Below are 1,153,433 nucleotides of genomic sequence, written 5' to 3' on the forward strand. Positions count from 1 at the left end.
TCTTCCCCAGTGATACTGAACCAAATGAACAAACAAAATCAAATTTACTGTTTTGCTTGAATTCAGCCCTTATTTTGGCACTATTCAGGATAACACAATTCCTGATTTGCCAAAGATCCTGGAAAATTTTCAGGTGAATCCATGCTCACTATCTAAAATGATATTCAGAAAAATATCAGCGGAGAAACAAACAGAAGACTGGATAAAAATAAGCCATTCTTACTTCCCCCAACCAACCAGCTGCAACCACACGAGGGAGAAAAAAAAAAAAAAGATAGCCATTGCTCAAGGTAGATTGTATAAAGACAGGAAATTGCATCTTTGATGATGGATAAAATTTCCCATCACATAAATATATAATAATAGCCTTCCATCATTTGGGTTAACATTTATATTACCTAAAATAAACTCCCATGATGGTGTCATTCTGTTATTGGCATGTGACAGAGTGTGTGTTAAGCAAATGCAAGTTCAGAAAGCATCCTCTTTATCTTCATGTGATAAGAAAACTTCAGACTTTTCCTAAACAGACAGACTTTGTTTTGCTGCTATGCAACCGACATGCAATACAGCCCATCAGGCAGTAAATAGATTATGAATTTTACAATGAAAAGTCTTTCTTCCTGTTTGAGAAGAAGCCACAACTTCCTTTCATGCTATACTAATCCACCACAGCCCTCTGAAGCAGTTTCGCAAATTCGAATGTTTTGGCAAGATAAATAAATGAATGAATAACAGAGCAGTGACACAGATGAAGTTTGCAAACTTCACTCTAAAAAGCATTGATACCATTTGATTCATTCCGGTAAGACTGTGGACCTGGGTTCCCCAAGCGAAGCAGAGAGAAAGAAGTTTACTTCACACCCACAGTCTTCCAGGTAGCAGAATGGACACAAGCTTAAACAACAGAGATGCTGAGGAATTCTGCTGGCAGGCGCCCACTGGTGCTCAGACATGACTCTGTGTAGGGGTATTAGAGAGATTTTAGCCATGAGGGAAAAATCTGTGAGGACAGGATGTGACAGGCGTCGAGAACCTGTGACTCATGGGCCAGACATGGGCCACAACTGTGTTTAACGTGATCTGCACAGTGTTCGGTGAGATGTTAAATTTCACCAACGCTTAAAATCTCCCTGTAAAAATGCAGATGTCTTGCTCTTTTCTTGAAAAACCGGAACATAATATTGAGCTCATATTTTTGAAAAAATCCGTGGGGATTGGCTTTTAGTAGAAACACTGCAAACAACCCAAACACAGAACAGAAGGAGAATGGATGGATAACTCGTGGTATTTTTGACCCTGGATTTACTACAGAGCAATAAATGGAACTAACTACAGATATACCCAGCAACACGAATGGATCTCATATGCCCTGTGCAAAAGAAACCAAAAGCAAAAGCACATACTGTATGGTTTTGTGTATACAAAGTTTATGACCAGTCGAAACTAATCAGTGATGACAGAGGTTAGTGTGAGTCTGCTTGTGGTAGAGCGGGTACTTTGGAGGTGTTGCGAATGTTCTCTGTCTTGATCTGGGTGATGGTGGCAAATCTGATTGGATGCTTCTTGCTCTAGACTAGACAGGTGGTTCTCAAAGTAAGACGTCCAGGGCACCTGGGTGGCTCAGGGGGTTAAGCCTCTGCCTTCGGCTCAGGTCATGATCTCAGGGTCCTGGGATCGAGTCCCGCATCGGGCTCTCTGCTCAGCAGGGAGCCTGCTTCCCTCTCTCTCTCTGCCTGCCTCTCCATTTACTTGTGATTTCTCTCTGTCAAATAAATAAATAAAATCTTAAAAAAAAAAAAATGTAAGACATCCAGATAAGCAGATAAGCCTCACCCCGAAGCATGTTAGAAATGCAGATTCCTGGCCCCTCCCCATACCTGCTGCATCAGAATCTGTGGGTGTGAGTTCTGACACTGTTTTCACTGGTCCACCAGATGACAGTTTGAGAAACACCACTCTAGAGCCCTCTACACATTCAAGAACAAGAAAAGCAGAGTTGGCCTATATTAAACTATCCATTCCCTTTTACCCCTTCCCTAGCATATTGCCATAAACTCAGCAAAAGAAAAGCCAATTGGCTCCCTCAAAAAACTTCTACCAAATTCAAGTATAAATCTTCAGAAAGAGAAGTGCAACCGACATGCCCCATTCCTATCTCAGCCATCAGACTGCTTTAGTTTTAGGACTGTTACAACTGAACTAGAGCCATTCTCAAAGAAAAATGAAAACAGCTTCTTATCTTTCTGATGATGAAAATAATATACATCACAGAGGTTTTCAATGACATTCAATTCTGAAGAAAAAATGAAAATCTACATTCAAGTAGGTAGCATGGCTCGGGGGGGGGGTCATAAAATTGTTCAGTTCACAAATTAAGAGCACTAATCCCCATCTCACATAATTTGCCTAAATGTTAACTTAGAACACCATATGTGGATGTCCACTTGCTGGGAAAGTTATCAACTTTTTGTTTTTTGTTTTCACCACCCAGCCACATACTATGATGTAGTCAAAGTACACATTCTTGGCCAACAGCAAAGGCATTTCTGAGTCAGTTGGGGGAATCAAAAAGGTGCTTGTGATATACTTATTTATCGATTAATATTAACTACAAGTACATTAAACAGTTACAGTAAAATTCCTTCTTTGCATTTGGAGAAAACTTTGAAGGGTAACTATTTCTTTTTATAGATTAAAAGATTTTTTTAATCAGGTTAGATTAATAATTTTAGCACTGTATTTTTGTCCATCATAGCATTTAGAAAAGATTCAGCATTTAAGAGAAAGGAAAGAGGGAAGGTGGGAGAGAGGGATCTGAGCAAAATAAAACATTGTAATAAAACAAGAAAACATAACCTAACAATTGTATTTTTAGGTAGAGATTCTCTCAATTGTGTCATTTAATATTTCACCGTGGTTGAACAACCGGAGAGATGGTAATAGATAAATTTCAAAATTACGTTGGCTACCAAGTTCACGTCTAATCTGCCAAATGCCCCGTTTGGAGAATAAATTTTAAAAGTTATGTGACCAGGGCTTCCCATGCACACCGCCAATATGTTTGCCCAGAATTCCACACTCGGAAGGGGGCCTCCCACTTGCGTTTCACGCTCTGTGGTTGTTGGATTGAAATTCTTAGTAGTTTTATCTTTGAGTTTGCGTTTTATAAGTAAACGCCAAGGGATGATGAAACACGTGCTAGGAGCTTGAAGCCTAGAATCACACAAAGTACCATCTCCTGCCATCTGCCCACCTCCCCTAAATGAATCCTTGGCTTGGCTCACCCACCTGCCAGTGACCGCGCCGAGGTCCACGCTTGGCAGGGTCCTGCGCACAGGCGCAAAAGAGTCAGGGCGTATCACCGGGCTGTGTCAAGCACCTGCTTGCTCTGTGAGCATCCTCATGCCCAAGGAAACGTGACAGTAAATAGCACAGAAAAGATACCAAAGAAAAGCTACCATGGCAGGTTAAGAGAAAAACTGGATGGAAGGAAAGGCCTTTTTCCTGCTTTTTGAACAAGCGGCCCATGTTTTCATTTGGCACGATCCTCAGAAATCGCAGTAGCTGGCCCTGTGTATGACTGTAAGTGGAAAAAAAGCGAAAGAATAAAAAGAGCTGGAAGGTGTAAGAGAATTAATGAGCAATAGAGCAGGGACTGGAGTTCAGAGATTAAAATGGATGAATTTCATATTGTTACAAATGGAATAGATACAGTCTTCTCAAAATGCTTTATTTGTTTCTGATTAAGAAGTAATATACATATCATAAAATATGGGGATAGATACAGACACAAAAGATGGGGACAGAAATCTACATTTTTGTAGATTAGGAAGTGGTGTAAGTCATGGTGTTAAAAAGTGCCTAGAAAATCACCAATTTCCACCAACTCATCCCAAGTCTATCAAGAGCTTGCTCCTCAGTGTTGGGAATCTGAATCTCCCGTTTCTCTAGGCAGGTCCAATCTTTTGAACCTGAACTTACCATTGAGTAAGTGCTTTAAGATATCCAAACACAATGCAGGTTAATAAACAAGTGAGATCATTATCTTTTTACCTCAGGGGTAGCCACCTCTCCTTTTACCAAAGGCTACCTTTTGTTTTTCAGCACTTTAGCCTGCCAGGGGATGACGTTGTCTAAACACATTTCCAATGTTTTCTCTTTTAACAGTTAATATATTTCCAGGATGCAAGTTCATTTCTTTCTAAAAGGTTCCTAGGACACCCATTGAAAAGTCAAAAGCAATGAGCTCAAAGGGATTGCTATTTTGTTGGAGAAGAACGACACCCTTTGTGTTGAAGTGGGGCATTGCAGACTGTGGTCACTCTCCGCACAGTGTCTCTTTGTCAAGTAATACATGCCGAAAAAAAAAATAATACAGATGGGAAAATATTGTGCACTGTCAGATCTTGGAAACGGCCGGAGGATTTTTCCTCACCAATGTCTTGTCGATGACTTTCACATTCTGGCACCCTGAAAAAATAATGCATACATTTAATATGAAATGAATGCAATAATAATCAGGCAGGTAATCGTTTTCCCAAGGAATGTAAAACTTGACAAATGTAAGGTTTATGATTTAAGGTAAGCTTGCCAAATCTTATGTGGCATGAGACCACTTTTATTACCTAAACAGTCCTTAACACAAAATGACTGGCACATATTTTTATTAACACAAAGAGTATATTCTTTCTGCCACATTTAATAGAGAGTCAGCGGCTGAAAGCTCTCTTTTAGGATATGTCTGTAGCAAATTAAAATGCATAGTGAGGATTCACAGAATGGCGTTCTTCTCTCCCTGTGCCTGTGTCCACACAGGCTCGGCGCAATAGCTGTAGACCATTGATCTCGGGAATTCTATCTACGAGGACCATCTGGGTGAAATGGATCATAGAAAAGGAAACCCTCATTACCTTCAGAAGTGGGTAATTGGCTCAAAGGCATTCTCTGCATTGAGAGGTCCATTCGGAGTTAAATTCAAAGCAGTCACTAGTAATAATGACACTTTTTTCTTACTCATTTCTCCAGCAAATACTATTTGTGTGCAGGGCGCTGCTCTGAACACTGGGAATACTGCATTGAAGACAACAGACGAAGATCCTTGCCTTATGCTTCTTATAGTCTCCAGAGGAAAAGAGGATATATAATGCAAGTAATTTGAAAGTAGATCATATGATAGTCAATGTATAGGCGATGGGTGCTATGGGAGAAGAATGACAGTCACAGGGAGAGAAAACTAGAAGCTGAGGGAGTGGGTGGGGCATGGACTTCCATTTTAAATAAGGTGGGCAGGATGGCACCCTTTGAGAAAATACAAGTTCAGTGAAGATGTGAAGGATGTCAGCCTTGTAGACATCTGGGGGAAGAGCATCCAGACAGATGGGATAGCCAGTGGGATAGCCAGAGCAAAAGACGTCAGACTGAAACATGGCCGCCATAGTTAGGGAGGAATGGGAGGAAAATGTGGCCTGGGCAGAATAAGCAGGGGTGACAGGAGTAGGAGTTGAGGTCAGAGAGGTGACAGAGGTCAAGCCACATGAAGATCTTGTAGGCCATGGTGAGGACGTGGGCATTTACAGTGAGTAAACAAACCAAGAGCCATTGGAGGGTTCTTATCAGAATGGTGGCATGATCTGAATTCATGTGGGAAGAGTTCATTCTGACCGCTGTGATCAGAACAGGCTGGGAAGGAGAGGGAGGCAAGGTGGACACACAGACTAGCAATGCCCAATGGGAGAGAGGCTCTGATTGGGAAGAAACACAGAGAAACCATCGCAGCAATGAGTGAGGTCAGGTTCTGATCACATTTTGCAGGCAGACCTCCTGTCAACGTGAGTAGAACTCCTGTCAATGTGGGGGTGTGAGGGAAATGAGAAGTCAAAAGTGACTCAAGATTTTTGAAACAAGGGTACTAACATGAACCATCTCCACTGGGGAGTCTGCAGATGGAACAGGGTTTTTTTTTTTTTTTTAAGATTCTTAAAAAATCTTTAAAATTTTTTAAAAATCTTAAAAAAAATTTTAAGATTTTTTTAAAGATTTTTTTTAAGATTTTTTTTTAAAGATTTTATTTATTTATTTGACAGAGAGACAGTGAAACAGGGAACACAAGCAGGGGGAGTGGGAGAGGGAAAAGCACGCTCCCACTGAGCAGGGAACCTGAAGTGGGGCTTAATCCCAAGACCATGGGATCATGATCAGAGCCAAAGGCAGTTGCCTAATGATTGAGCCACTCAGGAGCCCTGGAACTGGTTTAATAGGAAAAGGTAGCGGTATCATTTGGACTTCCTCGTGGAGGTGTTGACTAGCCAGTTAGATTTTTTGTTCAGGTGAGATGAGGAGGAATAATGGATAGCGTTTGCCCTTCACATACTCACACTCACCCACACAGCCTTGATGAAACAGTCAAAAACAGAGGCAAAGCAACTGTTACTGGCTATGGACTCCCTTTGTCCAGAGAGTGCTCTGCCCTAGAGTTGTAAACACGGAGCCAACTTCCAACTTCATTACAGCCCAAATGACTCCATCTTCTTCCTCTTCATGTTTACTGCTCTCCACCAAGGAGCCCATAAGAAGAAAAGAAAGTTGGGAAGAAGAATGACAAGTCTTACCACTCAGAGCCATGGCCAATCGGAATTCGTCCTTAAGTATCTCAAGGACATCTTGAACACCTTTCTCTCCCTAAGCAAATAAAAGATATAGATATTTGGGGTAAGTCGGTTTGACTTGATTCATGTATTTATCTCACTGTTGTTCCGTTTTATATGTTTATTTCATTGTCCTCTAAATTACCTGGGAAGCCAAGCCCCAGATGATTGGTCTCCCCACAAACACAGCCTTGGCTCCCAGGGCTAGAGCTTTAAGAACATCAGTGCCTTTCCGAACACCCCCATCCAGGAAGACTTCCACCTTCCCTTCCACAGCCTCCACGATTTCCGGCAAAACATCAATCTGCAGAGAGGAGAGGTCAATCAAGTGAGGCTATGCTGGTTGAAGTGTTACCCAGCTCAACCCCCACGGCCATTGACCATTTGATGAGGGTTTAGCGTGAAAGAAGCGAAACAGGTTTGCAGTCAATAGTACAATTATTCCCTCCTGGAAGAAAAGGAGTGAAAATGTCAGTACCTAAAACACCAACTAAATTTATTATTTTTATTTTGAAGTTCAAGGCTTTTTTTTTTCCCCTTTCCTGATGTTCAAATTCAAAGACCATGATTTTTAAAAATACAAACAAAATTTTAATGCATGTAATGACATTTTATAACTATGCTTTATAAAATGCATAGAGGTATCTTGCTCATATAAATTATTCTGTACATGATTTACCCTTGCAAATCAATTGTTAAAATTAATACTTAATTGCGAGTGGAAGCAATGGTGTGTGAAAATGCGAGCAGGGCTAACAATGAAAAACTCTCTGATTTCCCCAACCAACATCTTTTGCATCCAGCCCTACATTAGAGAACTCTCTATGAAAATATTTTTCTTGCTTTAAAAGGACATGACCACAGGCACCTTCAAGATTCTCGTCTTGATTGACAGTTGATGATGGGCTTGTATCAGCACCAGAGAGTACAAGAGACTCATGGGGGTGAATTTGGTGGATGGCAAATATGGTTCCTGATCCTTCACACCACTCGGAAACTACCCCTTTTTCCAAGGTAACTTTGCAGTGTTTCCTGCTAAAGGAAACAGAGTGCACTGGCCTGCTCCTTGACATTGGCCTTGGCCTTGCAACGTAGTTTGGCCAGTAACATGTGAGCAGAGGTGGCAGAGTGCCATTTCTGGGCATAGACCTTAAAGGACCTCACGCACATTAAATTTCTCTGGCACCTGTGCCACTTGCCATGAGAGAAGCACCCCCTGGGCACTGCTTCCCCTTTAGCTGGGGCCCCAGAATAAATACTCCAGAATTCAGGAAGCAGAACTAGCCCAGCTAAGCTCAGCTGGACACAAAACTTGGAGCACAGCCACCTAACCAGTACCAAGACCAGATCAGCAGACTGCGCCCCCCGCACTCCCTGTCCCGGCCAGCTGACACAAAGTTTCACGGGACTAAATGACTGTTGATTTAAATCACTGAGTTTGGAGTCTGTCCTTTCACGGCACCACATGGCAATAGCTAATAGAGTTGGCTAATAGCTAATACAGTTAATAGCTAATAGCTGATACAGTTGTCTCTCTTGTGTAAATCCTCGCCCTTGAGAATGGAAATGATTGACAAGGTGAACTGTAGGTCAAAATCTGTAGAAATTACCTACATTCATTCCCAAATATTTGAGTATAAAATTAAGTCCAATCTCCATTTAAAATGGACGCTGAAGGAGCGACCATGCATTCAAGTGCGATTTTTTTCTAGACATAATTGTGCCGAAACCACTCAAAGGCTTTCCCGCTTCTCCCCCAAAATTGTAGAGGCTCAACTTAAAGAGAGTTTTATGTAAAAGGCTGAAGACCAAACCTGGCCACATATTTGGAGGAAGTGAAGGCAACTTTTGGCACACAGCCCCTAAGTGTTTGGCAGGTAATGTGATTTTCCCCTTTTCCTTTTGGCTTTTCTGCCTTGCCAAACATGCTCTGGATCCATTTACATATGTCCCTTTACCTATACATAGTCCTCCTTTTACAGTCAGGCAAGTTACATCAACATATAAATGCTACAATTTCCAAGAGATGATGCAAGCTATAATTAAGCATATTTCCCCATTTGAAACCAAAACCAAAGAAAAATATTAGCTAGCTCGGGTTCAATACACATTTTCAAAGTCACGCAAATCAAGTCTGTTTACGTTATTTCTAACGCCCAACCTGGCCTAAAAGGAAACTAATAAGGATACTTAAAATGTGAATTCTGGGCTACAAAATGGAACCCAGATAAGTGTTTTGTGTGTCGTGGACAAGGCTGTTCTAACCATTGCTGAGCACTTCTATCCTCCTCCTTTTTCTTTCTGTAGCTGCAGTTTCCCCGGGTGTATATTTCAGAGAATAATTCTGACTGGAGGAGATTAAATAAATAAATACAGTAGATGAATCCACTGTTTTACGACTATTACATTTCTTCTTTCTGGCTTGCTAGACATTTGAGAGACCATTCATTTTGACTTTTCTTCGCTTCATGATTCTTGAGACAACTAATTGTGGGCTCACCTCCATGGGGTTAATCTACAGGAAAATACATTAAGATCCTGATATGCTGACTAACGCATCCATCCATCCATTCACTGACTTTTGAAGACCCTGTATATTCAAGCCATGATGCCAAATGGTCTAAGGGAGCCAACAAGAATCCCACAGGGTTGTGACTCACAAGGAGACTTTTCTCCATTCCTGCTCAAGTCACATTCTTCCAGGATATTCCCTGTCCCACAAAACTACTCACAGGGAGTACCCACCTTTCTATCTTCCCAAAACATCCATCCTATACTCCCAATTTCTCATGTTTTGGGCAAGGAACACTTTAAGAGTCTCAAACCAAAGTGGGGTGCCTGGGTAGCTCAATCAGTTAAGTGTCTGACTTTTGATTTTGACTCAGGCCCTGATCTTAGGGTGGTGAGATTATACCCTGTGTCTGCTTAAGATTCTCTCTCCCTCTTCCTCTGCCCCCTCCTGACCAGCTCTCTGTTCTATTTCTAAAAAGGAAAAAAAAAAAAAAAAAAGGGTTTCAAACCAAACTAATTGAACATAGGCAAAAGCAGATAAAGCCAGAGCTGTTTTAGTTAAAAGCAAAAAGAGCCAGAGTTCAGGATGCTGTCCAGAAATCCTCCCCTGACTCTCTACCCATCATCCTTTGCCAGGCATCCTTGGATGGGGTTTCTACTAAGCACACTTAGAAAATTACTAGTTCCTATAGGCTTGCCTGATTGTTCACAATTGCAAGAATGGTTGCAATTATTTCCCTCCCTATCTTCATTTCTTTGTAACAGGATATTTCTGCTCTTCCAGAGAGAAAAGAAATGAGGCTAGAGAAATGAGTCTATTTCCCCATCCTTCGCAACTAAACTACACTTGGGACCTGCCGTCACCAAGAGAACGTAGAGAGAACAGAACAGAAAGAAGCTACAGTGTGCATTTTCTAAGCCTCAATCTCAAGAGGCCTTGCAATTTTACACTTACCTTCTAGGAAACCTGCCATCTTGTGAGAACCAGCCTACCTAATGTTCCAGATGTGAGACAATGCAGAACTGTCCCTGCTGAAGTCACCCCACATCAGCCTGTCCTAGTCATCCCAGCAACTGACCACATGCATTTGAGTGAGCCCAGCCAAGACCAGAAGAACTTCCTAGCAGGTTTCAGCCCAAATTGCAACTCACAAAATTGTGACATGAATAAAGAACTATTGAGTTTTGGCCAGCAAATTTCAGAGTGGTTTGTTACCTGGCAAAAGCTAATGGATACATCAAGTGCTTTTCAAAGGTAGAATTGCATGAATCCCTTTTAAAAGAAAAAATCGGGTCACCTGGGTGGCTCAATGGGTTGGGTGTCAGACTCTTGATTTTGGCTCAGGTCATGATCTCCCATCATGAGATTGAGCCCCACATTGGGCTCCACACTGGGCATGAGCCTGCTTAAGTTTCATTCCCTTGCCCTTTGCCTCCTGCCCACCCCCAGTTACTCTCACTCTCTCTGTCTCTTAAAAAAATAATAATAGGGGCACCTGGGTGGCTCAGTAGGTTAAGCCTCTGCCTTCAGCTCGGGTCATGATACCAGGGTCCTGGGATCAAGCCCCTCATTGGGCTCTCTGCTCAGCAGGAAGTCTGCTTCCCCCTCTCTCTGCCTGCCTCTCTGCCTACTTGTGATCTTTGTCTGTCAAATAAATAAGTAAATAAAATCTTTAAATAACAATAATAATAATAAAATCTCTTAAGGTCTCATAGAATGTGTCCAAGGACTCAATTTTGGAAACCATTGCCTGAACAACCCAAATATTAATCTATGAAAATGTTTATAGTTGAACATTTTCACTAGAAAAGAATGTCATATTTTTAAATTTAACAAAGTTTAGTCCCAGTTAGAATCAAAACAAAAATGAAAATATTAAAAAACAAAACAAACAAACAAACAAACAAAAAACAACCTTCCAGGGCGCCTGGTTGGCTCAGTCATCTGCCTTTGGCTCAAGTCATGGTCCTGAAACCAGGACCATGGAGTCCAGCCCCACAAGGGGCTCTCCACTCGGTGGGAAGCCTGCTTCTCCCTCTTCCACTTTCCCTGCTTGTGTTCCCTGTCTTGCTGTCCTTCTCTCTGTCAAATAAATAAATAAAATCTTTAAAAAAAATACTTCTAGGGCTCAAAGACTCCAGAGACTCTGTCTTTAGACTCCAGTTTGAGACATTCCAGAACTATGGATTTTGAAAATCAATTTGAAAATACTGTCGTTTTGTTCTCAAGTTACTTCAAAAGCAAACTTTTTTTTTTCCCCCATGTAAGCTCTACACCCAGCACGGGGCTTGAATGAATGACCCCAGCTCAAGAATCACACACCTTGCCCACTGAGCCAGCCAGACGACCCTCTTTAAGAGCAACTTTGGCCACATTATGACCTTGAATGTAAGGACATTGACATGAGCTTAATTTGTAACTGTTCGTTCCTCATCTCAAAACCTACACACTGGGAGAAAAGCATCTTCACTGTGAGCCAAATCTAATCACACATTTCTCTCGCCATCACGGCCCTCAAATGTCTTCTAAGTATGAGACGAACCCCAAGCAAACATCTCCTCTCTTCGCACAGCATGCAAACGGGAGTGTCATTGTTTTTTTTTAAAACAGTCTCTGGACCACAGCTCAAAAAGTCCTTTTAGATAAGTTTCCATAACCCCTCAGCCAGAGGGAAATAAACCACACCATTTAGATATTTTCCCCTTAAAATCTTGTTAGATTTGATTTCAGTAGATTTAGATTCTATTTTTAAGAAAACAAACAATTTGGCCGGCACACTAAGTCTATGTCTTCATATACAGGAAAGGCACAAGTCTGCCAATGACCCTTGAGCTGTGACCAACTTCTCCTCCCTGACCAGAGGAGGTCTTCATTCTCCTTTACCTGCAGGCAACATTCCATATCACTGAAGAAGATGGGTCTCAGGAAAGCTGAATTGGAAAGGACTGGAAACTCTCAGTTTTGTGATTCGATTCTTGACTCTGTGATCCTACAGCATGCAAAGATGAGGTTCATTCCTGCCATTAGTGTTTTAGGAAGAACCGTGAGTACAAATATGGACAACATCCAATATTTCCCTATAGTCGGTTAGTTTGTCCAAAGGCCCACACACCTGGTCTATGGATTTTTCTAAATCAACCTGCTGGTTCAGTGAAAGAGGAATCCACTACTACTTGACAAAATTATTTGTCCTCCTGTACTTCCAGTTGTTTGAATAAATTCGTTGGTCATCCCAATTAAAGCCACCCATATAATAACTATGACTGAATGACTCTGCTAACATCTGATAACCCTCGTGGAGCTAATTGCTCCTTCACAGTTTTAACTCAGTCCCACAGCTCTTCAAGACAGTTCGGTTTACTTTTATATCTGTCCACAAAGGATTTCTTTTTTAACAGTGACTTTTATAAAGTTTACAAATAAATGTATTGGATGATTTAATGATCTACTTCAGGTAGATATATGTCACTAAATTTAAAATTCAAGATCTCATCTATTTGCACACATTTTACCATACCCAAAATACACAGAAAAGAGTCAGACATGGAGAAACTGCAATGGAAATGAGAATTCCAAAGGGAAATCTCAGCATTTGCTGAAACTCACAGTGGCCGGCACCCCATCAAGTTGTCGAGCCCCGTGATTCGACACCAAGATCCCATTCAAGCCATGTTTAACTGCCTCCCGGGCATCATCACCTGGAAAGAGCAAGACAGCCATTGTATGAAAAAGGCATCTTAACAGAAGGCTTGGGTTTAGAAGGTGAAAGGTCCCAGTCAAAGAGAGCCTGAGTTCACACATCTACACCTTGCTCAGAACCTTTAGCATAGAAATACATCAGTGCTCAGGTCAAGAAGAGTAGTGACAGTTTCCTTGGCCAAAATGTTAGCACATATAGTGATCATGAGATAAAATTAATGAGAAAAAATCACGAGATAAAATCTCATGAGAATCATGAGATAAAATTTTCAATAAACAGCCAATTGACATGCAGTTAAAATTAATTTATTCTCACAAGAAAGTACTCCTGCTAAGTAATTTTATTATTTTTAATAAGATCATACCATTTAGCATTTAGCAAAATTATTCCTCTGCAATTTAGATAGCATTAAAGAATATATAAGTGGCAAGCACCTGAAATGTAACATGGAGGGAACAAGTCTTTTCCAAAAACATTCTTTAATACAAAGTAATATCTTCATTAATTATCTTATCTTGTCTTATCTTATTCTATAATTAAGTGTATTTTGCCCAATGAAGTATATAAAAATGCACAAAAGTATACAAAAATAAAATTATATGCTATGTCTCTAATCATGCTTCAAAATATACCAACTTATGAAAATACAGTTTTAAAATAGATTAGGGGCTCCTGGGTGGCTAAGGCAGTTAAGTGTCTGCCTTCAACTCGGGTCAGGATTTTAGGGTCTTGGGAGTCTTACATCGGGCTTCCTGCTCATCAGAGTCTGCTTTTCCCTCTTCCTCTGTCTCTCTCCCTCCCATTCTTTCAAATAAATAATATCTTTTAAAAAGTAAATTAAAAAAATAAAACAGATTAACATTCTCTCAAATCAATTTCCAACTCATTTTTTATATTGTATATTTTAAACTCTTATGTTCAGCATGCTCCCAACAGCAAACCGTTTAGTCGCTAACCAAATCAGAAAAGTAACAATGGTTCTCAAATTTAACACTCAAAAATACTTGGTCTAAGGTTGAGGTGAAAATCAGATTTGGGAGATGTAACTGGATGGATATAGAACATTGTATACATTCATAAATTAAGCAGTGGAAATCAAGGGCAGATCTAAGAACAATTTTTAAAAAGACTCATAAAAGGATCTGTAATTCTGAGTATTTTAAAATTTTATGCTAAAACACTGTTCTTTCCAAGTGGTGTTTTATGGAATGCTAGTTTTTGAATATTCCCCATTTAAAATATGATGCCACTGGGGCACCTGGGGGGCTCAGTGGATTAGGCCTCTGCCCTCAGCTCAGGTCATAATCTCGGGGTCCTGGGATCGAGCCCGGCATCGGGCTTTCTGCTCAGCAGGGAGCCTGCTTCCCCCCACCTCTGCCTGCCTCTCTGCCTACTTGTGATCTCTGTCAAATAAATAAATTAATTATTTTTAAAAAACTAAACTAAAATAAAATATGATGCTATTATTATTTTTCTTCTAAAATTACAGTAGATGAAAATGTTAAACTTATGTTTTAGGGACCAAATGTCTGTGACTCCCAAAGTTCATATGTTAGAACACTAACCTTCAATGTGATAGTATCTGGAGATGGTGCCTTTGAAAATTCATTAGGATTTGATGACATTATTAGAGTTGGGCTTTCATGAGTGCCCTTATCAAAGAACATTGGGGAACTTGCTGACCACCTCCCTCCAGTCCTGTTCACATGAAGAACTGGTCATGTAAGCACACAGGGAAAAGGCGGCCTCCACAACCTAAGGGAAGAGCTTACACCAGAAACTGACCAGGCTGGAATCCTTATCTCAGACTTCCAGCCTCCACAACTATGAGAAAATAAATGTCTGCTCTGTGAGCCACACAGTCTAAGGCATTTTGTTATGGCAGCTAGGGCTGATCTAGACATCACATGACTGTCTTGTTGTTCTTGTTAGGGTTCACCTTTAAGGAATGTTCTGATGAGCCATAAGATACAATGAAATAGTATAAAAGGTGCTCTGCTTCATGACTTGCCAGTGTTTCCCAACTAATTACTTTGTTATCTGCTCACCTCTAAGCCTGTGTTGTGTTATGCATTTTGTTATATTCTCAATATATGATTCATATTCTATATTTAATTCATATTGAAATAAAATCTAATGTTTCCATGACGCTGTTTTGGCTATCTTTTTTTTTTTTTTTAAAGATTTTATTTATTTATTTGACAGACAGAGATTACAAGTAGACAGAGAGGCAGACAGAGAGAGGAAGGGAAGCAGGCTCCCTGCTGAGCAGAGAGCCCAACATGGGGCTCGATCCCAGGACCCTGGGATCATGACCCGAGCCGAAGGCAGAGGCTTTAACCCTCTGAGCCACCCAGGCACCCCTTGGCTATCTGTTTTAATCTAAGCATGCGGTGCAGATTGTGAGATGTCTCAAGAAACTTCTGAGTCACCCACAAGGAAAAGGCCCTCACACCGAGGTTGAAAGATGATTTTTTTTTTCCCAACCCCATTGATTGATTCATACTTTTAATTTTAATGTTGTTTCATATTTGGACCATACATATTTTATTTCACAGCTTTATTTTCCTGAATTTCTAATTGCATTTTTCTCCTTTTGCTCCAGTTACCATGAGCCTTAAGACTATCCTCAAAATTCTATGGGGCCTGGGTGGTACAGTCTTTTGAGCAACTAACTCTTGGTTTCAGCCTGGGTTATGATCCCGATGTTTGAGATCTGTGTGAGGCTTCACACTCAGCAGAAGAATCTATTTGAGACTCTTTCTCCCTCATTCTACCCCTCCCCCTACACTTGCATATGCATGCGCTCTCTCTCTCTCTATATATATATATAAATATATATAAATATATTTATTATAAATAAATTAAATTTTTAAAAAAAGAGTATCCTCTAATTCTTCAAACTTTCCATTTATTCTATCTAACCTATTTAAATCATCTTCTTTTCCCTCTGGAGACTTCCCTCCTGAACCCTTTACCTACTTACTCTATCCTGCTCTGATTACTCTCAAGGTTGACTGCTGACCTTCATCCTAAGGATTGCTCCTATTTTCTGTGACTTGAATCTCTTGAAGTCTAATTTATGACTACATTTGGTTTAAGTTCTCATTTGTGTATAGTACATTAATTCTTTTGTAAGCTCCTAAAAAGGGATCCATGCAAGGTAAACCTATGAGCACCAAAATAACTTCTTTTGTCTTTGGTGATTGCATTAAGTATAATATTCTAGGTTGAAAATCCTTTTCCTTAGAGACATTGCTCCACCATCTTCTAGTTCCCATTGTTGCTACAAGAAGACTGATGCCAGTTTTACTCCATTCTTTGTAAGTAACCTGCTTTGTTTTCCCTCTTGATACCCATTTTCTCCCCTGAAATTTCACAAGGGATGTAATAAATTATGATTTGTTTTCTGAGTCTAATGGCTTAAGTTTCCAGCATTCAAACACTGCCTAAAAATTTCTTCCTTGCCTCTTTCCTTTATTTTTTCTATGAATCCCTATCTTCAATATTTAAAATATTGGACATTTTCAAGGGTCTCCAAGACTCTGTTTCATTTAATCATGTTTTCCATTTGTCTTGTTGTTCTTATATATTGTGAGAAATGTCATTGACTCTCTTATTAAATCAGTAACTTCATGTTTAATTCCAGAAATCATGTTTTTAGTCTTTGAGAACTGGTTTTATCGTACTCTGATTTTCTTTTCATGGAAGACTCTTCTTACTTAGGTATACTTTCAGCTTCTCTGAGTCTATCATTTGGAATTTTTTAAAGTTATTTCTTTTTGTTTTATTTTATCTCTTTCCTCTGGGATCAGCTTCTCTATAGATTAATCTTGGTCTTTTATGTTTTAGTGTTTCAGATATGCCTTATGATGTTACATTTTCCACTTATGTTTGAGGAAGAAAGATTTGGGTCACTGCTTTGGCACTCTGGACTGTTTTATAAATCACTTTCATTCTTTCCAAGTCTTTGCCTGGAGTAGAAACTCTTGGAGCTCCATGTGAGACAACACAAGGAATGTTAACTAAGGGGCTACTGGACTATGAGCTCCTCATGTGTCAGAATTGAGAACAGCAACATTACATATTTTAAATATTATCCATCCCTAGGTTGTCCCAGCCAACCATTCATTTCTTTAGAAAGATGGAGCTACTATGCCACATTGCCCATTGGTGCTCAGGGGATGAGGAAAGACAGGATGGTTGGCTATTGTAAGAGTTTACAAACAGAGCTCCCATGAATCCCATGGCTTGATTCTCCACTTCTCATCCACCATCTCTGTCACACCTGCAGACTAGATGCCCAGCGCCTCCCCACCATTCATTACAGAATCTCCCCCAGCTCCTCCAGGGCACTCTCTGAGTGTATCTGGAGGGACAGTTTTCTTTGCACTTTCCTCCTATCAGCACATTCCCTTACGTTTTGTTCCTCTCATAAATTTTGTGAAGTTTCTCTGCTGTGTGTGCCCATTTTCCATTGCTTTGCTGTCATAAGACTTATGTATTTTTGTATTTCCATACTTTAATTTCAGGGGCATCGTGGCTTTGATGAAAGGGTGTGTGTGTATATATATATATATACTCAGTCCATCAGCTGGAACAAGAAGCCCAATACATTATCATTTAAAACGTGTTTGGGGAAATGATCCTCTAAAAACATTTGCCTTAATACAATGCAAAATGTATTTGGAATTGGGGAGGTTTACTTTGGTTGTCTAATTGTGTGCATGAAACCAAACATCAAGTCAAAAGTAAAAAAAAAAAAAAATCAAAATATATGTAGTTACAACCAATGTTTTCAGAAATTGAAAATTATCAATAAACTAATCCTATATGGTATGAAAAAAGTTATTAGCTGCTTAAGCTTAGTAAATCAGGCCACCTGGATCTTGTATCTGAGACTTGCTTACTATGTAGGTGGCAAGTTTCTTAATTTCTTTGTGCATTGGTGTCCTAAACCATAAAAAGGGATAATAATTCACAGAAGATTGGCTTGTGGATTAAATTAGTTGATTGAGTATTTAGAAAGAGCCTGACGCATGTTGAACACTCAGATCAATATTAAATGTTACTATTAATTTCATCTGATGATGCAGGAAGTATGAACTCAGAAGATGAGTACGTGAAGGAAATTCATTTGCTGGATGCTTTTGGCAAGTTTGTTGGAGTTTTGTCTATAACAATAAATTGTCATCTTCGTCAGGATTATGATTATAAAAAGCCTTTCATTTGAAGTAAGCACTACTTAAGCAACAGTTTGTTATCTCCTATCATTTCAGTGGCTTTCCAGGTTCTTTTAGGCAGTGCTGGAAATGTAGGGGGAAATGACAGAATGGTTTGCTCAGAAGATAAGATCATGAGCATCCAGAGAAGCAAAATAAGAATAATTTATGACCAGATATGAACCCCTTTCATTAGCTGCCTACGAAACCTTGTCCAAAGTTTTACATTTTATTTTAACCCAGAGAGAAAAACAACCTAACCTTAACAAGAGGCTGAAAATATTTGGACTTAGCAAAAAGTTCATGAATCTTTGATATTTTTCATTAATCCTTAAAGTTAACTCCTATGACATTCCACATAAGTTAATTTGCCAGTTAATACATTAGTTGACTGACAATTACAATAGTCAGTAGGGGATAGCACTGTTTGCTATCTTATTGATATATTATTTCTATTTTTAATTGAAAATACCAAAGTGAAATGTAAGTACTCAAGATTTACCCTCAAGCCCTTGGAGCTTTTGACTCGGGACTCTGCTATCTCACAGGAATTTAGAAACTAAATCCTAGCTGCATGGCAGTTTTGAGCATAATCTGGAAACACTGAGTGAATATCTTTGAGAGTGTCGTGAAAAAAAACATATACAGGAAAAGAGTTAGTTATAGTTTTTGAGAAACAAAAAGCTACTATGGAAATACCACAGAATAGTTTTTAAAGTATTTTTTAAATTTTAAAACAACTCTGAAAAGCATTATGCCTTTGTTCATAAAGCCATTTGTTTATTAGCATGAGTTTTAGCAAAAAACAAATCCTATCTCAAATATTCATTTGGAGTTTGTCTTGAAGTTTTCCAATTTTAGTATATGTGCTGCCGAAGTGAGCACTGTGTTGAAGTTTCCAAGGGCAGGGTTTAACCACAGCAAGAGATGATTATACCTTGGACTTAATTTGCATTTGTTAAAATGCAATTATTAAAATGTTAATAAGGGGAAGATGTTTCATTGAGCTCCTTCCAGCTACCCATGATTTCATGTTCCTGCAAACATAATCTATACCTTTCTGATCAGGAAAATGGAAGAGGATGGCTGACTCTCCATCCACCCATGTGACTTCTGGATGAAGATCTGTGAAAGAGGGAGAACCAGATTTCCCAGAACTGGCCCTGCCTCCACCCACCCCCCTTTCAAGACTGAGTTTATGCGTTACTTGATGATTCTTGTTTGTTAAATAAATGAAATAAATAGTTACAGAAAAACTAGACAATATAAACTGTACACGTATAAATAAGTTATTTCCTTTCAAATGCCCAGTGCCCTATCTCTCTTTCTCTTGCTTTTGAGCTCTTTCTAATTAAATAGACTCATAGTTTTCACTGAGGATTCTACTCAGTTAACATTTGGGCCATCTATTCTGTGTAAAACATTATGAAACATGTAGAACGAAGTCATATGATCCACATGCGTGAGAACAAAAAGAGGTTATGGTGGAGGTGATGATCTTAGCTGAGATGACCGCAGAAGGAAGTTCTAGAACCCAGAGTATTTTACAACATAACACATGTTGGTGAAGTCTAATTGAATAGATTTTCATCATATTCTAGAGAACAGAGTTCTAGAAAATGGTATATACTGGGAATCCTAAATGGAGAAATTGGGTAAAAAAATTAAATTACCTCATTCTTTTATATGTTCCTTATTTAACTTAGACAAATATGAACCAAGACCAAAACTTCATTCTTCTTTTGTGTTTTAAGCCATTTTCTCCGGGCCCCCTCTATGATGAGAGTGAATTCAATGAAATGGCATTAATTTTCTAATTCAAACACACTTTCTTTTTTTCTTGATGTCAGCCACAGTCATCGCTTGCCTGGGCAGCAACCATTTCTTAAATGTCCCTCTGACCACAACGTTGCCAACTCCATCCATTAGGCTCATTATACAATGCTTGATTTTTCTAAAATGTTAATCTGATTAAGTTGATTCCATGATCAAGAGCCTCAGTGGTTCTCAAACCTCTTGTAGTCTACATGTTTCATAAATTTTCACTCAGAACTGCTTTATTTTGCCATTATTTCCCTCCGAGTCTTTCGACAACAAAGCAAAACTCAAGCATTATCTTTCATTCTGAAATAAAACCTTCCCTAACCCACTAAGTGTCCATACCTTATTTTAAACCCCACCCTAAAGTTGCATATCTGTCTGTAGCATCTGTAACATCTTATTGCCCCCAAATTCTTGTTTATATGTCTGTCTCCTGCAAGAATGGGCTCTCCTTTTGGCCGAGGACCTCAAATTACTATCTTATTTTTAACTTTAGCACATCCTAAGCATGATAAATATTTACAAAATGAATGTCTGAGCGAGTGAATAACTGAAGGGATGATTGAATGAATGAATGGGGAAGAAACTTCGTGTTTTCTTTAGTATCTACAGTTGAAGGTAGACACAGGAAGTCGCAATAACAATCACGGATGACAATATGGATACTAGTCAAGCAAGTGAAACTGTTGTTTAAAAGTGGCTCTAACACCAAGATCCACTCTTTGAAGTATAATTCACAGAAATTTTGAACTAGAACAATGAACAACAGGGAAGAATGTAACTATATTTTTTAACGGCAAAGATTAAGACAGCTCTGGATTTAAACCTATCTCCACTACTTAAAAGCTTTGCTGGTCCCATTCTTTTACTTCTATTACTTCATTTCTGCATACTTTAGGATTAAATAGATAAAACCTGTAGCATGCCCTCCGCTTTATAAATAGGAGCCATGTGACTCACATATTCAAATAAAACTGATGAAATGTTTTGATTAAAAGTTGTTGACCCTGAGATAAGTTGACAGAATCTCTCATCTCAGAGCCACTTCCTTAAACAGTCACATTTAAAATAATAAGTTTTTGGAAGTTTTCTATATATCAACTAAAAAATGTTTTCAAAGGCGAGAAAACACTTTTTTTTTGTGGGTAAATACATTTATACTCCAAATTATTGAAACCATTGGTACTACCCCATGGGATTTGAATACATATGGATGCTGGGGAAGCAGTCAAGTTTCTTAATACCCATGACTTGATATTTGAGGATGTTAATGTCATAATCAACCATTCTTTATGGGGAGGTGATATGGGATTTCCCACCCTCAAAAATCAGTCCTGGGAGCGCCTGGATGGCTCAGTGGGTTAAGCCTCTGCCTTCAGCTCAGGTCATGATCCAACCCGGCAAAGGGCTCTCTGTTCAGCAGGGAGCCTGTTTCCCCATCTCTCTCTGTCTGCCTCTCTGCCTACTTGTGATCTGTGTGTGTGTGTGTGTGTGTGTGTGTGTGTGTGTCAAATAAATAAATAAAATCTTCAAAAAAAAAAAAAAAGCAGTCCTAGTCATTGGTACCTGCAGGGGACAGGAGAAAAATAGAAAAGGCTTTTAAAACAGGTCTGGTTGTCATAATATCATCCTTGGATTTCTTCTTGATCTGAGAGCAGCTTGTGGAAGCTTTCAGACAAAGCAAAGAACTCAAAATATTTTTTCCATATCTTGCCAAGCTCTGTGATTTCGTGATGGCTCCAAGATAAGGCAGCTGCATCCCATGTTACCATGAAGGTAACTTCTTACTTCATGAAAGCCCAGCTCTTCAGTATTACCTAAGAATGAAGAACTATTTACTCACTAACATCAATAGGGAGAGTTGAGAGGTGTAATGTCTCCTTAGATTTCCATGTTAATTGTTCCTGATTATTTTCTCTTAAACATGTCACAATCATGTAGCTACAAAGAATCATAAGATCAGTATGAGAAATATACAAACCTCTCAAAATGCCTTTTGCAACAATTGGGAGAGATGTCAGCCCCCTCAGCCATTTAATATCCTCCCAGCTGATAGATGGGTCTATTGATTTAGTGACGTATGTAGCAAGTCCACTGTTGTCTCCAAAATTTTCCTTAGGAGAAAATGCTAAATCATTGGTTTCAAAATTTTTCATTCTGAAATAAACAGATACATAAAATGAGAAAATTCTCAAAGTTAGAGATAGTTTTACAATGACTCATTCAAAGAAAAATGAAACATCACCCTTTTCAAATCAATTAGATATTCCTCAACCATCTGTAGATTGGTTGCGTTCTTATTTCCCATGTTCTCTTGTAAGATTCCAGGCTAATTGTGACAATCAAGTAGACTTAGTTGGTCACTTAAATTTTATTGTATGTCTTAAGCTATGTTTATATAGAATAAATCAGTTTCAGGGAAAAACATATGGGCAAATTCCAACATCTCTACCTTTAATAAGCCAATCTATGAATATAGACAATAGATTTGATGCTATTTCAAGCCAGGAATGCATATTCATTATAACAACAGATATTTGCATGTTATATTACAATTTACAAAGGACTTTCATAAACCAATATTATCACAATTTTTAAGAAAACTTTCAGAAAATAAAATTGATACTTTATGATTCCCATTTTATATAGAAAATAAAAACAGAAGTGCAGAGCAAGGTGTCCCTACATAAGAAACCAGCGTTTAAGCTCCAACCTGGATCTCTGGTGATTACCAGATCACCAGAGATCACCTTGGTGATTACTTTTGACTTCAGGAAACTTTTCAATGTCCTTACACAAAATTCTAGAGGAGATTGGACCTGCGGTAACATCAGTTAATACCTTCAGTTAATACCTGTGACTATAGATTCTTTCTCCTGCCCTCTTGTTATGGTGGTGGTGGGCACAGGGAGAAGTGGGAAGTGTTTGCCAGGGATGAGTTGTCAGCTGTTGCTTTTCCCTCCTCCATTTAGGTTGTTTTCTCTGAGGCTGTCTGCCTGCTGACTCAAACTTCCCGATCTTTCAGACAATCCTGATCAGGGCTTGAGCTATCCAATACTAAGATCTTCATCTCTTTGCCTATGATATGACTGTTAATTTATGTACCAACTTGATTGGACTAAAGGATGCCTAGATAGCCAATAAAACATTATTTCTGTGTGTGTTTGTGAGGATATTTCTGGATGAGATTAAATTGGTAGACTGAGTAAAGATGATAGTCCTCATTTTTGTGGGTGGGCTTCATCCAATCTATTCAGATCCTGAATATAAGAAGAAAAAGTAGAGGAAGGACAAATTTGTTCCCTGTGCTTAAGGTGGGGCATCCATCATCTCCTGACCTTGGACATTGAACCTACTGGTTGTTAAGCCTTCAGATTTAGACCCGAACTTACACTATCATCCTCTGGTTCTTGCCTTCAGACTCAGACTAGGACTTATATCATTGGTTCCCATGGTTCTCAGACCTTAGGGTTTAGACTGGAACTACACCACTATTTTCCTGGGACTCTAGCTTATAGACAGAAGATTTGGGGACTTCTCAGACTCCATAATTGCATAAGCCAATCTCTCAAAATATGTGTGTGTTTGTGTGTACCCTACTGTTTCTGTTTCTCTGGAGAATCTATAATATGTGACTTTCTCCTGCTCCTGGAGCCTGAGTAAACCCCCGCACAACAGACTTGAAGTGTCAAAGATTTTGGCTTATAAATACCCCAGCTTCCTCATCCCAAGAGGGCGAATTCTGAGACAGGCTGTACATCATCTCCAGGATTTCCCATCAGGATTAAGGTTCAGTTGCCTGCAACCTGAAGCTGTATTGCTAATATGCTTACTGTTTGCTGCCTTTCTTCTTTGCGCCATTTTCCCACTTCTCTGCCAGTATTCCCTTCATCTTCCAAAGGAACTACTTGCATGTGAATCACTGGTACATAATTTCCACCTAGGGGAACCCAAACTGAGACACAGCTACACTGAGTTGCTGCTTTTCCCTCTGTCTAATTTTGTTGACCCAACTTAGACCATAATTTCTAAGACTCTACTACTGGCTCACTCTACATCTGAAATCTTTTCTCTTGGCTTAATATCCTGATATCCTGACTAGATTTTGGCAGTTCCTTGAACTAGGGACAAAGTTTTTTTTCTGCTTGCACCTCAGATCTCTAACTGAATGGATGACCATCTAGATACACAATGGCATCACTCTTGTGACTTAGCTGTTTAGAAACCCAAATCCAATTGCAAACTTCATTTCTCTGAAAGGCTGTCTTTGAATGATGACAGTGACCTGGATTCACCTTTCTTCTCTGCACATTATAAATTACCCTGCTAGCCAATCCCCAATTTGGGTAAAAGTACAGCTGTATATTAATCTCTGGCTTAGTCATAGCTCTTTCTTTGCTTCTACTAGCTCTGCCTTTGAACATATAAAGGATTTTGGAGCAATGATTATAACAATTTTTACATAAACCTAGAAGTACGTGAGCACATTATTTTTATTTTTTAAAAGACTTATTTTAATACAAACTAAGTGTAGTGTTTTTAACATACTTTCAGCTGGAATAGCTGGTTGTGTACCTCAAGTGGCATATATTATCATAAGGGCATGAAAATTCACTTCCCACCAAATTCTACTCAAGCCATTTGCAAAGTTTTCTCAATAAGAATTGAATAGCTTGTCCTGTAGTTTCATTGACTCGTGTGGCCATTAAAGATAATTCTAAGAAAATTCTAACTTAATGAAAGTCATACTGGTCCCCACCCACTTATGGAGCTTTGGTTTGGATTTTAGTTGAAATATTTGGACATTTCTTTTTATGAAACCATTTAGGGTTGTACATTTTATCACAGCCTTTGGTATTCTGTGGTTGTCTTAATTTGAATTACGGTATGCTTTTGGTCAATAAACATATTCTTATTATGAAGACCTATTCTATTACCTAAAAATGGTATTAAGTGATATTAAATTCCAAACTTTTAAATAATATTGTGAATAAGAAAAAGGTTTGGTCTGTCTATCCCATAGCAAGACTGGTGGCAGGGGGAAGAAAAACATCTGTATGTGTATATACTCTGCATGGCACCCCACCCCCATCCCAAACAAGCTACAGTGTTTCAGCAGGGGCGGGGTGGAGGGGCGAATTGGATAGGAAAAAACAGAAACATGGATAAAATTATATAAATAACTGTTGTTATTCTTGGATGGTGAAATGCAGATCAACACTTGAATGAATGTTGCCTTACAGAAATTTCAGTGCACAATGAAGCCTTGTTGTTACTCTAAAACGTCGTTCAAAGCCAGAAACCAAGAGAAAGTTTTCAGATATCTTGACAGAGACCCATGATGGAGTGTTTTACCAGGGCTTCTGAAGGAAACCTCCATGAATACTATTTTTATGCGAATTATGACACCTACACAAAAAACACGTAAAGTAGCTGTTGATAACCGAAGTATTCCATTTCTTGGGGAAGGAAAAGAGCAACATCAAAATAATAACACAATGACTTGGAACTTAATGCTCCAAATCCTGAGCTGTTTAATGACCTAAAGGCAAGGAAAAGAACTGGCTTTGTAAGGGACTCATTGTGCCCTGAATGGCTCCCAAATATACTTTTTAATCTATATAGAAATTATTTTAACTTTTAGTCAAGTTAGCCTCATAAGAATAGTAACAACTACTAAAGAAAGTGAAACATCATTGAATAACGAATAGTAACTCTAATGATATTATTGACAAATATATATAATTTGCTCTAAGTATGGATGAGAAGACATTAAAGACAAAGCTATGTGTCTCCATAATGTGAAAGAAAATATAAAACATTAACCAGTAGAGCCCATGACATCAACACAATATGAGAGATAGATTCATAATACATACAGAAATTGGTACATGGGCCACTAGTCTTTAATGCTGATTAGAAAACACTTATATTGAGCACATAGCCCTGCTAATTTCTTCCTCAATGTGCTGGACTATTAGAAGAAATGGCCAGGGCATGGATTTTAAGTTTGAGCTTAAAATCTTGATTAATGTTTTAGCAGTCATGTTTTATTGGGTAAATTTCACATGATCTGGTACATTTTTATCGATTGATTCAACATTACTTCTTGAGCACCTACTATGCACCGGTGTTTTGGATTGTTAGGATATACCGGTAGGCAAAACAATAAAAAAAATAACCTGCCCAGCTAGGGTTGACATTCTAGCAGGGGGAGACAGAAAATAAACAATAAATATAAATAACTTATGGAACATGTTAGAACGTAAGGGTTATATAAAATAAAGAAAAAAACTAGAACAGAACAGGAGGATGTGAACTGGTAGAGGCTGAACTTGAAAGTTTAAATATCATAATCAGACCAGCTCTCATTGAGAAGCTACCTTGTAAAGGAAATTAGTGGAACATTGTGACTTTATTTGTTTCCTGTTTCCACTATAACAAATGACCACAACCTTTAAAATGACACAGATGAGGGCTTTAAAGTGACACAGATTTATTATACTACAGTTCTGGAGGTCAAAAGTACGAAATGTATCTCCCTGGATTAAGCTCAAGGTGTTGAAACTCTTTTTCCTTCCATAGGCTCTAGGGGAAAATCCATTTCCTTGCCTTTTCCAGCTTGTAGAGACCTACATGCCCTGACTCCTGATAATATCCCTCCAACTTCTGCTTCCATCATCATATCTCCTCTGGCTCTTGACACTCCTGCTTCTCTTGTCTAAGGACCCTTTTAATTACATTAAGCCTACTGGGATAATCCAGGACAATCTTCCCATCTCAAGGCCCTTAACTTAATCACACACAAAGCCAGTTTTGCCATGTAAAATAACATATTCATCGGTTCCAGGGATTAGGACCTAAATGTCTTTGGGAGGTCACTATTTTGTTTAACACAGTTATATTGTGAATGTTTTCCTAAACCAAACAATTTAGAGGCTGTTGGCCCATGTACCCAGTTCTCCTTCACAAACCTTTCTCTCCCCGCAGCCCTTGCCCAGGGTCCCCACCCATATTGTATCTCTATTCTGATCTCTACCACTCATTTTTATATTGGTTTCCCCTTAGAAAGACACGTAGATCCATCCTTGATGGCAAAGCGTAAAGGAAGGGAGGAAGTCAGTTGTGCATGCATTGGAGGAAAGGAATGAAAGGCAGAGGGAGGAGTCAGTTCTGAGGCTCTCAGACACCAGCAAGCCTGGCCTGTTGAAAGGACAATAGGGCAGCCCATGCAGCTGGGAAGAGTGGATGGAAGTGAGGGTGCCAGGTGGAAAGGGCAGAGAGGTAATGGGGTCCTGTTCATGGAAAGCCCCACAGGCCACTTTCATCACCAGAACCGTGGGAAGACAATGTCCATCCTATCTTTTTCTGCATGATCTGTTCTGGCTGTCATGATTAATATGAATCATTTCAGAGCTTATAGTGCTATAGGCAGGCTGATCACTGAAAGGGCAGGTGTCGTGATTTACCTTGATCTTAGTCAATGACTGGAAATGTCTTTTTTCCCCTTTCAGCTGCCCTGGTACTCCACAAAGGACCCAAGTCTTTACCCAGGGTAAATGAACCATCTCCCTGGGGTAGAGAGAGAGGAAAAAGGCCCTTCCCTCAAAGTCTGAGAAAATCAGTCTCGGGAACCACCCTCATTCCTTGCTTCTTGCAAGAGCAGATGAGAATTCCCCTTACTCCCCCTCAGTTGCAGGAACCTCTGTGCCATTCATAATGCACACATACATGTGTTTTGCATATAGACCAAGCAGACACTACCGAACTCCTGAACTCTGGCTGGTCCCGGACGCTGAGAGTCGGGACCCTCCCCCACTTCGCCCCCCCTCCCCTGCCCCCCTCCTTCCAGGCAGAGGAAGTAGCTAGGGCTGGAAGGAGCCACGGCTTCACAGACTCATTCTTCTCTGGATTTCCTGCCTCTCCCGCCTGCCAAACCTCACTTCTGAAAAGCCCGGCTTCACCTTCTATGAGTCAGGTCAGTTGCGGAAAAAAACCTGATTTCATATCAGGCTGTAACGCATGAGCTTTTTGGTTGTATGTGGCCTCAAGCGGAAGCCTGGGTCTCCCATTAGAGCTCTCTGCCCTTGGCTGCTGAATATGGGCTGCTGAGGAGGGGACCAGAGGGCACTGGCCTGCCCTGAAGCCCACAAGGACAAACAAGGCCACTGTGCACTCCAGGGGCCCAGGGCACCCGGCTGTGGGGTGTTTCCTGTGTTCCCCGTAACCTGGATGTTTGCTCATTATTTGATCATCTTCAGATGGGAGATGTGACAAGCTGGGGAGTCATGGCCACTCTTGAGCACATCGACAGCTGAAAAGGGTCTTTGTCTCATGGTCCTTCTCGTCATCTGGGCTGGAGCCCAGGAGCAAAGGAAAAGGGGGAAAAAGCAGACCAACCTTCCAGCTCCTGACTGAGTGACCTGGCACCGGAGAAGCAAGTGATATGAGCTAGAATTCATTAACAACCGTGTCATCTCCCCTGTCTGAGTAGATACCACCGTGAAACACGTTTTGTTATCCAGAACAAGAAAGTGCTTTTTCAGCTGCAAAAAAAAAAAAAAAAAAAAAAAAAAACCCTACTATATTCTTTGTTATTGTTGTTGTCAGTAGCCGTAGTAGGGAGAGGAGGAGGAAAAGGAACAGCAAATTCTCTTTCAAATTTCCAAAGAGGAAATCATGAGGAATGTTTCCTGTCAGAAGTGTGAATAGTGAGAAACTAATTATTTTAGGAAGTTTAATAAGTAAGTTACCAAAGTAGAGAAATAAGGTGAATACAGATTTCATATCAGGGAAATTTGAAGCCATCTAGTTCTGGTGAATTTGGCAAGAAGTAGGAATATGTCAGGACTTTTGTTTATGCTCCTCTTCTCTGAGAAAGACGGGGGTGTTTGGGTAACCCAGTGTCTGGGATCATGGAACGGGGTGATTGACAGCTCTATCAAGGAGAGTGCTTTCTCTTTTGTCATTGGGTTACTAAAGGTACCATATACACAAATAATATCCAAAACCCGCCTGAAAGTATCCCAGAGATAGCCTCACACGGCTAATTTATATATGGTTCAAGGGCAAGATTTCATGCACAATAGTTTATACTCAAACAGGTGTATATACCACAGAGCATATCGTCAATCTATGATACTCAGATAAGACTGTATATGGACTTATGCGGTGGTTGAAATATATGTCATTCTATAATATCTGTGGAATTCCTACCTTCTAACCACCTTCTTTCCCTTCTATGGAATGCTGATTTGATTTTGAAATCTTTTGGATCTTTTTTTATATAGACAGAGTAAGCAATGGCCCTTTGTAAAATGAGATCCAGGATCCAAGGAAGGTAACCTTTATCATTTCACACATTCTGATGGATGCTTTGAAATCCCATGATCAGAATGTCCTTCATTAAACCTAAGATCTTGACTCTTATTCAAATAGTTTTATCCCTGAAAGTTATTAGTCAAATACTGATATGAAAAAACTCAAAAGGGTTTTTGTTTTGTTTTTTTTTTTTGAGGGGACCTGGGGGAAGACAAAAACAGAGGCGAAAAAAATAGGGAAGTGAAGGTCTTTCTCAGTAAACTCCATGAGTTCCTAGTTTTTTTTGTTTTTTAAGATTTTATTTATTTATTTGACAGAGAGATCGAGAGCACAAGTAAGCAGAGCAGCAGGTAGAGGGAGAGAGAGAAGCAGGCTCTCTGCTGAACAGGAAGCCCAACGTGGGGCTCGATCCCAGGACCCTGGAACCATGGCCTGAGCCAAAGGCAGCTGCTCAACCAACTGAGCCACGCAGGCACCCCCATGAGTTCCTAGTTTTGACACAAGATAATTCTAGTCTTAAAATATTACAGGAAAAAGGACAATTCCTTGTTAATGTACAGGCTGAATGACCTGACAAAACCATCACAGTTCCATTTTGCATTATTAGATACACCAAGATAAGTGAGTAAATGAGTGAATGAATGAATTCTGACTCATGGATGAACCATGGTGAAAGCGGAATATTGCTAAAAGGAGTAGGAGATAGGGGATCAAATATGTGGCTTTTTTAAATCTCCATTCTTTTAGTTTTTTTAAGTCTTCCTAGACATGGTTGTTCCAAATACAATTAAAAATAAAACGAACAGGTGGCTCTTTGATTTCAATAGGCAAAGAAATGCACTTACCTCTAGAACCCAGAGCCTATCATTCCTCAACAAGATCCCTGCCAGCCATACTTCCGGACCAATGTTTTGTGAAGGTCTAATTCCCCATGTCACCCATGTGGAAACTGGGGGGAAAATCCCTTTGGAGCTGGTACATGACAAGAGGGAAGAGAATTAGAAGACCAGCTCAGGGGCCCAGGTGATCAGAGACCCATAGTTACCTGAGTTGAGGTGGCAGCTTAAACCTATTACGCACATCGTCAAAGCGGTTCCCCAGGTAAGGAGTGTCCACCGTCAAAAATATGGCCTTGTAGCCCTTCCGCTCCGCCCGCTGCACTAGCTGCTTGGTGACCTCCCGGTCCTTGTAGATGTAAAGTTGCAGCCAGCGAAGGGCCTCAGGACTAGCATCTGCCACTTCTTCAATTGAGGAGGTGGACCAGGAACTCAGCATCATTCCAGTTCCCAGTGACCTGCAGGCTGTGGAAGAAAGAAGATGAAGACAAGCCTGGCATTTTCCCCACTCCAAAGCCTTCAGGTTGTAATTCAAGGGGCAGAGATATCTACAAGGGCAATTAGGCAATAAGAAGTCAATTCTTTAAAAAGTTGGAAATACACATTCCTTCTACACTCTGCATTGATCTGGGATACAAAAATGAGCCAAATAGATGAAGACATGCTGTGTGTAAGTATGAAAAAATTGGAACAACCTGAATCTCCAGATTTAGGGGATTGCATACACTGTAATTCATATATAAAATGAAAGAAACACACCCATTAAAGGTATTACTTTTGTGATCGTTAATTTTGTGCATCAATTTGGCTAGGCGATGGTTCCCAAAATTTGCTGGAATACACAGGTTGTTGCTCTGAAGGTATTCTAGAAAATAGATTAACATCTAAATAAGTAGGTTTTGAGTAAAGCAGATTGCTCTTTGTAATGTGAATAGGACTCATTCAACCAACTGAGGGTCTTCCCTGAGGATTGGTAAGCAGATTCCCTTCAGACTCAAACCACATCAGCTCTTCCCTAGGTCTCCAACCTGCCAGCTTATCCTTTAGATTTTTTTTTTTAAAAGATTTAATTTGTGGATTTGTCAGATAAAGAGAAGGGGAGAGAGCACAAGCAGAGGGAGTGGCAGACAGAGGGAGAAGTGATGCGGGGATTTGATCCCAGGATCCTGGGGTCATGACCGGAGCTGAAGGCAGACGCCCAACCGACTGAGCCACCCAGGTGCCCCTACTCTTTAGATTTAGGACTTGCCAGTCCCTGCATGAACCACTTCCCCAATCAATCCCCCCACCCTCTCCTCTCTCTCTCTCTCTTTCTCCGTACACGTACATACTCTGTTTCCGACTATTACAGTTATAAAAGAATAATATTATTGGTGGACACAGAAAGATTTTCAAGATCTATTTAAAAAAACCAAAGTCTACCAAATGACACCTCCAGCATAATTCCACATTTGTACAACAGTGATGCTTGGTATATAAACCTAAACAAACTGATTGCTAATGATTAGTCAGAGAATTACAGTGAGTTTGATTTTTTTCTTCCTTTTTAACGTTTAAAATTTTATCTTTAAAAATTCTGTTCCAGGTGCATTCTATCATTTCTGTTGCATTTTAAAATTTTATAAAATACATATGCTAAACATTCCAAATAGACAGCAGTGTCCTCACTGTGGGGGACTTTTTGTGCAAGATACCAAAAAATGAGCACAGTGAAAGTGAAAAACAATTAATTTGATAGAGTCACCTACCCGAATGTCTTAGAGAACTTGAAAGAACAAGGGTGATAGGCTTTTCACTAAAAATAGGTGAAAGGCAGTAAAATTGGGGTCAGCTTTAATGGAGGAGGAACTGATACAATGTTTATATGCCAAATACCAAATATGGCAAGAGACAATAATAAATATATAAAACGGATTATATGACCCTGAGTCATTCAACTTAGCTGTGTGCCTGACATATATCAAATGGAATTAAAACCAGTTGCCCAAGTGACCCTCACTGGGTGATGCTGAGAATACAGTGATGTACTGTTCAAGACACTACATTGAGAAGCTATGATACTTCCATGCTTCTCAGGCTTTAGGGGACTAAGCCAGGAGCACTTGTGAAAACACAGTGTGCAAACATCCCCCCAGAATTTCTGATTCAGTGGGTCTGAGATGCACCCTGAGAATTTGCCTTTCCACCCAGTTTCTGGGGGGGACTGATGCAGCCAGTCCCCGTACCATGATTTAAAATTTCAATAGTAGTGGTTTCACTTGATAGTAAATTTCTAAGTTCACATGGTAATAAAATGGATTTGTTTTTGATAAATGCGACTTCACCTATGCCTTTTTTTTTTAAGATTTTATTTATTTATTTGACAGAGAGAGATCACAAATAGGCAGAGAGGCAGGCAGAGAGAGAGAGAGGGAAACAGGCTCCCCACTGAGCAGAGAACCCGACACGGGACTCGATCCCAGGACCCTGAGATCATGACCTGAGCCGAAGGCAGTGGCCTAACCCACTGAGCCACCCAGGCGCCCCTCACCAATGCCTTTTAAGATATATTAGAAAATATCCCTGTTGTTCAGGTGACAGTTCAGATAAAGAAGACACAAACCAGAGATGATCTTGTCCAGGGATCACTAATCTGTCCCCTCTGAGTGGGCCTTTGAGAATTCTCTCAAGAGATTCATGAGTTGCAAAATCATGTCTAAAAACCTGCATTTTGGGACACTGGGTGGCTCAGTTGGTTGGGCATTTGCCTTTGGTTCTGGTCATGGTCCCAAGGTCCTGGGACCGAGTCCTGCATTGGGCTCCCTGCTCAGCAGAGACACTGCTTCTCCCTCTCCCTCTGACCCTGCTCCCTGTTTATGCTCTCTCTCATTCTCAAATAAATAAAATAAAATAAAATAATATTTTAAAAAATAAAAAAAACCAAATTAAATTTTATTAAACAATTTTATTTATTTTATTAAATAATAAATTTTTATTAAATAATATTTTATTCAATAATAACACATATGAACATCTAGACCATTGCCCGATTTTCATTAAGACTTAAAACAGGGACAATAACTCCAGGTCATCTACTACTGTTTGGAAGGAACACCAGGGAACACTGATTGGGTCAGGATCCCCTAACCATCAACTTATCATAAAGAAAACATGTCCTGAAGAGGATGTGACGTAAGTTCCCACAGAGATGGAGCTGAGTGGAATGAAAACCCAGCATGCCTGACCACTCGTCCAAGGCAAGTAATCTTTCTGGAATGTTCAGAGGCCCACCAGACTCCCTGGTATCAAGCATAGATAAATGCACTCCTCAGTCCTTCAGGGCCATGACACCCAAAGGTAGTAGGTTTGCCACATCCCTCAAGGATGCCATTATACCAATAACTCTGGGAAGGCAAACCAATTTGTAGGACCTGCTACGTATCACCCATACAGGGTGTGGCTACACAAAGGGGTTCAGCCAAGAGGACCACCAAATGTTAGGACACCTTCTGTAGCTTATACACCATGTAGATGAACAGCTGTTCTGTCAAGAAGGATCAAAAATGCTCAAAAAGATCTTGTGGGGCACCTGGGTGGCTCAGTGGGTTAAGCCTCTGCCTTCAGCTCAGATCATGATCTCAGAGTCCTGGGATAGAGACTTGCATAGGGCTCCCTGCTTGGCAGAGAGACTGCTTCCCCCTCCCCTCTGCCTGCCTCTCTGTCTACTTGTGATCTCTCTCTTTCTGTCAAAATAAATAAATAAGGATCTCCTTGTAATCAAGAGAAACACCTACAGACACTCCACAAAGACCACTAAAATCCTTAAGCTATCATTCTTGCAGGAGGTATCAACCTTCACAATCATTTTTCCCACTTCCCCTGGGTAGGCATGTCCAGAGAAAATCAAGGCCAGCTTATGGCCTCTACTTCCTGAATCTCCTGGCTCTGGTACTAATGGTTGCTCATGTTATTGGTGCTCAAGGTTTATTTTTTAATGATTAAATCATATGGGGCTGAAAATTTGAGTCAAAGACCTTCAAAAGTCTGAGTTACCAATGCCACCAGTTGTAGGCATTTAATAAATGCTTGGTGATCTAACGAATTTACTCCAAGAGAGTCTCCTGGATGGAAGGAGCATATCAGAGTCTATCTGACATAGTCTGAGTTGAGGCTAAGATATTATTTCCAGGAGAGAACGGGAAGGCTTGAGGCTCCTTGGATCTGTGATCCCCTTCACTTGTGATTATGTGCTGTAAGGAAGGCAAATTATTGAGGAATTACAGTCATGATTTTTAACACAGCTTTCTGTCAGAATGAGATGAGGGACGCTGGGATTTTATAAGAATCATTCAGAGAGATGATCAAAATTTGTCTGTTAAAATACTGAAACACTTCCATTCCAATCGGTAAATAGCCATAGCTCTGAAGTAAATGACCATCCTTCTTAAGTCCCTTCAATGTGGCATCACTTCTTTCTCTCCTCAAGGAATCCCTGCCCAGGCCAGGAATTTGAAAGTTAATGCCTGACAGAGCTGAGGGGGTGGGGTGGCATTCAGGATGCTGTTAGAACACTAGAAATGAGCCTCTGATCATCTCTTCTAATTGGTTCAGTTCTTTGTTGAAATGATCGCTAAATATTTCAAATGTCATTTTTGCCTGAGAAATAAACAGAATACCCATCTAGCTCACATTACTCTTTTGGGGACAAAAATTGCAAGATTTTAATTTTATAAATGACTTGGCATAGTTAGACTTTGTTAAGAAATTCTAAGTACAGTCATCCTAGTCTAGTGCTTGAAAGCACAAATGCTTCTGAAGTCCCTTTTCTCTCCCTATTCCTTTTTCACAATCAAACTGACCTCCAACTCTCAAAAGCAGCAACTGTCAGATTTCATTTTAAAGGGACAGTGGTCTACTTGCATGGTGTAACGCTAAGACTCTGGTGCGTGCTGACTTTTCACAACTCTTAGCAAAAGGGGGATCCCATCTGAGGTAGTGAAGACAAGGCCCAGTTTCTTGCCCCTAACATCAATCAAATTCTAAAAATCTTGGCTTTCATTATAATCAGCTTATTCTAGAGATAAAGTATCCAGCACCATCAAGTAAACACTGATACCCTAGGACATCCCACAACTCTATTTCCTTATTTTCACTCCCTCCCTCTTTTATCATCCCTAAACTATATTTTCAAAAATAAACACCTAAGAGATGCCCTGGCTGCCCAGTCAGTTTTGTGTCTGCCTTCAGCTCAGGTGTTGATCTCAGGGTCCTGGGATCAAGCCCTGGCATTGGGCTCCCAGCTCAGTGGGGAGTCTGCTGCTTCCTTTCCCTCTGGACTCTCTTAAATAAATAAATAAATAATCTTAAAAACAAAATTCTTAAACTTTTAATGTTCTAGATGTATTCAGACTTTTTTTTCTTCTTTATTTAGGGACACCAGTCATACATTATGCCATCGCTATAAAAAATGCAGATGAGATACATGTACACACATATCACTGAAAGAGACACAAGTAAGGTTGTGGACATTAAAGCCCTAGAAATGATAACAGGTGATAATATACATCCTTGAAAAGATAACCCGATATAATGGATTGAGAGTCAGAAGGTCTGAGCTACTGTCCCAGCCTTGTCATCTATGAGGCACATTTTATCTGCAAAACATCTATAACCACAGCTGCTCTCTTGTCCATTTCCTAGCTGGACAGTCCACTGAGGCAAGGTTTGTGAACATTTTCCGTGTAAACTCTGAAACCATGTAATTGTAAAGAGGTAAGTTGGAAAATGCCTAACACCATTTGGAAGAAGAAGTTCTAGATAGTCTTATAAATTCAGAATTTTGCCAAGGACCCGGATTTCTTATCATTCTTCATAATCTTCTCTATACCCAGCTATTCCCTGCATTGGTTTTGATCAAGACACCCATTCCTCTTTGTAGAGATAGCATCAAATGCTCACTACCTTAAGCAGGAAAGCTCTCAAAACGGAGAGGAATCTTCTCCAGGCCAAGGAACTCTGTCAGAGGGCTGATACAGGAAAAGAATATCAAAGGAGATAATTCCTGCATTCCCTGGGTATACATTCTTTTGAAAAGCCAGGGAGAAGACAACAGCAAATATCTAAGAGGTGCAACCAAAACGTGCCTTTCCCTACCTCCTACTTCTACCCCTTATCTGTCTGCAGATTTCCAAGGAGGGTCTGCAGAGAAGATCTGAGGGGCTGTCAACATTTGCTTAGTCAACCATCAACAATAATACCTGGGAGAAAAATTTTAAAATTCTCACTACTTTTTTTTGTTGTTGTTGTTTCTCTACTTTATTTGCAATAAAACTGTGAGTATAATAATACAGAAATAAACGAGTTTAATATTATTGTTTACTATTACCCTCAATACTGTCCCTCCCACACACCCCAGAATGGACTATGGGCTAGTATGGAAAATACTGGTGCATTCTGTTTAACAGAATCAAAAGTATCCTGGGATGCACCCACAACAAAGTTTTTTATTAGTGTTAAATCACATGGTCTAGGTAGGGTCTACAAGTTCTGCCTCCCCAAACTGCCATTCAGTAGAGTTAACTCAATTTTGTATGCTATGGAAACTGTTATCAACCACTGAGGTTGACATCAAGTCATCTTAGATATAAATGCAACCACCTCTGCAGTCGATACAAAATCCTGACCTCCAGTGTACAATGATTCAGCTAGGCTAGAACAGGTCAGTAGCTTTGCGAAACAGCAGGAATGGGCAGAATCCGCTAAGAAATCACTAAGAAAGGCCATCACGCCTCTAGATGTTGGCAGCGTCTCATTTTCCATCAAGTCTTAATGGAAACATTTATTTCTGATCTAGGTAGTCTGGATGTACGGGAGAGAAGACACAAAACGACTGTGAACTTAAACTGTAGGGGACACTCAGCCTGCTTGCCCAAGTTCTTGAACTCTAAAACCAGGACCTTAGAGGAAACTGACCAGGAATGGCAGGGTCAGGAGTGACTGGCTCCCAGCTTGCCAGTGCCAGCCGCCTCCTGCCGTTGCATCTGTCTGTCCTCTGCACTGGTGTCCCTCCGAGGAGGGTGTGGTAAATGTGCCACATTTTCTCATGCATCATCCCTTGCTAGTTTTAAAGTCAAGGAATTAAATCACATTATCGTAACAGCCAGCCCCTAGGCACATTTCACCATTAACAGATGTGTTTTACAACCTTGCTTATCTAGAATTTGCCCAGCTTCCTAGAGTTTAAGTTAGAAGCAAAAATAAACAACAAAATAAAAGTAAAATGGCAGAAGATGAGACAGAAGTTTCTCAAGGCTGAGGCAGCGTGATTTACTGCTTCCAAATGTTTTAACGTCCAGCCCAACATTCTCACACATATAAAGGAGATGTATCACCAAATAAAACTGAAGTTTATCATGCCAGGCTTGACAAGAGGGGGAAGGATCATACACCTAGGAATGATACTCATCCACAGCTACCACCACCACCACAACAGAGGAAAATAAAAACTCGTGGCTTATCAGTGGAAGTAAAATGTCTATTATTTGAAGCATTAATTCGTGTAGATCAAATCATATTCCCAGATTAGAGCAGAACGATTAAGCAATGTGGTACGTGGAGCCCAGATTATTTCTTTGAAAATAGTTCTCTTTTATAGGAAAGGTGAGTTAAATTTCCAAAATTGTGTGTTTAAAGGAAAAAGGGGTAAATGATGAAAGCATCTAAAGTTATTTTTAGGTGCATTTGTTTACAAAGCTCCTGCAAAACTTAGTCACCAGGACAGCTGTGCTGAAAATTTTGTGGAGAAAATGCATTCTGTCCTCTGCACAGGAAGTCATTGTGCAATGGGGAAAATATGCAATGACAAAGTACCAAGTAGTTGTGTGGTTCAAAACTCAGCATCTGACCCACTAGGGTGTTTGCATGAACAGGCTCTCTAACATCCACCGGCTGTGTCATCCTTTCTTCGCACAGGAACTGCCATTCACAGGCTTACGAAAGAGGCAGTGAATGTTATTGTCTGTGCCTCTAAAATTACTCTTGCGATTACTTGGAAAAATAATGTGAAATTTCTACTATAATTTTGTGTGAAATACTTAGATGTGGTCAAACAAATCTTAATTTATGATTTAGAGAACCGAAGCAATCTCAACACTGCCAAGAAAGGCAAGGAAACTGGAGTTCATCTTTCCAGTGCTTTCAGGATGGCCCATTGTCTGAATCAGGAGCAGTTTAACCTTGAGGGATCACACAGCCACTCCCTTGGAGAGCTGTTTTTGATTGTATGGAAAGAGCTGCAAGAAACAGTCCTCGTGACATCTGTGTCCTCCCTTTCTTGCTTCTGCTTTGTTTCTGGGACAGAACTCTGGGTTAGAATTAAACATCAGTTTTACTGTAATGATCCCCAGGTTATTATTCTGTCATCTTATTAAGTTGTCAGGTCCTGGCATAACTGGCAGATAGTATGGAGACCACACCAGAGTCAGATGCCTATTATGACGGGTTCGAGGAAGATCAAGCTCGCCCTTGACCTCAATCAGCCTCGCAAAGTGTAACAGTCTGGGTGTCAGGACACACCAGGGAGTCTCTGACTTCTTGTTGTCATGCTTTAATGTCATCAGGCACACTAATCACTGGAGAAGGAGCAATCTCATACTCTCCAGAAAATTGCCCCAGGAGCTTAAATTCTGGTGTGAGATACTAGAAATTGTACCATTCAGTGCTGGTCTTCAATGTAGTAAGAGCCTAATTTTTTACTAGTTGTTTTTGATTGATGAAGTTGGTTTTAGCGCAAAATGATTTCAACACTGAATCTACCATTTTTTTGGAAATTTTTCTGGATATAAATGGCCCATCTTTATATTTATCTATGCATATATACAAAGAAGGTCCATAATCCTTTAATATATGTGTATGTGTATATATGTATATGTGTATGTGTGTGTGTATGCATATGTACTGTGTGTGAATTGTGTATGCAGAGGGTGTGTCTACTGAATTTTAATTGCTGGAAAAATACATCCAAAACATGAAGTTGAGCTGAAATAGGTCGAAAACAAAGGTGAGAATCGATTCTTTTTTTTACTACAATGAAACCAAGAGGTATTCCCTTTCAAATATTTAATGATGTAATTTGGACAAAGTTTCAGTGAACTGTCCTTTCTTCTTTTTCCTCCTTAATTTTGTTTTATTTTTTCTCAGTAAAAATGGCTAAAATAATGGGTGAAGACAAATAACTGAATCAGACTCTGGAGTGAAATGAATCTTGGTTCACACCCCATCTTGATCATGGACCAGCCCTAGACTTTGGTCAAGAGCCCCCTTGTCTTCCATTGTCAAATGAGGAGAATGATAAATGATAATTACCTCACAGATCTTTTGTGAGGATTAATGATAGGAATGTAAAGTCCAGCATCTGGTACATAAAAGGCACTCATTTCAGAAAAAGTAAAAGTTTCATTTAAAGTAAATCTCCTGCTTTTCCTGGGTTTAGGTAAAATTGAGAATAATGGGGATATTTTCCTCATCGGTATGCTGAAATGTATACCTACTCGGTCACCTAGTACAACACATAAATATATAAATCAATAAAGCCTTCAAAAATACATCATTTGGGTCTGGAGCAAAGGAAATGACAATTTTTCTTGCTGAATGGTCTTTCACTCAATGTTAAGGTCGATCACTTAATCTCGGAAAATCCAGAAAATTCAACAGCTAAAGCTCTCACCTACACCCTAATTCAGTGCTTTGGGGTCTGTATGGCTCTTTGTGTTACTCTGCAATCTGTTCCACCTGCAGCTTAATAGGTGGTCAAGTCACAGCTGAGTCCCAAAACTTCACTTTGGAATGTTCTGGCCTTTTAGGCTCAAAAAGAACGTGTTTAGATTTAATGGTTTTATGGCCCATCAAATCCTGTGTGGTAGCCTCTAATTGCATCCAGGGGCAGGAATTTCTTTTAAAATCTTTTTTTTTTTTTTTTTTTTTTTTGACAGTTTACTAAGAATTTGCTAATATGCTGAGCATTCCTGGAACGCGTTAGACGGGTTTTGGTTTTTCTCTATTTGAGGTCCCGGCACTCCCTCATGTGGCACTTGCGCACATAACAGCCAGTAGCAAAGGGATGAATTAACAATCTCCTCTCCTTCCTCTTGATTTTTCCTATCATTCCATGAAGGCTGAAATTTAATTTCATTACAGCCACAGTGCCTAACACTGGAGAGAGTTTCATGATCATGTCCTAAAAGCCTCCGTGGTCTAATAAGCATTTTATTTGTTCTTTGAGAAGTTAGAGATGCTTTATTTCTCTTGCGAGATGGAAATCTCGCCTCAGGAGACTATCTGCTTTACATGGTACTAGGGTTTATGCATATCATTGATATTTCCTTTACTACACGGAGTATGTGGAGACATGATTCTGTGGTCATCCTGGAAGCTCATAAGAAGAATAAAACTTAACAAAAAAATAAATCCAATAAGGTTTCAAATGGATGCACCATTATAAGTAGAGACATTTGTATGGCTTTGTAAATATTATAAGAGTTGTCAATTATTAGAAAGTTAACTAAATCATCAAGTGCAATAAATGTCTTATTCATAACACAGTGCATGGCAAACTGCTCTCCACTAAGTGCTTCTCTGTTAGTTTCCATCATTTTTTTAAAGATTTTATTTATTCATTTTTGCTATAGAAAGAGAGCACAAGCTGGGAAGAGAGACAGAGGGAGAAGCAGATTCCCCACTGAGCAGGGAGCCTGAGGAAGGACTCCACCCCAGGACCCTGGGATCATGACCTGAGTTGAAGGCAGATGCCTAACCGACTGAGACACCCAGACCCCCAGTTTCTTTTCATCTTAAAAGAATTTCAGGAATTGTTTTTGTTATTTTTTTTTAAATTTATTTATTTTAGAGAGAAAAAGAGAGCACAAGCGGGGGAAGGGGAGTAGGGGAGGGAGAAAGAATCTCAAGCAGACTCCCAGCTGAGCACAGAGTCCAACATGGGGCTTGATGGGGGCTCAATCCCACGACCCCAAGATCATGAACTGATCTAAAACCAAGAGTCAGAGGCTTAAGTGACTGAGTCACCCAGGCATCCCAACTTTTAGGAGTTCTAATTTTTGTTTAAAATTCAAGCCCTTTTATTTAATGCTTCTGAATTTTGCTCAAGGCTCGTATTTCCTAATGAGTTTCATATTCTGTGGCTTTTCCAACCTCTCAAAACTAAAGGGATAAAACTATAAAAACACAGAATGTTTGCAGTTAATATTCCAAGACTATAACATAGAATTGCCTTAGGGTTCTCGCTGCAGTTAATGATACTTGGAAATATCAGTCCCTGACCAGGATCTTATAAGCAGCATTGCACAAGTGATTAATAACCCAGAACAGGGTGCCTGGGTGGCTCAATGGGTTAAGCCGCTGCCTTCGGCTCAGGTCATGATCTCAGGGTCCTGGGATCGAGTCCCGCATCGGGCTCTCTGCTCAGCAGGGAGCCTGCTTCCCTCTCTCTCTCTGCCTGCCTCTCCGTCTACTTGTGATTTCTCTCTGTCAAATAAATAAATAAAATCTTTAAAAAAAAAAAAAAAAAACCAGAACAAAGTATTTATCCTCTGCAAGCCTCAGTTTCCACAAGCACAGGAATTGGAAAAAGATCCTTAGGGCTTTGGACTCACATTTTACGATCAGTAAGACATAGATGAATTAATGAATGCAAATTGCCTGGCACACATTGATAGCCAACTAAATGGGCTATCATCATTGTTCACAACAGTTAATTTGCGTGGCATCTCTCAAACATCTATTTGTGTTTTCAGCAAGATCCAGAAATAAATATGGCTGCTGGTTTTCCCTATCCCCAGCATGCAGCTATGAGAAATGAAAATCAAAGGCGTACAAATGCTTATTTCACCATCTACGCTCTCTGGGGCTGGCATGGAAGGCAGGGGATAGAGGAAAGAGTGGGCTCTCAGAAGGGCAGTTGTCTACCTTGAATGCTTTCTCATTTAGTGGAATCTTAAAAGGGGACAGAATCATTTATTTATACCCTGACCACCACCACCCCGCCCCCCCGCCAAAAAATGATTAAGATCATCTTCCTTTTGGGAATTTTCCCGTTTTGTTTTCTGACGTTTTCTTATAGTGGAGATTTGATCTTCGTGCTTGCCTTCGTTAGCAGAACCCTTTCTTTAAAGAACCGTCCTATCTGTCCTGTCGAACCCCAACACACAACAGGAGCACCTCTGTGCTCAGTGACGCACCTAACTTTCCTGAGAGCCCTGGGTACAATCCTGACCTCCTTGGGACATGGTAAGCAAACACTGATTGTGCTTAAGCAGCTGACTTTATCAGTGAGGAAACGTAATCCTCCTAGAGAGTGAAAATGACCTGCCACAGAAGCGAAACTAGTTAGTGGTGAATTTCCACATAAATCAGGTGTCCCAGCCTGACAGCCCATGGGACACTTGTAGCCCACAAAAGTATTTGCTTTGGCCCACACGTTATTGCCTCAAACAGTGTTTTAGAGAATTTTTGATTTATTTGCCAACATTTAAAAACCAGGAGATTACACATAAAAATCAAGGCTTCTGGCTTCTCTTGAAATGTTGGGATATCTGGCGATCCCCACATCCTCATTCCCTTGGGGGGTGGTAGTTAGCTAGCACTGAAATGCCGCTGCCCCCTTCCGGGGAACCTGCAATTCCCCCCGCCACCGTCTCCACCACTGAGCCTGCACTGTTGTTTTCTTAACTTCATCTCTCTCTGGATATTTATGTTACCAGTCTGACCCTCAAAGCCATTTTTGAGGTCCCTGCATTAAAGCTTAAAACAAAAATACCTTTAGCAAAGTAAAAAGGGCGACTTTCACTCCTGTTAAAGTGCAAATAGAGTGTACTTTTCTGAAAGTCGGTTTTTTTAATATGTGGAAGAAATTTGGGGGACCCTGGGGCCAAATAAAAAGTGCACCCCATTTTGGTAAGCTTTTCCCAGCATTATTCTCCTGTGATTCTCAAAGGACCACCTAGAAGTAAGAGTTCTTATTCAACTAAGTTTGCCAGATATAGTAAATAAACACATAGGATGACCCAGCTACAAAGGATTTGTTGTTTACCTGAAATTCACATGTAACTGGCTCCATATTTTATTCGGCAACCTTACATTCACAGCCATTTTGAGAATGAAGAAAGAGTAGTTCCATTGGTCACTCTTCAACCACAAAGCCGTGTAAGAAAAAAGCTCTCTTCTCGAGCCCAGTTCACACTGGGGACGGGCTCCATAGTGGTGGGGAAAGAAAAAGTCCAAAAGACCCTTGAAGCCAGGTTCTGTGAAGTCTGGAGAGCCAACTGAGAAGGTAAGATTGTGGTACTGTGGCAACTTCCAGAACTTTCTGGATGCCCATTCTAATTATTCAAGCCTGACCATTTCCTGGGGATTTGAGCGGCCCTCACATTGGTTTCCATTCTTCCAGAAGCCAACAATGACACAAAGATAGGAGTACAAGTATTTTATTTAGAAATAATCACAAGGTGAGTTGAAAAGTGAGAGAGGGAGGGGAAGGCAGTCAACAAAAGGTATGTTAATGGTCAGCTAATGCCTAACCTTCCTATTTGTCTGCTCCTATTGCAAGAGAAAGTGTCAGGCAAAAATCTGCAGGTTCTGATAGAAATCATAAGTAACAGAGGGATATATCCTGAGCACCAACAGCAGCTGTTCCTGGCACACATGCCTTCTTTCCTTCCAAAGAACATATCCGTCCCACAACCAAAATATACCAACCAAGGCAGGTCATGGGCTGATCACCATCAGCTTTCAGGGTTAATCTAAATATTAAATAGACCATCCATCCACTCATGGTAATTGGACCATAGAAAAAAACTTTAGGAATGTTGAAATCCTTAAAGGAGGTTTCTACCACGAGTTTGGATATAACGCCCTCACAGGAACCTGATCCAGTCTCAGATCCTTAAGGACATTGTGTGTGACCTTCCATCGCCAGTTCCTCTGTGTCCTCAGGGTCACCACACCCTCTGCGTTCTTACTGTTCAACCCTGTCCCAATACTGATCCTGTATCCAGCTCTCGTGTGGGGGCTAGGGGGAGCACCGGGGCTGTTTTGCATGCACCTACAGCAACAAATCAATTACTTTTGGGAGACTGTAATTGACAGATAAATGGGCTTCCCCTCATGACATGTATGGGATTTTCTGGAAATGGAAAGCAGCACAAGATGGTTAGGAGCAAAGATTCTGGAGCCAGATTGCCCAGGTCTGAATTCTGCTTTTGTCACGTATGAGTTGTGGGATCCCGGGCAAGTTATTCATCTGCTGGGTGCCTCCAGTTTCCCATGTGTCAAATGGGCTTACTATAGTACTGCTTCCTTGGGCTGCCCCGAGGATTCAATGCTTTAATATTTGTAATACGGTGCTTAGAATAGCACCTTGAACATAGTATTTGCTTTGTAAGTGTTTGATAAATTAATCTAAAGAAAGACTTCAATAAGTACTTACTTAAGAATGCCCCCTGCTTAGTACTACGAGGAAATAATGTTGCACAAAATAGTCCTGTCTAGGCCATCAAATTAGTGTTTCTTTCTTTTCTTTTTTATTTGACAGAGATCACAAGTAGGCAGAGAGGCAGGCAAAGAGAGAGGAAGGCAAGCAGGCTTCCTGCTGAGCAGAGAGCCTGATGCAGGGATCTATCCCAGGATCCTGGGATCCTGGGATCATGACCTGAGCTGAAGGCAGAGGCAACCCACTGAGCCACCCAGGCACCCAGCAAATTAATGTTTCTAAATGAGTTTTCTTCTCATTTTTCTTTCATCCCATCCCCACCAGAAATAGGGAGCTCTGATCTTGGAACCATCACAAGGGAGGTGGAGAGTAAGTCCTGTCATTTACTCATCAAGAAAACTGCCTTCTCTGAAGCTCTAGCTCTTTGCCCACAGAACGAACATAGGGACGCTTGTCAGGTATCACATAAAGGGATATAGTCATATATTTGGAATCTCCAGGATTGGTGGTGGTTGTCGAACCAAGTGAGCTCTGTTTATTTTCTTCTTTTATTTCCTCTCCCTCACTGCCATTCTCCTCATGGTCCCTTATCCATCTTTTGCTTAGTTTTTATTGTTCCTATCTTACAAAATAGTTCAAAGGGAAATTTCTAAATATGGACCCAGAAGAAGAAGAATAGAAAGTCAGAGTAATCCCATCACTCATCAATAAACACATAGAAAATGTAGTCTGCATTCTTTGCCTTAATAAATAAATGTATTTTAGGGCCTTACCATGGTTTGTAACCACTTTTTAAAAATGGTTCTGCAACATCTTTCCATATCAATACACTCCTTCTCTGATATCATTACAAAAATGTACCCCATTTCTTACATACCCTTTTTTTGACAACCAACCTCCAATTACGGGACATTTGGGTGGCTTTATTTTTTTCTAATTTTTCTCCTATTAAAAACAACAAAGGAATGAGAATCCCTGCAGAGATGTCACTCTTCAAAGTCATAATTTTTTCCTTGGAATTCCTAGAAGAGCATTTAGAGCATCACATGGAATTCACTCTTTCAAAGCTTTGATAAACAAGTGTCAGTGATTTTCTAGAGATACAATTGCACTCTATGCTCTTCCTAGGGATATTTGAAAATGCACATTTTCCTTCCTCCCTCCTCACAGTCTAATCTGAAAATAATAACTTGATATTCAGAAAATAAAATATATAGTTATAACTTATGTTTATTTGGTAGCTAGGGAAATGAATAATTTTCTTCTTTTTTTAAATTTTTTAAAAATTTATTTATTTGACAGAGATCACAAGTAGGCAGAAAGGCAGACAGAGAGAGGAGGAAGCAGGCTCCCCACTGAACAGAGAGCCTGATGTGGGGCTCGATCCCAAGACCCTGAGATCATTACCTGAGCTGAAGGTAGAGGCTTTAACCCACGGAGCCACCCAGGTGCCCCATTGATGAATTTTCTATTCGTCTTTTCTTACTTACATCTTTTCACCTATTTGGGGTTCATGGTATTTCATTATTCAAGTATAAGGGCTTCTCACATGGAAAGGTCATTAATGCTTTGCCGCCTCATAGTTTTTCAATTTGTTTTGCTGGCCATTGTCTTTTCAATTTTTGTAGAACTTTGACAGCATGGAAATTTCTGGGGTTTGTGTTGATTTGTTGACTGTTGTCTATAGAATGCTTGGGAAGGCCTCTTTTACCCCAACTGTAAATGGAAAGATATCGGTTTCCTTCTTTTTCCCCCCCTTCTCCCTGCCCATATTTCAGGATTACCATAGACAAATGGCTGAGGCTCCAAGACCACTTCTCTGTGTGTGGTCCTAGAATTAAAAAAGTTCTCGACTCTAACCTAAGTCTGTCCAGCATAACTTGTGTCATGCTGATATCCCAGGCAGAATTCTGTGGCAGACATTTCAAGAAGAGAAATAAACCCTTAAGATCTGTGATACATGGAACTAAAAGGCTTTAAAATAGTATTTAATTCCTGCTCTTTGGGCCTGAATTTCCTGCCCTGCTTAGCATCAAAAGAAGTCAGATAGAATTCATCACTAACTTTTATATGAGTTTCTGAAGCAGAGTGGGGAGATTTATCAACTGTGCATACCTTTTCAAATATTCATATTTGCTAGGGGACTAGGAAGCTAATAAATTATCCCTAATAAGAAATTTCTTTATATCGTATTTGAATTTCTCATCTCTGTCTCCCAAGGCAGTTAGAATACTCTATTGGGAATATAGCCCCTTAGTAAAAGAAAACCGTGGTCCCAGACCATGACAGAAAACTCAACCAATCAGGTCATTACATTTGCTGTTTCCTTGTGAGAATCGCATGGTTTGGGGAAGTAGGAAGGGTTTTGAAATAAGGTAGCCATAAAACTGAATCCCATCTCTGCCACTACCTAGCTGTATGACCATGGGGGAGTCAATTTCTCAAACCTCCATTTTCTGATATGTGGATATTAATACACATAATATAACTAAAAGCTGTTGAACCGCCATTCTGCTTGCAAGGCACCATTTTAAGTACTTTATATGTGCGAACTCATTTAATCCTAATAGTAACTGAAGGAGGTGAGTACTATCTTTATCCCCACTTTATAGCTGATCAAACTGAGGCACCAAGAATACCTTGCCCAGCGTCACAGAGGAGCAGCATATGCAAGAACAGGTATTTGGATGGCAGCGTCAATGATCTTAATTTCTGTGAGCGTAAAAATATCCAAGGACGTGTTTCCTTGATGCATACAGAGAAAGAAGTCACTAAATGTTAGTCCTCTTCTGTGTCTTTGGGGAGGACTCCCTTCCTACCTCTCACGGTTGCGAGCTCCCCATCCTCATGAGCCATGCGCTGCATGGCCGTAGCCCCAGCGCATATTGGCATGCTGACCCTCTGCCCCAAAACTGAAGTGGACAGGTCTACTTCCGCAACATTCCGGAGCATCCGTGGATATAGCTTCCATCTAGAATTTGGGAGGGAAAAAAGGTTTTAGAATTTTAAAATCATCACCAAAGCTTTGACATTTCATTTTAGTTAAAAAGAGAAAATATCCTTTTATTTTTTCCCATCTGGCAAATTACAAAGTTAAAGGAACAGGGACATTTTTAATGTTTGTGAAGATAAGAGAATAATGAATGTCACGAGTGACTGTTCTTAGTGAGGTGTGATTAGCATCTGGGAGGACTTGCCCATGCGAGCTTTGACACAAGCATGCGGATTGCCAAGACAGTCCAGAACACATCACCATCGTGAAAAAATGGCCCCCTTTCCTTTTGCAGTAAACCAATCCCTTAACCACCCTGGATACCTTTTCTGTCCATATGGTTTTACTTTATAAGAATATACAAAAAGTATCACACATAATGTAGCGTTTGGAGTCTGACTTCTTCCACTAAAGTATAGTGCTTTTCAGATTCATTCATGTTGCCAAATGCGGCCATAATTGTTTCCTCTTGGTGGATGAATAGTATTCCACCATACAGCGGTGCCCCCGTCTGTTTGCCCATTCTCCAGCTAAGAGACATTGGAAGGTTTCCAGTTTGAAGCCGCTATTAAAAAGTCACTATAAACATTCACATAAATGCTTTTGTGTGAATATAGCTTTCATTTCACTTCCTCCAAGTCATTTTGAAGATGGTATACAAAAACATGGAAGGCAGACTATAAGAAGATACACTATGTTTAGTTTTTCATTCATATATGTATATGTCCAGTTTTTCTCATATATATGCATATATATACATATATATATCAGACAGTAATCTTAGGTAATTCCTTTTAAAATTATAATTGGTTTATAATTTTATTATAAAATTTCTTCAATTTTATAATATTTCTTCAAAATCCTTAAACTGAAGTCAGTATTCTTTGAAGTATGGTGATGAGGGAAGAAAATTTTCTTTAGTTTAATGGAGCATTTTCCTCAAAAAAAGTTACTTGGCAGAAACTGGAGTTTTGGCTTGAAGAATTTTTGACTCCTGAACATGATCTTAAATAACTCTTCCTGCAATTCTTTTGTGTTGTAATGAAAATGATCAATAAACCAAAATCCAAAGTTTTAAGAGTCAAATTTATGAAAGAACAAGTTCTCTTCCCTCTTAGCAAAATTTATATGTCTTATTTGTTCAGGATTATTTCTCTCATTAGTCACTGATTAGAATGAAAGAAAATGCAGCTCTATTTCTAATGAGGTCTAAGACCATGAACATGTGTATAAGACCCACGTACATGCCTAACCAGCACTCACCTCTCCTTACCTAGATTGAGCTCTGCTTCCAGAAAGACCAAGATTTTCAGTTAATACAGTGAAGTGTGATTTAGAACCAGAGTAACCAAAATAAATCGAACCTCCAAAGTCTTGACTGAAGCCTACTTCCTGTCACAGAAGAAATTCTGCCTTCATGTTGCTTTAGGTCTGTAATCTAACCCTTCCTCACATAATAAAGTAAAAACATCCAGTCCTTGAAAAGCATAATAAAGAAGTTTTACTGTGCGATTTCTCTGCAATTCCTTTGAACATCATAATTGTCATTATTTTCTGTCATACCACATGCTTTGCTGCTGGAAGTCTTTTCGTTTGGACTGACCCTCACAGCATGCTTCTTTGATCTCCATTTTGAGGGGGGAAAGGCAGAAGCCTTGAAGAGAGTTTTTATTACCAATCATCTTTAAGTGTATTATTAGAATGAGAGAAAAAGATTTTAAATAGCAACCTTTCGCATGCTGGCCTTGGAAGGCATTAATATTTACTTAGAGCTGAGGAAACAATGAAAGCTTTTACCAAGAGCACACACAGAGCTGCAGGGCATCAGCTGTGTGTGTGTGTGTGTGTGTGTGTGTGTGTGTGTGTGTGAGAGAGAGAGAGAGAGAGAGAGAGGACATTTTTTAACGTTCACTTCCTACATAGAAGGCAAGGCTCAGTCCTATCTTCAGGCAGTAGTTTTACACTTGTCCATGTGGTGGCGCAGTCCCTTTAATAACTCTGTGTTCTTCCTCCCCCGCACCTCCCCCTCCAAAACGCACTACTTTCTGTTCTAAGGGTGACATTACAGGCACTCCCCAACCAGTGCACAAAATGCAAGTCTCACGCAAAATTAGGTAAGATCAATGGAGAGGAAAGTGTGTGCTCTCTAAAATGTTCTCCACATTTTGGTATTTTCCGAAGAGCAATTACAACTAACCTTGTCAGGTAGTTCTAATAGCTTTTCAAGTCCCACCTGGCCCCTTCCCCAAGATAAGTGAATTTTCGCCAATCTTACATAAAATCACAGCCGACTATAACCTTGGACTGTGCTCTTATAGGACCTCCGCTTTGGAAAAAGGATATAAAGGTTTGAAGAACAACTGAACCAATTGAATAATAAACCTCTTTCAAAGGATGGAAAAATAAGATGCCTGAACAATGGACGTGAGAGAGAGGGGATGATCCTTTCATAGGGCTTTTGACCCACACCGCACATGCAATAAAAGCCTCACATTTAATTTACAAAAAAATCTGGTGATGCCCGCACTCCCCATGATGAGATACTCTATTTGAAGGAAGACACTTAACACCAAGCTTTAAAGCCGTGTGCGGTTACTGAATCCCATCAACTGAGCACAGCGAATTAATGTTTCATAAGTCCTGTAAGATGATCTTGTTGCATTCCAATTTCCAATTTTTTACCCTAAGCATTTACATCCAATGAAATATATGTAAAATATATAAAACAGCACAATTTTAGTAATCTCATTTTTTACGCTTCATCCTTCATATCATGAGACCTTTAAAACATTTAACTGGCTCATGCTCGACTTCTGAGGTATTGCAGTAAAGGAATAAGGAGATGGGAATCATAGCAAACCTATTTAAATAGCTGAGCCAGGGGTGCCTGGGTGGCTCAGGGGGTTAAAGCCTTTGCCTTCAGCGTAGGTCATGATCTCAGGGTCCTGGGATCGAGCCCCACATCGAGCCCCACATCGGGCTCTCTGCTCAGCAAGGAATCTGCTTCCCCCCCCCCTCGGCCTGCCTCTCTGCCTACTTGTGATCTCTCTGTCAAATAAATAAATAAATAAAATCTTTTAAAATAAATAGATAAATAGCCAAACCAGGTTTTGAATGCCTTGGTGTGTAAATGGGTTCCAAAGGCCTATGACCCTCCTGAAAAGGCATTAGTTGTGAGTGTGTGTGTGTGTGTGTTAACCCCAATCAGGTCCGGCCAAGCAAAATGAAGCAAGCTGACATCAGCTGTTCGTGTCATGTTTACAACAGGAAATTATGCTCTTCAGTCCAGTTCCATCTATTTGACTTTACTGGTCCTGTTGTGTTTTATTTTATTTTATTTATTTTATTTGATTACTTTTTGGCCACAATAACAGTAGAGTCCCAAGTCTTAGCCCGGAAATGTTTACAAGCAAGTGTGAGATCACGTAAGTGAGCCCGGTCCCCAGAACTCCAAACTACGGCGGTCTGGTCGGACTGGAGCACAGAGAGGTAACAGCTGTCACTGCGAATGACCTTCTGTTGTGCTTGCCAGAGGCGGAGGTGGATACATTTTATAAATGGCTTTTAAGTGCCTTGCCACTGTGTCACAAGGGGTTATCTGGGATTTGGTTGTTCTGCAGTCTTGGTTTGAATCAAAATGAGAGAGTTCAGCTTGATTTGCTTAATCCCATTAACCCAAAGACTCCAGGACACCCCACCACCACCACCTCCCCACTACCCCCCCTCCCCGCAGGAAATCTATGCTTAGTTCCACCTCCTAGTTCCACGCTAGGAGGTTTGGAATGAAGGGTCCCCCAACAGATTGTACAACAAAAGAGGAATTGAAGGGTTAGATAGGCAATGGCCCCTAACGTTTGTTGTGATATAAAAGCTCCTCAAGCAGTTGATAATAAAATAGCATCCACCAACCTCCAGAGAAGGTTGATTAATCTGCATTTTTTTTCCCCTTTCAAGCTGAACCAAAGGGAAAGGTCAAGGCTCATGGAAAGGATGGTGTGGCAAATTCATCCTCAGGATCTGTGTTCAGTCCTGAAGTTACTTAGGCCATGCCTAGGCTGGGAGTGGTCACTGGAGTTCCATGTGACCCACAAAAGCATGAGGCATGCCTCCCCTTCACAACCTGGAAGTCAATGCTGTCTTCTCTGTCTCACCAAGTTTCTAGAATTTCCAGGGTTGCAGAGGTGTCTGTATTTGCTGCAGCCCTTTGTTCCCTCTTTAAGGCCTCTCGGGGGGGCCAATTGTTTTGGGTACATTTTGCTTCAATTCAACCCACCAGCAATACGGAGGTCAAAGATCCATGTGCTCCATGGGAGGGCAAGCTCCCATGAACAGAGAATTTGTCGGTCTGGGTTATGGCTCGATCTTCAGCATGTGGTTCAGCACGCGGTTCAGAGTCTAGCCCACAGAGATTCCTAGTAAGTGTGAGTTAATTAATTAAGTAGCATGAGGTGAAGGGGGTTGAAGGGTGGGTCAGGAAATAGGTAGTCCCCTGAGCGTTATGACCTGAGAAATTAAAAGAGACACCAGCCTGTCAAGGGCCCAAAATTTCCTTGGTTAAAATGACCAGTTTGGGGATAAAGTGTTGTTTTTAGGAGACTAGTAAGAGGTAAACCGTATTACCTGGTGAAGAGAACCGCTATGAGCCTAGGAAGGGACATCTTCTGACCTGAGCCAAAGGCAGAGGTTTAACCCATGGAGCCATCCAGGTGCCCCCGAAAAGTGATTTCTGGGAGATTTTGCTCTAGACTGACAAAGCCAAGAAGGAAGGCAAAGCCTTTCCTCTGGGTCTTTTCTTCCTTTTTTCTTTAATTTATCACCATCAATGAATACCCACAATACTCGCTGGCTTTACTAAAGGCCATCCTGTAAGATGGAGAAGCCTGAAATCGCCTAGCGTATCAAGGGCTCTCCTACCCGGCTTCAGCAAATAAACCATTTTGTAACTGCCAAGAGAAAAAAAAAAAAAACCTCCTCTAAAGTTATTTTGTTTCTTGTTTTTATTACACACAGAAACATAAACCATGACACCCACCGGGTTGTGCTTTGAAATATGAAAGGCAAGGAGAACTAATTTGGGGATAGAGGGAGATTAAGCACTTTGGATGAGGGATGAAATAGCCCTGTTGAAAGATGAATGCTATAGAGACAAATTGAAACCTAAAGTGAAAGTTTAGACAACAGTATTCAAAATGAATAACTGGAAGGCGGCAGGATAGGAACATTCGAGGCAACAATTCGATCTGGTTCAACCAGATAAGATGGCTATCTTGCCCTTAATGCAACTGCTTCCTACACCATGAGCAATGGATAAGCCTCCCTGTTACACTCAGAGAGAAAGAATAGTCACCAGAACGCATCACTATTTTTATATACAGTTAGATGAAGTATCCACGTAATTCCACGTGAGGCAAATGAGGCTTGGTTTTGTCAGTCAATTGTTTGAAATTCCTAGGCTTGGGTTTTGTTTTGTTTTTTTAATAAAGATTTTATTTATTTATTTATTTGACAGACAGAGAACACAAGTAGGCAGAGAGGCAGGCCGAGAGAGAGAGAGAAGCAGGCTCTGCACTGAGCAAAGAGCCCGATGCGGGGTTCGATCCCAGGACTCTGGGATCATGACCTGAGCCGAAAGCAGAGGCTTGAACCCACTGAGCCACCCAAGCGCCCCGGCTTGGGATATTTTTAAACAACCTACTAGCCCAAGACTTCTCATGGCCCCCAGAGTTTTTTCCTCTCTACTAAGCATCTATCTAGACAAATAATTTCACATCGTTAACATTACCACTTGGAGATCTTATTTCGGTAGAATGTCCTCATGTAATTTTAAAACATGATTTAAAAAATAAAATTTTCTTACCTGGAAAATGCAGCAATATTATCAGCCAAAGTTTCCTGGTCATTTGCCCCGGACCTATAATAGTCATAGATAGACTTCTGAAGGACTGATTTTGCATGTTGTTCATAATCACTGATACAAACTAATCGCGTAAACATTTTCACAGGGTATTGCAACCCCAGGTTTGGGGTTTTTTCTCACCTGCATAGCCTTCTACATCCTGATAGTTCCACTACTTGTCAATTATTAACAGAATTTTTCCAAAGTTCAGATTTACTTCTCTGTTGCTTACATTAAGTGAGTAAATACATAGCTTAGATTTTGCAATTTCCCTTGCATCTGTCTGCCAAAGAACAGCTACACCTAAGCCATGAGAAGGTGAGGTTGGGGAGGCAGGAGGAGGGGACTAGTTGTCTGTCACATCAAAAATTAAGGACCTAGAGAGGTACTTGCTTGAATCCGCTCCTGGCTCCGTTCTGGCTAAGGCTGCTTCTCCCATACGGTATGTGCGTTTGCTTGGAACCCCGAATGGGCTGCCCACTCATTTTTCTTCCACATTTGGACATCAACATATGTGACAAGGAGCTTATGGAATGAATGGGGCATCCAGTGAAAACGGGGTCTTTATATAATATAAAATTCAGCTGATTATAAACATTTGTCTTTAACCAGGAACATGAAACCCAAATTTACAGCTTATGCTTAAAGAGTCTTGTCTCACTCTGGGGAGGATATAAGGAGGTGCAATTCCAAAGACCTTGTGGTCTCCATCTAAAATTTCACTCCATCATGGAACACTTTGAGGGAGACTTGTATTATTAAGACTTTCTGCTTTGACATCAGTCAGACCTGAATTTCTGTCTAGGATCCTCCACGTGAAACTGCTCACCAGCCATTTGGAGTTGAATTCTAACTGTCTACTTCTGTGCAAGAATGTTCTCTACAACTTGGACCCGGCTTTTCCATGCACTTGGCAGACCACAGTGCTAAGGAGTCGATGTCCTATGGAACAGCCCTCCACCAAGTCCTCAACCAAGGACTCAAGGGAGTTGGTGCATAAATTCCCCCAGATTTCCCACTCCCCTGGTTGCTCAGGTACCCCCAGTGTTAGCTGGTTGGTGACCCAACCTGCCGGCTGGCTACCTTGCCTTTCAATCTCACTTTCCTACTCCTTAATTCAATCAAAAAGCTTTAAGCAGTCAGGATCGGCATTGAATTAAACACAGGTTTATTCCAAAAGTTCACAAATGCTTGTATTTTTGCATCAGTGTGATAATAGGTAGAAGAACATTAAAATTGCTGTTGGAATGTGAATATCTGTTAATATAAGGGTGTCCTAAAAGAAGTAACTCAGTTTTACGGTTACCAGAGTCACTGAGAAGGCTGATATAAGGCATCTTAATTCTGCTGAGAACTATTTAAAATCTGCAGATTAAAGCATGACGTTTTCATTTCCAACTTTTATAACTGTTAAAACGGTCAGCACCTTGCAATTAATGTAATTTTGGTGCAGAGGCAACTTAATATTCTGTAATGAACCTTAAGCAAGCCAGGTTCTGATGAAACTAAGGAAGACAATAAGGCCCAGAACCTCTCAAAGTGTGGTCCTGGACCTGTAGCAGCAGCAGCTTCACCTGGGAACTTGTTAGAAATGCAGATTCTCAGGCCCCACCCCAGTCCCGCCAAATCAGAAATCCCACAGCTACTGTACCATAATAAGCCTTTCAAGATTGTCTGAGAACCACTGCTTTGGCAAGATGGAGAATAAAGGAAGATTTTGTTTTTAAAGGCTTGAATGAAAACAAACAGAAATCTACTCTTATTCTACACAATGGCAGCTGATTTGGAGTACCATCTTCATGAATAAACTGTAGGCCCCACTTTACTTAATTAGTCTCTTGGTGGAAAGAACTAAAAGAAGTGGCTGGAGCTTAGAAAGCTTTTGTTAATTTGTGATAATGATCTCGTTTCAATACCTTACATTCTTTGAGAGACATACACTCCTTTCTAAGTGGCCAAAGGACAGGGATTTTTTGGTTTTGTTTTGTTCCTTTGTACTAGACTCAAAAAAATCTTAACTCACTTCCAGCCCTTTGGAATATCCCAATAAAATGTGCAGCAGACCCATGCATGCCTCCCCATCTCTATAACCCCTGGATACTTTCCAAACACTGGGGACCTCTTCTGCCTTCATCTCAAGGGCAACTCAACCCTGGGCTATAAGAGAGCTCTCCATCTCCATGTCCTCAAATGGGTCTTCACTCTCTTTTGTCTTAAGGTGTGATTTAGTCGATTGCTTGGAGAACGTCTTATTTCCTGTCTTTATCATTTTTAGAGGCATTTCATATTCCCTGAGGTGTAGGGCTGGTGGACTGTTTCTAGGCACCAGGAGGGGCCAATGTTTGTATCGTCATGGGCACCAACGCCAGCAAGACACCAGCCTCCCAGGAGAGCTGGAGAGAGTGCGTCTCACATGGGTGGAAGCGTTTTCATGGCCGTCGTATTTTGTGTTCTCCTGCTTACTGATGAGTTTGATAATCTTTTATAAGCGTATTTACTGGCCTTTAATTTTTCCACTTTGTGAAATGCTTGCTTGTGTCTTTGGCTATTTTTTATATTAGATTTGTTATTGGGATCTAGTGGTAGAATTTCTTTATATACTTTGGATATAGATCCTTTGTGGGTGTATGTATATAAGGTACATGTTTACTAAGTTACTGGCTTGTTTTACACAGGAAAATGCCAAGGTCAGTATCAAAGCTGTGCGATGGATAGCATGTAATTAGCTATTCTCTAACTCCTTTCTCTTTCTTCTTCACACTTTCTCCATGCCCTTCCCTCATCTCTATCTGGATCATCTTCCGCTCAGTTTCCTTTGTTTCTTCTTCCTCCTCCTCCTCTTCTCCTTCTCCTCCTTCCCTTTTTCCTTCCTCCTTTCCTTCCCCTTCTCCTGATCCTCCTCTTCTTCCTACTTTTCTCCCCTTCCTCCTCTTCTCCCTCTTCCTCCTCCTCCTCCTTTTTCTTCTTCTCCTTCTTTTAACTCTTCTTCTTCTTTTCTTCCCTTTCTTCCTCTTCCTCATTCCATTATTATTATCCCTCTTTTATTTTTCCCTCCTTGTTCTAATTAGACCGAAGTTCTAGACAGGCAAGCTACCTCAAGCTAGGTGGATTTTTTTTTCCTCTGGTTGATCCACTAAATGTGTTGCCCCTTGAGGTCCTGGCTTTGAGCTGGGGTGAAAGTGCATGCAATCATCACATGTTTTTGGAAAGGTTTCCTCTTTCATGCTGTGCAAGAGGGCTGACTTTGCAAGCAGTCATCTGGAGGTGATCTGAAGATGGAGATGAGGGGTGTGAAGAGTTTGCTTGTGCTTTTTAATTACCCCTTCATGAACACCCTTTTGATGTCCACATTTAAAGTGGTATGGTTTGTCTTGTCCTCCCCAAGGTCCATGGGGTTCTTAAAATAGAGCTCCAATACTAGTTTTAACATATACCCTTGGGGGTTAAATGTTCTGCTTACTTCTCTAGGCTTTTGTTTTCATCCAATATTTGGTCTGTTGATTCCTTATTTTATATTTTATATTTAATTATATTTAATTATTTTATGAGCATTTTGACACTTCAGAAATATGTGTGTTACATTTAAAATGACTATAAATTATTTCCAGCAGGATGATTACATGGACATGTTTTAGATCGCTCAGTTAGTAGGAACTTAGGTGACAACTCATTTGATTACTAACTGGTAATCATGAATTATTAGTTCAGTTTTGTTTTTCCTTCTTTACCCAGTCCAGGATATGGAAACAGAGACCCCTTTCTCCCCACCTCCCTGCAACTCACCACCACTATCCTTTCACTGAGGGTGTGGCCCTTCAGGTTCCCATCTTTATATGGGAGTCTCCGTGGCTCTGTGGCTCTGTGGCTCCACAGCTCCATGGCTATTTTTCTCCTCACCCCACATACCCAGACTCTCAGTGGACAGGACTTTGCAGATGTCCTTTGGACAACCTTCAGCTTCAGTGTTGTTTACCAGCTTGCTGGGCTTTTGCTTGGCTTTGAGTTTTTATCTTTGTGGGTTTTTTTTTTTTTTTGTATGTTTATTTGTTTACTTGTTTGGCTTCTCGAGGATATCCATTACTTTTAAGCCATTTCAGCAACACATTTTAAAATATGCTTATAATATCTTCTCACATCTGTAGGTATTTTGTGAAAGACTTTTTCTTTAGCAAACCAAATCCACAGTATTTTCAAAAGCCAGACTCTATGTTTTTTCTTTAATTATGGGTCTTTTATTGTACAGAAATTTAAGTTTTATACTGTAATCAAATTTTTCATTAGTTTGGGCTCTTTAGTCTTATTTAGAAAACTCCCCTAGAGGTCATAAAAGCATTCTCCTGTATTTTCTTCCATCTGGAACTGATCTTTGTGCACTGAGCTTGTCATTACTGCTCTTCGGCAAATAGGTCTCTTTGACTTCTAAGCCCATCTTGGGATTGCATGTCCTGAATTGTCCCGGTACAGCTGGGCCATAAGACCTGTTGTGCCAAGGAAGCACAGGTGGAAGTATAGTTTATCAACTGAGAATTTAATTGTCAACTGAGACTTTCTGGGGCTAACTTTTCCTCTGCCACAGTAACTACCAATATTCCAAATTGTGACTGGTCCACCAGCCTGAGTTCCCAAATATATGTTCAATGGAACATATATTTCAATGGAACATATAACCTCCAGCCAAACCAAAATGACTATGTAGTGTGAGAAAGGATAAGCTTTTGTTGTTTTAAGACATGGAAACTTTGAAGTTTTTATTCCTGCAGTATAATCCAACACACTCTAACAAACTTAAACCATAGTATTGCAGAAAGAGTCAACAACAACAACAAAAAATTTAAGTATTTGGTGAGGGGGGTGAGTGGTAGACAAACTGTTGAAGGGAAAGAGGATTAAAATTCATGTCATGCAGTAGCAAAACCATTATGATTCATGTCATTTGTAGTAACTTGGAGGCAGATTATGTACTTAATGAACATGTACTATTAAGAGAAGGAGTTGAAAAGCAAAATAAGCAACATGAGTTGGCTACTTTTGACAGCATTGGGTGAATTATTACAAGAAAAATAAATAAACTCACAAAGGTTTGACTGGATTATACACAGGGGGAAGAAAGACTCTCCAATGGAAAAATACAAAAGTCTCCAAAGAGAGAGTTCCGAAATTTTGGGATTTGAAAAACCTTGGGGAGGCTAGTGGTTGCCAAACCCTATCAATAAAAAATAAAATTTAAAAGATGTTTGTGTGTAGAGGCCAGTTCAAATTCAGTTTTGTGAAAAAAAAAATTCAGTTCTGTGCAAGGATCAAATCTAGGACACAGTCCTCACGTTCCTTATTAACACAACTGAATAAGTTAATCCATTTCAGACAAGACCCAAATAAGAATATGGTAATCAATCTTTTCATATGAATAAGACTGCTTGGGGAAGGGATTAAAATCATGTGGCAGACATGCCCAAGGTATTCTGCTCCAGATATCCAATGCTGCATGGCAAACCATTCCAAATTTAGTAACACAAAGCAAGATCCATTCTGTTACGTTCGTGGATTCTGTGTGTAAGGAATTGAGACAAGGTAAGCAAGGATGGCTTTACTCTGTTCTGTACTCTGCCTCAGATGGTATGATATGAATGGATGGGGGTTAGAATCTTCTAGAAGCTAATCACTCACGTATCTAGTACCTTTGCTGGGATATCCCAAATCCTAGGGTCAGAGGGGACAGTCGTCCAGAACATCTGCTACATGAAGTTTCTTCACATTGTTAGGACTTCCTCACAGCACAGTAACGTCAGGTGACTGGACTTCTTACTTGATGGCTTAGCACTCCAAGAATGAACGTGCTAGCAAACAAGTCATAAGCTACTTGATGTTAATATACATCACTTCCTCTGGTTTTGGTCAAAGAAGTCTCAAATCCACTCACACTCAAAGGGGAAGAGAGAAACTCCAACTCATAAAGAAATGACTGTCTAGGAACTTGTGGCCACATTTTAAAAGTCAACAATGAGGGCAAAAGAGACATAGAACAGCATAGCTGGAAGAAAGTAAAGAAATGTTTCCTCTTAACTATCAGGAATCCATTTTTGTAAATCAGAAATTCTACATGAAAATAAAAACTGGAATCCTACTTCCTAATATTTAAATGGGAAAAAATTTTAATACATTAAATGCCAACATTCAATCTTCCACCAATTTCCTAAACAATAGAGTAGAACATCTACATGTAAGTTTTAAGCTGTCATGTCAGGATGTACAATGCTCAAAACATCATCATCCTGATGATCAAAACAATTTAAAGTGTTGTTAAACAATTATTTCAACCTCCCTAAAAGGCCACACATCTCTGCAGATCCTCAGCACACTTTTCAAAGCATCTGTATATATTTCTGCCCTTTAACAAATGGTAATCAGAATGTAATGTAATGCAAGACTTTTTTACTCACATAAATTTTGTTTAAAATGTTCAGTTGCATTTGGGGGATATAAATGTATGTTTTGACTTGGGAAAATTGTTCAAATAAACTGCTGAAATTATATGTGTGTTTTAATTGTGAATATTAAGAACCAAAATGTGCTTTATCAAAAAGCAAGAGAGGACTTCGAAATTGCTCTAGACGAATGCCCACTGAAGGCTTCATAATGGTTACTCTGTTCCTGTTTTGTCTCTGTGCGCTGTGGAGGATGGTGCTTCCTGACCTCTTATCAGAATCACCTGGGGATTAAGCATAAGTTCCTAGGTTCATAGCTAGAATTTCTGATTTAGCAGGTCTGGAATAAGGGCTGAGAATTTCAAATATTTGGTGATGCTGGTCTACCATTTGAAGAATTCTTCTGTAGAAGTTAGGAAACATTTTTTTTCTAAGGTCCTAAGTCTCCAGATAAAGAAAAGCCACAGTCTGACCCAGTGCACAGATCCTACACATCACCTCTAACGTCAGAACACTCACCCATAGCAGAGTAGAGAGCCTGTGCTCTAAGCGGAATGTCATTTTATTAAAGAAGATTTTCTATTCCTCTCTTATGGGGAAGGAATTTTGCTTAGGAGGCAAAGTGGGCCAAATACTTGATTGAACAAATATGACCAGTTCCTCCCTTCAAGGTTCATAGTGCTATTGCATGATTCGATTCCCTTCTAGAGGAGGTCTTACTAGTTCCTGGCCCTATGATTAGCTCTAGTCAATGAATTGTTCATGGAAGTGGTGACTGTCAGTTTGGGGTTGGAACAATGCAAGCATTTACATCCTGTAAGACCCTCCTTAACTCTTTCCCTTGTCCAATCAGCCAGCTACGTTCTGACAGTGGCTGCTTTGTCAAGCTGGCTCATGGACTTAAGACAACGGAGTCCCAGGCCACACATAATGGGAACATAGCGTGATCACAAATTATACCTTTGTTGTTCTAAGTCACATACTGCATCCCAGTCTTACGTATATGGATAGGTAAGAAGTAATTTATGTTTTCAAATAACTAATCATTTATCTCATTGGCACTTAGTAATAGCTCATCTTTCCCCCCTCTCAATAATCTTCTGTAAGATGGAATATGTCATACTATGCATATAACTACTAGAACCTAAAACTTGGTCTTTTTAAAAATTTTTTGTTGTTTTGTTTTAGAGAGAGAAAGAGCATGTTCGGTGGGGAGGAAGAGGGAAAGGAAAGAATCTCAGATTCCTGGGCGGGGAGCCCGAGGTGGGGCTGATACCACGACCCTGAGATCTTTTTTTTTTTTTTTTTTTTAAAGATTTACCTATTTGTCAGAGAGAGAGAGAGAGGTTACAAGTAGGCAGAGAGGCAGGCAGAGAGAGAGGGGGAAGCAGGCTCCCTGCTGAGCAGAGAGCCCGCTTGGGGACTCCATTTCAGGATCCTGAGATCATGACCCAAGCAGAAGGCAGAGGCTTAACCCACTGAGCCACCCAGGTGCCCGACTCTGAGATCTTGACCTGAGCCAATACTAAGAGGCAGGTGCTTAACCGACTGAGCCATCCATGTGCCCCTAAAATTGTTCTTTGTTAAAAGCTAACTTGGGGCTCCTGGGTGGCTCAGTTGGTTAAGTGTCTGCCTTTGACTCAGGTCACGATCTGGAGTCCTGGATCGAGGCCCCCACTGGGCTCTGTGCTCAGCAGGGCGTCCACTTCTCCCTGAGCTCCCTCCCCCAGGCTCATGCTCTCTCTCAAATAAATAAAATCTTAAAAAAAAAAAAAAATGCCTAACTTTATGCCTCAAGCTTTTTTCTGTAGCCGTAAAGATATTTCCAAAGTTAATGATGCAACAAGATGGGTGGTAAGTGCTAGAAATCATGCTCTCCGTAAGCAATGTACAGGAACGCAAGCCGACAATCTTCGGAGAGCACGGTTCTTAAAACACAGCCGCAGGAGGAACCCGCGAACGAGAGCCCACTGGCTAATAACGAGCTGTCATGCTCTCTGATTTTAGAGATTAAGAATCAGAATCGAAATGACCTTAACCAGCGTGGTTTTGTTTAAACTACAGTCTTGTTCTAGGAGAAAAGTTCTGGATATTGAAAACACGACATAATTTCTGCAAGGAGATCATTTGAAGCCAGACAGGAATGAAGCTCTACCTACGAGCCGAGGCTGAAAGGAAATTGCTGCCCTTGGACATGCGTCCTGGAGTAGAGTCTCTTTCTGCAGGCACCTTGTCTGAGAGGGTGAGACGGAGATGCACTCCGTCTGCCTGCACGTGCTCAACTTTCTGACTCTTAGGAGTGTTACTGATGAAAATTAATTAAGCATGCTTCATGTAAATCATTCCCAGTCTCTAAAGGCTGAAAGCCACAAATCCATGTACATGTCAAATGAGAAACTCCTGTGAGCGTATTTGAAAACTGGAAAATTATTAGGGCCAACATCTTTTGGAAATTGCTAAAATGAGAGAATGTATTTACAAAAAAATGTGTGGGAACCATGCAAATATATTAAAAGCAAATGGACTTGGGGAAAGGAACAGATTGAATGAATTTCTATCCTTCCTTCCTCGTTTTGTTGGTAGTAGTAAGGGTGATGGATTAAAAATAATAATAATCAGGGCGCCTGTGTGGCTCAGTGGGTTAAAGCCTCTGCCTTCAGCTCAGGTCATGATCCCAGAGTCGTGGGATCAAGCCCCGCATCAGGCTCTCTGCTCAGCGGGGAGCCTGCTTCCTCCTCTCTCTCTGCCTGCTTCTCTGCCTACTTGTGATCTCTGTCAAATAAATAAATAAAATCTTAAAAAATAATAATAATCATAACTTACTTTTTAAAAAGAATTATAAAGGGCTTTTTTTATATATATATATTTTGGTACTTCAACTCCATATGATCTTCAACTCAGTTTTGCCAGCAGTAACCCCTGGGGCAAGGTAGATACCCATCCATAAGGAATAGCATGGGAAGAAAGACTATTTAACTTCTAAATATTACCAGTGAGGAAATAGTTGGGCAGGGATGTCTCTTCTCTGTTTTGGGGTAGGAGGTAAAGAACTGTTCAGTTCTTTACCAATTAACTTCATTTAGTTCCACGAGGATTGATTCTCTGCTTTTTTCAAACCCTACTGGAACTCATGCATTTACCCATTAGGCTTTAAAAGCTACAATAATATAGACTCTTTGCTTTTCACTGTAAATATATTTGCTCAACATAATATGATATTGATATATATTATGTAACATCTACTACATTAATATGCATTGTAGGACATTATTTTAATACATATTATTATGTTAAACTTGTGGATCAAAAATTATACAGATCTTAGTCTAAGGCAAAATTGGAAAACACGAATTATTACTTATGAAAGGCAATGTAATTCCACTTTTGGTACAGCACCAAGTAGTATTTGTAGATTAATATTATATATAGGTGCCATGGGGAACTTTCAAGTATTTGTCTCTCTTTTTTTAAAGATTTTATTTATTTGAGAGAGAGTGAGTGAGTGAGAGAGAGAGCATGAGAGGGGGCATAATCAGAGGGAGAAACAGACTCCCCCTGAGTGGGGAGCCAGACGCAGGGCTCAATCCCAGGACCCTGGGATCATGACCTGAGCTGAAGGCAGACGCCTAACTGGCTGAGCTACCCAGGCACCCCTATTTGTCTCTTTCTTATCAAAATTGACATGGTCAGGTACTAGCAAACAGAAACGATGGATAAATTCCATATCAGTACACTGTGCTGCCCAACTGGTATGTGCTTTATTTGTTGGAAGAAAAGTCTACCACCACCTTTCACCTTCCCCATGGCCTTTTCCTTTAAATACTCCTCCAGGGAGGGTTACTCAGCTGCTGGGTCCGCTCTTTGCCATTCCCACCTTTTCTCCTCTGTTCAGCTTAGAAGGCTCCAGTGGCTCGGGTGACTGGGTGGCTCAGCCAGTTGAGGGTCTGCCTTGGGAGTCTGGGATCAAGTCCCGTGTGGGGAAATCCCTGCTCAGCGGGGAGTCTTCTTCTCCCCTGCTCCTCCCCTCACTTGTGAACTCGCTCACTCTCTCTCTTTCTCTATTGCTCAATCTCTGTCTCTCAAATAAATAAATAAAATGTTAACCATGTTAACAACAACAACAACAACAAAAAGGCTCCATCAGTCATCTGGGGACAATGAGGTAACCCAAGGAAGAAGACCAGAACTAAAGGTGGCAGGCAGAAAGAGACAAGGAGCCTGGGTCCCAAGGCCCTCAGAGTCAACCATACCAATGCCAAACCATCAGCTTCCCAATTTCCTTCATGTAATAGAACATAACTCTTTATCTTATTTAAGTTCTTTATGCAGGGTATCTTTTGTTAGACTCAAAACACAGCTCCTTACTTATATGGATAAGTACCAGAACTTAGTTCATCAGCACGTCCAGGAAAGGATGCAATAAGGGAATAATAAGATATATAACATACTGTATAAACAAATAAATGCACAATTACATACACACACTCACACAGTATTTTGTATGTATATAATACACAATATTTCAGTTACCATATATATGTATATATATACAGTTAACTATAATTTATAGTTAACTGAGAATTAAATGTAACTTAATACATAATTTACAGAACTCAAGATATTAGGAGTCATCACCATTAGTTTTACTGAGAATAATCCCCAAAACACTCATTAAAATACTGGTTCTTCTTTTCTTTTCTACAGATTTATTGGGATGAACAAAGCTGTGTACCTATGTGCGTGTATTGTGATTTTGACCCTCAACATTAACAGAAAAAGATTCAGTTTCAGATCTGATCAACTGAAATTTTCCAATATAGTCAAACACTATCAATGAGGATACAGCTGGTAGTGCCCAGCTGTAGCTTCTAAAGCCACAAGAGCAGAATGATTGATTCCTCTCCAGTGCCTTTTAAACTATGATTTAAAAAGCTATGTGCCCCAAGTCTGGAGAACCTCTTAGAGCAAACAGATAAAATACCTCAACAACCACTAAGCCAGGGCTTTTAGAAATCCCATCAGAAGAGATCTGCTCTGTACAAGAAGATAGATAAAAGACATATATCCTAAGCCTGACCCCTGTCACCCAGGGTGGACATTAACCCTCATAGCTGAGGCAGGATAGCACTAATGGGATTTTGTCCCCAGTAATATGCCCTCGTTTCTTAATGAACCCTTCCAGCAAATGGAAAGCTCAGAGACTCTTCCAAGTATGTTGAAGGAGACCCTTACTATCTCAGCTCTCTCTTAATAATGAACGACAGATTGTTCCCAAGGTTCTGTGGGCAATTATAAATTTACCTCATGCCAACAGCTTCATAATCAGGAAAACAAAGGCCACTTTCACTCCCTGCAGCCCCTGAGTGAAGTCTACCAGTCAGTCCATTACAGAAAGTAAAAGCCAACAAGTTTTCAGGTGACAAAGGTGGTCAGCCCCTGGAGTGGAAAAGGCAAATGACAGGTTTGGTTTGTTTGTTTGTTTGTTTATGGCTGGCTTTCCTCCCAAGCTAGAATGAGATAATACTATAATGAAACCTTACCCCTCTCTCTCTCTCTTTTTTTACCCTGAGCCGTGCTTTATCCACTGAGGAATATCTCCTGAAGTTTAAATATATGCATGTTTAAGAATCTTATTGTTACGCTTTGTTTGAGAGAAAAATCACAAAAAAGATAAGAATTGTAGGGCGCCTGGGTGGCTCAGTGGGTTAAGCTGCTGCCTTCGGCTCAGGTCATGATCTCAGGGTCCTGGGATCGAGTCCCGCATCGGGCTCTCTGCTCAGCAGGGAGCCTGCTTCCTCCTCTCTCTCTCTGCCTGCCTCTCTGCCTACTTGTGATCTCTCTCTGTCAAATAAATAAATAAAATCTTAAAAAAAAAAAAGATAAGAATTGTAGAAAAGAATATGGTGAATTTGTAGCAGAATGACAACCGGAAAAAATCCACCTAACATTTTTCTCTGTCAAGTGGCTTTCACGGTTGCCCCCTAGGAACACTTACATCCCTTCTGGAGACAGTAAGATAAATTAGCCTGTGTTTTCTCACAAGTGCTCAGCACAACCCTGTCTACCTTTTTCTCCTCTGAGTATCCACAGTCATCCCTGCAGTTCAGTTAGACAACGGTGGGAACTGGGCCAGCCCCATAATTCTCAGCCCTTTATCTTAATAGGATTTCTGAGAAGTCATGTGGATACGGATCATACAAATTATTCTGCCTTTTCGGGTCTCAGTAGCAGGAAAGTGTCTGCTAATGAGATTTCAGTATTGACAGACAATCAACATTTTCCAGAAAGGAGATGGCTTCATTTTCAATGTGCAGGAAACAATTTCTCGTACAGGAAATATCAAACGATAGATTTAAAATTACGATCCTATGGGCAGGTTATTTATTTTTGACCAATATTTCTCAATAGAAATAAAGTGTCTTTTTGTTCTTTTTCCAATCTGGAGTCACTTTCTACTGCTCCAAAAATTAGTATCTGATAATGTTAAATAATTCCTGCCCACAAAGTAGACCTAAGTTCTCAGAATGTTTAGATACATATAAAATGAACAGTATCTGGAATTTAAGTTCAAATAGTGAGACACAATCTATCTTGTATCTGCCTTTTTTCATTTCCTGTGATCACCAAGCAGAAAGGCAGCAGCTTCTAATGTCATTTCCCAAAGTGGGTTCCATTCGTCCCTAGTCAAGGGTCCTGGACAAAAACACTCATAGGAACAAGTATGAGCCTCAGTGAAAACTACAACTATTTAGATTGCCACCTTCCAGGTTATTTGATTTTAGTCTCTCATTGTCCTTGAGCTGTTTTACAACACTTTATGTCATAGACATCTGATGGGAATGCCATATGATTTTTGTCTATAGACAAGCGGACTCTGTCCTATGTGACAGAAGAGCAAGAGGCTTCCCTTCCTGTCCTGTACGAACCTCAGTACTGCTTCATATGCACACTCCTCTTCAAGCTCTTGATCTAGAAATGTGTCCACCTTTTCTGTCTGGTTCTTTCACTGATTGCGAGTTCAATAAAATCTTTAACATATATTCATTGTTCTATTGGTCTGTGAGTCATTTTATCCCCAGTGAAATCATCTTTTGACATGTGTATCTATTTTTTTAGAAAACATACTACAAGTTTGGAAAAAGCTGGTAATGAGGACAGGCCACTGAGCGGAGACTCTGAGACCTGAGTCCCCTCCCAGACTGCCCTTAACAACGATGGCTATCTTTTAACTTTCTGTTGTGGAAAATTTCAGACAGATTGTAGAGAGAACATGGTGATGGTGTCTCCTCCATCTAACCACTACCCAGCTTTCGCAATTGCCAATTATGGCCAGTCTTATCTCTTCTGTTCTTTCCCCACAACTTCCCGTGGGCTTATTTTGAAGCAAATTCTAGACATCATACCACGTTGTGTATCTCTAAAAGATCAAGGCTCTTTTTAAAAAGTCATAGCCACAATACCATTATCATACATAAAATCTGACAAAAATTGCTATAAGTCATCAAATATACAGTTAATTCAAATTGCAACTTTCCGACAAATCGTCTTCTGGCTCTGAACAACACTTCTTCTGTTGATCTTCGCTTATATTCTTTGAAGGTGCATTTTTAGGGGTACAGGTCTCCTCCACTATCCAAAATGAGAGTGTTCCCATGAAACCTTCAAAAGCCAAGAGGGCATAATAAAGCTAAGACGCAATTAGCATTTTATATGGAAAAATTTTTGAGTGATTTCAGAGCCAAAACGTAACTGCTTTTAGGTTTTCCTGATATCTTCGGACCCTGCTGAGGGATACACAAAATCAATCAACCACAGATGCACATTCAAAATTATGGCGGCTCGATGCTGAAAAGTTGAGTATAGGTGGGGGCAGGAGCTTAGTGGGGTAACATTCAGTGCTTGGAGCACGAGCTGCCTTTACAAGAGCTTGCTGCAAAACAAACCCTAGGGGTTACTGGATGGCTCAGTGGGTTAAAGCCTCTGCCTTTAGCTCAGGTCATGATCCCAGAGTTCTGGCATTGAGCCCCACATTAGGCTCTCTGCTCAGCAGAGAGCCTTCTTCCTCCTCTCTCTCTGCCTGCCTCTCTGCCTGCTTGTAATCTCTGTATGTCAAATAAATAAATAAAATCTTTAAAAAACAAAACCCTAGAAGCTACTTGTGAATTTCACTTTTTTTTTAAAGCAAAAATCATCTCTTATTTCTTTTGGTTAGAGAAAACAGGTATTAATGTAGGTCCGTCATAAATGCCAAGTGGCTTAAGGCAGACTTCCAAAAAAGGTGGGGGATATCTGTATCTTGTTGAAATATTGTGCCTCTGAAATATTCAGCTTGGTCTGAAATTTTAGAAATTCAGACCCTTGTTCAAATGCACCACTTTGAATTGCTACTTCAAGAAAATGAGCAGTAAAATGGTTTTGAATGAGCCTCTCCCATTAAGGTGTTTGTGTGTATAGAATTTTAGGTAAAAGCTTTCTTAGAAGGGGCCACTCTTTCACTATTTATCTACTTCAACAAGTCTTCCAAAATGATGATGCAGCTGACCATTGAACAATGTGGGGGTTAGGGGAGTTGCCCCTCTGCACAGTTGAAAATCTGAGGAACTTCTGAGTCGCTAAAAACTTAACTACTAGTAGTCTACTGTTGACCAAGAGCCTTACGGATAAGGTAAACAGTTGGTCAACACATAAAAGCATAAGCAATTGCTAAATAAGGTCTCTGAATTTCTCTACAAGTTCATGAATGTAAGAGGCATTCATTTCATATCTTTAGATTTGCTTCTAACATATAAGCCAGTAGAAAGCACTCTGGAATGAAAAACTAATTGTCTTCACTATTAATGATTAGGAGGTATCTTAGTCAGCTTGGGATGTTATAACAAAATATCACAGACTGGTGGTTTAACCAACAAAAATTTATTTTCTCATTGGGGCTGAGGACTTTAAGATCAAGGTGCTGGCTGCTTTGGTCCTTGGGAGAGTTCTTTTTCTGGTCTGCAAATGGCCCTCTTCTTTGCGTCCTCACATGGTAGAGAGTGGGGAGGGGACAGTGTCTGGTGTCTTTTCTTCTTCTTCTAAGCCTTCTAGCCCTATCAGATGAGGACCCCCCCCATGAAGTCATCTAACCATATCACTTCCTCAAAGGACCTTTTCTCTAAATACACTCACACCAGAGATTAGGGCTTCAACATATGAGGTTGGGGGTGGGGACACAAATATTCAGTCCATAACTGTAGCTTGTTCCAAATTTTCATCTTCCATGAATCATTCATTCAAGCGCTCAGGCCAAACACCTAAGAAACACTACTAATTCTTCTCTTTCCCTTTCACCTTCCACATCCAATCTAGTTGCAGCTCCTACTGGCTTCATATTATATTATATCCCAATTCCCATCACTAACCAGCACCTGTGTTTCAATTATTATGGTCTAAGATACCATCTTCTCTCACTGGAGATGGTGGCCCGAAGATGAATTTAATAATGGGTCAAATCATATCATTCATCTGCTTCAACTCTGCAATGACTTTCCATCCCTCTTGGAAGAATAGCCATACTTCTTGCCAGGTGGCCTTCAAGGCATTACAGGATTTGCCCACTCCCACCACACACACACCGAAGACTTCATCTCCAGCTATTCACCTTCAATTTATTTCTGCTTGAAGATATACTTATTATAGCCCCAGAGCTCTTGTAAAAGCTTTTCTTCTCCAAGAAGCGGTTACCTTCTAGATTTTTCTAAAGCGGGCTCCTTCTCGTTATTGAAGAAATCATTCAAATGGTGCATTTTCAGAACAGACTTCTTTGACCCCATTTAATTGCACCTCCTTCCCTAATCCTGCCCCTTATCTTTATTTTTTTCATAGCACTCATGAGAATCTCAAATTAAGTCTTTTGCCATTTGTTTATTAGTCTTGGTGCCTCCACTAGAATGTAAGCTCCTTGAAGTCACAGGTTCATCTCTCTTTCCACAGTGGAGTCTCCAGTGTCCAGAATGGAGAGTGCCATATAGGATGCTATGGTAGGCTGAATGACTCCCCCGACCCGCTTCAACATGCTCATACCCTTATTCCTGGAACCTGTGCATACGTTACCTTGAATGAGAGATGGACGTTACAGATGTGGTTAAATTAAGGATATTAATGGGAAGGTTATTCTGGATTATCTGTGTGGGCTCAAATGTAATCATGAGTTTTTATAAGACAGAGGTAAAGAGGCCAACAGAGGAGAAGGTTGATGTGATGGCAAAAGCAGAGAGTGGAATGATGTGGCCATGAACCAAAGAATGCTGGCAGCTTCTAGTAGCTGGAAGAGTCAGGGAAATGGATCCTCTCCTGGAGCCTGCAGAAGGAAGCATCCAGCTGACACCTTGATTTTAACCCCTTGAGACCCATTTTGAACTTTTAACTTCCAGAACTGTAAGAGGATAAACTTTTTGTTGTTGTTGTTGTTTGTTTTTTTTTTATATTTTTATTTATTTATTTGACAGACAGAGATCACAAGTAGGCAGAGAGGCAGGCAGAAGGAGAGAGGAGGAAGCAGGCTCCCTGCTTGAGCAGAGAGCCCGATGCGGGGCCCAATCCCAGGACTCTGAGATCACGATCCAAGCTGAAGGCAGAGGCTTTAACCCACTGAGCCACCCAGGTGCCCCTAAACTTTTGTTTTAAGCCACTAAATATGTAATAATTTGTTACAACAGCTGTAGAAAATAAATATAGATACATTTATTAGATATTTGCAGATGTAATTATGATTTAGCACAAAAGTTATAAACTAACACTTTTTCTATTCAAATCTACATGAGTGCATGTAAATCACTTTATACAATCACTCAATGAATGCCAACTATCGTATTATTATTGCTTTTGGTTCAAAGAGAAACCCTAGCCTTGTGCTCCTTAACCTACTTCATGTCAAAATCACACGAAGTTTAAAATGCTTGTACTTTATCTCCCAAAGCCAGGCCAGCTACGTAATTGCAGGGCCACTTAGTCATACATTATTTAGAATTTTGAAACAGCAGCAATGTGACATTTAAAGATTTTTATTTATCTATTTCAGAGAGGGAGAGAGCACATGTGCCAACATGGGAAGAGCAGACAAGGAGGGGGAGGGACAAGCAGATTCAGTGCTGAGCACAGAGTCACCCATGGGGCTTGGTCCCAGGACCTGAGCCAAAACCAAGAGTCAGGCACTCCCCCCAGGCACCCTAACAATGTGACATTTAAATTGAGCTTTGAGTCCTTTTAAGCTTGGGCCCTGTAGAACTGTACAAGTCGGATTCCCATGGAGCCCCTTGGGATGGAGGACTCTGAAAGAATCCATCTAGGGCAGTGTTCTGGTGTCTGTGGTATTTGAAAAGCCAAGTTATTCTAGTATAAAGCCACAGTTGAGAACCTCTGATATAGTCCAACGGTATCACTAAACAAGCATGTTTGGAGCCCATGTCCAATGCTCGCTCCCCAGAACATTACTGAAACAACCTCTTGGTAAGACAAAGTTGAATTTATCTCTTACTCTAGTAAGGCAGAGCACTACCTCGGCACAGTCCTAGTAACATCTCAGAAGGGAAAGGATGAACTTGGTAGTTTTTTTTCTCAGGAGGGAAGGCAGGCTTGGTTGGAACCGGGTAAGAATCAGAACACAATAGTTCAGGGAAGGTGAACACAGGAAGCCAAAAAGACTTAAAACACGCCATCTGATGCCTTCTACTGAAGAGTCTGATGGGCCTTTTAGAAAGTTTCTGGAAATAGCATAAAATTATTTGTAACTTTTAACTTCCTGTGCAAGTGTTTCTAGGAGTAGTAAAGTTAAACTGATTGAAGACAATAGAATAATAGTCACATTAATATAGACAATAAGCTGTGTAGATAGTCTGAATCCTCACCCCGAAGGGTTAAATGATTTGCATACTATTACCTAAGGAGTGAGTCAAGCTAGAACCTAAACATTCTTATTCCCCAGATAGTGCTCATACCACTTCTTTTTTACAGATTGCTTCTACAGAACACATGGGAGGTACAACTACTTAATTAAAACCTCTTGAGTTTCACTCAGAATTCTCACTAAGTATATTTCAAAGAGAGTATCTGCTGTAACAGGCATTAAACTTCCAAGAAAATTTTAAAATAATAACTTCCAATTAGGGTTTTTTTAAAGATTTATTTATTTATTTATTTATTTATTATTTGGAGAGAACAATTGGGCAGGACAGAGGAAGAGGGAGAAAGAGAGAATATCAAGCTGACTCCATGCTGAATGCAGAGCCTGAGGTGGGTTCAATCTCTTGACACTGAGATCAATCACGACCTGAGCTGAAACCAGGAGTTGGATGCTTAACTGAGTGTACCACCCAGATTCCCCCTCCCATTAGGTTTTATAACAGAAAAGCTTAAAGTATTAACTTTTCATCATTAAGATGGCAATATTTTCCAATTTAAAGGTAAATTATGAAAATGATTTTTGAGGATTTTGAAACTGTTACACACATAAAAGTATCTGTAAATCTCCTAGTTCAATGTGTATCAGGGAACTGAGTTGCTTGAGGAATCAGATTTGAGAGGGAAGACTTCGTTACTATTTCATGGCTGTTACTGTAAATGGAAATATATCCCAGTCTTTTAGTCTAATTGCCTTCCTTTCTTCACACGATGAAGGGATGTATGTTTTAGAAACTTTTACGAGAAATCCCCATCTTTCCATGCACATGGAATTAGGTCAATTAATAGAAGTCTGTTGAATTTTACCTACATTAGAGAAGTTTTTGTGAGTTTTCAGAATAAATTCTAATTTCCTGTTGGCATTATTTCTCCAAAAGAAAGCTAATTAATGATGTTTCCTTTGATGGAGAGCCTGTTTCCTTGAGTTGACAATGGTGTCCTGCTGAGAGCTATGTAGCCTCGGGAAAGGCTTTTACATAAAAAATTAAATTGCATACAAACAAACAAACAAACAAACAAGCATTAGTATTGCATGCTCTTTGTTGGGAAATTATGATGGTGACAGGGAGAGAAGGACAGAGGCCGAGGCAAAAATTTTCCCATGCTAGAGGTAGCAAATGTGAGATTTTCTTTTTCTACAGCCTAATTTACTTTTCTTTTTTTAAGATTTCATTTATTGGACACAGAGGGAGAGATCACAAGTAGGCAGAGAGGCAGGCAGAGAGAGAAGGGGAAGCAAGCTTCTTGCTGAGGAGAGAGCCCAATGCGGGGCTTGATCCCAGGACCCTGAGATCATGACCTGAGTCAAAAGAAGAGACTTAACCCACTGAGCCACCCAGGCACCCCTCTACAACTTAATTTACTTCTGAGCAAATGAAAAGAACTGAATTGAATTAATATCAATAACTTGGAATCCATTAGAGCATCTTTCATTCAAATGTGAAAATTGTTATAAGTAAATGTTGGGGAAGAAAGAAAAAACAATTGTTTTATTTCTAGTTTTAGAATGAAGATTCAAAGTGTCAAACTCAGAAAGAAAAAAGGGGGAATAAGAGGGGAGGTGATGGATGAAAATATGGTCCATAGAGGAAACAAATTATATCAGCTGTAATTTGTTTTTATTTCACTGTAATGTGACAGGGACAATGTATTAATTTATGAGTATTTGATGATCTCCCCCCAGCAAGGAGCAGCTTTACTATATTCCATTTCTTCCTTTGTCTTCTTCCTTCCCCCTAGACCTTATTATATAAACTCAAAGCAGTCAGGTGAAGAAAGGGGCCAAAGGAAAATAAGAGATAAAAAGAGAAAAGAAATGAGATTTGTGAAAAGAGGAAAAAAATAAAAATGAGACATGGAAGGAAAGGGGAAAGAGGAGTTAAAAAATAAGAGCTTCTTTAAAAGGAGTCCAGGGAAAAGTTTGTAGGGGGAGAGAATGAGCAAAGGGGTAGAAGGTGAAGAGTAGTCAAAACAGAGAGATGGAGTGGGGCTTTTACAAAAGTTTTATGGGTAATAAATTGGACCCTTCTTAGGATTTTTCCATAGATAGAATTATGTTTCTGGTTCCTGGGCTGTGTTGCATTGGCTGGAAAGACTGAACCATGTAGGGTCACTAAATGTAGCTGGGTTACATTTTGGGCGTGAATCTCCAAGTCTTTGGAATTTGTGATGTGATCTCCAACTGCACCTTGACTTCAATTATCACCTGAGTGATATGGTGAGTCAATGGTGCATTTTGGTATGAAGGCCAGACCCTCGAACAATGAAATAAAGGAGAGGGAACCGAAGAGTGGGTTTTTGAAGTAACTCCAGAGGTCATAGCAATATGGCTGAGGAGGCTTTGCTGAAATGAAAACAGCAACTGGGAGGGGAAGAAGGAAAAACAGCTCCAGCTTGGAAATCAGATTTGTGAATCAAATATAATGAATTAAATTGAGATTGTCTTAAAAAAACAAAAAACTTCCTTTGTGAAATTGCAAACGGGATATTAGTTTTAAAACAGTTTCAATGGCCATCTAACTTCTTAAGAAATTATATTCCTTTCTCAGTAGAGAAAGGCAGCCTACTTCAGTCCTGCTTGGAGTGGTCAAAACCTTCCTTCTCCACTGGTGGTGAACAGACTCATTCCAGGGGCTTCTGGCTGCTGTCGTGGAAGTCAACTTCAAGCAGGGTTTGGAACCAGTGCAACAGAATAATAGCTCCCACAAACTTGAGAAATTTATGAGAAATGCCATGCCAAAAAAGGGCCAAGGAAAAAACCCTGAGTTGATAATCCACCAAAATGATACAAAGATGCAGACACACAAAAATAGAGATGCTAGCATCTACCATCCTCCCCCAGGGATGATTTATGAAGTCAAAGCTAAAATTTTAAAAAGCCGCCATTAATGTTATGGTTGTTTTTGAGAGGACGTTCCCCTAAGAAGTGGCTGGAAGAATTCCTAAAGTGGATTGCACCAGGGATGATGGAATGAAGTTTGGCAAATCTACTGGTTGGAGTAAATAGGTGAGTGAGCCATGGTTTGCTGGGTTTTAATCCCAAAGCAAGAGCCTTATGAATTCTCGCTATTGGTGAAGCAGACCTAGGTTGAGGAGGATAAAGAATGAATTGTAATGACTTTCAGGATCACCTAATGTGGCTGGCACTAGAGGCATTGAGCAGATTCAGGATACTAGAAGTTATAGCAAGGATGCTCCATCTTATTCAATTCTTCCCATGTTTGCGCTAATTGGATCCAAATCCTAATCAGGGACCCTGAGATACAGCTCTTCTTGCAGATTTGGCAGCAAAATGCAAGTAGGTTTCTTATGATGAAAGATTTGAAAGAACCCAACACAGGTGAGTCCATGTAGGGATCACTCTTAGCATGCTTGGTCAAACTTAGAGGACCATACATAGCCAATATCTGCTTCTGTTGTGGAGAAGAGGAACATCTCATGACAGTCTCTACCTCAAGATGTCTATTAGAGGAATAACGTTTCATTACATGAGAAAGGGGAACTGGAGGAGAGGAGGGGAGATTCTCAGGGGTGGGGGATGGTTAAATACTACATCTGACATGTTGGCCATCAGGGAGTTTTCCCATTCTTTGCTTCCTGTGTTTGTGGAAAGGACAATGATTAATTTTGGCAGAGGCAGCTGAATCTGACAGTTCCTTCTGCCAGAGATAGCTGATAGGGATTTTGATCTGCCCAGAATAAACTAGAGAAGTTGGGGGCAGCAGATGGAAAGTGTAATAGGCACATAGGCACAATTTCTTTTGACACATGAGCATTCACGGCCTCCCTCCCACCTCTCCTCCCAATCAAGGAGAATTCTGGCAATGTCATTTTGGTATTTATTATTTTCCTAGAGCTCTGTGGCCTAATTTACAGTGAAAGAAACTTGTGAGCCAAGATGGGTTAACTGAATTGGAAAGGATCTGTGGAGGAAGGGTCCTTCTCCAGAAAGGGGAAAAATGGAAAGGTAGTAGGTAAAAGGGAAATGGAAAGGGAAAGGCAGCAATCAATGCCCACATTTTGGGGATACCATAGCATATATAAAGAATAAAGAGGCAGGTAGTGCTGACTTGGGTAAAGAATTGCTTTGGGGCTTAAAAGAAGCAGATAGTGAAAGGAAAATAAGGAAATCAATGTTGATTTTTGGTTGCAAGATGATGGTCTTTTGGATGCAATGATTCACAAAGACAAGTCTATATAAGCCCCAAGATTTATTAAGATCATGGAATCACAACTTGCGGCAAAGTAAAAGAGCAAGAGAACCCCCCAGTTAACTTAAGAAGAATTCGATCATTACCAAATTACTTCCTCCCAGCATTAGTACTTGCTTCCAGGTTCACCTCCTCTTGTTTTCAGGAGCTGGGCAGATCACAGCTGAGCTGTGGGGCCAGCCTACTCCTGGTTCATCCTTATTCTTGGTGTGAGTTCTTTCAGAGACCCAACCCAAACAAGGAGTTTCATAGGCCCTCACATCCTCAGCCAATCCCTGTTCCCTCAGCCAGCCAAAGTTGTCAAAAGCAACACTCAGCCTCTCAGCACACTCTCTACCCCTGCTCCTAGAAACAACAAATTCCCCCCAGACAAGCAGCCCTGAACACCAGCCTGGAATTTGACCTTTCATTCTCCCCTAGATTCTGGCATGGTACTCTTTCACCATCTGATAAACGTTGATGCCTTCAAGCACTGTGTGTGTGTGTGTGTCTAAAATTTATAATATATTAATATCTTAACATACATATAAATATATATGTATATATAACTATATAAAATATATAATAAATATATGTATATGTATGTGCGTATATTTTAGAGTAGCTTTTCTAGTTGTCCTATTTAAGAGGGTTGCTTAAAATTATCTAAAGCTTCATTAATGGATGTGGAAGTCCCTTATCACCCCATTGTAAAGATGGGGCACAGAGAAGTTAGGTAACTTGCTCAAGTTCACATCACTGGCAAGTAGTGGACCCAGAATTCAACCCAGGGAGACCTGCACCACATCTGTTTTCTCAAGCATCTTCTCCTTACAAGGGTAATACACATTGCTTGCTAGTGATATGAGAACAAATCTTGGAAAATCCTAAGGAATAAATTTCTAACATTCACTCCAGTATTTCTACCAAAGATTATGAGAAAATAGTTCTGGGAATGCCTCATAGTCAGAAGATTCAAAGGGCCAGCCAAAAATGGGAAACACCTTACATGGATAAATGTGTTACATATTCACAGGAGATATGCCAGTAAAAAAGATTGAGCTACTGAAACATGCAGCACACATGAACCTAAAATACATTATTCTCTTTTTTTAGAGACTTTATTTTAAAGAGAGAGAGAGAGAGAGCATGGGAAGGATCAGAAAGAGAGGGAGAGAGAAAATCTCAAGCAGACTCAGTGCTGAGCGCAGAGCCAGACAGGGGGCTAGATCTCACAACCCTGAGATCATGGCCTGAATCAAAACCAGGAGTCAGAGGCATGACTGACTCAATGCCCCTAAAATACATTATTCTGAGAGGGGAAAAGCACCTTATTCTTTTGTGTTTTATGTTCCTCTTTTTATTTTTTAAATCATTTGTGAGAGTTTAATGTTTTTATCTGATAGGATTTCAAGGATTAGGGCAAATCTAATTCTGCTGATTAATAGTTTCCTTGTGTAATTTGTCATTTTGGATTGTGAGTTCATCTTAAGTGGGCATCATCTATGAGAATCTTAAGGCCAGGTTGAGGGTGTTTCTAAGAACACTTAGTTTAATGCTCGCTTCTGCTAGTATGTCACCTTTCCCCAATAGGCTTTTTATTAGAATCTCTCAGTTTATGGACTTTTGAGACTATGAAACTAGTGTAAATTCAAACTTCAATAGGTGTTGGGCCCATGATTATGCTTTCTCAGGGAAGTCTAGTTTTGGACACATAGACCAGGTTGAGATGGATAAACTTGATTGCAGTGGCCCTGTGCTAGAGAAGAGATTGTTGTGTTCCCACTGGGCATGTAGCTGGGAAGTTCATGAAGTTTCAGTTCCAACTTCCAACCTCGTTAGGGTCAAGACCTTAATCCTAGACCACTGTGGCCAGAAAAATCCATGGGTACCCAGGGCAGCAGCTGTCCCCTGCCACCACCATCACCCCCACCGAGGCAGTCCCCCTATCATGTCACTTTATTTACCTCATGGCTTTGGGTGACTGTGAATTCTTTCTTTTGCAGTCAGCTCGGCCTTTAAAAAGAGGTCAGTTATATTTTAGCCACCATTTTGAATTGTTATAGTGGGAGGGTTTTCAAATTTTCTGTTCTACAACAGTGCTTGTCAAGTAAGTCTTGGAAATGCTATACTCCTTGGAGAGTCACATCATCAGCCTGGTAAAGGAATAAGAAACTGTTTATCACTCCCTCATACAAAAGGAAAACCGAAACCCAGAATCTATCCAGATGGCTCAGCAAAGAACCTCCCATTGAGATAAATGTTGGTCCTATCTTTCCACGTGTGCATGTCTTGGAGGGGTGCCAAATCCATCTCTGCCTCAGCAACCCCTCATCATGCTTCCTGGTCCCATGTACCACTTAAACTCTCATCTAGATCAGGTTCCTTTTGCATAAGCCCATATAGATCCCTTAACTTCTCCCTTTGTAATTCTTATCCCACTTATTCATGTCCATCTTCCCCAATAAAATATAAACTCTCTGAAACACCCCATTCATCATTTGAAAAGTCTGGTATCTTGAGGATCAAATATAGCAAAGTCCAGAAGGAAGCCAAAAAGCACAGGGCCATGTGCATCACTCCCTCTCCTGCCACCTGCACTTTCACGTGGCTGACATTTCTCGGTTGCTTACTCTTTGTGAGACAGGCAGGTGACACAGGTAGGTAGAATAAAGTCTCTGTGGCAAAGAGGCCAGCTCTCTAATCTCTCTCTTCTTAAGCACATGGCAAGATGACATATCTGAGCCTCCCTTTTGGTTAGGCTTGACCCCATGACTTTATGACTAGGTCCTTTTATAGGAATGAGAAAAGAAGTAATGCGTGTGTGCCTCTTGGAAGCCTGGCTTTGAAATCTCCCAGAAGACCTCTTCCATATGCTCTTCCCTTCAGACTGATGGGATGAAAATGGCCATAGCTGCCTTTGAAGCCACCATGTTAGACAGCAAAGCCTCTCTTGACTTGGGTCCCAGAAAAACCTGCACAAAGCATAGCTACTGTTATTTGGGATGGCTAACCTGACCTAAGAGAAGCAGAAATAAAATTCTTGTTCTTAAAGCCTCTGAGATTTGGGAGTCTGTTAACACAGCGCAGACTCTCTGATAGCTATCAGTCTTGAGAAATTCACATGTTCTAAGAAAGAATTCCTATTATTTTGTAATATGTTCCAGAGTCTTCAAGATTGGGGCAAAGCAGGGGATTGCAGTTTGCAATTCAGGGTTTTTGACTTCAAAAGCTGCAAGTTTTGTTCCCACCAAGGATGCATGACTAAGTTCACCTATGGTGAGACACTGCATAATGGATAGTCTTCTCTATATAGACAAATGAGCCTACTGAGCCATTCTGTCTGAGGGAATGACTGGGTGGTATGGAAGTTTAGTCATTTTCTTCTTACTACACTTCCCTCTACCATCTTTCAAAAGTGGAAAATCCAATATCCATGGTTCAGTCCCATAGGGGGTTTAAGAGAGTCAGCTCCTCTCCTTTGTGCCTTTCCAACGCTATGGTGATAGGAAGGATTAGGTGCAGACCATTCTTCTGAATGCCTTAGGAGACCAGGTAAGTCCCAGTGTCTTGAAGTATTAGCAGCATTCTTAGCCATCTGCACCAGCCCTGACCACCTCCAGACCTCAGGGCTGAAGGAAACCTAAGAAGTGAGTGACATTGAGTTTCTATAGGTAACACAAAGGCTATAACAAAGAGGATCTTGGATCTTTGCATTTGTTCTTGGTTTGAAGCACTTTCTGGAGCAACTAAAAGGCACCTGGTTTGCATTTTATCAAGTCAAAGAGAAGGGAGGGAGGGAGGGAGGAAAAGAAAGATGGGGGAGCAAACAGATTGGACAGAGGATAGGCACATGAAAATTATTTTTTTTAACAAAGCAGTATTTTTTTTTACTGCCTAGGCAAATGACTTTCGTGAAAATACTTCTATGAAAAGCAATATACTGTTTTGATTTTACTCAGCACTATCATTAGGCTTGGATGCAAACAGAAGTTTACAATAAAATAAAAACATGTATGATCAAAGACTGTATATAATTTTGTGATAAGGTGATTTGTAATTCAAGCAGTGTACTGCTCGAGACTCGTATTTTGATTCCCCATTCCAGATGCTGCAGATGCTCTCTGAGGAAGCAAAGAACACATGGATGAAGAGAAAAATAATTAAATATCACTGAGCTAAATAATTAAGACTATTACAAACAATATAAATAACAAATTTATAATGTATTACAATACAAATAAACAGCATTTTTAGTGTAAAAACTGCATTTGCACAAAGAAGCTATTTAGTAACAAATACAATGAAACCACATCAGAAACATGTGAAAATGATCTGAGTCACACATTTGCAGGGGCACAGTTCCCACAAAACTTGACCAAGAAGAAGCCATCTGAAGGCCATGTGCGGGTCTGAAACCACCAAAGGCCTTCTAACCAAATATCCTGGTTCAGAAAAGCTGTTCAAAAGGTTGCCCCATCAAGGTTCATCATCATTTGGTTTTTCAAGAAGAACTGATCCGAAGAGGATTGAAACATCAGACCAAGGTAAAGATGCTGAACAAGAAGGAACTTTTCTGTTGGCACAAAAGATTCACATGAATACTTTTCAAAATGTTGTATTTGACAGGATGGGTCTGTTACACTCTTTTAATACTGGCAGAAATAACACTTCAATACTGAACTGGACAGAGATGAGTTGATACACATTAGCGAAAGCACCAATCTTTCCCTTCTTTCTCTCCCTTCGTACCAATTTAACATTTTATAGTGAAATCTTCGGTGGACCTTATTGTTCCATATATTTGGGCTCTTTAATGTTTGCCATCCTGTAAAGCAGCATACAGGCTCCACTCTTAAAGACTTGGTTGTAAAAAAAAACATAAAGGCTAAGTGCTCGCCTTTGAAGACGTTTTTTCTCATCCTTTCCCAAAGGTCTTACAGGATGCCGGCTCTGCAGACTTACATATCCTCAAATCACGTAGCAATGCTGTAGTTATCAACCAGGATGTGGGCCATAAAAAGGTCAAAATTTGACTTTCTCCCCTGCTAAAAGCCAACCTGGTTAAAGCTTGTTTACTTTTTATTACAGTTAGTTTGGATTTCTTTTTGTAGTTAGAGAGGCCTGTGCTAACAGGGCCCTTACACACCAGATAAGGTGTAAGTGTGCACCCGTGAGGTGAGGTTCGGGGACCTGTGAAGTGAATGAGTACTGCCTGTTACCCCATTCAGTGCTTAGACTTCAAAGAAAAAGAAAGAAGTGGGATTGCCTATCCATAGCTCCAATAGGAGATCTCTAAGCAAGCTGGGATGGTAGAGCAGATCTAGCAAGAGATGAATGATAAAAGAAACTAATAAAAGGTAGCTAGAAGTTTCAGATTTTCCCTCTCATCAGAGAAAAGAACCCTGCTCCAACTACTCACGCAAAACACACTGCACCCCAGTACAGTCTATAGTCACTTTTAATTTTCCTAATTTTGATTTACATAAAATACTTTTCTATAATTAGAAAACTGATATTGCAACATAGGGAAGCATGATTATTTTTTATTTTTTTAATCAAAATCATGTTTCCACACATTTGACTTCTGGATTAAATAGATTATCTCCAGGAAAAAATCCATAAAAGCCTATTGGAATGTTAATCTAATTTCAAATTATTTTAGGTTGACATTTTTCCCTGTAGTTTTTTATTCAGTAAATACTGGAAACAAACCTACAGGCCTTAAGTGAAAAGAAATTAAATTAGATGTGTACTTTTCCAGCCATTTAGTAAAAACCCCACTTTTTGCCAGGATATTAAAAAAAAATGGTTCCTATAGCCACAGAAGCTTCAACTTTTAGTGGATCTTCTTCTCTAAGCTGTTTTCTCCTCTTCCTCCGATTTTTTTCTTAAGTGTTGTTGAGAAAGAACATACATTTCTCTTGTTGTATAATTAGGAATTATTTGGGGTCCAGTAGAAAATTGGCCTTATGTTCATAAAAAGCAAAAATAGATTTTATTTCTTCATTCCTTCCCTTTTGGTCAAATACTCCACTTTAAAAACTTTTTTTTTTTTTTAATATGAGGAGTGGGAAAGGGGAGAGGTATTATGCAGAAAAGCCAAACTATGAAAACTTTATTCCATACCTCTGAACTTGAACTTAATGATCTTTGAAAACTTTGTTTCAGCTGATTTTAAGAGAAAGAAATCCAGTGACAGAAGCACAGGCTCCGCTCAGCAATGAACCAGAAAAGCTTTCCATGATCAGGGAGATGGAGCTGCCACCATCAGAACCATGGTGCTTGGGCTGAGGATGTGTTAGAGACGTACATGGCAGGAGGGGCAGGAAATGAGCCAAAGTCAAGGTTTTCCCAGTCTGTCAGTTCTGTGATGGCCTCAAACTCAAGGTGCTGTTGCTGCGAAGAGAAAAACTATTGGCGACTCCTCATGAACCTCATAGTACTGGGGGATGAGACTGTCAGGTAACTGAGTTAGAAAGATGAAAAATAACCATCTCTAAAAATTGGACTCTGTCAGAATAAAAACTCCCTTTGTGTGAGGCTTGCAACAGGCCCATTCAGCCACTGGAGGGTGGAGGGTCTCAGCACCTCCCCCTCCTCTAGGGAGCCTGTGTTCAAAGTTAATACAAGGTAAGGGTTATCAAAACAGCCAGACAGGAGTATATTGCATATTTCTTTATAAAGATGACAGAAACTTTTTGAATTTCATAAACCTGTATTACTTGTTTTTCTGTCTGGACCCAAGGGGTGTAGGATCAACTTTAGACATCTTTCATAAGCTTGGAATCTAATTTTATGAATTTATTCTAAGACATAAATCAGGTAAGGCAGAAGTAGATGGATGGATTCTTTAAAAGAAATCGGGCCCCTTGGGTACTTTTAGTAGATTGAGTATTGAGAGATTTACAGGGATAAAATTCTTTACAAGATTAAGGAAGAAGGAAACGAAACCAAATCTTTCATTTCCAGATATTCACTTTCATTAATTCTTTCACCAAAAGCACATCACTGAAAGAAAACCAGAAATGGTTTTGCAGTTAATATTAAAGTGGCTCAAGAGCCAGGGAACCCCTTGAGATGGAAGCAAAACAACAAAGTATTCAAGTTCTCTTCACAAGACAACCTTGTCCTGGGCAACACTTAGGGCACTTCTGGCTTCAAAAAGAATATTGCTAAAGGAAACTTTTGGGGGAAAAAAAAAAAAAAATTACTACGTTTTGGCAAACAACAACAAAAATCTCTCCTGTAAAATCCCTGCTTCCCTTTTGAATCTCCAAAGGTTACAACATTTCATTCAAGACGCTTGGCAGTCACGGCTCCGTGGGCTTTGGTTCTGGATTATGTAAACCCTCAAGTCAGAATGAAGGCGGCTGATGGGAAGCGGCGGCTGCCGGAGGCCGCTCACTGAGGAAGTATTGTGAAGAGCGTGGGGCGCCTGCAGGCCCGTGGTGGGAAAGTTGTAAATACTAAAGGTAAGAAGTAAATCCTAACAAAGGAGGATCGGAGAGCTGGGATGGCGTCCAAGCTCTCTTCTACCATAATATCCAGGGCCCTCACGGTTTCTATCTCTGGAAAAGCGTCTCCGTACCGCGGTGGCTGATGTCTCTTACAGTTTGACAAAAACAAATACTTAGCAGAGAAGACTTCTGCAAGAACTCCCTCCCATGCGCTGTGAGGATGGTCGTGGTGCTTGGCTTTCTGTAATGGCGCCTGCGGGGTGCTTTCCCTGGTCAGGACTCTCTAGCCTCAAGCCCGTGAAGGTGTGCGCATCCCAAGTCCCCGGACAGATCCCCACACCCGGTTTGTTTCTCTGTTTCCTGATTGTCATGCCTGAAACGCTCTCATTAACCTACACGAGGCTCAATGCCAGAGACTACATGACTAGAGATCGCTTTTTTAAGAGAAGCTTGCTCATTCAGGAAAAAATAAGGATTTGATTTACACTGCAGACCCGAGGGAAGCGGACCTACTCCTTCGGTCTGAATGCTCGGAAATACTGTCATTAGACCTGTGGTCCCTTAGCAGCGTGCTGGCTTTTGCGCTGCCTCAGTGTGTCTTCCGCCACCTCAGTGTGGGCGGCGCCGGGCGGCTCAGGCAAGTCTTCCTCAGGCTCAGCTTCGCCCTCCTCCTGGGCCTCCCTCAGGGGCCCCTGGTCCTGCGCATCATTCCTCTCCTCGTCCGCGAGGGCGACCGAGCCGTCCTCCTCCTCGTCCTCCTCTACTTCGTCCTCATCAGCAAGGTCTTCTTTTTCTTCTTCGTCATCTACAAGGCTGTCCTTGTTTTCTTCTTCATTCGAATCATCTTTTTCCTCCTCTGCGTCCTGCGGCTGTTCGGCTTTGTGGGCCTCCTCTGACTTCCGGGTCTGCTCTGTGGAGGGAACAGAAGGGAACGTCCTCTCGATAAACTGATCACTCAGCAGGCCATCGAGGGTGTTTAGTCGTGAAATGAAGCCGGGTTTGGGGGTATGGGGGGGGTATGTGACAGTTTTCTCCAATCTGAAGCTGTGCTAGCCCACAGCACGGACCTCTGCTGATGGTGTCCTACCTCCATCCGGGGCTTCCCTGATCCTGTCTGGAGATTTCCCTGACCCTGCTGACTTTGTTAGAGAACAGAGGGCAAAGGTTCCTTCATGCTTTATATTTGGTACCTTACAGAACACTCTGTGACCCACCCACTAGTCAGGTGATTGGTTGAGAAATGTGACTTAAGTCAAGCCAATCACAGGACTTCCCAGGAGCTTTCAGCCAGAGTCAAGGGGATAAGCCTTCTGTCTTCCCACAGGATTTGTTCAGCTGATAATATGCGAGTTAGGGTTGTTGACAGCCCCTGAATCAGCCACATAGAAGCGGAAACCCAACATCCCTTGGGCTGTGCTTGAAGCCAGAACATTCCTGGATCTTGCAATTATGTGAGTTAATAAATTTTCCTTTTTTTCCTAAGTTACTTTAAACTGGATTTCTGTGATTTTTAAGAATTCTAAACATAATATATTTTCTAATTATCTATGAAAGCCTCCAAGCCTTCACAACTTCAAGAACTCAAAAGAAACAGAAGTTTATTTAAACTCCCACATAAAATGCAACAATTATAAAGTCTCATAAAAAAAGTCTTCACGCAAAGTCTCAAAACTAGGAATAAAAGCATGCCAACCCAAGGCTCTTGAGTTCCACAAATGGTGTGGGGTAGTGCAAGGATTTGGGAAGACTGTTCTTACAGGACTTAGGAGAGTTAATGGTACACAGTTGAGACTCAAAAAATATGAATTCCCCTCCTTCATTCCAGTTTGAATGAAGGAAAAGGTATCAACTAGCTGATGAAGGGCATACACTTAAAGGGAAAAAAACAATTACCAAAATGAAGTATTCCCTAATTTAAGGAAGAAAAAAAAAAAAAGAACTTTTGTTCAAATCTGATGTAGAGAATACATTTCAAAGAATTTGGTAGTGGTGATTGTTTGGATACCTACTGAATTACGGGGGAAGAATCTAGTATCTCTTTGAGCACAAAAGGGTACACCACAGAATTCCAAAAATACTCTATCACATGAGTTTGTCATACTTACCAGTGTGTTCAGATAAATGCTTTGGAAATGGTAGATAGAAACATTCTGATATTACCACCAGGACCTGGAGGGGAAAATGTGGTTTTATAGTCACTAGATATTTATTACCTCAAATGTAAAGAACCTCAAATGTAGGCCTTGGTTCTTTCACCAGACATTCACAGACAATTAATTAGCAGTTGGTCAAAAGTCCTTAAAAAAGACATGGATACAATTAAGAATCTTCTATTTTTTAAATGAAACAATGTAGGAAAATATTATGAATATATAACAGGAGTCAGGGGTCACAAAGTCAAATGTCTATAGAGGGCCCATTAAAAATAGGTATATCAAACAGGTATAAGAAAATAGATACTCTCAGCCAAGCCTAAAATGGCCTTTTAAAAAAACACTGCTCTGGCCAAACAAAATTAGTCTGCATATGGCTGCCTCTCACCCATCGGTAACCACTGACTGAATAAAAGATGATGTCAGGGGCTAGAATTCTTAAGAGTACCATAAGAAATTTCTGCAGAAATAAATTGTGAGAAAAGTCATTGATGATATGAACTAAACCCTATTTTAGACAGTGATTGCCTTGGCTTCGTCTTCAACCTTACTGCAGCATGACTCACTTTCTACTTGCTATAAGCATCCCTCTCCGTTTGTAAACTACAAGCTCCTTGGAGGCAGGTTCCGCCCAATCTCTGTTCCACGCCTGGACTGGCATGGGCCACGGTGATGAGGCTACAGATTGTGTCAAAAAGGGCACAGTTCTCTGACTGGGAATAAGCTGCAGTCATTCTTCACACCTTCCCCTACAGCACCCCACAACACAAACATCCACCCAGAGAGAAGCTGCCTGTTTAGAAGGGCAATCCACTTCTTGTACCTAGCTAACTCCAGGACTGTGCCTTTACTTTGAATAATTGCAGGGTTTTAAAATACTACTACTACTTCATACATTAGTGTTTTAAAAGGTGCTTTAAAATGTTAAAGAACCTAAAGAAGTCATAGTACTTTTGATTCAACTTCATAAACATCAGATGAGTACCCTACTTTGTGTTCAGAATTATTACCATCTGTATATTGATTTTTTACTCAAAATTTGGTTCATTAGGTTCCAGGTATCATGTCAACTTCTGCAGGGAGAAGTTAAAAAAAAAAAAAAAAAAGGAAAAATGGCGATTTAATTATAAAGCAATATGGAACATGAATTCCATAAGAAAAAATGAATAAAGCACTTTGACAGATATTCACAAGATACAGATACAACAATCAGTTCTAGGTTTGGGAAGGCTCAAGAATGGCCACTTGAAGGAGGCAGCTTTTAAGGCCATGGGCATGGTCCAGAGTGGGTACCCAGCTGCCAGCTCTTCTAAGCTACACCAAATTGACCATCAGGGGACCACTCACCAAGAAGGGGTCCAAGCAAGTGACAACTCCTGCGAGATCTGGCTCCTTCCCCAGGGAGGAGCACTGTGGGCCCGAGCCATAAGGCAAATGCTCCAAAGCAGTGGCCAGGCCTGGGGGAAAGGGGGTGGGAGGGACACTCCTCCCTACCGGGAGGGTCTGTAGGGGCAAGCACCCTAGGAGTCCAGGAGTCTGGCGCACACAAAAGGGATTGACTGCCTTTCCCTGAGGGTGCACTGAAGAGAAGGGGCAGTGATCTTTCAGCCTGGGGGCTGGAGATCAGGGAGCTGCCATTTGTTGCTTTTTTTTCATCCCCTAAAGTGGCGTGAACAGCCTTCAGGGAACAAAAGTCCCATGGAGCAAAGGGTAGGAGCTTCCACTGAGCCCTGCCAGGAGAGGTGCAACTGGGTGCACCAGGCCCCACCCCCAGAAGTTTGGCAGGATCCTCAGCAAATACCAAGTTTACAGATGGCTCAGAACTGAAAAAAACAAAAACAAAACAAACAAACAAACAAAACTGCACTAGAGTAAGATAGTATATAGAATTAGAGGTTGAGAACTTTGTTCACAGGTGCAAAATAACATTTAGTAACATATTTTAGTCGTAACGAGGTTCAATCAAGAAAACAAACAAAAATCCAAACTAGCAGCCTTGTTTTGATTTCTCATCTTTTTAAAATTAGGAAAAAGTAGGAAACAGAATAGTTAGGCTTATGGGAAACAGTAATTTGATCAGGAAATCACTCCTCTATGGAAAATACCATGCTCCTGCTGGCCACTGTGTAAGTTAAACTCTAGAAAGATTCAGAGAGAAGAACTTCCAGGGACACCAGGACCAAGCTCCATACGATTGCACACCTGGGCTCTGCTTTCAGCCTTCAGTTAATGGCAAAGGTGCCACAGAGCACAGAAGGCACAGCTGCAGACCTTCCTGAAGGCTAAAATTCTAGCTGTTGTGCACTTTTAAAAATATATATTACAGTTGTAGAAAAGGAATCAGAGATATATGTTTGGTATTTTATGGAAATGGATTACCAGAAAATGTATTGACTCTTACTGCTTTGAAATCATTATCCTTTTGTTAAAGAAAGCTCTCCTCCCAACTTCCTTTAAGGAAGTTAAATCTATATCCTATATCCTTTAATCACTTGAATAGTCTAGAATCAACTCTCTTCTTTCTTCAGGCCAAATCTTAACAACCTTTCTGGACTGATTATTTAAATCAAAGTTTCTGAATGAACTTAGGACATAGGCCTGACCTGATTTCTTGAACTTAAAGTTAACCTCAAAGATAAAATTCAAAAACTCTTGATGCTGAGAAGACTTTCCAGTGGTCTTTCAATAGATTAACACACAACCTACATTTTCTACAACTCCAACTGAGAATGACCCAGGATTTCATGGTGTTCCCCCTTCAAAAGCCTCATATTCATGGGCTCTAAAATACACTGCTAGAAAAATCTAGCACCAGACAGTAGATGAAAGAAGCATATTTATATCCAGTCAGATTTACATCCAAAGTCAAATCCTTTTAGGCCAGACCATCAGGGTCACATTGGTTAGAAATAAGATTAATGTGACCTAATGAATGACATATCTTGAGTTCCAGTCCCACCTGTGGAGTTAACGCCAGCACTCAGATATAAGCCATAGCATGAAGTAAGCATGTTTGCAGCAAAATAAAATCAAGCCTCCTTGGCTTCTTGAAGTACAGCTTTGTCATAACAAGTTATATATCAATATATAGCTATACATACACACACACACACACACACACATAAAAGCTATTGCTAACATTTTAAGCTTATTTTTAAGAAGGACTTACTAAAAAGCTGAAATGCATTATACAATGTAAGGATAGACTTGAAGATAATCTAACTTCAACGTCTGTACTTTTATATAAATTTTTAGTAATCATCAATTATTCCTATCATACAATATTTAGGGGTTTGTGATTAATATATAGCACAATGGTTTTTAAGAACTCCTTAATTAGAGTTTAAAACTTGATCATATTGATCAAGTATGGATAAAAAGAAAGATTAAAAATTATGTAAAAGAGTAAAACATTGCCAAAACTCTTACAGTTGCTTATGTAGTTAAATAAACAAATTCATGATTTTAATTCTTACCCAAAACATCTATGGAGAAAATGCAAATACCTACTAGGTACTAATTTTCATACTTAAAGAAGACGTGGTAATGTGCTTTGCATCTTATGTTTTTTTTCTCATAATAAGGACTGTATTTTTTATGTACCTTATCTCACAAAATCCACCTTAGGATAACCAGACTGTATGTATAAGCAGCAGGTCAGGATTAAAGGTTCAGTTGCGGGATATGAGCAAGAAAAAATCACCTTGTTCTCTCAAGGAACAAATTCACAGATTTGGCCTCATCACCACAGTGTTCCAATCAAGGAAGCAATGTGTGAAATCACAGCTGACTTGGTTGCCTTGGAAACTGACTAGGCAGCACACATTTTCACAATATTTTAGGTTAGTATTAGGAGATAATAATTTAATGAACTTTCCATTTTTCTCAAATTACCACTGAAAGTAGTATCAAAAAAGTAACTTTAGATCATACACAAAATGATACTTGTTTATGCACCTTTTCTTTCTTGACTGCTTTCTAGTTTTGCATAAAACCCATGTGGTTTTAAAGAAAGAGAAAAAATGGCATTATTTCTTACCAGACCCAAGAAAAGGCCAAAAATCAAGGTAGCCATGACGAAAAAGACGTAAGAACACCAAGCAGGAATTCCAAGGGTCACTGTGAAATACTTGTGAAGATGCTGTAATCAGAAGGAAAAAATAAAATATTTATTTATTACCAAACATGTTTGAATCTCCCTCCTTTGCTAGAGCTGAAGTCTGCTAACTGTTTCTACATGTAGGAGTTCCCACAAAGTTCACCCCATCTGCATTTATGTAATTCTTCAAGGAAAAGTCAAATTTTACAACATTAAAAATTGGAGGGTACTAATGAAGGTCATATCTATCAAGAGTTATATTTCTTTGTTTATGATCTGGTAGAACTCTGGCAGAATTGTTTTTCTAGACCCTTCTTTCATCATGACAGATTCTTTTAGGTCATTCTCCCCTAATAATTCCATATACCTAAATTTTTACTCATCATGTGGCATCCACAAAAAAAATCAAATTTCTTTTTAAAGATTTTATTTTACAATAAATTTTAAAAAAGATTCTAAAGATCTTCTTGTCAATTTTTAAAAAAGATTTATTTATTTGACAGAGAGAGACACAGAGAGAAAGGGAACACAAGCAGAGGGAGTGGGAGAGGGAGAAACAGGCCTCCTGTAGAGAAGGGAGCCGGATGCAGGGCTCCATCCCAGATCATGACCTGAGCCAAAGGCAGCCGCTTAAACGACTGAGCCACGCTGGCACCCCACCCTTTGTTAATTTTTAAGTGCAACTAAATTACTACTTACAGAACATCAGTCATTTAAAATGTCTCCACACTGGGGTGCCTGGATGACTCAGTAGGTTAAGTGTCTGACTCTTGATTTTGGCTTAGGTCACAATCTCAGGACTGTGAGATGGAGCCCTGTGCCAGGCTCTGTGATGGGCATGCAGCCTGCTTATGATTCTCTCTCCTTCTCCCTCTGCCCTCCTCCACCCCCACTCCTTCTCTCTTTAAATAAATAAATAATAATAAAACAAAACAAAATGTCTCCATATTTCCTTTTCCTAATCAGATGATTTCTCTACCCTACCCATCCTCAATAACTTGCCTAAATCACCATAAAGCTGAAAATATACTAAACAGAAGAAAGTCTTTCTAGTTAATTCATTAGGAATGAATGAGATTCCATCAGTCTTTGAGTACAGCCCACATCCCTTCATGCTTACTATTCCCGTCAAATACTTTAAAAATGAGTGAAGAGATACCATCTTTGCTGAAAATTGTTTACATGCTAACTCATGCAGGTATGAACCTACCAGTCTGGAGTGAAGGCCCACTTGAATTATGGACCTACAGCAACCATGCTTCACCATGATGGTTTAGTGATCATCTGTGTTAGGTACTTACAGCTCCAAAACCAGTCATTTACTATAATCCAAGCATTTACTGGGCCCATGATGAAATGGCTCCAAGCTAAGTGCCACCAACAAGCAGAGATAACAGAATGACTTACATAGAACTGATGAGGTGGATGAAAATGACTCCTAGTTTCTATTTCAATTTAATATTTCTCAAAACCCAAATTACTCAAGTATCTCCCATTGGTTTCCCAGTTTATAAATGTTAATTTGATTAAATAATGTATTTTATTCTGGCTTAATTCCAAATGATAAGCCAACAAACAAAAAAGTTTGTTAATGGTCTAGAATAATCTGAACTCTCTTCTCTCCAATTTCTTATTCAGTAAAAGACATAGATCTAAAGACTCAGCAAATACTTTATATATTTATATATGCCAAGTGTTCAATAAATATTTATTGAATTAAAAAAAGATACTAGCATATCCTTTAATTATTCATAGGAAATGCAAACAACTCATGATTCGTAAAACTATCATCCATTCATCCATCTTCTGTTGATGGCATTGGTCATCATTTTATCTTTAGCTGGGGCAATTATTTATTAAGAGTAATCTAACATTCTGCAGCCCAGTAGAAAAGAGGTATTTGTGATATCAAAAGCCTGCTTCATTCAGATTCTGTTCAGTGTAAGTTCTAAAATGTAGCATACATGTATCCACCTTGAGAAAATTCTATGTATACATAATTTTATGCTTTTCTTGATGACTCCGTGCCACCATCAGGATTAAACTCTGAAATGTGCCAAAGAATTAGAAAATAGAGAAAACCAGTCTGGCTTTGCGCTGACCCATCGAGGTGTGTATTCTGGAGCTTGTTTTATAAATAATATCCATCCATATGGCTGGAATGAATAACGTCCTGTTCTAAGTCCTGCATAGTGTCTCACACTCTTTCTGCAAAATAAATGATTAAAGTAACCCATAAGAAATTTTCTAAGTTATTTTCTGGAATTCAGTAATTTATATGACTTTGAATCGTTGCATTCTGGGTCACACACTTCTGAGTGGGTTCAAAATATCCTCTTACTGTATTGAGTTCCGCTTCAATTTTCTCACATCAATGTACTCTTTAAAGATCTATGTGAGCCTCTTAGAGAAACCCTGCCATCTTGTGGTCTTTTTGTTGGTTAATACCAAAGCCTCATTAACCAAGTTGTGTTTTCACAACTGCAGACATAAATCTTTATCTGTTTACTTTGTCAGAGTCACAGTGGTTTTAGAACACCTTTGAGAGTGTTGGGGTTTGCGGCATTAGGTACGTGAAGTCTTGTTGTATATATGTTTTTGAGTAATAACTGATTCAAACTGATCTCACTCAGTTTTAGATTCCCGTGTTTTGTTTAACTGCCAAGCAAAGTGACAGTTTTCAATTGTGGAAAATACTGATCCTTGTTCAAAATTATATGTGCTCATTATAGGGAAGTATCTTACTCTGTTTCCTTAAAACGCACAAAAATATCACCTAATGGGCCTGACAACTTACACAGTACCATTGTAATAGATAACGGAGATAGAGGTAGTTTTTGGCTACATATAGATTTGAGTGAGAGACTAAATGAAAACACCATTACAGTAGAATAAATGAGAAGAACATTCTACCCGGTGGTCAGTTGGATTTAAGGAATGGAGCAAGACCAAAGCATCCATGGACAGAGGTAGAGCTTTCTCTCTCCAAGGAGCCCAGTATTCCCTCTGGGGATGGAACTACTGAAGGTCAGATTCAATGGTGCCCAGGGGCACTCACTCAGGGACCCCAGTGCCTCATAGTCTCATTCAGAGCTGGGCTGACCCTAAATGACAGAGAACTTTTTGGATTTAAATCCCGCCAGTGTCACAGAATATACTCTGAGGAGTTTGGGGACAAATCCAATATCCCTTTCAAACACAAATCAGAATCCTCAAAATATCCTCCCTGTGTGGGAGCAGCTCAGAAAGACTCTCTCTAGTAATAGCCAAGGGTCCAGTTCATCTTCAATGTTTTACCCTTTCAACACTTGCAATAAGACACAACTTTGCAGCCTCCTGTAGGCATTAAGAGAGGTATTCTGTGGGTGTACACCATCTCACTGTAATAAGGTTCTAGATCATTTTACAGGGCAAAAAAACTCAAGACAGTAAGAGGAGAGATGCCACTATCTAAAACACAACGTTTTGGGGGAGCTTTAAAATATATTCTTGTTAAGTGTTGGTGTGGATGTGGAGAAAAAAGAACTCTCGTGCACTGCCGGTGTGAATGCACACTGGTGCAGCCACCTTGGAAAACACTATGGACGTTCCTCAAAAACTTAAAAATGGAATTACCATGTGATCCAGTAATTTCACTATGGGGTAATTATCCAAAGAATATGAAAACAATAATTGGAAAAGATATATGAATCCTATGTTTATTGCAGCATTATTGACAATAGACAAATTATGGAAGAAGCCTAGTGTTCATCAACAGAGGAATGGATAAAGAAGATATGGTATATATGCACAATGGATTATTAGCCATAAAAAAGGAGATCTTGCCATTTGCAACAAGGTGGGTGGATCTAGAGTGTATAATGCTAAGTGAAATAAGTTAATCAAAGACAAATATATGATTTCACTCATGTAGAATTTAACGAAACAAACAGAAAAAGAGAGACAAACCAAAGAGCAGATTCTTAACTGTAGAGAATAATGGTTAACAGAGCAGAGCTGGGTGAGGGTATGGGTGGAATAAGTCATGGGGATTAAGAGTACACTTTTCAGGGTGCCTGGGTGGCTCAGTGGGTTAAGCCGCTGCCTTCGGCTCAGGTCATGATCTCAGGGTCCTGGGATCGAGTCCTGCATCGGGCTCTCTGCTCAGCGGGGAACCTGCTTCCTCCTCTCTCTCTGCCTGCCTCTCTGCCTACTTGTGGTCTCTCTCTGTCAAATAAATAAATAAAATCTTAAAAAAAAAAAAAGAGTACACTTTTCATACTGAGCACTGAGTAAGAGGAGTTACTATATTATACACTTGAAAATAATATAGCAGTTTGTTAATTACACTGGAATTGAAATTTTTTAAAAAGCATTCCACTTTGAAAGAAACACTCTCGCTATTCTCCAGTCTAAACACTCATGTCATTAAATCCTCATGATGAGGTATTTATAAAGTCTTAAATCTTCTCCACCACACAGACTATCCCTGCAAGGATGCATCCTACCTTATGGTCTGCATCCTTGAACAAGAACAGTGGCACTGAGGTGAGGGAAGTTATAGACTATATTAGCTCAGTGAACAGCACAAATTCACCAAATCAAATAATACTGAAATGCATTCAGATGCTAAACCTAGTTAGCAAAAATACACATTGTACAACCTGCCATTAATCCTGCTATCAGCCTGGATTTTAAAAAGTAAATAAACAAAAAGAGAAAGCATTCCTTATTGACTAATGAAAGGTAAAAAGTAAAATAATGATGACAACGATGATTAATGGATACAACTAATAGGAAGCAGTTGCCAAGTACTGACTAGGTGCCAGATTCTATGCTAAGCACTCAAAATGTTCTGGTGACAACAGTTTACAGCAGGGAAAACTCATGAGCTCAGAGATACACACAAAAGGTGGAGAATAATGAGTTGTCTCTCTGGAAGAGAGAAAGATAACACTTCCCTACACCATTGTAGCCAACTGTGAAAAAAAGATGAGAAGACAGAAAGGCTGGAAAGTCTCTCCAAACAGGGGCCACAGACAACATGTCAGCCCCAAGATTCTGAACCCTGACAGTGGCACCAGATTCAGTGACAGTGCTCGCCAAGTTCAATGTGTGCACTGCTTTCGTGGCATTCGCCTCACCTTGTACTATCCTTTAGATCATTAACATTTTTCATTAAGATGAGTGACTTCTTTTAAGCTGAATTTCAAAGAAATTTGATATTCTACTATAAATATAAAATCAGTGCTGATTCCATATCTAGAAGGTGTCCACCACCTTTGAGAAACTCCTTGAGCTGTCTTCCAGCCACCAGTGACTCTTATGAGGTAGGCAAATGTCAAGACTATATATGAGGATGGGTGTTAGAGCTAAAGTGGCAGTGATTTCTACAAGTTTATATAAAAAGTAAAACACATCAGTGAATACTATCACAACTGGATTGGAAAGACAATCTGAATTTTAGTGCTGGATAGAACATATGAGATTATCTACCCTTCCCCCACATTGTGGTACAAATTACCTACTAAGGATCACTTGGATTCCAGGTGACAGCAGGAAGCTTGCAGGATCTGGCTTGTAACACAGTACTAGGAACTTCTTCACCTCAAGAATTTAGTCAAGCAAGAACATATGGGAGGTTGGTGTAGAGTTAAGGAAGCCAAATGCAAAATACAACAAAACCCCTGAGTTCATGGGAACTCAGCTGTGTGGGTGTCTCCTCACCAAGCAATTCTGACATCCTGAGGACAAGCTCTTATTTCCAGAATGCCAGACCCAGCAAGCTGGCTTTACTCCTACAGCAGAAACTCAAGGACTTTAAGGACTAGTTCAGTAGGCTCATCTTATAGATACTACTCTTGTTTTTACTTTATCTTTTTCATTACAGAAAAAAAAAATTAATACAGACAAAGATAAGAGATTTAGCTATAGGGCGCCTGGGTGGCTCAGTGGGTTAAGCTGCTGCCTTCGGCTCAGGTCATGATCTCAGGGTCCTGGGATCGAGTCCCGCATCGGGCTCTCTGCTCCGCAGGGAGCCTGCTTCCTCCTCTCTCTCTCTGCCTGCCTCTCTGCCTACTTGTGATCTCTCTCTGTCAAATAAATAAATAAAATCTTTAAAAAAAAAAAAGAGAGATTTAGCTATAGCCATAATTTCAGTATCAGAGATAGCTATTGTTGACATCTGATTAATCTCCTTCCAGGCACTTTCCCGTAAACACATGAAAATACCACACAAACATAACATTACAAACACTGCTTTGTTACCTTTCCCCCCACTTAATAGCATGCAATTTTCCCTATAGATGTATTATGCCTAACCAGCCACCCAACCAGGGGATGCTGTTGCTGAAGAAACACTGACTTCTGTCTGTTTATGAATCCACAACATCACAGTGGGATAACAGAGATTGTGGATGGTCATCAGTAACCTTGCCTCACTGCCATTAGCCACTCTGTGTCTTTCCCTCTTTCTTGTTTGGCTCTTTGGACCTTCTCTCTTGGAGACCTTACACTCATTTGGTTCTAGCCATGTTCTTTCCCTCTCTCTCTCTCACCACATGCTATGTTTCTTTTGTTCACTGTTAATATGGTTGCACTGGAGTTTTATATTGTTTAGACATGAGTTACAAACAGATTATTTTCCCCACAATGATACATTCAGCATTGATGAAGAATCCTGGACAAGCGAGAAGGGCTGGCTAAATACGCTGAGTGAGCTGGGTAGTCAGCTAGGAGGACTTGCTCCGTAAGTGGTTCTTTAGATGCAATGAGGCAAGACTGCACCTCGAAGTTGAAGTGGAAACCTGACAGACAACCGAGGATTGGTTCTCACCAGGCTGGAAATCACATTCCCTGTGAGTAAGAGGACAAGATCTAGATTATAGAAACAGGTTGTGAGAGCCCTTCCCAGAGATTTCATGGAAGCTTGGAAACTTGTTGCTAAGAAAAGAAGAAACTACAAAAGTTGTCAAGAGGCTTGGAGAAGCTAGATGCTGATACAGAGGGTGATATCAGATTTCTCTCACAGTTTTTTAAGGTTATGAATACACACACATGGAGAGATCAAAATAATCTACTAAGCTACCACTTATGTTCCTTTAGTCATATTACTCCCTGCTACACACACACACAACCCACAGTTAGGGCAAATACACTACTAAGGCCAATAGATATAAATGGACTAAATTTATCATTTAAAAGAATTACTTCTTACTATATGCATTTTACAAGACTCATTTATAACATAACAAGAATGAAAAGGTTGAAAGTGGAAAAACATTCCATGCAAAAACTGACCGAAAAGGAAAAAATATGGTATTAATACTAGATAAAACTGACTCAATAGAATGTAAAATCTAATTGTTTGTGTTTCACATTTAACAATTTATCCTCTAAAACTATCTTCTTTTGGGGGCACCTGGGTGGCTCAGTTGGTTAAGCCTCTGCCTTCAGCTCAGGTCATGATCTCAGGGTCCTGGGATTGAGTCCCACATCAAGCTCTCTGCTCAGCAGGGAGCCTGCTTCCCCCTCTCTCTCTGCCTGCCTGTCTGCCTACTTGTGATCTCTCTGTGTCAAATAAATAAATGAAATCTTAAAAAAAAAAAAAAAAAAAAACTATCTTCTTTGGTTCCCGTTTAGATGTCTGCAAAGACATTCTAAGTATACATATGTATATAAACATCATATATATTCTACTTTTCAATCACTAAAAAGAACATCTTTATTGGGGCATCTGGGTGGCTCAGTTGGCTAAGCATCTGCCCTTGGCTTAGGTCATGATCCCAAGGTACTGGGATCAAGGCCTGAGTCTTGTCCCTGTCCAGTGGGGAGTCTACTTCTCTCTTCCCACTGTCTCTCCCCACTAACCCGTTCAGGTTCTCCTTTCTCTCTCACTCACTCTCTCTCAAATAAATAAATAAAATCTTAAAAAAAACAAAAGGAAGAACATCTTCATTGGTTATTCAGAGATGGTTCATATTCTATTCTCCAAATTGCCTTTTCTTTGCAGTCTGATGCATACACACAGAATCTGCATGCTGCCCACGGCTGGCGCACTGTGCGTATAAAGATAAAACACCCACTCCTGGCCTTGATGCGACAGTGCCACACATTGTAATTATTTGCATGATAAAATGAAAAACTGTAACTCCTTATCAAACTCTTGTTTATCAAGGCACAAGATACCAAATTCTATGAGGTCAAAGCAATTATTTCTCTCCCCGGATACAATATTTGAAAATATACCTCTTTAACAATGCATGAAAGTTACGACCAACTTCCATCTAAGCTCTTCTTAAACCACTATACAAATTCATCTCTTGACATGCACTTATTATAGGTTCCATGCTAAGAACTTACTCTAAGGATTCCTGACATCCACCTATAATGGTCACCCTGTTGCATTAGACATTATAAGGCTACAAGGTTCTCAGATGGCTATCAGAATAAATGACTCTGTCAACCTTTAGTGTCAACATATTGCAAAAGGCAAAATCCTTACTCTCAATTCCCAATTGGCAATTCATAATTCTCAAGCCCTGAATAAACTTCTTATCAGTGTTAAGAAAACAGTAGAAGGAAATAATATGAAACTCATACTATCTGGAGAGAGGGGAAATCCCAGATATTGTGTAATATCATACACAAATGCCAAAAAAAAAAACCAGTTAACAAACTTTAAGAAATACTGAATCCAAGTGACAAACCTAGCTTCTGTTAAAAAATACTGGAGTTAGTATTCCATCTTACAAGGCAGAAAATAAAATATAACTGAAAAACTGGGACCCAAAAGACCATTCTTAAATTTCCCTAAACATATAACAATGTGCATGAGAAACAGAAGAGTCTTCATGAACTCCTTAAATATTAAGTTCCAAGCAGGACATCATGACTTAGAATCATAGCCTTGAAAAGACAAATATAAGGACTCACTTCTAAAGACTTTTTGAAATGCTTTAAGGATATATATTTAATTCCACAGCAAGTTTGTTAAATTTGGCAGAATTTACCCCACCCTACACATAAAGGGAAGTAAAAGATTGTGTAACACATTCAAGATTATATAATTGTTCAACATTTTTAACCTAAATAACAGTTCTAACTCACTGAAATGACTCAGTGAAACGATAAAATTGCTTATAGCAGGGGCATTTAAACTTCTTCTTAAAGGGCCAGAAAGTAAATATCTTGGGCTTGTGGGCCACGTGGTCTCAGTCAGAGCTACTCAACACTACCACTGTAGCATGAAGGCAGTTTTAGATCATAGATAATGAAGGAACATGGCTGTGTTCCAATAAAACTTTACTTATAAAAACAGGTAGCAGCCCCCAAGCTATAGTTTGCAGATCCCTGGTGCACAGAATCACTTTCAGGTTTAGATAGGGAGATTCTAACAATGGGAAAATAAGATGAAGTTAAACCACATAAGCCCTTTCAGCTTTAATAAAGGAACTCACCACTGATCCAAGAAAATATGACTGATACAGTAGTTATGGGTCTTTGTTCCAATTTATGCCCTTCTACACAGGGACGCAATTCTACTGGAGACCCCACATGAGAGCAGTTGTGTGGCTTAAGAAGAAAAGTGACATTATACAAGTATTTGTAAATGTTTACTTTCCTATTGTTTAGAAGCTACATTTTTACTCTTTAAAAACCTGTCTGCAAAGATAGTCACAAAAAATATATTTAAGATTACTCACCCATATCTTGCTAGAGACACTAAAAAGACCAGCCATTCCAGACATCCTAAAAGAAAAATGAATAAATGAAGAGAAGGAGAACCACTGGTGATGTATATTATGAAAAAACAAGGGAGGCCAAGGTGGCTCAGTTGGTTGTGTCCGAATCTTGATCTCAGCTCAGGTCTCAATCTCACAGCTATGAGCTCAAGCTCTGTGTTGGGCTCCATGCTGGGCATGAAAACTATTTTAAAAACAAACAAACAAAAAAATAAAATAAAACAAAACAAGAAACCCCCCAAAACCAAAAAACCTCAGGTCACAGGGATCTGCCCCTTCACTTTTTGTAATATTATCCTCTCTCCTGGATTCACTTTCATTCACATAAAGCTTAGATTCATAGTCTTCATTTCAATTCCTCTGTTATAAATATTCAACCCCTCTGGCCCTTTCTCCCTCCATTGTACATACCTGACAAAAAACCCCAACCTTGGGTAGCTGCATGTCTCTGGGGAAAACCACATGACCAGCTGATCGCTCTCCCTTTCCAGTCACAAACTCAGGGAGCACTCAATACTGTATTGTTTTAGGCTCTACCTGAGATGATAGCTCACGTCTTTTCCCTCTCTTCAGACCTTCTACACCCTCCCTGCCTTCCCATGCCTGCTCAGCTAACAAATACTCCTTGTACATCACTGCAAAATCAGAAGCCACCATGTGATCTCTCTTATCTTCCCACCACCAAATCTGAGCCTGGTGTACACCTGATCCGCCTCCTCCTGTTACGACAGAGAAAGGAGATCTGCCCTAACCACAGCCTAATTCCTCCACTTGTGCCATGGATCCCATCCCTTTGGTCTTGTTAATGACTTGGCTCTTTCTGCCATCCCTCTTCCTGCGTTAGCAATTTCTTCCTTTCTGCGGGATCATTTTCTTCTGCACGAAAACATGTTCTACCTTCTCTTTCTTTTAAAAAGTGCATCCTTGGACCTCACATGGCTCTCCAGCTTCACAAACTTCTCCAAAGAGTAGTCTGTGCTTACTGTTTCTTCTTCCTCACTACACCTTTAACAGGTACAGTGCAACAGCCTTCTGATTGTCTCACCTCATCCATTGGTGCCTTCTCCAACCTCTCCTAAGAATCATCTTCTAACTGTATGCACTGATACATCCAAGTTCCAAACCAAGGCTGCAGACCTGTATGATCCTGCTCCTGCCTGCCTCTCGTTCTTAGTGTTTACTGCTCCCCGTCCCTTTCTCTGTGCTCAATGCTACCCATCTTTCTGCTCTTCAGTACCATGAGCTCTTTCCCAGTGGGGGCCTATAGCCGTGCTATCCCCATTGTTGGAAATACTCCTCCCCACCCTCTTTACCCAGCTAGGTCATTCTCTCCTTCAGTTCTCTCTGCTGCTCCAACTCTCATCTGATAGAGGCCCATGCCTCCTGCCTTACTAAAGATTTGTCTGTTTTTAACAGTAGTTAACCAGATTAAGATTCTTTATATCCTTAGTTTTTTTTTTTCCCTTAATCTGTCTTAATTTACCTAAAGAGAGCAGAGGGACCAACTCTGTCTTGCTTATTGATGAATATCTAGCACCCAGAGCAGCATTTGGCATAAAACCAGTGCTCAAATATTTGTAAAATGAAACACCAGAGGTGAGGTGCTTTTTTTTTTTTTTTAAAGATTTTATCTATTTATCTGAAAGATAAGAAAAGCACAAGTAGGGTGAGGGGCAGAGGGAGAAGCAGACTCCCCACCCAGCAGGGAGCCCGATACAGATTTTGATCCCAGGAGCCCAGGATCATGACCTAAGCCAAGGCAGATGCTTAAATGACTGAGCCACCCAGGCACTGCTTTTAGAGTAAGCTCTAGATTTCCTGGCTATTACACAAATGCTACTGGATGATTTATTCCTTAAATATTGCAAACGCTGATTCTATTTCAACAGGGATATTCCCTATTCTTATATATACTAATATAAACAACTACAATTATGACAATTCATTCTAAATTAAAACCAACTGTTAAAAAAGTTTGTATGGTTTGGCCTTATCTACCTCACCAATAATTACACAGTTTGACATCACAGACAAAAGTTACCTCCATCTGTGTTCCACTTGGCAGCTAAAGACACCATAGGTTTTATTTTCCACATAAATACAAGAGCAATTCCTTCATAAACTATAATTCAAGAAAGAGTTAACTCTTCTATCTTATCAATAATTTAAACAGAAGAAAGAATAGCAAATGTTATTCAATATCATATTTTATAAAGAGAAAATAGTTAATATGGCTTAGTACAAAAGTTGGAGGAAAGGCTTTTGTAACCTACCTGAATCTGGATACCTAATTCCTAGCTAGTAACTACTAGCTGAAACATGTGGGTCATAAAACCAGAAACACATCATTGGCCAAACATGGTCATGTACAGTCTGGGTAATCAGAACTGAATATGAAGAAAAATATAGACTTGCAAGGCCTATGGGCTGTTTAAGTTAATATCTCCCATTTTATAAATAATACTTTGTCATAAGAAAAATAATAAGTTACGTCAAAGAAGCTGGGGATTTCCAGCCAGTCAGAGGCTCCACTGATTGCCATTTCTTCTCTAAGATATAATTTTGCAGGTCTTCATAGACTCCTGGGCCACGGTAACGGCGGAATATCCCATCCTTTGCACTATAAATTAGAAAAACAAATGGAGAATAAATTCATTAAAATAACAAGTGTTACAGATAATAAAAATTAAAACAAATATTAGTTTTACATGTGACCTTTACTTTGAATTTTCACTTGGCTCAACTGAAGAAAAAATATATAGTTAGGCATAAACATTAATCTATTACAGATTAGAAATTCCAAAACGGCAGGCATTACGTATTTTATTTTTATCACTGCACAATTTAGGACCATAAGCAAAGTTCTTGGCAGTGTCTAATCTACAAGTTACTTTTTATTATTTTTGCTATCAATTATTTCAATTTTTCTCTTACAATGGCAAAAGAGCAATTGTTATCAAGCTTTAAAAACTTGTATCCAGCTTTCCAAGTTTATGTTATTCAAGCTCCCCACCACCCCGCCTCAATTAACAAAACACCTTGTATTCTCACAGGTCCCTCAGTTTTTCTCTGACTTTCTCACCACAATCCAGCTTCCTGAGGGAAGGTCTGCACTGGCCATTTTCTCCCCATGTATTACTCATTCAGCATTCTTGTAATTGATGGTTCTGCTTCTACAACTCCATAGAAACTGCTAGTACTGGGGGTCTCCAATGGCTCATCAATGCCTTATCTATAAAGCACTTTTCTGTCATTTTTCTTGGTCTGTCATCGGCACTGTCCACTACTAAACATCTCTTCATTTCTCCTTTCCATTGGCTTTTATGACATGAGCTCCCTTGGCTTCTTATTACCCCTACCATCCCCGCTCAGTTCCTCACTACCTTGTCTTCCTTTGCAGATGTCCTAATGTTGGTCAACCCCAGGTTCTATCCTTGACCCATTTCTAGTCCTATTGTGCATGTTCTCCCTAGATACATTGCAGTGTTTGTCTACCTCAATGCTGAGGAATCCCCAATACATCTCTCCAGTCGAGATCTTTCTTCTGTACTTGAGATCCTGAAATCAAACTATTACTTAAACCTCTCCACTTGGAATTAACAGGCACTTCACTTTCTTCTCCATCCTGGCCTCTATCTTCCAAACTTCATCTTATTCTAATGGCTCCTCAATAGCTTTTATGAGTTCCACATGGCCCATTGGTAGTCATCACAGGCTCTTCCTTCCTTATTGCTAAGTAGTCACATGTCCCAGTGATCCCACCTCCTAAGTATCTTCCCTTTTCTCTTCCCCCATCACTACTTGAGCCTCACTAGCCTTATCACCCAAGATGATCCAACTGCATCCTATGGGCCAAAACCAGTTACAGTCCTCAGAAGGTATCTCATTTTCTTCCAGCTTTCTCCATGACAGCTCCTGTATCTGGAAAGGGCTTCTCCACTCTGTCTGCTTAACTCAAGTCCTGCCTTTTGTATTATCAGAGAACTCTTCTTTGACACTCCCCACCCCTCCGACTCACTGTCTGACATTAGGTAGATTTCCCCTGCTGTACTCCAGGTACCCTTCTCTTCTACCAGCTATCATTCACTGCACATCAGTGCACACTCTCTTCAAATGTTCAACTGAAGAAGCAATGGTTATGGAAAACAACTTAGAATTCCTGATACTGTTTTCGAACTTCTTCTAATGTTCTTAAGTTTCTAATCAGAAAATTATTTAAACTTACTGAAAAAATGCTGGGAGAGTAGTGACAAAGAAGCGGCCACTCAAACCTACAAGAGGCATAAATAAAAAAAAGTTACAAGTCAAATTCAGACTACCCCAAGCACCTGATTTACGTTGTAAGAACAAGCAGCCTTGAGCTTGTTTTCATGGCCACATTAAAATTGTTCCATTTATTTAATTATATTTATCTCTTTTCTTTTTACTTAAAGAAATTGTATTTATATCCATTTTTATTCACCTACCACTTTCTGGTTACTGACATATAATTTGCTTATTTTTTATGTATTGCACTAAAGTTTTCTGGTTTGTGCATTGCTTAGAATAGTATGGCGGCTGAAAGGACAGGTTGTAGAGTCATGCAATCTGGGTTAAATATTAAATTCTCCAGTTACTAGCTTTGTGGCCATAAATACATTACTTAACCTTTCTGTAAAATGCGTATATGAAAGTCTGCCTGAGTCATTCTGAAGCGAGATTAGATCAGTTACAGGTTTAAAAAGAATGAAGAGTATGAAATAATAAGATCATGTATAATCTTTTCACACTTATAAAATTTGTAATTTCTGTCAAGGAAGTCTATCTATGTTAAACAGATTTTTTTCAACTTGTCTCAGCAAACCTTTACTGAACAATAACCACATATAAAGGACTATGATAGGTACATGTGAAGATAAGGATAAATAAAACCCTTAGTCATTCATCAAATATTTACTAAGCAACTTCTTTGTTCCAGGGACTGTGACAATGGCTCAAGACATACAAAGCAAAAATGCAATTTTTGCTTTTACAGAAGTTAAGACGTGCAATCTTTGTTTTTACAGAAGTTATAGTCTAGTGGCAGAGGGGGAGAATTTAATCAAATGATCATGACCAGAAACAGAGATGGACGATATCAGGGAAAGGGGCATGCAACAAAAACCTGCATGACACCAGGAGTAAAGAACAGATCTCCGCTCTTTACTATTAACTAAATAATATTTATGTGGGCACCAAGAGTGAGTCAGTTTAGTTCTGGCAAAAAGAAGGAAAGCTAAAGGATCCTTCTGGCCCACATGAAAACATGCAGAGATAACATTTTCACATTTCTCATCATTTCTGCCTTTCCCACTTAAGAACAATCTAGACAAAATCAATCCCTAGTTAAATAAAGTGGCTCAAATTTTACATCTCTGTGATGACTTGCTGTTTGCAATATTGAAGGTATATTTTTAATAACAAGGGATGTTTGCTTATACTCATTTTATAAAGTAAATCTATACTCAGCAAAATAATTTATTGATTGATGATGATGAGTCTTCCCAAAGAAGCATTCTCTATTTTTTCTCATAGCCAAGCAATTAACTTTAAACACCTGTATGGCACCTAAAAGCAAACACAGTATTCTGAAGGCAGTAATAGCCAATACTACAAAAAGAAACATAAACTTCACATATTTATGATTGTACATTTTTTTAAAGGTTGTACTGGCAGGAACAGAAACAAAAGTGATCCGAGAAGTCAGCTGAGGATTGGAATAAGCATCTCTGTCTACAGGTCATTCTCACCTCTAACAGGCTTGGAATTCCGTTCTATCAAGGAAAAAAGGCATCTTTTGGTATAGTTCCAAATCTAAATTGCCAAGAAAGGAGTACTGGTAATCTTAAAGACTTGAAAATTATTATATGTTTTGCTAATTACAGATAGTTTCATATCCCACTTTTTTCCTAGCTACAGATTTTTATGACTGCCCTAAATCTTAAAGGACACTCACAGTGCTAGGGAATTATGCTTTATTTACAATGGACTTCAAAAATGGAAGGCACAGGGGCGCCTGGATGGTGTAGTTATTTAAGCATCTGACTCTTGGTTTTGGTTCAGGTTGTGATCTCAGGGTTGTGAGACTGAGCCCCACATCAGGCTATGCATTCAGTGTGGAGTCTGCTGGAGTTTCTCCATCTCCTTCTGCCCCTCTCCCTGCTCAAGCTCTATAAATAAATAAATAAATAAAATCTTAAAAAAATTAAAAATCCTTCATATGTTCTTGGTCAGTAAATTTAAACTATCAGTTTTCTCATTAATGGGCATCATAATTTCTATCTCACTATTTTTAGTATTAAATGATTTTATATTTATAAAGCACATAGGACACAGTATTTGACATAGAATAAGTACTAAATACAGCCTACTGAATATGTTCTTTAAGGCTCTGGCTCAAAGTTGGAATAAAGTGGGATGTAATAAAATAATTTAGTGTCAAGTGTTTTGGAAATCATACATTATTTTGGAGAACATACTTTTACAAATAAATGTACCCATGAAAAGATAAATACAGAGGAAATAAGAAAGAAAACACAGTGATATATATATATATATATATATATAGTCTCTGATAGTCTACTTTTCTGGTTCAGACTAAAAGGACGCTCATTGCCAAAACTATTAGAATAAAGGGTATGAGAACTTTATGGCTCTTGATATGAATTGCTGTGCTTTTTTCCATGAATACTGTACCAATTTATAAGACCATCAATTAAGGTTCATTTAAAATAAAGATTATTAATAAATTATAATTCTCAAAACTTATTTATGTTTATTTCTTCTAATGAAAACCCATGCAGAATACTAATAATAAGATCGCAGCATCTAATGCAGATATGAGTTCAATTTGAATGATACACTGTCACTAAGGATATCTTCAGGATAATCAACAACAAAACCAAGAATAACCAAAGTAGCCCTTAGACTATGACACACCACTAAGTCCTTTGAAGATCTGACACCCTAGGAAATTCACCTCAAATAAATGTCATTTCTGAGAGGCTAACAAAGGTTAGAAAGCTTTGGGTTTCATGTCACTGCTCCAAAAAATGTGTTCTAACCTTTAATACTGATGCTGCTATCAAAGGAGCCTCTCATTACCTGAAAAGTTAAAACATTACCAACTTGGAACAAAGAAGCACCATCTGAGGTTGTGGGCTTTAAGGTCAAGGTCTAAAAAAAGGCAAGCATGGATCTCAGCAAAGGATTACAACAGAGGGCAGCAGCTCATGTCAAGGTTGGCATAATGATTCACTGCAAGAAACCTCACCAAGTGTAGAAGAAACAAGTACATACTTAAACTTCAACTGAAAGAGATGAAGTTTGACCACAAGGTCTCCCAACATTTCTGCATATCTTTTTTACTTTAAGGGAAACTTCTACTTTAAAATGAGGACTGCAACATAAAAAGGGCATTAATCCAAAATGCAGGGCAAAATTTAATTTAAATTTAATTTAATTTAATCAAGCTTATCTTAAACATGTAAAGCAAAAGAAAGAAAAGAATTAAAAGATAAGAGAAAGAAAAATTTACCAGGGAACTATATTTTGATATATAAAAACACAACAGAAATGATTTAAGTTCAATACTTAAAAAATGGGGATAGCTGCTAGCTTTTGTTCTACCATTATTAGCTGTGTTGCTTTGGGCATGTTACTTAACCCCTCTGAGCCTCAGTTTTCTGAGTAATATAAACAGTTCTTCCTAGCGTTGTTATGAAACTAAAATGTATGTAAGTCCCTAACACAACTACAGGCTGAAGTAAATGCTTAATTAAATATAAGTTATTATCACCAAAAAAGTAGCAGAAGGAAAGCAGTGAAAAAAAGTAGAACTAGCCTTAGCTTTTGAGACTGAAAAAAAAGTTGTCAGGCTAATTTTTACAATTATAAAATTAAAATATGAACACTAACTGAACCACAGTAAATAAACTAAGTTGGATTTTGCAACTAATTAGTGGTTTAAACACAATGTTTATTCCTGGCTATGGTAGGAATCTGGTTTACCTCTGGTCCAGTGAACTAGCCATCACCCATGTGTGCTCTAGGAGCAGCTGCTGTTTTCCTGTCCTTGACAGCTAAGCTCATCTGCATGGAACAGAAGGTTCAAATACATGCTCATTACATTTAATTTCTCAAAAAATACACAACTGATATATCACCTGGTCGATGCAATAAGCAGGCAACACCATGTAATCTAACTTAAGGACTTTCCTTTCCTTGACGTCTACATCTCAGCTGTAAAATACAAAGTGTAATCCCTAATCTTTATAATTCTGAAAATTTATTTTCTGTTCAAAATACCTAAAAAAATCTCTTGTGAGATACGCCAATGGGAGAGTTACAAGCATAACTAAAGACTACGCAGAAACACTTCAAAAACTCTTGCTTTCACTTCTTTTTAAAGTTTACTTGCAGGGAAAAGACATGAAATTATGCCTTTCTAGCACTCATGGCAAGGCAGTCCTAATGAAAGAATATAGTAATGGAGATCCATAACCAAACTGAAATCTGTATACAGAAATATCCAGGAAAGTGCTCAATTTGAGGAAAAGTAGTATCATTTCAGTTATTTCCCACTGCTCATTCAGGATGCTAGATTTTGTAAAAAGTGAATACCCAAAGAGCTTTCAAGAATAGGGACAAGCTGCCCCAAAGACTTGCCAGTGAGTTAATACATATAAGACGCCCTCTCTTCATTTGGCTTCCAGGACCCAGACCCCTCCACCTCCTTCCTACCTCACCAGCCTCTCTTCTTCTGCTGCTGGAACTACATCTCTCCTTCAAAATGTTAGAGTGCCCCAGTTTTCAATCCTCAAAACAATTCTCAATTCCTTCCTCCCCTCCTTTCGAATACCATCTACAAGGATGATCTTCAAATGTACATCACTAGCTCTGGGGTTAAGTAACATGCCCAAAGTAACTAGCTAGTAACTAGTAACTAGTAACTAGTAACATGCCCTAAGTAAATAGCTAATAACGGTAGTACAAAAGCTAGCAGCTATCCCCACTTTTTAAGTATTAAACTTAAATCATTTCTATTGTGTTTTTGCATATCAAAATATAGTTCCCTGGTACATTTTTCTTTCTCTTATCTTTCAATTTTTTTCTTTTCTGGACTTTGTTTCTTCACTATTCCTAAAAAATACTGGACCAAAGATTTTTTCCTCCTTCTTTGATAAAAGTTTCAAATATATATAGTTTACATTTGCATAAATAGCATGAGTTAATGATAAATTCATTTTTAAAATATTTTATTATAATAAATTCCTTTCTACATTATCAAAAAAAGCACTCAATCCATTAACAATGGAAAAAATAGCCGTAAATCTACATTTTAGATGGAAAGCCTGTATTCAGTTAGCCTTTAGATCTATGAATCCATCACAAAGCTAATTGTTTAATTCTTTTCATTCAAATCATGCTGTGAGTTCACTGCAGGTATACCAAATGACTGAAACGTGAATAGGCCAGCTGCATTTCTAAGAAACTCATCATAAAATGTGCTTGGTGGTTACTAATTACCAAGGCTTACACCTGATTTTGTTGGACTTAACTACTAAAAGACAAAAACAACTTTACAGCAAAAATATAATTGCAATGACTTGACATCCAAATAGAATAACTCATTCTAACAGCTCAAACCACGAACTAATAAGTATAATTGTCTATCTCTAAACAGCAGATGGGCAGAAGTGGCTTTGATTCAAATGATTAGAAAGGCAGAGGCTTGAGGACTAATGGCTTTAACAGAAATCTCTCTCCAAGGGTTTGTCAACACATCCAATTTAACAGACACCATCTATTTTATTGTCCAAGTAATTGGTAATGCATTACTTTGTGTGTTTTTGCACTCACGGTTATTACAGAAAAGTAATAGCTACACCTCCAATGCCTTCTTTTTCCCTTGTATAGGGATACACGAGATAGAAATTGAATGTAGACAAGAAAAAATAACTAATAAAGTTTCAAAAAATCCAAGTTGAAATTTGAATCATAAAAGCCCAACTTTTCTTCTCATTTTGTATGTAATACACAGTTATTTTTGCAAAGATTTTATTTATTTGTCAGAGAAAGAGAGCATGCACAAGCAGGGAGAGCAGCAAGCAGACGGAGAAGCAGGCTCCCCACTGAGCAGAGTCTGATACAGCACTCAATCCCAGGACCCTGGGATCATGACCTGAGCGGAAGGCAGACACTTAACTGACCACCCAGGTGTCCCTACACAGTTATTTTTAAATTACAAATAGAAATTGCATCTTTTCTGAATTTAAAAATTTTTATTTCCCTTTCCTTTTGAAAAATTGTATCATTAAGAGCTAATAAATGTAGATGGAACAACAGAATTAGAAATTCGCCATTCTGGAATCCATTATGAAATATTTGATTCAGATAAGATCAAAATGGATTTAAATCTCCAAAGTATCACCCCAAAGGTTATTCCCTAATCACAAATAGGGTATTTTCTTTATAATACAGAAGTTTATCCCCATCACCTTAACATTAAGGTGTTAATGTTAAGCATTAATGGTGATAATGTGTGTTCTGAGAGAATACAATTTAAGCCACAGGATCACCTATAAAGTACTCTTGCCATTAATTTTTAACCCAAATCATGCTTTTGACCAAAATTCAAGCTTGAACAAAATAGAATAAATTAAATGTTACCATAAAGAAACATGTAGGCAAATCCCTGGTCTGTTCTCTTCAGAGTGTCAACGTCATAATGCCATGAAAAAAAGGAGGGGGGCTATCTTCTAGATTGAGGGAAACTGAAAAGATGTAACTGGGGCACCTGGGTGGCTCAGTCCTTAAGTGTCTATTTTCAGCTCAGGTCATGATGCCAGGGTCCTGGGATCAAGCCCTGTGTTGGGCTCCGCACTCAACGGGAAGCCTGCTTCTCCCTCTCCCACTCTCCCTGCTTGTGTTCCCTCTCTCACTGTGTCTCTCTGTGTCAAATAAATAAAAATTTTAAAGATTAATTAATTAATTAATTGAAAAGATGTAACTACTTAATTTAGTTGGTGAACCTTGGTTAGATCCCGGTTCGAAAAACTATAAAAAAAAAATGGGAAATATGGAGAAAGATTTTAATATGTTGAAGTATTGATGGTAAAGTATCATGGGGTCTATAATTAATTTTCAAATGATTCAGTAAATTAATAATAACAATATAAATATATATCATATATATGTACATATGTATATACACACACACACATATATATGTAAACACAAACATACATAGACAGATCCAGATATGTCAAAATGCTACCTGTTGACTCTAGCTGGTCAGTTCATGGGTACTCAGTATCCTACTCTTTCAACTCTCCTACACACTTGAAAAAACTCAATTAAAAAGTAACAAACTTTTGCATTTAATGTTCAACATGTACAGTACCTGGTTCTTGAGTGACATCTACTTTTCCTACACTGATCTGAAGTATTTCACCGTTCTTTGCAAATGTCTCCCATTCTGAATCAGTCTGCTGGCAGGATGGACACCAAGGAGCATAACTGTAAAAGAAAAATTGTTAGTCAATACAAACATGAAAAAAATCTATAAAGCAAAGTAGAGAAATAGAGCATTTAAATTTAAAAAATAAATTCTTAACTAAAGGGAAGAACAAAAGCAAGCTTTTCTGAAGTTGCTTAATACAGAAACAAACAGAAGAATACTCCCCCCACAACAGAACGAATATCAGTTCCCTGGTGATATAACAACAAAAGTTTAAGAAGATTTTTATGAATTATTGTAATACATAAAATATTTTACTTCAATGTTATTCTTTTTAATTTTTTAATTAAACATATAATGTATTTTTATCCCCAGGGGTACAGGTCTGTGAATCACCAGGTTTACACATTTCACAGCACTCATCATGGCACACACCCTCCCCCAATGTTCATATCCCCACCACATCCCCCATCCCCCCAGCAACCCTCAGTCTGTTTTTTGAGATTGAGTTTTTTATGGTTTGTCTCCCTCCCAATCCCATCTTCTTCCATTTTTTCTTTTCCTACCCCCCAAACCCCTCACATTGCATCTTCACTTCCTCATATCAGGGAGGTCATATGATGGTTGTCTTTCTCCGATTGACTTATTTCGCTAAGCATAATACCCTCTAGTTCCATCCACATTGTCACAAATGGCAAGATTTCATTTCTTTTGAGGGCTGCACAGTATTCCATTGTGTATATATACCATACCTTCTTTATCCATTCATCTGTTGATGGACATCTAGGTTCTTTCCATAGTTTGGCTATTGTAGACATTGCCGCTATAAACATTCGGGTGCACGTTTGTATCATTAGGATATATACCCAATAGTGCAATCACTGGGTCATATGGTAGCTCTATTTTCAGTTTTTTGAGGAACCTCCACACTCTTTTCCAGAGTGGTTGCACCAGCATGCATTCCCACCAATAGTGTAAGAGGGTTCCCCTCTCTCCACATCCTCGCCAGCATCTGTCATTTCTTGACTTGTTAATTTTAGCCATTCTGACTGGTGTGAGGTGGTATCTCATTGTGGTTTTGATTTGTATTTCCCTGATGCCGAGTGATGTGGAGCATTTTTCATGTGTCTGTTGGCCATCTGGATGTCTTCTTTGCAGCAATGTCTGTTCATGTCCTCTGCCCTTCAATGTTATTCTTACAATGGACCCAAATTTTACTACTTTCCAGACAGCTTTTGATGGAGGATGAAACCGCTTTGAGTATGCACTAAAGGAGGCCAATTTTCACAAGGATGTCTTCAAACTAGCCAAACCAGTTTCAGATTCATTGAAGTGAGATCTGATGGGTAGAGACCTGAAGATGTATTGCTAATGGGTCCCCCAAAATGCATGTCATTTCCAAAGATATGTGGCAGTTCTGAACCATTCAGAGAAAGTAGAAGCTACAGGCTAAGCCTGCTCCACAGACTCTTTCTTAAATAGAAGGGTTAGAAATAAACACTTGGCTGGGGCACCTGGATGGCTCAGTTGGTTAAGTGTCTGCCTTGGGCTGGGGTCATGATCCTAGGGTCCTGGGAAAAGCCCTACATCAGTCTCCTGGCTCAGTGAGCCTACTTCTCCCTGTTTGTGTGCTCTCTCTCTCTTTCTCTCTCTCTCTGGCAGATAAATACATAAAATCTTTAAAAATAAATAAATAAGTGCTTGGGTCTTCAACCAGAACTCTACTGTTTTAGATTATTTTTTCATTCAATAAACATGATCTAAGGACCATGTTAAAAACTGAGGTTACCCCTGTGAACAAGACAGATGTGGTGCCTCCTTCCTCTTTGTGGAGTCATCCATAGATGAAAAGAGGTAAGCACAGGGATAATGACAATCAAAGAGGCAGATACCACAACTGAGAACGCGGAACAGATGCTATGGAACACTCAGAAGCTGGGTGAACTCAGAAGAGCCCACAGAGAAAGAAGCATCTGTGCTAAGATCTAAAGTAAGAGTAATAGCCAGAGAGGGGTCAAGGAATGTTCTAACCCAAGCAGAGAGAACAGGAAGTGTGAAGACATATTGACAGGACAGGATGAAAACATCATTCACAGCCTTTAAAAAATGTTGTATAAGGAGTCAGGACTTTATTCCAAGCTCCATGACTGACGCCCTAAAAAAAGTTAAGACTCATGATCAGATTTACATTTTTGGAAAAGTCATCTGGCAGCTCTGTGGATAATGGATCAGGGACGGATAAGACGGAAGCAAACTGGAAGGCTGTGCTTCCTCCTGGTAATATGCTAATGGCCTCTCTTTGCCTCCCATGATGCTAGAAAACATCATAAATGGGCCATAAAGCTCTAATGTGTTCCAGGATGTCATATGCAGATGTTAAAATAGGAATTGAGAGAAAACTGCTGTTTAGAAAAGATAGTGGATCACACAGTGTGTCTTAAAAAAGAGTCCTAACCTCCCATATTCACGCATATGATCTTATTCTGAATAAGGGTATTTACACATATAATTAAAGTAAATATCTTGATGTGCTATTCCTGGATTTAGAGTAGGTTCTTCTAAAAGAAAGAAGAGCAAAGTGTGACACAGAAGCACAGGAGGAAGGCCATGTGGAGATGCAGTCTGAGATGGGTGGTTTGTAGCTAGAGGCCAAGGAATGCCAAGGACTGCTGGCAGCCACAGAAGCTAAGAGAGGCTTGGAACAGAAGCTCTCCCAGAGCCTCCAGAGGGAGCCAACCTTGCTAACATGGTGATTTTGGAATTTTGGTCTCCAGAATTGTGAGAGGATAAATTTCCACTGTTAAAAGCTACTAAGTTAGTGGTAATTTGCAGTAGTCCAAGGAAACTTCCACAGAAAGGAAAGTATCATTTGAAATTAGAAGGAATTGGGATCAAATATGCCTCACGGAGACTTAAAAAGCTGGTAGAGCTACGCTTAATATAAAATATTGTGAACAAACAATAACATACACTAGAAATCCATGTCAAAATACTAACATAGGAAAGAATTAAAAGGAAAATTAACATTTACAGAATGTGACAAAAATACATGAATACAAATGGAGAGACATTCCGTTTTGCTTAACAATACCCAGAAGAATAAAAGCAGTAAATAAAATTAATTAATCAATGCTCACAAAATAGAACAGGATACTCCAGGAAAAAATATCCCCAAACATTTTGAATAATATTTCGGGATGCCTTCAACTAGACATGGAATTTTAAAGATCTGCTTAAATCTGTTTAGATTATATTTTTTTAAAAATCCTCAACTCAAGTCAAAATGCCAAGGGAATAAATGCAATAGGTTCTTTTAAAAGAATCACTGAATAATTTGATATCACTGAATAATTTATCTACAATTGGTGAATTTTATAGTACATAAATTATGCCACCCAGGGATAGAGGGCAAGAGACATGGATGAACCAATATTGGCAATATGTTGATACAACTACTGAATCTGGATGATGGATGATGGGGGTTCATTGCACTACTCTTATTTTTGTTTATGTATGAGATTTTCCTAATAAATAGTTTTTATTGTTTTACTGAGGTATAACTATGGTATAACTGACTTATAACATTATATAAGTTTTAGGTACAACATAATGATCAAATATATTTCTTAAAAATTTGATTAAATGGAAAGATCCAACAAGTTCTGGATGGGCAGCCTCAACATTGTGAAAATTTTGATTTCCCCCCAATTTATTTTCCATTTTTTTCCATTCCTGAATTATTTTTACAAAATGTGGCATCTATCATTTCCATATTAAGAGAAGGAAGGGGTGGGGGGAAAAGAGGCAGGAAACAATGTCTGCCAAAAGAATAAAACAAACACACACAGGGAAAAAATGCCTTAGGAAAGGAAATAAAGGGGGAAAAAACATTAAATGATCAAATTCTATAAGATTTAGGCTCAAAGGTGCTATCAGGTCATCATTCACGAACCCTTTCACCTTGACCTGAACAGAAGCGTGGATGGAGGTGCTATGCAACACTCAAGGCAATGATGCATACGAACCAACTTTCCTGAAAAACAACAACAAACCCATCTCTGAAATGGGGCAATACTTTGCTCCTTCACATTATGAAAGGGAAAAGGGGGGGTGTTAAAAGTCAACATGATGGGAGGTTGCATTTATTTCAAGACAAGTATTGAGATTGGGCACAGCCCAGGAGAGAAAGGACTACCCAAAGCAAGGCATGCATTTTTCTCTCCAGCCAGGCTCCAGAAGCTGCCAGTCTTTAGCACAATTGCTCATCCTAAGGACTGTTCATCCATCTCTAGAAGGGTCTAGTATAGCCAATTCCAAGATAATTATAAAAAGTCATTAATCTTCTCATTACAGCTCACTGTGTAATCCCTGAAACCCCAGAAATATGGACCAGGAACCATCTGCTGACATCTTTGACCACGGCTGATTTTAAACATTTCCAGGGCAAAGTATATACCTGGTACATAAATATTTGCTGAATAAATGAACAAACTTCAAAGAAAATAACTGTCTTTGAGAAAAATCATTTTTTACATATTTAAAAAAAAGTATCTGTAAGGCAGATGATACTGGGGCAAGCAGTTGGTAAACTTTAGGGATAAAGAGAACATTTTATTATTTAGTACTTCAATGGGCATTTCAGCGTATTAAATAAGAGTTCTGCCAAAGGACTCAACAAGACCAACCACAAGTATCCATGTGACTTTGGTCAGGTTAGTAATCACTCCATGCCTCAGCTTCCTCAACTGCAAAATGGGACAGTAACAGCAGCTACCTTAGAAGGTTACTGGGAGATTAGATGATTTATATAAAGCAGGCACATAGTAAGAACAATCACTAATACCAATTACATTTGTAATATGCTGCTTGGTTTCCAAGATACTTTGATGATGCATTAGAGCTCATCTGAACCTTACAATGTCACTGTCAAACAGACAAGGCGGGTATAAAGGACCTTGCTTAAGGTCACCTAAGACCACACAGAACAAGAACCCAGATGGAGGTAGTTATATGATAAAACCTCCAAGGAAAATAAGATCCAGTATTGACAGAGAGAGAAAGAGAGGGGTGGGGGAGGGAAAGGGAGAAAGAGAGAACCAGACAGAAGGAAGAAATTTACCAAAAATAAGGAAGAAATCTTGCAGTACAATTAAATGAACTCTAGATTATTTTTATTTTGTTTCCCTAGGCCTGTGCCTTTGCATTTAACTCAGGGACATATTGACTTCATCAGTAATTATTAAATCATGCAAATTTCATCTTTTATTTTTTAAAATCCCAGTCCCTAATCTCTAGACAGGCTATTATAAAAATTGGGATTTGGGTGACATTTTTATATCCCAAGATATAAAAATGCCATTGAGGTCACTTTAGATATTCCAATTTTTATGTAGCTGCTACCCACTGGAGACTATGAATGTCATTATTTCTGAGATTTAATCAGAGCTATTTGTTTTGGAGTGCACCAACATCATTCACTGACTTAGTGTGTTCTTTTGGTGGTAGAAATAAGTCAGTTCTGAGTCTCTGGTGTGGGAATTGGTCCACTGTTGTTTCAGCTTTTTAAATGATTAGTATTCTTTTGGACTTAAAGAACTGCGTTTTAGACAGTAATTCAGAACCTACTAAAAGAAAATACCTCAGGGGCCAAAGCAATACAAACAAAGGAAACTCATGACTTTCATGTACTCATGCACACTCTATCTCTCTCTGTGTATGTATGTAGATATAAATGTAATTTTTATCTATGTATCCATGACAAAAATCAGCAGAAAGGACTGCATATGGTCTTCATTTATATTATTTAAAACTAGTTCATAACATCAGTCTTCTAGGAACTATAAAGGAGTTGACCTGCCATAACTTTGTCTTTTACATTCAAATTCATCCTTTTTTCATTTAAGAGCCTCTGAGAGGAATTAGAACCTTTATAGTCATGGAAACTATACAATAGTATCTTTTCTATTTAAACTTTTCTTAGGCGGCAGTGGTATGTAGTTAGTAAGCTTCATAAAGACATTGAAATACATTCCAGATAGCTAAAACAGTGTTACATTACATCAACTTGGATATCAGTCCAATGTTTTTAACCACTTCTGGGAAACAGAATTCAAAATCATGTTTTTTCATCCATGTTCACATTTATGTATATATTACACTGAGTTTCTGCTATATGCAAGGTGGTTGAAAGCCTTTGATTACTTTGGTTGCATAAACCAACTGAACTTGGTGTGAGATTCTATTAAGTGTACAAGAAAGGAGTTACTTAAAAACATATCCTAGAAATAACATTTTACTAAAAATACATTTTTATTCCCCAATAATGGGCAATTTTTCTTCTTCTGTCTTGGCTCAAATTTCACACACTCTCTTCAGGAGAGAGTACACGTTCTCTTTTCTTATCGTAGCAGAACAGAGATGGACAATGACTGATACGGTAGGTTTTTCAATTAGAACTGACTTTGACCAAAGTGCTCAAAAGAATCTGTGACAATGAAGATGAAAGAAGTACACCAGGTTCATCTTTCTCTGACTTAATATATGAAACTAAATCAAAATGTCAACTGATGATCTACATCAAGTGTTACTCCTTTCTCTAGAAAATATGGACAAGCTTAATGATCCAAGAGTTGGAAGGCTTATGTTTGATTCTATTTCTTTACAAGATCATTTCTAGGACATTTTGTCATCACATATAGAGGAAAAATAAAACTTGATAATTCTACAAAAACCATGATACCTGCTAGAGGAATTAGAATTCACTACCTTCTCTAGAATGAAGACTCCAAGAAGACAGTGATTGATGCCTCATACTTAGCTAGAGTAATACTTGGCTGATCCTGGGCCACAGTAAATATTTATTACACTAACGAACAAAAGGTAGATGATAATGACTATCCTTAGTTCCTATGAAAATATAGATAGATAAAGTTTTCCTTCAGTGTTGTGCTTGAGGAAGCTCTTTATTAAAGGAACAACTAGTCTATTATTCATTCATTCACTTAGTCCAAGTATTTATTGAAAACTTAGTACTTCTTATGAAGGCTCTGGAGATAAATAGAAAGAAGAAAGACTTTCGTCCTCTACTGAAAAGCTGATTGTCTAGAAGAGAAATTAGACAAAAACCTAGTGTGGAAGCATATAAATTAATTTAAAATTATAAGTTGTGATAAAGGCCATGCTAGATACAAAGAAGATAAACTGAGAATTCTCCCAGGTGGTTGGTATGCACAGAAGACGGGCACCTGTTTGAGTGATGAAGAGTGTCAAGAATGAGAATATAGCAATGATGCTCTTTATTTAGAGATTCTACAGAGGATAAAATTATGGGTGGGCCTCTGAATCCCACAGGGAAAAGGCTATCTTTCAGGTGGCTCATGGTGATGGCTAGCTGACAGTCTAAGCATGAATCACCCAGGCTCCCTCACTACCCAGCTACTCTAGACTTGCATCAAGAACTGCAAAGCTCAGGCCTGCATTCTAGTTCTGGCCTTGCCAACAACTTACTACTGGCCTTGGCCAAAGTTTTAACCTTTTTGAGTTTTAATCTCCTCTAGTAAATGAGAATGAGAATAAGAATTCTGCACCTGACTGCTGGGATGATCAAATAAGAGAGCATTGATGAGGGCTGCCTGGGTGGCTCAGTGGGTTAAAGCCTCTGCCTTCAGCTCAGATCACGATTCCAGGGTCCTGGGACTGAGCCCCACATCGGGGCTCTCTGCTCAGCAGGGAGCCTGCTTCCCTTCCTCTCTCTCTGCCTGCCTCTCTGTCTACCTGTGATCTCAGTCTGTCAAATAAATGAATAAAATCTTAAAAGAGAGAGAGAGAAAGCACTGATGAACAAGAGGACATGTAATGTGAGCAATGGAACAGTTTACTGTGACTGAGATGATGAGGATCATGGAGGTGATGTGGATAACCCTTTGTGGAAACAATCTGAAATCAAATACTTATATATTCACTTATGAGCTTTTTTTTTTTTTGCTTTCTTTTTCTTTTCTTTTCTTTCTTTCTTTTTTTTTTTTTTTTTTTTTTTGCATGTTTTTAAATACACATAACAGTAGCCAGGGCAGTGGTTTTCAATCAGAGACATTTGGAAATATGCATAGGGGATGGAGATTGCTAATTTTTTTTTTTTTTGGTGAATCCTAGAACGTAATGGGCAGGGGCAGCAATGGGCAGGCCACCCCCATACATCAAACAACTGTCGAACCCAAGATGCCAGTGGGGCCCTGATGAGAACCACTGCTGAATGCTTGACAGAGAAAAAGCATTCAGTAAACATATGCTAAATAAATGAATGCTGTATCTGCTACTTATTTCCTTGAGAGCTCAGAAGACTGACAGTCCCTTGAAATCAAAGAATGTAGCTCATTTTCATCTTCCCAGATCCCTAACTCTAAACCTGAAACATAACAAGCATTTAATGACTACCTCTTAAACATTCAATCAGCACATCAAGATAATCTACTAAACTGCAAAATATGATAATTATTCGACAGGGACAAGCTAAGGTGATGATGTTGAAGATGTTCTCTTCCGAAATAAGGATTTTTGAGGGAAATTACTAAAACCTAGAGGTCCTAGGGAAATAAATGAGACTTCCCTCCATCACTGTGACTGTTTCCAAGTTTAAACATGATTGTCCAAAGAAAAAAGTAAAAAAAGTAGTGTTTTATAAAGAGCCATACACTTTACAGAGGTAACCCCTGTACTTTGACTCTGGATACCAGATTAATCAGCTCAAAATAAAGCTGCTTGGATAGCTTCTTTTTTCCCTTGGGGTGGGGGGCACCACTAGAAAAGTATATAGAATGTATACTATTGTTTGTCAAAAGAACACAAGTAGTATTCTCAAGGACTGATCCAATGGGAACCAAAAAAGTTTAAAATAGCAAAAGGTTACAAAGTAACTGAGTGAAGGATAATATGAAACAATGGAAATAAAGAAAACATCAGAAGATATTTTACAGATTATATAACCTTTCCTAACCCTGAGAAAGGGCAAACTTTTCATCAGAGGTTAAGATGAGAAAAGCACAGCAAGGCAATTTTAGAGACATGGCAGAAATAGGGATAAAATTATAAAACAATGTATAAAAGCAAACAAGACAAGAAACACATGAATATACAATAAGCAGTAAAGAAAAGGTAAATAGTAATGGAATAATTTTTCAGGTTTTAAAAACAAAGATTTCAGAACTGAAATGGTGAGTTACTACAAATATATTTTTACCTGATATTTCTCCTTAACAGAGCAGTACTTTTTTAAAACTGAAAATTTAGGGGCATCAGGGTGCCTCAGTTGGCTGAACGACTGACTCTCGGTTTGGACTTAGGTCATGATCTCAGGTCCCCACTCTGAGAGTTTGCTCGAATATTCTCTCCCTCTGCCCCTGACCCCCCATGTACACACTCTCTCCCTCTCTATCGCTAAAATAAATAAATCTTTTTTTAAAAACTGAAAATTCAATTGCAAGTTATCAAAAAAACTGTTTTAAAGATGAAGAAGATACAAATTAGGTTTTACAAGAGAAGCAGAAAATGCTGCTAGGTTCTTAAAAATAAGTTAAATTATCAATCCCAATATAACTAGGAATTGTACTATAGGAGCTTTGTATGAAATGGGATATAAAAGAAAAAATTCCCAGAAGTTGCATATAAGCAAATGAACAAATAAAGAACTATCATTCAAAGTAATGTCAAAATTTTAATACTACCAGAATGCCTCCTAACTTGCTTCTGTAGGAAAGTTAAATGCATCAGCTGTGGACCTCTAACAATCTCTGTTTATTATGATCACTCTCTGTTCACTTGAAAGAGGGATTGACATGGTAGCTAACATTAACACATTTGGCTTTTTTCTGTTATATACATCAGGGAGAAAAAATCTGACAAATTATTGGCTATTTGAGTGAATTCTTAGAAATACAGGCCTATCATGGTAGAGAATATAATGAATTTTATGTTTTTTAGGTGTTAGATTTTTGTCAAAGGGAGGAGACGGAGTAGTACAAATTACAAACAGATAAGAGCCACAATATTTCTTCAGGACTTAGGTTCTGGTAGATAGAAAAATTTGGATATAATGGTTTAAGTATTTTTTTTTTCCTTTACAGCCTCCTTTCATATTGAACTATTCTGAAGTGCACTTGATGAAAAGGGAACTTCCACTAAAATGATCTCAAGGGCAGCTTACTTCCGGGTTACAAGTTTCATCTTGTATCACAGCCCACACGTATTCTATGCAATGGACACATGGCAAGTTTACAGCAATTTGTTACCATGTCTGGGCCTGTACATTTATGAAGAATACAATCTGAACAGTCAACATGGCCAAACACGGGAAGTGTTGGTTGTTGCTATTTATGAGCGTAATGTGGCTTACACTCTCCTTTAGTTTGCTTAGTTCTTTTACTTACAGAAAAAAAGAAAAAAATCATAGCTATTCCAAAAAGGAGCTCTAAAGGAGTTGAGGCCTTCAGCTTTGACCTTCATCATGCACATACACGAAGTCAGATTTATTCAGAAAATTGACATCTAGAAAGCTCCATTGTGTAAGCACCTACAAAGAACTTCCTGTAGTACTAGCTGACAAGATGCAGTCGAAAATTGTTACAATTATTACAAACAGGACAGTGTTGAATAAAGCTCCACTTACTTAGAAGTTTCCCCCTTAAATGGAAAATGACCTCATCTTTATCCAAAGTGGTTAAATAGCTTAATAAGTCTTTCAAGACTACAGATCTCTTTAATCATTTCATTTTTTCATTATGATATCAAAGGCATTTTACACAGAGGCTTAAAATATCCCCTTCTTTGTGATCAAAAGGTATATGCATGTTTGAAGGGTCATGGTATTGTGTTTTCTGAACAATGTAATCTGCTAAGGGAGTTGCAACTTTTGGTCCTGATCTCACAGTGAGGTTTTCACTCCACGGGCATCTGTTTGCAATCTAAATTGAAAGAATCAAGATTTGGCCTTGGACAAATAAAGGAAAGATCCAATTCTGTGTGTCTGTGTCCTCAAGGTAAGGTAAATCAGCAAACAGTAGTGATCAAGTATGTATATTACCTGAAACTACAATCTATAGAGATTAAGTTCTCAGTGATCATTTCTCCAGAGGTTCTTCATTTTTGCCCGGCAAGCCCACCATGATGGTCTCTGAAGCCTGTTCAGACATCTGCCCTTTGTCTACCTCAACGCTTTTTCCCCAAATGATCAATTAGTTCCTAGAAGTTAATTTTAAGCTACATGCCTGTTCCTAACTCAAAACTGTATTTTTCCCGTCTCCTTCAAGCAAAGGCACTGCATACAATTACGTTCTATTGTTCAAAAAGGGCAGCCTAGGAAGATCCTTTTATTACACTAGCACAATTAAGATATCTACCCAGGAATCTCTACGTCTGAAAATGATAACCATTATCAACATTTATTTGAAATCTTGTTCTAAAATCTTCAAAAACACTCCCATCTTCCTGTTTTATTTTCCACACTGACATCCTGGGGTCTTCAAAATGAAAACCAAACTACTTCGCACACACCGGTCTGCCCTCCGCCGTGCTGGAATTATTCATTCAACAAATACCTTGCCTAGCCCATGCTACCTATTTATACTATATGTAAATGTCATTGAATGGCAGCCCTTTCTCTATGTACCCGCCTATATCAAAAGGACGCGAGTTTTTCACAGGTTTTGCCCACTTACCCCCCTCCCCGTGGTAAGCTTGCCCACCCCATCCCTCAAACTCTTTCCCTCCCAAAGCTGGTGGCTAATAGGGCGGGGTGGGGTGAAGAGGGAGGCGATGCTCGGCACCCGCAGCTGTCACCGCGAAGGGCCCGGCGCGCATGCGCAGCGTGAGCAGCCCGGCCCCGGCGCCGCAGGTCGCCCGGCGAACAGTGGTCGAGCCCAGCGGGCAGTGCAGGATGCACAGACACCCTCACGGCAATGGGAGGGCGGCGCCCACGAGGGCAGTGTGGCGTGCGGGGCGGGCGGGCACACTCACAATTTCAGCATCCACTCGCCCTCCATCACCAGCGTCCAGTTGGAGGCGGTCATGGGCCGCACCCAGCTCCGCTCCTCCGGTAGCGCGGCCTGCTCGGGGCCGCCCTCCGCCGCCGCCGCGACTCGGGCCACCAGGAGCGCCGTCAGCAGCGGACCCCAGCGCCCGCCCGCCATGTTGGGGCGCGGAGGGACGGTCCTCGGCAGGGGGCGTGGGGAAAGGAAGCGGCGGGCCCGGGGCCTCGCTAGCCCGCCAGCCCCGGCCTTTCCAGGTAGTCGGAGGTGGTGCCGGGCCGCCCCGCCTCCGCCCGGCCGCACCGACAGTCCCAGCTTCGGAGGCGGGCCGCCAGCGCCGCCTCTTATCCGCCCGGGCCCGCCGAGGCCACGCCCCCTCCCGCCTCGCCTTGCCGTTGCCCGGGGTGTCGGTTGCGTGGGCAACGGCCGCTCTTTCTTTCTGACGCCCTTCCCCCCTCCTCCCCCCGAAAATAAACAGATGACCCAATGTTGCTTAAGTTGGAACGGGCACCGCGTGTGCCCAGGCTCCAGTACGGGGGTTGGCGTGCGTGGGGGATTTCTAAAGAGAAACACGGCCGCTAATTTAAAAATTCATCCCCTATTCCATGGTAGTGGAAGTAATAAGGGACTGCAAAGTAAAGCTATGTGTAATGAGAAAACAGAAAGATGCTTGGCCATCTCTTGCTACAACGAAGAGGAAAATTTAAATACTCTCTGCCCCTGAATATAATAAGTATCACTGCCTAATTGGAGATAATCGTGAAACAAGACTCTGTCATATTTGTAAATAATTTTAATTTTATAAAAACTTGTAAGATGTGAGTGCTAACATAAAACGAGTCAGGGAATAAAAGAATAATGGCAGTTACAATTAAATGGCTCTCTCCCTTCTCTTGGCTTACAGTTCCCTCGATCTAAAATGAGAGTAGCGTAAATGATTTCCATATCTCTCTCCAGATACGCATTAGATGTATCTGTACCTTGAGAACAACACATCCTGAGTTTGTATGGCTGAAATACAATTAGGAGTGTGCTTTATAAAAATTTGTGAGATGTGCAAAGCATAAAACTAGATAATATGGTCAACACATGATGAAAAAGTGTGATTTCTGTCCTGGGCTTAAAACAAAGACCGTTATAAAACTAACAGTATTGCTGTTTACATGAGATTAATCTTTAATCCTGTAGGAGAGAAAGATTAATTTTGCCTCCAGAGGAGATCTTACTTGAGTTAGGTGTTAATTAGCAGTAGCTCAATGTTATCTGGAGCCAGCCCTTATAAAAATATAAGACTCACATTTACAAATCATTGTAAATATGGAAAATGTCCTTGTAATAAGTGTTAGTAAGAATCACTGGTATTGCATATAAATCAATCCTATAAAACCAATAGAAAACATTTTATTTTGCTTATAAAAAGAAATACAGGGATTCTATCATTCTTTTTGGTGCAGCTTTTGTATATGATTTGGGATTGGTAGAAAAAATTCTTTAAAACAGATTCTGTATTAAGAAATAACTATTACCCATGGGGTGCCTGGGTGGCTCAGTGGGTTAAGCCTCTGCCTTCGGCTCAGGTCATGGATCAAGGCCCGCATCCAGTTATCTGCTCCACAGGGAGCCTGCTTCTCCATCTCTCTCTGCCTACTTGTGATCTCTCTCTGTCAAATAAATAAATAAAATATTTAAATATATAAATAAAAATAAATTAAAAATTAAAAAAAGAAATAACTTAATTTTGGGGTGTTAAAATGGTCTTATAAGTATATTTTTAAAAAAATCTTTATGGCTTATGGATAGTAAAATATTTATGTGTTTAAAAATATGGTATCTAGAATTCACTTGATAATACTCCAAAAATAAAATTGGCGGGGGCGGGGGGTGTGCAAAGAGAATGGATAAACACAAGTGACAGTGTCGATCAGCGCTGAAGCTAAGTTCATTTTTCACTTTACTCTACTTTTGTGTATGCTGAAAAATTTGCAAAATGACGAGTTAAAAAGAGAGAGTATCTGAGGCCCAACGGAAACCCATTGCTGAAGGCTCTTCCTCTTTCTAAGGCAAAATATGTGTTCAAAGATTGCATTTCCTGGCCTTCAGAGTAAGGTCAGTAGGAAGGAACATAGCAAGAACTTATGGGAGCAAAAGAGCCGCGTGATAGCACAGAGCCAGGTAAGGGGGTAGTTGCTATCCAATGATCAGTATCTTGAGCCCTGACACTTCTTACCTATGTAACTTGGGGCTAAAACTAGTTCACACCAAGGTTTTGTTTAAATGCAGGTAGTACTAGAACCCACTGCATAAGAGGGCTGTGAAGAGTAAATGGGGTAAATACAATGCCTCGCACATGGTATGATTAAATAAGCTCGTCTTATGATCTGGAGGCAACAGCATGCTATAATGCTTCTAAGACTCTCTATTTGTCCTAGATTCAAGTCAAACTTGCTTTTCATGGTACACAAAACCCTTCACAATCCAGCTTCAGTTTTGCCCACTTTCCATGCTGCCATTCCCACAAACAATAACTCTACTCCCCATTCCCCAAACACATCAGGAACCCTGGTAAAGTCTTCGAGAATGTGACCTGAAGTCAGGTTGACAAGAGGTCCTGCCTTGCTTCCCCTTTTTCTCTGGGGTTAAAGAGGGAGTTAAAAGCCAAAGGCCCCTTTTCCTCTGTTCCCAGATCTGCATGTTTCTCACCGAAGCATCACATGTGGTAGAGGTATACCAGTGCCCTTCTCTTTCCCAGCCCACAAAAGGGTATGCTTCTACACTCACCATGAAGTTAACCCAACAATGTAAAAGTTCTGCAAGCAGAAAGCATCTGTATGTACCACTTGCAGATTGAAGCTTTTAATCACAAATGTGAGACCTTCCAGTAGAAGCAGGAAGCTCCTCCTATGAAACATTTAGAGAAAAGACATGATCTAGGATTATACAACACAAGAGAGAAGGCTAAGTTGATAAGATGCCTCATGGAGAATAGTTGCCTTAGATGGTCCCCTGGATTCTCAGTGGATTTTGCCTAGGCAAGATATACATTTTCATGATAATAAACCTATTTAGGTTAGCTATTACTACATAACTACTGCAATAGAAAGTCTCATGGTTCTGGGGCTGAGGAGATTGGCTGGGTGATTTTTGCTTGGATTCCTGCATATGGTGGAAGACACTTTGTCACACCCACTATGTTCTACTGGCTAAACAAATCACTAAGGGCCAGCCCAGATTAAAGGGAAGAGGAATCAGACTTTACCCCTTAAGAAGAAACAGCCAAAATAAATTGTAGCCATCTTCCATTTATCAAAAAGTCATCCTGAAAATTTGGAATTGTTTGTCACTAAAGGATCATCTAACCCATACTGACTAGCCCAGTGTTTTCTTTTTATGACTTTGTCAAGAATAGCTTAGGTGTTATTTTGGGATGACATTTCCAGAAAGTAGCATGGGAACTACCTCTCCCCTTTTACCTTTTGTGAGTAGATCTGCCCTATCCGGTGCTAGTTTGGGCAAAATGGTTTTCAAACCTTTGGGAAGCTACTTGCTTTGATGCCATAGTGTTTAAGGACTCCTGGGACTTCACAGGATTTTTGTTAAACTTATTCAGAGAAGACTTTAAAAAATGTGGCAAGATTTATATAAACGTACTCCTAAGGGTGAGATGTCTTTTGTACTTTGAACACTTTTTACACACTGAATAATGAACTTAAGAAAAAATTTAAGAACATATTTTCCAATCCATATATTTCATATATTTAGAAACTTTTAACACAGAGTAACAAGCAAAGACCTTGCTAAAATTGGTAACTCAGGACTTGGTATTAAGAGGATAATCAATGAGAGGTAAAGAGATTATATTCAGATTACAAACTCCAGAGTGAGAGGATATGCAACAGTTTTCCTACTGAGGATGGTGAAACCAATACAGAAATGTTAAATAAGCTAGGTAGTGCCGTAAAATTAGTCCACAGAGTAATAATAGTACAAGAATTTAATTACACAAACAGATTTGCTAAATGCCTTACAGGAACAAGAGGTGGAGGGAGAATTTAAATAGGGCACTACTAGAACAGATGGTAGGAGAAGTCATGAAGAATGGAAATACACTGAATTGTCCCAGGCTAGTGACTAGAAACAAATTCAGAAGAAGGATTAAGTCTCTAAGAAATAGCAATCCCAGGACCGCCTCTTGGGAAAAAGAGAATCAACCAATTCTCTTAAAAACTAGGGAGCTCAGGAAGGCTACATACAAAAGAAATAGAGACACATCAATTCTCTTCCTATACAGCAGTAAGAATAATTGTAAAATGTAATATGGGCAAAGATCTTATTGAAGAACAACAAAAACTATCGGGGGGAAAAAAAAAAGGAAACCTGGAGAAACATGCAAGACATATAGAAAAAGCAGGATAGGCTTATAGGGTAGAGATGTCAATTTTCCCAAATTAATCTGTAAATCTGATGCAATATAATTCAAAATACAGCCAAGATCTTTTATAATTCTAACTCTGTCTCAAAAAGTTAAAGCTTGTGACTAGGCAACAGGATTTTGAAAAAGATCAATGATATGAATCTTGTCCCCTCAGGCATTAAAATATGCTATACAGTGACAATAAAATGGGGGAATTAATATAAGGAGAAGCAAACAGGTAAATGGATCTGAGTGAAGACTCAAGAAACAATATATGTTCATGCATAAATATGTGAAAGTTAGTCTATTAGTCAGGAAAAGGTAGATTTAGGCTGCAGTAACTAACAACCCTGCAAATCTCAAAGGCTTAACTCAGAAAGCTCATGTCTCCACCATGCACTTTCCACGTTGGATCTAGGAGACGCTAGAGAAGCTGAAGCCTGGGCAGGGTCCACACCATACAGGCTGCTTCAGTCTATGGCTCTTCATGTCAACATGAGGCCTCCACCATGATCATAGCAGAGAAAGAGAAAGTAAAAGGCTTCAAGATATTTTGGCTTCCTGGGGCTCCTGGCTGGTTTAGTCAGTAAAGCAAGAGATTCTTGATGTCAGGGTTGTTAAGTTTAAGCCCCAAGTTGGTTATAGAGATTACTTGAAAATAAAATCTTTTCTTTTAATTTTATTTATTCATTTGAGACAGAGATACAGATTGAGAGAGAGAGAGAGAGACTGAGAGAGCATGAGCCGGGGAAGAGATAAAGGGAGAGGGAGAAGCAGGCTCCCCACTGAGCCAGGAGTCTGATTCGGGGCTTGATCCCAGTGGGATCATGACTTGAGCCAAAGGCAGAGGCTTAACTGACTGAGCCACCCAGGTGCCCATTGAAAATAAAAACTTTTTTTTTCATTGAAAATAAAATCTTAAAAGAAAAAAAAAAGGCAATTTTTTGGCTTCCTTAGTCCAGAAGTAGTACATACCAGTTCAGCTCATAGTCCATTGGCCAGAACGAATCTTAAGACAGCCCAATTTCTAGGAATTGTGGTTGTCCTTAGGACTAAAGATTGATGCACACTTACAATGCCCAGTAGCGTTAGGACAATTTCCTCTTCATCAAGAAAATGTATACATATATATATATATTAATCTATACACAAATAGATTTCAAATGAAAAAAGCACAAAATAATAAATGCTTTTTAAAAAGTTTTGGGAGAATACTTTTATAATCATCTGGTGGGGAAAGCTTTTTTTTTTTTTTTTTAAGACTTTATTTACTTATTTGACAGAGACCACAAGTAGGCAGAGCGAGAGAGAAGGAAGCAGGCTCCCTGCTGAGTAGAGAGCCCAAGGCTGGGCTCAATCCCAGGACCCTGGGATCATGACCTGAGCTGAAGGCAGACTTCAACCCACTAAGCCACCCAGATGCCTCAAGAGCAAAGCTTTTTTAAGTAACATATGAAACACTGAGGCCATAAAAGAATTCTGGTAAGTTTGCCACATAGTGAAAATAAAATTAAGCCAAACTGGGGAAAATGATCTGAAATTTACATAATGCCCAAAGTTTTCATATTCCTAAAATTCAAAGTTCTACTGATTAAGAAAAAAGATATACAACCCAATAGGGACATAGAAAATATTATAAATATCCATAGAAGAACAAATAAGAATGATGGATGAATATGAAGATTTGCTTCAGTATAAAGCGGATCAGGAAAGTATATTTTATAGTTACAAATACAGTTTATTTGATGATTTTCTATGATTCCCCTCTGGGTCCAACCAATTGTGATTAGGATGAACCACCTCGATTTCATAAAATTCTCAGTGGACAGTAAATACAAGAGCTTTCCTTCTGTGACTACTTGCCCTTCTCACCTTTTTTTTTTCCCCTCCTCACTTTTTGATTATACTCTCGATTAGAGGATATTCAGGAACCTGACATGTGCATGTAAATTTTAAAGTAGGATTAAATGAAAACTGGAAAAGAGGGAGGCATAAATTTTATTCTATAGCAATTGTGTGGCACAAATCTAGCAAAGGGTACACAAAGGGGAAAAATAACTTTAATGATCCCAAGTATGAAAATTACCCATAATGCTTGCTGATCTCTAGTAATCCCCAGGCCCTGGAGATTGAGGCACACTAGCTGGTGTCTTCTTCTCATTCAACAAATTTCTTAGAGTGGATATCGTGTGCATGCCTTGTGCTAGATTCTTTGAGAGCAAGAGAGGCAAGAGTCTCTGTTCTTAATGTGCAAGACATTGGCTAGTAACACATTAAATAATAAAATTTGAATAATTTTCAGAAAATACTAAGCATTGGACACTCCAGAGCATTTCATACTAGGAAGGCTGAGAATGTACTGAGGAAGACAATGAGTTTTAGTGCTACTCTGAAATGGATGTAGAAAGAGAAAAGATGACCATGAGGGGCAGATGGAGAAAATGACACAACCCAAAAGACTAAGAACCTCAAAATTTAACTCTCAATCTTAAAAAAAAGATCCAGGAGTGCCTGGGTGGCTCAGTCAGTTAAGCAATTGCCTTCAGCTCAGGTCATGATCCCAGGGTCCTAGGATCGTGTCCGCATAGGGCTCCCTGCTCAGCAGGAAGTCTGCTTCTCCCTCTGTCACTCCCCCTGCTTGTGTTCCCTCTCTCACTATCTCTGTCTGTCAAATAAATAAAATAAAATAAAATAAAATAAATCCAAACCATTTTATTATAAACAAATATCTGTTATCTTCTGACATTCGAATGTTGGGAAATCAGGAACTGCATTTGTTGCTTGACACATTAAGTCAGGATTTATTTACTTTTTACTAGAAAGAAGAAACTAAAAGGAACAAAGATGTCCATTGTGTTTATTGTTCTGCTCCAAGGCAGAAAACTTGTTAACTACCCTGTTAGCGCTTGTTTATCTATACAAGAATTCACTTTACAGATCTCATTTTGGCAAATATTTCTTGATATGCAACCAAATATTTCCCAAGGTACTTCAATCATGATTTTTAAGAAAAATTTTGTTTTGTTTACATTCCGGAGAAGGTGGAAAACAGCTGTCCACCATTAATAAATTTAATTTTATACTCCTAATGTTTAATCTTTTCCCTGATGTCAAGCTCCTCTTCCTTTGCCATCATATAAAAATTTGACATCTGAAAGTAGACAGAGGTAAGCATTGTAATATTAGACAACGCAGGTCAAAAATTCAACTTCTAGCATTTTATCCAATAAAGTGCTTCGGAAAAATTGTTAGGCAGTAATTTGAATGTTCCTGATAGGAACTGGAAAAAATAGTCAAGGTCTGCTCTGTAAGAGAAAATGTAACCAAAATGTAACTAAAACAAATGTCTATATTTCACATAAATCATTAATACAATTTACTACTAAAGAATAAACAGAACACTTTAAAATTATAAATATATTAAGATGGCCTTTTAGGCTAAGCTCAGTGGTATGGTGGTAGATGTTTAATAACCCACAACCTTGAGGCTGGGAAGCCCTGATTTGTTGAGTTTGGTAATTTCTGTTTTCTGCATTCTGCCACCACGAGTAATTTCAGATGGCCAAGTTGATGTCCACCAGCTGGTAAAATTTCAGAAAACACATTATTTGTCTTATAAAATCTGATACAAGATGACTCAAGGACCCCCACTGCAAACACTAATAAATAATACTCTCCTACCACTTAATAAAATGTGTCCCCTTAACTTAATATTCTAAATACTAAAGACATTTAAAAACTCTAAAATGCTTTAAAAATATGAATGTAAGTGGCTGTATATGTGTTTTGCATATTTATGAACTTAAAATACTACACTTGATTGAATCCTATGGTTTTAGGCATTACCAAACTTCTTTTGTTTAAAGCTTTAAAAAAAATGACCAAAGGATATATATGCTTTTAAGTGAATTCTTACCTATAAGTGTAACTGGGTTGAGTTACTGTTTGCATCTTGCTGCACGCCCTTGAGTTTTGAAATGGGTGGATTTAGTACAGGTGTTTGGGCTATGGCAACAATCCTCTTTCCAACGTAAGTAAATGACGCTTTTCCTATGTTCCATGACAGATTTATGACACTGCCTAAACTTAGTGAATTACAAAGTTAATTTTTTTCTCAAAATGCACTTACATAAAAGACAACATGTAATGAAAACATCTGTAATACAAAACATGCACTGCTGTCAAGTTTTCAGCTTCTACCTTTTTTTTTTAGCCAATAAAAATGGAAATAAATCCAAGTAACACTTAAGAATGCTTGTTTTTCCCATACTAATGGGCCAGAAATAGTGAACTAGTTTTATTTTTAGATGTTTAATTTGAAAGTATAAGACTTACTCCGTTGATCTTATTCTGTGTCACACAAAGAGAGAATTTCATCATGCCATTGAAGGTGATTAAGAAGTCCTCTCCAAAGTGGCGGTGCAACGTGGGGGGCTTGGGGGGCAGGAAAAGAATAAATGAAACAAGATGGAATCAGGAGGGAGACAAACCATAAGAGACTCTTACTGTCACAAAACAAACTGAGGGTGACGGGGGTAGGGGGGTAGGGAGAGGGTGGTTGGGTGATGGACATTGGGGAGGGTATGTGATATGTTGAGTGCTGTGAAGTGTGTAATCCTGGCGATTCACAGACCTGTACCCCTGGGGCTAATAATACATTATATGTGTATAAAAAATTTTAAAAATTTAAAAAAAAAGAAGTCCTCTCCAGAATGCAAATTGGTACAACCTGTGTGGAAAACTATATGAAGTTCCTCAAAAAATTAAAAATGGAACTAACCAATGATCCAGTAGTCACACCACTGGGTAATTACTCAAAAAAAAAAAAAATACAAAACACAAATTCAAAAGGATACATGCATCCCTATATTTATAACAGCATTATTTATCATAGCCAAACTATGGAAGCAACCCAAGAGTCCATCCACCAATGAGTGGATAAAGATGTGGTATATATACACAAGAATATTATTCAGCCATTAAGAAAATGAATGAAATCTCACCATTCGCAACAACATGGTTGGAGCTAGAATATGATGCTAGGTGAAATAAATCAGTCAAAGAAAGACAAATACCATATGATTTCACTCATATGTGGAATATAAGAAACAAATAAGCAAAGGGAAAAACAGAGGGAAGAACCAAGAATCAGACTCTGGACTATAGAGAACAAACTGATGGTTACCTAAGGGGACATGGGGGGGTTGGGGGGGGAGTGTGGTGGTTAAACAGGTGATGGGGATTAAGGACTGTACCTGCCACGAAGACCACAGGGTTGTGTATGGAATTGTTGAATCACTATATCGTAGGCCTGAAACTAACATAACACTGTGTGTTAACTATACTGGAATTTTAAAAATTAAAAGTCTTAGTCTATGAACTACAGGATAAGAAACAAAGAAATGAAAGCAGCCTCAAATCCAGGATTCAGAAGAGTAACAGAAAATACTCCTCCTAGGAGAAGGTGCAACAAACACCCCACCACTTTTCACTTGGGTTGAAAGGGGGCTGGCTCAAGTAAAAATTGTGTGGGCTATTAGGAAGGAATAAACAAACATTCTTCTGTTAGGGGAGATTTTTGCTAGAAAATTACTAGAAAGATGGTTGTTGATGGAGAATGGAGGTGACTCTGTCCCCTAGAGGACATTAGACAATGTCTGAAGACACTTCGGTTGTCACCATTTGAGGGGGCAAGGATGTTACTGGTACCTAGCGGGCAAAGACCAGAGCTGCTGCTGAATATTCTACAAGCACAGGACAGCCTCCCACAGTCAAGACCCAAAATGTCGTAGAAACCTTTCACTATACGCAAACATTTACACACATGTAAATGCACCCAGGTGAAGAAATGGAACATCACCAGTACTCACTTCAATCTTAATTTGTGAAATAGAGTATATTTTGTTGATTTAAAACTTTCAGGGGTGCCTGGGTGGCACAGTCGGTTAAGTCTGCCTTCAGCTCAGGTCATGATCCCATGGGATCAAGCCCCACATTGGGCTCCCTACTCAGTGGGGATACTCTTTCTCTCCCTACCTTCTGCCCCTCACAAACCTCTGCTCATTCTCTCTCTCCCTCTCTCAAATAAATGAAATCTTTAAACAAACTTTCAGTCAAGAGGCAAGAGTAAGAATTCATACTATATAGTATTTCATATGCACTATATCTTGGATGATATGACAAATATATACTGAATTTAAATATTAGGTTGTGAAAGATTTGTTAATGCTACATATATAATAAAGTTCAGCTTTTGCATTCATGATTTATGCAAAGGTATAAACCACATGGTTCATATATGAAGCAAGAGTATAGCGCCATACCCAAAAGTAATGTCAAAATAACCCTGTTTGTATTTCTCGAGTCTTAAGAAAGGGAAACTTAAGACACATAGTACTTCTTCTTAGAAAAGTAAAAATAAAAATAAAATTGGGTATTTCTTCCCACCCAATTATTCATACATCAAAAGCTGCTCCCGAGTCTTTCTCTGGCACACATGCGTACCTGAAAGACATATCTTCCTTTCCTAGATTCAGCCCCTTAACTCCTGTCTTCCTTCATGAGGGTCGGTAAAGTTACAGACTCACTCAAGGATGGGAGAGAAAACAAGACTGGAAGACCCGAGCCCAGCTTCGCCTCAGCAGGCAGGGAGAAAGTTGGAACCTAGCCGATAAGCCATGTGCTCCTTGGGCTTTCTCCTGCACACTGACAGACCACACAAGTCATAAAAAAAGACAGCATGCTAACAAGAGCAATTACATGTACCTATCTGGTAATTATCACGTGTATTTGTGAATATAATTACTTATATTTGAGAAGATCTTCTAGGAAAAAATTTCCCTATGTTCGATTTTTTCTTCCAATAATACACTTACATACATATTTACAGAATACTAAATTTTCAAGACATACAATTTTCACCACTGGTTTTTAAAGTCCCATTTAGTATTTAAATACCTTCTTTAATCATTTCTTTCACTTTACCATCTTTATGGTGATTTACATATGTCCTTGTTGAAAGCGTATTTAATGATAAAGTTGGTAGATGGTAGCTTGGTATAACCATTGAGAAGATATTCAGAAATCATGGCCCTTAATTCCTTAAAAACCTTTATCACTTGTAGCCGTGTGAGTTTATATGAATAGTCTCAGCTTCAGATGTATTATCCCATCGTTGACCCTTCACAAGCTCAGATTTGTAAATGATCTAGTGATGTTTTAGCAAGAAAGCCACTGTAAAATGCATTCCAGTTGATTTATTGTCAGAAATTAAAGTCGTGACTGGCCCTATATTTCTAATGGAACCTATTTTGCGATCTCTGAAATACCAGGTTTATAATGTACAGATAACACGTCCATTTGTTAAAGTGGGGTTTCATTCCAAAAAGGTTACGAATTCATGAACAAACCAGGAGAGAGTAGGTAGAGATTGCCACTGGTGTTCAGAAGTGGGTTTGCTCGTTTGGGGATAACTCATTGAACCATACACTCACGGTTTGTGTGCTCTTCCATAGGTGTGTGTTACTTGAATTAAAGCACTTGAAAATGCCATATTCCTGAAGTGTATTTAACAGAAATTAGAAATTTCTGAAATATTTAACAGAATATTTAATAGAAATTCTCTCTCAGAGAGAGAGAGAGCACAAGCAGGGAGCGCAGCAGCATTTTTTTTTTTAATATATAGGCATTTTTTAAAAGATTTTATTCATCATTTATTTGACAGAGAGAGATTACAAGTAGGCAGAGAGGGAGGCAGAGAGAGAGAGGAGGAAGCAGGCTCCCTGCTGAGCAGAGAGCCTGATGCAGGGCTCAATCCCAGGACCCTGAGACTATGACCTGAGCTCAAGGAGGAGGCTTAACTCACTGAGCCACCCAGGTGCCCCTTTTAGAAAATGTAATAAATAACACAGGTTATAAAATAGCACTTGTATGGGGTGCTTGGGTGGTTCAGTCATTAAGCGTCTGCCTTCAGGTCAGGCAATGGTCCCGGGGTCCTGGGATCGAGCCCTGTGTTGGGCTCCCTGTTCAGCAGGAAGCCTGCTTCTCCCTCTACCTCTGTTCCTGCTTCTGTTCCCTCTCTCACTGTGTCTCTGTCAAATAAATAAATAAAATCTTAAAAAAAAATAGCACATGTAGTAGGGTATCATACTGGAAAAAATACATGTGTGGTCATACACACATACACAAAATCCTTAAGAAATATATAGATAGATAGATAGATACACACACACATATATATGTGTGTGTATATATATATATATATATATATATATACAATTTCCTAGCAGTCCATAAAGAAGTGCTGCCGTCTGTGGCTGTCACTAACATAGTTTATAGATAATGCTGGAGCAGCGTATAAAGAGCTTCCTCATTTTTTTTACAGCTTCTGTATTATGCAAATTTAATCGGTTTTCTGTTGATGGCATTTAGACTGTTTCTAAACTTACTTTCTTAAACCATGTTGCCGTGAGTAATCTTGCACCCATAATGTACTGCATATATGCAAGTACGTCTGTACTTTGGCTAGAAGCCGAAATGCTGACTTAAAGGAAATATGCGTTTGTGACTTTGACAGCCATGGCCCGAAGGTCCTTCACAGAGATTGTCTCAGCTTATGCTCCCAGAAGTGATGTATGAAAACACCTGTTTCCACCCACCCCTGTCAACACAGCTTGTGTTTACTCCGTTCTCTTCCCCAAGACTTGCTTGATGCAGAAAATGTAAAAAAAACACACAACCGACAGATTTTGGTGCTGTTATAAGTGATCCCTTCTCCTTTTGTCATTGTTTTTGTTTTTTGTTTTTCGTTTGTTGCTTTGTTTTTTGTCTTTTTTGGATTTTCAAATTAACAGAAAAACAAGTTACAGAACCGTATGTATCATATAGAATTAAAAAATGTTCAAATGGAAGTATGTATTATAAGTATGCATAGAAGTTCTTTAGAAGGCGTGGTAACCCACAGACGGCCATGAGTCATGGGGGTATTTCTTAGCATCAAGATTTAAGAATGGCAGGGGGCTTGGCGGGAGGAGGGGGTTGCTGGGTGGCCTAGTCAGTTAAGTTTCCAACACTTGATTTCAGCTCAGGTTATAGGATCTAGCCCTTAGTTGGCCTCTGCACCCAGTGAGGAATCTGCTTGGAATTCTCTCTCAGCCTCTGCACTGCCCCCTCCCTAACATGTGCTCTCTCTCTCTAAAATAAAAAATAAATAAACCCTTAAAGAAAAAAAAAAAAAAAGAGGGGCAGTTTTTGTGGTTCAGTGGGATAAGCTTCTGCCTTCGACTCAAGTCATGATCTCAGGGTCCTGAGATCGAGCCCCGCGTAGGGCTCTCTGCTCGGCAGGGAGCCTGCTTCCTCCTCTCTCTCTACCTGCTTCTCTGCCTACTTGTGATCTCTGTCTGTCAAATAAATAAATAAAATCTTTGGGAAAAAATAAAAAAAAAAAGAATGGCAATGGGCCACATGCTCAAATGAAGCTGAGAGAGGTCTGTGAAGTCACGAAGACTGATACCCCATCATCCAGACATCATCCATGCTCTATGTTCACAGAATCCCCTCCCACAGTGGGAGCATTTAGTTATGAAACACCCCTATTTTATACCCAGGTATAGCCTACTTGACATTCTCCCCGGAGACCCACCTCAGTAGGCTTTGCTTCCTATAGACATCCTTAGCCAGGGACTATCTGCTAAGAACCCTTTCGAGACAATACCTCTTTCTCCTAAAAATATCAGTAGGTCTATTTATGTGCGGGTCCAGATGATAGAAGTTAGACCCACTCCCCTGCCTTTCCCATGTCCTCTGTAAAGGACTAAGAAGATTTCAAGCAGTTAATTGAACTTCTTCCTTCCAGAAGGACCCACTACAGTGTCTTAGGGAAATTAGTTAGCTGGGAATGGAGTAGGACAGAGATTTTAAACTGAATGTCCTTTTGGTCCATATGAATGTATCACTGATTAAAAATGATTATATAAACACAAATAGCAAAAGTGATAAATGAGATGTATACAATTTATAACAAGTGAAATGTAATATATCTGGATTCTTATTTTGTCCACATTCATAGAAAAATGCTTTTGTGCTATACTTAAACATGGCCAGTTTAATTTTGGTAATGGAATATTTGGCACAGGGAAATCGGGAGCCAGTAAGAGATCATAATAAGATTAAAACTCTTGAGCGAAGAACAGTACAGATCCTTGTGTTTGGTTTTGGAGTTCTGCCTAATAACAGCCTATTTTCTTTATCCTTCTGAGATATATTAGTGGATTTTATGTTCTTTCTGAATGTATTAATGACTTTTCCATTTTTAAGTTCAACCATTGTATATTACTAGGCTTTCCGGAATGATGTCTAGGTTTCAGGACATTATCAGGATAGGCCTGGCTATGTACTGCCTTTGCGAGACATAAGTAACTTGTCTTTGATGCAGATGTAATACGTTACAGGCCTAGAGTTTGGGCTGGACTCGGCCTGCCACTTGCTATTTATGTGATTTCCAAGTTATTCAACTTCTCTGAGTTTTACCGATATTATCCTCATCTGTGAAATGGGAATGTCAATGCCAACTTCCCAATTCAGCCCATATTCCCTAGAAAACAGAGCCTGAGGCCAAGATGAAAGCAATGATACTTAATTTGGAGGTAGTGAAAATCTGGAGTGGTAAGGGGGAGGGAAAGGAGGGACATCAGACACAAAGTGGTACAGAACCACGGTAAGCAGCAGATCTATCTACCTGGCATGGGATATCCTGGATGGCCAAAGAAAAGAGAATCCATGCATCAGACCAGTCCCTCAGAAGGAGGAAGAAGAGAGAAAACATAGGTTGGGCTTCACACACCTTTACCTCATGTTGAAGTTTATATCAATGGACTTTATGCTGCCAAGTGGCATCATTTGACCTTTACAGCTGCTTCTTGGGATGCCATAATCCAAGCCATGTGGTATGATGTTTTATTGAAATCTTCAGGTGTCTGGAGGAGACAGAACTGCTGATGAGCCTGCCTGCTTGCTTTATGGCGGCCATGAGGAAGGTTTCAGTATTCATGGGACAAGTGACTTTCGGCCCCAGGAAGGGGACATGAACTGGAGAAGACTTGGGGTGACATGGAGAGTGCCTAAGCTTCCTGGAAATGAAGCTCACACATCTATTTGTGCTGACAACCGGGTCCTTTTATTCTTGCACAAGAGCAGACAATCACCCATGTGATAAAACATAGGGACATTAAACAAGGTGTTTTAACCTATCATAGTGCCTGAAATTCTAACATTAGTTTCTCATTTGTTTGGTCTTAAAGGGATTTTGGTTTTCAAGTTTATCAAATTAAAATGCAAATACTCCTATATGATAAAATATCTTGGGACATCACCAAAGAACCACACATATTACTTTAAGATATTATTTATTTATTTATTTGTCAGAGAGAGAGAGAAAAAGCACAAGCAGGGGGAGCAGCAGGCAGAGGGAGAAGCAGGTCCCCATATGAGCAAGGAGCCCAAAAGGGGACTCGATCCCAGGACCCATGATTTCTTGAGCCAAAGGCAGCCACTTAACCTACTGAGCCAATCAGGTGTCCCCCCACACATATTTTTTATCACAAATTATTTTTACTGGAGATATGTATATTCAGTCTTGGGGCATTGAGTCATATAAGATATGGAATTTGCTGTCTTATAAAATATTATTTGATTGTACCAAGAAAGCTGTCTACAGTTTTACTATCATTATTATGACCAATAGCTATCCATTTCCCCATTGCAGCTGTGTTCTATAAAAGCAGTAAGTTATCAAATTAATAATGAAAATGTCTTCCAAATTTTTTCATAAGCCTTTGATGTAGTTCTTTCAATTATTCCTCTACTAACTTAATTATCTCTAAAGGATAAGAAAGGTCTGTCATGGTTTGTTTTTAAATATTAAAATTATTTAAAAATAATAATTCCCAGAAATTCATAAATGCTTTGATATATTCACAGATGACATTGAAATAACCAGTTGTGTACACATTTTCCTTATTTCTGTAAAATATATTCATCCCATAAGACTGTTGAAAATGTTTTCTGTGTGTGTATAATATATATATTATTTTATATATAATATGTGTGTATAATATATATAATATAGTATGTGTATTAAGTATATATATATTCATATGACCTAGCAATTACACTCAGAGGTATATACCCAAAAGAATTTAAAACAGGACTGAAACAGATACTTGTATGTGAATTTTCACAAAAACACGATTCAAATAGCCAAAACGTGGAAAGAGCCCAACTATCCATCTATAGATGAATGGATAAGCACAATGTGATAATCCACATTTATTATTCAGCCATAAAAGGAGTGAAGTTCTGATACATGGAACAGATGAACCTTGGAAACATTAACCTAAGTGAAATTAGCCAGACACAGAAGGACGAATATTATAAGATTCCACTTTTATGAAATATGGACAAGAGGCACATTTGTAGGGACAGAAAGTAGATTAAAGGTTACAAGGGCCTGGGGTGGGAGGGATGGATGTTATTATTTAATGGGTAGAGTTTCTGGTTGGGGATGACAGAAAAATTTTGGCTAAAAATAATGGTGATGGTTGCATAGCCTTGTGGGGGTCAGGAAGGGCACTGAGTCATACACTGTAACATGATTTAAAAGGGGAACTTTTGTTATGTATATCTCACCACGATTAAAAAAATGAATGTTAAAAACAATGAACAAAAAAGTGCCCTTACTGAGATTTTAAAAATCAGTTTTAGGAAGTGGGAAGGAATCTGTGAGCCCTCTAGACTTTCCTGGGCTGTGAGGCTCTTAGGGCTATCAAAATGAACACAGAAGAAGGAGAGGAAGGGGCTGTGGGAGCTGTTCACCGGCTTCTGATGATGTTGATCTGAGATGGTTAATGGGATTCCGAAAGGTGGGGAAATGTATTTGGAAATCATTAGCATTTAGTGGTAGCTGAGAAAGATGGTATGATGATAATTAAAACGAGACAATTTTAGGAAAATTTAAGTTCCTCTTCCCATCTAATAAATACATCTGTATTACATTTACAACAAAATAGAACAGAAAATAGCTTCCTTCTTAATAGTCGTCATAATTCCTTTCCTGACTTTTCTTAAAATGGAAAAATCAAAGAGTAAATGTTGTTGTGCCCCTTCATAACAACAACCTGATTTGATTTTCTTTTGCTGGCTGCCAAAAAATTTAATTAGATACATAATCCGCGGTCATTAATAGTTTGTCTATTTACTCCAGGGGACAGTGGACTCAGAAGGCTGGTTCTGAGAATCAGCTAACTTACTTATTTACCCCCCGTGTCTTCTGTGGGAGCATGGATCATTGCTAAGACCCCTAGGTACACGAATTTGGATATTCCCAGACAGGATTAATGGGCTCTGCACTTAATGACCTCATTAACGACCTCACTGTGATAGCATCCCAAGCCAAGTTTCGAATGGGCCAATACATGGGAAAAGCTTGATATCATTTAAATCTCTCTATAAATATAATTTATTATCATTGTTATGGGGAAATAAGGCTAGTCAGTGGATCAGCTTGCATTATTAATGAAAACATGTTAAAAGGAAAGTTAGCAGTGTGGTGATGTGTGTGTGTGTGTGTGTGTGAGAGAGAGAGAGAGAGAGAGATACTAGACACTAGCTAATTTAGGACTAGAGAATCTGATACAGTTCTTCACCTAGTTCCTAAAAACAAACAAACAAACCTGTATCATTAGGGGATTCAACAATAATGACGTTTTGGACCAGATGATCCTTTTTGTGGGGGAGATGCTCTGTGCATTGCAGGAAGTTTATCAACAACCCTGGTCTCTTCCCACTAGATGTGGGTACTACCTCCTCAGTGCTGAAAATCAAAAATAGCTCCAAATGTTGTCAAATGTTCCCAGGGTGGGTTTGGTGTGGGAGGACAAAATTGCTCAGGCTGCGAACCTCTTTGGGTAAATACGCAGGTATTTACATCTGGACTTATTTAGAGCAAAGATAAATAGTACTCAAGAGGAGTGGTCTGACTGTCACCGAACTGGACTGTTGCCCTCAGGAGATGCTAAGTGAGAGATGCTTAACTATTTAGTCAAAGCACAATTTTAAGTACCAGAACCGGAGAGCAGAGAGGGCTTTGGGAGCAGCCCAGAGGAGCAACCATATAGGATGATTAGGTGACGATTTCCCACCCCTCCCCCAGAGGCTTCTGTCCTCACTTCAACTCTTGTTTCTCTCTCTTAGTCCATCTGTCTCCCAATCCAGCCCCTGACACAAGAGCACCACCATCACAGGACGGAGCCCTCCTGGAGTTCTCCGCACGTAGGGAAAGATGTGTTTCATTATTTTTTAAATCGGTTTCGGAAAAATTGATAGAACATCATGGCAGCCATCAAAACTCTAAACCATAACTTCCCTCTTTGTTCTCTGGTGTGGGCAGGAAAAGAAGGTACACATTTATGGATAAACCATGTTTGGAAGGTCTCAGTGTTTTCTTGCTGTTGTTGTTCTGAAGTTACAAATGTGGAGCTTAGCTTAAGGGACATAAAAAACTGAGGAGCGTTTTCCTTTCTGGTAAGTAGAAATAATAAGAGCGAACACAAGTACATGATGTCACTCTAAGTGAGAGGAAACTAAGGTTTGATACGTACACATACTTACATATACTTATGAATACAAACTTTTTATTTTGAAATAGTTTGAGATTTATAGAAAAATTATAAAATAAGACAGAGAGCTCTCATTTGCCCCTCACTCAGATTTTCCTAATGTTAGCAGCTAGAATTACCGAAAGCAAGATAAGAGATTTGGTACAGTATCTCTAACTAACCTGCCTCATTTGAAGTTGACCAGCATGTCCACTAATGTCCAGTTTTTCTTGTTCCAAGATCTAATTCAAGGTCCTACATTGCATTTAGCTGTTATGTCTGCTTGGTCTCCTTTTAATCCGTAACAGTACTTCAGGCTTTCCTTGTGTTCTACCACCCTGGCAGGTAGACTACTCCTTGATTTGAGCTGGTGCGATGTTTTCCCATGATAGGATGGAGGTTCTGCATTTTTGGCAAGAACATCCCACAAGTGATGCTATGCCCTTCTCAGAGCTTCCTGTCCGGCGGTTTGTAATGACAATGGGTCCTGCAGTTAAGGTGATGTCTGCCAGGTTTCTGCTCCACAAATTTACTGTTTTTCCTCTTACAGTTAATTAATATCTTGGGGCAGGCATTTTGAGGCTGTGCAGAAACCCGCTTTTCAAACTTTCACTTTCTACTTCTAGCGTATATCAGGGGATCCACCTACAATAATTATTATTTCTCTGCTGTTTACCTTGTCATGATTTTCTATTCCCTCATTCCTTCTACATTTATTAATTAGAATTCTCCTCTAGGTAGAGCTTTCCATTCTCTCTCACCAATTTATTTCATTCAACAATTTTTCTATCAGCGTGACTGGAAATGTCATATTCTATGGATTATAATCCAGTACTGTAACTCTATTTCCTCTAATTGACTGAGATTTGGCCATTGAGAGCCTCTTCAAGTTGGTGTCTCCATCTTTTCAACATGCCCACATACTCCTTTGGGCATTTCCTTACTTTTGGGTGCCATGCAAGAAATGCCAGGTACATTTCATATTTTTAAAATTAATTCTTCTCTTTTTTTCTCATTTAAAAATGGAGATTAAGAAGGATTTTTTTCATGCAGTTAATAATTAAAAAAGGGAGTAGAATTTACAAGAGCCAAATAATTATCCTGAAGGAAAAAAGATTTAATCTCTTAAAATTGAAAAAGATTTTTCAGATTAAGATTCATCTTTTTCAGGGCACTTGGGTGGCTCAGTGGGTTAAGCCTCTGCCTTTGGCTCAGGTCATGATCCCGGGGTCCTGGCATGGAGCCCCGCATCGGACTCTTTGTTGGGCAGGGAGTCTGCTTACCGCCCCCCTGCCCCCGCCTGCCTCTCTGCCTACTTGTGATCTCTGTCTGTCAAATAAAGAAAGAAAATCTTAAAAAAAAAAAATTCATCTTTTAAAAAAAGATTTAATCCCTTAAGGTACATGTAGATTTTGAGAGGAAAATATAAAAATCACATAAGAGAAGAGCAACAGAAAGGACACTTAAAGGGAATGGGTGATTTTGAGAAGAGAAACAAAGGACATGGGAGCAGAGATAAAGACTTGTTTAATTTAAATGTCTCTAAAGCATGGTACAGGGAAAAATGAAAAGTCATGGAAAAAGAGAAGTGCAATGAAGATTTTAAATGAAGAGTAATTCACATTTGAGTTTACATGACATCTAGACACTTTATAATATTAAAATTAAATACTGCACTTATACTACAAAATATTTATGAAAATTTGAGAACTATAAAAATGCTCAAACTTTTATTGCTTGGGTTCTTTGGGTTACAGAATTTATTAAATTAGTAGGTGGCTCCCTTCTCTGAAATAGAACATACTTTGATTGCTTCTTTTTTTAAATGAGGGAAGAGACCTATTAATCATAGGCTCTCATAAACCCTTTATTATCAATTGCAAGGCCAAGCATTGGTCAGCCTCCACCTGTTCTGCTTTTGGTCCTCCCCTTCAGGGAGTAATCTTAACTTCTAGTTCTGGGGTCCAGAGCTGGTATTGATCCCCTGGTCACCAAGAACTGATGGCACAGGGAATAGCTTGGCCTTCCCAGCTTTGGGTCTGCTGCCTATCTGTTCTAGACCAGACTTTTCTCCACAGGGTAGCAACTTTGGGCTCTAAGTGTAACACAATCCCATCTTCTTTCTGCATCGCTTGGAATACAAAAGGACAGGTTCCTCTCTACTCAGAGAGAAAACATATATCAAAAATGATCAAACTAGCAAAGCCTGTTGGCCCCATGCCCCAACTTAAACCTCGGCATGGCAGAGAACAAGACCAGTGGATCTGAAAAACTGACCTCACGTCTCAGAAATCTCTGAAATAAGCAAAGAGCATTAGTTGTCTTTTGGTGTGTAACAAAGAACTGTTTAGTGTTGCTTGTGAGTATGTGGGTCAGTTGGGAAATTCTGCAATCCTTTGCTGGTCAGCTGGGGTTGGCCTACCATTGCCTCATTGGACTACTGGTGTTGGCTGTCTGTAGAAGCAATGGGGGTGAGGTGGCCAAATGCTTCTCATTGTCCAGCAGGCTTCTAAATCGATACGTGTCTGGAAAAAAAATACAAAATGCCAAAATTAGCACAAATGGATAATTTGACTAGAAAAAATAACCACTAAGAAGCATTGAACATGCCCCATGGCTTTCAGATGCGTAGTATGCATTCTGAATGAAGAGATAATCTTTCTTAAAACAAAACAAAACAAAACAAAAACCCCAAAGCTAAATAGTTTTTAAATGTTCATCTCTCCTAACTTACTCTAAAATCTCAAATCAAATCCCCAATCAAATCTCCAATCAAATCCCCACCAGTTATTTTAAGAAACGAAAAAACTTAGTCTTAAATTTATATGAGAAAATTGGCACACACAAACGATTATGTAGATTTTGAAAAGATGAGGTAAGAGGGAGAACACGCTAACTAGTTGTGTGTCTGCTGCCTCAAAAAGGTCTCTGTTATAGACAAAAACTCTCCCAAGAGCAAGAACCCTAGGCTTTAGGTGAAATTCCATTTCACCAGATATAAAGACATGTTATAAAGCCATAATAATAAGAACAATGACCTGGAACCATATAGAAATCTCAAAAAACAGATTTGTGTATATATAAGAATGTGGCATAGGATAGAGGTGGCACCTCAAATCAGCAGGGAAACGATGACTTGTATACTAGAACGTGTAGTGTTAGGAAAAATGGATAAACATGTGGAAATCAAGTTGGACTCCTTCTTTACACTACATCTTCAATAAGTCTGGTGTAGGACATCATAGACAAAGTCTGGGAGAAACTTAAGTGCCCTGTCAAAAATCTATAAGATCTTCATATCAATAATATAAAAGGACATAAAGGAAAGAGTAGACAATCAGCAGAGAAATAAGCAAGATATATGAGTAAGCCATATATCTTCATATTCATATTCAAATCATCATATTCATAGTCCAAACAGAACAGGTAGCCAAGATAGGAAGAGATACTTTACCACACTAGAAATCAGATTAATGGCATGCAACAGTAATGACCCTACTGTTTTGGAAAAAAAAAAAAAAAACAACATAACAAAACAAAACAGTGGTATTATGTCACCTTTAGCAAGGCCCTGGGGAGATGGGAGCCTTCATGTGCTCCAGATACAAGTTTGAGCAGAGAAGCCTCCAAAAGAGAAATAAACAGAGAAGCATCCAAAAGAGAAATAATTTATTATATTATGAAATTGTATCTGTAAAATCCCTATAAATTATGCCTGAGAATATAAACCAGGGACAGGAGGCCTGGGTGGCCCAATTGGTTAAGTGTCCCCCCTCAGCTCTGGTCATGATCTCAGGGTCTTGGGATCAAATTCTCCATCCTAGAGCAGAAAGCCTGCTTCTCCCTCTGCCTGACGTTTGTGCTCTCTCTTTCTCTGACAAATAAATAAACAAAATCTTAAAAACAAAAACAAAAAAAAAAAAGAAAATTTCTGCCTGAAGGTCATACGCAAGTGTGGTTATCTAAGTACCACTTGCAGTGCCAAGAGTGGTCTATCACTAGGAAAAAACGGAAACCGAAAAGATGATGGATACCGTGTAGTATTAGATATAAAGAACTAGAAGTAGAAACAGCAGAGGGATGGTCCTGAAGAGAGCCTGGGGTTAAAATAAGAAGTGGAAGGAGATTTAGAGCAAAATACTGGCCGTGATGGGGATGGATAAAGGAAGATGAAGTAAGAGAAGGTCTTTGTACAAAATCGTGAATGTCCCCAGAATTGGGTATGCATGATTATTTTGTTTCTGAACCGAACCAAGCTGAACCAAACCAAGCTAACATTTCTGCATTTTTCTCCAAGGCAGATAGTCCATGTGTCTTATCTAACCTACCCTTGAGCCCAGTATTTACATAATAGGTGAACATTAAGGCCAAGGCCAAAACAAGTTTCTATCCTATACATCTGTTTTTATACTCAGAAAAAATTTTAAGCCACTTTTAATTAAAATCACCAATACACATGTTTGTCATTTTAGCTTAAGAAACCTAAGTACAAACATATTTATTCATTCATGTACATGGCCTTCCCTACAACATTGAATTGAAGGTTTTCCAAGGCTTAATTGGTGTGTCTTCTTTATATGATGTCAAAATAACCTTTAAAAAAAAGTTTACTTCTTTATTTTTTGGGTCAAAGATTTTCAGTGAATCTAATGATCATTTTTCTAATTGCTATCAAAATCAGGAAAACGACACTTAGGAAAAACATGCTACATCTTCAAATAGTTTAAATAAAAGTCGTCGACAGTTTTCATAGAAAAGAAAACATTGTAAACCTTATTTCTGAAGCAACTAATAGCCCTCATGTGCTAAGAGGAAAATTGAGCTTTCCTGAAATGGTAACAGTTTTTTTTATGATGTGAAACAATAGAAAGACACAGTGACATGATTTCCTTCCACTCCCTTCTTTTAGAATCTAAATAAGGAAGCCTACAACGAATATGAACACCCCACACCACTCACTCTACTTCATACTGGCTAAGAACAAGGAGAGAAAATCACATTTTGTGGCATTTGGTTCCAGAGAACCAAGAAGCTGAAGGCACTCAGGCAGGTAGGGTTCTAAGACTGCTCCGCTGAAGGGTTCAACCGATTTTTAAGATTTGTGCCACTAGGTGGCGATAGAGATTATAATTAGGCAGTTGCAGGCTGTGGGATCTTCTCAGGGCTCCACAAGAGATGCATTTGATTTATTTAAATTCTTTATTATATAAATATAGTTATTGCTCAGATAACTTCCAGATAGTATGGGTTTATAGAGGCTTGTTTCTTTTTTTTGGTAACTTTTAATACCTAAAGTATTATAGATATTTTAAATGATATATATCTAGCATGCACAATGTGTAAATAAAAATACAACATAGAGTTCAGTGTTAAACAGCAACAGATGCACCCTTTTTCGCAGTCTTATAACCTTTGATCCCCAGACTTCCTGACCTTCACACATGAAGAAGCAATACTTAGTTTAATCATTTAGTAGAATCTGACAAATAGCAAGAACCTAATGAATATTTGTCAAATGAAGGGATGCAGTCACTTGACTCTTGTCTGCTCCTCTGTTCTACTTTAGCTAATAACCGTCATTTCAAAAATATCCTATTTCTTTAAAATCAGAATTAAATGACTTGAATTTGACAGTTGTAACAGTATCAAATTCAACCATTGCACTGAATTGAAACTTTGTTGCATCTACTAAAAGAAACCTATTTTCCTACACTTATTTTGAAAGTTGCCCTGTCATAGTCATCAAACACACAGGGAGAAGAAAAGAAACTACAGTTCTTCAAGTGTCTAACATCAGATGAAACTGATTTGGACATGTGACTATAAATGAGAGGCAAAGTTAATTCCACATCTGCTTGGCTCTTGTGACTTCCTGTGTAACTTGGAAAAGTGGCTCAACATTACTTAATAACCATATAACAAAAGATGCTTTCTTAATTAATACTCTGTCAATGGCTATATATTTCCCATATTGCGCTCTCCTCCCCAGAGAGTAAGCCATTTCTTACCTAGTCAGGAATTTTGGATTGAATTTTTACCACATGCCCAAGTTCCTCTTACTCCAAGGGGCCCCTCCTCTGAGCCCAGAGACACCAGCACCAGCTGCCATGGTCCTCCTCAGAGGTCTGGAAGCCAGCCCCCCTCCTCCAGCCCCGGTCATCCAAGTCCATCTGGCCAGAACCCTTCTGTAGACGTCTAAGGTTCACCTCCACAGAGTCCTTTTCTAAGCTGCTCATTTTAATGAGTCCCACAGTTGCCCTTTGCGCCCCTAACCACTCCTGGGCCAGTTGTTTCCTGAAATTGCTAATTCAATGATACTTTTTTTTTTTAACATATTATTTCTTCAGTCCTGAGGTTACAAATTCTTTGTACTGAATTCTCACTGTCCACAAAACTGGTGTGGTTTCTCTCCTCTGGGTAGACACAGACAAACCCTTCCGTTGGCTTAAGTGCTCTTAAAATTTTCTGTTAAAATCATGGTGAATTGCTCAGCCAGGAGAATAAGAAGTGAACTAAGACCTAGTAAACATTCATCTTTCTTCTGAATTGAAAAATAAGAAAGACTCCTAGTGACAGAATGGAAAAACACAAAGGGAGATTGCACAAGCGTGCCAGTTATTTTGGCAGAGTATATACCTTGATTCTACAGTTAAGATATATCATTATGAATGTTATTGCTTAAACTGACTGGAAAAATACCATTCCACAACTTCAAAAATGGGGAGACACGTTGACCCTGAAACTGGAAACATCATATCCGATAAAATCATGAAAGAAAACTGGGTATGTTTAAAGAATTCTATTACATTGTCCATAAAGTTAGCAAGAACTGATGTTTTCTAGAACTCCTTGCTCTCCGAGAGGAAGGGAACCATTTGGACATTTCATTCTTGTGCAAAAGCATGCCTTTCTCAAAGAGTAGCCATGGTTTAATTGGGAAGGCCTTCTGTCAGAGGAAAATTAAATTAGCTGAGATTAAGATTCAAGGATTATGATTTCTTATCTATTTTGATAGCTTCTGTTTATCTGTAACATTTCCCAGATAACGGACCAGGAGAGATGGATCAGTCTTATTTTTTGTTTTGTTTAATGAGATGTCCTAGCTTGCTTTTCTTATTACAGAATATGTTACCATGGCTACTGTACTTTTGAGAATCTCAACTTTTTTCAACGTGTTACATGATGAACATACCTTTATTATTTTTCCCCCCAGATTATAAAAATAATGCCTGCTTTTCAAAAAAAAAAAAATCAGAAGATAAATCAAACTATGTGGAGAAAAGTAAAAATCACCTGAAATCTCACCATCCTATCTCACCATGCATTCACATTAATTTACATACCTTTATGTAAAATTCCATTTTTACACTACTTTGTAAAATTATTTGGCATAATCTCTCTCTCTCTCTTTCTCTCTTTTTTTTTTTTTTTGAAGATTGTATTTATTTATTTATTTGACACAGAGAGAGGGAGAGAGAAAGACCATGTGCACAGGCAGGGGAGAAGGGCAGAGTCAAAGGGAGAAGCAGGCTCCCCACTGAGCAGGAAGCCTGCTGGATCCCAGGACCCCAGGCTCATGACCTGAATGGAAGGCAGACACTTAACCAACAGAGCTGCCCATGCACCCCTCACATTATCTTATAAAGCTAGTGATAATGATAATTATAGGCTGTAATCCAGCAATTCCAACTCTAGGTATATGCATCAGAGAAACTCTTGCTCATGGGCCTTGGGAGACATAAACAAGGATGTTCCCAAAGAGTGAGCAACACATCTGTCCATCAGCAGGAGTGGAGGTAATAAATTGTGGTATAATCATAACCAGAACATTATCCAGCACTGAAAATGAATAAACTACTCTGTCCATTAACTTGTATGAATCTCGGACCATAATTTTTGAAGGAAAAGAAGTTTTAAAGAATTACATATAAATATAATTCCATTTTTATGAAGATGATACACCAGTTAAACTTAGTTTTTCCAGGGATATGTGGTTAATCTGCATATTGTTACCTCAACCTTCCCCCACACCCTCTAGTCTTACCTTTACCTACCAAACATCTTGGCATACGTACGGCCATGAAAATGCACTGTTTGGATCTCCCTTCAAAAATAACTCAGCATTCATCTGAAAGGAATGCAATTAGCTGATGGCCTCCAGTGATCAGGGCCCTTGACTACCCTTTTCCAGGGGTAGACCTCAGCCTATGACTGGCCATTTGTGCCTCATGTGGGATTCCTCCAGTGGGCAGTCTTTGCTCTGGAACTTCCTCTTGAGTTGGCCAAGACTTAGCCAGAGCTGAGGCACAAACTGTGGTTTGCTGCAACCTTTTTGCCTCTCCCATTTTATCTTTCACAAGTGCTAGTCGCTCCTCCCTCCAAAAAACTTCTTGCACTCAAGCCCATGTGAACATCTGCTTCCCAGAGGACCATCCAAAACACCTACTTTCTCCAACTGACCTAATTACATGCAAATGAACACATCAGGGAATTTAACATTGTTCACTTTACAAAACTGTGATAATATCACATACGATTCCATTCGTTCTGCTTTTGTCCCTTCAGATAGTGTGGCTCTGGCTCCCAGGCCACCTTGGGGATCTAACTTACGTTTCAACGGTTATTGATGTCCCTAGGCTTGTCAGTTTCCCCATGGAGGAGAATATTTGTTTTTTATCTTGTTTACATTTCAGATAATACTGCAGTAAACGCACTTGTGCTAACACTTTTATGCACCAGTGTTTTTATTTCAATGGGATAGATTTTCAAAAGTAGGATTTCAGGAGCTACGAATATGTGTAGTTTGAATTTGAATAAACATTGGCAGATTGCCTTCCAAAAGGCCCTAAACAGTACACATCCACATCAGCCAAGTGAGAGGACACCCTTTCTCCCCAGCCCTGCCAGTAGCAGGTGTAATCACACTCACGTATTTTCACAGTCTGAGAGTTATAAAGTGATGTCACTGTCACCTACATTTCAATTCCTTAACTGTTGGAATAATTGAGCATTTATTTACTGAGTGTTTATTGTTGGTTTGTACTTGCTCTTCTACAGACTGCCTCTTTATCTCTCCAGGCTATTTTTCTTATGAATTGTTTATTAATTTGTAAGAGCTCTTTGAATACTATGTAGTATAATTACATAGATTTTAAATTTGTGTATAGTCAAGTAAACTTATTCTTTCTTCTGTAGCTCCTTGGGTTTCCTATTTAAAATTTCTGCATTTCATGGAACTGGGATGGATCGGGCTACATCATTCCTCTGTCATTTCTCAGATGTATTAATAAATATAACATGTTCATAATTTAAAAGCACCATGTCCCCCCTCCATCCGTTTCAATATCAACTTTGTCATTTATCAAATTCTTAGGAATATAGTGAAATATTTGGGAGATTACCAATCTATCATAGGCTGTATGTTATTTTGATTAGAGTGGCTTTGGAGTAGGTTTTATTACTTGATGAATCATATTTGGAATCATTGGGGGGTTTGTTGTACTGTCCTGTCTGGTGTTAATATTCATGCTGTCACATGAATTTATAGTTTCCAATATGATTCTATAATTTTCTTCACACATGTTCTTTACCTTTCTTTTCAAAATTTTTTACAAGTATTTTATTGATTTTTGCTTTAAATAAGCATATAGTATTTTCCTCACTTCTATTTCTAGTTGGCTATTTCTGTTGATAATCATATATTTATCTTCTAAATAGCTCTCTAATTTCCTTAGGAATCCTGTTAATTTTTAATAAGATCTCTTTTGCTTTGTAGATAAGAAGAAATCACTGCACATATTTTTTATTTTTTTTTAAAGATTTTATTTATTTGAGAAAGAGAGCAAACGAGAGAGAGAGAGAGAGAGAGCCCACCAGCAGGAGAGGGGCAGAGGCAGAGGGAGAACCTTCTTCCTTAGCAGGGACCCTGACGTGGGGCTCAATCCCAGGACCCTGGCATCATGACCTGAGCTGAGGGCAGACACTTAACTGAGTCACCCAAGCTCAACTCATCGTACATATTTTTTAAAATAACATCTTAGTTTACTGCTTTTCTGAATTAACTAGAATTCTCAAGCAATGGGGAATAACGACAGCATAGGCATTTCCGCCTTTTATTTCAATAGTGATGATTTTAGTGCTTCATTAATCAGAATGGTGGCTATTTGTTTTTGAAGTCTGAGAGTATTAGCTTCTTTTTCTGTTATTTAAATTTTCATTGTCAATGGCTGCTAAATTTTCTCAAATCTCTTTTTAATATCTATGCAATATGTTTGTGCTTTCTCTTTAATTTGTTGACTTAATATAATAAATGGAGAGATTTTTCTGATACTCTGCTGTTCAAGTATTCCTGAAACCTACCCTAATTTTTGTTAGTGTATTATTTTTGATGTCCTAACTTCATATAATGAAGAGGGGTAGTTTTCAAGTTTTTTACTCTATTAAGGAGTTAACATTAAAATTATTCTGAAGAACACAGTGCTTATATAGTTTTGATATTATTTTCATGTTTTTTAAAGAACAGTTTTGTTGATCTGTCCTTAGGCCCCTAGTCTCTTTATGTGTTTTACACATTTGGGGAATCAATTTCAGTAATTTTCATTTCCCTAAGAAAACATTCATTTTCTACACATTTTCAAAGTTTTTATCACAGAATTATATAGAATCATTTCTTTCCATTTATTTCATCTCTTCTTCACACCTACATACCTTCTTTATTGTACTTATTGGTGAATACTTTTTACTTCCTTTTTATCTACTAATCATATTTATTTTACATATTTTCAACATTTCATAGATATTATAATTTGAAAATATCTGTTTATTTTCAATACTTTAGGCCTAGGATTTGTTTATTCGTTCTGCTCTATTTCTTATTTTCTATTTTTAAAATTTCACTTTATATCTTTTTCATCCCCTCTTTCCTTTTTCATGAATGTCTGTGTTTTTCCAAACTTTTAAAAAAAATTTTAATTCCAGTGTAGTTAACAAACAGCATTATATTAGTGTCAGGTGTACAATATGGTGATGCAATAATTCCAGACACCGATCCTTATCATGATAGGTGCATCCTTCATCCCCATCACCTACTTCCCCCATGTCCCCACTTGTCTATGGTTAAGAGCCTGTTTTTTTGTTTGTCTCTTTTTTCCTTCATTTGTCTTGTTTCTTAAAGTTCACACATGAGTGAAATCACATGGTATTTGCCTTTCTCTGATTGACTTATTTCACTTGCCGTTCTACACTCTAGACCCCATCCATGGTGTTGTAAATGGCAAGATTTCATTCTTTTGGATGGCTGAGTTAGGTGTTCTTCCAACTTCTTAAGATGAATTTAACATAGTGGGTAGGAGTGTATATTGGAACCAGACTTGGCTGGTCTTAAAGACTGGTGTCACCACTTGCTAGCTGTGTTTATATTCGTCAAAGTGTTTAACCATCCTGAGCTCCAGTTTCCTCATCTAACGAATAGGGATAATAATATTTACCTCATAAGATTTTTGTGAGAATTAAGTAATTTAATATACGTGAAGAACACAAAACATTATCTAGCACACACTAAGCGTTCTGAAGTACAGGATTTTTTTCTTTGTTCTCTTCTTCTTTTGCTAATAGAAGCATTTCAGAATATATGTTTTCTTCTGGTTATACCTCAGTTATGTCTCAATTGATGTGATGGATTCTTCTTATGGTCCTTTATATGTCAATTTTCATGTTAGCATTGTTTCCCTATTTAACTCAAAGTTCCCTTGGTATTATGTTTAATAATTTTAATTATTCAATTCTTGAACATTTTTGTGTTTAGGGATTCAGAAAATGTGGCTTATAAAACTGATTTTTTTCAGTTTATGATTAATTTCTTATGATTATATGATTAATGTTTTTGGTTTGAACTCAGGATGCTGAGTTCAATTCAATGATAATTTTTGTCAAATTAATTCTATGATTAATTTTTTGCCTAAACTCAACACTGAAATCAAGACCAGAAGAGATCAAGAGTCAGACACTAGTCTGACTGAGCTACCGAGGCTCCCCCATATGATGAATTTTTATAAATGTCCCATACATATGAAAAAATTGTATATGCACTACCTGTAAATATTTGCTATATCATGAAATTAATTTTTTTCAGGAAATCAATTTTTGATTCTGTAACTCACTCCCACTCAAGGACTTACTGATTCTTAAAGTAGTATTTATAACATCTCACCATAGTTCTACTTTTTATTAGAGTCTTCTTGCATTTCTAATTGTTTTTGTTTTGCAGAGTCAGCTGCTATAGTCATTGGTTTATAATCTTTATATCTTCCTCAGTAATTGTGCCTTTTATCTTACATAATGTTCCTTTGTTCTGTTAGTGCTTTGAATCCTAAATTCTCCTCCTTTACACTGATATTGTAAAACTATGTTCCTTATATTTGTGTTTGCCTTGAAGCTACAGTGCCAAAAGGAATATATCTCCTTTTCTTAAAAGAATATTTTCTTGGGGCTCCTGGGTGGCTCAGTTGGTTGGGCATCTAGCTTTTGGTGTCAGCTCCATTCATGACCTCAGGGTCCTGGGATCAAGCCCCCGGACGGGCACCACGCTGGGCACAATGGGTGCAGAGTCTGCTTGAGGATTTCTCTCCCCTTCCTTCTGCTCCTCCACTCTGCCTGTGTGCTCTCTCTCTCTCTGTCTCTCTAAAATAAATCAATCAATCATTACTTTTTAAAAATACTATTTTCTTCCTTTCTTGATTCTTATATGAATTGCTCTTTATTTTTTAAGTCTGGGAATTTTACCAAGGTATATAGTAGGTCTCATTTCACCAGCTCTGTCTTTCAACTATAACTCTGTCCTTTAACCCATTCAGCCCTTTAACTATAAAGACTTTCTCTTTCTTCCACTCACAGTAAATTTTGTTCGTTATTTGATTATTACCTCTCTTCTCTCTGTTTCTTTATCTTTACCTGGAGTTCTTCCTAATGGCATTTTAGAATTCCTGCAGTTGTACTCGAAATTGCTTTTGGTTTGCCTTGCGACTTCAAAACTTTGTAATATTGTTTTCTGTTTATCCGTCTTTATGACTCCAGATCTTCCCGCTTAATGGATCAGGGCTTAGCCATGTCTACTCTCCACTATCAATATCTCTCCTGAGTCGTACAATTTGAAAATTATTTGGTTTTGTTCCCCAAAGATTATTATGTCTTCTAACTGAATCCTTTAACTTCCTTTTATTTGTTTATTTAGTTAGTTAGCTAGTTAGTTAGTTAAAGTTGCCATCTGTTTCCTGCAGTAGTTCTTTTTGACCAGAAACCAGAGATTCTGGGCAGTCAGACCCATCACCCTTTCTCTGATTTCTGGGTTCATCTCACTTTATTGTTATTTTACCACTTACTCATGGATGACTTATCCTTAAGGCTCTGCCTTAAATAGATATTCAGTATCTACCAGAAACTTCCAGCAAAAATCATATCCATTGGTAAGAGGAATTCCTATGCAAATCTTAAGCAATGAGAGGTGCCTGCTATCCCATCATGGTGTAAATGTAATAAAACATGGCCAGTGTAATAAAAATAAGAAAGAAATTAAATATGACAATTAGAGAAGAAAGGACAGAACTGGTATTATTTGAAGATGATATCACCTGCCCAGAAAATCTAATAGTACAAATTAAAATATTATTAGAACTCACAGGGGGATTTATCAAAGTCAGATATAAGATTAACCTACAAATCTCAAATACTTTTCATAACTATTAATAAGGGCTCTAAAATGTCTAGAAACAAGCCTACCAAGACATAAGTGTAATATATACAGAAGAACTCTCAAAAAGGAAAATAATACATGAGCATATAAAGAAATATTCAAAACTCTCAGATGTGAGAATTCAATATTGTTCTCCTCAAATTATTCCTTAAATTCAATGCAATAATAAATAAAATCCACATTCAAATTTTTATATGAGTTTTTACATGAATTCAAGAAAATCTATTTAAATTTCACCTTGAAGAGGAAAAGCAAATACATATATAAACAAAAGAATAGTCAATTTACTTCTTATTTTAAAAAAATCATCATGAGCAACTCGCTTAACCTGATAACAGAATTTACTCTAAATCTACAGAGTTAAAGAGTGTGGAAATAATTTCAGAAAACATAATTGAGGAGTCAGGTAGGCTGAATAGACCAAAAACAGACCTTTGTTCAAGGGAAAACTCAGTATATGATAAAGGTGACATTTTAAATTGAAAGGATTAATTGTTCAGCAAAAGGTACTGAGATTGTGAATTCTGCACTTGGCAGAAAAATAGATTCCAGTTAACTACTTCAAATTTTTTGTAAATCACGTTCCCCAGGAAACAGCTTTTGAGACAGAGATTGGTTGACAGGAAGTTCAGTGGGGAGTTGTTCAGTAGATTAACCCCCGAGGAGAATGTGAAGCAAGTATCAATGGGCAGAGGTACAAGTTAGCTTGCAATCTAGTCTCAGTGGCCTCAGTCAGTCCAAAGGGGAACTCTGAAGCTGGAGTATCCTTTAGAGCTATCAGTCTTGGGGTCAGGGAGCTGGCATGTTCTAGTCCCACATGGATCAGTCACTGGATGTGGGTTACCCCTGGGGCAAGAGATATGACCTTGAGCGAGGTAGCTCTTCCCAGCTGAGGGCAATTTTCCAAAAAGGCTTGACACCACAACAGTATTCACAAAATGAATTCCAGATGCATCTAAAAACCAGTTGTAGGAGATTAAATACGGGATGTGAGTTTAAAAAGGAGTGAATATATTTATAATCTTAGGATAAGAAGGCCCTTCTAGTAATAGATGAGTTGGATGACTTGAGTTGAGAAGGTCTACAAACATATTATAATATGAAGAAAGTCAAACATTTTATAGCATAAAGAAAGCCAAGACAGGAAAAAAATATTTGCAGTGTGTTTTAACCAATCCTTGATCTTTGGAACATAACAAAAAGTAACTTCACTGACATTCTACAAAGTATTTAAATGGGAAAGCTTCAATAGGCTCTATGGCTTTTCTGCGCTAAGTTCACGTTAAGTCAAAGACATACCCTTCTTTCAGTCCAAGCAGTTAATCAACACTTCAAACTTCATTCTAAGATAAGATTTTTTCCTCCTCCTCTCCAACTCTGTGCTGCATTTTGCGGACCCCTCACCTTTTGGGAAGGGTATATGGTTGGCTTCCGTCTATTTCTCACCTTGTACCCTCTTGATGGCTGTGGATTTAGACTCTGCTTGGAGGGTAGAGGTGGGGAGAAAGAAGGAGAGGTAAAAGGATAAAGCAGGAAGATCCTGCTTAGCTGGGGCTGGTCTTTGTCACACCTGACTTCTTGTCCTCTGAGGCTGATTAATGTTTGAAGCTGACCTTCATGAAAAATTCAGTAGGATCTTAGGTGATCCTGTCTTAGATGATCCATCTCAAACTCACGCAGAGCATCCATGTCTCTCTGGGTCATGCTTCTGGTAATAGGTGAACCACTCCGCAGACTTTCATGTTAGAGTTCCCATATCTTCCTAGATGGTTTGAGGTCACAGTTAGGAAAGAAACCCACATTCCTGGGCCCACTATGAGTGAGAGGATAGTTATTTCCCAAATGCAATCTCTACCCTCTTCCACTAGTCTGTCACATTCTCTGCAACTTGAGCAAGAGACAACCAGCAGTCCACGTCTGCCCTCATGGAGTTCACTATTCACTAGGTGTGAGCGAGGGGAGGAGCACTCCAGTTCCCCTGGCCAGCGATGGGACGGGGATGTCACCCACACTGCTTAGAGGCTCTCTTCAGGAATCTCTCACAAATCCCTGCCCCTCCTCTCTACCCCTTGTGGACAAGGTTGTTTGTTTGTTTTAAGGTTCAAATACATTTTTTTTGAAAACATCACATCACAATATACAACAAAAACAGATGACTATCTAGAACGTTTAAAGAACTTCTACAAATCAATACATTCAATTCATAGGAAACAAGTATGAAAGGATAATTAAACAGAGTTTGATGCTCAAACTCACTGATAATCACCGCAACAGACTTTAACATAAGTGACACTGGGACAATGGTAAAAAAGAGGTTCGAACCATCTAGTTTGGCAAAGATGTGGGGAGGTGATGTTCTCATTCATTGCAAGTGGGAGTATGAATTGGTAATTTAACAAGGACTATTAAAATGTTGGAGGGTAATTTGGCTATATAATTAAAATTTTAAACCCTTACACTTTTCAATCCAGCAATTCTACCAGAAGTAACTATATTAAGTTTTCCAGTGATGAGTGAAAATGGATCATCAGAGACCAGGAAAATATGCACAGTGGTAAAATAGCAATTTATTTTTGTACACATCTGATCTGTGACTATCAAAGATATATCTGCAGCATATGCCTTACTGGAATTTTTACAAGAATATATATCCTATTTTTATAAGAATATATTGTACACTTAAAATATTTTTAAGAGATCATTCCAGTTTATTGTTGTTTTGCAATAACTTAGTTCCACAAGTACATTTGCTTCATAAGACATAAAATGATGTCACCAATACACTCTTTTGTCCTTTTTCAGGCTACTAAGCTTCAGGAAAGATAAGCAATACTTTCTAAACAACTATTTATTTGCAAGGGGAATAATGAAAAATTGGCAGAATTAGAAGGGCAAGAAAATTCTTCCAGCCCCGTTTTCACAATTTCCCCAGGTCATCTCTTCAGATTATAAAAATCAGATAAAATTCTAATTTTCACAATTAAAATGATTTCCACGGCCCTGAAATTAAAATAATTCTATTTCCACAGTCGATCTATATTAAAATTGTCTTTTAATGAAGAAGGAGTCTGCAGAGCCCATTTCCCCTCTCAGGGCTATTTTTTCTGAGATTTGGATGGATGGGGAGGAGGGTGTCAGCAACTGTCTTCCTACATCAGAACTCTGTTTCAACCGGTTTCTGAAGCTGATAGGATCTGAGTGTCCACAGGATCCCCGATCAGATCAGACTACTGTTCCCTGGTATTTAGGAATGAGATTGAGAGACATGAAAACATCTGGACTGGGAGCTTGAACAGAAGATGGCGGAAATGTGAGAGAGACAAGGCAGCAATGTTAAACAGGTGCATTCAGAAGGAGGACAAACCATGCTGCAAAGTCGGGGAAGGGGGCAGATTAAAGCAGACAGCAGAGAGAAGCTGAGAGGGAGACAGGGGACAGGCAGTTGCTTAGGTTCATAATGGTTTTTCTTGCGTTGGAAATAATTGCTATAAGTAATTATACTTACTGAGCATTTCCAATCACTTTACATATGATATACCATTTCTTTCAATTCCTGTAACAGCCAAATGACTAAATACTCTTAGCGACCCTAAATATGGACAATTTGACTCCCTATGGTCTCAGACCTAGTGATGAGAAGAGCCACAGTTTGAACCCAGGTGGAATGACTCTGGAGTTTAAGTTCGCTTGCTCCTTCTCCCTCTCTTTTAATTTTTATTTTGACTTTGTTTATTTTTTTTTCCCCCAGCAAGTTTTTATTTTGAGATGTCTCTCTTTGTCCCTACTATTTTCTTTGGAGTTAATTTGGGCCTTCAAGGCTGCAGTCAACATCACGGATTGCATTAGTTGTCAGGTTTCATTGGTCTCCTTTATTTTAAAATAAGCCCTGATTTTTGTTTTTGTTGTTTGTCTTGGTGTGGTTTGGTTCTTGGCTTTTTGTCCATGCCTGTTCATAGCTATTTGCTGTTGCCTAGCAAACTACCCTACACCTTAGTAACTTAATGCCATTAAGCAACCGCCATTTTATTATGATCCCAGATACTATAGGTCAGAAAAAAAAAGACCGGACACAGTGTGTTTGTTCCATGATGACTGATGCCTCAACACTTAAATGGCTGGGAGTTGGAATCACCTGAAGACTTCTTCACACTCATATCTGTTGCCTGAGCTGGGTTGACTCTGAGGGTGGACTCAGGTGTGATTGTCCACTGGAGCTCTTATCCATGGCCATCCCATGTGGCTTAGGCTTCCTCACAACATGTTAGCCTCAAGCTCCATGATAGAGGGTTCTGGCACTACATGGTAGAACCTGCAAGGCCTTTACTAACTTTACCTCAGAAGTCACACAGTGTCACTTCTACTCAACTGTACCGATCAAAGCAGTCATAGAAGAGGGGACACAGACCACCCACCTTTTAATGGGAATAGGGTCAAAGAATTTACACCATGTTTTTAAACCACCAGACTATCATTGGTCTCTTTGGAGAATCCAGGCCATTTAAATACGTTTCTCACAATCATGCAATATTGTTGCTGTAGGGAGTTATCCTTTTTTTTTTTTTTTAAGATTTTTTTTTTTTTATTTTAACAGAGAGAGAGATCACAAGTAAGCAGAGAGACAGGCAGAGAGAGAGAGGGAATCAGGCTCCTTGCTGAGCAGATAGCCCAATTCTGGGCTCAATCCCAGGGCCCTGAGATCATGACCTGAGCCAAAGGCAGAGGCTTAACCCACTGAGCCACCCAGGCATCTCAAGGAGTTATCCTATTAGCTTTACAGTTTTTCCCCCTAACTCTAGTTTGAAGGAGATTTCCTTTAGTTAAAGATAAAAGACCTCTAAACAGTAAGGAACTATTTCAAAAATTTTAATTATATTGAGTTATGTTGTGTTGGTAACAAACAGGTGGGTCTTCACCCAAAAAGTCTCTTATTATTGCAGAAAAAGGCTATGACCTTCACTTCCTCTTGTGTCACCAAGTTGAAGCAACACGTAACATCTGTAACTCAGAAGGAAGGCTGGGTCATAGCGCCTCATACCAAGCATTGCATTGTATTTCAGGCAGAAGAATGAGATTGGTGTGTTGTTCTTTTAACAAAAGTTAGAAGGAAGGGTCATTTTCACCAAAAGCGATTTTTAATATAAAGTTCATTGGTGCGTGGTTTATATACAGTAGAATTCACCCTTTTTTGGGTATGCCATCCTCAGAGTTTTGACCAAATAGAGCATGTAGTTATAGAAATGTAACCTCCCCACAATTAAGATAGAGAACTATTACATTACTTTGAGTAATTCCCTCCTATGTCTTTAGAGTCCATTCTCTTCACCCGTTTCCAGTCTTTGGCAACTGGTCTCATTTTTTCCCTATAGTTTAGAATTCTCTTGATCATATACACAGAATCATACGATGTACAGCTCCATCCTTGGCAATGTGCTTGAGATTCCTCCATGTGGCATCATTTACGAGCAGCCCATCTTCCTTGGCTCGCTGAACAAGAAGAAAGTGAACATGACATGATATTTTTGCTTCTAACTTCTTGACTCTGTCTCTGAATTTTATCAGCCGGATAATTCCAGGTGCTGCCTTCTGCTTCAATATTTTCTCTCTCTCTCGCTTTCTCTTTTAATATCGCCTAGACATTTAAGCAAAATCTGCATACCTTAACTCTTGAGATAGTTTCGTTTTGCCCTTAATAGTAGGATAGATTTTGTCAGTCAACCCATACGCTGTTTAAGATTTTATAACGTAGGGGCACCTCGGTGGCTCAGTGGGTTAAAACCTCTGCCTTCAGCTCAGGTCATGATCTCAGGGTCCTGGGATCAAGACCCACATGGGGCTCTCTGCTCAGTGGGGAGCCTGCTTCTCCCTCTCTCTCTCTCTGCCTGCCTCTCTGCCTACTTGTGATCTCTCTCTCTCTCTGTCACATAAATAAATAAAATCTTTTTTTTAAAAAGATTTTTAAAAAAGATTTTTTTAAAAGATTTTTTTAAAAAGATTTTTTTTTAAATCTTTTTTTTAAAAAAAAGATTTTATAACATATTACTCAATAAAACTGACATTCCAATTGTCTTGTTTCCCTTTAAAAACATTTTATATATATTCAACACATTTTTACTCCATTCACCCAATGTGGGAAATTTGGGTTGATTTCAGCACACAGCATTTTTTAAACAGCAGAAAAAGGTAAAACTGAATCTTATCATAGAATCTTTCCTTTAACTGACTTCATATTTTCAGATCGTCTTGTGTTTCTTACTAGCAGAAGTTAGAAATCATCAGTCTGATGGGAATCGTACAGTTTGGGGGGAGAATAATGATCACTTCATAATCAATCATTTTCCCACTGAATTCTTTCTGATTTGATGCATTTGCTCCTGTTTTTCAACCAGTATGTGTAGGGAGCCAGTTCAAGCGGATTAAGTTCCAATGGGTAACATCTAGCCTCATAGCAATGGGATGATAAAAGGATTATCCAAGTGTGTAACTTGTGAAAATCAGGCCGGGAGCTAGGTTAGAGGATAGAAACCCACTTTGGGTGACTTCTAGGGCTCAGCTCCTCAATGACGCGGTCCGTTAGACAATCATTGCAGAATGGAGGGTGAACAGGCCAGGGCAGTGGGAAGCTCCATACAGAATGAACTTGGATATTGCTGCTTTTTCCATTAGCTAGCTCCTTCTCAGCAATAACTCAGAGCAAGTCATTGCACAAGCTGTGCAAGATTTCAATAGGTTAGAAACTAATTTTAAATCCATTAAAAAGGAGCCCATATCAGCATTGTCTCCGTGACCCCTTGCCTTTAAAACAAGGGAGAACAATGCTGCCTGGCTGATTTTCTCATGCTATTTTATCATTTGCATAAAACAGGTGTGCCGCCAAACGTTTCACTGCCAACTCCACATAATGCACCCGCACCGTTCTCTAATTTCACTGTCAATGCAGTAATCTCTCCTCCTTTGTTAAGAGGCTCTCAGAATCACTGTAAGTAATGCCAAGGCATACTGAATTTAAGTCAAATAATGCATTTGCCTTTCCCCGCTAACTTTGAATCCTAAAAAAGCAAGATCATGAAGGAGATGGGTCCTGGAGTGAGTCACTGAGTTCTAAATTTCGCTGCTTTTGTGACAGCCAATATTTCCAAAAAAGAAGAAAAATCATAGGAAAAGAAAAGTTCTCCATTATTCTTGAAGCCTCAACTTACATGTTTTTGTAATTTATTTCCACTCCCTTTCATTTTATGAGTCCTTTCTTTTGAGGAGTTTCCATCGGAAAAGAAAATGAATATCAACTTCGATGTACATGCCAGCCATCTGTCTTCCTCTTTCCCCCTCCCAGCTAGCTCCCCACTGGTGCTGCTTCCTTAGTAACCAGTGTCCTGGTTATACACGACTAGATACCGATAGAGTTATGTACAGACACTTCAACCAGGATCACAAAATACACACTTATTTGTCTACACTGTTCATTTGTGCAGAGTGACTGGGAATGAAAACGGATTTGTTATGCCCCAATAATGAGTCTGTGATTAAAGGAGCAAGACTGATACAAAGCGAAGGTCAAGCAAAGCTTTATTTCGCGCCAAGCATCAAGAATCTAACCTAATGTTCGGGGCCGCACCTCTTACAAGAGAGGGCAACCCTTCTCTGTTTCACAGGTTAGCTTTTAAGGGCAAAGGCCATGCGGTCGGGTCTGGCCACGCACAGGTGGCCAGTGATGCTAGGTGACCAGTTGAGTTACAATTTACCCTAGTAGACATTTGAACCAGCCTATTACACCTTGATTGGGATTGGTACCAAAAGGGGTCCCAAAGGGCGGGGCCCGTACTCCTTGGTAACCAGGAAGACAGTATGCATCCCTCCACCACTGATCGGATGTCTCCACCTGGCCTGACCCATCTTTGTATCTGGGCTTTGTTACCTGTAAATCCCCTGGGGGAAGGGGAGGAGGGACAATTTCTCTGTGAGTGAGGGGGTCAAAGCACAAGTGAGTTCATATATAGCTTTTAAAATGAAAGCAGGCTCTTGGATTTCCCATGAATGAAGCCCAGTGGCATCCCACCCATAGCTCCTCTGAGGACATCCCTTACCCTTCTCCCCTTGCCTTTTCCTTCCCACTCCAGCCCCACGGACTTCTTAGTTTCTTAAACACACAAAGGAATTCCTACATCTTTGTTTCTGTCTCAGATGTTCTCTTGGCCCCAGGAAGCTCTTCCCCTGACATAAGCAGGACTGAGAAGCTCTGATCTTACACATCACAGACCCAGAATGACCTTTGTTGGCCCATTTAACATTGCTACCCAGCCCTTCCAATTCTCGCATGTTCTTTGCTTTTCCTTTGTGCCTAACTGGTGTACTGTCCTCTCCTTCTGCAGCAGGTTGGGGTGGGGCGAGTGTCTTTCTACTCATCCTACCTTCCCCAGGTCCCTTTAGGATGGGTGGCTCCCACTCTAATCATACAATCCTGTCTTCCTGTGGGCTTCCTCTGGCCACAGGAGTACATTCAGCCTTCTGTGAGTGAGGCGGTCAAAGCACAAGTGAGTTCATGTCCCAGGCGCAGCCCTCCAGCAATGATGTCTGAAAGATGATGAACCCTCTGGTGCAATACCCTGAGATGTATTTTGTAAACATCCCAGCAATCCAGAATAGCACTGAGCCCTCACTGCCCATAGCACTAATAGCTCTTTAACACACTTGTGTAATCTTCCCTCTCTTCCCTACTTCCTTCCCCTCTCGAATCTCCCCATCATCTCCCAAGTAAACCACTTGTGCTGATACACTTGTTCCTGAAGGAATCTGACCTCATACAATCTTTCAACTAGAACGCAAGATCTGGTTGATCTTTCAACGAGAACGCAAGATCTGACCTATTATTCATCCTTAAATTCCCTTCCCCCTATGATGGGCACATGCTAAGCCCATGATAGGTATTTGTCGACTGGGCAATGTGTGTATATATATATATATATTGTGTGTGTGTGTGTGTGTGAGAATATAATTTTGATATCTTAAGAGATCATTCCCTTGACCCTAAGACCTGCCCATCTCCCAGGATACGAAAACTATTGCCTTGGGGTCCAAGTATCAAAGTGATAACACAAAATCATAAGGAGAAAGTGAAGAGAGGATTTAGGGCTTTGGGCGTTTTAAAGTCATGTGTAAAACTGAGTCTTAAAGTTGAGGATTTAATTTTTGAAATGCTTTTTGAGAGAGAAGAGACGATCCAGACCTTCACATTCTGAGAGAAGCCTCACATTGAAATCACAGGAAGTGAGGTCGGTGGGTCAGGGGATCTTCAGCCCCTCCCACCTGGCAGTTGAGCAGCCATATTTTCAATGTAGCAGAAAAGGGGATGACAGTCAGATGTCCTGAGGATTGCGGGTGGCTTTGATAAAATCATATGTCAACATAATTCAATAAAAAATACCTGTCATATGCCTTGTCTATATGTCCCAAGAATTTTGAAAGCATTGAGGTTATCGCCAGGAACTAAAGAGCACAAAACCCTTGTCCCAACAGAGCTTGTGTCTGAGTGGACAGAGGTAGTTCAATGAACAAATTTTTTAAATGGCAGAGATAAGAATATTAATGGCAGAGGGACGCCTGGGTGGCGCAGTTGGTTGGACGACTGCCTTCGGCTCAGGGCGTGATCCTGGAGTCCCGGGATCGAGTCCCACATCAGGCTCCCAGCTCCATGGGGAGTCTGCTTCGCTCTCCGACCTTCTCCTCGCTCGTGCTCTCTCTCACTGTCTCTCTCTCTCAAATAAATAAATAAAATCTTTAAAAAAAAAAAAAAGAATATTAATGGCAGAAATATAGATGAGGTAGCGGAGAGAAATGCTGACCTTTTATAGGTGGAGTTGAAGGCGGTCCTCTCTAGTGAGATGACACTTGAGAAGAGGCAGAAAGAAATCCACAAGCTCTGGAGATATCTCAGTAGGGAGAGCGTCCAAAGCAGATGAAATCGTTCAGGGGAGAAGCTACAAGGCAGGAGCGTGCTTGGCAGCAAGGTGAGGGAAGGACCAGAGACATGGCAAAGATCATCTCTGGTGAGAAATCTGAATTCTCCATATTTCCAAATCTTCCTTACGTGACTTCAAGTCAATTACTCTGACAATCATTTGCTAACTGAGGAGCCTCTATGTGATAAAGTTGCTTCCTGGTCACAGGATAGCTGTTGTCCTCCAGCATCAGGCCACAGTTCTAGGGAAAATAGCAAGCTTTTACTTTCATATGGAAAATTTCGATTGAAGAATAACATACATGTGAGAAAGTAAAAAAATCATAAGAGTGCAACTTGATGCATTCTCAGAAATTGAGCACATCCAAGCAACTAACAACCAGATCAGGAAATCAAACATTACTCAGCTTCCTGGGGAGGGACCCATTATTCTAACATCTACCCCCACATAGTGTTGGCCTCTTTTTGAACCTTGCATTTAAAAAATCAGAGTGTAGGTATCCTTCAGCATCTTTTGCTCAACATCATGATTATAAGATACAATTGTGTTGCATGCAGTTGTAATTTGTTGATTTTCTTTGCTGTGCATGAGTTATTTTAGGTGACTATACTTCAATTTATTTATCCATTCTGATATTGAAGGACATTAGTATTTTTTAGTTTGAGCGACAAATAGTGCTGTTATGAACATCCTTGGTCCTGACTTTTGGTGCAGTTTCTGAGGGCATTTAACTAAGAGTCAGTTGCTGGGTTATATCTTTTTAGCTTTAGCAGATTCTGCCAAACAGCTTTTCAGAGTGTTATCATGACCAATTTATCCTGCCTTTAGCAATGTGTTACAATTTCAGTTGGTCCATTTCAGACAACCGGTATTGCTTTCTTCATTGCAGCCATTCTAAGTAGAAATACTAGATGTAGTTTTAATTTATATGCCCTTCATAACTAATGAAGTTTAGCATTTTATATTTTTGCTGAAAATTAAATGTTTATATTTTAAAAGCAGCTTATAAGTCATTCTAAAAGTAGTTACAGGAATTATAAAAGATAATAATAGTACTCACATCACAGGGTGAGAAATAATTGCATGAAAGGATCTATGAACAAATCCTCAGCAGGATGCCTGACAGAGAGTAAAAGCACAATTAATATTTTGTAGTATTATCACTGCTATCTTAGGTGATAAATAAAGACAGTCTAAACATGTGATGATCTTTGCTACTAAATATTCCCTTTGAAGATAAAATCCTGTGGCACTGCTGAGTGAAAATGAAGAAAAGATGAATCACTTTCACAGAGTGAATAGGAAAGAAAAAAAGGGGGGGGCGCCCTGGGACAGAAATAAACTAATCAAAGTAACTTCAGAGGCTGCACTATTTTCATTTCAATGATAAATACAGTCAAACATCAAAGTGAGGGTCAAAATAATGACATTAAAAGGCTTCATCTTTAATAGCTTGTATATCTTTTAGGTTTGGTTATTGACACATTTCATTGAGCTAGATATTTTCATCTTTGGCCTGTGAGTTGATATTCCTTGAAGATCTACAAAATGCATTTGGTTATATTCAGCACAAACAATCCAAAGGTTGTTTTCACAAATGTCACCCTTAAGTATCAGCTGAGTCATTAAGGAGAGTCCGGAATGAGTTAGGGGCCAACCTAATGCATAGGTAGAAGAACTAGAAATCAATGAGGTAGAATATGAATATCGAACTAGCCTTTGATCTCAGCCTTAAAGGATGAGTAGGATTTGCTGGAGTCGAAGACGAGAAGGACATGTCAAACCATTAAAATAATAGCAACAAAAAAAACAAGCAAAATATTGTACGTGTGGTGTTCAAAGGATCACAAGTCTGGAGACCCAGATATGCAACTGGCCAGCAAAGAAGTGTATGCTACATGGATTATGATGGATCTCAAGGCACCTGGGTGGCTCAGTTGGTTAAGTGTCTGCCTCTGGCTCGGGTCATGATCCAGGGGTCCTGGGATCAAGCCCCACAAGGGGCTCCCTGCTCAGCGGGAAGCCTGCTTCTCCCTCTCCCACTTCTCTTGCATATGTTCCCTCTCTCGCTGCCTCTCTCTCTGAAATAAGTAAATAAAAATCCTAAAAAACAAACGAACAAAAACGATTATGATGGATCTTGACAGTCATGCTGAATTTGGTTCTGCAAGCTTTAAGGACTTGTGATATGACTCTGAATTGAGAAATCACATACCTGTATTCTGGGAACGTAATTGAAGAAGTTTGAGAAGAATGAATGAAGTGACAATAGGTTTGGGAGTAACCAAACCCTATCGACTTTTGCAGAGAAGTGTTTGTCTATGAAGAGAGATTGATCGTAGGTGATTAACAGAGAAAAGGCAAAAGAGGGGATTCGTTTGAAATACATTTTTGAAATAAACTCTGTTAAACTCAATGACCTATTGGATGAAGAGGATTGGAGAGAGTGGTCTAAGGAGACATTGAGAAACCTGGGTAATTACTAGTATATTCTAACACTATAAAGTCTTCATAGGACTGGATAGAGGCCAAATTTGGAAAGAAAATAGTGGGTTTAGTTTGGGAGTTTTGATGCTGATAATTTAATTCCTTTGTATTTGTTAATGTAATGGAAATAGTATTAATACTCATGAAGAATCAAAGATGGAAGCATTTGTGGAGGAAAGGAAATTAAAGGAGGCAGAAGAAAGGAAAAAAGTAACATCCATGGAGTAAATTAATGAAACAAACAAGTTTGGACAAATAATAAATTGAAATTCTGTAAGATGACACGATTTATGATAGAAGTCTAAACAGATTTTTCTAGGATACATAGATTCTCATTCTTGATATCGTCACTCCAACCTAATCTGAATGGGGGTCATCAGCACCGTAATGAGAGTAATAAAAAGAAATCACAGTAGTTAGCATCCGTGTTCTTAAAACTCTTGAGTTGGAGAAGAGAACTTCCAAATGTGTTGTCTATTTACATTTTTTTCTAGCAATCCTTCATATTGATATAACTAATTTATACAAAATATCTTTTAAAATTCTTTTACTATATTTCAAACATAAACACTGGGATATTAACAGTGAATGAAATTAACCCAAAATCAGTCTTCTAGAAACTTTAAATGGTTATCCAGAAAGCAATTTCCCTCCCAAAATTCATAGCAACCTCTGTAGTAATTAATTTTCATCCTCCCCCCATCAAAAGCAGCAAAAGCCGAACGTACCCATGATTGTAATATACAACCTACATTAGACTTGGCAGTTGCACTGGGCCTAGCAACATCTGACTAATAGAGATAAGTGGATATTGTGATTTCAGCACAAGTATGCTTACTGTAAAATGCTAAATAAACATTTAATGTGCCTCCTGTAATTCAGTAAGTGAAGCCAGTATTTTATGAATAGATATTAATCTATGTTCAAGACCATTCTAATTTTTCATATCATGAAAGCTTTTGACATTACACAGTTCATCTTCCCAGAAAGGACAGTGAGTCCTTAAAATAATTATTTAACTAACCTCTGAGTGAACTAGGTCTGCTGTCACTGTGAAAATTTGGATGTACTTATTGTATTAATAGGCTTTGGCTCATTTCTGCTTTTTGACTTCCATTCTCTAAGAATGGATCTTGTTCTCAGTGGTCTGCATTGTGAAAAGATAAAAGGCATATTTTAAATAAACCCTACTGTTGCTTTTAACTATTATTCCCCTTAGAATTTGATTCTGGAATCCCACATAGTTAAATCATAAAATAGAAGGCATTGGGGCACTTCATCATTGTGAGAAACTCTCTTATATAATGTTGGCTCCCACTGTTAAAACTGGCTGGTATTTTATCTTAGTCCCAGAAAAGTTCCCAGGATTTGAAAGTAAATATATGTTTTTCCCCAATTGTCATTAAAAATCAAAATATTTGTTACCGACATGCTAGTAAACAATTATTTAAAAATCATGTTTGAACATATTTTATCCTATTTAAACTATGGCCTCTGTATTCTAAGTCTTGCTTTGAAAATTCATTGTTATTGTTACTTATTTTTTGCTGCTTCGATGAACACAATTCAAGACTTAACAGATGGGCAAGTTGCCTGAAATACTAAAATTTCACTGGGATGAAGCAAAACACTTCAAAATAACCATCTGCAAGAAATCCAGAATTTAGGAAGATGTTCTCACCTTGAGTGAACATCATTTTTATTCAATCAGGTTCTATTCCATTGTATTTATAGTTTTACAGATGCCTTGAAATACGTGTTTTTCTTCTAAGAGACTATGAAGATATCTGAATATCTACAGGAATTCCCAAGAAAGTATGTTTTAAATAAAACTATAAAAGAGAGAAGGGAAAAAAGGAATGAATAGATTTTTATTTTTCCCAACACTAAGTAGTTTCTCTTGAAAAGTTTCCAGTAGGGGAAATCATAAAATAAAATTATAAATAAGGTAGCTTGCTAAAATTATTATGCATGAAAAACTTCCTCTAGAGTGTGTTCTAAGATGAAAGGAATTTATATCCACATCTCGGTGTTAGTCATACATTCACTACATAATCTGTTCCATTTCATTATGTATTCGACAATCTTCAGATTAGATCTTGAATCTTTTTATACACAATACCTCTAAGATTTTATTTGAGGTATTGGCTTATTTTTCAAAACATATGATTTGGTTTGTATGCACTTCTATTTTTAACACATACCATATATATCTTTATAGACTTACCAAGTCTGTATGTGATAGTTTTATGAAAAAGGTTGTGTGGTCCTGATTAAAGCAATGGCATGCAGAGGTAGTCTCTTTGCTACTGAAGTTCAAACTTACTTTTCACTTTGCTGGAGTTCTGAATTTATTTCTCACTTTACTGAAGATGGCAAGACATAAAGAAATCTTTTTATTTTTTTAAAGATTTTATTTATTTATTTGACAGAGAGAGAGCGGGGGGGGGAGAGAGAAAGAGAGAGAGAGAGAGAGAGAACATAACCAGAGGGAGCAGGAAAGGGAGAAGCAGGCACCCCATTGAGCTGGGAGCCTGATGCGGGGCTGGACCCCAGGACCCTGGGATCATGACCTGAGCCGAAGGCAGACACTTAACTGGCTGAGCCAACCAGGCACACCTAAACAAATCTTTTTTAAAATAAACCACAAATTGGGGCATCTGGGTGGCTCAGTGGGTTGAGCCTTTGTCTTTGGCTCAGGTCATGATCTCAGGGTCCTGGGATCAAGCCCCACATCAGGCTCTCTGCTCAGTGGGGAGCCTGCTTCCTCCTCTCTCTCTGCCTGACTCTCTGCCTACATGTGATCTCTCTCTCTGTGTGTCAAATAAATAAATAAAATCTTAAAAAAAAAATAAACCACAAAGATCGCCATGAAGATGAGCAGCACTGTGGTATTTCTCTGAGGGAAAGTCAAACAGGTGACTAGATCTTTCATGGTCTTCGAAAGCAGGTTGATTGCATGTGTTGTTTCAAGTATCTGAAAAATAGTGAGATATGTATGCTTTGTCTTTGCCTTTGGATTTCAAGTGTGAGCTAAAACCATCCTGGTCACGTGAACAATCACATTGGCGGACTAAAGCTGGGGAAGGCGTTCCTTGGTCTGTGGTTCCTGCGAGGCCACCATATACCAAGGCTGCAAGACGTAGGTCAGTCACAATCCAGTTATTTGTTTCCACAAGGAGAAAATCATAGGCTTTCAGCTGGGCATGGGATTTGGGTGGGTGGGGAAGTCTTTTCTCACTTTTCTTCTGAAAGCTATAATGTCGCATTTTCAACTGCATCACAACAGATAGAAACTTTCAGGCTTGCTTTTTACCAAAGTGTGGAAACTGAAGCAAGAAAGCCATAAAATGATATCATAACTAAAGAAAATGATTTTGGAGTGAAAGGTTTTCTTCCATTGGGATGTAAAATCTTAGAAGACCTAAATTTAAGTATAAAAGACAACATTTTCAGTTTTTAGCTGGCTACATAAAGAGCTAAAATTCAGCCAGTTGTTGAGATGCCTTATTTTGGAAGTTTTTTTTTTTTAAATATTTTATTATTTATTTGAGAGAAAAAGAAAGAGCATGAGCGGAGGGGAAGAGGCAGAGGGAGAAGCAAGTTGAGCAGGGAGCCCTACTCAGGGCTGGATCCCAGGGTCCCTGGATCATAACCTGAACCAAGGGCAGATGCTTAACCAACTAAGCCACGCAAATACCCCTAGAAATTTTAAATAAATATTGTGTAGCTCAAAAATATATTTGTGCATTCTTAATTTTTTTTAAAGATTTTATTTATTTATTTGTCAGAGACAGAGGGAGAGAGAGTGAGTGAGCCCAGGCAGACAAAGAGGCAGGCAGAAGCAGAGGGAGAAGCAGGCTCCCTGCCGAGCAAGGAGGCCGATGTGGGACTCGATCCCAGGACACTGGGATCACGACCTGAGCCGAAGGCAGCTGCTCAACCTACTGAGCCACCCAGGTGTCCCTACATTCTTAATTTTTTAAAATACTTTTATTTTTCGTAGAAAAATTCATAGTGATGTTATTTGTTGTTCATTTTATATTGGCTCCCTTCTTATTTTCTAAGAACTCTGACTCTTCTTACAAAAATTACAGACAAGTAAATCTGTAATCATTTTAAGTTAAACTTTAGGAATCAATATTTCGTCTACAGCCATACCACCCTGAACGCGCCCGATCTTGTCTGATCTCGGAAGCTAAGCAGGGTCAGGCCTGGTTAGTACTTGGATGGAAGGAATCAATATTTCCTTTATTTGCAATAAGATAAGCAAAATGTTTTTGGATGTCCACTAAGTGCTAGGTACTGGGATATAAAAGTATATATCAAAATGTGGATAACTGGGGGGAGGGGTGGTTGCCTGGGTGGCCCTGTCAGTTAACCATCTGCCTTCAGCTCAGGTCATGATCCTGGGGTACTGGGACTGAGCACCAAGTAGCAGTCTGCCTCTCCCTCTTCTTCTGCCCCCTGCTCATGCTTGCTCTCTCTCTCTCTCTCTCTCTCTCTCTGTCAAATAAATTTTTTAAAAAATTTTAATGTGAAAAAAATGGGTGCATAAACATGGAAATAATATTACAAAGTGGGGCTGGGACATGGTTACTGCAAATAATTGGTGTGGACAAGAAATACTAAGTGACTTTAAAGGAGACAGATTTCTTGAGGTCAGTCAGTCAAGAAAGGTTTTATGGAAAGGTGAAAAAAGAAGGCAATTGAAAAGAAAACAAATAAGAAAAATTTGTGATAATTCTTTGTGATAGAGGTATATGTAAGGGTTTTGGCATCACTAATAAGAAGAGTCTTGCAAGATTAAATTTTTAGCGAACCACATTACTTCTCACTATACTTATTCTAGGATATCATAAGACACACTGTTTGGGTTGTAGCATGGATACCATTAGGACTCTGTCTATACCCTTTAGGTCTTACCACTTCTGAGTCTACTGGTCTACTTTCAACTGCAAGTTATATGCATCACTGTGCTGGAGAGCTTTCTCTGAAGCTGCTGATATCCTTTCTACTCACTGCCATGCACATGGCAGGATGGAAATGACAGAATTACTCTTTGGGAACAGCCCTCAGCCAATGACTGAGTGAACGGGTGTATAGAGAGAGAACTCTCTCGTGTGTGTTCTGCATGATCTCCTATATTCTCCCCACAAGATGGAGCTCCAAAAAACTCACCGTGGTGGCTTACCTTCTTGCTAGCACACCTTTTATTGGCTTCTTTCTCTTCCCTGTCTCCTTCCCCACTCCCCTACTGATACTTGCTGTATCACCTCCCAAATAAGCTTCTCATACTCGAATCTTTGAGTCTGCTGATGCAGGAAGCCAAATGAAGATAGCTGGGATATGTTTAACTGAATTAGCATTCACCAATGGAGTTATGTTTGAGTAGCAGTGAAAACAGTGTTATGTATACATGTAAGTGGTAGGAATGAGAACGGTATACTAAAATGCTAAAGTCTTGTTGAGTCACACTTTTATCAATTTTCTTTCTTATGATGCTTAAGGCTCTGCTTTATCTTTATGAATACAGCAGAATAATGTTATACTCTATGGTCACTGATGCTCCATTTTAGCTCACTCTCATAAAATCTGAGCCCACTAAGAATGACTTTTAAATATAGAGAGATGTATTCTGAAAAAACACAATTTACTTCGTATTGCTTTGGTGCAGGCATTACCAAGCTGAGGGTAGGACATGGTGGCTGAAAAAGATCTACCCAATAATTGGTAATGAGGGATGTCTGGGTGGCTCGGTCAGTTAAGGGTCCGACTCTTGATTTTGGCTCAGGTCATGATCTCAGGGTCATGAGATTGAGCCCCGTGTTGGGCTCTGTGCTGAGCCTGGAGTCTGCTTGTCCCTCTCCTTCTGTTCTTCCCTCCTTCTTATTTCTTAAATAAATAAATAAAATATTTTTAAAATTTAAAAAAATGGTGATGAGATAGAGCTGTTAGTGTAAGTAAAAGACCATTTCCATGTATTTGACTCATTTTGTAGTCTTTCTCTTTCAGCCAGTGGATTTCCAGACAAGCACAAATTTGATTATATAAGAATGTTCTCAGATTCCACTTAGTAATGATACTTACTATACTATAGTATACATAGTATAGTATACATACTATACTATGATACTTACTGCTATGATATGTATATATATATAATTTTACTATCATGACTATCATTTATATATATATATAATTTACAATGATATATATGTGTATCATTTTATTATCATTTCACATACACACACACACACACACACACACACACATATATATATATATTTATATTGGCTCCCTTCTTATTTTCTAAGGACTCTGACTCTTCTTATAAAATTACAGACAAGCAAATCTGTAATCATTTAAGTTAAACTTTAGGAATCAATATTACGTCTAGGCCATACCACCTTGAACGTGCCATTTCACCAATATATATATAGGTGAAATGATAGTAATTCCCTCACCTCCTATTAAAATTAGGAGAAAGGAGGGACACCTGGGTGGCTCAGTGGATTAAAGCCTCTGCCTTTGGCTCAGGTCATGATCTCAGGGTCCTGGGATCAAGCCCCACATCCGGCTCTCTGCTCAGTGGGGAGCCTGCTTCCTCCTCTCTCTCTGCCTGCCTCTCTGCCTACTTTGTCTGTCAAATAAATAAATAAAATCTTTTTTAAAAAATGACCTTAAAAAAATTAGGAGAAAGGAAACAGAACTAAAGACAGAAGCTATTACAGGGGCAGATATAAGAAGGCATAGTCAGTGGTCATAGTTAAGTATAACCTATGAATTCAAGATTTTGTAACTAATAGAAAACAGACTTTTAGCCCAGAATTAAGCCCATCAAATTATATTCTTAAATTACATTTACTTACTGAATGAAACTCGTGTTCATTTCAAGTCACTTAATCACCAGCACTTTGCAGATCTTTTACACAGGCACATGTAAAAGTAATGTGTAATGAACAGACCTACTAAGTGCTGGAAAGCAGCCCTCATTACAATGACAAGATGATAAGAGAGTATGACTCCTGTCCTCAAAGGAAGGAGTAAAATGATGATCCATAAAAAGTTCAATGACTTCCTCCCGATCCCAGGAACATCAGGAGTACTGCCTTCAAAAATTGGATTAGTGTCTTCCTTAGCTGTAAAATGTCATGCGTACAACAAATCAAATTGTGAGATAATTTGCAAATATTAGTAATTCATATATAGCATAACCTAATAAGACAAAATTACCTTTTGAAGGAAGCAGTGTCTGTGAGAGGTCCAATTTTTAAAGTTGCTATAAGAAGTTTCATTTTGCAGAAAATTGAGAAGGTAAGAAAGTCGCCCCAAATCTCGAAGCTGGAGCTAGAAACAGCCCTTTACCATTCGGGCTATAGCTAAGGAGAGACAGGCCCCAGGACAAATGTGACCTAAGATCTGGTCATTTGGAGGAAGTGATTAGAAGCACGAACTACTGGACTTGTAAGCTGCTGGAAGTCTTTTGAACAGAGAAGAAACCAGTCTTAATTTCATTAGATTATTCAAAATTTATGTACCATTTTTAAATTTATGAAAAGAATAAAAATTCAAAACAGACATTATGATCAGCCTTTGACACTGTAAGAAGCATTTTTACTTCATTTATCCTCTCTTTGTTCTGTAGCCAATTTTATATGTTGAGTGGGAAACCCAAACAAATGAGGACTGTCTCATTCCAGAAACATCCTGCTCAGTTCTTTCTCAACCTTTCATTACTTCAGGTCACTTCTTGAAGGCGGAATGTCATCTGATCATATGGGAGATTTTACACTAATGAATTGACAGTGATAACATCAAAAAAGAATATTATCAAAAAGGACTGTAGCTCATACTTTTATTTAGTTCTCTTCTTCTTCCGTTGTTTACTTGACTGTATCTTTGAAAGCTAAGTAAGTGGGAAGAAACAGTCATGAATGCATTGCAAATCTTTTAGTGATCTTATTCCGTCCCTGTAGAGAGCAAGAGACTGACTGTAGTCACGTTGTGCTATATCTACTGATTATGCTAGAACAGAATTTTAATAAATTCAGCTAACTTTATCTAGTAGTAGCTAGATAGTGAGCAAAGAGTGAAAGTTCTTTAAGTCTTTAAAACAGAAATGATTTCACAGGACTTTTCTCCTGTGCCATTTTTCCCCTAGTTGACAGGAAGACCAGTCACAAAGGTCCTTTTATTTTGGCCCCGATCAAGAATGCATCTCAGAGGGATAGATGTCTGGGTGGCTCAGTCAGTTGAGCATCTGCCTTTGGCTCAGGTCATGATCCCAGTGTCCTGGGATCGAGCCTGCATTGGGCTGCCTGCTTGGTGGAGAGCCAGCTTCTCCCTCTGCCTGATACTCTCCTTGCTTGCATTCTCTTTCTCTGACAAATAAATAAAAATCTTAAAAAAAAAAGAAAAGAAAAGAGATACATCTCAGATTAAGCAATGGTATCAACAAATGACAGAGGGCCAAAAATCTGGGCACGGATACTGAGTCCTATTAGTTAATGACACATGACATATTAGATAGTGTCTTGGATTGTCTTCTCCAAGAGCATCCCTAAGACCAGTGTACATAGGCAAAGGACTGATGAAGTGGGCCTTCACAGAGGAAGCAACAAGACAGTGGTAGAAACAGAATAAAGGAGGGAAGAAAGCTAAGCAATGTTATGATTTCAGGTGAAGTCTTGTCCTTGGCCCGATCCCATGAAGAGCTCTGGAGTGAGTCACATGTTAGAGCTTTTCCCTTCTCCAGACAAAAGGAGTGTTTTTTTATACTTCCGTGCCAGTCAGTCATTGGCCAGAGACTGCCTCTAGGGAGACACGAAAACCCAATTATTTTTGACTCTCCAAGAACCCAGTGAAACAGCTTAACTGTGATCCTTTGAGGCGAGCTACAGGTACGAGTTGTTGGAACAAAACACAAAATCAGAGGCATGGGCACCCCGAAGTAGTACAGGCCATCTGAATGTTTAGAGGTGGGGACAGCAACGACTCCTATTACACATACTAGTGTGTAATTTGAGCATGTTGGACATGATGATACTCGCCCCTCTGTCCATTCATAGTTGAGGTTAGTTGTGCTACATTGACCAGCTGTCTGGGTTAAATATGAAACCCAGTTTGACTATCTGGATTCAGACCATGCTCCGTGGTGAAGATAAATGGCAAAAAAAAAAAAACAAAAAAAAACCAAAAACCCACAAAAACACACACACACAAAAACAGACTTTCTGTACAAGCGTGCTTCTCTTAATAGTGAACGTCAGGATTTTCTGCCTAAGCTGAAACAAAGCAAATTGACAATTTAACCCTCATGGCTGGGGTGTCCCCTGTGGCACCAGAAGTAGAAGTAGAAATTCATAAAGATCAAAGGAACCTTTTTTTTTTTTCTTCCTAAAGTTTTCTGTTCCCGTTCATTTATATTTCTTTACATTCTCAACAAGACACTTTTTAGGAGAAAGCAAGCTTGGGAGTCAAACTGGGTAAGGAACCAGGATTAATCACATGTTTCCACTGCAGGACTGTTTCTTATTGTTAATGTATGTTGTAAATCCCCAAAGTGGGTGTAACTAAATACGAAATTATCAAACTGAAGAGATTGTACAACCCTTATTGTGTGGGGCACCTTTTTTTTTTTTTAAGATTTTATTTATTTATTTGTCAGAGAGAGAGAGGAGCGAGGGTAAGCACAAGCAGACAGAGTGGTAGGCAGAAGCAGAGGGAGAAGCAGGCTCCCTGCCGAGCAAGGAGCCCAATGTGGGACTCAATTCCAGGATACTTGGATCATGACTTGAGCCAAAGGCAGCCACTTAACCAACTGAGCCACCCAGGCATCCCTGTGTGGGGCATCTTTGAAGACTAATATCCATGGGCATATTTTGGTAATTTCAGTTATGAATGTCTAATATAGAAAATGTATGGACCTGTTGGCTCAGGATTATAGATGCAGATATCCTAAACAAAATGTATGCAAATTGAATCTGTATATAAAAAATGATAAAATGCCATGACCAAGAAGAATGTAAACTATAATACCATCACATTAATAGAAAAATATAGAATCATTTTGATAGTTGTTGAATAAGTACTCACAAAATATATACCCATTCATGATTTAAAAAACCACAACACTCATTAAAGTAAGAGTAGAAGGAAAGTTTAAGTTCTGTCAAAAAAAAACCCCAAACTAGCTCAAACATCATTATAAATGGAGGAACATGTGAAAATCTTCTTTAAAATTAAACTAAAATTAGGGGCACCCGGGTGTCTCAGTGGGTTAAGTGTCTGCCTTCAGCTCAGGTCATGATCTCCGGGTCCCGGGATGGAGCCCCGCATCGGGCGCTCTGCTCAGCAGGGAGCCTGATTCCCCACCCCTTCTGCTTCCCTCTCTGCCTACTTGTGATCTCTATCTGTCAAATAAATAAGTAAGATCTTTTAAAAAATTAAACTAAAATTAAATTATAAAAATAAAATTATAAACATCTCTACTATCATTATTTTTACATGAATTGTAACGGCCAGTACAGTAAGAAAAGAGAAAATTATATTTTAGCAAGAATTTCTCAATAATTATAACAGATTATTTTCTTATTCATGTTTGCCCGTTGTATTCTTAGAAAGCGCTTTCACATTATATTTTATATTAAAATAAATAAATCGTGTTAAAACCTAAATAAACCATAGGTAAATATTTTTTAAATATTGGGTCAGACAGAGGAAACCAAGGGAAATTACGAATATTAAGTATACAGGATAATGTTTTTCTGCAGTGATGAGAGTAACAGTGGGTTGGGACGGGGTCATATATTTAGATTAGATGGGTTATTATCAAAACCCATCAGCTACCTAGATGATGAGTAGCTGATGAGTACATGACATATTTTTAAAACAAATTAAATAAATAATATAAAAATAAATAAACAATATAGCCACAAAAGTAGGCTACCCATGAGAGAGTCACAATCCAACTCTGCATAATTAAAGTCCTGATACAAAAAATAATAGTAAATATATTTTTTGTTTTAGGTATATTTATGGTTTATAGTTCAGAATATATGAGTAAAAGAAACATTGTCACACGATAGTTATACTCATGGACTTCAGAGTCAGGGAGACACGAGTTTACATCCTGACTTTACCCCTTAAATCTAATGAACCCTGTGCAAATTTGGTAACGGTTTTGAAGCCTCAGTTTCCTCCTCTGTAAAAAGAGTTAAAACACTTTGAGTTGAATTGAGATTTTTAGATAAATAACATGAAATCACTGATACCAGTGATTCACAAATATTTTGCAAACATTTTCCAAATAGAAGGGGAGAGTGAATAAGTATTTTCGGGCAAAAGCAAAAAATAACCTTCCATAAGCATGAACTTTCTTTGGAAGTGGTCTATTGTCTCTAACATTTCATGCTAATTTTGACAATTTTTAGGTTCTCCTTGGAAAATGTTTCAAATCACTTATCATTAGTGAAAATGGGGAAAAATAAAACTGTTGCCAGAAGACCGAGGGAGAATTCAATCTGAGAGAGAAAAAGAGAGAGTGAATGAGTGTGTGTGTGTGTGTGTGTGTGTGTGTTATAGCAGGGTGATCCCATGCTTGGCTCTAGGCATGGGAGCCAAATGCTGAGATGAGAAAAGGTGAATTATCAAGAACGAGGGAAGCTTCTAGAAAGATGGACCAGTCTTAAGCATATCCAAAGTCAGGCTTGTCCACTAGGGCCATCAAATGCTTGATGTTTGATGGGAATCTCATAAACTCTCATAGGGCCTAAAAAGGAAAAGTGGTATCAATTTTCCTTTTCTCTCCGTAATAGATAGGGGGAAATGTTTTGGAATTTCCTCCTTTTTAAGAAGGATTCATTTATTTATTTGAGAGAGAGGGAGAGTCAGGGGGAGAGGCAGAGGGAGAGTGGAGCCTAACTCAGGGCTCGATCTCATGACCCTGAGATCAGAATCTGAGCCCAAATCAAGAGTCCAACATTAACCTACTGAACCACCCACACACCCCTGTTCTAGAAATTCTTTTTTTAAAAAAATATTTTAATTATTTTTTTGGCACAGAGAGAAAAAGAGGGAGAGGGATTCCAAGTGGGAGCAGAAGAAGAGGGAGAAGCAGGCTCCCACGCTGAGCAGAGACTCCAACTCAGGACTTGATCCTGGAACCCAGGATCATGACCTGAGCGGAAGGCAAGTGCTTAACCAACTGAACAGCCCAGACACCCTTAGAATTTCTAAGGTAAAAGGCAAGTACAGGCAGCTAATCGTTTCTGCAGTGACAAGACCTTTGGGGAGAAGGTCTGGCTGTTACAGGTTGAATCCTTGGAGGCCTAAGCTAAGGGATCTTGCAGTCAATCTGAGTGGAAAGAGATAGGGCTTCGCAGGGCCAGGGCAATCCCAACACAACATGGCTTAGCAGAATCAGCAAGAGAAGAGATCTCGCAAGTGGGTGCATTTTTTCATGAAGGAGAAATAGTAGGAAGAGCAAAATGAGAGTTTAAGACATTAAGATTTTTGTCCATGAAGGAGTGCAGTCTGAGATCCACTGGTCTGGAATCCTCAGATGTGGGGGTCAGCATGAAGCCACAAGAATTTGACACCGGCTCTCTTTTAGAGCAGGCCTAAACAAATTCTAATTTAATTTCAGCAATAAGTTAAAGTGATACTCCTTGTACTCCCACTTTCATGGAACAATTCTTATCGGTTTCTGCCAAGTTAATAGGAGAGTTTATGTTGAATCAGTATTTTCATACCAGAAAATTGGGCCAAACTGAAGAGATTTGATACCCTACACAGGCAATGTCTCTTTTCCATTTTTGCAACCCTATATTGTGAGAACCCAGGCTTACCCAAATAGAGGATTGGAACCAATGATAAATATATTTATTTTAAAGATATAATTCAGAGTGGAAACAAAAACTAGTAGTAATAAATAACTTAGTAATAAATTTAAAAAAAAATCTGTGTAAGCCGTTTTTGGTAGGAAATTTGTTTTAAGGAATGATTAAAAAAAAAAACAAAAGAAAGGCATGATTAGATGGTGAGATATATCATATTCTGGATAAAAGAATTCAATATAAAAAATGTCTGTTCTCTCCTTTCTAGCCATACCAGGGAATACAGTCAATTCCAAAAAAATAGTAAACAAAATTTATCAAAGAATTTGACAAACTCATTCCAAAGCTTGCACAGAAGAGGAAAAGTATAGGAATAACCAAGACCATTTTCAAAATGGAGAAGAAAGATGGCCTGCCTGTTTCTTATCAAGATTCATAATAAAGCTATAACAATTAAAATAATGTTTTTAAAAATAGTGTAGCAATGGTCCCTAAATAAATAGACCAACAGAATAAAACAAAAGAAAATAAAAGCATGCATGAGGCATTGATACAAGAAAATAAAAAGGATTTGAAATTTGTGAGGGAAGGATGGAATTTTTGGTTTTCTATGTGGAAAAAAGTAATCCATAATTCACACTATAAAATAAAACAAGGTAAAGACAAGCTTTACATAAAAAGTAAAACTATAAAAGTATAGCCTTTACTACCTCAGAATATAGAATGATTTTATTAATAAAGAGATAAAGAACAGTGTAAAACCAGAAACAGATGTTGTTATCCAAAGTAATGAACACACTGAATTGCACCATGATTAAAAACTTAAAACAACCACCACTTGTTACTCTTATGCATGAATGGCTCACCTTAGTAGTTCTGCTGGTCTTGCTCAGGCTCATGCCTGTGTCTGCTGTCAACTTCTGGGTTGGCTGGGGGCCGTATGATCTAGCATAGCTCCAATGGGACAATTCCGATCCAGTCCACATACCTTATCCTTCTGCAGACTCATCCAATTACATCCTCGTGGTAGGGGAAAGGACCCAGGAAAGAAAGTGAAAATACCCAAGTGCTTTTCCAAAGCTCTACAGGGATCAAAAACCACCTGTACACAGCCAGAATCCATGTAGGAAAACACTCCCAAAGTGAGTGCCCGCCAAGAAGTGTGAAAAATTTGCGACATTAATGGAAATCATCTACCATACATGCTTATAAAAAGTCAACGTTTTTCTTGTAGTTCTATTGATGAAATTTACTAACCTGGTCAATTTCAAAAATAAGCCAACCCCTATATTATTATTAAATTGGTAACTCTATATTATTTGTGGTGCAAACTACATTCTTTAGTTAGACTATTATCTTTTCTGTCTCAGTTGTCTATGATGGAAGTTGGAAGGTGACTTTACTCCCCTTGTCAGCTCAGGTCCACGCCACTGGAGATCAGACGTCTGTAAGTGCTCCTAACTATAAAACAGAGCAAACCAGCACATTTGGTCTTGTTGTGTTGGAAGAGTTCTGCCTGCCAATGAAGGCTGCTATCTCCTCATCTTGAAGGAACCATGAGTGGGAGGGAGACATCTTGAATGGTACTAGATTTTGCTCAAAATAGACTGACCTTGGGAAGAAGAGTTGGTGTTCTCCTAGCTTCTTACCCAAACACTCTTTTCCCAGAGTGATGGAGAGACAGATGTGCTATTGGTTGCTATTTGATGGACATTGAGATTGCCATGGAAGAGTTTCTAGGGTCTGTCATGGCTTCTGTTGATAGTCTCTGCAGAAGAATGTTCTGTAGACAAATAAGATGCTATCCACACTAGTGAAAGTGTCCTTGCTGGTTGGGGACAAACCTGCTGACTAACCTGTCTCTCCTGGTGAGGAGAGACCCCTGCTCCACTGCTACTATCAAAGCCATAGCTGAGAATGTTCTTGGCTTGGACAGATTAGTTGAGAAGAGATAAATTCAGGCCATTATAAATTCCAAGGCTCAAGCCCTGTCAGTTTTTGCATTGGCTTCTTCTGGCATGAGGAAGACCCAATTCTGTTCTTTAAAATAACTCTTAGCCCACATTCATAGACTCTCCCACCAATCCCCTGCTATACTCTCATGTTGGAGCTGAACTCTGAATCCATTTCTCTGCAGGCTTATAACTTCCAACTTTTCTGTAGCCCTAGCTTGCTACAGTTGCTAAGTGGTTGTCACTGTAGTTCAGATTTGTGAATGAATCTCTCTAATTTTGGACCTCACTTAGCAGGAAGTAGTTGGATTTCCTCCTTCCAGGAGATCCAGGGCTCCTTATACAAGTTGGTTTACCTCCTCCATCTGTGACTGGCTCTGATAACCAAGCGATTCCCTTCTTGCAGCATCTTCCTTTGACTGAGCATTAAAAGTTTGTCTAAATGACTGCGGAAGCTGTGAACACCCTTGCAGAAGGAACGGCGGCTGCCCTTCAAACACAGACTCATATCAATGCACATCTGCAAGCAGGAATCCTGATAGTCAACCAGAGAGTGGATTTGGTTCAAGAACAAGTGGACATATTGGGGGACCTATTGGGACTGGGATGTATAGCATCCTTCCCGGCAATTTGTGTAACTCCCATAGCCTATACTAATATGAGTGACTTACAGAATGTCTCCCGACAGCTCTCCCAGTATTTGCAGGGTGCTTGGTTTGACGATTTTCAAAATTTCACACGAGTATGCGTGTGCAACCAGCTTCCCTTCCAGAGCTATTTCAAACATTCAGCAATATGTTCCAGTTTACCAAACAATGGGCTGGCACAATTGGTCTTCTTGTCCTCCTCCTTACTGGCATTCTGCTTCTATTCAGAAAAGTTCGCCAATGGAGAACACAGCAGCGAGAGCAGAGCCGAGCTATAGTACAAGCCCTTATGTCAATAGAGGCTGGGACATCTCCCCAGATATGGCTAAGCATGCTAGATCGGTAGTCAAAGACGGGTAAGATCAGTAGAGAAACATACCAACCTAAGACAGGACAGAGATCATCGATATCTTGTGTCTGATGACGGGTAAGGATGTTTTCTGCTACTGACGACCTAAGACAGGCATGATCTCTGCCATAAAACAAAAAAGGGGGAGATGTCGGGGACCGCCTCTGGCCGGGAAAGTCCCCGCCATTACAAGATGGCGCTTGGCTCACTGCCAGCAAAATACGCTGCAAGTAAACACGGAACTTTCTGGTGAAGCCCACCTAAAGGAGGACATGGTCATTGGCTGTTTCAAATTTAATCAGCATAGTAACAGGACTCTCATTGGCTCTCCCCATTGTTTGGCCCCTTATTGGTCACCCTGCTCACTGATTGGTCATGTAAATGTATATAAGTGTGTAGGCTTGCGGAAAGAAAGAGAGAGAAGATACATCTGGAAAAAAAAAAAAAAAATTTTGTCTAAATGATCAGATTTAAAACAAGGCTTAAAAAAATAAAACCACTGTTACGCCAGGCTTTGGATTGGCAGAGAAAAGCAAATGGCAGGCTCAAAGAAAGTTAGGTGTGTAACCTGCAGAGGACTGAAAAGGTTTGATTCAGGTTGCCAAGTTAGCCCCATTGTAGATGTGGCCCTACATTTCCACCCATAAATCTGAGTTTCTCCTACATTCACTAAAAAACAGACATGGTGCATAATAATACATATACACAAATACATACAAATTAATATATCACCAAGATTAGTGCATTCATGAATAGTCCTCTGCTCAGTACCCACCTCAAGCCAGGCACCATGCCAAGTACTGGGGACAGGAAGACAAACGTGACAGCACTGTTGTTCTTGACCTCCTGTACAATTTTAGGCAGGAAAGGCTGTAGAATAAAAATGTGAATTCTGCCATGAGTATATTGTTTCTAATTTTACACAAATATAAACACACATTGTTCATCATGGGAGCTCAGAATAAGAACATGGGTAATTTGTGTGCAATTCACAAAGCTAACACAGTTTGTAGACCTACAGGGATTTTTTAAAATAAAAGTTTCAGAACGGAATTTATCAGGAGCAGTCCTATTTCATACTTGGAAGAGATAACCAAGGTTAGTCAGTTCCTGGCTTTTTCTTTTGATATAACTCAGACGACTGTGATTTTGCCAAAGTTATAAATAGCCGACATCCTTGAAACACATTTTCTTTATCATGAAGTGTAAGTTTTATATCTTCTACTTTGGTAAATTTTATAAATACCAACTAGAAGCAGCCATTTTGGAGAAAAGGCATGTACCCAAGTTTAACAGAGATGCCTGCCTCTGGGTCCTCACTGACTGTGTCTTCTCTAAGTTTTATTTCTGGAAATTCTCCTTATGCATAATTATTAATTAATGGAATGTCCTTTCAACTGATGTCTGCATTCAGAACTAAAATGATTATTGTGTAATTTCTCCCTCTTTGTCCCCTTAATGATTTTACTCTGAGCCAAGCTTGGCAACTATAGAAACAATTAGGCATTAGGACATCATTTCACTTTCAGTAATTTCAAATATAGGGTGATGACCAATTTCTATAATTCATACTCAGATCTAAAGTAAAAAAAAAAAAAAAAAAGACACGCAGAGTATGAGAGAGAGAGAGAGAGAGAAGGAACAAACAAATTTCCTATTTAGATTCCAAAGGTAGGAAGAAACTTAAATCTTTGGTGATAGTATTAGGAAATAACTTTTCTTCCCACACATTAAAGTGGCCCTTGATAGAGGGAAAGAATCCATTGTCATTACTTTAAAGGACTGAAGCACAACAGTATATTTAAAAGCATATATCTAACACATGCAGAGAGTATGAGACATCACAAAAGAATGCAAGTCATAAAATTTATTTGAGGAATAATTTTAAACATCTAAAGAATTGGGAACTGGTATCAGTCAGTTCCCAACAATTGATCATGCCAAAAAAAAAAAAAAAAAAGCTTCAAAACAAAACAAGGCTGAGGTTACCCAACCATGGGCAACTATGCATGGTCAAGAGGAGCAGTAACTTTAAGGATGCTAAATAGTAGATCTGGCCTACACTTTTAAAGGGTTTTAAATACACGGTTTGATATTTCATGCGAAGGTCTTTAAAAATGCATATGATAATTTTCCAGGATGAAAATAAAGATGATCACTGATTGTTTTTATGTTTATCCTAGCAAGCAATAAGATTGCCGGGAATTAAGTCTTTACCCAGGATAAATTTTTGTCATCAAAAGACTTTCTTTTATTATACAAAGATGTAAAAATAGACCTACAGTGGAAAAAAAAATGGAATTCTTGGTCCACTTTTGAACACTGTCAATTTTCTAGTTAATTACCAGGCCCTGTCTGTTCCTGCTGGAGGACACTGGTCATGAACTCCTTTTGATTCTCAGAGAATTCAAGCTGCTGCATTCCTGTGTCTGTCCAGCCCCAGGAGACCACTGACATAAGTCAGAATCATGAACGGAGGGTTATCAGGAGCCTTAAACACTGGAGGGAGAAAAAATCTGATGTCATGAACATACATACCTTTCCTGCTTTCTGGAAATGCCTGTCTGATCTGCCATGGGCAAAGCCTGGGAGGAGTCTGAGCAATAGGGACTTTTAGAATTTTTTAGTAGAAGTAACACTTCCAATTAATTTAGTCATTTATATTCTCCCATGGCTTTGAACTTAATTTAATTTTATTTATTTTTATTATATGGATTAATGCATGGATTATATTACTAAATTTTGTGATTAAAATAGCAAACAAAACAAAAGTGCTTTTGAATAGAGTATTGGGAAAAACCCCTCAGTTTTCCCTTCTCTATTTCTCCTGTTTTATACAGCTGACACTTTAGTTCTGACACTTCTGATCACAAATACATGGCAGTCTTTCCGCATACAGAGTACTTCTCCACAACATCAGCTGGTGTCCTACAGTTTAACTCCACTATGACACTATGTACCTGGAGATAAGGGCTTAGTCCCCCAGGACTGCTCTCACCCTCCTCCAGATGCCAATCATATGTAGGAGGTCCCCAGGTTCCCCAGGTTGTCCAAAACTTCTAGCTGATTTGGCTACAAATAGGAGGTTCTCAAGACTTCCTCCCCTCCCCCAGTTGGGTTTGGTTAATTTACTAGAATGGCTCCCAGAACTCAGGGGAACACTTAGTTCATGAGATTATTAAAGGATATGATAAAAGATACGGATGAACACCCAGAGCAAGAGATACATAAAGCAAGATCTGGGAGGTTCTTGAGGTCCGAAGCTCTCCAAACACCACACTGTTGGGATTTCAAAAAAGCACCCCCCGTAGGCATGATCGGTGATTAATTCTACTTCCAGACTTTCTCCCTTCTCAAGAGAATGGGAAGCAGGGCTGAAAATTCCAAGCTTTGAAGCATGGTGTTTTCTTTCTGGTGATTGTCCCTTATCCAAGACTATCCAGGAGCAGACCCAGAGCTGCCTCATTAAAACAAAAGACATTCCTATCACCTAGGAACTTCTCAGGATTTGGGGAACTGTGGCCAAAGGCCAAATATTTGAACAAAAATGCTCCTAGTGCTCTTATCACTTAGGAATTTACAAGGGTTTTAGAAAGTCCATGTCAGAAACTGAAGGCAAGGACCAATATAAATATTACATAGTTGTGTATATATTGTTGTTATTATAATAAATCACAATTTCACAAATAGCCACTAACCCCAGCCCCTTCAGAGTATATCCCGACATCTCTTTTGTTTTTTGTATACATGGGCATGTGAATGTGTGAGGATAAAAAAGCGTAGGTAACGAGGGCAGTTTAACATATTTTTATTTAGTTAATGGTCATTTACATTTCCTCTTCTCTAAATTTCCTATATAAGAACTTAGAGAAATATAGACTTGGACATATATGGGGATCTGCGGTATAAGAATGGTTTCATAGGGTTATATTACTACTGTAGGTGTCATGTAGAAATGTTTTAGAGATCCTTCCTTGTCAGAACATACACAACTGCTAATTCCTTTTTAACTACCAAATACACTTATTCCATAGGAGAGAACCATTGGCTTTATTTAACCATTCCTGTTATGTGCCTCTCTGCAAAACTGTCATATTTTTTTTCAGCATCACCAGAAGCAGAATTGTTCAGTTAAAGGGGATACAAATTTTAATTTTTAGGAAACCCTGCCAAATCCTCTTCCAAAATGGCTGTGTTAAATTATTCTCACCAGTCATGCATGAAAGTTAATGTATCTCCCACCCTTGCCAACACTTGGGGTTAACAAACATTTCGATTTCTGCCAAGTCGATACAAATCATTGCATCAAATTTGTTTGAATTTTCAGTGCCCTGGGTAATGAGTGCCGTTGAACATATTTTCCATGTAGTTATTGGTCAGTTCTACTTCTTGCCTTTGAATTTTATGTTTATGAAAGGAGAAATGCAGTGTTTTTTTTTTTTTTTAAAGCTACCCCCCACCCCAAGATTTTATTTTTCTACTCGAGAGAGGACACAGTGAGAGAGAGAACACAAGCAGGGGGAGTGGGAGAGGGAGAAGCTGGCTTCCTGCTGAGCAGGGAGCCCGATGCGGGGTTCAATTCCAGGACCCTGAGATCATGACCCAAGCCAAAGGCAGACGCTAAATGACTGAGCCATCCAGGCATCCCAAAATGCAGTGGTTTTGTTGAAGTTTATTATAGTGTTTATCTTTTAGCTACATGTTATAAAAGTGCTTTCTTGCTGAAGTAAAAGTTATTTATATGTGCTGGATATCTATTGAATTTGTGTTAAAAATGGTTTCCTCTATTTTACTACTTGTCTTTTAACCATAATAATGATATGTTTTATAATTATTTTAATAATTAACTTTAAAATTATATGGTTAAAATTTATCAAATTTTTTGTCTGTAACATTTTCAGGACTTTCCCAAACTCATAAGCATATTCCCTCATTTCTGTTTATATATTTAGATTTTACTCCATCTGGAATTAATTTCTGTGAGTGGTGGGTGGGAGATAAGATTTGAATTTTATTTTTTCTGGTGGGAAAAACTATTGTCCCAAAGTCATTTAGTGAATGTTTCATTTCCTCACTGATAAGAGATGCCACCTAATTTATATATGGAATTCTCATAGATTTACACAATATGAGCTCTTGGCTCTCTAGTCTGTCACATCTAAATTTTAAAAATTATGCCACTTAGAGGGGTACCTGGCTGGCTCAATCAGAAAAGCATGCAGCTCTTGATCTTGGGGTTGTAAGTCTGAGCCCCACATTGAGTGGCTAGATCACTAAAAATAAAAAAAATCTTAAAAAAAGTAAAAGTAGGGGCACCTGGGAGACTCAGTCAATTAAGCGGCTGACTCTTGGTTTTGGCTCAGGTCACAATCTCAGGGTCCTAAGATCCAGCCGCTCTGTGTCTGGCTCTGTACTCAGCAGGGAATCTGCTTGTGGATTCCCCCTCTCCCTCTGCCTCTGCCCCTCCCCCTGCTGGTGCCCTCTCTCTCTCTCAAATAAATAAATAAATAAATCTTTTTAAAAAGTAAATATAATAAAAATAAAAATTATGTCACTTACAAATATGATGAATTTATTATTGGCAACAATGAATTATGATCTTCATTTATCCAACAATATTTACAGACGACCAATAATGTGCCAATCATACCACTCTAGACCCTGGGAGAAAACAGTGAACCAAACAGCGTAAGTGCCAGCACTCAAGGCTGTTCTGTTCCATGGGAGTGAGGTGGGTATTGGAGAACACCACCTGACCAGTGATACAGCTGATCTGTAAGATGTCAAGCTTAAAAATATTTGGCCTTCTCTTATGTTGTGTTGAAGAGTATAGATCCACATTAGCGATGCCAAAGAATGCATAAGGTATTTTTTCTTTTTTTGTCTTGTATGTTTATTTTCACTGACCCGTTTCTAAACTTTGCTTCAGAGACCATCAACATGTGAAACTCTGAAACTACAGAAAAAACAAAAAACAAACAAAAAAAAACCTAGAAGTTTGGGGCACCTGGGTGGTTCAGTGGGTTAAGCCTCTGCCTTCAGCTCAGGTCATGATCCCAGGGTCCTGAGATTGAGCCCCTCATTGGGCTTCCTGCCCAGCGGGAAGCCTGCTTCTCCCTCAGCCACTTCCCCAGCTTGTGTTCCTTCCCTTGCTCTCTCTCTCCCTGTGAAGTAAGTAAATAAATAATCTTTTTAAAAAAATCTAGACTTTTTTTTCCTCAAAAAAATTTCAAGTATATGTAGGGAAATGAGACATAAATAATCAAGAAGATATGATATAAATAGACAAAAGCAGCAATCAATGAGAGGCTTTGGGATAGTATAGCATTAATTTTCAAATTGATAGGATAAGCCATAAAAACCATGGCAGCTTGAGGCACCATGATGTGGAAAGACTGAGCAAGACTCTGCATGTAGCTACGGGGATGCAAATAAGTAGACACAAAGGGAAGGGCACTCTTTTTTTTTTTTTTTTTAAAGATTTATTTATTTGACAGACAGAGATCATAAGCAGGCAGACAGGCAGGCAGAGAGAGGGAGAGGAGGAAGCAGGCTCCCTGCAGAGCAGAGAGCCCGATGCGGGACTCGATCCCAGGACCCTGAGATCATGACCCGAGCCGAAGGTAGCAGCTTAACCCACTGAGCCACCCAGGCTCCCTGGGAAGGGCACTCTTGATCAAGGAAGTTTCTCATTTCCTTAGGTCAGTTTTACTGAAATGAGAGGAGTCTGTGTCATTGCAGAATAGACTGAAAAAGCACTATAGAGTTCTGAAAGGACTTTAAATAACTAAAATGTTTTGATTGTATATGTCTCCCAACCAGATGTACATATGTCTCCCAATCAGACGGCAGGGGCCGCCATATGTGGGCGACTCCAAGGAGGAGGGTGGTGGTGCAGGAAGTGAAAGGATTCACCCAGGACAGAACAAAGGAGATAGAAGTTTGTTGAATACACTGCAAGGGAGTGATGGGCAGGACAGCAAAGCACAGACTGTCCACCATGTGGTGGTGGGGAGCTGTTGTTTAAGGGGGAAAAGTGAGGAGATATGGGAATATATGGACTTTCCCTTTTTTGATACTTGTGCCCAGTTGTAAGCAGCCCGTTGGTCACCTAGTGCTTATGGATCTTTGGAGGTGCGTTGCCTAATGGGCCCGTTGTATTCAGCCAGGTGGTGGGAGTCCCCATGGCCTCTTCTACCTTACTCCAGTTTCCACTGTTCAAGTTAGTTGCCTAAAATCGGCCTCTACATTATATGCATCAAAGGAAGGCAAAGGGAAAATCTTAAGCAAAATAAGGACATGGTGGTTTCAAAAAAACTGATTCTCCTGGAAGCCTCAAAGGCAGAACTGCCCTCGACAAAAATCCGTCTTCTTAACCTCTGTGCTCCTTGTGGAGTTCCCTCTTCTCCCCAAGTACTCAGTGTCATTGTGTTGACCTTTTCTCCTGTGGTAATGCTCTTTTATATTCTGGATACCTCAGAAATACTAAATATTGTTCTCTACTCTTCAACCCCCAAAGAAAAATGAAATAGCCTTTACCACATGCGCCTTGAATCTAAAGATGATTTATATTCCTGGATTATCGGGGCTATTCCAGAACAAAACCCTCCCGTGAAATACATTTGCATTTAACATAATTTGCTGGAGGGGATCAGGAGATGGAATACCCTTTACTAGAAAGTATGTGAAATTTTAAGATTCTGGGGCAATGTAGGAAAAGCTATGTTTTGTCTCAGGAAAAGTTTCAGGCTCATGTTCTAGCCTCTAAAATAGTCCCCAGCACCTGGGTTGCTCAGATGGTTAAGGGTCTGCCTTTGACTCCGGTCACATGATCCCAGGGTCTTGAGACCAAACCTGGAAAGGGTCGGGGTGCCCCTCCTCAGCAGGGAGTCTGCTTCTCTTTCTCCCTCTGCCTCTCCCCCGTTTGTGCTCTGTCTCTCTCTCAAATGAATAAATTTTTTAAAAAATCTTTAAAATGGCTCCAGTGGTCCCCTCCCACTCTGGGTTCCCATGCCTTATGTAATCCCCTTATTCTTGAGTGTAGGCTGGACTTAATGACTTGCTTCTAGAAAACAGGATATGACAAAGGTGATGGGATCTTACTTCCAAGATTAAGTTACAAAAGTCTGGCTTTCCTCTTGCTTATTCTCTCTGACTCTCTTTTGCTCACTTTAATGCAAGCTAATGCCACATTCTAAACTGCCCTATAGAGAGGCCACATGACAAAGAACTCAAGGAGACCTCTTAGTCCAGCAGCCTGTGAGGAACTGAATCCTGTCCGCAATCACATGGGCAAACTCTCCCCCAGTAGTGTCTTGAGTTGACTCCAGCCGAACACCATCACAGCCTTAAGATAGAAGACCCCAGCTAAGACACACCTAGTTTCCTGATCTATAGATTCTTTGAGGTCATCAATAGTCATGTTGGTTGTGCTAAGCTGCTGCTAAATTTGAGGTAATTTGTTATGTCACATAGATAACTAATACAGGCCACCTCACAACAGAACATGCTGTATTATAAGGAATCTCAGAATCTTAGAATTGGGAGTTATTTGACAATCAACTAGCTCCATGTCCCATTAGATGTTTGAGACCCTCCTAATATTCCTGCTAGTGATAGTCAAGTCAAACTTGAACACCTCCATATTCTCAACATTTTAATGCAGCGTGCTTTCTGTTGGGTGTGGAAATTCCTGCAGTGATAGTCACTTCAGAATGATGAACTCCTGGAGCGCCTGGGTGGCTCAGTGGGTTAAAGCCTCTGCCTTCAGCTCAGGTCATGATCCCAGGATACTGGGATCAAACCCCATATCCCGCTCTCTGCTCAGTAGGGAGTCTGCTTAAAAAAAAAATCTATATCTATATCTATATCCAGAATGATGAACTCCCATGTTTCTGTGACCAGCTACCATTAATACCGGTTTCTCATTTGGAAATAAGGAAAATTACATTATTGGCTAAGACCGATCAAAAAAAAAAAAAAAAAAAAAAAAAGCTTGTTATTGAGGGAAAGTTTACGTGTTTGGTCTGACCAGTCTTTCTGTGGTCAAGATCCCTATGGAGAGCCCGTCATCTCAGAAAAGTTAAATGGAAGATGGGCAGCTGTACAATACGGCTCAGGAATTGTAACAAAGAATGAAAAGTAAGTTATCGTGAGAGTTGTACTAAATACCCAAGGACTATTTTGTTGTTTTTTGTTGTTGATGTTTTTTCCTAAGATAAAACACGGGACAAATTGCATAGATAAATCAATGATTTGGCTTCTTTGGGGGAGGAAATCTGTACAGTGATAATCCAACTCATAAAATACTTTATGAACTTCTCTTCCTTAATAACAAGTCTGGCACAGCTGTAGTAGGTCTTGAGCCTCGCATCATTTCCCAAGGACGTCCCTAACAAATGAAGTCATATGCCCCAAAGTGGTGAACCAATGCATTCAATCGCAGCTGTGACAGACTCTGGAAGATAATTGAACTGGCAATGAAAATTTCTTTAAAAAGCTGCATTCCTGCATGATTTAGGCAACCGCAGCAACTGAGAGCCAACTCTTATCCCCTTGGGTCTCACCCCTGCATTGTGAAGGCTGCTTAGAGCAAACACCTGCTGCTCTCTGCCTAGGAGCTTGAATTCTGACCCATGCCCAGAGCAAACCAAAAATGCCAGAGGGAGGATAATGCTCTGGAGGCAAACTCCAACCAATGTCGGGGCAGAGGTTGAGACCCAAACTTTCTTGCCACTCTTTTGGCATAACTTGTGTGCATGTTCTACATCGTCTCCTAGAGTTCACCCGCTGAATTTAAGCTGCAGATGGACCATACTGGTAACTGGCTTGATAATGTAACCAAAAGGGTCTGATTTCTCTTTCCTAGGTTAGTTTCCTACTCCACCACTAGTGTTTCCTGAGATCACTTCTTTTTTTTTTTTTTTGATTCAATTAATTAACATATGGTATATTATTCGTTTCAGAGGTAGAGTTCAGTGATGCATCAGTCTTATATAATACCCAGTGCTCATTAAATCACCACCCTCCTTAATGCCCATCACCCCATACCCCATCCCCTTAACCCCCCTCCCCTCCAGCATCCCTCAGTTTGTTTCCCATAATTAAGAGTCTCTTATGGTGTGTCTCCTCCTCTGATTTCATCTTATTTTATTTTTCCCTCCCTTCCCCTATGCAACTCTGTTTTGTTTCTTAAATTCCACATAGGAGTGAGATCATATGATAATTACCTTTCTCTGATTGACTTACTTACTTTAGCATAATATTCTCCGGTTCCATTCACATCATTGCAGATGGCAAGATTTCATTTTTTTGTTGGCTGAGTAATATTTCATTGTGTATATTACATATATTATATATGATGTATAATATTACATGCTATTTTATATGTATGTATGTATGTATGTATGTATCCCCCACATCTTTATCCATTCATCTGTTGATGGACATCTCTGTTTTTTCCATAGTTTGACTATTATGGATATTGCTGCTATAAACATTGGGGTGCAGGTACCCCTTTGGATCACTACATTTGTATCTTTGGGGTAAATCCTGAGATCATTTTTAAAAACTACCAGTGCCTCAGGGGTCACCGAGACAAAGTGTCTGGCCCCGAATCCATGTCTCAGTTCAGTTGCTAGCTGCATTCAAATTATGTCTGAGAAATCCAGCCTCGGACAACTGATTTGGCAGTTGCATACTTTTTTTAATTTTTAAAATTTATTTGACAGAGAGAAATCACAACTAGGCAGAGAGGCAGGCAGAGAGAAAGGAGGAAGCAGGCTCCCTGCAGAGCAGAGAGCCCGATGTGGGCCTCGATCGTAGGACCCTGGGATCATGACCTGAGTCGAAGGCAGAGGCCCTAACCCACTGAGCCACCCAGGCGCCCCGGCAGTTGCATATTTTAATCAGCTTTCATACACTAAAAGAATTTGGGGGAGTTTTTATCCACTGAAATGCTTAACACTAGAAGACACAAAATCTAGTAAAATTTCGAGATTTAAGAACCAAAACCAGACCTAGGGCATCATCTAAATGTTTTTATCTACTGTTGTTACTTTTTTTTTTCTTCCCTATCTACAATTTTGGGGTTATGCCAGCAGTCTATCTACTTTTATTACAACAGAGATTTCAGGCATGTTCTCCAAACTTTCATGAAATAGAAGATAAAATAGAGCATTTCTCAAACCAAGAAAAGATGGATTCGTAAAGAAACTTTCACAATACAACAATAATCATAACCTACAAATATTAAGTATGTGTCAGGAAATGTGTTCTATGTTGAAAATAACCTTAAAATTTAAGTATTGTTTTCCTTGTGATTTTTTTGGTCTCCTCTAACAAAAAAATTGCACATATTTCCAGTATTTTTGTTATAATTCTGGACCTACATATACACCCATGAAACCATAACCACAATCCAAAGAGTAAATATCATGTCCATAACCCTTTCCTCATGGTTTTTTATAATCCTTCTCTATTCCTTACCTCTTCTCCCCTTGCCTTCCTCAGGAAACCGTCACTATAGATGAGTTTGTCTTTCCTAGAATCTTAGGAAAATGAAATAATATGTTTACTCTTTTGTTGTCTGGTTTCTTTCCCTCATAATTATTTTACACTACATCCATATTGTGTACATCTATAATTCATTCCCTTTTACTGGTAACTTTATTCCATTGTACGGACACTCTACAGTTTGTTTACCCATTCATCTGTTGAAAGATGCTTGCGTTCTTTCCAGCTTTTGACTACTACAAACGTGAACATTCATGTACAATACCTTGCACGGACATATGCTTTCCTCTGTCTCGGGTAAATACTTTGGGGTGGAATGAATGGATCCCACTCCTAAGTATTCGTCAAAAAGTGTATGTCACATTTTAAGAAATGGCTATTGTACCACTTTATATTCCACCAGCAATGAGTGAGAATGTCAGTTTTTCCACATCCTTACCAGCATTTGGTACTGTTATTTTTATTTTTAGCAATTCTTAAAAGCATGGTGCTTAACTTTTTTTTTTTAAGATTTTTAAATTTTATTTTTTTTAAGAGAGAGAGAACACAAGCAGGCAGAATGGGAGGCAGAAGAAGAAGCTGGCTCCCCACTGAGTAAGGAGCCCAATGTGGGGCTCCATCACAGGACCTTGGGATCATGACCTGAGCCAAAGGTAGAAGCTTAACCACTGAGCCCCACAGGTGTTCTTGTGGTGCTGGAGTTTTAATTTGCATTTCTCTAATAACTAATGATATTGAGCATCTTTTCATGTGCTTATTTGTCCTCTGTATATCTTCTCTGGTGAAGGGTCTGTTCAAATAACTTCCCCTCTTTTATTTGGTTTGGTGTTTTCTTTTTGAGTTTGATAGTTATTTACTTAATCTGGATACAAATCCTTCAACAGATACATATAACTGGCAAAGATTTTCTGACAGTCTGTGGTTCATCTTTTCATTCCCTTAACACTGTCCTCTAAACAAAATAATTCTTAATTTTGATGAACTCTAACTTACCAGTGTTTTCTTTTATGAATTATGCTTTAAGTACTTTATGTAAAAACTCTTTGCTTGATCTCAAATCACAAAGATTTCTCCTAGAAGTTGTAATGCTTTAAGTTTACCATTGATGTGTACAATTCATTTTGTGTTAATGTTCTATGTGGTAAGAGAACTCATCAAAGTTTATTTCTGGCTTGTATATCTAATTGAATCAGCACCATTCCTTAAAAAGTCTATCCTTTCTCTACTGATTTGTGTTCTCACTTGTTCCTAAAATCAGCTGTCAATATATGTGTGAGTCTCTTTAACTTAGACGATCGTGTTTTTCAAATCTTCTCTATTGCTTTTGGCTTTCCGTCCTCTTGTTCTATTACTGTCTGAGAGAGAAATAGTGAAAACGGACTATAATTTGGATCTGTCACTTTTTTCCTGCCGTTCTATCAGTTTTCACTCATGTATGTATATTCAAACTCTTTTTATTGGTGCATAAACAATTAAAGTTATTATGTCCTCTTGAGGGACTGGTCTTTTTATTATTATACAATGACCTTATACCTATAATGTTGTTTATCTAAAATCTCCTTTGTCTGATATTAATACAGACCTTCCAGTTTTCCTTTGGTTAGGACTGGAATGGCATATTCCTTGTCATCCTCCTACTTAAAACCTGTTATTTCATATTAAATTATATTTTGTTTCCTGTATACAACACATAGTTGAGCCTTGATTTTTTTCAATCTAATGCTCTGTGCCTTTACACTAGAGCTTTTATTAATTTGCATTAAGGGGCACCTGGGTGGCTCAGTGGTTAAGCTTCTGCCTTTGGCTCAGATCATGATCCCAGGCTCCTGGGATGGAGTTCCCCATCGGGCTCCCTGCTCTATGGGAAGCCTGCTTCTCCTTTTTTCACTCCCCCAGTTTGTGTACCCTCTCTCACTGTGTCTTTCTTGGCCAAATAAATAAATAGAAATAAATAATTTGCATTTTTTAAAAAAGATTTTATTTATTTATTTGACAGACAGAGATTACAAGTAGACAGAGAGGCAGACAGAGAGAGGAAGGGAAGCAGGCTCCCCGCTGAGCAGAGAGCCCAACATGGGGCTCAATCCCAGGACCCTGGGATCATGACCCAAGCCGAAGGCAGAGGCTTTAACCCTCTGAGCCACCCAGGCGCCCCAATAATTTGCATTTAATATGATGACTTGTTATCAGCTATTTGTTTTCCATTTGTCTCTGCTGTGCTTTGTTCCCTTTGTTCTCCCCTTTGTTTGGATAAATTGAGCATTTATTTATTTATTTATTTTTACTGTTTTTTATCTACTTTGTTGGCTTATCATTTATAACTTTTTGTTTTGTTTGCTTAGTAACCTCTTTCTGATTTATAGCATGAATCTTCAAAGTGTCTCATTCTGCTATCAGTTGTTATTACGCCACTTAGAGAGTTTAAGAATCTTAAAACAGTATGTTTCCATTTCTCCACTCCCAGATTTTATGACTGTTGCCATAATCGTTTATGCATATATCTGTTGTAAACCTTACATTACATTGTAATTATTTTTTGTCTAAACACTAAATAATCTGTTAAAGAAATGTCAATAATAAAGCAAAATGATCCCTATCTATTTACCCACGTAGTTACTATTTCTAGTGCTCTTTATTCCTTTGTGTAGATCTAGATTTCTGTCTGGTATAATTTTTCATTGGTCCAAAGAAATTCCATTAAGATTTCTTATGGCGTCGGTCTGTTGGCAGTGAATTCTTTTAGCTTTTATATATTTAAAAAAAAACAGGGAACATCTTTATCAGTTTGTCTTCTGTATACATAAAATTTTGTACTGAACTAATCTATATGTTTCCCAATCCACAAAAGGCTGATAAGCCCAGAAGTGACATCTTACAATCTTTTCCAGACCTATGGTTCTATCTAATGAATTCTAACCATTTCTCATGGATTGCAGTAGCTGGCAGGTAATACTCTGCATTTGGCAGCTGAGAAAATGATGTTTATTGCAAACCTTGAAGTGGGAAAAAAATACTGAAATAGTTTCCCTTCTTCCTCCATATCTGCCTCTATCCTACTAGAGAGCCTGGCCTAGTGCCTAGGACAGAGGAGCTCCCTAATAAATTGGCACCTTGTTTCTATGAATGAAAACTCTTTGGCGATAAAAATATTATTGAGGGAGAGAATAATGTGGCATTTGAGAGAAAGGAAAGAAAGGAATGAGGGAGGACAGTGTGGCATGGCACTCAGAATAATTTTCATCCAGATGGGAATAGGAAGATAGGTAGAAGGTGTGGATAATACAATGAAGAACATAAGCCGTCACATTTTCTTGCAGATCAAGGTCAAGTTAACGACATCTCCACAGACTCTAAAAGTGACAAAGGGCTCATTAAGCGCCGCTTACCACCATTTCAATTAACACATTGGAACAACCTCTACATTCAAGGAGGGTTTTGAGACTACTGAATCAAGAAAAGAAATGCAAGTCTGAAGGTTTCAACAGAATTGGGGGATAAGGGAGAGTGGAAATATATATTAGAGGTAAATATTTGAGGATAAACAAGTCAGGTTTGGGAGACAAATGTCTCCCCCACTACAATGTTTCCTCATTTTTGGTTATTCTGTGCTGACTCTAGTGACTTTATTTTAATTTGCTTACTAATGTTTCAAACTTAAAAAAACGTTTTGCTGGGGCTCCTGGCTGGCTCAGTCAGTTAAGCATTTGCCTTCGGATCAGGTCATGATCCCAGGATCCTGACGTCAAGTCTCCCCTCTGGCTCCTTATCCGGCAGGGAGTCTGCTCCCCCCACCCCCCGCCCTGCCCCCCCTTTGCCACCCACCTCAAGCTTGCTCATGTGCTCTTTCTCTGAAAGAAACAAATAAAATCTTAAAAATGTATTTTGCCTATTTAATGTCATTGAAACAGGAATTGGGTCCATAAAAAGCTACAAATACTCAACGAACTATTTATATGCGTAATCACACATTTTATACAGTGAATATAAACCTCTTACTTTATCCTTTCAAAAAAATATCTACCTTCCAATATCCCATATAATCACCTCTCGTGAAATTATTCAGTTGAGATGTGCTCTTTTCTTTTGCAATTTATTAGTATTTTTGTGTCCAAGCCCACCATACTGCATTGATTTTCACTCACCTCTGTAGTTCTTTTCTGTTTTTTCCTCACTTTTCAGACAACAGACATATGATGATTGCAAGTGTTGGGTTGTTATCTGCAACTCCCAGAAGACACGGCTCCTTAGACATTCTTCATATTTCATGACGTGCCACAGCAATGTGTATTTAAGAATGAAATGGAAAGAACTGAGTGTTCACTTGTGCAGGATATTTCTGTGGTTGCAAAAATTATTCTGGAGAAATTACATTTTTCCTCCTCCTTCTTATCATTTAATAGCATGCTTTGAAGTGCATACACTTTCAGGGAGATATGTTGTCTCTCCAATTGGGTTGCTGACCCTTCTCATCAAACCCTCATGGACACTTTCTCTAGACCTAGTTTTTTTTTTTTTTTTCCATACATGTATTTAGCTCTGAATTGGAAAATAAATGGTATCCAGGGCTGAGTGACTTAGCAAACGAATGATGCATGGAAATTGCATAGCAATCTCCTCTCTTGAATTGTCTTACAAAATTGGTTTAATGAGATGGAGAGGACAATTAACTTTTCCCAAAGATCATTTCTCTGATTCAACATTCAATTGCTGAGTGTCAAAGAGAGCTCCACAAATCATCCAGGGGTCAACAATTAAATGCCATGACCAGGTTTTAATGATCTCTCTCTTTTTGAAATGAATTTCGATGTTTATTTAACATGCCACCTTCCATTTCAAAATATCGGCCTGTGGGAAGTACCTCTCCTTTGCTACAAAAACACAGGGGGAAATCTCTTTTCAAAATCTGAGGGCTTCAGCGAACTTCTTTATCTTTATCTAGACTAGGAAAACCACAGCCAAAGAATATGATGTGGGGATTAAGAGAAACTGGATCTGAATTTCAGTTCTTTTCTACCTGAATATGGAATATTGGGCAAACTGCATAGTCCCCGGTCCTTTACTGTAAAAGGGAAATAATATCAGCTTTTTTTTTTTTTTTAATAGAATGGGAAAGAGGGTCAAACGGACTAACACATGTAAACTGCCTGGCAGCAAATACCAATTCCTTGTTTTCATGTGAAAACAAAACACTGTAAGTTTGAATCTTGCTAGTTGCTAGAGGTAGAAGAATCAGGGAGATGTCAAAATTCACCCTCCAGGAATCATGGCTTGCAGTGATGGGGGGACCAATTTAATATTATAAGTAACCCTGTTCTCTCCCGGCAGATTTTTTTCCTCCAAAAAACTTGCAAAATTCATCTTAGTATTTCTCAACTCATCATAGTCCTAAAGGCAACTAACTGCTGTGAGGTATGTAGGAAAACTTAATGGCTTATGCAGAGCCCAGCAGATACTTGGTCTTTGCGTGCCTACTCTAGAGGTGTGCTCTGATTCGACCCTCTTTTAGTTTGTGAATGAAACAACACCTTCTCCTCCAAATCTGTAATATTCAACATTACGTTCCGCAAGTGCTCTTCAGTAAAAATAATGGTACATACCATCTTTAAATGATGCATACCATTTTTAATACATTTAAAACGCACTGACAAATGATATGTATGCACTTCCATATGAATGCATTTCACACGTTTGAAAACACAGATGAAATGAATGGAAACACAAGCTTTAATACGGTTTTGCCATGTCCCAAAAGATTGTCTTGTGTCTGGCATGGTGTGCATTCCATTTGAGACTGGATGTCATTCCTGTTGGAACCTGTGTGATGGTAGGGAAGGAAGGAGGCGGAGCAGTTGACGCTAGAGACTAGCATTGTTTTGTGTTGGCCATATTTGTGGTGTGACAGATTCTCCTGATCTCATTTTATGGGCAGCTGAGTCAGCTTCCTTTACTTTGCCAACAAGGACTGGAGGAAACTGGACTCTTGGCTGAGGGCCAGCCAACGCTTTTGCTAGCTTAATGCTTTCATAACCAAACATTACATTGTGTCCTTTGAGATTTTCAGAATTGGCTTGAATCCCTACCCGGAGTCCTGTGCAAATTTTCTTGCCCACTCAGATTTCCACAAGTTCCAGGAAGGGTTTACATCCCATAGTTACCTCTCCCTTCGCTCCCTTATTCTTGTAAAATTCTCTCTCTGGTTTATCCTTGCCATCCTGCAGGGTTCTCTCTTCTCCACTGGCGCCCACCCAAGGGAAGGACATGGGACACTAGCATAGTGTCGATAATTATAACAGCTAAGGAGAGGTGTTATATCACAGCATAGACGAGCAGATGTTTACAATGAAGTATTACTACCCTGTGATGTTTATTCTTATATCCCCCAGTATTTATCTGTCTCTGTGTTCAATTTCCTTTTAGATGTCCCTGAGCTTCCACTGTGGTGATATGTCAATCTCTCTCAAAATTATGTACCCATCACCAAGTATCTTGGACATTTTTTCAAAGAGATGAATTCCAGAACAAGGGGGGGCCAACACCAGACCTATGTGATGTACTCCACACAACAGTTGTTAATCCTTTTGCCACAACATTGATCACTGATGTGTCACAAGCAATTTTGAAGTGTGAGGCAAATAATTGTTTTTTACTATCATACTGAGAATAATACCTATTACTAATGGAGAATAGATTTAAGGTTACTCCCATAATAATTATTTTTACTTCTCTGAGCTGTAATATAAACTCCAGAGTGGGAGAAGAAGGGGTAGAGTTGTAATACATGTGCTATGAAATGTGCCTGAAGTTGGTATATCCATGACAGCAAACCCCAAACATGAACACCACCACTGTGTTCTCTTTAGTGGGGAAATCTTGTGTCTCTCTTATTTAGACAACTCAATCTCCAATGTGGGGTCCATACCCAGAGGAATGAGCAAGTTGACTGCGGCAAAAAAATACTGCAGCTTATGTTGATGTTTATTCTGATCTCATGCTTTTAAATTTATCTCTCGCATGTGTATAATGGGCTCCTGCAGAATTGTACAACATGGCCCTACATTCTTTGACACTTCTCTCATGAAAAGGTAGGTCCTGGGGCACCTGTGTGGCTCAGTGGGTTAAAGCCTCTGACTTTGGCTCAAGTCATGATCCCAGGGTCCTGGGATCGAGCCCCGCATTGGGCTCTCTGCTCAGCAGGGAGACTGCTTCCCTTCTTCTCTCTCTGCCTGCCTCTCTGCCTACTTGTGATCTCTGTCTGTCAAATAAATAAATAAAATCTTAAAAAAAAAAAAAAAAAGTAGGTTCTTGTCCCCTTCCTTTCAACTTGAATTTACTTGCATCAATAGAGTATGCCGGAAGGAAAACAACGTGACTTCCCAGGCTAGGTCATAAAAGGACATGCAGCGTTCACCTTGTTTGCTGAAACAGTTGCCCTTGAAACTGGAGCCACTGTATAAGGTCAAACATTTGGAGTCCACTATGCTATAAGGGAGCCCAAACTACAGAGGCAATGGTCCTTCAGAAGTTCCACTGGAGCCCAGCCTCATCACCAGACATGCGAGTAAAGAAGCCCTCAGATTCCAGACCTCCGCACGTGTTCCCACTACAGATGCTTCTATGGTGTTCATATCTTGTTTTTGCCATTTTAGTGGACTTATTTCCAAGCCTATTTTTTCCTCACTAGGAAACACCAAAACACCTACATCTGTAAACACCACACAAAGTTATTGGAAAATTGGAAAATCGGTACAAATTCCCTCACAGTGTCTGACACATGGCAAGTTAGAACTTTCATAAAGTCTTCTCTGTTCCTGATCTTACCAGCTTGATGATGTTTTGAGTTATTCTCCGTGAAATTATCTTCTACAATTAGCTGTGACAAGTAGAGTATGTGATAGAGTGTTATGTGTTATCTTTTAAACTTGTGTGGTTTTAGCTGCAACCTCATAGACTAATTACAGAATTAAAAACCTATTAGCTCAAATAACTAGTTATGTCTATCCTGCTTTCCTTTCGTATTCTAGGCAGCAACTTAACTTTGGGGAAGAGACATGCTTTTTTTAATAGACAGCCTTTTCAATAATTCAAGTGCTTCCATTCCATTATAACAGGTGACATTTCTGGTGCTCATCAGCTGCTGTCACAGTCATGCTTTAGATAGTACACATCACCCATGAATGGTTTTTTTGGATTTCTTTGTAAGAGATTCTACTGTTTTTTTGTTTTGTCTTTTTTTTAAAGTTTCCCTGGAAATGAGAACAATATAACTGCCATTTAAAATTTTTGTTAATTTCTTATAAAAGTAATATATACATATAAAAACTAAAGTTCAAATAAAATAGAACAGTACAAATGAAAAGCAATTGTCTCCTTCCTTCTGAATCCCCAATTCTCAAGGAGAATGATGTTTTTACCAATTTTAAGTCTTCTACTTGTTACTTCTGTAATTCTAAATAATATGTTAATTCTTCTAATTTTCTTTGCAAACTTAAAACTGTTCATTGGCATTGATTAAGAAGAGTAACTGACCTCATTTTTACCCCTGCCCTATTTATTTCCTTCCCTTTTCAACTTCTGTTACCTTTGTTTTCATTTTTAGTTAGTTCACTGGCTATCTTTGTAATTTCAAATAATACACTTATTCCTAGTTATTATTTTCTTGCTCAGTGTCTTCAATGTTTTTGAATTTTCTTTGTAGTTAGTTGAAGTACATTCCCAAGTAGGATTTTTGGAAAATTTATTTGAAACTTTTCATGTCAGCAAACATCTTTATTTATCCCTTATACTCACTTGATTGATAATTGGAATGAATATGGAATTTTTGTTTAAAGTAATTTTCTCTCTAAACTTGGAAGGTATTGCTATATTATCTTCTGACATCTATTGTTACTGATGAGAAGTCTGATGTCACTCTCATTCTAACTTCTAAGGTAATCACCTTATTGGTGTTTTTCTTCTTTGAAAGCATTTAGACTCTTTCTCTCTCTCTTTTTAATTGATTTCGGATATGGATATTTTTTTCTTTTCCAAATCTCAGTGAGCCTTTTGGGCAGCAGACTTATTTTTAATTTGGCAATGGGAAACTTGTTGCTATGGTGTCTGGGATTATTTCAACCAGTCCCCAACCCCCAACCCCCAATCTCTGCTTTCTCTTTCTGACACATCTATTAGGTAGATGTTATCCTTCTTTAGACTGACCCTTGACGAGTTTTAATTGTTCTTTAAAATAATTTTCCTCTTTTTTTCTTTGTATTTGTGTTTTCAATCTTGGCATTTCATTTCTTCCCAAAACAGAGTGTACTGAGTTTAACGTAAGTCAGATCATGACATTCTTACTCAAACCCTAGAGTAGCTTCTGAGAGTAAAACATTTTTCATTTTTTTCATTTTCATTTCATTTCTCATTTTTCTGAGAGTAAAACAAAATCTATGGAATAGCCAGTAAAATCACACTTGATCTGCCTCTGGTACTTCTCTGGCTTTAGCTTCTGCTACACTCACTCTTACTCATTCCAATCCAACTATCCAGTCCCTCTGCTCTACCTCTACCTCCCCTGGGCACATTTTCTGCCTTGGAGAGTCTACGTAAACTGTTCCTTCTCCCTGAAACTCCCTTCCCAGGTACTCTCTTGACCCACCTTTCATCAGTCTCCCCTCTTTGCTTATGTTAAACTGAGAGGAAAAACTGGCCCTGATCATCCCATTTAAATTACAAAACCTGCCTCACTCCTAAATCCCCCATATACTAGATGTCTGTTTTCATGCTCACTCACTTGTCTAATACTCTGATTTTTCATCCATTTATTATGCTTGTATTTATTGTCTGTCCACAGCAGCTAAAGTCAGCTCTGAAAGACAGGAGTCTATGTCTGTTTCCACTAGTATAATCTAAGTACCTAGTAGTACATACTATCAGAAACAGGCACATAGTAGATATTTAAGATTCAGTGACTGAATGGATAACTTTATGTCCTGGAAAATTAAATTATTGGTCTTCTTCTACTTTTTAATTCAACATATTATTCAGTAATTCTCTTTCAAATTTACATTAATCCATTCTTTTTCTCAAATTGTTTCTTTCTTTTTCTTTTTAAAGATTTTATTTATTTATTTGACAGAGAGAAATCACAAGTAGGCAGAGAGGCAGGCAGAGAGAGAGAGAGGGAAGCAGGCTCCCTGCTGAGCAGAGAGCCCGATGTGGGGCTCTATCCCAGGACTCTGAGATCATGACCTGAGCCGAAGACAGCGGCTTAACCCACTGAGCCACCCAGGCGCCCCCTCAAATTGTTTCTTGATCATAGCTTCCTGCTTTTGTTGTACAGTTGTAAATTGTCTCATACTGCTCTATGAATAGGAATGAAGATATTTCTAAAATTTTTTCCTCAAATTTTCTTAAGAGAAAAGGTGAATCCTAATTTCAAATTTGTTCAGTCTTTTTCATTTTTAGTTACATGGCAATATGAAATAACCAAGACTTTATTGTCAGTGCCAGATATTAAATCAAATTAGCTTAAGTAAAGAAAGGATTTTTTTTTCTGCTGATATAATTAAAATGTTCATGGGTATATCTGTCTTAATTCATGGCTGAATCATTGATCTCCATCCTTTGCATAAGCTCTCTCCTTATGGTAGACAATGTGTCCACTGTCAGTTTACTAACCCCAGTGATACATGGGAGTATCTCCAAGTAGTTGCAACAAAACAGTTTCAGTGAAGATTCTGCTTGGCCTGCCTTACGTCACATGACTAACCTTAAGTCAGATTTTGTGGCCAGGTGTTTGGAATTCAGGTTTTTTAGACCTGGGTGTCCTGTTCCTAAGGTGGGGAGAAGTAAAAATATGAGCAGCTTCACTTAAACTACATAAATAAAGATTCCCAAAACAAAGAACAAGATTTTTATTGCCGTGAGGAGAGAGAAAAATTGTGCACCCAGCATAATCCCTGCATGTTTTGAAGAAAATAGTTGGTTCTTATGTTTTGATCAATAGCTTCAGCTAGAAGGTTAGTAAAAGATACAGAAGATCATTCATCTTCAAAGAAAGATACCTGAGTACAACCAGTAAATTATTTTATTGTTTTTTTAAACTAGTTGAAGCAGTATCTTCTAAATCATGTATGGACAGTTATTTATAACTGAATGGAATCATCAGGATTCCATTGTCTTTATGATTTAATGATTATAGTCTACCCATAAATATCACTTGCTAAATATAAGATTAAATCCCTAAGATTAGATATTCAAGATATTCATTCTTATTTCTTCAAATTCATGCTAGGCAAAGTTTTTCCTGGAGAGAAGTAAAGCTTAAGTTTCTGATAATGTCAGAGAGGAACAAACACTACAATTAATTTACTTTAAAAGGGTAAGGAGTAAAGCAGGTAACATAATAATATAATAATAACATTAGAGTAATACTTCTAAGAATAACTTTATAACTTTACTGTTGAATATTCTTAAGTATTTCAAAACGTTTCACCGATATCATTGAATCACTTGTTTTTTCATCTCATGAAATCAGCAGGTTGGATATCATTGTGCTCATTTACCAAATGAGAAAACTGATGGTCACTGTGGATAAACATAACATCTATATAAGTCACCACAAAGCTTTTATCATATTGTATTAGTGATCTTTGTTTATGTCTCTACCTCATCTGTTAGGATTATGAGCTACATGAGGGTGGAGATTTTTTATTATTTATTTTTGTATTCCCAGATCCTGGCCGGTGCCTGGCATATATCAGATGACAAAAAAAAAAAAAAAAGTTTTCAAAATAGAATTTAATTGTCTGTGGTCACAAAGCTAAGTCACATATGGCTGGGATGAAAAACAAATCTTGTGCTTTCAATAGAGCATGTAGACTGCTCATTAAAATGCAATCAATGTGTCACACGTGTTTTTAAATAAATGAACACAATAACCTTGAGTGGGTCCAGTAAGATGCTATCCAACAAAGTATGAGTCAGGGGTCCCAGCAGGAAGCAGATGATACACTCTGGGTAATTGAGGAAGGTTAATAAAAGGACTATTATAAAGATTCGGGAAGAAAACAAGGGATGGTGCCAGACATTGGTAGTAGTAATAATCACAGGGAGTCATTATTACCACTCTTAGACCTGAAGAGGCAAGGAGTAGTTCCCAGAGCCCGTGGTTCTAGAAAGCTGCAGGGAACTTGATAGGAACCATTGTCCTCAGTAGATGAAACCACCTACCTTACAGAGAGATCCAGCAGGCAGGGAGCCAGGATAAAAAAAGACCCTGACTTTATCTTCCTTCTTTCCTTCTGTGTCATCCTAGTGCACCCCATGACTAAAGCCAACCAGATGACAGAGAGCAAGATACTCCTATGAATAAGTCCATCCAGGTTAGCATCCCACGGGCCAGGGCACAGAGCAAAATGTAGAAGAAAAGAGAGTGGGTCTGGAAGGGTCAAGGGACATAACCAACATGGCAAGTTTCTTATCCCAGGCGTTAAGGAATAGAAGTGAAAACTCACTTGAGTACTTAGCCTACGCTTGACTGGAGACTGAGGAAGCTAATGTACTTGAAAGGACCTGGTGTGCTAATGGGGTTGCTGCCAATCTTTGGAAGAGTAACTTGTTCTTGTCAAGAAGCATAAACAGATGGGGTTCATGGTTTAACTCACCACTTACGCTGCGTGCAGCTGTCGGTTGTGGCTATCGTCCTGGGTTCCAGAGGGTTGCAGGCTGTAATCTGTACCCAAATTCTTCCAGAGAACAACTGGCATACTTTTTGCACAGTAAGTACAGACTCAATCCATCCGCACTGCTGGTATCAAAGGATATTCTTCATTAATTGAATGTGACAGTTCCCTTACCCCTCCTTTTTTACAGAACAAAATACTGATTCAAAGATTGTTCTATGAATTCCAAACAACACACACAGCTGAAGCCAGTGAATCAGTTTGGTCTATTTCTTCATGAATAGGTCCTTCTGTGTGGTGTGTCTGAGTGAGTCCTAACTTGCAAAGCTTCACATGGCTCACCCAACACTAGTCTTCTTACTTGGCATGGCTTTTCCTCTAGGGCCATGATGATCTCAGCTGTGTTGGTGTGCAACTTGTAACATGCAGAATATTAAAGGAAATGACCTGAATAAATCTCTTTCAAGCAAAGGGTCAGACTCAAGCTTCTGGTATTGGTGTCTAAAAACTGGGAGAAAACACATCTGGTCCCATCATTGTAGGACCCTGGTGAACTCATTAACCTTTCTAAACTTCAGTATTTCCATCTATGGTAAGAGATATTTAACTTCCCTTCCTGCATTGTCAGAGTTTTGAAATCCCTAAAGTGCTATCTAATTATAAGTTATTATAACCATGTAATATATTGCTATTGAACATAAATATTAATATGAAATATTTGAAAGGGTTTATATTTCATGGGGCTAATGAAATAACATGCTTTAATTAGACTAGAAGAAAGGTACTTTTATTTCAACCTATCGTGAAAAATTGTGTGAAAGTGGGAAAGACACTCATTTTTTTAAACTATTATTTTCTATTTCTTTTATTAACATATAATGTATTATTTGTTTCAGGGGTACAGGTCTGTGAATCATCAGTCTTACACAATTCACAGTGCTCCCCATAACACATACCCTCCCCAATGTCCATCATCCAGCCACTCCATCCCTCCCACCTCTCTCCCCTCCAGCAATCCTCAGTTTGTTTCCGGAGATTAAGAGTCTCTTACGGTTTGTCTCCCTCCCCAGTCCCATCTTGTTTCATTTTTTCCCTCCCTTCCCCCACTCATTGGTTTTTAAGGTTCAGATTTCCTATGTGAGAAATGAGGATGATAAGAACATTTACCTCCTGAATTGTCTCTGGATATATAAGAATATAAAAGAATACACACTTAAAAAAACCCAAGTATTATAAAAATGAAAGTTATTCCTTAGTTTAGTGTAGATGATGAGTCATAACATTTAATACGTCAATTTATTTTGAAGTTACGTAAATAGTGTTTTGTTACTCTTGACTAATATTAGAGTCAGAATTCTAGTCCATGAAAATGGAATTTTTTAGGATTTCTCCCAAGAGCATAGGAAAGTCATGACCTGAATGATTTCGGTTAAGTGGAAACAATTTGGATTTCTCTGGAAATCCAAAGCAATTTCTCTGGATTTGCAAAGAAAGAGAATACTAAAGAATTGATTTTTACAAAGTCTATTATGAGTTTTGTAAGATTCTAGATTAATAGCTAGGGATATCCACACTCATATCATTTATCTCTTCCTGCAACAATACTGTTAGAAACCACCCAACCCAGTGGGTTAAAACAACAGATATTTTTACTGCTTATGAGTATGTGGGTCAGCTGGGCAGGTCTTCTGGTCTTAGCTGGATAGACTCATACACTTGCAATTAGTTACATGTGGGGAGGCAGCTCTGTTGACCTTGGCCGGGTTCTCTCACATATTTGGGGGTAGGTTGGCCCTAAGCTGGTCTAGGATGAGTTCAGCTAGAACGAGTAAGTTCTTCATTGGTTTCTCACATCCGGGGCTTAACCCATGGTGCCTGGACATGGCTGAGGCTGGGGCTCAGAGCTGGCATATTGCACTTCTGTACCATTTTTCTGGGCACACTAAGTCACAACACCAGCCCAGATTTGAGGAGTAGGCAAAGACTCCGCTGCTAGGTGGGAGAAGCTGCAAAAGGACATTGCAGAAAGTATAGATCCAGGGAGGGATAGAGAATCAAAGCCTTCTTTGCTTTCTGTCTACCACACCACTCTGCTTGAATTTTCTTAGGAGCAATAGTTAAAGGCTTATAAACATCTATGAAGCTTAGCAAACTAAAGACATTGTTACACCAGCCTGCTACTACAACAAGCAGCTTGCATACAGAAAGCCACATTTGTATTTAGAAGGATCTGTAAGATATGCCAACTATTTTTGTAAATGTATGAATTTTGCTGGCATGTATCTTAAAAAATCAGAAACAACCAATTGCTAACAAACCAATTGGTTTGCTACTTCAGCAAACCAATCAGATGCATTAAATGGTGATGTGATACCCTTCTCAGCCACCCTTATAACAGGATAATTCTTAGACTGCTATTTATTTCACATATTGGATTTAATTTACAGAATCGATGGATGTCATTTTCTGAACTTTTTCATCTTGCTTGCTTGTATTTTTAGAGGGAGGAAGGCTATTGTTACTTAATCATATTTGAAAATAGGGGCCCTAATACAAAGGACAATTATACAGCATATTTACTAACATCTCTATAATTTTCTTTTTTTTTTTAAGATTTTATTTATTTATTTGACAGAGAGAGAGAGAGAGATCACAAGTAAGCAGAGAGGCAGGCAGAGAGAGGGGGAAGCAGGCTCACCGCTGAGCAGAGAGCAAGTCATGGGGCTCGATCCCAGGACTCTGAGATCATGACCCAAGCCAAAGGCAGAGGCTTTAACCCACTGAGCCACCCAGGTGCCCCACATCTCTAAATACCAAAAGGTATGTCTGTGACAGAGTGGAGGGAGGTGGTTATAATTCCTTGCTTCTGTAGACCACTTCTTCATTTATTTTTATTTATTTATTTTTAAGATTTTGTTTATTTATTTGAGAAAGAGAGAGAGCATACACACGGGGGAGTAGCAGACAGAAAGGTTGAAGCAGGGAGCTGGATGTGGGGCTCAGTCCCAGGACTCTGGGATCATGACCTGAGCAGAAGGTAGACACTTAACTGCCTGAGCCACCCAGGTGCCCTTAGACTACTTTCTCATTTAAACACAGAGCTTCAAAGAGGAATTTAGATTAATGACAATAACTGTTTTTGCTAGGCCTTTGTTAATAACAAAAGTTTTTTTGCTTGTGTAAATAGTGAATACAGAGGGGCGCCTAGGAGGCACAGTGGGTTAAGTGTCTGATTCTTGGTTTTGGTCAGGTGGGGATCCCATGGTCTTGAGATCCAGACTCGTGCTGGGCTCTGCGCTGAGCATGGAGCCTGCTTGAGACCTCTCTCCCTCTGGCCCTCCCCAGCGTGCTCTCTCAAAAAAAGTAATAAATCTTCTTTAAAAACGTATTGGAGAAGGGAGTTGGGGTAAATTGGATGGGGAGGTGAACCACGAGAGACTATGGACTCTGAAAAACAATCTGAGGGGTTTGAAGTGGCGGGGGGGTAGGAGGTTGGGGTACCAGGTGGTGGGTATTATAGAGGGCACGGCTTGCATGGAGCACTGGGTGTGGTGAAAAAATAATGAATACTGTTTTTCTAAAAATAAATAAATTGAAAAAAAAAACGTATTGGATATGGAGAAAATAAAATTAGAAGGTATTATTGGGAAAGTAAAACTAGATAATTGCAATGAAAGCACTTAAATCAGTACAGAAAATGTAAAATGATACAATTAAGGAATCAGTGGGAGAACGCGAAATGATGAATGTGGTCAAAAGGTATAAACTTCCAGTTATAAGATAAATCAGTCATGGGATCTACAGCCTGGTGACTATGGTGGATATTATTGTATATTGCATATTGTAAGTAATAATAATTGTGTATTTGAAAGTTCTCATCAGAAGAAAAAATTGTGACTATGTGCGGCAAAACAAGGGAACTAGATTTGTGATCATTTTGCAATATACACCGATATCAAATCATTATGTTGTACATCTGACTAATATGTTTTATGTCAATTAGATCTCAACTGAATAAAACAAAACAAAACAGTGACTATAGTCCCACCGATGGTTTTAGATACTTCCGAATACAGCTGAGGGAGCTACCGAGCCACAGTTACCCCTCAGAAAATGTTTGGAGTTACAAGTTAGAGTAATGTATTCAGAATAGACAACAGCTTTTCAAATAATCATGCAGTAGAAAAATAATCTTTCCTGCAACATTATCATCGGGTTTTAAAACGTCAGTTAACAGAGAGAGCACACATAGGGTAAGAGTTATATATAAGCTAACCCAGTGGTTTGCCATCCGAAGCTCTAATTTGAATTCTTGTTTCAAGTTTTCATTCTCTGCAGTGGGCTGAACTGTTTTTGAACCCATGGGCCTGTGCAAATCTGCATGCTACCTGTGGAGATGAAAGTCTTAGGCCGCGCTTTGGTTTCAGAGCTCTGTTTGGCTTATATTTATCCAATCTTACTGATTATCTATTGTAACCTCCTGTTCGTGGAATTCATATATATATATATTTTAAAGATTTTATTTATTTATTTGACAGAGAGAGATCACAAGTAGGCAGAGAGGCAGGCAGAGAGAGAGAGGAGGAAGCAGGCTCCCTGCTGAGCAGAGAGCCCGATGCGGACTCGATCCCAGGACCCTGAGATCATGACCTGAGCCGAAGGCAGCAGCTTAACCCACTGAGCCACCCAGGCGCCCTAGAATTCATACATTTAATTAACTGAGACACTTATAGCATTCTAAAATAACATTGTTAAACCTATGTTGGAGAAAGCTGTTTTGGATTCGAATCCTGAGTCCCACAGTACTCACTATATAACATTGAGAAGGAGGCGATCCATTTCCCTAAACCTCATTTCCTCACCTTTAAGTTGCAGATAATAATGTCATTTATCTCATATGATTACTATAGTTACACAGGAGGTCACGTGCCTAAAGTAAATATTTCCTAAGCTTTTTTAAAATAACGATAGCTAGAAGTCACACTTATTTTAAAATATGCCGATATCCTAACCTGTGAGAGAATCTTTGCTGGAAAAACTGACAATTATGAGAGAAAAGACTAGATATGATGATATTGAAGTTACTCAAGGAAACAGCCCAGTCTGATCATTTTACAGTATGAGCCAGACTTTGTAAGCTCTGCCCATGTATTCAGAGCTTTCAATCAGCTTTTTTTCCTTGCTCCAACTCTTTAAAATCAACTAGCAACCAAAGGTCACCACATATCTGTGGGAAGTGTCTGATATGAAAAATAGAGGTAAAACAAGCAGAAGAAAGCAAACAGGTGGGAACAAAGACTAGCCATTAGAAGGAGACTTTAAAAATAAATTATCATTATGGAGAGAATTGGAAATGAGCCAGAAATGCTATAAAAATGATCATTCAGAGAACAAAAAAGAGCTCTTCAAAATTAAAAACATGACAGTAGAGAGGAAAACCAAAACAGAAGGGTTGGAAGTGTAACTGAGGAGCTAGCACAGAAAGTACAGCAAAAAGACAAAGACATGAGGACAGGAAGGAAAAGATAAGAAAATCAGAGGAATGTTCTAGAAGGTCCAATATCCAATACAGAAGGTGTTCCAGAAAGAGAGAAGTTCAAAAGGGGGAAGTAATCAATGAAGTAATTCTAGACCACTTCCCAGAATTCGGGAACATTTTCCCACAATTTTTGAAATTAAAAGACCCCAATAAATGCTCATTATAGTGAATAAAAATAACTCATAGTCCAAAATTCATGTAAATTCAGATCACTGGGGACAAAAAGAAGATTCAATAGATTTCCATAGAGGAAACAAAGAAATCTTTTCACATGGAAAATTAAGACAGGAAGTCAGATTTCTCTAAAGCAATACTGACAGCAAAAAGACAATGGGAGGGGCGCCTGGGTGGCTCAGTGGGTTGAAGCCTCTGCCTTTGGCTCAGGTCATGGTCTCAGGGTCCTGGGATTGAGCCCCGCATCCGGCTCTCTGCTCAGTGGGGAACCTGCTTCCTCCTATCTCTTTGTCTGCCTCTCTGACTACTTGTAATCCCTATCAAATAAATAAATAAAATCTTTAAAAAAAAAAAAAGACAATGGGAAAAAGCCCTCTAAATTCTAAGACAAAATGATTTCTCAACTAGAATGTTTCTGTTGAGCCAAAATGTCAATTAATCGTAAAGGGCAGAATAAAAACATTTTTATACATGTCAACTCTCAAATAATTTATATCTCTAACACACTGACAGGAAGCTACCTAAAGATAAAATCCTTAAAATCAAAAGGGTTAAGCAAAAATGAGGAAGACAAGAATGGAGAGTTCCAATGCAGGGATGAGACAAAGGGAATTCTCAGTCCGAGGAAGGGAAAGCTCCAGAAGATGGTGGTCCAGAACTTGAAGGACAGAGACTCCAGGTTGGAGAGCATGAGAAGTCCCGGCAGAAAACTTCTTCAAGAAGAAGAGATTGAGAGACTATTAGGTGTGCTTATGCATATCACAGAAGCTTTGAACAACTCAGGCTCTATCTATTGAAACTAGTGGTAACTACAAGCTGATCAAATGATAAAACAAGTCATTGAGAATAAAAGTGTACAGGAATGAAAGGTAATCATGACAGCTGCATGACTTAGTTATGAATAGTGTATACACACACACACATACACATACATACACATATGTATATATACATACAATGTAATCATGTATTATTACAATATATGTGTGCTATATTTCTACATGTACATATGTATTCATATACATATATGTGTGATGTGTATATATATATATATGAATAACAATATAAATATGAAATAAAAGCTAAACAAAATGAAGATATATCTACACCTGTGGTGGGATAAGGAGGGCAGGAGAAAGATGGGGGAAAGATGCCGACAAAGAGCAAGTTCCTCTTCTTCCATGTTGAGAAATGAACAGATAGTGAACAGAATGAATCATTAAGTAGTAAACTAAATATAACATTTAATGACATGAAATGCCAATGCCAAAATAATCAGGTAGAATAACTGGAAAGTACTTATACCTGGAGAGAGGGAAATTGGATAGGGCTGGGACAGGAGGCTGCTTCTCTTTATAAGAAGCTTGTAGATTTATTTGGCACTTAAATATTAAGTGTTTGTATAATTGGATGATCATAAAACCTAAATGTAGCTATGACATTGTTCTTATTGATTCAATGTCCTGAAAAATATAGACAAATATTTACCCAATAAACAGTTTAGGGGGAGCACGTGTGTGCGCACACACTGCCCCCATGCACACACTGATGTCATTACTATCACCAGCCACTATTTTCTAGATGTGAAACCTATTTTTCCTGTGTGAATACTACAGCTATTTCTCTAATTTTTATGTGTAGATTTAATCTCACATTCTTGAGAACCCAAACCTGTCAAGCAACTTTCAGCAAAGGCTGAACAACAAGAAAGCAGTGACCAACTGTCACCTTCTGCTCCTTCCTCTGGAATAAAAAACAAATATACAGGGCATCTGTGTGGCTCAGTTGGTTAAGCGACTGCCTTCAGCTCAGGTCATGATCCTGGAGTCCTGGGATCGAGTCCCACATTGGGCTCCCTGCTCAGAGGGGAATCTGCTTCTCCCTCTGACCCTCTTCCTTCTCATGCTCTCTCTCTCAAATAAATTCTTAAAAAAATAAACAAATATACAGATGTAGGATATATTTCATTACTACAATTATATGCATCCCAAAAGGGACCAAGACGATACTTGGTCTCATCAAAATTTACAAAAGCTTTGAACTAAAGGAAGGATCGAAAATTAAATACATTCAGGGGCGGGGCGCCTGGGTGGCTCAGTGGTTTAAAGCCTCTGCATTTGGCTTGGGTCATGATTCCAGGGTCCTGGGATCGAGCCCTGCGTCAGGCTCTCTGCTCAACGGGGAGTCTGCTTCCTCCTCTCTCTCTCCCTGCCCCTCTGCCTACTTGTGATCTCTAGACAGAGATAAATAAATAAATACTTATTTATTTAGGGGCTCCTGGGTGGCTCAGTGGGTTAAGCCACTGCCTTCGGCTCAGGTCATGATCTCAGGGTCCTGGGATTGAGTCCCGCATCCGGCTCTCTGCTCAGCAGGGAGCCTGCTTCCTCCTCTCTCTCTCTGCCTGCCTCTCTGCCTACTTGTGATCTCTCTCTGTCAAATAAATAAATAAAATCTTTAAATAAATAAATAAATAAATTCAGGGGCACCTGGTGGCTCAGTGGGTTAAGGCCTCTGCCTTCGGCTCAAGTCATGGTTTCAGGGTCTTGGGATCGAGCCCCTGGGATCAAGCCCTGCATCGGGCTCTCTGCTCAGCAGGGAGCCTGCTTCCCCCTCTCTCTCTGCCTGCCTCTCTGCCTACTTGTGATTTCTGTCTGTCAAATAAATAAATAAAATCTTTTTTTAAAAAAAAATTAAATACATTCAAAGGAGATAAATAATTATGTGAACAGATGATCTCAATATTTAAAAATTCAAGTATCAAGTATGAGCAACTTAGAATCATGTAATGCCCTTTTTCTGAGTAACCCTGGTCATTGCAACATGAGGACAAAATCAATTCTCCCAACATTCAGGGATGAGAAAGAGGAAGGCATGAAGACAAATGAATTTTCTGGGTATGGACATTAAGTAGCACGTTAGCTTTCTCATGTAGTTCAATCATAACTTTCTGCTAGAGCACACAGAAGCATATCCTAACGTGGGTAACTGGCTGACTGGTACGTTATCCATGGAGTGGAGAGTCAACATGGATTCTTTTTGCCCAACTTCGACAATCCATCAAAACTTAGTGAGTTACTCCATTATACAGAGTTGGCTTCAGCTATTCTTGGAAAGAATATACATCTCAGGAGATGAGGTTTATGATATATGCTTGGAAGGCTCTATGATTATTTTATAAACTAAAAGAGTTAGAGTAGCCTCAATGCCAAGCTTTTCTTTGATAAGAAATTGGTCCCAAGGAAGTTGGAACCAGGACTCCAGGTCTTTGGAGAAGCACTTACTTGATTGTGGTTCTAATATACTACATAGTTGCTTTCCAACTCCAGTGTGTGCACCCAGCCCTTGACTTTTTGGCTCATGCATCCTCTGATACAGCAGATCTGAGATGGGGCCCAAGATTCTGTATCTCTAACAAGCTCCCCAGGGATGCTCATCTGGGGACCACAGATTGAGTAGCAAGGTGATAAGTGGCACCATAAACCTCTCATTTACAAATTCCTAGATTTCATAGGTTGGCATAAAAGAGAGAAAACTAATTGTATAGTTTAAAAGCTTGCCTATCACACAGTAGGAACTCAATTAACACCTTTTGAGTGACCACGCTTTCTTGGGACAAGTATGGAGTTGAAGAGAAATCCCAGAGAACATATCTTAACTATATTTAATGAGAGTTAGCTTATTATCTACATATGATTGGTGCAGTTTCATATTTCATTTATACAAGAAATGCTAATGAGAAATGCTATTTTAATAACCACATTTCCCACATGGTTATAGGAAAGACTAATTTGAATAGTTATGAATTAGATACACCAAACATTATCTTATGGGGAACATGTATTTTGCAAGATGATTTCCTTAGATTTTTCTTTATTGTGAATTTTGCTGTTGCCAAGCAGTGTTTGCTGCTATTGGGTTGTTATGGGCCAAAATTTTATATTCACTTGCATTCACCTAGACAGACAGTTGCTTGACTTCATATATAAAACATACCCTACCCTACTTCAAATCTGTTATATCATGTAGGCTTACTCTTTAAAGCATACCCTTTCGAATTAAAGCTATGCATTCCTTGCCACAAAGAAATACAGCAATGATACACTTATGAGGCAATAAGTGCTCATTTCTTTTTTTCTTCCTTTCTTTCTTTCTTCTTTTCCTTTCCCTCTCTCTCCCTTCCTTCCATCCTTCCTCCCTTCCCCCCTCCTTTTTTTCTTTCCTTCCTTCCTTTCTTTCCTCCCTCCTTTTTCTCTTTCTTTCTTTCTTTCCTTCTTTCTCTTTCCTTCCTTCTTTCCTTCCTTCTTTCTTTCCTTCCCTCCTTCCTTCTTTCAGGTAGGCTCCATAATGCTGGGCTTGAAATCACAACCCTGAGACTAAGACCTGAGCTGAGGATCAAGAGTCTGATGCTTGGGACGCCTGGGTGGCTCAGTTGGTTGGACGACTGCCTTCGGCTCAGGGCGTGATCCTGGAGTCCTGGGATCGAGTCCCACATCGGGCTCCCAGCTCCATGGGGAGTCTGCTTCGCTCTCTGACCTTCTCCTCGCTCATGCTCTCTCTCACTGTCTCTCTCTCTCGAATAAATAAATAAAATCTTTAAAAAAAAAAAAAAGAGTCTGATGCTTAACCAACTGAGCCACTCAGATGCCCCTTTGCTCAGTTACTTTGAAAGAGTTTCAAGAAATCTGGAGCTTACTTCTTCCTGTACAACACGAGTTTGCAAACTGCTATCTACGGGCCAATCCAGGCTTCCACTTGCTTTTGTAAATAGTCTTTTGGGGGCGCCTTCGTGGCCCATTTGGTTCAGCATCTGGTTCTTGGTTCAGGTCATGATTTCTGGGTTGTGAGATCCAGTCCTGCCTCAGGCTGTATGCTTATCAGAGAGTTTGCTTGAGATTCTTTCTCTTTGCCTGTCCTGGCCCCTGCCACTTACCACTCACTGACCTCGCCACCCCCCACAACCTGCTGGTGGGCGTGTGCTCTCTTTCAAATAAATAAATAAATCTTTTTAAAAAAGTTTTATTGGCATAAGGGCACACTCTTTCATTTGCATACTGTCTACAGCTGTTTTCGGTCTGCAATGATGGAGCTGAGTAGTTGTGATAAAGGATCATATGAATAGCAAAATCTAAAATACTTACTCTCCAATCTTTACAGGGATGCCCATCCCTGGCCTACAACTAAAGATGATATTCTTCCTAATAAATTATTTTGAATAGGTAACAGGGGAGATGATTATCTTCACTGGGTAAGATTAGAATTACATTGTTTCAGCCTTTGGAAGAATCAGGGGCAACATAGCTCGAATAACAGACTATAATTTGTTCCAGCGGGGGAGGTTCTCTCCCTTGTGTTTATTTGCAACTTTATTTTTCTTTTTTAACCACTCCCCAAAACAAAAGCGAGAACTTGTTTTTAAAACATTTTCAATTTTTTTTTCTTCGCAGTCAAGAATAGGGGGTGTTTCTGCAACTTCATACTGAAATTTTTTTTGCTGCAATTTTATGTAAACCGTTTTCCAAGTTATTTTTCTTTTTTAATTTGTAACATAATCACTGCCATCTGTTGCTTGGCTTAGCTGTTCTCTGCTCTTTGTACATATCTGTATATGGGAGTCTGATATTTAATATGTACCAATGGAGGTAATATACAGTAGGGAAATGCATATATATTTATAAAATATCTTAATCTACCTAACATACATATGTACAAATCGATTCAATTTTTTTTTTTTTTATCTGCCATGAGGTGTGACCCTGGCACTTTTTTTGTGAATACAAAATCCCAGCTCTACATTATTCTTTATCTATATGATTCGGTTTGGCATTATAAAGTCTGGTCAACAGTGCTGGGGGATTATTTATTTATTTCAGCCTTTAAAACTGGAAGGGAACTGGAGTGTATTTCTTTCCTTTGAGTCATGCTGTTTAATTCGATGAAGAATGAAATTGTCAAGCCCTTGTTCTGTCAGTTCCCTAGAATATTATAATGTCAACATTAATGTAAAAGATGGTTTTCAAGTAAGAAAAAGCACAACTTCACAGTCTCTGTAAATCATCGTAGCTTGACTTACATAGTGACAACTATCTCTAATTATGTAGCTGCTACTGTAGCATTGGGGCTTACTTTTAATAAAATGCATCACTACGCTACTCATTATTTACCCTTACAAATACTTTGAGTACAGTTCTTTTCTATGAAAACCAGTGTTTCTGTGCTGATCTTGAATTGGTGGAATGACTGAGAACCAGCAATTTCTTCAGGAACAAAAACCCTGGGGAAATACATGGAAAAAACCCCAAAAGACATTTTTCCCAACCTGCTAGTGCAGAGCACTGGAAGGTATTTAAAGACTGATGTAGAGCAAAACAATAACACTAGAAGCCACCAGAGCATTTGGTGTTTTCTTCTCTATCAGTTCGGGTCAGTTGTGGCTGCCTGGGCTGAAAACCCCCAAATTATATGGACTTAAACAAGGTAGAGACTTCTTTTTTTTTCCTTCTCATTTAAAATCTAGATGATCAGGGTAATGTGATGGTTTGGAGATCTAAGGAATTCTTTCTGCTCTACCAGTCTATGTCCTGGCTTCCATTCTGAAGGTCAGCTTCTGGCTGGCTCTTTGGCCATCAAGTGGCCATTACATGGCCAAGAAGGAGGAAGGAGGAAGGAGGGAAGGTGAACAGAGCACATTTCTATTCCAAATTAAATTGAGGTCTGTTGGAGGAGGTCATCAAGAGGACATGACCATGGATTGACCCTCGAGCTGGACCCAGGCAATCAGAATCTCCTCACTCCCTCTCCTATTCCAGAATGTATATTCTGCCAACCTTTCCCACAGTAGGAGCCATTTTCAAAGATGCAGCCTGGAGAGTTAAGGTGTTGTTGAGGAAACCTGGACCACACATGTGACTGGACTAAGGCAAGGCCTCTATATAAACTTTTAAGGTTCTGATGGAACTCCTTCTACTTCTGCCACCAGGACATGACTTGAATAAGTTCCTTTGCTTTTTAAACCTGCTACCATCTGATCGATCTACATAAAGAGGGTCTATCTATTTCTTTTATTTCTCCTAGTCCCCTTCCCACCCTCCCACTCCCCCCCCTCCGGCCCCGCCATCCTCCTTGCTGGAGCTGGGTAATGGGGCCAGTTGCCATTCTCCCCTTATGGAACTCTGGAGGTTTCTAATCAACAGAGTCCTATTGCTAATGGGCTCTGGGAGAATGGATACTGGATGGACAACTTGAACCTCTCTGAAGAGCCTTTTAGAAAAAAAAATTTCCCTCACTGCCTTTGTATGTTTTTAAATAATAATATGAATAGTTATAACCAAAGAGTTTGCTCTTATATTGCTAAGATGGGGGCAATGATAGTAAAATGAGAGAATGCCAGACCAAAAAAAAGCCCGACTGGAAATAAAGCCATGTCATTGTTTGTTAAAAGACCCAGAAAACGACAAGGGCTGATACAGAGGACTCCATATTTTGGATTAGTAAATGGTGACTGAAATCTTTGTATAACAAGAAGAGGTACAACATTTAACTCTACTTTAATCAGGAAAAGGATTATTACCTGAAACCAGTCAGTAGGCCAAAGGATTTTTTTTTTCCAAAGTGTGAATCCATTCATTGTGTTCAAAAGCTCAAAAGTAAAAAGAAATTTCCTTTAAATTCTGTCGAGATATCACTAGAGACTCAAAGCTTGGTGGTTATATTTGAAGTGAGAGAGGATTATGGGTGTGCTGACGTTTATTTTTATAGAACAGTGCAGATACATGTCTGGAAGATAAACTGGTTCTTGAAAATTGTATCTTGACACTTCGGAGGGTCTGACGATGGCAGGAGGGATGAAGGGTGAGGTGAAGAGGTTCTTTCTTCAATGCTTCCAATCTGTCCCGAGGCTTTGCTTCTGTGGTCCTCACTCCCTCCTGCATTTTCTGTGAAAATCAGATTCTGCTGGGAGTGTCTCTCTTTAAACATTTTTGGAACTGCAATTCCAAATTCTTTTTTTTTTTTTAAATGGTGTTTAAGGCGATCAGCCAGATTTCAATGAAAGCTTTTGCTTTACATGAAGGATAAAATGGAGCTTAAATGAACATCAGGTCATTTTTCTTGTTTTTCCAAAAGAAAAAAAAATCCCACCATTTTTGTAACATAACTAAATCAATCTGAAAGCTTTTTTCTTTTGTATGATAGAATGTAGACAAAATGCATTGTGCTATTAAGAAAGGGTTCAAATAAGAGCCTCCAGGGAAGAAAAAAGTATAGGTTTTTTTTTTTTCCCCCATGTGCTGGTGATCATTTTAAGTTTCTTTTGATCCTCTGCCTATCTCAGTGTTTTACTTGATAACAGATCTCACTGAGTCAGAACGTGGCAATTTCATCATGATGCATGTTCTTATTTACCATCTAAGATGTATAAACCTTATCTCTTATATTGATGTGAACTATAAATACGATACTAATGATACTAATGATATTTACTTCTCAGCTTACGTACTCTGAAAGCGTATTTCTGGTTCACATAACTGAACTGAGCAGGTGAGCAACTCATCAGGGTGACCTTCACCCTGCCACCACCCAGGGACCCAGGCTAACACAGGCTCTGCCTTCTTCAACACATGGCTCCCAGGGTCACCATGGGGGTCATCTTCATTACAGTCAGTCAGGCAGGGAAAGGGAATGGAGTAGGACACATGGAGGGTTTCATGTGCCAAGGACTACTTAATGTAACCCAGATGTAGTTATTTTAAAGTTGGTTCTGAGAAGTTTTTCTTCATATCTCTCTGTTATTCCAGAAAGGGTAGAGTTAGAGGAATCTGATGCTTACATGCAATTAGAACTCATTTATTCATAATGGAAAAGAGCTTTTGAATTCCAGCAGGTTAGAGATAAAAATGGGTATAATTAAAGTTTAGAGAACCAATGCAAGCAAAAAGAAGTTGACTAGATCTCAGACTCCAGAATTAGGCTGTTATCTTTGAATACTGTTCATAAAAAAAGTTATCCTAAGGCACATAAAGGCAATAGAGTACACTTTTGGAATAGTTACAAATGCATTACCTACCACTGATTAGCACTATGTGACAGAAGATCACACACATGATTTCATAGCATAGTGTGGTGAGTCCATGTACTGGCTTAGAGCCAAACTGTCTGGGTTTGAATCCTGCTTCTTCCAATACCAGCTGAAAAATCGTGGACTAACATTTAACCCTTGTCTGACTCAGTTTTCTCCACTATAAAATAGAGATAAGAATAATAATCCAGGTGATGGGTTCATGTGAGGATTAATGAACTAAAAGTGTGATGGCTTTTACAACAGTGTATGGAACAGAGTAAGTTTTGATCACCACCATTCTTTGCCCATTACCATATTAGGCTATTGTATGGAAACACAATAATGGAAATATTCCAATGGGTAAGAGACTCGCAGGGACACATAGCTAGCAGTTGGTAGAACTGGCTGCTAGAAAGTATGTCTGTTCAAATTAAAACACCTGTTCTGCCCATGATGGCAGGCCAGAAGTGACTCAGGTGACACACCATAGTTTTCTAGGGAAATTGGGAATATTTATACCATATTGTGGTTGAAAGCAGGGAGAAATTGCTCAGATCTGAGTTGTAGGTTCTAGAAGTGACTAGCATGGCAGTGAAGGGGCAAGTTCTAAAGTCAGCGTTCTTTGGTCTCAGTCTCACTTCTAAATTGTGCAACCTTGACCATGTTAATTCATCCCTCCAAGACTCAACTTTGCAGTTAGTTAAGTCGGGGATAATAATATTGTCCCCCAGATCATTTGGGAATAACAACATGGCTTAAGCAATAAAGACACTTATTACCTCACTTATCAGGAAATCTAGAAATGATAAAGGAATTAACAAGCTCAGGAAGGGCCATATTTGCATATTTCTGCTTGGCCAGTCTCTTTACACAACAATGTACTGCAAGAGAGAGAGAGAGTTTTGGGGAGAGAAATGGTTCCCTACAGCCCTATCTTTTTTTTTTTTCAAGATTTTATTTATTTATTTCACAGAGAGAGATCACAAGTAGGCAGAGAGGCAGGCAGAGAGAGAGACAGGGAAGCAGGCTCCCTGCTGAGCAGAGAGCCTGATGTGGGGCTCCATCCCAGGACCTTGGGATCATGACCTGAGCCAAAAGCAGAGGCTTTAACCCACTGAGCCATCCAGGCTCCCCGAGCCCTATCTTTTTAATTCATTGGTCAGATTTGGGTCTCTTAACCATCTCCTAAACCAATCAAAGACAAAGGAGAATAGGATTCTATAACTGGTTTAGATGAATAGACAGATAATAGTTTATTCCCTGGGAAGAGGATGGAGCCACCTTCCTCAAGCATCTGAATCAAATACAGGTTTGCTTACAAGAAAAAGAGGGTGGGAGGGTGCGACTGAATAGTAAGTGTTATGTTACTGAGTGTCTGGGGATTGCTTAGCTTTGTTCTCTAGCCTATAGTAAGTACCCAATAAAGGTCAGCTTTGTCAACTCCCCAACGCTGACATTCTGGAGGGCAATTCTGTGCTCTCACAAAAAAAAAAAAAAAAAAAAAAAACCAAAAACAAAAAAACACACCCAGTACAGAACTTTCTATTGTTTTAAAGACAGAACGGAACCCTGAACTTGATGGATCATAGCCCTGGCTCACACAATTTTGGATGTCCCTACAGGTCCCTCTGTATGACAAAAATCCCCACACCCCGGACCTCCACACCTGGGCACCTATGGGAACCTCTGATGTAGCCCTGGGAGAAAGCCCCTCAGCCCCAGAGAAGGGACGAGGGTCCTCATGCTGTTGGGGGTGGGGTGGGGTTCTGGCTTCTCCCACTTGTTCCCCACTGAGGATACACGTGGTGGGAGGGAGGCAGCTTTGCCACTGTCCCTCTGAGCAGGTGAGGCACTCTCTTGCCTTCAAGGGTGTCCTCAGGGGAGAGAGTGTCCCTACCATCCAGAAGGACAGGTGCCTTATATGCCTTGTATGCTTACCCAGAGATGTGGGAAATGAGGGGGTTGAACCAACCTGTCTCAAGCCTCATTGTACATGTTGAAGAGATTTATCTCGTAGACTTCCTGGATCAAACTGCATCCTCTCGTGGACATGGGAATTTATGGGAGCCCATGTTTGTCTTGAAAGACCAACATTCTTCAGAATTCTACAGCGTGATTCTCTTTCTTATACACACATTCACAATGACAGCTAGGAAGGAACAAGAATACTATATGAATGACTCAACCAGCTATTGCTACCATAATCATATTTAACAAATGACCCTCTAGCTCAGTAACATTCAACAATGAGCATCTATTATCATGTTCACAAGTCTGCAGGTTGGCTGGGTCTGGCAAAGTTGCATGGGTTCTGTTAGATCGTCCTCCAAGCTGGAGATGAGACATTGGTCCGCCCCATATGGCCCCTTGAGATGTGTTTATCTCATGGCAATGACAAGAAACTCAAGGGGGAAAGCCCAACCTCCAAAGCATACTTCAAGCCTTTGCTTTTATCACATCTCCTAAATCCCATTGGCCAAAGCAAGTGCTACAGTCTAACATTAATGGGGTGGATAAGTCATAGGCATCTAGTTGAAAACTGCAAGGTGGCATGGCAAAGTGTGTGGATACAGAAAGGGGCATGGAGAACAAGGAAGGCACCACAGAAGCTAGGTCTATCTTTTCGTTTGGCTACAGCCCATCTTTAATCCTCCAAATTCCTCTTCTAGAAGACACATCTCTTGTCTGTCTTGCCTTCCTAAGACACTCTAGTGGGTAAAGCCTATTTAACCAAGAATCCTTCCCGTAGATAATGGAAAGATTACAAGAAAAAAAGAAAAAACAAATAAAGAGAAAAGACAGAATAGGAAAGATGAAAGAACCACTCTGGTGGGATCCATTGTAAGGACAATTGAGAAGGCCAGAGACCCTGGAGGAAGTCTTGCTGCATCCTCTAAAGTAAGGAAAAGCAACTTGGGATCACGTCTTGTGCCTTTTGCAAGGTAACTGACAAGCCAGGGCTGCCGATTAGAAGGTCTATGGAGAGTTTTACTTAGGTTTTAGTTTAGAAACATGTGATCCAGATGAAACAAGTCAGTCTTTACAGGGATTCTCTCTAGCAAGTGGCTTCCAAGGACAATGTGAGCTTCCTGCCCCTGTCCCCACCTCCCTGAAGAAGAGCAGGAGTCAGGGGTCAGGTTCAGCAGGTTATCCCTGGTGATTCTTCGAGTGTCTAATATATAGCTGGTGCTCAATACATATTTTTGAATTCAGTGAACTATTTAATAAACAAATTTCCCCATTGGAGTTTTGGTAATTTTTTAGTTAGTTTATAAACACTGGTCCTGGAAGGCCCTAGGGGCAGAGAACAGAGAGAACAAATGCTTAAGAGAAAGAAAGATTTCTCTCATTCTTTCTTAGTTCATATACTATTTCTTCTTTTTTTTAAAAAAAATCAGTTTATTGAGATAAATTTTCTTTCTTTCTTTTTTTTTTTTTAAAGATTTTATTTATTTATTTGACAGACAGAGATTACAAGTAGGCAGAGAGGCAGTCAGAGAGAGGAGGAAGCAGGCTCCCTGCTGAGCAGACAGCCTGATGTGGGGCTCCATCCCAGGACCCTGGGATCATGACCTGAGCCAAAGGCAGAGGCTTTAACCCACTGAGCCACCCAGGCACCCCGAGATAAATTTTATTTCTGATAAAATATAATAATTTTGGGTTGGAAGAGGGGGGTGGAATTATGGACATTGGGGAGGGTATGTGCTATGGTGAGTGTTGTGAAGTGTGTAAACTGGCGGTTCACAGACCTGTACCCCTGGGGATAAAAATATATTATATGTTTATAAAAAATAAAAAATAAAAAAATAAAAAATATATAATAATTTTAGTTCTATGAATTTTGACAAATATTTATTTTCATGATACAGATTATTTCCAACACCCCCAAAAGCTCCCTGGTGCTCCTTCTCTGTCAATCCCTGCCCATTCCTGGCCACAAGCAACTAATGACCTGCTTTCTGCCAATATAGGCTAATTTCCTTATTCCAGGATTCCTCAAATGGAATCATGAAGTGTAATATCCAGCTTCATCTAGTAGGTTTAGAGCTTGCACTTCCTTGGGGTACACACCCATTCCTTTTTATTGCTAAATAGTATTCCATTGTTTGGGCATTCCATTGTTTGTTTTCCCCTTAAACTTGTCCATTGGCATATGTAGTTTCCAATTTGGGCTATGATGAAGAAATCCACGAGCACTTTTACATAAGTCTGTGTGAACATATGTTTTCCTCTCTCTTGGGAAAGTCCTGGGCTTTATGATAAGTACATGTTTAACTTTTTATGAAAAACTGCTCCAAAATGGCTTTACCGTTTTATACTCTCTCCAGCAACGGATGAGAATTCCAGTTGCTTTATATCCTCTCAAACATTGGTATTACCAATCTTAAATTTTACCTATTCTGGTGGAGTTTCTCTCTCTTTTTTAAGAAACAAGAACATGTGTGGACATTCTTAAACTCATGTTACTAAATGAGCAAGTAAGACACGGTAAGACACCTCTCTTCTTTGTCTCTGTCTCTCAAACACACACACACACAAACACCACGTGGAGAGGAGAGGGGGCCTTCTGTCTCCATGGGAAACAAAACCATTGTTTCTCCCAGGATGGGCTTTCTTTCTCAAAACCACAACTAAACCACATGCCCCTGCTTCAAGACCAGCGCGCTGCAAACTCTCAGGCGTCACAAGGTTTCCCCAAAGAGCTCTCACGCCGCCTCGCAACTGCTCTCTTCTCTACCAATAAATAATAATTGTCTTTGCAAAGAGCTAGGTTGTGGCCAAAGCTGGAGAGCTCCAGCCAGGGGTTGCTTCTCTGATCCCTCCCGACCCCTCCCTTTCCCCAGCCAGTTTGGAGCCGAAGACATTCCAGGTTCAGGAGCAAGTTACCCGGAAAGCCCTAGGGAACGCGCGGCTCGTGGGCACCCCGGGCACCCCTGCAACCGGGGCATGGGGCATGCTCAGAGGACGCGCGGGCGGCGCAGGCGTTGGCTGCAGTGGGGCCCAGGAGCCGGGAGGTGCCGCTGCGTCCCCGCTTCCCGGCGCCTGACCCAGCGCGCAAAGTTGGGCTGGAAGCCGCCGGGGGAAGGAGGGACCGAGCCAGCTAGGGTGGCGGGGAAGCGGGGCGGGAGGAGGAGGGAGGAGGGGAAGGAGCGGGTGGGGGGGGGCCGCCGAGCGTGTGTCACTCGCGCTCTCCCTCTGTGTATAGAGGATGTGCTGAATGGTACGCTTCGAGGCGGCGGCGGAGGAGGAGCAGTACCCGGCGGTAGCTGGCAGCCTCGGCAGCCCGGCTCGGCTTCCCTTCGCCCTCCGAGGTTCCACAGCCACCGCGGGCGCCCGACCCCGCGTCCCGCCCGGGGCATGGCCCGGCGCTTGGCCCCCCCGCGCCCCGCCTGCTGAGCCGCGCCGGAGGAGGTGCGGAGGCCGGGAGGCCAGGGGAGGCCGGCGGGGGAGCAGAGTCGAGCGCCTCGCGAGCCGAGAAAAGAGCCCGCGCCCCGAGCCCCGTCGCTGCCGCGCTCGCCCGGGCCGCCCGGAGCCCCGATGAGCCCAGATGGCCGGGGCTCAGCCCGGAGTGCACGCTTTGCAACTCAAGCCCGTGTGCGTGTCCGACAGCCTCAAGAAGGGCATCAAATTCGTCAAGTGGGATGATGTAAGTCGGGGGCGGCGGACTGGGGGCGCCGGCGGGGGCGGGGGCGCGGGGCACGGGGCCGGCCGCGGGGCGGGTTGCGTGGGGGTGGGGCGAGGGGCGCGTTATGCAATGGGCGCTCGGGATCTGGCCCCCGCGGCCTCGGGGCGCGCGGGGTGGCCGCTGCCGAGGTGGCTGGCAGAGAGCAGCGGCTTCGCGCGCGCTCCTGCACTCCACGGGTTCAGGAGTTGCCTCCTGGCCGGGTCTGGTAGGCGCCCCCAGAGGGTCTTCTGTCTTTGGGGCCAGTGGAGCAGGAGGGACAGGCTTTGCCAGGCGACGGTCCTGAGAGTTTGGAAAGTGTGAAGTTGGGACCAGCTGGAGAGCGCTGGGGTGTGACCAAGGCGCACCCCTCTCCGCCCACAGACGCACCCCCCATTACCTCTTTTGCCCCTTCTCAAGAAGGTAGGGCCTCGAAGTCCGAAACTGTTCAGTGACTACAGACCCTCTTGGCGCTCTTAATGGAGCCCACGCGGCGGAGAACCAGCGGTCCAGCCGACAGGTGGTCGCTGGTGCCAAACTTCAGCGCCTGGCTCGGGAGTGAGGGGGCCTTGAGAAGGGCCGGTGAGGACACAACTGAGGAGGACTAGAGGGCAGAAAGGGGAGCACTGAAGGGTCTAGGAGTGCTCAGTGGGCCTGAGGGCAAATGGGGAGGGCTAGTTTTTTTGGGAATTGAGCTGGCTGGAATCTTCAGCTTGGAATAGACCTGGCAAAGCTTTCCCCCACCATTTATGTACGTCTTTTGCCAAGTGGGACAGAGCTCAGCCCAGACCCGGATCCCCAGGGTTTCACATGAGCCCCGGACCCCAGAACTTCAAGTGACACCCCCCATCGCCTTCAAACACTTATATTAATAATCTTACTGAAAACATGGGTATCTTTAGATGGAGGACATTATCGTATCAATTTATATGTCCTGGGTGTCATTCAAAGGATTTGATAAGAACAACCCACTGGGGTCAACCTGAGCTGTCAGGATCTAGAGAAATTTAGGTCCAAATGACGAAGACATCTCTTAAACAGGAGGAATTATAGGAGAATAAGGTGTTCTTCTTGCTGAAAAGATTTTCCACCTAGTAAATTATAGCCTGTTATCCTCCAGGGTATTTTTCTTTAATCTTCTTAAGCCATTTTCCAGTGTCTGAAAACAATTTAAATATTCCAGGTAGTGAATCCAATTACTTAGCTGAGTGAGTCTGTGTCTATATTTTGTCCAGTTGGAAGAGCAAACGGAACTTGGAGTATGAGCCATAGCTTCCTTGAAAGCTAATGCCAATTATTAAATGCTGTAGGCTAGGATGCAAACATACATCCTTTTACTGAGGACACTTCTCTTCTTCCGTCTCACTGCAACGACCGGATGTTTTTGTAAATGAAATAGAATCTAAACAATAAGTTCAGACACAGATTAAATGCTTTGCTTGTGTGAAGGAAAAACAACAGTGAAAAAGAAAATGCAGTTCAGCAACAAAACTGTCCTGCCCATCTAGAAGTCTCGTCTAGAGAGCCAATGCGATGAGCAAGAGGGTAAGGGCAAGAAGGGGGAGAGAGAGAGTTTACAGGATATAAAAGGGTATTTCACCATAAGCTTTGGATTTATTCACAGAGATGATTTTTTTTTTAAAAGATTTTATTTTATTTATTTGACAGACAGAGAGATCACAAGTAGACAGAGAGGCAGGCAGAGAAAGGGGGGAACCAGGCTCTCTGCTGAGCAGAGAACCTGATGGGGGGCTTGATCCCAGGACCCTGAGATCATGACCTGAGCTGAAGGCTGAGGCTTAACCTCCTGAACCACCCAGGCGCCCCCCCAGAGATGACTTTAAACAATGGTCCAGAATGTCTTAATTGGGAAGAAGATAGGCAGCGTCCACTTTGAAAATGAGGCTTTTCTGTGGAACGCCTTTTGATACATCCCAGTAGATGGTTTTTATTATATGCATTCATGGCATGGGTATTTTTTTCCCTACCTGCTAATGCCAGGCTCTATCCTAGCTCATGGGGTGGTGACAGATGTAGACAGTCTCTGCATTACACACCTTACATGATAGGCGGAGGAGACAGAAAATGACCGAGAACACAGATCTTATAGAGATGAGGAGTGATGCAGTGAGAGTAAGGGAAAGGCCAGCGGTGAGACACAGCCTGAAGAAGGTGAGAGCCATTCCCCTCTGACCATTGCAACAGTGAGTTTCTTGGGAAACCCTACAGGAAGGACGTAGGCACTAAGGAGCGGGAGCCTCAGATCTTCTACAGAGGAGAACCTAGATTGCACCCAGGAGTCACATTGTCTGGAGTATGATGAACTCTCCTACAAGTTCCTTGGCTCTTTGTCTCCATGATGATCTGTGAACCAAGAGGAGACCAGAGTTTCTGAGGTCCCCCCATATTCCCCTCAGGTGGATACAGGTGGCTTAAGTTCACAACTGAACGTGGATTCTGGTTCATATTTGCCCTTCCAAAATCAAGCCAGTTTACGTGACGTGGCTCATTGTATTGCATCTTAGTGATAGTGTGTGATGAAGACAAAAGAGAACTCGATCTTCGGTCCAAAGGCTTGAATTTACCAGCTAGTTCTCTTGCCAGTCAGCTGTGTGACTTTAGGTTAATCACCTAAATTTTCTGAATTTTTGCTGCCACTTGTGCAAGACTGTGAGAATGCTTCTTCTTCTTCTTCTTCTTCTTCTTTTTTAATCTATTTTACATATAGTGGTTGGGAGTAGCCAGTAGGATAAAGTAGCACATTTCACACTTGGGCATGCCTCAGAAAGAAACATCAGAGGGGGCTTGGTAACACTCAGATGGCTGGGTCCCACCCTCAGTTTCTGATTCAGAAAGGTCTGAGGTGGGACCTGAGACTCTGCATTTCTGCAAACCCTCTTGGCGCATAGGATCTTGAGAGCCACTGAGGCTGGCCGTCTGGGGGAACCACACGTTGAAACCACAGAGATAAGGTCTGTGATGTAACTTAAAGCCTATGATAGCAAGCTCCGGTGATCTTGTCAGCTTGTGTCAATTTTTGCTAGTTTGTGATTTTAATTTTATCTCTATGTTTGCTTGTTGAGAAATTCATCCAGTCGTCATCTTTCCACCTAGGAGGTAGAAGGACCTCAATGACAAAATCATGAACAATTTTTTAGACTTTATGGCATATTTTATGAAGTGTCTCTGATGCCTAGGCTGACTTAAGTCCCATTCATACGTGTCTTTTGAATTTCCTCTATGCAATGAAAAATTCGCAGCTTTGTTGCCTGCTTCTAGTGGGACTGTTAAGAACTGAAAGAAGCTAGAAGATTTTTTGAGAGGCCATCTAGTGTGTCTTTGAGCAGGGAAGACTGCTGTACTTTTTCCTTTGGGCTCTGACTTTGGGAAATACCTGCTGCCCTACTCCCCCATCCCTCCCCCCTGCAAGGGTGGTGCGTCCCCTACCTGCTTGTCTAGAGGAAAAGTAAATACTGGAAATAATTTTAAAATCTCTTAAATATCTGCTCTCCCTTAAACACTGTAGAACCCTGCTTTCTGCTTTCCTTAAGAAGAAAGATGAGCAAACTCATAAAACCGATTCTCAATAGCCCATTAGAAAGCATAATAATACATGTGCAAATGATGAGTATGGGGCTATTTGGAATTGTGGAGAGATTATCTCTTGTTCCTTGAGTGGGTAAAACACCGTAATCGCCCATCCTGTTTTTCTGACCATGTGGAATGGAAGATGTCCCCTAGCAGGTGCACTGACCTTTATAATCTGTTGGCTATCTGCCAGCATCATGGCTGTGGGTGCTCCCAGAGCAGTAGTCAAAAACTCTGACATAGGTACTAACCAGTCACGACAGACAGTAGGTGGGCGATGGAGCGGGAGCAGGATCCTGGAGAACACCCTCTTGCACCAGGACCAGGCACTGGTCATTCTTTGGCCTGATCACAAGGAGAGCTGAGGGTCCCCAGGGTCTGTGGAGGCACATAGAATTATTTCAGTGTTTGTACAAGTAGTGAGAGCGTGTGCAGTCAGAACATCAAGGGCAAACTTTGTCCTCCAGAACTTGGTCAGCATATCCAGGACTGACCTATCTTGGTTACCTGTTTTACCAAGGATATCAAAGGATGCAACTTTATCCTTGCTTTTATTTTGCATTTGTCTATTCTGAGCCCTTGTCAGGAAGGTGGATGTAACAGGCTATGGACGTTGTGGGAGAATTCTGGTGAGATGGACAGTGGAGGGGGGGTTCCCTTCTGCATCAGAGTTACAGAGCTGGAGAGACTGTGAGTCTGGCCCCCTTTCTCCTGGTGTTTGGCATTGCTCTGTGTTGGAAAGTCTGTGTTGCTCTGTGTTGCAAAGTCTGTTGGAAAGGAGAAGAGGAAGACTAGAAACCATACAGTAGGTCCTCCCAGCCCCTGATTTGCCCCTGTGTAGGCTCCCAGGACCCTGTCTCCTTGTTCCACAACATCTAGGGCATGGAAGGCTTCTCATTTGTTTGTTCTTTCTTTCTCTCTATTCTCACCATCCACATTCCAATCTCACTGTAAGTTACTTAATGCACCTCAGCCTCAGAGTCCTCATCTGTGATGTGAGGATTGTAATATTGCCTGTGCTGCACGCTACAGCTGTTAAGGTTAAATGAGGGGAGGCACATGGCAATGTTTTGTGTAGTGCCTGGCACACAAATTAAGGAAACCTTTAACAAAACCCAGTTTTAAAAATCATCATTCCCCCCCAGTAGGTAGAGGGCCATGAATTTTGTCATAGTGGCTGTGTATGTTAGATGACTCTTATTCTATCAGTGGGAAGATCCAGACCTTCCTTTTGTTCCCTTTATTTTTATTTATTTATTTTAAAAGGTTTTATTTCTTTATTTGACACAGAGAGAGAGCACAAGTAGGCAGAGCAGCAGGCAGAGGGAGAGGGGGGAAGCAGGCTCTCCGCTGAGCAGGGGGGCCCAATGTAGGGCTTGATTCCAGGACCCTGAGATCATGACCTGAGCTGAAGGCAGAGGCCAAACCGACTGAGCCACCCAGGCGCCCCCTTCTGTTCCCTTTAATGTGTGCTTTGATTTTCATATTTTATAATTTGAAAAAGAAAAAAAATCAGATTTTTATCCTTTTTAAAAAAATTCAGGTGTTTCAGAGAAAGTGAATCTATATAAAAAACATGTTTATATAGACACATTTTCTTTAAAGCAAGTTGTTTATTTTCATTTTTTTAAAGCACATCAGTTTAAAAAACATCCAAAAGTTTCATCTATACTTAAATTCTTAATATATACATATGTTATATGGAAGGAAGAAACAATTACACAAAACTCTTGTAATTTAATAGGAATATATATATATTTAAGATATATTTAAAAATAATCTCTGTATATTCTGTTTTACAAGCACAGTCTAACTCAAAAGCTGTAATTGTGACTGGCTAAGTTGTTTGAGGAGAAGGCTGAGGAAGCTCAGAGGTTTGGCTTTTCACTGATGCCCCATGAGCTTTGGCTTTTCACTGATGCCCCATGGATTTGTAGCAAGTTCCGCCCTCCTCCTTTGTCTACCACCCCTCCTCCCACAAACAAAATCTCTGCAGTTAAAACAGGTAATGGGCAAGGTGCGGTGTACTACCCAGCATCATACACAGAAGCTTAGTTAGAATATTTGCATTATGTAAAATGTGCAGTTACAGTTTCCAGAATGATGGCAGCAGAATGATGGATGACCCCAGACAAGATTCATGAGGGAGCAGAGGGGAAGAGTTCACGAGATGGGCATTCAACAGTGCTCGCTTTGGAAAGGTTATGGGAAACAGGGAAGAAGCAGCTCTGGCTGGTAGGTGGTGGATCCGCATGGGGGGCCCCCATGGAGTGAGAGGCAGATTTTAGACTGGAAAACTGGCAGGTGCCCTCTAAAAGCCCACTCAAATATGCCCAGATATGTTCATTTTAGATGTCCGAAGAGCTTTTGTGGATTTCTCATTGACAGTAATTACTTCAAGTGTAAAAGTATTAACTTTTCCAAAAGCTAGTCAAATAAAGCTATTTTAAGCTTTTTATCAGAGCGTAACATGCATGCTGTAAAAGCAAAAGCTCTTATGTCCCCCTGGATTCGTCTTCACAAAATGAACACCTCAGGTAAGCAGCCCCAGATCAAGAACAGCACTGCCAACCCCAAGTGCTCCCTTCACATCCCTACACTTCTTTCCAGGGCTGACAGTCATCCTGACTTAAAATCCTAGATTGGCTTTGCCTGTTTTTTGATCTAAAAAAACCCCTATTTTTAAAATTTCCAGTGAAAACAAAACAAACCCTCTTCAGCCAAAAGCACATTTTTATAACTGCTGAATAAACCCTCTTGAACAATAACAACAAAAGTGACTTACCTTCTGTTTAGATGGCACTGGATTTGGTCCTTATCTCTCCTAAGGTAAAGCCTGGGAAGAGAAGCAGGTGTAAATGCCCCAAAAGAGGAAACAGTTAAAGAAAACTAGTAATTTAGCAAGGAAATGTATTGCCTACAGGCTATCATTGGCACAGGAAAGCAGACCAGCAGAGTGCTGTTTGTGGGATCACTTTCTCTCTTCTAGATTTTCTCTTATCTTGCCTGACTTTGATATTCCTACCTGTGGTGCATGAGGATAATTTGCTCTGGCTATTAGCATATCTTGAATACTTCCCTTGAAAGTTCAGCCTATCAACAAATAGCTTCAAATTATATTTACCTGCGATGATGTTTAAATGGAGCAGGAACATTTTCCTTTTTTACGTCGAACTTGGTAACCCGTGGTTAAATGTTTCTTTATCAGGATTGGTTCATGTTATCATGAACAAGGAGTGCCAGCTGAAAATGGAATGGGATTGATTGTGAATTGTTGACTTAATGCTGTGGGTCTCACCTAAATAACACATCCTTGGTGACTGAAAATGTTGGCTCTCCTGTTACCCAAGCTGATGTTAGGTTCATGCAGCCTTTTCAAATCATGTCATAAATTCCATCTGCTCAGGCAGATTTCATAATTCTTCCCTTTCCCCATCTATGCCATGTCTGATGCTCCAATCTAAGCTGTGCTCCTGTGTATGAGTCCGGAAGGGGACTGGAGACATATCCCTGAGCTCAGTTACACATGAGATTTTAAGGAAGCCATCAATTTCTGTAACAGGCTAACTGAAATATCATGTGTAAAAAGGGCTAGATTCTTTAAGAGTTCTTGAAGTTTTAAATTCAAGAACTGATCGCTTTAAGTTCTATTATTTCATTTTATTATCTTTTTCACATGTTAATTTCAATTTTTTGGAAATTTTACCTTTAATTGGCATCCTGAAAAAATGCTTGGGTCTGTGTCTTAATTGCTGCTGGCTAAATCTGTACATTTATCAAGAACCTTAATTGTCATAAATGAGGAAAGAGACTATTATATAAAAGAAGAAAAAATACTCAGTATTTAAACAGAACAAAAGCATCCCACATCAGTTTTTCATTTCAGGGGCTCTTTTAGTTCATGATATTTGCTTTATGTTTTGTTTCTTTTTATTGCATTAAAGTGTTAAGAGCAGGTTCAGGGAAAATGGATTATTAGCAAAGAAAACCATTTTCCCTGAACCTGTCATGGTGAGGGGTATCAGTCTATAACACTGATACCTAAAAGTAAGAGATTATTTTGGTGTTAAAAAATCAGATTTTCTTGGGGGCTTGTTTATAAGTTAGGTAAGAGAAAGTTAATTTGATTCATTTTATAGAAGAGGCCATATGAACTCAAAAAGAGATGGAAGACCACAGAACAAAGCAGCCAGTGGGCTAATAGATGTTTAAAAAAAAAAAAAAAAAAAAGGAAGGACACGAAGCATGAAGCTTTTCTCAGGTGTTCTGTCTTAGGTATGGTTGAATCTCACGTAGCACCAATTTTCACATCCTTTTCGTGGGACTTTTCAAAATGCAGAGTCCAGGGGCACCTGGGTGGCTCAGTGGGTTAAGCATCTGCCTTCAGTTCAGGTCATGATCTCAGGGTTCTGGGATCGTGTCCCATATCAGGCTCTCTGCTCAGCAGGGAGCATGCTTACCCCTTTCTCTCTGCCTGCCTTTCTGCCTACTTGTGATCTCTCTCTGTGTGTCAAATAAATAAATAAAATCTTAAAAAAAAACAAAACAAAACAGAATGCAAAGTCTGGAAATCTAAAGCTACATTCACCAGCCTCTCTAGAGGCCTCTAATATTCTGGCTGTAAATAAGTTCCAGTAGAATGAGATGTACTCACAGGAGAGGTGGAGGGCAGAGGTGTGAGACAGGCCACCTTGCTGCCTTCTTGGGCTGGTTTCCATAGATACATGAGAGTTGCAGGAAGACGCATTACTTTCTCTAACTGTCCTTCGGTGGGACCCTGGGTGTAAAGCGGCAACAAGAGGGTGCTGACTCTCAGATGACTCTTCCATTGTCTTCAGCTAAGCTGGTGTGGTCTTGACTCAAGGGCTTCCTTCTGGATTCCTTACCTCTTCTGAATTTTCTGGAGGCAATGGCTGTCCTCAAGGGTCAGTGCTGTGGTGTTCTGGGGTCGTTTGGGGATGCCCAGCCTGACTCCTGGGTCACCAATCCTTGTGATTTTGTCAAATGCTTAATAACCTGTAATTAAATCCTTTTATATTCAAAATTTCCAGAGAGATTGCTGTTTTCTTCACTAAGCCCTGCCTGAAGGGCGTTTTATGGTTCTAGGACTTCATGATTTTCAGTCCTTAGGTGCGATCACCATGTCCGTCCCATGTAGTTTTCGCCTTCAATATCACATGTGAGGAACATGGAGGTTTGTCAAAATGCTGCCTTTGGAGTTCAATACCTTGAGAGTGAGTCCTAATAACAGGCATGTTTTGTTATAAATCACTGTTATTTATTTACATTCTCTCCCTTCAGTCCTCAGGACCATCTTGAGTGGTAGGAAAAGATCAAGCGTTATTCCCATTTTGCATAGAAGCAAACTGAGGCTAATGAGTTGCGGCTTGCCCAAGGACATACAACTGGTTAGTTAAATTTAAAATTAAGTTTGGTTACGTTCTGGGCTCTTTCCAGGCTACCATGCTATCTCCAAACAGAATCCTTTCAGTAGTAAAAGACGTTCAATAGAATCCAGATCAATACTGGTTGAAAAAGGTAACTTGACTTCTCCAAAGAATCTCCCAGATTTTAGGATTCATACAAATGCGGTTTAGATCCCTACAAACTTACACCTTTTGGCTAGTATTATTTTTATATTTACAAGAACTATATTTTATATTTTTATATTTGGCAGTTATTTTTATGGTGTATATGCAAAATCCGCTTTTGTCTACATGGCGTTACATGGGAACATAGGAAAGCTTCACTGCGACTTTGAGGCACAGAGGCCAGTATGGACTGCTCTCTGCAAATGTTCTCTGTCGTTCAATATAGACACATGGTATATGTCGATATTCAGGAATGGCATTAAAACAAAGGTCATTTTTTTTCAGTGCCTACTAAGTGATACTTCTGTGTCTAGCAAGACTTATCATATGTGCTTCTCCATGTTTTTCTCTTCTCAACATCCTTGCAAAATGTTGTCTTTGTTGGTTTCCCATTAAGACGGGTCCTGTGGCTTCTTATGGAAATTATTCATCTTGGAAACTTTGGTCGGCATGAAGGAAATGTAGACGATGACCCCAAGCAGGACAGAGTGGCTTGAATTCGAGGTAGTGTCAGTTGAGAGGCCAGATCTAGATTACCGGTGCAACAATGTAGATACAAGGAGATGGACAGACCTGGTCTGTGTTTTAATTGGGCCAAGGCACCTGGAGGACTACAGCTTTAATGTTATTTATCTTCTTTCTTTCCCTAGGACAGAGCATAGACTTGACACTGGGTAGGTGCTGAGGAAAGGTCTGTGGAATGAAGGAAGTGTCTGGTGTGTGTCTGCAGTGGGTTCACACTGGGGAGGCAGACCTGGAGGGTGGTAGGCCTATTCAAGACACACTGCCCGTGGCGTCAGTTGGAAAGCCCTACCTGACATCCTTCCATTCTATCTGAAATCTCCCAGAGTCCTAAGGGACTCTGTGGCTTTTTTAGATAGGGTTTCTCCATGAGAGTTGGAGAAGCAAAATGTTTACTGTCAATACAGAGCTGACAGATCTTACAGAACTGATTTCCTGTAAGGTATAAATAAGGCTTAAGGTTGAGGGTGTACTCAATTGTAATTTAATATTGGTTGAAAATTATGATGCTCAATGTATTTGCGTCTCATATTCTGAACGTTACCAGGGGCTTCTGTTTTCTGAAAAAGATGCTCACACAACTACCCCGTATTGCTGTGAAAATTACCCTTAAAGAAATTCTGACATGTTGGGAGTGACAGAACAAAAGACCGATGGTTGTGAAAACATTCCCTTTCGTATGCTAATATCCACAAAGACTTCCTTCCTTCCCCACTCCTCATTTAATTACTGGGGCCACCTACATTCTCCCACCTTACCTCTGGGCCCTGGGAAAGCATACCTCTCTGGGTTCTGGATCCCATGTTTCCTGGTCTCTCTGGATCCTGACTTTATTATTACCTCCCCTTTGATAGTTTCTGTGAAATTTTTCCCTCCTCCAAAACTCCTCCAAGAACATACCAATATGCCTTTTGGTCATTAAAATCCCAAGGTAGAATCCAGCACCATGTTCTCCAGCTTTCCTCATGTACTTACTGCCCCCTCCATCATTTTCCCGCCATGACCGAAGTGTTGCTTATACCCACCATCCCCCTTTCCTAACATCCCAGCCACTCCTCAGTCCTCCAAAGCCTTGTTCTGCCCTTATCATTGCTTTGAGATTTTCTCTTGCCAAGGCTCCTGGCAACCTGCTGGGCATCAAACCCAACCCATCCTTACCAGAACCTATCTTTGCTTCCTTGCCTCTCTTCCTGTTGTAGCTTTCTGTACAGCCAGGCAGTATTCATAATGACAGGATGTGTTGATGCTTCTTTTACAGTAGACATTTTTAGTCTACTAAACCACTAAACATTTTTAGTGGGGTGGAGTTGTGATTATAAATGGTTTGGTCCCTGCCCTTAGGGAGTTTGTATTCTATTGGAGGAGACAAATGCCAAAGAAATAGGAATAGAACCGTTTCCTTGTAGCAGTGTAAGTGCTACAGAGAAAGGTACAGAAGTACATATGAGGGGGCACCTGGGTGGCTCAGTGGGTTAAGCCTCTGCCCTCGGCTCAGGTCATGATCTCAGGGTCCTGAGATGGAGCCCCGCATCGGGCTATCTGCTTGGCAGGGAGCCTGCTTCCTCCTGTCTCTCTGCCTGCCTTTCTGCCTACTTGTGATCTCTCTCTCTCTCTCTATCCAATAAATAAATAAAATCTTAAAAAAAAAAAAAAAGAAGAAGAAGAAGTACAGGTGAGGATAAGAAATGTGGAAGGGTCCCCTGGAGGCAGTCTATTTATGGAAAGACCTGGGTTCTAAGTGGGACTGAGTCAGGCCATCAAGAGGAGGGGGGAGTGTGTCAGGTCAATGGAATAGCACATGGGGGCATTCCAAGGATCAAAGGATGGAAGTCCTTTGAAGGACAGAGCAGAATAAGCAGGTGGGGAGCTTGTGGTTCGGTAATGCTGCCAGGATGGCAAGCGGCCTGCTGAGGCCACTAAGGTTTTATCATAATGTAGATGGGAAACCATTAAAGCCGTGTAGCCGAACTCAGTGCTATTGACATTTGGGGTTAGGTAATTCTCTGTTGTAAGGGGCTGGCCTGTGCATTGTAGTATGTTTTGGACCCTCCCTGGCGTCTACCCACTAGATGTCAGTAGCAAAAGCCCCAGTGTGACAAACCAAGTTATCTCTGGACATTGCAAAGTTGCCCCAGTTCAGAACCACTGATGAAATGAAACCACTGATTTAAATCTTAACTGATTTTAAAAAGTCCTGGGCTAATGCATGTATACACACACACACACACACACGGCCAGTAAACATATGAGAAGTTGTTCAACATCATTAGTCATAGGGAAATGCAAACTCAAACCACAGTGAGATGCCCTTTCTATCCGTGAGAGCTCTATCTTACTAAAATGGTCCCTTTCCTCAGCTGATGCCACCTTAGACCACAGCACCTTGGATGACTGGGAATCTGGGCTCTTATTTGAATCTGGACTACAGTGTCTGAAGTAACCTGTGTGGTATCTGAGGAAATATGTTGCCAACTTTTTTGGAACACTGTATTGTGTTAAGAGAGATTTTTATACCTGTTGATAAAATGCAAATATTGAAATGGGGCTTCTTGCCACTTTTTTGCATCTTCTCTTCTGGACCTGGTCCAGACCTCCTCTGCTTTCCTTTGTTTGGGGGGACATTTCAGACTGGATAGACCTGTGGAAGGAAATTCCCATCAATGCTGATGCATGTAGAAGTTTGACCTTACTGACCCTAAGCCAATACCATAGCATCCTTTTACTGTTTTATTTTTATTTTTTGTTGGCATAGTTAGGGCTGCATTGCCCTTGTTGGATGCGAACACATCTGCTTTTCTGTGTGACCCTTAGAATTCTTTTCCACCCTTTACACAGCTGTTTTTCCCGCAATGTATATATTTGCCATCTTTGGCTCTTTTCTCTGACGCAGGTCTTGGGCAGTCCCTCTGGAACATTGTTATTTTTTCCTTGTTGACTCTATAATAGTGATTAATTTTAGAAGTGCATGTTTTTATTCATATGTGTTCTCTTGTAACAGCATAAAAACATAGAACCACTGTGGAGTTGGGATTGTGGTCAATGAGGGCCCGTAGTTTCTGATAATGGGACTAAGGGTCTGTGGGTGAAGTTTAGGGTGATTTCTCTGCGTGATTTTGCTAGAGCTGCCATTACAAAGTTCCACAGACTAGGGGGTTTAAACAACAGAAATTTATTTTCTCACAGTTTTGGAGGCTAGAAATCTGAGATCAAGGTGTGGCAGAGCTGGTTCCTTCCTTTGGGGCCCTGAGGGAAGCATCTGTTCAGGCCAATGGCCTAGACTGGGGGTTGGCCGACTTTTCCCTGTGTTGCCACTTCGTCTTCTGTTTCTGTGTCCAAATTTCCTCTTCTGTAAGGATGCCAGCCTCATTGGATTTGGGCCCACCCTTGTGACCTCCTTTTAACGTAATCACCTGTGTACAGACTCTGAAGATGGTGACACTTATTTTGAGAAACTGGGGTTAGGACTTCAACATATAAATTTTTTGTGGGGGGCACAATTCAGCCCACAACATACCTCTACCTGGCAGAGTATTTAGCTCAGGGGATGGCAGCATGCTTACTCTACTCAGATATTTGAAGAATTGATGCTTAGAGAAGCAACCAGATTTGTTTTGTGCTACTTAGATGTTAAAACTGGATGATAACTGCGTAAATGGAAAAAACCCAGAACTGGCTGGATGGGATTATTTGACCAAGTTTGTTTTGTAAAAAACATTTCCCTACGAATGAGAAACCTGGTTTCTCCAAAAGTTTTAGAGCTGCGTTACCCAATAGAAATAGACTGTAAGCCACTTAGGAAATTTTAACATTTTCTAGAAGCCATATTAAAAGAGGTAAAAAGAACCAGGTAGAACAGTTTATTTAACCCAATATGTTTATATCAATATATAATCAATACCAATAATTATTAATGAGGTATTTTATATTCTTGCTTTCATTCCTTGTCTTTGAAATAGTACAGCACATCTCAGTTGAACTAGTCACATTGTAAGGGTTCAGTGAGTTCATCTTGGACACGCAAACACAGAGTATGGATTCTCAACTGGAGCCAAATCACCTCCAAAATAACTGAAAAATGGTCTTGAGGGACAAAAAAAATATCTTTTTTTATTTTGTATAAAGACATACATACGACACATAAATAGATAAGAGCATCTGTGATATTAAAATTTCATTAAGGTAGAAAAACAGATGTCTAAAAGGGCTTCTTAGTGGGGCAATAATGAAAAAAAAACAAGTTGCAAAGCAGCAACTTCTTATATTATTATATTAGTCTCACTGTGGATCTGTTGATGAGCTAGGGATGCGAGTAAAACAGTTTCTATCAAATAAAGAGAAGTAAATGGAAATTTACTGTGCGTTATCCACTATTACATAAGACAGGTATGTTTACTGGTGTTCTTTTTTCAAGGCAGATGTTTATTGGGAAAAAAACAAAACAAAACCTGCTCAAGGATGACACGCAAATTCGTGAAGCGTTCCATATTTTTAAAACAAAACCTTATAACCTGCAATAAGCAAGTTAAAACTGGATTCTTAGCGGCACAGTTTTGTCTGCATTCTGAGCTCATCGGTTCTCCTTGGGACTTCATATCACTGTGTTCCTGACCCAAAGCTTTGCCCATTGTAGGCCTGTCTGAGTTGATCTCAAAGTGTGTGGTCCCTGGACCAGCAGCAGCAATGGCAGCAGCACTGAGGGCTTACTAGTAATGCATGTTTTTGGAATGCCTGCCTGGTTCAGTCATTTAAGCCTCTGCCTTCGGCTCAGGTCATGATCCCAGGCTCCTGGGATCGAGTCCCGCAGGGAGACCCTTGCTCAGCAGGAATCTGTTTTTCCTGCTGTTCTCCAAGCCTGTTCTCTCTCTTTTTCTCTATGTCTCTCTTTCTGAAAAATAAATAAATAAATAAATAAATAAAATAGTGGGGGCGGGGAGGAAAGAAAGAAAGAAATGCATGTTTTCAGGCTCTAGCCCAAATCTGCTGAATGAGAAATGCTGGGGAAGGGGCCCAGGAATCTGTTTTAGCAAATCCTTTTAGTAAATCTGATGCACCCAGAAATTTGAAAACCACCGTCTTAAATGGAATTCATGTCTTATGGATACTGATGGAGAGAAATAAAAAAAGTAGACCTTCAGAGAGTTGTCTCCATTTTTCTGCAGTAAAATGCGGCAAGAGTTATAGTCTCTCTGCAGTTGCCTTGGAAATGAAGGATGACCATATATTTCAAACTTCCAACTGGAGCATATGTTCTGACAATTAAGAATACTTGTGATCTGGGTTGAGTGGCTACTTTGGTACAGAGAGAATATAGACACTTGCAGCTATGTGGGAGGTGGGAAAAAAGCAGGTGGAATTGAAAATGGATATTCATGTATTTCTGGGTCAAGTCCTGCCTTGGATGGCAAGACTGCCAGGTTCCAGCTGATCTTGGAATGTTCGAGGTGATTATGGAGGAAGCAGACAGGTAGCTGAAATAAATGATCATTTAGCAGAAGGACCGTGGCTGGAAGAGTGGGGTCAAGAAAATATTGAACAAAGGAGCTCTAATCTTGAAGAAGGAGAAGGAAAAAGCTAGAAATAGCAGTATCAGAAGCAAGTGAGGCAGACTAGTACAGTGTTCTAAAATATAAATTTGAGTAGGTTTACCTTGTTGAGTTTAAATATTTCATTGTCTGGGATCCTTGCCGTGAATTGTCACCAAGAGCCAGATTAGAATCTTGTCAGATGCTCTTGTGAGACACTCTGGAAAGAAAAGGAACCGACCTGGAACAATACGTTAAAAACTACAGGTTAATTCCAGATTCACCGGAAGTGGGGATGAGGGCTGTGTGCGGCTTGTCTCAAAGTTTCATTTTGCCCGACTCTAGAGGATGAGAGGTGATAAAGCAGACCTGAAAATATTGCTGTGATTTATTGCAAATATCGCTGTTACCTTTTATGCCCATAATCTCTTAGAAGCAACTTAAACTATTTTAAAAATTGTTCTTTCATTATCATATTAAATTTGTTTTCAGATGCCTTTTTTTTAACATTTAGAAGTGATTTTGAAATCTTAAAATTCCAGCTGAATTTCCAAGCAACAACACAATCCTTGTAAAAGAGAGTTTGCAAACTGCACATTAAGAATACTTCTTAAGGGGCGCCTTGGTGGCTCAGTGGGTTAAGCCGCTGCCTTCAGCTCAGGTCATGATCTCAGGGTCCTGGGATCGAGTCCCGCATCGGGCTCTCTGCTCAGCAAGGAGTCTGCTTCCCTCTCTCTCTCTGCCTGCCTCTCTGACTACTTGTGATTTCTCTCTGTCAAATAAATAAATAAAATCTTTAAAAAAAAAAAAAAGAATACATCTTAAGTATATCAGGATAAAACAGGATGGCAGTGCCTCAAAAACTTAAAACAGGACTATCCAATGATCTGGCTATTCCACTGCTGGGTATAAAACAGCTGAAGACAGGGATTCAGATATTTGTGAAGCTGTGTTCATAGCAGCATTCTTCGCAACAGCCAAAGGGTGGAAACTACCCAAATGTCCATTGACAGATGGGTAGATAAACAAAATACGATGTGTGCGTACAATAGAATATTATTTAGCCTTACAAAGGAAGGAAATTCTGACACCTGCTAGCTACAACACGGATGACCCCTTGAACACGTGATGCCAGTCACAAAAATCAACCAGTCACAAAAGAATAAATATTGTATGATTCTACTTGTATGAGGTACCTAGACGAGTCAAATTCATAGAGACAGGAAGTAGGTGGAGATTGCGAGGGCATTGCCGGAGGAGGGAATGGGGAGTTTGTGTTTAATGAGTGTGGGATTCCAGTTGGGAAGATGAAAAAGTTCTGGAAATGGATGTGGCAATGGCTGCACAGCAGTGTGAATATACCTAATGCCACTGAACTTTATCCTTACAAATGCTGAGTTCTGTATGGTATGAAACATGATAATAAAAAAGGCCATGATAAATTTTCATTTACTATTTTAATAGTTTTAAGAATAATCCACTAATAATAAATAATTTTATGAGCCAAGCATTTCATCCAAGTACTTTAACCAAATTATCCTCTTTAGTTCTCACGGAGACCCTCTGAGGTAGATATTATTATTTTGGTTTTTGTTTTTTGTTTTCAGTTGTAATTGTGTAAACTCAGCCCACTCATTGGAGACAGGCATCCCCATCAGAACCTAGTTTTATGATAAGACTCACCATGTAGACTAAAACCATTGCTATGTTCTTCCCATCGGGAAAACAATCCTCTGTTCCCACTATTATTTCTGCAAGTTCTAATTTTCATTATAAGTCTTTTTGATCAGGTAGAGAATATGCCATATCCTATGTGTATATGAAAAACCTGAAATTAACTGGTGATTTACATCCCTTTTAAAAGTGTAATTCCTGCAAAAGCCCAAGTATTTCAGAATAAAAATCCATATCCAGTGACATGTGTTTTCTTGTGCAGATGGTATGCCTTTCTGAAAATTGCCAAAAGAAAAGAACACATATTTTAGAAATGTTTAATATTATAATTACAGTGCATGCTGTTTTGCTTTATAATGTGCATGCTTTAAACTCCAAAGACTATTTGCTTGTGATGTTTTATTTTATCTTATGAAATTTAAATTTGCAACAATTTAGTGTATATCTTTGGGAAAATGTAGACCATGGGCTTATTTACTGTTACCTTGGAAACAGCAATGCCCAAAGGGTATGTTTACTCTCCTTAGTACAATTAAAGATCATTTTATAGCACAAATGTAATTTAAAATGTTACCTTCAAGCATGGGTTTTAATTAATTTTACATATATAAAATAGGTAATGATGTTTAATCTTAAAAATATTTGGAAAAGTAGATATTGCTTTTTAATTGAAAACATGTCAATTTGTCTTAGTAAATATATGCATCGCTGGGCTTTTTCTTTACAAGTAATGCACAGATATTCTAATTACTAGTAAAGAAGCTTAGTTACATAATTAATAATGCTGTGAAGTTAGGATTCCTTGTCTATTTTTTTGAAACTTTTACTAATCCTTGGCGACCTTGGAGAAACCCTTAACAATTGCTACTTGTTAAACAACGCCTGGATAGGACTTTCTACAGTATATATGTTAATATTCGTGTTTTTTCTTAATTTCTAGGACTCTGCTATTGTCACTCCAATTATTTTGAGGACTGACCCTCAGGGATTTTTCTTTTACTGGACCGATCAAAATAAGGTAAAAAATGAGATATGTCTTCCTTACATTTTCCAATTGGTTGCTGATTTGCCAAGTGTTTAAGTTACCTACAAGTATATCCTTGTACCTACAAGTCACCATAAGTATATGCATTTCATGGTTGACACTTTGTAATTTATTTTAAGATTCTACTTAGAATTCCTAAGGTGGACATGTCTTAGGATTTTCCAAGGACTAGTCCGAAGTATTAGATATGCTAAATCCTAGAACAATTGGTATTTTTTCAGGACAAGAACATGGACATGTGAATGACATTTTGTTGTAGAAGAAAATTAGCCAACATTACGGACTTAAGTCCCCCCTCCAGGTTGGTTCATCAAGAATAAAGAAAAATGATAAGAAAATCACTTTTGATCCAAATAACTATGAGTTTGGCTTTCCTTTTCTCTTCCTTCTCCCCTTGGCTGCTTATTAAAGAGTTCTTCCAGCCTCGGGAGGAATTGGGTCATGATCATTTGTTCACATTAGAAAATTTAAGAATATGATCCTTTTAGCTCATACCTTCAGTTTTTCAGGATTTGTTTTTTTCATTTGAGCTTCCTGTCTACCACATCATGAATTTAAGATCTCATTAACTATGAAACCAATTGAGATGAATTTAGGATCTTATTTACTATGAAACCAAATGAGATGATTCCATCTTGAATTCTTAAGAAGTAGAATGTCTGCAAATTTCAAGATTTATTTGGAATTTAATGGGCAGAAAAAAAATTCATAGAAAGTAGTTATTCAAGAGACAATGAATGCCATGGTTCTGTACCTGAACCCATGAGGCTACAGAACACAGAATATTTTTGACCTTATAAATTCTATTATTTGGAGAGATGGGTAAGTTTTATTGAGTGTGCTAAATACGTATGGAAACCAATAAAATACCTGGTATCACCATGTGAAGGACTGTTAGTCTTTTCACATCCCTGAGTTAGGTCTCTATAGCCAAAGTTATTGGAATTTGTCAGTCTTCCCTTCTGCCTTCAGGACAACCTCGACTTCACCTGTGAGTAGTGGTATGGAACTAACCTTTTGCAATGACATGTTTGGGGTCAGGGTGGAGCCTGGGGGAAACCCCCAGGGTAGTGGACAGTGCTGTCTGGCTCCCTGAGCCAGTCCTGGACATGCCTGTTTACACCCATCCAAAAGGTGAATTTTAGCCTTTTAGCCTTGAAGTTAATTTCTAAATATGGGTACGCTGGAATCATCTCCGGCCATAGATGCAGGACTACACCGTAGACTCCAAGCTAATGTAAAAAAAAAAAATGTATTTGAGTAAGATTTCCTACTTAATGTTCATGTTTATTACTGGGTGTGTTAATCACTTTGGCTTTGACATTCTGTTTGGTTTCCTGCTGTTATGTATAAAACAATGGCTTGAAAGAGTTGTTGTCCCCCCCCCCCCAAAGGCTATTTTTAGAACTGTTGAAGCTATATTCATGAAAGATATATTTATAATGCTTAGGGCATTTTTAGAGGTTGGGTATTTGTACAAGGGACTAAACTGTCAGTTTGATTTTTCAGCTTGTAAATCAAGCTTCTATAAAAGCAACAGAAGGTATTTTGGGGTTTTTTAATAATTCATGGCAACTCAGTTAAGCTCTCTTCTAAGGCTAATCATAAATATTTCTTTGCTTAAGAAAGAAAAAGGGTTTAGGACAGAAGGTTCTTTGATGCATCTCTATTGTTCTGTGAACCCAGGATTTTGACTTATGCCTATTTTCAGGTGTAGGAAAATTTCTTTCAATTTTTTGCAACAACCATTTTCTCTTGGTTGTGATGCTGTTTATGACCAATTGAAACAAATAATGTGGCAGCAATTCCTTTTATCTCTTTATTACTTTCCCTCTCATGGATATTAATCTTAGAGTTCTGCCAAGAGATGGTAAATTTCATTTCTCACTTTTTAAATACCTAAGTTATCCCTCAGTCATATATCAGAGTTAGGAGGTTTATTTTCTAGTCAATGATCATGTATCAGTATACAAAAGATGAGAGGATTTAAGAAAAAAAAATTAAACTTTTCATGCTTCTAAGTTTGTTATTTTCTTCTGGCTTTAAGCCTGGTCTTGGAGCGAGAAAGAGTGATACATCCACTTCTAGGAGATGGCCGGGTATAAGTGATATATTAGAGGAAATGTATGCTAGAAGATGATGCTCTCAAATGAGGATGGCAAGCCAAGCTGTTAGTCCATGTTTTTGCATAAGATCATCGGATGATACCTGGCCGTGTGTTACTTAGAGGCCCATTTTCTTTAAAATATTTTTTTTCTAGCAATGACTCTTAGTGATGTGAATCTTTCCCATGTATTATAGAGACCATGTCTCAGAGGGAAAACAATAAACTTTAAAGTTTATTCATCGACTTTATGCACTGTGTTTTCTGTGGGTTTGGAAGCTTGCGTTGGTATTTACGATAAGGGGCTTCTCAGCCACTTTTGGGCTTCTCCCCACCTTGTTTTTCCTTTGCCATGAAACCAGTGCCCGAGCAACACCTGGTCTGCTCAGAGGTGAGCTGAGTGGCTTTAAGAAGCTCTTAGTAAAGAAGCTCTTGTAATGAGATCTTTCTTTTTATAGCTGTGGAGGAAAATGTTCACATTTTACACAATGTCTCAGCCATGTCTTCTCTCCTGTAGAGGCTACATGATACTCCATGATACGTCACACCATCATATAGGTGATGCTATAGTCCCCAATTTCACCCTTTATGGACGGTGACATGCTCCCTTCCTCCAACTCCCACTTTGATTTTTTCATCATAGAAATGATAGGTGGCAAAGAAGACAGGGAGCAAAGAAGATAGATTTAGGAATTAAAAGAAGGAAATAGTAGAAAGTAATTTTTAGGTAGCAAACATGTGCTTTGGTGAAACATTGAAAAACTATTTGGGGCTGGTGGAAGCAGATACATATGAACATGATCTTAAGGGATAAATGTTCATACTTTGTACCAGCTCTGAACTTATTTTAATCACTTTCTTCTTTACTGTTGGCTCTGTACATCTTAGTGACTATAAGTAGCAACAAGAAGTTTCCGAATAGGACTGTTTTGAGCACGGGGGTTTTTCTTATGTCAGTGTATAGTATGGGAAGAGGAAGAGCTTTTTTTGTGATTGTGGGTGGGAAGGGGCTCCTGCACAGCCAGAGTATTTAAGAGGTTGCCAACATTAGGCTATGCCTTTTTGTTGGTCCCATACTGGGACCGGGAACAAACACAGGAAGTGTTAGCCACAAAAACCATTTAAATACAAGAGGAATCTGCCTCAAGTTTGGAGGAGAAGCCAAAAAGAAAAAAAGAAGTCAATGTTAAAGAGCTATTACAAACCTATCCTCCTAGAAGATGAAACAAAGTAGACCTTTGCCTTGCAACTTGATTTCCTGCTTCTGTGCCAAGATTGGTGTAAAAATAAAACTAGCAACTACTAGTTGGGATCCAAGACTTCCAGTGCAGCTCAGTGGGCTCCTCCTTGTATCTTTAGAAGAGGAGCTTGGGGGGAGATGGAAGGGGAGCACATAATTACATTAAATTGAAAAGAAATAGGAGGAAGAATAGACATTTATAAGTGAAGGACTCCTGATACTTTTTTTTAAATTACAGATTTTAATTATTTTTAACTTTATAAATAATACACAAATACGATCTTTGTGTTAAGAGAGTGAAGCAATATAAATGTCCTTATGCCCTTTCCATCTCTGACCCCAGTCTTAGTCTTCTGACTAGAAGTCAACCGCCGCTATCAGCTTCGTGATATCTTTCCAGATATCCTCTGAAGGAATTTTACATGAGTAACTATGGAAATGTTTATGATTGTTTGTACCCTAAATACCATCATATTATTTTTACTGTTCCATGAACTTGTGTTTTACTTTATAATGTGTCTTAGAGAAATTATCATGTAAATACCTGCATATTTACCTCATAGTTTTAAATCCATATCCCATAGAATGGATTACTAAATTTTATTTAATGATAATCTCTCATTGAGGGACTGTTTGGCCTTTGTTTCTAGTTTGGGGCTATAGAAAACAATCCTGCAGTATACAGTAATAGTTAGCCCGTGTCTCCCACTCTGGGTATTTGGGTCAGGGGTTCCCTGAGGTAACTTCTCGAAACTACAATTGCTGATTGAAGGCTATTTTAGTGAATAGTTGCATCACTTTATAATCCTGCTAGTCTTGTGCGACAGGAACTGTTTCCTCAGGCCTCACCAATACTATTAAGAAACATTTTATTTTTGCCAATCTGATGCAACGGTTGTATCTCTGTTTTAATTTGCCAGTGTCTAACTTGCTGGTATGCTGTGCGTATTTTTATACATTTATGGACTGTTCCTGTTTTCTGTTACATAAATCTTGTATCCCTTGCCTTATATTGAGAGTTTTCTATGTATTCTAGATGTTAATCCTTTAGCTGTTATAGATGTTGCAAATACTTTCTTCCTGTTTGTGGTTTGTCCTTGAGTTTCTCAACTTTTAACTTATGCATGGCAAAAGATGACTTGCCATTTTCAATTTTGACATATTCACATTTCTTTTTTTTTTTTTTTTTTTTTTTTTTTTGGTTTTTGCTTTCCTTAAGGACTGTCTTATTCCTCATCCTTATGGCCATCATTATTATTAATTTAAGTTTCTAATCTTAGTCTGTTCAAGCTGCTATCACAAGATACCACAGACCGGGTAGCTTATGCAGGACAGGAATTTATTTCTACAGTTCTGGAGGCTGGAGTCCAAGGTCAGGGCCCTCTTCCAAGTTGCAGACTTCTCCTTGTATCTTCACATGGAAGGGACTGGAGAGATCTCTGGAGCCTCTTTTTAAAAGCACTAATTGAATCTTTGAGGACCGTGCTCTCAAGACCTAAGCACCGCCTAAAGACCCCATCTTCTAATTCCATCTTTGGGCATTAGGGTTTCAGCGTATGAATTGGGGTCAGGGGCTGGGGAGGACACAAGCATCTGGACCATAGCTATCATGTAATGTGTTTTGAGGACTAATGTGAGGTGGGGCTCTAAATTTAATTTCTTTTTAAGTGGGTAGCCCTATGTGTTGGTGGTTCCCTGTCCCTTCTGGTTGGAACCACACTCTTTCTCCTGTGGTTTTCTTGTAGTTCAGGATGTGGGAGGTGGGAGGTGGGAGCTGAGGTGTCGGGTTGATCTGGGTTGATGGTCCTATTGTGTTCCTAGTACTGACCCCTTCACCACCACTTTGGCCCATAGATCTGCTTCATTTTTTCCCTTTTTATCTAATGCTTTCCATACTTTCTGATGTAATAAGTACAACAACCTTTCTGTTTACCCATAACCCTAGTTCGTAGACATAAATTTGTACCTGCATATTGAGTCATTTTGAGGAACTTACGACAGGAGGAATGGACTCTACCATCTGCCTCATCTGCCGTTTTCTTCTGGTCTGTGATTTGCATGAGACACCATTTGGATCCTTGTACAGAGCAATGATTAAGTTTCTATTAATGACAAGTATAGACTGTCTTCTCTTATGGTAATTTTAAATTTCCATAAGGAGTTCAAAAGAAAGTTTAAAAATTAAATATTTACATAAGCCTCAAAGATGTGTCCAGGGTTCACAGATATTCTAAATGATGAATCATAGATCTCCACAAAAACCTCTAGGAATATCCTATTAAAAACAGTCTGGCCTTCGTAAAGAACTGCCAGGCACCACATATTACAATAACCATCATTTAGCAATGGTGGTTCTTCTTTGGGGCACACTAGTATATTCCAGACAATTTTGACCTTTCTTGTGTATGGTAAATGGGATATGAGTCTATTGACTACAATAATGTGGTTATAAACTTAAAAAAGATGAACTCTGTTCATTTTTATTCGGTAACTTTCCCCAGAGTCTGAAACAATAACTGAAATTACCTCAGAAAACAGCAAAATGCATGTGAGGATTGCGTTCTGAGGGCTGGGATCATTCTTTGGCCTGGAGCAGTATACCAGACATTACTAACTAACCAGCATCATCTAGTGACTGAATCTTTTCCTTCACTTTCTCCGAATGACTTCACCATTATTGAAGAAACTGATAGTTCGATGCATCATGAAGTCTGTACCCAAGTCCTTACTACTCCACATGACCCAGGTTGACTCCTAGTGGCCAGCATTTGCATTCTTTCGCTGTTTCTGGTTCCTAGAGCTCACTTTAGCACCCTGGAAGACCCTGGGAATTAACACCCGCTCTAACCCAAGGAGTTTGATAGGTAAATATCTCTGTTCTCTCACTTCTTGGGTGGGATAACTCAAAGGTGCAAGCTTTATGTTTTTCTTCCCAGCATTCTTTGGTGGGATTAATCCCATTTATCCACAGGGGTAACTGGCACGCAAACACACCGTTATGTCCTTCCTTCTTTTCCTTTCTCAGTTCCTCACTCCTGATGTGTCCTGGAACCACCTCTAAAATAAGCTAATTTTACTAGAATCCGTCTCTAGGAACTGCTTAATATAGATGCTTAATGCTTGACGTCTTAATATAGATGCCCCCTAATTAAGGGCATTAAGAGGATTTCTTAGTAAGAGGCACTGGAATCTATTAGATGAATACTTTTGTTTTAAGCCAAGCAGTTTTCTTAAAACAGCCATAATTTGGGAGCCTGCAAGCTGGTTAAGAAAACCAGCTCTGGAGTCAGACAGATGTGGGTTTGAGCTTTTGCTCAACCTTATTAAATGAATGACCTTGGCTGAAATTTCTTTACAATCTAAGCCTGGGATTTGTTCATCTGCAAGATGGGGTATTACTTTCTTAGGATTGTTGTTAAGTGTATTGTGTGAAGGGAGTAACACAATGCCTGGCACTTTGTAAACATTCAATCCTCTGTGAGTTGTTTTTTTTTTTTTAATTCAATTTTTAAAATTTAATTTTAGTTTTAAAAGTTTCAGCTTTATGGGGGTATACGGATTAGTTAATAATTTACTGACAAATAAAATTGTAGGATATTTAAAGCATACGTTGTGGAGATTTAATATACATATACGTTGCGAAAGAGTCCTTGCGGAATTAATTAACACATCCATCACCTCACGGATTTATTTTTTTGTTTGTGTGAAAACATTTAAGTTCTACTTTCAGGAAATTTCAATTATACACTACAGTGTTTTCAACTGTAGTTACCATGTTTTACATTAGATCCTCAGACCTTATTAATCTTCTAGCTGAAAGGTAGTACTCTTTCATCAGCCTCTCCTTATTTCCTCCACCCCACCCCCACCCCAGGCCCTAGCATCCACTTTTGTAGTGGTTCTGTGAGTTCAGAGTTTGACTTATTTATTTATTAATTTTTTAAGATAACCACATGTAAGTGATACCATGCAGTATTTGTCTTTCCATGGCTTATATCACTTGGCATAACACCCTCAAGGTTATGTGTGGTAGCTTTTTATTATTGGGATATAATAAACCCTAGTTTCTGACTAAATAATTAGTGTCTCTAAGTAATTATTAGAGACCACAAATGTGCTGTTTTGAAAGCCAGGTGATCATCTGTTTATGTGTATTTTTAAATATATCTGGTTGTTTTTTTTTTTTTTTTCCTCCTTCAAGGTAATAGTGACTTGTGTTCTGTTTAGACAGAGCTGTGGTCTTTTGATCTAAAGCATTGTAACTTAGGTCTGTTTGGGCACACAAGATGTTTATTTGTATATTTCATAATGTTTTGGGAACAGAGCCATGGAAGGCAAAAGAAGGGATTTTTTGTTTAGAAGGATTTTCTTCTGAGGATAACTCATTAATAAATACTCCATCATAGATGAAAGTTTCTTGGACCCTCGGGAATCTGAAGCATCTTATGGAATAAACTTTAAGATGATTTAAAAGTCTTGGATAAGAGGAAAAAGGTATTATTCACAAGAAGAATTGGACTCCACCATGGTTGTGTCATTTTTCCCAAGATAAATCCTTTTAGGATTGTCCCAGCTATCCTGACATCAGGCAGCCCTTCTGCTTCTATGCTGGTCAGATCCTCAGAGAGTAGAGCTGTAGTGTTTTCAAGTGTAATTGAGATAGTCATTGGTTTGTTTGATTGCTGAGGAATGAACCTCTCCTCATCAAACCCACTTCTAGATTAAGCTCCATTTATTCTCAACACTACCTTCTTCTCACCGCCAGGAGCCCCAGAGTTTTTTCCTCAGTGAGCTCTAGCTAGTATACGATAACCAAATGTGATGACTGCTTGGGTTATGTAGACACAACACAAGAAGAAATGTTATTATGATGGAACCTCTCACAAATTCTTCTTGGAGATTGTGTTTCATGGATTTTTAGCAGAATTTCTGACTGAAATGTCACCTCTTCAAATGTCTTTTGAAACCAGGGTGGTGATTATGAAACAGCGGCTTTGCAGTTTTTGGGGGGTTGTTTGTAAAATAAAAGTGCATTGATACGATTTTCATGTCCCCCTTCACTGCACTTCATCACGCCAATAACAATGGCAATGCGTGCTCGAATCCGCTGTGGTCAGAGTTGAGAAATACAAAACGCCCTGGCTTTAATTCAAAAGAATTTACTCCTAATATAATTTAATTAAAAATTGTGCCTCAGTTTTATGAGTTGCTGTTATTTGGTTCTTCCCAGTCTTGCAAGGAAAAATTAAATTGTGTGCTTTCCCTGTAATGAGGATATATATAATGGGATATTTGTACCTTTTGATACCAACATTAGTTTAAGGCACTAGATTGGAGGAATGTGTGGAAGAAATACGTTTGGTATATTGTTCTTAATTTTACTTCCTGTTATGTGGAAAATGTGTTTGCCTTGTTATGAATAGAATTTCCAGATACTTGTTTTGCTCTTTTGTTTGATTTACAGACGTTGTAGGTAGAGTGAGTGTTTTTGATTGTTCTCTGGTTCCTTCTCTTGCCAATCCAAGGTGGTTTGATCTTACCCATGGGGTCCTTGTTAGGCCTTTTCTGTACTTAATCAGCAAGACAAGTCTTCCCCCTTCCCCCTTCTGGTAAAATAAATTTAGGTGGAGAGTTGAGTCATTTAAGCACTTACCACAGTCAAAATAGACTAAAATAGGAATATTATTAGTTATTTCTCCTCCATTTTTTCCCTATTTTATCATCATTTGTTTTGTTCAACTGATTTAAAAATGGAAAAACATGAACCTTGAGCAATCATTTTATTAGTAAGTTGGTGTTCAAATATAATAAATACATTTTTTAATATGCATGAATCCAATTTGCACATACCTTTTAATTATCATTCTTATCATGGCTACCATTGTCACCAATAATAGCAAACACGTATGTGATATTTTCCACAAGCCACTGTTCCAATACACTTACACGTACACAGACACACTCATTTAATCTTTTCCAAAAGCCTATGACGATAGTGCTATTATTATACCCATATACAGGTACAGACATTGGCATGTACACAGAGATCAAGTAGTGACCCCTGGTCATATGGTTGGTTACTAGGAGAGGCTGAGCGGAGAGCCTGATGCGGGACTCAATCCCAGGACCCGGAGATCATGACCTGAATCGAAGGCAGCGGCTTAACCCACTGAGCCACCCAGGCACCCAGCCATTTGCTTTTTAAAGAACCTGTTTAATGTGTGAAGTTAGTTTTTCTTATGAGATTTGTCTGAAGAGAAACCTCAGTAGGTTTACATTTGTGAGAAGAGGCCAACAGTCTGAGGTGATTCTCAAGTTGAGCTGCACATTGAAGTCACCGGGGGAGCTTCAGAAATGCTGATTCCTGGGCTGTACCCCACAGAGAAGCTGACTTGATTGTTCTGGGGTCTGGTCAGGCCATTGGACTTTCTCGGGGAAAGCTGTTCATTTGCTTCTAATGTGCAGCAAGGTGAACACCGACAGAAAGCAAGCTGACATCACAAATTAAGCAGTAGACTTCCTGAGAGGATGTGCTCACTCTACCTTTCCTGTCCGTGGCCTAATTTCTATCAGAAGTAATACTCAGCTTGAGCACCCAGAGGCCCTACAAGATTTTGAATTATTTGTCTATGATTGAATAATATTCCCTATACTGTACTTAGGAAGGCAGGAAATTACTAGCATTTTTTAGAGAGATTCACAGTATCCAAGATTGAATAAAAATAGATGTTTTTTACATTCCGTTGATTAAAATTCATTTTATTTTACATTCTCCAAATGTTCCAGGTATGAGCTATTTGTTTTATCTTTACCAAACATGTCCTAAGCATTGAAGCCCCGCTTGTTCATGTTTTTCTTGACCCTCTATTGGACCAAGTTGCTGTTTTAATTCTATATTCAATGAAATTCCACTCCACTCCACTCCACTCGAGTAAGCAAAGGTGGTTGTAAGAATGATTTTATGTACTTACTGTCATTTTATAACTTAAATTTGTATTATGGGTACAGAAGCAGATATCATTTTGTTAAATTATAACATCCTGTCGTTTCTTATTAATTTGTAGGAATCTTCCTTTATTGACACATAACCCCACCAGGGAAACCAGAGAGAGCCAGATCATATGCAGGTGTGACAGGAAGCGTGTGATTTAATCACCTCTACATAATGCGTTTGAGAGTGGTAACCTTCATGTGTCTCCCAGTAGAATTTGTGGTTTCCAATTCTGTCTTCTACAGGGAACATGGATTGTGATGCGAATGATTCTGCATGAGATTTCTCTTTGGCATGTGCAAAACTCCCCACTTACTTAGGCACCGTGGTCTGGAAATTGTATTGTGGCATGGCAAACTGCACCTGTTTGAAGTGAATGCCTCCATGAAAAGTTTTATGGGGCAGAACTAGTTGCTATGCTAAGAAACTAACAACTGTGCTGGTATACATAATGGATTCTATTTTTAGATGAACATTTGTTCCTATAGCATGGCATCATTATGCAAGAGGGCGGCAGTTTCAGCACCGTATTGTGAATATTGAATTATCAGAATACCAGAGTGGAGGCCACTTTGGATTATGTTGTGAATCTTCCATATATTTTAGCCCTGGACATATTTCATTATTATAGGGAGAAAAGACAAAAAGAAAAACAAAAACAACCAAACAAAATAAAAACAATTGAAATACTAAAGCAAATTCAGGTTTCTGGTGTTTGTAGGTTGAGTTCTTCCAGCAGCTGACCCGAAGGCAAGGATTCGAGTTCAAGTGGTTTATCTGGAAGGTGACCCCCAAAAAGGGGCAGGGCGGTATAGGAGGGAGACAGGCAAAGTAAGGCAATATAAAGGGTGAATTATCAGATAGTTTCTACTCTGGGTGTGGGAAGGTCCATGCCACTGAGGAACTCTGGGAGACAGTGCAGAACATACCTTAGAATTATCCCAGTTGAGGTGCCGGGGAACTGTGGGATTTACCCACCAATTTCCACCTATCAGTAACTATAGGCCTCTCTCCTCTGGGCTCTTAAGACCTTAACATTTCTGCCAAACCCTCTTGATGGCCAAGAGGGCTTCAGAACAGTGGGCCCCTGGCTTCAAGAAAGCCCTCAGACATACCTGTGGTTGGAAACTGTCGCTTGGCATGTGTCAGAACTCATGGGCATCTCCAGCAGCAACTACTCTGAAGGCTTTAATTTTCAGCGGGTCAGACTTTATAAATCTCTACCACAGGGTGAAAACTGCAGGTTAAACCCATTCACGATCTTGTTTGGTTTGCATAAGTCATTAAAAGTATAAACCCGAGAGGCCAACATTGAAACATCTGGAGAGTGCCTGTACAAATCTGGATTTCTTATCTGAAGGCATGGCGGGCATCGTTGGCTGACGCACCCCCAGGCCACACTTGGCTGGAGCAGAGTGGTGACTGCCTGCTTTAGACACAGTGCGTGGTATCCATTCAGTCGCAGTCCTCACCAGGCCAGACTGCTTTGTTTATATTACCCCTTAGGCTCTTTGGGTCTTTTGAGTGTGAAATAGAAGACCTTTACGGTCACATTCTTTCTCAGAAGCTGCAGTAAGCCATTGATTACAAAGCTTCATGTAGAATGAAGTTAATTCTGTCACAGTGGGCCTATTGGAGGGCTGTCGCGTGAAGACAGAATTCTACAGTGGAAAGATGGCTGAAGGTCAGCATACCCAGCCCCTGCTCAGAACTGCCATAATGAAAGAAACTGATGCTTTAAGCCCATTTCTTCTCTGTGAAATATGGATCTGAAGTGCGCAAGCCCTCAGGTCCCTCTCAGCTTTAAAAGGCTATTATTTGAAAGTGACTTTCACATGGCATTGTCCTAGGTAAGATTTATAAATACAACTCCTCGGCAAAGGATCTCACTTGAATTGGGCCATTAATCTCTGGGAAATAAAAATGGTGGGCTCCGGGACACCAGGCAGGATGACTTCCCTTTGTGGAATGAATGGGATTCACTTCACCCCCAGCTCAAGGCAGCGTGGGCCTGGGGTTAACCAATCAGTGTACTCCACCCTTCCCTCGCTGCAGAGCTGTGCTGTCCCACACAGGAGCCTCTAGACACGTAGTGCTTTTTACATTTAAATTTTGATGAATTAGAATAAAATGAAAAAGCGGTTTCTCAGCCCACTCGAGCCACAGTTTGAGTGTTTAATGGCTATTTGTAAGCCAGCTAGAGAACGTGCGGTTAGAGAACGTTTCCATCATTGCAGAAAGTTCTATTGGAGGTCACTGCACAGGGACTGGCTCCAGAATGGTCTATTCAGAACCCGTCCAAAGTAAGGGGAGGTTTCCTTGAACTTACGGAAAAGGAACTTTTCTCTCTTTTGCTGGATCATGTGTTGCAAGGATATTGGATGAACCTGAATTTGTTATTTTATTCTCATGAATAGAGATACTGGGGTAGTTTGGTTAACACGTTCAGAGCCTAAAGGGTAAGCTGACCCTGCAGGGGACAAGCCAGTGAAGAACCAAATCCTTTTGATGTCATCTGAGATGCCGCATCAGGCCATTGAGTGTATCAAGCCCTTCATTGTCTAAGCCCAGTTTAAGACGGCTTATTGTCTTTTTGCAGTCAACACTGTCAACTGATACATTGATCATTCATTTTTTTTTTTTAAAGGAAGGAAGGACTCATGTATCTAGGATCCAACTGCATCAGGCTCATAAACACGAAAGAGAACAAAAGGAGAGAAAGAACTTGTGAATTTTCTATACCCCCTGTGTCTCCAATTCCCTACGTAGGACATTGTTAGTTATCTTGTATGTTTTTTTAAGTTGGGGTTTTGCTATCAGGGATTATTTTAATGGCTTCTAGCCATCATTAGGGGAGACTATGTTTTGAGAAACATGGGAAGAATTGAAAATTTGTGCAGAAAATGGAAGTTTGTGACAACTCTGTGGATTAGCCCAATAGTCTCATTGGTACTGGGAGGATTTTGAGGGAAGGAAAGTAGAACTTATTGATAATTGTTGTGTTGTAGACATCATGCCAACATATCGTATGGTGACTGTCTTATTAATGAGTTGATTGATTTTCCTCATTTTGCATTCGGGAAACTGAGGCATTAGCTAGAATGGCTCTTTCTTGGAAGGCCATCTCTAAAACTTCCAGTCTAGAATGGACCCCCTTCTTCTGTGCTCCTAGAATTCCTTATGTTTTCCTTCATGTGAACCCTTTTAATGCTGTGTTAATTTTGTCTGACTCATTTTATTTGCCCAATAGAAGATGGAGTATTTGAATTCAAGGACTTTAATCTGATTTTTCTAGTACACTGCTGGTATATAATACTTGCTCCATTATTGTTGGTCAAATGAAAGATTTAGACATGTTGTGCCACACATCTAAGGTTGTAGGCCACTAAGTGATGGATCCCAAGTCTGTCAGGCTCCAGAGCTAATGATCTGTCCTGCTGTTACTCATTCATTAGAACCTTCTCCTTGTTCCAGTCTCTAGCTGCCTCCCTCCTGGTAGTTTATGTGACCTCTTATCTCCAGGAGGAGAGAGATTGCCCTGGAGGACATCTCTACCTCCATGATGCCGCCATCGCAGATGGGGATGAGAGCTTGGTGTTCAGCTTTATCTTTCCCTCTGTTTCCCTCCTCCCCTCCCAGGCCATCCCTCCCTCCCTGGCCCTGGACCCTGATTTCTCAATGATTTGACGCTAACATTTATCCCTTCTCTTTCTTGTGTTGTCAGTATTTCCCTTTCACCAGGTCTAGACAATCAATATTAAACACGACAGGCCTCTCCCCTCTTCAAAGAAAACCGTATGCACTCTCTTGACCCTAACTGACTGCTTTCCCTTCTTTTTCCTTTTCATTCACAGAGAACATCTTTAAAGACTTTACCGTACTCTCTGCCTCTGTTCTCTGTTCTCACCTCTCCCTGGCTCCTCAGTCCATATCAGCCTGAATTCTGTTCCCATCACTCCTCCAGACTTTTTTCTGAAGCCACCGATGACCTTCATATTGTGAAGCCAGTGGCCATTTTAGCTCCCTTTGTGCTTGATCTTTTATTAGATTTTAGATTTTGATTGCCCCATTTTCTTGACTTGCTTGCTCGCGGATTTTCCCCACCTCCCTGACCACTCAGTTTCCTTTGCTGGCTCTGACTCGCAGTCCTCCACTCACTGGACTGTCATCCCCACATACAGCTTCATTTACGCCCACACACAGTGACCCCGTTTTACCACATGATCCAACACCCAGTCCCCAAGATACCCGAAACCCCATTCTAGGACTGGCTTCATTCTCTTCCTCCCTGCACCCCTGACCTGGTCCTGCTGCCTTATGAAAGGCACCCCCCCTTCACAGGGTTGCACGGTCTGAACCCCTGAAGTCTTTCATAACACCTCCTTCTCCACCTTCCCTTCAAGCTCTCTGCTCCTTGCTTTCCATACTCCAGCCACGATAACCCCACTGGCCTTCCTCCATTTCCTCAGACACAGCATATTCCTTTCTGCCTCAAGTCTTCACGGAATTTTCCCTCTGCTTGGAGTAGGTGTTGTCTCTTTATGCATCACCCTTTCCCCTGCTTCACCATACTTCTCGATTGTACCAAAATATTTCAGACCTCCTTATGTAATATCTAGCTTGCCTTTTAGGATGTTGACTCAGTGAATGAAGAGTCCAGGGTTGTCCTGGTTAATGTTTAACAACGGGCTGTCCTGGTGGAAAAACGGATTTGTAACATTCGCTGATGTCCACGTTTTAAAATATTCCTGCAGCATCTGACTCCAAGCTACCAACACGTCGCCAGTGAACATAGATTTGGGAAGAGAAGGACACAGTTGGCTCTCGTGACCTTACAAGAAAGCTCCAGCACGCCGCTGGGGCATGTCTGTCCTCTTCGATGCTCCATTCTCAGGACTGGGGATTGGTCTTGAAGATCATGACAAAGCTGGAGGGTTGAATGAAGTGTTCTTTATCCCCTCCTAGAAATGTAGTGATAAAAAAAATATGCTAATGTCTCAAACAAAAAAAAAACGCCATAAAATCCTATATTTTAGAATTGCACCAGGTCTTAAATATTTTCTCAACCAATCCCTTCATTTTTCTCTCCTCTAATTGAATGTCAGGGAGTGGGACCTGCCACAGTCACCCAGCTTCCAGAAGAGCCCAAGTTAAAGTGCACGTCTCCTAATTACCAACCAACACTCATTCCACTACATCACATTATCATTTAAAAAAAAATAGTTTTAAAAATACTAGTTATTTAATTCAAGTTGTATTGTTCTATGGTGGTGGAGTTGAACGTATCATAAATAAATCTACTTTATCAAAAAAAAAAAAAAAAAGGTAACATTTGCTTATTCCTAACAAATTTGGGTTGTGTGGAGAGGTGTTTTCCCTGTATCATGTTTTCCCCTTACTTATCTGCTATAGCTATTTCTAGAATAGATATATTAGCCAACTTGTGCTGTGTAGCAAATCACTCTAAAACTTAGTGCCTTAGAACAACAACTATGTATTTAGATCACTCCTGAATGGGTTGATAGATTGGCGTGGACTCAGGTAGATCATTTTTCTGGTTCAGCTGGGCCCCCGTATTGACTGGCTCTGGGTGGTGGTTGGTTGGTTCAGTTGAATGGCACTGCCCTCTCACGTGTGAGGCTGCAGCTGGGGTTGCCTGCCTGACATGAATCTGGCCTTTGTGGCCCCTCATTTCCCACAGGTTAGTCCAGCTTGGTGGGTTGGCCAAGTTCTGAGAGAGGATGGAAGTTGCCAGGCCTTAGAGTCATAATGGCCATATTGGCCCTGCTGCCACATTTTTGATGCCAAATCAAATCATTCATAGGGTGGGGAGATAGATGCCAATTCTTAGTAACAAGGTCTACAAAGTCACATTGCAAAGAGGCCTGGGTACACATAAGGGAATACTATTAAATACAGAAAAGGAATTGTTTCCTCAAAGTCTAGAAGGTTCTTTCTGTAATAGTGAAATGTCTCCATGGAACGGAACTGACCAATGGCTTCCTCACCTTCAGAAGTATCAAGACAATGTTAAATGTCTTAGCCAGGCAGTTGTGTTAATTGTGTAACACAGTACTGAGATGGGTGGGGGTGTCTTTCTCTCTATACCCTAGATTTTGGGGTTCTCCACTTATGTTCCAAGAGGAAAAGATCCCTGTGAGGTGTTGGGGGAGAGTAGAGCCATATTCCAACCGAGGATGCACTTGGGCAGCACCTTTGTAGCAATGGCTCTTAAGACCAAAAAGTGTTTTCACAGGTGTTGAGGATGAGTTTGGGTTGGGGCAATTGCAACTCCTCATCTTTAAGGCTAGAGTCTGCTGGTATCACGCTCTCACTTTTTGTGGTTATTACTTTTTCTCTTCCTAAATGTTTTTGAAGTAATTTTTTTTGTGCCTGGTATATTCGTTTCCTTCCTTCCTTCTTTCCTTCCTTGTAGTCCTACGTTGGGAACATGGAAATAATTCAAAATCTCTAAGAACGCTGGAAAAGTGGAAATTAAACTTCAAAATCCTTCACTGTAGGGAAATGATCAGGGGTAATTTTCATAGTAGAGAGGTAGAAATCATTGCAGATTTCTTCTGCTAGCCTGGGCTACAACGTGCATTTTTCTGGGATGAGAAACACATGAGTTTGACTGAGGGAGAGTTCGGTAGGTTTTGTCAATGAAGCATGGGAAGGGATCAGTCCTTACTCTGAGCTCATCTTTTTTTAAGCTGAGTGTGCTCTGGGAAGATGCAGGCATCAGCGTATTTGTATCCAACTGAGCCAACAGAGCATGCAGTGAAAAGGAAGGAAGGCCATTATCTGGTGAATGTATATTGGGTAGGGAGTCATTGAGGTTAAAACGTTCATTGCCATCTCTTTACTTACTTTTCAGAATTAGTGTGTGGCCTCCATAATTGTTCTCTTGTGAGATACCTTGTGTAAGATCATAGACTCTGAACTCCAACTCCCTGGGTCTGAAATCTGGCTCAGACACTTTGTGTGTCCCTGAAGAAGCCATGTAACCACGCTGAGCTTTTGTTTCTTCTGCTAACTGGGAACAATGCATCTACTTTGCAAGAATCTGGTGGGTCAAATGAGATCACACATGTGACATGCTGGTTACAGCATAGATAGTGAGTGCTCCATGCCTGCCTGCGACTTTTAATAGAATTGAGTAAATTTGAATGCACATATATGGTGGGAATTGTTGAAGTATGAGAGGCAGTCAAGTAATTCTGGTTCATGTTTTAAATCTTTCTGTGCCCAATCTGATTGAGAAATTGGGGTACCCAAGGAATGCCAGGGTCTCAGGTTGCAGATGCATTCCTGAGTAAGTATAGATTGGGGAGCTATCGAATAATTAGCAAATTCACTGGACTTCAAGAGCTCTGGAGTATAGATCTAGATGCCAGAACTCAGCAGGGACGTGAGACCTGTGACCTATGTCTGTGAATCTTAGGAGCAGAAGGCTGAGGGGTAGAAAACAGTTGGTCACCCAAACCAAGGTTCTGGACAATCTCATTGGGCCAGCCTGCCTGGCTGACCCTAGAAAACAAGGTTAAATTCTCTACTCTTTGAAAATAGGAATCATGTCTGATTTTTCTTCATGTCTCCAGCAGCTTTCGGCAAGGCTTCTTTTCTTCAAACAATGGCAATAAGGTTTCCATCAAGACGACCTGAGCAATCCGTTAGAGAGACACTGATTTAGTCATTCTACAAGTTAGTGTCAGCTTGTTCTACCCAGATTTCCCAGAATACCTCTGCACCCATTCCTTTGGAATGCCTACGACATGCTCGTCCTCACTGTATCTGAGAACTCTAGCTGGTGGGGAGGCCCTCGCAAATTAATAATTGATTCTGTCTTCCTTAAGGACAGATAGAAACTCTTACTGACCCTGGGGAAAAACGGCATTTTTTTTTTTTTCCCCCAGAGAAGATCTCAATGCCTAAACGTAGCTACATTTGGGCATTTACAGAACACAGGTGATAAACTCTATTTAAAAACAGAGGTAAGAAGGGGGAAGCATATGAAAATATAACTTTAGAGTAAATCACAGTTTCATTAAATGTAAGTGGGAAAATTGGAATAGGAAGTAATGCCATTTGCAGATTTATTTTAAATCCTATTTAAGTCTTTAGTCTTGCAAAGTCTGGGTGGAAAAAAGTGTAATTGCTTAAAACTTCTTAGGAAAACAAATCAATACATCAGTAGGAAATAGAGTATGCAGTGGGCATTGTTCTGGTTTCTGCTTTCTGACCTGAAAGAAGGATATTATATTAAAAGGGTATGTTAGGTACATAGAAGCAAGGTGACCTTTAATCTCTGACTTTATATAAACATAAAAACCATGAATAAAAAGGACTTACGTCAAGAATGAAAAAAAAAAAAAAAAAGGAGGCCTGGATCTGTTATGCTGAACCATGTGAAATTGCCATAATTGTAGGTCAAAAACGGTCAAACAGGGCAGTTTCCCATAGCTTCAACTATATAGTCATCCGGAAAGAGCAAGTGTTACTTTTGCTAAATTGGCCTTTTCATAATGACAGCGTAGAACCTGACAATGACACGGCAAATAGCATTTACCTTCCTCTATTGTTAATGGATATGATTTTATTCTAATGCATTGACTTGTTAATGGATATAATTTTATTTTACATTGATATAAGGTACGACATTTCATCAGTAAGAGGGGACAATGTGCTACCTTTAAAAAATCTGTACAGGCTTCTCATGCTGAATTGTATGCATTTAATTGAGTACAAGTATAACTTTTGCATGAGAGGTCAGCTTCCAATTCAAGTTTGGAAAAAAGAAATTGGAATGAATTTCCCATATATTTATCATTTTATTTGCTCATGAGTTATGTTCCTTTTTTTTTTTTTTTTTTTTTTTTCTCCTTCTTTCTCTTGTGTAGGAGACAAACCAATTTAGGTTGTTTCTTTTACAATGTAGGGTGGTAGCAAAAAGTACAGACTCTGAAGCCCACCTGCGTGGGTTTGAGTTCCAGCCCTATAACATGTGTGCTGTGTGACCGTGAGCAAGTGATTTAACCTCTCTGTACTGCAGTTTACATGTATCTAAAGGGACAGTAGAAATGGATTTCCTTGAAAGGCTCTTGTGAGGAGTACATGAATAAACAGAATATTTTTCAACCAGTGCTTATCATGTTCAAAGCACTATGTATTTACCTTTATTATTTTTCATTGTAGTCTCCTTTAGGTAATTTGTGTACAAGGATTTTCTGGAAAATGATTACTTGTCCTTTAAAGGGAGAAGCTATACTAATTCTTCTAGCGTTCCAGAAATTCATCTTTGTAGAGTGCCATTTGTGTGGGAATAAACTGCCTCCCAGTGTTCACTTGGCTGGGAACTATTTCCCCTGCTGTTGCCTTTTGTAGGTTCTAGTGCACTTTCTTTCCAGGTGATATCTTTCCCACAACAGAACCATTCCAAACCAAAGTAAGCGACAGGTGAGTCACTGTACATGAACGTGTGTCCTGTTATTAATTCATTTATCCAGCAGTTTTATTGAGCACCTACTAGATATCAGGCATTCTCGTAGACAACACACAACCTCCTAAATGCAAATGTAAAAGGGTGACAGTGATGATGTAGGGCAGGGAAGACATCTCTGAAAAGCTGGTATTTTGAGCAGAGATTAAAGGAGCTGGGGGACCAGCCATGTGGCTATCGGGAGGAAGAATATTCTAGGCAAATGAATGAATGAATGTGAAGATGTGTAATTCTTGGAAGAGTTTGATGAGCAGGAAAGTAGTCATTTGACCGGAGCAAAGTAAAGCGAGGGGTTGGGCTATAATGGGAGATAAGATCAGAGAGGTCACTGTAAGGCAAAGGCAAATTATGTTGGGTTTTCTGGGCCATTTTAAGGTCTTTGGCTTTTCTCTGAATGAAATCTGAAGCTGCTATAAGGTTTTACCTTTAAACATTTTTTTTTTAAAGATTTTATTTATTTATTTGACAGAAAGAGATCACAAGTAGACAGAGAGGCAGGCAGAGAGAGAGAGGGAAGCAGGCTCCCTGCTGAGCAGAGAGCCGGACGCGGGACTCGATCCCAGGACCCTGAGATCATGACCTGAGCTGAAGGCAGCGGCTCAACCCACTGAGCCACCCAGGCGCCCTTTAAAATATTTATTAACATATAATATATTATTAGCCCCAGGGGTACAGGTCTGTGAATTGCCAGGTTTACACACTTCACAGCACTCACCATAGCACATACCTGCTATAAGGTTTTAAACAAAGGAATGATGTAAGTAACTTGTGCTTCAAAAAAGGATCATTCAGGGGCGCCTGGGTGGCTCAGTGGGTTAAAGCCTCTGCCTTTGGCTCTGGTCATGATCTCAGGGTCCTGGGATGGAGCCCTGCATCAGGCTCTCTGCTCAGCAGGGATTCTGCTTCCTCCTCTCTCTCTGCCTACTTGTGATCTTTGTCTGTCAAAGAAGTAAATAAAATCTTAAAAAAAAAAAAAAAAGGATCATTCAGAGTTATGATCCAGTCAAGAGGCGTAGATTTGTTTCTCTCTGCTGCTCCACGCTAAGTACAACTAGAAATCTCAGAAATAATGCAAGCAGTAAACAATGCAGAACTCTGAAAGTGGCTAAGAGAAAGGCGAAGTGATCTGTCGTCAGGACGGAAGGAACAGCACAGACATCTGGAAGTGGGTAAGAGCAAGGTGACCTGATCTGTCGTCAGGACGGAAGGAACAGCACAGAACTCTGGAAGTGGCAAAGAGAAAGAGGAACGGATTTGTCATCAGGATGAAAGGAACAGTGCAGTGGCAGGGCGTCTCCTGTTCCCCCCAAACAGCAAACAACTCAGACCCAGCATTACCTGACCCCTGACCTAGAAACAGAAGGTGGCCTTCCTTTCGTGGATCTAATGGGAGCCCTTCCACTGTCACCAGGACAGCCCAGCTGCACTGGCAAGGGGAGATCACCTGAGATCTCAGCTAACAGCAGTAAGTGGCCAGGAAAAGTGCTCTCCTTCCTCACCAGGCCTGAAACCTCTGGTCACCAAGAGATAAACAACGTGCGGACAGCTGCGTGGCCTCGGCAAAAGGGAGCCTGGCCTGGGAAACTTTGGTCCCCGTGTGCCTGAGACTTTTGTCCCCCACCCAGAGACACTGGGGCCCAGGGCTGAAGAAACCCCTTCTGCTCCCTCAGGCGCAACGAACTGGGGGAGCCCCAGCAGTATCAGATGAAGCAAGAGGACCCAAAGAACACAGTAAGGGCTCTGAAAATTAACTTGTCATCAGAGCCACAGCCCACAAAAGGACACCAGGACCCACACGACAAACAAGCAGGGTGATTGCCCGCTAACAAACAAGACTTAAATAGGATTCAGAGTCTTCTAAAATAGTAGACCAGACCTCTAGGATACACTTGAAAAATTGCCCCTCATACCAAGAACCAGTGAAATCACAATTTGAGTGAGAAAGACAATCTACTGAAGTCAACATTGAGACAAATCAGATGTTGGAGTTACCTGACAAGGATTTTAAAGTAACCATCATAAAAATAACTTCAGTAATCAAATGAAAATTCTTTTGAAACAAATGCAAAAATAGAAAACCTCAGCAAATAAATAGAAGTTTAAAAAAAATGGAAATGATTAAAAGTGAAAAAAAGGTGATGGCCCAAAAATACATATTTTTATGTATTAGTCATAGTAATAGTACATAGTACTATTCATAATAATAGTCATGTACATATATTGTAATAATAGTCATGTACATATATTGTAATAGCCAGAGCAACCACTATGAAAACTATACAGATACCCACTGAAAATAAAGATGGAATCGTAAAGTGTAAAATGACCCCCAAGAAGGCAAGAGAAAGAAAATAAGGAATCAAGAAACAAGAGTAAACAAATAGAAAACAAGTAATAAGATGGCAGGGTCAAGCTCTAACATAGGAATAATTGCCTCAAAGACAATAGCATAGAAAACCCAGAAACAGACCTAAAGAAATGCACCCAACTGATTTATTTTTAATTTTAATTTTAATTTATTTGTTTGACAGAGATAGACACAGCAAGAGAGGGAACAAAAGCAGGGGGAGTGGGAGAGGGAGAAGCAGACTTCCCACTGAGTGGGGAGCCCGATGTAGGGCTCGATCCCCAGACCCTGGGATCATAACCTGAGCCAAAGGTAGATGCTTAATGACTTGAGCCACCCAGGCAGCCCTGCCCAACTGATTTTTGACAGAAGTGCAAAATCAGTTTAATGGGGGAAAGATAATCTATTAACAAATGATACTGGAGAAATTGGACATCCATTGGCAGTAAATAAACACAGATAAAACTCTACCTAAACCTCAAACTTTATACAAAAGTGAACATAAGTGGATTATGGATATAATTGTAAAAAATAAAACTATACAAGTTTAGAATAAATAAAAACACAGGAATATCTTTGGCTCTAGGACTAGGAAAAGAGTTTTTCCACTTGACACCAAGACATAATATGTAAAAAGAAAAGTTGAGTCTCATTAGAACTAAAATCTTGGGGGCGCCTGGGTGGCTCAGTGGATTAAGCCGCTGCCTTCGGCTCGGGTCATGATCTCGGTGTCCTGGGATCGAGCCCCACATCAGGCTCTTTGCTCAGTGGGGAGCCTGCTTCTCTCTCTCTCTGCCTGACTCTCCGCCTACTTGTGATCTCTCCCTCTGTCAAATAAATAAATAAAATCTTAAAAAAAAAAAAAAGAACTAAAATCTTGTACTCTGTGAAAAACTCTGAGAAGAGGATAAGAAGACAAGCTATAGACTGGGAGAAAGTATTTGCATGCCACGTTTGTGACAAAGGACTTATAATTAGAATACACAAAACACTTCAAACTCACTAGTTGAAAAACAAAACTAAGCATCCAATTAGAAAACGGGCAAAAGACATATGCAGACAGTCCACCAAAGAGGATATACAGATGGCACATAAGCATATGAAAAGATGTTCAACATCATTAGCCATTAGGGAAATGCAAATTAAAATCCCAGTAAGAAATCTCTACATACCTATCAAAGTGGCTAAGATGAAAATAGTGACATTACCAAATTGTAGCAAGATGCGGAGTCTGGATCACTCCTGGGTCACTGGGAATGTAAAATGGCACAGAACTCTGGAATACAGTTTGACATTTTCTTTTAAAACTTAACCGTGTAGCCATCATGTGATATTGCAATGTCTTGAGCATTTATTCCAGAAAAGTTAAAATGTAGGCTTACACCAATATTCTGTACACAAATGTCCATGGAAGCTTTATTCACAATAGCCAAAAACCTGAAAACAACCCAGATGTCCTTCAGTGGGTGAAAGTTTAAATAAATGGTGGTATATCCATATCATGGAATGATACTCAGCAATAAGAATGAACTATTGGTGCACTCAGCGACCTAAATGATCTCCAGTATGCCAAGTGAAAAAAGCCAATCCTAAAAGATTATGTACTATATAATTCTATTTATATAAGCATTTTGAAATGATAGAATTATAGGAATGGGTAATATATTTGTGATTTGTAGGTTATTAGTTGTGGATATAAGGACGGAGGGAGTTTAGTGTGGTTATAAAAGGGTAACGTAAAGAATCCTTGTGGTGATATTGTTCTGTGTCTTGACTGTGGTGGTGGATATATGAACCTACCCATGATAAAACTGTATAGAATTAAATGCACACATACACATACACACATACCTATAAGCATACATAACTGGATACAAGTAAAACTGGAGAAACCTGAATGAGATTGCTGGATACTATCAATGTCAATGTCCTGGTTGTGATACTTGGATTGTATTTTGCAAGATCGTATTGTTAGAGGAAACTAGGATCTCTTTGTACTAGTTCTATCATTATCTCAATAAAAATTTTCAATGAAGTAACAGGACCACCCAGATTAGCACCTGAGAATTCTTAGTAATAGCCTTGATCCCTATACATCGCTAAACCAAAATGATAGAGTGAGTCTCTCTTTAATAAAAGTTTTTTTCATAATGTGATATTACCAGTATTCCTTTCTCAGTGAACAGTATGATGTTCATACAAAGTAAAGCTTGGTGTATCGGTAGGTGATAGTTAAGATGATTTCACACAAATGTGCAAATGGCAGATTTAACTCTTTGGGGGGATTTACATTTAAGGGAAAGAATGATGTTGGGGTGTCTGGGTGGTGCAGTTGGTTGAGTGCCCGGCTCTTGGTTTCAGCTCCGGCTGTGATCTCAGTGTCGTGAGGTCCAGCCCTGCATGGGCTCTGGATTCAGTGTGGTGCCTTCTTCAGACTTTGTCTCCTTTTCTCTCTGCCCCTTCCCCATGCATGGTCTCTCTTTCTCAAATAAATAAATACTTAGTAAAGGAAAAGAAAAAAGTAGTGATTGACCCCAAATAAATATGATTGCTATGAGAGATGATTCTGGACAATACAGCTTTATGGTTTGTGTTCCTACTCTGGGCTATTACGCCCTTCTATAAAATGCAGGGACAGAAATTTGCAATGCCAACCTCTCCTTATGAAGCGTGCCATACAGTGCCCATGTATTATTATTATTACCACCTTTATTATGATTATGAGTTTATTTTATCCTTAATGAGAAGATGAATTCAGGATAAAATTTCTGGCCAGCACAAAGTGCTGTGGTAATATATATTCCCAGGATTGTCTCAGAAACTGAATGGGTTGTTTGAATTTGGAAATAGGGGTTAAGTATTAGGCCCAAAGTGAGAAATATGGGGTTGTATGATATATTTTCTGAAATCGAAAGTCCAGCTTGTTAAAAAAAAAAAAAGTTTATTTGTCAATTCTTTATTACAAATGAAGTAACTCATTGAGGTAGCTTGCAGAATATATGGTATCCAGGAAAACAATAAATGAGGCTATAAATCTCTAACTGGTGATAGGAGATTGATTGAATCATGTACTTGCTAAGTATTGTAGCACCAAAACTCATGCTATAGGTGTATCCTTAGTGCCATAGAAAAATGTTATGATAACTTAAATTTGAAAAAAGGACTTTGACTTTGCATTTTGTATACATACCAATAATAGGTAAGTGTGTGTATGTGTGTGTGTATAAAAACAAGAAAAAGGAAAGACTAGAAGAAACTAGCCTGATAGAAGATGAAAGACCATGTGGAGCAGAGATGAGTCATACTAGACCACCCTGCTTTCCCTTGACTTGCTAGTTGACCAGACGTGCATGAAAAAGACAAGCTCAATTCAGCTGAGGCTGGTCCAGATCAGCAGATCTAATGATATGAACCATATGCTCATCAACAACGTTAAATATTTATTACATGCCATTGAAGTAGTAGTTGTTTGTTACGCAGCCTTATTGTGGTGACAGGTAACATATATCTGGCTTCATTCATTATAGAGAAGAATATACGAACTATGTAGCATTTAGAGTTCTGATCCTCATTCTTCATTAAATGAAGATATGTGAATTTCATTAAATATTTTGTGTGACTCTCACATTAGATATGTGACTTTCATTGAATATTTTAAGCCTTCCTGAGCAACATATGTAAAATTGGGAAGAAACCCAAACCAACCAAACAAAATAAGAATGATTTTCTAGCTAACTCAAAATTGCTAGATAGAAATTAAATATTTCTAAAATTATTTAGTAACTGCGACATACAATTCAAGGTTAGGTTATTTAAAACTCTCCTCTCTACAATAACATAATATTATAATATAATAATACAATAATATATCATGTTTAATTTTTTTTTAAAGCATCTGGAGAGCTTTTTTTTTTTTTTTAAAGATTTTATTTATTTATTTGAGAGAGAGTGAGAGAAAGCATGAGAAGGAAAAAGGTCAGAGGGAGAAGCAGACTCCCCACAGAGTTGGGAGCCTGATGTGGGACTCGATCCTGGGACTCAGGGATCATGACCTGACCCGAACGAAGGCAGTCGCCCAACCAACTGAGCCACCTAGGCGCCCCCCATGTTTAATTTTTTAAAAAAGATCTTTACCTTAGGTACTGCATTAAACAAACATATAAAGAACATTTTAAGTCCGTGCCAATCAGTGTTAAATTAATCCAGACATGTTTTGATAGACCAATATCAAAGTTGAAATTAACTACAGAAGAAAACTTTTTAGTTTTTGTAAACATGGCTTACAGATGGGGACTTTAAATAAAATAAAGCAAAACGAGCTTTGACCTATTCAAAGGAACTTTTTAATGCAGGATGTCAGATATGACTGTCAGTCTCCAGGCACTTCGGGGCGTGAACTCATGGCACCCTTGAAAGTAAAATTTGCATGCTCTAATCGGGTAACGGCGTGGGCAAAGAGGTAATTAATTATAAATTGGCCCAATTTAAATACATTTGCAGCTTTTGTTGCATAGCCCACAGATTCTTGTATGATTTTAAAATATAGGAAAGAATTTCTCAAATTATATCTCATCAACATTCAGAGTTTTATTTGCAGCCACAAAGATAAAAATTGACTCTTGATATCTTTAACTAGTTTATTATTAGAATAACCCAAAATAATGCTCTTTTGTCTCTATCTTTCCAAGAAAGGAAAGTTTCTTGGTTTTCTTGGTTTGACTGTAGATTGCATTGTTTGCAGATATTACCTTGAAAATTCTGGATATTTCTAGTTTTAAAATAATGTCTTCTTTGTAATAATAATATGTAATCATTATAGAATTTAAGGTAATAAAGAGACTATAAATGAATAAAATAAAATAAAAATTATCCAGATACCCACACCCAGACACACACTGTTGACTTTTAAGGACTATAATTTCAGATACCAGCCTATGCATCTATCCATAAAGAAAGATAATGCATAAATACAAATACTTTTGGAACAAGTATAACATATCATGCAAACTAATTCAATGAACATTTTATATTTAATTTTACTTGAAATTAAGCATAAAAAAAATAAACTGAATATATTCTGAAAGGCTGAACGCCAGATAATAGTTTCACTGCTGGATATGTTGTTGCTAAAGGAACCCTGTAAAGTTAAGAAAAATATAATTATAAAAAAAAAATCTGAAGTTCAAGTCATTAATTATGTAACTAAAATTTTGCTCTTTAATCATATTTAATTCTTGCTATGAATGATGAAGAAGTTAGATTATGTATGCTTTTTTCCTCACATTACTATCTCATCCCCTAAATGTATTAGTTATAATATTATTTTTATGTTTAAGTCTTCTACCATGCCATGATACTCTGTATCTAATAATTCCTGAAATTTTTAAAAACTAATACCATCAGAGGGGCGCCTGGGTGGCTCAGTGGGTTAAAGCCTCTGCCTTCCGCTCAGGTCATGATCCCAGGGTTCTGGGATCGAGCCCCACATTGGGCTCTCTGCTCCGCGGGGAGTCTGCTTCTTCCTCTCTCTCTCTGCCTGCCTCTCTGCCTACTTGTGATCTCTGTCTGTCAAATAAATAAATAAAATCTTAAAAACTAATACCATCAGAAAACCAACAATCCAACCAAAATGGGAAATGTGAGTGCTTAGTTATAAAAAGGGAAACCCAAACCCATTCATAATAGTAGAAATGCATTTTATAACCACACTGATTTTCCATTTATTACTTATCATATTGTCAACCATCTAGAAGTCTGCCAACATCATCTAAAAGTGAGGCTGTGGGGAAATAAGCCTTATCATGCGTCGCTGGGAAAAGGGCAATTAAGCATCACTCTTTTGGAGGGTTCTTTTGTAATAACTACAAGAATTATAAATGCGTCTTATCTTTTAACTCAGTAATTTCTTTTCTGGATGTTTATCTTTTTTTTTTTTTTTTTTTGAAGATTTTATTTATTTATTTGAGAGAGAGACAATGAGAGAGAGCATGAGCTAGGTAGGAGAAGGTCAGAGAGCGAAGCAGACTCCCCATGGAGCTGGGAGCCCGATGCGGGACTCGATCCCGGGGTGATCATGACTTGAGCCGAAGGCTGTCGTCCAACCAACTGAGCCACCCATGCGTCCCGTGGTGTTTATCTTTTTATGTGTATCTGTACATGTACAAAATGATATATGTACAAGGTTATTTATTTCAGAGTTGCTTGTAAAAGCCTGCCTTGGAAACAACTTGAGTGTCCATCAATAGGGGACAGGTTAAATAAATTACAGGATATTGCTACTATTTTGCATCTAAGCTGAAGCAGGGGCAAAGGAGGGGAAGGATGAATACATCTTTCTATTGATGTGGGAAGATCTCTAAGATATGCTGATAAGAAAAAAATTCCTGTCCAGAAAATGTGTAATAAAGGGAATTAATGAGAATATACTTGTTTGTATTTGCATATAGACAATATAGATGACATTAATGAAAGTGTTTATCTGGTATACTGGAAGAGAGGGGATACTGGTAAACTCTAGCTCTTTGAATTATTAATCAGTGACCATTACTTATTACAAAAAGAAAACTAAAGCATTAATTAAATGGATTCCATTCTCAACAGTACTTCTTTTGTCTCAGACTCTCCATTTGTGACTTTTTAAATTTGATTCACTTTTTGGTTATTTCGTTAGCTGGATTTTGTCCTCACTTAAAAGGAGGGTTCACAAGTATTCTAAATCTTAAATTGCTGCATGAATGAGATTATCTGTCTATCACAATTTTATACGTGAATCCTTACTTGAAAAGCCTTTAAAATCCTTTTGTCTCATTTTGTTCTGCCTTAAAGTGTCATTCCACTTTCTTCTGGAATAGGATCATGACATTTGCATCAAAGTCGAGGTTTTTTTCCTACACTCTACTTTTATTTTTTGTTGTTGTAGTTTTAGTGATATTTTTTAAAGTGCAGGAGTTCACTAAAAATGGCTTATACCCTTTAATGTTACCCAGACATTTGGATTTCCTTTTAGATTATCTCTTAATGTTATATTATTTTGTGGATGTTAGCCTTATCTCCAACTTTGTATTGTGACATATATTCAGGGAAGAACTTTAGCTCAAGAGAATTAACTCAAATTTTTTTCTGTGAAATTATTCATATATTCTCCATGAACATGTGAATGAGATACAGAGATAATCTGAAGTTAGATATGTGTTTAAATTGCATGTATTGTGGAAATGATGTTGATTTTCATAACTCTTTTCTGTTTAGATTTTGAATTGTATGAGTGCTCTTTAAAAGGGAGGCATGTTACTTGATAGCTTTATTCTTTTTTGACTATAATATAAGCCTTGTAGACAAAATTTTTCTGTGTGCAAAAGGCACAAAATGTCTTGCAAGGTTCTGTGTGTTTGCCTCCATGATGGTAAAGCACCCTGAAACAATAAGGGGAAGAAAGTCCAGATTCTCTGAGAAGCACATGCCAAAATGGTATCAAATGTACCAAGATTTTGGAAGAGAGAGGGAGAGAGAAGAGAGAAAATGGGTAGGGGGAAGACCAGAGGGGGAGGAAAAGAGTGGGGGCAAAGAATTTCAAGCAGACTCCCCCCTGAGCATGGAGCCTGACACAGGGGCTCCATCTTATGACCCCGATATCATGACCTGGGCTAAAACCAAGAGTCAGATGCTTAAGCAATTGAGCTATGCAGGTATCCCAGCTATGCAAAGATTTTATTAGGGGACACACCTCTAGTAAGAATAGGCAGGGGCTGGGAGAGGCTGAGAGAGCCTTCTGACCTTTGGTCAAGTTTGACCTTGACTGAAGGGGAGAGGGAGAAGACATTGGGGAGAGGGAGAAGACATTGGTGGGAGGTTTCCCAGACTAGCATGCGTTTTAAGAAAGGTACAGGAAAATTGAAGGAAAATCCTTGGGTCAAAGTCAATTAGAGGAGTCCCCTGTGTGCCAGGAATGGGCCTGTGTTCATCTCTCTGTTGGGACTGATCACTGGCTGGGAGCACCAGAAGGGGCTGTGTCCTTGTCGTAAGTGTGGTGGTGGCTTTCAGAGATCAAAAGGCTTAGCCTACAGTGCATCTTTCCAAGGCTTGCACTGGGCCTCTTACTTTGTATTTGTGTATTTATTCTTGGATGACCTCATCTACTCATAGCATGTGAACTGTCACCTAGTCTCGGTCTACAGTCCTGATCATGCCAAACCTATTTCCCAGTTGCCTATCTCCACTTTGCTGCCCTGCAGACTCTCCAAACTCAACACCCCACAATCAACTCATGAATTTTCTTGATCTGTCCTTTCTTCATGATCCATGACCCTCTATCCTTCTTTTAGTTTACCACACCATTTTCCTTCTTCCCAAGTTAAAAACTTTGGAGTCACGTGTCCCTTTAACTCCGCTTCACCCCAAACATCTACCTAGCCATCGTATCCTTTGCATGTATCTAAAATGCCAGACTCTGATTCCTCCTTCCTATTTGGGTCCATAAGTTCCTCTTCAAAATTAATAGATGTAATTAAATTAATTATTTAATTTGATTCACTTTTTGGTTAGCTGGATTTTGTCATCCAGCTAATTTTAAAGGAGGGTTCATGAGTTTTCTATTTCCTAAATTGCTTCATGAATGATTAGAGTGGAATGGTTGGAACCTGCCACTCCATTTTCTAACAGTAGTGACTTGCAAGCATCTCTTCTCTTCTTCGAATTCTCATTGCCGGTCTTGTCCTTTTCCATTATTCTTCGGCACTTATACTTGTAGAAAAGGTCAAAATCTTTAATGATGGACACAGACAGAGTAGGGGCAATTTTTCTATCTCTTCTTGTCACATTGGCACTATCAATTATAATATTTTATGATGGGAAACTTCCAGAGACTAGATCCAGCAATGCTTAATGCCCATACAGTAATACAGAAAGTATCAAAAATTGGTGACTAAATGAGTAAATGTATAGGATAGTTACACATATTGTGGTGGTGGTGGTGGTGGGGTGTGTGTGTGTGTGTGTATGTATACATACAAATATGACATAGCTTACATAACTGATTACTGCCTCAGGAAGTTATTTTTGTAACAAAACACCATAGAATCTCTGTGGCAGGAAACAGTGATCAGTATTTCCAGCTGTCTTGCCTGTGTGTTGGCTGTGGGTTGGCTGATATAGGCTTGGCTCAGCTGGGTTCGACTTCAGGTTATGATCTAGGCCTAGCTTGTTCCAGGCTCTAGCTGTAGGCTAGACACAACATGTCTTCCCAACATGTGTTCCTTGTGTGTCCCAGCCTAAGGAGCCAACAGCCATCTAGAAGAGGCTCTTCTTGGGGTAATGGCAAAGGTGCTAGAAAGCAAGACCAACCACACAAGTACCTTTGAAGCCTTTGCTTATGTCATGTTCACTAAGATTCCTCTCGCCAAAGCAAGTTACACAGCCAAGTCCAACATCAAAGAGTCTAGTGGGAGGAACTGCAAAAGGAAGTAGACACAGGGAGGGGTGAAGTCCTGGGAAAAATGATGCAATCTAACACAATTGTAATGATTGCTTTCCATAAAAAGAAAACAAATATAAAAATATCTAGGCCTTCTTATGTATAAATGCCTTTCAAACTCATGGTTAATCTCATTAGGAGGGGAGATGCATTTTCCTGCTAATATTAAATTGGAAACTAACAGAGGGGTAATGTGAATTTCTAAACAAAGGGAGATTTATGGCATTATTGCATGTTAATCTTCTGATAAGAGTAGCCACCTACTTATAAATAACTTTCACAGTTCTTTTGGAAGCTTCCTGGGAATTGTCCGTTTTCATTCACATTTGTAATCTCTGACCTATTCAAAGAGTGCAGTATAATGTGATGTATTTTATTTTTAAAACTAGTCTTAACCCTGTAAGTGTTTTATAAAATGAGCTGGTCAAACATTAACCCATAAACATTGACTACATCAGGAAATGGATTCCCAGGGGTGAACTTGTAATTCTTAAAGTATTGCGTAGTTGACTGCTAAAATTAGTGTATGTTTGTGCTATTGTGATTGGATTGGTAATTAAAATATCTTGTAAATGTTTCAGAGGAGAATTGTGTAAAGCAAATGATTTAAAAATTAAAATGGGAAGTGTCCCGACAGGTAAGTAGTTGTAATATTTAAAAATAATGTTACCTAAATGAACAAGATGTAGGTTTTCTTTTATTAGTATTTAGAGAATTATAATTGCCTATGTAGATGCAAGACATTTCTATTTTAATTTTACATAGAAGCAAAGATATGGAAAGATAAAAGCAAAGATAAAGGAAAGACAAAGAAAATGTGTCTTTCTTACCTCTATACCAGAAACATTGGCAGGCATACTTTTATCCAAACATAGGAAATACAATGAACTTGTAGTAGAATGTGCTAGAAATTTTTATCAAATTGTAAAATTTGTCAAAACTTCAATACATTATCATTGATACTTTCTTAAGAAACATGGAATGATAATGAATTGAATTTTCAGTCACTCAAATTTTCTCAAGTTGTATTATTCATGATGAAACTCATTCAACAAACTCATTATCTGTTTCAACTTGGAAGGATTCAGAAAATGACAACTTCCCACCGCTTCAATATTTGTCATCCTCAGATTCCCTTAGAAACCTTAATACTCACCATTTACCATGCTTTAAGGGACTGTCTTGGTAGGGAAAAAAAAGTTTGCACAAGTGTGGAAGAAAAGAAAAAATGGAATTTTTACAGAATGTCCAAGAAAAGCACATAATGTATAAACTATTTAGTATTTTCCTAGCGCATCTCTTTTTTTTTTTTTTTAAAGATTTTATTTTATTTATTTGAGAGAGAGAGACAGTGAGAGAGAGCACGAGCGAGGAGAAGGTCAGAGAGCGAAGCAGACTCCCCATGGAGCTGGGAGCCTGATGTGGGACTCGATCCCGGGACTCCAGGATCACGCCCTGAGCTGAAGGCAGTCGTCCAACCAACTGCGCCACCCAGGCGTCCCATCTTTTTTTTTTTTTTTTTTTTTTTTTTTTTTTAAAGATTTTTATTTATTTGACAGACAGATCACAAGTAGGCAGAGAGGCAGGCAGAGAGAGAGAGGAGGAGGAGGCAGGCTCCCTGCTCAGAGCAGAGAGCCTGACATGAGGCTCCATCCCAGGACCCTGGGATCATGACCTGAGCCGAAGGCAAAGGCTTTAACCACTGAGCCACCCAGGTGCCCCCTAGCGCATCTTGAATTAATAGTCAACACGTGGCTTCACTGATTTTCTTTTCCCCATATACTGATACATAAATATGTGATAAATACAGATTGCATATCAAGCACTAAAGTCAGAGTTCTTATGTAACATACCACCTTTGAAAAACTGAATTCTAAATGGCAGGAGGCCCCAACACCCACATGTTATTAAGTGTGGTCTGTGTTCCCCATTTTGTTCTGGCATACGTTCCTACTCCCCTTTTTGTGAAACCCGATTAATCATTAAACAGGTCAGAGTGTACACACCACCTGAAATACTCAGATAAGTAGTTTCTTAACATCTCTCTTTGTTATTTGCTGTTAAAAAAAAGTCAGAATTATTTTGGCTCGATTATATGAAATTGTTCACTTTGCACATTGTTTTGAAACAAATCGTTTCTAAGTACCAATACTGTGATTCTGAAGTGGAAAACACTTTTAACTTCCCCATCATGGACAAGTTATGTTTTGTAGTTGGTGAGCTCAATTCCCGCGTGCAGCTTTGTGTTTATGGTGGCACAACAAAGTGAAGATTTCAGACAATTATCTTGACAGTCAGGCCTCCAGGTCTGCTGGGTGCTGTGTTTATAGGCAAAGCAAGCTGGACGCTGGGCTGTCAATGGGCAACCTGTTAAGTACATTATGCTCTGATTGCCTTCTATTCTCAGCACCCAAGTCTTGCTGGTGTAAGTTGGGTATTTAAGGGTGAGCATTAACTCTCGTGGGTCACCAGGGAACCATTTAATAAGTAACTAAAGGCCTGGAGATGTTCATGTATTTCTCTGAATGCCCTGGTTTTGTTACGGGTGCAGTTCATTGAAGGTCACTCCACAGTTTCAAATATTTAATGTCTTTTCCCAAGTGAGTGACCCAGGTCTGGTAGACAGGAGGGTTGATAGGTTATTTGTAGCTCGCCGGTCAGTAGTAAGATAATCAAGTACATAATGACTGTATTCTGGCAAGGAAAAGCTGATCGACAGATATAATGGTGGTTCAGAGAGGCTAAAATAAATCTGAGAGATGATAAAAACCACCTCATTAGACAAGAGTGCATATATGCGTTGTTTTGTGGATTCTTTGGTAAATTTTTATTTTGATATATTTTAAACTTACAGAAAATTTTCAAGATTAAAACAAGGTACAGCTTTCCATCCTTTACACATATTTGCTGATTATTTATCATTTTCCCCACTTCTTTCATCTTTCTGTCTGTCTACCAAGCTGTTGGTCCACACTGAATGTTTCTTCCTGAATGGGGGTAAGGTGTATTCATGATACCCCTTGACCTCTCAGTAATTCAGTTTATATATTCAAAGAACAAGGACTTTTTAAAAACATAAACACAGGGCATAACTATCCAAATCAGGACATTCAATAATGTTCTACACATTACTATAATAATGATACATGCATGCTATGACATGACTATGGATATTTTCTTTTTCTTTTCTTTTTTGATAAATTATATGGAGAGAAACAAGAAAGTGAAAATGAGTGACTTTAGTTCCAAAATACCATCACATTAGTTGCTCTGGGGCAGATTGTTAGGCTACATCACTGTGAAATGAAGCTGACTTAATTATTTAATGGTCACATGTTAGACTAAATTCCAGTTATATAGTTGCTAGATGATCCAAATGCCAATTAGATGAGGGTCACTTATTCAATAACTCCTGTGCATATTTTACTCACTTGGAAGGTTTCTTTTTTTTTTTCCCCAATGACTTACCAAGGAGATGATTATGGGCACTTATTCAAACCCACTTTCACATTGCATTTGTAAAGCACGTTTGAATTAAAAATGCAAGGAAGGTTGACTTTGACCTTAATATTCGGCCATAACTGCCCCTCTTTGGAAATGAATATTCAGGTGAACTTTATTGCTCCTTGAACTTGATCACTTTCATGTTGGATTTCTGATTTTAAGAATAGAATTTAGTGCAATTATAATTAAGATATGATACAAGGTAGATAAAACCCATCTAAAATAAAGAGAACTGTTAATTTAACAACATACCTTGCAGGAGAGTCAGTATAATGATATATGTAATACGAACAAGCATGCTATTTGGATGTCAGATTTTTTTTTTAAAGTGTCATCAATTTGTTCAGATGTTCTAAAGTGGCACTATTATAGCAATAATTAAGAAGTTTAAATCCTTCTTCCTGAAGACTTTAGAGAGATGCCTGTCTATTAGAGTCATCTGTTCACACTTGACTACCTCACATTCATTTTTACAGTCTTTGTTTCAAGAAATTATATTAAGCCCAATGGACTTTTGTTGCCTTAGAAGCCAAAACAAAGAACATAAGGCTGGAATGTAGACTGGTAAGTTGTAAGGTGACAATGAACTCTGAAGAATAACATAAAGGGCACCTGGAGCCAGTTGGATCACTCGGTAGGTCAGACATATAGGAGAAGAACCCTCCTTCAGCTACATGTCTCGAGGACTGTAGCATCTAAGCCTCTTGGATGGCATGGGAGTTTTTAAAAAAAATAAATGCAACATCACTTGTACCACCAAGTCCATTTTGGAGCCCTAAGGCTGAAGCCATGCATGGAGACAGGACTACACTCCTATCATTTACAGCAGTGGGATCAGTGTAGTTACCTAAGGATTCAGGAAATTAGGAGAGTATCTTTTAGACAAATACAGAAGACTTTGGAGGAACTGGATATGCATAGAGGTGGAAAGAAAACATTCTAAGAACTGGTGTAAATGAAATTATGTAACTACAAAGAAACAGGTAATTGCTGAGTGGTGGCTAAATACACTGGGACTTGGGGACTGATGTGTGTGACAAGGGTCTCCAATTTGCTGCCAGTTCTCTTGAAAATAGGAAGCATGCTAAGGAAATGGTGTCTAATGTCCCATTAGCAGAGCAAGCTGTCCCTGATAGGTGGATGCCTTTCAAATATTCAATTACACATATAATTGTGTAAGACATTTGATCATGTACCTCTTACGATAATGAAGCCAGTCTGGGAATTTCTGCTTTTGCATATAGAATTTATGGCATAAATAATAGGACACAATGAGAGGCTGACAAAGAACATCTAGAATGACACACATTTTGCAAGAGAGACTGTGGGAAAACAGGCATGCTCCCATGTTGCTGGGAGTGGTGTCAGGGATTACGACAGCCCAGAAGAGCAACTTGGCCATTTCTATCAAAATTACAAATTTGCCCTTTGCCCTGCAGTCCAGCTTCTGTATTTTTTTCTTACAGAAAATGCAGTCACTTACACATAATGCAGGAGAACTTAAGTACCTTGTTCGTTAACAGAAAAAGATCAAAACCCAAATCAAATGTTTGAAAATGGGAACCAATCAAATAAATCCTGATAGACCCAGCCAGGGAATACTATGCAGCTGTAGAAGAAAATGAAAAAAAGAAGAAGAATGAAGATATGCTCCGTGTAATGACTTGGAGATAAGTCCTGAAAGCAAAACCAGAATACTCTCATTTGCATGTGTTTGCATAGAGAAACTAGAAGGATATTAAAAAAAAAAAAAAAAAAAAGAATAAAAATGTTGTATGGTGGGTGGAAACCGGCAGATGGAGTTAGGGGTGGGTGTAAAAGTCTTCACTGTGTAAACCTTTTCATACTTAAAAATGTTTTGATCTGTGTTCATGTACTAGTTAGTGAAAGAAATTAAAAAGAGTTCTATTGCATTCATATATGTGGAGACTGCTAACTTTTCACCCCAACACCTATCTTACTTGTTTAAATTTTAAACTAAAGCACTGTCCTCTAGGCTTTACATAATTTTTTCCAGGTTCCCTTGCAGCTAGGTATGGCTCTGAGACCAAAGAGATAGTTGTGTGAGATATCTTGGTACTTTATATATGAATCTATTAGGGCATGAGGGCGTTTGTATCTTGCTTTCTTCTTCCAAAACATGGATTTGATGTCCAGAGCCTCAGTAGACATCTTAGACCATAAAAAGACCTTGATATTGAAAACCATTTATAAGACAGCAGAAGAGAGAAGAAGGAAACATGAAATTCTTAACACTATGGATTCAAAATACAGGTTTCTTCCTGGTTTCTCTTATGTGAAAAGCAAGCAAACAAAGCTTCTAGCTCGTGTGCACAACTCTTACTTTGATTTTTATGTTGGTGATTATAATTTGGAATTAAATCCACTATTTATCCCCGGTATAGGAGAATTTGTCTTCCTTTAAGACCATTTCCTTTGTGAACTTTGCTAAGACATTCTAAACCTCTAACCTTATTTCAAATCGAGTCCCTTTTCAAATCAACCTCTTTGGGTTGATACAATATGGCTGTAATAAGTGTTTCTGAAGAATCATGAGGTATGAGTGTTACCCGTCACTTGCATTTGCTGTCCTAAGTGTCAATGTTGGAAAGATTCCTATATGTGCATCGTGTCACTTTTCTTTTTAATGTAGATATACAGCTGAATTTTTAATATGTAATAAGCAGTTCAAATAGTCATACTTGCCATGTCAAAATAAATGTTCAGATTTTCAATCATGGACTTAAGCATGTAAAAATAAATCAATTTTAAGAGAGGTGCATGTCTGTTTTATTGCTATACATATAGTTCAGGCAAAAAAAGTGTGGTGAGAAAGGGGAAAGGACATGGAGACATGGACACATTTATTTTTTATATTCATGGGATGTTTGCTGAAGTGGTAATGGAAAAGACTGATTTATGTTCAGCCAAGACATTTGTTAATATGACTATAATAAATAAACTATATCCACTATGTAAATATTAACCCTTTTTTCAAAAGGATTTGATAGCAGGGCACCTGGCCAGCTCAGTCAGTAGCACTTCCAACTCTTGATCTCGGGGTTGTGAGTTCAAGCCCCACCTTGGGGAGATTACTTAAAATGAAAACAAAACAAAACAACTCCCCAAAAGACTTGATAGCAAAAAGATATTGTTATCTCATTGCTTGAAGATTCACATTTTTTTTGTATTAGAAGGGGAAGGGAATTTCATCGCTGGTCACATGATACTATCTGTCTAAACCATTCTTGCTCACTGAAGTAATGTACTAACCCCACTAAAGAACAGAGTTAATAGAAGGAGCAGACGATTGCAACTGGTGTTTCATAATAGCTAATTTATTTTAGAGTTGGGATGGTTTCTTCAGGGTACCTTATACTGAACCTAATTTGCATACCCAATATAGCAGCTTCTTTCTCTACTTTAAGTAGAAAAAATATTCTAAAACACATTTTACATAATTATTCTACTTATGGAGATGGGCTTTCCCACATGCTATTAAGCAGAAAATCTTTCAGAAAAGCAAAGAAGAAACTATGCAAAAATAAAATATTTTTTTGAAAGAAGCTTGGAAGATATGGCAATAATTTATCTTTATATTATTCAAGGTCAAGCTCCTTCTCTTTATAATGCAATCCTTTATACAGATAAAAGGCGATATGGCCTTTATCCTAAAGATAGTCTTTATTCATTCATTTCTGTATTCATCATTCTGAAAATATTTATTAATCATCTGCTTTGTACCAGATGTCATAGAGCTTTGTAAAGGAATCTTACAATGAATGAATTCTTTAGGTAGTGTTGGTGATTATCCATTGAGATAGGTTCTATGGAGGGGGAGTGGGTCATTCTGGAAGAGTGCATGACAAAGGAACCTGCCCCAAGCTGTGGGCTGAGTGTGAGGAGCTAGTGGGTGCTGAGGTCTAGGTAAAGTGTGGTTGCAGGTGGGGTGTGTACCTCATTTCTTGGTGAGTGAGCCCTGTAGAGTTTTGCAGCATGGGGGAGCTTTATCTTTGTGACCTGTGGAACTTTACAAGGTGAGGCCAATGTAGATGGAGCTTGGATAGCTAAAGGAGGAAACATGTGAGATAAAGAGGAAGAGAGACATGAGGTGGGCAAGGCCATTTAAGACCTTAAGGATACCTTTCTTTATTCTGCAGTCAATGGGAATCCATTGAAAGGTTTTGGAGAGATAGCAAGTAGGAGAGAGAAGGGTCACAAGAGTGGATGCCAAAAACTAGTAGAGTGAACAGACAAGTGGGAGGTTAAGGTGGTGGTGAATTAAGGTGGTGACAGAGGAGACAGAATGAAACTACATATTTGAGAAAAAATTAGGAGAATAAAACTGATAGGAATGGATCATGTATATTTTGGTCATTAACAGATTAGGAAAACTATATTAACCTCTTATTTTGAAATAATTTAGATCTATTTAAAAGTTGCAAAAATAGTACAGAGCATTCCTGTATACACCTCATTCAGTGACCCCTATTGTTGGCAGGACATAAGCTATCTCCTCCCCCCCCCCCCAGTGTACCTGAGTGAGGGGAGGGGCAGAGGGCGAGGGAGAGATAGAATCTTAAGATCTTAAGTAGGCCCCAAAGCAGACTCCACACCTAGTGTGGACTCTGCCTGGGGCTCTATCTCATGACCCTGAATTCTTGACCTGAGCTGAAATCAAGAGTCAGATGCTTAAGTGACTGAGCCCCCTGGGTGTCCTAGGACATCAACTATCTTTTTCATTCTAATAATTTTTTCTGAAGATTCTCTTGGATTTTCCACATAGAAAAGTAATATGTAATATGTACAAAATTGCATTTTTCTTTCCAAATACTTTTACCATTATCTAATTTATTATTCATTCATTCATTTACTTCTTTCATTCATTTATCTTCTTGAATCATCTAGGGCCTTTGGTACAATACTGAATAAAGGCAGAGATATCTGGCCTGAGTATTTTCCCTGATCTTAAAGTGCTGTTTCTCATGTTCTACTCTTGAGTATGATATCACTCTCAAATATGAAAAAGATAATCTTTTAACCCTGTTAAAGAAGTTCTCTTCTGGATCTGATTTATTAAGGGCTTTATAATAGCCCTAAATAGGTGTTAAGTTTTGTCCAATAACTTCTCTGCATATATATATATATATATTTTTTTTTTTTTTTAAGATTTTATTTATTTATTTGACAGAGCGAGATCACAAGCAGGCAGAGAGGCAGGCAGAGAGGCAGGCAGAGAGAGAGGAGGAAGCAGGCTCCCTGCTGAGCAGAAAGCCCGATGCGGGCCTCGATCCCAGGACCCTGAGATCATGACCTGAGCCGAAGGCAGCGGCTTAACCCACTGAGCCACCCAGGCGCCCCACTTCTCTGCATATATTGAAATGAGCTTTTCTTCTCTCACATGTTAAGATAAATCCTACTAGCTCATTGCTGCAGTCTTCTTGCCAGTATTTTATTTTACTTCTATCTTTACAAGTGAGACAGATCTAGAATCATTCTTTCTTGTATTTTCCATGTTCAATATCAAGATAATATAGCTTTACAAGATAAGTTGGAAAAATCATCTTATTTTTTTATTAGTTACTTAATTTTTCATGTTATCACATCTTCTCATTTACTTTTGTTCCTTTCTTGTGTGTTATTAAAATAAGGCTCCTTTGTCAACATTATAAAAATAGTCACCTACTTCTTATATTTTAGATATTGTATTTTATTCAGTTAGCCTTTACATCTTGAGTAGTTAACGTAGGGTTTGCTCCTCCATATACGTGACCAAGATGGGGTTATACAATTTTTATTTTAAAACTAGAGAAAAATTTCCAAAGCTGTTTTTAGCAGAAGCTTCAAATATATTCTTCATGATACCAGCTGGGATGCCCAAGAGAATTGCTATAGGTTTCAGGCTTAAAATAAACCCAAGTCTCTACCTAATTCAACAATGATTCTGTGCTTAATGCAGAAATAAGCCTTAATCTCAAAATACAACTGGAGAAGAAAATTTAATTTAGGAATCTATCCAGTTCATATAGACTATTATTCAGCCAGAGCTGAAGATTTATTTTAGCAAGGAGTTGGAATTCCCAAGCATACAGGGGCAAGGTGAATAACTGGAAAAAAAAAAATGTGATGTTCTGCACCCATGGAGCAAAACTTGAGATTTTCAGGCAATGACATGATTTTAGATTAATGCCGAATGAACTTAAAGGAAAATAACTTAATAAAATGGGCAGAGACATGAAGAATATCATTTACCTACAATATGAATGAAGAAGTGCACCGTTTTTACCTCTGTTGGGCGTCGTACGTCCTTGATTCTTGACTATATTTAGTACCAGTGTTAGAATGACAGTTTCCAACATGGCTAATCTTAACATTAATTTTTTTCCCCCTCAGCCAATATATCTAGGAAGGCAGTATTTTGGGATGTTGTTGCTGTCGTCTTGGCATTTACCTACTTTTTTTGTTTTTTTGTTTTTTTTAAATTGTTATTAATGTCAATATTACACTTTTGGAAACTTTGGCCATTGTATGTATGTGTGTCCATGCACATGCTTACCCTTAGTACACAGTCTGTTTCTACAATGATGTCTATTTCTGTGGGTATTTATAGCAGATATGCAGACATTCAAATGCAGAAGCCATTCAAATATTTGTTGGACTAGATAATTCTGATATCACACGTGGCAGGTTGCTTGTTTTTCTGCTTATGCACTGACATATGTTGACAGTACCTTGTATACTAAGCAATGTGGGGTGTTCTGGGTTTTTAAACAGTGAAAAGGTCATAACAGAAACGGGACTGTCTACAATGATCACATCACATAATATAATGATTGCTATTCTGTATTATGAATAAGGTGTTGAGGGAGCACAGGGAAGGAGTCAATCTGTTCTGCAGAGGTTTGGGGTGGATATGGGAAGAGATTTGAGGGACACACAGAGAAAGAAGAATTTGGTCTAGTCCTAAAAGGGAGGCTTATTTCAGTTAGAAGGGGGGCAAAGCACTGAGTGAAGGATGCACTTTGCTTCCTTTGGGAATGGCAGATAATACAGGATGTGTGGGGAGCAGTGAATGTGATTACAGAGCAGAAAGGGTTACACTGGATGGGCATATCGTTTGTCCTTATATAGACTAATCTGGCATTTGTATGGAGTATCATTTGCAATCTTGAGAAAGTAAATAAAAAGCATGGTAGAAGACACATGACAGAGAAACTGGATGACAAATTTAATGCTGAGAAGAAGGAGGACAAAGAAACAAAGATGATGGGGACAAAGAAGCAAAGATGATGGGGAAGGGTCTATTTGAATAACCAGGAGGAAGGTGATATCCAAAATGGCATGGAGAATTAAGGAGAATAAATTGTTTATTTTATTGTCAAATTATTTCTGGTGTGGCGATGAAAAGAAAAAGACCATGAATTTTGTTTTGAACCGATGGGGTTCAGGAGCCTGCCTATCTACTTCGATAGAGATTTCAGTGTGCAATGAGGAAGATGAGTCTGCAGCTTGGAAATAGTGAGAAGTGTGTATCACCAGAACATGGGTTGTAGAGAAGGGAGAGGATGAGTGTGTCCAGTGAGAGACGCACACAAAAACCAGGTTCCTGATCCATAGAAACTTCTAGAGGGTGTGATGGGAATGAGCCAGCCCTTGCTGGTGGACAGTTAGTGAGATATGGGAATAAAGTTAGAGAGTATTCTCTTGAAAATGGAAGGGCAAGTGTTTCTAAAGGGAATAGCCAATAAGATCATAGATGGGAGTTGTTTCATAAATTCCCTAACTTCATTGCACTTCCACTGGTATGACCTTGAAGTAAGTTACAGAGAGTCTTTGAGAATTCCCTTGCAGGATTCAGCCCCAGTTTCCACAGTGAGTAACTTGCTTATTAGAACACCCCTGATTTCCTTTCTTGCCTTCCCTCTCTCCCTTCTCAGCTCCCCTCCCCACAGTCACCTCAGGACAAACTACTTGCAAACCCATTCTTGAATCAGGAGCTGCTTCTGGGAGGAAACAAACTTGAGACAAAATGGAAGTTTGCTTCATTCTTTCTAAAAAATGAAAGCCTGCAGTGGATTAGAAGGAAAATACACTGTGAAAAGAGAGAACTTGGTTGTAATAGGTTAGGGAAAAAATTAAGTAAGTGGTAGTCGGAAGAACTGAGGAGAATGAGAGGTTCTTTATCCTCTGAGCCATGAGGGAAGAGATTGGAATGAATAAAGTTTTAGTTGTGATCATTCTTGAACATTCATCCTATCATTTCCCACAGAAGAAGACAAGAGTTTTTTTTTTTTTTTTTTTTTTTTTTATGGAGCACACCTCTGGCATAGTCCATTCATTCCAACTCTATTGTTCTTATAAATTCAACAAATATTTATAAAGCACGTACTCTCCTATATGTCACACACTTGTGATTCTCTGTCTTAAAAAATAACGTTTCCTTCCATCGCTTTTTTCCCTTCCTTGTCACTTACTTGACAATGCTGGTTGTTTCTACTTTGTTGACCTTGACCTCAGTTAATCTTACTCTGCTTTGCCATCTATTATAATAAGTTATTCTAGAAATATGTTTTGAATTTAAATTGGCTATCTATAGTTAAGTTGCCTTAAATTCTTTGTGGTAAAATCCATTGATTATAATAATCAGGAAAGACAAGATAAAAATTATTTAAAATAGTCAATTTAATAATGTTATGAAATACATAGCGGGACTATAGAAGGTAATTAATTTTCTAAAATGTGTTGAAACAGAGCAAAACGATTTTTTTTCCCCTAGTCTAACTCTCTTACCTGGCTGTCATGATCTTTTTGGCCTTTAACTTAATTAGCATGCACATAATACATTTATATATTTAAAAGTCTTATTGATATACTACCTATGAAGTAGTGTTGCAGAACAAAAGCAAAAACCTGACATTTATTTATTTTTTTAAGATTTATTTATTTATTTAGAGATGGGAGAGGGGCAGAGAGAGAAGAAAGAGGAGGAGGCCAACTCACTCACTGCTGAACACAGAGCCCCATGGGGATGGTGGTGGCTCAGTTTCATGACCCAGAGATCATGACCTGAGCTGAAAGCAAGAATGGGTGCCCCAAAACCCGACGTTTATGAATCTCTAAGTCTAGCTAGGGATTTATTGGAAATGCTTAGAAGAGAAATATGTGACTAGTTCATAGGGATACAACAGGTCTAATAATAAAGTAGAGGAAACAGGAAACCTCAGGACAATCAACCTGTTTTAGTCAACAAATAAATTTCAAGAAAAAAATAAGACAGAAGGAGAAACTATAGTTTAAAATAGCAGTCATTTTAACCAATTGCAGTGAATAGCCCTTATTTGTATTGAAGTTAAAAAAAAGAGTTGTGACATTTATGAGAAACTTTGAAATTTGATTATTTGATATTATTTAGGAATCATTGTTAATTTTAAGGTGTTTTTGTTATATTCAGAGAAAGAATCCATACCTTTAAAGAGATGTGTTCTGAGTTATTTACAGATACAATGATATGATATTAAGACTTAATTAAAATAGAACAGAGGAGTGGGGGAAGAAGGTGGGCTATGGATAGGGCAGATGGTTTGTGAGCTCTTGGATGTTTGTTATACTAGTCTGTTTACTTCCGTGTATGTTAAAAATTATCCATGAGAAAAGTTGGAAAATTAAATTAATAATATATAGTATTATATAAAATATAATTACAAATTATACATAAATTAATGATACTTTTAATATATGAACAGAACATGGTTTATATGTCCATTAAAATGTTTTATTATGTAATACCGTGAATTCTAAAATTCATCTATTTAATAGATGTAAGGTTAATCAAGTACAAGAATCAATTAAAATCATCCTGTAATAACTTTCATTGTAAATCCAGCTTTGAAGTTTTGACCTTTGCTCTTGGAAGAAGAGAATACAAAAGAACACATTTAACCATGTTCTTTCCCTTACTCATGATTTCTACAGAAGTTGGCATAGTAGGATATTTTTTTAAAGCTAAGATTCTTTCCATGTTATTTACCTTTTTTCCATTTTCCTTTTATCCTTCTTTATATTTTAATCATTAATATATATTGACAGAATTTTGAATATGATGTCTGCATCTTACATACTGTTCTTCCATTAAATTTGCTTAGTTTCAGGACTGTAGGAAATGAAATGTGGTGGAATGATGGGTCATATAATAATAGAATATGAAGGGTTGTCATCATTGTCACAATTTTAAAGGAAATGTCCTTAGTCTGGCTTGGAAATCATTAAAGTCTCTTGTATAAGAATTTGGTAAAATTAATAAAATTTATTTTTTTTATTACATGTAGACTTTGCTTCTTCCTAAAATAATACAAACTACACAATAAATAATACCTTGTACTGTATCTTAATTAACAACAGAGTTTTTAATTATTTTCACTCCTAAGAATGGTAATCTTTAAAACGATTTAAATTACCCATTCCTAAGCATGGCAAATCTTACCATTTATTTTAAATGGGTAATTTAAATCATTTAAAATCTTTAAGGTGACTGAGTTATGGACATCAGCGAGGGTATGTGCTATGGGGAGTGCTGTGAACTGTGTAAGACTGATGATTCACAGACCTGTACCCCTGAAACAGATAATACATTATATGTTAAAAAAAAAAAAAAACAACAGCAATAACAACAAAAATTAAAATAAATGGTAAATCTTTAAAAAAAGAATTATCAGAATTGCTATGCTGCATCATATAAATATATCCCAAGAAAATATCTCAGAAGAAGAAAAAAGTAAACATGCACAACAATGGTCACTGTAGTGACCATTTTCTTTTCTTTCTTTCTTTCTTTTTTTTTTTTAAGTAGGCTCCACACTCAGCATGGAGCCCAATGTGGGGCTTGAACTCAGGACACTGAGATCAAGACCTAAGCTGAGAACAAAGAGTTGGACGCTTAACTGACTATACCCCCAAGGCACTCCACTGTAATATTTTCAAGACTTAAAGTATTAGACACCAGTTAAATGATAACAAATTGCAAAAAGTAGAATTAAATAATGATACTTCAGCAACATGAATTATTGAACTACCATGAGAAATAAATTTTTAAAATGAAGCAATATGTAAATATTTAGATATAAAATTAGGAAAAGACAAGCAGAATAAAAAATTATGTTTTCACTCTGATAATAAATATGCAAAATATGTTGTTTATAGATAAAGACTGGAAGAGGATATTAAAAGAATGAAGCCAGCTGTTGCCTTATAATGGTGATATTAATGGTGATCTATTTTTTCTTTAAAATTCCCTTCTGTTGTTATAATATTTATAAAATTTAAAATAAGACAGGAAAAATTATTTATGCCATGGAAGGCTCTAATTATATTGAAAATAAAGTCCTAAAGGGAAGAAAACGGAAGATTAATTTTAAGATAACACTAAGCAATGCAGTGAATAAATTGCAATGAACCGCCACATTTTTTAAAGTCTCATTTGTGTTATAAGAGATAATGCAGGGCATCTCATGGCTCTGTCCTTTGTAAGCAGACAAAAATGGCACAGTAGGGGCCCCTGGGTGGCTCAGTGGGTTAAGCCTCTGCCTTTGGCTCGGGTCATGATCTCAGGGTCTTGGGATCGAGCCCGGCATTGGGCTCTCTGCTCAGCAGGGAGCCTGGTTCCCCACCCTCTCTCTCTGCCTGCCTCTCTGCCTGCTTGTGATCTCTGTCTGTCAAATAAATAAATAAAATCTTTTAAAAAAATGGCGCAGTAAATCCTGCATCCTAATGAATCACTGCATCTCTGAGAAGATGGGGTTGGTCCATTCTCCTCTCAGTGATGACCTGGCGTCCAGCAAACACAGCACCTGGTCCCAGGTAGGCACTTAAGAAACACTACTGGATTGATCAAAGCGATGCTGTTGAGTCCCTTTATCTCATAATCAGTGCTTCCCAGAAGCAGTATTTTTCTTTGATACTTTATTCCCCTTTAATAGAGTTCCTTTTTCAACTACTGCCTCCCTCCTCCAACTTTAGAATTGCAGTTAAGTGTTTTCTTGTGCTCACACTAAATAGTGATTTTCCTATATTCTTTAAAAAAAAATTTAATTCAAGTATATTTAATATACAGCATTTCAGGCGTACATGATTCAGCAATTCCACATATTACCCAGCTTGCTGCTTATGACCAGGGTACTCTTAATCCCCATCATCTGTCTCCCCAATCCTCCCTCCTACCTCCCTTCTGGTAATCATCAATGTGTTCTCTACCATTAAAAGTCTGTTTCTTGTTTTGCTGCTCTTTTTTTCTCCTTTGCTCATTTGTTTTGTTTCTTAAATTCCACATACAAGTGAGATCATATGGTACTTGCCTTTCTCTGACTGACTGATTTCACTTAGCATTAAACTCTCTAGCTCTATCCGTGTTGCTGCACATGGCAAGATGTCATTTTCTTTTTTATATATATAGCTGAGTAACAGTCCTCATCTTCTTTATCGTAATTTTTTTTTTTAAAGATTTTATTTTGGGGACACCTGGGTGGCTTGTTATTAGTGTCTGCCTTCAGTTCAGGTCATGACCCCAGGATCCTGGGATTGAGCCTCATGGCAGGCTCATTGCTCAGTGGGCTGTCTGCTTCCCCTTCTCCCTTTGTCTCTCCCTCTGCTTGTACTCCCTCTCTCTCTCAAATAAAAAAACCAAAATCTTAAAAAAAAAAAAAAAAAAAAAAAGAGGAGTGCCTGGGTGGCTCAGTGAGTTAAGCCTCTGCCTTCAGCTCAGGTCATGATCTCAGGGTTCTGGGATCGAGCCCTGCATCAGTCTCTCTGCTCGGTAGGGAGCCTGCTTCCCCCTCTCTCTCTGCCTGCCTCTCTGCCTACTTGTGAGTGATCTCTCTTTCCATCAAATAAATACATAAAATCTTTTTAAAAAAATTTTTATTTTAAAGTAATCTCTACATCCAACATGGGGCTTGAACTTAATACCCTACGATCCAGAGTCGTGTGCTCTCCACACTGAGCCAATCAGGAGCCCCAAATTTTCCTATATTCTTGAAGGATATTTGCATGTGGGTGGAAGGAAGAGGTGTGGGAAGGAGTTGGCTTTTTTTGTGAGGGGTTATTGCACTGGGAGAGAGTTTTGGAACCGCTGGATGTTTTTTTCCCATTGTTAGGATCCCAAAGAGGAGACAGGTATTGAACCAAACTGTAGGTCACTGTTTCCTTTTTCTCATTTTTTCTGGTATGCTGATAACTAACGATTCATTCTATAGACTTAAAGAAGTTCTTGGAACGTGGGATCAGAAGGCAAGATCATGTAATTGGATGGGGTTCTTCTTTAGCTAATTCCTTTTACCCCACAACTAAGTTAAAATTAGATACTCTGGAAAGCTGGCTGCTTTTTAAAAGAGATTGTGGACATTATCTTTGATAAGCACTGGCAATGGAAGACAAAGGGAAGAGTGGTCATTTTTTTTTGTATATTTGGAAACTGTAGACGTGCTTGGTTCATTCTATCACTGGAACGTGGCTGCTGTATTACCTTCGGTCTTGTTTATGTAGTGTATTTTTTTCATGCTAATTCAAGGGTTCAACATGCATTATCTTACTAAACACACAGAAGTCCTAATAAAACGTTGACCTCCGATTTTGTTATACAGATGTCACAAGGAATGTTCTTGGAATATAAAAACAGGGTCCATGTTCCAAGGAGTTTATATATACCTTTTTCTACCCATGTTGTATAGATACCGAATAGGAGGAAATTTGGAAATCAAATGAGAAGTGAGGACTAACACCCTGGTTTTCGTTTATTTCAAGAGATTATTGAAAATAGTGTAATAGACTATAAGAATATTGTTTCAGAGAAGCTAGTATGCAAAACACGCCTTTTATTGACAAATTTAATTCATTTACCCCTAACCACAGATCAATTAGTGAAGGGAAATAGAGAATTTTGGTCTTGAATGATATTAAAATTTTCCTCGGTTTTTGTCTTGGCATTTCTAGTGAAGATTATGATCAGGTAGTCAAGATTAAATTAATGTGTTTGTTTCTAAAAATGCTTTGCTGGCAGTTGTCTTTGGAGAGGATGATTAATAGCGGCAGAGATAACATTAAAGAAAACTGGTTCTACTGACTGTCCAGATGGTCTTGAGAGGTGGCCACCCTGACCAGAGGGACTCTGATTGTTATTTTAATTAAACTTGAGGCCAGAAGAAAAGGGCCTTTTGAGGCCAGGGGTGGGGGGTGGGGGGAGAATAAATATTCAGATGATACATTGTTTAACCTTGAAATTGTCAACAGTTGTGGAATAAAATGAACAGTTTACAGGAAAAAATCAGTATGCAGTTTTTCAGTTCAGCAACCAAATGACTTTCCCATTGAAGGGAAAGTAGGAAATAAGTTGCATTGGCAAATATAGTGTTTGTTCTCAGAGGAGTTAGTTATTGTCTTAAAACAATGGGTACATGTAAAATGTAAATTAGCAAAAGAAAAGGAGTCTATAATCTCATGGTGATTTCACTGTGATGTATTACATTGTTTTACTTCTCTGAACTTAAAAAACAAGTTTTTGTCATGTTTTTATTTTAATTTTTTTTAAATGATTTTATTTATTCATTTGATAGAGATCACAAGTAGGCAGAGAGACAGCCAGAGAGAGAGGAAGGGAAGCAGGCTCCCTGCTGAGCAGAGAGCCCAGTGTGGGGCTTGATCCCAGGATCCTGAGATCCAGATCCTAGCCAAAGGCAGAGGCTTTAACCCACTGAGCCACCCAGGCATCCCTGTAATGTTTTTAAATGACAAAAGTAGGACTTGCTAATTGGAAATACGGGATAATTTGCAAATTCCCAAGTCATAATTCATGTTGGAAAAGAAAAATCAAACATAATCTGGATTTGAAGTAGGGACATAAAAAGTATTGTTCTCTCTTGATTTTCTGACCTACCCAGAGGCCATCATTATGATCGGTTGGATATGTTGCTATACAGAGTATTTTTTTTCTAAAAAAACATTTTAATAGCATTTTATTCGAAGAGGAAAATATATATGTATGTGTAGTCATCATACCTAACATTCATGAGTGTTTATCCCAGCCCTGCCTCTCTTTAAGTGACTTTGGACTCATTCAATGTTGATTTTACATCGTTCCATATTAGGTGCTATTATCAACCTATAGATGAGAAAACGAGACAGAGAACTTAAAAGTAATTTGTGTGAGATCACACAGTTAATAAAAGGCTGAGTTGGCATTCGAATCCAAGAGTATGTCCTCTGAGCCAAAATGCCTTATTACCACACATAACCCTAAATAAATAACCTGAATATTTATGTATGTCGCGACGTATATAATTTTTGTTTATAAAATTAGGGCCATTCCATGCACCTTCTCCTTTTCTTTCTTTGGGTTGTTTAACAATAAATCGAGCCCATCTTTCCATGTCTATGTATATAGCTCTATCTTATTGTTACTAAGCTTTATGACTTTTAATAATTCCATAGCTTGTATACACCATTGTTTGTTTTAGAGATCTTTCCTTTATTGAAGAACTCAGATCATTTCTCTTGTGGTCCTATGCAAAACAGTGGTGGACATTCTTTCACATACATCTTTGTGGTTATGTAACAGTATTGCTGGTAGTGTGTTTTCTCGGAATTATCTGGCCCAAAACCGCATTGACTAGAAATTGTGAAATTGCTTAAATATTCTGCCAGTTTACTTTCCTACCAAAAGGGCTATGTGTAATAGGAGGATCTGAGAATAATATAATAATTTATCAAAGAAGTAATTGAGTCATATGCTGGGCATTCAGAAGTGCTATCAGAAAAGAACAATATATGATCCTTTACTACAGGGAGCTTCCAATTCTTTTATGAAGGTGGGAGATCCCCAAGATGACACAAGCAATTTGTGCCGAAAAGCATGTCCATAGTTAACGATGTGTCGCAGTCTCTTCACATGGATCTACTTCTCCTAAGGTCACAGTTTGTGGGCAGCAAAGACTTGAATCTCCCTTAGGCTGTTTTTTTAGATCCAAGGTGATCAAATGTTTTAACTAATGTACTCCTGAAAATAATTTGAAGATCTATGTATCCCTTGGAAATGTTGAAGTTAACATCTTTTAATCTGAAGTTTAGACAGCTGCAAAAGATGTAAAGTCTAGCTATATTATTTATTTTTTAAAGATTTTTATTTATTTATTTGACACAGAGAGAGAGATTACAAGTAGGCAGAGAGGCAGGTGGGGCAGGTGGGGGGCGGGGAGCAGGCTCCCTGCTGAGCAGAAAGCCTGATAAGATAAGGGGCTTCATCCCAGGACCCAGAGATCATTACCTGAGCTGGAGGCAGAGGCTTAACCCACTGAGCCATCCAGGTGCCTCCAAGTCTAGTTATATTATTAATATGAACATTGGAAAGAGAAAACTCTTTCATCACCCTTAATTTATCTAAAGATATCCAAACGTCATCGCCATTCATGCCAATAATACCCAAACAGAGAACATTTAAGTTTTCTTTTTGAAAGAGATTTGTGATTGATTTTGCTTTAACTTGTAGTTCCACATGACTTTTTCCGTAGAATTTTAATCTGACATATTTGTGCCTGAAATTCTTTTTTTTTTTTTATGATTTTTATTTATTTTATTTGACAGATAGAGATCACAAGTAGGCAGAGAGGCAGGCAGAGAGAGAGGGAGGAGGAAGCAGGCTCCCTGCTGAGCAAAGAGCCCGATGTGGGGCTCGATTCCAGGACCCTGGGATCATGACCTGAGCCGAAGGCAGAGGCTTTAACCCACTGAGCCACCCAGGCACCCCTGTGCCTGAAATTCTTATACTGATTATTTTATCATATTTTTCTGCAACAAAAGCATGTGTGTGTGTGTGTGTTTATGTGGGAATTAGAAATAAAATTGTGATCATTGTCTCTAGGCATTGAAAACATAATTCTAGCTGGACTATTTCAATTACTATTTGTTAGAGTTGATGGAAACAGCTGTTTCTTGATAGATAATGATTAAATATCTTATAATTTATATATTATGATACCTTTAATATAAAAAGTAAGTCGTTATTGCAAATATATCTTTTAATGAGATGAGCAGGGCTATGTTTTAAAAATTCATGTGTCTGCTGTGAAAATTAGGATTTCTAAAATGAAGTAACCTTCAACATAAATAATACTGCTTTTATTAACATACATGCTGAGAAGTATGCTTGCATATATAAATGGGTGATAATGGACTTTTTTTTGTACCAGTCCCCTCAAGTCTCTGAAATCCTTAGTTATATCCCAAGAAATATCATCACTTCTCTATCACCAAAAAACATTTTGTCAGTCTATTGGTTGACAAGTTGATTAGGCTTTCCTTCAGTTTTATTAAGTTGATAGAATAGGAGATAACCTGACACCTAAACAGGATTTGTTTACCAGTATCTTATATCTTTTGTTTACCAGGTCTTTTACTCTCTCAGTTTCTAGGAAAGACATCATGAAATCAATTCTCTATACCAGTGAGTTCACACAGAAGCATCATATATTACTTAGATTTCAGGAAATCAGAATATTAGTAATATCAATATACTTTGACCATGTAATATTTTCTTTTGAGAAAAACTGCAATCATAAATTTATGTCTAGCTGACCCTTGGAGCTACAGGTTTAACTCATTCATTTTATGGGACATAATCATCATATAACTCAATTGGGAAACCCACCTTTTATTGTCAGAAAAAGTCTAATCTCACTTTTCTATTCAAATCAATAGGTTAATAGTGTGCCATGATTTTCATCTCATATTTGTATTTTTAAATTTTAAAAAATTTTAAACATGTTGTTAGAGAAAGGAGAGAGAGAAAGAGAGTGCGCATGCACAAGCAGGAGGGGCTGCAGGCAGAAGGAGAAGAAGGTCCACCACTGAGCAGGGAGCCCGAAGCTGCTCTCCATCCCACGACCCTGGGATCATGACCTGAGCCCAAGGCAGTTGCTTAACTGACTTAGCCACCCAGGTGTCCTTCATATTGGTATTTTGAATGTGAGACCCAAGAGGCACAAAGCTTTGCCAGGCTTTCTTGCTTTGGTGAAGGAATCCTCTGCTGCTGTCAAGATATCTTACCACTTTGTTTCCGTTTGTTTTTTCGGGACTCTCCCTCAGGATGGATGCACTCATTCTTACTAGCAGGGGATGAAAGAGACTAGCGTTGTTAAGTGAAAACCATTCACCCTCCCATTGCCTCACTCTGCAATATGTCTGGATTCAGAACATACTTATGATGGATGCAGGGAAGATCCAGAGTGCCACGTGAGCTTGTGATGCCTGAGATGAAAGAGATTACTATACCCCTTTGTTTGGTGCCTCAGAGGATTTTACTGTCTGGGATAATGCACCTTTGTAAGGTTCTGGTTGGATGAGGGACATGGCTTTGTTTGCTGCGTAAGGAATGAGAAGGTAGGTGGGTGAGAAGTAGGGGGCCACCTTACTACCTGTGCCTTAGACTGATTGGATTTAGAATATTGAAAATTTTTTTTTTTTTTTTTTTAGATTTTTTTTTTTAATTTATTTATTTGACAGAGATCACAAGTAGGCAGAGAGGCAGGCAGAGAGAGAGGAAGGGAAGCAGGCTCCCTGCTGAGCAGAGAGCCCGATGCGGGACTCGATCCCAGGACCCTGAGATCATGACCTGAGCCGAAGGCAGCGGCTTAACCCACTGAGCCACCCAGGCGCGAAAATTTGCTGCATTCTCAATCCCTTAAAACTACCTCCATGCTTGGGGCGCCTGGGTGGCTCAGCGGGTAAAAGCCTCTGCCTTCGGCCCAGGTCATGATCCCAGGACCCTGGGATCGAGCCCCGCATCGGGCTCTCTGCTCAGTGCAGAGCCTGCTTCTCTCTCTCTCTCTGCCTGCCTCTGTGCCTACTTGTGTTCTCTGTCAAATAAATAAATAAAGTCTTAAAAACAAAGCAAAACAAAAAAAACTACCTCCATGCTCGTGTTTCTCTTGGAAAATGTGGTGGGCCCTCCTATCTCTGTTTGACTAATAGCATTCTAGATCATTGAAGTATAAGAATTAGTTGGTTACCATGAGAAGTATACCAGTGATAAGCATTAGCAAATTCTACTGATTTGAACTTTCAGATTCTCTACACAATTATATTCAAATGAAATTGTCTGGGTTGTGGATTGGTCTATAAAAGTCTTCAAAAAAAGGGAAAGATGCCAAACTATGGATATTAATGATGAAAATAGGAAAGTATTAACCATATTGGCTATGATTGCCAAAATTCTTTAAGTACATCTGTATTTTATATTAGAAGACATGTTTATTCTAATTTCTATTGGAATGTATTGCAATTTTTCCTTGAATTGTGATTGGAAAAGATTGCAAAATCTCTTGGTGTATCAATTTTCCTAAAATAAATTTTTCAAAGCAGTTCATTATCTGTAATTCTACCCTGAGTTAAAATAAAAATCTGCTTTCTAGGTCAATCTTCATTAAGCTATTAATATCCTTTTCATATTATAAGACTTCTTAATTTCCTTTATTAGCAACTGCAAGCAGCTGAAATATGAATGCCATTGCTTTGAGTATTAATTGATTTTTGAATTATCTTCATTGGTTTTGCTCTGTTTGTCAGCAGCCTTTATTCTAGTACACAAAGGGACAAGGTCTACATTTACTGAATCATATTTATGTCTTGATTTTATGTCTGCTGGTAGAGGTACCTTTTTTTCTCTCATTTGCTACGGCAACAAATTTCAAGAATTATCACAAGGGCATTCAGTTATTGGTGGATTTGGAAAAGCTGGAATTTTATTCTGTTTTCAAGAACATAAAAACCCCTTGAGCATAAAATAAATCAGAAGTCAGCTTACAAAGTTCAGAACAGTGTCTGACTTTTTGGTTTACAATATTAGTTGATGATATGTAGTTTCTTCCAAAACAGTGTTGAAACATTTTATATACATTATTCTAAATCAGACTCACATTGAGGAATACATGATTGGTATAAAGAGCCCTGGATAGAAGTCAGCAACAGACTTCTGCTTTTTGCTCTGTGACCTTTGCCAAATAAACCTATCTCTGAGTCTCTATGTTCTAATTTATGAAATGAAATGATTGAATCACAGTGATTATTCTTATTCTAGGCTCTGTATTTTAGGATATTATGGCATAGTAATTTTCATTGTCATTGTGTTTTAGATTTATAAAGGTAACATAAAAGAGAAAAACATATAGCTATACATAACACAAAGGGTAAAATCTCTTTTGTCATTTGAAACCTTGGCTAAAGGCACTGTTCACTGTTTGCTGATGGCTGCATGGTATGCCCTTGCGTGAGTATACCATTATTTATTTACGTAAATAAATAGGACATTTGGAGCACTTCCAAATTTTAGTTACAGCCCCCATGCAGACTCCCAAAGAACGTTTTTCCATATATTTTAGAGTTTTTATGTAACAATGCTTCCTCAAAGTATGTTTAGATGTAAACTTTCACCTGTATTACCATTAAAGATTTAACAGAAATGGACATTATGGATTTTTAAGATTTCTTTGCAAATTTAAAATTTGGAAAACAAGGTCTCTCCCTTGTTGAGTATCTTCCTCTACTCATTAAAACCTCCCCAGGTGCCCTTTGGGTTGTACACCATGTTTCCTTCTGGTACTCGAGAAGTCTATCATCTCAAAGCTTGATGGTGATAAAAGTGTATTCACTGATTCACCAAAGAATTTATTGGGCCCAGGATTATACTGAAGGCTGAGGCTGCAGTAGTGAACAAAAGCAGTATCTTCCATAGTTGCTTTTATGGTTACAGTCCAGGTGGTCAGAGATGAAGATGGTGATAATTACAGGAATGCACCTGAATTTTCCATTTGTGGGAGACCTGTGAATACAGAAGGACCTGCACAGTCTGACGGTGGCAGGTGGCAGGGAGAGAGGATCTTCAGGAGAGGGCCCACTGGGAAGTGATTCTAGTTCTGAAGATAAATAAGATCTAATTGTGTAGTGTGGAAGGTATAGCAGGTGGGCTGGGAAGAAGAGATTTTTAATCAGAGAAGACTGAATGTGCAAAGGCCCTGTGGCAGGTGGGAACAAAGCCAGTTTGAGGAGCTGAAGGGAGGCCATGTGGTTGAGCCCAGAATACACAGTGAAGTTTGGTGCAGAGTAGAGCAAGAATGTGGGCTAGAAGCAAGCTGGCCTGTTAGTCAGATCTGATTACATCTTCATTGTATCTAAGGGAGTGAAAGATTTAAGTAAAGGCCGAATAGAGGTGGTGATGGGGTATATGTGTCCATAGGCAAGCAACACAGCTAGTTTTCCATTAACATAAATTGTAGTAAAATATGAAAAGAATGTTTAAATTTTTTAAAAGCTGTGGTTTTGTTGACCTTGTACCATTCACCCACATAAACAGTTCATAATTCTTTGGAAGGTAGTTCTCTTCAGCAATGCAGTTATTTTCTGGAGTTCTGGAAGGAAATACTAATAAAGTCATTTTCCTATTGAGCAGAGAGTCCCGGTCCAATTTCGCATCCACAACTAACAGTTTCCATACAATTTAATCCTTAACTACTCAACCAAAGGAAGGATAATAGCCCAAGTGTTTAAAAAATCTTCCCTATTAAGGCTGCTAAAAAAGCAAAAGTTAAACAAAGGGGGTTTCAGTAAAGGGCAGGTTTAAGTGCAGTGTTTCAGTTCTAGGAATGATGTACCAATAATGACTTAGTAAAAATGGGTTCAGTACGTGCTGATGAAAGTGACTTTGTCTTCCTTTATTAAAAAGCTACTGAAACATACCAAGGACTGCATTTTGTAGCCTTGCTTTTCCCCCAGTTGGGACTAATGTCTTGTTTCAAGGACTAATGTAGCCTCATTCTTTCCTAATGTGATGATATTCTCTGATGTGGCCAAGAGTTGCCCCTTAAGCAATCATGGGTTTTGGGATGGTGGTTTTGGTAATGTGCTATTTAACCTTCTTTTTCTCTTCTCAGAAACAGGAGGGGCTAGGCACCACTTCTAAATTGGGGGAAGGGTGCTGTTTGCACTTTCCTGCTTGAGGGTTATGTCTGAGGGGCTGCTAAGACTATAGGAAAAGCCAAGCTGACTTGAAAATCTTGTGCTTATTGCTGAAATAGGTCTCTTACCATCTAATTCCTCTGTGTTATCACTGGCTAAGGAAGTCTTTTCCTTTCCCAGCCCACCTCAGCTTCTTCAGGACTGAGATGAATTTGCTTAGCTAGGCCTAACGCAAAAGCTGTGTTCTACCATGTGGGTTTGAGACCACTTAGAAGATTATTTTATTTTTCTGATCTGTTGATGTCCTGAAAGCTCCCATGAGCCTTTTCTCCTCTCACTTATCACCACACTATAAATAAAAGCAAACCCATAGGCACCCCCTTAGTTGTATTTGCTTCTTATATTTCTGAATCAATTTGTTAATCTCTGAAGGCCATAAAAGCCTGCACACTTAAATAGCTAACAGAAAAAAGAGTTAAACCAATTCCTAGATGACCTTGAAGCTATGTTGTTTGGGGAACATCTTTGCTATTTGTTGAGAGATTAGAAGTGGCAAAGTTATATTACTGAGCAGGACATAGGATTGTTCAGAATTATAGCCAATCAGGAGAAACAGTCTGGTTTTTTAAGATGGTAATGGCCAGTTTATTTTTTTCCCTTCCAATAGCCGACAGTTCCCTGCTTCCTCCCCCCTCCCCTTGCCCTCTCTACCCACTTTGGAGCACTCCAGCCATAGATTATGCAATCCATTTGGAACTCTCCTTAAGCGGTCCAGTTTGAGGCTACTGCTGGGATGTGAACATTGGAAGCTTTTGGTCTCTCTTGACAAACTTGACTTCACTGGATGCTCGGTGACCATCAGCGGCATTGTTTTGGTTATACAGACCAAGGGCTCTGGCCTTAGATCCAAAACTTGCACAGAATGACCCTTAAAGGCAGCCTGAAGATCTTTGAAAAGTACTTAAATGGGACAAAATATTAGCCTACCCCATTTAAAATTTTATATGTATGTATATATATATATATAATTTTTACATGTGTAACTTACAGAAGGGAGTAGTACATATGCCATAAGTAAGAGAGATCTCCGTTTTATGCAGAATTAACTTGATGATACTCTAGCCACTTAATAATTCTGCGCTCAGTTTGCTTTACTTCTTTTTATTCTTTTCATTTTAAAAAGCTATTTATATGATTTTGAGGAGTTTGTTAAAATTAGCTGATATTTTAAGACCCTTTTGACATTTTACATGATTATAGGACTTGAGGACACAAGTTCAGAAAAACTGGAAGGCTCTCACAGTTGAAGAACTGCCATATTTGGGAGTTCTTGGCAGAGTTTTATGTAAACTGTATGTTTTTCACTTAGGCGTCTTTACAATGGGATTAAAAGCACCCACCATACTTTGTGCGTGGACTTGCAGTCACAGAATGAATTCAGCAAAGCTATCGAGCAATATGGAATTTGAAGTTAGAAGAGAATATAGACCACGAGTACAGATCTAAAGGCATTATGGATCTCAGACTGATCACCAGTCTGCAAGATTCGTTCCTGCAACTTGAGACAAATAAGAATCAGGGACGGTGGCTGGAGTTGTCAAGTTCTCTTCCACAGAGCCAAAGCAAAGTTTGCTGTGTTCTGCTTGGGCCTCTACAGTTTGAGAGGATCTTGTAAAACAGAGACAGAATGCAGAAATAAATTCAAGCTTAAAAATACAATTGTGAGTAAAGATAGAAAGTGGGTATATTTATGTAGAAACTTCTAATCAGGATTCCTGGTTTCCACCCAGCTCAAGGCAGTTTCCTGGGAAGTAGGAGATTCTTGCCCTCCAAGAGGTCAGAGAAGGGGTCTCACAAATACTTCTATTTAAACTTGAATTACAGAACCACACACAAAATGATATAGCATCAGAGAAATTCAGACTGTTTCCCCTTACAGTATGTAAACACAAAATATTTGCTGTCAACTATGGCTGTATAGAAACCAGAGTTGCTTAGAAGCTTAGCTTATAGAAGCTAAGTTGACTGATGGAACATTCATAAACCAAACCAAATGGTAATTCACCAACCAAAATGGTAATGTCAACCAGTTTCCTTGATGTGACACAATTAATACCATAGGCCACTGTTCTCCTGCCTCCTTAAAGTCGTTCTCCCAAAGGTGCCCTCTCTGTATGACTCACTGCTGAGGTGCTTTGACTTATTCCCTTTCTCCATATTCTTTCAGTCTACTTGAAGAGGAGTGACTACTGTGAAGCCTTGATCTACCTTTCCCAAACCCTGATTGATTTTATTTTATTTTATTTATTTTTGTTGTACTGATATCTATGTATTCATCCAACAAACATTAATTGAGGCTTATAGTATGAGACTGTATGATGTAGCTGTGAGATACATTTTTTCCCACTGAGGTATAGTTGGTACACAGTGTTACATTCCAAACCTTCATTTTATTTATTTTTTAAAAAAGATTTTATTTATTTATTTGGCAGACAGAGATCACAAGTAGGCAGAGAGGCGAGCAGAGAGAGAGAGGGGGAAGCAGGGTCCCCGCTGAGCAGAGAGCCTGATGTGGGGCTCTATCCCAGGACCCTGAGACCATGACCTGAGCTGAAGGCAGAGGCTTTAACCCACTAAGCCACCCAGGTGCCCCCCAAACCTTCATTTTAATCCACTTGACTGAAGGTGACATTATTCCCAGTCATTTCCAGAACATATCCCTTATCCACACTTTCATTTTAAAGCCGCTGGAACCTTGACACAGAAGCCAAAATATGTTATCTGATTCCTAGTAAAGACCCTTCAGCTATGAGGGGACTAGGGTTAGTGTTAGGATAGGGTCTCCAAAGCGGGTGGGGATGAAGAGAGAAGGTCAGAGCGTTAGAAGATGGTAGAGTTGAAGAGAAAATAAGCTGATCCATTAGTTGACAAGAAGGAAAGCTCACAGGAACAAAGGGTTGAGTCAAGAAGAAAGAAAAATGGTGGGAGATGAAGTATGCCATCTCCTCCTGAGGATGAGAGAGCAGATAGAAGGACAGTACAGAGAAACGTCCAGGTGGAGAGATGGGGGGACCTGTGCAACAACCTGAAGGAGATAAGAAGGAATTTGTGAGAATTTGATATCAATGACCTCAAACTTGTTACAGAAATAAGAAATGAGGTCATCTGCCAGTAGCATGATGCATAGAACTAAAGGTCTGGAAGAGAACTGGAAAGGGCTGGGCTGAGTACTGAAGTGAATTTTTAATTCCCATGTTTTCATCCACCCATTCAGCAATATTTAGCTTTCTCTCCACTGTTAACCCGAGGCCCTTGTAGAGCAGGTGTTGTTCTTGTTTTCATCAGTGGGGAATCCAGTGTGTTACCTTGCTACTCCACGTCTAATGCAAAGATGAATAGCATCTGCATCCCTAAGAAGAATGTTAGAGACGAACATCTCTATGCACATTAAAAGTGAGAAGAATCGGTGTAAGGTAGAGTGTTGATTCTAGAACCATACTACCTGGGTTCAGATCCCCGAGAGTGCTTACTAGCTCTGTGGTCTGGGGCAAGTTTTTTAAATGTCTGTTTGCTCTTATATAAACTGGGAGTAAAAGAGTAATACCTACTTCATGGAGTTGTTGTGAACATTAATTAAGTTAATATTTTGGCGCACCTGTGTAGCTCCCGTCAGTAGGGCATCTGCCTTCAGCTCAGGTCATGATCACAGGGGCCTGGGAGTGAGTCCGTCATCGGGCTCCCTGCTCAGCAGGGAGTCTGTGTCTCCCTTTCCCTCTGCCCCTCCCCCCTGCTCGTGCTCTCTCTCTCTCTCTCTTTCTCTGTCTTTCTCTCTCGTTGTCTCAAATAAATAAACAAAATCTTTAAAAAATAAGTTAATATTTATAAACTGTCTGGGCACATGGTAAAGTATTGGTAGATATAAGTAGACAGTTAAAGAAAGAAAATCCAGAATATAATAGACGACAGAGAGCGTGAAGCAGTGTGTCTCAAGGTGGGTAGTACCATTCCATAGAATTTGTTTTAGAAGTTTGTGGGGAACTGGATGGGGAATATGGTGGGAAGGGGCTAGCACATCCTCCATAAGTTTCAAATCTCCTAGCAGACATTTGTGTAGAGGGGGAAAAAAACCCCAACAAACCCAGTTTATAATTTTCTGAAGCTACTTACAATCCCATCGTACATGTACTTGCAAGAGGTAGTTATTTCAGAGTTTTATTATACACTGAATTTTCCAGGACTGCAGCTGCCTTGTAAATTGAAGGATGATTGTACTTTGTTTTGTTCAGAACGTTACCAAGAATTATTCACTGTTTCAGAATGCCACTAATGTACACCAGTCTCCGCACACGAGTCCCGAGGCAACGTACACGAGTCCTGAGGCACTCACTGTGGTTCTTCCTTATTTGTACAAGAATCCAGAGACTTCCCATGTCTTCCAGTGAAGCTGTGACCACACACTGATATATTGAAATGCATGTACTTTTAGAGCAATTTACTTTCCTTTTACTTCTTTGTATTAAAATTGGGGCAGCATGTTGTGTTTTAAAGACATTGTATCACAGGATGGGTAAGTTATGTGATCAGTGGATTTTATTTTATTACAAATATTTGTTAGACAGTGACAGAGTTGGGACTGATATGCGTGGGAACCACAGGTTCAAGCAAGTGCCCGGGGACAAGTGTCAGTCAGAGGTGTGGGGCCAGATGGTTGTTGGGAGTTGGACAGTGGCTGCTGTCGTCATTAAATGGACACAGACTGTCACATGAGGGATTGAATGTAGTTTTAGCTTGCCAAGTTCTTTTTATGTATTGACAGTTTTCTTTCAACCTTTATAAACAAGGTAGAAGTTCATGTCTTTCTGATGGAATGTACTCACTACACATAAGCTAGCTTCTAATTTAAGTCCAAACCCATTTATAAGTTTGATAAATTCTTATTACTTTTAAGTATATATGGCCAACTTAAGCCATCTGTGAGTTTCACAGATTGTTTTTTTCTTCTAGTTTCCAAACTATTGGCAGACATGGAATCGATTTTGAATGTCATGGTGCCCCTGATAACTAAAATAGTGCCTAGCATAGAACAAGAATGCAATGCGTCTTTGATGATTGGGTGAACTTTTGTGTGGGGGGCTGGTGGATTTGGGAAAGTAAACTGAGTTGAAGACATGCATTCTAGTTTTCACTTCCAGATCTGTCATTGAACTGAGATTTGAACTTGGATAAGTGACTTTAAAATCTCAGTGTCATCATCTACAAACTTCAGTTAATAATGCTTGCCCGGATTATGTATGAAGTTGTTCTTTTTTAAAAGATTTTATTTTAATTTATTATTACTTTTTAAGATTTTATTTATTTATTTAACAGAGATCACAAGTAGGCAGGCAGATAGAGAGAGAGAAGGGGGGGGGGAAGCAGGCTCCCTGCTGAGCAGAGAGCCTGATGGGGGGCTCGATCCCAGGACGCTGGGATCATGACCTGAGCTGAAGGCAGAGGTTTTAACCCACTGAGCCACCCAGGTGCCCCTTTATTTTATTCTTTTAAGTAATCTCTTTAGTACCCAACGTGGAGCTTGAACTTACAACCCCAAGATCAAGAGTTGCACGCTCTACAGTCTGAGCCAGTCAGGTGTCCCTGTATAAAGTTGTTCTTAAGATCAAAAGAGAGGGGTTCCTGGGTGGCTTAGTGGGTTAAGCAACCAACTCTTGATTTCAGCGCAGGTCATGATTTCAGGGTCCTGAGATGGAGCCGGCTCTGTGTTGGGTTCTGCACTGGGCGTGGAATCTGCTTAAGATTCTCCCTCTCCCTCTGTCCCTGTCCCTCTCCTCTGCCCGACTTGCATTTTCTCCTGCTCTTAAAAAAAAAAAAAAAAAAAAGATCAAATGTGAGAAGTCAGAACCACAAAGTCCTAGCCAAATGCAAGCTTTAATAATTCCCACAAAGAGTGTGGAGTTAGATTTGGGTTTATTCGTAGGGAATAATGATCCATGAATGTTAGAGTGGGCTGAATAGTGTCCAAAAATTCACAACAACCTAGAAGCTCAGAATGGAACCTTAGTTAGAAATACGGTTTTGTTTTTGTTTTTGACAGATGTAATTTGTTAAGATGAGGTCATACTGGATTAGGATGGGCCCTAAATCCAATGACTGGTGTCTGTATAGAAAGAAGAAAGGACCCACAGAGAAGAAGCCCAGGTAAAGATGGAGGCAGAGATTGGCTTTATGTAGCCATAAGCCAAGGTGCCAAAGACTGGGAAGGGCCCTCAGAAGCTAGTAAGAAGTTAGGAAGGATTCTTCCCTAGCACCTTTACAGGAACATGGTTCTCTTACACCTTGGTTTTACATCAATAGCTTCCAGAACTGAGAGAATAAACTTCTGCCATTTAAAACTATCCAGTATATGGTACTTTGTTGTAACAGCCCGAAGAATCTATCACTAGAGATAATTGTCTTTTCCTCTTGAAGAAAGGGATGGGATCAGAAATGAAACAATGCTTCTGGAAATTTGCCTGGTGTCCTGGCATCATTACTTTTGGCCAGACCTTCTTTATGGGAAGAGAGGCGAGTAGCATAATGTTTAAAAGCATGCACTTTTGAGACATAAGTGATATCCTTGTTCCACTATTGGTGACACTGGGAGCTTGAGAACACCCCACTTCCCAGCTAAAAGTCCAGGTGATAGTAGCTGTATTCTGTTTATTTATTTGAAGATTACACGAGGTAATACCTGTAGCTTGGGATATATGTGTACATGTAACTTGGAATAATACCTTCTAAAGGTTACTGGTTATGACTATAGACTGTATAGACTAGGTAACTTGACTCAACCATGGTCCAATTCCAAAGAGATTTCTTTTCCACCCATAAATGATTCAGGATTCTTGACCATGTCTCCCTGAAAGCATCTGAATTCACCCTTGTCATAATGATAGTTACCAGAACTGGTCAATTAACTCTTTTTGGCTGGCTTCCATTCCAATTGTAGATATCTTTTCCTTTTTTTTTTTTTTTAAATAACTACAATACTTTGCCACTATTTGATAAGAACCCAGAAACAGAAAGTTATGAAGAATTTGAAAAAAGCTCTTGAGGCTCACAATTCCCTTATAGACTCAGTTTACATTTCAAAATAAAGGCAAGGTAAATTATAGTTATCATGCAAAGGTTCTAGACTGACTCTTTGCCAGTGTATTTGATTGAGAGACGAGCTGTCCATACCATCCTTATGCAGGGTTGCTGTCTTTCTTGAGCTCAGGCTGGGCTCTCCTGTTCCTAATCAATGAACAGTCCTTCCTTTGGTCTAAAATCTCAAATAACAACCCAACTGTCCTAACGAAATAGGTATTATGAAAAACGTTCAGAGAACATTCAAGGTCAAAGTTAAAATTCACAAAGTTTCAATATTTACCTATTATAATTTTTAAAGATTTTCTTTATTTTGAGAGAGAGAGAGAGAGAGAGAGAGAGAGAGCACTAGTGGGGGTGGGGAGGGCAGAGGAAGAGGGAGAAGCAGACTCCCTGTTGAGCAGGAAGGGGCTCAATCTCAGGACCCCAGGATCATGACCCAAGTTGAATGCAGACTTGTAACCCACTGAGCCACCCAAGCGCCCTCAAGAGTTTCAATATTTAAAGAGACCTGAAAAAAATCTATATTCCATAAGCTTGTGTATTTAATTACACTTTCCAAATATCTGCTTGCATACTTTGTTAGACTGAATTGAAGTGGAAAGATCAAATATCTGGAAATTTAGTCTTGACTTTCTGTTATTTTTCCAACAGCTTATTATGAAAGTTTTCAAAGGAGCATTACTCCTGCACCAGATCATACAGAAAGCCTGCAAACACATAGACCCATTTACCTCATTCTTGGCTCCATAGTAGTTGTATGTTAATTATATCTACATACATTCCGAACTTTACAAGACAGTGTCATTATTTTGCTTTCAAAAATATAATGTGTTTTTAAGAAATTAAGAAGAAAACCATTTTAAAAAATTACCCCCATATTACCACTTCCAGTGCTCAATATTCATTCCTGAAGATTTGAATTTCCATCTTCTGTAATTTCCTTTCAGCCTGAAGATTTTCCTTAAGGATTGCTGTAGAACAGGACTGCTAGAGAAAAATTCTCTTAGTTTTAGGCTTTGAAAATGACTATTTTACTGTCATTGTTGAATGATATTTTTTCCTGGATCTAGAATTCTAGGGTGAACGTATTTGTTTCTTTTTAACACCTTACAGATATTTATCTACTTCTTGTCCCCACAGCGGTCATTCAAATCACGGTTCATCAGAAGGGAAATCTTACATTCTAGCAGCTTTCAGGATTTTTCTTTATCTTTGGTTTTTAACATTTATACAAGATGTGTCCAGATTTTCTTTGTTTTTCTTTGCATGTATTCTATTTGAGTTCTGCTGAGCTTCTTCAATCTGTAAACTCATATCTTTCACCAAATTTGGCAAAAACTTGACCATTAATCTTTAAATAATTTCTGCCCCCCCTTTCTTCTCTTCCAGGGACTCCAGGTGTATGTGTGTTAAGTTTTTAAAATATTGCCTAAATTGATATTATTTTTAATAATTTATTTCAACATGCATCTTTAGTGTTGTAATCGGATAGAAATACATATGCTTTCTCAACCTTTGTTACGTTAGCATTCTCTGTGAAAGAAATCCAATCCTTTCTTTATAGTCTCTACCTGAGGGTTATTATTTGTTTTTTTAAAGATATACTGTCCAACTATCCAGTAAGTATGTGTGACCAGGATTTTATGTAAATCTACTATGGCTGTTGTGTTTGATTAGTTAAATTACCATTTACTCATGAGTGATGTATATAGCTCAGTATTTATTAGCTATTCCAAATAAAACAATTTTATCCCATTACAGTGATCGAGCATCCACTGATAAGTTAATATTCAAAAGTTACTGTAGTTCTGAGCAGTGCCTCTTTTAAAGGGAGTTCTTGTCTGTTCTGTCATCATTATGTTTCCTTGTTTATGGCCCATATAAGGACTTGGTTCCATTTCTGTTATAGGAGCCATAGTGCCGTTCTAAGGAGTCCTGCCCTTTCAGGGAATTTGTTCTTCAAATAAGTTGCCCAGACCCAGGCCTTCTTTGAACATTTATATTGCCTCACAGCTCTATTTAGAGCAGGCTGTAAGACCTCTCTGTGCTAAGCAAGACTTAAAGACTCGTTCTTACCATCACATTGGCAAATACCCTGGAAGCTAGCCATTTGGAGGAACCCAAATTGAACAGTCAAGCCTGAAGGCTTGGTAGAGTCCCAACACTGACATTTAACTCTCTCTTTCTTCCTTTTTAAATTTTATTTTTAAGAAAATAGAAGAATGACTGCTTACCGTTGATTGCAATGTCTATCAAAGTTTGAAATTCAGCAGTTGAACATTAAATTTGTTTTACTGTGCGCGATTGCTTTTGTTGAATTAAGTCCAGGTCTCTATTTCCCAGGGCATAAAATCTTGGTTAAATTCCATGGGAAAGAATTATGTTCTGGGTATATAAACATCCAGCCAAATACTTGTACAATCTAGAAAGATCATACATTCTTAACAGTGACTCAAATCAGACACATGCATGTAGATTAAACCTCTTTTTAAGAAGTTGTTATGGTAATAGTTTTGAAAATGACTTTTCCCCGCCTGATTCAAAGAGCTCCCGTTCTTCAGGTTGACGTATGCCTGAAGTTTAGGTAGAAGAGTCGGCATCATCCCTAACGTACTTGCTTGGAGGGAGGCAAAGGCAAGCTTTAGAAAACACAAGAGGAGTAAAATCAGTACGTGAATTAGTGAGACTTGGCATGTGTGAGATTAATGGAATTTTTTTTAAAGTAAACAGTTGTTTACAATTTCAAATTACTTTCCTTTTGAGTTATTTTGGTTAATGACAGAAGCCAAAATTTAAACAAACAGCCTGCTTCATATAAAATAAACATGTAACTTAGTTTGCACATGCATTGGATGCTTGTTTAGAAATCATCATGGTGACATGGAAATAGTCACATAGGCTTTTGAGCTGAGTAGGTGTGGATTTGAATTCTGGCTGATTAGCTCTGTGGCTTTGGGCAAGTCACTTAATTCCTTGAGCCACAAATTTCTTTTCCATAAATTAGAAATGATAACCTATCTTTTGGGGGGGAGTTAGAGGATTAGAGATTCAATCAGCATCCAGTTAGGGTTAGGGTTAGGGTAAATGCTATTATTAAGAACAGACGAGACCAGAAAATGAAAGCATTTTGTTAATGACTAATAATTTTTTTAAAGGTTTTATTTATTTATTTGACAGAGATCACAAGTAGGCAGAGAGGCAGGCGTGGTGGGGGAAGCAGACTCCCTGCTGAGCAGAGAGCCCCCATGTGGGGCTCCATCCCAGGACCCTGAGATCATGACCTGAGCTGAAGGCGGAGGCTTAACCCACTGAGCCACCAGGTGCCATTGACAAATAATTTCTAAGCTACATTATTTTCATAGAGGTGTTGCTGGGCTGAGATATTTGAAATATATTTTAAAATCATTTTATTGTTAAAAAGAAAGTGCACATAACAAGGTATAAACCAAAAATGTATAAATTAATGAGTTTCATAGAACACTCAATACATCAGCTTTAAAAAAAACTTAAAAAATAGTTTTTATTGGAGTTGTTCATATAGAAGAACATACAGATAGTAAGTATATAATTCAAAATAATTTTCATAAACTGAACAAGCCTTTATAATCATTGCCCAGATCGAGAAATAGGACATTCCAAGCAACATCCAAAACACATCCATGTTTCTTCTGTTCATTATCTGTCTTCACCCAAGGTAACCATACTACTGACTTCTCATACATTGGATCAGTTTTGCCTTTTTTTAAAAAATTTTATAATCATGGAATTGTGCAGTATGTAGTCCCTTATGTCAGTTTCTTCAGCTCAGCATCATGTCTATAATATTCATTTTAAAAACTTTATTGTGGAGGGGTGCCTGGGTGGCTCAGTGGGTTAAAGCCTCTGCCTTTGGCTCAGGTCATGATCCCAGGGTCCTGGAATCAAGCTCCGTATTGGGCTCTCTGCTTGGCAGGGAGACTGGTTCCCCCTCTGTCACTGCCTGCCTTTCTGCCTACTTGTGATCTCTGTCTGTCAAATAAATAAATAAAATTTAAAAAAAAAACCTTTATTGTGGAAAATTTCAAACTTACAAAAGGAAGAGAAAGTACAATCAGATTATAGAACACGTCTGCCATCTGTAATGATGTAAATTATATAAAATGAGGTAATGATGTAAAACCATCCTAATCCATAAATACTTTAGTTAAAATACTCACCGAATTCCCTGCTGCCCCTGAAGCAGTGGATGATTTTCCCCAAACATTGTGTCATTTTACCAATAAATAGTTCAGTATATATCTTGACCAGGAAAGGATTCTTTTTGTCACAACTAAATATTTTTTTAAAGATTTATTTTATTTATTTTAGGGGAGCAGGCAGACAGAAAGGTAGAGAAAATCTCAAGAACAGGACATGGAGAAGCCTAACATGGGGCTTGATCCCACGATCCTGAGTTTACAACTTCAGTGGAAATCAAGAGTTGGATGCTCAACCACCTGAGCTACCCAGGCACCCTAGTCACAACATAAATATTAAAGTAAATATGTCATATCAATATCTTGTCAGGAATCAATATTTCCCCATTGTCTCAGAAGTGATTTCTTTTCCCAGTTCACAAGAAAGTCTGAACAAAGTATGCACAACCTTCTTTTAAATGACCAGTTGTAAGGTTGGGGACCGTGTTTGTCAGATATTTGAGTGGGAGTGTGATTCTTTGTGACACCTAGAAAGAAAGAAAAAGTCTGCATATTTTCAAATTAGATCTATTGTTGGCATTTACAGTACCTTAGAATTCTAAAAATTGGGATAGCCTTTTAATTTCCTGACATCTTGTGTCTTGGCATACTTCCAATCCCTTTAGTGCTTTGTAGGTGAACTTTTAGCTTAATCTGTCTTTTTGCCGTTTTACTTCTTTGACTGATCTGCAAAAAGACAAGCACAATGGGCCATCTTAGCTCAGCTTGTGTGAAGAAGTTCACTGCTAAGACCTGAGAATGTTCCTGGAAAAGAGCTGTATAGAGAAAGCGAAAGTGTTCTCACTCTCAAATGCTCACTTCTGCAGTGGGGCTGGAGAGTGACTTTATAAATGTAACAGTAAAGCTGACACAAATCAGATGTTTGTTCAAATGCTTTTTCTTTTCTATTTTATTGTATTATCAAGCTGCTAATATTCTGACCACAGAAAGTGTTTGATGTTTCCATTTTTTAGAAAGATTTATCTATTTATTTTGGATAGAGCAAGGAGGGAGAGGGGCAGAGGAAGAGGGAAAGAGAAAATCCCATGCAGACTCCTTGTTGAGCTACTGTGGCATTCCATAACGTTTCCATTTAAATGTCTCTCAGTCCTTGGGGTGGCTGGGTGGTTCAGTTGGCTAGATCATGATCTCATGGGTGGCGAGATTGAGCCCCACATTAGGCTCCATGCTCAGTGGGGAGTCTGCTTGGGATTCTCTCCCTCCATCCCTCCCCCAACCTGTGCTCTTTCTCTCTCTCTCTCAAATCAATAAATAAATCTTAAAAAAAAAATAGTATCCTTCACACTTTTCCAGATTAAAGATTCATATGATTGTTGGTCTTCATAAATTTCTGCTTCCTCATCTGACTTGGCAAGAGTCTTGCTCTTTGGCCTTTCCATCACAAGATGTGACCTGGGAGCACAGGAAACATCTTGTCCTTGAGATGGTCTCTGGTTGATTGTGAGCTATGATACTGTTTGATGTCAAGCCACACCTTCTGCAGTCTCTGAGTATTGTGTGCCTTTTGGAGGTTCTCCTAGCACCCCGTGTTGATGACCTCTACCATTGCATTCTCTCCTTTCGCTGGGAACTACTTGCCCCAACCTCAGACCTTCCTTGTCCACTGATCCTGTGGATTTCTCTGGAACTTCTGCACTCGTGGCTGCTTTCTCTTCAGGCCCAAGGGTGGTCATGAGGTCACCCTTGGGCCTGGCATCTCCCTCAGCTTTGCCACTGTATTGCTTCTTAGTCAGACTGAACATGCTGTCGCTACGATGGCTGAGCTTACACCACACCCATGCAGAGAAGTAGGGGACCAGTTGTAGTGGTTTGGGAATCCTTGCACCATAGTTGAGTGTTTTCCCAAATTTTTGGGTTTTGCGTGGAGGAGTTACCAGGACTCTGAGTTCTTTTATTTCTATCTTTACATCATAACCTCCTACTTCTTTATCTGTGGCATGTTGCAAAAAGTGTTTTTCAGTCTTCCAGGATTGATCATTGAAATGTACATGGGTAATGTTGAGTGTCCTATTTGCTACATTCTGGAAAAATTAAAAGAGATACGAAAACTAATTTAAAAAATGTTTTTACTTAACTCCATACATCTGAAAGAGTATCGTTTCAACATATAATCAGTATAAAACTTTTTGAGATATTTTAATTTTTTCTTTTTTGGGGCATAGATTCTTTGAATTCTGGTATTTTTATTTGACACTTAACAGCACATCTCAGTTTGGACCAGCCACATTTCAAGACTAGTGGCTGCCATATTGAGCAATGCAGGTCTAGGCAATCCAAGGTCCTATATGGGAAAGCTTCCAGATCATTTTATGAGAAAAAGAAAATAATAAATAAATTAAACTCATAGAATGGTGCACTTTTGGCTGCCTAACGTAGCTCTATTCTTTTTTTTTTTTTTTTAAAGATTTTATTTATTTGAAAGAGAGACAGTGAGAGAGAACATGAGCAATGAGAAGGTCAGAGGGAGAAGCAGACTCCCCATGGAGCCGGGAGCCTGATGTGGGACTCGATCCTGAGACTCCAGGATCATGACCTGAGCCGAAGGCAGTTGTCCAACCAACTGAGCCACCCAGGCGTCCCCGTAGCTCTATTCTTAGGGAGTACATTTTAGTTATCTGACAGCATAGCTCCAATTATGCCTTCCCTGTGCCTCAACACACACAATTTCAAACTGCTTTTTAGTTTACGGTCGATATAGCCACACTTTAAGAATAGCACATCATTATGCAGGGTTGGGAAGTCAAGAAAGAACACGGGAAGTTGTGTGATAAACATGAAAGTGTAGGACTCAAATGAAGTGTGCACCAAAGATTTCTGAAGGAGAGTCAGAAATGGTCACTTTGATTTTTAACACCCACAAAAATTAAAATTCAGTATATGAAATGTGAACCTTCCTGGAACAACCCATTCAAAAAGATGACTTACCAATAGAAGGAGGAGGCTAGTGGTACCCCATATCTTATTTTAAAATATGTCTGCTGATCTCTGACAATGCCATTTAAAAGTGATAATTCTAATGAAGTGTATTTTAAGTTGAGTAAATCAAACTAAGTCTGCTCCATCTCTTATGAGTGAAGTGTTTTTCTAATGATAAATGGCCAAAGACTTAGAAAATATGAAAAAAAAGAGCAAAGGTGAATGACAATTGACCGGTATTTCTGCTCCAGCAACAAGATGTCAGGGTTAATGACCAGCATTGATTCCTGGTGCAAACACACACACACATCTGCTCTGTCACCAGATCTTGTGGATTTTGTCCATTGCTTCCTCTCTGTCCCCATGGTCCACCTGGATTACTGGCATGGTCTCCTAGCATATCTCGTTGCCTTCTGCTTGCACCCCTACCTTCCCATTTGTCCTCTAGGCAGTCCTTCACAAATTCTCAGAGGAGAAAACCCATTTTTCCCTCAATCCATCATCTGTCAATATTTTTATAAAATGTAATACAAATGAATTACTAGGAAAATTAAATAAAAAACATGCAAAATAGGAATACTTTTTTTAAAATTATGAGGTTACAAGACTTAATTGCTCTCTCAACTTGTTATAAAAGTTTCTATATTTTTACTCTCACTTCTGTATTGACTTCTTTGTGGACTGATAAAATAACTTGATATCTTTTGGGTAGCAGTGCTCTAGAGCTGCATAATGCAGTGTGTAACCACTAGCCCATGTAGTTTTTCAAATTTAAATGTAAATTAATTGAAATTAAATTAAAGTAATTTAAAAAATTACTTCCTTGGAGTGCCTGGGTAGCTCATTCGGTTAAGCATCTGACTTTGACTCAGGTTGTGATCCCAGGGTTCTGGGATGGACTCATATGTAGGGCTCCCTGTTCAGCAGAGAGCCTGCTTCTCCGTCTGCCCCTGCCCGCCAAGCTCGCTCTCTCTCATTTCCTCAAATAAATAAATGAAATCTTTTTTAGAAAGCTACTTCCTCAGTTGCATGAACCACATTTGAGAGAGTCAGTTGCCATTTGTGGCTAGTGGTCACTGCACTGACATGGCAGATAGAGAACATTTCCAGCATCATGGAAAGCTCTGTTCGACAATGTTGCTATAGATCCTTGCTACTGAAGAGTTGCCCATGGACCAGCAGTGCTGGTCTCGCTTGGGAGCTCTTTAGAAATGTTGAATCTGAGGCGCAACAGAACCTGCATTTTAGTACGATTGGTAGGATTCCCAGATGAATCATATGTACTTTAAACTTAGATTGGGCTCCCAGGTGGCTCAGTCTGTTAAGCAACCGACTCTTGGTTTCGGCTTAGGTCATGATCTCAGGGTCGTGGGATCAAGCCCCACGTTGGCTCTTTCCTCAGTCAAGAGTCTGCTCAAGACTCTCTGGCTTCATCTCCCTCTGCACCATCTCCGCCAACATAAATAAATAAATCTTAAAAACAAACAAAACCCTACCATTTAAAAAAAACACTTACAAGCCATATCCAAGATGTTTCCAGGGCCATCTAAAGTCTAAATCTGACCAGCCTCCTCTCTAGTCTTACCATAGATGTCTAGATTAACTCTCTCCAAAATGGTAACCACTGATTACATATTGCTATTTAAATTTAAATCAAGTAAAATCAACTTAAATGGAAAAAATTATTTCCTCAAACTCCTAGCCACATGTCAAGTACTCAATGGTCACATGAGGCTAGTGGCTACCATATTGGGAAGTAAGGATATAGAACATTTTTTTCACTGAAAAAATTTGATTGCACAATGCCGATCTAGACTTTTGAGTTAGCATCCATTGTTCGGCATCATCTAGCCTCTATCTGGCTCTCAAACTTCAGATCCCCTGGTGACCCAAGTTGACCCTTCTCTCTAATGAGTGATCATGTAATTTAGTTTCTATGTGCCTTCATGCCTGCTGTTCCTTTGTCTTAAACACGATTCATTCCCTTCCCATCTCCCTACTTACCTCCCGATATTTTTCAACTCACGTCTGTGTCAAAATTCATCTTATGGGTCAGCTGCTCCAAAAAGTTTTTTTGCAAAACTATTCATACATCACACACACACACACACACACACACAATTTGGATTGTCCCCTTTCATTACTTAGATAGAAGCCTATAAGGGCACGTGGTGCACTGTTTGTCATTATTGATTTATTCTCTCTCTTAAGATCATCATTTCTCAGCTTCAGCACTCTTGACATTTGGGGCCAGATAATTCTTTGTCGGGGAAGTAGGGAGCTGTTCTGTACATTGTAGGATATTTGGCAGTATTCCTGACCTCTCCTCACTGGATGCCAGTCACACACCCAGTTGCGACCATCAGAAAATATCCTCAGACATTATTGAATGGGAGTAAAATCCCCAGTGGTTGAGAACCATTATTTTAGCCTTTCACATTCTATAAGGGGAGTCTCTTAAGATTTATGAAACACTGAATCTACAGAACTACAAATAGTTTGTGCACACAAATGGCACTGTGTTGGCACAAATGGTGAATGAATATTTGTCTGGAAAATCTGTCATTGTCAGATGTTTCCATTCCTTGCTTCCTTCTTTTGTTCTTTTTTTCTTTCTTACATTCTGTTTCTTTGCACACTAAGCAAAATGTTCTTGTATCAGATTTTACTTGCTATGTGAAACTACTGTCCAGGAGGAAGGGCCCCACAGAAAGGACAATCGCCATGTGACCAGCTGGCTTGGTGGGTTGATCCATAGTAGACTGACTGATAAAAATCATCAGCCTTCTGAGCTGAAGTCTGTCTGGGAGTGAATCCAAGGTGACAGTGTCCCTGTGATGCTCAGTTTGATTATTTTAACCAAGATTCAGAGTTTCCAAATCTATCATGGTTTCAACTAGCTGTCAGTGAAGGATTTTAGAATTTGGAGGACACCTGAATGATTCTGCATTCCAGCCTCCCCGTTTTATCTACATGCAGGTGTTCTTGTTAGGTCCTGCTCTGGTCTTTATTAGTGTCCTAGATGAACACACAGTTTTGAGGCCCCATTAATTATAGCCATTAAATGCAGAGTTACAGGACAGTGCAGCTCAAGGTCAGAAAGCCATATGCTTTCTAGTCTTGTCCCTATCAAAAAGTCCTCTGGCACCAGAGAGTGTTATGGGAATGGTGACCCAGCTTGGCTCTGCGGTACTCATCAGCCAAGTACAAAGGATCCAGAAGTTATATGGCAGGTCCTCAGCAGCTTTGGGGTCTGCTTTTCTGCTTCACTCTTCTTTCTGGAATCCTCTCAGATGAATGAGTCCCCCTCTCCACATTCTGAAAATTTCTGTCTCATAACATTTGTCCTTCACGCTGGCAACCATTTCTACCCAGAGGTTCTCCATGTGTGTCTTTATGCCAAGACAATTATGTCTAATTGTCAAGGCATCATCCATCTCTTGTTTTGGACTGCCAGTAAGATGATTTAGTCCCCTTTCCATCTCGGTTCAACACTTTTGACATGGCTTTCCTAGAACCTCACCCACCTTTGATCCCAGCAGACGTACTGTGTTGTCCATCCAGCACATTATGCTGGTATTTCTCTCCAAGGCTGCCATAATTCTATGGTCTTCTCTAAATGGAAATGTGGACATACTTTTTTTTTTTTTGTGTGTGTGTGTGTGTATGGTAGGATACACATAACAAAAAATTAACTCTAAGTTCAGTAGTATAAGTACATTCATACTGTTGTGCAGTCATCACCACCATCTATTCATCTCTAGAATTCTTTCCATTTTGCAAAATGGAAATTCTGTACCCATTAATAACAACTCACCAATAACCCCTCCACCCAGCCCCTGGCATGCATCATTCTACTTCCTTTTTTTTTTTTTAAATTTTAATCTCTACTTTCCTGCCACCCTCCAGCTTCTGGTAACCATCATTCTATTCTCCTGTTTCTATGAGTTGACCTTTATTTTTTTTTTTTTTAAAGATTCTACATATAAGTGAGATCACACAATATTTGTCTTTCTGTGTCTAACTTACTTCACCTATAATGCACTCCAGTTTCATCTATGTTGCTGCAGATGGAAGGATTTCCTTCTTTTTGAAGACCAAGTAATATTTCACTGTGCACGTGTGTGTAACATTTCCTTTATCCATTCATCTGTCAGTGGACATTTAAGTTGCTTACATATCTTGGCTTTTGTGAAGAATGCTACAGTGAACATGAGAGTTCACTTTGAGATCCAAAGGATCTCAGGTGAGTATTTTAAGGAAACATGTATACATTTCTTAACCACGAAGTATGAACTCTCTCTCCCACTCCAGCAGATGCCTGCCTCAGCCTTAGCACCTTCTTGGCCCCGGGAAACTGCTTTTAGGTTCCTTTGTAACTCAACCACATGGTCACTTAGATGGTCTCAGAGAATGACCACCAAGTCACCCGGGACACTGCTAATCACAGATTCATGGAGCTTTGTGACAGACTTTTATTCAATCACATCAAATATTTATCAGGTTCCCACTCTGTTCTAGCCCCTGTGGGTATAATTAAGATGTTGTCCCATGCTTCATGCTGCTGGTCATCTAGTGGGAATGGAAATGAAGCAAAAACGTGATTACAGTACAGTGGGGAATGAATATACAAGTGATATGGTAACATAGATAAGGGGCAGTCAGAGAATGATGATGAGAATAAATATTCTTTTGTAAGGGTGTACTTCATGTCAGGCACCACACGGGTCATTTTTTTTTTTTTTAAATACAGTTTACACTTGTATTTAAAGCTCACCACTTTTTGGTTAGGTGGACCAGTATTGGTGATAGGAGAAACACCTTCCAGAAATTGATGTCTGGCTAAGCTTTTTTCTTTTGTTTTCTTTTTCTTTTTAACTTTCTGTTGCAATATAAAATACAGTTAGAAAATCACATAGCTCCTGAATGTATACTGCAGTGACTTTTCATAACTGGAACACGTCCGTATTACTATCACTCTGATAGTCCGATTAAGAAAAAAGACGTTTTCAGCATCCCCAAGGTCCTCATATTTCCCCCCAACCTTAGCCTTGTCCTCCCCTCCTGCTTTCTTCCACGTGTTAAGGCCCTTCTCTGCCTGCAAAGATGATCTCTTCGCTTTTCACAGCATAGATGAGCTGCTTTGTACTTTTTTATCAGTGGAAACAGGCAGCATGTGTATTCCTTTGTGTCTGGACTCTTTCTCTCCATACAGTGTTTGGAAGACTCATCCATACTGTCAAATGTGTTGTCATTCTTGCTGCTATGTTACATTCCATTGTGTGAATATTCCTACACGTATTTATCCATTGTACTGTAATGGACATTGGGATGGTTTCCAGTTTGGAGCTATTATTAATGGTGTTGCTATGGGTTTTCTGGTGTACATCTACGTCGCACCTATGAAAGCATGTCTGCCGGGCATGTACGTCACAGTGGCATTGCTGAGTTAAGAGCAGTCATGAGCTTGAAGAACAAGAGGAGAAGAGATGGGTACAATCAGTGAATGAGCTGATGGGAGCCAGCTTGACATACCACTGGTCACAGGCGGTGGGAATGGCCAGCTTTCACAGATACCACCAAACAGCTTTCCAACCTGGTTTGTCTTACCCAAGGCTGAATTTTAAGGAGCAAGTGAGTGAGCCAGAAGGTGGAGAGCAACAAGAAAACAGCAGGAAAGGGCATTTCAGAAATGTGCAGTGTATGATTGTCAAAATTGGTTGTTACTGGTTTAGCCACGTGCACGTATTTGAAACCTTGCCATGAGTTCGCCTTGCTTATTCTTGCCTGAAATTTCCAGTCGCTAATGGAATGTAACACTTTACCCCTTTTGAACTTCTTCCTTTTTAACGCAGTACCACTTTAAAGGTCAACTCTAAAATTTCCACATCCTATTAAATACCGTGCCTGGAACCGGATATGATACTTCAGAAGGCTACTCCTGTTCAAAGACATACGCTTACTTATTGTCATGGGAAGAGCTATTGAACGTGAATCTTATTTTTGTTTGAAAAATCCAGATTTTGGGGGGGGCTCAAATATTTTTGCTTTGGCTTTGTGCATCCGGCAACAAGTGATAAATTGTTTTGGAGTAGAAGATGACTAGATTGAAAACAGTATTTTACTAAAAATAGATCTCGTGGCTGATTACCATTGTCTCAAGAGACAATGCGACTGAGTGTGTGTTTCTGTTTACCATGATGTTAAGTATCACTCAGAGCATAATGCTGAGTGACTTAACCCTTCTTGTTTATGATAGTATGGTTAGAATTCATTTTTCCTTTTTGTTAGACTGTACATTTGGGAGGGGTTCAAAATCACAATGAATGTGAATGATGAGTAGCAATTTCTGAGTTAGTCATTAAGGAAAGTCATTTTCCGTAAAAGGTAGCAAAAGAGTACCATTTTGCTTGGCCTAATTCATTTCTGAATATATGCTATTATATGTTACTTTCTTGAGAAGTATTACATAAGGTAATTTTGTAAACTTTGTTTCAATTATGTAGAAATTTATGTGTAGTTTTGAGAAAATGAAAGTATTACCTGCATTTTTTCCTGTTAGTTCATGTTACACATTCCATTTATAAATCATGTTACTGAATTATTCTATTGGATAAATAAGATTAAAAGTACTATAGATAAAATCTAGTAGTGTAATAAAAATACAATGTAATAAAGTAAAGGTTGATTCTGAAATGTAAGAATATTGTAATATTAGAGAACTTATCCATTTAATCACTATCTCAATACATAAAATTCAATACCTATTCCTAATGATTTTTAAAAGATCTTATGAATTAAGAATAGTAGCATACTATCTCAAACTGACTACTAACATTATCATATATGATAATAACCCTCTGTGGGCATTCCCATTAAACTGAGAAGGGGCCAAGATTTATTTTTCATTGTTATTTGTATTAGTGAACACTATCTGATAAAATTAAAAAAGCACTGTAAATATCAGGCAAAAGAAGCTATTTTATAATTTACATGTGACATGGTTGTGTACTCTAAAAACATAGGATCAACTAAAAAAATTAATCCTAATGAAGGATTCAGTAAGTAGAGTATTTCCAAAATAAATTATGAAAGAAGTTTCCTTATGTTCAGTAGTTAAAAGTTTGCAAGGATGACATTCAAAACAGCAACCCAAAGTATAAAATACCTACATTTTTAAAAACCTCGTGGAGTGTATACAATCCATACATTTCTAAAAATCTGAAGGGAATCAAAAATAGTTTTAAAAAATAGAGATACCATATTTCCAGATAGAATACTAATATTTTATAGGTATACATTATTTCCAAATTAAATTAATGCAAATTCAAAGTTAGAAAATTATTTTTTAAATTTGGAAAATAACTCAAGTTAATATGAATTTTTTTAAAGAGACTCCTTGAGAGACACTAAGAGGTAATTTTGCCAAATTTAAAAAAATAATAAAAAATAACTAATACAACATTTTATTGATATGGAAACTGGCATGTCAGTAAAACAGAACAGAAAGTTCATAAACACCCCTAACTACTATTTTTTTTTTTTTTAAGGGAACACCAATAAAGGTACTAAGTCAGTTGGGTAAGAATAAATTTTTCTGAAAGAGGCAGAATCTAAAAAAAGAAAGTAAAAATAAATTTGACATTATTTAAAAAAGAATTCCGCAAAAAGTAATTCACAAATTAAAAGACAAAATGTAAAGGCAAAGCAATACAAAGCAAACTAGGGATAATTTTTGCAAACTAGGTGATATTTTGAAGCTTTAAATCCTTATTTCATTACTAGAATGTAAGAGAAACAGAAGAATGGCCAAGGTATATGAAGGGACCGTTAACTAAAACAGAAAAACAAAGAAACAAAGTAAAGGATTACGAGCACAAAAAAGTATAAGAAAATTATCAACTACACTACTTACCAAAGAAATACAAATTTAAAAAATAATTACTTTCACCCATAAAGTTTCCTTTTTCCCAAAACTAAGAGATCCAGTGGTTGACAGTGCTGTGGGTAAACACCACTGTAAGCTATTTTGAAGATAATTTAATTGGTTCAGTTTTTCTGGCTAGCTTTAGGCATATTTATCAAAAGCATAAAAGTTCTCAAGTCCTTTGATCCAACAATTTCACTTTTAATGCATTATTCTAAAATATCATGAAAGTGGGCAGAAATTACAAAGAAGTTCATTGTGATACTGATCAACAGTATAACAAATTGGAAAATAAACTGTAACTGTTTAACAATATGAAATCAGTTAAATAATTATGATATATGTTTATAATGGAACCTCATGCAGGCATTGAGAGTGAGGTTGCCAAATGAAATCATACACAAAAACGTTCATGTTCTGCTGTCAAGAGACTATGTAGACTACAAAGGAAGATGAACAAAAAGATCTTATTTTTTGAAAAAAGGAAAATGCCTAGAAGCTATATGGATAAGCACCAAAATAACAGTGGCTTTCTCTGGCTGGTAGGATTATGAATGATTTTAATTTACTTCTTTGTACTTGTCTCACATTTGTCATTTTTCTACAGTGACCATACATAACTTCCATAATTTATCACACAAAAAAATCATATTTTTATTTTATAAGAGATTTGTTTTGGCTTTTAAAAACGGGAACCAGAAATTGAATGAGTAGAACAATTTGTTAATTCAGAATTTGAAAGCGGAATCTCTGTTCACTGGTTTCTCTATTACTACTTAATTGGATAATCTAGCTTTTTCATTAACTCCGATGTAGACACAAATAGAACCCACAGTATAATCTCAGCATTAAGCATGGAATTAATTAGCTAACTAATTAAACAAAAATTTGATCCCAGATTCAACAGTCACAACCTAGGCAAAGAACGTTTTTTTCTTTACGAAACCAATGAAGTACTAACTTTTAAAATTGATTCTGTTAACCTGAAAAAGCTTCTGTAATGTATCCAGGAAAGATTTAGAATATATAAGTTAAAGATGACCATTGAAAGTTCTGAGTTCAGTATTGACCTCAGGAATTGGCAGGTCACCCAGGTGAAAATACCCAGCAGGCATTTGGGAATATGGAACTGACCCTCAAGTCAGACCTGTCAGGGGTGATGATACTGATAGGCTGGTTCCTGGAAGTGACTGTTGAAACACTGAAAGGGTGAACTGTAGTTAAGTTCAGAGTCCCCTGGTTGCACAGCTCCAACCCAGGGAATGTTCTTCTCATTCTATTCCTTGCATTTTTACAACTCACCTAAACGACATTAAGAACAACCTCCCTGGGGCGCCTGGGTGGCTCAGTGGGTTGGGCCTCTGCCTTTGGCTCAGGTCATGATCTCAGGGTCCTGGGATCGAGTCCTGCATTGGGCTCTCCGCTCGGCAGAGAGCCTGCTTCCCCCTCTTTCTCTCTGCCTGCTGCTCTGCCTACTTGTGATCTCTCTCCTTCTGTTAAGTAAATAAATAAAATCTTTGGAAAAAAAAAAAAAGAAAAGAACAACCTCCTTTCCATGCCTTCTTCATGCAAAGTAAGGTACACACCTGGATGAGAAGATAGAAGATGTGCAAAGACTCCCCTTTTTGTAGATGGGGTGAGAAACAGTGCAGGAGCTGTACAAGACTCCCGTTTACATGTAAACAGGAAAAGGAGGAAACAGGAGTCTGTGAGCTGGTAAAAAGAGGAAAAATGATATGGGGCAACATTCCAAGGAGTATGTGTCTCATAGTGTTGCATGTTCTAGAATAACCTAAGCCAGTGAGAACTGAGCCAGGCCACTAGGCTTACAAGTGTAAAGAAACAGCTCACTTAGAAATGGAGGAGTCCGCTGAGTAAAAGAGAAGCAGAACCCAAGACATCTGGCAGCAGAAATCAGGGCCTGGGGAGGAATGGAAGATCCTGGGTTCAGAGTGTGTTATCATTGATAGAAGGAAACTTGAGTAGGTTGCTGGGGAGAGCAAAAGGAATCAGGCAAAGGGGGGATAGGGACTGGAGGTACAAGAGGAAGAGGGGAGGGTTAAGTACACAGAGTCCTGAGGAAGGCAGGCTAGGATTGGATCCATATGCCAAGGCCATGCGGGGCCCTAGAAAGAGAAGGAATGCCAGTTTCTCAGGATGAGACTGAGGTGGACAAGGAAGTAACTCCTTCCAGAAGAGAAATGAGGGAAGTCATGGACTTCAACTTAAAATCTGGTTGGAATGTGAAATAAAGGGGGCGGCCCCACGTCGTTAAGAAGCTCATTCATGAGCTTTTATAGTCATTAATCATTCTGTGGTAGATACAGAAATCATTTTAAGCCATCGTATTCAAATAGCAGTACTAATAATATGCTTTCGTAAAGTCACCATCAGATGAAGGGAATAGGGGACCAACTTAGAAATTTTGGCCAATAGGCCAGTGGTTGCTGGAGGTAAATTGGAGACGGTGCTGATGCCCTCTGCAGAGGTGCTGCGTTTTGCCTCTAGTAAACTGTATTTAATTTTACCAAATAGTGCTTCTGTATATTCTATAACTGTGTTTCCTCTTTCTAGTACTTGGGGAGAAAAATAACGGCATCCGAGTATACTCTGAGAGAAGTCTTGAGAATAGAATATTGAATGGGAGGTTGGGGTTGCATTAGTTAACATTTTAGAAAGATATGATGCCTTATAGCAGATCCTTTTTTATTAAGCACAAAGAATAGCATCTTATTCTCTGCCTTAGAATTCTGTGATAGAATGGGCCCCAACAATATACTTTGAGCTCTTTTAGTTCGAAAGAGCTCCAGGGCTGTGGCCACTGATACCCTCAAACACGGAGTCATTGTTGGTGCTTTAACACATACCCTACCCACAGTTCTAAGGATTTGGCTACAAATCTGCAAAGACATTTCACATTTATGTTACCTTCTTCTGAAGGTAATTCCCAATGATCTGCTTATAAAACAGATGTGGTTTTATAAAATAGTAGATGAAGCGATATTAGTAGACTAAAGGACGTTAGTTACCTTCAGATACGAGTTAAGATATTAGATAGAAGTTAAGATTTCCAAATAATAAATTCTCCATACTTTCCCAATAGACATAGAACTGAGAGAGGACTTAGAGATTTTCTAGACTATGACTCTGATTTTTAAAAAGTTAATTGTAATTGCAAATGTAATCTGGGAGTACCTTCTTCATGTAAAAATTGAAAACGATACAAATGAAATCAATGTCCCCGTTGACATGTCTTGTTCTCCCAAACAAGCATACAGGTTAACTGTGTTCTCTATTTGTTATGCATCCTTCCAAACTAATATTGGCATACAGGTATATGTTATCTGCAGAAAATATGCAATATTGCTTAGTGTATGTTCAATAAATAGCACCACAATTTACGTAACTTGCTTTTTATCTTTAATGATACATGTTAGAGACCTTTGCGTATTACTAGACGTCAGGCTACCACATATATTTCATCTGATGCTGAGTATTTCGTCCTGTGGATGGCCTGTCTTTTGTTTCATGTCATTCCCTTCAGGTGGACAGATGGATGTTTGGTTTGTTCAAAGATTTCCTTATTGCAAATAATGCTAGAATGTACATACTGCCTTGTGCAGGTTTTCTTTAAGATACACAGAGAAGGGAAATGCTGGACCAGAGTGTGTATGCATTTTCAATTTTAATAAGCATTGCCAAATTACCCACCAAAGTGATTATACTAATGTACTAATTTTCTTTTCCACCAGTAACCTTTCAGTTTTAGGAATGAGCAAAATGGGGCACAGAGATTAGACAGCCTGCCAAATATCATAAAAATCTAAGGAATGGAAATCAGATGTCCTGTCTCCCTGATAGATTTCTAGTGCCCACATCAATTTTTTTTAAAGAAAATTTAGAGAAGGAGAAACAAATATGTGTGCATATTAACTTTGCCTCGTATTTTTCCTCTTCTTTGCCACCTTTGCAAAAACAGCTCTGATTGGTCATTTAAATCAATGGGTTGAAGAATAACAGAAGTAAAGTTTTCAATTTAGGGGTTATGGGAAATGATTATAAATGCAGATTCTTTACTTGTCTGTTTTAAGTTATTTCCCCAGGTTCTGGGATCGTGGACTCTTACATCTGCTAAAATTTTCATGGTTCGGGTGTTTCCTAATATAATTGAAGTTCTCCTGGTTTAGAAATTTCATTTTCATGAGCTTATCAACAGAATCTATCTTTATTTCTTCACTTGGTGTATTTCCAAATGTAAGAAAATATGCAGAGTAAATTGATGAAAAAAACACAAGTATTATATTTGAAAAATGGAGTCTTTACATTCTAGAAAAAGTAATTTTAATGGAGTTTAGGTTCCCTCTCCAAGGATCCTTTCATACCCTGGGGTCAGTTCAGGTTGTAAACAGGTTGGTGGTCCTGGCTAGGCGTTCAGTTAACTTCATTTGGGTTCTGTTTGCCTCTTAAGCTGGAGGAACACATCACTTGAACTCTCCCATATTTGAAGATAATTGGGCCCACATCAATATATTTTTGGATAACTGTTTATATTTTTGTCGCCAGCTAGTATCAGCTTGACAGTGGAGCAGATTTATGTAGGAATAACAAACATCCAGTAATGAATGGATACAAGAAATGAATGAAATACAAAGTTCTGTAGAAATTAAAAAAATATATATATATATATATATATATATATAGGAATGTGATAAAATATTCAGTGGGCACTCAACAGAGGCTAAGAAGTGGGCTAGGCATTTTCAAGTATGTTATCTCGTGTAGGATCACAAGAAATATTTTACTTGATTTCCCTATCAGGAAATGGAGGCTGAGAGAGGGGAGGGTTATATAACAAGTAAGTACTGAGGCTCCCAAGCCTCTTTCTTTTTGTCATCCTGCCTCCCACCTTGGCAGAAACCAGTGAAAACTGGTGCAAAAAGAGCCTCTTGGAAGAGGTATAGTCTGTGTTAACTCCAAAAAGGTGGCCAACAATTAGATAAAGAGGGAGGATGTTCTTTAGTGTTTAAAGAGGGGAGGAGATTCTGTACAAGAAGAGAGGCATGGTGCTCAAATGCTGTTTATTCAGATTTATTTACAAGGAACAGAGCCCCGTCCAACTGGCTTTGGAAGGTGTAATTTTGGAGGATAAAGGCTTTGGCAAGAAACTCACTGGGACCTCATGAAAAACAGCAACCAGAACTTAGGAGTCAGGAGCTCTGATGACTCCCACGTGTGTCTGTAGAGATCTTCCTGTCTCTTCCCTAGTTCTCTTGACTTCCCGGGTACATACATTTTTGTTTGTCTGCAGAATGTTGCTTTCTGTGCCCAGTGTGTGTCCACCTCACCACAACAGAGATCCACTAGCATCACTGAGCCTCAGTACCAGATTCCAAGGGCCAGAGGTCCATCCCTGGATCTGTCCGCTGTGATGAGGGAAATGACTTCAGATGCTCACTCACCTTGGCATGGGAGCAGGGCGTTGGATATTTTGATTCTTTTGGCCTGGGCAGCTTCTCTAAGAAGGAAATGATTGGCATTTGAATCACAAGGAGCATTTGGGAGGTCCATATAGTCAGACCAACTATGGAGTAGTTGAAGGTCCAGTAGAAACGCATGAACTTGACTCTCTAATTGAGAGGGGGAAGGGTAGAAAGATGAAGGGGTTGGTGTGGGGTGAGTTGAAAGGGTTGGGAGACTGAGGCACAGAGGTGAGCTACGGCATAGTGACATAGAGTGAAATAACTGGACTTTGAGATTTGGGAGAGAAATGGTGATCTGGGAGAAGACAGGAAATACTTAGAATGAAGGACTAGGGAGATTCATTGGTTATAAAGAGAGGGCAGTTTTCAGCCCCAGGGACTGGGATAAGATTGTGTGCCTTTGGGAGATAAAGAACAGGAGAAGGAATCTGATTGTCAGGAGAGAGATGATGACACATCTGTTAGGGGAAACGTCTCAGATTCAACCATTCAACGGTGGGATGTAAATAGTGACCATAAGGCTACAGGTGAGGTGTGCACAGTGGGTTGACTAAGACAGGAAGCCATGCTAGCTTGAAGTTAGAGAGATGGGGTGGGTGGGGAGCTTTCGAGGAATGTGGGGGAGTCAATGGCCAATGGCCTACCATCCAGATTTATATCGTTGTGGGACATGCCATCTCTGAGTTTGTGACAGGATTTTCCTGAACTTTCACATGGATAGATCATGTCATGAAGTGGTGATTCAAGACCAAAACACCTGAAAAATATCATGACTTAATATGTGTGGAAGTATAGTGGTAATGCAGGAGTTCCCTCCACTAGGGACGACTCTAGAAGCAAGTAAAATGTTTACTGAAGATAAGGCTAACCTGCTATAAGAGCCTGTGCTTGACTCATGGCCAGGGATTCCCTAAGTGTTCCTTAGACCACAAAGGCAAAAAGGGAACAGGTTAATTTTCAAACACGGGGTAAATATTTCTTCCTCTTGTACTAATGGGACCTAGCTGTTCCCAAGTGCAGACAACACTGGTCTGAAAGAATGGCTGTGTTTTGGCCAAGCCACGAACTCCTTTTTGAGACTCTGCCAGTTCCTGGTGGAAGCCAGGAAATATATTTTTAGACCTCTATAACTCGGGCTAAGGGAACTATGTACTGCTTAATGGTTGTCATCCAAAGGATATAAATAGAACCTTTAAGGAGACAAGCCATATGCTTTGTAGTGGTTACTTAATTTAACTTCAGATCTGATTTACAATCACTTTAATTCCTAAAAACCTCTCTATTTTATTCATTAAGAATATGCACTGCCCATAAGAATGCTTTGTAACTTGGATGTGGAATCAAAAACCGAGAGAACTTTCCTCTCCAAAACCTGTAATAAGGTCAAATACTAAAAGCTTATAATGTTTTTAACTGTTCTCTTAGAATTGAAAACAAATGGTATCTAATATTTCCGAAGTAGTGTATTGTTAATAATGTATTTGTATGCTATTATTTTGATTTCCTCATTTTTTTTATGCTTTACCTCAAAAGTACATGTGGCAAATGCTATAGTTGTCAAATTTTTGAAGAATTAAAAGAACTGCTTTCTACTATGATCAGATTTATACTGCTTTGTATCAGAGAATTTTTAGGGTAAAATTAATATAACAAACTTAGAATGATAAATACTGTGGTGCATATCCACCAGAATGATGAAAACCGAGAAGACTGGGAATATCAAGTTTTGGCTAAGATGTGCATAAGTAGAACTCTCGTTGTTGCTGGTGGGAGTGTGAATTGATTGCCACCACTTTGGAAAACTGTTCATCAGTATTAATTAAAGCAATACACATGGCCACCGTATGAGTCTAAAAGAAATGAGCATATATGCTCTTTGGAAGACAAAAGAACGTTCAGAATATTTTTATTTGTAATTGTCCCAAATTGCAAACACCCCAGTTGTCTACCAACAAGAGGATGGATAAACACATTGCAAGTATGACCTATTTATGCATGCTGCAATACGATGAAATCTCATAAGTGCCATGTTGAATGAAAGAAGCCATACACAAAAGATAAATGTGATTCCTTTTGTATGAAATTCAAGAAAAGGCAAAACTAATCAATGGTGATAGAGGTCAGAATAGTAAGCCACTTTCCTGTGGTAGGTAATGTTGGAAAGTGGCATTTGAGAATTTTGGGATCCTATGGAATTGTTCTGGAGTTTGGTCCTAAGGGGGGCTCCAAGGATGTAAACATTCACTCACTTGTGCACTTGAGGTTAGAGTTCTTACTGTGTCCACATTATACTTCAGTAAACATGTGAATATGCATTTTATGCCTCAAAATGAATCACAACAAATTCCTTTTGTTCTTTCTGATTCCTCAGATAAGACAGAGGTTAAGTCTAATGCAAAAAGTTGATCCTGGGCCAAGCTGGGGAGGAGATGATGCAATTTAAGCATTGAGAAAAATACAAAGGGGCTTTAACTTGCCTGTATTTATTGCAAAGAGGTAAATTTGTTCTATTGCAAAGGAGATAAAGTTATGTGACTTAGCAGAGGTCCTAATTTTTTTGGGCTGTAGAACAAGCAATAATATGTTTATCTTTTATACCACATTATATCAGTTAAAATGAAAAAGGGAAGAATTCAATTTTAAGCACTTTTTTCTTAAAAAATTTTTGCGTGTATATATCTATATAATCATTTCTATAAATAGGATCATATGGATGCTTACAGTTTTTTTAGGGCAGGTTTTTTGGGGGGATGCTTTTTCTGTTTCTTCTACCCATTTTGCTTCCCCTTTTATTGACACCATATTATATGGTCCTACAAAATTTTCTTTAAGTTCACATAAAAAGGCATGATTATTATATATACATACAGAGATATGTGTCTATACACACACACATCCATAGATAAGTGCAGGTTTCTTTGTCTTTGTGCTACAAAAATGGTGTATCATACACATTTCCTATATCTTGCTTTTATCCTCCCAACAAAATTCCATGGAAATCCCTGCAAGTCAAGTGTTATTTCATGGACTATTCCATAGTCCATGGTGTTGACATACCATAATTTATTCAACCAAACCTTTGTGCGTGAGTTTTGGTTGAGTATGGTTTTTTAGTGACCTTCAATGAGAGAGTTTTAGACTCAGAAACACAACCAGGGTTATGTCACTTAACTTGTCTGAGCCCTGGTCTTTTCATCCCTCAGAGGGGGATAAATTTATACCCCCCCATTATAGGTAGCTCTAAAAATAAAAAAGAAGGTGTATAAGAGTATATATGTTTGTTATGATGGGGAGATCTTTGCCATTGTTAACTATCATGGATTTACTGTATGGCAGACACGGTACTAAGAACCTTTAGTGTATCCATTTCATTCTTACCAAGTGAGATTCTGTGTATTATTTTTTCCTATTTTTCAGATGAGAAAAGTTGACGTAACTTACACAAGGTCAGCAGGAGGTCTCAGATTCAAATCCTGCATAGCCCACTTGAGAGCCTGTGATGTTTATCTTTCAAGCATTATTGTCTCTCAAATATGTTCACTGGACACTTTATTTTATACATGAGAAACATGGATAATATAAAATATAATGGTTTCTCAAGAACATTATATAATTACATTGTAAATCATGAGCAATATTAAAATCTAAAAACAAAAGAAAGGATGTGTATCAATAAGTATTTATGTGTAAGAAACCATCCCAAGTCGTGGCTTAAAACTATAACCATGTATGTGGGTCATGATTCTGTGAGTCAGCAATCTGTGCTGGGCTCAGCTAGGTTGTTCTTCTGGTTTCATCTGGGCTCACTCAGGCATCTGTGATTAGGTGCTGGGTCAGTTGAGCAAGGCTTCTCTGGCGATCTGCAGACTTTAAACTAGGATATCGGGGACAATTGGGCCATGAGGCTCTTATCTTCCAGCAGACTTCCCAAGCTCATGCAAATAGTGGTGGTTTGGTTTCAAGACGGAGAGTGGAAATAAGAGACCTGGAGGCCTACATTTAGAATCAGCACACCATGGCTTCTACCCCCTTCTGTAAGTCAAAGCAAGTCACAAGGCTAACCCAGCTTCAGCCACGTTCTGGGAATTGCTGCCAAGTCACATGGCAGAGAGGCAAAGATACAGGGTGATGAATAATTGTAGCTATCCCATTCAGTGTGGGAACAAAAGAAAAACAATACTTACTCGTTTAATTCAGTCCATAGAGCTCTGACACCGATTTCTTATGAGTACCGTGTGTGTGTGTGTGTGTGTGTGTGTGTGTGTGTTTTCTGCTAAGAATATCTTTTATATATTTGCCCTATAGTTTGCCAACAGCTGGTGGTTTGGGGGGGTATTTCTTTCTGAGACAGTGGCCCACTTGCTCTGAATATTTAAGCTGGACCCAAATTCCCCACACTTCAGAGCTATTCTCATGTTCTTGAAATCCCGTACTGGACTGATTTTAATCTCTATTTCTTGGGCATTATGTTGTGGTTTTCCCAGGGAGGAGGACTGTTTGGCAACATAATCCATGTATCAAAACCAAGTTCTCTAACTTAGTTGGCTGATAATATGTGTAAGTTGTACATTTCCTGAAGAGCATGTCCTGTTTTGTTTTTGTTTTTGTTTTTGTTTTTGTTTTTTTTCCAAGAAGGGTACCCTTCCTACACCTTCAGCATCCTTCAACATCATACTCCATTCTCAGCATCCTTGCCCCATTGTACTAAAGAAGCATAACCATTTAGTAGATGAGTCAGCTGAGGCACAGGAAAATATCATGTTTCATAAAGGGTTCATGGACTGAGATACTAGAGTTTCTCACTTATTGGCCCTTGACCGTGTACATCAGCTAAGTTGACTTTCAGGTTGTTTCTGGTTTTTCTAGGAACCATCTCTCTTAATTTTTTTTGAAAGGCTTAACGTGATATATTCATTAACACATAACATTTCTTCTGGGAGGCCTGACCACATAGAATTGGTGGTGTCTTTGCATAAGAAGCCTTAGAAAGCCATGTTAAAATAGGTGTTTAGTGAATGTTCCTTTTTCATTGGTTTGTAGTCACATGGCACAGTAAATGTAAGCATGGATTCAGGAATTGGCCAGACTGGAATTCCTGTTACACCTCCACTGCTTATAGGATGTATGGTCATAGGCAATTGAATATACTCACACACATTCACATACACATAGAGTAGAATGGCACATTGTCATAAATGCTCAATAAATATTTATTATGATTACTTTTGGAAGCAAGGGCACAGAATGGGAAAATGGCCTTCTTAGATCGGAAGTGATGACTGCAGGACAGGGGATCATTTGTGTAGATGTTCTGGTCTTTCTCCACCTTAGCTTTCGAGACTCTTTTAAAGTGTCCAGATGATATGATAGATGTATTAACTGCCGTTGGGGAAGATCCCATGAGATAATACATGTGAAGTGCCTAGTGCAGGGTCTGGAAAGAGTCAATAGTCTGTGAATAATTAGCTGTCTTCTTTTTTCTCTCCCTCTCCTCCTGGTGACCAAACAGCTCTCCCTCCAGCCCTCTTTCTTAATCTGGGTTCCCCAGAAGCAGATCCTGAGAAGTGGATTATGTTCAAATGAGTTTTAGGGAAGGTTCCCAGGAGAGAATGGTAAAGGAGTGATGGAATCAGGCCAAGGGTGAAGAAAAAACCAAATAAAGACTCCATTTCAGGGGAGACCCAACATCAGCATGATTCCCTTGGGATGCCATAGAGAGTAACCCTACCTCACAATATATTCTTCCTTGAGTCAGGGGAGCTTTCCTTTCATAATCCTGCACCTGTCTCGTTGCCTAGAGGCTCCCCTGGTGGGGTGTAACTTCCCAGACACTTCAGCTCTCCATATTCATATGTAGCTCCGAGACCGAGGAGAATTCCCACAAGAGGCTGCAGGTATAAGCTGTTGGGAATAAAGCATGTAGAAGCTAGAGGTGGGTGCTTGGGGCCTACAGAAGGGATGGAGGTGGCAAATCTAGGCAAGCAAGAACAGAATCTTTTGCATCCTCTCAGAGTTTATAGGGATCAGATAAACAGATCTCTTCTTAAACGGTGGCCTTCTTGAGGGAAAAGCATGGTTAACATTGAGGTCAAAGTCATGGATTATGTCTGTGAACAGCTATTAAAGCAGTGTCCACCAACAGCAACAAGTCTATTTGTGAAGATCAAACACCCAGGAAATCTGTGTCAAGCTCAGTCCCTCCAGTTAATCTTCTGACAGACGTGAGGTGAAAGTGGCTAGGGGTATTTGATTAGAGCATTAAGGATAAAAGGATCATGTTCAAGAATCAGCTTTACTTTCATCCCTTGTGGAAAGAAAGAACTGGTGATTAATTTTCGGCCATATAGGACTATCCTTTTTCTAAAAGAATGGCTAAATAGTGATTTACATCTCAAAGACTATCTTTTTTTTTTTTTAAGATTTTATTTATTTCAGAGAGAGAGACAGAATGCAGAGGGAGAATGTGCAGGAGAATCAGAATGCCCAGTGAGCAGAGAGCCCAACCCAGGGCTTGATCCCAGGACCGTGAGATCGTGACCTGAGCTGAAGGCAAATGCCTAACTGACTGAGCCACCCAGGCACCCCATAAGGGCACAGGCTTTTTGTTTTAACTACAGCTTTTAGGGACAAGGAGCTTAGGGGGAAAAGAAGCAAAGAGAATTTTAAGAAATTTTCAGAATTCAGAAGGAATTTTAAAATTCCTCTTTTGAGAAATATTGTTTCATGGGTATTTGTCAAAATCAAAATGAAGTGTTCTGGTGGCATAAATCTTCAGTTATAGTCTTTTAGTTAAGGAAATGTAATATTGAAAAAAAAATCTGAGGATTTGATTCAAATAAGAAGTGATTATTAGAAATAGCAAATTTCCAAAGAGCTGTTCGTAAGTCTTTGGCATACTAACAAAGGCACTTATATTTGTGAAAAACTGAATTAATATTCCTCATTTTGGGGTCTCATGAGAAATTAGAAATGACTGATGAGAGTTTTTTCAAGACGTTGTAGGTAAGTTAATAAAACACTTTATCAGTGATGCATGGCTTGTCATCCTTCTTCCATTCTTGTCTGGGTTAAGGCCCTGTCCATCAGCGGAAGCAATTGGAAAGAAAATTTTGCCTGAAGCTGCATGAGAGTGGGAACCAGAAGCATAAATGATGTATGTTGGTAAGATGCCAAAATTAATTATGAAGGCTATTGAAATGATATGGCATCTTTTCACCTCTTTTGATTGACAGAAGGTATCACAAAATGGAGAGCCATTTTTCCTTTGCTGTGCGCTTCTCTGTGATTTTGGGTCACATCCACTCCGAAATCTGTGCCTCCATTGAAGCCATGTCTTTATGTTTGTCAGTATGGAGTGGCAAAGACAGTCTGCGTATGTGGCTCCAATGAGTCCCGTAACCAGATGGCCTTGAGCCACAGTTTGTTTCTTTTGATAACTGGCAGATTGCTGTCTGTGCCATCTTTCTGATGTCACTATTTGAGCATATTAACTGTGCCTTCCCCTAATTATTCATGCTTCTATTGTTACCCATTTGAAATTTATGACCATAAGGACAGTGGATTAGAAGTCCGAGGAATTGAGGCTCAAATCTGTGCCAGAGATTAACTGTCATTGGTTTACGTGCAAAGTATTAACAGGGAAGCCAAGTCACTTCAATCTTCGGCTTAGTACATTGAGTGTAGAATTAACTGAGAATGCGAGAACGTGTGCATTTTCTCCAACACGGCTGGAAAATCAAACACACAGGGAGTTGTTGAAAACTGGGATTTAAACTTAAGCCTATCATTCCATATCTGATGGGCATCACCCTATGTCTGTGAAAATCTGCCACTGGAGATGAGCAATGCAGCCTTAGAAGGATGCTTTCAAGGTGGGTGTCCGAGGTGGTCTTTACTCCATTAGTGTTCCCCATTTAAATCTTTGCAATTTTCATTAGTTGATTAAAGAGAAAATCATGTGCTGATCATTGTGGCACAAATTGCCACTGTAAGTACCTCATCTTCCATGTTACAATCTCATTTATTTTTCTCTATTATTTGTGATCTGTTGGCTTTGTGACCTTGTGTTTCAAATAAATTTGCATCTGGGATGTAGTTGGTAATTAGATACTCATTATCATATCTTCTGCCATCTTTGAGTGGCCTTTGTAACCTTATTTCTTTTTTAAAATCCGCTAATCTACGGGCTAATCAAAGTGGGAAGAACTACCAGTAACATATATTTACATTTTAAACCTTTAGCCAACCGAAACATCTCATCTTTTTATTTCTGCCTGTCAGTCAACAGATATGTATTGACCTCAACAGTACACCATGGTCCTTGCTGGCTGCTGGATCAGGGTGAGGCAGGGGTGGGGAGGGGGCAAGAGCACTGATGCATTTCATCTTGCTTGGAGGCTGTCAGCCCACAGATATTTATTGAGCCCGAACAATATGTCATGGATTTTGCTATCTGCTGGGATTCAGAGCTGGAAAGATGTAGTTCCTTTTATTCACAGAATTTATAGAAGAAGCACAATGTGCTTCTATAGAAGAAGCAATGTGGTAGATACAAGATGTAGGGCTAGTGAAGGGCTAGTCTGGGAGAATAAGGAAGTTCACCTTGGAGTTGAAGCTCACTGCATAGAGGGGAGTTTGCCTGGTGGAGAAGAGTTTTGGGAGGCAGTCAAGGCAGGGAAACAAGCAGTCAAAAAAGCACAAAGGCTTACAAGCTCCCACTTCTACTAGTTACTCTGAGTCATTGGAAATCCAAGGCAAGGAATGGCTGCAGCTGGGAGGTCTGGTTGTGTGAAGGGGAGATCACAAAAAGCTGTGTATACTGTTCAAAGTGGATTGTATCTTACTTGCCTGCCAGTTGTTAGAAGGGCATGTGCCCTTCTGGGAGTCATTGTTACAGCTAAGAACGCAGGAAAGAGAATTTTCCAACAACACAGATTACACACTTGTAAATAAAACTCAAACCCAGATTTTCTTGCCCAAAATACATTCAGAATTGGGACAGATTTTATGGTGAAGTTTGAGATGATGTGATTTGTTTGTTGCAGTAGAGATGACTGGAATTGAGAATGTCCATAAATGAAAGACTTCTATTGCACTAGCCTTAGGAATGTAGGTATGAATATTTTCACTTGTAGGTCAACACTGACAACATGCCCTTAGCAAATGCTTGGAATTGGCAGGAAGTTCTGAAAGGCCTTCATGATGTTACTTGAAGACTCAGTTTGCAAGTTCAGATATTCCAGATGGAAAGGAGGTAGTTAGGAAATATGGGTGAAGAGAGAGTGAGGATACAGTGGTACATCATCATAGAATGGAAAGGAAAAAAAACTCTGAGGGGAACTCAGGGGCTCCAGATACAGCTAGGCATGGATGGACAGTCTTTGGCCAAGCTTGTCTCCCAAGCGACATCTCAATTCATCAGACAGCTACTGGTCTTGGTGCCCAGTGGGAGTGTAGCTCTTCCTGTCTGTAATGGACACTTACCTAGGTCTCTCAGATGGTGTGAAACTGCTGGATTCACTTGACAAAACCATGTCTACATTTTAGTGAATCTTGTGTTGGAGCTTTGCAGGGTCACTAACACCAAGAAAATCTTATATGGCACCTCCTTTCTATAATGTCTGCACAGCATTGGGGCAGAGAAGAAAAGATGAAAAGCAGGTCTTTTAAATGGGCAATGGTTCATTCTGATCCAGAGATAGTACATAACATCAGGATAAATGTGAACTTTGATTTGAAGAAGGTTTCAGTTTTATTCAATAGCTGTTTCATGCATAAACTATACAGCTGTGGACTATATTCTTCCTAAGATTGTTTTTTTTTTTTTTTAAAGATTTTATTTATTTATTTGACAGACAGAGATCACAAGTAGGCAGAGAGGCAGGCAGAGAGAGAGTGAGAGAGGGAAGCAGGCTCCCTGCTGAGCAGAGAGCCTGATGTGGGACTCGATCCCAGGTCACTGAGATCATGACCTGAGCTGAAGGCAGCGGCTTAACCCACTGAGCCACCCAGGCGCCCCCTAAGGTTGTTTTTAATAATACCTCATTAGCACACCAAGGCAGATAGAATCCTTACTTGATTAACTCTCCCACTATCCTTGATTTACTTCTGTGGTGTAGAGCACTGAGTGTAGGAATTTACTGGCAGGTCCACATACTATTTAAAGGAGAAATGCATGGAGGGTACAGCCTTTATCTATACCAGGTCTTCCTCTCATGGTTAAAATTAGTATCAGTTCGATAGGCTTGAGATAGAACAGTTATCTATGGTGACATTATAGTTTTGTTCTGCATTGTTATATTTAGGTGACCGTATCCAGATTTATTGGCAGCCCTGTTTAGTGACTTTATATGTGTGGGTCTGTTTCTGGACTTTCCTTGGATCCACTGGGTTGCCCTTCTACCAATACTAGACTGCCATAATTATCCCAGGTGACTATCATTTGCCATCATGGTTGAACATCAACAATTTTAAGAAATTATGGATACCTGGGTGGCTCAGTCAGTTAAGTGTATGCCTTCAGCTTAGGTCATGATCCCAGGGTCCTGCGATCCAGTCCTGTATCGGGCTCCTTGCTCAGCGGGGAGCCTGCTTCTCCCTCTTCCTGGTGCTCCCCCTGCTTCTGCTCTCTGTCTCTCTGACAAATAAATAAATAAAATCTTTAAAAAAATTAAAAAAAAATCGTGATTCATTGCCTGGGCCGAATGCATTGCTGATCTAAATAAAATTGGGATTATATTTACAAAGAAGAAGAGATGAATATTGAATTGATGGATAACAGTTTCTGTTATATATATAATTTGGATCAGATGTTATATGAAGGAATAGTTTTGTGTTATTTGTGTTGTTTTGTTTTTATTTTTGTTTTTAATTAAGAGTGCATTTTTCTTACTCATTTTGTAGAAGTTTTACCCCCAAATCTTCAAATGACTTTTGGGCATATTGCCTTTGTTGTCACTGGAGCATCTTTGGGAGTCATCTAATAGAGTTTTCCAGAACAAATGTTATCCACTTCTACTTATATTGTTTGAGATGTTGCAATCTTAGAAACCCTATATGATACAATCATGGGAAATTTTAGCCCAAGACATAAGTATCATTTGCATAAAATAGGGTAGGATTTTTTTTTGCCATTAATCCTGTATGTGTAAGGGGGGGCGATCTATGAAACCACTTACTGTATTGATTTTTGAAGTGACCCTGAAAAGGCCCTTTTAATTTATATAAAACATTTGCAATTGTGAGGTCATGCCCAGCTGGGAATAATTCTTAAATCTATGTTATTACTATTATTATTTTTTACTTTCTGTTATACTAGTTTTGTTTAAGTAAAGAACTTTTAAAGGTGTCCAAACCTAGATTAATTGAGGTAATTTCAGGCTGAGGTATCTTCCCCAAATATTGTTCTGTTGTTCAAAATAAAGTAATCAAGAAAATACCAGTAACATGAGTGACTTGCTAGAACTTGTTAGGAGTTGACTATAGAACAGACCGCTGTTTTCCAAGGCACCCTAACTTATCAAGAAAAAAAAACAAAACAAAACTCCACTCATATGTAGGTTTATTGAAAACCAATATAACACAGTTACCCTATTTTATATAACCATGAGAAGTTTTTTGATTCAAATAATGTGTACCTTTTCCAGAAGATCCCTGCGTATCACACATTCAAAACTAACCACATTATCAGGACATGGGAAAATGGTGTGATGTGTCTTACTTGCTGAAGGTTCACTTTATCTTGAATAATAAAATTACAGATCTACCTAGAATTGAACTTAATTGTAAAACATTGTGTTTCCTTTGCCAATTAACCCAATGGAGGTTTGAGGTAATAAATATGAAAAATGCTTTGTAATCTCAAACGCACTAGGTAGTTGTTAATCGTTGTCATTGCTATATTGGAAAAGCTACCTGTGACCACCAAGAATGAAGAAAAAGTCTTAACTGTGAGCGAAGAACAGCTCAACCCTTAGGCAAGTATTTTATCATGGAAAGGTTTTCCAATGATTGTGATTCATAGCAGATGAAAACTAACTCATAAACCAGTGTTTTTCAAACTAGAGGTTTTGACCCGTGAGTAGGTTGTGAAATCAGTTTTTTGGCTGGAGACCAGCATTAAAGAAAAATAAGCAGAAGAGAATATATCAGAATATACTAGAAAATACTAGATATACTTAAGGATAAATATTGTTTTGAGATGATTTCCTGATATACATATATGTAAATTTGTATACATTTACACATAGACTGGATAGAAATATAAAATGTTTTGCAAATCACTGCTCAAAAACAAAATAAAATAAATCCAATAGTAGTGAATGCCATTGCCCTAACCCTTGTTCAAAAATTTTAAGAACATATTGGTTATCCTTTTTTTTTTTAAAAAAAAAGATTTTATTTATTTATTTGACAGATAGAGATCACAAGTAGACAGAGAGGCAGGTAGAGAGAGAGGGAGAGGAGGAAGCAGGCTCCCTGCTGAGCAGAGAGCCCGATGTGGGGCTCGATCCCAGCACCCTGGGATCATGAGCGGAGCCGAAGGCAGAGGCTTTAACCCACTGAGCCACCCAGGTGCCCCATGTTGGTTATTCTTTGACTTAGTAATTATTATATTAAATTTTGATAAAAAATGTTAAGAATTTTATATATCATATGCTTATTGTTTTTTAATCCAGACAGAGCCTAAAGTTTTTTCTAGTAATATTCTCATAAAACACTGAGTTATTAAAGACAGTGAGATATCCAGTTCAATCCAACACATTTATTGAGAATTAGGAACACATAAAAAAATTTCTCAAGGGAAATAAATTAAGATTTTTTATACTTAATGTTAAATGGCAGTTTAATTTCTTCTGTGGGATATGAATATTTCATAAATAGTTGATGTTTAAAAGCCTGCTGCAAATTTCAGAATATTGCTTGAATTATTATTACTATATTTATCATAACAGAGACTGTATCAGTTAGCTTTTGCTGTATAACAAACTATCCTGAAACACAGCGACTTAAATGGTGGCCATTTATTGAGTGTCAGTTCTTTGGATCAGTAACTTAAGGTGGGCTATTCTGGGTTGTTCTGGCCTTGGTTGGCTCCCTTGTATATATGGTCAACCATTAATCTGCTAAACTGCTCTGGTTTGAAGGGTTGGTTGGCTGTTGGCTGGGGTGCTTCAGTTCTCCCCTACCCTAATCATTTCTCCTCCTAAACTGACTGGCCTACTCAGAGAGCAGAGACAGGGTACTGAGGGATACAAAGAGAGGAAGATGGAGAGGTAGAGGGAGAGAGAAAGAGAGAGAGTAGGACAGAGAGAGAAAGCCTGGAAGGCATGTAGGTATGTTGAAGCCTAAATTGGAACTAGGACAACAGTGTCACTTTGGCTAGCACTCTGCTGGATAAAGCAAGTCACAGGTCAGCCAGATTTAAGTGGAGGAGGAATAGACACTGTCTCTGGATAAGACAGATATCAGTGTAGTCACAGGGCAGAAGACAGAGTTACAAGGAGGCCACTAACTGGGACCATCCACGCAATGAACCTAACAGTTGTTTTTTTCCCCTCCATCCTTTTCTGTGGAGCGATATAATGGAATCTTTCAGATGAATGTCCATAGTGACTCTCTTTCCTGCTTCTGTTTGAGTTTTTCTCTTAAAAAAGAAGATTGATGTGGAAATTAATCTAATCCATGCATTAATAAATAGAACATTTATTTAAACTGGTCAATTTTTCTCTCAATTTGATTATAATAAATATTGTGCTTTTAAATGTTGAATATTGCTAACAGAAGGATTGTGTTTGCTCTGAGGACATTATGAAGCATGCCTTACTGAATAAATGCTTTCCAGAAAGGTGTGGGTAAATAGAATTGCAACTGAAACCAGATTTTGTATCTTGAGCCTAAAATTTAAAGACAGCCATGCATTCTCTTTCCAGTGTCTCTAAAAGTCCTATTTTTTATATGGAGCATTCCCCAAAGTGATCTTCACCTGTGAAACATAATTGCTATCTTTAGCCCAAAATGCGGACCAGAAAGGCTAACATGTCATTTAAAACCTGCAGATAAAATAAATATAATCTGCTGAGAATAGTTTCATCAACTAAGTCTAGAAATAATCAGGTACTCGAGTGATTTTTTACATGATAGTTTCATTTCGAACAAATTAGAAAGAAAATTAGGGGAACTTAGGAAGAAAATCAGAAAGGTAGTACTAACCATGTACTCATATGGTAGTCATTTCATAAGAATTGAGCAAAATATGGCATTTGTGTATATCTATCTTGCCTGTGAGTATTGTAGACTAATGTAATTAGTGAGATGATATTATAAAGTAGTTAGGACAACTGACTTCAAATACAGACTGCTTGGGTTTGAACTTAAACTCCATCATGTATCACCTGTGCATCCCACATTAGTTAACTTTACAACCTCCTTCCAGTACAATGGAGGTGATAATGGTCCCTACTTCATAGGTTGATACAAGGATTCAATAAGACCACATGCCTGACGTACCCACGGCAGTGACCATGCGTGGTAAACACTCAGTAAATGTTAGCTCTCACTATCAATACTTAAGGTTGGTTTTTATCTCAACCTTCCTGTATTTTCACTGATTCATTCCAGACTTGTTTGATCTCATATGTTGTGTATCTGTGTCAGGGGCCTGGGAGACAGAGGCAAAAGACTAAGTTATGGCCCCCATGTAGCTAGAAATATTGGATGAATATCCCCCTACCACACACACACAAATGCACACAGGTTGATGCCACCCACAAAGGGTAATCAAGCAGAGGGTCATTCAGAATGTCTACCAGGCTTGTTTCTTTTTAGGAAAAAAAAAAAAGTAAGATTTTATGTATACAATTCTCTGAACCCAGGTGTGTACTTCTAGTTGTTAACTATAGTGTTCTGAATTAGTTGGATTTACTCAAGTTATACTCAATCTCTATATTTCTCAGAAATATACAGACATTATATTGTAAATATTGTATTATTGAATATATTAACTTATTATACAGAAATTTCCCAATATTATGTAAAGCAGGCTTTTTATATAGAGTATGTGTTAAGCCTTAGAGAAGTGGCACATTCTTCATTCTTGCATTATTTAAGCATTTTAATCTTCATTTTTCATTGTCCCACTGAAAATGACCCCTCTTTGCTATTGACTGAACTCTGCCACAAAGCAAAGAAAGTGACCATAATTCTCTTCATAGATTCTTGGACTCCATGAAAAGCATTGATTGGTGGAGCTTCCCTGGAAAACAGGCTGTCTTCATACCATAAAATCTTTACCACTGATTTGGCTACTCTTGATTTGGTTCTCTACCTTTCCCTGCCATGAATTTGCATTTGCTTTGGAACTGGTGAGCTATGTGGTAGGAAAAAATGTGGAATATGAATTTTGTTTACTCATTGAAGAAGTGGTCTTGAGCTCAGCCTTTTTCTGTCAAGTGCCAGGTCCTTTGTCAATCTTAGAAATGTAGACTCAATGAAGACTTTCCATAAGAAAGAAATCAGAAAAAGATGGGCTTAGTTTCGTTTTCACGTGCTGCTGGGTCATTAGAACAGGTTCAAGACACAACATTTGAGCAAGAATCATTGAGAAAGAATCATTGAGACCTATTAAAACAGGTAGTTAGCTGGATTGATTTTTTTTTTTTGAGAGCTGCTTTAAATGGCTTTTCAATAAATTAACAATCTGATCTGTATGAACTGGGATTACTTATTCATAAAGAGGAATTTATCATAGATTAAAATCAATTTCTTGAGGAGAAAATATTTTCAAATTTCTCTTAGACTTTAGGATTCTGATGACTACAAACTAAAAATGGGCAGGAATTTTAAAAATGATCAATAAGTATATTGCTTATGTTTTTAATCTTAATTTTATTTTGGTTATTATGTAACAAAGGTTTATTACTAAGCCATGCATTATTTTTTCAAAATTTAAGTATAATTTGCATACAGTAAAATTTACCTCTGTAAGTCCACAGTTCTTCAAGTTTTAACAAATGTAAGTAATCTTTTAACCATTACCACAATCAGGGTATTGAACAATTTTATCACCTTTCAGATTCTCATATAGCCTTTGGAGCTTTTTCTGTCAGTACCTGGTAACCACTGATTTTATTTCTTTTCCTATAATTTTGTCTTTTCCAAAATTTCATATAAATTTGCATCATAAACTATGTCGCCTTTTGGATCTGGCTTCTTTCATGTAGAATAATGCATTTGAGATTTATCCCTGTTGTTGCTTCAGTCAATAGTTCATCCCTTTTTATTGCTAAGTAGAATTTCATTGTATGGCCATACCATGACCCATTTATCCACTCCCCAGTTGAGGGACATTTGTTTCTAATTTTTGGTAGTTACAAGTATAATCAATTTATGTTTTTATTTATTTTGAAAAAGGCCCAATAAAATGGTGTGAAAGAAGTACTTTTTATGGATGCAGGGGGAGTGTGGTAGGGAAGTCTTAGTCCAAAGGTATTACTAGAATAAATGTCTGCTGTCAACTAGTATAATCAGACACATCAATAGTTCTTAGACTGTGTTACCAACCATCACCACTGCTTTGTTGTTGCTTCAATCCAAGATTTGTCAGGGTTTTTTTTTTTCCCCAAATTTTCACTATTAATACATTATGTTTTCCAAATCTTAAGTTTTTTCTAATAAACTGAAACATTTTGGTATCTCACAGAGCAGAAAGGGGCACCTGGTCTAGTACACAATCATTATACTGATTTTCCTGAAGTTTTATCTAGCAATGTGGGGGGTACCAGAGAGTCATGTAATCTCCAGGTGCTACATCCCTCAAAAATAGTACTTCATATGGAAAATATTCTAAATTAAGCTCTCAGGAAATTGCAATAGGACCTTGTGCCAGTTTTAGCCAAACTGGCTGCTGCATTTCTTCTTGAAGATCACCAAAAATGGCTAGAGAGACTTAGGCTGAGAAAGTGGAGAGTAGAGCCTCATGAAGGACCCTTGGTGAGAGCTAATACTGATCCCCAATCACACACGTTGAGTGCAGTGATGCAGGGTCTAATCGGACCATTTTCAGGTTAGCCTATAGCTAGCATGGGGTCTACTTACAACTTTTCAAGGGGCTACCAGGTGGGGAGAGCAGAGTCTAGCAGAGAGAAGGTAGGATATCTATGCTTAGTGCTAAAGAAGGAACACAAGATGAGCTACAGGAAAATGACACCCTGCCCATCAAAAGACCAGAAAACTCCAGCCACGGGAGTGAGGTTAGCAGATCCTGGTAGTGCTGTGTTTATGTCCTCTTTACTTGAGGAGGTGCAGCCAGTCCTCGAGTTGCTGTGGGTACTGACCGCTAGCAACTCACAGCTGCCCCCGTTCTCTGGAGGACTACCCTTGGCTGACAAGGGCCTTCTTGGCCAGAAGTGCCTTGTAGTTCGTATCTCCCCCCAATCTGGAGGCTGCCGTGGCCGGTGACTAACAAACGTAGAGGTGTGAAATCTCAGCTGCCTTGCCTCAAGACCCTACAACCTTTGTGTTTTAGTGCATGTTCCAGAAGTCTCCATGGGATCAGGCGGAGATGAAACTTAGCTGAAACAACATTTTTGCTAAGCTCCTTCTCCTGTCCCAGCCTGCTTCTCCTGGTCCTCTGAGGTCTCTTCAGGGGCTCTCTCTCCAAAATTATTTGCACAAGAATCACTGTCTTGGGCTCTGTATCTAGGGGACCTGACCCAAGATAGGTGTCTCCGAAGAATCCTCAAAAGCAGAGAGACAAATGGAAATGAGACCGAGCTAGAGACAGAGACAGGGACCTTGGGGACTTAAAGTGAGGCATACAGAGTACAATTTTGTAGTTGAGTAGAAGAAACATAGAAGAAACTGTAGCAACCAGGGGTAGAATTTCTCTCCCTCGCCTTATCTCTTCACTAAGTTTAAGTATCATAAACCCTGTTAACAGGGTAAGAAGGGGGTGTCTAACCAAACTAGTTAGGGTAAGAGAGCATACATCAGTCATACCCCTTTCCTTCCACCAAGATTCCAGCTCTGTCCTTGAGTCTTAAAAAAAGAAGTGTTAACATAAAACCAATATGACTTTTCCATGGTAAAAGACATTAATTAAATGGGAATTGGGGAGCTGGGAGAGTGTAACCAGAACAGTCATGGAGCCTGCCTGAGTTTTCGTCTGGGAGCCAGAGAATAATTAACCCACCCAAATAATTTAAGTTGCTAGTGAGGAAAAGCGTTTGGTGATTTTATTTCATGAGTCTTGCCTGTTTGGTTACTTAATACCCCAGAATAATTAAAAGGACAAAAATAATATGAAAATGCTGGATTCTGACAAATGAAGACAGAAAACTTGCTTTCCTTCTTAGACTAAGGATATGAGTACTCTACTTAGTATTGAGATTCATTAGTATTCAGCAATTGAGATTAATCAGTAATACATATTATATTAAATATACAAATCTCTAAATGTTGGTCGTCCTGACAACCGCACAGATATCACTGACCAGGATATCTTAGTTTTTCTGACTTTATGGAGGACAGATAATTGAGAGACATAGTTATATGTATTTGAAATATACAACATGATGATTTGATTTCCATATACATTGTGGAGTAATTACTAAGATCAAGATTACAAACAGATCCCTCACCTCTCATTGTTAATCCCCCTTATTTTGTGGTGAGAATGCCTAAGATCTACTCTAAGCAACTTTCAAATATACAAAGCTGTATTATTAACTAGACTCATTGATTTATCACTAGTAATTGCTTTCTTCTTGATAGCAGCTGAGTTTCTTTCCTTTTCTTCTTGGCACAAGAAGTACCCAGATACCTGGAGGAAAGGGGAACTTACAATCCATGAAGTCTGTGTTTTATGAAAACTCCAGTGAGGGAAGAGAAGCAGCTTAGAGCATGGGACCAAGCAGAAAAGAATCAAATTTGGAATTGCCTTCAGTCATTGGAAAACCCTCAATGTGACTGACTCTTCTAGGTACTTAGGTGCTTAGTTTATTTATTTATTTGAATTTCTAATATTCTTCTAAATTTTTGGCCCTAATGCAGTAAAGAGGTAATAGAGTCAGCATTTTGAACTGACTGCCTAAGTGATGCTAATCAAGTTACTTAATCTCTCTAAGCCTCAGTTCCCTCATCTGTGAAATGGGGACAGATTAGTTAATGTCTACAGCACTAAAAATGTGCATGATAGTAAATATTCAATAATTTAATCATTAGCTTAGACTCCGAAGGAATTGAGAAATCAAATTTATTTCATTAGTAAGGAGATATTGTATAACGTGGTCAACAAATTTTTAATTAGTTTAATATTTTAAATTGTGACATTAAATAGTCTTTTATTTCAAGTGCTGGGGTTATTTCCCCTAATATGACAGCACCGGTTGACTCAATTAAATTTGGTAGAAATTTGGGTGTGTATGTTATATAAAGCAAAAGTTGAGTATTCAGTTCTTGTTACATATATTATGGGTAGCTATATATTTTTTCTTCTCATGTGTGATGAGGATCCTTCATTAATTTGATATAGAATGTCAGTATTTATTGGCATCAGAGGGTGTTTTCACTTTAGTAAGAGAGGTGTAAAATTTCCAAAAATTTTTGGTGCTTTTTCCCTATTGTTCTGGGGAAATAAAGCAGTTCCATGTAAGTGTCCAACATGTGTGGTTGGGGATGTGTTATCAGGGGAAGGTGATGATGAAGGAAGAAGTTGTCAGCTCTGGACCCTGATTCTCCCACACTTATCTCAGAGAGGAAATTCTTCCTAAGTCCAGGACCTGGCCATATTGAAAATAACTTGGCATTTGTCTAACACTGTATGTAATTCTAAATGTCTAAGAGCATAGCCTTTGATGATAGGCGTGCTTGGGTTTAATCTTAGTTCTACTAATTACACCAGTCATTAGCTGTATGATTTTGGACAGTCTTAGTTTTCTTACCCATATAATGAAAATAGCAGAATCTATCCCATATGGCAATTTTGAAGATTAAACATTTGGTCTTGACTCTGACACATGATAGTCTAGGGTAGCTCTTATTGTTGAAATTGCCTAACTCAAAAACTCTTCCTTCTACGAAGGAATGACAAAGTACCATTTAAGACATGCCAAAGGGTGGGGGAGCTATTTAATATCCAAATAATGATTTCACTGATAATTTCTAACTAAGTTGAGGTCATTACACATTTTTAGCTAGAAGAGAACTTTGATGGAATGCAGAAACCAGACTCTCTGAAGCATTTTCAGTATTTCATGTATGCTTTTAAAAAACGTTTCTGGGACACTACTATTCAGTGGGGATATCCCAAGTGTATATCTTAATATTGTCTCATGCTTAACCTTGCTTCTGATTCTGTATCATACATACTTAAGTCATTTCTAAAATAGAGAATTTTGGAGCATAAATACATGTCTGCATTTCCAGTCACATTTGCTAAGTTATCACAATATTATTAACAAAATCATAACCTTTTCACTAGCAATAGTTACTTAACAATAAGAACGTGTGCCAAGATGACAAGAATGGGATTTAGTGATTTTTGAACCATTATTTTATAATTTTTATTTTTTTCTACAACCACAATTAAGAAATCATAAAGTGTCATGGTAGAAATAAATCACTGGAGTAGGGTGGAGAATTACTTTTTTTTACATTGTAAAATGAACCATATTGACCTGAATATTTATGCAGAATCTGTGTAAGATTGCCTAACTTTTTGAGTTATTTTATTTATCAAGTGCTGTATTAATGTGCTGCTGAGCTGCTGGATTCTTCTTGCTCGTTCTCTTCTCCTTATTGCCAGTGCTGAAGCTTTTTGTGTTGACAGCTTTGAATTATGTATCAGTTGACTATCACCACAGTAATGCTGTGTAACAAGTCACTCCCAAATTTCATGGCTGAAAACCACACATACTGTTTTTTGTTTTGTTTTGTTTTTTGCAATACAGTTGCGGTGGCTCTGCTGGTCTGAACAAATCTTAGCAGGGCTCTCACGCATCCACAGTCAGCTGTGGGTTAGCTAGGTGGAGTCCTTGAACGTGGCCGGGTTTTCACATGGCTCATGTGTCCTGACCAGCCCAGGCATATTCTCATGGCAACCACGTAGCAGCAAAAATAGAAATGTTGAGGTCTAGCTCTGCTACTTACTGGTTCTGAGAACTTAGGTAGATGATTCAACTTGACTTTCAGTATCTTCATATGCGAAATGGGAGTAATGCTTCCTATTGTGAGAGGTCAGGTTGAGAAGTGAAGTGTGACAAGGCACATCAAAGGGCTTTGTTTAGGGGCTACAGAGAAGGCACATCAAAGGGCTTTGTTTAGGGGCTACAGAGCTGTTATTTTTATTCGTAGGATGACTAAAATATAGAGCAGTGGAGTAATAAAAAATTATTTTCTGCTTATTATTTTTTCAAAAATGATTTTGTTGCTTACTATTTTTTTGTTGCTTACTATTTCTATCACTGAGTCAAAATTGAAATGTGTTTTGTATCTCTATTCAGAGGATACGAAGACAGATTTTTGGCTTTCATCACATCAGTTCAGTAAGATAAAGGAATGTTCACTTCATTTTAACATTATATTTTGACTTCCTCTTCTGAATGCTGTGTTAGGCATATGGCAAAATAAACTTTCAAAATTAGTAAGCTTTGAGGCATAAATAATGATTTAAACATTCTTTGTGAAATGTCGATAATTTTCTGAAAAAATTCAGCTAGTTTAATTCTGCTGAACTATAGAATTCTTAGTTCTTATGATTGTAGATTCAACTTGAAAAATGACACTTGTTTGTGGTAAAATCTTTTTAAGAAGTGGTAAAATTTACCTGTATTTTGGGTCAGCCCAGGCCCAAATGGAAAGTCATGCTCTTTAGGGTCATGGCCAGACTGATGACTAACCATCCTCCATCAAAATAACCATTTAATGAAAATCAAATGCTGCTGGGGATTTTAAAAGACGCCATGAACCACATTCGCAAACTCAGGCTCTGAATGCCAATGTGTGCAAACAGATTTTTCTCTTGAAATCACCTTTCTAATCATATTGTCTGACCTTTTCACTTCTTTCTTTCTTTTTTTTTTTTTTCTCCTCTATTTGCTGAAATACACATCGATTTCCTTCCTTAAAGAATTTTGTTGTTGTTGGAAATATTTTCTTCAGGAATTTGAAAAAGCCAGGAAAGTAAAAACATGCTAGCACGCTCACATTTCAGTGAAGGTTGACACTGATTATGATGTAATAAGTGGGTGTTTAGTAAATGGGAAGGAAAATTTCCAAGATTGTTGGATACTGCCAATGTTTGGGGGAGCTTTGGACACAGATGTTCACATATGTTACTGCATTTTCATTTAATGAGGGAACAATGTGTTTAAACAGACTGATCCACCAGCAGATTGATTAATCTGAGGATTAATCCAATGGTGGAAATAGGCAAAGAAAACCCAGTGATGGGAATTTTTAAGATTAAGATTCTTAAATTCCTGTTTCCTTGACATTTGACCTCTGGTGTGTAGCTAATCCTGTTGCCTGGGATTAAAACCCAACTTTTGCTTTTCTACTCTTTCAAAGTGAAAACTGGTGGGACACTCTTGCTTATTTCTGTCGAAAACGTTTGGAATAAGGGATCTATCTTTTGATTAAGTGCCTCAGTCTCATAACCCTGTTTAAAAATCCTAGACTGCTGCCTCAGTCCCATGTTGTACCCCTTCTGCTGATAAAGCAAAACAAACCTACGCAAATATGGAAGAAATTATCCACAACAGATACCAACCCCCGTATCACACAGTAGAATGCATTGTTGTACCTAAACTCAAGATGAAAATACTGAACATTCCTTTAACCAGGGCTGTGTGCTTGCTGCCATACCATTGTGTGTTGTTTGCTGTTTTAAAATTTTTCTTTTACACTGGGCTTCACTGAAAGTGGTAAGCATCATTCCCTTTCACACTTTCGGTTTGCCTAGAATAAATGGAAGAATAAAAGGGATTGGGAAGATTACACTCCGGCTTCTTCCCGTGTATTCCCCCTGAGGTTTGGTCTCTTCTCTTCATCTTTTTTGGATTGAGTTTATCATATTAGCATTTAAGGCACTTGATAGTAGGTTCCATGACTGAAACTGCTGGCCATCTGACTAATCCCTCTGGGCATTCAAGAAATTTTGGTCCACACCCTTCCCCACTATAATCACAAAATCCCATTGTTTCCTTTTTTTTTTAAAGATTTTATTTATTTATTTGACAGACAGAGATCACAAGTAGGCAGAGAGGCAGACAGAGAGAGAGAGGAGGAAGCAGGCTCCCTGCTGAGCAGAGAGCCCGATGCGGGACTTGATCCCAGGACCCCGAGATCATGACCTGAGCCGAAGGCAGCAGCTTAACCCACTGAGCCACCCAGGCGCCCCCCATTGTTTCCTTTTCACCCTTGAGAGAATTAAAAGCCCATGTTTTAAAATTAATGAAAACCTGAAAATCAGGGTAAATTTAGCTTAAGGAAAACAAATCATATCTCTTTAAATTTACAGGGTTTTTTGTTTGTTTCCTAAATTATTATTAACTTTCTGACTCTCTTTTGATCTAAAGTAGGGAGATTTCTGCATAAGATCATCGAAGACACATAGAAGATACAATAGCTGGGGCAACAGGGAATTATAAGTCGTTTGATGAATAGAGAAAAGAGGCGAGGCAGAGTGTCTTGTATTCAAAAATAAAGTTGTCCTTAAAAGTGTAAAATTAGAGCTTGAATATCTTGGAATCAAACAAGACAGAAATAAAATTAATATTTATGTGGGGGTATGGGCTCAAGCATCCTACAATGCAATTACATAACGAGGACAAAATAAGGTAACCCTGGTATAACATCTTGTAAAAGAAGAAGTGAAGTTATATAATTAGACTGCATTTGTCAACTAGCACATTCCACCTACACAGGCTCTGAAGAAAAAGGAGGAGGTGGGCAGGGAGAGATTTCTAAGGAATAATGAGTAAGAACAGTTTGATACGTGCACTGGTATCATCCTTTCAAACTTTTTAAAATTTTTTGTTGTCATGCACAATCTAACTCAGGCGCTATGACCTTACAGTTTTATTTTTCAAAAGCCTTAGTCAAGCCAGTCTTTGGGGCAAAACTACGAGCTGAGCTACTTGGGAAACAGCCAATGCTTGCCCTTTAAGAACCAAGTCTGAAGAACGAGGGCAAGAACCAATAACTAAGAACATGTTTATTTGGATACATTGTTTTCAGTATGAGGGAAGCAGAGTTTTTAGGTGGATACAGAGCATATCCTTTGTGCCTTGAGATGTGTGAGCCAGAAAAGATCGAACTTTGTGATATTTCACTGTCACGGATAATGTGGTATGTTTTGTTACCAACAATGTCAGGGGAAGATACAAAAGAGAGAAAGAAAAGAAAGATGGCAACAAGGGGCTTTACTGTGGAAATCGATGGTTATGATAGGGGCAACAGATATACCAGAATCATTCCAACCGCTCTACTTAGAGTTGTTTGTGTTTCTCATTGGACAACAGTCTGGATAAGACTTTATTCTCTCCTGTGCTATTAAATCTGAAACAACAGTAATTCCTGATGAAGAAGTGTATTTTTCTAACTTTCCTTGAGTACACCCAAATTGGAAAATTAAATTCTGAACCAGTTTCTCAGATTTTTTTTTCTTTTTTAAAAATGTTATTTATTTATTTGACAGAGAGAAAGAAATCACAAGTAGGCAGAGAGGCAGGCAGAGAGAGGAGGGGGGAAGCAGTTTCCATGCTGAGCAGAGAACCGATGTGGGACTCGATCCCAGGACCCTGGGATCATGACCTGAGCCGAACGCAGAGGCCTTAACCCTCTGAGCCACCCAGGCGCCCTCCCTCCCCCATTGTTTTCTACTGTTTTCCCCAAGGTTGAAGTTTGTTGACAGTGGTGAACCAGCTAGGAACATGTCCACATCTGAATTCTATCGGGCCCCGAAAGTTGACTGCCTTTTGCTTGTCTCAAACTTAAGGTGACAACCTTTAGTTCAATTAAAAAAAAAAGTAAAGTCCTTGCTAAATTAAATGTAACTGCCAACATTATAATCAATATAGAACTACTTTGCTGCCATTTGCAATTTTTCCGCCCTCTGAGTGTCAGACACCTGGTGCTGAAGATAGAATGTATGTGGAACTTCCCTGTTTTCAATGTCATTCACTCAGGGATAGAATTTTGAAACTCAAAGGAGAACAGGCAAGAGGTAAGCAGTGACGATAGACATGTAGGAACAGTTCCTGAAACATGGGCTGATCCCAGTTAAAGAGGTACCCATAAATGGAAAAAACAGATTGCCTGACAGATGAGGAAAAACTGCCTCAAATTCTGCCCTGTAGAAGTTACCATCATTCGTGTCGGATGAACTAAAGCTTAACAAGGGAGGTTGGCAAATAACCCACGTCCATATTTAAAGACATTTGGTGGGTAATTTAATCATTTCATAGTATTTGTCTCTCATATTATGGCTTGGCTTTTTATTTCATTAATATTAACCAACAACTATTTACTTTTTGGCTCAGAGGGACTTAAATCTAAGTGGCTCAAAAAGGAAATTGGCAGCACTGGATCACTTTTTAAACTCATTCCTGATTGTTAATTTTACTTGTTTTAAGGTAGAGACTATACACGTCATTTGGGCAACAGCAAACTTTTTACAGTGGAAAATAAATCACCAATTTGGTAGTAACCTAGGCAGGCACTAAATCAGTGAAATGCTACTGCTTTGCTGCTTCAGAGCATTCAGGCTGAGAATGTTCTTAAGCAGGCAGCTTTCCCAATGGCTCAACCAAGGTGAAGAATTGTGTCCCATGTCCTCCATTAGATAGGGAGTTTTTTTTCAACGCTCCTTCAAAATACTGGATTTTAGGGATGGTAAAAATTTTTGTATATTTCAAGAAGTTGATTCCTAGTAGACTTCAGAGGTATCACTTTTCTACATGGATTAGTTTTTAAAAATGAAGTATGAAAGTTGTTCCTAAAATGTTTTGTTGTAAATACCACAGGCACCGGTGTGAGACGGATCTGGGTTCTGATCTCACCTCTTCTGCATAAGGTGTGCTTGGGCAAAGCTGTTTTCTGATCTGTAACGTTCAGATAACAATAGTTCATAGAGGTAATAATCCAGAAGACGCAAACATATCTCCATACATAAACACTGTTGAAAACAATAGAAAGGGAAATACAGGGAAAAAAAAACCATCATAATGATATTAGTAATATTATAGGTATCATCAGCAAGGGTAAGAAAAGTTGATTGGGACTTTCAATTTAAAAACTTATTTTGAAAGGATGAATAATCAGTATTAGCAAGTTTCTACATTTGCTTTCAGTCTTATTTTAAAGCTTGCCACTCTTTTTGTAACATATACTTAGGTATGTATGCATTGTTTATATGTCAGATAATGAAAAAAAAAAACTCACAAAAATGAAGGTTTTTTAAAAAATGTCATCTGAAATGCTGCCACCCGGAAGAAACTATCATTAACATCCAGTTAATGTCATTCCAAATATACTCCTAAGCATATATGCAGATATAAATATAGGTAGGAGGAGTAAAATATAGTTTTATAAAAATAGGATCATTCTGCAGATATTATTTTAAGATGAAACCTTAGAATTTAGATTTTTAATTAATTGCCTCCTTAGGAATACAAGAACATTCCCTTCTTAGTGTGTCTTGCCCTCTCCACTTGCCTCCATGTCTTAATTTTTGTTATTTGTGTTTGCGTTGTGCGTGCTTAACACATTCACATTGTCCTAGAGCCACAATTTCCACATTTGATTGGTATCAGCACTATATTTCAATGAAATCAATGTGATTCATCCACCACTTACCACGGCATTGCCTTCCCAAAGTGTTTATCTTGCTTCTTCTCTAAACTGGCTATCTTTCATCGTCACGGAGTATTTAAAAAGATAATTTTAGAAACAGATTGATAGGTGCATGTATTTCATGAGGTCTTCCATTTTTGTCTGTGTTACGCTTTAACCTTGAACGTGAATCAGACTTTAGTTCAATGCAGTGTTCGTAGGTGTCACATTTGTAGCCATTGCCCCATGGTCTCTTAGCACGGAGTGTTGCTATCCACAAGTCTAAGGAGAACCTCATCTTTCCCCGAGATGGGTTATTTGTCTTTCTGCCTGGCTGCTTTAAGCATTATTTTCTTCATTTTCCTCTAGATTGGGATATTTTGCACTGTTGCTTTGCCTTTTCTTTCATCTTGCCCGAATAGCCCTCTTCCAACATCTAGGTTTCTCTAATAAAGTGGAGGTGACTTCTTGACTTTCTTCCTTTATCTGAGACTAGAACATTTGCCTTTACGAGTGAGAGTTTGAGACCTGAATGTTTTGAGTTTTTTTCTGGAGGGAGTATTGATATCATACACGTTACATTCTTTCTTCAAATACCAAGGTCTGTGTTCTCTTCTGACATTTTGCTAAATGTCCTGTACTAGCTCCGTATCACCGTCTGGGTGCGTGTGCGTGTGCGTGTGCGTGTGCGTGTGGAAGGGCGAAGGGGTGTCTCCCACTCCCACAGGTAGGCATCCTTACACTTCAGTCAGCTCTCTTGATTCATATGAAGCATTGAAGGATTCCTCCCTGACTTCAAAGAGAATCATTCTCTCCCATTTTCCTCACTCACAGTCATTTCTGCTCTTCCTCAGATAAGGATACTCCTTCAACTTGTTTTTCTCTCACTTCGTGGCTGTGGAGGAGAATTCTTAGTAAGTTTATCCTCAACCAGTGGCTTGGGGGAGGGCTTGGTGTTTGAAGTCCGTGACTCACAGCAACTCTCTGCCCCAGAAACTTCTGTTATTTTCTTAGCTGTCAGAGTTAACGGCATTGGGTCAAGCTTCGTTTCTTGTTTTGTTTTTTTGTTTTTCTTTCTTCTTAATTTCATGTTGAACTCCTTTTGCTCTTTTTAAAATGTACCCTGTGAGGCGGTTTCATCCTCCATCTTCACCTGAAAGTCAGTGCAGGATTTTGACCCAAGCCCCAAATGTTGCTCCTCTGGGCCTTTGAAGATGGTGTATGGTCCCTGTGGGGAAGCTTTCTAGAAGAGTAGAGCCGCCTGTGTGAGCTCAGCTTCTGAGAAGGATTTTTAACTGAACACGCTGGCTTTTGTTTTTTTTACTCTTCGCTCTTGCCAGTGTCAAGGATCCTGTATTTTCTCCCAGATTTTGTTGTTGTTGTTGCTCTTGTTACCACGTACAAGCCAGATAAGAATCACACCTCACTGACTTTCTTGTTTTGGGGGAAATTCTTATTTCCCTCTTGATTTATTTTAACTTGCTCTGAGAGGATTTACAAATTGGAAGGGAGAGGTGAACATTCAGAGAAGAATCACCATCAAGATTGTTTTAAAACTCCTGCATCTTTAATGTTTTGAAAGAGAATCTCAAACAAAAAAACTGGTTTTGAATAAAATGTGCTTGAGACTGGAAGGTCTTTTCCTTTCCAAGGTGTGTTTCTGAAGGAATTTCCCCTGATTTGAAAGGTAGAATTGCATCAGATAAACATCTCCAGGTGACGAGTTAGCTTTCTGTATTTTACCTTGAATTTTTACCTTTATTAGTTGAAATTATTGAAAATATTTTTGCTGAGCATATATCCTATTCATGTGTGAGAATAACAGAATGTGACTAGATTTTTCCTGCTGAATTTTTCACTGTGTGCGGAGTTCTACTTGAGAAACCTGCCTCATACTGAGGTTGTGAGGATTGAATGAACCCATGTATGGAAAGCACTTGGAAAATGCTTAGTACCCATTACCTATAGGGACAAGGGTTATTAGTTACAGCATCCAATGGGAATTTCCTCATTCAGCTTTGCTTTCATTGAGCATTCTCTTTGAGGTCATTTATGCCTTAAATGAGATTTTGGCATGGTATTTTTAAACATAAACTCTATTAATTTTGCTTTTAAATTTTTTGTCTGGGACTTTTTTTTCTCTCATTGGCCAACACTTGATGTGAGTGAAGTCCCTGGACTTGGATGAAGACAGGCCTTAGATGTGCTTCCATAACGGTTCAGTTCTCTGACTGAGTCTGTGTCTGGAGTCCCAGGGCATTAAGGAGCTCACATATGCAAGAGCACCTCCATAGTCTTTCCATGAGCTCCTGTGTAGCTCATTAGGCATTATGTTGCATTTGTCTGAGAGTTTTATTTGTTGCCTTTGCACACATGAAACTTATATGTTGAGTTATTTTTCTATGAAGATGCCATCATCTCGAGCCACCCACCATAGAGAAGGTATTTTGAGCATATCATCCTAAATCTGGATTATTTTCAGTAAACAGTTATTTCACTTGATGATTCACTTTGAATTTTCTCTTTAAGTTGCTGTGAATGTTTTATACCATCCATGCTACTCAAGAATATTCCTTGGACCCGAATCTTTGCCACCATCTGAGTGTTATAAGGGCAGAATCTCAGGCTTCAGCCCAGACCTACTGAATAATAATTTGAATTTTACCAGGGACCCCTGAAATCCACATGCACATTACTGTTCATGTCACTGTACTGTTGCAGCTGGGACCTTTTTTGATAGGGGAAGCCATATCACTCAAAAGAAACATGGACATAAAAGGCCTTTAAACATACGAAGCAGAAGCTCTCTACTCATAATTTCTTCAAAAATTTCAATTTAAAACTACAGCTATATATCTTAAGGCATTGGTAAAAATGCAGAAGATGGTAATGTGCTTGTGGGCTGTGGAGAAATTGGCGCTAGTATTGCTGGGAACTGGGGATTGGGTGCAGAAAAAATGATTGTGGGGATGTCTGGGTGGCTCAGTCTTTAAGTCTCTGCCTTCGGCTCAAGTCATGATCCCAGGGTCCTGGGATCAAACTCTGCATTGCATGGTGCTCCCTGCTTGGCGGGAGGCCTGCTTCTCCCTCGCCCACTCCCCTGTTTGTGTTCCCTCTCTCACTGTCTCTCTCTGTCAAATAAATAAATAAAATCTTTAAGAAAGGAAAAATGATTATGGTCTTTATTATCTTTTGTGTGAACAAAGGAAGAAAACCAAAAATAAATATTTGAATTAGCCTTATAGCATTAAAAACAAAAGAAAACAAACAACTTTGTAAACACATAAGCAACAAATTAGATATTTGCAATACAATATTGCAATTGTAACTTATGGAAGAGTTTTCTGGGACCTATACGGAACTCCTAAAACCCTGTGAGAAATTGACAGGTGACGCACTGGTGAAAAAATGGACAAGGTTTTTTTTTTTTGTTTTTTTTTTTTTAAAGATTTTATTTATTTATTTGACAGACAGAGATCACAAGTAGGCAGAGAGGCAGGCAGAGAGAGAGGAGGAAGCAGGCTCCCTGCTGAGCAGAGAGCCCGATGCGGGACTCGATCCCAGGACCCTGAGATCATGACCTGAGCCGAAGGCAGCGGCTTAACCCACTGAGCCACCTGAACAGGCTCTTTATTATTGATATATAGGCTGTTCATATAAGAGGATATCAAGTAGCCAATAAATGTATGAAAAATTATTCAAGTCATTAATAATAATGAAAAATCAAGCCAAAAGGAGCTGTCACTTTCAACCTACCAGATGGCCAAAATCAAAAATGTTCATAGCTGCAAGTTCCTAGGAATCAGATATGTGCTGGTGCAGTATAAATTGGTGTAAGCCCTTTGAAAAACTGTTTGACATTTTCTACTAAAATTGAACATATGCATTCCTATGAGCAGTCCCAGTTCCAAATATATAACCACTGGAAATGTCTTCTTACAGGCACAAGCATTATCGGCAATAGCTCCAGACTGGAAACAACCCAAACACCAACCACAGTCAAATAAAGGTTCCCGGGCCTGGGGCAAAGGGAGGATGGGGAGTTATTGCTTAATGAGTACAAAACTTCTGTATGGGGTGATGAAAAAGTTCTGTAAATAGCCATGATGGTTGCAATGCTGTAAATGTACTTAATGTCACTGGATTGTACACATTAAAGGGTTAAAAAGTAAATTTTATGTTATGTATGGTTTTCCATAATAGAAAAATAAAATAACTTACAGTGTATTCCTAGAAAAGAATACCATATAGTCAGGAAAACGTGCTACGGCTACACTTAGCATGATGAATCCATCAAATACAACGATGAAGGCTGTACACAAAATAATGTATAATATTAAACATATATAAGTTCATATATATCAGTGATCAAATAGGTAAAACCAAACGATAGACTGTGGGGATGAGAGCAAAGTGATTTAAGTAAAAAGAGAAGCACTGAGGGAATGTCCATAGAAGGCAGGGGGTGAAGGTGGGTACAGATCAGGAGGGCAAATGAGGGGTCTCCCGGGATGCTCACGGTTCCATTTCTTTATCTAGGTATTCACTGTATAACACTTTCTTTAGGTATAGAGGTTTTTTTTTTGTTTTTTTTTTTAAGATTTATTTATTTATTTTAGAAAGAAGGAGAGAGAGAGAGAGAGAGCAAGCTGGGGAAGGAGCAGAGGGAGAGGGAGAGGATGGAGCAGGCTCCACACCCAGCGTGAAACCCAAGGCAGGGCTTGATCTCAAGATCCCAAGATCACATCTTGACCTGAGGCAAAATCAAGAGCCTACAGGCCAACCGACTGAGCCACCCAGGTGCCCTGTTTAAGTATACATTTTAAATGCATTTTTCTGTAGGTGTTATGTTTCACAATAAAATGTTCAAAAAAACACTAAGAGTGGTTAGGTCATGAGCGTGTTAGTGGGAGAACTAGATGAGGTAGGCATGATTATCTTAACTGTATACCATTTCTTTTTTTTTTTTCTTTTTTCAATTTTTATTTATTTATTTGATAGAGAGAGAGAGAACACAAGTAGGCAGAGAGGCAGGCAGAGAAAGAGGGGGAGAAGCAGGCTTTCCACTGAGCAGAGAGCCTGATTCAGGGCTTGATCCCAGCACCCTGGGATCATGACCTGAGCCTAAGGCAGAGGCTTAACCCGCTGAGCCACTCAGCTGCCCTGACCCTTTCTATTTAATATTTTAACTATGAGATTATTACATTTTTTTAAAAATTGGAAATACTATTCTAGTAAGCTATCAAATGATCTAAATTATATAACTGGAAAAAACGATTTTACGTATTTAATTTATATAGTCTTCCAGAAAATGCAAAGACTTGCTTTGTGTAAATATAAAAACAGATATCTCTTAAATAAAAATATCAGATTTAATTTATCTTCAAAATCCAACCCGGGTCATGAAACATCAGGTCTTTAAATATTACAAATAAAAAGAAAAATAAGAAGTCAGATGAACTCATTTGTTCCTTTTTGAGACTGAATGCTGCTTGGCCAAGGCTTGAATCAGGGTAACATTTCTTCCCACAGAGAAGTCTCGCAGCAAGCCAAATTAACTTCCTTGTTTGGATCATGCATTAAATTTCTGAATAAAGCAGTTTCCCCACAGAGATTCAGGAAGCATTTGTGGGCAAGAAGATTAAGCTTCCTCCCTGAGAATATCACCTGTTACTCTTGGCTCATTAGACGGCTCTTTCTTTCCTGGTCTGTGGGTTTTGTTCAGGCGTCTCTCTTCATGACTGCACACACACACACACACACAAAAATTAATAACCCCTCCTAAGAGTAGAAATCTTATTTTAGGGTAACATTGCATTGAAAATTGAGTAAGAATCAGGATAAACCATGTCAGCCTGTTTCTTTAGAAACTTCATGTTTAACTATCAAAGCGGTATGATGTTGGGAATCTGTGGCACAGCCTATGAAGCTTAGTCAGCTTAGGAAAAGATAGGTTTGGGGGCACTCGTGGTTTATATCCTGGCATCCATTTCACTTAAAATCCCTGGGAGTTTTTATTTGTATTAAAAAAAGAAGTCATCTAAGTGAACCTAACGTTCTTTTTAAAGCATTTTTTTCCTGTGCTGTTTGTTTGATTAAATTATTTTTGTAAAACTTTTTGTAGCATCTTTAATTCTCCTCGGTAAATAATTTAGCAGCAAAGAGCAGATTTTTAAAGGTGCATAGAAGATGAAGATGTTCTTTTACTAGATCTGTTTAAACCTCAGATCCTCTTACCAATAAATCTTTACACGCTGAAGAAGAGAGATCTGCAGAGATAGTTCAATAAGGTCACTCTTTTTAATTCATTTCCATATTGACTTTGTGACTTTGACCTCAAAATATTCTCCAAAAGCATAGGTAGAATTTATATGAAAATGATTCATAGTGTAAGTTTTTTGGTATGGTTGTGTTTTAACTGTTGTCTTTTACTTTTTTTTTTTTTTCCTAATCTACTTCAAAATTAATAGATAACTGGCAGGCTTACCATCAACAAATATGTGTTTCTATTTACAAGCATGCCTTTCTTTTATCCTTTAGAGTTCTGTGCATTGATTTTGTATCCTGCCCTACTACTGAATTGCTGTATGAGTTCTAGTAGTTTGGGGGTGGAATCTTTTGGGTTTTCCATATAAAGTATCATGTTATCTTTGAAGACAGAGAGTTTGGCTTCTTCATTGCCAATCTGAATACCTTTTATTTCTTCGTGTTGTCTGATTGCCGTTGCTAGGATTTCTAGTACTATGTTGAACAACAGTGGCAAGAGTGGACGTCTTTGTCGTGTTCCTGATCTCAAAGGGAAGGCTGTCAGCTTTTCCCCACTGAGGATGATCTTCACTGTGGGTTTTTCATAGATGATTTTTTGAAGTTGGAGGAATTTTCCCTCTATCCCTATACTTTGAAGCGTTTTAATCAGGAACGGGTGCTGTATCTTGTCAAATGCTTTTTCTGCATTGATTGAGAGGACCATGTGGTTCTTCTCTCTTTTACTGATTTGTTCTATCACGTTGATTGATTTGCGAATGTTGCATCACCCTTGCAACCCAGGGATGAATCCCACCTGGTCATGGTGGATAATCTTTTTAATGTACCGTTGGATCTTATTAGCTAGGATCTTGTTGAGAATCATGGCATCCATATTCATCAGGGATATTGATATGAAATTCTCCTTTTAGATGGGGTAGAATTCTGGCTGAGAGGTTATAGCATACTATCCATAAGAATAGGCACTATTCTAAGTGCTGGCTGCTTAGGAATTCAGAAATTTAGGGATGTTTGATTTTTTTACTTTATTCTTGTGTCTTCCTAGTATAACTAGTTTGTTTTGCAACTACTTATTATTTCATTAAAAGAAAACCTTTGGATAAACTATCATAGGAAAATCTAACCTGGAATATTTCAAAAACATAAAAATTGTTTTCCAAATACATATATATATATAAACTGTATATTACACATACACATTATATATGTATTTGTATATGTAATATATACATTATATATGTAATGTTAAATACATATACATACATATATACACAAATATATATACATTATATAAATAGTATGTATATAATGTTAACACTCAATATGTCATTTCATATTTCATACCTTGTAACTGTTATATGCATTGATTTGTGTCTATTACGGGTCAGTGTGATCTCCTACTAGAATGTACTATTTCTGTGTAGTGCAGTTTCTCTGACAGCATAAGTAATACCCGCTACGGGGATCAGCTGTATGTCATACATTAATGTTCTACTTCCTGCTGGTTTTAATTTTTAATAAAAAGGGGAAGAATATAAAGATGAAACAGAAGCGATCTAAAGTGCATAAATTGTGCTTTCTTTCCTTATGACCCTAATCTTGACTTTTATTGCCTCTTTGAGGAAGAAGGTTATATATACCCACACTGTTAACCTAGGTTAGGTCAGCTGGCCATGTTGGGTGAAAGACAGCTCTTTGGCTCTCTGCTTTTAAGTCATCTGGTGTTTTGAATTTGCATCGGAAGGCAATGAAGGGATATAATCAACATTTTTTCTTCCTCTAGATCTTAGGAAGGAAACTGCTTAAAGATTTCTGGTCAATAATAAAATAATTTTCCTTTTGTGTGGCATCCACAGCGGGGAGAAAAATGACAGCAGGGATATGGAGGCAGGATTTTATAGATTTTATTGCCTTAAATCCACTTGTTTGAAAAGAAGCATAATAAGAGAAAATAATCACAAGGGTTCATTAGCAGTTCATTTTATTTTGTTTTGTGTTTTGACTGTGTATGCCTGAGTAAGGTCTTGTCCCAACTGCTTGCTTTTTTTTTTTTTTTAACTGCTTTTAATTAAATCTCCCTTTCTCTCTCTCTCTCTCTCTTTCATACTGTTGTTTCCCATGAAATAATAAGGGATCAAGGTAGCAATTTTGGAAGGTGTGCATGTTAGAATAGCTGCTGTAACCAAGATCCAACTGTTTTATGATTCCAGTGGTGTATTTCTATCCCACATTACTTACTGTGTGATAAGCAGGCAGGAGCTGAGGGGGTGTTGCATAGTGTCCAGGACCTGGACTCTTTCCAAATAGCCGTGCTGCCTTCCTCACACACTGCTTGCCCCTCATGGTCTGAGAGGTGGCTTCAACTCCAGCTTGCAGCAAGAGGTAGAAAAGAGAAAAGAGTATTCTGGAAGTTACCAGAAATCTTGTACTTCATTTCCATTTAAATTCTATTAGTCTGTGCTCAGTTACACATGGGAAACTGGATAATTTTGCCTTGATTTCATATAGTCACATGCTCAGGTCATGTTAGTGGTTTTGTTACTACAGGAAGAAAGGAATGTTGAGTATTGGAGAATAGCTGGCAATCTTAGCCACAGTACATGAAAATATAAGGGAGAAAATAAGTATCATCCATAAACTCACCACATGAAGATCATCTCATCTTTAACTTGTGGCATATTTCCTTTCATTCCTTTAATACATTTCATACTGTAAAACAGAATTGCTCTGTATGTTAAAATATGCTGGGCTTGTTTACTGTTGTAGCACACCCTGAATATTTCCCCCAACATTTAACAACCTTCAAAACGCTGTTTTAATGGCTGAATAGTATTACATACTATGCACATATCATCATGTAATTACAATTTAAAATTAAATTAAATTGATTTTAATTTAATTAATTTTAAATGAAAAGAAAATTAATTAACTTCAATAAGATTATTATTATTTAATAAAATTAAAATTGAAAGTATCAATTCACACTTTTGAATATTTAGAATTTTTTCTAAAGACAGCAATCTTTATAAATATTTTTTGTGACTAAGATCCTTAACTTAGAGATGTAATGAACACTTTAAGGTTATTAGTAACTTTAAAAAGGTGATACAAAATTATACCCCTACAGTTAAGTGCAAGAATATTTACTGCGCCAAATTTTTCTTACTATTAAATAGTTCAGAGGAGTTCAGAGATAACAAGTGGTCTTTAATTATTGTTTTAATTTCAATTTCCTTAATAGTGAACATTGAAACCTTAAATAATTTTTCTTGATAATTTGGGCATTTAGTTTAATTTCCTCTAAGTGATCCTTTTCTCTTTTCCTACTTGCTAATTTGTGAAAGCTTTTCTTATGATACAGATATTATTGTTTATTTACAGATATTATCATTTATATTTCTTTAAATATGCTTAAATATTTTCCCAGTTTGTAGTTACTCTTTCAAAAAGTATTTGTATTCTTGAAAATTTGTTCTGTACCATATTTACAACAAGGATTTTATTTATATTTAGTCAGTGATCACTAAATATTTATTTAATGAGAAAATCAAGGAGTAAACAGTTAAGACTTATTCCTACATTTTACTGTACTTAATACTTACTGCTATTCTTTTCTTCTATCATCAGGACTCCCCCGTTCTGAAATTTTATTTTGATTTGTAGCTTGGTTGATTAGAGTAGACACTTAAAGGAGACTTTTGAGAAAGATTGCATACATGTTATGTTTGAGGTGCTCAAGCGTACCAAAATGTCTTTACCCAAGTACTTGGGTGATTGTGTAGAATCCTTCATTATAGCTGCTTTCCTTCACAACTCTCTAAACCTTTCCTCTCACCTACTGGTATGCGATGAGAGAGGGGAGCGTATCCTGACTTTTATTTTTTCATAAGATATTGTTGCTCTTTTTGTTTTATCTTTCTAAAGGCTTTGAAGATTTTTTCCCTGAAATAAAAAAAAATAAAATAAACTCATTATAACATGTGTGGACATTAGTGTTTCATAACTTTCTCCTCAAATCTCAGGAGTTAGTTTAGACAGACAGATTTGGAAAAATTCCTTTCCATTCCATTATTTTTTTTTAAAGATTTTATTTATTTATTTGACAGACAGAGATCACAAGTAGGCAGAGAGGCAGGCAGAGGGTGGGGGGGGGAAGCAGGCTCCCTGCTGAGCAGAGAGCCAAGATGCGGGGCTCTATCCCAGGACCCTGAGATCATGACCTGAGCCGAAGGCAGAGGCTTTAACCCACTGAGCCACCCAGGCACCCCCATTTTTTTTAAAGATTTTATTTATTGGGGCGCCTAGGTGGCTCAGTGGGTTAAAGCCTCTGCCTTTGGCTCAGGTCATGATCCCAACGTCCTGGGATCCATCCCCGCATGGGGCTCTCTGCTCAGCAGGGAGCCTGCTTCCTCTCTCTCTGCCTGCCTCTCTGCCTGCTTGTGATCTCTGTCTGTCAAATAAATAAATAAAAAATCAGAGAGAGAGAGATCACAAGTAGGTAGAGAGGCAGGCAGAGAGAGAGGAGGATGCAGGCTCCCTGCTGAGCAGAGCCTAATGTGGGCTCAATCCCAGGACCCTGGGATCCTGACCTGAGCTGAAGGCAGAGGCTTAACCCCCTGAACCACCCAAGTGCCCCACCATTCTTAATTCACACTTTTCTTCTTTTCTTAAGTCTATCTGGCCTCATTCTTTGGTGTATCACTCTTTGGGCTTATCTTTGCTTTTTTATATGTATCATCTTCTTTTCCATTGTCTTTATCTCCTTTTCCCTCTCCATTCTGTGAGAGTTCAAAAGGCTTGTTCTTGCACCAGTGGTTCAATTTTTCTTCTCTGACAATTATGTGTCTTATTTCTAACAAGGATTTTAATTTTGTTATAGTATTTTTCTTTCTTAACATTATATTTCCAGCCTCTCCAACTCTTGTTTTATTTCTGCCTGTGTCTTAGCTCCTGTTTTATCTCATTCTTTGACCTTATCTTCTCATTGTTTATATAGTTCTTGTTTCCAGGAATTTTATTAATTCTATAAAGCAGATGTTTCACTTGTTTTGCTCTAGTAAATATTTCCCCAAATGTATGCTCCTGCTCCTCGTTGTTGTTTCCTCTTTTATATCTTTAGGGCTCAAGCTTTTAAAATTTCTCATTCATTTTAATATTTATTCATTCTTAACCAAAGCATTGTCTATGAAGTAGTCCTGACCATTTCTCATGAGCATGACGTAATGTGGTTGGATCTTTTTGTGTGTCTATATTATATTTTATTTGTTGGCTTTAGGAATCCTTTCCTGGATGTTGTATTAATATATTTATATTGCTAGTCCAGTGACCCAGCTGCTTGAACAGCATTGCGGCTTTCCATATTTAACTGTCTTGTTAGCCTAGCCTCCTTATAAAGTACATAGTGTGAGCATGTAGGACCTTCTTCTGCTTGCTACAGCTTCAAAATACACTCTGGATCAGGAAGATGATCAAAAGTTTGCTTGAGTAGCTTCTTCATAAGAGTCTCCACCAGGGCATGCTACTCTCCCATACCCACCAGCTGGAGGAGGCAGGGTTCCTGGGATCCTGCAAGGAATCCTTCGAATCTTGTTGAGTGTCTTTCTCAAGATGGAGGCACGAAAGATGGCCCTTAGTGTTTCCCTTCTCACTTAAATGTAGCAGAAGCATGATACTGAGTATTGCTGGGATTGTGTCAGGGCTAATGTCGTATTCCCAGTACTTGTAGTCTACTTTGTAGTCCATGGACCATTTTAGAATGGAAATGAGAGGCATAGCACAAAACGGTTAGATAGGTTTTTTCCCAGGCTGCCATTATGTGTAAGTACCAAGTTTATATTAATGCCATTAACTTAGACTATAGATACTTTTGTAATCCCTATAGTATATAATGATCTGATTTTCATATTATTTGATATTCTGGCAAAAAATTATTTTAATGATTGCCTTCTAGCCCATGGAAATATCATACATTATTTTCATACATTATTTTTCTACCTCCTCTTGCTGGCTCCCTCCTACTCATGAGAGTCAATGATTTGCTGAGGTTGGCCCCAGGAGACACCTGTAGGTTCCCAGGTGAGGCGACTCCCTTTTGGATGAAGACAGTATTTAGAAGGGACACCTATGAGCTGTTAGCAGCCAATCCTCCTGGGAGCTACAGAGTGGGGGTCATTATTCACAGCATCCCATGTATGAATTCTGTACATTTCCTTCCAGGTGAATTGCATGTGTGTTCTCTTTACCCATTTCCCTTTTTATCAATTGTTAATTAATTGCTAATTATTGAGCAAATATTTATTGAATGCCTATTATATGTTAGTGCCCTTTAATATTTCTAAAAGATTTCTTTTAATGAAATCCCAGAGATTTGTTTTTCAGAATTCTTTATATTAAGGGTCTCTCTATAATTAGGTCATTATCCTTTTGTCTATGATCTATGTAATAACATAGTTTCCTGATTTTCTGTTTTCCTTCTATGTATGATGGTTTTGAACTGAAGAAGTTGAAAAGTCTTGTGCTGTTGAAAACCACTAAGGTTTTCTATATTTCTTCCCTTTTTTTAATGTACAAAAAATTTCATTCAAGTCATCTGTAAAGCTGATAGATGCTCAGATCCATACTTTTTATTATTCCTATTTTTATTATCCTATTATTGTTATTACTTTTTATTATTCATATTTTTATTATTCATATTTTTATTGTTCATATTTTTATCATTCATAGTTACTTTTTTTAATCCAAGAATTTATTTTGATTTTGATAGGTGAGATTCAAATGTATATACTTTCTTCAAAAATCACTGGCCAATTTTTATAGTGCTGTTTATTAAGTATTTCCTACATGTTCATGTGTGAATTTCTTTACCGTGTGCCCTAAAGGATCACACTTCAATATTTTTATATATATAATATTTATTTCCATTTATGTATACATATATTTGTACAATTCTTCATAATTGCTGCTATATATTATGTGTATCTTATCTGATATGTGAAAACAAATCTATATATTTTTATATATGTATTTAGCACAGTTTTTCAAGTGTCAATAATATTTAAAAATATAGAGTTTGTGATTAGAATAAAGAGGGAAACAAGATGTCATCAGCGTATTGATGAGAACTGCCACCCCAAACACTTCATTCTGTCCCTAGGAGGCTTGCTGGGTACGAGGGGGAGGGACAGAGAACCAGATGGTGCCTGTGGTTCCATGTCGATGATTCCTACAGGGATGGAAAGCAATTACTCAGTACCAGTCCCCTGGGAGGCTGCCGACAAGGCAAGCATGTTCCTTGCATTCATCTCTACAAGGTGTAATAATTAAGCTAACAAAATCATAGCATCTGCCTGATGGATGTACAAAGAATCAGCATGGACCCTCCTGGCTTGTTCGTCCCCTCGATGTCACCTACACAGACTAGTAACTGCTCAAGGAATTTATAGCATTTATGTGTGACAGTGATCTTTGCCTCATTACGGCCTTAGAAACCAGTGGGCAGTTAAAAACCTATTTATAACCCATGAAGCTTAGCAGTGAGGGTTTTAGTAGCTTCTACTGATGTCACTGTTAAGAAAGATTTTAGGTGTTTTCATTGAGAAAAGGAAGAAGGTACGTGGTGGATTTGGCCATTTTGATGGTCGTCGTTGGTAGGAGCTCATTAAGTGTGCAGTAACTGGAAGAATTCTTTGTTCAAGATATAACTGTCACTGTCACCGATGTGTCTCTCCATGATTCAAGCTAGCACCAGCTGGACAACAAGAGACCCTCCCATGCAGTGCATAAGGAACTTTCAGCAGATCTTGACGTTTGTGTTTAAGGTCTGTCCTTCCTCACTCTTGTATTCCCATCAGGAGGCCAACACAAATGAGAAAGGGGACATTTGTTACCCTGCTTCCCTACCTGGAGGACCCAGAAGCTACAAGGAAATGGGAAGTGGCTGCCCATCTAGAGAGCTGGAATTCTGGCACTGGGATGCTGGGAGTGAAAGAAAATTCTGGAGAGAAAATTTACTATCTTATGTCAGATTCTCTAGAAGCAGAGCCTAGAGATCTCGGGAAGCAGATCTCAGGCAAGTGATTTATGGAGGGAAAGAGAAAGAGAGTAAGGGAATCAGAATAGGAGAGGGATAGAAGGTGAATCAAGGTAGAGTGGGAGAAGTCTTCTTTAGCCTGGTCCCATAGGAAGTTCTGGAGTATGAGTTGCAACAAAAGGATGCCAGTGTGTCAATGGTCACCAGCACCTTCCCCATCCCAGGGGTGGGTGCATCAGCTTCCAGCCCCCTCCAGCAAAAGTGATGCTCCTCAGCCAAGGGCAATGCTCTGAGATTACATATGGGAACTGTTGAACGACACCTACAGCATCTGTGGAATGGGGGCCCCAGCCCAATGCAGGAGATCTAACTGGGACACTGAAGCATCAACTCCAGTTACGAACTTGACCTTCCTGTCTCTGCCCTCTGCAGCTATTCTTCCTATTGGTCTTTTTTATATAATCATAGCACTATCGCTAGCTGGAAATCTCTGATATATTTCTATGTTTACCACTTGTCAGTTTCTTTTCCACTGGGTTTGGTAAGCCCCATATCTCATCAATACTGTGTCACCAACAGTGCCTGGCACATAGTACTTGGGGCATAATTTTTTGAATGTGTGAGTGAGTGAGTGGTGATATGGTGAAGTATGATGTCAAAGACGCCCATCTGGGACCATCTGTGTAGTGCCCAACTGTAGTGGACACTTCCAGTGACTTCCCCAGATGACCTTAGTTCCCTGCTTCTTGGGCCTGGGTTCCCATCCTCCAACTTTGCAAGCTTCACAACTAATTCCTGCTCCCTTCTTCAGAAAACCATCCTTAGGTACCCTTCCAAGGTGCCGGCAGTGCCTAGGAATTTCCTCTTGGGGAAGTCTTTGGCAGTGAGTGACTGGGGCACGATAATGAATGTCTAGGTCCTTTGCCTCAAGGCTGGAGACACTAACATCGTTTAAGCTATGGAGTTCCCTACAGGATCAGGGTGAGACCAGGGCTTTGCCTGAGATTGTAACTCGCTTGTCTTTTTTCTCTTCCCTATCCCATTTGGTTTCCATCTCTCCACTATCCAATTCTCCTTTGAATGCTGTATTAATAAGTCACTTGCTTATCTACTTACCCCTCAGGAATATACTTCTGGGACATCAGATCCCTGAGACCATGTAATAGCTAAGATAATAATAGTGGAAATTGATTGGACTTTTCTAGCCTGTTAAGATCTGCTCTAAGCACTTGACATGGGTTAAGTCAGTGCTTCTCAGGCTCTAATGGGCACACATGTCCCCCAAGGATCTTGTTAAAATACAGACTCTGGTTCAGTGAGTCTGGCACAAGGCCTGAGAAACTGCATTTCTATCCAACTTCCTGGCCCCCTGCCCCACTGGGGGTACGTCTGTTGTGTGTCTGCAGCGTAGCTCCAAAGAAGTAGCAAGGGGGTGACTCGTCAATCCACATAGCAGCTCCCCAATGTAGATTCTTCTTCCTCTTTTTTTTTTTTTTTTTCCTTTTTAAGATTATTTATTTATGTGAGAGAGAGAGAGAAGAGGGTGGGCAGAGGGAGAGGGACAAGCAGAATCTGCTCTGAGTTCAGAGCCCCACATGGGGCTTGATCTCACAAACCCTGAGATCATGACCTGAGCCCAAATCGAGAGTCAGATGCTCCATCAAGTGAGCCACCCTGGCGCCCCTCCCTGATGTAGGATCTGTTAGTACGTCCATTTTACAGGTGAGGAAAGTGAGTCACAGAGAGGTTAAGTCATTTGGTCAAAATTTCACAGCAGGCTAGAGGAAGAACTGTCTTGAATCCAGGCATGGTCCCCAAATACAATACCTTAAATGGAAGGTCTGGAAGATGAAGTGATCAACGTGGCTAAATGAGGCTGATCAGGCCATCAGACAAAGACAGGCATCACTGTGGTTGATCTCCAGACAAACAAAGCCTAAATAGGGCCCAAGGCACTCGGTCATTGAGTGCACACGACTCATGCCTGTCCCACGTTCGTTTTCTCTTCCAGCCTCCCGTGACTTTGAACCACTAGCTTTGCTGTGTTCTAACATTGTTTCCCAACTGCTTAAAAGTAACGAATGAGTGGGTGCCAGCGCCGAATAGAGGAGAATTCCAACAGTTATAATTTCTCAAGGATCATTTGATTTGTCTTTTGTGATATTTCAACATGTAATGTAAAACAGCAGGCAACTGGAGATTTATAACCTGATTCACTCTAATTGATTTCTTGGCTTCCTCGTGTCCAATTAATTTTTCCTGTGTACCCTAAAATGGTGCACCAGGCTTCTTAAAAGCTGTCAGAGGGCAGCTGCATAACAGTTTATGAAAAATTGAGACTTGCCTTTTATTTGGTAGGTAAATAGAAATTGATTTTGCTGTAGAGGTCCAGACCTAAAGGAGGGAAATTGACTCTAAAATTCAACAGAGCACCCTGGATTACCCCGTCTTGATTTGAGCTCCCCCAGGAGGAGACCCTGAGACAAGGGTTTCTGTGCAAGTAGCTTTCTGGAAGGTGGTGCCAGAAAACCCCTATAAGGAATGGGAAGAGAACCAGGGAACGAAGAGTCAACAACACTTACTGTGTTTTATCGAGCCGCCGACTCCTAGGACAGCTCTGCCTCTGGGTTCTCTGGGAGACGCCGTAGATCTTGCACTTCAGAATAATGCCAACTAAGGAACAAGTCAGCTGGGATATTTATTCACCCTTCCCATCAGTCATCGGTGGAGGGCTGCTCCCCGAGCGATAGGGCATTAACCCCAGCACCTCTGGGCAGGGGATTGGCATGTGACGGCAGCCAGAGAAAGCCCTTGATCAAAGAGAAACAAGTGTTTTTGCCCTTGTAGCTGTAGGCTTGTGCCTACACGGGGATGGTCAATGCCAAGAGAATGTGGCAGGGAACCTATAGCATCTATTACAATATCCATCTCCAAACTGTGTTGCTTTGATCTTCTTTTACATACCAGTGGCTTCCCTTCAACGAGTTCTCAGTCTCTTGCCCCTGACTTTGTATGGAGCCCATCATCTGGAAAAATAGGTCCTTAAATTGGAGATATTTAACTAAGGCAGTAATCTATCTTACATTCTACTTATTTTTTAAAAGATTTTATTTATTTGTCGGGTGGGGGGTAGAGAGAGAGAGCACAATTGGAGGGGAGTGGCAGGCAGAGGGAGAAGCAGGCTTCTGCTGATCAGGGAGTCCGATGTGGCATTTGATCCTAGCATCCTGGGATCATGACCTAAGCCAAAGGCAGATGCTTAATTGACTGAGCCATCCAGATGTCCCCCATCATACATTTTTCTGATATAATACTGTATCTCAATTTAGAAGGCTATAAATTAAACTAGAACCATGGATGAGATTACACAGATTAGAAGGACTATAAAGCACCTTATAATATCTTGGGATTTTGTTCATCAATTTTTTTCAGGATACCCATCGTGATGGTGACTTGGGTTTGAGTGGACCCTCAGTAACCATTTTTCTTGGAAGGAAAAAAAAAAAAATGCTCAGCCCAACCAAAAATTGAATAGAAGCTTCTGTGTCATTTTTAACGGGCTTAAAAATTAATCCTGAAAATGCAACATTTATGTTTAGCACCGTAAGAGGTGAAGGAGAAAGAGTAAAGTGCATTCCAAGCCCAAGAGAAATAAATTCAGCTCCTTCCCAGACCTGCTGTCTGTGGCGTCATTATCTAGATCTTCTGACGGGCACCACACAGGCTGTCTTGCCACCTTCCCAGCCTGCTGCTGTTTGCCCACCTGTGTGTCTTCTTCTTGCCCGTGGGAAGGAAAACAGAATAAAAGCAGTGTGGTCACTGACATCAGGCTCCTGGTTCAAGAAAAGCTTTCCCCTCTGGTTCTGTTCTTCTCCACTGTGTAGCTATTCATAGAAGCCCAGGAGCCACCTGTGCCCCTCAACTGATTCCTTAGGAATAATGAGATTTTAGAGCCACTACGGACCCGGAGGACCTATCAAATCCCATCTCTGATTGTCTGTTCGGCATTTGGAGATGTACATCTGTCTCTGTGTGCTCCATGTTGTAACTCAGTGACACATTCCCGTTTTATTTTAATTAACAAAGCGTAAGGTTCACCGTATGCTGGACAGTATCCTAAGCCCTTGCCAAGTTGGGCTTATTTAGTCTTTGTAAGTTGACCACGGGGTGGGTGCTGTTTTTATCCCCATTGTAGAGATGGGAAAATCGAAGCATCTGGAGTATCATGGTGGTGTGCTCATGAAAATAGCATTAAGATTGATGAAATGTATATATTGACTAATTTTGACTCCTAGATGAATCCTTCTGCTTCTCCATGCTCTCACTCCAGATGGCTTTAGGAATGTTTTTCAGTACATATTAGAGGGTTTATCTGTGGTCTCTGAATTCTTATAAGAAAAATGTTGCCCTGGTTTTGTGATATTAAAGAAAAGGTTGTACAGTCAGTACCTAAAGAAAAAAAATGCCACAGAGCCAAAATTACCCCTGAAAATGCTTTCAGACACCTCCCGGTTTCCACACTGTGATGTGATTTTCATGTGTACAACCCTCTGTAGTGATTCTAAAGATGCTGAAGTTCTGGAACAACAGAAATTGACTGGAAAAAGGAACAAAGAGATAGTCTAGACGGATATTTGGGCTTTCTAATCAGCATTTTTAAAGATAGCCCTAAAATCCCTAGGGATAAATGAGGATTGGATGAATGAACCAAAAAGGTTTCGATCGCCTACAAGGTTGCTTTCTTTCTATTTCACATCAAGCTCTAAAATCTTAATACTGGTAATTCGTTTGTTAACTTTGAGAATGAGAACTCAAGTGCAGTTGTGCTTTGTGAAGTAGTATAGCCTTGTAAGTTAAGAAAAGCATCTCAAGGAGCAGGAAGCCTGAGTCTGATTCCCATCCTCTTATTAGTTACTTAACACTGATAAATTATATAAAATATAGGACCTCAGTTTCCTCATCTGTAAAAGGGGCACACAGTCTATTCTTACTTTATAGGATTAGTACAAGCATTAATTCCCACAGAGTTCTTTAAAGGGTACCAGGCACTTAGTTAGGATGCTCTGAGTGTCAGATAATATTATTATAGAGTTAGGGGGTAGTTTAAAACATATCTGGTGGGGTGCCTGGGTGGCTCAGTGGTTTAAAGCCTCTGCCTTCAGCTTGGGTCATGGTCCCGGGGTCCTGGGATCGAGCCCCACATCGGGTTCTCTGCTCAGCAGGGAGCCTGCTTTCCCCTCTCTCTCTGCCTGCCTCTCTGCCTACTTGTGATCTCTAATCACAATAAATAAAATCTTAAAAAAAAACATATCTGATGACATTCAAGTATCGTGTTGTCCTCTTGCATAACACTACTATGAGGAATGGACTTAAAAAGTGCTTGTTTCCATTACTTCCGAGCTTGTGGTTTAATTAAGTCACTCAACCTCCCTATGACTCAGTTTCCTCAACTGCAAAATGAGGTTATGAATATTTTCTCATAACTCTGTTCTGGGTCTGAAGTTAGTTAATACATGCAGACCTTCTCAGACAGGGTCTGGGATTTTTGTCTAAGCTGTTATCCCAGAACTGAGTACAGAGTAGATGCTCAATAAATATTTGATGGTGACGTGGGTAAATGGACTTAGTGGTAGATGGACTCAATAGCCACAGTAAGGAAGTATTTTTGAAGATAAAGTGTCATTTTTTTTCCTTGATACTGTAGTTTCAAAGACATATTGTTTGGTCTTAGCACAAATTGATTTCATATGTGATCACATTCATTTACCACTTATCAGAAAAGTCTGTCAGTACTGATGAGCTGTCAAGCTCATGGTCATGGATACAGGTTTTCAAAAACCTGCATTTTTCCATGGAAGCTTGAATTTTATCATTGGCAAAAATTCTGTCAGTTATTTATTTTGAAGTGACAGACTCATTTCAGTCATTTTGAAGAAAATATCTGCCGTGTACCCAACTCTGAAAAACCCAATTTGCCTGTCACTCATTCTTTTAAGTAAAACTCACGTTACATGGGAAGAGTGACTCCTTTAGTTCAAAACTCAAACAACCCAATAAGTGCTTCAATATACTGCACAAGTAATGTTTCTGCCTGCTTTTTATTTTGCTATAAAGTATATTAAAAAGCATGCTGTTAAGAGTTAAGATTTAAGGGGTACCTGGACAGCTTAGTCAGAAAAACATCTTGCCTTCGGCTCAGGTTCTAGGATTCAGCCCCATGTTGGACTCCCTGCTCAGCAGGTGGTCTACTTCTCCCTCTCCCTCTCCCTCTCCCTCTCCCTCTGTGCTCTCTCTTTCTCTCACATAAATAAATAAAATATTAAAAAAAAGAGTTAAGGCTCAATGAAATTGATAACTTTTATAGGTTCAAGAAGAACATTCTTAAGTGTATTTTTTGTAACAGTCAGTGTGTGGGAATGAACAATCCAAGGACTGACTTCTGGAACACTAGAACTCTGGTGCCATTGTCTTGATTCCTGTGAAGCTCTTTTATGTGAAGCAGTTTTATCTGCCATTACTTTTGTACAAAGTGCAAATGTCAACATAGTGAAAAGTAGACTAACCCCAGACAGGATCTGAAAGGGTCTTAGAGAAACCCAGTGATCTGTGGAACACACTTTGAGAATCACTGAGCTGTAGAAACGTCCAATAGGTAAAGTTGACAGGAAGCAGTTGTTCATGAATGAAGGCATAGAAGGGACAGCAGAGTCAAGGATGACTTAGTTTTTCATTCTAAAATGTGGGTGGGCACAGATGCCACTGCAGAGAAGGAGGAGGCTAGAGGGAGTGTAGGCTTGGTGTAGAAAAGATTATTTCTATTTTAGGGCTTGAGACAGCTAGAGGATATCCTATTTGAATTGCTTATCTTAGGATATCTTGCACAATTTTTCATTATAGAGTACCTGCTATGTGCCTGAGACCATAAGAATGTGTTTCATTCCAAACTTTTTTCATGCAAAAAGTCATTTTCCTTGTGAAATTGCAAGCTTCCTTAGAGGATGACCTAAATCATATATTTAGAAAAGATTTTTTTTTATGCGCCTATCACAGTGCAAAGCAATGAAAAGGGATCCCAGTTTGCCAAAGGTGACATTTGCCTTCCTGCCCCACCACAACATATTGTTTTTACCCACTCTTTATTCCTCTTTTGATTGATATGCATTCTGTTCTTCATTATTAATCAGGAAAATGCAAATTAATATCACAGTGAAATGTTCTATGTTCAGTCGATTGGTGGACATTTAAAAGTTGGACGAAATTGGGGTGCCTGGGTGGCTCAGTCATTGGGTGGGTGTCTGCTTTCAGTTCAGGACATGGTTCCAGAGTCCTGGGATTGAGCCCCAGGTCAGGCTCCCTGCTCAGCAGGAAGCCTGCTTCTCCCTCTCCCACTCCCCCTGTTTGTGTTCCTTCTGTCACTGTGTCTCTTTCTGTCAAATACGTAGATAAAATCTTTAAAAAATAAAAAATAATTAAAAAAGGACGAAATCAAAGGTTGAGAATGAGGCACGTTATGAAGAGGGCTTGTTGTCTCTTGGTTGGAAGATGAAAATAGGTACTACATTTCTGAAAACAATTTCATACTATTTTGTGAAATTGAACATTACATTCCCTGCAATCCAGAAAATCACTTTTAGGGATATACTCTACCCAAAGTCTAGTATAGGGACCCCAAGATAAGTGTCTAAGAAAATGGATAATAGCATGTTCATAACAGCAAAAAAAAGTTGGGGGAACATTCTAAACGACCATCGATTGGAAAAAGATTGTGGCATATTCTTATAGTGGAATACTATACTACAATAAAAATGCATGACCTGCTATCTGCAATAATATCTGGAAATCTTACAAGCTTGAAATACAAACTTGAAAGAAGAAAGAAAACTCCAAAAGACTGCAGGCTCGATGATACACTTTTTATAAAGTTCAAAACAAAGACAATTGAAAATGTTATTATGGGTATATGTCTATTTGATAAAACTATACAGGCCTGCAATAAACCCAGAATTTTAAGGAAGTGTTTTATTCTGGTAGCTGTATGGAGAGAAAGATGTGATATCGGAGGGATATATAGGTTATGCACTGGTGTTAGTAATCTTCTATGTTTTCAGCTGGAGAGTTTGCAAATGGGTGTTTATTTTATTAAAATGATTTAGAAGATACACATGTGTATGATATGTAGTGTGTATTATATTTGTAATAAAGCATTATTAAAACATGATAGAAGGAAATTTTTTTTGTTAAGGCTTTACCTCAATATTTAGTCTTTTTTGTATATTACACATTGTATTATAAGTATGAGGTTATCTGCATGTTTTGTGATAATTATGAGAACTTCCAGGGCAAAGATCTTATTTTAGCCGTGTTTATATCCTGCCTTAAAAAAAAAAAAAAAAAAAAAAAAAGAGAATTCCTACGGGCGCCTGGGTGGCTCAGTGGGTTAAGCCTCTGCCTTCAGCACAGGTCATGATCCCAGGGTCCTGGGTTCAAGCCCCGCCCTGGGCTCTCTGCTCAGCACGGGAGCCTGCTTCCTCCTCTCTGTCTGCTTGCCTCTCAGCCTACTTGTGATCTCTGTCTGTCAAATAAATAAATAAAATCTTTAAAAAAAAATTCCTAGAACATGTTATGCATCAAATCTATCTTGGCTTACCAAAAAGAATTGAAAGGAAGAAAAAAGAAGAAAAAAAAAAAAAGAATCTATCTTCTGGATTGATCTGTAACCAAAAAATTTACTGATAATTTTCAAATTTGCTGATTATTTTCAATGGTGTTTTGATGTGAAGACATTTACTATCATTTGGCCATTAGTCAATATATACGCAAAATTCTCAATTATTTTTTCTAGATAGGCTTTTAGGTTAAATATTCTGAGGATTAGATTTTACACACATTCACACAGAAGCAGAAGGAATGTCTTTGTGTTTGGTTTAATATGTTCAACCTAATGAGACAATGAATAAATTTTACCTTTTTTAATCGGGGAGAGTTTACTGAACTGATTTTGATTAAATTTACTGAATGAATTTGCCTCAACCAAATAAAACAGGGAATTGAAATATGTGCTAGTATAGTTACCGTGATTATTTTTATGGGAAGACTGCTGGTCAGAACAATACTACATTTAAAAACCAAATACAGGGGCGCCTGGGTGGCTCAGTGGGTTAAGCCGCTGCCTTCGGCTCAGGTCATGATCTCGGAGTCCTGGGATCGAGTCCCGCATCGGGCTCTCTGCTCAGCAGGGAGCCTGCTTCCCTCTCTCTCTCTCTGCCTGCCTCTCTGCCTACTTGTGATTTCTCTCTGTCAAATAAATAAATAAAATCTTAAAAAAAAAAACTCCACCTCGTTTTAAAAAAAAAAAAAACCAAATACAACATGGGTGGCTCAGTGGGTTAAGCCGCTGCCTTCGGCTCAGGTCATGATCTCAGGGTCCTGGGATCGAGTCCCGCATCGGGCTCTCTGCTCAGCAGGGAGCCTGCTTCCTCCTCCTTCTCTCTCTACCTGCCACTCTGCCTACTTGTAATCTCTCTCTGTCAAATAAATAAATAAAATCTTTAAAAAAAAAAAAAACAAATACAACGGAATATGTAGTATTCTGTCAGTAACTAGCCACTGAATATGTTAATTTAATTACATCAGTTAAGCCTGGCTGTAGCTTGATATGAGCAAGTTACATCTTTATTTAGTGCAGTGTTATATCTTAAATGATGTGTGTGTGTGTGTGTGTGTGTGTGTGTGTGTTTAGAGCGCATCTATCTAGCCTGCAAAATTATCTGGAGTCATTTTGTATATCCCATCAGTGTTGTTTAGGGAATCACAGAGATTAACATTGTGCTCATTTCCCTATTGTGTCCTGCCCTCTTAAACCTTCATATAATCATGACGGTGGAAAATTGGAACAAGTATGTGCTCTCCAAGAACGGGGAGCTCTCTACATCTCATCCTGCTGAGGTGGTAACACAAGGTTATTGGCCTAGTAAACCTCCTTTCCGTCCCATTTCCCATGAACTTGTAAACGATTGTCTTGAGGCTATGAGGAAAAAAGATTTGAGGGAAACAAACAAAGAAAGGGAGGGACCACGTGCGTAGTCATTTTCTTTTGAATTATGACTCCTTGTTTTGTGTTTCTTCCTCTGAGTGTTATGTCAAGTCAGCCACGGCATTCCCAGCCTTTATGGATCCTGTTTTCTCACCAGCAAATCATGGCATGGCCAGAAGAACTCTAGAGCTATTGAGGATTCTTCATAAATTGTAGGGCAGGGATTGAAGAAGGTTAGAAAGGTGCACAATTGCTTTGCACCTGCTGTAGCTTCATCCAGACATTATTCATATAGGATGAAGCAATCATATGCTTGAGTAGCCATTTATATGGAAAATGAGAGTTTAAAAGTTTATTTTGTTGATATTAAATAATTTCTACCCAGATACAGCTTCTGCTATATTAGTGTATCATTTTTTCCCTTGTTTTGAAAGGACTTGGGTAACAGTGAGTTCATATATATATATATATATATATATGATATAATAATATATGTTAATGCAATATCAATATTATATGATATATTATATAATCAATATATTATATCAGATCAGTTTTATATTGTTTATAAATTATAACTATATAAATTATTATATAATATTGATATTTTAGTATTATTTATTATTAATATAGCATTACTATATCATTAATATTTTTAATATATTATATAAATATATATTTATATACCTTATGTATATGTAAATGTATAGCATATATGTATATATAAAGTCAAGAATTAGATATGCCTAGGTGTTTTTCCTATACTGAAAACTATTAGCCTTTTCCTTTTTCTGCAGGAAAAATACACTTAACCTCAGAACAGGGGATTAGTCATATTAGTGGGTAACAATGTTCACTCTTCAGAGATGGATTGAGTACACTGATGACTGTAACAGTCAATACCAAAGTACTATAGGAAAAGGTCACTAAATGACACGTTCTCTTCAGTTGTTTGTTGATAAAAATTCCAAAGGGGAGTGGGAGAAAATGGGGTGGAGCCATTTAATGCCAAATAATAATAATTAGAACCAGTGAGGGATGGTTGAGAGTGGATGCCGTTGACTGGTGAATGAAAGCTTTCTTGGGGTCCTGAGCATGTCCCTATCATTACTCACGAGCGTCGTGAAGGGAGTTAAAAGGTGAGGTATAGACACCGCTGTTAGAAGTCAAAGCGAGATGTGTCTCAGCTGCATTAATGTCAGTCTGGTTGGTCAAGAGCTATTAATTTCAGGGCATCCTGAGTGGCACCCCGGGGGGTCACCTTCAATCCTAAACTTCCACATTCATTTGCTATCTGACTGGCTTAAGCACTCTCTCTTCGGTCCGTTACCAAGAGCTGCCCGGCATGATTTGCAGACTCATATGCTCTTCCCTTTGCCATTTTGAATTACGGCACTACCAAATGCCTGTTCTTTCTAATAAGATGAAGTAAGAATTTGAATCAAGAGTATAAAACTCAAAACCTAGGGGAGTCATTGCTAGAGTTTACATTCTCATTTCAAGAGCCCTTTCCACTCACAGGTGAGGAGAAAAGAAAAAAATCCAATATGTTTTGTATTCCTGATTCTCAAACCATTCATTATTTTAAGAACTATTCCCTTGGCTCTAATTTCTAATAGTTTTTTTTTTTTCCAACTGATATACTTTAGAATAAATGTACTGAAAAGGGGTTTATTTATTGAATGAACAAAGTGGTTCTGTTTAGAAGTGTGGATTCTGGACTCTTTTTTTTTTTTTTTTCTTTTTGCCTCACCATGAAATGAGCCAATTTAAAATGATGATTCTTTATTCATTTGAATATTGGAAACTTCCTTGTTTTACTTTTGGTTTTTGTTTGCATGTGATATTTACTGATTGCTCAGAAAGATAAAGCATTGTGGGTAAAAACTATCTATCCTTTAATTTCACTCTTCATTCAGCTTTTCTTGTGTTCAAACTCTGATGGTATATGTAACACCTGGGGATTTGAAGGCGGTGCGGTCCCCAGAACAACTGAGCAGATGCATGGGGCCTATGTCACGCTAATCTAAAGTACCACTCTAAGTATAAATATATTTCATTGAATTAGAGAGAGAAATAGAGGCGGGGGAACTATAGTTATTAATTTTTTTTTAATCAAAAAAGTAGCAAAAGAGAGACGATAAGACTTCCTATGATCCTCTTCAGGCAAAGTCTGACTATTGCAGCCGCTGTTTGTCCCATGCCTTTATCCCATAGCGGCTGCTTTCTGGATCTCATTTCTTCCAGGAGGGTCTCCCTGTTGTTTTCTGAGGGACTCTCTTCTTCTTCGACGAGTCTCCTTTTCTAGACTATCCTGCCATTACTCTGAGTTAGAGGCTTAGGGGTCAACGCACCCCATTACAGTGTTTTTGAGTTTTTTTTAAATTTTTGTTCCAGATGGAGTCGCAATTGAACCTACATGTTATCCTGTACCTCCGTGTATAGATAAACATCACACACATGCACACTCACACTACTTTTAGGCTCAGGTCCTCTTCCCTTCTCAGTCAGCCTTCTTGCTCAAGGTCATGCCATTCTGTCTCATGGATGGAAATAAACCTGTTGGCCACTCCTGAACTCCTCTGACCATTTCATGGTCAATGGCTCTTTGACATTGCTTCTTACATGTCTCTCACATACTCTTGATTTCTCATCTACAGGTAAACTCTCAGTTTTCCTACACCCCAAACCTGCTCCTCCTCTGTCCTTCCTTTTTGATGAATTCCATAGCTATCTACTTAGTTGCCCAAACGGGACACCTAAGGGTCATCCTTGCGTACGTCTTAGACCCTTGTCTCTTTCTTTCTAATCTGTCACAGTGTCTTGTCAGTTTTATATCCAGTGTCCATCTAAAATCTACCCACTTCTCTTTACCTTAACTTATTCTTAAGACTCAAGGATTTCCCTTGTTTTATTTGGATGCTTCCTACCCAGGGCTCTGCTTTAAGGTCACCTTATGCGTGGGTTATCTCTTGTGGTTGCTGTGTACCACCACAAAACATCTTGGGGATACAAATGCACATGTAGGCATTTGTTGTTCCCACTTTGGGAAAGATGGAGTTCACCTGGTTGACTCTGCTGGTTCTGGGGGAGCTTGCTCACAGAACTAGTGCTCAGCCATGTGTTGGCGGATTGAGGAGGGCTTCTGCTATGAAGACTGGAAAGACTCAGTTCTGTTCCACATCTCATTTTCTAGCAGTCTAGCTGGAGAATATTCTCATGGGGGAGACAGAGGCAGAAGACCATGGGGAGAGACACCAAGTGGTTTTTGGTGCTCTACTATGTCATGCCTCCTAACATCCTTTGGCTGAAGCAAATCACATTTCTCAACTTGGGATAAAAGGACAGGTTTTTACACTTTGCTTCTCAGGTGGAGACCTGCCCTCGGCTTATCTGCAGGCAGAGGTAAGGACTTCAGCTTAATGAATCAGCCTATCCACCACAAGGCCCCTGATATGAGCCTTTGGAGAGTTGCTCCAGTTCCTGATGCTGTGACCTCCAGGTACTTCTCTCTCTGGGTCAGAGCTGGGGTCCGGAGTCAGTGCCCTAACACCGTCTTCAGAAGAGCCTTCCTTGCCTGTTTCTGCTTGTTAGATTCCTGCCTGAAATCATAGGAACCAGTCAAAGGAGTGGGAGAAACCCTAACTGCTTCCTGGACATTCAACACTCCTTCAAAGAATGTAACCTAAGGCAACGTCTGTCCCACTAATGGCATGTTCAGTGGTATCATCTTCCATTCAAAGGGCAGCATTATTGTTAGCAAAGCTCTCCTGCAGTTCAAAGAAAGCAGGCCCCTTTCAAAGAGTTTTGTTTGGTAACTCACAATTTAATAGTGAAGTCATTTGCTGTCCATTGTAAAAAAGTTTTGGGATAATTCATTAATAGGAAACACTGAAGATCCACGATCCTTTTTTCTTTCTATCAAATAACAAATGCAAGTGCCATTGGAGGTGATTGCATGGATTCAAGGGGAATCAAGTCCTTTGAGGAAAAAGAAAAAGAAAAACAAAAAACGTTCAGAATGATGGGTTAAGAGAGCAGCCCACAGCTCTACCAAGACCTGCCGTCATGCATTCCTTCCTGTCCTCCACACACCAGACAAACGGAGCTCCTGCTGCTGCTGGATCAAGATGCGATCCATCCTGCTGCTCATGCTGTTTCCACCATCTGGAATATCCTCCTGTACCTTCCCTGCCCGTCGAGTCTACTCAAAGTCTAGGTATCAGGTATTACCGAAATTGAGAATGGGCATACCCTTTCACCCAGGACATTGGTTTTGAATGATTTATTCTAAGAACATAATTGGAGCTGCGCGTTGAGATTGCTTGGCACTACTCCAGAACGTTAGCAGAATTTATGTCATCTCCAGGAGTTGGAATTCGGAAGTCAAGGCTGTGGCATTGTCACCAGATTACCAAGATTCAAGTTCTGGTGCCACCATTGGCTGGCTATATGACATTGGCTAAATCACTTATAATCTTTTTGCACCAACTCTCTCATACATAAAATGGAGTGAATATTAGCAACTACCTACTAAGCGTGCTTGGAAGATTAAAAGTGTCCGCAACGTGCGATGGTTTTTGTTTGCATGTGATATTTACTGATTGCTCAGAAAGATAAAGCATTGTGGGTAAAAACTATCTATCCTTTAATTTCACTCTTCATTCAGCTTTTCTTGTGTTCAAACTCTGATGGTATATGTAACACCTGGGGATTTGAAGAATTCAGCACATGGAACCCGGTAAGAATTCAGCACATGGAAGCACCTAGTGTTTTCAGATATGTTTTTATTCTCTGTGGATTTTTTCTTCTTTTCTCTTGTGCACTTGCTGTTAATACCAGAGTTCGCTCTTCTCTCTCTTTGTATTTTCTGTTCCCTTTTACTTGTGCTTTAGCTACTATAGATGTTCATTGAAGAATTGGGCAACTTGTCAGGAAAGGAATGTAGGCTCTTAAACTAATTTCTTTCCAGGGAACCTCTGCCAACTCTTTAATTTGGGGAGCTACTCCTCTTTCATGATAGCATCTGCTGTCCTGACAGTTGTGCAAGACTCTGATACCATGACTCAGATATGTGGCCACTTTAAGTCGGCTGTGAGTCCAGATGTTTGAGTAGACTCAGTGGGGTCAGAATTAACATTTTAATTGTATTTTATCTAAGGTCTAGAGCCAGTGTCCAGCGTTAGGTATTTAAAACTTAGGCTTGCAATTAGCAACTCAATAGCAATGCCTTGCATCTTCTCATTGCCTGTTCCCAGTGCAACAATCTACCTTTTTCTCCCTTTGTTTAAAGAGCATTCTCATCACTGCTGCTGATGGAAGTTGTGTGTTGCAGGCCCCAACGCCACTTTCCATTGTTAACTTTTTACATTTATTTTTTGTTTATTTTGAATGATTTCATACTTTTTAAAGAAGATTTTATTTATGATAGAGAGAGAGAGAGAGAGAGAACACAAGCACAGGGAAGCTGGAGAGGGAGAAACAGCCTCCCCACTGAGCCAGGAGCCCAACATGGGGCTTGATTCCAGGATGCCGGGATCCTGACCTGTGCTCAAGGCAGTCACTTAACGACTGAGCCACCCAGGGGCCCCTAAATTTATTTTTGAACATGTCTCTTTATCCATATGCAAACTGTGTCAGAAGACCAATGATTTCTGTCTTCTTTTTCAATTAAATTAACTGAGGTGGTGGTTGTTGTTGTTGTTTTTTTTTTCCCTGAAGGACAGTTTGATTTACCAGATATCTTACTGTGCCATTAATATAGCATCTGGACACTGGCATGGAGACTTGAGAGTGGTGGAAGACAATCATGGTGTAATGAGATTAAAATACAAACAGACAAATAGAATTCTAAGAAAAAGCAGTGGTTGCACTGCTGTGTTGTGAGGTAGGGAATCTATTCCAGAGCTTGCTGCCCTTGGAGAGGGTTGGTGGTCTCTACAAGGAGAAGAAATAGAGATGAGGAACAACCTTTTCTTGGAAAGGCAGGACTGACTCCATCTTAATATCCTAAGAGCGTCTCTGAAATAGAAGGTCTGCTCCTATACGCAGCTCCTGAAAGCATAAGAAGAGCATCTAGGCTGAAAGGTGTCCTGTTCCCTCTTTGTCACATTACTCTTTATATAGATCTGGGGTTTCAGAGTCAAGGTCATGATTTTATCTCCTCTGTTGTTTTGTCTCTGGGCCCCATTTGCCCTGGAAAGGGGAGCTGCTCGTTCTCGACACTAACGGAAGAGCTGTACTTTCCCTCCTGAGCCCATGGAAGCTAGAAGAATGCCACAGAGGTGGGTAAAGATTTTTAAAAGAGGTTGGGAGAGAAACAAGAGAAATTTGTGAGTGACAAATCATTAACTTTTTACTATCCTTCTTATTCATGGTGCATTGCTTCTTTTATAAAAAGACCAGAGAAGCACAATATGAAGAGGGTAATTTTTAAATCTCCAGTGAAAATACTAATTTTTTTTTCCTTCAAATTGGCCTTTTATGTCCAGTCCTAGGTAGACTTTTTTTTTTTTCCCCTGGCAAAATCAGCAGGAACTTCCAGGTGGCTGAAATCCACCCTGTGTATTGTTGCCGAGAACATTTATAGCACATTGTTGAGAACAGAATAGCGGAGAACGACAGGGGGCTCTTCAAATGTGCCTCATCCAGCCCCAAATCGGAGACATGTTTTTGTCATTTCAAAGTTTCGACAGTAGGGTCTAGGATTCAAAGCAAATACCAGCTCCTGCTGAACACAAGCCTTAATTAATTTCCAGCAGGAGACGAGTGATTGCCAATAAGCCATGAATTAAAATGGAATGGTGCACCAAAGGCCAGGTTCTCATCTCAAATGAATAGTGTTTCTTGCTGTTTTCTTGAAAGATCATCTCAGACTGAGAGGTGAGCAAGCTTCTGAGCCAGCTCTGACTGTACGGGGTGGACGGTATGGGTAAACACAGAGCAGTAAGTTCTGACCCAGCGGAAAACGGGGACCAAATCAGAAGGCCTCGGGCATTTTTTTTTTCAGTATCCCCGGCACCAAAGCTATATACTTATGGAGCGTCTGTGGACATGGCTCAGTTATTTCCCTATCACCGTGAACTTCTGTCTTGGGGTCGATCAAGGTTGGCCGTTCCCATCACTCAGTCAATGCTTGTAGGGGCCGTTTGTGCCATAGTTGTGTTCAAGTGCCGCTTGAACTCCCCTGAGACAGAGAACCCCTCCCTTCAGGAGCATCTTGGTTCATCTCTAAGGCGCTTAGCCAGTTTCCTTTTTATTTTTATTTTTTCTTAAAATTGAGCCAAAACAAATACCCTGCTGCTTTGATCCATGGGGGCTGATTTATCCCTGAGGACCTAACACAATGAATCAAAAACCTTCTTGTGCTTGATAGCTTTTTAATAAAAGGGAAGACAGGTCTCAAACTCCCCCTGAGGGGCCTCTTCTATGGGCAAAGCATCTCTGCGCCTTTCAAACATGCTTCATTGGGCATGATTCGCGTTGTATGTGTATGTCTACTTGGTCTGGTGCAAATGATATTAATAACTATAATAATCATAAATAGCCAACACAGAGTGCTCACCGTGGGCCAGGCAGTGTTCTCAGTGCTCATGGCAACCTCACAAGCATAGGAACCGGTTACTAGGATGATACCACATTTTACAGATAAGTAAAAATGAGGCAGAGAGAGCTTAAGTAACTTGCTCACCGGAATTGGAATCCAGAATTCATGGTCCTAACCACAACATTTTAATGCTTCTCATGTCCTCATTTCTCTATTTCAACCATGCCAGTGCAGAAGACAGGAGCTATTTTCAGTTTTCTGTGGAAAATTGGCATTTCTAACATCTACTCTACACTGGATACATGCTAGCACCTTTAGATGGGTTGTCCCGATCTGTCCTTCCAACACTCAGTACCCATCAGCCCGGTTTTTGTGAGAAATGGACTCAAAGTGGTGAATGGGAACAGAACGTTAACAGAATCAGGATTGGAACTGAGTCACTTCTGGATCAAAAGCATGGAGTTTCTGTTCTACCCACCTGCTTTAAGGACCATACCCAGGTAAAATTTGCTCTAGCTGCCCATCACTCCTGGGTAATGAACCAGAGCTTCCTATAAAGCCCAGCTCAGCTCTCCCTGACTAGTGCCCTCTAGTGGCATGAGAAAAGGGGTCAGGTGAATTCTGATCAGTTTCATGTCAGGCCTTCAGAGGCAAAATCACCAGACTTGGTTTTCCCATCCTTCTATCAACCCTTATGTTTATCTCTTCCTCAATTCTGAGGCCTTCTCCTTACATCTGTTATGATACATGATACAGGTTCAGCCTTTAGCAAATGATAGAATTTTGTATTGAAACATTTGTTTCTGAGCCCATGCAGTAGTGAGTTTTGGTTTTTATATAGCTGCATGCAAAGAGAGGGTCTCCAGGTAGGAAGCGTGATGTGTGCGCTGCTAAGGAAAATTTTAATGATCAGGGGTGGAAGCAGAGAGTGGGCAGGCAGGCTTCCAGGCACCAGGTCCAAGGAGCAAAAGTGAGGGTCTGTTCTTTTACAGCACCCCCCCCCACCAATGGGATCTTAAGGATTTATAGAGTGAATGCATTCCTCTTTTGAAGTTTAAACCCTCTCAGAGGAGGTGAAGTTGGTGGACAGTTTTCATTATAGAATGAATTGCTTTACTGGGTTGCCTTTTGCAAAGATTGCCTGTAGGGAATGAGTGATTTGTTGGATAAGCAGGAACAAAATAGGGCGGGAAGATCAAAGACACAACATCTCAGGCACGTCTTCTCTTGACTTTCTCCAGGTCTTTCCTCTTCATCTTAATTATGAATTCATTCGGATGGGCTGTCCCAGTCGAATTCCTGGGGACATGCAGAAGGAGTGTCCCAGAAATACCAAATACCAGCTGCGGTTCATTGGTCATGTACAAATGTGGACTTTTTTTTTTTTTTGAGTCGATTTAAATTCCAGTTAGTTTTCATACAATGTAATATTAGTTTCTAGTGTACAGTATAATGATTCAGCACTTCCATCCCTCAAGTGTGGAATCTTAAACCCAGTCAAGTATTAGCAAGAAACCTGTTACTTTTGGGTTACATGTCCTTAAGTTTTAGGTTGACTCCTGTGTCACCTTCTCACTTTGGGCAAATTCCTTGATACCTGTGATTCTCAGTATTTTCATCTGAAAGTGAAGCTAGTCATACTTACTTTTTGAGACTGTCTTAGGAATTCTGTGTGCTCATGCCTCAATGATTAGTGAACAGATGAGTGCTGATGCATCTAGATGCTCAGTAAAATGGGATACTATTAAAAGCATGGTGGTTTTAATATTAGTTTGTGGATTTATGGAAAAGTGAATAAAGAACCCTCCTTGTATGCAATCTTCTCTTCCATTTTTTTTAAATTGAATTGTTTTTAATACTTGATTTGGAAACAGAATCTTTAAAGAGTTTACTGTGAAACACTACCATCAGCAGAGAGCTCCCACTATATTTTACAAGTATTAACCAAATCCCCACGAATTAAACTAGAACTGAGTGCATTCTTAACAAGGCAGCTTGGAATTTTCAGACACATTTCCCCCCCCCTTCGGCTCATTTGCAAATACTTATCTCTGATTTAAATCATTCAAATGACTTCAGAAACACAATGGAAGCAGAGCAGAACTAAACGTTTCCAACTGTCAGGTCTGGTGAGGGATGATGTAAAAATGGGACATTTTGCTGGCATCTTGCTTGGTCTCTAAATAGAATTAACAAAAGCATCCACGTTTCAGTGGTTAAAAATAGTGTTTGTTTTAGACACAGCATGCCTGGAAACTTAGGGGTGGGAGTGGGTACTGGAGGGTAGGGGCGAGTGTGCCTGCAGGCAGGGGCACTCTGGAGGGTCAGTTGAAAGGTCTTGTCTCTGGATCCAATTTTAATTGGATCCATAAAAATGAAGTCAGAAGGGCCTTCTTTGCCTCTCTGGTGTCATCTTCAAATGAATTAGGGACTGAATCTATAGAGGTAAAACGAGCTAAAGAATTGAACAATCCATTGACTTCTTACAGATTATCCATTCCAAGAGTTAGCCCAAGACCTGACAGCTCCCTTTAAGCCTTCAGAGAGTATTTCAGTGTTAATAAGGGTTTTTTTTGTTTTTTTTTTTTTTTTTGGCTTATTTTTTGTTTTGGTCCAGCAGTTCCCCTACCCTACCCATTAATCATTAATTATGTTGTTAGTTAAGAACATGTGTACTTGACTCATGGTGGTTTATTTCTTTTCTACAAATTATATAGTAGAGCTATTTATTGTCTGTATTAAGGGAGCTTTAAATATCAAAGTGGTTAATCCACTTTTAACGGGGCTTGAACAATCAAAATGCATTACTGCTTTAGGCCCAAAGCCTTCTCGGGAGGGGACAGATTTTTATAGCCAGCAATGAGAAACCATACAAGATTGGAAGACCATACACAAATTCTCTCTGAACAAAACATTTCCCTTTAATTTATTAACAAATACATGCATAGATAGCACTTCCATCTGCCAGGGAATTTATACTCTTTGCAACACTAATTAATTTAATTCTCATAATGACTCTCCCATTTTGTAGGTGAGAAAACAGAAATGCAGTGAGGTCGAGTAGTTTACCCGAGATTGTGTAGCTAGGAAGTAGAAGAGGTGAGATTTGAACCCAGGCAGTGTCTGTAAGCTTAATCAGTGCTCTGTCAGTACTTTTGGTCTACTTCTTAAGTATAATAAAAAATAACCTCACAATAATGAAGCCTGCCAACATGAGCACTGTACCTCTTTTGTCTTTATGGTGCTGTTCTTCTGTTCAGCTCCCAGATAGGAACGTTCATATTCTCTCTTTTTAATGTTAAAACAAAAATCTCAGTTTGGTGATTTAAAATTAAGATCCAAGCAGAGATTTTAAAAATTGTGGACCTAGAACCAAATATCATTAAGAGGAAAAATGAGTGTGGTCCTTGGGTCATCAGCTGTTAGGGCTAGGAATCTCAGGATTTTCTTGTCCCTTTATTTTGGGAGATGAAGAATATGAGTTGGGGAAGGGGAAGTGGTTGGGTCAGTTCTCACTGGTGACGGTGCCCCACCTGCACACACAGTTCCCAGTCCGGCCTTTCTGCTGAGCCATCTTCCTAAAATGCCTTCATGCATCACAGCCCGAAAGGCCATGGGCGTAGTGAAATCTCAATCTTTTCCGGTCTTTGGTCTTTTCATTTCCCAAGCAGTTTCAGTATTTGTCTATAGGACCTAGAGCATGGTGGGTGCAAGGACTATCTGATTCCTTGGCAGAAAGGAGCCATCTGACTTTTTAAAAGATGGATGGTTGATGGGTATCACGGCAACTTGTCTTGTATAATTGACAATACGGTCGTGGTAAATGTATATATAGCCATCACGATCCAGACCAAAAACAAGAACATCTTCCATCATGTTAGAAAGTTTCCCCATTCTCTTGCCAATCAACCCTCCCTACCTTAGAGGCAACCATTAATGGTTTCTATCACTATGGACAGTTTCGAATGCCATTATCATGGAAACACACTATAGATACTCTTTTGTGTATAGCTTCTTTCCCACTTTCTAATGTTTTTGAGTTTAATCATGTTACTGTGCATATCAGTTTGTTGTTGCTATTACTGCATTACTGAATAAAGTTCTTCAGTATATGATTATATACATACAGGGAAAACCAATTATTTTGAAATGCTGTTGTCAGCACATTTCTAGAAAACATCTGTTGGGTAGGTTAGTATGTGTGCCCCTTTATTAATGCATTAATAACAAGCTCTTGCAGCCGATCTCATAACTACTGTGATTTAGAAGTAGCAGTGAGCATACATGATGAACATCTGTCACATCTGTAAAGTCATATAAAATATCTGTCATTTTTTTGCTGGCAACAAAATAACAAATATTACCAATGTTAATGTGGTTTATTATTTACATCCCTAATTAAAGAAAATAGTTAGTGGCCAGTAAAAATATATTTTTGTCATTCTGGTTCATGGGCCCCCTGAATTCTGTGGACACTCTGGTAAACTCTGGTAATACGTGGTTGTTACATGCGATGGTTCTCCTGATTGCATTGTTCCTTGGCTTCTCCCTCACTGGTTTTGGCCTTTGAAATCTCTAATACAGTCCGTGGGGGTGGGACAGCTGGCTCCATCCACCTCCTCTTCTACACACGAATGGGAATATATGGCCAAAAGATCTGGTTAAGTTTTGGTTTCATACAATAGTTAAGTAGCTGGTGGCTTTTTCTCTGACTGGACTAATGGAAGTACTTGGTACAAGACATCTGTGAACAGGGGAGTATGGTTTTCTAAGAGCAGTATGATTAGTCTTTCTTGAGACATTAAGAGTGACATTCTCTCTACCCCCAGAAGAATGCCCAAGACCTTTCTCCACCCTGAGATTCATGCAAATAGAACCAAAGGCAAGAGAATTCCTGCACTCATGTAACAGCTGACATAGAGAAGCATTTATTTTGTTGTTTGGATAAGAAAATATAATAGTTTAAAGATTTCTACAAATGTATTCCTTATAACTGGAAATAGTAGTGGAGCTATGTCACAATTCGACATCTGTATTCTGAATGACTGAGAGTTTTGTTAGTGGAGGCTAAAATTGAGAAATAGAGGCCCCGTGATGATCTAGTCCATTGAAGTGTCAAGTTTAAGTCTCCTGGTTCAGAGTTAAAGGGAGCCATAGGGTGAGGAGCAATCTGTCTCCATAATCCTGTTGACAGCACTTTTCTTCAGGCTCTGATTCATAGCTCATCTGCTCCCCGCCGATTGCCCTGAGCTCAGTAATGCCATGCCAGTTTCCATGGTGCTGATTTGCATACCAAACCAGGACTTGTATTTTTGTGTTTGCCTCACACATTTCCAGTGCTAAGTGTTCTTCTAAGAAAGGGATTAGCATGCTAGCCAATTAAGAGACTTTGCCAGAAATAAAGCCCCCAGGGAATTATTCTTCAGGTTATTTTGTTGCTGTTATGCCCAAGAACTGACAACATGGCTGACTGGTTCTGTTAGACCAGCACTGAGTCTTCAATATAAAATGTCTTCAGTAATATTCTTTTTCTCCTTACTGTATCTTTTAGGCAGTTTATGAATGATTAAGAGAAATATTGTGTGTGTGTGTGTGTGTGTGTGTGTGTGTGTGTGTGGCATTATTGTGGGGCAAGAATGGATTTCTAGGAGTTTAGCTTTGGAGATAGTGTTTGTTTTTATGGCTATGGGGCTCTCCATTGGAAAATTTTGCCTCATTCCCAAAGAAATATTTTCTTAAAAGGAATCATTTTTTTTTAAGAAATTAGCCATTATCTAAATCAGCATTTAAAATCAGCCTTAATTATCAGAACAAAAGCTGGAAGATGGTTTGGTTCTAAAATTTCTCCATTGAGTAATACTGAGCATCACAAGGCAATGAAGGACTGGTACAACCACAGGATGAATCAAATACATGATGCTGAGTGAAAGAAGCCATTTACCAAAGAGTAAATACTGTTTGATCCCATCTGATGAATTTCTGGAATAAGGAAAATAAATCTACGGAGAAAAAAAAAGAGAACAGTGCTTGCTGCTGGGTATTGGGAGCAAGGGTTGGGGTTATGAAAATTTTCCATATCTTGAGGGTTTGAGTAATGGGTATGTGTGCATTAAAACTCATGAATGTATACTTAAGATTTGTGCATTTCATCCTTTGCAAATTTTACCTAAGAAGAGTAAAAGATAAAGTTGCCCATTATGAAATCTAGAGTTATTATATCAGAGATTTAGAAAAATTGGACACTGACAAAAAGTGGTGTGATTAGTTGGCAAGTTCAATCAGCAATATTGGAAATTATGTGTGGATATGTCTACTCTGTTACTTCAAACATTTATTGGGATCTCTAAATCCTTGTGGAAAGGTGTCTGCTTCCAGAAAGCACTGTCTTGATTTCTGGTTTTGTGTGGTCAACAATTATTTGATTGAGTTGGAAAGTGGGTCATTTGGACTTCATTTTGATCCATTTTCCTTTTTAGGAATGAGAAGAGGGGCATTGGTGATTGTGCCTTTGATTAGGTGACATATGATAGTAGTGTTTCTCGAGGCAGGGAAAGTTGAGTTTTTGTCTCTGTTAAATGCGTCAGTTCTCAGACATTGGCATGTCTGATGATTCAGAAAGTCTTGGCTTTCTGAAATGCTACCATAACTCCAGAGTGACCTTTTGCCCTTATAAATGCTTTGAATTTTCTAAGTTGCCACTTGAAGATGGCTAGGAAGCTGAAGAGGTGGTGCCCGAGCCACCTGGCGGAAGGTGGCTCTGAATCCGGACCTTAAAGTCGTGGTTGGTCCACATTACACAATTGGCAGAAACACGCATGTACAGACATAGGCTTAGAGTGTGAACAATGGAGTCAACCTTAAGTAATGACCTGGCGGAAGAGAATGAGTACTTCCTCTGCACCCGCTTTGTGGCTGTTCTTCTCTGCTGATGTCCTCTCTTCTCTCCTCACTGAACCTTCGAGTCCATGTTGCTGTGTCTACAGCAGTCAGCTGTAGAAGGTACTATAGATGGCCCACCCAGAGCCTTTCACAGATCCCAGCTTCTGTGAAGAATGGCTTCTCAGGCTCCCAGCTGCCTCTCTTCTCAAAGAATTACCCTTGACTGGTGGAGGCTGTCCAGTCAGGGGGGTTCCATTTCTGTCCTCTGACACACAGGCACCTCATTCTTTTCTTTGGCCCCAGCCAACAGGCTTGTTCTTTTGCCACAAATAGGGACAACTCTGTAGTGTGATTTATGCTCCAGAGTTCCCTGTGGGCTCAGCCAAAAAGACTATGCTCAAACACTTGTCTTCCTGTTTATCTTCCCTGAGAAAATGGGGAAGATCCTCAGTAGAGCTTCAAAGGGACCAAGGCAGGCCCACCTCAGGAGAGCAGCAAGGACTGCCTCTAAGATGACTTTACGTGTGGGCACGTGTCATTAGGTCCTGGCTATTTTCATGTTTTTCCTCCTCTGAAACTAGCTGCGAGCCGTGCAGCTCTTCTTGTATGAAACAGAACCAAGAGCAATTACCCTCCCACATATTAATACAGGAGAGAAAAACAGGAAAAAGCATGTTTTTTAACATTTTTTTCTCCTCTTGCTTCCTAACCCCATCAGAAAGGGCATCATTTATACTAATTCCATCTGTAGAATTTTCAACAGGAGGGACACAGACAGAAGCAATAGAAACCCTAACCTTGAGTCATTAGAATGTGCCAGAGACTTTGTAGCTCCCGGGAGCCTGGAACCTCCATGTTTTCTCTCTGGGGGAAATATGCTTCAACCTTCAGTAGGCTCTCCTGTGTTTGCAAGTGGTACCATTTCTTGCAGAGCGAGTTTGCTCTTCTAAATATTTGGGATTATAGAGTCACAAAAATGTGTAACTATTTACACTGCTTATTTACTTACATTGAAAATGAGGTTTTTGTGTATTTTTTTTAATTAAATATGAGAGAAAGGAAAAGGCATTTTTTGCTTTTAAGAGTAGAATTTCGGTGCCATGGAGGGCTTGTCAGCCTGCCTGCAGCGTAAATGTTACTTCAAGCAGAAAACACTAGCAGTTGTTTTTGTTTTTTAGGGAAGTGACCAAAAAAAAACAAAAAAGAACTGTATCAATCATCTATTTGCAAGATAGTGCTCTAAAACAAACCTCCTCAACTTCAGTTGGTTTAATTAGCTCAGGAGTCTGTGGTTCACCAACAGAGACTAAACTTACCTGGCGGTTCTTCGGATCCTGGCCTGACAGTCAGCTGGTTATTGTTTGGGGCAGAGGTGACAACAGAGCCCACCTCTCTCTCATCCGCCAGCAGCCAAGCCTGAATGTGTTCCTGTGATGGTGGCAAGAAAGCAAGGATGAGAGGAAGCAACTTCACTTACCCAAACACTTTTCAAGTCATTGCTTTGTCCTATTTGCTAAGATTCCGTTAGCTAAAGTATCTCCTATAGTCAAGCCAAGGATCACTGCAAGAAAATACTACAAGATTGATAGTCAAAGGTATGGATACCAGGAGAGATAAAGGATTGGAGACACTGAAGTATCTACTCTACACAACCACACACACACAAATCACAATATGTATGTATAAAATTATATATAATATTATTATGCATACAATATTATTATATTATAATATATTATTAGATTACATTATTATATATTATTATATTCTGTATTACTATTTTATATTATTGTATTATAGTATAATATACTATTATTTATTATATTTTTTATATTAGACTTATTATATGATTTTATCAAGGGAAATATGAACCTCCCAGCTAGATCCCTAAACTCAATTGTCACTTCATATTTTCTCTTTGTTTTTTCCTTTCCAGATCCCTGCCCCGACTCATTTTGTCCTTTTTCATTTGTCATCAGAAATTTTGCATACTTCATTCTCCTTCTTGGAATATCTTTTATTCTTTTCCCTTTATCTATCCAAAGCCTAAATATTTCCCCAAACCCGGCTGAAATTCACTGTTTTCTGGAAACCTAATGCTTGTGCCATGGTTCAACACTTACAGGCTCCTTTATAATAACGGTTATTTTTATGTGTATAAATGTTTTGTTACTCTGATATAGCATAAGTTCCTTAAAGTCAGGGACCATGTCATAATTTTTTGTATCCTCCAAATGGGCTTATTACATAGTAATTGCTGAATAATTATGTTGATTGTCTGGTGGTCTGGTTTCTACATTCTGTGCTGATCTCATCCTCATTGTACATCTGACTTAGCATCTTGAGTGCCATGTTCAACCAGTCAGTGACAGCTGCCTTAGAGTACAGGGTTGAGAACTCCTCTGCAGCCCTAACTAGGAAGAGTTGGAATGAGCGGCATCGTAGATTAGTGATGGCTGCCATGGTTACAAGAAAGGCATGATTCAAATTTGGTACCACAGTAGTTCTTAATTTTTCTTTGAGTGGCATTACATCCTCTAATCTCTGGAGGAAAGTAGTAGTGATATTCATTAAGGGAAACCATGATGATGCCAAAATATTATACGGTGTGCAAGAAATCATACATTTAAACAAAATCTCTTTATAGGAGGTAGTATAGTGTGGCGCTTGGGGCCTTCGGTCAACCAACCTGACTTTAAATACCGGTTCCGCTGATTTCTGACTCTGTGCCTTTAGGAAAGCTATATAACCTTTGTTTGCCCGAGTTTCCCCATATGCTAAAAAAATGAGAAATTTAAAAAAAAAAAGCTACCATATGACACAAAATGCTTGAAATTGGTTTTGGGTTCATTGAATAAATACTCAATAAATTACTAGCTACTCTTTTATTATTCAAATATTAAGCAGTAGGAAAAATTACAAATAACTAAAACAACTTTAAAATGAAAATAAGATACAACTTTTGAATTTGGAAATCTTAGATGATGATAGCTGGTGAGAAGAATGAAAGGTTAGTGACCCCAGATCTAACAGCGGGTAAGGCCAGTCCCCAAATACCAGGAAGCATTTTGAGCAAAGATCGGCTACAGGCTACAGGCACTCAGTTCTAGTCAAGTTCAGTGTGAAATGGAGAACCACAGATGATTTGTTAAAGGGACTTGACTGTATGCAGTTGTGGAACTGTGTCAACATTATGGTTGCTGTTACCTAAGGTTGGAGCTTGAAGTCTGCAGGGAGGGGAGGGGAGGGCAGGCATAAAGTGGAGGAGAGCAAGGACAAGCTGAAACTCCTGAGCATGAATGGGATTCCACTAAAACAGACTGGACTCATGTCAGTTCCGACCTTGGCAAGGCAGGTGTCCTGCGGGAGAAGCTTCACCATGGAGCAGAACATGGGACAAGGAGATGGCGAACATGAGGAAGCAGAAAAAGGTGAGCAGTTGCCTGCTCAATATGGGAGCCATGGAGTACATGACAGCGGGCAGGAACTACAAAGCCCTGTGGGACCTTCTGAGTGTAAAGAATGGTACCACTGCCTCTTCACCTCCTTCTTCCTACTCTGTACCACCTCTTGTGGTCTACCCTAGTGAGAAATATTCAAGAAAGGCAACTGGGAAATTTTGCTCCATCTAGCTAAGTTAACACGTTGCAGAGTCACCACACACCTCCAGCGACCGTGTGCTAAAAACACAAAACAAAACAAACCCAAAACAGAACTGGCCTTCACATCCGAAGATGTGGCTGTATGACTTTGGGCAAAACCACTCCACCTTTCTCTCTGGGTCTCATGTCTTACTATTTTCATTCTGATATCAAAGGGTGTGCAGGATGGATGTTTTCATCCGTGAGGTCCTTTCCAGCTCTAAGTGTATATGTGAGTCATTCTGCTTCCCACCCCATTAAATCTACTGTGCCTGCCAGTCTTTCTTACGTATTTCCTGTGATTCTGTCCCTAGGCAGTCGGGGAAGGCAGAATGAGCCCTCTACAAGTTAAGGGAGCCGCCCGTGTTTGCTTAAGCTCCCAGAGCCGCCAAAGTCAAATGCTAGGGGCAAAGGGCAGCCGTAAGTGATGGAATTAAATATTTACCGTGTTAACTATGACCACTCGCGGGTTTTAGAGAAAGCAGACCATATTGACTGAAATGTTTCGCTCCAGTTTTTCTAATGATATGTGATCTTGACTAAATTTTGCCAGCTCTCAGGGGGCGGAATGCTATTCAGCAACATTAATTTCTTTGCCTACTTCCAGTTACAAGCAATTATAATCTTGGCAGTTTTACTCTTCTTGAATGAGCCCTTGTACACTTTATGGATATCTGGCAGGGCTGATTCCCTCCACGCAAAGACTCACTTACGGTTTTGACGCTAATGTGACAAAGTGCTTGAGCCACAGTTCAACATGGCTGGGCATTCAGGGGGAAGATATTATCACGGGATACTCTGAAACAGGAGATTCCAAGAAAGATGAAGGGTGCTGATTTTTTTATGTTCTTGTTCATATCTTTGCCCTTCCCTTTGCCTTGGGGAATTAACCAGAGCTGGTAAGGGTCTCCGTACAGCTTCACAGTCTCTCCTGACAATCCCCTCTCTGGGAACTGACATCGCCTACAGAGAACTAGCTTTCCTATCTATAGTCATGCTCCCTCTGGAAGCACATTTCCAATCCAGTGTTGATTCCAGTTGATAACACCAGGCTCCTTACCCCAATTCAGGAAAACTCTGTAGGAACATCTCAATGCAGAACTCTATAGGTATTGGCTGAGACTTCTTGGGCAGCTGTATCAGAGCCTAACTTCTCCTTCTGCCCCAGCTTTTCCCTGCCCTTCCCATTCATTCACTTCAGTAGGTGCTGATCCCATAAGCATCCATTTAGCCCTCCGCTTGTATAAAAATCTATCTCGGTGACTACTTTCCAAGTAACCTAAAGGGTAGCTACAATGACATGGAGGGAAGTCAAGGGCAGGGAGAAACATCTGAGGTGCTAGCTACCTGGAAAATTGAGTTTCTTTTCCCATTTGTAAAATGGATATTGAGGGGGTAGATTAAAGGAAGTTCAGTTGGTACAGATCCCATGCTCTGCTGTAGTTATAAATGCTCCCTTTGGATCCCCAACGGCATTTACCACCTTCTATCCTATAGAATTTGCTCATTGATTATGTTTTATGTTTTTTGGCTTACTTTCTCTCTACCCTCTGTCTTGCTCACACATCCAAAAACAAGAATGTAAACCCCACCAGGGCAAAGATCTTTGTTTTGTCCACTGATGTATTAAAGCACATAGGAGGTGTCAATAAATACCAAGCGAATGAATGAATGAACGAGCGAGTGAAAAGACAAGTATGGGCGGGGTGACCACTGGAGAAGTTGTAATTACAGTGAAGGTGAATGGCAGTGAAAGGTGAGTGACGTGACAATGAAATTGAGAAGTGACTTTAAAGGTTTGGGTCAAGGAGGCTGGGTGGCTCAGTGGGTTAGGCCGCTGCCTTCGGCTCAGGTCATGATCTCAGGGTCCTGGGATCGAGTCCCGCGTCGGGCTCTCTGCTCAGCGGGGAGCCTGCTTCCTCCTCTCTCTCTCTGCCTGCCTCTCTGCCTACTTGTGATCTCTGTCAAATAAATAAATAAAATATTAAAAAAAAAAAAAAACCCAGAACGCTTTCAAACTTGAGATTATATTAGATCGCCTGGTGGAGTTAAGACACAGATTCTTGCCCCCGCCCCCAACCAAGAGTGTCTGATTCTGGAGGTCAGGTGTGGAGCCCCAAACTTTGCATTTCTAACATGTTCCTAGGAGATGTTGATGTGCTGATCTGGGGTTCATACTGGCTTAGAAGTTGCCTCTGGCTTCCCCCCAGGTTTTCAGTCTTCTCCTCTGTCATCAAGACCTTGGGGGAAGCCTTCCTAGGCCTCCCAGACTCACAGAAGACATACTATGTGTTGCTGCAAGGGGCATTCTGTAATAAGAACCTCATTTGGTTAATCCTGTCTTTAAGGAATGTGTGTCATCCTCGACTGTGAGCTCAGGGGCTCACTGTCTGTTAGGGGCTGCCTCACTGTTACCACAAACATTATCTCCTATCACCTACTGGAGTGCTTGATACAAGTGAATACTCTGGGAATATTTGTTGAATGAGCAATTTTACGCTCCCAGCCCATCAAATCCCATGCAAATATGTGAAACTGGGGAACCTGCAAATTCATAGTATCGTAAAATGAACATGCAAATCCTAAGGTGTTACTATCTCCCAATTGTGACCAGATTTGATTTGTTTAGGTGAGCTCAACACCCAACCCACATCACTGTTAAAGCCTCTTTACTCTTAAAGTACCTGCTATTCATTATTTACCCATCTTTGTTCCATGTAATAAGGTTTTGGTGTTTTTTGATTTCGTTGTGGAAATAAAGAGTAAAATGAGAGTATTCACCTTGTAACACAACTCTGTAGTTTTGAAGGGAGTTATTAAATAACCTGTTCAGGGGCACCTGGGTCGGTTCAGTGTCTGCCTTTGGCTGAAGTCGTGATCTCCAGGTCCTGAGACAGAGTCCTACATTGGGCTCCTTGCTCTGCGGAGAGCCTGTTTCTCTTTACTTCTGCCTGCCACTCCCCCCTGCTTATGCTCTCTCTCTGTCAAATAAGTAAATAAAATATTTTATAAATAAATAAAAAATAAATAAATAACCTGTTCATCTGTTCTTTTTTAGTTTGTGCACAATTCTCATTATTTCTCCTTATTTTCACTGGAGCACCATTGGCTCCACTTATTTTTCTCCCATTGAGAATACATTAAGAATATTTCTTTTCTTTTCTTTTCTTTTCTTTTAAATTGAACATCTCAACTTCTATAATGGGATGCAGAGACCAACACTAAGTTTGGAATTCATAAATAAAATGGGACTTATAACCAGACATTATTTCTCTGAAGTCTTATCTCTGCAGTACACCTTAGCATTCATACTCGGTCTTTAATTAAAAATTTTTTTTCCATAAATTTTTACACAGTTTATGTGACCTCCAGGATTAAAAAAAAATTCTTTAGCCACATCAGAGATACATATTTGTATTTTTTTTCTGACCTTACAGTATTTCAGGTTCATTATTAAGTCCTTGTTCGAATTTTGATGGGCAGGGGGGTGGGGAGAGCTTTTAATGAATATGAAGCATCTGAACTGAGATCATTTTGAGGAGTCAAATGCTGATCTTCTAGGTCTTCTGACCCTTTCATTTCAGAACATTCTTAATGTACTCAACTAAAAGTTATTTTGTAGAAACTGCCCTTTTTTCAAAAAAGAAAAAAATCATCCATGGTGCTAAAACCTTACTTTTTCCTTTTCCTTATTAGGACTCCATGGATGATAATGAGTTACTCTGGTGAAATAAAGACCCTACTCTCTCAAAACCAAGGCATGAATGAGCCACATGCATGGTATCACTGTGCCAAGGTATGCTGGAAATAGCAATGACCTTGAAGGTGTTAGCATCAGGTCCACCTGGCTGGAGTCCATTAAAGGTCTGACTCTGGCTCAGGTCACGATCTTGGGATCCTGAGCTCCAGCCTAAGGTTGGGCTCTGTGCTCATCCGGGAGTCTGCTTCTCCCTCTCCCTCTGCCCCTCCCCCCCACTCATGCTTTCTCTCGCTTTCAAGTACATAATAAAATCTTAAGAAAAAAGTGTTAGCATCAGATTTTCAGCAAGAAGGGCAAGACATGTGACAGTTTTTTGGCTGCCAGTATGTAACAGGCCTTAGCAGGATGCCTGCAACTTTTTCAGTTACTATATGATGCATGAATAAATGTGCTTCTCTATACGTCCTTATTGTGTTGTAATTATCAAGTAGGTGTGTTTGCAGGGTAACGCGGACACACAGGCGTAAGACATCGAAGATTGTAGGGATCAAATACAAAACATGTGGCGGTCCCTGGAACCGCAGTTAATATGTACCAAGTGTGTGTTATATGCAGATTCTGTTCCAGGGCCATCACTCCCATTAGCACATTTGATTTTTTGGAGGTAGGTACCAGGCATCAAGCACTTCCTCCACCATTTTGCAGATGAGAAAATTCAGGTTCATAGAGCTGGTCTCGCTCCACATTACGCAACTCACAAAAGGATGAGGAGATTAGCCTTTAGGCAGGATGGCTCTAGGCTCAGAGCCATAAAAACCACAGCTCTTCCCTTGCTGCCTCAGTTAGGACTTCCAAATGTGGTCACTCTTGTTACTCTGGCTGTTTTCCTGGAAGCCAGCTTTCAGGGAAACCAAACGGCGACTCGCGTCTCATTCCATGGATGTTTTTCATGCTGCTCTGGCTTTGTCCTGACACCTAACTAATAATAAGACTTTCCTTTGCCATCCATGTGCCCATTATCAAGGGAAGCAAAACCGTTTTTGATGAAAGTAGTTTTTTTTTTTTCCCGAGCTTTCTTGAGATATGCTTGACAAATAAAAGTTGAATATATATGTCCAGTGTATTACATGATGTTTTGATACACAATTAAACTGTGAAATGGGTACTGCAACCAACATATCTCACAGGTACTTTTTTATAAATGGTGAAAACACTTGAACTCTACACCTGTAGCAGACGTCAGGTGTTCGTTATCATCGATGATAGTCACTGTGCTGTATGCTCGGGCTCCAACATTTTCTCACTTATGACTGAGAGCTTGTATCCTTCGATCAGTGTCTCACCTTTTCTCCTACCTCCTAGCCTCTGGTCACCACCACTCAAAAGAAAGAAGGAAGTGAAATGGAGAGAAAACAAAAGAAGGGAAGAATGAAAGGAAAGGAGAGGAAGAACAGAAGGGAGGAAGGGAGAGGAAAAGACAAGAAAAGAAAGGGAAATGAGCAAGTACTGTACATTGCTAGATTTTTCTTTTCTGCTCAGTGTTTTGGTGCATCCACTTATCCCTCTGCACTCCTCTGTTAACACACATTACTAAAATAAATTATTTAGGTAGTAAGTTAAGTTTTCAGAGAAGATGGTCCACAATTCCAGCAACTGGTGAAAGTATTCTCCTTGGTGTCTTTTATTTGTATGGATGTGTATGTGTTCTCTCTCTCTTTTTTAAGATTTTATTTATTTATTTGAGAGAGAGAGAGCATAGAGGGAGATGGAGAAGCAGACTCCCCCTGAGTGGAGAACCCAACGCAAGGCTCCATCCCAGGACCCCGAGATCATGACCTGAGCTGAAGGCAGACCCTTAACTTACTGAGCCTCTTGTACTCTGTTATAGCAAAATGTAAACATATGTGAGAAAAACTCTGATTTGAAGCAGATTTTAAATCTGGTGGTCCTTTTCCTGTTCCTAATGGCTATTCAACAAACCCCTTGTGTTTCCCATCCCGCCAAGCACTTCATAGATGTGCTTTTCAGTTCTGTGTTTTCTCATATAAACTTCCATGTTCTGCAGCTTATGTGTTTGGTATATGTTAATGAAAACTGACTTCTAAAATAAACATTTTTGTTGCCCCAGAGTTTAGAGGAGACTTTGAAGTAATGGAGGAGTGATATGGGTCCTGGGATGGGACCAGAAGGCTTCTGATGACAAGCCAAAGAGGACAAGGGGTCCGTTAACTATTTTATTAATACTCCACAGTTCTCAAAAATCACATTTTTAAAACTCCATTGGTACAGGGTCCCCAACGACCTTAGACTGGCTTTGATAATAATGCAAAGTCTAAAACTCTGCTACCAAGTCACTAAGATGTATCTAGACAAGTAAAAATCCCAAATAAGGACTCCTGCCATGTATGTGCTTTGCCCCAGCATGGTATCAGCGAGACAACCCCTGCCATGTTATCTGCTCTGCCCTAGCACGTTGTTGGAGAGAGACCCCCTCCCCAACATCCCCCCCTCCCCCGCATGTAGCTGCTCTGCCCCAGCACGCTGTTGGGGAGAACTTCAGCTACCACAGCAGACACGTCAGCACTCCATCCATGCTCCCTCAGCATCTGGTCTCTGCTGCCAGCTTCTTGCTCCCAGTAGTTGTGACTCTGTGTATGAGACCTCTCTGGCCTCTGGAATGCTCTCAGCCGTGTGCTGGGCAGACTGGAGGTTTCAGAAATTTAAAGCCCCTGGAAGCAGCCCTCCACCAATTACAGATGGGCTCCGGGACCCCAAGCCCATCCATCGGCTTTCAGGTGTGAAGATCTGAGGTATGCTCTCCCCAGCAGGACTGAGCCTCGTTCCTGGCTACAGTTATCTGTCTCATTAGACACTCTCTTCTGGCTTCCTTCGCCCTCCTGCCTTGCTTTGGCATTCACCATCATTGCTTCCTAGGATCACTTTGCCCAGGTAAACATCCTGTACTCAAGCCTTCATCTCAGGTGTGTTTCTGGGGGAACCCTACTGAAGACATCTACCATAATATTCTAAAAATCAGATTACTGAAGTCATCCTAATTATTTCATTAAAACTTTCTTCTTGTTGTGGGGTGCCTGGGTGGCTTGTCAGGTGTGAGGCATTCAACTCTTGATCTCAGCTCAGGTCCTGATCTCAGGGTTGTGAGTTTGAGTCCCATGTTGGGCTCTGTGCTGGGAGTGGAGGCTACTTAATTTTTTTTTTTTCTTTCTGTATTATTCTCACCTCTGTCAAGCCTATTTATTCCCTCTGAATTTTAAAGTTATATTGTTCCATCCTATAAAGCAGAGTTCTTTGCAACAGTGTATAAAGCACACCAGGAGCTAAGGAATAATGTATAAAAGAGACTAGGTAGACAGAACACAGCAATGTAGAATATAAAACCAGGATCTTGTAATTCTTGTGGATGGTGCCTTGAAAAACTCATTAAGTTTCAAGACAGAAGATGCTTATGAGTATAGAATAGGAAGATATTCTACAAGTATTTCTTAAATCAGTTTTTAAAGAGACTTAACATTGTCAGACAGTAAAACAACCAAACCACCAGACCAAACCACTTATTTAGATGAGCACAAGGTATTTCTCAGAAAGTAGAAGAGCCCCCAAACTTACTTCCAGTGTTTTGAATTTAAAATGACAGACAAAGGCATACATCTGGAAAAGCTTCCTTAAAATTCTTCGTTGGGTAACGTGGGCAGCCTCCACAGGTCCGTCAGAGGAAGGGCAGTAGCTGTTCCTGACCAGGCATGTGTTGAATTGTTTGGGGCTGTACCACATGTCAAGGTTTGACAGAACTGACATAAAAAATATACTTCACCTTGTGTTGGAATTGAAAGGAACAGCTCTTGTTCATTAGAAAGGCGAAGGTTTTCAAAAAAGACCCGTCTGCTGCCGTCAGATCTGCATCCCACAGAGTGAGAAGGGTTTTTAGTCAAAGCCAGCTCACTGACTGGGCATTTCCAAGAGGGCTCTGATGCCAGAATGAACTTTGTTACACACACCTTTGCAGAAGCTGGCCATTCTTTTCTTTCTGGTAGGTTTTATATCCCTTCTACAATATAATCATGGATACTCTTAGTTATAGATAAAGTTTTTGTGGGAAAGTATATTTACAAAGTACATAATGTTGCAGTTATCCACTGATGTGTAACATACCGCCCCAAACTTGGTCGTGGAAAACACCAGTTATTTGCTACTATCCTCTATTTTGGTTCTGGGTGTCAAGTAGGCCAGTGAAGGAGGGATCCCTGAGCTCTGGACACCTGAGTGAAGCTCGTGCATTTTCATGTCTGTCTTTGTCTCCTCTCCATGTGGTCTCTCCAGCATGGTGGATTCGAGATGTCAGGGCTTCTCCCCTGGTGCCTCAGTGCTGCAAAGAGGCATGTCTCGAGAGAGAGAGCACCAAGTTAGCAGCTGTGTTGCCGTTTAAAACCCAGGCATCCGTAAGTTAGCAGGAAATCACTAAGGAACCTTCTGTTTTAAGAAGAGATGTAGATTCTACTTCTTGATGGAGGGATTGTCGAGGAATTTGCAGGCTTTTTAAAACCACCACATTTAATAATGATTCCCTTTTACCATTACAGGGCCTTTTCCGTATTTGTAAGCCCAGCTGTATCTGGCCTAAGATAGCATGCTCAGTCATGGTTGGAAAAAAAAAATTGGCAAAGTTAATATGTCAAAATTATAATATAGCGACACATTTGCTGATTTTTATATGTTGTCCAGCTGTTCTTTTAAACATATTTATCTAGAGGGATGGGTTGAGTGAGAGGAACAGAGATTCAGAAGGAAGATGTTGACTTCTAAATCAAGAAGGAATACATACTATTGCTTTCATTGTTGAATTCAACTGACACCTCCAGTAACTTCTATAAGCATAACACTGGGCTAGGCTGCTGGGATTAATACAGCTGAATATAGGAAGTTTTAAAATTATGCACAGAGCTTAGTCCTAGGTCTTTCAGGAGCTCACATCCCCTAAGGAGCACGCACGTGTGCATGTGCGTGCGTGTGAGCTCACAGTCCCTAAGGAGCGTGCATGGGTGCATGTGCATATGTGTGTGTGTGCACGCCTCTGTGTTTATAGGCAAAATTCATTGATGAGGATTATCTGCTCACCATTACAGAGGTCGCCCTAATGAAATATCACTGGAAGATGTGTATTTAGTTTTGATGTCCTGCCAAAGTCTCAGGTAATAGTTCCTAAAATTCTCCCATATCCACAGATAACTAGAACAACAGGCTCTATACGGAATAGAAAAGGCATTGATCACATCAGGCAAGCATGACCTGGTTGATACTTTTTCCGGGCTTCAAATTAGAAGTTATGTGTCATAAATATCATGCAAAAGTTTGTTGAATGAAGGAGGATTTACTTTTGTCACTGGGCAAAACCTGGCATCAGCAGATCTTCTCTCTGGGGACGGGAGACTTCCCCTGAACTATTTTGAGGTAGAAGTGTTGAAGGATATTAAGAACAGTCATTTCCTCTTTGTTTTATGAAAGTGTAATCGAGGCTAAGAGGCAATTTCTCATTGGCCTTCAGTGTTATTTTTGCTCTCATGAAAGCATACACGTCAGCACCCCAACCTATTTACAGAATTACTTCCTCACACAGGCTGTGCTCGCTTGTTTGGATCTTTCCTGTAATTACCAAGCCATTTTACTCTCTTGAGTTTGCACACAGACATGGGGTTAGCCAGGTGTAGGAAACGCTGTCAGTACCCCATCCGTATCCCTCAGAGCTATCACTGTGGTCCGGTCCAGCCATTATCTGCAGAGTGTGCCTGAATGTTGCTCCTTTTATTTTTTCCTCTAAACTCTAAAGTCTGTTCTGCTAAAGTGTGTGGCAGGCCACGTGTCACAGAATGTTTATAACCAGAAGAACAGTCCTTACACAATGACTTTTGTGAATCAGTGTATAAATGCCTCGGCTCCCTCCTTACTTGGACATGAAAGCCTGATCTCCCCGAGGGTGTACAGAGCGGCATTTCTGGATGTCACACTTTCATGGGCTTTCTTTCCCATTCTCCCTCGCTTTTCTACTGCTGTGTAGGGTTTTCTGAGGTTACCTTCCAAAAAGAATTCCTGTGTTCACATCCATGTCACAATGGCTACTTCTGAGGAAACCCAAACGAAGGTCCTATGACTGCAGTGCTGGGTTACTAGTACCAGTACCAGGTGTTCATGCGGACTTTCCACTCTGGGAGAATTTCTAAATCATTTTCAAAGGGTGAAAATGGTCAATGAAAGGGTTTTTTAAATTTTTATTTTATTTTTATTTTTTATGTATACAGTATACAGTATTTTTTTCTTTTATGAATACAGTAAAGATACAGATTTTTAGGTACTTTCCTTGTGAAATGTTGCATTTAAACAGATGTTTGCTTCTTGTAACAATTATTATGATACAAACAATTAGAAGACACCAGCTATTCACAGGATTGAAGCCCTGGGAATTAATAGGTGACACTGAAAAGAAGGAACACTCCAGATAGTCTCTGTAACAAAGAAATGACTCAAAACTGCAATGTGAATTTTCTTGGTTAGATAAATGCCGTATTCCAAAAAGCAGTGTTTTCCATTTCGAGCTCCAGGTTTTCAAAGGAAAGACTAATATTCTGAGCTAAATTGTTGCGTGTTAGACTAATATTCTGGAATCATCTCTGGTAATCCCTTGAGATAATTTTGTTGAGTTGTGATCACCCCAGTGTTTTATGAAGTTATGTTTCCATTGGAAAGTTTCAAATATTTTAACAAGAAACGTTTGCTTTATAAGATTCATACCATTCTTGAAGTTGTCCATCATTTGTTCAAATAAGTTTTAATGACGCACCTGTGAGGTCAGGAACTGACTTGAAAAAACACTTATGTGGCATTTTTTGTGTGCCAGGCACAGGTCTGAAATTTGCCATCTATTAGTACATTTATCATATATTAACTCATTTGATTCTCAGAAACTGATTTAACAGAAAATTTCATGTATTTTAGGGATAAACCTCAGGAAGTTAAAGTAACATGCCTAAGGTTATGCATATGGTTTGGGCTAGGACTTGAACCCTGCCTGTCTCTAGAGTCTATGCTCTCGAACGTTTGTGAGTCTCCGCCTACAAATATTCTCAAGAATTCTAGTGCAGTGGAAAACAGAGAGAACAAACAAATGTTATAGGATTGAATAGTGTAGTAGAATGTTAAGGAAGTGCTAGAAAGCACAGAGTATGAAAGGCTTGACTTTGCCTGGGGGATCTAAAAGCTCCACAGAGAACAGCACCCTTGACCTGAATTGGAAAGGACAAAACACATTGGACAAGCTGTTGCTTGCAGAGAGAAAATATTTTAGAATATTTCTAAAATCTGTATGAAGCTACAAGCACTTCTATCCACTTTTGTAATCTAATTAAGAGTTATTAAGTGTTTATTCTTTTAAAAGAGACTTACCCTTTAGGGTTGTCTAAGTAAATATTTTGCTCTCTGTTAAGTGTTCCTACTTGGAAGTGTGAGTATCTGCTGATGTGTTTACATGTGTCTCTCCAACATCAGAAACAGTCCTTACCTATTTTCTTCCAGCTCCTCATACTAAGTATTCATTCTCTGGGAAATTATGGAGTGATATTTTGACCTCTACAGAATAGGTTTTTAATATAGAATAGATTTTTTAACACATTTCTGGATCTGGAATATTTGCATTCCAACCCAGCTTCTGTGACATAGCAGAACAATCCCAAAGGCCAGAGTAGGAAATTCGCAATTGTTTTAAAGTTTTCTAGGAATGATAGGTTTTGATTTTCCTTGGCCTATGATTTAGCCAGTCTTCAGAAAGACATTTCTTTCTCTTGACTCAGAGAATTGTTCTTGGTGCAGATAATTTACTTCTTCAAAGTTTGGCTAGTGACTTAGTTCAACTGTTAACCTATGAAATTTTGAAACTAGAGTACCTGTTACAAATCAAATCTTCCATCACAGCATTTGCTAATGTCCTTTTTAAAAACAAAACTTTTGGGTGCCTGGGTGGCTCAGTTGGTTAAGCAACTGCCTTCGGCTCTGGTCATGATCCTGGAGTCCTGGGACAGAGTCTTGAATCTGGCTCCTGGCTCCATGGGGAGTCTGCTTCTCCCTCCGACCTTCTCGCTCTCATGCTCTCTCTCTCTCTCTCTCAAGTAAATAAATAAAATCTTCGGGAAAAAAATAAAAGCAAAACTTTTAAAATATCAGAGCCAGGTTGTATATTTTATTTTACTTCTGTGACTTTCCTGAAGTTTCTCAAAGGCATAGCTGGTTACCAAGAGTGAAACACAACTCCAAAACCAAACTTCATTATTTGCCACAATGTTGATGTAACTATTTTCACAGTACCCAAACAGAAGACCTAAATAGATGTAAGGTTTATTTCTTTGCATGTTAACATCTGAACCAGTGGGCAGTTTACCTGTTCTACACAGTTGTCCAGGTGTCTTGGTTTCTTTAGTCTTGTTCTACCGTATGTACGCCAGAGTACTCCTATGACTGAATATGGGTCACAGCACCATGTCCTCTTTCCAGCTGTGGGAAATGTGGATGGTGAGCGTTTCCTTTGAAAGACCTGCTGTAGAAACCTCATACATTATTGAAGCTCATGTCCAACTGGACATGAAATTAGTCACGTAACTATGCTTAGTTGAAAGGGAAAACGAGGTATGTATTCTTTGGCTCAGTGTCCAGGAGTCCAAGCAACACTTAAAGGTTGCCTTTACCAAAAGGGAAGAAGTGTGACTTGGATATTGTAGAGCAATTAGGAGTCCTTGCCATAAAGGGCTTGCTTGTCATAGTTTAGTTTGAAGGATATAAGTCTCTAACTTCCCTTCATGCACAGTTTGAGGTTCCAGCTTTTTTTTGAAGATTTTATTTATTTACTTGACACACACACACACACACACACACACACACACACACAGAACACAGTCAAGGGGAATACCAGGCAAAGGGAGAGGGAGACCTGACCTGGGCTGAAGACAGTCACTTAACTGACTGAGCCACCCAAGCGCCCAAGTTTCCAGCTTTTTAAATAGAGTCATTGTTTACTTAGACCCCATATATTTTTCTGAGGCTTTTCCAGCTGGTAAATTATTTCACACATAGTTGAAAAATTTTATTGTCTTCTAGTTGTCCTCATACAAAACTGATTATCTTTTCATTCACTTCACTACCTGCAGGTATGTATTATGTATATATATCTATGTAGATAATACATAACAAATACAATGTTATATATTCATATCTGATATATATACATATATATGTATATATATATTAATACACCTACATGTACACACACACACCCCGACATGACTAGGGGTAATTTTTCTTATATTGTACACCCAGTCTTTTTTTCCCCTTATTTCTCTTATGGAACTCTTTGGTCATAGCTTAAATGTGAATTCTGCTGCTTCTGCAGAGTGCTTAAAATGGAAAGAGGAGGTAGATGCAGGAGTTGTAGGCATCTGCAGCCAGCTTCTCTTGTCACTGTGTTGGCTCTTCTTAGCTTCCTTTTTAAACAAAAGACCAGTGTCTTTGGGGAGCATTGCCTGACGGTGGTCCTAACCATTCCATTTTAATGTTTATTGCTCTGCATTATTTCAGCTGGTATGTTTTGTTGTTTCTTCATCTTGAAGGTTGTCTAAATGTATCTTTTTGGTATTATTTTATAGGAATGACATAATTTTATAAATTAAATCCGTATATATGTATGTAAAACAAAACCTTATGGCTACTCTATTACTTTGCAACTTGGGGCATATTGAAGTTGATGCCGTTTTGAGTTTTGATATGCTGTGAGACAGAGGCACCCAAATACAAGGTCTCCAAGAGTTCTTGCTGCTCTAGGGTTTCGAGACCTCTCCCAAGGGCAGGGGTTGGGAACATGATTCAGATAGGAAAATGAGTATATGTGTAATACTGTGTTCCAGCCAACTAATCTTGGACATCCAGCCAGTTGACTAGCCAGATATGCCTAAGACACAGTGCTGGGTGCAAAATCAAGGAAAAGCTGCCAACTTTGAACAGCACTGATTGTTTTCAAAATCCAGTGTCAAGTCAGAATGTAAGATCCAAGTGATGGTCTCACTCATTTTTATTAATCAGTTAGCTTTGGGAGGTCTTAAATGACAACATTTAATTCTGTAGTCCTGTATTTATTATATCCAATATTCTATAAAAGGAAAAGTTTGATGAAGCTGTTTTGCATAGGTCCCATTCACCCTCGCCTCTTTCAGACAAGACTTCTAAAACATTGACTTGCTTTTCTACCAAATTTGTTTGGAAATGGTCGAAAGCCTTTCAGCTGGAGCTGCCAGGTCACTGAGTATAGTCAGTATTTTGTCCCATCAGCCTGAAATAGAGACTTGTTTTTATCAGCCACATTTGCAGCCGTCCTCTCCTTTTCACCCCTGTGTGCAGGCAGCTGGAACATTTCCTTCTTTCAGCTGCCAGAAATGTCAGTGATCCAGGGTCCTCTCTGAAGCTACCGTGCCATGTCCCATGTGCAACAATAGCTCCACTAATGACAACGACACTTCCTCTGCTAGATTTACAATAAGACTGTTCAGCATTGTTCCCTTATTAAAATCATCATTTGGTTTGGGCTGTGGTTCCCTGATAGAGTTCATCTGTACAATACTCAGTGCGGTGGCACAGCACGTTCTTAAATTAGAGTTAGATTTCTTTAACCTAGCACTGGCCCACCACAGTGCATCTTCATGAGGACCCTGCCTTACAAATTTCGTGAAATCTCCTAGGCAGCAGAAATGCACATTAAAATAAGTATTACTTAAATGCTTGTTTCCTTCTTGTCATTAAATGGTTTCCTTCTTGTCATTAAATGCTGACATATTTTGCCCTTGAAAATAGGAAAATAAGCAGGTGACAAACAGGTTTTCAGGAATAATTCTTTCCTGAGGCAAATATCACTTAGTCAAAAATCTGCCCTTCCTTTCTCCAGGTAAAAAAATGTGGGATACAACTATGGGACCTTAAAATGAATGGATACAATGGCACTGAATCAATAATAATAGCTATTACTTATTAATTGTTTATCACGTGCTGGGCCTGTAACCATTTTACGCTGTATTAACTTAAATATTATAGCAACCCTAGGGGGCAGATATTTCTTTCGTTTTCCTTTCCAGATGGGAAGCTGGAGCACAGAGAGGTTGAGTACTTGGATCCGATCTCAGAGATATAGCTGCAAAGCTGAGATTTAGCTGATTCTAAAGCCTATGTGCCTAACTATTATACAAGGACATGGTTTTTCCAAATGTTCCATGTTGATATTCCAGAAGCTGCAATTTGTAGACATCAAAGAGTCATGTTGTATTAATATGGAGGGTTTCTTAAAAGACTCTCAAATGCTGCTTTAGCTTACTGGATTGGATTGATGTCCCCCTTCTGCTTGTTTAGCTGAAGTTTCGGCTCTTAGTTCAGTGCTTGTATCTCATATCCAGTGGCCAGCTCTCAGGTCTGTAATTCTGAGGAACATATGACACTCTACGGAGCTTTCTTCTGCTGAAAAGACTAGTTCAGGGTTTCTATTTTCTTGATAGCGTTCAGGGTTTCCTGCAAAGTCAGCAGAGTGTTCTGCAAGTCTATTTTGAGGACAAAGTCACTGGCATGTAACGGATTCTGAAAGATCATTTCTGGGCATTTGGAGGCCATTTGTTATTGGTCGAGTTGAAGGAATATAATCTGGGTCTATGATAACAGCATCTTGGTCCTTTGCTCTGTCATACAGGATGAGTGTAAAATAGAATTAACTAAGAAGGAGAGAAATAGGAAGCATGATGTCATATTCTCTTAGGGCATGAAGTCTGTTTTCAGTATTTTGCATTTTTACTATTTATTAGACGTTTCTTGAATATGTGAGGATGAACCTTATGAAGTAGACATTTTTGTAGGTCAAAAACAGTCAGCTAGCAGAAATTTCATCTACCTACATGCACAGGTATACACAGACTCATGTGTACTTTGTATCTGAAGATATTTATGCTGCCAACTCCGTAAAACAAATAAACGAAGCTCAGAATTACCCAATAGAATTTTACTTGACTTCCAGGCGATATTAAAATCTGGTATAACTGAAATTAAAAGGCTATTCTAAGAACCCATTCTGAGGTTTTTATAATAAAAGAATGTTTCTGAGACAGACCTGTTTTTGGCATATTGTGCCCACCATCACATTCTCAAAGCAACATTTGCATCCTGAAGGAATAAGAGACTCAATCCTTGTGAATTTTTTCTGTGTTAAAATCAGTAGAAACGTGTTACCCAAAGTGGACATTTTGAGTTGTTTTTATACTAGTCTGCTGAAGGCAAAACCTCTTCTTTTGGCAGGCTGATGCCCTTCAGAAGGGTTTGTGGGGCGGTAGGGGGATGTCTGTGCTGCTCTAATATGAGTGAGTTTTCATGCTCCATCTTTTTGACAGAAATTACTGTGGTGTGCTGTCCATGTGCACCAAACCATTACTTCTCCAGTTATTACGCACTCAACTGAAAGAGGGGCTTTGGAATATTTTGATCGTAAACAAAGAACTTGTTGTTAATGTGATCATTTTTTTGTTGTTGTTGTTCCTCCTTTCTTTCTTTCTTATTAAAGAAATAAGGAAAAGTGCTCACAGAAGGTGGGACTCACCTTCAGATTGGGGGAAATAACTCTTAAACTCGAAGAGGTGTTTAGGTATGGGAAAAACTGGCAGCTTCCAGAAAGGTACTCTGTAAACTTTTGCATTTTGCCTCATGGGTCAGTATCACTGCAGTCTGTAGAATTAGGGAATATAAAGTAACACACCTATGAAGGCAACTCCGGTAAGACAATTGACCCAAGAGTGCACGAGACATACCCTGAGGACTCACGTCTCCTCTTTAACCACCAACTTTGCGGTGCATTTGTTTCCTCATCTATAAAACAAGATGATTCGAAACCATGAAATGGACAGTGAGGTTGGGTGCTGGGTTTCTATTCTTGGCCCTAGAATTTCTGGCAGTTACCCTGGCAGAAGAACACACGACCCATTTGACCTTGCCTCGATCTTTCATAAAGTTTCACGTTGTCCTTGGTGTTTAAATGAACAAGATTCTCTGGACTTGCTGTCAGCGGGGCTTACACTCTGGGCTGCTTTCCAGCCTTGAGTATGGATTTTTGCTGAATCATCGACACCTGCTTTCCCAGATGCCTCTTCTCCCAGTTTCTACTGTAGAATTGAGCAAATCTGCCAAAGTCAATGAGAAGTGATTTGTTCTTTGTAAACAGCCTAACGTGGAGAAACCTAAATCAACCCCAAAATATAGAACTTAAGTGTAATGTACATTAGCAAGAAAATTCTATAGACCTATAGATCATGTGTTGGTTATTTCTTGTGGTTTATCAATGATCAAAATTTATTGGACATTGTTTTAAATATTTTCCAGCTATCACCTCGTTTAAACTTTATACCACTCTATAGTAGGGTCACAATGATTGCCCCGAGATGTGAAAATGCAGGCTCTGAGGGCTTGTTTAAGGTCACATACAACTACTCGGTGGAAATGCCCAACACTTGACCTAATGAGATTCCAGAGACAGTGCTTATAACATTGTCCCTGTCTTTGGCTAATGGTGTTCTCTACTCCGATGAATATGTGTCACCTGCCTTCTTAGGTAAGAACTCTCAACTCAAGAGTGAGAGTCTGGAGTTCTAACCCTAGGATATCAACCCCGAGTTAAAGGAAGTATCCGTGTCCAACTTTACCAAGTATAACATGGGAAGATCACGTGCGCGTGTGCACGCGCGCACGCACACACACACACACACACACGGATTTATATTTGCTTATGTTGGAAGGTTCTTATCAGGCTGAAATATTTACGCACATGCTTTGAAACGTTCAGAACAGATAGCTAGAAAAAACACTGAAATTACATACACTTCTTTCATAGTATAGGGTTTTGCTGGAAAAAGTCTTCCCGGTGAAGGACTACCAATAAAATGTGAGAAGAAGTGATGTGTGACACTTGCAGGCTGATGTGGTTCAGAGAGGTAGTGTTCTCCTCAACATCTTTTTCCCACCCACCTTGGCTGAATGGAGGAAATTCCAGCCACTGGTTGAAGGTGGTGGAACCAAAGATATTCCTGAATGATTACGTGGAGGCGCACCTACATTGGATTGTAACATGAGTAAGGAATGATCTTGCATTGAATGAAGGCACTGTGATTTTATCTGTTATGACAGCTGGAGTCACTTAGCCTAGCTACTACTAAAAACAAAGTACAAAACTCTTGTGGCTTCACTCTAGGTCCAGAGTAAAGAGCTGAAGATTCTATTAATGTCCATCCTTTAAGCTGCTGAGCAAGTCATAGAATTCAGCCATGACTTCTGTTAAGCTTCAATGAGGAAAACATTTCTTTCATGGCCACAGAGCAATGTTTTTCAAATGGGAGTAATTTTACCCTACTTCCTGCTGTGGGTGTTTGGCAATGTCTGAAGACATTTTCAGTTGTCACAATTTGAGGCACAGAGCTACTGGCCTCTAGCGGGTAGAGGCCAGGGATACTGTTCAGCATCCTACAATGCAGGTGACAGCTCCTTAAAACAAAAGAAAAAATCATCTGGCCCAACATGTCATCGTGCTGAGGTTGAGAAACCCTGCCTTCGAAGCATATTTGGAGTCACAGATAGGAACACATACAGTGTTCTTGTCACATGTCCTGCTCAAGAAGTGGTAGACTCATGGTCCAACCCCTACTCTATTGGTGTCCTCTTTACAAGGTACATCCTTCAGTCTCAACAACAAGACTTCAGTCCAAAGTAGCATGTTGTGGTGGAATAAACACTGGGTGGAGGAGAAAACGTCAGCTTTAAAGCTAGATCTTTCTTGTTAATAGCTGTTATGAACTTGGGCAAATGAACAAATCTCCTTAAGCTTTACTTCTTTCATCTATAAAAGAGAATAATAACACAAGTTTGTGACTACCTACCTATATCATTGGATGATAAGCTTTAAATGGGATGATACACATTAAAATGTTTGTTATCATCTCCAGCATATAATAAGTACTCAATATAAATATTCTTTTCCTTCCCAAGATTCCATGTGACAAAAATAACTTGTTACCAAGATCTGAAATCATATGGTGGAATTAATCAGAAAGAATTTGCTGAGTGACAGAATGTGCTTACCCATATATTCATATATTGTCAGTTTATTGGTTGAATAAATAACTGGTCCCCCTGCCAAAAACAACAACAACAACAACAAACTAGAGTTAATATTCAATCCCAGCTCATACAGTTCCAGTTTTAATTCTAGTCCCTCCATGACAAAGAACTGGGAAAACCCTCTGTCCTCAGTGACTTGGAGGAATGTAATTATCCTGACGCAGTCCAAGTAATTTCTTCTGTGGCCATTCTGGTTCTATGTGGACTTTGTTTTTTCTTTTGTTCCCATATCACAGCCCAAGCTATTCCCATACCTGCTCCATGCTTTTCCATGCATATCTGCTTGTGTCCTTGTATCAAGGTCGATATACCATTGCAGAACATTCTCATGTGCTCTTCATAACAGCTCAGTGTTCTGACATTGAGTTACAGAGTGTTCACCAACTTTCCTAAAACCATAGTTATTTCTGTACCAAATGATGTCAGCACAGATTAATGCCATGCTAAGCCTTAATGAATGGGGGGGTGTGTCCATCAATGCTTGCACTAGAAATGTCTTTGTCTTTTGCCTAGAAGATGCTGTATTTGCTCCACTGTCGTGATCTATGTTTTTGAAACAGCCTTGGAAGTTGACAGTAAAGAAGTTATCTTTTCTTCCAGTGTTTCCAAATAAATATATATTTATTTGTGGGAGCAGTGGCACAACATGCGTTGGACAAATATATTGTGTTTGCAGGCTTGTTGGTGCTGGGGATGGCCAGCTGAGGTCTTGTACTAGCCAAGCCTCATACCGTTGTGCCAAGAGGCAAACTCATTACACCCATCATAACACACCGACTTGTTGGGGAACTCTGTTCTAGACTGAACATAAAACTAAGAAAAACTCTAATTACCCTCTTTTTACCATGAATCCCCTATAAAGTTTTGTCTTCTTATTTTCTGTTTTTTTTTTTTTTTTTAAACATTTATTTATTTATTTATCTGATAGACATCACAAGTAGGCAGAGAGGCAGGCAGAGAGAGAGGAGGAAGAAGGCTCCCTGCTAAGCAAAGAGCCTGATGCGGGGCTCGATCCCAAGACCCTGGGATCATGACCGGAGCCGAACGCAGAGGCTTTAACCCACTGAGCCACCCAGGTGCCCCTATTTTCTTGGTTATTATATCAATTGTCACCTTATCTGTAGGAGCTCAATTCAAGGTTCACAATTATCCCTCTGGCTACACCGAATGTCATTACATGCACACAAGTAGATCTGTCCCCCATCATTCTTTGTTCTCCTCCTGCTGGGAATTACTTGTTGCCCCTGCGCTGTCATCCTTCAAACACTACACAAGATGGCTCTTTCTTGCCTCAGAAGTGAATATTGAGTTCTGTGCAATTAACACCACTGCAGGGCTCTTCCTAGCATCTCCAGTACATCCAGGACATGTCGGAGGAAAAGCTCTGTAATAATTTTTTTATTACCATATAATGTATTTGTTTCAAGGGTACAGGTCTGTGAATCACCAGTCTTACACAATTCACAGCACTCACCATCGCACACACCCTCCCCAATGTCCATCATCCAGCCACCTTATCCCTCCCAGCCCCCTCGCCTTCAGCAACTCTCAGTTTGTTTCCTATAATTAAGAGTCTCTTATGGTTTCTCCCCCTCTCTGGTTTCATTTTGTTTCATTTTTCCCTCCCTTCCCCTATGATCCTCTGTCTTTTTTCTCAAATTCCTCATATCAGCAAGATCATATGATAATTGCCTTTCTCTGATTGATTTACTTTGCTTAGCATAATACCTTCTAGTTCCATCCACATTGTTGTAAATGGCAAGATTCCATTTATTGGGGATGCCTGCACAGTATTCCATTGTATATATGTATATATATACACATACCACATCTTCTTTTTCATTCATCTGTTGATGGACACCTGGGCTCTTTCCATAGTTTGGCTATTGTGGACATTGCTGCTATAAACAATTTCTATAATAATTTATGTGACTTAAGAACTAATTTCTTCCATGACTTTGCAAATGACATTTTAAAATTAGGACATTAGCCAAGAAGAAAAACACTCCTGAAGATCAAATGATTGCTTTCACTAATGGTGGCCAGAGAGAGCTGGGTTTTAGCACCTGCTTCTGGAAGACCTGCTGACAGCATGGAGGGACCCAGAAGGGTAGTAAGGTGGTAGACTAGAAGGAGCCAGTGCTATCATTTAGAGCCTTTAGCCTGGAGTACAGAAATCCAAAGAGGAGGCTGGAGGCTGCTTCTAGCTCTCTGGGGAAGGATTAATAAAACTGATCTTGATTCTAGGTGATCAAACTAAGAATCAAGGGTACAAAAAAGGAAGTCATAGTAAGAAATGCCAACAGCACATTTAAAGGTTGCTAACTAGTGTCAACAAATAGATGTTATCCTTCCAGAAGTTTTCCTATGTAAACCTAAACCAAAGTCTAGATACATATGTGCATATATACATATTTCATATCACTGACTATTTAAGCATTTAAAAATGGGATCATGGGGGCACCTGGGTGGCTCAGTGGGGTAAGGCCTCTGCCTTCAGCTCAGGTCATGGTCCCAGGGTCCTGGGATCAAGCCCCGCATTGGGCTCTGTGCTCGATGGGGAGCCTGCTTCCTCCTCTCTCTCTCTCTGCCTGCCTCTTTGTCTACTTATGATCTCTGTCAAATAAATAAATAAAATCTTTAAAAATGCATTCATGGCCCATATATTTTTCTTAAACTTGGACTCCATATAATAAAGACATGTTAGAAATTGGGAATATCTCATAGTGGACCATTGCCTCATGAGTCGTGAGTTTGCCACGAATGCAAGTAATTAAAATAGTATGGGCCGGTATGTCTCCATATTTAATATGCATGCGGATCCCCTGGTGATCTTGTTGAAATGTACATTATGATTCATTAAATCTGGGATGGGGCATGGGACTCTGCATTTCTAACAAACTCCCAGGTGATGCTAGTCCTTGAGAAGCAAGGGTCTAACTGAGCATCTCCAGCGACACCTAGAACCAATGCCTGTCTTGGGTTGGGATAAAATACTTTCAAGTTCTATTATAACTTGAATATTTATTTTATCTTCCTTACAGATACATTTATGGAAAAGAATGTTGATTATATATAAGCGTCTTCATTTGCTGTTTCGCCATTACTCATCTGTTTGTTCTTTTCTTCTTTCTTTTCACTAGTACAGTCTGTAACACTGTGATGATAACTGTGATTATAAAGTCTTCTATTTTGACATTCAGAGCAAATCTTGTAGTCCTTAATTTCCACTGGTTCCTTGTATCTTTGTTTTGAAAATTATGTGTCTATAAATTTTAGGATCATTGCTATGTGTCTAAGTTCCCATAGTAATAGAAGCATTGTATTTAAAAGATGTCCCTAGTAATTTTAATAGAAGGAACTGGAATTTTTTTTTTTTTAAGTAACAAGTAACAGTGACTAGAACAATTAACCACAGCTTATGTGCTGAACATTGCTTTAAGGATTTTATATGCATCAAATGAGTTAATCTAAATACAGACTTATGAAATAGTCATTATTATTATTTCCTATAGAAAAAGAAAATGAGATACAGAGAAATTCAACAACTTACCCAAGGTCTCCCAGCTAGTGAGTGGCAGAATTTGAATCCAGATTCTTGTGTTGGTAATCTCAATTAGTTAATAGCCACATTGGGAAAATTAATTAGGATAATGTGAAATAAGATAGTAACTTAAACTTATATCAAAGGGTGGATTCCTATTTTATTATCATCAAGGTACCTTCTTTGGCGATAACTTAATCTTATGTATTTCTTAGCCTTTAGAGCATCTGTGCTGCATTTTATAAATTCTAACTTATTTGTAGAGTTGTCTTAGACATATGAAATCTACTGGAGTAAGGAATTTCATCAAATAAACTTGAAATCGTATTTATAAAATGCATAGGAGACTTTTCAGGATTCATAGTTATAATTTTATGCCATTTGCTAAAACTAAAGCATACCTGAGTTTCAGTACTGGTTTGACTAATTAAAAAAAATTATTATTTTTTTTTTTGCAAAATTATACCTAATGCCACACCATTCTTAAGAGGGAAATTAATTTAGATACGCAATTTATTTTCTAAAGAGGCTTATTTTCTCAGTAAGTAAACTGTGCTTAAGACTTAGTATTCACTCTTTAATATATATATATATTTTTTTTTGGTCAGCAAGATGAAAAGAGTAATTATGTGTGTAAGAGTGAGTTCCTGCATCTCAAACCATGTGAAGAGATCTGCCCATTTTGGCACATTATGGCTACCTACTGCTTAGCTACAGGGGAAGGGGAACCGCGAAATAAGGGCAGCCGATGTCCAGCCCGTGAATAAGACTCTGGTACCCAAGAAGCTGGAGACTCCAGAGTGTCAGTGATGGGCGGGGGGGCAGGACAGATAGTGGTGGTCCTTCCAGATCAATTCATAGTTCTAAGAATTACCAGGGGCTGTTTCCTTCTATTTCCCAGATACTTTATTAAATTTTATTAATACATAATACATTCACAGGATTCAAAAATATGAAAGGCAGGATTTTAACAATGACAGTTAATTATTCATGGAACTTGGCACATTCCTAAGGAAAGCTCATGTACTGTCCCATTTCTCTGTGGGAGTATATCCTACTCATTTTAATTATTTTGTTAATGTTAACGGCACTGCCTTTTGATCAATATCCTTTTGCAAGGAAGAAGCAAAAAATGCCCATTACCAGGATAATTGTTTAGTCAAGTGCAGCTGTGGTACAGGTTCTCTGTTGTGTGAATTCCCTTTGCATTTTGTGATGTGTAGGGATGGTCAAGGGCCCGATTAGCAGAGATGGGATGAGGATGATAAACTTGAAAGCCACCAACAATGAGGCTTTCATTTTCTTTTCTCTTTTTTAAAGATCTTCTTTATTTATCTGAGAGAGAGAGAAAGAGAGAGGGAGAAAGAGCAGGACAGAGGGAGAGGGAGAAGCAGACTTCCAGCGGAGCAGGGAGCCCCATGTGGGACTCAACCTCAGGACCCTGGAATCATGATCTGAGCCAAAGGCAGACTCCCAACAGATTGAGCCACCCAGGTACCCCAACAATGAGGTTTCCTTTACCCAACTGTCAGAACAAGGACAGTTTTTAATTTTTTTTAATTTTGTATGCTAATGATTCTTCTTTGAGGCATAGTTATATAGAGTGAAGTCCACAAATCTCAAATATATCCCTGAACAAATTTTGCCAAGTGTATACACCTGTGTAGCCATAAAGTAACTCAAGATAGAATAGTATCACGGCCCCAGAAAATTCTCTTTTGCCCTCTTCCAGGCACTACCTCTCCTTGCTAGCCTGCACACACATGAATACCCAGAGAAAACTGTTATCCGTCATCCAGCTTAGTATCACCTACGCTTGTCTTCCGTCTAAGTGGACTCATATAGCATTTTTTCATGCCTTTGGTTTTTTTGACTCAATGTAATGCTTTTGATACCCATCCACGTTGCTGCATGTCGTGTGACTCTTGTTTATTGCTGTGTTGTATTCCTTCAGGGGATTTCACCACGATTTGTCCATTTTCCAGGTGATGGACTGTTTCCAATGCTGAGCTGTTACAAATAGACTTATCATGAACAGTCTTTCCATCTCTCTTGGGTACTTAATAGGAGTGGGCTTGTTGAGTCTATTAGGGTGGATGTTTAACTTTATAAGAAACTCCCTACCAACTCTCCCAAGTGTTTGTGTCACTTTCCATTCTCACCAGCAGTGAATGAGGGAACATAGATGCTTCTGATTTCAGTGATAAACTACCACCGGCTCCATATGTGGGCAGTTCCTCAATCTTAAATATCACCGAGTTGGACTGAGTAGGAGGGAGTAGCAGGCTGGGAATGGGAGGCGATGGAATTAGAGAACCAGTGCACTGAAGAGGTAATTCATCCTTCCCCTGCCAGCAGACCAAGCTTTATTTGCTTCCAGAACCACTCCTCAGCCCCGTGATGTCTGCCAACCTTCCATTAAGAGTTCCACCATCAGCAGACAGGCTGTGCTCTAGAATTACCTCTGAGGCTGGCTTTCAGCCCACCCACACCTTGACCTCATCTCTGCTTTTTCTCTCTCTACACCCACACTGCATTCATCCAGCTCTACACACCCTGCCCTTTTGTTTTTGGCAATTACTTGGTTGGTTCTGTTATCACCGAAGGCTTGTCATCACGAGTGCTCCCCCTTAATAACGGGTATGTAACTTGGGGGCAAATTACCTAACATCTTTGAGCTTCTGTTTCCTCGTCTGTAAAAAGGGGATAAGAATGCTATTGAGTGTTAAAAAGTTAATGCGGCTGTGAATGACAAGAAAGGGTTCTGCACGGACCCTGGCACACATAGGATATGCTCAGAAAATGCTGACTATTCTATTCCTAGCATAGCCCCTCCTGCTATGTTTCTTCCATGTGATTATCTCTCCATAGCTCAGGTCTCCTGAATGGATAATTCTGGCAAAAGATCCTCTTTGGACCTGCCCTAGACATACTTGTGGAGGTCTCCCCCATTCCAAGGCTTAGACGCAAATGGTCACTCCAAGAACTAGTTAATACGACACAGGAGAGTTAGTGATTAAGTACTTAATATGACTGCATTTCCACTGCAGACTTTAAGTTCCTGCCATCATGATCTGGATTTCCTTTGGATTTCCTATCCCCTATTTCCAAGATGAAGATGAAATTTTACAGATTATATGGTAAAGGGAGATCTCCATTATGCATTTTCAAGGGTTTTAATACATCATTCAGTTCTAATTTTGACACATAAAGAGTATCTTCCTTTAAAAATTATGAGTACATGTGGGGTATCTGAACACTATTATTCGTCATTCCTGATTCTCCTAGGATCTCAGGTACCTTTCTTATTCTCAGCAGAGAGGGCTTGGTGAGTCCTGGGAACAGGAAGGTCATGGTTTTTTATCTTAAACTGTGTTATCCCATAGCTGCTTATTTCCTTCCAAGCTCTGCCTTCGGCAGTGTTCAGGGCAGGACGCGCCCCCACACCCCTCGCCAAGTCATTCTAGTTCCTCACGCTCATTCCCTGCTGCCTTGTGCCAGCATCATGCTTGGGTACCCTCAGCCTGCATGCAGACCTCCCTCCTCGTCCTGTCCCCTTGGGATCTCTCCTCCAGAGCACACATCTCTTTTCTTTTCTGTGTGCCTTGACACACAGGCCCCATGTGGCTGGTGAGGACTTCTTTTCGCCAACTCAAAAGCACTGGCAGGCACTCTTACCCTGACTTTGCTGCTCTCCTTCACAGCAAAACTCTCTCCAAGAGTGGTCTTCATCCATGATCTCTTCTCCTTCCCCTCACAGTCTCACCTCCACACACGCACTCCGCAGCAAAGTTCTTATCACAGTTATCAGAGTCCAACATCTTGTCATCTGTTTTCATCTCACTTGGCCCATTAAGCATCTTTTGATGTGGCTGATGGGTCTCCTTCTTCCCTGAAATTTATCCTAAAGTCTTTAGGGCACCATAGTTGCTACTTTTTTGCTGGAATTCTCTTATCCCAGATTGTCATGGTGATATGCCCCCCCCCATCATGGATTGCACCTGTTTTTGGATGCCTTCCAAGTCCCAGATTGTCCTAACCCAAGCAGCTACTTTTTTCTCTTTGCTTCACTTTATACTTAAAAACAACAAGAACAGCACTTGCCCATTCCTGGCATTCTCGTTTATTTATATACGTGTCACTATTTCACAGGGGAGTTTGTAACCCTCAAATCGCTCATTGGGCAAAAATGATGGCTGACATTTATTGATGACCTGCTACTTGCAAGTTAGCTCATTACTCACTGAAAATACAAAGTGGGGATTGTGCTCCTCCTTGTGCATATGCACAAAATGAGGGACAGAGAAGTTCAATAACTTGCACTTGGTCTCTGAGGTGAGGGAGAGACCAATTCTTTGAGGGAGAATTCTGACCTGGACATTCTGATGCCAGGACCCATGATAAAAATTACTGAGATGAAGATCATTGTGTTATGCTCCTTCCTCGTGCTTTCAGAGAGTACACTGGGAAATTTGGTGGAACAGAACATCTTCAAAAGACACCAGCTACAGAGAACTAACATTTTATGTTTCCTCTGGAGCCCTGAGAATTTCAAGGTTTGACTTTGTAACAACGACTCCGGAAGTAATAGATGATACACAGTGAAGTATTCATCTCAATTTGCATTGAGTGTGGCAAGGGTTTATTAAATGATAAGGTACATTATAAGTCTTGTATAAACCTTAGAATAAGGATATAAATTTCTAAAACTCATAGTTTATAAATAGCAAGGTATATGTTACTTTACTTGTTAATGGGTCGTTAATCTAAGGTGTACCAGAATGAGTTCCCAATTAAAAAAAGATAAGATGAGCTGGTCTATAGTTTCTTTTCTTTGACTCTTAATCATTAAAGCCAAGGCCTACATGGATTCTTGGCAAGGGCGAGCAGGTTTTAACGCATTTTGCAGCTAGAGAGAGCAGGTGTTTCCCACCTGTTCGGTTTTGACTCCCAGGCTGAACTTTGCCTCCTTAACACAAATCCACAGCACACTCTGGGAGCTTGTTAGCGCTCCCATAAACTGTCGCTTTGTTGCTGCCAAGCCTGCGTAGCCCTGAGCCAGAGCCAGCCTGCCCAGAAACCATGATGTAGGTCTAACCTGTTTCCACTAAATCCCATCACTGCCTCTTGAGTAACTCCCTAAGGCATCCGCATCTCCCACCTGCTGCTTCTCCAACCAAAAAGAGACCAGCCATTCCTTGGAAGTGTTACATTAACGACTTCATGTACAGCCCCTCCCAGAAACGTTTGCGTTTGGGGGAAGAGGACAATTAGAGAGGCAGATATGGAGCCACACAGGTGAAAAGTCTTTATTACCCCGCTACTGTAGACTCTGGGGACCCTCAAATCCCAACAGAGCGGTACCCCAGTCCATGTGGGTTTTTGAGGGGTAGTTTTATACAACTGGTTTACTAGTAAAGTGTTGGAGCTGTTCACTAATCTTCCCCAAATGTTCTTCCAGTCTGCACTTCCTCCGCATCCCCACAGAGATCCCCCTCTTTGAGAATCTCATTTGTCCAGCTTTTCTGACACCCGGGCTTTGGACAACACACAGATTCTGACTCAGTACGTCTGGGGCGGGCCCTGAGAATCTGCATTTCTAACCAGCTCCTGAGGGCGGGGTTGTGTTGAGGCTGCTGGTCTACCAGATCACTCTCTGCAGAGCAAGTTCCTTGTTCAGCTCTTCTCAAACCTGAGCATGCATCAGAATGTCCTGGGGCTTGCTAAAACACAGATTTCTGGGGCCTGCTACAAGACATTCTGATTCAGCAGATCTTGGATGGAGCCTGGGAATTTGCAACTCTACAAAGTTCCCCAATGATGCTGATACTGCTGATCTGGGACCCACACTTTGAGAAGCACTGTCCTAGATTATTGTAGGAGCCCCTGACTTGTCTTTCTGTGCCCTCTACTTTGTTATTTTCCAACTACCAGAATTACCCTTAAATTTTTTAAAATGATAATTTTTTATATTCTCTTCTTGCTTACAAAACTGTGTAATGATTTGCAATGGGCCATCTAATAGAATTCTAGACTCTGATGTGTTGTGACACACGGTTAGAAATAAGCACTCCTTAGACAGAATTTTTTCAGGGAACTATTTCTCTAATGGCAACTATGGGATACGGTCTACCAAGCGCAATTCTATCTGTATCAATCAGCGCCTTAAGTGGTTCCTTATTTCAGGGACTTATGCAGACTACAAAAGCATTTGTTGAGAAGGAATAACATAAACAAGACAATGGCATCTATCAGCGTTTTAGCGATCCATAACGAAGACCTAATATCAGCTTGGAACCCATCATGCTATATAGCAGAATTCCACCATCAACCCCCAACTGCGGTGTCTTGAGAAACTGGCCAGTGTCAGCAAGAGAAGCTTCCCTCTTCTGTTCATACTTAAACCTGTCTTTGCTCTGCTATAGTTTTGCTAATTGTTCACTGGGAGATCCATGCCATTTCCTTTCTGGGCTGCTAGATGCAAGGGTTATTTGTTGCTGCTGCTGTTTGTTTTGTTGTGGGGATTTGGGTCCTAATTCTTTTCCTTTGAATCTGTAAATACTCCAAGTGCTGCTCATAAAGAGGCTTGACTCGCCTCTGGGATGCCCTGCCAGATGCTGGCATCCAGTTTGCTAACGGATCCGAAAGAGATGGATTCTGTGGGTTTGTTTGGACTCGCAGTTTGTGCCAAATGGGCACAATGTCCTTAGTCCGCCTTCTTAGCACAGAAGTACCGAGAGCAATCTATTACTTCTCTCCCTTGGATGGGAACAGTCACATTTTTTTATCGAGACTGACCTAAAATTTGATTTCCATTTTGCACGATGTTCTGGCTTTATTGTGTAAACCCACCCACCTCCCTTGCTGTTTTGCCATTTCATGCCCAGGTTCTTCTCGGACTTCTCCTAGCATATGAGCCCTTTGTGGCCTCCGTCTTCAGTTCCAGCCTCAGTTCCTGGCACTGCGGCCTATCTAGTCCAGGCACTCCCCAGGGAAGTCATAAACTCAGGTCTCTCTACTTGTGCTTACTTAGTTCCCTTCCAAAATATCCTCTCTGTGGTGTCTCGTCTCCTGGTCCCCATTCCCACCTGGTTAACGCCCACACAGGCAGTCCTACCCAGATCTTGAACTGCATCTTGTTGAGCCCAATGAAAATCAGGTGGTGGGTCCCCAAAAGGCTCCAGACTCTAATTTATTTTGGTGTTTGGGTTTTTTTTTTTTTTTTTTTTGTCTGGTTTTCATAGGAATGTGTGTGAGGGAGGAAGGAGGTATTTGCTGCAGGCAAATGTTTGAACATTCAGGCAGACTAGGGGGAGAAGCATATGAGGGTTGGTAAATGTGGGCACAGTCTATGCAGAGTTGGCATGCTGAAAGGAATGTTTGACCCTAATGATCTCTGCTTGCTTTTTGTAAGTAAGACCTGAAGCCATTAAAAGTAAAAAACTACTCTAACCAAACTGAGATTTTTTTTTTTTTTTTTTTTTAGTATACTTGGTACACGGTATACTCATTCTCTGTATTTTTAGAGTTTTCGAAAAGTAAAAAAGATTCAAAACTGTCAGAGTCCGCTCTTCCTTCACTGTTCACTACCCTTCAGTAGAAAAAAGGAAAGAGCTGGGCTGTTTGTTTTGGGCTTTTATGCTTTGACACAGACACATTGGAAGGATTTGAAATGGATTATGGTTTGAAACTTGAGTTCCTTTTACTCTTTCTTGTCTTTTATGTTTTCACCCATAGGTATCCTTGATTGATATTATTGTCGTTTGTGTCAGGGGACAAGCCACCGTTTAAAACTGTAATGTTCTCAGTGATCACTGCTGAATGTCTGTATACCTAAAAGGGAGCTAAGAATTCATCAGTCCTGATGTGTAAAAATAACTCACTCGTGGGGCACCTGGGTGGCTCAGTGGGTTAAAGCCTCTGTCTTCGGCTCAGGTCGTGATCTCAGGGTCCTGGGATCGAACCCCGCATCCATCGGGCTCTCTGCTCAATAGGGAGCCTGCTTCTCCCTCTCTCTCTGCCTGCCTCTCTGCCTGCTTGTGCTTCTCTCTCTCTGTTCAATAAATAAATAAATAAAATCTTAAAAAAAAACCCAAAAAACACGAAACAACTCACTCTTAATTATGAGCGTATTCGTGAACCGCAGCTTTCTTCTTCAGGACAATGAAATCCAAAGTCTTGAGGAGCAATGATGTCAATCACCCGACCAGCCCTCCTTTGGGGCCAGGGCCCCCCCTTCCCCTGCTATGACAGGTGCCAGCACAGGTCCTGGGTACCAAAGGATGTTTGGCAGCGACCCTATCCTCCACCCACTAGATGCCAGTAGCACCCCATCAGAGTGACAGCCAAGATGTCTCCCGAAGCTGCCAAACGCCCAAGGCTAGAGGGAAAAGCTCTGGCAGCAAAATGGCTCCCTACAGAGAACCATTGGTCTTTTGAGAATCTAAAAGGGAGATGGGCGAAAGCCAGGTCTCTCTCCCTGAAAATTGTCCAAGCACAAAGGAAAGTAGAAGTGTTCTGCAGAATAGAGACTGCATTCTTTTCATGATCTCACCATTTCCCTCCCCCTAATTTCAGCCAAACTTTTATACAGAAGTGCTCCTCAGGCACTTAAATGGCAGAAGGAGAAGATGCCATGGTTTACGTTTTGGAAGAGTTCAGTGAGGTTAAGAATGGTCCTGTTATAAAGTAGGGAGGCTGAGGACATGTGTGTTTTACGTCAGATTGTAGCAGGAAATTTTAAAGTAGGTTTAATAGTGTTCCAGCTTCTATTATCTGTTCAAAAGAAAATTGCTCATTTACTTGTTTCTTCTTAAAGATTGTATTTATTTATTTGACAGAGAGAGCAGAAGCAGGGGGAACGGCAGGCAGAGGGAGAAGCAGGCTCCCCACTGAGCAAGGAGCCAATGTGGGACTCAATTCCAGGACTCTGGGATCATGACCTGAGCCGAAGGCAGACGCTTAACCCTCTGAACCACCCAGGCGCCCCAGAAAATAATTTATTTAATATAACTTCCTGGCATTATAAAGATGGAAATAGGAACACTATTCACAACCTTACCCCCAAACATAGCTCTGACTGGCCTAATTTTAACCTTTTCCTGCTGACACATTGACACATTTCACCTTTCCAGTGTTCTTCCTCCGTGTTTGTTGCCTTGCCTGTGCAACTCACTCCTTCATATCAGTTCGTCATAGAAGGCCTAGCTAAGATAGAGATAATGAAACCAATCTGATTTTCAACGCTTGAATAATTAATCACTATGATTTTGGCATTTTAAGAATGTTATGCTGACCTCGTTCTTTGCTCAGTGATGAAAATTAAATGCAAGAGATGTACATCAGAACAAGGCCCCTAGCAGGATAAAGATTTCATTTATAATATTTCCTAATGTTCCCTTCTTTTTAGTTTACAGAGCCCACATTAAGCCTTTTCCCAAAGGAATCATTAGTTATTATTTGAACTATGAAGCACACACCTCCTTAAGCTGGGTTTGGGTTGTTACATAAACAAGGTAGTGACAAGCACGATTTAGCCCCAGAACTCTTAATCTGGCTGCCTTAAAGTAAAACTAATGTTCACTTTTAAATGAGTAGTAGACAAACCCACTGATTTTTAGGGGTGAAAAGCATTCTCCTGTCCCAGGAGCTCAAACTGCGTGCGACAGTTGCCTGCGAATCTCAACTAGAAGTGTTTCCTTCTCCCCAAGAGGGGAGCAACAGCTGTATTTGTGCTCCCGAAGGCTTCTCCCCTTCCAGAAGAAACCAAAGAAGAAGGACAGGTATCCTTTGGATAAGAATTTAAGAAGAAAATGCCCAGCAGGTAGGGAGCTAGCTAGCTAGAGAGAGAGAAGAAAGATGCAGAATTGCAGGAAAAAAAACAAAAAAAACAAAAAACAAAAAAAACAGCGGAATTTTAAAGTGTTTGTGGGTGGAGGAGAGATGACTGTAAACAAAGCCAAGAGCTAAATATAGAAACTATGGAAATAAATAGCCCATGCTCCCTGGATAGCCTAAGCTTTGATGCTAAGCAGCAAAGCAACTCCAAAAGGGTTCCTGTGTAAAGCTATAAACAGGAAAGAATTAAGAATATGCTGATTAAGAGAAACAAACATGGTTTACCTCTGTATTTTGCTATTTATGGAATAAAAGGCAAGAATGTTAAAGCAAGCATTTTGTATAATTAAAATTCTGGAGCATAGGGAGGGAAAAAGGCAGAGAGTCCATTGTCTTGCAATGTCTACTACATAATTTGCTGCCACCTTTCAGAGGTGGTAGCTTTTCCTAATCGTGCTTACTAATTGGTAAAGAAACCTTGGACATGAACTCTTAGAAAGAGGGACTGAAATCAAACAGGAAAGCAGAAGAGAGCATTGGAGCTAGATGATGTGTCTCAAGTACACTTTGTGTGTGTTTTTCTTTTCATTTTCTTGGATCAGTATTCATGGAAATTTCCATGAGTCGGGTGACACTGGGCATGTAAAGGACAGAGGTCTTGGTTTATTTGGTATTAACTTGAGAATATGACCATATTAGGGGAGTTGAGGTGGTCCAAAAATGTAAGTGGAGTGGTCCTTCAGAATATTGCTCTACCTCCTGTTTCTTTTAGAGTTACCTACTATGTTACTATTAGAATGGATGGATTTAGACCTTCAAGTTAAGACAAAACACAAGGATGACGAATTTTTAAAGTTAAATTTCAATTAATTTTGTGAAGCGATATCTATGAAATATCAGGTTTGCTGTAGTTTCAAGTAGTTAGAAGAGAAAAAGGACCTGGCTTTTTAAGCAGCTCAGTGGTAAGATGGTAAATCACTCCACAGGAGAAAAAAGTTGGGAGGCTCTTGGGGGTGAGGGGAGATTTGCCTGTAGACACACTGTAAGTTTCTGTTGAAGGAGAGAGGTGTGTAGTTGTGACTGAGGGATAATGTTCTGGAGCAGACCACAAAGCATTCCCAAAGAGAGGGAGAATTACTGGGACTCTACTGTCTTTCAGAAAATGCTCCTCCGATTGCCCTTGAACATAGAAGTCCTGGTGGTTCACTTACATGGAAAGAACATTCTTCCTCTAGATGGAGGAAGCCTGCTAGCATTTGATCTAGTAACCATTCTCTTTGTATACTTCCCAGCTTCCCTTGCAGCTAGGTGTGTCTGGGAGACTAAATTCTAGCCAAGAAGTGAAAACAGAAGCCAGTGAGACTTCCGGAACATTTTCTTGAAGGGAAGGGCATATGTGTCTTCAATATTCCTTCTCTTCTGTCAATGATATGAACCGTATTTGAAAGGCCATCTCTACCATGAGGGAGAAACCACTTGCTGAGGACTGAGAAACTGCCCCATAGGTAAAGTGGGGACCCAGTCAACCTTGTCATGTAGTCGTACCCAGCCTGGACTTCTACCTCTAGGCTTTTTATTTTATTTTAATTAATTTATTTATTTATTTTTCCAATCTGAGAGATAAGTAAGTCTTATTGTGTCTAAACTACTGATATTTTGGCCGTTTCTTCTTTTTTTACTTATACCTGAACGTAAATTGTTACTGATACATGTTCACTATAATTATAATTTTGGCCGTTTCTTCTTTTTTTACTTATACCTGAACGTAAATTGTTACTGATACATGTTCACTATAATTATAAGTAGGATTAAAAGATTAAATTAATACTTAGAAACTTACATGATTTTCCCAGTCTGTGCTAAACTAAGGCAATATCTCTGCTTAAAAACAGATATCAATCAGTCAAACGTATTTGAACATGTATGGATTGCAAAGAAGCATGAAGTGTAATCTTGACCCTTGAGTGATTTTCTGTAACGTGAGAAAACAAGATATTTAAAAATGTGCACACACACACATTCACATACATGCATTTGTACATACACATACATGGAAAACAATGTAGAACATTCCACTGTGTGGCAGTTCAATCCGATAGGACCAGTGGAGCAAGGAGCAAAAGATTAACACGCAGAATAAAATCCTCGGCATCTTAGAGGATGCAGCTCAAAGAGACTGGGGAGTCTTGGCAGAGAATTAGGTTTTGAAGATGGGAATGAAAGATTAGACAGGTGATGAGAAGGGGAAGTGGGATACAGTGAATATATTGTCAACAAAATGAAAGAATTTTAGGTTATCTCAATGTGACATATTTGCAGCCAAAATTCTGGTGAAAGGATCTTTTGGTAAGGCTCATTTCTCTCAGTTGGTCTTGATGGAATGCATGAGCTGCTGTGAGAGACCACACTGTTCTCCTGGTGGAATTTTCAGGAAAACTGTGCATTTAGGGTCTGATTTCTTTCTATGAAGAATCCTCACTGTGTCTATATCAACTTGCAATTCTGTGGTCAGGAGATGAGGGAATGATTGCAGTGTGGTGACCGTGTCTGGGAAGGAGGAAACTCAAAGGAATGCTTTGGTTATTGTTGGCTGCCTTGCTGGTGGATATCGGAGAGTTAGAGCATTTGAGAAGGTGAGGTGAGAGGAGATAAGAGGAGAAATGTGACAAGGAGGTTTGGTAGGACCAGGTGGAAGATCAATACTGCGAGGTAGAAAGATGGCAGTTGGAATGGGCTGTGGAAGAAGTACCAAATGCAGTTCGGTGGAGAAGGAAGAGAATCAGTGAATCAAAAAGAAACATGAAACCGGGAAATAAAATTGTCTTTATCTCATGATGACAAGATCTTTATTTTGGAAACCCCAAAGAATCTACCAAAAAAATCCTGTCTGGGGCAAATAAATGAGTCCAGAGAGATTGTAGGATATAAGGTCAATATATAAAAGTCAATGCTTTTCTATACTCCAGCAACGTTCAGCTGGAACTTGACACTTAAAAAAGAAATACCATTTATAATCATACCAAAATTGAAATGCTTAAGATTAAATCTAACAAAATATGTCAAGGATTTTATACATAAGCAACCAAACAACACTGATAAAATAGTCAAAGAAGAAAAGCCTGGGTGACTCAGTCATTAAGTGTCTGCCTTCAACTCAGGTTATATTCCGAGGGTGCTAGGCTCGAACCCCGGGTCACGCTCTGGGTTCAGAGGGGAACTTGCTTTTCCCTCTCCCCTCATCCCACATATTCTGGTGTTCCTTTTCTGTCTCTGTCAAATAAATAAATAAAATCTTAAATAATAAGGGCACCTGAGTGGTCAGTTGGTTAAGCAGCTTCCTTCAGCTCTGGTCATGATCCCGGAGTCCTGGGATCGAGTCCCGTATCAGGCTCCCAGCATCATGGGGAATCTGTTTCTCCCTCTGACCTCCTCTCTCATGCTCTCTCACTCTCTCTGTCAAATAAATAAATAAATAAAATCTTAAAAAAATAAATTAATTAAATAAATTTAAATAATAAATAATTTTAATTTTAAATAATAAATAATAACTAAACATGAATATAACAATAAACAATTAAATATAAATAAATAAATAAATAAAATAAACAATAAATAAATAAAATCTTTTAAAAAAAGGAAAGAAACGGTCAAATAAGATCTGATGAAGATCTTTCTGATGAAAATGTCAAATAAATTGAAAGACATTTCTTTGCTCATGGATGGAAAGGTTCAGCATGGTAAAGATGTCAGTTCTTCCCAGCTGAACTATAGATTCAGTGCAGTCCCAATTAAAATCCTAGAAAACTTAAAAAAAAAAATCAACACACTTAAAAAAGTTATATGGAAATGCAAAGAACTGAGAATAGCCAACACAATACTAAAATGGAAGAACACAGTTGAAGAACTCCCCCTCTCTGATTTTGAAACTTATTATAAAGTCATAGTAATCAACACGCTCGTATTCGCGAATGCTTGCTGGAACTTTATTATATTCTAAGTCAGAGAAGTGCGTTAAACCTGGTGTGTTGCTGTATCAGTGCCCACAGTCATCTAGCGTTTCAGTTTTACCATCTATAAAATGGGGGTAAAATTAATTCTCACAGTTTCCCCCTTTTTAAACTTTTCATGTATGTATTTTCAGGATTATCTGGAGAAACAGAACTCTTTGTCTGTCTTCGAAAGAATTAGTTCACATAGTTATGGAAGCTGAGAAATCCCAGAGTCTACTGTCCAGTCCAAAGGCCTGAGAATCAAGGGAGTTGATGCCGCGAGACACCATCTGAGAGCAGAAGTTCGTGATCCCAGCTCAAACAGTCAGGCAGAGAATGAGTTCTTCCTTTCTTTGCCTTTCTGTTTGATTCAGGCTCTCAGTGAATTGGATGGTGACTACCCACATTGGGGAAAGCAATCTACCTTTCTCAGCCTACAAATTCAAAAATATAAATTTCATCCAGAAACACCCTCACAGACATACTCCGAAATAATGTTTGGCCAAATATCTGGATACCCTATGGCCTGGTTAAGTTGACACATCACAACAGGTCTGATGTTTTATGATCTGAGATAGTGGAATTTGGCCCTTAAGGTAATATAAAGGTAATATAAGCCCTATATTTACTGGAGTATCCTATTATGAAAGATAAACTCCAAAATTTCAGTGGCTTAACACAGGTGATTTGGAAATGTTGGGGTTCAGAGAGGATGGTCAAGATAGAATTTATGAGGTGCCTTCAGTGCAAAAGGGTGGTTTTATGAAAGTGTGGGGACAGGACCCGTGAGCAGAAAGAGCTCCATTGGGGTAGTGAGGAGTGGCTGATAATATACTCTGAAGTTGAGAGGGGGTCAGGGACAACGAAAGTCTCTAAGGAATTTTGAAGCAACGTTTCCAGGACCTTGAGGGCTACCTGCCATTAGGAAAAGGTCATTTACGACTGTCTAGTAAAGCCTTAGTCATGAGACCCTTCGGATGTATATCAGTGGGCCATATGCATGGAGGGTGTTACTAACATAGATCTTGGAGGGGGCAGAGATAAAGGAGGTTTCCAAAGGGTTTTTTCCAAGTTAAAGTAGACTTACAGGATCTTGGAGCTTGGTTATGTTAAGCTAAGATTGCCTTTTGCCCTTCGCAAAGTATTAACATAGAGGCAGTGGAGTTCCTAGAGGAAAGTCCCTCTGCCTTTCTCAAGGACTTGCCAATGCACTGTAAGTCAAAGGAAATTTAATTTTTTCCTTTGCCTTTGTTCCCCATTTCAACAAGTATATCTCATTCACGTAGGAGTCCAGTGTGTTTGTGTTGTTGATTTAAAGATGACTTTCTTTTACATCGTAATTCAGGACCTAGGCTCTGTCCAGTAGAGAGGTTCCAATATTTCTTAGGGTCTCCTTGACCACTATGTAAAGGAAGAAGGGGAGAGAAAGAGCCTTGGAAATGACCCTCATCTCTTCCATTCATATTCCATTTGTTAGAACTAGTAACAGGACCATTTACATGAAAGGGCTGCTGTGAGTTGCTGTTCATGATTAGATGGTGATTTTCTGCGATTCCCTACACTGTGTAAGGTGAAGTGCAAAATTTGGGGGAGTTAGCTACCTCCACTAAGGTCTGCACAGCCTGTTAATGGTGACCTGCACAAACCTACTCTCCTGTGTAGAGAAAAGAGTGGCAGCACTATAATACAGTCCTTCATGGAGATCACGGAGTGCAATGGTGACATGGACCCCTTTGGTTTGTATGCCCTTTAAATGGTTTAATAATAATTTCAGCAGAAAATGTTTTTAAAGCATTTGGGATGGCTTATGTATTATCAAAATAATATTAAGAAAATCATCAGTTACATAGTCACATGATTCAAGCTCTTTCATGTAACAAAAGAGCCTTTTAATGCTCAATTTTTCTTTTTAACTTTAAAAATAGAATTGCACAATAGATAGGAGGTAATGTGAGAACCACCGTGTCTGGAATTAATTTTTCCTTGTATTTGCACTGATGTGTTCTCTCTCTCTCTCCTCTTCTTTTCTCCCTTAGTGTAATTAACCTATTTTCTTTAAAAAAATAAATAAATAGCATCTGAGAGTCATAAAAATCAAATATTTTTTTAAAATATGAAGATATACTTCTTCTGAGTGCTGATGGCATAGTGTAAATCTGACTGTTTACAAGGGAGGGAAGTATTAAGACCCAGAAAGCTTGGTATTTCTTTCCAAAGGCTCTTTGTTTGGATACTCTAAGTGTCCATTCCAGTGGTACTCAAACTTCAGAGTATATCAGAATCACCTGGAGATTTTGTGACAATAGATACTGCCAGTTTGCCCCTCCAGAGTTTCCAACTCAGTAAGTCTGGGGAGGGGCCCAGAAATTTGTGTTTCTAACAAATCCCCTAGTGATGCTGCTGTTGCTGTTCTAGGGATCCTACTTTGAAAACCACTGATGATTCTATCAAGCGATAGTAGAAGAGGTAATGATAAAGGTACTACATCCATGCAGTTTCTCAAAGGTTGGACTATTTGATGTGTCCCAGCTTTTGTACTTTGAAAAAAAAAATAATGCCGAAAGACATAAAGTGCTTAAGACTCAAGTTAATTTAATTCCATAATCATAAGGCAGAATAGTAGCAACTTTAGTACGTGGAGATTTCTGTACTTAATTTTGACTGACCCACATAGAGCAAGTGTGATTCACTTGACTCAAAATTGAGAACCCAAATAACCTATGTTCTGAAACACAGTAGGTGTTTATGGTGGTGCCTGAAAGGAAACAGATTGCTTATTTGAGTCATAGGAGGGATTAGGCCGAAGGTATACAGGGAATAGTTGCTCAGACATTAAGGAGAGAAGCAAGAAAATTACAAAAACTTTCCAGACAAGCAAGGTAGAATATTTTCACTAAATGTTAATCCAGGATCAGAGCTCTACAGATTTAAGAATTTTGGCCCCAGTATTTACTTACTTACCGAGGAAGTAATTCTGAGGCAGACTTATTTTTAGGGTTTACTTTTATGTGAAGGAGAAGAAATATATTGTGCAATAATGAACAAATGGTCTATCCTTTGAATGTTCCATATTTACGTTAAGGATTCCTGAGTTATTTATTTGAAAAGATTATATACCTAAGGAGAGTGTATCTGGTAAAAATTGAGACTTCATAAGAGATTATGAATTCAGTTGTTCTAAACTCTAGAGAATAAAAAAATTTATCAGAGCTGTGCCTGGGTGGTTCAGTCAGTTAAGCGTCTGCCCTAGGTTCAGGTCATGATCCCAGCATCCTGGGATCAGGTCCTGCATCTGGCTCCCTGCTCAGCAGCTTCTCCCTCTCCCTCTGTCTGCTATTCCCCCTGTTGTGCTCTCTCTCTGTCTGTGTCAAATAAATAAATAAAATCTTTTTAAAAAATAAAGTAATTTATCATAAAGTGATATTGTGAAATGAAAGAACAAAAGTTACAGTGGTTTCCATTTTGAAAGTATGAGGCCTCCCTGGAATGAGTACACAGGACGCCCTTCAAAAGACAAACAATGGTGTTGATCAGTAATGGGATTCTTTGAGATGACCTGGAATGAGACACCTCCCACACCAGGAAGGTAATACTCAAGCCCCTGAGGAAGCTAATGATATTTCTTTTGTTTTGCCCTTGATGAAAAATTCTAATATGATTATTTTTTTTCTGAACTCCACTTACAAAGGAGGCATTAAACATAAGAATTTTTTTTTTGAAGATTTTATTTATTTTGCGGGGGTGGGGGGTGAGTGCTCGAAAGAACCGGGGGAGGAAGAAGCAGATTCCCCACTATGCAGGGAACCTGAGGAAGCTGGGCTCCATCCCAGGATCATGGGATCATGACCTGAGCCGAAGACAGTTCCTTAACCGACTGAGCCACCCAGGTGCCCCAAACATGAGGATATTTTGATTTGAAGGAAGATGAGGATACGAAGAAATTCTGCCCAGCATTTTGCCAAAGACAGTTTTTATTTGAGAGTAGTTCCACTCTCAATTGCTTGTTATTTGATTGCCCAACTTAATATTTCAGAAAAGTTATCCAAGGACTGGCTTTTGTGGTTGTCTCTCTTGGCACCGTTCTATGGCTTCTGGGTTTTTTCAGTGTTCTCCCTTGAGAACGTGAAGTTCATGTGTAAGCGTATGAGGAAACCCACGGCCGGTGCCCTCACTTTTTTAGGGAATCATCTTACAGCTGCCACCATCATCGAGCAGCAGCCTTAGCAGCAAACCCCAGGAAGCAGAAGGAAGGAAGGTGGCCCCAAGACCCTCCAGATTCTTTCCCTCCTTCTCCATTTACCCTGTCTGGGTTCCTAGCTGGGTTCCTCCTTCCTGCCATGACTCCTCCAGGAATGGCCAGCCCATGAGATGATCCCAGTGTATCAGCTTTCCTTGTGTTTTATTTTTATTTTTTTAAAGATTTTATTTATTAATTTGACAGAGAGAGATCACAAGTAGGCAGAGAGGCAGGCAGAGAGAGATGGAGAAGCAGGCTCCCCGCTGAGCAGAGAGCCTGATGCGGAACTCGATCCTAGGACCCTGGGATCATGACCTGAGCCGAAGGCAGAGGCTTTAACCCACTGAGCCACCCAGGCACCCTTCCTTGTGTGTTAGTACCATGATCTTGCGAGCTAGGAGAGATTTCATGTTCTGTGGTTTCTCCTTACCCACCTTGCTCTTGTCCTCTTGCCTCCCTCCCTCCTTCCTTCCCTCAGTCCGTCCATTCCTTCCTTCCTTTCTAGTTTTCTTTCCAGAAATAACTTTTGGTATATACGAGAAAAGTATAGACTATTACAGAAACAAATATCTTTCAGCTGTTTTTGCTTTAGTTGTTTGCATTACCTACGAAACTACTTAATTCATGTACTTTTGTTTTCAGGCCACAGTGATTCAACGTACGCTTTGTTCTCTCTGTCGCTTGCACGAACAGTCTCTTTCCTTAACTCTGTCTTTGCTTATTCTCGTTTCCGATTTCTAGTCACTGAATTTTTTAAAGATTCTATACATCTCACCGATTGATAGAAATAAGCTAGCTGCCCTGTGTTACCACTTTGCAACCTTTTTAATGAAGGTAGTAAATGGTTGTTCTCCTCGGGGAATTTCTTGTGAAAGTCAAGACAGAGATGTCTTGGAAGAAGGTGAATGTCTTTTATTAGTTATCTTTCTTTGTTCTGTTTCTGCTACAGTTCTGAAGCTGAAATCGAAGTAAACAGAAGGCCTCGTAAAAGTGTTTTTAGAGGATATTTTCTTTCTCATCGTTAGGTAGTGCAAATTCGAAGCATACCACCTATATTGCTCCATTGTTCCCTTCTTGGCCCCAAGCTTAAGAATTCCAACAAGATCATTTATTCAAATTCCCATTTGACAAGTAGCCCACTGCCCATCTCCCAAATCTGCCGAGATCTTACTCTGGTAACTTAAAATCTTGCACTCTCTCTTTAAAATATTTCACTTTTTAATGAATGTAAAGAAAGGTCATAAAAATTCTCTCCTTTCCACATTAGCTACTGAAGTCTTACTTCTGTAAGTACAATTTGAAGTCCCAATTTCATTTCTCTCTTCTAAGTCTGTGCTAAATCTGAGTTATCCCAGGATTCCTGGTGGGTAAGCCTTCTGTCGTATCTTGTTCTTGAATGTTCGCTTTGCAGTAAATACTAGTTTGATCTCTTAGTGATTACCAGGCCTTTTCTTTCTCTTCTTCCTACAGGTCTCTCCTCTCAAGAACTGTAACCTTCAGTTTTATCATCTTCCCATGAGTTATCTATCTTCCTTCCATCCTTCCAGATTTATTTCTTTCTTTTAGAGAGAGACTGAGTGAGCAAGTGAGTGCGGGGAGGGGCACAGAGAGAGAGAGAGAGAAAACTTAGCAGACTCTTCACTGAACTTGGAGGCTGATGCAGGGTTTGAGCTCACGACCCTGAGGTCATGACCTGAACGGGAGCCAAGAGTCAGACACCTAATGGACTGTGCCACCCAGGTGCCCCAGCTCATGTGTTATCTTTCAAATCTGCCCTATCCCCCTCTGGATCCAACCGTGCTTGCATTTCACTTCCTCCCTCTGCATTCACAGAGAGATAGTAATATTAAATGAATGTTGTTCGTGAAACTGCCTAGAACAGTGATGTTATTTATATAAAATCCTTGTAAGAAGTCATCTTTATTTGTTTTTAAGTAAATTTTTGATGAACTTATGAAATGAATCCTTTTTATTCATCTTTGCAGTAAAGTTTGTGTGTTCCCTTAGGGATAGATTAAAAAAAAAAAAAAAGTTGGAGTAGTAGGTGGCTGAAACTGGAATAAATCTTAACCAAAAAGAAAGTGACCTAAAATATAGTGGTTAAGAACATATTTCTTTTTAGCTCTGAATATGACAAAAATGAACTGTGGTTTGGGAATTAGGTAAGCTGATGCTTTTTATAGTTTTTCTTCCTTTTTTTTCAGGAAGAAACATTTCTTCTTTAGAATCAGGCACTGCCTCTTGGTTATAATGTGATGTGACAAAGGTTTTGAGAAAACTATCTGTATATTGGGTTACATGATATATACTCATATCTGTTTCCCAGGAAATGGTCAAAGTATTTTAAAACCTAATTAAGAGTAATGTAGGATAAAATACAATGTACGGTGATTGAGAACTCTCTGGCAGAACTCTCAGTTAGTGCATAGATCATAATGATTATGATTATTTTCCCAGAAAATTTAAGAATGCCAGAGAGCTACAGAAATCTATCAAAAGCCAAGGAAAAGGATTAAGATAAAAATGATTTTAAAAAATAGTTCGTATGTGATTCAGAATATTTTTAAGGTTAACATTATTTTCTATGCTGCTTATTTGCAAATGATAGCTGCCTTGGGTCATATTCTCTAAAGACACCCAAAGACAAGTGGTTGTTTGCAAGAGCTTTATTAAGAAGGAGCTCGCTCCAAGGACATGACTGTCAGAGAATGAGGGAAACAGGACAGTCAAGAGGAAGAAGGCAACCAATAGTGATGTTTGAGGTGAAGTCCCTGCCTCAACCCAGGGGTTTGCTTTTCCCCCAAGGCAAGGTTGCTGGGCTTTTATGCTCCTGCACCTGGCAGGCCTGAGCTCTGAGCTCTCTATGAGGAAATAGTCTCTCAGACATCTCCTGCTCTCTCTACATCTGAGGTAAGAGCTCCATGAGGCCAAATATAGTCAAAGGCCATAGCTGTCCATTGTTAGGAGAGAAACCTGTAAAGATTGTGGGGGGGTGGATATCCAGCAAAAAAAGGGGACCAGTGAGGACCCAGGTGGGCATCAGTAGAATTCTTATAGGAGTTTTATGAAAATTTTCTGAGTAACTAGAAAATGAACCTGGACTTAGTGAACTTTTTCAATCATTTATAGTTCTTGATAGGAACAGCTAGCCTTATTTAGGTACTTGCGTTAGTGTTGAGGTTTACCAACAGTTTAATGAAAATTAATTTACTTCTGTTGAGTTTACAGCACATAGGCAAGACATTGGGGATGATTTTTTGATCAACTCAGTGATGGTCTTCTTCTGGAGAAAAATCGCTTCCTATTTCACATATCCAGTCCTTATCTCTACTAATTAACATGCAAAAAAGCTCAGTTGGATTTCTTTGTCTTACCAGAAAACCAAAAGTGATCTGAAGAAGCAAGTCTTTGAAAAGAAAAAAAAAAAAAAAAAAGTGACATATTACTGCATACTTGTCAACTTAAAATACCTCATTTGGAAAGGTAGATTAACTCCTCGCATATTCAGGATGTCAAGTGAGATTAAAAGGTCGTCAAAATCTGTGGTTGCTACTTTTGCTACATCTCATAAGTTCCAGTACATTGTGTTTTCATCTTCGTTTGTCTCAAGATATTTTCTGATTTGCCTTTGATTTCTTCTTTGATCCATTAGTTTTTCAAGAGTTTGCTGTTCAATTTCCGTGAATCACAGGTTTGTTTTTTTTTAAGCCTTAGAATGTCCTTGTTGAACCAGTAAAACTTCTATTAAATCTTTAAAAAGAAAAAGTCCTGTGGTTCAAAACTTTAGGCAGAAAAATTTGTGATATATTTTTGAATAATAGCTGAGGGAGAAAAATGAGACTATCTGGGTGGATTTTACAAAATGGCTACCAAGAAAGGCAAGGATGAATGCCATTTTTACATACTTCAGAAAATTTGAAAGTTACTAGGCCTGCCATGATAATATAATTGAAGAGAAAAGAAAATGCATTAGTTATCAGCCCAGATGATCATGCACAGGTTTGAATCAGAATATCTGGAAAAAAGCCAAGCATCTTTAGAACCTCCCTTGACTTTGTCTAGTTTCTAAGGCCCAGTGTGGAAATGACTGCTTCAATGTATAGTGAAACTGATGGTACTGATAAACACAGTAGTCTGAAGAAGACTTTCCTCAATTTTATTATCAGTTCTATAGTTGTTTATATGACTCTGGGGCAAACATTTCTTAAATGGATCTAGGCAGTTTGTCCATTGTCCTACAGAATGCCCTACAACAAGCTCTAACTCTGGTTAACTTCCCTTCTTTATGGGCAGTGGTTGACTCCATTTAATATGTAGGACAGAGTTTATCAAATTTTACATTGCATCTGCATCACCTCAAAACTTAATTAAAATACAGATTCTGGGCCCCACCTGAGGGCTTCTGATTTAGCCAGTCTATGGTAGGTCCTGAGAATTTGGGTTTTTCACATATTCCAAGCTGGTATGTTGATGCTGGTAGGATTGCTCCATGCTTTTAGAGCCATTGGTCTAGGGAAATGAACAAATTTGACTCATAAAGCAGATAGGTGGTAGATTCAGATATTACATTTAGTAATCTGCACTACTAGATAACAAAGCTCTTCAACCATAGTGAAATACGTGTAGATCAGAGATAACATTTTAGACGATTTAAAGGGAAAATCTGGCTACATTTACATCATCTGGACTTTTCAAGTGGAAACAGCTTGTGTGCCTGATTAATCTATATCATTTCCATATTTCTTTTCAAATGACTTTTTATGGAGATCAGATTTTATGCTCCCACAAAATATCCATAAAGATAGTTTTAAGTATTTATGAAACTATTTGCCAAATGATGGATGCTCTTTCTAGTTAATCTGATTAGCCTGAAATGAGGACTTTTGCTGAGCACAGGCATAATAGAAAGCTGTGACAATACAATCTTTATCATTGTAGTCACAATTTAAAAAATACTCTAGGTCTTTAACAAATGCAATATCCTATTTATCCATAAAAATGTGATGAATCCCTCTATGCCTGTCAATAAATAAGGGCTAGGGAAATAAAATATATTGTTTATAAACAACCGATATAAACATATACTTTTTATAAACATCAAATATATTGGATATTGGATAAAATAAAATGCTTTTATTCATCTTTAGAACAAACACAGATTTTTCCATGGTGATTATGGAGACTTCTTTCTGTTTTTTATAGTGTCAAACAAATAAGGTTAAAATATAGTCAGTAAGTATCGTTTTAAATTTAAATTTTAAATTTTAAATTTTACCAGTCTTCACTTATCATTTTAGAAAATTGCTAGAAGACACTAATGCTTCAGAACCTTGGAATCATGTGTGGCATTTTCTGCACCGCTCCCCCACCCCAACCTACCTCCCTCCACCTGCCTAGTCATAGATGCTTTAGGTTGTAAATGCATCAAGTTATAAACATAAATGCGGTTAGAATTGTTTTATGAATTTTGTGTCCTAATACAGCTTTGGTGCTTTGGGTAAAATTTTATGTTTACCTGTGTTCGCTTTCAACTTAAGCAACTTTCTCTTATTACATGAATATATAAAAGTTTCCTAGGGAGTTAAAAAGGAAGTAAAGGGGAAAAATTTTGGCTCTTGTGTAGTAACGAGGGGCTGAACTGCCTTTTTGGTTATCTACAGAAAAAATTAACTAGATTTTTATCAATATATTTCACGCTGCCTTGTGGGGACACAGCTTATGAAAATTCTATTTAACATACTTTTTATCTATTTTAACAATACTTTTTCTTGTACATGAACAAAAATGTTCTTTTTAAAATTTATAATACTCAGCTAATGTTCCTGCTATTTTGTGAATACTGAAAAATAATTCTGTAGAGGAATAAATAAATAGGTCTGGGGCATGTAGATTCTTTTTCCTTCCTTTACTCAGTCTCAGTGATACGGGGTAATTAATATGTTTTCTCTGGGACTCAGTTTCCTAACCTGCAATCTGTCCCAGCTCTGTAAGTCTGCAATTCCATTAGAATAATTGTTTCCGGGGCGCATGGGTGGCTCAGTGGGTTAAGCCTCTGCCTTAGGCTCAGGTCATGATCTCAGGGTCCTGGCATGGAGCCCCGCATCGGGCTCTCTGCTCTCAGCGGGGAGCCTGCTTCCTCCTCTCTCTCTGCCTGCCTCTCTACCTACTTGTGATCTCTGTCTGTCCAATAAATAAATAAAATCTTTAAAAGAAAAAAAAAGAATTATTGTTTCCTGCTGGACATATTCAAAAGAGATGACAGTATTGCATCATGTTTATGCTAGGTAGAGTACCAAGATATGTAAATTCATTTACATACCTTTTTATAAGGTGCATTAAAAGGTGGAAACAGTGGGGGCAATGTATTTGTTATCTATTGGTATTAAGTAAATTACCTCAAACTTAGAGGCTGGAAACAACAAACATTTATTATCCTCCAGTCTCCGTGGGTCAGGGTCTCACTGTTTTGGGTTTTACAGGCTGTGTTAAAGGTGTCTGCTGGGCTGTGTTTTCCTTTGGAGCTAGAGTCCTTCTTCCAAGCTCATTCAGGTTGCTGCTGCCATTCTGTTCTTTGTCATAGTAAGACTGAGGTCCTCACCTCTTAGAGGTCTTCCCTTTTCATAGGAAACACACAACACAGCAAGCAGGTGAGCATCTCTGCTGCGTCAAGCCTCTCATTTCTAAACCTTGTGAGAAGCTCACCCAGGATACCTCTCTTTGGGTTAAATTTAAGTCACCTGATTGAAGACTTGAATTACACCCGCAAAAGCCCTTCGCATGTGCCATGTAAAATAACATCAAGGTGGTAGTGATCGCCCATCACAACGTTCTGTTGTTAGAAGCAAGTCTGGGGTGCTGATCCCACCCAAAGGGTGGGGACTGGACAAAGGCATGGTCTGGGCATAGGAGTCTTGGTGGCCATCTAGCAATCCTGCTTACAACAAGTGGACAAAACGCTAAGATTTGTGATTCCATTGTACGAAGGACCAGCTGTTGTCACTCAGCTTCTCCATTCATTCTCTCATTTGCACAGCGGAGGCCGTAAGACTCATGTCACCGTGGTATTGCGGGTGATGTAAGATGCGGTGATAATACTCAGATACCATCTCTTACAATTTTTCTCCATTCTGAATAGCAGCGATTTCTATTGCTGTTGTTATTACGGATGATATTACTTGACTTTGCCTCCTTCCATGGCAGGAAGCTTTAATTGAATTGAACTCTTCAGTTTTTATCTTGTTGGCTCAAACTATGGTGATAATTACCATACTACCCATAACACATGAGCTATCTCATTGTCTTTTCTCCATCTCAGATGTTAATCTAATTTTGCATTTAACTGTGACACATAAAGGTGAAAATCAGTGTTCTCTAGGAGTGGTCTTTCTTATTTTGGTTTCAGGGTTTTATGAAAGGTCTCTAGAGTTTTAGATTTTTCAGATGCTTTTCCTTTTGTTCATTAGCATTCCGTGTTTTTCTTCTCCATGCATTACCTATCCATTTTTGGCTTTTCTACTATGATCTTTTGCCTTTCACTTGGAATGGGAAACGTTGCAAGCATAAGACTTGATATGTACACATTAGTCCCTGTTCGCTAAGTAGAGATCTTAATGTAACATCTCCCTTGATTTAACAGCAGCCCAATGAGGAACACGTTGCTGGCATCTACTTCTGTTTGATAGACAAGGATACAAGGCACAGATTTCTGTACTGATTGCTTTGATGGTGCATAGATTACCAATGATAATTCTCAGAGACAAGTTTTCTGCCCCCTAGATTTATGAAATTTTCATCATCTTCGATCTATGTTGGTTTAAATAAAGAAATCCAGATGTATCACTTTTCTCTTTTCTCTGCCGTGGTTGGTATTGATGACCTGGTGTTTCTTACATTGAGTTTCTATCATGGACTTCAGGGAAGAAGACAAAATCAAAGGCTAAGGAACATAGGAAACAAGAGAGTGAGAGAGACTACAGGGCTTTTTTGTTTTTGTTTTGAGAGGTACACTACCTCTGAGGCAGTTTTCACTCCCTCAGAAGTGGAATAAACTTAAGGAACAAAGAATTGAATCTACTTATTCTGCTTCTCTCTAAATTAAAACGCTTCATTAAGGGATTCTAAAATAGTTTTTTTTTCTTTAACATTGGACATTTTAGGGAGGTTTGACAGTCAATAAAATGTATTAATGTCTTCTACTTTTGGTAAATTGAGGTTGAACAACTTAATGAATATACCGCATGTGGAGGTGTCCATAATCACCCCCCACACACACACAGCCGTTAATATCTTCCCCTTGAAATGTTTGTGACTGTAATTGCTGCTCTGATTATATATTGTGTGAACTTAAAGTACATTATTATATTGGATGACTAATGGAATTTGGTGACAATGCACAGAAATTGGTATTCTGGAAAAGAGTTGGTTTTTAAATTGTATTCTTTCCTGAGTTTGCAGTGCATTTCATGCCTCATCTACCTCACAGTGGGTTTATGGCTGATGGATTGAAATCTTTCTGCTGAGTAGTAAACATCAGAGATAATTTGGTCTTCCCTTAGCTTTTCTCATCACTCATTCAAAATATCAAAAATAAATCCTTGATTACTGTTAATTCGCTTTCATCCATACTGACAAAGGGAGAAGGCACATCTGTCAACACTTCAGTGGATACATGGGGGAGGGGTCCTAGAAGTGTGGTCTCCAAGCTTTGCAGGGGACCATTGTGAGCCTTGGAAATGAAAAGGTTCTATTAGTTCATTCTTCTCTTACTGGTCAATGTAGCCCACAGGCCTCTGGACACTCCAACCGCCTTCTCATTGTGGGGTGGGTTTAGAGGTGAAAGAGAACCAGTTGCCTTCTTTTGCTTTTCCAAAGATGTCTCTGATGTGATTAAGTGTAAGATAAAGCTTATATAGCATAACATTTTCAGCAAACATAAACCGATGCCAATGATTGCTTCAATTTGTGAACAGAGACATTTGCTTGTATAGGGTAAAGTTTAATGCTAAGAAAAATTAGAAAAGGTGTTGACGCCATCTGTCCTTCAGTAGTTTTTCTTCCATTAAACTGAACTGAAGCCTAGATTATTCACTGCTAGGCACACTTCTGCATTCAGTAGGTAAAATATTTTTATTTGACATTTTCCTGTATAAAGAAAAGACAGTTGTAGATTCTTCCTAGAACATATTATAACATATAAGTAATGCATAATTATATCAATCCTAATTCACCCCAGAAGCCTTATAATAACAACCGCAAGATGAGTGTATATCAGTGCTTGTCCAAGTGTGGTCTATGGACCAGCAGCATCCACATCACCTGGGAGCTTATGAGAAATGCTGATTCTCAGGCCCACCCCAGTCCTGCTGAACCAGAAATGGATGGATGGCACCCAGCCTGTCTGTGTTTTAACAAGTTTTCCAGGTGACTCTAATGCAGGCTAAGGTTTGAGAGCCTCAGACATAGAAAGTGTTAACGTACTCATTTTATAGATGATACAGTTAATGCTTGGTTATGGGACTGTGATTGGTTGAACGCATGACCAGTTAATTTTAGGGCTCTTCCCCAAACCCAGGTTTTCTCCTTAAACATCAGGTGAACTCCCTCTCTTCAAGAAATGAGTAAAGGAATAGTGAATTCCATAAAGATGGAAATGAGTATCTCTTAAATGAACCGAGAAAGCTACCATTTCACTGCTTTCTAATAATGAGAGTGAGTTGTTCCAACTATTAGCTTGAGAAAATTAACCTAGAAAAAGTTTTAGTGACACAAACAACATTTTTGTGGTTTTGTGCATTGGGTTCCACATTTTCTTTTTAGTGGAGGAGACAGAATAGACTGTAGTTAAACCCCAGAGGGGAGGCTATTGCATGCTAATAGAAGAGGGAGACACTATTTTAATCATTGCTTTCTACTCCAGTGAGTCCATGGACAGCTCTTCCACCTGGGTCTTTCCAATGGCACATTACCCATGTTGATAGTGCCCTGCGGTGGCTTTCCTGCACGCACAACTTTACACTTAGGCGAGAGAAGTTTCTTAGTCACTGCGGTCTCAGAATGAATCCCCAGGGCAGCTGGCATGAAGTACCCCTCTGTGACTTGGGGAATGAACATTTCCTCGTGAGCTGAGAGTAGAAAACAGTGTTCATTATCTGTAATGTAAAAGTCTGTATAATGACGCCTGCTAAGATCTAGTTCTTTGTGAACTCAATTTGGGCTTTGTGTGTATAAACAAATAAGTAAAGTTTAAGTCTCTTGTTTGCACTAGTGGGAGGAACTTGCTTGAATAGAAAATGTGGCTATAAAATTAGATGCATGTGTTATGTATGTATATGGGATTTCTATTCTGCATATATGGAAAGCACCATGCAACATATATGGAAAGGTATACCACAATATATATCAGTGTTTATGGATATTTATAAAGAGGGCACACATGTAGTGCCTACCGCGCCCAGAAGTGTTTGTGATAACTCTCCATACCCACTTGTTGTATATCTCAAGTGACTTGCAGTTTCTTGCACACAATTCCTGCCTCTGTGCATTTGCACTTGTTGTTTCCTCTTCCTCTAACCCTCCTCCCCCTCCAAAGCTACAGAATTGTAAGGCTGGCAAACTGTTTCTCATCCTGCTATTAGCTGAAAAGATGTCATAGCCCATGTCTTCAATGTACTTTGAAATGTCTCCTTTAGAGTATAATTGGTTTTGTGCAGGAGCTGCTTAAAACAGGTGTCTGTTTTCTGTACTGTTGGGGTCATTCCTCAGTACCAACCCCATACTTGACACATTGCAGCATTTGATAAATAATATTCTAGAGAATTGATGACTGGCATTTCCACTTGGATAAACCCCTCAAACCAACATCTCCAAATGCATCATCATTTTGCCCAAACTTCCAAGTCCCAATTCGGGATATGGAAACCGTAGGGCTATTCATGACTCCTCTCTTCACTTTAGGCAATCCTGCCTCCATATTATGGCTGTCCTCTTTTTCCCCATTACCTCTACCTTCATTTGGTCTCCTGTCTCTCAAATGTCCACCTGGTTCTGGTCTTCTGGATGAAACTCTTTCAAGTCTGGTTCTCTTCCTGTTTCTCTCCTTCCAACACAAGTTTTAATTGTCTTGCTATGGAGATAAGAAACCCAGACCAGATGTTCCATCTCCTCAAGTCTGAGGACTTGACTGTGCATTTGCCTAAGTAAAGCACTGTATTGATGTTTTCCAACAACACGAGTGTTTTCCAACACTCGTGAGGTGACCTTCAGGATTGTGGCTGGTATGGCCTTAGGCGAACTATGGAAAAAGTTATTCTGTCCTGCAAGATCTTTGCTGGGTGGCTACCTGTCACACCTCAGAGTCTGGGAGGGTTTCCAGAGTCGCCCATGGCAAGGAATGGGGTAAGGTTTCCACTAAAATAAGGGAAAAGCAGACTTAGATGGCCGTGGCTAGCAAAAGAATAGAAGGCACTGATTCTTGACCTGCCTTTGCAGGATCCAGGTGTTCTCTTGGACCTGCTGTGTGGTTTTGCATCCCAGTGGACAGATACCACCTCCTCCATGACTGTTAAACTGTAATCATGAGATCGACCTTAGGTGCAAGAAAAGAATCAGACAATTTTGCACTGAATATTTCAAATTGGTGGCAGCTGTTTGAAGGAATTGTTTGGGAACCCCATCTACAAGTACTTGGGGACATTAAGACTTAAAAGAAATTACATCCACTCCTATTCAGAGAGTCTGAGTAGCTGAGTGATGATGCATGCCTCCTACAGGGAGGAAGGGATTGGATGTCTGCATCCAGCTGTCTCATTGTAAGCATGGGTGGGACGGATGGCTGGAGTCACCTTAAGATGATTGCTCATTGCCGTACAGTTCCATCTAGCTGGTGTAGTGTCTTCCGAATCACTCAGTGATGTGGGTGTCACAAAACTCATGGCTCGGTGTCTAAGATGGACTCTGAAGGTCTCCATCCTTTTGCCTGTAACCCTTTCTGGCATCATCTCCCGTGACTTTTCTTCATATGTTCTGTGCATTGAATGTTACCCATGAGAATCCCCTCCCGTAGTGCCATTACATCGTCCCTGAGCTGTGCCTTCTTCCTGGATGCCCCTCTATCCCTTTCCTCCTCCTTATAATGTTCTCCATCTCTAAGCATCTAAAGGCTGTGAATATCTCAATGTTCTGCCCAAAACTCTGGTCCTTTTTTTATCTAATTACTTGCCATTGTTAAGCCTTGCAGCTCCTCTTCTCCATGGTCAATAACATTCCATGGACTTTTCTCTGGGACCCTGGGGGAACAAATTTCTTTTCTCTGTTGACCCCCATAGCAGTTAACTTCACAGTTGCCATGAGGGGCGCCTGGGTAGCTCAGCCATTGTGTCTGCGTTCACCTCAGGTCCTGATCCCAGTGTCCTGGGATTGAGCTCCCTGCTTGGCAGGAAGCCTCCTTCTCCCTTTTCCACTCCTTCTGCTGTGTTCCCTCTCTTGCTGTCTCTTCCTCTGTCAAATAAATAAAAACAAAATAAAATAAATAAAGCTGTCATGAACACACTGTCCCATGTCTTATGCATATACATTTCTTTACTCCCCTGTTTGATGGCAAGTCCATCCAGAGGAGCTATCATATATATGTATCTTGTATCCTAGAGTAACTTGCATTTCATAGGTGTTCAGTAATATATAATGAATAAATGAAAAGATTGGGATGTAAGGTGTGCCAAAGGCTGGGGAGGGGGCAGGTAGGTGAGGCAGATTTATCTCTTTCCCTTGGTAGAGAGTGAGTTGATGGGAGCCTCTCCTTCCACCCGTCATCCCCAATACCCCATGCCACTCACATATCCTCATACCAGGACTGACTCTCAGGATTATTTTTCAACTGTGGCACAGGAAGTCCTAGTTCATCATGACTTAGGAATAGCTCATAGTATAGACTGGGGCCCCCCTAACCATGCCCATTATACTTTAAAATGTCTTAGAACATACAGTAAACTGAACAGTTAGCAGTTAGCTATCTTGTTTCCGTTCCGATTCTTTTGGTAAACAATGTGAGAGGAAAAAATATCCTAACTGCAGAGAAATCTTCAGGCAGGTCTGAAGATACCATTTTTTTTTTTTTTTGAAAAGTGATGTCAATGATATAAAACAAAGAAAAGAGATCTGTGTGGATGCTTAACAGTTTCACATTTTTGCATTCCAGGAGACGGAGCTGTTAGATCTCAGCCTTGTCAAGGATGCCAGATGTGGGAAGCATGCCAAAGCTCCCAAGGTAGGAAGTGGAGCATTGTGCACGCTCCAGATGCTCTTTTGATTATTTACTGTGTCATGGCATCAATTAATTGCCCCAACTAGAAGTTTCTCTGTTGTCAACGTTGTAAAACACAATAAAACAGCCAGTCCTTCTAGAAGCCTCTATGCCCTGAACATTCCCACTTTCGTTAAAAGAAGGTACCAGGGAGTAAATATATAGGCAGTTGGACATAGGGGTTTGCTGTCTGTGCTCTAATTTTAGTTTTGTTTGAAAAATATATCACGATGCCAGAGTTGTTGGGTAATTCCTAATTGTTAAAATGTGCTTGAAGTTGCTCGAAAACTTCCCTGAGCTTCTTATGCATATGTGAACTAAACTTTAGACATGAGTAAGAGCACATACTTCCAATATCTTGCAACAGCCATCACTATGTTCACAAAGCCAAAGGCTGTTTAATATTAATTAATTACTATTAAATAATATAATATATAATGTAATATAATATTAGCCTCTGTTATTGGTGTTATCACTGTTGTTTTTGTATTTATTATTATTAAAAGTTTCAATCAGATTTGCAGGAAGTCAGTTTTTATTTCGCTTAATTTATGTTTATGTTGTAAAGAGAGCTGGGGGAGGGGCTTGGCGGAAAGGGGCTCGAATCCTTCAATAAATATCACTAGCAAAGATCTGCAGAACTTTGGGATCAGATCAGTTGTGTGGCCCATCCATTTGTTTTTGCTTGAAAAACTTACTACAGACATATTTAAAGCAGGCTTGCAGTTTATTTATTTTTGGAAGATCGTTTAAGAATGTTGAATGAAGAACATACATACATTCTTTTTAACTTAGATTCTCTGGTAAGTCTAGTAACGGAGTGTGTTGACTTGCCATGAAAGTGGGAAACTACTCTTTATTGAATTTAAATCTTAGTACTCTAAATACTTCCTTTCTAGCAAAGATAATATTGTCAAATAGGGAAGTACAGGTGCCATTCAGGAACTCCTGCCTCTTATCATAATTGATATAAAACTAGCGATTTTCTATGTGAGTATCTGCCTGCAACTTTTGTTTTATTCTTTGAAAGTCAAAATACTTTTCCTTGACATCAAAAATGATCTGTTGCTGTGGAGAGGCAGAGAGTTAAAAAAAAAAAAAATCACCTGGAGTGGTTGTTCTTCAGAAACGTAACCGTGCAATAGTTGCTGGCAAATTTTGCTATGGAAAAACACCTAAATCCTGCTTACTGCTGTAGAAGTTAAGCTCATCTATAGGAAAATGTGGAAAATGAAAAAAAAGAAAAAGAAAAATCGGAATTACCTTCACAAAGGTTTTTGTAAGTGTTTTCATGTGCAAGCAAACAGCTTGTTATTTGCTTTCACCTTTTAGTAATATAATAGTATTACAGTTGTTTGGTCTTTTAATTTTGTAGCAAGCTTGTCATTATTAATGCTTCGTTGGTGATTCAGAATTGTTCAGTTTTTAGTGTAGGAAGGAAATTCTTTCTTCTTTCCCCAAAAGTGTTCCAGCCAAGTTTCACGGAAGCTTGTTAGTTCCAGGAACTTTACTGATAACATAGTTATAAAGTTTGCCTTTTAATGCAAGTGTATTGGCCTAACTTGAAATTTCATGATCAGGATTGGCTAAAAACAGCTGCCTACGCTCTAATCAGACCCCCTTTGTCTGCAGGAATCAGAAGGCCTAGTCCGCTGTGGGGTTTCCCTCTCTCTTTCATTGCAGCACTCAGCCTGCTTATCAGTTCGATGTTTCCTTTATGGATGCGGTTGAATACATGTCTATTGAAAGACGATAAATGAACAGAACTAGGGTCTGTTCTGTGCTCAGCTGATAAGCCACCATTAGATCCTAAAATACTTCTCTTAAGGACGGACGTGGGCATTCAGAATATTCTGGCTTTCACTTCTTTCTTTTTTTTTCCCCACTGAAGATTACTTTCTCTGAGGATTATCCATGTTCTTGCCTTTTTTTTGCCTTCCGCTCCTTGCTGGTGTTCAAGAACGTTGGGCGACTTTAATATTTTAAAACTGGGTTTTGTTGTTTCGTACTTGCTTGAGCTTCGTGAAACTCAGGCGACCCCCTGGGCCACATGGTGATCATAATAGTGACAACAATATCAATGATAGTAATAATAATAATGATGATGATGATGATGATGATGAATGAGCAGTTCATATCATTACCAGAAGGATTGAATGAAAATTCATTAGCATATCTTTAGCAGAGGCGTTCTCAAATTTGACTGCTTGTGGAATCACATGGAGAGCTTTAAAAAACAGTGATGCCTGTTTCCTAACCCTAGAGATTCTGGTGTAAGTGTAGTGTGGATTTTTGAAAAGGGCTTTTGAAAAGGAGATTTGCTGCAAAATTTGCTGCCTTAACTTATCACTGCTATTTAATAAGCACTTGCTAAATATTAGCCATTGTTATTGGTGTTATCACTGTTACGTTTGTATTTATTATTATTAAAAATTTCAATCAGATTTGCAGGAAGTCAGTTTTCATTTCGCTTAATGTGGAGAAGTTTATGTTGTAAAGAGAGCTGGGGGAGGGGCTTGGCCGAAAGGGGCTCTGTGGGTTGATCCGCAGGAGAGAAGGGGATATTGCTATCAGTTTAAAAGTCGTTCAGTTGCAAAAGAACACCCCAGCACCAACTGGATAAATACAAAAATTATTAAAAATGATCTGAATGCATTGAAAATTCCAGTGGAAGTGCGGGATTCAGGCGATGTCTCAGGCAGCTGAGCAAAAGCTGTCACCAGGGAATAGGTATTTCTTTCTCTTGCCAGTCTGGGTTCCAAGGTGCTGAAAGTGATTCCTCTTCCGTCCTCATCCTCTTCCGTCCTCAGTATCCCCTTGGTGGCCATTGTCTGCTTGCCATCATTGGAAGCTCCCGGCTTCCCGGAGTAACAGCAGTTCAATAGGGGAATCAGAAGAGAGACCAGCTTCTGGAATACAACCACCTTCTAAAAGGAGGCCAATGGCTCCGGGGGCGGTGGGGGTGGGTGGGGACTTGGGGGATAAATAAGAGGAGACCATTGTGTTGGCTAGAAGAAAAGCAGCAGGACTGACAGCATAAGATTTAAAAGTGTCAAGGTAACCAGTAGGGAGTGAGAGAAGCATGGGTAGACAACGTAACATGGAGACAGATTGAGTGGAAGACATTCTGGGGGCTTTATAGACCATAAAGGAAGGAAGAACATGTGCGGAGCAGATATTATTTATCGAAATACTCAGGCACCCCGTGAATATTATTACTATTATTTTTGTTTTTCACAGTATCTCATTACATAAAAATTCATGATCTAGCTGAAGATGAACTGTTTTCTCTGCCTGCTGTGATTGGAAATAACAGTTATAAGAAATGGAAAAGCTTCTATGTGTTGCCCCGTTAATGAATTTTAAATATCGACTCCCAACACAGTATATGCAATTCCAGATTGGCCTTTCCATAATGCAGCCTTTGTTCTAGTTATCAGTTTCAAAATTTCTCACTGAGGAGAAATGGAAAGATTTTTATCCACATGTAGAAAGGTAAAAGAGGAAAAAAATAAGAAGCCTTATCCTTTGAAATCTAAAAGGTGTTTGTGTTTCCTTCTTTGCTCTCTCTCTGCCTCCCGCTGAGGCTTATAAAGTGCATCTAGAGGTCAAGTGCTATGGGATGTGCAGCTTGCACGTACTAGGGACACAGATTTTCTGGATCTTCATTTCAACATGAGCTTTACTTTTAAAAAGAGGCTTTATCACCGTGGTTTCTGATCTGTTAGTGGTGGTTCCTCTCACAGCAGATCAATTTCGTGGCTTATGTACAGCATTAATAAAATGAAGTAGATTGGACTAGAATGAAAAAAAAAATCAGCATCTTGCACAGAGGACGTTGTTTGGTGAAATATCTTTTGTGCTTGCGAATGTCTGTTCTGGATCACAACCCGAAGTGTTTTGTTTGTTTGTTTGTTTGTTTGTTTACTATGGGCCACATTAGAAGGGCTGCAAAAAATGCTGCTGAAAATATAGTTTCTTTGGGATATATAGTTTATCTTTGGGATTCTTAGGCTGTATTCCATCTGTAAGTGTACTGAAAAGTAGATGGAGTTGTGGGTTTGGATGTCAGCTCTGCCAATAACACCCTTCTGTGGGTGCCTCTACTTACTCATCTATGAAATGGGGTGGGGAGGACCGCAGGATTTTAGTTGTGTAACTTGGGTTAACCCTTATTCCAACTTTTAAAATGAGAAGCTGGGGCACCAGCTAATGGATCAGTTGGTTAAGCATCTGACTCTGGGTTTCCACACAGGTCATGCATGATCTTAGATTCCTGCCCTGTGTTGGGTTCTGTGTTCTGCAGGGCGTCTCTTGGTCCTGGAGATTCTCTGCTTCTGCCCCTTCACCAACGCGTGCACTCTTTCTCAAGTAAATAAATAATTTTTTTTTTTTTTTTTTTTAAAAAAGGGGGAAGTTAATCCAGCCAAGGCACGCCATCTTACAGATTATAAAATTAATGTTGACAAATTTTCATGACCTAAATAAAACTTCTTACCTTGGTTGTAGAAAATCAGGTGACCTTAGTGAAAAGTCAGGTCACATTCTAACCAAGGTAAGGGGCAATGCAAACAAAAATAAAAGAAAGGAAGAAAGATTTATGTGGAATTTTGCACTGGGCTTCTTGAAACCAATTGTAAGAATGCTTTGGACTCCATAGAAGCCCTGCGATTACAGAGGCTGTCCCAGGTTTCCAACATGAAAACGGTTGCTGACGTTCACGTTATTACATACTGAAAAATATTTCTGTAGTCTTACTTTCAAACTATGTGTCATCCAAAGAAAACTGCTTCACGTACTTGGCTGACAATTAAACAATTCATTCTATTGATAAAGGGTAGCCTATTTCAGATGTGTAATGTTAATTGGAATATAGGTTCCTTGTATATACCTGGATTACAGTAATTATGGTTAGTATCACTGGAATCATGTAAGATAGATTACAGTAAAATGAAATTTTTAAAAAACTGACCAGCTTTTGTTTTCCTAAGCCCTAAATAAAATTGATGGCTTTTAACGTCATTAAATGTGGATTTGTAAAGCAGTGTACACTACAATGTCTAGCCCTATGTGTAGACGCCAGCATCTCAGTGGTGGGAGAAACAGGTAACAAATAAGTCTCATTGGGGACACCCAAAGCAAGACAGAGACCATGACTGGTGGAGACCACTGACCACGAGTGGTGGAGCACTTGCTGCTTTCCAGAGACATAATGGAGTAAGTTCTCTTGACATGATGAGGTGATATGAACAGAGACATTAATTAAGAAAAGGAGCAGCATTCCAGGCAGAGGGCAGAGCAAGAGCAAAGGCTCTGAAGTGGGAACATGAGGGTGCCTGGGTGGCTCCGTGGGTTAAGGCTTCTGCCTTCAGCTCAAGTCATGATCCCAGGGTCCTAGGATTGAGCCCCGCATCAGGCTCTCTGCTCAGTGGGGAGCCTGCTTCCTTTCCTCTCTCTCTGCCTGCCTCTCTGTCTACTTGTGTTCTCTGTCTGGCAAATAAATAAATAAAAATCTTAAAGAAAAAATTGAAGTGGGAACATGCTTGGTATATTTGAGGAGTATTGAGGAAACCAGTTGGTTACAGTAGAGTACAAGACAGAAAGGATGATAAAGTCTGAGAAGTGGCCAGGGGCCGTATTCTGGCCTTGTAAACTGTGCTAATGACCTTGTTTTTTTTTTCTTCTGTAAGACTGAAGAAGGGATCTAAAAGTTCTGAGTAGTGATAAGATCTGAGTTGATTTTTTTTTTTTTTAAGATTTTATTTATTTTATAATAGCGATCACAAGTAGGCAGAGAGGCAGGCAGAGAGAGAGGGAGAAGGGGGAGCAGGCTCCTTGCTGAGCAGAGAGCCTGATTCAGGGCTTGATCCCAGGACCCTGAGATCATGACCTGAACTTAAGACAGAGGCTTAACCCACTGAGCCACCCAGGTGCCCCTGATTTTGCTTTTAAAAACATCACTGAGGGGTGCCTAGGTGGCTCAGTGGGTTAAAGTGTCTGCCTTGGGCTCAGGTCATGATCCCGGGGTCCTGGGATGGAGCCCCGCATCGGGCTCTGTGCGAAGCAGGGAGCCTGCTTCCCTTCCTTTCTCTCTGCCTACTTGTGATCTCTGTCTGTCAAATAAATAAATAAAATCTTTAAAAAAATGGGACGCCTGGGTGGCGCAGTTGGTTGGACGACTGCCTTCGGCTCAGGGCGTGATCCTGGAGTCCCGGGATCGAGTCCCACATCAGGCTCCCAGCTCCATGGGGAGTCTGCTTCGCTCTCTGACCTTCTCCTCGCTCATGCTCTCTCTCACACTCTCTCTCAAATAAATAAATAAAATCTTTAAAAAAAAAAAAATCTTTAAAAAAATAAAAACAAAAACAAAAGCACCTCTGGCCACTTACTGCCTGGAACGTGGCCTATAGAAAAGAAAGGAAGAAAAAGAAATGAAGAAGGGACACCAACCAAATGACTATTGCAAATATTTGGAGCAGTGTTGATAATGACTTTGACTAAGAGGTGTAGAGCTAATGGGAAAAAATGTCAGCATTCGAATTGGAAGGTGGAAGGTGGCACCACAGGGTTTGTTAATGGACTGGATGTGAGGTATGAAAGAAGGATTCAGGAATAAAGCTTAGAGTTTTGGCCTGGGAACATGGAAGAATTGAGGTGCCGTGGCCTAAGTTGGGAAGGAAGAAGCACATTTAATCAGAAAAACTCAGAGTTTGGTTTTTTGGATATTTAAGGTTTGAAGGACCTCTTGGACTTCTGTCTGATGATCGCATATTTGGATATACTGGTGTTCAGAGGCAAGGTTGGCCACAGAGTTGTTAAGTGGATATTTAAATCTCAAAGCTAAGTGAGGTCTCTTAAGGGATGTAGGTATAGAAGAAAAAGGACTGATCCCTAAGCCTGGGACCTCCAGCATTTAACCTTTGAAAGATGAAAAAGGGCCAGGGAGGAGAAGGAGAATGGTATATACCCAAGGGAATTGAAAGTAGTTATTTGTACACCAGTGTTCACAGTGGCATTATTCACAACAGCCAAAAGGTGGAGACAACTCATATGTCCATTGCTGGGTGAATGGATATACAAAATATGATACACACACACACACTGGATAATTATTCAACGATAAAAAGGAATGAAATTTTAACTTCTGCCAGAGGCTCTAACATGGATAAGCTTTGAAGACAATAAGTGAATAGGCCAGACACAAAAGGACACATATTGTAGGATTCCACCTGTATGAGGTAACTAGAGTAGGCAAATCTGCAGAACCAGAAAGTAGAATGGCAGTTTCCAGGGAGTCCGAGGAGAGGAGAAGAAGAGAATGGGAAGTTATTATTTAATGGGTACAGAGTTTCAGTTTAAGAAAATTAACAAGTTCTGCAGTTGAATGGTGCTTGATGGCGCATAACACAATAATGAATATTGCCTAAGTTCAGTAACCTATACACTTGAAAATCATTAAGATGGTAAATTTGGTGGCATGCCTATCTTACCACAATTAAAAAAAAAAAAAGGAAAAGACAGAAGGAACAACAAGTGAGGAGGGAGAAGAATCAGTAGAGAGTATTTTCTGGATATCTAAAAAAGTATTTCAAGAAGGAAAGCGTAGTCATCTAGGTAAAATGATGGGATTTCCTTCCAGTTTTTTCCCTCACCTCTTTGTACACTTTCAATTTTATTGAAGATACCATTTTATATATGCTTTGATTTTCCCCCCCTATATTCTTAGCATTTCCTGCTAATATCCAACATCGACTATTTATTTAAGGGTTGTCAGATCCCAAATAGCTCATCATAGGAGCTGGATGCCAATGTATAAATCTCATAATGAGCTGTTATTTGGATGTTCTACAACAGTGGTTTCAATGAATCATCCATGAGGCCGGGAGTTGAAATGAGTGCTTTATTTATTGTCCCCCTTTGCTGATTATAAGCTATTTCCCTGACTTTGTACAGATTCCACCATTGTGTGAAGCCACAGTCATGAAAATGTGATGCAGATATTTGAAGTTGAGGGAAGAAGAAAACCCTTTACCTAGCAAAATAGCAAAATAAAGGATCCTCTCCCTCTCTCTTAGTCGACGAGGAGCTCTACCTTTGGCCTGTGTTCTTGGTTCCACCTATTTCTTAATTTACCTGACATGTGGCAAGAGTTTTGGTTTGTTTGTTGTCATCCTATTTCCATAAAAGTATTTATTTACATCTTTACTAAACGGAGAAAAATAGAGCTTAAAATTTCACAGAATTATCTCTGTGTAATGGTTTTGACAGCTAGTCACATTTATCTCCAGATGTAAATTATATGGCATGGTTCCTTTCTTATGTTCATTAAATTCCATAGATGTCAGTGGTTTGGTTTCCTTGGAAACAAAAACCTTTATATAACTAGTCGGAGATTTGGTAGCAGAAATATCAGGATGCGGTGGGGAGTAAGGAAACATCGCGATGCTGAGTATCTCCCTCAGTAGGTAACTGTTTGCATTTAAAACTCTTCTACCTTTCCATCTGCCCCTCATCCTCATGGCCGTTCAATAGTGCCCAAGGGAAGATTTTAAAAGTGACCATTTAAGTATAGAATATCTTCTAATGGTTAAAAGCTTTTTACTTTTTTTTTTTTCAAGCAATCACAGAGAGGCTAAGTCTTTTTTGGGATGTTGGTGTAAATTCCCACATTTGAGAAGAGTATGTCTCTTCGGAAGAATTGAATTTGAGCATTTGAGCAGTGCCGACATAACTCAGTGTATATGTATATCCATCTGTGTAGTACAGCTAACAGAACATGTGTGTGGCTGAATAAAGCTTTTATATTTTTTTATGATGGCAAGTGTCTGTCTTAGTACCCTACTGCCAAAGAGTTCAAAAGGTCCCCAAAAGGTTCTGGAGAGGGAATGGGGGACCACAGTTCTGCCCAGGGGTAATAGCAGGCCAAGGGCATGGCAGCCGTGGGCATTCTCACTTGGCCCAGAGCGGACCCCTTGTTGAAGACAAGATTAGTAACATGAGTTATCTAAACCGCAGGTCTTTTCAGAACCATTTTGCCGTTGCTCCTATCTGGTATAATTTGAATCTAAATCTAAACCCAATTTTTTCTACATGTAAAGGTATAGAGTTACATGTCGAAAGCCTTTCTCAATTTTAGTTCTTACACATGCAATGATACGCCATCTTGTGGATATATCTGATATTTATTTCATAAATTAATTCTGCATTGTGAGCCACCCTCTAAAGGGTTTTTAATCTTGGGTTCTAATGTAGAGATCTGAGAAGTACTTGGGGGAGATTTTAAGATCTTGATGTTCAGGCCACACCCAGATTAATTAAATCAAAATGTCTGGTGTGGGACTCGAGCACCAATGTTTTCTTTAGAGTTCCCCAGAGATTCCTGTGTTCAGCAGTTTTGAGAACCGTTACTCCTAGGAAAAAGCACGAGTTTAAATGAATAGTTTCTTTTTTTAAAAGTAGGGATTTGGGGGCACCTGGGTGGCTCGGTGGGTTAAAGCCTCTGCCTTCAGCTCAGGTCATGATCCCAGGGTCCTGAGATCCAGCCCCACGTTGGGCTCTCTGCTCAGCGGGGAGCCTGCTTCCCTTCCTCTCTCTGCCTACTTGTGATCTCTATCTGTCAAATAAATAAAAAAATAATCTTTAAAAAAAAATAGGGATTTTGTGCAGTAAGGTATTGAGAATGTTCCTACAATATTTGCTCGTCAAAATGAGTGGTTTTTGGTACATTTTCCCTTGAACTTGACTTGGTTTCTTAAGATAAAGTGCATTGTGGTATTTGTATTAATCTCCTCCCACTGCCATAACAAAGTATCACAGACTAGGTGGCTTAAAATAACAGAAATTTATTTCCTCCCAGTTCTGGAGGCTAGAATGGATCAAGGTAACAGCAAGGTTATTTTCTTCTGTGATCCGCCATCTTGGCTTCTGGATAGCTGTCTTCGTTCTTTGTCCTCACATGGTCTTCTGTCCGTACTGATCAATGTCCTAATTTCCTCTTGTTGTAAGGATACCGGTTGTAAGGATTAGGGCCCCTCCTCTCAGCTTCATTTTAACTTAATTACCTCTTTAAAGACCTTAACCCCCAAATACAGTCACATTCTGAAGTCCTGGAGATTAGAACTTAAACATAGGAATTTTGTGGAAACACAGTTCAGTTTATGATACTATTTCCTTATTACATTATAAAACCAAGTTTATGATTTCCTTCTTTATAGGGAGTGGTGCTTTAGGATTACTTCAACAGCGATCTAATATAATTGGATTTTTTTTATAATCATAAGATTGTCAAAGTAGATAAAATGGGTAGTGAAATTCATATCAGAAATAGGCTTTATGGCTTGTGAAAAGTGCCTTTATTTCAGAATATGCTGCTTTGCCTTATTACCAACACATTTGTGCTCATTTTTTCATACACCAGAGCACCCAGCAGGTGTCCTTGTGCATTGTAAATGCTTAATAAAGTGTAGTCGTTAAGTCACAAGCCCTGAGGTCAGATGGCCTGGACTCCAAGCCAATAACTAGCTGTAACTCATCAAGTTCTTCTGCATCTCTGAGACTTCGTTTCTCCACCTGAATTTATGGAAGTAATCTCCATGTTTAGCTTATCGGGTGGCTGCAAGGACTTAGTGATAAAATGCCCGTAAAACACTTAATACAACTTTCACATCTGTTGCATACGTCGCATGCATTTTAACCATCACCAGGAATGAATTTTAGTAAGTGAATAAAATGTATCACTGATGCTCACGTGATACCTGGTGGTAGCTAAAGCAAGATAGGGTTACCTATTTACAGTGAAATTCCATGCTCTACTAGAGATTGCTTCAGAGTGAGAGATTTATACTTTGTAGTTCTGTTATTTATACCCACCCATGAAAATCCATTTTTTATATATTAACTGTACAAAAATGAAGTTGAAGCATATTTATCTTTGCAGCCAAACACCTGCCCACAGAGGGCTATCAGCAATCCACTGCACTGACTTACTGTTCTTTTTTTAAAACTATCTGAATTTGCAAACAGTTAAATAGATTTTCCCAACCATCAGAATAATTTTAGAGCAATTTTCTTTCAGTTAAGAACATGTTGACATTTTTCTCTGCCTTATGAAGCCATGGCAGCAAAATCTGAAACGGTATTTTGAAGTGGAAGAACAAGGATTGAGGTCAAAGGGATCCAGATTCAAACCCCAGTGCAAGTATTAGCTGAGAGATCCTGGGAAGGTTTCTCAGTTTCTCCGTGCAGTGGTAATTCCTCTGGATAGAGTTGTCTCATGAGCTGGATTATGGTTTGTAACTAGACCCAAATCTTAGTGTTGGACACTTTGGGAGCTCACTCATGGGTGCTTAACTATCTGCCTTTGGTTCACTGTTCAATTTCTTCTTAGCACTCTGCCAGTCTGATAGATAATTAAGGATTTATATAACTTAAATTGTTTTCTTTTTGAGATCAGGCTCTAAAGTAAGTTGGCGCACAATTTGACAACTGATCCAACGGTGGAAAAAACTAGAATGCAATTTGAAACACGATGTAAGAGGAGAAAAGTTCTGGGGAAGGGAAGGTAATATTTATGGAGTTATTGACACAATTAAGAAACATACATACCTGAAATGGTTTTCCCAGCCATAAAGTGTGATACCGTGATACTAATTTGTGAGACAGCTCAGTAGAGTGGAAGGAGCTTAAGAGTATGTGTTAATTTCTTCTGAGAATTTTGTTTTTATCATCTTCGAATTGGAAATGGCTGAAAATTCTTACATTTATTCCATTTACCATAAAAACGTGAAATCCTACGTGGCAGACTTTGGGTGTGATACCTGACACAAACTAAGTATGTTCAGGGATGAAAATGTGAACACAACATTCTTAGCAGTCTAAAAGTGTGAAATTTCAAGTACCTGAAGAAATAGTGTCGATCTTACCTAAAAAGTAGCAATAAAAGTCAAAATAATGTAGTAAAATATTGGCCACTTTACCCATCTTTGTTAATGACAGAAATGAAATTTTCCACGACTGCTGAAATGAATGTTCGAGGTGATGGGCTAAGCAAATTAAGCAGAATATTTGTTGGTCTTTAGCTGGGAAACAGGATCATGGGTTCTAATAAATCAGAATTCACCTTTCAGTTTCACTCACCAAGACATTTTCTCCGTACCTTTTGGTACTTCATCATCCAGATGTTTCTTGACATTTTCATTTGTTTCCAGGAATTACTGATTTTGGGTTAGGACCTAATGGCACTGGAAGAATTTGCTGATCACTGTTAACTATAAGTGGGGGTAACCCTGTGAAGAGTCACTTTATTCTCCTCAGGGACAGAGAATACTTTTTTTTAAAAAACAGTAACTCAGCATTTCTCCAAGTGAATTCCTTGGAATGCTAATAGGTGTTACGAGATGAAAGTGTTGTCCATTCAAATATGTTTGGAAGATGCAATTTTTTTTCTTTTTGTTTATTTGTTTGTTTGTTTATTATAGAACATTGTTTGTTTATTATAGAACATGGGCCTCTTTGACAAGCATCTCACAGGGTTAATGTCCTGCTGACTCTTTGGTAAATGTTTCCATAGTCGGTTCTCATGAAGTCTATCACACTCCATATTGGGACTGGAACACAAGCTTAAAAGTGATGCTTATTCCCACAATAGTGCAGATACCTTATTAAAGTTGTTCAAAGATCAAGTTCTTGGGTGAGCTAAACCAGAAAGGTCTTTCTTTCCGTAAAGATTCCTTGATAATATATGGCTAAATTTTATCTTGTGCTCCATTGTGAATTGTTACTAATTTTAAATTATATTAGTGTCAATCTTTGTCTTTTCTTCTTAATTTAAACCTTGACTTTGACAGAAAGCCATCTGCATTGCCAATATATCATTCGAAACACAAGAATTTAATTTGCTTCCACAGTAGCTGGAACATAGTTTGGCATTCAGACCAGCTCAGTGCCTGGTGCACGGCTAAGGTGGAATTCCAGGTCCATGGATAATTCTTTCAGGAGACCCATTTCCTATGGCTTTGCCTGTTTGCACTTGTGTAACATTGATACCACTTGGCTCTCTTGGAAGAATCCTGAGTTGAGATTTAGCTGGAGTTGAGGTTAAATTAAAGGTGGCTGGAAGTTACTTGGAGAGCAATAATTTTCAAAAGCCATAGCGTCTCCCTTGTTCTCTGTAGAGCAGTGTTCCCATGAGTTGACTTACTACCTTGGAAGTGAAGTCTTTAGCTCTGTTCTCTCACGTGGCAGGGACAGCAGTGGTTAAGAGGTTCTACCAAAGTTATCTGTGTGGCCACAGTCAATCATTTCACTTCTTCATATCTTGATTGCCTCATCCATAAAATGAAGTTCAGAATACTATTTCTTAGGGTTTTTGTGACAATGAAAGGCCATAATACGTTTCATAGTCTTGACTCTGTGCGTGGTAGCTCTTGTTATTTCTGAAACTAGAAGTCATGAATTCATACCTTTAATAGACTTGCAGGTGGGGTCATTATTTGACAAATTAGACGCATTGCAGCATCAGCCATAGTCATCATTTTTTCTCTTATGTAGGCATCTCACTCTCTGGCTCAGTTTTCACTTTCAGTGATATCTTGAACATCATTTTTTTAAAAAATGAGCTTTGCTCATCATTCACTTTTAAAAATACTAAGATAATGTTTAAATTTTACATTAAGCTTTTCCTTACTAGGATTTGTAATATCAGCTTAAAAATTACTTGCCAAACATAATTTTTCTTTTTACAAATGTTAATTAAAAATTAAATTTAACTTTCTTTACTTGAAGTTAAATAAATAAGTCATTTGGTAGCTGTATATGAATTACATTCACTTTCATTCTTATGGTACCTGAGTGTGAATTTAATAAGAGTTAAAAAAGAAGTTTTATGTGTTGGGACGCATGCAGATGATCTGGGAAATTAACTATTGACTCGATTACTTTTGCCATAGGTAAATCTTTACTGTTGAAAATAGAGGTTAGTGAGAGAGATTTGTTTTCTTTTGGGGGACTCTGTAATAGTCAATTCCAAACATGCAATTTTGTTTGAAGATTAAAGATTATTAAAAGGCATTATCTACATATTTTTACTTGTGTACAGAAATACCAGATGAAAATCTAAATAAAATGAATTTAAGATCTTATATTAGTTCTGTCCCACTCATACAGCTAGGAATGCGGACTAGCTGAATAATGCAAATGAAATTTTATGTTTACACAGTTTTAAAGTCAGTGCTTCAAATAAATTAGTGCATAATATTAAAAAAGAATCGATCTTAGAATGTCTAAAATAAAAATAGATATTTTATATGAAGTAGTGGTTGATAAAACCTTTGGAAAGAATATTGAATCAATTGTATAAATAACACCAACTGGACTCAATGTTTAATTTTATGGCTAGCTGCTCAAAATTTCATGGTTCCAGTTGATAAATCATAAGTCAAATAATTTACTTGAAGGATACTGTGGAGCATTTGAAATACTGTAGAAGTGTGACTAGAGCCCTCATGTTGTCCAAAAACTATTGTTCTAGTGTGTAAATTACAAAAAAGTCATCATAGATTGATTCTCTGCTCTGTCAGTATTTCCCCCCTGATACTTCACTGGGTTATATTTTTCACATTCTTTAAGTAAATTCTTAGAAATATTCCAAGTAACTAGAAGTTCACCAAGCTTCTCTTAATCATGTCCTTAAATGTTCTGCTTTCAATTTACCAATATTCACGCTCAATTCACGATGAATTGAGAAACCATGAAGTTTGTAAAAGAAAATTAATATATGGAGCTGAATCGTGCCTTGTCTTTGTGAGCTGAACTAGTTTCTCTGGCAACAAGATGTCAGACAATAAATCATGTATCTAAAACCATCCAGTTGCAGAGGCAGAAGGAAGCAAGTTCAGGAGTATCATCTGACTACCTTGATGGCATTTTTGCCACAGTTAAGGTGTGGTATTGTTCATTCAAGGGCAGAAATCTGGACTGGGTGAAGCCAAGCCCATTCAAAATATTTATTTTCCTGACAAAACATATTGTTTTAATAGCATTAGTTGGTATTAGGTGCATGTGGCAAAAATTTCACACACTATTAATTCTAACACTACATTGGAACACTAGAATTATGCATCTTTGGCTCGAAATAAATCCTTTTGACTGTGTGACTGAGAAGAGGAAACCAATTATGTGGGGGGGGGGCAGTCTTGAATTATTGCCTTAATAAAGGCTAGGTCACCAAAAATGGGAACTTGCACAAGGAACCATTTAAGAACAAGGTGGAGAGAGTGATGGAAGGTATTCTGTCATTAATGTTGGCAGTATCTGAAGCTACTACAAAAACCATTCTTGAAAAAATTGGAGACGAAATAAATCGCCTTAGAGCTTGAATAACTGCAAATATATGAAAGAGAATCCCAGCCATGTGTTTATCTCCCAAAAGACCAGTGTTCATCTGTGTATTTGCATACATGACATATTAAAGTTCACATATCTGAAGCACAGCCCGGGATGTTAAATATTTTTCATATTTATCAGTTTATGGCAGAGTAATAATTCATTGATTTGAAATTATATTAACTACTTACCATCTATTTACTGTGGAATAGTGACACAATTCCCGTTTTATGTTTGTTGTTGTAAGGAACCCTGAAGCAAGTATCTGTCTTCATTTACCGTTTTCCTTCTTTGTTGTTATTTCCTTAAATTATAGTCCTAGCAGTGGGATTACTTCGATTTAATCTATTGTTCTAGGGTTCTTCCTCATTTTCTCTGATTCCATGTGGGTATTTCTTTTTACTCATAGTGGCAATTCTGTTTCCTTAGTGCATTAATATATGTACTTCTTTGTTTTAGCCTACACAAAATAATTCTAAAATAAAAATACTAGTGTTACTAATAACAAATCCAGTAGTGAAGGCTCCAACTTTCTTAGGAGTTCTCTTTATTTCTTAGAACATCATTCAGAATATAGGTTCCAATATATCAAAATCAATTATTTCCTGTAGAAATATACTAATTTGCTATACAGTTGGATTCTTTTACTTATAACTATCTTCAGTTTTAGAGATAACTGTTTTTCATCTTTTATTAAATGTACTTTTTTTTTTTTTTTAGAGATTTTACTTATTTATTTGAGAGAGATAGAGAGAGCAAAACAGATAGCAAGAGTGAGGGCAAGCAGGGAGGAGAGGGAGAAGTAGGTTCCTTCTGGGCAGGGAGCCCAACAGGGGCTCTATCTCAGGACCCCAAGATCATGACCTGAGCTGAAGGTGTAACCAACTGAGCCACCCAGGTGCCCCTTAAATTTACACTTTTGAGAATGTAAAATATTCATGTAATTCAAAATCTTAGATTATATGTGGAAGAATACTCAGAAAAGGCTCATCCCCTTCCATATCCCTATCACCCATTCCTACCCATCTTCTAGTTATTTCCTTTCTGTGTTTCTGTTTGCAAAAATAGGGACACGTGCGCGCACGTGCGCGTACACACACACACACACACACACACAGCTATCCAGTCCCCTCATCTCATCTGTTCCCAGTGATCTGACATACCACTTTCTCAAAATATATATATCAAACAGTCCTATCTTTCTTACACAAATGTAGCATTCTATCTCTATGCTCTAACAGCTTGCCTTTTTCTCTTAGTATAACCTCAAAACCACCCCATATTGGTTCTGAGGATCTTTATCGTTCTTCTATACAACGGCCCATTATTCCCCTGCATGGGGTGCTGTACTGTGTTCAGTTGGTCTCTTAGGCACCTCAAGTATGTGCGCAAGTATGTATTTTGCTGTGTTGTATGAGGCTGAATTTAAAAAACAAACAAAACTTTATGCATGCCTTGACCTACGGTACTGAGGTCCAGTTTTAGGGTACACTCTGAGGATTGTTTATTTTACTGTTTTCTCTTTCCTAGGTGATTTACTCTCTTTTGGTTTTTTGTCATCATGTTCTATTCCCCCTGCAATATACGAGATGATATTAGCCCCCACCCCCTCAGCCTTACCACATAGTGGATTTTCAAGTTTCTTTTTTATTTTTGTTAATTTGGTAAGAAATACTATTGATATTGTTTTAACATGATTTTCTCTTACTATGCATGAAATTAAGCATTCTTTCATAGTTTAAGAGAGTATATACATATATATGCAATGGTTTTTTCCTACAACTTTCTGCTCTTGTATTTTGCATCTTTTTCTATCTATATTTGATCTTTTTCGCCCTTAACTTTTTTAGAGCTTTTTGAGAGAATTAGTTCCTTATCTGTCATTGAAATGCAAAAAATGTTCTCCTAGGTTTTTGTTGTTGTTTTGTTTTGTTTTTTGTTTTTGTTTTCATTTTTTGTTTTTTTGCCTTTTGAATTTCCTTAATGCTCTTTGCAAAGGAAGCTTTGTTTGTATTTTTATGTAGTCAACAAATTAATATTTTTTATTGCCTTTGGATTTTGAGTCACAGAAAGTCTTTCTTCCATATCTAGTTTATCAAGAAATTCACCCACAGTTTTCCTCAAGTATGGTTTTATGATCATGTGGGATTTTTTAATGTTGTGAGGTATGGATCCCATTTTATCTTTTTCTGACTTGATAGCCTTTTGTTACAACACTATTTTTTTTAATTTTTTTTATTTTTTATAAACATATATTTTATCCCCAGGGGTACAGGTCTGTGAATCACCAGGTTTACACACTTCACAGCACCCACCATAGCACATACCCTCCCCAATGTACATAACCCCACCCCCCTTTTCCCAACCCCCCTCCCCCCAGCAACCCTCAGTTTGTTTTGTGAGATTAAGAGTCACTTATAGTTTGTCTCCCTCCCAATCCCATCTTGTTTCATTTATTCTTCTCCTACCCCCTTAACCCCCCATGTTGTACCTATTTTTTTGAAGCCTGTCTTTTTATCCTATTCTGATATCTAGGTGTTCCTATATCATTTATTTAAAAATCAAATTGCACCTGTTTTCAACATGTTATCCAATTGTGCCAACACCATTTATTTTAAAAATCTGTCTATTGCACAATTTATTGGAAAGTCCAGCTTTTGTCCTAGTAAGTTAAGATACCACCTTTTTCATATACAACCTTTCCCTATGTACCTAGGTATATTTCTGGACTATTTATTCTATTTCATTGTTCAGTCTGACTATTAACATCTATTAGAATGCTTTAAATTCAAGTTCTATTAGGAAAAATGCATTTCTATTCCAGATTAACAAAAAACCCAAGAAGTTATAATTTTTATTAACCCATTATATATACCAAAGTTTGATCTCAATACTATTCTTTCCTTTCCTCTTAACAGTCCTCGCCCAGGGAAAAATTTATTTTTCCTAAGGCAATTTTTATTATGTATATATATAAAATAATATATATATAATATAAAAACATGTATCTATAGCTACCTATATAGTCACCGTATGCCATTTGCTGATTTTACAAAAGTGTATTTTTTTAAATTTCATTTTTAAAAATTCTAGAAAATAGTAAGTAGTAAATCCTAGAAAATAATAAACAGAATCATTATCAGTTAAGCAACTGACATTATCTTATAAATTTAATCACAAGGCTCAGGAAATAAAAATAAGAGAAGAGCACTGTGGTTACTCTATCTTATAAATTTGGTTCTTAGAAATCTGTGCCATTGAGTTGTTCATTCTGTAATTTTTGAGCATACTTCATATAAAAATAACTCCTGTGCATTATTCATATTAACAGGCCCTTTAAATAGCCATAAAACACGTGGGAGCCGATTAATGCTGCATTTGCCCTGTGCTTTTAAGTCTACCAGTTTTATGCGATAGAAATCTTGCATAATGTCAGAAGTTTTCTTACCTCCTCAGCTGCTTGAGGCGCAGGGAAACACCTTAGCTGCATTATGTGGGTGAAAAAGTGTCACATTTTCTGATTGGATTTTTATCTAAGGAAGGTGAGAGCTGTCAGTTTCACTTCCTAACTGTTGGAATGATGTTCCAAGTTGAGTAAGTTTTTCTTTTAAATGAATGTTAGGAGAAGCAACTGCCTGCGACTTGTCTATACTCCTCTTCGAGACAGAAATTTTCTTGACAGTGATTACCGGGAACATGATCATTTTTGCCATTTTATGACCTTTGGGATGTGAAAATTCAAATGATATTAGCCATTGGAGTAGCTGTGGAATTGTGCTAGTTTAATGTATTTAAATTATTTTTATTTAAAAAAAAGGAATTCATACATCTAATAAAAAATAAATTCTGGTGGTGTTAAAGATATCATTAAAAAGTGTATCCTCTCACGCCCATTTTTCTCGGTTTCTTTCTCAGAGGCAGCAATTCATAGTCCTATTCTTATTCCTATTCTGTATTCCTTTTTTATTTTCCATAAAGCCTATGCATATACCAGCCCATTAAATTTTTTTTTAATTCTACGTGAATGATGGCCTACTATCAAATACCATTTAATCAACAATATGCCTCGAACTGTACTGTATGAGTACACATGGGTCCACTTCATTCTCTTTTTAGAGACTGTAGACTATTTGATTTTATAGATGCACCAACATTTATTTATTGAGCTGCCTCTTAACAGATACTTTATTATTTCCCATTTTGCTGCTCCAAACAATGCTTCAATATATACTTACTAAATACATCTTTGGACATTAGATGGCTATATTTGAATTTCCTATGACTGACATTTCTGCATCCAAATGCATGTGCATTTTAAATTATGGGATATATTACCAAATTGCTCTACAAAGAGGTGGTATCGATTACACTTCCAGCATTAGCGTTCAGAATCACCTGTTTGTTCCACTGTTGCCAACATCATGTTTCATTAACCATCTTTTGAGTATTGGAAATCTGATATAAATATAAAATATAAATAATTACAAATATAAAATAATTTAAATTACTATTTAAATTTATATTTCTTAAGTTATGAGTGGAGAGGAGCCTTTCCTCCTGAGCAATATAGTTACATTTCCAACCATATTCGTTGCCCATTTTCCAGTGGATCGTTGTGCTTTTTCTTAATGCTTTATAAGAGACTTTGATATATTAAAACCTGTGCATCATGTATTAGCTCCAGCTTTTTTACTTTTATTTGACTTTCTGGAATATTTGCTTTACAGAGTTTTTTGTAGTCAAATTTATTAATCCTTTTCTTTATGAGTTTCTAATTTGTAGTGCTGCTTAAAAAACCTATCCATTCTAAAATAATAAAGACAATTTTTGTGATTTCTTCCAGTGGTTTTATGTTTTAATTGTTATGATCATGTCTTTGAACCATCTGGACCTTATTTTACGACAGTAACAAAGGGATCTTTGTCAGGATAGGCTAAGGTAGTCCATGGTGACCAAAAACCCCTTCAATGTCAGTGGAATAATACATCAAAAGTTTTTTTCTTGTTCAAACAGCCTGCTGAAGGTTTGAAAAAAGTTCCAAGCTACCCTCAGCAAAACAGTCTGTTTCTAACATGGGCTATGTATGACATCCTAATGAGAGACCTTTGCATTTCCTCTGGTGGGAGAAGAGAGCAAACAATTGGACAGCTAACAGGAATTTTTCAATGTATCAGCCCAGAAACAATACATATTTCTTCTGCTTCCATTTCATTGACCAGATCTAGTCCCATTACCCAGTCTAATTGTAAGGGAGTCAGGAAATACCTAGGGAAGAAAGGGAGAACCAAAGATTAGTGTGCTGGTAATGTTTACTACAGTATTAGCTTTATTTGATTCTAGATGGTGGCCTAGGTGCCAACATTAATTATGGCATAATCCATCTTTTTCCTCACTGATTTGAGATTTTATCTTGATTACACGTGGAAAGTTCTTCTGTATTTCTGTTCTCATTGACTTTTCTATATATTTTAGACTAGTTGTAATAGCTTTATAATATATATTATATTTATATATATTTATAATATATATTATTATTTGGTAGAGATAATCGTCATTAGTCTTTCCTTCCATTTATTTGTATTTTCATATGAATTTGAGAGACAATTTTTATTATTCTATAATATACATATACTATTTTTCTAAAAATTCTGTTGATTTTTTTATTGGTGTTACTCTCTATGTTTTGATTATTATAGTGACAGTTTATATGTTTAGCATACAGGGTATTTCCATCTAAGTATAGAGTACATCTTTATTTGTATCCTGGTTGTCTTTTATATCCCCCCTTACTGTTTTAAATTTTTCATCATATAGATCTTACACATTTAAAGTTAAGTTTTCGTGGGTGTTCCATCACTGACACAGTTCTAAGTAAATATTTCATTTATAATTTTAAGTGCCTTGTATTTAATAAAGGAAAACTAATTTTTAATTTATTCTTATATATTCAAGAACTTCACTGAATCTTTTGGTAATATTTTCAAGTTGAGTGTCTTCATTCTAACAAGCATACAACATACCTTGTGTAAGAAGTGAAATTCTGTCTTGTCTCTAAATTTTACATCTGTTTTATCTTTATCTTTGAAGTTTATGTATTTTGGCGATCTGGTAACATTCTCATTCCTCATGGTTGGGCAAAACATTAATCAGTATTGTATATGTTGTCATTTTATTAGATTCTAAGCTGTTTGTGAATTAGAACTAATTAATTCCACAAAAATATTGAACGTCTTACATAGGAAAATTCCTGTGTTTTTGTCCCAAATGATGTAAAAAGAAATAAAACAAATTCTTCCTTTCACAGTTCTTATACTTGAAATAGGAAAGCCACAGAAAGTACACAAATGTCTGTAATTCACAGTCAAAGGTGGTAAATGATACAATTGGAATGCCAAGGAAATGCTTGGGAATAACAAGATTTTAGTTATTTTTTAGAAGTTTTTGTTTGTTTGTTTGTTTGAGAGAGAGAGAGAAAGTGAGACAGTGGTAAGGCAGGGAAGAAGGAGAGGAAGAAGCAGGCTCCCACTGAGCAGGGAGTCCCTACATGGGGCTCGATCCCAGGACCCAAGATCATGCATGACCTGAGCCAAAGGCAGATGTTTAACCGACTGAGCCATCCAGACGCCCCAGGAAATAACAAGATTTTAATTTTGTTCAGTGGGCTGGGAGCTGGGGTGGCAGAAATGTCCAGGCTTCACGGCCAAGGTAACATGTAAATGGAATCTTGATAGATAATTAGAAATGAGACAGGAAGTACATTGCCCAGGTGACTGCTCCGGATGTCAGGAGCCAATCTAAGCTTATTTTTGAAGCTTAACTTTATTTAGCTTGTAGAATAATTATGCCTGTGGACATCCAGTAGTATTTGGAGACTGGGACTGGGACACTAGTAACTCATTTATACATGTTTTATTTTTATTTATTAATTATTTTAAAGATTGTATCTATTCATTTCAGAGTGAGAGAGAGAAAGAGAGAGAGAGCACAAGAGCAGGAGGAGGGAAAAGCAGGATCCGCACTGAGCAGGGAGCCAGCCTTGGCTGGTTCTCAGGATGCTCGGGTCGTGACCTGAGACAAAGGCAGACTCTTAACCAACTGAGCCACCCAGGTGCATGTTTTAATGTGATATTTGAATGTCCATTCTTCTTCTTCTTCTTTTTTTTTTTTTAAAGATTTTATTTATTTATTTGACAGAGAGAGAGAGAGATCACAAGTAGGCAGAGAGGCATGCAGAGAGAGAGGAGGAAGCAGGCTCCCCGTGGAGCAGAGAGCTCGATGTGAGGCTCGATCCCAGGACCCTGGGATCATGATCTGAGCCGAAGGCAGAGGCTTTAACCCACTGAGCCACCCTGGTGCCCCTTGAATGTCCATTCTTTTGGAAATTAGGACCATTTCTTTCTCATTAATTGGGAACAATGGGGCTGTCTATAATTTCATTTATTCAAAATCTATTCCTAGGCTCCTTCTGTCCTGAGACTGGTTTTAACCAATCCCAATTTTGCCTGTCAAATGGTTTGCACTTTTCTGTGTAAAACACATCTCCTGGTGCTGATTTAAAAATAAAAAAAAAAAAAAAAAGAAAAAGAAAAATACCTGGTGTAGGAGATAAAAGGGACAGTTCCCAACTCCTTTCTTCCTTTCTTTTCCCCTTACTCCTCAGAGAAACTGGATATCAAGCTCCTTGGGAAACTCTGAAGATCTATAACATAAGGTTCTAATCTCTCTTGGGTTTATTATGTGATTCTAAATTTTCCCCACAACACCTATTTCTCTGGGTGATAAAACCTCCTCACTTTTGTTCCTGGCTAGAAATGCTACTTTTGGTTTCTCAAGAAAGATGCCCTAGCAGGACTGTGAATAAGAATCCACAAGGATTCGGGGCTCCTGGGTGGCTCAGTCGTTGAGCGTCTGCCTTCCACCCAGGTCATGATCCTGGAGTCCTGGGATCAAGTCCCACATCAGGCTCCCTGCTCAGCAGGAAGTCTGCATCTCCCTCTCCCACTCCTCCTGCTTGCGCTCCCCCTCTCATTGTGTGTGTGTCTTTCTCTCTCAAATTTTAAAGATTTAAATAAAATCTTTAAAAAAAAAAATCCACAAAGATTCAACCACAGAAGGGTTGAGTATTTCAGGATTTTTGCCTTTTGATATTTGAATTTCTTTCCAGTCACACTCTTTATTTTAAAACTTAGGCCATCAAATCTTCTTGAGATAAATTAAAATTCCTTGTCACTTATTTTGCTTTCCTTCAGGAGCCTCCTCAGGGTAAGAAACTGTATCCCATGAATAAGATCATATTAGTTATGCTCTTTAAAATACTTACTGCTGGGGGGCCTGGGTGGCTTGGTGGGTTAAAGCCTCTGCCTTCAGCTCAGGTCATGATCCCAGGGTTCTGGGATCGAGCCCCACATCGGGCTCTCTGCTCAGCGGGGAGCCTGCTTCCCCCTCTACCTCTCTGCCTGCCTCTCTGCCTACTTGTGATCTTTCTGTGTCCAATAAATAAATAAAATCTTAAAAAAAAAATACTTACTGCTTTTGTTCTCTGGCGACTTTCCAAGGGGAGGTGTGTGGGGGAGACAGGGTAAGAGAGTGATGGGTGCCAAGGAGGGTATGTGTTGTGATGAGCACTAGGTGTTATACACAACTGATGTATCATTGACTATATCAGAAACTAACGATGCACTATATAGTGGCTAACTGAACAGAATCATTAAAAAAAAAAGAAGAAGAACTGTGTGGATCTGAGAGACCTTTGTTTTTAACAAAGAATATCCCCAACACACATATCTGATAATTAAGAGATGAATGGCTTGTGGAACACAATTTGACATATATAGATGAACAAATAAACATTTTTGTGTGTGTAATAAAATAAAATAAAATACTTGTTGCACTAAAAAAGTATGGATGAAATATTTCCCTGACTGTTATATCATTTCTACTGCTACTCAGGGATATGATACATTTCAAGACATTGAAGCCATTTGATTCCATACTTCAGTTGGCAGTCTTTTATATAGTGGCTAGGGTAGCATTCTGTGATTTGAAGATTCTAATTTTAAAAATATAAAGATCCTGGGGGTGCCTGGGTGGCTCAATGGGTTAAAGCCTTTGCGTTCGGCTCAGGTCATGATCCCAGGGTCCTGGGATCAAGCCCCGCATCGGGCTCTCTGCTCAGCGGGGAGCCTGCTTTCTCCTCTCTCTCTGCCTGCCTCTTTGCCAACTTGTGATCTCTGTCAAATAAATAAATAAAATCTTAAAAAAATAATAAAAATAAATATATAAAGATCCTTTAAATCATCCAGAAATATCAATATTTACCAGTGGTATATTTTTTAAAAAGCAAATCTTCATTCTTCCAAGATGAATTCACAAGTGTTGAATCCATAAAACCTATTAAGAATGTTTTGGAACTATGATTCTCTATTTAAAATAGCAGAATTCTTGCTGACTAGAACTAGGATTTGGGATCTAAGCCATCTACAGACGACAATTCTTGAAAGACACACATATCCGGATTAACAAAAACAGCAGTAGCTCTCTCTCAACCTTTAATTTTTACCTGACAGCATGATTTCCTCTGATATTTTCAGGAGCTCTTCACTTGCTTTCAACAAATGTTCAAATGTTTATGATTTTTGCTTCGGGCTTGGTATGGAAGGCAGAAATCAGCTTTACTCTCAAGCTCTACCTAACCTCTCCCCACAGAAGGACATGAAACAGTAAACATCTGTCATTGCTGATGAACCTGCGGACCAGCTCTTTGGTTCTTCGGTTTAGGCTTGGTTCTCTTGTGTGTCTGAGGTCAGCTGTGGGTTGGTAAAGGGGCTCTGCTGGTTTTGACTGGGCTCTCTCACATGCTTTGGACTCCCTTGGCTCTGGACTGATCTGGTCTAACCCAGCCTTCTCTGTGTGTCTTGCATCCCACTCCCTCAAAGTCAGTCTAGCTCAGGACCTGTTCTCATGCTGGAGCAAGGGCGTGAGAGCAGAAGGTTGAGAGTATTCTCAAGAAGAAAGCAGACGGGTAAGGGAGAGAGACTTTCAGCACACAAGGACCCTGGAGGTCTGGATTCTCAATAGGCATATTGTCAGTTATGCCCCATTCTTGAGCCCACAGCAAGTCCCAAAGTCAGCTGAGATTGAAGGCTGGGGAAATGCATGATCTCCTAGTGGAAGGAGCTGCAAATATATTGCAAAATGGTGTGGATACAGGGAAGGTAGAGCATTTGGGCCATTGTTGCCCTCCAGCCACTCCCACTTTCCCAGAAGTTGATTGCTTCCCCCAAAGTCAAAGTCATTTGAATCCTGGGCAATAAAGCAAACAAAGCTTTCCCTGTAGGTGTTAGTATTTTGAGCTGGCTTTTACTAGCTTACACCAGTTGTTGAACACAACTATGAAATTACATAAACAGAAATAAATACATTTCATTGGCCAAAAAAGCTAACATTACTAAAACCCATCACTTCCTGGCTATTTTTATTATTATCTGCATTCTCAGGGTTATTTGTAGTTATTATATCTGAATAGCAGAAATGCAGTATAATAATGTATTGCTGTAGATCTTAGCCCCCATCTCTGCTCAGTGATATCACACTTACAGCTTGAATTTGGCCCTGGGAGTTTGTACCCCACTGAAATTGGCAAACACTACGAATCAGGGATCTTTTTTTCCTTTTCTCATGGCCGCTCGTCAACAGTTACCAACACAACTTGCAGGTGCAATGGAGGATTGAGAAGTTCAAATCAAGTCATTCCTATACTCTGTAGCCTAAGTTACAGATTTACCTAATGGACATACACCATTATGTCAATTTCAGGTGTACAATAAAAGAATTTAGTATTTGTATATGTTGTGAATTGATCACCACAGGAAGTCTAGTTAACATCCATCACCATACACGGTTACAGAATTTTCTTTTCTTGCGATAAGTTTTAAGATCTTCTCTCTTAGCAACTTCCAAGTATGCAATACAATGTTATTAACTATAGTTGCCATCCTGCACAATGTACCCCAGGACTTACTTATGACTGGAGATTTATATGTTTGACTCCCATCATCCATTTCACCTACTCTTTCTCTACCCTCCACCTTCCCAGCAACCACTGATCTGTTCTCTGTATGTCTGAGCCTGTGTTTTGGGTTTGTGTTTGTTTTTCAAGATTCCATATACAAGTGAGATTGTACGGTACTGGTCTTATTTGACTTACTTCACTTAGCATAATATTCTCAAGGTCCCTTCCTGTTGTTGCAAATTCACCTGATTTATTTTTATGTGTTCTATTGCTTTAAGAAGGAAAAATATGGAGTAATTGCAAAACCTAAAATTCCTAAATGTGCAGTTTTAAATCAGTGACGAACATGGTGGTAAAAGCTGCCTCCATCTTTCTCTAGTAAAGTCAAATGTTTTTAAAGGAAAACATAAATTCATTCAACTTCTCTAGGGGTAAGGTACTGGCCTAGCCTTAAAATCTGAGGAGACAAGGCAGGTAATATTTTAAATGGTAGCCACAGTCATAAAAGAGTATGCATACATTCAGGGGAAAAATGCTTTATTAATATTAAGTGTTTTCAACACCATAATTTCAAGACGAGATTTACATATTGAGAAGCAATAGAAGGCAAATGAGACACTGTGTTTTATCTCCTTGTGAGCGGAGACTAGAGCTTAGTTATTTTTCTGTGTCAGATGATTTGACGTTTGCCTTCCAGTATTCCAGCTTAGCAAAAGGTCATCCAGTCTACCCAAGAAGCTGTGAGTCTTTTCAGAAAGAAATCTCACCAAGGAAGCACTAGAAAGTAGATAAAATACAGAGTAAGGCTGCCCAAATTCTGTTCTTCGGTTATACCAACTGTATAATCCATCTCAAGAAAAAGCAAGAGTTGTAGCAGCTTTGTGTGCAGGATCAACTTGGCCAGACTGTTCCTCATTTAATTTTAAAATACACTTTTTAGTGATTGTTCGATGAATTATTGGAATATGGTGTTGCATGGTAGGAATTTCGGATAGATGATGTGATGTTTCAGAGTAGGAAAAATTATACTGGGAACCACATAAATAATCAGGACTCTATTTCTAAGCCTTTATAGCTCTAATAAAGTCATTTTCTTAACATGCAGTCCATAGTCTCCTGATCTTTTATTTGTTATAGACAATCAAGGAGTAAAACTAAAATGAGTCATGTGATGCTAAATGAGACATCAGTGTGAACCATTGTTAAGTACAGATGCTGATGGAGTAATAGAGAAACAATTATTGATACATATTCATCCAGAAGTTAGTAGACATTTATTCTCAGCTTGCCCACTAACAGAACCCAGATGCAGCAACACCCCCTACCCCGAAGCAAACATACCCAGTACCCAGATGTTGATTTCTTTTTTCTTTTAAGATTTTATTTATTTATTTGACAGACAGAGATCACAAGTAGGCAGAGAGGCAGGCAGAGAAAGAGGAGGAAGCAGGCTCCCTGCTGAGCAGAGAGCCTGATGCAGGGCTGGGGATCACAGGACCCCGGGATCATGACCTGAGCCAAAGGCAGTGGCTTTAACCCACGGAGCCACCCAGGCGCCCCCAGATGTTGATTTCTAAGACTGTTCTCCAATAAAAGGAACCAGAGCTTCTTGGAGAAATGTCTGATTCTGGATGTGGTAGGGATTTTCTTTCTTTTTTTTCTTTTAATTTATTTGATAGAGATCACAAGTAGGCAGAGAGGAAGGGAAGCAGGCTCCCTGCTGAGCATACAGCCCGATGCGGGGCTCTATCCCAGGACCCTGGGATCATGACCTGAGCGGAAAGCAGAGGCTTTAACCAACTGAGCCACCCAGGCGCCCCAGTAGGGGATTTTCAAGGTGAGCCTGGGCCATTTTGTAGTTCCCAACAGTAAAGAGGTACTCAAAACAAACATAAAAATGAGGGTATGTCAAAGGTATACCACAACCAACTGAAAGAGCTTTCAGTGTCTATGCTGGAACCATTTGAGCAACAAAATAAATAACGTAGTATTTGTATTATAGTACAGAATGTAAAATAATTATCCATGAACTCACACTGATATAATTAAATGATTAAATAAACTTTAAAAATGGGAGAGAATAGACAAATCTCCCATACAGAATTCTAAATAATTTACGCAGAAAATGCCCCTCAGTAGGGTAGAACATAACTCTAGCCTTTACGTATGGCTTTGCATGGTAAGGGGAAGAAAGAGTAACTTTACATTGGTGAAATTTGATAACCATTACCTGAGTCAGGTGATCAAGGTCAATATGTCAGGATTAAGTTACGATGGTGGTATATAACCTTTATATGCTATCATGAAGATGACGCTTCAGCTTGTGGTCTTCCTACCCCCAACTGATGATTCAATCTAGTCATGAGAATATCATCGAGGAAACCCAAATTAGGGGTATTTTACAAAGTGCTGAAATAGTACTTCTCTAAACTTGTCAAAGTCATCAAAAACAAGGAAAGTGTTAACAAACATTCATAGTAGAGAAGTGCGCCAAGGAGACGCGAAGACTAAGTGTAGTGTAGTGTCCTAGATGGGACCCTGGGACATAAAAGGAGATCAGGTTAAAATAAAGTATGGACATTAGTTTGGAATAATATATTCATATTGGTTCCGTAGTTAAAATAAGTGTGTCATACTCATGCAGGATAGTAACAGCTGAGGAAACTGGATGTGGGGAGTAGGAGAATTCTCCCTACTATCTTTGCAACTTTTTGTGAATCTATTGACAGAAAGCTAATTTGCTATAAAAAATGTTCCAAATTAGAAATTTATTTATTTCATTTAAAAATTTTTTATTGAGTTATACCTCAATAAATAAATATAACTGACATACAGCATTATATTGGTTCCAGGTGCACAGTGTAATGATTTGATATTTGTATATATTGTGAAGGAAATTTATTTTCTTTTAAAGATTACAGTGACATAACTATTAGACTTCTCTTACCAATTTTTCTTATAATTTATAGAAAAGCCTTGGAGATATTACGGTGTTTGGTTTTAAAGTTACGTGTCTGTAATATAAATCTTTAGGTAGTAGATTGCAATACAGACTTGGTACAATGATTCTTAATTTTGGAAAACTTTACACCTTTAGGCATATTAGCATTTTTATCTAAGTAGCTAAAATCACACTGTAAAGAAGTCAACTGTCTTAGGGTCTACTTTTAGCTACATTATTATCCAGTGTGGCAACAGGAACAAATTACTACATCCCCACTCATCAGCTTTTTCTGCCCATGCCACACACATATCTCTACCTGTTCAGGGCACTTGAAAGCTATATATTTCTAGTAATAGTCATAATAATTATTTTTCTGTTGCTAATAACCATATGATTTCATTACCAATACTAATCCTTCATGTTCTGTTTGAGTAAGTACTCCAGAGTCCAACGTACACTTGATTTTCTATCAAATCTAATTTACAATGTTTTATATAGTGTTGAGCTTTGAAACGTAAAAATTTCAGAAACAAGTAGCCTTTTAGTGGGTTTTAGATCAATTGGGAGAGATCATAACTGCCTCTACTCACTATGTGGTTCCAACTGCCAGGGCTGACACGTGAAACTCAACAGATATGAGGCTGAACTGGTGGAAAAGAAAGGCATATTGGTGGGGTTCCAATCTGGTAGGGAGATGACTTCCCTCTGAGGGCATGCAGCTGCACATTGCACTCTTTGCATGAGTAAGATCCCGACAGAATTAAAGACCATGACTGGAGCTGGTGCTCCCAGCCGTTGATATGGTCATCCATCTCACATCTCCATTCTAGACAAACGTACATTAACAATCAGAGAAGTCTACAAATATTGCACCCTTGAACCACACTTGACATCTGTGAGAACAGTCAAGGATGATACTGATATGGAACTTTTATTCTATTAAGATGAGAGGTTGACAAGAGGTGACAATAGGTAAGTCAACAAATGAGTAAAGTTAATTAAAAGAGTGACATGAACTATGAAGACAAATAGAGTAATGGGACAAGAAGGATGAAGGATGGGACCCACCCTTTGGCTCTGACTTCATACACTTTGATTAGTAAAAAGTATAATTTTATATAAATAAATTTGTATTGTAACAGTATTATGTACAACTAACGAATCATTGAACACTACATCGAAAACTATGATGTGCTACACAGCAGCTAACCAAACATAATAAAAAAATAATAAATTTATACTGCTATACTTTTTTGAATCTGGCTTTTTTTTTTTTTTCACTTATCATTAGGTTCAGATGATCTCTTCTGTTCTCTATACTCTCTTTGATGGAGCATGAACCTACCTGAGGCTCCTCTCCCATGGCAGTGACAGGAAGTCCAAAGGATAAACACAATCCTCCCTGACTCTGAAGACCTTGAGTCCTTCCTGAAACACTCCTACTTCCACCAAATTCTATTGGTGAAAACCAGTCATATGATCAACCCCAAAATCAATGGGGCAGGGTTGTAATGTACTTCCTACTAGACCCCACCACAGGGTCCCAGTTGTGAGTAAATAAAGAACTGAGAACAATAATTCCATCTACTGCACAAGAAAACCCTGTTTTCCTCTTCTAACTGACCTTTCAATATCAGATTTTCAGTAATTGACTGTGGAACGTGTGATCAAATTGTGCAGTAGAAGGAAAGTGGGAAGTCAGGTGAGCAGTCAGGCCTTGCCTTAATAAATTTTCTTAAAAACCGTAAATCTAGTATAGTTAAAGTACAATGTTATGTTAATTACAGGTGTACAAGTGATTCAGCACTTCCATATGTTACTCAGTGCTCATCACGACAAATGCCCCCTTCATCCCCATCACCTGTATTACCCATCCCCCCCCACCCACCATAACTATGGTAACCATCAGTTTGTTCTCTGTAGTTAGGAGTCTCTTTTTTGGTTTGTCTCTTTTTTCCTTTGTTCCTTGCCTTAGAGGATTTTATAGTCTAACAGAGGATACTTTGGAGTCTAATAGACAATATTTAATACCTTGTGCTTCCTTGTCTGTAAAACAGAGATAACACGGTTGCTTGTCTTAAGCAGTCATCACAAAGATTGATGAGGAAACACATATGAAGGGCATAACACCCGACACCTAAAGATTATAAAGATTGTAGCTGTTGTCTGTATCTGTCTGTTTAGTTGACTATTAGTTTTCCAGTTTGACCTTATTTTTTTAAATGAAGTACATCTATAGTTATATGTATTTTGCCAAGAAAAACAACATGGAGGGAACATATTAGCATGTTAATGGTACCTTTGGGTCTTGGCATGATGAAGGATTTTTTTCTTCCTATGTATTTTATTAGGTTTTAAAATTTCTACAGTGATCATCTGTGACTTAAAAAAATAAATAAATATATTAAAAGGTAATGTACCCAATGTTTTGAATTAAATTGAGAATTCCAGCTCCAACATTTGTTTGCTAAAGACTTTCACCAAATTATGTAGATAATCATGCAAATGTTAAGTTTATTTTGTTTTCGTAGCTATCCCTTGGAATTTTCTAGAAATGTTTAATTGTTTATATGTTTATGAATTTGATTTCTAAAAATTGATACAGATTTTATTTTAGCATTACCTCTGTTTAGAAGGGAGGGGGTTGGGAGAGATGGGTGACTGAGTGACGGACATTGGGGAGGGTATGTGCTATAGTGAATGTTGTGAATTGTGTAAGACTGATGATGCACAGACCTGTACCCCTGAAACAAATGATACATTATATGTTAATTTTAAGAAAATAAATTTCTGTTAAAAAACAAAAAACAAAAAACCTCGTAACCAATAAACTCCTCCATTTCTTTCTTGTGCTACCCTGTTGTTTAAAATATCGAGTATTACTTGATTTCCTCTCATGCCAGAGACAGGATATATACCTTCCACAATGAACTGTCATTAGATGGAGGGTGTTCATTTGAATTGTTGCAACTTGTACTTAACAACAAGAGCATGGAATGTGTGAGCAGTGTGGGCTTTTCTTTTTTCAAGTATCAGTGTGAATAAGGAAAGGCATTTTAAAATATGAGGCTCTACTTCTGCCAGCAGTCTTGATAAGGAATACAGAAGGTTTGTCAAATATATGAAATAGGCTGAGTGTTCTGCTAAATTTTTACAGATCTTAGAGTAGAGTCAGTCACTAATTGCTACTTTTCAGATACCCCTCCAAAACACTCTAGCTTAATATCCAAGGTACTCTAGCTCAATACAAAAGGACTAACATCTGCAGACTCCCACCACTGCTATTTGACTATGACGGTAAGGGACACCCAGTAGACAGACCCGTTCTTAGATCCTCCTGTATTTGCAGTAGCAAAAGCATGAGAACCTGTCCTGAATCTTTTATTTTTTGCAAAGTTCCCAATCTCAAATTAGATTTTAAAACTCAAGAGCTAGAATATTGAACTGGTGCCATCTCCAGCACTTCCCCTAGCAGTGTTGCCTACGTTGTATTCTGTCATCTACTGTGTTTTCCTAAACTGAATTGCATTTAATTATAATCCAGCAATTCATGCAGCATTTGAACTCTGAATGTATCGTTTTTTTCCAGACAGGTTGTTATCAAATAGCCAATCCTGACTTCTTGAGATGCTAACAGACTTAACTGAGAAGTAAACAAGTATATTTTTTAAGTATTTTCAGCTATTAGAAAATACATTTCTATGTAGTCAATAAAAAATATCATTTTCATGAAAACAGATTGGGAGAACGCTCTCAGGACAAATATCAGAATTCTTTTATTGGAAGTGTCCTATTTTCTCAATCTTGATACTTAAGAGGATGAGGGATTTCTGCACATATTTTTAGTTTGGTTAATAAAATGGATAAAGATTATTGCTATAGTTAGTATTCTAAGAAAACAGTTGAGCCATATCAAATTAAATGTATTTTCCCCAGTCTGTCTACCATTTACCAAATCTACAAACAAATAGATAAACACACACACACACACTCACACACACACACACACAAAGAAGAAGAAGAAGAAGACGACATCGATGACTCCAGGCTAGAAATAAAGGTAGTTATGGAGGGTATATTGTCTTAATAGCCTTTGGCTTTTTAACCGATTCTGCTAGAAGAAATGTATCTACAAGATGACCTCGAGCACCCCTATTTCAGAATCCTTATGAAAATGTAAAAGGAAAATCTCCAGCCAACATGGTGCTGTGTATTGCAGGGGAGTGGGGAATGGGGAAGATAGGAAGGAAAGATTTTAAAAAGTGTAAATCAGAGAAAGGTAAAATATCTGAGAACCCTTTGACAGTGCTAAAAGCAATTCTATCCATTGAAACATTTTGGATTTCTAGAAATGTAATCGAGCTCTTGAAGCCTGACTAAGATGACTAAGGCAACTGGATTTATCATTTTAAATAAGCATAGCCACAGGTGGCTCATGGCTACCTCTGGGACCACCCAAGTTCCTACTTTCCCACTGAAAGTGTGGTCCTTGGACCAGCAGCAGCATCTGGGAGCTAATTAGAAATGCAGAATCTTGGCTCCCACCCAGACCTACTGACTCAGAATATGCATTTTAATAACATCCCCAGGCAAGTGGTATATTTTTGAGAGGGCCTGCCCTAGAGCAATTTTCATTTGCTAATTAATCACCCATTGAGAAGAGCTGGGAATTCTCTATTTTTATCATGGGCTAATGAACATTAGCAACATATTCATTTTGTCCACATAAGAGTATTTGATGTGATAAGAGTAAGTTGCAATCGTGACTGAATTGCTTACTTCAAATTTCCAAATGCGAATGAACATGCCCCATTGATCGAATGATTCATTCATTCATGAAAGAACTGTCCCTACATGGCTCATGCTGACTGCAGTTTATTGAGCATTTTTAGTTAAATTTGGGTTTGTGCTTTATTTCTCTGCAGTGAAGAGAAGGGAGAGGAAATAGATTACTGAGTTGAGTCTGGGGGTTGGGATTTAAAAATTATCGTTCAAAATTTGATAAGGCAAGGAAACATCATGAGATCTAGAATTGGAGAATGGTGTTGATGAAACAGTTAATTGCTTTCTGCTTCTTACCGTATGTCTTACTTTGTATTCCCTCAAAATCTGACCCAAAGACCGGAATTTGGGTATAAGAAGTCTATTAGGCAGTGTGATCTCAAGAATTACAGTGAGTGGAGTGGGGACAGTGAAACAATGAGAAGATCATTAAAGGGCACATTGGTGAGTGTGTCACAGAAGTGGGCAACTGGGGCCCAGTCCTCCTTGGAGACCATCTGAGAGACTTTGGGTATTTGAGGGAGGAAGGTGCCAGAAACTATGGAACTGTCCACCTAAACTTCAGGTGACCATATAAATGGTTGATATGAAATGGAGTACCAGTAGGGTCTTCTACACCATAATAGAGTTTTTTGTTTTGTTTTGTTTTGTTTTATGTAATAGGATACTACCCTGCAGAAAGATATTGATGGCTATTGGGAGTGAGAACTAAGAACCAGGGTCCTCAATCTGACCTATGTCTCCTGCTGCTTAATCATTTGGCATAGGTAAATTGCTCAGGACCACGGAGTACATTAGAGACACTACACTCTATAGTCAGAGAAATTATTCCATCGATATTCTTTACACCCTTCTTCACCAACATCTGTATCTTTATTTTTCTGAAGCTTGCCCTTTCCCTCTCTTTCATTATTCCTTGAGAGAACACTAAAAATACCCTGCAAGCTAATGAAGCTCCAAAAACACAGGTATGATTTGTTTGAAGTTCCCTTTGACCCATGTGTGTTTAGCTACTTCTGAGTTCAAGGTATTCTGAGCATTTGAATTATATTTTGAAAACCAAGAGAATGAGAACGCATGGTGTGACAAAGGAGATTTTCTGTTCTTTTTATCCTTTAATTTGTGTTTACCTCCAAAATGATTTAAAACAACTTACATAGGTCTATAGTACAGTAAGTTCTGGGTGGAGAGAAAATAAGGCCAAGTATTCACAGGAAAGGTCTTTTCAATGTAAACATATAACTAAATCTGCTATAGTTATATGTTACGAGGTTGACTTTCCTATGTAAAACAAAATTCCACAGGTTCAACAAAAAATTGAAGACAACATGGTGACAGAAACTGTGGAGGATGCAAAGATTTGTTCACTTATTTAAGCCACTCAGTGTCCCTTTGGAAAGTGACCTATGTCCCCATGAACAGGTAAAATAAGCTTATAAGGGAGCACATTTTATGTGTAGTCCCTTGAATAGGATTGGGAGGAGATTTTTGACTCTTTGGAAGAATGTGTGAAGAAAGAGTAGAGGACACAGTGCTGTCATTTAGCCTGGTCGGTAAGGACTCTTACTGAGCATTTGAAACAAGTCTTGAAGAATTAAAGATAGGCATAAAGACTTACTGGAAATTATACAAATCATGTTGGGCATGATTGTGTTGGGTTTATGGGCCTTGTGTAAACAGTCTGAGGAAGAGGAATTGGTCAGCTAAGAGATGATGTTGGAAAACCCAGGGAGGAAGAGAACTTTAGGGGCATCATCCTTGCTGTCTCTTCTCTCTCTCTCTCCCTCTTCCTTGACTTGATCCTGGTGATAGGACTTAATTGCCCCAACAGTTCATTTTCTTTTCAGTTCCACATCAGAAGAGTCTTTGGGTTTATTCATCAATGAATTCATGTATTTGTTATCTTTTGGTGAGTGCCTCTTTTTAGAACCACAACACTGAACAGGACACGCTATATCTTGTAGAAGAGCTCACCTTACATTTAGACAAATAGTTATTATTCAATCAATAAATCTTAATAGATGTGCCCATGAAATTGTATATAGTCTAATCAGATTCTCTAACCGATTTGTTATTTAATTCCTATTTTCAATGGAGTCCCATATACTTTGTAAGAAGACAGAATGTCTGAGTGGAAAATCTTATGAGAGAAAATCTAATTTGTCAAGTATTAGGAGTCCATTTTTTATTTGTGAATAATAGTTCAGTCTAGCAGGATGTCCTGGCGCATACTCTAATGGGCTGACAGACCTGTGTCTAGGAAAACCAGGCTGCTCACTGGCATCATACACAGGGTGTCACCGATCTACAGTCACCCAGCTGGAATGGGTCTGTACCTTGCTGTCCTTGAGCTCCTGTTGGGTCTCTCCCATCAGGCCTATGGCCAAAGTTTGTGGGCATTTCCCTGGTGAAGGGTGCCAGTGGTTTCTTCAGGTCAATGGCAATGTCAAGGCTGGAGGTGGTGAGAGCAGACTTACGTGTCTGTTTGCTCTCACTCTCTCCCATGTCATGCATATCTTTCTTTCCCAGCTGCCAGCCCTGACCTACAGTCACATGGGTTCCCCATAGGGGATGCAATGGTACCAATCTTCCGTAGACTTCCTCATTAGCTTCTGCAGTGCTGTGAGATGGATCGACCTAATAAACTCTGATTGCACATCACTTTGTGTGGCTTTGCCTCCCTGATCATGTGCCCCCTGCATTAGCTCCTGTTTGCTCTGTTCCAACCGTCATGTCACCTCTGAGCGTCAAGCACTGCATGATGCAAATTGGTCATCGGATGATCTTTGGAGCATGCAGATCATGGCTTTCTATTCACCTGCCCGAAAAAGGCCTGAGAAGTGAACACAGAATTATGTAAATTCCTACTTTATTAAAATCTGTAGTGAGTAATGAATGGCAGTCTCTTATCTATTAATGGAGCACTTTCTGAAAGCTCTCTTTGTTCTCTCTTTGTCATTTTTACAAAGATGATCTTTGGGTGTTGCAAAAGTATGTTAAAATGAAAAAATCAAAATCTTTACATTTTTAGAAATGATAACTATATTGTCTATGAATTTTTTTATCTGATTATGGTCTAATTTTCATACAATTACTAAGTACTCTAGATGCATGGGTTGGCTCAAGCACACTGATGACTTTGTCTATCCTGTGACCAACCATCTTGGAGAGAGCTAGATGAAATTGTACCCTTTCTCCAGTGTCTGCACAAGGGCAGTGGGGGGACAGCATGGAGATTCTCAGGGTCCCAAAAGGACCTTTAAAAAAAAAAAAAAAAAAACTCAGTCTGTAGGGGCTTCTGGGTGGTTCAGTAGGTTGAGCCACCAACTGAAACAACTCAGTAGGTTGATTTCAGCTCAGGTTATGACCTCAGGGTCACGGAATTGAGCCCCATGTTGGGCTTCATCCTGGGCATGGATTCTTAAGATTCTCTCTCTCCCTGTCCCTCTACCCATCTCCCCTCCCCACCCCAACCTCTCTCTCTCCCTCTCTTAAAGAAACAAAAAGCAAAACAAAAGAACCCTCAGTCTGTATAAAATACCTCTTGTATGTTCCCATTAGCTCATTAATGTAATTTTCATATGATCATTGCAGATAAGCTCATTAACGTAATTACCAGTGATTATTGCAGTTAGTGATTATGGAAGCATCCCTGATCATGTGGAAAATTAAAGATGTTGAATTAAAATATTGACACTGGTATTGTAAGTAATCGTTGTTTATAAGATGTCTGTGTTTTGAAAACTTTTTACTTAATCTGTTAAAAATCAAAGGCAATGTGTCTGATGTATAAAATTAAACATATGGGGACGCCTGGGTGGCTCAGTTGGTTAAGCAGCTGCCTTTGGCTCAGGTCATGATCCCAGCGTCCTGGGATCGAGTCCCACATCGGGCTCCTTGCTCGACGGGAAGCCTGCTTCTCCCTCTGCCTCTGCTGCCACTCTGTCTGCCTGTGCTCACTTGCGTGCGTTCTCTCTCTCCCTCTCTCTCTCTCAAGAAAAAAAAAAAAAGAAAAAAAATTAAACATATGATACATCTTGAACCTTAAACAATACTTAACAGCATTTTATAATACTTATGTGCTGCTCCTGCTCTTGCCATGGGAAAGGTTTTTGTTTTGTTTTGTTTTGTTTTTTGTTTTTAATTGAAACATCTTATATTTCCTGAAATGTGACATGGTATAGTGCTTGGTCTTTAAAAAGCATTCAAACTGTTAGTGATTATTGGGATAATTTTATATGGAGGCAATAGTGGGAAATGGGACCGTTTATGCAAAAGTATAGTTTATTTGTATCTCAGATGTTTATGTATCCAATTCATTGACACTGCCTGAAAATTTTAAGGTAACTGTCTTAGGATTGTGGTAGGTTTATCACTGTCCTTGACTTGTAGCCCTCAAATATCTATGTGAACAGCAGTGTGTATCTGAAATAATTATAAATGAATTGGCATATTAGAAATGAGTCTGTGAAAGTTCTATTATTAAATAAGGTCACAAAAGTAATTCTGATTAATGGAGCTGATTCTTGATGGCTCTAAGGACACTTCCAAGACATTTATAAATATAGGCTTTCATAACAGAAAATACCCTTAATTTCGTTACCTGTAAAGTATGGATAATATCTGCCCCATGGATTGTAATGAATATGAGGGAAGTTCCTAAATTAGCTAAATGAGAACAACGAAGCAGAGCTGAGGTCCAGATGGCTGGGTGGTCAGCTAGCTACTCACTTATCTAAGGAAGCTGCCCCTGTCGATGCTTCAGGCAGAGGACAGGACTCAAATTTGTCACTTTTCATCATTCTGTGAATGCTCAGGTTTGTTCAAGATTATTTGAAGCCATCAATATTACATCTAAGAGTGACAAGCCTCTATTGAGAGCTATAGTGGCATTTTTAAATGTTACCTTTTTTAGTAAATACAATCTTCGGCTCTGTACATTATTAGATCAGCTCAGTACATTAGATCAACGCACCTCAGCAGCTAAGACAAAGATGTCATTCCACAAATGCAAGACTATACTTGAGAAATTCCAAGTGCATCTGTAAGAGTAAAAGAAAGATCCAAACCAGAAAGAAAAATTTACCATCAGCATTCAGAATTTCTTGGGCTTACCGGCAACCCATATTTTTACAGTCTGTTTTTTCATACCTTGATGCTATTATACACAAGTTTGACATTCTGAAAAGGAAATTTGAAGACTTAGCTGTTGGACAAATATCATGTCTGTAGCAAGAGACAGACTGGGGAAAGGACGTAAGTTAGGGAAATAAGACAGAGGATGAGATTTCCCAGTGTGAACAATAAGCAGCATTGTTACAATGTAGAAAAAATAATCCTATAACCTTCTTGTTACTTATGAAACCTCTTGATGTAATAAATTTGCTCACATAGTTTATATGATACACAGTTTTATAGGTACCCACTTGTCCTTGTTTTTAGGCAATACATTGCCAATAATATATTAACTTGGCCTTCTTGCTCTGAAAGTTTGTAGAACCTGTCATTTCAAGAAAATAGAAGCAAAAATAAGGAGTGGGGAACAATGGAAAGTTTCGGGGTTTATTTTTCTTTTTTCCCCCAATATAATCAAACCCTTGAGGGAACTCCCTTGAAAATAACAGAAGTTTAGGTTCAGAAAGGACCCACAAGATCTTTCCACCCTGGTGAACAGGTTACAGACCAATCAAATGCTCTGCAAAGAAAGTGTTCCATGATATGATAAACTTAGGGAATCCTCATATGCCATAGTGCTTTTTTGGGTAAGTAGCAATTCACATGAGCATGTTAAAGATTTTGATAAGTCCTGTATTAAATAAATCATTTTCAGTTGGACCCAGTAACTTCCAAACTGATTTGACCAGAGATCCTTCTTATATCCTGAAGCCTTTCATACTGGTAAATGTTTATTTAATTTAAACTTGCATTAGTCCCTAGTACTCAGTCTGGGGTCCTCGGACCAGCAGCATTAGCATCCACTGATCCTTTTAGATATGCAGAGTCTCAGGTCCAGCCCAGACCTGGGGGATCAGAATTTGCATCTTAACAAGATTCTCAGGAGTTTCATAGTCATGTTTAAATTTGAAAAGTACAGGAAGAGCATTTATTCTAATTTACCACCTTTGCTTCCTGGAGGTTAGGGACCTGCTGAGAAAATATTTCACACACAGAACTTGAATGATTTGGGAGCTGCAGGGAAGCTGAACCCATGTAATGTCTGCACGGGTGTTCTCTCATTTCTGTGATGTTGGGAGATGTCTTAGGAGGCTCAGTGAGCTTTTGCAACCTGTTCTGTTTGTTTGCTAGGTCATGAGTGATGAACCACTAGATTACAAATAGCAGACAAATGGGCCCACGCCTTTGCCCAGGCACAATGTCAGCTGGTAGAGTTTCTAGAACTAGATGTATTTAACAAAAATCAGAGCATGACTAACACTTCAAGAAGAAAATTTGCATATCCACAAAAAGGGCAAGGAAGTACAGAATCGGAGCTTGCTGTTGAAAATTGCAACTGATAGTACAACTTTCAAAGATGATTATTGGTTTGTTCTGACAGGTGAAACATTTATGAGAAATCAGAACGTTGCTCATTATGCAAAATGTCTGCAGAATTATCTCTACAAGAACCAAATAAAACGTATACAAGTGATCTAGAGGGGTCAGAAGGGACCTTTCGGGTGTGATAGGAATGGTCTGTATCTAGAGATTACATGAATATGCGTTTGTCAGGTTCAGTGCACTGTTCACATAAGATCTGTATATTTTACCGAATATTAATCATACCCCAATAAAAAAGTAATATGTTTTGCCTTCTAAAATTTGAGTACAGGGGCGCCTGGGTGGCTCAGTGGGTTAAGCCGCTGCCTTCGGCTCAGGTCATGATCTCAGGGTCCTGGGATCGAGTCCCGCATCGGGCTCTCTGCTCAGCAGGGAGCCTGCTTCCCTCTCTCTCTCTCTCTCTCTCTGCCTGCCTCTCCATCTACTTGTAATTTCTCTCTGTCAAATAAATAAATAAAATCTTAAAAAATAAATAAATAAATAAATAAATAAATAAAATTTGAGTACAATTGATATTAGATTCAACGAGATGGGTTGGCAACAATACTTCGGAAATGCCCTTCCCTTGGCATGTGGCGAGTATTTCATTGGAGGGCATAATCAATGTGTATTGCATTAGCAAGTTTACGGATCCCTCAGAGGCAGGCTGATCAGTGATGCCTGCTCATCAGAGAAGCCGTGCTTAGGGGGATGCAGCATGGGTTCTGGATAAAGACTGCCGGGTTCAAATCTGGCTCTTGTCCCCTGCAATCGAGGGCATGTGATTAACCATTCTGTGCCTTAGTTTCCTTATCTATAAAATGGGAATGATAAAAAAAAAAAATGTTCTTTGGGAAGATGCTTTGGAGACTGAATGACTTCATATTTGTAAAGAACTTAAACTAGTATTCATACGTAGCAAACACTCCATATGTATTTTTTGGGTAAATCCGATAGCTCTAATAAACAAGCTACACTATTACTATCACCTCAGCCAGTTTTGTTTCCTTAAGAGCACTTATCACTATTTTAAATGATCCTGCTGTAATTTTTTTTTTCATTTTTATTGTTGGTTTCCTACCCCCCTACTTCATGAGCCCCATGGTGTAAGGAGCTGATCTGTTCTATTCCCTGATGTAACCGTCCCTTCCTCAGGCCTTAGAATGGTGCCTGACACATAGTAAATGACCAGTGACCTACTGAACAGATGAATAAATGAAAAAAAAGTTGAAGCAAAATCAGTCCTTAAAGAAGTGAGATGTGATCTTATCTTCTTAAGTACCAAATAAGTTCTGAGCACCTATCACATGCCCTTAGTGATAAGAAAACAGCTTAGGTGCCTGGTTTGGTAGGATCAAAGAAGTCTCTTAAATAATGAGAAAGAACCAGTAATTGGCAAAACCAAGACATGAGCATTGCAGGGAGAGGAAACTGCCAGTACAAAGCCCTGAGAACTGAATGGTTGTAGCATTCTGAAGATTCTGAAGAAGGTGCATGTATCAGTATTTGGACTAAGATTTTAATTTGGCTTTAGAGAAATAAAAACTTCTCTTTTTAAGAGTACTTAGAAGCTTCCTTAAGACATTTATTATACCATCTAATTACGTTGTATTTCCTTTTCTCCCTTTAAGGTAGTACATCAACTAAGATTATGCAATTTTTATTATGATTGGGAGTAAGGCCAAACTCACAACAGAAGTTTGACCTTCAAATTTGGCAAACGTTCTATGTCCATTAACCTGTGCACTTGGCTTCAAACTCCATAAGGTAGGGACCTAATTGTGCTCATCTATGTAGCTCTTAGAAGTTTCCCAGAGAGCCTTGCACTTAATAAGTACAAGTAATATAGAATCAAGTTAAATGGATTGAATTCCAGAGTGTCGAACACATGCGCAAGATCTTGAAATCCAGAAGAAAGGGTTAGTGTTTTACTAAGGCTTTGCCTGCTGAAGGACAGTTCGACCTGCTCTAAATATCCAACAGTTTTCTTTTCTTTTCTTTTCTTTTCTTTTCCAATCCTAGTATAGTAAACATAGAGTGTTGTATTAGTTTTAGGTGTATAATACAGTGATTCAGCAGTTCCATATATTACCCAGTGCTCGTCAAGATAAGTGACCTCTTCATCCCCTTCACCCTGGGCTTCAGGTCAAGGTCAAGGTTTCACTCTTCCTCCCACACCTCACCTCTGGAAACCATCTGTCTGTTCTCTATAGTTAAGAGTCTGGTTTTTTATTTGTCTCCTTTTTTTGTTTGTTTTGTTTCTTAAATTTCTCATATGAGTAAAATCATATAGTATTTGTCTTTCTCTGACTGGTTTTATTTTGCTTAGCATTACACTCTCTAGCTCCATCCATCTTGTTACAAATGGCAAGATTTCATTCTTTTCTATGGCTGAGTAATATCCGTGTGTGTGTGTGTGTGTGTGTGTACACATATATATACACAGACCACATCTTCTTTATCCATTCATCTATTGTTGGATACCTAGGCTGCTTCCATAGTTCGTCTATTGTAAATAAAGCTGCAATAACACGATTTTCTTATTGACCTTGCCAAGCCAGCTTGCAGTTTATCCCCACAAAAAAATTAAATGAAATGAACTTAAAAAAACAAAAAAGGAAAGAATATTAAAATACAGTGAAGAACAATGGATTCACGTGGAGTACCGTAAGTTATAAGATATGCTGCCTGAGGCAAGAGTTTACAAAGCTGCAAAATATATTATGGTGAGGATTCTTGCATGAGTCAGAGGACAGGAATTCAGATGTTTATTCTAAGGGGCTCAGATAACTCACATTTACATTTGAAAGACAACAGGGTATTTGTTCAATAACACGTTAAGTATTTACTATTTTGTTGGGTCTAACCTACTTTCTCTGGTTCCCACCATGCAGCCATGTGGTACTGTTTTAATATAAAGGGACTTCTTTGATCATTCAGGAACTTTTTTGGTGGAAAAACGTTTGATGCAAGACTAAATGAGTGTCTCCTTCTTTCAACTATCTCCAGTGCCCCGTGCTTCTGAATTTGCTCTAACCTAAGGCCTCGGGGCTGTCTCCTGCCTTCCCCAGCATCATTTTCAGTGCCTGAACTGAGCCAAGATGGTCTAGCATTCCCCAGAAAGTTTCCACCTCAACACTGACCTGCACTCAGCGAGACGGAATCCAATCGTTTAAGACAGTACTTCTCAAACGACGGTGTGTGTCCAGATCCCCTGAGGAAGCTTTTAAAAGGCCAATTCTGGTTCTGATTCAGCAGGTCTGGACAGGGCTTGAGATTTTGTATCTCAAACAAGGTTCCAGGAGAAGCCAAAGATCATACTCCAAATAGCAGAAGTCTAGAGGAAAATACATTTGTCTCTTCCAGATACATATCCTTTTTTTTTTTTTTTTCTTTTATAAGGACTCTTATTCTCCTCCTTCAAACAGAACTGCATACTCTTTGCCTCTGAAGTGGGTGGATATAAACGTCCCGGGCAATGAGTGCAGAACAGAGTAATAGTATCCACCACCAAGAGCAATGTGCACGATAGTTGAGGCCCTCATTTCTGAATTTTCCCTTGCAGTGAGCTGGCATGCTTTGTCTCTACCACATTTTAGGAAAAAAAAAAGTTTTTGAAACTTTCTTCATCAGAGAGCACTTATGTGCAGTTTTAAAAACTTCCTTCTTATGTTTCTGGTGTCTTCCAGCAGGCAGTAGGGAAGCCTGCTTAAGCTCATCCCTCTTTCACTTTGAGCTTCATGGTGACACTTTCCTGGCATCATCCTCGGCAGATCTTGCTTGTATGCAGAGTGAAAAGGACCCTGGAGGAACTGTTTCATTTCTGTCTGGAAAAGCTGGGACTACTGACAATGTCATGTCTTTCCCAGAAACATGGCAGGATGGTTGGCAAAAAAATGAAACAGAACTCAGTAATCGTTCTTCATTGGGGGCCAAGTTCATGAGCCATGTGGTACTTGAACTCTCGTAGTTACTGGACAAGGCCTAAAATAAGTCATAATCCTAAAGAAAGAAAAGTTCTATTTCTTTCTGGTGGTATTTGAGAAAAAAAAGAAATCTCATTACAATTTGATTTTCACTGCATGGAAAACCAAACAAGCTAACTAGTTCTGTTTGTTTGCACACACATGTGCATGCATATGCACACACATACACACGCAAATTTGAAGCTCAGAATAGAAACTTGATGAGCAAAAAGGAATTTAAATTTAAGCCCTTTTTTCACAGTCTAAGCTCTAGACCTTCAAAACTATAGGCTGGGATGTTCCAGACACGGAGGGTAAAAATGAACTGGATGGAAATGAGAAAATGCCCAAAGCAGAAGAAGATGATCACAACAGGACTACTTTATGATAATGAAGGATGGGAATCTGGACACACCCAGATTTGTAGACTCATGGAAGATGAAAGTCCAGTTGGTTCTTCCATCTAGAAAGTCTACAAGGAAACCCAACTTCTGAGATTGGAAGATTTAAACCTAGATTTTGGTTCTTTCAAGACAGCCAGTCTTAGCTGAGCTGGAAAATACAAGGGTCGAATGTTACCTAAATGGGGGTAGGCCTGCCCCTGGAGAGTCTGTTCGGGGAGACGGGGAAAAAGCCTGCCTGGAATTAAACGGAGGGGGGAGGTTGATTCCAGGGAAGGGGCCAGATGATTCAGATGATTCAGGAGAGCCTCAGCTAGAGCTTCCATGGCCTGAGTCTCAAAAAAATAAATCAGAGGTCAACTCTAAGGGTTTTTATGGCAATAATGAGAGGAAAGAAAAGACAATTACACCATTAAAAAAATGTGTCACTAGAAGGGACACATTTACTCACCCCTGGTTTGTATTCTCCATCCCCCCTAAAACACCATCCAACTGCAAAGGCATACCAAGCTTCATGGAGAAGGAAATGTGACAGGTTAAGTATGAAAACACTTCATTGTTTAAGATGAATTTAAAAATCTCAGGGAAGCAGGTGACTTCGGACAAGGAGGTCCAGACTGTCTTTGAGAAATGACAGAGAACGGAAATGTCAATAGTTAGGAGCTTTTGTGATTTCTGTCTACAAATTGGCTTGCCGTCTTTGTCAGACACTTCTCTGAAATACTAGAATTAAAAGGGGAAAACAAGTTTGCTTTTTATCCCATGGCAATTAGTAGAGATTATTATGGATTTTGGATTGTGGATTAGTTTGTGATTCGGCTGCCTTTGTGGTTCCTGAAATAGACACATTTCTTAAAAGCCCTCAGGAAACCAATAGTATGTGCAGAAAGAGAAGAGGAGTTTCCCAGTGTCTACACAAGTAGTGTCTGTGGATCCCTTTTCTCACCTGTTTCTTATCCTCTCTGTCCTGGGAATATGCTTCCAGTCAAAGAAATGTGACCACATCTTGAGGTCAGTCTTGAACAATTTAGGCATGGGTTGGGAACACCAAAATGGCTGCCACAAGTACCTGTTTATTTGATTTTGATTTCCAGAGCAGTAACAATGGACTTGGAGTTTTAAAAAAATTTTTATCTTTTTAATAATTAAAGGAAATAACGAATGGTAGGAAGACAAGATAACTTCCTGTTTGACCTTTTAGACTAGAGCTCATAGACTGCCCTGCCATCCATGGCCGAGATGATACAATGACGTTATCTATCACTGCATTAGAGGTTGTGACCCATTTGTGGTATGTGAATTTATGTTTGTGAATTGGGAACTACAATTTTAAAAAATGAAATAGAATCTAACAGAGTCAAGTACAATACAGTAGAAAATGTGGGAGTGGATCACAGCCAATAAGGTTAAATGCTGGCTTGTGAAACTCTATGTTTCAGTAACATATATGCATATATGTATGAGTGTACTGACTGATGATGTACAGTGCATTTCAATGTATTTCTGTTAGATTTAGAAATGAAGCTCTTTATGATAAAAGGAAGAACATTAAAAAATTTTAAAGATCTACTCTGTACAAACTTTTTAATCCCTTCAACCTCCACTTGAAGTAGGCATTATGTTTTTCTGGGTTTATGGATGAATTCTCAATGGATTAAAATGTCAATGAATTTTCAGTGGCTTTAGAACATAAATTAATATGGGTCTTCCCAATTGCTTGTAAGTGTCAGAGCCTGAATTTGAACGTGGATCTGCATTAGTCACGCCAAGTACATGTGTTTGTCAGAGTTCAAGGTCAGGCAACAGAACAGACAGCGAAGCCTGAAGCATATTCCAGATACATGTGTGTTGCATGAGGAAGTCTGAGAGCCTGAACCCTGGGGTAAGCTGGGGGGCATTTGCTTTGTGGTTGGACCCCTAAGGGTGTGAATCTGAAGATAGGTCTGGAAATAGAAGATGAGCCCAGGGGAGAAATAGGAATGTGTGGTTTAAGTTTGAATTACATTTGAAAAAGATTAAAGCCAAGTCCAAGATGGAGAAATTTCTTCTTAAAGTAGAGAGGGTTTAGATGATCGGCCAAGACCTAGGTGACTGGAGAGGGGCGGTGTTTTGAAGCAAGAAGAATAGGAAGTAAGTTCTGCCAACTCAGTTAAATTTAAGGCCGGAATTACTTTTCAGGAAAACTGAGTTTGTGGTGGAAACAGTAGTCTCTGGTTCGCTGGTCTCAGCATCACCTTGCCTGGGAACCGAATGTGCCAAAGATGGGCTGAGACTACAGATTGCGGTGCACTTTTTTTTTTTTTTTTAAGATTTTATTTATTTATTTGAAAGACAGAGATCACAAGTAGGCAGAGAGGCAGGCAGAGAGAGAGGAAGGGAAGCAGGATCCCTGCTGAGCAAAGAGTCTGATGGGGGACTCCATCCTAGGACCCTGGGATCATGACCTGAGCCAAAGGCAGAGGCTTTAACCCCCTGAGCCATCCAGTTACCCCTGCAGGTGCACTTTTAATGATTCTAGCTGGGAGGAGTAGGCCACTAAGGATGTTAGGTCCCATACTGGTTCTGATGTGAGTTTCCTTTTCAAAGAATAAGCTAACAGAACCAGAGCAATGGTGATGATGGAAAGTTCTATTTTTATTTTTTATCAGAAGAAGAGAAAGTAGAAATTCAAGAAAAAGCTCTTTCCTCATACTTCTTTGGTTTGAAATATAAACAGTTTATGTTATATTCTTATTACATAAAATCATTAATTATATTTATTTAGTATGCATTCTATATTGTACGTTAATAAATTTCTACTGTTGTCTTATTCAGCTAATTCTAAACTCCAAATGAGGTAATGGGGTGGAAAGGAAACCAAACAACCAAAAAAAAAAAAAAGCTCCACTTCACAAGCTATGCCAAATGTTGAAGTTCCTTATGTGAATTAAGAAATCCTCGAAGATTACTATCAAGATGGTGTTTTCACTGTTTCCTGGTATTCTTGAAGCCTTGATTATGGTCATGATCTGAATAGCTAAATTATATTGGAATGGTTACCTGGATGGAAATAGCACCCTTTTTACTTCTTGGGAAAACAAACAGACAAACAAACAAACCAAAAAAATCCCCAAAAAGCAGAAGAGAGGCAGAAGAAGAATTCCTTCTAACAAAATACAATGAATGCATTGTTATTTGTAAATACTATCTGTGATTTGTAATGCTATAAATTGCTTCACATCCTTTCTCAATAAGATTTGCAAACCAAATGGGTTTGCCGCAAACTCGTGGCCAGGTTTGTGGTCTTCAGAGGCTTTAGTGTTTCCAAACTATGGGTTAGGGATTGTACGTGCAGTGTTGGGGGACTTCTGCATTCATTCCGATGGCCCACGCCTCAGGGTTTCTGTACTTGTAGGTGCATTCAATGCAATGGTGTAAAGTTCTCCAGAAAATTAGGTGCCAACAAAGATTAATTTGCAGTCTTTAATTTCCATGTGAAGATCTTGGAGAGAAGAAAATATTAGCTGAAATGTAATTTAAAAATTTGATTTGAAAGGACTTGGATACTGTATCAGTTTGCAGAATGCCATAACAAAATACCACAGACTGGGTGGCTTAAGCCACAAAAATTTCTTCTCACAGTCCTGGAGGCTGGAAAGTCCAAGATCAAGGTGCCAGCGAGGTAGATTTCAATCTGAGTCCTCTTCTCTTGGCTTGGAGACAGCCATCTCTCTGTGTGCTCAAATGACCTCTTCTTTGTGTCTCCAGGAGAGGAAGAAAGAAGCCGAGAAAAAGAGAGAGAGAGAGAGAGAGAGCTCTCTGGTGCTCCTTCTTATAAGCACTAATCCTGTCATGTCCTCTACTCTTATGACCTCATTTGATTTTCATTTCCTCCTTCTCAGTCCCATCTCCAAACAGTCACATTGTGGGTAAAGATTTCACCGTATAAATTTGGGTGAGACCGAAGTCAGTCTGTAATAGTTGCTGAAACTTGAACTGACTTTCACAGCTTGACCAGATCATTATGTGCTGTAGTTTGTGGCATTTTTGTGAACCCTGTTTTCTGTCATTTCCATGTTTGTTTGTTTTCTCTTAAGAAATTCTTTCCCACGTGACCAAAGTTGAAGGAACTACAAGTGGCGTTTGACGTTGTCAACATTAAGCCTTTGATCAGTCGAGCCTAGTTGCTAGCAGAGTAAGATATCACTCCTCCATCGAAAATCACAGCTGAGAGGTATAGAAATCCAGCTGGCATGGAAAACATTTCCTGTCCTGAGTTAAATTTAGTCATGAACCCACCACGCCTGGATGACTTCTCCCGGCTGCACCCATGGGGGAAGGACAGTGTGACCCTTCTCCATTACACGTGGGATCCATTCCCCAGCCCTGGCTAGAACCAGTTTCCCAGAGTGAACTCATTCAGCATCATGGACATAATCATCGGAGGTTAACCAAACTTCTAATTAGACCCAGAATGGTTAATTAATACAATTAGCTTTATGGAAGACAGTTACAACAGGAAACAAATTCTTGGTAGCATCCTGTCCTTTTTCTGCACATGTTAGTTGATCAACACAGAGAGCCTCAGACCTCAGGATAAGGAGTATGATTATAAACATCTGGGCATGTACCATTTTAATAACTGTAAAGCTTCCACCATGAACTTTCTAATAACTGTGAAAGACATTTAACTCTCTAATAGCTGTAGAGCAAGAGTAGATTCCAAAAAAATCTCTGGGACATTGTGAATGAAATGCTGAAGGTTTTTTGTTTTTGTTTTTGTTTTTTAAGTTTGGGAAGAATACGGTTATTTTGATTTGCAACATCGGAACCATTTGTGCCCGTGTTTCCGTAAGTGTCCCATAAAGAGGAGACCTATGAATCTCAAGGTTCAGTGCCAGCTGTGGATTGAAATTGCTGGTGTCATATTCTATCTGTGTGACCTTTGGCAAGTTTCCTAATCTCCTGTGCCACAGTGTCCTGGGCTATAATGTGAAGGGAATAAAAGTAACAGCCTCACAGTGTTATTACAAGGAGTAAATCAGAAAATGTCTAAAGAGCTCAAAAGAGGAGCTGGCACCAAGTGTTTTTTCAGTGAATGAATGGTTTTTATCATTACCATGACCATCATCATCATTATCATCATTATCACCATCGATGGGTTTTATCCGATGATCCTGGTGATATCTATCTAATAATGTTCCACCGCTAATAGCCTTGGGAGTGGCGTGAATGAAGGCTGTTTGTGTGTACTTGCTAAAAGCGATTCTAACAGTATGACGTCTAGAATTGTTGTGGATAGCACCAGGAGATAAGCTGTTTCTCTGGAAGAATGGTCCACTTCTTTCTACTGAAAAATATGAATCAATCAACCCATCACATTCCTGTTTTTGTCCTTATTATCAGAAAGTTACAAGATGATTTTCAATCACAGTAACTATTGGTTTCTGTGATTAACATGTTTAGTTCTTGCTCATTCTTATGAATTTGATATGCTATTCTGAAGCTTAAAAGAGCATTAGGTATTTTTTTATGGACCACTTTTTAGAATGAGGCAGGAAGTTAGTTGACAATTGATTAATTCTTATATTCATTCCAATTAGTTGTGTCTCTACTTCCTTCTGAAATTTAAACAGTTTTGAAAGCATGGTCTCTGTCTTGTTATTTTTCATGTTTTCATTCATTTAAAACTTTACGAAGTGCCTGCATGTGTCCAATATATCAGACATTAAAATTTCACAGACAAATAAGACCTGTTCTCTATATTTAATGATGTCAGCGTATGACAGAAGACATAATTATATAATAATAGTAACAACAATATCTACTTGGATGGTAGAACATGTAAGATGAACTTGTGAGATCAGGAGAATGGAAATTCCTTTCTCATTCACTGTTTTATCTCTATTCCTAAGACAGTACCTGGAACAGATTCCATAAGTCACTGTGCCAGGCAATTTATATATATTAAAAATATTAGTACTAATACTTATTGAGCAACTCATATCTATATGCCAAGCACTGTACTGAACATTCCAACAATACCGGAAACCAGAAAGCGTGATTAATGCTATGAAACAGCAGTGAACATTGAGGTCGAGAGGTTATATAAAAAGTCCATAGTCACACAACTAAGAGCCAGGCAGAGGTCTGCCAGACCCCAGAGCCCCTGCCCTTAACCAATACCTTCATCTATTACACTGTCTTATCCTAATACTGCAGAGGTGGAGGGATAGTTTCTCCCACTTCATAGATAATAAAACAGATGTCCTAAAGAGGTACCTCCCATATTCAAACTCACACTCTCAGAACTCCAAAGCATGCGTTCTTTCAATCTATCCCTGACCCTTTCATGCACATAAATAATGAGGCATGTAAATGTTCTAACAAAAGTCTACACATTGCCCTGAGACCTTGTCATGTAGCCACAGTCCATGATTATGTAGCGTATAACATGTCTACAGTAGAATACCTGCTGAAATGAATTGACCTACAAAGTTACCCCTTGGGGATGACACAGGCTACTCAGTGATTTGAATTCATCACTCTTCACTATATTGCTTAGTTCTTGTGTAGATATGCTATAAAACATTAAAGCAGGTTTTATCCTGACCATATAAATTATGGAACATAGATGTGGTAGACAGAATTCTGAGATGACCATGATCCCCACCCTGGTGTCCACACCCTCCATAATCCTCTCTCATTGAGTAGGGGCAGAATCTAAGACTTCTAGCTAATGGAATATGACAAAGACAATGGGGTTTTGCAGATACAGTTAAAGCCTCAAGTCCATTGATTTTGAATGAGTCTTTGGAGAGGTCATCCTGAATTGACCTGACTTAATTAGGTGGAAGAAACTGGGTCATTTAAGGAAGAAACTGGGTCATTCTTGAGGTGATACACTGTCCTCATAGACTCGATGAAATTATTGGCCATGTTGGAGGAGCTTACGTGGCAAGGAAATACTGAAAGTTGCGAGCAGCTTCTGGTATCTAATGTAGCCAGAAAAAAGCTAGGGCCCTCAGTCATACAGCTCAAGAAATTGAATTTAGCCAACAACCTGAATAATCTTAGAAGAGGATTTTTCCCCCGTCAAGTCTCCAGATGGTAACACAGTGTGTCTGACACCTTAATTGCGGTCTTATGACAGAGGACTCAAGGAAGCTGTGCTCAGATGTCTAATCCATTCATTGAAACTGAGATAATGTGTATTGTCAGCTGCTAGATTTTTGGTAATTTATACACAACAGTGGAAATCTCAGTTGTAGGGACACATCAGTTGTAATCTCAAGAGGTTAGCCAGTGCCCCCATTTTGTCACCATTCTTATTCCTGTGGCTCCATTTCTCAAGGCAAGCTTTTGTATTAATTAAATGATAATACATTTCCCCTTGTTAGATATACTAAAAAGGCAAATAGTTTTCCAACGAAGCTGTGACTAGGGTAAGTACTTTTTGAAATACCATCATTGTGGCTGACTAACCTCCAGGTGGAAAGATGAACTACGATGAGATCTCAAGCAGCTCTAAGGGTAAGTTAGGGGATCTAACTTAGGTGATCCCTAGATGAGATGTGCTAACCTTCCTTTCCACATGAGGAAGACAATGTTATTGTCTCTGCTTTTTGGAAAGTTCCATCATTAAGAATATTGAATATAATATGTGTGTGTCTACATTAATTTTTTGAGCAATGACTCTTTCTTCTTTGGTAAGTATAGAAACCTTACTTTGTCTTCAGAAAAACAAACAGGCAAATGAAACACTTGAAGGTAAGGCTTTTACACTGTCACTACTTGGAAAGAGATTTTTAATGTAAGGAGCCTGTTATTACTTAATGATACTCCTGTTCCTTCTCTCCCTCCCTTATCTCCCATGCCCCCAACCCCCCATCAGTATCTATTAGCTCCCTACTCCATGTAAGCAATTCTGCACCCCAGCTCTAAGCTTACATTCTTCTAGCTCCAAATCCAAGAAAGAGCCTGGTTCCATTTACTCCAGCAAAACACCCAGTATACTTTTCACTGGACTCACTTACACAGTGGGCCGACATTTGACCTAGTCATGGGCTTTGATGATCAGGTGCCCCAGGTCTGGAATTCGTGCCCATCCCAATAGCCAGGAGCAAAGTCTATCTATCAGAACTATGTGGCCTGGAGTTCTGTTTTCAAAAAAAAGGAGGGGGGGCAGTGGTGGAAATGGCTGAAAAGGTTTTTTTTACTCAGAAGACCTCCAAAAAGAGGAAGCTCTCCTGGGGGTGGAAGTTGAGAAACAAATTTAGAATCATTCCCAAAGAAGAGGGAGTTTGGACTAGAAGAGAGAATATTTTAAAGCATCTCTATACTGAAATATCATCTACTAGAACAGGAATAGACAACCAGATTAGGTGAAGAGAAGAGATTAGAAACTATTCAAATAGGCATGACTTACTTAGAATTGCTTCATGAAATGCTATTTCATTACAGTGCTATTGTTTTAGAAATGTTTTTATTGAACTGTGTGCAAACACATGAACACAAATCTTATCGTCCCGAGCAATGCAGTTAATGTACTTTTTTCAAATAGCCAGTCATCTGTTGTAGTAGAGTGACAGCCTATTGTTTTCAACATCGGTTTGTTCTCTCTGGTGTGGTGTCTACTTCTACCAGTATTTTATTTTTTTTAATCATGAACATTTCTGAATGAAGATGGCTGACAAAAAATGTGCCTATGTTAGCTCTGGCAGGGCTTCCAAGAGTTGCGAAGAAAAATATCCTATGTGATATTAAAATTCCACTTTTATTGGGCTTTAGGAGCTCTCTGTACAGTGTCAGGGGAATGTTAGGTAAAATGACCAGCTATATAGTTATCAGTTTTGGGAGGAATCTTTGAAAACTCATAAACATCACTGCAACCTTAGAAAATTGAATAGCTGGAGGAAAAGAAAAATAACTTACCAATAAATGATACCGAGAATACATCTTCTTAGAGACAATACCATGATGAGCCATCATTCCCTCAAACATAAGTATATACATGAATATATTTTATATATTTATAAATATAGTCTCATATTTATTTTATATATTTATATACTTGTTTTATATATTTTATGTCTTTATATAATCTATTTCATTTTTATTTTGTATGTTTCATGCTTTTTTTGAATGTTTTTACATAACTTAATATATGTTTATTATTAGTAATTAAGCTTCGGGTATAAATTACATTTCCAGTTAACCAGGAAATGGTGTCCACTGTAAGGGTATTGGGACAATGGATATTCATAAGTAATATAAGTAATTTGGGCACCTTATATCACACCACTTAAACAAATAAGTTCCAGATGGAATAAATATCTAAAACACTGAGGGAAATTCAAAATTACCAGACTACGTGAAAAATACTTTTTGTAACTGTGGAGTGGGAGAAGACATTTCTAGATGTAATACAAAACCCAGAAAGGAGACAGGAAAACACAGACAGATTGTCTACTTAGCACTGTTAAATGTCTGATTGGCAAAAGACACAACTGACAAAGGTAAAAGACAAGTTAGAGGTTGTAAGAAAACATAAGATACATCAGAAAGAAACTAAATACATGTCACTCCTAATATACAAGTGGCTCTTACAAATCAATAAGAAAATGAGGTTCTCAGGCAACTTTGGAAGTAAGCCTCACTTGTCTTCTAGTCACAAAATCTGGAGTACTTCAGAAATCAATGACTACGTCCCCTGGCCAGGTATTCTCGGGTCTGCTGGATAATGTGCCTCTCTATCACTTCTGTACAGCAATCAGCCAGGTGAAGTCCCTTTATCAGAAGTTTCTTGGGACTGAGTTCTTTGCCCTCCTTCAGGACACAGCCACAGGATTTTCAGTCTTTACCCCAAACCAGAAGGAGAGTCTCTCCTTTATAACTGGCCAGTGGCCATCTCAACTGACCCCACGATGAGGAAAGCCACATAGCTGCTCTTCCTTGGCCATTTGGAGCACACCTGGCCTTGTATGTGACCTGCAGACATTGCCTATTTGCTCCTTTGTGGTTGACTTAACTCTGGAAAGGGAATTGGGAAGAAAAGAGTGTCAGGAACATGCTCTCAGAAGGCTGTCTTCTCAAAATCCTTTTTGCAGTTATTTTTAAGCATTCTCTTGAGAGACTCTACACTGTAGGATTCCCTCAATCTACTTTTGTATTCCCAGTGCTTTGTGCAAAGTAGGCATTCAGTAAATATTTTGGCAAGAGTGAGAAAATGGTGTAACAGTCCACAGAGCAAATTGCTGATTCTCTCTATCTTTTCCATGCACAGGGTTCAAGGTCAGTGGCTGAAGTAGTTGTAGTGAAGATGCCAGACTGTGAGGCATCTAGTGGGCCTAAGAAACACTGAAGTGTTTCTTATGACTAAGGAATTCTTTTTTTGGCCCTTTTCAAACAATACCTTAAAAAAGAAACTTCTTTTAAAGTCTTCAAAAAATGACACGATGTATTTTTTTCTCCAAAATCAATAAATACAAGTGGCATAAACTGTTACTATTTCATGAGAAAAACTGAGTTGCAGAAATACTCAGATACTCAACCAAAGGAGCTGGGTTTTTGTCAAATTTTTCTGAAGGCTTATATAGCTCGTACCATTCAGACAACCTCCCAAATGCGCATTCATCACTCTTTAAAGCTGTGTGGTATTTGGGTATTTAGGTGTATGACATTTGTATTTAGGTCGATAGCAGATCTGTAAATAGAAGTTGGATCCCCTCTAATATTATGCTTCATCTACTGTAATTTCTAAGTTCTGCCTTACATTTTTTTTTTAACTTATTTGACAGACAGAGATTACAAGTAGACAGAGAGGCAGGCAAGGAGAGAGAGAAACAGGCTCCCCACTGAGCAGAGATTCCCATGTGGGGCTCGATCCCAGGACCCAGGACCCTGGGATCATGACCTGAGTTGAAGGCAGGGGCTTTAACCTACTGAACCACCCAGGCACCCCCCTGTCTTACATTTGGTTTAAATCTTTTTCTTCCTTCTTTTCATTGGTTAGTTTTAAATATTTTTCTAGATTATTGAGTTTTTCACAGGCAAAAAAAATGCCTATTATCGTGTGCCAAAATTCTTAAATTTTTAAAAAATTTCCTTTGACTAAAATCATCCCATCCTTAAAAAAAAAAACTATTATGATCTCTATTTTCTATTCTATTTCAATGAACAATATCATATAGATTTGCAAGCTTATTTATAGGTGCATACATATTATCTTGTTAGTAGTGAGTCATAGTAGTGAGTCATTTAAGAGATTATGTTAGTTTCAAATATTCCTTTAGTTTTAAAGGAGTAATAATAATCCTAAATAATATAATTTCACACATTCAGAACGTCTTTCATAAAAGCATTTGAAATGTAAGTTGAACACATCAAAGTCACCATAAATGGGATGATTTAAACTAGTTGGGTTCAGGCAGAAATACCTTGTAGCTTGAAAGCCAGCTATCAATCAGGTACTGGAAAACATATCTCTAAGACTGGAAGATCATTTCCATGTTAGCCAATATTTTGATGGCAAAAAAAGATTAAAACATTTGTGAATCCCATAGCTAGTATTGATATGGGTGATGGGAAATAAGAATGTGTTCTTTATATTGTTCTGCTTTTATTCAAAAATTTTTCAACTTTTTTATTCACATTTTTATCACCTAAGAAAATTGCTTAGCATTTATAGCTAGAAAACTGAAAGCAGAAGGGAAACTAAGAGCAAAGTGTCCATCTTTATGTTTTCTAGACTTTCTGTAGGAATTGACTGATATGTGTTGTTTCATCAAACACCATAAATCAGTAAAATATTTATCTCTTCAGGGCTTACTCATGTTTCCATATATGAAGAATGTTTGTATATTATAGCTAACATAGAGCTAAGAAACTAACCCAGCCACACTATAATAATAGAGAGACTTGTAGAATGAATTCAAGAAACCTTATTGCTGTCATTCAAGAGAGTAAAATTTTCCAAAAAGATATCATCATAAGAAATCTGGTTATGTCCCTGCAAATAAGTAGCATTTCTTAGCAGTGTTCCAACTATTATTGTTGTATACAATTAGAGTTAAATCATTGTTGCTAATTCATATTTCAATTACAGCCATGTTATTTCTTCACTGACATCAAGCATCTGTGGTTAGCTGTACAGAATTTGAGTGAGCATTTTACCTGTGTGATTCTCTTTAATAAAAAAATAAATCAAGAATTACATGGTTACAGTTAAAATCAGTTTTCAAACTTGCAGTTCATAATAGGATACTTACAGAAGAGCCTGATAAGAAAGAGCATCAACCAAAGGCTCCTGAACGTGATGTGAATTTCTAAAAGATAGACAGAACTGCTTTAAATGCATTTTCCAACCAAGGTTTTGATACCTCACAGTGTTCTAGTTACAAGATAATGTGATCACGGAAAGAGAAATTCAATCATTGTAATTCCAACTCACATCAAAAGGAAATAATAAATATTACTTATTCTGGATGTTTGCTGAATGAAAATATTTATCTAAATACAGATGGTTTTGCATGAACACTAGAGACTGAATGAAACACTGTTTGCTTATCATTGAACCAGGCAAGCATGGAACATGAGCATTGACTGACCACAATAGAAGACATCTCTAAAATTATTCATGCTTCCAGCAGAAGAATTCCTGTGGGGAGATGAGGGAGGGGGAGGAGACAGGATGATCCTCTTCAAACTGTCTTTAGGGAGGATGGCTGTCCTACTTGCTCAACTGTGAAGTTCTTTTTATTGCAAAATTTCCTTAAACTAGTCTGAGTATCAATAAAGCAGGGTTAACTGAGTAATGACAATAGAGCACCTTACCATGCAACTGTTATATAATTAATATAAAGAAGCATTGTATCAAGATAAATGAATGGAGAAAATAAAGATTCTGTTTTTAAGAAATACATTTTGATCTAGTTCTGATTTCACATAAAGGAAAACAGCAGAAGACATGATGGATATAATTGAATCTTGAATATTTATAGAAAAAAAACAACCAAATACATTCAGTCTGTGTGTAGGTGTGTGTATAAGATGTGTTAATGAGGGTGCCTGGGTGGCTTAGTGGGTTAAGCCGCTGCCTTCAGCTCAGGTCATGATCTCAGGATCCTGGGATCCTGCTCTGCAGGGAGCCTGCTTCCTCCTCTCTCTCTCTCTCTGCCTGCCTCTCTGCCTACTTGTAATCTCTCTCTGTCAAAAAAATAAATAAAATCTTTAAAAAAAAAAAAAAGATGTGTTAATGATTCTGTGGTCATTTTTTAAATTTTTAGAATCTTCTAGAAAATCTATATATGTTTTAAGTACTTCATTTTACCTCTTTATCTGTAAAAGAATTTTTCTGATTTTTTAAAAATGTAAAGTCCAGTTCACTGAACATTTACATTAAAAGTTTAGTGAAAGCATCATGCCAAAATTATCTTTTTTGCAAGTAATTCAGGTGGATTTTTCATGACATAAATTATCAAGATTTACAATATCATCTATTCAGTTCTTCTTGATTTTATTGATGAAACCAAAGAGATTGAAGTGCCTTGGCCATGCTTCAGAAACCAGTGAAACAGCCACGCATGAAAACCAGCCATGCTGGGATAATACCATTTAATTATGAAATTACTACTGAGTCATTGTTAGTCTACTGAACACTAGTACAAATCAGAAAGACTCAGTAAAAGCCCAGTTTTTTGGAGAGTAGAAAAAAAATTGCATTTGACATTTTGGTTACAAAAGTATATTGTGAAGTTCAATGCAAATGGCTCTTGACTGCGGGTCCTGGCCTTGGACTGTATTTTTCTTTAAAAAATCATTGGCTGGTATGGAAGAGGTCACTTCTTCCATCTTGATGGGATAAGACCCCTGATTTTTATATAGTAACAGAAGAGTATGCCATTCGATATCAATTTAAAAATAACATTTATCAATGGGGGAAAGAATTTGTAAAGAAAGCCTATTGATCATTCGCCAAGCTGGAGAAGGGATACGTGCTTATTTTTCTCTTTTTGCAGCCCCCCATCCCATGTCACTTCCCACCCCATATCCCTCCATCTCATGTCCCTTCCCACCTCTACCCAGCAGCTTCTTGCCCTAGAAAGGTAACCCTCATGGACAGTTGGAGTTTGCTAACGAGAGGCTCTGTCAGGTGATTGGAGGGCAGGGGGAAAGTGATGGGGATGTTTATCTTCCACCCCCTCTCCTTTCACACCCCACCTTTCTGGCAATAGCTCCCAACAGGCAGCCCCTCTTTTATGGCTCCAGCTGTCACCAGTTACAGCAATTGTATTTCATCACACTCCTACCTTCTACTTCACCCATCTCCTCAGACCCAGAGGTAGTGCTAGCTCCCCAGTGGCTAATCCTGGGTGCACCAGCTTCCTCGTTCCTTCTTCTAACCTGCCTAAACCTCTGAGTTCCCCTTTCATTAAAATATCTTTGCTTAACTTATGGATTTGAGTTATGGTGGAGATGAAATGGGGCTGAGACCTTGACTGATGCAGGATTTTTAAGTCCTTGGTTTGGGGACACTTAGACAAGAACAAAGTGATCAGTAGGAGTCTGCATGAGTAGGTCATTTAGTCAAAAAAATTAGTATCTCTCCATGGTCATCCCCAATGAGTGGGTGTTTATGATGGATTATGTCTCAGTACTAGCTCCTTCTTTCTCTGATCATTTATTTTATTAAGGAATTCTATGAAGCCATCTTGAAAGATACTGTTTTCAAGTTTTATATGATGCACAATTTGGCGATATAGTTAACTCATTGAATAGTACCATCAAGATTAAAGAGGCCTCAGTGGTCTGGAGTCCTGGATATACAGAGTTGGGGTTTTATTGAAATTGCATACAAATCACAATATGCTTGTGGGAATGTACATACACTAAGTAATTTCTTTGATCCTAAGTTTAGTGTGAGGTGTCATTGTGATTTGGCTTCTTAGAAATACTCATTACATTTTAGACATCACTAAAAGGATCAAATACCACTATACTCTGTGCCAGTTGGACCTCATCTGGGGCCATGTTTCCAGTTTGGGGCACTACCATGAACAGGAGAAAAACAGGAGAGCCGTATGGCAAATGGTTCCCAGCTACAGGGTTTTGAGTGCTGAATTTTAGTGGTCTGGATTTTACTTTCAGCTCCTTACTAACTGTGAAATTTGGACCAGTGGTATACCTCCTATTCCTCATCTCGGAAGTGAGGATCCTAAAACCTTGAGAGAGTTCGTTGAGAGAATGTACATAAAGCCATGCCCAACACATTTCAAATACTGTACAAACAATACTTTGAATACTACCAACCAGAGAGGGACTGGTCTGGAAAAGAAGTTATGCGAATAACAGTCCAGGGAAAGGGGGACTACATAGTTTGTGGGAGAAATAGGGTAGTCTTCTTTAGAAGTGTGAAAGTTGGTCTAGTAGGAAGGAGAGTTGCCCTAGGAAGTCAGAAGGAGACTCTCAGTGGAAATTACAAGGGAAATAGAATTTGGCCCAATATCAGAAACACCTTTCTAGTCTCTAGTTGTCCAGCAATGCAATAAGCTAAGGAGCAATGTCTTTCAGGGACATTTGTTGACAAAAGCTGGATAATCCTTATGTGGAATAGGATTTTAGTGGGCACTCCTGCAAGAAGTTGCTGGATTAGGGGAGGAGCAGGAAGAGGGAAAAGGTGACAAAATGACCTTTAATTTCCCCTTGGTATTCTGTGTGTATGTTGGACAGAGTATCCGGAAAATGGCTGCAACCTTTGTTTGTGTTCATGTTGCCCTTTTTCAAATCAGCCCTTTGGCAGTAGCCCTGAGACATGTTGTCTTGAGTAACTCTTGATAATCCCACCTATATTTCCCTATTCAGATAGTTTCGCCTGCCAGACATTTTGGGTGGCACACAATGGCTTCTGTGTCACCAACCTTGCAGATTTCTTCGAGAAACTCTATTTTGGGGATAGGAGCTTACTAACAGGTCAAATTTGCCTTTACTTTAAAAAAATTGTTTAATTATGTTCAGTTAGCCACTGATTTTTGATGTAGTATTCAATGATTCATTAGTTAAGTTTAACACCCAATGCCCATCACAGCACATCCTTCCTCAAAACTCCGCACTCCTCTCCCCTTCCTCCCCCTCTGAAACCCCCAGATTGTTTCTCAAGGTCCATAATCTCTCATGGTTCATCTCCCTCTCCGATTTCTTCCCCTTTGGATTTTCCTCTCTTCCCCAATGGTCAAAATTTCCTTTAAAAGGAATTCCTTTTCTTGACCGGCATGAAAAATGTCTTGTGCGGGGGACGAAACCTCACAGTGTTTGTGTTTTTCTTCTGGCTCTGCCAGGTACTCTTACCCTAATTGAGTAGGTTCTGGAAATCTGTAGCACACATCAGTCTTGTGCCTACTTCTGATTGTACCACTGGTAGTTGATAATTATAGCTTTTCAGAGATATTCAGCACATGCTGTGTTTTTGGTGGGAGCAGAGCCTTTGTGTGGAGAAGTGGCTGACATACTTCTAAGTAAATCTGTAGATGTGTTATGTTTAGAAGGCAGCGGAAGAAGTCTGAGCTGGCAGAGAAATTGCTGTGTTAGGGCGCCGCTGAAGACAAATAGTGTGCCCAAGACTGTGAAAACCCTGTCTTATAAAAACTTGTTTCAACATCACGGCTCCTACTGGGACGGAAATAGCAATGTCTACCATTTCTGAGCAAATCTGGAGAAAATGTCAACACGATATCTTAGGGATAATTCATTTTTGAAAAATGAGCGTCCTTTCCCCCGACCACTCCTTTTTGGAGGGATCATTTTAGCTTTTCAAGTGGTGCTTTCCTCTCCGTCTAGATTTTAGCCATCTGTATGAGGGGTGATGACAACCAAGTAAAGAAATGATCTCACACAAATCAGTCTCAATTGTAAGAGGTCAACAGGGGGCTTCTAGTCAAGAAATAAAAGTGCAGAAACAAAATCCACTGAAAGGCATGGCACAAGTCTATTGAATGGGATGAACTTGGAGGCCCCTCCCAGTCCTGACGTTTTCTGATTCCGAGAGCAAAGCAGTCCCAGGGCATGTGACATCTCACAACACATCAGTTGGCCATTCCAAATGCCAGCTAAAGTGAGAAGGGAAATAGAATAGTCTTAGATGAAAATTCAGTGAAAAGGCTAACCGAAATTGGATATATTTCTTTGGTTTGGTGAGCATTGCCAGCAATAAGAAAGATGTTTTAAAATATTTACTTAAAAAAATGAAAACAATTTGTTTTTATTGAATGAGGATTATATACCATCTTCCCTATCAGGCATGTTATATGCATTATGGATTCTATTATTCTCACCATTTTATGAATGAGGAAATGGGAGATTGTGGATAATCTGAAGCGGCCACTAACTCTGAAGCTCCGCTATGTCATCCTGCTTCCCTACAGCACACTTGAGTGATTCACCACATAAGGCATCCCCTTGGCCCACCAGATTTCAGAACATTGGCCATGGACAGTTCATTGCAGACTGCCAGCACCTCACTTCAAGTGCATGTGGGAGAGAAATTAGAAGACCACTCAGTGGGCAGATGTACTATAAAATCCAGGGAAGTTAACATCCTCAAGGGAGAGGCCTCAACTCAGTGGAATGATGGGGGGATGGTTTCTGGTTAAACACAATTCTGGGCAGCCTCGTTATTTCCCAGAAGAACAGTTCTGGGACACAGTTCCTGAGAGTGACCCTTCAAAGTAGTAACAAACTCATTCTGGATCCTTTATTAATAACTCTTCCTTCCTTAACTCATTGTCCACATTCCCCTTTTCTGTTTCTGGGATCACCTCCCAAATAAACTTCCTGCACTCATGCCCTTGTCTAAGGTGCTGTTTTGAGGGGAAGCCAAACTAAGACACTCCCTAGGAGTATGTAACTGTTATATTTGTTATGGGCATACTCCCACTAATGGACTACAATGTCCATCACACCAGGGGGTTGGCTATCACAAAACCTAAGTTTACTGGGAAATTATTTCTGTGGCATAAATCTCTAATTATATAATGGAAGTTAATGAGAATATATTGAAGTTTGCTTTTTGGAATTCAATTATTCAGTTAAAGAGAATCTCTACCACACATTATCATGACTTTGAAGTCTTCAAAAAGCCTAATGATTTCATATGAATATTTCAAGATCATTTTTCTAAGGCTTCCTCCCATCCCACTCCTGGAAGTGTCTGCTATTAATTTCCTTTGTGGTCTTAGATGAGTTGGAGATTGTAGATGAAATGATTATGTTCTTAGTCCTTTTGAAAATTTCACACTAAACCTCTTTCCATCTACTCCAAACCTAATATTTAGCTCTAATGAACTAAAACAGCTACATCGATTGGGGGAAGAGTTTTATTGAACACAGTGAACAAAGTCATCACATTCATTTTTCTTTCAATTTCTTGTCAATCTCTGAAAATAAGGATCGGTAGAAGCATTCGTTAGGTGGGGACCATTCTTGGGTAGTGTTTTACGTGTGAAAACAGTACAATTCTGGACTCTTAGACTTGCACACAGCTGTCACATGAGAATTTTTCCAGTGTACTACTATTTTCTTTTTGTCTCTGCCTTTTTCAATCCCTGCTTCTCAGACACCTGGGTGGCTTTTCTTCATGCCTCACGCAGAGTACCAGAATTGTATGCCTCTTTTCCTTAGCCTTATGGGAAGCATGATCTTAAAAACGTCAGCAGAGCACCCACCAGAAATTCCACACTTTGTACCAACAACCAACCCAGCTGGAGGAGTTTATTTGAGGAAGTCTATCATTCTCCATTCATGACATAGGACCAACTGAATAAAATTGGGCTAAAAATAAGAACTAGTTCCTGGAAGCTAATGCTATGTTGGAGAGTTAACAAAAGTCTTATGAAAGGACTGTAGTTTAGAACAAACACCAAGTAGATGTCCCTACACTAGACCTTATCACCTTGCAGCTAAGTTGTAGAGTAGACTTGTGTCTGATTAAAACATTTGACACATTTTTACGTAATGCCAGTAAGATCTATGTGTGATAATCCAACTTGGCATGGTAACCCTGTTTCTGGCACAGCAGCCTTCCTAGGGTGCTCCTTCCTGCATCTCCCCTTCAAGGAAACCCCCTGCCTGTGAGTCCCCAGTGTTTCCCTTACCAAACCATCACTGTGCCCCATAGGTTCTGATGGAAGTGAAATGGGACGGTAGCCCCATCAGCCACCTCATGGGGCCATTGTGAAGAACAGAGATGAGAGTACATGGAACCTATGTTCACTCTGGAGGTAAACAGACTTGGATTTAATTGGTTCTAATTGAGGAAGCCACGTCAAAGTAACTTCTCATCTGTATGATGGGGCAAATAGTACCTACCAAGTAGAATTGCTCTGGGACTGTACAACAAATATGAACTCTTGCTCTCTACAAGTTATTATTCTAGGGCCCGGGAATAAAACACAGAACAAAGTCCCTGCCTCCTGGGATTCAGAAAGGAAACAAGCAATTGACTATATAATATAATATTAGGTAGGGATTGGAGGCTGGAAAAAAATAACAAAGGGTAAAGGGAGATAGAGAAACAGAGTGAGGATAACAATATTGTTCCAGACAGTCAAGGAAGGCCTCATACCTGCATGAAGTGAAGGAGGAAACCATGCAGAAATCTGGAGGAGTAGCATTTTTAGGCAAAACAAAAACAGCAAGTGCAAATAGTCTACTACAGACTGAATCGTGCCTCCCACCCCCAAATTCATGTGTTGAAGCCATAAACCTTCCGAGGGACTGTATTTGGAGATAAGACCTTTAGTGAGGAAATTAATATTAAATGAGGTCAGAAAAATGAGATTCTAATTCAAAGGACTGGTGTTCCTATAACAAGGGGAAGAGACACCAGAGATCTCTCTTTCTTTGCCTGTGCACAAAGGAAAGGCCATGTGAGGATATAGTGAGGAACCAGCCATCTGCATGCCAGGAAGAAAGGTCGTGCCAGAAACCAACGCTGATGGCACCTTGATCTCGGACTTCCGGCCTCCAGAATGGTGAGGAAGGAAGAGTCTCTGATTAAGCCATTCAGCCTGTGAGATGTTGTTATGGCAACCCAAGCAGACTATTCGGGATTTGAGGCTGAAATGACCTTGGCATAGGGATGCAGGAGAGGAAGTGATGGACAAGAGAGCTGGGAAGTCAAGTGGAGAAGAGTGGGGATCCAGGACATCTTTGCCAGGATGAGGAGTCAGGATTTTATGCTAAAGGTGATGGATGTCCTTGGAAGATAGGCTTCAAGAAGTGAAATGATGTGACATGTTTTCAAAGGATCAATCTGGCTGCTATGTGGAAAATTGGCTCTAGAGTAAAGATGAGTGAGTCTAGAGAGAGGATGGGAAGTGGTTGGGATCAAGCTTGGAGATGGAGCTGACAGATTTTGGTGATTGATTGAATGTGAGGTGGGAAGGAACAAATCGGGATGACTCACAGGTCATGGGACTGAGCAGCTGGGTGAGTGATGGTGCTTTTGCGGAGACTGCTGTTCTCGTGTCACCATTTTCCAGACTCTGGCATGGCTCACCATCCCTGCCTGCATGTCTTTACTCAGATGTCACCTTCACATCCAAGCCTTCCCCAACCAGCTTTAAACCACTCTGCATCTCCATTTCCCCTCACACTGTACTTTCCTCTCTAGGACTTATCCCCATCTAGCATATTCTAATTGTGCTTACCAATTTCCTTTACTGTCTTCTAGAATGGACACATTATGAGGACATCTACTTTTGTCTGTTTTGTTCACTGATTTTGGTTCATTGTGCCTAAAACCCTGTCTAGCACATAAGTTGTCAATAAACATTTGCTGCATATGTGAATGAATGAATGGGTGAATGAATGGGAGAATCTTGGGGAAGGGGACTGAAAAATGCTATCGGGAAGCTTACCAAACAGCCCAGTGGAAATATCTATTAGATGTTTAGAAACATCTAAACAGTGGAAACATCTCATGCAGGCCATTGCCTGCATGATTAAATGAGATAAGATATATACCATGGCTAATGTCTTCTTACCACTTAGTAATGATTATAGTGTAAGTAGTAGTATACAGTTTCTAAGCCCACTGCATCCACTTCTTACTACACTTCATTGGACCTTCTCTAATACCATGATTCTTAGTTCTATGGCTCTGCGGGTATGTGGTTGGGGAAAAGGTGGTGAGGGAAATGGCTGCAGCCCAACTCTCCCCCTTCAGAGCTACTCACCACTGTCACATAAATGGACACTTATGCAGATTTCCTGCTTTCTTGATAGGCTCTCATTTTTGTGCTGACTATTAATTCCCATCTGTGTTCAAGAACCGTAATCAAGCAGGGGCAGTAATCAGAATGATGTGTACAGCAAAATCAAAGCTTTTTACATCAAAAATCAAAGCCACACAGTAAATTATAGGAATACGTGTTAGGGTTTAATCAATGACTCTGATCTTGCTCCTGTGATTGAGGCAGAGAGAATCAAAGATTTGGCTTATAAGGAGCCAAGAGGAACATGTTATGAAGTTAGCTCACAAAATGTGTATGTTATGACTTTTTTTTAAAGCAATAAGATTTTGCTGTTAGTCTTACCACACGACTGTTCTCTTTAGGCACATGTAGACCAGAAGAAAAAAAAAATCACTCTTATTATTTATCTTTATGCAGTACCTTACAGAATGATCTGCCCTCCGAAAAATTCTTCACAGGTGTGATGATGTATGCATGGGAAAATAGCTAATGTGTTGGGAGTGATGATTTCCTAACTAGACTTACCACATGAATTTCCTACCATCCATCCTTTTCTATCATGCTACTAGAGTAACATTTCAAAAATCCCAGTTACATTCTATTAATCTCCTATTTAAACTTTTGCTTTGTTACCCATACCTGGGGGATAAACTTACAGACTTGCAAGTTTATCATTTAATGCTCTTTGTGATCTTCTTGACCTCTTTCTTCAAATTCACTTCATGCTTACAGTCCCAAGTACACATACAAACACACACACACCCTGCCCTCAAGGCACACTCACACACATCCACCATGTGCCATCCTATGCAGAATTCTCAGTGCCTTTTCTCTTTGTAAAATCTTCCTTTCCTTCCTTTTACTGGATCACTCTACAAAGTTGTTTTTAATATACGCTCTTAGAAATAAATGAAGATCACACAAATGAAGAATAAACAAAGGCTATGCAGTTAGAGCTTGCAATAGAGTCAGCTACCATCATTTGCATTTGGCAGAGACTCAGAGGCAGGCAGAGGAGTCGGATTTATAATAAAAGTTTCAGGTGTGCTCTGATTGGCAGTTGTTGGCATGGGGAAACTGGAGTTAAATAGAAATGGTAATCTGATGTGATTGGTTTGAGAAGCCTATTTAGCTTTCTCTGGTTGGTCCTGAGTAGAAAGGGGATGGGGGCAAAAATAGGGATGAACTCCATTGACCAGCTTAGGACTATTTGGGGCTGATTGCTGCGAAGTTTATGGTTTTGCTTCCTGGTCTGGTTTCTGGAGAGGTTGTGGTTTGGCTTCTGGCTGGTTACTGCATGCGTTGTGGTCAGAGTTATATTGTCACATATGATCTTGCCATTGTCCATTTGTATATTCAGTTTCTCATGACCAATCAGTATTTGTTGGATGAGTAAATGAACATGTCATCTTACTAAGTATTCATTCCTTCCTCTTTTACCTTAATGATGAAGTTCTAACGTGCCAGCTTCTCTCTCTCTCAACAAAGTATATGTTCCTTTCTTAATATGTAGAAAAGGCAGATTCCACACAGGTCTCAAAGTGCTGATTTCAAGAGAAAGCAGATTTCCTTGCCCAGAGAAATTGCCCAAACTTTTACCCTTAACCACTATGCTATACCACCGTCCTTTGATGAAACAGGAACTGTGTTCCCTGATTTTCCACATCCCGCTTCTATTACATACTCAATTTGGCCTGTTTACCTTACTTACATTACATTACAAAACATTCAAGGTTGTAAATTCTGGACTCTTATGAAGTTCTTCCTTTATAGGTAAGGATGCTGACCTTCAAAACCAACTTTTCCCACTTAAGAAACAGTAACAATAACACATCATTCACTCCAGAAAGGAGCTCATGCAGATGAATGAAATAATGTGCCAACATTACTTGGTAGCTTGACACTCCACCGAATATTCTAATAACATGGTGTCTACTCTATGAAATGTTTAGATTCTATTTCAGTAGAATTAAAAGCCAATGTAGAATAAAATGTGAATTGCTTGTCAGGCTTTTACTTGGAGGCATAAGGCCACATTGATGCTGTGAGACAACTTAAAAGCTGTGCCTGAAGAATGTGATTGGTTTGGAAGGACGAGGTGATGGTGGTGTTGATTCATACCCATCTTTGTGGAAAGACAATGGTCTACAGTATGAACCAAAAAACACTTACATCATAGCTAAATCATGGAAATCTGTCTACTCATCTCCAAGGGGAAGTTTGGCTAAGCAAGTTAATTTTGTCTCTGGGCATTTGCACAGTGCTTGTATTGGATCTGAATGTTCATCTGCATAGAAATCATTTTTTTCCCTTCAATCATTTTCTTGGGAAAGGGATTAATATAGCTCCTGGAGAATCAATATGCAATAAATTATTGAGCCTGAATGCCTAATTACTTTTCTGATTAAAAGAAATCAAAATGGGTTTTTTAAAAGAATTAAAAAAATTTTTTAATAACTTGATACCTGAGACCCTAATTTGCAATGTGATGCTACTGCCTTTACCAGATAATAGTCAGATAATAAGCCACTTGAATTGTATGTATAGGCTTGGTTTAGGTAATGATGAATGCCTCATGTAGTATAGGGCTTCAGATACCATTAGAGAATGATAACTAAGTATATTTGATATAAAGAGTCATGTGATGTTGTTTAGACTCACATCACATTTTTAATGTGATGGTTGTGATGCTCATAAAACAGTGTAACCATGTAAATTACCTAATGAGGTTATTCCAGGAACCTCAGATGACCTCAGATTATTGAAACCATGGCATGTCACGATCAATCACGTGGGGCACAGCCTTCTTCATTTCCCCACCGTATTTAAGGTCATTTCACAAATTGCCACTTTGCATGGCACAACCATCAGGATTTCTAGAATTATCTGGGAGTGATGAATGTTCATCAGGAGGTTTTCCCAGATCTAGCAGAAGAGGAATAATCAAGTTATTGTGTAATATCTTCACCCAAAATTATGAATGTCAGTATGTGACAGTTAAATATATGCTCATTTACACTAATTTTGGTGGCAAACTGAAGTTCCAAAATTGCTTGTGAGCTCAAGTTTTGTTTTCCTGAACTCCTTTGGTCTCTGTGAATGGAAGAGATTTATTTGTGCAAATTTGAGAACTTGTTGTTCTTTTCCACTAATGGAAATTGGTAGAATTGATTCTACCAAACTTAAGATTAGAAGGAGGCTATGATGGGGATAGTAAGGGTGAGTTCTGTTTCCTGGTACTTTCCCAACTCCTTCTTAGTAATTCATAGCATTTTTCTAGACTCCTTGGCTACAGTTAACATATTGACATCATCCGGTATCAATCAAAAGGAACTCCAGAACTACTTTCCTGGCATTTGTCTAAGAACTGGGAAGTCATCTTCTTAAACATGGTTTAGAATATCATTTTCAGATATATGCCATATGCTTGGCGATTCCCAGTACATCTGTCTTAAATGCATCCCACTCAGAGCTCTGTGAACTCCTCTCTTAGGTTAAGTTTCACTGGAAATACGCCCTCTCCCCAAACGTTTGTCCAAACTCAGAGTGAATGTACCATGAGCACTAATCCCTGGTCAGAATTCTCCACCCAAACGAAGTGTACACTCTAACAGATGTAAAGTCTTTCTCTGTATTATGCCTGCCATCCAGGTCATCCATACTAGATAACCATTATCTTCATTGTTGACCCTATCTTTATTATTGACCATATTGACTTATAAAAATAGTCTTTATTCTGAATGTAAATTTTCCTATATTTGCTAAATGCTCCTTACTTTTGTCCTCACCCACTCACCAGCTTCCATATTTTACTGATTTTGAGTGTTTTGGGAAAGCTCGTGAGGATTTTCTTTAAAGCACCCCATTGAAGGGGCGCCTGGATGGCTCAGTGGGTTAAGCCTCTGCCTTCAGCTCAGGTCATGATCTCAGGGTCCTGGGATCGAGCCCCGCCTTGGGTTTTCTGCTCAGCAGGGAGCCTGCTTCACCCCCTTTCTCTGCCTGCCTCTCTGCCCACTTGTGATCTCTCTCTCTCTCTCTCTGTGTCAAATAAATAAATAAAATCTTAAAAAAAAAACACCCCATTGAAGATTTCAGTGTGCGTATGGATCACTGGGGGCTCTTGTATTGGTTTGCTTTAATAGGTCTATGTTGGTGTTTGAGTCTTCACTTCTAACTAGCTCCCAGGTGATGAGGATAATGCTGAAAGCACACATTGAGTACAAAGGCTCTAGAACAGTGCTCTTTGATAGAATTTTCTGCAGTGGTGGAAGTGACCTTATCTGTCCTTCTAAAGCACTGGCCACTTACCAAACGTGGCTATTGAGCACTTGAAATGTGGCTAGTAGAAATGAGCAACTGAAATTAAATTTCATTGAATTTTAATTAATTTAAATTTAAGTAGCTTATTTGACTATGCCAGAGGACTTAATATCAGGTCTTTATATTTCATTGGCTTTCCCTAGTTTCAAGAAGGGTGATCTCAAGGTCAAGGCCTTCTTCTTACTTATCTTGGAACTTCCAAAATTTTTCGTAGGGACAAGAACATTATGTGTGCATAGTAAGGGGCATTTCTATTAAGAAAACAAACAAACAAAAAAGACAGTTTGCAGGTATAGGAGCTGATTCATTTAATTCTCAGGTAATAAAAATATTTTATTTTAAAACTCTAAGACTTGGTGGGTAGGTAATTCTGCCTCCACCAATTATAGGATAAGTTCTGACAAATCACTTAGTGTCACAGGCATCCTTTTTTTTTTTTTTAACTAAGCATCAATTTTTTCATCTCAAAATAGCCATCATGATCATGGAAATACCTACAGTACAGAGTTGCTTCATTGCTCACATGAAATTTTGGGCCAAATCATTTTTTTCAAGTGCTTTTGTCCTGTAAATGGTAGATTTTATTATACTGTCAGCCTGTGTTCTTTCCCTCCTAAATATTTCTATTTGGGATGAAACAATATAGAAAGATACCTTATGTGGACACAATTGTAGTCTAATTGAGAGATTAAATGACACAAAATCACATACAGTTTTGTATCCCTCCCCATATGGAGAAAAGTTTTGATGGTCAAGGAGGAAGTCTTTTTATTTTTTATTTTTTTTAAAGATTTTATTTATTTATTTGACAGACAGAGATCACAAGTAGGCAGAGAGAGAGGAGGAAGCAGGCTCCCTGCTGAGCAGAGAGCCCGATGCAGGGCTCGATTCCAGGACCCTGGGATCATGACCTGAGCCGAAGGCAGAGGCTTCAACCCACTGAGCACCCAGGCGCCCCAGGAAGACTTTTTAATAAGTTACTTTTATTCCACTGAATTTCATTTTATTGTTTGTGGTAATAAACATAATATTTTTGGTCTGGGATTTTTGTATTATTTGATTGAATTCCCTCATAAAAATGTGCCCCACATGTTTTGCTAAGTGTGACTGGAATTGTATAAATTTACCTCATCTTAAAAATAACCCATTCCAACTTGCTAAATACCAAATTTCCCCCTTGTCTGCAGTGTTAAGGCAAATAGAGGACACATTCTCTTTTGTTTTTCTTGAACAGATTTGCTTTGAGGTAGATTCTTTGTTTTTTTCATGTCTCACACACACACACACATATTTACATATTCATTTATATAAAGTTAATATATATTAACAAAGTATATATATATATAAATCACAAGCATTGCCTGCTTCATGGGCCTAAGAAAAATCACAATAGCTAATGTTTAGTAATTGTTCAGAGTCCTATTCTAAGCATGTTATATGTATAAATTCATCTAATTGCCTTTGAGGCCGAATAAACCTTCAAGCTCTTTTAATGTTGGCTGATGTGTTGAGTTCTGAAAATATTGATAGTCTTCTTATTACTGGTGATGGCATGGGGCAGCTAGCCAATGACCTTTGTACAATCATGATTTATAAATGGGTTGAACTGGGAACTTCACCAGAATGATTTAAGAATGATTGATTAAGACAAATCAAGGCATTTCTGAAAGAGGACAGATTGATTTTATGTTTCTTAGTTAAAGTGTTTATAGCTTGTAATGCGGCTGTGTGCTTTTATATATTCTTAAACAAACTCCATAGATCTTATTAAATAACTTAAATGTTTTGTTTAAAACTTCCCATTGCTGTGAATTAAGCTTCCTATTTGCTTTCATCATTGTTTCTTTATAGACATTTTACTTCATTGTAGACTATATTTCGAAATAAATCAACCAACACGGATAAATATAAAAGTCAACGTGATATGTTAACTGTTAACAATCTCTCCAGGCTGAGTCAATGCTATGTTGATCCTGAGTTCATATGGCGGGAAAATAGATCAGAGTTTAGACTGACTATCTTGCCTCCTCTACTCCACGCTTTCTCACTCACCTCCATCCCCAGTAAGGTTTGGATGCAGAGTGCTTGATTTTCCTAATCACCTCTCAGGTAATAGACCGTGTGTACCGTGGCTGGCCAGTAGGCAGAAAATGAGGGAGGACCTCCTTCTGTGGATAAAGAGGCAAAGTAGGAGAAGACTTTCTGTTATTCCAACCTTGAATAAATGAGAACTGGAAGTGTAGTAGCCATCTTGTGACCAAGAGTCAAAATTCCCAGGGTGAAAATATCAGAGCAGAAAGATATAAAGAGCCCAGAATCCTAACAGGCATAACAGTATATCAGCAGACATATTGATTAGGGCGGAGGGGGGTGGTGCAGGGAGTATGTGTACTGTTAGGCTTTCTGTTAGTTGAGCCAAACATCTATTTCTAATAGTTTCACAGTGGAAAAAGAAATCAGAGAATTGGAGGCCAATGTAGAAATATGTTGTAAAATATGACCACAGTGCTATAAAGCATAATAAAAAAATATTTTAAAAATGTTATGGACAGCCTTTGAAAACTTAATGTCCTTAATGAAAGAGAGGTGTTTCCATGAAGTATAAAGTGACCCAAATGGAAGTTTTTATACTGTCTGGGGGTTATGTTTTGAAAGTTATCTCATACCTGAATCCTCCTAGGAAGCTCAAATGTGTCCCTGTGGAAAGATTTCACTCCCTTCCAAACTGTTGAATGTGATCTTTGGGCTATGTCTGAGAAAGAGGGCAAAAATGTCTTTTTTTAGTGAACCTAAGTCTGTCTCCATAAATTGCCATCACTGGGACTAACTTTTCCCTTTGATCCATCTAACCAGTTGGCCCTGTAAATGGCACCCAAACATCCTGAAGCAGTTTGACTTCTCCATTCTCAGAAGAAAAACTGTCATTTGTTCATTTACTTCTTACGTGCTCTGATTTCTAGGCATCTTGCTATCCTGATGATTTTTTTTTTTCAGATTATGCGCCTTTGTCTGCTTATAGTGGGGTTTCCACAAATGAATGCATTTTTCCAGGAAAAAAATCCGACCGGCACAGAGCAGCATACTAACGTGTGTGCGTGTGCGTGCACGCGTACATGCACAGGGTATGTGGTATGTATGCACGTACTTTTAATTGTGTATTGAACACATACTAAAATGTTCATGATACATACAGAAGATACAAAGAATGACAATAAATGAATGTGCATATAACTACCACGAGCTTTCCTTACTTTACAAACTCTCTGTGCACCCCATCCTGATTCCTTCCTCTTCTTCCCCCCACAAAGTAATCACTTTTCTGCATTTTGTGCTTATTTTTCCCATCCTTCTCTTTGTAATTGTACTATGTACCAAACAGCTCCAAAAATACAGTATTTAATTTTACATGCTTGAGAATCCTTTAGGAAGAATCATAGTGAATATAAATGGAACCATGTTGTATACATTCTTGTGAAATTTGATTTTTCATTCAGTAACACTACTTGAAATTTATTTATGTTGTTGTAATTAGCTACAGTCATTCGTGTTTCATTGCTCTATCTTTACCTCAGTTCTTCCAGGTTTAATTTTTTCTTCCTTTTTCCCTATAGAACTAATTTGAAATTATATATTGTACTCTTTTTTTTTTTTTCTAATTCTTGGTTACCCCAGAGATTTTAAAGTGAATACTTAATCTTTATTTAACCAAAATCATTCTCTTCCCTTAAATAACAGAAATATGTTAAACATTTAAGTTTTGGCTATTATTGTCCAGTATTTAATTGTACCTTCCTTAACCACACAAAATAAACATTTTTAATACGTTAAAACTTTTACTTTTACTCTTAATCATTTCAGTTCATTCCCATATTTACCAGTTTTTTGGTTTACCTTTCCTTATAACTCTCTCTGGCTTTCTATTTGGGATTATTTTCCTTCTGCCTTATGTGCGTTCTGTATGATTTCCTTTAGTGAAGATCTTTTGTTAAACAGTTCCCATTTCTCGGGAAATAGCCTTCTTTTTTTTTTTTTTTTTTTTTTAAGATTATTTATTTATTTATTTGAGAGAGAGAGACAGTGAGAGAGAGCATGAGCGAGGAGAAGGTCAGAGAGCGAAGCAGACTCCCAATGGAGCTGGGAGCCTGATGCGGGACTCGATCCCGGGACTCCAGGATCACGCCCCGAGCCGAAGGCAGTCGTCCAACCAACTGAGCCACCCAGGCGTCCCTTCTTTTATAGTAAAAGAAGTTTTAGTTCCAGGTGCTTCTGGGTATATTGGCAAAAGTATCCCAGAGTTTGGTGGTCATTGTTGTTGTTGACAAGTCATCTGTCAGTCCTGTCATTCTTCCTTTTACATTATGTTTTTCTCTGGCTCCTTCCAATATTTTCACTTTGTCTTTGGTGTTCTGTAGTTTCACTGCAATGTCTTCAGGTATGGATTTCTTTTTAAGTATCCCACTCAGGTTACTTAAATTAGGACACTGCCTAATTTGGTATCTAGTTCTCAAGCATCCCCAACTGTCAATCCTTCATTTCCTCTCTCCCATTTCATTTGTCTTGGGTATATACCAAGGAGACTGAGATCCCAGGTCAGACGGTATCTCTATGTTTGAATGTTAAGAGAGCTTCGGACCATTTTCCTATTTTTCTATAGGAATTTCCTATAATTCCTATAGAATTATATCATTTTACATTCCTACTTGCAGTGTATGATGATTCCAGTTTCTCCAAATCCCTACCAACTGTTGTCATTATTTCTCTACAGTGGGTGGAAACCACTACAGTGGGTGTGAAGTGGTATCTCATTGTGGCTTTGATTAGCATTTACCTATCCTTAGTGAGATTGAGCATCTTTCCATGTGCTTACTGGCCATTCATTTATGTCCCATAGAGAAATGTTTATTCAGATCCTTTGCTCATTTTTTAAAAATTGGGTTATTTGTCTTTGTATAATTGAGTTGTAAAAATTGAATCACAACTTTGTGGGCTTGTTTTGTTTTATTAACTCTGCTATTGGTTAAAGTGAGTAATTACTGAAAAGACGACAATGAAACAAAAAAAAAAAGAGGCTTGAAAGAACAGGAGATAATCAAAGAGTGTGGAATCCCTTACAAACATGATAATGAAATTTTGCAGATTATAAACAGGTTAAAAGTTTGGTTTACTAGTATAGGCGAGGAAAGAGTTTTCTTCCATCCTCTTAGGGCCCCTAAGCAGATCTAAAAATCAGAGTGGTGACAGGGAGAGATTAAAAGGAGAAAAGCATACAAATCTATTTAATTTCAATTTCACATGACATGAGCCTTCTTTCAAAAATGAACACTCAAAGGAATAGTTAAGCTTGAATATTTTTATGCTAGATTTGATGATGAGTGGATGGTCTTAGAGAAATATAAGTCAACGAGCCCCTGGTAAGCATAATAAAAGGGGAAATTTGTCAAGGCCTGTTTGTTACAGTTCTTCTGAGCATTTCTTTGTCTCCAGACTTAAGGATGCTCCTTAAGTGTAGCATCAAGTGTAGGGAGGGCCTCTCTCATTGAGAGTTTTATGACCTGCTTCAGGGGAGATGAGCAACAGGAAGATCAGAGTGACCTTTCTGATTTGTTTTGTTTTTTTTTTTTTTTCCCTCAAATTCCTTTAGTTTAAAATGTTCAATGCCAAGGTGTAATACTTTGAGGTAGGGTGTCCTGAACCCCATCATTAGTTACAAGGATACCATGTGAACCTACATTAATTCCTATCTTCTAGGCCATATTTAATATAAACATTTCCCAAATTGTTCCATTGAATGGTAATAGGTAATATACCAAAGGACTTTCTGAATGGCTTAATAAGTTTGGGGAACTTTATACTCAGCAGCTGGAATGTAGTGTCTTAACTTCAGGGCTTCCTTGAGCCTTTAATATGGAATGAACGCTGTAAGCATTCAGGAGTGGTGCCAGGCATGAATATGAAACACTTTTCTCTTCCCTAGTACTCTTCCTTTGAAAATTGTGTTCTACAGAACACACTCAAGAAGCATGGCTTTAAAAACATTAATTTCCCTAAAAGAAAGGGACTTGCCATAGATAGTTCTCATGTGACAGTAGGATAGGGATGGAGAAACAGCAATTAATAAGTTGCCTGTTATATAGTCAGAATTAATATTGGAAGGAGTCTGACATTTTATCAAATGAAAACTAATATTAACTAAACAGAAAGAGGAAAAACCTGAGAAGATTTGAGACAGATAGTTTATGATTCCTCTCAGCAAGCTGGCATGTTTATTTTTTTCATTAGAGTTCCTAATTGACCCCTTCCCCAGTGAATGGGTTTTTACAGGCTTGCTTTGTTATTTTATTTCAAAGAGCTCTAAATTTAACACTGGCCTCTCTTCAAGGTGGAAGCTTGGAAAGCCCTCCATTTATGGGCTTAATAGGCTGTGTTCTAGCTGGTTTCTCTATCTCTGCTAAATTAGAACTAGAATGTCTTCAAGGCAGCCATTTTAATTCTGAGGAATCTTCTCATTTATGTAGTATTTTGGTAAATCTGATGTTTTCTGATAAATTTCTAGGGAATGGAGCTATTTGTGGAAAAAGGATTTGAAAGTTAAGTTGTTTTTGGCTCTCTTAAGGCCTTCTCCAGAACTGCAGAAAATAGCCTTTGTCAGTTCCCACTGCTTCAGGTTGAAGATAGAAAAGATTTTTAAGTTATTCCATGTTCATAATAAATGCAAAACTGATCATTTAAACATTTTCTCCCTAAGGATACTAACAATGTATCCATTATGAAATTTAGCTCTAATTTTTTGTTTTATTTTGGTGGAGTAGTTGAACTTTTGTTTCAAGGCAAAATTAAGAATAGATAACTAGATTGTGAAGATACTATTGTTTGCAAGCCTTTGTGGAATTTATCTGGGACCAAATTAAATCACTACATATAACTGAAAAGAATGTTCTTTTTCTTTCGTTGTTCTCTTATTTCATTTTACTTATTTTATTTATGTATTTCGTTATTCATTTAATCTACTTATTTATTTTTTTGGCCCATGGCACCAGTGATGGTGATTACTAAGCTTTATTGTCAAGTTGAGGCTGGTGCTGATGTACAAGCCGACCCCTGATATAACAGTTAAAGCCCTCTAAACCAGCTACACTGAGGCCGGAAAACTTAATCTGAACCCCAGGCATAGCTTTAGTTCATAGTACGACTCTCTCTGGAACATGAAATCCTCTTTATCGTTGAGATCGTGTAGGGATCACTCAGTGATTTTGGATAATTGAAGAATGACGGATCAGAGTGCTAGATTATAAAGACAGGATGTAAGAGAGGAACCAGCAGTGAGGCCATCATCCTCTTTGGAGCTAGAAACTGTAAAAGATAAACCCAGTAATTATTAAGTAAATCTCAGTACCTTCGCACTATAGAGGTTTGTTTTTTTGTTTATAAAATGCTCTTGATGGTGGACTGTTCTTCTTCAACTCGTAACTTACACAGTCCTCGAATCCTAACACTTTGTCGGCCCATCATTTTAAAATAAAGACTTCTAATTTATCCTGCTAGGCTGCAGCAAGCCAGAAGGGAAAGAGCACTGAGGGTCATCAGCGGAAGGTTTTTTTCTGAGCGTGCACTTTAGCTCTGATTCGCTGGTGAGAAGTCAGCCAGGCAGCCACATCTTATCTCAGGGATATGTAGTTTAACAACGTGCCTAAAAGAAGAAATGGGTTTTTTGAACATGCAACTTTCTCTTCCACAACTATCTCCAGATATTTGCCTTTTTATATTCATGATGCCGAAATTAACTTGAGTAATGGAATAGAGTTGTTATCTCCAAAGGAAACAAAATGACATATGCACGTCAATTATGCATTTAAATCTCAGACTAATAATTAATATATCAACATTTTAAGTAATTTCCTTAATAACTTCTCTTCAGATCAGTTCATAGATGTTTGGGGCATTCCTGGAAGGCAAATTTTATTGAACCAATGATCTGTTCTTAATTTACAAAACAAATAACCAGCTCATATTTATATATCTCCGGAATTTCCTTACAATGTCACACTGAATAGCTAAGCATCACACATAGCTAGAAAATGGGTTTTGACAGCCCAGCCTTGTTAGTTATCATTTCAACAGGTACCATTAGCGCAGAGATCAAGCTGCCTGCCATTGCTCTGGTTCGCTAATGGGAAGTAAATATCCATCTACGCATCTCCGTCTCCTTTTCAAAATAGAAAATGACATCATGTAATTGGTTTTGTCTGAACTGCCCAGTGGGTGAAAATGTGATTCAGATGAGTTAAAGGCATGATGTCATTATTCCCCAAGAAGAGGCTGGACACTCAGCAGCCTGATTCTTTGAGCCAGCAGCAGTATATAACCTGGGGTAGAACTTTAATCTCTTTTATACAATGGAGTGACTTTCTTCTCAAATGGAAACATGGTGGGTTATTTTTAAAAACAAGTAGTGATCATGTGCTCTAGAGCACCCCTGATGCCTCTAGGAGAACTTGTTGAATTAAAGAATTGTCTGCTATGATCTTGATTCCTGTCAGTCTCTCCCCTGGGCTGCACTATGGATTAGGCAGGAATATCCTTACTACCTTTGCTCATTCTCAGTCCTAGAGGCAAAGAGGGGCAGGCCTAGGAGATGGTTTTTAATCATTTCTTTATCAAATACTGAGCACATGCTATGGGCCTGGGAGTGACCTAGGGGCTGGAGATGTAGCCATCAATAAAATAAAATTCCTCATCTCATAGAGAACAAGCAAGTAAAGATATAATCTAATGCCAGGTAGAGGTAAATGCCATAAAGGAAGATAAAGCTGGGTGGAGTGCCAGAGAGGGATGGGATAATGGCATGTCATGGAAAGAGTGGTCTGAGAATATGACCTTTAAGCAAAGACCTAAGGAAGTGAAGGAGAAATGGATATTGGGGGGAAGAAGATTACAGGTGGAGAGAATACCACGGGCAAATGTCCTGGGTGAGGGGTGTGCTTAAAATATTGATAGATCAGCAAAAGTGAATGAGAGGGAGAAGGTAGGGAAAATGGGCAGAGAAGGGCAGGGGTGGGATCGAAACTTGCAGGGTTCTGCTATTGACCTCTCAAGAAACTGTCTACAGAACCATAAAGCCACCCTATTTGAGGCTTCCTTGTCATGTGGAACACCAGACAAATGACACTTCATGTTCACTGGGCTCTGCATTTGGGCTGGGGACTGCTGTTGGCCATTTCTGGGCCTTCAGGGATTCCTGAAGGTTGGGGGTCCTGGGTTTAGGCAATGAGGAGGTGTGTTGTCCAGAAAGTATTTTTAAAAAATTATAAGTTTGACCAAAATTGCTCTACCTTTTATTATCATAATACATAAACAATTTCAGTGATAAAATATTCCTCATAGGGCCAGACCACATTTATCCCCCCTTGGTACACCACTGCTTTGGTCTGTAGCAGGCAATCAAATAATGACTAAAAACAAAAGTCTATAGATATCTAACTACATACAGATGTTAAAAAAAGACTATATATAGTTTATATAGTCTATATAAAAGACTATATGTATTTTTCTATTATATATAAAACTATATAGTATATACAGAAGACTATATACATGATATACCTATATATACACCTAGACATCTATATGTATCATTTAGTATATTTAATAAGGATAAATCATTGAGTTTTTGAATTTAAAATGGAATGATAGGGGTGCCTGGGTGGCTCAGTGGGTTAAAGCCTCTGCCTTCGGCTCAGGTCATGATCCCACAGTCCTGGGGTCGAGCCCCGCATTGGGCTCTCTGCTCAGCGGGGAGCCTGCTTCCTCCTCTCTTTCTCTGCCTGCCTTTCTGCCCACTTGTGATCTCTGCCTGTCAAATAAATAAATAAAATCTTTAAAAAAAAATAAAATAAAATGGAATGATATATTGGGAATCAAAGGAACCTACATGGCAAATATTAAATTATTAAGACAGAGAAACAATATTTATTCTGTACCTATGATGTGCCGGGAAGGTTTTTTTTTCCCATACATTTTATTAATTTGTTCAAAAAACATATTGTGGGACTTACCTGGTCTACTGAAGACTGAAAGAGCAAAAGAAGAGCTAAAGAGATGTGCTTGCAACAAACCCTGAAGTATGGCATGACCACTCCAGCTTTACAAACAAGAAAACTAAGTCCTAGAGAAGCTCCACTGGCTTCTAGTCCTAGAGAAGCTTCAAGCCTCACAGTTGGGAAGAAGGAGCTGCCCCCCTTTCTCCATCGTATCTCATGTTTGAAAAACCAAAGTTTGGATGCTCGCACAGTTACTAATTTTTTGAGATAACTGGCATACATCAAGTATTTCCATCCATGTGGATTGAGTTATGTTCATTGTATAGCATCTAAGGAAGTAGAATTTGTATCTTGTTTGGCAGCAAAGTTTGCATGAAGTCTAGAAAAAAATTAAGATGACAATCCAGTGTAAGTTAGAAATTGGTAACAGAATGAAGTAGTGCTGGGGTAACTGGTAGAGAATATATGATTTTTTTTTCTTTAAGAACACGTGCCCCCACCCGTAGTACATTACGTGAATCATTCCATGACTTACCATCATGCATATGGCTACCTCTCCACACTGCTAGAGGGACAATGTCTAACATAATGTCATATACCACTGCTTCTCAAATTTTAAGATGCATATGGATCTCTTGGGGATCTTGTTAAACTGCAGATTCCAATTCATAGATAAGTCTGAGCTGGGGGCTGAAATTTTCTGCATTTCTAACAAGTTCCCAGTGGACACAGAGGCTTCTGGTCTCTGGGCCACCTTTGGAGTTTTAGGCTGTTAGAGTCATTTCTGGCACCATCAAAAGCTCTGTCTTGGGCCCCTTCCCTGCTCTTGGTTACTTTTGTAACAGTGTTTGCTGGGCAGACCTTCTGGATTTAACAAAGGTATAAAGTGATGGTAGAAGGGACAAAAAGGAAGAAAAAAACATGTCACAATGAATTCTGCACCTCTTTCCTAAAGAAACACCAAGCAAATCATGTGCTCCTAGTTAAGAGGGTCACCCTGATTCAGAGAAGTTGATCTGAAAACAAAGGCCCCCCCTACAGCAAAGCTGTTGACCACCTTGAGAAATTACTATTTCACTCTTCAGTGTAAGCTCCGTTTTACCTTGCTGAATCAAAACAAAAAGAACCCAATAGCGCACTCCTTCCTATGATTCATTCTGGCTGGATACTAATGTTAATTTTCTTAAGTGCTCTGGCCACTATATTAAAATTATCCCTTTGATCAAATGGTTTAGTGTGAAACTTTTGAAGATGTGCAAGTGAATTTCTTCATTAGAGCATTACCTCTGAAATTTTAATGAGCACACGAAGCACCTTAGAATCTTATTAAAATATAAATTTTGATTCAGTGGGTCCAGGATGGGGCCTGAAATTTGGCATTTCTTAAAAGCTCCTAGGTGAGTCTGATATAGCGGATCCTTCTGCTACTCTGAGTACAGGGCCCTTAGACCATTTGATCTTGTTCTGCATTGAGATGGTACTCTGTGTATGTGTGTGTGTGTGTGTGTGTGTATGTGTCTGTGTGTGTGAGAGATATTCCAAGTAGTGAGGAAGTTGTATACTAACAAATAGCTTGAAATGATGAAAATGAGGCATTTACCTCCACACATAGACCTGTGATCAAAGATTCCACAATCACATTTCCTTACCATGCAACACCACACCAGCTATATTAATAAAAAGATTTTTTTTTTTTTTGGTAAGATGATGATCCATTCCAGTTTTTCTAAAATCAGGCTCTATTCTGGATCACACAGCAGGTTCTCAGAGCATAAAGGATAAATATTCAGGGCCCACCCCAGACCAAGTTAATCTGAACCTCTAGGCATGAACCTAATGAGTGATTTCGAGACTAGCCCCATCAGCAGCCCCTGTAAACTCATTAGGCATCTAGACTCTCAGGTCCTATCCAATCTATGGAATCTAAGTCTACGGTTTAAAAAGATCCCCAAGCATGCCAATGCATGCTCAAATTTCTAAAGACACTGTTAAGTAGGAGGCAAACTTCGATAGTTGCCACAGCAACGCGATTGTGAGTACTGAATGCCTCCTTTCTTCTCTAGTAGTTTGGGCCTCTGCCTAATATTAGGACCAAAAGAAGACAGACAAAACAGGCCCATGCAAGGCCTGGTATGTTGACTGACCCCAGTGCATCTCGGAAGGTGTAAAATAACAGGGTGAAGATACAGAAAATAGACCCAGTTCCAGGTCACTAGCGTTCCACATCAGCTGTTCCATCTCTCTTTAGCTCCCTCATCATGGTCTGTCCTGACCTGTTTTCCCAGAACGTCTCATCGCTGGCTTCCAACTATAAGTCTCTTTAGTCAAAGTTGACTGGAAGGAAACTGAATCAAGAATTCAAGTCTGGGGCGCCTGGGTGGCTCAGTGGGTTAAGCCGCTGCCTTCGGCTCAGGTCATGATCTCAGGGTCCTGGGATCGAGTCCCGCATCAGGCTCTCTGCTCAGCAGGGAGCCTGCTTCCCTCTCTCTCTCTGCCTGCCTCTCCGTCTACTTGTGATTTCTCTCTGTCAAATAAATAAGTAAAATCTTTAAAAAAAAAAAAAAAAAGAATTCAAGTCTGGGTGGCGGGGTGGGGGGGTGTCCCTAGATGACTCAGTCCGTTGAGAGTCTGAGTCTTGATTTGGGTTCAGGTCATCATCCCAGGGTCATGAGATCAAGCCCCACTTCGGGCTCCCTGTTTGGTGTAGAGCCTGCTTAGGATTGTCTCCCTCCCTCTTCCTCTGCCCTTGCCCCCCAACCCCCCCCCCCAAAAATAGAATTCAAGTCTGGAATTATTATGCCATGAGACGATGGTGCTGATCTTGCTGCTCAATAGTGATGTACCCCTCATCTCTGGTCTAAAAGTGAAGCAAAGGAACGAACAATCAAGCATTTATTAGGGATCACTTTCAGCCTAATATCCTGCTAAGGATGATGGAGGCATATATAAAGGGTTAGTTGCTCAAAACTTGTGGAAGGTGTGTGTATTGAATCACAAATAATATGCAAAAAGTACATTACAAAGTTCAAAGTAGTGAAACAGTGTAATACTCTGAGCAAATAATAATAATAATAATAATGGAGAAGAAAGATGTCAGTTTGAGGTGAGGCTTCCCAGAGCCAATGAACATGACTAGATATAAGATGTGAGACATTCCATTTAGAGACTACAGCTTGAGCAAAGGCAAAAACAAACAAACAAATAAATAAATAAATAAAATGGCACAAAGATGACAGTGAACAAATAATATGAGAGCTTGCTCTTATACATGTAATGCTACTTTGTAGCTTACATTTTTAATTTTGTTCATGGAATTTTGCATATATTGGGAAAATTGTAGCAGTTTCTCTAATTCTTATTAAGGGAGGTAGTTAGTTCTGAAAATAAACATATTTTAAAGAGTTGTAATTTTCATTATTTTTTCCTCAAGGGTGTGGATTATGGTGTTTCCTGGTAATTTTCACTAAGTTCAAAATGTAAAGCATAAAGGTTTTATGAAATATTAATTCTGAAAAGAACGTTTTGCTGCTAGTAATGATCCCAAAATTGCAAACTGCTAATTTGAGCAGATTCTTAGCATAAATTAAAAATGCTCAAATTTGCTTGGATGTTATCTGCCTTTGCTTCATGAACTTCATTCTATTATACTTGTAAAATCTTCACTATATGTTTTATAGAGCTAATTTTGCAGTCGGGAAGTCATGCCTAATTCTTTATGTAAATGTCATTTGGAATTTCTGTTGTCATTAACTCTCCAATGTGGAAAACAAGATTTATAATTCCTATCTACGTAACTATTCTCTATTTTGGGGTAATAATGTTAATGTGTCAAGAATGCATATATTCAAAATAGTGCTGAATGATATGCTCAATAAATTCACATTATTTGTTTTGTATTTGACTTTTTATTGTCCACTCTACTTCTTTACTTATTTTACCTTATCTGCCTTAAAATGCTAATTGAAAACAAATTACATAATTAAAGAATTTATGTAGGTCATCAAATTATACATTTGTATGTGAACTTTTTTAATGATTTTTAGAAAATTTAGCTATTTAGGCTATAGATAAATGCAGTGAACTCTCAATAAGATGGAACAATGATACGATATGATATGATAAAATATTTCTGAAACTCAGGAGAACTTGCAAAACACTAGCTTACATGAAGTAATTTCCATGCTATATAAGTTTTATAATTATAAAATCTATGGCTATTAACTAACACTGGGAAGTTGTAGAAGGAAATGGTGTGTGCTGTTATCTCAGTTTCTGCTAATATAAAACAGTAGAGATAGACAAATCTTACTAGACTATAGATCCTTTTACAACATAGCTGTATTATTATTCACTTTCATATCTTTAGCACCACATAGATAATGTTAATGTGTTCACGGTTCCTTTATTCCCCATCTTTGCTATAGTTGAATGTGGGTGGAGTAAACAGTTGGTAGACCCAACAATCATCCAGGTCCTGTAGATAGCAGTCCATCACCACAAAGCACCTTCACTGCTGTCATGTCTTCTTTCTGGGGTTTCTGGGGACAGGTGTCCCCTGAGCTGAGCTCTAGTATGTGATGGTGTGGGTGAGCTATCTAGACATAGGTTTCTAGAGGTTTTCTGAATAGCCAAGAAATTGAGACGGAATTGGGTAGACTAGCAGCCTTCCCTTTCTCTAGACTGTCTAGGTGGTAATTCAAAGAAACTCATAGATACAAAGAAGCAACCTTAGGACATGGCTTATGAGGCCAGAAGGGTCAAGCCATTCCAAAAGATTATATAACCATGACTTGGGGCTTGAGTGGGTGGCGAGCCAGGGTCCTGTCCCATGTCCAAGCTGGGTAGAGGGTAAAATCAAAAGAGTGAGGTTTGACTCATCCAGCAATACAAAGTAAACAGAAAAATATCCACACAGGGCTGGTTGACAGTTGTGAGTTCAAGGAACGAAGAGGATAGGAAACAAACCGGAAGCATGGGAACATCAATCCTGTAACCGGGAGGAAGGCAGGATTGGGGAGCAGTTGTTCCAAAGGAGATCACCAGGAAAGGGATATTTCTCCTTGAAAAGATGCTCTTGGATCTGTCCACAATTTTTAGGCAGTTTTTGTGTGGATGGATTATAGCCTTTGGGTGCGACCTGTGTCACAATGTGGGAAGGTTCCATTTTATGTTTTATGTACAGATTATTATTCATGTGTTATTTGTCCTACACTTACAAGGTAGGGCATTGATTATTCTGTTTGCTTCTACTCCGTGACTACATTTAGTTTTACCAAACTGAATGCTTAATAAACCTTTCGTATTTGTTCTTCCTCGGCCATACACCTAATTTAGTTCATTTAGTTAATTTTCTCAAAACTAATCATAAATCAGTTCATATATAATAGCCATTAGTTACCATTTTGGAGGGAACTACTTTTTTATACAAGTTGTTTTCTCCCCACTAGACTGTATGTGACTTCTCTATTCTTTTCTATCCTTCACCTTGATAATATCACACTGAATGTCATTTAGTAGGCAGTTAAAACAAATAAATAATTTGAATTGGCTCTTCGATCTTAAATTTGCAGATAATGAAAGCAATGGAAAGTCAATGCTTTCTGTGAATAATGATGTTTTTCTGTGAATAATGCTTTCTGTGAATAATGATTTTACCAAGTTAGAGTTGGCATCTATTTAAATATTCCTTTCTCTTTGTGAAAGAAGCAATATTAAATATCAGGAAAACTTGCAGCCTTAGAATTAAAAATCACTTAATAGTGACGTGAATCTTCATGAATATCTGCAGCTTAAAAAATTATTTCAGTATGTCACTTACTCATACTTTAATAAAATCTGTGGGTTGGTTTTTTTTTTTTTTAGTAGCTCATTTTATTTTCTGCTTAAAGGACATTATTTTAAATCTATATTCTGTGAACCGAGGGTGAAAATTGTGCCTTCTGTCCAGCTTCACAAAGTGGCATACCCGTTAACTTAGAGCATTAAATAAACAGACTATTTCTTGGGGTGCCTGGGTGGTGCAGTTGGTTGACCATCCAGCTCTTAGTTTCAGCTCAGTTCTGATCTCAGGGTTGTGGGATTGAGCCCCACGTTGGGTTCCACACTCAGCAGAGTCAACTTGTAAGACTCTCTCTCTCTCTCCCACTGTCCCTCCTCCCCACTTTCAAAATCAGTAAATCTTTAAAAAAAAAAAAAAGGAGTATTTCTCAAAAAACATATTTGTATAACATGTTCTAATATCCCCCTTATTGAAAGTAAAAAGAACAATATTTTCAAAACTATTCAACTATCCAGTCAACCCCATACAGTGTCAGATATGGAAAAATGCATTTCCTTTCTGAGAATGCTGTTTGCATTTCTCATTTTCACTCAGAAAAATAAAAAGCAATTTAATTACAAAGGACTCGATTTTTATATATTAGAAAAAAAATACATAAATGCAGACTGCTTGCCAAGTGGGACTGCTCGTAATAAAGTGGGTTTTGAAAACTTGTACTCAAAACATAATCAGAAAGTCATAGAGTGTGAAGTGTGAAACATAGTGTAATGGCCAAGAGATGTGTGACAGGTGTACTCTGGGCAAGCAGCCCTTTCTTCTTTGCTTCTTTTTCTAAAGGTCTCTGTTGAACTGAGGGGAGCTATTTGGCAGTGGGAAAATGGTGGTGGGAAGAAATGCAGGAGGAATTTTCTTTCCACTCCTCTGAAATCTTTACTATGGTTCTATCACCTATGGAAACTAAGAAATGAGGTGGGTTAATAGAGCCTTCACTATTTAACTGGGCCAGTATTACTGGAAGGTGCTCTTCTCTGTACGAGCCCCTTTTCCTATCTAAAAAACATTAAACTCAAACAAATAGAAACATATTTCTTCTCTTCTTAATTCTATTCTAAGCATCTTGAGATAAAACCTGATACAACATTCTATCCAGAGAGAACTCTCCATACATTTAAGCTGCATTTACTGATCCAGTTCTTCCTAAATGGGTGATCCTTGACATTTATTTAACTCACATCTCAGTCTCTCCAATCATACCCTGAGGATAATAATTCCACCTGCATTTAATATTGTTGCTAATGGGTGCAAAGTACCTGGCACAGAGTAGGACTCCCATACTTGATGGACCGTCCTTCTTCAGCATACAATATCCTGATTATTTCATCCTCTTCCACAGCTAATCTGTTGTACTCCATAATGTAGTACTCATATGTACATTATAAATGCACATAGGTTAGCACAATTTCATTAATCATATGCCACATGCCAACATACCAGCGTCATATCGTTTTATTAAATCATTACAGTTAACATTAGTCATATGAAGTTGATCCTCAAAAGTCAAAGTATGGAACACTTTTTTGTTGTTGTTTTTGGTTTTGATTTTTTTACAGTGACTTATTGCTCAGTAACATTCTCCTAAATATCAGCTAAGTAACTTGCTTGTTAGCCCTTCTCTGCCTCGTATCCTAAGTATATGAACAAACACGTCTTCTTTGGGGTTCTTCTAATTAAAAGCTTTAGTCAATACCTTAAAATTATAAGCAACTTTAGGGCATTCGATTTGAGTTCTGGTTAGAATCCTGTTGAATAGAAATATAAAGCTAGCCACATATGCAATTTAAAATATTCTAGGGGCACCTGGGTGGCTCAGTGGGTAAAAGCCTCTGCCTTTGGCTCAGGTCGTGGTCCCGGGGTCCTGGGATCAAGCCCCATATCAGGCTCTCTGCTCAGCGGGGAGCCTGCTTCCTCCTCTCTCTCTGCCTGCCTCTCGGCCTACTTGTGATCTCTGTCTGTCAAATAAATAAATAAATCATTTAGAAAAATAAAATGAAATATTCTAGGCAAACGCTGTTTCAGGATACTATCCCACTTCAGGTGAAGAACTGTACCTTACTAATTCATTTAATTCTTCTGACTATCTTTCTTCATCCCATAAAGGATCAAAGACAAGTGAGGCAAAGTATATATAATATAATAATGGAAAAAGAAGAATTGGCACCAAATAAATTAGGAAATCAAGAGCAAGGAAGACAAACTACACATGCACAGACCTAACAGCCACGAGGGCTTGCATCTTTGGGCCACGCCCATGTTTTTCCCTCTTCTTAGAACAACACTCTCCCAGGTCTTTTTAGGGCTTCTTTCTTGTCACACGAGTCTTTTTTGAGATAGCACTTTCACAGAGATGCTTTCACCCACCCCCGGGTCTGAAATGGGTTTCCACTCATCTTTGTCAGCTCCCTTTGCTCTATTTTCATCCAAGCATTTATCAAAATCAAGTAGGTTCTTTATCACTTAAGTGTTGATATTTTGTCACCTCTCTCCCCCAATTCAAATATTCCAGGAGAGCAAGGGTCTTGTTGAACCTGCTCACTGCAGCCTCCTCTAGGTTTGAAAATGCCGCCTGATGATTCACAAACCTGTACCCCTGGGGAAGATAATACATTATATGTTAATAAAAATAATTAATAAGAAAAAAGAAAATGGCGCCTGGTACAAGAGGACACTTTAGAAATAGTTTCAAGTGAATATATGCTCTTATGAATGTGTTACATGGCCCTAAGCTTTCTGGAAGTCAAAATGAAGAGAGAGGTATTTGAGAGGAGGACACTTACCTGTGCTTCACAGGGAAGGCTTTTGAAAACAAACACTTAATTCTGACGGATTGCTATTGCATGGGAGCTTTGTTCAATGGGCAAGGCCTCACGTACTCCGCTAGCAAACTTGAGAACACAAGTGCTCCAGCAAATGAAAAGCATAGATGTTGAATAGAACTTGGTAAAGAAGACAAAGGCCCATGGTCCACATCTGGAGCTTTCTGTTAGGCTGGATTCAACCAAACACAAACCTTGCATAAAAGAAATAGATTTAATTGTGTATTTTTCAATCAGCCGAACCCAAATCTCATTTCTCTTTATTGGGTTCTTGATAGAAACAGGGGAATGGGGGGCAGGGAGAAGCTTTTCAATAAAGTGTTTTTTTTTTTTTTTTTTAAGAAGTTTCCTTTTGTTCTTGTGTTCTTGATTGATTTTAACTCATCAAATAATTTGTAAGCTGCTTAAGAGCAGGAACTGTAGCATACTTATTTCTTATTATTCCTAGGATATAAGATAATCACTGGGCTTGCCACAAGTTTACTAAGAATCAGGGTTTGGTGATGCTGATGGCATTGTATGGATTCATTGGTCACACAGAAATCCATTATGTACCTAAACAAGTTTTATTGTCCCAGGGTCTTTCAAGGTAAGTCGGGAAAGACATTAGCCAGAGTGTGGCACAGGTCAGAGCCAGAGGGCCTCAACAGGTGAGCTTGGGCCTGAATGAGCTCAGCTGACTAGTGGTAGAGCCTACTCATTCCGCTATCCCAGCCATTCTTCCATGTTGGGGTGTATTTCAATCGCAAAGAAAAGTATTAAAAATATAGACATCTGGTCTCTACCCCAAACTCACAGATTCATAACCTACAGAGGTGTTATTTAAATCCTCCCTTGACCTTGGAGGAATACACTGAGAAGCAAAGAGTTCACATGAGGTATCTTGGGGTCACAGAGAAACCAGGATGGAGGTATTCAGTTATCTAGGGCAGATACTCAACTACTCTAAAACTTAAAAGCTTAAAATAACCATTTTATCATTGTTACCATCATGGCCACAGACAATGGTCAGTAAGTCTTGTCTTGGCTCCACAATGTTTGTTCCCTACTGAGCCAGGAACTGGGAGGAGCTGGAGCTGGTTGAGCATCTCTCTACTTCCCTGGTCTCAGAACTCCTGTAGGATCTCTTACATGACCTTTCTAAGCATGACAGCATCTGGGTAGTCAGGGTAGTAGGACTTCCTGTGGCTCGGGATCTCATTCCAAAAGATTGGTAAAGGAAGCTGTCAATGTCTTAAGACCTGGGCCCAGAAACTGACACAGATTCACTTCTGCTGAATTTGGTTGATCAGAACACTTACAGAGCCCATCCAGAATCAAGAGGAGGAGACATAAGCCCCTTCTTTCCACTGGAGGCTTGTCAAGGAATTTGTGCTGTCTTCAGTCCACCATTGGGATAGCAAATCAGTGAGGCCTTAGGAAATTCGGGTTTGATTTAACATTAGCAGTCATTTTTTTTCAGCTCACCAAATCAAGAGGAAGAATTGCAAAGTTTTCTGACAATCTAAAGTATTGATCATATGCTATAAACCCTAGAATAGGTAGAATGCTTTGGAAATGTTTTTAAAATCAGTCTTAGAAAAATTTGCTTAAAAACAATTTCTGTAAATGTATATTAAATAGGATTAGTAGGATAAATGAGTCCTAGCTTAAGTTATTATAGGTTTTTTTTCCACTTTGTAGCAGAGAAAAGCATTTTAATGAGAGATAACATGATGTTTCAATGTTCTGTTAGCAAATGGAAAGTTTTAGTTAAAGTAGCTATTTTAGGAAGTTTTCTGTTGTCATTAAGCCTCCACAAAATGTTACATTGTAATGAGGAATGAAAATATAGAAATCAAACTTTACTGAATTGAATGCAAATGTCAACACGTTCAGTGTTTATACTATAAGTGTCAAGTGGGGGGAAAAAACTGGGTGGAGTTAGAAAAATTACTTTCAGCGTAGGCATAACATTCTCTGGAGTATCTTATACTGAAAATAAAATGTCTCAAGCATTTCCAGGCTGTGGAGAATGCTATTGTTGCTGGCACTTTTTTCTGCCCCACCCTGTTACCTAACTATATCTTAGACCAAATTCTCAGCATTTTCACAGACTTGAATGATCAAACTTTTGTAATCATGCAGGATACTTCTATCTCAGCAAAGGGTTCCATTAAGGGTGGTTAAAATGCCAGTGCATTTTAACTAATTGAAAATTAGTCCATTCCCTCACACTTTAATCTCTTATCAGATTAGTCATCTATAATGAAGAGGGTTTTGTTTTGATTTCTGTAGTTGATATTTCAATTTTTTCATTAGGAACATAACTTTGAGCACTCTTGAGTTCCCAGTTGAGTGCCTGACTCACCACTTTTATACCTTTTCTCTAAACTTAGGTGCCTTGTATGGCCTATTGTTTTGTTTTGCATTGAATGATAATGATTTTGTAACTGGCAGAAGCTATCTGTGTGATTTTGAGATTAGAAACCAGGTAGGAAGCACTGAAGTGGCTAAGACCAAAACCATTGTGTCCCCTGGAAATGCAATCAATGGGAAACTTACATAAGAAGTTTCTATGTACTGTTACCTATTTCTTAAAAGTAGCTGTAACAAGTGCTATTTTCAAATTTCCACCACTTGGAAATAAATGACATAGTGCTATTTTGTAAAGCAGATGGCTTTTTAAATGAGGACCTATGACTTAATGACTTATGAAGTGTCACTATGTACTAATTCACTACGAAATAGCTGCCAAAATACAGTAAGATCTGGATTGTTCAAGCATGAATTATTGTTGTTATCTATAAAAAATCCATTTTCTCTAACTGGCTTCCCCATAGTACCCAAAATATTTTATATTACTGTCTTCTCCATCAGTTACTTGGTTATAGGCAAATAAACTAATTTATTATTCCCTCTAATAGCATAAACTAAACATCTTCTTGATAGATGTACAATTTTCTCCCAAGCAAATGGTAATGGACTGGGATCATCTCAAATTGACTGATTAAACCCATTGCCCTGAGTCCTTGAAAGGCCATCAGATTATGCTTATTACAATCCTATCAAAGGCCTTCTAGCTGAAATATTAAAGGAACTCCATGCTTTTGGTCCCAAGGTTCATCAACAGGGGCATATTTAGGAAGATTCTTCTTTTGATGAATAATAAAAGTGAAATTTCTCCTCTTCCTAGGGATGAATAAAAAAGAAGTAGCTTCATGGATATGCCCAATATTTTAAATTTCTGAATGGTCGTCCAGGAATGCAGAACATTTGTTATGAAATTACATAATATATCTTAGTGTGTTTTGAACAAACCACGGTAATGTACACTCCATCAATACAGTCTTTCTTTTGTTCACTATGGTATTCCCAGAATCCAAGTTAAAACCTAGCACATAATAAGAGTTTGATATCTGTTGCTGAATGAAAGTCAATGCCAAGGTGGTAGCAAAATCTGGGCATTGATATTGTAAATTATATAATTTACCTACCATATGATGATGCGTGATAAGTTGATCAAGCTATCCCAGTAGCTAATTTTTGAAAATCTGAATTCATTCAAGACAGAAAAGTAGAAAAAAAATGGTGAACATCCAGTGGCTGAGCATCTCAATATCTGTGATTCCAACCCATTCACACCTCCAAATTTGTCAAACACCACACTTATTTTCCCGGTTTAGAATTTCAAATTGGAAAAACACTTGAAATTCAAGATAAAATATGTATTAAGTGCATTTTTCATTTTTTCTCTCAATTGCTTTTATTCCAAAATCTTGAGTTGCTGACACTTCAAGGATGTGAAAGAGAAACTTGTGTTTCTTCGCTGATGTTGTCTATCTAAGTACCTTTAAGCACTTTTGTACTTCTGATGTGAGCACAATAAATATTTCACTGAATTTTTTCCAAAATAGGATGCAAGTGACATAAAGGTTACTATTTTCTGAGGTCTTAGCCCTTTAAACTCTACCATGAAAGGGAAACTTGTTGGATATGTAGCAATACAAATCTTCACAGGAATGGGAATGTCTCAACTGCTTTGTGTTCCCAACTTATTCCTAGTCTTTGTCTCTTTTTCACCTAATCACATCTTCTTCACCCAATCACAAATATGTGATTGGGGTCTGTGTATGTGTATGAGAGAGAGAGAGAAAGAGAGGTGCAGAAGGTGGGCGGGGCACGAGAGAGTTAAAAGGCTTATCCAGTTACAAGATAAATTCAGAAGATGGAGTCCTCGCTATTCTCGGGTTATTTTTTTGTTGTTGTTCATATATTCTTTTTACAGTAAAAATACTTAAGTAAAAATACTCAAGTAAAAGTAAAAATACCTCTGCAAAACATTTTAAAGATATTTTATGAATAAGTCCTAAAATTTGCAAAATAAATGATACATTTTTTTTTCCTTTTTTGTAATAATTTAGTCATACTTACTTGGATTTCTGGAAGTAAGGAGTGGCATTTCCCCAGCTACATTTCTATCAAGGTTTCTAGAGGGTAGAGAAGTGATTACAAATACTCCTGGACTGGGCTTCATGCCTGAGATCAGCACTTGCCTTGCAATAATCATCTGTGGTGACTACCCAGGTTTAGAAGATTTCGCAAGCACTGTTTTATAATGTGCGATTGGCTGTTTTCCACTTCCTCGGGGATGGCTAGGGTTCTTCAACACCAAGGAGAGGCATGAAGTCTTTCTTTATCAGTTTGAGTCAGATAGGGAGGGGATGAGGGAACTTACGGAGCTTCTAGGTCTGATCTGTTCTTAAGCTCCTCAGAGAACTACAGTGACTCTGTTTAGATAAATAAGGTGCTTTGATGAAGTTATCTATAATCTATCTTACATCAGAGGTGAGCCTGAGAAAGGTGAGGGTGTTTTTTTTTTTTTAAGATAACCATTTATTTTAGTTTTTAAAGGCATTATTAAAGTATAACTTTCCTACACATTTATTTTTGTAAGAGCTTTTGAGGACTGAACAGGAAGTACATATTCACTGCAGACAAGTTGAAAAACACAAATATAAACACACACTTCTCAGATAGCCTCCTCTTAAAATTTAGTTTTTTTACCACCAATGTTTCCCTCTGCAGATACATATATATAGATATATGTATATAGATACATATATCTATATGTATACATATATATAGATATATATATATATCTATATATATGGTTTGCTATCACTAAGCATTATTTGTTAGAATGGCTATTTCAAAAGGATAAGAAATAAAAAGTGTTAGCAAGGATGAGGAGAAAAAGGGATCTTTGTCCACTGTTGATGGAAATGTAAATTGGTGCAGCTACTCTGAAAAACAGTATGGGGCGCCTGGGTGGCTCAGTGGGTTAAGCCTCTGCCTTCAGCTCAGGTCATGATCTCAGGGTCCTGGGATCGAGACCCTCATCGGGCTCTCTTCAGTGGGGAGCCTGCTTCCCCCTCTCTCTCTACCTGCCTTTCTGCCTACTTGTGATCTCTCTCTCTGTCAAATAAAAAACAAAACAAAACAAAAACACAAAAAAAAAAACCAGTATGGAGATTTCTCAAAAAATTAGGAATAGAACTATCATAACAATTCCACTTCTGGGTGTTTATAGAAAGGAAATAAAAATACTAATATGAAAAGATATGTGCCCCCTTGTGTTTATCACAGCATTATTTACAAGAGCCAAGTTATGGAAACAACCTGAAGACCCACTGATGGATGAATGAATAAAGAAACTGTGGTTTATATACACAACAGAATACTACTCAGCCATTAAAAAAATGGAATCTTGCCATTTGTGACAACATGGATGGACCTTGAAGGTATTCTACTACATGAAATAAATCAGACAGAGAAAGACAAATACAATGTGATCCCACTTTTATGTGGAATCTAAAAGACAAAACAAAGAAAATGAAATAAAGAAACCAAGCTCATAAATACAGAGAACACATAGGTGGTTGTCAGAGGGGAGAGGAAGGTGGTGGTGGGCAAAATGGGTAAAGGAGGTCAAAAGGTACAAACTCGCACCAGTTATGAAGTAAATAGGTCATGAGAATTTAATGTACAGCATGGTGACTTCAGTTAATACTAATTTATTGCATATTTGACAGTTGCTAAGACAGTAAATCTTAAAAACATTATAAATGGTGACGGATGGTAACTAGACTTATTTTGGTGATCAGTGTATCAAATCATTATGTTGTACAATTGAAACTAATATTATATAATGTCAATTATACCTCAATGTTTAAAAAGGACGGGGCACCTGGGTGGCTCCTCAGTTGGTTAAATGTCCAACTCTTGATTTCAGCTCAGGTCATGAGCTCAGGGTCATAGGATTGAGCCCCAACAACATTGAGCTCTGCACTGGGCATGGAGCCTTCTAACGATTCTCTCTCTCTCTCCCTCTTCCTCTGGCCCTCACTGCCCCTACCCCCTAAAAAATAAAAAAGAAGATGAAGAAGACAATTGACAGAGTATAAGGAAACATTTATAGATCACATATCTGGTGAAGGACTTCTATCTAGAATACATAAAGAATTCCTTAAATGCAGCAATAAGAAGATTGAAAACCCAGTTGAAGATGGGAGAAAGCTTTGAACACATACTTCATTAAAACTTGGCCATTACGCACAAGAAAAAGAGCTTAACATTAGTATTCATCAGGGAAATGCAATTTAAATCACTATGACCTAGCACTACATGCCCACTAGAAAGCCTAAATTGAAAACAACAGACAATAATACCAAATGTGGTTGAAGGTGTGGAGCCAGTAGGCCTCTTGTGTAGCACCAGCAGGAATTTCAAATAGTACAAATTATGCTTTGTAATACTGTTTGGTTATTTCTTACCGAGCTTAATATATATTTACACAGTAATGCAGGTGTTTTCCCAAGAGAAATAAAAAGAGTGTCTACAAGAGACCTTAACAGATTATTCAGAGCAGCATTATTAATAATAGCCCAAACTGGGTAGAAAAAAAAAGTCCATCCTGGATAAAGAAATTGGGGTATCAAAGTAGCTGGATGGCTTAGTGGGTTAAGCATCTGACTCTTGATTTCAGCTCAGGTCATGATCTCAGTATTGAGGGACTGAGTCCCTGCTTTGGGCTCCCTGATTGGCATGGAACCTGCTTAAGAGTCTCTCCTTCCCCTCTTCACCACCACCACTGCTTGCACATGCTTGCTCTCTCTCTCTCTCTCAGAAAAAAAAAAAAAAAAGCTGAAGAAAAAGAAGAAATTGTGATATAATCATTTTTAATGAATACTGCTTAGTAGTAAACAAGGAATGTCCTGCTGATATGCAACATCACACAGGTGCGTTCAGAAACAGCATGCCAAGTAAAAGAAATCAGACACTAAACACTGCATACTGTTTGATTCCGTTTATGAAATTCTAGAACTGAAAAATTACACCATGAAGAGAGAAATAAAAACAGTGCTTCTCTATGGGTGGTAAATATGAAGGCACTTCTTGGAGTAATGGAAACATCTTATGTCTTATGTTGGTCCCACAGGTATACGAATTTGTCAAAATGCATTAAACATTAAACCATATACTTTAAAAAACTAATTAGGATAACATTTTACATGGATATTTATAATTTGAGTTTTTATTATAACACAAAAATTTAACCTTTTATCAGAAATTACTCAAAAACCATACATGAATATTTATGATGAAATGATACAGTGTTTGAGATTCCCTTCAAAGTAATCAAGGATGGGGAATGAAGCATAGATGAAGTAAGTTAGTGTTTAGCTGATATTTGTTCAAGTTGAATGATGAGTACTTAATAATATATTATGTTTCTTCTATATACTTTCATTCATTTGCCATTTTCTGAACAAAACAATTTAAAGTCTTATTTTTAGTAGTCACTTTATTTTTCAACTTAGATGTTTATTAAAGATTGGGCTGTTTTTTAAAAATCTTTTTAAAATTTTTATTTATTTATTTGAGAGAGAGAGTGCATGATTGGGGGCAGGAGTGACAGAGAGAGAGGGAGAGGGAGAAGCAGACTCCTGGCTGAGCAGGAAGCCCAATGTGGGGCTGCATTTCAGAGGAGACTTGGAGACAATGACCTGAGCCAAAGGCAGATGCTTAACTGACTGAGCCACCCAGGCACCCCTAAAGATTTAGGTTCTTGATATTTCCTTAACATTGTAAGCAACACTGTGGTAAGCAGAAAGTGAAGGTTTTTAACATTGGAGGTATCGGTACGGTACCCATACCCGTGTTGGTAGGCTATTGTACCCAGCCCTTGGCTGCTATGTACTTGGCTCCTAATGATTCACTTTTGGGCTTCCTGATAGGTTATGTTTCATCCTACCCAAGGGTAGCACCGTAGGCAATGATCTGTATCAGGGTATAACTATGCAACTCTCTTACCTATAGGCATGACTTTTGTTCCAGATCTCCTCTAGGATCATGCTGGTATAAATTCCACACCCTTGCCTAGCTTCTTCCCTACCTGTCCTTCACTCACTCCCTTACAAGTTTCTCTTGGGAGATCTCCATAAGAAATCTCAGGCTTAAGAATCTTCATCTCAGGATCTGATTTTTGGAAGCCCCACCAAGATAAAGTGACTCATATGGAAGCATCAGATATTTGTTTATAACTGGGGCTACCTCTCAAATGAAAGGCTCACACGTGAAATGACTTGGTGTGCGGGGAGCCTGCTTCTCCCTTTCCCTCTAACTGCCACTCCCCCTGCTTGTGCTCTTCTCTGTCAGATGAATAAATAAGATCTTAAAAAAAAAGAAAGAAAGAAAGAAAGAAAGAAAGAAAGAGAAATATCTCTAAGGAAACTAACTCACTTATGATAGGTTAGCTTTTACATTCCGAGACCCACCCAGATCATTTAAAACTTAATTGCTCTGTAAGTAAAAAACCAATGTTTTTAGAATTTTTCAGTCTTCTCATCATAACATAGTATCAAAATTTATTGAACTGCATTTGGTAAGTATATTTTTTGCTACGTGATTTTACACACTAAAACCCCAAAGAGAGGAATTCAGAAAACATATATAAATTTGTTACTTAATGGTTATCCTGGACAGTGTTTCTTAGAGATCAACATTTAATTGATAGCTTATATTGTGAAAAATATACATGGAGAATGTTAATAGTCCTGTTTAATCTCAGCAGTGTCATGTTAAGAGGACAAATGGAGATTTGGAAACATTTTCCTAAATAAAATACCTCATTTTATGAGTTGCTGATAAGCAGTGTTTATAACGTTAGATAATTTAGTCCTCATACATTTAATGAATACCTTAAAAGTATGTGTAACTCTGCTAAGGGCTTGAAACCCAGAGTAGTAGAATATGGATTTTGCTCCCAAAAGGATACCACAATTTATCGTAGGGAAAGGACAGGATTTGAGAGTGAGCTCCGATCTGTAAATAACTTAGAAATAAACATTGGTACCCTAGAGCTGCCTATAGCATGGGAGAACGCAGGGTATGATTTCAGCAGTGAAATGAGCCAAGTATGAGGGGAATTCAGAGGAACGCTCTGCTGGGAGCTGAAGAAAAATTGCGATTCTCATTAAACGTGAATATTACATAGCTACACTATTTCAGCTGAATTACCTAGAGAGATAAGCAGGTCAAAGAAATGTAAATGTCTTCATATCTAGATAACTGCTCTTTTTGTAAAAAGCATGACTTGGCTCCACACCTTTCCCTTTTTCCTCCTTCCTCCATGAAATTCTTGGAGTCTGAAAGGTGTCTTTGATATAGGGGATATTTCAAAATGTTTATGTTGTAGCAAGTTCTGGTTCTGGTCAAGCAAGTGATGAAAATTGTCATGGCTCCCAGAAGTCAGGTGGGTCCAAGCTCTGGAAACAGCACAGGGCTTGGCAGGGCCCCGGTGGTCTCCGGTCCTCCAGAGAACGGGAGCAAGGCTGCCAGCTGTAGTGCCAGGATGACTCTGCAAAGCTCACTTTTTGGAAGTATTGCTTTGAAAGAACATTTTGTAGCCTGATCATGTTCACCTTTGGAGTCTTCCATGGGGGAGCTGTGTCCTCTCTGCAGATTTGGGATACTCTGTTGAGTTCCAAAGTCAGAGTGGTCCCATTGGATGAGATCCTTGGCTTGTTTAATGAAGAACCCTTTCTCCTTATGGCATCCGAGGGCTCATTCACAGTGATCCGGCCATCTCTAGGGTCAAGAAAGAAGCAATCCAGGTAACACACTATATAGAATGTCTTGAGCTGGCAAGAGAGAACTCTAGTACTGTGGTAGGTTGTAATTGTCCAAGTATTCCCTTCCCATCTGGCTTTTCTTTTCTTTTCTTTCTTTCTTTCTTTCTTTTTTTTTTTTTTTAAAGATTTTATTTATTTATTTGACAGAGAGAAATCACAAGTAGATGGAGAGGCAGGCAGAGAGAGAGAGAGAGGGAAGCAGGCTCCCTGCTGAGCAGAGAGCCCGATGCGGGACTTGATCCCAAGACCCTGAGATCATGACCTGAGCCGAAGGCAGCGGCTTAACCCACTGAGCCACCCAGGCGCCCCTCTTTTTTTTTTTTTTTTTTTTTTAAGATTTTATTTATTTATTCGACAGACAGAGATCATAAGTAGGCAGAGAGAGAGGAGGAAACAGGCTTCCTGTGGAACAGAGAGCATGATGTGGTGCTTGATCCCAGGACCCTGGGATCATGACCCGAGCCCAAGGCAGAGGCTTTAACCCACTGAGCCACCCAGGCTCCCCCATCTGGCTTTTCTTTTCTTTTCTTTTTTTTTTTTTTTTTAAAGATTTTATTTATTTATTTGACAGAGAGAAATCACAAGTAGATGGAGAGGCAGGCAGAGAGAGAGAGAGGGAAGCAGGCTCCCTGCTGAGCAGAGAGCCCGAAGTGGGACTCGATCCCAGGACCCTGAGATCATGACCTGAGCCGAAGGCAGCGGCTTAACCCACTGAGCCACCCAGGCGCCCCCCCATCTGGCTTTTCTTAATGAGCCCCTGACTTCAAAGGATTACCCTTCCTGCTCCATTACTGTAAGGCTGGAACATGTGTCTTGCTTTGAACAATGGAATGTAAGAGAAACAATGTAACCCATTTCCCGGCAAAAGTTTGAAGTGCCTGAGTGGTTCTGCCAAACAATCTCCTGGGTCATTCAGCCCAAGTTTGTGGTTTTAGAATCATTTTGTTAGTTTCTGCAAAGAATTTAGGGTTTTGATTGAGATTGTGTTGTTTACATGGATGAATTTGGAGAAAATGTACACTTTATTATTTTTTAAAAATAATTAATTAATTTAATTTATTTATTTTCAGCATAACAGTATTCATTAGAAAATGTACACTTTAAAAAATATTGAACATATCTTTTCATTTGTTTAGTTCTTCTTTAGTTTTTTCCAGTGATATTTTGTAGTTTTGAGTGTACAAGTCTTTGACATCTTTTTTTAGATTTATCCATAAATCTAAAAAAGAGCAGTAGTGCTTTTCTCATGTCAATTTCCAGTTATGTGTTGCCAGTGTATAGAAATAAAATTGATTTTTGTATATTGATCTTGACTCCTACAATTTTGCTAAATTTGTTTGTCTAATAACTTTTATATATTCTTCTGGATTTTCCACAAAGATAATCACAGTATTCTTCCTTTTTAATCTAATGCATTATTGCACAGTCTAGATCTTCCAGGGCAATATAGAAGAGTATAGACAAGAACAGCCATATTTGTCTTGTTCCTGATCTTAAAGGGAAAGCAATTAGATTTTCATGATTAAATGTGATATTGGCTATAGGCTTTTCATAGTTGCCCTTTATCTAATTGAGAAAGTTCCCATTTTGCTGAGAGTTTTTATCAAGGAAAGTATGTTGAATTTTGTGAATTTTTTTTTTTTTCTGGATCCATTGAGGTGAACCTATGATTTTTCTTCTTAGTGTGTTGTTATGATGAATTGCATTGATTAATTTTCAAAAAATCAAACCCCACTTACATTCCTGGGATCAAATTCTCACTTAGTCATGCAATATTGTTCTTTGCAGATATTGTTGGATTCAGTTTGCTAACATTTTGTTTCCAAATTGGCATCTGTATTGATGAAGGATATTGATCTTTAGTTTTTTTTTCTCATGCTTTTGTCTGATTTTTGTCATTGGGGTAAAGCTGTCTTCATAAAATGAGTTGTGACATTTAATTTTCTTTTAATTTTCAGTAAGAGTTTATGAGTAATTAGTATTATTTCCTTGGACGTTTGGTAGAATTCACCAGTGAAGCCATCTGGGCTTAAAAATTGTTCTTTGTGGGAGGATTTTTCTTCTCATATATTGTAATTTTTATTTCTAGAAGTTTGATTGGCTGGGTTTTTTTTTAATATTATCACGTCTCTACTTAACTTTTTGTACATATATAATATAGTTGTGAAAACTTTTAATGTCCTCGTATGCTAATTCTAACATCTGTATCAGTTCTGGGTCAGTTTCAGTTCCTTGATTTTTCTTCTCATTGTAAGTATTTTCCTACTTATTTGAAAATATGGTAATTTTGAAGGAATACCAGACATTGTAAATATTATATTGTTGGATGGTGAATATTTCTCTACTCCAATATTTTTTACTTTGTTCTGAACACAGTAAAGTAATTAAAATCTGTTTAGTTCTTGAGGTCTTGCTTTTAAGATAATTCTTTTGGACCACAGTGGTGTTCAGCCTACTGTTGATTATTTCCCATTACTAAAACAACACCTTTTTATTTACTCTCCCAATATCCCATGAGTGAACTTTTTCAGTCTGGTTAGTGAGACTAACGACTGTTCCAACCTTGTGTGGGTCATCATTACCTTTAATTCTCATTAGTTGTTCTTTCTTCAGCCTTGGGTAGATTCCTTACATGCATGGTCTGATCAGTACTCAGGTGAATAGTCAGAAGGGGCCCTGTGCAGATCTTCAGAGTTCTTTCCTCAGCTCCCTTTTCCCCCGTGCTCCTGTGTTACTCTGCCTAGATTCTCAGCCCCATTTCCTCAACTCAGGGGATCTCTATAACTCCTTCTTCCTGCACCATGGATTGCCAACACTCTTGAGATATATAGGCATACCTCAGTGATACTGCAGGTTGGGTTCCAGACCACTGGGATAAAATGAATATTTGCAATAGAGCAAGTCAAAGAATTGTTTGGTTTCATGGTGCATACAGTGTATGTTTACTCTATACTATAGTCTATCAAATGTGCAATAGCATTACGTCTTTTAAAAAACCCCAATGTGTATGTTTTAATTAAAAAAATACTTTATTGTTGAAAAGTCCTTAACCATCATTTGTGTCATAATCATTAATCACCAATCACCAATTAATCACATTAATTATTGATTAATCATTAATCACCAATCACCAATCACATATTACTTTGTAATAATAATGACAAAATTTGTAATATTGCAAGAATTATCAAAGGGTGACTCAGAGACACGAAGTGAGCAAATGTTGCTGGAAAGATGGTGCCCATAAACTTGTTCAACAGTGGTTTGCCAGGAACCTATAATCTGTAAAAAGCAAAACAAACAAAGAACAGTGCAATATCGGTGAAGTGCAACAAAACAATGCACAATAAAACCACGTGTGCCTGGATTGAGCTATACATAGGATGCATCTCATTTGCTTCCACCATCTAGAGTTCATCAAATCTTGAAAATTGTTGTTTTGTGTATCTTGGCTGTTGTTGTTTCAGGTAGGGGGGTAATTTCTTATTCCCATTACTCCTTTATGACTAGAAGAAGAAATAACTAATTTGATCCAGAAACGAGTACATATTCTTGGTTCAAGGTGTGGTGAGCTAAAGTTCTCTCCAATCTGTACTTGGCTACATCATTGACTTAGCAAAACTGCTCATTTTTAATGAATGGTTGCTTTGCCAACCATGTTTTTTTTTTCAGCTAGCTCCTCTGTTTGTTAAAAAATAAATACCACCTACCTCCTCTCCACCCCCTCAAAAAAACTTTTTTTGTTGCCCACTTCCTGTTCACTTACATAGTGTTCCATTATTTAGGCTCCTGTCTCCTCTGATGGGTAAAGAACTTATTTGTATGTGTGAATCACTCCCTTTTATGTAGTTTGAATGGTTAACTGCATCTTCCAAGTGGAATTGTGGTGATGTTGATAAACTGTTCAGATAAGTCTTTTGTAAGTTTGCATCAAAGAAAGTTTTATGTAAATGTTTGGCATAATTAAGTGTCTTTTCTTGGCTTTTAAAAAATAACATGGCAGAATGCTAAATAATTTAAGTAGGAAATGTTTGTTTTGTTGAGTCAGACTTCTTCCTGTATCTATGTTGGGGAATTATTTATTGGCTTATAGTTTCAGTATGATAAAATGGGGGCGTGGAAATGGTGCATTTCCTCTGTGTACAAATGATAATGTAGATGTTAAGTCAGGAACTAATAATGCCTGCCTTGGAATATATAATAGGATTAAACCTAAATGCAAATATTCCCAGAGGTAGATTTTTCATATAATGATTTAGTCATGAATTTGGAAATTTGTTTTCATGCCTCAAACACAAATAGTAATTTATATATGCTCTTTTTTTGTTATTTATTTCTTGAAAAATTTTAGTCACATAATGGTAGCATTCTCATTGTAAAGAAGTTTAACATTTCAGATAAAATATCCCCCCCATATCAACTTCTCTATCTCCAATCTTTTTCTCTCCCAAGAGATAGCCATTAAAATGAGTTTAATGTGAGTACCTCCCAATGATGGCTCCAAGATCCTCCACTGTACCCCATACCTGACACCTTTGAGGTTTGAATACTCATGGGCAGTTCTTTGCTTTTATAAAAGTCTACCTCTGCCTCTGATTTTCTGTGTCCATCAATCCTGTATCACTAACCTTTCATTGAGTTCTCAGTTTCTGGTCACCAAAGACACCATTCCTTCTTCTATCATTTGGATGAGAAAGTGGTAGAAAGTGAATACTGACCTCCCTTATTTCAGAAACAACTTCTGAATTTAGAACCAAAGTAAATATCTCCTTGGTTATATCTTCTTCTCTAGGTTGGACAATGAATTCAATTTTCATCTAAATCTAAGACTGTGATTATACGTCACTGTATTTTTAACTAATGGTTTGATACCCTTTAATATAGGTAAAAAGCTCTGGTTTGCTTTGGGTGTCTGGAAAATTTATTAAAACTTCATATAATTCTTTAAACCTAGCAAATAGGAAGATTGGGATGCCTCATTCTCTCATAAAGTTTTCAGACTGCTACATGCTTTATTTAGCATTATACAGAGGTGGACCCCAGATACTCCTTCCCTTGGCATAGAAGGGTCTGCATTCACACCCTAGAAGATTCTAAAAAGGAATTAATAAATAATATCTTGAGCATTTGATAAACGGGAAGGTTATAAGAAATCACTTGGCTGTATTTTCCTTGTACTTTTTTAAAGTTCACATTTCTTTTTCTCAAATTTTTTTCTGTAGATGTTCAGAAGGATTTTCGGTTGAATTATTATGTGTTTAAGGAATTCTAAGACAAAAATTACCAGGGAATTAACTCAAATTACATAAGAATGTATTCTAGACAAGATAGGTGCTATATTGTTGTAGTGGAGAAAATGCCAGGATCCATCACAATATTTTAAAATTAATAATGTATTTTAAATACTTGAACATTTTCTTTCACTTCTGAAGCTAGTTTGATCTTTAGTCAGAAAGCCAGCTGCCAGAGTGAATGAAGTACTTTAGGATCTAAAAAAGGAGAGAAAATAGGCTTTTCTCAGTCTGTAATTCTGGGTGCTCTTTAAATGTGTCAAAATGCTTTCCTTGTCAGCTTTCCATGTAAATTTCTACTTCTTTCCTTATTGCTTGAAAAGTTCTAGAATTCTTTTCCCTCCAACAAAATATAGTCATACTCCTCCTTCCTTCCTTCCTTTTCCATTACATGTAGGACATACTAGCTCTACCATTGGATTCTTTTGGACGTTGGGTGGCAGCTTAACTTTTGACCTTCAGTCCCCTGATCTGTAAATGGTACTTAACCATTTCACAGGGTTTTTATAATAATGATGGAGCCATAATATGTGAAAAGTTCAAACAGCATGCCTAGCACCTTAATACTCAATAAATATTCTTTATGTTTGTTTATTTTTCTCCTTTTATTGTTTTAACTCAGAGATTTTTTTTTCCTACTATTCTGAGATTTAGTTCAAAATTATTTTTTTTAAAAAATCTTAATGGAGAAGAGGAAGGGATATGAAGCTATGAGCCAGAGGACACCAACAATCAACTGATAGATAGGATCAACGTTTATTGAGCACTTACTATAACTAGCTGCAATTTTAAGCCCTTCATTTGCATAAATTCATTTAATCTCATTATAATCTTATAAAATAAGTGCTGTTTTACATTTAATGAAACAAAGTCGTAGAATAAGCCAAGATTGCATGGCCAGCAATATAGAAAATATAGACCTCAAATACAGGTGAAAATATAGTCTGCAACATCTTGGCTTCAGATCTGCACTTAGTCATAGCTTGGTTGGTATTTCAGGATTGATATACATAAAATTTAAATCTGGCTCTCTCTGATTTGATTGTATCTGCTTTTCTTACCCATCATATCACTGAACTGTCTTACTTTTTCCAGAATACTCCCCACATAGGACATTATCATCTGTAGTCATCAGGTTTTATTCTTGTTTTCTGTCTGCCTCCCGAAGGAGGTAAGCTATAACAAAACAAGAATATTACCTTTTTATTTGCTGCTTTATCTTCAAGGCCTAGTATGATTTCCGGCACATAATAAATGTTCAGTGTGAATGACTGAATGAGAGGCTTGTATTTTATAGTGTGGTAAATGTGTGCCCCAGATTTATAATATTTAAAGTGAATTATTCCCAAAAATGTGGAGTAATTTATATGCATCCCAACTTTGCAATGATTAATAACTAGCAATATTCTTAGTTCTCTCTTTCTTGAGGGTTTTCTAAGGAAATGCTGATGGACAGATCAACAAATCACACCTTTAAAACCACTTATGGAGGTAGATTTTCTTCTCAGGATTCTTTTTGGCATGGGATTGCCTAAGGGCATTCTTAAATGCTATCTATCATTAGTGTGACTTGGAAATTGGTCAGGAAAGGCTGTGTAGAGGGACTCTAAGTCAGTGCATGAATCAAGTTGGCCTGTATTCCACAAAACATAGTCATTTGTTCAGTAGTGTATCTAGAACCAAACCTTTATATAGTTTAAAAATTAGAGTTCATGCTCATTTTTTTGTAATAAAGCTAATAGTTAGGGAAAAGATAATACCCTCATTTTATAGATAGAAAAACTGAGTCAAAGAAATAAAAGACTTCCATAAGCAAAAATTAGCCTATATAGGGTCTCTGTACTAGGTTTGAACTACTTTGAAAATATTAAAAGCCTACTTGACATAACATTTTGAAAGACTATTATGATTTCAGTGAATGTTTTATATATATATATCTATGTATAGGTACATAGATATATATAAAACATTCATTATTCATGTATGTATATTATTCATGTATGTATAGGTACATAGATATATATATAGATATATATAAATATAATATATAATATATATAAATTTATATATTTATATATATTAAATATATATATTAAATATATTAATATTAAATTAATATATATAAATATTGAATTATATGTATAATATATAAATATATATTAATATTAAATTAATATATTATTAATTAATATTAAATTAAATATATATTAAATATATATTAAATATATATAAATATATATTTATATTAAATATATTAATATTATAAATATATATATTATATTATATATAATATTTATATATAATATATATTATATATTATATTTATATATATCTATATATATCTATGTATCTATATCTATATATATATCTATGTATCTATATCTATATAGATATAGATGTATCTATATCTATATATCTATATATATATCTATGTATCTATATCTATATATCTATACATAGATATATATATAAGGAATCTGGTAAATATTTATACATTACATATGCTAGTGGATTTAATTATTTGGACATGAAGGAAAAATCTACAAAATTTTTACTCAGGTGCATGCATTTTATATAGAAAAACATTGATATTTGGAAGTAAAGAGCAAATCTGCGTCTTATTTGATGTATAGCTACTGCCTATTTATTAAAAGCAAAATGTTTAAATTTTGTTATTTCACTAAATACATTGTTGAATATTTGAAATACCCATCTGATATTTGTTACTGAACTTTAAAATAATATATGAGGATTTAGGTAAATACAGTCTGTCTAAAAGTAATTTTGGAAAGTAATTCAGAAGATAATATTTTGAATACAATTCTGCCAGCAATTATTAAATATGTTTTGAGGAGAAAATTACATCCAAATTACACATCTTATCCTTGGCATTTTCTGAAAAACAAGACAATTTTTTTTAAGGTTTCTGAAGGCTGTTCACAGCAGTTATAAGCCAATTAATTATAAAAGATTTAACCATGCATTGGACCATAAAATGGATCAGTTGTGGCTGTTGGATTATAGTTTTAGACAACTTTATGTAAATTCAAGCATTACTTTAACTTATTGGTAATTACTATGATTACTTGTGTGGATGATCAAAAAAGCAAGATTAATAATCTATTTTTCTTGGCAAAGATACAAACTGTGTTTGAATATAATATGGAAGATATCTGCGCTCCATATGAATTTTTAAAGTCGGTTAATAAAGAGTAAATAGTCAAGAAGCTCATTAACTACAGAAATTTGACCTTATTTATTAGGGAGTTTTTCTTCTAATCACTGCATTCATTTGCTTGTCTAGTGCATAATATTCTTCATAAGTACTAATGATCTGCATTTGTTTTTTTATGTGATAATGACTTCCTGAATAGCTTTTTATTTCTTGGTCACTGTTTATCTTGTAGGAAGATCATATAGCCAACAACAACAAAAATCTATTCCTATAATAAATTAAATGCCAAGAATTGAAATACTCACTTTATAGACTATTTTGTTTAGCCTTCAAAATAATTCTGTGAAATAGATTCATTTATTCAGTCCACAAATAACTTCCTGAGGAACTGCTAAGAGCTGGGGATACATGCTAAAATCATGTTGTCAAAGGTCCCTTCCCTCATAGAGATTATAGCCAATAACGAAGACAGTTACTATTTGTGATGCATTGTAAAGGACATATGATACTGTAATAATGACTAACTCATTAGCAGTGGCTTAGCTTTTGCTGCATCAGAAACTATCCCAAGATTTATCGACCTATAGGACAACCCTTTATGTAGGCTCATGTTTCCGCTGGCTGCTATCTGGGCGAGGCTGAGCTGTGTGGTTCTGCTGATCTAGGTCAGGCTAAGCTGATCTCAGTTGGAGGACATTATATAAGGACTGTCACCTTTCACATTAGTCGGAGGCTGGTCAAATGCGTCCTCAATGGAGATGGCTTGTGTCTGTTTCCCTTAGTTTCTCATGTTCCAGCAGTTGAGCCCAGATTTTTCACATGGTGGTGGTGGTAGAGGTCCCAAGTGCAGCAGGGGTCACTGGAAAGCAAATATCCTGGCTTTTGTTTCAATCTTCCAAGTATGTACCATATAAACATGGACCAGCTTATCCATAAATCTGGTATCATTTGTCAGGGTTGAAAACCCATGAAAAATACAGAATTCATACAGCTGATGGAGTGATATTAGGGAGCTTTTTGGAGTCTACCCTTGTGCCAAGATGTATGTTCATCTCATTGTGATCCAGTATGTGATTTTCATTCAGAAATAAGTATTTTACTATGACCTCCCTAATGAGTAGGAGCTACAATAGCTTAGGAACATAGGTGATATTTTAGGTAAGGGCAAAAAGAGAAAATAATAACAATTCTGAGAAAAATACAAGCATTGCTTTTTTCATGGTATTCTCTTGCTTCCGAAGTCTTTTGCACTGGTCATGGTGTGACGCCATCTCCTTTATCCACCGGGCCTGTTGAACACTAACACAATACGAAGACAAAATATTGAGCAGGGGTTGCATTAGGGGAAGTCAAAGAACTATGCAGTTTTTTTTTGTTTGGTTTTGTCATTAGGAGTCCAGAAACAATACAGAATCAATGCCAAGTGTTTCATGTTGCATGTTCATTGAAGCGATGGTGAGGAGGTCACATAGCAAAGAAACGTATTTCTTTATTTTGGTTCACAAAATGTAGGGTATTTTTGGTTGTTATTTAAATTCACATACTCTAATATTCTTGGTATGGATACCAGTATCTCCCCTTCAGAATCTATAGTATTACAGTATTTCAAAAGATGGATTTAACTCTCCTCCATTTCTAATAAGGTAATAGAAACAGTAATTTGCTGTGTTTTGAATAAAAATGAAAACACACATAAAAGCAAATGTTTGTGGAGATTTCTATGTGATTTACAAAGCTTTCCCCTTTAGTGATATTTTTCATTAATTAATATATATTTCATTAATATAAATATATTTAATATACCATATTAAATATATTACTGTATAAAATGTACACTATTTAATGTATAAATAAATAAATATTTTAATGCTTGTATGTCCTAGGCACTGTTCTAGGTGCTAGGGACACACTGATAAAATAAGACAGTTAAGGTCCTGGCTCCCCTTGAGCTTACCTTCTACTAGATATTAGGTGGACAACTTCGTCTTTCTACTTTTTAAAAACAACCTGCTGATAAAATTTTTAATGAAAATCAAAATGTAAGAAATTTACTAAAAGATTTCAGAAAAGATTGCTTGACACAATTGAGCTGGATCCAGTATTCTGGTGATTATTTTAGCAGTTTATTAGTTTAGGAAAAGGCTGTTTTGATTAGAAACATCTATAAAATCAGCCCATGAAGTATAAAGAAGTTAGAGAAAGGAGCAGAGCCTCAGGAAATACACAGAGCATTTTAGAGCCTTTACATTCTCTTTCTTAAGCTACAAATTGTTCTCTTGAGAATTCAAATATTTTATGGCCGGTATGACAAATGTTTCAGTTTGGATTCTATATACTGTTCTTATAGGATCGTAAAGATATTTAAAGTCACATGAGAGACCAGTTGTGCCTAAAAGGCTGACAATGTTGCTATCATCTAGAGCTTAGTAAGATCCCCTGTGGTGTGAACCATGATGGTAGAAATCACAGAAGGAGACGAATGGCAGAAGTCACACCCGAGGGATCCCTGTGGGCACAAGTAATTCACAGTTTACAAACCCTGCTTTTTCCTCAGTTTGGGAAAGTAAACTTTGACCAGATCTTTGTTCCTCATCTTTATCATACATCCCTTATGAATGAGGACAACCTCACACTCAGATGTTGTCAGCTGAATCCAAAGCTGAATCCAAGTCCTGCAGTCGTTCTTTGTGGCCTTAGGCAAGTGAGTCAACCTTCAGTAAGTCAAGCTTCCTCCTGGGTAACACGGAATTCATGAAGCAATTCCTAACTCGCTAGTGAGTTTAAATGAGATGAGCCTAAAGGAGTTCACAGCAGTGCCTGGAGCTTCACAAGTATTCCCAAAGTTTTGGCTGTTGGTTTTCCTGTTCTTATTTATGTTCCTGTTTCCCTTGGCTCTGTTAAATAGGGATAAAATGCACCCCGGTTTTCTCATGTAGCCTGGAGGACGGGTTTCTTCTCTGTTTCTTGCCCTAGGTTTAGGCCTGGCCCCTCACCCACAATGTGTATTCTCTTTTTTAAGATTTCTGAGAAATCGTGACTGTTTACATCCAGACACACCCTTTGGGACACCGAAGACTGATCTCCACTCACCCTCCCTTCTCACACTGCCACCAGAGATACCTGAGGGGACAGCGTGGACCAACCAGGCAGAGGCTGTGTTCTGTTCATGGCCTGGGACCAATAATGTCTTCTCAACAACAGAGAGGGACGTGGGCCAGACCAAAACGATGTGGTGCCATTTCTAACTCCAAATTCATTTATTTACTTCTGTGCTAGGTCACTCCCTCCTCCATGGACTCCCTCCCACACTGAGGGAGACTCTGTTGGACAGTGTCTTGCACATCAGCATTCTTTGGGGTCCTAGTGCCCTCTACATTGGAAGAGGGGGGCAGCATACAGGTCCCCTCCAGCATGTCTCCCTAGGAGGGCATGCTAAACTCTACCCCACCTCTTCTTGGCCAGCTTGGAGAGAAACCTTTCCACCCTAAGCTACTGGACAACAATCCTGAGCTTCCTAGATTTTCAGGTTGGATGAAGGGAAATAGCAACCTGTGATCAATTCCACAAAACAGATCATTAGAAACATCCTCTTGCTGTGATTCTGGCCCTCATGGGTAACTCTCCTGTAGAGCTGAGTAAACTCTAAAAAAATTTTTTTTGAAGGGTAGATTAATATGAGAGCGCCAGAATCAAAGAAATGTCCAAATTGAAAAGGGCTTTACAAATAAAGGAAGAGGTCTTGGAATGGGAGTCTAAGGAGATGAATTCAGTGACTATCCAAGACTAGAGAGAGCCCTAGGCCAAAGGCAGTTCTGAGGTTATGGGGGCAAGGTCAAAGCCATTCCAACTTGGAAGTGAGTGATCACAGCAGGAGAGAGCTTTCAACTCCCACACCCTAGTAATTATACAGTATTGGAAGCTATTGCTTTCCTTGGTTTATGGAGGAGGAATCTGGGCTTTGAAATTGGTTTCTGCTTTGCAGTGTGCAATTTTAAGGTCTTAATAGGCATTTACAAATAGTCTCCTTTTTGAAAGATACTAAGAAGAGAAGCACTATACATCATATACCACCATTTTTAGAAAAAAAAGATCTATATACATATTTTGGATTTTTTTTTTTTTTAAGAAGGAGAGGGAGAGAGAGAATCTTAAGCAGATTCCATACCCAGCTTGGAGCCTGATGCAGAGCCCAGCCTTGAGCTCACTAGAGGCTGACATGGGGCTGGATCTCACATGAGATCATGACCTGAGCAGAAATCAAGAGTCTGACGCTTAACCAACTGAGCCACCCAGGCACACTTTTTCTTGCTTCTATTATGCCTACCTTTTATTTTTCCTAAGGTTGGTACTTCCTTCTAAGGTAGGAGGAATTCAGTTCTGAAATACAAGCAATCAGTGGCACCCAGGTGGCTTAGTCGGTTAAGCATCTGCCTTTGGCTTAGGTCATAATCTCAGGGTCCTGGGATCAAGCCCTATGTCAGGCACCCTGCTCAGTGAGGAGTCTGCTTCTCCCTCCCCTTCTCCCTTTGACCTCCCCGCCCATGCTCTCTCTCTTGTTCTCTCTCAAATGGATAAGTAAGATCTTTAAAAACACAAAATAAAATTTTAAAAAAGCCATCAACAACTAAAAATATAATTTGTAGTTAATGGCTTTGCTTCATTTGTCCAATGAATTTGTATATCCTCTTTATAATTAAAGTTATTTTCCATTTTTAAGATATATAGTGACTACTGCATAAAAACTGCTATTATATATACTTAAAACTAAAATTTAAAGTGCTTCACAGGTAGGGTCTAAAGATAGTATAACTATTAAAAATGCATATTCTTAAAGTATTCCAGAAAGGAAAAATATGGGACATGAACTATTCTGACATTTAAATCTTTTCTTATTCTTGCCAGTCCTGTCACAGTCAATGACAAAGGTGGTATTAATAGCCATACATTTTTTGGTAGATTAATTTTCTAACATCTTTCAATTGACAGGGCAGAGGGATGTGTTTCCAGTTTAAAATCTTTTATTGTATTATTTGCATAGATATTAATATACATATGTTCTTGTTTGGAGGAAATAAAACGCTTATTTATTTTCTGGCACATAGATTTGCATTTAATTAAATACAGTTTTTTTTTTAATACCTAAATGCATTTATCCATTGAACCTTTTTAAATTTTAGTTATTCTTTGAACAACTGCATTCTCACAGATAAGAAAATTTCCCAAGGTTTGCTGATTGGTAAATAATTCATTGTTGGTTGCAAGTAATTTTCCAAGTGATGGTCTGTAACCTTGGCAGGAAATATTTTGTTCTGCATGCACCTTTGCAGAGTTCTTAGAAAATTTACAGGTAGAATAACTGTACAAAACTCCAATCCCAGATAATATATTTGACATTTTGCTGATAATTCCTAGAGAGAAAAGATTTGCAGCATCGGTATAATTTTAGTCTCTTCCTATGCCTCATGTTTTCCTATCTCCTTTTTCCAAGTCATAGAAAATCCATAAGCCATGGCCATTTAATCTCTTGTTCTACTGTATCCTAGCTAGTCACCTCTCTTCTGCAATTGTAGGCAGCTGTGGAGAGAAGGAGGGAATATGTGATCTTTCCACTAACCAGCTATGTGCAATGATATCTTGGCTCCTAAGCTGACCACTATCTCGACAATGACAGAATGGGACCCACCTTTGAGGTTAATATGAAGATCCAAGTCATTTATAAAGGAGAAGGCACTTAGATAGTGGACCTCAAAGCCTGCCCATAGTAGTAGAGTACTAGTAAGTAATCTTTATAATCATCAATCTGATCTAGCATTTCCTTCAACACACCCCTAACAGTACAATGTGTCCAAACTCATTGGAATGATACCAGGTCTCTAATGAGGGCTGGTGGCTGCTTGGAGTAGCTATTTCTTCTATTTTTTAGAAACCCTGCACATGAACTTTCCTTTCCCACAGCTTCCTGGCAAGGTGCTTTCTATGCTCCTCCTACACACAATTCCTCATCATTGCCACTTTGACATTGCCTCTTCCCTCCAACTGCTTTTATATCTCTTCTGAAGGCTTGGCAGACACCCTCCTGTCTGCAGTATGAATGTACAAGAGAATAAATCTTCAAAAAATACCAGCTTTTGTCCCTTCTCCTGTCTTTCCTGTTGAACCCTATATGGTCACATGGACAACTTAATAATGTTATGGAGAGAAAAGAAAACTACTTTATTTCTTATCTCACAAACTTATAATCAGTTCTATTGATTAATTTCCCCCTTTTCCTGATAAATTGCAATGATTAGATTATCACATCTTTATAAAATAGTCTCCCTTAAAAATATTTTAAAGCATGACAGTGTATACAGTAGTTACCATTCAAACAAGAGTTATATATTTGTATTTCTTGTACATTCATCTAAAAATCTCTGGAAGAATGAATGGGTATAATTTAAAAAAACTGCTTAGAAATCATAGATTAGGACTTGGGTAATACGGTCAGGGGTTGGAGAGAGACCTTTTACCATATACTTTGTTTTTACCTTTAAATTTTTGAATCACAGGAGTATTTTCCTCATTTAAATACTAAATAATCATTTTGTATATAATTTTAAAAGTCCAAGAAAGTCAAATGTAAAAGTTTCATGCACTCAACTAATTTGTAAGTTACTTGAGTCATGGGCTTGCTGGAGAATGTCACAGATTTTGTCACTATTTACATCCCTTTTCTTAATATTTTTCCTATATTATTCAGTGTGATGCTTCTGACATCTCTCGGGTTGGAGCGGGGATAGGGAGAAGACTCGAATGACATAAAGATTTCACTTGAAAGGCCCAATTTTAATCAGGTATTGACAGCAGAGCTTAACAGGAAAAGTGTATCTCTCTGTCCGGCTCCACCGCCAGTGAGTTCCATCGTAGACGGGCAGGTGCTATGCCCCTTATCACCTCTGCTCCAAGGTCTCCACGATGGGGCAGCCACAGTTTGTTGCAGCTGGGGCAGAAGGAAAGGACATGTGACAAATCATTGTACTGGCTTTTAAAGCGTCCACCTAGAAGTGACATAGACCACTTTACATAACATCCCATTGGTCATAACAAAGCACATGGCCACACCTAACTTCAAAGTAGGCAGAGACAGGCAATGCCCCCATGTATCCAGAAACATCAAAACCCATAGAAAATAGCACTGATCAGTGTTTTCTGAGAAAAATAAATCAAGACTGGAACTCTTCAAATTTTGATTTAGTTATAATCTGGGCACAAGATGTTTTCAAGTTACACATGAATTTCATAGAACTCAGCTGCACCCCAACTTTCTCTTCTTTCTCTTTCCTTATTTCCTTCTTCTCCTGTTTCTCTTTATGTTTTCCTCTGACCTCCCTTGAAAAACACAGTGTGACTGATAAGTCACCAGAAAAACAAAATAAAACCACCTGCGTGCCCTCTGAAATATCTGTTTCTAAGAAATATTGAAAGGAGGGTGCCACTGAAGTGTCTGATATTGCCAGTGTGCACTGAGAAGTGAGCAGTTGTGTTCTTGTTAGCTTTTCCTTTAAGAAAGAAGACATGGGCATGGTCCCAGGGTCCTGGGATTGAGCCCCGCATTGGGCTCTCTCCTTGGTGGGGGGCCTGCTTCCTCCTCTCTCTCTCTGCCTGCCTCTCTGCCTACTTGTCATCTCTCTCTGTCAAATAAATAAATAAAATCTTTTAAAAAAAAGAAAAAGAAAGAAAGAAGACATGGGGACATTCTTACTGTGATAACAAAACAACAAGCCTTTTCTCAAGGAGGACCCATGGTTGTTCTTTTCGCCCTGTGCCTCCAGCAATGATTCTACCAAGGCTATTGCCGTGTCTTCAATCTGTTGCCTCCTTTCTGATCAAGCAGGGAGCACTCTTGAGATGCAGCAGTTTGCTCCAAGTCAACCCACTGTGACTAATAGGAAAACAGAAGCCGGGATGTAGGGAATGGATATTGGATTGAGTTAGCCCACCAGAGACATTTTGAATTAATGCAATTGGTGAGTAAAGCAGCAATCAAATGTTTATGTCCTCCTCCAGTTATTGGAGGAAAGGGGTAGAAAGAATAGAGAAATATAGCTTACTCATCTGTTTGGTGATCATTCCAAATATAAATATAAAAGCCTTTAGAATATTTGTGGTGATGAATTTCTCATTATGGTGATATCAATGGAAATGATCCATAAACTATATCTTGTTTTGCTAGATGGGTTGGAGACAATTTTCTGAAATTGTCCAATTGCTCAATGAGATTAGCTTTTCTCCAAGAGACCGCTGGGAATTTTAGCATCTAAAAGAGATAGAAGGAAAAATACAGTTGGTTCCATAGAGAAACAATCCTTTGGAGCTGGTAATTATGTCACATCTGTTTGGAGAAACAAGTGGCTTTTAGAAATGTGAATGGGGTACCAATTTAATTAAAGATGGGATAGATTACATGCGAATTACTTGCTATTATTATTGGAGGAATCTGTCAAAATGGACAACTGGGAAAGCACTGTTTTCCATTTTTCTGGAGGGAATAATATGGCACAGCAGGAAAATTACACTTGCTCTTTTGGGGTGTAAGTTTTAACTCTTTTTCTTTTTTTAAAGATTTTATTTATTTACTTGACAGAGAGAGATCACAAGTAGACAGAGAGGCTGGCCAAGAGAGAGGGGGAAGCAGGCTCTCCATTGAGCAGAGAGCCTGATGTGGGGCTTGATCCCAGAACCCTGGGATCATGACCTGAGCCGAAGGCAGAGGCTTAACCCCCTGAGCCACCCAGGTACCCCTTAACTCTTAAGTTAATGTCCTAGGTCTGCGCCTGTCCTTGGTTTCTCTGTCTTCCTTTCTTCTCAACTGGTCATTCATAACTTGGTTTAACATAACGCTCAAGGTAATGCAGCTTATCTGGTTTTTGGTTGTCTCCTTTGGTTTGCAAGAATTTTAGAAACAATCATTTGCCTTTAAAAAATAAAAAGATTGATTTTAAAAAAAATCGTTTGTTTATTAACACCTGGTCAGTAATTTTAACTTAGTATTTTTAGCTCTATGGACTTGAACCTAACTCAACTGAACTTCCTTATCTAATGATAAATCTGTTTATCTCTCCAATAATGTCTTTGAGATACTAGAAAATTTCATTTATTTATTTTAAGATTTTATTTATTTATTTTTGAGAGAGAGAGAAGAGAACACATGAGTGGAGGGGTGCAGAGGGAGAGGGAGAAAAAGACTCCCCACTGAGCAGGGAGCCTGACTCCATCCCAGGACCCTGAGATCATGACCTGAACCAAAGGCAGATGCTTAACCAACCAACCACACAGGCACCCCGATACTAGATTTTATAAACAACTCATTCTTTCCCAATGTGAAATTATCTTTATCAGCATTTTTTATGGTGTTTTCTATATTGAACATGGAAATTCCATCTTTTAACATGCTAAACAGCTAGCAAAGAATAAATCATGAACTTGAAAATTATGTATTTTAATAATCCAAAACACATGTCAGGAAAGATCAGAGCTTTATTGAAGCTACTATTGTAGATGTGTTTAAAAGTTCACTATGCCCATTGTATATGAATTTCCAGGTATTGACTGGTTATTTATAGGGTGAACTGCCAAAGAAGTTGGAGTTCAAATAATGAGCACACTTTATTAACCACAGCTAATCTAAAATTACTTTCTATAAACCCAGAAAAATTATGAAGAGTACCCCTTTACCCCACTTTATCTGATATAACCTCAGATGATATCTGTTGTTCAGTTTGTCATTTGGTCCAGAGTTTAAATTTTTAATAGGTTATTATTCTTGGAATTTTATCTCAAAAGTAGTTTTTTTTTTTGCAATTTATTTATTTTCAGAAAAACAGTATTCATTATTTTTTCACCACACCCAGTGCTCCATGCAAGCCGTGCCCTCTATAATACCCACCACCTGGTACCCCAACCTCCCACCCCCCCGCCACTTCAAACCCCTCAGATTGTTTTTCAGAGTCCATAGTCTCTCATGGTTCATCTCCCCTTCCAATTTACCCAAAAGCACATACCCTCCCCAATGTCCATAACCCTACCCCCCTTCTCCCAATCCCCCTCCCCCCAGCAACCCACAGTTTGTTTCGTGAGATTAAGAGTCACTTATGGTTTGTCTCCCTCCCTATCCCATCTTGTTTCATGGATTCAAAAGTAGTTTTAATAGAACAATTATTTAGGTCTATTAATATAATAAATCCAATCTCTTATTCAAAAGTGTTTCAGTCCCACAAGTGTCATGGTTTCAACAACAAATTGTGAATATCACATTGGTCACAGTAGGTAGAAATTTGTTGATTTCAGTAAACTGGAGGTTACTTCATGACTAGCAGGAGCTTAGATACAGTAACTGAGAAGCAACAGTTGCGAAAGATCAAAATAAGTAATAAGTTGCAAACACTTTTAGGAGAGTGAACGTATTAAGGAGTATGTTTTTCCTAGATGTCACAGTCAGCAATAGCAAAGATCAAAGGCAAGGTAGAAGGAAATAACAGAGATCAGTCCATCAACTTGCCACAAAACAAGATTTAATTGATATCAGAGAAACAGCAGATTTGGAATGAAGGCAACGGAAATTTGCCATGAGTAAGTGTTAAACTAGGGCTTCGTCATGGGGGTAGAAATAGGGGTATTTGTATGTTGCCTATCTAGGAAAGGATTGTAGAGATTGGTATCAGAAAGTTAGGTAGAGGAGTTAAGCACTTTAGGGGTTAAGAATCAAGTTCTCGAATATAAATGTTTTAGTAATAGGCATTGATAGATATAATACAAAAGGAACAGATTAATAAAAATACATTATTATCAAATATTCTTTACTGAGATTTGGAATTTCATTTGTTTCCTTTTCTTAAGCCTTGATTATGCAGTTTATTTTTATTTATAACTTTGAGGTCTTCATATTCAAAGCAGACTCTTGTAGCATCTAACAGCCACACCTTATAGCTGCTACTCTAGCCTCTGTATTATTTTGTGGACAACTCATTTTCAAAGGAAAGGATTATAGATATGCCAGACGTCTTTTTTTTTTTTTAATAATCTGGGCAGTTTCTCAGCTGAAGACTCAGCCATTGGCCATTGATCTGCTTAGGTTTCTTGGGTGTTCTGGAATCAATCATCTGGTCAATATGAATTTTCAAATTTATTTACACAGAGTTAAGCAAAATATTCTTTTGAATTTGAATTTGAAACACTGTTTCTGTATCTGTGGTTCCCTCCACTTTTTCCTTGTGAATTGCCCTCATTTTAAGCTGCTGAATTGATTGTGTGTGTGTGTGCACATGTTTACCTGCCCATGTATAGCATATATGCATGTGGGAGCTTGTGAATATGGATGCAGATGTATATTTTCAAATAGGCCCTTGAGATTCTTTTCTACTGCTCATTTTCTGTTTTCAAACTCATCAAATTCTGCTTTTATTTTACTAAATTCCGTGCCTTGTCTTTTCTTTTATTTATTTATTTATTTATTTGACAGAGAGAGATCACAAGTAGGCAGAGAGAGAGAGGGGGAAGCAGGCTCCCTGCCGAGCAGAGAGCCCGATGCGGGACTCGATCCCAGGACCCTGAGATCATGACCCGAGCCGAAGGCAGCGGCCCAACCCATTGAGCCACCCAGGCGCCCCTGCCTTGTCTTTTCGAAGGCTAACTTTGTTTTCTATTTTTCTTTACTCTTGTGACCAAGATAGATATTAAAGGCCAGACATCTTTTGATAGCTCTGTACGGTGGTGTCCAAGACAATTTTTAAGTTTCTAAATTATTTTATTTTAAAAATATCCCAGAAAAGAGAAATAATTTAGAAAATTATAGAATTAACAATGACAACAACAAATATCTTTACATGATTTAAAGACACATCAAATGATTGAATACCCATTTAGAAAATAGTCCCATCTATCACCAGGGCTAGCATAGATTTATGGAGACTTTATTTTATTTTATTTATTTATTTATTTATTTTAAAGATTTTATTTGCTCATTTGACAGAGAGAGAGGGATCACAAGTAGGCAGAGCAGGAGGCAAAGAGAGAGAGGGAAGCAGGCTCTCCGCTGAGCAGAGAGCCCCATGCGGGGCTTGATCCCAAGACCCTGAGATCACAACCTGAGCCGAAGCCACTAAGCCGAAGCCTAACCCACTAAGCCATCCAGGCGCCCCAATTTATAGAGACTTTATAATAGGATGATTTTGAGTCTGTTCTAAGTAAAACAATAGGTGATGTAAGTTCAAATAGCAAGCTGAAACACAACAAATACATTCATATATGAACTAAAATTTCCCAACAAATACATAACACCCCAAAGGTCACACTTTCTTTTACTGTTTTAAATTTGAAATACCGATAAATACCAAGTGCTCACATCAAATGACAACTCGAAGTGACTCTAGCTCTGTTTCTTCATCCTTGGCAGTTCTTGCTTATTTCTAATCTACTATTTAAACTCTGGTACAAGGCCTTTGACCAGACTGAGTAAATTCAAACCAAGATGTTACTTATTTCTTGTCTTGAAAACAAATGTGTGGTATTGAGTCTGTATATGTCAGCTGTGTGTCAGGGGTCAATTATAAGTAGGAGTTCTCCGCACAGAACTTCCACACAGAATGCAATGGTTATTAAAAAAATAAGTAATAAGAATGTGCTCACCTAAGACATATACATATAAGCATATATATAGAATGTATAATTTGTGTATATATTTAATTTAAATAAATATATGAATATATTTATAAATGTATAGATGTTTAAGATCTATGTATAGATGTTTAACATATATAACTATATAGTATAATATAAATGCATAAAATAAATGTATATGTAATTAAAATATATACTTATATAGAAATGCATTTTATAGATAACACTGTAATTGAGATACATACATATATGTGTGTCTATATGTATATATACATAAATGTGTATATATGTATGTGTGTGTGTGTGTGTGTGTATATATATATATATATATATATAACAGGAACACTCAGCAGTAATCCTAGCAATTGTTTAAAAATGAATCTATATTTTTAAAAGTGTGTGTGTATATATACATACACATATATCTGTGTGTGTGTATATATATCCTATATATAGCTTCCTCAAGGAGAGGGAGAGAGTGGACTCCAAGAGAGGGAGAGACCAAGCCGACTCTGAGCTAAGCTGGAATCCTGATGTGGACTCTCTCCCTCTCCGTCAGCCCCTCCCCCTCCCCCTTCTCGTTCTCAAAATAAATAAATTAATTAATCTTTAAACAACAAAAGAAAGAACTGTCAGGGAAGGCTAATAATAAAAAAACAACCAACTTTCAGTTTTAATATTTGAAATTCTTTCAGATAAAATATTTCTTTGTTCCCTGCACCTGGTGCAGACAACTGTCTCTGCCCCAACTTTGTATACATTACTGCCTATTTTAATTATATAATCATATTTTAATTATATTTTCCCTTACTGTAGATTTTTTTTAAAAAAACTGTAATCCATTGGCCATCAAAGCCTAACCTTTTTTTCCCTAAGATTTTATTTTATTTATTTGAGAGAGAGAGAGAGCATTAGAGGGGAGAAGGTCAGAGGGAAAAGCAGACTCCCTGCGGAGCTGGGAGCTGGGAGCCCGATTCAGGACTCAGTCCCCAGACTCCAGAATCATGATCTTAGCTGAAGTCTGTTGCTTAACCAACTGAGCCATCTAGGGGCCCCAGAGCCTAACCTTTTTAAAGTAGTAGCATTTTGTGTTAAAACTTCACTGATATCCAATAATATTTCGGGTCTTTTCATTGTCTGCAGGAAGAAATCAGACAAGCCCTCCCCTGTGTCTGACTGGACAATAGAAATGGTACCTTCATTCAAAGTGCTTCCAAAACACATTTCACTTGAGACAGCACTAATACTTGTAAAACAATTTGGAAATGAAGTCATCATTTTTTTTTTAAAGATTTTATTTAGTTATTTGACAGATAGAGATCACAAGTAGGCAGAGAGGCAGGCAGAGAGAGAGAGAAGGAAGCAGGCGCCCTGCTGAGCAGAGAGCCTGATGCAGGGCTCAATCCCAGGACCCTAGGATCATGACCTGAGCAAAAAGCAGAGGCTTTAACCCACTGAGCCACCCAGGCGCCCCTGAAGTCATCATTTTTGCCAAAGCAGGGAAGATGGTATTTTCTGTGCTCTTAAATAAACACAAATTCTAATGAAAAATCCCTCAGTAAGATCTAATCAATTGGGTAGAAAACAAAGTCAGTCTATGCTCACCATTTTGTTTGTGTTCTAAAAGAAAGCTAGTTAATGCTATTCATCAAAACTATACAATTCTTGGGGCAACTGAATGGCCCATTCAGATGAGCATCCGACTCAGTTTCCGTTCATATCCTGATGTTTCAGTGTCCTGAGGTCAAGCCCCTCCTGGGCTCCACAGTGAAGCACAGAGTCTGCCTGGGATTCGATTCTTTCCCTCCCGCCCTGCCCCTTCCCGCACATATGCGCCTGCTCTCTCTCTCTCTTTGTAAAATAAATAAATGAAAAAAAAATTAAAAACCTATATGATTCTTTTTGCTTATAAAATTCGGAAAAGAGAAAGTAAAGAGGTAGTGGATATAAAATTTGAGTTAACCTAACGCTGTTTCAGTGTTTAGACAGTGGCACCCTCTAGTAAGGACATTGGCTTGAGAAAAGTCATTAGAGATGAGAGGTCTGTAAAAAATTATTTGGACAGTATTAAAAGACTGTTAAGGTTACTTCAATCCAGGCTTCCTTCTGAAGATGCAGAAATAATAATCCATTTTACAAGTGACTGCTTGAAATGGTAATGCTCCATTAGGCCATTTAAGGACTGGCGTAGGCACAAAAAAACATTGCCATCTGCTTTGTTTGTTGTATCCGTGGTTATATTTCTACTTTCTTTTGAGGGACTGCCTTATGGAACACTTTTTCGCTGTCATTTCTTGCAGTAATTATAATTTCTGACCTAGAGTGGAGGACTGTGTAATATCTTGATCGGCGGACTGATTAATGTCAGTTTTGTGGATAACAGGGGGCAAAGAGACTTTCTAGGAATGTAAAATCATCATTTTGTCCACCAGGTATGAGACCCAAAGATCACTATACTGATACTTGTAGAGTGAATCAAGTGTCAAATATAATGAGCTTGTTTATTCTATCAACCAAATGATTTCAAAACTGGGGACAGCTTGTTTTCATGCTAGAAAATTTCTACCAGCCAAATCCAGTCCTCTGTATTCATGATGAAATTTCTGAGTTTTTTGGGGGAGGGATATTACTGATCTTTTATAACTGTAATTTAAAAATTTACTGTTCTCACAGAAGTGAATCGACTTGTAATTATTGTTCTGCTGAAGTTAAGGAAATGTCAACTGCGCTATTTCTAAAGAAGACAAATACTGTGTACTCACCAGAACTCTTTCAGATAGGACAACCATTATTTTAAACAGAAGCAGGAATAAAACTTTGTATTCCAAAGTTTCAGCCCATAGGTTATAGTCACTGAATTTGAGATTACATGATCAGATCTTTTGGAAGTTTTAATCAGATGAAGTTTTAATAAGAAATCTATACAGTCAAGTGTACAATCCTTACTTTCAGTACATTTCTGACTCATTGAGATGGTGTGAGAATTTATGCGGGAAAGTAGGCAAATAAGTTGTAAATACATCAGTATTTCAGTATCAAAAATATTTCAACAAATGTATTATATTTTACAATTCTTATGTTCTTTTAATATATTCACATATTTTTAATTAGTATTACTCTGTAGTTTTATATCCTTTTTCTCTGTGGTTGTATTTGAGGGAGGTATCAAAGCTTTGTAAATATAAACCTACTAAAACTTCTGCAAAATGTATTTTTTAAAGATTTTGTTTATTTATTTGACAAAGAGAGATCACAAGTAGACAGAGAGGCAGGCGAAGGGGGGCTCAGGGGGTGGGAAGCAGGCTCCCTGCTGAGCAGAGAGCCCGACGAGGGGCTCCATCCCAGGATCCTGGGATCATGACCTGAGCTGAAGGCAGAGGCTTTAACCCACTGAGCCACCCAAGTGCCCCCACAAAATATTTTTTTAATCAAGCACTTTAAATTCTTGGAGAACTTACATGTCAACTTTACTCTCATTTTTTTTTTTTTAATGGTTGTGGTTTCTTTTTTTCTTTCATTCTTTAGAGTGTTTAAACAAAATATTTCAATATATAAATCTAGAAACAAATGAATACATACTGTAATACTGTGTGTATATGACATACAAAAACAGGAAATGTTAATCAAAGCGAAGAGACAAGAAGAAACCTGAAGAAACCTTTGGAGATGACTCTTTAATCTCAGAGAAGGTCACACAGAGCTATAGCTGTGAACAAATTCATTAAGCTATGTTCTCAGGATTAGCGCCCCTGGCGATATATGTGGGGTTGAGTAATGAAGGACATAATATATATACATATACTATAATATATATATATACTCATAATATATACACATACTCATAATATATGCTCATTATATATACTCATAATATATGCTCGTTTACACCCACAGGAAAAAAATCTATTACATATTAAATAATCTATAATCTAAAAATAATTTACCAGGGCACAGATGATCAGTTTTCATGGTAAGTTGCAGTAAGACACATTACGTTTGTTCACAGTGTAAATAGTTACCTTCATTTAAATGCACCAAGTGTGTTGGAATTCATTGGACAATTCAAAATAAAGACGTAAACAATCTATAGAACAGGTGCTGAAGCCCAAAGTTATATCCCCATTAAAGTGTTGTTAGAACTCTATTCCCTTTCTACCAGTTGCTATCATTAAATATCCCCTGAAATAAGATTGTGTTCCCTAATACCTAGTAGATAAGGATAGGGCCAAAAATACTTTCAAAAGAAATGGCGAAGAGCTACCAGAGCAGAAGAAACAAAGCCATTTTAAATTTTGTCATTAAGAAGAAAGACTATCCTAATGAGGCAAGAAATCCTATCCCCAAGCAAAATTGTGTCCCATAGAGTAAAGCCCTTTATTTTATTTTATAGTGTTGTTTCTGCTCTAACAAAGAAAATCCTGGCTACAAGAGAACACAGTATATTTTAGTTAGCTTCATCATATATCCCATTTAGTATGTATGAATGAATATTCTAATACCATTGTCTTTTGCTTTATATGTAAAGCAGTTCTTCAGGAAGGATACCTTACAGCAGTGTTTCTCAAACAAATCAACTGAAGATCTTGGTAAAATTGAGCTTCTACAATAGTGGAAGGGCGAACTGAGATCCTGGTGTTCTAACAAACAAATATACAGGTGATACTGGACCTGCTGGTCCATCGACCGCATTGGGAGTAATAGTCCTTTAATTTGGTTATACGGAAATGCTTTCAGGATTTTATTGTAGAACTTTGGGGGATATTAGATTATAACTCATCTTCTTTTTTTTTTAAGATTTTATTTATTTATTTGACAGGCAGAGATCACAAGTAGGCAGAGAGAGAGGAAGAAGCAGGCTCCCTGCTGAGCAGAGAGCCCGATGTGGGGCTCGATCCCAGGACCCTGGGATCATGACCTGAGTCGAAGGCAGCGGCTTTAACCCACTGAGCCACCCAGACGCCCTATAATTCATCTTCTTTATCATATGAAGGAACTATCTTTCAGAGCAGTGTTCTGCATATTTTGATGTGCATATAAAGTACCTCTGCATCTTGCTAAAATCAGATTTTGATTCTGCAATTCTGGGTTGGAACCTGAGATTCGGCATTTCTTTTCTTTTTTTCCTTTAAAGATTTTATTTATTTACCTGAGAGAGAGAGAAAGGGGATGGAGCACAAGCAGGGGGAGGGGCGGAGGGAGAGGCAGGCTCCCTGCTTAGCATGATGCCCAGTGCAATGCAAGGTTAGATCCCATGACCCCGGGATCATGACCTGAACCAAAGGCAGGTGCCTAATGGACTGAACCACTCAGGCACCCCAAGATTTGACATTTCTAACTAACTCTCAAGGATGCTGCCACTGCTGGCCCGCAGACCACACTTGGATCTTAGATTTTAAAACAATTAGACATTAATTAACTAACTAAACAACTGACATTAATTAACATAAAAGTCAAGGAGGGGGAGAATGGAAGGCAAAATACTACTCAAGACTCAAAGTAATGTTATACAGAAAATGGTATATAGAAAACCAAAAACCAAGTTTCAATATATTCAGCCCTGGAGGTAAAGCCTCACACTTTAAAAGTGCTGCTTATTTACTGTTCCTATTTTAAACTGACTACAGTAGTAGCTGAATTTTCAATGAGAGAGCTGTTTCAGTAATGACATCTGCTTTATTAGAGCGGTGGTTTTATTGAACTAATAACTATTAGCATGAAGACACCGTTAGTGTAAATTACATTTCTAATTATGACACTACATATACTCAGGTTATATACAATTATTAGACATTTTACCCCAATTATTTACCTCTCCAGCAACTTTCTTTCTATCACATGCACTCTGAACTTGTGTCTGTGTATGAAAGTTTTCGTATAGCTATTCCCCTTGATCCCCTATAGTCATTCAAATTGGTACATGATCTGTCCAGAAACGTGTGAGACCAGCTGGTTAATTAGAACTTCCTTCTCAATTTCTACTTCTCAGGAGCTGAATCCATTCAGTGTTCCGTGCTTTAATCAGAAATAATCTGTGGACTTGTTGGGCACGGCTTTGAGAGAGGTACAATGTAAAGAAAAGTTCAATAAGAAGTGTATACACTAAATGTCGGTGCATCACAAGCATTCCGAAATACAGTGGCTTAAACCAAAAACCATTTAAAGGTTTTATTTATTTTTTTTAAAATTTATTTGACAGAGAGAAAGATCACAAGTATGCAGAGAAGTAGACAGAGAGAGAGAGGAGGGAGCCCGATGCTGGGCTTGATCCCAGGACCCTGAGATCATGACCTGAGCCAAAGGCAGAGGCTTAACCCACTGAGTCACCCAGGCACCCCCAAAACCAAAAACCATTATCCTGTCCAGTCAGCTGGAGGCACTCAGCTGGGTGTATTGGGTGCAGCTGTTCTGCTCCACGTGTATCTCATGCACCCCCAACCCCCTGAGCCCATGTTCTTGTCCTGTGGGGGCTCAAGCCTTATAGCGCACATTCAACCATGGAAGCACATTTCAGGCCTCACTGCATTACATCTGCTAATTTCCATTGGCCAGTCGGACAGTGGAGCCCTCTGTCTACCCTCTTTCCTCACAGTGAGGCCAAAGCAAGTCAACTTAAATGGAACAGAGAAGAGTTAGCCTCCCCTAGAAGTGGAGGGGAATGAATGATTATTTCAGAATAAAAGCTGATCTACCAGAGCCAGTTTCCCTTTTTATACATGTAAGCACAAGTAGTATCTAAAGTCTGTGAATTGGTTATTTTTATAACATGCCAAAGAGCCATAGCTATGTTTCGTCAAGTTAGAAATACTGGCATTGCTTGGTTTCTTCAAGAATCTCAGGTTTTTATAGAAAGTGAAAAAATTATGGTCTAACATCCACTTATGCAGTGTTTTTTGTTTGAGTCTATGTGCTACTAGTCACACGTAAGGATTTTAGATTCTAAAAAGTCTGGCGAATGAAGTCTTGGGCAAGATAGGTGTAGTAATTGAGTCATGATTAAGGTGGCAAGGTGTTCTTTTGACACCCTCCCCCAAAATATCCTCAAATATTTTCCATGTGCCCTTTGTATACCCATGGAGATGAATCCAAGCCAGTTCGGAGCTTTTCCATTTTTAAGGTGTGTATAGACAAACGAAGTTCTGTGTATGCCGTTTTCCTTAGGGAGTTAAATTTAGCCACTTAACAGAAAATAAGATGCTTGGGGTGCCTGGGTGACTCAGTGGGTTAAAGCCTCTGCCTTCCACTCAGGTCGTGATCTCAGGGTCCTGGGATCGAGCCCCGCATCCGGCTCTCTACTCGGCAGGGAGCCTGCTTCCTTCTTTCTCTCTGTCTCTCTGCCTACTTGTGATCTCTGTCAAACAAATAAATAAACTATTAAAAAAAAGAAGAAGAAGATAAGATGCTAAATCTGAATATTGAAACATGGGGAAAAACTCACCAGGAAGATAGAGTTGGGCATTCAGGTGTTGTTTGTGTCTGATACATTCTTCCTGACATCCTTTGCTTAGGGCGTTAGACGCTGAAGGGGCCTGTGGGGTGGGCCTCGAGCCTGGTCAAGATCCAGACACCAGATAGGATTTACTACATCACGTAAAGATAGGAAACAGTAGATGCAATGAGAGGCATTGTCTATGTTTGAAACTGGAACCAATGCTCCACCAGTGATATAGCGGTCATCCGTCAGAACCACGTGAATATGACAACCAATGAAAGCTTGCCTTTCTGTGAGTGGCATTAGTTCACTTAGGTTGGAAGGAAATGAGGAAAAAGGAGCCAGTGATCCTCGAGTTGCAGAAATAGCTCCGGCAGCTTCAGCAACATGCATATTCTTTCCTCTTCTTCCTGGGCATACAGTTGGTTTCAAGCTGACTTGTAGTCAGGGTTAAGGGGGCACCATAGCTAAGCTCTGTAGTCAACAGAATAAGAAGGGAAGTGGTGGGGCCCACCTCGACGTCCACCCCATTTAGATAGAAAGGAGAAGAGCAAGAAGGACGGAGTCTGGATTCCTGAAAGAAGACCCAGTTGTGGGGGGGAAAAAAAAAGTAGAGTCTGGGTATCATGGGATGGCATCTCCGCCCTTCACTAAGGGAAACTAATGTTCTCCTCATAGTTTAGAACCTTGTCAGTTTTGGAGGGAGGTTTCATTAATTCATTGGTTCATTCATACATTTATTCATCCAGTAAATTCTTACTGAGTATCTACTACAATGTGCCAGGCAATCTGTCTGGACCTGAGTTTGCAAAGTGACCCAAAAATGGACACAATCCTTGTCTTCTTGGTAGTTTATGGTTTGTAGAGGGAGAGAGAATTAACAACTGTGTTGTGTACTACATCAGAGAAATAGAAAAAAAGTGAGTACATATATGTACTCATAGATATGGTGGGGCAGAAACCTATAGGAGGGAAAGATAAGGAAAAGCTTCTCTGATGAAGATCTTTGTGCTGAGAGCTAAAAAAAAGATTAAAAGTAAGTGAGATGAACCAGGATGGGAAAGAAGGAATAGGAGGTACAGAATACAACACAAAACAAAAGATAAAATGTCATCAATAGTGACAAAGTCCTCATCATCTTTCGCATCTCCTTTCCAACCCAATGATGATTAAACATTTGAGAAAGGGGGTTGCTTTCAGGGATCTAAATATTTGTATAATTGCTCCTATTATTTATAATTGCCTAGTTTTACTAGAGCAGGTCAGACAGAAGACACACCAGGAGCCAAACACAGAACTCTACAACCCGAGAAACATCCACTAAAATGATATACAAATATTACTATACTAATGTCTTACTTTTATCCCAAAAACCCCTAAGTGAAAATTCATTTTCTATGTGTGTACTCTTGGTTAACTCATTAATTTTAAGGCACTATTTGGACATCATTCACTAAATCCTGCAGAATGCTCAGCTCTCAGATTTCTTGCTGAATTTTTCCTGATTCATAATGTTAACAAAGACGTGATATTTGGCCAGAACGAACACTTGATAAATCTCTCTATCATAAGACAGCCTGACTCAGCTATTAAATATATAGTTCCCTTCTTAAATCATGAGTGCTTTAGAGTTCATGATTTCATCAGCAGGGAATTTGGGTTTTCTCAAACTTGGCAGACACAAAGAAATGCTGCTTTGAAAATCACACTTAGGTGACAGAGTGATAAGACAAGTCCCCATAGGGGTTGTTAGCACTTTGCCTGAAGAACTCTTGGTGTATCTTCTTAACCTTTTAGCAAGGGGAGGCAATGCTATTGACAAGTTCTTGGTGAGAACAAGATTTCATGAACGAGGAGTCATTTTGGAATCTCGTTTCAGGAATTTCAGGGTATCACATTGATTAATTTAAAGTTAACACTCAGAGGTGCTTGGCTGGTTTCATTAGTGGAGCATGTGACTCTTAATCCCAGGGTTATAAGTTCGAGCCCCATATTGGGTGGAAAGATTACTTAAAAAATAAAATATTTTAAAAAATAAGTATTTAGTTTGCAAAGATAGCAGATTGTCATTTCAATTCTCACCATAGTCAGTATCTAAAGTTAATAGTAAATGATGGGGCAAAGACCAGACTTTGGATCAATCACATAAACATGCAACACTTTTATCAAGCTACTCTAACAATTTTCCATATCCAACTATTTTTTCCCCTGTGTTACCAAGTAACAACCTATGAATTCTTTTGTTAATAATATTTTATTAGTTATAATTTACCTTTGGTAAAACGCACAGACATTAAGGGTTCAGTTCAAAGAATTTTGCCATATGTGTAAGTCCGCATAAGAAATTACCCCGATCAAGTTGTAGAACACCACACCCATAAATCCAGCTAACCAACATCCCACCTCCAAAGGCGATTACTGTTCAGTTTGTGTGACCACACATTACTTCTGTCTATTCTTGAACTTCATACCATTGGAATGGTATGTAGTATATAGTCTTTGGGGGTCTGGCTTCTTTTATTCAAAATCTATGCATTTTAAGAATTTATGCAGTGTTGAGAATAGCCCAGAGCCTCTGGAAACATTGGGTGGATATGCAACTCATCTGTCTCAACCTTGTTCTTATCCTGAAAATTTCTGATGACAATGAAGCATTACTGTAAGAAGGGGCTGTGTTAGTATAGCTATACACTACTGAAGAAAACTATCCTGAAACAAATTAAAAATAGAAATAAAGTTGTAGGTAATAGACAATCTGCTTAATCTTCTTATACATGAGCTCATTTTAAGGACATCTTAATTGCAAGGAGAAAAGTCTAATTATACATTATTCTTATCTATTTATTAAGTCTGTTCCCTTAAGGGTCAATTCTAGGCAATGCTTCATTAATCTTGTATCAGTCACTTCAAAAATTCATTTTTCAATAATTTTCATTAATCAGTTAGAAGTTTTCATTAATTCAATCAGGCCCTCGTCATGTGTACAAATTAGGAAGGTTCAAAGCAAAATGGGAATTTCTAGAGAGTCATCTTAAGACCCGAGACAGGGAAGGAAGATAAAAAGTACATGTATTGAGATCTACAATGTGCTGGTGGTCCAACATGCTTTCTCCTATGCGAATAAATCTTTCAGTAAATTGTGATATGCAGAATGCCATACATCTAGTGGAATATTAATTCAAATACACCAGTACTTAAGCATGGGGCATATTCTCCATGTTCACCTCTAACTCAATATTTTATCATTGAAACACAGATGTAAGGAAATGCTAGTTTTCTAGAATGGTTTATACAATATATTACAGAGATGATAACTACTGAGATAAATTTACTGAGTCATTCTCCATGGACCAATAAAATCCAAAGTCTCTTATTAGTCCACCACCCCACATTCCATACTTCCTCCTCTACAGGATACACTGTCACTGTATAGCAGACCATAATGTCTTTTTCTTGGGATTAGGCAAATTCAAGAAAACAGTGTTGCAGTGATGAAACAAATAGTTTCTCTGCCTGGAAAGCAGACACTGCCATTTTAAGTATGAGTAATTGAAAAAAACAGGGTGTTCAAAAATTCTTAACCACAATTAGTATAAGAAAAAGAGGAAAAAAATTAAAATAAATGTTCTAAACCATAGAAAAGGTCAAAAATATTCTTGCTTATCTGTTATTTGAAACATAGGAAGATGATTAAGGTAAGAATATGAAATGAGGGGTTATGTTTATTTGAGACAAGTCTAGTGAGGCAAGAAAGATGGAGGATACCTCTGCTTCTCAAAGGTATAAGTCTCAAGTTAAAGCAAGGCCAAGCCAAGCTGGTATTTTAGTCAAACTGGCTGAAATGTGCAGGCCAAGCTGTCAAACAGAATGTTGGTCATAGAGCATGGTTTATGGTCCTCAGTGGAATAGGCAGTTTGGGTTGAGATCACTATAGTTTCTCACCATCCTCCACCAGAAGAAAATAGGTCCATTGTGATATCCTGATGGACTTACTAATGGAATGAAGAAGGTGAGGCCTGATTGCCTTGCTGTGGTCATCCATCCACCCATCCAAACAGCCCCTCCTTAGTGTTTACTGAGTTCCTGCTCTGTGCCAGATACTAATCTAGACAGTTGGCATATGGTAAGGAGGAGGATGGACAAGGCCCAGGAGTCTTGTGATTTAGTCAGGATTTGGAAAGAGATAAGCATGTCCATGAACAATAATAGATTCAAGTGGAAGGTTTTTGAAGGATTCTAACCTTACTCAATATATGTACACCACTTAATAGATTAGATATAGATATATCTATTTATTAAGTCTATATATATATATATAAATATATATATATATTTAAGTCTATATATATCTATATCTAATCCTACTAAATATATATATATATAATATACATATATATAAATATATAAATGCTACTAAATATATATATATATACCACTTAATCCTCTAAATATATACATATATATGTGTGGGTATATATATAAATATATATGTGTGTGTGTGTGTGTATATGGATATTTATACTACCTCCAAAGGGAAAGCACATGATCATCAACAAATAGAATAGTGTGAGATTTAATTGAATCTCTCAGGAAGGTGTGAGACAGAGTGAGTGTTTAGCTACAGTGATGGTATCAGTGAACATCATTTGAGTTATTAAACCTCAGTTTTAGATCCACTGAAGGAGCACAAGTGGAATTTACTCAGTATTGAGTGGATCAAGATGGCTCTCAGATGAGTGTGGAGTGGGAGAAAAGGAGATGCTTGTGTGTTATGAGAGTTTGTGGTAAGACTACGAACTCTGAGTGCCGCAGAGGTGGCCAGTGATACGGAAGAAGCTACTTGAACGGTTCTAAAACCTACGCTTGTGTCTTCTCGTACCCAGAGGCCAGCATACAGAGCACATTTTCTCTGGACTAAGGCAGCGGGGCAGTTAATCACAATAGGTAATTAATTCATTGTTTAACTAATTAATTTTAAAATACAAAAACTCCCAACATACATCTCAGTGTTTGGTGTACAGTTGAAAAATATAAAAGACAGCAACAACAAAAACAAAAATATAAAAGACAAAAAATAATCCCAATTCATTTCAGAGGCAGGTATTAAAAGCCTCTATATCCAAAAAGTAGGATGTTATACTTTCATCACAACTGTAATGTTCAATAAACTAATATTAGGGAAGATAGTAAAAAAAAAAACAAATATTTAAATATAAGTCTGTGACTTTGGCAATTCAGCGGATTCAATAAGTCATGAGAAAATTTAATCCCCCTGGGGTTTTCTGGGAGAGACAGAAACACTGCTTTTTTTAAAAAAAAGGTTTCCCCATGCTGCCTAAGCCTAGATCAATCTTTTTTAATAACTGAATTTTGCTAATCAGTTGTGGTATTTATTTCCCTTCTTAAACGGAAATCGGGATGAAAGTAACATTGTCAGTGTGTCTTTGTCTTTTCAAGGTCATGTTTGGCCAAAAGATCAGCCAGGGTTTCTCCTTCCTTTTTAAGCAGGCAGCAATGATCTGATTAAATATTTATAACTCCAGTTGGGTAAAGTCAAATGGAACAGAAGATGCAATTAAGAAGTGAAACCAAGTGTCATCCTGCAGGGTCTCCTTAAATGATACAAAACGTTCTAATCATAAAACTTTTCTTGGGCACTATTTATCAGCCAGATCTGGGTTGTTTGGTATAAGTGAACAGTGCTTTCCAAGATGTATTAAGCAATGTTCAGAAGTCATCTAAAAATACTCTCTGAGTAACTCATGCCTCTGCACTCTGTCCAGAAATAGTTTTACTTGGCCATTCCCTGACAGGGATGGGATGTGGGAGAGGGAGGTGGTGGCTGCCAGGGTTAGGCTAGGAACACTGGCAGCTGCTTCTTCCTAGCTATTATCACAACACACCTTTGGGGCCTGGGAAGAATATCTGGACAGGTGTGGGCAGAGGTTTTGTTTGATCACTTGCTTTCAGAAAAATAAATAAATAGATTAATTAATTAAAAAGAAAATCCTGATCAGCAACCATTATCCTTTCAGTTGCTTTTATAAAATCTTCCAGGTCTGCAAGAAAGTTTCTGGTAATGTTGTTTATGTAAAGAAAAAATAATAATAATAAGTTTTTCAGTCTCATATCAAAGACTGGTGGATAGAGCAGGGAACATAAATGTATTATAAAATATCCTCTCAACCCATCCATAGATAGGAAAAACAGGAGCTAGCTGCAGAACAATTATGGAAGAGGCTTAACCTTGGCAGAAATGCATGGTCTTCAATTATAATTAGTATTATGTATTCAAAAGCATTTTCAAGGTTTGTAATTATTTTTAAGGGTTGAAATGTCATAAATATTTGTCTGCCTGGTAATATTCTAGTTAATTGGATTGTGATGTTGATAAGGCCAAGCTCAGGTGGTAATTAGGCTGGTGAGTTTCACACTGAAACACACTACCTAGAGGACATAATTCACGGCATCTCTACTGACCGCGTTGTGCCTTTGGGCACCAGGGATCTTGAAAAGCAGACCTCGGGGAAATCACTTCACACAGACACTGGAAAAACTAAATTTAATTTTCATGTCTTACCAACAGTCATTTGTGTTGCTGTCATATAGATAAAGTAGAACTTCAGCGAAAATCAACTCTGTGTTATCCATTACTAACACCTGAGTTAAATAAAGTGAAATTCAGAAAAATCAATAACAAATGTAGAAAAATGAAATTTCCTTTTTGCTTGGGGGCTGGAGGGAGATGTCGAATTTTCTTTCAGTAGCTCTAGCTCGTTAAATTGTTATGACACTTGTTCAACTCCTCAAATGCAAATAGGATTAGGTAACAATTTTCATTTTTTTCCCCTAAAGTATCTTATATTTATTTGAAGTTTAGCACTCCTATGACTGATTTTCCTTAAGGTGAAAGTTAGAATTGTGGTGACTTTTGGAGCACGGTGGTAACAAGAATGGAGCATGTGGGTGGTTCTAGGGACACAGTAAATGTTCTATATTGTTATCTGGGCAAAGGTTACCCGATATGTTCACTTCTTTGACTTGTACACTTATGATTTATGCACTTGCGATATTACCTCTTTCATACCCCAAAAGTTTTTAAAGGAATGTATAAAACACCGCTTGTGTTCCCATATTCATTTAAGTAACAGGCTCCATCATTTTCTTTGATGATGACATATTTCATGGATTCATGCCTTTCTATCAAGTGTATGCTACCATCTTTGTTTCTTGTCACTGGGACTTTGCTTCTGTAATGCAAAAGCCTATTTGCAATTTCTAACATATACAGAAATTAATATCTTCTTCCCAGTTGGGAGGAGAAAATCACTTGGGTTAAATGGTGCCTGGTGCTTCCCGCTTCCTTCAGATAGAAGCCCTGGTTTTGATTTACCTTCCTCTGCTCCTCTCCTAGGCAGTGAGCTTCCTCATTACCCTCCAATATGGTAAAATGTTCAGTGTTAAGAGTCGTCTTCACTCACAGTATACTTCGTGAATCCATGCTGTTTTTCCATCATTAGCTTCTTGGTTCCTTACATTCTATATAATTTTGTATGGTGATGTCTTGGGGGTAATAATTGCATTTTAATGAAAAAATGGCCCTGATCAGCTGTAATACGACCAGATGTGGGCTGCAGTGCTAATATACACCTACTGTTTCAATTTTCTAGTAAAGCATATAATGACTGAAGTACGTAGGTGATTAAGGAAATTGTGCCTGGCAATTGCATCTATCAAGTTGACTTTTGATCCTTCACCTCCAACAGTTTGTCTTTAGCTTTTATTAATGGGTCGAGAAAGCAGGGCCAGTACAAGCATCAGAGGATCTCCTATCTGGTAACGGAGCATTTACAGATTCTGAAGGACTGGTCTCTAGGAATTATTCAAAGCATGAGTTGTGAATATACATTCTTGCTGAGGCGCATACCAGCCTTAGGTGCTTGGTCAAGCCTATTTCGACACTTAGCCTCATATTTATTATCCAGAAACTAAATGGGAATAGTTTATCTTTCTTAATTAAGTTATTGAACAGAAGAAGTGAAATTAGGAATGTAAATTCCTTAGGTAGGAGCTGATGTCCCTTCCTGAACTCAGCAAATGGGGATCATTATTTTTATTAAATAGATGGTAGTGAGCTACCATCTATTTAATATTTACATATTTAATATCTATAATATCTATATCTATAATAGCTACCATCTTTTTAACATCTATTTCACCTTCTCATCAATATCCGGAATTTGGATTGTACTCAAAATAAAAACCATATTTGGTCTCTCAAGTCATGAATATGAGAATAAGTAAATATAAACTGTATGATTCAATTTATATGAAGTTTAAACAGAAGCATGATCATTTCGTGGGATTAATATCAGAACAGTAAGCCCTTCTGTGAGGTGTGGAATAGTCTGAAAGAAGCATGGGGGTTTCTGTGCAGCTGAAGATATCCCGTTTCTTGATCAAGGTTATAGCTAGTGAATTTTATGTTTGTAAAAATTCATCGAGCTGTACACTGAAGATATCAATAAAATAAAACTCGGTAAAAAAGAAAGAAGGGTTTTAAAGCAATATTTCTCAAAAATATTAAGGAAATACAACCTAGCATAGGCTTCTGGGAAACTGGGAAATCATGGCAATACTCTGTGGCTCTGCCCTTATGATCGCAAGTAAAGATTCTAATGGAAATATTCTAGTAACAGATAAAATCACTTGCATAAAGACATTCGTTGTTACATTTCCTATTAAAAGAAAACAACATTCAAAGCAATATAAATTAAATGTCCGGTATTCTGGAGAAAAAAATTACATAATTGATGATGCATTACTCCCAGAATTATGCAGTCATCAAAACTAACTAGGCAAAGTGCTATAGCCATGTTAGAGGGCTCCTTGGCATTGTTCTATGAAGCTAAGCATACACTGGCCCTATGATCCAGCAATTCTACTTCTGGGTTTTTATGCAAGATAAATGGAAACCTGTGCATCCACACAAAGACTTTCATGTTCATAGCAGTCTTATTCATAATAGCCCCAAACTGGAAACAATTCAAACACACATCAGGAGAATTGAAAAAGGAATAGTTGTCTGTTCATATAATGTACTACTATTCAACATCACTACAACATGAATGAATTCCCAAAAGAACATGTTCAATGAAAGAAGCCAGACACAAAGGATTATGTACTGTGTGATTCCATTTGTATGAGCTTTAGGAGGAGGCAAAATTAGCCCGTGATGGAGGACACCAAAATAGTGGTTGTCTATGCTCTAAGAAGGTGGGGAATGCCTGGTGATGGAGAGAGTCCTTGTCTTGTTTGACAGGATCTGCAGCAGCCATCTTGTGACCTTGAAGTTCTGCCAGTAGAACTGCAAACATAGCAGTCCTAAAACTATTGAGCTGGTGAACCAAAACCAGCGTCCATAGACTTTCATACTTCTTACGTAAAAGGAGGCACAGTCCTCTTTGTTCAGCCACTGTAGCTGAGAACATCCCGTTAAGAGAAGATTGAAAGAAAGGCTGCTCTAATTCGTATCAGTGTAGAAAGGAGTTGTGTCAGTGGAGAACGCTGCAAGAATTCCAGAAGCCTTCTGGCACTCGCTGTGGCATTATAGAATGACAGGCTTGGAAGGGACATTAGCATTTATAGAAAATGACATTAAAGCCCAATGAGGTTATGTGTCTTGCCAAGGACACAAACAGCCAAGATTAGATCATATACATCCATTAATGAGAAAAAAGAGGTGAAAAGGACTATGGTAACTCCCAGAGAAACTGTGAGGGTATTTTCTATACAGGCACTTCAAGAGCACAACATAGGAGATGAGAAAGCTTACGTACAAGCTGCTGAGGAGACGATACTTCACCAGTCAAAATACAGTTCTACACGAGAAGCTTCTAGTAACTTCTCATTTTGCACGTTTAGGTAGTTTGAATTCTAGTCCCTTTAGTACCAGATGTTCATCAGATCTCAAACACTCCCACTCGATGTTTTTACTTTTACTGAATTCTCTCTTTACCTGTTTGTTCTTATTCTATTTCAGGAAGTGCTGATCACAAATTTTGAATTGTATTCTCATCAAGAAATTATGGAGTTCTTTAGTCATTCCATGATTGCATTTAATTATGTATCCATTTGTCATTTTCCAGAAGATTAAAATGTGCACCAGAAGCCCTTCTGGATTCTTCAGGTAGTTATTAAGTTCCATATAGCTCTGAGTAGAAGATCATTTTAATGTTCTCTTGTGTTATTTTAAATATATTTCACTCCTCCTTCTCCAGAAGGGTAGGAACAGCAGTGCTTTCCCCCACAGTTTCCGACATATGCCCAAGGAACATGTGTAGGGGTTTTAATTGCTCCTTGAGATATGTTTTTACAAATAAGGAAAGTTCCAGCTTTTAAGGAAGTGCCATTTCCATAGCATTGACTCGTCATTGACATTTTTGGTTCACTCTTGACAGGGTCCTGGTGAATGAGAAGCAAGTGGCTGTGTTATTGATTGTTTTAACATTAGTATGTTTATCAATAATTAATATAAGCATTGTATTGCAGTCACAAAATCCAAAGGTAATAAATCAATGATGAATGATAAAAACCAGTCTCCTTCATACCCTTCTCCAGCTATCTTGTTCCCTTCCCCAGAAATAATATTCACAACTGGTTCAATGTAGAAAATGTATGAAATGGTAAATGTTGAAACCCCCCCTCTTGTCCATGTCTCCCATTTACCCTGTTTACTTCCCTTTAAATAGGAATCCTAATTTGCATACACTTTAATATGTATTATTTTGATCATACATACATTTTTAAGTATATGTTCTTCATTTCATTTTTATACAAATATTGACAGATTATACACAGTGTTTTAGACTTTTTTCAATTAAGAATATCTTTGTCTTTATGTATCCATTGATAAAGAGCTTCAACAATCTTTTGTATACCTTCATTGTATTCCACTGCATGGATAAACCATAACTTATATAACTAATCCCTTAGTGACAGGATTTACAACAGGGTTTAGAATGTTTCCAATATTTATTATTGCAAAGAGTGTTACAGTGAACAACCTTAAATGTACATTATTAGTGGAGTTATTTTTATAGTATTCATTCTTGTAAGGGTATATGCTTTGGCAATTTTACTAGGCATTGTCAACTTGTTCTCTGTAAAGCTATTCTGTGATAACAAAAGATGTCACCAGAACCCTAGACACTAGGCCCCTGCAAACATCCCTGACGCTCTTCTCATCTCAAACAGAAGTAAGTGCTGTACTGAATTCTTATTTATGATTCCCCTTTTTCAGTTTATGTTCTTACCACCTCTGTCTCTGTATAGATTCCTAAATAATGTATTATTTTTTAGTCGTATGTAAATGGAACCATACCGTATAAATTCTTCTGTAATTTGTGTCTTCCTCAGAACATTCTATTCTGAGATGACTCAGGGTGACACCGTACAACAGTAGTTCCTCCATTTTGTACTTGTGGGATGTGCGTCTGTAGGAACACACTGTAATTCATTCGTCCTTTCTACTGATAACATTTGTGTACTGATTCATCTTTTTAATTATTTCAAACAATGCTGCTATGAATATTCTTGACAATCTCTCCCAATGCACATGTTTTCAAAAGTTCTATAACTTCTGGAGTATACCTAGGAGGATAATTTCTGCATTCTGTGCTATGGGTATTTTCAGCCCAGTTAGGCAATTACTAACCTTTTGCAGACCAGTCGTTTAATTGCCTTACCATTAGGAGTGGGAGAGATTCATTGTTGCCCCACATCCTTGCTAGTACCAGTCAGGCTTTTCAATTGAATGAGTGTGAAATCATATCTCACTGTGGTTAAAATGTGCATGTTCTGGATACTAATAAAATAGATCATTCCCTCAGATGTTTATTTCAGTTTTTCACTTCAGTGAATTATCTCTTCAATTATTCTGCCTTTTTGTTGTTGTTGTTGTTGTTGTTTGTTTTCCTATTGACTCATAAAATGTTCCCTATACACTTTGGCAGTATTTGCCAGTTACATTTTTTAAATCCCTAAAAAAAAATGCAGCACTCCCTAGTTTCAAACCTTATTCTCTAATGTAAATATTTAAGACTCTTTAATTTTTTAAGTATTATTTTAGCCTCACCTTACAAACTTACATGCGTCATGTGTGTACATGTATTCAGTTCTTTTTTTTTTTTTTAAAGATTTTATTTAGTCATTTGACAGAGAGAGAGATCACAAGTAGGAAGGGACGCAGGCAGAGAGAGAGGAGGATGCAGGCCCTCCGCAGAGCAGAGAGCCCGATGTGGGGCTCGATCCCAGGATCCTGGGATCATGACCCTAGCCGAAGGCAGAGGCTTTAACCCACTGAGCCACCCAGGTGCCCCTATAATTCAGTTCTTTAAACAGTCTAATTTTCATTATTATTTCCACATCGACCCATGAATTGTTTAGAAATATGTTTAGTATTTATAGAAAAGATGGGTGTTTCTTATAATTTTTTATTTTTTATTTAAATTGAATTGCACTGTGGTCAGGGAATGTGTTCAGTGTGATGTCAAAACCTTAAAATTTGATCCCATTAGCTTTATTGCTAAAATGAGGTTAGGGTTTTACAACTACCCACATGTGCTTGTATATTCTCCTAAATCAAAATCGTAGATTATACTTTTCAACTATTTATGTTTACTGTTTGATCCATCTTTACTGTTTGGTCCATCAATTAAAATAGGGTCTTATTTGTCTGTTATTATTATAACTATTGCTTTTAGTTTTTCAATTACAATAGCATCTTATTTGTCTGTTATTAATATAACTAATGCTTTTAGTTTTTATAATCAAACATTTAGTTTATTCAGGATTCATTTTGATGTAAAGTGTGAGCTAGGGAACCCTGTTTTTTTTTTCAACCAGATTGTAGTTGAAACCAAAGTTTTATTGAGTAATTCATCTTTCTCACTACCAGTTATGCCACCTTTATTATACACAAAATTATTGTAATTTTGGTTTAATTGTGGATTTCTATCCTATCCCATTGATCTGTATTCATGTAAGGATGGGACTTTGTGATTAGGTAATAATCAGCCTTGAAAACTGAACAATCTTTCATGTAATGTTAAACTGAAGGGCTCAAGTCAAAAAAGTGAAGCAGAGACTTCAGACGAATGGATAAGGTCATGGTCTTTTTGCCTTATAAAGAGCATACAAGAATGAATGAAAATGCAAGTTTCAAAAGAAGGAAGTACATATTGTTAACAATTATTTAAACCCAGGCAGCAAGAACAACAACAACAAGAACACACTATAATTTTTTTGCTGTGTAAAAGGCACCATATATTATGGAGATAAACATCACACTAAATTATACTTGCAGTACTTACTCTTCACTCCAGAGAAATGAACATTAACTATTGTTAACGTGTGTTTCATGGTGTTTTACTCTAGTCTAAACCAAGTAGAATACGAAATTTACTTTTTGAACAAAATGACAAGACCTAGCAGTTGCAACTTGTATATGATATTAAGGTTAATATACACATTCCTCATATCTGCAACATTCCCTGTAAATTCCTCATAAACTAAGCCAATGTTCTGTGTTTGTTTTATAATCTGTTATCCAGGATATGGGGAGTTCATACAAATCAGTGTTGCTTAGAAAATTTTAGCAAGGCTTCTCCCCTTTAGTTTTCCCCTCTTGATGTGTTCAAAAATTTAATCTTGACCACCCCCAGAAAGTTGTGGATAGAAGAGAAAGAGAATAGGAAAAACAGTTCACCAAGATTTGACACATTTGTCCAGATTAAAAAATATAAATCTTGGAAAAGTTGTGATGATGTTATATCAGAAACAAAATCTTGTTTTACCACCCATCCAAGATTTTAGGACATGCATTTTTTTAAAAGCATAAGTCCTTTAATTTCTCTTAACCATACTTTAAAAACTGGAAGTGAAAAATAATATATATCGCAACATAAAAATAATTGTGAGTTTATTGGTGAAATCTGATATGCTGGGCTCTATTTAACTTAATTCCCAAAGTCCAAGTAATAAGGAAACTGGGGTATGGAGAGGCCTATAAACAAATTTCTTTGGGACATTAGTATTTTGTTTCCTACCTTAGTCTAGAAAATACCTTATTTGTCAATCTATTATCTTATGAGTCAATTACATAGTGTCTGCGTTTTGATAGCATTTTTATTTAAATAAAACAAAATGAGCATTTAAATCGGAAACCTATTGGGTTCTTCTGAGCTGTTGGTAGTAGCAGATCCTTCACGAAGGACACTGTCTTATCAGTCTCTAAGTACACAGCCTCTGCATAATGTTGTCCATTAAAAGCCAGGTCAGGTACATTTGTGGTTCTTGGGCATCTGTTGGGGAAGCAATTTTTCCAGACCCATGGCACATGCGCCTGCCACACCAACCTCCCCACAATTCCCAGGTCCTTGTGTTTCTTTCTTTGCTTTTCATTTCCCTGTCATGAACATGTCCCTCCTTGTGTTAACTTTTAATCAGGGACATTTATGGGAACTAAATACGGTATTAACTGATGCTGAAGATTCACATTAAGCAGAAGTAGAGCAAAGCCATAAAGCCATTTTTAGAATTTGTGAGTATGGAGGAGAATATATTAAGATTAAGAGACAATTCATAGCTGGAGTGCCTGGCTGGCTCAGTCAGTAGAGCATGTAAATCTTGATCTCAGAGTTTTAAGTTTGAGCCCCATGTTGGGGGTCATTTGCTTAAAAAGAAAGAATGAAAGAAAGAAAATGAAAAATAAAACTTCCAAAAAGAGAGACATTCTTATTATACTTCCATTTTCATAAAATTGGGGGGGAGGGACTTGAGAGGAAGCAGAAAATATGGAAGAGAGCTGGGGGAGATAGGGACTCAAGGAGAGAAGGAAGGAGGGACTGATGGAAGGAGAAATCGCACTATTTTATAGCCTTGAGAAATATTACATGTAAATGTGAACTGTAGTGGACTATTCCTTATGTAACAGACTTTTTCAGCTCATTGGTTACCAATGCCGTGTCAATTCCTTCAGCAGGGACAAACCCCACCCTTCTAGTGGGTTAGAACTTTGGTCACTATACCCTGCAGGAGGCAGTCCTGTAGGAGGGGCTTGTGGACTCCTTAAAAACAAAGCCTGTTGGGGTTGCCAGCTTGAAGGAGATCTGTTCTACAGCTTGAACGTTGTAGGGCTAAAGTAAAACAGAAGGCAGTGTTTTCAACCATCTCTGAAGGAGGACGGAGAACCTTCCCTAAAAGACAGGGGATGTTCACACTGTTCACAGCAGGCAATAGAGAGAACAAGAAGTCATTTTTCTAGATTCTATTCACGACATAAAACAACTGATATCTTTGTTTATCTTTGGGGGGGAGAATAATGAGGCCTTTGTAGTGATGACAAGGAGAAAAGAGAATTCCAGTTAATTAGCCATCCTGACAGGTGGAGGCACAAGCTGGGAAGTCTGGTCTGTCTTCTCTATTCACTAACACAACCAGAGCAGGAAGCCCACAGTTGTCCTATCCCTGCAAGTCGATTATGCTGAAACAGCTTTACCACTTGCTTTCTGAATTCAAATACAGACATTCTCTGGGAAGGGCTAAACCAGGCGGACGGTAAGAAAAACAATGAACCAGAATGGTATCTTCAAGTTCCTTCTCAATTCTTTTTCAAAATATACTTTTTAGAATTTTAAAGTAAAAAAAAAAAAAAATCAATTTTGAATTTCTTTGGTGACCATTCTGTAAGGAGGGTAGATTCTCAACCAATAATTACAGTTTATTAGCCAAAGAAATGGTTTTAATTATAATATCTTAAGTATATTATATACTTTAAATATATTATTTTGTTATAATTAATTATAATATTTAATTATAATAAATATATTCACATCTATAGCAAAATGTCTTGCCTTATATTTCAGATAACTGTAAGCATTAAGGGAAAGGAAATTTGGCAGTATGCACCAAAAGCCACGTGAATACCATTCTCTGTAACATAGTAATTCCATTTCTATGAGTCTTAAGGGTGAAAAAAATCAATCATTAAGAATGGAATAAAATCGGGATGCCTGGGTGGCGCAGTTGGTTGGACGACTGCCTTCAGCTCAGGGCGTGATCCTGGAGTCCCGGGATCGAGTCCCACATCAGGCTCCCAGCTCCATGGGGAGTCTGCTTCGCTCTCTGACCTTCTCCTCGCTCGTGCTCTCTCTCACTGTCTCTCTCTCTCAAATAAATAAAATAAAATCTTTAAAAAAAAAAAAAGAATGGAATAAAATCATATTTATGAAAATATTTTTCAATTACTAATGATTAAAAAGGAAATGATGTAAGTAACCAGAGTAGGGGATTTATTAGGGCAGTGGGCTAATCCATACGACAGTCCTTCACAACAAAGAATTATTCAGCACAAAATGTCATTAGCGCCAAGGTTCAAAAATCCTATTTTAGGGCAATTAGGGTATATTAACTCAATAAAAAAATAAGGAATCTTTAAAGCTCATATATAAAAGCTAGGTTTCAACATACAAACTTATTTTGATATAATAAAAGAAAATAATAGTTGCACATTTATATGTACCTTATGGCCAGCGGTAATTTATAACAAAGCTATTGAAATTTAGGTTGTAGGTCCTCTCACCTACAAAGCTTGTCTGGGTCTCTTAGAAAGGTTGTGGTAATGTCTTTCAAATGGTTACAGATTTTTGTGAAAAAATTTTCTTTAAAGATTATTTAAGTTTTGTCTTGAAGTAAGATTTTTTTTTCTTCTCCCCTAAATAGGCGCAAGCTTCAGGCACCATAAAACCAGGTCCATCTTTGGTTATAATTTTAGTGAAGTCAAACATGATGCATATGATTAAGAAAAAAAAATCTGATGGGAAATTACCAAACAGCTAACTTCAATAATGTAAGGATGGTGAGCTTAGGAACGTTTTTCTTTTCTCTAGTTCCCAAATGTTTTATAAAGCTGTCATGTTAATTTTTAACGCAAGAAATTATTTGTAAGGAAAAAAAGTTACTGATCCACAAGTAGAAAAAATGTGGAGAAAACCCACTGTGTTAAGCCCCCTTATGAGTTTTTGTGGTTTGAATCTTGATGCTCTTATGCTGCCTTTTCTGACTTGGTAGTTCACCCTGGTCTCACAGCTCTCATTTGTTGTGGTGTTCAACTGTTTCACTAAGGGGCATGTGTTTCAGGCACCTATTGCTTTTAACAAACCACCTCTCAACCTCCGATGTTGACTGAGCTTTGCTGGGTGATTATTTGGGGCTTTTCACATGGTTGTGGTAAGATGGCAGTTGGAGATGAAGTCATCTGAAGGCTCCGAGATGACTGTCACATACATGTCTGGTGTCTCAGTGCTCCTGTCTGTGGTCTCTCGGGACAGTAGCCTGGCCTCCCTACATGGCAATATAGAGTTCAGAGGCAAGAAGCCAAAAGTGACAATCCACTTAACGATTAGATCCAGAACTAGGAGCGCATCACCTTGACCCTGTTCTATGGCTCAACATGGTCACAAGCCATTGCAAAGAGGGTAGAAGGTGGAAAAACAGACAGCCTCGTTCCATAAGGGACGGTCACATGCATACAAGGAAGGACTTGATGGTGGGCATCTTTAAGCACAAGCTAGCAAAGCAAGAGACATTTGGTTTCTGGAACTAGCATAAGGTAGGGAGGGGTCAGCAATGAAAAACAGACACCTTCCCTACAAATACGATGTGATAAAAATGCCGACCATATGGCTATATCCATATGCCCATGAACTAGGAGTCTACGAAGTTCAAAACTTGTTTTCTTTAAGTTTCGGGACATTTCTTTAGAAAAACACTCAGGATTGGGAATGACCTCCACAGGTATCAGACTTTGACGTTCTTCTGTCTAAATAAGTTTACATGGTCTGCATTCTGAAATATCCCTTGTCTTAACATCCTGCACACACCTAGTTCTCCTTCCTCAAAGTAAGGCCCTTTTTGTCAGTAAATGACTTCCATAGCTGGTCGAAATTTACACTTCTACTCATGCCCTTCATATTGATTCTGTTCTTAAGCCTGTGTTATACCTTCATTGCATTAAAAAAAAATCTTTAAAAGTTAATGGATCTATTAGAAAGGAAAATGAGGGAGTCTTACACAGGAATTTATAATTAGCCTTTTCCCCAAGTGTTTAGCAACATAACGGCATGAGGGATTTTGACTAAAGGGTTTTGCAGATTCACCTGGGAATGCAGAGTGAATAATTATGTGTGGCATTGAATTGTATTCCCCAAAAAACTATATGAAGACGTATCCATACCTGTGACATGCAAACATCTGGATAGGGAATGAACATTTCTGACAGCTGCTGCAGAAAATAAATCTCCTGAGTAGCTTTTTGCCAGTTAGAATGCTCTCAAAAAAAAAAAAAAAAAAAAAAAAAAGGACCTTCCTAAAATTCTCCAGTATAATTTTCTATCATGGAAACCAATCAATCATGACATCTAGCTGAAATTTTCAAATACTTACTAATAATATCATTTTCTGTATTTTTTTAAATGGACAGTAACTGCATTAGAAACTTTTTTTTAAGATTTTATTTATTTATTTGACAGAGAGAAAGACAGCGAGAGAGGGAACACAAGCAGGAGGAGTGGGAGAGGGAGAAGCAGACATCCCCCTGAGCAGGGATCCTGATGGGGCTCCATCCCAGGACCCTGGGATCATGACCTGAGCCAAAGCCAGACTCTGAACGACTGAGCTACCCAGGCGCCCCTGCATTAGAAATGATTTCTTCTCCTCCTCCTCCTTCTCCTCCTCCTTCTTCTTCTTCTAAAATATTTTATTTATTTATTTGACACAGAAAGATCACAAGTAGACAGAGAGGCAGGCAGAGAGAGAGGAGGGAGCAAGCTCCCCGCTGAACAGAGAAACTGATTGGGACTCAATCCCAGGACGCTGAGATCATGACCTAAGCCGAAGGCAGAAGCTTAACCCACTGAACCACCCAGGCACCCCGCATTAGAAACTTCTTAAAAAGAAAAGATACAAGCTGCTTCCTAGTGAAGAGATGTGTCTCAAGGACACTACTTTTCCATGATGGTAGAGTGCTCAGTACAGCAACCAAGAAGTGAATGAAGTAGAACTCACTATAAAGCCTCCTGAATCAGCATTAAATTAATCAAAATTGTTGACGAGTGTACCTCTTTGCTGTATAACAAAGTTCTCGTTCTGTTTCTAAGTGTATTAGTAAACAACTGGAACTGTTACGCGCACTAGAGGATTGGTATTTCTGGGATCAGTCCGAATTGTGATTGATGAGCAAATAGTTAAGATTATTAAAATATGTATAAATGTATTATGAAATAAAGAGATATTTACAAATATTTGCAAATATCCACACAGAAAGATTCAGTCTACTAATTGGAAGCATGCTAGTCTGCCACAGAGAAACCAACACTAACCATTATTTTACCTCACATTTCCCTGACCTTCCACATGCTCCATGTGATACTCTCTGTCAAGAATATCAAACAACCTATTTCTTTTTTTTTTTTAAGATTTTATTTGTTTATTTGACAGACAGAGATCACAAGTAGACAGAGAGGCAGGCAGAGAGAGAGAGAGAGGGAAGCAGGCTCTCTGCTCGACACGGGACTCGATCCCAGGACCCAAACAATCTATTTCTTGATATCAAAGGACAATACCTAATTCTGTGACTAGAAAATGAGAGAATAAATTAAGAGCATCTTACACTTCCCAGTCCCCATTTGATTTTTTACAACTAATTTCTTAACCACCTCTCCCTAAAAAATGTCATCACGTATTTGCACCATAGCCTTAATTCCCATTTCTAGTTTACCATGGCTGTAGCAGAAATACCATTTAGGATTAATAAAGAACAGTATCTTCATCCACTTATACAGCAACTGGAGCCATTAGTAAGAAGGCTAGGACCGGATGTCATGAAGACTCTACAGTAAAGAAATTCTTTAGGGAAATCATTTAAAACCATTTGTCTTTGATTTTGGATGCATTTTAAATGAACTTGTGTAATATGTTTCCCCAGCCTATAACGTACTCATACATATTCGCTTACCGAAATCATTCATCAAATCAGCCATCCAGATGACATCTATTGACTATCCTAGGTGCAATGCTGATATTCGGAAAATAGAATTAAAGATGATTAATAAGTTGCTATCTCTCCCTTGAAGGATGGGGAAGAACCCAACTGTCTTGTTTGCTGTTACACAGTTATAATCTTGGGGCCTAAGGTTATGCTTGGCACAAAGTAGGTACGAGTGTTCTTCCATTCATCCTTCCTTCCCATCTTTCTCTTCTCTGTCTGTCTTTCTTTATTTTTCTATTATTTAAATGAGTGACATTTTAAAAACACAAACTCTGATGGAAATAAATAGAAGTAAAAACATAAAGAACTTAGCAGAATGGGATTTGACCAGATGGTCTTCCATATCATAACAGTGCTTACGGGGCTGGAGGTTACGTCAGTCTTCTTCCTCCACTGAACCTCCAGCCTCCAATGACATAATAAAATTAGTCATTAATTAATCATCGATATTAAAGTAGGACAACATAACCATTGAAGCGCATAGGGATGTTATTGATTGTCACGAAAATGTTAAATGCCTCTTTATACTCCACTCAAGTAAACAAGGTTCACAGTTCTTTTTTTTTTTTTTTTTTTTTTTTCCATTTCTCTGAAAAATCCATTTGTACAGAAGTCCTCATTTAGCTTTGGTGCCGGATGAATGAGCTATTACTCGATATTCTCTCGCTTAGTCAAGAACCATCTCATCTAGAGAGCAGGGTGGGGCCTCCCATTTCTCTAGCTTTCTTGACATCGTAAAGCTTCTCTCAAAACATGGTCTGTCACTAATAGCACACAGCACAGTTCGCAGCGACCCACAGGTGGATGAAAACGAACCCAGTTGTAAATCACAACATGGAAAAAGTCTCGCATACTTCGGAAGGCCGAAAAGAAAACAACTTGTCAGCCAGCAATCAGAAGCACATTATATCTCAGAAAGCCTGCCCCTTGTACCTGTCAGGCTGAACGGTCCTTTCACACAAACTTTTCTAATTCATTTGGAGCCTCCAGACAACTCCCTCCCTCCCATCTTTCAAATTACTCCACAAATCTTAGTTTTCCTTTGAAAGGTTTCCAAACCACTGGAGCACATCTCATCATAGACCCCCATTGATGAAATGTAGGATGGAGGTTGTGTCAGATATAACTAATGATTAGAATGATTCCCACCTTCTCGGTGTTGTTGACAGACTGAATAAAGGCAACATTGTTACACCTACAATTGATCTATTGAAGCTGGGACTTGTTTTTGACTCATGAAAATACCACCTCTTCCAGGCCAGTTTTAAACCAATGATTTAGAGCCCTGGTTTGCTGTATTTATTATTTTTTTTTTAAAGAATTCTCCCACTGCTCACGCAGTGAGGCGTATTATTATTATTATTCCAGTGGCCTGGCCCTGCACAGTGCGTGTGTGTCGTATGCACAAAAACACGGAGAGAAAAGGCATGTAGATCTTGCATTAAAGTTGAGAAGAAAAGGCGTCAAAATTGTTTTCTACTGTCTCTTCTGTTGTAGGTAGTGGGGATCTTACCTCGGTTAAGCTTATCAGGATTAAGCACAGATTGCACGAGAGGTTATAGGAATAGAAATTAGGAATTAGGAATTAGGTTTTCTTTAGAGAAAACCCATCTGGGTTTGTATTTGGTACATTTAGTAGTGTGGTAACTGCCAGCAAACGACTCACCGTGCCTTCCAACACTGACTAAGTTTCTGAATGCCATTCTAAGACATCTAGGCTTTCTTCCACTAGCAGGAGAGAGCCTTGCAAGGTCGTGTAGCAGGGAGGAGAACACGGTAGAGAAAAATCTTGAGGATAACTTCCAAAGAGGCAGTATCAATGGTAAGGTGTCACTAAGGTCCTCTCTCCTAGACACACTCAAGTACTCTGTGGCTGATAGCGAGTCTCCTACTCTTATAAACAGTGCTGTAAATAACAGATGATTGAATGATTGGCAGGCAAACCCAGGTAAAGAAAGAAAGATGATGAAAGGGGTACATGTTGACTGACTGATGAGAGTTCAGGAATGGTACATAATCTGCTTCTCTTTTGCATAATTTTTTTTCCAATTTATTTATTTTCAGAAAAACAGTATTCATTATTTTTTCACCACACCCAGTGCTCCATGCAAGCCGTGCCCTCTATAATACCCACCACCTGGTACCCCAACCTCCCACCCCCCACCACTTCAAACCCCTCAGACTGTTTTTCAGAGTCCATAGTCTCTCATGGTTCACCTCCCCTTCCAATCTACCCAAATTCCCTACTCCTCTCTAACGCCCCTTGTCCTCCATGCTATTTGTTATGCTCCACAAATAAGTGAAACCACATGATAATTGACTCTCTCTGCTTGACTTATTTCACTCAGCATAATCTCTTCCAGTCCCGTCCATGTTGCTACAAAAGTTGGGTATTCATCCTTTCTGATGGAGGCATAATACTCCATAGTGTATATGGACCACATCTTCCTTATCCATTCATCCGTTGAAGGGCATCTTGGTTCTTTCCATAGTTTGGCGACTGTGGCCATTGCTGCTATAAACATTGGGGTACAGATGGCCCTTCTTTTCACGACATCTGTATCTTTGAGGTAAATACCCAGGAGTGCAATTGCAGGGTCGTAGGGAAGCTCTATTTTTAATTTCTATTCACTTTTTGAGCATTAGCTGAGTAAAATACTTAATTTGCCCCATGCCTCACGTGAGAGTTTAATAATCAAATACTGAATCAGCACTAACCTTGGAACAAGGTCTCAAACCCGGAAGTCCCAAGAAATTCTGAGATGTGATTTCCTTTCAAACTTCCCTCCCTTTTGCATTTGCATAAGATTTTGAAATAGCACAATTTAGATCAGATAAAGAGGAATGAGGTGACTTCAGCTAGCTGCAGAACACAGATGCCACTTCGTTACCCAGCTGTGAGTAATTTTCCTCCCAATCGGAGGTAGAATTTTGAATAGACTGAAAGCACGGTCTGTAGTTTGTGCCCAGGATGCTCTGGCAATGGAGACGCTCATTTATGTAACTTGTGTAGTGGCCTCAGACAAACACCCTTCCTCTTCTCTCTGCAGGGCTCTACTCTCTCTGAATGGCCAGGTAAATGATCCAGAAGTGAATGGTCCCCAGGCTCCTGTATTTCCGTGACTGGTCCTCTCATAGACATGAACCTGGCCATGGGACATTCTGCCTTAGGTACTCTCTTAGTCTTTGTCAGGCAGGACATCTTGAACCCCGACACACGAAACATGAAAGCAGGGGTGAGTGGGAAGATTGGCAATGGGCTGGTGAAACTGGCAGCCATCTTTGATCACTTTAACCAATATGAGTGTCCCCCCACACATTTTCCACATTAACGGCTCACACCTGTCAAAAGTCTCACTGGGTATTGGGTCAGTTTGCTTAAGATGCCTTGTGGCTGTGAATTTGGTCTGTGACCTTTCTTTCATTTTTATAATCCTCAGCAGAGAGCTAATTTTAATATCATGTGCTGGAAGCCCCTGACTAGAAATTATTGAGAGCAGGGAGAAAGAACATCTAGTGGATGGCAAGCACCATCTAGGCACTGGGAATATGGTAGAAAATAAAACAGACCAAGTCTCTACCCTGACGTGGGTGACAAACACCAGTTCCTTGCTAGTGCAAATGTGTCAGCAGTATCTAAGAGTTAGATCAAAAGTCAACATCTCAGGGACCACCTCAGACCTCCTGAATCAGAATATCCTTTTAAAATATCCTCTAGGGTTTCCTATGCATATTGAAGTTGAGAAGACATAGAAAAAATAATTTAAAGAAGGGACATAAGAAGTGTTCAGGGACAATACTGAGAAATGAGGTAAGAGAGACATGCTGAGGCAGAGTTCCCAGAGCTCTGTGGACTATATGAAGGAAACGGACTTTTGTTCTGAGCAGGCAAGGAAGCTGGAGAGGACTCTGAGCAAAGATATGGCATAAGATGACTCAAATACAAATTATATGTAGGACAGCTATACATGTTAGGCAGACAGACAGAGAACAGATCAGTAATGGCCTGGCAATGGGAGATGGGCTACAAAGAGGCACAGGAACGTCTAAGGATGATAGAAATATTCTATATCTTGACGGTGGGGAATATATCAATGTATCTTTTTGCCAAATATGGTACACTTAGAAAGAGTGCATTCTATTATAGGCAAATTATCTCCAAAAGCTATATAGGAAATAAAAAATGTTAGGCACAACAAAATAGGATATAACTAAAATTATGTGAAAGAAAAAAAGCAGGTGGGAGAAAAGCTGTTACAAGGTGCAACAGTTGAAACCAAGCTTCTCTACAAGCTGGAAGAGAGATGGAGATGCGTGTACCATGTACAAGATTGTACCCTGTAAAAGATTATTTCAGGACCTCAAAAAAGCTTGAGAGTTGACAGAATAAAAGAGTGGGGAGTCTAAAACAATTAACAAAACTAAAAGAAAACCCATTGAATGGGAGAAGATATTTGCAAATGACATATCTGATAAAGAGTTAGTATCCAAAATACATGAAGACCTTATACAACTCAACATCAAAAAAACAGATAATCGCCTGGGTGGCTCAGTGGGTTAAGCCGCTGCCTTCGGCTCGGGTCATGATCTCAGGGTCCTGGGATCGAGTCCCGCATCGGGCCCTCTGCTCAGCGGGGAGCCTGCTTCCTCCTCTCTCTCTCTGTGCCTGCCTCTCTGCCTACTTGTGATCTCTCTCTGTCAAATAAATAAATAAAATCTTAAAAAACAAAACAAAACAAAAAAAAAACAGATAATCCAATTAAAAATGGGCAAAAGACATAAACAAATATTTCCTCAAAGAAGACATACAGATGGCCAACAGACACATGATAAGATTCTCCCCATCACTCATCATCAAGGGAAATGTAAATCAAAACTACAATAAGATATCACCTCTCACTTGTCAGAATGGCTAAAATCAAAAGCTTAAGAGACAACAGATGTTGGTGACGATGTGGAGAAAAAGAAACCTTTGGGCAGTATTGGTAGGTGTGCAAACTGGGGCAGCCACTATGGAAAGCAGTTTGGAGAAGCCTGAAAAAATTAAAAATAGAATTACCATATAATCCAATACATTCTATTCCATAGAATATGGAAATGGAAATTCAAAAAGATATATGCAACCCTATGTTTATCACAGCATTATCTACAATAGTCAAAATATAGAAGCAGCCCAATCATCCATTGATAGACAAACAGATAAAGAACATGTTAGATATAAATATAAAATGTTGGATATATATCTATATCTATATCATCTATATATATATATATATAATGGAATATTCGCGGGCCATAAAGAATAATGGAATCTTGCCATTTGCAACAACATAGATGGATCTAGACGGTAGAATGCTAAGTGAAATAAATCAGAGAGAGACATGTATCATGATTTCACTATTATGTGGAATTTAAGAAACGAATGATCAAAGCAAAAAGAGACAAAGCAAAAATCAGACCCTTAACTACAAAGAATAAACTGAAGGTTACCAGAAGGGAGACTGGTAGGGGGATGGGTGAAATAGGTGAAGAGGACTAAGAGTGTATTTATCATGATGAGGATTGAGTAATGTAGAGAATTGTTGCATCATTTTATTGTACACCTGGAATTAATATAATGCTATATGTTCAACTATACTTGAATTAAATTTAAAAAAAAAAGAAAAAAGGAGAGAGAGAGTGGAGAATCCAAAGTGATACTGGAATGAGGGAACATATGATCAGCATCTGAAAGATTTCATTGTTGCTTCCATTTCTACTACTACTAGCTTTGTCACCTTGGGCAAGTCACTTCTTCTTGGGAAGGCAGTTTTCTTCTCTTCCAGGTAGTGATCGGAGTACCTTCCCCATTCTGTTGTTTAAGGGTCAGGGGCAATGTAAGAGCTAGGAAAGTGCTTTCAAAATTAGAAGGCACTTTAGAAATGATAAGTGGTTGCTAAAACTTTTTTTCTCTGTGTTACGTTCAAAGCAGTGAGACCAAGAAGCGGGAAAGGACTCCAGGTATCAGGCATTACTGATACTGACAATTTCAGGGCATGGTCAACTTTTGCTGATGCCCACGCCAATTCCATTTATTATGTGTGCTGATGTGTGCCCAAAACACACACTTCTAATATATCTTAGGTAGAGGCTTCTCGATAAAAGACAAAAAGGTGAAAAAATGTGTTTCCTAAAGAGACAGCCTACGGAACAAAACTGAAAGTCCCAAAACAGATTTGATAGAGATTTTCACATTCATGTATCCAATAACATCTTGAGCATCTGGCACTGAGGAAGGCTTGCAAAGATAAACAAAGATGAATAAAAAAACAGCCTTCACTGTCAAGGAGATGATAATCTAGAAGGATGGATACTATAGGTCTAAAGATAACTTGAATGCAAAACCATATGTGGAAAATATTCTAAGGAAAATTAAATACAGTGGAATTGGAAAAGAGGATAAACACTCGTCTCTTAGAGACTTCATGAGAAATGTGGTGTTTGAAGTGAAAAGTAAGGAATGAGGGGGAATCCACTGAGAACAGGAGAGGCATTCCAGGTGGAAAAATGGATTGAGCCAGGTCAGGAAATCAGGAAAATACAATGCATTTCTGAAATGATGTGACAGCCAGTTTGGCAGTGGGAGAACTAACTGTTTGGGGGCACAAGTTTGGAAGATCAGACTGAAGAAGGTGAAGTGAGGACAAAACCATGGAAGGCTTCATGTGCCAGGCTTTCTTGGCTAGAAATGAAAAAAACCACTGGAGGTTTCTGAGCAGAACTGCGGTATGACTCAAAGTATGTCAATGGAAAATGAATTCTGGCAGCTGTATGTACTCATGTTGAGAGAGACCAATATTAGGGAGGCCAATTAGAAAACAAATGCAATGGCCAAGGGGAGGGAACATGAGGATTTGTATGGGTATAAGAGGTATCAGGGAGGAAAGATAAGTACAAGTAAAAGTAAGAGTATTAAAAAAATTGTTTGAACTTGAAAACCTGTTGGATGTAGGAGGTAAGAAAGAAGGAAGTATCGAAGAAAACTCTCAGGTTTCCAGCCTAAATGAAAAACCTTGCAAAACTGCACTGGGTGAAAGATAGTAGACCTATTTTTAAGACATAAGTAGTTCGTGTTAGTGGGAGAGCTAGTATTACTGAGTACCTTCTCTACACTACACATTCACACGTATTATTCTATTTCATCTTCAAAATGTGAGAAGAGTAAGATCATACTAGTTTTACAGATAGAGAAATTAAAGCTCAAAAAGTAAATTAGTCTGTGTAAGTAGCAAAATTATCATTCAAAAGAATTCTAAATATTGCATTCTTGGTATATCACCATTGCAAAAAAAAACAAACAAACAAACCTAGCAGACAGATGGACATGGAATGCACATAGTGGTTTTACCTAAAGTTATTGAAAAAATGAATTTCTTCCCTTCCCTGGCATATTGCAGAGTCCTATAAAACCAATCAGTATGCCTGCATATTCTAAAACTCTAGCAGGGTGATCTCTTGCTCCACTGATCATTTCTAGTGGATACCAATAAATCATTCCAATGAATGTTTCAATAGCATTTTGCTAACATATGATACATTCACAAATTAGTTCTTAAATTGCGTTTTGGTAATAAATCATGATCCAGAAATTTTCTTATATTGCCAAAAATACCACTCTGATTCTGCATGGAAGCTCATACAACACACATAAGATCTGGAGGAGAGGTAATATAATGCAACCTGTATTTCAAAACTGAATCACCTCCTGAACAGAACTTGCTTCAAAAATAAGTATATTCAGAGCATCACTGACAAATCTCAGATCTGTGGCTGAAATCATCGGTGGATGATATTATAATAAACACCATTACCATTGTTGTGTCCTGGCTATTCCGTATTCAAGCTATGTGTCTGTAGGAAATGACTAGTATCATAAACTTCCCTAACAAAAATCATTTCTATTTTCCAAATAAGAGGGTTTTTTTTTTTATGGCATAGTAAATGAGTTCTTTTGAATTCAGCTGTGGTTTTCTGAATAGAATCTTCTGGCAACGGCTAGTATATTTTACTATATGTATCTATAGATGTATAATTGCACCTTCTACTTGGAAACCAAGGTTTGGCATTCATTAACAGTTACTGGTGAAATGGCCCACTGATTAAAAACAAACACATACATTTCTAGAATAATAACTTTAATTCTTCTGTAAAGAATCTGAAATGGCATGCTGTCATTTCACAGAACTTTCTCATTTCCCCAAACTTATAATAAAGCCAGCTTATTGTTTCTCCGGGCTACCAAGCATCAAGCAATTTGTTTTCTGTGCTCATTCTGTCTGCTCATGGTTCACTCTTGTGTGCACTGAACCCTTACAGCTGACTCTAGGATCTTTTTTTTTTTTTTTTAAACTAAACAATTATGGTAACTTCAAATCAAATGTTATCAAAGGAAGGCTCTAATTCCATCACAGATCTGGACCATGAAGTTATTCTTCATGAAACCTAAGGTTAAATCTCAGGAAATTAGTCCTGCATCGGAACACATGTCAAATCCATTTATAAAAACATCACTTCTTTGGTTTAAATGGTGTCACCTTCATCCATCCATCCCATTTTGTAATCTGGGAATTTAGGAGTCATCCCTTATACTTTCTTCTTCTTCCAACTCATCTCCATCCCATTCTGTTCTTCCGTGATACTTTCGGAATCCATGCTAGATATCCTGGATATACCTTCACAACTGCCCCCCTTGGTGGGTTCACCTCCATGTTTTGAAGTAGCTTCCTAACTGTTCTCCGTAACCTCTCACTTGAGCTCTGAAGCTCTCAATATTTTCTGCACACTTTAGGGAAAGTGTTATTTTCAGATCAACTAGTGTATCAGGTGAGCCATAGGTTTAAAACCCTTCAATGGTTTTTCTTGCTCTGAATATCAAGACCTTCTCTGACCTTGAAGGCCCTGCATGTTCTAGGCCCACTTACTTCTCCAGGTCATGTGTTATCATCTCCTCTTCTCTGGGAGGAAAAGATCCATTCTATCAAGACTGTTTCCTCTCTCAAATTTCTTCTCGTGGTTCTTCTCTACCTTTATATTTCAAGTCAAGTGCTACTTCCTCAGAGAGCTCTTACTAACCATCTCACATGCCTGCCTCTAGGACCAATCTTTTTCTGTCTGTGTATCTACCTATCTATATCTATATGTACATATTCAACAGGACTGAATCTTTGTACTTCAGGACATTTATTTCCATTTATAAGTTTATATTTATTTGTGCCTACAGAATTTATTACTAGACTGTAAACTCCATGAGAACATGGTATTATATCTGGTATTGCTTTTTTTTTTTTAAGATTTTTTATTTATTGATTTGACAGAGAGAGTAGAGAGAGGGGGGAAGTAGGCTCCCCGCCAAGCAGAGAGCCTGATGTGGGTCTCTATCCCAGGACCCTGAGACCATGACCCGAGCCGAAGGCAGAGGCTTAACCCACTGAACCACCCAGGTGCCCCATGGTATTGCTTGACTTAATATGCTGAGCACCAAAGGCAATGCCAGGTACAGGTGGGTTCTCAATAAATACTAATACCAAAAACTAAAGTGTTCTGCCGAGCTCTGACTGTTGAAAGAAGCAGTAACCACTGGAAAAATATTAGAATGCAAGAAAATGATATATTTTAATATTTCTTATCAAATGATTTTCACTGAAGCAGAGAGGAAAGGGAAGACATAATTCTTGAAGACCAAAAGAAATTAAAAAGGGAACGGAGAGGCCAGTGAAGCACGTAAAATGAACCCCTTCTCTCAGCAACGGTTATCTTATACTGGAAACAGATAAAGTGCAATCAAAGAAGACTGTCTAGGCCCATGATGCCAGTACTTGCTTTTAAGTATTTTCATTTTTTTAGGTAATTAAATAACCAAGGACCAGTTTAGGGCCCACTCGAAAGTCCAGATGGCTAAGGGACTGTATGTCATTTGATTTTTCATTACTGAAAAAAGTCCTAGCTCAGGTACTTCCCCAAACTTCCCTTCATTCTATGGGCTATCACAATGCCTTGAGTATGATTTTAGAATCAAACTTTAACCCAGTGCTTTGTTTTTAACATTTTCCCACGGTTTCTTGTGCACTTATCAATTTGTTGCGTATAATGAATTCAAAGAACAACTCTCGGGCGCCTGGGTGGCTCAGTGGGTTAAGCCTCTGCCTTCGACTCAGGTCATGATCTCAGGGTCCTGGGATCGAGACCCACATCAGGCTCTCTGCTTGGCGGGGAGCCTGCTTTCTCCTCTCTCTCTCTCTCTCTGCCTGCCTCTCTGCCTACTTGTGATCTCTCTCTGTCAAATAAATAAAAAAATTCTAAAAACAAACAAACAAACAAATAAATAAATAAAAGAACAACTCTCTGCAATTCAGAAGTTAAAGAATCCTTACTGATGGCTCATTCACTCTCTTTGGCTCTTGTTGTCCGACTAATACATTCTAGATTTTTAGAGAATAATGAAAGAGACAAGAGAATGAAGAATGTAGAAAACAATCAATACCCTGATGATCTTCTGGGAAATTTGTCAGCATTCCAACTTGAGATGGCCCTATTAACAGAGCATTTCCCGCCTGGTAGTCCCACTGTACTCACAATGGGATGCGGGCAGAGTACAATGGATTGGACTTCCCTGAGATTATACTTAACATTTCTGCCTCTGCTTTTTTTTTTTTTAGATTCAAAAAGTTCATGAGGAAAGACATATAAGACGAAGGATCACACACACATGTGCACACACACAAACACACACACACACAGTTACATAGAGGACATTTGCAATTTAGCCAAATATGTGTGGTGGATTAAATTCCAGAGCCAGATGCCAGAACTTGTACCCACATTGCCACCCTCAGGCATCAGACATTTAACATCTGGTCCTGCCCTCCCAGCTCCCCCTTCCAAGTTGTAAGTTTTATAACTGGAAAAGCATTTTCACGCTCATTTCATGATGATTACGTGTTAATCACCTCAGGGAGTTATTAAGAAGTCAGGATAAACTTGGGTTGTTGAGCTGAAGCATGTGTCCAAATGACAGTTATTCCTGAGCTGCGTCCTTCGCAGATTTGACGACCCCTGGAAACAGTTTGATCTTCATACTTTGCTCCATTCGAGAACAGCGCTGAAGCTTCAGAAGCTGAGTTTTGCTGCCAATGCCCACAGATAAATCAGGTATCAGAATCAGGGTGATTTTATAACCTGCATGCATTTTATCTTTTTTTGTGACACAGTAATCACAAAATTCAAAAGACAAACTCTTATAAGTGTGAAAAAGGCAATTTTGAGGTTCTTTTCAGGTTTCTGTGGTTGCAAGGCGGGATGTAGATAGAGTTTCTCACTATTTAAATTTGCTATTGAAGTTTTAGTGGAATGCCAAAATTTTCAGTTAGTGAGTGTTGGTAAATGGTCTCAACACATTTCCAAGTTCAAGGTGAAATAATTTCTTGAAATAAACCAAGAATTTGGTGCCCAGAAATCTTGTTTTAAGATCTATAAACTTCTCAGCCTTTGAAGGCTCTTTATTTTTAAAATGTATATTCATTTATATGTAAACAGAGTACAGCTTTTCTTCTATATGGTCTTTCTGATATTTACGCACATTATAGTGAAGTTTTTAAAAAATATTTCATTGTCATCTGTAACTTCTGGTAGCGCTTGGGGTTTGATAGTATTTTAAAAATCAGAAAGTCAAGTGAAGCAAAACTCAAGTAAATTCAGAAAAAAATTGGAGCTTTAATAAAATAATTTATTAAACCACCAAAGTCTATTCTCTAACTATATACTCACTAAAATGGCTAAAATAATTTTAAAAACCAACAAGACCAAGTGTTAATAAGAATGTAGAATAACTACACTCTTATGCAGTGATGATACAAAATAATACAACTACTTTGGAAAACATTTTGGCAGTTTCTCATAAAGTTTAATATATACCTATCTACCCTTTAACCCAGAAATTCCATTCCTAGGTATTTACACAAAAGAGATTAAACATATATCTGCATAATGCCTGTAAAAGATTGTTCATAGAGCCTTTATTCATAATAACCCCAAACTGTTTTTATTCATAAAAACCCCATCAACAACCAAAAGTCCATCAACTGGAGATTGAATAAACAAAACTTTAGTATATAATATAATGGAATACTACTCAGCTCTCTTACAAAGGAGTTAAAGAGATGAGATACAAAAGAGAACACACTCCATGAATCCATTTATATTAAGCTCAAGGACAGGTGATGTACTTTATAATGATAGAAACCAAAATAGAATGGTTGACTCTGGAATGCAGGGGGATTCATTGGAAAAGAACATGAGAATCTTCTAGAGAAATGGAATGTTTTATATCATATTCTGGGTGATGATTACATATCATATACAACTGCCAAATTACATGAATCTGTTTGCTAAAGATTTACATTATCTGTACATAAATTATACCTCAATAAGCTCTATAACACTAACAAAAGCTATCGCCCAGCTTCTGAGTTCCTGTTTGACAATATTGATATTATCTGTTGTTTTTCTACATTAGCTTGGAAGCTAAATTCAAATTCAGCATATGGCAGGATGTAATTTAAGTGAAATTACTGGGACATGTACTGTTCCATTTAAGGAAACTCTTCCAGAAAATCAAAACTTCTCCCTTCATGTACCAAGCCTTAAAAAAATTTAACCAGTTTTGTTCAATCTCCAGTGATTGCTTTTTTCCTTTGGTAGGATCTCATATTGGTCATCTTCTCAGGTGGAATTGACAAAAACATCTTATGACATATTTAATATTTTTTCAGAATAGCCAGATGAGTTTTTCTATTCACTAGGACACTTCATACATTACAAAGATTTTCACTGTGTGGAATGTACCACAATTCCCTTGTGCCTTTCTTTAGTTCTGTTGCTTAATACCAACTAATAGGTACAATTTGGAGGAATTTGAGAAAAGCAAAATGATTAAACTCGGGGAGAAGAAATGAATGTGAGCATAGTGTCATGTTGATGAAAGCTGAGGGACACCCAAGTGATCAGACCTACTACCTCTGAAAGAATTTTGTAATCTCATCATTAACCTCGATGTTTTTATTTTTACTAGGTAAGTGTTTGACCATGCCAAGATGGGCCGCCCAGCATATCAACAGACATTCATGGTCACTTATTAAATTTTTCTTCATTTAAAAATCATTCCTGTGACTCACTATCTCTTTCATGTAATTTTAGTTAGGTCTAGAAATGATTTTTAAAATTCTTTCTGAAAATAATATGATTATTTTGATGGAACAGAGAAAATTGTTTCCATCTTTATTGGTAAGAATTGTCTAAGTTGTCAGTGATGGGTTATTTGGGGCAGACATGGAAATTATAGTTTATTCCCCTCCAACTTTAGCAATTTGATGATGCTTTTGATGAAGCTCTGACAAGCAAATAGTTCCTGCAACATTTATGATAAGAGCACATTACATATTATACCATGACATACACATTGGGCCCTACCTTATCATTAAAACAAAATGTTTCCATTTGTCACATTTAGAAGAAACACTTAAGAATTGAGAGAAAGCCAGGGATTTATAGAAAATGCAAATGTATGACCTTTCCAGACAAGGCTTAAAACCAACCAAGAGGAAGAAAGTATGCCTTCAGAGGTGCTTAAATCATAAAAGCTCCCTCTGGAAGATCAAGCCAAGAGCCCCTGTTGAGTGAGCAGAATTGCAGGTGGTGGTAGATGGTCTTAGTCTGTGAGTTGGTCTTTTCCTGGTGCTTCTGGATTATATAAGTGTGAGAGGGAGGGGAAGAAGAGAGCGAATGTGTGGCCAGATTGTTTCAGAGCTGTCTTTCACTTCAAAGCTCATAGCACTGGCTGGGCATTATGATCCTTTGCCTACCCTGCTTTTTGAATTCCATTCAATCCTATTAAGGATGTATGGCTAAGGGTCTGAGGTTTGGTGTTGAGCTCAGCAAAAATGGCAGTTGGGAGCTGCAAGGGTCCATCTGTCCAGAGAAACACCAATGAAACCAGCAAAAACTGTCATAATCAACTTTATCAGAACTTTGGAATATAGCTAAAGGCACAAAACAACCAAACAAATGCTGCATTGGGGGAAAAAATGTCACTTAAACACTATGAAAAAGCTTTGTGGCATTTTAACATAGCCTTGCCACAGACGTTCTTCAGCATGGCAGCAGTGATGAAGACAGCAGCCCATGTTCCCAATATGGGTATCTGGTTCTATAAGGAAAAGAGTGAATCTTGTTATCAAGGAATTGTGTTTGTCTGTTTTGATGTGTCTCAGAGTTCCCTGGAGGAATGGCACAAGGTGCCTGCCTTTCTTTGTCTTACTCTGAGGTCCATCAGAGCAGGAAAGAAGATAGGCAAAAGGTGTCCCTCAAAATCTTTGAAAGGCAAATAAACAAGCTGTTACCATTAGGGACAAAAAGTTATAGTTGGGACAAACAATAGATATGCTTAAAGCCTTGGAGGAAAAGCTGGGGAAAGAGGTACTTTGGGAAATAATGGTCTTGAAAACATCCCAATATGAAGGAATCTAAAAAGCCACGCATATGCCCAAAGTAGACCCATGCCCAGAAAAGATTTGAGAAGACCTACAACTTTTACCTTCAGCTGATCATTAGGCTCCACAAGAGGCAGGAAGTAATGGCTGAGACAGTCCTATAAACAGCCTATATAAGCACTGAAAGAAAACCCCAACACAAAGCCAGTCTATGAAGTCCAAGACAGTTTCTGTTTGTTCTGTTTTGTTTTTATTTTTCTCTAGGCATTTAAAGAAACCTCTGTCAAACCAAATAGCTAATCACAACCTAAAGGGACAGAGATTCAAAGACAAGATATAGCAAATAATACAGTCTTTCAAAAATAGTTTAGGGGCACCTGAGTGGCTCAGTGGGTTAAGCCTCTGTCTCGGCTCAGGTCATGATCCCAGGGCCCTGGGATTGAGCCCCACATCGGGCTCTCTGCTCAGGGAGGAGCCCACTTCCCCCTCTCTCTCTGCCTGCTTCTCTGCCTGCTTGTGATCTCTGTCAAATAAATGAATAAAATCTTTAAAAAAATAGTTTAGAAAAAGAGCAAAGGAATTGAATAGAAATTTCTCCAAAGAAGAGATAAAATGACCAATAAGCTTATAAAAAGATGCTCAACATCATCACTAATCATTAGGGAAATGCAATTCAAAATGACAATGGGATACCACTTCATGCCTATTACGATGACTACTTTAAAAAAATAAAAAAGGAAAATAACCAGTGTTGGTGAGGATGTGGAGAAATGGAAACCTTTGTGCATTGCTGGTAAGAATGTAAAATATTGCCATCACTGTAAAAAACAATACGGTGTTTCCTCAATAACTTAAGCATAGAATCACCATATGATCTAACAATTCAACTTTTCATTGTGATTCATTGCTGGTAGACTTGCTCTACAAAAAGGGACTCTTTCTGGATAAAATGAAAGGGTATTAGACAGTAATTTAAAGCCATACATACTAAAAGAACATTAATAAAGGTTACTACATAGGTAAATATAAAAAACTCACTTTATTATAATTTTGGCTTCTGACTCTTTTTCTATGATTAAGACAAATGTATAAAATAATAATTATAAATATATGCTAATAGGCACACAATATATAAATATATATAAAATAAATATATAATCTGAGACAATATAATCTGTGACAATAGCAACATAAAGGAAGAGGGATGAAGGAGTAAAGGAGCAGAGTGTTTGTATACTGTTTAAATGAAGTTGGTATTAATTCAAACCAGATTATTATAAATTTAAAATGTTAATTGCAATCCCCAAAATAAGCAATAAAAAAAAGAGAAATACAGGAAAAGAAATGAGAAGGGAATCAAAAGTGTACATTTCAAAACCAGTTAAGAACAAAAGGCAAAAATGGAGGAACTGAGGAACAAAAAATATATAAGATAATAGGAAACATTTTATTTGTCCTCTTCATCCATAATTACTTTAAATGTAAATGAATTATACCACCGGTTAAAAGGCAGAGACTGACAGAATGCATTTTTTTAAAAGAAAAAAAGATTTAACTATATGCTATCTACAATAGACTCACTTTAGATCCAAATATAGGAATAGGTTGAAAGTGAAAGAACAGAAAAAGATATTCTATGCAAATTCCAAAAGATAGCTGAAATGGCTATGTGAATACCAGACTAAATTGACTGTAAGTCAGAAGTTGACATCGAATATCGATAAAAGGTCAATCCATTACAATATAAAACAATTCCAAACATAAAAGGGGATCAGCATAAGTCTTGTAATGGAATTCACTGTATTATTGGATTTCACTGTTTGTAACCCTGAAAAATCTCCTGTTTTTTTAAAAACGTCTTGAGTCTTGTCTCTTTGCAGCATATTGGAATGCATATTGATGCATACAGCATCTTGACTGCATATTGGAATCATGTGAGCCACCTTAAAAATTTAATCTCCAGTCCCTACCCTAGGATTTTGATGTCCTTGAGTTGGGATGCCCTCCAGGCACTGGGAATTTGAAAAGCTGCCCAGCAGTCTAAATGTATGGCCACATTTGAAAGCAGCTGCTTTACAAGAAACAGTGTTAGACCTTTTGCCAGGTAAAGCAAGGATGTGCCTGGGGGACTTTGGGAAAAGGAAGGTGGTTGTCTCAATAAGAGCAAAAAGCAAGCTAACTGTTCTTGCTCATCAAAATATTTCTCTGTCTTGTTGCATGTTTGAGTAGTACCTGTGCCAAGGCAATTGTATTTGCTCTGGCTACACGTTAGTAATGTTTATATGAAGACGAGCCTGACTAACAGAATGGTGTGTAGTCCTTTTGCCAAGTAGTACATGGACTCCTCTGTGGCCTGGAAATGGCTCTTAAAAATAAAAAAATGAAAAAATAAATGGGTAACATTTTTAATAAACATAACCCTAATTTAAATATAACCAACTGAAATTCTAAGCAATTAGGCAATGCGGTTTCATTTGGGGGTAACATTAACATTAATAATACCTGGAATGAAGTAATTTCTAGAGTATTTCTAGTCTCAAATTACTACCTTTGGTAACATTTTGATCAATACACCATTTTAACTAATAGAATAAATTTTAAACCAGGAAAAGTACATAGCTGAGTGCTAGCAGTTTGAAATAGTCCTTCATCTTTATGAGATATATACTGCTGACCAATCTGTGGGCCAATTAATGGCATCACTTCTACCACTTGCATGAAAATACATCTTCTTGGTAGCTTATGGAGTATAAACCAAAGTGACCTATGAGACTGACAGCCAATCAATCAACCAATCAATAAAGGAGTGTACATATTAAGTCACAGGGTAAGAAGATAGCCAATTTGTAAATAATTCTCAATTGGAACAGTCCTTGTGTGAATTGGCCAGTAAGACTTGCATCCATACAACGAATTAAAAAGTCTGCTTAAGAATTAGCAAGCAATTTAGGCCTCTGGGTGGCTCAGTTGGTTAAGTGGCTGTCTTAGGTTCAGGTCATGATTCCAGGGTCCTAGAGTCGAGACCCGCATTGGGCTCTCAGCAGAGAGCCTGCTTCTCTCTCTCTTTCTGCCTGATGCTCTGCTTACTTGTGCTCTCTCTCTATCTCTCTGTCAAATAAATAAATAAAGTCTTTTAAAAAAATAAAAGAATCAGCAAACGAGTAGTTGATTTTCTTAAAATGGTACGGTGGTAGTAGGATAGCTCTATCAAAAACAAATCAAGTTAAAAAGTCATTTGCACAAATAATTTTGTTTCCATCTATAGGGGTTCTGGTCTTAGCTAGAGCAGGGGGAATAGAAACGCCATCATTTCCCTCCTTCTACCTTTCAACCTCTTGTTGGTGTGCCTTGTTGTCCAAATTCAAAAGGAAGCCAGAGAATAAGGCTGCTAATGTTCTTCACGTAGGTCTGTCTCCTGGGGCACATAACAGGGTGGAGAAAGCTGGAAAGTGGGTCTGATTGTCAGGTTATCAGAAAGTATACCGTATAGTTGCTCAATCAATATTCTCTTCATCCGTTTCCTTCTGTAACATACCCCGTTTTTATTCATGGTGACAATGTAATCAGCTAAAAGACTGAGCTTGGCCATGTGACTGAAAGACTGAGTTTGGCCATTTCTAACCAATGTGCTGTAAGTAAAAATTAGAAGGTGGAACTTTAAAGATTTCTCAAGTGGGTATAGACAGCTGGGGCTTGCTTTTTATCCTGTTTTCCTTTCTCTTTCCTAATGCTTGTAATGCAGAGGTGAAGACTGAAACTTGGGTTGCAGCCTCCATTTTGGATGAAGCAACCTTGCATTTGAAAATCATTGCTAAGGATGATAGAGCACAAACTTATAAGGGGCTTAGGTCCCTAGTGGTTGAACCCATTACACCAGCCCTAGATCTGTATTCTGAGCTTGTTCTATAAGAAGGAAAGTCAACCCTTATGGCTTAAAAAAAAAATTTAATAGGTCAAAGGTTTCATTTCATTATTCATTTGATATTAATTGTATAGTTAAAATATGATGTAGATATTTTTAAATAATTACTTTTTAATTTTTAAAATTACTTTTAATCCCCTAATCTATTAGTAGCTTTACAGAAGATATCTGACTACCTGTACTTAGGCCACTATTTATGAGTTTATTCATTTGAGATGAAGCTTGTGCCTTATCATTAGGTGGAGACATCATTCAATATAATTAATGTCTGCTTAATGTGTCAAGTATTCACTTGAACAGAGTACCCTAATTTATATTGATTTTTCACCATATAAGCCAATTGCACACAAAAAGTTGCTTATTTCCAATAAATAAATATTATTATTTTATTATATACAGTATATTATTACTTTTCTAATAATATGACAACAGATACCCTAGAACCCAGTAAAACAAGGCTGGGAAATGATACATGACTTATCTTTGGAAATGTGAAAGACATCACTTCTTAGGAATCACGTGAATATGAATGAGATGATGAACATTATTTAAATATCGCCAAATAAACATAACAGTCCATTGGACACCTTTTAGGCATTTGGATTTTCCATGGATATATTTTAGCTTTGTTTTGCTTGGTTGGTAATTATAGTGCTAAATTTAATAAATAGAAATTATTGAATTTTCTTGGAATGTTCCTGCTGAGGTAACATAAATTTAGTGTGCAATTGGCTATGATACATGACTATTTGTAGTACTTAAGAGTGGTAAAGCGAGTCTTGGGTTTTCTGGACCTCAGTCACCTAGTTTGAACTATTTTGAAAATATAAATCACCTCTGATTTTTAAAAACCACCCATTCAGGAAATATAGCATCTATAGGGAAGATTCCTTCAGTGTTCCTTCCAGCAAAAGATATGTTGATAATAGGATTTTGCCAGTGTCATTTGTATTTGGGGAATCCCTAGATTGGTATGTAATAGGCAATTAATTTAGAATTGCTATATGAAGAAGAAAGAACACAAAGCTGCAATTATAGCCCTGTGCTAGTTAGATGGGTAACTTGATCAGACCACATTTAGTCTTTCTCAGTGAGGATACTATTGGCATTTTGGGTCATTATGTGATGTTGACCTGGGAATAGGTCTCATAAACATTGGCAAGGAGTAGCACTTTCAGCAAAGGGCTCCTAGGATAGCATCTTGATTTGTGTGTCCTTAACCCTGAGCCCCAGTTATGGTAAAAATAAGATTGCTACCATGGTGACTGTGATATCAGTCTGCAGTGATTTAATTCTATCTCCCTTCTTTCATGAACCCTCTCTCAACTACATTAACTCAGTTATGTTAACAGTTTTTACCCTAAATTATCCAGAGACCCAAATCTCCCTTAATTTTGCCCTTATAGACAGCCTGATTCTTGAGGACATGATGCTCAGAAATTGAATATTCTATAATAACATGAAGATCTTGATGGAAGATCTAAATTGGGATAGCAAAATCTTCCTTTAAAATTCCGTATCTTTTGAATGAACATTGTGTTTTCCAAAACTGTAACTTTCACATCAGAAACATTTTATGCTACTTTAATTTAAAATAGGGTAAGCAGTAATCATTATTAGTAGGTGGTGTATGTTCCTACTCTGCTTAAAAGCAACCAGTGTTGAAATGCCCATTTGAAGTTGTTAAAAGATTTTTTGAAGATTTTATTTATGTATTTATTTGAGAATGAGAGAGAGAGAGAGAGAAAGTGAGCACATAAGTTGGGGGCAGGAACAGAGGATGAGGAAGAGGGAGAAGCAGACTCTGCGCAGGGTGTGGAGCATGAGGTGGGGCTTGATCTCAGGATCAACTTAAGCAGAAATCAAGAGTCAGATGTTCAACTACCTGAGCCACCCAAGAGGCCCTGAAGTTGTTAAGATTTTTAAAAAGACATTATATAGAAGTTGTGATTTAACAACTAAAGCTATAAATTTGAAGTAAATTTATACTTTAAAGGGAATTTATCATCAGTGGAGTTTCAGATCTCATACCCAAATTGGAAATCTGAAGACTTTAGAAGTTCTAAAACACAGTGTTTGGAAAGGACATGTATGCATAGCTGCGGTATTGTCTCAGTAATGAACTTGCTTTGAAAGAATCATCTCTTCTTCCATTATCAGTCTTTAAAGCAGGGTTTTACATATGCTTGGAAAACGGGCTATTCATGCAATCTGTCAAACACCATCTAAACTCCAAGTGAACTTCAAACAGCCCAAACAAAATATATGTTGGATAAAGCATACTGTGGTTGTTGGAAAACTTTAAAATACGAAAAGTTCTCATTACTCTTGGTATTTTACCTCTGAGAATTTTCTAGCCAAAGTTCTATTTGAACTGAGGTCAAAGTCAGTTACTGTGTGGGCTTTTCCTAAGGGATAAATTTAATGAAAGGGCCTAGTTATTGCAACATATGCTGCCTTCATTTCAAAAGATTTCCTTAAAGCATGATGATTAAAGCCCAGGGAGAAAGAAATTTGTACTTCTCAAAAGCTCTAAGAAGTACCCCCCACACACAAAAAAAACTACAGCACGAAGCCACATATATAATGAATAAATATTCCTTTTAGTTTAAAAATCATCGCAAATTAGTTATTTTTGCTCCTTTTTCTTGAAAGTTCTCTTAAGCATTTTAAAAGGTTGGTGTACAATGTACAAAGTACTGCTGTTTGTTTCCAAAGGAAAATTATCTGCTTTGTTTTGATTTCCTTTCTCTTTCTTCTTCTTTTCTTCCTTCCCTCCTTTCTTTCTCTTTCTTTCTTTGTCTCTCTCTTTCCTTCCTCCCTCCCTTCCTCTCTCTCTTCTCTCTGAATTTCTTTCTTTCTTTCTTCCTATTGAATAGGGAAGATTTCCAATGTTCAGTAAGTAATTTTTAAAGCCTAAGTTATTACACTATAGTAAATCTTGGTATGATGGGTGTCTTAAGTTGGATTACCTAGAGACAGGGCATAAGAGAAGGTTTTAGGTACAGAATTTATTTGAAAGCCGATGTCAACAAGCTCCCATGTAGGAATGGGAGTGATACATGGAAATAATGTCAAGCAGTATAATGCAACTCATCAGGTGAATTACTGCTCAGGATAAGTAGAACTGAACCCCACTGGGGTATTCTGAGTGAGAATGTAAAACACAAACCTTATTGTTATTTCACATGAGAAGCAAGGGAGCTGAGGGTGCTTAGAGACCAAACTTGATTGACCAACACTTCTGGTTGCAAGGAGAGGGCATTTAACTCAATTACCTCCTACTCCTCCTTACATATGTGGACCTGGTTGGCATCAACCAACAAAGCCTTTAGGCAGGGAACATCAGCTGTTTGCTGTGAAACTTACTGATCTGAGGAAATAGGAAAGATGAGAACCCAGAAGTAATTGATAGGAAATTGACCACACCCATCACAATGAGTCTGAGAAGCTGAATATAAATTCCAAATACAAAGTGATAAGATATTTACCTAAAGGATAAATATCAACTGTAAAATGCATATCAGAAATTATCTAAGCCCTCTAACATCAGAGAAATACAAATTAAGACATACAACCAATTATTGGTGTATTTAATTGTCAAATTTTTGTAAAAAGTAAAATTATGATAAAGTCAAATATAGTCAGGTGGTATTTAAAATACTAAAATCATTTTAATAAACAAATTGGCACTGCATTTCAATAGAGAAATTTCCATACACTTTGACCAACAGCTAAATTTCTGGGAAATAAACATTAAAGAAATTAATCAAAACATGAGTAGAGTAATATGTATCCAAAAAATGGAGATATTAAGTAAGTTACAGTGTATGCAATGGATATTTATATAACCAATGAGGTTATGGTTGTGAAGATTTTCATGAAAATAAATGCTTTTACTGTAACAATAAATAGAAAATATTTGTAAAAACTGTACTCATGCATTTTGGTTACAGCTATATTATCTTTCAAGATTAAAAATTTTTGCGAGAAAGTACACCCAGAATGCTCACAGTGATTAGAATTTATCATCAATGTCAATTACAATGTTTTTATTTGCAAGTAGCAGAAAATCCAGCTTATACTAGCTTTAGCAATGAAACTTATTGCTTGTGTACCTGGGAACCCAGCAACTGAGCTTCAGGATTGGTCTGGCAGCTCAGCTAGGTCGTTAAGACCAGTTGGTTTTTTTGCCTTCACTCTGCCTTCTGTGATGTCTGATTCATGTTCAAGCAGGCTCTCCTCTTGGATGTCACTTTGACTTCAGCAGAAACTAGAACTAGTTGTTATAAGGGTCCAAAAAAGGGCTTCCCTTCTGCAAACATTGAACAAAATCCCCAAGTTCTGAGTTATATGCTTATCACTGAGCCAAAAAAATATGGCCACAGGATAAGTTTGGCTTTAAGCCAATTTGGGCACCCCTGTGCAACTGTGGGTCGCTCAATTCCATGCTACAGCCATGGCTGCTATACAGTAAGGGAAACATAACTTGAGTACTGAGGAAGCAATGACAGTATCTACTATGATATATAAATATATTTGTGTTTGTACGTGTGGATATATGTATGCATGATACATACATGCATACATGCAACTCAGCTACAGAGAAAACACAACTAAACTACCAAGCTGATTCATTTTTTCATTGACTCATTCAGGAGACACATACTTACTCAGCACCTGTCTTCTTCCAGATACTATTTTAGACACTGCAGACACAATATTAAGTGAGACAGATAAGGTTTCTGATCTCCATGAGAGAAGACAAGTAATAAACAAAGAAATGAATAAACAAACAAACAAAAGTATGTGAAGGAATTAAAGCAAGATAACTATTGGAGTAATAAGATGGACTTTTTTTTTTTTTGAGTGTTTAGGAAAAGACTTTTTTTTTTTAATTTTTAATTTCTTTTCAGCATAACAGTATTCATTGTTTTTGTACCACACCCAGTGCTCCATACAATCCATGCCCTCTCTAATACCCACCACCTGGTTCCCCCAACCTCCCACCCCCTGCCCCTTCAAAACCCTCAGATTGTTTTTCAGAGTCCATAGTTTCTCATGGTTCACTTCCCCTTCCAATTTTCCTCAACTCCCTTCTCCTCTCCATCTCCCCTTGTCCTCCATGCTATTTGTTATGCTCCACAAATAAGTGAAACCATATGATAATTGACTCTCTCTGCTTGACTTATTTCACTCAGCATAATCTCTTCCAATCCTGTCCATGTTGCTACAAAAGTTGGGTATTCATCCTTTCTGAGGGAGACATAATACTCCATAGTGTATATGGACCACATCTTCCTTATACATTCGTCCGTTGAAGGGCATCTTGTTTCTTTCCACAGTTTGGCGACCGTGGCCATTGCTGCTATAAACATTGGCCCTTCTTTTCACAACATCTGTATCTTTGGGGTAAATACCCAGTAGTGCAATTGCAGGGTCATAAGGAAGCTCTATTTTTAATTTCTTGAGGAATCTCCACACTGTTTTCCAAAGTGGCTGTACCAACTTGCATTCCCACAAACAGTGTAAGAGGGCTCCCCTTTCTCCACATAGGAAAGAACTTTTTGAGGAGGAAATATTTAAGCTGAGATGTATATAAAAAGAAGGACCACCCAGGCAGAGATCAGAGTATAGAGCACACACAGAAGAAGGCCCATTGCCACGAAAGGCCTAAAGGTGCAATCCTGAGATTCTGGAGAAAACACAGGAAGTCCCATGAGGCAGAGAGATATGGGTATGAAAATAGATTCAGCTGAGGAGGGTTTGGAGAGGTAAATATCAGGCCATGTACAACTTCAGAAACCACTGTAGGCATTTGAGTTTCATGCAAAGAACAGTGAGACAATTGGAGTATCTTTAGTAGAGAAAGATAAATATCTGTTTATGTCTTTAAAAGATTTCTTAATGGGCTGCTTATAAATGGATCATGGAGAGATGACAGAGAATCCAGTTAAGAAGCAGTTCTACTAGTTCAGGAAAGAGATGGTGGTGCTTTGAAGAAGGGATAGTAGGTGGGAAGGAGTGGACAACCTGGGACTGACTTTGTGGAGGTAATGCTGTATGTCATATGTCATACTGATGGAGAAAACAGAGAATAATGGCCTGTATTTTTTTTTCCACTTAAGCAACTGGTGAATGAATGAGGTGGGACTAAACTGAGAAAGACTAGTGAAGATTTGGAAAGGAAGGAAATAAGAGAATTAAGAAGCCTTTATGAAAATTTGAAGCCTGAGATGTCTATTGATCATTCATGAAGAGTCACTTATACATAGGCCAAATGCAAAAATGAAAATGAGGTTTACTCATTCAAAAAGGAGGGAGGGAAATGCCACTAAGTGTACTAATATATAAAACTTTTTTTTAAGATTTTATTTATTTATTTGACAGAAGGAGATCACAAGTAGGCAGAGAGGCAGGCAGAGAAAGAGAGAAGAGGAAGCAGGCTCCCAGCGGAGCAGACAGCCCGAGGTGGGGCTCAATCCTAGGACCCTGGGATCATGACCTGAGCCGAAGGCAGAGGCTTTAGCCCACTGAGCCACCCAGGCGCCCCTGTATAAAGCTTTTTTTTTTCTTTCTTCTTTTTTCTCTCTCTTGACTTGTCATAGGATTCTTAAATTTGCTGCTTAATATCACTCTAAATTTTAAAGAATAAGATTGTACATTATTGACATGAATTTTGCCATTCATTTTTATATTGTGTAATTTTTGGAAAGATTTTATTTATTTATTGGACAGCGAGAGACAGAGAGATCACACACAGGGGGGACAGTGGAGGGAGAGGGAGAAGTAGACTCCCTGCTGAGCAGGGAGCCCAAAGCAGGGCTTGCCCCTGGGATCAAGACCTGAGCCAAAGGCAGCTGCCTAATTGACAGAGCCACCCAGGTGCCCCTGTGCAGTATTTTTTAAAAAAAAACTTAAGAAGCTTTAACTCATGCACAGAATCATCCAAATTATGCAACTCATATTGCATAATTCATATATACATATATATTTTCTCTGTCCTGCCTTTCCCCTACTGACACAAATAAGGTAGGACTCCTTGGTCATCCACATTTCTTAAAATGCTGCTGCCTTTTTTCTGAATTTGAAGCAAGTTTTGATTCTAATGGAAAACATCGTTTCTCATGGCTTTCAGTGCCTCTGGATGTAACTTACCTTGTGCTCACATTAAGTCTCATTGAATTCCCATGCATTGTGAATCCACAGGAATTGTGTGCTTGTCTGCATTGTAAATGCTTTATGTGATTGGTACAATAAGGAATAATGGACATGCATATTACACGCATCTCCTCTTTTCCTGTGCTGTCTTCATTGCTTTGGACTTCAGCTACAAAACACATGTTCAAAGATAAAGTGATTAAGAATTTTAGGATGGTAAAACCAATGGGATGATAATATTTAAAGTAGAGGAGCATGTTCACTTATATTGAAAGCTCTTGAGCAGCTAGGCATGATTAGAACAGAAATGTCATCATTGTACTTGGCAACAGGGAGGTTATCAGTGATCTCGATGGAAGCCATCTCTTTGGTGTAGTGGAGATAACTGATAAACTAAACCTTCAGGAGACAAAAAACAAAAACAAAAACAAACAAACAAAAAACTTCAGGAGATGATATACCATGAGAAAAGAGACAGCAGTGATTGTGCTTTTTCAAGAACTTTTGCCAGGAAAAGGGACAGAAAATGGGGCTGTGTTTGCAGAAGGTTAGGGTATCAAGGAAGTGATATTAATGTGTATGGCTGAAGTTCATGTTAATGCCGTAGTTGTTCCATTCTCTGAACCCACTGCAAGTTTTTTATGTCCTTCCCAAATTATTTGATATTTTGACTGTTTCTAAATACATTTTGCATTTTAAAATAATACATCATGAATGTTCATATATACATCTGTCTTCCAAAATGGTTGTACCAACTTACACTTCCATCAACAGAGAAAATACTTCTCAGTTATTCAATTTCTAATTCATGAGTGTGAGAACTGATGAAATAATCCTTCAGATCTCTCTAGAAAGACCCATGTTCTAAATGATCTCACTTTGAGTTTCACTTTGATCTCTGCTAATCAAGCTTTACTCTAAACTCCCCAAGGAATAGAAAGCTTTTTAAATTTTTGTTTCTTGTTTCTCTCTGAGCTGGACCCTGGGGTATCAATGGGTGATTACCATGATAGTTCCTTTTATGGCTTTCAGGCTATGATCAAATGAAAACAAAATAAGAAGCCAAGAGTTCCATGCCTCTTTAAGCCTGTTTTTTGCTTTTTGGGGTGTGTGTGTGTGTGTGTGTGTGTGTGTGTGTGTGTGTGTGTGTTTGGTTTCTTTTTTTTCCCAGGGTAATTGAGCATTTACATTTTGGAGTCTGTAGTTGAACATCATTTCATGGGCAAAAGAGGAATAAGATAAATGTAGATTTTTTTTAGAATTTCCTCTAAGACTTTGTATTTAAAGTCTGATTCATGTTGAAGCATATAGATTAGATCTCAAAAGTTTCCAGCAGTTTACACAGCAAAAGAGAAGGAATCAAGAACAGAGAGAGTACTCTGGTTAAAAATGATAAGGTTAAGATGAGGGAATCCTAAGATCATAGAACTTTAGGGTCATTAGAAAAAATAGAAATAATAAATATTTAGGATTCCTAATCATTTTCCATCATAAAACACTTAGTGGTGGGAAGTATCTTAAGTTTGAGTTGGCTAGATGTAGGTCTTAAGCTGAGAGTTTGGATGAAAGTAGTTTATTTTGAAGGAGTTCCCAGGAAATAGCATCAGAGGTGTGGGGAAGTGAGACAGGGAGGGGATGTAGTCAACAAAAGATGTGTTATCAAGCCAGTTACCGTTATGGGCAATCAGAGTCAATCCTACTGGAAACTAAGAGAGTTTTTCCAGTTGAGCTGCAAGGAAGCTGGGGTATATATCCACCAACTCCTTCAGTCATTGGTTGAAGGCTCTTTCCAGGGGATATTATTTTGGTGACATTTTCAGCCTGCTGGACACTAAGCAGGCTCCAGCCAAAAAGATCCTAAGACTGGCAGTTGAAAGTCAAGTCTAAATGCAATAAAATGGTAAGGGGGGTGGGGGTGGGGTACAGGAGTAGGGCATCAACAGAGGCTTGGGTTGGGGAGATACAATAATAGTTAAAACAATGTTCCTCCAGGACTTGTTTCTGATACTACTCCAAATGGGAACCTCCCACAACTACTTTGGAAATCAGCTGTAGAGTCTAATCAATTGATTGACATATGAGGACGAGGCTCAGTAACATTTTAAGTGACTTGCTTAAGGATACACAGATACAACAATGAAATCAGAGATCTTGATAGATTAATCTATGAGTTTGATGAACATCATCAATAAATTATGTATCTTCAGATATTTTAACAGAGAGGAAGGAAGTAGCTGTCTTGGACATTCAACCAAAACATTTCAAAATGGAAACTGCTTAACTTATACATATCCCCAACCAGACTCAGAAACAGACAAGAATGTTAGACTAGACAACATCCAGGATCCCAATAGGAGTTTTCCTTTTGCCGTGGAAGGAAAATATTGTGTCCCCAGAATATATCTGTGGATAGATAGAGTCCCTGTGATTGTCCCATGTTTTCTTTCTCAACTCAGACATAAACTTGGCAAAGGAGAGCCATGGGGAGTGTGCAAGGCATTCCTTTTATCCTTTGAACTAGATCAGGATCAAGCAATGTCACTATCCTAGCCCTTCAACTGGAGATAAATTCTGTTCTGGGGTTTTGATCATCCTTTTGTTGGACAGGTTTGGTTCACCATTAAGTGGGGAAAATCCTGGCTGTTTTTCAACTCACCTAAGACTGCTAGCAGAGGGATTCACATTGATTTGACTTGTTTAAGCAGTCAGGCTGGATCAGACTTCAAAATGGAATTCGCATCTTTAACCACCTTGATTTGTTTCCCTTTGGCCCAACATCACATAAGAATTTACATCCACCCCACCTCCAGAGATTGTGGTCTATGCTATTTACTCAATCCCTTTGTTTTATACCAGTAACAAGCTTGGAGATGTATTTCAGTAGCCATTTCAAACTTACTGACCCAACTGAAGAAGAAACAAGTCTTCCTGTCTCATGGAGGACACTCCATCTTCAAGCAGTTGCATATTAATTAAGTCATAAATACAATAGACTAATTTACATAATACAATAAAAATATCCCAGTTAAAATCACACAAGCCTGCATATTTTCAAGTGCAATACACTTTTGAAAAATTGCTAAGAAATATAATTATTTCTTTAATTTTATACTTCACAGTTGGTCCAATTGATATTTGAAAAATATCTGTAATCGTAGGCACTTCTGCCTAACTTTTCTTAAAGGCCTATACCCCCTGAAGCACTTAACCTGATTTCATAGCTTAGTAAAAGAATGCTACTAAGTTGTTCAAAGACTGTACTACGCCGTAAATGGCATTTCTAAGAGCACATCTTAGTTATTAATGAAATTCCTCCAGTCTGGGATGAACAAAGTATAAAGCAATAAATAAGAGACCAAGGAGAATAAACTAACTCTCTGACCAAACATTCTTAATTCTAAATATAGTTCAAGAACTTCTCTTTTCAGTTTTAGCCGATAGTTTGGAGATAACACTTAACATTAGCATACTTCTAGATATTTCCAGACAATAATTTAATGCATTCTTTTTCCAGTTTTTAATATAAGTAGGGGCGTGTGGGGGGGGGCAGGATTATGCAGTATGGACTGTGGGATCTCCATTTTTCTGAACATGTCTCTAAAAGTTGCCCCAATGACTAATAAACTGGACCCTTTCAGCCCAGTAGGGATCTCTTTCATTTCTATTCTTACAAAACTTACTAACAGTTAATGCGAATCTTAACCTTTGCTTGCCTTTGAAATTTATTTTTGGTAAATTAAATTCTTTGTCTTCACTGATTAATAGCTTAGTTAGAACAATGACAATTCAAACTTTGTGCACATGTGTGTGTTTTCCGGACACCAACCCAGTGCTTGGCACGTAGTATACCTGCTATTAATATTTTTGTTGAATGAACCAACTTCCTTTGGATGGACATGAGATAGCCACTTCTGTGTGATATAGTCTTCTCTCCAAGGGAAATAAAAAAAATATTTCAGTACGTGAAGTTAATAAATGATCGGATCTGAACACTTCTTCATCTTTTGAATCATAGTGAGTGGAGTGAACAAAGCTGTTGGGACATGAAAATTAAAAATTAAAAACTGCCTCTCCTAAACAAGAAATTGAACATAAAGGATGTGCTGGCTCTTTATAAGGGCCATGATTAGAATTTATAGTGGTGATGTCTATATTATTTGTAAGAGGAATAAATATAGTACAGATAGAAAATTTTATGCAAAAATTGTTCGAACCAGTATTATTTAAAGGATTATCTAGAGCGCAGAAATTAGATTAAAGCCTTAGGGGAGGCAGCCCTTCCTTGTTCCCTTGTTATTTCTCTGGGTTTTTAAAACACTGTACTTTTTTTCTGTGTCCATTACAATTCAGGGTCATCAAAAAGAAGTCAACCGTGACTTGAATTTCTGAGACATAAATCACACTATCTCTTATTTTCCAGTATAACTTGAAGCAATGACTCAAATGCTTCTTTAAACCTATCATATGAAATAACAAGTGAGTAAATCAATAATAAGATGGATATTCGTATACAGACCTGAGGAAAATTCTTATAGCAATCACAACTCAATATGAATAAATATTAGCTCAATGGAAATATTTTTAATAAATGCACATCTAGATTCTGAAGCACTATGACAGATGATAGAATATTAATCTAATTTGTTTTCAGAGCACCTATTTTCCTTTAGGTATTCTTGCTGGTATTTACTTTGTTGGAAGATTGATTGCATGACTGGCCCCAGTTCTTCCCCATCACCACCCCCCTGTAACCATGCCCTCGGACATGTAACTTTATAATTGTTTTCTGCTCTGACTTTGGGCTCAGCAGTGTGACTCACACTGGCAAATGTGAAGTTGGCAAATGTGACATTCACAGATGTATGAAAACCATTTGTGCAGTCCAGCTTGTTCTTAGAGTTGCCAGGGAAAGGATATACCTCAGCTTACCTGCCAGAGGAGAAAATACATGAAGCAGAACTGACAGTCGTCGCAGCCAGGGCCATCCTAGGCCAGCCATCAGCACGTCCACCTGCAGGTTCATGAGCATGCTCAGTCAAGGCCGGCAGAACCACACAACCAACCCACGAAAGTGTAAGCTAAATAGCTGCCCATTGTTTTAAGCCATTAAATGTTGGGGCAGTGTGTAAACATGGTACTAATATGACAGTACAATATGTAATTAATCATTGCTTATTAATTCCAAGTATAGAAGCATATGGACATGAATCATAATTGCTCAAATATGTCCATACCGTTCTAAAGATATGGTATCAAATTAAATTTAAAATACAATGGATTGTTTTTGTCTCCAAAATTCTTAGAAAGTTCCAAGTATCGGCTCGTTATTTATTTATTTATTTATTTATTAAAAAAAAAAAAAAAAAAGTTGAGCAGCTACGAAAGAATCTACCCGGCCTGTATCTGGAATTTTCCAGAATTATATAAAATGTTTCCAACAGATGATATGACGGTAGATTTTAGTAATGCTCTAGAAGTCAGTCTCTTCAGCTACATGGAATAGAGACTAGGGTAGAACAATAAATATGCATTATTTCTCACTTTCTGTGGGTTGACTAGGCTGATCTGGTCTGCGGTAACTCAAAGCAGCTTGATAGCCAAGAAAAGCTTCACTCACGTGTCTGCGGCCTCAGTTAGAAGAGCGGACACTTCTCTCTAAAAAGTCTTTTATTGGGGCACTTGAGTGGCTCATTGGGTTAAAGCCTCTGCCTTCAGCTCAGGTCATGATCTCAGGGTCCTGGGATCGAGCCCCGCATTGGGCTCTCTGCTCCACTGGGAGCCTGCTTCCCCCCTCTCTCTCTGCCTGCCGCTCTGCCTACTTGTGCGCTCTCTCTGTCAAATAAATAAATAAAATCTTTAAACAAAATTTAAACAACAAGAAAAAGTCTTTTATTCTACAGTAGGCTTGAGCTTATTCACATGGTAGCAGTAGACTTCCCGGCAGCAAGGAGGTAAGCCTCCTTGGACAAAAACTTTTCACACTTCTAGTGTCACATGGGTTGTTGTCCCATTGGCCAAAGCCAGAATCCATATGGGGAAGGGCGGGATGAGGATGCTTGTAAGGGCATTGTTACAGAGAAAAGAATTATGACAGCCATTTAGCAAACAGCCTTCCTCTTATGTCACATATGTCTTTTCTTGGGTGGGGTAGGGGGAGGGGGGACCAGAACCCTTTCTTGCCCATTCCTGTAAGGTATTCAATGAGCCCTACAAGCTAGCCCAAGAAAGACAATTTCACCCCTGTTTTAAAATATAGATTTTATTATTATTCAGGTGTAGTAAGTCCAACAGATCAGAAGGCTGCCATTGAAAAGATTGTTTGCTACTCACAGTTCCCAAGAGAAGGGGGCATGCTCCACCATAGGGGACCATAGTAGGAAGCACCAGCATCAGTCAGGAGGCACAGAGAGTGAAGGTTAAATGTAGACAAGAGCCTTTCTTGGGTTTCCACTGGAATGAGTGGGCAAGACTGGGGATGCAGGCTTAGAATTGGTTGGTTTGAATAACTTCAGCAGACTCTGGGGTGCAGGGGTGACCCTGGGCAATTAGGACAGAGGAATCTAAGAGCCTAATAGAAAAGTGAGGGAATGGATTCAGGATTGGTTCCCATACAAGATTCTACTTTGAACTGCTATGCTAGGAATTCCTATCCCTGGGAGGGGCAGTCCCTTCAGGGTTAGCAGGCCCCAGATCACAAAAGCATCAGAAATACAGAAAATAGAAAAAACATATTTAATTCAGTCCCTGCTTCTAAATTAGTTTCCTTAAGCAATAATACTTTCTCTTCTAAGAAAAGAAGGTTTGGGGAGTCCGAATTTTATATCATAAAATCATGTAAATTGAAGCTGCTGAGGATACAATGACCAAGACTTCCTCAAAATATTTTTTTAAAGGATTTCTCAGTCCTATCTGAGGTTTATAGCAGAAACTTCTTGCTATTCTATCCCCTTTCTAAGATTTTCTTTCCAGTGCTCGACATTAATGTAGGACCATCTTAGCATTCTGCTGAGTGCCCACTCTAAATGTGCGTGAAAAATGTATGCCATGCTCTCTGAATTTCTTCAGGGGAAGCAATTGGGGATAAATAGAAAGCAGTGTCAACTTAATGCACTTTAACAATGATTTATTGGGCACCTACTAGGTACCAGGCTACACAATAGGTACTAGAGGATTTTAACCAAGTGCCATTTATTCCCTCAAGGGGCTCATAGTTCAGTGAGCATGAATTATATGAAAACAAATGATTGACCTACAGTTAGAAATCAGTTCTCTTGAACTGAGTCACAGAAAATTTTTAAGAAGAGATCCTCCAGGTAAGACATCAGGGATGAGTTTGACACCTGGCTGTAGATAGCATTTCAGGCAGACGGACTGTGAATGCACAGGCACAGAGGTCAAAATTAACATGTCATATGGAAGTGCAAAGACTTCCTGTACGACCAGAACCTGGGATACCAATAAAAAGGTGGTGGGGGACAAGCCAAGCGGGAAGTAGTATGAGATCAAGGAGGATCTTAAATGCTATACAAAGGAGCTGGGGTTTTACTCAACCAACAAAAAGGAATAGTTTATGGGTTTTAAGCAGAGAAATAATATGAACAACCTGCATTTTTAAAAGGTCATTTGGGTTCTACTGTGGAACACCATAAACTCTCTGAGGGCAGGGATCCTATCTGTCTTTTTTTTCACTTCTATATGTAGCACCTAATAAGAAGGCTGATTCATAGTAGATATTTATGTGACAGAGACCATCTTGCAAATTAAATGTTCCATATGCTTTCCTATCTTTCCCATTTCTCCTTGCAGTTAAATTGGAGCCTTGAGACTAGTTCTAGCCAATGGCTGTAGGCAGAAGTAAGGTGGTTACTGTTTGGATATGGAATGTAAAGATGAGAGATGAGTCTCTCAAAATCTAGGATGACTCAACATCTTGCTTGAGTGGTACAGAAATGGTTATAAGATATAAGTTTGGAGAGAAAGGTAATTGGTTCAATTCTGAATATTCTTCCTTTGAGGTATCTACAAGATGAAGTTTTAATTGGAATAGAGCCATATTCTACAATGTATGGTATAGGCAGCAATCACGATTGACAATCAGAAAGAAAAAGTGTTAAAACAGGAAGCACTTTATGGATCTACTAGAGTGACCCACCGTCTAGGCTTTCCCATCCAGGATTTAAAGGGTTTCCTAGGGTGCAGGAAGGACTTTTAATGCCCAGACCCAGAGAGCTCCAGGCAAATCAGGATGGTTGGTCCCCAACATTTGCTGTGTCATACCTTCTACAAAGAATAGCTATTGAGTTTTTCTCCTCTGACCTCAGAAACTTGGACTGGAGAGATCTGGACTTTTTTTCCCCAAACTTTTGTATCTGAACTACCATTCAGTTTTGTTGACAATGAACCCTGATGAACCAGAGTAGGCAAGAAAGTATGGATACTATAAGTCAGTATCGTGCTGAAGCCAACTCACCCCAACCTTCAAGAGCCGATTGTGCTCATTTCTTCTCAATTCCACATTTAGTGAGTCACACTAATAGATTAAAATTAGCCACAGTGGAAGAATTTACATGGTGGAAACCAGCAATACTATAAATCAAGGCTTCTGTCCCTCACCCTTAATTCCAGGGGTGGTTTTATAATATTTGCCAACACGACAGTGACATGAGCGGAATTGAAAAAGTTTGGCAGACACTGCATTGTGGGGAAAGCCCAGTGTAGATGAAGTTGGTGCTCTCTCCGATCCCTTTACTTAGGCAGTGCATCTGTCTCCTAGATGCTATGTGTGTTGGCTGCTAACAATGTCTTAACCACCCCCTTCTGAGAATTGTCCTTATAGGACAATTGTCCTGAAAGAAGCTACCTTGCCTGGAAATGCCTGAGAAATAATATCCTACATCCACTGGTGTCCACTAGCCAGCAACTGACTAAAAGAGTGCTATCAAAGTTACCTTTGGTAAATTTTCTCTCATGTTGGGACAATACTGTGATACCATGCATATTCCTGAACTGCCTTTGGGATCAGGCTGAGACTAGTCTCCAGCTGAACCCACATCCTTGCCCACCTGCTTCCCCTTCCCTATTTTGCTTCCTTTATTCCATTATATGTTCTCCCAGGAGCCTCTCTCAATAAATCACTGGTTTAAGAATCACCATCTTAGACTTGACTTTTAGGGACCATGACCTAACGTCCAGCCCAGGAGAAAGTCCATGGCACAAACATATGATCTTTAGTGTATCTCATGTACAAACTAACAAACCGTTGAGAAAACTTTATGTTCTTCACGCTTCCTTTGAGCAAAGAGTGCCCCTTTGAATCTTGAGCTTGTTGGAATATCACAAGGTAGTTCTCTCCCTTTACCTTCTTTCTGCACACCTAGTAGTAGTCTCAAAATGCTTTCAAGGGGCATTTTCAATTTTGCATTTTGAACTTTGGATCTTCTTTTATTTAACTAAGTTGTGAGAAGGAGAAATGAAATTCCAATGTATTAGCATGACATTTAAGGTAGAGAAAATTTAGTGGCAGTAGGCAATCATGTGGAGCAGCCATTTACGGCTGAATTATACCATTTGTAGCTACTTAACATTCTGAACCATTCCTCTCTGTCTGGAAAAATCATAAAAAGGGGTCCGTCAGCACTCTGAGTCACTGCTAAAAAGCTTATGCATCCTCACACCTGCATTTAAATGAGTGTTTCCGGGGCACAAATATAAGAACCTTAGAGAAATGAAATGAAGCGCTCTCCCAGAGAAAAACAATATTGGGTTCCATCTGCGTTTGTAAATTGACTACAAAAAGAACACTCTGGAATTAATTTATTAATAATTAATTTTGAATAATTTTTTACTGTCTTTTAAAATAAGGAAAGATCATATAGGAAGGATTATAATTAAGTCAAAATATTTGATGATATCTAAAATGTGGGAAATAAGGGTGCCTGGGTGGCTCAGCTGGCTAGGCATCTGCCTTCAGCTCAGGTCATATTCCCAGAGTCCTGGGATCGAGCTCCAAGTCAGGCTTCCTGCTCAGCGGAGAGCTGGTTATCCCCTAGCTCTCGCCCTCTGTGCCCCTGCCCCTCTCTCTTTCTCTTTCTTTCTTTCTTTCACTTTCTCAAATAAACAAATTAAAATAAAATAAAATGTGAAAGAATGCAACTGGTATGTCTTGCACCAAGTAGGAATTCTATAAATATGTGGTGAATACATAAATCATATCAGTAATAGGATTCAGAACCAAAATTGTGAATATCTCATCTTTAGATTCTTCTTTCTTAAATTTTCCTTTTTGTTAAGATATAACTTACATTAGTACGGTGAGTAAATCTTAGGTGTATGTCTTGATGAATTTATGCACACACACACACAAGCCCACACACACGGTTACCACCCGTTTTGAAACAGAGCATTTCTAATATCCCAGAAAGCTTCTTCAATTACTTCCCAACTATATAGTAACCATCGTTTTGACTTTACACGGTAGACTTACCCAGATTTTCTTGTTTCTGTGGAAGGATGGTTCCCCTAAATAGCAGCAGGAGCAATTCAGTCATAGTGCACCTTGCTGCCCATTTAAAGCATCTCTTTAGCCCACCACGATCCCAGAAATCATTAGCCTTTTGTTGTTATACTCAGAAAAGCTCACTCTCTCATTGCCCCCACTAGGTACCCTTACCCATGGTATGGTCATGTTCTCAGGGTGATCCTTGGCACTTCTGCCTACTTTCCAAGAGCAAAATGTTTACAAGGCTCACAGCATTGCTCTTTTAGGTACATATCGAGATGCATGTTCTAGGCTGTAACATGAGTTGGGTCATATGTCCAGGACAGATTCCATTGCCACATCTCCAGTGTACTGACAGCTCATAAAGTGTCACAGTTTGGCTCATCCTTAAACCAGCCTCTTGCAGAATTGTTTGAGTCAAGGTGGGGTTGGGGAGAACTACAACCGCTTCCTTCGATGCCCTCCCCACATTTTACTCCATTAATACCAAACAGTTTCTAGTTGCTGATACTATGTTGGCTCATGTGTCTCTGCCCTTCATCATATTATTATCCCTTCATAAAACTGTCTAGTTTTTAACCTGTCCTGACCTGGGTATTTTCTTTCTTCCCCCAAATCTAAGCTGAGCTATCACATCCAAGAACCCCAAGTTCAGTTCCGTCCCTCTCTCCTGAGTCCCTGGCTAATGTGCTTCTTCAGCATTACTTCCACCATTTGCTAAATTGGTCCTTTTCAAATTGTTTGCTAAAATTGGTCCTTTTTAGCTCCAAGAGTCCAAGTTCATTCATTCATTAGATTGAAATGTGGATACTACCTCTATGAAATCTTTCCAGATCCTCTCTAATAAAGCTTCCTGCTTCTTCTCTATACAAATTTGCATTTGCTAATATGTCTTCAGGGTTTTTACATCTTACCTGTCTTAGCAGATGATGGAAAAGTCCTTGAGAAGAGGGTCCGCGTCCACGCCAGCACCCAGCTTCACGAAGTGCTCACTGAATGCATGCCAGCAGACCTGAGGGGATAAGCAAGGCTCATGGATTAATCACATCAGTTAATGGGGTCAAAGACATTTTACTATATTGGTTCTACTACCCGACTTTTGGAAAGACAATATGACCTACAAAGTTGACATGCCCTTGATATCACAAAGGCTGTGTGTGTGTGTGTGTGTGTGTGTGTGTCAAGAATCATCGTTCTGGATCACTTCCCTCACTCTAGCCTTTGGCTTTTGTTCCAGGCACACTTTTCACAAAGAAACAAAGCTGTTATGTTGCAGTAGCAGATTTATTGTCAACACCATAAGGAGTACAGACAAACAAATTTGCATTTAAAAGCAGGTACTGGGCCAGTGGCTAGGCTAGGCTTGCTAATAATTCTCTCTCTCCCTTAATGGCCTTGTAAAGTCTGATATTCACAATGACAAATCCCAACATGTCATAGACCTTAGGGATCCCTCACAAATACGAAGAACTTGGAATATTAAATTGGCAAATTCAAAGGGTCTCCTTTGCGTATGTTCTGCAAAATTTGATTTTATAGGAAATTCGGTTAGGGGCAATATAAGTTTCCCCTACATGTATGCCATAGGCTATAAATGCTATGCTGCTCTACACCTTTATGTTTGGGCTCATAAATTTTGATTTTAAAATCCAGAACTGTGGAATTAACTCAAAAACTCTGAGCTATAAAAGCTGGAACCCTTCTAGAAATACATTGTGGAATCTTTGAGATTTAGATCCCCAGCATTAGATAGAACGTCTTAGTTTAAGAGCACATTAAAGGGTAGAGGTTTTGGTATAAGTTCGATAAGGCTAATATTTTTATTGAATTTGCAGGCCTAAAAATATCTTTTACTAGGTGAAAGTCTTTTTACCTACCAGAAGTGTGATATAGTTTATAAAATTGTGCCCAAATTTTAAGAACAAAACATGAGCTCCTTTCTCTGCTACTCCGGAGGACTTAACGCCAGAGCTATCAAATATAAAAACCTGTTTAGAACTCAAAAACGGGGATGATGTAGGATTTACTCAGCTTTCAGCAGTACCAATAAAGAATTCTCCCAAGGCTTATACTAAATGAGTTAGGCTATTATTAATTAGGAGGTATAAAACAATTATCAGATTGTGTACAGCACCATTCATAATGTGGCCTGCCTAGGGACCGACTTAGGAAGGAACATGGCAATTTCACTCTTGACTTTCTTATATAATAATATCATAATGGCCCGAACAAGGGGGAATTCTAACAAGAGTATATACCAGCCCATCCAAAAGAGGCCTCTATGGCATTCCAAGGAGTTAAGGAAAAACAAGAAAGCAGATGTGAGAGCAGAGCCCTTCCTTATAAAGACATCCTGAGTCTTTTGTTTTCTTATTTTCTAATTTTTCTTTCTATTTCCAAGGACACTTGCATTTATCCTTGCAAATTGCAAGGAGAAGAAATAGCATAGTTGTACACTTGTCACCCTCCTATGATGTACTTACCTGAGATTATTAATTTTTCAAATTAGCTTTATTAAGAACTTGGTTGTTATTGGTGTTTTTTGGTTTGGGTTTGGTTTTTGGTTTTTTGTTTGTTTGTTTGTTTGTTTTTGTGTTTTTTCCCCGGAAAAGGAATATCTTTGTAACTAATAGTACTGGTAATTTTGCAAAATTAACTAAGTTAGCTAAAAATTTATCAAGTTATTTTATATACCAGGAATTTTGATGGGTTTTGCATGTCCTCTTGACAAACATTTTGGGAAGATTCTATTATTATGACTAAAGATAGTTTTACCCCAGAATGACACTATACTGTCTCCAAGGGGCAGACTTGTCATTCAAACCCAGTTCTGAGTTATTTCAGAATGTTATCTTGTACCCCCCATTTAGTTTTCCAGATTTGACTGAAAATAAACCTCTCTTGAGCAACTTGTAGACTTCCCAAAATTGTGAATTAGATTCTGAGTTGGGAGTCAGGAATCTCTCACTTTAACTTTTGTCCGTCCCTGGTGCTTCAGGGATCCTCACCTCATTCTATAGTATATTGCTTTAGGATAGGGCTTCTCTGACATTCATGAGCATATGAGTCACCTGGGGATCTTGTTAAAAATGCAGATCTTGACTGAGTAGGTCAGGCCTGAGCCTAAGATTCTGCCTCTCTGTTTGGATCCCAGGATATTCCAATGATTCTGGTCCACGAATCACACTTTGAGTCCCAACTTGGTGCCTGCTGTCTATGTTAAGCTTTCCGAGAACACTGGTGACTCTATTCAGTCAGTGTTTTTTCCTTTTTGTACATTGACTTGTAAGAATCCCCTACTATGACTCTGAGGAAATAAAACAAAACAAAATAGCACTTTTGAGACAATGACATTAGTGAGCGTGCAGTGCTTTAAATGAATTTGAAAACTAGAACAGCAAATACAGTACGTCTTTTAGAAATAAAGCATTTAATCTAGCATGTCTTGTATCCATCAGACACTAAGTCCACATCTGATTCATTGTTAGAAAACAGAGTTCCTCACCCAAATCAGGTTCTTAAAAGGCCATTTCTTAAAGGAATAAATAACTTTTTATCTTAACCTTTTATTTGTCTTAAAAGTAGATTTTGCATTTTATACCCCATAGTCTAACACCTAGGTACTTTTTTTAGGATGTGTCTGTAAATTTTTTATTCAAGAGTATATATCAAGGACACCTGGGTGGCTCAGTCCGTTAAACATCTGCCTTCAGCTCAGGTCATGATCTCAAGGTCCTGGGATCGATTGCCACATCCGGCTTCCTGCTCATCAGGAAGTCTGCTTCTCCTCCTCCATCTGTCTGCCAGTCCACCTGCTTGTGCTCTCTCTCTCTGTCAAATAAAGAAATAAAATCTTTAAAAAAAAAGAATACATATCGACCTCTTAGGTCCAAATAAAGGTAATCAGTAGGCCCATACAACATACAAGGAGAAAAAGAAGACTTCTAATGAGATTAAAACTAACCTGAATGTACCAGACAAGTAAGGAGAACACAGAGCAGGATTTTAATTAGGTTCCCAGATTTGGGATGTCCAGTGTGTCACAGATTTGAAAATAATAATGGTAAAAAGTGCAATCTTTAAGAGAGAGAGAGAGAGAGAAAGAACCTGTCAGAAGTTAAAATGTCAAAAACAGATTGTATCCAAGAACTACTATGATGGGGGAAAGGAGACCTCAGGGTAGGACCAGGATCCACTGTGAACACAGCAAGGACAAAAGGGGATGTACAGCCAAGCAGCAGGTGCATGCCAGTGGATGGAAAATTGCCAGGAGGAAGCCTCAGAGGTGAGGGGGAATACTGGCTAATCTGAGTTGACAGGACTCTTGCTGAAGGCATGCTGGGGTGATGGGATACCAAGGGTGGGGAATGAGGAATTTGGTCAGATGTTGAGGGTGACCAGATATCAATGGTGGGGAATTTTCTCTGAACTGACTTAGCAAGACTCTTGCTATAACTGTGTGATACAGACCAGACAAAAAGGTCAAGGGCTACAGGGCTCGGGTGAATCTGTCTAGTCAGGTCGGTCACACAGGTCGTCTTGTCAAAAGCTGTGTGAAAAATTAACATTTTTTGAGCACCTCCTTTGTATTAATATGTACTCATTTCTGGGCTAAGCAGGAAGCCTCTGAGGTAAGTGAGCTCTGACCTCTTGTACAGAGGAGGAAATGGAGAAATCCAACAACTACCCACACTTCCAAGGCCAGTACGTGGCAGAGCCAGACTCACCAGGTCGTTCATCCCTGAGCTAGAATGCCTCTCAGCAAGTGTTCTATGTACCTGAGTCAATGGAGGAATTCTCATTTGTCATAAAGCTTTCAGAGACTTTGAAAGAACCAACTTTGAATCATAAAATTCATCTAAATCTCCTGATGTTCCGTGGTGTGATTTCCCCTCACTTGGAGACAAAGCTTGCTGCGAAAGCACAGACGCTGTTTGCCTTCCCAGTTGCTTACGTTTCCCACCCTCCTTCCATCTTCCCAGCACCACCATGTCTACCACCAGCGCCATTTCACCTCCTAGGAATGTACAAGTTCCAGACTTCAGGAGACCTGATGTTTATCTAATGTCCCTTGACACATTTTTACATGGGACACTACATTTTCTAACCTGGAATCAGATAACAGTTGAATTTCTCTGATAAGACTGGTTTGAAAGCTGATCGTAAGAAACACAAAGTATAATTTTCCAATATCCATAAGAATGTTCTACACAAAGGACAATGTTTGACACCAAGTTCTCTTTTTTTATCAAACAAAGCAAGGTGGACTCTTAGAAATCTGAGAAGAGGGGCTCTTTTAAGACACATTCAATTACCTTAATTTAAAGCAGGCATATAGAATACAAAATGGTGTTTAAAGAGGTGTAGAGATATTAATTAAAATGGACTTACCGAAATGCCAAGGATATCATCACTTCTGAAAATTAAATTAAACACTGAATGTCAACGGCAAATTAACATGAATAGACTTATCTATCCCTGTCCAAATGTATTTTACCCGCAAAATGTGTAATACATGACAATTAACCAGAGGTTATGGATTCTAGCTGAAAGCCAATCACATTCTCCAGGATTCTAATAGATGAATGCATTCAGGTCAAAGAATATTAATGGAAAAGCTTCCCTTGCTGAAAGGGCAAGCGGAGTTAGTTTTCAAAGAAGTGTTCAAAATTATGCTTAATTGTTCTCTTCTTGATCTATTGTTCTTGTGATTTAGAAAACCTGTGTGCTGCAGGCTAGACTACTTTAATTACAGTAGTGTCAAATATGTCGGCCTTTCTTAAAAAAAAAAAAAAGAGTTTAATTTGTGTGGCTTATGAAAGTCAGAGACGCCAAAAGCACAGTTAAAAGCTGCTAGCTTAGTTGAGAACTTTTCCCTGTTCTTCCCAAGCAATAGAATTTTTATGAATGTTTGCCTGATGGGGAGCTGGGATCCAAAATCAGTGGGAGCTCCTCTGTTAAGTGTCCAATATCCAGCATTTTTTTTTTTTTTTTTTTTTTTTTTTTGGTCCTCAGTACACCTTGCTTTCAAAAAGCCCTGGCTGTATAAAATTCACTGTTAAAGTCTTACCTTATTGTACAGCAGAGTCATTCATACTATACTATATTCAAGACCTCAAAACTCTAGAAAATGAAGGTGGATCTCTTGTTTGTGAGAAATAAGATAAATACTTTAGCAAAAATAAATTTAATTTTCACCCAAGGCTTAAGTCCTTAACACCTGTTAAGACTGAACTAAAGAAATGAAATGTTCCAGAATGCTTTGCTTTGCTTTTTTTACCTGCTTTTTTTTTTCTTTTCCTGCTCACTGACTTTAACATACTACGAATGGAAGCTGTCACTAAAAATACGTTTTAGAAATCCAGTGCCCTCCTTTTGTATATATCCTCTAAATCTATGGCTAAGCCCAATGTTTAAGGTTTCCAAAGTGGCTCCAAGCCAAAGCTAGGTTAACATTTGCATTTTCCGTGAAGTGTGGGACTCCGAGATCCAGTTCAAACAACCTTTTGGATAATCCCCCGTGGTAGGTTTTAGCATCACCAGCTGGCTTCCGATGAGCCATTCACCGTCTCCTCAAAGAGAAGGGAGTCTTAAACATAGAGTCAATGCTTGTCAGTTCAGCTGTTTCTGAATTCATAGATAGTGGTTATCAAATTGTGGTCCCCAGACCAACAACATCAGCATCCTCTGGGAACTTGGAAAAAATGCAAATTATCAGGTCAGTACCCCTGAAATGGGGCACAGCAAAGTGTATTTTAACAAGCCCTACAGGTGAGTCAGATGCACAAGAAGGCTTGAGAACATTTTGAATACCCCAAATGCCACTGGTTAATTTCATGTGATGTGAATATTATGAATATTACCAAAATTTTTTTAAAAAGGTATAATGTAGATGAAAGCACTTTAAAAATCAAATGCTTTAGACAATGCCAGTCTTAAGACAATAAACCTATAGACAGTAAACCTTAAGACAATAAACCTATAGATCAACAAATTCATATTTTGAGTATATCCTCATTTTTTCTACACACATGATGATATGATGTATTTTAATTGCACAATTATTAAGGTTTGCCAAGTATACATGGAAAATGGAATTGCCATAATTCTGCAGTTTGAGTGCTAGTCATGGAAAGTTTCTCATTAGAATTTCTTGATGAGTCGAACAATAGTTTCAACTACAAATAGAGCAAGGAAAATCATTATTCATTGCCTATCATTGTTAGAGTGAGGATTATAGAAAAAGCAGAAAGCATAAAAACCAGGCTTTTAAAATTATACTGCAGGAAATGTTTTATAACACCCCAACCCTCATGTTGCATAAACTCAAGAACATCAGTTCATATTGTATTTCATAAGTACTTTTATTCATAATAGAATATAACATAGGATATTTTATAGAAAATATATTTTATAGGTAGAATGCATTTTATAACATGATCTGAGGGTCCCCCCTGCAGTTGTGCAACACAGAGGTTTTGGGTGTTGTCCTTTGTGGGGAAAGGATCTGTTTTATGCTTGACATTTTCTTTCATAGTATTGATTTTTCTATCCCAATATCGTATTAAAAAAAAAAAAAAAACCTCTGTGTGTTTCATCATCGAGGTCTTCTTGTTTACATTTAATTCTTTATTTGACCATTATTACAATCTGTGAGATGGTAAAACAATCCAGAATAATTTCTTCAAATCTCTTTAAAAAACTTTTTACCACCATTTATTGGACAATGTAATTCTTTTTTCACCAACCTGGGAAAAAAAGCTTACCAGACTAGGTGTGTAAAGTAGAACAAGTTACCTCACTTTTGTGTACCTTATTTTCCTCTTACAAAAAAATGAAGATCTAGCACCTCCTTCAACTGGTTAATATATGGGAAAATTTTAAAGGTATCTAACACAAAACAAAGACTTGATCAGCAGTAGATCATTACTGCTATTACTACTAGGATTTTGACTATTTAATTAGCATTGTCCTCTTCAACTCAATCTACTAGTATTTTTTTAAAGGATATTTCTATTTATATTCATAAGTGAGATGATCTATGTTGCTTGTGCTTATGTTGACTTTGCCAGGCTTTGAATAAAGGACTTGCTAATTTCATACACACACAAAGTTCTGTATTTTTTTATTTTTATCTTATTAAGTATAAAATTTATCTTTACCATGATACATTGACAGGATCCTTTATGAGCCCTCAGCCTCTCTGGAAAAGAAGACTTTGAAAACCATTTCAGGGTTTGCTTTTTGACCTGTTTTTAAAAAAGTTCTCCTTTTTTGGATCAGTTTTTGCAAATGAGATTTTTTTAGATTGAATTGCTGAAAAGATACCTGAAGGTAGAAACCAGTAAAGGAGTGATTCTGACAGTCTAGGCAAGAGAAGATGACCCCCAATTTCAAATTCATCTCTCTCCCCATAATCTCTGGCTCAAAAAATGGCAATACCATCTCTCCTTAGTCTTCCTTAGTTTTTTCCTTTCCCCCAGTAACACCTAAGACTGTTTCCACATCCCATGCCTCAACAAAGCCTATTGGCTCCATGTCTAAATTGCATCCAGAATGCATGCACTTACATCTCCATGGATTCCTCATTAGTCTGAACACCATGAAATAGACTTTGAGTAACTTCCTAACTGGCCTTGCTGCCTCAAAGTGAACTTCCAAAAATATAAATCAAGTTATGTCATTGCCCTGTGTTAAATCCCACCTCCTTTCCTCTGTGTTACAAATAGAAATCCCAGCTCCATCCCCCAAGAACCCATGTGACTTGACTCAGCCCAAACCCATCTCATCACAGGTTACTGTCCCTTCTCTTGCTGTGTTCAGCATCTCTTGAGTTTTATGTTCCTTGAACAAGTCAATGCATACTCACCCTAGAGCATCAGCACTGCCTGGATCATTCTTCCCCAAATTTTTGTGTGACTCTGCTGGCTGCTTTCTGGGTTTTGTTATATGGGTGCATCCCTAACAACTCCACCTGAAGTTGTCCCTTCTCTTCAGCCATTCTCTATTTCACCTTCTCCCATTTTATTTTCTTAATAGAAAATATGAAGAAATATGAATATTCTGATCACTGTCTGAAATTTTCTTGTTCATTATAGTTGTTTTGTTTATTGCTCTTCTATAATGTAAACATAAGTTCTCTTCACATGTGCCTGGCACAGATTTGCCTTCGTTAAATAGATACTGAATGATGAATAAGTGCGGTCATGATGGTTTTAAAAATGCATGGATTTGAGGGACACCTGGGTGGCTCAGCATCCAACTCTTGATTTCAGCTCAGGTAGTGATCGCATGGCCCCAGGGAACAAGCCTAGAGCTGGGGTCCATGCTCAGCAACAACTCTACTTGAGATTCTTTCTCTTCTTCTGTCCCCTCCCCCATGGCCCCGTTCTCTCATATGCTTTCTCTCTCAAGTAAATAAAGTAAATCTTTAAAAAATAAAAATTAGGGTCAAGCAGAGAAAGACAATTATCATATGGTTTCACTTATATGTGGAACAGAAGGAATAGCATGGAGGACATTAGAAGAAAGAAGGGAAAAATGAAGGAGGTAAAATCAAAGAAGGAGATGAACCATGAAAGACTATGGACTCCAGGAAACAAACTGAGTTTTCAGAGGGGAGGCGGAGTGGGGGGTTGCGTTAGCCCACTAGTGGGTGTCAAGGAGGCCACGTATTGCATGGAGCACTGGGCATTATAAGCAAACAATGAATCATGGAACACTGTATCAAAAACTACTGATGTACTGTATGGTGACTAACAGAACATAATAAAATAAAAAATAAATAAAAATTTAAAGTAAAATCTAAAATGTGTGGATTTGAGAGATTGAGGAATGAGAATTTTTAAATTTAAATATAAAAATGACTAAAATATATATGTATATCAAACTGTACAATTAAAATTAATGCACTCTTTTCTCTTTAGTGCATGTATGTTAGCCCTAGATAACAGCTAGCTAGGGAGAGTGCAAAATTTAAATCATATGCCTAACTCAGAAACTTCCATTTTCACATAGTCTAAGACCTAATATCACATGCAAATTAAACATTTCTTTGAGAATGAGCTTTGGGATTTTGTAAAGATTTGGGCTCTACTGTGTGGTTGATAAACAAAATTGCTCTCTTTATTCCAGGTAGTAAATGGACCTCAAAATGAGCTGATAATCATCTCTGGCTTAAAAGAAAAGGGTATGCCCACAGGGCAAACTTGTTGCAGCTCCAAAAACACTTTATCAGGCTCACTGAAATTAAATAGCTTTACCTTACCATGTGACATTGTTATTATCTGAATAAGAAAAATTTTCTCTTATTTAGAAAATGATACTTAAATTTAAAGGTGCTTTCTTGCATCGGACACTAATGTCTTTCATAAAACATTTCATAAATGTATTTTATAAAAACACGAATATGAGTCAGTTGGCATAGTGACATGCACAATGTAGAAACACAAATATTTTCTGAATAAATAAATAAAGGAATGAGGATAAAAAATAAAAATATTAGAGGTAATTTTTAAGGTTCCAAACAAACCTTTATTTTATTTGCAGATTTTAAATCAATTTTTACTTTATCATAATCAGAAGACTGTAACAACTATTGATTAATTGTACAGCAGTGACGGGCTGTGTAATTTAGTACTGAAACGTTTGAGACATATAAATATAGATACCCTAATCTTTTAAGTGGATCCTGAAAACCTGGCCCCAGCATTTCTGAGACTTCTGAGCCTAGGGAAGTTAAATACCTTCTCCTAATCTCTGCCAAAATAAGAAAAACTTCACTGATTTGAAGGTATTCTTTTCCTCCCCCTTCTTCCCCCACTCCCTTTCATTCATTTGCACAGCAGGGAGGTCAGCAGAGTAAAGACAATGTTGGCTAGTGGGCATTAGGTTACTGATTTTAGGTGGATGTCTGTTCTAACTATACATTTCTTAAAGAATCTGGCTCAACCATTTGTATTTGTGGCTTAGAGCATAAGAATGAGCTTATTAAAAGTTTGGAAGCTCCCCAGCATTTGGAAGAAGTGGGACTGGCGAGTTAAAAATGAAAAGTTATTGTGTTAGGCTAAATGTGTCCTTCAAAAGCCATGCTTATTATAAATGCTGACTCCAACACATCTATCTTGTTTGCCTCTGACATTTTAAGCATTTTTTCCCCCTTTCAATTCACCACCTATCATTAGTCCAGGAAAACTCAGTCACCAACCAAGAGTAAAAATATTTTGAAGTTTTCTTCAAAAACACTGAAATCCATGATTCACTCATGTCTTCCGTGGACATAGAACAGCTTCTTTCACAGCATGGTGAGGGTTCAAAAGTACTTTAGGGGCAGATGGTTGAACATCCATATTCACACACCAATGAATTAACCCTTCTAAAATGTACAGTTCAGTGGCTTTCTGGATATTTAGAGTTACACAGCTATGGTCACTATATAATTTTACAATATTTTCATCATTCTAGAAAGAAATGTTATACTCATTAAAAATCAATCTTCATCCCACCTCCCTCCAGACTGTGGTAGCCATTAATCTACTTTTTGTCACTATAGATTTAACTATTCTAGACATTTCATGTATATGGAATCATGCACTATGTGGTATTTAAGTCACTGGCTTCTTTCACTTACTATAACATTTGCAAAAGTCATCCATGCTGTCGCATGTAAGATTTTTAAATTGCTTTTAATTACTATGTATAGTATCCCAATATAGAGATGTACAGTAGTCCCCACTTGTCTGTGGTTTCCGGGCTTTTAATTACCCTCACTTAACCTTAGTCCAGAAGCAGATGATCCTCCTTCTGATCTACAGATAGGTCAGTGGTAACCTGATGCTATGTCACAGTACCTACCTCATTTGCCTCACTTTATTTCATCACATAGGCATTTTATTATCTCAGTTTTAAGATCTCATTTTATCATCTCATTTTATCATCATGGGTGAGTACAGTACAGTAAGATATCTTGAGAGAGAGATCATATTCACATACATAGTTATAATTATTCTATTTTATTATTATCATTATTCATTTCTTACTGTGCTTAATTTATAAGTTAAACTTTATCATAGATATGTGTGTATAGGTAAAACATCATATATATATATTATACATATATATGTATTATATATATATATGTATACATACATATACATATACATATGTATAATATATATATATTCAGTACTATCCACAGTTTCAGGCATCCATTTGGAACACATGTCTTAGAACACACCCCTGCAAATAAAGGGGAACACTGTAACGTTTTGTTTAGACATTCACCAGTTGGGGGACATTTGGCTTGTTTCTACTTTTTTGGCTGTTTTGAATGACAATCCTCTGAACTTCCACTTACAAAGTTTTGTTTCGATATCTTTTCATTTGTTTTGGGCATACAACTAGGAGTGGAATTGCTGAGTCATATGGTGACTCCATGTTTAACAACCTAAGGAACTAAAAACTTTTCCAAAGTGGTTGTACCATTTTACATTCCCATCAGCAGTATACCTAATCCGTCCTATAACAGATAGAATTTGCAAATGTTTTCTCCCATTATGCTGGTTGTCTTTTTACTTTCTTGATATCAAGTGTCCTTTAAAGCACGGTTTTTGTGAAGTTTTGATGAAACTTGACTTATCTATTTTTCTTTCATTGCAAGTGTTTTGATGTCTAAGAAACCATTGCCTAACCCAAAGTCATGAAGATTTATACTTTTTCTTCTAAGATTTTTATAACTTCAGCTTTTCTATTTAGGTCTATTATTCATTTTTAATGTGTGTGTGTGTGTGTGTGTGTGTGTTTTAATAGTGTGAGGCTGGGTCCAACTTCATTATGGTAATGGTAATAAGTTTCATTTGAAGCAAGCATATTTTAATTTAAGGAATTTGTCAGCTTAAAGGGAAATTTAAGTAAATGTTAAACTATAAGCATCTGGGAAGTGTGTCATAATTTTTTTTCAGGGTCTCTAGAAACACCAATCGAGGTTATATATTACTAAGCAATTTTTCACTTAAATTTTAACTTTTGTTTATATTAATATATATAGGGTAAGAATGAAATATAGAAGTGGGATAGAGTTTGGCACCCACATAAGTGTATATGACAGCTCTATGTGAATCTAAAGATTTATTTAAAAATAAAAACCCTCGTGTTTTCAAGGTTAAGGAAAGACATATGCCAAAAACAAGCCTGTTGGGGTCTATTTTCGTGACTTAGTTATAAAATACAGGGGAATACTTTGCTTTTGATAAGGTTAAGGCTTAGTGTTAAAAATATATAAGATTAAAATTAAGAACACATCAGTGTCTTTAACAAAGGGATCACCAAAAAAGATTTCCACTGTAGTCAGTTCTTTCACATTGTGACCTAGTTGTCAGTCTGCACTGACTCTCTTGAAATGTTAGAAGACTCGATTAAGACTTTATTTTCATAAAAAAAAAACCTATGAGTTCCTTAATCCCAGAAAACATGATTTCCATATGTGTCTTACCTCCAGAGCTTGTAGAAACAACTTCTTTAAGAGGGCTAGTAACATGGACTAGAGAAATTGTATAGGACAAATACAGTCAATGAAGTTGTATTGACTGAGCATACAGGAAATATTTAACAGCTCTTGATCAACAGTTCGAGTGTTTCTACTGGTATTTCGGGAACATGTCCTTTGCACTATTCTTGTGTCTGCAAACTCTTAAAGAGGTATACTTATCTCAGCATGCCCTCTATTGCGAAACCAACCAGCTATATAGTTCACCCTTTTTAATTGCCTAAACTCAATTTGGTGGCCTTTTTCTGTGCTTGCAAAACACTTAACCCATTATACTCAAATGGTCTATGTATGTTTCTTCTCTCCAAGACCATTTGAACTTTGAGGCCAAAGATTATGCCTCATTTGTAGACATTACCCCAGAATAGAGAATGGAAACAAAAACATAAGGCTTGATGAATGAATGAAAAGGAAAGAAACAATTGAAAGAAGTATTTTTATGGTATTTATAAAGTTTCCGGATTATTCATACGTGTAGGTGAATCAATTCTTATACTAAAGTTCACTTAAGGAAAACTTCAGAGTTTTCCTGAGACTCTATAACAGAAAAATCCAAAAGACAGTTTTGAGGAAAGCAGTCCTTAGAGGCTATCTTTGCTAGTCATTGGGTAGGCAAGAAGGTAAAGAACAGTATATAAATGAGAGCTGGTTGTCCCTCTTCAGTTCAGTGCCCTGTCATGTGTCCATCTTTCATAGCCTTGTCTAATAGCCTCTTTGCTACCATAACCTAGTAGAATTTCAGAGGTTTCATCAGAAGTCCCCATTACTGACTAGTTTAAACATCTGTGAGTCATTTTATGTCCTTTTTTCCTTAGGTGCATTGGATTATCATGGGCCCACTAAACTCCACATATCTGTAGGTTACCACAGACCCTTCTCCCCCAGTTACTAACTAGGCCACATGTCCCAGTTTATTTGTCTCCCCACTGCCTCCCCTGTGCCTGTAAGGGGCTTTAAGCTCCTTTCCCAGCAGAGCTTGATTACACAAAAGCAAAACTACCAACCTACTTTATGAAACACCAGAGTTCCCTTCTGTATGAAGGGCATTTTCTGAGACAGTCTAGAAAAAGTTACTGTCTGTAATGACTTTCCAGGAAGAATGCTGGGTCTTAAACGGGTGGTCAAATTTAAGTGTGTCTCCTGTACAGGATACGGCTTCACATACATGTCAAGTAAGAATGGGTCTAGAGGTTAGCTGCATGGGGACAAGGGCTTTCTTGTTGCTTTCTTTTTAGCCATAGGACAATAGAGCTTGGGATTGTGATTGCTGACTCTACTGCAAATATTAAATGTCTAAATGTGCATCTCTTTATTTCTCTAAAGAGAAAAGAAGGTGGTGCCTCAGTAGCTCAGTTGGATAAGCATCCCAGGGTCCTGGGAGTAAATCCTGAATCTGGCTCCTTTCCCTCTCCCTCTGATGCTCCCCAGTTCCCCCTGCTTGTGCGCTCTCTCGCAAATAAATAAATGAAATCTAAAAAAAAAAAAAAAAGAAAAGAAAGAAAATAACTAAAGTAAAATAAAAGTAATAAATAAATAAATAAAAATAAAAGAAAGAAGACATTTAAAGGCTCTTCAAGGAATGTCCAGTACTGTCCAACACTATGTTGAATTTGTAACGTCCCTATGCATTATAGAGCTGTGTGCCATACACATAGCCACAGCAGCAATCCTGTCAAGAGATACCAATGACCACCATTAATTATGGCATTTTTCTTCAGGTGTTAGAATAGGATTATTGCAGAGTTGATTCAGGTCTTCTAAGAGTAATAAATTTAACAGTGTACATTTGGATACTGACTTCAGGGACATTAGCTGTGCCCATTAAGCATACCTGGGAGTGCTATAATAATCTCACAAGGGGAAATTCAGAACATAAGCTAGTCCTATCTCCTTTCTGTGTTGGTTTTAAATCTTCATTCAGTGTTTATAAAAAATAAAAAAAATAAAAATTAAATTAAGAAAAAAAAATCTTCACTCAATAGAAGATTCTCTCATGATGTCAAGCATTTGTTAATACTTACCTGTAGACTGTAAAGAAACTAGCACTCACATTTAAAAGCAAATTTGAGTCTTAGTTATTTTTAAAAGTACTACTTTATGTTTATCTCCATATTATAACAGTGTAGTAAGAGTGAATGGTCTTGGGGCACCTGGGTGGCTCAGTCCATTAAGTGTCTGCCTTCGGCTCAGGTCATGATCCCAGGGTCCTGGGATGGAGGCCCACATGGGTCTCCCGTTCAGTGGGGAGTCTGCTTCTCCCCCTCCCTCTTCCCCTCCTCCTGATTGTGCGCTCTCTCTCTCTCTCTGTCAAATTAATAAATAAAATCTTTTTTAAAAAATTGTACATAGTCTTATAACCATTTGCAAAGTACATAAAGGAGGAAGACAGAAATACAGCCTTATAAAAAAGGTATAAATACATTTTTCTAATGTCAGGAACATGACAATACACATGACAATAAATCAGAAAAATAATTTAAAATATTGACAGATTTGAATATCAAAAAATGTTGAATTTCCTGAGGGGAAAAAATATATCATGACAAATGTTAAAGCAGGTGATACATTTGGAGAAAATACCACAAGATATTTACTAGGCAAAGTGTCAATAAAGACGAAGTGTTTTTATACAACAATAAGAAAAAGAGAAATATCCTAATAGAATAGGATGAACAAATAGTTTATACTATAAAAGACATGCAAATGCCAATAAGCAAGAAAAGATGCTTACCACTAGTAATTTTTAAAAAATGAATAAAAATGATAAAATGTTATTTTTAATAATTAAAAATATTAATTATTTATTAAGCTATTAAAAATAAAAGACTTCCAAAGATGAAAAAAGTGTTATATTTGTGTTCTTATACTCTCTTTGTGGGGCTATAAACTAGTAAAGCATTTTTAGTGAACATCGGACAATATGTACCACTCATTATCATTGACCCTGCAATTGCAAGCCTAAAAGTTATCCCAAGTAGATCATCAGTCAAGTACATGGAACTCCATGATAATATACTCACAAAGCTGATCATTGAAGCATTGCTTATAAAAGTAGTATCTCAGCAATGATGAGAGGTATATTAACTATATTATATAATGATGTGTTAAATAAATTCCTACAATGGAATACCGTATAATCAAAAAAGAAATGTATGCCTGTGTTTATAAACATTTTGTCAAACTATTGATAAGTGTGCAAATTATGTGCAAATATGTGGCTTGAGCCTATTTATATAAAAATGTGTATGTGGGTATAGATAAATGCTTCGAACTACTCTGTATAAACACTAAAAATGTTTAGAACTTAAGTCGCCACTGACCTAATGTAGCTATTTAAATTTAAGTTTAAGTAGATGAAAAATTCAATTCCTCAGCTGCATGAGCCACATTTCAAATGTTCAGTACATACACGTAACTAATGGTTTTCATATTGAACAGCATAAATATTGAACAGTTCCATTACCATAGAAAGTTCTGTGAGACAACGCTGGTCTGGAAAAGTGTTCTCCAACATGTTTTCGGTGGTTGCTTCTGGTTGGTGGAATTCAGGGTTAATTTCATTTTGTTATACTTTTCTAAATGACCTGAATTTTTTATGAGTATGTAGTTTCTTTTATCTGAAAAAAATCACCTATCATTCCGCCATATAGAAATAAGCCCTGATAGTTTTGTTTTATTTCTTTGAAGACTTTGCTGTCTATACTAAGTTTCATAGAATTAACACCACATGTACAAGGGTTCAGTGTTGCTTTTACAGATAATATTATGCCATAAGCATTATACCTTATTTTTTAAAATTCCTCGTAAACATCACTTTGGAAAGCTGCATATAATATTTAATCCATTCCACGTGTTTAAGTGATTTTTGTTTTACATGTTGGCCTGAAAACACTACTAAAATACTTGAGAATTTTGCAAATCTCTTGGATTTGGGGAAGTTAAATTCATAAAGAAAGCAATGATTCATAGTTCTTTTGTTATATGTAGAGAAGCTTCTCATAGATCACCATTTGATGATGCATTTTTTTTTTGGTTCTAAATCACTATTCAAAACCACCCTCATAAAAGAGAATAGACTTAGAAATCAATGCTTTTGATAAAGTGCCTTTATAACTCAAGTGCCCCCTTCCACTACTGAGTATAACAGTACACAGAAATCTGTGTTGATGTCTGTCTTCCATGGAAACTTATCCAAAATGTGTCACTTCTCATTAAGTCCCTTCAAAGGCTGTTCTTTAAATGTATATACTTCATTTGGCTTCCTTCGGCTACACTTTGATAAATATAAAATGACTTTAACATGGGAACATACACACACACACAGAAAAAAATACGTAAGGGATTAAAGAACAATGACCTAAAATCCATGGAAGAGGAGCAAGTATAACAAATCTACTTGACATCTTGCTCTGCAAGTGGTATTCACGGTATTTAGTTTCCTATCCAGAATAAAACTGAAATAGAGGCTTTGTTTTCTGTGGCCACTCCCTGGTAGATAAGACCTTTGCAATCAGCTTTAGGATCAAGAGCAGGAATAGTCTCAGAGGCACCTCAGAATTAGTGGATTAAAACCCAAATGCAATATCATTTCATCTATTCCCCCTAAACCTGTCCCTCCTTCAGGCATCCCCATTTCTCCTAACTGCACCATCGTCTTGGTTGTTCAGAACCTGGAGCTATTACTGATACCTCCATCTCTTCATCCCCAATACACGGTCTCATAGCACTTCAAGCTGATTTTACCTTTTCAACTCTGTCGAGCTGCACCACTCAACTACCAGCTCTTCCCTCCTGAAATGCTGCAGGTGCCTCCCTATCAATCTTTCTCCACATTCTAAAAAATGGCATCCTGCAATTACCCTGCTTTAAGCTATTCCTCTCTGGCTCAAGGGTTTAGAACTCCTTAACAAGGACAGACCACATTTCCTTACATAGTCTGGTCCCCTATCTATCTCTCCGGTTCATTGCACCCAGGCTTTTTACTCACTTTGAGCTTTGCTGCTCTTCCTCCTACCACCGGGCATTGGCATATGCTATTTCCCTGTCTGAAGTGCGTCTTACCCCTCTTTCACATAATTAAGACTCCTCCCCATTTTTCAAAATTTCAGTTCATCTAATACTTTTTTAGGGAAGCTCCCCTTATTCCATTAATTATATTAAGTCCTTCTAAGCTCTGTTAACATTTATTTACATTTGATTAATGCTTTATTTCCTTACCTGATTGTAAGCATGATGAAGGTTTACACATCTGTTTTATTTATCGATGTAGCTTCATCAACTATCACAATGCCAGTAAATAGTAGATGCTTCATAAACATTTGTTCACAGAAAAAATAAAAAGCATGAAGGCAGATCCCCACAAACACTAGCAAAACTCTGAATGTTCTTCCCCAAAGAAACCTTTGGAGAAACATCAGGCAATAGCAAAGTGACCTTAGAGCAACAGATTCTCTAAGGAGGAGAAAGCCATGCAAGTCATTTTACCATGAAGTAAAATGCCCTTATTACACTTCCCTTTGAGTTGGACTATCTTGTATTTGAAGGTGATAGTCCAGGACCCACTCCTATTATTACAAAGCCCAGGAAGCTGAGAGCTTCCCAACAGGACTTTTCTTGAAATACCCTGAGTGGGGACCTCTTTGACATCTCAGTTCAGGCCTGAGGAGAGAGATCAGTGACAATAAAGCAAATGGGAAGCAAGTTTCTGCCAGGATAAAGAAGAAACAAAGGTACCTAAAATGGAAAAATTGGGGCATCTGGGTGGCTCAGTGGGTTAAGCCTTGACCTTTGGCTCAGGTCACAATCTCAGGGTCCTGGAATTGAGTCCTGCATCAGGCTCTCTGCTCAACAGGGAGCCTGCTCACCTCCCCCCCTTCTCTGCCTGCTTGTGATCTCTCTCTGTCAAATAACTAAATAAAATATTTTAAAAAGTAAAATGGAAAAATTAATGCCCGTAGAGATTTGGGGCCATGCTGTTCCAAAGGACACATTTCCCCTTTTCCCAGTACCATAGCAGTCTAAGTTTTTTTTTTTTTTTTTTTTAAATATTTTATTTACTTATTAGAGAGAGAAAGAGTGCACAGGAGAGAGAGAGAGAAAGAGAGAGAGGAGAGAGAGCAGGAGCAGGGATCAGGAAAAGGGAAAAGAAAACTCTTCGCTGAATGGGGAGCCCAACACAAGATTCCATCCCAGAAGCCTGGGATCATGACCTAAGCCAAAGGCAGTCGCTTAACTGACTGAGCCACCCAGGCGCCCCTCTCTTCTATGTTTTAACTTTTACAGACCACCTCTGGACATGACCAATGATGTGCTAGAGCCAGGTCCTTCCACCTGGTGTTAATCAATTGCTACATTTTTGGTACCTATGCTACTGGTTTTTAAACACAGCCATTATTATAAATCAAATAATACAAATTTACAACTAGAATTATATCTCAAAATTAAGGCAGTAAGTATTCAGAACTCGCCACTTTCTAAATATGTTATTATATTTTACCACTATCTATGATCTTGAGGCTGTTTATACCTCTTGTATCTGTAGGGTGAAATGCTGTATAATAGCATATACAACACATCTTTTTACACTTTCTAATTCAGTGATGTCATTGAATAACTTGAAGCTGGCTACAGTGCGAGTATTTACAGCATGAAAATCAGTAAATGCTACAAAATCAAGGCTATGGTTTTGTTCTTATTATTTGTTTCTTTGTGGTTTTGGTTTTTGTTGATTTTTTTTTTTTTTTCTGTCGAAAGCCTTAAATGTGTAGCAGCAAACCATGAGAGGCACTCTATTCACAGTTCAATGCAATCCATTTTTTCGTACTTAATTTTTGAAATTACCTAACAAAGTTAGGGAACCTCTAAATAGAAATGAAACAGGGGCGCCTGGGAGGCTCAGTGGGTTAAGCCTTTACCTTCGGCTCAGGTCATGATCTCAGGGTCTTGGGATCGAGTCCCGCATCGGGCTCTCTGCTCAGCAGGGAGCCTGCTTCCTCCTCTCTCTCTGCCTGCCTCTCTGCCCACTTGTGATGTCTCCGTCAAATAAATAAATAAAATCTTTTTAAACTTTTAAATAAATAAATAAATAGAAATGAAACTGTGAAACAACCCTCCAGTATCTTCTAAGCTGTACTGAATGGGAATCACTAAAGAGAAAAAAGGAAAAGTATATGAAATCCTCTTACTCCCACTTCATATACTGTTCTGTTTCTTGAGTATCTAAGACACTGTTTGTTTTGATCATAAAGAAAATATTTTAATGAATTAGAGAACTCAAGGAGTGGGGTAATTTGAGTTAGTCCTTGAGGATAGCATGATTTGCGTTCTCGTGATAGGAAACGAGGCAACATTACAATTCAGTCTGAAACACGCCATGCATTAAATGTTGTCTTCGTAGGTTGATATAAAAACTTTTGATTTGCCAGGTTCAAAAAATTTACAAAATTCCCCTAAGGGACACTTTGTTAGGGGAGAGAAAAGATGACTGAGAAGAGTGAGAAGGAGGAAACAGGTGAAAAGATGGTAAGTGATATTTGAGAGCAGTGGCAAAAACAATTGCCTCAAAACTAGTGTAGGTTGGGGCGCCTGGGTGGCTCAGTGGGTTGGGCCGCTGCCTTCGGCTCAGGTCGTGGTCTCGGGGTCCTGGGATGGAGTCCCGCATCGGGCTCTCTGCTCAGCGGGGAGCCTGCTTCCTCCTCTCTCTTTCTGCCTGCCTCTCTGCCTACTTGTGATCTCTGTCTGTCAAATAGATAAATAAAATCTTAAAAAAAAAAACAAAAAACTAGTGTAGGTTGACAAGTGAAAATGCAAAGAAATGGCTAATAATGTCCTGGGAATACGTATGCATTTTTGCACACTTTTTGTAAAATTAAGAGCCCTTCGAACTCATTGAATTCCCCTTTCATACCTGTTTAGAGTTGCACTGACAAAATTTCAGTGATGGTGTTAATGGCCTGGAGATCTAATTAGCCTGCCGAATTTTACCAAAATAGACCACATTTGTGAAATTCTCAAGGTAATTTTTTCTCATGGAAAGTTGAGGTCTTAGAAATGACAATCTTGGTCTTCCTGTATAATGTTGGATGATCTTGATGGATGGATAGTGAAGAATTTTAGAAGACACTTTCTTACTTCCAAAGAGAAATGCACACATAAAAAGGCATATTTAAAACGGGGCTTGTTTAGATGCTACTAGTTGTTTCTTACAAAGTAGACATGAGACCTCCTCCAGACTTCGAATGGTAAAGAGCTTTATATCCCTGTGTTTCTGAAGGAATAATTACATTATTGATCTTTGCACATTATGGAATATAGTTAGCTCATTTATCTAGAGTCATGGGAAGGAAAGGAGATGTAAATAACACAGGGAGGTCAATCTGAAAATCAAATCCTATTTTATCTTGAAATATTTTTAAAGCCTTTAGCAAACACAAATGCGCTTCTGTATTTAGACACTCACAGATAAATTACCCATTTACTTCGGATTCCCTCAGTTATTTGTAGTGAACTGAAAGGAAAATTTCTCTCCTTTAAACCCCTACCACCCTTGATAATTGTAATAAGGAGAAGATATAGAGCTCATACTTGTTCACTGCTACTTTTCATGTCGCACTTAAGGTCCGTTAATCATGCCAGCCACCACAGAATATAGGAGTTCTTTCTGTCCACGTGGCGCGCTACAGTTTGGAGACGTTATTTGGTTTACCGCTCTAATGCTTTAAGGTGAACATAACTATCTCCCATATTATGTGGAAGCCGGTCTGAAGCAGCAAAAACCAAGTTGCCTGTTAAATGTAGGAACCAGACACACAAAAGTTCTAGAAATGACTTGACTTGTCTTCTAGCGCTCTTTGAATTATGTCCCCATGGAAGAGTAAATTAAAGAAAATTAAAAAGTTAAAATGCATGTGTTTAGAATATAGTCAGCCAGGGCGCCTGGGTGTCTCAGTGGGTTAAGCCGCTGCCTTCGGCTCAGGTCATGATCTCAGGGTCCTGGGATCGAGTCCCGCATCGGGCTCTCTGCTCAGCAGGGAGCCTGTTTCTCTCTCTCTCTGCCTGCCTCTCTGTCTACTTGTGATCTCTTTCTGTCAAATAAATAAATAAAATCTTAAAAAAAAAAAAAAGAATATAGTCAGCCAATTATACACAAGCCATACAAGTATAAATGTTAAATACAAATATATGTCTTCTTCGATAAGTCATAATGTAAATAAATATATATGTAAATATATATAGTAAAATGTTCTGATGCTTGTACTAGATTATTCAGTAGGTACACCTGTACCGTCTTTAATTTTCAAGCTACTGATTTATTTTTCTTTTATTTTTCTTTTTTTTTAAAGATTTTATTTATTTATTTGACAGAGAGAGATCACAAGTAGATGGAGAGGCAGGCAGAGAGAGAGAGAGGGAAGCAGGCTCCCTGCTGAGCAGAGAGCCCGATGCGGGACTCGATTCCTGGACCCTGAGATCATGACCTGAGCCGAAGGCAGTGGCTCAACCCACTGAGCCACCCAGGCACCCCAAATGATTTATTTTTCAAGTAGTCGCATCTAGTTATACGCTGCCCTGAGCACTCGACATATAATTAATCATTTAGTCCCAGGACAAACTTTTATTTTAAGAGGGCACTACTAGGGCGCCTGGGTGGCTCATTTGGTTAAGCGACTCCCTTTGGCTCAGGTCATGGTCCTGGAGGCCGAGGATCGAGTCCCACATCGGGGTCCCTGCTCTGCTTCTTCCTCTGACCCTTACCCCTCTCGTGCTCTCTCTCTCTCCCATTCTCTGTCTCTCAAATAAATAAAAATAAACCCTCCCCCCTTTTTTTTAAGAGAACACTATTAGCATCCTCATCCCACAGATGAACAAACTGAGGCGTGGAAGGGTTAAGGAAACCTCAAGAGGCTGCGTTGCTTTTAAATGGCAGAACTAAAACTCAAAGTCAAACAGGCCTTCATATATAATTTCTACTGTCTCCTTCCAAGTCTTGAAAGTCTTTAGGGTACGCTTGGATTTTCCAGAAACTGCAAAGGGAACATTGTTTCTGTTTTTCCCTATTAAGGAATTGTTGGGCCTTTTTTGGTTTTTTTTTTTTAAAGGTTTTATTTATTTATTTGACAGAGATCACAAGTAGGCAGAGGCAGGCAGAGAGAGAGAGAGAGAAGCAGGCTCCCTGCTGAGCAAAGATTCCCGACTCCGGCTTGATCCCAGGACCCTGAGATCATGACCTGAGCCGAAGGCAGAGGCTTAATTCACTGAGCCACGCAGGTGCCTGGGCCTTTTTGTGTGTGTGTGTGTGTGTGTGTGTGTGTGCGCTTGATTTAAACTTATGTTCTGAGATTCCAGAAGCCTATTTGGTACCACTTAAGGGGCACCATATATCAAGTACCATGTGAGGAGGCAGACATCACCACAAAATCGGGGGAAAAACAATCTCACCTATAAAAGATGCACAGACCAGGGAGAACTTAATAAATGTATCTGCATTCTTTTAACAAATAAGCCTCTTTATTCTTCCAAAACTCTGACGCAGCGATATGGAGCCTTATTTAGAAGCACAAACCCTTTCCCGAAAGTTGAAGGAAAATAGAACGTGTTTTACCATCTCAGTGAGGGGATTAAAAGGGAAGGGACAGATGATGTCCAGTAGCCTGCTTTGCATGCACATGACCCCTCAGGGCACATGGATCTTTAGGCACTGGAGTGCAGTAACTGTGCATATAAATTTTGCTGACGGTTAAGTGGAGGCATGTGTCAGAGAAGACGGATAGTTTGAAACATGAGTGACAAGCTCTCTATACTTTAGAATTTTTAAGTTTGACAAATTCTAACTAGATTTGGAGGAAGAGGCTAACAATTCCCACTGAATTTTTATTCAAAAGAAAGAAAGAAAGAAAGAAAGGCAACTGCTATGTATTTCATGCACTTTAACTTTCAGGAAGGATGATTATACAAACGATGAATGAACTTGGCCGTTCAGCTTCCATTTTTTCCCAGGAAGACAAGTGATGTCATTAGACCCTATTGCTTTCCTATTTTCATTTCATATTTGGGCTATTTTGTATTTTTATGAACTGTCTAAGATATCTCTACAGGAGATGGCTTGACTGGATGGGGATTTACTGAGGTTTATTCTGCCACATGAGCTATTTGCACTATTTTTATATAAACTCCATCCAGTTGACTACACTTTTTAACACGAGATGATATGCAGAAAGCTGAGATTTTACAATCGGATGTACTTGGAATCAAATCTCTCTTCCCCCCATTTTATAAAACTGGACAAATTACCCCCCTAAACTTCAGAGTTCTTGTCTGCAAATTGGGGGTAAATAGCTATCTCTCAGTGTTAATTTGTGGATTAAATGAAGGGGAAAACACAGAACAGCGAGAGTGGGTGCTTAACACATGACTAAGTTACTAATTAAAAGAAACTATTGCCATTATATTTATTATTTTTATAGAGAACTGAGCAGTTGGGAATTTGTCTATTTGCCTGGATGAAATTCCTTCAAAAGCAAATCCCAAAGAATAGATGAAGATTAATCAAAATCAGGATGAAATTTTCTTTTTTTTTTTTTTAAAGATTGTATTTATTTATTTGGCAGACAGAGATCACAAGTAGGCAGAGAGGCAGGCCCGGGGGCAGGGGAAGGGGGTGGAGCGGGGAAGCAGGCTTCCCGCTGAGCAGAGATCCAGATATGGGGCTTAATCCCAGGACCCTGAGATCATGACCTGATACAAAGGCAGAGGCTTAACCCACTGAGTCACCCAGGTGCTCCTGGATGAAATTTTCTTATTTCATCCAATCACTACTTCAACAGTGTAACACATCGTCAGGGCACTGAGGTGGTCTCCCGCCCCCAGAGGTTTCCCACCGCCCCAGCCGGATTCCCATTTAGTCCTGAGAATGCTTTCTGGCCATAATGCAAGGGAGTTAGCACCCCAGGAGACACTCTTCATCAATGATAGATGGGATTTAACAGATCAATATTCTAGTTTCCAGGCTCCTTGGAGAACATTCTCAGGTGTGTTCTTCACTGTCTCTTGGAGTGGCCCTGGATGGATTGAGCCTCAGGTGCTCAAAGTGGTAAACCTCCCATTAACACACTGTTTATTGGCTTTCTCTCCTCCTGTCTCACTTTGCTACTCCCTCATTGCCCTTCCTGTTACCACCTCCAGATTAATTTACCTGGTCCAGATTGTTCACTCAAGTCGGCTTCTGGAACATCGAGACAAACATCCTATTAGCCAAGCAGGTGTATTGCAACCTGGCTCAGTAATACAACTTCTTGAAACAGACAGTGTTTGTCCCACTCTGGCAAATGTCCCTTGAACATCTCTACATTCTGGGACTGACTCACTTTTTCCCAGGTGTCCGGGCACTTTATTTTAATTCCCTTTTTCTGCTACTTCTGAGTGCCAGCCTCCTGACTGCCTCCAACATCCTCTTTCTCTTTCTTTTCTTTCTAGCTTCTGAAAATACATGAAACCACACTCTGAGCTTTTTTTATGGAGAGGAGGAAAACATCGAACCCTTGAATTTTTAATCACTAGAATGCTATTTGGACATTCTCCTTGAATTTTATCTTGTCTCTGTGGCCATTCCCAAGGATAACCAAACTTTCAGCCACATGGTTATGTCCATATTCAAGGGAATATTTGGGGGGATGGTAAACTTTATTTTTTTTCCAAACTCCCTCTCTCTCTCTCTTTTTAGTTTTAGACTTGAAAAGCACATTAATTTTACCTCAATCAATTCATGGCTGGCATCTTCGAACTACTTTATTTTGGGTGGCGATCCATAAGCAGGCCAATTCTATTTTCTTTTTTCCAGCAGTCGATTTATTTGTACACTGAGCCTCCCCACGAGTGGAGTGGAGGCTTTCTTTACACATTCATCACCACGCTCTCCAAAACAAACATAAGTGATCTTACGACAATACCACTGTGAAATCTGAAGGACAGTTTTCAATCTGTTCTTTGTTTTCTTTCTAGTATTTGCCCATGGTCACTTTCTTTGTCATAGTCAGTGTGTTTTCCCCTTGCTCCCTCCATCTAATGGAAAAGCTGAAAAATACTCAAGCCTCCCTCACCTTTCACTTACAGGAAAAATGCCTAAACAACATCCTCCAAGTCTTCTTTTCTGCATAAGAGAATGTTCACGGCACCATATTTCAGAGTTGTGGTCCATGCAAGAGGATAGCGTTTTATCTAACAAGGCTTGCTGGCTGTGTCAGCTGCCTAAGCTACTAGTACATCCTGAAGAGAATGGCACGCCTCATCACATTCATTAAAAGGAGAGAGAAAGTTTTGTTTTATTTTTTTAAGTTTTTATTTAAATTTCACTTAGTTAACATGCAGTGTAATATTAGTTTCAGGTGTGTAATATGGTGATTCAGCACATCCCCCAAGGCTCGTCATGCCAAGTGCTGTCCTTAATCACCTGTTCAACCCATTTGGCCCTCCCCTCCCCTCTGGTAACCAACATTTTCTTCTCTATTGTTCAGAATCGCTTCTTGGTTTGCCTCTCTTCTTTTTCCGTCCTTTGAACATTTGTTTTGTTTCTTAAACCCTACGTATGATTGGAAATTATACGGCATTTGTCATTTTCTAACTGACTTATTTCATTTAGCATTATACTCTCTAGCTCTGTTCATGCCATTGTGAATGTCAAGATTTCATTCTTTTTATGGTCAAGTAATATTACATTAGGTATGTTTATACCACATCTTCTTTATCCATTCATCAATTGATAGTCGTTTGGGGTGTTTTCATAATTTGACGATTGTAAACAATCCTGCTATAAACATTAGGGTGCATGTATCCCTTTGAATTAGTATTTTTTTAATTTCTTAGGGAAATACCTAGTAGTGTGATTGCTAGATCATAGAGTAGTTTTACTTTTAACTTTTTGAGGAACTTCCATACTGTTTTCCAAAGTGCCTGTACTAGTTTGCATTCCCACCAGCAATGTAAAGGTGTTCCCTTTTCTCCTCATCTTTGCCAACACCAGTTATTTCTTATGTTGTTAATTTTAGTCATTCTGACAGGTATGAGGTGATATATCCTTGTAGTTTTGATTTGCATTTCTGTGATAATGAGTGATATTGAGCATCTCTTCACGTGTCCATTGGCTATCTGTGTGTCTTCTTTGGAAAAATATCTATTCATATCTTCTGTCCATTTCATTTGTGGAATGTTGAGTTTTGTAAGTTCTTTTTATATTTTAAATACTAACCCTTTATCAGACATGTCATTTTCAAATATCTAGGAGAGAAAAACTTTTAAAATGAAAAGTGCAAAAATAAGTATTGATTCCAAGGGAATTTATTAATCTATCTTTTTTCTTTATTTTTTGAGAAGCAAATATTAAATTCAAGAGCTTCGTGGGGAAACATTTTGGATGTTAATATCTTTCTTTTACAACAAAATATCAATAAAGCAAAGAAGAGTTTGGTCTGTCTTCAAGGAAAAGGTAGCTTTATATCTAAAAGTTTAGCCATACTTTTCTAAGGTCGCTTAAGTATAACAAGGAATATGTCACGTTATTTCTCACTGTTTTACTGAGTGTTAATGGAAAGACTTTCATATACCTGATCTATTATATGAAAGATAATGTTACATCCATATAACTATAATTCAGGTTGAAAATATTGCATTAAGTGCTGAGAATAAAATTAACCTAATATACAAATTGTTCCATAAACCTAAAATCCACTAAAGGTGTATTTCATGAGGATGAGTAAGGTTTCTTTTCTTTCCTTTTTTTTTTTTTTTTTTAAGATTTTATGCATTCATTTGACAGAGAGAGAGAGATCACAAGTAGGCAGAGAGGCAGGCAGAGAGAGAGAGAGAGAGGGAAGCAGGCTCCCCGCTGATCAGGGAGCCCAATGTGGGGCTCAATCCCAAGACCCTGGGATCATGACCTGAGCCGAAGGCAGAGGCTTAACTCACTGAGCCACCCAGGCTCCCTGGTTTATTTTCTACACCAAAATTTTTCTGGTGTAAAAAATGAAATGTAAATTTTTTTTTAATTTTTAATTATTTTATATTTAATTATTATTTTAAAATGTAAACATTTTCTGGTGTAAAAAATGAAATGAAATTTAATTTCTTCAGTGAGTTATTACCTAGAAACAAGAATTAGTAACTTAAGCAACTTTCTTTGCAACAAACATGAAGTAATTTAATCATGAATCCTGATGATTGAACGAAAGTGAGTTTATTCAGTGTGTCTCCATTTTGTAACTCTTAGGGGAATGGAAGTGTTCTAGAACTTAACTTGCACAGTGCAGTTAAATTATAGCTGCCAAAATTCGTGGCTGGTCTGGTTAATTCTCACCGTGGAAACCTATCTAGGATATTCTCTGGAGAACGTAGGCCTTGAGTGACAGTTTAGTGAAAATACAAAATTCCGAGTTCATCTCTCCTCTTATTTTTTTTCTGAGCTATATTCTTTACTGCTCTTCAACAGAGAAATTGAACATTTTTACAGAATTGTAGAGATAGCTTGTTTTCTTTATAAAAATTTTAAGGGGGGAGGCTGGGACTCAGTCGTGAAGTGTCTGCCTTTGTCTCAGGTTATGTTCCCAGGGTCCTGAGATCAAGCCCAGCTTCAGGCTCCCTGCTTCTCCCTCTCCCTCTGCCTGCTGTTTCTCCTAGTTGTGCTCTCTCTCTCTCTTTCTGTCAAATACATAAATAAAAGCTTTTTAAAATTTTCAAGGAATATATATCAACAGCAGCAACCAAGAAATGGGTTTGAGTCTGGCAGTAACCCAAGTAGGTAAACACCTCTCTGAAAACTGGTCAGGAGCTTCAATCAATAAGAAAATCTCAGACAGGGCACCTGGGTGGCTCAGTCAGTTGAGGATCTGACTCTGGTTATGATCTCAGGGCCTGAGATTGAGCCCAGCTTGGGATTCTCCCCTGCTCATGCGCATGTGTGCGCGCACGCGCTCTCTCTCTCTCTCTCTCTCCCCCTCCCTCTCTCTGGAAAAAAGGAAGGAAGAAAGAAAGAAATAGAGAATGATAAAAAGAAAGAAAGTCTAGACATAAAGTCCTCTGTAGAATAGATTTTTAGGGGGGGGTGATTCTCATGCAAATTGTCTGTAGGCTTTTGTTATTGTTATGATTTTAATTTTCTTCTTTCTTTTTGAAATTCAGCCACTCATATCTCCAGACCTGAGACTGATGTACCCCAGAAACAACGATTTTTTTTGGATGTTTCCATTAAATCCCTTCTATCTATAAGGTCCTCCAAACACTTTTGTGCCTCTGTTTTTTATCCTTCCAGATAATTCCCTCTTTACCTATTCTCTGAGGGTCTCCTCTGCTAAAAACAACTCAGGGCAACTTTCGGTACTTGAAAGGACAAATATCTTTCTCACCATACCCTTCATATATCAACATGTTCAATAATGAGACCAAGGTTTGAAGCCACCCTGTCACCTTGGGATATTGAGTTCAAAATGAGAAAACTCAGAGTATAGGTAAAAAGAAAAGTAAAGTCGTTTCTTAAGGGAGACAATGCTAACATAACCCAAGTTTGATGTTGATTAAAAAAAAGAAAACGAAATATAAAGAAAAGATGTAGTTGTAAAGACAAGTAAAATGATTAATGGTAAGAATAAAAATTCATATAATCAGTTATCAAAAAAGGACATTAGTAAGGAAATTATTTATTCTATACTTTGAACAATATCTCTATTTATTTCCAGAATTACATAATTTTAAAATATTGTGGTTTCTATTGAAAAATTATTTCTAAAATATTATTGTGCCTGACGCTCATGCTCAATATTCCTTTTTATTATTTATTGTACAACCATCTCAGATATAGAGAGATTTACAGAATCTGGTTTCTCAGATACCTGTTTCTCAGAGTCAATCATTAGCATCAACATTTTGCTAGTCTGCCTTATTCTTCCAATCCCTGACATTACCTCCAAATACTGCATTCCACAGTTCTAATTACAAAAAACTCCACTGTTTTTACAATTATATATAAACAACCATGAGTGGGAAAATGTTTACCGAGATGTTGCAAAGATCTGATCATCTTAGAAATTCCTGTTGAGGGGTGCCTGGGTGGCTCAGTGGGTTAAAGCCTCTGTCTTCAGCTCAGGTCATGATCTCAGGGTCCTGGGATCAAGTCCTGCATCGGGCTCTCTGCTCAGCAGGGAGCCTGCTTCCCCCCTCTCTCTCTCTGCCTGCCTCTCTATTTGTGATCTTCGTCTGTCAAATAAATAAATAAAATCTTAAAAAAAAAATCCTGTTGACCATACCTAACAATATTGTCTTTTTCCAGAACTATTTTCTTTAAAAAATATATATATATATGTATATACATATACATGTATATGTATATACATATATATATATTTTTTTTTTTGAAAGAGAGAGCATGAGGGAGAGGGCAGAATCCCTGCTGAGTAGGGAGCCTGATGTGGGGCTCGATCCCAGGACCTTGGGATCATGGCCTGAGCTGAAGGCAGAAGTTTAGAAGACAGATGCTTAACTGACTAATATACCCAAGCAGGCCCAGAGTTATTTTCTATTCTGGCACCTTCTCTAGGTCCTCTCTACTTGCCTTGCATTCCTATAGCTCAAGGACAACTCATGAGAACCCCCTGACCCCCACGCCCCGTCCATGCAGTTCTGAGACATGGCAGTCTTTAATCAGTCACTATGTAATTAGTGTACAAAAGTGTTTTAAAAAGACATGAGAATTAGTAAAGTAATACAGACTGATCAGAAAATGGTCTAGTTTTAGGGACTGTGAGCCAGGAACCTCAGATGAAGACCAAATACATACAAAAAATATATCTTGGTCATCTGAATGACCAAATTTATTTTTCTTACAAATCACAATGTCACAGATAGACTCTGTGATTTTTTATACAAAACTTGTGATTTATAATCTTAAGTTTCAGATGGTTTCTGATAATTACCTTTCTCTTCCAAGTATACAAAAAAAAATTTAAAATACTGATCATTTTCTTTTCTAACTTTTGCTTCAAATGTGTTCAAAAATTGTGATTCAAATTAACAAAGCAAAAAAAAAAAGTGACAAACAAACAAAAAAAAAAAAAACCAGACTCTGAAATACAGAGAACAAGCTGGTGGTAGCCAGCAGGAAGATGGGTAGGGGGATGAGTGAAATAAGCGAAGGGGATTAAGTACAATTATAATGATGAACACTAAGAAATGTATAGAACTATCTCATCATTATATTGTACACCTGAAACTAATATAATACTGTATGTTAATTATACTTGCATTTAAAAATAAATTAAAAATTTAAAAATCAGGATGTAGTTAACCACATTACAGAACGGCTAGAATCATTCTTTATCAGCCTTCATAAAAAGTCCATTCTTCTTGAACCTTTTCCTCTACTCTTTCATTAACACTAGAATGCTTAAAATTTCCCTTTTTTGTTATTGTTTACTTAATAAATTTTTTCCTCTATTCCTCTCCTTTTCTAGGTCATGCAAATTGATGTTCTTGTGATAGCATTTGGTCTTTCTAGACGGGCTGATGTACTTGATAAGTTCCCAACCTGTTAGCGTAGTTGAAACTTCAGTTATAGTCGGTACACCTTTGAGATGGATTTTTCTCTCTTCATAACTTACCTGAAAATGTTCCTCTTTACATAGTCTAACAGGGGAGAAAATTTTATTAACTAAGAGAGGATTAATGGTACTGAGTGAAATAGTTTAGCTGGAAAGGTTTTGTTTCTTTTCTTTCCTTCTTCTTCTTCTTCTTCTTTTTTTTTAAGTCCACTTTTTCTTTGTAAGGATGCTATAAATAAAAACCTTAAAAAGGAGATCAAAATTAACCAGGTCCTGTTGGCCCAGCATTTAGCTAAATAAATAAGAATAGAAATTTATTCCTTGCTCATAAGCTGGCTGCAGATTTGCCAAGTGATTGATTTGATGTTAATTTTCTGCATGGACCTCTCATTTCCTATGAGAGGAAAATGAAATCAGCCAAGGTGAATGAGTCCTATTTTAGGTCTTACTTTTAATTCGGGAGGTTTGGAAGCCTCCATTTTCCAGCAGGACTAGATAACCAAGGGATCCTCACTTACGGTATCCTGAAAAAGGGAACTTGCTCTGAAAAGACTGCAGAAGTTCTCTATGTCCAAATCCCAGTATGTTCAGAGGATAGAATTGAAATGAACATATTGATGACAGGTGCCGCCATTTTGCCTGGTCTAACAGCCTATTTCTTTACAATGGAAATCCGTGTTGGAGAAGGTTCAAGCTATGACTCCCAGCCATGTTTCTGCCTCAGCTCTGGATAGCATCACCATGTTCTGTTTCTACAAGAATCACCTTCTTCGTCTTAATGTGTCATGAATTGAGGACAGAGATGAGACTGTGCATTTCAATATGTGACTTGTGGGATGATTGGAGGGAATAAAGGGAGAATTATGGCACATAAAAATATGCTACTAAAAGATGTATGACAGAAAGACTAAGACTAATTGACAAAGGACCACAATTCTTATTTTTTCCAGGTTTATTGAGGTATAATTACCATATAACATTGTGTAAGCTTAATATGTACAATGTGATGATTTGTTGCACACACATATTGCATTAGCCAACACCCCCCTCACATCATATAATACCGTTTCTTTTTTGTGGTGAGAACACTTAAGATCTGCACTGTTAGCATCTTTCTAGTATCTAATACAATATTATTAACCCTAATTCCCATGCTGTACATTAAGTCCTTACAACATATTCATCTTGTATCTGGAAGTGTGTAGTCTTTGAACAAAATCTCTTCATTTTCCCCACACTCCCTGCCCCTGGTATCCACCACTCTACTCTCTTGTTTCTCTGAGTTCAGCTTTTTTTAGATTCTACCTGCAAAATTTGTCTTTCTCTGTCTCATTCATTTCACATCATATAATGCCATGAGGACCATAAATCTTGAGTAAGAAATTCTCTCTCCACAACCTTTCAGCAAGTTGCTTGACCTCTCTGGGCCATGATGGAGTTTGGGACTTCAATCATACTGTTATTTAGTAAGAATAAAGGACAATTTTGTTTTGAAGGCATTCTAAGTCTAATACTTTGAAACTATGCTATTGTATTGGAATCTCTAGTTATAGACTAACTTTTCTCAATGTTTATTATCCAGGACCCCAAGTTACGTGAACTTTTGGATGTGGGGAACATCGGGCGCCTGGAGCATCGTATGATAACCGTGGTGTATGGGCCTGACTTGGTTAACATCTCCCATTTGAATCTCGTGGCTTTCCAAGAAGAAGTGGCCAAGGTATGGTGGATAGAAACTTCTAGCCTTTGTCATCTCACTCTGAAACCTTGTGACATTGTACTGATTTCTGCAAGAGATTGAGTTGTTGTCATATTTAACATGTGTTAAAATTACATCTAAAAATAATCCAGCTGCCAAGTAGAAGTGTAATTCAAACCTTCCAAATGATGGCCCCTACTAAGAATTATGGGGATTTTTCATTAGGCATCAGGCATTTGATATAATTTCTTTGCAGAACAAAATATAGGTGACACCACTTTTTACTTCACTTAAACACCTTGTCCCTGCACTGTCTCTCTTAACCTCATCCCAAACCACTTCTGACCCCATCTCCTCTTCAACCCTCTCCTTGAGAGCAAATATTCTTAGCACCTTATTAACTTCCTTTAACCTACATACCCCCTAGCCCACCACCATGCACATGGTAGCTGCTCAAAGAATATGAGAAGAAATGAAACAATTTTGAAACAAAAATTTCAAATAATGACAATAAATAACACTTATTCAGTTATGAACTAGAATAATAAATTAGATGGAGCATCTCCATTAAGCACTTGCTAATTTACTAGCATAGCAGGCCTTTCAGATACATGCAGAAATAACTAGAATAGAGCAAGATCTATCAAACCAGAAGCCATCAACTCCACTTTGAGACTTTCTCTGGAATAGTCTAATTGCCATGAAAATCAGAGCACTGAAATGAACATATCAAAAGAAGGGTCTCTTTTTTCACGTTTACAGTTCACAGGATAGAAATGATGATCCTTACCCTTCATACCTTCCCTTCAAGAGTTAAGAATATGAATCAAAGAATACTCTTAAGTCATATGTCATATCTGTGCCCTTATAGAACTTCTTGTGTCAAGGATCACAGCTATAGGGCCAAGCCAATCATCATTATGATCTATAAATTTTTAACCCTCAGTGGTCTGACAGTTCTCTGAGCTACACTAGAAATAATGACCTGACCTCTAATTTTTTAGTGATTATGGTAGAGGCTTATTTCCAACATTTACATGATATCAGTCTTACTTCTTACAAAGGAATGAACGAAATGCCAACCAGTTTTAACAGTGTGAGGTCTTTAGAAACTACTTTCCAAGCCTGTGTTACAGACCTACTCTATTTTCCCTCTTTGAGAACCAAGTCATCCATTTGCTTCTAGAGGATATCTCAGATGTTTGGAGAGACTTCAGTTTTATGAAACATTCAGTGTGGCAGCATTATACTTGCCTAGCAAGAGTTCTCATTCTGGAATACTATTGGTAATCTGTGAGTTTACACACTTCATTTCTCAGTATATGGATGGATGGATGGATGGATGGATGGATGAACATGGATAAATAAATAGTAATGATTAGTAAAATATCTTTTATAAAATATCTTTCCCCAAATGCAGCCATATTCAGTTTTAAAAATCACCAATTCAGGAGATTCTTTAACTCTCAAAAACATTCAGTAAATGACAGTGACTTTCAGGGAGGCTTTTACTAAGAGTGAATATAGATTTTATATTATAAGCCAATCTACATATCTTATACTGCATTAAACTTTGTGCAATTATGTTTAAAACATATTCAATTTCCTCCTCTCTGTGCACTCCTACCCACTAATTTTCTTTAAGGATTTTGATGCCTGAGCCATGTAATATTCCCCGTCAGGACTGCCTCTGTAGACATTGTCCCAGGAGCAACTTGATGTTTCTGGTATAATTAATGAAGCTACAGAATATGTTTTGCCTTTCCTGCCTTCCCAGTAAGGTATTTTTTTCCCCTACTGAAACTGCTCAGCCAGAAGGTTAAGATTTGCAAACACCATTTTACTCTGAAAACTTACTTTTCTTCCTTTTAATTGTCCGTATTGTCTCATAACATCACACCTTTTATTTAATCTCTGGGGCCAATGTACATGATGCTTTGTGTAGTGCCAACACCAAAGAAGACAGCCTCTCTCATTATGTAGAATGCCTGACAGAAACCTGAGCTGCTTTGAAACTCAAATGTCTCCAGAAGAAATTATTTACAAAGGGATTCTGGCTCATTTATTCATTCAACACATATTTGTTAGTTGCCTTCTCTATGCCAACCACAATTCCAGTGTTAGGGATTCAGCATTCTAGAATGCTGAGAGCCAGCATCCTGGGAGAAATAAACAGATAAATCACCACTAGGAAGGAAATATATTGTAGGTCAGATGGAGATCTGTGTGGAAGAATAAAGCAGGAGGAGAGGGCATAAGGTGTGAAAGAAGGGGGTTATTTCTTTATGGGGTATACAGAGAAGGTGAAAAATCTGAAGAAAGTTGTTCCATTACAGCAATATCATAGATTTCTGAGAAATCCGTTGGATCAATTTAAAAAATCAATCAGAACTAGAACTTGAATTTTCCTAAATATATTATTCCAGATTTGCATGCTTCCTTTCTTACATAAATCACTTGAATTTGAACTTTTTATTTATTCTGTAAGACAAGTGACTTTTTAAAAGTTTGATAGAGTAGAACACTGTATTTCAATTTTTCTCTCTGTAGTTGGACTAAAAATATGGTATCTCTTGCAATTATACAATAATCATACTTTTTGTTATGGAACTTGGCTTTCCAACCACTCTATACCTAAAGGATTTTCTTTCTTTGCTTCCTAAAGGGGCACTCCCTTTAATGTGCCAAGAAAACAGATTATTTCACCTTTGCCTTCTGAGTCACATACTTCTCCAGGCATCCTCTGCTCCCCTAGGGACCCATGGACACATGCACATTTACTATCCCCCGGAACTCCTGGACTTCAGTCCATCTCCATGGGATGCCCTGATTTCTCCTGGAAGCTCTGGGGAGGAGGTGAATAACACCATCCTTCCTTTCACTTTTCTACCATTAACTTCCAATAATTCTCTACTCATGGCTACATGACTTGTGGCAAAGATATCAACGATGGAAACTAGCCAAGGCAGCAGAAGTTGATTCCCTGTGTTGTGATAGGGGCTTCTGAAGGACTTTGGCTCTTATTGTGAGGAAGATGGAAGCCACTGAGGGTTTTAAGCAGAGGGTGGACATGACCTGCCTTAACCCTTTAGTCAATAATGGACTGCCTGGGGAGAGGCAATATTATGAAAGCAGGGAGACCACTGAAACTACCAAAATATTTGAAGTGAGTTGGTAGTAACTTGGACCAAGGTGGGGCTGCATAGGAAATGAGAAGGAGTCTCTGTATGTGTGTGTGTGTGTGTGTGTGTGTGTATTATATGGAGAGAGAGAGAGAGAGGGAGGAAGGAAGAATCAAGAGCAGAGGTTTATGAATCATATGTTGCATGCAAGAAAAAAAGAAGAATCAAGGATGAAGTTAGAGTTTTGGCCCAAGAGACAGGCAGGATGGAAATACCACTTACATCATAGGGGAAATTTTAAGTAGAGCACATTTGTGGGTATATAGTTGAGGGTTCAGTTTTGATTATGTTCAGATTGAGATCATTATTAGACACCCAACTGGATATGTTGAGTTGGATATAAGAGCCTGGAGATGAGTGCCAAATATAATACATTAATTTGGAAGTCATCAGGTCATAGATAATATTTAATGAGGCTGGATGAGATCAGCCAGGAAGTGACTGCAGATAGAGAAGATGTCCAAGACCTGAGTCATCGATACGCCAACATAAAGAGATTGAGATAAGAAAGAATCAGAAAAGGAGGCCAGTGAGGAGGAGGCATTGAGGAAGTGTGTGTCATTGGAAGGCATGTGAAGAGAACATTTAAGGGAGAATAAAGTGATCAACAGTAGGGTCAAATGCTGCTCAAGATGAAGACCAAGAATGGACCCTTGTATTGAGTGACATAGAGGTCACTCAATAGTGACTTTGATCAGAGTAGCTTCAGTGGAGTGGTGGCATCAAAGCGTATTGGAATGGGCTCTGGGGAATGTTGACAAGGGAGAAAAAAAGAAGCCAAAAAAAATATTGCTTTTTTTTTTTTTGAAGTTTTGATAAGAAAGAGGAATGGGAAGCAATGTCTAGAAATGGGTTTTAAGATGTGAGAAGCAACAGTATACATGTATGCTAATAGGAATGGTCCCATAGAGGGAAACAATGTGTTAATGCAGGAAAGAAGAGTTGCTAGAGCAAGTCTTTGAGTAGGAGAAGCAGTAGGATCTAGTCCAGAGCTCAGTAAACTACAGCCTGGAGGCCACTTCTGGTCTACCACCTGTTTTTATACTTTTATGGGAACACATTGTGTCTATGGCTGCTTTCTCTAGACAGAGATGAATAGTTATTCACTGTCAGGTCCTTTATTTAAAAGGTGTGTTGACCCAGTCCTAGTTCAGAGATAGAAGGGCTAATCTCAGACAAAAGCAAGAGCAGTCCATCAACAAGAGAAGAAAGAGTGGAGCATATTGATAGAGATGCTAATAAGGGGTACATGTGGTACATGCGGTGGAGAAAGTTGAAGAAATTTTCTGTTCACCTTTACTTTCTCCATGACAAAGGACACAGAAGTCATCAGCTGAGCGTAAAGGTGATGCGAACCTTCAAGCCTTTCTCAGCACTACTTGGTGCATTTCTTTGAAGATCTGGCTATAAGGTTAACAGGGACTGTGAAAGACAGATCATTCACATCAGCCTCCAAAATAATGTTGTTTTGAGCATATTAGCCAATTTATGAGATCAATGCAAATTCTTCCATTGGTCAAGAAGCTTGAAGAAAAAAACAATTGTCTTCTACCTGCCCAACACTAGAGTGTCTTTTGAATATTCTGCTTTTCTTTGAGGTGCGGCGCTACTCAGAAAGAGACTCCTTGTAGTGCACACCACCTGCTGTAGTCACGCAGTCTGAACAGCATTGCAGTCACGCCATAAAGCAGATTGCTCTGAGACAGGGCCTGGGGTTCACGGGATTGCCATGTGCTGGGGTTCACCTTTAGATCTCAGGGGTTCAGTGTGCAACGATTGGGAGATCAGTCTTCACTGAGAGAATCTCAGCCAGGGAGGAAATCTGTCTCCAGTTAGCAAAGAGGATTCCCAGGAGGCAAACACAGCATGTCTTCCCTCTCGATTCTGGTCCTTTTCCATGGCTGGGTCCCTGGAAGCTCATGCCCTCCCTCAAACTCCCCAACTCCTATCTCCAATCTTTGTTCAAGGCGGTATCTTAGCGGCATACCCCATCACCCTAAGAAAAAGGATTGGCGACTCAGGCTCTGATATTCAGTCCTAAGGAGTTTGACACTCTGATAGGCCCCGTAGGTGGGCGAATTGTTGAACCACTGCCTACTCTGGCAGATTTCAACCCAGGTGTTGCTTCAGCGTGTTAAGGTGCACTGAATTGAAACAGCAAAGATCCAGTGGATTAAGAATGAGATGCGCGTTGTCAGAGTTGTGCAGGGGAGATTTTGCCTTCATTTCTCCGCACAAGGTTTGCCAGATGCCATTGCTTTCCATCCTTAATTCTTTACACACTAAATTCTCTGAAGCATTTATAAATAGGAAAGCATGAAATTTAACAGGAATTTGGCGAGATTTTTTTTTATTGAAAAGCACCAATTTTGACTATACAATTTATTAGATATTTGAGAAGACAACCCACCCATGTAAATAGAACCCAGATCAAGAAACAGGGCATCACCAATACTCCAGAGTCTACCCTACTAACACACCCCTAATTTTTCTTTTATTAGAGAGAGAAAGAGAGAGAGAGAGAGAATGTGTGTGTGTGTGTGTGTGTGTGTGTGTGTATGAATGGGAGAGGGGAGAAAGAGAGGGAGAAGCAGACACCCTGCTGAGCAGGGAGCCCTACATGGGACTGGATCCTAGGACCCTGAGATCATGACCTGAGCCAAAGGCAGACACTTAATGGATTGGGCCACCCAGGCGCCCCTACCACCCACCTATTTTGACCTCCACCTCTATAGATTCGTTTTACCTGTTTTTATAATTTCTGTAAATAGAATCAGGAAACATGCTTTCTTTCTGGCCCAACAACATTATTATTAGTAGTATTCAACATTATATTTAGGAAACCCTTCTATATTTTTACATGTGGTTACAGTTTAGTTCATTCTCTTTGCTAAAGAGTATACCACAATTTATATATCTATTCTACGGTTGATGAACAATCAGGCAATTTCCACTTCAGGACTATTATAGATAGTGTTGCTGTAAACATATGCCTTTCTGTGAGATAAGTGTTGCTGATCATAGATCTTCATATGTTCAACTTTGATGGATAATGGCGCTTTACCAAACTGTTTGAGCCAATTTGTATTTTAAACAGTAAATTCACACTTGTAAAAATAATGTTTAATAATGGATGTCTGTATGTTAATTTATTACATTTTGACATCATAAAATAATGAGCTTTCCAAAGATATGCTCTATAAAATGAACATCAGCCTTGAATGACTCTCATTTTAGATTTTTTCAGGGAACCTCTGCCATGTCTGTAGCTATGAATGTCATAGAAAACATAGTTCATTCATTTTGAGGGTATGGCCTGGGATTCCTTGGAATTTCTCCGTGCTTGCTTGCCCACCATTCAAATACTTGAAGGCTCTCTGAATTTCCCAACTAGCTCTCACCTCTCTTTCCTTATCCCTTTCCCCCCTGCTTATGTTGCTCAAATTCTTGACAGGTCTCACTTACAGTCACCTTCTACCTACTTTCTTAGAAGTCTCTCTTTGCTCTTCAACTATATGTGACCATCTGTATAAAAATCATATTAAAAAAATAAATAAAATGAAATTCTAAAAAAGAAAGAAAGAAGGAAAAAAAGCACTCAAACCTGATTATGCTTGAAATCGTCTTCATTGCTTATTACCTAAAAAATGAAGTTTTCTGTGTATTTCACTCATTCATTTAGTGAACAAAGATTCACTGAAGGCTTTGTATGTAGTGACCACCTCAGGGGACACTGGAGATTGGTTAGTGACCATACAAACATAGCCCTTGCTCTCAGGTGCTGACAACTCACCTCTTGGACCCCTCATACCAGTCTGCTCCCATAGCTCCTAACTACCTGTGATTCTTTCTGCCTTTACAATTTTAATTTTGGTGCCTTCAGAATTATATAGGTTATTGTATATCACTTTTCCATTTTGTCCACCAGGAGAACTTCCAAGCCTCCTTAGGGACTCAGCTTAAATACAACTCATCCATCTCTCCCTCCCTCCCATGATTTCCATGCATGAATAATGGAGTTTCCTTTTCCGCTCTTTGGTGAACCCCATGCATATTTTCTGTGTCATTTATCACACTGTAATTTTGTATCTGACACCCTACCTTTAATTTCGGAGCTTCTTAAAGTCAGAAACAATAGCTTCATCATTTCTGTGTTCCCAGGATCTAGCTTAGTGTATATAGTACGTGCTCAGTACATGAGTGTTTGAGGAAAAAAAGAAAAGAAAGATGAAGAGAGAAAGCTGAGAAGATTTGGAGCCCTTGAAAACAACTTTCATGATAGATCATGAAAACTTTCAAGCCATGGGGACTTGGAATACATGTATTCCGATCTCTTTTTTTCAAAGTGAAGAAGTTGAAGCCCCTTAGCGGGTTGCTCCAAGCCGTCTCTTCCCAGCACAGATCTCTCTCTAGGATTTGCCAAGGTTTTCAGTAGCAGAAAGGGATGGCAGTAACTACAATGGCTCCCATCCTGTTCATCTTTCCCAAACTTAACCTTGTTCCCGCTCATGGAGTCATGGTCCCTATCACCCTCCCCCACCCACCAGTTACTAAGATGGCTTTGAACAGTCAAATAGTTGAGGCCTTTCAGGTGAAGAGAATGAGAGAAGGTGCTGTGGGGGGGGGGGACTTTTTTTTTTTTTAAGAAAAAAGAAATCACGTCTACAAAATAAAATTGGAAAAGTGAATAGAAAGAGAAACCAGTGAAAGGAACTGCCGCAGCCACCACTAGCTTGCTGCTCCTGATCTTGAACTTGAATCATCAAAAACGGAATTCTCTTAGACATTCCTCCAAATTAACAGTGTTTTTAAAACTTACCCCAAGCAACATGAGGTATACGTGTGTGTGTGTATGTGTGTGTGTGTGTGTGTATTCTGGTACATATACATTGAGATAAGAATTTTCAAACACTGATGTATTTTGTACAAAATATGTAATTTATCCCTTTAACTAGGACCAAAACATGGTGAGCCATGTTTAAAACAAAAACGATTAAGCAGAATAAAAGGTACCTTATATTGTTTTTAGCAGTGTATTTTGGAGCAAAATGGAAAGTTATGCAGGACCTCTTTGGGGGCAGAATATATATGCCAAAAAGATTGCCATTTACAAATGGATTATTGTGTTTTATGTATCTTCATTCACTTCTATTCCTGTCCTCCTCATATCCGCAAAACGTGCCTAGGTCATCCTAAGATACTCCCCCTCCTGACTGTAAATAAGGGCCAGGCTCTCACCGAGTCAGTACACTGTACTGTTGGTCTTGGAATTTTGTGGCCGTGGATGTCCTTTGCTGGCAGCTGAGATTCGTTCCAGATTCTGCATTTGTATTTTGGATGAGTGTGGAGCAGATGAAAGAGGCGCATCTTAAACTTTCAAATTGAGAAAATGTCACCCATATGGAATGTCCGTACGAAAGTTTAAAAGTTCAAAAGTCAAGAGAGAGGCATTCATAATAAAAAGAGGAGGGAAAAGGCAACTTGGACATTAATCTCCTCCTTACACCCAGATGAGAACCAGCAGCCGCTTTTCTGGTGACTGTGGAGGAAAGCGCCCCACCCTCAGTCTTCTGGGTGTCTTTTCTGCATTCCTTAAGCAAGAGCTTCTTTTGAGTCAGGCAGTGTTTAAGGGATCCATATAGAGGAATGAATGCCAAACTGAAGGGAAAATATATACCCTTCGGCACAGAAATGCATGTGCTTTCAGACTATGGGCTGCCTTCAGTGCTAACCCACTTCTCCCCAGAAAGGAAAGCCAGAAAACTGCTTAAAAGCAGTGCCTTCCCTTTCCTTCCAAACACCCCAAAACACAGAAATGAGCCGCTGCCCCCTCGTTCCTACACCTTCCTGCCTTCTGAGGCTTGCAGCTGAGTAAGCCCTAATTGTCTGTCTTTGTGGATGGTCTTGAAGCAGGCAGGCAGATTAAAACAAACAAACAGGGACACTTGACTCTGCCAGTTAAGAGTCTTCCTTCAGCTCAGGTCGTGATCCCAGGGTCCTGGGATTGAGTCCCGCATTGGGCTCCCTGCTCAGAGGGGAATCTGCTTCTCCCTCTGCCTGCCCTCCCCCTGCTTAGGCACATGCATTCTCTCTCTCTCTCCGAAATAAATTTTTTTAAAAATTAAAACAAAAACCCTAATATTTTTGGAAGGAAGAAGAGCTCTAAAAACATTGGGCTTCCTTGTTTAATTACTAGGGAGAAATACCTGGGATCCTCTGAGAGTGGCAGGTTGATCTGTGTCCTCTACTGCCTTAATATCAGTTGTCATTTTTATGCTCCTAGTACATCCAAGGCTCCCAATGAACAAGCTGCCCCTGAGAATGAAAAAAAAATTAAAATAATTAATAATTAAAAATTAAATACTTTGTCAATTAATTTGCTATTAATTATATTAATATTATATTGTATTAATCTATTAATTATAATATATTTTAACAGGATTAGCCTGGCTGCTCTGTTGAAAAGCCATAGTAGGGATGCAGAAGCAGAAACAGGGAGAGCAGAGGGCTTGGGGTGGAGATAGCGAGAAATGGCTGGGTTCTGGATATACTTCAAGTGTAAAGCCAAAAAAATGCATAAAACCATACTGATGGATTGGACACACGGCACAAGAGAAAGAGGGAGCTAAGGGTGATGTCGGTTTTGCTGGTATTGCATTTATTGAGATGGAGAACCAAGTAAGGAGGGAAAATCAGAAATTTGGTTTTGGACATAAGGTTTAAAATAGTGTAAGTCCAAAGCAGTAGAATAAGCACAGATGTGACTTGCTATCTTTCTTGAGATACTATGAAAATGAATGATGGTAAAAGAACATAAATATGTAATGACAAAGAGAATGAGATAGGGCACAACGAGATGACATATTTCAATAAGTTTTCAGGAGAAAATGAGGAGAGTACATGATGGAACAGCGTGTAGGTTCCATAGAGAACCGCAGCCAACAAGGTCACTGAGCCACTCGGAATCAGTGGAGAGAGGCGCCAGACTTGACGACTACCGGCCCAGCAGATTAGGGAGCAGGACATGAAGTGGAAAGAATGGCGAGGAATTAAATTATATTTGCAATTTTGTAATCATGTAAATTTTTATTTTATCAGTTTCAGACCTTTAGAATCCATTTATATGCACATAATTGATGAAGTTTCGAATATGGGTGAGGTTTAGTGGGGTGGAGTCCAGAGCCGATGACCAAGAAAGAATTCTTGAGACAGCTTTGGTGCAAAATGGTGGTTTATTAAAGCACGGACAGGACCTATGGGCAGGAAGAGCTGCTGCCCCAAGGTTGTGAAGGGTGGAAGGTTCTGTACCATGGGGGTTGGGGAAGTAAGGAAAAGGGAGATTTCAATAGAACTTTCATATGCTAAAGAGGACCTACAAGATACTGGAGGCCTTGAGGCCTGGCCTCTGCAAGGTTTTTCCTCCTAGCAAGGGATTAACATTAAGTTAGTTGGGAGAGTCGTAAAAAATGTCACATATGTCCCACCCAGGAGTGGGGGTGGGAGAAGGTTGCAGGATGTCAGCTTTTGCTTTTGCCTCAGCAAGCCTTCTGTTCCCTCATCCTAATTGAAGTCAATTATGGATCCTGGACAAGGAGAAAACATTTCAACTTTGATCATTTTGAAAGTAAACCTAAGCTAACAGAAGTTGGAGGTAAAAGGATTGGCAGGTAAATGTCCTCCTCTCACAGAGAAGTCAAGTAATACCATCTTTAATTGGTGGATTAAGAAATAGCTTAAATTATGTTGCTTGAGGTTGTCTGGGTGTCTGGGAAGAAAGACCAGTTCTGTCAGGGGAAAGGAGAAAGGGCAGTTGGGAGATGGGATAGGAGATCAGAGCTGGATATTGATAGTTAAGTCCTAAAATTGGTCAATCAAGAGAAAGCAATACAAACAGATATTTAGAAATAGGGAATTAACCCCCCAGGAATTTAAGAATAGAAATGCTGAGAATAGTTGTCCAGAAGTAGAATAGGGAAAGAGTATCACAAGCAATCATTGCTTTTTCTTTATAGCCCCTCTGGACTTTTTTTTTTTTTTTAATCTGTGTATGTGTTTCTTTGATAAATAATAAATTTTTAGATAGCTACCATTTACTAAGTGTGTGTTGTGGCTGTCACTGATCTAAACATTTAATACGAACTATCTCCCTTAATTCTCACAACAGCCTGTGAAGTAAATCCTATGATTTCCTCCTTTTTATAAGGCAAATGAATCTTGGACAGGTTAAAAAACTTGCCCAAGACTATTCTAGAAGGCAGGGGTTTCATTGATCCTGAGTAACAAAAAAAGAAACCAAACCTAAGCTTAGATAGATTAAGGATTTTTTACTTGTTTGCTTCTGCTTCCCCGCCCTCCCCCAACACCCCCATGCAGTAGGAAACCTAAAGAGTTTTTGGCATCATTCAGTGACTCAAGGATAACAAGGCGGAGACCCTGTAGTTGCCATGGCCATTTCCTCATAGATCAAGAGGTCCCTGCAGCTCCAGCCATCACAGGTGTGGTCCCAGCAGCAAAAAGAACGGAGCCTCTATATCAGATACCTGATATAGAGAAGTCCCTCTCAGACGTTTGCTACCGTGTAGTTCTTCTTTTGTCACATTGCCACCCTAGCTGCTAGAGATGTTGGAAAATGCAGATTTTCCAATTATTGTATATTGCTATCCTGAATAATGTCAGGTTTCAGTGAGGAGAGAAGGAGAAAATGGGTATTAGGTGGTACTGAGCAGTGGCCCCCACACTGAGCAGTCGGTCCCACAGCTACAGAGTAGCACAGTGGGGTCTGAAATCCAATAAAGTTTATTTTTAAATAAACAAGCAAAAGTGTCAATAATATGAGGGTGAGTAAGAACCATTACATAAACTAATGATAGTATTTTAATTTTAAATTAGAAGAGAAACACAAGTTATATTCAAGGTTCACCCTTCCATAGGCAGTGAGAAAATTGTCAAGAAGGAAGCAAATGGAGCCAAAGGGAAAGAGTAATTTTCCCAGTGGAGGAAAGACTAACAGGATAGAGTCCTTACCAAGGACCAAATACCCCTGCATCTAAAGGGAAAGGATCCAGCTTGTAAAACAATCTAAAATAAAGATGGGGGATATAATTACAGCATTTAAAACAAATTGACTTCCAAATGAGAAAATTATATTGTGGCAGAATTCCATAGGTTAAGTTATAACTTAATGAGGAAGTACCTGTATGTAGTTTACTAATCACATTTCAGGGAATGCAGTTTTAATTTTGTCAGATTTCATTTAATGGATGAACAGCATCACTTTACTCCCAAGAAATTATGATTGCTCCTTTCATTCCACCTGATACACATCTTACCAAAGAAATTAGCTGAATTTTTTTTCTTTAAATTTTTGTTCACTTAATCTGCTCAAACGGAATTACTTTTTCAACAATAAACAATGCTATCGATTATAATTACAGGCCCTGCTTACATACACTTACTGTCTATAGTATGCAGCAATCCAGCAGATTCAAACCAAAGTACTCATTAGCACTGACGCTGCTAGGCTTAGAAGACATAATAGCAAGTGTTTTCACAAAAGTGACAAGAGGCTTTTGGAAAGAACCATTTCAAGAATATGGCGGGTTGACGTGAAACCCATGGAAAGGAAGCTTCAGGGGTTTCATATAAGGGCACTCGATCAACATTTTCTCAGCTGTACAAATGAGCGATGACTCAATCAACTAGCTGGAAGGGGAGGAGAGTGTCCCTCAGCTGGGGCTCCAAACACATCTGAGATTCACAATGGTAGAGCTGAAAACCTCTCATCTCAAGAACTTAGCCAGAGCAAACATCTTCCTATTTTCTTCCACACTGCGCTGCAGATGCTGCTCTTTTCAGAGGCTTTATTTTTTTCCCTTTGAAGAACTCTGTTAATATTCATTTTAACTTGATTTCACCATGTTACATTTTTCCCACGGAGCCAGGGGAAGGTCAAGAGGAGTTGGAAGGAGACTCGGGCTATCCTACACTTGTTACCTTGCCAAATGTGGATCCTTGAACTTCCATGTCTTGCAAATTGTACTTTCAAGCATGTGAACTCTTCCTTATGTCATCAGGGGACCATGTACTACACCAATGCTTCACTCACAGGAAAAAGATAATGGGGCAACAGTCTTTCAGAAGATAGCCTGAAGTATAAAGCAAAGCATAAAGCATGTCTGTGAAGCCCACGTAGATGCCCTAAGCCCTAACCCTAAAGCTTCTGTACTTTCCTAATTGGAGAGCTTCCTCAACCTAATGTTGTACACAGGACTCTGTGTTCTTACAGCCTGTTCCAGCAGAGTTCCAACTGCAATAAGAAATGCATAAAGTGATTATCCAAAACCCTGTAGCCAAGAAGGGTGATCGAACACTTATAACAATGAGGAAGACATAAAACTCAAGTTCATAAGACATTCATTGGAAAGCATGGATATAATTCTGTTTCATTGACACATTCATTCATTCGTGAAGTCAACTCAAGTCAAAAGTGTGGATTTATTGCCCATTGTATAAAAAGAATGGGATGCAGATCTATGAGATCCCACCAAGATATGACCCACACACTTCCTTTTTCTTCCATCTGCTAAAAGAGCAGGTACTCCTGTGAATGAATATATGTAGTGTTTTTATTCCCTTCCATCCCTCCGCTCACTGCTTCTCCCCCCGCTCCAATGATTTGGTCTCCTGGATACTGCTAGGTTCTTACCTGACTAGACTGTCTTGGAGGTAGACCAATCAGAGACCTTTGCCAGGATTTTTCATACTGGAAGTAAGGTCATCAGATTAACTCTGGTGGTGGGAGGGGCCATGTATAACAACTTTTGGGGTACAGTTGATGGCCATGGGAATGAAGCTGGTCAGTAGAAAAAAGAATTCCTCCAGACAGGAGAGAGCAATGGAAAAGCAATAAAGCCAATTCCCTTGGCATTAAGGCTCCAGGTTCCTGATGTCTTCTATTATATCTTTTTTTTTTTTTCCCCTGCAGTTTGCTTAATTTTTCCTTCAATTACAGGAAATCTCCAGGGTCCCTGAGAAATTCTCCTATTTCTCAGGCTAATTTGAGTTGTGCTTTTGTCAACTGTAGCTTAAAGGCATTTGAATCACATGGTCTTTTGGAAATAATTGTTCACCTTTTCTTGATATTACATCATTTGTGTGATATAATTTTCTAGTGTCCTGGTAGTGATAATACTGGGTCTTAATATGCTTTCTGATTTTTGTTTTGTGACAGCCTTTTTTCCTCTGAGTAGAAGATGAACATTTTGATTATAAAATATAAGACCCTCACTGCCACCCAAAGCAGACACTGTACCAGAAATTTTACCGAAATTCTAAATGCTCTGTGTAATATCCTAAATGTGGTGACTTCTCCGACAGTCCTTTCAGCTTTTAATGAAAGTCTTTATAACTCATAGACCATTTTTCACCGTGAAAAGACTCTTTACTGTACCATTAAGACAAATGTTCAACGAGATAAATTCTGATGCATGCCAGTAGGTGAGAGAAATGTGCTCAGCCAGGCAATGCAATTCTGAATGAGAAGCACAGTATTCCTTCTTACTCAAATCCCAAACCGTTACCTGCTTATGAGCAGAGATGATGGGAATGACACTGTTATCAGTGAAGGCAGTAGGGGTCTGCCAAAAAACAAAAAATAAACAGAGAGCTATCTGAGATCGTTAGGACCTTTATATGTCCCACAAATATTAATGTGTCTTGTATAAATTATTATTTATTCCAGAAATCTTTTGAAAAATAATACAATAGATTGAGAAATTGAGACTTCCAGATCAGGCACCATGGAAATACCAGCTTTGAGATTATTATCATTTGTCACTCCTTTTACTTTATTAGGGTAACCATGGAACTCATGATTTCAATAGATATTCAGTATTCCTTTTAGAATATTTTTCTTTCCCTCTCTGCCTGCCTCTCTGCCTACTTGTGATCTCTCTCTCTCTCTGCCAAATAAATAAATAAAAAATCTTTTAAAAAAAGAATATTTTTCTTTCCCAAAGATCTCACTGCATGAAGACATGTTTTAGGGGGCAGAGGCCACAGTCTGCCTTTTCTCTGTGACTCCAGATGCTTGATATCAGGTCACAGCCACGATCTGGCTGGATGCCTGGCACGCCTGGATGTCCTGGGCACCATTTACAACATGCAGTCACGTGCGGCTTCTCTCAGTAGGAACGATACTGATCGCTGTCCTGTGCTTGAGCTCAAACCTCGAACAATAACTCTCCCCTTTTCAAAGACAATAAGCACAAATACCCTAAAGGTGAAGTGTATTAAGAATTTTAATGGGAAATTTGCAGAAAGAAAAAGTGGAACAGCCCCAACGTATATAAAATGATGCTCAACTAAGCTGGTAAATCAGGGATGCCTACTAAGACCTCTGCAAGATCCCACAGTGCATCCATCAGATTTGTCAACGTTTTCTAAAAGTCTGATAATGGCAAGTGTTTTTGACAATATGGTAAAATGCAAGCTCTCCCACACTGCCACTGGGATCTTAGTGTCCTTCCCACTTTGGTGAGCAAGTATTAGCATTTGATAAAGATACACGGATTCTAAGAATTCATGATATTCACCCTAGAAAATCCCAAGGCATCAGGAAATAGGTTTATGCAAACGAGGCTTTCTGAAGGAAGAAACCATAAATGTTCATCTCTAAAATAATGCATTAATAAATTATACATTCCGATAGTGGAATAGCATAATAGTTTAAATTAATTAACTAGACCCACACATAGAAGCAAGGATACATTGAAAGGCATAATGTCGGTTGCAAATAGTTATTGGCCAAAGATGCATACAGTATGATATAATTTATGTACTATTTTAAGTATACAGGCATCTTTCCAAACCAGGGACCCAGCAAACTGTTTTCTGTAAACAGCCAGATAGTAAATATTTTGCCCTTTTGGCTCTCTTGCAAAAAGAGAGCTCTCAATAATGGCTCTCAACTCTGCCAGTATAGCCTGAAACCAGCCACAGACAATATGTAAATGAACAAACATTGCTGTATCTGAATAAAACTTTATTTATAAAAACAGATTATACGCTGGATTCAACCCTCAGGCCTTAGTTTGCTGAACCATGATCTATACCACATGAAAATAGATTTAGTATTGATATCTACCTTGCAAGACAGAACCTGCTCCTGGAGAAAGGGAGAATAATGGGTTCAAGGAGAAGCATTCTACGCACATCATAGAATTAATCTGCACTGCAACATCCTAAGGATATGTTTTTTAAAACGTCCTAAAGTAAATATGGCATGGTGTGAACGTTTATTACATTTTGATCTGTTTTAGTTACACTATTCTCTGTATTTCTTTGCGTAAGAGAAATCTGTAATATTGAAAGAAAAGAAAGATAAAGACATTAAAATATTAAAGGTAACATAAATCAGAACACTGGGAAGGAGGAATATCTGTAAGAATTCTATTCCTTCCAGAAGACTGTCTTTGTATATCCCTTGCAATGACAAGTTAAGCCAAGAAATTAAGAGGTGTGAATGCCAATGGCGGAAATTTCTCTCTGTTCTCAGAACTAGTCATCATGGCTGAACTGCTGCATGACTGGCATTTGGATCTAGAGCAAGGGTTGAGCATGTTGTGACTGAGCTCTCTTTACTTTGGTTAAAGCAAGTGCAAGTAGAAACTGTGACCTTCCTCTATCAAAGTTCAAAGACTTTAGCCCTGCATTTTGTGACTGACCTCACCCCTTCTCCATTTTATCTCTTCTAATGCCATCCTTGTAACATGTTGTTAAGGTGTTTATTTCATCAACTCTATAGTTTGATTAGTACAACTGTAAGGTATATAAATTCCAGCAGCAAATGTCCTGGGTTCAAATCTCAGGTGTACCTATAATGAACTGCATGACCTTATGCCAGCTAGTGAATGCCTCTGTGCCTCAGCTTTCTCATTTACACAAATGGGGTGGTAATAACAGAATTTGTCTCAGAGAGTAGTTGTGAGGATTCAATGAGTTAATTATTTGCCAAATGCCCACAAAAGTGACTAGCCCCTGGTAAGTGTTGAGTCCATGTTTTATACAGAATACAGTTAAGTGGAATTACTTATCTTTTTTATCTTGTTGAACTGTATCAGCCACCCTAAAATTTTCTAGAACAAAGTGACAGAGTGCACAGTATCTGAGAGTACAGGGTTTGGAGCCCAAGAAACTAATGATTTAATCCAAAGCTGTGACTTTTATTTGCTCTGAGAATATAAATAAATCTTAAAAGTGCTTTGAAACTTGGAATCTTCCTCTGTAAAATGAGGCTAATAACTGTACCTGCCTCCTTGAGAATGGTAAGAGCTAATGAAATGATCAGATGCAAAGGACTTGGGTCAGTTCAGAGTAAACATTCAGACAATACCTCTGAGAGTAATTGACAATTGTGAAACAATTGTTGGCAGTATTAAGCAAACACATGAATCTTTTGCCAAGAATGGAGGAACTGAAATGGATTTAGAAATAAAGTAAGTTTGCAACCTGGTAGGAAAACTTGCTATCTATAATGGTGTCAGTCCAGGCATCTCAGTAAGAGCGCCCTCACCCATGCGGTGAGGGAATTGCAGAACCAGTCTTGCAGAGATTAAGGTACAAACATGCCCACTTCAACTCCAGATGAAATTTCATGGAAGTTGACCTTCAGCTTTGTTTTCTCTCATTCAGATCTCTGTTGTGCGCTTTGAGAAAAGAGTGATTATAAGACAGAAAATGTCACTTAAGAAACTTCAGGGTTGAAATAGTAGAAGCGGAGCCAAGCTTCGTGGCAATCTTCAGAATCTTGTCTATCAATGTAGAAAAACCAACCCTCCAGATTGAAATAAGAAGCTATCCTTCCAGTGCCAAACTCACCAGGGTCCAGCATTGGATATATGAGAACCCTGCCAGAGAGGGCTCCGTCTGTCCTGCAGCAAAAAATCCCATAATCTCAGGGTGAGCTAAGGCTGCTTTAAGCAGCTCAGGCCACAGATTTTAGCCATGTTGTTCTTAATGCAGCTATGAGAGCCTTTTGGTTACTCTCAAATAACCAAAACAACCTCTTTATTTGGTTGGGGAGCAAGCAGACAAAGATTAGAATAATGTTTCCTAAACCGAGTCCTAGCTAGTCCTAGTCCCAAACTGAGTCCTTACTACTCAAAATGCTGTTACCTGCCCAGCAGAATGTGCAAACAAATGTTAATATGCATAAAAAATACAAAGGTTTCTTGAAAAATATGTGGATTCTGAGTCCCAAGATCTGGTGTGGAGCTTAAAGTCCTTCATGTCTACCCAACTTTCCATCATTGCTACAAGTCTACTGTAAGCCTTGCTGCTCCTAGTATGGTTCAGCTAACTTCGCTTGGGATGCACATTCTCTGTGCATGCTTCCAAATCAGCATCTGCATTTCAGCAAGACCCTCTACCTCTCCTGCCCCCAGCAGTTTATGTGTACATGAAAATTTCAGAAACACTGTTCTTAAACGTATGGGAATCCATTCCCCCAAGCCTTTGGTTGCACAATGTAGCTATCTCTGGTACCCAAAACTCCTCAGATATGTTATCTTGCTATAGCTAACTCCAGAGCACTCTGTCCATGTTCCTTCCAGTCCTTTTCCACTTTCACACACAATGTTTTCACTTCCAACAGCCAGGACCCTTGTCTCTTTGTTGACTGCTCCCTCTGAATCTGAAATCCCCTTTGCCTACTGTCAAGGAAACCAGGAAGTGCCTGGGGATTTCCACCCTCTCCAGCAGCCCTTAACCAAGACTAACAGGCATGGGCATTGCGACACTCCAGCTCCCTTGTTCTTCATCAAAAACTCAACTGTGAATTGTGGTCTATATCAGGATGGAGAAAGCCAAAGTTGCTATCTGCCTTCTTCCTTCTTCCTTCAACCCTTCTACACTTTTCCCTTTCCAGTCCTGATCAATCCCCTATAAAGTTGCCAGAAAACCATCATAATAAACCCATTCCTCATAAATCCCTGTCTCAGGGTCTGCTTCCGAGGAAACCAAAGTAAGACACATGCTGTTTTAGCTCAGTGTGATATAGACTGAGACCAGCACCCAACCAAGAGTTGGGTGATTTCTAAAGTTGCCTTGGTCACTGCATTAGTCCCTGAATCCTTGGCATAATCCCTGGGTTACATCTTTAGAACATCTCGAAAGGCTGCAGAAAGCCAGTGAATTCTAGGAATTCCACACTTGGAAATTTAGATGCTCACATTCTGAGAATGTGATGAAAGTAAATTACACTTGACTTGTTGAATGAGCTAACTGGCTGTGTGGTGAATGTGATGATGATGCTGTCCTTCAGCTGGCTTTATATAAGGATCCATAAAAAGAGCTAAGGATCTAGCAGACCTGCACTGACCAAATGCTATAGCCACAGCCACCAGCTACCTGTGGCTAACTGAGTACTTAGAAGGCTGCCAGTGCAAACTGAGATGGGCTGTAAATGTAAATTCCATACCTCACTTCAAAGAGTAAGCACATAAAAAGAATATAAAATATCTCAATTTTATGTTGATTACATGATTAGTCATGCATATGAAATATTAGCTAAAATAAAATATATATTAAAATTAGTTTCACCTGTTTTCTTCTACCTTTTTTTTAGGATTTTATTTATTTATTTGACAGATAGAGAGAGACCACAAGTAGGCAGAGAGGCAGGCAAAGAGAGGGGGGGAAGCAGGCTCCCTGTTGAGCAGAGAGCCCGACTTAGGGCTTGATCCCAGGACTTTGGGATCATGACCTGAGCCGAAGGCAGCCGCTTAACCAACTGACCACCCAGGCGCCCCTTTCTCTACACTTTTAATGTGGCTACTAGAAATTTTTTAATTATATATGTAGCTCATATTGATATTTCTACTGAGCTGGATATAACAAGGACCTTATCTTTCAACCTAAAAGGTCAGACCCAGTTTAAATTTCCCCAACTCTTCATAATGCCTTCACTTCTACTGGTGTGGAATTGGCTCCCAATAAACATACAAAATGGTACACTGCCCTCAATTACAGGTGCTTTTACTGATGCATAAAGTTGCCATGGAGGTGGGAATGTCTAAAGTTTGACCCTTAACTCAGAAACTATTTTGCCAGCAACATATTGTAAAACCCAGTACTAGTAGTTTCTACTTTTAATTTAAAATGATCAAATTTGAAGGGTACTTGGGTGGCTCAGTGGGTTAAGCCTCTACCGTCGGCCCAGGTCATGATCTCAGGTCCTGGAATTGAGTCCCATGTTGGGCTCTCTGCTCAGCAGGGAGCCTGCTTCCTCCTCTCTCTTTGCCTGCCTCTCTGCCTACTTGTGATCTTTCTCTCTCTCTGTCAAATAAATAATTAAAAATATTTAAACATTTTTAAAAAATTATTTACTTGCAAAAAAATAAAATAAAATGATCAGATTTGAAGAAATTTATTTTAAAGCTGTTAAAAAGTTATTCCAATGCTTCTGTTCTTATACATAGAGTTTGGTGATCAAATATTTTGCTTCACTCACAATTACTCTGTACTGCGTCTTCCAAGTTTTCCACCCATAGAATATAGAGGTTAAGGCCTCGTAAATTCTCTCCTAAACTGGGAGAGCTTCCTAACTGAGTTCTTCTTTTTGGTTTCTCAGCCTCAACTCCATTCTTCACATGGCCACCAGATAATCTCCCCAACATGAAATCTGGCCTCAGCTCTCCTCATCACCCATCCTGAAAAGGGACCTTCAATAAATCTCATCTCTTGCTAAATTATCTCCAGATAACTCAACAGACTTGAAAGCTCTCCATACTTTGCCCCCAGCTCTACTTTTCTCATTGCAACTTGCCCTCTTTTCCCAATTCCTACTAGACTCCTCCCCATTCCCTCTGAGTCCTACTATGTGTGCTTACCTCTGGTTTTTCTCCCAGATAGTCTTCTTTGCTTAGAATTCCCTCTTCCCTGCTTCAGCCCTTTATTCTACAAGTCCTACCTCAAATGTTACTATAATGCATGATGGTATATTATCAACGCCTTAAATCAGGAGGCAAAACACAGAAGACCAGCAAAACAACAGAAGAAATAATACAATTAGATGGAAAAGCTGTTGAACTAAAAAAACATGGTTTCTTTGCCCTCATGTCGTCTCTTAAAGAGTTGGGGGTGGGGGCATGGGCAGAATATTAATTTTGTGTTCAAAACCATTGCTCAAAATGGAATTCCAATTTTTTGTGTGGATTTGCTGTTTTCCATTTTCTTGGAAACCAAGTGAGATCACTGGTGAGTGGTGTGAGGTAGGGATTAAGATTAGGGGAATAGTGAGGGACTGACAGAACCAGGAGGAGGGAGACTGTGATGTTGTGACTGCAACTGGTTTCAAGAACTTCTAGAACTGTAATTAACATTTAAAGGTTCCCTGTTATAGCTGCTTTGGCTTGAGTAGTAAAGCAGGAAGATTACTACAGGTGTACTGAAAATATATTTGACTATATTTTCAACTTTTTTATAACTCTTTATCTTTTTATAATGCTAGGAAACTAGCAACAAGTACTTGGTTAATAAAAGGCAGTGTGCCAGTTCCCTGTCAATAGGGATTTTTAAAAGCAGACTCTGTTTATGTGTAAAGAACATTTCCTCAGAAAGGAGCAGTAACTCAGGGATTTGAATTTAATTATGTCTTTTTTACAAGAAAGAAAGAAGGAAAGGAGAGAAAGAAGGAAAGAAAATACCTTAGGCATACAAATTGAACTAATTTGCCTTCCTGGTAGCATAGCTAAAAACATGTGTCTAATTACTGGAGAGTATTTAAGCTAATGCAAGTGTGATTTACATCTTTCAGGAGTGGACAAATGAGGTTTTCAGTTTGGCAACAAACCTGCTGGCCCAAAATATGTCAAGAGATGCATTTCTGGAAAAAGCGTAAGTAGCTCTAATTTTATTACTAAGGGTGTTGCTTCTTCTGAGTCAGTTTCCTTTCTCCTTTGTGAGTCTTTTGTTTATACTGCACTGGCTTCGCACATTGATAAACATAAACTTCCCTTTGGGATTTGTTAGAGAACTGATACCTCCACTGTTTGTAATTGGAAAACTTCCAAGAAAGATCACTCTTTTCCTCCTAGCTGCACATCCGTGTTAGGCTGAGCTCCCCTGAATGTCAATGCCTTTGACACACAATAAGGAGACACGTCCAAATCCCGACAGCTGTGCTCAGAACCAAAAATTATTAATTTCAAAGAACCCTTCCTTTCTACATATGCCTGTGTCATATCAACTATTGACTTGACAAAGGGAAAGAGGAACATATGGTACTCATTTCTCTCCAGTCTTAGATCTCTGATAGATGCTATACTAACTTCCCTCCCTACTTAATCAGTAGGCTGATGTCCTGATTCCTGCCTTAGACCACCACAGAAAGTGGTAGTAAGAAAAGAGAAAAAGATGTGGAGGAAGGCACAGAATGAAAAGGGGAAGGAAAGAGAGGCAAAGCAGGATTACCCAATCACTCTGGAATTACACAGTCTTTCTAAAAATAATTTGACGAGGGAAAATAATGATTTTTGCCAAATGAGCAGCAAGGAAAACTGGCTATGTTCACTTTGGAAGCTATGGATGGCCAGGAGGTTGGGAAGCCTTGAAATCAAAACCACAAGTGCAAACGTTACTAGGTGGTCCTCTATTTTATTACCTTTTCCTTTTCCATCTTCTTCTATAAGACATACCCATCAATCTAGACCTAAGACTTCAGCCTACATTTCTTTCTTACTCTTCTGTGAATTTCTTTTACTGTTGGTACTTCATAGGTCTTCACTTAAATGTTTTTTTATGTGATCATCTCCTCTTTAGTTTGTCACCTTGAGGACCCTTCTAATGCTTTCCCCTAATCCCTTCCTTTCTTCTTTCTTTTTACCAACTTTGATTTTGCTGTCCTTCATCTAACATATGTTTCTAGAACATCTGTTGTGCCAGGTGGTATTAGTGGAAAGAGACACAGAGATAAAGAAGACGTCTTATCTGAAACATCACTTGTTATAGCTAGTAAAACCTCTAGTTGGCTAATCATTGATTGCAAATGTCCCTTTCCAACAAGTGTCTCCTTATGAATGGCTGCTATGGACATTCTAGAACATGCCCTTTGATGAATACAATCATAAGCCTTTCTGCATATACATATAGATGTGGGATTGATGGGTCATATGCAGTTTCCTAAAGTGGTAATCCCAATCCACACACCCATAAGCAGCGTTCAAAAGTTCTGTCGCTCTGTCTCTCTATCCACATGTTGCTAAGTAGTCAAAGAGATAAACACAGTAGCTATGATGACACAATCAAATACTTTGCAGTGAGAGTGAATGATCTTCAGCTATAAGCAAAACATGAGAACGGATCTCAAAAACATAATAGTAAATGAAAGAAGCCAGACACAAAAGAATGTGATTCCATTTATATAAAGTGCAAAGTTGGCCAAAAAGGTTATCTGTGTTGTTTGAAGTCAGAATAATGGTTCCCTCTGTGGGCCAGGCTCTGCCAAGGGGCACAAGAAGGGCTTCTGGAATAATGCTAAAATGAGAAGGCTCTATTTCTTGATCTGGGTGCAGGCTGCAGAGACCTGAACAGTTTGTTGAGATTCAGCAAACGGTACATACGCATGAGCCCTTTCTTAATGTGTTTTATTCTTTACAGACAGCTTTTTAAAGATTAAGTACTTGTTTTTCTGCTTCTCCAACAGCTATACTAAACTTAAGCTGCAAGTCACTCCAGAAGGGCGCATTCCTCTCAAAAAGTAAGCTACGGGAGCATTTCCCAATCAGTGTTCATGTTATTTTCTCAAAGATTTGACTCCGTGCCATGGCTCTGTTTTGTTTCTCCACTGGACCAAGTGGGAGCCTGAGAATGCATGGTAAACCCGTTCTCCCTCACACTCCATGTTCACATCAGTGCAGCTGGTTTCCTCATAAAGATTTTCCTGTAGCATCATTTTTAAGAAACAACCAAGCAGGAAGAGAGGGGTAAGGGTGGGGGAAACGTACTGTTAAACCCAAAAGGCCATTTGAGATTCAGATCTGCTCTAGGAATGGCAATCGGGCAACTTCAGTGCCTCTGTCTCTACCAAGATGATGCTAGCGTCAAAGGAGGGGCTGTGAACTCAAATGTCAAGAGCAGGAGTGAAGCCCCATCCAGAGGAGACAACGACAATTCAACTCTACCATATTCCTTATGGGACTGATGGGCTCTGGACGCTAGATTTTGTCATGTTTCAATAGATCCCATAAATTCAAATTCTTATAGTCAATCCTATTTTTAATGTAATATTTAAACTCTATTTGTCAATAAATTGACCACTGTTTTATTGAAGTATAGTTGATATACGTAAATTTTATTTTTTAGAACCAAATTACTGACCAAAGAAAATGCATGCTCAACCTTTATCCTTTGACCTGCTAGCTACCAGTAGTAGGCTTCTGTTCATTACACTGTTAAATTATTATTAATAATAGTAGTAATTACTTGTTTCTTAATAATATTATGCCTTTAGAGCAAGAGGTAGCAGCCAAGAGACAGTTACCCAGGATATGTTTTAGTGCTTAGTGACTATTTAGTGTGATGTTTTTTAATTGGGTCATCAACTTTGCCTCAAGACGTTGATTTTATATTAGCTGTTTCATTTTTTTTTTTTTTTAAAGCACATACATAGGTCTTTTAGAGCCTAAATGCAGATGCATGGAGCAGTGGATATCTTGAATGACAAAAGGGTTTGAATTCGATGCGATACGTTGGGTTGGTGTCATCTAGAAGCGTATGACCAATGTCTCACTGTGGTGATTTCACTCCACAGCATATACCGCTTGTTCTCAGCAGACCGGAAGCGAGTTGAAACTGCTTTAGAGGCTTGTAGTCTTCCATCTTCAAGGGTGAGCATGTTGCCTTTCTAAACTACGACTACTCAATATCTGTGAATAATCATACTGAAATATAACTTGCCCCATATTACCCAAACACTCTTTTAAAGTAAGAAGACCGTAGGACTCACTTAGTATTTACAATACATGGGGCCACCATAGTTATATTTTCTTTCATTCCCATAAACCCAATATGTTGATCCAGAAAGACCCTTGTTCTTTGTAAATAATGATTTTTCAAAACCACCTGGTATAAAAAGGTATTGGCCAAAAGGTATTATTGTTAAGAATTTAAATTTCTCCTTAATAACAAATATTTTGTTGATGTTCCTGGAGTGTTAGCTATTAATTATGGATTATGATTAGGAAGATATTTGAAATACAGATTTCATTGTATTCCAACCTTTTTAAATGTGTGGTTTTACGACGTGTAAGTTAATATACAATTAACATGGTAGCACATGTTTGGACATAAATATATCGACATACTCTGCAGGGCTGTGCTTACAAAGTTTTTGCTGAGAGGGGTGCAGGATCAGTTTGGAAACCGCCTACTTTGCTTGTATGGTGGTAAAGTGGATGAGAGGAAAGCCAGGTATCATGCTTTCTTTTTTTTTTTTTTAGGTCCAACACATTGGAGGCATTCCAAAAATGTTGCCCACCCAAATTATTTTGCCTTCCTTTCAGTGCATTTCTATATAACTGGCTCTAAAATTATTTGTTACCATCCTTTCTGGGAGAGTGCAGTCTGTTGTATAAAACCTTTTTCTCAGGCTATATGCAGAACTCGCCTTTCTATTGCAAATTATTTTTATCCTAGTATCTAAGCAACAAGTAAGCTCTTTCCCAAGGATAGCACTTACACTATAGGGAGAAACTTTGAGCCTCTTGGAACACTCTGTCAATGTTCAAGTTGCACTGAAAAAAAGTTAAGAAGCCATTGCTAAACTTATCGTCAGGTTATGAAAAAGTATTGAGTGCTATTATTAAATGTGTTAGCCTATTCTTGTGCATACTTTTCAGAAAAGTGAAGTTTATTAAGGACTTTGGTAGGTAACTGAAAGAAAAGAAAGAGTGCTCCCCCATTCTCAGTTTCCTCTTATTAGGGGAGAAGGCTGAAGATGCTGCCAACATTGGACAGACATGGAGGGTCTCCCCCAAACACTTTTTAAAATTTTATTTATTTGACAGAGATCACAAGTAGGCAGAGAGGCAGGCAGAGAGAGAGAGGGAAGCAGGCTTCCCGCTGAGCAGAGAGCCCGATGTGGGACTCGATCCCAGGACCCTGAGATCATGACCTGAGCCGAAGGCAGAGGCTTAACCCACTGAGCCACCCAGGCGCCCCTCCCCCAACCATTTTAACCTGCACTTTTATAAGGAAAATAAAATGAGTGAACTTATTACTGCTCTTTCCTAGATGCTTTGGGGTAGGATAGATATGCCAGTTAAGGTCCCATCATTTGCTCAACAAATATTTCCTGAGCTCTTACTACCTGCCCTCAGGCACTGAGAATGTTAGTTGTGGGCAAAATACAGTCCCAGGACTCAAGGACCACAGAGTTTCTGGGGGTGCTCCTCAAACACGTGGAATGATAGAAGTGTAAATGAGTGGGGTGAGGAGTGGTGCCGTGAGCAAAAGGAATGGTGTGGACTTTGTAAGAGAGGATGATTCGAGGAAAAGAAAACCACGTGTGCAAAGCCCTGAGGATGGAAAGAATTCACCGGTCTGAGTGACAAAAAAGACCTCTGCATTTAAGCATAAAAAGGAAGCTTGAGAGATGAATAGAAAGACATGAAAAGAATTTTTTTTCTCTGCAATTGCTCCTGATTTTACCTTTACTGGATAACATCTTATGAATATAACGACCAAAAATTTTAACTTCTTTTGAATCCAGCTGAGAGAAAGAAAGAATAGAAAATAAAGCTGAATAGAAAATCAAATCCATCAACCAATTCTCTGTAAATTGCAATTTTCTAAACAATTGGATTCTGACAATTCAGTCAATAAATATAAATTGAGTTTTTACAACCCATTATGTCTATTAAAGGTTCATGCTTTCAGACCAATATCAACTGGAGACATTTTAAAAGAAAATGAGATTCAAATAACAGGAGTTATGTTTAAATTGAAAAAAATATATTTATCTTTAGTAAATTAGATATTGTGACAATTTTCTGGAAACAAATTGGAGATTTTTTAAAAAACAGAATCAACCTCCATCATGAAATCTTGAAAGATCATTATTCATAGTAAAGTATATTTACTTCGAGAACTTAGGACTTGTAGAATTAGGATGCTTTCAAAAGATCTAAAAACTGAAGACAATTTCAGAGCTAGGAAGTAAATGTTTCCCTAAACTGAGTGATATTTTAAATCCTTGTTGTAGTTTCATATCTATACAACAGCAGTTCTAGAAAAAATCCACTAATTAGAAAAAAAGATTCTGGATACACTGACAAGAGGTGTTTTAAATACTCCACAGAAGAAAAGGTTACATAAATGGTAGATAGGGCTGTATATCTGGGAACCTTATTTCATAGCCAGTGGTCATTCAGACTAGATTGAATTGTGTTCTGTAAATAGATACATTACCAGAAACACAGTGGATATCCTGTTGAGATTTTTAAAACATTATCTTTGTGCTCATTGTTAGGGATAATTAATGCACTTGAAGTTGTATCCTGGCCAACACGATCCACTGGAATAACACATTCCTTTAGAGGGTACTCCTTTAGAGATTACAGTTTCTTGCCAAAGCTACCTTAATTGTTAAAAAGTAACACTGTATCTAAAAAGAGAGACAAAGCAATTACTGTCCTTCTATTAATAATCCAAACATATTTTCCAGGGAGATCTTTGGAGACCTTTCCATATTATTCAGAAAAAATACCATTTTTTAAAAGGTTTTATTTATTCATTTGACAGAGTGAGATCACAAGTAGGCAGAGAGGCAGGCAGAGAAAGAGGGGGAAGCAGGCTCCCCGCTGAGCAGAGAGCCTGACATGGGGCTCGATCCCAGGACCCTGAGATCATGACCTGACCTGAAGCAGAGGCTTTAACCCACTGAGCCACCCAGGCACCCAGAAAAATTACCATTTTATCCACAGACTTTCTGAGAACTGAAAGTAGTTTACTTGTACCAAATTCCCCTTGATCTCAGGCTTGTGACCTTGAAAACAGCTCAATGACATTTCAGGTTGTATTATAGTCATCACATAGCACTGGCACTTTAATGAACAAGATAGGAATAAATACATGGACAGCTGACCCCAGAACAACACGGATTTAAACCCTACAGGTCCACTTACATATGGATTTTTTTAGTAAATATGGTACAGGATTATAAATGTATTTTCTCTTACTTATGATTTTCTTAACACTTTCTTTTCTCTAGGCTATGTCATTGTAAGAATACCATTTAGAATATATATATAACATACAAAATCTGTGTTAATCTGCTAATGTTATAAGTAAGGCTCCCAATTAACAGTATTAGTAAAGTTTTGAGGGGAATCAAAAGTTACACATGGATCTTCAACTGTGTGGCAGGGTGTCAACACCCCCAAACCCCTGCATTGTTCAAGGGTCAAGTGTTTTTGTTTTAAATGATAACGCTTACCATAGTTAAGAACTATTATGTAATACCAAGGAAAGCAGTGATTGTTTTGGATTTACCATAGGGGGCACCAGGATGGTTCAGTAGGTTAAGTGTGAGACTCTTGGTTTCTGCTTAGATCAAGAACTCAGGGTCATGAGATCGATCCCGGTATCAAGCTCCACTCAGGACAGAGTCTGCTTGAAATTCTCTTCCTCCCCCTCTGTCTCTCCCTGCTTGTGCTTGCTTTTTCTCTCTCTCTCTCAAATAAATAAAATATTAAAAAACAGAGTACCATATATTTTACTGAAGAATACAATAAACCAAATGTACAAAAACTTTTCCCAGGAAGGTTATAATATGTTGCCTTTCTCCTATGCCATAGACCCAGAATATACATCCAAAATGCAATCATTTATGTAGTTGTGACTTTTAAAATCACTAATATCAAATTCTATCTTTAAACCACACTATGAATTTGCTTTATTATAGTAATTTACTTGTAATTATATCATGTACTCTATGGTTAACTCAACTTTTGCCTTACAGCTTTAGAACAAAAATATTGAGAATAAGTTGATGTGAACACTTAGTTTGTTGGATTACAGTGTGAGTTATGGAATCAAACAACCTGCATTCAAAGCCATAGGAGCTCCATACACACACACACACACACACACACACACACACACACTTGGGACTTTAGACAGGTTTTGTAAGCAGCCATGTCCCTAGTGTTTGCATCTGAAAAGGGTCACAACTACCTAGAGGTGACATGGGATCAAACAAAAAACCTAAGTTCCATATGTGTGGCACCCAGTAAATGCTCATTAAATATTCTTTTCCTCTGAGGATTTTTTCATTTGCATATATGTGGGGGGGTTTTTCCCCTCTTTCTTATTTTTTTAAAGATTTTATTTATTTATTTGGCAGACAGAAATCACAAGTAGGCAGAGAGGCAGAGAGAGGCAGAGAGAGGGGGAGGCAGGCTCCCCACTGAGCAGAGAGCCCGTTGCCGGGCTCAATCCCAGGACCCCCAGGACCCCGGGTTCATGACCTGAGCCAAAGGCAGAGGCTTTAACCACTGGGACACCCAGGTGCCCCACCCTTTCTTATTTTTAATTTAACATGTGGATATGTCATAACTAGATCTATGGAATCTGGAAATACAAATGCCATCAGTACTGCCATCAAATTTCAAAAGAATCTTTTCCCTTTTGGGATTCTTTATATCCAAGCATGGAATTGAAGCAACGTCATTTTTAAAAAATCTAAAGTTTACCAATACCTCACAATTTCTAGAATAAATGGGCCTGAATCAGACTATATTACCCTTCTTAATTATCCCTCCAAAAATTTCTGATAACAATAGCAACAAGTAATCACTGATGATCTGTTTTGTATTGGAAGCATGATGAGGTGAGCCAAGTCTTAGACTACAAGCAAAAGACCTAAGGTTGGGTCCTATGTCCTGGGTTCACCAGCAGACATTGATTGGGTAACTATTATATGCCTGGTGGCATATTTGGGACACAAAGGAATTAAAGAAAAGGTAGTGACTTCACTCAAAAACTCATAGTCTAGTAAAAAATCAGAAATATAAAAAATATGGGGAAAACTGTATGATAGATTCTGTAATAAAAATATATAAATGTGAATTGTGAACACAAAAGAAGAATATGCCACCTTTAGTTAGTGTGGTCAGGCAGGATTAGAGAAGAGTGAACACTGGGTATGATCTTTAGAGTGCTGGATTGAGGGCTTCCTCCTGCTCAGATAGGACACAATGACTCTGTTCCATCCACTTCACCAAATCATGAGATCCAGGAAAAGAAAATATGTAAATGAAATTTGTGAATTTCAGCCTTGTTTAAGATGTAAGGAATTAGGACTTGTCAGTAGCTTTTTCACAGATACCTCTCCAAACCCTTTCAGTTCAGCTTTCAGTGATACTCATTTTAACTCATATCTCCAAAAATATTTCTTCTGTTTTCCTACATCGACCTTAAAAGCTTTTGGGTATCCTCATCAGCCAAGTTGGACAAAGAGAAAGAGACAAAGAAAGTCAGCAGTATTGAAATGGTTTCTTTTCTATGTGCTAACATCTAACTGGCAATGAAAATAATATCGTGTTTATTTAGATTATCTCGTTAATTTCTCCTACTTAATAAAAAGTCATAATCCACAACTGGCAAATAAACAATGGTTAGAGTTTCAGGAAAGCACACTGTTCTATGAAATTATGTGTATGGAATCTTATATAAATGACTTCAGCTGAATCTGATATCCCATGGGAATTCTGTTCTATCAATTTCTACCTTTCTCATAATGTACATTTATATACTTAGTAAATATTTATTGTGGACGTATTATGTGTCACACTGGAAATCTAGCAATTAACAAGCAACACACAAGTCCTAGCTTGTGTAGTTCTGCATGTTACTAAGAAACAGAGCCATACAGCTGGGAGCACAATATAGTTAGAGTGTTGAAATACCACACCAGTGAAATGTAATGGTAGCCCAGAAAGAAAGACAAAACCCAGGGCAGGAGGAAGAGGTTTTAAGCTAACAGAAGAAGAGAGAAAAAAAATAAAAGTTCAGTAAGACCCAAGTATATCAATCCTGCGTTGGACCACTGATAATAGACCTCGCTGTGCATACTGCTACACGTGTTGTTTGGTTATCTCAAAATTCTGTTTTGCAAAGTAGACTTTTTTCCAGCTCTATAAATGGATTTAGTAAAGGAAATATTATTTTATTCATTCATTCCACAAATATGAGACTCCTGCTGTTTGCCAAGTGGTGAGCTAACTTCCCTTATCTGTTAGCAGGCAGGGTACAATTTCAGAGAACAAATTTAGGTGTTTCTATAAAAGTACATTTCAAAACATATGCACTTGGTAAAAGGAAGAGATTTTGTTTTTTTTGTTTTTTGGGTTTTTTTTTTTTCGTTTAAGGGCTTGAACATAAAAATAATTATATAAACACATACCTGAAATAAGAAAACAGTATGAAGAATGTCTTTCCTGTTAACCTTGAATAAGGTTTGAATACATGCTTCCGGTTTCCATGGCAGCCCAACTAAACAAAATGACTTTTTATATCAATGACTTGCTTCCCAAACAGTAAGACCAAGAGGAATCAGTGAGAAATAATGACTAGTGCTCTCCTACTTACAAAAACTGTTCTATAATTTTTCAGGTTACTTAAACCGGAAGGAACATTCTTTGAAAAAAAAAAAAAGATACAAAATTGGAATTTATGTTTTCATTTTGAAAATGTCTGTTTCCAGGTTCTTTGCCCTTAAAAAAATTATTCAAACATCTTCTAAATAGCCTATAAACAATGTGCATATGCTTCATGCCATTGTACACTTAAAAATGGTTAAAATAGTCATTTTTATGGTGTGTATATTTTATAACAATTTTTTAAAAGATTGAAACTAAAAAAGAAAAAAGCAACCTAACAAAAATCTGCAGTACAGACCCTGGTTTTGCTAGGTCTAACTTACTTAGTAAATGTACTTTGAAAATTGTGTTAACATCCCTTGAGATGCAGAAAACTGAAGTTTAACTTACAGTGACCAAGCAACAGAAAGGATGACATTTGATTCTTCAAAGCAAGGGTCCAAATGAACTCTACAGCTGGCCTCATAGATGTTTTCTGAATGTTTACCCTGGGCTCCTGGAGAAAGAGGAAGGGAGAGAGAGACCTGAAAAGAGGGTAGGGGGTAGGATAGGGAAAGAATAAGACATTTCACTGACCCTGTTGCTTTATTTCCCAGAACGATTCAATACCTCAAGAAGATTTCACTCCAGAAGTGTACAGAGTTTTCCTGAACAACCTTTGCCCTCGACCTGAAATTGATAACATCTTTTCCGAATTGTAAGAGAACAACACAGCATTCAAACCCACTTTTTTTCAGCTTGGGGTGGCTCGGGCAGGATGTATTAAGCAATGGAGGGAGACGAGAGAACTCTTCGGGCTCTGTGTATGACAACAATGCTTCTGTGTAATTTGTTGGAGACAATCAACATTCCTACCCCAGAGGGGCAACCACTGCTTTTAATGAGTGGATGTTTGCCATGATCTGTTGCTGGGTATTGGTGTTTTAGTATCCGTGGGGGACTTTGCATAGTTTGAAGATTACAGCTAGAATAGAGTATCTTGGCTCAGTGGAGTCACGTGATGCAGGAAGATCTCTGACCGGGAAACCAGTCAGATTACGTCTTGGACACACATTAGTGAAATGAGAACTCTGGATTGCTAAGCACCCTCCCAGAGGAAAGTCATTTGTTTTTATTTTAGAAAATATATAGCCATTCCTTTAAAAAAAAAAAGAAGAAGAAGAAGAAGAAGAAAAAAGAAAAGAATGAAAAAAAAAGAAAAGAAGCCAAAACACCAGGGTAAATGCAGGGCAGTAGCCATTCACCTTTCCTGGTTCACTGAAATCCACAGGGTGACAGAAAATCAACCAAAATATATCAACAAAATAAGGATTTTTTTTTTATATATGGAAGACAGGCCAACAGTGCTAAGAATGACACTGGATATACTCACTTTGTGATGTTCATTGCTATCAACGATGTTTTGAGCATCAGCCATATAACTGTACCGTTGAACTTGGCTTTGGGTTGTCAACAGGGTTGAAATGGGAAACTTGAACCACACTATGTTGAAGACTTACAGATTTTTGCTGAAGCATAACTTAATGAAAATTAAAATGTACCCAGGTTGTTTACTTTTTTTTTTTTTTTTAAGTAGTGAGTAATAAATAGATCTCTAAATGATGAGGTGGGATGTGGGAATTTGATGACTACACCAGAAGGTTAGTGTCATAATCCAAAAAACAACCCATATGTGCTGTGTTCAGTTGAGAGTGGTGTAGCTTTACACACAAGATGCGCTGTTTTCCTGTGGATTCTCTTACGCATCTGGTGTACTTCAAGGGCATTGAGATTTAGTGGCAGGGATTGCAAAAGTTATTTGCACCCCATAGAATGCAGCAATTGTGATGATACGACACACGTTTTCCAGGTCAGATGGGAATGTCCAGATAGCTTACCAGGGGTGGGAGGATTTTGTTTCTCTATAGTTAAGTGCAAATATATGAATGACATTTGGTGGACCAGTATTCTAATTTCTGGTTTTTAATTGGTTTTAGTGGTGCCAAAAGCAAACCATACCTTACTGTTGATCAGATGATGGACTTTATCAACCTTAAGCAGCGAGATCCCCGGCTAAATGAAATACTTTACCCACCTTTAAAGCAAGAACAAGTCCAAGTATTGATTGAGAAGTATGAACCCAACAATAGTCTCGCCAAAAAAGGTCAGTCCACTTTGCCCCACACTGTAGGGAAGCTGTGGTTTCTAATTGAGAATGGGTCACCCCCTATTGGTTAGATCTGTTTCCTACATTTTGTATGTCTGCTTTCCTTTCTGTCTTAAATCACTAGTGGTTCAATTAGATTTCGGCATGTGATTCTGCGGTTGTTGTTGTTATGTATATATATGCATGTAACATATTTTTTAAATGTCTAATCATTCATTTTGTCTTAAATTTACCCAGTGACTGAATGCATATTTCTCATACAGGAAATCTTAAATGTTGGCTTTTCAGGGGGCACCTGGGTGACTCAGTCGGTTAAGCATCTGACTCGATTTTAGCTCATGAACTCAGGATTGTGGGATTGAGCCCCATGTTGGGCTCCATGCTGGGAAATTCTCTCGCTCTCTCTTAAAAAAAGAAACATTTAAAGGTTGCCTTTTTGGCTCTGTTTCTACAAGTTCTGTAAAATGACCCACAGCTTTCTCTAAATCTCTAAAATGAAACCTAAATCTCTAAAGCTAACCCTTATTTTATTCCAGTTTACACTACTGATGAATTTCTTCACTTAGGAAAATGTAAAATTTGGCCTTTTATATGTAAAAAAAAAGTCAGTGTTTGTAGAAAAAATTATTAGTCTAAAAATCAATATCAGAAAGACAGCTCTCGGTTTCCTGGAAGTTGAGAAATTCATGTTTTTTTGATTCTGGAGAAATAAATTGCCAAAATAAGATCATAATGATTTACTTGCTGGGAGTTTCCAATTACACGTGGCATCACATCCCTGAATCAGCTCTTCAGCTTCCTTTTACCACTAAGACCACGTCTCACCTGGACTGACATATCTTCATTGAGAAAACTAGCGTGTTATCACTGATGTTATTATAAATTGCCTAGCTATTCCACAGGGAGGAAAATAAAGTGCAATTAACCAATTATTAAGAAAGATAAACTGCATGTTAATATGAAGGCAGGTCATAAGTAACAGAAATAATTCTAGCAAGCTCTTCATCATTAATAAGTATGGTTATCATAAAAGTAGATTAAAATGCCTTTTAACCCATTGTATTTATTCTGGCATTAGTCCTCTAAATGAAAACAAAAATGAATGTATTAAGTATAAAAGTAAAATATCACCATTAACTTTATCCTACATGCTTTTAGTTGGGAACTCACAGACGAAATTTTTTTGGCTTTTGTTCATTTTCATGGTCAAGCACTTTGCCTTTGTTGTCATCATCATCCTTATCCCTGCCATGGAGGTGAGGCCCGTCAAAGGAAACGGATGACTCACCGGTGTATGTTGGCATCACTAGGCCCACACGCCCTTGAACCTACCTATCCTGACATCCTTCTGTCCCCAGCGCCACTGAGGTGGCATTTCTCCTTAGCATTATGAAGGGAGTAACTCCTTGCAGATTTCACTGGCACAACTTGAAATCTGAACTTCACCAAACGTAATTAACACGATGATATAACAAATCCAACGAGACCTCCGGAAACAGCCTATGGCAAAAAGGAAACAAACAGCTTTTGTGAAACCAGTGAGGCACTTCAGAGCCTAAACTTTGCCACTTCCTCCCCATCTCACGCCACACTATGAACAATCCATTCCTCAGCCAGCTCTGTGTGTGATGCCTCCATCCGCCATTCTCTGATCAAATGCAGGAAGTAGAGGATACAAAGAGAGAAATCTGTGACAGATTATTGTAACATTCTATAACCCTGGCAGAACCCATGTTGACTCTAATGGAAAATTAAGATGATATCTCTTAGCATTTGCGAGTTTATTTGGTGCCATCTTAGAGAGCACTAGGTATGAATTTCATAATTACAGCAGGCACACAAATTTCAGGTACATTTAAAATACCAGTTTCATTTGTTTTTCCACAACTTAATATGAAACTGATGATAAGCATCTATGTCAGCCCTGGTGTGATTTTTTTTTTTTTTAAAATCACAGATTTCATTTCTTAACTCAAAAACTCTTAAAAGAAAATAAACATGAGAGTCATTTTGTTTGCTGCTTTGGGTCTGTTTATGTGAGCAAAGATACTTGAGAAAATTGTTTTCTTGTGTTGTGTTGTTTCATTGTCAAAAGGAGAACGATTTTGAAATCTTTTTTTGTAGGACTAAGAAATTGCTGAGTTAAAAGCTCAATTTGCTAGTAATTATGAGTTTTAATAATATTTTTATACAAAGAGGAAAATCAATTTTTAAATTTGGTTTTGCTTTTCACATTTGATATTTGACTTTAGAACTTTTCCAAAAACTCTCTTTCATATGTTCTTTATTTATAATATAGCTACAAGTAAAATCAAACAAAGTGGAATTTAAGAAAGTATTGTTTACTTTCAATATGATGACTCATACAGATTTACAAGGAAATTAGCTTTCATTCATTATATGACTTTCATTTTTTAAAAAATTTTTTTTGAAGATTTTATTTATTTATTTGACAGAGAGACAGAGAGATCACAAGTAGGCAGAGAGAGAGGGGGAAGCAGGCCCCCTGCTGAATAGAGAACCCAATGTGGGGCTCAAGCCCAGGACCCTGAGATCATGACCGAGCAGAAGGCAAAGGCTTAACCCCCCGAGCCACCCAGGTGTCCCATTATATGACTTTCAAAATGTACATTATTGTTTTGTAAAGAGAAGCAAACTAAAATTTGAGGTCAAATGACTTATCTAATATTCATACTAAGATGATCTTTGAAAAAAGGATTTTTAACTTTCAGTCAATAGTTAATACTTTTTGATGAATAAACACAAAAGAAAATAAGTAGGATATTAGTAGTATATAATAAGTATATTACAACATAATATACTTACATTGTATACTTACATTGTATTATAATAATAAATATACTTAGAATAAATTAGAAGAAGATGAAAATCAGTATATTACATTATAATTTTTCTGCTACTTTCATTTTGACTATTTCCTCAAATGTGCATAAGCATTGGTTATATTGACCCACGAATTCAATTTCAGTTTTCTGAAAAAGATACTTCCATATTGCCTGTATTTGTTATAAACTGCTAAGACTAAGATGCATCCATAATGTATATATGTAACAATATAACTATATTCTCTGATATGAAGAAACTTATTTTTTTAAAGTAGGTGTTAAACAAACAAACTTTACACAAAGTTGCTATATGCTAATGTTTAGTTTTCATATGCACTGCACATAATTTTTACATAGGAGGTAATCTAAAATTAAGTGAAAATTTTTCATTATGGCCAAACATCAAAATGCTTAAACTGACCATAGGTTAGTCGACTAAACATAGATGTGTGAAATGAAAAAACAGAAGGAATAATAGACTTTGATGCCTTGTGGGCCTGCTGTCATTGGCAGGTTGGCCCCATTTCCATGCTGGAATTCTTGTTTTAGAAGACGTCTGTATTGGTGATAAACAATCACAGGGTTTCTGAACAGTGTAAGGCCAAATGTGCATATGTTCGGGCTCCACAAAGAAAAATTTGAACTTCTTGCAGAAAATACCGTTCTCAAGGGAGTTTGGTTAATTTTTATGATTGAAAAATCACACATTGCAAAATGCCTTGATCCGTTGTGTTGTTTGCGCTGGAACAAAATGCGTAATGCTAAACCATGTTTAACACAGGAATACACAATGACCCCAGCCTCTTCCAAAGGGTCCTGAAGGTCAGTCTGAAAATTAATGTCTCCCAACGGGAGTTTGTTTGGTTTCTTTACTCACTTACACCTTTTAGAAGGAAGGCAATGAGTAAAATTAGCATGAAAAGAAGAAATTGATATCTTAGGTAACAGACCACAGATTACATTGAACTGTTATATCTGTAAAGGAAGGCCAAAATTCATTTTAAAAAACCAAACCCAGAGAAAACATGGAGTCTGATCACATTTTTGTTTTTCTGTGAAGAGCAGGTGTTTATGAATATTTGTTAAGCAATTGAATTAATAAAACAGATTATGATATTAACAGATGTTTCCAGCTACATTCCTTTTTAAAATCAGTTCTTTCTCTTAAATTTTTATAATACATTGTACAAAAGTTCCCTTGCTTTATTGCAATTAAATCGTCAAGATGAAACCATATCATCTCTTTTAGTATTTGATCAGTACTGCCTGAATTAATAGTTAAATAATTAAAATGAACTCATAATACAGTAGCAAATTGATTTGGTTTTAAGCAAAGCAAATAGATGTTGAGGTAGAGCAAGCATTTTTGCTTTAAATAGACCTACGCTAATGGTAACATCAGTACCAGAAAAAACCTATTGTATTTTCCAGATACTTATTTTAATACTTACACAATTGAACTATATTATATCATTATTGTCAATGGCAAGACGCACCCAGAGTGTTCTAGAGGCAATACGGGGCTTGACACTCTTCCAACCTGTAGTATTGGGTGGAACTCCTACAGCAGAAAAATGACAGAAACTTAAACTGCAGCACAGAAAGAAATTTATTGTTGGTGCATATGAGCAGAAAGTCAAGGAGTGTTTTGTGTTGGTCTCAGCTTATCAAAAACCAGTGTTGTCGGGGCACCTGGGTGGCTCAGTGGGTTAAGCCTCTGCTCAGGTCACAATCTCAGGGTCCTGGGATCGAGCCCCGCATCAGGCTCTCTGCTCGGCGGGGAGCCTGCTTCCCCCTCTCTCTCTCAACCCGTCTCTCTGCCTACTTGTGATCTCTCTGTCTGTGTGTCAAATAAATAAATAAAAAGCCTTAAAAAAAAAATAAAGCCAATGTTGTTATACTGACCTTTATGGTTCTTATTATGACTGGAGGATGCCCTTCATCAACAACCACTATGTAACTTGGGGAGAAAAAGGTGCTTATTATTATTTTTATATATATATATTGTTTAAGATTTTTTATTTCTTTATTTGACAGAGAGAGAGAGAGAAAGAGAGAAAGAGATCACAAGCAGGCAGAGAGGCAGGCAGAGAGAGAGGAGGAAGCAGGCTCCCCGCTGAGCAGAAAGCCTGATGTGGGACTCGATCCCAAGACTCTGAGATCATGACCTGAGCTGAAGGCAGATCCTTAACCCACTGAGCCACCCAGGCGTCCCAAGGTGCTTATTATTTATAAGACCTGGAAACTACTCAGCGCATCTGGGACCACACATGGCGGTCACTTGTAGGGAGAGAAAGAGAGTGAAAGGGAGCATGCCGGTATGCCTAGGGTTCCATGGGCTCACTCTTTATTGGTGAAACATAAAAACATAAGGGCAGGAAGAGAGAAGACAAGTGACCCAAATGGCCAGTTACTGAAGTTAAACCAAACCTTCTAAATCAAAGGAGCCTTGGCAAGTGGAAGAGGCCTGGCTTCCTAATAGTCATGTGGCTGGCAATGGGTTTATTCAAGATAATTGTCTTTGAAGTGGATGCCTTTTTGAAATGGATGCCTCAGCCATCAAAGCTTAAGTCAAGCACTTGCACTACAAAAAATAAAATTTAAAAACAACAACACTGTCAGAGTTTACACTGCAAGGTTTTAATGACTTCAGGCCTGACTGGATCCAGGGGCTCAAATGATGTCATCAGAATTGTCTTTCTACATCTGCAGTCATTTTCTCTGTACCGCGTGCAATAGGCTGGCTTGGGCAGACTCTCCTAAATTACTGAGAAAGCCACCAACAACTCTAATACTGAGATTACTTTTTTTTTTATCTAATATTCTTTATTTCATGTGAAATATGTCCATTCTCTTAAGAGTTCCAATGATTACCATTTTGTCCCTTTTTTTTTCCAATTTATTTATTTTCAGAAAAACAGTATTCATTATTTTTTCACTGCACCCTGTGCTCCATGCAATCCTTGCCCTCTATAATACCCACCACCTGGTACCCCAACCTCCCACTCCCCCACCACTTCAAACCCCTCAGATTGTTTTTCAGAGTCCATAGTCTCTCATGGCTGAGATTCCTTTTACTCATATTTCCATCAAAAGTACCAGAAACCCCAGCCTGGCTTAAGTCACACAAGGTCACTGCTGAAGGAGGATCTCTGTGGCCTGAAGAATAGAATGTAATAATTGGACAGACTTAGGTCGTCACATGACTCTCCCTTGAGCCAATGAGGAGGCCACTACTTAAACCACATGGTTTGGACTGGCAGTGGCAGGGATGTGGTCCCCTGAAATTCAGTCCAGATGTGCTTCCCAGGAGCAAGATCGCCTCCCCAGGCAGATAAGAACAGCTGGTTCCACTAAACCTGGGTCAGAAATCAATAATTCACCCATACTGTTTATTTCACCTTAAGAAGCCATTTAACCTCTTTAACCCATCCCACCTACTCTTCCTCTCATTTTTTAAAGAAAATTCCCTGAGAGAGCTGCTGGGTAAATTAAGTGGCTTATGATAGGAAGGTTGCTATGGCTGCCCACAAGACCTTTTTAACTTGAACTGATGAAAAGTGGTCATTAGTAGTTATGCCAAATTATTTCAGACCACGTACAGATCTGGAATTCCGATTCACGGCACTGGGCAGAGGCATTCCTGAATGTTGCTGTCTCTTGGCTGAGTGACTTATTTAACTTATTGCAAGTGATAGGAAATTAGAATTATCTGATATGAAGACTGAAAAAAAAAATATGCCCAGTCCTATGTGTGCACAAATGTTCATTTATGACTCAGTCAACTCATTTATATATTTTTTTATTAAGATGGAATTATAGTTAAAGAGGTGAAGATTTATGCTAGAATTTTACTACTTACTTCATCACTTAATTTTCCCGGTAGATTTTTCTTTTTTTTTTAAGATTATTTATTTATTTATTTGACAGACAGAGATCACAAGTAGGCAGAGAGGCAGGTAGAGAGAGAGGAGGAAGCAGGCTCCCTGCTGAGCAGAGAGCCCTACTCGGGGCTCGATCCCAGGACCCTGGGATCATGACCCGAGCCAAAGGCAAAGGCTTTAACCCACTGAGCCACCCAGGTGTCCCCTTCCCTGTAGATTTTTTAAAAATCATTATTTTCCCAGCACCATTTGTGGGTAGGAAGCAGAAGTTACTAAAAACATGATTATGTTTATTAATGTCTGCTGTTTAACCTTGAGAGATCAAACAAGCCATAATTAAAGGAAGAGGAAAAGTGTTAATGGTTAGGCCAGTTAATCTCTGGCAAAGGACTTGACTTGCGTGAGCTTCAGTTTCCTCATCTGTAAAATGGGATAATACCCACACTAACAGACCTAGGTACACTTCCCACATCCCTCGGCATTCATTGCTCCAACGCAGTCAACAGCTCCACTACAAGCTAGAGCTTCCCCTAGAGTTGCCCACAACTGTAGCTTTACTAAGCTGCCTTTCCTTCTTTTCTCATTTCTGTACTCCTTTACTGTTATTTCCTGGGTTTGCCTCCCAAACAAATTACTGGCACTCAAATCCTTATCTCAAAACCTACTTTTAGAAGAACTCAAAGATAAGCACTTTTCATAAATAGCCCTAGCAAAATCAGAATTGAGCACTGAGAGAAAAAGCATGGAAAAAGGCAGTTCCCATAGCTCATCCCTTCTGATCTGTAACATAAATGTCTTTGTTGTTACCATTCACAAAGGCCTGGCTGGTGGCCTCAATTCATGGGCTCTCCTCTCTCCTAACAATTTAGCCCAAACCCTTAGGAAAGGCAGCTGAGGAAGTGACTGGGACCATATTTTCTGGGCCCCAGTACAGAGTCCTCCCTCCTACTCCAGACCCCACTTGGGACCCTCCACCGGGACTTCCTGAGAAAAGAGATACAAGTCAGCTATTTAGAAGTTAGCAGTGGGCATCCCCACAAGTCATTTTCAAACCTGTCTTTGATAGAACCTATTTTACTTGTGTTCGTTTCTTCTAAGAAAGTCTCACAGGAAAGGCCAATGTATAGGGAAAACCTTTCAAAGCCCTTTGGCTGAAGAGAGGCATGGAGCTGTCTCCCCCATTCACCTCATTCTTGGCAGGCCCTTCTACCAAAACCCCAGGAGATTCAGGATGCTCGGTTTAAAAACCACTCATCTGGAGGACATATTGACTGGTTTAAAGATCTGCCTCACAATTAAGATGGCATCCATTTAAATATTCTTATAGAGATTACCCACGTAGCGGTACCAAAAAAATAAATAAATAAAAGAATTGAAATGAATATACAGAATCAACTCAAACGAGAGAGATTTTCTTCCCAAAAGACAAAGGCAGATGGAAACTGGATGACGTAGCCAGTTCTTTTCATGCTTTAATTAAGTTACTACACTGGGAAAGTGGCTGGAAAGCCACTTTAGTATTTTATTGATTAAGATTCCATTTAAACTCCACATATTGACTTTCTGGCCCCTGTGGAAGGTCACAGGAGAATGACATTATCATCTGTGAGTATATTCCAAGCTCCTCTTGACTCTGTGTTTCCTATGTTCATAGACTTCTCTGTATTTCAGACTGGCTAAAATGAGAAAAAAAAGGATTGTTTCAAGATAGCCATTATGGGTCCATTGTTCATTAGTTGACTTGGTAACTTGCTTCCCTTTTCCCTTCCTTGATTGCATTTCCTCTTTTCCCAGGAGGCAGAGGATTGAGGAGAGGCATATATCTGGCCGGTGAACCCTGGGATTTTTTTTCTCCTCCAGACTTTTCTTTCAGTGATGTCAGTGTCTGCTGAAAAGCACAGCTCTAGCCAGAAAGTCACAGCCATGTCCATTCACAGCTGAAGTGGTCTTTGTTCAGAAAACAACCAGTCAGGAAAACTGTAAATAGTAAAAGAGTAACTCGAATGCCAGTTCCAAGGTGTGGGGATGTGAGCTTCATAGCCTGGCCTACCCCAGACTGCTAGATTTTGTTAAACCCCCTTTCCCTCAGCCAACTGTTTCTTCCCCAGGTGCTTTGCCATTTCATGTGAGAGCTGTTGGGACAAAGCAGATAGGTCCTGTCCCCCAGATGTCACCTCCTATTAGAACGTAGCACCACCAGTTGCGGACTATGACACCTTCCCTCTTCTCACCAAGGGACTATGGCTCAGTTGAAAGGAATAGCCTGGCCAGGTTACACTGTTCTGGAGAAAGGCAACAATGTCACACACATTTGGCTCCCAACATCTGCATTACCCATAGTCTACTACTGTTAATAGTTTATCTTGTACTAAGTCAGTGGGAGAGAGACATCAAATGCAGAGTGAACCAACTCCAGGGAAAACAAAGTGTGTCTACAAGGAACCCAGAGTAGGTGAGATGTGGACCATTTACCCTCACACTTCCCAGCTGAAGCGAAATGAAAATGTGCCACAGCAATGGGTGAAATAATGTCAGGAAGCTGAGAAGGGCCAATAATTTTGTTAATTCATTATAGAGATTTTCTAGGAACTCTGTCTTAACTCTGAATCACCCTGGTCTCCAGGACTCCAGTGTGAAAGCAAAACAGAGGAGGGAACGTTATTTTAAGATGAAGCCTTAACTGAGGATGATGGACAAAATCAGCCTTCCCATCTAACACTCTACCTGAGATGTAGAAAATAAGCCAAAGATGCTTCATACTAATGTCTCTAATTCATCTTTTCTTGGGTTCTATTAGGGGCCAACTCTGGGAGAATTCAGGTACAGAGAGTCTGAGAGATGATCCAGTAGAAAGGGAGAATAAGGGGGCCCTGGGTGGCTCAGTGGGTTAAAGCCTCTGCCTTTGGCTCAGGTCATGATCCCAGGGTCCTGGGATCGAGCCCTGCATTGGCCTCTCTGCTCAGCAGGGAGGCTGCTTTCTCCTTTCTCTTTGCCTGCCTCTCTACCTACTTGTGATCTCTCTCTCTCTCTCTCTGTCAAATAAATAAATAAATAAATAAATAAAATCTTTTTAAAAAGAAAGAAAGAATAAGGAAGGGAAGGCAGCTAATAAGGTTGTAAAACAAATGAATTATCCATGTGCAGAATTGGCATTTAGTCTGGGAGTGAATTCTAGAAGTTTCCCATACGGGAGTGAATTCTAGAAGTTTCCCAAACATAGTCACTGAGGATGCTTTTAGGAAACTTTAACCCTCAGACACTTCCAGTCCCTTCCACATCTCAAAGAACTTCTCCAAGGTACCTGGTGCTCACTGAACTCTTCTTTATTCTAACACATACTTGACTTAATTACATGGACATTTTATTTTATTTTTTTTAAATATTTTATGTATTATTGATTTGAAAGACAGAGATCACAAGTAGGCAGAGAGAGAAGAGGAGACAGGCTCCCCGCTGAGCAGAGAGCCCAATTTGGAGCTCGATCCCAGGACCTGGGGATCATGACCTGAGCTGAAGACAAAGGCTTTAACCCACTGAGCCACCCAGCTGCCCCTACATGGACATTTTAATCAAACAAACATATATTTCCCAGATGACTTAAAAACTACAAGGAAGTGGAACAAAATCAAGATAAAGTCTCTCTTAAGGAGACTCTAACGTGGAGGGGAGATGACATATACAAATAGCTATAATACAAGATAGAATGTAATAGATCTCCATTCATTTAGTCAGTGTCTGTTAAGTGTCCTTTGAGTGTGAAGGAAGCTTGGAGGGAAGGGGAAGTTTTATTTATTGAGGTTCTGGGGAGTTCTGGGAATTGCTTTAAGAAAGAAAGGCTTTCAAAGAGGAAAGTGACAGTCGAGCTGTATTTCAGGAATGCTGAGACATTTAAAGCACTAAGAGATAATATTCTATAAGGAGCTCATCCAGAAGCATAAGTGAGCACATGTTCTAGGCTGGCCTTTATGCTAAACAATGGAAGAAATATAAATGAAAGTAAGGTTTGGTCCTTGCCCTTAGAAAGCCAATGTTGAGGGGCACCAGGTGGCTCAGTGGGTTAAACCTCTGCCTTTGGCTCAGGTCATGATCCTAGAGTCCTAGGATCAAGCCCTGCATCGGGCTCTCTGCTCAGCCTGCCTCCACCTCTCTCTCTGCCTGCCTCTCTGCTTAGTTGTGATCTCTGTCTGTCAAATAAATAAATAAAATCTAAAAAAAAAAAAAAAGCAAACGTTTAGCCTGACCATGGAACATAACATTCTGTTTAGGAATCTAGAACATTTTGCCTCCTTTGCTTTATGGTCAGAAACCACTGAAAAGGGTCTCCTCTGACAAAGCAATATGACATCACACTAATAAAATGTAACAATCTGTTCCCAGCCATCAGAGAACCTCTAACCCTTAACAATACATCAGGACTTACTCAACTCCTGCGTGAAGACTCCATGTCTGTGTCGAAGAGCTCAAGGTTCTAGGGTAAAGATGTGTACAGTTGACCCTTGAACGACATGAGTTTGAACTGTGTGGGTCCGCTTGTTCATGGATTTTTTTCGATAAATACAGTGCAGTTCTGTAAAACAAATATACAAAAACAAAAACAAACAAAGAGATTAAGGTTCTAATATGGATTCTGTCCTTACCTAACCACAGCCATTTAAAAGGACTGTTTCATCTCAGTGGGGCAGAGCTTGTTTCTCTGTCATGTTAAATACTAAAACTCTCTCTTTTCTCCCAAACAGTACAATGAGGAGTAAATAAACTCGCAGATGTGAGAACATTTTGATAAACGGAAAGTGTTAACTCGAATTTAGGTGTTATTATTAAGAACTGTCACGCAAACCACATCAACAAGTTCAACTGAGTGCAAGGGAAACTCTGGGGACTCAGAAAGCCAGGACAGCTGGGTGAGAGGTTCATCCGTAAAGGATATGGAGAGCATGTAGTCATTTCGTGGACATTGTCACACAGTATTGTGGACTTGTATTTGTACATACTTATGGCAATTGAACAGATTTTCAATGGAGATGGAATGACAGTCTGTAACATGGACTCCAGGGGTGGAGAACAGATAAAGAAACCGGCCAAGTACATATCCTCTACAAAAGCACAGTTAGTTGGCAAGTGTCATAGGAAAGTTTGTGCCCAAGCAAAGGTTCTTGAAAAGAGGTCATTTAATAGATGATTTCTGAAAGCAGACAAATAGACTTTGGTGAGCCATGGCATAGTCAAGCCATCTGCACGTACTTTCTCTGAGCTGGTCTAACAGAACTCGCACAAAGGTTGCAGCAGCATGAGCCAAAGGAATAGCTTTTCTGCGCTGTGCTTGGAAGTGACATGGGAGGTGTTAAACCATTGGACCAGCAGCATTCCAACATGCTCTGGTATCATGACATTAAGAGTGGGTATTGAATAATGCTGAATGGCTTCTCAGCCACCTAATCCCAGTGACATCCAAGCATTTGAGTGCCAGATCCTGTCTAAATGGCATTTGGCTCCGCAGAATGAGGCTGGTGGCCATGCTAGGTGGCAGACTCATTGTCCAGTTTGCCCATCTCGACTGTGTGATGACTTTGTGTGGATTTATAGGCCATCTGTCTTCCAAGACTGAATTCGTAGAAATTTCTCTGTGCCTGTAGGCTTTGTAAGATGTTATTTGCATGTGTTTGGCAATTTTTATTTTGTTTTTAAGTTAACCTGTTTTTTTGTTTTTCTTTTTCCCTAACCCACAAAATAATGTCACATCTTCTGTTGAGCATTTCTCTGGTCCTCACACTGGCATAACATGTTTCCTGTTTTATTTTATTTTTCTTCCTTAAAGTCAGACTTACGAGTTATAAAAATGCTAGAGGAAGACTTTAAATCACTGGCAGAGTTTAGAATGTAAATGAAGTCTGAAAAAGAATTTTAGACCTTGACAGACAAATCCAAATCAAAGAGCTAATCCTCACGCCTCTGCCAGATTGTCCTGCCTGAGCACTTGTCCTGCCTGAGCCCAGCTTCTTTTAACAGATTAAAGTCACACATTTTAGAGAGATAAGTAAATCATGGGGGAGTAAACTCTTCCTTGGTCACATTCAGGGCTATTTTTAGGACTAATCCAGGAGCCAGATAAAGCTAACTGCCATGGAGGCAAGACCCTCTCCTTTTCATCATCTGTGTCCCTCATTCGGGCCAGTGCTGGGAAAGTTAGGGGGATAGACAGCTTCAGTCCTACCCCCCAACCATCTGTCTCTCTTCATTCCCCGCCATGGGCCCGGATCTAGCCCTCGCACTGTGTACCCTGTGACCTCAAACAAGCGACTTACCTCTCGAAGCTTCAGTTTTGTTCAACTGAAAGTAGGATGGGATTTTTCTCGTAGGATATCTGTGCCTAACAGATGGTCAGTGCTCCAGTGAGGGTAGCTCCTTCTCCAGTGATGATGATGGCAATGGTGATATTTTTGTCATTATTTAACTTCTCCCAGATTATGTATGGTGTCCTCTACAGCAGGAAAACATAGTAGTTAACAGCATAGAACACAAAGCCTGACTACCTGGGTTCCAATCCCATTTTATCCCCTTGTAAGCTGTGTTACGTTAGGCAAAGTATGTGCCTTAGGTTTCTCATCAATAAATTGGACGTAAAAGTATTACCCACTTCACAGAGTTATCATGAGGATGAAATGAGTGAATATTTATATATACTAAGCAGTTTAGAAAGGTTTGTGAAATAATATGCTGGAAATGGATTCAACTTAAGGAGCTCTTCAAAGGCTGGTTCTCTCTACCTTCCATATCCTGCTTGCACTTATATAAAATACTTCCTTTCAAGTCAGAATCCATTAATAAAAAAAAATACTGTGTTTGTAAATACACCATTATATTTTCTTTCCTTGAAGCTCCATGGCATAATTTTTTTCTTGAGCCTTTTGCTGCCGCCGCCTTCCATCTACCTTTAGGTCTAGCTCAGGAACAGTTCCATGGTAGTTCTTTGATGCCATGATGGGGTCATTACCAAGGTAACCAACCTGACAAAAAACACAAACTCAACAGAAAAGAGTCTGACGGTGGGACTTTCATGGCACCTGAGTAATGTGCCATGAATTCTATTTAGAGATCAGCTTTTAATCATACCCTGCTATACTTTTTTCTTCCCCTGGTCATGTAGTTCCTAAAAAGTATCTTGAGAAAGTATGGGGCTGAGGACTCACCCCCAGGCCTAGAAGTTTCAGTGCACAGAAGAACATTAGCTTGGGTTACCGAACCTTATCAAAAGTCACTTTCATAAGCTTATAGGTAGAAGATGAGGACCTGTGGATTTATTTCGATATGCTTCTTACTTGGGAATTTCAAAAGAAATTCTACCAGGCTGAACAAAGAAGTGAAGAGAGGGTGTTGACACAGTGGGTAACTTGTCATTGCAGAGTAATGAAGTACAATCAACTCTTCTATTGTTTAAGAATTGATTTGCCCTATTCTGATTTATCCTAGCCCCCTCTTTCTGGTCTCTTTTGATGGCTTTAGACATTTAATGCTGCCTGATTAGTGCATCTGCCAGGGGCTCAGCAAAGGGAGGAAATAAAAATCATTCTGCTGTTTCTAGCCACTGAGGAACACCAGAGCTTGGAACTTTCTGGAGCATCTCCAGGAAGAGTCATAGCCTTCTCTCTTCAGGACATCATACTTATCTGGAACTTCCCCAAGAATTGGGGCAAGGAAGTCTTAGTCAAAGAGTGCCCTCAAACCAGTAAGAAAAGATGTCTCTTAGCTCTCCCTTCTCTGCCAAATCTCTCTTCCCTGGGGCAAAGTTAGAATATTTTGTTGCTGTGTGTACTGCAGAAGGGTGAGAGGACTTGGAAAGGAAGAGAGGAAATCTCTCATCTGTTAAATACTCCCAACTACCCCAGAATTGAATATGCAATTTATTTCAGCTGCCTTAGAATTTAGTTCCAGAAGTCTCCTTAAATAGTTTTTTTAAGATTTAATCAGATAATTTCTCAGCAGTGCTTTGAAGTCAAATTGTAATTTTACATGAGAGACTTGGGAAATAGAATTACATTAAATCAAATTAAATCTGTATGGTATTTTCTTCTGATTGAATGAAATCATGAGGGACACATCCCAGGACCACCATAAGGGGAGCTGGAAAATTCACTGACATTCATAAAATCAAAGGCCAGCTTGTCTCTGTCATGACTGCCTTAGAAACTTGTGGACATTGACCTGTCCTTACACACACTCCCATACCTGTTCCACACCAGCAGCCTTATGAGGTTGGTAAGAGAAACCAAGCACATTTCTAGCTGATAAGTACCTGAGAGCTCAGACTGCTTCTGTGACTCTGACTACTCTCTACCTGGGAAAAACCCGACTGACAAATGACCCATCTAATGCCTTCTGTGATGAAATATTAGTCACTGCTTACTCTGCACTAGAAAGATGTAAATTAAAGAAAACTAGGGAGACCTGTGAAAAGTCTCTGACCAGGCAAAGTAGGTCTATAACAGAAAACCTTCAGTTCCTCCCATCCGATTCAATTTTACCTAAAAGTAGTAGGATAAAGTGATAAAGCATGTGAAATCTGACTTTTTAAACTTAAAAATTCTGTAGTCTGGTGTAGTAGAAAAATCATGGAATATCAGGAGAAATGTGATGGTCTGAATATATTCATATAAATTAAATTCTCTTTAAATCAAATAAAATTGCATCAAAGGAAATATTCCTTAAAGGCATAATCTGGGAAGACTGGAGACAATAGGTTAAGGGATAATAATTACATAATGTTGGCAGTTAGCTATGTACTTACAGCTATAACAGTTCTAAGAAAACTGACCATGATCTGACATGTGAAAAGCTAGGGACCAATCTGAGTTATTCCATGAACACTTAAAAGTCTTAAAAACTGATGATCTTAGGTTCATCTGAACATGGGTTTGGCCTAAAATAAGGAGGACTAGTTAACTATTGTTTAAGGAATAGTCAGAACTCCCACCTGGATAAAGACTGAAGGTTTACTCTCTGGAGACAAGAGAACAGAGGGTCTGAAGATGACACAAGGTTACCACACTGAAAGCAAGGAGATAAAGTAACATATTTTATGTATACATAAACTTACTGAGTGCTGAGTGCTCCCTCCTTCTTTCCCCATGTGCTCTGGAGTACTGACGTGCAGGCCTGCACTCTCTTGGCAAGTGATTAGATAGATCTCTTAGGACTCTGATCAGCCCAAGATGAAAGACCTAACTGTACTGACATTTGGGGTTGCTCCAAAGACACAAAGAATGATCCCTCTACAATGAAAATTTATTTTCAATTTATAGTCAGTTATCCAGATGCATTCAAAAATCCAATGAAACTTTTTAGTTTACCAATTTGAAATATAAACAGAAAACTAAAAATTACTGAACATAAGAAGAAATTTTTCTTTTTTTTTTTTAAGTAGAAATAAGGAAGGGCACCTGCGTGGCTCAGTCGGTTAAGGGTCTGCCTTTAGCTCAGGTCATGATTCTGAAGTCCTAGGATTGAGCCCCATGTCCAGCTCCCTGCTCAGCAAGGAGTCTACTTCCCCCTCTCCTTCTGCCCCTCCCCCTGCTCCTCTCTCTCTCTTTTTTGCTCACTCTCTCTCAAATAAATAAATAAGATCTTTAAAAAAAGAAGAAGAAGTAGAAATAAGGAAAATATGTAACTTTGGACAAAATAATGATTATGTAGTGAGAAGAAAAATTTTAATTATATTTAAATAATAAAAACTTTAATTATATTATTAATTAATTAATTATTAATAATTACATATATTATTTTTATCCTTAGAAAGATAACAACATATTGCACTATTGAAAAAGAACACAATGCTGTTTTTTAAAGAAATGTCAGAGAACACAAACTGGTTCTTAGACATTGAAAAAAAGGCAGGAGAAACAACACTAAAAGAAGTGTTGGGGAAAAAGCTGAGGAAATCTCCCAGAAAGTAGAAAAAGAAATAAAATTAAAAATAGAGGAGAGGATGTATTAAAATGCAAAATCTGCCCAAATAATGTTCCAGAAAGAAAGAACAGAGGAAATTATCATAACGATTATTCATGAAATGTTCAAATAAAAGGATAATAGCTTTCATACTAAAAGGGGTCAAAGAGTGCCCAGCATAGAAGACAAAGATAAGCTTATACCAAAGCACAGTGTTTCAAATTTTCAGGACACTGGGACTGAATAAGATGCTAAAAATTTCCAGGAAGAGAAAATAAACAATTTTTTAAAATAGGCCACAAAACTGTTTTAAGGATGGTGAAGCAGTAAGTTTTCAGATCTCTTAATAACCACACTAGAAGCTAAAAGACAATGAAGCAAAATTTCCCATAAAAAATTAAAAGAAAAAATTTTCCAATCTAGACTATTATACCCAGCTAAACTAGTAATCAAGTCTGTGAATGCCATGAAGCCATTTTAGACATACAAGGCTCGAAAATTTTCACACTCATGAACACTTTCTCAGGAATCTACTGACAAATGTGCTACCAGTAAAATGAAAAGGCTAACTATGAAAGAGGAAGACATGATATACAAAAAAATGAAAGAACTTCAACAAAGAACAAAGATGAAAGAAGTGGAAATTAATCAATCTAGATTGGAGTAGGTCATAAGACTCCAAAAAGACTTCTTCAAGAAAGTGAAACTGGGAGGACAGGTGTTATATTTGAACATATTGCAAGGAGGTTTAGATAACTGAGCATTTGAGTTCGATTCAAGATACATGCAAAAAAAATAAGCAAATGACAAAACAAGACAATTATTAACTACAGGGAAAATTTTAAATTGTGCGTGGAAAGAAAAATAATTATTGGTTTACTACATGACTCAGCCCTGAACAGAATACATAGTCATGATAATATAAGCACTGAATACTGATCTAACTAAACTACAATGTAACTATCTCAGAAGGATGAGAAGAATGTGTATATGTGCTGTGAGGCAGAGAAAAGAAAGAGCACTATCCTCATCTCCCATGATGGGAAGACAAAAAATAGTACTACAAACATTATTTTGAGACATAAGGGTAAATACCAAAAGTATCAACAAAAAGATCTGGAACCATTTGCTTCTAACAAGGGAAAATGAGGGGGCTTATTTCTACTCTCCATCAGAGTAGAAGTGGTTCTGGGCAGCAGCTATGAAAGAGATGTAATTTTAGAAAGCAACCCTTGTCTATTGCTTGTGAACCATACTGTTTTCCCCCAAACATCTCATGTATTAGTGTCTGTATATCAGAAGCAAAATAGTGGGGTGGCTTCTTCTTTTTTTTTTTTTTTTTTTTTTTTTTAATTTGAGAGAGAGAGACAGTGAGAGAGAGCATGAGCGAGGAGAAGGTCAGAGAGCGAAGCAGACTCCCCATGGAGCTGGGAGCCTGATGTGGGACTCGATCCCGGGACTCCAGGATCACGCCCTGAGTCGAAGGCAGTCGTCCAACCAACTGCGCCACCCAGGCGTCCCAGTGGGGTGGCTTCTTAACTACCTTTGCCACCCCACCAACTGGCCACACTCAGCCAATTCTCCTCTATCTTGTGCCAGACATGGGCAGTGGAATGGTAAAAGAGTAAATAACCACAATGAGTTAGACTAGGATGTTCCTATGTAGCCAACATGAAATTATGAGTCTGCTAAATGGGACTCCAATTGATATTACCCCAACTGAAAGTAACCTGAACTGCACATCAAAAGGTATCAAAAAAGAATTCTACATGCTATGTTTTTTTGCGTCCTGAATGTCAGGACGCTGATGTACACATCCTCATTATTCTCAACTTCTGATACATAGAGTTAGGCCCTCACTACAAATGTGCTCATTAATAACCACCACCAAGTGGTGCCCCAACTTCAGGGTAAGGTCAAGATTTTTGTTCTTCCTGGAGAGACTTGATCTGAACCATCTTTTCTTAGATGCCTGGAACAGATATTCAAGGGAGAAAGTTCTGTTGATCTAGCTTTCTAGAAGCCAGTAGATAAAGTGGTCAGGACTTGAGAAGGTGAAAGAACCAGTCCACCAAGCTCTTGATAGACCTTTCTGTTGTAGTCTCCAGAGCTCCCTTTTGTGGACACAGATCCTCCTTACTCTTAATTTTTCCCAAAAGCCATTGGATATCCCCAGGTTTAGAGAAGGCATCAGAATAGCTTGTACCTCATAAATATACAAGAGCATTTGCATGTGCACTTGTAAGCATGAGAAAAATCCAGCTGAGGGTCACTGGACACATCAATGGTTTTAAAGCATCCCTGGAATATCTCATCTTGTCACAGCAGAGTTTCAAATTTCTGTCTTCCTGAAATGTTCAGGAAGACACCAGAGGAGCCTCAGTCATTATCTGCCCCATGGGAGGGAGGGAAGCAGAAGGAGGCAGAGGTATCGTTGCTGGCCATGACCTTCGTGCAACAATGCATGACAGTTTCTTTGCAGCAAAGATATCGCTGAAGAATTATGAGACGTATGAATGGCCCTTAGGGAACATCGTTTTGTCATGTCACTTGCCTCTTTTATCTCTTTCAAGATTGTTTCTTCCCACTGAAGTCAGATCTTTCCACTCATGCCTCACCAGCTTCCTTTTTCATTGGACACCAGAGCTTCTGAACAGAAAAGTTTCATAGAGCTGCGTTTTCCTACTCCTTAAGGGAATTCTATTTTTCCTACTTTGGTAGGTGCCATGATATGAGTGACATGTCCAGTTGGAAATGTACCAATCTTCTATTAAGAAAATATGTAAGGGGCTTTATTTGTAGCCAAGCTGGCCTCATCCTTCTGGACTTCTCTTCATGGTTTTATTCCAGAAAATTGTAGCATTGCTTTTAGTTGTGATTTGATGTTTTCTAATGTCATCCTATTATGGGAGAGTTTGTTTTAATTTAGCTAGTAATCATCCCTAACATATTAAACTACTTGATCTCACTGAGGTTTAGAGGGAGAAGAGACTTAAGAGCCCATATAGGTTACCCAGGTTGTGGTTAAGGAATTTTTCCCCGATCAGTTACTGCTGACAGAAATGGAAGCTAGATTTCTTGTTCTGTTACTAATTTTTTTTTAGAAAAGCTGTCTTTCCTATCCTAACTCTCAAGGTTTTTCATTTTTCTATGCTCCTCAGTGGGCCAGGAAAAAAATTTTAAGCAGTTTTGCAAAAACAGTGCAAGGTTGATGGAGAAAGAAGGACTGATACATTTAAGTCAACAGCAATATTCCAGCTGTAGGTCATATGCAACAAAGGAAAATCCTCTAAAAGTGTGCTTTCTGTCCCAGAGCCAGTCAGAACTATTGTTTAAGTTCACTTATTATGCCAAAAAAAATCTGCATTTTTGCAAATGTACTCCTGGCCCTCACGACATATGAGCCTACTATGCCTTATCCTTCCTGTTTCATTGACTTTTCTTGACTTTGACATATCTCTGCCTAGTCATTTGATGCATCAGAAGCCTTGCATATTGGCTCCTTTACTAGCAAAGCCAAGCTTTGGAGTTGAAAAATTGCCCCCAGGTGTCTGCTCACCTGCAGTCTGCAGTCATATCCTGAACTGTCCTCCAAACTCTTGCATTGTTCATACTCAAAGTTAAGTAAATTCCTTCACTGGGGATTTTTTAATTATTTGATCAAATTAATTATAAATAGTCCTTGCAAGTACTGACTCACTCAACTCTTATTTTTTTTTACTGATTTTAATCTAAACTAAAACATTATGTTAAAATCAACTCCTATGAAATAATAAAGATAGAGAAGATAACCGAAGTTTATGTTCAACTGACCTACAGAACATTAATCATCTTTATATACTATTTAGCAATATTTTTATAGGTTTGTGGGGTTTTTGTTTGGATAATATGCTGACACACACATATGTATGTCTTAGTGTTTCATAGCCCTCTTAGGCTTTGTCATTTTCCTAGTTTTCTCAGTAATGAATTAAATGAAAGTTTGACACATGTTCTTTGGTATATTATAAAGTATAACTTGATCTTAATTACAATATCCTCATTTGAGAATAACAAATATATAGCTTTTGTACCCTCCCACTTCTCTGTCCTGCACCCATAAAACATACCAAAATTAGTCATAAGGGTGACTCAGAATTTTTCTCAACATAAGCCTCCAGAAAGCACTAGACACAATACATGGGCATCAATGTTCAAGTTAAAATTAGTCACCCTCACCATATTGACATGTTTTGTTTAAAATGCTCTCTAGAGTCACTGGTCGGACCAAAAGATATTTATTCCTGCAAGATAACAGACATGACAGCCTGAGAGTCACCACACTGTAAAAACAGTTGGTTTAGTCCCACAGTATTTTATTGCTGTCATTTCTATGCCTTCAGAAGGAACATTACACTTGTGAGCTTTCCGCACTCCACAGCCCCCTGGTGTGCACAATATTCCATCAATCACATTACTTTTTCTTTGCTGGTCCCTAAGACACTTGCCTTGACTCCCTGTCCTCTGAGAAATAATTGGAGTTAGGACTGAGCTGGATGAAATTGTCATTGGCATAGGTTAAAAAATGTCAACATTAGCAATTTCGTATGACTTGACCTGATCGGACCAAAGAATCAAAATGATGCTCTCCTTGGTGATCTTCCAGTTTGAAATGAACTTATTTCCTATTTTGAATCACTAATCAGCCCCCCACCCCCCGCAAAAGGGCTGATTGAACACCTATGGTGCACAAAGAACTGTGGTAGATTCCAGGACAACAAGGATACAAACGCGCACCCTGCTTTGGGGGAGCTCACACCTGGTTTGCAAGGCATGAATGATCTTACTTTCTTTGAGTTCTGTGAAGGCAGAACAGAGGTCTGTGCTTCACGGTGCTTTATTTTTCTGTGGCCCCATTGCATGGTAGATGTTTGATGACTCTTTGTTAAACAAGATGGTAGAGAAGTGGAAGGTAATGAGAGAAGCAAAAAGGAAAGGAAAGAAGGAGGGAGGAATGGGCACTAATGGAAGAAGCTGCCAAGATGGACATGTCACAGAAAGAAAGGAGGACAATGACAAAATTGTTGTTGTTGTTTTTGTTTTGTTTTCTTTTTAAAGATTTTATTTATTTATTTGACAGACAGAAATTACAAGTAGTAGGCAGAGAGGCAGGCAGAGAGAGGAGGAATCAGGCTCCCCGTGGAGCAGAGAACCCGATGTGGGGCTTGATCCCAGGACTCTGGGATCATGACCTGAGCCAAAGGCAGAGGCCTTAACCCACTGAGTCACCCAGGCGCCCCGAAAATTGTTGTTTTTTTTTAATGTATTTCTAATGCGTTTGATACTCCAGAATAGTTTTTTTTTTTTTTTAAGATTTTATTTATTTATTAGACACAGAGAGAGAGAGCATAAGAAGGCAGAGAGGCAGGCAAAGAGAGGGGAGAAGCAGGTTCCCTGCTGAGCAGAGAGCCCAATACGGGGCTCGATCCGAGGACTCTGGGATCATGACCTGAGCTGAAGACAGAGGCTTAACCCACTGAGCCACCCAGGTACCCCTGCAGAATAGTTTTTTTTATTTTTTTTATTTTTTAAGATTATTTATTTATTTATTTGACAGAGGGAGATCACAAGTAGGCAGAGAGGCACGCAGAGAGAGAGGAGGAAGCAGGCTCCCCACTGAGCAAAGAGCCCGATGTGGGACTCCATCCCAGGACCCTGAGATCATGACCTGAGCCGAAGGCAGAGGCTTAACCCACTGTGCCACCCAGGCGCCCCCAGAATAGTTTTTAAAGCCATCTATTGAAATAGCTTTGACTCTCCATGCGTTGATTTTAGTTTGTTTCCAAAATGAAGCCAGTCTGAAAGGATATTCGCATTTCACCATAAATGAATTTTAAAACCAAGGCTTCGGGTGCAGTACGCAAAGCGTTCTCATCAACAGTAGCATGTTTGGAACAATTGCTTTGTTAGGTGATGGTGATTTGAAGGTACAAATTATGGCATCTATTAAAAATGTGCACAAACAGGAGAGCCTGGTGGGCTTGGTCATGGGAGCATGAGGCTCTAGATCTCGGGGTTATGAGTTTGAGCCCCACGTTGGGTAGAGAGATTACTTAAATATAAACTCTTTTTTTAAAAAGATTTTATTTATTTGAGGGAGAGAGAGAATGAGAGCAGCATAAGAGTGGGAAGGTCAGAGGGAGAACCAGACCCCCTGCTGAGCAGGAAGCCTGATGTGGGACTCCATCCCAGGACTCCAGGATCATGACCTGAGCTGAAGGCAGTTCCTCAACCAATTGAACCACCCAGGCATCCCACTTAAAAATAAAGTCTTGAAAAAAAAAATTCATACAAACATAGCAGGATGAGGACCTTCATGTCCTGTTTCTTACTTCTAAGGCACGAGAACTTCTTAACACTTCTTCTCTTTGTCATTACTGAAATTATCAAGGTATACATTAATGCTGACTTTTAAAAAGTTCACAGTCAGATTATTATTCCTATTTCAGTTTGATTAGGAAGATTTTTCTTTTAATAAAACCCAGCTCCGCTGATCAAATCCCAATGACCAAATTTATTTTTTTAGTTTATTTATTCCTGGAAAATAGTAAAGGCAATTTAGCTGTTTCCCCAGAACTGGGAAAAATATTTATCAATTATTTTGAGACATATATTAGATGTGAAAAGATTTACAGTGGCTCCTGGGTGGCTCAGTCAGTTAAGTGTCTGACTCATAATTTTGGATCAGGTTACAATCTTGGGGTCCCAGGATCAAACCCCACATCATGTTCCATGCTCAGGGAGGCATCTGTCTCTCCCCTTTTCCCTCTTGCTCTGCCCCTCCTCTCATATGCTCTCTTTATCTGTCCAATAAGTACATAAATAAAAGATTCAGACTATGGTAAATAGTTAACACTAGCTTTGACACTTGTAGATGACATACCTCTTATCATTCGAGAGTAATGTTCAATAAAAATAGAATTATTGTGTATTATGTTTTTAACTGCAAGGTTAGAGTAGGGGTGAAAAAAAGGAAAAAAACACTGATGAAGGAGGAACTTGTTAGAACTTTAACAGAAAGCAAATTAGTTATGTATACTAAAAGCCTTAAAAATGTGCATTGTCTTGAACCAGCTGTTGTATTCCTGGGAATTCATCTTAAGGAAACAATTAAGGGTTTGAACAAAGAATTAACCATCAGAGCATTCAGTACAATGTCTAGTGAAAAATTAGAAATAACTTTATTGTCCAATGATAAGGGAATATTACTTAGTCATGCTATGGTTACATATTTATACATATAAAATACAAATGTTATACATATAAAATACAAATATTACAGATTACATGACAATTTTATCATATATTGTTCCACCAATACAAAGGTTATTATTCCAATTAAGTTTAATCTAATAAAATTAATAAATGATTGCACCTTCATAAAAAATTACACACACACACCTTTTTTTTTTTTCCTGGAAGCATATACACCAAGATCTTAACAGCACCTAGGTCTGAATAAAGAGTTAGGCATGTTTAGAGAAGTTTTAGTTTTCCTTTTTGTTCATCTCAGTGTCTATTTTTTTTTTAAGCGAACGTACAACACTATTATGTTAACATAAAACTGTTTCAACAAGAAGAAAGAAATGCTACCCTCCAATGTTTACAAGAAATGTCTCCACTGCTCTTAAATGTGCTGGGGTTTTGGAGGCTCTGATTGTTAAGATTGAAGAAATAAACTTGTGGCAATGAATCAAAAGAGTGAGGATGGCCTTTCTGGACATTCCATAAAGATTACTGCAATAAAGATAAAGGATTATCTCAATATTATCATTAGTCACTTCAGAGAGGTTACAGCAAAAGCAAAAATTCTAAATAGGGCCCAAGTAAACCGAAGTGTGCGTCATTGCCCTTCCATTTGAAGTAGTCATTCTACACAAGAAATTTAAAAACCTCTTTGTTTCTGAACATTCAGTTTTTTATTCCTAGGACAGACTCATTTGTAATCATCTGTAGTTTCTGTTTCAGAGAAAAAGATCATTAATTGAAAATATTTCGGCTTTATTTTAAATAATAAAGCCACTCATGAATAACTTTTTTGATTATCAAAGTAACATATATACAATAACAGAAAATTTGGAAATTCACTCCTAATTGTATTACCCAGAGATAAGCGCTAATAACATTTTGATGTCCATCCATAAAGTTGATAACCATTTAATTTAAAAACAAGAGATTGGTATTTAGGTATTTAAATCCTCTGAAAGACAGGGAGGTTCATGTAAATGTATTTTTCTCCATTCTCTGTGGCATTGGTAGATAATTGTGAAATAATGAAATCCTCGACTTCTGTTATCCATGTTAAAATGCAATTGTGGCTATTGTCTTCTACCTTGGATGTACCAGAGTTTTCAGGAAAAAGAAAAAAAAAGTTCAAGCGACATGATACCAGTACTCCGTAGAAAGGACGCATTCACATTCTTCTTAACTCTTTATTTCCTCCAGGACAGATATCAGTGGATGGCTTTATGCGCTATCTGAGTGGAGAAGAAAATGGAGTCGTTTCACCTGAGAAACTGGATTTGAATGAAGATATGTCTCAACCCCTCTCTCACTATTTCATCAATTCCTCACACAACACCTACCTCACAGGTACGAATTCATAGTTCTCTGACAATGACTTTAGGCCATCTCCCCAAATTTCACCAACCCCTACTTCCTGTTGTTCAGAAGGGAAGGCGTGTATTCTTTCATTTCCTGTAAAACACCTCTGAGAACTGAGCTCTGGGAGCAGTTTGCGGCTGTAAGACACCATGTCACTTCTTCACAACATATCTCTTCCCCAGTTTTTAAGTCTTCTAGAACATATCTCATCTGGTATCTTTGGGCCAATGGAATTTTTGTGTAACTGAACTGCTTCTTCAGTGGACTTCAAGCCTTTGGCAATACTCTGGACTGTTTTCATGTACAGGAAATTTCCAAAGCATGCTTGACTTATGTATGACTTCAAGGCAAATAGCTAATTTTGCCCAAGGTAGAATGGAGCTTTAGATGTAAACAGGTTTAACCCTGAATGACAACCTATACTTCTTTGTAAATAGGGGCATGTGGTTTGTGTTTCAGGATAGATTGGCAAAGCTAAGAAGAATATAATGACAAGGGAGACCCAGGCATTGTATTTTCAGGGGTGTCGAAGAGAATTTCACAGTCCCACTAACATGAGACATAAGCAGTTCTTTCATCTAAATTCCTTAAGGCGATCCGTTGAAGCCAGTACAAATGTAGGTTGTATTGGTATCAAATGAGGCATTGGCCTGGTGTCCCACACTCAGTGAAAAAATAGCTTAGAATAAAAATGACCTTGCGACAGAGAGAGCAAAGTAGCCTCCAGACAGCGAGAGTGAGCTGTCTCGGGATGCTTCTGTATAATCTGAGAGCATCAGGACAGAACCACATAGTCTGAGTTCTGGTCAGTCAAAATGCAGTTGTATGTTCTCCATAAAAACTGGGAGGCTCTCAGGCAGCCTGCTTTGTTTCAACTGGCATTATCTACTAGGAGAGATGCATGCCAAAAACTAACTAGATTCATATTTAGTTCATCCTAACCTCTATTCTTGTCATTTCTTGTTGCATAAGAAGTCACTCAAAAATTCAGTGACATAAAACACTCACTATATTATTTCGCTCCATTTTCTGTATGTCAGGAATTCAGAGAGGGCATGAGAGGAGATGGCTTGTCTCTCTTTCCTAGTGTCTTGGGCTTCAACTGCCAAATAAGTGTCTGGGGGTAATGCAAACACATTGGGTGCTGGAATCATCTGGATACTTCTCCAACATGTCTGGAACTTGAGCTCAGTTAGGACCACTCATCTTTTGCCTATAAGAGCCTCATCATGTAGCTTAGGCTTCCTCACAGCATGGCAGCCCCAGCATAGGTAGACATGGCTGCAGGAACAGATGTCCCAAAGAACAAGGAGGAAGCTTAATTGCCTTATTATACTTCACCTCTGAAGTTCTGTGTGGTCACTTCTTTATTTGTCAAAACAGTCACAAACCTACCTGGATTCAAAGGCAGAAAACATAAACCATAGGTCCCATTGGGAGGAGTGTCAAACTATTTTTAATTTTTTATCTTCTCAGGGGAATCTTAATCTTATTTGGTACCATCGATGAATTTAACATTCTGGTGAATGTTAATGAACCCTTCTAAGTGTAGTGATAAATGCATAAAATAAAATATATAGGGTGAAAGAGGAGATAATTTCCAACAAAATATTTTTATCAAATATTAAAAAAGAGATGTGTGGTAAAATAACATATTTCCATAAGCACAATTTAAATATTAGTGTAAATAATATTGTGACTATTTGCAATAATGGAACATAATATGAAAATATCTGTGATTTCTCCTTATGGCTCACAGTTCTGCTTGTACTGCTGTGATTTGTGACCTGCATTTATAACTGAAGAGATTACTACATTTTACATAGAGGTTGAAATTAAAGACATAATCTTGTTTCTCATTCAAGTTTGAGGAGGCTGACAGAACCTCATTAAGATCTTTCAGTTGATAGCCTCCTAAATAATATACCTATAAAGACTGGCAGATGACAGCATCTTGCATTTTTCATATACTTAGGACCACAAGATTCCTAAAAATACAGAAGTATATTTTCAGTTCGATTTTGGACATCATACATGGTTTCACCGGCCTGAAAGCCACAATATGCAGTAATTTTACTAAGAGTCCGTTTTAAGTCCTTCCAACTGATGTATTTACATTCATGAGTATCTATATTATTTGTCTTATAATAAATGAAGCAATGGTAGCAAAATAATTGAATAATAAGACTAACTGGATACACCATCTACTAGTTTTACCTTCTCTCAGAATAGAGTCTCTTTGCTTATCTTTATGGATTTATGGTTTTCAGATCTTATGTAGGTTCACCAACCACAGGCAATGTTCTCTTTTCAGTACTCAAATTGTCTCAGTTTTGGTCGATGGCTTCTATAGTCTCTTGACATGACCCATTGATCTTTGAAAATGTCCTTGCTTTCTGGCACATAAAGATCTTCCAGGCTCATCGTGTTCCTTTCTGCACCACCACAGAATCAGACTTTTCCCCAAATGACCTTTGTTTTCCTTCAGTGAAAAAAAAATTGTACGAGTAACAGCAATTTGAACCCCACACCATGGAACATTGTTTCTGGACCATTTCAGTGAACAAAGCAAGAAAAGATACATTTGTGTCTGAACTGTTCTAGCTCACAAAACTATTTTCATTCCTATCTTCTAATTTATTTAAATTCCTGATTCTATAACTGTGCTTTCTTTATCAATCTTGATACCTATGAAATTATACATAATCAATTCATTTGCTTTACTAACAACACAATAATAGCTCCAAGAAAATTATTTGGTATCAGTAGGAATGATAAAACTACAGAATACTGTTCAGTTTTTCTCTGCAATTCCTTTTTGTTGTTTTTAACTGCATTTCATTAAGGATTTTTCGTCCAGTGAATTTCTTCCAGAGTCACTCATTCACCCTTCCTCTGAATAACTTGGTAAGCACAGATGTGTTTGAGAATTTGGCTTCATTGTGTTGGCTTGGTTTTAGGGTGTTAGCATATTAATAGCTAATAGTTATCCGTAGTTGGAACTTTCAGTTACTAGGAAAAAGAAGGGTCTACTCTCTTTTTTGATGAAGAAAGAGCTCAAATAACTATCTTCAATTTCAAAATAAAAGTTTCATATCACTATCACCTGATACACATGATTTCTGACCAAGTAAATCAATTCTCTCTCCCACTATTCAATTTCTTGTAGTATTAGAATCACAAATTTTCAAATGTTCAGGTTTAAAACTATGTTATCTACGTGAAACCATATCCTGATCTTTATTTATTTTTTTAACTTGTTCACTTTTCTGAACCATATATTATTTTACTGAGGTTTGCATTATATAAATCCACATTTTTACAGTGTCACCTTATCCCAATACCAGTCAAAATTTTTCATTTTCCTACAGGGAATTAAAAAGAAGATTCATATAGTTAACAACAACAAAAAAATGTATGTATAAATTCTAATATGAGCTTTGGATGTTTTGTTTGAAATTCTCTTTGACTTATTAGTACAATCTGGTTTTACCTCATATGATATTATTAGTATCCTTGCTTTAATTATAGAGAAACCTAGTGTAGAACTCTCCCAGAGGCTTTTGAATATAACATTGATGATATAGAAGTCCAAGCTTCCCAAAGCCAATTAAGAATATTATAAAATAAAGTTATAACCAATGTATAACCAAATAGAAACCAATTAAATGTTAAAATCAATACCTAGAAAGTGAGATTTTATTATATTTTATAAGCATTTCCAGAACAAGAAGAAACTTTTTCTATAGAAATGTTATTTTGTATAGAGGGTATGTGATGGAAAAAGGAGTTTCCTACTCAAATGAGTTTTTAAAATGCTAGGTACAATCAAAGTTGGCATCTATTGCAGTGTGTTTTAAATGTAGGAAAAAGCTTAGAGATTCACAAACATTAAGGTTATGATCAACCCTCTCCCCTCACTGTTACCACCCTATTTATTTTCCTATAGCATATTATGAACTAGTATTCCTGAGAAATGCTAGTCTAGATTCAAATAAGGAGGATTTTGATATTTGGAATGTTGTCTTCCAAGCATTCAAAGGAACTATAAAAATTAAATGTACAGTGTGAAAACCAATCAATTTAGCAGTGTGTTATTATTATTATTTCTATTTCTTTACTCATTATTGCTCCTTTGTTGACCATCAAGATGCCCAAAAGGAAAAATAAATAGGATCATTGAGAGAAATATATGTACAGAATGAGATGATTTTTAATTACGATGGTCATTTTTCTAGGGTTTTGGATAGTCTTGGCAGTCCATCAAGTAGTGATTGTGTTTTAAATTATTGTTTTTCTTTGAGGAATCCACCCTTATGACTCAAAACGAAATTCTCTAAGGACAGAACAGTATGCACTCATTTCAACCTATACTTTTTCAGCTTTTCATAAATCTTCCCATAATCCAATCCCTTTGAGAGATAATGGCTCCAGACTCATGGACAAAGCAAAGTAGTGTATCTCTGAATAATTAACATCCTCATTCAGCTTAGAAAGACAAAATAGATTTGAGGTTTTTGTTATCCTCTGATGAATTAAATTATCTGATTGAATATATCAAATAATTATTCAACTCCTCTTCTCACATATATGCTCTCGACTGCAGAAAAGTTCTAGGAATAATTCAAGGCATAGTTTTACCCTTGTCCAGACTGAGCATCACTCTGCTTTCCCATCTCCCCTACTCTTTTAACCCTTAACTTATGTAACCTTTTATAACTTAGTTTTGATGTAAAATACACACAAACCTATGAAAGTTAAATGGTAGAATGGAAGATGACGTTTAGCCAATAGACGACATTCAGATCTTCCTTTGAGAAAATTAACTCTTCTAAGCCTTAGTTTCTTCATTTGGGAAATGAAGATAAACTGAAACAGCCAGAGTACTTTTGGCCGTAAGTAATAGGATATTGTTACTTAGTGACTTAAATGTTAAGGGATTTATTATCAATCTCAACAAGAAGTCCAGAAGCAGAGTGGTTGAGGGTTGATTAAATAAAAGATTCACGGTGTCATCAGAGACCCAGATGCTTTCTGTCTCTTTGCTCCCCTTATGGCTGCAAGTCCCTGTCTTGTGGCCCTTTGTACAAGTGAGATGCCCCCCTACCCTGTAACCTTTCCTTTATGCTCTATTAGATACAGCCCAAAGCTACACCACACAGCAATCCCTACATTAATCACTAATGTAGAACTCCAGTGCATGATCAGGAAGAATTAAGATTTACCCTAGGACTGAGGATAGGATCCTAAACCTTATCAGATCCTTAATTAAATAGAATCTAAATAGAATTCTACTGGTGAAGAGAAAGAGAAAGAAAGGGAAACCAGAAGTGCAAGTTTGGGGTGAGAGTTCAAATTCCCTGGTACATGAGAACATCTCCATTGTGTGTACTTGCCTACTTACCTATATGGGTAAGGGTAAGGAATAGGTCTCATGTAATTTTTGCATCCCCAGGAACCAGTATTTTGCCTCCCACAGAGGACATATTTGGGAATAATCCAGACCCTAATGGTGAGGTTTCTATAATAAGTAAGCATAAGTTGCTTCCCCACTTTCTCACCTAAGCCACCTTATGGCCATTCAATCCATGTTGAAGACAGTTTCATGGTCTCCCTGGGCTGGCAGGTACTATGCGAGAGACATCAGATCAAACTCATGCCCCTAGAAATGGTCAAGATGAATAACACATCCTATATATTTTAGACAGTTTCCTTAACTGTAACTGTGGGATGAGGTGACCTGAATGTCTGACACAGCATTAAAAGCAAAAGGAGAAATAGTTCCTATCTCCGTTTATTGATGGAGATACTGTTTATTGAAGAAGACCACAGAATTAACAAATGTGTCACATTCTGGAAACTTTTTGCATGGAGGTTGAAAAGAAGATAATACATAATGATAACTATAAATATAGACAATACCTCAGAAGTCTGTATTAATAGAGGGGTTGTTATTTTCAGTTTTCTGGTGTCTTCCATCCATGGATGCCTTGGATAATCTTAGACAAAGCACATTGAATGTAGCCAGCTCACCAAAGTGAATGCAGTCAAGTGAGAAGTTGCAGAGCTTGACTTGGGGCAGTATTACGAATTAGTCTGAGATGGAGCTTTGGCTCCCAAGTTCAATCATGGACTTGGAATGTTCTCCAAAGGGTATTCACAGCCAGGCAGCGGTGATGTCAGATACTAGTTTCAGAAATAACAAGGACTGAGGGACTCATGACATATCATTAATCCCAACCCCAGGCAATTCCCTGGCCCCGAAACTATGTATATATTGGATGTAATAAAATGGAAATATAATGGGTGGGTGGGATATAATCAAGAAGAGTTAGGAATCTTAGGCGAGAAAAATAAACTAGGTTTGAGGATTTAGGCAGAAAAGGACAAAAAATTGGAGAATATGAATACATATTTGGAAAAAAATCTTCATAAATGAAGGAAAACACAGAGGAAACCTAACATGTATGCCAAGGAATAGGACAGTTACGGGTAAATGTGAGTTTTCTGAAAATATGCTTTTTTGGGGAGGCTTCCATTTCTAATAAAGACTATTCACTTTAAGAATGAACAACAGTTGCTTTTGGAAAGCTTCTCTGGGGCTTAGGTGTTGGACAATAAACACAACACAGACTCTCTCTCTCTCTCTCTCTCTCATGTTCCATTCTTTAGTTGTTTTTTTCCCCCTTTCATATTCCTTTTCATCTCACAACCCCAACCCCATGACTTACCATGTCTTTAAAAACATTAATTGATCAACATTCAAAAAGTACATCAAATTCCTCTTATTCTTGAATGATAAAAAAAAAAATGCATGCAAATCCAAAGAAATGTTTCTAGAAATTTTTTAAATCTTTTTTGACTGAAAACTCTAGTGTGAATTAGGTATTTATCGACTTCAATCTACCATTAAACCTTATGTAGCTTATAAACCCATGGCAACTTCCTTACTGAAGTTAGAAACACTCAACAACCCATTAATGAAATAGACTCAGAAATCATAATGGTATTGGATAGTCAGTAATCCATTGGATAGTCAATATTCTAGATAGTACACAAGAAAATCTGCTCTGCTCTTTAATAACGTACAATGTTCTGCAGGAACTAACATTTTTAATGAGTTAACCAAATATTCTTTGAATCCTTCACTCCCTTAATCCTTCCCTTAAGCTTAAAAAATCATGCAAATGACAACCTTTTCTCCTCGCGCTCACTGTCCCCTTCCCCTTTTCTACTGCAGCAGAGACATTTATTACAACAAACTTTGAGGCAATTATAAATGGCAAATTGATTATCTAGCATCAGGAACTTTGTCAGCATTTCTTCTTTTGCAAACACATTTGTGTGTTTAAAATGCCCTATTTTTTCAGCAGAGAAAAGTGATTATGAAAACCTACTTAATCAGCCTTTCATGCATTTACTAGGGCTCCATAGAACTCAAGAATGTCATCCTTTTGTTATGCTGATGTTTGGGTGTTGTGACATGCATATAAAAATAAAATTAAGCCAATAGGCTTAATTCCATTTTCTTTGTCCTATATGTCTCCACCAGGCAGAGCTTGTCCATTCCAGTCATTTTGACAGTTTTCTTCAGTTTGTCATTTTTTAACTATTTAAAAAATGATGGAGACTTATAGAGTGGACATCAGAGAAACTCTTTAATGTGGAAAACCAAAAACTTACATTTGTGTGTTGATGGTGGGCTTGTCTTGAAAGTTATTTATTATTAATCTTTAAAAAACTAACTTATCAAGAAATTAGTACCTTCCAATAACTACTTAAATGAAATACAAATTGTTTGGCTTCCATTCTTTTCCTCACACTTTACAAGTGCCTTGATTATTATAATTCTTATCACTTTACTGGAGGATTTCAGTTCTGTTCACAAAGGTTTTAAATTTTGAGAAAGTATATCAATTTCTTTTTTCCTCTGTTGCTTGCTTTTGGTGTCATATGTACAAAACCACTGTCTAATTCAGTTCACCAATATTTATCCCTATGTTTTCTTCTAAAAGTTTTATGTCTTATATAATAAGGGCCTATTTAGCCAGAGCGATTGCATCTGGTTAAACAGTGATTTTGTTGTCTATACAGTAAAATTTAAACTGTTCCTGGCCCCTTCCCCCCAGGGAACATCCTTAAAACAAGTCCCGGAAACCAGTCCCAGGAAACAAAGCCCAAATACAAGGGTGGGTCAGGCCAGGTGGAGGTATCCAATCAGTGGGGATGTGTACTGTCTCCCTAGCTACCAAGGAGTATGGGCCCCGCCCTTTGGGTGCCCTTTGAGCGCCAATTCTGACCAAGGTGATAGGCTAGTTCAAATATCTGCTATAGGGTAAATTGTAATTCAATTGGTCACTTATGTGTGACCTAGCATGACTGTGCAGCTTTCTCTCTGTGTTACAATCTCATTGGCCACCTGTGTGTGGCCAGGCCCAATCACATGGCCTTTGCCCTTAAAAGCTAGTCTGTAAGGCAGAGAGAGGTTGCCCTCTCTGTAAGAGGCATGGCCCCCAACGGTCAGTTTGATTCTCAATGCTTGGCACGAAATAAAGCTTTGCTTGACCTTCGCTTTGTATCAGTCTCACTCCTTTGATAACGGACCCAACAATATTTAGGAGCTTAATCAATTTTGAGTTAACATTTCTTTTTTGTTTATGATGTGAGATGGGGATCCAACTTTTATTTTGCATGGGGCTATCGAGTGGTCCTTGCACTATTTGTTGAAAATAATATGTTCTGCAATGAATTGTCTGGGCACCTTTGTTGTAAGTCAATTGGCTATAAATGTGAAGGTTTATTTCTATACCCTCAGTTCTATTCCATTGATCTATATGTCCTTATGCTGGTAACACACTGTTTTGCAGTTTTGTAGTTAAGTTTTGATATTGGGAAATGTATGTCCTCCATCTTTATTCTCATTTTTCAAGGTTGTTTTGGCCCTTGGAGTCCTTTACATTTCTGAAGGAATTTTAGGTTCAGCTTGTTAATTTATGTAAAAAATCCATCGAGGAGTTCTATAGGAATTCAGCTTGTAAATAAATTTGGGCAGCAGTATATCTTAGCAATGTTAAGTCTTATGTTCCATGAACATGGGTTGTCTTTCCACTTATTTAGGTCTCCTTTAATTTTTTTGGCACTGCTTTATAATTATTAAAGAATATGTTTTACAGTTTTTTCGTTACATTTGGTTTATTCCTAAAAATGTATTCCACTTTTGAAAAGAAAATGTTCGACTCTTTTAAGCATTTGTTCCTTGGACAAACATGGGATAAGTGTTGATTTAAAATAGAATAACCTTAAAGATCCAGATTAAAAGACTGAGTTTTGAGTTTTAATCTTAGATCTTCCACTTACCAGCTTTGGAAACTTGGGCCCACAAACTGCTCTTTGCCATTTTCATTCTCTGAAAATAAATATTTAAAAAATAAAGGTAGTTATACAAGAGAGGTTTTTATGAAGATTAAATGTAGTAGTACACGTAAAGTCAGAACTATAATTGGCACATGGTAAGCAGTTAGGAAACATGAGCTCTTGTTACTGTTACAATGTTCTTTTCCTTCTATTCTCTCTTCCCTGAAACTGCTGCTAGGGAGCCACAATTACCTGTGGGATTATGCCACTAACGTCTGGTATGTTGAACGAGAAGGTTGAGAACAACTACACAAGCTCTTCAGCTCTTTGTTTTCCCATTGTTTGAAAGATTTTCTAGGAAGCCCTCCATGTCTTCCTTGCTTTGTAGGATTCTAAGGATCATTTTGTTGGTGCTTTTACAGCTGGCCAGTTGGCTGGAAACTCCTCTGTCGAGATGTATCGCCAAGTGCTTCTGTCTGGTTGTCGCTGTGTGGAGTTGGACTGCTGGAAGGGACGGACTGCTGAAGAGGAACCAGTCATCACCCACGGGTTCACCATGACAACCGAAATATCCTTCAAGGTAGAGTGAATAAATATTGCTGATAGAAGAAACTAGAGAGGGGCACCTGGGTGACTCAGTGGGTTAAAGCCTCTGCCTTCAACTCAGGTTATGATCTCAGGGTCCTGGAATTGAGCCCTGCATCAGGCTCTCTGTTCAGCAGGGAGACTGCTTCCCTTCCTCTCTCTCTGCCTGCCTCTCTGCCTACTTCTGATCTCTGTCTGTCAAATAAATAAATAAAATCTTAAAGAGAAGAAGAAGAAGCAGCAGCAGCAGCAACTAGGGAAACCTGAACCCTTTTGGGTAAAGCTTCCTAAGGTTGAAAGTACCAATGGTTATAATTAAGTCCATAGGCTACTAATCATCTTTGCAGTTTCAGGGCTAAAATTTAGTAGTGTATTAGTGGGTAATTAGCATCATATCATGGGGAATTGTGGCATCTCAGGAGAAGTGCCTTAGAGAGGACTTACAGGATTTGGACTTATATTAGGTGATTTGAGTGAGGGTTCAAGAAAGTAAGGTTAAGCTATGGATTGGGTAGAACAAATAAGCAGAACTAATCCTGTGATTGGTTACCTTAATAAATCCTATCTAGGAGGTAAGATTAAAGCTGTAATTGATAAGGAACTTCAGCCATCTTTATTAGCCAGGAATGAGTGTATGTTTGGTCATCTCCCTTCTCTTTCCACACAAGGCTCCATCCTACATCATAAAGGGCCTAATACTCATGTATATGGACACAGAAGTCGGAATATCCAAGTTATGTTCACATCCCCTGAAAAGAGCCATCCCCAGGAGCTTGGAATAATTTGGGTGGAGGAATTCTGGGACTCTAGGGACCCAGAGAACAATCTGGGAAGAGGATATAGGGGCTATAGGGGAAATGTGCTTTTTTACTGACTCAGGCTTCTCACCTCTTTGGAAGTAAACTAGAAAGGAAGGGTCAGAGGACAACCTCTAGAGCACAAATCCCGAGGCATGACCCCCATTACCTGTGTTAGCTGGGTCTCAGGACAGAACCGGCTCTGGGTCACTAACTCTTGCCCTAAGCAACCAAGAAAATAGTCCAAGTGTGTGGATAGCTAAGGTAAGGGGGTGGGGGGCAACAAAGCCATTGAAAACGGGGTGGTCAGAGTGCTGAGAGGATATTGGAAGAATTATACATTAATGTCCCCAAGATTGGTGACAAATCTTTGGATGAAGAAGTGAGATACTTTCCTAAGTCTTTGCTGAATGAGGGGAAGCTCAATAAATGGCACAAGAGAGGAAGTGGTAAAAGCTGGTTGGAGTGCCTCATGAGAACTAGGCACTCAAAAGTAACATTGGGAGCAAAAAAAAAAAAACCCACTTCCCAGTGTTTGGCCCCAAGGCACCTGGGAAGTGAGAAAATAAACAACATCACTTGAGAGAGCAGCAAAAGAGAAGCAGGATTGTCAAGGGACAACCAGATTTCACTTGAGATGAATGGATTTCCTGATCAAAGGTACTATATTTGACAGTAATAAAAATGCTTTCAGAAGTGATATCATTAGCACCTTAAAATCTGTTCACTATGTTGTGTTTAGGGAATTTGACTTTTCATGATTTCTTAAACTTGGACTACAGCCCAGTAATTAGAGACACATAGCACCCTTCACTAAATTTTAAGATAAAGTTTAATATGAAGGTGACCTTCATCCTGATCAAATCTTTACATTTACCTCTGCTCCTGAAAGGGAACACTCAAGTTCTTTTGGTTTTCTTTAATGGAAAAATCAATAGGTTTTTATTTCATTTCCATAGTCCCTCATTCTCCCAGCTCTTGCCATTGTCCTTTGTCAGCTCTCTAAAATATCAACCCCTGAACTCGCTGGGCTCTTTAAGAAAAGGTAGGGCACTCCTGATGTGGAGTGCATGCAATTTGGGCTCATCTGCCTGCTAATGTATGTAGATAATTCTGGGAAGGGAGACACCACATCTGATGGAGCCATTGCTGCTCTAATGACCTTGTGAATTGACCCAGTACCAGGAGGGCCCTTCCACCCCCTGCTCATGGTCCCCTTGGAGTCCATGGGGAGTAATTGTGTATTCTTTTTTTTTTTTTTAAGATTTTATTTATCTATTTGAGAGAGAGAGAGAACAAGCCGAAGGAGAGAGAGAGACAGAGAGATAGAAGCAGACTCCCTACTGAGCAGGAAGCCTGACACAGGGCTCGATCTTAGGACCTGGAGAGCATGACCTGAGCCGAAGGCAACCATTTAACCTGCTGAGCCACCAGGGTCCCCCACAATTATATATTCTTGAAAATTAATAATCCTCAAGCTTCTTTGAGTTCTGGGGTAGGATGAAGGAGGCCGTTGGCTGGAGAGTTAAATACCAAGCCCGTTCTAAGGCGTATTTCTTTTATGTAGAGCATCAGCTTCTTGATCTCAGCCACCAAGTCAGTTTAGAGGATTCTTCCTGTGCCCTTGTCTATCAAGCCGTTCCTCAGTCACATCTCTGATCTCAGAGTCACAGCCTGATTGGACATCTCTTCCTGGGCTGGGGAAACATAACTTCTCCACCACATCCACACATCTGGGGACAGATACAGATACTAGAAGACTAAATCTAGCCGAGAATACTGGTTCCATTCTCTGCCTGACAGTGGTGGGGGTAGGGGGGCAAAGGGAGGAGGAAACTCATCTCCCAGATGGTTGGCTTGCCCAGCCATGCCTCTTGTTAATGTGCATTTGCAGGATGGATTATTCTTGCAAAGATGTGGGTAGGTGGTGGGGAGTGGGGGAGGCTAGGATGGCTATGGATAGTAAAAATGCCAACCTGGTTTGTGCACAAAGAGTAGGAGCTCTCTGCATCAAGGCTAGGACTGGGGTGAGGCTTAATGCAGCACCTCACTTGCAAAATTTGAGGAAGCATTTGCCCTCCATGTCATGGGCATGCAGAGTTAGCACCCAAGCTGGAGTGTCTCTTTACATTTTGCACTTAGACCCTTCCCTTGCCTCAACACAGCCCCAGCTTGCTCTTCATGGTCAATAGCACAGAATCTGCTTTTCCAGAAATCACTAAGTATGTGACTTAGGAAGAAAGGGTAAGAAAAAATGGGGGACAAGAACATGTGTGATCCACTCCCCTCTACCCCTTCCCCCTCACTCACTTGTCTGCAACTCAACTGGGCTCTGCTATTCCTTTATTTATTTATTTATTTATTTATTTATTTAAATATTTTATTCATTTACTTGGGAGACAGAGAAAGCATGAGCGGTGGGGATGGGCAAAGGGAGAGGGAGAAGCAAACTCCCTGCAGAGCAGGGAGCCTGATGTGGGGCTCATCATGAGCTCATGACCTGAGCCAAAGGCAGACGCTTAACGACTGAGCCACCCAGGTGCCCTGGGTCTGCTGCTCCTTGACCATGCTAGGCAGGTCCTATCTCATGGCCTTTGCACAGACTGTGAGGCTCTGTTGGGCAAGATCTTCCTCCAGGTATCTGCATGGCTCACCTCTTACCTCTTTGAAGTCTTTCCGAAATGCCACCTTCTCAAAGAGGTCTGTTATGACCGCTCTATTTAGTACGCCCAGCCCCAAACTCCCAATACACTCTCCAGCAGCAATTTGTTTTTTCCATTTACCAAGTGGCATGTATCACCTCCTGTCACTCTGCTTCATTTACTTCATTACTATGTTTCTTGTTTTTGTCTGTCTCCTTCTAGTCTCCTTCTTCATTTACTTCATTACTATGTTTCTTGTTTTTGTCTGTCTTCTTCTAGTCTTCTAGGTAGAAGTTTCTAGTCTTCTACCATCATGTAAGCACCACAAAGATAGAGATCTTTGTTTTGTTCCCTGATCTGTCCCAAGCACTTTGAAAAGAATCTGGCATATAGTAGGTGCTCAATAAATGTGTGTGTGTCTTTTAATGATTCTTCCCATTCCCAACCAAATAGACAAATTACAGCATAGCTTTTAATTTTAGTCTTTCTTGTCTCTGTCCATCAGATAAATGAATTTTTTTCCTCCTTTTTAACGTATCAAAGTCCACATATGATATACTGGTGGGCAGTGAAAAGATTCTCCAAACGTTTGCCCGTTTAGGTTATCCCGTATATTTGGACCTGACTTTCGTGATGCAATTAGGCTGTATTCTGTAGCCACAGCACATACTGCGAGAGCAAAATAAACTGATTGCAAAAGTTCATCATTTTTATGTCACGCCATTTATCTGTTCTCCATCTATGTAATCTGAAAAGCTTCTGTGCGACATATCCCCAAAAGTGAAAGTTCCTACGGGCATTTACTGCCTGTTTATTCTACAGGCCAAAATAAAAGGTTATGTTCTGAGAAAGGAGACATGCTGTAACTCAGCATCTTTATGGAGGACTTTTTATTTTGCACTCTGGATTTATTTATTATTTATCTCATATATCTGCTGTTCTGTTTTCTTGCCTCACTGCCTTAGCCTTTCTGATGGTTACAAAATAGTCATTCGCCATGTGGTCTTCATTCTCTCTGCTCCTACTCCGTCTCCTTCCTCCCCCACACTGAACACCACCATCCCAGCCCCACTCCATCCCCAAACTGCTCCTTTTTCTCCCCTCGGGCAGCTCCTTTGTTACCAGCAATTGTATAAGGTGGAAAAGTGGGCAATGTAATAAAATCGATGATGAAAATATATTAAATTTGAGTATGTGGTTAAATTGAGCATTTCTGAAAATAAAGCTCTGAGAAAAATAATAATTTAGGATGCAATTTAACAGCTCCGTAGATGGTCCCATAAAATGGATATCCAGATACATCCTGCTATCATCCACGAGGGCTAAAGAATTTCAAGGGCATTTTTTCCCACTGGAGGTTAGTGATTGAGCCATATGGTTTATAGATTATTGAATCCAGTGTTACAAATTCCTGAAAAACAGTTTTGGCTTAATAAGGAGCAATTGAGCAGTCAGGTACTTTTAATCCACTGTCTGCTAATGATAGCTTGGATGTAAGAACCAAACTTAAAGCTTATAACAGGTTTTCTCATCCTCAGTGATCATGCACACCATACAAAACATTCCTACGCCATTTAAAAATGAAAGTTCTATAGAAGAACTTCTGAATTTTTCAGGTTGCTCCCGACTACAGTTATTAGAAGAACTCTAGTAAGTGCTTTCGTTGGCTTTGTAGGTTCAAAAAGCTTTCCTAAGCCAGCGGCTGAAGTTACAGTGATGTAGGAAAGATGGACAGTGGGAGGGGGAGAGGATGGGAGGAAAAGAAAAACGAGACTATAGAAGTTAAGAATGCATTTCTGGAGCTAAGGCCAAGGTTTTGATACCAGCTGTCCCGGGGACAGGCTGCAAGAGCCTGGAGAAACTCCCTTACCAGACCTCGCCTCTTTCATCTGAGGACAATGGAAATGATAATAGTGCTTACCTTCTAGGGTTGTTGTAAGCATTCAGACCCTACTTAACACCCAGACATTGCTTAGAACAAGATTTGGCATGCAATGAGTGCTCTGTACATGTTAGCTATTGATACTATATTGAAAATTTTAAAACCACCCTTTAGCTTTGTTTCTGTAAATGTAATGATTGTGGTATTCCATATGCAAAGAGTATTTAGGACGGTGCAGAAGGATTTGAATTAAGTCAATTTCAAGGCTGCCTTGGTAGAGACTGTAGATGCCCTCCACACACAAAGCCTTAGTTTCTAGGAAGTTTCTAGGAAGAAACTCGGACCCCAAGCTAAACACAGCCCAGCCTTGGTTAGAGGCCCAGTGGGAGCTAAGAAGGGTGTCCTAGGTCAAGTGCAGAAGACCAGAATGCCAGAGGCAGGAAGAGGGGAGTAGTGGGAGACACAGCCAGGAAGGTCCAGGAATCCCAGAGCACAGCTGCTGTTCAGGCTGTACCAACATCCCAGCTGCAGGAAGAGAAAACCAGAGGCAGGGAGATAGGAAGATGGAGGAAGGTACAAACTCCCTACAAACCTGAGAGCAGACCCAGAAAAACACTCATATTTCATTTGCCAGAGCTTAAGAGAGCCCTTTGACTAGAAGCAGAATACCCACTTTCTAAGGGAGAGGGGGTGCATTTCTCACTTACTTTCAGGCCTGACTGTCATTGGCCCAAATGCTCATGGGGCAGGTCTACAGTCAACCTTCACTAATAAAGGCAGTTGTAGGAATTCTCAAATAGCCACAGACAACAATCATCAGAAAAGTTAACAATGACTAATTACACTTTTATATGCTATTCTTTGAGAGTTGTTTTGTTTTATTTTGTTTTGTTTCTTTAGGGGAGCCTGGGTGGATCAGTCAGTTGGGTGTCTGCCTTCCTCTTGGGTCATTATCCTGGGGTCCTGGGATCAAGCCCAGCATTGAGCTCCTTCCTTAGTCAGGAGCCTGCTTCTTCCTCTCCCTCTGCCTACTGCTCCCCCTGCTTGTGCTCTCTGTCTCTCAAATGAATGAATAAAATCTTTTTTTAAATTTTTGTTTTAATTAAAAAACGATTTTTCTTTAATGCAACACTCAAACTTGATTGGAAATTTTGGCCATGAAATTATTAAAGTTAACTGGGCTATTGAGTATGGAATCAATATTCAAACTTCTTTGTAACAAAATAACATTTGCCTGTGGTTACAGTCGGGTTTTAAACTTTGCTTAAGCCACTGATCAGACTAGCCCAGGATTTGACTGACTACCTTCCACACACCACATTTAGCCCATCACCTGTTTCTTTGCATGCACAAAGGCAAAGTCGAATAATTGCCCTAAAAAACCATACAGCCTAAAGCCTAAAATACTTACTCTCTGGCCATTTGTGCAATGTGTGCTGACCTCTGAAGTGGTCAACAGAAAATTGAAGTGGAATACAACTAGATAAATGATGTTTCTCTTCTGTTAAGAATGTTCAGTTCATTCCTTTACTTGAAAATATTTAGTGAGAATCTGGGCACCTAGGTTGCTCACTCAGGCATCTGTCTTAGGCTCAGGTCATGATCCCACCACCCTGGGATCCAGCCCTGCATCTGGCTCTTAGCTTAGCGGGGAGTCTGCTTCTCTCTCTTCCTCTGCTACTCCCCCTGCTTGTGTGCTCTCTCTGTCTGTCAAATAAGTAAATAAAATCCTTTAAAAGGTTGTTTTTTTGTTTTGTTTTGTTTTGTTTTTACGGAATGTCTAGGATATGCTTTAACACTTCATAAGTCCTAGGGACAGAGCTGTGGGGAAAACTGTCTCCACGAAGCTTATAGTCTAGTGGAAAGAGATAGACCAATATAAACACACAATATGGCACATGGAGACATGCCCTTTAAGGCAACATCAGTAAGTATTGAAGGAAAAGGGGGGTAAGATGTTCTTTTGCAGTAGGGTGGTGGGAAAAAGTCTTGGGTAACATGACATTTAAGCAGAGACCACCACCCCCAAAATTAAGAAAGTGAGTCTTGCTTTCAGGTAAGAGAATTCCTAACAGAAGTAATAAAGATGAACAAAGAAATGAAAGAGATGAACAGAAATGAAATCCTGCTTGGCGCATTTGAGGGAAAAGCAAGAAAAGATCAATAGACTATATCTGGGTGAGCGATGGGAAAGGAAAAGGTGACAAATTTAGAGAGATAGCAGGTGCCAGAGCTAATAAAGAATTTGGATTTCATTCAGCAAAACGGAAGGCCAGTGAAAGGTTGACTCTAAAGGAGAGAAACCATCTGATTCATGTTTAAGAGCAATCACTCTGGCTGTGGTGTGTAATGTTAGGGGGAAATGCAGAAGACTGCTGGGTTTTGCCACAGTAACAAGACCACCCCCGGCCCCTCACCCCTGCCCAGAATCTCAGTGGTTTAGAGTCACAAATAATTATTTCTCATTCAGATTAGATGTTAGCTGTTGCTCTGATTGATACTGTCTATATTCCATATGGGAAGAACAGCCCAATCTGGAATGTCACTGGGCTCATGGCAGAGGGGAAAGAGAAATGACAGAATCACATCATGGGGGAGGGTGAGCAAGGGTGCCTGGGTAGCTCAGTCGGTTAAGTGGCTGCCTTCAACTCAGGTCATGATCCAAGGGTCCTGGGATCAAGTTGCTGGGTCTCTGTCAAATAAACAAGTAAAATCTTCAAAAAAAAGCTAGAAAAAAAAAAAAAAGAATCACGGGGTGGTTCTTAAAGACTCTGGGATCAGTATGTCATTTTCACACTCATTTCAATGGCCCATACAAAGGACGTGGCCATGTCAGTTGTCAATAGATTGCACAGGAAGGGGTGGTGAGTATGTGGAAACAATGATGACATCTACAAAAGCAGTTACTATACAGGTTTTGGGGTCAGGATGTTACAGGTAGACATGCTGAGATGTTTTATTTTGGATAAATTTGGGGCTAGATTGCTGACGATCAAAAGATACGAGAGAAGAAGTCAAGAATGGCTTTAATGTGTTTTGCAGTTAGCGGATACAATAGGGCCAAATTTATGAAATCAATAAAATCCAGTTCCTTTTTATTCACACCTAATACCACTTTCTGTGTGATATCTATTTGAAGTTATTTTGAGGGCTTTGATCTTTGGTGGTTAAGGTCATTAGCTGCCTGACTGTTACTACAGAGGTTAAGATCATGAACTCTAGAGTCAGGTAAATTTCCCTGGAGTTTCTTGGATTCTCCTCTTTGTGACCTTGGGCAAATTGGTTGATATCTCTGAGCCTCCATTATATAATTTGGGCTGGTGGATAATGTTTTCCTTAGAGAATGTTTATAGCATGAGTTACAATAGGTGTCTGGACTGCTCATTTAATGGTAGCTCTTGTTGGTATTAGTAAGAGTCTAAGAGGGAAGGTTTAAGGTGAGTGGGGAGGGAGGCACCAGCACGGGAAGAAACCTGAGTTGATTTAAGAATCTATTTCATCATGAGATGGATGGATCCTTTACTTTTTCTCCCTGGGTCCTCACAACAATCTTGTGGAAGGAGGCTTGTCACCCTCACTTTACACAACAACAAGCCAATGCCCAGAAGTTCTGAGTGATTTCTCCCAAGGTCACACAGTTTGTAAAGCTAGGAAGTTAGGATTCAAACGCACGCCCGTTGAATCTGAAGCTTGTCCTCAAATAAATCAAGAATTTCAAGTCTTGGTGTTGCTTGCTATTTAGAGTACATTTATTTTTGATGGCATCAACTATCATAAAAGTTAAACTGATAATGCACGAAAGGCAATCTGTGAATTCACTTCTAAGAAACAGAGTGGATCTTTTGCTCTGTGCAGGCAAATCCTTCTCAGAGGATATATGCAAATGTAGTACAGAATTAGAAAGCCTTATTTATACTCTGGGGCTGGGGGAAATAGCTTTCTCACATAGATATAAAGAAAGCAATGCATTGTTTAAGGAAGATAGAGAAGATAGTGGAAAAGTCCCAGCAGAAGGAATGAAAGTAGAAATCCCTACTTGAAAAGAATAAACAAAACTAAAAACCAAACATGTGAGTATACCAGTTCAATAAGGAATACATATTGAAAACCTGGCGCCCAGGGCGCCTGGGTGGCTCAGTGGGTTAAGCCGCTGCCTTCGGCTCAGGTCATGATCTCAGAGTCCTGGGATCAAGTCCCGCATCGGGCTCTCTGCTCAGCAGGGAGCCTGCTTCCCTCTCTCTCTCTGCCTGCCTCTCTGTCTACTTGTGATTTCTCTCTGTCAAATAAATAAATAAAATCTTAAAAAAAAAAAAAAAAAAGAAAAGAAAACCTGGCGCCCAAAGCTGGTTGGACTTATATTACTTTAGGTGATCAAAGATGAAAAATAATTTAGAGAAATGCAGGAGACTATAAAAAAGTATTCACTTTCTCTAATTCAATAATTTCCCTTCTGAGAATTCATTCCCGGAAAGTAATTCAAAATACTGGAGGAAAAAAATGGAGATGTTCTTTGTAGAACTGTCTCAATGATAGCTCTTTAAATATGTCTGTCCAACAGTTGGGTTCGGGTTAAATCAATTATAATACAACTGCTCCTTAGAATTTTATACAGCTATTAAAGCCTATGACATACACATTCTTTAAAGATACAGATTGAGGAATGAAGTACTAATGCAAGTTACAACATGGCTGAAACTCAAAGACATGTTAAATAAAAATGGTGCTGGAACATAAAAGGCCACCGGTCGTATGATTCCATTTATAGGAAATGTTTGGGATAGGCAAATCTAGAGAGACAGAAAGTAGATTTGTGGTTGCCTTGGGCAGGGTGCATGGGAGCGGCGTGGGGAAGGGGAAATGGAAAGTGGCTGCTAACGGGTACATGGTTTCTTCTGGGGGTGATGAAAATGTCCTAATTTAGATTGGGATGATGATTGCACAGCTCTGAATATGCTAAGCACGGTTCAATGCAATTTAAATGGTTGCATTGTATCTCAGTAAGGTTACATCTCAATTACAATGTTCCAAAAAATATGAGCCTTTACTATAATGAAAACCAAGTTGTAGAAATAAAAGAAGAACAAAGTAGAAGTAAATACAACCACATACCAACAGTGGTTTGGTTCAAAGGCTGAATGTATGAGTGAAAATGTATGCCTTCTCTCATCCAAATTTTTTCTAATGTGATTAGATTTCTTCTTTTATATATATGTAGCAAATAGAAGAAGAATGATTGTCTTTCCCTCTCCACCAAACCAGTCTTCTTTCTTTCTACTTTGTTAAGTCAAGAATCAGAAAATTTAGGGGCATCTGGGTGGCTCAGTGACTGACCTTTGATTTCCCCTCAGGTCACGATTTCAGGGTCCTGAGATCAGCCCTTCATTGGGCTCTGCACTCAGCAGGAGTCTGCTTCTCTTTCTCTCTCCTCCTTTCCCTCCACCCTTCCACCCCGGCCCATGCTCTCTCTCTCTCTAAAATAAATAAATCTTAAAAAAAGAAAAGAGAAGGAAAGAAAAGGAAAGAATCAGAAAATGTACAGACCAGACGCTTGCACAACCCCTTCAGGCCACCTCAGGTCTTTCCCTACAATTCTATGAATGAAACAAGCAACCACGTTAATGGGTGTAACCCCAAAGGGAAACATATCTACACGTTAGAATTCCGGTATATTGAATATATGCGTGTTCTCGTTTTTAGGAAGTGATAGAAGCAATTGCTGAGTGTGCATTTAAGACGTCACCTTTTCCAATTCTACTTTCATTTGAGAACCACGTAGATTCGTAAGTATTCCTCATGTTCACTGGGGAGTCTTTTTCCCTGAAATGGGTATGTTTAATCATTGTGCACCAATTTAAGATTACTTGACATTATTAATGGTGTTCCTTATTGATGTAAAGTCTTAAGTGTCATGTTTTCATCACCATATGTTGGGATTCACTCCCTGAAACCTCATTAACATTTCAATAATCCACTGCACTTGGGGAACCTAGTTACAGGCCACAGGATTTTAAAATGAAGGACTCTTCTTTTTGCAACATTGTGGAATAATACCGTATCTCTCTCCCAAGGGGCCACTTTTATAATCCTCCTTCAGTAGTCCCTTTATTGCATGCAAATTTGTAGTCCGTTTTGCCGCACAAAAATGGCCAGTTCCAAGCACTCTGAAGCTGGTGGAGGGAAAGTTCTGAATTCTGTCCTACTGTCTGGGTTTACGCAGAACCCAGACCACCTCCTCTTCCTGTTGATTGCTCTTGTTTGTTACTCTTTGTAAATATGGTCCTATTTCACAAAAATAGCCTGTCCTTATCGCTGAGCCACACAAAGAAAGGATACTTTGACTTAACTCTTTTATATTCATTTTATCACAAAATGCCAGGGTAAGATGCATTTACATCTAAAATACAGGCATTAGTTTACCCTATAGTTACTCAGTTTAAAATGCTTCAAAATGAAAGAATCTTCTCTCCATGGACTCAAAATTCAAGAAACTGGAATTCTAGTCCATGGAATGAATGGCTGAAGACGGCGGAGTAGTGACCACCGTTACTCAAAAGAATATTTGTGATACCCCCTCTTTCATTTCAATGATCCAAGCCTGATTTCTCAACTAAAAGCCAACAGCACCTGTGCTAATGTGGCTTAAGGGTTTTTTTTGTTTGTTTTTGTTTTTTTTAACCCTTCTTCTTACTGGAAGTCTTCCCCAGACCACTGATTGATTCCCTTTGTTCAACTAATTTGCAACCCATGCTTCAATTTACTTATTCCTTAAGATTTCACTAAAGTCTTGAAAGAAACACTTTGGCTCATGCGCCAATTTCAGCCTGAGGAATTTCCAAGTGTTTAAATGTGATCATCGGTTATTGTGATCATGGAGAAGGGATCTGTTTGCAAGTAACCAATTTTATAATTATCTGTATTTCCAGTTTGCCCTCAGGAAATCCATATTCCATTTACCAGCTCATGGTTCTTTTGCACTGGGAAACAGTCAGCCAATGAATGATTTAATAATTTGGCAGATAGTTTTTTCTCACACTTCTGAGGGGGCAGTTCCAGAGAGAAGAATTGATTCTGTTTCATTGCTATCGCTCTTTGAACTAAAGGGAGCGTCTCTTGAGTTCCTGTATTTAATACCTCATTTGCTGTGACCACCCTGGCTTGCACATGAGTGTTTTTCCATCTCTGTCTGTCCTTCTGTGATTGGGCTCTAACAGTCCTTTAACACCTTTCTTTCAGGCATTGTAGTTCCCAGACATGTTGATGTCCTTGTTCGAGAAATATCTCTAAATCTAGCACATTTATGGTCTTCAAGAAATGTCTCTATATAAATTAGACTAAACAGAAAGCTGTAGTTCCACTGTTGTTTCCCGCCTGCTCACTGAGCTTTCCTATAAGGGAATCAGAGAGGTATTAACAACCACCACCACAAACACAGTAACAGCTAATATGTATTGAGTTTATATCATGTGCCGAGCAGCACACCGGTGTTAAGGCCATGTAACCTTACAGGTGTAAGCAGCCTTACAGGTATAAGGTCATGTAACCAGAAACCTGGGGGCTCCTAAGAATAAATATTATTATGATAATCCCTGTTTTGCAGATGATGAAACTGTGCCCCAAAGAGACTGAGGAATTTACCCAAAGCCAGGCAGCTAAAAGGTGACCGAGCTGGGATTCAAAATCTGGCTGGTCTGGCTTCAGAAATCACAGGTTTCACCAACACTATCCCCACACCTAAGCAGAGCCTTCAGAATAATTGAATTAAGACAACCAGAGCCTCTGCAAAGCAACTGTAAATGTTCGCTTTTATGTGGCTTGTGATCCTTAACCACAGAACGTTTTTTGTGGTTTTCAACACCAAACACCCAGAGGGCCAACACAGGGCGTGAAAACCAAACCTTGCCTTGTACAAAAGAGCAAAAAAGACAGTACCGTGATACTGTCCTTCCTGGTTTAAAAATGAGATATTTCGCTCTTAAAGGTTTCTTAATAATTCGTAAGTCACAAGAGAAAACCGGAAAACAGCTTTTCCAGGATGCCCAGATATCCACCCCCAATCATGGAGATGAAGTCGAGGGCAGTAAAATTGTAATGTAGTGAGGTCTGCTGTGGAGGAAAGCTGTTTGTTTCATGTTTCCAGGATCCCTGAGCCTCGCATGTCAAAATCGCTCAGCTTCAATCCTCTCCTGGGGGGATTATCACACACCCGAAGAAAATTCATAAGCTTTTTGCCTTTGCTGGTAAAACCCCGTGTTTGACTCGTGGTCCAGCTCACCTCATTACAGAACCCAGTGCAGACATCATTCTTCACTCGCAGCCTTCTTTCCCACTAAACCCAGAAATAAACCTCAGAATCCTTCGCAACACAGTGACCAGGAGAACACCCCCACCCCGAAATAATCCGCCACCTATCTGCCGTCTCTAGTGGACCATTTTATTCCCCCGTGTCCTCTGTCTACAAAATGTCAGATTCAGAAGTGTGGCTCAGGCTCCTTTGAGCCGCACGTCCAAAACAAACTCACGTTGGAAGAAAGGAAGAAATCCACTGGATTTTTCTGGTTTTCCCCCTCCAAGTACTTGGAGTTCCCCTTCTCTGTACGAACAACAAAGGGAGATCTAACATTAGCTGCTGGCAGCTCATTCTTCTCCCCACCCTGTGCTCTGCCAGAATCCCATAACATGCAGATTCCTGAGCCTCACTCCCATACCCCATTTTGAATGTATAGAAATGAGACTTTGAAATCTTAAAAAAAAAAAAAAAAAGCCCTAGCTAACTCTGATGCTTCACCTCATTTGTGAGCTAGCATTTTCATTAAAAGCATTCTACACAAAGTCAAGAAAGTAACCCCTAGCTCTGGTTCAGCCACAGATAATGTGAGATTTGGGACAAGATCCTTCATTTCCAGGGGTTATAGCTTCCTCCTCTATGAAGAAGGAGGTTGGTTTAGTGCAATGGGGAGAATTTACACCATCACGTTTTGTGAGGCACAGTCCTTGGTCGGAAAATTGGCCTCTGGGCCTGGAGCCTCTACTTGAAGGGTATGTGACTATGTCCAGATGTGCCCACTGTGGCCTGAAGCTCAAAACGTATTTGTGAGTATTTCCTGTCATTTCGTCTCTGCCGTAGCTGATGTGGATGCCCTGAGCTCCTCAGGATGTTTTGTTTTTTTTTTTTCCCTTGCTAACGGCAGTGTGACTGTCTTTCATTTCTGCAGTTCTGACCCACAAAGTTGCTTTGTTTTCCTCCGACTTTGTACACTGTGCTCTCTGCTCTGATTCGGTTCCCTGCCTGGTGTGTGTGTGTGTGTGTGTGTGTGTGTGTAGAACAGCCTGATTACCAAATAGCCCATTTTACTTTTCTTGAAAACTCCCCTTTGTTCTCTTCGCCTCAGCTGATTTTGAGGCAAATTTGAAAACGTTCGATTAAGTCCCTTTTCTTCGATAGATCCGTGGCCCAGCAGCACCTGCCTCATTGACAAGCTTGGTAGAAACACTGAGTCGAGTCAGCTGGCTGGCTCGGTCGATAGAGCCTGCGACGCTTGACCCCAGGGTCATGAGTTCGAGCCCCATATTTTGGGTAGCGTTTACTTTAAAAAAAAAAGAGAGAGAGAGAAAGAGAAAAGAAAGGAAGAAATGCAGAATCTCAGGCCCCAGGCTGATGCTGCCTAGGAAATATCATTTTCTTAAGACCCCAGGTCATTTGGATGAAGTGTCAGAGCTTGTGTTAAACCCTGTGGTCCACTAACCCTCTACTGGTGTGAACATGGCTTCGCTCAAAATCCTGAAAGCAGGGAATTGGGGTGAAACTCTCTACTCTAGGTCTCTGATCAAAGGAACCCAAGTTCCAACACTCAAGGAAAATGTCATCTCCTTCAGCACCTGCTGACTTATTGTAATCTATCACAACGGTTCTCAAACTTGAGCGTGCGTCAGAATCATCTAGAGGGTTTGTGAAGACCCCTGCGCCCTGCTTCTCTGGAGAGTCTGACTCAAAATCTGCATCGGAAGCCTTGAGTCTGCATTTCTGGCCAGCTCTGGGCGCTGTTGATGCTACGGGTCCTCCGACCACACTTGGAGTCGCAAAGCTCTGTGACACTGAGTGACATCTTTCTGTGAAAGTAAAATGAAGGGTTTGGACAATTTCTCCAATGCAGCCTGGACCGTGTTGGCCGAACACAGGTGGACTTGTCTCAGCCACAGCTGCAGTTCGGCTTATCTGAGCCCCCGAGCTGGCTGTTTTTTGAGCAACAGTGTCTGAACAGAGGATGCCCAGGGCAGTTCTGACACATCAGCTACCTCTCTGTTTGCTCTCCAACTTCTACTGAGTTGTCCTTAAACAACCACCCCCAAGCTTTTCAGGATCAGTTCTCAGGTGGCAGGTTCTCTCCTCTCCCTGATTCTGGTGAGGAGGAATCTGAAGGCTGCATCAGCCACGCAGTAAAATCTCCTGTGGGTCAAGGAAGGACAACGAGGTCATTCTGCAGGGTTTTGCAAGTGCTCGAAACTCTTCTTTGCCTCCCCCTGAAGTTCCAACAAAGCAGTGACTTCGGATTTCCACCTGAACCCCAGAGAAGTCATTGGATCCCCCAAAATATATTCCTTTAAAAAAGGCATTTATATCCTTTAAAAAAAGGCTACAAAAAATGGGTTTCCCTGTGGATCGTTGCAATATGATTTGAATCCTCAGAGCACCCCCTTCCCAGGGGCAGCGGTGGGGGGACCAATCCATGATCCAGGTTTAATAGTTATAGAAGAGAGAAAGAAAATAAGAATCACATTTTATAATCGATTTGAATTGTAGTAAAGAAGGCTTTTTCATCACTCACTTATTCTTACTACAATCCCACTTCTGCTAAAATATATTCACATTACAGCAGGCAGAGACAACTATTGGAAATCAAGTTTGACAGCCTGTAGATCACACTCACAGTTCATAAAACCCAATGGAATTGGATACATTTAAAATGATATTTAACATTCCACATGAATAAGAAAAAAAAATGTTATTGCTTTTTAAAAGGTCAAAGGAAGCAGGAGTATTGAAAGATGCCGATGTGCCCCCGCATCGACTGGGTTTCTGTGTTAGCAAGCGCACACTCGTCCAGGGGAGCCGGTCCTAACCCTGGATCATCTTATATCTGCCCCACTCTTTGAACGGGTCAAAGGCATTTGCATCCATTACTCCACTTTATCTCAGCACCTTCTGTCCTTTTCCAAGAACAGTTATTATCCTCATTGTATAGATCCAGAGTGGTTGAGAGCCTGGAGCTCATCTCAGAAAAACCGGTAGTTCCAGGCTTTGTCTGTCAGACCAGATTCCTTCTGACCCATAGGCAGGCTGACACCAGCTCTCCTGCCCTATTGTGCACGTAAGAGGTGCGGACACCTTTCCCCAACGCACCTGCTGCTTTTATCTTTCCTCCAGGATCCCCTCCCAAGTAGACACACTTCTGCCTGACCGCCCTTCTGTGTTTTGAGATTCTATGCCCGTGTGTGTGTGTGTGTGTGTGTGTTTCTCTCTCCCTCTCCCTTCCTCCCTCTCCTCTCTTCTCTCACCTCCTTAAAAACACTCCTCCGCAGCCTAGCTCTCTGCAGGTTAGACAAATCTCTACTGATTGTTCACCGGGAATCCTGGATAAGTTCTGCCCCCAAAGTCTTACTACTGACTTAGAGTCAGGAAATTGAACAACAGGGACTGAGTCCATAATCCCGAGACATTCCAGAACCCAGTGACTGGCAAATGACCTGCTATGCTCCCCATCTGTGTCTGTTGAGGCCAGCCTTGGGAATAGCCTCAGTGTCTACCTGCCATGTGGTAATCAAATTCGCGGAAGTCAGAATAATAAACTAGGTGTTTAGAATGATAAATACTAATCCTGAAGGGTAAGATGAGGGAATCACCTCTTTCTTTAATTAATAGTATATAGGAATCCTGACCAAATCTTGAAATAATCCTCCTCATTTGCTTTCTTTCTCTCTCATCCCCCTTAGCCCAAAGCAGCAAGCCAAGATGGCGGAGTATTGCCGACTGATCTTTGGAGATGCTCTTCTCATGGAACCACTGGAAAAATACCCAGTAAGCAGTTTCAAGGTTTACCCCTGAAGAAATATCCATATTCATGACTGGAGTTTTGTGTGCCGGTGGGGCAGAGGTGGGGGGGGGAGACTTCCTTACATCCTTTCCATGTTTGTGTTGCTCAGTGAGATTGATTCAGTTGATAATGAAGTCTGACCAGGAGGCAACTGGCAGTGTGCCTGCGGAGGGTTGGAGACATGGCCGTGTCCTCTTCCTGTACTCCCCGTCTTCCCCTTCTCCCTCTGACAGACGTGACTGGCAGGACCACAGAATTCCAACAGTCACATTCAGTCGTGGAAATATTCCAGGCACACGGGGCTCTGGTCACAAACCAGGAACCTCATCACATCCTTGGAGAGAGATGTTTCAGCAAAGCGGGACATGGCAGGTGGCACCATGACACCCCTGCCTGGCCTTGCGTCCCCTCCTCACATCCTTGCATATGCCTGTTCTGGAACTCAGGCCTCCTCTTGGCCTGACAGCATCCCTGCTTTGGGAAGAAGCACAGTAGGAATATCTCACAGCTGTCTCTCCCCTCCTGAACCCTTTTTCCTAGTCTCCACACATTATTACATGGTTTCATACCAATTCCCAGACTCCTTGCAAGCAAAGAATAAAGGACCAGTGTAGGAGAGTTCACTGAACTTTCTAAAAATAACCCATCTGGCGACTTGCACACATGCTCTCTGATACAATATCTAACAACCCTCTCATGGGAAATTGATTTTCTCATTAGCCGTGCAAGCTTGAAACATAAGAAATAAGCCTTGCCAATAAGGGTAGCTTGAATCTCGGGGCTGCAAGGAAATGTGAAGCCGCCAGTCCACTTCCGCTGATGCCAAGGACATGTGTGGCTTAGCTCCCGAGTTCTATGGCAGGAGGGGTGGGGGGGGCGGGGGAGCGGGGGGGCGTGGCAGGGTTGCTCTTTTTAAATGCATCTAAAAGGTTGATTCTACATGCTTGCCTGGAAGCTCCTGTCTTTACCAGTCCTTCCTGGCAGACACCGCACTAACTGGCTTCCCTCCTTTGAGAATCCAAGACAGGGCCTTCCTACCTGTCCTAAATCAAAATGGCTGGATTTATGGTCCACAGCCAACTCATGAACCTTTGGATTAGCAAATCTCCCAATAAGTTTCAATGCTCTTATTCATGGGGATTTCGTTGTGGAAAAAAATAGGAGTTCGGTCATTAAAATACGCCTTTCATGTGAAAAAATAACCACGAAGCAGCTAGAAACAGCACAGTTTACTGGACTGGACGGAAGGCAGTAATGAATAATCTAGAAGCTCTTGGTGTCCAACACCATCCCGGGGCTTTGGGGAGGGAGGCTGAAAGAAAGGGGCAATATTTTTTTTTTTAATTTTTTTTTTATGATTTTTTATTTATTTGACAGAGAGAGAGAAATCACAAGTAGGCAGAGAGGGAGGCAGAGAGAGAGGGGAGGAAGCAGGATCCCTGCGGAGCAGAGAGCCCGATGCGGGGCTTGATCCCAGGACCCTGAGATCATGACCTGAGCCGAAGGCAGAGGCTTTTACACACTGAGCCACCCAGGCGCCCTATTTTTTTTTTTTTTAATTTTATTTTTAAGTCCTCTCTTACACCCAACACAGCCCTCAGACTCACCACCCTGAGATCAAGAGTAGTACATTCTGCCAACTGAGCCAGCCAGAGTGATTCTCAAAGGGCAATATTTTTACAGAAGGTGCTTTTCTTTTCCATTAGCTGGAATCTGGAGTTCCTCTTCCAAGCCCTATGGATTTAATGTACAAAATTTTGGTGAAAAATAAGAAGAAATCACATAAGTCGTCAGAAGGAAGTGGCAAAAAGAAGCTCTCAGAACAAGCCTCCAACACGTACAGTGACTCTTCCAGCATGTTTGAGCCCTCGTCTCCCGGAGCCGGTGAGGGATTGGCGGGTTCTTGTTCCCTATTATGCATGGCTTTCAGAATGGCTGCCCTAACTTAACTTCGAAGGACTTTGAACATTCCTATTTGGACACTCTTTAAAACTGTTGGATTTCTATTTCTGCTACCAACTGGGTGGCTTCGAGCTATCTGCAAAGTCCCACTCACCATATAGTCATGGGACTCAGGACATAGTCCCAGGACGTGGTCGTTTGGGGGAGCCATGATTCCGCCGAGCACACTGGCCAAATAATCTTCCAAGTGACCACATGATTTTAAGCTTCTCAAGGGCCATGATTCTTTAACATTCACTCGGCTCTGGGCACAAAGATGTTCATCAGATGTATTCTCATTGATGCTATGCTGAAGAGTTCTGGGTAATTCCACTTATCCATATTTTATAGATCTCTTTTAAAATGTAAAAAGGTAATCTTACTAGAATTATCGTGTCAAAGCTCCTAGGCAATGTTTAATATCATTGATTTTCCTTTTAGATTTAAGTTGAAATAGATTTTTTTGTTTGTTTGTTTGTTTGTTTTTTGTGGCTGATGAAGAAAAAATTCCAAGTGGTCATCCCATTTCCTTTGAATTACTTGTCATTTAGTCTGATTTCTCTTTTGGCTTTAATCAGAATCTCGGCAGTATGAAAAGGGCATTAGGAAGCTCTCCCAATTAGAGGGTGAGGAAGGGGAGGAAGCTTGAAGCTTGAATCTAGGAAGTTTTTCAATGAAAAGCTTAACTAACATTGGAATGATCATTTTGCTAAACTGGCAGTATTTACACAACCAGAACCTATGCATACCCACTGCCCCAGGGAGTCCTTTCCCAGGCATAGACCAGACAGAAATGTGTATAGACAGTCATCAAGAGAGATGCAAGGAATTGCTTAACACAGCGCTACTCACAACAGCCCCAAACTGGAAACTAACCAAATGTCATCGACAAATAAAGAAGTTGTAGGGTATTCACACTGTGAAATAATGTGCGGCATTAACAATCTACCTTTGCACACAAGAATAGGGCTGCATCTCAGAAGCATAATGTGGAGTAAAAGAAATCAGATACAAAAAAGTATCCACCATATTTCCATTCATATAAAGTAAAAAAACAGGCAGAAGGATCCTATGCAGTTAGAAGTCAGGAAATGGTGACCCTTGAAGAAGTGGTAGAGACACTGGTTTTATTTTGTTTCTTGCTCCTGGTAACAGTTACTAAGGTTTGTGTAGTTCTCACGAATTCACACTCTATGCATGTACAAGTATGTATACTTCTCTGTATAACTATCATACATCAATTTAAAAATTTGGGAATAATTTTTTAAATTAAAATATAAACTCTAGGGCAATGGTGGGGGGGGTAGGTTGACCAAGACACTGATTTATCTTTTTTTTTTTTTTTTAATTTTTCCATCTCAATGGCCAATATCTTTTACAGGTTAGATAAAAATCCTTATCAACAGATATTATACAATTCTTTGAAAGGTTTTATGGGAGGATAGTTTTTGAATGTGTATTTCTTTTTTTTTTTCTTAAAGATTTTTATTTATTTATTTGATAGAGAGAGAGATCACAAGTAGGCAGAGAGGCAGGTAGATAGAGGGGAAGCAGGCTCCCTGCTAAGCAGAGAGCCGGATGAGGGGTTTGATCCCAGGACCCCAAGATCATGCCTGAGCTGAAGGCAGAAGCTTAACCCACTGAGCCACCCAGGTGCCCCTTGAATGTGTATATCAAACGTTATTACCCATTTCTGATTCTCTTCTCAAAAACAATTTTGTTCCCAATATGAATGTTCTTTTTGAAGATTTGGGGCCATTGTTGTCAAGAGGCTACATATTTCCTAGCACAGTTCTTGAACCTCTTGAATCTAGGGAAGAAAGCAGATCTTCCTTTGCATGGAGAAACTTGTTTTCCTGTGTGTGTTCCCACTGCCAGTTCCGTCCCTCTTATTAACTGGATGTGTAACACAAATAAAAATTTTTACAGGCAGTGAACATTATTGCTTAATACAGAGAAAGATCAGCAATCTGTTCGTGGTTCGGTAGATTTCCTAAGCTAGCCCCACGGTCTGTTGTGCAATCTTTCTTTCAACAGAAAATTTTGGACATTGGAATATGTAGGTAGGCTCTTGAATAATGAGCGCTGTTAATGTACCATTTGGTTTGTAGATAGTAATGGGAACTCAAGTAAGTTGAAAAACATGCAGTGGTTCTTATTTCAGAACTAGTTTGTTTATCATGGACCCTGTCCGTCAGGTGCCTCTCCCAAGATCAGCCCTTTGCCAGTACAGTTGTCTTAAAGAATTAGGATAGAGTAGATTTTTTTTTATGGTGCAACGTTTTAGGGTCTTAAGGTGGCTCCAGGGTCCCTCCTAAGACCAGGGCTCTCCTCATAGAGTAAGGGAAGACAACTTTCTTTCTTTCCCCCATAAACCAAAGAATGACCTGAAAGAATATTTGAAATGCCTGGTGTATTGTTAGTCCCGTGAAGCATTGTGTAAATGGTTTTGCCAAACAGTCTTAAGTTACTCTATAGAAAGTTACCCTCTCTAACTAAAAAGTAAAAACTGGTTAAAAGATCTTGAGCAACACATTTGATTATTAAAAAAAAAAAAGAACTTGAGGGCCAACTTCCTAAAAGAACATGTCTCTATATACATGTGTTTTCTATCCAAAATATAATGGATTCATCTTATTAACTTAACACAATATCAGCATCATAAAGTGGCTGCAAGTGCTTTCTTTTAATAAACAAGCCATAAATAATGATTGGTTGGTCCCAGAAATCTTTTCCTTCTGAAGCTAGTTCATGAATACTTTGCTCACTGCTGTCATTCAGTAATTGATTGAACTTTGTCAGCCAAATGAAAACATTTATAAGCGTCTTTGAAGACGTGTTGTGGACCCTGTGTCATTTATATAGATTAAACCAGGCAGTGAACTTCCGGAAGGTTTGATGGGGAGAGCCTTTCAAGTGCAAGTTGCCTCATTGTTGAGCCAATATTGCCACCTACTGGAAGCCTTCTGTTATTGCCCCGTGTGAATGCCAGAAGGTAGTAATCAAATCAAATAATGCCTTCTGTAGTATTTTACTTGAAACACTTTTTACATAACTGATATTATTGGGTCTGACTGAGTCCCAGAGCATGGAAGAATTTAATACCTCGTGCTAGTTTGAATATTCAAAAGCAGAATCATCCACCAAATCTTCGGAGAGGAAAAAGAATCCATGGAAATGACTGTGTATCGGCTAAAGACGAGCTGAAGTATGTTGTGATTGAAGTAGATTTCTATGCATCATTATGTTAAGGGTTCGTGCATTTTATCCTGCTTTTTAAAACAGACATCGCCATTTTCTAAGATAGGTGCACTGCCTAGAGGATACTCGAATAAGCCTGTGGGCAAATCATAGATCGAGACAATACAGGGTTTGTGTAGTTAGGCATGCTGCCACAGCCCCACTCTTTTTGTCCTAGCTCATGTCCTTGACCTTCACTGTGACGTCCTGTATGGCCTCAGAAAAGTGGCCACAAAGTCACTGAGCACTGGCGAAGCACCACAAGGAAGAGTCAGTGTCCAGAAAAAGAGGGAAAAGAAAAGTGGGAACAGGATGGATTATCCCTTTGCGGATGATTAAGACCCTGAAAGACAATGTACACATCTCTCTAGGATGTGTGTACCTAGAAAGCTAAATGTAGGTGATGCCATATATATATATTTTTTTAACTGATAAAAATGTTAAGCATTTTCAACAGAATGCTGGCATTTCAAATGGCATTCGCAAATGAAACTTGGAGAAAAAAACCCATATTCAAAATCTCAGTCTAATTCTCTATATAATTAATAAAATTTAACTATCCAAAGGAATAACTTTAAAACCATAAGAGGTCAATATCCACGGACATTTTTGGCCGTGTAACTGTTAGTATGTGCTTCAAATCTTCAAAACTGTTACCTCATGATCTGTTATTAAAATTTGACAGGGGAAGCGGACACTGAGAGTGACGACGACGACGATGATGATGACTGTAAAAAATCTTCAATGGATGAGGTAGGTATCTGGGGACTGACTGCTGGTCACCGCCACGCGCATCCAGTCGACTCCATCTGGATACAGTTCATGGTCACCTTCTGCCATCTAGTGGTCAAAGGAGTCATAGTTCGCTGTAAAACTTCTTTGGGCTACCCAGTTGGAAAATGAAAATGCATCCCGGGGTCACTAAAGGAGTAGGCATGGCATTGAGCAAAACTCTTTGCTGCTGAGACTGTCTTCCATCGAATGGGGCATCTAGAGGGTGAATTCAAAACTCATGACATCCAACCACTCGCTTCGATTAAATGGATTGTCAAATGACCCTGAATCCCGAGAAGACACGGGATTTGGGAGAAATGTCCAAAAACGTGACATGCATTTCATTATTGTAATTTTGGAACCGTTAGAGATCCTTATTGATGTAAGCTCAAACATCCCAAAGAACCTCATCAGCTCAGAAATAGTGATTGCCCAGAATCTAGAAGTGAATCTGGGATTGGCCAATCGGAATTTTAAAATTTGTTATAGCAAGATTCTTGGTCAAAAAGTTTACCCTGAATCTGCTTTCAGATATATTGGAAAGTATCTGTCTCAAGAATAAATAATGAATAATAAACTAATCTTACAGGACGTTCTTCCTCTGGTACTTACTTCTTTTCATGTAGTCTAAAGTTTTAATTAAATATGTTCCTCTGCTAAATTTCAAGATAATGTCCAGAAGGAAAACTATTAATATGCCTGGTAGAGTAGTTCTGCCTGACAATTATTTCAGTCACACATAAGTTTTATCACTGACTCTTGATCATTTAAAATTATCTTACTAATTGGATGGTTTATTTGCAAACGAATATTTCCCAATTAACATTTAACCTAAATATTGCTACAGGAGTTTTAAAAAGAAATTGTGTCTGCATGTATTCTGTTTTCTGAAAATGGGAGAAAATATTAGCTCTGTCTACAGAGGTCTGTCCACACCAATGCGGCAATATGGTTTTTCTCTTTCATTTAAAGCTTTATCAGAGTGATCCATAATACCTAATAAAAGCTAAAATAACGTGAGGTTTTACTATGGGCCAGGTTCTGTTCTGAGCTCTTTCACCTCAACTAACTCATTTAATAATCCCCACAACTCTGGAAGCTATTGGAACTGGTTTTATTCTAATTTAACGGGTGAGGAAACTGAGGTACAGAGCAGTTAAGTAATTTGCCCAAGATTGCACAGCTTCTGAGTGGTGGGCTTGGGGTTTGAAATTAGAAAATCTGGTTCCAGAATATGAGCTACTAACCTGAACGAACATTTGTAAAGAAAAGCAGTAACTGTTCACCCACCCCAACCTATTTCCACAGGGCAATTTTTTTAAAAAAAACTTTTTTTTGGGGGGGGGAAGGAGTTCACTGGCAGTCACTTTGTACTAATTTTCAACTTGTACAGTGACTTCCTGATTTCTTGGTGTATTAACCTTAGATATCAGATAAGGAATTTACGCTGTGACAGGTGCAATAGGGCTCAGTGCTTCTCAGATTGTAATTTGTGTCTGAATCACCTTAGTAAATTGCAGATTCTTTTTCCAGAGTCCAGTGGCCGCAGGGGGCTGAGAAGTTGCATCTCTAACAAATCCTCAGGAATGCTGTTGCTGCAGGTCCCAGAGCACCCTAGGACCAGCCCCTCAACCTCTCTCCTGCCACCCTGCCCTTGCCTAACCTAGAGCAAATTTTCTCCTGTGATGAACTTTCTATTGGCAATAGCCATTTTCAGAAGAGGCGGAGTGATGTTCTCTCTCGTGGGTCCCTTCACCATTGCCCTGGGAAACATAACCCTTGGTAACGTAATGCTGACTCTGGGAATGTTATTTTTAATTCTTCTTCCAGGGGACTGCCGGGAGCGAGGCCATGGCCACTGAAGAGATGTCTAACCTGGTGAACTACATTCAGCCAGTCAAGTTTGAGTCATTTGAAATCTCAAAAAGTAAGTTTTCCCTGGCGAAGAACCCCTAAGGGAGTATAGAGTATCTTCTCAATACAAGGTAATTAGAACAAAGACTGTTACCCTTTATAGAACTCTTCTGGAAAGTCTTGAATACCTGCCTGGGTTGACCATCCAAACCACATTGGAAGATATTCCAAGATGTTTCTTAGTAGGGCTGTAGACCATCATGGTTATCTGGAAGATACTAGAGTACAGCTAAGGGAGAGTCTCAACAACATAATGGGCTCCTTCCATTAAATAAGGGACAGGATTGGAATAAACTATTTACCCATTTCCCAGCAGGGGAGCAGCCAGAGAGGTGGTGAGCCCTAAGGACTAGAATGGAACGCAGTCTGTCAGCTCACGCACATTCCGTTTGTCCAGCCTGTTTGAGAACATTAATGTTGCATCTTTTTGTGTTCTTCCTTCCTCCAATACGCATTCATACTGGATACAAAGAAAGAAATAGCATCTTTCCTCTACCTAAAGAAAAGAGCTTTTTTATGAAATTGTCCTTTTTTTGATGAAATGTAAGATGCTATCAGGTGAAGAGAATCCTTGGGACATTTTAGCTGCTTTTATGAGTGTGCTCGTAAAGGCTGAATCTTTGCTTAAATATAGCAGCCTCTGATAAAGCATAGTTTTATATTTACATTAAAATCTAAGCTTCTACCTAACACACCTATGTGTAAGTGTGTAATTTCTCCCAAACAGCCTTAACTTAGTGGTATATAGTACCTAGATCTCTACAATGAGAAATTAACTTCCTGTACAGTTTATATATAAATATTTCAAATTTTTCTTTGATTTTTTAAAAATTTTTTATTTTTTTAATTAACATGTAATGTATTATTAGCCCCAGTGGTACATGTCTGTGAATCACCAGGTGATTTTTTTTTTTTAAGTACTGATGCATCTTACGACAAGTTGTTTGGTTTGAAACATCCTAAAAAAGTAGTTATTTTTATATTTCTCTAACTTCCATTGGCTGTTATGAGTTTTCCTGATTCATGAGTCGAAAGCTCCTAGTCAAGTAGCCGAGTTGAGAAGGGACTGATGCATTGACATCCTTCAGAAACCTGGTAACAGCAGCGCAAGCCGAAGGTTGACCAACAAGCACTTTTCTCCTTGTGTTTTCTGTCATTTCATCACTTTTGGAAAAAGAACACTGCACATACGTTACAAAAACACCTACTAAATGGACAGAATCTTAACTAGTAGTCTTGCTTAAATAACTAGTCATATGAAAATAGGTTTCTGATGGCCCCAAATAAGAGAAAGAAGTAAGGGTTTCCCCGAGAGCTGATTAAACTGGGGGAAGATGAGACGATGGATAAAACCATCTAGGACTGACTTAGGAAGAAAAATGAGGCTTTAAATTGGGCATCAAAGTGGGAAAAATACCTCAAAGGTAATCTTTGAAAAAAAAAAAAACCTGAGAGCTAGGGGCACCTGGATGGCTCCGTAGTTTAAGGGCCTAAGCATCTGCCTTTGGCTGAGGTCATGATCTGGAAGTCTCAGGACGGAGCCCTGTGTCGGGCTCCCTGCCCAGCAGGGTGTCTGCTTCTCCCTTTCCCTCTGTTCCTCCCCTTCTTAAGCTCTCTCTCATCTGCTCACTCTCTCTCAGAAAGAAAGAAAGAAATCTTTTAAAAAAATTTTTTCTTTTTAAATAAATAAAGCTGGGAGCTGTCAGGGTGCCTGGCTGGCTCAGTCAGTTGAACAGTCAGACTTGGTTTCAGCTCAGGTCATGATCTCAGGGTCCTGAGATGGAGCCCCGCATGGGTCTCCATGCTCAGCAGAGTCTACTTGAGGTTCTCTCCTTCTACCCCTCCCCCCACTTGCCCACATGCTTTCTCCCTCAAATAAGTAAGTAAAATCTTTTTAAAAATAATAAAAATAAATTTTAAAAAGACCCTCAGAGTTTTCTAAGCTCCCTGAATGACACTTGCCACAGTACTGTGTGGGACACTTTGGTTTTTGACTGGGAAAAGAACAGAGAAGCTGTTGGACTCTTCTTAGTTTTACAGGCTAAGATGACTTGGTCTTGTTTCTTCCATTTAACGGGAAGTTTGGATTCCACTTTCAAAACGTTGCTCCTGTATTCTACTGAGACCTCTAACACATTCATCTCTCCGGCCTCTCTTATCTAATCTGAAAACAAGGCCATCAGACTGGAAAATTTCCAAGGATCCTTCTGCTTTGAAATACCCTGATCTTACTGTCACATTAGTTATGTGAACGGAAGGGGCACATACAAACTGAGCCAAAGACAACGGGAGCATCAAAGAGAGACAGAGATGCTAATCTGAATGGATTTAGAACAAAAGATTCCCCCAGGGCTCCTTTTCTTTTGACAAAACAGCTTTCATTCACCACATCTAAAATTCATTTCCCCATCCTAATGCAAGGCCAGAGGCATAGCTGACTCAGGTGGTAAGTATTAGAAGAGACAACGTCTTAGAAGACTCACCTGTGGGTGCAGGTAAATGGTTCACAGAAAGAACTACATTTACAAAGTTACGATGAGGATTCACTGCCCTAACGTGGCTGAACACGCGCCTACTTCTTGCGTGTTATCATTATACCCTTGTATTTTACTTCACCCTGTTTTTCTTGTCGTTAACTCAGAAAGAAATAGAAGTTTTGAAATGTCTTCCTTCGTGGAAACCAAAGGCCTCGAGCAACTGACGAAGTCTCCCGTGGAATTTGTGGAGTATCCTTGATTTGACGAGTGACTGCTGCAAGGAACCAACTGAAGCCACGTGCTGTTTGTTTGATTTTTGTTTCGAATGAGAAAGATGCATGAAGTGGCTTCCTTCTGCCACGTGGGTGTGAGAAATGTTTCAGGTTTCCTGTGTGAGGCTGAGGGGGGTGGCCTCCCACTGGTCTGAGGTAAAGGAAGCTCAGGTTTCCAGGTGATTTTCACACCATCAAGCCTTTTGTCATGTGACAATTTGCTTAATCCTTCTGAATTTCCTAATCTGTAAAACAGAACCCATGATACCAGCTATATGGCTTGCCTTTTGGGTGAGGGACAACATGAGTAAAGCGTGTGTATATACTTCATACATATGTAAGATAGAATATATGTAAAATGTTTACATATATATGTAAACTTTCTTTACACATCACATCCTTACGTGTAATAAGTGTCTAATCAGAAAATAGTTAGGAGGATGGTGATAAGACTATAAATATTGGGATGCCTAGCTAGCTCAGTCAAAGAAGCATGTGACCCTTGATCTTGGGCTCATGTGTTCGAGCCCCATGTTGGGTGTAAAGATTATTTAAAAAAAAAAAAAAAAAAAACTTAAAAAATAGAATATAAATATATATTACTAATAATGGCTTTGTGGATAGTCCTGACAACAAAAACTTTCCGTTTTTATCCATAAATCAAAAATGAAACAAGTCTGTACATTTTTTTCATGAAAGTAATTATTAACTGCTTCAAACAGCCCAATTTCATGAAGCAAGTCCCAGAATAAATATAAGTCACCCTTCGAAGTCATCAACAACAGGAGAGGAAACAAATGTAAATTCCATAAACAGTCAGATTCTTAAGTATTGACTCTTGGATACAACCTCCAATAGCTGTGTTAACTCATTGAATCCTCACGACAGGCCTAGAATGTAGGGATTGTTTAATCTACTAAGTAAAGGAGGGAAACGGACACATAGATCAAGATAACTTGCTCTAGGTTCTACAGCCAGCAACTTCCGGAAATAAGGTTCGGACCCTTTTAGGCCTGAGCTAACCTCCACCAAATTTGATAATAGGAAGAATCAGTCGTGTTTTAAAGACATAGCATTGTTTAGCCTCTACACGGTAGTGGAGAACAGAAGGCTCTCTGGATCGAAAGCTGATGGCGGGAGGAACTCAAATACAAAACAAGGTCAAGGTCAAGCCTGGGTGGCTCAGTGGGGTAAGCCTCTGCCTTCAGCTGAGGTCATGATCCCAGTGCCCTGCGTTGGACTCTCTGCTCAGCAGGGGGCCTGCTTCCCCACTGCCCCCCCGCCGCCCCCCCCCCCCGCGCCTGCTGCTCTGCCTACTTGTGATCTCTCTGTCAAATAAATAAATAAATAATAAAATCTTTAAAAAAACAAAAAAAAAAACAAGGTCAAAACCTTCTGTGTTGTATTTACCTCGTTATCCATCATAGAGAGTACCACAATCTTGGCAAACGGCATGCTCAGAGAAGGCCAAAAAATGAGCAGAGAGCATTTCAAAAATAGCCATGCAGTTCACATGAGCCCCTTTCACCAAAGACAGTATCACGCTCTCACATGCTAAGACACGCTTGAGCTTCTTCGTGTGTCCTTCATCGTGAAGCCTGTCCTTAAAAATCTCCACAGAATCACACTCACGTGGACTCAGCCATTTTTGCTCCCCCATTAGTTTTTACCCACAAGGCTCTGCAAAGGTGATACAGTACATCTTTATTACAAAAGCACATTGATTCTGTGTGTTCAGGAAGTTTTTGACATTATTCACTGACTAGCCCAAGGAGATCCTCACCAGTACTTCATTTTGCAATGGAGAAGGAAGGAAAGTGGCCTCTCAGTTAATAGTATTGGCTGATCATCTTTATAATTGTATTCACTACTTAACATGATGGTCCAGATATAACAAAATGCAGCTTAGCAGGATATATCCGAAAGGAACCCGTGTGGATTCATCGAACTACATGCCTCAGCTCTTCTGGAATGCAGGTTGCCAAATGGTTGCCCTTAATTTTCAAACTGTGGGTAAGTCGCGCAGTAAAAGCCCATTTCCGTTCTGTTAGAAAGCCAGATTTCCAGGCGTGCGAAGAGAAGCAAGTTTCAGTGAAAGAAATATCACTACCGAAAAAAGGTAACCTTTGAAAACGGAGAAACTGTCTTTAATTATTTCTAGTGGTTTTGCCTTATTTTCAGAGAAAAATGTTTATGCTTTTTAAAGTAATATGTAGAGGGGGGCCTGGGTGGCTCAGTTGGTTAAGTGTCTCCCTTCACGCTCAGGTCATGATCCCAGAGTCCCTGCATCGGTCTCCCTGCTCATCAGGGAGTCTGCTTCTCCTTCCCCTGCTCTTGCACACTCACACGCTCTCTTTCCCTCTCAAATGAATAAATACAATCTTTAAAATTTTAAAAAGTAATATGTATATATTGTAGAAAATTTGGAAAATTTAGAAAAGCATGAAGAAAAAAATAAAACTGCCAGGAACACTACCAATCAGAAAGACAACACGGTTAACTTGTTGGCTTTGTAATCTATACGGTTTTTTGATTACATGTATACAGTCTTTTTAATTTAATTCCTTATTTAAAAATGTGTGTGTGTGTGTATATATATATACATACACATGTGTATGTATACATATACATGTGTATGTATATATATGTATGTATTTATATATATTCAAGTGCTATACAGAAACATGAATTTTAATAGCTATATATGAAGGAAATTCACTATCACTGGACATTAGGAATTCTTTTTCTACTGTAATGCTCAGGGAACATCTTGACTATCAATCGTCAAATCTATGTCCTAATGTTCTTTTGGAAGAGTTCCTAAAATAGAATTACTCTGTTAAAAGATGTTAATGTTTTAAAAACCTTCATGCAATATGCCAAATTGTCCAACAAAAATCTTGGTTATTTACCCAGAAAATACAAAAAACACTAACTCAGAGGGATACACGAAGCCTTATGTTTATAGCAGCATTATTTACAGTAGCCGAATTATGGACATAGTCCAAGTATCCATCAATAGATGAATGGATAAGAAGATGTGGTATAGAGAAAGTATAGAGCTACAATGGAATATTATTCAACCCTAAAAAGAATGAAGTCTTGTCATTTGCAGCAAGATGGATGGAGGTGGAGAGTACAATGTTAAGTGAGATAAACCAGTCAGAGAGGGGTGCCTGGGTGGCTCAGTGAGTTAAGCCTCTGCCTTCAGCTCAGGTCATGATCTCAGGGTCCTGGGATCGAGCCCTGCCTCGGGCTCTGTGCTCAGCAGGGAGCCTGCTTCCTCCTCTTTCTCTCTGCCTGTCTCTCTGCCTACTTGTGATCTCTGTCAAATAAATAAATAAAATCTTAAAAAAAAAGAAAGAAAGAAACCAGCCAGAGAAAGATGCCATATGATTTCACTTGTATGTGGAATTTAAGAAACAAAACCAATGAGCAACTAAAAGACAAAGAGAGATAAACCAAGAAACAGACTCAACTTTAGAAAGCAAATTGATGTCACCAGAGAGGAGAGTTGGGGGGGGGGTGTTGAAATAGGTGATGGGCATTAAGAGCAAACTTATCATAATTTAAAAAAAATAAAATGATTTGAAAAAATCGGTACATTTGACAAGTCAAAAAAATAGGTTGCACTGAATTTCTTCTCCATTGGCAGTGTATGATATGAAGTGTTACCTCTCATTTGAGATCTTGGTTAATTATTACCATTGAAGAATAATAATAATAGTATTCTGGACAAAATATTGTTGCTTTAATTTTATTTCTTTGATTATTATTGAGGTTGAACATTTAAATATGTGTTTTGATCTTTACATTTCTGCTTTTATGAAGTGCATATTTATGGACTATTATCAATGTTCTTATCCACTTATAATAGCACTTTGTATATAATGAGTATGTTGTCATATTTGGTGAAACAGATGAGACTGGGTTAATTAATGTTTTATTTTATGGAGTCTTGGTTTATTTTTATTATTACAGGCTCTCCATCCCAGTATTAGATCCATAATTACTTGTTTCTCTCATGGCTACTTTTTTATTGCAATTTGACCCTTTTAACCACCCAAATTTAGTTGTTACATATAATCTCAGGAAGAGATCTGTCCTTTTTACACTAAACTGAAATTACAGTTTAATAGATGTAGCCTTTTCTGGTGTGGCTAATTTGGGTCCATTTTCTTCCAGTTATACTCCTCTACTAATAAATGTTTCTGCCTTCCTGGGGCCAGTAGCTCACTGTTATTATTATAATGTTTAATAATATGGTCTAATACCCAGAAATGGAAATTCTCCTTCATGCCTATTAATTTTTAGTCGTTTCTTGCCATTGCCAGTGGGACTCCTATTTTAAATGAATTTAATTTACTTATTATTATTTCCTTCTCCCCCACTGGGAAAGAAATGGGATTTTTAACAAAATCACATTAAATTTATATTAGTTTAATTGTTATAGTAAGTTTCCCTCTCCTCACTAGAAAAAAAAATACTTTGTTTAAAATCACGTTAAATTTATAATTTGAGAAAATTTGAAGAAAACCAACATCTTTTAATTTTTAGTTTTCTTATCACAGAATGAATGTTTTTCTCTTCCCTTAAAAAGTTCTTACATTAGATTCTTCAGCAATATCACATGTCTTCATCTGAGGTGTACTTTCTTTAGATGAAAGCCTTTTTTCCTGAACATTATATTTTTAGCAAATTGTTTCTGGATATTGATATATGGATGTTTATTTTATGAATAAATGTGTTTTATAATCATCCTCCCAAGCTCTCATAATAGCCCATTTTGCCAGTAGCTTCCATTGGGTTTTTCAGGTAGAAACACACTCACTGATTTCAGGTAGAATCACCTCTACATGTTTTTTCCCTTCATGGTGATTTGGACTGACTATTCTAGAATAGGATTAAATAATAGTATTAAAGGTGGGCAATTTCTCTTCAACCTGACACTAAGGGGAACTTTACTGAGTAGATGTTGGCTATGACTGAGGCAAATACTCATTCACACACTAAAGGAGTACAATATTCCTTCTTATTGTGGCTTCACTTTCTGTGGTTTCAGTTACCCACAGTCAACAGGGGTCTGGAAGCAGATGCTCTTCCTTCTGACTTACTGTCAAAAGGCCATATGTAGCTGAATGCTCTGTCAAAATGCCTACATCATTTACATCACTTTTTCTCATCCCGTAGGCATTTTACCATCTCACATCCTCACAAAAAGAAGGATGAATGAAGTAGAGTAAGATATCTTGAGAGATAGACCACACTCCCGTAACCTTTGTTACAGTATATTGTTATAATCATTCTATTTAAAAACATACTATATGTAGCGTTAGGTACTATGTTTCAGACATCCACTGGGGGTCTTGGAACACATCTCCCATGGAGAAGTGGGGACTACTGTATGTCCTGTCCTAACTAGGAATTTATGTTGACATTATTAAATGTAGATTTGACATCTGTTAGGATGACCATATTTTCATTTCTTCTTTTGTGAGTAAATAGATCCCCTAATATGTAATTGTCTTCTGTTTCTGGGATTAATGCTACTTCCTAGTTGTGTGTTATTTTTCAGAACATACAACTTGCTATGATAATTTTTTAGGCTTTTAGTGTCCATTTTTCCAAGGATGATAAGTTGGTCATTTTCTTATTTTAGCACAATGTCCAATTGTGGTATCAGAGTTATCATAGGTTAATAAATTGACAGGTATTACAGTTACCATCGGTTAATAAATTCACTTATTTTACCTGCTCCAAAAAGGATTGGTTACATGGAATTCTGAAATAATTCTACGATCACCTCGTTATTGTCCACCTATGCAGAGTTGAGTCCTGACTCAGACAATCTAGAACAATCTAGAACAGCTTCCCAGATTCCCTATGACTTTAAAATGTTTTTTAAAAAACCTTACCAATTGTAATTAGTGTGGACATCCATTTCATGCACTGACTGAGCCTTAGGAAAACTTTGGCAATAAGTTTTGTCCATTAGAAAGAAGTCAGTGTGTAATTTAGGTGTAGGTGGTAGGTAACAAAAGAAATGCAAATTTTAAAAAGGAAATCCTTTCCTCGTATAAATTTAAAAAAAAAAAAAAGAATTCTAGTGTTCGTGGTTGGTGATGTGTGGGGAAGGCTCAGAAGCATGGATTAGAGGTTTAAAGTGGCATGAGCTTTCTGAAGGGCATTTTGGCAAGACTTACCAAAATGTACACATCTTCTTCCTGGAACACATCTTTTGACCTAGAAATGTCATTCCTAATAATGCCATCAATGATGGCTTCAAAGATTTCACAACAATGATATTCATCCAACCATTATATGTAATGAAGAATTTGTACAACTGTTAAAATTAAAACAGACAAATATTTAGTGAAATAGACATCCTACATGTTCAAAACATATTTGAAGAAGAGAAATAAAATATATACCAATGAGTTGGCAGTGGCTTATCTCTAGCTTTGGAGATTACAGCTTGACTTTTTTTTTTTTTTTTCTTTCTTATCTGTGTTTCCTACATTTCTACAGTGAATAAATAGTTCTTTTTTTAAAAGGGGAGTAAAAATGGACTGCAGTACAATCTTACTCTCTTGCTCTAAACACAACTATTGTCACAATAAGGTTTGTGTTTTTGATATTCAGACCTCGCTATGCAAATAAATATGGGGATGTACGAATACAATGGGAAAAGTGGCTACAGATTGAAACCAGAGTTCATGAGGAGGCCTGACAAGCATTTTGACCCCTTCACCGAAGGCATCGTGGATGGGATAGTGGCCAACACTTTATCTGTCAAGGTATGTACTTCTCTGTTATAAAATTGTCCCCAACAAAAGTCTCAAACACTAGCTATTTTGCATAAAGAAGTAGTTTAGTCATTAAAAATTTAAAGCTAGCAATATCTCCACCTCCTGTATGCATTTTTCCTTTAAGGACTAAATGTGAATGAAAATTTCGGAAGCCACATGCATGAGATGAAGGGGCTAAGCCCTATGCTTTAATAGGATAAAAATTAGACCCTAAATCAATAAACCAAGTTGGTTAGAGTCACTATGGTTAGTCCTTTCTTTTGGTACAAATATCAGCGACCCATGTTGGAAAAATCTTCTGGTCTTTTTTTTCTCTATTAGTTCTAGCAAAATAGCCACAGTGAGCAAAACTGGAGAAAAAAAGGTATTCTCTCAGTAAATTACTAAATATTGAATAAAAGCTCACAAGTTACCTCTTTAAAAATCTATCAGAGGATTCAGGGACTTAAAACACATAGTAATGATACTAAGTAAAATAATTGCTTCATTAAACATACATCTGACTCTAAAATATTAATTCACAATTATTTCTGCAGTCTTTGAAATTAATGTTACATCAGATAAAACTTTTTTTTAGCTGTAAGAAAATATTTTGTACTGTGAATGAAAAATCATTTTATAAGGAGCTTTTTACATGAATTCTATAACCTCTTGTTTGTTGTAGCCATTTCAGTGACAATGTGTTTAGAGTTGCCTTTCTTTCCTGTTTAGATGGGTAACTGTGGAATTAAGAAACTTTTTTTTTTATTGGATATAAACGCAATTTTCAGACTGACCTTAAGCGAAGGCATATGAAAACCTATGTAAAAATAAATAAATAAATAACAATAGTTCTGCTAATTTCTGTCTACCCTAAGCTGGTTGAATCCATTTTTTACTTAAAATTTATGTCCCTTGACATAAAAGGTTAAAAATTCAATGAAGTGTCTCAAAATTTTATCCTTTGAAATTATTTCATGCCATGTATCTGAAGAGTGGAGTTGGCAGAATTAGAGCTTAGAGATTATGTTTATTTTAGGAAATTCTTTTCAGCAAAGGATGTTTCATTCCTGCCGAGTTTGATTAAGATAAACCCTTAAGCACGACACACCAACAAAGTTATTTTTAGAACCCTTGTCAGTTGTTGTTACAGTTGGATCAAACTAATAATTTTGTTTTTGTCTGCCAGGTCATCTTGTTTTATGCACGTTTGCTTGCTTGTTTATTTATTTATTTTTTACATCGGGGCACCTGAGTGGCTTAGTCTTTTAAATGTCTGACTGTAGGTTTGGGCTCAGGTCATGATCTCAGGGTCGTGAGATCGAGCCCCGCGTCGGGCTCCGTGCTCACCGGGGAGTCTGCACGTCCCTTTCCCTCTGGCTCCTCCTTGCACATTCTCTCTCTCAAACAAATAAATAAATAATCTTTTAAAATATTATTTAAAAATTCTACGATGGAGGTGTAAGTAGTTAGAAGACGATGACATAGAAACAGGAAAGTGAGTTGAGGGGAAAGAGTTGAGACCCAAACAGAAGGGAAGGTTCGTCTGAGTCCAGAATAGAGACACTGCCATAGAATTGTCACTGTCCTTGAAGCGGACCGGCCAGGCTGCCGTCCCGTCCTGCCTTTCGCGTGACAGCCAGAGCCAAGGGGCAGCTCGTGTCCGTCCCCTCGTGCCTGTGTTTTGACCTTCTGTCATAGACTTCCTAGTGCCCTAACGGACTCAGGACCTCAAAAGGTGGTCCACCATCCTATTGTACTGATGGGAACATTGAAGGTCAGTGTCATTAATTTAGTTAAGAACTTCTGCTTTAATCAAACACACCATAAGCACACAGAATCTTCGGTGCACCTGATTTCCCAGTGTGACTCACATAAAATGTCTGCTAAGTTGTTCTCACTTAGAATCTCAAATTAAATAGAGATTGTTCCTGGCAGGTCCCAGGCATTCAGGCTAAAGAGAACATTCAAGAGAAATGACCGATCCTGGGGGCAAAAATCAGACAGTGTCTTCCTCCTTTTTCTCTCTAACCAGTTTGGAATTTCTGACCACATCAGCATAGAGCTCACAGGCCTCCCTGAGCCTCTGAGGGCCATTCTCAGGCTGACGCCCTGTCCCACTTCTGGCCTCGCCAAAGTCTTGGTAATTCTGTCCTCTTTCATGGACTTGAGCTCAGAAAGCTCCTGGCCACCAGATTATGTGGTATTAAGCTCTTTGAACTCTATAATATCCATACATTTTATAGCTAAGCCAGGATACCCGTAATTGTATAGATGACTAACATGTTGGTGTTAGTAGTAATGATAAACTCGACTTGGTGGCTTAAAGTCAATATTTGGGTTTTATTTTTGTTATCATTATGGCTTTTTATTTAAATGTAACAACTCTGGCTATTTGAAAATAGTCAGCCTGGGTGGCTCAGTTGGTTAAGCGTCTGACTCTTGATCTCAGCTCAGGTCCTGATCCCAGGGTTGTGAGTTCAAGCCCCACCTTGGAGCCTACTTAAAAAATAAATAAATAAAAATTAAAATGTAATAACTCTGAGAATTGAATAGCATAGTGTTATAACCACTCCTTCAAGTTCAATTTCATGAACAAAAAAAAGCTTTTTAAATGCTAGAGTTTCTACTTTGTTACATTTTAAATTTGTACTCTTAAATAACCCTTTAACTTCATTTACAATCATGCTAAAATGAGAATTCTTTTTTCTCTTGTAACATCTTTGAGTATTAGAAAAAACCTTTATATTCAGTTGGCTCGAAGATCAGTCTTCAACATTTAACAGATGTATCTCAAGTAAAAAAGGTATAACCTCATCAAACTTTTGGTATTTGTTCATTTATTTCCTCTTATACAATTTTGTCTTATTAACCGACTCCTTCTAACCTTAGCATTTTCAATGTGCATCTACCAATTCCTTAGTCAAAAGAACAATTTTCTTTGTACTCTTGCCTCTATTCCTTTTTGGTTATGATCCCGCCATCATTTGTACCTCCTAAAGTATTTTCTTATATCACTTAACTCATTTATCAAGAGCTCTTTTTTTATTATTTTCTAGATTATCTCAGGTCAGTTTCTTTCCGATAAGAAAGTCGGGACTTACGTAGAAGTGGATATGTTTGGTTTGCCTGTGGACACGAGGAGGAAGGCATTTAAGACCAAAACATCACAAGGAAATGCTGTAAATCCTGTCTGGGAAGAAGAGCCCATTGTGTTCAAAAAGGTTGGTCTCATATCCTTGATATGAGATGTAACTGCATATTCTAGGTGTTTCACCCTGAGGGAAAAAATTAGGTGAAGAATTATTTGTTGCTTAATTGGGGAATTTACATATTTATAAAGCAATATCACTTTGGGGGCTATCTTGCTGTTCAGGATCTCTGTGAATCACTTGTTTAGATTTTCAGAATTGTGTTGTGAATCACTTAATTCTAAAATATGTCATTTGGAAGACCAGACAAACATATAAATTAACTCGTATTCTCTCATAATACAAGTGGTAAATGATATATTTTCACTGTAATTGAAAAAAAGTAATGTGGGAAGTGGGGAACAATAGGGTAGCACAGAGAAGGAAGTCCGTACTTCCTAAAAAATATATTAATTAAATTTCCTATTCCTATAACCTCTAGCCTCTGGCAGCTGGTCATTCTGTCTTGTCCGGATTCTGTCTGATAGAGTTGAAGTCTTTCCATTCAATCGGACTTTCTGTCTGCCTTCACCAAATCTTCTTCATACATGGTTGTCACACAAAGGAAGACATTAGTCCAGTAGAAAGTAGATAGACTGTCTTACCATACCTTTTGCTTCTATCTGGCTAGAAGATCTAGAAAGGCCGTCTTCTGCAGAGAGAATATCCATGTTAAAGGTCTCTGTGCTCCCACTATTTTTAATATGTTAATTAGATTTAATAGTAGTGTCTACTTCAAAGAGTTATTAATAAGTATTCCATAATACACTGAAAGCATTTATAAAACGTCTGACACTTTGAAAATAGTCAACAAATGCAAATGTTGACTATTTTCTTGCTCTTGTTACCAAAATTAAGATTTTAAGGATACAGTTAGTCTCATGTTCTCCACACACGTTTTATATGGGGGGTGGGGCGGTGAACAATTACTTATTGCTAATTTGGGAATTATTTATAAAGCAATCTCATTTTGAAAGCTGTTCGGCAAGCTCTATTTTTGCGTGTTTGCTTTTGCTTGGAAAGTATAAAAGCAATTTGCTTTGAGACTGTAAGAGTAGGGGCACCTGGCTGGCTTGGTCGTCTAAGCATCCAACTCTTGATTTTAGCTCGGGTCCTGATATCGGAGTCATGGGAATGAACCCCACGTGGCGCTCCACACTGGTGTGGAGGCTTCTCCCTCTCTCCCTCTGCCCCTGCCCCTTGTCCCTCACTCCTCCCTACTCACGCATGTGCGCTCTCTCTCAAAGAAAAAGAAAAAAGAAAATGTAAGAGTAGACACTCCAGTAGTGAGAAGACTACTAACTTTATATTTAAATGAATATTGAAACTTTTGTCATTTCCATATTGAGAATGTTCATGTCAAATGTAAGTGGTCTACATGTGGAACAAACCCTCTCTCAGGACGAGGTGATACGACATAGACAAAGCCATATCTCTGGGATTCCTTTTGAAAAATCCAAGTTCTAGAGCAACAACTTCACTTTTAATCAGTTTGCCAACTAGAAACTTCTATTGGAGTTTGGAAACACAGGCCGTATTTGAATATTACCTTTCTAATTCTTTCTTGGAGTCACTCCTTCTTGTAACCACTTGGATCCTGCGTTTCCCTCTAGGTGGTCCTTCCTTCTCTGGCCTGTTTGAGGATAGCAGTTTATGAAGAAGGAGGTAAATTCATTGGTCACCGGATCTTGCCAGTACAAGCAATTCGGCCAGGTATGGATAGTGTGGTGAGACGCTATCAAAGCTGTCAAGAAAACCATCACCGCCTTACGTGATTGTTCAAGGGTGATTGAGGAAGCTGTCTGAGAGCTCAGTGGGTTATAACAAGTGCTCTATCTTCACGGTCACGAGTCTGTGGGTTGGCAGGGTTTGGCTGGGCTTAGCCATGAGGCTGTGCTTTAGGGTGAGGGCTGGAGTTAAGTCTGTTCCACGTGCACTCATTCAGGTTTCTGGAAGGAAGGAGCAGGGGACCCACAGTACGGACATTTCTGGCCGCCCCCTGGAATGCATATAAGAGCAAGCCTGACTGCAAATGCATTTTAAGTCTCTGTTTGCACCACATCACTGACATCCTGTTGTCTAAAGTCAAGCATATGGCCAGGCCCCAAGTTAAGAAATCACGTACAGGGGAAGAATTGAGACCAATAATTCAGTCCACGACATAGAGTTTTAAATTCTCTTCTGTGGGGAAAAACATGATTGGAAAGGAGAATAATCAGAATCGACATTGTTTACTTGTCTGCTGAGAAAAATAATATCATGTAAAACCACGTGATGAAAATGAGAAAGAAGTGGCCTGTTCGTCATCCATAGTCTCCTAAAATAAACACTTACATCACATAGATGTTCCTCTGTTGTTACTCACACTGTGAAGAAAATACGCGATGCACAGTGTTAATGTCCTCCTCTAGGCTATCACTACATCTGCCTGAGGAATGAAAGGAACCAGCCTCTGATGCTCCCAGCTGTCTTTGTCTACATAGAGGTGAAAGACTATGTCCCCGATACATATGCAGGTAAGAAACCTAACTCAAAAGAATGTTTCCACCTGGGGCCATCCTTATTTTTGTGGTTTAGTGGAAGGAAAACAAGACCAAAAACAGGCAGGAAATTCTGGCCTCAGAATCACTTCTATTTAAGTATGTATGTTTTAAATTGCTCAAGTCTTTGTCAATAAATTTTAATTGCATTTCAATTAAGTCCCAATAAAATATTGAGCATGCTTATCTACTCATGGTATTATTTTTATGGATCCAGCAATTTCTAGCCCATGCTTCTTGGTACTACAACAGCGTATCTAGGTCTGTACAATGAATTTGTCTTCGGCCAGTTTTAGAAGCCAGGTCCTTTTCATGGGTGAAATCCTAAGGTTAGAGGAATTAACCAATGACAATGTCAACGAAGAATCATAAATTTAAATAGTCAGAGTGTTGAGCGGCCTGGTTGTAAGGTATTGGAGAGTGGTGGTGACTATGGCAAACTTGGAGCATATGTCCATCCAGCGATGGCAGCCATAACTCACTCCAGCTAGACCATAAAAGTGTGAATGGTACTCATATTTCCAAGTTTGAATAGTCTGGAAAGCAGGTTTTTTTATGTGAAATGTCTTCCTTCATTTATGAAACACCACTTCGGCCAAATAGGACAAGTATGTGGACCATTGTTGGAATGGATGGACCCCTCAAGAAGAAACTAAAAACTATGGAATATTAAGGTATCTGGGTTGAAGCCTATCCAGTTTGGCTGTCAGAGCTGAACTCCTTTGAGTTCTGTCTTCTTGAGATTGCAGCAAAGGGTCCTGAGTCTTGTCCAATTCCAAAATGCTGGACGGATGAGTGTATAGTTACATGATAGATGGAGGACTAGAAGATGGATGATGAATTAGTGGATGGGAGGGTGAGTAGACAGATGATGAGTGAATGCATGGATGGATGAGTGGATGGTGGATTATCAATATGTCCAGGACCTTTGATCTGAAAATGTCTCTTCTTTATTTAGATGTGATTGAAGCTTTGTCAAATCCAATACGATATGTGAATCTCATGGAGCAAAGAGCTAAACAGTTAGCTGCTTTGACACTGGAAGATGAAGAAGAAGTAAAGAAAGAGGTGAGCAAGTGTTCCAATCTTATGTGGGATTAAGCATGATTTCCACACCCAGTGGCTGGCTTTACATATATAACATCACGCCTTGGGAGAAGAAAATAGCACATTGGAAAAGTTCTTTGATGTAGCTCAGCATCATCTCATAAGACGTCTATATGATTGGCAGAATTTTTTATATTTCATCCTCTTTTGATAGTCTGTGCCCACCCCAGCATCGAACAGTCCATGTCTGACCATTTCAGGTGAAAGTTTCCAACTGATTTCATATTGCTTAAAGGTGACTAAAGCACTTAGAAAAGAAGATGATCATCATGTTATTTAGTATTTCATTTTTTGTCTTTAGAGTGCAGGATTTTCAAAGTGTTTTTGTGACATCGTAGAATACATAAAGTCCTTAATATAAATACCTAGTGTGTAGTATGGGTCATAAAATGTTTACTACTACTCTTATGCTGTATACTTATATACTATAATACATATTTCCAAATAATTGGTATTTTTTTAAAAAATTAGGTGTCACGGGGCACCTGGGTGGCTCAGTGGTTTAAGCCTCTGCCTTCAGCTTGGGTCATGATCTCGGGGTCCTGGGATCGAGCCCCATGTCGGGCTCTCTGCTCAGCGGGGAGCCTGCTTCCCCCTCTCTCTCTGCCTGCCTCTCTGCCTACTTGTGATCTCTCTCTGTCTATCAAATAAATAAATAAAAATCTATAAAAGGCAATGAGCCATTTAAAAAAATAAATAAAAATTAGGTGTCACAATGCAAAGAGTAATCAAGGAAGGGACTAGAAATATTAGAAGCGAAATTTAAAAATATAAACCTTCTATGTAGACTGGTAGTCTTTTAGTTTTCAAAAAAGTGAAACATAGTTTAATGATTGAAGGTGACATCAATATTAAAAATAGTGAAAGAAATAAGCTACTTTCATACTTCATTTGAGTATTCTGAAGATAAATTCATGGAGAAAGATGAGAAAAAATGGAGAACTATCAGAATGAGGGAAAGAAATCTTGAAAATTGTTTAGATAACTATACCTAATACCCAAGTTCATTAAAGTTGATATAATTTATCATTTTTAAGATTTATTTATTTATTTGAGGGACAGAGTGAGCATGCAAGTGGTGGGGAGAGGGGCAGAAGAGGGGGAAACAGACTCCCCACTAAGCGTGAAGCCGAACTTGGGGCCTAATGCCACAATTCCAAGATCATGACCTGAGCCAAAACCAAGAGTCAGATGCTTAACCAACTAATCCACCCAGGCATCCCAGGTTGATATAATTTATTATATAACTCTTTTTCTTATTCCAAAAGAAACCTAGGTTTATCACAGGAAAACTTTGAATTAAACATGAGAAAAGCAAATCCCAAAGATATTACCTATAATTCAAACACCTAAGCCACCGAGATCTAAGCTATCTAAAGATAGCTTTTTACACTAGGTATAAAAAGACTAGCTAAATTAGTCTTTTTATGCACAGTTATTACTTTCTCATAAAATAGGATAATATTCACAATCTGTGTTTTGACCCTTTATTTTCACTTAATACAAATATTTTCCATGTCATTAAATATTCTTCTATGACATACCCTTTAATGATTTCATGGTTTTCTATCATATAGCCATATCATAGTTTATTTTTGTAACCCCTATTACCGGATATTTCAAATACTCCACTCTTTTAAAAGATCTTCAGGGAACATATGTAAATACATTTTTGAACACATCTATGATTATTTCCAGCTTTTTTGTACATAAATTTAGAAATTTTTGATTTAAAATATGTTGAGCTAATTGAACATGAGAAAAAAATGAAAGGAAAGGATAACATTCATCATAAGAGTAACATTTTCCAGGCTCTTATTTACACGGCTGGCATTGTATCCCATAGAACCTGTAGAGAGTGAAATTTAAAATTAGACTGGTAAGTTTCAGAAATAATGTTTTTTGTGGTATGCAGTAAATAGGGTTATAGGAAAATTTTATACTGCCGGAAAATTATGCCTAATAGCAGACATAAATATACCTCCAGTCCTCTGGAGAAGCCTGCGGCCATGAGCCCTCTATAGCCCACACCTGCAGCAGCCCTGTAGAAGTGGGTGAAGTGGCACTAAAATGAAGGTCTGAGGGGCGCCTGGGTGGCTCAGTTGGTTAAGTGTCTGCCTTCAGCTCAGGTCATGATCCCAGAATCCCGGGATCCAGCCCTGAATCCATTTCTCTGCTCAACAGGGATCTGCTTCTCCCTTGCCCCACCCCCGGCTTGTTCTCTCTCTCATTCTCTCTCTTTCTCAAATAAATAAATAAAATCTTAAAAAAATAATAAATATAAAGAAGGTCTGGGTAGGACACCAATAACATCTGCTTGGAACGTGGGAAGCCCCTCCTTCTGTGAGTGCTTGGACTAAGCCTTCAAAATTCACACAGGGGGCCTAGGTATTTCACATTTGTTTTTCTCCCCTCAGCAGATACCAAGCATAGATGTTAGAGGCACACATAGCGTTGGAAGTGTATTTACTTCCAGAGGACTGGAACTACATTGCTGGTGATGTCTGCTAGGTTATTCTTGGAAGGAGGTGACCCATGGTGAGAAAGATCCAGGAGAATAAGAGCCCAGGTCCATTGTTTCCGGTGGGCAACTTCTGTATTACAGCTCACACTCCTGAACCCCTAAGGGATCAGGCTGAGGCTAGACTCTGGGCTGAAACAGCATTTCAACTTAATCTTCTTTTCCAGTCTTATCCTGCTTTCCTTACCTTCCTGCAGTTTCCTCCTATTCTCAGTAAATCATGCACTTAAACACCGCCATGTTGAGTTCTGCTTATAAGGAAAGCAATAAGGCTCAATAGTTGCTGTTTTATACTGAAAATCAAGAAAGAATGCCTTTTCTGAGTTTTTTGTCTGGGAACCAGAATTTGAATGTTTGACAATAGTCACGTCTTTAATTCTAGTGGTTCTTTAGAGATCATAGCGCTTTGTCTTTTCAATGACCTTCAAAAGGATTAAAAGGAGAAAATTCAGTGAATGCCTCATTTTGCTCATATAAACACCAATATGGAATTAGAGGCTCTCCTTAGAAATCTAACAGAAGCTCTGCAATTCTTTTCTCTTCTACCTGCTTTAGCTCACTACCATACGTAATAAAATATAATTCAAGGTAAAGATAATTTATATAGATAGAAATAATCCTTAATAACGTCCTTCTCCAGTTAGAGAACAGGAATTTTTTTTAATCGACTGGATATGTCTTATTTTCTAGGAAATAGAAGTTCAAAGTTCAAATGTATTGTCATTATTTAGAAACAACACTTTTTCTATCATGAATTTCTACATATTCGTTAGCCAGGTTCTCCAAGGAGTGAACCCTCAGTTGGAGAGAACATTTCAAGATACTGCCAGTTTCTGCTTATATAGTACATCAATTGAAATAAAAAGTCTCTCTCTCTATTTTTTAAGATTTTATTTATTTATTTGGCTGAGAGAGACATAGTGAGAGAGGGAGCACAAGCAGGGGAAGTGGGAGAGGGAGCAAGCGGGCTTCCTGATGAGCAGGGAACCTGATGTGGGTCTTGATCTCAGGACCCTGGGATCACGACCCGAGCTGAAGGCAGATGCTTAACGACTGAACCACCCAGGCACCCTGTGATAAAAAGTCTTTTAATGAGGTGTTCTACTCATGGTGCACCAGAAAGACGTTTTCTAGTGATTGCAAAAAAAAAAAAAAAAAAAAAGTCACTCTAAGGAATGGGAGACATAGGGCCTTCAAGATGTCAGGGATCCTGTCACACTGTAGTACTTTCAAAGCCTTATCTTTGCACCAAACATCACGTATCAAAAATCTGTTTAGAGAGAATGCAACGCTAATGAATATAAAAATACAGAAGTAGCATTTTAGGTCAACTTTATTTTCGTTTCTCCTCTAGCTGTAGTGATCAGAAAGGATTTTCAGTAAATGTACAATATTTGTTAAATTTAGAGGATATTTAAACATTTTCAGTTTTAGAAATAATTTTAGAGATATTGAATCCCAGAGATTCCAAATGGTCCAACAGAAAAAATATAATTTTTTCCTTTGAAATATCAAAACCCTAAATGACCTCATTTTTGAAACTCAAGGAAAAAAAAAAAAATCATTTGCCCTTACCATTTAACGCTAGGAAGGAAAAGTCATTCCACACCTTTGAATACCGATGTGCCCTTTATCTTGTCTTGTAATGATGTAAGTTTGTTTGAATGAGGCCACTGAAAATAAGTAGCTGTGGTTTTCTCAAAAGAAAATTCTATCTAGGACATGGCAGGCACTGGAGACACTATTTTAGCAACGAAGACTTTTTTAGTATAATACTTTTAACTTGGTAGTTATAAAGGTCATTTCTATTTGAAAACTAAAGACTTCATTCGATGGCAAAATATTCCCAGATTTGTAATACTTTAATAAATGATCTTCATAGAGTAATGTGCAAATCAAGTAACTAGGCAAGTTGAAAACTCCCCCATGCTTTGAACACTATACATTTCAGATCATGTGGAAAGATAGATAGATATCTATAATAAATCCAACATATATTTATGTAAGTTAAGGAAAAATAGAGATTTTAGTTGCTGGGTTTATTTTGTGTCTTTTAAGTCATCATTCAGGACACTGGGTTAGTAAAATTGTAGAAAGCTGCCTAATCTGAATTATAACAAAGGTTTTAAAATATTTATAACTATTTCTTTGTTTAAAAAAAGGTATATAAAAATTTTTTAAACATAATAACTACCCCCCCCGAAAAAAAAAAAAAAGGCCCTGAGTAATGTTGGAGATAACATTTTTGGTGCATGTCCTTCTAACAAGTAGATGCATATATGTTTTTTCTTTTAGAAAATATTAATTTTTAAAAATGGTTTCACAACCCTAATGTTTTCATGCGTTTATAGAAATGCCTGATGAGACATCAGTAACACTCCTGATTTTCTATTTTTAAAATATGCCTGTAAAGAGAAAAGTAAATATCCAATGTATCGAACACAAAATATTACGTGACATCTTTAATGTCCACAAGCAGTACTTGAACATGACTTGTTTTAGCATGTTGGGGAATGCAGAAGCATTTTATTGAGCACTTACAGCGTACCTAGTACCGTTCTGAGCCCTTTCATGGATTAACACACTTACATCTTAAAATATCCATATGCCTTGGTTACTATGATTATTCCCATTTAGCAGATGAGGAAACTGAATACTAAGAGCTTCGATTTCTCAGCCAGTGTCACACAATCAGTAAGGAGGAGAGTTGGTGTTGAAATCCAAGCCATCTAGCTCCGGAACTCATGTTCTACACCAGCATTTCTACAACTCTGATGTGCCAACCGGGGAGGGCATCCTGAGGCAGCAGGTCTGGGGTGGGATGAAGCTCAGCACCTCTCACAAGCCCCAGGGAATGGGATAATGCCATTGTTCCACAGAGCATACTTTGAGTAGCAAGGGACCACACTCCACCCCATTGTGCTACCTCAATAAAGAAATTGCGATTTTCTAGTAACTGTAAACAAGGACTACCCTTCTTGCCTCTTTCTGTCCTCTATAGCATGTGGCTTGGATAACTAACCACAGAATATAAGACCTTTACCTTAAATGGCAGCATCCTTTGAATTGAATTTTTTTGTTGAATCAAATGTCAAGATTCCCACTGCCTTTACAGCTGGATATTATATTGTTCTTCAATATAATAGGTTTATTTATGTGCATTCCCTTTGATTAATTTTCACAGTGGCTTCTGGCCAAAATTCAGTTCCCCCAGCTCAAAAGTTATAAGGCCATGTTCATTCACTAAGTGGACATTGCCACCGTTGGACAAAGTTATGATCTAAGACAGAGAATGCCCCAAACCTTCCTCAACCTTCAAGGCCAAAATTTCTGTTCTCAAGAGTTCCCTGTATCATCTGTGTGTGTAATACACAAGCAAAGGTATGTTAGTGGTCTTTATATCACTTTGACATTGAAAGGGAAAGTTGTTTCGTAATACCATAATTTCATTTATTCCAAGAGGCCTACTTTTTAAGTTGTCAGACTCATGTGTTCTTATAAGTGATCTGGAAAGTATCAAAAATAATTTATTTCCTTATTCAGTATATGGCAAAATAGGCATCTTTTTTTTTTAAAATAGGCATCTTTGATGGGATTTGATTATTTGAGAAGAAAAAGGTTAATTATATGATCTAGTGTGGATTTCACCAGTAAGATAATAGCAAAACTCCAAGATGGTACAACTCAGAAGGTTACCGTGTTTAACTTCAGAGAAAGCATTGTGTGTCAATCTGTTTCTAAGACAGAAGCTTATTACCTCATCCATGGTTCAAGAACTTGGCACTAAAATCAAAGATGAGATTTCTTGGCAATTTTGGATTCTCCTTAAGTGAAAATCTTGCTCCTCAAATAATAATTTAGCAACGTGCCAACTTATAGAAACAACAGTTTCTATAAGTTTAAAATTCAATCCCTGAGTTTTAAAGCATCCAATAAAGTGGGAAGAGAAAGTTTGCCTTTTTGGAGATGGCCTTTAGATAATGACTCTGTCCCTTTATTCTTATACAGATTTGGAGTTTACAAGGCATTTTATTGGGCCCCCTGGGGGAAAAAACCTGAGCCCTAACTGGACAACATGTAATCCCCATTTTTTTTCCAATTTATTTATTTTCAGAAAAACAGTATTCATTATTTTTTCACCACACCCAGTGCTCCATGCAAGCCGTGCCCTCTATAATACCCACCACCTGGTACCCCAACCTCCCACCCCCCCGCCACTTCAAACCCCTCAGATTGTTTTTCAGAGTCCATAGTCTCTCATGGTTCACCTCCCCCTCCAATTTAACCAAAAGCACATACCCTCCCCAATGTCCATAATCCTACCCCCCTTCTCCCAACCCCCCTTCCCCCAGCAACCCACAGTTTGTTTCGTGAGATTAAGAGTCTGTAATCCCCATTTTTAAAAGAGGGGAGAAGTTGCATGGTAGATTGACTTGCCTATGATCAGTAAGCAAAAAGTGGAGGAACTAGGGGCGCCTGGGTGGCTCAGTGGGTAAAAGCCTCTGCCTTCGGCTCAGGTCATGGTCCCAAGGTCCTGGGATCGAGCCCCACATCAGGCTCTCTGCTCAGCAGGGAGCCTGCTTCCTCCTCTCTCTCTGCCTGCCTCGCCACCTACTTGTGATCTCTGTCGGTCAAATAAATAAATTAAATATTAAAAAAAAAAAAAGCTATAATTTAAAAAAAAAAAAAAGTGGAGGAACTAGAGCTTTTTAAATGAGTTCTCAAGAGAAGACCATATATGAATTTGAGTTGAAACTACTCAAGTATTGGTCCAATCTCACTGCTTTTACAAATTTCCTCCATATCAATTTTTCAAATTTCAAGGTATTCAAATAAGGAGCTTTGGGTTCATCTGCCCAAAACAGTGCTACACCCAGAAATTCGAATATCACAGTCCATGCAGGCTCCATACTATAGGGGCTGTAAAAGTGTGACTCTCAATGGCAGTTTTTCACTCTCTAGAGTAAGGCTTCTCCAATTTTTGAATGCAGACAGATCCCCTGGGGATCCTGTTTCAGTGCAAATCCAGATTTCATTGTTCTGAAGCAAGGCACAGAATTCTGCATTTCTTTTTTTTCTTTTTTTTTTTTTTTAAGATTTTATTTATTTATTTGATAGGCAAGGAGGTAGGCAGAAAGAGAGGAAGGGAAGCAGGTTCCATGCTAAGCAGAGAGCCCAATGCGGGGGCTCAATCCCTAGACCCTGGGATCATGACCTGAGCCGAAGGCAGAGGCTTTAACCCACTGAGTCACCCAGACGCTAAGGGCCTTCCGAGTAAACCTGCTGCTACTGACCTATAGGACCAGATTCTGAGTAACAAGGCCTTCAGACTTAAGCATCTTCAGAATCACCCCGATCACTTCCTAAGCACAGATTTCTGGCCCTGAGATTTACTGAGAGTAGGTCTGGGGTGCATTTGCATTTCTAATGAGTTTGTTAGTCATGTTATGCTGCTGGTGAAGGGACAGGCATTTCCTACATCTGTGGCTCACTTGGGGCTCTCCCCACATAGAATTAAAAAGACATTATTCAGGGGCGCCTGGGTGGCTCAGTGGGTTGAACATCTGCCTTCGACTCAGGTCATGATGTCGGGGTCCTGGGGTCAAGCCCCACATCGGGCTCCTGGCTCAGTGGGGAGCCTGCCTCTCTCCCTGCTCATTCTCTCTTTCTCTCTAAGTGAACTTAGAATCTTAAAATAATACTAGAAAAATAAATAAATAAATAACCATGATTCCATGCACTCTAAAATGTCCCCTTCATCACAGGACCCCAGCAGGGCTCCAGGAGAAACTCTCGTCTCAGGGAATTATCCAGAATCTGTTTTGTGAGTGATTGACCAGAGTACCTACCAAGTGATTTGGCTTAGATAAATTGAAAAATACATCCCCACAGGATGAATGTTAAGGGTGGTTGGTCTACATTCATTTTAAAAAAGAAAAATTCATGATTTCTGCCCAACTATAAAGAGTTCATTTTTTTTTCTGATTTCAGAAAAAAGACTGTATCAAATATTTCTAATACATTAAAATTGGCAGGAACAATAACAAAGGTAACAGATATAAAATAGTGTCTCCCTTTAATCTCCTTCTAAATAAACTGCCATAATTCTGAGTTAAATGCAGATTCTCTACAGACAAGGACAGCATCTCCATTCACTCACTGACTCATTCATTCAAAAAAAGCTGTTTCTTATGGTAACATAAGGTGGTTCTTTAGTTTCAGGCCCTTGTCATTGGTAGTGTTTGTAGTGATCATACATGAGCTGAAAATAAAAGGCAGATTTCTTCATTTATTCATCCAATAAAAAGATTTTTGAACACAACTTTGTCAGTCACCATGCTGGGCATTGTATCCTTTATTATATTATACAGGATATATATGTTAATAAATACAACAATATATATTAATAATATATATTATATGTGCAATACATATATATTAATAATATATATTATATATACAATATAAAATAATTTTATAAGAATAATATATTAATATATATTAATAATTTATATAATGATGAGAAAAATCAGGTGTTCTCATAGCCCTTACAATCTGGAGGAAGTAACATTAATAAAAATTCATGCATATGCATGTAAACAGTTGTTACAAATGTTTCAGCAAAGATACCATGTGAATGCTGATGATTTTTTACGTGATCACAGATATGACAAAAACGGAAGTCAACAGATGTATTTATTCAGCTCCTTAAAGCTGTGTCCCGCTTCTAACTCACTCTGGTGGACTCTTTACAATAAGGTTTTGCTATCATTTGTTATAAAAATTCTCAAATGTACCCAAATGTTGAAAGAACTGTATAATGAACATGTATATATCAATCACCTGGATTCCACAGTTTACATTTGGATGCATTTGCTGTATCACATTTATATCTATCTGTAACCATTTTTCTATCCATTCATTAGTCTATCTTACTTTTTGATGCATTTCAAAGTAGGCTGCAAATATTAGTTTACTTCATTCTGAAATGCTTCACATTGGAGGTTTTTAGAAGTGCTTTTAATTCCTTAGAAATGTGCAGTGGATGCATTATTTAATTTCATTCAGGGAATATAAATTCGAGGTGCCAGTTGTATGTGTGTTTGAGGAAGTTCTCTCTGGAGGGAAAAGCCCACATCTGTCTGGAGTGGACTGGATTTCTACATGAAGAAATTATAAGCCTTGACCTTGATATTCAGCAAAAGCTGATGACCTTACCCCTCACTCATCTGAATAATACAAAGCTGAATCAAGATGCTGTCATCCTAACCACTACATGGAAGGGACTATACTTTTTATGTGACTCAGGCAGGACAGCATGACCCAACACCTCCAACAGTACAATAAATATTTGGTATTTGGAAGACCCCTTACTTAACTATATTACACTCTCAAATAAGTTCTCCAAACTCCTCAAATCCTGGTTTTCTATCGCTTGATTGTCGGGTCCAAATTTTCAGTGTACTGGATGGAAAGCTTTTCAACAATGTACCAAATAGCATCACCTCCTTCTGCAAAACTTGTTTAAAAAAAGGGGGGACCTTTCCAGTTATCCTTTTAATGTCCCACCTGTGTTATATTTTAAAGTCACTCCTGTTCATGTTGGAAGGAGAAAAGATATAAATCTTTAAAAATCTTGGTTTTGACAAGGCCATTATTCCATATTGTGAAGGAAAAATGTTGTAGTGCTTCCATTTGGCCACTAGAGGGCAGGCACCTGCTGCTGTAGTTCATTCTGCACAATTTTCTCCATCCAACTAAGCAAAATCTGGTGCAACTAACATACTATCTTCTGAACCTTCTTTCCTTGAAATGTATTTAACTGGATTCCAGGAAGCTCTCCATTATATTGAGAAAACTGACATTTCTTGTTCTGTTGTTTCTATCACAATTTCTAGTAAAATAGGAAAGTATTTCATGCTTATTTTATTCAAACTCCTAAAAAAAGACTATTTGGGGAAAGGCTAGGCAGAAACAGAGTCACAGGTGTTGACCCCCACTGATTCTTTTGATAGGGACAAGGAATTTGGTTTTTGGACTTCAGCTCAAATATCTGTAAAGGGGAATTATTCAACCTTTCAGTGATGAGGTCAAAACCTTTCCTCTAATATTGTATTACTACTATTGGCATTTTTTTGTTTTTCAGTTCTTGCATTTAGCTGTTCTATTTAACTCATTTAGCTTTTTATACAGGAATGCCTTTTTAGTGTAACAAAGTTAACTCTTTGAGAATGATGTTTATATTTATACATCTCTAAATTTCAGCTGCAAATTAAGTTACTTTTGTGGTTCCTTAAAAGTTACTATTAGCTTAAAATTCAGAGTGAAGTAGGACAGCAGTGAAATTCAGAGTTTAGACTCTTAACACATATTCAGACATTAATCCAACTGTCAACTGTGTGGCCTCTAGCAAGTTATATGACTTTTATTAAAGTCTTTAGTAAAGACCTTTTTAAAAAAGATTTACTTATCTATTTATTTGAGAGAGAGAGCAAAGAGGGAGAGAGAGAAGCAGACTCCCCACTGAGCATGGAGCCTGATGTGGGACTCGATCCCAGAACCCTGAGATCATAACCGGAGCCAAGGGCAGATGCTTAACCAACAGGGACACCCAGGAGCCCCTAGTAAAGACCTTTAATAAGAGCTTAGATTTCTTTGCTTTACAGTGGAGTTGAGTAGGCAGCTGACACTGGCTGTAATGAGGCTGGTGTGTCTAAAACCATCTCCTACTCACTGATCTACAGCTGCTTCTGTAAGCACTCTCCATGAGGGAAGGGTCCATTAGAATTTCTACTCACCAGCTCTTTGTTAACACAGTATTTTAAACTCAGTCTGATATATTTGCCATCATAGATCCTCACTAAATAAATAAATACAATAAATAAATAATCATAAGAGACACCTGACAAGTATCAAGCAAAAAAAAAAAAAAAAAAAAGGCAGAAACAAAAACTGTTGAGAAGCCCCCGGATTCCTTAGTCTAGCATTCTCCTTGGCCACCCTTTGCTCTCCGCTTTGTCTGGCTGCTGGGGCAAGCAGGTGGGGCATGGTGGGCTGCAGGTTATTTGGGCCACTACATTTCCCAGCATGCCTCCTCACTCCACCATTGCTGTGGGTGCGTTGCTCACCCTGACACAGTCCTCGAATTCTGGACAAACTGCCAAGCATGGCGTACAGATGGGCAGCTTCTGGGCCAAAGGTGGTCTGAAGATGTGATTTGTTTGGTCTCAGTGATTTCAAATTAGGGGATTTCACACACACACACACACACACACACACACACACACAATTTGTTTTCCAGCTTTTCTTGAAGCCTATTTAATAACAGACTGAAGCTGAGTGGCAGCTGCCCCTTTCCAAGACCTCCCTTTCCAACTCTGACCATGGCCCCACTTTGCCTTGTATTAAGTCTTGTCAGCTTTGCTCATTTCCATCCTTCCCATTAACTGCCTATTCATGTATACTCTGAGAGACACCTGGCTGGCTCAGTCAGTGGGGCGTGCAACTCTTGATCTTAGGGTTCAAGTCCCGTGCTAGGCTCAGAGATTACTTAAAATAGAATCTTTAAAAACAAAAGACTGTATAGTGTGAATGGCGCCCTCTGGGGGTTCTGCTGTGTCTTCCACCTTCCCGGAGGCATCTGGGTGTGTGACCCGGGGGGTCACATCTGGGGTGTTAACTAAAGAAGCATTTCTCCAAAGATTACCTCACAATCCAGCGCCAAACCTTGGTGGTCTCTTTATCCTCAGTTATATCTGCAACATGTTTGCCTGTGTGTTTATTCAACATTTATCTGCTTTTTAAAAAAAATCTCTCTGAATTGATACATTATGTCAGTTTCCAGGACCTGCGGCTTTGTCTTGCATAACCTTGATAAGCAGAGATTTATTTTTCCTTCCACTTGACTCAAGTTGATGATTGAACTTGGTTTCCCAAGGGCGTACAGCTATACAGAATGTCTGCAAAACCAGATACAAGGCGAAAATGAGCTTGCTGGATTCATTTTGAACACATTTCCAGCCTGATATTCCCAAGACACTAAGTTTGGTTGCCAAAAAAAGCCACATACTATTGCCTTCATGAAAGCTGGCTTGCCATCACCTCTTTTTCCCTCCGTCAGAATTTTCTTTTATCCTATCTTTCTTCAGAGGGCTAATTTTAGCCAGCTGCCACATTGGGGAAAAAATGTGATTTATCTCCCACACGGGTCCAGAAACCTGCCAGGATATAGATGGGGAAGGTCAGCTGCCTGTGGAACAGGAGCCCCTTCCTCCCATTTCCCAGGCAGCTGACTTTGGTGACCGCAGGCTGGGAAGGCTGGGAAGCTTTCTCCTACCTTATTCCATGCAGATAACCAGGCCTAGTGGATGACTCTGCTGATATCCCAGGGTTCTTTCCCATATTCCCTTTACTTCATTCCATTCTGTGCAATGTACGTGCGTCTTCTTTATGAAGTTTGTGGCCAAACATCTATGGTATCCCAGTTTTCTCAGGTGCCCCACAAATCCAAATGCCTGCAGGAGTGAGACAGGTGAAGCCGAAATGAGTGAAGAGGGAACCTCCTAAAAGGGACAGAAACCATTCCCTTCTAGTTCAAATAGGGGATGCAGGCTCAACATTGCCAATCTGATTTTTCAAGAAAAGCAAGAAATTTATTTTATTAACTTAAAATCTCCTTCATTAAAATCTTTGATAACCTTGGGGGAGCCAAAGAAAACATTCCCATGCACACTGTTTGGACCCTATGCCTCCAGTCTGCAATTTTTTTTTTTTAGGGTTTTATTTATTAAAGTCATCTCTATGCCCAACGTGTGGCTCAAACTCACAACCCGAGATCAAGAGTTGCATGCTCCTCCAACGGATCCAGCCAGGCGCCCCCACTTTGCAATTTCTTGGTGAACAAAAAATATGCAATCCTTCCCTTGGGCATAATGCTTCTAGGGAGAATTTTCCTGATGGATGTAACTTAATAATGCAACCAGAGTAGGACTTACCCATCCAAAGAAGCCTCCCCCCCCACCAAAGGCAGAGTTCTACCACCGTGAGTTGTGCAGGCTGGTTAATTTCCTCCTTTAGGTTCCTGCCTCCCCAACTTCATTCCCAGCCATGGGTCCCAGGGATCATCGCTTCCACTTCAATACCACTGGCCACGAGCAGGCCATGGTACATAAGTAGGGGTGATTTGTTGAATTGATATAAGTTCTGCCATCACTGGAAGCAGTTTCAGAACTCGTGCTTTAATGATGCTTTGGCGGGACAGAGTAAAAGCCACTTGTGACAATCCTTTTCATCTTACATTTTATAAAAATATTTTCATATGACCTTTTGCTATCTGTAATCTCATGACACCATATCAGAATGTTGGGCTCCAAATTATTTCTGGCTATTTCATAATATTGTTTTTATGTTATATTATATATGTATTTTTAATTTACTACCAAGTAGAAATTGGGATGGCCATTGTCAGTAATGTCTGCCATGAACCTGGATGGCAAGTCTAAAAAAAAGAGTTGAAGGGCATTTTAGAATTGAAATGCATCATTGCAAAGGTATGTGATGATTACTGAGGCAATTATTTTATAAAAACAATGCTTATTCAGCAAACATTTACTAAATGTTTATTCTACATAGGACATAGTGGACTAGCTCCTAGGAGGAATGGAGTGGAGATTTTATAAATTCTGGCACATTTATTATTATTATTCATGGGTAGTATTATACAAACTTAAAAAACTTTATTTATTTTATTTTTTTAAAGATTTTATTTATTTCTTTGACAGACAGAGATCATGCGTAGGCAGAGAGACAGGCAGAGAGAGAGGAAGGGAAGCAGGATCTCTGCTGAGCAGAGACCGCGATGTAGGTCTCAATCCCAGGATCACAGGATCATGACCTGAGCCAAAGGCAGAGGCTTTAACCCACCGAGGCACCCAGGTGCCCTTGGACTTTATTTATTTTAGACCCACCTACTCACTCTGTGCCAGGAACTATTCTAAGTACTTTATAACTGTTAACTTATTTGATACTTTAAACAACCTTACAGTGTACATAATATTATGATACCCAATATAGACACATCTTCATATATAAAGATGAGGAAACTGAGGCAGAGCGTTAAGTGACTTGCCCAACACTACATTGCCAACAAGTGACAAGGCCAGGGGCACCTGGGTGGTGCAGGCCCTTGGACATCTGACTCTTGGTTTCAGCTCAGGTCGTGATATCATGGTTGTGAGATTGAGCCCTGCATCGAGCTCTGTACTCAGCACAGAGTCTGCTTGAGATTTTTTCTCCCTGTCCCTCTGCCCCTCCTGATCATGATCCCCCCTCCTTAAATAAATAAATAAATAAATAAATCTTTTTTAAAAATAAATAAATAAATGGCAAGGCCAGATTTTGAACCCAAGTAAGTTTGACTCCAATTTCTGTGCTTGTAACCACTATACCAGTTAGCTACTGCTGCATAACAAACAACTCCCAAATTCAGTGGCTTACAACACCAAAAATGACTGACTGCTTTTCATGAGTCATTTGGTTAGCTGGGCAGTTATGCTGATTTGGACTAGGCTCAGCTCATCTTTGCTGGACTCCCTCATGTGTTTGTGGTCAGCTGGGCTGGCTGGGCTATGAAATCCTTACCTAGGATTATATCCCAGAACCTCCTCCTCATTATGTCTTATCTTCCATGGCTGTAGCAGGGATCTGAGAAAGAGAGGGAAAATTCACAAGTGCCTTTTCAATCTTCTGCTTGCAGCAAATTTGCTACTGTCTCATTTGACCAAGGCAAATCACATGATCATGTCCATGTCAGTGTGGGAGGGCACTACAAAAGGGCATGGACACTGAAAGGTGTACAGATCAAGGCTTTTTGATATAATCAACCCACTACAGTCATGGCTCAACACCATGCTGTTTCTACCCTGCTTTCCAGAGAGTTTCATTTTGATATTTCAGACCCCAGATGTGTTGTGAAAATGCTAAATCAAATGTAGCCTTGTTGGCCTTGGAAGGTTATAAAAGAACAGTAAAAAAATATGGAAAATGAAAGGATATTTATGATTATAGGCTGATCCTGGGGAAACACCATCAGAAGCTCCAAGTGAAGCCAGGACAACTCCAGCAGAAAACGGAGTGAATCACACTACATCCTTGGCACCCAAACCACCATCCCAGGCTCTCCACAGCCAACCAGCTCCAGGTAAACACTCTGAAAAGAGAGCGAGACAACATGACTAAGAGCCTCCAGTTTATTTGTGCCACTCAAGGAGATAGCATGAGCAAAGATGCAAGGACGTAGGAGGAGCTCCAGAAGTGTGGAATGAATGCGTGCATGAATGAATGAATGAATAAATGCCAAGAAAGACTCATGAGTGATCTGGTTCTGATGATAACTTATGAAGTTACCATGAACCATCGTCCAGATCCCCATGTCTGTTTAGTGATGCAGTTATAATCTACATGCCCGCAGGCTTGTGAAGTATTCTTCATGCCACTTACTAACAGCTATGCTTGACAAGCATCTTCTTAGCTCTACCTCACTCATTAAGTCTTCCTTTCCATCTTTCTCCAACTTACTTTTCAATGACTTTGGGTGTCCACCAGCACTCCATTCAGCCCTTCAAGTGGATTGACTTATTTCACCCTCATACCGGGGCTGAGTGTAGCTTCTGTCATTGTCCCCAATGGGCAGATGAAGAAATTGGTTTTGAGATGGAGAAGTACTTCCTGAAAGCCACATAGCTAGTGAAGAGGGAAGTCAGGATGGACACTGTTCCCTGTGATCCCAGTTCTTGCTTTCAGCTCTACTCTTACCAAAGGTCCACTCATGCCTCACTTAGAAAAAGCCTTTGATTTCTGTGCAGCTAACGTTGACCTTTAATCTAAGACTGGTTTAGGCAATTCTCTCTCCTTTGTATGTCCTCTTTCACCAGTAGATGGCAGGTTCCCCAGGACCAGGCTTCAGTTTGATGCTTCCTTTGCCCAGACCTGAGGAATAGCATATACTTGATCACTTTTTGTACAGTGGGTTAATATAAGGTAAATAAAAGGCAGAAGAATTTCCTTCCATGAAGGTATGTCCTTCCTTCCTCATCCAACTATAGCATGGCAGTGATGAAATCCAGATCTTTTATTTGGAAGGGAAAGGGCATTTCTCATAGGAGAGAGTGAGATTTTAAAAAAGAACAAATCACATTTGAATTTGTATCAAATGTGCATGAACTGGGGCCTGTGCTTTTCAGAAGGTTGTTGAGATCAATAATGCTAAGAAGACGATTTGATCATTGGGAGTGGTATCTTCAAACAAGATTTTCATATTCCAAATACAAACATTTTGAGTACTTCTGGAATATAAATAAGTCATTTAAATACATGAGTAAATATAGTCTTGTGCTTTGAAGAGTAAAAGAAAATTTGGCATTTTAGCACTTGATTTTTTTTAACTTGGTATTTTGAAATAATTTGACTTACAGAAGCCTTTTTTAAAAAGGCACAGAATTGTAAAGCTGATCTCTTCTTCCCTGGTGTTAACATCTGTCAGAATCATGGTGCAGTTATCAGACCTGGAAATTAACGTTGGTACAGTACTTGGAGCTGAACTACAGACCTCATTTGAACTTCACCAGCTTTCTACTAATGTCTTTTTTTTTTTTTTTTTTTTTTAAGTAGGCTCCACACCCAGCATGGAGCTCAATGTGGGGCTTGAACTCATGACCCTGAGATCAAGAACTAAGCTGAGATTAAGAGTCTGACACTTAACTGAATGAGCCACCCAGGCATCCCTCTACTGATGTCTTTTTATTGTTCCAGGTTCCAACCCAGGATCCCACACTGTATTTAACTGTCATGTCTCCTTGGTCTTCTTGAATGTATGACTGTCCTGTCTTTCATGACCTTGACACTTTTGAAGAGTACTGATCAGTTCTTTTGTGCAGTATCCCTCAGTTTGGGCTTGTCTGATGTTTTCTCATGATTAGAGTGAAGTTTTGCATTTTGGGCATGAATACCGCAGAGACAATGCTGTCCTTCTCACTACATCATATTAGGGGTAACTGATGTCAGCATTTCTCATCATCTACCATGTTCGATTACTCGGTTAAGGTGGAGTCAGCCAGGTTTTTAAACTGAAAGTTCTCATACCCCTTTATAGATAATAGTTATCTTGGGGAAGATACCTTGAGACTATAAAATATCCTTTTTCTCCTTCAATGTATCTGATCATTGGGTGTCCAACAGTGGATCTTGCCTGCCTCAATTACTACTGAGTGCTGGTCCACGTTTGATTTGTTTTTTTTTTGTTTTTTTTTTTTTTTTAAAGACCACTTGCAATTCCTGATGTTGCCAAAAGGTGGCAGTAGCATTGCTTAAATGGAATTTGTCGACCATAGTTTCTACTCAAAGTGGAGGGATGCCCTTTCTGTCTATAAATGGAGCATATAGACTTGCAGTTAATTAGGTTTGAGTCTAAGTAACAAAACGAAGACATTGCTTCCAAGGTTTTTTGTTTGTTTGCTAGTTTGGGGTGTTTTTTTGTGAGTAATTTTCTCTTACAATTTCTTATTTGTCCATAAAGAGACTTGGACTTAAGGGCCAAACTTAGTTGTTTTACAGGAAGAATACACTTTTTAAAGTTAAAGGAGACTATTTATTTTGTCTCTTTATTTCAGGATCTGTAAAGGCACCTGTGAAAACAGAAGACCTTATTCAGAGTGTCCTAACAGGTAAATGCTGCCCTCTTCCCCAAGGAATTAAGCAGCTGAATATTATACAACATAGTATTTAGCGAGAGAGGATGTCCCTCACCTCTGAAAAATATTTCTTCTCTGAAAATACCCACAGATATACAGTCTGAGTTCAAATCACATTATACAATGTCATCATGTCATCATAAAGAAATAACCATATTTGGCAGATAGGACTCTACTGGTATAAAAAGAATATAATTTCATAAGATATTGATATTAAAATCGAAGGATAGTTTCATACTGGAAATATGACCCAGAAAACAGGAACACACGCCCTCCCAACGTGCCAATAATAAGGTGTATATTTTAGAAATGCAGAATGTGAGCCATTTGGGGCCACTGAATACAGAGTATTTAGGAACTGTGATCTCATCAGAAAATAATTTATATTTGTTTAGTACCTTAAACTAGTAGAGCTAAAATTGGTACCTGGTTTCTTTACTACAATGAGCAGCATGTAGAAGCATCTTCGAAACGTTTGTAGTATCTGGCCCAATACACAGAAATAATGCAAACACATGTTGACCAAAAAGCAGTGCTCTTGGTAACAGCCAAAAACTATAAAAAAAACCCAGAAGTCCATAAACAGTAGTGTAAGATAAATAAATTGTGGTATAGTCATAGAGTAAAATAGGGTACAGGTGGAGGGATAAATTAACTATGATCGTACACAACATAGATAAAATTCACATGCAAAATGCAGAGGGAAAGAGGCCAGATGAAAGAGAGTACATTCTTTATGATTCCAGCTGTATACAGCTAAAAACACAGATTCAGATGATACTTAGGAGGGAACAAGGGATGCAAACCCCAAAATGAGGATCTCCAGAACACTGATAATGTTCTGATCTTGATCTGACAGGTGGTTAGGAAAGCCTGTTCACTCTGGGAAAACGTATAAGGGGATGGATTTATGATTTATGTGCTTTTATGTGTGTATATTTCGCCAATATGTAAAATCTGCATTGAATAATTACTTGAGGAATGCATTAAAACATGTTCTTAAAGATTCAGTCCCATGGGCAACAGTATATTGTTACATAAAATAAGAAACAGAAGTGTAAATACAGCAGGATTCCAGGGTTATTTTAAAATACATAAATGTGTAGACAAAAGGCAGTGGATGTGAACCATTATTAACACTGATGATCTCTGGGTGGCTTGTTTGTGAGTGATATTTATTACTTTATGTAAATGAACATTTTCGTTATGCTTAAGACCTTATTCAAAGAATAGCCTTTAATCCACAGACTTTAAAAGAAAAGAGTACTTTCTGTGGAATTTTTTTTTTTTTTTAATCGTAGGTTGGAACATCTTGAACCCTCTTGCTAAACTTGCTGTGGCTGAGTGCTCTATACCATTTAATGAAGTGGGATTGGATCTGTTATCCAAAATGTAGCAATTCCTTAGGATTATAAATTCTTGGTATAATAAGTTATTATGCAACCATAATGAGTCCTTTTGGGCCTGAGGGAAACCATTAGATAAATGTACCTGATTCTCTTCCTGGCCTCTTTCTCAAAAGGAATCGAATGTCAGGAGAATAGACACATTATAAAAAAAGGGGAGCATGTTTCAACTGCTTAACGACCTTAGCAGAGAAGCACATAAATTATTTTTCTGATTTCAGTGTTTATCCACTAGATAGCTCATTTCTATTCAGGTCTGTCGATGTTCATGGCATATATTATTTCTGAATCTCATAACAGTTCTAAATATTTATGATACCATAAATATTTTTGTTCCCAGAAGCAGAAAGTTCAAATGAAAGGATGGAAACAAGGGAACTGTGTACTTAATTTAGGTCCAAACAAATGATAATTCATTGAAGTTAAGACACCGTCAATTTGAAGGCAACCCACTCTTCATGGATTGCTGATAAAGAAAAGCACCAACAAGTTGTGATTGTACAAAGTATCTGAATTTTAGAAATGTTCACGTACTTTAAAATACATATTCTAGAATTGATGACATTTGTCAGTAAAATACAGAATGATGTAAGGTCGAGCTCTGTCACATTACACGTTTTCAAAGCACTGGTTAAAATACCATGTAGGAATAAGGTATGCTACCACAAACCCTGATGGTTCCTTTGGGCAAATACCATCAAGGGACCCTCCCTCGCTTCGGGTCTTTATCCTGGAACACTGTTGTGATAAATCCAAACTTAGAGGGTCTGGGCTGTGAAGAGTGCCCCTTGGAGACGGTGCTGTTATGTGTGATTTATTAAGCCTCGACAAGCACGTTGCCAGAAACTGTGTCCAATACTTCGCATGATTCTTTCATTTCATCATCACAAAGCCCTAACAGGTAGTGGGATTATTGAGGTCCTTAAAGTGGATCCTGTTGGTGCCCATCCCTTTCCCATGCTCCAGCTGTGGTGCTGCTAACAGCTCACAGCTTCCCCTTCTCTTGGCAATTGCCCTCAGCCCAAAAGAAGATTCCTCACCAGGAGGTTATGCCTTCCCTCCCTGATTTTCTCAGTTTGCAAAAGGCTGGCCTTCTTACCTCAAGGTGAGACCCAGGCAGAAGCCAGGCTCCTGCTGAGACCACATCATTGCTTGCCTGCTTCCCCTTCCCCCCCATCTGCTGCGCTCTCCTCTTCCCTCTGAGTTTCTCTTAACTAAATCACATGCACCGGAATCCCCCCCCCCCACCCTCAGGCTTTGTTTCTGGGGAAGCCAAACTTCTCCCAAACATTATGAGTGAAGAAACTGGGTCTTTGAGAACGTCAGTGATGGAATCTCAGAAGTTAGCAAGTTCAAGAGCCAGACTGGAACCCAGATGCATTTGACATCCAAGCACTGCTTGGAAGCTCCATTTGGCTGGGATCAAACCAGTATTGCCTGGGAAGCAGGTTGCGACTCCTCCTGACATCTGTGTTTGCTGTCCGTCCACGTCTGTTAGCTTTTATACTCATTTGTTGCAGAAGTGGAAGCCCAGACCATCGAAGAGCTAAAGCAGCAGAAATCCTTTGTGAAACTTCAAAAGAAGCACTACAAAGAAATGAAAGACCTGGTTAAAAGACACCACAAGAAAACCACTGACCTTATCAAAGAACACACTACAAAATATAATGAGATTCAGAACGACTACTTGAGAAGGAGGGCAGCTTTGGAAAAGACAGCCAAAAAGGATAGTAAGAAAAAGTAAGTTGAGTGAGTATTTCTGATTTGTTTCATAGTATGAAGGAAAAGAGTCCTTCACATGGATTTCCAATATTTTTATACCATATTTTGGATATGGGGCAAGAAGGAAGGCCACCTCAGCTCAGTTTTGCTTGTGGACTAAATGTCTTCATTTGCCCACCTCCTAAGAACAGATATGCAGCAAGTCCTATCCTTGGGTTCAGGCCTGTGGGCTGACTTCCCATGTCACAGCTGCCAACCTGGCAGGTATGCAATTTTGCCATGTTCTAGAACCTAGTTGAAGAGGTGACTTGCTGTAGAAAAGAGAAGTCTCAACTACCCTTTGCTGCCTTTGCTGAAACTCACAAAGCCTTGTACAAGTAGCCCTTGTTTGGGTCTAGGGATCCCCATAGCCCCATGTACCCAGACCTTGACAGGGAGAAGCATCCCTCATATATTCATTCAACCGACATTTATTGTGTGCCTACTGTGTGCCCTGGGGACACAGCAGTGACCATGACTGATGCAGTTATCACCCATGCTAGCTAGCATGGCAAAGCAGGGAACTATGTGATCATGCAAGCCACCTGCCATTGAGCTGAGTCAAATAGGCTCTACGCCATCCTTTCTTTCACTTCCTTAAAGAATAATCTTATCTTGATGCCAGGTTAGAGACAGATGCAAGAGGCAATTTCAGATCCATACATATGATGTATGATTGAATATGTGCTTAACTTAAAGACACAATCAAAACCCAATACTTGGGTTTTAAAAAGTAACAACTTCCCCATTTCTTAGAACTGGAATAGTCTTAGAAGCCATCAAGGTGAACTGCTCCTACTTCTTCAAGGAGAAAGCAAAAAGCCCAAGACATTTACACATTACACAATTACAGTTACACAAGTGGTTCCAGCAAAATTGGCCTAAAACTTTTCCTAAATTTCTGTTGTAGGGATGTATATATGGGGTCCTTTGTTTATTCGCACATTTGTTTACTTGGAGGTCATATCCTGAAAACTTTTAATAGAGTATGAAAGTAACTCATCACAGAAGACATATGTAAAAATCCTATGAAGACAGAAAAAGAGAAGCGACACACATACACGCAGTCTGAGTGGCTACCAGTTATTCAGACCCACTGTCCAGTATGGCAGTCACTAGCCGCTTATGGCTTTCGAGCCCTTGAGAAGTGGCTCATGGAAATGGAAATGTGCTGTTTAAGTCTAAAATACATACTGAATTTCAAAGACTCCATTTAAAAAAAAATATATATATATATACACACACATATATATATATACACACACATATATATGTATATATATATACATACATATATATATATAAAAGAGCTCATATTTTTATATTGACTTATATTGATTTTACATCTCACATTTTGAGATGATAGTATTTTAGGTGTACTAGGCTGTACAACATGTGTTATTAAAATTAATTTCACTCATTTCTTTTTACTTTTCAAGTGAGCCACTAAAAATTCTAAATCACGTATGTGGAGAAAATCAAATACGTGGCCCATGCTGTATTTCTACTTGACAGTATCAACCATTTAATGTCATTTCTGTCCTTGAAATGCTGAATTTTAGCTCTTAGCCTCTGAGAAAAGGGAGTAGGGGTTAGACAATTCTCCTTATCTGATTAAAGCAAAGTTGCTTGTTTTTCCAAGAGAGACAAACATTTTCCTGGTATTAAATTACAGAAGAATTCATCTCATGGATCTTATACGGGCAATAGTAGGCAACGGGGGATAATGTCTGTAACGCTGTTTTTACAGAAGATGCAGAAACACTGTTCCCTTGGTTACTTTTTATTCTTTTCTTAAAAAAATAAACAAAAATCCCTAAGATATCAAAAGAAACTTCTCTTTAAGAGTCAAAGCACTGAGGTCTGATCATGTCCGTCTCTCTCCCATCACCTTTGATACACATTAAAATCCTGAAAATACCTCAGAATAATAAATGATAATATCATCCATTTCTGTGTATCCTACAAAAAGTAAGACCATAAATTTTAAGGGATCACACCCTATATTTTAGCACAATAAGTTAGTGAGAATTGCTATGATTTATTTCCACATGACTCCTAATCTTCTCAATATCTGTGTAATTCTCTGGCTATGAACAACTCAAAGAAAGTCACCCTGCACAACGTAAGCACACAAGAAATATTTTTCAATGAACTCATTTCTCTTATTTTTCAATGAACTCAAGCATTTGGAGGAAAGGGCCATTTTGGGTACAGCTATCCATGAAGTTGGTATATCCCCCCCAAAGAAACTTACTTGATAATGTATCTTTTCTTTAAAAGATATCAAGTAACAGAATGTCAGCTGGGGGGAGGGTTTGCCAGCAGGCTGGGTCTGCACATGGTCTCTGTTTTCAATCCATAGCACCCGGATGCAAAATTCAGCCGCTCTTCAACTCCCCTGACAGACTCCAATCGATGTTGAGTGTGGTGAAGTCCTTATGGGACATAAGTAGCTGAGAATCACATTACACATGTCTTGTTAAAAAAAATAAATAAAAGATAAAAGCCTTAAAAGATCCTTATTAGGGATTGTTTTTCCCAAGGTAGGGCAGATTATCATCCTCTCTACCACTACCACAGGGTCCCCAGCCTCCTGGTTTTCCTTCTCAACTCCAACATGAAATCTCCCAGTGTCATCCACTCTCTGTGTTTGGAGACCCTCCACTGGTAAGCTTGTCCTTGGGGTGTCAACCTCTATCTCAAGTGATTTATTAAAACATTTATTTCCCAACACATCCTCTGTCTAGGAGGAACTGTGATACACAACCTTCCCTTCACCTTGTTATGCCCTGAATGATTTGTGACTCAAGATCTGTGTCTCTTGCAGATCAGATCCCAGCAGTCCTGACCATGGTTCATCAACAATTGAACAAGATCTTGCTGCCCTAGATGCTGAAATGACCCAAAAGTTAATAGACTTGAAAGATAAACAACAGCAGCAGCTGCTTAATCTTCGACAAGAGCAGTATTATAGTGAAAAATATCAGAAGCGAGAACATATTAAACTGGTAAGCCCAAGAAACACATTTGTGTTTGTATAGCTAGGGACCCTCTTTTCTATAGAAAGCTCTTGATGTTTTTGGATAACTTTAAAGAGAGACAGTGGGGGCTCCTGGGTGGTTCAGTTAGTGGGGCGCTGCCTTCAGCTCAGGTCATGATCCAGGAGACCCAAGATCGAGCCCCATGTCGGGCTCCCTGCTCAGCAAGGAGTCTGCTTGTTCCTGTCCCTCTACACCTCCTCCCTCCACTTCTCGTGTTCTTTCTCTCCCTCACTCACTCTCTCTCAAATAAATAAGTAAAACCTTTTAAAAATAAATAAATAAAGAGAGACAGTGGCAGGTCTGGCTGGCACCTTCCTTTGGCTTCCTTAGCCAATAATCTTACCTTGATGTCAGGTTATAGAGCAAAGTAAGATGCATTTCTCAGATCTGTAGTGTGACATGATTTAATGCGTGCTTCACCTGAAAGCACAATCAAAACCCAGTCCTTGGGCTTTACAAAACAACGAAATAATTTCTTAGAATTTGAAACTGCATAAGTGTACCTCGTGTCCCCCACACTAATATTTTACAAGCTCCACTGCCCCAGCATCTTCACCAAGCTTCCCTCTGTTCCTGATGATGCTATTTTACTGTTTTTATTTTTCACTAACTTATTTTCGGGTTATAGTCTTGGGGAGGGAGAATCTTTGAACTCCCACAAGGAATTTTAAAAAACGTGCTTATTTTGGTTCAAGAAAATTAAGAACATCCTACTTATAAATGTTCACTATTTTTGGTGTCAGCAGGCCTAGCAGGCATTAAACAATACAGCCCAGTCTCCTACATTGAGGAGAGTAGAGGAAAGGATCTACAGGACCAGTGTGGGATGTTGTCTACCCAATCGCTGTGCGCCAACGCCCCTCCCACCCACCCCTCCCCCCACCCTCCACCCTGCGTGGAAGGAAATGCCATAGTCCTTCTTAGTGGTCAGTTTTGTCCTCCAGAATGTTTTCTCAAAGGTTGTGACATTCTCTCCACTGTTGTTGATGCCTTGACACATAGTATGATTGTGATAAATATTTGGTGACATTAAATGAATCAAATGATCAAGTAGCCTTAAAAACAAGCTTGTGCCCTGAACAACACCAATGAATAAGTTAATAGAAATGAAAAGCATGTAGCCAGAGTTTGTATGAGTTTGTATGGTTCTGCTTTGGAGTTAGGTGGATGGAGTTAGGTGATTCAGTATCCTGCTGTTGACCTAGTCTGGTTGTCCAGTGATAGTATGCAAATCAGCAGGTCAAAGTCAGGTGAGGAGCATATCAAATATCGGATTCCACTTGGTCGGTTAGTCTCAACTTCGCATGCATCAGAATCACTTGGAAGGCTTGTTAAAACACAGATTGTTGGTCCTTGCCCCAAATTTCTAGCTCATCAGGCCTCTTGAAGAGCTGGTGATAGATGTTTTGGGTTCCTTTGGCTAAGGTCGTGGTCTTGGGGTCCTGGGGTCCGATCCTGAATCAGACTCCCTGCTCAGCAGAGTGTTTGCTTCTACCTCTCTCTCTTCCCCCTCCTCCCATGGCTCATTTTCTCTCTCTCTCTCTCTCTCTCTAACAAATCTTTTTTAAAAGTTAGTAAAATATATAGTATGTCAGGTGGTCCTAACTGCTAGGAGAAAAATCAGTGAGAAATGGGGGTATAGGGAGGGAGGGTGGAGGGGAGGTTGAGGAACATGCTTTGAAATTTCAAATCGAGTAAACAGGGAAGGGCTCACAGAGACGCAGCAGCTGACCTGCAGTGAAGGACTGACTTCTACAAACACGGAGCAGGATTTTGTTCAGCAAAAGGATTAGCAAATGCAAAGACTCTGGGTGAGGGTTGGAGCTGTGTGCTGGGGGACCCACAGTCTGGCTTTGTCTGAGACTGTCAGAGATGGGACTTCTGGGGCTGGGGACAGATCTCAGAGAGTTGTAGACCTCTTGTGTTTCAACTTTCATGTGACGTTGATGCCACTGGAAGGTTTTGCATGGAGGAGCCACATGACCTGAAGTAACCTTTCCGAGGATCATTCTCCTAGTGCCTGGTGAAGAGTAGAGCTTCAGGAAAGGGCCGTCCCAGAGGAGAGTTCAGATGAATGGTGACCCAAGGGTTTAGAAGCCCTGGGGTTCTCTGCCAAGTGACTGCGGTTGACAAACACGGTTGTTATGCTTGAGTTTTCGCGTCCAAGAGACCACCAAGGAGACACGCACCAATGCGATCACATGAGGGTTTATTTGACAAGCTTAAGCTTGGGCCCAAGTATACCCGACACAGCGGAGTAGGTACTTGAACCCTGAACCAGATTACAGTCAGAGATTTTAAAGGCAGAGTAGAGATGGACCCGAGGTGGGTGAGGACAAAGGGGATTAGGGATGGCGTAAGTCTCTAAGGAATTTTGGAAGCAAGGTCTCCAGGACCTTGAGATGCTAGCTATTGTTGGGAGAAAGGTTATTTATTACCAGTAATAAAAATCTTCTCGTGAGACGCTTTAGATGTGTATCATATGCTTCCGGATGATTGCTGATACTATCTTGGAGGTTTAGAGATAACGTTTCCTAAAGTAGACTTACAGGATCCTGGTCGGACCTGTCGGGGTAGGGGGTCAGTCAGGCTAGGATTGTCCTTAGCAAAACCTCAAGGCAGTTGAGTCCCCAGGGGTGAGCCACTCTGTCTGTTGCAAGGGCTTGTCAGTAGGTAAGGAATTTTAATGATTTTCTTCTGCCTCTGTGTCCCACATCTTTCCTCCCTGAAAAATTTTGACTCTTAAATCTCTAATGTTGTTGAGGGTAGAAGGTCTCATCTTCTGTAACTTCTTCCTGCTGAATAGGGGTGTAGAGTTGTCCCTACCTACTTGGGTCAGCATTGATCAGTTGGGGAATGTGTAGGGAGTTATGAAAGACAGAGGCAGCTGAGTCCAGGGGTTTAAATCAATCATTAAAGGAGAGAGGGACTGTTTAAAGTGCTAACCTGAGTAGGTCAGAACCCAAGGAATATTTTATGATAATCTGGAACATCAAGATGGCTGTATTTATGTCAGGGCTAGACTCGAGGTGGGTATAGCCTTGTTTTTCTTGGCCTCCACAACTGTGACCATTACAAGGAGGACTAGGCAATTCAGCCATAATCATCTGGGGTTGCCCCAGAGTTCCAGCCCCTGGCCAGATTCCCTTCCCCAAGGAGAGAGAAGAGGTAATTCAGAATAAGAGGAAAACTCAATTGCCATGGGAGATTCCCAAACGAAGAATTCAGAGTGTGGATGAAAACAGAAGCCCAGACGTGCCAGAAGGGTCTTTCAAAGAGCAGGGAGGTGGTACAAATGGGCGCAGCAATCACAGGGAAGAGCTGCACCCGGTCACTGCCACTGGAGGAACACCTCAGCATGAGGCCCCACATCGGACGCCGGCGGAGGAGGTCACAGAGAGTGGCCCAGCAGGTTTTCTCCTGGAGGGGAAGGTGGACTGGGAATGAAGGAAGACCAAGCTGAGCTTCTAAGTAGAAAATCACGCCCCTGCAAAGACACTGGGGCAGGAGAAGTCGTGAAACTACCCCTGGTGGGGAAGAGGGTGGCAGTCCCAGCACAGATGTTTCTACTCACTTCTCTCTAGGAAAGAATGAGTGTGTCCATAACAAAAGCTTTGGGGTCCTGGGTGGCTCCATCCGTTGAGCATCTGCCTTTAGTTCAGGTCATGATCCCGGGATCCCAAGATCGAATCCCACACTGGGCTCCTTGCTCAGTGGGGAGTCTGCTCCCTCTCCCTCTGCCTGCCACTCCACCTGCACCTGTTCTCACTCACTTGCTCTCTCAAACGAATAAATAAAATCTTAAAAAAAAAAAAATTTTTTTTTTTTTTGAAGAATTCTTTAGAAAAGCATACATACATGTCCAAGCTGGTCTGGCCCTTTCAGGCCAAATATACTCAAAATACTCACCCCGTCACCTTTGTGATTATGGATTTGGGTTTCAGATAAAGTCTTGATGCCTTTGAACACAGTTGCATTCTTTTGTTAAGAAGGCTGAAACACCTAAGATTTAGAACCACACAAAGTTTGTTTTATGGCTGTGTAGAGGCATCTACAATTTCTACCACGTTCCCTTAGCTGGTGCGTATCAGAACTTTCTATCACTCCATTTGCAACAGCCAGAAATTGTTCTGCCAGGAAATCTTTTGACCGAGAGCACCCAGAAGTGTTAGTTCTATCTTTGGTTGTGGATCCGAGTTGAGAACAGGCCTCTCAGGCTAAATTAGACAAATGAAAGTGTAATTAAAAAGCAAGTAAGCCCCAGGTAAAAAGGGGAATTTGGGTGATGAGGGAAATTAAACAAGATATTTCATCTCCTAAAATTGGTTTGGGAATTAAATACAGATGTGTTTAGAATAAGGTCTATACATTTCTAATGCTGGCCCCCACAATTCAAGGATCAAGAAGGAAGGCATTACATCAATCAACTCCCTGCCAGACATTCACTGAAAACTCAGTATTTGTGGGGCGCCCGGCTGGTTCAGTTGGTAGAACATGTGACTCTTGATCTTTGGGTTGTAAGTTCGAGCCCCACATGGATGTAGAGATTGAGTAAAAATAAAATTGTTTTATAAAGCTGATATTTGCAAAACACTGGAGATGAAGATGAAGGAGAATGTGGTTACCGCACACTCCAGGAGCATATATTACAAAGTTATGATAGCATATGATAAGAGAAATAAGAACAGTATCAGCAAATTGATACGAAAACTTGGAGGTGGGAGTCCTTTTTGTAACTCTATAAATGGATAAATACCAACAGAATATTTTTTAGGTTATCATTCATAGGAGGTGTAAAGTGCACGCCCAGCTTCACAGACGCTATAGCTTCAAAGACATTTTTATACCTGTCTAAGGAACAATCTTTATCATTGCAACTCAGTATCCAAATAGCTCTGCTCTGGTTACTCAAGTGTGGGTCCCAAATCACCTGGGAGCCTGTTAGACATGCAGTCTCCTGCCTCACCCCAGACCTGCCAGATCATAATTTGCATTTTAATAGGAGTCCCAGGTGACTTGTTACACATTCAAGTTAAAGGAGCATGGTTTGAGAGCCATCGATCCTTATCTTTGTTCGAAATGACTTTTGAAATAAGGCTAAAGTTCCTTTTACTTGAAATGAGAAATTCAGCCTGTGCTCCATTATTCACAGCTTGATAATCAAGCTGGAAGGGTACCCATTGGTGGTTCCCAAGGCATGGGGCCTATGGAAATCCCTCCTTTTATTTCCTGCCTGGAAAAAAACAATTACTTTCAGTTAGAGGGGAGTGAAAATAAAAATGTAAATTCCCCAATCCCCTTCAAGTTCTTGCACTCCCTGAGCTCTCTCCACAGATATTTTGAAAATCTATGAACCCCAATCGGGGACCCCATTCCAAGGATAGGTTTGGGGTATTTGCCCTAACTTGATCTGTTTTTCATCAGCAGCCATAGGGTGACCCCAACTTTTGGTCATACCATTAGTGTTAGGTGTTCATTTTTAAAGTGATTTTATTATGGGGTACCTGTGTGGCTCAGTTGGTTGAGCGTCTGACTCTTGGTTTCAACGCAGGTCATGATCTCAGAGTTGTGACATCAAGCCCCATGTCGGGCTCTGCACTCAGCGGGTTTGCTCAAGATTCTCTCCCCTTCCCCCTCTGCTCCTCCCCATCCTCACTCCCTCTCTCCCTAAAATAAATAAATAAATATTTAAAAAAATAATAAAATGAAAGTGACTTTGGTAAATGAGAGAGAATCTTAGGGAGTCCCTTTGGGGGCTCCTGATGACTGTCAATAATGAGCCCCAGTATCACATTCAAGCTTAAAAACCCACAGCCTAGTTGGGTGGGGTGGGGACTCACTAGGTGATGCGCTGGGGTCACTTCTCAACTGCAGTGGTGCCTCACCCGCCATTTTGTTTTCTCTCTTTTTCATGGCTTCAAGAAAAGATTTCCTCTTTTTTTCTCGTGGTCATCACACTAGTCATCCTATGCAGAGGATTGTTTGGTTGTGCTTTGCTCCCTGCGTTTTCTCCTCCTTCTTATATTTAAAGTCTCCCACTTATGCCAGCCCCATCCATTTCTCCCTTCCTTCCCATCAACTTTAATGGCTGCTATGGTTCTTCTACATCCTCCCACTTATCTCACCAGCAATCACTTCTGGGCCTTAAACCAACTTTAGTATACACCCACCTGAGTTCCCCAAGTCCCTGCCAATCCCAGGGACTGAAAGATGTACTTCACAGTGAAAGCTCTGGGTGAATGCCGACCAGCTGCTAATGGATGGCCCATCAGGATGTGAGTTAGGATGAGTGAAGGTGGAGAGTCAAATGTCATTTCAGGCCACTGCTCTCCCACTGAGTAGCTGTGTGACCCCTCTGAACTTTCATTTTCTCATCTGTCCAATGGATGTAAGAATAATTCTCATTTCATAGACGCATAAGAAGGAATAATGAGATAATGCTCACCAGTCATTGTTGTCAGTGAAGCCTTTTTTTTTTTTTTAAAGACATGAATTAACTAGGAAATCTTGACTTCAAATATAAATGTGTATTGCAGTTTTTGACATTCTGCTGCAGCCGGATGGAGCTCATTGCCTTCCTTTGGATGATTTCTATGAGCACCATTTGCTGTCGCAGCCTGTAAAGAAGCCAACCTTGAATTTTCTCCCTTCTATGGTCAGCCAGTTCAAGTGTATAGGCCAGGAATAATTGTAGTGTCAAGAAGTGACTCTACTGAGTTGTGGTGGCGTTTGCTGTCTTCCTCCAGTATTCTGACTTTATCATGGGATTATTTTTCTTAATAAATAAATGACTTAACTTTCCTAAAAACTTCACATTCTCCACCAGATAAGAAAAGACAAATAAATAAAAGACTTTAGTAGTGAAATAAAGAATGAAAGAATTGTCAAAATGTGTTCTCATTTTCAATTTTTCTGGTCCCCGTTGGGTAACCCTAATAGAATGGATGCTTTTCTTTTCATATATATTTCATATATATATATATATATATATATATATATATACACACACACATATATATGTGAGATATATGTATAGCATATATATATATGAATAGAAATTATCTTTATCTTAAAATTCCATTGCTTTAATTATGAGCAGAAATTAATATATTTCCATGTGTGTATTGGCCATTTGTATTCTTTTTTTTTTTTGGACAGGAAATAGGATTTATTGGCATATAGGGCATGAATAAGAAGAGGGCAGCACCAAGGCTCTTATGAGTGCCGCGCCCACCATTTGTTCAGGGGGCCATGATTAGAGATGTATTTCACCCCACAGCCATCTGGACTGAGCTTCTTTTCAGCTACCATGTCCTCAGTTCATTTGTATTAAACTTAGTAAAGTCCCACTTCTTGGAAATGTGGTTCTCCTGGTGGTCAGGGAACTTGAACTTGGCCTTGAGTAGGGCCTTCATCGCATGCTCCTTGTTTTGCACGTTGGTACTGATGGATATGGTGACTTGGCCAATGTGGACCCTGGTCACTGTGCTCTGGGGCTTTCCAAAGGCACTCTGAATACCTGTCTGGAGCTTAGATTGAGGATAGCACCAGCAGAAACCCATGTGCATTGGAAAGGGCTGTCTCCAAAGTCCTTTAGGGCAACCAATACAAACAACAGGCTGCATACACTACTGTTTGCAACCACTGCACAGCAGGCCCCCAGTGGGGAGAGCAAACTCATCTTAATTGGTGGCAGATTATAGTCTTTTTTCTTTTTACATACTGCCCATTCACATCCATCACATACTTTTCTGCTGGATTGTCTCCTGACTTTTTGACCCACAGAGTTCATATGGTATCTTTTCCTTTATTATTTTGGAAGGTGGGGAAGTTAGAGTGTGAAATACACTTACATAACCATTCATGCATTGAAAGTCATCGAAGGCTTCCTGTGGTCCTCATATTCCTGGGGAAATTTGTTTGGACCAAGCCTAAACATCGTCCCTGCCCCCCCTTTTTTTATGTGAACATATCTGTTTATTTACAGCTTTTGATGTTTAAAATTTCAAATAAAATGATCTGTCCAATTGCTATGCTTTTAAAAAAATAAATCATTTTTCCATTCTCTTCTAGAAAAAGCTGCAGTGCAAATTAACAAAGACTAGTGAAAATATAATTACATTTAAAACATAACTTAGGAAACATTATGTAGCTCTTTTATTTTATTTATTTATTTTATAGACTTTATTTATTTATTTGACAGAGAGATCACAAATAGGTAGAGAGGCAGGCAGAGAAAGAGGGGGAAGAAGGCTCCCCACTGAGCAGAGAGCCCGATGTGAGGCTCAATCCCAGGACCCTAAATCATGACCCAAGCCAAAGGCAGAGGCTTAACTACTGAGCCACCCAGGTGCCCCACCTCTTTTAGATTAGAAAGCATAAACATGTAATTGTTGGTAACAAAAGTCAACCGGAATGAAATACAAACATTTATATCTTATGTTTGCATGCATCTTATAAAGATAACAAAAAATAGTAAGTTTTAAATTTTTACCAGAATGAGTATAAACATATAAATAGGCAAACCCTCCCTTTGTTTTTAGTTCAATTTTTTCTCCTATATTCAGTAAAAATATTTTTACTTTTCAAAAGTATATGACAGGTCTCAGGACAAATCTCTCACTTCTTTAGCATGCACTTTTCCATTTTATGATACACACAGTTTAGATATTATGATGCATTTTTAAATGGAACAATTGAATGCCAAACCCAAGTTGCTTCAATGTAACTAGAGAAGATTTAAAGCCAGCACTGTATCATCGTGAATTGCAGCATACGTACTGTATTGCCACATGCTAGTCTGGTACGTGCTAGTTGGTACTGCCATGGTAGTGATGTTAGGTGGCACTGCTTCTTCCTCCAGTTTTTATTCTTCAGTCTTGGGAACACCAAGCACATCAGTGGTTGAAAGTAAAGGTTGTGAAGTCAGACAGATCTACTAAGAGTATGCCCATCTTTATCAGGTAACTTTGTTGCATAACGAAGACCTCAAAACTTACTGCCTTAAGATGACAATTTGTTTAGCTCTTGATTCTGTGGCTAGCCATTTGAGCTTCACTCAACTAGATGGCTCCTCTAGTCTTGGGTGGGCTCATTCAATGTCTTGGCTGGAGTTTATTCATGTGCTCTGGTTCAGCCATCCATGGCCATCCATCTGCTAGGGGCTCTGCTTTTGGAGATTGGCTGACTGTCGACCGGGTCAAGACAGGTGACTGATCCACATGTCTTATCCAGTGGGCTGCTCTGGGCTTGTTCATGTGGAAACTGAAAAGGATGCCACCTATGAGCAAGAGGAATGGACAAGGTGTTTTGAGAGGTCTTAGAAACTTCTTCCTTCTTCTTTGGTCAAAGCAAGTCGTAAGATTTGCCCAGATTTAAGGGACAAGGAAATAGATTCTATCTTTTGTTTGTGGGACCTACAAGTCACATTACAAAAAGTGTGAATACAGGAAGTGGTGGAGAATTAGGGCAATAATTTATACACAGCCCTCATAATTTGGATGTGAGATGCAATAAAATAATCCAGGGAAATTTAACACAGTGCCTAGAAGACAGTCATCATTCTTTACCAAAAGACTATTTGCACAGGATCTAAATTGAGAAAACATTACATCCATTTTTAGTTGCATAACTTTTTCTAAATCATTTCACTTCTTTGAGTGCCTGTACCCTCATTTTTAAAACAAAAAGTTTGTACAAGGATGCTTGTAAAATCTCCCTCTGACAGTAATGCCAGTTTCCCTTAATTATAGAATCAAAGATGATCCTACTCTTGAGCCTATTAAAATAATAATGAGGGATTTCAGTTGAAAGCAATAAGCTTTGGTTTTTCTTTTGTGTGTATACACAATATAGCTTAATGTACTTTTATGTGTTAATTGGTAACTATTTGGGTAACATTAAGGAAAACAATCAGGAAATAGAACCATCCCCAAAGGTAAAGAAAATAATAGTTTTGACTTGTGTCAACTTAAAAAAGCTTAGGGAACAGAAGGGACTCTGCTGGAAGGAAAATTCCAAAATAGAACCCACAAGTCTGATCATTTCATTTGTGCCCTCTGGAATTGCAGGGCTCATTGCATTCCACTGGACAAGTCAGGGATGTTGAAATGATATATTTTGTATTAAGAAAACAAGTAGCTGACATGCTGTGGTATGTATCTTCACAGGCAGTCCTTCTAAGTTTGGATTCCAAAGGGACTGTTGAAATATTAAGTCCATGATTTATTGCCCTATTTTAGTAAAAAACCACAGGACAATTCACATATCTTATCAGATCTCCTTTGCTAATTATTTGAAAACCTCCAGTTTGAACATTATTGCTACTTTCCCACATCTGAGTGGTAATCGATATTTATTTATTTATTCTGAATTAAATGGTCTTGAAAAATTACAAAGCCTTACCCTAAAATTGTAGTGGTTTGGTGGTGGTTTTTTTTTTGTTTTTTTTTTTTAGTTGATTTAATCAGGTATGATAATCTCAATTAAGTTGATGAAATGCAAACATTTTCTCATTGGTAAAACCCAGACATCATTAGCATGCCCTAAGTAGACCTCCTTTTATCAAATTTCTTGATTTTTTAAAAGTTTGAAGGTATTTCCAGTTGATAGCCTCATAAAAGAATACCAGAAATATCATTCAAGGGAGTATGCTACATTGATCTATTTATATTTCCCAGAAAGCTCAAAAGCTGGCATTTACCTCAGCATAACTTAAAGGTGAAAAATAATTTTAAATGTTACAGCTTTAATGGGTTATCTTATTGACACTGACCAGGAATCTTGGTCAGATTTTCATTTTTATTTATTTTTTTGCCCAGCAAGGAAAAAAATTCCAAGGATCCTTTAATATTTAGACTCCAATAAGCTGCTATAAATTCTATATAGCTATGCAAATTTAAAAAATAATAATTTCATAGGTATGAAAGGATATCTCAGACAATGATGGTTGCCCTTGGAGTCCAAGATGGTGTCCTCCTTAAAAGAAAAGAGAGCTAGTGGAGGCTATCAGCTCCATGTGGACTGAGTCTGTCTGTCAGCTCACGGTTGGACCATCATCAGCCCAGTACCCAGCACGTCACAGGTGCTCAGTTAATATTGGTTGGCTGGACTCAATGAATATTTCTCAATTCGAATGGCCAGGATACACCCCAGTGTGAATGTCCTCCTTGCATTTAAATTCTCAGTAATGTGTTTAGTCCATAGATCATTACTTAGTTTAGAAGCATTATAAATTAATTCTTTGTAAAAGGAAAAAAAAAAAAAGACAGAGTGAAAATTCAGAGTGGATGCTTTAATGAGGAGAAAAGAAGGTGGGTAGCTTCTCTAGATATTACCGGAAGGGGGGAAGGAAGGTCGGTTGTGCCTGAAGTGTGAACGCTCTATATTGGACTTTTGCTCATGTTCCAAAATTGTCCTTCTTAAGAGGAGACTGAACAGGCCAACTTCTCTCCACATGTTTTTTTGTTTTGTTTTTTGTTTTTTTAATCCCTTTTGAATTAGAGTCAAGGAATTATTCTCTTCCATGGAAACCATTCGCTCACCCTCAAAGGAGGGACCCAAGTCAATTTCAGCATGGAGTTGAAAACAAGCATGAAATTGTATTCTCTCAGGGCTTTTCTTTTTCACTCCTTAAAAGGTTTGGAACATTTAACTAGGAGAGTTGTCAAGAGTGGTAAACAAAAAAGCCCAATAACTGAAATGTGTCTAATGCTTTGGGCCAGAGAATAGAATCATACTAAAAGTTAAAATTAAATGTTGTTTACCGCATTTCCATTTAAACCTGCACTCTCTTGGTTTTTTGTTTGTTTGTTTGTTTGTTTTCTTTTGTTTTGGTTTTTTGCCCTGGGAATTCTAAATTAATCTTTTCTTCTTTCCTGTCTTCAGTGAGTTTTGTGATTAATGCATAATTGAATAGTTCTTTGAGTAGAACCTGTCTGCCAATAAATACAACCAAAGTGAGTATATCCTTACGTTAGTTCAAAAGCACTCCAGTTATTGTGTGAAAAATCCCTCTTATGGGTGCCATTTTCACATCTCATGCAATAGAAATCCTGGACCCGACACTCAGAGAAGTTCCTTTTTCTTATTTCTTTTACTTTTTGTCAGGATTCTCTTGGTTGCAAGTGACAGAAATCCATGTTAAACTTATTTATATACTAGAGAAATGCACAGGATAGGTCACATGAGGAAAGACTGACCATCCACACTAGGGAAGGGAAGGGATGGAGAAATGGATGCCAGAAGTCACTGGCAGCCCTTTCTATGTCTGTCTGCCTGTTTGTCTACCTATATCTCTCCCTTTTCCTCTCTTTTCCTGTCCGTCTCCCTCCCTTTCTCCTTTCTTCTTTCTCTCTCTCTACTACTTTTCAATGTGTATTACCACTATTCTTTTCCAACAGCATGCAGGCTTCCCTCTGTCAGAAAACATAGGCATCAGCCCATCTAGGTTATATTTCTTTCTCCAGTAGCAGGTTGGAAACATCTGGAGGAAAGCCTTATGAGGGTCATGTGACTGTCTAAACTTGCAACCTTAGACCAATCACCTGTGGCTAAGGTCAGGTTATGACTTGTCCGACTTGGATCAGTGCCTCCACTGGGACCAGTTACCTTGGGCAAGGGATGGGAATAAAGAATACAGTAGCTCCCATGAGAACCACATTGGGCACAGAGCCAGTTCTCAGAAAACAGAAGAAGTTCTTCTTAGAGAAGTAGTGTTGGGTAGAGAAAACCAGAAGTAAGCCCCAACTCTCTTTTTAGCATAGGAAAGGGATAACTTACTGATGTATATGTAATCCAGTAAGTCTGACAATAATGCAATATTATTAACAAAGACACAATATTAATCATTTTACTTCCTGGACCTTAAGTAGTAGAAGGGGGGAAAAACAGTAAATATCAAAAGGGCAGAATTACAGTAAGAGTGCTGGGTTTTTGGGAAATAGCTGGAAAGGGCGGAATGCTACAGGGAGGGGTTTGTAGTATAGAAGAGTGGGGGAAACCAAGATGAACTGAGCACAGGATGGAAAGACATTCACATATCTGCCATATTAAACTCAGAGATGTTGTCCTTTTTAAAACACATATTCTTTGTGATTCTACAGAAACAGTTTTCATCAGTTGTATGCAAATCCATGTTTTTAAAAACATACCTGGATTTCATAATAAGGCATTTGTTTCTCAAGAAACAAAACTTAGCTTGGTAAGTGTACAGTTTTGCAGCCGAAGTAGGCACAAGGCAAGATTTATTAAAGGCACTCTCTGGCAAAGTTTCAGGGCTCAGGAGAAGGAGAGCCAGGAAAGTCACACCAGGAGAAGAACCGCACTCTTGGGCGAGGTTCCCAACTCCAGAGAGGGGAGTCGGGGAAGTCGCGCTGGGAGGAAGTTGGCGGGGGTCTTTTATCGGACCAAGGCAGCTTGGGCTCATATCCATATAGAGTAAGGTATTTGGTGATCAGAGGGTATGGGGTCTGGGCTCCTGATACTCCTGTTTCCTGCATAGGTATTGGGTTTCCTATGGAGACGTGACCTAGGCATACATCCTTTTAGCAGGAGAGTCAAGGGTTAAGGAAGGGGCGGGGGAAGGGGCTGAAAGATGGTGGTCCTGGCAGTCATTTCTGTTATTCCTACTGCATTCCCAAAGCCCCCAACCCAACATTAAGTACCCAAACTATATAGTTTTGAAAGTATTTTCAATAAGACAACCCATGGCTTGGACATGCTGCTTCTTTATTGTCACCAAGGTCAAGATCACTGTGGTTTTAAAACGTAAAAGATTTCATTCACAGTCTTTTTCTGAGCACCTATTTTGTGTAGAGTCTGGGGTTCCAAAAAAAAGTCATTAGGAAAAATGATTGCAGTGCTGGCTGCAATAAGAAAGCATGTGCATACAAAGGGCAGGTCTATAATTGGTATCTTTTACAAAAGCCAGGTAAGGGGCCAAGCCTAGAGTTATCTAGGCGGTCAAATGGGAGTTATCACCAAAGGCTGGCTTAAAAAGGAAAGGGGCATGGACAGAGACCTTCACTACTACCCACTCTTCTTAGTCAGAGCAGCCCAGCATAATGGAACTTTCTACAAATCTTGGGAATGTCCTATATTGTGCTGTCTCCCACTCAAATGGAAATATCATCAACATAGAGAAAGAACAAGAGACAAAGTATAGAAGCAGCTGTGTGCCTAAACAGTTCAGAGAGCAAAATGCTGACTAGGTTATTGGATATGATGAGTATTAGCCCAGACAGGAAATTTGAGGCCGAAGCATAACATATTTGAGAATAGAGGGCCAGTTAAGGCTTTGGTAGATATAAGAAGGAAAAATATTTGGAATGGAGTGGAAGGACTAAGGAGAGACTGAGGGCAGGAAAGGAATTCTTGGAATCCAGACCGGAGTTTGCAAAAATCTGCATCAGAATGCTGTTAACACAAAGCCTTGAAATATAGGTAACCAGAGCAGTTCACACATCTCTGTGACTCCCTAGATGTGGAAAGTACCCAAGAAGAAACTCACTTTTGAACTATATGGTGATAATCAGTGGGATAATACAATGACTTGTCTTCTGTGCAAGACAAATCCTAAACTTGCTTGTGGAAATGGTGAGACCTTGGTGAGCCTTCCTCCCATTGAGTTGGTCAAAGGCAGTAGATGAGGCTGAAATTAATTGAAGCCCCTAAAAGATTTGAGGTAACTGTGGTAAATTACCATAAATTAAAGAAAGAGATCTTTGTGTGAGAGTGGTTGACAAAAAAGAATAGGATAAAGTCATGATCCCCAGCTGTGCATAAAGTCACCTTGATGTGCCATGTTGAACTCACAGGGGCATGATGGGATATTTTACATTTTTTTAAGGAAACAGTAACATCTGTTGGACACTACGCAAAGTACTACTATTAAGTTTGGATCTAATTGTTTCATGAATAAATAGAGCCCTCCTTTTATTTCTTTTAGCTTAAGGGTACGGTGAAAAAATTATTGAGACCCCAAGGACACTGTGAAGTAAGAAACATTGTGAATCTCTGGAATAATTAAAGTTAAATCCTGAGAAATGGCCAATAAGTCCAATAACAAAACAATTTTGTAACTTTAAAGCAAAATCAGGTGATTCCAGTGGTTCAAGAGTAAGTGTCATGGAGAAGCTGAAGCATATGCAGCTCGGGCATCAAAACTTCAGCAGGAGCCACTGGTCTTCGACTGTAGGGATAGAAATGAAAGGAAGGTCCAACATGGAAGAAAAGTTGAGGGTTCTGGGAGGGTAAGGGAAACAGAAATGGGTTTTCATGCAAAGGGAATGCGTACAGGGCAGAAAAAAGCTTAAGAGGTGAAAATGAGGGACGCCTGGATGGCTCAGTTGGTTAAGCAGCTGCCTTCGGCTCAGGTCATGATCCCAGGGTCCTGGGATCGAGTCCCACATCGGGCTCCTTGCTCGGCAGGGAGCCTGCTTCTCCCTCTGCCTCTGCCTGCCTCTCTGTCTGCCTGTGCTCACTAGCTCTCTCTCCGTCTCTGACAAATAAATAAATAAAATCTTAAAAAAAAAAAAAAAAAAAGAGGTGAAAATGAAATGGTAGGATCAGGTCCTGCCACAGGTTGGAGAAGACAGGATGGAAAACAAGGGCAAGAACCTTCCTCTTGGAAGGAAGATAAGGAAACCAAGTTAGGGACCTACAAAGTGGTCTAGTAGGATTTGCATGTGTGTTCTTCCTTTTAACTTTCACAACTACCTCAGGAAGGAAGTGTTAGCCTCATGTCAGACAGGAGGAAGCTGAGTTTGGGGTAATAAAGAGAATGTAGATAAAGTGCCAAAGATTTTTTGAGACAGAAAAGAGGGAATTTGAGGGAATGTCTTAGTCTCTTACCATAGATTAAGTGGCAGAAACAATAAACACTTATTTCTCACAGTTCTGAAGGCTGAATTCCAAGATTAAAGGTGGCTACAGATCCGATGTCTGGTGAAAGCCCACTTCTTGGTTCCTAGATGACCATCTTCTCATTGTGTCCTCACCTGGCTGAGGTGGCAATAGAGCTCTGCAGAATCTCTTTTATAAGGGCACTAATCCTGTCACGAGAGTTCAAACTTCCTGACCTAATCTCCTGCCAAAGCCCCACCACCGAATATCGTGACATAGGGGTCAGGATTTCAATAAATGAATTCTGGCAGGGGACAACACAAACATTCAGTCCGGAACAGAGGGTGTCTTCTAAATTGTCTCCATCTTTCTCAATAGTCTAGACAGTGCCTCTCAAACTGCAACATGAACACAAATCTCCTGAGAATCTTATTTAAAACGCATATTTGGATTTAGCTGGTCTGGGGTAGAGCCTGAGAATTTGCATTTCTGTTGTGTTCCCCGGCAATGCCAGTGCTGCTGGTCTGACATGGTTATACTGCACTTTGAGTCACAAGATCTAGAAAGCCAACTTATTAGCTAGGATTCTGTAGAATAGTGCCAGGTGTTTAGGGTACTTGATAAATATTTGTTGGATGTGGCTAAATTGAACAGTTTAAATAAAGGTGTGTGTTCCGGGAGCAAAAGGGGTGGGAACTCTTCCAGAGAAAAGTAAAGACCAAGGAGAGATGCTCTGAGGGAGGGACAATGAGGAAGGCCAGGGGGTGCGGCAGTCAGGGAAATTCTGTGGGACTCTGAGGGAGTGTCGTCCTGCAGTGGTCTAGGGGGTGACACCAAATCAAAATAAAAGTCAGAATTGGGTAGGGATGAGGGCTGGAGGTAGAAGGAAAGCAAGACATGTGATCAGGTAGGGGTATAATCAATGAGAGAATATTCTGGATCAGGTGAAGAATGCAGATGACAAAGTGGAAACAGAAGTATGAAGGCCGTGGAAATCCAAAGTGCTGTTGGGAGATCTAACAGTGGTCTGTAGAATGAAGACAGGCCCTCGGAGACACCCCAGATCAGGCAAAGTATCCAAATCACCAGAGATTTTTGAAAATACTGACTTCCAGGCCCTTCCCCTAGACATTTGGAGTCCATAGACCTAGGTATAAGCCCCGGAATCTGCATTTTTAGGAAGCTGCCCAGCAGTGGTTCTGATATTGCAGTCAAGGTTGGGGAGAACCCCTTTTTTTTTTTTTAATTATTTCTTTTCAGCGTAACAGTATTTATTGTTTTTGCACCACACCCAGTGCTCCATGCAAGCCATGCCTTCTCTAATACCCACCACCTGGTTCCCCCAACCTCACACCCCCTTCAAAACCCTCAGATTGTTTTTCAGAGTCCATAGTCTCTCATGGTTCACCAGGGAGAACCCTCTTAACTCCTTAGAGTGAATGAGAGAGAAGAAAGATCTTGTGGGGAAGGAAAGGGGCCGAGTGCACACCCTCAGCTAGAATAGAGATTGCAGGACTCCTCAAGGAAATTTCCAGTCTTTGCACACCAACATTTTACATCTAGACAGCTTGATAAATGGCACTACAAAGCCGTAATATTTCATGATTTCTTTAATTGTGATGGTCATGATCAGGCAATCTCTTTTAAAAGATCAAATAGATTTTCTGTTGGCCCGAGTCCCAGTTCATATTTGTCCAATTTAATCCACTTCACAGACGAATGCATCAAATTTCACGTTAATGTTAAGTCAATGTGCCTACTTTGTTGTAGTTCTCTAAGAGAATTTCTCCCTTAAGTTTTTATCCTCTTACATAAGAAGGTTTGTTTTTTGTTTTTTTAAAATAATAATTTCTAAAATCATAATGAAAAGAGCATGGGGTAGTGGTGAAGGCTACCAGCCATGGAGCCTGATTTCTTGGGTTTGCACCTAGCTCTGCCACTTAACCCCCTCGGAGGCTGGGGCCTAGGACCTGAGCCACGCGTGTCAGTGATTTCCTATGTAAAACGAAGCTAGAAGCACAACCTCACAGGGCTTCAAACTCTTCAGACAGTGCTGGCCCTACCTGAATCAGTGATGGAAGTTTGCTGGGAGCATTTAGGCCATTCCCGTTGAGAGTTACTACTGAAAGACATGTATTTATGCCATCCCATTGTCTGAACCGTCCCTGTTTCTGTGGAGTGTTTCTGTAAATTCCTGGTCTATATTATTCTTGGGGTCTCAGACTGGAGGGCGGTTAGGGGGAGGTGTAACACGGTGAAGGGTATGAAGGAGGGCATGTGTTGTGATGAGCGCTGGTGTTATACGTAACTAATGAATTGTTGAACACTGCATCAAAAACTAATAGTGTTGGGGCGCCTGGGTGGCTCAGTGGGTTAAGCCACTGCCTTCAGCTCAAGTCATGATCTCAGGGTCCTGGGATCGAGTCCCACATCGGGCTCTCTGCTCTGCAGAAAGCCTGCTTCTTCCTCTCTCTCTCTCTCTCTCTCTCTCTCTGCCTGCCTCTCTGCCTACTTGTGATCTTTCTCTGTCAAATAAATAAATTCTTAAAAAAAAAACTAATAGTATATTTACTATACAGTGACTAACTGAACATAATTAAAAGAAAGAAAGAAAGGAAGGAAGGAAGGAAGGAAGGAAGGAAGTTAGTTTGCTGATTAGTTTGCTGGGACTCTGATTCGATTGCTTTGTCCTTGCTGCAGCAACAGGTCACTTACTCTGCGGTATCTGAGAATCTCCATCACTGGCTGACAGCAGTGGGGGGCTTTCAGAGGAAGCCCACACCATCTGCTTGGGGTTCCAGTCAAAAGGGTAGCGTCCAGTTGCCACCACTGCCTGAGTAATGGCAGAAAATTCTATAGGTTCTTCATGTGAAACAGAGAAAGAGATGGGATTGGAAAGCAAAAATGACCCTCATGTAACTGATAAGCATTTAACTGAGTACCTACTGAACATTAGGAATGGTGCAGAGGGCCAAGGATATGCAAACACAGACAATGGTCGCTGCCCTCTGGAAGTTTGGTTTGATAAGAAAATTGATGGAAAACAGTAAAAGAATTGCTTTCATGAAATGCATGAAAATTCAGGGCTACCATTCTATAGAGGGAATTCTGAAGGTCTTTGGAAGTTACCTACACAAGGATGCAAACACCGGTTTCTTTTTTTTTTCTTTTTTTTCTTTTTTTTGACTGAGAGAGAGGTCACAAGCCGGCAGAGAGGCAGGCAGAAAGAGGAGGGGCGGGGAAGCAGGCTCCCCGCTGAGCAGAGAGCAAGATGCGGAGCTCAGTCCCAGGACCCGGAGATCATGACCTGAGCCAAAGGCAGAAGCTTAACCCACTGAGCACTCAGGTGCCCCCAAACACCGATTTCTACCTAAGATGGGCAACTCATGGTCCTTGAGGCAAACAATGAATCTGGTGGAAACCCAGAATTCCAATTCACAGTTGATTATAACTTATATTCATATCATCCTTGTGTGATTTTGAGCTTCATTGTATCTCCAAGAGACAAAAGCAGTGATCATCCCGTTTATAACCGAGAACATGAAGGTTCAGAAAATGTAGCAGTCTTGACCAAAATCATATTTTGGATGTCCTAGAGTGGGGACTGGAGCCAGAATTTCCATGTTACTTGTCATTGCACTGAGCTAAGTTGCAGAAACCAGGACAATAATCTAAGGAATCCCGTTTAATTACAAAGGAGATAAGAGGAAGACGTTCATATTAAAACCTAGATAATGTGATGGTTTTAAATTATGTCCGCTTGGCATGTTAGATGCCTGGTAACTGTAACTATTGTTAAACATCCATCATCGCATTCTAAACACCAGACACTGCTGTCTGGAGGATCCAGTGGAGAGGATGCTTTGTTTGTGATCATGTAAAACAGCAAACACATTTTCTTTCCCCAGCTTATTCAAAAATTGACGGATGTTGCTGAAGAATGTCAGAATAATCAGCTGAAGAAGCTCAAAGAAATCTGTGAGAAGTAAGCCTGCATTCTCGTTCCAGTAGCCCTGTGTCTACCGATGTGTTGCACAAAATCTGCTATTTATTTACCTTTTTTCTCCCCTCTTACTTCTGTTTTGACTTCAGAGAGAAGAAGGAGTTAAAGAAGAAGATGGACAAAAAAAGGCAGGAGAAGATAACAGAAGCTAAATCCAAAGACAAAAGTCAAATGGAAGAGTAAGAAGAAAGACCCCCTTCTCCCCTACCTGTCTCCTGGGGATTATTTTATTCAGTTCAAGATAATCTTTTTTTTTTAAAGATTTTATTTATTTGACAGATATCTCAAGTTGGCAGAGAGAGGGGGTGGAAGCAGGGTCCCCACTAAACAGAGAGCCCAAAGTGGGGCTCGATCCCAGGACCCCAACATCATGACCTGAGCCGAAGGCAGAGGCCTAACCCACTGAGCCACCCAGGCACCCCCAGGATAACAACTTCTTAACCACCTAAAGACCCATCTGTGAAATTTCTCCTCTAATTAACCTTTCCAAAGTTCCCTTTTGTAAAGTTTTTAACATATGGAAATCATAGAGCAGTTCAGCAAAGATCTAAGGCGCACCCAGGGATCTTTCAGATAAAGATGGAGTGAAGAGTTGTCCTTAGGGAAAAAAAAAAAAAAAAAAAAACAATCCTCAGTTCCCATGCTGTCCAGCCACGTTCCCAGCATTTAGCAAAAACAGAGCTTGCTTGTCCGTGGGCCAAGCTTGCCTTCTGTCCAGAGCTAGCAGGCTGTACCTTTCTTGCAGCAGCAATGAGAATGTAGAAAGTTCCGGAAACTTTCATCTGACAGTCCCAGGTGCACCTATATATTGATGCTGAATGATGTCATATAATGATCTAGTTCTCATTTGCTCTTAGGGAAAAGACAGAGATGATCCGGTCATACATCCAAGAGGTGGTGCAGTACATCAAGAGGGTACGTCAGTTAATCTCTCTCTGTTTTGCCAACCACATATGAATGTGTGAGCCTCTGAAGGGAAATGCTGAGCCTGGTGTCCGTTTATCACCAGCACCTGGGAGAGCTGCTTTACAGAGCAGCTGTTCTGTAATCAGTGTTTCTGCAAGTTTAATTGCAAACCTATAGATAAAAAGGGTCATCGAAAAATAGATGTCAAGAATCCTTTCCAAAGACAGGAGCCCAGAAGTATAAGGTCAGTAGCAGAGCCCCCAAAAGAATGTGTAGTTGTCATCACAGCCAGGAAAGATGCCCACCTCCAAAGGCACTTCTCTGTTTTTTAAGTTGATATTACAGAAATTTTCAAACATTAACAAAAATGTGAATTTTTACTAAAACTACATAATTTATAGATCACCCCCACCTGGACGCTGTGTCCCCATCACCCAGGACCAACATTTACCAACAGTTTCCTACACTTGTAAGGACAGTTCTTGCTCAGGATATGAAATAATTCAATGTATGCCATACATCTGAAAAGCTTTCAGTTTTTTTCTGAAAACATTCCCTTGCACATTTAGATGAAAATGACTTTCTTTGTAATTTCTTGTAGTTAGAAGAGGCCCAAAGTAAACGGCAAGAAAAACTTGTAGAGAAACACAAGGAGATACGTCAACAGATCCTGGACGAAAAGCCCAAGGTAAACTAAACCAAGTAATAACACGCAATAACTTCATTTTCTTTCTGTTCAATTAAAATAAGATCTCTGTAGGTCAGGTACCTTGCACACGGTCTTTCAGAGCTGTTCCTACAGCGTAAACTCCTATATCTTCCTCAACCATGGTGAAAATCTTTCCAGCGATATTCAGTACACGTTTATCATCTACTGGTGAGCTTTACACATTGCAAATGCTCAAACCTAGATCCTGACATCTTGGTTGCAGTTGGTCTGAAGTGTGATTCAGATGTATTTAAAGTACTTTCCCACTCTCCCTGCCAGAATAGAGAGAATTAGTGGAATTAACCAGGCCTCTTCGGTTCTGATAAAATATTGTAATGGCGGACTCTGTCCAGCAGAGGACGCTCTGTACTAAAATCACCCTGGTTTTTAGCCAACAAAATGCTCTCATAAAACAGAAAAAGAAAAAAAAAAGAACAAATCTTCCCCTCACCCCTATATAGTAGTATATTGTGGCTCCTCTTTAAAATTATCTTATCCTTATTGTACGGTCAAAATCAACTGTTTTTCATTAATATTAAATTTACACAAACTGATCATCTATAAATCAAATACTTGTAGGTTGGCAAACAGCATCTTGATTTTAGATCATTACATACATTTTGATTCATCACTGAATATTTGTCTGTGAAAAAATGTGTTTTTCAGTTTTATTATTTTTCTATGCATGGTTAAAAATATCTACTCTAAAAGGTATTGCTGTTCCATACAAGTACTCTATGAACCTGCAAAGTTTAAATGCTGTTTTCATTTCATTGTATAGTCCATTTATCAATTTACTGCTTACAGAATTTTTTGTGGCTGATTCTAAATATATCTTTACGGTTATTTCTGCTCTTCTCCTTTTGTATTTATTAGACAGGAGATTTATTTAATATTTTTAACTCCTGAAGTTTTTAGGCCTGGAAATATAGATGAAGCAGTAATGAAAATCTGAGAATTGGTAATTACTTAAACATGCTGCTAATTTTTATGTCTTTATGTAAACATGCAATTTGAATATTCTTAGCCATCATCTTGAGTTGATTATGCATTAGTAATAAGTTTTAGGATAATTTCAGAAATTGCTATATTTTCCATTTAGGATTGATCTTTCAAAATGTTTGGAGCAAAAGATTCAGGTCTAGCTGGAATTTAAGAAACACATTAACACCTTAATAATCAGTCCCAGGTGATATATTCACATATATACATTTTTAATCCATGCTGTCTAAAGTCACATGTCATTATTTTGTACACTGACATAATATACCCTGGTTATGACTGCTATCTCATTAACCAGTTTTTGTATTTGATAGAAATATATATCTTCTGAGATATTGTTGTTCCCACAGAGTTTTATTTTGCTTTGTTTTTGTTTGTGGTCTAAAATTATCAGCTACTTGTCTCACAGATACAATGCAATCACATATGTGTTTTGATTATATAACTCACTATAAAAAAACCCTACAAATAGATTCTGTTACTGCACTAGGTTATCATGATTAAATCAACTTTGGTAGGTGTTAAAGCACCTGTAAATGTCTGCACTTAGTATGACTACACATTAGAAGAATAAGTGTTGGGCAGCTTATCAGTCAAGGTGCATTCTGTAGCAGTTTTATAGAAAACCCAATTAAAACTGGCTTATACAATAATAAACTTAGTAAGTCATATTATTGAAAGTTCAGACATGTCACAGTTTGAGGATTGGTTAATCTAACAGCTCATCAACCTCATCAAGAGTCCAGGCATTTTCAGAATCTCTACCATGCCATCTCACTTTGTTGCCTTTCATGCCTGAGCTGTAAACCTATAGTCACAAGATGGCTGCCATAGCTCCATGCATCACAACATTACATAAAACCATTCAAAGGCAATGTCTTCATCTTACAGAATTAAGGAAAACTTTTCTAAATCTTCCTGATACTCTTCTCCCCATTGGCTAAGATTGTGCCATATACCCATTCCTAAACCAATCACAGGCAGGTGGGTGTCATTTGCATGTCATTGGTTTAGTGAAATTAAGGCTCACTCAAAAGGGTGAAGAGAAGTCCAGCTTCTCCTCAGTATCATAGTCAACAGGCACCTGAACAAAACTGATGTTTTGTTATCAAAGAAATAGAAATAGCAATTAGGTAGATAATTAACAGTGTGTGCCACTACCATATTTATACCAATTTCCCATTTCTTCTTTTTTTGGTCCTTAGCAAGAGGTCTGAAGTGTTTCTATGAATTTATAGTAGTTCTTTTGCCTTCATTTGTGTTTTGTTTTATTTGTAAAATTCTGGGCCTGTCTGTACATGATCAGTTTAGTCTGCCCCAATATAGCTAATAATCAGAATCAGTGGTGCTATGGACTGAATTGTGTCCTCCCAGAATTCTCATGTTGAATCTCTAACCCCCACAGTCATAGTATACGGAGAAGAGGCCTTTTTGAGCTATTAAGTTTATTGATTCTATTTTTATTTTTTCATTTTTATTGATGTATAGTTAATATACAGTGTTTATATTAGTTTTAGGTGTACAATATAATGATTCAGCAACTTATACATTACTTAATGTTCATCATGATAAATGTACTCTTAATCACCTTCACCTATTTCTTCCATCCCTCCATCCGCCTCCCCTCTGGCTACCACCAGTTTGTAATCTGTATTTAAAGTCTGTATTTTTTTTGTCTCTCTTTTTTTTTAAATTTGTTTTGTTTCTTAAATTCTACATATGAGTGAAATTGTATGGTATTTGTCTTTCTCTGTCTGCCTTATTTCACTCAGCATAATACCCTCTAGCTCCATCCATGGTATTGCAAATGGCAAGATCTTGTTCTTTTTTATGGCTGAGTAATATTCCATTGTATAAATATACTTTATTTTTTTTAACCCATTCGTCTATGGATGGACACTCAGGTTTCTTCCATATCTTGGCTATTGAAAATAATGCTACAGTAAACATAGGGGTGCATGTACTTTTTCAAATTAGTGCTTTTGTTTTCTTTGGGTAAATACTCAGTAGTGGATACACTGGAGACGCCATACTGTTTTCCTCAGGGGCTGTACCAATCTGCATTCCTACCAACCGTGCTTGGGGGTTCCTTTTTTCCACAGCCTCAGCAGCATTGATTTCTGTTTCCTAGGAACAACCGTGATATCTCTCTGCTTTTCATCCATGTTGCCCTTACTACCATTTTGTGTCTGGATTTGAAGGTTGCCCTTGGAGATTTTTGGTTTCATGTCAAATGAAAGCATTTATTAAGAGATGCTCTTCAAGGCTTAAGAAATGATGTGCTTTAGGGGCACCTGGGTGGCTCAGTCGGTTAAAGCCTCTGCCTTTGGCTCAGGTCATGATCCCAGGGTCTTGGGATCGAGCCCCACATTGAGCTCTCTGCTCAGCAGGGAGCCTGCTTCCCCTCTCTTTCTGCCAGCCTCTCTTCCTGCTTGTGACTTCTATCTGTCAAATAAATAAATATTTTTTTAAAAAAAGAAATGTTGTGCTTTAGAACCATGACTTTAACAGTAACATAAGAAATCATGACAGTTAATATAGTAGGACACCATAGCTAATCAAAGGAGATGTCTGTGATACGAAGGAACAATAATAAACAGTGAAATGAATAAGATAAAATGTAGGTTATGTGGAGAAAGTACAAAGCACAGGGAAGCAAATATAGGCAAGTGAAAGTCCAGACCGGCATAGCATTCATCCACACTCCTGTAATTGTTGGATGTGGACCAGAAATAGGATAGCACTGGCTTTGAAATAATCCCTCTTCACATCCAGTATCAGAATGGCCTTTTAAGGCTAGACAAAGATATGAGGGAAATTAACAAAAGCAGAAACAATAAAGAAAGAACAGTAACTCAAGGGAATGAGACCAACCAGCAGTATTTATAAAAGGTTAACTGAGTCGGTTGCATTCAGTCAGAAAGATGAGAAAGTGGAATGGTTTCATGACATCTAGAAATTCATGAGCTGTTCCATCACTGAATGTTGGACAAAGAAATTGAGTTGACTCTATAGTAGGTAATATTAAAGATAATTACAATCTTTCTATGAAGAGGAAAGCATGACAAACTTTGCCAGAGATTACTGAGGGGAGTAGAGTTCTTTCTTCAAGTATTTTGAGATGCAATGAGTAGTTTTATACCTCAAAAACAGTAATGGCTAATCTTTTGCCTACAGCAAGTAGATACACTACATGGCATTATATGTCTTCCCATTTGTTAATTTCTTTCACCAACACGTCAAATATAATCACTTAGTTTCTCTTTGTCCACTTATTCTAACTAATGTAATAACGTGTTTAATGTTCCTAACCTCCTCCAAAACAGGGAGGAAGCTATTTTTACATGCCTCTATTTTCCTAGTACTACTATTTTGAGCTGTTCTGAACTACAATTACAAGCTGCAGAGTTTTCCAAGCCTTTGATAACCAAACAACTCCTTGAAAATTGAACAAGTGTTTTTTTAACAAAAGAAATTTGAAAACCCAATTGCTGAAAGACAACAGCTCTTCAAAGGCAAGGAGTTCTGGCTGGATGTAGAGAGAACTACATATGAAGATTAATCCAAAGTGTAACCTTCTAACCTTTTACTCCATCATGGGCTTATGATCTGTAAGTATCAACTCAAGTTCCTAAAATTGTTACCATCCTCCAATAGAACAGTTGGAAGACAATGGGCATCAGTCAAGACCACTTCATTTCCACACTGGGACTAAAGACTTCCATTCTACTGACACATATTCGGTAGAGAACCAAATTTGGCCAGACACAGTGTGAAAATTTATTTTAGAATGTCCAACTTTGTGGCATGCACTAGGCCTTTTTCATATATAGACTATTTTTTCCCCCACTAAAAAAGAGATCAATGAGTCTATTCCTTTTGCATGTAATTCTTGCGGGCATTGGGGAAAATGGAAGTAGGTGATTTCTGAAAGAGGCAATGTAGATGTATGATGTAGAATTACACTATACATTCCTGTACATAAGTCCTTCTGAAATTTCTTAAGTTACAAACAGCAGTAGACATCCTTGAAAGAAAATACCCAGTTCCTTTTCAGTTAAGTTCTACATTCTGAAGAAATGTTCAGTTGCGTGTATCCTAGCAGTGAAATATTTAATTCAGTCCCTGAGGGTATGCTATTTTCGGCTCTGTTCAAGGTGTGTCTTTTTATGAAATCTATAGCTGCGGAGTCCTTAAGATGGATGCAATAAACCCTACTAATTATATAGGTGACATAATTGGTTTCCTTGGGATTTCCATCTCTGGGTTTGCCAAGACCATTAGGAAAAGTATATATGTGTACAAAGGGTGACAGAAGCAACTGACAACCCAACTGCCAGTAGAGAGAAACCATACCTTCTATGGTCACATTCAACTCTGAACTGATTGATTATAAAAAGGACACTCTGCCTTTCTCCTGAACACTTTGAAAAGATTTATTTAGCATGTTGAAGTGTCATTAATCTGAGTTGCCCCAAATCTGCTGCAAATATTCCAATGTCTATTGATCACTTTGCAGCCACTCATTCTCATTACAAGAAGAATCATCTTTTGAGAGGACTTTTTAATGAACCATCTCTATAACCTCATAAAACAGTCAATAAATCTGGAATTTACTCTTTCTCTGACACTTAATTTGTCTTTGATACTTCTTAGAACACAGGTTTTCTTTTTTAAATTGAGCTCATCAATAAGAGAGAATTTCAGGAAGCTTTAGGGCATTTTAATTTATAGCGAAAGAACATTTCATCATGTGGCCTACTGGCTCTTATTTTTTTCCTCTACCAGGGGAATACAGACTGATTTTCCTCATTTCCCTGACATCTTTGAATGAGCAGGATGAGTGACTCATCCCTCAGTGAAGTTAGTCTTGTCAGATCTACCAGTGAGCCCTGAGACAGAACTCTCAATGAAGTGATTTCAGTCCTGCCTTCCCAGTGTTCAGGGAGAAAGAGACTAGGGCATTTAAAGTAAAAGCCGCTTCCTTACATAATTCATTTGTGTGTTCCCTGATCCTTTGCAACTTGATGGGGGAAATGAGGATCCTCCTTGCCATCACCCATTGGACCTCCTCAACAAAGCCAGACCACAGAGTGCAAATTGGCTGCCTGTTGACTATGTTTTGCTCATTGTCAAGACTTGGTAGGCCCAACCAATGGTTTGTTTTTTGTGTGTTTTTTTTTTCCTTTGGAAGAAACTTTTTTTCCCCCATTGGTATCAGTATGAATAACTGCCTTTTAAAAAATGTAGTTATTCATTATTTTCCTGGATGTAATGCTAGGATACATTGACTCTTCTGGGTAGTGCTAGAACATTAGAACAGTTTGACTCTGTCTTCTCCTGATTTATTTTTGAAATTTATTAATGATTCTTTACACATCTCTTAACAAATAAGACATTCTTATGCTATGTTATACTGTCAGTGTTGATTTAGACTTATCTACATATTCATAAGATTTTTTGTTCAGCATTCTATCTTGTGTCTCATACTGTCCATTTGGGACCATTATTTTCTACATCCTTTAGAAGTTCCTTTTTATAGTCTACCAATGACAAACTCTTTGGGGGTTTTGGTTTTGTTTTCATTTTTGTCTGAGAATAAATATGTCTTTATTTTACCTTCATTCTGGAAGGATACTTTGGGTATAAAATTTTAGGCTGACAGTTTTTTTCTTTTAGCACACTGAAGATAAAATTCCCCTGACCTCTGCTTTCTCTTATTATGGAGAAGCTGTTAGTCTTAGTGTAATTCTTTGATAATAGCTTGTATTTTTCCTCCTTTTCTTGCATTTAGGATTTTTTTGTGTGTGTTTGTTGTATGCAGTTTTTCTAAAATGTCTCTAAATATGTATTTGAGGTGGCTGGATGGATAATTTTCCTCATTTCTGTAGAAACTCAGCCATCATGTCAGCAAAAATGGCTTCCATCACATTATTTACATATAAAATAAAATGGACCTTTACTCCATCAACTCAGTCTTGTAACTCTTTTCAGTATTTTCCATCTTTTCAATTCTCTGTGCTACCCAGTGGACAATTTTTCTCTGACCCTTTTTCTAATTCACCAAAAATTTGTTTACACTTCTCTTCTACTTTTCTACTGGGTTTTTAATCCTAGCTTTTGTGTTCTATTTGATTCCATAAGTGCTATTTGGTTTATTTTCAAATCTATAATCTGTATGTTTCACTTACTGTAGGGAAAGTTTCCCCTAAGATTCCTCATTCTGTACAGGGCACAGGCTTTGAGTTGTGGCCCTACCATACCAGGCTTTCAAAAGATGGTTTCAATTTCCAGCATTAGCAAAAGCCCATCAGAGCATAAGTGGCTTCTCTGTCTATGTTTGAGGTTCTGCAGTGTTGGCCTGATCACTCTTTAAATTTTTGTGGTTCTTAGGTTCTTTGAAGAAAATCTCGAATCTAGCTTTTTTAGTTGTTTTCAGTGAGAAGAATGGTCCGAGTAACCTAATCAGGAATAGAAAATCCCTACATGGTCTTTCTAATATGTTTAAATTCATTAATACCTGTATTAATTGGAGCTCACCTAGAGAAGCAGAACCTGCAAAAGATTGAGTCTTTACCACAGAACCAAACACACACACACATACCTGGACCAGGAGTCAGAGCAACTAAAGAAAGGCCCAAAGAGAAGGGAAAGATCCCATTCAACATATCTGCAAAAACATGTACGTGTTATATAGATGGCCACTGCCTCCCTCCTCAGTCCTCCACCTCTCAGGAGAGTCTCCCCTGTAGCTCACCTTACCTGGAAAGGGAACACTGGGAAATGTAGTTCAGCCTAGGCAAGTCAGCATATTACAAAATCCTCATGCTATTATTTAATACTTGGAAATCTTCTTAATAATTTCAAGGCACCTGTGTGGCTCAGTCATTTAAGGTCCTGCCTTTAGCTCAAGTCTTAATCCCAGGGTCCTGGGTTCAAGCTCCACTTTGGGCTCCCTCTTCAGAGGGGAGTCTATTTCTGAACCTTCTCCTCCCAGTTCCTCCTCTCTCTCGCTATCTCTTTCTCTCTCTCAAATAAATAAATAAAATCTTTAGGAATAAAAATAAATAAGTTCTCTTTAATATTAGATTATATAAGGGTATCTAGCCGACTCAGTCAGTGGAACATGTGACTCGATCTCAGGGCTGTGAGTTCAAGCCCTACATTGGGTATAGAGATTACTTAAAAATAAAACTTAAAAAAAATTAGATTATGTCATCACAGAGAGCCAACCTGTAAACAAATCTCTAGGGCAGAGAAGGGGCTCCCCTCAGGCCTGCATGGCATTCCCCAGGCTGCCTCATGGATTCCTGTTATTCATTAGCCCCTGTAAGGCAACTGGGTTTGAGACTTAAACAAAATTGGAATGGAGATTCACATCGTTTCATTGATTCCTCCTCCTTTTCTCTACCCCATTAACGAATTCTTTCCCCTTTCTTTGTCCTTACTTTCCTAAAGATGAGGAAATGTGGGAATGCAGTGATGGGCTTATAGTTTGGAGGGAAGGTATCCAAAGAGAATACTCATCACTTACTAGAGCAGAGAGTGTATGTGTTGATGGGGTTCAAAGTCTTCCCAGCAAGAACTGAGATCAACATCACGAATAAGATTGCCCTTAACAAAAGAGTTCACACAACTCTGGATGGCCCACAAAACCTTTTGGGTTCACTTCTACTCTGTGTGCCTATCATTGAGCATGAATTTTGCCAATAGTAATTAGATGATTTGACCCAAATGTATCTCTAGTTTGTTTTTAAAGCCATGCTTTGGTATAACCAGAATAATAAAAAGAGTCAAACTTGCACCCCTTAAATACTATTTAAGGCAAGGAATGGAAAGATTTAATTACCTCAGGTACCACTACCTGATTTTACCATGACCCTCAACATTTTTAGGGGAAGGATGGCAAATTCAAACCACAAGAAATATGTACCTGGAGAATGTCTAAAAAGGAGATGTCCTGGTGTTTTGAAACATTTGATGAAGTAGCATGCAGAGACCAGAGAAAAAGCTATTGCAGGAGGAAAAATGCATGACCAGTGAGCCAAAAAATGCTAAAGGAAATTTCAGTTCAAAATGGGAAAAGCAGTTTCTAAAAGCAAGAGTCACATTCTCTGTTTCCCATGTATTCTGCCTAAGGTCGAATTAATGTAGCAAACCTACCCCTTGGAGTCCCAGAGTCTTCTACATTTATTATAATCATTTGCTGAGGATAATCTTTGAATTTGGTGAGGAGGTCTTTGAGTTTGTAGCTGAAACCCAGGTTCAAGTAGTATTTCCATATTCCAAAGAGTTTTATGTTTCAAAGAGTTTTATTAATAGGGTTGGATTTAATTTCTGCTAATGTTTGTGAGGGGATAATAAACAGTTCAAGATGTTTCTGACAGTTTTCATACATTCTCCACGACAAACCCTCTGTGACCATCAGAGACACACATGTACACAGGCATTCACACACAAACAACTTGATACAATCGGGGAGAAGCTTACTATGTTTAACTATTTTGGCATCAAAATGGATTTTGCCCTCCAGAATTATGCTAGCATAGGAGAAATCCTGTCTCAGATAGTAGTCAGCAGCATGTATATGGTTTTGGTGACATGGAGAAAATAGGAAATATGTTGTCTTCTAGCTTTGGCTGGAAAGGGTTTTGTTGTTGTTTTTCCTTTGAATCTCACTTTTTTTTTTTAAGTGGTTCTTAGATTTTAGGAAATACATAATGAGCTGTTGCAATTCTTTAATTGATTATCAGAACTTCCTTCTAGGTGAGATCACAAATACTGCAGGACTTGCAAAATGCGATGAAAGGGCTAGGACATCTTTATAATTGTTAAGGAACAAATTGCAGCGCCATTACCCCAGTCAAAGCCACCATCCTTTCTCAACTGGATTTCTCAATAACCTGCTAAATGGTCTTCCCACTTCCACATGTGCCCACTCACAACTCCCAACAGGGCAGACAGAGTCATCTTTTAGAACATAAATCAGCTCACTCCCCAGTTCAAGACTCTTTCATGGCTCCCATCTCTCTGAGAAATAAAAGTCTGCAAGGTCCGACATGATCTGACTGCACTTTGCTGTATCTCCTCTTCATTTCCTCATTGACCTACTCTGCTCCCAGCCATCCTGGCTTCCTTGTTGGGACCCAACAAGCCAAGCCAATGTCACCGTGGACTGTTGTATGGACCTCTGCCCAGAATGTTCATCTCTCAAGAGTCTGCTTGGGCACCTCCCTCCTATGGCTCAAGTCTTTGCTCAAAGCTTTCTTTTCAAAGAGGCCTTCTATGACTGCTTTACTTAAATGTGCACTCTACCCACCACTTCCCCATTCCTGGTATCTCCTCTTCCATTTATTCTGCTCTACTTTCTGTGTTTCAGAGCATTTACCACCTTCTCTCATTAGGTCATTTACTTCTTTCTTAGGTGTGTTGTTTACTGTTGATCCTTCCCCAGTGGAACACAAGCTGCTTTTACATTGGAGCACAGGGGCTTGGACTGTTTTGCTCACTGATGCTCTTGAGTTCTAGGCACCGAAGAACAATGCCTGGCACATAGTTGGTGCTCAGTACATATTTTTTAACAAACGAGTTATGTAGAGGACGAACAAAACTAACATCATATATTTAAAAAATAGCTTTCTCTCTTTGAGACAGAAAAGTATAGCCATTCAGCCCAGACTCATTGGGCTGCATTGTTCAGTTGCTGTCAGGGATTCAATACAATCTCTTTTCAAGTTTCTTAGCAGTAGTGCGATTTTGTAAAGAATTTTTCGAAACTACTAGTTGCAATCGTATTTAACATCTAATTCCTACAGAGGGCAGGCAAGAACCAAGGACAATTCCATTGCCAATCCCATTGCTTTTGTGGGTAGAAGCATTGGAATAGATAAAGGAGATGGAGATTTTAAATCTCCGATCTAGAAGGTATTCCAAGAGAACTCCCAGACCAAGAGTTTGAAACAGCCAATGGTTAGAAATCAATTTCAATGCCACAAAAATGACAGCCTCCCTTTTTTTCCCACACAGGGGGACGATTCCTCCTCATTCTTGTCGGAAACTTGCCATGAGGATCCCTCTGTTTCCCCCAACTTTACTCCCCCCAACCCTCAAGCTCTCAAGTGGTGACCACCGTCCTTCCGGCCAGGTAGGACTGGATGGGAGGGGTCGCTTTTGAGAGAGGGGCGGCATGTGGCCATCAGGTTTACAGGCATCATGGACTCGCTTCTTTGTTTTTCCCACTGCCCTGGACCCCTACCCCCCCACGGGCCTTTCTCTACATTCCCATCCTTTTCCTGCCTAGCTATACCCATGATGCACCTGATTCATTTTTACCTGTATTCCCCTGGTGTTTATTTTTTCATCATTGTTCTCTCTGTTTTTGACATCAATTCCATTCTTCACTATTGTCTTCTTTCTTCCTCTCTTCATTTTATTTCTCTAGTTGCAAAACTGGCTTCCTTTTAGAATTCGATCTTTCTCTCTTACACTCGCGCTATTATTTCTGCTTTTGAGACATTTTTAAGTTCCTACTTCTTGCAGCCTTGGTTGCCCACAGTCTTACTATCTTAAACACCAGGGGGATTAAATTAACTCTCAAGGAGTATTCCTGAACCACTCCATTCGATTGACTACACCTATTGTTTTAAAAATCCAGCAAAACCATTGTATTTCCACATGATATTTTGAATTCAGGGGATGGCTTGGGATTTCCTGATTCTCTAAAATCAAAAGCCCTTCAAAAGACCTCACTAATAGGGATGCCTGGGCCAGGGGCTGCTGGTTGGAGCAAAATGAAGGTCAGATGTTTAGAAAGGTTTTCAACTGCCAGAGGAAATGCATTATGAAACCTATTGTATTCCTCTTGCTAATAGGAAAACTGGCCAAAGCTATTCCAGTGCGTGTGCATTTCAGGGAGGAAAGAGGTGTTATTGTGATGGTAGAGAAAACAGAATACATCTATTCTGATGTATTGAAAGCAGAGACCTACAACGAGGCTTATGATGTTTTCATCTTCAAGCACTCGATCTGTGAAGCAGTACATTTAGAAACACGTCAAAGAATTAACGTTGAAGAATTAGTGAAAACAACTTTACTGGGGAAAAAAAAAAGCTGTTATTTTTTTCTTGCTCTCTACATTCATCAGCACACGCAGTGGTAGTTAGCTCAACACTTCCCAACTTCCGTGAGTGTATGAATTATCTGGAGATCCTATGAAAATGCAGATTCTGATTCCGGGGGTCTGGGTGGGACCTGAGATCTGAATTTCTCACCTGATTCCAGGGGATGCCCTTGCTGCCACATTCCCATGGATCCCATTTGAGATCTAGTACATTCTTACCCCTCCTGGCTTTAGCATCTGCAAGGAAAAGCTTTAAGCTGCTTTCCTGCTGGTTTATTGTATTTTGAGTTTTGGGCCTCATCATAGCCTGAGCCTTCAAGACCTTTTTATTTTTTTACTACAGACAGTGACACTAGAGAAAGGTGGAGAATGCCATTTGAGAGCAAAGCCCCAGCCTGGCTATGAATCCTATCCTTGCCCCCCGCCCCCCAGCTGTGATGCTCTTGTTCCTTTGGTGACCTTGTGATAAAACCCATTTGGAAAGGCGGGGGTTGGGGGAGGGCGGGCAATATTGATTTCTTCCAGAAGGCATCAGGGAGGGAGACCTTGACAATGACTTCTTTGGTTGGCTATAAATGTTCAGGGTATTTTTTTAAGTCATCAGGTATCAGCATCATTGGATTCTTTGCTTGTTTGTTTTTGATGTTTGCTGTTATTGTTCTGGTGTTTTCGAAAGTTATTGTGAAACATTTAATACCACAGGTAGAATATTGAATTCTCTTCGAGGAGGTAAATGGCAATGGACCTCAGAACCCACGATTTGGGTTTTGCAAGAGAGGCCTAAGGACCACATTTTAGTTGCTGGGCTTCATCAGGCTTCTAATGGCTGGTCCTCGACTTGTTTTTCCTTTAGAAGGTCAACTGAGCTTCCTGAGTTACAAAAATATTTTCTTTCAAAAGAGACAGGTATTCCCACAATACCTGGGCATTAAGAAAACCTTTAATTACATCATTAGTTTGGTCCCTTCAGCTTTTCACATATAAAAGACAAAATAAAAATAAACCAATTTCACATGTTCTGGGGGAAAATAGGTTTCATTGTTAATACAGAACAAAAAAATTGCACTGTTTTGTATCTGGAAAAGAACAAAAAGTCCTTCTCCACCAGTATATGAAAGGTACATTTTTGGGCCATGTTTACTATTTCCCCCAAATGTTTCTCGCTTACCTCATACTTTCCCATTGATAGACTACCACTGAACACAAAATGAATGAATCAAAACTAATAGTAGATAAAGCCATCCCGCATTTTCTAGAAATGAGTGTTTTTTCCCCTCTAAGTTTGATACCCAGAGTACTCCTCATGTAAATACATGAAATTTCACATTTTTAAATTTGTGAATGCAAACCTTCACTGATGAAAATTATATTTCTCGGTATCTACTAGAGATTAATGAATGGAGCTGTAAAAGTTAGTCATCCTTTTAACCACAGTAACTTCTATTTTTTGGTAAATACAAATCACTAGACAACAAGATTGCAAATAAAAAAGGATGTTTGCTCATTTGGGGTCTATATGGACCTTTGCATAAAGATTGTGTGTGTGTGTGTGTGTGTGTGTGTGTATACATATATATACACACCAATGTCTATAAAAATGCTGGTGATATAACATTGGAAAATTTTCAATTTATGCGAAGAATTTATTAAGTGCCTTCTTTATTCTGGGCTGTGCCAATATCGATTTCAAAAGAACAAAAAACACAGGTCCTACCTGCTTTTAAATAATAAAGAGCAATTCAAGACCATAGAAGAGCATTAAAAAGGTTTTTCTCCCCTGACATTTACATAATAACAGAAACAACTAGCATTTATTGAGCACCTACTATGCTGCCAAGCACCTTCAAAGCATATCACATGTGTTATCCTAGTCGTCTGGACATTGCACAGTAGAGGAAATTAAGGTTCAGAAAAATTAATGAACTTTCCCAAGGTCATTCAAAGAGTGTCTGACCTTGAAGACTGCATGTCATGTATTGTGCCCTTCAGCTTTCTCAGTAAATATCTGAAGCTATGATTTTATGATCTAGATGTCAAGGGTATGATATCTCTTGCTCACATTTCATGGACAGGCAAGCAATAAAGGTATACCATCTTTGCCTCAGTATAAACATCTGTAAAATGGGGAGATTACCTAGCAGGCTTGCTGTCGAAGGAAGGAGATCCCCCCGACTGGCTAGAAGGGAGAGACACATTCACATACACCAAACACTGTTTCTTTCCTGGTGGTATACTCCAGCCTTCATAAGATCACAATCCAATCTGGCCAGGGATTAAGCCCCCAAAATGATCACAACAGCAAGAGGATTTAAATCTCATAGGCAGCATGTTCAAGTTTCTCAGTATTCCTTGTTTCTAAACCAATGTCTTAGAGAAGAAGTTCTCGCAGGACTAGATGTTAGAACACCCCTGCGAACCCAAGGCTCAGCTCTGGGGTTTCACTGTTGGCTGCAGCTCCCAGGCCATGGGTGAGAAAACCACTGTTTTCTGTTCTCATCACATCCAGTGGGAAAGTAATGTCCTGCTGAGGGGAGACTGAGACTCAGTGTGACCTACACAAGTGGGTTAAAGGATTTTGAGACACCCTTCTCTGTCCATGGCTCTTAGGGCTCACCGCTCACCACTCCCCTCTGTAAAGCATGAGGATTGAGGATGGACGCTCTCACCCCCTCCCAACCCTGACTCTCCGCCTCCCTCCTTTCTTCTCTGCTCCATCCAGCTTGTGTGTATGAGTGCTGAGTTCAAACCTAACTTGCTTTACTTCCCTGAAGATCTTCTTGCCTCTCTCTACTCTCTGCACGGTTCCCCCTAGAACACCCTTACTAACTACCACCTCCTTCTCCCTCTTGGAAATTTGTGTCCTGAATGACGTGAGATAGAAGATAGGGTACACATTGGACTTTGTACCAAGGTTAAGCAGTTGTTTGTATGGCTTTCATTTATTCATTCAAATAATATGTACTCAGCCCTGGTGTTTATCCTTGAAGGGACTAGGAAATCTAAAGGAACATCTTGGAAGAAAAACATCTTTTTTTTTTTTTAGATGGGTTTTAATCCTCTGTCATGTCACAAGATAGGGTTTCTCCTTTTGCTCCAGAGTTTGAGTGAAGGGCACTGCTTTGAGGTAACTCATGAAACATTTAAGTAAGAAACAAAGAAAATTTTCCTAGTGTAAGAACATCTAAATGCCTAGATTCCCAAGGGTTATTGTCAAAGATCTTTAAATATGGCAACAAAAGGGCTGTCTACAAGCAACCTTTTCCTGACCTCCTTTGTGTCCAGAAAGTGTACAATTAATTAAACCCAGAAGTTTGCCACTGAAATAATAGGTATGAGATCCAGAGAATTCAAGGTGTTGGAGGACTCATTAAATAGGGTTGCATAAATATCATGCTGAAAGATTTAATGAGTCCATAGAGTCACTTATAGAGCAATGAAGCTGAGATGACCTAGAAAAAAATAAATTAGAATCGATATTGTGCTTCCGAATTAACTATAGATTGCTATATTAGCACCTGAGATGAATTCTATAATTACATCTTAAAGCATCTTCGTGTTCTCATCCCAGGCAAAATGAAAATTGCTTATTTTTAGCATTTTACTTGCCAGTCATCAAAATGCATGTATATAGGCGTATTTATTTCTGTGATCTTGAGGAACCATGAAATGCTTTAAGGAGCTACAACGACGTAAATAGTGTTCATTTTTTTTTCTTCTTTGAATAATTCAGCTAATACTTACTGGATGCCTGCTGTATATCAGGCACCAGGCTAGATGCTGGGACAAGAAAGCAATGCAAAAAAGATGCAAAGCTTGCCCCCCACCTCAGATTGCTTGCAGCCCAGTGCAGCTCTGTCCTAGAGAACTTTCTGCAGGGATGGAAATGTTCCGTGTCTGAGAGCTCAATGCAATAGCCACCAGCCACAGGTGGTTAGCAAGTATCTGAAGTGCACTAAAGCAACTGAGGTATTGAATTTTAATTATACTTAAATTGTATTTAAATGTAAGGACAAATAGCTACATGTGGCCAGTGGCTAATATACAGGCAGCACAGAAGGTATGCTGCATCTTAATTTCTAATATGTAATCAACCTTTCTTTAAAGGATGCCAGGGTGTGGCAGGGGGGTGCCTGGGTGGCTCAGTCAGCTAAGCAGCCAACTCTTCATTTTGACCCAGGTCATGATCTCTGGGTCCTGGGATGGAGTCTCACAGCCGGCTCTGCACTCAGCGGGGAGTCTGCTCAAGGATTCTCTCTCTCCTTCTCCCCCTTCCCATACACACACAGTCTCTCTCTGTCTGTCTCTCTCAGTATCTCTTTCTCAAATAAATAAAAAAAACACTTTAAAAAAGTAAAAGATTCAAAGGATTTGTGTTAGAACAAAAAAAATGCTATGATTGTCACTATAATAGAGCTGTTTATGGGGGAAGAAGGTCTGACACAACTGGGGGAAAACAAGGAAGGCTTCCCAGAGGCGGTAACCCTTGACCAGTAGGATTAAGTAGAAGTTTATCAAGCAGAGGAGCAGACAGGAAGAAATTCCTTGTGACCTTGTGACAGAGCTTGAGGTATGAGTATCGTGTTAACTGTTATGGAATTGCATTATTTGCATGCTGTATTTAGTTAGTTTGGGCAGCCATCTCAAAATATCTCAGACAGGGTGGCCTAAACACCAGAAACTTCTCTTCTCACACTTGTGCAGCGTAAAGTCCAAGCATAAGGTCAAGGTGCCAGCAGGGCTGGTTTCTGTGAGACGTCTCTCCCTGGCATGCTGACACTGCCTTCTTACTGTAACATCCTGTGGCCTTTGACTTGCCCTTGTACACAGAGCGAGCTCTGGTGTCTCTCCCTCTTATAAGAACGCCAGTCCTATCAGATTAGGACTCCATCATTATGACTTCATTTAATTTAATCACATCCCTAAGGACCCCATCTCCAAATAAGTCACATATGTTGGGGTTTCAACATAAGAGTTTTGAAGAGACACCATTAGGTCCACAAAACATGTCATTCATTCAATAAGCAAATAGCTTTTTCTCTGGGTCCTTTCCCCATGCCCGTCCCCTAAGGAGATGAGACCTACCTCACACTCAGCTCACACAAATTTGTAGAAAAACAGTCATCTATTGATCTAGCATACGATGATTCTAATCACTGCTTTTGATTGACCCATTGATAGATACATAGAGTTCTAGAAAAAACATCTAAATTAAGTGTGCACGTCTCAGAACTCAAACATAATTAAATATTGCTCAAGCAAATATTAATATTACTTTTCCTTTATTCTCTGAAGACAAGCCAGTGATAAGTTGGAGTTGGTCAGACTAGCTCACAAGATGATAATTTTTCAGTTTTTCTGGGATTCTGTGAGCCAGCGGTTAAAAGCAGCCATTAAAAAAATGTAAATTATATACACTTATCATTAAACAAATTATATTAAAAACAAAGATAACAGATACCCAAAACTCAGCTCACAGATGTATGCAGGGTTCCCGTAGCCACTTACGACAGCCGTGAACACTGTTACCCATCTGTTACAAACAAAACAAAACTTTCTGTGGAAATGTGATTTATTACCTTTTTAAAGCCTGTATTTCTTTGTTTCCTTCACAAGAAAGGGGCAGTGCTGCCTTCCTGACCCACGAACTCTCAGTCCCTGCATATAAAGTATTTGGGGGACAACAGAATAGTCCCCTGAAACATAAATGTAGCATTGACAACGTCTTTCTAACCCATCCAGCCTTGTCTTCTACCTCAAAATTGCCTCAGCTGTAGCGTAATATCCCTCCCACTGCTAATACTACCCTGCAGCTATTACTAAGCTTCTACTCAACTTACCTCATTCATTTGAAAAGGGACACTTTTGTTCCTCCTGAAAGTTTTAAGTGACAATAAGTGAAATAGAATAGGAAACCTCTGGGATAAATAGCAGTTTTCGGGTTAAGCTTTATTTTCTGTAGGAAACGTTTCTCCCCACTGTTGCTCTTTTTTTTTTTTTCTTTCCTTTTTTTTAAGATTATATTTATTTATTTGAGGACAAGCGCGAGATTGAGAAAGATAGAGAGAGAAGAGTGAGCATGAGCTGGGGGAGGGGTAGAGGGAGAGGGACAAGCAGACTTTGTGCTCAGCGGGGAGCCTGACACAGGGCTCCATCCCAGGACCCCAAGATCATGACCTGAACCGAAGTCAGACACTTAGCTGACCGAGCCACCCACGCGCCCCTCCACTGTTGCCTTTTTATACCACTTCCAGATAAGTAAGGAGGTGCTCATGTTTTAAAAATGAAATGCCATTCGGCAAAATTCACATCAACTGTAGTTGACAAACACTACAGTTAAGTCTCTAAAATCTGAAGCCCAGGAAGTGAAAGTACCCGTCTAAGGTGACAGAGCAAATAGGGGCTCAGTTTCCTGTACCAGGTAGACACATTGAATGGACACCACAATGCATCTTGCTTTTTTCATGAAAACCCTGATCATTTAGGATTTGTTTTATCACCATAACACCCTATGAGGCTCTTATGAGGATGATTATAGAAGAAATTCAAGCAGCAAAGATTAAGTGATTGGAAGTTTTCACCCTTTCCCTGGGTATAACTTACATCCACAGATCTGAGAATCATGACTCTAGAACACATTTGAGCATAGAATGGCTACAATCCTTGGCAAGAAAGGGAAAAGAGAAGGGATCTCAAGACTGAGATCCAGATAACTCCTCATTTTAAGAGTTCGGTAGAGGCAATACAGCCTGAAAGAGACTGAGGGAGGTACAACCTGTGAGATAGGAAGGAGACCAAGACTGTCAGAGAAGCCAAGAGGAAAAAATGATGCACAGTGTCTACAGCCACTGGTGTCTTTTGACTTTAACCAGGACACCTGGGTGCCTTTGGTATTAGTGATGGGTTGGTGGGAACATGAGAGCAAGGACCAGATAACAGTAGGATAAACAGGAAAGGAGGCATGAGGGACTCTCTAACACTCTTCCAGAAGTCCAAACTTGAAGGGAAAGAGAAATCTGGAATAGTCGTGGGGACATCCATTGGCGAAGTGATTAATCAGTACTTCTAACTTAGGGTCCAGTCTAGTTTATCATGAGATGACTAAATAGATCACCTATCTTACTATTTGTCAAGGTTGTGTTTTTCTCTGAGGAATCAGAGTTCTTCAGTAGAAAAACGAGATCTTAATGAGCGTACGGCATAAACTATCAAGAACTATCAAGAACAATAAAGTGTTGTCCTAGACACTGGTTCAATATTGGGTCGTTTTTCCTTGGTATTTAGTTCATTAACAATAATACTGATAGAGCTTGTGTCGTGGTCCCCAGAGCTGATCCACAAGGGCCCAAAGCCTGCAGTGGTGGCTACGCAAAGCCTAGGAAGATGAAGAGACTTCCACATTTACCATCCCATAATTACTATTCACTCTGCCTTGTGTAGCAATGAAACTACTTTGCACATAACAAACTGATATATTTTATTTTCTCTTTAAGCATCCTCCTTCCCTCCCTATCCTTCCTGAATCATAGCTCCGGGAAAGGGAAGGAGGGGCTTCCCTGAGGGAAAGGATTCTCATTAGCAGGGCAGAAATCTTGAAAAACAAGAGATTTCAATAGAGGAAGGGATTTCTCCAAATTCCTTTAGCTTCTTTGAACACAGACCAGCCTAAGGGACTGGAGTCTTACCAGACACCCAGCGATGACAGGACTCAGGGTGGGCCACCGAGAAGGAGGAAAGTGTACCCCTTCCCACCCTGAGAACTGTGGGAAGAAGTAGAGTGAGAGAAGAGAACAGGAAGTGAGATTTGTATGTACCTCTGTCACTTTTCCTCTATGGGTCAAAATCTGGAAGGTTCTCATATCATGTGCATCTCAGAGGGAACAGGAAATGTCCTGTGTGCCCTGGTGACAGAAAGTGGTGGTATTGAGGGGGCTGGTGGAAGCCTAAGAATAAGACAGAGATGCTCCCTCAGACCAATTGGCTCAGACCAGGGACTCAAGGAGCGACGACCAATCAATCACCCCAGGGGGCCAGCAGCCATTAGTCTGTGAAGAAATCTAGAGTAGCCTCTTCACAGCAGAGACCTGTGAGGATATAGAAGGAAGCCTTGTGAGTCTGAGCCTGCTGACTCTTCTTCTCCCACTTTGAAGGCAGTCTGAGTTCTGAAACAGATTTAGCCGCCATTTCGAGGAGGTAGAAATCAGAAGGACATCTGGCTCAGTGGGTCAAAGCCTCTGCCTTTGGCTCAGGTCATGATCTCAGGGTCCTGGGATCGAGTCCTGCATCGGGCTCTCTGCTCAGCAGGGAGCCTTCTTCCTCCTCTCCCTCTGCCTGCCTCTCTGCTTACTTGTGATCTTTCTCTGTCAAATAACTAAATAAAATCTTTAAAAAAAAAAATTTTAAAAAAAGGAAGAAAAGCTTAACTTCACCCAAAGAGACTGATTCATGCAAGAAGCTTTTAAAACCTGTTCTATAGGGAGTGGAATATTGAAGGAACTCTGAGGAAACTGTTGTTTTGTTGTTGTTGTTGTTGTTATTGTTGTTGTTTTTTAAAGATTTTATTTATTTGAGAGAAAGTAAAAGAGAGAAAGAGAGACAGCAAGCGGGCATGAGCAGGGGAAGCAGCAGGCAGAGGCAGACAGAGAAGCAGACTCTCCGCTGAGCAGGGAGCCCCATATAGGACTTGATCCCAGGACCCCAGGATCTTGACTGGAGCCGAAGGCAGATGCTTAACTGACAGAGCCACCCAGGTGCCCCCAAAATTGTCTTTTCTTTAATGGTTGAAAAGGCTTGAACAGCTTTCCTTTATGTCATTAGAAGTGCAGCTCCTAAACCAGGGAAATTGGTTTGGGGATGTGTTTCCGCTGTGACTCAAATGACAGCTGTCTCACGGGGAGACAGCTCAGGAGCTAGTAGACACTGCTGGGCACTCCAAGTCAACTGAAAGGGAATGGGTCTCCTCGGAGTTTGCTAACCTGATTGCAGGTTTCTTGGACGCCGTGTCCCCTCCCGACCCAACACCTGCTGTGGCAGAGAGATGTTTATAATGAGGTGAACAGCAAACAGTTTGATGAGGGTCGGGTCCCAGGGCAACAAAAGGTACCCTCGCCTATGCAGAGCCAGCCTTTTCCTGTTTTCTCTTCTATTCTTCTCTACCAAACTGAACTCTTGTCAAAACCTTTGGCAAGATTTTTAGTCAAAAGCTTTACATTCACATGTTGAGAAGAAGCGTTTGCTATTTCATGGCTGAAAATTATGCTCAATCCTGCTGAGCTAGACCCAGAAATTTGTGTTGTTTTGAAATGGGTATTTCATCTGTAACGGCTCAGAATGTCTTTCTAGTAAGATCGGTTCTAAAATAAAACCTTCCTAACAGACAAATTAATTAGAATCCCTCTTGACAGCCACTTTTCTGGTGATAATTTCAATAGATTTAGCCTAGAGATGTATTCCTAAGTGAATGTATGCCTCTGCAAGGGCACGGAGGAAAGCAAGATTTTCCCTGTAACCTGCGTGTCTTCTCTCCATCCTGATGTGACTGCCAGAGCTGGGCTCAGCTGGGGGGTTTAGAAATTGTTGTTTCCTTTTCTTTAAACCTTGTGCCTAAATACATTGTTCAGTGTTTCGGTCAGAGTGTTACCATAATCATTTATATTTCTATAATCCCTCTGTTCGTAAGTCCTGCCTGCAAACAAGAATGTGAAAGCAGCTATTATGTGAGACTCTACAAAGATCCCGAGATGACAAGGGAAGATACCCAAGGGGCCGTCCGTGGCATCACACTTGGCATCGTTTTCACCAGGATTCTGGCCTCTAGGAATACTCTGTCTAAAGATCAAAGCTAATTTAATTGGAAAACCTAGAGACTGCAGATTGAGAATGACTTTATCACCTAGATTCCTAATCTTGGAATTACAGTGCTCACTCGCTTATCAAAGTAGAATAGACAATAGGTGTTCTTTTGAAAATTGCTTATCTCTTTAGGGGGCGCCTGGTGGCTCAGTAGGTTAAGCATCTGATTTTGGCTCAGGTCATGATTTCAGGGTTGTGAGACCGAGCCCCCCGTTGGGCTCCAGGCTGGCATGGAGCCTTCTTAGGATTTTCGCTCTCCCGCCACCCTACTGACCCTTTAAAAAAAAAAAAAAATCAATTCTAATCAAATCTTTAATCTCTTGAAACTGGAGGGCAATGTATTTGAAAGTAGCTCTCCATCCCCATCTATACATGATACATACATACTGGCATGCATATATAAATATATATATTATATATATTATATGTATAATATATAATACATAAATATTTTATGTATATATAAAATATTTAAATATAGAAATATAGAATATTTAATATTCTATATTTAAATATAGAAATATATATTTATATATAAAACATAAATGAATATAATATATAAATATTAAATATGTAGACGTATTAAAAGTCAGATTTACTCTTTGTTTTGGTACATATCTCTAATCTAAAGAAGCCTCTGTCGGTACATAATAAATTATTCCCAGTAAAATCATATTATGATCCAATACTGAGAGGGGATGAGCACCCCTGAGTAACAGTCTCTTGTCCTCTTTGAATTTTGCACCCTGTGCATTCCCTATCAAATCTTAATCCATTAATTGTTTTCAGAGCACATGCAGATATTATTACGCACATCCTTCTACCGTGTCAGCAGCAAAGACTCCAAAGCAAGCACAGCTCATTGTGTCTTGCCACACAGCTATCTCTACACTAGCTATCCAAGTAAAATGTCCATTATTTTAGAAACTCAGTCCCCTTTGATTTCAGGTCACACGCTTCCCTTGTCTGTTGTGCGGATGTCCCATAAATGTAATTTCTGCTCTACCACATTGTTTGTTCCACTCTACTTTCCTCTGTATTCCTGACTTGATTCCTTTTCAGCTGCTATTAAGTTATACACCATTAAGGGGCTGGGGGAGCATATTAATTGAAAAATGGATTACATAACCCTGAGGGCTTCCCTTTCATTACCTCCAGTGTCCAGGAATGGCATTTCCCCAGATTTATCCTTTCTGACTTCACAGAGGATTTTTCCACTGGATTTCTGACAACATCTTGTGTTCAGACTCCAGTGCCATGCTCTGCTCTTTTCATTCTTTTCATTACTCACACAAAAATGTGTTGACGAGCCATGGACACCATCCGAAGTGGGGGGAAAAGGTACTGCTAACCCTGAGAAACCCAAGGTGGAGAATTCTAGAAAATTACATAGACAATAAGAAACACAAAGGGTTTTGAAATAAGCTGGACTGACACCTTCATTTAACAGATGTGAAAATACAGATAGTGGTAGGACCAGATCAGAAATCTAGTCTCCATGGGGCGCCTGGGTGGCTCAGTGGGTTAAGCCGCTGCCTTTGGCTCAGGTCATGGTCTCAGGGTCCTGGGATCAAGTCCCGCATCGGGCTCTCTGCTCAGCAGGGAGCCTGCTTCCCTCTCTCTCTCCGCCTGCCTCTCCATCTACTTGTGATTTCTCTCTGTCAAATAAATACATAAAATCTTAAAAAAAAAAAAAAAAAGAAATCTAGTCTCCAGCTTTCTTATTTTGTTCCCCCAACCTCACTCCCAGCTACCCTCTTCCCCCAGCCATATTCCATCTCAGTGAATTACAGTGCAACACAAAAAAAGAAATAAGACCTATATGGGCTTGAAGATGAAAAATTATCTGCTGATTACAAGACAATTAAAAACTTACATAGTTAAAAAAAAAATAGGACTTCATTATGCCCTGAATGCAATTTAAAATTTAAAAGTCAACAAATTTTCCTCTATAGCAGCAATATCATTTCTCTCCCTCTCTCTCATATAGAGAACATATATACATATAATTATGTATAATAGGAAACAATAGAAACGATAAAACAGGTAGCACATATAGGTAACACAAAGTTATGTGACCTATGGGTTGATATTCTTAAGGAGTCTTGTGCATTTCTGTTGGACAGATTCCTAGAATCTGGTATTTAAAAGGTTTCTCCTAAAATGATAGTTAGGGGGGGAAAAAGAGTTGAAAATACTAAACAGGTGATAATAGCATATGGGAGATCAGTATATAATTAGAACATAGAAGGTAAATGGAAGGAAGGTAACTGATTTTGCAGAAAGCGAGGGAAAAGCTAAGTGCCCCCATGTGAAAGGGACACCAGAAAGAGAAAACTGAGGAAAGCAGATTATCAAAGAGATCAGAGACATTTTCACAACTGAAGAGTAGTTATCAGACCAAGGAGCTAAACAACTGATTGCCCAGCAATAAGAAAGAGAAAGTCCACAGTAAGGCCCAACCCTGGGAAATTTTGGAACACCAAGAAGAAAGAGAAATGCCTAAATATGTCCAGAAAGGAAACTACCAGTCACAGACTGAAAGTCAGAATGGGATCAGGATTCTCTATAGAAAATCTGGAAGTTTGAAGAAGGGGAAGTCAAATCTTCAAAATTATGAAAAGATTTAATGGAGGATTTCATTTATTAATCTTAATAGATTTCATCAATTAAGCAAGAGAGAATTCAAAACCATATTCAGACATGCAGAATACCAGATCGCCTATATATTTTTCTAAAATGTGAAACAAATTCGATGTCTCTATGTGCAGAGGTATGAATAGGAATAAGGATAAATAGAAAGTTCTAGACTTATCCACATCAAACTTTTAAACAGTGGTTAAATTGAGGGAAGGGACTGGGATTAGGTAGGTGGTCAAGGGATGCTTTCTAGCTATCTGTATTGTATGTTTGCATGTGTTTCTGGGAATAATGTATATATTATCTAAGTGGTCACGAGTACTCTGCATTTTCATGTAAAAACTCTCTTACTGCTAAAAGTTAGTTTTAAGTGGGAGAGTGTTTGAAATTTAAGCTTTTCTCTAACCATTCATCTGGATCCGCTTCTTCCAAGTACCCTCTTTCTTTCTATTTCTAGTTTTTAAAAAAATCCAATTCAGGCTAAAAGAAGCCATTATGAGTCCTAGATATCATGGCATTTCTGTTAATGAGCCCTTCAAACTTGATTGGTTTTTAGTAAAATTACAGTGATTCTGAAGCAATCCTAACAGAAGTCACCTGTTTCCCTCAGCCGTATAAAAACCCCACATCTGTCCCTGATGATCTAAGCTATGAAAACATCAAAAAAGCAAAGTGGGAAGACCTGAGTTTCCAATAAAAACAAATAAAAACTCTGTATAACTTTTAAAATGTTTTTAAATGCATCAGTGAATGGGAAGAAAATTAAGGAACGCTAAAAGCACGAAGTCCAAGTGAAAGCAAGTACCCAGAGAGGCCATCAGAGCAGTAAAGCTGTTTTTCACCTCGAAAGTATCTGTCAAGTTGACACTGAACTTGGAATTTTTTTCATGATGTGTGGGTAGCAGAAGAAGAGGGAATGAAAACAGAGTGAGGAGTCTAATAAGGGACCCACTCCATAAACCTGGGCTTGCAGAGGACCACTCAACCTCATAGTATGCATGAATAAAAAATGAACCCATCATCTCAAAGATTGCAAGAAAATGGTTGGTCTTAAAACTTGGTGTTGAATAGAGGAGAAATAATTCTCCCTGAGAATAAATAATCACAAGCTACAGCTCATGTGGATTTGAAGCCTGAATTCATACCACCTGACACACTCAGGATTTAGTTTAAATATGTCCCTCCCTGGAAATCTTTGGGGCTCCTGGCATAATCAGTCAATTTGTTTATAACAGAGTCTGTCTTCAAACCAGAACTTGGGATGCTTTATTACAGTTAAAGTTCCAAAAAATATCAGGGGCACCTGGGTGGCTCATTGGGTTAAGCATCCAAGTCTTGATTTCAGCTCAGGTCATGATCTCAGGGTCATAAGATCGAGCCCTGTGTCTGGCTCCACACTGAGAGTGGAACCTGCTTAAGATTCTCTCTCTCCCTCTCCTCTGCCCCTATTCCCCCTTTCCCATGCTCTCTCTCTCTCAAAAAAAAAAAAAATCCAAGAAATATCAGTTCATCAAAGCATTACAAAATGAATATTTAAGAAGTCCATGAATGAGAACCAACAGGAACAAAAGACAACAGAATGAACCCTGTAAGATTTTATCTTTTGGAATTAGGACATACAAAATGTTAAACAAGTCCTTTCAGAATTGACGATATGTGTCAAAAGCAATTGCCTGAAAAAGGGGATGAAGTATATTCGAAAATAAATTGATTTTCTATAAATGAAAATACAGTATCTTTAAAATTCCAACATTCCAGCAATAGAGAGAGACAGGAGATTTTTAAAGTGACCTATAATATTACTAAGAATATAGCAGAGTATCAAAGAGATGAAAATATGCTAAGAGATTAAGAACCAGGATAGATAAAGTGAGAAGAGGTGAGCAAAAATGAGGACAGGAGAATATTTGGAGAGGTTGTATTTCCGAAGTGATGAAAGATACAAATTCATAGATTCAGGAATCCCAAGCAAGATACATTTTACACAATTCCATATCTAGGGGCACCTGGGTGACTCAGTCATTAAGCAGCTGCCTTCGGCTCAGGTCATGATCCCAGGGTCCTGGGATAGAGCCCCACATCTGGCTCCCTGCTCAGTGGGAAGCCTGCTTCTCCCTCTCCCACTACCCTGCTTGTGTTCCCTTTCTCGCTGTGTCTCTTTCTGTCAAATAAATAAAATCTTTAAAACAAAAAACAAAAAACAATTCCTTATCTATATACATCCTACTGAAATTTCGGAAGACCAAGGACAAAACAAATACCTTAAAAACAGTTAAGGAGAAATTGCTTTTAGAGAAATGACAATTACTTTTTTAGAAGGCTGGTTTCTTAGTAGTAACCAGGAGAGGAAGGAGACAGTAGGATAACACCTTCAATGTGCTGAAAGAAAATCTTTGCCAATCTGGAGTTTTGTATTCAAAAAAAGTTATCACCTAGGGCACCTGGGTGGCTCAGTGGGTTAACCGCTGCCTTCGGCTCAGGTCATGATCTCAGGGTCCTGGGATCGAGTCCCACATCGGGCTCTCTGCTCAGCAGGGAGCCTGCTTCCTCCTCTCTCTCTGCTTGCCTCTCTGCCTACTTGTATCTCTCTCTGTCAAATAAATAAATAAAATCTTTAAAAAAAAAATTTATCACCTAAAAGTGACAGCAGTAAAGACATTTTCAACCTAGCCCAGGATGACAGGAGAGGGGGGATGAGGGTAAGGGCCAGGGAGGCCCAAGTATTTACTTACCAGTTGCAGACCTTCATTAAAGGAAATCATAAACCTTAATGCTAGTCAGAGCAAGAATTAATCCAAATGGAGAGTCTGAGCAAAGTCCAAAGAACATTATAATAGGTAGATCATATAAACATTGATTATATAGAATGATGATAATGTCTTATGGGGTTAAATTAGAACTAACCTATAAAACAAGAAGTCATTGGTATTAAAGTATCCTAAGTCCCAGGTAAAAAATAATTAAGTCCCAGGGATGAAAAGTACAGCATAGAGAATATAGTCAATAAGATTGTAAAAAAAAAAAAAAGAAGAAGAAGAAGAAGCACGAGAAAAGGTGAAAGAAATGAACCCATTAGTATCAATTATCGATACTAGTGTCAACATACATCAATGGACTGGCCAACAGTTGTCAGGAGCAGCGGCCTAAAAAGGTCAGAATAAAATTAAAACCTGAGCAATTTGGAGGCCAACCTCCAAAGAGGAAGGAATGAGATTCTGGGCCTTTCTCTGAACTAATTCTATAGCGATGCCTACAGGGAGCAGGCAGATGAAAAGATGAGAATATCAGTGGTAAGAAGAGCTTTCAGATGCAAAGCCAGTCAGTGCACCAACGGCAGAGTTTGCAGCAGACAGCAAATTAAAAGTCAGCAGAACATGAGTCACTGGATAAATTTCCTAAACATGGTCCTACATCTTCCTCAGAAATGGCTTTGAAAGCCCCCATTGGGGAAACATTTCTGAATTCCAAGACAGTTTAGAGGAGAGTTCTACCTTTGATCTGTTGCAATAAAATTAAGACGTGAACTTGGGAGAACAGAGATGGTATTATTCCCTTATACCATATTATATTAGCATCCTGATCCATTAATATATACTTTACCCAATTTTATATCATACTGAAATATTAATATTTGCTTTGACATGTCTGTAGCCACTTTTGAACAAGGCCATTTAAAACCAGTTATGTCTTGATGGGGGTGGGGGGCACAGGCCCTAATTGCATTTTTGTTTCTATGGGATGCTCTGATTCAGTTCTTTTCTTTTTGATTCATACCCTCTTTCAGCAGAGAACAGGCCCAGCGCAGGAGGGCTTCTTACATCAGGATGAATTTAGTCTCTACCACCTCTTAGTCCAGAAGGCCCTTGAAGATTTCACACATTCAAAATACCCTGAGACACTTCCACCTAAAGTCACAAGGTCATCACAGTTTTGTTTTGTAGGTGCCTAAATGTTCTCTCTTGGTTCTCAGTGGCTTTTGTCAGCACCTCACTGAGTTGGCAATGACACCCACTACACACCTTAGCACCCAGCCTTTGGGAGTTGGTTTAGCATCTTATCCCCTTGCTTGTTGGAATGGATGCATGGGGCATTCAGATTCGTCATGCTGCTGGTACCAAAAAAAAAAAAAAAAAGCATTTTTCTTTTTTTTTTTTTTTTTTACCTCAAAGTCTCAATACTTTTATTTTGTATTAAACCACAGATTGCTGGACCTGTAAGTAGGTCACACTTTGTGTGGAATGACCCAGCTCTGTCCTTTGCCATCTGGCTACATGAATCAATGTCAGATAGATGCAAATATATCTCCGAGAGGAGACCCTGGGAAACAGTGCTGCTAGACCAAGCACCAACCCCAGGACAGTTACCTGTCCTAGAAAAAATGTTTTCAAGGTGAACCCAAAGACATCACAGCACAGGTCTAAATACGATCTCGCTATTATTTTCATTGGAGGCTAGAGTCTAAATAGGTCCTGTGTCTGCTTCATTTATCTTGATTTTATTACATGCCCAGAAATTCAGGGACAGCAGGGAGTGGATGAGGAAAAGCATGTGATAGAAACTCTAAGCAGCCTCAAGGGCAAAAAAAAAAAAAAAAATTCATACTGAGACAATGAGTTTGTGTGGCTCTTTGTCCAGTATCCAGCTGGCTGCTGGGTTGTCCCAGAGCCACTGAGATTGGTTCTCAACCTGGACTTCAGAGCTTTAACTGTGCAGTAAGGATTGGTATTAATAATTATAACTATAAATGTTATTTATTTAAAGGTAGCTTTATTTGCAAGAAGAACACAACTGACAATAGTGTATGCAGAATAGAAAGATAAGTAGAGAATAAATGGGGGAAATAAGATATGGGGAAAATAAAAACAGAAAAGTGACTTGGAAGCAGGAAGGAGTGAGTTGATAAACCACACACAACACACATCCCATAATAGCACATACATTAGTTGGTATTGGGCCACAGAGTCTGTAAGTCAAAACTAGCTGTAGAGAAGAAATAGCCCTGGAGTAGCTTTGTCTTCATAGAAGCCATCCCCAGATGCTTCCACATACTTACACTATCCCCAGATCTTCGTTGTCGTATATTTATCCATCCTAACTTTTCTTGAAAGCATTTAATGTGTCAGCACCATGCCAGGGTCAGGGAAACCATGGTTTATAGAAAAACACATGATCACATAAAGGAGTGTGGAGTTGCAAACTCAGATACCTTGTCTGAAGGAAAGGAACATGGTTCCAGGAAAATTTATTATAGAAAAATCCAGACTGGTCTGGACGGAATACATATTGAAGGGTAAAGATCAGGTGGGACTTCTTAGAGCAAGTAATGTTTGAATTGGGAGCTGAAGCTGAGTGAGAACTAAGTAAGTAAATGATGTGGGGTCCAGTGATAAAGGAGGAGGGGTGTTGTGGATGGATGGAAGTCTTTCTAGAGAGAAAAAATAGTGCATGCAAAGGCCCTGCGGTAGGTGGGACCATGGTGTATTCAAAGAACTAAATTTAGGCCAGGGTAGACAGTGCACAGAAAGCAAAGAAAAAATATAAAGTGGGGAAAGAAAGGTAAATTAACAATTTTTGGTTTTATCCTAATAAGACTTAACCCTGGGTGGGGGGTAGTGATATGAACGAATTGATGTTTTGAAAAAAATTCTACTGAGTGATGAGAACAAATTAAAGGAAAGAAAGGGCAAGAAGGATGTGAAGGATTAGTTAGAGCTATTATATTAGAGCTATCAGGAGACCCTTGTAGTTTTTACTTGGTTTGTGACAATGGAGACAAAAAGAAGGGGAAGGATGTGAGAGGCAGGACTTGGTGCTAGGTCGGTGGTCAGGTGTAGGTCAAAGAATTACCTGGATTTGCAGTCATGCAACTGGACAGATACTCTTTTAGAGCATCCAAGAGAGAAGTCCTATAGATGGCGAGGTATACCAGTTTGGAATTGAGAGAAGTGTTAGCTGGAAATAAAAGATTTGTGACTTGAATGCACAGATATGGATATAAAGGTGGAAAAGAGGCCTGAGTATGAATGAGGTTCCCAAGGAACACAACACAGCAAGAGAAAGAAAAAGCCTTAGGTGGAGCCTGGAAGCATTTCAAGGAGCAGCTTATCCTTGGGTTATTCTGAACACAGCATTAGGATTATAGGGCAAGTCTTTTTTTTTTTTTTTTTTTATAGTTCTTCCCTATTGTTTTGCTTTGTTTTATTTTGCCAAGATAGGCAACTATCTCCCATTTCTCACTTTAGAATTTCCTTACGTTAACTCTGGATCACCCCTGCCAGAAATGATAAAAGTTTCACCATAAATGGTCTTAGTCAAGATGAAGAATACTTTTTAATCGGATTAGTTTTTAATGAATAAGACCTTCTATGTTTGCTAAATGAAGCTTGTTATCACATCTATTTAAGTGTTAGTGATTGTATGCTTTTGTCTTTTACTGGTCAATTACCCTGGCCTTGTCCTGTTGGATTAACATGAGGGGCTACCCATGGGTGGTCTGAAATTTTATTTGAGATGGCCTGGGATTCCCACACGGTTATTTACTCAGAAATGACCACCTTGTATATTTTAGAAGATGGCATCCGTTGGGGTCAGTTTTCCGAGCTTATTATGGGAAGCTACATCTAATGGAAGTATAGGATTTTGAAACAGATAATTGAAGATACCAGCAGAGAAGTTTAAGTTCATGTGATACAAAAGTTTTCATTGGCTAACATTGTGTTTCCATAGTACACATTGAATAAGAGGGTAAGATCTTTATTGACAGGTATAGTTTTCTTCCTATGATTCTTTTTATTCACTGAATTTGGTAGTGATGGCATACCAGTGAAAAGTTGCATTTTGTTCACGTGGGCACATGAATTTGCATGTGCTGTGTGTGTCTGGCTATGTTTACTATGTAATTAAAACCAAGACATGAATTGTTCCTTCTTGAGAAGGAGCAGTAACTGTATAAATTAAGCAGCAAGTAGAAGAATTTTTTTTTAATGTAGCCAAGAGATAAGATATTTTTTTCAAGTTAATATGAAAGAGGATTATGGAGCTGCACTAACATAGTAACCACTAGCCACTAGCAGCAATCCAAGTTTAAATTGATTTAGATTAAATAATACTAAAAATTAAGTTCTTGTGTCACAACAGCCACATTTTCAATAGCCCCACATAGCTGGTGTCTGCAGCATTGAGCAGTGGTAATATACAACTTTTCCACCATCACAGAAAGTTCTACTAAATGTCTCTGAACTAAAGCAGGAATTGAATCCAGGCTGCTACCAGTTTTGGAATAATCTGTTGAGTTAATCATGATTCTCACATTTTGAAATGATGGAAAAACAATCAAAAGAATGACATTTTAAAACATATGAAAATCATCCGGAATTCAGACTTTAGCGTTTCCTTTCTTTTTTCCCCCTTAAGATTTTATTTATGTATTTGACAGAGAGAGAGACCACAAGTAGGCAGAGAGGCAGACAGAGAGAGAGAGAGGGGGAAGCAGTCTCCCTGCTGAGCAGAGAGCCCAATGCGGGGGCTTGATCCCAGGACACTGAGATCATGACCTGAGCCAAAGGCAGAGGCTTAACCCACTGAGCCACCCAGGTGCCCTGCAGGCTTTAATGTTTCTAAATAAAGTTTTATTCAACCCAGCCATGGCCACTCTTTTATGTATTGTCTATGACTGTTTTCTAACAGCAACCGCCAGATTGAGCACCTGTGACAGAGACCCGAGAGCCTGCCAAGTCTAAAATATTTGCTCTCTGACTCTTTACAGAAAACTTTGCCAGTGCTTGAGCTGAACAAGGGAAGATAACAGGGTCACAAGTCACTTTGACGGAGACCATTCTGTGTGGTTTTGGAAAAGGAAATCAGAGGAAGTAAAAACATATTCAGAGTGCACGCCTTGATTTGCTTACTGTAGGACGTCCTGCCTTTTAGGATTTGATGGTGGACTGGGGTAAAGGCTCCAGAAATGCTGGAGGTTACTTTTAACGTGAATCCAAAGGGCTTCGTGGAAACATCAGCTTTCTCAGTGTCTTTCTGTAACTTTTTAAAGATACCATCTAAAAGCTCACTTCTCTTTCTAAGGCTCTCTCCTGCCCATTGTCAAAACGCAAATTAAGTTCTCTCAAAGGTTTGACAGTATAAAACAAGGAAATTCACTTACCCTCTTGACAGCTATGCCAATTATCTTCTTAACCTTCTCTTAGGCAGAATGGCTGAGACAATGAAAAATTATTTTGCAGTGGGACCTGAGCCAAGTCAGCATCAATCTGTTCTCATTATTATCATGTCTCCCCATCTCTTGAGAATGGACTCACTAATAAGAATAGGCTGCTTCTTATTGGGCCGGGATTAAATACATGCAAGAGCTCGTCAAGCCATTCCCCGTCAGAAATGCTACAAGGCTATTGAAAATTTCTGCAGAACCAGGATTTTACCTTCTGTACCTGTGAACTGATCGGTGCCATGCAAAGAACCCTAAGGAGATCAGCCAACCCATTTGATAATGTTGATGTACAAGATTGTATCTGGGGGAGGGGGGGACCTCAGGAATTGCATTTCTTGTTTAAGCCTCTAAATCCTCAGCATTAGCCTTAAGCCTAACTGACTTCAAAGGAGTAAATCATCAGGAAAATCTGTGACCGAAGGGATTGTTGTCCAGGTTTTCTCAGGCATGGCTAAGTTCAAGCACAAATGCCGGTCCCCATGTCTGCAGTGTGTACCTTTGACCTCCCAGTGTCAGTTCCAATCACTGGTTGCTGGGGGGTATTTCAGGTTAACACCACGATGTGATAAAAGGAACATGAGCTCATATACTCCAGTCTCTAAGATTTCTGAGCCTGGTCCTTATCCACCTACTTTGGTTTGTGCTGTCTTTGTTTACATCCTTGGGCAAACAGATGTTTTCAGAGTATTCTATAGGCGGATTTGAGGACATATAATTGGGTCAGTATAGAATTCCATGTTGATGCCTGCTTTGAAGAAGTCATTGGACCAGTAATTCCATAGTAAAAGGGAGCTGAAAATCAGCCATTTTGACATTTAGTTTCCTTATTGACATGCATCTGATTTATTTAATGATTTAATATTAGTGAATGAGAAGGTAGAAAAAAATGTTTGAGAACATATACACTACTTGGTTTTTAAACATAACAAAAAAGATATTAGAGTGAAATTTTGCATTACTGAATGGGTTTTGAAATTATGATTGAGATCCCTGAAGCACACAGAAGCAGTTTTGGGAGAAAGAGTATTTTTTTTCATTCCATGAAGTATCTAATACCAGATAGGAAGTTTTGTCAGAAAATATCGTGAAGCCCATCTATCTTTGATTATCGCTTCAAATTGTCTACATATATAATCCAAAGTCTCATTTTAAGTGTTATACTGTCAGTGGTCTTTGATTTATAACCACTGACCCAACAAATGGCGTTAGCTTCATCATGCATCGTTTTTTTGAGGATGTGAGGTCTAAGACAATAACAGGTGTGTGAGTAGGAGTGAGAACCCTAGGAAGTTGTGGGAGGAGATCCCAGTCTTTGGGAACATCAAGTGTGGCTTCACAGAGGAAAGCGGACCAGTGGAGAAAATGAAGGAAGTCTATTATAATAGAAAGAGATGGGGGGGGTGTAAAAAAGAGAAGAAAAAGAAAAGAAACTGAAAAAAAGGAAAGAAAAAAATAAGGCCAAGGAAGAAAATGGGCCAGAACTGGCAGATCATTGCAAGAGGAAATAAGGGCTTAGAGCTTTGTTCAAAGAACAATAACAGACATTGAAGATGCACAGTCCAATTTCTGTTTTAGTAGAATTTCTCTGCAACGTGGGGACTAAATTAGAAAGGGGAATGAGGAAACCAGTTAGAAGTCTATTCCATAATATAGTAATATTCTGCACAGGTAAGGATCACCCAATGCATGTTTGGTAGATAAGAATATTCCCTATCCTGGGGCCCCTGGGTGGCTCAGTGGGTTAAGCTCCTGCCTTTGGCTCAGGTCATGATCTCAGGGTCCTGGGAACAAGCCCCACATCGGGCTCTCTGCTTAGCAGGGAGCCTGCTTCCTCCTCCTCTCTCTCTCTGCCTGCCTCTCTGCCTACTTGTGATCTCTGTCTGTCAAATAAATAAATAAAATCTTTAAAAAAAAAAAAAAGAATATTCCCCATCCAGTGGTTCAGGATGATAAAGAAAACAGTTTAGGCCCACTAACTCATTAATGCATACATAATTTTTTAAGATTTTATTTATTTATTTATTTGACAGACAGAGATCACAAGTAGGCAGAGAGGCAAGCAGAGAGAGAGGAGGAAGCAGGCTCCCTGATGAGCAGAGAGCCCGATACGGGCCTTGATGCCGGGACCCTGAGATCATGACCGGAACCGAAGGCAGAAGCTTTAACCCACTGAGTTAACCAGATGCCCCATGATTTTTTTTTTTTTTTTTTTGATGTATCAGATCAAGTACCCTGTCTAAATGAAACTCAATATTATAGTTGTTGTTGTTGTTGTTTTAATATTTAAGAGTCTCATGAGAAACTACTGAATGTGAATCTGCATGTATTAACTGTAATCAAATCTATCCAAAGACTGGTTATCAGTATATGCGGGCAGAGCATATGTTCTAGCCCAGATTTCACATGGGTAACACTGAGAGTCCCAGACATAAACTTTAGAAGCAAGGCTGTTTTCTGCAGGTAGAATCCTTTACCTACATTCAGAGTATTTAACATATACTCACATTCAGAGCAAACTGGATGGGAGGTGAAGGCCATCCTGCTTTGTCACTGGCCCACGCAACTATCTGCCGCGTGATGGGACAGTCACATCAGATTTCATTAGAATGTTGACCACAGGATCAACAGTGCCCTTTCTGTCTCTCAAGTCAGATTCTCAAATTTAGAATTTCCCTGCTTTTGTTTCTTAAATGAGTGATTTGACCTTGGCTTCCAGTGCCTTAGGATCACTATGAGGGTCTAGTTATTATAAAAGAGTGCAGTCATCCTAATGTCCTCAGGACATACCTTCGGTATTGGAATGCTGAATAAATCCTACCAGTTCCTTTTATTATAATATGCCTCTTTGTCTGGAAAACAAAGCCCTAAAACAAAAAAGTATAAGTGGAAATTTATTTTTTGATAACTGAATTTTTATGAAATAAATATATAGTTCCCTATTCTTCCAGTTAAAATTCAGACTTACGAATTCACCTTGTAAATATAGCTTGCCATTCGCATATGACCTTTGAATCGACATTTGATTGACCTAGGGATGGAAGGACTGAGACTTCCAACAGCGAAAAAGAAACGATTAATGACTGTAATAAAATTTTGTGGCCTTAAAATTTCAATAGAACACTTGTTTATACTTACTCAGGGAAATGGAGAGTAACATAGGAGATTGAAATAAATTGTGGAACACTTGGTCCTGAGTTGGACCCATTATGATACTTCAAACAGATTAAATTTAATCTAGAAGTTTCAGGTCTCCTGAGTGTCAGGGAAGGTGAAAATGCCGTCAGAGGATGAAGAGACTGTCACAAGGAAAAACAGCCAGAAATTCTGAGTTTGGATTTCTTTGCATATCCTTGTGCTACCTCATCGCCTAAAAGTTGATCTTGATGACCACTGACATTTTATAAGCTCGGGTGCAAATTACACCATATTCCTTTGCCATGGATTAAAGTGCATGATAGCTCTTGAGCCAGATTATAAGAATCTCTATCACAAGATTATGGGAAATGAGAGGAAATAATCAGGACTGAAATTCTGACCCAGAGATGACTCCCTTGTTTTTAAAAAAAAAAAAAAGTTTGATCTTCCTTTCTGTGCATGGCTTCCTGAGCAAAGACCTTTACTATAATAAGTAACTGTTGGCAATTTTACCACATGGATTAGTCTGAGTCCCTAGGGAAACGCAACAGGGCTTAGTTATTTGATGACAAAGGCCTAAATTCCTCAGAAAGCACCCCTTGTTAGCAGCTGGACAACACAATCAAGAACTGTCATTGTGGAATCACAGCAAACTCCAATTTTGTGTCAGATCTGTAGTGGGTTGAAAGGGTGTCCCCCCAAATACCCACATTCCAATTCCCTGAACCTATGAAAATTAGGAAATAATTATGAAAATAAGGGAAAAAGGGCCTTTGAAGAGGTAATTGAGGTGTGGATTTTGTGATGAGGAGATCATCCTGGATTATCCAAGTGGACCCTAATTCCAATGGCATGTGTCCTTATGAGAATGAAGCAGTGAGAGATTTGACACGGGCAGAAAAGGAAGAGGGATTGTGAGCAGAGGCAGAAATTGGAGGGGTGCAGGCCAAGTCAAAGAATGCTGGCAGCCACCTCAGCCAGAAGAGGCAAGGAACCAATTCTCCCCAGGAGCCTTTGGAAGGAGTATGGCCCTGCCCACACCTTGATTTCAGACTTCTGGCCTCCAAAACTGTGAGAAAATGGATTTTTGTTGTTCTAAGCCCACCCATTTGTGGTAATTTGTTACAGCGGCCACAAGAAACTGACACATCAAGGGGTATCTGCGTGATTCAGTGGGTTAAGCCGCTGCCTTCAGCTCAGGTCGTGATCTCAGGGTCATGGGTTCAAGCCCCGCATCAGGCTCTCTGCTCAGTGGGGAGCCTGCTTCCTCCCCCTCTCTGCCTCTGCCTGCTTGTGATCTCTGTCTCTCTCTCTCTGTCAAATAAATAAATAAAATATTAAAAAAAAAAAAAGAAACTGACACATCAAGAGTGCATTTGGACCCCTCCATTTATTGGTATCCTTCCTAATGTCCGTATTTCTGGATGAGGTATCTTAAAAGTCTTTACCCTTCCATGTTCCAGCACATCCTTCTAAAATATTCTCTGTATCAGTAGTACAAATCATTACAGCCACATTTCTTATAGATTGTATGTGTGAAATCTACAGAGCTCAAAAAAAAAATAATTTCATCAAAAGCAACTCTTCAATTAGTGAACTGCCTTCTTCTTGAGTTCATTCATTCCACTCATATTTGTCGGCATTTGCTATGTGCCAGGCATTGTTCTGAGTAATAGCAATCCAGCAGGGAAATAAATGGGCAAAAACCCCTGCTTTCATAAAGTTTCATAGGCCAATAATAAAAATAAAGAAATAAAATATGTAGCATGCTGGGAAGAAATAAAACCATAGAGGAAATTCAAAGAAGGAGGGATAGGGAATGGAAGTTTTCCATTCTTTTAAAAAAATGTTTTATTTAACTTCGGTTTAATTAATATATACTGTATAATTAGTTTCAGAGGTAGAGTTCAAGAGTTAGTTGAATACAACACCCAGTGCTCCTTACTTCAAGTGCTCTCCTCCATACCCATCACCCAGTTACCCCATTCCCCCACCCACCTCCCCTCCATCATCCCTCAGTTCACTCCCTATAGTGAAGAGTGTCTTATGGCTTGCCTCCTCTCTGTTTTCCTCTTATTTTATTTTAGTTCTCTATTCTTTTTTTTTTAAGATTTTATTTATTTATTTGACCGACAGAGATCACAAGTAGTTAGAGAGAGAGAAAGGAGGAAGCAGGCTCTCTGCTGAGCAGAGAGCCCGATGCAGGGCTCGATCCCAAGACCCTGAGATCATACCTGAGCCGAAGGCAGAGGCTTTAACCCATTGAGCCACCCAGGCTCCCCTTAGTTCTCTATTCTTAAAGAATGATCAGGAAAGGCTTTATTGAGAAGGTGACCTTAAGGAGGTGGTTCTATAGAGAAATAGAACCAATAGGAGTTACAAGATTCTTTATTAGGAACTGGTTCACATGTTTATGGAGGCTGACAACTCCAAAATCTTCAGAGCAGATGTCCCAGTTCAAGTCCAAAAGCCAAAAGCTGCTGGAGAACCAGGAAAATACTGAAGTTCAAAGGCCACTAGGAGAACTTTCTCTTACTAGGAGGGTCAGCCCTTCGTTCTCTTTGACTGATTGGATGATCTAGCAGATCCAGGGGTGGTTAGGTTTAATACTATGTGTCATTCACACTCTCACCTACCAATGAAGAAAAAAAGCTCAAACAGTTAAGTAGTTTCACTAATAGAAACTAAGCGTCAAACATGTTTATGGCAGACTCCAAAGCCGGCTTTCTTTTCATTTATTTACTAGATTTTTTTTTTTTTTTGTACTTCTAAAAAACAGTACTGAGCTGTGGACTCCCGAATATTCAGGGCTGATTTAAAATGTGTTTTTTAACGTATTTTCCCCAGTGTTCTGTTCATATCTCCTAGAACCACTGAGAATTCTTCAACATTTGCAGAACCTCTCTAAGGACCCATTAAGACTGAAATGAAGCAGCAATAGTGGATCTTCTCCTCTATGAGCCCAGGCACAGTCCTGTACTCCAACTAGCTAGTCCAAAAATAGTGTGAGCTTCTAAAGATGAAAGGGACATGGTCTCTGTTTTCAGTTCACTGGTAATCTCATTAGGGCAGTATAACCAAATGAAGTGATGTCCTAAGGTAAAGGCTAGGCTCTGTGACATTGACATACATAGACAGAAGCTCAAAGAAAAAGAGACAGAAGAGAAAAAGAGGAGAGGAAAGAGAAGGGAAGGAGAAAGGGAAAGGGAAAAGGAAAGAAAGGGAAGGGAAGGGAAAGGGGAGGAAAAGGAAAGGAAAAAGAGTACTTGGTTTATAGAAAGTATCCAAGGAAAGGACATTGTGAGTTGAGTGGAAGAAGATATGGCAAGAGGTCTAGGGAAGGTGGCAAGTCTGGAAAGGGCCAGGCTTGGGCAAATTATCTCAGAACAAAACATGGGCTCCCTCTTCAAAAGTTCCAAGCTTTTGTAACTCCCAATAACTTTGGCCAATATGTTTTCTTTTGGAGGCAATAAATTCATAAATGCTGTAAGAGCAAATTCAACACAGGATCCTCCTTTGACTTAATTTTCTTTTTAATTTTGTAGATGGCACTTCATACTGAGTCTCATCAAGAATAATGGGACCTGACCCATCCATCATACTGAATGACTTTCCCCTTTTAAAGTCTGAAATCAGTTTTTATTTTATACGCAGACTTAACATCCCACAATAATTATAAGCCAAAAAAAAAAAAAAAAACCTAATAAAACACTTTCCATCAGCATTTTCTATGATTGCAATCTATCTGCAGAAGTAGCCTGGTGTTATCTCACAAGGCAGCTTCCTTCAAATGTGTGAGTAATGGCTATTAAGTCATTTTATGGAGTCATTTCTAAAACAATACACTTTGTCATGTTACCTTAATTACCTTTAGCTATAGCTATATTTTAAAGAACAGAACCCTTTATCATGACTGTTATAATAAAACAAATTCTTTTTCCCCTTGAGGGAATCACGGGGCTAATGTGTTTGCCTTTTTCCTTCTAAAATAGATCTTTATTAAAAGGAGATCAGTGCAGTCAGAGTAATTGAGATCAACAATTCTCTTCATTCTGTGTTCAGTGGACTCCGGAGTCTTTACTGCCGCTCCAGCTCTGTCCTTCTGTAAGACAAATCCTTCTGCCAGCAGGGCATCTGTAGCAAGTATGCTAGTGAACAAGTGTATGCACCTCCTCATTTATAACCTCTGTTCTTATGCTTGTGCTAGTTGATATTAACATCAGAATTCCGGGGTAAATGCTAATAAATGAAGTAATTTCTTAAGCACGCATGCCACAATTTTTGCCTGTTGTATTCATGTGCATGAAGCCGTCAGGCTTTGTGGTTCCAAATTCAAATTCTCCACTGACTCCGAGCTCACGTCCTTGAATGGGTGACTCATGCTTGGGGTAACTTCTTGGGGTCGTATTTTTAGGGATGTTGAACTTGTTTGGAGGGGCTTTAATTTGATTCTTTAGCTTTGTGCAAAGATCCAGTTATCTGATGCGGTCTGAGGTTTGGAGGGAGAAGGGAGTAAATGTAAATAAGACATTAGCATTGTCCAGTTTCTAACAGAGTGAGAACTAATAGCCTACACCTATGGTTTTGAAAGCACCTTGGCTTATGTGGCCACGTTGCAAACTGTAATGAAATGGAAACAAAATGAGGAAATGATGATATTGATGTAAAATAGAATGAAATCTGACCATTGCAAATGCCATGCTTTACCATAGTCTGAAAGCCTAGAGAGAATGGCAAGGGTCAGCTTACTCATGCACCAAGATAGGCAAGTGGTCAGTAAGAATGCTTACATAGTGAGAAAATGATGATATTCTTTTTTTTTTAATATTTTATTTATTTATTTGACAGACAGAGATCACAAGTAGGCAGAGAGGCAAGCAGAGAGAGAGGAGGAAGCAGGCTCCCCGTAGAGCAGAGAGCCCGATGCGGGGCTCAATCTCCGGACCCTGGGACCATGGCCTGAGCCGAAGGCAGAGGCTTTAACCCACTGACCCACTGAGCCACCCAGGCGCTCCATAATGATGATATTCTTAATATGGATTTTTGGTATTGGGATCAAACTTGGTGTTCTTTGTCAACTTTATATCAAATAATCAAAGTTAGTTATTCTCATTTCTTGCTAATGACTACTGGCTTTGACTATTTGTCAGTCTAGCCTTACAATTTATTCAGAAGTATGGTTTTGAATCACATAAAGTGCTTTGTGGCAATGCAAAATCTCTTGTTGAAGTGTTTTTTATTATCTCATATTGAACTAAAAAGAGTATGTGGATTCAGTACCTGACAGGTTCAATTCATGGACTTGATGGTGAAATGATTTCAGAATAACAGCAGGCCAAAATATGAAAGAAAAGAAATCACACATTCTGAATATGTACTCTTTAATTGGTTAAACTGCACATTAAGAGTTTTTTTTTTTTTTTTAAATATCAGAAAACACACACAGAATTTACTGAGATGAAACTATGGGTATTTAAACTGGGAGAATGACAATATTTCACCCTTGTGTTTTACCAAGTTGTGGCTAAATCATGACCTGATAGCATCATCTAGATAAAAAGTTTGAGGAACTTCTATACTATGAATATATGAAATCTCTGTAGAGCATTATTTCAAAATTAGGACGTCCTGGCTTTGGAAATTTTCACTTTGTGAAATTAAAGTTAGACATGGTCAACCCGATGACTTTTACTTATCTGCTGAAACAAAATTAAATATTAAGACAGTGGTTGAGGGCCAACTGTTTGATTCCTCACCCCTAAAAACTGAACATTAACCCCACTTAGGCATATTCATTTACTTACTTATTCATTGTAGGTTTATTACATTAACACAGCCATTCATTATAAATGAATGTATATATAATATGTAAATATATTTTCAAGCTATAATGAAATAGTAATGGAAAAGGACAAAATTCAGATGAAAATAGTGTTTTATTTATTAATGATTCAAAACACCTCTTTGCTCTCAAATCGAGAGCACGTGTGTTTGAATAGACTTCATGATTTTCAAACGTCTGTGATTCAGAAATTCAAAGTGCCAGCTCTGAGTTTAGGTATTTTTTTCAATAGTTGGTGTAGTAACTGTCAATGCTGGAAGAAAAGACTCCTTGCAGAGATTTGAAGATTGAGATGGAAGAATACAGCTCAGCTGTGTTTATTGCATCATTACACCCCTTCTCATTCAATCCCATCCACCAGCTGTAAAGGTTTGACTTTATAAGGGGTGCTTAATTTTTTAGTGTTCTGGTAATTATGGGGGCTTCACACATCCATTAACATGCTATAGCTATACACACTTAGGGCAAGGTTTGTTGTTGTCTATAGAGAAGTAATTCATATGTCATAGAGCCTTCTTAATAATATATTTTTTTAGACTGACCCTCTCGTGGCATCTGATTGGTATTATCTCATGATGTAGGAAAAAGGGAAAGGTCAACTCTCCCGGGTTTTTTTTTAATTGTTTAGCACTTGCATAAATTGCTAATATGGTCCATGTCCATTTTTTTTTTTTTTTTTTTGCAAGTGCTTCGTTCCTTCGGTGAGGGTTTGTTGAATTAAAATAGGTAAAGCATCTTGCAAATCCACTTCATGTGGCTACATGGGAACTGACCATGTTGCAGGATGCCAAAAGTGAACACATAAGCAAGTGCGCCATTGTTTAACCCTTGAAGATGTGGGACCGTCCTCTTTCCTCAGAAGGCCTTGAGCACATGTGGCACCCATAATCATCTGACAAACACTAATATGGTACCCGTGTCAAACTTTATAGTAAATGTGAGTAAAGCTAAATTTTCCTGCAAGTGGAAGTTCTAGTATGTAATCTCAGAGTACAAACATGCCTCCTTGGAAGGTACAGTTTTAGGGCACAGGAGGGTAAAGGTCATTTTTTTTTTTCTCCCCAAGAAAATAGATCATGAGTTCTTTTGGTGACTAGAGAGTTCTGGTATTTTGGAGGCAGAAGGATACATGAAGTGCCTGTATTGAGAGCATTATCCCTTCGAATGTATCTAAGCATATCAGATCTGTCCATTTTTGCTTATATAGTTTGAAGATATAATTATTAGGTGCATATATATTTAGTATTGCTATGTTCCCCTATGAGATTGATCCTTTTATCAATATGAAATGTCCCCTTTAATTTTTCTTACCTTAATGTAATACTCTCCAATATAGTAGCCACTAGCCTTCTTTGTCTATTTAATTTTAGAATAAAGATTAAAAAATTTTAAAATGTAGTTCCTCAGTCACACTGGTCACATTTCAAGTGTTTATGAGCCAGATGGTTAGTGGCTACTCTATGGGATGGCACAAAAAACATTTCCATTATCTCAGAAACTTCTGTTGGACAGAGCTGGCTTAAAGCTACTTCATCTGATATTAAAACAACTACATTTGGTATCCTTTAGTTGATTAATTCAAGGAGAATTAGGCAAGACCACAATCATAGATGGGGATTTTCACATACCCTCAAAAAGCAGGAAAAAAAATTCACTAAGGATATAGAGGATTTGAGTAACACAACCAACATGATCTAATTCATACATTGAGTTATTACCTCTAACAGCAGTAAAGTACATATTCTTTGAAGCACATATTGGAAATTTAGCAACATAGGCTATGTGCTAGGTCATGAAGCAAGTCTCAAAATCTTAAATTATTAAAATCATAGAGTATATTTTTTGTCCATACTAGAATTAAGCTAGAAATCTATGACAAAAAGAAAATCCCCAACTGTTTGGGAAATAATCAACATGCTTCTAAGTAACTCAGGGGTCAAAGAAAAAATCAAAATTAAAACAAGAATGTATGTATTTTGAACTGAGCAATAATGAAAATACAACATGTTAAAATATATGGAATGAAGCTTATGCAGTGTTTGGAAGGAAATGCCTAGCTTAGAAAAGAAGATATGGTGACAGTCAGTGCTCTAAGTTTCCATCTCAAAAAACTTAGAAAAGAAACAGCACACTAAACCCGGAGAAAGTAGAAGGAAGCAAACACTAAAAACAAGAACAGAGGGGCACCTCGGTGGCTCAGTCAGTTAAGGATCTGACTCTTGGTATCAGCTCAGCTCATTATGTCAAGGTTCTGAGATCGAGTTCCTGGTTGGGCTCTACCCGTATGCTCTGTTTCTCAAAAAAATAAATTAATTAATTAAATTAAATTAATTTTTAAAAAATATTTAAAAAAACAAGAATAGCAACCAGTGAAATAGAAAATAGGCAATAATACAGGAATTTGGGAAGGCTAAAAGTTGGGTTTATTAGTTGAAAATAACTAATACAACTGATAAAACCCCCTGTAACACTGATTTCTCTCTAATGAACTTAATTGCATTCATTGCTCAGATAAGAAGTTCACTTAGAAACAGTAATTTGCTGAACTTCCATGCATGTCCATTCTCTTTCCGTTATGTCAGGCTTTTTAAAAGCCTGCTTTTCATCATTAAGTTGAATCATGATAAGAGCACAATCAGTATAATAAATGTGCTGAGTGAAGGGAGAACATTGAGAGAAAGCAAATCTGTGGACACAAGGAGGTGACATTAAAATGAGTCTTTCAAGGGCCTCAGTGGACAGGGTAGAGCAGAAGCGACAATTAAGTCTTAATTTTTAAAAAGTTGAAAAAAAGCTTCTCCTCTAGTTCACCTTTCAGAAAGGTAAGAGAAAATGATTGGCAGGCCACAAATATGGATTTTTAACAGTGGAGACTGAGCGAGTGGCAGGTCCACTTGCTGCCAGGTCTCACTGTGGGGGAGGCTTTGATTACAGAAGGCACACATCAGGGGTTATGGAATTCTGTAATCCTGAAACTCAGTGGAACTGGGATCACACCTCAGGTCTGGGTTTTTCTATCACCATAGTGGTGTAACCTGGTCATTAGGGATTCTCTGACTTTAATGGGCACGCAGATCACCTGGTGATCCTGTGGAAATGCAGGTTCTAAGTGAGGAGGACAGGGGGAATGTAACCCGTCCATCTTCTTCATCTGACTTTATAATAAGCTCCCAGGCGATGCTGATGCTGCTGGTTCCTTGACCGGGCTGAGCAGGAGGATTCTAACTCAGAAGCCCGAGCTAGCAGCCTCAACACTACATCGTGATGGTGGCTATTTCACCTAGCTTGTGTAGTATTGGTACACACAGTTCTGGATTAGATATGAACATTTACGAAGTGTTCCCACGCAAGCATGGGGACCTTCTCTTAAACTGTGGGAACTGTTGGCCAGGGTGGGCCTTGCTTTCATGCATGACAGCAGTCAGCTGGAGAAGAATGGGGGCTGTCAACTCATGAAGGCCATGATTTACCTTCGGCTGTAAGCCCCACCTCTGTCACCCTGATCCCTTGCACATAACTCATGGTACTTGTTCATCTGCCTTCCTAATCTCAAGGGCTCTCAACCTTGCCTAAATATCGGAATCACTTGGAAAGCTTTGTGAGGTACTGATGATTAGGTGTCATCCCCAAAGATCCTCAGGTCATTGGTTTGGGATGAGTCTTGGGCATTCTAGAAGCTCCCAAGTGGTTCTAATGTGCCCCGGAGGTAGAGAATTTCTGTTTAAATAAATTTAGTGAGGGGCGCCTGGGTGGCTTGGTCCGTTAAGCATCCGCCTTTGGCTCAGATCATGATCCCCGGGGTCCTGGGATCAAGCCTTGCAGCAGGTTCCCTGCTCAGTGGGGAGTCTGCTTCTCCCTCTCCTTCTGCCTCCCTCTTCCATGCTTTCTCTCTCAAATAAATAAAATCTTTAGAAAGTCAATTTAGTGACAACTGCCACAAGATTTTTAGCCACCATCTTCAGAAATTCTGATTCAGAAGGTCGAGAGCACCCATCCCCTAATATTTGCAGGCCCAATAAGCAAAAGTAAAACCCTGTTTCTTGCCACTCCCCCCCAACCCCTGTTCTTTCTTGTGCCATAAAAGATCATCTGTGCATACATGTGGATATCCAAAGTGTATCCTTCCTCTCCTTCAAATGTCCACCCCTATGTCACTCCTTGGACTCAGGTATGTGCAAAATGACTGCAAGGTCAGCTCTTGAGGACTGACCATGGGAAGCAGACTGTGAAGGACTGAAAAGGTGGCTTGGAGCCAGTTAGGAGGGAATTCTGGTATCCCGGTGGGATGTCTTCTGACACCAACCAATTTCCCGAACCTAGCTGGGTATCCTACAATTCAATTCAGTTCTGACGTTAACCGCCAGGAGTTAGCACACACTAATAGCTTAAGTGTTCAGTCCTGTGAGTGCGTCCCCCTTGAGATGCTGGGCCACCCATACCTCTGACCAACCAGGTACAAATCAGGGGTTCCCACAACCCCCTCTTCATGTTTGATCATTTGCTGGAATGTCTCACAGTACTAAGAAAAGCACTTAGCTTCCGGGTTTATTATAAAGGATACAAATGAATACCAGATAAAGAGGTCTGTGGGGCCACAGTCTGGAAGGGTCTGGAAGGATCTGGAAGGATGGAGCACAGGAGCTTCTGTCCCCATGAGTTGGGGTGTGCCATCTCCTAGCATGTGGATGCATTCTGGAACCTAGAACCTCTCTTAATGCTGTTGTTCAAGAGCTTTTATAACCCAGTGTCCAGCTACCCCTCTTCCCTCAAGGGTGGTATGAGGGGCTGAAAGTTCCAGTGCTCTAGTCACTTGGGCCTTCTGGCCATCAGCCCATCCTGAGGCTATCCAGAGGCCCTGCCTTAAGTCACCTCATTGGCAAAATCTCAGATGGGATGAAAGGGACTCCTTATGAATCACAAAAACAAACACCACCCCCCTCCTATCACTTAGAAAATCGCAAGGATTTTAGGAGCTCTGTGCCAGGAAAAAGACAAAAAGACCAAAGCTATTTTTTTTAGGGCACCCCCCCTGGCTATATCAGAATTCCAGAGGCCATGTTTCCAGAGGAGCTTGCCCTGTGAAGAGTGTGTGCATGGAGGAGGCCAGAAAGGGGCTGTGAAGAGCCCTTTGTCCAGCGCTGAGGGTGGTCTCTTAGAAGGTCTGGGATGAGCCTGAAAGCCTCCTGGAGATTCTGAAGCAGATAATCCACAGCTTCACTGGGAAAGACAAACTCGGCAAGAGAATCAGGACCAAAGAGGCAAAATTTCCCCTCATTTCCCCCCCTGCCTCTGTTTCAGCATTCTCGGTTCTAGTCAGATTCTGGAAACCACACTTGGAATGTCAAATGGGGAATTCGTCATGCCTTTGCAGATGCATCATATTTGGGGAAGTTGGAAGCCAAATACTTGGAGTTTCCAAACGGTCTATCCCAGGAGAGAAGGGCTGCAGGCTTCGGGAAAATTAGAGAGATTGAGGCTGGCTGCAACCTCTGCTTCTGGGAGCGCTTTCTTCTCAAATGCTATTCTCATACGTGGCCTGAGAAATGAAAGAGAAGCCCGTCAAATCCCAGATGCATCCATCTGGGATTTCCCCCCAGAAAGTAAATCTAAGCCCTGGCTTCGGGATCTTGAGATAATGGGAGCTTATTTGATTGAGTTCTTTCTGGATACCCAAGCAGGAGTCTGTGAGGTTGACTCTCCCGTCTTGATGTTATGCAAGGAAACCGCCATAGGGCGACAGGGAGGAGCCCAAGCTCATGCAACTCTCCACTGGCCAGAGTTGAGGTGTGAAGCAAGGCACCTGGCCCTACCTAGACTCATATTCTTTTTTTTTTTTAAGATTTTATTTATTTATTTGACAGAGAGAGGGATCACAAGTAGGCAGAGAGGCAGGCAGAGAAAGAGGAGGAAGCAGGCTCCCTGCCGAGCAGAGAGCCCGACGCGGAACTCGATCCCAGGACCCTGAGATCATGACCTGAGCCGAAGGCAGCGGCTTAACCCACTGAGCCACCCAGGCGCCCCCTAGACTCATATTCTTGAAACCGCTAGCCTACATGGTCTCTCCAAGACATACGTGTGTGAATGTACCACAACTTTCCATTGAGATTCCCAGCAGAGTCGTCTTTTCTTGAGTGCAAAGGTGATGGGCTGTGCAGTTAATGTTTGTCACAGACTTAGCAGACCCTGTGGCCTCAGGGCAAAGCAAACCACTGAAAAATACCCATGGGCACATTTTCTGCTTCTGCTTACAAAGCCAGGAAATGTGCTCAGCGTTTAAGGGGCTGTCATTGTACCGACAGTGTTCATGAATCATGGACACACAGGAACGGCCAGGGGTCAATATTCCTGAGAAACCAGCCTGGACTCCCCTTACCTGGTCAGGAAAAGATCAAGGGCTAAATTATCCGAGCAGTTAATCAGTGATTTTCATCCTGGGTATCTGAAGAAGTAGGAATAAGAATTGCCTAGCCTTCTCCAGGAGCCTTGTCTCTGGCAATCCTATTCCAAACAAATTCTATAAACCAGAGGTTACAAACGGGCAACCAGGCTGACACAATTGTTGACACAAAAATTGACATAAAGCCTGACACAAGAACCAGCAGACACAATTTATTCGACTCATACATTGTTATAGTGGGGTTTTATAGCTTTACTTTTTTTTTTTTTTTTTTTTTTTTTAAGTAGGCTCCATGCCCAGTATTGAGCCCAGTGCGGGGCTTGAACTCATGACCCTGAGATCACGACCTGAGCGGAAATCAAGAGTCAGGTGCTTAACCAACTGAGCCCCACCCAGGTGCCCCTTTACTACTCTTTTATTTGCTTTTTGAATTGGATTCCAACTTTTAATAATCAGGAAATTTCCCATTTTAAAATGTTTCCTGGCTTCTTTTGAATATTGGAAGACGCGGCTGTTTTGGATCAAAGTCCCACTTGGTAGTACTTCTCTGGAACTGAGGAATGAGCTCTCCATTTAGATTGTCGTATGCTCTCCCTTCAGCCCCGGTCACCACCACAGCCACATATCACCACCGCCACTGCTTTTTCTCCTGTAGACATTAACATTAATAATGCTAACTTCCTGTGATTTGTGGCATGTGTCTTTGCTTGTACAAGCACCAGGACTGAGCCAAGGAAACCCATTGCCCTCTCACCGGGCAAGAATCTCTTGTCGATGTTGGGCTCTGCCCCTGGAAGGGAGAACAACAATTCTGCCCATTCTGTTCAGTTATCTTATTCCCCTGGCTCTGGAACTGAGGTCACGGCCCCTCTCAAGAAGTGGAGGGAATCCACATGTGCGGGAGCCAGCCGACAGGGTCCTAGTGTTCCCAGTGTCCTTAGGATGGGCCTGGGCGCCCAGGAAACCCACCCAACTCACCTCTCCCTGGTCTTCAGAGGTCACATGAGCAGAGGGTCAGTCCCAGACAAAGGTCAAACGGTGAGGAAAGAAGCACTTACATTGTCCAGGGTTGAAGGTTAAGTGTGGGCCGGGTCACTTCCACAGCCCAAGTTTGGAATATGCCAGAAGTCACCACAAACCTCCAAAAGCATTGTATGCTCTCTGATTTCCCCTGCTCTTTCTTCCTTTCTAATGTTTTTCATATTCTTACATGGTTCACGGGCCATTTCTACCTCCTCAGTGCTAGATCCTATAGGCAATGGGACAATAGCATCATCCCATCCCTGGCTGCTCCCCAGTGTCTGGCCATGGGCTCCAATTTTTCTCACTGCTCCTGGGTACTGGGCAGAACTTCCACTGTCCTTATAGTGCAACAGTCCATATGACCAATGGGGAGACAAGGGTCTGAGAGGTAAGGTGAGTATCACCCAACTGTTGAGTGGAAGTATCCTTAATAACAACCTGTCACAGGCGCACCTGGGTGGCTCAGTTAAGTGTCTGACTCTTGATTTTAGCTCAGATCATGATCTCGGGGTCATGAGATCGAGTCCCGTGTCAGGCTCCACACTTAGCAGGGAATCTGCTTGAGCTCCTCTCTCTCTTCCTCTCCCTCTGCCCCTCCCCCCCTTAAACAAATAAATAAGCCTTAAAAAATAATTTCTAACAACTGCATGAATTTAAAGATAGCACAAAACCACATATATATATATATATATATATATATATATATATATATATACACATATAGCACAAAAACACATATTGAAGTTTCTGAGAAGTGGCTTGCCCAGGGGGGTAAAAAAAAGCATTTATCAAAGGAATAGTAAGGAGTGACACAGACTATTAGCCATAGGTGAAAGCCTGAGAGGAAAAAATTAAATGTCAAGTCATAAGTGCATAGCTTCACAATTTTTTATTTATTTATTTATTTTTGCTTCACAATTTTTTAGAAGTTTATAACGTTATCACTTACATCAAGATACAGAATATTATCAACATCACAGAAGCTTCCCTCGTGCTCCAGTCTAATCAATAATGACCTTCGTCCTGAAGTAACCACCATTCTAACTTCATATCGAGATTAGTTTATCTAGAAGTTTCGGAACTTTATATTAACAGAATCACACAGTCTATAGTCTTCTGCCTCTAGCTTCATTTTTTTGCTATGTGTAGCCATAGTTGATTTTTTAAATTGTTATGCAGTATTTGAATACATTACAACTTATTTATCCATTCCATGGTTGATAGACACTAGGATTGTTTCTAGATTATGACTATTATAAGTGGTGATTTTTATGAACAGCTGTACTGCAGAGAAAAAGATAAAGACTTAAGAATAACTACCTCTAAAATAAAAATCCAATACTATCAAGAAAAGAAAGCATTTCCCTAGAAAGATTCTCATCTGTACTAATTTCCTAAGTGATGACACCCAGAATGGGATGCTTTCTGCCCCTTCAACAATCTCCTGTGCTGGAACGTTTTATATGGTTGAGTGGGCTCTGGCCAGAGCCTTCTACAAAGAAAACGCTTCCCCCAGGCTCTAAAGGTTGACTTCCCACAAAGCGTTTCTAAGTTCTTTAATGTAGCATTTCACCACTAGAGGGCAAGAACGACTCCGTGATGCTCCGCTTTGCCAGACCTGGAGTCAAAATGATTAATCATGGCTAGGCAAAAACAAGAAGCCAGAGAGAAAAGGGGAAGAGCACAGGAAGGCAAAATAAACATCCATAAACTTTAACTGTTCTGGGTAGGGAGGGTATGAAAAATGTCACCCATGAGTCACTTTCTTTCTTTCCATCTTCCTCCTTCCAGCTCTTAAAAATCAATCCCAGGGTCCTCACTTGTTGAAACTACCACTTAGCAAGGCGGGACTGGGTCAGACAGATCACAGAGGATGTTTTCCAGCACAGCCCAGAGCCTTGATTAGGGAGGGAGGGAAGCTTAGGAATCCTCAAAACCCTAGGGGTTCTGGGCAAGCAACAGGGAATCCTGCCTCCTCTGTTGCCTTACAAGTAATATTTCTTCCACTAAAACCACAGCGTCGACGCAAGTCAAGACGCTGGTGGGTAAGGCTGGCTGCTGGGACACCTCTCCTCTCTCCCCCCCGCCCCATCCACCCCCTTTCCCCTCCCACAGACGTACCCAAGATTACAGACTGAATTGTGTTGCTTTTGTGGGGGCGGGGAGGGTGCTACAGAAGAGGGGGAGGCAGGATAGGGAAATTCATTATGAAGCCAGTTGCCTTCAGACTATTTATAATAAATTTCTACTAGAAAAGGACATTTGGCTGACAACCGTTTTCTTCTGCCTGGGCATGACCAAATACAGTAAGAATTCAAAATGAAAACTGAAAAGCGAGGAAGAAGAGCCTACAGCTGGAGCAGTCTGTTTTCACAGCCCACGCTGGCAAATGACAAACTCCGAGAGGAGCCTCCTGTGTATTCCCTGTCCCCATTATCTCCTTTTGCTTCTCTGAAGGGCTAAGAAGCCTTCAGTGTTAGCCAAGGCTCCTTCCCGCTGCAGCTTAATTTTCCTTGCGTAATTTTAAATACAGATCATGTCTACAGTGCAGCAATTAATGGATAGCCTAAAGACTTATTATTTCAAACTAATTGATATGTAGGAAAAGTTTAAATAACATAACAGGGAGAGGAGAAATTTTAAATGATGTGTGCACAGCGAATTTAGAATTTCTTCTTGTCGTGCAAGTAGCAAAAACATCTGATTAATAAGGGGATGTGACCAAAATGTAGAATTGATCTGGAAATCCTTCCCTCCTGACATTCTTGAGCATGGGATTGGAAGGGAGGAAGGTTCAGACATTTCAGAAATGGGGGTGAGGTGGGGTTCAGGTCTTCCCCACCCCCCTCAATTCTACAGTAAGAGAAATGAAGGTCAAAATGTATTTCAAGTTGTGCTCTTATGTAAGCAATAAGAAATGGGAAAACGATGCTAGTATTTCTATTGTAATTCTGTGGCCAAATCCCTCTCTTGATTTAGACTTGAGAGGGTAGTCTATAAAGGCCAAGTTCACCCAGCTGCAACAGAACTTATTCCAAATCACCAGTTCTTCCTGACCCAGGGCTCCCTCCAACTTCTAAGAAATACAAGAAATGTGTTGCAAGTAATGACATTTCTGGCAAAATGGGACAAAACAAAACAACCCACCTTTCTAATTTCCCCATTCTGCATTCTAGCAAGTTTAATAGGAAGGTTCAGAACATCACCAAAGAAAGAATACTCTTCAAGTGGTGGAAAGCAACAACATCTTATTTTAAGAAGAAAATGAGAAGTGTATGATTGGAGACTATTCTGGCAATATTTTCAACATCAGAACTAGGCATTTGTGAGGAAACAGAATTCACACCAAGCATAAAGAATATAGGAGAATGGGGCACCCAGGTGGCTCAGGGGGTTAAAGCCTCTGCCGTTAGCTCGGGTCATGATCCCAGGGTCCTGGGATCGAGTCCCACATCGGGCTTTCTGCTCAGCAGGGAGCCTGCTTCCCCTTCTCTCTGTCTCTGCCTGCCTCTCTGCCCACTTGTGATCTCTGTCTGTCAAATAAACAAAATCTTAAAATAATAATAATAAAGAATACAGGAGAAAAACCCCTACCTTTAATGTGTACTTTTTTACACTGGATTCATGTCATGAAAATATCTGATTGACTTTGGGCAAGTCACTTACACTTTATGGTCTTCAGTCTTTTCAAATATAAAATTACCATATGGATTGATGACTTTTTGGGACTCCTTAGTGCTAACCATCTACTTTATTTTGGTAGCCCTACACGTGTTCAGTTTAAGTAGGCATCAGGTATATGGAATTGAATAAATAATAATCTTTAGTTCTTGATGCACCCCTGTAAGACCATATTGGTCACTAATATCAGGGATATAATTACACAACACCAAAATAGAACACTGGCTTCTCCCTGCTCTGGTATCCCTGTCTCTGCTCCCCTACCCTCTTATCCTCCAAGGTAAATCTGAATCTCATATGTATAATTCTTACACTTTTATATTTGCATAGGTATATGCATCCATGTGCATATACATATATACATATATTCACATACATATATATACATGTATATACATCATATTAAGTGTATTCCTATGATGTTTTATTGACATTCCTGTGATATTTTATTTCTTGGCTTTAGTTGTTTCTAACTTCTAAAATGGCATCAAATGAAGTTAAGAGTATCATACTGAACTATGAGAATATACGTAAATGTATCATAATTCAGTATTATAGCATATTTAATCATTTGAGACCTATGTTTTTCACTTAAAAATATATTGATAGACCCAACAGAAAGTGCACATATATTCACCAAAAGATATGTTCTAGAATGTTCACAGCTGCACTGTTTATAATAGCCTCAAATAGTAACTGACCAAATGTCCATCAAGTGTTACATCAATAAATACAATGTAACATATTCATACAATTTAATATGGTACAGCAATGAAAATGGACAGTTCACAACAGCACACAGCGTAACGGATGACTTTAACAAACAAAATATTATGTGAAAAGAGCCAGACACAAAAAAGTATATGCAGTTTATTACAAGTTTATGAAGTTGAAGCAATAGCTGCCTTGGGTGGGGGACAGGGTGGCTTGTGATTGGAAGGTGGCAGGAAGGGGGCTTCTGGAGTACAGGTGATATCCTCTTCCCTGATCTGGGTGCTGCTTTAAATGGATGTGGTCACTTTGTGAAAACAGCAACAACAACAAACCACAAATCCATACATTTATTGTACCGGTTCTTGTTGATACCATCTCCAAAACTCAGTGACCTAAAACAGTACGTATTCAGTATTAGTCATAAGTCAGTGAGCTGGGACATTCTTCTGTTCTTGATCGGACTCAAACATGTGTATTCACTAAAAGCCAGGTATGCCACTCTGCTGACCTTGGTTGGACTGTCTTTCAAGCTTGGGGGTCAGCTGGCTTTAGGCCTGTCTAAGATGGCCTCAACTAGAACAACAGATCTCTCCAAATCACCTCTCCTCTACCAGTAGGGGAGCTCAATCTTGTTCACATGCCGGTAGCAGGGTTCAGAAAGCAAGAGTGGAAGCACAGGAGGCATTTTGAGAAATGAGACAGTGTCCCGTTTGCCATATTATATTCACATACAAAAAGGACACAAGTGAGGAGTGAGAAAAAAATCAACCTACTACCCTTATGATATAAGCACTTTTCTCTGTGTATATACTAATACATGTTTAAAAATAAAATTAATTATATGTCTATATGATTTATCTACACTGCTGGTTGTGGCCCCAGTTTGCTATGACTTCTAACACTGTATTCCCTGAATATATTACAGTTTGTGTATCCACTCTCCTGTTAATGGGCATTTTAGGAATTTCTAGGGTATCACTGTTACAAGCAGATCTGCCATGAACATTCCTGCACATGTCCCCTAGTACGCAAACTCTGTTTAAGAGTTTTTCTTAGCTGTATACCAAAGTGTGGAATTTCTATGTCATAGGGAGTGTGAATTTTCAGTTTTGCAAAACGACACAAAATTGTTTTCCAAAGTAATTTTACCACTTTGCACTTCCCTCAATACTACATGAGGGACCATGAGAGACAATTTCCCACAGTTGATATTCAAGTCTGTCTTCTTACTATTTCCCATTTAGATAGATATAAGATGGTATACAGCATTGTGGTCTTCTCTGTCTTTCTCTGATGAAGTGAAGAAAATAATCATCCTTTCATGTTTTGTTTGTTGTTGCTTTGGTTTTAGCCATGTGTGTTTCTTAAGTAAAATACCTATTTGTAAAAAAAAAAAAAAAAATTTAAAAAAATACCTATTTGTATCTGCTGCTTATTTTTTCAGCTGGGTTATTTTTTTTATTGCTTTATAGCAATTTTTATATATTCTCAATACTATGCTTTCATTTGAGGTGTTGTGAACGTCTTTGCCAGTTCCTAACTTTTTCCTTACTTTAGTCACAGGGTCATTAGGTTAAGAAATTTCATAATTTTAAGCACTTAATTTTTGCTTTAATGTTTAATATTAGCTATTGAGGCTTGTTTAAGTAACTCTTAAATACCCCAAGGTCTGAAATATATTTATTTATACTTCTAAAAGTTTTAAAGTTCTAGTTTTGGCTTTGAAATCTTTATTGGAATTTTATCTTTGGGCCTAGTATGTGGTGAGGATCTAATTTCATACTTATTTAAATAGATGGCCATCTTTTAAAACTTTATCTATTAAATAATTTCTTTTTTTCCCCATTGGTCTGCCATGCCACCCTGTTCATATATCAAAATTCCATACATCTATGGGTCAATTTCTGGGCTACCTCTTCTATTCCATTGGTGAACTTGTCTATCCTGTGTCTGCACCAATCTCTTGATTACTATAACTCCATAACACAACCCGTGTCTGGTAAGTTGTCCCTCCCTATTCCTAACTGGCTCATGCACGTCTGAAGCCAGCAGTTAGGAAGAGTGAGCTCATTTTTTTTTTTTAAGATTTTATTTATTTATTTGACAGAGGAAGAGAGATCACAAGCAGGCAGAGAGGCAGGCAGAGAGAGAGGAGGAAGCAAGCTCCCCGCCGAACAGAGAGCCCTAACGTGGGGCTCAATCCCAGGACCCTGGGATCATGACCTGAGCTGAAGGCAGAGGCTTAACCCACTGAGCCACCCAGGCACCCCTAGTGAGCTCATTTTTGATTGGCTCAGTAACTGTGATTCATCTTAAAGAAACACCAAATCTGCAACTTCCTTTGTCAGCATCCTCTGCTGACAAATAGAAAATCCTTCAAAATAGCCCAGCCTACACTTGTTCAGCTTTCTATCCACATCATGAAAATCATAGCAAGTATCTCTAAACCCATGATTCTCAAACTTGAATATACATATGAATTACCTGGAGATCTTGTTAAAAATGCAAATTCTGATTCAGTGGGTCTGTGGTGAGTAGGAGGCAATACTGCTGGTCTTCAGACCACACTTTGAGTCTCGAGTATCACTTAGGGAGTGATTTTATGCCATACAGCTGAGTTGGAGAACTTTTTCTTCTAGAGATGGCCTTCTAGCTCTCTTTTGAAGATATTCTGAATTTTTTACCTTAGTCTTCTGTTCATTCAAAAATCTTTCTTGTTTCTTGTTGAGTTCTTTTCTTTCCAGTATAGACTCAAGTTGAAGTCTGTTAGACCAAGTAAAATATTTTCTTGCAAAGGTTATGGATTATGCAACTGAATAAATATCTACTTGAATGTGATAAGACCTGGATAACGCAGTGGGAATAGGAGAGGAAAGAATAAAAATAAGGTAAAAACAGGTAGACTGTTTTCCAGTCTACCTACCATGGTGATATATATCAATTTTCCCTTTGTTCCTCTCTTATCCTACAAAAAAGCTCCTACCAAGTTTTTATTCTAGCAAGTCATTGAGGGAATATAAATATGTAGGCTTCTTGCTTGTGCTTGGAAGGAGAGGAGGTCATTATACATAATTGGAGGTTGTTGTTTAAGAATAACTGAGTTTGAATTCTGACTTCATTATTTACCAGCTGTGTCACTTATGCATTAAATAATAATAGTACTTACATCCTAGAATAATGGGAAACTTTCAAGAAGAAATCCCCAGAGATAATCCATGCCTGCCACTTAATCTCGTACCCTGCATATAATAAACGTCCAATAAATAGTCATAGTCATTACAGAATAGTTCCTAAAGGCCTAGTAGAAGAAAATCCTTGTGCTTAAGGCATTGGTTATTGATTTGTTTTATGTGTGGTAACTGTAGGCTTTGATTTCATAGAATAACTCAGAGTCAAGTCTCTCTTCAGTAATCCACAATTCCCAAATCAATAATACTCACTGATTTGGCAATTCATCTTGCATGACTAGCTTGTGTCATTATAGAATTTTGCCTTGGCTCACCAATGATAAATTTTTTAAGTTTCTAACCCTTAAGAAGCAACTTATATACTATTCAAGATTTCTCAAACAACTCCCTAGAGCCAATTGTATACATCAGTAGGTGCTCAATAAATATTCATTCCTCAATTCAGTGATTACTTGGAGTAATCCACATACCTCCACAGGGACCCAGGTTGGGTGAATGAGGAAAAGCATCTGAAGGCTTGTTCTCTTCAAGATGTTGGTATATTATCAGTGCATTCATAGTTGTTTCTTGAACATGATTTTCCTGATGTTTTAAGAGAACTCACAAGAAGAGTTCATATGTTGATAGGATAATCATCAATGAATTTCCAAGTTCAATTAGAAACTAATTCCAACCAGTTGCTTGACTTTCAACACATTATTTTGACCTCAGAGTAGACCTAACTTTCTTGAAAGAGTCCATACCATCATGGTGTCCATCTTTGACCTGAGAGACAAATTTGTAATTATATTCTGTTACATGGTTTCCAAGTTGGTGACTGATTTGTTAACTAAATATTAGAAATAAAAATAAATATTCTAAGGGAGGAGAAGAAGAAGGTGACAAAACTTTGTGGATGAGTAAAGGGGAAAGAAAACCAAACTGCCAGTTCTCCTTCTGGCTGTATTTTAATCCAAAAGACTATATTTTAAATCAGGTTTCTTGTCTCAATCAGTGACATTTCTACTTGAAAATATTAATTGCATTTGGATCACAAGTATGAAATGCAAACATACTTGTATAAAGCAAACAATTTTAATTTGTGTATTTTTATTAGTGACATTTGATCAAGGCACAGGAACTCTTAGTAAAGAACCATGCACTTATTCTGTTTGTTTGAGGCAGAAGTGATGGAAAAGTCACTAATTGGTGAGAATGGGTCATTTTCTTTGAGACAGAGCATTTGATTAAAAGGCAGTCTAAAGTGAAAAAAATATTAATTAACATTTTAGTTATTTAAAGAAGCATTGAAAATATACATTTTGACAGTTAGATATTAAAATTTATTTTCAAGTAAAAGCCTTTTCCTTTAAATATGTATTCATTATATCTCTGGTATTATTATTCAATTTTTATGCAAAAGCAATTTTCTTGAAGATATTGCTATATTTTTGCTATTAAGTCCAGTGCTGTAACAGAAAACATTGGGTCTTCTTCTGATGGAATAAACTCTTTTTGAATATGCTCAGTCTACCACACATTATTTATTCATCTCAGTGTTCAGCATAATTTTTTCTTGACAGCCTTTCTTTCGCTTGAAATGTTATGTAACAAAAACAGCAGAACCAATTGGCATTTGAGTTTATCCCTCTATTCCATATGCTGCTGGATGAAGAGGAAATAAATGTGCAGCATCACTATGCTGGGCACATTTCAGCCTTTCTTTTCTCTGGTACATCAATTTCTCTTCTCACAGAAATAATTTCATAGCATTTTGAACTCCTGTTGTATTATATATGACCACTGAGATGAAGGTCTGTACAGCAGGGGCCAAAGGATAGCCAAATTCAAATTTACTTGGATCACTGCTTGACTTTAACTGCTATAAGGCCAGGTAGAGCTGTGTAGATTTAGAAAGGAATGTGCATTTTTCAACTTAAATATAGGCATTGGATGATTGACAATAGATCTTCAGCTCAAGTAGTTTATAAGCAAGTCACATAATATCAACATCCATCAGACACTGGGACACAACCATCTGAAAACCGCTGCAATTTGCACACACCTAAAATATGTCAGCTAATAAATTCAAACTAAGTTAATGTCTTAGTTTGTGTTTCCCCCAGAAGCAGACCCCAGGACAGGGAGGTGAGTACAAGGAGTTCTTCTGAGAAGTGAGAGATGTATCTCATTTGGGATCTAATTTCCTAATACATTCTTTGTATTCCCATCCTTGTCTCAGGGTCTGATACATCTGAAATTAATATAACACTGTATACTAACTATACTGGGATTTAACTAAATAAATAAATACCAAATAAAAATGATTACCCAAGACATGATCCCAGGAAACTAGTAGGGAGTAGGGAAGTGAAGTAGGAAAGCGAAGACAGCCAATAGAATGTGTGTTTGTTATCAAGTAAGTTACAACCGTGGGCAACCGGTGCTCAGGCCTAATTGGGAACTCTGGAGGACCATTCAGAACATTCATCTTACCGTTTTTCCATCCAAGGGTTAGGGAGCTTGGGTACACATATGCCAACTCCTGGGTGCCACTTCTAGTAGAGAAAGCAGGCAGTTGGAAATAGGGCAGTCGGTACTGAGTGGTTATTCTGCAGAGTTCTATGCTGGACGATTAAAGTCACTGCTATAGCGAACCTCAGAATTGAGTGAAAAGACCCCCAAGATTATACTGTTATAGCCTTGCTCGTTCAACTTTTGATGGCATCGGACCCAGTGCTTTGTATCTGATATACGTACCTCGACAACAGTCAAGTGTTTTTAGGCTTACAAAATATTTCCTAATCTGACACTCCTGTCTCGGCAAAACTTAATAATTAAATATATGAATAATTCTCAACAATCCATGGATATAGGAATCATCTGCAACTTCTTCATGTTCTAAATCAGAGGTTCTCAAACTTTGGGATTCATCAGAATCAGCTATGAATGATACCCACCGATGACTGAGTCCTCACACCCAAAGCTTCTAAATTCAGTACATTTGGTGTGACCTGAGAACTTGCATTTCTAACAAGATCTCAGGTGTTGCTGATGTCCTGTGTAACTGCACACACTTTGCTCACTGCAAACTGCCCTAATCGTTTCAGTGTTTGTCTTATTACAGAAAGAAGTATGATCTTATATTTTTCCTTTTTAAATTATTTTGTAATGTAATTAGATATGCCACAGAGAGTAGGCAGAAAGTGACACAGGTGGGCCCTTCATAAAATTTAGTGGTAGTCAGCTGGACAGGTATGCAAAAGGACAGGAGTTTAGTGATGTCCAGTACTTAGAGTCTCAGGTAGTTCCTACTCTGTGACACCAAGAACAGGGAAACTCTTTTGTGCTATGATTGCATGTTGCTTGTAACTTTATCTTGGTATTCATCTCAGCATATCACATCATTGTTTTAGGCTTCATATCCTTCCACTTGTCTGGGGATTTCTTGAAACTAAAGCTATGTCTCATTCATATCTCTATGCTTAGCATTAGTCACAGTGGCAGGTAATGGAAAGGACTCACTACATTTTAAATGAATGAGTGAATAAATCAATGAATGTCTGAGAAAGTAAAGGCCAAAGAAACGAGTAAATGTAGAGACTGAGCCATGAAACAGTGGCATTTGCCATCCAGTCCTGTACTGCATGTATCAGGTTGTGTTCCATGATTTGGGATTATGGTGGCTTTCTGGCTGGCAAGGCCAACCAAGAACCAGAACACACATGGGAGAACCTACTAGACTTTCAGACACCAGTAGATATCCCTGAAGATATTTATTCCTGTTAAGTAAGGATGCCTATGATCTGTCAGAAGGGCTTTTAGTCCTCCATATTGGATAATCTGAAGAAATCACCCAAGTTTCTGGAAGCAGCCACAGGGTTGTGCATGCCAGGGGACTGTCAGTTGATGGGAAGGTAGAAGCAGAAAATAAGATTTAGCTGACTAGCTCTGCCTTGTTATCTAAGCAAAAGAAAAAGGAATCATATTTTACCACTGATTTGCAATAGTACTTAATTCAAGTCACCTTCTGCTGCCTTTATAGGAGTAACTTTATGATAGCCACACACTATAGGTTCCATAGACACTTTTAATCCAGTGATAACAAGAGAAGAAAAGGGAGACTTTTTTTCATGCTTGCATTTTCCTTGTAGAAGAGAAATAGATCAAGAGTGATGGAAAGAAATAATGCCCCTGGGTTTCATAACACTAGCTCTTTTTGTCTTATAGCTATAAAGTGCTCAAGATTTATTGTTAGGATTATTCTCTAATGCTACTTTAAATTCGTAATGATCAAATGAGCCCCCAAGCAACTTTAAGAGGCTATCTTTATGGTATAAAAATTGGCTAATAAAGATGAGTCATAAATAAGAGAAACACTTATAATATCTACATGTATGTTCAGCATTCCCCTAAACTCAATGTGAATCGTGCAACAGAAATTATTTATGTAAGAATGTATTGGTTAGCGTAACATTAGCTGCTGTGACAAACAGTAACAATAGACTGTTATTTTTCTTTCACGTAACAAAGTCCAGTCTGGTTGTAACAAAGTCTTTCTGGTTGGTGGATAGCATGCTCCCACATGCTAATTCAGAGGATCAGGTTCTTCTCATAATGTGACTGCACCATCTGCTAGGCCCTTGCAGGAAAAGGGAAAGAAACAGTAGATACCTCAAATGCCTCTAAAAAGTCCTGCCTTGACCTCTAGAGGCAAGAACGGGTCAAACGGCCAATGCTGGGTGCCAAGAAAGTGAGCAGGTCTTGTAGCAGACACAGGCAGAGCAGACATCATGGGAAAAGGAATGTTTTGGGGGATAACTTGTCATTTTCTGCACTGTTGACCAAGATAATAGAATTCAAATCTGCTATACCTAGAATTACTCTAAATCGACTGCCCCTTGTACAAGACCCCAAAGATAAAGAAAATGGAGTAACCACTTTGTGTTCCAAATCACCTTTGCAGATCTTGAAAAAAAGAGATCCATCAGCAGAAGGATCTAGGCTAGAAGAGTTTAAAAAAAGACATTTGTATAAAAACACTTTGCAGTTAGGTTTATCAGATTTCCTATTCCAAACCCATGCATTTAGCACAGTCACCTCACCACAAGTTGGCAAACGAGTAAATAGGAGAATAGTTAGATATCCCAGATTATTTAGCAAATACTGTCCAGAGGAGGTAAGTGCAGTGTCTCTGCCTTCCCAGTGATTGGTGTCTTATCAAAGGTTCAAGATACCAGCACCATACAGTTAAGTTTACATTTATTCAGTAAAAAGGGTGGAGGCCAATCCTAAAGTAGAGGGGCCTCAGGAGACTTTTAGATCAAGTCCAAAGGCAAACCCATGGAATACACTACCTAGCTATTTCAGAGGTTGTCAATTGACTTGCATGGTATTATTGTTGTTGTTTTAGGTTTATTTATTTTTTTTAGTAATCTCTACACCCAATGTGGGACTTGAACCCATGAACCCAAGATCAAGAGTCACAGTCTCCTCCGACTGAGCCAGCCAAGCACCTCAGACCCACACAGTGTTTTATACATTTCTAACCTGGGTGCCAACACTGGCAAACCGGAAGACGTAATGTGAAAATCCAGATTGCTACCGTCTTTGGAAAAACTCGGAAGTAGCAACCTCTGGCATACACGTAGCAGCAATCTAGGTGGCAAGATTGGGTGACTGCTCTTTGTAGCCGAGGAACACCCTCTGTGGTCACCACATTCCCGCCCAGCCGCAAACACTCATTTACCTTTTTACCTGGTCCTGCCTCAGTTTGTTCTCTGAGAAATTCCATCATAGTTTCCAGCTTCACCTTGGGTGGGGAATTCAGGAATGGCCATCAGACTTTTCAAAACCCCTGAGGCCAGTGAGCAAGTGTCTAGTTTATTCTCGGTCTAGTTTATTCTCAGATCAAGTTGGAAACAGCCAACCTAAAACCACAGTGATTCAACCAGAAGATATAAACATTATATTTAGAAGGAGTGACTATGTAATTAGGAAATACTCGCTCCCTAAGAATCAAAATCAATTATCCTGATAAAACCCTAGGACTCCTAACCTCTCCTGAAATATACATTTATAAAAAGAAAAAGAAAAACCAAAACTAATTTTAGGTGATCAGGAGAAGGGCGTTCTCCAGGGACATGGCTGAGTTCATTCCAGGACATTTGACACAGCCCGTCTCTTGTTTTTTTAAATGCACAGGCTTTAAGTCAAAAGAGAGCATTTTTAGTGAGGGCTCAAGGTAGATAATTACGGATGCTTGGTGTAAATCTTAAAAGGAGTTAAGACAAAGGTGTGTGCAGATGAGGACACTCTGATCCAAAGGAGGAACCACACAAGGGCAGGACTCTCCATGAGAATAAAGTTTCAGCGACCAATTCTGGAATGTCTCAAAGGATCCCAGCACAAGACATCCCCCAGAGAATGTTTTGATGGAACTCCCCCTTATCTGAGGTGGCTGTGTGCCATTTGCACTATAGACATTTGTTTCTAATGTGACTCAGTATAAGAACTGAATTCATAATGTAAATTCAATTCTTCCCCGCTAGTGGCATTCCACTTGATGGAAAAGAAATGCACACTTCATCTAAAAATAATTAGCCTTTGAACAACCTCTTATTTCAATTGACTTGAAGCTTTTTATTGACTCAAAGGGTTTGTGTGGTAGAGAGAACAGGGTTCTTCTGGTGTGGTCTTTCTTAGCCTCTTACCAATGGGCGTAGATCACCCTTCACTGTTATGCCTTTGCTTCTTGTAGTGCTGCTACCCTGAGCCATAAACTGGTGACCTGCCCAGGTTTTGTTGCCTCTCTGTTGCCTTTTACCAAATGTAATTCACAGATAAGTGTTGTTTCTTGGCTCCAGAGATATATGAATTGGGAGATTCTGAAATTAATGAACTTGTTTCAACTAGTTAATACATGGAGAGCCTTGGGACACCTGGGTGGCTCAGTTGGTTAAACATCTGCCTTCAGCTCAGGTCATGTTCCCAGGTTCCTGGGATTGAGTTCCATATCAGGCTCCCTGCTCAACGGGGAGCCTGCTTCTCCTCTACTGTTCCTTTGCTTGTACTCTTTCTCTCTGTGTCAAATAAATAAGTAAATAAATAAAATCTTTTTTTTTTTTAAAAAAGTCCTAAGAACAGTGCCTGACACATAATAGGCACTCAGTAAATTATAATGAAATCATCATTATTTTTATTCTTCTATATGTCACTGTAATTTACTAGCACTATTTAGTAGCTTGGTTTTACCCCCAAGAGATTTTTCTTTTTTCTTGTAAACTAGGATGTTGTTCCTCTTCCAATTTTTCATTTGTTTATTCCCTTCTTGTAGTATATGGCTCTTTACAGAAATAATCTGATTAAATTAGTCTGCACTTAACAGCAAACAGGAAAACAACCAGCTGACCAAATAAACAGATCCTAGGCTGAAGAATTACACAGGGTGGGGGGTGAAAAGCCAGTGCCTTCTAAGCATGGCAGATGCAAATAGAAAAACCCAGTGAAGGCTGAGAAATAGACCAGGCTCATTGTAGCTGCTTGAGAGTCCTTACTGTTTTCTAGATCCTGAATTCTGTTACTAAAAGAGCAGCATATCAGTAAGACCCTATGCCATGGAACCTATCCTTATCATCAGTTTTCAGTAAAAGACACTTTCCAATTATTTTGTGAAAGCATTTTAAAATCCTAGACATGCCAGGAAAATACAGTGGCGTTATTGATTCTACTCTCAACGTACAGCACAGCAGGTTACTGAGATGATCACTAATTCTGTTTTTACAAAATGGTAGTTGGCTTAGAACGGGGGGATGTAGTCCTGGATTAGATGGCAAGGGTTCAGTGTTCAGATCTTGATTCTACACTAAAACACAGGAGTGGCAGGCTTCAGTTTCCTTATTTAAGGAAGGACAGTTAATAATGTGCTAAATGTGCATTCACTCAGAGTTATAAAATAAATCTCTTAACTTCTTGGACCCAGAGCACGGGTCTTCAGAGATTTAAACCATCTTTTGGTATTTTAAGTATAGTGGTAACTTTCAGTTTGACAAGGTGTTACTGGCCTATGATTACTCAGTTCAGCAAAATAAAAAATTTTTCCTCACTCACAATCATTTTTATTCCCAGATCTGATAGACCCCAGCTGAGTCATCCTACTGAAAGCACTTAATTAAAAATAGAAAACTCCTAGGCCTTCATTGTAGGCACCTATAAGGGGAGAATACTCCAGGACAGACACAAAAATTTCAAAGCCTGGAACACATACATTCACTGAGATGCAGTGGCTTGCCAAGTAGCAAAATTATTGCCTCCCTTTATAGTATCATTTGCTTTTAGATGCTGAGTGGTGGTGGTACATCTACCAAGCAGCTCGAGTATGGCTGCTGGGACAGCACAAACAAGTCATCCCATGTCAATGTCCCAGAACGTCATGCACAATTTTGAGAGAACTTAGGGAGGTCATGGGGGAGATGCTACAAGAACACTCCCTAAAAACACAAAATTTCACTGGCATGCAATTATAAATATTTATGTAGTTCATGAATTTGCAGGGCTCAGCCAAGCTGAGCTGAGTATAGCTGATCTTACCTGGGCTTGTTCAGACATTTATGGTTGAGTATAGTGTAGGCAGGTGACTCTACTGATCTCAGCTGGGCTTGTTTCTGTATCAGCCTACCGGCAACCTGCTGGCTGATCTTGGACGATGCAGGCTGTGTGACCGGGATGACTGGGGTGACTCGGTTATGTTCATGTGCCTCGTCCTCTACCAGCCTAGACCAGGCAGGTTCCTATGACCGTAGCAAAGTAATAGGAATGAAAACTGAAATGCACAAGTGCTTTTTCAAGTCTCTCCTTGGGCCATGTCTGCTAGCACCCTGTGGGCCAAAATAAGTCACATGACACCTCAGAGTCAAAGGGTAGAGAGAGAGCCTCTATTGCTTTAGCAAGAGGAATTTAAGCTCAGAAGGTGAAGGCTGTGGATACAGAGAGAGAGAGAGAGAAAGGGAAAGGTGATGCACTGAGGCCATTAATCCAGTTTACAAAACAGGAGAATCAACTAGGTTCTGGTCCTAGCTTTACTATTAGCAAGCCGTATCCTTGAGAAAGCCACTTAACTTCTTTCAGCCACAGGTTTACACCAAGTTAAAGGAAAAGGTTTGACTATGTAATTTTTTAAAATACCTTTCTAATACTACTAAGTCTTGGAGGGGTTGACAGTATAATTGCTAATGTCCCTTTCAAAGATTTCTACAGTAATCTCTAGACACCTGTAAGAAGATTACAAAGGAAGTTCTGTAATACATCTTAAAATCAAAGGAGGTATAAATTACGGGTTAAGCTAAGATACTGAGGCATTTCAAGAGAGGTCTACTAGGGAAAGGACAGTGAGGAAAGAATGGGGATGTAGCTAGGAAAAAATTCACAGGAATCTGATTATGTTCTTTGCTGTATTAAGAGCAGATTTCCTCCATGGGCAATTTCATGGAGTGTATGGGTGTATAGAGGATTGGACACAAAAGATCTATGTCACAGTGCTTTTGGCTTTTGACGTGAAATAAAATTTAAAATGCAAATGCCTATAGGGATTATGCTTGGTAAATCACATGATCCTTAGCTTCTGTCTTTCCTCTTTTGTTGATTCAGTATTGGGATCTACTTAGCATTTAGTACTTAATTCATTGCCTATTTATCCTGGATCCTTCCATCTTTCACCTCTGCAGACTTACCCCTCATTCACCCTTCCCATAGCCTCCAACAAACACCTTGAATCCACACCTGAACATTAACCACCTCCAGAGATCTGGGGAGATGAGATTTACAAAGAGAATCCTATTATATGACTCAAACCCTTGAAAAATGTTGAGGAGGGATACACAAAAGGAGCACTTTGATGGGATCCCTTTGTCTAAAGTGGTGCTGTTCAGATAAATGGTCCTTAAATGAGCAACGAGAACATCACCTGGGAGCTTCTTAGAGATGCAGAATCTCAAGACCTGTTCCAGATCTACTGAGTCAGAATCCGCATTTTAACAAAATCATCAGATACTTTATGTCTATGTTAACTTTTGAGACATGCTCATGTAAAGATTTCCCATCTTGTCACTTTCGACACACAGCCATCTTTTAAAGAAGGGCTCTCAGTCACAGACTGTGAGGTCCCCTCTATTATAATCTGTGGTTAATTATAGATGAAAGACACTAGTAATCATTTAATTGTTATATATTCAAAGATTCAAAGATATGTTCTTCTACCATATACCATTAAAATGCGCAAGCAAGAAGGTGGTTACAACTAGAAAACTCCATCCCCCTCGTAAATATCAACTATTACATGTACCATAGGTTGAAGGTTGAAAGCCTTTGCCCCAGGATAATGATAATAACAAGGATGTTGGCAGATTCGAAAAGGCTCCCATTTTTTAAGTCCCATCTCCTCTACAAATACTTTGTATTGTATCAAAGTATTTCCCAATGCAATATTCATTTTTAACATCTGTTGTATATTTTTGTCTTAGAACCCATTTAGCCCAACTTGTTATTTTCCCTATACCTATCACTTATCGCCCAGGACACATTCTAATTTTTTAATTCTTCACAGCACCAAACACCGGGCCTTACACCAATCAGAGTATTCAAAAATATCATTTGTGGATAAGTGCTTCAAATCAATCACAGCCCAGAACATAGTTTAAAAGTGAGATCCAATACATACCATAATTGAGCTGTGTTGACCCAGTAATGACTTAAACGACACAACTAGAAAGAACAAAGACCACTTGGGGTTCCAGATGTTCTGGGCTACAAGTTATGTTTTTTCCTCTCTCTTTAGAAATGAAGTTAAAAAGGCGCCTGGGTGGCTCAGTGGGTTAAAGCCTCTGCCTTTGGCTCAGGTCAGGATCCCAGGGTCCTGGGATTGAGCCCTGCCTGGGGCTTTCTGCTCAGCAGGGAACCTGCTTCCTCCCTACCTCACACACCCACCCCCCCAACCCGTGTCGCTGCCTCTCTGCCTACTTATGATCTCTGTCTGTCAAATAAATAAATAAAATCTTTTAAAAAAAATGAAGTTATACAGAATTAATAAGCAAACACAATCTGCTAATTACTTTAGCACATATGATGTAATTTAAACCTTTTAACAACAATTGCGGAAACTGGCATTACTATCCCCATTTTATATATGAGGAGATTTCAATTCCATGATAGTAAATGAGCTGCCAAGGTCATATCTGGAAGAGCTGCCAAGGTCATATTTGGAAGATGCAAGCACCTTTCAGGGACAGAGAATCTTATTTATCCCTCAATGAATTCTCAAGTCTATAGATCAATGACAACAGTTTAATTTGTGATTGTCTTCCTAGTCCTTTGTAATGGGCTCTATTGCTAGTTGGTCTTTGTTCAAATGATGAAACAATTTTAATATAATTTTTAGGCAAATATAATTTTTTAGGGAAAATATGCCAAAAATGTAGGCATGCAGCATACTTCAGGACTTGATTAAAAGTGTCAGGAATTTATACCCATTGTCAATTAACTGTATTCCTCCACACTGGCATGAACTATCCAATTTATTTCTGTTTAGGTCTGGAGTATTTTTCATTTTGACCTAGAAAACACTCATCTCACCTTTTACTCATTTTCTTTAGACTTCAGTTGCCAATGGCAACCTGAAATTACAAGGTTAAACAGATGCTGCATTTTACTTGAGTGGTTGGTGACTTTGAACTTTGATCTCATGTTCAGTGGGAATGTGTTTATCTGTAGGGATCACTACTGCCTTGCATTGTGGCAAATCCAAATAGTCTGAATTTGCTGGGCTATCTGCAGGGAATTTATGGGTTTTATCGATTTTTTAAGTTTTGGCTTTGATTTATGGGAACTGGTTTACCAATTTATAAGGGTACTATGAACTTAGAGACCGAATTCCCTCACACTGCTGATTTGGGCTCCTGATTCTTCATGGTTGAAGTTTTTTCCTTCAATGAACCCCATGAATTGCTGGCTTTTTTACCTGGTCCCTGAGATTATGGATGGAGATTTCCTGGCTGGCCTATCAAGTATGGAAATGACAATTTCACCATTTCAATACCGCCAATTCTTAGGCTTTCTCTCCCATCTTCTTAGAACATTAAAACCTCAGTTCTCTAAGATGGAGAATCTATTCTGCCGCTGGGGACCTCTTGGTTTTGAGTTCCTTTGTTATTCCTGTGACTTAAGGATTTTCTTTTCTAGTATTAAAACTCAGTTATCAGGGGCTCCTGGGTGGCTCAATGGGCTGAGCATCTGACTCTTGGTTTCCGCTCAAGGGGGGATTTCAGGGTGGTGAGATCGAGCCCCGGGTGGGGCCCTGCACTGAGTGTGGAGTCTGCTTGAGATTCTCTCTCCTTCTCCCTCTGCTGCCCTCACATATGCTCTCTCTCTCTAAAACAAAGAAATCTTTTTTAAAAAGATTTTATTTCTTTATTTGACAGATAGAGATCACAAGTAGGCAGAGAGGCAGGCAGAGAGAGAGAGAGAGAGAGAGAGAGAGGAGGAAGCAGGCTCCCTGCTGAGCAGAGAGCCTGATGCGTCATGATCTGAGCCGAAGGCAGAGGCTTTAACCCACTGAGCCACCCAGTTGCCCCTAAAATAAATAAATCTTAAAAAAAAAAACCCTCAGTTATAAATTTAATAAAATGTATGTGTTCTAATTTACTTAGCATTTCCTTGTTTAGCGTAGAAGAAGGAATCTCTCCACTCAGACATTTTGACTTGAAGTCCCATTGCAATTTGTTCTAAAGAAATTTAGAGGAAACAAATAAACCGACACAATCTATAACGGCTGGGATATGTAATGTGGTCCCGTTTTCCCACATGCGATTTTCCAACAATCCCCTGCTAACTGGACTGACGTCCCTCTGTAACTTTTATATGATCTTGTTATTTCTATTCTTGGTTGATGTAAAAATTCATGAGATTATTCTAAAAATAAGATGAGTCTGCAAGGTGGCTCGGGGTGATTTTAAACCACCCACTGTGTGTGTGTATTTTAATGCTTTTCCCACAGCCTTTTAGCTCATTGATTGATTGATGATGTTGAATTTAAAATACTTGCATTGGGCACCTGAGTGGCTTAGTGGGTTAAGCCTCTGCCTTCGGCTCAGGTCATGATCCCAGGGTTCTGGGACAGAGCCCTGCATCGGACTCTCTGCTCTGCAGGGAGCCTGCTTCCTCCTCTCTCTCTGCTTTCCTCTCTGCCTACTTGTGATCCCTCTCTGTCAAATAAAGAAATAAAATCTTTAAAAGATATATATTTGTGTTAATTCCCGGTCCTCTATTAATTTTCCAGGTCACTCTATCCCATGCTCAGTGTTTCGTACTTTTCTGGGTTTTTGTTTGTCTTTTTTTAATATTTGTTTTTATTTTGGAATGCTATTTTCATGCTAAAAGTAAAATAATCAAATTACCATAAAAATGAGAAATAGAGAAAATAAAAATATTCAGTCCCAACAGTTTATATTTTAGTATTTTCTTTCAAAGTAATTCTGTATTTTTTTAAATTATTTATTTATTTATTTATTTGACAGACAGAGATCACAAGTAGGCAGAGGACCAGGCAGAGAGAGAGAGAGGAGGAAGCAGGCTTCCCGCCAAGGAGAGAGCCCGATGCGGGGCTCGATCCCAGGACCCTGGGATCATGACCTGAGCCAAAGGCAGAGGCTTAACCCACTAAGCCACTCAGGTGCCCAATGCAAGTATTTTAAATTCAATATCATCAATCAATCAATGAGCTAAAAGGCTGTGGGAAAAGCATTAAAATACACACACACAGTGGGTGGTTTAAAATCACCCCGAGCCACCTTGCAGACTCATCTTATTTTTAGAATAATCTCATGAATTTTTACGTCAACCAAGAATAGAAATAACAAGATCATGACCCTGGGATCATGACCTGAGCTGAAGGCAGAGGCTTTAACCCATTGAGCCACCCAGGCGACCCAGTAATTCTGTATTCTTAAAAAATATTCTCATGGCTATAATCACAGTACATATAAAACTGTATGTAGACTTACTTCATTTTTCACAGTAACAATTCTGTTCACTTATTTTCATAGCCATTTATTGTTTTACATTCACTGGCTGTGTTTCATTTCTTTAAACAGAAGCCTATGTTTTCTTTTTTTTTTTTAATATTTTATTTATTTGTTTGACAGACAGAGATCACAAGTAGGCAGAGAGGCAGGCATAGAGAGAGGAGGAAGCAGGCTCCCTGCAGAGCAGAAAGCCCGATGCAGGGCTCTATCCCAGAACCCTGGGATCATGACCTGAGCCGAAGGCAGAGGCTTTAACCCACTGAGCCACCCAGGCGTCCCGAAGCCTATGTTTTCTTTTACAGAACCTCTGTTTTATTGATGTTTCTGCTGGTTGGGTGGGGGGTTGAGGGGCTTTTTTGCTTGTTTGTGAGTTTTATTATTTCCCTAATCTTTAACAGTAAAATTTTAAAATATCTCGAGCAAGATAATTTCAGTACCATATTACACATGTATTTCCCCAAAACCAGACATATTTTTAAAAGGGTTAAGAAACTGAGGATTCAAATTAAAACCACATTGAGATACCACCTTTCACTAGTTAGAATGGCCAAAATTAGCAAGACAGGAAACAACGTGTGTTGGAGAGGATATGGAGAAAGGGGAACCCTCTTACGCTGTTGGTGGGAATGGAAGTTGGTGCAGCCACTTTGGAAAACAGTGTGGAGATTCCTCAAGAAATTAAAAATAGAGCTTCCCTATGACCCTGCAATTGCACTCCTGGGTATCTACCCCAAAGATACAGATGTAATGAAAAGAAAGGCCATCTGTACCCCAATATTTATAGCACCAATGGCCGTAGTCACCAAACTGTGGAAAGAACCAAGATGCCCTTCAACGGATGAATGGATAAGGAAGATGTGGTCCATATACACTATGGAGTATTATGCCTCCATCAGAAAGGACAAATACCCAACTTTTGTAGCAACATGGACGGGACTGGAAGAGATTATGCTGAGTGAAATAAGTCAAGCAGAGAGAGACAATTATCATATGGTTTCGCTTATTTGTGGAGCTTAACAAATAGCATGGAGGACAAGGGGAGATGGAGAGGAGAAGGGAGTTGAGGGAAATTGGAGGGGGAGGTGAACCATGAGAGACTATGGACTCTGAAAAACAATCTGAGGGTTTTGAAGGGGTGGGGGGTGGGAGGTTGGGGGAACCAGGTGGTGGTTATTGGAGAGGGCATGGATTGCATGGAACACTGGGTGTGGTGCAAAAACAATGAATACTGTTACGCTGAAAAAATAATAATAATAATTAAAAAAATAAATAAAATACAAAAAGAAAAGAAAAGAAAAGAAACTGTGAGGAATTACATTTTTAAAAATACAGCAGATGCTTCCAGAGAAAGAAAGAAAAAAAAGTGAAGTAATCTAAAGTGTCTAATGAGAAAAGAAATGAAACAAATGGCTTTATGTGTCTATAAAAGGTAACATAATTAGGGATGGTTCAGTCGGTTAAGCATCTGCCTTTGGTTCAGGTCCTGATTCCAGGGTTCTGGGATTGAGCCCTACATTGCACTCCCTGCTCAGCAGAGAATCTGATTTTCCCTCTCACTGTGCTGCTCCCCCTGCTTGTGCTCTGTCCCTCTGTCAAATAAATAAATAAAATCTTAAAAAAAAAATAATGTAACTAATCAAATAATATAATTAATTCAGGGGAATTTTTGCAGAGTAATATAATTGTGCATCCTAGGTGGGATCTATTTTGTGAAAAACAAAACGTCAAGAACGACTTAAGCTTCACATGGTTATTTTATTGCTAGGTCACAATATTGGAACTATTTCCATATATATGAAAATGTAAAGCAAATGGGTAAATATATGTTGTTACCAGAAAGCAAAATGCGCAAAATTTGTTCCAAAATAAAAGAGATATGGAAAGGCATAAAATCAGAGGAGTTAAGAAAAAATATTTAATGTTACCTTTAAATTTCAGATATCAGTATGTACTAACAATTTTTCAAAAATATATGTCCTAATGTCCACTGTCGGCCCAAACACAATGACAGCCTGGTAGCAGCGAGGACTTTTAGCACCCAGTGCCTTCTCCAACAAAGCTTCCTTGGAAAAGTAGCTGATTCCAGGTCTGAGTCAGAGAAAGCATGAGAGGTGCCTGAGTTATCTTATTTTATCTAGAAAAGCAATCAGACACTCAAAACCCAATGAGGGCATGTCAAAAGGACCTAGGATCATGTCCTAAAAGGGCTTCTATTGGCATTATATGGTGAAAATTTGAGCTCATAAAATAATGACTGCAACTGATTTAAACAAAGGGAATGATTGGAAATAAAAATACATTGTCTGCAGTTATTTTCAAAGAAAGAGAGAGAAGGGAAAGAAAACTCATTTGTTATCTTTTGAAATTATTATTGCCCCAACACCTTACTCAGAATATTTATGAATCGAAGGAAAAGAATTAAATGCTTGCTCTGCCTTTTTAGGAGGAACTCTGGTTCATTTCCATCTGAAAAGGGAAAGCTCTTCCTTACAGAAGAGCTAAATAAAATACTAGCTAAAAAAAAAAAAAAAAGTTAGAAAATTGCCATTGACTCCTAATAAGATAGATGAAAATCATTTCATGAAAGGGTGCTAAGGAAACTTTTAGTGGATCCAGAGCTTCACCCCCCAGAATAATTGCCAATAAGCAAAAGAAAAAAAATGTCTTGACAAAATTAAAGTGTGCTATTTACCGCTTTTGGCCAAGTGATCTAATTCCCCGTTGTCGATAATGTGGTCACATGATAATAGACCTCACTAATATGTTATGATATGAGATGTAAAAGAATACTGTTGACTCTTCTTGTCCAAACAAATGTTTGTTTAATCCCCATCTGATCATGTTTACGGGCTAAATTTCTCAATTACAGGAAAGATAGGTTTTCTAGGATTGACTTAAATGACACCCCAAGGAAATAATCAGACAAATTCAGAATGTGGGCCTTCTATAAGAAAATTGAACAGGACTCTTCCAAAAAAGCCAAGTCATAAAGAATTTTATTTATTTATTTATTTTTAAGATTTTATTTATTTATTTGACAGACAGAGATCACAAGTAGGCAGAGAGGCAGGCAGAGAGAGAGGGGGAAGCAGGCTTCCCGCAGAGCAAAGAGCCGGACGTGGGGCTCCATTCCAGGACCCTGGGATCGTGACCTGAGCAGAAGGCAGAGGCTTAACCCACTGAGCCACCCAGGCGGCCCCATAAAAAATTTTAAAACAATAAATAACTCAAGTGGAAAGAGAGAGGAAGACATCACAATTGAATGCAATTCAAGAACTTCGATTGAATTCCGGTCCAAAAAAAAAAAGCTAGAAAATCTGGGAGAGTGATTCTGGGAAAACTTGAACATAATGGATGTTGGGTAACATTAAAGATTATTCAATTTCCTTGACATGATTAAAGTATTGTCACAATATAGGAAAATGTTCTTATTTTTAGGGGGTGTGGTGGTCAAGCATTGTGATATCTGAAATTTATTTTCAAATGATTCACCAAAAAAAAAAAAAAAAGAGGGATAGACAATAATAATACACACTTGGCAAAATATCAACATTATTATTACAGTTGTTTTCAGGGGTTTGTAATTGTGGCTGTGATTTTGTTTTGGTTTTGGGTTTTGGTTTTGGTTTGTTTTTTGGTGTGGTGGCGGTTTTACCTCTACAACAATGCGGCAATAAGTTTCCTGATGCTTCCATCCTTATATGTTAGTGCTCTCATTTCCCTGGGCCAGATTGCCTTCCCAAATGTGGAACTGCTGGGTGAAAGCTATGTGCATTCTCCTTCTTGTAGATATTACAGATATCAGATTATTGCTCATGTTAGGAAATGTTCACTTCTCCCCAGATGTTAATGCTCCTTTGAACAAATGTTTTTTTCCTACCAGTATGTTCCTTAAAAAAAATGTGCTTTTGAATATTCCTTACTGTCAATGAGAGTGAGGTTTTTCTCAAATATATATTGGAAATTTTCACTTCTTCAATGAATTGCTTGAGGTTTGTCCAATTTTTCAATCCCCCAAAAAGATGATTTTCATTTAGATAAATATAGTGACCCCCAACATGGGTTTGAATATTTGAATAGGTCCACTTCTACACAGACTTTTTTTCGATACAGTATAGTACTGTAAATGTGTTTTCTCTTTATGATTTTCTTAAAAACATTCTTTCTCTAGCTTACTTTATTGTAGGAATATAATATGCAATGCTTATAAGATAAAATACATGTTACAAATATGTGTTAATTGACTGTTCATGTTATTGGCAAGGCTTCTAGTCAACAGTAGGCTATTAATAGTTTGGGGGGAGTTAAAAATTTGACTAGGATTTTTTACTGTGCAGGGGGTTGGCGCCCCTGCCCTCCCCATACTTTTTAAGGATCAACAACATACCTAATGAATTTTTTTCTTTGTAGCTTACAGTTTATCTATCTTCCTTGAGAAGATCTTTACACCTATATAATAAACCTCCATCTCTATAATAATGCAATTATTCACCCAAAATTTTCTCTAAGATTTTTTTGCTTTGTGTGTGTTTTTGTTTTGTTTTGAATATTTGTTTATTTGAGAGAGAGCGAGAGCGAGTGAGCACATACACTCAAAGAGAGGGAGAAGCAGGTTCCCTGCTGACCAGAGAGCCTGATGCAGGGCTCCACCCCAGGACCCTGAGCTCATCACCTGACTGAAGGCAGAGATGTAACCTACTGAGCCACCCAGGTGTCCTGCTTTGTGTTTTATATTAAGGTCTTTAATATACTTCCCTAGGCAAAATGACTTGAGTTGGACCTGAGTTCAAAGTGAAAGTTCTCCTTAAATATGTGTCTATGCCTTCTCTGTAGAATTTGGTTTTTTCTTTTAAGTTTTAGCAGTTCTTCTGTCTTTATTATCCCATAGTAGCTCACTATACTCTGGTTTCAGTTTGTTTCCTTAGAAAGCTGGTATTGATTAGATCTCTTTGTTAACTCAGTAACCTGTCTTAATCTATATTTATGCCACATATACATTATATTCATTACATTATATTCCCCCCTGTTTGTAAACTAACCTACATAAGTAACTTTACTTTCTCCTTGGTCTTCACTTACATTTATGAATCTAAAAACCTTGCCTAAACTACATCAAATCTCTACTTTATTTTTTTAAGGCAGTTGAAAAACTCTCAGAGGCAGGATAGCATCCCGAGTGCAAAAATATTGGAGATTATACTCAGGCAGAGCTAAAAGCATTGAACCTGACTGTATTGCTATCCAGAGTTCACAAAAGCAATGAGTAGGCAAGATGGTTTGAAAAACATGTTAACTGAGATATTTAGAAATTGAGTCTGACTAGTCAAATTGGAGAGCTCAGCTTATAACTAAAGAAACTCTGGCCATGTTCTGATTTATTAATATCTGAGTGTAATGTAAAAATTTGCCTTAAAATTAGAGATCAAATTTGATGATATCTTTCCCTCTTTTTGCCCATTTCCTAAGAACAGATCTTATAAATTTAAGATCAAGCAAGCTCATGTTTGCTAATGTTATAGAAAAGCTCCAAAGCATATTTTCCAAAATCAGCTTTTTCATGAAGATCTATCAGTCCTGTAGTGATGTCCCTCAGTAATGTGTTTTAAGATTATAGCAATGAAAAGATGGGGCCAGCTGAATTAAAATATGAGTGTCTCAGGGGTGCCTGGGTCCTGGGTGGCTCAGTGAGTTAAAGCCTCTGCCTTCAGCTCAGGTCATGATCCCAGGGTCCTGGGATTGAGCCCCACATCAGGCTCTGCTCAGCAGGAAGCCTGCTTTCTCCTCTCTCTCTGCCTGCCTCTCTGCCTACTTGTGATCTCTGTCTGTCAAATAAATAAATAAAATCTTAAAAAAAAAAAAAAGTTTCTCGTGGAACCAGGCCATATATGACATCACTTTGCATTCTCCTACTGTCTCGTGTAGTTACAGTCACATTACTTCTCCCTAACGAAAAACCCACAAAATTGAGTGGCATAACACAATAAACATTTACTAAGCTCATGAGTCTATGAACTAGCTAGGCAGTTCTGGTCTGAGTCAAGCTCAGCTGGTCTCAGTGGCCTTACTCAAACCTGTGTTTAGCTGGTGGGTCAGCTGAGCGCTGGCTGGTTTATAATAGCTTTGCCCTCATGTCTGATAGTAGAAGTGATGGAGAGGGGACAACAGGGTCATGTGTCTCCTCCTGCAGCCGGCTAGCCTGAGCCTCGTCACCTAATGGATCAGTATGCTTCTAACAGTGAGAGCAGAACCACATGAAGCCTTGTGGGGTCTAGGCTCAGAACTGCATGCTGTCACTCTGACACATTCTATGGGACAAAGCAAATCCCCAGGCCTCCCTAGATTCAGGGAGATTAAAAAATACACTCCACTCTTTCATGGGAGACACTGCTGAGGCCATGAGTACCAGGAGGGGTGAGACATTGCTATCATTGTGCAGTTAATCTAGCATTCCCCCAGAATCTACAGCTTGAGTTACACAGAGTAGACACTCAATACTCAGTGACGATGTGAACCAGAATGTGGCAATGAGATGGGATAATGCTGAACCCCAGCAGAAGGGTAATCAAGAACAAGTCCTGGTGTTTGGAGGAGAGCCATCTGAAGCTCAGGATGGAGGGGAGGCAGAATGAGGAGGGATCCAAATTGAAAGTCCATGAGTTTTCTGGTCGAAGCCAGATTTAAATCTACTAGGACAGAAGCTAGAAACCCTCCATAAGCTTAGTAGAATTCATGAGGTTCAAATTGATTGCCAACAGTAAAAACATCAGGTCCTTGATGAAAATTTAAATATCTGACTTCTCTTGAAAAGCAAGAGTCCTGCAAAATTTAGCTAGAGCTGGGTTTCTGCCTCCCCTTTATACAGAACATGCCTTCCCCCCAACTCCTACTTATGTTCAAGACTTGCCTGGTCTCCCCAAACATCTGAGTTTGTGACCTGTAGGCTGGAAAAAACCTAGACTCCTGATGGATGGGGCTTTTTGGGAACAGAGCCAGACTTTGCCCTTCATATTTTCTTAATATGAACAAGAGTTCCATTTATAAGAAGCAAAATCAAATAAAAGGAAAGCTCTAACTTGAAATTTAATAATAAATGCAATTTTGTAATTAAGTTGTTAATAACTGAATAACTTTTTTAAAAAGGCAAAATATGGCACGTAATATAAATTAAACAAAATCAATTTAGTTAATAAATTATTTAATTTATTAGTTTAGAATACAACATAATCTACCACTAATCCATGATAAAAGAAGAGTCCACTAAAACTGTAAAATTATTTTAAATAATTAATTATTATTACTGTGATACTGTGATTTACAATAAGAAATATATATTTAGTCTTCATCCCAGTTCCTGGTACAGGGCTCCTAAAACCCTTGAAATTTCCTAAATGATGAGCAACAAAGATGCCTTGGGTCATGTTAAAGAGGCAATTTTTCAAAAGCCCCTAGATAACCTAAATATAGGGGCTGATTGCCAGGGGAACCAACCTTGGGGTTAGAGGGTTGGACTTTTCAGTCCCAATTCCTAATATCCAGAGAGAGAAGAGCAGGAGGCTGGGTCAGTAACAAAGGACTAATGATGTAATCAACCATGCCTATGCAATGAAGCCTCCATGAAAATCCAAAAGGATGAAGACCTTCTGTGTTGGTGATCATGTGGAGGGAGATGCAGGGAGTGTGGGTGCTCAGAGAACATGGTAGCTCCACACCCTTTCCCCATACTTTGCCCTGTGCATCTCTTCCACCTAGCTGTTCCTGAGTTACACGCTTTTATACAAAACCATTAATCTAGTAAGTAAAATATTTGAGTTCTGTGAGCCACTCTAGCAAACTAATCAAAGCTAGTGGTGGGGGAGGGGTTCATTGGAACTGCCAGTCTGTATCCAGTTAGTCAGAATCACAGGTGCCGACCTGGACTTGAAACTGACATCAGACATGAGGTGGCGGTGGGGACAGCCCCATAGGACTGAGCTCTCAACTTGTAGGGTCTGATGCTATCTCCAGGTAGATAATATCAGAATTGAGTTAAATTATGGGACACCCAGCTGGTAACTAGGGAATTGCTTTGTGGTATGGAGGGAAAGGTCTCACACATTAGAATTGGGTACAGAATCATAATTATCAAAATTAGGTTATTTTAAAAATTAGATTATTTAAAAATTATTCAAAAATGTTCATTTAAGTATTTGACATTGTTTCACAGTTCACATTCTTTTTTGTATATAAATTCAAAAAAGAAACAGTACTATCAAGCACTCTGGGGTCTTGCCTACCAGGACCTAAGAGAAATTGACCACTAGGTCACATGCAATGTATCTAATGCTGAAGGTACCCCACACTAACCTAAAGGAAAACAGAAATCTGCTGTTTCCTCAACACCAGGCTCCTTGCTTCGTCTTCGTTTCCTCATATTTCTTGGACGCAAAACTTGAACAGCATGCCTTGCTGAATTAAAAATGAGACAAATGAATGACCTGCATGGCAGTTAATGAGAACTGGTGAACAGCAGGCTAAGATTTCACTCCTGTAAAAGACCCCACTCTCTTCTAAATGGTTGGGAAAGAATTGGCCATTGTCATCTCGTCTGTGATGCTCCGATGGCTCACTTGTTCCTCACAGGGAGGGAGCAGCTGTGTGTGAAGGTGCCTTTGCTTCATTGTAGCAATGTCAATCTCAGAGCCCCATGAGTGCCCTCCTCATAGCATGCTTCCTCCTTGGCTTATTAGAATTCATATGCCAGCGCGACATAATCATAAATACCCTACATTTTATATTTGGGAAGAATAGTTGACTTTCAGTACTTAGGACAAGTCATTTTTATCAGACACTTTTTAAAAAAGATTTTATTTATTTATTTGAGAGAGAGAGTGAGAGAAAGGATGAGAGTGATATGAAGGACAGAGGGAGAAGCAGACTCCCTACTGAGCAGGGAGTCCAATGCAGGACTGGATCCCGGGACTCTGAGAACATGACCTGAGCTGAAGGCAGATACCTAACTGGCTAAGCCACCCAGGCAACCCTATCTGGCCCTTTTTGATGTGTGGTGGGAGGGGGGGGTGGGGAATGTTGTTCAAACAGATCCACAGTCCATCTTCTGAGATTCTTGGGATCCTTGTCTTTTGAAATACATAATTTTTCTGATTTTAGAAAGTCATATAATGCATATACTATGAGCATAATACTCTAGGAGGGGGCTTGTCATCCTCATAGTCATACAAATTAATATGTTTACAGTACTGTGCATGGATATTCACATTCAGGGGAATATATAAGGATTCTAAATAACTGTATCAATTAATGTCTATGTGTTTGCCCCAAATTTACCAAAAAAAGTTCTGGATTCCAGAACTTTGGGGGATTTTAGAATTGCAGACAAGGGATTATGGGCCTATATTATATAACTAAATCCTGGCAGAGTTTCTCCAGCATAAAAGCACAAGCAAAGGGCTTGAACCAAAGAGGGTGTTCTCATGCTGCTGACATTGTCCAGAATGTGAGCAAGAAAAGGGGTCACAGCTCCAAAGAACAGATACCCTGAGCACTGTCTTAACCCTGGACTAAGCAGTATGATCCCAGGGTCCTGGAACTGAGTCCTGCATCGGGTTTTCTGCTCAGTGGGGAGCCTGCTTTCCCCACCCCTCTGCCTGCCTCTCTGCCTACTTGTGATCTCTCTCTGTGTGTGTCAAATAAATAAGTAAAATATTAAAAAAAAAAAGAATAAAAATAAGATAAAATTCTGTGTTTCAATGGGGTCCATCACAGCAGAGCTTTCCAGCAGGCAGCACCCACCACTGGCTGCCCCTCACCCTGGCTACAGAAGACGCCCAGCCTTCACTGGTTTTATGATTACGGCTTCCATTTAAGTCTGAAGAAATGGTTCTGTGACTTTTAAAAGTCTGGGCATTCTCCAGAGCATTAAACAGATAAATTAAAAGACAGTTTATAAGGTAGCTAAAGCAATATACAAGGCAAATAAAATTAGAATGAAAAGCAAAAGAATCAAAGAGGTGATAAAAGAAGGCAAAACAGAAGTTAAAGTTGGTTATAGGAGTATGTTCAGTTCCTAAAAATGCATTGAGGGGTGCCTGGTGGCACAGTCAGTTAAACCCCTGACTCTTATTCCCGCTCAGGGTGGTGAGATGGAGCTGTGACAGGTTCCACGCTCAGCAGGGAGTCTGCTGGAAATGCTCTCCCTTTGCTCCTCACCTCACCCTCTCTCTTCCTCTAAAATAATAAATAAATAAATCTTTTTTAAAAATGCATTGAGCTTCTCTCTAGAAGTACTTGACGGCGCTTTATGAAGCCCCCTTGTAGCTCCCCTGTCCTCTCCAGCCACCTCTTCCCTCTCCCCAGTCTGATGCATGGCTGACCTTGGCACGCCCAGCTCTCAGTAGCTTCCAGTCCCTTCATTTAAGAACTTCGGATCACAGCCTATTACTTCTGTAAACTTTTTCAAAAGATTCACCTCTGCGTCTGTGTGTGTGTGTATTTATACTGTTGCCTGTCTTTAGCCCTATTCTGCCCCACAGAACCTGAACTTGACCTTCAGCCGCAGACACGTGACATGTTCAACTACACTCTGTTTTACATCTTCTCCATAGGTACCCCGTGGATGGTATTTACATTAATTTATTCCTCCCCCATCTTTGCACATCTCTTTCAAAGAGTTTCCACGCGGGTGGTTAGAGAAAACTAAATGACCTAAAACCATCCTCCTCTCTTGATGTCTCCCAGCTGCAGACAGACCTGGAGCAAGAATACCAAGACAAGTTCAAAAGACTGCCCCTGGAGATCTTGGAGTTCGTGCAGGAAGCCATGAAAGGGAAGATCAGCGAAGACAGCAACCACAGCTCTGCCCCTCCCTCCCTGGCCTCAGAGCCTGGAAAAATGAACCACAGGCCTCCCTCCAGTGACGAGCTGGAAGGAGACAACCCAGGAAAAGAGTTTGATACTCCTCTGTGATTGTTCCTGCCAGGCCTTCAAAGCATGCATGGCCCCTTCATCCGACTCTCTCTTACTACAAAAATCACTGCCCGGGGGCATCTTCCTGAGAAGCATTCTTTACCCTACAATCCACACCACAGGGAGAGTTCTAGAAGGATCCATGCCAACACCCTCATGCCCAGGCTCCATGCGTTATGTGGACACTACTACAGGGCTGCTTGTGGAGAGTGCATGTATATGGGATTTTTGTTTTCTTTCCAATAGTAAATTCAAAGCAGGCAACTTCCGGGCTCCATGGGACATTTAACGAAGGACAGTGTCTTTTTTGAAGAAAATCAAGCTCATGTTTTTATTTGAAGCTCTGGTGTAAAGTATTTCAAAGTAATAGGAATAGTTTGAGAAATGCGTAGCATTATTTAACACTATCGAACAGCCAACTTTGAGCATTCGTTTTCCTAACTGCCCCTCAACTACCATCTCTTCAAGTTAACATGCATATTAAATTGTTTTATCCTTTGCTTTGCGAGCACTGGAGGCTTGCAGTTTGCTAATTTATTTATCATAGAGGCATCAATGTATCTGTTGCTTACATGGCTTTATTCAATACCATAGTGATTCGAATAAGTTGGTCTTCTTTCTTGAAAAAAAGTCACTTGGTTGTATCCTTGCCCAGTGAAGCTATCCCAAGACTTAGCAATATGGCGCATACATTGGGTTGCTTGAGCAAACTGGCCACACACTTCCAGGCACTGTGCTTTCCGAAGTGACTATTTGCACTCAAAGTCTGGGTATCCATTGGTGGTTGGCCTGAAATTATTAAATAACTACAGAGTCTATCTGGTTGAATAAAAATGGTTAAGCTGATAGATGTTGAGCAGAGATTCAATCGGGGGAACAGGTTCTAGTGGTTATTTTGCTGTCTCACATTTTTTATGGTTCATTTATTTTTACTATAGAGATAAAGATTGAATATTTATCTAGAGAATACACAGACCCACATATAAATGATATATAGTATCTCCATGTATATATGTACACACATAGCCATGTAAGTACACATACACACACACACACACACAAGCACACGCGCATACAAGTATAGATGCGTGTATTTTAATTGGCAGTGACCCAAGTCTCTTGCACAAGACTTAAACCCAAATTCGGGGATAAATACCCAGAGAAGAAAATGGTCAAACATCTATCTATATCATGTAACTATTAAATTATGTTGAAATTCTAAGAAACAGTGGATGGAACTGTTGATACAAGTTGAGGTAGATTTAGAGCTTAGAATATGAATTTGATATATATTTTGCAGAATCAAAAACTGGATTTTAAGTATCAGATTTTAAGCTTGTTTTAATAGAATATATAAAAAATGTATAGGACAGCAATATGGAAATTTATTAGTATCTTTCATAATTTTTAAGTCTGACAGATTTTGACTTTATTCTAACATAAAAAATCTTTCATTATATATTTACTATGTACATTTAATTCACTTAATTGTGTCTTTTTGTTAAGTTTCTATGTTGGTGGCATAAGAAAAACAAACTATATCATGGGAAAACTGATCAAAAATATTATTGAAGGAACTTAAGTAAGAGAGAATAATTATATAGAGGGAAATATAATTTAGAGAGTAACACAAGGAACATTGAAGTTAAAGCTCTGAAGAAAGATGCTTACAGCTTTATTTTCCCTTAAAATAAACCTGTCTGATTGTAGCTTAGCAAAACATTTTAAAATGCAAAAACCAGTTGTGTCCTGAAAATTGTGTTTCAAGAATTTAATATTTTTATGCAAATTATTTTATTTAACTTTAAGCAATAACTAGGGATCACAGTTAAGTTTTAATCAAAACGAAGACTTAGTTCAAACATGAGGCAAGAGTGTTTGATTAAAAAAAAAAAACACATCTGGCAAGACACAAGGAGAAAAAAATCCCATCCTCTTTGGAGATGATTATATTTTGATCTGAAGGATCTGGGGTATTAATTAGACACTTAATAAAACTTATCTTCCATTGAAAGATAAATCTTTTGTAAATCATTCTACTTTTGCACTTTGAAAGAAAAGCATTAATTGTAAGGAAGCAAGAACGGGCACAATTGAATGCTGCATTTTTATAAATAAAATTGTAGACTGTCTAACGTTGCAGAAGAATGAACTAATAATAGCATTCATACCAAACACAATGATGATTATTACAGAACACTGTCTCACATTTTAGTCCAGAGATAGACAGAAATGGAAAGACCTTGACTTACACAAAACTGTTTGGGTACTGGGATTGCATTCTCTTCGTGACTCTAATCATTTTGCAATACATTTGTATTTGGCCATTTACTGTAATCACATTTTTATATCTGTACAATGACACTTTTTGCAGTTGTGGGGTAGTGTGGAACACTGGCCATCTTGCCTCATTGAAACTACTACAGCGATACTATCATTTAACAATATTAATATTACTTGAAATAGAGTAAGATAAAGAAAAAGGGTCTATATGATGTGCAGTTTTGTGCCTTTATGTATTTGCCTTGTTCTGTGTTGAATGTGTAAAATTCTGTACTGTGGTTTTCCTGTAATAGAGCGTTAGAGCTGTGTAGTAAATTAGACCGTGCCCCTCTGATACCCTTACACTACTGAGAATAGCGTGGTTTTGGCCGTGAGAACCAATTTTCAAAATTCTGATGACATGCCTTGTGTTTTTGGTTTCCAGCGTTTCATTTGAACATTTCCACATCGCCGTACATTCATTCATTAATGCTCCTGTAATAGATAAGAGGTCATTCAATCATTCCAAAAGAAAGGGCCATTGCTTGCGTTACTTTGAATTTAATGTTGCGCGTGTGCACTGTATAAATATTGTTTGTGATGGATTGGACATTGTGACTTTTGCCTTTTCAGAAGAAAAATAAAAGATAGGACAAAGTATTTGAAACTCTTAAAGTGTACATATTTTGTTCTTCTATCTCAAATTATTTAAAATGCGTAATTCACATTTTTGTAATAATTCTATGCAATTTTGTGGCATGATGTTTCTTCCACTTGTAATTTTATGTGCTTTCATCACAAATCCAAAGGAAACAATAAAAATTTCTTAACACAACCCAGGTGTGTCATTTCTTGCTGTCAGAGCCAACTTTTTTCTTTCTTTCTTTTTTTGTTTTTGATGGGCGGGATGGTAAGAGTGCTTTTTGCACCAGTCATTAAAGACAGAAGGCCCGCCCTGATGCAGCCCATCTGTGCCTGTACAGGAGCTTGGGATGCTGCAATGCATGTGCCAGAGGGCACCACTATCATTACTTTATCGATCTACCATCCTGTCTGGGAATGACCGAGCACCTGTCCATTACTTCCATTTTAGAGACCATCCCTCCCTTCCTTCACCAAAGCTAAGGAAAGCAGAACAGTCAAAAGTTGGCTAACAGGGGTGCCTGGGTAGCTCAGTGGGTTAAAGCCTCTGCCTTCGGCTCAGGTCATGATCTCAGGGTCCTGGGATCGAGCCCCACATCAGGCTTTCTGCTTAGCAGGGAGCCTGCTTCCTCCCCTCTTTCTCTCTGCCTACTTGAAATCTGTCTGTCAAATAAATAAAATCTTGAAAAAAAAAAAAAGTTTGCTAACAAATAGTGGAGATGAACTGACAGAGTACTTGTTAAAACTTTTTCTTATGAAACGTAAAGAGTTTGCAACACTGATTCTTTATTTTTAGAGACGAGTGGCAGGAGGAGAGAGAGAATGTTAAACAGGCTACTTGCCCAGCACAGGGCTTGAGCTCATGACCCTGAGATCATGACCTGAGTTGAAATAAAGAGTTGGATGCTTAACCTACAGTGTCTCCCAAGCCCCCCACAACATTAATTTTTTTAAAAGAAGGAATATACATGTGAGTTATGATAATGTCCCGTAGGCACCCTGGATATAGTATATCCATGACCTGCTGCTATATTATACATTAGTCTAAAACCCAGTGGCTTAAAATGATAAGAATGATCTCTTCTCTCTCATAGTTTTGTAGGTCAAGAATTCAGACAGGACAGAGCAGAGATGATATGTCTCTACTCCACAGTGTCCAGGACCTCGACTAGAAGATTACAAGGCTGGGGGCTGGAATCCTCTGAAGATTAATTTAGTCACATGTCTGGTCATTGATGATATGTCGGCAGAGAGACTGGCTGGGCAGCTGGGCTGAAACACCCACATATGTCCTCCCCACATGGCCTGGGCTTTCCCACAATATGGTGGCGGGAGTCCAAAGGCAAGTCTCCAGAGAGAAAGCTGTCTCCAGATTTTTGTGACCAAGCCTCAGAGTTACAGAGTTACTATCACTTATCTGGGACCCCAATCATTGGTGCTTTCACAAGCCCCTTCCCAGAGGCAAGAGGAAGGAACAAACATGGACCCCATCTCGCCGTGGCCATAGCTCACACCCAAGAGCATGAGGAGTGAAACAAACATACAAGTGTGGCCCTCTTTGGAAAATATGACCTGCCTCACACAGTGTGCCCCCCGAGTGAATGTGTAGTTACACTCAAACCTGCTCCACCTCCTTTGTGTTCTAGATCAGTGAGCAAAATCAGTGTCAGTTCTGTCACCCGAACCAAAATGTTGTCATTATCTTTGAGAGCTCTCTCGTCCCCCTTCCAGTGAATCATGGGTTGGGTCAATACTGACCCTATGACAGCCCTCAGAGTCATTGACTTTCTGTCCTTTCTGCTCGTCCCTAAACTCAGGCCACCACCCCCTCCCTCCTGCCAAGATTTTTCTAAGTGGTCTCCAATCCACTTGTTTCAAATCATGCAACCATACTATACTAAATTAATCTAGACTGTAGTATACCAGACTGTACCATACTAGTATATGAGAATATTACACTATAGCTAGGCTGATCATACAAAAGCAAAATATGGGATTAAAAGCCTTTATTGACCCAGCTATTCTCAGGCTAAGTCTAAACTCCTTAATAAATGTTTGAGATCTTACATGAATTAATTCCCACTTGACTCTCTAACTTTCTCTCTCTCTCTCTTTTTTTTTAAGAGAGAAACACTAGTGGGGTAGGGGCCAGAAGGAGATGGGAAAAAAATCAAACATACTCCTTGCCAAGGGCAGAGCCCCACTTGGGGCTCAGTCTCTCAACCCTGAGCTGAAACCAAGAGTCAGACACTTAACTGACTAGCCACCCAGGCCCTCCTCTAACTTTGTCTCTTAATTCTCTCTCTCGCACACCACATTCCAGCCCTCTGGGCCATCTTGCTTCCTCAACTTTTTGAATATCATTCCTTCAACTACTTAGACCGTTTCTTTTGGGTTCTTCTTCCCTTGAACCCCTCTTAAAACACACACACACACACACACACACACACACACACACACTCACACACACTCAGATTCTCTCTTTTCCCTGGCTAACTCCTATTCATTTTCAAATTTATAGCATAAGTATTACTTCCTCTAAAAAGCCTTCTTTCATTCACCCAGGTTTTTGTCGGGCCTCATCATCTGTGCTCTCAAAACATCCTATATCACTTGTCTATCGCTGCATGACAAATACCACCAAAACTTCGTGTCTTAAACAATCATTTTCTATTCTTTGGGAGCCTAGGGGAGCGTGGTTGTTTCTGCAGATCCGGGCTGGGCTGACATGATCTCAGCCGGGCTCATGTGTACATCTGCATTCAGCCATGACTTGGCTGGTGGCTGATCTGACGTGGGCTCTTTCACATGTCACGCCCACACGTGGCTGGAATGACTGGGATAACATGGCACTGCCCTCTATGATTTCTTACCCTCCAAGGCAAGCAGTGGCTTTTTCACATGTCAGAGGCTAGGATCTGGAAAATAAGAATGAGTGTTCAGGCCTCATGAAGTTTAAACTCAGAAGTGACACACCATTACTTCTAGCATATTCTATTGCTGAAAGTAAGTCATAAGACCAGTCCTGATAGAGAGTGGGAAGACACTAAAATAGTATAGGGAAAAGGATATGGACACAGGGTGGTCTGTATGGCATCCACTAATGCAGTCAGTCCACCAAACATCTTGTACTTTCTTCCACATATAGAGCACACGCCAGCTCTAATGTAAGGACCCTCTTACATAGAGCTACATCCTCTGCTGATACCTGTGATGCCAGGCGTCATGCCTCACTCACCAATGAACCCTTCATCAACCATGATGTAATCATTCAATAAACATTGCATTTATGCTGAATAAATTTGTTTGCTCATCTGCCTATTAATGCTATTACTTGCTCATCAAGATATCAGTTCTAAGATAGAGTAAAAGAAGCAATTGATATAAACATAATAAATGTCATTAACTCAAAACCACAGTCTTGTTTAAGGACCTCATGAGTCTATAACTCTGTAATAGTAAGTGGCACCACACAGGACCCACACGCTTGACCTCTCATGTATGGCACCATCCCCAAAACAGAAAACAGCGAGTGAGTGATTAAAGTAGGTCAGTCACCAAATCTTAGGTTCTGGGACACAGGTAGAGAAGACGAGGCTCACCTTGCATTCCATGGGTAACAAGAGCCTATTTTACCCATTCTATTGCCCATTCTGTTTTGCCTATTTCTCCTGAGAGAGAACTCAGGAGCCATTCTTCCCCCCTGGAATCCACGCACAGTCCAGCTGTTACTTTGAACATTCTGTGTATACACTTTTCCTAACACTTTTATCAAGCTATAATTCACATACTGTAAAGTTCATCCTTTTAAAGTACACATGTCAGTGATTTTTTGATATAGTCCAAAGTTGCTCATCCCCATCCCCCCCACCCTCTCTGTCTGCCTGCCTCTCTGCCTATGTGTGATCTCTGTCTTTCAAATAAATAAATAAAATCTTTAAAAAAAAAAGTTGAAGTGAATTTCAGAACATGTTATTGAACTTAAGCTGTCAAAAAGTTTAACATGCCAAAAAAGGATGTATCAGTAACAAAGGAAAAAAATCTTACTAATTAAACTTTGACTTCTCATCAAAAATAAAGACACATTCTAATTTCAGACAGCCTAAAAGTATATCTTACCATCAATGAAATATCCTAATTTCCCCTTTTTAATTTCAAAGAAATATCCCTTCCAAGAGAACCTAAGGTTATATATTCATTTATTTAAAACAAATAGAAAGCCCAATCTCTAGGAAGCACTAACATCAGTTCAAGACCAACAAGTAGGTTGAAAATGAGAGGGAAATTTGTACAGAAATTTCTATAAAATGTGCCAAAATAGAATTTGATTCATAACATATTACAAAGTCTGTTAAAACTGCTTTTTCCCTCTCTTCCTCTCTCTGTATGTCACAGAGACACAGATAAGGGCACTACTCCTCCTCCCCACCCCCAACCTCCCTTAAATCCCAATGTGTACAGAATCCTGCCTTCTCTCCCCTTCATCTTCATTTCTGGATGTATTGTATTTTCTTTAAATTCTTTAACTTTTCCAAAGTAAATCATTCTACCTTCCTGAACACTCTAGCATTGCCCAATTCACCCCCAAATGGCTCACAAGCTAAGCAGGCAGAGAAGAATTATTCTTTCACTGATAGAGGCTATAAATATTCCCTTGTCAACATTTTTCCAATAATACATCCAATCAACATATGTTTAATAAATACCTACTATGTTCCAAGCGCTGGTTCTACCACAAGCTCAATCAGTTTAGAAGTTCAAGTTTTTCAGTCATAACCACACCCAAATGGAATATGTCTTTAAGACTACCCCTCAAAATGATTTATATTTCATGTCTCTACCCCAACACAGTTAAGAGGAAAGGTCTATTTCCCTTTTATTGTGACAACGTTACCATTACACACGTGCACGCATGTGCACACACACTTAGCCTAGACAGAGGGTCTTTAATACCAAAATATTCTTCAATACCAAAATACACAACACCTTTGCATCCTCTAAGAGTAGTCTCCCTAAGCGATTCACCCCTTATCAGCAACAAGAAGCAACCCCAACTTATTAAACCAAAGATATGGTCCATAGGCCACTGAGAGGAAATGGATGAATCCAAGAAGTTTACCTGGGAGACAAACTTTGCTGAAATCTCTATTAAAAATGGTGAAGTGGTTTTTGATTCACAGGATAGTACAAAGTGTCTTAAAAATACTTTTCCCATTTTTTCTCTCCCTGTATGTGATGGTCACAGATAAAATATCTGCCCCCAAAATATCTCTCAATTCCCACTTGATTTATTCTATTTTCTTTCTTTCTTTTTTCTATTTTTTTAAAGTGAGACAAGGATATGAGGAAAGGCAAGGAGTTATTTTAGATAAGCAGGTTATCACTGTGAGCAACTGGGATTGCTCCCCATAAGCATTGCTCAGAATTGAACCACTAGGCATGAATCATCTGAGATATTTACCCACAAATGCCCGTGTCTCATTGGTTGAGTTTCTCTTAGGGAACATTAGAGCTCTCTAGCACTTCCAACCATCTTATCCATTGGCCAAACATGGTCCTTTGGCCAGAAAGCATCCTCAGAGGGAGAGACAATTTCTTAGATGGATAGAGAATGATCTCAGGTGATATGGGGCAAGCTAAGAACTACATCCTAACACCCAACACATCAAGATAGGCCCCATTCTATCTGTAAGTAACATACATAGAAGAGACGGTAAACTGATTCCTATAAAGCTACCTCTGAAATCAGAATTATAACAGTTTTTAAATGGTAAACTTTGAATTGCCCCTTCTCCATGTCTTAGGCCTATAAATGAACATAATCTCAAGGTGGTCCACCCTCAGAGGGATGGACCCAGGAAAGAGTCCTGTGTTGGCCTACAATTGGGCTTGAGGGTATTTGGGTCAGGAATTCTGAAATACCAAGCTTAGCCAAAAAGGGGTTGTGATCTCCAGTTTGGCAGGTACCCTAGGCTCAGCAAATGTCTTCATGGCGGTAGCAGAGGGCAGGGCACAACCAGAACAAAATCACAGAGCTCAAGGCAGGGACACTCTTTAGCTGGATCTAGGAAAGTACTGCTTTCAAACATAAGCAACTGGATAATTTTTTAAATGTAAAATAATGTAGTCTTTCCCCCCCAATACTTTCCCCAACAGCTCTTCCCTTTATTTAGAAAGTTTAAGCCTTTCTGTGTTTCGTAAATCAGGAAAGGGAGTTAGCAAGATGGAAAGCTAGAAGTGTGTCATTCTGTTCTCCTAGGTTTTGTTATTCAAAAGCCTGTACCTTCAGCAGAATGGAAAAGATTTCAGTTATGGAGAAAACATTTGGGAGAAATTATGAGACAAAGTAGCTTTACCTTGAGCTGGAAGAAATACAGAAATATAGGGGATATATTAAGAATATAGATGCCAAAGGGATAGATGCCTAAGGGAGGAATTTTTTCTCCTATGCAAAATACCTAAGAAATAACAAGACCCTGGAGGGAGCACAGTCAGTTTTATGCAATTGTACTTTGAAAGCTTCAAGAAATTCCTATATCCTAGAGTAATATAAAAACAACAAAAGAATTCCATGACTCCCAAGGATGGAACAGATGAAGCAGAACCATTAGATATAAATGGACCAGGAGCACAAGAACAAAGCAAGACAACAGATGACTCAGAGGATGCCTGCACAGAAAGATGAACTGAAGATCAGATGGGTCCTCCCTCTGGCATATCTTGGCACTATACAAGCCTTCTGGAACATAGCTGCAACTGAAAACAATTAACTGAGATTTTTTTTAGCAGATGGGTGCTCAAAAAAATGAACCAATTTGAGCTATATAAAAATAATGCATACCCTACAAAGACTTCTGAATTAATGTAGATAATTCTTTATTTCCAAAAGGCCTAAGCTCATCTAAAATGTTTTAAGACCCGGGACTACATTACATTTATGATATGCAAGGCAAATTTTATTTGACTGGCCAACCATGGTGAAGAAAGTATTCCCTTAGAGATTCCTGTGTTCACCATCCATTCTGATCTCATTGCTTGAAACTTTGGTGATAATGTGTCCTTTAATCTCCAAATTTGCTCTTCTCTGCTTCTCAGACCAGCCATATCTGAATTTTCACTTAAATATGTTTGATGTCACACACTGCCTTTTCAATTCCAATGGTCCATGGTGGTCTGTGGTTCAATATATTGGGTTATTCTATCTTACCATGTGCAGGGATTTTAATTCTGGGATATAAAGCTATCCTCTATGTTATTTATCTGGCTTACTATTTGCCTAAGCCCCATATAACTCAAAGGGAGTTTGAAAAGCCACGTAGCTAAATTTAGCTGTTTCAGCTGTCTACATCCTCCCAAATCCCCTTTGCTCTTTCTGAGATCCTTCCTGTCCCATTAGGCACATTGGTCTTATTATAATGGCCTCTGAGAAAACTATCATTTTCAACTAACTTTCTGGTTTATCACAGTTTTTCTGACCCATTTTCCAATTAATTGATTCTCTCTTCAGCTGGGTCTAACCTGCTGCTAAATCTGTCTGTTGAGTTGTTTGTTTATTCCAGCTATTGAATTTTTTTTATATCTAGACATTTTACTTTGTACTCTTATAAAACTGTTAAGGATACTTTTTACAGTGTCTGTTCTCTGAAGATTGCTTCTATTTTTTCCCCTTTATGTATAGTAAATGCTTTATATCTGCCAATTTCACAGTTCTGTTTCTGCTGTTGGTACTTCATTTTCTTGTGCACTTAATGATTTTTTACTGTATAATGCTTATTTTTCTTGAGAAAATTATTTATGGGAATTCTCAGAAACCTGGGAAGGAAATACTTTTTGACATAAAGATCTGGTGTTTCTTTCTGCATGATGTGTAGGAGAGTATCCAAACCAGATATATTTAGTGTTCTTTTTAATGATTTGAACCACTAGTGTATGTGATAGTCCACTTAAAGATGAAAATTATTGTTAAGCTTATTTGAAGGTATGACCTCTTTGGGACATTTTTCTTCCATTCGAGACTCAAACTTTTTTTTTAAGCACTTATAATAAACACAGTATTAGGATTAGATCTGGTTTTCGTTTATTCAAATACCAAACCTTTGGGCAGATTCTCTAATTTAAACAAGCTCTTAGATTTTCATTTTAATCTGTCTCAGTCAATAAGGCCATTAAAATTGAAGTTCAAATTTTCCCAAATAGGTAAATTTTCTCAGAATAAAATTGGCTTGAGTACTGTGCTTACTTCACCGGATTCCATCTTTCCCTTAGATTTTGGCCTATTAATTACTTGCTTTCTTGTCGTCTCTTCATTACCTTTAAGAAAATATTTAGGTTTCTATTCTATCTACCACTTTAGTTGTTTTCTGCAGGACAGTTACTCAATTTTTATTAGGTGTATTTTGAAATTTTTAAAACTATTTTCCAAAAAAACACCTTTGATGCATATTAGACCAGACCCTTCATCTAGATAACATGAATATATTACTGTCAATAATCTGTGAAAGTAGGCAATGATAGTCTAAAAAGGAATTGGTTAATTTGTATTGGAGACATTGTATAACCTCAATCAAATATTTCAGCTGAAATAGCAACTAGATAGGAAAATGTCCAGTAGAGATGTCAAAAAACTCTCCCTCTAATCTAAAGACCTTCAAGTTTTCAAATGTATGTATGATATCCTTATAAGCTAAATTTAGCATTTAGAGCTCCAATTTCTCTCTGAAATATGTAAAAACTCATCTAGCCTGGCAGTTCCCTATTGGCTGCACTTCTGAGAAGTCAATTATTCTCACCAAAGCCAATTTTAATTTATGCATGCTAAATTACTTCTGAATTTCTTATATGTTTTTTTAATAGAAGGTGTAATATCAAAATTTAAGGACTAATGGCTTTCAGAACAATGATATAAAACCTAGAGTCACCTCTAGGTTTGCCTGAGGAAACAGATGTTTTGGTTACATGATACTATTCACTAAGAAATAAGTACAAGATTGATTCTTATTCCTTACTTCCTCCCCAGAGCTTATTGTAACACTGAGCCAGAAGCAATAGATGACAATCGACAGAGGTTGAATGAATTAATTAACCCTTGGTTGATTGAAAAATGGCACTAATTCTTCACAGCTTCTCTATATTTTTGTAATGTGACTTTGTAGATTCTTCCATCAAGAGGTCATGTCTCTTTCCCACCTTGAATCTGGACTGCTCTTATGATGGGTTTTAGTTTTACTTTTATTTTATTATTATTATTTTTTATATGACGGATTTTAACCAAGAGAGTGAGATGACTCCATTATTCTAGTTCCCAGACTAAAATTCTACCTTTTGGAACCCTGCCACCACCATGAGAGCAGTTTTGTGCTAACTTGCCGAAGGATGAGAAACCTCATAAGAATAGACCTCATTTCCCCAACTGAAGTACCAGGTGGAAGATAGACCCCAATCAATTTAGCTAAGCCACCCAGCCAACCAGGAGCTGACCACAGAGCTTGAGGGAGCCCAGCTGAGGTAGCAGGACTGTCCCCAAATCAACCTGCCAACTTGTAAGCATTAATGAATTGGTTTTGGTTTCAGCTATTCAGTTTTGGGGTGGGCTTATTACACAGCAGTAACTACCTTATACAAAATCTTCATTGCAAGCCTTCCTGAGGGTGTTTAGGAGGAAAGGATGCCAAGTTGGAACTAAGTTCTCAGTTCCAGTTAAGTCTCTGCCATGAACTTGCTAATCTTGCACAAAACACTTAATTCTCTCTCTGCACCCGATTTGAGATTCCTTTAGCTCCTAATTAGATGTTGTGTGGAATCCCCCAAGATGATTTGCTCTACATTTCTGACAAAAGTTTGTTCATTTAAGTAGTTGAGCATTTATTAAATCTCCAGGGAATTTGCTTGTACATCAAGTACTGGAAATTGTAGGAAGTTAAGCTAAATGTGTCTCAGTCTAAGCCATCCCTCAAAGTATATTTTTAAAACAATTTTTTTATTGGGAGCTTTCTATGGTTTTTGTTTTCTTTTGTTTTTGTCATCCTGTCCTCAAAGTAGAAGTCAAACAAATAAAATCTATTAAAATAAGTGTCCTTATTAATTCATGCTTTAGTGAACTTTGTACTTTTCCATCATCCCAAAAGAGGGACAAAAAACAGATTGAATAAAACAACAAAAATACCATTTCAGTATTCATCTAACTTCTATTAATGGATTACATTACTGGAGTAGCAAGATAGACACCATTGGACCTCACACTCCTCAATTCTGAAAAGTATATCAGACTATATGCAAATGGGCTCAAACATGTAGATTTGTGTTAATATAAGAACTGGTGTATCAGTGATTCTTGATATGTGGATATTAGAGACCTCTTTGAAAATCTGATGAAAACTAGGAACCCATGGTTCAGAAAAGCACATATATGTGCCACACTCACATAGAAGACTTTCTGGTGATTTTGCCTTCTTAGCGTCTTATAAATGCTATCCTCATATCTGAGAATTTTTCCACCTTATTAATCTGCATATCCCTGGAGTAGACATTAGAAATCACTTCCTTTAATTGCAGCTATGGCACAGACATGTGGATTAGGACGTGTGGCTTAGGTACAAATGCACAAGACATTTGGAAGCAGGCACTGCACTGATACTTTCTGGGTAGGTCAGAGGTGAAGACGCTGGGATTCCAGAAGCAAGAGTGGTTGGACGATCTGGCACACTGGTCTGTCACAGCTGGGGAGGGGCAGAGGCAGCAGTTCTGGAACAGTCCACAGTCTAACTCTGGATTTGTTCCACACCTGATTCCCAGACCCTTTCAGGGATGCTGTGAACTATCTAATGCCTTTAATAAATTCTTAAACCATGTTTTCAACAGAGAATTCTGATTGATGCCTGCATAAAAAACAGATTTTGCATGTGATTTCTAGATTTTGTAAGACCATCTGAAAACCGTTTGTAGCTTGGCTCTCTTAGAATACATAGGAGCTTACATATTAATAATGTAATGTATATAATGATATAATATAGGTGGAGAGGTTAAAAATGGATGTAAAATGGAGACAGGGCTTCTTGGGCCAGAATAAATATTGACTGAAGTGAATAGACTTGGCTCTAGTTTTCACTTTGTTACTACTTAGTCATTCAGCCCTAGGTGATATCCATGTCCCCTGCCCTGAATTTGGGCAGCATTGTGACCAATAGGATGAGATGGTAGTACTGCTATGGGACTTCTAAGGCCAAGTCAGTCTGATAATATAGCTTCTGCCTTGTAACATGGGATACCTTGAGCCACAGCACAAGATGTCTAACTACCAGAGGTCACCATGTTGTGAGCAAACCCAGACCATATGGTGAGGCCATGGGAGGAGCTCCTGGGGTACTGGAAGCCAGTATCAACTGCCATGTAGGACCCTGTCATTTTTTTCATGCAAAATGATAAATCTGCCCAGGACAACAGACATCAAACCAGGACCGTCCTGGGCAAAAGTGAAGTATGATTACCCTATTGAGCATCTACTCTGGGCACCTGGTCCTCTCTTTACCTCTGTGAATTACTTTACCATAGGAAGAGATCATAGATGTTACAAACCCCAGTGCTTAAGGATTTGGCAGGTGATAAAAACACACAGATATCTGAGGGTGAGTAAAGAACATGGCAGACACCTCAGCAAACTGAAAGGCATATACCTAGTCTAAAGGGAACAGTCAGTGCCCATACTTATTATCAGAAAGAAATGTGAGCTCAACATTTTCTGACATTCTGATTTTTTTTAAAAAAGCTAGAAATCTGAAAATCTAAGTTTAATTTTTTTAAGTTTAATTTTTTAACTTAAATTTAGCTTAAATAAGTCAAAATCTTCAATAAAATTCAAAACTCTGTAGACAACTCTTCGAGTAGTTTCTATGGGCTAGGGAATTTCAATGACTTCTTCAGGGTTATGGATCAAAATTAACTTAAATACTGCCACCATTAGATACCTGTTAATTCTGGATCTCTGCAGGCTCACTTTGGGGGCAGCTGTCATCTTTGTTGGAGAATGGACCACTCCTTTCTCTTTTGTCAGAATTCCACACTAAAGCTGATTGAGCTCCCTTTCTATATTCTGTGCTAAAGGAATCTTAACTCTATCACGATTAAAATAAATGCCACCCAGGTGTACAAAAAACATAAAATTCATTAGCTCCATGTACTAGTCAACTATTGTTATAATCATGCTGTGTAACAAGTATTCAAGCAGCTTATAAGAAGCATAGATGACTCTCACAATCACAGTTCTGGGGGTTGGCCGATCTAGGTGGGGTTCAGCTGAATTGTACTGCTTTGGACTGTGGGCTAGCTAGACTGTGACTTGAATTCAGGTTTGCTCTTCCTAGGAGTGGCCGCTACCCAGAACTCACAGCAGATCACCAGAGCGCAAGAACAAGATCAACGGCCAAAGTTCAGTTAAGGCCTCTGTCCACTTCATGTCTGCTAATATTTTATTGGCCAGAACAAGTAATATGACCAAACCCTAAATCAAAAGGACCAGGAAATATACCCCCTCCCACAATAGAAAGGTCAGAGAAGGGAAGACTTACTGAAATAGAATCCAAACTCTCATACCCAAGATGTCCTTTTTTAAAAAGCTAGTTTTCTTTCTAAATAATCCCCCAAACAAGCTCTCTCCCAGGCCTTGCTGGCTCCCTATGGAGCTGGCCGACTCTGGGACTTCACCACAAGTGGACTTTGGCCTGCTGCAAAGCACGTGGTGGGTGGCAGCAGATGCCGAAGTCTTGGAATCTCTCAGTACAAGTGCTCTAAATTAGGAACAAAGCATTCCTTGGGCTACGTCAAACTTTAAAAATAAGCCTTTGCTCCATACACAGCTAATGACCTTGGTGAAGACATTCAAAATGCCTCATTTAAGATGTTCAAGTAATTACTTGGGTGCAGTTACCATAAGGTTTTTCCATTCCATCTGTGCCCTGCCTCTGAGGTCCCTCTTTGCCCTTGTCTATGGTCCCTATTCGCATACAGGCTGGACTGCACAGAACACATTCCTTAGGCCAGTTCTGCTGTGGTCACGTGTGAAGCAAACTTCTCAAGCATATGAACAGATACCAATCTAATGTAAGAAATCTGCAGTAGGTGGTGCCTGGGGTAGGGGAAGGGGGGTTCCTTGCTAGGAATACGGCTTATTGACTCTGCTGTCTTGATGCCTTGTAAGGATAAAAGCCAACCACTGCTGTGGTGAGTTATTTCTTTAAGGCTGAGCCACAGGACCAGGGGATACAGCACAAATTCTGTTAAAATATCCTTTTCTGAAGAAACTATAAAGCAGGGGCCCTGGGTGGCTCAGTGGGTTAGGCCTCTGCCTTCGGCTCAGTCATGGTCTTGGGGTCCTGGGGTCAAGCCCTATTGGGCTCTTTGCTTGGTGGGGAGCCTGCTTCCCCCCACCTGAGCCTGTCTCTCTGCCTGCTTGTGATCTCTCTCTCTCTTTGTCAAATAAGTAAATAAAATCTTAAAAAAAAAAAAAAACTATAAAGCAAGGTAAACCTGTTGCCAGCTCAAGCCTGAGTAGAATATCTCTCTCTCTCTCTCACACACACACACACACACACAAGCACACACACGGATGTATTTTAGCACACCTAAAAACCTAAGTGTATGAAACACCTGGGAAATAAATCATAGTCAGGAGTGGATTGATAGGAGAGAACCTCCCAGGGTCTCTGATTCCCTATTTATTCTAGAATCCAACGATAATTGAGCCATTTCAGGGCCAATCTTGGTATGTAGTCACATTCCAAAGGAATAAAATCCTTCATTAAAAAAAACATGTCAGGTAATTCAAATCTTTCAGGAAGACTCAGGGGTTCCTGGAAGGCTCAGTCAGTTAAGCATCAGACCCTTGATCTTTGGGTCAGGTCATGATATCAGGGTCATGAGATCCAGCCCTGCATTAGGCTCTGAGCTCAGTGCAGAGTCTGCTTAAGATTCTCTCTCTCTCTCTCTCTCTTCCTCACCCTCTGCCCTTCCCCCCGCTCTCTGTGTCCCTCAAATAAATAAATAAATAAATAAAATCTTTAAAGAAAATAAATAAACCTTCCAAGAAGACTCAGAAAGATGCTGGAAGTGGAGGTAAATTTTATTGCATAACATGAAACACTCATCTTCTCCATCTATCTCCTCAGAGTCCTGCATATCACACCAACTACTGAACCAAAATAATTTCTTCCAGTTCCTCGCTTTCGTTTCTCCAAGAATCACAAAGAAAGACCTTGAACTGAAGCAATCAAACAAGGAATTCCCCGGAAGATACACATAGAGTGGATATATACCAGGAGAATTTATATCCTGGTCACAGTTGCTTCAGTCAATTTCAATACCTGAGACAGGTGTGGGCTCTTGCACCAGATCTAGAGCTCTCCTGGTTGGGCATTATATTCAGAGTCACACGGTGGGATTAAGAAAACAGAACTAAGACCTGAAGATCTAGGTTCAAAATTCAGTCCCATCACTTCATTAGTTGTTTGAAGGTTGAAAGTTACTTTGTTTGTATGAACCTGTTTTCTCAACTATCAAAGAAAAATAAGAAATCTAACTTCACAGTACTATTGTCAAGATTCAATGACACAATTGAATCAAATCTGGAAACAAATGGGTACTCATATAGACTGTGCCAATTCTGAGAGGCAGTCAGTATGAGAGAGGACAAATCCCTTACAGAGGCCATTTCCCTCATTTATGTTCTGTCTCTTAGGAAGATATGAAAGCTTCCTGACTCATAAAGTATCTGTCCACTCATTGATGTGGTCTTTGGGTAATGGTACAGTTTCTATGGGCAGTGTATCCAGTGTTAGAGATTTGTTTTCTGTGTACTACATGACTACAAATAAGGGGACACCTAGGTGTTCAGTTGGTTAAGCATCTATCTGCCTTGGGCTCAGGTCATGATTTCAGGGTTCTGGAACCAAGCCCCACATCAGCTCCTTGTTCAGCAGGGAATCTGTTTCTCCCTCTGCTCTTCCCTCCCTGCCCTGCTCATGCTCTCTCTCTCTCTCTCTCTCTCCCCCCTTTCTCTCTCTCACTCAAATATATAACTAAATAAAATCTTTTTAAAAAAATTTTAAAAGATGGCAGAGGATGGGTTGGACTGCCCTACACCATCCTTTGTCAGGAAATATTAACAAACCCCAAAGAACCAGGTACCTGGGTCTCTCAGACTTGCTCTTCGCCTCTCTGTCCCATTCAGAGGTTTGCTATCTTGGTGGTTGTTAGAAATTTAATTGAGCTTCAGTTTGTCTCTGCCTAATTTTATTGACTATTTCAACAGTGCCAGAAATGTCTGGTCCCCTAAGAGCATTAACCAAGCTATCTGGAGTATGGAACAGATTGCTGTTTATCTAACTTGGTGTCAAATCCAAGGGGAAATCTTCTGAACTAAGGAAGATTCGGGACTGCTGCGTGGGCTTGTGCAGCGTGTGGACCCCACTAAGGGGGTAATGGAGGATGAAATTAAGTTCTGAGTCATAGCACAAGGGTGTAGTTTGCAGAAGGGATGTCGTCTTCATAACTGCATGGAGAAGGTGAATTTTTTGTTTAATTCTTGCAAAGTTTCTAAAGATATTGGCCATAGTCCTGGAGAGTTTGATGAATCTTCTGGCAATTAATCTGAGAATATTAAGATGAGATGGAAACTTATCAGAACTCTTTAGAGGAAAATTGCTATTGTATGGACAAGATCTTAATTGTTTTCAATACTCTCATAGAGGCCACTGCCTGCCCCAGAGAAGATTAACGACCAAGACCGAACTCACATATTGAGTAGAAGCCTTCAGAAAAAAAGGAAGCCAGCATTTTACAAATGCCAAAGTCAGTTGAAACACAGGAAATTCAGTCTGGCAGGTTGTGAAGAATTGGTGGTTTCATTTCATTCACTTAAGCTATTTAACATAACAGGAATTCTGACTTCTCACCATCAGACAATCTCCTCCATTAAAAAAAAAATAGTCATCTGTTGGAGTCATATGCTTGCCAGGACAAGAATTCTTTCTCATTTTGCACTCGCATTGTTGAAAGTTGCAATAACAAGTTTGTAAACAGAAATGTCTTCTTAGTCTTGGTAATGAGTCAAGATTCTTCCCTCAATACGGAGAGAGAACTTCTGTAAAGATTTCTGTTGTAAAATTTGCCACATTGCTTAGATACTTATGTTTGTCCCTTGCAGTAGACTCTGAATCACCAACTCTCATCCCAGGGTAGGAACATTATCTTGTTTCTCTTCCAATGCCTGAGATACAACAGATACTTCCCAAAATTTTTTGTTGATTAAATGAATGAACAAACTAAAGTTAAGAAATTACAGTCTTTTTTTTCAAAGCTCAATGTGAACATTGCTCTATGGTAGTCTAAGAGGAAAGTTTAGGGACGCCTGGGTGGCGCAGTTGGTTAAACAACTGCCTCCTGCTCAGGGTGTGATCCCGGAGTCCCGGGATCAAGTCCCACATCAGGCTCCCAGCTCCATGGGGAGTCTGCTTCGCTCTCTGACCTTCTCCTCGCTCATTCTCTCTCTCACTGTCTCTCTCTCTCAAATAAATAAAATAAAATCTTAAAAAAAAATTATAAAAAAAAATAAGAGGAAAGTTTAAATGATATATTCTTTTTTTTTCCAATTTATTTTCAGAAAAACAGTATTCATTATTTTTTCACCACACCCAGTGCTCCATGCAAGCTGTGCCCTCTATAATACCCACCACCTGGTACCCCAACCTCCCACCCCCCCGCCACTTCAAACCCCTCAGATTGTTTTTCAGAGTCCATAGTCTCTCATGGTTCATCTCCCCTTCCAATTTACCCAAAAGCACATACCCTCCCCAATGTCCATAACCCTACCCCCCTTCTCCCAACCCCCCTCCCCCCAGCAACCCACAGTTTGTTTCGTGAGATTAAGAGTCACTTATGGTTTGTCTCCCTCCCTATCCCATCTTGTTTCATGGATTCTTCTCCTACCCACTTAAGCCCCCATGTTGCATCACCACTTCCTCATATCAGGGAGATCATATGATTAAATGATATATTCTTGATGGATGAAAATATTTTAAGTGTGTACTCATGTGTGTATATTTCATGTAAATATAGATGTATATAATGTATCATGATACATTATATATTAATTATATATTATATGCTTTATATATGTGTGTGGGTTATATACACATATAATACAGAATATTTTCCACTTCTTTACCAGCATCCATAACAAATGAATAGCTTTGTCTAGTTACCATTAAGGATTGGGAAAGAGGCATATTTTGTCATTGTTTCCAAATGATGAGCCAGAAGTTCTTAAATATCATCTTTCCTGCGGAACCTGGGTGGCCAAAGGCAGAGGCTCAGATCATGATCCCAGGGTTCTGGGATCGAGCCCCACATCGGGTCTCTGCTCCGCAGGGAGCCTGCTTCCTCCCCTCTCTCTCTCTCTGCCTGCCTCTCTGCTTACTTGTGATTTCTCTCTCTGTGTCAAATAAATAAAATCTTAAAAAATATATATCATCTTTCCTGTCCAGGAAGATGTAAATCTACACCTTTCGGCACAGTACAGATGCTTCTCTAGACCCTTTTTCCCCAAGGGTGGCCTGTGAATACCATCTGGGGGATGGATAGACATGTAGAATGTCTTTACTCCAGACCTGCCAAATCGGAATCTGCATTTTAGCAAAATGCTGCACTGGAAGACCATGCTAAAACCAACGTCCATAGGCTTCCATGATGAATTATTTAACTACACCTGGAGTGGTGGCCAATGCCTGAGACAAGCAAGTTGTATTTGTAATGGAGAGGAGGTCCGCTCCATAGCCGTCCAGCTCCTGAATCCTTCTGCTTGACTTTGAAAAAGATGGGAGGCAGTCCATTGCCAAACCCATCCTCTTTTCTCAAAACTTGGCTATGGCAAAGTAAGTGCTTGGATAGAATGGGCAACATAAAATATTGACTTTTTGAATTTGTGAAATTACTTCACACTGTGCTTTGTTTTCGGTGCCTTGTCCGCCTGGGCTGTCTTTCTTAGAATAAAATAACTATGTAGCTTCCTCTACACTTGACCTTGCACAGAGCGTTTATGAACATTCAGGTTTTTTGTGTTTTCTAAAGATGCTGGAAATTATGATAGCGACAGTGATGGTAATGTTATGCTAAGAGCACTGCAAACGCTCTCTTCTAATCATGCTTCCCAGTCTGCTCAGAATTCTAACTAACTGGTGATTCTCAAACCAAGTTCTGTGGAGCCCTCCATTTTAGGTAACGCAGCAGGAGAGGAGTGTTGGGGGAGGCAGCTGAGTGACTTGGTGTACCTACACAGGGTGAGGCTAATATCTAGAGGATGGGTGACACGTATTTTTAAAAAAATACTTTATTTATTTGAGAGACAGACAGCACGAGCAGGGGCAGAGGAAGAGGGAGAAGGAAAAGCAGAACTCCCTGCTGAGCAAGGAGCCCAACTGTGAGAGCTTGATCCCAGGACCCTGAGATCATGACCTGAGCCAAAGTCAAATGCTTAACCAAGAGCCACCCAAGTGCCCTGGGTGACCCATACTTAACCATCTTTACTTTGACTGCTTTTATATATTAGAGTCTGATGATCTTTTTAATATAAATTTTCTTTAGGCATAAGATTCATACACAGCCCTTGACCCAAATAATTGCTGAGGTCCTGAAGTTAGTAGATCCTAGAATATTTAGTATGGAAATTTTTCTGGAAAGGAAAGAGAAACATGAAAGAGAATGAAAAACTATATTCTGGTTTGAAGAAGCCCCATGGGGGCTGGTAGAAGTTGTTAGCATTTTTCAGCTTCAGATCCAGGTTTCAGCAATTTCATGAGGTGTTACGATGAGGGAAATACCAATACGGGTACCATTTAAACAATTTTTAAATTTTTCTCAACAAGCTAAACCAAATCAACCCTCCTAGAGCAAATAAGATAATGCCTGCAGTTGTTTTGATGTTGGGGTTATTTATTAAATAGCAACAGAAAAAATACTCAACACACTGTGTCAACTACAATAGAACTCTGTGGACTGATTGATCAACTCAATTTCTGCCCTAAATAATTAATTCATCATTAGAAGTCAATGCTATTAATTTTAGGCTATACTGGAGTCACTTTCACTTCCTAAGGGAACAGTTTGGCTTTTGCTTATAAACCACGTACATCATTCTACCTTTGTAACTAATCTAATTTCTCCATTTTCATCATGACCAACCATTCAGTTATCAAAATCTTTTGATACTTTATATTTGCAATGTCTTCTAAATTTCCTCTTGCTAAAATTCCTCTAACTACTGCAGCTTCTTAGCCTCCTAACTCCATATTCCTGGTCCTATGGGCTGCCACCAGATTCTTTTTTTTTTAAATCACATTTATTCTGCTATTCAGTTGCCCCCCAAATCCTCCCCCGCCACCCCAAAAAATAGTCCCATTACTTAAACTAGAGTTGCAAATGAAGATGATGATAGAGGCCAGTCAGGTCCTGTAAATGAGTAGATTAGGCCAGCTGTAAGACAGTAGGGAGTGGTAAGAATTGTAGCAAATTGCATTTGCAGTTCTCCTCTAATAGAGATAAGTCCACTGAAGTCCCAACTGTTGCTACACAGGTATGCAGGCCAATATTTCCACATCGTCTTTTTTTTTTTTCCCCTTGGGAGGACATTTTTTTCAGATTTCTATCAAAAATCACCAATATGATTTAAGTAGCTTAAAGCAACAGTCTTTTACAAAGTTAACAGTTCTACGAATCAGCAATTTGGGTTGTGTTAATCCAGGCAGTTTCTCTGATCTTACCTGGGCTCCCTTTTGGATTTGCACTCTGCTGCCAGGTTGGATGGGGACTTGGTTTCTCTAGGATGGCATCAGCTAAGGGGCCCGCCTTGGCTCCCTGTGTCTCTCATCTCTGGAAGGCTAGCCCGGGGTTTCTCCCACCATGGAGGCAGGGCTCCAAGAGTGAGTACTTGCAAGGCCTTTGGAAGCCTAAGCTTGAAACTGGCACACAATTATTTCCTCTGCTTTCTGCTGTCCAAGGCAAATCACAAGGCCAGCTCTGATTCAGAGTAAAGATGCCAACTGCATCTACTGATGGGAGGAAATACAACTTACATTTCAAAAGGCAATAGATACAGAAAGGAGAAAAGAATTAGGGCCATTTCTGTACTTTACCGAAATGTTTCTGTTTTTTGTTTTGTTTTGTTTTGTTTTAACCTTAAAATGTTGTTAATGCTGGGCACCTGGGTGGCTCAGTCTGTTAAATGTCGGACTCTTGATTTTGGCTCAGGTCAGGATCTCAGAGCCCCCCAGGTAGACTCCATACTCAACATGGAGTCTGCTTGAGATTCTCTCTTCTCCCTCTGTGGCCTCCCAAAATAAAAAATCAAATTAAAGGAAACAAAATAGGGTGTCTCAGTGGGTTAAAGCCTCTGCCTTTGGCTTAGGTCATGATCCCAGGGTCCTGGGATCGAGTCCCACATCAGGCTCTCTGCTCCACAGGGAGCCTGCTTCCCCCTCTCTCTTTCTCTGCCTGCCTCTCTGCCTATTTGTGATCTCTGTCAAATAAATAAATTAAAAAAAAAAACTTTAAAACTAAATAAATAAAAAAAATAAAAGAAACTAAATGAAATGTGGTTTATACTAAAAAGAACGTGGGTCTTATAAAGTATTATGCCTCCATCAGAAAGGATGAATACCCAACTTTTGTAGCAACATGGACGGGACTGGAAGAGATTATGCTGAGTGAAATAAGTCAAGCAGAGAGAGTCAATCATGAGATGATTTCACTTATTTGTGGAGCATAACAAATAACATGGAGGACAAGGGGAGTTAGAGAGGAGAAGGGAGTTGAGGGAAATTGGAAGGGGAGGTGAACCATGAAAGACTATGGACTCTGAAAAACAATCTGAGGGTTTCGAAGGGGCGGGGGGGTGGGAGGTCGGGGTACCAGGTGGTGGGTATTAGAGAGGGCACGAATTACATGGAGCACTGAGTGTGGTGAAAAAATAATGAATACTGTTATGATGAAAATAAAAAAAAGAAATTAAAAAAAAAAAGAACATGGGTCAAAACTAGGTCTTCATTTGGCCACCTGTGCTTCCCTCTTCTGCCCTTCCTGTTGCAGCTATGCTTTTCTCTTGTCCTCCCCTTTCCTCTTGCTCTTAACCCACTGACCCCAAACACGCTTCCATGCAAGTCTTTCATTTGTCCCCCATACCTGTTCTGCTCCACTTTTTTTTTTTTTACGGTTTTATTTATTTATTTGAGAGGGGGAAGGGAGGGGCAGAGGGAAAAGAGGGGCAAGGGAGGGGCAGAGGAAGAAGAAGAGAATCTCAAGCAGACTCCCTGCTAGGTGCATAGTCTGTGGAGCTCAATCTCACAACCATGAGACCGTGACCTGAGCTGAAACCAAGAGTGGGATACTTAACCAGTGGAGCCACCCAGGCACCCCCTGCTCATGTTCATTTCTAAACATCCATCCAGAATGGCTTTCATCACCATTTCTTTAGCTCACACTCTAATTTCCTCGAAGGTTAACTAACGGACATTCCTGTATCGCCATGAAGCATTCTTTGAGTGCACCAAACTTATCCTCACAACACTCATGACATTAACACGTGTTTCCTGAACTTTTCCTTAGTTATACTTTAGCACCATTTCATGTGGTAAACTATTTGTTTTCCCACCAAAACTCTGTTTCTGGAGTAAAGAAACACATGCAATTTTCTTGCATAGTAATCACAAATTAGGGTGTATATCATTACCAACTACTGTGGCACAATGCCCATCCCAAATTAAGTAATTTAACAAGAACAATAGCAATAATAGTATTTTGAATCATTTAATAATAATTCTTTAATTAAGTAACTTAACACATGGTAAAAATAATAATAATAGTTATATATTTAGCTTGCCCTTCATTGGGCTGACAGTTTAGGCTAGACTTAGATATATAACCTATCTGGTCTTGGGCTAACTCTCCCATTAACTGGCTTTACTAAATTTGTTGTATTCTGTCACGTGTCTGGGGTCTCAAATGGGATAAATTGAGAGACTTGTCCTTGCCTTAGTTGATCCCTCTTCCTCCAGCAGGCTAGCCCAGGGTTGTTCACATGACAGCTGGAAAGAATAGCAAGAGAATGAGGAAAAGCTCACAGTTCCTCTTAGATGTAGGATCAGAACGATCACTTTGTTACTTCTTTGCATTCTACTTATGTTAAGGAAATCACATCCTAAAGGAAATCCTTTAGGAAGTCACAAGGCCAGCCTAGATCCAAGGAATGAGGATATAGACGACATCTATTACTAGGAGGAACTACAGCATTGCATTGCAGAGGGGAACAGATACAGAGAGAATAGTTGCACCCATTGTTATAAATAACCTACCAAACAATGCTGGCCTGGTTCCTAAGGATTCTTCTAGGACCACATGTGTTTATTCTTCTCATTGTGGAGAACTGCTCTGTCCTTAATCTGAGCTATATCATTAGAATAGGAATTATAGGGGCACCTGGGTCACTCAGTTGTGAAGTGTCTGCCTTCGACTCAGGTCATGATCCCAGTGTCCTGGGATTGAGCCCCACATCAGGTTCCCTGCTCGGTGGGAAGCCTGCTTCTCCCTCTCCGCTTCCCCTGCTAATATTCCCTCTCTCATGGTCTCTCTCTCTGTGTCAAATAAATAAATAAATAAAATCTTCAAAAAAAAAAAAAAAAAGGAATTATATCTTCTTCTATAACCATGCCTCCCCAAGCAAAGTAATTGGGTAAAGTTTGAGTTCCTGGTCCAAATGTGGAAATTGTAGTCATTTCTCTGCTGTCTTCCCTCCCATGTCCCCTGCCACTGACCTCCAAGACTGGTCCAGAGATGGGCACAAAACCCAAGCTAATCTAGTAAGAATATTTCTCCAGGGTTGTTATGCTTGGAACTTTTCTCCTTCCTTGTCCTTGCACTAAGGCCAGTCTTGTCACTGCCCACATGACTGGCCATGGCAAGAAGCTTGACTTCATTAGGGAAGGATGAAACCCAAACCCAGAACAAAGCAGAGATGAAACACCAAAGGAGTCCAGACCACGCTCAGGTCCCTCCTTCAGCTTCCTTCACACAGCTTAATAATATGGACCAAAAAATTTCTTTTTTTCACTTACTCTAGTTCAAGTTGTAACTCAAGTTCCTCTTGCTTGCTAGCAGGATCCTGACAAAAACATTAGACATATCCTTCAGAATGTAGCAGAGGTCTAGGCCCACCACAGGTTATTAAATAAATACATGATAAATTCAAACAGGTTGTGATACCACACAACCAAAGACAATGACTAAAATGAAAATTTTTAAAAAGGCAGAAAATACCTGTGTTGGCAAAGATGTGGAGCAACTACACTCCCATCCAGTGCTGGTGAGAATGACAATGAATATAACCTGGAAACCCTTTGGGCAGTACCAAGTAAAACCGAGTATAAATGTGTACGTTAGGACCCAGCAATTCCAACTCTAAGTGTGGTCACAATAGAAATCCAAACATATTTCAACAAAAGTTTAAGAGAACATTATTCACAGTAGCCCCAAACTAGAAAAAGCTCAAATGTCCAACAGTAGGATGGTAAGTTAAGTTGTAGTGTATCCATGTGATTAAATATTACTCAGCAATGAGGGCGCATGAACCTCAGCTAATGTAACAACATAGATCTCAAAACATAAAGTTGAGCAAAAGAAGTCAAATACCGAAGCCTACAGATTGCATGATTTTCTTTGAAAAACCCAGGACATTGTTAGAAGTCAAGATCTTCATTATCTTTGTGGAGGAGCTGTGATTGGAAGGGGACACTGGGGCCTTATGGATTAACTTTATGGTGTGTAAACTCATGGTTCCTACACACGTATGTATTTTTATGAAAAAGTGTTTAAAGGAAATTAGAGTAGAGATAGTTTTTTGGTTTTTTGGACAATTGCTGCTGGCCAGGTTCGTCGTCTCCCTCTGAGCACTACGCCTGGCACGTCCTTTCTCTGTAGTAGAGGTGAGAACTGTGAGATGCACAGCTACCCCCATAAAGGAGCAAAGCCATCAAGAGAAAACACTTCTGTGACAAGGGAAAAACATGTTCCCCCACTTGTCCCATCTGTCATGCCATATGTAGCAGCTTCTATCAACGCGTAATTTGCTGTGTGTGGTTGAGGACATTCCTTCCATGGAGGAGAAGAACATGCCCCAATTAGATCTTAAGATTAAAACCCTTTGAAGCCTGAAGCTCTGTGAGTCAAGTCATTACCATGTGAAACTGCATCAACTCAACAGAATTGCATCCTGGATTTATCAAAACTCAAAACTCCACACCTAAAATCTTAAATTCCAATGACCCCATCTCCGTGCACAATCTTCCAACGTTCCTTTCTTTCTCCTCACTTTTCTGTGTCTGCACCTCATTTAGACCATGATTCATAGGCCAGTCTACTTCCAGGCTTTATATGAGTACCTTCTGTTCATGGTGATTTCCCTAACCCATCCTCAGGGATCCAGCAATCCCAGTGAGTCTAATCATTAACTTTGATTCTTTTGCTTTTTTGATCTTCAATAACCCTTGCCTTAAAAAATCTCACCTCTACCATTCCAAGTGCTTTAAGCCCTATAGCTAGTCTTTTGAGATCAAACAGTGAATAATCACAATCATATTACTACAAGTTCAGGGTCTCTGACCAATGCCTTCCCCAGTAATTCAAGTCTGAGGTTTGTTCTCTCTACATTTCTCCTCAAGGACAGTTCCAGATTTCTCCCATTCTCTTATTTTAGCTCCTCTAGTGCCTCCTTTCATGAGAAAATCTATCTTGTGAGATCTCCCTTCTGCAGGACCAGTTTCATGAGTGTGTGACCTGCTCACTCACACAGGGCCCCAAGTTTGGTTTAATGCTTTGCAATCACTGTCTTAAAATTCTTAATAATTTGTAAACATGGAGCTCTACATTTTCATTTTGCACCAGGCCCCATAAATCATAGTTCCTGGTACTGCCCTTCTGCAAAGTGGTGACATGTCATTTATATTCCTTTTGGCATTTCTACCTTAGTGATTAAGAGGGGTCTCCTTCAACTCAAGAAGCATTCTTTTTTTCTTTCCAAAAATTTGTTTTAATGGTGATGTAATTCACATACCATAAAATTCACCTTTCTAAAGTGTACAATTAAATGATTTTTAGTATATTCATTAAATTGTGCAACCATCATCATGATCTAATTCTAAAAAACAGAGAATTGCTAATCACCATTAGCAATCACCCCACATTCTCTCCTCCCATCAACCCCCAATTAACCACTAATCTATTTTCTGTCTCTATGGATTTGCCTATTCTGGACATTTCATACAAATTGATCCATACAGCATGTGGTCTTTTGGGTCTGGCTTCTTTCGCCCAACATAAGTTCTCAAGGCGAGGGTGAATTCTTGAATTCCTTCTTTGGACTAGCCCCTCTCCCTCTATAAACCCTTTGCCACAGAGTTGATTCCACTGTTCGTCATTTCTTCTATAGGCTCCTCTCTGTGAATAGATGTCTTTAAATCCCTCACAATCTTTACAATAAAACATTTTCCTTCCAAATACAATAAAACTTCCAAAGTCAAACTTCTACCACCGGTCCTTGCTTTCTTCTTCCCTTCCTGGCTAAGTTTCTTCATTCTCTCTGCTTTCTCATCTCCCATTTATGCCTCAACCTTCTCTAGTCTGGCTTCTGCTGCCACCAGAGAAAAAGGAAATGCTTGCTAAGTCCCAGTAGGTTAGTTACCTGATCCACAATTTCTCCGCCTTTGGCTTTCTTGACATCTCTGCAAGGTGAGACATGGCTGACCACTCCCTTATGATGTCTTCTTTTCCAATGGCCTCTTGGTTCCCCATCACCCCTTAGATATCTTTGGCTATCTTCTATTTTTTGTTTTCAGAATCTTTATATCTCCCTCACACTCTAAATCCCAGCACTCCTCAAAACTCTCCGTTGGTTCTTTTTTATTCACACTATACATTTTCTTTTTTTTTTTTAAGATTTTTAAAAAAATTTATTTATTTGACAGACAGAGATCACAAGTAGGCAGAGAGGCAGGCAGAGAGAGAGAGAGAGGAGGAAGCAGGCTCCCTGCTGAGCAGAGAGCCCGATGTGGGGCTCGATCCCAGGACCCTGGGATCATGACCTGAGCCGAAGGCAGAGGCTTTAACCCACTGAGCCACCCAGGCGCCCCTCTCACTATACATTTTCACTGGGCCCTTCACTGAAACTGAACTCTAACATATATGTTAAGGATTCATATTTATGTTGTCTCCTGGGTTCCAGATCCACACGCAAATGTCTACTGACCATCTCTCCACCTGTATATCCATGGGTTCCTCAACTTCCTTAAACATATTTATAATTAAACTCACAAAGTTTTCCCAAACTAATTTAAGTGAGTGAGACCTTTGCCTATCATCCAAGCTATTTCACACAGAAACTGGGACTCACCAGGGACTGAAACTTCCTTCACCCACGTACAAAGAATCTCCAAGTCCATTTTCCCTTCTCTATCACCATCACCCAAGCGTGGCATTTGTCTCCATTCTCCTCCTTCCCACTCCCATACCACAGGTTAAGACGGCAGGTCCACTTCCATTCAACCGATCTGTCTAATAGTGCCTGTCGAATGAGCTTTCTGAAGCACAAGTCTTAGCATTCCTTTATCTCTTCAAATTCTTAGTTTTGCAAGCAAAGTTCAAACTACCTCTGTGACTTTATCTCCCACTAATCAAAACATGCAGTATCATTTCACTACTCTGTGTTTGTATCTATATTATTTTTCTCTTCCAGAATAACCTTTATCCCTCAAACCCATTTCTCCGACTAAATGATGGTCTGTAACTCTGTAAAAAATTTCGCAAGAGTTTACTCTTCCTAGAAGCCTTCCCTTAATCACGTGCTATCATTTCAATTCTCCTCTGTGCACCCAGTATTTCTCTAATCTCTAGTTGCACATCTGTCTACTTGCATGCTGGGCACTATCAGTTAATTTACTTGCCTTTTTTTTCCCTCCCCATGCAAGCTCTTTACCAACCATACTCTTTAGGCATTTATACCTCGGTGCTTAGTTGTTATGTTCTAAATATTTGTGTTCCCACCTCTCCAAATTCATATGTGGAAATCCAATCCGAAGTGTGAGAGTATCTGGAAGTAGGGCCTGTGGGAGGTAATTAGACCATGAGTGTGGAGCCTTCATGTTGGTGCTCTTGGAAGAAGAGGCCAGAGGGCCAGCTCACTGTCTTTCAGCCATGTAACAATACCATGAGTAGCAGTCAGTCTACGTCCCAGAAGTTAGTTCTCACTAGATCTTGACCTTGCTGGCATCCTGAAGTGAGACGTCCAGCCTCCAGAACTGTAAGAAATAATTTTCTATTGTTTGTAAGCCACTCAGTCTATGGTAGTTTGTTAAAACAGCCGAAACTGACTAAAACACTAGTCCTGTGAATGGCACTCAGTATGTGCTCAATTAAAGTCTAATAGAGGCTCCCTGGTGGCTCAGTTGGTTGGGCAACTGACTCAATTTCAGCTCAGGCCTTGATCTCAGGGTTGGGAGTTCAAGACCCACTTTGGGCTCTGTGCGGGGCATGGAGCCTACTTAAAAAAAAGAAAAAAGAAAAAAGAAAAGCCCAATAAATTAATTCCATATGATTCTGTTGTTTTTAACCAAAATTCTTAGGAAGCAACACAATATACCCACTGGGCTGGAGAGTATATGGAAAGAAACAGCATCCTATAAAGTTAACCAGTCTGTGGTCACTGACCCTTTTAAGAACCTAATTAAATCTGGACTCTGTCCCTAGAAAAAAGCGCAGACAAATCTGGAAGTTTGTATACAATTCTGTTAAGTTCTTAAAACTTATTCATAGACCCTCCTTGATATCTTAGGTTTTAAAACCGAGTTCCACTTTCTCCTATGCTCTTCTGAACAGTCAAAACTCCCAAGAGAAATATCATCCTGGTGCTGGAGCTGAACAGACTAGCTTGAGGGCTTGAGGACTTGATGAAACGTATTAACATATCAAAAGGAAAGATTTAAAGGCACAAGAGAAGTAGCTGAGCCCTGGAAACACAGAAGAACTAGCCATATAAGGATAAAATTTAACATTGTCCACATTGGAGCCATTGGATCAAAGTGGTAATGAGCATAGGGGGTGGGGATTAAAAAACCTACTATGTCTTAAATAACTTATTTTTAAAAGATTTTTTTTTCATTATTTTAGAGGAGTAGGGGCAGAAGGAAAGGAATAGAGAGCCTTTTTTTTTTAAAAGATTTTATTTATTTCTTGGAAAAAACGGGGGAGAGCTCACGTGTGCGCAGTTGCGCATGCGCATGAACAGGAGTGGGGAGGGGCAGAAGGAGAAGAAGAAGTAGTCTCCTGCTTAACCACCTGAGCTACCCAGGTGCCCCTATAAGGAATAACTTTAAAAGGTGCGAGGGGAGACTCCTGTATACCCTGTGGTAGGAGATGAAAGGGAGGCATGGTTGAGATCCCAAAGAAGGACTGGTCCTGCCCCAGTGTGAAAGGAGCTATTACCCTCGGTGCTGGAACAAATCTAACGGTTCAAAGTCCTTGGCCTAAACAACACTATCTTCCAGCAGGCCAGCACAGACCTGTTCTTATGGTGGTTTCAAGGTTCCAGCTGTCACTGGTGAAACTCACAAACAACCCACCCCCAACCAGTTCCTAGAGCACTGAGCTCTCAACGCAGCCTTCATCCATCCTGCCCAAGGGGCAGTAAATACCGCATTCTTGCCCATCTCTCCAGTCTTGGGTTGAACCCAAGGAACTTTGGTCAGCTTGGCTGAGAGTTCCCTACACTAAGTTATCGTCCCAGCGCCCCACCCCTTAGAGACAGGTCACACTCAGAATCACTACTGCTGACACTGGACCTTGGTGCTGGTAAGGGAGCAAGAATACGCTTGCCTTACAGAGGTTTCTCTCTCTTATAGTAGTTCAGCAAGGACAGCTTCTACTCTGCCAGCAGGTTCCCTCCAGCACAGTCTGGGGGCTGAGATGACAGGAAGTGGGGAGGTATAATTTCCTAGCATAGTTCAAAAGAGTCAACACTATGTCCGACCACTGGGCAAAGAGGAGACTGGAGTCTGAACCATTCTAAGCTATCATATGATGTGGCCACTGAACGGGAGTTTCACACGGCCTCACGAACACCTGCCCACTGCTGGGGGACGCAGGTCTGAATCTTTTTGGCATTGGCACTGAAAATGGTTGGTGGTTAGTCTCTGTAAATTATTTAAATTTATTTTTTTAAAAAAAAATAAAAAAAATAAAAGCAGGTTGTTTTGAGGGGCACTTGGGTGGCTCAGTCGGCTAAGTGTCTGTCTTTGGCTTGGGTTATGATTCTGGGGTCCTGGGATCAAGGCCTGCATCAGGCTCCCTGGTCAGAGGGGAGTTTGCTTCTCCCTCTCCCTCTGACCCTCCCCACTACTCGTGCTCTCACTCACTCTGTCTCTCTCAAATGAATTAAAAAAAAAAAAAAACCTCTTTAAAAAATAAAAAGCAGGTGGCTTCTAACATTTTGACGAAGGCCTTCAGAAGAAAAACATTTTACAACATGTTGTATCTGCATTTAAATTTTGGACAATTTGGCGAGGAGAAAGAAGCCTCAAGAGATTACTTGCTCAGTGGGACTATGGCAAAAGTGATAGAATAACCTTGATCCCCTCAACTCACTCACAAGGTTATGTGAGCTACAGAAACTTTTCTTAAATGTCTTTGTAAGGAGAAACCAGAATCCTCAAGACTATGTCAGAGAACATCTTGTTCCCCCAGTGAAATTCTGTCCAGAACCAGGTGGCAACAAGGAAGTCTACACTTCAGAAACTCAGAAAGGGGCCACCTGGGTGGCTCAGTTGTTTAAGCATCTGTTTTTGGCTCAGGTTGTGATCCCAGGGTCCTGGGATTGAGTCCCACATCAGTGGGGAGTCTGCTTCCCCCTCTGCCTGTCCCTCCCCCTACTTGTGTTCTCTATCAAATAAATAAAAAAAAATTTTTTTAATAAACTCAGGATATAGGTAGAAATAGATTAATGACTCAGTGACTATGTCTCAGGGGTGCTGTCTATAGTATGACATGTATGTGATACCTGCTGTTTTCTTAATAACCTAATGTTTTCCACTCTTAATTCTGTACTGGGACTGAGAGTAAGTATGTTCATTTTGGGTGTTGTATTGCCAAATCCAACATACCCTGGGTATTAGTAATGGCACTGCTTGTGACAGCCTACACTCCTGTCCCAAAACAACTTGGTAGAAGCCTGATCTTCAGTGGAATAGGGAAATGGAGTAAGAAAACTATTACCTCAATTAGCTTTATAGAAACTGTAGGAGGAAGCAGAGCAGAGGAAGCTTTTTTGACATATTTTCAAATCTCCGCCATTTTAAAAAATGGCCTCCATCTTATCTGTTCTAGGACCCCTAGATAATTACATAAGTCTTGAAGGACCTGATGCCACTTGAAAAATCTCTCTTAGTGGTTTTAAAACATGACCTCAAATTCTTTGAGATGGCTCTCCTCAAAAAGTGGGTTCTGTGTCCTCTCCACTTGAATCTGAGCTAATCTTGATGACTTGATTGTAGACGCTAGAATATAGCAGAAGTGATGTTGCTTCCAAAGCTGGGTCACAGAATCAAAAGGCCAAACAGAGAGCCCATGTGACTCGTGCTGCTTCTGTTGGGATGCTTGTTCTGGAGAAGCCAACTATCATGTAAGAAACTCAACTATCCTGAGACCACCATGCTGGAAAGGTGGTGGGAAGGGGCTCCATCAGCAGCTTATGTGCTGAGCTCCTAGCTGACAGCCTGCACCCACTGTCAGTCATGAGACCCAGTCAAGCCACCAGATGACAGTAGCCGAGCTAAGGTTTGATGTCCACCCTATAAGAGAGCCCTTCTAAAATTTCTGAGCCACAAATTTGGGAGCAGAAATTTTAAGTAGCTATTTTAGGCTCTTACATTTTGCGGTCATTTGTTCCTGAGGTATTGAGACAAAACAAAGGAATTATTGATCATGAATTAATAGTAATAGGAACAAGCATTGTGCGACAAGCAAACAGCCCTGCCAGACCATAAGCTTTGCCAGGGCAAAACCACATCCACTGTGTTCCCTCTTATATCCTCAGGGTCAGGCCCATAGCAGGTGCCCACTGAGTCAATAAGAAAATGATGCTCCATAAGAAATTTGAAAAATATTGTATTGTTCTGATACTTCCAAATAAATTTATCTTTACTTTAAAAAAAAATATCAGAAATAAATAAATTTTTACTAATATTCCCTGACTGGCTTCAAGTGGTGATTTTTTTGGTTAAAGGGAATACCAGCACCCCAAATTAGGGCTCTTTCTAATGACAGAGATCTCAGAACATAAAAATATTTGAGTAAACTGTGGCTAATTTTCTAACACCGGGAACTATGCCCGCTTAGCCAGTTCACCGACTAAAGTCCTGTTTACACTTGTGCTTTCAGCAATAGTCATTTGCTTAGCTGGACAGCAGATCCTCGATCTAGATTTTAGGACCACAGTCAGTATGTGACTCCTCACATCACACAAAGGAACACCTCTCCCCCCAAGATTGTTTCAACACTCACAAAGTGGCCTGGGGCCATTTGCAAAATGAAACAAACTGTCAAATAGCACAATTAGAGGAGTAGAAGCCACTTAATGGAAGCAAAGTGTGACAGGTTTAGATGCAAGAGGCAGACTAATTACCAACATTGGGCAAGGACTTGGTCCTGAGGTTACTGGCAGTTAAGACAAAAAAGGCTTCCCAGGACCCCAGCTCTACTATCTTGATATTTGTAGATTAGACAAAGTCTCCAGCGATAGCTTTGGACAAGATATAGTAATACAGAGTTCAGATGAGTCATTCTTGCTCAGTCATTTATTTTTCCTAAGGTTTATTTATTTATTTGAGAGAGGAGGGAGGGGCAGAGAGAAGGGAGAGGAAGAGAATTTTAAACACACTCCCCACTGAGCTAGGAGACTCACACTGGTCTCAACCGCAGGACCCTGAGATCATGACTTGAGCCAAAACCAAGAGTCAGAGGCTTGATCAATTGAACCCCCCAGGTGCCCTACTCAGTCATTTAGAATGTTGGAGAATATAGTCAGTGATCCAGTCACCTAGGGAATTGGCACACAGGACTGGGATGGGGGGCATGGTGGATCTTAACTGGCACAGCTGCGCTCCTGCCCTAATGTGTCAGGTTTCCAAATGCTGACTTCCCCGAGGGGTGCCTATGAGGATGTTTCCAGGGGCACAATTGTCTGGCAGGAAGAAGCTCTCTGCTCCAGGGGGACCTCATCAGCACTCCTCCATCCCTGCATCTCCAGCCCCCAAGGGAATACTTCACAGACTCCTGCTGCTTTTGTCCCTCCGCTTCCCTGGAGCTTGGGATCAGGCTCTACTGTGCAATTGGTCTACCCAGGAATCCAAGAAACTTGCCTCTCTCTACAGTGAAGGTGGGGCTGTTCCACTCCCTCCGCCATCTTTCACTCATTACTTTACCCTGTTCCAAAGGTCCTGTGAGCAGAATGACAAATGCACAGGGCAGACACACAGAGTGACCCTCCGTCTTCCCAGTAACCAGTATTGTGAGCCCTTCTCACTTGGCTGGGGAAAAGGGAGAGTGCCCCCTTCCCACTTCCCACAGGAAGTGAAGAGACCCCTCTTCCCTTCCCCCTACTTGGACAATCCTCCCTTATCCCAGCACAGCCCTGGAGTTAGGGGGGGGGGCAACGGCATGTTGCGGGGGAAATAGGTACACTTGCTGCGCACGGCCTGTTACGCGCAGATAGTCACGTAGGCAAGGGGGGGATCGCCTAAGTATGTGGACCTAGTCACGTAGGCAGGATGTTTCTCTGCTGAGTAATAAGATCCAACTCCCCCTCCTCACTCCCCCTCCCCACCTTTCTCTTCGCTCGCTGGGGTCCTTCAAAGCCAATCTACAAACACCGAGTATGCCTTATATTCAAACCAGCCAATGAAAACTTTGTAACTATGTATCTGTTTCTGTACGTATGTTTTCGCTTCCCCGTACCCCATAAAAAGGCCCTGAACAAAGGGCTGGCGCGCGAGAGTCCTCCTAAGACTTGACCGCCCGCAGGTACCTGTGTCTACTCAATAAACCTCGTGCTGTTTGCATCTGATCAGCGGACTCGGCTTGGTTTTTGGGTCCGGGGGTCTCCTCCTAAAACGGGGTCCATTCCGGGGTGCTTGGAGCCCCGGGGGGGATCTTTCAGAAGGAGTAACTTTCCACCCGAAACTCAATCCCAAACCCTCCACCAAATGCCACTAAGTCCTGTTATATGGGCTGGCAGGAGGAGAGTAAGATGCTCAGAGGAGCAAAACTGGTTTTATCCCCCCTAAAAAGTGTCTGGCAAAACTTTCTTTTCTGTGTCATATTTATCTGTTACTGTCCATTATTCAGGGACAATACGGGGCGCCTGTGTGGCTCAATGGGTTAAAGCCTCTGCCTTCGGCTCAGGTCATGATCCCAGGGTTCTGGGATCGAGCCCCCATCGGGCTCTCTGCTCAGCAGGGAGCCTGCTTTCCCTTCTCTGTCTGCCTGCCTCTCTGCCTACTTGTGATCTCTGTCTGTCAAATAAATAAATAAAATCTTAAAAAAGAATGCAGTAACCTTCTGCTTATTGCATAGGTTCCAAGTACTCTGTCTTTTGTATTCTAGTTCTCTGCCTCCCCTTCCAGACAGTGACCCCCACTGAAAACAGACACTGTCTTACCATCTAGCATCTAACTTGCCCATAAATATTTCAGCAAATGATTTGAGATTAAGTTCATTAACCTTAAGATCTTTACTGCCACTTTTCATGTGAGCCAAATTTTTCTTTTTTCTTTTTTTTTAATTGTATTTTATTATGTCATGTTAGTCACCATACACTACATCATTAGTTTTTGATGTAGTGCTCCATGGTTCATTGGACATGTTTTCTGGTTTGTCGTGATTATAAACCAAGGAGAAAGCACTGGGTGTCATATTTCCACAAAAGATTCTTGCTGATATGTGACTGTAATTGTATTAGAGATTTCCACCATGCAGGTGACAGAGTTGAGAAGCTATTACAACAGACACCTGGTTATTTCCCCAGAGCCTCCACTCATTCTAACCCTGCTAAGCGTGTAACACCCAGTTTGCATATAACACCCAGCACTCCATGCCACATGTGCCCTCCTTAACACCCATCACTGTAGCCGAGTTTTTATGACACAAGTTCTAAGAAGAGCTAATTCCATAGGTATTTCTGAACTTGCAGAAAGTCGAGTCAGGGGAAACATGTTCTTAGGAAAACCAAAGCCTGGTTGCGAGACGCTGATAGAATCAGACATGGCAGCCTTACCTGGCTGCTTCCGAAGTAGTATGTCTGGTGGCTGCAAGGAAAGACGGTTTGATTCCCAGAGCCTGTGGGAAGGAGATCATTTCTTAATAGTGGGTTTTCTGTTGTTGTTGTAAAAAGAGATGACTAACAACCTCAGAGTGAGCGAGTCTGTCTGCCTGTGGGGAGGTGGGAGTCAGGGATCCCATGGTGAGTTCATATGTCTTCTCCAAGGCTTGGAACAGCTAGAGGTGGACCAGGAGAGGAGGAAGCAGCTGTGGTCCTTGTAGAGGTGGGTTCCAAAAGTGTCCGGGCATTCCCATTAAGTCCTCATGAAAATGTCAACTAATAGGTGTTTGTAGAGTAGAATTTGACAACCATCACTAAGAGCCTAAAACCAGACACTTTCCATCCAGCAATGGAGCTTCTAGGAATTGTTCCTAAAGAAATGACCAGGAATGGAACACATATGTGTGTGAAAGGATGCTCGTCTATTAAGTTACTATATTAATAATACAATGGGATACTATGTAGATGTGAGAAGTCACAATGTAGTTAATAAAACATGAGAAGGTTCATGATACAGATAGTGAAAAGAGCCTGTTCAGACTAGAACTGTGGTATGATCTCCTTCTATCAAGGATTGTGGAAGAAGATAGGGAAAAAATGTAAATGGTGCTTATCTCTGGGAAGCAAGGAGATTATGGGTGGTTTTACTTTATTTTCTATACTTTTCTGTTTTTCTGACTTTTTTTCTGACTTTTTTTTCTTTTTTTCTGACTGTTTTTCTGACTTATTCTGCAATAAGAAGGCAGTAATAAGTGATAAAGTAGAAATAAAATCCAGATGAACAATTAATTTATTGTTTAAGGCTGAAGACACTGAGACAGAGGGAGATTGGCACAGAAGGGATTTGTAGGGGAAGAGGAGGATTAGCAGAAGGGATTACTTTGTTTTGATAATAAAAACATTTTCTGGGTTATAATCTGGAGGTAGGTTGAGTAATACTCCAATTGTGTGTGCCTGCGTGTGCAAGGTTTTGTGTGTGTGTGTGTGTGTGTGTGCGCACGCGCGTGCCCAAGGATGCACTAAAGAAAGTTATGGAGAAAACAAGAAGATGGTGAATCTACCAGAATTTAACATGGCAATGATAATGATAGGTGCATTTCCAGGTTGACTTTGTGCTTACCTTAAGTTATACATATCAGTCAATATCTATCCATGTATCACAGGGTCAAGAGCTCGGGCTTTTAATTGAATTCAAATTGAGTTCAAATTGCAGCTCTTTTACTCCCCGGTCATGTGGCCTTGACAAATTATTTCATCTCTCTCAGTTGCCACCTCATTAAAACACCAATGATCATGATGATAATAATAACACTCACCCATATGTCGTAGTTGTTTTGAAGACTGAATTAATATGTGTAAGGCACTGAGAACACGTCTAACATATAATAAAGGCTCAATGAAAGTAACCTATGTCTATTATTCTTAGTACAAATAAGTTTTTGCAGCATATTGCAGTGGAAAATCCCAGCCTAGGAGTCAGAAAGCCTGAGCCGGAGTTCAGACCCCACTTTATAGGAATGGGACTTGGGGGCCAAGTGCTTATCACATTTATCTTCCTGTCTTCCTGTACACTGTGGAAATCCAGTAAGGTACAATTATTGAAAGTTCTGACCACAGAAATAAGTTGGAGTGCACCTGCCCTCTCTTCACATGGATATAGATTTTCAAGATTCCCCTGTGTAGAGGATTATAACTTAGCAGGGTTAGAATGAGTTGAGGCTCTGGGGTAATAACCAGGTGTCTATTCTAATAGCTTCTCAACTCTGTCACCTGCATGGTGGAAATCTCTAATACAGTTACAGTCGCATATCAGCAAGAATCTGTTGTAGAAATAGGACACCCAGCGCTTTCTCCTTGGTTTATAATCATGACAAACCAGAAAACATCTAGTTTCTCAACAAAATGATTTCATTAACTGATTTTCTGTCCATATATGCATTGGGATTTTTTTTAGGACTAAAAGTAGCATTTTAAATGTAAACATAATGGAAAGGGAAATTGTTCATTACATGTTAAGTCAACAAAACATGCACATCAAGACACATCTTTCTAAATTAGCTGGTGAAGTAAATAAAGAAAAAAAATAGGTTAGGTTTTAAACAGGGAGATGTATCTATTGAAGTCCTACTGTATGGAAAGGAATTTTAGGGGCACCTGGGTGGCTCAGTGGGTTAAAGCCTCTGCCTTCATTCGGCTGAGGTCATAATCCCAGGGTCCTAGGATCAAGCCCCACATTGGGATCTCTGCTCAGCGGGAAGTCTGTTTCCCCCTCTCTCTCTGCCTGCCTCTCTGCCTACTTGTGATCTCTGTCTGTCAAATAAATAAAATCTTATTTAAAAAAAGAAAGAAAGAAAGGAATTTTATGGGAAGGCTATACACCAAGGCCACTCACCCATAGAACTCAAGGCTAGTAGGAAAATCAGTGTAAGAAAAACTTTATACTGAAACTCCAAACAAGGAGAAGGTAAATGCTCTTTTAGCAAACATGACCAGAGCAATTTGTTTATTAGAAAAACAGTCACAGATATATTTCCAGAAGGATATGAATACCAGAGGCAGCTGACATGGAGATTTCAGAAGGAAATCAGCTTTGTAATTTGGGGAAGATTTTCTTTCAGATATTCTGAAAGAGAACAAACAGGAGTCCCAATAGAAGTTCCTCACTGCCTCTCCCATCATACCATGACTTCTCAGCTCATCTAACTCTGTATTCATCCTCAGAGTCATAATGAACAAAAATTAGGAAGTGAAGGTCATGGGAACACCCCGGCCATGCCTAGCACACCAAGAGACCATATTAGAAGGACTTTGGCAGGTATGCAAGATCACTATACTGATAGAACTTTTTTTTGCCCATCCCTCTGAATGTAGAAATGTTAAACTTCATTTAGAGACTATAAGGTGACTTTCCTTTCACTGGGGGAGGGGGGAGGGAAGGTGAGCTAGACCTTGCTAATCTACTAATCATGGGCATTTGGGCACTGAGCGACCATCTCTGGCTAGAAAGCAGACCTTTCTCCACTGAGAGCTATCCATTCACCATTTTCCTTTCCAGAAGGAAAGAAAATAGGATGAGCTAGAGTCTCATCCTATGGGGAAAAAGAGGAAGAGACTGAGCTGATGAAATTGATCCCAGAGGGCTTTTAAGTGAATTATGTGTTTTAATACGCCCAAATATACTTCAGATTGAACTAAAATTTATCCATTAGTATGAAAGACTGTTTAATGGCCCAATTATTTTACCTATCTATTTCTATGTTCCTTGCCACATGACTTTGAACTTCTTCCATGAAAAAAGATAGTTGATTCCTTAAATCTGGGCTAGGCTACGTGATTTGCTTCAGTTAACAGAATGCAAGAGAAGTGATGGTGTGCTACTTCTGAGCCTTGCCTTTAGAGAATTTATGTGCTTCCATTGCTCTCTTGTGCCTCTGTTATTACCATGACAACATTTTCAGATTAACCTGCTAGAGAACGAGACACAGATGGAACAGAGCTGATCACCCAGGCATCCCAGACAAGGCCAGCCTAGATCAGCTGATAGCCAGCCTAACCCCAGATACATAAAAGAGTCCAGTCAAGATCAGCAGAGCTGCCCAGCTGAACCCCAAGCTGACCTCAGATGTGTGAGTGATCAGTCTATTGCTATATGTCCCTGTGGTCCAGTGGTCATCTGATACACTGTTCGGTATTGTTACAACCACAGATAACTGACTAATGACCTACCTTCTTAGTGTTCAATTCATCATCAGCTAAACTTCCTAGTCATATATAAGAGATATGTCATTATTTTTACTCTGCAGATCGGGAAAGTGAGACATAGTGAGATTAAGTAATTTTCCCAAAGTCAGAAATATAACAAATCAAGGAGATTTCATATTCCAAGTTGTATTCTTTGGCGGGAAGAGAAAGGAGGATTTGGGGATAGACAAAATATCTTGATCAGAAACATGAAGAAAGAAGGGTTTTTCTTCTTAGAATTTCTAGCTAAACTCCATAGTGGGGGGTGGGGTGGTTAGGGTTCAGAGATTGGTACTCCGAAGAGATCTGGGATCTCAGAACAAAGGGGAACAGCACTCTAGGACTTCAATACTTCTTTTCTAGAGAATTCATTTGGGGGTGGTGGAGAGACATGGGAAAATCTCCATGCCCTGAGAATAGCAGGAAAAAAATTAGTAGAATGAAAGGGTATAAATTCTGCAATAGTGGCCATCTCTGAGGACCTATGTCAACAGGTGGATCAATGACAAGATTCCTATCCTGCCCGCAGCATTTCAGAAATGCACTCTAGAACTCTGGCCTCAATTCTGGGAAAGGAGTACCTTAGGGATGCCAAATAAATCGTCTTGCTGTACTAGAATGAAGCTTCAAAACGCAAATTGTTTCAAGTTACAGGAAATAAAATTATATATTTTTGCACACCCAATTTTGAAGCCTTAGAGTTGTGCACTTCACGTCAAATCCAACAAATGTTAGTTGTTGTTATAACCGTCTGTTATAAAATAAGGTAAAAATGTAATAGCCAACACTCTCTGTAGTTGATGGTTAGTTCTCCACCAAAATGTGTATTCCCTGCAGTGTGATAGGGTACTTACTGGAAAACAGCTTCCCAGCAGGAGATTACATTTCCCAGAACCCTATGCATCTAGGCAGGCCCATGTGATTAGTTCCCACCCAATGAATGGAGGTGATGTGTGTCATTTTCTAACCTAAATATCTTTTCCCTATTTTTTCTTTCCTCATTTGCTGTCTAAATCTCAAGGGACACTGAGGCTCTGGGGAGACAGAAATGTGAAATGACAGTAACTGACAGTGACTGAATGTCATGTGGAAGGCCACCAGGAAGACCAGCACTAGACCATTATGAGAGCAACAAATAAATGTGTCTTATTGAGAGATTATTTGTTACCTCAAATATTGTAACTTTTACCTCAAATAATATAAGAGCACCCCCCCACACACAAAAAAAGGCAAGCAAGAAGCAGTGTCTAGGTTTTAAGAAACTAACTAGTGGGAAAAAAAAGAATTTATCTTTTTTTTTTTTTTTTTTTAAAAAGAATTTATCTTGAGGCAATGTGCAGAGTTAATGCTAGATTAATCAGAGGTTTCTGGGGAAGAAATCTCTCCAAAATAGCATTGCATAAAGGTGTGTGTTAAGGAGTCTAAGAATCGTGTGTAGAGAATCTTTGGGTTTAACACCACATCCCCGAGTTTTATATGAAGAAGAATCACCTAGTTAGATAATGATCAAAGTGGTAGCCAGATGTCATAGCCTATTCCTGCCCCAAACCCTCCTTGATGCCAGAAGATGCCCTTTGTTTTCTGCAGTTCACGTTGCTGTTGGAAAGTGTTAATGAGTTTGCCTTTTTCAAACAGGTGGGAATTGCATGGATTCAATTTCCTAATGAGTCTAATGTCATTTGAAATTTTCACATAAAGAGAGTTGCCTTCTGTGGTGGCTTCTGAAGCTGACACGAACGTATCCTTCACAAGCCCACAAAAACTGCAAACTGTCATTTAGAAAATTGGTTTGGCTGTTCCTATGAAAGAAACCTCATGAGTACAATGATGTTCTTGACCCAACACTTTCCTTTCCTTGAACTTACCTTCAACGGGAAACATTGACACTTTTTAGAGCTACACCTCAAGGGATATAGCCCAGAAGGACTTCAATGACTCACTTGAGGTTATTAACCTGATTCAGAGACAACTTTACTTTTCTTTTTGCAATTAAAAAATTCATCAGAGATAATGGTTGCAGTTCAGAGAGTCTCTGTAGAGGAAGATCACAGTGAGACCATATTCCAAAAAGCTACCATATTGGATGTTCAAGATCATTAGTGGACTGAATCCAATGAGAGCTGAAACTTCTTCATTAATTTGAATAAAATATTACTGAGACCATCAATGGAAGAATGAATAGGTACATCTATGATATATTGGCACAATGGAATATTATATGGTGGTGGGAATGGACAAATGTCAAATACATCTGACCACATGTACAAATTTCAGAAATATAATACTGAGCAAAAGCCACCAGGACAAAACAATACATACAAACAATATTTTTTTTAAAAAAGTTTAAAAAACAGGCCAAATTAATGTATTGTGTCAGAAGTTAGAATAATGGTTACCTTTGAAGGTTACATTGTGACTAAAAGTGACTATAGAGGCATTCCTACAGAAGTAACAATGTTCCATTTTCAGACCTGGGTTCTTATTCCGTAGGTGTATTCAGCTTGTAAAAAATTCATTAAACTGATATTGGCGAGGATGCGAAGAAAGGGGAACCCTCCTACGCTGTTGGTGGGAATGCAAGCAGGTGCAACCACTCTGGAAAACAGCATGAAGGTTCCTCAAAAAGTTGAAAATAGAGCTACCCTACAACATAGCAATCACACTACTGGGTATTTACCCTAAAGATACAAATGTAGTGATCAGAAGGGGCACGTGCACCCCAATATTTATAGCAGCAATGTCCACAATAGCCAAACTATGGAAGGAACCTAGATATCCATCAACAGGTGAATGGATAAAGAAGATCTGATATATATATATATATATATACAATAGAATACTGTGCAGCCATCAAAAAACTAGCAATCTTTCCATTTGCAATGATGCAGATGGAACTAAAAGGTATTATGCTAAGCGAAATAAGTCAATCAGAGAAAGACAATTATCATATGATCTCTCTGATATGAGGAATTTGAGAGGAAGGGTGAAGGGGGGAGTCCTGGGGGGAAGGGAAGGGGAAAAAATGAAACAAGAAGGGACCAGGGAAGGAGACAAACCTTAAGACACTCTTAATCTCAAGAAACACACTGAGGGTTGCTGGGGGGTGGGGGTAGGGATAGGGTGACTGTGCTATCCCTCCTCCCACCGCCCCCGGCAACCCTCAGTGTGTTTCTTGAGGGTACGTGCTATGGTGAGTGCTGTGAAATGTGTAAGCCTGGTGATTCACAGACCTGTACCCCTGGGACAAATAATACATTATATGTTGATAAAAATCTAAAAAAAAAAAAATTCACTGAGCTGTTCTTAGTGCAATTTCTTTTCTGTGCATGTGTATAATGTTTCAATAAAACATTTACTTATAAATCAAACAAAACACTTAAAGACCCCTGTAGCGATTCCTCGAAGTTTAGAGATCCTGTTACCTTGTTCTCCTTACAAGTGTGAAAAAAATTCCTTTTCAGATTTTGTCATAGGGATCCAATTAAAGTCGACCAGATTAAGAGAGTTTGATAAATATGGGGTTTGGACAGAGGTATTTCTAATTAGACTTCCTTTCTCAGCTTTTTCTGTTTTTTTGTCATAAGCAAATGTACACACTTTAAAGCACTGGCTACGATTCAGATGTGGTCTGTCCTTCATAGATAATATCTGGAAGTGAAACCAGACCTTGCCTGATGCTGTTAAGCAGACGTGATTATTACATGCTCGAAAAAATCAATGTTGCAATTAAAACGTCATCGCCAACACCTCAGTGGGAATGGGAGTTAACCAAGTCTTGGACCTCAACCCAGATTCTCCATGGTGCCACCTGTTTGACTGTGTCCTAGTGACACAAAGAGTCACAATCAGTATGTGTAAATCTCACATTTTATGGTTGCGTCATGTCACCACCAGCAGCATCTCTACCAGCCACCCCAGTCCGCCAGTCACAGCCACTTGCTATTGTGACTACAGGTTCTGGTTATTATTGCTGGAAATGTGGGTATGTAAAAATTACACTAGAACACAACAGATTCTTTTTTTTTTTTTTTTGGCTCTTCTTTTGTGGGTCAGAAATTTGGGAATGGCCCAGTTGGACAGTTACCTCTGGAAGTCTCTCATGCAGTCGCAATCATGTGTTGGCTGGGCTGCAGTCACCAGGAGGCTCAACTGGGCTGGACATCCAAGTTAGTTCACCAGGTACGGCTGGTAGGTAGTGTGGACAATCCCCTGGGCTCAGCTGGGGCTGATGACTAGAAGTGCTGACACGTGTTTCCCAGCATGGTGATCTCACGGTAGTTGGTTTGCTTACGGGAAGGTGCCTAACTTCTAGCTTCCCCATAGTGAGTGTCGCCTGAGAATGAGGGACACTGCTAATATGGCCTTGCAAGTCATGTAGCATGGCTTCTGTTGCATTCTACTTGTTATACGTAACACCCAAGCCTGCCCAAATGTGAGAACAGGGGATTAGATCCCAACTTTCAATGAGAGGAATAACAAGGATATTTCAACCATTTTCAAAAACTGCCACACTCCATGACCAGTATAATAACCAAATTAAATGTGATCTCCTTCCTTATCCTGAAGTTCTCTAGGGTCTTCACTTATAATGTTATAAGTAGTCATAGAAATGCAAGCCTACTCATCAAATTGCTTTGCTAGATTTATTATTGCAGAAGCCACAAGAAGCTCCCATCTAAAACAGATTTCTACACACCTTGACCCTATTATTTTGTAGGAAAAGCATTGTTCACCACCTGCTCCATGTGAAGACACCGAAAGCTAGTGGGACTTGCAGTCACTCAACTACGCAAGTTGCAGGGCTCACCTTTGAACCTTTGTTTTCTGACTCTAGGTCCGATATTTGTAACTATGACTCTGAGAGCTGAGAGCTTAAATGAACTTCAATCATAATATTCTGCATCAAGGACTGGGATGTGTTGGAGACAAATATCTCTTACATCCTAGAATTATATCCTGAGATGTTCTGACCCACTTGTTTAATCTCATGGTACCAGCCAACTGAAGGGAGTATTTGCTGCTCTTCTGGACAGAGAAAATGGAATCAACCATCTTTAGATTCCTAGAACCGCAGCAAAACCATACACCAGAAGGGAAGGCACTTTTATTCTGGGTATAGCCCGTCTTTATCAATCGCCCGGCTGCAGGAATTGGGAATTAATAAGGATGAAAATTGCAAGCAAAATGAAACTAGATGGAGTTTCTGAGGGCACAAGGGACCAGACTAGAATTCAGTATGATCCTCAGCAAATTAAAAAGGCAGCTTGTTAGAAAGGAGATAAAACACAGGGGCAACAAATGCAGGATGGCTCATCCCAGTGAAAATCCACATGTCTGGACTGGTAAGTAGTACTGGCTGGGCATAGCCAGAGCAGACACTCAGATCAGAGCCGGTGAGCATCACACCAGTGAGGTTAATTCCAGCTGGGGAGCTCATGTGCACAACTACCAAGTATCACTTAATACAGAGAAACTTTCTCAGAATCCCCAAGATCACCTCTCTTTGTAATGATGCTCTGAGTTCCTTTGTCTTTTCTTCATGGCCTTTATCACTGTGACAATTTTTAAAACTTTGGTGTGATTATTTGACCAATATCATCCTGCTACAAATGGTCTGTTGGTTCCATGAAAGCAAGTTCTGGATCTGGTTCCATTATACATGTCATACCTGCCACTACACCTCATTTATAGCTGCTGTCCTCTTGATGTATATCGAATGAATAAATTAATACTAGGATGAAAATAATGTAAACTATGGGTCAGCAGACAATGCCTCACTGGCCAAACATGGCCTACTACTTGTTTCTGTATGGTCTGTGAGCTAAGAATGGTTTCCACCTTTCTAATTGTGTTTTTTGGTTTTTTTTTTTTTTTACTTTTTTTAATGGTTTTAAAAAAAATCAAAATAATAAGAGTACTTGGTGATGTGAAGACTATATGAAATTCAAGCTTCAGTGTCCACAAAGAAAGTTTCCTTGGAACACAGCCATGCTCATTCACTTACATAGTGTCTGTGTAATATGTAACTTTTGTGATTTAGTGATTTCATGCTACAATGATAACTTTCAGTACATAGCAGAGACCAAAGGGTCCACAAAGTCTAGAATATTCACTAACTGGGCTCTTTACAGAAAAAAGTTACTGACCTGACTTTTATCGTTCTTGGGTTCCCATACATGGGGGACATATTCCTAAGCTTTGCTTGAAGTCTAGTGGGAAAAGTGATTTTTGTGGCCCCTACATTGAACCATACAAAATAAGGATTCTGTTTTCTAATAGGACGAGGTTTATAAAAAAGGAACTGCTCTGTTCTCCAGAATTAGGGGAACAATGATTGCCTGAATCAACAAATACTAAGAGGAGAGTCATGTAGAGCAGGGTTTGGCAAGCCTGAGGTCTGGAGTCATATGGAGCTGGGTTCACACCCTCTAGATGTGAAATCAGAGGCAATATAATCCTCTAAGCTTCAACTAATCTTCCTGTAGAATGGGAATAAAATTCTCTTCCTTGGAGGATGCTGTAGGGATTAAATTAGATATGATAGACATGTTTTGTGTGTGTTTACCCATCCAAAAATCCTTTTTCTGAGAATGGTTCCCTCAACTCCAGGGGCAACCTGTGCAGATCTGTCCACAGACCTGGCCTCTTCTCCTCTGGCCACAACTGACTGGACAAAGCAGGGACAACTGATGCAAACTCTGTTGTGGGCCAACTGGATCTTCCCTCCTGAAATACTGAAAATGGAACATGGCAACACTACTTAATGCATGCAAGGCACTTGGAATTGAGCCACCTGTTTGGAACACAAGCAAAGGTGGGAGAAACTGGTTTGCAGACTGAGCATAATGAACACATGGCGAGATATTTATGTGGAGAGAGTAAAAGCAGTCCTGCTCTGTTGGAACGGAGCCCTCCTGGACCTATTCTTTATGGCAGCTGGTATTCTCTGCTCATGAGCACAGGTCTAATGTCGTAAGTCCTGCCCACTGAGCCACCTCACCTCCACCTCCAAACTGCACACACACCCCAGTCCCTCAAACATCCACACCCCCTAATGGATAAGCCACAGAGACAGGGGAGTTGAAGGATCCCTTGTCTTCCACTGCATGTGCTAAGTGAAGGCTGCAGATTGCTTTTCTTTGGAATCCTCCAGCATCTGAGAATGAGACTGGGAAAGAAAACAGCCATACACAGAGATGGGCAACCCCATTCCTGCTAAATCAGAACTTTGGAACTTGAACATCAAGACCAACAAGTCTCAGGAAGTGTTGTTGAGGACATATTGTTAAAAAATGGGGCTTTAGGGGTGCCTGGGTGGTCAGTGGGTTAAACCTCTGCCTTCAGCTCGGGTCATGATCTCAAGGTCTTGGGATCGAGTCCCGCATCGGGCTCTCTGCTCAGCGGGGAGCCTGTTCCCCCCTTCTCTCTGCCTTCCTCTCTGCCCGCTTATGATCTCTCTCTCTATGTCAAATTAAAAAAATAAAATCTAGGGCACCTGGATGGCTCAGTGGGTTAAGCCTCTGCTTTCGGCTCAGGTCATGATCTCAGGGTCCTGGGATCGAGCCCTGCATCAGGCTCTCTGCTCAGCAGGAAGCCTGCTTCTTCCTCTCTCTCTCTGCCTGCCTCTCTGCCTACTTGTGATCACTCTCTGTCAAATAAATAAATAAATAAATAAATAAATAAATAAATAAATAAATTTTTTTAAAAATGGAACTTCAGCTCAAAGTTGACCTTCGAGCTCCCTAGTTGCTAGTCTTACCCTCGGCTGTGCAAGAGTGGGATATGGGCAGGAATGTGTAAGATAGAAAAGAAACGAGGGGCCCTGAGATTTCTTTTGCTGCAGATTTGTAGAGAAACACATGGCAGCTTAGCGAAATCCTTAAAGTCAAAAACTTTCCATTTCCAGGCTTCTTTCCCTTGGGTTTAACCTTGCTACCTTGATGCTCATAGTTCAGGGAGATATTCCTGTGCTAATCCTGTTTTTTAAATTTAGTTCCAATGGACTTCAGGCTCTTGTCACAAAAATGCCCTAAGCAAAACAAAATGTAAAGCTCCTGGTGCATAATTGTTGTTTAACAATGTAGCGGTTGCTGTTATTATTACTGTAACAATTAGTAGGAATTGACACCATTGCTATGATATCCAATGGCCATAGTTTTTGTCAGTGCATGCTGCATTATGTAGACATGAATGACATTTCTGGGATTTGCTTTAGAATAGTTTCACAATAAAACTTTTTTTAAGAAGAAAAAATAAGTAGATAAAGCAAGTGGGGCAAAATCTGGGTAGTTGTTGAATCCAGGAGATGGGTATATTAGAGTTCACTGTGTGATTCATCCTACCTTGTATATTTTAGAAAACTTCATTTAAAAAAAAAGATGATGTTAAAATTGTTTTAAATCGTTAAAATAATTAGGCCTTGAACATGTTAAGTTGCTTAGACAAAGGCTTTAAAATGTCAGTTCATCATGCATGTTCTAAAGAAAGTATTGGTGTGCTTGATTCTTTGAAAACTAAAAGTAGACTTATCTTGGATGATGTGAAAAGGCCCAGAGACCGGGAAATTGACCAAATAACTTTAAGATCCAACCCCAACCCACCCCCACACATGTACATATTTCTCAGCTATAGTGTACTATATCAGAAATCGAAGGGTTTCCCCCAAAACAAAGAGGAAGGGATTCTTCTTTTGGGGGAGTACTTAGGAAGCCATCGATAATCCAGAACCTGTCAAAGAACTGCAGTATTTTCTTAGCTCCCCAAGTGGGAGATGGAATCACATTACTGATTTCTTCTGTATCCATGCAGGATGCTAATGGAAATGAGAGATTAAGCATCTGTGTACTCAAGTATTCTGTTCTATGGCAGATAGATCTGCCCCCTGGCAACTCTCTGTGCTGCCCTGGCCAGCTTCTTCCCACAAGCACAACCCACCATCTCTGAGCCGTGGTTAATGAAGTCTGGCCACTCAATGAGCTGGGGTTTTCCCAGTTTGAAAAAATTTAAGAAATAAAGCCAAGTTATGGACTATCCTAAGCATGAGTATCCCTTTTCAGCAGTGGATTTGGGGCCAAGAAAGGGAAATGTGGAAAGAAAGAGGCAGAAAACAAAAGTGAAGAAACGGAACACAGAAATCCTCTCCAGGGGGTTGTGCTCTCTTGTCTGGAAGCAGCAGGGGCTGCCCTGTCCGTTCCTGAGAGGAGAGGCCATCCACAGTGAGCGGCGAGCAAAGGATGATGGGTGGAGAGACCGCCATGCCTCTTGGATCCCTTTATCCCACCACGTCATGGTCATGGGCTAAATCTCCAAACTTCTGCCCATTCAGGCTGTAGAACTGAGATGAAAAACTTCTACTGGAAGAAAAGATGATTCTTGGAGGCAAGTCAACAGCAGTGTTTACTGAAATCCATTCTAAAGAAAGGAGCAGGGCAGCAGCTGGCAAGAATCTGGCCTATGGGAGGTTCTCCAGAAATTCATCCATTCATTAGAAAAGACATTAGGAAAAAATGCTGAGTTGGTGTCTACTATGTGCTCTGTGCTAAGAAATCCAACTCTGAGTGAAATGGACAGAAGTTCCCTGAATTCCTGTAACACAGGGTCTGTTGGGATGCCTGCAGATGAAGGTACAATTGCTAAATGATAGATAAGCAGAACAGCATTGATCTAGAGGACTTTGGGCTTCTTTAAGTGTCTTGTGCCCCGACTCACCTTATGGCAGGTGAACATGGTAACTAGGAATTCAGGTTCCAGAAAGAGACTCTCTGTGTTCAAATCCTGGGTCGGCCATTCCCTACCTGGGTGACCCTAGGCCAGTTATATAACTTCTCTGCTGCTTCGCACAATGATGATAACGATAAAGTGAATATGAGATCCAGCCCAACCCAGCCACGTGCCCCAGGAAGCTGATCTGTGATGACTGTACCACTCAGTTCCCTTGCCTCTGGCTTCCAATTGGATTTGACCAATGGGAAGCACATCCAGGAGATTGGAAGTCCCAAAGGTTTGGCAGTTGTCAACTTCTCCTCCTTGGTGGCCCTCTTAGAATCCTCACAAGCTATGAAACCCCAGCTCCTTCAGGCCAGTCAACAGTGAAGGCTATTTCTAGCAGGACAACTTCCACTCACTCCCTCCACCCCCCACCCAAATAATCCCTTCACTAAATATCCCTCAACTACCCATTTTGAATATACATTGTGCCTTCACCAGATGACTTTAAAACAATGTCTGGCCCTAAGTAAGCATTCAGTAAGTAGAAGCTAATGGGATCCAAGTAAGACTTTGGTTTTGATTTGTGCCATTTCACAAAAAATGTCTATGACCCCCTATGCTAAAAACATATGGAGATGGAAAATAGCCTGACTTTCCCCAAATGTTTTAAGAGCATGTCAACAGAGGATAAGGAAGTTAGGACTCCGCAAAATGCTAATGTCAAGTGGCCATATGTGTGTGAAACAATCATAATTTTGATCCCTTGCAGTCTTTGCCTTGTGTCCAAAAGTCACAGCGTCACTGTAAGAAGTAATATTGCTGCAGGCCCTTTGACAATGATGAGAAAGGGGAGAGTTTCCAACAAGAGAGCCCCTGCCAAACTCGAGGTTGTTTTTTACCCACTTAAGACAGAAACTATCCACTCTGGGCTCCTCGAGATCTAATCCTTTAAGCCTTCTGCTGGCACCGGGAACAATGTTAAGCTTCAGGATCAGGCCCTTTGGTTTTTATAATCCATGGGAATTTGAAGATGATAAATCTGTGGGGAGCCTGAAAGTTCCTAACATGTAATTGGAGCCCAAGGGGGAAATAATTAGAATGGAGAAATGTAACTCCATCTACTCTTCTCCAAGGCTCTGAATTACATAAGTCCCTTGCTGTAGCCTCCCTCCTCTGTCTGCCCCATTCTGCCGTGAAACAAGAAAAAAGGCAGAGGCAATGAAAGACAGTGACAAGAAAGATCTGTCCAATATGACTACTCATTAGCATCTGCTGTGAGAGGTCTGGCAGGGAAAGAAGTCCAAACTCAAGCAAGAGGCAGGAATCAGCCTTCGACCGAACCCAGCCACCCACATCCCACCCCAGCTCGACCACGCTTGCCAAGGATAATTGACAGCTTCATAACAAAGAGCGCATCTGATCTCTTCTTATTAAAAAGATTGGTGGGGGCAGGTTAGTTCTCACCTACCACAGCCAAGGCTTCAGTATTGAAAGTGAGGTGAACTGGAAGTTGCTTTCATTTCAGCTCTCAATGTCACTGCAATGACTATGGCAGGGAAAGGTTTAGCAAAACCTCAGAAAATGAACTCGTATTTCTCCAGCTGTCAGAGGCGCTAACATAAATTTGCCAGGAAGAGAGGCTGTGAAGAGCTGGGTGGGTACCACGAGACGTGCCGGGAGTACCCCTTATGGGGTCGGTGGCAGGGAGTGTGGGCTGGTCTCAGAAATGGGGGGAAGGGGACATCTCCTCCATCTTGGCCCGCACTTGCATTCTTCTTCTTCTCCTCTTCCCTCGCCTACAGTCTGATGAGACATTATCTGACTCACTTTTATTCCTACAGATTTGGTAGGAGCCTACAGTAAGCCAGAAAGGAAAGATCATTGAGAACCACCCCTGACTTTCAAGCCCAAATAGCTCTGAATAATATCTGGCATAGAGTGTGTGCCTAAAAAAATGTCTGCTGGACTCAAAGCCAGTGTGCAAGTTTTTGTTAGGAAGCTGACCAACGCATTGCTGGTGTAGCTGCTGGTTTGCCTCAACGAGCTGACCAGTATCCCTGCTGGCTTTTAAGCCACGAGAATAGCCCACTCAGCTATAAGCGGAGATGGAACAGGTTAATTCAGGTGTAGGGCACAATCTCAAGAAGTACTGGGGCTGCCCTGTTTCCAGACCCGAAATTCCATGATTAGTGAATTACTTTAGGGGAAAATACTGTCTTCCCAAAAGGACTCTTCTGGGGAGCAGATCCTAGAAGATCTCATATGCTTACAGCACTCTGGGCTTTTCTCTTTGTCTTCTAATCTCTTGACTGATGTAAATTTCAAAAAAAAAAATTTTTTTTTTGTTTTGTTTTGTTTTTTAAAGATTTATTTATTTGACAGACAGAGATCACAAGTAGGCAGAAAGACAGGCAGAGAGAGAGAGAGGGAAGCAGGCTCCCTGCTGAGCAGAGAGCCCAATGCGGAACTCGATTCCAGGACCCCAAGACCATGACCTGAGCTGAAGGCAGCAGCTTAACCCACTGACCCACCCAGTTGCCCCAAAATTGTTTTTTGAGCTAGATACGATCTTTATTGGGAACCACTGTACAGATTAAGAAACTAAGGCTCTGTCATCCTGACTTTGAGAAAAGGGCCTTTTAAGAAATTTGGCTCAGTCGGGAGCCTGGGTGGCTCAGTTGGTTAAGGGTCTGCCTTTGGCTCAGGTCATGATTCTGGGGTCTTGGGATCGAGCCCCTCAGCAGGGAGCCTGCTTCTCTCTCTCTCTCTCTCTCTCCCTCTGCCCCTACCCTGCTTGTGTGCTTTCTCTCTCTTTCTCTTTCTCTCTCTCTCTCTCTCGCTCACTCACTCGTTCACTCACCTACTCTCAAATAAATAAGATCTTTAAAAATAAATAAATAAATAAATTTGGCTCAAGCGTTCCAGAACAGGTAGCATTCAGAGTGCGGAAATATTTTGCAGAGCAGTACCCTTACTAACTGAAGAAGTTAGAGAGCGGGACGTCCCAGGCCACCTGGATTGGAAGCCAGAAGGGGAGCCCATACAACAGCATCAAAAGAACTTTTGCATGGCTCTCTGTGGGGCGTCATGAATATTTAGTATATTATTCTCTTTTTTTTTTATAAGGTTTTATTTATTTATTTGACAGAGAGAGATCACAAGTAGGCAGAGAGGCAGGCAGAGAGAGAGGAAGGGAAGCAGGCTCCCTGCTGAGCAGAGAGCCCGATGTGGGACTCGATCCCAGGACCCTGAGATCATGACCTGAGCCGAAGGCAGCGGCTTAACCCACTGAGCCACCCAGGCGCCCTCTTCTCTTTTTTAAAGGCTTTATTTATTTGACAGAGAGAGAGAGAAAGAGAGAAAGCACAAGCAGGGGGAATAGGAGAGGGAGAAGCAGACTCCCCGTTGAGCAATAAGTCTGATGCAGGACTCAATCCCAGGACCCCAGCATCATACCAGGAGCTGAAGGCAGACGCTGACTAAGCTACCAAGGCACCCCTAGTAAATTACTCTTAAATTAAAAACAGAGTCTAGACCTAGAGACCTAATACACATTACAGTGATTAGACAACAAATTGTGCCTTTAAACATTGAACTTGCTAAGAGACTAGATTTTAATTGTTCTCTGTGCTTGAAGAAATGATAATTACGTGGCTTTACACAGGTATTAGCTAACCCTATGTGACAATCATATTGCAACAGAAATGATCAACTCAGGGTTGTACACCTTAAACTTGTGCAGTGTTATGTGTCAGATATAGCATTGTAAAGAAAACAAAAGAGCCCAGACCCTAGAATAATGAACGGATCTTAAGAACACAGCTCACTTGGCGATGTCTGTGCATTCTGACGGAACAGCTTCAAACACAGCTTTCTTTTCCTACCAGTTGGCAGCAGGTTCCCGTCCTTGCCGTCTCATCAGGGAGACCAGTATTTGTGTTTTCTGCTGCCCCTGATCAAGCTGACTTGACCAACTGGCTTGACTGAATGACCTAACCGAAAAGTTTCTGTGCAGAAAGTGTGGCTATAACCTCAGTTCCAACACATTTATCTACACATAGGCAGAAACCAGAGGTCTAAGAAGGAAGAATTGAAAGAATTACGGCCAAGGGTAGGTTCTTGATCAACTTGGAGTAAGAGGGCTATGGGGCTGAAGCAGACATATGGGTAACAGGCAATCCCCTGGGTACCTTCTGCTCAGTAAGGCTCATCTTTGGGTCTGGTCCTTCGAGTAACCACACTCCATTCCACCCCTTGGCTTCTGGTCTTGCCTGACCTGAGCTAGTCATGAGCTTCCTCTGTGAACACTATACCTTCAGCTTCCTCTTCTTGGAGCTCCTTGCCCGTCATTTTCTTCCTAACACTCACCTCACCCCAGCAATGACATTTCAGGGAAGTGCCACACCCCACCTGATCCAGATCCATTCCACTGTTCTCTTCCCCTACGGGCTAAGAAACAGTTCTCAAAGTATCTCTGAACCCTGTTGATGGATAACAGCCCCTGCTTCAATGATAGATAGATAGGAATGTCATGATGGGTGCCCAATGGAACCCATTTCATTGATGCAACATCCCATACTGTGTTTACTGCTTCCTAACATATATTTGGGGGTGGTGTGAAAGGTGCTCCCAGCCGTGCCTCCCTCTGTGTAGACCTGCATTTTGCTTCTTTGCTCCTGCCAGGCAGAAGGGCACCAGGGAAAGAGAGGAGGACCAGGGGGACGAATACTGTCGTTTCGTTTTTCTGACCTTTCAGTTCTTTTGCTCTTTCCCTCAGGACTTGAGATAGACTCTAAGTGTTAAGTCATCTGAAACCCTGGGTACAAGAATATTTTCCCAAGTTACATGCATTCTGGGTCCAGTCAGATAATTATCACAGCAGCTGTTTGCCTCCCCCCCCACCCACGTACCTCAGCCCAGCACTGAGTCATCTGCAGCCACAGTGGGGACCGTCCCTGGCCACGCCACCTGCTCCCCACCTGAAGCAGGTGCATCTCTCTTTCAAACAGTTTGAGGGCTTCCTTCAACACCTCAGAAACTAGCTCAGCTCACCTGCAATGTGGCCAGGAAGTTGGGGATTTAATGCCGCAAGGAGCAGCCTTCAACCAACGAGAACCTGAAATCAGCAGATAAACACTTCAGCTTCTTTATTTCCTGGGGTATATTCATCAGGGTTCTCCAGAGAAACAGAACCAATAGGAGATATAGATATAGTTAGAGACATTTTTATATATGTATACACACACACACACACATAAATATATATATACATGCATATATATATATATATATATATATATACATAAATATATTTGTTTATTGTAAGGAATTGGCTCATGCAATCATGGAGGCTAAGAAGTTCCACAATCAGCTGTCTGCAAGCTAGAGAGCCAGGAGAGTCAGTAGTTTAATTCCTGTCTGAGTCTGAAGGCTTGAGAACCATGAGCCCTATAAATCTCAGTTGAGAGCAAAAGACTGCCTGCTGTCCCAGCACAAAATCGGGCAGAGAAGACAAATTATCCCTTCCTCCCCCTGTTTGTTCTATTCAGGTATGGATGAATGGATAAGGCCCATCTACAATGGGCCAGGCAATCTGCTTCACTTGGTCTACTGATTCAAATGCTAATCCCTTCCAGAAACACCCTCGTGGACACACCAATAATCATGCTTAACCAAAAATCTGGGCATCCTGGGGTCTAGTCACACTGACACATGAAATTAACCATCCCGGGGAACAAATCGGAAGCATGCTTTCTGCACCTGGGCCAATGGTAAAATCAGTTACTAGCTTTACATTTTGCTTTTAAATGGATACTGAGGAACTCTAGATAGGAAACCAGCTCAACAACTGATTTTAATTCTACCAACCTACAATGTAGCATACAATTCTCAGTGTAGAACAGATTTTTAATAGTGTATTTCTTTATTTAGAAAAATTACTTATGTGTAAAAAGTCAGGTTTCTCTGGTGATAACACCCCATAACAAACAAGTCCAAAATTTCAGTGGCTTAAAATAACAAACATTGATTTACTATCGCAGGTCTGCTGGTTGGCTGTGGTGTGATCATTTTCAGCTGGGCTGAGCTGAGCTGGACTGGATCCCAATTTATGAATCAGTTTTGGGGCTGCTCTACCTCCTCCTCCTCCTCCTCCATCTTCTTTTTAAGATTTTATTTATTTACTTGAGAGAGCGCCTGAGGGAGAGCACGGGGGAAGAGGGAGCAGCAGACTCCCTGCAGAGCAGAGAGCACAACAGGACCCCAAGACCCCGAGACACAACCCCAGCCGAAGGGAGACACCTCACCAACAGAGCCACCCAGGCATCCCTGTACATTCTTCTGCACAGGACTATGGCTGGAGGAACAACAGCTACCCAGAGCACCCTCTTCTCAGGACAGATGGTGGGAATGTAAGAGGCCAAGGCAAACCACACAAAAAATACAAATACATTTAAAGGCTCTGCTCAGACATCCCATGTCAAGTCTGCTCGCAAGCCATTGGCCGAAGAATGTCCTTGGGCTGAGTGCAGCAGCATCTGAGGAGAAGGGACATATACTATGCCTAGCAGAGTGGGAGGCACTGCACAACAGCCAAGGGCAAGCATACGTAATCCTGTTACTTAAAAGGAATGAAGAATTGGAAATCTACCACAATATGGAAAATTTTAAACATAGCCAAAAGTAGACAGAATGTCATAATAATCCCTATCACGCAGCTACAACAGTCATCTCTGCTAATCTTGCTTCTCTCCCCCTCACTCCCTCATTATTTTGAAGCAAATCCTGGATGAGTGTCTTTTAAGGGAAGAAAGTAAATCTGTATTTTTGCAGGGTGTGGGACATTATTTAGATCTCAAAGAATTTACAAAACAACGAAAGGGATTAACTGGTAAGTTAACTTGATGTGAAGTAAAGCATAAGAACACATTCAACAACACTGAGAGTCAATTCCAAGATGCTGTCTTGGGCACTTTACACTGAATATTGATGTATTTTATATTTAACTGCCTGGTCTAGCTAAAATAATGAATACCACCAAATTCTAAAAGTAAGTGCCTGCTCTTTAACTAGTTCATGAATCCTAGCAACAGATGAGGAGGAAAAAGAAGAAAAGAAAAATTGAAATAACAGTCTTTTAAGCTGCAAACCAGTCACTTTATGTGTGCATGAGGATTGTATCGCTTTGGCCAAAACCTGGCTTCCTTGAGCTACATTATTTTCATCTATTGGAACATTTTACAATAGGAGACCACTACAAAAATAAGCTTGAAGGGAGTTACAAATGTCAAAGAAGCACAAAACTTCAACGAGTACAAAAATCAATATCTCAGAGTGTGTTTAATGAAAAGAACCATCACATCAATTTATCAAACCATCACTTTCAACTCATATTTAGAATAACCTCTTGGGGCACCGGGTTGGCTCAGTTGGTTAAGGGGCCAACTTTTGATTTCCCCTGAGATTGTGATTTCAGGGTGGTAAGATCAAGCCCCTCGGTGGGCTCCACACTGGGCGTCGAGTCTGCTTAAGATTCACTGTCCTTCTCCCTCTGCCCTTCCCCTAGCCTTAAATTAATTAATTAATTAATTAATTAAATGGTATCTCAATTTCTGAAGTGGCCAACGGAAATGTATTTTTAAAGTCCTGTGGGGTTACACCACTGGTCAGCGGTGTGGTGTAGCCAGCCCTGTCGTCTTGTGCTTCTTTGTCTATATCTTTCAACTCAGCTGTGTGATACTGTATGGGCCAGAGCATTTTATATGAGGCAGGTCCCTTGAATGTTGTAAAGGCCTTAGGAGGAGGGAAGTAGCTGGAGGTGGTCTCTGTGGTCAGTGCCCAAGTGAGCATTGCTGTGACTGGGGACTCTGGCAGTGGCATGTGTTCCTTCATCAACACACTGTGTGAGGAACTGGGCAGGAGGAGGAGACCTCAGCTCCCACTGGCATGGTGAGGACAACCCAGATTCACACTAGCTACACTAGCTACTTCTTCTCCCACTTTCCCAATGTGGTATTGTGGGACACACACACACACACACACACACACACACACCCTTCTCAGCACAAGTGCTGCTGCCCAAAGCCTGGAGAACAATCTGAAGGAAATGCCACTTAGCCAGTATGGCCTCTTCTAAACATTCAGCACAAATCTGGTCAAGCTTGCCAAAACCAACCGGGGCCTGGGACCTGGGTCCACCTTCTGGACCAAGCTGGACAGGGACCTCAGCACAAGTGCCCTATGGGAAGAACAAGTCCTGCAGAATATCCCAAAAATAGCCCAGAAACTCTCCAGAAGAGGTGGGTGTGTGAACACATCATATTCCTGGTCTCTAGCCTTGAGCCCTTATTGCATGACTTCCCAGAGCTTAAGGATACCTTGCACAGGGACTTCTCTGATATCTGGTGCCATATTCCCTGGAAAAACCTGTTCCACACCTGTGAGAAGATCATTAAAGACAAGGCTATCTCCCTATAGAAGAGAAGAGCCTTAGAGTGTTTTCAGGACGCCATTGGTGTCAAGATGAAGATGATGTGAGGTACTGTCTGAACACCTACCACTCGCTCTTTGGTATGGATGACGATTCTCTCTAGCAGGTGGCCCAGATTATGCGGGATGCCAGTGGACTAGGTCAGGGCTGTCATGAAGTACCTGGATCTGTACAATCTCCCTCAAGTGAGTGGGAGACTGACTTGTTTAGTCATGAAGTACTTCTTAGCCTTCCTGGTTACATCCAATCCTTTGGTGACTATGTCATTCTCCTGTTTTAGGTAGATGTAGCAAAGATGCTTCTTTAAATCAGATACCAAGGAAATGAAGGTGATCCTGAGAAAACCTTTCCACCCATGAAAACTGGCTTGGGAATGGGTCCAGTAATAGGTCCAACAGGCTCATTCTCCAGTGGAAGTCAGGTTGCCTTGGGGTTCTCTTTCCAGTAGGATACCTTGTTTTTCCATTATAAATGAAGAGATTTAACTGAATACTTTCTTCTATGTCTAAAAGACTTAATTTCTTTAAAAAAAAAAAAAAAAAAAAAAACTCCTATCTCCCTAGCCCCAGTCATAATGCACTCCTCCTTCAAAGAATAAATATTGTTAAAATCGTTAAATAAGTTTTCTCGGTTCAGAAAAAAGGAAAAGGTCATGTGCATGGTGACTCTGTTAGTCTGCTAGAGCGGCCATAACGAGGTACCACAGCCTGGGTGGCTTCAACACCAGAAATGTATTTTCTCATAATTCTGGACACTGGAAGTCCAAGATCAAGGTGTCAGGAGGTTTGGTTTATCTTTAGATTTCTCTATTTGGCTTGTAGACTGCTACATTCTCACATGGTCTTTTCATTGTGTGCCCACATCCCTGGTGTCTCTCCCTCCTTATAAGGATGCCAAGCATTAGGATCCAATCCTTATGACATCATTTAACCTTAATTACTTCTTTAAAGGCCCTATCTCTGTTTACAGTCAAATTGGGGGTTAGGGCTACAACATATGAATTTCCGGAGGGAATATAATTCAGTTCATTACAATTATATCAGTCAGTCTTATTATAACCATTTAGAACTAATACCACTAGTTAAAAAAGAGTTAATTAGCTAATAATATAACAATAGAAATAGTTTTTTTTTTAAGATTTTATTCATTTATTTGACACAGAGAGAGAGATCGCAAGCAGGCAGAGAGGCAGACAGAGAGAGAGAGTAGGAAGCAGGCTCCCCGCCAAGCAGAGAGCCCAATGCGGGGCTTTAACCACTGAGCCACCCAGGCACCCCAACAATAGGAATAGTTAATGGGTTGTAATAGAGTACTCATTATGAGCCAAGAACTCTTCTATACATTCCACATATATTAACTTATTTTTTAAAATCCTGCTATGTAGGTACTATCATGTCCCCCATTTTACAGATGAGAAAATTAAGACAGAGAGGTTAAATTTTAAAAAGAAGAGGTAGGGTGGCCAGTTAAATGTAGGAATGCCCAGTTAAATCTGAATTTCAGATCCACACCAGGTAACATTTTAGTGCATGTATGTTCCAAATACTGTATGTGATGTGCCTGTACTTCAAAAGTCCATGTTGTCGACTTGAAATTCAAATTTAACTGAGCATCCTATATTTTTATTTGCTAGATATCATAACCCTAATTATAGGCAAGATGCATCTTCTACTATAGTGAAACAGTGGATTTTAAATTCCATTCAAGAGTACCTGGAACTTTCTAGAAATACAATACGAAGTTGCCGTGAGGACAAACAAGAAGATGAAGAAGATGAAGGGTCAGATCCCCCCCTTTCAAATACTCATTTTTAATCTCTTTTTTTGTAACCGCATTTTCTATAAGTATTCACTGAGGAAAAAAATATATTCCCTTGGGTCACCTGGGTGGCTCAGTGGGGTAAGCCCCTGCCTTCGGCTCAGGTCATAGTCTCAGGGTCCTGGGATTGAGCCCTGCATCAGGCTCTCTGCTAGGCGGGGAGCCTGCTTCCCCTTCTCTCTCTGCCTTTCTCTCTGCCTACTTGTGATCTCTCTCTCTCTCTCTTTCTCTGTTAAATAAATAAAATATTTTAGAAAATATATATATATTCCCTTGACTCAAAACGTAAGTTTTCAAAGTCACTGTTTTCCTGGTAAAGCCAGAATAATTTGACATTTGGGGGTTTTGTTGTTGTTGTTGTTGTTATTTGGTTTGGCTTTGGGGTTTTCCACAAACTTCTACTTTTGTCTTTTCCAGCCCAGATATTCTCTAACTCTCTCTCCCGACAAAGGACCCACTAAGTCTGGTTGTTTGCCTGGAGGACTCTGAAAGAAATGTTAGCAGCTTAGAGCGTGAGGCCTGAGGCTGCCCCAGTTTAGGTCAAATTAAATTTGAGCACAACAACATCCACACTTTTACATAATATTCACAGCTGCTTTGGGGCCATAAAGGTAGACCTGAAGAGCTGAGACAGGGGCCATATGGCCCAGAAAGACAAAAAATATTTACTATCAAGTCCTTTACGAAAAACCTTTGCCAATCCCCAGTCGGTAAGAATCTGCTTCTAAGAGCTCCTGGCATGGTTTAGAAGCAAGCCGTCCTGAAGATTGTTCCGAGTTTAGAAGAGGTAAGAGTAACTGGGTAGATTGATTTTCTGTAATAACTTTTAATTACTTTATGTCACTGGGAAAAATTGTCTCAGAAAATCGCATAGCTTTCAGACCAAGTGTTTCTTTTTGAAAATGCAGTCACATGGATTGTTGCTGGCAATGACCTGTAATTCTAGAGAGATGAAATACAAAAGCAAGCTTTTACTGGGACAAAGTCTATCAATATTTTCCACCCTGTTTATGGCTCTTTTCAAAAACGAACCATGAAGCAGAAACCTGATAATTTTTCAAACATTTTTTATTGAGGCATAATTGACTGGCAACTTTATATTAATTTCAGGTGTATAACATAATGATTCAGTATTTGAATACATTACAAAATGATCACCACAGTAAGTCTAGTTAACACCCATCACCATACACAGTTATAGCCCTTTTTTTCCTGGTGATTACAACTTTTAAGATTTACGATCTCGGCAACTTTGAAATATGCAATATGGCATTGTTAACTATCGTCACCATGTGCACACGATAGCCTCGTAACTTACTTATTTCATAACTAGAGACTTGTACCTTTTAATTCCCTTTACCCATTTCAGCCACCACCCACGCCTCATCTCTGGCAACCATGTATCTGTTCTTTGTATCTGTGAGTCTGGTTGTCCTGTTTTGTTTTTCAGATTCCAAAGATAAGTGACATCATATGATATGTGTCTATCTTTGTCTGATTTGCTTCCTGCAACATAATACCTCCAAGATTCATGCATGTTGTTACAAATGGTAAGATTTCATTTTTTTTTTTAATTTATGGCTAAATAATGTTCCATTGTGTGTATATATATATATATATATTATACCATATTTTATATACTCCTTACTGTTTTCCAAGTGGTTGCACTAATTTACTTTCCCATCAACATTGTAAGGGCCTCCTTTTTCTCCATATCCTTGCCAGTGTTTGGTATCTCCTTTCTTTAGGATTTTAGCCTTTCTAACAGATATGGGGCTATATCCCTTTGTGGTTTTAATTTGCATTTCCCTTATGATAAAAGACGTTGGGCATCTTGTCATGAACCTTTGGCCATTTGCATGTCTTCTTTGGAAAAATGTCTATTCTGATCCTCCACTCATTTTTTTTTTGTTTTTTTTTTAATTTTTTATTCATTTAATAGACAGAGATCACAAGTAGGCAGAGAGGCAGGCAGAGAGATGGGGGGGAAGCAGGCTCCCTGCTGAGCAGAAAGCCCGACATGGCTCGATCCCAGGACTCTGGGATCATGACCTGAGCTGAAGGCTTAACCCCCTGAGCCACCCAGGCTCCCCCTTCCACTCATTTTAATTGAAATTGTTTGGGGTGTTTTGCTCTTGAGTTGTATGAGTTCTTTATATATTTTGAATATTAAGTTATCAGGTATACAATTGGCTGATATTTTCTCCTGTTCAGTAGATTGCCTTTTCATTTTGTTGATGGTTTCCTTTGCTGCACAAAGGTGGTGTGTTGTTGTTGTTGTTGTTTTTATTTAGTTTGACGAAGGCCTCTTGTTTATTTTTGCTTTTGTTGTTTTTGCTTTTGGTAACAAATCTAAAAAGCTCGTTGTCAAGACCAATGTCAAGGAGTTTACCACCAGTTTTCTTTCAGTTTTACAGTTGCAAGTTTTATATGCACGTCTTTAATCCATTTCGAGTTAATCTTGGCATACGGTGTGAGATAGTGGTCCAGAGAAACCCGATAATTTTTTCTCTGATTCCAGATCACTCTGCATCAGTTCTCCAATAAATCACAAAGGTCAGCAACATTGTAATTCCAGATAAGGCATTCAAGGTCACTGGATGCTTACAATAATCTAAAAGGGTTTAGGTTGATAATCCCAGGATTAGCATTGGAAATTTTAATAGAGTTGCTGTGTCTTTGAAGTCACATCTTAGCAAAACCCCAGTCTTCTTTCATGGAAAGTTTCCCCAAAACACATTATCTACCACTTGACCCAGAGAACACAGTTCATCGTTCGCTGCTTCATTTAGCATTTTAAACAGCTATTTTCTGTAGCTTCTCAGATTCATCCTGCATAATCAATAGCCATAATTATCCTAGGGCCATGAGGAACTCAGGGAGAGTAAGACCTCCAAGAAAAATATTCTTCTCTGAAGTTGAACTCTATACTCAATACTATAAAAATCAGATGTCTGATCTAGCTGATATGTTTGTCAATGATAGTACATTTTCTTGACTTTTACTTATTTGCACTTTCTTGTTCTGTGGATTATTTGTGATTAAAAGAAGTCAGAATGTCCAAAAAAATTAAGAAAATATTCTAAAAGAAGGATGCCATGATATAATTGAATTTAAGAAATAGATGAAAAATAGACATACTGCCAAGACATAGAAACATCCATTTTTAATCCCATTACTATGGCTTGGATTTCCTTCCCTTTGAAACTTGAAAAGAGTTACATTTATTTATATTTATTATAAGTGAGAAGACCATCCTTTTACATCATTTATGATATCCACAGAAATAGGTTAGATACTATCTCTCTAGTAATGAGACTTCTCATGATCCAAACAAGGATCGGTAATTTTAGAGAATTTCTGAGTGTGTTTTAAAAATGTTTTACATAGTTGGGGTAATTAGGGAGGCCAATGTGAGCCACCTTGTTTGATTGGTGTTACCTACAGTGACCTCAGTTGTGTCTGTCTTGGTGATTCATTTGGGACTGGTGTTGGTCCAAAGGTGTCTTCCCAAGATGAGGCAGATTGATCCATGTTCAGGGTTTAAAGAGTAATTTCCCCCAAAGGCCACAGTAAGATGTAGATAGATTTCCAGATAGAAATTGAGAAGGAGTTGCCCCAGGAGACACACCAGGAGGCTGGGTGTTTTCCAGACAGAATGAGCTTTCACTTTCTTCCTCTAATAGACATGGCAAGAAATAATCAACTTGTGAGAATCAACACTGAAAGTAGGCAGATGGGGACATCCAAACACCCAGACACAGCCCTAGTCAAGCCAGTAAACTACACTAAAGATAGAAGAGAAAGGCTCAAAATTATCCTAAGATTCGAGCTCTCAGATCAGCTACATACAGTTGTACGATCTGTGGACTGCACAATGGCACCCAGGCAAGGAAGTGGGTGTGGCCTGGATTATATTATGAGCTGCTGTCTGCCCAGAAGAACAATCTTTTCCTAATTTTACGTACTATTTCAGAGATTTCCCAGCCCTCTGAAATCCATTCAGAAACCCCAGGTTGAGAATCTTTCACTGGGACTGTGGTACTATAACTGTGTGTGTCATTTATTTATAAATGACATTTATTTATATTTATTTATATTTATTTTTTCTCATTAATCTTTTCTCATTAAATTTTTTTTTCCTTTTCTTCATTGTGAAAGAGTAACTCAGTCATTCATTAAGCAAGATGTGAATACCAAGGGTTGAGGATACCATATCGGGGTAGATTGATTATATTAGTGGTCTCAATACTACACCCTCCCCTGTGTCCTTGTCTGTTACTATATAACCTTCTACTGCCTATCTGCTCTGTCCCTGGGCTTTGTCAATGTGACTTAGTTTGGCCAATGGGATATCAACAACCATGACGTAAGGCGAAGCTTATAAAAGTACTTGCTCACTGGGGCTTGTTCTCACTGTTGTACCCTTACCGCCACCTTATGAGCAGGCCAAGCTAGTCCAGTTATTCTAATCATCCCAACTAACAGGGAGCTAAAGGCCAAATGTGTAAGCCCAACTGAGGCCAGAAGAAATGAACCACCAAGAGTAGCCTAAGTGGCTAACATGCAAATAAATGTTTGAAAAATAAATGCTATTTGTTTAACATAAGATAGGTTGTGTTTTTGTTTTTGTTTTTGTTTTGGGTTTTGTTTTTTTTTTTTTTTTTTTTTTGGCTATTTGTCATACAACATTATTGTGGCAAAAGATCATAGATACACATAATGAACATGAGAGAGAAAGTCTCCTTAGCTTTCTCCTGAGCTTACATTCCAGTGGGGGAAAGAGACAATGAATGAATGAATGAACAAATGGACTAGAAAAAAATAGCTGGTAGTACGTGATATCAGAGAATTATTTTAAAAGCAGGGTGAGGAGATAGGCTTAGTTAGAGTCTGCACAGCTTCTTGACTTTGACCTTTTTTTGGAGGTGACATTTAGGTTAAGGTCTGAATGAATGGGGTCAGCCAGCCAAAGACCAGAGAAAAATAGCATTCTGTACAGAAAATCTAGCTAGTGCCAAAGTCCTAAAGAGAGAATAAACTTGGAGAGTTCAAGGAACAGAGAAAGGCTGCAGGGCTTGGAGTATGAGGAATGAGGAAAGACAAGCACAAGATAAGACCGGAAAGGAGACAGGCCAGATTATAAGAGGCTTTGTAAGCCAAACAAAAAGATGAGCTTTCACTCAAATGCCATGGAAATTCCTTTCATTTTCATCTAAAAAAAAAAAAAAAAAATCCCTCTGGTTTCCTTAAGGAGTGTGAATTCTGAGAAGCAAGACTGGAAATAGGCAGACCAGTTAGGGGGGTTATGTTAGTCATCAGGTGAGAGATGATGGCAGCTTGTTCCAGACCAGAGAAAGGCTGACATAGAAGATATAAACTGTGAAGTCAGAGTAGAAAGAACCTGGGGGTGGGGTAGAGATCGTTGGGGGAGAAAGGCGCAAGAGAAAAAAACCCTCAAATCTAGATTTTTTTTTCATGTGGACAACTGGGCAAATGGTAATACCTTTTATTTGAAGATCAGGGCAAGAACTGGTTTTAAAGGAAAATCAAAGAATTCTAGTCTGACCATGTAAAGTTTCAGATTCCTATTATAAATCCAGGTAGACACATTAAAAAAAAAATATATGTGTGTGTGTGTGTGTGTGTGTGTGTGTGTGTGTTATGCGAGCTCAGAGATCCAGAGAACAGACTAGGCTATAGATATGGAGCTGGTTTAGAAACATGGGAATGGATGGGGGGGGGGTCATCTAAGAAGAATGTTTTGAAGGAGAGGGAAGGGGACTAATAATGATCTCTGGGGGATTTCAACCTATAGAAGTCAATAAGAAGAGATGCCAGGGGCACCTGATAGGCTCAGTCAGAAGAGCATGTGATACTTGATCTCTGGGTTGTGAGTTCAAACCCCACATTGGGTGTAAGAGTACTTAAATAAAAAATATAGTATAAAACTTAAAAAAATAGAAGAAGGGATGCCAGCAAAGGAGGCTGGGAAGTAGAGGTGAGGATGGGAAGCAATGATCAAGAGAGTGCTATGCATGGACACCAGAGAAACAAATCACCAATAGTACAATAGTGCTGAGAGCTGAAGTTCAGGATCAGTGGAGTGACAGTTGGATTTGGCAACCTGGAGTCACTGATGGCCTTAACAAAGGCAGTATCCATGGAATGGAATGAGGAAGAAGTATGGATTGTGTGAGAAGGTTAAGTGAGGTCAACCAGGGGATACAATGAACCATTCTTCCACAAAGCGGGGACACTATAGACGCATTGCACAATAGCTATAAGAAGACAGGTGATTATTTTGGGATGAACTGTGCCCTCTAAAAAGTCATGTTGAAGTCTTAATTCCTGATTCCTCTGAATGTGAACTTATTTGGGATTTTGTAGATGTAATTAGTCAAGAGGAGATCATATTGGAGTAAGGTGAACTCTTAATCCAGTATGACTAGTATCTTTAAGAAAAGGGTAAGAACAGGGGCACCTGGGTGGCTCAGTTAGTTAAGGAACCAACTCTTGATTTCAGCTCAGGTCAGGATGGTGGGATTGTTGGGGCTCTGTGCTCAGCACAGAATCTGCTTGAGCTTCTCTCTCTCTCTCTCTCTCCCTCTCCCTCTGCCTCTCCTAAATTGTGCATGCTCTCTCTCTTTCTAAGTAAACAAACAGACAAATAAATTCTTAAAAAGAAAAGAAAGAAAAGGGAAAGACCAATTAACAAAACAAAAACACGACCGACTGAATGAAAGAAGGCATTTACAAACGATAATCTGATAAGCAGTTAGTATTCAAAATATATAAAGAATTTACACAACACCAAAAAACAACAACAAATCCAGTTTAAAAATGGGCAGAACGTGCATGTATATGCATTTCTCGAAAGAAGACTTACCTACCGATGGCTAGCAGATGCATAAAAAGATGCACATTAGGGCACCTGGGTGGCTCAGTTAGTCAAGTAACTGCCTTTGGCTCAGGTCATGATCTCAGAGTACCAGGATCAAGTCCCACATTTGGTGTCCACCTTCACAGGGAGTCCGCTTCTCCCTCTGACCTTCTCCTCTCTCGTGCTCTTTCTCACTGTCTCTCTCTCAAATAAATAAATAAAATCTTTTAAAAAGAAAGATGCACATCAATGATTATCAGGGAAATGCAAATCAAAACTACAGTGAAATATCACCTCATACCTGTCAGAATGGCTAAAATCAAAAACAAGAAACAATAAGTGCTGGTGAGGATATAGAGAAGAAGGAGCCCTTGTGCACTATTGGAAAACAGTATGGAGGTTTCTCAAAAAATTAAAAATTGAATTATCATATGATTCAGTAATTCCATTATTGGACATTTACCCAAAGAATATGAAAACACAAATTCAAAAAGATATATGCGCCCCTATGTTTATTGGAACATTATTTACAATAGCCAAATTATGGAAGCGTCCATTAATAGATGAATGGCTAAAGAAGATGTGGTACACATACACACACACACACACACACACACACACACAGAGGAATATTACTCAGCTATCAAAAAGAATGAGATCTTGCCCTTTGCAACAACACGGATGCAGTTAGAGTCTAATGTTAAGTGAAATAGGTTAGTCAGAGAAAGACAAATGCTGTATAATTTCACTCATATGTGGAATAAAAAAAAAAAAAAAAAAAGACAAACCAAAGAGAAAAAAAGACGAACCAAAAAAGAGCCCCTTAACTATAAGGAACGATAGATGGTTACTGGAGGGCTTGTGGGTGGGGCAATGGATGAAACAGCTGGAGGGGATTAAGAGTGCACCTGTGTGATGAGCACTGAATAATGTAGAGAATTGTTAAATCACCGCATTGTACAGCTGAAACTAATATAATACTGTATGTTAATTATACTGGAATTAACCTTCTAAAAAACAAAACATAAGGAAAGGAGAAGAGACAAGGACAGGCACACCCTAGGGGAGAACGCCACGTGACAACAGAGGCAGAGATTGGAGTTATGTTACCATAAGCCCAGGAGGACCTGGAGCTGCCAGAAGCTGGAGGAGGCAAGGAAGTAGCCTCCCCTAGAGCCTTTGGAGGGAGGACAGCCTTCCCAACCCTTCGATTTCAGACTTCTGGCCTCCAGAACTGTCAGAGAATAAATTTCTGTTGTTTGAAGCCACCCCATCAGCGGACTTTATTATAACAGCTCTGGGGAGCAAATATCATTGTTCCAGGAGAACATGTTTGTTAAGACACGGTGTGCTGAAAACTAGATCTCTAAAGAGGGAGAAATTGGTGATACAGGAAGAAAAAAGACTCAATTTCAGGAGTCAAGTTTTTAAGGAAAGGAAGAGGACAAGAGATCCAGAAGATGTCAGATCTCCTCGGTAGGAGGCGAGGAGGCCGAGGGAGTGGGTGCCAGTGCCTTGCAGATTTGGAAATAGCAAGTTGTTAGAGCTGTGGTTAGCTGCTTCCTTTTTCTCACAGGAATCTGAGGCAGGTTATCGGCTGAGGGGGTGGAGATGGATGGTGTGTGGCGCTGGGGAGGGAATTGGGGAGGAAGTCTGAGGAGAGAGAAAAAGATTCGGAGGAGTTGTTTTGGAAATCAAGAAACTGAATACTCTTGGAAAGTATTAAAGGATTCCAGACCCATTTGAGTTTTGCGGCCTTGACTTAGAAGTAAGCCCAGTCAGCATGGTTGTGCATTTTCTTCACAAAGCTTTCTGTGGTTCTGATGCTGGTGTGGATTGGGCAAGTATTTAGCTTAAAGGGAGGTATTGTGTTAAGTTATTACCCCCGCCCCGCCTCTTCCCCTACCCCAGGTGAGTATAAGGAAGAAGGAATTAAAATAGCTCACAAGGGAGTGACTTTAATAACTCACAAAAGTGAATAGTTTATTGTGGACTGGAGATTTTTCTGGAAGGTCAAAGAGCAGCTAAAGTGAAGTCCTGGGGTACTATTCCCAGGAGTACCCATCAGAGATGCTGTTGTGTTCCTTTTTCTCAGGCCCAGGCAAGGCTATATAGAGAAGCTGCTAGGAGAAAATAATTTCATTCCTGGCTTTTATAAAAGGAAGAAAAGGGGACACAGAGCCAGACTCTTGGGGTTGTTGGGAGAACAGGAAGGAGGGGAAGAGAGAGGAGATTACCCTAGATTGGACAACAAGTGGAGGTCTGGAGGCCCCCACTATTGAGGATCCAAGATGGAGGCTTGAGGTGGGGCAGAACTTTCAAGCAACAGCTGTTGCTTGAAGACATTCTAGGAGACATTCTCCAGGCACAGAGGCCATGGGTCACAGCAGAGGTCCCTCATCTTAGAATTGTAGGGCTCCCAGTGGTCTTAGTTTCTAAGTGCACGGCAGGCTCAGACAATGGGCCAACCTATGTGGAAAGAGGAAGGGAGGGCCCTCACCAAAGGCTTCTGGGCCTGAGACCTCCCCTTCTTCCCACTTCAGATTTGCCATGACCTTGTAGCTGAGGCTGGGCAAGAGGGCCCTTATACTGACAGATGAATGTCCAGCAGCCAATATCACAGGGACTCAAGGTCAGACAATTTGATTTCTAAGAAAATTAAGAAAGGGGCCATCTGAATCTCAAAAATGCTATGTTGTTAGGAGAGAAGTCAGACATATGAAGTTCACAGACAAGGAAATCCAATCTATAGTGGCAGAGATGAGAACAGAGATTTTTCTTTGGAGATTGGGGTGGAAACAGGTGACTAAAAAAGGGTTCCGTGGGACATCCAGGGGTGATAGAAATGTTCTTCATTCAGGTGACAATCCACCCAAGATTTGCCTACTCACTGTATGTGATTATGTCTTAATAAAATAATGACTTGGATCTCCCATAGTATCCCATGAAGAAAAGAAGGAAAAATGAGAGGAAGGGCACCTGGGTGGCTCAGTGGGTTAAAGCCTCTGCCTTCAGCTCAGGTCATAGTCTCAGGGTCTTGGGATCGAACCCCACATTGGGCTCTCTGCTTAGCGGGGAGCCTGCTTCCTCCTCCCTCTCTCTCTGCCTGCCTCTCTGCCTACTTGAGATCTCTGTCAAATAAATAAATAAAATCTTAAAAAAAAAAAAATGAGAGGAAGAGAGGAAGAAAAGAAGAAAAACGTGAGATCGGTTACCTCAGGCAGCCACAACTGCACATGGGCTACCCACTTGTTCCACAAACTTTTATTGAGCACCTAGTCTGTGCCAAGTGGCCAGAGCGCAAAAGAGTGGAAGCGAAAGGTTCAATACACAGAGCTCAGACCTGGGTGGGATTCTTTCTGCCTAAGGCAAGGAGCCATGCTTGTGGGAAATGTCTGAAGAGGCAGCCCAGGGGCACATGGGCTGGAAAGACCAGGAATGCTGAGGCCTGAATCCACCTGACTTAAACTTCTTTCTCCTTGAAAATCTGAACACAAAAACCACAGTCCTGGGGCACCTGGGTCGCTCAGTGGGTTAAGCTTCTACCTTCAGTTCTCTTCTCAGCAGGGATCCTGCTTCCACCTCTCTCTCTCTGCCTGCCTCTCTGCCTACTTGTGATCTATCTCTCTGTTTCAAATAAATAAATAAAATCTTTAAAAAAACAAACAAAAAGAAAAACCACGGTCTTGAAGCCCAGGACTTCCTGCCCCAATCACGGTGAGAGATGCCTATGACTGATGCTGGTGTAATGCTGGGCTTGGGAAGACATTCTCAGGGAAACAGGCTGCTCTGGGCTCCAACAGGCAGCACTCCCACCCCGGGAGGCTGTTCTGGAAGATTTCTGCACAGGTTACTGAGTCTCCCACTGCTTGGGTTCTCCCAAGCAGTGGGAGAAGGAAACCTCCTCAGGCACACTGTTCCCTTCCGGAAACAAGGGACAGTGTGCTGCCCTGAGGAGACTTGGGAAAGTGACATTTCCTCAGGCTAAATGACATCATGAGGTGATTTTTCCAAAACACTGGGTTAAATTGGGCCCGATTGTTTATCTTCTTCAGCTCTCTGCAGGGAAAAAAACATGCTCCAGCTCCCGATACCAATAAAGAGAGCATTTGAGACTATGATAAACATGGATAGATATTTCTTTGAGAGAACAGAAAACAGCAACACCACACATTTAAAATGGCAACACCCACAAAATCCCATATTGCCATTTCTTGGCCGCGTACTTAGAGGCCCAATAATATCAACTCTGCTGCTCAGCGCTTTGCTCTGGAGAAAGAACACAGGATCCATCATTTCCTATGCATTTAAATGAAAACTTCCCAGGATGCCATTCATTAGAGTTTGTTGGTTTTTTGTTGTTTGTTTGTTTGTTTCTCAAAAAGTTTCTTTATTGGGTGCCTGGGTGTCTCAGTCATTAAGTGGCTGTCTTTGGCTCAGGTCAGGTCATGATCCCAGGGTCCTGGGATTGAGGCCCACATCAGGTTCCTTGCTCAGCGGGAAGCCTGCTTCTCCCTCTCCCATCCCCCCTGCTTGTGTTCCCTCTCTCTCTGTCTCTCTGTCAAATAAATAAATAAACTCTTAAAAAGAAAAAGAGTTTATTTATTTATTTGAGAGAGAGAAAGAGAGCACAAGGAGGGAAGGGGCAGAAGAAGAGGGAAAGGGACAAGCAGACTCACCACTGAGCATGGAACACACCCTGGGGCTCAATCTTTGAATCCTGAAATCATGACCTGAGCTGAAGTCAGACGCTTAACCCACTGAGCCACCCAGGTGCCCTTCATCATGAGTTTAGAAGTAAAAAATTTTTTAAAGGAGTTTATTTATTTATTTGGCAGACAGAGATCACAAGTAGGCAGAGGCAAACAGAGAGAGAGGAGGGACCAGCTTCCCTGCTGAGCAGAGAGCCTGATGCGGGGCTCAATCCCAGGACCCTGGGATCATGACCTGAGCCGAAGGCAGAGGCTTTAACCCACTGAGCCACCCAGGCAACCCCAGAAGTAAAATTTAAATGTGTTTTATAAGATATCATTTTACTGACCCTGTAATTCAGGTTGTTGACATCATTTTGCAAGAGGTAAAGGTTTCTTTCCCTCTGTCCAAAAACGTTAGAGATACGCTGAGACAGTAGTTCTCAAAGTGTATTCCCGGGGCCAGCAGCAACAGTATCATCTGGGAATTTGTTAGATATGCAGATTATCTGACTTTATTTCAGAACTACTTAATCAGAAACTCCGGGGGGTTGCACCCAGGATTCTGTATTTGAACAAGATCTCTGACACAGGCTGAAGTTTGAGAAATACTATTTTGAAAAAATCAGAAGCTAGGCTTGCTCAGATAGCAGTTCAAATTTAAATTCATCTCCTATTAAAGACTTTGAAAGTAATAGTGACTTAAACAAGGTAGCAGTTCATCTCCCCAACATACAAAAGAAGTTCAGAGGTGGATATTCATGGCTACTATGAAGGCTCTGTGGTGTCAGAGGAAACCTAGGTTCTCTCCATTTTCTTGCTCTGCCATCTTTAGTATATGGTTTTCAATCTCAAGATGTCTTTATGGTTCAAAATGGTTGCTGGAGCTACCAATAATACACCTCTGTTCCAGGTAAGAAGCAGGAGGAAGGGGAATAGAAGATAGGGTCTACTCTAGCTGTTTGTATCCTTCTAATGGAATTTTTCTGGAAGTCCCACCTGCCAGTTCCCACATATATTTTTTGGCCGCTCATAGTTAAGAGGTCTTTTGCTTGGATTAAAATTAGTTATTGAGAGGCAATTTTCTTTCTCTGCTATCATAATCCCAGACCTTCATACATATAAATGCATACAAATCCAAATATAAGGCAGGGTCAAACCCTTAAATCCCAAAGAAAGGTCAAATATGATCATGAGTGCCTTTTTAGGTATTTTATGAAATAATTTTAAATCATATGGTTGGAATCTCATAGATTATTTTATTCAGGTTTTTCATTTCACAGAGGAACAAACTAGGGTCTCCAGAGGTGGATTTTCACGTCTATGGAGACAGAACTGACTAGGAGCCAACCTGGGATACTAAAGCCTGGGGGAGGTTGTCATACATCGGTGATGGCTAATTTCACGTGTCAACTTGATGTGGTCGTGGGGTGTCCAGGTATTAGGTTCCACATTGTTCTGGATGTGTTTGTCAGGGTGTTTCTGGATGAAATTTGAACTGATAGACTGAGTAAGGAAGAATTCTCTCCCTAGATGGGTGGGCCTGAGTAGACTATAAGGCTGAGGAAGGTGCCTGACTGTCATCAAGTCGGTACATTTTTCTTCTCCTGCCTTGAGACTTGGGCTCACAATGGGGCTGCTGGCTCTCCTGGGTGCCAGGCCCTGGCACTCAGACTGGGGCTGTACCATCATCCTTCCTGGGGCTCCTGTTTGCCAACTGGCGATCATGGACAACTTAATTGTATGGGCCAATTCCATATAGTATCTATCTATCTCCCATTGGTTCTGTTTCTATGGAGAACCCAGACTGATTCAAAATCCTAGATTTCCCAAAATATATTCTGAAGTGGGAATGATGAAAGACCCCATGGGAAAAGAACGGTCCAACCAAGTGTTATTCGTCATTAGTCAACATAGCAAAGAACCCGGAATTCCCTACGATTCCCAGAAAGGACATCTATGTACTACATACATAACAAACATACTACTTATCTCTTAGAGTTAGTTCTTGGAACAGTAAAAAATAAAATCATTGCACTGGGAGTAAATTTTACTGTAAATTCTCAGGAATTTATATTTACAGTGAATTCCTCACTTCTGCTTAGATCACTTCAGGCTCCTCTCATGGAGCATAACCCACCAGTCATGGCACCTGCATTCTCTGCCTGAGGAGTAGAACGGGCACAGAGAGAGGGGAATAGGCTGGGACAGAAGTGAACGAGAGAAGAGAAGCATTGTGTCTGCGTCCAGATAATTTTGACATAAGAACCCTGATTAAGGTTTGCATTCCTGAAGCCGTTGCCAGATTTTGCACAGTCTAAAAGGAGGCCACCTTCCCCAACTCCCAGTCACTCAAGGTGATTGCAAGATGATTGCAATCTCCGTGTCTAAAGGCCACTTGAAACTCAAGGGTGCCTTCCTGCACCGTGGCGGCAGTGACTGTGCTCACTGATGTTGGTTCACTCCCTTCCTTACCCTGGACTCTTGCCAAGGCAGCTGCAGTTTTCTGGCAGCTGTTTAAATAATCAGCTAGAATGATAAGGCCAGGGCTGCTCTTTTGTTATTTCCTTGGGCCTCTGTGCTCAGGAAAAAGCTCCCCTGGACTGATGGGTGTGGTTGGGGCAGGACTACACAGAAATCAAAAGTGGGAAGGAAGGGAGCCACCCCAGGAACTTCACCTGAATGAGATGACAAGTGGGTGAGGCATTGGGTGGGAATCACCAGGGACCTTTGGGAATTTTGTTTTCAAAATTCTCAAAAGAGCCGAAACCAGTGGCTGTCCCTAGCGGTCATGCCCGGCAGCTGTTTATAAGAGAAAATGACAGTGACATATATACAGTCAAACAAGATGCGATCTCTAAGTGAAAGCAAATGATGGGAAGGTCAATGTTAGATACTGTGAGGGATGGTAGGCTGTGGTGGCCTACCCAGATCTCTGGACAGGGCTGCCCTCAGGATTTGCTGCTAACAAAGACAGTCCCTTTCTCCAGAGAACTGCCCTGAGAGGAACAGATGCCGGGCTGCCCAGATGCACCAATGACTGCCTGACACTGGGAAACAAAATGTCAGTGCTCTTGCTTCAAGTGAGATAACTCTGGGGTATCATTCATGCTCCAGAGCTTCCTGTGAATCAAGCCAAGTTTGGGCTTTCTCTAAGGCCAACTTTTTGCTGGGCTCCCAGCCCCACCCTGCTTGCCGCACTCCCTGTGAAGCCTCCTCAATAATTATACACACCCAACCCTTGTCTCAGGCTCTGCTTTGAGGGGTGTCATCCTAAGACAGTCACTGAGTCCAGGAATCTTTCCTGGATCTATCCTAATTTTCTCTTGCTTTAGTTGAAGACCTCACATGAATTTTTGTTTGTATTCTGTAGTCAGTACCTAGAGCGAAGAATCCAAAGAAAGGTCTTCTCTTCCAATCATATTTCTGCCTTCTTGTGTTTATACAAATATTCAGAGCCTAACATGGTTTCCCTGTGAACTCACAAACTCCTTGAATCACTTTACATCTGCTTTTTAGTCTATGGTGTGTACAAGATTCTGGGAGATACAAAGCCATTGGGCGTAAAAATACATTGCACCATCCTGAAACCTCAATTCCATTCAGAAATTTGGGAAGTAAAAAAACAACAATTTTATGTTAAGGTTAACATCAATATACCAGGAAATAAAGCGCAAAATTCATAGGAATTTCTAAGATGAAATAAGAGACTTTAAAGAAATCATGGGCTTTCTATGAGGCACCTTTGGTTTTGTCCGGATAAGCCCTGCACAGTGACAGTTTTGTTTTGTCTTATTTTGCTTTTCCAAATGATGCCAGTAAGAAAACTGCAAGGGAGAGAGACATAAACCTTCATTTTTGAGAAAAGAGAGCTTCCTAAGTCACTGTTTCTTAAAGTTCAGCTTCTGAAATTTTAATGTGCATAGAAATTACCCGAGGGTCCTGATTCAGCAGGAGTGAGGTAGGTTCCAGGTTTCTGCATTTCGGACAAGCTCCCCAGTGACAGCTAAGTTGCTGATCCCAGACCACTTTTTTAATAGCAAGGCTGTAGAGCCCAGCCTCCCATCTGTGCTTCCATGGGATTCCAAAATATGGAATTTTCCCAGCCTGTAGGAAGGGGAGGGGAATGGAAAAGAGGTGAGCATCCTGTACCAGAGTATCTGTCCTAATGGCATCAGGGCCTAGGGACTTCCAGGTAAGAGGCTGGTGGGCTCACTCATGCTAGCCCCCCCACCCATTCTGGACCATGGAGCTGGAAGTAGGGATTGTTCTTGGACAGAGATCCTATTGAGCAAACACAGAGGTCAGTCTCCCAATCATCCCCTGCGGCAGAGCTTAACCAGCATAGCCCAGGAAGACTATCCAGTTGTCAAGATCTTGAGACACTTCCCTATCAGATGGTGAGCCACCACTGCCCTGAACCCCCAGATTGTCCCTGGCTCCTTGAAGCCCTGGCTTATCCAGGCTGAGCACAGCCATGTGGAATACCCTGCTCCAGCCAAGAAACCCTTTAGACCCCATCAGTGTAGCGGGTCCTTCAGATAAGAAACTGTCTGCATGAATAGAAAGTGTGCTCCAATTGAGCAAAATGGATGAAGGGGGATGGGAGGTACAGAGTGCCCCAGAGTGTCCCTTCATGGCCCCACTTCCCAAACCGCTCTGATCCAGCCATAGACGTCCTGCCCCTCTGGCCTGTTCCAGACTTTCTCTCCAGTACCAGAGCTGGTTCTCATTGTCGACGAAATCGTTAGAATAGCATCTCTGCCTCCAGGAAAAGGATAGAAGGGCATTACTATCTCACTAATACATACTTTAATACATGCTTTTTGTTGTTGTTGTTAGACTTGATGTAAAATTCACACAACATTAAATTAACCATTACAGTTCAAAGTCAACCATTCAGTGGCATTTAGTACATTCACAGTATCACACACCCACCACTTCTATCGAGTTCCAAGACATTTTCATTGCCCCCGAAAGGAAACTCCACATCCATTAAGCAGTCATTCCCCATTCCCAACACTGCCCACCCTCTGGCAACCATAGTCTGCTTTCTTTCTCTAAGGACTTATCTCTTTTCAATGTGTCATATAAAGAGAATCATACAGTATGTGGCCTTTTGTGACTGATGGCTTTCACTTAACAGTTTCAAAGTTCATCCATGTTGTAGCACGTACCAGTGTTCTTTTTTTGGGGGGGGGGTTGCTGAATGGTATCTCATCACATGGCCAGACAACATTTGTTTATCCATTCATCACTTGAGGGACATTCAGACGGTCCCCACCTCATGGTTCTTGTGAATTGGCTAACACATTTTTGGAATTCCCCCTTTGGAATTTTGATCAGTGGGAGGAAAGAGAGTTCAGCCACCTACGTGAATCAGTCTTATATAACCCGACTTATCCTGGGTTAATTTTTGGCAATTTAAAACAATTCTGCTAATGCTCATTCAAATCCAATATTCCATGGGCACTGAAGGCAGTTCAAAAAGAAGAGCTCCGAAAATGTCTGAGCAATGGCAGAGGGGGTGGAACTCCCAGTGGATGTGCTCGCCTCTGGGTGTGTCACACGCCGGGTCCCTCTGCTGTCCATCATATTTAAAGATCTGCTTTAGCCATACATCATGCATGCCCGCCCAAGGGAAGATTGCCCGAAGTCAGACCCTGAGATAAGAACATGGGTGCCACAGGTTTATTTGGGGGATGATTTCAACAAGCACAAACGAGGGCCCAATGGAGTGACAGAGGGAACGGAGGTAATAAAGAGAATAGCACTGAGCAGGTGACCTCTTGCATACCTAGGGCTCAATCCTTCTGGGAGTACACCCCCAGAATAATCCCCTTGAGTGATGAAGAAGACAAAGTTATTTATCCACTAACTCCTGTTCTGTCATTGGCTGCAGCTTGTCCCTGGCTCGTTGAATAGACCCCAAAAGTGTAGCGGGTCCTTCAGATAAGAAGCTGCCTGCATGAATAAAGTGTCTTCCGGTTGGGCAAAATGGGTGAAGGGGGTTGGGCGGTACAGGCTTCCAGTTATGAGATGAGCAAATCACAGGAATAAAAGGCACAGCATAGGGAATCGAGTCAAAGGCGCCGTAATGGCGTTACCTAGTGATAGATATTAGCTACCATTGGACAGCGTATAAACTTGTCACATCCCTGCCTCATACACCTGAAACTAATGTGATGTTGTGTGTCCACTGTACTCAAATTTTTCAAAAAGGTGCCCCCCAAAGTTGCAGTGGAGCCCAGGCAGGGCACCAGTTGTGCCTGCCCCAATGCTGAACTGTGAGGTTCATGTGGGGTCCCCATGAGCAATGAGGGAGGAGGGGAGGGCACCATTCACACCATGGCGAGCTGGACCTGGGCATCAGAGAATCTTTGTGGAAAAGTCAAGGCTCCTGCTGGGGAAGGGGAGACGTCTAGGGAAAGATGTCTAAAGCAAAGACACCCCGAAAACCACCATTTGTCCTTCAGGTCTCACCACCAACCATCCTAAGAGAGAGGCAACAAAAGAGAGCTCTTTATGGGCAGAGATGATGGCTCCGCAAAAGGGGCAGAAGACGAATTGTCTGCACTCATCACAGAGGCGTCTTTGTGGGGTCGAGGGGAGCAGAAAATGAAAGCAAGCTGCTGCTACTGTTTTCTGCTCTGGGGTTTCCTGAGAGCAGGGACTTCACTGGAAAAATTGAAGATAAATATGATACCCCAGAAAAAGGAGCCATGGATCAAATGTTGACCTCCAAGCCCCTTGTTTTGTTACTATAGTCCTCTGAAAGTGACCCAGAAAAATTTTCCCTGATACTCACATTTCATCCTGGCAGTTCCCTATTACTTTATTTCATGATCTAAATTTAGTACCTTAAACTCACAATACTTAGCTGTTACATTTTTTTTTTTCCCATTCAAATCAGAAGCTCTCTGTGTATTTATCAAGCATGAGATTCTAAGCTTTGTGTTTGTGTTGATGGACCATGAGCAGCCTGGGGAAGCCTACAAGACCCTCCTCAGATCACTGTTTTTTTAAACACTTTGATTGAGATATAATTTCCATGCCATAAAATTTATACACTGAATGTATAAATTCAATATTTATTATAAAGTCATACAACCATCACTGGAATCTAATGCTAGAACATGTTTCTTGACCCTAAAAAGAAAGTCCCTACCCATTTAGTAGCTACTACTTAGCTCCCCTTCCCCCCAGTCCCTGGCCACCACTAATTTGCTTTCTGTCTCTACAGATCTGTCTCTTCTGGATTTCTCATAGAAATGGAATCACTCAATATGTGGTCCTCTACAATTAGGTACTTTTAAAATTTTTTTAATACAGTGCTATAGCAGGGGCACCTGGGTAGATCAGTCAATTAGGAGTCTGACTCTTTTTTTTTTTTTAAGATTTTATTTATTTATTTGACAGAGAGAGATCACAAGTAGGCAGAGAGGCAGGCAGAGAGAGAGAGAGAGAGAGGAAAGCAGGCTCTCCGTTCAGCAGAGAGCCCGATGCGGGACTCGATCCCAGTACCCTGGGATCATGACCTGAGCCGAAGGCAGCGGCTCAAACCACTGAGTCACCCAGGCGCCCCAGGAGTCTGACTCTTGATTTCAGCTCAGGTTATGACCTCAGGATCCTGGTCTCAGGGTCATGAGATTGAGCCCCACATTGGGCTCCCAGTTGAACATGGCGCCTGCGTAAGATTTTCTCTCCCTCTGCCTCTCCCCCCACCTCCCCCACAATGTGCGCAAGTGCACCCACTCTCTCTCGCTCTCTCCTTCAACCTCTCAAAAAAAGAAAAGAATGCTATAACATGTATCAGTCCTTCATTCAGAATGATGTTTTAAATGAATAAAATTTTTAAAAACATAGATTACAAAAAAAATCAATTTATTGAAAGAGTTAACGTTTTTAAAACTAACTTATGGTTTATATTTTGTGAATGCTTTGAACAACAACGTGTAGTGGTAGGTATAATGACTACTGTGATTACCAGGGAGTGAAGAATATAAACAAAGTTTCAAGAGAGCAGCCACAACTATCACGCCCTAAGAAAATGTCTGCAATGTCTGCTAGCGACAACCGCACAGATGCTACAGACGTCGCTGCGGTCTGTTGCCCTCATTCACAATCATAGGAAGTGCTACAATGCAGCTAAAAATTATCAAAAGATGGGATGTATTTCCCATCCCCGTAAAAGGATCCCCCTGAATTCTATTCTTGGACTCAGGGATGTGTGGGTCCCAGGTGAGGAAGTCCCAGTAAGATTAAGAGCTGGACTTGGTGGCAGGGGGGAGGGGGTGGGGGGGTGGTCGTGGGGGTGTGGGGAGCCTGGCCGGCTCAGTCAGTGGAGCATGAGACTCTTGATCTCAGGGTTGTGGGTTCAAGACCCACATTGAGTGTAGAGATTACTTAAAAATAAAATCTAAACTAACAAATAAACAAAGAAACAAACGAGCCAGACTTGTAAGTCAGGATGGACCCTCGCAGCGGTCAGGAATCTGCTTTAACCAGCTCCTGGCTCTGTGGCCTCTGAAAAGTTACCTAACCTCCCTGTGCTTCATGAGTCCTTTGCAAACTAGGGACAATAAAATGCTCAAGAAAGTTAAATGAAGTAGTGTAACCATCTCGGGGCAGTATGTATTTTGTAGTAAGGGCTCAATAACTATTCTCTATCCTCATTATTATTTGGGAGTCTGATGCGAGCAAACCCCTGCGTCCCGCCAGGGGGTCGCAACGTAAATGAAAGAAAGGGAGCGAGAGAGAGACAGATATGATGTAACTCACTTTATCTTTATTGGGACGAGGTCCGCACCACAATCGTCGCGGTTTGGCAGCTCGTCAAGTTGTCAGGATAAGGAGACGACGCCTCACAATCTAGACAGAGAGGTCACCGCAGAAGTTGAGACTGGGAACCAGCGAGTGGTTGGCAATGAGACTGTCGGGGCGTCGGTAACACCGGCGATGATGTTCTCCCGACAGGGAACTCGCTTCGCTCAGTCCAACCCGATGCCTCTTTTTATGTGCTGTGCTAAGTCTCCTTCATAAACATATTACATCACTTGTTTTTCTCATGCTTATACATCAAAACACACATAAACACGAAAACATGTTTTTGCAACATTTTTGCAATATCATTTCACTGGTCAAAATATTTGCAGCTTATTGCTCTACGTTCATCTTTATCACTACACACACATTAGTCTTATCACTATACACACATTGGTCTAGGCTTACTTGCTATGCTTGTTTATCTGCTATAAATGTTTTTTACTTGTTTATGTTTAGTTGGAGTAGGGCAGGCTTACTCCGTTTTTATTTATGTATTTATTGCATTTATTAATTCACACTCACTACAGAGTCTAAGCTGATCTTTGCCCTGAAGAAGCTCATTGTCTATTTGTTGAGGGAGGCACATAGAGAAGGGAAAGCTCCAGGCGCCACCTTGCAAACGGAGGTATGACTGGAGGGTTCTCGGAGTACCTACTATTTGAAATGTCTCCTGAAGGCTAAGTAAAGAGTGCACAGGGCAGAAGAGAACCAGAAAGGAATTTCCAGCAAAAGAATGCATGTCTAGAGACACAGCTGTTTGGGACAATGTGCACCAAAAAAAAGTCTAAGTCCAAGATTCAATTTTAAAATGTTAAACAGAGGGGCGCCTGGGTGGCTCAGTGGGTTAAAGCCTCTGCCTTTGGCTCAGGTCATGATCCCAGGGTCCTGGGATGGAGCCCCGCATCGGGCTCTCTGCTCAGCAGGGAGCCTGCTTCCTCCTCTCTCTCCGCCTGCCTCTCTGCCTTCTTGGGATCTCTGACTGTCAAATAAAATCTTAAAAAAAAAATTATAAAATAAAATAATATAAAATAAAATAAAATTTAAAAAAATGTTAAACAGAAAAGACTATACTTCTACATACACATTTCTTTGGAACATCCATCTGGGTGGCAGCTAGTAGAGATGATTCCAGGTGCTATAGACCCAGGTTCGGATTGTAAGCCATATAAAACTATAGAGCCCTCAGGTTATGGTCACTGGTCCTTCTCATTGGAAGCCATTGTTTTTGTTGAATTTAAAAATTGATCCTCTAGCTTTTTTTTTTTAATATTTTATTTATTTATCAGAGAGAGAGACAGAGGGGGAGAGAGCAAGCACAGGCAGACAGAATGGCAGGCAGAGGCAGAAGGAGAAGCAGGCTCCCTGCCGAGCAAGGAGCCCGTTGCAGGACTCGATCCCAGGACGCTGGGATCATGACCTGAGCCGAAGGCAGCTGCTCAACCAACTGAGCCACCCAGGCATCCTGATCCTCTAGCTTTTAAACTAAAGTATCTTTGTCCCAATAGACCATAAATTTCATCTGGATTTGTAATCCCAGCTCTAGCACTGCCTAGCAGAGACACCTTGGATGCCCTTCCACCCTCACAGGCAAGGGTCTGGCCAGAGCCCTAAGTCCTAAAGGCCCCTCAGTGCTGAGCACACCGAGGGGATGAAATGCGTGCCCAGGTCTCCAGCTGGAGTTGTTTGCTCTCAGGTGGGGAAGACTGTCTGTTCCCAACTATGTCCCCAGGAGGAGATGGAAAAAGGGCACTCTTCCTGATGCTGATGCTCCCAGGCACAATATTGCTATACTGCTGGGTTTCTCACCTCGCCCTTCTCTCCCTCTTTCCCTTGGAGAAGTCAAGGGATTTGGGTAGATACCTGTGTCCCCACGTGGAGCACAGGCTGTTTTGAGAGTAAGGGTTACTCTTTGGCCCACAGGTCACGGGTCTTTTCCCCTCCAAAGCACAATGATTCCACCTTCTCTGTCAATGGTAATACAGGAAATTATGCTTTTTCTTCTCATGACGCAGAGGCAGCTTCTTGGAGAAGATATAATTTCAGGAATGATTTCCCAGAAATGTTGGCGGTCCTTAAGACCAGAGGGAAAGTCTCGTGCTATCTGCAAAGTCTCATCTGCAGAAACTGGCCCAGCTCAAAAGTACAGAAACAAACATGTACAGCTAGTCAAAACCATTAGGGCCTTTGGCTCGGATTTCAAAAAAGCAAAATAAACAAACTCCAATCCAAGTAGGAACTGGTTCTGCTGTCCTCTTCTTTTAAGCTTTCCAAAGCCAACCTACAGCGTTTGAATGTTTCAGAAGTTTCCTTGTAATGGATTTCCTTTTATTGTATGTTCCAGATGGCCAATGGATCCCAGGATAGTAAATAACCAGGCCCATTTTAAATTTTGACTTAATTTGTTTTGCATTTTCTGACATTGCTTGTGTGTGTTCCAGAGAAAGAAGTATGACCATTACATTGTTCTATAATAAATCCAGCTGTGCTTTACCCATATGGTTATTCTAAATGTTGTGACATCTGGTTACATACATGCATCTTCTCCACCCAACCCTCCTGGTAAGTCACCAAATCCATCCTCCACCCTTAAATTCAACAACTTTGTGATTAAAATGGGTGCTTTGAGACATAATGAAAGATTCATGCCAACCATTCTGGTTCTTAGAATTCACCAGCTCAGATACACTCATTTCACTTTTTCGTACCTGGTTCTCTTCTTGCGGCTGCTTTTCTAATACCAGAATAGTTGGTGAAACTACCTAATTGTTAAAGAGCTCTTCCTACTGTACACATTCAAATTTCACAATGCAGGCAAGAGAGACAAGAGATCACCAGTCTTCCTCAACTCCCACTGCCACCACTGCAAATGCAGGGATTGTTCAGATAACCTATTCACAATGGCCTTAAACTGTACAACACTGATGCCCTTCAAGAGGGCCTCGTGGCTGAAGACACTTTCTAAGAAGTCAAGGAGAGAAGTTCAAATTCAACAGCTATCAGGAAAGATGAACACATATGAATATCCATATTTTAGTACTTAAAAGCTAATATAGCTTATTCAGGAGGGCCAATAACTGAGCCCACTGCTCCTGCAGAGGAGGAGGTTCCCATTTGGTTTTCCTTACAGATTCAAGGTGGTGGACTGAGAGCTGATCTTACAAGAAGAGTCATCGTAGAAAAGTGTTCCACCTCCAAACTTGGCCTTCAAATTCCAGCTCAGATGTCCCCTTTCTGAAGCCTTCCTTATCCTACCCTCTACAGACATGGTTAACTAATTCCTTTTATGCTATACCTATGAATCTTATATATACTTCCACTGTCACATCAATCACATGGGATCATCATTTTTATTTATTTTATTTTGAGAGAGAAAGAGAGAACAGGGTGGGAAGGGACAGAAGGAGAAGGTGAGAATCCTAAGCAGAGTGCACTGAGCATGGAGCCCAGCAGGGGGCTCAATCCCACAACGCCAAGATCATCACCTGAGCTGGAACCAAGAGTGGGATGCTCAACCAGCTAAGCCACCCAGTCGCCCCTGGTATTGTCATTTTTAAGTCATTCATCTATCTCTTCTAGCTTCTGATCTCCTCAAGGATAAGTATGGTGCCATCCTACCCAAAGAATTCAGTACTATGCCCGTTCTTTGATAGAAAATCATGGACTTTCAAGAAACTCGTATCAGCTAAGGTTAACAGATAATTTTTTCCTTCGGCAACTGTGAAAATCAGGAATCAGCACTTACAACTTCTGAGAGTCTGGAATCAAGAAAAAGTGGACAAAGTTCATCGATGGCCGATTCCGCAGGATGAAGTATTATTTTTCTTGTTTCTTCTTACGTCAGCCTGACCTCACCATCCCCTGATCTCATTTTTAGCCATAGCATTTCAGCAGGCTCCTGTTACTGTGGGTACCATAAGTCCCCACCTCTCACTGGCCACAGCTCATTGACCTAGCATGGTCATTTAACCTATAAGATGGGGGAAACTGGATTACATGAATGAGGATTTTGAATGAAGAAGCCTAGAAGTTGAAAATCTCTTGGTAATAACCCCTATATCTAAGGGCCTACAGACTCAAGATGAAGCAGACATCTACTATTTTATGAGCACATAAAATGAAGAATGATTACCCAGAGAAGCAAGATAATGAAGCAGACACACAAAGAGAAGCAGAAAAGCATCCATTTCATGTGTCTCCAGAGAAACAGACAGATAAATAGATCCATATAAAGTGTTTATGGTTTTGTTTTTCCCATTTCTTGTCCCAGGGGAAGTCTGCTAGTCTCTTGATTTTGAATTCTATGTCCCACCCTTTTATCATATATTCAATATTTATTTTAGCTAACTTCTATGGGTTTTAGTTTCTCATACATAATGAGGCATCCTGTAAGACAATTCAATCTTGACCTAATACATCCATTATTGGTATGTACCCATTAACTGGGGCTTCATTAATTATTTTCAGAGCAGTTAAAAATGTTTCACAGGGCTGACCCATGAACACAACCTTGACAACTAAACATCGTTTATTTTGTATCATACTCTTTATCATATAAAAGTCACAGATTTTTTTATATCAAATTAATCTAGGTTCTAATCCCAGAACTGCTCATCTAATAACTAAATTAAGGTAAAGAAGTTATGTAACCTTGTTCTCCTTTGTAAAAAAAAAGAAAAAGAAAAGAAAAAGAAAAATGTTTCTTGTATGGAAACTTTCAAACATGCCTCAAAGGAGAAAGAACAGTAAAATTAAAACATAGGTATGTATGTCACCCAGCTTCAGTCACTATCAACATAACCTCAATCTAATCATGAGGAAACATCAGGCAAACCTAAATTGAAAAACATTCTACAAAATAACTCATCAGCACTCTTCCCAAGTGTCAAGGGCATGAAAGACAGGACAGACTGAGGGACTGCTTTAGATTCAAGGAGACTAAGGAGACAGGACAATTAAATGCACTTGGGGACTCAGAGGTAAAACCTGCAGTAGAAAAAGAACATGTGTTGGCAGAGGCTGGGAGGAAGAGGATAAATTATAATAAAATCTCTACATCAGTTACTAGTGGTCTATCAACATCAATTTCCAGGCTTGATCATGGTGCCATGGTTATAGAAGATGTAAACATTAGCAGAAGTCAGGTGATATGCAATCAGACCCCCTGTGCTAAAAATAGCCCAACTTTTCTATAAATCTAAAATTATCTCCAAAAATGTTCTAAAAAATAATATTTACCACATTGCCTCATCCTAATTTCTTTGATTCCTCCCCCAACCCACCCCCACTTTTACCCCACCTTTTTTTTTTTTTTCCTGCTGTAATATTTTAAAACAAATCCAGACAGGATATAATTTCCCCAGTCAGTCTCTGACTGATAAGAACTCTGTTTTATAGCATAATTACAGTAACATTACCACACCTCACAAAATCAGTAACAATTCCTTAATACATAATACATCATGATCTGTTTTACCGAATGTCTCAAAAATGCTGTTGATACGAGGTTTTTTGGCTACATCAGGTCCCAGGCAAGATTCTGATACTGCATTTGCTTGGTATGTCTCTCCAGTCTCTTTTCATCTGAGACAGCTCCTGCCCCTCCTCCTTTTTATATGCCATTTATTTTTTAAGAAACTAGGTCATTTTTTCTTGTAGAATTTCCCACATTTTGCTTTGGATGGTTTTAAGCTTGTGAATCAGTTTCTTATTATTATAAAATGGGGACAATAACATCCACCTCAGAGGGGTTTTGTAAGGCTTAAATGAGAAAAATATATGGGAAAAAAAAGCCCAGAACAAAAGAAATGTTTGTCCCCAGTCCCTATTCACTGATTCCTCCTCCAATCCTTTCTGAAGATTTACGGAGTTGTAAATGGTCACCATTTATTCAAAATTAAGTCTTCATTAGACTCACTCTCTGACAGCACTCACATAGGGTGAGAGATTAGTTTTCACAAATGCTACTTAATAAAGACCCTCGAAAAAGATAAACGAGAAAATTCTATCCCACCTCTCAAAGTAGCCACATGATCACTACTCAAAGTGTGGTCTGTGGACAACCAGCAGCAGTAGCACATCTTCTGGGAGCTTATCAGAAATGCAGAATGTTGGCGCCCACCCCATACCCCCACCCCTCCACTGGACCAGCCAGCTGATTCAGAATCTACATTTTGACAAAATCTCCAAGGTATTTTGTGTGTACACTATAGGGAGAGATGCGCTGGTATTTAGAGCGCTAAAAGATTGTTCTTGGTGCAGAAATTAGGGATTCCCTTTTTTCACCCTGACGCAGAAAGTTTTAGACTCCCCTAAAACCATGGAGGTCTTATCTCCCTTCCCTCAATTCTTGCCTCTCTGTAAACTTTAACACAGAGCTGGGAAGCTAGAGGAATTTCATGGGCAGAGGCCAGCAGGAATTGAGCCCTTTCTTTTTCTTCCTCTGGAGTACTCTTTGGAAGAATTGTCAAGAGGAAGATGGGGTTTCTTAGGGGGCTGCAGGCACACCTATGTAAATGAGCTGTGCATTCACCCATTCCTCGGCTTTTCAAAAATCCTTGAAAATAACTGTTATTTTGCCCATGCGTTTTACTCACTTCAGAGCTTCTAACCCCAAGGACCCTAAGATAGAGACGTCCTTGCTTTGGTTTGAAGAGATGCCTCCAAGCTGGACATGTCAGATGACCTTAGAGGGTTTTCAAGGAGCAGGAACCGTCTTATCCCCACTGTGACTGTCTGTTCCTAGAGGCAGAGTGGACTGTTTCAATTCTACCTGAGATTATCATTCTGCATACACTCTGATTTTAGAGAAATTCGGTTTTGTTTTAACATGGAGTCTTCCTAAATGTATATGAGGAATTTGAATCCCGCCTAAGATTCCAGAAGAGAACTATACCTTCCCTGACAGCCAGACCAAATTAATGGCTCTGGGAATTTCAGCTTTTATTTAAACACATGCCTTTAATTAAGTAAATAGTATATGAATTCATCTGGAATATTTTAAATAAATCCCAGATATCATATTTCTTCACCCTTGATTATGTACGAATCTCTAACACACCAGGATTTTTTACACATAATCAAAATAGTAGTTTCCTAATCAAAAAGAATTCACAATAGTTCTTCATATCATCTTATATTCGTCCATGTTCAATTTCCCCAGGGCTCTCAATGTTGCTGTTGTTTTTTCCCACTTACAGTTGGTTCGTGACTTGGGATACTGTCCAGGTCCCATGGGTTGTATTTGGAAAATATGCCCCTTAAGTCCCTCTCTGAATCCTCTCCAACCTGTTGTGGTGGTGGTAGTGGGTTAATATCATTTATTTGTTGAGGAAGCAGGTCCTTTTGCCCTATCAGATTTCTTCAATCCTAGATAAGGCTGATGGTTTCTTTGTAATATCTTGTAACATATTTCTCTCCCTCTCTCTGTATTTCTTGTCAGTTAGCTATTATGTGATTTTCAGTTAATATCAGGCAATGCAAAATTATAGTACTCAGGGACTGCCTTGACAGGGTATGAGGAAGCGACCGTGGCTTCAAAGCCCGGCGGGGCCAGCTCTGCTCAGGATCTGGGAACTTGAGCCTGTCCGTTGAAGCCCGTCATGCCATGACTTCTCATAGGATGCTCCTATTTCTTAGAGTGAATAATGAGTGTGCAAGGGGTTACCATGAAGATTGGACATTGCCAAGCACTGCCCGACATAGAGCGGGGGCCCTGTAATTGTTTATTTCTCCTTTCCTCTCTGAGCCTCACACTTCTCAACAGTCAGCTGAAATGACTGGACTGTGTATGACTTCAGTTTCCTCCCCAACTATGAAATCCATGACCTCCGTGACATGTAAGTATCAGAAATTGGGTCAGTTCAAGTAGCATGAGACAGAATCCATTGTTTACTTAAACTCTCTTTCTGATAGAAACTGCTTAAAATGAATTTTTTGTCATCTTTTTCACTCAGTAAATAATCATGTGTCACTGACGATGTCCAGAGACGCTCCTCGGAGGACTAGGAAGATAATCAAGACTAGGCTATTCACAGTCTGGCAGCTGAGGAGGGGGTAAACCAACAAGGTGAGGAAGGTAGACTAGAAGTCTGAGGAAGTGCTTCCTCTAAAAGGGCAAGAAGGATGGTATCTACACTCAGCTTCTGTTTAAGGAGCCTTCCATCACAGGGGGTGAGTTTGGGCTGGTGTGGGCTGCTCTCCTTATGACCCTAGGACACCTGGCTGTGATTTAGCAAGGAAAAGTCAACAGAAAGAAGGAATTAAGAACTAAAGACGTTGTGTTTGTGGGGAGCCCTGAGTCCTGTCATCTCTAACCAGGAGATAAGAATGCTGCCGGATCTGTAGGAGATGCCACTCCACCAGGAGTGGAGAAGGAACACTTAAGGATTGGAGGCAACACCTCGGGGAGTGAACCAAAGAGAAAATCCGGTAAAGAATAAAATGTAGAAGGAAAGAAGGAATCTGCTTCCAAAAGTTAAAAGCCGACAGAGGAAAGAATGTTTTCTTTTTACATAATCAGCATTTTCTAAGCAGCACAAAGATAACAAGGTCAATATAAACAAGTTCAGTTCCATCAAGGAACATTTGACCTTGACAGGCAATTTCCTGCTTCAAGGTCCCACCCTCAATTTTGTTCGTAGATCATTGTTTCTCACACACTGTAAGATAGGCACATACCTTCATATACCTACAAACATAGAGTTTATACACACTTCCACACACACATATATAGTAAGACTTCTTAATATTTTATTACATATTATAATACCAATAGTTGATATATATGTATATATACTATATATACATATAGCTATAGATTGTAAGTACACTAGAGCCATAGATCTGTGATATATAAGTATTATATAATATTTATTATAAGAAAGTATTATATAATATTTATTATAAGAAAGACTGGGGCCCTAAGATTTTTTTTTTTAAGATTTTTTTTTTTTAATTTATTTGACAGACAGCAATCACAAGCAGGCAGAGAGGCAGACAGAGAGAGAGGAAGGGAAGCAGGCTCCCTGCTGAGCAGAGAGCCCGCTGGGCTCGATTCCAGGACCCTGGGATCATGACCTGAGCTGAAGGCAGAGGCTTAACCCACTGAGCCACCCAGGTGCCCCCCTAAGATTTTTTTTTAATTCTTAAGCGTTTTCAATGGTTCTTCAATCTTCTTAAGCACAACTTACACAAAGCATTGTAGACAACTGGAGAAAAACACAAGTGCACAAAGGCGTCATAATGGAATTCTATCCCTGACTTGCCCTGAATCAGAAAGGAAAAATCAGAATATAAAAATGCCATCAAATAACAGGACGATCATCTTAATGACAAATGGTAGTCCTCAAAATAGCTGCCTACCATCTTTCCACATGAGCAACACCAAAGAACCCAGCTGAAAGTATTTCTTGTACTAAGTAGAAATTATGAGCAGTGTCCAAATATTAGGAAAGCTTTTAAGAAAAAGAGAGAAGAAAATTACTTATTCCAAAGTCCATTCCAACAGTTACTACATTGTTTAGTCATTTAAGGAGGTATAATTGGATTGAGATACTTTTATCAGTAAACCAAGAAGCTCTGTGACAACCATCTAGGGTAAAAAGAACCTAGATTTATTCATTGGGAAATGCATCCTCCCCCATCAACCAGTGTTTGATGCCCAAAGCTGAAACAGAAATTAAATAACTTGCATTATGGCATGTCCAGAAAATTATAGGAAATAGCTATTGAAATCTTCATCAACACAAAATATGAGCTTAAGTGTACAGTCATAAAAAGGGACTGAAACTTAAGGCAACTTAAGCATGTATTTAAATATTTGGAAGCTTTCTCGAGAGACATCCCACAAGGGCACCTGGGTGGTTCAGTGGGTTAAGTGTCTGCCTTCAGCTCAAGTCATGATCCTTGGGTCCTGGGATTGAGTCCCACATCAGGCTCCCTCCCTGCTCAGTGGGGAGCCTGCTTCTCCTTCTGCCTCTGCCCCCAACTCGTGCTCTCTTTATATCTCAAATAAATAAATAAAATCTTTTAAAAAAGAGAGAGGGGGGGGCACCTGGGTGGCTCGGTGGGTTAAGCCTCTGCCTTTGGCTCAGGTCATGATCTTGGAGTCCTGAGATCAGGCCCTGCATCGGGCTCTTTGCTCAGTGGGCCTGCTTCTTCCTCTCTCTCTGCCTGCCTCTCTGCCTATTTGTGATTTCTCTCTCCGTCAAATAAATAAATAAAATCTTTAAAAAAAGAGAGAGAGAGAAAGAGAGAGAGAGACCCCACATGCCTGCATCTCCTGTATTAGAGGTCAAAAAATATTTCATCTAAAAGGCAGATCAGTATTTTCAACTTTGCAGGCTATCGAGTCTCAGTTGGTTGCAACTACTCAGGTTGGCTATTGTACTATGAAAGCAGTTATAGAAAATATGTAAATAAATGAGCTTAAGGGTGCCTGGTTGCCTCAGTTAACTAAGCGTCTGCCTTATGCTTGGGTCAAGATTCCAGGGTCTGGCATCGAGTTCCACTTCGGGCTCCTTACTTAATGGAGAGCCTGCATCTCCCTCTGCCTGCTGGGGCTTGTGCTCTCTCTCTCTCTCTCTCTCTCTCTCTCTCTCAGATAAATAAATAAATAAGCAAGCTTAAGTGTGTTCCAATAAAACTTTATTTAGAAAGCAGAAACTGGCTGGATTTGGCCCACAGGCTGACTACTGCTCTATATAATTTCCTATATTTTCCTGCCTAACTGGAACAAAATTTCTTCTTTAATATGCATGCCCCCCATACATACACAGAAAAATAAAACAAAAAGGAGAAGAAAAACTCAACAACATTAATTTGGATGGTGAGGAACAAGCAAATAACCTGTTAATTACTTTTATATTCTTACTTGGGGGAATGATTGAAACATAATTTCAAGTAGACCCTAGCCTATGAGACTCACACACACGTTGACAATGGAAGTGAAATGTAATATCCATTATTCTTGATGTATTTCGGTGGGGAGCATGTCTACTCTGAACATTTGCATTCTGTTCTCAACTTTGGATTTATAGCACCAAATAGATTTTCCTCTGAGTTAATGGAATCAAAGTCTGTATTTTCAACTGTATGCATTTGATAGAAACAGTACAAGAGATGAGTTTTTCTTGGATGTTTGATTCTGAAATAGCAGCCATCTTCCTGATGGATTTGGTCCTAATATCAGGCTGATAAAATTTGAGGACACAGATTTCTGACTTTACCTCCCAATGTGATTGTGAGCAAATCTCACAAGGCTAGGAACCACCATTCCCCACACAGATAACATAGGATGTATTGTGGGACGCCTGGGTGGCTCAGTTGGTTGGACGACTGCCTTCGGCTCAGGGCGTGATCCTGGAGTCCCGGGATCGAGTCCCGCATCGGGCTCCCAGCTCCATGGGGAGTCTGCTTCGCTCTCTGACCTTCTCCTTGCTCGTGCTCTCTCTCACTGTCTCTCTCTCTCAAATAAATAAATAAAATCTTTAAAAAAAAAATAGGATGTATTGTAACGGATCTGCCTCACTTTGCATTTCATTCTTGTTTTAAAAGCCTAGTGAAGGAGGATCTGGTTTTGAGTTGATCGAGGAAGAACCACAATGCTGGGACTAAGTGGTATTTGGGGAGGAACAGTGGCTCTCAACCAGGGATGATTCTGTCCTCCAGAGACTTTTGGCCAAATGTGCCAGAAGTTGTCTGGAGACGTTTTTGGTGGCACAGTTGGGATGCTACTGGCATCTAGCGGGTAAAGGCCAGTGAGGATGTCACATACACAACAGTGCCTCCCCTAACAAAGTATTATATGGCCACCAATGTCAATATGAGAAGGTTGAGAAGGTCTATCTAGAGCCACTTTCAGACTTGGTCAACCTAGCCCTCTGTCCACATCCCCCACTTCAAGGTGTCTACTCTAGTCTTCCTCTAGCTGTTATGTTTCCCATGAAGCAAGAAGTCTAGGTCCGAAGAACAGGCCCACCCAGAGTTCCCATCTCCTCTTTCAGACCACATCTTGCATACCCAGGAGCCTGGAAATACCCACGCAGGACCAGTGTAGACCTCTTTCTGCCTTTCATGGCAAACCACTCTGGTGGTGCATATACCCCTAGGCCCAATAAGGTGCATGCCATCCGAGGCAGGCACGCATGCACACAAAGCCCCTTACAGTGGTGGGAAGGATTTTGCCCCCCTCTGTGACATTTGTGATCTTGCTTTAACCGTGCAATGATTCAAAGTAAGTCTGATTGAGTTATCCCATGGAGGGCTTGCACCACTATCTCATATCCCCACAGGTTTGGGGGGTCTAAATGTCCAAGTGCTTCTGTGACATGTGTGTATATGTGTGTATTTGGTGGGCAAGGACAGGGTTAGCAGAGCATGCCAGTCCAAATATTGTCTGAGGCCAAACTGGACCGATAGCAACCCATGGGACAAGACCCTGAGCATGGTGGAAATCCCTAGATAGACAAAAACAACAGCGAATTTTCAAAGCATCCTGGACCCAACTTATCTGACATAGTTCTAGGGAAGCTGGAATCAGCCTAAATTCCAGAACAGAAATTTGCAGAAAGGAATCTGAAGACCTAGCGTCAATAGGCTACAGGCCCAATTCCCAAGGCCAATGTTCTGTTTTGGCCCTAGTCTACAAACCACTAAAAGTCAACATTCTTTATCTTTATGATGGATGGGCAGTGGGCCACTGTTTATTACTGGCTAGTTGACATTCAAGCATGCACTTGTCAGTTATGAACAGGTTAGCCTACAGGCATGCCTTGCTGAGAGCAAGAGAAATGTTCTAAAAACATGACTTGAAATGGATTGCTGTCACTAGAGTCTTATTTAGAAGCAATCTGGGAGATTAATATTTCAAATAAGTCACTTACTGAGTATCTTCAAAATGATCTCCTGGGCTAATTTATCCAGTCTGGATATTCATATCATATGATATTTGTTTAAAGCTTGATATAACAGGTTGGTACTAAGGATATTTTTAAAATAAATTTGCATATCCCTTTACTGAGTCTACCTCAAAGATATTTCTTTTTCTTAAAGAAAAGGTGTTAAATACACACAAACACAATATATGTAGATATGTGCCTTCTAAACTAAGGTTTTATGCATCTTAAGGTAACACTTTCAATCTGGAAATGTCTTTTGAGATTACTATGGACTACTTTGTAAACTATAAAGTATTATCAAAATGTTCGTTTTTGTTGTTGTTATTACAAAATAACCTCTGAGATTGATAGGAAATCCATTCTGTATGGAAATATTTATCTATCTGCTTAGCTCAAATGAATTTCTAAAACACAATTTGAATTATGCTCTGCCCCAGATTGTGATCCTGTGTGATCCTACATAATGCCAACCAAGACCTATAGACCAATCTCTTTGCCACACCTGCAACCCATTAACACCATCTGGTTGAGAGGCTCTGACCCAGGAGAGTCTTAAGAGTGCATCCCAATTACCCAAAGCGTTTGTTAAAAGACAGATTGTGGGGACGTCTGGGTGGCTCAGTAGGTTAAGCCTCTGCCTTCAGCTCAGGTCATAATCTCAGGGTCCTGGGATTGAGCTCCTCATTGGGCTCTCTGCTCAGCAGGGAGCCTGCTTCCCCTTCTCTCTCTGCCTGCTGCTCTTCCTACTTGTGATCTCTCTCTCTGTCAAATAAATAAATAAAGTCTTTAAAAAAAAAAAAAAAGACAGATTGTGGGCCCTACCTACCTTTAAATACTTTTATTCCTTACATTAGAGATTGGGCTGGAGAATTTGCATTGTTAACTTTCTAGATGATGCTGGATCTGCTGGTCTGGGACTACCTTTTCTGAAATAATGTTTTGGCTTATAGCAGGGGTCAGCAAATGTTTTCCATAATGGGCCAGATAATAAATATTTCAGGCTTGGCAGGCTGTATGATCTCTGTCACCATTACTCAAATCTGCCATCCACTGTATCCTGAAAGCAACCAGAGACAATAAGCAAATAAATGGGGGATAACTGTATTCCAATCAGCCTTTGTTTAAAAAAAAGGGGGGGTGGAGAAAAGAAAGAAATTTAAAAAAAAAAAAAAGATAGGGCAAGTTTTAGCCAGTGGACTGTAGTTTGCCAACCCCTGCCCTATGGGAGAAAGAGTCTTCAGGTAGTACCCTTAACCTCATTGCCCATTATCATTCTGTACTGGGTTCCAGTCACAACAGTGTCCATGCAATATTCAGCTGGCCCGTATCTTCCACCAGGGTGTGTGTGTGTGTGTGTGTGTGTACGAACATGGTCAACATAGTAGACCATGGAACAGAGAGGTATGGAAGAGAGAAGAGGTTAGTGGGAAAGGAGGAAAGGAAACTAACAAGAAAGAAAGCATTTTAACTAAGAAAACTGAGTCCCCAACTAAAAAGAGTTGAAAAACCTCTTATACATGACACCCCCTGTCCTCCAGTTCCTGCCTTGCTCTTAATCCACAGATCACTCACCCTCTCTAGGAGAGCAGTTTTGAGGGTTTGGTGCCTGAAAACCTTCCTATAGCTTCAGTTCTCAGACCTCAGGGAAAAGCTTATCCTAAGTTATATGCTGCTGCTGTAACAGGAAGAAAAGTGCTCCAAAAATAAGAACATTTAATGGGAAACAAAGGGAGGCTGTGGAGTTTCTATTACTGATACTGTCTCTGTAATGTACCTGAAGCCCTTCAATGTTTCTGAGTTACATCTCCCAATATCTAAAAAAAAAAAAAAAGGCTATTTTAGTTCCTCCTTTTTTTTTCTAAATCCCTTCATTCATACAGACAAACCAAAAATATTTTATAGATGACTTGCTTGTTAGTTCACTCAAAGGCACTAAATCCACTGGGTAGAAGTCACATTTCAGTTTCTATAACTCCATTACAATTGTAAAGGGAAGGACAGGAATGAGGTAATCAAATGAATTATTTATTTATGGGACCAGAGTCACTTACTTGAGTGCACTGTCCCCACATGAAAGGAGCACATAAAAAATGTTAAATTGTTGTGAACACTTTCACTATCTTCCATTTAAATCAAGAATACAAAAATACCTGTTTTCTTCCTAATGGACAACCAACTTCATTCAAAACAACGAAAGAAAGGGTGAAAAAGATTAATAGGAAGATTTCAAGCTAAATACAACTTGGTAATTTTCTTTTTATGACAACATCTCATGTTAAATTACACATTCCAAAAACATATGTTTTACAGCATCTTCCCATGGCTTCAATCCGAAAGGAATAATAATGTTCCCAGAGAAGTGGCTGTGAATAACAGTTTCCTTCCCTCTTTTGATCTGGACTGCTGTGCAAATTATTATTTCCAATTCCCTGAGTCTGACAGACACTTTGATAGTTCAGTGGCTGACTTTAGTACCAACAACTGAAACAAATTCTGAGGCATTCAGTGAAGAGTTCTGAGTAACCAGTATCATTTTAACCAGTATCCTTTTAAGACAAAGCAGAAATGTCCTGAAATTAGACACAATTATAAGGCAATTATTATAGTGTAGAAATCATGAAAATGTGCAAACATCACCTGTGTCTGAAAAATTACTTTGGACCTCCTTCCTAATCAGGTTATTTACACAAAACACAGGGAAAATAAGGAAATTCCACACTTGAAGGCTAATAGAATAAATATGACTTACCGGTTCCCCTCAACTCCAGCAGTCCCAGCTTCCCGGTCCATTGACCTGTAGGAATCCAGAGATTAAGCATCACTGACAGTTCTTTGTCTTCCTTATCCATTTTGGGTTCATGTTTGTCTTTCATGTCCTTCTAAAAAGCAGACTCCTTAAGGGGAAAATCCTTCTGCAGATTGGTCCTCAATGGCATTGCAACAATGGAGCTTTGGCTCAGTTGGAACATACTCAATGGTAAAAGCTCAGGGAGCTGGACTGCTATATATAAATGCAGCTTACCTTCTGTGTTTTGGATATTGGAACACTTTTTAAATAATTAATATCCTTTTTCTTCATCATAACTAGGATTTTAGTTCTAAAGGGAAATCATATAAAAAGTAGGTTACCATATATCATAGTTCGAGCGAACTGTATAGACTCACCAATCTTATTCTCTAAGTAGGCAAGCCAATATTTTTTGATTTTTGTATCCAAAAAAATCATTTTCTTGATACAAATTTAATTTTATGTATTATTCTAAGGTTTATTTCCAGGCGTGTGGCTTCTTAGGATAAGTTATTGAGATAACTGGTCTGCCAAACGTGTTAAAATCTGTATGGTCTGTGTTTCACGATAGACCATTGATTCCTAACCACACCTCTGTGGCACCACAGGATTGACCTCAATTATGGCAGGGAGTGTCTCAAAGCCCTAAGTTCATTATTTTCTTCTAATTGAACTATATATATACCCATATTGTACAGAGTATTTTGAAGGCAAAAGGAGGAAGTAGTTTTACAAAATTCAAGCCACAAACTGCCTTAATCTGATTGCTGTTATGTCTACAGACTTGAACTACAACCCATTCTGAGATCAGCTATTTTAAAAGCTATTTATTTATGTCAGCAGATTACATAAAAAATTGGCCTGTACTCTTCAAAAAATCAATGTCATGAGAGACAAAAAAAGAAAAAGGGTTGATGATCTTCTCCAGATTAAAGGAGACTAGAAAGGTATAACAATTAAATAAAATGCCTGAATCTGTAATAGATTCTAGATGGGGAGAAATATTGCTGTTAAAGATATTAAGGCACTTAGCAAAATTTGAATATGTGTTCTGTATTGGATAACAACATTGTGTCAATGTTCAATTTCCTGATTTTTATCATCGTTCTATGGTTATGTAAGAAAATACACTTGTCTGTGCAGATGCAAGCAGAGATATTTAGGAATAAAGGTGATGTCAGCACCTTACCCTCAAACCATTCATCAAATATACATGTATATGTATTTGTATATCCATTTAGACACACATACCGGGAGACAAGGGATATAGAGAAACAGAGATACAGAATGAGGGACAGAGAAGGGAAGCAAATGTGACAAAATGTTAATTGGTGGATTTAAATAGTACAAGTTCATTGTACTACTTTTTGAGTATTTGAATTTTTTCAAAATGAAAAAAATTCTTAAACACTACACAGTTGACGATTAATTCTGATGCTAGAGAAAAGTTACTAAGCTGTTTTCACATATATCTGGGCTGAATTTAAATGATTCTTCCCTTCACCATGATTATAATAAATTTGCTTCATTTTTTCCAGAGGATTGAGCTAAGCTCAAAAGAAACAGCCTGCCATGAAAAACCAAGACCCATATCTTGGTGTTCTACAAGAAACAGAGATAATTGCTATGACTTCTACCTGGAAAATATTCAATGACTATTCTGGCCGTGGATGGTTTTTGTGAACGTCATTGAGGACATGGAAGATTTTTGTCATCACTGTGGCTGATTCCCCAATTGCAAACAGAAAATTACATAAGCATGTATTCAATGTGGAGAACTTTGCCTTCTTCCTAGTTCAGCTATGAAACGGAGGGAGAAGATAAGACAGTCTTTTTGGGGAATATTAGCAACCCAGGAGAAAAGACCCAAAGACACCATCACTGGGAGTTTCCTAAAGAGACAGCCAGTCTTCCCACCAGCCGCACCTCTCTGTGGGTTGAGTGATACCATCTTGCTGGAAGGCTGAGCAGCTTCCTGAGGCGTCAGTCAAGGCTCGAAAGTGGAAAGCTAGACACAGTTGTGTCCAATGCAATGATGTTAGCAGAATGACTGCGTTCACACAGAACCACACACAACAGCTACAGCTGGAATCAAAGTTGAGACTAGAGACTGTGATGTGGGAAACCAAAATGTCTTCTATGGGTCTCTTTCAGGAGGGGACTTCTGCCAACACTTTGGTTTCCCCACTCCCTCTCACCCATCATTTGCCTACCCCCAGCGGAGGAATACTGACCAATCAATTCGAGCACGTATTGATCTTTATTGAGCCATTTCACCAGTGGGTTAAGTTACTGGGTCTCAAAAACCTCATCTGTATTTTCTTTCTTTAACCAGCCAGGTTAAAGTCAACTGGGACTGGTCTTCCTGCCGGTCCTTTCACTCCTCAGCTTAAGTCATGACTGGAACCATGGTTTCTGTCTCTGTGTGGCAGGGATACAAGGCAGAATCTATCTGAGGACACTAGCACACTCTCTTTCTGCTCTGGCTTTTCACCCTGTGACTGGTAAGGTTAACCAGGTAGATCTGTACTTCTCATGAAGTCTTGAATTTAGCAGGAGGGAGAAAAATCCCAGATCTTTGGTTTTAATGAACAAAGCTGGATGAGAGGTCACCAGGATAAAACCTACAAAAACAGCTAATGTCTACCTCAATATATAAGAAATAGGAAATAAATTCATTTAATATTATTTTTAAAAATCCAAAAGGATACTGAAATAATGATAAGGGAACAAGAGTTTATTAATGTTTACCAGGAAGATTTGAAAAATAATCTGAGACCTAATGAATAGATTAAGCAGACTGGACACAGCTGAGGAGTCAGATCTAAAGAAATTATACAAAATACAACTCATAGGGCAAGAGATGAAAATTATAAAAGAGAGGCTAAGGGATGGGGATGGTAGAATGAGACATTCCAATACACACATACTCAGTTTCAGAAGGAGAAAACCAAGTGATGGGGAGACACAATATGTGAGAGGTAATGGCTATAATTTTCCAAAACTGATAGAATTTTATGAAGTGCAATAAATACCTAGCACCTAGATATATTTTAATAAGTACAGAAGAGAAGATCTTAAAAGCAGCCAGAAGGAAAAACACATTACCTACAAAGGAAAAACTTTAGACAGCCAATTTCTTCTAAAAAAAATAATGGAAGAGAGAAAAAAGTGTGACACCTTCAAAGTGAGAAGATCTATCAATAAGCCCTGAGTGATATATGAAATTGTTGACTCACTGGGCTATACACCTGAAATTAATATAATGTATGTTAACTATACTGGGATTTTTTTTAAGTGAGAAGATATTGGCCAATCTAAAATTCTATACTCAATTTTAAAAAATCTTTTGAGAACGAGGACAAAATATGGACATTTTCAGACAAACAGAAACTGGGCAATGAGATCTCACCTCACACCCATCAGAATGGCTAAAATCAACACCTAAAGAAACAACAGGTGTTGATGGGGATGTGGAGAGAAGGGAACCTTCCCGCACTATCAGTGGGAATGCAAACTGGTGAAGCCACTCTGGAAAACAGTATGAAGTTTCCTCAAAAAGTTAAAAATAGAATCATCCTAGGACCCAGCAATACCTAGATATTTACCCAAAGAATACAAAAATGTTGATTCAAAGGGATACATGCACTCAGATGTTTATAGCAGCATTACCTACAATAGAGAATTATGGAAACAACCCAAGTGTCCATCAACTGATGAATGGATAAAGAAGATGTGGTGTATATATATACAATGGACTATTACTCACCATAAAAAAGATTGAAATCTTGCCATTTGCAACAACATGGATGGAGCTTGAGAGTATTATGCTGAGTGGAATAAGTCAATTAGAGGAAGACATATACCATAGGATTTCAGTCATATGTGGGCTTTAAGAATCAAAACAAATGAGCAAAGGGGGGAAAAAGACAGAGAGAGAGAGACAGAGAAAGAAACAAACTCTTAGCTATAGAGAACAACTGATAGTTACTAGAATGGAGGTGGATGGGGGATGGGTGAAATAGGTTATAGGGGTTCAGGAGTGCACTTGTCATTCATGATGAGCATGGGATGTTGTATGTAAGTGTTCAATCACTATATTGCATACCTGAAACTAATATTACATGTGTTCACATACATACACTGTATGTTAACTTCACTGGAATGTAAATGAAAGCCTAAGAAAGAGAAACTGGGAAACCTTAAACTAGGTGGGCATTAGTTTTGGTATTTTTTTTAATTTATTTTTTATTTATTTTCTGCATAATAGTATTCACTATTTTTGCACCACACCCAGTGCTCCATGCAATCCGTGCCCTCTCTAATACCCTTTAAACTACACATTCATTATATATGCTCTTGTCATATTTTAAGAGAGAGACAGACACAAATGATTCCTCTCTAAAGAGCTTTGAAAGAATGTGCTTTATTTATTTATTTATTTATTTATTTTAAGTTTTCAAAATTTAATGCTGTAAGGAAAGGGATACAGTGGTTCTCTAGTCAGGAAAAAACCTACCTAAAGTTTAGTCAAGGGGATGCCTGGGTGGCTCAATCAGTTAAGCATCTATCTTAGGCCCAGGTCATGATTCCAGAGTCCTGGGATTGAGTCCCACACCAGACTCCCTGCTCACTGGAGAGTGATTCTCCCTCTGCTGGCCGCTCCCCTTTCTTTTTTTTTTTTTTTTTTTTTTCAATTTATTTATTTTCAGAAAAACATTATTCATTATTTTTCACCACACCCAGTGCTCCATGCAAGCTGTGCCCTCTATAATACCCACCACCTGGTACCCCAACCTCCCACCCCCCCGCCACTTCAAACCCCTCAGATTGTTCTTCAGAGTCCATAGTCTCTCATGGTTCACCTCCCCTTCCAATTTACCCAAATTCCCTACTCCTCTCTAACGCCCCTTGTCCTCCATGCTATTGGTTATGCTCCACAAATAAGTGAAACCATATGATAATTGACTCTCTCTGCTTGACTTATTTCACTCAGCATAATCTCTTCCAGTCCTGTCCATGTTGCTACAAAAGTTGGGTATTCATCCTTTCTGATGGAGGCATAATACTCCATAGTATATATGGACCACATCTTCCTTATCCATTGATCCATTGAAGGGCATCTTGGTTCTTTCCATAGTTTGGCGAATGTGGCCATTGCTGCTATAAACATTGGGGTACAGATGGCCCTTCTTTTCACGACATCTGTGTCTTTGGGGTAAATACCCAGGAGTGCAATTGCAGGGTCATAGGGAAGCTCAAAGAATGTGCTTTAGATAGGGCACCTGGGTAGTTCAGTCAGTTAAGCATCTGCCTTCAGCTCAGGTAATGTTCCCAGGGTTCTGGGATCAAGTTCCATATCAGGCTCCTTGTTCAGTGGGGAGCCGCTCCTCCCTCTGCTGCAGCTCCCTGTACTTGTGCTCTCCTTCTCTCTCTCTCTGTCAAATAAATAAATAAAAATCTTAAAACAAAACAAAACAAAGAATGCGCATTAGGAAGAAACCAGGCAAATATTCAAAGTGTAAAGAAAATAAAATAAAAAATTCAAGATAGACCCCAAAACACTAGACATTACATATAACTTGGATAGGTCATTATATTTAAAGTAACTTAAAATAATTGTGTTGTTCAGGAGGCAGGTGGATATACTGATATTTATTTTACACTATTGTTTTGTTAAACAGTGATATTAAATTTTCCAGGATTTTTTTTTAAGGTTTATTTCTTTGAGAGAGAGAGCAGGGAGAGGGGCAGAGGGATCGAGAGTCCCAAGCAGGCTCGATTGCAGAGCCCAAAGCAGGGTTCATTCCCAGGACCCTGAGATCACCGAAACCAAGAGTTGGATGCCCAATCGATTGAGCCATCTAGGTACACCCAGGGTATTTTCTAAAAGAAATGAATATTAATTATGTTTTTTAGTAGAGAGAAAAAGTTAGGATTCAGTGAAAACCAGCTCCAAACAAAATAAGAAAGGAGAACAGAAAACTACTTCTAAAAATAGGTCAAGTAGGAAGAGCAAAATGAAATGGAATAAATGAGTTCAACTATATCAGGAATGGCAGTAAAGGTAATGAGCTAACTCTGCAAGCAATCAACAAATACGATCAGACTATACACATTTTAAAAGATTACGAAATTTTTAAAGGAAATGTTCCAGTTGGTCACATCTGACTTTGCCTGAGACAAGAGAAGAAATATGGAATTTGAAATCCTAGAAAGAAAGATGTGGTAAAGTCAGAGCATGCAAATTATTTTCTATTAAGACATTGGCTAAAGTTCGAACTAGAAAATTTGAAACAATTTGTCCCAACCTTAGTGTTTTATGCTGTGTGGTGTGGCTTCTAACGAAACTCAAATATTCAGATAGCTCCAAGTTGACCCATTTGAGATAAACATGTTAGTGTGGCTCATATTTATTTATTTATTCACCCATAGTGAATTTGTTTATTCATTCCCCCTACAAGTGGCCCTGCCACACAAAGCCAGTGTGCATAGTCAATGACGTCAATATTAGTAATAAGCTCCTGGGTGGCTCAGTCGGTTAAGTGGCCAACTCCTGACTTCAGCTCACGTCATGATCTCAGGATCCTGAGATTGAGCCTCACCCAGCATGGAGCCTGCCTAAGATTCTCTCTTTCGCTCTGTCCCTCCTGCCAAAGCTCCCATGCATGTGTGCTCTCTCTCTTAAATAAATAATTCTTTAAAAATATATATATACCATGCCGAAAATAAATATATGTATATACCAAAAAATAAAATAAAGTAAAATAAATATGTCAGTCCAATAACATGCAACTAACACAGGAATTAAGCCAAACAGTTAATCATATTTAATTATTTAATTTAAAAAAAAAGACAAAGAGAAGGACTTTAGGAAAAAGTGTGTCCTGACTGACCACAAAGAGCAACAAACACAGGAGATTGAGGGACACATGGGATAAGGAAATGTAGGAGCTCAGGGAAGGGAACGGAAGGGAAATGAAGAAATGATTAAAGAGCCAAGGGAAGAGGAACAGCATCTCAGTGGCCCAGGCAGAGCACTGGTTCGATTGGGTTAAAGTGAACGAGTCAAGCTCTGGCAGAGCTGGTAACATCACTCTGAGCTGAAAAACAGAGTATTGAGCAATGGCCTCTATGTTATATAAAGCCATCCTTCTCTTTGGAGATTCGCATAGAGAGTGGCTGTGTCTAACAAACAGCTGAATTCATGTTACCTAGAATTAGATGGGAATACTTAGATGGAGTGTGTATTTTATAAATAGATGTGTGATTACATTAAAGAATAGAAAATAATTTTCTGGACAGTGCTGATAAGAACCTCTTCATTCTCCATTCAATTATCAGGATAAACCAGAGAGTTCAGTTCCTTATGATCAAGGCATGGATGGCAAATAACTGCACTTTAAAAGCATTTGGTCTTATCTAGAATAGAGCAAGTAATTTTTTTCTATTATCACTCGTTCCCCGTTGGTAGAAGGTCAGGTTCACAGACTCCCAGGGATTCATCAAAGATCTTTTGTGAGTTCCGATTGATAATTGCTAGCTGGATGAATGAGTTGAGTAAAGTCTCACACTTTTATTGTTGGGTACTAAAGATCTCAGGCTTCTTTGCTGCAGCTATTCCAAATCCTCATCTTTTTTGATGATTTAATACAAAGTTGGGAAGTGTAGAGAACTGGATTGTTAGCCTGTGAATGTCCTGTAGAGGCACTTTAAATGTCTCAGGTCTATCCCATCAGAGGACCCTTCCTCTCATAGTGATTACTTAGTTATTCTGGCTGTCCCTAAGTGCATTGGAGTAAAAGAGTTTGAAAATTCCTGCAAAAGTCACTTCAGCTCACGGTGATATCCACAGCCCTTCCACAGGGCAATGAGACTAAGGTGGTATTTAATTGACGATATTTAATTGAGACAGTGTCAACACGTGTGGTTCCTGAAACATCATCTCTGATCAACAGCAGCAGCATCACCTGGGAATTTCTCAGAAATGCATGTTCCGGGGCCCCACAGCCAGCCTATTCATTCATCTCTCGGAATGGGGTTTAGAGATTTGTGTTCAGTGAGCCCAGCAAGTGATTCCGATGCACGCTAACTTTTGAGGGACTCCAATCTACAAAGACCAATCCATTTTAACTGAATTGACCTGCCAAGTTAGGAGGGCAAAAATAGCGTTTGCATATCAAAAAGTCCTGAATTATTGAAAAGTGTACTAACTGTAATAGTGAGTTTCTCAGAGAACCAAATTCTCTGGAATATCTCCTGGAATTGGAGATAGAGCCCTAGACCATTGGGAAAAAATAAAAACTAAAAATAAATAAAGAATAAACACTGATGCCATGTCCCACTTCCAGAAATTCTGATGTAATTGGCTCGGTGTACTGCCCAGGCATCAGTCATCATCCCCAATAGATTTGAATGTGCAGCTGTGATGGGCTACTTGCCTAAGATGGCCACAAATGATGCCCTATCTAGTAACCATATCCTTCTGCAACATGTCTTTGTCATTCCTCCCATTAAGAGGATTCTGTTTCTCCAGTCCTTTGAATATGACCTTGGGACAGGTAACAAACATGACATAAGTGGAGACTTGGAAAGTGTTAATGCATTGGGATTTATTCATTTGTTGCTTTTGGAAGCTGAATTGCCATGTAAAGCAGCTTAGAGGATGAACCGATGAGCGACCATGCAGAGAGAGGCCCCAGTTGACCTGGCTTTAACAACCATGATCCTCAAAAATACAGCCAGTCCCACCCCACTTTCTAAAAAAGCATGAGCAAGCCCAACCAAGATAAGCCAAACCTAAACCAAGAACCGACCTGCCATACAGGGGACTGGATGAATAGTGGTTGTTTTAAGCCACTAAATTTTAGGGAAGTTTGTTAAGCAATCATGGACAGATAGAGGATAATGCTTCCAGTCACTAAAATGGTGACTCCTGAAAAAAGAATCATCAAGCCAAGGATATCATTCCAGCCACCTGTAGCTTTGGGATTGCCTGGCTCAGCTCATCAGAAAGCTCTGAATTTTCTTCTTCTCTTTTCAGGTAAGAATGCCCAGTTCCCAGAGCTTGATTCCAAGACCTTGATTCACTTAGCTACCATTAAAGGGAGAAGGAGAACCACACCATGAAAGCATAAGGAGTTTGAAGAACTTCAAAGAAGATATAACACAGATTTGAGTCCAAATCATGTTTTTAATGAAGAACATTGACTAGAATATTTATTGTTAAGCATCTGAGACAAAGCTTGGTTTCCAGATTACATCCATGCAAGATTAAGGAAAGCTTATTAGATTTGTATGTTAAATCATCACAAAAAAATTTTCAGTATACGTAAGAAGATGGATTTCTTTTTTAAAAAAGGAGATGAGTAGAAAATAAATAATGACTGAACATCATCCCTTGTCTATAACATATAATAGTTCTAATACCCTTCTGCCACTTGGCATAAAATAAGCTAAAATGCTATTTTTAACAGGGGGGTATGGGATTGGGGAGGTAGATTTACTTTGATTAACATCTTATCCTTATGTGACTAACATCTTGTCCTTAGTTATCTTTCTCTACTCATTTGGCTTTACTCCCGTCCCACTTCAAATTTTATTGTCTTGTTGCTGTTGTTTCTATTGGTTGCTTTGGTCGCCTTTACCCAACTCCTTTTTATCTTCAGATTTTATCTTGCATCTCACTATTCTGAAAGTCCATACTAGACTATGTTAGTGGTCCCTCTTCTATTTATATCCTTCCTGTATTTACCTTCATGATAATGCTTTTCACCTCTACTAAGGAGACTCTAGAATACGAGCAGCTTCAGAGTAGGAGTATCTAATCCACTAGTGCACGTTGAACGTTAGGATAGCATCTGACCACAAGAACAGCTCTTGACTAGCAGGGCCTTCATAAACAAAGGTTTATTCCCTGCCCTCTCAGAATCAAAAGGAATCTGGAGGAAGGCATTTGGTGACTTTGAGTCTTATCATTTAATTGTCAGTAGGAACTCTGACTCTTTCGGTCTTCCTGCTTTAACTTGGTTACCTCATGAATAATTTCACTGCACCCTTATTATTTTCATGGGTGCAAGATGGCTGCTGTACTTCCAGACATCATGTCTACAATTCAGTCAGGAAAAGGAAAAAGGAAATACTAGCCACTAGGTTTAAACTTTCTTTTCTTTTCCATGAAAGCAAAAGTCTTTCCAGAAGTTCCCCAGCAAAAGTCTATTTAGGTCTCATAATTTAGCAATGTGAGTTATGGATATCCTTTGTGGCAAGAGTGCAGGGTAGCAGAGTATTATGTGTGCCGTACGCGTAGTTGTTGGATGCATATGTAAGAGGACTGCGTTTCCCATTAAAAAAAAAAGATAATTCTGAACTGACCCCTTTAAGAGTTCTTGATTCTCACATTATGAACATAGCAGTTACTTAGAAGATTGTCAGTCCTGACTCATTTGAGGTAATCCTAAAAAAGTCCATGAATTCGTGAGTTTAACTTTTTATGAGACATGGAGTCAGCCGTGTAAGAGGTATGAATTATGGAATCCAGCCATTCTGTTGTCTAATTAAAGGGCTATATATAAAGCTTAGACCTGAGAACTTTATCTCAACTCTAGGAGAACTTCGAAGAAAAATACATGTGGGGATTTAAGGAAGATCATGCTCAGTCCCCACCTCTTTGGCCAAATTTGGAGCCAACTGATTTCTATCAGTCAGATAGAAATCAAAATACACCTTTATGAATGAAAAAAAAATGCTACTTTGAGAAAGTGCTTTCTATCTGCTGTAGAGTATAGCTTTTTTGAGGAACTTACATATGAATTACAGGTTCCTATAGAAGCACTAGCCTCCTCCATAGAGGCATGCTCTTAACAAACATACATTATGGAAGAGATGAGAGTAAATACTCCTTGCTGGTAGGACTTGAGCCTTGGAGCTGAGTCTTTGCTCCTGCTCAGAGGGGAAATTGGTAAGAAGATGGAGAGAGGCCAGAATGTTACTCTAGTAGAAATCCTCACCTCCCCAGTAGACCATAATATGAAAGCGCTCTCTTACCCCCTTGTCTAGGTACACAAATCAGCTGGTTTCTCTAACATCTGCTGCTAAATTAGCCAGGTGTAAGGGACTCGTACCTTAGGGGACTCCATGGTAACAAGGTTAGAGACCTCTGTGGCAGATGGAATATATTTGTCCAGAGAGAGTGTTTGCTAGTGGCACCTTACAGAAAGTAAATAATTGATAAGCGTGGTGATGATGGAAATATTAGTGACGATTCTACCTTGGAAGTTGTTCCGGAAATGAGGAGAGATGGATTTTATTTTGAATGAAAATGGAAAATAGAAACCAGAAGTGTTAAGGGATATAAATTAAGAGAAAAATAAACAATGTAAGAGGATATGATGAAGAAATTATTGACCATGACGATGCAGTGCTGACCTCTGCTTACAGCAGTGTTGCTCAACTTTTTTTTTTTTTTAATTGCTTTCCCTAAGGAGACCCTTTAGGCTTTTCTAAAAATACAAATCTCACCTCCAACCCCATGAAAATTCTAATAAAAACAGATAGACTACACATCTGTTTGTGTATTACAGCTTTCTGTACGACAAGTCATTGTAACATCTAAGACTTTTTTCACCACCCACCCCAAGAACCAATAGCCTCCCTTGGGGGCAATCCTGCCCAAATTGAGAATTCATGGCTTAGAATAATAACCCATATTCCACTCTATATTCTGGGCCCATTCCTTCAGAACTTTTGCATTCCTTGCAATACATGGAATGTATTTTCTTCCAGGCAGAAATGAAGAGTTGAGTGACATTACAAGATATTTTTTAAATAATCCACTGTTATCTATCAGTATATGAATAACCAGACAGGCTTTGTGTTTAATGATATTCTGCCAACTGACATTGCTCTAGCAATTGACACTTTTCATCTTTTCCCTATATACAGAAGTACCTCATCCCTCATCAGGCAGGCAAGCAGTTTTGAAACTTCGGAGTGGGGGGGAAGGTTAGAGTTTCATTTGGAAGCCAAATTCCAAACTCGCCCTCCTCTGAAACTAACTGTGCTGTTGGTGGAAATAGCAGTGGTTTGTCTATGTCAAATTTCAGCTATCAGCTCCTAAAATAAGGCATGATATCCATTCATTAGTGCTGCATAAGAATCTACCCCAAAATTCAGTATCTTTTTTTTTAAAGATTTTATTTTATTATTTGTTTGACAGAGAGAAATCACAAGTAGGCAGAGAGGCAGGCAGAGAGAGAGAGAGGAAGGGAAGCAGGCTCCCTGCTGAGTAGAGAGCCCGATGGGGGACTCGATTCCAGGACCCTGAGATCATGACCTGAGCCAAAGGCAGAGGCTTTAACCCACTGAGCCACCCAGGCGCCCCAAAATTCAGTATCCTTTTTTTAAAAGATTTATTTATTTATTTTAGAGAGAAGGAACATGAGCAGGAGGGGCAGAGGGAGAGAGAATCGAAGCTGACTCACTGCTGAGCATGGAGCCCGATGTGGAGCCTGATGTGGGGCTCGATCTCATGACCCTGAGATCAGATCTGAGCTGAAACCAAGAGTCAGTGGCTCAACTGTTGAGTTGCCTCAACCAACTGTGCCACCCAGGCACCCCAAATTCAGTGTCTTAAGATAATAAACACTTGTGATATTATCTCTCTAGGTCAGTGAATGTACTTGTAGCTTTGGTGGGACCCTCTCAGGCTTCTATAGGCAGCTGCAGATTAAGAAGGCAGTGGTGCTGATCTCACCTGGGATGGCTCATGAATTTGGGGGCCGGGTGGCTGCAGGCTGGGGTGGGATGGCCTCAGCGAGTAAAAGGAGACTATCTTCTATGTGGTCTCTCTTGTAGTAAGTTGGCCCAGGACAGTGTACACATTGGTGCTGGGGGTCCATGAGAGATAGCACACAGCAATAAATAAATCAAATAGTTCTTCTGATCATAATATTAGCAAACAGAAAATTAGAGGTAAACAAAACAAATGGAACAGTCCTGCAAGTGTTGATTTCTCTATGAAAAAGAGAAAGACAGTGGCATGGTAGGTAGGGCATTATACGAAGCAACAGAGACAGGATTTCTTGTGTTAACTTTTCTAGGATATAACTTTGAAAAAATAACTCATACTCTCTCAGTCTCAGTTTCCCCACCTGTAAAGTAGAAATAATATTTTTTCTTTTTATTTCCTAAGCTTATCGTGATGAGCGAATGAGCTGGTTTTAAATTATGAAGCTGTATGCAGATAGGATATATGGTCCCTTCCTCCTCGATATTTGCTACCCAAACTCCTTTTCCTAATTGTTATAAAAGAATGAGCAGGGATTTTCTCTTACCCGAATAAAGGATAGAAGAAACCGTTCTACAGAAAGATGGAGGACCCTTAGTTTTAACTTGAAGCTTTGTCAGTGAAAAGTCAAGTGACCTTGGGAAACCTACATGATCTTGGGAAAGCCAAGTGTGCTCTGGCCCTTACATTTTTCCAAGGTAAAATCACTGAGCTAGATATGAATTCCTAAGATTTCCTCTATCCCTCAGATTCTAAATAAACTGGCCTTTTTTTTTTTACAAGTTTAAAATCTACTATTTATGTTGGTAAAGTTTCAAAAAGAATTATAAGTGACCCACGCATCCTGGTGGATTAGGGAAGAGAAGGAATTGTCCCAACTGGGAATGAACCTTGGAAGAAAGAGACGGAAGGAGTAGGCAAGGTGGGGGAAACCCCATTGAGAAGGACCATAAGGAGGGAGAGAACTGAAGAACAAGGATGACAAGAAATCAACATAGAATTAGCAGCTTTATCCACAGGTACTAACTTGAAGTTCTGCCAGTGAGCTTCCAGAATGGTTTTGGGAAGCCAATAGTGTGCCTTTTTTTTTTTTTTTTTTTTAGTGCAATGCCTTTAGCTAGGGCAAACATCCTCTAACTGGCCACAGTACTTAACTCCCAACCCAAATTACACATTCATGTTACCTGTTTGACTTCTTTTAGGAATCTGGGTTTGCAATCCAGCCAGCCCCCTCCCCACCAACCCCCTAGCCCAACAACCTCAGGCATATACCAGATGAGCAACTCCTCAGGTTTCTACTTAACTCCTCTCTGTTTCTACTGCCTCTAAATGATAATTGGTAGCATCTAACTTTAGGGGAGGGCCGGGGAGGGGTTTGTAAGAATGAACGGGGCTAGCAGGTCGGAAGTGCCTAGCCAAGCGGCTGGCACATAGAAGGTACAATCCATGTTGGTTCTTCGTATTTGCCGCTCTTCTCTCCTGCCTCTGCCTCCAGCGGCTCACGCTTCAGCGACCCTGGAACTCAGCTCCTCCTCCTCCTTAGAAAGGCTGTTGCCCCCTCCAGGATTAGAATTAGCCTCTGCCTCCAACCCCACCCGCTGCAGAGTTCACAGAGAGGTCCACGCTGCAGTGACAAGTGGAGAAAGAGGGACTCTCTTTTCTGGGGCTTCTAGAATGATTTCAATCATATCCAGGGACAAAAGTTCCATTATGAAAGCGGTATTCTGATGACCAAGCAGTAGAGAACAAAAAGCGATTTGAAAAACATTTCTGCTTAAGGAGATAAAGATGTCCAGCAGCTGCACCCACGTCCCCACAATATCAAGGGAGGTTATTTTAATTACGTTGCTCTTTCTTCTTTCAGCTGAAATTGCTTGATATAGCCAATGCCGACATATAAATGCAAAAGCACCTAGGGTTTTTGTTTTTAAGTGGTGATTTTCTTCAATAATCTTGCACTCAATGCTGGTTGAATTGTTTCATTTATCTCTTGATGGAGTTGCTCTTTATGTAAAGTTAATGGTGTGAAGTGCATTAAGGAACTACGACTTGGATTTCTTTAAACGGTTTCCAGAACAATCTAGGATAGATGGCTGTAAAACCATTAATGAGACTCCTTTTAATTTTTGGTTTAACGGTTTCTCTCTCCTCTCTACATGGGACTCTTCTGGGTAATTGATTACATGATTCTCATTCCACTTTGTGGCTGTGAAATTTATGCTTGTTCACACCATTTGGAAACCATGTTTGTCTCTGTCATTTCTCCGTTATCATTTAAGATGGGTATGTGCACTCTTCTTAAAGAGGAAAATTGAACATCGTCACCGTGGGAGATGTTGGTGCACACCCGAGTGGCCTTGGAAGGACAAACTGACACCGACACCCTCATGGGCTAGCGCCTTGCTACCCAGCTTTGCAATTCCAGCTTGCAACTCTGCCTCAAAGTACTAAGAAAGTGAGGAATGGCCCTCTTGCACAGGGGGCCACAATGTTCCTCACTGAGCATGAACAATGCTTACAGAAAATAAACAGGACAGACATGATGCCACTTAACACCTACAACAAACAATGAACCATCGTCCGCTCCTGACAACCAACAATACATCTTGCCCAGCTTTAACCTCCCCACCTCCTGGAGAAAAATTATTCAGATACTCAAGCTTGGCCAACATCTGCCCAAAACTGGCTATTTCCTTACAGAGCCCATCAGGCTCTGTTCTCAGTATGGAGTCAGCTTGGGATTCTCTCTCTGTCCCTCTGTCTCACTCTCTATCTCTCAAATGAATACATACAATCTTCAAAAATTTGATTAAAGTTTTTTAATATTAAAAGTTTTAAATATGTACTGCGGGGTGACCCCAGCAAGCAGAAGGCCTTGGTGCAGGAGGTGGAATGATTCACCCAAGGCAGAATGAAGGAGATAGAAGTTTATCGAATACCTGCAAGGGGTCGAGGGGAAGAACAGCAAAGGAGAGATTGTCTGCCAGGAGGCAGTGGTGGGAGGCTATAGTTAAGGAGAGAAGGAGAAGGTGAGGAGGTATGGGAATGTACGGAATTTCCCTTTTTTGGTACCTGTGCCCAGTCGTAAGCCCATTGGTCAGTATCGGCGTATGGATGTTTTGAGGTGGGTCTCCTAATGAGCCTGTTGTATTCAGTTTGGTGGTCACTGTGGGGACTTCTGCCTCACTCAGGTCTTCATTGCTTAAGTCTGTTGCCTAAAACTGGCCTCTACATGTATGAAAAAATAAGAATTAGTATAATAACCCCTAGGTACCTACCACCCAGTTTTAACAATTACCAACTCATGACAGATCTGGTTGCATCCCTCAGCCCAACCCCACCATCTTATTTTTGAAGCCAAGCTCAGACAGACCGTCTATTATGTCCTTTTAGTCATAAATATAACCATAAGTACCTCCAAAAGATAAGGACTTTGGCTAATATGTCACATTTACAAAGTAATCATAGTTTATGTCTTCTAGTACTCCATCAATGTTTGGCTCCCTGTCAGTGCTTCCTAGCTTTGTTTAAATCAAGATCTAGGTAAGGTCTGTACATTGCCTTTGGTCAACAGAATCTCCTCTTTGACTTTTTTTAATACTTGACATTTTTAATTGAATAAACTAGGTTTTTTGTCCCGTTTGGTTTCCCACAGTCTCTACTTTGATGGTCTGTATCGACTAGGTTTGTTGAACACGCTCCTCTGTTCCTGTATTTCCTATGAATTGCTACTAGATCTGAAGTCAAAATAAAAATAGGTTTAAGTTTTTAAAAGAGTACTTCACAGGGGCGGTGGGTACTTCAAGGAGTAAGCACATAATCCTTTCCTTTTCTTTCTTTTTTTTAAAAATATTTATTTATTTATTTGACAGACAGAGATCACAAGTAGGCAGAGAGGCAGGCAGAGAGAGAGGGAAGCAGGCTCCCCACTGAGCAGAGAGTCCGATGCAGGGCTCGATCCTAGGACCCTGAGATCATGTCCCGAGGTGAAGGCAGAGGCTTTAACCCACTGAGCCACCAGGCGCCCCAGTACTTGCTTTTCTTTATGATGGTAGCATCATAAAGATTAGTGGGATAGAGCCCTGAGTGTGGCTCCCTGCTCAGGAGTCTGCTTCTCCATCTCCCTCTGCCCCTCCTTCCCCCACCCCATGGTTTGTGCTCTCTCCTGCTCTCTCAAATAAATGAATTAAGTAAAAAATTAAGATTAAAAATAAATAAAAATTTATTTTTTTAAAATATTTTATTTATTTATTTGACAGACAGAGATCACAAGTAGGCAGAGAGGCAGGCAGAGGGGTGGGGGGGTGGGGGGAAGCAGGCTCCCTGCTGAGCAGGGGGGCCCAATGTGGGGCTCGATCCCAGGACCCTGAGATCATGACCTGAGCCAAAGGCATAGGCTTTAAACCACTCAGCCACGCAGGTGCCCCCAAAATCAATAAAAATTTAAAAAGAAACTTACTTCCTTTAATCAACTGTTTGGTGGCCCTGAAATAGAGCTCATATAACTTGTTTTCAGAATAATAATTTGTTCGCTAACATCCTCCAAAGGTGACCCAAGAGTGGTTTTTATTCTGTTGTTATTTGGTTTTAGAGTTTGAACCAACTGATGTGTTTTGATCCATTACAGTTATTAATGCTATTAGAGGTCTGAATTTCCCGTTTTTGGTCAGTGACTCTTGAGTTCACTCCTGAGAACTTTTGACTTGCATTTAGTAGCTCTGATAATTTCCTTGTTCCAGGCACATCAAGGACATTTCCTGCCCTTGACCCAGAATCAGTTTTTCCTGGTCCCTTAAATGCAAAGGCATTTAGAGATAAGACTCTGGCACAAGATGGGTTCATGTTACTGAGTTTGTGGCCATATCCAGACCTTTACAGTGGAGAGATCTAGAAAACATGTGTGTGCGTGTATGTGTACTTTTTTTTTAAAGAAACTATGTCCGAAATTCATAATGAAAATTCTAATGCAAATGTGGGACTAAAGACTTTTTTTTTTTTTTGAGAGAGAGACAGTGAGAGAGAGCTTGAGAGGCGAGAAGGTCAGAGGGAGAAGCAGACTCCCCGTGGAGCCTGATGCAGGACTCAGGGACCATGACCCGAGCCAAAGATAGTCACTCAACCAACTGAGCCACCTAGGTGCCTCAGGACTAAAGACTTTTTGATCTTACTGGTTTTGTATTCCAATACCCTTTCATTCTACCTAAAAATGCTGATTCTCAATATTTAACAAAACTATTTACTGCTTTATTTTACTGTCCACAAATAGATTCAGAATGACAATATCCATACCACCAGCAATATATGATGGCTGAGAATGATTTATTACAGTTCTGTTTTTGTCCATAGGGTATGGCCCACTAGGAAGATCCTATCAAATTCCTATGTTTTAAATTTTTTTTTTATTTGACACAGAGAAATCACAAGTAAGGAGAGAGGCAGGCAGAGAGAGAGGGGGGAAGCAGACTCTCCGCTGAGCAAAGAGCTCGATATGGGGCTCGATCCCAGGACCCTGAGATCACGACCCAAGCTGAAGGCAGAGGCTTAACCCTCTGAGCCACCCAGGTGCCCCTCAAATTCTTATGTTTTAAAGTCTCTTCAAATAGGGTACTATGTGGCCAGATGAATTTATAATCAGACTTATTCGTTTCATTTTTAGAAACTGACCTTTAAAGTTTTAGTTTTCTTTCATAATTACATAAAATATTGACAAGTTTTCAAATTGGCATGCAATAAATGCAGAAAAATCGACTTCTGCTCTAGTTTCTTCTACCCTGTTCCCCTTTCGCTCTTTAGAGAGGAGAAGGGAGTTGGGGGAAATTGGAAGGAGAGGTGAACCATGAGAGACTATGGACTCTGAAAAACAATCTGAAGGGTTTGAAGTGGCGGGGGGTGGGGTGGGAGGTTGGGGGAACCAGGTGGTGGGTATTAGAGAGGGCACGGATTGCATAGAGCACCGGGTGTGGTGCAAAAACAATGAATACTGTTATGCTGAAAATAAATAAATTTAATTTAAAAAAATACACTACTTTTGGGGCTCCTGGGTGGCTCAGTGGGTTAAAAATCTGCCTTCAGGGCACCTGGGTGGCTCAGTGGGTTAAGCTGCTGCCTTTGGCTCAGGTCATGATCTCAGGGTCCTGGGTTCGAGTCCCACATCGGGCTCTCTGCTCAGCAGGGAGCCTGCTTCCCTTCCTCTCTATCTGCCTGCTTCTCTGCCTACTTGTGATCTCTGTCTGTCAAATAAATAAATAAAATCTTTAAAAAAAAAAAAAAAGAAGAAGAATCTGCCTTCAGCTCAGGTTCTGATCCCAGTGTTCTGGAATTGAGCCCCATGATCGGTCAGACTCCCAGCTCAGCAAAGGGATCTGCTTCTCCCTCTCCCTCCCCTTGCTTGTGCATTCTCTCTCTCTCACATAAACAAAATCTTTAAAAATTTTAAAAACTAAAAAATTAAATGTTTAAACAAGACACTAATTTTTAAACTATACAGCTCGACTTCCAGTTTTTTTTTCATGAAAAAACTTTTTAGATAAGTTTAAATAAGAAGTAGATAAGATAAGAATCTTAAATAGATTCTTAGATAAGTAGCGAACTCTTCTCTACTGCACTTTTCCCCATTCATCCCAGAGATTCTTCCTAAAGAGCTTATAGAGCCAATCTTTCCTTGCTTCCTAGGGCTGCACAGTACTCTTGTAGAAGTACATGTTCCCCATCAATGGGCATGTTTTGTCTCCAATGATGCTTTTACGGAGCATGCTACAACATCACCCGGAGGAAAATGGGTCCTTCCAGGGAGTTAAGTATTGACATAGCCTAAATCTTATTAATGGGCTGTAAGTGGTTATGGCATATTCAACTTTGGGTCATAGATTTAAGGGATGGATCTGTTCCTCTGTTGTCCTTCTCCCCTTTCGGCTGGCTGGATGAGTTGGGTTTTAGAGTGGGCGTGGCAGTGAGTCTAGGCAGAGTAGAACGGTAAGAGAGGACACTGGTTCCTCCTACCACGGAGCATCCTACCTAGAAAAGAGCCTCCACACTCAATTCAGATTTTTACATGAGAGAAAAATTAACGAGTATCTTCTTTAAGCCAGTGCTGTTTTTTGGTCTCTACTACACATGGCTAAAACTATGTTCTAAGGAGTGCCTTTAACTTACAGGGTTGTTGTAAGTACCAAATAAAATGATATAGGTAGCCTGCCTAGTAAAGGAAGGAAATGTCCTCAGGCCACCTCATCTGATTCAATGGTTTTCTCTCCTGTTCACCAGCTGACAATTCTAGATCTCAGTCATCAAGCTAAACCTTTCCAGATCTGTATATCCTGTTCCTTAGTAACACTTCTATCTCAGACACGAAGTATCCACAGCTGAACCTCTCTGCTCTCTTCCTTTTTTATTTGTGTCTATGGATAACAGTTCCCATGGACTCAGTTGCCCAAGGCAATAATCTAAATCTACTCTTTATTTCTTTCACCTCCTACACGCAGTTACCTGTCTCATTTTTCTTCTTCCAAAAACTCATGTATCCATCCTCTACTCTACCCCACTAAGCTTTCTCTTTTTTATCCATTGGTTTAGTTCAGACCTACAGCATTTCTCTCTTTGACCCTTGCAATGGGCACCTATGTAATGTCATTGTGTCCAGTCTCAACCTTTATCACTGTAAAGCGCTTGTCATTGTCGACATGACTGTTTTCCAACCAGATTGGAAGAGATTTGAGTACAGTAACATTGTTTTCCTTCTTTCCTTCTTTATATGCCTAGTACTTGGTAGAATCATTGGCACACAGTCACTACTCATTAATTAATATAAATCCAGAACACTTACTACCAGGTATCAGGCACAAGTCTGAGAATTTTATGTGTATTAACTTAATTCACCCTCACTATACATGGTGAAGTGAGTACCATTATTATCCCCACTTTGCAGAAGAGGAAACTGAAACATACAGTAATTAATTCATTACCAAACTTGTTCATTAAGAAGGGATGAAATGAAGAATGAATTCCAGGAATTTGTTGAATAAATGAAAAAGTAAATGGATAAAAGGATGAATGGACCAATGAAGGGAGATTATTCTCTATGATAGGAATATCTAGCAAGTCTCTTTATCTGGGCTGATTTGCAAAACCTCCTCTTCCATAATGCCAGAGAGGTGTCTGGAGAAACCCATCGGGTCCCAAAATATGTCCTCTATTTTCTCACTAATGCTGGAGTTTTCTCCATCAGAAATTGTTCTATCTCGAAGCTTTGTTCTCCTATGCCACCAAGGCACTTTGGAAGAGAAAACTTTCACTGTGGTTTGTCCTTTACTGGGGATGAGTGAAGACCATTTTAGGCAGGGTTGGGGAGGTAGGACTCTGGGGGTTGTGTTCTTCTGAGGTGGGTGAAAAAGAAGAAAGACTTTAGTACATAATGACCAGCAAAAATAGATGCTAACTTCCCCTATGTCTGGATTCTTTATGAGTTTTTATTGCTCAATGTTTATTGGCTTTTATGTTTGTTTTGATTTCTTTTTAATAAAAAGGCTTGGATTGCCATACTGGAAATGAAAGGTGATAGCATGGAAATCTACTGTGTCCATAAACTCGTGAGGGATGGAGGAAATCTCCCAATGCCAGAATTTATGAGACTAGACAAGGCCTGGCTACCCACCAGGAACTTTTCATCCTCCTGCCTGGATGATAAATTACACCATCATTTTCAGGGACCATTTGCTATAGAAAAGCAAATTAACCCAGTAATTTTTAAATTATACCTCTGAGGTTTCATGAAGACACATCCAATCTGGTTATGTTTTGGTCCCAAGGCCCCAGCTTCCTGAGTCTCCTCTGATTGTACTAACTCAAGTTGTTATTTGATTCTGAAGGAAGTTCCATTATTTTTATAGGCTTGAAGCCTTGAAAGCTAGGAATTATGAGTGTCTTAACTACTTCTTAATTTTTTCATGACTTTATGCTCTACCTGTCAATATGGAGTTTCCTTAAACTCAAGTGATCCTAGAACTTGTATGCGTTTTAAGGGTTTAGGATATTTCATTTTATAGCCTACACTATATTCATTCCATGTGGAAGAGAAACTACAGCTTCTTCTGTGAATCTTCTTCTCTGCTGTTTATAATGTAGTATTTGAATCACTACTATATAGTTTTTAAACTAATGTTTCTTTTCAGCTTTATTAATATGTAGTTATGTGTAATTGACACGTAGAACTGTAAGATATTTAAAGTGTACCTCATGGTGATTTGATATACATAAGCATTATGAAAAGACTCCTTCCCATCTAGTTAATTAACACATCCCTCACCCCACAGATTTACCTTTGGGGTGGGTAGGGAGGAAGAACATTAAACAATGTTCTCTCTCGCTTAGCAAAGTTCAATTATAGTTACAGAGGCAGTTACCATGTTTTACATTAGGGTCTAAGACCTTATTCATCTTATAACTCAAAGTTAGTACCCTTTTACAAACCTCTCCTTATTTCTCCCTACCCCCCAGTCCCTGGTAACCACTTGTCTACTCTATGAGTTTGACTTTATTCCCCCAGATTCCACATATAAGTGATGCCACAGTATGTGTCATTCTGTGTTGCTTATTTCATTTAGCATGATGCCCCCAAATTTCCACCATATTTTCACAAATGGCAGAATCTCCTTCTTTCTCACAACAGTAATATTCTATTCTTTATGTATACATTTTCTTTATCAATTCATCCACTGGTGGACACTTGGGTTATGTTCCTGTTTTGGCTATTGTGAATAATGCAGCAAGGAATATGGGGGTGCAGATACCTCTTCATTATCCTGTTTTCATTTCCTTTGGATACGTTCTCGGAAGAGAGACTGCTGGGTCATATAATTGGTTTTTTTTTGTTTTTTTAATTTTAAATTTTTTTGAGTAAACTCCATATTCATTAATGATTTTTAAAATATGAAAATGCGGGATGCCTGGGTGGCTCAATGGGTTAAAGCCTCTGCCTTCAGCTCAGGTCATGATCCCAGGGTCCTGGGATCAAGCCCCACATTGGGCTCTCTGCTCAGCAGGGAGCCAGCATCCTCCTCTCTCTCTCTCTGCCTGCTTCTCTGCCTACTTGTGATCTCTGTCTGTCAAACAAATAAATAAAACCTTAGAAAAATAAAATATTAGAAAAATATTTTTCTAATTTTCTAATATTTATTAGAAAAATAATTTTCTAATTTTTTATAATTTTCTAATATTTATTAGAAAAGTAAAATAAAATATGAAGATGCTAAAATATTCCTTAACTCCTCAGCTTTGCTAGGCATTCTTTCCATTCATCACTTACTCCTGCGCCATCCCTTCATTCAAGTATGTCTCAGTTTCTGTACTGGGGGTACAGATAAATGGTGGACAAGAGAGACGCTGTTGAACGTCAGGCTTAGGTGTGTTTTGCAGAAAGGGTACAGGCAGGGGCAGCCCAAGTGTTTGAGAGGAAGTAAGGCATGTCCTGGAGAATACGTTGGTACCTTGTGACCCAACAAAGCCCAGGGATGCCATGGATTCTCTCTCTCCCTTTCCTCTTATCTTTTCCTCTTCTTTCTCTCTCTCTCCTGTCTTGTACTCTTTTCTTCCACAACCTACAAGTGCTTCCCTCCTCTCTGTGTTTCAGCATCATTTTACCTCTGGCCAGATACGCTTCCTCAGTGCAGCTACCTATCGCCCCGCAGGCATATTCTCCAAGCTTGGCAACCCTAGCAGAAAGAACATGCCTTTTCCTCTGTGTTTGTGTGAGTTCCAGAAAGCATTCTAATGGGCCCTTCTTAAATCACATGTCAGTTTCTTAGACCCATCACTATTGCCAGTGCAATGGGTACTATTGATGGCCTGGCCTGAGCTACATTATTTTCCACGTGAGAGTGGAGGTCAACTCCAGAGAACCACCTGGGATGCAGACCATCTATCACGAAGTTCACCATTGCCCTTCCTCGCTTCTGAATTACTCATCACAACTGGTAAGAACTTTACTGTGTCTTGGTTCTCTGTTAAATGCCAATTCTTCTCAACACTAATATCCATGAGCATAGGACAGTGGAAAATACTCTGATACTGATGCATACACCCAGAAATTTTTATCCTTATTCTGCTTGGATCCTATTTTTATATCCTTGTATCCCTGGTGCCTGGCACATAGCAGATATTTAATACATATTTGTTGAATGAATGAATAATCCATACTATTGATTTATACTATTCCTCTAGAATGGTCCTGCTTCTTATCCATAAATTTTCTGTTTTAATTCTGCTGGAAACTTCCTATCTTTTAGGACTAAGGTACTAGGAAGACAGCAGATAAAAGAAAGGGATGTAGATTCAGGCAGATGTGAGTTTGAGTTCTGAGTTCTGTCACTTCCTATTTGAGTGTCTGATACTTCCACTGGACTAGTAGATAATGTCTGCTTTGCATCCTTAACTTGATTCTTAAATATGGGAACTATGTCGAGTTTATGATTGTGCCTGTGGTGGCTTTAAAACATGTCTGAGAATCCTTTTCACTCTTCCTCTTATAAGATGGAGACTAGTTATCCTCCGCTAGAGATGGGTTCGCCTCTGGGGCTCCCTTCTAGTGAACAGAATATGGCAGAAGTTACCTGCATGATTTTCAGGACTCTCTTTGGTCACACATCTTTGGGGCCTTGAACCACATCTAAGAAGTCTGGCTACCTCAAGCTGTCATGCTTAGAGAGATCACACCAAGAGAAAGAGACACAGAGCTCCAGCTACTCCAGTCCTATTTGTATCCTTCTAAGTCTGGGCACTGGGCATGTGAGTGAAGAATTTTTCAGGATAACTCTAGACATGGTGTCAGGCAGCTTGTCTAGCTAGCCACCATCTGGCTGCCACTGCATGAGAGGCTGCCGTCAAGAACCACTCTGCTGATCCCAGAACCAGGAAAGACCATGGCAAAACAAAAACAAAAACAAAAAAACAAAACCCAAACACTTGTGGTTTGATAACACAAACTTTGAGTGGGTATAAGATAGAGCAATCTATAGATCATCAGAATAGTGATTGACACAGAAGGCAGTCAGTAAGTGGCAATTTTAAAGCATAAATCTCTCACTTCACACCACTATCTCAGAACTTAGTGTAATGTATAAAACGGATGAGGAAGATGATACTAGAATTAGTTGGGAGCAATATGAAATTGTTGTAAATAAGCTAGATTTGATTTAAAACTAGGCATATTTGATTTAAAATATAGTGGTGAGAAAATGTGCCCCAGTGGTTAGTGCTCTCATTTTTTTTTTTTTTTTGACAGACCAACCCCTTGGTTTCAAAACAACTATGTTATTTCATAAGTACAAGACCTTAGACCAACTGTTTGTCTTCTGTAATACTCCATTTTCCCATAAAACAGGAATTCTGAAAGTGCATCTGTAATAAGCATAAAATTAGAAAATTCACATTGATGCAGTGCATGACTTGAGAAATGGTGCCTGATAAATGTTAGCTATCATGACCCTGGGAATCTACAACCAAGCAAATGAAAGCTACTGGACTTCCGAATCATGAGACCAGTTCACAAAGAAGACATTAATTTAAATCAGAGAGCCTTACATGGAGACCACAGTCCACAAAGAAAATGTGTCCTTGATAAAATGGCCTACAGATGCCCAAGTTATCTGAAGGTCACAGTTAACATCCTATAGCACGTTTTCATTATCCTTTTTTTTTTAAAGATTTTATTATTTATTTGAGAGGGAGACAGTGAGAGAGAGCATGAGTGAGGAGAAGGGCAGAGAGAGAAGCAGACTCCCCATGGAGCTGGGAGCCCAATGCGGGACTCGATCCTGGGACTCCGGGATCATGATCCGAGCCAAAGGCAGTTGTCCAACCAACTGAGCCACCTAGGCATCCCTTCATTATCCTTTTTATTTATTTTTTTAAAAATATTTTTATTTATTTATTTGACAGACAGAGATCACAAGCAGGCAGAGAGGCAGGCAGAGAGAGAGAAGAAGGGAAGCAGGCTCCCTGCCCAGCAGAGAGCCCAATGCGGGACTCGATCCCAGGACCCTGGGATCATGACCTGAGCCGAAGGCAGCGGCTTAACCCACTGAGCCACCCAGGTGCCCCATTATCCTTTTTATTAGATAATATTGTTGTTGCCCAAGCTGGTGCTCCCATTGTATCTCATTCTTCTGGCAACAGCTCTTCTTCCAGCACTTCCTAAGGTCTTTGAGAATTACATTAAAAGGAGAGGAGCAAGATGACAGAGGTGTAGGAGACATAAATATCACTGGGTCCCAGGAGTTTAGCTAGATCGTTATCAAACCATTCTGAGCACCTTCAAACTCAATAGGAGATTGAAGAGAAGAAAAGCAGCAATTCTAGGAATAGAAAAGTGACCACTTGCTGGAAGGTACGATGAGCAGAGAAGTGAATCTGAGGTAACATGCGGGAAGATAGATCGTGCGGGGAGAGGTCAGCTCCTGGCAAGCGTCGGAGCAGTGGAGCACAAAATCGGAACTTTTAGAAGTCTGCTCCACTGAGGGACGTCACTCCAGAGGCTAGCAGGGGATGAAGCCCTTGCTGGGACAGTGTGGTCTCAGAACCCATGGGATCACAGAAAGACCTGAGATGTCTGAGTGCAGCAAACCTCCCAGATACCAGAACGGGGAAGCCAACTACAGAGACAGAGCCAAGGAGTGGGTTGTCAGTATGGGTTACCTTAAACCATGATCTGAGGCACAGTAGGGCCACTGCTCTTCTGCCCACAAATGGCAGATCCAGGGAGACTCACCTTCCTTCCCTGGGGAGTGGTGTGGGAGTGCTGCAGGAATCTGCTGGGTTTGCAGACTCGAAATGGGGCTGTGTGCCAGAGATAGACATGCTCAGTCACAGGCCAGGTGAGCTTGGAGTATGGCTGGAGACCAGGGAGATGGGAGGGATTGACTGCTTTTCTCTGAGGGTGCACTGAGCAGTGGGGCCCCGAGCTCAAGCTCTCAGCTCCTCCAGGCTAGAGATTGGGAGGCCACCATTTTCATTGTCCTCCTCCAAAGCTCAACGGAAAGCATTCAGGGAACAAAGCCTCCTGAAAGCAAACCAGAGCAGATTGCTTAGCCTGGCCCCTGGCAAGGGCAGTGCAATTCCGCCTTGGTCAAAGACATTTGAGAATCACTGCAACAGGCTTCTCCCCCAGAAGATTAGCAAGAAATCCAGCCAAGACCAAGTTCACCGATCAGTGAGAACTGTGGAACACCAGAGCTAGGGAAACACAACACAGAACTCATGGCTTTCTTCCCCCATGATTCTTTAGTTTTTCAAAGTTAAATTTTTTTAATTTTATTTTTTTCTTATTCTACTTTTTAAAAATTTTCCTCTTTCCTATTTTAACCCTTTTAAACTACTTTATCTTATCAATACCTTTTTAAAAAATATTTTTAAATTTTCATTATTATAGTCATATTCTATCCCTTCATTGTATTTAACCTTATTTTTTGTATACATATAGATTTTTCATTCTTTAAAATTTTGGGATAGTTTCTTCTAAAAGATCAAAACGTACCCTAAATCTAGTGTGCAGCTTTGTTCTAATCTCCAGCTTGATCACATTCTTTCCTCTTTTACTTTTTTTTTCTTCTTTCCACCAACTTGTTATATTATCAATTCCTTTTTTGGAATCTTTTAAAATTGTCATCTTTACCATCATAGTCCATCCCTTCATCATGTTTACATATATATAATTTTTTCTTTCTTTAAAATTTTGAGACATAGTTTCTTCTAACAGACCAAAATATACCCAAAAACAAGTGTGTGGCTCTGTTCTATTCATATATATATATATATATATGTATATATATATATTTTTTCCTCCTCTCCCTCCCCCATTTCATTATCTTTTGAGAGATAAGTGATACCATAAGACAAAACAATATTAGAATAATTGGGATCCCAGAAGAAGAAGACAGAGAAGGGCAGAAGGTATATTGGAGCAAATTATAGCAAAATTTGGCAAAGGGAACAAGCATCAAATTTGGTGAAGGGAGTAAGCATCAAAATCCATGAGGCACTAAGAACCCCCCTCAAAAATCAATAAAAATAGGTCAACACCCCACCATCTAATAAAGTCAAACTTACAAGTCTCAGTGACAAAGAGAAAATCCTGAAAGCAGCTCAGGACAAGAAGTCTATAACATACAATAGTAGATATATTAGATTGGCAGCAGACCTATCAACGGACACCTGGCAGGCCAAAAAGGACTAAACAAGAAAAATATGGAGCCAAACATACTATATCCAGCTAAGATGTCATTGAAAATAGAAGAGATAAAAAGCTTCCACCAGGACAAACAAAAACCAAAAGAATTTGCGGACACCAAACCAATCCTACAGGAAATATTGAAAGGAATCCTCTGAGCAAAGAGAGAGACTAAAAGTAACATAAACCAGAAAGCAACAGAGACAATATACACTAACAGTCACCTTACAGGCAATACAATGGCACTAAATTCATATCTTTTAGTAGTTACCCTGAATATAAATGGGCTAAATGCCTCAATCAAAAGACAGAGGGTATGAAAATGGATTAAAAAACAAAAACAAAAACAAAAACAAAAGCCAAGATCCATCAATGTACTGTCTGGAAGAAACTCATTTTAGACCCAAAGACACCTCCAGATTTAAAGTGAGGGGGTAGAAAACAATTTACCATGCTAATGGACATCAAAAGAAAGCTGGAGCAGCAATCCTTATATCAGAAAAATTAAACTTTAATCCAAAGACTGTAATAAGAGATGAGGAAGGACACTATATCATGCTTAAAGGGTCTGTCCAACAAGAAGACCTTGACAATTTAAAATTGTTAAATTTTAAATATCTATGCCCCTAACATGGGAGCAGCCAATTATATAAACCAATTAATAGCAAAATCAAAGAAACACATCAACAATAATACAGTAATAATAGAGGACTTTAACACCCTCCCCCCACTGAAATGAACAGATTTTCTAAGCAAAAGATCAACAAGGAAATAAAGGCTTTATATGAAACACTGGACCAGGTGGACATCACAAATATATTCAGAACATTCCATCCCAAAGCAACATTCTTCTCTAGTGCACGTGGAACATTCTCCAGAATAGATCACATCCTGGGTCACAACTCAGGTCTCAACCAGTAGGATCATTCTGGCATATTTTCTGACCACAATGCTTTGAAAATAGAACTCAACTACAAGAGGAAAGTTGGAAAGAACTCAAATACATGGAGGCTAAAGAGCATCCTACTAAAGAATGAATAAGAAAATTAAAGAAGAATTTTTTTTAAAAAATTATGGAAATAAATGAAAATGAAAACAAGACTGTTCAAAATCTTTGGGACACAGCAAAGGCAGTCCTGAGAGGAAAGTATATAGCCACACAAGCCTTTATCAAGAAACAAGAAAAGTCTCAAGTACACAGCCTGACCCTACACCTAAAGGAGCTGGAGAAAGAACAGCAAAGAAAGCCTAAGCCCAGCAGGAGAAGAGAACTAATAAAGATCAGAGCGGAAATTAATGAACTAGAAACCAAAAGGTTAGTAGAATAGATGAACAAAACTAGGAACTTGTGCTTTGAAAGAATTAGTAAGATTGATGAATCTTTATCTCTTTATCAAAAAGAAAAGAGAAAGGAGCCAAATTAATAAAATCATAAATGAAAGAGGAGAAATCACAACCAACACCAAAGAAATACAAACAATTATAAGAACATATTATGAGCAACTATACACCAGCAAATTCAACAATCTGGAAGAAATGGATTCATTCCTAGAAATATATAAACTACCAAAAGTGAACCAGGAAGAAATAGAAAACCTGAACAGACCCATAACCAGAAAGGAGATTGAAGAAGTCATCAAAAATCTCCCAACAAGGGGCAACTGGGTGGCTCAGTGGGTTAAGCCTCTACCTTCAGCTTGGGTCATGATCTTGGGGTACTGGGATCGAGCCCCGCATCGAACTCTCTGCTCAGCGGGAAGTCTGCTTCTCCCTCTCTCTCTGCCTGCCTCTCTGCCTGCTTGTGATCTCTCTCTCTGTCAGATAAATAAATAAAATCTTTAAAAAAAAAATCTCCCAACAAACAAGAGCCCAGGACCAGATGGCTTCCCACGGGAATTCCACCAAACAACACTTAAAGAATTAATACCTATTCTCCTGAAACTGTACCAAAAAATAAAAATAAAAGGAAAACTTCCAAACTCATTTTATGAGGCCAGCATTACCTTGATCCCCAAACCAAAAATCCCATCAAAAAAGAGAATTACAGAGCAATATCCTTGATGAATATGGATGCAAAAATTCTCACCAAAATACTAGCCAATATGATCCAATAGTACATTAAAAAGATTAGTCACCATGACCAAGTGGGAATTATTCCTGGGCTATAAGTTTCATCCAACATCTGCAAATCAATCAATGTGATACAAAACACAAATAAAAGAAAGAACAAAAACCATATGATTCTCTCAATAGATGTTGAAAAAGCATTTGACAAAGTACAGCATCCTTTCTTGATCAAAACTCTTCAGAGTGTAGGGATAGAAGGTACATACCTCAATATCATAAAAACCATTGATGAAAAATGCACAGCAAATATCATTCTCGATGAGGAAAAACTGAAAGCTTTTCCTCTAAGGTCAGGATGATGGCAGGACTGTCCACTATCACCACTGCTATTCAACATAGTTCCAGAAGTCCTAGCCTCAGCAATCAGACAACAAAAGGAAATTAAAAGCATCTGAATCAGCAAAGAAGAAGTCAAACTCTCACTCTTTGCAGATGATATGATACTTTATGTGGAAAACTCAAAAGAGTCCACTCCAAAACTGCTAGAACTCATACAGGAATTCAGTAAAGTGTCAGGATATAAAATCAATGCTCAGAAATCAGTTGCATTTCTGTACACCAACAAGACAGAAGAGAGGTTAAGGATTTGATCCCATTTACAATTGCAGTAAAAACCATAAGATACCTAGGAATAAACCTAACCAAAAAGGCAAAGAATCTGTACTGAGAAAATAATAAAGGACTCATGAAAGAAATTGAGGAAGACACAAGGAAATGGAAAAACATTCCATGCTCATGGATTGGAAGAACAAATATTGTGAAAACTTCTGTGCTACCTAAAGCAATCCACACATTTAATGCAATCCCTATTAAAATACTATCAACTTTTTTTGAAGAAATTGAACAAATAATCCTAAAACTTTATGGAACCAGAAAAGACCACAAATAGCCAGAGGAATGTTGAAAAAGAAAACCAAAGTTGGTGACATCACAATTCCCAGACTTCAAGCTCTATTACAAAGTTGTAATCACCAAGACAGTATGGTACTGGCACAAAAACAGACACATAGATCAATGGAACAGAAGAGAGAACCCAGATATGGACCCTCAACTCTATAGTCAACTAATCTTCGACAAAGCAGGAGAGAATGTCCAATGGAAAAAAGACAGTATCTTCTACAAGTGGTGCTGGGAAAATTGGACAACCATGTACAGAAGAATGAAACTAGACCATTTACTCACACTGCACACAAAAGTAGACTCCAAATGGATGAAAGACCTCAATGTGAGATGGGAATCCATCGAAATCCTTGAGGAGAACACAGACAGCAGCCTCTTCAACCTCAGCCACAGCAACTTCTTCCTAGAAATATCACCAAAGGCAAGGGAAGCAAGGGAAAAAATGAACTATTGGGATTTCATCAAGATCAAAAGTTTTTTCACAGCAAAGGAAACAGTCAACAAAACCAAAAGACAACCAACAGAATGGGAGAAGATATTTGCAAATGATAAATCAGATAAAGGGCTAGTATCTAAAATCTATAAAGACCTTATCAAATGCAACACCCAGAGAGCAAATAACTCAATCAAGAAATGGGCAGAAGACATGAACAGACATTTCTGCAAAGACATCCAGATAGCCAACAGACACATGAAAAAGTGCTCCACATCACTCAGCATCTGGGAAATACAAATCAAAACCACAGTGAGATACCATCTCACACTAGTCAAAATGGCTAAAATTAACAAGTTAGGAAATGAGAGATGTTGACAAGGAAGCACAGAAAAGGGAACCCTCCTACACTGTTGGAGGGAATGCAAGCTGGTGCAGCCACTTCTGAAAACAGCATGAAGGTTCCTCAAAAAGTTAAAAATAGAGCTACCCTATGGGCCCAGCAATTACCTTACTGAGTATTTACCCTGAAGATACAAATGTAATTATCTGAAGGGACACATGTACCCCAAAGTTTACAAAGCAATGTCTACAATAGCCAAACTATGGACAGAACCTAGATGTCCATCAACAGATGAATGGATAAAGAAGATATCACACACACACACACACACACACAGGTATACTATGCAGCCATCAAAAACCTGAAATTTTGCCATTTGCAATGATCTGTATGGAACTAGAGGGTATTATGCTAAGTGAAGTAAGTCAATCAGAGAAAGACAATTATATGATCTCTCTGATATGAGGAATTTGAGAGGCAGGGTGGCGGGTCATCGGGGGAAGGGAGGGAAAAAAATGAAACAAGATGGGACTAGGGAGGGAGACAAACCATAAGAGACTCTTAATCTCACAAAATAAACTGAGGGTTGCTGGGGGATGGGGAGTGGAGGGATGGGGTGGCTGGGTTATGGACACTGGGGAGGGTATGTGCTATGGTGAGTGCTGTGAATTGTGTAAGCCTGATGAATCACAGACCTGTACCCCTGGAGCAAATAATACATTATATGTTAAATCAATCAATAAATAAGAATTACATTAAAATCTTCATGTTCCTGGCACATAGCATATGTCCATGGTGAAATTCTTTCACTTAAATTAGTGAAATCAGAGCTACACAATACTAATTTTTAGAACTCTGTCCTTTAAGAATAGGTTATCAAGCCTCCTCTACTCAAGCAATGCTTAGGATTTTAAGTGGTCTTCTGGTCTATCTTTTTTTTTTTTTTTTCGGATTTTATTTATTTATTTGACAGACAGAGATCACAAGTAGGTAGAGAGGCAGGCAGAGAGAGAGGAGGAAGCAGGCTCCCCGCCAAGCAGAGAGCCCGATGTGAGGCTCAATCCCAGGACCCCGGGATCATAACCTGAGCCAAAGGCAGAGGCTTTTTTTTTTTTTTTTTAAGATTTTATTTATTTATTTGACAGAGAGAGATCACAAGTAAGCAGAGAGGCAGGCAGAGAGAGAGGAAGGGAAGCAGGCTCCCTGCTGAGCAGAGAGCCCTATGCGGGACTCGATCCCAGGACCCCGAGATCCTGACCTGAGCCAAAGGCAGCGACTTAACCCACTGAGCCACCCAGGCACCCTGACTTCTGGTCTATCTTGCTCAGCAGTTTTCTCTGCATCCACGGGAGAATAGAGGAATGCAGGAATATTGATGGTACGCCCCTTGAGTGTTCATTCAATCTTTGATCCAATATACCCAGATATTGGGTAAGGTTATAGCTTCATATCTCCAAGTGGAATCCATTTTCAAGTGATTTTTCTCCATTTTCAAGGCTTGCTTCTTATTTTTCGGCTGAAGTTCTGTTCTACTTGTACAGACAAAAATAATACCACTATTGAAAACTGACAACGTAGATGAACAAAGAAAGTTACTTAACAAAGAGAAACCCTAGGAGCTTTCCTCCCCTTCCCATTTCTGCCTCCAGTTCTTTCTGTGCATTTGAAAAAATAACCCTCTGTCCTTGTATTGCCTGCCTTTGTTTTCTTAGCATATCGAATGGGAACAATGGTGTCTCTACAGCAAGTAGGTTAACGTTGCTACCATGGGATAAAAGCTTTCAGAAAGGTAAGTGTTTCTGTAATCAATTTATGGGACACGCACATGTCATGTTCCTCAAGGCAGGAACTATATTTCGTCCATGACTGGGTATAGGAGAGAGGTTATTTCTTATCTTCCTATATCAGGAGATATCTGTCTTATTAATTTATTTAAATTAACATATAATATAAGTTAATTTATTTAAATTAATATATAATGTATTATATATCTTAGAGGTACAGGTCTGTGATTCATCAGTCTTTTATGATACTCAGGGCACATCACATCACGTTCCCTCTTTAATGTCCAACAACCAGTTACCTCATCCCTCCACCACCATCGCTTTCAGCAACTGCCAGTTTATTCCCTATGATTAAGAGTCTCTTATGGCTTAAGGAGATAGATTTTTAAATGCTTTGTCAATGGGCAACATGTTAAAAGTAAATAAAAGTTTCAAAGCAAAGTTACAGAAGTCTCTTAAGTTTTTAAGGATAGGAATATATAGGGAAATTTTGAAGATGGATATTTTTGATGTATGAACCATCTCCAACCTCCTTGTATGCATATCAAGCCAAAGAGAGCATAGGGGAAATGTCTTAGAGGCAGACAACACACATTAAGTAGACACCACGTGTGTGCAAAGCACTCATAAAACTTTTTCCAGTATATAATAATAGACTTTATTCTCAGAATACTGGACTAAGACAAGGACATCTGTTCATTTGAGGCTGTGGTACAAAGAATGTGCTCTTTCTTCAGAGCCCACAAAGCTCTGGCCCAAAACAATGACAGTGGATACCATGTCAAGTTTGAATCTCAAATTGTGTCAAAACATGAGATCCTTTTCAGTACAAGGGGGATTGCTAGGGAAGGCCTACATTTTATGGTTGCAGAAAACTCAGGAAAAAATGCTTTTAGCATGTAGGAAACATAAAGGTGCTCATGAATTTTATTTCAGATCCCATGTTTTTATCCTGCAACTGATACAGAATAAAATGGATAAAGAAAATTAATGTCTTGGGGTGGCATGGGTGGCTCAGTCGGTTGAGTGACTGCCTTCACCTCAGGTCATGATCCCAGAGTCCCAGGATCGAGTCCTGTATCGGGCTCCTGGCTCCATGTGGAGCCTGCTTCTCTCTCTGACTCTCCCCCTTCTCATGCTCTCTCTCTCTCTCTCTTATTCGCTCTCTCTCTCTCTCTCAAATAAATAGTCTTTAAAAAATTAAAATTAAAAAAAAGAGAAAGAAAATTAATGTCTCTATTTAGACAACTAGTTTCTCCAAATATATTCAGTTGTCTTTTTAGTTACTAAGTTGTTTTACAAGTAATAGTAACAGTAAATGTAGCAGCATGCACTTACACAGTCCTAACTATGTGCAGGAACTGTTCTAATTCCTGCACACGTATAAATTGACTAACTCTTCAAAACAGTCTTCCATTGATGAAATAATGAGATCGGAAGTGTTTATGTAAATTTCCCAAGGTTTCACAGAACTGTGGTTTGAACCCCAGCATTCGGGCTCCCGAGTTTGTTCTCTTAACCGCTATAGATGTGTTGACCATCTTCATTATAAATCTGTGAAACAGATTGATAGAATATTATGAACTGCTACATTCAGCAGATTATTCAGTAGATGTTTTGTGGATGCCTGAACCCAGTGACCAGAGTATAAAAAGTCCAAAAAAAGCCTCCTAATAATATAGGTATTCATTTATGTGATAATTAAATCCTTATTTAACAACTATCTGAGCCCCAAAGATGCCATAGCCAACAAGACTTCCTTCCAACTCTTAAAAGAGCTCAGTCTTTCAGGGAGAATGGATAGGTAAACTAAGGATTAAAACAGCTTAAGTACCAAAGTGGGAGTGGTGGACATCATGGGAGAGGTTCTTGATTCAGAGTTTTTGGTAGAAGGAAATCAGGGAAGACTTCTTAGAGGAGGTGACCTCCAATCAGAGATCCTGGGAAGATAAGACTTGAATTCATGGAAGAGAAGATGAGGGGTGGCAAGTTCTGGAGAAGTTTAAAAAAAAATAGTTCAGGGGTGCCTGGGTGGCTCAGTGGGGTAAGCCTCTGCCTTCAGCTCAGGTCATGATCTCAGGGTCCTGGGATTGAGCCCCGCATCGGGTTCTCTGCTCAGCGGGGAGCCTGCTTCCGGCCCCCCCCACCCCAGCCACCTGCCTCTGGCTACTTGTGATATCTGTCTGTCAAATAAATAAATAAAATCTTATTAAAAAAAAAAAAGTCCAGATAAATAAAGGAGCACATGAATCAGGCACTTCCCTTCATACATAAAAAAAGAGTTAAAATTTTTTAAACATTTTGAATATGTGAGCCCATGACTTTAAACTGGATTCAATAAAGTTAACAACTATTACCTTCTCATTTTGGAGGAACATAGGAATAGCAAAGATTATGAAATGATAATGACTTTTTTCCTACCTATTTTTATTTTATTTTATTTCATTTTATTTTTCAAAATTTTTTAAAGTAAGCTCCATGCTGGGTTTGAACTCAGGACCCTGAAATCAACATCTGAGCTGATCAAGAGCTGAACACTCAGGCTCAACTGACTGAGCCCCCCAGGACCTCCCTCCCTATTTTTAGACTGTAGCACTTTAAGATGTGAACTAGATCTGTGTGTGCATGTTTGTGTGTGTGTGTGTGTGTGTGTGTGTGACTACAAGTGAATTCCAGATCTATGGGAATTTTAACACCAACCCAAACCATGCTAACCTGTGAGACTAAAACCCAGTTTATATACATATATATAAAGGATATTCTTTCCCAACATAACTCATATACATATTCTTTTTTATATTATGAAAGAAACATCCATCATGTCTCTATGCAATCTCGTTTGAAGACACAATTTTGCTTATCATTGAACAGTCACATACTAACACTGAACAAAAAATGCCAGTAATGTTTTTTTTTATTTGTTTCCATTATGTAAGTAGACATTCTATTTTGCAATAAACTAAAGACTGTATTGATAGAAAAACTGCACAGAACATTTTGTAAATGTTTAAAGAATGCTTTTAGAAGTTTTAGCAGAGGCCATCAAATGCAACCAGCATCTTCCTTTTCTACTGCAAAAAGACCGCACCAGCAAGAACATTTGAGGCTGTGCTGGTCATCGGAGGTGGAGTCTGTCTTTGTATGAAGTCAGTGGTGCCAACACATTAACCAGAAACCTCACCCCCTGTGTTTTGTAGGTGCCAAAGTACGGGTTCTCTCACCCATGACAAAGCAGGTGTTCATTTAACCTGACAGCAACATACCTCAAATGAACATGACTCTGAAAATAATGTTATTCCTTTTGACACTGGCATTGAAAGGAGCCGTCTTATTTTCCTGAAGCCATTGAGACATCATCACAAGTTTTTTACTGCTTGGTCATTTAAACCTAAAGCACCAAGCCGTGCAGCAATTGAACTCCATTCATGGAATTATATATTTTAATGTATCCCCTGCATTTCTCCATTCTGGAGGACATTTTGAACGTCTCATTTTTGTATTCCCACCCAGCTTTCTACTCAGTGGGGCAACATGGTGTGTAATTTTGTGGCCGTCTACATAATTCATGTAAAAAAAATGCAAAAAATTTAAGAACACGACAGGAAACCATGACCAGTGGCCAGGATGTGTTTTCCATAAGCTAAATTCCACAGCGGTTGGTATGAAGATGAAAATTGTGATTTCATTTTAGTACTTATTATTATGAATAATAAAGCTGTGAGTCAAAGCACAAAGGTGTGAAGAGAAAGTGGGAAACCAAATGTTACGTTGTGGAAATATTGTTAGAAGGAAAGGGAAGGTTTTTTTGAAGGGAGATACAGTTATGTTTATGTAACACTGAAAGGTAGTCTGAAATGTTGACATGACTGTTTTCATTTTCTGCCAAGATTCCTGTCTCAAAATAAGGTCCCAGGTACACCACAACTGGTCACACCAGATCCTGTTACAGCAGAACTCTGGGTCTGTGACTTCAGGGTTATCCATGAGCATTTTTCACCCTTTAACCAAACAGAATAGTGCCTCGTTATTCCACATCTCTGGATAAATTAAATCTTTAAACAATGAAATCTTCCCTTCAACTACAAAACTTTTTTTTCCCCCTTCTTTAACCATGTTACTCTACCATGTAGAAATTTAGTGGCTCTACCTTACTTCGAAGTAAAAAAAAGCCAAGCTCTTTATATAGCCTGTAACAATCCCCCTCACTGTCTTTCAAGCAACTTCTCTACCATCCTTTAAAATCTATGCCCACCCATAAAATTAAAGGTTTCATGACTCTATGTCTTTACTCGACCTGGCCCCTCTTCCTGAAATGTCCCCCCTCTTCCCTCCCTTACACAAGCCTATGGGATCCTAAGGCCTCTCTCTGTCTGTTCAGTCCCATGTTTGTTTTCTCCGTCCTTTCCCTTGTCATCAGGTTTGGTCTTTGCTTCCTCTGGGACAGTGGAAGCAAAATTAGCACTTGCCTGAGAATTGCTTGGAGGACCGGTTGAACTATAGAAAGGTGGATGCCACCCCCAAAATTTCTAATCAAGTAGGTAAGAACTAGACAGGAGCATTGCCTTTTTCCATTGCTGCTAGTGCCAGAATCAGACTGTGAACCACTGCTCTAGGAAATACTTCCTTTTTATAATGGCTCTTTCAAATTTCTAGAAGACTTTAAAATCAGATGACTGATCTTAATAGAGCAAAAAGAAACATCCTCTAAAAGAGAGTCTGAGATTTTCTGGAAGACAAGTGAGTTTTGGTTTATGAACTTCGTGCCCACCACTTTGGTTTCTCAGAGATCTTTTTATACCTCCGGCTCCAGGCTTTGTTCTGGGACTTTCAAGTAAGATAATAAATAACCTCTATATAAGTGAGCTTTGATTCCACCTTGATTATAGTATTTCTGGACTGTCGGCATCCAATTTTTGCAGTTTTCTACCATGCAAACCTCCCCGGCAGAGCATCTTTGAGCAAATGTTCTCGAACTTCCACGTGTATAAAAATTTTCTAGGGAATCTTGTTAAAGATGCAAAGTCTGCAACACCAGCCAGGAACTCAACAGTGGGGAAATAGGGAGATGTCCTGTGTAGCTTGTTGGCCTCACAATACAGTCCCTGTTCAGCAGTCGCTTCCTGAAGAGACAGCTTAGCAGAATGTGGTCATTCTGCGGTGTTTCCTTTCCAGTTACCTTTCTGTAGACTGCTCCTTGTCCAAGTCCGTGCTCTCCCAGAAAATCAAAGAGGACTTCAGTCTTATCAGATAACAAACATCTCATTTTCTTGGCATCACCTCAAGAACAACCAAATGCCAGACTTCTAGACTTTCCTAACTGAAAGATTCCAAGACCTAGAATATCCTTTCCAAGGCTGAAGGAAGGAAGGAAGGAAGGGAAATAAGGAAAGAAAGAAAGAAACTTTTCAATTATCTTTTTAACCCCAGTGCCTATGCATTTTGAAGTGAATAGCATTTACTTGCAATATCACATATTTCTGGTCTTAAGCAAACTTTTGTAAAAATAAAGGTAAATTTATTCTCAAATGTCCTAACAATAGACTGTGTTTGTCCTCAGAATATACACATTTTGAAAGTTTCTTTTTGTGTTAAAGTTGGGTGATGATTTCTAGTCTTGAAATATAAGTATCTTGGGGAACAAACACAATGTATTCAATCTATTGATTGCCTTAAAATTGAAAAAAAAAAAAGCAAAACTTTATTAGCAACATTGTCTAGACAGCTTCCTTCAGGCAGAACAAACAGTGGCCAGTCCTGGATGGATGCTTTTGCCCTTTGGGAAATGGGCAGTCAGAGACAGCTGAGGGCTCTGGGAGGAGGGGGGTGCCTGGGGGCAATCTCCACGTCTTGACACAGCAGTAGAGCAAGACCCAGACCACTAAGCTTCTTTAGGTCCTGTATGGTGGGCAGTCAGTACCTTCTGGTCCAATGACAGATTCCTGTTTTCCCTATAGCTGGAAGGTTCAGAGAACACTTTTATTCTTCATTCTGGATTTGGACTCAACAGATGCCAATGAAACTTCTGCTCTGTGCTCCAACCCTCCTGGTCCATGGTCTTACCCAGCTTGGTGAACAGCCACTCCATTTGTCCAGTTGCTCAGGCCAATTTCAGTCATCTTTGCTTCATCTCTTTCCCTTATAGCCATGGCCAATCCATTAGCTAATGCTGTTGGCATCACCTCTGAAACCAGAATTTGATCATTCATACCACCTCGTTTGCCACTGTTTTCTAAGCCACAATCACCTCTTGACTGGATTTTTGGAATATCTCTCTTTACCTGGTCCTTCCACATCTTCCACATCCTCCCTTGGCCAACAGCACTCTTTTTTTTTTTTTTTTAAGATTTTATTTATTTATTTGGCAGACAGAGATGACAAGTAGGCAGAGAGGCAGGCAGAGAGAGAGGAGGAAGAAGGCTCCCTGCTGAGCAGATAGCCCGATGCGGGGCTCGATCCCAGGACCCTGGGATCATGACCTGAGCCAAAAGCAGAGGCTTTAACCCACTGAGCCACCCAGGTGCCCCGGCCAACAGCACTCTTAACAAGGTAGCCAGAGTGATCCTCTGACGACATAAACCAGATCATGTCATAGTTCTCTATTCAAAAGTCTCCAGTCATTCCCATCAGTCTTTAAAAAATGTACCAGGTTTTGCAGGGACTAATTCCTACCACCCCACCCTTCCCATATACATTATTCTTTTAACCTCCTTACTTATCCTCTCTCCACTTGTTCCCTCCTGCAACAAAGCCACCCTGGCTTCTAGCAGTTTCTGGAGCATTCCTAACATGATCTCACTTTAGAGCCTTGGCCTAGAGTGTGCTGGCCCAGATATCTACATAGCTAGCTTCTAGCCTCAGCAAGTCCTTACTCAAATGTCACCTTGTTAGTGCCCAATCTCTCTATTTAAATAACAACCCTCCCTTCTCCAGCCCTCACACTCCTTATCCACCTCTTGATTTATTTTTCTCCCTTAGGTCTTACCACCATCCAACATACTAAAAATTTTATTCATATTTTCCCTAGTAGAATGTAAGCACCATGAGAACAGTGATTCATGTCTGTTGGGTTCACATGTTGATGCCCAGACCTTGCACAGTGTCAGGCACGTTTGTGGCTCAACGAATATTTAAAGGAATCTTGCCACCTGCCAAATAGCCAGTCAGTGTGCTGGGCCCCGTGAGTAGATAAATCAACAAGGCAGAGATGGCCCCTGCTTTTATGGGATTTATAATTTAGAGTTGGACTCTCAAATATGGTAGTCACATGTGACTACTTAAATTAGGTAAAATTAACTAAAGTTGAAGATTCAGCTTTCCAGGTCACACTAGCCATCCTTCAAGTGTTCAAGAGTCCCACGTGGCTTCCCTGTTGGACAGACCAGATGGAGAGTATTTCCATGATCATAGAAAGTTCTATTGGATAGTGCTGATAGAGATGTTGTGTTGTGATAAATAACTTAGTGTTCCTCTACTTCAATTACCCCATTTACAGGTGAGGAAACTGAAGCTCAAGGAAACAGGGACTTGACCAAGACTACACAGCTCATTCATAAGAAATCCAGTACTAAACCCATTCTTCTGATGTCCAGTGTGCAAATTAAACATGTTATTAATATACTATCTACTTCTCTTGACAAATCAACATATGAAACAAACAAAAGAACCCCCCAAAAGCCTTCTTTTTGCCCTATGATGTGAATATATTTAACTACAAAGACAGAAAAAAAGGATTATTTAGACTCTTTTTCTCTGCTATTGTCTGAACCCATTTCCTATTTGGAAGGGATTTCCTCCTGCAGGAGGCTTGGAGAAGTGTAGAACTTTTTAGAAGTTGGAAAACAGCCTGATGGATTTTTTCCCCCTCCTTTATCTGGTGGGTGGGTGGGTGGTAGGTTTTTGAGCACGTTTGGTTAATCAGATGCTCCTCCCCAGGACTTTTCACGGGGGCGAGACAAAAATTTGGCAGCTGCTTTCATTCCCTCTGGTCACAGCAACTGTACTATAGTGGAACAGTCCTCAACTCGAACTCCCCTTGTTTCCTGTCCCTTTTTGAATCCCACTTACTTATCCTTCCTCCTGTTTATGTGCAATACCTAATATTCCTAATTTGGAGAGCTCAAATTATCCAGAGTTCATTTCTGTTGCTAATAGCTAAAAACTCTAATAAAATGCACTATTCACATTAAAATCCATTTGGTTTTAAATGAATGCTTCCTGCGTTTCTATTTACACAGAACCTTGAACATCGGGCCATCCCATAGCTTACATGGAAGCTACAGCTTATAGCTGAACAGTAGTCATGGTGATAGACTGCTCGGACCCTCCATCTTTCTCATTCCTTTAAGGAATTAGCTGATTCAATAGATTGTGTGTTCGATAATGAAGAAAAACAAAATGCAACCATTTCCAGATTCCTGGGTCACTCAGCTTTGGAAAGCCCTCCGGGGAAATACTTGGAAAGCTGAGGCTTGAAGGGCTCTGTTGCTTCAGAAGTTGCGATGATAAATACTTCTTTGTGATCTGTGAAAAGTTGGTCATCAGGGACTGTCAGTCCTTCTCATCCACTCAGGGAATTTTCTGAAGGGAAAATTCAAGGAGCAAGGTTAAGCTGTTAAAGAACTTTCTCAGTTTGAATATCCAGAGTAAAATTGTTCATGAGGACATAGAAATAAAAGTGTCTTCTATATGAATTTACCATATTTAATTTCCTTTCCTCAAATGATTAGACATTTAATTTTTTTTCTAAAACAAGCGTCTATATCAACCACATTGACCTCATTGATATTTGTAACCATCTTATCCAATAATTGCTAAATACACATTGTTTTCAAGTATAAGCAGTCGATTCAAGATAGGCCAAATGCTGGGGCGTGGGAAAAAAGCTCTCTATAAATTTAAAGAGCTTGAAATCCTACAAAGTATGTACTCTGGCCATGATGGAATTAGATTAATAACTTAAGACATCAGAAAACCTTCAGATATTTGGAAATCAAATGACATGCTTATAAATAACCTGTAGGTCAAAGGAGAATCACAGTGGACATCAGAAAATTTCAAACTGAATGATAAAAGTAAAATCTAAATGAATTCAAGTGGAAGAATGTTTTCATATTCAAAGATAACAGCAATAATTAATTAAAACCTATCTCAAGTTTGCATGGCACTCTACAGTTTATACATATTCTGACGTTTCATCTGAACGACCACTGTAGGGAGGATGTTGACACACCTGGACAGGACATTAAACATGTCCATGCTTTCAAGGAATCATAAAGAGGCCTGTCGGTCTGCTGGTTGACCTGTGGATCTGGCTTCCAACTGGGCCTCATGAGCGTCCCTCAACCAGCCTCCATTGTCTCCGCACCTGAGCCTATTCTGTCTCTTCCCTTGGAATACACAATAACACTCAAGACCAGTTGTATATGGACTCGTATGTCTTCCTTTTCCTCAGATAGTTTAAATCAAGGTTAACTGTGACTTATCTTCTCCTCCTCAGTAAATGGGCCAGCACACACAGCTGTTTCATGTGACTAGTGACTTCCAAGTTGGACAGACCAGATGTAGAGCATTTCCATCAAACCAGAAGTTTCTGCTAGATAGTGCTGATATTTTATTGCTTCGTAGATAATTCAGACCTAGCCCAATGCTTTCCCATCACAGAAGGATCTTGCTATTTGACCATATTTGGTAATGAAAAACTTAATTCCACTTAAAATAATGTCCAAAGGAAGTACTGAAGAAAGATTTTGCTATTGAAATAAGGCAGGAGTAACTAGAGAGGAGAAGCTGCTCTTCCTGGGACCACCATGGCCTAAGTCCAGCCCATCCTTTAAGTCACTCCACAGTGAAGTTTCCAAAGCTCCAGTCTGATTGCTTGCTTAATCCTCACTTCGAAATCTTTCAGATACCCACCCCCTCACTTTGCTTTTTGAGATAAGGTCCAAATCCTTGTCAAGGTTTATAAAGGTCTCCCTTCACCATCCATCCTCTATTTGCCTCTCTCTCTCTCTCTCTCTCACACACACACACACACACACCTCATTTCCTGTGACCTTCCAGCCCCTTCACTCTGTAGTCTGGTTGGACCAGGAGGCACTTGCACTTCCATGTACAAAACATCCTCTTGAGAACCTCAGTGCCTTTGCACATTCTACTCAACCTGTCCACCTTCTTCCCCCTGCTTACTGCCCACTTTACCAGAGTAGCTCTTTCAGGTTACAGCTTGGTATTGCTGTGTTATGCATCCATTACATAATGTATTTTTCACTCACTTCATATTGGCATCACACCATGCTACCATCATCTAATAATACATAAGTATGATAGGCCACTGTTTTCCTTCATGATCCCTTGTGATGGTAACATAGTGTATGTCATGATGACAAGTTCAACAAATAATTGTTGAATGAATAAATCATTGAATGGTATCAGTGTTACATATGATGGGAAACATGTGAAACCAAAATCAGTACAAAGCAATATATAATGAAATTCTGAGTTAGTTATCTTCTAACTTGTATTCTATGAGAAATATGTGCAGCAAGCAAAAAAGTAACAAAAACAGCAGAAAGTATTTGTAGCTGTAATAAAGTTAAGCATTTTGAGATTGGGAGATTATCCTAGATTATCTACAGAGGCCCCAAGTGCAATCACAAGTATCGTTATAAGAGGGAGGCAGAGAGAGGTTACCCCCACACAGAGGCAGTGTGAAGACAGAGCAGAGAGATTTTAAAGGAATTGGCCCTGAAGCCTGGGGTGATGTGGCCACACACTAAAGAGCAGCTACCAGAAGGTTGAAGATACAGGAAACATGGGTGCCTGGGTGGCTCAGTGGGTTAAGCTGCTGCCTTTGGCTCAGGTCATGATCTCAGGTCCTGGGATCGAGTCCCGCATCAGGCTCTCTGCTCAGCAGGGAGCCTGCTTCCTCCTCTCTCTCTCTGCCGGCCTCTCTGCCTGTTTGTGATCTCTCTCTGTCAAATAAATAAATAAAATCTTAAAAAAAAAAAAAAGATACAGGAAACAGATTCTTTTCTAGATGCTCCAGAGAGAGCACAGCCCTGCTGACATGTTGATTTTGGGCTAGTGATACTGACTAAAGCCAGAGGAAACTAACATAAGGCAATAAAATAGGAAGTTATTAAGGAAGGATTCAGGCAAGAGGTAGACTTTGAACTTGACCTTGAGGTAATTGGTAGATTTTGTTAGTTTGGATGTTGAATGGGCATTCTAAGGCAGGGGTGGATTGCTTTCACATTAGCAAAATTTAAAATTCTGAAGGAGAATAATAAGTGTATAAATTATAGTCATCCTTGTTGCTATGACAAACAAACCCAATCCATGGGGTTAACAATGTAAAAAGTTATTTCTCTTTCATAAAACCCGAAGTCCATGGTTAGTAGCTGGTAGGTGCTTCATGCAGTCAGTCATAGACACTTAGGTGACTCTGAGGGGTGCCCAGTATATTAACTTTCACATAATATACACATGAAAAAGCCTGGAGAATCACACAAAGGAAATCTTTATGTCCTAAGCCTGAAAATTTTTGTGAATATGCTATTGTCTATTGTTATAGACAGAATGTTTGTATCCCCCTAAATTCGTATGTTGAAGCATAACCCCCCAAGGGTTGATATTTGAAGGTGGGGCCTTTGGGAAGTATTTGGATCACGAGAGTAGTACCCTCATGAATGGTATTAGTGTCCTTATAAGAAGAGAGCAGAGAGCTAGCTCACTCTCTTTCCGCCAAATGAGGACATGAGAGAAGTCAGCAGTCTATACCCTGGAAGAGGGTTTGCACCAGAATCCAACCATGCTGACACCCTGATCTCAGACTTCCAGCCTCCAGAATGATAAGAAATAAATGTTGAGGAATAAATGTCTGCTGTTTAGAAGCTACACTCTATAGTACGTTATAGCAGCCCAAACTAAGACAATTACATTCCAGTCATATGGCCACACCTTACTTCAAAAGAGTTTGAGAAATGCAGGCTCTCCATGAGCCCACCAAAAAAAAGGAAATGGATTGGTGAACTCACAGTTCATTCTTTTGGTTCTCAAATACTCTCTATTTTTCTTCCCATCCAAGAACATATCGCTTCCCCAAGGGAGACAACTCAAAGCTCCACCTAGCCTGATTCTTGGATCACAGGTGATAGCAGACACCACTCCATTCAGATGTGGCTCCTGAGAGACCAGTGCCCTGTCTGAAAAGACAAAGTATCTATCTTCAAGCCCCCACAACACACACTACACCATGATCCAGCAGAGACCCAATGAATCTTCTGTTCGTAAAGAGAAATGATGGGAGACATGTATGGAGCAATTATGAGATCCTGGAACTAGGCACTGTGAACTCCCTTCCTCCACAAACACCCTAAGGCAAGGGGGAGTATCTTGATACATCCTGATTCTGCTGTCTGGGAGCAGTTCCCTTGTCCTTGATCCCAAGTCCAAAGATCTGCACTCAAGGCATCTCTGTCTTGTCCATAAGACTCCATGGCTGTATCCAAGGAGCATAATGAATATACTTTTCTTAGTCGCCATATCCAAGGAGCACAGTGAGTATACTTTTCCTAGACTTGGGGACACACAGCTTTCATAACCAGATTCTAGTTGGTGCAGCTTTCAGTTCTCTGAAGGTTGTGCTGTTTTCTTTCATTTTTCCCAGCATGTATTTACTAAATTTATACTCTGTGTGAGTCCTTGTGAGGCAGTGAGAAAGTTGGGGACCATAGTTTTAAGACACAGGCAAAAAAGGTCCCTCTTTTCTTGTATTTTATAATCTAGTGAAGGAGACAGACTGAAGGTTATTTTAAAGTTCAAACAAGCCAAACTTTTTCAGTCCTGGCTCACAGTTTCTTTGGCAAAGCAATGGCTTCAAAAATTTAGTATGCTCACGTCATTACATAGTTCTGATCCTAAACATAGATTTCAAATCTGGTTTTTGTTAGTTTGTGCCCTAGCTCCCGTGTCATTCTCTTTAGCTAATGACAGCTACTTTGAGAACATGTGAAGCAGTGGATGGAGATGGGAGGAAGGGAAGCCACTTGTGGGATCCTTGTCTCTGGCTGAAACACTTTGTTCAAACATGAAGCCTTCCTGGAACTTTCTCAATTGAAGTCTTTTCGATTCCATCCATTACTATCTGAGGGCCCAACCTTGGAACAGAGACACTTGATTTCCTTTGATGTTTGCTTTGAAGCTGGCCATTTCTTGTCTAAGTCTAGAGTGATCTTCTGATACCTAGCTAAAATCCATCTGGAGTTGCTAACACACAAATAAGGCGACCCTTACACCCACTTTCCATAGGGCAGTGATTCTCGGAATTTGATCCCAGGAACAGCAGCATCAGCATCACCTGGAAAGCTGTGAGAGATGCAAATTCTCAGCTCAGATGTATTAAACCAAATGCTTGAGATGTGGTGCCCAGGAATCCGCGTTTTCACGCACCCTCCAACTGAGTCTGATGCACCCTGACTCTGAGTTCCACTCATCTGCGGCTGTAGCAATGGGCCTTCCAGATTACAGCAGGTAGAAATCAGCTGCTTGGAATAGAGAATACATGTTTCTGGGAGAATAAAACAAAATCCTATAGGGAAAGAAGAGCAATCAGCTTTTATATTAAGATAATTATTTTCAGATATGGAGAAAGTCAACACGGTTTTTTTTGACCAAAATTTTTAATTAAGAATTACGGATTCTTTGGGACACGTAGGTGGCTCAGTCAGTCAAGCATCTTTCAGCTCAGTCATAATTTCAGGGTCCTGGGATCTAGTCCTACATCGGGCTCCCTGCTCACTGGGGAGTCTGCTTTTCCCTCTCCCTCTGTCCCTCCACCTCCACTCATTCTCTCTTTTTCTCTTTCTGCTTCTCAAAAAAATAAACAAAATATTTTTAAAGCAAAGAATTACAGGCTTCTGAAGACAATTCTATTCTTCTGCAGTCATTGTGCACGCAGTTGGCATTAATGGTTTCCCTTTAGATGATGTCATCATGCAGTGTTTTCATTTCCTTTAGGGATCAGTTCCTTTCCTACTCCGTGTGGTCTTAAGGGTACTGTCCATCATAGAATTCCATGGTTACAAAAGAAAGTTTATAACTCAGGCTCAGCTACATCTGATAAAGCACCCACACGACATTAGCAATTATTATGTGACTCCAGCAGTCAGTCCACCAATGACTCCACCAATGAGATCCAGTAGCTAACTAATATCTGGCATTGAAGGCCACAGTTGTCTGTTCACCTGTTCACCAGCCTAAGTACAAGGCCAGTCTGGTTCTTTATAATACCCCATATTCACTAAAGCAAGAAATACTGGTTTTTGTAACATACAAACCCCCAAATTTCACACAAATCAATTAATTTCTTGCTCATGCAGAGCCAGGGCGAATGTTTCCAGACAGCAGGCAGCCTTCCACACAGTCACTCAGAGACCTAATCTCCTTCCATCTTGGGCCTTCATCCATCTCCTTGGTCTCAGAGTCTACAGCCGTGTCTCCTCCATCTGGTTAGCACATAGGAAAAGAGAAGGTGTATGAACGACTGGGTGGGAGGTGTTCATGGGCAAAACCTAGACATGACACCCATCACCTCCTTCCACATTCCATTATTCAGAATATAGTCAAATGACCACATCACCTACAAAGAAGGCTGGGAAAGGAAGCCTGGCTATGTGCCAGGAGGTAAATGAGAAAGATATTTTGTCAATTCATAGCAGTCTGTGCCACATACCCCACTCACACTGACTGGTCTGAGTGGTGGACATGTGACCTGAGGCAGCAAATCAGAATTCATCCCTAGGATTTACATATACTAAAATGGAGTGTAAGAGGTCTCCTTTTAGTTCTAAGGTCACTAGGGTAAATCTAAAGTTGTCTGTCCAACGGCGTTCTCTTCTACCTCATCTACAGAGTAAGAACAAGGGCCCAACGCACAGAGAAACTCTGTCAAAGTATTAAGTGAGTCTTGAGTTTGTTTTGAGTCTTCCATCAGTCACTTCACAGGTCAGTTCCAAATTCATCCTTTCTAGCAACCAGACTCAACAAGGTCTCTCTTTTCTCAAGCAAGTTTGAATTGAGCCTGATATATACAGCCTTGGTGAAATGCTTGGCTGCTCTCCTGATGTAGCTTATCATCAAGCCCTAGAAATTCATCTATAATATCTCTACTGAGCAAAAAGGAAGAGAAAAGGCAGCTGTAGTTCAGTTTGAAGCAAATAAGTTGTTTCTACCCTTTTTTTTTCTTATATTACTTTATGGCTTTAAAACACATGCATTTGTTGCATAGATAAGTAAAAAAAAAAAAATGTAAACACAGAAAGCTAATTTTTTTAAAAAAACCAATAGCCAGTATGCCACTAAGTCTTATCAAAATTTTTGTGCTAATAATGATTTTGGTGTTCCACCCAGATGCCTAACTGATGCAAATGTTAGCTGCTCATAGTTCACAGATGCACCCTTGCCCTTGGCCTATGGAACCCACTTTACTTGGAATAGCCTGGGAAGCTATGGCTTTTGCTGGAGGGAGCTCCCAGTCAGTTCCTGAGAAGGTGGTATTAAAGTCCAGACCCTGTGGGGTTTTGTGTTCTTTCTCTTTTAGGGACACACACAGAGAGAGAATGCACAAGTGGGGAAGGGAAGGGGCAGAGGGAGAAAGAGACTGAAACAGTCTTCACACTTAGTGCAGAGCCCAAGATGGGGCCTTGATCTCACAACCCTGAGATCATGACCTGAACCCAAATCAAGAATTGGATGCTTAATGGGATGAGCCAACTTGGGTTCCCCAGACCCTTTGCTTTAAGGGACAACACCCCCATGGTGGCATTCATGCCCCAGATCACCGCATTAGATCAGGCTGAGTGTAGACTTTTGGTGAAGCTAATCCTATCTGGCTCCTTTCCTGGAGCTATCCTGAAGGTTTCTTTTGGAGAACATCTCAGATTCTGCTTAGTAGGGAATCTAACCTAAAGCATCATCTTTAGCCCCTTCATATTTCATAGCTACCTCTTCTTTTTTATTTCAATTGAAACTGCCTTTAGCCTACCTCTCACGGTGCACAACTCAAGTGCTCCTTCCACAAATTCCGAGTGCTATTGAATCAGGGCACTGCTATTTGGAGACATGGGCTGGGCAATTTGGTATCACTTTTTGAAGTATTATCTTAACCTGGAGATCTAATACTTCTTCACAGGTATGCCATTGATTTTAAGATACTTTGTTTCATTATTTTATGTGCCTTTAAGTGAAAAAAAAAAAAAAGAAACGCTGGCAGAGAGGTTTTAACATGCCATTGGATGTTAGTTGCATTCCAACTTCAGAGAAAATAAAATATGAAAAGATATATATCCTATAACCAACATAATGCAGGAATTTCTAGACTTTGGTTCAGAGCACTTTCTTTGGGAGACATGAGTGGTGGAAGGAGTGACATCAGCAATGTAGCAGAATAAGACATCCCTTGATTGTGTCCCAACACCAACAACAAAGATTTGGCATCCATCCATGGACAAAGGTGCCTTTATGGGAGATGTGGAATGCAGCCCAATCTGTCAATATGGGGAGGAATCTCACCCACCTGTGCACTCGGTAGTAGGTTGAGATATGTCATTCCCAGCTGTGGACTTTGCAGTGACCTATAAACCAGCTCCAACCCCTCTTGGCCATGGTACAGAAGCCCCTCCCTGAAGAGCACTGTCCCAGAAAATCCCCCAAAGATGAGAGAGTCTTTGTGGAAATCCAGGTTTCCAGTGGAGAAGTTCCAGCACATTGTTAGAGAAAAACAAACAAACAAAAAAACACAGGATCAGATGCACAGGAGAAGGTAAGCGGTATATCTTGCCTTTACCCACATCAGCCCTCCCCCAAGGGGGCACAGCTCAGGGTCAAGAGAGATCTTCTCAACCTGTGATTTCTCCCATGGGGGAAGAGTGAGAGCATGTGAGTGAGTGCCCAGCTTCCCCAGTCATGCAGGATATTGCCAAAGAGGCCCATTTCTATGTCACTCCATAAGGAGTATGGAATCATGACTGGTGGGGGGAGGCAGAGGCAGGGAGCAGCTGTTCAGCAAATAGGACTCTCAGAAGACATTAAAAGGACACAAATTTTACTAACTGCGCCACAGACTCTACCAAGAAGCCCACCCTTGAGCTGCTGGAGGCACATCACCCTCAGATCCCCTCAACTGACCCATGGCCCCCAAACTCCATTTGTCTCACTCACACACACCCCCACCCTGTGGTTGGCTACTTGGGCTCACTCCCACTGGCAGTAGTGAGAAAGAACTGTTGGCAGATAGCTAGTGAGCATGTGCAGAAAGCCAGCCCAAATTAGTGGGAAATGGGGAGATGTTGATGAAAGGATATAAACTTGCAGTTATAAGATGAATAAGATCTTGGGTTTAATGTGCAGCATGATGACTATGGTTAACAATATTTTATTATGTACTTGAAAGTTGCTAAGAGAGTAGATGTTAAGTGTTCTCACCACAGGAGAAAAACAGTAATTATATGAAGGAATGGAGGTGTTTAACCCCATTGTGATAATCATTGCACAATTCATAAATGTATCACATCATCATGTTATACACCTCAAAATTATACAATGTTATATGTCAATTATATTTCAATAAAGACCAGAAAATGTTTTAAATAGAAATCATTGTTCACCAACCAAAAAAGGAACTCTGGCTTTGAACGCTGATTTTGATTCAGGGTTTAAATTTTGGCTCTGCCATTTGTTAGTTGAGTGATATTGAGAATTTACTTCAACTTTCAGAATAAAACCTTAAATTTGAGGCTAATAACAGTTTATAAATCACAGAGTCACTGAGATTGTGTAATGAGTTGATGTAAGCAAGCGGCCATATAGAAAGAGATGATGATAGAAGTTTTGAGTGACTACCCAATGGCCTTGCTTCCCTCTCTCCTTTATTAACAGAACCCCCAGCTTTATTTACCTACCCCAAGGGCCATATCCATTAAAAGACCAGGATTCTCTTAAGTTCAAGGGGTGGTAAATCACAATTTGCCTAAATTAATCTGACTTATTCCCCTCTTGTTAAGTGGTTGATTTAGGCATAGATATATGATATACTTCTGGCTAATCTGATGTGAGAGGAAGTGTTTCGTAGCAACTTCAACCATGGCATACATGACAGGGAGGTTTTGGAAGTTGTCGTCTGCATGTGAAGCTTGGATTTGCTGTCACCATCTTCGTAACAATTGGTGAGCAATATCCGCATGCTGAGAATAATAGGACAGAAACAAAGAGGTCCCTGGGTCTTTGATGATACTGATGAACCTCTAAATTAATCAAATATAGAGTCCCCTACCTCTGGACTTTTTTTGCCAGTAATTAATGGCATCATTGAAGTGAGTTCATTTCAGTTATTTTTTTATTATTTGTAGCAGAAAAGTTTCAGAATTGATGTCATGCCTAATAATTATGAACTCATCTTTATTTCTGTTTCTGATATTACTGATTTATTTGACCTCAATGCCCCAAAGGTTCCTCATTTACCAAGTGAAGGACAAAAAGACATTTACTTTTGAGATTTGTCAATAGGATGGATGAGATAATGCATAAGAGTGCTTAGTCCATTGGCTAGTCCAAAGAAAGCATTCAACAAAGGGTTTATCCTTGCCCTCTTCTTTGTCCTTCTCTTTCCCCTCCTCCTAATATATAGTATTACTATATAGGCCAGTGTTGTAGACTGTATTGTTTTTACACAATTCTATCTTTGTAACGGGATCATGCCTTGGTTCATTATGAGGAAGGAATACTCTGTGCACCTTACTGACTTTGAGCTTGACTTTAGCCAAAGGAATATGAGCAGATATAATCTCAACCAAATCTGTTTGAAGATTTTGAATGTTCTCATCTCATTTTACCCCCTTTCTGGTCTTCCTATAATTTGCCCTAAAAACAACATGCCCGAGTCCTCTCCATTCCTTCAGTCTGGGTTCTAGAACAATAGACACATGAAGAGATCTAAACTTATTCTGCAGTCTGAAGCTGGTCTGGCAAGCTCCAGGAGGGAAATCTGACTGCAAAATGTGTATTCCTATACCTCCTGGAGATATGGAGGCTGTTTATTACATAGCATTATTGCAGCAAAACAAACAAACAAAAAACCTAATAGAATTAAAAACAAAACAAAACAAATAGAACCTCAAAGTCTTCCCCAAATTTGTTTCATGGTCCAGAAAGACCCATGACATCTGGCGTAGGCCCCAGACAGTGGAAGATGCTGATTAGACAAGTGGATTTGGGACTCTGCAGCTGATTATGTTCTAAGAAGTGAAAAGCCCATGCTGCTACACAGATCTCCTCTTCACATCTTTTATTTGCCAGGTATGGTGCAGGTTCTTTGCACAGCAAGTTTCTTCAGGAAGCCCAGTAATGGTAGTTGAGATGAAGTAGGCTAAGTTTGACTTGGAAGGAGGAAAATGGTCTGGACACCACCAGAGACATCACTTCCTTACTCTGTGTGCAACATAAATTACTCCAATGGCGGTGAATCTGAGAAGCTGGAAGGAGCATCATATGCAGAACAGAGAGAGAAGTCAGCTGGTGGGGAACAGGAATGGGGGACCAGAACAAGAATTAAAATTGCAGAGCCCAGGAAGCTCAGTCAGAAGAGCAGTGAGATACTCCACGGCCACACACTGGGGGAAAAAAAATCCATTTGAGATGCATGTGGAGGTCAGTCTTGGAGAATGGGTGAGTCCTAGAGTATGTGGCAAAGGAGACAAGTAAGTGTCTCCTACTTGTTCTGGTCCACTTGTTCTGAAACCCTCTGGGCTGAAGACTCCCTGCTTTTGAGTGAGAACTTGAGCCAAGAAATTGGGAGGATGTATCACTAAGTTCCCTGGTGCTACCAGGATAATGGTGACCCCTGACTCTGGTTTCCTGGCTATGACTTCAAAAATTTTCCCCTGGTCCTCTGAAACACTGAACCAGTCTTAAATCCCAAAGCTTCAGGGGAGTCTGTGCCCCCTAGCAATGCTGTCTCCTTGTCTGGACGTCTGAAAGTTGCCCATTGTCAGATTCCCCTCCTGTCTTCCAAGAGTCCCATTTGGTGCTACCTTGCTGGGCCTCTCCTATTCTGACCCTTAAAGGAGCTGGGTTGCTGACTTCCACCTGCCAGTGAACCTTCCCATCCCATGCCCCACCTCCCAGTTTACCCTGCCTTACCCAGGAACCCACAATGTTCTGCTAGTCCCCAGCCCCTGGCTACTCTTCCCAGACCTTGCTGTACTCCACTCTTCAGGATCTCACACACATAAGTTCCAGAAATGCCTATAGCCTCCTTGAGTGACTTCTTCCTCTTCACTTTCTGATCCCTGAAATTATATTTTTATAGATGTGGTCCTCTAGTTCACATTAAAATATAAATTCCCCATGGGAGAGACCCTATTAAGCCTTGCAGGGAATTGCTAATTTACATCTTAATGTGAATGAGGTTATTGGATTTTTTTCCCCTTTAAAGCAATGTTTGATGGGGGTCAAAGTAGATGGGGGGAAAAGTAGAGAAAACATGATCACCAGTTGGAAATATAAGAGGGTCAGAAAGGAGGCTTTGGAGACAGGGGAAGGACACAAGGAGGGAAATTTTGGTTCACAGTTTTGTCTGGAGCATTTAGAGTGAATAGTGATTCCAGGTGCTTCTTTTAACCTTGATGGGGTTTTTTATTTGTTTGTTTATTTCACTTTACTGTTTGAGATTCAGCTTTTTCTGATTTATTTCTGTGATGGAGTGATACAAAATATTTAGAAAGCAAAAGAATTAATGGTACATGTGGATGAATCTTTATGATGAAAATCAGTCAGCATGTGAAGGACACTGAGCACACAGGATGATAGATATAAACGAGTCATAAAACTGGCAATTGTGTCCCCTGTAACTATCACAGCTCAAGAGAGTGAGTTTTTCCAAGGAGGTTGAACCCTTTGCTCGATAGTATAGTGAGGGTCTTATTTGGTCATTTCATTCCACAGGCTGGTCCTAAGTGCGCATTTTCGGAAACTCAGTTTTGCTGGTGCATGAAATAGATCAGCCTCAAAGGACTGAGTCATAGGTTTCAAACTCACAAAAGTATGATGAAAGGTAGACTTCTTGATGTGCATAATGTTTTATGCACTGTCAGCACACCTGCTTCCTAGAATCCAAATCATCAGGAAGTCAAATCAGTAGGAAGATGGTAGCCTGGCAGAAATGCGTGGTGAAGAAAGGCTTATATCCACAGCTATGACTGAGTTTTCATAGGTGCCAGAAACCATACTGAGTATTTTATTTTTCATTTAAGTCTCAAAACAGGGACACTTGGGAGGCTCAGTCAGTTAAGCAACTGTCTTCAGCTCAGGTCATAATCCTAGGGTCCTGGGATCGAGTCAAGAGGAGCCTGCTTGTCCCTCTGCCTGCTGCTCCCCTTGCTTGTGATATCTCTCTCTCTCTCTCTCTCTGACAAGTAAATAAATAATTTTTAAAAAATTCTCAAAACAATCCAGAGACAAGGTGCTTTCATTATACCCCTGTAACGGATGAGTAAGTTATCAAGAATCGAAGTGTTTCTTTCAGGTCAGTATACTAGAAAGAGTCTGAGCCAAATTCAAATTCAGGTAAAGTAAGTCTGTAAAACTAAACCAGTAAATGGCCCAAGTCAGTGGTCTCTGGCTGCATGGAACACCTGGAGATGGATCTGGACATGTGAGGATGGGCAAGACGTGAGTGGACAAAGGAAAGGGAAGATAACCCAGACACACTTCCAGGCTCAAGTGTGGATCTCAGGGCTGGCCTGACTGTAGAAAACTGGTAGTTTAAGAAATGCTCTTGATCTAACTTAATGTCAAAAGAACAAAATTTCATTTTACTTATACACATCTACGTGTGTTGTGTTCCACCTATGACCAGAAAATTATTTTGGTAAGTTGGAAAAATAAGTAATAAAAATAATAATGATATTAGTAAAAGATAAAGAAAGAAACAAATAAAGGCTCTCCTGACACCCATGCCAGGCTTTCTTTCACATACTTAAAACAAACAAGAAACAGAAGTCAATTTGGGGATTCTCTAAAAATGACTCTCTATTCTCAAACTCTCAATGTTGAGATTTTTGTTGTTATGCTTATTTTGAGAATTTTAAAGTAAACTTCATAAAATGTATTAAAAACTATAAAAATGTAATTTTAATATAACAGATCCATAAGATAAGTAAAATGGAATAATCAAGAATTGAATTATCATGGTATTCTTTTATGTCTAGGGATATTTTAGATTTGGGGAGGAAATATTTCACACACACACACACACACACCACCACCACCAATATAACATGTGTCAATCACACGAAACGAGGCATCCAGATATAGTATACACCAGATATCCTTATTATTGAAAAATCTTTCCCATTCTACCTAGTCTATTCACTAAGATGACATGAAAATTCTCTATTAGTAGGGGAACCAAATTCATAGACTTGTTCAAGCAGAATAATATGTCCAATAAGAAGTTGGTGAGATATGTTAAGTTACATTGATTCTGACTAATTCAGCAATAACTTCTTAAAGAACTGGCTAAAAAATGGAAAAATCAAGAGGTGACTGGGTTTAATACAACTTAAGACAAATGAGGACACTCGAGTGAGAAGCAATGAAAGTTTTATAATCACACTTATGCCTTAGTGGTTGTGATATGATCATTCTTCTGCTACAATTGAACTTATCATTTTTTTCCCTAACTAAATTTTAGGAATAATTTTTGGAAGTCAAAGCATATCACCAAAATATAGATAGGGCCTCAAAATGTGCACACATGCATATGTTTTATCTTCATTAGAAGCATTCTTGCCATCTACTACTATGTTCTCTTGTCTTAGTATTTTCAGTGAGCTTTTCTAATTCAAACACAGAGAGAATCCGGAATAACGGTATCTAAAAGAACTGACTGAGATAACAAAATGTTCTATATCCACACAGTCTCCAGTACAGGAGTCACCATCAACATATGGCTGCTGAAAGTTTGAAATGTATCTAGTGCAACTCAGGAACTAAATTTTATATTGTATTTGCTTTTAGTAAGCAATCTACATAGTTCTATGTGGCTAGCGACTATGGTATTAGACAGGGGAGCTCTAGAACATTGAGATATACCTACTTAAATAAAAGCAAATTGGAGAAAGTTTTCTTGAAATCTTGGTCCTACAACATCCATGTCTCTTAGGTATTATTGTTCCCATTTTTCAGATGAGAAATATGTCCAGGGAGACTGTTTTGCCCATGGTTTTATAGCTGGAAGTGAATCCAGGTCAGAAACATCAAAAGCGTAGCTTTTTCCAAGAGTCCATACTGCCCTAATTGCATAGAACCATGCTTCTATGGTTGAACATTGATGTTGATTACAGGTTTGTTTGTTTTGTTTTTTTCCCGGAAATCATTAATCATTGAAATGAGTATTTTAGTAGATAAGTCATTGTCCTCAGAAGTAATGTTGTATTTTGAAGAGGCCACTATTGGTGAGCTCAGAGTGACAGAGTAATGCAAATTATTGTCAGGAATATGTATACTCCCACCAACCAGGCTAGAGTGTTTCATTTGCATGCAATCTGGTCATCCAAATGTTTCTGAGGGACCAGGGAGAGAAAGGGAGAGAGCACTTGTGAGCAGTGGGGGTGGGGGGGGTCAAAGGGAGAGGAAAAGAGAGAATCCCAAGCAGGCTCCATGTCCCTCGCAGCGCTCGACATGAAGTTCAATTTCACAGCCCCAAGGTCATGACCTGAGCCGAAATCAAGAGCTGGATGCTTAACTGACTGAGCCACCCAGGCACCCCTCAGTATGGTCATTTGAGAATGTCTTTGGTGATTCAGCGATTGAAAGACACTATCTTATTTTTTACATATACGTATGCATATACATACATACATACATACATATATATACATTTAGAAGATTTTATTTACTTAGGAGAAAGAGAGAGTACAAGCCAGGGAAGTCGTACAGGGCAAGGGAGAAACAGACTCTCCACTGAGCAATGGGGAGCCTGATGTGGAGCTCGATCCTACTGGGATCATGACCTGAGCTGAAGACAGACGCTTAACCCACTGAGCCACCCAGGTGCCCCAATTTTTATATTTATTTAATAACCACAAATGAGGCTGAACATTTTCCCCTTACTTATGTCTTCTGTAAATTGTCTGTCTGTGTCCTTTTTTTCGAAACCATAACATTTGCTTTTCATGAGGCCTTCTAGCTTGTACATCTTTCAAGGCTACAAACAACTGGAAAAGCATATTCAGAAGACTCCATCCCTTTAGAGGGGCTTTTTGTCTCTCTTGAATTCAGAGGCATACTTCAAAAAAAAAAAAGATTGCTTTGGATACTTGCATGGGCAACTGCCCAAATCTTTAGGGACCGCCCCTCCCCCGTTTTCCTATTCCCGAGTTTCTAAGTACTAGGAACTTCTTAAGAAGTTTGTGAGCATACAAAAATGAAAACTAGAACTAATAATAATTAATTAATCAGCAGTGATTGCATTATATAGATGAATTATCCTAGTATATTTAAATGTTTCTTTAGATCCTTAAACTTTTTGTAGATGAACCAATGGCCAGAGAAATTTATTAGCTTAAAAGATGCTACCACTTGAAGATTATTAGTAAGAGAAGAAAAACAGCTATAAAATATAAATAGATGTAAATTCTCAGTAAAAAATTCACATTTTATAAAACTTCAGCACTATACCACGGAGTAAAGTCAGTTACACTTATGGGTTGAAATCCTGTAATGAAGATGGGGCTAATTTTGCACTGAGGTTCATAAAAAATTATTGAATCACAAGTGATAATTACCAATAAAATGAAAAATGATAAAAATAGGAAAATCAGGCTTTCTCCTCTGGATTTTCAATCATCTCAACATGAAGTAATATGTTGGGCCAATAGGCCATCCCCTTGCTCAAACCAAGACTCGTTAAGAGAGATAGTTCAATTTATAATTATTTAAAAGGCTGATATTTGGCAATATGTTAACTGATTTACTTGCAAAGAAACGACTCTGTAGAGACGCCTGGGTGGCTCAGTTTTTTGGACGTTCAACACTTGATTTCCACTCAGGTCATGATCTCAGGATCATGGGATCAGGCCCTGCATTGGGCTCAGTGTTGGGTGTGGAGCCTGCTTGGAATTCTCTCATTCTCTCTCTCCCTCTGCCCATTCTTTCACTAGAAAAAAAGAAAAAAGAAAAAAAGAAAGAAAGAGGAACTTGACTTGTTTGAGTCCCAAGTTTCACAAGGAACAAATTCCTTTTGTTATTCAGCACCACAGTATTTCTTAAACATTATATATCAAGTCTGAATGTCTTTTTTAAAAAATATATTTTATTTATTTGACACAGAGAGAGATCACAAGTAGGGAGAGAGACAGAAGGAGAGGGAGAAAGAGGCTCTTTCACTGAGCAGGGAGCCCGATGTGGGGCTCAATCCCAGGCCCCTGAGATCATGACCTGAGCCAAAGGCAGATGCTTAACCAACTGAGCCACCCAGACACTCCCTGAATATTCGTTTTTATAGTTTTTCCTTCAGTTACCTTAAAATATATCTACATGTAACTAAACAGTCTCAGAATACAAACATGAAATTATTTGCATTTTTCCCAGTTACAACTCCAACTGCTCTGGGCTGATTTGCTACCCTGACTCCTAGTGGCATCCTGGAAATACTCAAAAATTTACTGGCCATTTTCTGGCTAGTAAGAATAGGCCTGGTTAGGCCGAGGTGATAAATTAACCTTAAAATCTCAGTTTAGCAAATCAAGGATATATACTTTACTCATGCAAACTGTGTTATGGACCTGGCGGCTCTCCGAGGCAGCAGAGGTCCAAGTTGGTGATTCAGGACTGGAGCTTTTCAGCGGATGGCTTCCAACAGGGGGAAGAGACTTGCCTTGGCCCAGCTCCCAGAGTGAGAGCTTTGCTGACCTCACGCTGATCTTAGTCCATGCATTGTCTTAATTTAAAATTGTGATGTTTTATCATTAGTTTTTTTACCTTAATTTTTATTTAAAAAATATTTTTAAATGTAAAATAACTTAAATTTTAAATGTTAAATTTTAATAAGAAAATATTAATTTTACATATTTTTTACATGCTTTAAAACAGTAGTCATATTGATTCCTGAGGTTTTCGGCAGCCCTCTAGGTGCAGCACGTGCCTCACCTTAACTGCAGCCCTGCCCCAGGGAGGGGAGAAGTTCTTTGACTGGGCAACATTTCCATGAGATCTGTGGCCATGGGCTTTGACCTCTAAAACATTATTCTAGCATCCTTTTCTACCACATTTGAAATTGGCATTCGAAAAGATTCTCCTTAGTGGTTCAGAGGCTGCTTTATATCTGAAACAGTCGAAGATTTATGTTTTCTTTGCAGTACATTCCTCTCAAAAACCTAGCAGGCTTATGATCCTGCAATCAGTTCCTCCAGTGAAGGAACTGAAGACAATGGAGGACTGAAGACAATGGAGGTTTTCTCAATTATGATTCCTAAGCCTACTTCACTCATTGACTAAATGTCAAGTTTCAGGCTCAACTTAAGGAGGGCCTACCTTGAAGGTATAGGGTTTCAGTAAGAAGGCTACCCACTTACCCTTTTCTATGCCTTTGGTCATTTTAACCAACTGAAAGTTTTACTGGGTGCCAGACCGTTAGTGTTTTCTTTGCTTTGAGGTCTTTTTTTTTTTTTTTTAAGATTTATTTATTTATTTGAGAGAGACAGAAAGAAAGAGAATGGGAGCATGAGTGGGAAGAGGGGCAGAGGGAGAGAATCTCAAGGAGACTCCCCACTGAACTCAGAGCCTGACTCCATGCTGAGTCACATGACCCATGAGATCATGACCTGAGCCAAAATCATAAATCAAACGCTTAACCAACTGAGCCACCAAGATGTCTCTTCCTTGAAGTCTTCTAATCAACTGGAAGTTTAGCCTGATATTTTGTTGCATAAACTCTTTTTCTTAGATCCCACCTTTTTCTTTGGGAACTGGAAGCAGAGGCCTTTTGAAAATCTTCAAAGCCCTGAATTTTTGGAATCAAATTTCTCTCATTTCTATTTGCAAATTGGCAGTTGTTTTCTGAACTCTTGTCTTTCCTGTAACATCTCTATCGAATCCAACCAATACTAATCATCTCTTGGGGTTCTATTTTCCAATCTCTACCCATGAAGCACAAGTCCATTAGGCTCATATGCTACATGGGTGAGCCAGACTAATGTCTCCAAAAGATGCGCACATACTAATTTCAGGAAACTGTGAATATGTTATTTTACATGGCAAAGGGAAATCAAGGTTGCAAATGGAAAAAAATTGTCAATCCTAGACCTTAAATGCAGGGAAATTATCCCGCATTCTCTAGTGGTCCCATTCTAATCACATGAGTTCTAAAGAAGGAAGAGAGAGGAAGAAGAGTTAGTCAGAGATTCAGGATGAGGCCTGTACCTACCCTTGTTGACTTTGGTGATGGAGGGAGGAGGTCACAAGTCAAGAAATGTAAGGGCCTGTAGATGCTGAGAACCACTCAGTTCTTAGACAGAAAAGAAAATACAAAACTCAATCCCACAACTAGAAACAACTGGATTCTGCCAACAACCCACCATGCAAGGAAGTGGTATTCCCCCTGGAGCCTCCAAAAAGAAATGCAGCCTGCTGCCATCTTCATTATAACCTGGTGAGATCTGTGTAGGACTTGTGATCTACAGAACTTTGAAATAATAAGCTTGAGTTATTTTAAACCTAAATTTGTGGGAATTTGTTACAACAGTAGTAGAAATCTAATAGATCCCCCAAGTTACCTCTGACAAATGTTTGAACAAATACTTTACTCCTATGTACATGCTTCACTATCTTTCCAGACTCTGATACATGTCACCTTATTGTCCACCACTTGACTGATAAGCCTTTACCAAATATTTCAAGTTTTGTTATGGTGGCACCCCATTTCCAGTATCAATTTCTACTTTAGTCAAAATAGGTTGTTATTCTGTAGTTACAGATTGACCAGGAATCCCAATGACTCCAATAAAGGTTTATTTCTTGTTCATGGAAAATCTGCTATAAGCCCAGGGCTCCATGCATCTCCCTTCCACGAGGTGATGCAGGGATCCAGCCTGCTTACATCTTAGGATTTTAAATCTAATATGTATGTTTCAGGGGATCACAGCCCAGGAAGAAAATATTAGAGGGGCTCCAATTAGAGGGGCTCCAATTTTCAATTTCTCAAATTAGAAACGATATTTGTAACTTTTGCTCATAATCTATTGGGCAAATTATTGCATAACTCCTGAATGAATGAAAAATGCAGTTTTATTATATAATCAGAAGGAGAAAACTCAATATTGGTGGTCCACTAGTGATATCATACTATTCTTTATTATTTAAAAAAAATTCAGGGATGCCTGGGGGGCTCAGTTTGTGGGGCATCTGACTTTGACTCAGATTATGATCTCCAGGTCCTAGGATTGAGCCCCACGTTGGGGTCCCTGCTCAGTACAGAATCTGCTTGAAATTCTCTCTCCCTCTACTATCCCGCTCATGCTCTCTCTCTCTCTCTCTCAAATACATAAATGAATCTTTAAAACAATAATTCAGATTGATCCAATGTAAAGCTCCATTTTATTTTTTTTTAAGATTTTATTTATGTATTTGAGAGAGAGAAAGAAAGAGCATGAGCAAGAGAGAGCACAAGCAGGGGGAGGGAGAGGGAGAAGCAGACTCCCCACTGAACAGGGAGTCCAATGTGGAACTCGATCCAAGGACCCTGAGATCATGACCTGATTCGAAGGCAGATGCTTAATCAACTGACCCGCCCAGGCAACCCTAGGGTTCCATTTTAAATTGGTTTTAATTTAAACCTGGTTTATAGAATATCTTCTTAAATTTTTTATTTGGAGACTTGGAGAAAGAGAAGAATCATGGTAAGCTTTTATTTCTGCTCCAACACTAGCACCCTGAAATGGAGGAAAAGGAATAATTAGTTTGGGGGTGGGGGATATTTCTTTCTCCTCCTTCTGGGTTCCAAATCCTTCATTTTACAGGGAAGATGGGGAAATAGGAGAAATGGAACACAGGCCTGGCTATCTTGGTGGTGGGATGTGGCATAGTCTTACTCAGGCTGGGTATGCTGCCGACAGTCTGCCCTGAGGGGATCTCCACTAGAGTGGTGTTGTGTTATTTGTGGGGGTGATATTCAGTATCCTTCTGTCTCTGGTCCAGAGACTCTTTGGACCAGAGTCTCTGGTTTCTTTGGAGAGCAGCACATCTCCTATGTCATTAGCCACTTCACACAGTTGGATGCTGCAATGCTTTAAAGCAGCTACATCCTTGGCTGCCTTTCTCTCCACACTTCTTCATGTAGAGCTCTGGGTATCCCTGAAGCTTCTCTGTGGGCCCTCTAAGAGTCTCAGAGATGGGATATGCTGAAGATTGCCTCATTTTCTTATCTCTGACCTACACCACAGTCCCTTACTACCTGACTCCCTTCCACGCACCCCAGGTTCTTGTTCCCAATATCTATCTCCATGTGAGAAGCAGGAAATATACTCAATGTCCATTTAGTCTCCCAAACTCCAGGACTACATCTCAAACTCTTCCACGAACTTCTTCTCTAAGCCCCACTTAACTGTAATAATTCAAAATGAGCCCATAGGCTTTATAGCTCAGCCACCCACCTAGATGCCCATTGAAATGCCTGTCCTTCCTTCTAATGGTCAAACCCAAATCTTCATTATGGTTTGTTCAGAGCATCTTCTTTTCCTCGGTTTGATGTGGGACAAGACCCCTCTTCATTCTCTCATGGGCAGGGAACAAAAACCCCAGCTCTCCTTACTCATTCAGCAGCTAAAGAGGCCAATGATTTCTTTTTTCTTTCTTTCCAACTTGTCTGGGAAAATAAAATGGATATAAACAGTCAATAAAAGGTATTACAGTGCTCTACATGCTATATAGTGTCATTCCTTTATAGTATGGCCAATAAAATATTATAGAGGAAGAAACATAGGAGGGAGAAAGGGATCATGAAAACAAGAAGTAGTCCAAAGCCTCCTGAGTTGGCATTAATTGATTTCTTACGGGTGCCAGGTACTGTGCTAAGCCCTTAGGATGGTTAATTTTATGTGTCCACTTGACTGAGCCATGGAACAGCCAGATATTGGGCCAAGCATTATTATTCCGGATGTTCCTGTGAGGGTGTTTCTGGATGAGATTAGCATTTGAATGGTTAATGTAGACTGAAGATAGCAGGTTGCTCTCCTATAATGGGTGCAACTCATCCAGTCACTTGAAGACCTGAATGGAAGAAAAAGGCTGGGTAAGAGGGAATTCCTCCTGCCGGATCCCTTGAGTTGGTTGTTTTTTGGCCTTCAGGCTCAAACCGAAACATCAGCTTGGGTCTCAAGCCTACTGGCTTTCTGACTGACACTCACCCCATCAGGCCTTGTGAGTCAGACTAACCCTACCTGTCAGCCCTCCTGGGGAACCAGGTTGCTGACCACAGATCATGGGACTTCTCCATCTCTATAACCATGTGAGTCAGTTTCATATAACAAATCTCTTCTCATATCTAGATCTATCTCCTTCTCTTTCTGTAATCTTCTGTTTTTCTGGGCAATTTTTTTTTCTTTCTTTCATGCTGAGAATGATGAGGACTTTACCCCCAATATGTTTGTTTTTTTTTTTTTTCATTTTATTTTATTTTTTTTCAGTGTTCCAAAATTCATTGTTTATGCACCACACCCATTGCTCCACACAATACATGCGTTCCTTAATACCGACCTCCAGGCCTACCCAACCACCCATTCTCCTCCCTTCTAAAACCCTCAGTTTGTTTCTCAGAGTCTCTCATGGTTCATCTCCCCCTCCAATTTCCTCCAAGTCACTTCTCCTCTCCTTCTCCCAATGTTCTCCATGTTATTCCTTATGCTCCACAAATAAAGGAAACCATGTGATAGTTGACTCTTTCTGCTTGACTTGTTTCACTCAGCATAATCTCGTCCAGTCCCGTCCACATTGATACAAAAGTTGGGTATTCATCCTTTCTGATAGAGGCATAATACTCCATTGTATGTATTGACCATATTTTCTTTTTAAATTTTTTTTATTAATATATAATGTATTATTAGCCCCAGGGGTACAAGTCTGTGAATCACCAGGTTTGCATACTTCATATCACATACCTTCCCTAATGTCATAACCAGACCACCCTCTCCCTAGCCCCTCGCCCCGGCAACCCTCAGTTTGTTTTGTGAGATTAAGAGTCTCTTATGGTTTGTCTCCCTCCCGAACCCATCTTGTTTCGTTTATTCTTTTCCTACCACCCAAGCCCCCACGTTGCCTCTCAACTTCCTCATATCAGGGAGAGCATGTAATAATTGTTTTTCTCTGATTGACTTATTTTGCTAAGCATAATACCATCTAGTTCCATCCATGTCGTTGCAAATGGCAAAATTTCATTGCTTTTGATGGCTGCATAGTATTCCATTTGTGTGTGTGTGTGTGTGTGTGTGTGTGTGTGTGTGTATGCCACATCTTCTTTATCCATTCATCTGTTGATGGACATCTAGGTTTTGTGCATAGTTTGGCTATTGTGGACTTTGCTGCTATAAACATTCAGGTGCACGTGCCCCTTCGGATAACTACATTTGTATCCTTAGGGTAAATACCCAGTAGTGAAATTGCTGGGTCATAGGGTAGTTCTAGTTTCAACTTTTTGAGGAACCTCCATGCTGTTTTCCAGAGTGGTTGCACCAGTTTGCATTCCCACCAACAGTGTAGGATGCTTCCCCTTTCTCTGCATCCTTGCCAGCATCTGTCATTTCCTGACTTGTTAATTTTAGCCATTCTGACTGGTGTGAGGTGGTATCTCATTGTGGTTTTGATTTGTATTTCCCTGATGCCGAGTGATGTGGAGCACTTTTTCATGTGTCTGTTGGCCATCTGGATGTCTTCTTTGCAGAAATGTCTATTCATGTCCTCTGCCCATTTCTTTTTTAAAGATTTTGTTTATTTATTTGACAGACAGAGATCACAAGTAGGCAAAGAGGCAGGCAGAGAGAGAGAGAGGGGAAAGCAGGCTGCCTGCTGAGCAGAAAGCCCCATGCAGGGCTTGATCCCAGGACCCCGGGATCATGACCTGAGCTGAAGGCAGAGGCTTTAACCCACTGAGCCACCCAGGCGCCCCTGCCCATTTCTTGATTGGATTATTTGTTCGTTGAGTATTGGGTTTGATAAGTTCTTTATAGATTTTGGATAATAGCCCTTTATCTGATATGTCATTTGCAAATATCTTCTCCTATTCTGTCAGTTGTCTTTTGGTTTTGTTAACTGTTTCCTTTGCTGTGCAAAAGCTTTTGATCTTGATGAAGTCTCAATAGCTCATTTTTGCCCTTGCTTCCCTTGCCTTTGGCGATATTCCTAGAAAGAAGTTGCTGCGACTGAGGTGGAAGAGGTTGCTGCCAGTGAACCATATCTTCTTTATCCATTTGTCTGTTGAAGGACATCTTGGTTCTTTCCACAGTTTGTCGAATGGCCATGGCTGCTATGAACATTGGGGGTGCACATGGACTTTATTTTCACTACATCTGTATCTTTGGGGCCAATACCCAGTAGTGAAATTGCAGCATCATAGGATAGCACTATTTTTAATTTCTTAAGGATTCTCCACACTGTTTTCCAAAGTGGCTGTACCAACTTGCATTCCCACCAACAGTGTAAGAGGGCTCCCCTTTCTCCACATCCTCTCCTACACTTGTTGTTTACTCTTTTGTTAATTTTGGCCATTCTAACTGGTGCAAGGTGGTATCCCAATGTGTTTTTTATTTGAATCTCCCTGACAGCTAATGATGATGAACAGTTTTTCATGCTTCTGTTAGCCATTCGTATGTTTTCGTTGGAAAAGTATCTGTTCATGTCTTCTGGCCATTTTTTGATGTGAATATTGGTTTTGTGTGTGTTGAGTTTGAGGAGCTCTTTATAGATCTTGGATATCAGCCCTTTGTCTGTAATGTCATTTGCGAATATCTTCTCCCACTCCGTGGGTTGCCTCTTTGTTTTGTTGACTGTTTCCTTTGCTGTGCAGAAAGAAGCTTTTGATATTGACAAAGTCCCAAAAGTTCATTTTCACTTTTGTTTCCTTTGCCTTTGGAGACATGTCTTGAAAGAAGTTGCTGTGGCTGATGTCAAAGAGGTTACTACCTATGTTCTCCTCTAAGATTTTGATAGATTCCTGCCTCACATTGAGGTCTTTTATCCATTTCGAGTTTATCTTTGTGTATGGTGTAAGAGAATGGTCGAGTTTCATTCTTCTATACATAGCTGTCCAATTTTTCCAACACCATTTATTGAAGAAACAGTCTTGTTTCCAGTGTATATTTTTTCCTGCTTTGTAGAAGATTATTTGACCATAGCGTTGAGGGTCCATATCTGGGCTCTCTACTCTTCCACTGGTCTATGTGTCTGTTTTGTGTCAGTACCATGCTGTCTTGGTAGTAAAGCTTGAAATCAGGGAATGTGATGCCCCCAGTTTTGTTTTCCTTTTTCAACATTTTCACCCTAAAACAATAAAATACTCATTCTTCTCAAGCCCACATGGAACTTTCTCCAGAACAGACCATATACTAAGTCACAAATCAGGGCTCAACTTACACCAAAAGATTGAGATTATTCCTTGCATATTCTCAGACCACAATGCTTTGAACCTCCAACTCAACCACATGAAAAAGTTTGGAAGGAATTCAAACACTTGGAAGCTAAAGACTACCTTGCTTAAGAATGTTTGGATCAACCTGGAAATCAAAGAACTTAAACAATTCATGGAAAACAATGAGAATGAGGACACTTTGGTCCAAAACCTATGGGATACGGCAGGTGGTCCTAAGGGAGACATACATAGCCATCCAATTATACCTCAAAAAGAGACCAGCTGTCTCTACACCTTAAAGAACTGGAGAATCAACAACATATTAAGCCAACCTCATGCACTTGCAAGAAGAGAAATAATCAAGATTAGAGCAGAGATCAATGAGATAGAAACTAGAGATACAGTAGAAACTAGAAGCTGGTTTTTTGAAAGAGTCAATAAGATCAATAAACAATTGGCCAAAATAACCCAAAAGAAAAGAGAGAGAACCCAAATTAATAAAATTATGAATGAAAAGGGAGAGATCACGACTAACACCAAAGAAATAGAAATAATCATCAGAAATTATTATCAATAGTTATATGTCAATAAGTTAAGCAGCCTAGATTAAATGGATACATTCCTGGAAACCTACAAACTTCCAAAACTGAATCAGGAAGAAATTGACAACCTGAATAGACCAATATCTAGTAATGAGTTTGAAGCAGTAATCAAAACCTCCCAAAAAACAGGAACCCAGGACCTGATGGATTCCCTGGAGAATTATACCAAGCTTTCAAAGAATAAATAATACCTATTCTCCTGAAGCCATTTCAAAAAATAGAAACAAAAGGAAAACTTCCAGACTCTTTTTATGAAGCCAGACCCTGATCCCGAAACCAGGCAAAGACCACACCAAAAAGGAGAATTTCAGATGAATATCCCTGATGAATATGGATGCCAAGATTCTCAACAAGATCCTAGCTAATAGGATCCAACAGTACATTAAAAAGATTATCCACTATGACCAGTTGGGATTTGTCCATGCGATGCAAGGGTGGTTCAACATTCGCAAATCAATCAATGTGATACAAAAAATCAATAAGAGAGAACCCCATGATCCTCTCAATTGATGCAGAAAAAGCATTTGACAAGATACATCATCCGTTCCTGATTAAAACAATTCAAAGTATAGGGATAGAGGGAACATTCCTCAACTTCATAAAATTTATCTATGAAAAACCTACAGCAAATATCATCCTCAATGGGGAAAAGCTGACAGCCTTCCCTTTGAGATCAGGAACACAACAAGGATGTCCACTCTCGTCACTGTTGTTCAACATAGTACTAGAAGTCCTAGCAACAGCAATTAGACAACAAAAAGAAATAAAGGCATTCAAATTGGCAAAGAAAAAGTCAAACTCTCTCTCTTCACAGATGACATGATACTTTATATGGAAAACCCAAAAGATTCCAACCCCAAACTACTAGAACTCATACAGCAATTCAGTAATATGGCAGGATACAAAATCGGTGTACAGAAATCAGTTGTTTAAAAAAAAAAAAAAAAGAAATCAGTTGTTTTCTTATACACTAACAATGGAAATATAGAAAGGAAAATTACAGAATTGATTCCATTTACTATAGCACCAAGAACCATAAGATACCTGGGAATAAACCTAACCAAAGAGGAGAATGCTCTGTACTCGAGGAACTACAGAACCTCATAAAAGAAATTTAAGAAGACACAAAAAGATGGAAGAGCATTCATGCTAATGGATCAGAAGAATACACATTGTTGAAATGTCTATACTGCCTAGAGCAATCTACACTTTCAATGCCATCCCGATCAAAATTCCACCAGCATTTTTCAAAGAGCTGGAACAAACAATCCCAAAATTTGTACAACATTTTATCTCCTGTAAACCTCAAACCAACCCAATGAGTAAGGTGGCTTCATTAGCCCCTTTTACAGATGAGCGAACTAAGATTCAGGTCACCCAGCTGAAGAGAGGTCCAGGTAAGCTTGATTCTGGCACCACCTGCCAGCAGCCTCTGGTTATATGAAAGAAGAAAGACCTAGAAGAATGTGAAAGGGCAGTTTGGAGGGGAAATGGTATTCTCTTGAGGGCCCCTCAGAGGGAGAAGTGGGGATAAATACTCTGGGTCAAGAAGTCTAGGAGACTGTCCTGCCTGAGGCCAGGCAAGTGTGAGAAGGGGAAATCTTCCATCAGTGGAAAAAAGAAACTGGTTTTCTGCAGGAGATTACAAATAATAATAATAAATTGAGCAATATTATATGTAGACAAAGTTTCTCTTGAAGAAAAAATCTCATTGAGGCATTCTCTGAACTACCTCCATAGAGCTCAGTATCATTCTGAGAATAGTAAGGAAACAATATTTTTCCCAATACCAACAAAATTATGGAGAGTACAACTGAATCTAATATAACACTCACTGTATGTTGACTATACTGGAATTAAAATTTTAAAAATGATAAGATTAACAGATATAATGCTTTCTAAACAGAATTTATGTATATACATTTTTTTAGAAAAATAACTGGAAGAGGATACATGTAAAAAATATTTATTCAACCTGGATAAAGAAGATGTGGTATATATATATACAGTGGAATACTATGCAGCCTTCTAAAGAAATGAAATCTTGCCATTTGTGATGTGGATGGAACTAGAGGGTATTACACTAAGCAAAATAAGTCAATCAGAGAAAGACAATTATCATATGATCTCCCTGATATAAGGAAGTCAAGAGGCAATGGTTTGGAGGGTAGGAAAGGAATAAATGAAATAAGATGGGATCAGGAAGGAGACAAACCATAAGATACTCTTAATCTCATGAAACAAACTGAGGGTTGTTGGGGGGAGGGGTGTAGGGAAAGGGTGGTGGGGTTATGACATTGGGGAAAGTGTGTGCTATGGTGAGTGCTATGAAGTGTGTAAACCTGGTGATTCACAGACCTGTACCCCTGGGGCTAGTAATACACTATATATGTTAATAAAAAAAAAATAAAATAAAATAAAAGTAAAAAAATATTTATTCAACCAATAAATATTATTTATTTAGTCTTGTTCTGGCACTCAGAGACAAATCCCCTGTCTACGTGGACTTTATGTTCAATTGAGACGATAAGTAGTACTACTAGGGGTAATAGTAGTCATAATAGTAATTATATAACAGGACTATGAACAAAATGTGAGGCAGGTAAGAGCATAAAGGAATCTCTAAGAAGGGATAGTGGTTATCTCAGGATGGTAGGATTACAGATGACTTGTGTTGTTTTCCTTTGTATTTTTCTCTATTTTCCAAATTACTTATAGTAATCATGCATTCCTTCTGTAAGTAGGAAAAAAATAAAAGTAGGGATGCTTGGATGGCTCAGTCTGTTAAGCATCTGCCTTCTGCTCAGGTCAGGATCCCGGAGTCCTGGGATCGAGCCCTGCCATCAGGTTCCTCGTTCAGCGGGGAGCCTGCTTCTTCCTCTTCTTGCTGCTCCCCCAGCTTTTACTCTCTCTTTCTGATAAATAAATCAGTAAAATCTTTAAAAAAAAAAAAAGGAAAAAATGAAAGTGATTTGGAGATGTGATCTATTAAAAAAGATATACAGAGAAACAGGAATGAGAAAAGCTAGCCTGATGGTCATTACCTAAATTTACCAAAAGGGCACCTGGAAAAGTCCATTGCACTAGTGAGTCCCTTGTCTGTACCTACTTGAATCTACTTAACTAATTTCTGCTTCTATTTATTCTAATTTTTCTAAATGTAGCCCAAAGGCTGAATCAACTCAGCCTTAATGTTCATAATCAGTTGGTTCTGGCTCACTGAAAAAGTGTTGTTGTGCTCTCATGGAAATGACATTGAAGTAGGTAAAAGAAAAATGTGCCCAAAGCTGTTCAGGCCATTCAATAGATGAGACTAGAGTCACGCTTCCTTTAAAAAACTGGAGTGTAGTATTGAAAACAGCAAGGAGCAATAGGCAATTAGATGTGATCTATCCCGCATATCACCCCCAAGCTTCTAGATCTGCATTCTGGGAGAGAGTGGACCACCTTAAGAAGACATGTGCTGTGAGGAACACTGGGTGTTATGCTTAACTAATGAATCGTTGAATACTACATCAAAAACTAATTACGTACTACACAGCAGCTAACTGAATATAATAAAAAAAAAAAGCAGAAAAGCTACTAACATTTCAAAAAGAATTCAAACAAAACAAATAACCTTTCCCACATGCTATAAGCCATTTCAAAAAAATGATTTGCCTTGGGATTTTCAGTAATCTATATGGTGATTCTCTGAACTATTTTTCATCCTCTTTTTTAGAAAAATGAATTTATTTATTTTGATAGCAGGTCAGAGTTAATCTAAGTTGTAATCAGTAGTTTACCTCTTGAAATATATTTTGCAGTTAGATACTAGATGTTTTCATTTGCACAATTTCTGAAAGTGACTTCTGTTAATATTTCTGTAGTCTCTGTATCAAAAGTTTCCCATATATTTCATCTTATTTCTGATGATAAATTCAAATGTCAAAATATAAGTGTAGAAATGCCTCTTTTCATCACCATAAATTTGAAGTATTTCCTTATTTATTCTGAAGGTGTATTGTTTATTATTTTCTTTTTTACATCTATCTGCTTTTCTAGCTACTATATGGTATATTTTAATTTATATTTCATATTTATATTTAAACTATATATACTGTTTTCTTCTTAAGCTTAATTTTATATTTATATTTGACCTCTTTTTACTATTTACTATGTTGGCAACAAAGACATCTAGGAAATGTTTTAATGGACCTTTCCAATCAAATGTTTTAAATCGTATACTTTCTTTCTCCTAAAAAACAAGATCAATCAAGGTATCTACTTGTTTATATGAATCACAATGTAATTTTCAGCTTCATTCAGAAAAGCACAAGATTTTCACTTATCTCACAGATAGGCCAGGTGCTTGAACACTGTGAAAATTTAAAGCCTTGTGAATGTCAAATAGAACCTCACGATTACAGTATAGAATTCAATTTGCATAAGAAGGTAACTTAGTACCCCAACCTCCGGGTACCAGGTGGTGGGTATTATAGAGGGCACAGCTTGCATGGAGCACTGGGTGTGGTGAAAAAATAATGAATACTGTTTTTCTGAAAATAAATAAATTGGGAAAAAAAAAAAAAGAAGGTAACTTAGTTTTTCCTTTACTTCCTTTCTCCCTCTAGACAGAATAATGCAGTCCCCCCACCCCAAAGATACCCCACTCTTTGTCCTCAGCACTTACGAATATGTTTCCTTGCACGGCAAAAGGGAGTTTGCAGATGTGATTAAATTAAGGATTTTGAGCTATGGAGATTATTCTAGATTATTTAAGTGGGCCCAATGTAATCACAAATTTCCTTAAAAGTGGAAGAGGGAGAAAGGAAAGGAAGTCATAGCGATGCCTTGTGTTACATGCTTGAGCCTCTCCTAGGCTCTGAGGATGGAGGAAGGGGACCGTGAGCCCAAGAACGCGGGCTGCCTCTGGGAAATGCTTTATAAAGATACTATAATGACCTCGGGGTTACTGGCAGACACAATTTTTCTCAAGTGTGCATGCTCTAGAGTTGGGGCTGTGCATGTCGCCCCCAGGTTATGCTTGTGAGTCTGTGCTAAACTGCAAAGGGGATTGGTCTAAGGAGAGAGGCCGGTCTCTGAGTAAAGAATGGGTGGTCCCTGGCAATTGCCCACCTGTCATCCTCCTTTCTCTCCTCCTACTCAGGTCTACCTGTCTTCCTCTAATGGAAGTATTGCTGTTCTTTTCCTGTTTGAAAAGGTCCTAGTAAAGAAAATGCTACATCCCTTTCCTGTTGCAGATAGCCCTAACATAAAAGAAAATGAGAAAAAGAAACATGACTCCATAACCTCTCATAAATATGTAACTAAGGGCTGCCAACATCCAATGAAGATCAAACAGGGATATAGGAAAGTGCTGAAAAGATCCCCCTAGCAGTAGATCTAAGACAATAGAGGACAGCTTTCCAAAGCAGATGGCCCACACTGGGAGGCTATTTTTTTTTAATTGAGATATAATTTCCATGTGATTTTGTTTCGAGCACTGGGAAGGAGGATGATCAGCTCACAGTGAGAGCTTCCCTGGGCCACGTCAGTTACCAGAGAGTTGGGGTTGATGAAGATTCACACGGACACAGCACATTTGTAGGAAGCAGTGTCTTAGAGCAGGAGAGGGGAGGAGAGAGTTGCTGCCTTGGGGAGCAGTCCAGGAACTGCCTTTTGTGGGCTGGAAAGGGAAAAATGTAAACCTCTTTCGCAATGACATCTGAGAAGATATGAGACCAAAAAGGAGATCAAATAAGAGGAAAAAAAATAATAAAAGAGAACAATAACAGAAGATGGGATTAAGAAACAGCAAGCAGAAAAGATATAAAAGAGCCAAGAATCAAAAAGGATAAGAAATGATAAATGGAAGACCAAACAAGGCAATCGAATGTATACATAACTCATCTCTAAAACAGAGAACAGGAATTATAAAACATAAAATATTTAAAGATATAATTGAAGAAGATGTTGCAGACATAATAACTTTAAATCTAAAACTTGAAAAGATACGCTCTTTCTTGTCATTAAATATAACCAATGGTGGAAGAATATTCTGGTAAGACCATTTTATTTCAAAGATAAAGATTCCCTTGGGAATGTGGGTACAAATATAAACCAGCTGTAAGGGGGTACACATCAGGCTGGCCTCACACTTCCTCACCAAAACATTAGATGCTAGGAGCAAAGCTTACAAAGTTTCAAGGAAAGAAAAGACAAACCAGGAATTTTATACAAAGCCAAACAATCATTTAAGTATACAGTGAACAGACAGATGTCTTGGCATGCAATCATGAGGGAATATGGATCCCAAAATCCCTTTAAGAAGAAATTCTCCGAGGCCAAATGTCAGCAAACCAACTTGTAAAATGAAAAAATAGAGCAATAGACTACCAGTGAATCCATTTACTCATAATGCTAAGACTAAATCAAATGCCAACTGAACCCTGAAAATGTGGGAATAATGTAAGTAACATTTGGGAAAGGAAGGAGGAGAGAATGTGGCAAGGGGTATAAATATACCATTAACCTTTACAACCAGATGTCAACGATACTATCAGATACCAAATAAAGCGATCAAGAGAGGCAAAGAGATATCTGAAGCTATAAACATAAACATAAAAAATGTAAACAATGAAAATTTTGGATGGTAAAGAGGAGGAAGAGGAGTGGGAAGGAAGTGGAAACTTGTAACTTCTGTCATTGCTCATATCAGAGAGTAGTAATTAATCCTACAGGTACAATAAATTTGGGCCCATCCATACGAGGAAATGATATGAAGCTATTAGGAAGATTAAGGTTGCTTTTCATGTGTAGATACTATTTCTAAAGTACATTAAGTTTAAAAAGCAGACTAGTGTGTGAATAACGGAAAGAACATGTGTTGTACATTGGCATGATAAAGACTCACAAAAAGAAAAAAATAAGTCACAGGAATAGAATGAGTTCCTCTCTGTACTTGACGGCTTGGGGGTGGAAAGCAGTCCTTGCTTTTCCCTGCATATCCTTTTTATGCCTTTTGAATTTTGAATCTTGTGGAAGTACCGCCTCTTTTAAAATATATACAATTATTTCTTTGGCAAGAAAAAAAAATTAGATCGAATCCTGATTTTGCCCTCCAGAGTCTGGCACTTCTTTCAGGTGAAACAGACAAACGGAGAACTCTAAAACAATGAGGCAAGTGCTAGGAAATAGAAATATACAAGGTGCTTTGGGGAAACATAAGAGGCTTAATTTCTCCTGGAGGCTTTAGTCTTTAGTCCTGAGTCTTGAATGGAAAGAGAAATGATTTAAGAGATATTTTTAAAAACGGAGTCAATCAATAGTACTTACTGACTGCTCCAGGTGTAATGTGAGGCTGCGGAAGAAGCCAAAAATGACTCACTGGTTCTGGTTTCAGCCCCTCGCTGGATTGCAGGGCCCTTCGTTTTTAGTTCAGAAAAACATGTTACTACCTCACTGTGTTCCAAGCACCAGGTTGAGCCCTGGGGATTAGAAGTTAAATAGGAAATGGTCCTTGCCCTTAAGGAATTCAGTGTTGGATAATGCAGGGTGATGGAGGGCAGTGATGGCCTCAATTATTCACCTCGTCCCTTTGCCACAACTTTCTACTATGCGCAGGTTACCCTGCCCTGTCCCTAAACCCTGCATCCAAACCAGTGACTTGCTGAGGGGGGCGGAGGGGGCACTGAGATTTTAGCAGCCATGACGTGAGCACAAGGTGAAACGGGCCGCTGCACTGGCACGGCTTTCTCTGATACCCTGTCATTGTCCTGAAGTTCAGACAGAATAAAGCCCTACGTGAACCAGCCAAGAAGGATACCCTCATTTCTGGTTGCACTGACAGCATTTTGAAATAGGATTGGGACAGGAGGAGGCACAAATATCACACAGATCTTTTGCTGTTAATTATGCTTGAATTGGCAGAATATTATATATGTAAGGGGTGTCTCTCTGCTGCACGTGCCCTATAGGGTCTGGCCTATGCCCTGACCTTTTGCAAATTAGAAAAATGTATCCCTTCTCTGAGGGTAGAGACAGCCCAGTGCCAGGGAGAAGGCTTGAAAAAGGGTGTACCTCAGTCTCACACTTGCCCTCCTGCCCTTGCGTCCTTGTGCAGTGGACAACCAACCCTACTGCATTAGCCCTGCCTAAATCTTAAGTAGGACTTTCTTTAGTATCAGGAGCTTATGTGGGTGCCAGAAACGCAGTCTTCTCATTAATTCAGTGCTAGCACATTTGTCAGCTCATTTTACAAAGTTCAGAAAGGGAAAGTTCTTTGAGGAAACGTTTGTAAAATACAAGGAGAAAAAAAAAATTGCCCAAGAGGTGTGTCTACATGTTCTGAAATGGAAGTTGGGGTCTGAACATGCCTCGAGCTGGGCAGTCAACCCGAGCAAGCCACACAGTCTCTCTGAGACTTAAAATGTTCCTCAGTTCGTTGGAGTGATTGGATCACATGATCCTCTAAGTCATTTCTAGGTGGGACTCAGAAGAATCCATTATTTTTATCTTAACCAGCACGAATCACATTGGCAAATATGATTGAAAAAGAAAAGTCAAAGAAATTCATGTTTGTGTGTGTGGATAAAAATTTGGGGCTTCCTGAGACATGGAGGAACAATAAATTTAACTGAACTGTACTTTTATTGTGATTCCAACCACACGGAGTTGGTGAAGGAAAGAAAAGAACATTGAGTCTTGCTGAATGTGCAGTTGATATTTATATTGTAAATTAATGTATTTTTCTAATCTTGTTGCAGCCTAACAGAGATGGTAGGAACAAATCATTGTATTTACAAAACTGATCTGTTCACATTAAAAGAGTGGAGAGAAATATAAAACCATGCAATTAGGCCAGCAGCTTAGCAGCCTCATTAAGTCATGTGTATATTTTCCATATGCTCTCATTTCATTTTATGTAATCTTGCCATAAACATCAGGTAAGTAGGAACAGTGTTCTCATTTGTAAATCATATCTTGTGGGTTAAATGCTGACATCCATGTGTGAGGCTTTCTAATTTACATCTAACCGCACATATTCATCATACTTAAAAAGTGATTATAGATGTTTTGGTATTACAAAAATTAATTTGCCTTTTGAATTAGTTGAGGAAAAAAATCCCTTAATTTTTTTATCCAGTAATATGACATAATTTTACTGTGCTTTTTGCATAAAACTCTTAGGAATTTACCATGGCAAAGAATCACCTTTATTTTCACAGAATAATCCATTCAGAGTGGTTTTGGGTATTTAATATACTTAATATACTGTACTGTATTAGTAATAGGGAATACAAAGAAATTGTATGGAAATATGGGATCAATTTTCAAGGGCTGGAGAGCAATTTTAAAACCCACAAAATTTTACCATCACAATAGAACAGATTAACACATTTTGATATATTCATACTGTGATAAAATTCACGACAATAAAAACGTACAAACACTAGATACGAATGGCAGCCTGGAGGAATCTCACACACATAGTAATGAATGAAAGTAACCCCACACCAAGGAGTGCATTCTACCTGATTACATTTATATGAAGTTCAAACACAGGGAAAACAATTCTATGGTGTTAGAATACTGATTACTTGTGGTGGTGGTGGTGGTAGTGTGTGTGTAGGGAGGGTACTACCTGGGAAGGAGCACGAGGGAACTTTCTGGAATGCTGAAAATATTTTGAACCAGGTGGTGATGACATAAGATTTTCTGGAAGTGGAAATTCCTTAGCTCTCACTTAGGATTTTCGTGTTTTATTGCACAGATGCTATTACCTTCATAATAGCAACCACCATAATCATCACCATCACACAGCACTTTGAACTTCTGCAGTAGTCATAGTCCAAACCTGGCTCACACGTAGAAAATTCCATTCTTAAGCTAACTTGTTTGGAATGGAGTTAAACTCTCCTCTTTATTTTGCTTTTCTTTCTATTCTCTCTCTAGGCTCCAGTCAACAGTTGATTTGACAGAAAGTTTAGGGAGGCTTTTGAGACTGTCACTATCTTCTACACAAACCCCATCCTTGGATGATTTTCTTCATTATCATTCTTTTTGGTTCTCAGTGCCTCTAACAAATTGTTTCTTCCTTCAGCACACGGTGGAACAAGACACAGGTTAGGGAGGAGACACCCTGGGGCCAAACCAGCCCACGTCAAGGCTGGTCCTTGTGCTGCCCACTTGTCAAAGCTGTATGTCCCTAGTTAAGGCGAACTGGACCAACGGGCCAGTGGTGATCTTTTCATTTACAAAGAAGAGCATGTAAAAAGCTAGGTGGAAACAGTGATGAATGTATCACTTTAAATCAGGACAAGAGATGAGCTGCCTTTTCTCTAACAAGAATACAATGTGATCTTTTGAGAACATAGTTGTGGCTATCAACCTGAAGGTGCTGATTGTCTCCTGTCCTCTTTTCCTGTAAAGTTGCAGTACCAAGTAAGACTTTATAAAAATGTAAGGACCTCGTTGCACAGACAGTTTGCTTTGGCCTTTCTTGTGGTGAATGTTAATTTCCATAATAAGACGTTGGCCTGCAACTGGTTAGTAAAACCTGCAGGTGAGTACAAAGAAGTGTTCAGGCACTCACATTCTAAAAAAAGTTCCCATAATTAGGTCTAGATATCCTCCTCATGGCAGAAAAAACTGTCTTACCCCCTTCCCTACCAACCTTTCAAGCTGGTTTGGATGGGCTATTTTCTCTCTAGTACTTCCATTGGGCATTGTGCAAGGCTGCTGGGCTTAGCTTTCTTGTACGTGGCCCACACCAGTACTAGGCTCCTGCCTGGCCATGAGGCCCAGCAGTAAGATGCACTGGGCTAGGCCACCATGGAGAGCATTGTGGGCTTGGAATAAAAGGAGAAGTGCTGGGAGGATGGGAGTCCGAAAGGAGCCCTGAAGGGCCTTACTTGTGTCTTTCATGGCAGAGAACAGGCAAAAGGACACCTGCCACAAAATTGCTGGTATTTTACAATTTTTTTTTAAATTTTTAATTTTTTTTAAGGATTTTATTTATTTGTCAGAGAGAGAGAGAGAGAAAGCAAGCCCAGGCAGACAGAGTGGCAGGCAGGGGCAGAGGGAGAAGCAGGCTCCCCGCTGGACAAGGAGCCCAATGCGGGACTCGATCCTAGGACACAGGGATTATGACCCAAGCCGAAGGCAGCCGCTCAGCCAACTGAGCCACCCAGGTGTCCCTGTTGCTGGTGTTTTAGGTAGAGAAGCAGCCACAGTGACGACCACAACGGCCACAAGTCAAAAGCAGATACATTCATTCATTTCCTCCTTCTTCCTTCCTACCCAACATCCTGGACCAGCTAGGCCTTGAAGGGCCGGTGGCATGAAGGGGTTTAAGGGCCAGATCCTGCATCACCAGCCTCCTACTCCAAGGAGCAATGGATCCAGCGGGGGCCAGCAAGGGGACGGAGAGAAGATGGGATTTCAATTGAGTCTAATGTTGAAGAATGTAACATAGTCAGGGTTTTTTGTTTTGTTTTGTTTTGTTTTAAAGATTATTTATTTATTTATTTATTTGACAGACAGAGATCACAAGCAGGCAGAGAGGCAGGCAGAGAGAGAAGAAGGGAAGCAGGCTCCCCGCGGAGCAGAGAACCTGATGCAGGGCTCGATCCCAGGACCCCGGGATCATGACCCAAGCTGAAGGCAGAGGCTTTAACCCACTGAGCCACCCAGGTGCCCCCATAGTCGGGGTTTTAATGCTGAAGATGATAAACTCAGGTCAAGCAGAACCACTTCTGTCCTTTTACTGGGCTCCCTTTTTGAACTCGTCTGTCTACAGGTAATCTCAAGGTGAGCTCTCTAAACCACTGATAAGATCACGTTCTGACCCTACTCAACATCTTCCCACGGGTTCATACCGTACTTGGCCTGAAGTCCAAAGTCCTTTCTGTAGCCTCACGTGTCTTGGGCCCCTGCTGCCTCTGTGACCCCAATTCCACTCATTCTCTGCCTTGCTCTGCCAGCCCGGCCTCCTTTCTCTTTCTTGGTGCCAATCGCATTCTTATCTCAGGGCTTTTGCTCTTCCCTCTGCTGAAAACACTGTTCCCCAGATATTCAGATCTCTCTCTTCATTTAGGTCTCCACTCAATGCTGTATCCTCAGAGAGGCCATCTCTGACCACTATCTAAAATAGCGGGACCTCCTATCTGCCTCATGAAGCTTTTGCTTTTCCTTTCCTCCCTGGCTCCCAATACCACTTGCTGTCATATCTTTTCAATATAGTATGCTTCTTATTGTTTGTCTCCTCTGATACTATCTAAGCTCCATAGGGGAAATGATTTTGTCTCTTCTGTTGACTTTGGTATCTTGGGCAAAGCATAGTGCCTGGCACATTTAAAAGGTTTCAGAAACGGGGGCGCCTGGTTTCCCTGGTCAGTTAAGCGACCAACTCTTCATTTTGGCTCGGGTCATGATCTCATAGTTGTGAAATGAAGCCCTGTGTTGGGCTCTGTGCTAGGCAGGGTGTCTGCTTGAGATCTCTCTCTCTCTCTCTGTCTCCCTCTCCCTCAGCCCCTCTCCACTCCCCAAGTGTGTGCACTCTCTCTCTCTAAAAATAAATAAATAAATCTTTAAAAAAAAGTCTCAAAAATGTTTTTTTGGGTGAATGGCTATCTAAGATGGCATTAAAGGGGAAAGGGGAGGGAAAGGGAAACGGAGCTTCAAAAGAAATGAATTAAACTTAGTACTTTGAAAAACATTTTAAACAGTTAATATTTATACCCCACTGAGCTAAGATTCCTTAATAAGTGCACTATTAGGTTGATAGTCTAACAATAAATGATTGCTATGGTTGGGCTTACCAATATGTAAAAGTTAAGGATAGGCTTAATCTATAAAACCTTGAGTGAATTCTAGGGGAAAAGCCTGATTTTATAGAAGTCGGTGTATGTGGTAGATTGGAAAAGCAAACAAACCCTATTTCAAAGTGAAGTTTATTATTTCTTTCCATGCTTTACATCTGGACTTGGCCACGCGGCTTTCTTTAGTCAATAGAACATCGGCAAAAGGAAATACGAAATGCTATTTTATTTTATTTTATTTTTTCAAAGATTTTATTTAATTATTTGACAGCTAGAGATCACAAGTAGAGAGGCAGGCAGAGAGAAAGAGAGGAGGAAGCAGGCTCCCTGCTGAGGAGAGAGTCTGATGTGTGCGGCTCCATCCCAGGACCCTGGAATCCTGACCCAAGACAAAGGCAGAGGCTTTAATGCACTGAGCCACCCAGGCGCCCCTGAAATGCTATTTTTTTTTTAAAGATTTTATTTATTTATTTGTCAGAGATAGAGGGAGAGAGCGAGCACAGGCAGACAGAGAGGCAGGCAGAGGCAGAGGGAGAAGCAGGCTCCCTGCCGAGCAAGGAGCCCGATGTGGGACTCGATCCCAGGACGCTGGGATCATGACCTGAGCCGAAGGCAGCTGCTTAACCAACTGAGCCACCCAGGCGTCCCTGAAATGCTATTTTAAATTGGAGCTTGCCCTCCCTTGCTGCTGAAAACTAGAAGCTCCCTATATGAAGAAGTGATATAGAGAGAACATCCTTTCATCTCAGCCATCAGATGAGGCTCCAGGCTTTCCACATATGCATGAGTGGACCCAGCAGAAAAAGGCAGAACTGCTTTGCTGATTCCAGCCCAAATAGCTGATTCACAGAATTTTGAGTGAATAAATACTTGTTTTAAGCTACTACATTTTGGTGGGGCTTTATACAGGGGAGACTAACTGATAAAGTAGGTTTAGAGGTACTATATACTAAATTAAATTCCACTGTGGACATGGTTGACCCACAAAGATGAAGCTGCTGGCTCATCGTCTATGGGTGATACCTGGGGAATACAGGAACATAATCACAGGATGTCCTGGAGTACTGGGTTTGAAACTATCTACGTTATTTACTGGCTGTGTGACCTGGGTGAAATTGCTTTGTCTTTCTAAACCTCAGTTTTCATAAATATAAATAGAGAACAGGCCTAAAATACTGCCCTAACCTTTTGCTACTCGGAGTCTGATCTTAAACTAGCAACACTAGTATGTCCCGGGAGCTAGTTAGAAATGCAAAATCTCAGGTCCCATCCCAGGACTGCTAAATCAAAATCTGCCCTTTTTTTTTTTTTCAATTTATTTATTTTCAGAAAAACATTATTCATTATTTTTTCACCACACCCAGTGCTCCATGCAAGCTGTGCCCTCTATAATACCCACCACCTGGTACCCCAACCTCCCACCCCCCCGCCACTTCAAACCCCTCAGATTGTTCTTCAGAGTCCATAGTCTCTCATGGTTCACCTCCCCTTCCAATTTACCCAAATTCCCTACTCCTCTCTAACGCCCCTTGTCCTCCATGCTATTTGTTATGCTCCACAAATAAGTGAAACCATATGATAATTGACTCTCTCTGCTTGACTTATTTCACTCAGCATAATCTCTTCCAGTCCCGTCCATGTTGCTACAAAAGTTGGGTATTCATCCTTTCTGATGGAGGCATAATACTCCATAGTGTATATGGACCACATCTTCCTTATCCATTCATCCGTTGAAGGGCATCTTGGTTCTTTCCACAGTTTGGCGACTGTGGCCATTGCTGCTATAAACATTGGGGTACAGATGGCCCTTCTTTTCATGACATCTGTGTCTTTGGGGTAAATACCCAGGAGTGCAATTGCAGGGTCACAGGGAAGCTCTATTTTTAATTTCTTGAGGAATCTCCACACTGTTCTCCAAAGAGGCTGCACCAACTTGCATTCCCACCAACCGTGTAAGAGGGTTCCCCTTTCTCCACATCCTCTCCAACACATGTTGTTTCCTGTTTTGTTAATTTTGGCCATTCTAACTGGTGTAAGGTGATATCTCAATGTGGTTTTAATTTGAATCTCCCTGAGGGCTAATGATGATGAGCATTTTTTCATGTGTCTGATAGCCATTTGTATGTCTTGATTGGAGAAGTGTCTGTTCATATCTTCTGCCCATTTTTTGATGTGTTTATCTGTTTCGTGTGGGTTGAGTTTGAGGAGTTCATTATAGATCCTGGATATCAACCTTTTGTCTGTACTGTCATTTGCAAATATCTTCTCCCATTCCGTGGGTTGCCTCTTTGTTTTTTTGACTGTTTCCTTTGCTGTGCAGAAGCTTTTGATTCTTTCAAGATACGTCTCCAAAGGCAAAGGAAACAAAAGCGAAAATAAACTTCTGGGACTTCATCAAAATCTGCCCTTTAAAAAGATCCCCCTGAGGATTTGTGCGCACATCACAGTCTGAGAAGGGCTGCTGGATTCCGCTGACGTTACTCAACATCACCACATCTCGAAGACCCCTGAGCAGTGAAGAGCCACCCAGCTTTTCCCTGGGATCTGTCTTTCCTTCTTTTCCGATCTGGCTGGGAAACTTGGTTTAGGCTATTTTTCTTGGCTTCTGCACAGACAGGTTCAGCTAACTTAGGAGCCTGTTTAAGGGCTAGCTAAAATTGCAGCTTAGCAATTCAGCTGGGGAGTTGTCAGTTGGCGCTCAGCCCCCTCCCACTTAAGGATGCCCAGCTGGTAAACTTTTGATCCCCCACCCCCCAAACCCCAACCCCAATCTCCTTTTAGAAGGAGACTCCTGGCCCCCTGGAAAGGGCCAGGACGTGCCAGAGGAACGAGACTTTGGTATCTACAACTGCTTCTGCCCATCAAGAGCTCGGACATCCCCCCTCCAATCCCCACACTGCACAAGCGGCCACGCTCACTCTTTCCTCCTGGCCGGCCGGACCTGCTTAGGCGGCTGAGCATGCCCAGTTTAGCAGCGAGCGTGGCCCCAGTCCCCAATGCGCAGGTGCCACGTCTCCGGGTTTTGGTGGCCGCCAGCCGGGAGGAGGAGGCGGAGTAGCCTGGGGGAGGAGGAAGCCCTCCCGGGAGTTCTGGAGCCGCGCGCTGAGGGTCCACACAAAGAGTGATGCTAGAGTCCGCACCGTTAGGGTCTGAGTGCGAGAGCGACTTGGATTCACTGGGGGCCGCTGTAGGGTAGGGGCGAGGCAGGAACTGGCTGGAGCAGCGCCCCAGCGTTACAGGGACGAAAGTCTGGGAGGTTTGCGTCTCTGAGGTTGCACTTTGGGGGAGGACTTTTTGGAACCACTTAATCTCTCTGTGGCTCAGTTTAAGCCTCAGGAAAAAAAAAGATAATAGTAGGACTAGCTTTGGAAGATTGTTTTAAGGATTACATGAATAAAAAAGCGTTTAGAATAGTGCCCGAAGCACTGTAAGCGCTTTATGTGTTTATAAAACAAACTGTAATCAAATAAACACCTCCCCCACCTTCGCCAGTCGCTTTGGGGTGCCAGTTCTCTCCAGTCCTGGACCCCTCCGCTGCCCCCTGCCCCAGGGCCCGCGGCTGGCTGCTGGTCTCCCAGCAGAGCAGGTTGCCACTCCCCCCTACCCCCAAGCTTTTGCGCCCCGCGCCACCCTGCACGCACCAGGACCCAGGACCCCAGACCCTGGACACGTGCTGCGGCGCTAGGGCTGCGGTGGGCGGCCGGGGAGACCCCCGAGGAGCGCGCAGCAAGGCGGCTTCCACGGACGCCCCACCCACCGCCTCCCGGTGCGGCGCGCGACCCTCTAGGGCCGCCCGCCCCCTGCCGCGAGGCTGCGCCCCTGGCCCGCCCGGCGCCCCCTCCCCGCCCGCCGGCTCGCGGCAGCCGGGCGGCCGGCCCTGCCCCTGCCCACCCCCAGCCCAGCCCGGGCGCGCCGCACTGGGCATGCTCCGTAGCCTGGGCAGGTTGGGGCTGCGAGGCGACAGCTCGGGTTCTGGAGCCGGGAGGCGAACGGGGAGGGAGACTCGGGGTTGGGGCAGAGGGAGCGACCGGCCACGAAGGGGCAGCGGGACCCGGGGCCGGGGACACGCCGAACCCCGCGGGCGGGCGGGCGGGCGGGCAGGCGGAGCGGGCCGGCGCTGCTCCGCGGCTTCGGCGAGGAGAGCCCGCGGAGACCCCCCGCCCTCGGCAGAGGTGAGGATCGCGCGCGGGGAGGCGGGGAGGCGGGGGGCGGGCGGGGGCCGGCGGGAGGGCGGGACCGGACGCGCGGGGAGTGGGCTCAGCGGCCGGCTCTCTGGGGTTGGGGGAAGGGGGCTGGTGGCGCGGGGAGCAGTAAGTGAGCCGCACCGCAAACAAGATCTCACACACACACCACACACACACATACACACGCACACGCGCGCGCGCGCACACGCGCGAACACACTGGGTCTCCAGGCGGCGGCCGTGGCCGCATCCCCGGCAGCAGCTCCGGGCAAAGTGACAGGTAGGAGAAGGCATTTCGGGTCCCGCCCGAGGATGCTCCCGCCCGCCCCGGCCCGCGGGGTTTGTTTGTTCCCGGCGGGTGCGTCCCGGACGCGTGCGCGCGCACCCGGATGCCCTGCCTGGGAGCCGGTGCAGGTGCGGGGTGCTAGGCGCCGCGCGCGCGGGAGGCAGGGGTCCGCGCGCCACCCCCTCCCCTGTAATCATCGCCTACTGGGTTTCCTCTGACTCCGTCCAGACGTTAACCGCTTCTGGCTAGAAATAGCTCGGCTCGACGTGTATATGATTATTTTGGTTGGAAATAGTTGGCACCGTGCAAAGCATGTAAATGTGTATGCATGTGGATCTTCTTACCTCTTCTGGGGAGGTAATAGAAATGATTGACCATTTCCACTTAAAACAACACTGACAGGCCAGTCAGCACTCGGTGGGGGGCGGTGTTTGAGCCTCCTAAAAGCTTATAAATGATGGAGATTAAAGGTTTTTTTTTTTTTCTTCAGAATTTTAAAGTTGTCTTTTCCTTAACTAATTAGACTCTTTCTATATAGTACAGTTCTTCTGCCTGTAGACTTTGCAGGCAGTACCGAAGTATGGAAATATGGAAGTCATCAATTTCCAATTGTTTCTAAGCATGCCTTTATCTAGAATCATAAAACTCGCATAAACTAGGATTTTTCTAGAGAAAATACAAATGCCTATTATATTTTCAAACTTATGCATGTATTTGAGAGAGAGATAACTTCCTACTCCTTTTTTTTTTTTTTTTTAGCTCTTGTAGCGAGTCTCTTGGTATACACAGGAGTTTAAAATTTAGTTTCGGTCAAACTATTAGTGGAAGATTGCCTTTTTTAAAACCATAAATGTGATACAGGGCGATCTATAAATTAGGAGTGTGTGGGAGATAGCTGTTTAATAGTTCTGTTTGGTTGGCACTAATGTCATTCAAACATAGGCAGCCCTGTAATATTTAAAATTGAATTGAGTTTCCTCTTTAAAAGGAAATCAGATTCATAAACTAAACATGACCAGGAAAAGCAACTGGTGACTTTACCTGGGCCATCTATGAGGAGGGTAAGAAAGTGTCTGAGGAACTGTGTTCCTAAGGGAAAACTGTGCCTCTGTGTGTATAAAATTTAACTTTATCCTTTTAGTTTTTTCAGGATATTTGGTTTCAAAAATATGTGGTTGAACTGAGAACCTAGGGTTGTGTACTCTTCAAACTTAAGTGGCCTAAGTTATAGATCACAGAAATCTAGCTGGGTAGGGGTGTGTAGTTTAATCTGCTATTATTCATGTTATGTAATCTAGAATGATGTTTTTCATAGGACAGTCTTGCATAGTTTTCTGCTGGTGTTTTAATCTATTATATCATCTTCCTTTTGAACTGTAGAAGTTTAATAAATGATTGCCATCTTGGAAGAACACCTGTTTTCATAGAAATTCACTTTTTTAAAAAAAAGATTATTTATTAATTTATTTGATAGAGAGAGAGAGATCACAGGTAGGCAGAGAGGCAGGCAGAGAGAGAGTGGGAAGCAGGCGCTCTGCTGAGCAGAGAGCCCAATGTGGGGCTCGATCCCAGGACCCTGAGACCATGACCTGAGCCCAAGGCAGAGACTTAACCCTCTGAGCCACCCAGGCCCCCCCCCAGAAATTTACTTCTTAAATGGAAGAGCATTTTTTTTTTAATTGGCATTTTTATTTCAGGAGACTTTTGCTGCCAGAGCTAGTAACCCTTTGTGTGTAACATATTATGGCATAGCTAAAGGTATCCTCTAGTAGATTAACAATTATATATCCCTCCAACTGTGATTACTCAACTATCGGAATTTCATTTTGATTTAGCTTTGATGATATCACCGCCCAGCTTTGAATTAATGGCTGTTGAAAATGCTATTCTACAAGTAACTGTCAAAACAGAATTTCTAAGACTCCATTTGATCACTGAATACACATTTCTATCTGTCGGAATAATGCTACCTTTATTTTACAAATGCACACCCACACAGAAGCGCTTTGTTCTCAAATACTGTCTTCGGAGTTTTATATTTGTGTGCCTGACAATGTGAATGATATTAAACTACTCAGCCCCAGAATCTTGAGGTAGTGTGTTTTCGCCTATGAGGGAGCGATATAGGGAAGTTTAAAAGTGGTAAGGGTCTCTGCTTTAAAAAAAAAAAAAAGTGGTAAGCGTTATGGAAAAGCTTTTGCAGAAAATGTACTTTAAGAATCTGTATCACTTTGAGCGATTTCATCTCCAGCAGAGACCTAGCCAATGCCTTTTGCCCGCTATTTTATCTTTCCCAAGAATACATTCAACTTTCTTTGCCTTATTGTGCACTGATGATTTTGGCATCAGGGGCCAGTTAAGTTTATTAGGAATTGAAATGTGTTTGCCTAGTAATCCCTAACCCACCCTCAAAATTAAAATTGTAGTAAAATTGCCTTTCAGTGCTGCCCTGTTGTGTTGTTTTCCTTGAACGGATCACATTGGCATGCTAATTTGTGAACGGATGTGATATAAGTTAGGCCAATTTCTGGATGTTGTGTTGCATTTCCATCCTCAAACTTTCAGATGTAGCCAGCCGCCTCAAAGATCACAATTAATAACTTTTGTGGATTTTTTTTTAAAAAATGACATTAGTCATTAGCTGCTGAGTTTATTTGATTTTTAAAATTTTAAAATCTTACATTGAGAATAAATTATACCTTTTTGTATCACAGGACTTAATGTAGTCATAGGAAAGAAAGCTTATGTATTTCTCCCCTTCTCCCCAAATGCCCTTAGTAGTGAAGAGTGAACTCAAACATTTTGGAGGAAGCAAAAATATTCTTTGGAACTTTAAATTATTTAGCAGATTGTGGCTAAATTATCATCGTTTGTAAGGACCACTTCTAAAGTAAGGATGAAACAGCCTGTTTATTAGCACTTGTGACCTAGGTTTTTAATAGACTGGCTATCGCAGTAAGTCTTGTAAAACCAAGAACTTCTGCGTTTTATATGCAGAATGAGGTCAAGGACTAATGGAGCTGCTTTAATGATCACACTTGGTGTTTCATGTCCAGACTGAAGTTTCTAAAATAGATGCTTTTCACCTCATAATGTGAACTTGTAGGCCATATTAGTGTCTGCCAAAAAGACTCATCTACCTCTCAAGAAATAAATACAGCTTTTCACTGCCAATGGTGGGCAGCAGAGACTTTCTGTGGTTTTGCTGGCGCAAGGACACTGCTTAGTTCTCAGTACTGTCCATTCTGTATTTTTCTACTCTCTTGCAATTGTCAAGAAAGGTAATGACCTTGCATAGGTCTTTCCTCCATTCCTTAGTATTTGTTCTTCTGTGTAACAGTTTCTTTTCGGATAAAGCCTTCCCCCTTCAAGTAGAAATACTTCCTCAGGGTGTAGTACTGTTTATCTAGTTGTACCTTAGAAGCATATGAAGGTCTAGCACATTCAGAGGCTATGATTCTTTCACTAACCAAATAGAAAAATGGGTGGTTTACTCCACCCCAGTGGAAGCAGAGCTGGGTGCTAACGCGTCACTGTGCAGATGGGTGAGAAGTCTGCATGGCCCTCATCAGAATTAAGCCTGCCTTAAAAAAAAATCACCCAGGGGCGCCTGGGTGGCTCAGTGGGTTAAGCCGCTGCCTTCGGCTCAGGTCATGATCTCAGGGTCCTGGGATCGAGTCCCGCATCGGGCTCTCTGCTCGGCAGGGAGCCTGCTTCCTCCTCTCTCTCTCTCTGCCTGCCTCTCTGCCTACTTGTGGTCGCTCTCTGTCAAATAAATAAATAAAATCTTTAAAAAAAAAAAAAATCACCCAGAGTCACTTTTATTCTCAAGGCCCATTGCACCCAGTTGCAAACAACCACCCTCCAGTCCCACTTCGTAAAAGTGTGGTTGGAAGCTCATGCCTTTGGATGCTTTTCATATGCTCAAGGTGTAACTCAAGTTCACAGGGGAGGTGAAGGTGCTACAGCCCTACCTTCCAGATCTCAGTTGGGAGATCCTTCCATGAAGGAGGATGAATGGTTAGCAGGGTTTTTTTTGTTTTTTTTGTTTTTCTCTGCATGAACTCCCTCTACTTTTTCTTTCCTTTTCTTTGCGGAATCAAAATAGTTGAAAGAGACAGAAATCAGAGGAATGTGTTTCTCTGAACACCTTTCTAGCCTCCCACCTAAAACCTTCTTTGAGAAGGTCGCATACCCTGTGATGGCAGGATAGTGTTATCTCACCCGTTGACTGGGAGTCTCCGGCACAGCTCTTCTCCCGTGATCCTTTGGGATGCTGAGGGTTGGGAAATTCTACCTCTAGCGACATTACCCTTGGGGTCAGGCAAGCCATAGCTTTGAGATACATTGCCCTCAAAGTATTCTTTTGCTCCTGAACAATTGGGTGTTTCTGACTCCCTGACATGACTGAGCCACCTCTTCAGAACAAGGGGAAGAAAGTAACTTGATGTCATTCGTTATAAACAGTTCATCCAGAGGAAAGAGACCGCAGACCATTAGATTTATACCTGACATCTCATGCTGCCCTTTGGAGCAAGAGTCCTTCATCTCGGGTCTACCCTATAATGGTCTGAGGATGGAATTTGGTGGGTTGGTGAATTTAGCTGGCAAATGAATTACGTCTTTATTTGCATTTACTTCCAAATGATGATTAGGCTAAGTATTATTGTCACTCTGGATCTTGGCTTTAATGGGTTGAAAAAGAAACACATGCATTACTAGGTATGCCCAGATATTTAAAAAAAAATATTTTGATAAGTATATTCCAATATCAGTTGTTTTCCTTTGTGCTTCATTTTATACATTTAAAAATATTACATTCATAGGGTCTATATCATTCCCCAGATTTGGCAGAGGGTGGGCTTTGTGACCCACTGAAGGTAAAGGACAACTGCTCTAGAAACACTTTGTCTTAGATGCAGCTGGGGGCTAAGTGGGGGGCTGCCTCATGGGTTTGCTTTCAGCAGGTGCAAAGTTGCTAAGACCCTTGGGTGTTGGAATCAGGCAGACCTGAGTTTGAATCTCAACGATGTCCTGTATTAACTGTGTGATCCTGGGCACCTACCCCCTTGCCCCATCTGTAAAATGAGGAGAATAACCCCATAGGGCAAAAGTGCTCAGCACACTGTACTGTGTCTCACGCTGGGTATTGTATTTCTGTTGCTTTTGCTACAGACAAGATTAGTCTTTCTCCTCATATGCTAGTATTACCGCTTACTCTCTCCTTCTCTGGAGGGGCAGACGCCATTAACCTAGCCATACAAAATAGGCTGAGTCAGTTCCTATAAAACTTATAGCAGAGGTTCCTTGGCTGGCTCAGTTGGTTAAGTTCTGCCTTTGGCTTAGGTCATGATTTCCAGGTCCTGGGATCCGGCCCCAGGACAGGCTCCCTGCTCAGCAGGGAGAGTCTGCATCTCCCTCTCCCTTCACCTACCCCCCTCCCCAAACCTGCTCATGGTGTACACTCTCTCTCTCTTTCAAATAAATAAGATCTTAAAAACAAACAAACAAACAAACTCGTAACAAGAGATACTTGCTGTGCCCCTCTGCAAGTACAGAAAGTTCTGGTCACCTTATTTTTTTTTTTTAAGATTTATTTATTTATTAATTTGACAGACAGAGATCACAAGTAGGCAGAGAGGCAGGCAGAGAGAGAGAGGAGGAAGCAGGCTCCCCACTGAGCACAGAGCCCTATGCGGGGCTCGATCCCAGGACTCTGGGATCATGATCTGAGCTGAAGGCAGAGGCTTTAACCCACTGAGCCACCCAGTGCCCCTTCTGGTCACCTTTTAGGGCTGCCGGGAAGTTCCAGATCATCCCTCCTGGACTTGCTTAACCCTGTTAAATCAGCCCTAATTGCCTCAAATTCTGTGACAGAGGGGCTGCAAACTCTGCTCAGTGCGCCAGATGTTATCCTTAGGGCATCTGTGCCTCCAACCAGGCTTCTAAAAAAGACCACCGTAAGCCATGTAGGCCTGGAAGGAGAGAGGTATTGCCTAGAATAATTTGGAGATCTCTGGTGTTTAGGAGGCTTGGTGCCTCCTGCTTTCGCATGGGTCTTCAGTGGCGGCACGTCACACAGTAATAGAAGCGGTGGACCTAACCGGGGCGTGTACCACGTCCTTGGATCCTTTCTTTGGTGGTTACTAATAGTCTCTTTGTTTACGCTTGGGGAAACGGAGGCTGGGGAAGGCGAAGTTGCTTTAGGAGTTAAATTTCCAGGAGGGATGCACGCTCAGGTGGACAGATGCTGGAACTCCCAAGTTCTAACCGCTTCCTTGCCTTACCTGCCGCCGAGGTGCGAGCTGACGAAAGATGTGTTGACATAAGATGTTTGGTGACCGTTATTTTAAGTGACCAGGCTGAGGTCTCATAGAGAAGATTCTGCAACCCTGCTGGGAATGTGTAATTGAAATAGGAAGTTGAGCATTGAACCCCGTGTCCTCTAATCCTGTAAACTTTTGTTTCCAAAGGTGCTTGGGCCAGAAGTCTGAGAGAGGGAGATTACTAAAGGCTACTCTGGGGAAGCCTAGAAAGCAATTTTGGTGTTCTGCAGGGCCAGCTTTTACCTGGGGAGGCCGCCCAGGTGGTAGAGACATGTGGGAGTAGTGGGGGGCACGCAGGGCTGATGGATTCCCACCCCGCACCCCAACCCCGTGTCAGTATCCGGCACAGGATTGCCATTGCCACCACAATTTTCAGAGAAGCATGAAGTCAGATTTCTTTTTAAGTGTGAGATCTCATTTGAAAATGGTTTAGAAATCAATTAACATAAAAACAAACATGTCAGCCCCTGGGCTGGTCAAGCAAAACCCGTGTGTGGAACCAATTTGGCCCATCAGCTCCCATTTTGAGCCTTTTGTCTACTGTGCTCAGAAAGAGTGTGTACTTAAAATTGCCAGAACTGTAGTTTCATCTTAAAAGTAAGCCCAGCATCCTTTTTTTTTTTTTTTTCCTTTCTCTATTAAATTTCTTACCAAGGTTGCTGTGGTCATTTATTTCCAATGGACATAGATTTTAGAATCTGAATTTCCACTGTTTTTCTTTTCCTTCATTTTTCTAAGATGTTAGCAAATATACAAAGTTGACTGAGGCAAGACATGGTTTTCTTTCCCTTATCCCGGTGCTCCTTTCTTTCTTTCTTTCTTTTTCTTTCTTTGACAGACAGAGATCACAACCAGGCAGAGAGGCAGGCAGAGAGAGAAGCAGGGGAAGCAGGCTCTCTGTGAAGCAGAGAGAGAGAGCAGAGAGCCTGATGTGGGGATGATCCCAGGACCGTGGGATCATGACCTGAGCCGAAGGCAGAGATTTTAACCCACTGAGCCACCCAGGCGGCCCCAGTGCTCCTTTAAATAAGAACACCCCAAGTATGGAGAAATGGGTGACTTCATTTATGGGGACATGCGGGTTCTTTTTTGTACATCACTGTCTTGAACTATAACCAGTCACAAAATATTTTCACTGCTACGTGGTAGTTGCCATATTTGTCCTGAACATGCAGACTGTAGATCTGTTTCTGCAGGTTAGTCTTTCAAGGTGTGGTTGACTTAACAGTCCTCATTTTCCTTTTGGTTTTTAAATGAGTGATCACAAGTGATCAAATGAGGGTGAAATCTCTTAGAGGTGGGTTTCTCATATCTGCTGATGCACTGTCATTGGACAAATCACCAAACCATCTAGAATTTCTTTCTTCTTCTTTTTTTTTTTTTTAAAGATTTTTATTTATTTATTTGACAGAGAGAGAGTGAGCAAGAGAGCACGTGTGAGAGAGCAAAAGCAGGGGGCGTGGCAGGCAGAGGGAAAAGCAGGCTACTGGTTGAGTAGGGAACCCAACGTGGAACTTGATCTTAGGACCCTAAGATCATGACCTGAGCCGAAGGCAGATGCATAACTGACTGAGACACAGGTGTCCCTAGAATTTGTGTTAACTTTTTGTTTTGGTGGGTTTTTAAAATGGTGTGTATGATACATTAATATATTTCAATGCAAATGGTAATGCAGAAATATAGAAACAAAATGTAAAATACTCTTACCCACCTGTGCCCATCCCAAAACATGACTATTGGGAACAGCTTACAGTGCCTCTTTCCTCTCCCTTTACTGTGCATTTACATGTGTAAGTATATATATACATGTCTTTTTCTGATTATATGAACAGGATTATTATTTTTTTTTTTTAAAGATTTTATTTTTTTATTTTTTATTTATTTGAGAGAGAGAGACAGTGAGAGAGAGAATGAGCGAGGAGAAGGTCAGAGAGCGAAGCAGACTCCCCATGGAGCTGGGAGCCTGATGTGGGACTCGATCCTGGGACTCCAGGATCACGCCCTGAGCCGGAGGCAGTCGTCCAACCAACTGCGCCACCCAGGCGTCCCTGAACAGGATTATTTATACATTTTTCTATGATTTGCTTTTATTCATTTAAGGTAAGTCATTGAGCCCTTTCCATGTCAGTGTGCTGGATATCTTTTTCTTTCTAACATTATAGAGACATTGCACCCTGAAAGATTAGAGATTTTTTAAAAGATTATTTATTTATTTATTTGACAGACAGAGATCACAAGTAGGCAGAGAGGCAGGCAGAGAGAGAGGAAGGGAAGCAGGCTCCCTGCTGAGCGGAGAGCCTGATGCAGGGCTCTATCCCAGGGCTCTGAGAACATGACCTGAGGCGAAGGGAGAAGCTTTAACCCACTGAGCCACCCAGGAGCCCAAGATTAGAGTTTTGTACATAGGCCTTTGTGCACCTGTGCAGGATTTTCTTGCAGCTAAATTCCTAGAAATAGAAATAATTGGTCAAGAGGGTATGCACATTTTCCATTTTGAGAGAGCACTGCCAAATTGCCTTTAAGAAAGTCCTCCAGGGAGTTTCTATCTCGTGGAACCTCAAATTATGAACATATCCTCTAATTGAAGCATGCCCCACATTGTCACATTAGTTCACTAATTCCGTCGGATTTCAGTTGTCAGTTATATACAGTGCATGAGGAAATGATGGAGAAATAGTCAATATTCTTAAATTTCTTGATAATACAATACTTAGAAGGAATTTCTCAGTTAAGAGGACAGTTTAGAAACTCTTTAGTAAAAAGATACCTTGCAGACTCAGAATTGAAAATCTGTATTCTGATCAGTTTGGTTAGCTGTGGAATTCTAGATCACTCACAGCAGGGACGTGTCATAAACACCCTTGAATATATGGTAAAAGAAGAGAGGGACTGCACAGCCAACAGGGGCTGATTTTGACCTGGGAAAATCAGTTAATTTCAATGCTAAAAATTCTGTTCAGGTGTATTTATAGCTTTCAACTTTCAAATACTTACTTAAGAATCTCATTTACTTTCTACTTAGAGAATTGTAAGCTTCAGAGATAATGCTATTTTATTGAGTTTTATTATTTAGTAGCTACCTGAAGGTAATTTCCATAATATTTAGATCTCATATATAGACAAAGGGCTGTTATATACATTAGAGACTCTTCTTTATTTTCATTTTGAGAGATATTGAGGAAAACACAGAAAAATCTAGGTCACCGATTCCCAAGTTTCTCCAAAAATTGCAACTTCAGTAACTGTAGTTGTTACCAATAAGATGAAGTGAATTATTAGTACTTTTTAGAATTTTGTGCCATCCTTTGAAAGACTTGGAGTCACCTTAAAGTGTCACAGTATCTGGTTTAATAATCTTGATGTGGATAAAGAGTAGGAAAATGAGATGTTTCTGTTTTCAAAGATGGACTTGGTTCTTTTCATGTTTCTCCAGATACCCGTTTTTGAGAAGAATTCTGGTTAGGTTTGGCAGTGACATTCAGATTCTGATTGTATGCCTTCTGCATGTTTATTTTTACAGCACGCTGAATTGTAGAAATATGGTAGGATTCAGTTCTCTTTCCTTGGCATCGAAACCTTGTTACTAGGTTTTTGTGTACTAGGTTTTTGCTCATGGAAATGTGACAACGATTTACAGTTTACAGTTTCTTTTGATCGTGTCTGCGAAAGCCACAGTGGAAGGCCTCCCCTGGTCTGTCTTTAACTCCGTGTCATTTAGGGCCTGCCAAGGAACAGATGGCATGTGTAAACTGAGTCCTCTGTGGAGGGTTTAATAAAGGGACCATTTGGAAGGTTTGGGCAGGTGTAGGGAACACAACCAGGCGGGGCTGCAGGAAGACTTAGTAACGATGGGGAACTCCTCTTGCTCTGAGTGGAGGGACAAGAAGGCTGTCTGGCAAGAGCTGTGTCCTTTTGTAGGAAAGACACAGTCAACCTGTCTTGTGCCTGCAGGGAGAGAGTGGGGAAATAAATATGCCTACCTCACTCTTCCCTTGCCTCCCAAACTTCTGGCTGCTGTCATCCTTTAGCTGAATCCATACAGAAGCCAAGGGGCTTAGGCAAGGAGGCAAGGCTGGAGAAACGTGGCAAATGGGTATGGGGAGGCAGATGGCCAACGCTACCCATCTGCCATCCAGAACAGAGGTTTCAGAGGTCAGGCCAGGGTGGAAATTCAAATTGAAGGTAAGAATGTTCTAGAACACCACATGGCTGATATCAGTATGATTTGTGGGGGGCCATAGAGAAACTCCCTCACCCCCACCCCCACAAAAAAATTGTTGGTCCATTTGAAATGGATTGTGTTTCTTGGCATATGTCTAGAATGGGAAACTTGATGTGTTTATCTGAAGATCCCAGAGTGTAGGCCCTACACAGCTGAGATAGAAGGGATTAATAAAATCTGTCAATATGGAATTGGATACCTAAGATATAATTCCTTTGCTTTTAATATTTTATTTAATTTTAATTTTAATATTTTATGAAAATGTTTTATTTAAAATGTCAGGTACCTAGGGGAAGAGACTAGGAGGAAATTAAGGTTATTAGCAGTAATTTTCCTTCAAAGAAGTCAATTTAACGGAATCATTAGCATCTCTGAATGGAAATGAACAAGCTTTATTTTCCCATTTGTTCAACATGGCAGGAAGGCTCGGAGATTTTGGGTTCATTTATTTTCTCATTTTCGTGGCCCTGTTGTTTGAAAAGATGAAAAGACTGCTCTGTTTGGTTTGTGTACTTGTTCTGAATGAACAAGCAGTGAAATTTGATTAGAATCATAAAATCATACTGCTGAAAGGAATATCAGAGTTCATCTCTTCTTACCTCCAAGTGTTATGGTGTAAGAAACTAAGTTATTAGCATTTGCTGCTGTGTAAATTCTCTGAGTTGGTGACTCTGGGGAAGTCACATCATTTTGCCAATCTGAAGGAATTGCACTAGGTGAGTTCATTTTTGCTATTCCCTTACAGACTCCGGAAGTTTGCAGTGTTTGCAGTGGCTTGCTTGTCCATCCTATATAATTTTCATATAGGAGAGGCAGACCTGTGACATCTGGTCTACCACCCATCCCTTAAAATGGTGTTCTCTGGAGGTCTCTACCTTGCTCATGACTCATTTGACTCTATTTACTTTCTGTATAAGGTTAACTCCTCTACTTCTACCATTTTTTGCAACCTATTTACTGATGACTCCTCTGTCTCTGACCTCTTATCTGATTTCCACTCATATCCTGTTGTCTTCTGGATTCAAGTTCTAGAGGATACTCTCAGATTGGTGTATCCAAAAGAGAAGTCCTCAACTTCACTCCAAATCCATGTCTCTCCTGGGTTCTAAATCTTCATGAAACAAGCCACTGATCTCGTGAGTCTACCCTATGACTCTCTTGCATTTCTGTCTGTTCCTGTCCATTCCAGCAGCCGCCGCCTAAGAGTTGTTCACAACATTCTGTGCCTTGGATTGTTCCTCTAATGTTTCAGTCGGCTTCCCTATTGTTCTGTCTTGTTCATTCCTCATTCATGTGTTCTATTGGCTCTTGAGTGCCACATACTGTAACAGTGAGTTGTAGCTCTTGCCCTCAGGGGTTTACAGTTTACTGGAGGCGGTAGATAAACAGCTACTTTATAAATTTACATCCCAGGGCATCTGGTGACTCTTGGTTTCTGCTCTGGTCATGATCTCAGGGTCGTGGGATCAAGCCTGGATTCTGGCTCTGTACTCAGTGCGGAATCTGTTTAGGATTCTCTCTCCCTCTCTCTCAGCTGCTTCCCCTGCTTGCTTGTGCATGCATGCACACTCTCTAAATAAATAAAATCTTCAAAAAAATTTTTTTTGAAGATTTTATTTATTTATTTGACAGAAATCACAAGTAGGCTAAGAGGCAGACAGAGAGAGAGAGAGGAGGAAGAAGCAGGCTCCCTGCCGAGTAGAGAGACCAATGTGGGGCTCGATCCCAGAACCCTGGGATCATGACTTGAGCCGAAGGCAGAGGCTTTAACCCACTGAGCCACCCAGGTGCCACTTAAAAAAAAAAATCTTAAAGAAAAAAATGAATTTACATCCCTGCTGCTTTACTCCATTCTCCTTATTCAGCTAAAGTAATTTGCACAAAACAAATCTTTCTATAGCATTACCTCTAAAATGCTTCAACAGTTCTCTATTGCTTTTAGGACTTAATTCTGTTTCCCTAATTTGCCAAATACGAGCCATTCCACGACTGGACTGCAACAGTGAAGTTTTAATGTCTTTGTTTTTGTCACCTATTTTAAACTGTATTAAAGTTCCAAAAACATAAGGTCTGTGGCCACAATGCCTTTGCTGACTTTGCACCCAACTCCCTTCTGCACCTGGCTGAACCCTGCAGGCCTTCACAGGACCATGTTCCCCTACCCACCCCCACCCCCCAGCTGTCCTCTTCCCTGCAAATCCTGCCTAGATTTCAACTCCAGGTTGGATATCCCACCTTAGTCTTACTGTTGCATGGTCTGCAAATTTTAGCCACAGCATGCCTTCCTTGGGGGAAGGGAAGAATCTGGTGCATATGAGAAGACTAAATCATTGTGTCTTAAATGATTGAACTAAATGCCATGATCACAGAGTCTGCAGGTTGGGCAAATTAGGTAAGCAATCTGATGAATAAGCAGAAGAGGTACCATGTTAAATAAACTGAAACCATCTTCAGACTTACTACAGAAGGAAGAAGTATTCCATGATTATTTACACTGGCCTCTGAAGGGTAGCACAGTGATCAGTTTGGAAAGATGATCAGTAATCTGAAAACTCTGCGTTCATTAATTCTGCTAACAAAAATTCTGATCAATTGATAGTGTGCCAGAACCAGAGGAGACATTTCCCTGAAGATGGGTTATTGTTTACTCCTGCTGAGCACGCTCTCACATGGTTGTTCCTACTTTACAAGTTAGATTTTAATCAAGTTATGCTTATTTTTCTTACAATGTGTTAGATCTCCGAAGCAGAGACTTTTGTAAATTTCAAACTTGGTTAGAAATTCACAGGAAAAAAGCATTGATTTAATCTGGTTATTTTTATGAAGTGGGACTCTTGGTAATCTCAAATGCTTTGTATTTATTTTCTTAGAGTATTTTCTTTTCAGAAATGGTTTGTGAATATTATCAGTGCCAGAGAGAGAGAGAGAGAGAGCGAGTGAGCGCAGGAGTGCTATTAATTAACTGAAGGAAAATATTCTGCTGAATATTGTTTTTAAGAGAGTATTTTTTATAGTTTCCAAATCAGGAGTTCCCAGATTATTCCTGATGTCAGTTTGAATCATATGAAAACAGTGACTCTGACAGTCTTCACCATGCTGCCCTCCCCACCAAACTTGAGATGCCAGTTGCGCTGGGAGTTTTCGTCTTTCTAATTGGCATCTTTTTGATTTAGCAGATTTCTTTCAGCTTTGTGTTGAAAAAGTGCTAGTTAAGTATGTTAATTATTAGATGCATCATCTTTCAAATTTGAGTGGGGACAGCAGTTAGAAGGATTGCTGTGTAGTTTATAGCTGCTGAGAAAAAATTTCACAACAGCCCTTTGAAAATATGGAGAGGGGATAGTTCTTTTTATTTAGCCTTTTTGGACCCGTGAGGCCCTCCGAGAACCTTAAGACTGGCCTCATTCTGTCGATTTTTCATTCCCTTTGAAAGAATTTCCAAGGAAGTTACAAGTTCCTCTCCCATCTGCCGTAAGTAACATATAGAGATTTCTTGCACAGCTACCAGAGGGAAAGGAGGGAATTTGAAAGTGTAGATGACTTGGGTATTAATACCTTCCGTGAAAGCAACTGAGCTTGAAGCAAGCTCTTGCGTACCCTTCTGTTACATGGTAATTTTCATTTTCTCAGCTCAAATTGATAAATATGGCAGACCACCAGGTTTTTCATCAAGATTGATCACCAGGAGGAATCCACTCCTTGATGAAAAGCAACAAATGAGTTTTAAAAACCTTCTGGAGGGCGCCTGGGTGGCTCAGTGGGTTAAGCCGCTGCCTTCGGCTCAGGTCATGATCTCAGGGTCCTGGGATCGAGGCCCACATCGGGCTCTCTGCTCAGCAGGGAGCCTGCTTCCTCCTCTCTCTGCCTGCCTCTCTGCCTGCTTGTGATCTCTCTCTGTCAAATAAATAAATAAAATCTTTAAAATAAAATAAAATAAAAACCTTCTGGAAAGGTTGCACTTTTATTTTATTTTATTTTTTTTAAAGATTTTATTTATTTTTTTGACAGAGAGATCACAAGTAGGCAGAGAGGCAGGCAGAGAGAGAGGGGGAAGCAGGCTCCCCGCTGAGCAGAGAGCCCGATGTGGGGCTCGATCCCAGGACCCTGAGATCATGACCTGAGCCGAAAGCAGAGGCCTTAACCCACTGAGCCACCCAGGTGCTCCGGTTGCACTTTTTACCAAACTGGCCTCTCCCGGCTTTGTTGGGAGAGGTGAAGGCATAAGTCACCTGAATGATACACCTCACTGCTGAATAGGGACTGCGTTTGGTTGCAGAAGGGGCACGATGCAAGGAGCAGGGTACAGGGAATCAGTGCTTCCTGCTCTCACATAAGGCGTAAGACCATCACAAAGCAGCGTGCACATGCGTGCACACACACACACACACACATACACACAGAGACTCCAGGCTCTCAGACAATGCCCTAGACCAGGATATGTCAGAAACGCCCTTGTAAAGAAATGGAGTCACTTCTTTGATAGTTTGGAGTCCTTACTGGGTGGCTCTGGGGTACTCAGAATGTTGGGATTTCCCAGGAAATCCCAGGCCCCAGAGCCATCGTCCTTTAGGCTAAGGCAGTGTGTCCTGGGCCTGACAAACGAATATAACCCTATCTAATTCTCTCAGTGATTCTGCAGGTTAGGTTAATTACGATCTCTGAGAACCCAGTGATTAAAGCGGTCCCTCAAGGTCACATGGTGGGTCGGTGGTCCAGACAGGCCTCCACCTGAAGGCGGCCTGCACCCATGCGGCGACATCTGTGGTAGGCCAGCTGTGGGGGACGCAATTTTACGCCCGCTTCCCGTCTAATGGAATCGTGATTCTGGCTCAGGGCAGCGACGGGCCCCCTTTAAAAATACTGCGCTCCTTGGCCCCTCGGCGGCCAAGACTGTGTTACCCCGTTCTGGCCAGCAGGACATGGATGCACATCCTTGGGTGGGCTCTTCCTTCCTGATTCTTCCTTTCCTTCCTGGAGCCTGGGCGTGATGCTTAGACTTGCAGATGCCATCTTGTGGTTGTGACGGTGAGAGCACACACTGAGGGTGGCAGAACGGGGAAGCAGGGGGCAGCGAGTTTCTTGATGACTTACTGGAGTGGCTTTAGCAGCTCTGGTCAACTTACCTGCGAGTTTCTTGTTCACGGAGAAGGAGAGGTGACTGATTACGTCACTCTGATGGGTGTCGTAGACTGAATTGTGTCTCTCCAGAATTCATACCTGGAAGCCCAAACCCCCGGTTACTCAGCATGTGAATATATTTGGAGATAAGGCCTTTAAAGAGCTAAGTTTAAAATGAGCCTATTTCAGTGCCTGGGTGGCTTAGTCCTTTAAGCGTCCGCCTTCCGCTCAGGTCATGATCCCAACATCCCAGGACGGAGCCCCGCATCGGGCTCCCTGCTCAGCAGGAAGCCTGCTTCTCCCTCTCCTTACCACCGCCCCTGACCTGCCCCCAGCCTGCGTTCCCTCTTGCTGTCTCTCACTCTCTCTCAAAAAATAAATAAAATCTTAAAAAATAAATAAAAATGAAATGAGGCTCTTCTGTTGGGACTCAATCCAATCTGACCAGTGTCCATATAAGAAGAGGCAAGCCTATCAGGACGCGGGCGAGAAAGCAGGGTTATGTGCGACAGAGGAAAGGCCATGTGAGGACACACTGAGAGGGGCACATCTTCACGCCAAGGAGACTTTCCAGAAAACAGCCCGTCGGCACCTTGATGTTGGACTCGCAGCCTGCAGAATGAGAAGGAACATACCTTCTTAGAGCCACCCAGTCTGTGGTAGTCTGTATGGCCTCTTGGCAGCCTAGGATGGGGGGTTCCCTTTACGTGTGGCTGTTTGCAGTCCGGCTGACAAACCAAATAATTTCAATGATTTATTTGTTCTACTGGTTTTTTTGTGTGAATTCTGTCCCCATGGGCCTTGTGACACTGTGCTTTGTTTACTTAACTTCCACTGTCCTACCCTTGTACACACACACACACACACACACTCATACATACACACACTCTCTCTCTGAGCTTCCTTAGGCTGAGGTTGCCAATTCCTGTTTCCTCCTTCATAGCACAATATTTGCACATAGCAGGCACTTTATACTTGTTTGTAGAATAAATTATCGACTACAAAGTACAGTCTACCCTTACGCAACATGGGGGTTAGAGGTGCCAGTTGCCTGAGCAGTCAAAAATTTGCATATAATTTTGGCTCCCAGGAAACTTTACTAATAGCTTATTGTTGACTAGAAGCCCTACTGATAAAGCTGATAGCTGATGAAGACCTATTTTATGTATTAGTATGATATACTGTATCCCTTTTTTTTCTTTTTTTTAAAGGTTTTATTTATTTATTTGACAGAGATCACAAGTAGGCAGAGAGGCAGGCAGAGAGAGAGGGGGAAGCAGGCTCCCTGCCGAGCAGAAAGCTGGATGCAGGGCTCCATCCCAGGACCCTGAGATCATGACCTGAGCTAAAGGCAGAGACTTAACCCACTGAGCAACCCAGGCACCCCTATATACTGTATTCTTACGCTTAAGGTAAGCTAGAAGAAAGATGTTATTAAGGAAATCATCAAGAGAAAATACATTTACAGTCTTGTACTGTATCGATTGAAAAAAAAATCCGCACATAAGTGGACCTATGCAGTCCAAACCCTTATTGTTCAAGGGTCAACTAATGGTACTTGACAATATTTAGGAAAACAGAATGGTTGATTAGAATAATGGTACAAAACATGAGTGCTTTTTTATCACTGCAAATAATAATTTTGGTATTTGAGCATATATTCTTTATTCCAAAAGGCGCTTTTGTCTTAAATTGGTTAAGTGTGCTTAACCAATTTGTTTTCCCTGAATTTTCACATCAATTTGTTGACAGATAGGGATTTAGATATACCATATAGTGCCTGCCTCTAGTCAGTTCCTTGATTTTTTTCTGTTATGAGTTTAACATTCTTCTTTAAGGAGTCTTAGAGTTGAAACATTTCATGTTAAGTGAGCTTAAATCATTTCCCATAATTAGGAACTTGAATCACTGCCTAATTTACAATTTGATAAGTAATGTGTACTTATTGAATTTCACTGCTATCAATCTAGGTCCTGGGGTAAGTAGTTTTTAAAAAAAAAAACAAAATAAAAATGGTTTTGGGCCTGCTTTCTTTGCTTTTTAACTTCTAACTAACCTTTTAAGTAGTCGAGGAAATACTTTAAATTTTTTATATTTTATTTTTTTTTAGGTAGTTGGTGCTTTTTGTTTCTAGTATTCTTTTGTGTGAAGAATAAATGGTGTGGCCTTTCATGAGGTACAGTAGAGTGTTTTCCTTGATTGGGTACTTTTTAGACAGTGTAGTGCTCTGTTCTTAGTTAAATCACACAGAAATTTGACAGCTGAGATATGATGTATTTTCCTGGGAATATTCTGCCCAGAACATGACATAGGTACAGTATTGAATGGGGTCAATGTAATAACATGTCTTGACTCCTTTTTGTATGTGCATGAAATTTCAGTGACTGTGAACTCATCTGAATGTATTTGAACACACTAATTTTGAGCCCTTTGGCTTTTTCAAGCAATCATAACTCATTCACATTTTTTTTTTTTATTTATTTGACACAGAGAAGGATAACCAGAGAGAGAACACAAGCAGGAGGAATGGGAAAGGGAGAAACAGGCTTCTCACTGAGCAGGGAGCCCAATGTCGGGCCTGATCCCATGACTCTGGGATAATGAGTGAGCCACCCGGGTGCCCCTCATTCACACTATTTAAATTAGATTTGTTCAGTGGCTAACACACAGTAGGCCCTTAAATGTGTCCTAAAATGAATTTGTAAGATGGGGACACTGACCATATGCTGTTATAATACTTCTCTTCCTTATTTCATGGTTTTGTATGTCCTATTTTGGATTTGTATGCACTCTGCTGTTTCTAAAATTGGTAGCTAAGCAATGCATTTTTTAACATTAATTATCAAGTTTCGTCTTACTCTTAAATTTCTTGTGGTTATATGAGGCAGCACAGTGAGCAGCTATCTACCTTGCAGAGGCCCACTTTTCTGAGTTGAAAATATATTGACCTTGATTGTAACCTTGACATTTATTTAGGAGCACTGACTAGACTCTGAAAACATCAAGCCCTGTATGATCGTAAATGTTTGTTCCTATAATGTCCTCAATTACACAATAAGAAGAAGCCAAAAAATGGTCAGGATACTTGAACATTTTATATAGGGATTGGCTTTATACAGTACAGACTTACCCACAAGAAAGAGTTCATTTTCTAAAGAATCTTTCACCAAACTGAAGGTTAGGGGTACAGTCTACAGGCTGTGACTCTTTGGTTGTTATAATCACAATGTCCCTAGGAATGTCTCTTTCTTCCTATGAACAAAATGATATGTTTACATTTTTTTTTTTTTTTTGGAGAAATGTTACAAAATGTGTCTTTACATGACTCATTTTATAGTATAAGAGGTGATTTGAATTAAATTATCATTGAAATTTTTACCCTGTCTGCTTTACTCACTTAGACCATATGACTTTATGAAGAGTCAGGCAAAACCAACAGGAGAAAAACTGATTATCTGAAACTCATTTTATCTAGATCGAAAATGATAGATTTTATTTTTTTAAGTTTTTTTTTTTTTAAAGACTTTATTTATTTATTTGACAGAGAGAGAGAGAGAGAGAGATCACAAGTAGGGAGAGGCAGGCAGAGAGGGGGAAGCAGGCTCCCTGCTGAACAGAGAGCCTGACATGGGGCTCGATCCCAGGACCCTGAGATCATGACCTGAGCCGAAGGCAGAGGCTTAACCCACTGAGCTACCCAGGTGCCCCAAAAAGGATAGATTTTAGAGCTGAGGATTCCACACAGAAAAATACCTTTTCAAATTATTCTCTTTACAAAGTGTAGCATCAATGTATGGGAGAAAAACCAACATTTCTCAGGTGCCCAGTAAAGGTCAGGCGTTCCACCAGGTACTTTCATTTGGGCATAACTCATTGGGGAGACAGTTTAACAACATGGTGTTTTTTTTTTTGTGTGTGTGTGTGGTGGGGCTCTAGTTATGTCACTGACTGTCCCTCAGGCAAGTTACTGACCATCTTCTTCATTTTCATTTTTTTACATCAGTCCTGTGAGTTACGTGATAATCTCCTGGTCCTGTAGATAAAGAAACTGAGGCCCATTTAAGTAAATTTGTTTAGGGCCACAGAACTAGTGAGGCGCTCTGCTTGAATCAGAACCAAACCCTGCTCATGACCCAGCTCCCTGTCTCCCATTCCATATGGTCCCCTTTCCAAGGCTGTGGTTTTTTTGTTTTTTGTTTTTTTGTTTTTTGTTTTTAAAGATTTTATCTTTAAAAGATAGAGAAATCACAAGTAGGCAGACAGAGATCACAAGTAGGCAGAGAGGCAGGCAGAGAGAGAGGAGGAAGCAGGCTCCCTGCTGAGCAGAGAGCCCGATGCGGGACTCCATCCCAGGACCCTGAGATTATGACCTGAGCCAAAGGCAGAGACTTTAACCCACTGAGCCACCCAGGCGCCCCAAGGCTGTGTTTTTGTGTTGCTATTGAGTTGATGGTTTCAACCAAGTAGGCTGGTAGCTTTCATGTTGAAGGAGATCAGATTAGAGGAACTGGCTATAAGAAGAAGGATCGGAAAAGGAAATTAGGAAAAGGGACTCGTAGCTGGCCATTCCCCTACCTAAGTGTCCTTGAGCAAGTCACCTGTCTCAATTTCCTTATGTCATAAATGAAGGACTTAGGCTTCTAGAGCTTTCAGACTTTCCCTTCTTCTGACGTAGGTGTGTGTTTCTCTTTAAAGTGTCTCTTTGTTGGGCAAGTATGGTTGATTCTTGCTTTATTACTATTATCATCATTATTATTACTATTTTTATTCATTCTGACAGTCTGCCATTTGACCGGAGTGTTAGTCCATTCCATTTAAAGGAACCGTCTCTATGGTTATATTCTGGAGGTAAAGTTTGTAGAGGTATATTACATGCCCATTTTGAGTTTCTGTATCTTCTCAGTTTTCTAACTTAACCTTATGAAAAAAAATCTTGTATAGGTTGGATACTTATTAATGTAACTGGTTTGTTGAGTGGGTCACACTTATAGTGAGACACAAACAGGAAGCAGTTTTATTCCCCCCCTGCCTCGATGTTGGTTGATATTTTTGGCAGATTCCATAGCTGTTGAGTCATTGTAAAGTATTGAAACAAACTAATTTTCAAATATTAGAGAAAAACGTGTCACAATATGAATTAAAACTTCCATTTTCCTGTCCAGTCTAGAACTTCTCCCCTTTTCCATCCTTAGGTCCGACCAGTGGCTTAGTGATCATCAGTGAGGAAGAAAAGTCATTTCTGGTTTAATTCTCCTCTTTGTTTTTCCTTCCACCCAGCAGGGGATGGGGGTGGCTCCTCCAGAGTTGGCAGGGGGCAGAAAGGGCGTGAAGACAGTTTTACTTGGCTGGTGCTGTTTGTTTTCACAGCCAGCTCATCCTCATACACAGCATGATGTGGTTTTTTTTGGGAGATTTCATGCAGGTGCATTGACGCCATGCCATTCCTGGATGAGGGCAGTGTGACTCCTGTATAATCACTCATGATCTTGGGCTCCTGTCTTCCAGTGGTCTATTACTGGAGCATCCCTGAGCCCTTGTACAGGCAGCCTATTTGGGTGGAGATCTTTTGGGATCTCTCAAACCTCACTACCCTCTGTGGTATCCATTTGGTCTATAGAATTAACTCACACGTCGACAGCGTCCAACTCTGAAATGTAGCCCATTTCCTCTCTTGCCTTGCTCTGCCATTGAGCTGCAATATCAGCCAGGCTCCTGTGCCCCAACCTCACACATACCCCACAAGGCAGGCTGTGTACTTCTGCACAGAGGCAAACATCCAGCTAGGGCATAGGATATCAGCCTCCCTCCCTACCAGTAGCCCCAGGGTGCGAGGGGTTGTTGTAGGCAGTTGGTGTGAACTGATACAGAGGGAAGGAAAGGGAAGCACCCTTCAATTCCTGAGAATTCTCTTTGAAGACATGTCTTCTGCAAGTTCCTCTCACGTGTAGACTTGGGGGGTGGCTGTTGACCTCGGGACCTGTTTGGCCCCCTGTTAGCACATCCTGTGATCATATGCAGGGAACTCATCACCTATTGTCTTTAACACTGAGACTCTAGCTGAAAATTTGAAACAGTTAAGAGACTTTCTCTTCTACTTCTGTTTAAAATAATTTAGAAATTATTGGCTCTTTAGCAAAATGCACAGATAAGTGTTATACTTTCAGCTACATTTATAACTTGTGAACTACCACACTTTATAATCTTCCCCCTTCACAGTAATGAGAAATACTAAGTATAAAATAAATGCTTAATGAATTTACTCATGCTGATTACAGGATATTGGTCTCTGGGGAAAGTAAGGATCAATATGATAAGAGGAATGAGGTTTCTAATCTGTAACACTCTCTGCTAATTTGGGTAAACAATCAGTCACTTAGGTGGAAAAAATATAATTCAAAACTATGGTTACCTTCTGCTTTTGTTGATGGTTTCCTTCACTGAATAAAAGCTTTTTACTTTGATGTAGTTCCAAGGGTTTATTTTTGCTTTGTTCTTCTGTCCTGAGGGGACATATCCATAAATATGTTGCTAAGGGCAATGTTTAACAGATTACTGTCTATGTTTGCTTTCAGGAGTTTTATGATTTCAGGGCTCATATTTAAATCTTTTAATCCATTTTGACTTTGTTTTTTTGTATGGTTTAAGAACATGGTCCAGTTTCATTCTTTGCTTGTAGCTGGCCAGTTTTCCCAACACCATTTATTGAAAAGACTGTCTTTCCCCGTTGGTTATTCTCACCTCCTTTATTGTAGATTAATTAATCACATACATGTTGGGTTTATTTCTGGGCTATTTTGTTCCATTGATCAATGTGTCTGTTTTTGTGCCAGTACCATACTGTTTTGATTACTAAGGCTTTGTACTACATCATGAAACCTGGGAGCTCTAACTTTGTTCTTTCTGAAAATTGTTTTGGCTGTTCAAGTTCTTTTGTGGCTCCAAACAAATTTTAGGGTTATTCTTTTCCAGTTTTGTGAAAAATGTTATCGGTCTTTTGATAGGAGTTGCATTGACTCTGTAGATTGCTTTAAGTAGTGTGGATATTTTGATATCAATTCTTCCAGTCTATGAGCATGGTATACCTTTCCATTTGCTTTTGTCATCTTCAATTTCTTTCATCAATGTCTTAGAGTTAGTTGGGCAGGTTGACCAAGGCAGATGAAACCTGAAACTTAGTTGACAGTTACCTCTTGTGGAAATCTCTAAACAGTTTAGATCGTATATATATTTATATGTTTTATAAATATGATATGAATGTATTATACATATGTATGTGTAATATGTCTATATTTAATGTATATGTTTATACACACACATAGGTGTATGTATTATTTATAGTCCTGATACAGCTGTCAGAGAAAGTAGTGACATATGATGGAGTTACCTCAAGTATATTTTAAGAGTTGGTAAAGAATGAATAGCATAGATAAAGGAGAAGGGTTTGGAACAAGAAACAGGTGTTTTCCTAATTTTTGGAGCAGATACAGATGAATATAAAATGCATATGTCAGTTTATTGATTAGCTTATCTTAAAGTAAAAAATGATCTTCAAACATTTAATATGCTTTTGTACTAGAGCCTATAGGTGATGATATGATAAGTAATCATCATAAAGATAGAGACTTAATTTTGACTGGAACTAATTACTCATATGTTTTCAAAATATATTAACATCTATCATTTATTATATGGTAGTGGTTTATCTGAATATCAAGGTCTAAGAAGGTAGTGTCTAATGCTTAAAAAATAACCTTAGAGCTTATAAAAATAACACACGATCATGCTAAAAATAATGGAGAATAACTGAAAAGCACAAAGAAGGCGGCAGAGTGCTCTTAATCTTATCATAAACAGATAACCACTATAAGCCAGAATGAGAAACACCAGATTGCTTTTTGTTTATTGATACATTTTTTTCCCCACAAGTTATAAAAAATCAGTCCTTTCATGGTAGAACTTCCTTTGATCTATATTTAATCAGCTCACTTACTTTTTCTGTTAAAGACTAATAAGAATTCCCTTTCATGGCAAGACTTTATATGTGGGAAGCTATACCAAGACTGTGTCCAATATAATCAGAAATCTGCTAAATATAACTTTCAAACTTTATTTGTAGAGTAGATTTTGTAATTTTCTGAGTCTTAGTCAGTTGTTAAGAATTACTTTAAGATGAGAAATAAGGAAAGTGAGCTGGTGCATAAGAAAAGAGGTATTTTAAACACTTAATGTCTGTTTTTAGTTCTAACATTGGAAATGCTTATGGCAGTTAATCTAAGGTGGATCTCAATATTTCGTTTTGTAAATGGGGCAGTGTCTGATTGTGGGGTCAAATGCAAGGGGGAATATAAATGCCTTTGGCCTGTTTTGGGGGGAGTATACTTTGAGTAAGATAAGTATTCATGAAGAAATGCTAATTTGATAGACAGTTTGGAGTTTTAGCCAGATATTTAATAGAGGTTGTATACAGAGTTCGCTTTAATTACTATCAGACACTGTCTTTTTTTTTTTTTTTTTTAAGATTTTTATTATTTATTTGACAGAGAGAGAGATCATAAGTAGGCCAAGAGGCAGGCAGAGAGAGAAGAGGAAGCAGGCTCCCTGATGAGCAGAGAGCCTGATGCAGGGCTCTATCCCAGGACCCTGAGATCATGACCTGAGGCAAAGGCAGAGGCTTAACCCACTGAGCCACCCAGGTGCCCCCAGACACTGTCTTTGTAAAAGTACTTCATTATCCTGTTTCTTTCGTAATGAAGCTTGTCTTTAAAATCATTAGCCTTTGATGAAGAGTGAATACTTTAAAAAAATAACTTTACAGAAGAAAAGCTGTGAGTGCTGCGGAGTTATTTAATTGAGAATACTGTTTTGTTTGTTTGTTTGTTTTCTCCCTGTATCGGGGAAAGAATTAAAAGGCAAGTAGCTTAAAAAAAGGAGTATGTTTATCTTCTTAAAGACAGTTCAGCCAGTATTTGGAAAAAGATTCAGTGTTAAGTCATGTTTTTTCCCCCAAAGATGTCTATTTGGAAAAAATTTAAAATATAGGTAATCTATAGTTATGTAAGGGGAAGAAAAAAAAATGGAAAGGTGGTTTAATTGCATAATAACTACCTCAATTCAAGTTTTTTTTTTTTTTTTAATGGGTATTGGCTAGCTGTCCTGATAGAAATCATGACTTGCAAAATGCTCCATATTGTTTGAAAATCAGTGGAAATGTTGGACTTAACTAACAGAACAAAGAAGTTCATGTTTAGGTTAATACACTGAGGCTCACTTTTCCATCTAGCACGTACATCATAGACTGTGCACATATTGTGTAAAAATAATTGCCAAATGTTTCGGGGGTGGTGAGTCTATTTCTTCTCCATCAGAATTTATGAAGTTGTTAAATTGGAGTCAAACAGTTTATTTCATTAAGATGTTTACTGGATAAATATTTTCACTAAATTTTCATCAACTTCAAGGAGGAATTATTTATTCAATGAAAAGTGTTAGGTGACTGTCACAAAAGGCACCATTTAAAAAAAAATTCTTTCTGCCGTTAGATTTTTTCCCCCTTTTGTTTCAAGATAGTCTGTTATTTTAACTGCTTCAATGGATCTGATATGTTGTATGCGTGGAAACAGTATGTTTTATTTGTAAGCCTACCTGCCAACCAGTCTCTAAGCTTTTGGGGTCACGGATCCATAAACGGTACATGGAAAGTATGACGCACATGTGTAACCTACGTGGGTTGGGGGTGAGGAGCTGTTGATTTCTGAAACAGAAGCTGTAGACTCATGGGTTTATTTTGCATCATTTCTAGGTCATATAAGTACATAGTGGCTTGTTTTTAATATGCTGTAGGTATGTAGACATTCTCTTATTCCTTATAGCTTCTCTACAGCTAGAGAAGGTCACTGTCTGTATCATGCCAAACCACGTCAGATTTCTGACATGGACAAAAGTCATTGTGCTTAAGGTTACAGTGAACCCTCACCCAGCAATTGTTTTTGAGGCCATAAATGAAAGGTTCTTGTGACTGTTACCTTGACTAATGTGTACAAGTTATAAACAATATTTTAATAAAGGCCAAAAGGAAGCAGCAGCACCGTCCAGCAGAAAAGTGAGGGCTGACCTTTTTGGGTTTGAATACCAGCTGTGCCTTTTACTAGATACATGACCTTATGTGAGCTCCTTAGGTCCCTTTGAACTTGTCCCCATCAAAAAGGAAAGTAACCAACTGTGTGTGTGTGTGTGTGTGTGTGTGTAAAGATTATGAAATACTGTATGCAAAGTGCCTAACACATCGCCTGGCTTATAATAGCTACTTCTTAAGTATAGATAGTTGACAGTTTCTCTAGAAATTTGAAATTTCTCCAGACATTTGACAAATGTGTCATCTTGGGTCAGTCTGAACAGTACATACAGTTCATTGTATGGATTTATAGAAATGATGCTTACAGATTTTTTAAAATAAGGATTGCATACTTTTCGTAAACTTGGAAAAGTAATCTGTATGTTGTTTTGCCCATTCATTCATTCATTTATTCATCCATTCAGCATTTGTCAGTACTTATTACATGCCAGCTTCCCTCAGCTCTGGGAATTTATGTTTTGTCAAGAAAGAGCAATATCTAAGAGAGAAATATCTAGAATTTTACATTCCACTGAAGATGCATTGTGAAGGCCGTGTGAAAGCACAAAGCAGGGGCATCTGCTCCAGGACATGGGACATCCCTTAAGCCCTCAAGGTGTATCCTCCTATTCTTGTTTTCTGTTTTTAGACTTGTTTTGTTTCTGGCATTGAATTGAGCCATACTTACAATTATTTCCTTTTCTTTGTCGACACATACAGATTTTGAAGTTACTCTTCAGGTGGAAGATTTTCCATGTCTTGTTCACTGGACTAGATTGCTCTCTCCTTTGGCATCCTTGTCTTTCGTATCCCTAACATCGGAGTGTGATGGTCCATAGGAGGACACCCTGTGACCTGGCAGAATGCCATGGCCTGTTGTTTCCTGATGGCTTTCCTCATGACTGCTCACCCTCAAGCTTGTTGACCTTTTAGTGGGAGGCATGCTGTCAGTGAGGGGAGACTTGTGGATGAGACAGAGATAACTATGTGACCATGTTATCGGATAGTTACGGGGAGCATCAGTCAGTGAAAGTAGGAACAGCTTTAAGAACACAGCCGGGTCGGGGAGGTAAATCGGATCTGGTGTTAGAATATGTTCCGTTGTGAATTCTAGAAAACAGGAACTTGAACTAGCAGAGGTTTGTCCTTCCTAACATGAAATGCAAGTTTAGGAACCTAAGCAGTTTTTTTTTTTTTTTTTTTTTTGGCGGGGGTTGTGTTACGTATTGCATCTCAGCAATGCCACCGGAGAACCAGGTTCTTTCTGTCTTTCTTTCTACTCCTTTTTGTCTGCCTTTTGTTCTCGAGGTTGTGAGATGTCTCTGCACCTCCTAGTAGCTATTCCCAGAAAAGAGCGAAGGGACTACGTTCATATAATGAGGACAGACCTTCTCAGAGCCCCCTCTCTGGCATCTCATCAGTCAGAACTGCATCCCGAGGCTCACCCCTAGTTGCAAGGGCCTTTGGGGGAACAAACCCTTTCAACCAGGCATATGGTCACCTACAAGCAAATCAAGGTTACGCAAGTTGGTTAGACAAACAGCCATGACGGCTCTATCAGAGGATTTTATTTTTGTCATTTCTAATGACCTTAGGCTCAGATTTCATGATTTGGTAGCATTTACCACCTCATGAATGCATTTATTTGACAAATATTTATTAAATGCATATTTGAATGCCATTCCTAATTTAATAACATATGAAAAATATCTGAGTATGGGTGTAAGCTAATGGCAGTTTCTCTTAGCTTATGTAGTAAACTGCTGGAACTGTGTTTTTCAGATTGAAAACAAGTGAATTTTGCTTAGCTGACCTCCATCACGCAACTTGTTCATAATTATTACCCATGTACTCCCTTCTCTCACCCTTGATCCTTTTGCCGACACATTTGGAAGGCTGCCTCATAAGGCCAAGTTGTTCTGGTTTTCCCATAATACTCCCTTTTCCAGCTTTTATGTGCTTATCCATTAAGTCAGACAAATTTCCTTTTCAGAATTTGGCATTGTTTCATTATTGGAAAGGAAACAGATTGTTTTAGGCCAGGAAAACTTGAAAAAGAAAATAGAAAACCATCAGCTACTTTAAAAAAAAAAAAAAAGAAGATCAAATCTCCTGTGAGGATTTAGTGTTGGTTTTGTGCTGTTCTGTTCGGAGGGAACCAAGGTTGGTTCTCACCCCTGGTTTATCGTTGAAGAAGGCTTGGCAAAGCTTTACACACGCTCTTTCCCCAAACCATGACATAAATCCCACTTTCTAATTTATGTCCAGTGTCAGATTTCCAATAGTGGTGTCTGACAGGGTCAGTAAGTCAAATTCTGAGGCTGTGAAGATGGTTTTACTTGGTATGTGACTTTCCCAGCTTATTGTGAAAGCTGGGCATTAGCCTCGCATGACCCCTCCTAGTGTCTTTCATATTCTAGGCGAATTAGTGTTATCATCTTGAAAGTGCCCATCTTTTGCGGTCCCCCAGCGACAGGTCACTCTGCTCCATACGTTAAGTGGATTGCAGATTTGATAGTTTATACCTGCGATCCCAAAGTTTGTACCAACATTTATTTATTTATTAAGATTTTATTTATTTATTTGACAGACAGAGATCATAAGTAGGCAGAGAGACAGGCAGAGAAAGAGAGGAAGAAGGAGGCTCTCCACTGAGCAGAGAGCCTGATGTGGGGCTTGATCCCAGGACCCTGAGATCATTACCTGAGTGGAAGGCAGAGGCTTAACCCACTGATCCACTCAGGTGCCCCACCAATATTTATTTTTTAAAGAGAGAGGGAGAGAGAGAGTGAATGCAGGGGTGAGGAGCAGAGAGAGTGGGAGAGAAAGAAACTTAAGTGGACTCTACGCTGAGCGCCCCCATGTAATGTTCAAACTCACAGACCATGACCTGAGCTGAAACCGAGTGTGGGATGCTTGACCATCTGAGCCACCCAGGTCCCCATCCCCCTCTTTTTAAATGATACCCTCTTGGATCTTTTATTTAGAAAAATTATAGTTCAGGGAATAGATCACATTGATATTAATTATAAGTCATCCATTTTCCTATTTGTAGTAATAATCAAAGGTATATTTAACAACCAACAATTTCTGACAAACATGAGAAAAGCAGTGTTTCTGTGTTTCAATCACTTAATTTAAAGCAGATATACTTGGAATAATTTTAAAAAATGAAGAAGGTAGGTATTATTGTTATTTGGCATTTGAAGTATTGAAAATAGCTTCAAGGCCATTATCTCTTCATCCATAAAACCATAACTGCAGGCTGTTCATTTTTTCTAGTGCGATGTTTAATTTTAAACTTTTTTGCTTATTTCCCTAGTTATTTCCCCTAGGTGTTGAAGGGTGTTTGGAAAACAGGAAGGCTAGGACATGTATGATCTGTGCCTTTCTCTCTCTCTGTCATATTTCCACACATCACTTTCATTGGATGACCATCTTTTAAATTTCTGTTACGGAAAATTTTAAATAGAACCAAACAGATGCTACAATGAACTTTCATGCATCCTTCATTAAACTATGACAAACTCAATGACCACTTGTTTCATCTGTTACCTCTCCTCGTCCACAACCCCGACTGGATTGTCTCAAAGCAAATCCCAGATACCTGGTTATTTCTGGATGCCCCGTAGAAACTGAAGATCTGTGAGGCGCTCCATACTCGTGGTGACTGGGCCATAGATTGTGATTTGGCTCAGCGCGTGCGTGTTGAACCGTGTTTCCGAATCGGTTATGCATTTGTCTTGGCAAATTTTGGTCGTTGTCATTAGCTGAATTTACCTGCACCTATAATTTCAGAAACTAGAACGCACTGCCATTACCCTAAATGTATGCTGTTGGCAGTATACTGGCTCTGAATGAAGAGAAGCAGGAGAGACAGGGCCCCCGATGCCGGCTGACTCTGGGGAGTCCGTGCAGGGCGTTGTCTTAAAGGACAGAAGTTCTGGAGCTAAGTGTGACCAAGCAGGTTGTACTCGGGAAGGTGACATGTAAGTGTGGCTGGGTGTTGGGTTCTCCCGCCTTTCAGTAAGGTGTTGGGAGAATGTCTTCCTTTAAGTTTACTTTAGGGTTAGAGAGGGTTTTTATTGTCAGAAAAGAGGGTGGCAGCTGGAGAAAGCACAAGGTAATATAGGGCATCCCCCCCCATGGGGTGTGTGTGTGTGTGTGTGTGTGTGAGAGAGAGACAGAGACAGAGACAGAGAGAGAGAGACAACGATTCCATTTACTCAGAGTGGCCTCTGGTAGTCATTTCAAATTCTTGGAGCTCTTTCGGGTTAGAAATTGTGGTCATTGTTTTTCATTCTACACATCATTATCTCCGCTGAAAGTTAAATTACTTTACACATGGAATCTAACATATCAGGGTCAGAGGCACAAATACAGTCTTGGGGACAGTGTTCCGATGGCAGTTTCAATTAGATTTGGTAGAAACACTTTATAGGCGTCGATGATTAACTTATATTAAACTATAAACGGTTTACTTCCTTATTTGGGCTTGAGTATGTAAAGTTAAAATATCAGAGTAACTTCATGTATGCAGACAAGTAATTTTGGAAAAGAAAAGTCACATTTAGTGTTTATCAGGGACTAGCAGGTTTCTATGTCAATTATTTATTGAAAACAATAAATGTGAAATAAAACAGGAGACATCTTCTTTTGATTTATTTTCCTTTATATATTTTTCTTGATCCAAAAGTCTTAGTCAAAAAAAAAAAAAACTGAGCCATAAATATGGCTTATTAGCTAGGACAATAAAAAATAAACAACAGAAGGTAACAGCTGCTTATAGTTTTGTTACCTTCTGTTACCTACTCAGGCTATTACAACTTCTTCACCTCATTTCCCCCCCTGGAAAAATAGAAACAGGAGTCGAGTTTTTTTCATTTACTTCATGACATGACAGTATCTAGTATATGTCATTGGGATAGATGTGAAGTAAATGCTTCAGTTCTCATTTCGATAAATTCCTATGTATTTTGATCTGTTTCCATTTGGTTTTGTTCATTTGCTCCTTAGAAGTCAAATCATTGGAATCAAAATCTTCAAAATATTTCATTGAGACAGAAACGAAGAAGTACTTTAAGTCTAACTTCAGAAACGTCCATTTGTTTAATATTACACATGAAGCCATGACATGAAATTAGGGCGATATGCTCTCAAAGCTCACCTTCACTTCTTTCTGTTACCAGTTGGATAGTCTTTCTTCTTTTCCACCCCTACAGGACAAGACGGTTACTCTACGATCTGGAATCCCGAAACGTGGTCTTTCTTGAAGGTAGGTGTATATGCTTTTTCTAACGTTTTAAAAAATTTTAGCTTGAGTAAATTACAACCCGAGACTACTTAATCAAGAAGCAATTTTTATGCTGCTAATGCAAGCCATTGTGCATTGAATTAAAACCTCAGATTCAGCTTTCTAAGTTCAATACTGAATTTCCCAGTCTTTTCAAAGCGTATCTATTTTGAGCGAATTGTTGATGTCTATAGCAGTCAATGCACGTGAAGTGTAGTAAGTGAATGTCTCTCATTTTAAAAACTGAGAGAGATGAATATCCACCTACCTTGGTGAAATACATTCCTCTTTTTCAGTGGGTGATTTCGTGCTTGGAAGCACAGGGAGCTGGGAAGTATGAAATGGTCTCTGGCTCAAGTTATGCTAGCTCCTGTTTTTTTCTGAGAGATTTCTTTTTCACAGCATGGACCATGGTGTGCATGATACTTTGTTAGACCGTTCTCCTCTTTGAAGCCAGAATGATTATTGTGCTTAATTGCAGCATAAATAATTTACATCGTACATCTTGATACTTTGCAGCTGTAACCAAGTTGTGGGCATTCTTAGGTTTCTAGAACTTTCTGTAATCTGTGGAGTCTCTGAGAGATTTCTAGATTTCATGGACTGATCTCTGAGCCTAGCGGTTGCTTTTGTTTTCATCCAATACCTTTACCTCTGTAACGTGAACCAACCTCAGTGGCGCTCCTGTTCTAAAAGGTGTGCTTGGGGACTTTGATTCTGAGGAGAGCGGTGGGTCCCAACAGGTCCTTGGACCCGTGAGTGTTATGGTGGGGCCTGATGAGGCTGTCACGGCAAACTACAACATCTCAGAGATTTGGGGATGTTTCAGGATCACACAGGTCACACACCTGACATTCCCCTTCTATTTTCCTTTCTGTTTCCTGCCAAATTGTAAGATTTTAGCTGTTGGGTCATTTCTGGGCAAAGAGGTTATAGTGTAGAAACGTTCTTCCCCATTTTGGAATCAAGATTTTTTTTTCAAAGATTTTACTTCTTTGAGAGACAGAGAGCAAGAGAGAGAGAGAGCGAGAGAACGCACACATGAACGGGGGTAGGGGTAGAGGGAGAGGGAGAACAGACTCCCTGTTGTGGGACTCGATCCCACGACCCTGGGATCATGACCTGAACTGAAGGGAGATACTTTACTGACTGAGCCACCCGGGTGCCCCTATAATCAAGACTTTAAATATTGATGGGGTCTTTCCTCATTCTTCCATCTGTTTCACAAAAGTGACTTTTCACCTCCAGCTTCAAATGAACTTGTCCGAAACACGGCCAGCTCCAGCCTGGGAACCGCTCCGTAAATGCTTACTTTAATTTTTTTCCTCACATGAATTCTTCTTCAGATTTTGGCTTTCAAATTGACACAGAGAAACAAGTGAATCCCAGGGAGTGAGCGTACTTTCTGACAAAGCGATGATAGGGAGAGCGCTGAACAATATCCTGTTATCTGTTGAGTAATAACACTTTAAAAAAAAATCCAGAGTGTTAGACCTTGGTCTTCCTTGATGTTAGCGTGGTAACCGGGCTTAACTAGAGCATAAATAATCTATATTATATGTCTTCTACCAGCTAGAGCCTGAAAAAATTTGCCCAGCGTTAGTAAGGTTGCTCGTTCTCATTTCTCCAATACGAGTCCAAAGCCCCTGTTGGGAACCATGACCCTCAGGTGTGGAACACATCGTCACGGGTCTGCTGGCCACTCAGAAGGATGCGTCTTTAGAAGGGGGGGTGGGAGGTTGGGGTACCAGGTGGTGGGTATTATAGAGGGCACGGCTTGCATGGAGCACTGGGTGTGGTGAAAAAATAATGAATACTGTTTTTCTGAAAATAAATAAATTGGAAAAAAAAAAAAAAAAAGAAGTGGGCTCCTAACCCCTGTGGTTCACAGAGCCCAGGAGGCTGTGGGATATTATAAGACCTGCTGGAATCCATGTTTGTATCAAGGATTGCTGACATATTAAATTGAGACTGTCTCTGCTGTTTATGTGTATTTGACCATTCGGTATAGCTGCTACTGTTACAAGGAAATACATAGGAATATAAAGTTTTTATTGACTTCAGAGGAGCTTTTTGTTATAATGGAATTTTTTTTTCTTTCTTTCTTCTTTTTTTTTGGTTTTTTTTTTTTAAGATTTTATTTGTTTATTTGACAGAGAGACAGTGAGAGAGAGAGAACACAAGCAGGGGGAGCAGCAGAGGGAGTCTCAGGCTTCCCGCTGAGCAGGGAGCCCAATGCTGGGCTCGATTCCAGGACCCTGGGATCATGATCTGAGCCTAAGGCAGATGCTTAACGACTGAGCCACCCAGGCGCCCCTGTAATGGATTTTCTTAATAGGAGTTAAAGCACCACTACTATAAATGGTTAATAACTTGTTTTGACATTAAAAATGGGACACCATGGGGCGCCTGGGTGGCTCAGTTGGTTAACCATCTGCTTTTGGCTCAGGTCACGATTCCAGTGTTCTGGGATTGAGCCCCACATTGGGCTCCCTGTTCAGCTGGAAGCCTGCTTCTCCGTCTCCCTCTGCCCCTGCTCTCTCTCTGATGCACTCTCTCTCTAATAAATAAATAAAATCTTTTAACAAAAATGGGTGACCATAATCAGAGACACTGAGAACTGTTGTTTTAGGATATAGTGAAAGTATCTAAATCAGGTTAGGATTGAGCCCAGGATTTAACCACAACAGAGCCAGAATGTTCTTCAACAGTTATGGGAAAGAAACACTTTTTTTTTTTTTTTTTTTTAAATATTAGATAAGTTGACTTGGGGCAATGGATTTGTTAGACTCCACAAGGCTAGTCTTACACTTTCTAGCCCCATAGACAGAAGCCACGTGTTGCTGTTTAAACCTAAATTTTAATTGGGAAAATTAAAAATTGAGTTCATTCTTCACAGTAGCCATGGTTCAGGTGCTTAATGGCCACGTGCAGCAAGAGGCTATATCCTGGACAGCACATGGATAGAACATTTCCATCATCAAAGAAAGTGGTTTTTTTTTTTTGTTGTTGTTGTTTTTGTTTTTAATTTGACAGAGAGAGAGAGATCACAAGTAGGCAGAGAGGCAGGCAGAGAGAGAGGGGGAAGCAGACTCCCTGCTGAGCAGAGAGCCCAATGCCCGGCTTCCATCCCAGGACCCTGAGATCATGACCTGAGCTGAAGGTAGAGGCTTAACCCACTGAGCCACCTAGGCAGGTTTTAGACAAAGAAAGTTTTTTTAGACAGTGCTGGCTATGATTATCTATACTTTTAGTAGCTTTGCCCCTGGCATTGGATGGAGAAGACAGAGCCCAGTTTGCCCCATAGAATCATAGGGAACTTTATGGACACGAATTCCCTAGAGCATGAGTGAAAAAGAAAACTGTTTTCCCCATCATCTTTTTCCAGCCCTCTCATGGCAGCCCCCGTCCTGTTACAGGTGGCAGGGATCTGCATGCATTTGATTCGTTAACATTTTATTTTGTCTTTGGTAGACCTTTGTCACCATTTGGGCTGCCGGCCATCTGAATCCTTTTCCTAAATTTGGGGTAATCCATGATTGTGTGAAGCTGGGTGGGTAAGAGGACCCTGTTCCTCTTCATTTCCCAAAGAGAAACCCCCACATTTGTGTTTTTCCTGACTTGTGCCAGTGGGCAGGGGCACAGGAAGGTCTGGCAAGCATGGGACTGGGCTTGGGAGGGATAACTCAGAAGGGCAGAAGGTGCTTCAGAATTCCGCCCATCACTACTTCAGGGAGTGGCATTTTTGACTGTGGACAGAGCCCCCTGCAGTGACCAGGGCCTGTGGCTTTGGGGGCAGGTGGTTCAGCTGTGGCAAATAAAAGAGAAATACTAAGGAAAACAACTTTTCTGCATATGTAAGTATGGGAGAGTAGCTTCACCTTTTCTAACTGACATCCTCCTCTACATGGAATCATGGTAACAGGATAACAGAAGAACATCAAGAGAACCAGAAATCAGCGATTCCTTAAATTAACCAGCACCCAAGTAAGATATTCTGATATTCTTTTATGGAAAGAAACACTTTCATTATTGGTACATGGAAGACTGCGTATATAGGAATTATGAACACCCTCCTTTGGATTAGTAGAGAGAGAACTCTTTTTATCTATTTTTATTTTTTGATAGAGATTGGTATTTATAATTCTGTTTCTTACTGAGAACCTACTCAAAGCCATTGCCTGTGAAAAATCGCAACAGTTTTGGTTCTTGCCACCTGGATCGATTGGCCTGTTTAATTAGTTTTCCAGAATGAGTAGACTGTGGCGCTTGTTGTACATTGTGCTTGAGCCTGTAGTCTGTACTTCCATGTGCTGCTTCCCCATTTTGATGCACACAGCAGCTGTGGGACCCATCTGTGTCATCATGTGTGTCAGATTTGGGGCAAGGCTTCTAAGAAGTCCCATGCTCTATCTTCCTCTTCCTCTGCTTGGATCTAGATGACCATGAACCATAGTGGATGTTGGGGAGACAGGATTGAAGAAACTGGGTCTACATGGCAATGTGAAGGAGGGCTCTTTCCCAACCGGGAACACCCACATATTCTTCAATAGAAAATTATTTTGGGGTCTTTTTTTTTTTAAGTTTTTATATATGTAAGTGATCTGGATATCCAATGTGGGGCTCGAACTCACGACCCCGAATCATGCCCTTCCAACCGAACCAGCCAGATGTCCCTTGAATAGAACATCAATGGCAATATTTGCAGTTTTTCTCAGTAATAATTCTATGCAATAGAAGAGGGAGCGTATGTTACATGAACATGAGAGAGAGGGAGAGAGAAAAGTTAACTTCTGTTGTGTTGAGGCTTTATGTATTTTTGGATGTATTTGTTGCAAAAGCTGATATTACTCATGTTCACCCTCATTCAGCACATAAAATCTCATCATTTCTTCTTATCAGTGATTGACATTCCGTTTTTAGTTACCTTTTATCTGGAACCTATCTCTCTACTGTTAGCATTGGTTCTATAAAGTAGTCACAATGAGGCTGTGGAAGCAGCTAGGAAGGTATTTCCCTTATCGCCTCATCCTGCTTACAGGGAGACCCCAGAGCTAGAGGGGCATCCGATACCTCCTTGGAGGAACAAGTTGCCAGATTTGTAAAATGTAGATGCAGCATTTTGAGTGACTTCTTGGCCATGAAGTTTGTGGTGCCTGAGGATCTAAGTTCCGTGACTAATTTTAGATTCATAAATGTGTAGAAAATCTTTGACAGTCTTATTAGAAGGCATTTTCGGGGCTGAAGGGTTTCATGTCGGCTGTTTAGAAGGGTGCTATGCAATTATCTTAGATTTAAACACTGGAAGAAAGCATGTGATATTCATTCAGAAGTCTCAAATGTGGTGGTTCAGGAGATGATCCATTTTATGTCATGCATCATGTGTGAATGGTTGGTTGTTAGAGATGAGGTATTAGGAGCTTAATGTTTTGACTTTAGAGTTTACTATGTATTATAATAGCATTTTCCTCTTCTAAAATGTGGAAGTAGCAACCGTACGCTAGTGAGATTATTCATAGAGGTTTTATGCATGCTAATATATTTGAAATGTTTTGAGTCCTTTGGGGGAAAAGTGCTCAATAAACACAAATAACTACTCATATTAGTGGTTCATTTCTGTTGACTTAGTACACGGCCATCTTTTTCTCTTAATAACATCAGAACATCTCAGTAATGGTATGTCATAGCTTGAACAAAATAAAAGACATTTTTAGTCTCAGCACAGTGTAACCCGTGACAGATGATTTAATCTCTCCTGCTATATTCTTTACTGTTTAAAGGCGTTACTTGGCAAGATTGTGTTGAATAAAGTAAAAAAAAAGTTTGCACAAAGAGCCAGGAGGCTGTAATTCCTACCTCAATTATGAAGGTGATAATATTTAAGTCTAAGACTGTTCTTATAGGAACCCCACAAACTCAACCCTATTGCTTCTACTCTTCTTTTTTTTTTTTTTTTAAGATTTTATTTATTTATTTGAAAGACAGAGATTAAAAGTAGGCAGAGAGGCAGGCAGAGAGGTGGGGGGGAAGCACACTCCCTGCTGAGCAGAGAGTTCAATGTGGGGCTCAATCCCAGGACCGTGAGATCATGGTCTGAGCCGAAGGCAGAGGCTCAAACCACTGAGCCACCCAGGTGCCCCGCTTCTACTCTTCTTAAAGTGTGCTTCCCCACCCACTGTATTTTCGAACACAGCAGTGTATACTTTATACCATAGTATGGAGTGTATCTCGAATTTCTTGGTCTTAGAGCCTTCTATACTCTTTTTTTTTTTTTTAAAGATTTTATTTATTTATTTGACAGACAGAGATCACAAGTAGGCAGAGAGGCAGGCAGAGGGAGAGGGGGAAGCAGGCTCCCTGCTGAGCAGAGAGCCCGATGCGGGACTCGATCCCGGGACCCTGGGATCATGACCTGAGTCGAAGGCAGAGGCTTAACCCACTGAGCCCCCCAGGTGACCCAGAGCCTTTTATACTCTTAAAAATTGAGAGTGTCTCAAATGGCTTAACATTATGTGGCTTCTGTTGTAAATATTTGCCATATGAGGAAGGAAATGGGGACACTTAAAAGTATCTAGAATTAATTCATTTCAAGTAAGTAATGAACCCATTCTATATTAACATAGAAAACTGTTTTCAAATGAAAAATGACTGTATTTTTCTAAAACAAGGTAAGTTTGAATTAAAAAAAAATAAAAAAATAAAAAAATTAAAAAAAACTTCAAAAAAAAAAGGTAAAACAAGGTAAGTTTGAGAAGAAGAGTGGCACTGTTAGAATTTTTTGCACATGTCTAATTTCTAGCTTCATGGAAGATATCTGGATTCTCTTGTTTGCTCCTGCAGTCAGTCAGCTGAGATTTCAAACCTGATAAGTCCTCTGTGAATCTCCAACTTGTGAGGGAATGATAGCGAAAAAAGGCAAATCATGTCTTAATATCCTTATGAAAATCATTTGGACCTCCTGGCCCCCCTAAAGTGGTGCTAGGCACCATACTTTGAGAACACCTGTTCTATACTAGAGCCCTAAAGCCTGTCTTTAGAGTCTCCGGTTTTGTCGTCTATTTGTACCAGAAACATCCCCATCCTGTGAGTGTGGTTATGGTAAGAAAGCAAAGATGAGAGGAAAAACAGCATGACTTATTAAAAACACTCTCAGCCACTTTGGAGAACAGTGTGGAGATTCCTCAAGAAATTAAAAATAGAGCTTCCCTATGACCCTGCAATTGCACTACTGGGTATTTACCCCAAAGATACAGATGTTGTGAAAAGAAGGGCCATCTGTACCCCAATGTTTTTAGCAGCAATGGCCACAGTCGCCAAACTGTGGAAAGAACCAAGGTGCCCTTCAACGGACGAATGGATAAGGAAGATGCGGTCCATATACACTATGGAATATTATGCCTCCATCAGAAAGGACGAATACCCAACTTTTGTAGCAACATGGACGGGACTGGAAGAGATTATGCTGAGTGAAATAAGTCAAGCAGAGAGAGTCAGTTATCCTATGGTTTCACTTATTTGTGGAGCATAACAAATAGCATGGAGGACATGGGGAGTTAGAGAGGAGAAGGGAGTTGGGGGAAATTGGAGGGGGAGGTGAATCATGAGAGACTATGGACTCTGAAAAACAATCTGAGGGTTTTGAAGGGGTGGGGGATGGGAGGTTGGGGGGATCAGGTGGTGGGTATTAGAGAGGGCATGGATTGTATGGAGCACTGGATGTGGTGCAAAAGCAAGGAATATTGTTATGCTGAAAAAAAAGCAAAAAACAAAAAACAAAAACAAAAAAACCTCTCTTTTGGTTTCATGTACAGAAAGCTGCATCACCTAATGACCTGAATGGAAGTATTTGAAATGTCAGTGCGTGTCTCTACCTTTATCTCTCCAGCAGAGAGACGTGCCGAAGTACTGGTAATTAGGATTACGATCTTTTACATCTGTGATGAGATAGTGGGCTGTTCTCAAATGTTAATAAGTGGATTCATCAGACACGATGACTTCCCCTATAAGACATCAGTGCCATACCACAAGCAGTGATTGTTTAATTATTTATTGTAGTGACTTGTCATTTATATTATGTTGTTTATTATAGTAAGTGTTTCTTGCCTGTGTGCCTGTAGGTTGGCTGGGATCTGAATGACCTAAGCTATGTTCCCCTGGGCTTGGTTCCAAGCTGTAGGTTGGGTTCGCAGTTGCTCCTGAGCCTCCCTCCTGAGACTTGCACAGGCCACGTTCCTCTGTTATGGCGGAAGTGTAAAGACCACGCAGAAACTTGTAGTGTCTCTGAAGGCCTGTACTTGGAGGTGACCCACCATCATTTCAAACTCACATGCCATTGATAAAGCAAACTGCATGGCCAAAGCTTAATATCAATGTGGCAGGAAAGCATATTTTTGCAGTGGAGAGAGGGTGGGGGTAGATAGGGAGAGGAAAGAGCTAACTGTTGGCTTTAACGTATTCTGATTCACCACAATGTGCAATTCTAAAGTATTAGTAAATAACCCTTTCTACCCGGCTAGTTCTTAATTTATTTTATTTATTTGTCAGAGAGAGAGAGTGAGAGCGAACACAGGCAGACAGAGTGGCAGGCAGAGTCAGAGGGAGATGTGGGACTCGATCCCAGGACACTGGGTTCCTGACCTGAGCCGAAGGCAGCTGCTTAACCAACTGAGCCACCCAGGCGTCCCTAACCCGGCTAGTTCTTAATTAGAAAAATAACTCAGGGAACAAATTTTAATTTTTTTTAAAAAGATTTTATTTATTTATTTGACAGAGAGAGAAAGAAGTCACAAGTAGGCAGAGAGGCAGGCAGTAAGAGATGGGGAAGCCGGCTCCCTACCCGGCAGAAAGCCTGATGTGGGGCTCGATGCTAGGACTCTAAGATCATGACCTGAGCCAAAGGCAGAGGCTTAAACCACCCAGGTGCCCCACAAATTTTAATTTTAATTTTAGGCTGCCATCGTCCCATGGATTGTGTCTTCAAAGTAGTGCTGGCATCTGGCACTTGCCTTCTTCTCAATGGTCACTTCTCCAGTTGTTCTTCGTGTTATTGATCTGAACTGTCGCAAGAGCCTCTGAATTCGTCTCTATCCTAGTGACTGTTGCTGTGCAACCAAACATCCAAAACTAAGTGCTTCAAAGGACAGCAAAAAGACTCAACCTTGAGTCTGCTGTTAGGGCAGGGTTCCGCAGAGAGAGCTTGACTCTGCTCCCTACCGCATCTGCTGGGGTATTTTGCTGGGTGCCGGAACATCCCCTTTTGCCATGATTCACTCACATGCCTGGCCAGTGGAGCCAGCTGGCTGTCGACTGGGAATTAAGGATCAGGAGTCTCAAATAACAAATTTGTTATCTCCATGTGGGCTTTCCATGGATTACCTGGGCTTCCTTATAGCATCGTGGCTAAGTTGTAAGTGTGACTGTCCCAGGAGATAGGATGTGAAAAGTGTCATTTTCCTTTTTTTCTTAAGTTTTTATTGAAGTTCTAGTTAGTTAACATACAGTGCAATATTAATTTCAGGTTTGTCATATAGTGTGATTCAACACTTCTGTGCAAAACATTCCAAGTGTACTTACCACAGGTGCCCTCTTAATCCCCATCACCTATTTCCCCCACACCCCCACCTGCCTCCCCTCTGGTAACCATCAGTTTGTTCTCTATAGTTAAGAATCAGTGTCTTGGTTTGCCTCTCTCTTTTTTACCCCCTTTGCTTATTTATTTATTTATTTATTTATTTTTAAAATTCCACATATGAGTGAAATCATATGGGATTTGTCTTTCTCTGACTAACTTATTTCACATAGCATCGTACTCTAGCTCCATCCATGTCATGGCAAATGGTTAAGAATCCATTCTTTTTTCTGGCTGAGTAATACTCGTGTGTGTGTGTGTGTGTGTGTGTGTGTGTGTGTATGTACCACATCTTTATGCATTCATCAGTTGACGGTCATCTGGGCTGTTCCCATAATTTGGCTATTGTTGACAATGCTGCCATAAACATCAGGGTGTGTGTATCCCTTGGAATTAACATTTTTCTTTCCTTTGGGTAAATACCTCCTAGTGTGATTGCTGGATCATAGGGGAGTTCTATTTGTAACTTTTTGAGGAACCTCCTTGCTTTTTTCCAGGGTGGCTTCACCAGTTTGCTTTCCCACCAGTAGTGCATGAATAGTGCCCTAGGGCAAGAGTGACTAGAAAAGTGTCAAGTTTCTTAAGGTTTGGCCTTGAGAACGGACCCGCATAACCTCTGTTGGATTGTATCAGTCGAGCTGTTACAAAGTCCACTTTCAAGGGGAGGGGACATAGACCCCACCTCTCAAGGAGAGGCTTGTCAAAGACATCTGCGCCCACGTTTTAAAAAAAAAAAAAAAATGGTGGTTTTCTCTGCCTCAGTTCTTCCCCCCGCAAATCGCCCCATGTTTGCATCCTGCCTCCAGATTCGTCTTCCTAAAGCATAGCTCTGTTCATGCCGTAGCACACCAATGTCTACCAAGTAAGAAGTAAATTAATCTTGCATTCAGAATGATCCATTTATCACCCTTTAGCGTTCCCCTACGTTCCAGCCAAACTCTGGGCTTTTTCCTCCTTTTCCCTTTGATCATGTACTTTTTCCCCCCTCTCTTTCTAGAATATTATCCCTCTGATCTTTTCACATCCTGACATTCTGTGCTTAAAATAAGTGCTACCTTCTCACGAAGATTTCCTTGAGCTCTCCATTATTCTGCAGTGTGTCCTTGCACATTCTCCCATAGTACTGTTCTTTTTTTTTTTTTTAAGATTTTATGTATTTATTAAGTAGTAATAAATACATAAAAGTAGGCAGGAAGGCTGGGAGAGAGAGGGGGCAAGTGGGCTCCCCGCTGAGCAGAGAGCCTGATGTGGGGCTCGATCCCAGGATCCTGAGATCATGACCTGAGTGGAAGGCAGAGGCTTAACCCACTGAGCCACCCAGGTGCCCCTCTCATAGTACTTTTTAACTGTGCCTTTTTAGAGATCCTTCAATTGCTATCTTATGCAAGAATAAGTGGGTATGTGTTTTATATACTCTAGTAGATTTTATGTTCCTCAGAGGGGCTTTATATTTTTATGTAATATTAATCTTCAACTGCTCCAGTATTTTGAGATTTATGTCACAGTGCTTGCTTTTTTTAAAATGAATGAATCGAGAGTATGAATGGAATTACAGAGTATGCTTAGACTCTTGTGAAAACCTACTAGAAGCACTATGATTGTGGATTAAGATTGCTAGTTGGCTACAAAATAAGTAAAAGTAGGTTGATGACTTAATTGTGACATGAATGTTAGGAAGAATTATTGAAAGAAAGATTTCATTTATAATTACAATGTTGCTATACGGAAGTAGGGAGCAGCTTACCTAGACAATTGAGGGACTAAGTGAAGAAAGCTAGAAAACTCAATTGTGGGACATAAGATACATTTCAAGTAAGTGGAGAGGGATAGTTTATTCGCGGAACCTAAGATTCAGTACAATTACTGAAGATTCAGTACAATTACCCAATATGATTCTGAATTTGATCTGGAAGAATGAACCTATAAAACCCTCCCAGAATTATAAGAAATATTTATCAAAGTACTTGCCATCTCAAATGTTTAAGAATAATATGAGTTAATGATGACTGAACAGAGGTATTGATACAAGAATATATCAATGAATAAAATACAGAGTGTATACACAGGCATATATAGTAGGTGATAGGGTTGGCATTTTGGATTGGAAAGAAAAAGATAAGTTAGTCAGTAAAAGGTGTTGGGACACCTACCTAGTCATCTAGAAAAATGAAGCAGAATCTTTGCCAGACAACTCATGAGAAAATAATTCTAGAGGATAAAAATTATAAGTGTAACAAAGTAAGCTATAAATGTATGTGCATAATATATGAGTCAGTATTTGTACCATCTTTTGGTGGAAAGGACATCTCTAAGTAAAAAACATGAAGGAAAGACTCAAAAGAAGAAACTAAATACAGCGTTTTAAGTCTTCATTATTTTATTTTAGTATAGTGGAGAATCATCTGAATTTGTTTGAAAGTTTGAAACATGTTTGCATAATATGGAATCAACATGATGTTCCTAATGTACAAAGTGCTTTTACAATAAGCTTTTACAATTTCATCAATAAGATGAACGTCTTAATAGAATCGTGAGGGAAAAACATAGGTAATTCATAAATAATGAGTACAGGGCCAGCCAACCTATGAAAAGGTGTGCAAACCTGCTAGTTATCAAAAGTGCACATTAAGTCCACAGTGGCATATCTCTGTAACTGAAACGATAAAAATAAAATGAAACCAAACAAAATATGTCTACAATTGGGGGTGGTATAGGGAAACAAGTACTATCATGTCATTTTTCTTAAACTGAGGTGAAGGACCATGTTCCTCATTCTGTTTCTGGCTGAAGATATATTTGTAAAAATAAATAGCCAGAAAAAGACAATGAAAAATATACAAAATAAAATCTCAAATATATTTCTATATATCTATGAAGTAGTCAACAGATAGAAAATTATTCTGTCAAATTCCTGTGAACGTGTCTAAATGTTTACTCTCAAGTTTCTGAACCAGTCTTGTGGTGGACCAGTAACAGGCCACTTGCAGCCTGGCACCATTTTGTGGACCACACTTTGAGAAGTGCTGCTTTCATGTCCTAATGGGAACATATTTTGGTTCAAAATTTCTGAAGGGAAGATTGGCATTACGTATAAGATTTTAAATGTGGGGGCGCCTGGGTGGCTCAGTGGGTTAAAGCCTCTGCCTTCGGCTCAGGTCATGATCCCAGGGTCCTGGGATCGAGTCCCGCATCTGGCTCTCTGCTAAGCAGGGAGCCTGCTTCCTCCTTCTCTCTCTCTGCCTGCCTCTCAGCCTACTTGTAATCTCTGCCTGTCAAATAAATAAATAAAATCTTAAAAAAAAAAAAAGATTTTAAATGTGCAAACTCTTCTGTTTCTTGAAATTTATTGCAAGTCCATAATCAGATAGTTGTGTAAGATTATTCTATCCTTGGGGAACTGGGTGGCTGGCTCAGTGGGTTAAGCCTCTGCCTTTGGTCAGGTCATGATCTCAGGGCCCTGGGGTCAAGCCCTGCATTGGGCTCTCTGCTCAGCATGGAGCCTGCTTCCCCCCTCTCTCTGCCTGCCTCTCTACCTACATGTGATCTCTCGCTCTGTCAAATAAATAAATAAAATCTTTTTTTTAAAAAAGATTATTCTATCCTTTTCTGTTACACAGAAAAAGATGGAACCCCAATATTCTTCAGTAGAGTAGGGATAACTAGTGATGGTACAATCACATTGTGGAGTACTGTATAGTCATTATAAATAATTGGGTGAATGTTGTGTATCAAATTTTTTATGGTAGAAAATTCAAATATATGTAGGAAGAATAGTATAAAGAATTCCCATACAACCATCACCTGGCTTCAGCTATTACCTACTCATGGCCAAATTTGTCCCTAGCCTTTGGTATTAGATGCGCATTCATTTATGTGGAAAGATGATCATTGTAAATAAAAAAAGAAAGGTTATAGAGAAGCATTTTTTCACTCTCTTAACAATTTACTGATTGCATTCTGACGTCAGAATTGGCGTTATTCTAGGAGCTGGGGCTTCACGAGTGGATAAAAGAAGAAACTCAGCTAGATACTTCCATTCTCATAGGGAAGGCAGGGCAATCAACCACCAAAATTATGCTATATAGTTACCTTTCACTATTACAGAGAAAGATCAAGCAGTGAAGGGGGGTAGGGAGCATTGGGGGTGCTGTAGTTTTAGGATGGATGGACAGAGAATGCCTCCCGGAGGAGGTGGTCTTCGAGTCAAAACCCTAAGTTGCTAAGATGGAATCATGCATCAGTCTTTGGGGAGACCTCCCCAGGCTGCTGGGGGGTGGGGGTGACCCATGCAAACACCTAAGGCAGAAGTGAGCCTTGTGTGTGTGAGGAAGAGCAAGGAGGCCCCTGCGACTGGATTGAACCAGGGTGTGGAGACACCAGGGCAGAAGTGGTAGGAGACACTGTGAAGGGTTTTACGGACCCCTGTGCAGACTTGTGCTCCTACTCTGAGTGACATAGGGAGCCCCTGGAGGGATTTGAACCTAGGAGTGATATAAGATTGCTTATATTTTCAGACACTCATTTTGGCTGCTGAATTGAGAATAGACTGTAAGGGGGCAGGTCCAGATGGAGGAGGATCAGATGGAAGGTTGCCGTGAGAGCCAGGGAGGACGTGGATGATCCTAATTTGGACAAGGCTGGGAAGGGTAGAAATGGTTTGAAGGGGTCAGATTTTTATCTATCTTGAAGGGAGATTCAGGAGAATCTGCTTAGGGATCCCGTATAGGGTGTGAGAAAAGGAGAGGTGTTAAGGGTGGTTCTGAGGTTTGGGACCTGGGTACCTAGAAAGATGGAGTTGCTGTTTACTCCAAGGGGGAAGACTCCCATCACAAAATGTTCGAATGGGGAAGCTCAAGAGTGGGTTTGGGAGGCGTCAAATTTGAGGGTCCTTTAGACATCAAAGTGAAGATGTCCCATACACCATTGTATATAAGGGTCTGGGATTCAGAGAGAGGTCTGGGCTGAAGATGTGTAAATGTGAGGTCACCAAAGATGTCAGTGCAGTGTGGAAAGCTAAGAGGTCTGAGAACTTAGCTCAGGGTCATTCCCCCTTAAGAGCAGGGAGATAAGGGGAGGATCCACATTAGTAACCAGGGAGGGAGGGTTCTTCCTCCTAATGAAGTAGGAGGAAAACCAACGGTGTAGGGGTATCTTGGAAGCCCACTGATAAGTGTTTCAAGGCGGGAAGAGTAATCAGAAGGCTGTCAAGGAAGAGGCTGTAGATTTGACGGAACCGAGAGCTCAGATGAAAGTCTGTCCAACGGGATCTGCCAGCTTGGATTCCTTACTGGCGTGCGCATTGTGAAGCATGGAGATGATGCAGAGGAAGCCAGTAATTATTGTCATTTTAAGAATTCGGAAGGAACCGTGTCTTCTTATTTCTTTGTCAGGAATGTCAAATATATACCCTGCCATTAAAATTGAATATAGCAGCCAAAAAGGAAAGGAAGACAAAGAAGCTAAAAAATTACTGAAAGACAGTTTTCCCATGTCCTGTCAGAGAGCGTAAATTAATTATAAAGCTGGTTGATGCAGAGGCAGCTGGCCAAACTTGGGTTACGCTTTAGCGGGGAACATCCATGGGGAAAGGCCCAGTGAGAAAGTGAAGTCAACTGAGAGAGAGAGAGAGAGAGAGAGGGAGAGAGAGACGGAGGGAGAGGGAGAGAGGAGGAGAGTGTGAGGGAGAAGGAGAAAGAGTGGGAAGGAGAGGGGGGGTCGAGGGGAGGAGAGAAAGAGAAGGAGGAAAAGGGGGAGAGGGAGAGGAAGAAAGAGTAAAAGAGGGAGAAAGGAGAGAGAGAGGGAGAGAGAGAGAGGAGGAGAGTGAAGGAGAGAGAGAGAGAGAGAATAGGGGAAACATGGAAAACCCAAGAGAATCGCTCATGCTTGAAGCGGATAAAGTTAGTTGAGTCTCCAGGAATAAAATACCAGAAACATGGTAGCTGCTTTGAACAGTAGTAAAGCCTGGATAGACTTGAAACTGTATACATTCTTTATGGAGGAACCGTTTTCCTGACCCTTAAAACAGTCCATCATGGTCCCACAGAGTGGTGAATTCGGGTCTCTGAGGTCCAAATGCAGTCAATGTTCGGGAGATGCTGTCGTCGAGTCCTGGGCCTTGTGCCAGTTTCTTCCCTAGGCATCGATTGGATAAAAAGCTATCACAATTTGGGTAACTTTTCTCTAGAAAACTTTGAAACAAATGCTAAACTAAAACTTTATAATTGTACTAGTTTCCCTAAGTAGAAAGGAAAACCTCACCTTTTTCACTTGCAGGGAGTTCATGTGGGGTCTGAATGCACAAGTTCAGGAAATAAAATGATTTATTTATTTATTTATTTTATTTATTTATTATTATTTTTTTTTGCGGTAGGCTAAAATGATTGCTGCCTGAATAAACATTTTGAACACCATCCCTCCCTCTCAAACACACACACAATACACATATTCTAGTGCTTATCAAATTACGAAAGCTGAGTTCAGATAAAATAACAGGAGGTTTTTCCCTGGCATCAGCCAAGAGTTATTTGGAAACAGGCAGAACAAGTTAAATGTAAGCCTCATATAGCGAAGGGAAAGATTTGTGTACCACACAGAGATGGAATACATTCATTCCCACATAAATATTATCTCTTTGTTCTTGCCAGGGCCGAGATGCAGTCATTGTCTTAATTAACTTAGAGAATTTTCAGTTACGGCTCCAAAATTTTAGTCTACTGGAAACTGTCACCCAGCTAACTAGCAGGGACCTTCAGTGGGCTCCATATCCAAATTAGGTCTTCTCAGGGATGGGTGTGGAAGGGCAGATTCACCTCTTTTTTCCAGTTTTTATGTTCTGGGCATCCGTTATTCCAGTTCATGGACAAGTTTCGACAGAGAAGCTTAGCAGCTTTTCTATTATTCATAAATGGATATTTTACTCCGCAGAACTCATGTCTTTTTGCATTGTGTTAATTTGTGGAACATTCTGAAACCTAGCCCGAAGATGACGCCACTGTCAAGGGTCACATATAGTCTTTCAGTAATTTTGTTTGGAACTGTGTTTTTTTTTTGTTTGTTTGTTTGTTGTTTTTTGTTTTTTTTTGATTTGCAATAAAAATTACAGTTGAAAACAGGGAAAATATACATCTGACCCCAAAGAACATTTTTACCAATTAGCATTTATTTCAACAAAACTTAGAACTTTAAAACACGGAATTTTAACATCCTTCCATTCATACAGGCATCATGGTCACAGAGACCTAGAAATAGCTCTCAAGTGACCATTTCTGTCCTATTTACATTGTCTTTTGTGGGGGGAAAATGAAGAGACTGAACAGTGTTTAGATTATCTCTGCACATTTAAAATTTCTCGCCAAGCTTGCATGTGGTGGTTGGCATCAGAGAGAATAAGCAGGAAATTAGAGAGGCAGAGTTCCTCCTTCATCTTTTGCCAGGGCTGGGCTCCTTGCTTCATTTATTTTCATAGGAGACCCGAAATCTGAGAACGGTATTTAAGCAGACTACAGTTCCTTTATAGCCGGTCTTCACGTGGCGCTGCACAGATTGCCAGACCTTTCTACTTTTCTCCAAGCGAGTGTGCTGACATTTGAAGTACCAAATGCACTTCTGGTCAATAAATAGTGGAGAATAAAGATAGTTGAACAGTGGGGCACTTTCATCATCCTAAAAAGGATGCCTTCCCCCCCCCAAATGATGAAAGTAATATGTGTATGTTACAGAAAATTAGGAAAATTATTATAATCTGAAATCCTACCACCCACAGAATCCCCACTATTGGTATTTTTATCGTCATTCTCTTGAGATCTACCTGTATTCCTTAAGCTATTGGTTTAACATGCTATTTCCAAGAAGGGCAGGTAAGGATGTTAATGGGTGTTCTGGGGAGGGGGAAAAAAAAAGCTTTCCATGGTCACAGACCTTTGGTAAATGCCAGGTTGAGTAATGGTAGACTCAGCTTGGTCACAGATGCCCCCTTCAGGGCTGGACCTCCTCAGGACCCCCCTCCACCTGGGAGGGATGTTTCTGCTCTGACCCTGGAGGTACAGACCTGCTTTGGCAGCATACCTACTAACGTTAACATTGCAGGGGAGCGTCCTTGAGACAAAAATGCAGATCGCATTTCGTTTTTGTTAGTTTTGTAAAATTAAATTCTCGTGCGTTTGCGACCCGCTTTTTCCACTTAACATATTACAAACGTTTTGCACTTAAAAAAAAAAATGGGGTGCCTGGGTGGCTCAGTGACCTCTGCCTTCGGCTCAGGTCATGATCCCAGGGTCCTGGGAACCAGCCCCGCATCGCGCTCTCTGCTCAGCAGGGAGCCTGCTTCCCTTCCTCTCTCTCTGCCTGCCTCTCTGCCTAATTGTGATCTCTGTCTATAAAATAAATAAATAAAAATCTTAAAAAAAAAAATGTTTCCAGGACACCTGGGTGGCTCAGTTGTTAAGTTAAGTGGCTGCCTTTAGCTCAGGTCATGATCCTGGGGTCCTGGGATGCAGTCCTGCTTTAGGCTCCCTGCTTGGTGGGAAGCCTGCTTCTCCCTCTCCCATTCCCCCTGCTTGTGTGCCCTCTCTCACCTTCTCTCTCTGTGCCAAATAAATGAATAAAATCTTAAAAAAAAAAAAGAAGTGTTTCCCCAAATCCCTTTCCCTCTTTGTTATTTCTCAAAGTGGTCCATGTATAAAAGTTCTGTGTATTCAGCTGGGGCCTGACCCAAGTGACAGGTGATTTCAGCCCTTGGTGACCATTGTGCATGATTCTGAGGTATGACATGTTTACATTCATTTCATTTCCGCCTTTTCCCCACCTGTTCCAGCAGACCTTTAATTTTGGACAACTGCTGTTGAAGCTTGTGGATTCACCGTAGCCAAAGTCACTGCTAACTGTTGGCTTTGGAAAGGCCTGACGAAAATAGGCTGCTTCTCATGCAAATGGCTAATTTTCTCCTGTTGGTGGGCAATTCATTTAGGAATAGAGTGTTTTATTTATTGTGTTGTAAAAATAGCCTCTTGGAGAAGAAGAGCCTGCTCTGAGGAGCTCCCACATGCTGGATTTTTTTCCATACAGCAATGATTACGTTGATCTAGACTATCTATTGCCTTCCCAGAGTCTTTTTTTTCCCACTGTGAAGCAGAAATGTGCATTTGGTGTTTCTTAAAGCCTGCAAATGGGAAGCGTTACTGGCATCCTTCCTTCATGCTTGATCATCTAAAATTGTTTTCTACAATTAAAGGCAGACATATATCTGCCGAAAATTGTTATCAAATTGAAAACAGTTCTTCATTTTGGATGTTCCCTTCGCCTATTTTTTATTTCCTTTATCACAAAAATATTTTTGAATCTGAGCACTCAGTAGTTAGCTTTTATGACCATCAGTTCTAGTTGGAAATTTAAGAATCTAAGGAGAAATACATTTATATTTCAAAATGTGTTTATATCATGAACAAGGGTTTAGTTAAATCTCAGAGACATGTTGAAACAGATGCCTTACTCTTTTTTTTTTTTTGAAAGATTTTGTTTATTTATTTGTCAGAGAGAAAAAGAGAGAGGGAGAAACAGTGAGAGCAGGAACACAAGCAGGGAGAGTGTGAGAGGGAAAGTAGGCTTCCTGCCAAGCAGGGAACCCATGTGGGGCTCGATTCTAGGACCCTGGGATCATGACCTGAGCTGAGCTGAAGGCAGACCCTTAATGACTGAGCCACCCGGGCGCCCCCAGATGCCTTACTCTTTATTGGTTGTCTCAGCCCGATTGATAGCCATCAGTTTGTTCGGCATAGAGAACACGCCTTTTAAATACTATAAACTACGTCGTAAAGCCCTTCCTTTTATAAACAGCATATCTGGGCCAGGCCTGGAACACATTCATGGACTCTTCCCCTATGCAATTCCTGGACAAGTGCATCACTTTTAAAGACTGAAGCTGAAAAGCATTATGTGTACTTTTGGCATGGGGACTCCTTATAGAGAGTATGCAAATTTCCCCAAGGAAAACTGAATTTGCATGCAAAAGCTCTTGCTATAATTATAACAATTTCCTCTTCCTTTTTTTTTTTCTTTTTTTAAATTCAGCTTCTCAACGTGTTAAGTATAAGGTTTTCCCCTTCTCACCAAGACAAGCCTTGCCCATGGAATTGACTGCTGAGAACCCTCCTGCCAGGTCCCTTAGGCAGCAGCTAATGTGAGACGCTGAGTTTTGAGATGCAGCGATGTCACAGGCAGGCAGTGTGGTCCTGTGACCTTGTACATCATTTATGGGAGTATCAAGGTGCTATCTGAGAGCTTATGCTTAATGATGGACTCATTAAAGGGGAAAAAAAGAAAAGTTTCATGATCAAGTCGTCTTTTTTTTTCCTCCGAGGGCTGTGCTCAACAGTTTAAATTGTAATAATAGTTTAAATTGTAATAAGAATTAAAATGCCTGAAATGTGTCAGAGTTGCAGTCCTCTGCTGCTTTAGCTCACGGGCACCTCCCAAAATGTTTCCTCAGATAGCAACACAAAACACTGGCAGCCCCCCAAGAGAACATTCTTTGAGGACCTCATAGCTGTGGCGAAAGGGAACTTTGCGTTCTGGTTCTGGTCGTGTGGGCAGGATGTGGTCTCCATTCTAAGGTTGCTTTCTGCTTTCCATGTAAAGTGTATACTATTATTATTATTATTATTTTTTCAGATGTGTAATAGGTGGAGTAGTCAAAGAAACAGCTTTATCTTGGCCAGGAAATAGAAAGAATGAGTGTAGTGGGAGAAGGTCACCTATTACTGATGACACTTGGGTGGATTATTGGTTTTCTGATAAACCAAATTGTTAAAATACTAGATTTTGTTTACGAAGACCTCAAGCTGCTAAATTTCTTAAATAATCTTATACACGAAGTTGCTAAAATAATACCAAACCTAATTAAACTTCCATTTGATTCCAGACATTTGATTCGGCATGCTCCGGTCATTAACGGTATTGTATTCATGTGACATTCTAGTGTCCCTTTTAACAGGGGTGTCCCTATTAAAAGAAAGGCAAATAGATTGAGTCGGATGTATATACCCAGCATCGTGTGGCCTGCAGCAGGGTAGAAGGGCAGGACCAGAATCAAGTTCACAGCCTGACTTCTGCTGAAAATGTGTTGTCTCATCGGGAGGCGCACACTCCTTTTGGAGGCACAGTTTTCCAGCAGGATAATTCTGGCTTGACCCAGGACCGTGCTGAAAAATGTGTTCAGATGGGTCTTGCAGAGGTGAGGAGCAAAGAAGAAAAAGGAGGAGAACCTCATGGCTGAGCTTTGAGCCAGGCCATGGTCAGTTTGTGCAGCACTCGAAGACTTAGCAAGTGAAAGCAGCAGCCCAGGAGAGGGTTAGAGGTGAGGATGAGGACCAAGGGCGTCAAGGACCGTGGTGATCGCTCATCTCTGCTCAGCGCACTAAGCTAAGTGCTGAATACAAAACCTGAAGCTTGTTCCCAGCTAGGAGCCTTCCCCCTTGTCCTTGTCTTCAGCGAAGAAGTGAGCAATGTGACTCTTTGGAGATTGCTAGGGGAGGAGGAATATCGAGATCCGTTTGTGCATCCCGGGGAGAAGCCGTTTTGAGCAGTGGCCGGTGAGATGTTCACAGTCCTGGGTGGCCAAGGCCTCGTCTTTGCCTTAGATCGCCAGGAGTCCTCCAGCTCGTTTTAATCACCTGCTTCCCTCGTTAAAGGTGGCCTTCTGGAACCTTTGTGTGGCACCCAGGGAGAATTAACACAGCTTCTAAAATGCCTGAGTAAGGACATTTCTTCCTGTCCCAGAACATGGCTGTAAAGGACACGCTTCCTTCTGATGGCCTTGACCACCCTCACAGAAGGGCCTGCGCACACTGAGTTCTGTTGCCTGGAGGAGGGCAGCCGTGACACCAGCCTGGGGTTGTTGGTGATCCCCATGACTCCGCCCGACGACGGAAGTTCACACAGTAACTGGCCTGCTGTCCCTCCCTTACTCTTGTGTCTCTGAGGCATACGTTCTGCAAAGTCTCCTTTGTGGACCTGTTCTGCTTGACCAAAGGTGAAGGACGTTTTCTGTTTTTCTCCTCTAGTTACTTCCTTATTTTAAGTAGCGAACCTCATTCCCAGGGTTGGTTCCTGTTCCTGGCAGTGCATCTACAGACCGTTGTAAAATTTCCATACACCTCATTTTATCCATGTTTAAGGCCTGAAGTAACAATTTGAAACCACAGCAGTGTTGATGGCTCTTGCCGAAACTGAGTGAAATTTGAACAGCGTTTTTATTGAGGTAGATAAGGTATTTCCAGGGATAATACATATACGACTCTTCCGAAATTCTGTCTTATTTAATAATCAAAATACCTCTATACTCTAGGGCTCTATGAATAATAGTAGACCGAAACATTTCTTATAGTATAATTAAAATTAAATTTAGTATAATTAGGGCGCCTGGGTGGCTCAGTGGGTTAAGCCACTGCCTTCGGCTCAGGTCATGATCTCAGCGTCCTGGGATCGAGGCCCGCATCGGGCTCTCTGCTCAGCAGGGAGCCTGCTTCCTCCTCTCTCTCTGCCTGCCTCTCTGCCTGCTTGTGATCTCTCTCTGTCAAATAAATAAATAAAATCTTTAAAAAAAAAATTAAAAAAAAATTTAGTATAATTAACCTGAATTTATTTAGTTGATTTATTGACAGGCTGGTTTCTCTTTAATCGTGGGGAATTCTTACAGGTAGCACATTGCTGTTCAGAAATGATAAAGTTTATCCTAAATCACACATTGTAAGTATAATTGTGGGCCCTAAATTCAGTTTTTTTCTGTTCTGTAATATGTTTTCTTTACTAAATATTAAATACCACTCTTAAAATTATGTATCAGGAGATTAGAACATAATAACAAATATCCTTTGGGGGGCATTTTTGGTCCCCTATATGGACCCTCTATATTTAGAGTTAAAAATGAGAATATATAAACAATTTTGTATCATTCTTCCCTTATAAAATTGGCATTTCTGATGTTGTACTCCGCTTGTGTGTATGTATGTTTCTGTATAGCTGCAGATCTTTTATGAAAGAGAATTAAAAATTACGAGTGTCTTAGTGCCCTAATCCCCTCACTACACTGTTTCTTTCACTCCCAAGAAGTAGTTCCTCTCCTTAGGCTGCCATTTTTCTTTTCCATTTATGTTTTATCCTCTTGCTTCATGTATGTGTCCTTTATACGTGTGTGTATATGTACATGTGTATATATACACATACACATTCACACATGTTTATCACACACACAAATGTGTGTATACACCCACATACACACATGCATATACATATATTTACATACACACATGCACACACACATCTGCACACGCAAACATAGTGTGGATATGCATAATCGTAATCCTTATATACATGTGTGTACACACGTGTATGCACACAGTGTCGTGTATCCTAAAACTCTACGTGGCTGGCACCATTTTGGCGGCCCACTTCACAGCTCTTGTCTTTGTTTCATCTGACCTTAACTCAGTCCCACATTGCAAAGACTAGGGTGCAGTGGGTGGGGCGCTCGGAACACAGGATTTACGGGGGATTTGCTCCTAGGTGCTGAGAGCCTCACTTGCATCACCCTGGTTTTAGCCCCTGGCTGTGGCCTCAGAGCAGCCATTGGTATTTGGTAGGTCAAAATCTTGGCTATTCTTGGTCCCTGGACTTGAGTTTAAAGAAAAGGCCTGTCAAGTTCCATGAGAAATCCCAAAGGAATTTGACTTGAATTACATGGAATTTGTTGGTTCAATGGGCCTAACCTTTCCCCTAGGACTTCCGTACTCTGGCCCCTTTCTTTCTGCTAACCTCCTCTGCCGCTGTTCCCCTCTGTGCCCCGGCCACACTGGCCTTCTTGCTGCTGCTCAAACTTGCATACTTCCTTCCCCTTTGGTTCACCACGTGCCCCCTCTCTGCAACACAGCCTAGGTCTTTGTATGAGTACCTTTTCTTACCATTCATGTTTCCTGCTCATGTTTCACCTCCCCAGAGAGGACTTCCAAGGTCACCCTACCTAGAGTATCCCTTTTGGGTCGCTTTTGTCTTCTCACCCTGCCTTATTTTCTTCACACATTATTCAGCATCTGAAATGACAAAATATTTCTTCCTGCTTACTCCTTTGTTTGCCATGGGCTTCTTTTACTAAAGTGTCTAGTCCTTGAAAACAAGGCTTCATCTCAAGTCTTGGTTATCATCATTTACTAAGTTTTCTAGTAGCATCTTTAAAAAATCAAGATGAGAAAGGTCAAATTAATATTAAAAGGCTTTTTAAAATTTTTTAGAAAGATTTTATTTATTTATTTGACAGACAGAGATCACAAGTAGGCAGAGAGGCAGACAGAAAGGGAGAGAGGAGGAAGCAGGCTCCCTGCTGAGCAGAGAGCCCGATGTGGGGCTCGATCCCAGGTCCCTGACATCATGACCTGAGCTGAAGGCAGAAGCTTTAAACCACGGAGCCACTCAGGCGCGCCTAAAAAGGCTTTTTAACTCACTCTATCTAAATTAGTATGATTTTCACATGTAATCAACATAAACATTATTGAGATAATCATGCTTTTGTTTCGTTTTGTTTTCAGTAATTGACGCATAAGCCCATGTCAGTTTGGAGCAGCCATGTTTCAGGTGCCCACGAGCCCTGTGTAGCTGTGGGATAGTGGACGGCTGCAAAGATGCTTGACATAAGAAGAAATCAATAAATAGTTGCTGAATGGATGAACCAGCGAATGAATGAATTTAACTTCCGTGTGTCTAGGCAATGAAAGGCTGAGTCCAATGAAGAGTGAAATCAAGGTCCCATAAAGGGGGATTTATTGTCAGGCAGAAGCACACAGGTAGCACGGGTCCTTTCTCAAGATGCTACTGTGGTATCCGAACGGTTTCAGTGAAGTGTGCCCCCTTTCTCAAGGCCTCGTGTGCCAAGCATCCGGACTGGGCCCTGAGAGCATGAGAGAAGTCAGGTAAAGTCCTCAAGATGTCTGAAGTCCAGTGAGTTAGTAAGAACTTGCCGCCTCACTGTGTGTAGGTCGTGGGTGTTACTGAAAGAGCTCTGTGCGTTATGGATCCCGTTTCCCCGGTCTAACTGTTACTAATATTTAAAAACTTGGACTAATAGTTGCAGATGCAGATGCTGTCACCATCTAGTCACTTTTGCTCGAACACATTTCTTGGGCACTTAGCATTATATGAAGGTGCTCAAGCGAGTGGACAATTTCCCTCGCACTGGTTTTAATATGTATTTCCCCAGATTAGATCCTTAACTCGCTGGAACTATCCTTTAAGCGTGATTCCTAAGCATTTCAGCTATATTTTAGGTGCATTGAGATTCTAAATGTATATCCAGTATGGTCTTTCCTTCTTTTTCAACTTATAATTGGCAAGTTCCCATAGGAAAAAATCATTATTGGTGCTATAAAAGCGCTTCTTATCTGTCACATTTGGGAAATGAAAGTTTCGTAAAGGTCAAAAGAAAATGTGCCCCCAATTATGATGATGACTTGTACATCACAAATAGTTTAATAGCTTGGAACCTATCTCGGTCTCCCTTACAGCGGAAAAAGAGAAAAGGAGGGAAAAAAGAGCCACAAAACCCTTTTCACCCAAGAGCTATTTTACCACTTTGCTTTAAGAAGGATGAAAAAGAGCCTATTTAAATGGTTTTATCAACGTGTATTTGTATACATTCTCTGTGATTGGGAACTACTTAAATTATGTAAGCCCACAAGTTTATTAGTTCACCTTGATTAATTTGTCAAGGTTAACGTCTGCATAATGAGTTGAGGATAATTAAAGATTCGTTGGCATCCATCTGCCCGTGTTTACTCAGTGTAGTACATTTTACAGCTCAACCTGCAGTGTTTCCTAAGGAGATTTCTTTGCCACTGAACCAGTTTTTTTTTTTTTTTGAACACAAACCATGCTGCCGCCTTGGGCGATGTAAGAATTCTTTTTCTTAATCCTTCAGCACATGACAGCCTATTAGGGAGATCAGATGATGTACCTCTAAGAAGCCCTGGGTGTGTTTGCAGATAGCAGAGAGAGCGCAGCGATGCCAGCCAGTCAGACACATGAGCCGGCAGCTCCCTTTTCCCTCAGAGCCAGGATGGCCCTGGGCTCCCCTGCTGGAGAGGCTGGTGGGCATCTGGGAGCCAGTGGACTGACGGAGCGCCGTGCTGTCCTGAGGGCCTACTGTGTGCTGCCTTGTGATGGATCCCCCGTGGAGCCAGCCACCTCGGAGTTTAAAAAAAAAAAAAAAAAGGAGAGGGTTTTGGGGTGGGGGGGACTCAAAGCCCTTTCTGCATATCTTACTCACAGTTCATTTCATCTGAACTGCCTTGATCTTTCCGCTTCTACACCTCTCTCCCAGCACCCAGTGCCGTCTCTTTCTCTTTCCCTCCTCATAGCCAGCAGTGGTCCGTTGCTCTCCATTCCAGTTTGGAGGTCTCCTTCATCTCCATCCTCTTGGCTCCATTGTCAGCACTCCTTCTTTTTTTTTTTCAAAGATTTTATTTATTTATTTGACAGACAGAGAGATCACAAGTAGGCAGAGAGGCAGCAGAGACAGAGGAAGGAAAGCAGGCTCCCCGCTTAGCAGAGAGCCCGATATGGGGCTCGATCCCAGGACCCTAAGATGATGACCTGAGCCAAAGGCAGAGGCTTAATCCAGGCGCCCCTCAATACTCCTTTTTATTTGTAGAGTGTCAACTCTCAACCTCAATTTCGTCGCAAGCTCACCTGTGCTCACCTGTCTTCTTTTGTGGGCACTGTCTTCTCTGGGCACCGGTCCCCCAGCCCTCCTGTGATTTGAGCAGTCAGTCTCCTGTGTGCTGGGCTGCCTCTACCTCCCTCATCGCCTTTGCTGCCTCCCTCAAAATAGTGTGGCCCCTAATCAAAGCCAGCTGTCCTTTTACTGTGTGCACCCCACACACCTGTGCGCCCCTCCCCCCCTGCCCTGAGCAGCACTGGGCCTCCTCATCTGTGTGTCCCCATCATGCGCCCCCTCCAGCGCTGCTTCCCTGGAGCCTTGCTCACACCCAGCCTCAGCCTGCCTCGCCTCAGCTTCTTGCCTGTCTTGATGATCTTCTGGCTCTTTGGGACACTCTGGAAATCCTCTGAGCTGTTCCCTTTGTGGTTATTCATCCATCCATCATTGGAGAGACCCTGCCCGTCAATTTCTAGAAGGCAGCGTGGCACCAACCTGCTTTTTGTGTCCCCCACAGTTTGAGCAAGCTTTGAGCACTTGCCTCTCTCTCAGTGAGTGGACAGATGCTTCTTCAACTTCCACAGCTCCTGATGTGGCACATTTCCAGCGCTCTATTTTTTCCCCTTCTTTAACTGCCCTTTGCTGTTTTTTGGGGGGGTTTGTTGTTGTTATTGTTGTTTGGTTTTTTCTCAGTAACCAACACTTGCAATGATCAGACTGTTTTCCCTGGCTTCTGGCTTCTCTGCAGGGCTCTGGGTTCCTCTAATGCATAGGTCCACCTGCTCCCTATTTTTTGCCCTACTTTCTCATCAGTTCTGTGAAAGGATTCCTCTGAGCCACTGGGTCTTTTCCCCTTAGCTTTAAACAGTGTTGGTCAGGATGCTAGTTCCCAAGCCCTGGGACCAGCTTCTGTCTGGTCTAAACATAGGAACTGGCCTGTCTGTAATTTCTTAAGACAAGTAGGCCAATCAAACACCCTCTTGTAAAGTGTGCTGCTAAAATATCCTTTTAGGGAGAGTCATTGGCTCTTCCTGTGAAAGGCAAAGATCAGTCTTCAGTGGGAACGGCACTTTAAATGCAGTTTTGAATTAAACGTGTCCAAAACAGACAACCCTTTCTGACAAATATGGGTGAGGTTCCTCAGTCTTAGAAAAGCCATGCTTGTGATTATGTTATTGCTGCTTTTTTCAGTTACTTATATTAAGTTGGTCACCTTTTAAGGTTTATTTCTGACACTGGGTTTATTAGGCCTAAAACATGAAAATTGTAGTTGGAAAATATTACACTTTTCAATTTTAATTACTACCTTGTTTTTCCCAGGACTTTACATACAAATGTTATTTACTTAAATATTTCTCTCTCTCTCTCTTTCTCTATCTTTTTTGGCAAGTGTAGGCACTTAAAGATACAATTAATCATGGAGTATGTTTTTGGGTTTCCCCAGCTGTGGAGAGACTAGTTTAACCTTTAGTTTTTTATATATATATATATATATATATATATACACACACACACACACACACACACACACACACACACATATGCCAACAGGAATAGAGACAAAGGAACATTATCAACATTTTGTTTCTAACTGTAAAGATGATGCTTATTGTAGATAACTTGGAACATCCAAGACAGCATAAAAATGAAAATTAGTGTTGGTCCACCACCCATGCACACACACAAAAGTCACTATAATGTAATGTTATCTACATCACATAGGACATAGATTGTATTTTTTTTTAAATATTTTATTTATTTATTTGACAGAAAGAGATCACAGTAGGCAGAGAGGCAGGCAGAGAGAGGGGAAGGGAAGCAGGCTCCTGCTGAGCAGAGAGCCCGATGCGGGACTCGATCCCAGGACCCTGAGATCATGACCTGAGCCGAAGGCAGCGGCCTAACCCACTGAGCCACCCAGGCGCCCCCATAGATTGTATTTTTTATAAAATGAGGATTATATTGGCATACAATTTTTATCCTTTTTATCACTTAACATTGTATTTTGATGACTTCCTACATAATTTTGTTTTAAATGTGCCTCTTAATGGTTGCATACTTCAAAAAATTTATTTTTGGGGGGGTGCCTGGGTGGCTCAGTGGTTTAAAGCCTCTGCCTTCAGCTCAGGTCATGATCCCAGGGTCTTGGGATTGAGCCCCACACTGGGCTCTCTGCTCCCCAGGGAGCTTGCTTCCTCCTCTCTCTCTGCCTGCCTCTCTGCCTACTTGTGATTTCTGTCTGTCAAATAAATAAATAAAATCTTAAAAAAAATAAAATAAAATAATTTTTTTTTTTAAAGATTTTATTTATTTATTTATGTGACAGAAAGAGAGAGATTGAGAGAGAGCCTGAGCAGGGAGAGCAGCAGGCAGAAGGAGAGGGAGAAGTATGCTCCCTGCTGAGCAAGGAGCCCAATGTGGGGCTCAATCCCAGGACCCTGAGGTCATGACCCAAGCCAAAGGCCTATGCTTAACCAACTGAGCCACCCAGGTGCCCCTGGTTGCATGCTTTTAAATGATGAAGAACTATAACATCTCAGACATGTTCTATTACTGTATATTCAGGTATTCTGTTTCCCCTCTGTTGCTTTAAAATCATTTCTGCCTCTCTTCAAGATGTGGATACTTAGAAATTGTCGTATTACAGTGTATTTCGTAAGAAAACATAAAA

The 1,153,433-nt window shown here is 39.4% G+C and overlaps 3 protein-coding genes and 2 pseudogenes across 5 annotated transcripts; 2 read left to right on the forward strand and 3 right to left on the reverse strand.

Moving 5' to 3' along the window:
- Positions 1-4,402: 4,402 nt before the first annotated feature.
- Positions 4,403-53,524, reverse strand: HAO1 (hydroxyacid oxidase 1). The gene is made up of 8 exons (XM_044262392.1): positions 53,388-53,524; positions 47,358-47,509; positions 30,269-30,524; positions 21,884-22,059; positions 12,766-12,857; positions 6,793-6,951; positions 6,612-6,681; positions 4,403-4,473 (listed from the first exon to the last, which is right to left on the reverse strand). Exons 1-8 carry the CDS (start codon positions 53,522-53,524, stop codon positions 4,403-4,405), a joined length of 1,113 nt encoding a protein of 370 aa, XP_044118327.1.
- Positions 53,525-80,172: 26,648 nt separating this feature from the next.
- On the reverse strand, positions 80,173-123,163 carry TMX4 (thioredoxin related transmembrane protein 4). The gene is made up of 8 exons (XM_044263432.1): positions 122,892-123,163; positions 110,829-110,944; positions 103,632-103,677; positions 101,898-102,026; positions 99,368-99,413; positions 89,625-89,726; positions 85,538-85,601; positions 80,173-84,342 (listed from the first exon to the last, which is right to left on the reverse strand). The coding sequence occupies exons 1-8, from the start codon at positions 123,062-123,064 to the stop codon at positions 83,978-83,980; spliced, it is 1,041 nt and encodes a 346-aa protein (XP_044119367.1). The 5' UTR covers positions 123,065-123,163; the 3' UTR covers positions 80,173-83,977.
- A 105,228-nt stretch (positions 123,164-228,391) lies between these two features.
- On the forward strand, positions 228,392-914,137 carry PLCB1 (phospholipase C beta 1). 3 transcript variants are annotated; one of them, XM_044263435.1, is made up of 33 exons: positions 228,394-228,529; positions 246,382-246,459; positions 454,274-454,342; positions 672,270-672,407; positions 694,383-694,462; positions 696,270-696,323; positions 697,377-697,452; positions 704,823-704,923; positions 706,203-706,369; positions 731,526-731,672; positions 741,461-741,618; positions 752,642-752,724; positions 758,933-759,017; positions 760,740-760,917; positions 764,900-764,967; positions 766,819-766,915; positions 769,544-769,628; positions 771,540-771,664; positions 776,294-776,448; positions 779,499-779,663; positions 781,244-781,343; positions 782,042-782,146; positions 783,129-783,238; positions 798,864-798,996; positions 801,464-801,517; positions 804,471-804,690; positions 807,542-807,722; positions 827,507-827,583; positions 827,691-827,780; positions 828,459-828,516; positions 829,109-829,195; positions 840,245-840,362; positions 910,813-910,894. In XM_044263435.1, the coding sequence occupies exons 1-32, from the start codon at positions 228,431-228,433 to the stop codon at positions 840,341-840,343; spliced, it is 3,522 nt and encodes a 1,173-aa protein (XP_044119370.1). In that variant the 5' UTR covers positions 228,394-228,430; the 3' UTR covers positions 840,344-840,362; positions 910,813-910,894. The 3 variants fall into 3 exon arrangements, with proteins under 3 accessions (XP_044119368.1, XP_044119370.1, XP_044119369.1); XM_044263434.1 differs by lacking the exon at positions 910,813-910,894 and adding an exon at positions 868,728-868,876; XM_044263433.1 differs by lacking the exon at positions 840,245-840,362 and having other exon boundaries at positions 228,392-228,529; positions 910,813-914,137.
- On the reverse strand, positions 815,331-815,451 carry LOC122916666 (annotated as a pseudogene).
- A 55,447-nt stretch (positions 914,138-969,584) lies between the features above and the next one.
- LOC122915395 lies at positions 969,585-1,091,957 on the forward strand (annotated as a pseudogene).
- Positions 1,091,958-1,153,433: the final 61,476 nt, after the last annotated feature.

This window comes from Neovison vison, chromosome 8 (assembly GCF_020171115.1).
Source record: "Neovison vison isolate M4711 chromosome 8, ASM_NN_V1, whole genome shotgun sequence".
NCBI lineage: Eukaryota > Metazoa > Chordata > Mammalia > Carnivora > Mustelidae > Neogale > Neogale vison.

What these genes read in the sequence shown, in the direction of transcription:
- HAO1 (XM_044262392.1), bottom strand. Translation starts at nt 53,524, where the DNA reads ATGTTTACGCGATTAGTTTGTATCAGTGATTATGAACAACATGCAAAA. An exon ending in GGAGCTCGCAACCGTGAGAG is followed by an intron (nt 30,525 to 47,357) that starts GTAGGAAGGGAG and finishes TTTCTTCCACAG; the next exon opens with CCTGCAGGTCACTGGGAACT. An exon ending in AAGCTGCCACCTCAACTCAG is followed by an intron (nt 22,060 to 30,268) that starts GTAACTATGGGT and finishes TGTTTATTTCAG; the next exon opens with AATGAAAAATTTTGAAACCA.
- TMX4 (XM_044263432.1), bottom strand. Translation starts at nt 123,064, where the DNA reads ATGGCGGGCGGGCGCTGGGGTCCGCTGCTGACGGCGCTCCTGGTGGCC. An exon ending in GGCGAGTGGATGCTGAAATT is followed by an intron (nt 110,945 to 122,891) that starts GTGAGTGTGCCC and finishes TTTCTTTTACAG; the next exon opens with TTATGCTCCTTGGTGTCCAT. An exon ending in ACTCTCCCAGCATTTTTTCA is followed by an intron (nt 102,027 to 103,631) that starts GTAAGTTTAAAT and finishes TCTAATTTATAG; the next exon opens with TGCAAAGGATGGGATATTCC.
- PLCB1 (XM_044263433.1), top strand. Translation starts at nt 228,431, where the DNA reads ATGGCCGGGGCTCAGCCCGGAGTGCACGCTTTGCAACTCAAGCCCGTG. An exon ending in TATTCAGAGTGTCCTAACAG is followed by an intron (nt 801,518 to 804,470) that starts GTAAATGCTGCC and finishes CATTTGTTGCAG; the next exon opens with AAGTGGAAGCCCAGACCATC. An exon ending in AGCGAGAACATATTAAACTG is followed by an intron (nt 807,723 to 827,506) that starts GTAAGCCCAAGA and finishes TTCTTTCCCCAG; the next exon opens with CTTATTCAAAAATTGACGGA.